Source organism: Lepidochelys olivacea, assembly GCF_965140295.1.
Source record: "Lepidochelys olivacea isolate rLepOli2 genome assembly, chromosome: 9".
NCBI classification, from domain to species: domain Eukaryota; kingdom Metazoa; phylum Chordata; order Testudines; family Cheloniidae; genus Lepidochelys; species Lepidochelys olivacea.
In genome coordinates this window covers 43,338,980-44,158,091 of record NC_140419.1, presented here as the reverse complement: position 1 = coordinate 44,158,091, position 819,112 = coordinate 43,338,980, and the positions used below count along the sequence as shown (strand labels likewise).

The following is an 819,112-nucleotide window of genomic DNA, read 5'->3' as shown; positions in this document are numbered from 1 at the left end:
CAGACCTTCCCTGATTCCTCCAGGAGCATTGAAAAGAGCCAACCTACCAGGCAGAAAGCTTCTATCTCCCCACCTCTGGCCTGCCATGCTGGCTGGTGTCTGAACATGAAGATACTACCTGGCTTTATGCTCATTCTGCTCTGTCTGTGGCTGTTGCTGCTGCTCTAAGCCACATGCTCCAATCTGCTTCCCAGTGTAGTTTCACTAGGGTGAAAGCATCAGAAGGAGATTCAGGAGAAGGCTGTACAAAAGAGAGGGGTCATTCTTGGCAGGGAAGAGGCAGGACTGATTCCTCAGGACAGGATTATCCAGTATCTTATTTTTGTCAAACTTTCCTTGGACAGGAAAGGAAGAAAATTCTATGGCAGGAGAGAATGCTCTGAGCACACAAGTTTAATCATGATTTCTGATCACCTGTGGCCTTGCTGATCTGTGCCCTTACTACTTTCCCAGGCAGTCTGTTGCCTGGTCACTTTCAAAGGCTGGTGAAATGAAGCAGTAACCTTCAGTCTCAAGAAATCCAAAAGGCGGTGAAGGGATGGTGTCAGATGGAGGAGTTCAATGGCTAATTATAACTAAGCACAGGCAGACTGGCTACAAAGTCAGTGTGTGTTCTGGATCACTCATATCCCTCTTTCAACTTATCTTTCTACCATGGATAGCATTTACAACTACAGTGTCAGTTCACGTCACATTAAATTATATCTCACATTGTTCAGCAGTAAAATGATATGCCATGACATAAGTTATATTAATAATATCTGTGGCATGTCAAATCCAAAAAGTTATGATATTTAGTATATTTTATATAAATATACAGGGGCCTGACCATCCCATCAGTCTCTCTTACACCCCTCTCTCTGGCTGAAGTTGATGAGAGTTGCATGTGTCAGGATAATCAAGACCCAGAAGTGGAAGGAAAGAATGAATGACAGGCGATCTGCAGTGGTTTATTTACTACCAACATTTATTTCAGTTAACCTAGCATCTCTAATTCTCATCGGAGTCTGTGGAGCATTCCCTGTTGTCAGAATGTCAGTTAATGCCATTAAGCTTGGCTAGTCACTTGCAAAGTCTTGAATGAGCCTAAGGAATAATAATGAATTGCTTTAAAGCTATTCACTTTCTTCATTCTCTAACTCCAGCAGCTTTCTGAAAGGTATCCAGAGCAAGCTGCTTACATTTCCTCCCATGAATTCTTCTGTCTCTAGGTCTGTATGACAGTGCAAGACTTGGTTTAAAGGCGGCAGAAATTCAGCAGGCACAGCCCTTTTTCTGACATGAGACTCACCATAATTATAGCCTTACGGTGCTTTCCACAAGGAGGCTTCCTTACAACACAAGGATAAGCCGTGCCAGAAGTTCTGCCTGGGGTCCAACCTGGACCATGTTCATACCAGCAGCTGTTAATTTTCTCTGTCCTGAGCACTATTTTTAATATATAAAATCTTGAGCTGATGACAGGGTAAAATTAAGAGATGCATAAATGTGGCATCCATACATAATAACTAGCATGTATACAGTCCCTTCTATTTTGAAGGATTTTTTAAAACCCAACTACATATTGCGCTGTTTCGTCTAGGACTGCAGCACAGTCAGCTCTACATTGAAATACAACGAGTGTTTAACACACGGCAATGCTGCATGACAGTTTATGGCAGGATCTATAGAATACCACATGCAAAAAAACCTTCAGGAATTTAGCTGGGAACGGTGTAATACTGAGTTGGACTATGGCTGGGCTACTCGAGTTCATAATCCTGCCCTTGCACAAAGTGTCTTGGAATCTGTAGTTCTCACAAGTGATGAGGATTTCAGCTTTTCCTGTTCTGGAGATACACCTCAGCAGTTACTCAGCATACAGCCAGGAAGATAGTGAGATCATCTGTTTCCTTCCCCTCAGCTTGTCTGGACAGAACTCCTTTGAGGATCAGGAAAAAGGTGGGTCACTGTGGGGAAGTAAAGCACACGAGGTACGTGGTAGTAGTGGTGGCGATGTTGCTGCAGTTTCCTTGTCATGTTCAGAGTTCACTGCCACACTTTCTCCAGAAAGGAAATGTCCAATAGAGTTGGCAACCTTGTCCCATCAAACTTTCCAGTCAAGACCAATGTCCAGTGGCCCACAAACACGCCCCCCCCCTTCATCTTAAAAGCCTGACAAAACAATTTTGTAACTTCTCCAGAAGCCTTCAACTCCTCCTTATTTATCCAATCAAGAGTTTATTTTATTCAGACAAACTGTTTAGATCACCTTTGGTCCCATTCTGTGCTTTCTCTCAACCACTTTACAGGTCATGTTTAGAGGTTATGACCTTCCTACCACCTTTCATCCCTTTCGGGCAATTTAAGATTTCATCATTCAGAAGAATAGTCAGTCAGCAACAACGAGAAGATTTGCATGTTAATCACTTTGTAAGTAGAATGAACATTTGTCTCAATTATAAGAATTTCTGATTCGTTCAGCATATTTCCTACGTCCATTTCAAAGACTGTCTCAGCAAACTTAACTGAGCTATGCAAAGAAAACACAGGACACAGCAGGAGGATTAAGCAAAATAAAGACATTAGTGGGTCCTATCCCACTTGTGCAGTACCCCAAAGGACTGGAGGATAAGCTCACCTAGGCACCTAAAGGATAATAGTGTGCTAAGTAAATAGCCAACATGGATTTGTCCAGAACAAATCATGCCAAACCAACCTTATAACAGGTTGGACAAACACCTGTCAGGGATACTTGATCCTGCCTCAGTGCAGGGTGCTGGACTTAATGACCTCTCAAAGTTCATTCCAGCCTTACATTTCTATGATTCTACAACAGATGGATACAAACAGGGGGAGTACAAAGAAATGAGACAATATTGGTCAGCATGATAGGCAGTGGTCTCAGCAGTTAAGGATGCCAAAGTTTCTTCATTCCACAAGTCTTGATGCTGTCCTTCCAGGAACTCAGTTCAGTATGTTATAATCGGGGCATTCTGCACAGGAGTTTGGTGCATCTCTTCCCTTCACCTGACTATAAATCAAATCTTCCCTTAGGGGACACATTATCTGCATCTGCCTACCAGGAAGGTTTCATGCACTTTCATCTGAAGCATAAGGGATGGTACTTGGTCCTGCAGTGAACGCAGGGGACTGGACTCGACCTTTCAAGGTCCCTTCCAGTTCTATGAGATAGGTATATCTCCATATTAAAAATTTTAAAAAAATTAAATCTGGTACTAGCCACTGTTAGAGGCAGGATACAGGACTAGACAGATCATGGTTCTAATACAGTATGGTGGTTTCTATGGTGCCCGGAAACAAAGCATCATTCTGCTGAGTTCTACCTTCTGGCCTGCAGTGAATTCCACAACCGTATAGTCAGCCAAAGTTGTTTTGTTACAATAAAAATGGTCAGACTAAAAATGATCTCCTTGAACCATGAACACAGATAGTCCACATCCCTGAGCGATGTAAGTTACACCGACCTAAGCATCAGTGTAGACAGAGAGCTTCTCCAGCCAACATAGCTACCACCTCTCGTGGAGGTAGGAGTAATTAAGTTGACGGGAGAGCTCTCTCCTGTCAGCTAGGAGCGTCTTCACCAGACGTGCTATAGTGGCACATCTACATCAGTGCACCGTACGGCTGCACCACTGTAGTGCTGTTAATGTAGACTATCCCTTAGTCTTAGACTCTAATGTGGAAATGGAGCAGAAATTATCCACAAGAACTTTGAAAAATTGATCCCCCTTCCCAACGGCTCAGAAAACCTGATAAATGGCTTATTTGCCATTGAACCACAGCGTTTGAAACCCTGACCATCTCAGGGAAAACCTGATAGATGACAGCTCTCGCAACAGTATTTGGAAGCCAAGGCCCTAAGCATGATATTACCTTCTGCATAAAATAGTTACAGATTAAGCCAATGGATACATTTAGGCATGCAGTGGTTAGAGTGCATTGTAATGCATTGGTAACTGGCATTTAACTTCTGGAATAACAGCTTACGCCCAGCCATAAAATTCCATTTAATTAAATGTTTGCAAATGATTTTTAAATGTTATGTATCGCTCAGCCAGCCATTGCTAATGTTCTACTGTATCTAGCCACTGCATAGCTGTAATTCATATAATAAATCCCCAATGCTATGTCTATTTTGGGGGGAGTGTGGGGGAAAGGTGGTATCAAATGCAGCAGCCTTTGTTCACAGAAGTCTGAGCTGCCTTAGAAAGTCTCTCTCATTCCTCACATTGTCACCATTCTTCATCACCTTCCATGGTGAAGATCAATTGCCCTTATTCCAGTGAAGTAATAATTTACAATCGCATCAGCTTTGCTTCACTCACTCTACTGTGGGAATCAACTAGTCATTACCATTCTCGTGCCTCTCCTCCCTTTGATTTCTACACTGGAGACAATTACTGTCTCCTGGTAGGCCCTGATCCAGCAAAGCATTTAAGCACATGCATAACTTTAAAGACTCCCACGGACTTCAGTGAGCTTTGGGTCCATCCCATTGCTTTTAATAGGGCTACTCGGGCTTAAAGTTAAGCACATGCTTAACTGCTTTGCTGGATCAGGGTATCTTCTTATTGGCAGCAGGAGGCGTCTCCCAAAGCAAACTATTTTAAGGGACCATCTGAACAGAAAAGCCTTAAAACATATGATTGCTGCCTCACCCTAATTAGTTCAGCTGCTTGTGTCACCGTACTGATGCAGCACAGGTCAAAGTTATTCCAGTTGTAACTCTGATTTTGTTCCACACAAACAAACGGAAGCATCCAGATAGAAACATTATCTACTAATTTGGCTGAAAGTTAAAGATGGAAAAATATTTAGTGTTTCCTTAGACTGCAAGCTATTCCATAGGCTGCTTCAGGAGTGATTTTTCCGCATTCTGATTTGGCAGCAAATGCTCTAGAAACCTGAGCATGACACTTGGGCTTGTGTTGATCAATTGAATCTTAGAAATTTGAGGGGAATCAACAGTTTAGAGACCTAATGCCATATTTAGGCACTTGAATAAGTGGCCTGATTTTCAAAATTGTGAAGTGCCCAGAAGCAGGAATCCTTGGGTGGCTCAGCACTGTGGAAAACCAGACCACTATGTAGGTACCTAAAACCTGGGCATAGATGTCTCAGTTTAGCCTCCCAGTTCTGGAAAAAAAAATACAATCCACACCTTATGCAGAGCAGAATCCAGAGACGCTAAGGGCCATGGTATGACTCTACAATACTCTATTTTGCTTTGAACTGAGTTATGAAGAAAACATCCTGAATTGCCATAAATGCTGCTGAGCTAGATATTCAGAGTTAATAAGAGGGCTGCTATTTGTGGAAGCCTTGTTGGAAGCGCTTCTGTTTCTGAACAAACCTTGTCTTTGTTTTTTTACAAGACACATGCAATGTAAACATACAGAAATAGTAACAATGGCTGAGTTTCTCTCTGATTAAAATCTTATGAACAATTATAAGCACATTGGGTGCATATCTTGGGCTCCTTAGACATTGCCAATATAGCCATTGGTGCTATAAGACGGATTCCACTGGCCCAAATAATTCATAGTGCTCAAGCAGTATGTTTTATCCACAGAATTTTAAAGTCCCTTACAAAAAGTGATTACATATTAATTATCCCCATGGGAATATGGAGTTAGAGAGGTTAACTGATTTGTCCAAACTCACAGCAAGACAGTGGCATAGCTAGAGACAGAACAGAGTGCCCTATACATAGAACCTCCATACACAGTATAATAGCCACCATTGAACACATGCTACATAATTTGCATTGAAATGTTGAACAGATAGAGACCAGCTTGTGTATGGAGCTCTTCAGCACAGTATTACAGAGCTGGCAAGCGAACATATATATTTTTTGTATTCTAAATAATTTAACCAGTAGTGTTGAATAATAAATGATTTTAAACATTTCATAAAATGTAGCCATTAAACTTTTTAAAACTTTCAGTACCTTTTATCTTTTAAGTATTTATATTCATTGGCTTGCTCTAAAAACATGGTCTTAATTACCTCCTAACTGAATGTTTGCAGCAAAAAATGTAAAAGAAAAATCACAAGTTATCCCACCTAAGGTGTTTAATGCATGTGAAAGCAAAATATATTGGTTTGTAATTTTAGATTGTGCATTCTTTACATTCTTTCTTCAAGTTTGAAAATAGTATGATCCTTGGGGTGAGTGTGTATGTGTAAAATTATTCCCTACCCCAGAGGAATTTGCTGCACTTCAAATGGAATTTCTTCTATTTAAAAAAATAAGTCCCATGCGTAGTAATAAGGAGTTCCAATTATTAGAATTATCTGAACGATAATTTTTGGTCATGGATGCTTCCAATGTTTGTGAAATATACAGCATCTAATGAAATGAGATATTAGTTTAACTGTTTCCTTGTTTTAATAAAATGTATTGATTATTTGGGGAAGATCGATGCAGATGGACAAGGTCACGTGTTTAGATTTTTTTACTTTGCAACAAAAGTTCATTAAAAATTCACAGCTAAGAAATAGCTGAATAATTTACATTGCCTTAACTCACTGGGCAGCATAGTTGAGATAAAAAGACTATGGTCATTCAAGCAGCAGAAAGAGTATGTCCTAAGAAAAGTATATTAAAGGCATGTACTTTTAAATGGTGGGTTAGATGGTTTTTATGTTTAGCCAGTGATTGTAGGTTCTAAAAACAGTAGGTTTCCAATTTTAAGAGTCTACTTTAGAAGTGATTTGGGTCCCAACCCAGCTGTTCACACTGAAGTCAAGGGAAAAGGAACTTGGGCATTTCAAATCTTTGCCTAATATTGACTTGGAGGCTCACAGAGGTGTACTCTTAATCTGGAAGGCGAGATGCCATTACATTTTCACTGCTGACCTTGTAATGTTTCATGGCTACACAGCACATACAGACATGATGATGGCCAGGCACATTACAACGCAGCTTGGAGTATAGAACTCATGAACTTCAGCTTTATAAACACAGATCTCTAATTAGCGGGCAGCCCCATGAGTTAAGCCTGTGAACATATTGATAAACACTTCAGGAGTTCTAATGTAGTCCATGGAATTATATTGGTATTAGGTCTGTAAGAACATTGAGGGTGGGATTTTCAAAGCTGCCTAGAGGATTTGGATGCCCAGCTCCCAGTCCTTGTATTGTGAATGCAGCATCTAAATCACTTAGGCTTTGAAAATCCCACCCTTAATGGTGTTCTTACAGAACTAATACCAAGCTCTGCTTGGTCTCCAATCAATGTGAGAATGGAGGGCTGCAAAGGAGTGTAGGTTTGAGGCATGAGGTTCCATGCAAATCTGCCAGTGAAAGAAACACCTGGCAATATGTAGAAAAATCAGAAAAATATTAAGCCTTTATTATAGAAGCTTGAAATTGTAATGGAGTTTAGTTTTTCTTTTTAAACTACTGTTGAATCCATGAAGCAGAGATGAAAAACTGGAATCTTGATTTTTCAAAAAATAGAATGAAGTGAGCTATAGCTCACGAAAGCTTATGCTCAAATAAATTTGTTAGTCTCTAAGGCGCCACAAGTACTCCTTTTCTTTTTGAAAGAAGACCGGAATCTTTAGTTCATGCCAGGACAGTTATAAACTTCAAGAGTAGCCCCACAAAATACACACACTGTTACCATATTAAGCCTGGACCACATGTTGTCAAGTGCCATTACTTCTACAGAGACGGGTTAATTGATTAAGGTATCTTAATCAACCTCAAGCTGTTGGACAGACAATATCTGAAAGCTGTAAACTGGGCAATTTACAGGAGCAGTAGGGATATGCCTCACTGAAATACAGTAGGGATAGGAGGAGGGACAGGAGCAGTAGGGATATGCCTTATTGAAATACATGGGAATCAGTGAATTTGTAGATGAAGTGAAACAATGTTACTACTTTGGCTAAACAATGGCCCTCTCCTTTCTAAATGAAAATACTGTAGTAGACATGTATGTTGTAAATATACTCTCCACTCTGTTTTATACGTGCCAAAGGCACGTAAATTATCCAGATTCAAAACTGATATAGGTACAGATTTCCTACACAAAATGCTAGTCATATTCTAAATATTTCTAGAGGACATATTTTGGCAGAGGCTCAAATAAAGTGACATTTACAATGCTCTAAATCTGGGGTGACTCCACTGAAGTTATAGGAGTTACACTAGTGTAACTGAGTGCAAAGTATGTCTCTAAAGAATTATTTTAGGAAGCTTGTAATATCCCAGATGGCTTATCTGAAAACTGAGTGGCAATGTAGCAATACATCATAAATTAAGATCCTGGATGAATAATTATCTCCAAGATAAGCAAAGCCCAATAAAGATATCCTTTATTAACGCCATCGTACAAATTTAGGAAGAAAATAGTTAGTGTGATTTTTGAGTAAAAAGTAATAGTCCAGAATTGCACCTGACATCTTAATTAGATTAGTACAAGAAACAGCACATCCATTAAAATCAACCTTCTGGGGTTGTTTTTCTGAAAAGGTTACAACAAATTGTGCATCTTTTTAATAAAAGTGTCAAGCACTTGTAAACCTAAGAATTTCTGCCCAGCTTCCACGAGCCTGAGGACCATTTATGTTTTTAGAAGACAATTTCTGCAGGGCTGATGCGGCCTGGAATATTGGACATGAGGCAGATTTAGCCAAGTGTTTTATTCCTTTTTTTTCATGGAGTATTTAGCTAGTCATAAATGTTCATGTGCTAACATTTTGGGAAGTAGTAATATATAGACATCAATGGCAGTGCTGCCACTATTAGCCTGAAAATGCTATTAAGTAGGTGAGTTTAGCATCCTTATCAGCTCCAAAGAAAAATTCCCATTAAGGGCAGGTTTTGTAGCAAAAAGATTAAGGCCAACATTTTCAAAAGAGAGTTCCTTAATATAGGCTCATGCATTTAGGCATCTAATTAAAAGAGTCAATTTTTGATGGTGCTTTGCACCCAGTAGCGTCCACCAAGGATGTCATCATTTCATTAGCTACATACTTCACCTTTTAAATGTAGAAGTTGCCCTGCCTGCTGAGAGGCAGCTGTCACTTTATGTAACATACTGTGTCTGAACGGAAACAGAATGTGTGCTCACTCTCTCTCTTATGGAAACTCTTATTTTCTTTAGTCTGGAATAAATTCCATTTAGACTGAAAATACATGCTTCCCAATTTGTCTAGGATACATTTTCAATTCCTGTCACTTCACTACAAATGGAGCTTGCAATTCTCAATACAGGTAAACTCTGATTATGCTCCTCCTCTGGGTTGGGGGGGGAGAGGGAGGAGATAGCTGAAACCTTTAGCCAATCAGAGTTTAGGATAAAAGGAATTTCCTATATTAATTTTGGACACTGAGCAGAAATGAAATTTGGATAGCTGGGGTTTGCTTGTATTAACATGAAGGAGTCAATTACAAGAGTGACTACGACATGTCAGGTCAAACACAGGTCTAAATGCCCATTGAAATCTAGAGTTGCATCTAAAGCTAATACCTCAAAGTTAAGTTTTGGGGTTGAATTCATATTTATTGGCCACCAAAGTATGAAGGCTTTAACAGAGCTTTGTGCTTCTGACCAGCAATGTGTATAAATGGAGTAAAAAGTTTCAAATAATGCAGCAGACCAGGACCTGGGTCATGGTTTTAAACCATACCATGTACTTAGGCTTTACACAGAGTTGGAACTTGTATCCTCTTGTCATAAATATAAAGGGAAGGGTAACCACCTTTCTGTATACAGAACTATAAAATCCCTCCTGGCCAGAGGCACAACCCTTTCACCTGTAAAGCATTAAGAAGCTAGGATAACCTCACTGGCACCTGACCAAAATGACCAATGAGGAGAAAAGTTACTTTCAAAGCTGGAGGAGAGGGGGAAACAAAGGGTCTGTCTGTGTGATGCTTTTGCTGGGACCAGGTCAGGAATGCTCTTCAGAACTTCTGTTAAGTTAGTAAGTAATCTAGCTAGAAATGCGTTAGATTTCATTTTGTTTAAATGGCTGGTAAATAAGCTGTGCTGAATGGAATGTATATTCCTGTTTTTGTGTCTTTTTGTAACTTAAGGTTTTGCCTAGAGGGATTCTTTATGTTTTGAATCTGATTACCCTGTAAGGTATTTACCATCCTGAAATTACAGAGGTGATTCTTTTACTTTTTCTTTAATAAAATTCTTCTTTTAAAGATCCCGATTTCTTTTTCATTGTTCTTAAGATCCAAGGGCTTGGGTCTGTGTTCACCTATGCAAATTGGTGAGGATTTTTATCAAGCCCTCCCAGAAAAAGGGGTGTAGGGCTTGGGGGGATATTTTGGGGGAAGACGTCTCCAAGTGGGCTCTTTCCCTGTTCTTTGTTTAACACGCTTGGTGGTGGCAGCATAGGGTTCAAGGACAAAGCAAAGTGTGTACCGTGAGTAAGTTTTTAACCTAAACTGGTAAGAATAAGCTTAGGGTGTCTTTCATGCAGGTCCCTGCATCTGTACCCTAGAGTTCAGAGTGGGGAAGGAACCTTGACACTGCTGATGAAGGATGAATTTGAAATACCTACAAAAAGTAGGTTAGCCCTAAATTAGATTTATTCAATACCTCAGTCAGGGCACTGGTTGAATGTGTCATTCCTGAATATATTTTCAGTGCATTTGTTATGATGCAGAAAGCTAGTGTGACAGGGTCGGGCCAGATGGTATAGGAGAGTCTTTTTTTTTGAAGCAGAATAACACACTTACAAAAAAAATCACCAAAAAGAATAAAACAAAAACAAAACAAAGCAAACGCTAGGTATAACACAGCAACCTTCGGGAGGGAGAAAGTGTTCAGGCTAGCCTGGGCCCAGAGCGGGGGGGCTTCCTCGACACTCATGGTCTTCCACCCCCTCAAGTTACCTAGTGCCACGCCCAGTGTCACCGACTGTTCCTCTCCTGAGAGTGCCCAACAAGATGGGCAAGGCTGCGGGGTGGGTAGTTTGGGGGGGAAGGGAGGACGTACACCCACGGGTGATAGGACCCCTCCTAGGTGACTGTGATGATGGTATCCACAGCGGCAATGGCTGAGGCTTGGGTCTCTCGCTCTTCCCCTCAATCAAAGGGTCAGACAGAGAGAACCGGACGGGGTCACTGAGCAGAGAACCTCAGACAGTGCCCACCGCTCCTCGAAGGCGTCAAGGGAGTAGGTGGACGCCACCCAGAGGAACTCCGCCCGGATACGTGAATGTACTGAGAATTGGAAAACGGCCCTACAGTCGCAGGAAGCTTCATTGGACAACCTCCTCTCTCTGGTTTTATAGATGGCTGTTTTAGCTAGGCCTAGGAGGAGGTTAACCAGGAGATCCCGCGACTTTGTGGGGCCACGGATGGGGAGTGTGTAAATAAAAAGGTGAGGGGAAAAGTGCAGCCAAAAGCGTAATAAAATATTCGTGAGGAGACGAAAAAGGGGCTGTAGCCTGGCACACTCTAAATATACGTGTGCCAGGGTTTCCCTCACTTTGCAAAAAGGACAAGTATCTGGGATGGGGGTGAACCGCGTTAAAAACACGCCCGTGCTCACAGCTCCATGAAGGAGCCGCCAACTGATCTCCCTGATGGGCCTCGGGACCAAGGTGGAATAGAGACTGGCCCACCGGCGCTGCTCACCCTCCAAAGGTGGCAGGAGGTCCTGCCACTTTGTATCGGGGCGGGACACCAGGGCGAGGGTGTGAAGCATGAGTGTGTACAGATGTTTCCTTGGCACGGTTTGGAAGCTGACTGGCTGCAGTTCATGCAGCCAGCTCGCAGTGAAAGGGTGAGGGGTTTGTTGGGATCTATGGGGTAGGGGCCCAATTGAAAGGTCAGGCGGGCCTGGGGTAGAGGGTGGGCGGGGTGTGCCCTCGCGCAGGGCTCGGCTGAGATAAGCCCAAGCAGCTGGCGTCAAAGCGGCCTTCACCTCCTGAAGTACGCGCCGGGGTGGGGTACGAGGTCTAGAGAGCCCCATGCGCCGAGCGAGCATCAGGGGATCCAACCAGTCTCCCCGGTCGTAGTCCAGGAGGTCTCCGACTCTCGTGACTTCCACCAGGACCAAACTCTGGTGCACGGAGCGGGACTCCGCCACCTGCACACGGAGCTGGGGTTGTGTAGCAGGGGCTCCGCGAGGAGATCTGCTCCCACGGTGGCCGCCGCGGGCCTGGTCTTTGAAAACAGTTTCCAGGTCAGGAGGAAGTCCTGGTAGAAGACCGGCAGCCCGGAGAGGTCTCGCAGAAAACCTCTCAGGAAGAGATAAAGGAGCTGCTGGTCATATTGGAGCCCTTGGAAGCGGCGCAGGAAGGCGTGCGCCAGTATGCTCCACGTCAAACTACCTGCACTATAGATGAGCCTCTGTAGGGCCTGGAGGCGGAAGACACAGACCTGAGTGTGCAGACAATTCAGGCCCTGCCCTCCTTCCTTCAGAGGTAGATGAAGAACCCCAACAGGGGCCCACTGCATTCCTGACCAAAAGAACTCTAGAATCGATGTCCGGAGGTTGGTCAGGAAACCCGGGGCCGGGACCAGAGTGTTGAGCCGGTACCAGAGCGTGGACAGGACTAGTTGGTTAAGAACCAGTGCTCTCCCTCGGAGGGAGAGACATCGGAGTAGCCTCATCCATTTCCGGAGCCGCTCTATCACCCCGCCTTCTAAATTTTGCCAGTTCTCCAGTGGAGAAGGGTGTGTGGCAGAAAGGTAAACGCCTAGGTAGAGCAGCAGACCCACGCTCCACCAGATGGTTTGAAGCACGGGTGGGAGGGAGCTCACCTGCCGCCAGTCCCCTACCGCCAAGCCAGAGCTCTTGAACCAGTTGACTCGGGCGGAGGAGGCTGCCAAATAGATGGCCTGGCAAGCCTCCACCAGTGCCAAGTCACCCGGGTCCTGGACCACGAGGAGCACGTCATCGGTGTATGCCGACAGGACCAGCCGCAGCTCCGGCTCCCGCAGCACCAACCCTGTCAACCTCCTGCGGAGGAGACAGAGGAAAGGCTTGATCACCAGAGCGTACAGCTGGCCCGAGAGGGGGCACCCTGCCGTACTCCTCACCCAAAGCTGACCGATTCGGTCAGGGTCCAGTTGAGCCTAACCAGACACTCCGTGGAAGCATACAGCACCTGGAGAAAACTCACAAACTGAGGTCCAAATCCAAACGCCTGCAGAGTGCCCAGGAGTTACCCATGGTCCACTCTATTGAACGCCTTCTCCGGATCAAGAGACAGGAGGGCGAACGACAGACCATCTCTACGCCCGAGTTCCAAAAGGTCTTGGACTAGAAATAGGTTGTCAAAAATGCTGCGGCCCGGGACAGTGTAGGTCTGGTCTGGGTGGATCACGTCCGCCATCACGGACCCTAGCCGCAGTGAGATTGCTTTCACTACGATTTTGTAGTCCGTGCTAAGGAGTGAGACGGGACGCCAGTTTCGTAAATTGCGGAGGTCCCCCTTCTTCGGCAACAAGGCGAGCACTGCTCACCTGCACAAAAGAGGGAGGACCCCGCCCTGCAAAAACTCGGCCCAGACAGTGGCTAGGTCTGGGCCAAGGATGTCCCAGAACGCGCGGTAGAACTCCACAGTCAGCCCGTCCATGCCCGGAGATTTATTGGTGGGCATGCGATGGAGGGCTTAGAATCATAGAATATCAGGGTTTGAAGGGACCTCAGGAGGTCATCTAGTCCAACCCCCTACTCAAAGCAGGACCAATCCCCAATTAAATCATCCCAGTCAGGGCTTTGTCAAGCCTGACCTTAAAAACTTCTAAGGAAGGAGATTCTACCACCTCCCTAGGTAACGCATTCCAGTGTTTCACCACCCTCCTAGTGAAAAAGTTTTTCCTAATATCCAACCTAAACCTCCCCCACTGCAACTTGAGACCATTACTCCTTGTCCTGTCCTCTTCTACCACTGAGAATAGTCTAGAACCATCCTCTCTGGAACCACCTCTCAGGTAGTTGAAAGCAGCTATCAAATCCCCCCTCATTCTTCTCTTCCGCAGACTAAACAATCCCAGTTCCCTCAGCCTCTCCTCATAACTCGTGTTCCAGACCCCTAATCATTTTTGTTGCCCTTCGCTGGACTCTCTCCAATTTATCCACATCCTTCTTGTAGTGTGGGGCCCAAAACTGGACACAGTACTCCAGATGAGGCCTCACCAATGTCCAATAGAGGGGGACGATCACATCCCTCGATCTGCTGGCAATGCCCCTACTTATACATCCCAAAATGCCATTGGCCTTCTTGGCAACAAGGGCACACTGCTGACTCATATCCAGCTGCTCGTCCACTGTCACCCTTAGGTCCTTTTCCGCAGAACTGCTGCCGAGCCACTCGGTCCCTAGTCTGTAGCTGTGCATTGGGTTCTTCCGTCCTAAGTGCAGGACCCTGCACTTATCCTTATTGAACCTCATCAGATTTCTTTTGGCCCAATCCTCTAATTTGTCTAGGTCCCTCTGTATCCTATCCCTGCCCTCCAGCGTATCTACCACTCCTCCCAGTTTAGTATCATCCGCAAATTTGCTGAGAGTGCAATCCACACCATCCTCCAGATCATTTATGAAGACATTGAACAAAACTGGCCCCAGGACCGACCCCTGGGGCACTCCACTCGACACCGACTGCCAACTAGACATGGACCCATTGATCACTACCTGTTGAGCCCGACAATCTAGCCAACTTTCTACCCACCTTATAGTGCATTCATCCAGCCCGTACTTCTTTAACTTGCTGACAAGAATACTGTGGGAGACCGTGTCCAAAGCTCTGCTAAAGTCAAGAAACAATACATCCACTGCTTTCCCTTCATCCACAGAACCAGGAATCTCATCATAGAAGGCGATTAGATTAGTCAGGCATGACCTTCCCTTGGTGAATCCATGCTGACTATTCCTGATCATTTTCCTCTCATGTAAGTGCTTCAGGATTGATTCTTTGAGGACCTGCTCCATGATTTTTCCGGGGACTGAGGTGAGGCTGACTGGCCTGTAGTTCCCAGGATCCTCCTTCTTCCCTTTTTTAAAGATGGGCACTACATTAGCCTTTTTCCAGTCATCTGGGACTTCCCCTGTTCGCCACGAGTTTTCAAAGATAATGGCCAATGGCTCTGCAATCACAGCCGCCAATTCCTTTAGCACTCTCAGATGCAACTCGTCCGGCCCCATGGACTTGTGCACGTCCAGCTTTTCTAAATAGTCCCTAACCACCTCTTTCTCCACAGAGGGCTGGCCATCTACTCCCCATGTTGTGATGCCCAGCGCAGCAGTCTGGGAGCTGTCCTTGTTAGTGAAGACAGAGGCAAAAAAAGCATTGAGCACATTAGCTTTTTCCACATCCTCTGTCACTAGGTTGCCTCCCTCATACAGTAAGGGGCCCACACTTTCCTTGGCTTTCTTCTTGCTGCCAACATACCTGAAGAAACCCTTCTTGTTACTCTTGACATCTCTTGCTAGCTGCAGCTCCAGGTGCAATTTGGCCCTCCTGATTTCATTCCTACATGCCCGAGCAATATTTTTATACTCTTCCCTGGTCATATGTCCAACCTTCCACTTCTTGTAAGCTTCTTTTTTATGTTTAAGATCCGCTAGGATTTCACCGTTAAGCCAAGCTGGTTGCCTGCCATATTTACTATTCTTTTGACTCATCGCGATGGTTTGTCCCTGTAACCTCAACAGGGATTCCTTGAAATACAGCCAGCTCTCCTGGACTCCTTTCCCCTTCATGTTAGTCCCCAGGGGACCCTACCCATCCGTTCCCTGAGGGAGTCCAAGTCTGCTTTCCTGAAGTCCAGGGTCCATATCCTGCTGCTTACCTTTCTTCCCTGTGTCAGGATCCTGAATTCAACCAACTCATGGTCACTGCCTCCCAGATTCCCGTCCACTTTTGCTTCCCCCACTAATTCTTCCCTGTTTGTGAGCAGCAGGTCAAGAAAAGCTCCCCCCCTCATTGGCTTGTCTAGCACTTGCACCAGGAAATTGTCCCCTACGCTTCCAAAAACTTCCTGGATTGTCTAGGCACCGCTGTATTGCTCTCCCAGCAGATATCAGGAAAATTAAAGTCCCCCATGAGAACCAGGGCGTGCGATCTAGTAGCTTCTGCGAGTTGCCAGAAGAAAGCCTCATCCACCTGGTCCGGTGGTCTATAGCAGACTCCCACCACTACATCACTCTTGTTGCTCACGCTTCTAACCTTAATCCAGAGACACTCAGGTTTTTCCGCAGTTTCGTACCGGAGCTCTGAGCAGTCATACTGCTCCCTTACATACAGTGCTACTCCCCCACCTTTTCTGCCCTGCCTGTCCTTCCTGAACAGTTTATAACCATCCATGACAGTACTCCAGTCATGTGAGTTATCCCACCAAGTCTCTGATATTCTAATCACGTCATAATTCCTTGCCTTCACCAGGACCTCCAGTTCTCCCTGCTTGTTTCCAAGGCTTTGTGCATTTGTAGATAGGCACTTGAGATAACCTGCTGATCGCCCTTCATTCTCAGTATGAGGCAGGAGCCCTCCCCTCACAGACGTTCCTGCCTGTGTTTCCTCCCGGTATCCCGCTTTCCCACTTACCTCAGGGCTTTGGTCTCCTTCCACTGGTGAACCTAGTTTAAAGCCCTCCTCACTAGGTCAGCCAGCCTGCTCGCAAAGATGCTCTTCCCTCTCTTCGTAAGATAGAGCCTGTCTCTGCCCAGCACTCCTCCTTCATGGTACACCATCCCATGGTCCAAGAATCCAAAGCCTTCTCTCCGACACCACCTGCGTAGCCATTCGTTGATTTCCACGATTCGATGGTCCCTGCCCCGGCCTTTTCCTTCCACGGGGAGGATGGAGGAGAACACCACTTGCGCCTCAAACTCCTTTATCCTTTATGGCTTCTGAGAACTCGGCCAGGGTGAGAGGCAGCTCTAGTCGGTCTCGGTCGCCCACGCTGACCGTGGGGAGTTCCTCCCAGAGCACCCTGCAAGCGCCAGGATCAGTCTGATCCAGGGAGAAAAGGCTTGTGTAGAAGTCACGGGCCCTCCCACACATCTCCACCAGATCCGTGAGGGGGGCGCCATCTTCTGCTAGAAGGCAGGTGACTTGTTTCTTGGCCCCCCTCGTTTTCTCCAGGGCGTAGAAGAAACGGGAGCCGCAATCCATCTCCCGAAAGAGGCGGATGCGGGATCGAACAAAGGCACCTCGGGCACGATGGTCCTCGAGGGCCCGGAGCTCCACCCGCTTCTCCTGGCACGCTCCGCAGAGGAACGGGTCCTCGGGGTTGGCGGCCAGACGCCTCTCCATCTCTAAGACCTCCCGTTCCAACTGCTCTATCGCTGCATTTCTCCGTCGGCTGGTGCCCCGGGTGTAGTCACGGCAGAAGAGCTTGGCGCGCACCTTCCCTAGATCCCACCATCGCCGCACCGAGGGAAAGGCACGCCACTGCTCTCGCCAGGCCAGCCAAAACTCCCAGAAGAACGTCACGAAGCTCTCGTCCTCCAACAGGATGTTGTTAAAGTGCCAATAGGCCGGCCCCAGCCTCTCTGCATGGAGGGAGGCTGTTATGGTGGCTAGATGATGGTCGGAAAATGGGGCTGGCCGAATGTTAGAGGAGTGGGCCTGTGAAAGATGGAAACGGGATAAATAAATACGGTCCAAACAAGAGTGCTGTGACAAATGGGCCTCCACCCAGACAAAGGTGAACGTGGAGGTGTCATCTGGGTGGTGGTCACACCAGACGTCTACTAGGGAGTGATGTTCAACTATTTCTCGGAGAATGTTCGCAGCGGCCGGGGTCAGCTCGGCCCCTGAGCGGTCCTGTTCCTCGAGGGTGGTGTTAAAGTCCCCTCCCAGGACTAAGCACTCTTGAGAATCTAGGGTGCCGAGGAAGTTGGACACCCGCTGATAGAATTGCGGCCGCTTCGGGCTAGTTGTCGGGGCATAGATGTTAACGAGGTTGACCATGAGCCCCTCCATACGGACTCGGAGATGCAGCAGGTGGCCTGGCATGGCCTCAGTGACCCCTAGCACCTCAGGCCGTAGGTTGGGGGAGAACAGGGTCACCACTCCAGCTTGTCGAATCGTGAAGTGGCTAAAGTAGACCTCGTCCCCCCACTCCAGCCGTCAGCTATCCTTGGCAGTCGGATCGGTATGAGTCTCCTGCAGGAAAACTACAGAGTACCCCCCTTCCCGGAGGTAAGGGAGCACCTGGGACCTACGGAGAGCCATCCTACAGCCCCTGGTGTTCAAAGTTGTGATAATGAGAGGCATCATGCACAGGGCTGGGGAGGTGGGGGCTCCTTATTGGCGGGGGTGTTTGCAGCCCCCGACGGGTAGCGCAACAATCTGTGACCCATCCCGTAAGTGAGTAAAAGCATCACGGAAGCCACGGGCCCGCCCGTAGGCCGCGGCACCGTGCCTTCCTTTCCCTCTACCCTCCTTTATAAGGGCCCTTGTGGCCTGGAGTTGATCAAAGTCCCCCCCATAGCTGGAGAGCCAGCTGTACCCTGTTGCGGGAGCCACGGATGTTTTCTAAAAACTCCCGCAATGCTTTTCGCAGCTCATGGGAGGGTGGGGTTACGATTTCTGGGTTATTCCCTGGTGGGGCTCTTAATGCAGCCTCGTGGTCCGCTGAGGCGGGCAGGCAGGGTGCGGACCACTGACGGGGTGTCTGACAGGCTAAACTTATTAGGTCCATCTCATGCCTTGGGGTAGAAGGGGATGGCGGAAGGAAAATTGCAGCTCCTAATGGGTTGCGGCAGGAAAATGCAAAGGCTGCTCCCTGGGGGGAATCTGCAAAAAACGGGAAAGAAATAACCCCAGGGGCGGCAATAGCATTGCAGGAGAAGGTGGATTGGCAGGGACGGGTGGAGGCGGGGTCAGAGGCAAGGCTCTGGGCTTCGGGAGGCAAGCAGCTAAGAGGTGGCGCCTCCCGAACAGATTTGAGGGTTGAGGAGAATGGGATGGGGCTCCCAGTGATGCTAGGCGCCGGCTCTGTGGTGGATTTGATGGCCTTGGCATCAGGTGGTGGACCACCTTCTGTAGGGTGCCCGCCCGGGAAGGCGGTTAGGGGGAGGGAGCATAGGGAAAGGGGGACTGGAGTGAGGTTGCCCAGATCAAGGCCAGCCTGCAGTAGGTCATCCTCTCCCTGGGAGACCGGGGTCAAACCTAGGGCCTCAATCTCCTCATACATGGAGTAGAGGTCATCTTCTGCCACCCCGGGGGGCCCTCCTCTGGCGCCCACCTCGACGGTTGCTTCGGGGTTTGCGGGCGGTTCGGGTGGTATCCGGGCAGAAGGGGCTTTCTCAGGGGTCTCGGAGGGGAGGGTCTCCCGTGGAGGGGAAATCCTACCTCTCAATGCTATTCTGTCTTCTTCTCCCGACACCGGCGGATGGATCTCACTCGTGGGCATAGCGGAAGGCTCAGTGTCAGTGTCTCCCTTCCTGGTCTTCCGGGGGGCCTCAGCATCGGATGTGCGCCGCGGAGCTCAAGCCTTCTGCTTTCCTCGCTTCCCCTGGACTAGGGTCTAGCCCTCCATAGCATCATCTGGGGGCTGGTTAGCAGGGGTCATATCGGGGGACAGAGGCGATGGTTCAGGGGTTCGGGGGGGTAACGGTGAGGCAGCATGAGGGGCAGGGGGTTCTCCTTGGGGCGGGCCCTCTCCTATACCCAGTAATAGCTTTGCTGCACCCTCCTCCATAGGCTCTGCCAGATTGTTAATAGCAAGGGTGGGACTCCCTTGCTCGTCTGGGCGTTGTAGGGAATGCGTCTCCTGGGCCCGGACGGGAGCAGCGGTGGATCGAGCAGGAGGAGAGGTGTTTTCAGGTGTCGGGCGGCCAGGGGCGTCGGCAACGACGGAGCCGATGTCCTGCCGGGTCTCGGGTGCCCCTCCCCGCTGGGCCAAAGGGCAGTCTCTTCAGACATGCCCCGCTGATCGGCAGAGGTAGCACCGGGCCTCTCCCGTGGAGTAAAAGACCCGATAGCGGGCTTCCTGGTAGGGGACTAGGAAGGACCCCTCAAGCGCCTCTCCGTCACGCGCCGCCGCCGGCGGTAGAAGCTGCACTTGCCGGCGGAATGAGAGGACGTGGCGGAGGGTGGGGTCCTTGCAGCCCAACGGGAGAGGGCTGATGACAGAAACGAGTTTCGCCAGGGTGGAGAGAGCGGGTAACAGGGCGGCATTGGGTAAAAAGGGAGGAACGGAGGTGAGGACGAGGCGAAAGCCCAGGTCTTCTAGCGGCTCTAGGGGGACAAACACCCCCCCCCCACCACCAGGCCCTTCTCCACTGCCTCCTGGGCGGCAGCCTCTGAAGCTAAGAAAAAAACGACTTTCCGATACATTTTGGAGGCCGCCACAATAGCCGTGGGTCCTACCACCTTTGCCAACGCCTGCACGTATGTCTCCACGTGGGGTGAGGCGGGCACCAGGAGGCAACGGACACCGTGCCTCCTGGTCACGGTGGGGAAGGGACCCCGGCCGCTGGTGATGGTAGCGGAGGCAGTGGGTGGGCGAGATGACGAGGCGGCAGGCAGGGGGAGCCTGCCACTGCCCGGGCATACGTCCTGGGGGCCGGGGGAGGGACGTTCGTAGAGCTGGTGGAGGGAACAGCGGGGGGGGCGCCACGGTCGATGACAAGGCCACAGTGGTGAGGGCAGCCCCTGCCATGGAGGGCCTAGTGGTTTTAGCGGGGCCCTTTCCTTTCTTCCCACCCTGGCCTTTTCAGCCAGCTGGGGGGGGGGGTTCCTAGAATCTGGGAGGGCGGTGGGTGCAGCAGCAGCAGCAATCACCCTGGTGCCTCCTGCTACCGGTGCCCCAGCAGGGGGGTGGCAAGTATCTTAACAATAGTGGGGAGGGGGACCTTGGGGGTCGGGCAGGGGTGGTGGTGGGGAAGGGACAACTAATTTTGTTGAAGCAGTCTCGCCCCTCTCGTTCCCCGCCATTGTGAGCGGGGAGAGACGGGGAGACACCGGAAGGAGGAGGGGGAAGCAGATTAACCGCTCCTCCCTGCTGGGCTGCAGGTGGGGGGGGTGGTACCAAATGGGTTGGACAGGAAGGGGGGGAAAAACAGGAATCGGGGTCCGGTGATAGGGCAAGCTGTGGGATAAACAGTCCGGGGGGGGTGTGTGTGTGGACCCACGCACGTTTGTCCAAAGAGTCTCGTTTGGTCGGCTCTTATGTCCGGTCCGAAAGGCAAAGTTCAAAGCAAACAGCTGGATCCGAGGCAGATGGCAGGTTGCCAGCAGGGACGGACGGTGGGGGGCCGTGACAGTTGTAATAATGTTGGGGGGGGCACCGATGGATCGGGGGGCAGCTCCGTGCCACACTCCCTGTGCCGCCACAAACGCAATTAAACCACAGTCAGACTCCCCCCCACGAGAGTATAATTCAAAAAGTTACTCAGTCTTACGGCCCCCTCCACGATGATTTGTAGCTTCCCTGGGTGAGTTCTTCTGTCTGCTATCTTCTTCTTCTCCAGCTGTGTTGGCTGTGTTCCAATGCTTCCGGCAGGCCGGGAAATATTGCAGAAATAAGCTGACAGCAAAACGGCTGGGTCTGGGGGCTTCCACTCCCCCCCTCCGGATAGCGGGTGGGCAATCTTGAGGGGAGATATGATTGCTCTCTATAAATATATCAGAGGGATAAATACCAGAGAGGGAGAGGAATTATTTAAACTCAATACCAATGTGGACACAAGAACAAATGGATATAAACTGGCCACTAGGAAATTTAGATTAGAAATTAGACGAAGGTTTCTAACCATCAGAGGAGTGAAGTTTTGGAATAGCCTTCCGAGGGAAGTAGTGGGGGCAAAAGATCTATCTTGCTTTAAGATTAAACTCGATAAGTTTATGGAGGAGATGGTATGATGGGATAACATGGTTTTGGTAATTAAATATTCATGGTAAATAGGCCCAATGGCCTGTGATGGGTTTTTAGATGGGGTAAGATCCAAGTTACCCGGGAAAGAATTTTCTGTAGTATCTGGCTGATGAATCTTGCCCATATGCTCAGGGTTTAGCTGATCGCCATATTTGGGGTCGGGAAGGAATTTTCCTCCAGGGCAGATTGGAAGGCCCTGGAGGTTTTTCGCCTTCCTCTGTAGCATGGGGCACGGGTCACTTGCTGGAGGATTCTCTGCTCCTTGAGGTCTTCAAACTACAATTTGAGGACTTCAATAGCACAGATATAGGTGTGAGGTCTTTTTTAGGAGTGGTGGGTGAAATTCTGTGGCCTGCATTGTGCAGGAGGTCAGACTAGATGATCATAATGGTCCCTTCTGACCTAAATATCTATGAATCTATGAATCTTCCCCCCCTCCTCTGGGGGTTTCAGCTGAGGCAAATAGCTGCGCCCAGGAGCAGGCGTGGGGGGAGTGTGCTGATGGCAAGTTGGCAGCTGACCAGCACTCAACAGCAGCAGAAAACGGCAGAAAGACAAAACGAAACGAAAAAGTGTCTGGCCCAGTTGGGGGGGAGAACTAGGGCAGGCTCAAAAAGTAAGAAAAATCCAGGCCCGGGGGCTTTAGGAAAGAATAGAAAGCAAATAGCTAAGGAGCAAGCAAGGGACGTCCCGTTTCCCAGCAGGGAAGGTTGCAGAACAATCAGGAACCTTCTGGAGACAATTAAGACAGGCTAATTAGAACACCTGCAGCCAATCAAGAAGCTACTAGAATCAAATAAGACAGGCTAATCAGGGCACCTGGGTTTTAAAAAGGCGCTCACTTCAGTTTGTGGTGTGCATGTGAGGAGCTGGGAGCAAGAGGCACTAGGAGCTGAGAGTGAGAACACGGCCTGTTGGAGGATTGAGGTGTACCAGCATTCTCAGACACCAGGAGCAAGGTCCTATGGTGAGGATAAAGAAGGTGTTGGGAGGAGGCCATGGGGAAGTAGCCCAGGGAGTTGTAGCTGTCGCACAGCTGTTCCAGGAGGCACTCTAGACAGCTGCATTCCACAGGGCCCTGGGCTGGAACCCAGAGTAGAGGGCGGGCCTGGGTTCCCCCCAGATCCTCTCAACTCTTGGTCAGACACAGGAGGAGTTGACCTGGATTGTGAATTCAGAAAAATGGCCAAGCTGAGGGCTGCCGTGAAGCTCCAAGGCGAGCAAATCTGCCAATAAGCGCAAGACCCACCAAGGCAGAGCAGGAACTTTGTCACACTAGATTAATGTGTGAATACATCCTGCCTGCTAAATTCTCATTTTAACTGGATAAGGTATTTCACCTTGCTTCCTGCCCTAGAAAGTGTTGTGAAGTATTGATGATACCTTCATAACAGAACCGAGGCTGCTGCATCTCATTTCAGCCGTGGTTTTTGTTTCATGGGGGATGGCACAATCGCTGGGTTTATAGAGTTTGTAATTACGTAAAGAACCTTGATGCTCCCAAGAAGTGCTCTAAACATCAATAATTATAATGCTAAGCTATAAACAATGAGCTTGGGCTTATGGCCATTGTTATTTAGGACTAAGAAATAGCCATTTGATATGATGTGAAACCCACATTCGCCTGCTATTGGTTTAAGGCTTAGAATAGTAGATTGCAGAGAGTTCTTCACAATAACTTGTTGCACATTTTTCAGAACTGAGCACTGGGGTGAAGTAGATAGAATAGCATGATGTTCAACCAGTCTTGGCATTCTCCCAAGCATTTTTGCTATTCTTCTACACATCAGTAGGGACTAATCTGATCACTTTCTGATCTTTCTTGAGGATGCCTGAGCATGTTGTGTAAAAAATTACAGAATGCATTTTGCAGCAGCAATTATACAGCATGTTGTTCTATCCTCCCAATCCCAACTATCAATCATATGGTACAGATTTTAAAATGCTTGGTAGAGTGGCCATGTGAAGACAATGCTATTAGATCGATATGGATTTTCAAATTGCTCATATTGCAGCTTTATAGGCTGAATCAGTTGATGCAGCTTGTCTTCTCCAGTTTTGGGCATTTCTTGCCTTTGTCCACTCATGGAGCTGTCTGAACAGTTTATTGCCTGCACATCACAGACCACAGAATTTCACCCACACCTTCTTGTAACAGGCCCTGTATTTCCACAGTTTATTTCATTCCAGTCAATTTTTCAATTGCTCAGCAGCCACAATTGGGTCTATATTTTAAACTGAGCTCTGTTCCCATAGGCACCAAATGTGGCCATATTTTCAGAACAGCTCTTCAAACAAGCAGCTGCCACTTAGGGAAGCTGAGTGGCACAGACAGTCTGGTCTTCAAATTCAAATGGCGTCAAGTATTTTCTTTGACTTTAGTCACTAGTTCTGCTCACAGAATGGGCCTGATCCTGAAGCTTCCAGTGAAGTCAAGAACAACCGCCCCCATTACCCTGGAATTGAGGGGTGAGTTACCCTAGAATTGCAGCCATATTGTGTGCATTCAGCCACCATGAATTAATAAAGGAGACCACCACATAGTTAAGGGTTAATTTGGACAAGCAGGGCTTTTGGAGGCAAGGTCAAATACTAGCAGAAACTGCAAGCCTGCAGCTAATCAGCATAGGAGGAGGGGAGAAAAATTATGAGACAAAGAAAATAAGTGGATGGAGACCTTGAGTTTGGGCACCTTTGATATAGAAGCTTATTATGGCTAAGATTGTTCTGAATGTTTTGTTGATAAGTAGGTGGAGTTAGGAGAAGTGATGACCCAGTAGGGGTCATTATGAGCTATGTGTTTTGTAAAAATTAGTTACAAGATGACTAGATATAGAGCACTTTCAGGATAGCTTCAGAGAACTGCTCCAAAGACATTTTCCTGACACCAGACTCCCCAGTGGGAGGTGACTGGCCATTCCTAACGTGCTGCTAATTACTCAAAACTATCTCAGATTTTAGATAATTATTTTCTAAACCTATTGCTTAATCTGTGTGTGCTTAAATCTAATAAACAGTAGCTTTAGATAAGAGCACGCTTACTTGTATCAACCTTTCATCAACTGGAAGTGCTGTGCTCCCATTGATTTATTACTGACACTGCCTGGAGTGAAACAGTTAAGTTACCACTGCTTTGGGTTCTGAAAACTCTGGGTAACAGCCTTTGAAATTTTCAATTTAGTCATCAATATTTTGGCCACCTCTGGACAAATCCTAAGAAATGCAGAGCTGCATTATAATTAAAGGACCCTGTTTGACATTTCTAAATGGTTTCCAGTGGCAGTGTGTTCAAAAGTTATATAAGCCAGACTGATTTATATAGGTTTCCTGGTAATTAGAAAGTTTATAGAATTCTGTAGCATTTTGAGATAATAGTTTTGTAACGGACTGAACCATTTGAGAAAATTATGTCACTCTTCACAGCAGTCAACATTTCATTTCTTTTTATAGAAACATTAACTGCACTAAAATACAATACAACTTGAATACACAATACTTTGGTTTTTCCTTTGTGTTGACAGAAAACAGTACAAATGCAATGAAAAACTGGAGTCAAGGACAGAGCAGCTGAACCAAAATTTGATCAGACTCTGAACTTGAATCACTCAGTAATCTCTACCACACTGGTCCTGCCAATACCTCCCACTTCACCCTCCCCCAGTGGAGGGCTGTTTCCTTCCCCTATTTAGCCATTCACTCCTTCCCCAATGCCCCCATCCCTTCCCCCCACCCCCGCCTTTAGGGAGATCCTGGGAAATTTTGACACGCACAACGAAGGGCAGTTGTGGTAGAGGACAGTCTGTTAGCTTTTCATTGGCACAAGAAACTTCAGCCATTAATCTCTGACTTTCTGTGAGCATGGGATGAGGTTTGTGAATGCCTCAAACATCACACGTAAGGCTCAGTTCAAGTGGGGCTTTGTGGTTTGTCAGAAGTATTTTGCACAGCTTTAGTAAATATTCACAAAGGGAACTTATTACAGTGCTAGCAAAATGTCACTTGAGAATAACTATCAGGTACATGATATCTAAATGCTTGGTAAATTTTTAAAGAATCTGATTGCAGCAAATAGGTTCTAAGAGATTAAAAAGAAATAAATTATCTTATATTAGCATCTAATATTTATCTAGGATAATTCGATCCGCTAATGTAATCACTTAACATTTTCATTATCACCACATTCTTGAGGATGGCAGGTTGGAGGATGTTCATTGGAAATATTAAGTAATAGTTGCTTATTTGAGCTAAAGTAAAACGGTATTAAAACACAGATGATTTTTCCAGTAATATTATAAAATAGTCACGTTTCCATAGTCTGACGAGAGAACACTCATTGTGGACAGGGAAACATATGTTAGTAATATTTACCACTGAGAGCTCTACAAATTTTAACTGAATTTTCCACTATCCTACATTGTTTAGATGTGACTAGTGCTTCTAAGTGCCTCAGTTTTTTGGTGCTCAACTTGACACCTTGTAGGGGCCTGAGATTGAGGGTGGGTGCCTAGCACTTTCTGAAAATCAGGCCCCTTTAAGGTGCTTCAAGAAGGGTCCCCAAAACAGAGGCAGCCTGTGAACAATGTGAAAGGAATTTTGTTTGGTGAGGATGAGCTAAATGAGAAGGTAAAGGAAGGGAGAGGACATTGAAGGGAGGGAGGTGAGACCCCGGGGCAGAGAGAATTGGAAGGGAAGGCAGGAGAGGAACTTGAAAGACAGGTGGAGTGAGGCTGACATGAAGAAACTTGGAGGCAGTGGAGGGGAGGAAGAGGCTGGTACTGGGGAAGAGAATGCCCAGAGTAAATTCTCCGAGAAGACAGGCTGATTACAATCAGTGACCAAAGGTGCCTCTCTCTTATGGCTTCTGCTGATTCAAAGCTTTGATTCTGCTCTGGAATTTCTTTTGCTCCTTGAACCCATAAAAGGGTGTTGTGTGCATGGGAGGGGGGATCATCTCATCTCCACATCCCTTGATACTTCTGTACCTGCTGCAACTGCTTGAGTCTCTGAAATCTTGGCCCCACTGTTGTCAATGACATTTAAAAAAACCACAGTTGACTTTAATGGGGTCAGGATTTCACAGTCATTAGTGACTTCTAAAAATTCAGGTTGGAGAGTTGGACTTTCCAAGACTGCACAGCTAATAGTAGCAAATCTGACACTGGGACTCAAGATTTCCTTTCTCTAAGTTGCCTGCTTATACTACTAGACAATACTGCCTTTCATTTAATCATATACCCTCTCCCCAAGTGAACTTTTGCCATTGCACCATTCCTTGCAAGATGTAACATCTGATTAAGTTTTCCTTCAACAAAAGACACTCACTGGTATTACTGCAATTTTTCTTCAGCAAGAACACATTTAGGAACTGATTTCAACAAAAGATCTTTATCTTCCATTAGCAGATATTATAAACTCTACTCTTAAAATCTCATTACTCCTAGCCAGAAAGTGATCCAATATTTATAGCTAACCACAACCCACCCCAACATTAAAATTAAGCTTATTAAAAATTTTATAGGTACTAATAAAATTATTTAATTGCATTTTATTTTTCTTTCCATATTCTTTATGCCAATTATTTCCCTCACTTGTAGTTACCAGGCAAGGTGCAGCTGATACATTTACTACAGATAGCCAATAAGTAAGCCTTAAGGTTTTGGAGAAGGGAAGAAAGGTAGTGCTATCAACTAATGGAAAACTGAGAAGACTTGGGGGGGAAAAACTGAGTTCAGTTTTCTAGGCTACATTAAGCTTGTCTAACCCACTGGTTAGTGTGTTGTGTCTCTCTTCTTCCCCCACCTGATCCACAGCTCTAGCTCAAGCTGCAGAGACACTTTTAGCTCTGGAGGGCCCCTCTTCAATCTGTGGGGGTCAGCCAAGATGGCAGCTGTCACTTCCACTGAGGGCGAGCCACCCAAGTGTGAGAGACTATGCCAGAATGAATTGCAAGAGACCAGTTATGAATGGAAAAGCATAGCTGAATCATCAGCATAGAGTTGCTGTTTGAACCCATGTGGGTTGATGAGGTCACATAACATAGGTGTAAAAGGGAGATGGTAGGCAAGACCTGGGGGACCCAAAAAGAGGAGGAAGTTTAGAGTATGAAGAGCTCCAAGAGATGTACAAAAAGAGCAACCTGACACTTGCACCCCTACCCTCCAAAAACAGCAAAGCTTCTTGTCACAATCCTGGGTCTCCTTGAACCCAGTCTCAGATATCTGCTGCCACCACCAAGCTTCTCACTTAGAACTTTTAACTGAGGGCACTCCTCCCTCTACTCCCCTGTTTCACAGGCTGTGTTCTAGGAGTGGGGGTCCCCTGATAGGTAATTATGGATGTTCACAGGCTACTACAGAAATCCCCAGACTCCAGAAAGGGGTACAGAAGTCTGGTCTAAACACACTGACAAATTGTAGGTTAGTTTTTAAAATAAATTAATGCAGATATACAAGTATAAATAGGAAGAAAAGATGGTCCAGTGGTTAAGGATGTGTTCACAGTATATCTATTGCCCAAGGGGGTTGGGGGCGGGAGGAGAGGAGGAGAGAGAGAACTCGAAATGACAAAATGGAAGAATAATGTATTCCAAGCTGGGGAAACCAAGGAGGGCAATACACATTTGAATCATCCTAATAGGTCTGAAGAAGAGACATGGAAATATAGAGCACATATTGAGTAAGGTAAAATACATTATAGAATGGAAATCCAGAAGTTCTAAGCACTAGCTTTTAAACATCAAAATAAAACATATTTTGAGTATAACTTGCTCCAAAATAAGAATCTTTGCCAAGCGCTACTCTCTGGGATCCCTCTGTTGCCAAGTTCCCCCTTTGTGACCATCACCTGGCAACATCTTTTGGCAACACCCATCAGCCCCTCCTTCACACCCCATTCAGAATCCACAAATTCTAGTCCATCAGTGTTGGCTACTTCTCATCTTCTCTCAGCCCTCTTTCCTTTCTACCATTGTTGACAATCTCCATGCTTCACTCTTCTCCGCTCTGACTTCTCCTCCTGTCCCCGCCCCCAGCCTTCAAGAACTGCCCTGGCTCAGCCCCAACATCAGCTCCTGTGCTCAGGCTACAGAGCATCTTTGGTGAAAATCCCATGACCAGGCTGACCTCCTCCACTACAAACTTGTTCTCCCCTTCTTCAGTTGTACCATCTTTCTAGCTAGGAAACTCTGCTTCTCCAATTTAAGTGAACCCCACGTCCTCAATCATAGCCACATTTGACCCATCTCTCAAACCCTCCTGCTTCCACTTCTCTCTTCATAGGATCTTGCTGATTTCCTTTGAGAGAAAACTGACCAAATATATGACAAGACCTTCCCCTCCCCCTTCCTCTTCTTACAACTCCTTCCTTCACAGTCAAACCAAGAAGTTGCTCATCTTCTCTTCCTCTAAAAATCACTCCATTTGCTACACTGAGCCCATCTGGCACCCACTCACCCCTCAGCTCATTGTAGACAGTGCATTCAATCTCTCTGGAGTTTCTCTTCCAATTCCATGCTAGACCCTCTCCAACGCGGCTTCCGTCCCTTGCAGTCAACTGAAACTGCTCGTCAAAGTCTCTAGCAACCTTTTTCTAGCCAAAACGCTATCTTCATCCACCTTGACCTCTCAACCACCTTCAATTCACCATGCTCTTCTCGTTGAAATTTTGTCATCCCTTGGTTTCTGTGCCTGCCTTCTCCTATCTCTTTAATAGCTTCTGCTGAGGATCCAGCCCTCCTGCTTTCTGTGAGGGCTCCACAGATCTGCCCTTCTCTGTTCCTTCTACACCTTGTTTCTGTCTCTCACACAGAAACACATTCAACTACTGTCTCTGTGCTAACAACTCTCAGATCGATCTCTACTCTAGGCCTTTCTACTCTAGGCCTTTCGTCCAAACTAACATCTCAAGCCTGTTTCTCTGACCTCTCCTCATGAATGTCTACCAATTAGTCAAGCTCTACATAGCCAAAACAGCTCAATCTATACTCTCCTCCCCACCTCCTTTTTCAGTCACTATGGACCAGTGGTCCTCAACCTGTGGGCCGCTTGTGGAGCAATCAGAACACAGCTGTGGCCCATTGACATCATCAAGCCCATACAGGTAGCATAAATATTATGGGGATGCGGCCCACATCACATGGCCCACCTACAGATGTGGCCCATAATCGTAAATGGATTGAGAACTACTGCCACCATCCTGTCTGTCACCCCGACTCAACCTGGGCATCATCTTTTACTTGGACCTCTCTCTAGGTCCTCATATCCAGGCAGTGACTAAAACTCATCTGTCCTTTCTGCATCACATCTCTGAGATGACCTTTTCTATCCATACACAGCTAAAATGCTTGACCAAGCTTTCATCATCTCACATCCCTATTACTCAACAATCTTGTATGTGTCAAGGCCAGAGAAAATCTTGCCTTGGTCATATCCATTCAGACTACTGCTGCAAAGACCACTTTCCTAGCCTGTTTCAAGAATATCTATATACATGTGTCAGGGATGGGGAAAGTGAAAACCAGAGGAAATAATTCCATTATTAAAGAGTGCAACACCTGTCTTCAATTGCTGTTTACTAGTCTGCAGATAAGAAAATAGCTTTCTTCAAAAAGACGCTAGCTATTAAGGAAAACATGCATTGCTCTTGTTTAAGTCATTAAAACCACAAATTTCTCCATGGGTGGCATGTGGCTCCTTCCTCTTTTTTCACAGAGAGGCCATCAATCATTTTTCTATAGTGTGGTGTCCACAGTTTTCCTGCCTCAAAGCACCAGACTTTTATGTGTACAGTTTCAAGCCATCCTGACCACCAGTAAGAGACTTCTTATAATTTATCATGTTTTAAACCCGGGGTGTGTGTGTGTGTGTGTGTGTGTGTTTGACTTAAGTCATTCGCAGGATGGAGCAGAGAAAAATGAAATTAAACAAAAGCTTTGACATTTTTCTATACTCTGAGAACCCTCTGAATAACTGAGCACAACAATGAAACTTTTCCAGGTACAGATTACTGAAGTACAGGAAAGGCATTATTTCTTGAACAAAAGCTCTTAATACACAGTATATTTTATGTTTTCCATCTTAAAATCAATGGGTGGGTGTTTTTGTCTTACCTTTTGTGTGTTTAATGCTGGAGCTTGACAAGAGATTCTCTGTGGTGCGTTCAGTTTGTTTAACAAGCAGATTTCCTCAGGTCATGTCTATTGTTTGTACTTAAAGATTTGGCTTGACAACATTTCTGAGATGCAACTTGTACCACCAGGGGCCGGGTTAATGAATTTAGTTGCAATGCAACAAACTACTCTCCAGTCTACACTGTTTCTGGGAAAAAGCCTCTCACTCTGGATCCATAGACTTGTGTTTAGCAGGGTTTCAGCTGCACTCTAAAATAGCCACGTAGGCAGTGCTTTGATGTTGTGGGTCAGACACTCAAGCTCACCTACCACCCCCACAAGGCCTCAGAGCCCAAGCTCCAGCCTGCGCTGCAAAGTCTACACAGCTACTTTTAGAGCACTAGCCTGAGCCCCGCTAATGCAAATCTTCGGACTAGAGCTAGGAGGCTTGTTCCCAGATGCAGTGCAGACATGCCCCCTATTGGTCTTGAGAATGTCCATTCAGCACCCACCCATAGGATGCAGCTGAAGCTCTAACACACACACAGACCGCTTCATTCTGGGGATTATCCTATTCTATGGGTCTGTTTTGGCACATCTATACTGCAAAACACCATGACAGCAAGTCTCAGAGCCCAGGTCAACTGACTTGGGCTCAGAGGGCTCATGCTACAGGGCTAAGAATAGCAGAGTAGATGCTCAGGCTGGAACCCAGGCTCCAAGATCCTCCCCGCTTGCTGCATTTCATAGACTGGGCTCTGCTTGAGCCCAAACCTTTACTCAGCCATTTTTAGCTCTGCAGCATGAGCCCTGCAAGCCAGAGTCAACTGACCTGGTCACTGAGACTTCTTGTTCTGGCGGGAGGGTTTTTTGGTGGTTGCTGCATAGACATACCCCTAAATACATTCTCCTCTCCACCCAACTAATAAGATCAGAGAAACAATTTATAATGAACTAGTAACCTCTTGGTTAACATGCCTCTGAGGAGAACTACCCCTAACGTAAGACAGAAAAAGTTAATTATAAACACACATTGGAAAAAGCTAAAGGGATACTAATTGTGAAACATGAAACAATATGAAGTCCGCATACAGTGTGTTTAACAACTATCCAGTGGGCAGTTTTCTAGTAGCATTAATTACAGGCAAAATTAGGTCTTTGAAGATCAGAGAAATGTAGTAATCTGTAGAGGAGAAACTCACCAGCCAATGCACCCCTTGTTGGTGGGGCATGCCATAGCAGCCTATTAACCTGGTCCCCCTGCCAACAGTCAGTCTGGTCATACAGTGGTCTGCTGCTTCTTCTACCTCTTAGCCCTCCAGCCAGCTCACTTTAAAGTGTCACCCCTTCCAGGGTGCTGTACAAACAGTGTCCCACACAACTCTAATGATCAACAGCATCTTTCACCCATCCTGGGCTCCTCTGCAGCATTCCCACTCTTCTCTTGGTAGTAGGTTTTCAGGCTCTCCCCCACAGAATGCAAAACCCCCCTAGACAAAACAAACCCAACTAAAGCAACCTCCTGCATGTCAGAGTTTGAGCTTCTAGTCCTTCTGGGTTCTCCCCAGCTCCCTGTTCCAGAACATGGACTCCCTCTGCCCAGGGCTACTTCCCCAAAACTTTGCCTCTTTCCCAGGGGCTACCACTGGGCACGTCCTCTCTTACAGCTGCCCATGGTTCCTTTCCCAGAGTGAGAACTCTAACAATCTCCCTGCTGTGTCTTTGTCCTGGGTCCTTTCTCCTAGATCTTTTCCCAGGTGTGTCCAATTAACATCAATTAAGCCACCCAATCAGGATCACTGGGAGATAGCAGCTGTCTCACAGGCAAAGCTGAGCCCAACTGCCCTTAAAGGACTAGCCAGCCCCTGACACCATCCTTAAAAAGCATATTGTAACTTTTTTCTGAATTCTTTTGAATGTGCTGTTTATCATGAATTGTATTAAGGAACCCATTTAGGTGCATTAGCCTATTGGGTTACCTATAACAATCTTGCTGCTTTGTGGCTGGCTATTACTGACACTACTCCACTCCCTGTTCATTGTGGAAAAATATGGGAAACGGGGTAAGGAAAGTAAAATAGCCCTTACTCTCCAAACCCCCAAGTTTTCCTTCAGAATTAACACAAGCAGATGTAGCAGCAGCTACACTTCCTTCTGCATTGCACCGCTCTAGCCCCAAGGGGCTCTGTCTCACCTGAGGTAGCGAAGTGCACAGAATGATTAGTCCCACATAAGCCAGCAAAGAAGAAAACAGGAGTGATGATGCAGTGACTTTACAGCAAAGATATGAAGCTTTTCCTTGCAGAAAAGCCTCTTAAACTCAGCACTGTAGTAGTGATCCTTTTATAATGAAATCTAGTTCTTTCACCCATAAACCTCAGAGCACTTTGCAAAGGTGATCGTATTATTACCATTGTGCAGCTACGGCAGCTGGGGCACAGAGGGGTGAAGTCCCCTGCCCAAGGTCGCTCACTAATCCTGTGGCTGAGGTGGACTAGCACCAGGATCCCAAGTCCTAGTCTAATGCTCTGTGATTTTGGGTTCTGTCTTTGTCTCTAAGTGGTCGAAGAAAGATACAAAGCAAAGGGCAGTTCAGCTTACAAGTGCTTCTTACATGGATTACTATATTCAATCAGCCTGTGGTTTACACAAACTTCTTTTTACTCTGCATTTCCAAGAATTAAAAGTCAGTGATTTACATCCTCCAGTATTCATTCATTAAAACATGCTCAGCTTAGTGATCTTGACTAGTAACAGGCAGAAAAGCATTGAAGCGAAGCTGTTGATTCTGTCCAACATTTCTATTGCATTGATCTTGCTTTCCTAGGCTTCACAAATGTATTTTGTGCTTCCGTAAGTCTGTGAGCTAGGCCCACCTCTACTGCAAGAGCTGTAAGAACGCATCAACTAAAGGATGGCCCAGGAAGCTGTGTTTGTTTTAAAATTATTTTGAAGCCATCAAGGTGTATTCCCCAATTCAGGAAAGCACATGTGTAGTCCCGCCCGAATCAAGTTCTGCACTTTGGAGCTTGATTTGACTGGTTTTTAATCAGACCATTTTTGGCTGCAACTGAAAAACTGCACAGATAGAATGTTAGGTTCTTGGAACTAGGGGGCAGAGCATTAGCTCGTGTAAAGAGGCGGCGCTCCCCAACTTCAGTGGAGCTATGGTCATTTAGCAATGTGGATGTTTTGAGTTCATGCGTTGTATTATAATCTTTGTAAAGAGTAGAGTTAAGGTTCTCTCTGTGTACTGTCTGAAGGATTCAGATATCTTGGAGTGACCTTCAGATGATTCAAGGTGATCTTCAAATGGGAAAAACTGAGTTTGTAACATTTTGCATCTTTGCTATAAAGAGACCACCTGAAAAGTGTTTAAAGCCTTTGTGAGTTTACACACTGAAAATTCAGTCCTCTTATCCTAGGAGACTGATGCCTGGAAACCTAGTGATTGACTTCATCATAACAGTTGACAGTGAAGGAGGAACAAGTAAAATAGGGAAGGGATTTTTAATAAAGACTATAATCAAACTTTTTCATGGACTTATGGCTATTTTACATCAATGGCAGCTTAACATTTTGGAGAAAGGACATTGTGTTAAAGTTTCACCAAATTCATATCCTCCAAAACATTTGGAAAGTCTTTCAGCAAAACCAAGACTGACCTTACTAAGGTTAACAAAAAAAAGTATTTAAGAAAAAACTTTAGAAACCAGAAACTAAGGAACTGTAATCCAAGCAGAGAATTGATTATATCATGGTCTTTTCCCACAGTAGTTACACACACTATTACATGTGTGTATACAGAACTAGACAGGGAAGGGCAGAGCTGGATTACATGAAGATTTCCCAATGAACTGTAATAATGTGAACATAACCCTTTCTACTGTGTTTATGTTCATACATTTAAGACTGCTCTTTTTAGACACTATTTCACTCCCAATAATTACCTTTTCTGAGACTGAGTTAAGCAACACACTAACTGAATGCACATATGTGATGCATAAGCTGATGATTCCTTTTAATAGAGTTTCAGAAAAGCTATCATCTCTTCTGTGTTCTTATTCCCAGGTGATTTGGTGCATGCTTGCATTTAATGGAGCATACTTTTCCTTGAACTAGCCATATGCATTTCACTGCCATAGGAGATTCCTATGTTACTAGTTTACATTTTCTAACAACTTTCATACATTCAAGAGCATTTTCTGCATGGAACAGGGTTGGATTTGAGATCCAGCATTTGTAAAGGGTACCTGTTCTAGTGAGTGTCTGACATTGTTAGCCACAGCCTCCTGGCTGTCCATCTCTTTTCTTTACATGGCCTGTTTCTATTGGCATTTGTTTTTTTTCTAAATAGCTTTTCAACACTGAGGTCTCCAGGAGTCCACTCCCCCCGCCTTTGCCTAACTCAGCATATACTTTTTTTGGATCAGTGTTTAAAACAACCCTGTCAGGTTGTTGATTTACTTGGCATTGTACCTTGTGGCAGCAGTGGATGGTCAGCAAAACTGTCTGAAAGCAAAAATGAACTTATGGGTTTCTAGGAGTGACTTTGCAGTGTGACTCTTGAGTTGTTTTACTCATGCACCCTTATGCACGGTGCAGTGTAGCATGGAAAAGAAATGATTGAAGTAGCAAGAAATCCAGCAGCAGCACCTAGAGCAACATCCTCATAGTGATTCACAGCATCTGGATTTCACCCCCCTCCAGTGAGACTACCAGACACATGAGAATAAAAAAAAAAAAAGGAAATTAAACATATGCTAATAGTTTGCATAGCTGAGACTTTGCACCCAGACAGGCTGGAATCTACTACTCATTTCTTGCTAGACTCCTAGGGACAGGATTTGGGGTATGGCCAGGCTGTGCTCAACTCCAGGACCTGAGGATGGTTAAGTCACATTTATGCCTCCTCTATCCTGGGCATAAACCTGGAACTGATCCCAAAACAATTTGGAGCATTGTCAGGGCTGCTCTTTACACCAACTGGTAAGCGCTTCTTAGGGCAATTGCACCAGCCAGGATCACTACAGCACAAGGCATTCTGTGCACACACCCTTCCTGCCTCTGATTACACTGCCTACATCAGGGAGTCTAGGCGTAGATAGTGTATACAGTTGCTTCCATCAGCTTTGTGCCATCTGCCATTCCCCTACATAAGGGGGATCCCTAGCTGGCTGTTTAAGTGGCACAAAGAAGATGGAGTGGGGCCAAGGATCTGACTTATGGTTCATGTTTTTAGGTATCTTCAGTGTATCTGGATGACTTTTTATAGTTCCCCTTCCCAGATATTTAAGTTGTGAAATGTAAACCACTCTACCTACCTTTTAATATCTGGCACCCTCCTTAGCACGCATATCTCCCACTAACTTACTCTGGAGTTGTGGGTGCTCAGCAACTCTGGGAACCAGGCCCTGACTGTACACCATTTCATTCCATTCTTTCATATGTTAATTTACTTGTGTGTTCATAGCTTTGAGCATAAGATGCTTTTTCTGTGGATAGGAACCTTTCCCTCCTTCCAGTTCCAACTCATTCCATCTTATTTGCTCATTTCCAAACCAGTATATCCTCCTCTGTAGAAAGCTCTACTTGTGCTTATGTTTGATGGCTTTCCCCTTCCTTTGCTTAGAGCCCATATAGGAGGCAGCAACTATGACCATAAATCAAGTGCATTCAGATCCAAAGGATCTATCTGAAATAATGAATGTTTAACACAACCAGTCTCCATCCTCCATTGAGCTAAGCAAGCACCCACATTGACATGGTGAATACATGTAACTTGGAGTTGCTAGTCCAATATAGAATCCTGAATCTAAGAGCATGGAATTTCATTACCCCTCTTAATCTGTTCCCTCAAAAACACGATTTTAGCTAACTGAATTACAAATAGCAATGTTTCTTTAGAAGCTGCATTTTTGGAATTACACAGGATGTGGATATTTGCAAAATATTGCAAAGCTTGTTTTATCATTCGGTTCCACATTCAGAAAGGGTTGTAGGAGACTAGCTGATATTTAGTAGACCCAAGCAAGATGACTTCCCATTAGGCTTTGAGGTTGTTTGGACAACTAAAATTGAGGCAGAGATGTTTCATTTTGTGTATTAGGACTGGTTACCACATATCACAATTTTTACCAAAAAAGTTCCTGACAAAGGGATCGATCCTGCTGCCATTGAAGATAATGACAAAACTCCCAGTGACTTAATTGGAAACAGAAGTAGTTTGGGCATGAATTTTCAGAGTCAAACGAAACACAGCTCATATTTACTCCCCACTTTCCATCCTAAACTGTTTAGCAGTACACAGAAATACCTCAAGCACTGTACAGGGCTGCATTTTACTGCTGGGTGAAGCGACTCTTAAAATGTAGGACAAACCCTGACATCCTTACTCAAATTCACACTGACTTTTTAATGATAGTTTACTTGAGTAACAACTGAGCATAAACTGAGGGGTGGTCTACTGCTTGATCCTTTGGCAGAAAACACACTGTAAAAATTTGTCTACGGTATTTAAAACATAAGCTCTTTGGAGAAGGGGCTGTCGCTTGCTGAATATACAGTGCCTAGCACAATGAGAACCCACAACGGTTGAGGCCTCTAGGTGCTAGCACAATATGAATGGTTAAGATTTGTATATTTCTCTCACTATCATTAGATTAAACAGATAAAAATGAAGCATCATGAACATTTCACACAAGCCTATGTAGGCTCAGCCTTCACCACATATAAGGGGCTCATTACGCTGCTTCTTCCATTATGGAACATTTTAATACAATCTGTTGACAAATCCATTATCTATGGAGTAATATTGCTTACAAATGAAGCAATCATTACTTTGGAAGACATGTTTCCAATAGTTTACTAACGAGTTTGTCAGCTATAGTCACAGTGATGTGAAGATGGAAGCAGTTAACATGAAATAGCTTGGTGGTTTGACTATAGCAAGGCTCAACTTTGAAGTGACTATTTCTGTTATAGGCTGCCATTTCATTAAGGATTTATGAAACTGCAATATTCCTGTTAATAAAACACAACTGTAGCCTCAGAGAGACTGATGTATAATACTTTGCTTCTTTTATGATGTAATACAGTGGGTAACTGGTAATGTCTTTTGATAGAAAATGAGAGAAAAGATGAATGATCAAGACAGCAGCTTTGGCCTCAATTATGCATCTTACAAGACAGAGTGAGCAATGAAGATATGCAGCCCAAGCAAGGGTGCCTCAAGGCATTATTTCCACACAAGGAATGATGCCTCCTGGGCACTGTACGAGCACACTGGCTACACTGGTATAACAGGCTGGAGCAGAGCTTTCCAAGTGTTGCTCTGTTAGCATGTTGGGAGCAGTGAGCATGCACCCTTTACTGGAATATGTTGCCCCAGGGACCTGATGGTAGCAACAGCATAAACCATCTTGTCCTGAAACTTTTTCCTCCCTGCAGTCTAATTATGATCATCCTCTACCTATGTAGCACTTCCACATTGGAGTGGCCAGGGTCAGGCCTTTGGGGTGAGAGTTTCAGAACACTTAGCACGGGCCCAACTCAGCTGTAAAAACTGCAATGGGACCAGAGTTTGGCCAAGACTGAGAGCTTTTGAGAATACACAAACATAGGCAAGCACAGAAAAGGCCTACAGCTGTATCTGAGAGCAAAGTTGAGAGTATCTATGGCTGCACTGAGTCAGGATGTGACTCTCTTGACATTTTGGTCAGTTACTGTATAGTCTGGTCTACTACTGGCATTCACTGAATGCAAACAAAAGATGAGGATGTGATCTTCGTGGACTTGCTCTGTCACTGGGATTTTCCACACTGAGTGCTGCTAAGCCTTTTGATTTAGGGCTGTAGCATAAATCTACATGCTCAATGCGGGTGTTTTCCATCACCACCTCCCCCCAAACACTATGCAGATATATATGCGTGGGGGGGGAGAAGAGTCTCTCCTACCCTATGATGGTGAACAGGTCCCTTCTACTGACCTGGGGTGTGTGTTTGTGGAGGGAGCTAAAGGAACAGTGGTTGGCAGCTTCCTGATAATCAGCAGGTGGGAGGTATCTGCCATATGGCCCAGACAGGGCTGTGATAAAGGGGGTGGGGGGAGAAATGATCCAGACTCCCCACATCTGAGGGGTGGCTTAGGTTATCACCACAGCAATCTCTGACACAAAACAGCTCACAGTCCTCACCATGAGGCTCTGCAGCATCAGCTGTAAACACTACACTAGTGTTTCAAGCTGTCCCTAGTGGAGTGGGCTCCTATGTGAGCCAATGGCAGTGGCAGCTTGGGAGCCTGGTGTGAACTGACTCTTCTGGCAGGGCTGCAGTGTGGGGATTTCCATTTTCATGCTGGCACAGTCTCTCAAGAAATCAAGCTGGCACCAGTCATCCTGTACCCCCCAAGCCCATACAGCCCCTCAACACAGCCTGATCCTGAAAAGGTACAGATTTCCATTGACTGGACTGGGAGTTGGATTGGGCTCTGCAGACATAAATGCCATGTATTTTTATCTAATGTGAATAGATCAAAATGATTTGAATTACCCAATGCATCCTTCTCTGCTTCCTCCAACAAGTAAAAGCTAACCTTTGTGAATCAAACATTGCTTTGATAACCTAGCTGGCTTACTGATCACTTTTGCCTAGTCCTAGGTGATTGGGTTTTTCAAATGGTGTTCACTCAAGAGCAGCAAACTGTCCTTACCAATACACCCCTCTCACCTCAGACTCTTGTGGGTAGTTTATAGAAAGGAAATGGACATTTTCCTCCTTTTTCAGCCCACCTCTTTGGTCTCTTCTGTTTCTGATCTCTGCTCCAAATCTCTTAAGTCCCCTCCACTACAGCTAGCCAGCCAGCATATAGTTTCTAAACATTATGTATTGCTCATGAAGCACAAAGTGCCCACATAAAATCAGCCTTCCTAAAATTGTTCAGTACATTTAGTTATTGCCAGTGGAGAGAGAACCCATGAAATGAGCAAATCAGAATGTCATTGGTTTAGTACATCATATACCATAGTCATTCCAGCCTGCCATATTTAACAGATTTTTTGAATCAAGGTTACAATTATATGGAGTAAATTAAACAAAACAATAGATTGACAAAGCACCATTATATTGCAGCAGTGCCCTCTCCAATAATTCTTGATCCTGAAAAGCTGTATGTGCTGAACTTTATGCAAGACTTCAGTGGAACTACTCAGTGTGCAAAGTTAAACAGATGCATAAGTATTTGCATGACTGTGGCCCTAGTTGTCTCTAACCTTGGTTCCACTGAAGTCAGTAAGATTTTTGTCATTGACTTTAAAAAGGAGCAGGATTGCACATTTTAATCTACTTATCAAAGGGGCAGCACAGCCATAGAGCCAAAAAAGAAATGGGGGTAAAAAACAACTGGTTAGAACAATAAACCTACCAGATGGGTAGGTTAACGCTTATGACATTTATAGAACCAACTACCAAACAGCAAGAAGTATTTCCCAGGGCAGAACGAGACAGTTTGGTCAGGATCATTTAGGTTATACGGTTTAGTTATGAAAACTCCTTTGAGCAACAGAACGGAAGCCCAAGCAACATCAAAGATTGGTTTAATATTATCCACATATTTTCTTAGCCAAAATAGTATGATTTGAAAAACCTATTCAACATTTCTGTAAAACTTTCAGCAATTAAAATATACTGTATGCAAAACAGGACTTGAGACACAAAAATCATTCTTTCCAAAAATAAGCAAGCAAATGAAAATTAGTTTAATCTGAAAGCGTTAGTTGCATCTTCTCTTTTGAGCTTTAGGTAAATAAACTGAGAATTGAACTTCTGGCTTTATTTGCCAACAATGTATACGCTGCCTATTAAGTATACTTAAACATATAGCAATTAATATTGCAATGCTAATCATGCTGGAAAAGAGACGAGACTGAAAGAAATATGAAGGAAAGATGAGAAATTAGGCAAAGTGGAGAAATAAAAAGCAAGAAGTACACTAGAGAGTTATACATAAAAAAGATAATTTAGAGTGCAGAAATATAAAGTATCTACCTATAAGGCCAACATTTTATAATGTGCTCATCACCAGGGAATCTGTTGGATAAAGAGTAAAGGGAAAGCTGTAGCAAGCAGTTAGCTAGCAGATCCTAAAACAAAGGCTATATAGAACACAAGAATCCAACATAACATGCAAATGTTAAAAGTTTAAGAACTAGCTGTTTACCCAGACTCCTTTCAGGATTTGTCTTGCCTATCCCCAAGTTTCCCCTCACATATAAGCTACTTGTTACAAAATCAGACCTAAAAATACAGAAGTGTCACAGCACATTATTACCGAAAAATTGCTTACCTTCTCATTTTTACAATATTATAAAATAAATTGATGGGAATATAAATATCATACTTACATTTCAATGTATAGTATATAGAGCAGTATAAACAAGTCATTGTATGTGTGAAATTTTAGTTTGTAGTGTCTTCGCTAGTGCTTTTTATGTAGCCTGTTGTAAAACTAGGCAAATATTGAGATGAGTTGATGTACCCCTGGAAGACCTCCAAGTACACATACCCCTAGTTGAGAACTACTGGTTTAGACTACATGATTTAAGTATCTTCTCCTTGAACTGCTTCTGTTTATTTTTCTACCTATCTACACTTCTGATTCTTTCCCCCTGTAGGTAGAACCAATTAGGCTAAGATTTTCAAAGTGAGTTGGCAGCTTTAGTTCTTGGTGCCCAACTTGAGATGCCTTAAAAGGGCCTGACTTTCAGTGAGCAGGTGCTCAGCACTTTCTGAAAAGTGGGCCCCCAAAACAGAGGCAATCAAAATCACTGGTCACTTTTGAATATCTTGGGCATAATGGGCTATCTTTTACAACTGCAGACACCTGATAGACTTTATAAGGAGTTGTCATAAATATAAAGGGAAGGGTAAACCCCTTTGAAATCCCTCCTGGCCAGGGGAAAGCTCCTCTCACCTGTAAAGGGTTAAGAAGCTAAATGTAACCTCCCTGGCACCTGACCAAAATGACCAATGAGGAGACAAGATACTTTCAAAAGCTGGGAGGAGGGAGAGAAACAAAGGGTCTCTGTCTATAAGCTGTTTCTGCCGGGGAAAAACCAGGAATGGAGTCTTAGAACTTTTAGTAAGTAATCTAGCTAGGTATGTGTTAGATTATGATTTCTTTAAATGGCTGAGAAAAGAATTGTGCTGAATAGAATAACTATTTCTGTCTGTGTATCTTTTTTGTAACTTAAGGTTTTGCCTAGAGGGGTTCTCTATGTTTTGAATCTAATTACCCTGTAAGGTATCTACCATCCTGATTTTACAGGGGGGATTTCTTTATTTCTATTTACTTCTATTTTTATTAAAAGTCTTCTTGTAAGAAAACAATGCTTTTTCATTGTTCTCAGATCCAAGGGTTTGGGTCTGTGGTCACCTAGGCAAATTGGTGAGGCTTTTTATCCAACATTTCCCTGGAAAGGGGGGTGTAAGTGTTGGGAGGATTGTTCATTGTTCTTAAGATCCAAGGGTCTGGGTCTGTAGTCACCTAGGCAAATTGGTGAGGCTTTTTACCAAACCTTGTCCAGAAAGTGGGGTGCAAAGTTTTGGGAAGTATTTTTTTGGGGGAAGACGTGTCCAAACAGCTCTTCCCCAGTAACCAGTATTTGTTTGGTAGTGGTAGCGGCCAATCCAAGGACAAAGGGTGGAATATTTTGTACCTTGGGGAAGTTTTGACCTAAGCTGGTAAAGATAAGCTTAGGAGGTTTTTCATGCAGGTCCCCACATCTGTACCCTAGCGTTCAGAATGGGGAAGGAACCTTGACAGGAGGAATCCACATATTTCAGGTACCTGGTCCTCAATTTCTAGAGACCAAAGGAATTTTTAATCAGTGACTGATGGTTTCAGAGAGACTCATCTTTTTCTTGTGCTGGATTATGTGGATTTGAAAAGGAGGCTATCAATTCATAATTTGAAGTGTAGCAGTGTCAATCAATGGTAATACAGGCAACATTACATTTTTAAACCTCACTTACCAGAAACAATTAATGTTGCATACATTGAGTATTTATTCTCCCATATAGGACATATTTGCCAAGTGGCCACTCAAAGCTAGGGGACAACATTTCAAAATCTAAATGTGCTCTGGGCACCTAGCATACATAGCTAGGACCTTGAGAATGCTGCTCTTTATGCCACATGCTGGGGACACTTTTGTGGTTTTAAATTTTGGTGAAATACAAAGTTTTTGAGATGGACACTATACAATCCCTCTTCCCCCATCAAGAGTGTGCTTTATTTTTCAGGGCCTCTATATTACTCAAAGGAATTTGTGTGGCATAAATAAAGACTGAATTCAATATCAATAATGCAGTTGAAATGCATGGCATCCAACAGTCCAGGCAAAATTGAGACCAAGGATCTTCCAGGATGTAGAAGACCAACTTTTTAGATACATAATAGGCAAGACTTTGCGCAGTGTCCTATACATAACCTTAGGTATAGGTATCACTTCCAGATCAGCCTATAGCAACTGGAAGCCAAAGAAAGATTGGCTAGACTAGATGTGCTGTGATGAAGAAATTTAGACTGTTACAATTTTGTCTCCATGAATTCTACACATGCTGAAGGTGATTTAAAGAGTGAGGAGAAGTATCAGTTAATGTGCTCTAATAGTCAAGTCTAGGTGAGACCAAGGTATGAATCAGATGTAGAGGTGCTTGTCAAATGGTAATGTGAAGTAGATTGAGTGTTTCATGGTGTTTTTTTGAGATAATTTTGAGGGGGAAAAACCCAGAAACAAGCCAACCAAAACATATATTTCTAACTGGCTCCCATCAGTGGAGCCAAATTTGGCTCAGATGATGTAGGGGCAAATCTTTGTTCTGCTGACGATTTCAGCAAAACCACCATTGACTTGAATGACAAAAAAAATTAGCCAATATGAAGAAGCTCCAGCAACTAGGAAGAACCAATAAAAAGAAAATATTTTTTTTCCAATATTAAGCTTCAGACTAAATGCTCAGGCTTAAATCTTGGGCAAATAAATAGTAAGCCATAAAAACACTTGAGCTTATAGTCCAGAGGAACAGATACTGTCTATTAATGCAGATAAGTAGATCTTAATAGATGTTACTCACAGCCATGACTGTGATGGCCAAACCCATATCTTTGAAAAACAGAGTCACAAACAAAGGGCTTGTGAGATTAAACTACAAAAATAGGACCACACTATGCCATTTTGATCAGCTACCTTTTCAAGTTTAACTGGTGTGATCCCTACAAAAATAATGAGTCTAATTGTATGTGTTGATATATCTAATTGTATGCAATATCCTCCTGTGATTCAGTCTCTCTTAAAAGTATAGTATATCTTGTTTGTGCACATCAGTCTCTGCATCTGACCATCTTTTTCCTCAGTGAAATCTCACCTTACCACCTCATGTGTGTCTGTGAATTAGAGCATGCTACCTTCCTTTGTGAGAACACATTCTCATTCACAACTTGACATTACAGTACCTCCAGACTGCTCTGTGAAACACAAACTTTGTGTGTTGCACACAATCGTAGCTTGCTTATATTAGTTTCCCTCAAAATATTTAAGATTAAATTAGTGAAGCTTGTGTCTGGGACAGCTAACTTTTTAAAACTAAAATTGCTTACACATTCGCCCTCACTTTCATACTCTCCCCACTAGATCACACCTCCTTTCTAAATTTCTGAGTGCTATGGGGTGCAGTTGCATTCATTTCGAGTTAGAAATGCATTAACACATTTTCTTCCAGGCAGTAATCTACTTGAATTGCATACCAAGAAGATATTGTTAAGGTTAATGACCTAATGATTAAACTGCACATGACACCTTTGCAATCAAATGAAGAGCAGTAGCTGAATTACTAAGTCAACAGTGAACTCTGGTCTCTTTCAGTTTTGTTCATCAGTACGTAATGGGCAGGAATGACATCTTCCTGAATCATGACCTGCCATTCAACAACTGCCTCTTTAACCTAACGAATGTTGTGACCAGGTTTTATAATTTTTATGAAGAAGAACTGCTATTTTAGTAACAGGGAAATGATTTCTCAAAATGTAAGACAGAATTGGCAATTATACCAGTAAGCTTTGAAAAAGGTTAGGGAGCAGCAATAGCTACAGGTCAGGAGAACAGTGGACTACCAGCATTTCAGAGGAAAACTGTACTCTTATCCACAGATAATATCACTGACGGCAGATTCTATATCATCTATGATCTGCGAGTAATGGAAGCAGCATGGTTTTGGCCCTGGAACTACAATAAGGTGAGGTGATGAGTGATTTAGCTCCATACAGGCCTTGCCTGCATTACATTTTGACACCTGACAGCGTAGGTGGCTGCTTTAATCGTTGTCTGGACCTGATCTGAACAGGGGTAGATGGCGGAGAAGTAAAACCAGCATCCTGTCTATGCAGTGCTCCTACTGATGGAGCTGTCCCACTGATAGTGGAACAGTGTGGGAGCTCTGGGTGAAAAATTCTGTCCCATGAATGTTTTCAAGATTTTGAAACTTGTCCTGATTTGCATCAGGACAAAACCAGACCTTTCAAAGTTTTCTGCGGAAAACTAGAGTACCCCCTCCCAAAATAGTCAATAGCCTGGTGGTTAGGGCACTCACCTGTAATGTAGGAGATCTAAGTTCAAATCCCTGCTGTGAATCACTCATGGTAGAGCTATTCCACCTCTTATAAAGATTTATTGGAGCAGAAATTTGAACTTGAGTTTCCATATCTCTGCTGAGTGCCCCAATGAATGGACTCGTGGGGGAAAAGGGAGGGGGAAAAACACACACCAGTTTAGACCAGAAATTTCATCCTGGACCTCAAAAACCTTTCCTGACAATTAGTTTAGTCAAAACTGGAAGGTTCCTGAAAAGTTCCAGTTTTAACGAATCTTCATTTTCCAACGAAAAACTTGTCAAAAATTTCCTGACCAGTTTACTCTCCATACAGTCTGGTGAGGACATAGCTACAGAGTCCTGCAGACCTTCCCATCCTTCATCTTGCCCACTTGCAAAACTCCATGTCACAATCACCACTATGGATTCAAATCTAATCTAGTATAACCTATAGCTTATCCAAAACACAAGACTATGATTTGTTACTGAACCTGGTGTAATCCTTCTGCCAGATGGAGACAACATCAACCAGGGCCGGGCTCAATATCTAGGAGGTCCTTTCCATTGACACAACACAGAACCAGCCTGAGTCCCCACCCAGTAATCTGGGAAATTTATACACCACTCCTGGGCACCTCTGCGGGGAAATACTTCTCCACTCACAAGCACAGAGTCTGAGCGTAGAAAAGAAATTTTTACTAAAAGGAGGGAAGTAACTGGGTGTTAATTTGGGAAAACACTGCAAACAGGGTTCATAAACAAACCATGAGTAAAAGACCCACCACCAAGTAGGTTGGGCAGTGTTCTTTTCCCCTCAGTTTCTTAAGTCCAGCGACCCAAAAGTCCCTTTCACATGCTCGACACTTCTCTGCACCCCACTCACAGTTGCTGTCCTTGGTCAGTGCAGACCCAGCGTTCAGAGGTGCATCTGCAGAGTTCACCTCCCCCCGGGTGGAGTAAAGAGGTACCTTACTCGCTCTGCTGCTCAGGCACTAGCTTGCTGCCCCTCTCTGCCTACCAGCCACCCTACTGGCTGCTCACCAGCTGCTCCTGCCAGCCACCTGCTCGTTGCTTCCGCCAGCAGCCTGCTCTCACTGCGTCTCTCCACCAGCCAACCTGTTGGCCACTCATCATGCCTCTCTACTGCACCAGCCACTCATTCACCATCTGACTGTCAGTCGCCTTCTACTGCCACCTCTGCACATCAGTCTTAGTAATTTTCAGCTCTTTGCAGGCTGGGAACAAACACTGCCCCATCTCAAGTGATTTTAGCTCTTTGCAGGCTGGGCAGAAACACAGCCTTACTACAACTGATTTCAACTCTGATTGGGCATTTAACATAACGAAGAGGCTCCTAATGAAGCCTGTTTAGCGCTATTCTTTTAGTAGTGGGGAGGAATAGGTTAAATCAGTTTAGGAGGACCCCTGGGGATGTGCAGCCTCCTGGCTGGGGATACCTGTCCACAGCCCTCTTACTTTCATAGGACTCTGACATTTGAGCCCCTGGCTTAATGAGGTTCTTTCAACTGAGGGTGGCCCCCTCATTTGGGACAGGTTAAGCACAGTCCTGCTTTCCTGTATTCCTACAATAATTACAACATTGGTAACCATATTTCATATATCTCTGCATTCAGTTCTAAGGTGATTTGAACCTAACGCCAGCCAAACTTGATCATTTTGACGCTACTGTAGCTGATGAATATGAAAACAGCAGGAGCAAAGCATTCATTCAGACCCTGCTTACACTGGCATTTGCTCTTAGCAGTGCAGTGTACTCCCACTAAACCCTGAGGCTAGCCAAAGAATCAAATCTGTAGCAGCATAAACTGAACATGAACAAATGTGAGTACTTGTCAAAAAGTAATACAATAGCTAGCTAATGCCATGGTAGGCATGCTAAAATAACTGGACCACTGCATAGTATATTCAGGATTTGGGCTGGGTCAATCCTGGGGGGTGGGGGAGTGTCTAGGTGTTCACTCTGATTTCAAAATGCATTCACAATGGTTGTGTGTTGTGTTCACTTTCCATAGGTATTGAAACAACCTAGTTCTATTCAGGTTGAATGGTCCATGGAAAGGGAGTTTTAAAGCTTCTGTACATGAGTTTTCCTGTCAGAAGTGGTATATATTAATTGGGTTGGAACAGTACAGCAGAGGTTCCAGAGACCGGGCAGAGAAGCAATCAAGAAACAATCCCCCTCTCACACAGAGAAGGATAGAACCACACCCTTCACAGCAAACATGCTCCCAGTTATTGTGTTGGGTTGTATTGATGACAGTAAATTAGACCAGTACATGCATGAAATACCCTGGATGAGAGATTATTCAACATGGTAGAAAACTACCGTAGTGAATACCTTAAGTATGCGAAGAGACACTATTTCATAGAGGCAGGGGTGGGGAGGGCAGAGAGTTCCCAAATCCCCACACCAAAGCCCCAGTATCAAGGCTGTCAAATAGGAAGGGAAGGATTCTCTCTCTTTCTGACACCCTTCCACTCCCCACTTGTATGTGACCGTGATGAGAGAAAAGTCAATTTAAACTCTCCACACAGCCAATGAACCTAGTAGCCTGTCACAGGGCACAGCACTCACTGCTGTTCTCACTCCTCCTCCTGGTCTCTCTGGGAATTAACTCTGAGGTAGATGTCCACTTCTGCAGATTACACATCATCATGCCAACTCTGGTCTGCAGCTCCTCTTGCTCCAGGACCCACAGTATCTTCTTCGTGACTTAGCCCTGCAGCTAGGTAATTCAGCATGCCCCATTCCAGGGTTCAGTCCATCAGCAGTGCTAGGCAGTCTTCCCATTCATTGCCTTAGTTCTATGCTATTCCTTCAGTGGCTGGTAGGGGAACTGAGGCCTGCCCTCTGCTCCAGGTTCCAGTCCAGGAGCCCTCAGCTCAGAAGTTCTAGGCTTCCCCCCTCTGCCCACACTGCTCCTTTCCAGGACTGCTTCCTACCACTCTGGTTCCCCCATCTCTCTCTGGGTGCACCAGCTCCTAGAACCCTCCTCCCTGGGAGTGGTGATGGCTGGGCCTTGCAGCCTTTCCTAGCAGCTCCCCAATTTCCTAGTAGGCTTCCCCCAGCAGTCACTCTGTGGCCTGTTACCTAGCTTTATAGGCTCTGCCTGTTCCTGCACAGGTGAGCCTCTCTCTAATTAGTTGCCTTCTGCCAAAAGCTCCTCTGTTGGCAGCCTCATTAGCTGATTGGGCTCACCTGGCCTAATTCAGCTCTTGCAGGGCCAGTGTGGGGGTGTATACCGCACCACATAGCCTAAGTTTCCTAGAAATGATGCCTCTGGCAAGGCCTACACGTGGCACAAAATTATTTATTTATTTATTTTACAATTCCCCAATTCTGCTACTAGAACTGCAGCAGGATCAGGGCATTGTGAAGGTGAGCTTTAATTAATCTATGTGTATACATACCCTCACCATGTACAGATCACCTACATCTGAGGATCAGTCTCCCAGTCCATATTTCTCTCTCTCTCTCAGGATGAGAATTACTGGGTGAAACATAGCAACTGCTTAACAGTGCATGATGACTCTTCACAACAATGTAGGACAGAGTGAAAATTGCTGTGCCCAACTGAAATTGCAGGGAGGATTTTGCCAATGAGATGATAACAATCCCTATAGGAATTTGGTCCAGGTGCCAGGGCTAACACCCACTTTTGCAAAACATGCCACTGGAGTTTATTTGCCACACTGGTAGTCAGCATTCAGCAACCTGGCTTTACACCTTCCCCCAAAGATGCCCGACAGGATAAAGTCTGCAATCAGCAAGAGATGTGAAATACATTATGCACAGTAAAATAGGCAGAGAAGGGGGCTTAGCTATTATTGCAGGGGTCTTTAAAATGCATTGCCGGTAATTTTAATCATATAATTAAATAAGCCTGTTAAAGGACAATCCCCTGTGCCCACAGGAACCTGCCAAAAGAGGACTTGGTGGTGGGGGAGAAGGGAGTGGATTGTGCTTTAAAAGACTGCTATTTAACGCAGTTGCAAAATATCTCAACAGCACTTACAAACATGTTAAACAGTCAAATACTCTGTGGTTGCCAGTGACTAGCATAGGTGTAAAGAAGTGCTGCTCTTTAGAAGGCTGCCCTTTGTGAAACTGCTGTATGTAGTTGTGTGTGAAGGTACCTTCTTTGTACATTGTAGCAGATTAGGTACTTACATTGTACAGGAAACTCTTTATATCAAGGAACGTAAGGTGTGTCCGATAGCTGTGTGAGCGCACCCGGGAGGCACTTAAGGGCAAATCCACTAGAGGGAAGGATTATATATGGGAGAACTGGTAGGTATGGGGCTTCCACAGATGGGCTCCATTAGAGCTGTTTGAAATGAGAGGGGTTTTTTGTGTTGAAAAGTGAATTTTGTCTAACTAGTTTTTCTTTTCCATGCAAAAACTTCTTTTTTGAAGAAAATATATGGGGTTTGCGTGAACAAAAAAAATTTTGGCAACAAAAAAATAAAAATGGATTTTGGTTTCTCAGTGAAAACTCAACTTCTCACAGAAGAATTTAAATGTACATGAAAGATTCTTCGTCAAATTTCACTGTGGGGGGAAGGAAGGGGAACACATTTTCCTGGGCAGCTCTAGGCTCTATTGCTTGGAAATGTTCCCCTGGGATTCCTGACACCTCAGCCTGCAGGAAGCTTGGAGTTGGTTTGGGTTAGTAGATCCACAACTAAACAGACCCATCAGAAGCTCCCCACTTATAGAAGGGCCATAATGCTGTGCAATGTTAAGGATGCAGTAGCTCAGCTAGAGCTCCACAGCCTGCGGAAGCAGGGGTGGGTCCTGTCCTCTGCCGACTCTACAAGACAAACTCCCTCCCTGTGCTAAGTGACTTGGCAGGGAGTTGGGCAGGGAAGACTGCCCACCTCTGCTTTAAGGGCAAAACTACAGCCCCTGGGCCACAGCTGGCCCCCGGGACCATCCTACCTGGCCCCTGAGCTCCTGGTCCAGGAGGGTAGCCCCCTGCCCCTCCCCTGCTGTTCCTCCTTCCCCGCAGCCAGGCCGCCGTGCTGGCAGCGCTCTGGGTGGCGGGGCTGCATGCTCATGCAGGGCAGCGCGGCAGCATGTCTGGCTCTGGCCGGGCGGCATGGCAGCCAGACATGTTCCTCTGAGCAGCATGGCAAGGGGGCTGGGGCATTGGATAAGGGCCAGGGCATCCCAGGGAGCAGTCAGGGTACAGGGAGTGGTTGGATGGGGCGGAGGTTCGGGGGAAGGGGAGAGTCAGGGGATGGGGAGCGATGGGGGGGTTGGATAGGGGGTAGGATCCCGGGGGGTGGTTGGGGCGGGAGTCCCGGGATGGGGTGGTCAGGGGACAAGGAGCAGGGGAGATTGGATGGGTGAGGGGTTTTGAGGGGGGCAGTTGGGGGCGGGAAGTGGGAGGAGGTGAATGGGAGCAGGGACCAGGCTGTTTGGGGAGGCACAGCCTTCCCTACCTAGCCCGCCATACAGTTTTGCACCCCGATGTGCAAAAGGAATGGAAAATAATGGGTGTTGTATCAAGTTGAAACAAGATTAGAGTCACTCTGTATGAAGTGTTGGGAAATATAACTAACAGCTCTAGGTACGTGAGTGTCAATAAAAGCACTCATAGGGGTCATGTGAATCACAATTCTTACTGCATACTGCTAAGCCAGAAAGGGAAGTTTACTGCTACCGCACACTGGAAACCAGATAAACTCGGGCTGATTGCTCATTAAAGTGCATTGTCTTAGAAAAATAGACTTTGTGGAATCTGCAAATCAGCACAAGGACAAAAATATATGCAGCCTCCAAATTCATACACTCTGAGAAGGTGAGGTGGCTTGTTTTATATCCAACATTTAACAAAATATCAAAGACCTTGTTTGCCATCTCGCGTTCTGTTTGCACAGTTGGGCCTGGCATGCTCACACTGTTTTGGAAAGGAGCTGGGTCTTTTGGGAGTTGCAGATGGCACTACTCCAGTATAATATGTTTTTCAAGCAATAACATGAAAACCCCAAGACAAAACATGCATACAGTATAAGTCTAATATCAATATTTCATCTTGGGTTGGTTCCAGCATACGTCCTTCCAGGAATGGACACCAGTCCCACTGGGCACCCTGACTAAAGTAGGTCACTACACCTTTGAGATGAAAGTGAAAGCACAGACGTGAAGAACCAAGGTGGGGCAGGGAGACATGGAGAGGTGGGGCGGGGAGACTATTTTCCATTTAGTAATAAAACACTCTGCAGATGAAGACATCACCACCCTTGGGGCTGAATCTGCAGTTGCACCATCCCATTCACCACAGAGAGTATGAAGGCAGTAGTTAAAAGCTTTACAAACCTCAAAAGCAGCACATTCTTTGCTGGTATCTCCAAGGCTGCTTAAATTAGTTATCTGTGCTGCGGGGCAGTCAACAAAGCCTTGCATTGTAACAGAGCTCTGAAATCTCTGCTGTAGCAGGGCAGCTCATTTAAGCATCTATAAGTTTCATACGCCAACCACTGCCGGCACAAAGCAGGATCGTTCTGATTTGACTGTTGCTGTCTCTGCCATAGTTCAGTCTTTGTGGCTGAAGATTGTGGCACGTATACTATATAAACTCAGCTGGCTCTCAGGCCCCTGCAATACTCTAGGCACAATAGGATGAATTAAGGATAGAGTGACAGTGCCAAACGAATCTTCTTGCTTTTGGCTTTTCAAGTGAGAGGTTAAACGCCATGTTTTCAAGGACGTATCTGGGATTAAAGTCGCTGGCTGTTAAGAGGATAAATCCCATGACTGAAAGTGGAGGCATTACTTTTATCTGAAACATTAAAAACAAAATCTGCTTTCTCCAGTTTCTCCGGTCACTTCAGTGCATTCTCAAGCTATCTAACCCAGTAATTCAAGTGCCCACAATAGGATTTTTACTGGTGTTTCAAACAACTCAATAAAAGTTATAAAGCTCACCAAAGCGGCTTTAGTGCTGTTGCTTTGACACAAAGGGACACAGATGCTTCTCTTAGGCCAGCTCATCTGCCCCCATCAAGCTTGCAGGATTTTCCCCCAAAATGGGAACACGCGTAGGGGGGTCAGGTTTTTACCTCCATACCACTGTTTCCTCACCCCTCCCCTAGTCAAGTCCCCTCCTTGGAGGTCAAGGATCTGCAGCACAAATGGAGTCAATAGGGGGAGTGCTGGAGTGACACGCTCTGTCCTTCTACCACACCCTACAGAAAACCAGACAAGGGAACTTTTTTTGGGGGGGTGTGTGGAGCTACAGCCCATTCCATAAGGGGGGCAAACATTCTCTGCTCAGGAATTGATCTTGACCCAACCTCATCCCCGTTTCTGTGGGCCCCTGTGCCTATTCAGAGTTGCAAAAAGACCCGTTTCTTTATAAAACTTGGAAGAGGGGTGGTTTAGATTTTGAGAGAACAATGCAGGCTGGTTTACCTTGAGCAACATGCTGTGGATGCTGTCTTTCCACACGTAGACAGGTAGAGTTAGGCTGGAAAGAACATGAGGAAATTCTGAGCGCCAATGAACTGTAATTAAAGGCATTAATTTTTTTTCTATGTACACAGAGCTGTACCAAGCAAATACAATATTGCCAAATACACCTGCATTTTGAGAGCATGCTGAAAGGCTGCTGCCAACTCACGAATTTTCCCTTATTCAAAATGGGCACCTGTTTTGAATCTCCTACTATGGTCAGTGAAGCTGGAACCAGCAAGATAGCCACCATTTCCCCACAGTCTTTCTGCATGTGAATGTCACGTCGTCCTTAATAAAATTGGCTGCTGTGTCCCATTGTTTTCAAGGAGATTGAAGCCACGACCACAGTCAAAGTGGCTGCCACTCTATGGCTCAGGAGCTAGATAGGACACAGGGACTGTGAGGAGCAGAAGAGACACTTGGGGAGAGTGAAGGGGAGCAGGAGGCAGATTTCAGGATTATAGGGCAATTGGGGGCAGGAGGGAGGCTGAAGGGGGTGCAGAGGATGGTGATGGGGTGGGAGATAAAGGGGATAGAATGGCAGCTCCCCCAGCCTGGGGGTAGTGGTGGGGAAATCTCCAAGCAGCCAGGGGAAGGCAGTTTGACCATATTGCAATACCTGAATTGACCATGAATCCTGGGATTTTGGAGCCTGCAGCAGGAGCTGTCATGATGATGTGAGAAGCTCCTCCAATTCTGCGATTTTTTGGGCCTGCACAGAGCTATGTGCAAAAGTTTGGGACTAATATCACAGCTCTGCCTTGTCACTGAGTCCTGCTTTTTATGTATTGCCCTATAGCAGTGAGAGGGTCCCAGGGCAAGAGGAGAAATGGAGTGGGGAGAAAGTTGCTGCTGGGTTCAGAGCCCCAGACCCAGGGCAACACTTCCGTGCCTTGGAACTTCTCCTCTACATGGGATCTGGGCGGAGGAGAAGCTATGGGTTGCAGCAAGGGAGGAGGGGAGTCAGGGAAGTGGCAGACCCAGGTGCAAGGAAGGGGAGAACCCCAGATGGGCAGCAAGGCAAGGGGAGGAGAGGAGGGGAGATGATGCTGCCAGGTCCAGGGAGGGGGTGAATTCCAGGGACAGCAAGGCACGCGTGTGTGCATGGGATGTCAGGGAGAAAACCAGAGATAGTAAGGTGGTGGTGGGGGAGTCAAGACAGTAATAAGGGAACTGCCAGCCATTTCCTAACCTGGGGGTGAGGAGAGGATAAATGGGAGATGCATGCTTGTAAGGTTAACTTTTGAACCTGAAATTATCACACACATTCACAAAGGAGGGAGTTAAAAAGGTAAGAGACTAAAAAACATGGTTTGATGTTTTTAAACACTCATGATTTGTGGTGTCAATCTCGGGATTTTTGATATCTTGCAGGGGTCCATCTCATGTGTTTGGTCTCTTGAGATCAGCAATACTGCAAATAGGAAGATGAAGTTGCTGCCTACAGAGCATAGCGCCAGATTTTTAGCACTATTGAAACCAGTGGGAGTTAGGAGCTTGAGTATCTTTAAATATCTAGCACTTGGCTTGACTCACGCAAATAAGATGAATGAGACCTGTCACTGTATGGGGATGCTGCTAGTACAAAAAATTGCAAGAGACGGTTCTGTGTGGAAAAGATTTTCAGGAGGGGAGTTGAAGGGGAATGTAGAGAGGGCTTGGCACACAGGAAGCCAAAGGCTGGTCCAAGGCTAGAGGGATAAGTTGAAGGAAGGAGAAATCAGATATAAAATATATGAGAGACAATATGTGACTTCTAGGAGTACACTTTGTTAAAAGAGCAAAAGTGTCTTGAGCTACCAATGTGGATCATTCTGTGTACAGATGTATGATGATGTGAATAAAATAAATCAGGCAATAGCTTGGCAATCTAAGTGAAAAACCTTGCATCAAGAAATATAGTTCAATGGTGCAATAATTATATAGAAGAATATCTTGTCCTCTTGGCAAAAGAAATGCCAGAATGTTTCCCCATATTTCTGCTTTAGTTAATTCTGGTGAAAGAAATGGCCACAAACTAGGTAAGGATGACACATCACTGTAGATAAAGCCTGCTGTGATGGCTGATCAAAACTGACTCTTTGGCACATTTTGGAATATGCAGGATTCCAAAATCATGTATGAATCTTGCTGGGCAATGTGTGATAAGCTTTAGGAACATGCCATTAGGAACAGTTCATCATGCTGAAATTCTGGAAACTATATTTGTGCCCGCAGGGGTAAAGTCAATTTAGTAGTTAGCCTTATGGGGAGATAGAAAGTATGTCCATAGACCAAAATGAAGTGTAGTTAACATCAAATCAAAGCACTGTAGTCATCTTGATTATAAAACCAGAGATTTCACAGCAGCTGGAGGTGAACGACAACATATTCCCATAATACAGCTTTTCAAAAAAAAAGAAAAAAACCAACCCACGTTAGTATTTTACAAGCGATTGAATGATGAGCTGTAAACAAGCAGGACAGAGTCACACAAGCAATCTAGTGGGAAATGTTGGTGATTTAATATTACATTAAGCTGATTTGGATAGTTAAGAATCAGTGGGTGCACTTGCACCACAATAAACATGCAATAAAATTAACAAACAAGCAAATAAAACCATATAATCCCTTCAGTGGCTTGACAAGTGGAAGTAAACAGGGAGAAGATTTCATGTATGCACTGATGAGATTATATAAATGCAACCAGATGTCTTATGCTTCATAATATCCTGTAAACCTGTGAGACATCCATAGAAAGTGCTTTGAGGATATCATTTTGAAATTCTGTCTTCTGCTTCCTTTTTACTAATATTCTGTTTCCCTTTACAATGGGCAGATTTGCTTGAAGCAGATGTTCAACTGGTACAATTCAATTCTCTTTATTTTAACAGGATAAGGAGATGGAAATAAGTTATGAACTTAGGGGTCCTACAGCAGTAGTTTCTTGCTTGAGTAGTGCTTGCACCAAACAGAATTATTGTAAGATTAAAAATGTGAAACCTGCTCTCTCAACACTATGTATGTATTTTCAGTTTATTTTTAAAGGCTTTAGAATCGAGGATTTCATGATACAGTGTTGATGGCAGAATTTAGCTACCATGGTGACTTTTTTTTATTCTTCCTAAGATTAATATGAACCTGGCCATAGAGGGCTGGATCGTTTAAGGCTCGTTCATGAGGAATATTGATAAAATTTTGCCATCCATTCCAAAACCAGATAAGATAATCCTTTTAGGGGGCTTTAGCACAAGAGTTGGCTGAGATTCTAACATATGGAATAGCACCATTGGGAAGGAAGGAGTGGACAAGACCAATTCCAGTGGCATTCTCCTACTCAGCAAATATGCAGAGCACAATCTTGTGATCACAAATACAATCTTCAGACAAAGCAACAGGTGTAAAAAAAACTTGGTAACACTCCCACTCAAAACAGTGTGGCACCTCCTAGATTATGTCATTGTAAGAACACAGGATCTAAGAGATGTCCAAATCACCTGTATCATGAGAGGAGCCAACGATTGCTGGACTGACCAGCACCTGGTGAGGTCAGTCATGTCCATCAGGATTGCACCGAAACATAAGAACACAATCTAAATCACACAGATGGCAATACTGCATCCAAACACTTCAATCCTCAGTGCACCAAGAGAACTTCCAAACACTACACAGTGAAAAACTGTCCATATACACACCTGGAAATGACAACACAAGTGTTGAAGAAGACTGGGAAGCCCTAAAATTGACCATCTGTGAGGCTTGCGAGGAATCCATTGGCCTTGCTACCCGCCACCATCAGGACTGGTTTAACAACAACAACATTGAGACTACAGCCCTTTTGGACCAGAAGAGAAAAGCTTTCTGCGACTGGCAAAAACAACCACTATCCAGTGAGAAGCAGAGCTCTTCCCATCAGCTCAAAGCTGAAGTTCAAAGGAGGATCTGAGAAATCAAAAACAAATGGTGGGAGGACAAAGCAAAAGAAATCCAAATATTTTCTGACAGACATGATACGTGGAGCTTTTCTTTTGAGAGACAAAGACCCTGTACGGACCAAGCTTATGTGGCCGCTCACCTCTGAGATCTGAACATGGTAATGCCCTTCTTAAAGATAATGAATCCATCAAAGAGTGCTGGAACACTACCAAAAGCATCTATATCGAGAATCGACTGGTGACACCATCGACTCCTTCCCTCAGCACACATTCTGGGAAACTCTTGCCAACCAACTGACACCTGAGGGGGTCTGCAAAGCAATTAAACAAATGAAGAATAATGAAGCACCAGGTTCTGACATCATACCAGTTGAAGTACTGAAAGTGGGGGGAGAAACACTGACTAACAAGCTTCATTTGCTGCTCCTCAAAATCTGGTGCACCAAAGAAATCCCTGCTGACTTACTAATGTTACCATCATCACCATTTTCAAAAAGGGAGACCGGGCTGACTGTGGTAACTATTGAGGCATTGCCCTCCTCTCCATTGCTGGGAATATTCTTGCTAGAATCTTACCAAATTGCCTGCTCCCTCTTGCAGAGGAAGTACTTCCAGAGTCCCAGTGTGGCTTCAGACCATCACGAGGCACAACCAACGTGATTTTCACAGCCAGGCAGATTCAGGAAAAATGTCAAGAACACCACCAGGAGCTGTATATGGCCTTTATCGATCTGACCAAAGCCTTTGACTCTGTCAGCCGTGAGGGTCTGTGGAAAATCATGTCAAAATTTGGCTGCCAAAGCAAATTTATCACCATTGTAAGACTCCTTCACGACCAGATGACTGCCTCTATCCTGTGCACTGGTTTTACCTCTGAGCCTTTTGTCATCCGAACTGGCATAAAACAAGGCTGTGTACTGGTATCCACTCTTTTCTCCATTTTCCTAGCAGCTTTTAAAACATTAACACAAGACCATCTACCACAGGGCATTGGCATCCAATATAGGGCTGACGGCAACTTCTTCAACCTTTCCTGTCTCCGTGCCAGAACTAAAGTAATATCAGCAACAATAACCAAACTCCAGTACACGGATGATTGTGCTGTAGTTGCACACTCAAAGGAGGATCTACAAACAGCCCTTAATTGCTTCTCTGAAGCTTACAAAAGCCTAGGGCTAACTCTGAACTTCGGAAAAAAAAAGTTCTCCACCAGCTAGTCCCTGGTCAATCATCAGACCCAGCAAGGATGATCTACATTAACAAAGAAGAACTGGAAAATGCAGTTCTTGCTATCTTGGCAGCCATCTCTCACAGAGGGCAGACACAGACATCGAGATTCAGCACAGAATCCACTGCATCAGCCTTGCCTTTGACAGAATGTCTCACCAGGTGTTCAACAATCACAACATCAGAACACATGCTAGCCTTTTAGTTTATAAACAGTGGTAATCCCAACTCTCCTCTACAGCTGTGACCTATAGAAAACACCTGAAAAACCTGGAACACCAGCACCAGCATTTTCTTCAGAAGATCCTCAACAGAAAGTGGGAGGATCGTCGCACTAATGTCAGTGTCCTCACAGAGGCCAACATCTTCAGTGTTGAGGCCCTAATTATTCAGCACCAGCTGAGGTAGAGCGGACACTGTGTGCGCATGCCTGATGTATGCTTACCAAAACAACTGCTGAATGCCCAATTCACCAAAGGAGAAAGGAAATGTGGAGGCCAAAAGAAACACTTTAAAGACATCCTCAAGATAAACATCAAGAGACGTGGCATTGACACCCGACACTGGGAGACAGCCGCCCAGGATAGAGATAACTGGCAAAAACTTGTCAGAGAGGTTTCAGAATAGCAGCCGTGTTAGTCTGTATTCGCAAAAAGAAGAGGAGTACTAGTGGCACCTTAGAGACTAACCAATTTATTTGAGCATAAGCTTTCGTGAGCTACAGCTCATCCGAGGAAGTGATCTGTAGCTCACGAAAGCTTATGCTCAAATAAACTGGTTAGTCTCTAAGGTGCCACTAGTACTCCTTTTCTTTTTGTCAGAGAGGGAATGTCTACTTTTGAGGAAAATTGCCTTGCCCTGGTCACAGAAAAATGCCAGAAAAGAAAGGAAAGACTACCGTCATGCAGCAATCGTGGCCCAACCCTGTCTTCCAACACCACCTGCAATGTCTGCCAATGAGCCTCTGGCTCAAGGATCAGAGTCCTCAGTCACCAAAGGACCCATGAAAAATAAAACCTGTGCAAGAGATCATCCTCAACTTCAAGGAATTGCCGATGATGAGTTCAATGTATAGCATATAAGCCACTTGGATCAATTGTAGATGAGCTAGTTGCAGCTAAAATGGGCATGAATCTGATTGTTCATTACTCAGACCTGAACACATGGGATGTGAAACTCCTATTAATCTGTTCCCAGCACCCCCAGACTTCAAATGGTGTCTTTTATTTAAGTTCACAGTTAAAAATACAGCTAACTAATATCTGTCAGTAAACAAGGGATGGCCTCTGTCCTGAATTGCTCATGTGGCAGCTCAGACTCAAGGAACTGCTAACTGGATTCTGCTTATGTTTATATCTGTAGGTTCATCTCCACCTCCTTTCTGAATGACTGGCAGAGCCTACTAGTGGCTAACAAGAGGTGTCCTACTCAACCCCAAATATCTATTTTACTCCAAGGCATCTCTCTGACAGTAGGCCAGTACCAGATGCTTTGGAGGAAAGTGGAATAAATTCATGAGTGGAGAATTGTGGAATAACCCACCCATAGGGTATTCTTCTTTCTACCCCTGTGAGCTGGTTCTTGTCTTAAGTCTTGAAGAATGGGTGGCTTTTTTCAAATATGCAATGTAAATGATGTGATGATTAGCCATATAAAAGTGTCCACTTATTTTGAATCCTGCCAAACTCCTAGACTCCAAGATACCTTGTGGCAGTAAGTTCCACAAGTTAATTGTGCATTGTGTGTTTGGGGAGGAGGGCAGAAATACTCTTATCACTTTTAAATTTGTTGCCTTTCACTGGACATCCCATTCTTCTTGTGTTAAGAGAAAGGGTAAACAGGTGTACCTGACTAACCTTTTGCACACCATACATTAATTTTTATACTTCTATCATATAAAGGAAACTGTCCTGATTTTTTTTCAGTCTCCCCTAACACAAAAGTCTCTATCCTATGCCTCTGATTCAATTTTTGTCTCCAGTTTCTGGACACCATGTTCAGAAGAGGTGACCAGGAATTATTACTGCAATCCAGTTGAATTGATTTCTGTCTTGGCATTATATCTTTAGTAGTAGTTTTCATCCCACTTGTTGAGCTAGCTAACAATTGAATGGTTCTTACTAGCTCTGTACACCGATGATGCCCAGGTCTGTTTCCTGAGTGGTTAGTTACTGTAGGACCCAGCTACACATGGGAGTAGTCCAAACTATTCCTTCTAATAGGCAGCAGGAGCTAGGGGAAGGGTCTTTTCTCAGTTTCCCGCACCTAAGTTTTGGATGGCGTGGTGTTGTATCTCTGTGGAATCAGTTGCAGAGTCTCTACTCTCCAGTGCCATCAGCATCCTGCTCCTAACAGCAACCATCTTGGCCACAGCTATCCCAAGACCCAAATTAAATGGAGATTCCCTCTGTGGAGGGTGCGCTGTGGGAAAGAATTATCATGGATCAAGTGGAGGAAACGTGTCCATCCACTGGCCCCACCCCCGCTCAACACAGCACTATTTGCTCCTCAACCCACTCAATCCTTGTCCTATGTAGACATCTCTGTGGGGTCTGGAGAAAGGAGAAACAAGACCGTGGAAGTGGCTGAACTCCCTCATTCCGTGTTGGAGGGGTGAGAAATGCACAAAGCTCAGGGACATGATCTGGCTATACCCTGAATTTCATATGTCTCATTGTCCAGGGGCCTAGCTATGTTAAATCCCTCAGGAAAGCAGGAGAGATTGGGGAACAAGGAGGGAGAGAACAATTTTGAGAATATCCCAACAGGATAACTTTCTCTTAAACCAAGCAAAGACTCTCTTGTTTGGCCTGGATGGTTAGTTTAGCCCAATACAAAATGTCTTCCCCAGTCCGCAAGAGGAGACTGCCACCTGCAAGAAGGGAAACCTGAGGTTTCACCTGATGCCAGAAAGGGAGGTCCCTCTTCTATGCAGAGAGGCGCTGAAAGATTCTGCTTTTGTTATTGACATTTCATATTACCTACACAGGGAAATTCACAACCCTTAAAGAAAATGTAATGAGACCCCAAAGAACAGAAGCTCGATTTTTTGTCCATATTGATTAATATGGACAAATTGATGTTAGCTGAGGGAAAATATTGTCTAATAAGAGTACTGACTATGGTATTTAAGGCTGGTTTGTGGGTTCTACCCTTTTCTGGTAGGCTTTACCCTTTTCTTTCCTAAATTCAGCCCAACACAAACTGTACCAAGGAACAAATTTGTTACCCAGTGCACTGGAGAAGAAAAATTGCCACCATAGTAGAGAGGAGCTGAGGCTTTTGAGGAAGCTGTGAAACTACCCCATGTTTCTTTAAAGTAAAAGAAATCCAGACTCAGTAGAAAGTGACAATTCTTTATCCGAAGAGCATGTGTCCATGGGAAATGGAAAAGCTGTGTCTGCTGGAGCTTATGGCCTTTGTGGATGATGACTAATTGACCAATGAAAGAACAGGATTCACAGCCCTCTAGTTAATGAATGAGTGATTTATTCCTGTCTGGAACCTAAGGAGACCTATCCATGGGGAAAGAGCTAAGCAGTACACATACACTATGGTAATGTGAACCCAATACACACTCAATTTGTTTTTTAAAAACATCCATACATGCCCTTTGAAATTGTCCTCCTGAAGAACTTCCTTTTGGTAACAACCCATGCTCTGTTGGGAATGACAGACAAGGGGGAGAGAGACTTATTTGATCAGTTCTTTTTGAGGAAGGTTTAAGGTCTTTCATCTCCCCTCCAAGTCTTTATGGTCTCCCTGTAGCACCCCCTTTTTAAAACACTCCTGTTGGAGTGAGGGTCCTTCTTTTACAGGGACATCAATACCTAGCAATATGTACTAGAGATAGTGCTGGGGCCAACCGTATGTGCTAGTAAAAACTGGCTACGTGGATTTTTTTTGAGGGGGGGCAATCACCATAGGGCGGAATTTAACCCAAGAGAACTAAGACCTAAAGGAAAAGAGGCAGCAGAGGGTTAAGTAAATATTGTGATAGACGAGAATGTTTGCCTTCATTTTGGACACTTTGGCAGCAGCATGGGTGCAGCTCAGATTTAAGCACGAAATTGAGTTAACCTCCCCTCCTGAGCAGAAGGCAATGAAGCAGGAGAAAAGATGGGCAGAGAGCAGAAATCCAACAGGATGAACAATAGAGTAGAGATTGGACAGAATGGAGAACAATATAGAGAGCCCATGAGGAAAAGAATGAGGTGAGCGAGAGAAAATAATGTAAAACTATATATATATATTAGTATGGATACAGGTGGGAGAAGCATATTTGAAAATCCCTCTCCAAAAATTATAAAGGCCTTTTAAAAAGGGAAAAGAAATTAAATGCTCTATAAATTTGCAATAAGAGTTAGGCACTAGAGCTGGATATAATATTTCAGCCAAAACCTTTTTCACCAAAAATGAGGATTGGGATTGACTGAAACATTTGTGAATTCAGGTTCACTGAACTGGTTGTTAGAAAACAAAAACACTAAACTTCTGACAATTGAAACTCTTCACTTTGACATTTTCTAAAGAAAACAGTTTGATTTGAAAGTACTTTGTTTCAAACTGTACTAAATTTTATTTCAGTTTTTTAAAAAGCTCAAAAATGAGAAAACACTGTTTGACCCAAAATGATTTTTGTAAACTTTTCAGTTCGCTGAATTTTTTTTAACAAAATTGTTTCATGTTGACCTGAAACAAGGGTGGGGTTTTGTTATATATATTTGTTATATATAATATGCCTAAAAAATCTGTTTTTCCCACACAGCTCCTTTGACCACCGAACTCCTCTAGGCCTCTTTGAAGTCCCAGTCAAGGGGCTTGAGCTACTTCATGGTGGGCTCTTCGATCCTTAAAATTGTACACTTAACACTAGGCTTTAGCTAGAAAAAAACTGTTTTGTTCTTCTTTCACTCACTTAAAAGACAACTAACTACAACTCCAGTTTCACTTACAGGAAGAAAGGCTTGCAAACTCAGACTTGCTTTGTGAACTAACTAGTGAGGTTCTCAAAGCCCCAGGCATCCATCACAAAGTTTGCCCATCCCTAGTCATAATGCCCTTTCTGAAAACACAGACCATGGACCACAGAGTGCAGCTTGCTTGCAAAGCACAGAGGTGCATTTTCATTTAGCAGCTTTAAGTGAGGAGCAGTTTGGCTTAAAATTTTTTAAAAAGCCATCGTGTACGCTCTTCCCCTTCTCCAATAGAAAACCAAATACAAATGGGATGGGGAGTAAGCACAAAAGAAATTAGAGCTCACACTCCAGCAAGAAAATAAAACACTCAATGTAGAAAATAAAATCCTTCAGGACACAGTTTTCCCTTCAGCACAGCTGAAGAAATTTTCTGGCAAGTCATTTTCTTCTTCCCTAGAGTATTTCCTGAGAAATTATACTTGATTTCCTTGGACGCTTGACGTTTGAATGGTTGTTTCTATAAATTAAAGGTATCTCAAAGGAAAAGTGGCTTCCTCTTCTGATATTTCAAGCATTCTATGTGTAAGCAGGGGAATAGTCCCACTATTGTGGGGAACTTTCCTGGCTTCTGCCCTACCCCGGTGAAGTGGGCTAGAGAAAGGATCTGAATCCTCGCTCCCACTTCTTTTACCCAGTGGCCTCCCTGCCCTTGAGGACTCCCCTTCCACTCTCCTGTCTGGCAAAGTCCTCGTAACCCCACCGAGGCTGGGCCCAGGATTCCTGGGGGGCTCGACCCCCAACCCTGCAGTGGTCACCTAGGACAGGGGCTAGGGTGTCCCCACTCCGGGGTACTTTCTTTGCAGTGGGCACTTCTCTGACCCACTGACCATTACATACAATTTAAAGCAAATGCAAGTTATTTAATCAACAATTAAATTTAAAAAGAATAAGGGAAAATGAGAAAGGTTAAAGGAAACACATCACCCCGCTCTGTGGCAGGGAACATCACAAACAGTGTCTCTGGAATGTCTGGGCAGTTCACAGTCTGTTCCTTGTAAGTCCCAGGCCTCCTCCTCAGGCCCTGGTTGTGCTACAGGGATGCTGGGGGTTGGACACTTGCTCTGGTGGTGGCCACACACTCTCAGGCCCTAGGTGGCAGGGCCCTTCTTCCCAGTGTCGCCCCCGCCCTGTCGGGGTTACGAGCCAAGCCTGGCCTGCAGAGCCTCTTGGCTGAGGCGTCTCCCTGTGCTGGGCCTGCTGCCGAGGGTCCCCCTCGCTCTCCCCAGCTGTTCACCGCACCCAGCTCCGGACTACTCCAGCCCCAGCTCCACCACTCTGTCTCTGCACTGCTGGTGCTGCTCTGCCTCCAGCTCCCTGGGCTGCTTCTTTGGCCCCTCTGGCTCTGGTTGCTACAGCTCTGCTCCCAGGACAGGTCTGCTCTGCAGGCTGCTTCTGTGACTCTGCTCCCAGCACTGACCTGCTTCCTGGGCTGCTTTTCTGGCCCCTCTGCCTCTGGTTGCTGCAGCTGTGCTCCCAGAGCAGGTCTGCTCTCTCTGGGCTGTGCCTCTGGCTTTGGGGCTGCAGCTCTGCTCCCAGGACAGGGTCTGCTCTCTCTGGATCTGGCACAGCTCAGCATAGGCCCCTGCTTTCTCCTTAGCTCGGCCCCCCCCTCTGTCTGACCCAGGCAATTCCAGCTCACACGGAGGATGGGACCTCCCTGGCCTCCTGACTCTCTGATTAGCCTGCCCACCCTGTCATTCAGGCTGATCTGGAGCATTGGCCTCTCCCCATTGTTCCTGGGGACTGTCAGTCTCAGGGTCCTGATTTCCCATGGACCCTTCCCCTTCTAGTACTGGGAGCTAGCAACTAAAACACCCCCACTGAATGTTAGTAAGGGGGCAACAGTCTCCTTACATATGTATTGATGAGTGTCTGATGCTCTTCCGTTGTGTTCGCAGAATGGGTTCTCCCTTGATACTTTTGCTTGTGAATATAAGTAGTCAGATTCTAACTTCACATGGGGTAAATCCAGAGTAGCTGTGCCTTAGCCACCAGACAATTCTTTCTCTCATCCTCCAGAATTCTCATTAGATCACGCACCCACAGCACCACTAGACATGGCAGTGGTGTTCTTGGGAACTTCAAGGGCTAAGATTGTCCTAATAAACAGGGCTCCCCTCTGATTTTTAGTTTGATACTTTCCTGAGATGATAAAACTTTGATTACAGAGATAATTGGAGAGATTGGCCACAGTAATCATGGCTCCTACCCAAAGCTCTGCTCAGACTTGGACGGGAGGATTCACTGTGTCTTGGCAAGAAGCAGATAACTGGGAAGCTTTAATTTTGGGCCAAGAAACCTCTTCTCTCCCATCCTGGCTGGATGCTTTTCTATAATGTGTTAATCTTTGGCTGCTTCCAAACACAGAACCATTTCCTCTGCAGTCCATTACTTAGTGTATAAGGTCAGGGATAAACTCTGGGCATCTTCTGTTGTATCCGATGCTAAACAGAAAAATAATCCTAATGTTCAAAATTCTACTCTAACTCTTATTTGAGTCTACCTTAGTACTGTTTCTGTCTTTCACTTTCTGTGTTGGCCTGCCTGCCTGCTTTCCTTCTTGAAAGTTTGTCTCTCACCAACAGAAGTTGGTCCAATAAAAGATATTACCTCACCCACCTTGTCTCTAATATCCTGGGACCAACACCGCTACAGCAACACGTCCTTCCCAATGACAATAGTCTGTTACTAGCCCTCGCGATCATGCCCTCACTTGCAACCAAAATAAGTTCTTGCCTGGAAGTTAAGTAGAAGAGGTGCTTAAATGGCCTCTTAGCTAACTTAATCACCCTACTTTATTTCTCCCAGTGGGGAAGAATCTGCAAGTGTATATAGGAAATGTTCTGCTTGAACAGGAGTCAAGAGTTTTTGCTCTGTGTGCCTCCCCTTAGCATCCTTGAAACAGAGCTATGAACCAAACAGACACGTTTTCAGTGGGCTCCACCAGCGCCATTTGGTATTGCATCCAGAGGCTGACAAGTTAAACGTTACCGTACAATGCTCTGGGTGCACATGTGGTGCAGTGTTATCCCTAATTTCTGAAAAATCAGTGTGATCAAAATATTTTGTAAATTACATGCTAGTTGTCAGCTATTTTAGTATTATCAAAAATTTGAAGATGTGTTTATCAATAGAAATAACACTCATTATTGCTTTATGCTCATATTTAACATTAACATACTGCATGTAGATAATTTGTTGTGATTCCAACATGCTGTAGATTCTGCTTTGTTGACGCTTTATACCTATTTGGAGGAATTGCCACCAACCAACAGTAGCTGTACTATATTTGCCCCCATATACATCCATAGGTCAGCTAGTCCAGTTCCCTGCACTGAGGCAGGACTAAGTACTATGGGGTTTGAGGATACCTTAACAGTTGTCTCCCGCTCCTCACCCCCTCATAGGGTGATCAGACACCAAGTGTGAAAAATTGTGACGGGGGTAATAAGAGCCTATATAAGAAAAAGACCCAAAAATCGGGACTGTCCCTATAAAAATCGGGACATCTGGTCACCCTACCCCCTCAGAATAGAATCCCAGATCCTGTCCTATGTTTGCTGATACTAGTGATGGTTTCCCAGTCAGGACCATCTCCTAAGAGTATTCTTGCTTTCTGCTGTAGTTATAACTCATTTATTTAACCCTGCAAATTTGATCACCATGAGATGAGTTATTGCCATGAGAAAGTGTTTGGCACATTTCAGTTGATTGTCTGGACCAATTACATGTCCCCCTGCTATGCCAATTAGATTCACAGAGAAACCCTAAACCTCATGAGAAATAGTTCCTGTCCTATTAAGAAAAGACTCTTGAACCCTGTCCCTTCTACATCAATTCTGTAGTCTTGGCATTCAGCAGAGATCACAGTAGCCATACCTGCATATTTAAGTTAGAGAGGGAAGTTTGCCCCACATACTCTTATATTTGAAGTTTGATATTCCGTATTCAACAGCAAAAGGGTTCCCTAATTTGCTCCTGCAGAAGTGGCAATGATTTGCCTAAGCTAAGATGAAAATGGAGTATGTGAAAAGGGCATTGCTTGGAAGCATTGTTTGCCTTGTTCCCGTGGCTGCGTGGCTGGCTGGTATTTAGGTAGGACTGAAACATATTTCACATTCTTATTTTGCCATAGGGTGGGGGGTATATGGCAGCATCCAGGAGAACTGGAATAAATACTTTCCTGTTATATATCTATGACTGCTGCCAGTGCCAGGGTTGTTTTGCATTTAAATTTTCTATTCTGTAAAAAAGGGGCTATTGCAACTTACTTGCATATCTGTGGCTGTGGACATAATATGTAGACGCTATTAGAACGTCAACATTTGCCAACACAGTTACCACTGAGATTTCCTGTTTGGAGTACAAGTAGTCAGCTACCACTGGATAGTAACTTGGCACATGCTGTCTCTTTAATTCCTAGTCTGTTTTCAGATAGTAACTATGGTAAATATTATTTCCACTTTACAAGCAGGAAACCAAAGTTTCAGAGAAGTTAATGAACTTGTCTGTGAACATTGTGTTCTGTGAATTATGCACAGGACTAGAAGCTGGACATCAGTTCAGATTGTGGTTCTGACACTAATTTATGTGACCTTGGTGAGAGTACAACTCTCTGAGATCCATTTTCCCAGTCAAACAATGACCTGTGGTCACTTCTCTGAAGCTGGTTACTTTTTCCCCAGGTGGTGTCACCACTGTAGCTTTATTTGTATTTAAAGAAAGGCCATAATGTAACTGAGGCACTAAAAGTGGCTCAAAAGCTTTACATTCACTTTAAGATGGAACCAAGAGTTGAAAGAATTGAGATGACTGACTGCTAGCTGAATCCATTGGAGGGAAAAGCTGTGATCAACCAGTCATGAAGGTGGGAAGGCCCTTGTGCTTTGGCAGAACCGCTATCACTATTACTAGTACCTTGTATCAACTTTTGGTGATATACAGTGAAAGCAAGCAATGTACAGTGTTGGTGTAGCAGGGGGCTAGTTATTGATAGGTGAGTAGAAATCCACATTTAAATCCAACAAGACTAAGACACTTTCTGGTTGTGCAGCTCTGAATTGCTCTATAACAAAATGTTAATTTTCAACACGGAAAATCTGACCACTTCAGATTGGGGAAATGGAGGCAGACTCCTTAGCATTTTGTGTAACAAAATAAAGGGAGCAGACTCTGGAGTTATCTTGCTGCTTCAGAACTGGGGATATGGTTCAAATCTCCATCAAGTGCTGGGATGTCTGAAAAAGCTCCCCCCCCCCCCTTTCTAAAGGATTATTGTAATGCTGTGGAGTCTCCAAGGAGTTAGATCCCATCCACTTCTGGGTGTAGGGGACTCAACAGTAGTGTGGGAAGTGCAGGTCCCATGGCAACAGCATTCCTGTTCTTCTTAATCCCATAGAACACTAGTTCCAGTGTAGGGATTGGGGATGGTGGTTTACAGGGCAGCAACAGCGTTGTGCCATGTGGCATTCCCCAATCCTCAGTGCAGGTCACACTCAGGGGGAAACACTAGCAGCAAGGCTAGCTAGAGAGTCTGGAAACCAGTTACATAGTCCCTTGGATCTCCCAAGATCTGTGAAACCAAACTCCAGCCACTTGCATGAACCCTAGCTATTTCCACAGTGGAACAAGCCTGGACAACCCCAGTGGAACAACTGAGTGGTAACCTTGTGTAGGGGAAGTTGCTTTCTCTCTCCTGTGTGAATATTTTCTCCTTCAGGATATGATCTGGGCCCAACTGAGGCATGTGGGAGAAGCCTTTAAATAGTTACTGAGTAGCCACTGGCAATGGACAGACTACAGTTGTCCAGGTTAATCTCCTCCTCCTTTCTTTGGAAAAATAAATCCTTTCATAGAGATGGCATTTCTTCAAAATGGGGCTGCAAGAAGTGACATGGTAATTTGTGGCTTTAGATGCAAATTTAGTGTGTGGGTTATTGTTGCCATTGGAGTTCAAAACCTTCTTATTTGTGTCCTCTAAAGTTAACTTTGACTCCCCCTGGAGAGTCAATAAATGTAAATAAAATCAGTCTCTGCTCATGGAAGCAGAAAGTCTTTTGGTTTAGTCCCTGGGGGAGGGCAGGAGATAATTTTTGGTTTGCAGATCGTTAGGATGTGATGAGCATTCTTTCCAAAGTGTCTATTTGTTTCAAAATGTGAAGCTGGCAAGCACAGTTTGAAGGAAAATCTTTGTACAGAAAAGAAGCCAGACTACTCCTCTATTACTTGCCTTATTCGGGTAAGGCCCTTCACCGCGTCTAGAGTTGTATCACAGTGGAATTTCCAGGGTGAGGGAGGCTAAAACAGCACCTTTTTTTGGGGGGGTGGGGGGGGGCCTGCACAAAAGTTGGTGTATGAAACATGCAGACAAATGTCACTATTCTGTTAAAAAGGACTTATTCGGGCCCCTGCAGGGACTGTGACAAAGGCCTCACGCTGTTCATACACTGTTACAATAATTTCTGTCACGAGAATAGCAGGAGGGTATGTTTCTCTGTAGTGTTGGACAGTTTGGGCCCACCATTAAGAACTAGCCTTCTGATCACACTTGCAAGGGGGTTGTATATTTTTTGGGGAAATGAATATTGAATCAGAAGAGAATCAGGCTTTTAAAATAACGTTCCTATCTTGAAATGTAAAAGGAAACATATTTTTAATGTAATCAGGAAAAAAAGTCCTTTGAAGTGAAACGAGTCTGGACTTCAGAATTAGACACCTGCTTAACTGGAGGATGAATGTGAGAGCTTTCAAATTAAAAGGCCTTTTACAAACCAGTGCTTCAAAGAACAAGCAAGCTTCTTTCCTCAGCAGAGGAGAAGACACTCTTGCCTGGGAATGTTGTCAAAAACCTTCAGCTTAACAGAGACCATGCTGTGTGGACTTTGAGCTGAGCCTTTTACGTATAACGCAGGACCTGGAATGGGAAGCATTTTTAACCAAGTATGCATGGAGGCAAGGGATGCTTTAAAAGGTACCACTCAAAGCACCTTAGACTGGGAAAACAATCTGAATAAGAACAAAAAGACTTGGACGGATAGGAGGAGGAGGAGGAGTCATTTATATACAGTAACAGGAGCACTAGGCTCAAAAGTGTGTTGTGGCTCATTTGTCTGTTCTTCCATACAACCCATTTAAGAATTACAACAAGAGGAAGCATGGAGATACTAAAATAAAGGTAAATAAATTAAATAGATTTGATGTCTAGTCAGCTACTTTAACAGAAGACTGACTGTTCTGACATAGGGGTAAAAAAGACGCTCTTTAAAGGAATTTAAAACTGTGTTCCAAAATAGGGGTGTCTGCCTTTGTCATCACTTGTGTGGCAAAGCAATGACTGAGATAGATCAATAATAGTTAGCCACATGGTGGGAAAAATCTAGGATTGGTTTCATTTTCCAATGTGGAGAGATATCACCATAGTGCCTACTAGTGACAACACTAAGCCAAAAGTGGGATGTTTCTAATCTCTGGACATACACAGGCTGATAGTAGGATAGGATAGGACAAGGGCTTGGTCCTAGCAAATATTTGGGGACTACATTTCATAAACCTAAATTCAGTATTTGGCAAAGGGCACAGATTTTCCAAGGCCTGTGTCATAAATATCAAGGGAAGGGTAACCACCTTTCTGTCCACAGTGCTTTAAAATCCCTCCTGGCCAGAGGCAAAACCCTTTCACCTGTAAAGGGTTAAGAAGCTAAGATAACCTCGCTGGCACCTGGCCAAAATGCCCAATGAGGAGACAAGACACTGTCAAAGCTGGTGGGGGGACGTGGGGGGAACAAAGGGTCTGTCTGTCTGTGATGATTTTGCTGGGAACAGATCAGGAATGCAGCTCAGATCTCCTGCAAAAAGTTAGTAAGTAATCTAGCTAGAAATGCGTTACATTTCCTTTTGTTTAATGGCTGGTAAAATAGCTGTGCTGCATGGAATGTATATTCCTGTTTTTGTGTCTTTTTGTAACTTAATGTTTTGCCTAGAGGGATTCTCTATGTTTTGAATCTGATTACCCTGTAAGTTATTTACCATCCTGATTTTTACAGAGGTGATTCTTTAATTAAAATTCTTCTTGTAAGAACCTGATTGTTTTTTCATTGTTCTTAAGATCCAAGGGGTTGGGTCTGTGTTCACCTGTACAAATTGGTGAGGATTTTTATCAAGTCTTCCCCAGGAAAGGGGGTGTAGGGCTTGGGGGGGGGATATTTTGGGAAAGACGTCTCCACGTGGGCTCTTTCCCTGTTCTTTGTTTAACACGCTTGGTGGTGGCAGCATAGGGTTCAAGGACAAGGCAAAGTTTGTACCTTGAGGAAGTTTTTAACCGAAGCTGGTGAGAATAAGCTTAGGGGGTCTTTCATGCAGGTCCCCACATCTGTACCCTAGAGTTCAGAGTGGGGAAGGAACCTTGACAGCCTGTCTTTTTGCTGAGGTGAATGAAGTGGTTGGGATATGGTGGGGGTGACTGTTTATGGAGGTTTGGTGAAGAGTCCTGTTTATTGGTTGCATCCGGGGTAGAGATTCCTGAGCGGTTGTTGCCAGCTTTTTGTTATGTTAAACAATCCCAAAATAGGAGATGGGAACCTGTACATCTCTTTAGTGGTATAAATGGCAAGAAAGTGAGAAAACTACTATATACTAAAGAAAATGGTCATGACTTAACCTATGGGTATGTGTACGCTGCAGTCAGAACAGCACTTGTAGGCATTCCCAAACAAACTTGATCAAAGTTTACTCGGGAATGCCTACATGAACTGCAGTCATGCCTCCAGACATACTCTAAGTGTGACCCAACAGGCTTCCTCAGCAATCCTAAAGTTCTGTATCCATCATTCAAAGCACAATATAAAAAGGTTAAAATCTTTTATTTTAGATTTTATCAGTTTTGTAACTTACAGTAAAGATGATGAAAAGTATCCAGAAAAAAGTTACAAACAATTCAAATAGAGGACGCAAGATCCTGTTGTGGATTTTTTATTTTTATTACCATTCACAGTTCACTGTCCTTTACAAATCACACCATTTATTACAATTTCTCAAAGTATCTTTGCTGAGTATTATTAAGCCAATGATTTTGGACTGCTTTTTAAAAACTCTTTATCAGGTTCAGTACTGAAAACAAACTGAAGAAAGTTGATGAGTTTATTCAATCAAATACAAGCAAAAATTTTGAAAATAAAACAAGTGCTCAGCTGATATGAATACTTATTGAATGCAGCTTAGGGCCAAACCAATCTACTTTGGAGCTTAAAAATACACACAATACAATTAATGTAAAATAAAAACGTAAATGGCCTATTAGTTTCCATAAAAGAAGGTGAACTAAAGAAGACCAAGAAACCATAAACTAATTTTAAAGGCCTAAATAACAAAGCAGGAGTTTTTATTGTAACTTCTACTCCTGATGTATTGTAAACATTAATACTATTTTAGTTTTGATATATTTAAGTACAGTAAATACAATAAAAGGTTGTATATTGCAGGTTTAGTATACTGGTTTCTATTTTTAATTCTAGTACTGTCCCATATAATAAATGAGGTACAATAAATGTATTATATAGTATTGGTGCTACAACAGCCTTTTCCAGTAAACATCTGGAAAGTAGGGGAACATGTTCCATCCATTCTTCATTGCTAACATGAAATTACCAAAGCTCCAGTCAAACGAATGTTTTTATTTTCCAATTAGAGAACAACAAGAAAAGTCTTATTACTGCTTCTCTTGGGTACTGTTTATGAAACTTGTCTAAGTGTTTTGCCCGTAGGTGTTTCATCATCCATAGGGCATGAGCTGTCTCATCGCTCTTTTCAAAAACAGAAAATAGCCCATGTAGCCAGTGGAGGGGATCTGGCCCCTTCCTGACAGTCATTCCCTTTCCTGTTAAGTGGGCAGAATTTGACTCAGTTTCATATTAAAATGAAACATTCCCCTAATACACAGTCTTCTTTCAGGCCAGATTCTGATCGCAGGTTGTACCAGTGTAAATCATTGTAGCCAGTGGAATCCATGTTGAAGTAGTGCACGCCCCAGGGTCCTGTTTGACTCCTCATTAAGCTTGGAAGACCAGGTATTATCAGTTTCCAAAAATGCCTTTTTTTCACCTCCAGCTTGCTAGGAAAATTTGTTTCTCCCTCCCAGATGAGGAGCTGGCCACAGCGATCTGTGCATTTGTTACCTCGAGGCTGGATTACTGTAACCTGGCTGGATAACTGTAACTCCTTGTATCTGAAGTTCAATGTGAAGATAAGCAAGCTCCAACTGGTACAGAATGCGGGTGCCCACCATCTCCATGGTTTAGGCTGCTGTGAGCACATCAGGCCTTGGTCCTACTTTTCAAAGCAATAATAGAGCAAACCCCAGCTACACCAGATTTGGATCTGTGACCATCGTGCTCCTATGGGACAACGTAGGTCACAAAGTCCAGGATGAAGTATATGAATGCTGGGGACAAAATATTCTTTGTTGAGTAGATCTGGCTATGGAACAATCTTCCAGAGGCGATCAAGCAAATTCAGTCTGACTGTCTTTAGGCAATGCTGCAAAATCTTCTTTGAGAGAACCTTTCCGCTATGAGTGACGCTCACAATTTGAATACTCTGCTTCTCCTATCCCAAGCTGAGTTTTAACCCCAAAAAGGGAGAAGTATCAGAGATTCTATGGATTTGTCTACAAGAGGACACTCAGGAAAGGTAATCTGAATTGACTAAAGGTGTGAATTTAAAGTGGATTAGTTAAACTGCATTAAAACCCTGTGTGGGTACTCTCATTCAGAAATAAATTTATTTTAATTTGGTTTAGGTTCTAAACAGGGATTTAATGCAAGAAAATTGAATCCATTTTAAATTCACACTGTTAGATAATTCAGATTAATTTTTCTAAGTATCCCCATGTGGCTATTGCTATTGATTTTATGGGGAAGGTGCTGATATACTCTAGTGAGGGATGGCAATATAAAACCCCAAAACAGCCAGACTTGTAGTCAATGGAGTTACTCTGAATTTCCATAATATAAGATCAGAATTGTAAGTGAAATAAGATTCTGCTCTTTGGGAAGGATTTTATGTTCTTGGGTCAGATCCTTTGCCAGTGTAAACTGGCATAGCTCCACTGAAGCCAGTGGAGGGGATCTGGCTCCTTCCTAACAGTCGGCCTCACAAACTTCTGCTCTGAGGAAAAGCCTCAGAACTTCTGCTACCACGACATTTATGAAATAAGTAAATCAAATGTCTGATGTTGGCATTCTTGCTGGAAAGTTTGTCTCAAATCTCCTTTCTTGAAAGACCAAGTGATCTCACTCAATTTACTGCACATTTAAATAGAAAATATAGCTAGCTAAAAACTTACTTATGTCACTTAATCAGCCTGATCCAATTTCCACAAATTTAACATCATATCCTTGACATTCCAGTATTGCAACACTTTTGATATAGTCTCTAATCAGCAGAACTTCCTAACATATGCATATGCAGATAGAGAATTTCATTAGGAGATATCTTCTTGATGTCTCATTGCTTTCTTTTTCATTACAGAATAAAGCAGGCTATAAATCTGATATACTATAATGAATTATGGAAAAGAGGTATCTGACTAATTCCATTTTTAAAGTGAATGAAAAATGTCAGTACCTATTCTTGGTATTGCAGCCTAAAAGCCTACCATGTAAACCCAGAAGATATAAGAAAACATTGTTTTCTACTTAGCTGCAAAGTAATTTTAAAAGTGTATATTTGCAAAGAATTTGCAAAGCTAGCAGTATATTACTGGTTAAATTAAATATCCATAGCTTGTAGAATAATTCAATCATGTACTAATTAGGTGCACAGAAAGGCCATTATGGATAAATTATATATCCCCCTGTTACAGACAAAGTGAATAAATGTTAATTGCTTATATTATGCAACAAATGATTTTTTAAAGATGGTGTTAAATTAGATGCTAATATTATAATTACAAAGTATTGGGCAATTTACTAAAGATTAACTATTATGATAAAGTGCAAACTGTAGAACTTGTGCAAGGCAGTACTAATGCATTTTGCACAGATATGAGAACATTAGCAGTTGATACCTGCTATCTATTGAAGTACTTTCTGTATTGCATAAAAAGCACCAATAGATTTCAGTTAGTGTATGTCCATATATAAATGAAAATCATACTGCTGTAGTGTAGCAGCCATTCTGATATGTTAATAAAGCCCAGAATGTTGAATACTGTGCCATTGTAAGGACTTGATAATAATCTCAGGCACAAAAATGTGGCTTATCAACTATGTCCTGGAGTCTCCTCTCAGAACTGGAGCAGCATTGGGGCAAGGCTGTCTTTCAAAAGACATTTGAGCAAGTTGGATGTGAATACAGGCCATAAAATCCAAAAAAGGGGGCACACTTTGATCAGAAGTAAGAAATATTAGCTTTCATAAGTAAGAAATCTAATGCACCCATTATTTCTATACTTCTTTCTGAGTCCAGTGAATTAGACTCTCACATACACATTATGTCGTGGTATACTCTTGGTGCATTTAAAAAATTTGGTACAGTTCTCGACATATTAGTGAGTCTAGCGGTGTTCCCCATTTGAAGTCCAGGAAACCATTCTGAAATCTATAATCTCTAAAACCAGAATGAATTTTAAGTGTGCCCACTTTCTATCTTGGGCATTTTTTAAAAACTTTTTTAGTATCTTAATATTTAATCCAAATTAAAATTTAATCATTAGAAATTGACAGGAGAAAATGCTGGAGAATGCATGATTGGGAAGAATTCTGGACTTTTGTGGAGATGGAATAGCTAATCTAACATTATCACTGTGGCAGGTGTGGGGTTTTTTGTTTGTTTCTCTTTTTGAGGGGAGCACATCACATCTAAAAAAGCCAACTTTTGATCCCCCTTTCACGGCTCATTGATAGACATCCCATGTGCCACTAAAAGCAGCAACCCTAAGAGCACAATATTGCAGTAGACACTATGTGGCTCAAGCATCTACTATTCCTAGATTATTTGAAATTTCAACAATGATATTGTGAAAGAGGATGGCAAATATACTATACTGCAGATTGTATTTCCTATTCAGAGTGAAATCTGCCTCTGTGCAGAGAGGATGAGCAAAGGCTTATGCACAGCTTGAGTGCTATTTGAACAATGCATAGGCCTTACGGGGGGTCTCTGTACAGGAGTGAAATTTTACCCATGTATTAGTTATGTGCAATTCAGCCAATTTCAGCCCAACTCTGAGCTTTGCTTATTGATGTCCATTCCTATTCAGTTACCAGACTTAAACAAGTGCTTAAGTTCCATTGATATGAATGGGACTTACTTAAAGGTAAGCATGTGCTGTGCTAAATAAGGATGGCTTGCTGAACCAGGGTTATACTGCTTGTAACAGTTAAAATAAGGCTCTATAAACTTTCAGAAGATAAATGACAAGGAAACACATTCTAGATTGGAGAATCAAATCAAAATACATTGTTAAAATAGGTTTCATGTAGTGACACACATAGGGAAAATGAACTTTTGTTAACAACAGACCAGATGTAGCATATGGAGAGAAATGGAAATCTTACCGAATCCCCATACACAAATCTTTTGAAACAAATGTGGCAGTAGATAATTATTGCTGTGCAGCCCTTATAGAGCTCAGACAGATACTATTTGTACCTATAAAGATTCATTACTGAGTCCTAAATTTCTCTATGCAATGACACAATAGCTTGTGTACTTGAAAATAGGGCTCACTGTTGCAATATGTAGGCTAGAAACTATGAGCCAGATCCTGGGGTGCAATAAATTGCACAGAGTGCAAGTAATGGCATATAAGCATAAAGTTCCCTTAATATGTACCTTTGCAATCTGCAAATCCTGCTGCAACTGTTCACAGGGCCACTCTCCCTGAACCTTCAGGCTGCTCTCACTTCAGCAGGGCTTGAGTAGCCCCAGCAAGGTTGAGAACACAGCTGGGGATCAGCAAGGCATCTCAGCCACGTATCATTTCCTCCAACAACCCCAACCACTTTTCTCTCTGCCCGGAGGGAGAATGACATACAAACCTCTCTGCTGGCTCAATGCTATCAGGAGCATCTCCCTTATACAGGAATGATCCTCCCTAACAGGAGAATAACCTTTACATTCGGGTGACGCTCCCTGGCCCAAGATAGGTTATTGGTGCAGTGCAAAGTGGTGACACCACATAGGACAATTTTGCTCTGTATGTTCAGAAGTACACATCACTATGGAAAAAAAACCTCCAACAAAAGAAACAAAACCCTCAGCAGACTCACTTTAACCCACAAATGAGCAAGTTCTGGATGTGGCAGTTTTTGCATTCACAAACACCGGATATTGCAAAATACTAAAAATAGATATCAAAACAACACACATAAAAGAGCACTGGCTAAATAAAATTCCTAATTGCTTGGCAAAACTATGTTTACATCTCATTTTTTATCTGAAAAGATATACTTCCTTTGTAGGATATGGTCAGTTGTTTTTGCCTTATTTGGATGTGAATTTGATACCTAATGAAGAATATTCCTCTACTCAGCTCCAACTCACCTGTGAAGAAAAATGCTTCATAATGTGTTAGATACAATATCCTATTATGTCTTTAGAGCTGCCGCATATTTCTGATGTACACTACGAACATGTTACATGCTAGTTTGACCTTTACTCTCTTTAAAGTGTTAAATGCAGTAGGAGATTTTCTAGTTATGTTAATGTGAAAAGTATTGATGTTGAGCTCTCCATAGTATCTTTTTCTCCCTTTCCTCCCTTGTACCCATCTGTATTTATTAAAATATGGGTTGAATCCAATGAAGTGAATTGATGAATCTCTCTCCCTACAGTTTGTGCAGTATTATTTTATCTTCATGATTCAGGTTCTACACCAACCTCTAGCTAATGGGGATTAGGAAGAAAATTTCTCTTTGGGCAGGTTATTTCATAACTGCCTACTGCAGGGTGTCTTGCACCTTCCTCTGATGCACTGGTACTGGCCACTCTTGGTTATATGATACTAGGTTAGATGAATCGCTGTGGTCTGATCCAGTAGTACAATGACTCTTACAGCAATTCTCAAAAAGCAGATTCCGGTATGCTGTGGATGTTCAAACTCTCACAAACTAGAAGTTGCACATCTGGAATTTGGGAGAGCCAATTTCAAAACACAGACACTCAGATCCATATTTTGGCACCTAAATACATATTTGAGATATTCGAGTGCTGATATACTCACCTAAATGTTGATTTTAGGGTCCCAACTATGAAAATACTGACTTAACAGCCGGATCCTCTCCTGGTGTACATCTGTGAATGACTTCAGTGGAGCTTTGCTGATTTACACCAGCAGAGGATCTCACCCTAGGTGTCTGAATCAGTATTTGGGTACCCATTGCTCATATTTAGGTGCCTAATCACGGATACAGCTGTGTAAAGGCAGGTATCCCATCTAGTCCTGTGAAACTGTAAAGAATTAGAAAATCACTTCAAGGTACAAAAGGAACAGCTTGCATAACTGCCCCTGTGAATGTACGCTTTTCTAAAAGCACTCAAGGGCTGTAAAAATGTGCATAAATGGCAATTTTACTGTATGCCTGGATAGGCTGGTGCTGTTCACTTACTGTATCAGTGAACTCTGAAAAATTGTATTACAGCAACTTTCATACTATGTTTGCAAGATTCATTCTCATTAATACAGTGTGAACTCACTACTTAATGGTATTAACTCATTAACATGTTGAAAAGTCAGAATTCTAACACTAAATGTTTCATGATAATACTCTAAGCATCTTGTTCCTTTTTGTCTTGGTGGTGCCAGATTGTTTTTCCAGCATTAAAAAAACTGGAATGCTATTCTGCTTGTCTTGACCACTTTCAGTTTCTATATGTGTATGCTTTTGCTCAGGGGTCGGCAACCTTTCAGAAGTGGGGGGCCAAGTCTTCATTTATTCACTCTAATTTAAGATTTCGCGTGCCAGTAATACATTTTGACGTTTTTAGAAGCTCTCTTTCTATATGTCTATAATATAGAACTAAACTCTTGTTGTATGTAAAGTAAATAAGGTTTTAAAAATGTTTAAGAAGCTTCATGTAAAATTAAATTAAAATGCAGAGCCCCCCGGGACCCCGGCAGTGTGAGTGCCACTGAAAATCAGCTCTCGTGCCACCTTTGTTAAAATTTTGTGACACATTTTTAAAGACCAAATGCAAAAATATCAAATCCCTACTATGCAAATATGTAGCTAATTAGTAATTTTTGCTAATACCACATAAACACACACAAGTACAATGACATCTTGCCCTCCTATTCTATACTATCACACCCAGAACTTGGTTGATATGATATATGGTTCGTCTCTTGAATCAATGTCAGTGCTTGTATAAATCTAAGTGCTGAAAGAGATGTTTTACTCCCTTCCCCCTCCCCCCCAAAAAAAATTAAAGGCAAATGTCTTTACATTAAATCTTATAAAACAGTACGTCATAATTATCATCATAGCCTGCAGCATGAAAATGGCCATTAAATGGTGGAAATGGTTATGAAATTAAGTAAATGCGATAACAATCCCAATACTTCATATATTTATCAGTAATCACTGTACTCATACTGTATCGTATGTATATATTTTCAATGGCACTATAAATACAGTTGTCAGAAAATACACATATTAGTTCTCAACGCATCTAATTACATCCTAGTACCTTTCCATCATAGTTTTAAAACACATCAGTGTTTCCTTGATTTAAATCAAAAACTCTCATCAGAATAAAATGAAGATTTTGACACTGTCTAGTATAGAAAATCAAAGTGAGAAATGACTGAGAATGTTGTTCTAGATTTCAGATTGTTTTACATTTACTTCTACTGTGATAGCACAATTTAAAATAGTAAACATAATTAAATAATACACGGTTTATGAAGCATATTGTACTATAGAGGTCTATAATTCATGGAGACCACTTTTTGGGTGGGAGGAATCCAAACACTTTATATCTCTGACACCTAGATGGAAACAAGGTCCTCTCCAACAGGGAACAGGTAAAATATGTTTGAACTAAAGTAGCTTTTTTCATATATAACTGCATTCAGCTGATTAAAACGTTATAGTGTTTGCTTATGGTTCCTTTTGTCAGACATTCATCCAGTAAGCTTTGAGCATATGGTAATGAAGTTTTGTGCAGCAGGGAAACGTTAAGTGTTTCTAAAAAATTTTTTAAATGGTAAAGGCAACTATATTGATACATTACAGACATACCATATGCTTTTCTATATTGTGTCCTAAAATCTAAACAGTAAGAGCGAAAACAAAAGGGTCAAACATGCTCTTATCTTCTTGGCCACTTAGGAACATTATGAAACTAGTAGAGAGTACTTCACTTGACATGGTTCACCACTATAGATTTAGGTTATTAGCTGTTCACTAGAGAAATACCGTACGTATTAACTTGCACCAGAAGAATGATCATTCATTTGAATTTATCGCAAGAATTTAACAAACAGAAACAACCAGTGAGATTACCCAGTGAGAAAAATGGTAAAAATGCCAACACAGTAATTTACAATTTTAGTGTTGATTATTTCTACTCCAATAACTTAAACTACTCAGATCCCCTGTCATCATTCCCTTTATATCTTGAGTTGATAAGATATGATGAAGGACCTTCTTCAGTGTCAGGGCTGACAATCACAATCAGCCAATCTCAGCCTTTTCTTTAGCATTCATTCTAACATACCCCATCTAATCGTAGAGAGCCATTTAATTTTGTTTTCCATTGGGTAAGGCTGTAGGTATAAATGATAATGGACAGAAATTCTTGGACAGTTGTTGCAATACAACGCAGCTATGACAGACAGTGCCACAAAATCGCTAGTGCCGTTACAATGGAGAGTGACGAACTTGAGGCTAGATTGCCCACATTTCCGGCTAGATCATGCTTAGAAGATGACTTGGTTGTGGTTATGGTGGCCGTGGTGTCAATCTTTTTCACAGTTGGTTTTGGTTCATTCCTATCTCCTGAATAGGCCTTCTTTTCTTTGAGTACATCTGACAGAAAAAAAGAAAAGAAAAGAGAACATGATGTCAATTGCCCATTTTAAGGGGAAGCTCAGTACAATGTCTATTACTAGAATACCTTCTGAAGTAATCGCTCTAACTTGTATCACAGGTGCTCTCATCTGAGCGTGTGGGGAATAAGACTAAAAGTCCATATAGCAGAGCTGGTTGAAATGCAGGAGCAGCCTGGGAAGTCCCCCTGGAGATGGGGTCCCCTGCCGCAGAGCTGAGAGCCTAGAGGTCCTGAGAGCCCTTGCTCCAGCCCTGACTTCCAGGGCTACCAGCCTCCTCTTTGCACAGCACGGAGCCTGGACTCCCCAAGAGCCTGAGCTCGCTGGCAGGAAACGAGGCACACTTCCAACACAATTGTGTTTCAGTGGAAGTTCATTGAAACCGAGACTGTTGCCACAAAACACTTCACAACTAGTTTTAATGTATAGTACCTTCTAGTGGAAGGTTCCCAAACTTTGTTTCCTTCTAGTGCCCTCATCCAACTTCACAATGTCAAGTGCAATGGGATCTGGCCATAGGCCAATGATGTTTTTCTCCTGTGGTATTGGATTAGCAATTGATGGCACTATGTAAGGTTAATCATGCTTTAAATCATAATTTTAGGGGTCAGGTCTGGTTTTGTATGGGGCACTGTGTTGGTGGGCTGCCCTGGGAGCAGACTGACACACTCACAGTCTGCTTCCTGGTTTCCCCTTGCTCTCTGGGGCCTGGGAATGTACCCAGCACCATCCCTTTACCTAATGCAATGTGTGTCCTTTGACATACTGATATAGCTGTGCTGACCAGTGTGGTATTAGGTGGAGCCAAGGCTCTACTATTCCCCAACCTTTCTGCCCAGATGAAGTGGGTGGGGATGTAGCAGCCTGACATAAGCTGCTTTCTCCCTGATGCATCTCCCCATTGAATGGGTAGATGACACAGGCAATAAAGAGATGTCCCTTTCCTCCCCATTATGAGTGCATAATCAGGCTCAATGAGAAAAAATAATCAGAAGGTAAACTTGAAATATCTTTTCCCCTCAAACCAACCAGATAAATCTACAAATATTCCCCTATTGAAGAAAATAGCTTGTTTAGCAGCGTCAGTTCTCATTTAACTACATTTCCTGGCCATTAATCAGTTTGTTTTTTTAAAGGATGAAATATTAACAATTTAGCAATGTTATTTTCCCCCATACAAATTTCCTATTAGGACCCAAACCCATTAATTCCTTTTCATTCCTGAAGTTACTTTGTGAGAGTCTGTGGCTCTGTTTCTTCCTGCAGATCTTGCCTTAGGGCATGTTTTTTGATATTTCATTCTTATTAGCTCTACTGTGCTGCTTGCACACTGTCCTATTTGTTTCCATTAGGATTATTCAAACATGCTTTGGAGTACGTTTGATGCCTGGTCTCTCCGTGTGGAGATGGGTGTACTTGGATTAATAAGTATTAGATGATGTGCTAGTCTTAATTTGTAACGGGTGCACATTAACACGTATGCATGTGTGCGTGTTCAGTTTTGAAGCATGCACAAGTGGAGCCTGAGGCATAATACATCCAATTAATCAATGGAGGCTGGTGGAAACCAAGAATCTGACCCAACATCTCTAAGGATAAGTGCAAATGAAGTCAATTTGAAACCATTTTCTTCTTGCATGGAACTTGTTAAAAATTATTTCCTTAGTGGATTCCTATACAAAATGTGGACTTTTAAAACAATGAGATGACTAATGATGGTAGTTTTGGAAAGTCCAAGTAAATAAAGACAGCTACTTGTGTGTAGTACCAAAATCCTGCTGTCCTTGAGTTTTTTTATTAGCACTGTTAGAAAAATTACCATTTCATCCAATATCGAGTGCAATTCATTTGAAAACACCCAAGTGTCTAGCAAAACCCAAAAGAGCGTACTAATTAGCAGCCATTGTTCATGTCCATACTTTGTGAAAGCAATGAATGCAATGTATATTGGCACAGAGAGCAAATGCCTAGATTTGTAATATGGATTAAGCAACAGCCTGATTTTAAGGTAACTCTGAATTATAGGAGCAAATTCGTGGAATGGATTCCAGAAATGTAAATGCAAACTGAGATCATTGTCTGCAAGTCAGTAGTTTTCAACAACCATCAATAAACTCACTTCATAATAAAAATGAGCTATTGCATTATAAAATATGCATTGTTCTTTCACCAACCTAAACTGTAAAATAAATGCAAGGCATTCCTTCATATGTCTCAAAATATCAACATTAATCTGGGAGGAACTAATACTTTCTAGAACTGAAACAAGGTTGAATGCAGGGAAGGGATTTGGCAGATACACAGTGGAAACAGATTAGCCCCTCCAGCTGCTCTCACAGTTCCACTATGGAGCATATAGCTATAGTTTCTCTTCAGTAATAATTTTGTGGTAGAGTTCATAGAAGGAGGGGGAAAAACATGTGGTAAACATTTAGAAAATATCAGTATTCTGAGAACACAAGGAAAAACAGACAACCTTCAAAGGGTCATTAAAGTAAATTAAGAATAAATCACTGAAATAGGTGTGTTCTGACAGTGCTTAGCTTCCCCTTCCATCACTGTCATTCTCCTTTTCAACTGTGGTAAAGGCAGCTCTACTTCTGTTTCTCTACTGCGGTTTATATCATCCCAGCCTGCTGACTTCAGCTCTCTTGGGCCAGCTGATTAAATTAAGACCTCACTCAGGTAAATCTATCCCCCTCTTTCACTTGGCCATGCCCAGCATTGTAACTTGATTGGCCTCTATAAATCAGGCAGGGCTGAAACTGTATTAATTCATTTATTTTTTTTTATATTGACTTAACCAAAAACCTAAGGTAAGATTTAATGCTATCAGGGAGGCTGTTGGTTTTTAAAAGCCTTTGTCTCAGCAGTGACTGCTTAATGCACTACATAACAAGCGCTAAATAATACATTAGAAAATTCTCCCTTTAACATTTCCAGGGGAAGGACTAACATTTTAATCCTCTCTCTCTGCCTTTATAGCAAAGGGTATTCGCTGATGCATTTCTAATTTGGGGTTTAACTGTGCACAACTGATATTTTAAGATGCACCGTTTTAAAAAGGACCTATCGTGGTTTAAATTCTTTTTCAAACATGTATTTACTTTTTATTCTACAAACTTAACTCTTATAAGTATTAAACATTTTATTGCACTTTGATGAGTGTTTCCATTACTTACTCATGTGTTTTGGTTTTGGTTTTTGCTTACTTATGTCTCTCATCTCATCATAATTGGGTCTGCTTATGTTCAGTTTCGCACTGACATTCCCATAGGAAAGAACAGTGGTTGTACTTAAACATGTGTCAGTGTTACCACTGGCTAAACAAAATCCCAAACCTAGTACTGCCAACCTCAAACCTTCAAAAACCAAGAGTCAAGCCCCAAAAAGTCATAATATTTCTTTTAAAAATAAACTTTGCATTCTTTTTACATTATTCTTCTGTTTTTTAGAGACTTTAGGGTTCATGCTTTAAAGTTTTTCTCCACAACCATGACTTTTAAAAAATTGAAAGCTGAGAGTCTTGTGTAATCACATGGCTCCAGGAGCTCGGGCTTTAAGAAGATTCCAAATAACATGAGACTTGTGATAAAATTGAGAGAATTGGCAACACTGGATCTTGATGTTATGTTTTATTTATTATATTTCAGTTAATTAATTAATTACTTATATATTTTTAGTAACTTCACTGTATTTAATATAGGGAATACCTGTGAAGTGCAGCATTAGGAAATGTAGTTTGTAAGTTCTTTGGAGCAGGACCATCTTTGTGTTCTGTGTTTGTATAGCACCTAGGACAATGTGGTCCTAGTCCATGACTGGGGCTCCAGGTGCAACCACAATACAAATAATGCTGAATTAATGTTGTCTTAGCCAAAATTTTATAGTTTTAAAAAGTGACGACTGCACATGAACAGGAGGATTTGAGTAGTTCCAGCTGTCATGAGATGATCTTCAGAGGACTAAATGCTTTGACAGAGGCACTAGGATAACCAAGGTGAATTTCAGTGTTTTACTTTCATTTAGAATTATTTGTTGTGAATAATCTGATTTGTTAGTCAGATATGCCCCTTTTTCTGTTGGTAAGTTATCTGAACACATCATGATTTTTTTACTAATTTGTCACTCAAATAGTATTATTTTATGAACAAAGTTGAGCCCATGGATTATTTGTGTGCTGTCCATGGTGAGTAGTCATTCAGGGGAAGACCCACCAAGAGAGACAATGAAGGAACAAAAAAGAACAGTGGGGAACAAGATTTCCAGAATGAGGGTGTGAAGTATGAAGCACAGCAGACAAATCAAGGAGGATGAGAATGGAGTAGTGGATGCGAAATATGGCTAGGAAGACGTCATTGGAGATGTTGGCAAGAATAGTTTCAGTGTCATAGCCAAAAGAGAATGAATAAATTTAAGGAACAAGGAAAAGGGAGGAGCTGGAAATGAGACAAGTGAGAAAACTTGGTGGTGGTGGTTATATGGCAGAGGAGGTGACAAGTGATAGAAGGGGAAGATCATGGTTGAACTTTGGCAATCACTTTGATGTCAGTAAGATGTTACATGGTGAGAAATAGGTGGTGTGAGATCTGAGGGTGGGAAAGTAGTGCTGTGTGGCTAGGAAGATGGAAGAACTGGAGGAAGAATTAATTTATAGCAGAGGAAGACTGTACAGTCATAGGACCAGGAACTGAGCAAGCCAGGGTTGGATGTTTGTGAAATGGATTTTGTGGTGAAAGAGGGCCAAAAGCCAAGAATGGCGAGACTCTGAGTGTCTGTCTTCCCTCTAATTTAAAGTTGTATTTATTAATTTTGTTGGAAAAAGCCATGAGTTGTAAAACACTGTTACTTTCTTCCTCCCAAACATACCATGTCAATACACAGAGTATTGCTGGGTGATCACCTTACACTTTGATTGAGTGTTTGAATGTGAATATACGATTCTAGGGAATATACGTTTATTTGTGCACACTTTTTAGGGGAATGGAGGCGTGGGTGGGCATGCATTCCTGTGTTTACACAAAGAAGAGCTCCTCCCCAAACATTTGTACAAACAATAAATGATTCCACAAGAGTTGGTGGAAAGGTGGAAGAAAGTTTATGACCATGATCAGATCAAATTCCAATTCTGATCTTGTGAAAATATTTGTGAACGATTTCCCAGCATTCAGCCAGCTCAGTTGCCTTGCACATCATAAACATTTAAGGTATGCAAGTATATTTATTTCTACTTTTTCAAACGTTTATTGATAATACAAGGCCAAATGTATCAGAATAATATATAAAAGCTCAATCCATGTTACCTCTTTACAGATTCTTTGCCTTTTTGCCAAAGTTCACTGAATTAATTTTATTGAAGGGAAGCATTATGTAATTTTTTCAATTTATGACTTCTACATATACTTGCATCTGAAGAATTCCAAATAAAATCTAATCATTCCTTTATAAACTGTAGCAGTTTCCAGAGATATTTGGTGTCACCTTGTCCCCCTTCCCCTCCAAACATTGTATCCAAGCACACTATACTTCAATCAGAGAATTCTCTCATGGTTTAAGGTTGACAACTGACATAGTACCAAGGATGTTAAATGCCTACTTTGAAACATAACCAGTTGTTAGATACAATCCAAATAAAGACTTCATTAAAAAGTTTAAAATAAAATAATAAACAATAGATGAATGTACATTCATGTTGCTAAATGTGCCTGTAAGAAAGATATCCTTTCCAAAATCTGTCATCCCTATATCTGATCGAACTATTGGGTATAACAGATTTGAAGGAGCATTCTCAAGGAAGACACATGCCAAGAATGTATGGCAATGTCTTCATTGCAGGACTTACTCAAGTTATCTACACTCAAGTTACTCCTCTCAATTTAGCCTCACTGGAGTGAGACCAGGCACACTGTGAAATGACACTTGAGCTGCTGTGTTCACACTGACACTGCACTCACTTGTGAGAAGCACGAAGACTTCTGGGGGCCCACCCCATGATTATTTGCACTGCGGGAAGTTGAGCTACTCTAGGATTTCTTTCCCAGTGACTTGTGGGAGAACATGTCTGTCCTTTCCGGACATATGAGTGGAATTGTGGGAAGACATTGGAGGACTAGTGGCACTCAAAGGACACAGCCTGCATCTCCACTGCAGAGTGCTCATGTTAGCAGCCAACCAGTTGTGCTCAAGTGAGCTTTAGCTCATACCCCCACACTCTAATTAAGGTTACAGAGTGGTAGTCATGTTAGTCTGTATCAGCTAGAACCCACTAGCCCACGAAAGCTTATGCCCAAATAAATTTGCTAGTCTCTAAGGTGCCATAAGGACTCCAATTAAGGGTTTTTGTGTGATCAAATGATCTCTGCAGTGAAGACAAGCCCTATGATTTCCTTGGGCAGGTACAAAAAGAAAAGTTCATGATTTGTCACAAGAATTTCAACAATTAGCACACAGCTATGTTTTCCTTCACATAACACTTACCCAGCACTATGTGCAACCCAATGACCAACAGAAAAAGTGAACAGATTGTGAAACACTTGTTTGTAAAAAGCTAAGCACAGTGGAGTAGACCTCTACTGTTTCATGCTGGAGAACATAAATACACTAACAGGTGACAGTGCTCAACTACTACTGAGTTATTGGTTACATTTGATTTTGTCTTTCATAAATCAGCAGTTAAAGCTAACTCATCAGGTGAACTATCACTCAAGAAAAGCTTGCAGCTAAAACACATCCAGATATTACAACAGGAATGTTAAAGCCTCACCTCTTTGCCAGGAAACAGAGTGGTGTGCATACAGATTCTGGATGATCAGTGATAACCTGTCAAAGCCTAATGACACTAACCAAGATAGAGATGAATAGTGGAGGAATGTTCAGCTGTACCCATAGACCTTTGCTCAAGTTGCAGTTGGGTGATTCTGATTAATTGCAAAGCTCTATTTCCAGATCAGATGCCAATTGCCAGATCCTCAGAGAAACCCTAAGACAGGGACAATCATTACATTTATGATGCTGGCTGTGTTGTAAAACTGCCTGAGAGACTGAAATGTTGATTTGTTATGAATATTCAAACATTAAGTTATGAAATATTTGGCAGAGAATAAATTCAGGTCTTTGTTAGTACGAATCATCAGTGAACTTGATAAGATTTTTTTTCTTATGTAAGCAGAGGACGTAACATTTTGGGAAGTCACCAGATGACACTATTGCAGATGCTCTTGCTAGTTGTTTCTCTGAATTTACTTGAGGTAGATCTTGAAGACAGTCTCTGGCCTGCTTTTCTTTTAGAAACTGACCATTCTAACAACAGAACCTAAACCTCATTCTTAGGTCTTAGCTGCTACCTACAGCAAGCAAAGGTGGTACATTCAAATTCATTGGGGTGGTTAAGAAAGTTTAAAGTGTGGAAAATATAATTCAAAACTGAGTCAATACATTCAGGGTTTATTACGGTAAAACAGTAACACACAGCTGAGATGGGCCAGATCCTGGACCCTGCTCTGCTCTCATGAGACACAAAGCAGCCATAAAGCCAGTTTAAATGGGCAGTGGAGGATTCCCTCTGCTTGTGATGTTAATATGTGGTGGCATATAGCCACCGTAGTGGCTTGTATGCCATTCCCTCATCTTGATCCCCTGTGTAAAGGGTATGGCTGGAACATCCATACATCCCAATGACCCCCAGCTGCTGGAACAGCTGTTTGGGGTCGGGGCAATTGAATGTCAATTAGAGCAGCCTTGAGGCTGCTCTGACTCCTGCTGAGGACTAGACCTGTCCCTAATCAGTAAAGATGGCTCAAAATCCGCTAAGATCCCTCCATTTTGCACTGAGTACAGCTCATCTAGACCAGAGGATCTGGGCCACTGTTTAAATGATCTTGCATCCTTGTTAGCTGCTGTTAAAGTTGCCTCTTGACAACACAAACAAAACACTTAATGAAAATTACTTGACATTGATGTTTAGAGCATCTAGTGTTATCTTCAGCTCAAAGATCTAACCACAGATTGCTATACAGTAATGTAACTGCCTCTCAGATGGGACTGAGAGTCTCATAAATACTCACACCAATCAATACATTCCTTTGGAGAGGCTAGCCAGCATGCTAGGGGAAGTTGAACATGTGAGGCCTTGTATTGTGTCCCGTAGCTTTCATGTAATTGTTCTGCAGTGTGTTGCCCTGGTCCTGGCCCTGACATGACCAATTAAAGATCATCAAATTCTTTACTAGTGTGTACAAATACTACTGCCCTCTACTGAACACAACCAGGAAGTCCTGCTTAAGTGTGTGTTAGGATTTTTTATCGACGCTCTGAGGGATGGGCAAGCAAATTTAATTCAAATGAGAACTATTAATTTTTGCTCTTCTGTCGGAGTGAGCTGAGCTCGAACCTTTCTCTGATGTTACCAAAAAATTAGTGTGCTGTGGTGCCTCCCCTCACAGAAACTGCTGTACTTGCCTCCCTCAATCCCTGACAAAATAATGCTTCCACTGAGGCAAAGGAGAGACTGCCAAGTCCCCTTTGACTGCCAGTGGTGCTGTTGTCAATGAAGAGGGGCAGCAAAGAGAAGAGGTAAGAAGGATGATCTTCTCAAAGTATGGGGCACTTGGATAACCTTCAGATGACCATTTGAACTGGATATTGACAAGTCCATCTCTTCTTAGTCTCACCATCTGGTGGCTGCACTGTGAGGAGAATATTACTGACAGGCAACCGTTTCTACTTTAGTGCAAGAGGTAAAACAGTGATGTCTGTGGAATGGGAAGTGAGCTATGGGCTCATGAGTACTATTCCTCATGCAGCCTGCATGTGATCAGCTGACAGCTGTGGAGTGTGTGCACATAGGAGGCTCGGGATCATTATGCGAGATGAACATACAGCCCCTGTGGGGTTTGCTTTGAAGAGAGTCACAGAATTTGTTTTGAATAAAACCAAATGCAGAGATATTTACCAGTCTACTCATAATTATATGGGGTTAGTGCATTGCGGAGAGAGCTGGAGGGACCAGCTACTACCACTACACCTCTAGGCTAGGACAAAACGAAATACGGAACTTGAGCCAGTTCCCAAACACCTTAAGGAATGTCAGCTTTTGGGGAGAACTTTCACTGTACTGAAATCTGTGACCTTTCCTGGGTTTGGTTCTCCCCCCGCCATGAATTGCACAAAGTCAAAGCTGACAGGGTCTCCCCAGGCTTTCCTGCAAGCACTGTACTTTGAAAAGACACAAGGTGTCAGTGTATATACTGGGCAATTTGTGCCTTGGTCATGAGTGAATTATCATGGTTGGAATGAGAGTTATAACATATGTTTCAAGTGAGGTATCAGTACATGCAGTGATTCTTGATGTTGGTGCTCAGTCACTTGTGAGTTTTACTCTAGCTTAGTGAGAAAATTAAAGCAAGGTGCAACCTGCTGGAACAGGATCTTAAATTACAGTAGGTGCTGCAGTATTATTATTAGCTTTTTATCACCTTTGGGAGCACAAGCTGAAATTACTTTTACATATCCCAAGGAAGGGGCCCTGAAATCTCAAAACAATGTAATATCCCTAAAATGCATAATTATTCAACAGCACCAACAATCTCCAAATGATGTATTATCCTGACATCGTGACCAATACTAATTATTTTCAAATGTAGCTGCAGCAGACAAATAGGAGAAATGAAAGATTATCCCTCTTAGAGGGGAATTTGAGAACTCTCCAACTGTCAAAAAGACCCTCCCATCAAGATTGGAGAATTCATAATTTGCAATTCCAAAAACGTTGAATTTTTGAGCGTAGATTTTTCTGCAGAAAAAAAGGATGTGGTAGATAATGTGATGTTTATTGAAGCAGTAAGAAGTAAGTTTAGTACACAAGCTTTGGAGCCAAAATGACCTCTGAATTAGATAAATAGTAATACCTTTTTGGTCTCTGAATTTATGTAATGTTCTTAGTCTATCAAATACTTCATATCAATCTGAGAAATGTGTACCTGATAGGCTGTTTCCACACAAAGCTCCTTGTAGGATTGTGGCTTGAGGTAGTAGTGAATGAGGAGCTATAGAAATGCTAAGGAAGCCCCCTGCAGTTAATACAATACATAGTAGATGCACAAATGAAAACTTCAAAACAAGTTTCTAAGGATACCTTCCTTTCCATTCTGGAAACTTTGATGTGTGAAATCCTTGACTACCCAGAACTGAATTGATGACAGCTGACTTCCCTCAGTTTACTCATTTAAATAGTTATCTCAATGGGTTTAGGTCAGGGAGAGGAAGATACCTTGGGAGACAACATTGTAAGGGCTAGCTGACCTCTATAGTTGGCACTGGTGTGACCACCGCTGGAATACCATGACCAGTTCTGATGCCCACAATTCAAGAAGGATGCTGATAAACTGGAGAGGGTTCAGAGAAGAGCCAGGAGAATCATTAAAGATTAGAAAACATGCCTTAGAGCAATAGACTCAAGGAACTCAATCTATTTAGCTTAACAAAGAGAAAGTTAAGGGATGACTTGATCAGTCTATAAGTGTCCACATGGGGAAAAGATACTAGATAAGGGACTCTTTAATCCAGCAGAGAGAGGCATAACGTGATCTAATAGCTGGAAGCTGAAGCTAAGCGAATCCAGACAGGAAATAAGGTGTAAATTTTTAACAGAGGGTTATTAACCATTGGAACAATTTAACAAAAGTCATTCAACAAAAGGCAAATTCTCCATCACTGACAATTTTTAAATTAAGATTGGATGTTTTTCTAAAAGATCTGCTCTAGGAATTATTTGTGGGAAATTCTATGCCATGTGTTGTAAGGAAGTCAGAATGGATGATCACAGTGGTTCCTTTTGGCCTTGGAATTTATGAATCTATTCCATCTGGGACCTCAGGTGAGGGACAAATTCTAGAAAAACTAGATGGGAGGAAGGATGAACTTGTAAGTACAGGATTGGATGGGGGCTCAGAATACCTGGGTTTAAAACCTTATTCTTCAACAGACTTCCTGTGTGCCTGTGGGCAAATCACTTATTCTGGGTACAATGGAGACAATATTTCTTCCTATACCCACCCTTTGTGAACTTTGAATGTAAGCTCTTCAGGACAGGGACTGTGCCTAGCATCTCGGGGCTCCAAAGTTTGCAGGAGCTTCTAGGCACTACTGTAATAAAAATAAAATGTGTGAGAGAAAGGCGAGAGTGTGGGATAACTGCAGGACAAGTTGAGATCTCTGGCACACAGAAATCATACTTAAACTGTAATGGCAGCCTCCTTCCACCACTCCCAGCAATCAGTACTCTATATAAACTTATGTGCAAGCAACGTATTCAGTATCCCATTGACTGAGCCATACAGTAGTAAGGAAGTCTGTTCCTATATTTGTTTTGCTTTTGATATACAGCTGCTACAGTAAGCCAGGCATGATTTTCATGAGGCACAATAAAATTCTATTAGTTCCAAGAGCTAAAAAGTAAACCCACAGAGATAACTGCTTCAGCCTCCACAATGATAAAAATGTCAAGAGAGGCCAATCTTCATTCCTTTCCTTGGGAAGAAATTGTCTAAAACGTCCAACCTGGGTGTATCAGCGGTAGCTCAGTAATCAGTCAGTCATCCACAACAAAAGGTTTCACAATGTTGTGTGTATTAATATAGGACTTATTCAAATGCAGACAAGCTGAAAGCATGTGTTCAAAACATGCCAAGCATGTTTTACATTTCTCTGAAACATCTGTTTTTATTACAGTAGCAGAGATGCGTTTATCATGGTTTCATGTTTAGGCTTAATTAGCTTGCCCGGTACCCCAAGTGTATGAAGCACAGCTGACATTTTATTCTGGTACATAATATGGAAGTAACTGTAAAACATGATGTTTCTGGTATATCTGCTTATCTTTTGTTGTAACTTTTCTTCTAATGAAAGAAGCCATTAAAAAGCTCTGTGACAGCCTCACTGTATGGTACCATTAATTAATTATGCCTAGAAATTCTGTACATACTTCACTAGTAACCTACAAAAGCCAAAGAGTGACTGATCCTGCATGCTTTGCACGCTCAAGACTCCCATTAAAGTTAATTGGAGTTGCGGGATGCAAGGAATGCCGGATTTGCCTTTATGGCTAAAGACAAATGCGTGCTCCCAACTTCAAAGGTTAGGTATTCCTGCCAGTCTAGGGGGTGCACACGATCACAGCACCAAGCACTGAAGGCATCTGCTAAATGTCATGCCACAGCTAAAAGCTGTAATTAAAAAAAAAACATAAACAGACTCAAGGAAGAAAAATATTAGTAATAATTGAAAATGCTTTGGCTGTTGCATTCATCCTGATGATCTCATTCATTCTGGTTAAAGAAACTACTCTCAATTGGCTGACATGCGTGTGCTTTGTTTGTGTTCTCATTCTACCCCCATCTTTCCCAGTTAACTTTTATTGCTCAATGCAAAGGTCAAACCAAAGACTTAATTAAATTGAATACAGGGAAACGATAAACTTATTTTGGATGGGGGAATGAGAAACCATTTCAAGTCATCTTATTCCTCTCCCCCACACACTCCTCATTTTCTTCAGACTAAAAAGAGCTTGTATTGAGGGTAATCATTTGCTTAAAGGGAAACTGCACTTACTTCACTCAAAAGTTTACATAGTAAGAATGGTTTCAGCCCATTTATAAACAGTTAACAGCATTTACAAAGCTGCAATTATAAATGCCATTTTTAATTAAGCTTGGCAAATTCTGAGGCAGATGAAGCCCCATCTTGCTAAAAACAGATCGTATTTATGATACTGCACCAGCAGTAAGGAAGTCCAACCGACAGCAAGGATCTAGTCCCCTGTGCTTATCTTAAAGCACTTCAGTGGTGTCACTGAAGTAAATGCAACTACTCACATGCTTAAAGCACATGTAAGTCTTTGCAGGACTGGGGCCTAACTGTAAATCAAATTCTCTCACAACTAAAGAGTCAAACCTCAATCAATTGCTCCCATCAGCTCACCCCCAAAATTTAAGAAGCCTGATTCTTGCAACATGCTCTACAGTTCACCAAATCCAGGTTTCCTCCACACTAGTCATTACAGCAATGAGGAAGTGAAATGTTTCCTGCATTTCTGTTTTTGGGGGGTTATTGCAAATAAATCATCATATTAAAAAAAGACTAAGTCCTGGTACGATGGAGTCACGATTTATGTTCAGTTACAGAATAAACACACCAGAACCACATTTAAGCAAACATTAACTGAGTTTTTTATTGCATCTGTTAAATTAGATGACAGTGGAGGTTAGTCATAATGTAAAGGGAAAGTTCAGGTCCATAGATAAATTCATAGGAAACATTTGTTCATTGAATTTTGATACCGTTCACCTTCAGTGGGAAGTGAAATAAAAAGAAACTATAGCAAGGTATTATTCTGAATTAAACATTTTAGACATATTAACAGAAGCAGTAAAGAGAAAACATCATAGTATTAGACTGGTTTCTCCTCTGCTCTGGAAAGTTTACATTACGCTTTTCTCATGCTCTAGTCTGGCAATATTCAGCATGCATACCCTCTATTTCACACTGATAGGCTTATCTGGCAACCAGAATCTCAGTTCTATCACAGCTGACAGTTATTGATGGAGAGGTTGGTTAGAGCCATCACACTACTGAATATTAGTAGCTAGAAGAACATGTTTCATGTAGAAATACCAAAAAGTTTAGAAACATTATTGTATGAATAGCATACTGTGAAACTGATGAACCCTTTTCTCATTCAACAGGATGAATATTCAAATCAATGTAAGTATAAAGGAGACAAACAACTAAGGATGAAAAGTAAACTTTTCTAATAAAATGTCTCACAAAATGAAGTGCATTTGCAATATATTAGCATGTAAGAAAATTACCTGCAGGCAATACATGGCTGTGCAGCAAACAAGAGGGAGGGAATTCACATTCAAAGCAGATACTGCCTTCTAATGGCCCAACTCCACTTCTGAGTTGAATTTGGCACGCCGAGGGGTTGAATTTGGCCATTCCTCTTGTGCTGAGGTATTGTGGCACATGTGATATTAGATCAATGGGCTCTAAACTTGTCTGAGACCTCCTTTTTCATAGCAGGAGCCCCCTAAACTCACTCTGGGTTAGACAGCAGCTGTCTGAGACTCCCCATCCCTCCATTCAGCAATATTGGAAGGGCAGGGTGGTCCCACCCTCTGACCTGTTAGTGAAGAGCTGAGGGTTGTAACTCCCATGTTGACAACTCCTGTGATCGATGAACATCACATTAAGAATCAAAACTGAGGACCCCAATGGGTCAAACTTTCAGCAGGCCTCTAACTGTGTTCATGTATTTGCGCAGGCGGTCTTAGTGATATAAAACCTGTGCGCTTCCCCACAACCTCATCTTACCTGCAGCACCCCACCAATAGCTGATGCCCGGGGGCTGAGAGTGTAAAGTGTTTTTGTTTTTAAATAGGAAGAAGCTGGAGGGACGGAGAAAAGCAAGAGCCTCAATGGAGGCAAGGAGAAAGAAGCTGGAGTCTCCTGGTCAGGGAATTGAAGAAGCTGCTGATCTACTAGATGCTTCTTGCAGGCTCTCTAAAAAGATGGGAGACCAGCAATGCTTGTTTGTGTATGCAAAACTGACATGTACATATGCAAAGTGGTTAGTTCAGTGACTAAGTATGGTACTTGATTTGTGAATGTTTTGGTCAGTGCAAAGAGGCTTTGACATATGCTCAGTCTCATCTCTGAAACTTATCTGTTATTGCCAATTTTCTTTTTCATAAGAGCTTAAATCAGGGGGAAAAAAATCTGCTAGAACTTCATGAGTGCTGACAAAATGTGCTTCAATAGATCTTTTGGCACTTTTGAGGTCTATTATGTAAATATACATCAACAGATTTCGTAAAACAAATTATGTAAATACCTATTTAGGGACTTTTAAAAATGCATATTGCTCACCTGATATTTAGAGACAATTAATGTATATCATGTATATCTGCACTTAGGGATTGCTACGTTACAGTCTCTGGATGACAAGGCCTAACAAACCCTTCTCAATGTGCAGATTCAATCTTGCCATGATGGAATTATACTGTTAAATTCGATGATGTCATGACTGACTGACGGCACATATCATTGACACTTTAGGTTGTAACTGGCTCCTCTAATTCAGCTGCTGTACCAGTGCTTTAAGGGCCTGGTATTGACTTCAGATATGCAGCTCGGATAGTCGTTCATTTAGGGCTGAGGAGATTTCAATTTTTTAAATACTAAACCCCCATATTTTTAGGAACATCGAAACGTCTGTAGGGGTAGGGGATTCAGAGCCAAAGTTACTGTGCAGTAATTATGGTATTTTTAAAAAACTAGGCCCAACCCTATAGCCACTGAAGTCAAAGGCAAAATTCCTTGGAGATGGGAAAGACTGGGCCCATGTACAGGTTTTCAGACTATAGTGGCTACACCATATAGCGCAGCAGATTGGGAATGGTGTACAGAGCATTTAACCTGCACTAACTATGTCAAATCTGGCCTACCACTGGCCCAGGACTAGACTTCGTATTTTTTGTAAATCAAAATTTTATACTCCACAAATCAAATGTAAGTGACTTTTGTTCACCATGTGAAATTGGTGTGAAAGGAGAATCAGGCTCAAGGGAAAAAAAGGTGTGCTTAAGACATGGCAGGAAAGAGTGAAGGAAGCTATTAACACTAGTATAAATGGCCAGCACTATCTAAGAGTGACAAAGACACAGAAGAACTACCTATAATAGGTAGACCAAGATGTGAAGGATTAGTCCTGAAGACCAAAAAAATCAGCATGGAAAGTCAAGATACAGCAAGATTCTGAGACGTGAACTGTTGCTTTTGCAACTGAAAAATAATAGGTCTTAATGAAACAGCTGAGTCTTTATGACTTTACTATTATTACACATCTACGGAAGCCGGGAAAGTGTTTTGTTCATAGTTCAGTTAAAGATAATTGCTAATTGTATAAGAGAAAGCTGCTCTTGAGCTTAAAAATGGATTGTACAGTGATCCACCAGAGGTGATTCCTAAAAAGCCAGATATCAACTTTCCTGATGTACGGAATCTAATAAACACAAAAATGTTGGTACCCTATTTCTAACTGGCACTTGCTTCTTATTTAATCATGTAAGAGCCAGATTTTCAAAAGAGCTCAGCTCCCATTTAGGCATTTAGCTGAACTGACTAGGTTTTCACAAGTTCTGAAGCACCAACCATCTTCCATTGTTCTCAATGCGAACAGCTGGGCACTGAGCTCTTTTGAAAATCTTGTCCAAATACTATTGTAGTTTGCTAGAAAAGATTCCAGAGAATCTAGCTTGATAAAGAGTACAGGAGAATTGGTCTTTCAGGAGTAGTAAAAGCAGCATTTGTTGAACTTTATTAAATCCTTGTTTAACTTAAACGGAGATAGGTGAAATTAACCTTTATATCCCAATAGTGCTCTTCTTTTTGAAGCAATTGAATCAAAGTAGTGTTAGCAAGGGCATCATTCCATTTTATAACCTCAAAGAAAATTTATTCAGAGATAGCATGTGAGCACCACTTAATTGGAGCCAGCCTACAGTGAAGGAGCTGCATACCAATTTATGAAAAAAAAAAAAAAGAAGAAAATATTTAATTTGAGAAGAGATTGGAAATCTAAGACAAAAGTTAGTAAAGATGGATGTGTTACAAAGAGGAGGTAATCATTTTTTAGAATGACAGAGGTAGTGCAGGGCACAATGGAAGAGTTCTAACCACTGCTGGTCTTGGTACATTTGCTGGAATGTGTGAACTGGCAAATGAACCACTCTCCCAAAAAATCATGGAACCAGCAAGACATTTGCAGACTACCACTCTGATTTCGCTACTGTTACATTGTATTGCTTTCACTGAACCCTACAGCCTTTCCTTTTCAGTACAGATTCTAAACTTTTTAGGGCAGGGACTGTAATTTACATGCATTTACAGCACCTATTACAATGTGGCCCTCATCCTGATTGAGACAGCCAGGAATCACTATAATATACATACGTACAATGAATCAAAGATAGACACCGTGAGGATTTAGGAAAGAGCAAAAAGGTAAAATTCACAATTTTTGCTTTCATTTCAAACTAACCATTTACTGATGTGCACATCACAATTATCAACCATCCATTAGCATCAAAACTCAAACCAGAAGCCTCCATAAATCTGCTGCCATTTAATTATGAATTTAAATTAAAGAATTACAAAATAATTATAAAATGCAATCGGGCTGTTCATTTCGCTGAACCAATCTGCATCTAAACTGAATTATAATTAATATGCACTAAAGTAATACAATAAACTCTCTACAATCCCAAATTTTATAGACTCAGTAATATATGATTACTAAATCTTCAGAGTTTACAAGGATGTTAACACTCTTTATTATGGGACAGCTTGCTATGATAGGAAGTATAAATGTCTTCTACTCTGACACATCACATATCAAATATCACGAGATTTGCAATAAAACTGAGATATGGCAACGCTCAAAGTTCCTACAAGAACACATAGGGACACCATCTCACCCTTATCTCTCCATGCCAGAATCCTGTTCCTTAGTGAGATCAAGAGGGGAGGGTATAGCTGCACCATCAGAGACAAATATCACGAGGTGGATGTGCCTGGGTGAGGCCAGTGTCTTTAAAAGCAACTCTGCAGCCCTGAATTTGCTTTTCCAACAGGAAGACACCTCTAGTAGAGACAGAAGTCTAGGAAATGCTGCAATACCTTCCTCTTTGAGAAAACTTTTCCACTCACAACACTGCCACGGCTCCTTCTATACCTAAACCCTCTACCAAAAAAGAGAGAGAGAGGAAATTAATAAACCCTTAAAAAAATCAAATGCCCTACCTTAGGCAGAGTTTTGAACCTGAAAAGGGAGAAGTGCCAGAGACTCCATGAAGCCCACTTGGGCCTTAGCTATTAATTTTATGTGGAAGGTGGTCAGGTATGATGGTGATGGGAGTCAGTATAAATTCAACACAGAGACAGAATGAACTAGCTCATAACATTGGGATTGGTCTAAATATGAGCCTTCTCAGAAGTTTAAATCAGTTAGGCTAAGGAAGGACCCTTCCAACAAGAAACCATCCAGTCACCCAGGTCACCAGGCAACTCTCCCTACCTCCTGACCACCTTTTTCTCTCTCTGTCTTCTATATTTCCTCCTTTGTAAACTCTCCTGTAGTTTTCATTTGGGCTTCGTAACCCATTTCTGTAGGGACCACCCCTTATGTTGGGGAATGGGACGGAGGGTGGTGAGAGCTCCCTAGCTCTATTCCACCCAGAAACTCCCTGCTTTGTGACAGCAGCATACAGGGGAAAGTCTGGCTACTTACCTCCACAGGAAAAATTAATTGTCACATACATGTGTGAGCAGCCATCTTGACTGACACACCGGGGCTTGAACTGGGAACCTCCAGAGCTGAAAGGGGTGCTATGACAGCTTGACATAAAAAGCAAACACTCCCCCTCTGTGGGCTGTAACAACTCATATTCTCTGACAAGCAGCACAGAGGGGGATATATTACGCACAACCACCCACTCACGCCCCAGGTTACACAGGCAAAGCAACAGGCATCTGACAGGAGACCCACTTAGCCATAACTCAGCATACGCATATACTGAGTAATCACAATGGAACAGTCAAGTATTACAGCTGAGTAGTGAAGAGGGTTTCAGTTTCATCCACAAATTTTTTAGGGTTTCTAATTAGAAAACTGGATATTTGAAACCCTGAATACTCTTCTGATTCTAAATCTGAGAAATGGCAAAAACTGGCTATCTGGTATGTGCATGCGTGTGCATGCCTCATGTACTTGCAGTCTGAAAAGGCAAATGAAAAATGAAATATCTGATTAGTTTGTGTGACTAAATTTATAATAATCTCTAAAAACTGAGTGTGAACCTCTTGTAGGTGGAATATACATTGGGAGCTACTGCTGCAGCAGAGCTAGCCGCATGGAAGAAAGCCACATATGGCACGGTGTTAGCAAGTGAGAGGAATTGCTGCATAGTGTAAAAATCCAATATGTACGATGCATGGAGGGTATGTGAAGCAAAGCAAATGACAAAAACATAGACATTGTGTACAGAGGCATGGGTGCTGATTAAGGAGTCCCTGTGCAGGAAGCTCAAAGGCTGGCCAAGTTCCTGTTAATTTTCAGGCACCCATTCCAGCAGCTCAGCTAGTAAAGAGAACATTTTCTGTGATGCAAGAGTCCATAATGGTGAAAAGTTGTATAGTGATGGCTGATTTGGAATGTCATCGTGAGCTGCCATAACTGTTTCAGGGCAATAATTCCTTTAAAAACCTCAGTAATCTTGAATGAAATTTTAAAGAGTGAGATTTGAGCAGCCCAGCTCCAGCATTCCTTAGCATGGGACAACTGGGATTGTGGGTGGATGTGCTATGTGTCACTATCACATTAAATGTCTGACATTTGGAGTCTCTTCTGTTGTAGTTTTACTTTCTGAACATTGAGTACATAGCAATACATTTGTAATGTGCATCAGGAGTATTAGTCATCAGCATTCCCAAGGCCATGGACAATTGTTTCTGTTCCTCCGCAGAAGTCTGTTATTTAGCTAGTTTTCTCTTTACTGTTTTTCTCAAGATATCCTATTTCCTTCTACTTAATTATACGGAAGCCTTCCCCTTTAATCCTCTAACTGAAAAACAACCAAATTAGAAAAGCCAGAGCACTCTAATTGGGCCTAGATTTGTTCAAAAGGAGAACATCTGTTATAACTAAGCACCCTCCTTTTTTACTTTGAATCAGAAACGATGTATCATTTAAGTACCAGGTCAAATTCTGCTCTGGTGTGCAGATGGAATAACTTCTTTGGAACTATTTACGCCAGTATGTCTGAGAGCTGAATTTGACCCACTGCATATGATTTCGTAGAGGGGCAGGGAGATTACGTTGTGCTTCAGTTGGGGTAAATTGCTAGGTTTGGCAAAAAGCTGCCAACCTGACCAAAAGTTTGCCCATCTAAAGATCAGCAAGAGTTTTGATTCTTACTCTTTTAAGAGACTCCGCTGTAAATAAAAGCAAGGGCCAGGCAGAGGTAGCTGCTCAGAAATTCACTTAAACTTCGTTCGTGGACATATTAAAATAAGAAAGCAAACCCCTTAAAGTTATATACACAGCTGATCTGACTGGGGCCTGTGGATATTACTGTAACAGACATAATAAAATATGCATGGGTGTTTCAGATTTTAGTTTTATTCAGCTTTGTTTCTTCACTGGGTCTAAGGTAGAAATCATTGACAACATCCCATTTGAAATGGAAGGCCAGTGTTTTCAAATGTGAGGGCCAAAATGATTATAATATTCAGAGCACCTCTAGAAGATACACACAAAATTAAGCATGCAGCTGCACTCTGCATTAATTGGTTTCCAAATGGTATTTTAGGTGTAGCCTCAAGTATAGTACTTTCTAGCAATCCAACATGGAGATGATAAAAAAAAAATCACTAACTGTGTCAAAGCCAATGCCTGAAAAAATGTTGCTTAAGTGCAAATTAGAAAAACACACTAATCACTGAACATGAAGAATCATCTTAGAATCCAACAGGACCACTGAACTGAGAAACCCTTCAGTACAGGGGGCAGACATTGCCTTCACCATTCTCTTTGCTTTCCACTGGTTTCCAGCACTACCTGGATCTTATCTTGGAATAGGGTTGCCAAGTTTCTACTCGCACAAAGCCGAACAGCCTTGCCCCGCCCCTTCCCACCCCTCCTCTGAGGCCCCACCCATTCTCCAAGGCCCCTGCTCACTCCATCCCCCCTCCCTCTGTTGCTCACTCTCCCCAACCTCACTCACTTGCTCATTTTCATCAGGCTGGTTCAGGGGCTTGGGCTGTGGGGGTGTGTGAGGGCTCTGGCTCGGGGTGCAGACTCTGGGGTGGGGTTGGGGATGAGGGGTTTTGGGTGCAGGAGGGTGCTCCAGGCTGGGACCGAGGGGTTCAGAACGCAGGAGGGGGATCAGGGCTGGGGGAGGGTATTGGGGCATGAGAGAGGATCAGGGGTGCAGGATCCGAGCTGCACTTACCTCAAGCAGCTCCCGGAAGCAGCGGCATGTCTCCCTTCTGGCTCCTACACAGAGGCACGGCCAGGCGGTTCTGTGCACTGCCCTGTCTGCAGGCACTGCCCCTGCAGCTCCCACTGGCTGCGACTATGGCCAATGGGAGCTGTGGAACTGGTGCTTAGGGTGGGGGTAGCACCTGCAGCCCCATGACTGATCCTAGGCCTAGGAGCTGGAGGAGGGACATGCTGCTGCTTCTGGGAGCCGCGCGGAGCCAAGGCAGGCAAGCAGCCTGCCTTAGCCCCACTGCGCCACCGACTGGACTTTTAATGGCCTGGTCAGCAGTGCTGACTGGAGCCGCCAGGGTCCCTTTTCGACCGGGCGTTCCGTGCATCTGAAGAAGTGGGTTTTTTACCCATGAAAGTTTATGCCCAAATGAATCTGTTAGTCTTTAAGGTGCCACCAGACTCCTCATTGTTCTAATAATCAAAATGTCCAGTGGAAGAACTGATCATGCTCTGCATTCCTATAGCATTTTCCATGTAAAGCTCTCAAAGCCTTTACAAATACTGAATCTGAAAATGCCATTGTGAGATATTTTCCTCATTTTTCACAAGAGGAAACTGAGGCAGAGAGAGGTTAGAGTGATTTCGCAAAGTTCACACTGAAGCCTGTGATGGAATTAAGAACACAGCCCATGTCTTTGACTTCTAGCCTTGTACTTTAACTTCAGACCATTTCTAATTCGGAATGGACTTCTGCTTAGTCATTTGCTGTAGGCATTCTGGTTTGGCTAAGAGCACAAAGGATTAATTATACACATGTATAATATCAGAGCCTTGTGTAGCTAGCAGCTCATCACTCTTCTCTTTAGACCCCTCAATTAAGGTATAACCCACTGACTTCAAGTGACTCAAACCCCTAAGACTTTCTCCTCAGATCCTTAGTACATTCTTAGTGGTGATTGGCTACCTCTGGAACTCCAGCCCATAATCTGTCTAGACCTGACACTGGCCACCTTAAGAGAACACTGCAAAAATGTATGTCTTTGTTCAGGAATAAACAGTAGTATTGGAATCTCCTTGATGAGTAGTTCTGGCACCTATAGGGTACATCTACCGTTACGGCAGCATGTGGAGTACAGACATGGCACATGCAACTAGCACAGGTATAAACAATAATATAGATGGTGAGGCATAGCTCAGGTCAGGAGAGTGCCCTACATGACTGAACCCTCAGGGTATATATTCTACATGGCTCTCTATAGGATCAAACACTGCTATTTTTAGCAGTGGAGTGTCCTGCTGTCAAAGGCTTTCCCCTACTACAGTGAAAGGTTCTGGCAGTGCCATATCCGTAATCTACATGGGGAAAGGTTCCAGCAGTTCCCCACTACTGGAGCCTTTCTTTGCTGCCTCTCCTCTGCCAGAGCCCTTCCTTGTTGCAGTGAAAGGCCCCAGCATGTATGTGTATATATACACCCCCACTTCCGAAGAGGGCACTCTAAAAAGACCAGTGATAATGTATCTAATGGCTCACCTGAAATTTCTTTCCCTGTTCTCATATTTAACACTATTTAATTCACATTCATTTCCAGGGGAACTCCGTCCAATAGCAAATTAATTCGTGATTTATAACTGAAGTTACAATGGGGCTCAGGATAAAATGCTACTTTCTTATCTTTACAAGCAAGGGTAGAAATCTAGTAAGAAGCATATGTTACAAGCCACACTGAAATGGTCTATGGAAAATCTCTTAATTATTAGTGCAGCTTTTGTTAAATTTGTTAGCAACCCCCCTTCTCACTGTCTGACTATACTGAAAGAAAGACAGGAGACATTTGAGATGGGTTTAATCAGACCACAACTTGACTAGTAGATGTCTGGGACTACCCAGCAGATAAAAGTGTACAGTGCAGGTAACCCATATTTATTCCATAATTACCGGGGGGGCTTTTACCAGCTCCCCCTCTTTTTCCATCCAGGTCCCTCCAGCAAATCCATTGCCGGGAACTTACATCCACCCTCCCCCTCGCAGGAGGCTTCAGGTGGGCTATAATAATGTGGGGTGGCTCCCTGATGTACCAATAATAGGAGTCCCCAACCACCCCATGTTCACTCCTTTACCAAACACCTCTTTTTAAGTCCTTTCCCAAGCCATTTATCTGGTCACTGTATACCTTTTCTATGGAGTACCTACACTGGACATCCGCCACAAGGAGGTGCCAGCCATTAGCTTGGCTACCTCCTCCCAAAACCCAGTCCGGTTCCCAGACATCTCCTAATGTCCTCTTTTATATCAGTCAAAAATCTTCTACTGAAACAACTCTGGTGCCCCATATAGTATGCCAGGATGTGAAATTACTGCCTCTCCTAGAGTCCCAAGGAATTTGGTCCCAAGGAATTTGCCTTGTCCACCCTGGAGGGGCAGGAATTCATGGGTCCCCGCCAGACCCTGTGCTGAAGCATGTCTGACCATACAATGTTAACTCTTGGAAAAATTTCAAGGATCGGCAGCCTCAAGTCCTTCCTTGCTCTGAACATTAGTTCCACCCCGTTAAGCATTCCCAAATCATTTTCTCCAAAGTAGGTTTCAGAGTAACAGCCATGTTAGTCTGTATTCGCAAAAAGAAAAGGAGTACTTGTGGCACCTTAGAGACTAACCAATTTATTTGAGCATAAGCTTTCGTGAGTTACAGCTCACTTCATCGGATGCATACTGTGGAAAATACAGAAGATGTTTGTTTTGATACACATAAATGATGAAAAAACGGGTGTTTATCACTACAAAAGGTTTTCTCTCCCCCCCACCCCACTCTCCTGCTGGTAATAGCTTATCTAAAGTGACCACTCTCCTTACAATGTGTATGATAATCAAGGTGGGCCATTTCCAGCACAAATCCAGGTCCCCCCCCAAAAAAAAAACCCAAAACCCCACTCTCCTGTTGGTAATAGCTTATCTAAAGGAGAGTGATCACTTTAGATAAGCTATTACCAACAGGAGAGTGGGGGTTCTTTTGGGGAGGGGGGGAGAGGAAACCTGGATTTGTGCTGGAAATGCCAACTGAGTACTGCTTCAGCACAAGCCCAGATGCAAACCCTCAGGCTACTTGGACATGTGCCTATGTGCCCAAAAGACAATACTGTGCTCCCAGATCCACACCCACTGTCTGCATGGCCGGTTGTCTAACATCTGTAATGAGATTACAACAAATTAATGCTGATTTACCGTCTGAGGTCTTACATACATTTGGTACGTGTCTGAATGCCAACTCCTGATTGCCTGAATAGCCTCTGCTCCCCTACCTAGCTGTGTTGCTGCCTTGATTCTGAAGGAGTGGAACCAAATTCATGGGCTGGCAGCCCCAACCTCATCAGCCCCTGTCTCAACATGGTAACAAACTGGTATCTTGTAAGGGGACTCCTATCACCGTGCATAAAAAAGGGGCCTTCCCCCTTTTCCCGTATCGCCATGTAGGCCTTCAAAGCCTGAACGGGGCAGACCTCAGGCTCACCACCCACCTGGAGGATAACAAATTCACCCTGGCTGACTTGATCCGTCTTTGACCTTTGCAAGTGTAATATCACTGAATGCTCATGCCATTGTATATCACGCCGTTCCAAAGCCCTTCCTGTAGAGTCCCTAATGGATCCAGGTATTAGCTCGCTGGTCCTGAAAGCACCAAAAAATGCTATCAAGAATGCTGCCCTGAACAAGGCCACCTCCTGTCCACTATGATATATGGCGCCAAGGATCTGCATGAGATCCCTGAACATGTAAACTGTGATGGGATGATGGGAATCCTCTCTGGGGTCACTGGTACGCAACCACTCTGTCAAAAACCTTCAAACTAAAAAAAATACTGCAAGGATCTGGATAACCATTTAGCCTACTGATGAATGTAATGGCAGAAAGGTGATTCGAGATTGTGGAAGATGCCAGTTTATGGGTTGCCAACAACAGCATGTACCACAGCACCTGTTCCTCTGTAATGGGCCATATTGTTGGCTGGCCTTCCTGATCCTCTGCCCTCAGCGTCTCCCTCCTCTCCTGCAATCACCTGAGTGGAATGTCCTGGATCTGGGTGACCCATTACACTTTGTATGGCGTGTAATGCTGTGGAAACCACCTCAGACTCAGTAGCCCCGGTTACTTGTATCAAATCCCTGCTGACTGTCCCACCAGCAAATGCAGCCAGCTCACTTGCGTGGGCGAGTGAAGAGGAGGCTGCCCGAGCATGCTTACCAGAAGCCCTCAGGCAAGTGCTTGGAGAATCTGGGCATTGACCCCACTACCCCTTGCATGCAAAGTACACACTATATGTAACACTGTTTAATTCACATTCATTTCCAGGAGAACTCCGTCCACTAGCAAATTAATTCATGATTTATAAATGAAGTTACAATGAGGCTCAGGATAAAATGCTACTTTCTTATCTTTACAGGCAAGGGTAGAAATCTAGGAAGAAGTGTCTGTTACAAGCCACTGAAATGGTCTATGGAAAATCTTTTATTTATTAGTGCAGCATTTGTTAAATTTGTTAGCAATCCCCTTTCTCATTTTAGCAGTACCTGCCTTCCACAGATTAGGATGTAAAATAGGAGATGAACAAACACCCGTTATCACTGGGATACATACAGGTTTAATCTAAGTTGAAAAGAATTTGATTTTGTATACCTTGTTGCCCCTCTTACCAAGATGTCCCAAAAACAAGGTGTAAGATACTCATAGGTAATGCAGTGATGTAAATAAATGTAGCAATCACTATACTATAGGATCAGCTCCAGCTTTTTGCCCCAATCCTGCAAATTCTATTTTGACTTGATTAAGTTTATAGCAAAATAGGACTTGAGTGCATTAAGTGGTATAGACATCTTCTGCCCGGGGGTGGATTCTACTCTTAGAGAATTGTCATCCTGGCACTTGCTTCCACCCGCACAGTAAACAGAGACAGAGACAGTTTAATTTCTTCCCTCAAGAGAAGCACCTCAAATGAAGTAACCCCTACTATTGCACTGCAGCTTCAGGAGAGAGTGTCAGCTAGAGACAGGAAAACCCCAGGCGGTTTGGAGATCTATGTCTTGATCTTGCAAACATGAGGCCAAGGGGATTATTTATGCCAATAAGGTTGGCAGGTTTGACTCTTGATGCAATTCAAATCAGTATTATCTCAAGCTTTTCTGAACCTCTCTGGGCTAGAAGCTGGTTGAGAAATCTGGTGATAAATAACTCTCATGGGATTTCCTGGTTTTGACCTGGCCAAAAAAATAGAGCTCCCTTATCATGAGATTTCATCTTACAGTCCTGACCCACATCAGCAAACACAAATGCCTAGAAATAAGTATATTGAACAACAAAACAATATGCAACCTCACAAAAGTTTCATGTTTGGGTGACATGAGTGTGGGGAGAAAGTCTGACCTTATCATTTTATTTGACCCCTCCCTCCTATGATCCCAAGTCCTACTGAGTCCATGGAAACAAATGCTACCAGCTGATCGCATAGACATTGCCGGGGATCAGTTGTCAGGGAATGCCAGCAGCTGCGGCAGCGTCCCTGAGCACTTGCTGCTACGTGTGGCAACGATATCTGTGGAATCCCATGTTCTATTATATCATTATTGGTAGTGATTGCAGGCACTCATTGTTTTATGTTAGGCTCTTCTGCAGCAAAACTTGACACCATTGTAAGACATGGGATGCTCTTTTGTGTGTTTTTTTTTTAACTGGATACTTGTTAAACTAAATTGGATGGGAAGAAAATTATAGTTTTCTTTTGTAATAAAATGACATTGCTGCCTGGAGCATGGTTTGACAGTCCTGTTCCAGACAGCTATCAGTTCATTAGGAAATTCCCAACCTTTATTAAATGTTGCCAGGCAACAGCACCTCCCTGCTAAGAAATGAAGTTACCCAATGACAACTTACTTCTTAGATGAATGTGGGACATATGCAGTAAAGCTGATTTTCAAAGGCTGGTAGAGGGGACAACTTGCTTTTTGCTCATCAATTTAGTCCTGCTTTATTATTATATCATTACTGATACATAATGAGTTACCATGGAAAGATAACTGCATTCTTGGTCAAGTGTGAAATGTAATTCACATTTTTAAACCATTTGGTGCATATCCATTATTATTGTTGTCTTTGCACTTTTTTTTCCCTTGTATTTTTCAGTATTCATTTTTGTTGTGGATCTGCACTGAAATACAGAGTGAACCTTTTCTCAGATCAGCATAAATCCAGAGTAATTCCATTGAAGTAAATTGAGTCAGCCTGATGTAAGTGAAAGACCATTCGGAACCAGTAAATATATTCTTATGAAAAGCATGTTAGCAATGAATATAGAAATTAGGTCCATAATTATTGTCCTAATGCTCTGAGCTGCTGAGGAAGGTTGGTCTTCTGCTTAGTGGTCTCAGAAGGATTAAATTCCCAGCTCTGCTACAGTTTTCCTGTGTGACCTTGGGTGGGTTGCTAAAGGTATGTCACAGAGCCTGGGTCAATTGACTTGGCCTCGCGGGGCTCAGGCTAAGGGGCTAAAAATAGAAGTGTAGATGTTCAGACTTGTGCTGAAGCTGGGTTCTAAGACCCCCTCCTGTTGCAGGATCTCAGAGTCTGGGTTCTAGCCCAAGCTGGAACATCTACCCTGCAATTTTTAGCTCCGCAGCCCAAGCCCCACGAGCCCGAGTCAGCTGACCTGGGCCAGCCATGCCACAGGTCTTTTATGCAGTGGATTGTGAGGGGCTGAGATACTGAGATGAAGGGCCATATAAGTACCTAAGGCTACATCTACACTGCATACTCCTTACATGCTGTATAGCATACATATGCTGCACACACCCCTAGTTTGGGTCTAACCAGCAGCGTAGACGGGGAGACATGGCTTAGGTGAGTCTAGTAAATACACTCCTGAACCCTAAGGTGTATGCCATACCAGCTCTCTACATGGCTTGGCTACACTGCTTCTTTTAGCAGCGTAGGGTCCCACTGCCAGAGCCTTTCACTGACATGTATAGGCTCACACCGCAGCGTGGGCCCAGCCTGCTTTTCATTGTGGCATGTAGCTACACCTACCTAGAGCCCTGTGCGGATACAGAAATGTGGATCTGTATCCAATAGGCTCAACCTGTGATCTGACCCACTACCTGTCTTTTGCCTGTATCCACATCCGCAGCAGCAAGCCGTCTCACAAGGGCTAGTGATGGGGGTGGGAGGAGCAGGGCGGAGGGTAGGGTCTTGCAGGGAAGAGGCAGCGCGAGGGTGGGGACTGGGGCTAAGGTGCAGCGTTGAGGTGGGGTCTCGAGAAGGAGTGGCACGGAATGGGGGGCTGGGAGGAAGGGGCATCGCATTACGTGCTACTCCCAGGGGCTCGCGAGTGACGGCACACAGCAGCAGCAGTGCGTCTTGCCTCACAGTGGGGCAGAGGGGTGGGGCGCTGGGGCCCCGCCTGCTCCAATCCCTGTGTCCGGGAGCGGACCCTGCTGCCCAGGAGCTGGTGGGCCAGGCCCGGGTCTGGGAGCGCAGCCAGTGCTGCTGGGCCAGGCCATGGTGGGGATGCTGGTGCTGCTTGAGGGGTCCAAGCTGCTGGACAGGAAGCGGTGTGGCGAGTGGCTGCTGGACAGCACTGACTCCGACCTGCCGCCCAGCTCCAGCCACTTGCTGCTGGCCGCCGGCCCCAAGTTCACTGGTCCCCCCAAGGTGCCGGACTCCGTGGGCCAGGCGCCGCCGGTGAGTAGAACCCTGCGGTTGTATCTGCATCCGATCCACTGTCTGCAAAATGATTCACAGATCTGAAGTGGATATCTGTGGATTTACAAGGCTCTACACATACCCTACACAGCGCTGCGGGTGGTGTGCAGTGTAGATGTAGCCTAAGATGATAGAATGTCACCTTCTCGCTAGCCCCTGTAGAGAGGCTTGGACTCTAGGCACAAATAGGGACTGCAAGTTGTGCTAGTCCCATACAGTGAGCGGGGTGGGGAGAGAAGGCTCTGTGTGCCCCCACTCAAGCCTCAGACTCAGTCTAGCCATCAACTGTTAGCCTTGCTTCTTTTTGTTCCTGTTCAGATGGAGCTGTTTCATCTTTCCTGCGGATGAAATCATGGAAGAAGGTTGAAGGTAGGAATCCTCCTCCAGCCTCAAATGAAATGCAAATGGAAAGAAAACCTACTGACTTTCCAGAATATTTCTGTAGGTAGTCTGCTTTCTCTTCCCACATCTCTGATTCTCCTCCAACTCCCTACTTGCTTACTAGAATCCTGGCACTAGCTTATCCTGCTTCCTCAGAGCATTGCTGGATATGCCACATCCTGAGTGGAAAAGCACCAGTTCACCAATAGGGTGGATGTGGTGTGATGCTGATCTGCTCTATATGGTGACATGATTCAAGTGATAAACTGGTATGGAATCATAACAAAATTCAGTGTGTGTTTCTACAGGACACAGGGACATTAGAGCGTGACACAAACTGAGCAGGCAGGTATAATTGTGAGGTGGCTCTCAATGAAATGCTTCCATTTGATACTTTTGTGGTTGTCTTGCATCCAGAACAAGAGAGAATTTGTGGGCTGATTTTGGTTTGTGCAGAAAAAATAAGCACCAGCTGTTTTAACAGGGGAAAGGTGGTTAAGATTTAGGGAGGGGGAACCTAGCATCAATAACTACTTTCCGTATAAGTGAAAGGAATGGGCTCCTCCATACACAAATACTATAGGAGGGATTGTCATTTCCCCTCAGTGCCACAGGCACTTTATGGTTCTAATTGGCTAGTGGAAGTGAAGGGAATTCATTTGTACGTACATCAGTACAGCATTAAGAATTTGCCTAGGCATGCAGAGCAGTAATTTCAGGTTTACTTGTTAATATACCTCTTGTAACAATAATAATTGGCAGTCATTATGAACCCATTCTAATGTAGATCACATAGGGAAAGTGCTGCGTTATTGTGGTCTCTTTTGGTCTGGCTTCTTTGGTAACTGGGCTTCTTACTATTATCTTACTAATTACACATTATCAGGTGTAAAATTATTAATATCCTTCCCTGTAAATCTGTGACTGCAATATTAATGGGGAAGATTTAGGGCCTGATGGTGACTGACTCCTATGTGGGCTGGGAGATGAAGAGGGTGTGTGAGGAGCATATCTGTGCAGAGCTCAGTCTCAGTGCTAGTTTGTGTTCTCCAGAGTAAATGAGTGCTCAAGACTAGCACCTCTGCCAGAGCTTGACTCCCAAGGAGGTGCGGGGAGGGAAAGGCTGGAGCTCTGGGCCCACTGTCCTGAACACCCGGCTAGCCAAGCTAAGGGGTGGTGAACATGCAACACTCAGCTCCAGGCTGCTACACTGGCTTGAGGTCCTGGAGAATGCGTGAAAATCCTCATTCCATTGAGGTCAAGGAGAGTTTTGCCATTGATTTCCGTAGAGCCAGGTCTGCACCCAGTGTCTCCAAACCATTGTTTGCAGAACAGTGGGGAAGTGCCGCTCTCCATTCCTCCAGGCTACGCTCCAGGGTTAGCCATGGTTAATGACCTTACTATCACAGCAACACCACCCCTGTGCTTTCACAAAGTGAGCTATGCTGTCTCTGACTGGACACAGGCATTGCAACGGCTACTTGTGCTGCTACAAACAGGCCAACATTCTTTCCCATTCAACAACCACAGAGAGACCAGAAGCTGAAGTGAACTTCTCCGGCAACCTCATGGTCTCCCAGCAGACAAGAGGGGGAAATAATCCTCTTCCTTTTTGGGGACTGTAGTGACACGACAACTCACCGGCACGGTGCCTCCTGCTGGTTGTCTTGGGAATTAGCTCTTCCAGCCCTGAGCACCCTCTGCAGGCTGGTGTCCCTCCTGGATGCTGGTGCCCCTCCACATCAGGGTTCTGCCCCCAGCAGTAACCCACAATCTGGGTCTCCCCACTCAGGGTAACCCCCAACCCTCTAAACCCACCTTGCCTCAGTGGCTACTGCCACTCATCATCTAGCCCCTGCTCACTGGGACAGACTTGCACTCATCATCGACAAGGAGGTTGGACCAGCTACCTCTGCCTAACCCCAGGCTGCACCTCTACAGCCCCAGTACCTGTGTAGGCCTTCACCAAAGCCTGCAGCCTGGGGGTTTACCAGGCTGGAGCTCCCCAGCTCCCTTTCCCTATTCCCCAGCATTGCTCCACCTTAGTACTTTGCTCCCAGGCAGCTAGCCCTTTCCATTCCAGGGATAGAGTAAGACACCTCCAGCTTCTGGCCCACAGCCCTCTTATAGGGCCAGCTGTGTCCTGGTTAAGCCAGCCACACCTGTGGTCAGCTACATAGTCAGCTTCCCCCAGCTGTTCTTAATCCCTTTTCCCAGCTACAGCCCTCTCCAGGGCTGGTTTTACTATTGGTTCCCCCAGGCAGCCCTCTCCCAGGGTGTGGTGTTTAGATATTGCTTGTTATTATTAGAATTGGGAGCACTGGCTGTTGGGAGTCTGAAAAGACAGGAAACAGGAAGGAGGGGGAGGAGTTGAAGAAGCTGAGGCAGAGCTACTAAGGCTGCAGTAGCACCTTGGAAAAGAGGTTTCCACTTTAAAAAATAAAGTCCTGGTGAAGTTTGTTAGTACCTTGCATGGCTACTACAACATTTTGGCGACGAGGATGGATCTTCTGCCTCTGAACCCACCTGCACCCTTTCTACAAAGCCCAGGTGAGCCTCCAATTGCTTTTACTGCCTGTATCCATATGTTTGAGACTTATCTGCTTGCAATCAGTGCTACAGAGATTTCTGAAATAAGAAAGCGTGCTCTGCTAATCCACTGCCTTGGAGTAGAAAGGCAGTGTATATTTTACACTTTTCCCCTTGCAGACGATAAATATGAGACTGCACTCACTAAAGAACTTTTTTGTACCAAAAGTGAATGTAGTAGCTAAACACTACAGATTTCACGAGCGTGAGCAGAAACCAGCGGAGACTATAATGCAGTATATTGCTTCCCTGAAGAGTCTGATTATAACTTGTGACTTTGGGAATATGGCGATCGGATGATTAGAGACCAGCTCATTGAGAAAACAACCATGCTTCGTGTAAGAGAACGTTTACTTCTAGAACCACAACTTACACTAGAAAAAGCAATAACCATTGCTACCCAGATTGAGTCAGCTACAGCTGAAGCGAAAATAATGAACATGGATACAGGAGGCACAGTCCAGGCTGTGACTCCTTTGCAGAAAAGTTCACTATCGCTGCCGACAAACAATTACAAGAGGGTTCTAATGGAAAAAACACCAAATCAGCAAATTCAAAATACAGTAAAACCATGCACAACACCTTGCAAGCTACACAGGATGTCCAGCAAAAGTAGCTCAGTGCAATCATTCCAAAATTTTGGGCATTTTGCTAAAGTATGTCGCAGCAGCCTGTTCAATCAACAGGTGCATGCAGTTACAATACCAGATGTTACTGTGTTGAGCATGGGCAAAATCACGACTGCACATATTCCAGAACAAATAAAGTGCACAGTAAATGTTTCCGCCATACCCTCAGGCAAATCACACTGTATTCAGCTAATGTTGGACACTGGCTCATCAGTATCTATACTACCTGATTCCATCTATTTGCATTACTTTAAAGATGTGCCTCTTACTGAATCCAAGCTTCACTTGGTGTGCTATTTGAAAAACCATATTCCACTACATAGTTGCCTGCCAGTAATAGTTACTTTTGGTGATTGCTGTGTAACTGCAGAGTTCTACATTGTCCACAAAGGCACTCCTATCTTTGGCAGAAATTAATTGGCTGCTTTAAATCTCAGGGTAGTTAATGGATGAATTGCTCTTCCTCAGCAAAGCACTCTTGCAGTACACACACCAGTTTCAGCTGGGACCCAACACCAGGTTGAGGAGACACTTGGCTGTGCTTATGGGTTTCTGCATAAAGTTAAAATGCAGAATAGTGTGATGCCTGAACAACAGAAATTACGGTGCTTACCATTTTCAGTCAGGGAAGCTGTTTCAGAAGAACTTAGAAAACTTGTTCAAGAGGACATTATTGAAGAGATTAACTCCTCTGAATGGGTTTCACCCATAGTAGTGATGCAGAAGAAGGGTGGAGGCATTCGCCTTTGTGTGGACTTAAGGGAGCCAAATAAAGCTATTGTGATTGACAGCCATCCTCTTCCTCACATAGAAGAAGTATTTGCAGAACTCCATGGAGCAAAGATGTTTTCTACTCTTGATTTGCAGAGCGCATACCACCAGGTTATGTTGCATGAAGATAGCAGAGACCTCACAGCATTTATTACACATGAGGGACTATTCCATTTTAAACGTGTTCCATACAGTCTTGCATCAGCCCCAAGTGCCTTCCAAAAAATGATGTCATTGATTTTGAAGAATCAACATGCAGTTCAGTTCTATTTGGATGATATTATCACGTTTGGAAATACTTCGGAGGAGTATGACAATAACCTGCAGTCTGTACTAAACTGAATCAGCAAAGCAGGCCTCCAGCTCAATAGGTCCAAATGCAAATTTAGACAAACTGAACTCTCCTTTCTGGGGCATACAATTTCACAGGCTGGACTAAAACCTGATCCAGATCATATCCTGGCAATTTCAAATGCTCCTCCTCCAACAGATTTGCAAACCTTACGTTCCTTTGTGGGTCTTACCTCCTAGTATGCAAAATTCATTCCCAATTATGCTTCTGTCATTGAACCGTTACGAGAATTACTATGGGGAATTTCAACCTTAGTGTGGACCATGGATGCACAAGCTAGTTTTGAAACGGTGAAAGACTTGATTGTACATGGTCCAGTACTTGCACTATTCAGTCCTGCATTGTCCACAATTGTAACTATTGATGCTTCTGATTATGAACTTGGGGCTGTCCTCACACAACTTCATGAGGACAACACAGAGAGGACTGTTGCATTTGCTTCAAAGACACTAAGTAATGCTGAGAGAAAATATTCTACAGTTGAAAAAGAAGCACTTGCTTGTGTCTGGGTTACTGAAAAATGGAGAACTTACCTGTGGGGCCGCACGTTCAAGTTGTGCACAGACCACAGCCCTTTGACGACATTGCTCACCACGAAAGGACTGGGAAGAGCAGGATATTGTATTGCTAGATGGTCTGCAAGACTACTCTTTCAATTATGAACTGGAATATAAGCCTGGAAACCAAAATGTGGTCACTGATTGCCTTTCTTGCCTGCCTTTGCCTTCACCAGTTGGTCCACCGGAGGATGAGGATGTAATAGTTGCGCTTATTACAAGCACTCTTACTGCAGTTACAAGAGAACAATTTCAAGCTGCTTGTTCAGCGTGTCCAATTCAACAAAAACTATGGGAATTTCTGACCAAGAGATGGCCCAGTAATCCTAAAAACCTTGACCCAGTTTTGCTGCCCTTTTTTAGAGTTTGGGATGAACTTTCTTTGCTCAATGGCTGTGTGCTACGAGGTACACACCAGCTACTTGTGCCAGAAGAATTACAGTCAAAACTCAAACACCTGGCACATGATACTCATCAAGGAATTGTCCGAACCAAACAACGACTACAGGATCTGTATTGGTGGCCAGGGATGGACTCTCAAACTGAAGCACTCATAAAATTCTCGGTCACTTGCCAAATGCATGATAAGACAGCAGTGACATGTACCACTCCATTACAGCCTGTTCCTCTTCCTGAATCTGCATGGGAAAAAGTGTCAATTGACATTGTAGGACCCCTTGATACTGCTTCAACTGACTGTCGTTATGCCATCACCTTAATAGACTATTTCAGTAAATGGCCTGAAGTGGTGTTTACATCACAAATCTCTTCTACAGTAATTAAGTTCCTCTCTTCAGTTTTTAGCAGGGAAGGTAACCCCAAAGAACTGGTTTCAGATAATGACAGTCAATTTACTTCCCTGGAGTTTGAAACTTTTCTAGCAGAGAGGAACATTTTACACAGAAGGTCATCTCTATACTACCCTCAAGCGAGTGGGGAAATCGAACGGTTTAACAGATGTTTGAAAGAGAGTTTGCAAATGGCTAAACTGGAAGGACGATTGTGGATAACCTTCACTACTGATTTCTTGCAAGCATACTGGGCTACATGACATGCCACAATGCAAAGATCACCCGCAGAGTTAATGCATGGGAAACAGATGAATACTAAACTGAACACTGTTGGATTGTTAAAGGCATGACCTGAGGCCCCAACTGAGCATGATGTGAGAAAATGTTGATGTTGAACAGAACCAAGCAAAGTATAAGGCTTTCACAGACAAGCAGCGGGGTGCTAAGGAACCAAAGTTTCAGTGTGGTTCCTTCATTAGAATATGAAAACCTGGAATTTTACACAAAGGGGACCATACATTCACAGCTCCTCTTAAAATCATAGAGAAGAAGGGACCTTACACCTATCGACTTTCTGATAGGCAGGTATGGAATGCTGCTTATCTTACACCTGTCTATGCACCAAGAGGAGATTATGCCAACACCAGTCTGCATTGGATGACTTCACTGTAGTATCAACACAACAAGACATTGCACTGGAACCGGGGCCTGAGAGATGGCCTGTCAGACCCAGACGACAACCTGTCTGGACTAGAAACTATGTTATGTAGTATCTATAGTGTTTTTAGTGTAATAATTCTGTCAACAGTATAGTGCCTTGTTTCCTATTTGTTCAAGTAGTTAGAACAACAATGTTTATTGTAATTGGGAGAGTTTCTTAAGAGAGGAGGGAATGTGGTGTTTAGATGTTGCTTGTAATTATTAGAATTGGGAGCACTGGCTGTTGGGAGTCTGAGAGGACAGGAAGGAGCAGGGAGGAGTTGAAGAGGCTGAGCAAGAGCTACTGAGGCTGCAGCAGCAGCTTGGAAAAGAGGTTTCCACTTTAAAAAATAAAGTCCTGTTGAAGTTTGTTAGTACCTTGCCTGGCTACTACACAGGGCTGTTTTAACCCCTCCAGGGCCGGAGCAGGGTGATGACCCCGCTATAGGGACAAAGAGGCAAACTCAAGAGAAGGGAAGAACGGAGGGCGCCATGTTTGAACCCAGCAAGGAGCTCAGTGGGGAAGAAGATTTCCCTGCCTCTGATGGAGCTCCTCACTCTCTCTGGATATTTCTGACTTATCAAGATCCTATTTACTTACTATTAGTTGTTTTATGGTCACAGCAATCTACCATCTCAATGCACAAGACAGAGAAATGTTCTGGAGGAAAACTGAGGCAAAGTGGTTTGCCCAAGGTGTCACAGCAGGTCAGCAGCGCAGCTGGGAACCACACCCAGGTCTCGCTGCTCTTAGTCTAGTGCCCTATCCACCGGACCATGTTACTTCTCTAATCAAGCTATTGTAATTCAATTGTAAGTTCTTAGGGCAGGGACTGGCTTTTCATTACCCATGTACAGAGTGCCTAGACCAATGGGGCCTGGATACCTGACTGGGCTCTGCAATATAACTACATAAAAATAATGTTGAGGGGAATATTTTTTGCCCTTGAAATGCAATAGTTATTGTGGGGTGGAATAATCCTCCAAAACCACCCGACAAGGGCTTTCCTCCCTCTACCTCTCCCTGCAAATGTTTTGAAACACCACAGTGGAGAAACACTGGGGAGAGAACAGGGGAAAACAGCACACAAAGGGGCCATTGACTACAGCTGCTAGTGATACTCCAACATTGGTCTTCAAGCAAAAATGAGTGAGTTCGACTTTTCTGTAGGAATACCCAGGCCTATGTTTGTCTTTGATCTATTAAAAACACCAAATAATTGAACCGCTCCCCTCCCCCAGGGAAAGCAAATATTTAGAAGTGCCATGGCTAACTTCTTATCTGCCTTGACCAGGTATGTTGATTAATTGTGATGTGCTCATTAGCTGGCCTAGTTTAAATGTAACAATTTTTGTAACAGAAAATAGAATATCACCTCTCATTTTTATCCCCACCCCAAGTAAAGAGGCAAATATATCCTAGAGCACATTCTGCACTGTGATATTTTCTATTCTGCACCCTACGGTTACTCAAAATGAGCATGGACAGGTATTTGCTATAATAATTACCATTTGATAGCAGGGATTATATTCTGTCCTGGATCTGCCATTTTTCTCTAGCGCAAATTTGGTTGGATGAGTAGCATTCATTAGAAACGAACTCATCAGCATTTTGACGTGACACCAATTGTTCCCTCCCTGGCAGTTCAAATGGACCTTTTCATTTGATATGGTATGATTCACATTGGCATTCTACACAGTACTGTCACCATTCCCCAGAGATTAAAGGGACATGAGTTATGTTGCAGTAGCAGAATATGGGATACACATTGCAAATTGCTGCTTAGCAAAAAAGTGTATGCTTGATCCATAAACAGGAAATGGTATTAACATCAATACCACATAAACATCAATAGAGAAAATGAAACAGATAACAGGACTACAGCTGCAGCTGAGCCCCCCCTGCACCATTCATTATTTATTACTATTATTAGTATGATTTAATTTTGTTCAAAGAGGTGCATTCTGGGTCCCCTGTCTGTGGGTGGAGAGGAGGACAGGCTAGAGCTCTCAGAGAAATTTGGGTAGCAGCACCTCTCAACACTTACTTTCACTAATCTTATCTGGGAATGGCAGAAGTGTTGACTGCTAAAGATCCCTGAATTTATGGCATCCAAGATCCATGCTTGAAAAATAATGTTTCATGTAAGACATGAATAGGTATTAAAGAAGGCCTGCTTTTCAAAAGAAACATGGCTCTATATCCTGCCCAAGCGTGTTTGAGGACACACTTATTCAGGGGTGTTCAACAAGCTGTTCCTGCTGCATAAAGAAGACTGTCTCCAAGTGCAGTCTCCCACCCACCCCCTGTCTCTCTTTGGGATGGGATAGAGCAGCAAGAAGAAGAAGCAATAAGCACTGCAGAGGACCAGTGGAGGGAGGAAAGATTTATACGTAACACCCTCACTTTAGGAAGCTTTACCACACCTTTATGCAGCAGCCATGAGAACAGCACGCTTGGGAAGGTAGCCACCATCCCAACCTGGTCTCTGCTCCTAGAGCAATGCAACTATACACTTCTTGTCACTGGGCTCAAGGCAAAGCCCTATCAGAGCAGTGAAACTACCAGCAGCGCTCTACAAAGGTCAGCCTCCAAAACCAGAACACAGCATCCCACTAATGGAACTGCTCTCCCCAACAACACCTCCCACCCCTGGATCCTGAGTTAATAGGCCTTGCTGTGTAGTTTGAGCTAGTTTAGACCAAAGCTGGGGAAAAGAGCTTCAAAAAGCTAAAGGCCCCTCATAGCAAATGGTCCACATGGATCTTTCCTTGAAACCAAGAGGGATGCAGCTCAAGGGTTTATGTTGATCCTAATTGTGGCCGCCTGGCTCAGGGAGAGACACAGATCCTCTCTGTTGGTTTACTTTACCTTATACTCTCTACGTAAAAGAATAAATGGACACAAATCGGACATCAGGAATGGTAACATACAAAAGCCAGTAGGTGAACACTTCAATTTTCCTGGACATTCTATAACAGATTTAAAAGTAGCAATACTTGAACAAAAAAAGTCAGAAACACACTTCAACGAGAAACTGCAGAACTAAAATTCATTTGCTAATTTAACACCATTAATTTGGGCTTGAATAGGGACCAGGAGTGGCTGGCTCACTACAAAAGCAGCTTTGCCTCTCCTGGAATTGACACCTCCTCATCAATTATTGGGAGTGGACTACATCCGCCCTGATCATATTGGCCCTGTCAACACTGGTTCTCCCCTTGTGAGGTAACTCCCTTCTCTTCACGTGTCAGTTTTATAATGCCTGCATCTGTAATTTTCACTCCGTGCATGTGAAGAAGTGGGTTTGTTACCCATGAAAGCTTATGCCCAAATAAATCTGTTAGTCTTTAAGGTGCCACTGGACTCCTTGTTGTTTTTGTGGATACAGACTAACACGGCTACCCCTGATACTTGACACCATGCAAGGCACTGAATTTAGCCGTATGGAGTGGAAATCTATCAACCTTAGTCTTAGTCTTTAAGGTGCCACTGAACTCCTTGTTACTTTACCTTAGAGAGTCTCTTTAAGATGTACATGATCAGTAAAATAAATGCAAAACTATTTCAAATTATTGGATGAAATTTTAGAACAAGCAAAAAGGTCTGACTCAACTCCTGCTTTTACACAGATGTCTATGCACTACCTCCATATTAAATCATAGTGCCTCCATTTTTTTTCTAAATAGTTTGTTGGTATCTCTCATTGATTTCACAGCAAATATGTTAACAAAGAAATAATGCAAAATACATATTTTAAAAAGGACTTTAAAAATCTCTGAGGGCTAGAATTTCAAACGCTCACTCACATTAAACAGTATCTTACTCCAGAAATAATACCATTGAAGTTAGTGTTATTATTCACATATAGGAATGTGGATTTGTCATGGGATTTTTTTTTATCAAAAATCACAGAGCAGGCACTGTAAATTTAGCAAAAGTCAGAGTCAGAGGGAGATGGCGTGTAAAGCTGTGGGTAAGACCACACACCATATCTCCCTAAACCTGTGCCTTTTCCTGCTTTGTGATTTTTGATTAAAAAAAAAGCCTTGACAAACAAAATCAATGATACCTCTTTAGAATCATAGGCCAGGGCCCTCCTCTGCCTCCATTCAGCTCCAGTCAGGTTTGGCCTGGCTATCCCTCTGCCATGGAGGGCATGGCCGGGCCAAAATTGAGTGGCACCACACCTCCATGCGCCAGGTTGCAACATGTGGGGCAGGGAGACAGGCCCAGCCCTGCAGAACAGGAGTCACCGCTGCGGGGTGAGAGCTGGATGGACTCTCTTTCCACCCCTCCCTCAACCTTCCCTCCTCACTGGGTTGGGATTAGGCTTGTCGTGCCAGGGTGGAGGGTGCTCCTGCGAGAGCTCATTTTCAGCACCAACACAAACGTGCAGCCTGATTCATGGAAGAAGGCTACGTTCATCACGTTAAAGATGCCAGAATTTGACCATAAATAAATTCAATTGTGTGCACATCAAAGGGGCATTTGTGTTCCAAGGATGCAGAACAGCCCCACCACAACAGATACCATGTATTTCTAAAATGCTCTGCATAGAAACAGTGATGCAAAAGAACAAATTTCAATTTATAAGTCACTGTAATATGAAATTGTTCCACATAGTGACAGGCTACCATCTAAGTCATGGGTTACAGAGATCATCTGTATCTGGTTTATCTGAATCTGCATGAAATTAGCACTATCTTCATCATAAAAGTTACACATCTAAAAATCCTACTGAAAAGACAGATTCTTGCACCTTAAATTCCCATTAGCACCTCATCACAGAGTGACAGGTTATTTTGATAATTCTTTTATGGCTGCACTCACAGGGTTCTTGCTGAGATGTAATTTGAGGCATTACAGATAGTACTGTTTAGCTGCAGTTGAAGGAATATCACTGGAAATTCAAGGCCAAATCCTGAGCCATGCTTATATAGCTAGACTACATGGGCTGTGTGTGGGGAAACCATGCAGATGACTGAGTGTTTGAAAACCTCCTCTGAACACATGGGGAAGGTACAGTGCATCTGAGCATTCTTTCTGTCGATGCTACTAGAGCTTTAGGACTGCAATAGTAACCCAGGCTCATTACACACCCATTCTATGTGGAGTTAGGCCAGAAAATCCATGTAGCTGTCGATCCAGTGGTTGCAATGCCCTCCGCTCAGTCCCATCACCCTTCCATCAGAGGCCAACTGTGGAGGCCTCTGCAACACAGGGGGGGCACAGAGATCTCCTCTGTGATATCTCCACACCTTATCTCTTCCCATTTAATGGAAGTACACTGGTTTCACTGTGCTCAGGAATTTCCAGGCAGGGTAGGAAGAATGCTCTAGTGTGCAGGGATTCAAGAGACCTGGATTCAATGCCCAGCTCAGCCACAGACTTCCTGTGTGACCTTGGGCATGTTTAATCTTCCCCAAGCCTCAGTTCTCCATCAATAAAATGGGGATAGTACTTCCCTCCTTCACAGGGGTTTTATAATCATCTATTTATGACTGTGAGGCCATAAAAGTACCTAAATAGATAGCTAGATCCCACATCCATGGAAAAGAGAAATTACAAATGCATCTGAGAAATGTTACCTTCTCTCCTTTAAAAAAAATAGGAAAAGATAGTGAGATGCTTTTGGAATACCACTGATGAGACAAGTCTCTTATTGAAACACCTGCACGGCTCACAAGTTTGTATGTTATCAGTTAATCAAAGGGTTCAGTATCTCAGTTCCTGGGCAGGAGAAAATGGGAGTATGACTGACTCCCTTATCTTTCTTCTTCAAGGCTAATGCCATGGATATAGTACTTTAAGGAATGAGGAAATTTATGCTGTGGTCTTTCAGCACTGTATCTAACTTGCGAGGTAAAAAAATCAGTTTCTAGCAATTTAAGGAACTTCAAGGGAACATGGAAATTCTGTGGTACCTTAGAGCTTTTTTTGATCTACCTAACGTCACATTATGCAGGAAATTATTGCGGCAGCCTATTTAGTACAAATAAGTAGACCCGCTAGCTTAAAAGAATCTTATCTATGGAATAATTACTTTTTACAGACCTCAAAGCAGTGATAAACATGCATAAATAAACTAAGGCAATAGAAGACAGTTCTAAGATAAATTTGTCACACTTTCATTGGTGTAATGAAAATAAGTAAATAAATAAATAAGCAAGCAGTCAAACCTACAATAAATTAAAGCAAAGTCTGACAAATATATATAAATATTGTGGGTAACATTTCTCCGCTGAGGTTGTCTGACAGTTCAGTTTTATCTGGCCTGTATCTCTAAAGAAAGAGTGATTAATTAAAACCCCAAACTGCACCAAACAACCTCGTGTGAAGCCCATACTTAAATCCTATTACAGTAGAAGCTCAAAGATATGAACACCAGAGTTACGGACTGACCAGTCAACTGGACACCATGTGGAACTGGAAATAACCAGTCAGGCAGCAGCGGAGACAAAAAACAACAACCAGCAAATACTGTCCTGTGCCTGTATTGCATCTTAAAGGTAGGCACATCTGGGCTGCCTGTCACCACCCCCACTCCTTACTCCCCACACAGGGGGGCAGCCACTTACAGGTAGGAGATGAAGATGCTGAGTTAGTTTCACAGGCACAGCTGTGAGCCCCCAAGCAGGGAGAGCACAAAGAGAGCTGGGGTCTGCGCTGATTTCCTGTAAGCCATAGGCACAGTCCTCGCACCCTTGCCTTTGGCCGGGATTGGGACAAGCTTGCATGTGCATTCCCATTCTTGAGCTCCTGCTGGAATCTGGCCTGGAGTATTTGATGCTGGAGTTAGAACCCAAGCTCCTGCCTGCATGCTGAGCACTGGAGGAGCAGCTCAGTGTTAAAGGGCCACAGCCCTAGGGTGCCTCACTCATCACCCTTGCAGCTGCCTATCACCACCCCCACTCACCGGGCAGCCACGTATAGGTAGGAGATAAAGAAATTGAAGTTTGCAGGCACAGCTGTGAGCCCTCACTCCAAACAGTCCGCCCTGAGGAGCATCCCATAATGTCTTGTTCAGAGTTACGAACATTCCTGACGTGTCCGTAACTCTGAGGTTCTACTGTAATGCCAATGGGATATGTGTAAGTGCTTTGCTAAATAGGGATGGTTCAGTGAATCAGGGCCATATTTGAAAGGGAACAACTGCTACCAAGCCAGTTGAAAACTCCTCATGGTTTATCCCAGTTATTCATCTTCAGGTAGCCATTGGCAACATGAGGTTTGATTAAATCTGAGTAAACAGTAAATTCAGAGAAAAGTTCACTTTGGTTTTGTTAATGATGAGAAAACACTGGCAGACATCGTCTCTTGTGTCACTGCTAGATTTCTAATAGGAAACCCTGCAGCATAGCCAGGCAAGACCTTTAAACAGAGGTGCTTCAATTGGAAAAAGAAGTGGAAAGGATTGACAATCGTGTCTATACACACACACAAAAAGTTCAGTCTCCCAGAAGGGCAGGAGACTGGCAGTATTAACATGCTTCAATCTCAACTGTTTGCACACATCAGAATAAACTTTTTTACTATGCAAAGTGACTGTTACTCAAAAATAAAAGGCATTTAGATTTATTTGTTCCAAATGTTAGTCTATTTTTTTTTTTTATTTGGAGAGGAAAAGAAGCCATGAGCAGCTTTACGTTGATCAACTTTTATTCACTTTGGGCCTGATCAAAGACCACTGAAGTCAGTGAAAGGATTCCTGTTTAAAGCTGTCTGATACTTGGAATTTCTGGTTTGTGGAAAATTTCAAGATTTATGGAATTTCCAGTTGGTGGAAAATTTCAATATTTTGCCGGGGGCATCCATACCCGTGCCATCTGCCCAGAGGTGGTATGGTCTATGCTCCTTCCCTGACCTGTAGTAGCAATGCTTTGCTGCCTGTGCCAATAGGGTCCGTAGGCTTACCAGCGGTGTCTGCTGCAGAGGGCCCATGCAATCCGTGGGCACCGTGTTTAGACACCTTTGTACCATTGGTACTGAGGAGACCAAACGTGGCAGGTATCTCCTCTGGCTGGTTCGGGGCTCAAATCTCTCTTCTTAGAGGTCTTACATGGGAAATCCCAAGATTTCTTCCTCAGTTCACAGTCCTTGGAGGTGGAAAGCGACGGAAATGACTAACGTCGCCCTGGAGACTGTGTCCTAAGAGGTTTGTGTACATGTTGTTTAATTAGCTGGTGGCAACAGCTGATTTCCTTTGTTTTTCTTTCTCAGCTCTTCTCCGGAGTGGTGTGTGTGTGTGTGTGAGAAAGGGCTTGAGGGCACCCCACAGGAAGGAATTCCCAAGTATGCCTTCCTGGGTTCTCAAAGGGGTTTTGCACTTGGGTGCTGGCAGCATTTACCAAGCCAAGGTCAGAGAAACGCTGTAACCTTGGGAGTTTAATACAAGCCTGGAGTGGCCATTTTTTATTTTTTAGAATCTTTGCGGGCCCCCATCTTCTGCACTCGAAGTGCCAGAATGGGGATTCAGCCTTGACAGCTGACATGGGCAAGTCCTAGGTTTTATGTTGCTGTGTTAAATATACCCTTAGGTAGCTTTAAAAATCTGGCCCTAAATAATCAGCCTGATTTCTAGAGGTGCTAAGCACCCGGAGCTCCCTGCACAGGAGACCTCTGGCAGGGTTAGGGTGCAGAGACAAACACTAGGGCTATGTGCCACTCAGGCCCTCAGAACAGGGCTTAAGTGAGACTTAAGTGGTGCCTGTGGCTTTTCCTCACCCTCTGCAGTGGGCTGAGTTTCATTCTCAATGCAGATGCTCAGCATATCTGAAAAACAGACCACCGTGTTTCTGTATCAGCCCTTGGCCTATTTCTGTCTGTTCCACTGTGATTTCTTTTAGGCTAACTCTGCGCTATGAGCTAGGGGTGTGATTCCCTGCTTGTGTACACATACTCATGCTAGCTCTCATCGAATGTACCTACCAGCGACTACACTGCCATTTGCACTTGCGCTAGCTCAGTGAGAGCTAGCATGAGTATGTGTACACAAGCAGGGAATCACACCCCTAGCGAGTAAGCCTCTCTTAAAACTCCTTTGATTGCCTTGCTGCTTATTAGATCAAAAGGCTGAAATGTTGCTGTCACCCTTTGATGATAGCTGCCTTATTGTTAGCTGCCCCTTTCTCTCCTCACTTGGCTAATTGTCTTTTTTTTGCTCCTCCCTGCTTTTGTCTTCTGGGTCTCCACTCTCTCCAGTGCAGCCTCCCTGTGCTTTCCCATGGTTCTCTCTCTCTCTGCTCCTCGTCCTTTTCCACAGCATCCAGCTCTCTCCCCAGGCTCATGCTACTGTGTAGTAGCATGTGAACGTGCGCACTTGCACACACACAACCCTGCTTTCAGACTGTCTCCCCCATCTGGCCTTTCCCCCGCCCCAAGCTTTCGAGCTGCACCTTTCCCAGGCTACTCCATCTCCCCTCCCCACCTCCTGACTGCCAGTATAGACTGTATCCCCATCCCTATGCCTTCTTCTCCAGCTGACTTTACCCCACCTCGACTTCTCCCAGCCATGTAAAACAAAATTAGTCACTGTCACATCCTTTGATAAACTAGCAGATTATGTAAACTGTGAGCTGTGGTCCTACAGTAATATGACCTCAGACTAGAAAACTCAGATACGCTGTGTCTGTTTAAAAGTTTGTATATAAATGTGCAGAGGGACTTCATTAGCGCTTAGTGTAGCAAAACTTGGTCTTGTGTTTTCATATGCCAGAAGTTATTATTTTGGAACATGCCACTGGGGTTAAGAAGAGGGAATTAGAAGTTTGAGACAATGTTTATTTAAATTTCTGATGAATTATACAAAGTCTGTATGTTTATCAGAATACTGTCATTTCAGCAAGACAAAATGATGGGAAAAACACATTTGGTGAAGAATCCGCCGTCAAGAAGAATGCAATTAATCTTTAGTAAGCCATTCTGTCTAGTATTTTACCACAGTGAGACGTACACAAGATAGTCCTTTCCAAAATACCAAGACAAGGACAGCACTATGAATCTGAGATAACTTTTCCTTATCTGAAGGCTTTTACAGTAACGGAAAATTAGTTCACACTGGGCAATGCAGCTGAATGCAGAAGAATGCATTTAGACTGAAGATAAATGATAAAGAAATTGTGGTGGGTGTTTTCAGTAGATTCTTTTCAACTGAGGCTACATTTCTATTTTAATATAGGTTACATAAATAAGCAACAATAGCTTTTTTGTCTTCTAGGCAAAATGTATTCTTCACCATTGCTATCATGGGCTTAACAACCTATCTATTTCCTAAAACAGTCTGGTCAGTCAGCATCTGCTTATTCTGTCAGGTTTCTGAGTGAACTCTGAACTCCTGCTTCCTAGGTCAGTAGAGACTGACAAAAAAGGGTGACATGTTGCTGATGTTTCAGGGGCATTCCCCTCTGCAGAGAAGGGGCCTGATCCTGACAGTTGCTAAGTTCTGCAACTCCAACTGACTACACTGAAAGAAAAGGAGTACTTGTGGCACCTTAGAGACTAACCAATTTATTTGAGCATAAGCTTTTGTGAGCTACAGCTCACTTCATCGGATGCATTTCTTGCTTGAATTACAAAATTATATTCAAAGTAGTTATCAGTGATTTGCTGCCCAACAGGGAGGATGTATCTAGTGGGGTCCTGCAGAGGTCTGTCCTGGGTTCAGTACTAGTCAATATTTTCATTAATGACTTGGATAATGGAATGGACGGTATGCTTATAAGATTTGCAGATGACACCAAGCTGGGAGGGGTTTCAAGCACTTTGGCAGACACAATTAGAAACCTCGACGCATTGTAGAATTGAGCTGAAATCAACAAGATGGAATTCAGTAAAGACAAGTGCACAGTACTGCACTTTGGAAGCAAAAATAAAATGCATAACTACAAAATGGGGAATAACTGGCTAGGTGACAGTTCTGCTGGAAAGGATCTCGTGGTTACAGTGGATCACAAATTGAACATGAGCCAACAATGTGATCCTGTTACCAAAAGGGCTAATATCATTCTGAGGTGTATTAACAGGAGTGTTGTATTTAAGACACAGGAGGTAATTGTGTTCAGTTTTAGGATCCACACTTTAAGAAAGACGTGGACAAACTAGAGGAGAGCAACAAAAATGATCAGAGGTTTACAAAACCTGACCTATGAGGAAAGGTTTAAAAAACTGGGTATGTTTAGCCTTGAGAAAAGATGACTGGGGCGGGGACCTGGTAACAGTTTTCAAATATGTGAAGGGCTGTTACAAAGACAGTGTTCTCCATGTCTACTGAAGATAGGACAAGAAATAATGGGCTTAATCTGTAGCAAGGGAGATTTAGGTTTGATATTAGGAGAATCTTTCTAACTATAAGGATAGGTATATGTGGTCCTTCCTTGTAGAGGGCTCGGCTAGGTGACCTCTCAAGGTCCCTCCCAACCTGGCATTTCTATGATTTGATGGGGCAAAGAGCGGGTGCCCTTCTGAAAAGGAAGCTTGCTCAAGTACCTGGTACCAGATAATTCCATCTTGCAGCAACATAAAGGGCTGGGTCCAAAGCCAAGTGATGTCCACACGAATGGCACAGTCAGGGATTTTTGTGACAATCTTTCATGAAAATATACCTGTTCAACAAACTTTCAACAAACCACAGGCAAGTTTCGGTGATCTTCCAGGGTCTGTGGCTTTGGGTCAGCTTCACATGTGAACTGTGTAGGAGACCCTAGGACTTCCAGGATCCATGGCTCCAGGTTAGCACCACCATGCAAACTGCCCTATGGCTGAGCACACTGAGATTCTTCTTCGAGTCATGTCCCTGTGGGTACTCCATTGTAGGTGTACATGCATCCCTGTGCTTCTGATCAGAGATCTTTGGTAGCAGTGTCTGTTTGGCCCACACATGTGCTCTCCCCTCTTTATGCTCTGCCTTGAGGCTAATTAGTGCTGGGCCTGCAAATCACTCTGTTTCTTCTTAACTGCCCCTGGCTACAGATAGTGATTAGCAGTCCCTTCATGGATACTTTACTTCTTTAGAAATGCATTCTTAGCTGTTTTTAGTGCTTTTGTTCTTTTCTTAGTCTCAGAGATTCCTTTGTTTTTCTTGCCCTGTTTTTTTTAAAAAAAGGTCTTTAACCCTTTCCCCCCTATTCTGGGGATTGCCCCCAGTAAGGGGCATGCCTGGTTCTCCTGGGTTTAAGAGGTGCCTCTCCTGCAGGGAGGCCATTCCACTAACGGACAGGCATTCCGACTGTGTCTGTTGCCTCAGCGAGGGCCATAGAAGTGTACCTTCTGTCAGCAGCTGAAGTGTAGACCCTGGAAAAAACAGGAACTGAAACTGAATCTGCTCCTTGTGGAGGGAGCTCTTCAGCCTGAGATTGAGCCACGGCCCGAGAAAGAAAGAATATACATCTGGAAACTCAGGCTATTGCTAGATTTAAAAAAACAACAACAAACACTTACAAGGATTAAGCATCAACAATAACTTTCTTGAGGTCCAGCTTTAAGGTTACAAGCAAAACAAAAGCACCTGGGGTTAGCACAGAGGAATACACAAGCCATAAAGAAATAAAAGAAATAAACCTAATCATGTCTTCCTAAACATTTTCTGATCCACTTACATATCTGGGGTTTTAAATGAGGAGTTTCTAGGTATGATCTGATGGTTTGTCATACCTGGCCCAAAGCTTCTTACTGCATTGCTGCTCTGTCCCTTCTCTCCGGGAGAACAACACAGACAGACAAAAGGGGAGTCTTGTTTCAGTTTTAAAAAGTTCTAGCCTTCCCATTGGCTCCGTTGGCCAGGTGCCCACTCACTTCCTTTTACCTATGGCTGCAGTGAAACTTTTGAACACTTTACAGGTAAAGCAAGTAGAGACAGCTACTAAGAGGGATTTTATAGCTAACTGGCTGGCTGGGTGTCCATAAAAGAGAGCTACCCTCCCCTTCATGTATCACACCAGCCAACTTGGGCTGTGGGGCTGTTTCATTGCTGTGTAGAATTCCAAGCTTGGGCTGGAGCTTGAGTTCTAGGACCCTGCAAAGTGGGAGGGTCCCAGGGCTCCAGCCCGAGCCCGCAAGTCTACACAACAATGAAACAGCCCCTCAGCCCAAGCCCCACAAGCCTGAGTTGGCTGGCACAGGCAAGCTGCGGGGTTTTCTTTCCTGTGTAGTCATACCCTAGGTGCCTACGATGCAGATAGGCACATAGTAGTGGGATTGCACAAATGCTTTAGATGCCTGGGTGCATTTGAAAATTCCACTGATCATCTAAACACCTTTAAAAATCTGGCTATAAATATGGATTCAGGTGTCCTACTTTAGGCATCCAAGTTTGAAAACATCAGCCTAAAAGTCCCTGAAATATTATTTATAAAAAGGTTGGTTTAGCTTAAAAATTTCACACAATCACTGACTTCCCCCCGCCACATTGTTTGAAAAAATGTATGTTAATCTGCAAAGGATAACCCAGGCAATAGTTGTACGATCTACACTACTATTAGTCCATCCACCAATAAAGAATATCATTCTTTCACCTTAAAACAGAAGGAAATTAGAATAAACTAGAGATAAAATGAATCTTTATGCATTTGTCCAAAAAGCCCTAGATATCCAAGTTCTATAATAGGATTCTGCCTGGGTGCAATAATAGAAGCTTAATATAGATTCATTTAAGCCATTCTTTAAAATAACACAGAAGACATTAAAAATAATTAAATAGCCTGAGCTTTAAAATGTTCTCCCTGTTCTATACATAGATATATGCACATACGTCCACACACATATGTATACATATAAAGAAACATTTAATGATTTTCTTTGACATCATATAAAATTAACTCTTAAGCAGATTCCTAAAAAAGTGTACTAATGTACTTGGATGCTTTTAGTTTACCACCTAACTCCAGTAACTGTTGATTATATGGTCTTCTCTTTTTTTTCAAAAGGTCCTTACGCAAAACTTATTTAAATCACACATTTAAAAAATGATCTACTTGATATGCACATTTCCGCATGTATCAAATATGACTTTATGGTGAAAACAAAATGAAAATCTATTAGCTGCAATTCAGAACTCTAACGGCAGAATAATGGTTCCATTATGAGTGGGCTGATGCACATTCTAACCATGCATTCTATTGCAGGAGCATCTACATAAAACAAAAATAAAGTTCAGCAGCAACACAGCCTCTTTTCTACTGTGTTTCTTTCACAACAGCACACACAAGATTACCTTCTAGGAGGAAGGATGGTCCAGGGTGCTTATTGTGCTAGCCTGGGATTTAGGCGTCCTGGGTTCAATTCCCTGCTCCACTGCATAGCAAACCACTTAGTCTCCTTGTGCAAGGGTGTCCAGACAGCAAGTGCGAAAAATTGGGACAGGGAGTGGTGGGGGGTAATAGGCTTCTATATAAGAAAAAGCCTCAAATATTGGGACTGTCCCTATAAAATAGAGACATCTGGTCACCCTACTTTGTGCCTTGGTTCCCCATATGTGCAATGGAGCCATCAGTACTGCCCTACCTCAGAGGGGTGCTGTGAGGATAAAAATACTGAAAGATTATGAGGCAAAGAGATACTACATGAATGGTTGGTGTGTAAGTACCCTCGGTTGCCATTATAATTAAGGTTGCATCACGGAATCTGTTTACAAGTCAACTTTTCTAAGACCTCTAAAATCAACATGCTTAGTGGGATTTCTTAGAAATTTGCCTCAGGAGGGTGCAGCACAGGGTTAGTGACCCAAATATGGAGCCATCTGAGCCAGGCCTTCTGGAGATATAAGCCCTGAAAAAATAGCTATTTTAAAAAAAGTTTCTATTTAATTTTTTCCCCCGCAGAGCTAGAGATCGAACTATTGATGTGTTGTGGGTCCAAATGGTCTCAATCTGTTGAGTTTTATCCAAGATTGTGCACAGCACCCATAAATATTTGGGGACCCAAACTGAGAACAGTATTAAAGAAAATGTACATGTTTACACTACACATTTGCCAATACAGAAAAATGGCTAGAGGGTTTCCCTTCCTGCCATTTTACATGCTTTAAAGAATGATTGGTATAAGTGCTCTGAAATGTCCCTAGCCTCTGTCTGCTAGATGCTGGGAATGGGCAACAGGGGATGAATCACTTGATTACCTGTTCTGTTCATTCCCTCTGGGGCACCTGGCATTGGCCACTGTTGGAAGACAGGATACTGGGCTAGATGGACCTTTGGTCTGAGCCAGTATGGCCGTTCTTATACTCTGAAATCCAAACCATTAATTGGATTGTTGTGGAATTTGATATGCCTCATGGGGAGTGTAGGGTTGCACTCATGATCCAACTTGAGGTCATTTGACCAAGAAGTTCCCAAGTTACAGCCCCTCCAAAAACAGTTTCCTTCTGCTGCTTTGTACTGTTACACTGAGAGGTATGAATGACTGGATGAATCACAGACCTTCTTGAGACTGATGGCTGTGAACTCACCCTTCAATTATCATAACAAGGGATAAGAGCATCACAATCCTCCACCTAAAACAGAAGGATTTTGAACTGAGAAGCTGAAGGTTGCTACAATTTGTGAGTCATGGGCGGAAATTTTATTTTGGGGGAAATGTAATCCAAGTATTTTTTGGGAAAAATTAGACATGAATGTTTCATAGAAGAGGATAAGTATAATGGGCGGAGGAAGGGGCAAAGAGGGAAAAAGGGGGTTGGGGCTGCAGTGAGGGAGGAGGGTTTTGGGGAGGGGGATAAATAGAGCCGCTAGGGTCCCTTTTCAACTGGGCATTCTGATAAAAAAACAGACACCTGGCAACACTAGTGCTAAGGTTGCCAACTTTCTAATCACACAAAACCAAACACTCTTGCCCCTCCCCTGCCTCTTTTCTGAGGCCCCATCCCTGCTCACTCCATCTCCCCTTCCTCTGTCGCTCGCTCTCCCCCACCCTCACTCACTTGCTCACCAGTCTAGGGTAGAGGGTTGAGGTGCAGGAGGGGGCTCTGGGCTATGGCTGGAGCTAAAGGGTTCAGTGTGTGGGAGGGGGCTCTGGGCTGAGGCAGGGGGTTGGGGCACGAGAGAGGGTGCAGGCTCAGGGCTGGGGGTGTGGGTTCTGGGGTGGGGCCAGAAAAGAGAGATTCAGGGTATGGGAGGGGGCTCCAAGCTGGGTAGGGTGTTGGGGTGCGGGTGGGAGTGCAGGATGCGGGTTTCGGGAGGGGGTTAGGGGCACGAGAGAGGATGCAGGCTCTGGGTGGCACTTACCTTGGGGGGGGGCTCCCCAGAAGCAGTAACATGTCCCTCGTCTCCTAGGTGTAGGGGCAGCCAGGCAGCTCTGCGCAGTGCGTACTCACTGCCTCTGCTCCCATTGGCCGCAGTTCTCGGTCAATGGGCACTGCGGAGCTGGTGCTCGGAACGGGGGCAGCACATGGAGCCCCCCAGCCATCCATCCGCATAGAAGCTGAGAGACATGTTGCCACTTCTGGGGAGCCATATGTAGCTGAGTAGGAAGCCTGCCAGCCCTGCGCCAACTGGACTTTTAACAGCCTGGTCAGCAGCGCTGACTGGAGCCACCAGGATCCTTTTTCGACCAGGTGTTCTGGTTGAAAAATGGACACCTGGAAACCCTACCTAGTGCTGCACCCCAGCACCCCTATTTCTAGCACCTATGCATGGGAGAATGCATGACGGTGCTTACTTGAAAATGGAGGCTGGCACCACGGGTCAACTGAAGGTGGGAGTCGGCACTTCAGTAGTGATTGGGAGATGATAGGCGGGGAGGGGATAGACTGTGAATGTGAAGAGAAGTAACTTATGTTTGATAAGAGAAGGGGCAGCCAGTGGAGGGATGGAAAGAGATAGGTGATGATCAAAGTGACGGGCTAGGAGAAAGATCTTTGCAGCAGCATTCTGAGTAGTCATGAGCTGGGCAAGTTTGCATTTGTCAAGGCCAGAGAGAAGGATATTATAGGATATCAAGAAGCAAGATGAGGACAGCCTGAATGAGAGTTTTAGCTAGATGGATGGATAGAAAAGGCCATATCTTAGGTTAATATGCAGAAAGAATCTGCCAAGATTTAGACATAGCCTGGATTTGAGGACCTCGAGAGAAATCCGAGTTGAAGGTGACACCCAGGTTATGGGCCTGAGTGACTGGCAGGATGGTGGTGTTTTCCACAGTGATCAGGAAGGGTGGCGTAGGGGAGGCTTTGGGAGGAAAGATTAAGAGCTCTGTTTTAGCTATGCTATGTTGAGCTGGTGAGGTGACATCCATGAGATGTCAGAGAGACAGGCTAGAATTTTAGTTTGGACAGAAGGAGACAGATCTAGAGTACAGAGATAGATCTGTGAGTCAGTACAGGGATGGTAGCTGAATTTGTGCTAGTGGATGAGATGATGCAGAGAGTAAAACTCCCATTGACTTCAGTAGGGACAGAGTTACACCAGTGCTGAGTACTTCTGAAAATCCCACCCGTACTGTTTTGACCATGAGTGCAGAATACTGTAGGTATTTATTTATTTTCTTTTAAAACAAGGAGTGTCCTCTGAGGAAGCCTGGGATGCCTGCAACATAATTAGTGAAACTTTATCTCCCATAGGTAACTTCAGAGCTTCATGTTCAAGAGCCCCTACTTTTTCCCCAAATCATTCTACATGTCTAATAATTGACATATATTACTTTAAAAACACACAGCTCACAAGATCTATGTTGTTCTGAACCTTCCTTTCCCCTGTAAGCTTATAATAATTTCAGAGATCCAGAGAGTGCAGGAATACAGGATTTCAAATCAGTGTTAGTCAATAAAATGAAAAATTCCATTCTGTTTTAGCAGGTGGCAGCAGAAAATACAATACAAGGAGCAAGAACACTAATATAGAAATCAATATCTATTACAATTACCTCTTAACCTAAATTTTCAAACATCAAACTCCCTCTCCTCCCCACGCCTAGCACCCCCTAACTGAAGAAAACCCTAAACAAACCTAACCCCCCTTCTTTTTTTCCAACATAGTAAAGAACCTGGGGAATGGATTTTTAAGCAAATGAGTAGGAACTCCTGTGACATCTGTGGCAATGTAATTTAGAGTAATTATTGTGGGCATATTTTACACTTGCGTGGCCTCTTTTGGACATCTTGAGACTAATATAAAGAGGAAATAAAGTGAGTCTTTAGAAATTGGAGGTCGAGAGAAGCCTTCATTATTTCAGAAAAAAAATGCATTCTTTTTGCAATCACTCTTTTTGACATACTCAGATATGGGAAAACAATTCACAACAACTACTGTGTTTGGTAAATTTTGTCCTTTTTTCTGTTTGCAAATTATCTGTGCTCAGGCCATGATCTGTCCAAAGCTGACGTTGATTGGTGAACCATTTCTATGAACAAATATATCCTATGAATATGCACAGTAACGTATCATTATTTGCTATTCAAGATATGGGACCAGTCACATAAGTAACTTGGTATTGTTTCTCATTCCAGGCTGGAAGAACAAGATCTCAAACAGGAAATGAGCATGAACAAATAATTGGGACTTTGATTCTCTCAGACAGAGCAGGGACTGGGAAATGGAGAAATTTGGCCAGAGAGAGACAGGTGATAATAACCAGGCTTAAGGAAATATTTAGCATCTTTTTCTATTCTCATTTGGACAAAGAGGAATATTAGGTTGGCCACATAAGTGAATCCCAGATTTGAAAATAGCTGGATTCTTAGAGAAAGAGAGAGAGAGAGAGAAATGTCATACTGTCTGTCTGTCTAGGAAAATTTACATTCGGTGTTCTCTTGTCACATTCATACCAAGTGCTTGTGTGTATGCACGTGCATGTCTAGATGTCCATTATTAGGTGGAAATGGTAGAATTGTCAATAGTAATACAGAAAAGGCAGATGTGTTACATGAATATTTCTGCTCTGTATTTGGAAAAAAGCCAGATGATGTACTCATAACATACGATGATGTTCCAAAAGTAACTCTCAGATGTTAAACGCAAGCTACTAAAGGTAGACACTGCTAAATCAAGTGAGTCCAGATAACTTGCATCCCAGAGTTCTAAAAGAGCTGGCCAAGAAGCCCTCTGGATCATTAATGTTGATCTTTAAAAAGTTACAAAAAACTGGAGATGTTCCTGAGGATTGGAAAACAGCTAACATTGTGCTAATATTTTAAAAGGATAAATGAGATGACCAGAGTAATTACCGGCCTGTCAACCTGATGGATATCCTGGGCACAATGAAGGAATGGCTGATATAGGGCTTCATTAACAAAGAATTAAGATATGGTAATATAATTAATGCCAGATAACATGGGTTTATGGAAAGTAGATCTTGTCAAACTAACTTGATATTTTTATGAGACTACAAGTTTGATTCATTAAGGTAATAGTGTTGATGTGACAGACTTCTGTATGGCATTAACTTGGTACTGCATGACATTTTGATACAGAAACTGGAACAATTATAAAATCAGTATGGCACAAATTAAATGGATCACAAACTGGCTAACTGACAGATCACAAACTGGGGAATCATTACTATGGGGTCCCACAAGGAGTGGTCCTTGGTCCTACACTTATTGAGTTGTACATGAATTGGAATATCCATTCTGTGGAAAATTTCACAATTCGGAAGGTTGGTATTTTCTGAGTTGGAACAAAGGGTCAGAAATGTGAATTTTTCCATGGAACAGATTTAAAAAAAAAAATTCTGGGCAGGAAGCAAGGAAGCAGCAATTTATCCGGGCAGCAACAAAACCCAACCACCTGCCTGCCAGGTGAGCAACCTGGGAAGCCTGGCAGCTGGGGAGCTGGCTAGCCAGGGAGAGCAGGAGTCCACCAGATGGAGAATTGGGAAGCCAGGGAGCCTGGGGAGCCTGAGGAACCAGGCAGGCCACTTACTGACCGGCAGGAAATCAGGCAGCCTAGTTAGCCAACCTCCCTGCCTAGTTTCTATCAAAACTTTTGATGGAATCAACACAGCCTTGCACTCCAGACTGCTGCCTAATTATTTAGTTGGGGATGTGATCGTGGAGCGAAATGCCCAGAACTGTTCATTCCATCACCCTTTGTGTGACAGACAGTTATGTTCTTCAATCTTTGTCAGCGACCATGTTTTGCTGCCATATAACATTGCTGGAAGCACGGTTGAGTTAAAAAGATTCGCATGAGTTGTTTTGCTGATCTTTCCTTGGAGGATGTCCTTGATGTCATTGAATGTCATTAAATAATTATAATAATAAGGATTACATAATAATTATTATTTGATTTAAATAAAATTCCATTAAAAACCATTATTTTTTATCCACTCTGGTCTGTTATACAACTCATAGGTTCTTATCCATTGATTTAGGATCAAGCCCATAAATAATGACTTTAAGAAATGGTGGCAAATACTTTACAAATAAAACAAACTGAAGCAGCTAATGGTTACATACATCAGTCAGTATAATAAACCTCTGCTGATTTATTATAGGTTTTTAATTCTTGCAATCTATAAAAAGGTTAAATTAATCATTGCTATAGACGCATATTAATATTTGGCTCAAATGACAAATCTCTGCAGTGCAGTTTGCCTGGAGGAATAATAACTGATTATTAAAACAACTGGATTTGCCTCTGATTATAACACCACATGACAAAGGGAAGCAGCTGAATTATAAGGAGAAAAACTGAGCAAGTAAATGAAAAAGGATAGATAATGCTGAATACTATACATTAATATTCACTAAGGAATTAAAGAGTATTAAAAACATGTTAATATGGTCAACAATGAAGTGTGAAATACAGCACAGTAACATGTTACCCACTGCTCGGTCAGAATACAAAACAGCAGGAATAAGACATAATGAGAGGTCTAGTCCAATACTTTGACACTTAACTGCACTCTACTACCTTTGGAAACACAGAGGAAGTTTTGAAACAGAACTGTGCAAACCAACTATTTTTTGTTTTGCCTGTATGCATGTGTGAAAAATTAAATACTTTGCTAATGATCTGGGCCAGCGGTTTTCAATCTTTTTTCATGTGTGGACCCCTAAAAAATTTGAATGGACATGCAGACCTCTTTGGAAATCTTAGATAGTCTGCAAACCCCCAGGGAGCCGCAAACCACAGGTTGAAAACCACTGATCTATGATAACAACCACCTTCTGCGGACCTCTAGGAGTCCATGGACAACAGGTTGAAAACCACTGATATAAGATCACATTTCATCACCGGACACAGCTATAGCTGTGAGTACAGTATGTTCTGGAAGTTGCTAATCAGAAATTTGCCTCAGAGATTAAAGGAACAATTTCACAGTGAAACAAACTTCCTTTGTGTGCACCAAATGGCACATCTCCACCTGCAGAAGTTACCAGCTGTTTTCTCCAACACAAGCAAAGAAAAAAAAAATTGAGATGAGATGAAAAATTGTTTGGAGCTTTTTTGGAAATCACACACAAAAAATCTACTAGTTTTGCAAGTATGAAGAGTTGTTATTTATACTGCTTTTTATTTATTTATTTTTTTATATCGGATTTGTTTGTGATTTACACACCTATCTTAGACTAATATTAGAAATGCGTAGGTAGTGAACCACCTGCTTTTCTCAGATAGCTTACTAATAACATGTGAAGTTTTGACTCAGGTGTTTCATAATCATATAAGGGGCCTGATCTTGAAAATCCTCATCTCATAGGAGTATGCCTTATTGAGGTGAATAATAGTGACTTCAGTGGAACTCAATTTGTGAGTAGGGATTATTTGTGTAAGAGTATGGGTTTATATGTCTGGAATGTGGGATTTCCTTATTCTCAGAAGGGCTCCCAAATTGTTTTATATATCTTGTGGCAATCTGTGGATGGCTCTCTTGATTGCACTTAATTAGGGGACATTCCACATGATAATCCCATTGATTCTGAAGAGAATTCTGCTCATGGAAAGACAATAGAATGAGACTCCATGGGTGGAGGTTCACTTGCTTAAATATTGTGGGCCTTGATTCTCCAGTGCCTTGCTCCTTGTATAGGGTCTCACACCACAGTGCCAAGAGGGAGTTCAAAGTCTCCAGATCAAAATGTTAAAGTTGGTTTCCCCCCAACCAGGTGAAGGGTGAAGTAATTTGCAACAGCCCTCTACCTGGGGCAGATTGCATCCCCTGGGGCACTGGACAAAACAGCAGGCCGACACTATGGCAGGGATGGGAGGGAATGAGCCAAGGTGCAAGAAGGAGAGTAGCAGCTTTGAGAAGCACCCCTGCAACCCTGCTACCTGTGATGCAGCCTGGACAAGAGAGAAAAGGGGTGGTCTTACTCCACCTTACTCTCTTGTGCAGATATATAAGGGGAGCGTGCCTTGATGCCTTCTTGTATCAGCATCTCCAAAGCCGTGTACACCGCCACAATGCATAGCCTAATCCATGTAGCAATGGAGTACCTGGACGCTCTGAGTCCTTGTCATTCTGGGTGAAAAGATATGAATAGGGTGCCAATCTTCTCATGGATTCTGTATGTTTGAGGTAGATTTTCACAGCTCTTATGATATCTAAGTTCTGTCAGCACTTCTCAGTGGGGTGTTGTAGTCTTGGAGAGAATGAAGGAAGAAGCAAGGAAGAGTTCACCTTAGGAATAAATAGTTCTGAGCACTACCTTGTCCTTGAGGAACATACAGTAATGCTCCTGCATAGTAAGGCTGCCAGCGCCTGGCAGACACGATGGCTACCCAAAAGTAAGTTTAGGTGGGCAAACAGAATGCTGACACTAACATCAGTGGTTCAAAGGGATGACTCAACAAGAGCAGTGGGTCCCATTTTGGAAAAAACTGGCCCAACTGCCAGTTTGGCTAATCAGATTGCTCTAATAAATCTGGCTATCTGGGGTTTCTCTGCCAGGGAACCCAAGGATTCTGTGAACATCATACCACTAAAGGCAGACACCTGATGTGCTATGGTGCTGGGCTAGAGACCTTTGTCAAAGCCTTCTTGGAGAAAGGCCAAAATAGCCAGAAACCCTGGTTTCCTGGGATTTGTCTTGTGTTCCAGGCATCAGCCACCGAATCTGGTCCAAAATAGAGGAGTACTGTTTTAGTGTTGATATTCTTACAGGTGAAAGAAGTCTTGATACTTTGGAGGACAGACCCAGAGATACTAATGCTTCCCTTTCAATAGCCAGGCTGTTAGATTCAGCTGGTTTGGGTCCAGATGATGAAGAGTACCGTACAAGAGACTATCCTGTTGCTTTCAAAGAGAATAGGGTTGTGAAAAAATGGGGTCTCCTTGACCAATATGGAATTATCAGCTTCACTGTTGCCTGCTTTCGCTTTATGTTCTGGACCATCGTCTTTCATAATAGGAAGAGTGGAAACATGCAGAGGAGACCCTGCAGCCATCTGTGCAATAGGACATCTGTCTCCACAGATCTGGGGGCCCACCTCCCTGGCAAAGTATTTTGGTCTCTTTGCATTCTTATGGTTCATTAATAGGTCAGTTGAAGGAAGGCTGAATGTTTGGTTGATTCAGGCACCACTCAAAGGTTGTTGCTGGCCTTACACCTGCTGAGCCAGTTCACTTTTCGGTTCAGGTCTTCTTTTATTTTATTTGACTCACTCTGAAGAATAGGAGAATGATCCGTCCACTGCATGATTTCTATTGCTTCATGCGCAGTGCTGGGCTCCTTGTTCACCCTTGGTTGTTCATGTTGTCTGACTGAATCAGCATATGCTTCCTCTCTAGAGTGGACTAGAACATCATAGCACCCGCTTGACCACTCTTAGCTCCAGGAGGTTTATGCTGTGAATCCTTTCCTCTGGGCTCCAGATGCCTTGAGCTGTTTGGGACCCGAAGTCTGAGCTAGCAATGGATAGATCTTTGCTATTGAAGTGTCTATGTCTACTCCTAAGTGACTTATTTTGGTGGACAGAATCAAGGAACTTTTCTTGACATTTACAATAAATCCATGTGCCGGCAGAAGATTCAGCATCAAGGATGTGGCTGTTGCCGGGATTGAACCTCTGATCAACATGTCATCTGGGAAGGGATACAGGTGGATACCCTCTACCTCAGTCTGGCTGTGATTACCACCAACGTCTCTGTAAAGACCCTGGGGGCCAAGAGCAAACCAAATGGGAATATTCAGTACTATGTTGCTTCCTGATGTAAGCAAACCTTAGAAATTTGTGATGGCATGGTATGAAGAGAATATGGAGGTATGCATCTGCCTGGATGGCACTGATGTCATAAAATCCCCTGTGACAAGGACAACACCATAGAGGCCAGGGTCTCCATCTAAAACTTTGCTTTCTTCATCCACTTGTTGAATCTTCTGAGGCAGAGAATGGTTCAGATTCACTCCTTGCATTTCTGAACAATGAAGAAGATGAAGTGGAATCCTGAGAATCTTCTCTCTACTACTCCCATATCTAAAAGATGAGTTCCTTTCATTTTAGATCAGATTGCACTTCACAGGGTTGTTGGAGACAGGGGACAAGATGAAGAATAGATAGGGCTGAGCCTGTCATTTGAGGGTGTATCCCTGACTCACCATCTCCCTGACCCACTTATCCATGGACAATGCAACCCTCTCTTCCAGGAAATGGGAAATTCTGCCTCCTATCTTCAACTCTAGATGGAGGCCCATGCGGTCTTTGTCAGGAAGAGGCTTTGAGAGGGGCAGGGTTCCCTCTGGACTTCCCCACCAAACCTCTCTTCTATGGCTTACCTTTGGAGAGTCTGCTGTCCTGTAGCTGGTATCACTGCAAAAAGGAAAGCTGAAAAGAGCGCCAATCTCTGAAGGCTGGTCTGTACTCTCTCTCCTGACGGCACTAAGTGTGCCCACTTGAAGGAGTGTAGGGGAACTGCAACCTCAGGGGATGATCTGAAGGGAGAGAATTTACTCTAGGGCTTACTCTCAGGGGTCTATTAGTGTTGAATCTGAATTGTGGAGACAACCTTGCTGCACATGGTTTCAAATTTCTCAGGGGAAAAAAAAGCTTTACAGAGTTTTTCCCAGTCCTGTATGGATTCAGAGTCCACAATGCACCGTCCTTAGTGGAGGAGGGAGAGGAGGAGGAGGATTCATACCTCTTAGATTTGTTGTGCTTTTTCTTCTGGTTTTTTTCTTTCTCTGATTTTTTTTGCACTCTTTCTGATTGTGTGAGCTCTGTTGCCACTTTGGTAAGGGCTTGTGCGGCTAGTCTTCCTTAGGGCCGGAAGCCCTCTGGGGAGATTTCTCAATGAATCCTCTCCTCTGATGGGTCCCATTCCTGTGGGAGGGAGGAAGGCAACAGGATTCCAGAGAACTCATAGTTGAATTGGGAAGAAAGTGGGCTGTTTATGAGCCCTGTTTCTTTCCCCAGGGCACTCAGGACCCACTCATGGTGTGTGTGTGGATTTGTGGCCCCACAAGTCTCTGTTCTCCAGGGACTCCTTAGGATTTACCCCCTGACTTGGCTGACTGGGGTCCTCCTTGTCTTTAGAGCCTCTGTGCTGCTCTCTTTAGAGACCCTGTGCTGCTCAGAGACTCCTGGTCCATGTTTTCCATGTTGGAGTCATGGCTGCTGCAGTGGGTAGGGAACTTTGCTTGCCTATTTGACTCATAGCCCCGGTACCTAACAGAGCTAGGGACAGAAGGCTGGGTGCAGGCTGGGTACAACTCACTGTCTGCCAAACGCGCGAGGGTTCTCTCACAGATGGAGCACCTCATAGATTTTCTTTGCTGCTTTTTAGGCTGCTCTCCCTTGCCTGGGAGGTGCAAAGAAGTCAGCAGGGATATTCTGTAGCAGAGGCTCATATGGGTTAAATCCAATCCAGGAAGGATAAAAGGGCTAGAGAGGGCGAACACTGCTCACAATTGCTCCCACCCAAATAGCCCATAACTTGCTGAAATGAAGAAAACAGTTGGAAGCAACGAAATCCCTGTCCACATGCTGCTGTGGAGGCAGAGAGTCTGGTGGCAAGTGGGAGCAGAGGCAAGTACAGAACTTGCAGCACCAAGACTTGGATCCACCTCCATGAGCTACCGAGACAAGGGGAAGAGCTCAGACCTCCAGAATTGTGGGGGATGCTAGGCTGCAGAAAAATAGTTTGTGCTCTGACTTTGAACATGTTTTAATATCTCTTGATCCCAACATGATGTGTTCCTGACTTATTTAGAAATCTCTGAACATCAGGGATTATGCCAGCTCCTAACACCAAAAGCACAATTCAGCTTATTTTTAGGATTACAAGTCACGGAAAGCTGCACTGTGCTAAATTACACATTGTGACTGCGAGGTTCTGAACCATGTGGAAGAACCTTCTTGTCGGCCTCAGTGATTCTCCATCCTCATTAAAATTTTACCTGAAAATGTGTTTTTCCCCCACGCACAGTTCTTTATTCCTTCTTCATCATCATCATCATCATCATCATGGCAAATCCCATAGTCTCCTTGCATAGTGAGTACCTCCCAGATAGATCTCTAGTGAGGTCCGTAAGATGGTCTGACTGGCTATCTGGATTATGTCCCCCTTTGGTGAACTTATCACACCACTGAAGTTTTGATGCAGCTGCGTAGTGGCATTACTTGGTAAACATGCTTCAGAATTCATTGGTCTTCCAGGCTAATAGGTCCATACAGAGAAAGTCACCAAACTTGAACCAGTGCTGATGGAGGCTATTGGTGGGTTCGGCAACAAATATCTTAATTTCTGATCATGTCCTGCCACATGATGACATCTTGATCAGAGGTTCAACCCCGGCAACAGCCATGTCCTTGATGCTGAATCTCCTGCCAGCACAAGGCTTTATTGTAAATGTCAAGAAAAGTTCCTTGATTCTGTCCACCAAAATACTGGTAACTCACTTAGGAGTGGACATAGACACTTTGATAGCAAAGATCTACCCACTTCTAGCTCTAGCAACTAATGAAGACTCATACCTTCTGTTATTATTTTAGCTCTCCAACTGGATGGTTTATCACTGTAGAAGGTTACAAGCTTCTCCCAGTTGACTTCAGTGGAGTTTACTGGATTGAAACTGGTGTAACTGAGAGCAGTACAGGGCTCAAAATGTTTTGAGATACAGAGGATGGGCTTGATTCTACCATCTCCTTCTCCTCTAAATAACTTCTGAAATCCCACTAATCCACACATGCCACCCCTAGTCCATTAGCTTGTACTGCCCTAGCTGTACCTTTGAAGAAGAGCTTCATTTCATTCTCTGTTGTATATTTTACCAGATGGAAAGGGATGTTTACACATATGCACTATGTGAATAATAAATCATAAACATAACTTATGATATGAGTTGGGTTTAGTTGATACCTATTGTCTCCTGGGTAAATTTACTGGTGAGTACACAGGTCCATCTGACTGATACTGCAACCATATTTTCCCTCCGAGAAAATGCTAAGTAGGAGGAATTAATCAGAGCACAATATGCTGTGTCAATGGATGTCTGATTAGGAAAGGGTTGTATATCTCCTTAATGAGCACCTGCTGTAAGAAAAGCTGCCAATATCCTGTGCAGTATCCTCTACCAAGAGTAGAGAAGTAGGTATTGATTGGCGCCTGCAGGGTGTGGGAAGCACTGTTAAAGGTCTCATGAGAGCACAGGCCACTCTATTTCCTTTGAGATGTGTGAGCTGCCAGTAATAACATTATTCCTGCAGTACCCGTAACACAAATCTGCAGTGCCATGGAGCAGAACCGACAAAGACTTTTTTACACAACCTGCAAGTCAAACAAGAATCTCATTTACTAACAATGTCATTTTAAAGCAGATATATTAAATAAAGCCCAATTCGATGTTTCTAAGTAGCATGTTGTTGTGGGAAAGACACTTTGTACAATGGGGACTTCTTATCTCTAGTGATGCTCAATAAGTTAAGACGGATTATACGTGATGTGGTAAATGTCACTTAGTCACAATGTGAGATGTCCCTCCCAACCTTCAGGGATGAGAAGAAAACAGACAGAGCTACAGTCATTTCATACCACTTACAGGAAGTTTAGTCACCAGAGAACAAAGGAAAGGCTGCCAACGGGGTGGACAAACAGAATGGAGGAGGGGGAGAAAGAGAGAGAACTACAGATATTTGAATTGTTATGAGAGTTTTAAGGGTCTATATTCAATTAATGGAGCAGATATTTTTGGAAGCAAAACACTTATTAACATGATGCTTATATTAAAATTATAACTAGATTGTTTACCGGTATAAAATATGTCACTTGAATGAGCATTTCCACATAATAAGCTGTGATTTTGCCTCAGGGGCACATGCTTACACTTTTTCTTGAAGAATTAAATAAAAGAAAGGAATGGTTTTTTTCTCAATTGAATTTTACATAATTATACAGATGAGTCTACACTTCAAAAGATATGTTAGAAACAGGGTATTTGGAAATTAATCAATGATGATAAGACCCTTTAGCACTTCTTTGGCTGTTCAATGCAATGATCTTTTCAAGCACTTTGGGGAAATACGTTCACTAAAGTACTTTTAGGTTCCAATTTAGTACGAATAATTTTGGTGATGCTGCTGCAACATAAAGGACTATAAACAACTACTTTGCAAGAAAAGAATGGCGTGTCACTCAATTTCTTTGAAACACGTTTTTTGGGGTAGGGCTAAAGGTAAGTAGATGAAGGTTACATATAAGTAGCCGGAGTTCTTTGGGATGAGCCTCTGTACATAATATTAATGGGATATGTACCAACCACTGACATCTATCTCGTTAATGGGAATATGGAGAGGTCCATTTGAAGATGAACAGAAGGCCATTTAAGCCTTGGGTTCTCAACCTGGGGGCGGGTGTGTGTGTGTGTCACAACCAATTTTCAGGAAGACATGACCACCTTCCTTTCATTATGGTTAGATGTGAGGAGGGTGAAGGGTCCTGAAATATTCTTCCATTGTAACTGGGGGTCAAGGTGTGGAAAAGATTGAGACATACTTTAATTCTTGACTGGGGGACACCTTTTCCTGCAACCAAGCCTCTTGCACAAATACGTTTGTGCAAACTGAATGACATCCTACAGCCAGTGTATATATTTTCTCTTACGTTAAAAGAAATAATAGAAACAGTAGCAGGAAGGCCCAAAGAGTGGACATATCACACTGCTATTTTCAAAAAACAGAAAAAGCTAGATACATTGAATTATTCTTAGCACTGTGTATTTGTTTGGAAGAGACAGAACCTATGCTATGCCAGTCTTTTTATGGGAGAGACTGATAAAAGATTAGGATGGCAGAAACTACAGTAGAGTGCATCATACCTAAATGACTCAGGGACATACAGAATACTGTATATATTGCAATTGAACTGTTGTTATGAGCTGTCAATGTCATGTGGCTGTGAAAAAAGACTAATGCAAACCCAGGTGAGGTATTTCCATAGAGAGTGAGAACTGTACAAGGCACTGGTGAGCCCTCATCTTGAATACTGTGTGAAATTCTGGCCTCACATGTTTAAGAGAGATGAACTGAAACTGGGTCAGATGCAGAGAAGGCCTGCTAGGGTGATCAGAGGAATGGAAAACCTACTTTATGTGAGGAGACTCAAATACATTGGCTTGTTTAGCCTAACCAAAAGAAGGCTGAGGGGAGATATGATTGCTTTTTTACAAAAACATCATAGGGACAAATACCAGGGAGGGAGAGGAGTTATTTAAATTAAGTGCCAACGTGGACACAAGAACAAATGGATATAAACTGTCCATCAACAAGTTTAGGCTTGAAATTAGACAAAGGTTTCTAACCATCAGAGGAGTAAAGTTTTTGGACAGCCTTCCAAGTGGAGCAGTGGGACAAAAAACTTAACTGGCTTCAAGACTGAGCTTGATAAGTTTATGGAGGGGGTAGTATGGGGAGACTGCCTATAATGGCAGGTAGCCAATTTGCGACTGCTAGAAGCAAATATCCCCAACTTCTTGTGATGGGACACTAGATGGGGAGGGCTCTGAGTTACTACTGAGAATTCTTTCCAGTGTCTGGCTGTTGGGCCTTGCCCACATGCTCAGGGTCCAACTGACTGCCATATCTGGGCTCTGGAAGGAATTTTTTCCCAAGATCAGACTGGCACCCTGGGAGTTTTTCACCTTCCTCTGCAGTGTGGGGCCTGGGTCACTTGCAAGTTTTAAGTTGAGTAAATGGTGGATTCTCTGTAACTTGAAGTCCTTAAATCATAATTTGAGGACTTCTGTAACTCAGCCAGAGTTTATGGTTTATTACAGGAGTGGATGGGTGAGGTTCTCTGACCTGAAATGTGCAGGAGGCCAGATGAAATGATCATGATGGCCCCTTTTGCCCTTAAAGTCTATAGGTCTATGATGCAGTGGCTCAATAAGATGGCTTGGTTTAAATGTCAGTGCTTCTTAAAAAAAGAAAGAAACATTGCCTATAATAACAGGGTAGATGTTTTGAGTCTTTCATGAGAGTACAAGAATAAGTTTTGCAAGCCCCTTGACCTCTGCCTGAAAACTGAACGACGGTTACTTCGTGAGTGACTAAAGGTCTGGTAAATAGCTTGGCTTCCCATGTGATATAGAAAACATGTTTGGCAAAACTTAGTCAAAATGATGCTTGTCTCTGTCTTGATGAAAGAGTGGGAGTCCCTGTACTGTGACTTTAACAGATGGGAAAAATCTACACACATTCACTACACGTGCCAGGCAAGCAAAACAAGTATTAACAATGAGAAAAGGTGGGTTAGTACTCAGGGAAACATTATTTCAGCTTCTTACAAACCACAGATTTTCTACATTTCAGCTTTCATCCAAACAAAGGTTTTGCTTTTGGAAATTCTTGACACTCGGAAGTGGCAAAATGTTAGTAATTATGACCTCTACACCAGACAGAGAAACTTTCATTGTTTTGAGGGTTTTGTTTTGTTTTTTCACTCAGATGAGTATCTTCAAAATCTTTGACCTTTCGGTTAACAAACGACTTTAGAGGAAACACTCAAAGTGTCTAACCACAGAGCTAATAGTTACAACTGTTTTTATTGACTGAAGCTCAAAGCCTTGAGGATGGAGTTTTCAAAGGAGTTTATGTGGATCTGCATTTTCTCACCTGTAGCATTCAGTAGATATCTTGGTACTGTTTAATTTCACAACAAGATAAACTCCATCTACCCATTGCTTACACTGGATTAGATCCACCAATCTTTTAGCAATGTTGCGAGCAGTGGCGGATTAATGATTTTGCCGCCCCTAGGCCCTGAAATAATTGCCGCCTCCCCAGCAGCTCCAGGCCCCCCCGCCGCAGCTCACCTCTGCTCCGAATCCACCTCCTCCCCTGAGTGCGCCGCTCGGTCCTGCTTCTCCCTGTTCCCTGCCAGTGCTTGTGTGTGAAACAGCACTCGTGAAGGAGGGGGGGGGGAAGAGGGGGGAACGCGGCGCGCTCAGGAGAGGAGGTGGGGTCGGGGCGGAGATTTGGAAAAGGGGACCAATAGGGGCAGGGAGGGGGTGGGGAACGGGGGCAGAGAAGGGGTGGAGTTGGGGCAAGGCCGGCGGCGGAGGGTGCAAACTGGCACCGGGGGAAGCAGCCTCTGGCTACTATTATAAATTTGCTGCCCCTGCAAATTTGTCGGCCTAGGCGTTAATACGCTGCTGGGTGTGAGCCCTAGCGTTGACAGGCTGCAGTAGCCATTTTTAACACAGTACTGACCTGCTCCAAACATTGGTGTTCCATCTACACTAGGGTTCCCAATGCAGCTAACATCACCTCCACCAGTCAGAAATGGCAGGGAATAGTTTAGAAAATGTCCCTAGAGTAGACAGGGCCATAGAATCTACACCAGGATTTTCACCTGAGCTCCCAGACTTCTATAATAAGAGAGTTCTATTTCAGGAGGCCAGTTTAAATGAAGATTGGGAAGAAGGGAAGCTGAATACTACAGAGGCCAAAAGAAGCATAATCAGTCGTTTTATTAACAACATTTTGGGCATGTTTTTTCTTTTCTGATCATCTTCAACAATCCCTTCTGCTGTGTGTTAAGGGAAGAAGAATACTTATCTTAGAATTGTTCAAAATAGGTGCAACATTGTTCATTCATCTTTTGCCAATTCCTTTTGCTCATATTTTCCCCAAATTATTAGTGTGGCAATTCCACTTCCAAGCTGAAATCTTCTACTTGCCAGATGTCATGTGGAAACATTGTGGCAGACATTTTTGGTAGTTTTGGCTTGTAACACAGAAGAAAGAGGTATAGGGGAGTGCAAAAAATTATAATTGGCCTCTTGCCTGGTGACACTTCCCTGGAGAGGCCATGGTAGTTGGACTGTGTCTGAGAACTTGGTATCCTAGCCATGCAGGGAAAGGAAGACACTGCCTCATCCCAACTTTTGGACCGGCAACGCTCCCACAGCCACTAGATCCCGCATCCTGCGGTCTTGGAAAGGCAGTGGGCCAAGCTGAGCCACTGATGTGAGTATCAGCAACAGAACTGGGGAGAAGAGCAGCAGGAAATTGTTGCTGCTGAATAGGAGCAGATGTTGGCCCTCATCACTGCTATCTCATGGCAGTAACTGGAACAACTAGAGCAAACCCTGAAAGAGGAGCTAATGATCTCTGAACACCAGCATGGTGAGCACAAAGAGGCATTGCTTATGTCACTATTAAAATAGGACTTATGTAAGGGGACTGTTGCCCCCTTACTAACATTCAGTGGGGGTGTTTTGGTTGGCTAGCTCTCAGTACTAAAAAGGGGGAAGGGGTCGATGGGGAATCAGGACCCTGAGACTGACAGCCCCCAGGAATAATGGGGAGAGGCCAATGCTCCAGATCGACCTGAATGACAGGGCGGGCAGTCTAATCAGAGAGTCAGGAGGCCAGGGAGGTCCCGTCCTCCATGTGAGCTGGATTTGCCTGGGTCAGACAGAGTGGGGGCCGAGCTAAGGAGAAAGCAGAGGCCCAAGCTGAGCTGGGGAGCAGAGCTGTGCCAGATCTAGAGGGACCAGAAGAGCAGCCCAGAGAGAGCAGACCCTGTCCTGGGAGCAGAGCTGCAGCCCCAATGCCAGAGGCACACCACAGAGAGAGCAGACCCATCCTGGGAGGAGAGCTGCAGCCCCAAAGCCAGAGGCACACCACAGAGAGAGCAGACCTGTCCTGGGAGCAGAGCTGCAGCAACCAGAGCCAGAGGGGCCACAAAAGCAGCCCAGGAAGCAGGTCAGTGCTGGGAGCAGAGTCACAGAAGCAGCCTGCAGAGCAGACCTGTCCTGGGAGCAGAGCTGTAGCAACCAGAGCCAGAGGGGCCAGAGAAGCAGCCCAGGGAGCTGGAGGCAGAGCAGCAGCAGAAGCAGTGCTGAGACAGAGTGGTGGAGCTGGGTCTGGAGCAGTCTAGAGCTGGGTGCGGTGAGCAGCTGGGAAGAGCGAGGGGGACCCTGGGCAGCAGGCCCAGCACAGGGAGACACCTCAGCCAAGAGGCTCTGCAGGCCAGGCTTGGATCGTAACCCCCACGGGTAGGGGTGACACTCGGAAGAAGGGTCCTACCACTTAGAGTCTGAGAGCGTGTGACCACCACCAGAGCCAGTGTCCAACCCACAGCATCCCTGCAGCACAGCCAGGGCCTGAGAAGAATGCCTGGGACTTACAAGGAACAGGGACTTACAAGGAATGCCCTGACATTCCAGAGACACTGTTTGTGATGTTCCCTGCCACAGAGCGGGATGATGTGTTTCCTTTAACCTTTCCCATTATTCCTTATTCTTTTTAAAATTAATTGTTGATTAAATAACTTGCATTTGCTTTAACTTGTATGTAATGGTCAGTGGGTCAGAGAAGTGCCCATTGCAGAGAGAGTACTCCGGAGTGGGGATATCCTAGCCCCTGTCCTAGGTGACCACAGCAGTGTTGGGGGTCAAGCCCCCCATGAATCCTGGGCCCAGCCTTGTTGGGGTTACGAGGACTCTGCCAGACAGGAGAGTGGAAGGGGAGTCCTCAAGGGCAGGGAGGCCACTGGGTAAAGGAAGTGGGAGCGAGGACTCAGATCCTTTCGCTAGCCCACTTCACCAGGGTAGTGCAGAAGCCAGGAAAGTTCCTCACAAGAGCGGGACTATTCCCCTGGTTACACTCAGGTGCTTTTGAAATTCCCACCTTTAGGTGCTTAAACATTTCAATTTTTGGCCAAAGTAAAAAATAGCCATAGGTGTTACCACCGCATGCTCATGATTTAGAATTTTCTGCTTAATTAGTCTATGTATATTTCCAAAGTATTCATTACTGTAGCATCTGGGTGGACAACAGCATTAGGAGAAACACAGGTTTGTCCATAGTCTCCCCTGCTGTCATCCACTCCTATCCCTTTTACTTTTTTCCCCCAAAATTATTTTTCATGATGAATTTCCCTATTTTACATCCCATCATCTCAAAATTCAGGGCCCAATTTTATATTTATAGAAAACCCATAGTAATCAACCGCTAGCATATGGGATGTTTTGAATTGCAGGCTTCAAGGTATTTACATCATATTTACTGAACTTGTACCTTGCTGTCTCACTTCCCTTTTACTTATGATGGATGCACTCATTTACCTATTAAACATTAACACTGATGGCGGCCTGTAAGGGAACTCAGCTGGGGCTCATCCCTTGGCAGGGTGGTGGGGCACCACCCCGCCTCATTACACTCTCGGCTGGGTTGGGGAATACCCAGGCTACGGCCCAGACCTTCAGGCTGGGTCCCGCAAGAAGTTCGATATAAGCCCAGGCCCTGGGTCATGGCGAGGCAGCAAACAAACAGTCAGGAGCTCAGGCCCTCAGGCAGGGGCTGAGCAAATAGTCAATATAAGCCCAGGCTCTTAGCTTTAGCAACCAAGGGGAGGGGGAGACTGCCACCCGTGAGGTGGATGGCAGGGAGGATGCAGGCCCACCCACTCCACTGCGTCCCAGCCCGGGGCCCTAGCAGCGGCCGAAGACCCGCTGCTGTGTCAGTGGGGATCCTGGCCGCAACACACTGACATTGGCTCTGGCACTGCTGCAGCCAGACTGGGGTCGGCTGCCCCCGGGCTACTTCCGGACTCCCCCTCATAGGGTACCTGGGTGAGGGTGTTGTCCTTGGAGGGTTCCAGCGCCATGGGCTCCTCTGGGTAGCTGGCGAAGGGTAGGCTTGGCTGCTCCTCTGGGTAGCTGGCGAGGGGTAGGCTCAGCCGCTCCTCTGGGCATCGGTCAGCATCAGGCATTGGCTGGTCCGGCCAGTCCTTGGGTCGGCCACAGCTTGCCGGGGTCTCCCAAGCCGGAGCCAGGCCATGGGCGTCTGGCCTCTCCGGCTGCTGTCGCTCACCTGAGCTCCGGGGTTGGGCTTTTCTACTTCCTGTCCTGCGCCTTGACCTCTGTGGGGCGGGCGCAGGATCCACTGGCTCCACCCACTTTGGTGTCTGGGAAGGTGTCAGGGACCACAAATCATAAGTCACTTTTGAAAATATTGGTCTTTTTCCAATAGAAAATCACATGACCAACGTCTCCTGTGTTGAAAATAAGCCTCTTTATTTCCCCGGCCACGTGGTCTCATACACCAACTGGAGAGAACTCAGTTCAGGGACCTGTGGTGGGTCACGGAATCTTTCTCTTCCAGATTGTCAGTCTGATTTTGGCCCAGATTGTTAGTGTCTGAAGGCTGTTACTTACTGATGAGTATTCAGAACCCTATGTAAAATGGATTGGTACTCTAGTCTAAACCCAATTTCTAGGGAACAAGTATCCGTGCCACAAAACTTCCGTCACCATAATTGGCCCCTGTTGGCAGGGTACCCTTCCCAGCCCCAAGGCCAATAACTGGATCACTCTCTTACTTTTACACCAGATCCTCCAGTTTAGAGTTAAAGGGTCAGCATGGGATGCTGACTATGCCAGTAATTTAACAGGAGTGTTTCTGGGGATAAATAAAGGAATGTAGTCTTTCCACGCAGTCCTTCAGTGGACTTTGGATCAGTCTCTAAAGTTGTTAATCTGCCAACTTCCACAGACACCCAAAATGAGAGTCTGAATCAGGTTTTGATTTCCCAGCATGGGCCTTTCTCCATATTAAAATCTGAATGCTGATGAAGGATAAAATAAGTTATTATTAAACCTCGGACAATGTTATCTCCCCCCTATCTCCCTCACAAGCAACGATGACAGTTTGCAAAAACGAAGATTGCAGATTATAAAGAAATCATAAAATAAATAAAGACAGATAAACCAGATGACTTCATACAGTATATCACAGAAAGCAAATGACACTATTTGACATGGACTACTGACAGCAGCCCAGTGAAAGTCACATTTTACCTCCTACATATCAATCATCTCCCTCAAAATGTTGCCAGCAAATACTCTAAATTGCAAGCTACAGAGGAGCCTCATAAGTATCACCTTATTAAACTCTCCTCTATCACTGTAATTTAATTTATTTGGTGCCAAGCCCATTTTTGCTCAGGATTGTTTTTCAATACCTGTGGTAATGGATCATTTACCTAGAGGTCATTTTATTTCATTTTTGCAATTATAATCTGATCTGCAATGTAATGGAATTGTTTTAGCAGCCATAAATTCAGAGGCACATTTAATAGCTTGATTAGAAAACAAGCTTTTTCTTTGCCGATGGTTTTAAAAATGAATGTTTCCCTAATATTCATGTGTAAGATTATAAACTGTATGATACTCCTGAGGTTAGATAGAATAAAAAGGGCCGTGTTCCGTTATCACAATTTTGTGTAAAAAATATAATGAACACAGAAGGGTGCATGTTCTTATTTTATTAACAAAATTGAAAAAAATCAAGATCAGTCTCTATGTTTCTCAATTTGCACAGTGTGTTTAAGCTTTTTTAAATATCCCTTGTCAACTATTTAACTACTCAATCAAAACATATCTATCCCTTTCAGACCATTATACTATATACTTAGGGTTGGGTGGGAAATAGTTTTCCCTTCCTGCAAATATTTTCAAGAGTTTGTATTTTTCCCCATCTCAAATTGGAATAAGAACAAAAACAAACTGAAACCCCTCCCTTTTTTTTCATTCAGGTCAATTGAAACATTTCATTTTGGTAATTCTGAAATGTTTTGTTTCAATTTCAGCCTTTTTCTTTTTTTTAACCTTTTGTCAGTCTCATTAGCTTAAATTTCAAAACAGTCATTTCAAACCAGAAAAGAGTTTTTTCTTTTCAAAAGCGACAAACTGAAATGTTTCTACAATTTCAAAACATTTTTTCTCTGCATTTTTTCAAGTTGGGTAATTAGTTTCATGAGCAGTTTTGTTTATGACAAATCACCATTTCTGGATGAAAAATGATTTGTTTGAATATTCCCTACCACCTCTCTATCAATCATGCCTTTAAATTTCTAGGTTTCAGAGTAGCAGCCGTGTTAGTCTGTATCCACAAAAAGAAAAGGAGTACTTGTGGCACCTTAGAGACTAACAATTCTATTTGAGCATAAGCTTTCCTGAGCTATAGCTCACTTCATCGGATGCATGTGGTGGAAAATACAGTGCGGAGATTTTATATACACAGAGAACATGAAACAATGGGTGCTCTCGAAAGAGGCAAGCAACCATTTTGCTTTCTGCTGGATGCAGCCTGCCACAGGGGACACACAGACTGTGCTACCTCACAGAGATTTGATTTTGTTCTTTTTTTCTTGTTTTTCATTCATCTAAAAAATACGAGTCATTCAAACCGTAACTTCGTGGTTACACCTGGAGCATGGAAAGATGCAGCAACCATGGGAAAAGCTCTGCATCAGTACTAAAGATCTAACTCCATGGGAAATTTCCAGCTGGATCCCAGGTAACAGTGTTCCTGGTCTGACAATTTAATCCTACTCCTCTCCACACTACCAGAGCTCTTTAGCAAACTTGTTCAAACTTTTTTTTTCATATTATCAAATAAGGGCCTGATCTTGCAAAGTACCAAAGGCCAGATTTTTAGGTGCCCAGTGGGATTTTGAAAATCATGTAGGCACCTAACTCCTGTTGGGAATTAGGCACCTGGTACTTTTGAGAATACCACCAGATGCCTATCTGCATCTTTAGGTGTCTAAATATCTTCAAAAATCTGTCCCCCAGTGCCTTTAACTTCCAGTTCAATTGGTAGTTGAGAGTGTACAGCACCCTGGAACCCCAGACCCTAAAAGTGGGGTGGAAACATACTCAATCTTCAAACCGTTTTGATGGTAATCTGGGTAACAATCACATCTTTGCAAAAACTCCCATTTCAATTAGATCAAGTGGCGAAGAGGATATATGGGTATATACCGGGGGGAGGGATAGCTCAGTGGTTTGAGCATTGGCCTGCTAAACCCAGGGTTGAGAGTTCAATCCTTGAGGGGGCCATTTAGGGATCGGGGCAAAAATTGGGGATTGGTCCTGCTTTGAACAGGGGGTTGGACTAGATGACCTCTGAGGTCCCTTCCAACCCTGAGATTCTATGATTCTATTCCCCTTTGAGATTTCTCAACAAGGCTCCAATTCAGCATGTGCTTAACTCCCACTGAAGTCAATGAGAATCAAGCATGTATTTCAGTACTTTGCTGTCCAGGGATGGACAGCTGAACAAGGAGCAACATGCGGGAAGTGCACTTTTTTGAAATTATGATCTATATTAGCCCCCAAATATTGCAGGAGTGTTTCAAAACTTTAAATTGCAGCTCTCAAGACAACACCTTTCCGCACTTCACTGAACTCTTCAGATAGCTCAGTGTTTGTTTTAAACCCAATCATTTCTTTAACAAACACTGGATGGGTCAGTACAGGTTATATACCATGAGCGATTGGTTTATCCCTACACAGGGTCCCTGGAGTTCCTCTACACTCTTGAATTTTCCAATGTAGCAATATCTAAGGAAAACATAAGAGGATAAAGAGGCAGTGCCGGCAGGCAGCTCTGCCACATCTCCTTCCACAGCTGAAAAGTTGCCTAGGAGGAACCATTTACAATTCTTGTGGCTCAAGTCTACAGCTTCTGTGGGACATTACTATCTGATCAACCGATGAATGAATTTTGATTCACCTCAGATCTGGAGTACGCAGACTGCCTTCAATCATAGCCAATACATTTCCTGCATCGAGAACAAAAGCAGCCCTTGGAGACGTGAAGAGTTACTTGTTGAATTACGGCGTATTTCAAATTTTTCTTGTGTTGTCCATTAATAGGTGCCCCTTGACAAAGCCCACGTGGCCAGGGTTAACTAATTTCTGAAGCTTCCCCTGCCAGCCTGCAGTGTGGCCACACACCTGCAGTCAGCATTAAGCAAGGACACCAGCCTAACCCCAACAGGTCTCTGAGTCTTCTAGCAGCTTTCTGAATTAATTGTTGCAGCAGAGATCTTGTTTCCAGGGAACAATTAAAGAGTTTTAGGAACATAGGGTCTGGCTGCTAATCCTGGCAATAGAATTCATACCTTACCCATGATCTCCAAATCTGCCTTTACCAGCCTTTTAGAGCAAGCTCACGTTCTTCTGGGACTGGGTTTTTCATGTCTCTCTGTATCATCCAAGTGCAGCAATCTGATATCTTACAAGAACTTCCTAATCACCTATGGGTTATAAGGAGAGGATGAGGCATGCAGCTTTTTACCAAAGTCCATGAAAGCCTGTTTGATCTCTTTTGGATCCTTAGTTATCTTTCCCACAGGGGAGACTTTATATTTGAAATTACTGGGGTTTTGTGATGTTGCCAAGTTTTCTGTCCTAGCCGTGTTCCAGCCTTCTTTCCTTTTTAATAATGCTGCTGCGTAGCCCAAGGGAAACAAATGTGCTTTTGATTTCGATACATTTTAAATGACAAATTAAAGTAATAGATTTTAGCCTTTTTTAAAAGTCTATTGTTTGGGAGCCTCATCCTACCAGTTTAAGATTTCTCTCAGCTTATTCAGGGTTAATCTCACTATATATATTTCCCCCCTAAAATAAACAGGCTTTCATTTTGAAGGTAGGACTCACACTTCCGTCCAGGGCTTTGCATAATAAAACTGGCTAACTGCTGCATCGACACTAGCAGGTGAAACAAGGACATAGCACTGCCAATATGTCTAGTTTAAAAACCTCCACTGAAGTTAAACTGAAAGGCATGGTGTTTTGTTAGCAGCTTATAGTAGCCAACCCCTTCTGATTTACCATTAGCTGATGCTGTTAGGGCCTGACTCACCCATTGGCTTGGACAGTTGCTTTGTTTGTTTCACTTGGGTGACTCGCCAGGCTTTTTTGCAGCTCAACTTGTCAGACTTTGCAGGATTCTTGATCCCTTTTGCGTCCCAGGACACATGTCATCCCTTTCCCTCCTTGCACTGATTGAGGGGACAGTTGTGCCTTTAAGGCCCAGTCCAGAATTTGCGGGTGATGTGGAGCCAGCTCAGGGAGGAATTCTGCCTGAGCTCCCCAGCTGCTCAGCCCCTTCAAGCTGTTCCAACCTTTCTCTCCTCACTCTCTTGGAGAAGGGTGCAGAGATGGAGCAATCCCTGCACTCTAAGGATCATATGGGCTGCAACTGTGTGTCACTGCTGTGCAGGGATACACAGGGGAAGAGCATCCTGGTTCCCTCCCGGCAGAAGCTGGCCTCAATTTGGCTCTTTTTACCAAACATTATTTTTGCATTTCGAAACCCAGCAAGCCTCTCCTGCTCTCTGTAAATACCAATCCCACTGGCATGGCACTTTCTGATGAGAAATCAGACCCTCCTGTGTAGCCCCCCATGATCAGGAGTACTTAAAAATCCATCCGGTAATCGTCAGTTTCTCTTTTTCCAGCATGTCACCCAGGACAATGCCAAAAAAACATTTTCCTTCTACCCCTGCCTTCCCCTTCATAACCAAAGAGATCGAGAGCCACAAATTCTAGCCAAAGCATTGAGCCCCCAAGCTGAGTTCTCCGTGAGCCTGCCCAATACCCTCTGTAAAACAGCAACTGAGAACTATTGACAATTTAACCTGTACAGCATCTGACAAGACTGATCCTAACTAAATCAACATTGTTCTTTTAATCAAGTCAAAGAATCACAGAACAGAGCATGGCAATCCTTTATATAACCTCTGTCTCTGACAGCTTCCAGACAGCACAAGGACAGCAGCCCTTCTGATTTATGAGGCCGAAAAAATATTCCACCCCTTAGGTTGATCACAGTAGTAGCCTAAGACGCAAGACAATTAGTAGATGAATGGACATATGCGCATCCACACAGAATGATCTGTTAATGTAAAAGCCACAATGCTAACATTAGCCATACAAATATATCAGATTGCTTGTGGATGCTATCTGCATGCAGACATGTGATCTGCTACCCTAAAAACCAGAGTGATGCTTATGAAGAGGTGACGTACTCCCACCTGAGGGATCTTGTACATGGGGAAATTGACCAGCATAGCTATAGCAGAATAATCTATTCAGCTATAGCTATGCCAGACAACTCCCACTGTAGACACACTATTCTGGAATAAAAGTGATTTCCAAAGAGGAGTAATCAAACACAGCTGTAGCAATTTCCCCATGCAGACAAGCCCTAGGTCATGTAGAACCATAGGAAATAATATCCTTGTTCCCCAAAGCAGAACTCAGGAAAGATCTATGTCTCCTCTGTCAGCATGAAGAGACTTAGAAACATAGAGTGAAATGACTTCTCATCCTTTACAAATGTAGGCTTCAATGATGAGCCAAATCTCCATTGTGAATAACCATGGTCAAAAGTTATCTGTGAAGGAAACCACCTAATTTCAAAGTTCATCCAAGCTGGGACCACTGCCTGACACACTGCTGGGAAATGCGGCAGGTATATCGGGAAGTGAAAGAAAAAATAACTGATCTGTGACTTCCACATGAAACTAGTTTTTACACTCACCAAGTTATAGTCACCCTGTGGCACTGTGATGGAGTGTACCATTCACTGGAAAGGAAGGGGTTAAAGACATACTTTGGGCCCAGTCAGTCCCACCCTGCCACACCTGCAAAGCTTGGATGGGCTAGAGGAGGATTATAAAAGGGAGAGGAGAGCAACTAAGGAGGAGACAGTGAAGGTGAAGGTACCTACAACACTTAGCTCCTTGGAGGGAGTGCTCTGGGAGGTCTAGGTGCTTGGGGCCCCTGACTATTGAGAACCTACCTGATCTGCTGAGAGAAAAAGGATTCTGGACTTTCAAGGTCTGGGCTTTATTCTTTAATTATTTTATTTATATGTCTTTGCTTTGCCCTTTTGTGTAATGAAGCTGATAGGAAACAATCCACGGGAACAGCTCCGCAGTACCTTTGGGGGTGCAGAAACTTGCTGCCTACCACAGGTCCCTGTACTGGAACCTGTGTTCCCCTACCACCTCCTAGATGGGGCAGAAGGTGGAAAACCTATGCCAGATATGGGCAACATGGACCAGGAAGACCAGGGGCCTGGACTCTGGGACCGTGGCCTGGTGAAGCCTGGAACCCCTTGCAGGGGGTTACTCTCTCTATAGCCCAAAAGGGGTTGACACAATTTGTGGCCTGGCTGGAGGGCCGAGTCACTGAAGGGGCAGACCACTTCAGGGCTGGAGCAACTGTCAACAGCGGAAGCTTGAAAAGGAAAGCCTACTACAACCTCGCCTGACCACAGGTGCCTGTGGCAAGTGAGTCCTCCTTCCCAGGCACACTACAACTGGTTGCCAAATCACAAATACACATCCCCTGTATTACATTCTTCACACTTCACTCACATGAATATGCAACACAACCCAAAATGTTGCACTTCATACTGTTTTCTTTGGGAACCAAGTGAGAGTAAACATGATTTGACAGAGGGGCCAATGAATGAGTTACATGATTTGTTTGCATGGATGTTATTTAAAACATTCTTGGGAAAACATTGTCATGGATAATTCACTGCAGAACAATATTTCAGGTTAATTCTTGTGGCTCAAGTCTACCTAACCAAACATAAACGTGACTAGTCAGTGAACAGGTCATTAGGGTGAGTGACATGAGATCTGCATTTGCCAGTCACCACAGGACACTTCGAATCAAGAAGAAACTCCAGTCTAACAGCAGCTGTGATGCTGGCTACAGGCATCAATCATGTGCGGGGTGTTTGTGAAACTGGAAAATCCCTCTCAGAGAGATCCAGGCCACTCAGATGTTCTTGGCAAGCAAAGGAGGACTGGAAATGCCATCTGCTGCCATAGAGAGAACCACACCAATAGGGACAAATCACCATGACAAGATTATTTTTGCCTTAATTCAACAATAATTCAATCAGCGTTCCTGTGTTGTTTTTTGTGTAAGAAATAGCCATGGGTAGCAGCTGTATGTTTTGTCTCCAGTGTTCCACTGCACAGTTATTACTGATATACAAACTACATTCTAGCTTCTTTCCCCCATGTCTTATTATTTTGTTGATCTAGTCTCAGAGCCCCAGTCTCTCTCTTAACTGCACAGGTAGTTATGCATATGAGAAAAGGCCTATTTAATTATGTATACATAGAGGGTAGATTACATTCACATGGAAATCTGCATTGGAAAAGCGCCCATTATCTATAAAAATGACAGAAGAGGTAGCCTTGTCAGAATTAGCAGAGCAGTGCTGACAATGTACTCTGCCTTGGGGATTAATGTTGTGTAACATGCATAACAAGATGAAATATGTTCATTATTTTGAAAATTAGCATTGGAACATAAGGTTCAGAGTTTTTATCTAGATTTATTTCTAATTTAAATTTCATCCAACTTTTTCTAAATCATGCCTGCAATATTTTGATTTAAATTATAGTCCTCAGTTCAATTGTTCATTTTGGGTGTGACAGTAAAAGTAGTATACTGTAAAATTCATTCTTGAACTCACATTACTGAACCTTTTTAAAAATGGGACTGTCTGAAGTAGCTATGGCTTTCTGTGCATTTGCTGTTAAAAATGTCTCTAGAAATATTATCAATAGAGAAATGCTGTGGTAAATGAAAGTGCTTTCTCTGGACTCTTTACCAGCAGCACTGACTTATAAAGAGAAAGATGCTGGGCTTTAGGAACTGCCTGCGTTTGTAAGAAAGCTAAATATAGAAATGTAAAAGCACTCTGTTCCTGGATGGAGAATGCATGCATATTCTCATGTGCAATTTGCATAGGATCTTACCAACTAACCTAGAAAAATAAATAGTGTGTTCTAATGCACTCAGAACCAACTACCGTTACCAAAAGGAAGAAGCCCAACCAACCATCTTGAGAAACATTCCTGCAACCATTGTCTTGCTCTCCTACTTGCTGAAATCCTTTCTTAATTTATTATAACAGCGTAACGTTTCTACTCAGGCCCTGATTCAACAAGGCTGTCCTTGGCCTCCATAAGCTGGGGGGAGAACATCAAGGAATTCTATATACTCTGGGGCACTTTATATCTGGAGTGCTTTCAGGGTGCATGGTGAGAGCTCTACTGCTGTGGAAAGGAGTGAGTGGGCTGCCTGACCGTCCTGGAAGAATGCTACATCCAGGATCAGATAGTAGCAAATCTACCAGCTAATCCATGGCTGCTGAGAAAAGGCCTGCGGTAATAATGGTACAACCATTCCCTACCCTTACTGTTGTAAAAGCCCTAGGGAGTTGGTTAAAAGCTACAGAGGAGTTGTGTGAGGATAAAACCACTGCAGGTGAATAATTAATGACTAAGTATAAATAGGAATTGCAATGGGTGTGGGTGCTGGTGATCAGTGCAAATGATGAATAGTGTAGTTTATAATTAAAACAAATGAATGATTTAAACAAATCAAGTAGAGTGCTTTTTCTGTGCTGCAATAGTTGTAGGGGGTTGAACATGGGGAAAGAGACCTGGATTTGCTCCCAGACTCTGCCACTGACTTGCAGGCCTATCTCAGGCAAGTTGCTTAACTTACCTGTGCTTCAGTTATCCTTGTCTCTAAAATGCAGCTACAAATACCTCCCCAGCTCTGTAAAAATGCTTTGAAACTATGGATGAAAAAGTGTCACACATCTGCAAAGTATTATCGGTACCTCTGAAGAATGAAGGCTGTATGCTTTCTAGCCTCAGAAATAGTATTGGTATCCTAATAGTTTTTGCTTGCATTGCTGTTAGCCTCATCAGTGTCCTTAGAGTTTCACCAGTCTTTTGTGCATACCTAACATTCCCAGAAGACATCTATTTTCATAACCTGTGCTTGATCTGGAACCTACTATGAGAAAGTGGAAGACATTAGCTGTCTAGTCCTTTAGGGTAGGTCTACACAGCCACTTGGAGGTATGATTCCCAGGGCAGGTAGACAGACTTGAGCTACAACACTACAAATTGCAGTGTGGATATTGTGGCATGGGTGGCAGTTTGGGCTAGACCCCCAAGTCCAAGCTTCCCTGGGTTGCAGCTGGGGCAGCTAATCTGAGCTGCTGCCAGTGCTCTAACAACCACACTGCTATTTTTAGTGTGCTAGCTTGAGCTGAGTCTATCTACTTGCACTGGGAATCAAATCTCCCAGCTGCAGTGTAGACATACCCTTACTAACAGGAATATCCACTCAGGGGTCTAGACCTCTGTGGGATGGGGCTATTTCTGCTTTGATAGATGGCTCAAGCACAGTTGGCAACAGACATATTCAAACATTTCTGTGGTTGTGAAGTATGAAGAAACTCTTCAGAAACTTTTTTTTAAATCAATGGGACTGCAGTAGCATACTGTACAATGCTTCAAATTACTGTTTTAAATATTTTTAAAAGTGTTTTCCCTCTTACAGAAATAATACAAGAGCAGCACAAGTTTCAAGCATACGTTACTGCTGAAGACTTCCCAAGTGGCTCATTCAAATGCGTAGAGGGCCTGATTCCAAGCCTACTGAAACCAGTGGAAAGATAGTCTTCAATGGGCTTTGAATCAGACCTTACACTAGCAATAAGAATGCACTGCACAAACATCAGTGAGAACATACATTTCCCGTTTTGCTTAACGAAAGTCTGATTTGCCCATTTTTTGTTCTTGAGGCCTCCCAAGCAGATTGCTTGAGCTGATGGTTTGGCATTGTATTTTCTTAACGGGCCTTTATTTATTCATATGCATTTCTGTGGTGCTCATCACTGGAATCGCTGAGCATCTCAAAAACATATCTGGGAGACAGGGATGTATTATTCTCTTTTACTGAATGGCGGTGGTGATGGAAATTGAGGCAGAGAGATGTTAAGTGACTTGCCCAAGGTCATGACAGAAGTGGCACAGCAGAAAGAGAAGCCAGGTTCCCTAGCTCCTACTAGTGTATTTTGACCACTTCATGTTTCAGCTTCCATGAAATGGTCAAAGTATGCACAAGTTTACCCATCTTGCGCTCCCCATCCAATGGCCAGACTTAACATACCTGTGTCCTAGTGGTTTACAAATAAGACTGGGGATTAGTAGATCTAGGTCCCATTCCTGGGTCATCTGCTGATTTGCTGTGTACATTTAGTAAAATCAGCTAACATTGTCTTTCAGCTTGACATCTGTAAAATAGGTCTAAGAGCTCAGACCTGTTTTATACATGTGCTAATAGACTTGTTTATAAAGAGACTATGGTTAGAGACTTTGTTAGGAGACTACATAAATAAAGTGCTGTGCTAGATGTTATTGAAAGACAAAGTATTAATACTCATAGAATCATAGGACTGGAAGGGACCTTGAGAGGTCATCTAGTCCAGTCTCCTGCACTTATGCCAGGACTAAGTATTATCCTGACCATCCCTGACAGGTCTTTGACTAACCTGTTCTCAAAAACTTCCAATGGTGGAGATTCTACAACCTCCCTAGGCAATTTGTTCCAGTGCTTAACCACTGAGAGTTAGGAAGTTTTTTCCTAATGTCCAATCTAAACCTCCTTTGCTGCAATTTAAGGCCATTGCTTCTTGTCCTATCCTCAGAGGTTAAGAAGAACAATTCTTCTCCCTCCTCCTTTTAATAACCTTTATGTACTTGAAAACTATTATCATGTCCCCCCTCAATCTTCTCTTTTCCAGACTAAACAAACCCACTTTTTTTCAATCTTCCCTTGAAGGTCATGTTTTCTAGACCTTTAATCATTTTTGTTGCTCTTCTCTGGACTTTCTCCAATTTGTCCACATCTTTCCTGAAATGTGGCGCCCAGAACTGGACACAGTACTCCAGTTGAGGCCTAATCAGCGCGGAGTAGAGCGGAAGAATTACTTTTCGTGTCTTGCTTACGACACTCCTGCTAATATATCCCGCATCATCCCAGCTAATCCTTGAACCAGAAACTTTCTCTCTAGTGAGAGCAATAGAAGTTGTACTAAGCTTGTATCTCATAGCTTCCATCTAGGAAACTGAATGCATATTAAAGAAAATACAAGTGAGAAGTTGTAGTGGATACATAAAGTGGTAATTAAACTGTTGGTGGCCTATCGCCTAAACAGAATTGAAAAAGTACCTAAACAGTTATATTGCGTTATAGAGGTTAGGTTAAACTGCTGCATATGTTGCACTGCCAAGTTTATACTTCACATGGAATGGAGATAAAGATGAAAATAATGATGGCACAAAATAAATTAATTTATTAAAGACCTATAGTCAACCTGTTGCTTAGTAAAAAGCACATCATGCATCTGGTACTGGTGTGTAATATTTCTAACCAGATTCTATGCTACAGTGTTTGGTATAGATAAACAAGTAGGTTTAAATATATCTGCTAGCCTATTTGCACCTTGAGCTATATGTTGGTTTGAACCATGTCACCAGGTGCTAGAATCCACCCTTTTCTGTGCAAATTCTGTAAATTGTGCACATGCAGAATAGGGCCATAATGAGTGAATAATTGGTGTGGTTTTGTTCAGGAGCTGGGTGAACAACAACAAAAATGTGCTTAGGATCAGTTTAGGATCAAACCAAAATTAAAATGTTTCAGGTTTTCTTGTTGAAATGAGAAATCTGAAAACACAAACTTCGTTTTGGCATGATGTTTCCAAAATGAAACTTACTGCTGGAGATGAGCAGCTGCTAGGCGAAGACCAGAAGAAAGCCAATTTTACCCAGCAGCAGCCCTGGGGAGATCTGCATGGCGTGGCAGCCTCAGAGGTGCAGACCCTGTGTGCCTGAATTCTCCTGTCAGGGTTCGCAAGGTTTCCAGACTCCCTGCCTCAGAGCCAGGAGCTGAGCCCCAGGTAGGGTTAGGGCTCACAGCTTTTCCAGGCTCCCAGTTCCATAGCAGGGAGCCTGGAAACCCTGGTGTGTTTTCTGCCCCTGAGCTGCAGACCCTGGAAGCACCAATATCCACAGAAGCCCACCAGGAACCCTGCTTTGGATTCACCCAAAGTTCATTACACTCTGATGTTTCAGGTGACACATTTTGGGCTTGATGAATCAGCATTTTCCAACAAACATTGTCTGACATGTTTCCCTGGAAAATTTCTGAGCTGTCATTGGCTGCAGGCAGGTGAGAAAGAAGGTGCAGAGGAGCAAAGAGCCATCCTATATCAGTAATGCTGCCAGGGGCACTAACCAAGATAGTTTGCCACAGGGTAGCTGGCCTCTGTGGGGGAGGTCAGGCACCCAGCCTATGTTTGACATACTCCACTAAAGAGAATGAGCCAATTCAGAGCCAACTGTGGATGATTAATTGCCTGGCAGTGAATGAGTTAAGGAACTCATTAGAGAGGGTGATGAGGGCTCAGACAGGGAGCACAGCATAAAGAGAGCTTCTAAAGGTGAGGGCTTCTCAGGGGAGCTCACAAGGAAAGGAAATGGAGGAAGAATGTGAATGCCAAGCTCTAGTGAAACCTGGTCCCTGTGGGAGGCCCTCACTGGGTAGCAGCAAGAGCTCCAGATCACAGAGAAATTGTATGATGTTTCTGAGAAAGGTTGCCACAGTTTAAACTCTGCGGGCCCCTTGAACCCAGATGAGGAATCCTTCCTCACCTAATGACAAAAGGCCCTGTCTCCTCTGGTCCTGGTAAGGAGCCTGGATGGAGGAGGTAGATGGACTTCAGTGCGATTGATGGACTAAGGTTAACTTGGCCCCCATCTCCCCTCTGACTGCACTCCAGCTAGGATTTGGGGGTGGAGGCTTATTTGTGTGAAGGAAGCCTGAAGTGGTACAGTTCTCATTCTCTCTCTCTCTCTGTCTCACTGAACTTATTGAAAGCACACTAAGAGAAACTGAAGCAGCGATATAACCATGGGATGCACTATGTGCCGTTCATCATGCTGGCCTAGCCATGGTCTGGCATTTGCTCCTCTCCTGTGGGGGAAGCTAGATATGGTCATGGGCCTTGGACTGATCACGGTGACGAACTCATACATGTGCAGGCACACATTCATGGAAAAAACATTGTAAATGGACTTCCTGATAGGGGATATCTACACAGGAGCTGAGGGATGCAATTCTTAGCTCCGGTAGACATACATGTGGTAGGCTCTGACCAAGCTAGTGCCTAAAAATAGCAGTGTGCCCACAGCAGCACAGGTGGTGGCTTGGGTTAGCTGAGGACAGTCCCAGCCAACACACTGTGTATCCTCTCTGGCAGCTAGCCTGAGCCACTTCCCATGCTGCCATGGCCACTCTGCTATAGTTAGCCACTAGCTTGGGAAGAACTAGCTCATGTATGTCTACCTGAGCTGAGAAAGACACCACCGACCTACTGTGGAGACGTGCCCTCGTGCAGAAGAGCCCATCAGATCCAACTGCAATATGTTTGTAACTAACTGCTGCAGAAAGGGAGAGGAAAGACATCTTGCTCACTCTCCTCTGCTTTGTGCACCTATGCAAGGCTAGTCACAATAAATACATGTGTGCAGATGCGTTTAGTAAACTTAAAGGAGTTACAAACACAGGGCAGTTGTCAATTATATCCTAGGGATATTAAATAAAATATGCAATGTAGAAAACATGGTGTTCACCTTCGCATTGCAGGTGAAGTTCCTGTACTGGTTCAAATACCCCCACATTGTGTTACAAATAAGCCCGCGTGTACCTTGTGGAATGGCAGCTCGGTCCAGGCCCAAAATATAAAATGCTGGAAAAGAAAATAAGGCATCTCCCATTTGTGACCTATATTGTAGTGCTTTTCAAGTTCCTTCAGTATAGTTTCCTTCATGATTTAATTGGTATGATGGGCTCTTTTTCTTCAGGGTATTTTGCAGTTCAGCAAATACAATTTTATAGACCTATGGTAGTTTCTAAATGGAAAAGGAAATACACTTTAGATAAATGAAATGGTTCCAAGTCCATTTTCAAATGCATCCACTCTTTTATATGGAATAATTTAAGGGCATTTTGCATAGGTTTATACTCAACAAATATCCTCCTGTCCTGAACAAATGCTTACTGTAGTATTTCTCTTCAGATTCTGCTACAAGTCATACACAGCTATCATAATCATTTAAATGTATATTGGTAAAATACTTTGAAATTAACACTTAATTTTATCCAACTTTTAATTTCCTATTAGTCTGACTGGATTGACTGTAATGGAGCCAGCTGTTCTGAATTATTCCAACCTTCCAACATGTGTGTAGATCCAATTTTTGAGCTAATTGGGCTAAACACAGCACTGGCATATTCAGGCACAACTCTATCCTTCAACAGCATTATACCTGCTTATGCCAAGGCATTATACCTGACCCACTGAACATAAACTAATGTAAAAGGGTTAAATTTGCCTTTGTTACTCCATAAAAGATAAAATGCTATAAAACTTTAATTGCTAGTTAGTCAACTTATTGCAAAATAAATGAATCATTATCTTGCTTAGCCCTCATGTGGTTTAAAATAGCATGAAAATTATATGTTCAATTTCCCCAGAAGGCTCAGCAGTAGTGAGCCACTTCAAAGATGAAAAAATTTACCCAGAACCCTTTATTTCACAGTATTCACAAGCCCACAGTTGAATGTGTATATGAAAGAACTACAGGATTTCTGAGAGTGATAGTTGCTGAAATATACACAGAGCTTTCCATGTGAAATAGGGTTTCCAGAAATGAAAGCTTTTTGGAGATAGTTTTCAAGTGCAATATCACTTAAGTTCTGCAAATGCTCCAGTTTCCAAAATACAAAAAAACTAGCTGTAAGGATGTGCATAGCACTGCCTTTATGTCAGCCACCAAAAACTGCCCCCTCACCCAAATTCTGAAGACATTAAAAATGAGACCCTGTGAAGGAATGGATTGTTTTGCTTGTTGAATCTGCTGCATTCAAATACTGTGGGTCTCTGTGTGTGCATGGTTTTTTTAAACAGTGGTTTTACACCTGTATAATTCCATTGGTTTAAATGGAGTTAGTCTAATTTACACAGTGCATGTGAGAGAAGAATCAGGGTCTGTGGACTAGATCTTCAGGTGGGCTGCAGCCGCATAGAGCCACAGGCAGCATGTTGCTGCCTTTCTACCCTGCTGCTCAGTGGTGAGCTGGAGCCGGTTCGCACCAGTTTGCTAGAACCGGTTGTTAAATTTAGAAGCCCTTTTATAACTGGTTGTTCCGCAAGGGACAACCAGTTCTAAAAGGGCTTCTAAATTTAACCGGCCAAAAGTGGCGCCGACTCCACGGGTGCTCCAGCCCTGGAGCACCCAAGGGGAAAATCTGGTGGGTGCAGAGCACCCACTGGCAGCTCCCTGCCCTACCCCTGGCCCCAGCACACCTCCGCTCCGCCTCCTCCCCTGAACGCGCCGCTCCGCTCTGCTTCTCTGCCCCGCCCAGCTTCCCGCAAATCAGCTGTTCACGCAGGAACCCGGGGCAGGCTGAGAAGCAAGCAGTGGCTTCCCGCTCAGGCCCAGGGAGGCAGAGCGGAGGTGAGCTGGGGCGGGGAGGCGTGAGGAGGGCCACCCGCGCCGCAGCAGGTAACCCGGGGCGGGGGGGGGCACAGGGGAACCGCTCCCCACCCCAGCTCACCTCGGTCTGAGTGGGAAGCCGTGGCCTGCTTTTCAGCCCTCCCCGGCTTCCCACCGAACAGCTGATTCACTGGAAGCTGGCATGGGGGGGTGGGGCGCGGAGAAGCAGAGCGGGGCTGTGTGTTCAGGGGAGGAGGCGGAGGCGGAGCGGAGGTGAGCTGGGGTCGGGCGCGGGGTGGGGAGCTGCCGGTGTGTGCTCTGCACCCACCAAATTTTCCCCGTGGGTGCTCCAGCCCCGGAGCACCCAGGGAGTCGGCGCCTAAGGCGCCACTTTTGATGTGATCAGTGGGGGGAGCGACTGCTCTCCCTGCTCTCCCTCTAGCTGCGCTACCCTGCCCCTAGGAGCCAGAGGGACCTGCCGGATGCTTCCTGGGAGCTGCCCCAGGTAAGCACCGCCGGGACTCCCCACCTTGCCCCCCGGCAGGTGCGTCTGGCTCTTTGGGGTGGGGTGGGCACCCACTACGGAGGCCCACGAGACCCACCTGCCCGGTTCTGGGGGCAGTCAGGGGACAGGGGAGGGGGGTGGATGGGGCACGGGTCCTGGGGGGCATCAAGGAACGCGGGGGGTTCGATGGGGCAGGAGTCCCAGGGGTGGGCAACGACCCCCTCGTGGGGTGACCAGGGAACCCGTTGTTAAGATTTTGGCAGCTCATCACTGCTGCTGCTCAATCCTGCGGCCAAGTACCCTGAGTATCCTTTCCTGTTGTCTCAAGGCAACAGGTACAAGGGAAAGAAGCCGTGCGAAACTTGACTGAACAATGAATATCTGAATCTTCCATGGAGTTCTTTTACAACTGCTACTGACCACAGTGAAACAAATGTTAATTTCTTGAGAGTCTAAATTAAGTTCTTGGAAAGAACTTTTCTGGGCAGACTCCTATATCATTATAAACCCATATAGTTATAGAACAGAAAATTTTCAGTTCAATTTGCATCATCTGTTTTGGCCACAGGATGTGAAGTGGTGAGAATATTTGCTTTCCTGTACAATACCTCAAATAAAATGAGTGCTAAGATCACAGAGTATTTGTGAATGATTTTTATTCTGCTCTGTGAACCAACAGTCCTGAATGGATTAGAGCCTATGGAAGTGGGAGAAGGTGCTATAGGCTGAGGACACAATGTCTGTGGCTCTGCTGAAGCACAGGACATAATCCTAGCATTTTCCATTCAAAAGCGGACTGAAAAGAACATCTTTGTACATTACAAATACTACTTTGTAATCAGTCCGGTGATTACATTTTTATAGCACGTGGTACAGTAAGGATTGCCTCTCCATCACTGTGCTCTTTATGGAATTTTTAAAACACCTTGCAAAACTTAGTGCACATTTTTAAGATATTCCACACTGTACATTTATTACAACAGAACACAGAATTAACTGAAGTTGCAGGTAATCCCGAGGTAAAGGAAATTCAGCATTTGTTTTTTTAACATTTAACTGAGACTGGAAAACAAAAAGCCTGCTGTCTTAAATCACAGACAGCAAATACGATCTGTGCTACAGAGAGAAAGGTTTGTTCCGCTTTCCACATTATAGTCTGTTTTCCCGGGTGTTATAACAACCTGAGAGTTTACATTTGTATAGATGAAAACTTTGGGATTATTGGAATGAGAGTTCATTTTGTGTTTAATATATGCATATAAACTAGGTGTGTGCTCCTCCTGCTGTTTAATGCTGATGCTCATAAACCAACATTAAATTCCTGCACGTTCTTCCCTTTAACTTAGACAGCTCACCTACTGAAGTCAGTGTTTTGCCAGAGTAAGAGCTCCATACACAAGCAACAGCCCACAACCTGAGGGATGAAAAGAGGACTGTTTTATAGGAGGTTTCCTTCTACCATCTGTGAAGATGTGAACTGGGGCAAGGTGTGTCATGCAAAGAAAGTAGTTACCTGATTAAGACAAAGGTGAGGTTCAGAAATGACTGTTGGAGGTGAGGGGTGAGAGCCTGAGTTGTTATCTACGTGAGTAGCAGGGGAGACAAAGAGGAGCAGAGAATAAAATGCTGTGGAATTGGCATTCCATGACAGAGGAATCTTCAGAAATCACCTGTCAGGAGTGGGATGGGGGAATGCTGAAGAGAACCTAAAAAACTGGCTGCTTAAGGGGGAACCAAGAAAATCAGTTCTTGAAGGTCCCATCAACACTATAAAAACTGAGTTTAACATGGCTGTGAAATATGATTGTGGCTCAACCATGTTATCATTCATTCTGCTCACTCTACGCAGGTCAAAATTATCTCTCTCTGCTTTTAATGGTTGTTGAACTTAATTGCTGTCATAATACAGACAGAGCCAAGGAGGGAAGAAAGGATTTTAAAAATACTGACTAGTGAGTGGAAGGCAGGAGGGCCAGAAAAAAATAGGCTTTGGGAAATGGTCAAGGCCTGAAAAATTGGGTCTCAGAAAAAAACAGGGGTTAATGAAGAAACCCAATGGAAAATAAACTAAGTTCAAACCTGGCATGAACAGGTGAAATTTAACTGAAGCTAACTAAATTGCACCTGCTTACACTCGACATAAATTTGGCCTAGCTTGCGATCGCTACACTGTTTCATTGCACAGTAATGGCTGCAATAAGATTTAAAAGTACAAGGTAGAGAATAGAATTCCAATCTGTTCTGCTCAGCCAGCATAGGTCGTGCATAAATAAAATATACACTGTGTGGGCTTTGCCCCTTGTGAATTCTTATCTGTGTTCACTTAAGGCATGAATATGATGTCTTAATTTAGCCCCTCACATATCCTCTCTGTACAAGTCTGTGAAATGCAAATGTGTATTCTCGCACAGTGGCTTACAATTTTAGAAATTAACAATTGGATTCAGATCACTTTCTTGTCTGAAAACAATAAAGAATTTGCTAATAAATGCCTGATATCCATACTGAAATTGGAGGTATGTTGGTGGCACATCCTAGAGTTGTGGGGAATTATATTTGTGAGAGTTCCTAGGGTTAAGGGTGTGTGTGTGTGTGATACGTTGGGGGTGGATCACAGAGTGAAGAGAGTAGAGATGAAATAAGACTCTTTCCAACCACTTCTGTTTGTACTGATATAGTTTCTTACAGGTAACCTTGATACCTGATTTGCCACTGCTTCTTCCCCTCAGAAAGTAAAATACCATTTGTTTTGGGGAGCTGAGACTTTCACTAAATGTATCTATTTTTTTGTTCTTCAGTGTTGTGAATAGTATGAAGCTGGTCTGGAAAAAATCAAAGATTTTGGAAGCCTCTTCCTCTCTTTGGTCAAAAGTGATTGCACACATAATGCTAGTTTTAGCTTGAGCACATGGTGCTCTCTCTCTCTCTCTCTCTGAGTATACTAGGAAAAGCTCATAGGTATTAAATATTAAACACCAGGAGTCAAATTATTTTCTGACTTACACCTAGTGCAATCTCATTGGCTCCCACCAAAATCAACAGGAACAGATTAAACTCACTGACTCCGTTAGGGTTGCAAAGGATGTAAGTGAGTAGAATATTTGGCCTTGAATTTTCTCAAATTTGATCTATTATAAACTGAGAAAGAACCTACAGTTGAGAGCAAATATGTTTCGGTCTTGGCATACTTGCTAAGCAGCAACATTTGACAAAGCTGTATCCAATAAAGAATTAAAAGTAAAAGGGAGGACATGGACTCAAGTGCATGTGCGTGCAAAGCACAATCTGAAGCTTTCATAGATTTCCTGCAGTTTCGGGAGGAGGGGGGAAGGAGTTGCTTTGCAGGGGGTGAGGGCATAGTGAAACTGAGCTCTAATACACCCAGTTGCTCTCAGCGTAAGTTAAAATAGGTCCCATGGGGCTGGGTGACTGCAGAGGAGGGAGCTGTTAGTTGCCTGAGGTCACCACTCTAAGTGCAATTCAGATGTAATGGAGAATTGGAATCTGTATCTTCGTACGTATTAATGAGCACCTAATGCAATGGCACCTATGTCTGATTGAGGCCCCTCGGTGCCACAATAATATCAAACTACAAGGATTCCAGCACCTACTAGGGGGGCTAGAGTTTGTGCGTGCCCTTATGACATGTAACTGCATTTTCCTAAATGGTTTGGAAATCAAAAGTCACTATTGGACAGAAATGATTCCACTCTCTGCCACTGACACACTACCAGATAATCTCAACAAGGACTGAATGGGTAGAGATGCCAGATGACCCTCTAACTCATTTAAATCTTCTCAAGTCAATAGAAGGGCAATGTTGGAATGCTGTGGGCCATCAAGCTACAACAGCCACGAGGCATTACAGAAACACTTCCACATCAAAATGTTCAGGTATAAACAAAGTTTGGGGCTGAAATATCTTGGGGTTTGGCAGAAATATTCCAATTTTTGATTCTTCATCAGAACTTTCAATGGAAACCCCTTTTCCCCACTGATTTTTCTGATCAACGCTAGGTATGAAGCAATGCTTGCAATTGAAAAATACAGATGGAAAGTTCTAAGGAAAGATGGGTGAGCCTCTTTATAAAGCACTTTGAGAACTCTGAGTAAAAAGGGCTGTGGAAAAGCTTATTCACAGAGGACATTGTTTCTTCACGAGGATGGATTTCACCGGTATGACTTTGCTCTCTATTTGCTCAATGATCTGAAAAGCTGTTCCTGTCACTCTGCCACCTATGCTCTTTTAGAACATCCCCTAAAGAGCACTTTCTGTTCACCTCGTTAGGTGTACATTTTACTGCAAGGCTTCAATACATACTTAAATCCTAAAACAGCTGGGTATTTTTCTGGGAGGAAGAAAAGGGAGAAGAGTAATACTGTGTAAAAATTATGACACTGGACATTATAGTCCACCATACCCACCTGCCAATCCACTGTAAATATAACCACTTGGAATGAGCTTGATTTTCTTCATTATAAAATTTCAATGACAGCCTTTTTACACATTGACAGCCTTTTAATGCTGACTAGTCCAACAGGCTGTTTCTTAAAAAAACAACGAAACTACTTCAAAATAAAACATCAGGTACAAAACAGAACAGGGCTTTTAGTGCTTTATTTGTGTCCAAATAACAGGGCATATATCATTTTTCTAACAGTGTGTGGTGCGTATACGCCTTCTCTTATTATGTAAAACCATTAGGGCTGTTAACCTGTAAATGGCAGCTGCAGAGTCAGGCAATAAAAATGCACTTAGAGCGATTTTAGCTCCACATGTAAGTAATCTGAGCTTTTAAATTATTGTAAAATGCAGTAATTGTGACAGAATGGAGATTCTCCCCCCTTCTCCCAGTGCACATATTGCATCGGAAAGGGAAGATTCTGTCTATTGGCTTTGGGAGTTTCTCAGGTCTGGTCTTGATAGGGTTTTTGTACTGGTATAACTATGTTAGTTGTGGGTGATTTTGTTTATACCAAAATATCTACACTTTTGCAGCTCCAGTGTGGATGCAGTTATATGGTATAAAAGTGCCTTAGACTGGTCTATCTTATTCCCCATCCTGTGCTGGAATAGTGATCCTAACAGAAGCACCTTTATCCTGGTATAACTGCATCCATACTAGGGAGATCATACTGCTTTAAGTACGGAGCGCTACACATGGGCACCCCAAGGCGTCTCTCCCCCTCCACACCGCATCCTTGAAGTGGAAGTGGCAGAGGCCATCCACAGAAGAGTTGCCTGCTCGGCTGCTTCTGTGAGCCAGTATCATTCCCTTTCGGGCACACACAGGTCTACCCCCCTCCCTAGACCTTCCCTGTTTTCAGAGTCTACCCACAGGAGAGAATACTTAGCCCCCACCCAACTGAGCATAGGCCTCTGTATGTGGGGGAAGGGGCATTACAGCACCACCTCAGCAGAGCCACAATGGAGCCGCGGAAGCAGAGGTCCCTTGCACAAACCCACCCCAGGATGAAATCACAGCCCATTTAAATCAAGGGGAGTTTTGCTATTGACTGCAACGTGCCAGAAATTCACCTACAGAGTGTTCTGCTGGGATGGTCTTGGTGCAGACCGTACCAGAATAGGGGGTCTCAGAGTTAACAACACACTGAGATGAATGGGACCTTTCAAACCTCTCAGTTACTGTTTCAAGCTGTCTGCAGACTCAGGTGGATATGACTGCATCACTTGATTCATGTTTCCAAGGTCAATTTCACAAACAGGAGAGCTAGAAACAACCACGAAAGCTGAGATTTTGAGGTCATCACTTCACTCCAGGAGCAGGTAGGGTGACCAGATGGCAAGTGTGAAAAATCAGGACTTTTTTTGGGGGTGGGGAGGGGTGGATTTAGTTTAATATGTATGACAAAGCCCCTAATATTGAGATGTCTGGTCACCCTAAGACAGAGGTGGGCAAATCATGGCCTGCGGGCCACATCCCACCCGTGGGACCATCCTGCCTGGCCCCTGAGCTCCCAGCTGTGGAGGCTAGTCCCCGGCCACTCCCCTGCTGTTCTCCCTCTCGCACAGCCTCAGTGCGACGCGACGTCAGTGCTTTGGGTGGCATGGCTGACTCCCACCGGGCCGTGCGGCTGCAAGCTCATGCCGCTCTGAGTGGCAGGGCAAGGGGGTGGGGAGTGGGGGGTTGGATAAGGGGCATGGGGTCCTGGGGGGCAGTCAGGGGACAGGGAGCGGTTGGATGAGGTAGAGGTTCTGGGTGGGGGACAGTCAGAGGACGGGGAACGGGGGGGGGGTTGGATAGGTGTGGGAGTCCTGGGGGCCCGTCGGGGAGCAGGGGGAGGGTGGATAGGGGTCAGGGCAGTCAGGGGGCAAGGAGTGGGGGGGTTTGGATAGGGGGTGGAAACCTCGGGGCGGTTGGGGCGGGGGGTCCCAGGAGGGGGTGGTCCAGGGACAAGGAGCGGGGGGGTTGGATGGGTCAGGAGTTCTGAGGGGGGCAATCAGCGGGCAGGAAGTGCGAGGGGGCGGGGCCCAGGCTGTTTGGGGAGGCACAGCCTCCATACAGTTTCACAACCCCGATGTGGCCCTTGGGCCAAAAAGTTTGCCCACCCCTGCCCTAGGAGCTGGGGCCTGAGGCATGTGCCCTTAATCTGGCCCTGTTCATACCCTTACAAAAATCCCACCCTTTGGCAAGCTGACCAGGCTGCACAGCAACAATATTCTCCACTGATGTAAGATTCACAATAAGGCATCTGTGTGTATTGCATGTTCCAGTCTCTCCTTCGCTGTATATTTTAAGCCCACCTGGTTATGAGTGCCTTTTTCCTGTCATGTTTCAGAGTAACAGCCGTGTTAGTCTGTATTCGCAAAAAGAAAAGGAGTACTTGTGGCACCTTAGAGACTAACCAATTTATTTGAGCATGAGCTTTCGTGAGCTACAGCTCACTTCATCGGATGCATGCCGTGGAAACTGCAGCAGACTTTATTTATACACAGAGAATATGAAACAATACCTCCTCCCACCCCACTGTCCTGCTGGTAATAGCTTATCTAAAGTGATCATCAGGTGGGCCATTTATCCAGGTTTTCTCACCCTCCACCCCCCCACACAAATTCACTCTCCTGCTGGTGATAGCCCATCCAAAGTGACAACTCTTTACACAATGTGCATGATATGCACATTATGTAAAGAGTTGTCACTTTGGATGGGCTATCACCAGCAGGAGAGTGAATTTGTGTGGGGGGGTGGAGGGTGAGAAAACCTGGATTTGTGCTGGAAATGGCCCACCTGATGATCACTTTAGATAAGCTATTACCAGCAGGACAGTGGGGTGGGAGGAGGTATTGTTTCATATTCTCTGTGTATAAATAAAGTCTGCTGCAGTTTCCACGGCATGCATCCGATGAAGTGAGCTGTAGCTCACGAAAGCTCATGCTCAAATAAATTGGTTAGTCTCTAAGGTGCCACAAGTACTCCTTTTCTTTTTTCCTGTCATGTCTATTGTGCATCTAAAAAGCACTTCATGGGTTAAAAGATGAGATGTAATTTAATGCCTTAGACCAGGACTGGGACTGAGCTGCATCATAATGTATAATTTCAACTAACAGACCTAAGCTAACAAGACCAAATGTTTCCTCAGGTAATAATCAAACTTGTTCAGTACAAAGGGCCATATAAGGAACTTCATACGGAAGACTATGCAAGAATAGCCCATTTCCAGAGCGACCTTTGCCACCATTCAAAATATCTTAGCAATGTGAAATTAACCATTTTTCTATGTATGTTTGTTTGGTTACAAATCTCCCCAAAGATTGCATCACATGATGCATTTATACTGTCTCCTTTCACTCACCAATTTAAGGCAATGGGACTTGCATTCACTCCTACCTCACTCAGGTGCTTTTGAAAATCACATCCTCTGTCCCTAATTGTTCTTCCTTTCCCATCTGAATCCCAAGAGGATTCTGAGGCTGCATCTATCTAACTGTTGTGTCTTTTAAGACTGTGGCTTCTGGTACCATGGACCTTGATTTCAACTCCCACTTAAAAGTCCCTTGTTTTATTGGTACTCTAATTTCAAAGGGCACAATTCTGCCTCCCATTAAAATCAATAAAAGTTACAACTTTAAAAATCACCAAGGACCTATTCTTTAAACAGTGATATATTGGCAGTGCTGAATATAGGTTTAACACTAAATTAGAGCACCACTGGGTACACCAGAGCTCTCTCCAATCCACACTGTAGGCAGGGTACTGGATTGCTGCAGTTGAAGAGTAATTTACTAATGTAAGTATAACACACACATTGGTTCTCATAATAAGATGGACCACAGCTTCAATAGAGAAGTTATCTTGGAGACCTTCACCCCACTGATTCACAATTGCATGAATCCCTTCCCTTCCCACTAACAGTCATATGACATCCCTCTGATAACTTCAACATGCCAAAGAATATTGAATTATCTAATGCATTTTTAGCTTCTCAAAATGTAATTCAGCAGCTGGAAACTTGGAGCCAGCACCACATGGCTAGCCAGTTCTCCATGGCCACTAAGTGTTCTGTGGACCACAGATCACACTTTGGAAACCTCAGACATGGACAATAAAATAGGGTAGAATATACTGTACTACATATAGAATAAATACTGAGCTTCTGTATATAGTTATTCATTACATTCCAATTACCAGTACTCAAATTACATGGGGCAAGATTCTTCCCTCAGACCTGCCCAACAACTCTCAACTATAGATACACTCCACAGGGAAAAGGGAATATTCCATGTGAATGATTTTGTTTGATGTCAATGGGTGACCTGCACATCTAGGAAGAACAGAATATCAAAGACGAGTGCTGCTTTGGAGATCTGATAAAAGTTTGCCCTCAAACCCTAAATGCATATTCATCTTGCTGTGGTATTTAGCTTTAGTGAGGTATTTGCAATTTCCTCCATATGTAGAATGGGAAATATTATAGCAACTTAAACTATTTCTGGTGGTAAACATCCAGTTTTAAATGGCATCCTCTGTAACTCTATATATAGGTTTATACATTAGTCAGAAATTAACTGAGCAGTTGCGATAACTTGGAGTTACTTCTCCAGCTTACTCTGAGTCTGTTTCTTTCCTCCAAGCTCTCTCTGAAGCTGTCTGTGTGTATTTTCTTTCCTGAGTCAGTAAAGTTCTGTCTCTCTGACTAGAAATTTAGACTGAAGACTGAGCATGCAACCCATCAATGATTGATAGCCAAATTGAGCATGTGGATGCATGGAAAAAGTACTCTCATTCATTGTCTGAGTCAGAGATAAGGACTCCAGTCCTGACTGGTTGCATGTTCAATCCCCATCTATAGCATCCAAAACACAGTAGCTTAAATTCCTGTATTGACAAATCCCCAGAAAAAGTGCAACACAAGCCAAGAAAGTGGGTGCATGTACCACAAAATGAATCAAAAATAAATGATAACATTCACAGCTGCTAAAAACAACTCAATGCCCAGCAATTAGTAACAAATGCAAGTAGCATCAAAAGCCATTTGAAAACAGAAATTAGAATCTTCTCCCCTATATTGCTTAAAATTAACTGATACTTCTGCTTTAGCAAGATCCTTTGCACAATGCTAACCTTAAACGGCAGTTCAGCTGAGATTTTATTCAAATCCAATAAAAGGAATTATTTAAGAGTTGTTAGGAAAAGAGCCTTGAATGGTTAGGTCAGTTAATATTTTGGAACTGGTTTCCAAGGAATGGTTTCAGTGGATCATCATCAACAAAAAAGACTCTGATATGCACTTTATCACATTATCTCCAGGATGTCAGTTTAAAAAAGAAAAACACCTTCTCTCAGACATCAGGGGTTATTTGATATCTGGAAAATATTTACACATATAACAGTTTTAGTGCTGCTGTTACTTCACAGCAGCTGAGTCCAGACAGAACTGTTCTGAACAAAACAGCACATTAAAAAGATACCCACTGGGTTCTACAACCCTTTTATAATAAATCAAAAGTTCACATGGTACCCTCATTAACCCTCCACAACCCAACTGTCAGCAAAGAGCTGCAGGTATGCAAATGAATGCAGCTTTTAACCTAGTGCAACATTTTCCACTTATATCTACAAAGCATTGGTGGTCCTTGTCTATTCAGATCTCATAATTGCTAAGGAATCTCTCCACACTTTCTCTGACACAGGCTAGAGAAATAAAGCAATAAGGGGCAAGGTACACACTTCTGCCATTCATGGTGATGATAAATTGCCACAACCTGATGCCCTATTTTCATTTTTGAACACATTATTTTGACACTCCCTGTGATGTTGGTAGACCAGATGCCAGCTCATGCCAAACCCCCGAGGTCTTATTGGACACTGACAAATGCTTAGCTAGAAACCAGTCCGGCTCACCTGTGTGTTAGCATTGTCAAAATAGATGTTAAGTTTATAAAAATGTGTTTAGACTTCATGAAATGCTTGTAGGATGCTGCATGTATTGATCTCACTTACAATCTCTGTCTCCCATGGTATAAAGTTATATTGAGTGTGTGCATTGTAAACCACTGTAACTGTGTTACTCAAGTAGGAAAGAAGTATTAATTAATGTAAAGTGCTGTACCTGCCTGGAGGGGAGAATAGACTCTGTGGGACCTCTACATTCCTCCCCACAAAGTGGGTGGAAAATGGACAGAGTTGGCTCCGCCTCCACAATGCACTAGCTGGCCCAGCTGTGCCTGCATGCTGGGGGACCTACACAGTGCCACATGGCAGGCTGGTGCAGAGTTCACCTTGGGAGCAGTTATAATTGACTTCACAGCTACCTCGGGGGCTGTGCAGCTACGTGGTTCCCCATATACAGGGCTCATGCTAATACCACAAGTTAGTGCACAGCCTATTAAAACAGTGTGAATAGGAGGAAATATAAAAAACAGTGGTTGCTGGGGGGGGGAAATGATGGGACATGGAGTGTCTTTGGGGAAAAGTGATTTGTTTAGTCTGTTCTTTAAAAGATCCTTAATAGCTACATGTGTCCAACCCTTCAGACTGCTCTCCTGTCCCCTGCTCCAAACAGATGAAGCAGTTATGTTAGGGTTCTTTGTTTTGGGGGTCAGAACCTAAGGTTTACAGAAAGAATCTATAGAGGAAACCAACCTGTTCGTCAGCATCTTTACCTAGTAGTTAAACCCTCACTCACCAAATGTACACCAAAATCAACCCCCTCACACAAAAACAGGTACATCAAGTTTAAAGTAAGAGTCACGAAGCCACAGAGTGCTCCATATGTTGGCTATTATCCAGAAACAGTAGTGCAATGTCACCTGACATCTACTGTATGTATGTACACCTAAATCAGTGTTTACACAGTACAGTATAACCTTTCAGCTACAGTATACGGACAAGATTCACAATTGGTCATTGACTCCAGTGGAGCCATTCCAGTTTACATCAGATGAAATCCTAGCGCAAAATGTGTATTAGTATTCACATTTATTTCTGTTAATTCAAACTGATATATATTTATTTAAAGTACAGTGTAAATGTACTTTAAAAATAGATCTATTACCGCTGTAGATTGCCAAACACAGTCCAACTGGCTGAGACACAATTCCATGAATCAGTTATTTATCAGGGAGGCTGAATAACAAGATGGGCAAAATTGCTTACTTGGCTTGGTTAAAACAAGGGAGGATTGTGTGACGAACTCCCAAAGAATTTAACAAATCTAAAACTGGGCAACTATTGCCAGAGCAAGGTAGTTTAGGTAGTTGTACCCTACACAAGCATACATGGAGGTTACTCACTTGTAATCAGAGTTCTGTGAGACTGAATTAGCACATTCACACCTTCTGACCACCTTCTCCTCTTCCATGGAATCCTAACAGCCTGAGGAGTTGGTACACTCTGGCTCCCTGTTATGCCCTTGTCCTCTGCAAACTTTAACCTCTCTGCCACTCCCTCCTGCCCCCCAAAATCTAGATACCTAGGGGAGGCATCATGGTCTAATAGACAGGGCACAGTGTACAGGAAGTCAGGTGACGTGGGTTCTATTGCTGACTCAGGTGCTGATCTGCTGGGTGACCCCTCTCTGTGCCTCTGGTTCCCACCTTCTCCTGTGTCTGTTTAGACTGGAAGTTCTTCAGGGCAGGGATTCTCTCTCAACTGTACGAAGCCCAGGATAAAGAGGCCCCAATCTTGGTTGGGGCCTCTAGAAGCAACTGTAATATAAATAGTAAATAACTGAAAAGCTCAATGAAGACACATGCTCAGTGTCCAGCAGTAGTTACAAAATAAATACAATAGAAAGTCAGAAAGGGGTTGCCAGGGGTTCTCAAACTGTGGGTCAGGACTCCAAAGTGGGTCACAACCCCATTTTAATGGGGTCACCAGGGCTGGACTTGCTGCGGCCTGGGGCCGAAGCCCAAGCCACATTGCCCAGGGCCAAAGCTGAAGCCTGAGAGCTAAAGCCCTGGGTGCGGCTCAGGTTTTGGCTTTGGCCTCCCCTGCCCAGGGTGGCAGGGCTTGGGTGGGCTCAGGCTTCGGTTCCCCCCACTCTTAGGGTTGTGTAGCCATTTTACTTGTCAAAAGGGGGTTGCAGTGCAATGAAGTTTGAGAACCGCTGGGGTAGGCAATAATACAGGTAAAAACCATTATATAAATAAATGGAAAAATTAATCTAGGAATAATATAGCACCTATTTATATTAAAAAGCTATGAATTTAAAACAGATACAAGAACACTGTTATGTAGTATGATACCTATGGAACTCACTGAGTCAAGCAATTTAGTAAATTTAAAAAAGGATTACACATTTATATGAATGAGTGTAGCTACTGAAGTTAGGTTAAAAATACACTGGTTACACATACAAACAGTGCTGTTAACTTTAAAAGGGCTGTGGTGTGAGCTCAAATTGGCACCGAAGTCTCCTTACAGCACAGTGTAACATCAAGGTATACTATGTCCACCGGATGGTGCAGTGGTTAGTGTGCAACTCTGGACACCTGGGTTCAATTCCCTTTTCTGCCACAGACTTTCTGTGTGACCTTCGTCAAGTCAGTTAGTGTCTCCCTGCCTCAGTTCCCCATCTGTAAGATGGGGATAATAGCGCTGCCATACCTCACAGGGGTTTTGTAAGGATAAATTAAAGACTGTGAGGCACTCAGATACCATATAATGGGGGCTATATAAGTACCTTAGACAGATAGACAGTCGAGATAACAGGATGTTGTTCTGGTTTGAAAAGAAATGCCACAATGGCTGGGAGCGAAGTTTGAAACCTAATAAGGGAGTACATTGTATATTTTATATCTATAAATGTATAGCTATACCAACAAATATAGGTTATTCATGATTGCTATATTCGCTATAAACTGCAAGCATTGTGTTTGCTAAACAATTTTTAATAGCAAGGCAGTGACATATTTCTGAGTCGTACTGTTTTGCAAGGTAATTTGAGAGGCCATTTTCATCAGTGTTCAGATCCTGAAGCCTATCAAATTGTTGGAAGGATCACCCTTGCAAACATTTTGTACACATTTTATCAAGCAAGCTGGCTAGGTTCTTTACTGCAGTATGGCTCTGAAACGCATATGAATCAAAGACTCTTTCAGATATAATGGGGTAAAACTTGGCAGGTGACTGCTGGTTCTCAGTGCCAACAAGAGAGGCTGTCATTGTTTACTGTCAGCTACGCTACATAAATACAGTCCATTACAGCACTTGGCTCATCTTTAGTTTACAACAGGAAAAACTATTAGATTGATGGGACATCCTGCAGGAATCAAGGTACATTTCTCTCCTGAAATTCATTCTTATGAAAGAATGTGCCACTGACAGATACTGCTTGCAAGGACTGAAAGCACTTTAGCTTGAGGTGAACTCTACTATTTCTTAGGTCTCTATCACCAATGGCAACAAAAAAGAAACAAAGATGGTTAAATACAAGAGCTATCTGGGAAGTCTTGAACAAAATATTTTTCTGTCAGAAAGCTGATTTGTCAAAACTGAAAGGGTTACTTGATTTCTTTTAAGTTGACCTTTCATTTTGCCATTTTTACAACAAAAAATCCAGTTTTCCAGTTCAGAATCACTTTTCTTTTTGAAATTTAAACTTATAATAGTAAAAACAAAAGGGAAAAGGAAAAAATGGTTGAAATCAATACAAAATATTTTTGATTGACCTAAACCAAACTTTCAGATTTTTGATTGGTGAAAATTTTTGAAATTTTGACTTTCCATATCAATTCAGGAAATTTTTTTTGATATCTCAAAATGTTTCACAAGTTAGGAAAACAGTTTTCCAGTCTGCTCTACTAAATAGACCAACATGTTCTCCTCTGCCAAAGAGCTATTAAATTATTCTGGGTTTTTTTGATTCAGTGCATCTCAGATGCAGGATTCCTTTGCAGGGCTAGATCACATTCTGCAACTTTACAAAGGAAAGTCTCCCATTGTCTACAAAATCAGAAAATTATTTTTGTTTTTTTCTCTTTGATACAGTACTGCACTTCCTTGTTTCTCAAATGCGCTAAAACTCCACTGCTGTCATCGTTATGTTGAAACAGCCTTTTTAAGAGAACCAAAAAGTTTTGCTTTTAAGGCTATTATGCTTTTAGCATCATAAATATACTTCAGTAATAATAACTATCTAATTGACAGCAGCAGGAGGTGGGAAGTGGGGGGGAATCTCACCACTGGCACACTTAGCAAATTCCCATCTCTCACCCCGCCCCCCCGCTTTTCTTCCAGCAACTTTGTGAAATGCGAAGTGTTTTCAAATAAGACTCAAATTATGTTCATGAAAACAAATGCAGTTTTTTTCAGGGGGGAAAATCTTTCTGTCCAATGGGAGAGGGGGAAGATTTTATAAGACCTAAACTGGACTGAAATGAAATCTTCCAGACCTATGATTCAATAACCCTTTTTCTAGGTGTGGTAAGGGAGTCAGAGTCTGGAGAAGAAATATGCTGGAATTTCACCCAAATTCTTAATCCCTTGGTTCCCTAGAGGATTGTTTTTACTGGCTTCTGGACAGCAAGGAGCAGAGTTCCAGGACAATGTCTAGCACTGTATATGAATTTTGTTTAAGCTGGGGCTGGAATTCTCACAGTGTTAGAAGGGCTAAAGAAGCAATGTATACTCCTCTACGTATATGCACCGATAAACGTAGTATCTGAGTTCCACAAACATTAGTGAATTTATCCTCACAAGACTCCTGTGAGGTGGGTAAGTGTTATCATCCTCATTTTAAAAACAGGGAAATGAGGCTCAGAGAGATTAAGTGACTTGCCCAAGGTCACACAGGAAAGCCTGTGGCAGAGCAAGCAACTGACCCCCTTAGTTCCTGTGTCCCCGACCAGTGCCTTAATCATCCTTCCCACAATGACCCTCAAACAATCATGGATGAAATCCTGGCCCTACTGAAATCAGCGGGATCATTTACCATTGACTTCAATGGCATCAGGATATCAACCTATGTTAGCACTCATGGAGCCTGATACTTCACTCTTGTTACACCAAGTTTATGCTGCTGTAACTCCAGTACGTATGCATGATTGAGTAATTGGGGATGGAAATGTGTTAGTAAGCAGCATGCAATGGAAAGGCTCGAAGTAACATGCCCTGTCCACTGGGAACATTAGGAGATAGTGATTCCCATCAATGGCAATCTATACTAATGTATTTGCTAACTGAATGACAAACCAAAAGAATTCAAACTATCAGCCTGATCCCACTTGAATTTAAGCTAATGGCAAAACTCTGGTAAATACCAGAGGGATTTCTGCTGTAGATCAAGATGAGTATACAGCTCTAAGAATCGGATTTGTTTAAATGGGTTTCTCGAGAGGTCAGGTCACTAGAGACAGATCATATTGCTACGTATTTCTCTGATTTGAGTCACTTTTTGTATGCCAGGAATGCTGCTGCATGCAACTCTAAGGCCACCCCCTGCCAGATTGATAGAGGGATAAGATGAGGTAATTTCCAGTACAGGAGGGTGCTTTTTTCAGGTGGATCTAAGCAGTGTAGAAATTTCTTTTTTCAGGTCCTCACTATAATTACAAATAAAAAGGAGTACTTGTGGCACCTTAGAGTCCTCCTTTTCTTTTTGCGAACACAGACTAACACGGCGGCTACTCTGAAACCTATAATTACAGCAACCCAAGCCCAATTAACACAAAAGGTTAAATGTCAATTTATATTTGACCAACAAGAGCTTATTCAAGACACAACTAACAGTGTGTATGAATTACAGGCTAGTGACAGAGCTAATGCCCAGAACTACCATGTCCCTTTTATACTGTATCTCACACAATGGGGTCCTGCCCCCCCCACAGCAATATGACTGTTGCTTTTTCTTAGCGTCTGTCTCTTCCCTTGCTCAACTTCGATGAGGAGAGACATACAACAAAACCATGGTGAGTTCATGTGCTGGGTCCTGGAATCGCCCCCAAACTTGCCTCATGCTGTACCAATACTAGACATCTGTTGTGCTGAATTCGATGCAAAGAAGTTGAAATATTAGTTGACCAGGTAAAATGCATAGCCTTCACATGGCCTTCATCAATCTCACAAAGGCTTTTGACCTTGTCAGTAGAAGTGGACTATATGTGCTTCTAGAAAAGATTGGATGTTCCCTCCAAGCTCTTAAGCATGATGCTATCCTTTCATGAAAACATGTACAGCAGGGGTTCTCAAACTGGGGGTTGGGACCCCTCAGGGGGTCGTGAGGTTATTACATGGGCGGTCGCGAGCGGTCAGCCTCCACTCCAAACCCCGCTTTGCCTCCAGCATTTATAATGGTGTTAAATATACAAACAAGCTTTTTTAATTTATAAGGGGGTGACACTCAGAGGCTTGCTGTGTGAAAGGGGTCACCAGTACAATAGATTGAGAACCACTGATGTACAGCCTAGTTCAATACAACAGCTTGGTCTCTGAGGCTTTCCAGATTCATAGTGGAGTTAAGCAAGGCTGTATACTTGCCCCTACTCTGTTTGGAATCTTCTTCTCCCTGCTACTGAAACAAACTTTTGGTTCCTCAACTGAAGGAATCTACTTGCACAAAAGACCAATGTTGCAAAACTCAGATCTAAAACCAAGACTTGGGAGGCCCTTATCCAACACCTCCTCTTTGCTGATGATGTAGCAGTGACAACACACACAGAAACCCATTTCCAAAGTCTAATGGACAGTTTTTCCAAAGCCTCTCAAGACTACAGACTTACCATAAGCCTAAAAAAGACGAACATAATATGCCAAGGAGTTTAGGAAGCACCCTCCGTCAAGATCAACAGCTATGAACTCGAAGTGGTGAATGAGTTCACATACCTAGGGTCCACTATCACAGTCAACCTCTCACTTGAAATGGAACTCAACATCTGCATCCGAAGAGCCTCCACAACAATCTCTAGACTGAGCAAGAGGGCATGGCCGAACAACAAACTGACAGAACACACAAAGATTGGTGTGTATTGTGCATGTGTTATCAGCACACTTTTGTACAGGAGCGAGACCTTATACTCTCATCAGGAAAAGAGTCAACAACACAGAGGTGCTCAAGTGGGCCAGCATATCCAGAATGCAAACGCTCCTCAAACAGAGACGTCTCCACTGGCTTGGGCACATGTGCTGAATGCGTAATGGTGCTTCCCAAAGGACATCTTCTACGGTGAATTGGCATCTGGAAAAAGACCCAAAGGATGCCCAAAATTGCATTTCAAGGATGAGTACAAGCGCAACCCCAAATAAATGGACCTGGACGTGGATAACTGGAAAGATCACACTCAGGACCACAGGCTTTGGAAACAAGAGCTTAACAAAGATCTCTGGAGTTCCGAGAGGAAGCAGTTCAACTTAGCAGAGGAGAAAAGAGCTCACAGAAGGCAGAGCCCAAAGGGGCGAAACATCACCTTTAAATGTGACAGATGCGGCAGAGATTGTCTCTTTCGAGTGGATCTCTTCAGCCACAGCTGCGGGTGCCGTAAAACCAACTGAGTAAATTCTTTACCTCTCGGGGAGCATAGCCATGGTATCTTGAGACCAAAGGATGCCTGCTACTACTTTTGTGTTGGGATAAGCAGATAAATTGAATTTAGTGAAGTGAGTCTATTTTATCCTACTATACGGAAGGCTACACAAGGGATATTTCTTATATATGGCAGTCTGATACCTGCTTGCCTAAAGGCTTCTGTCCACTGCTTGAAGAAAATGCATTCTAAATATGATATTAGCACATTACCAGGTAATACGCTTTTAGTATGTTGAAATGTATTCCATTTTCACAAGAGCCATAATTCCTCTGAGAATCAACTTTTATGGAAAATCAATTTTTGACTTTCATAGTCATGTTTAAGTATTTTGCCTTGGTTGCTGTGTACTGAAATGGCTTTTATGATAGCTTTCTCAATATTAATAATAGTCTCAAATATGACAGAGCAATAAATATGACAGCACTTATATCCACCTGGTTTACAGTTATACTTATGACTTTTTATGCCATCTCCTATGGAGGCTGACATATTTGTCAACGCTGCTTTTCTCTGACTTTTTTCCCCCCACAGGCTTATTGTTTCTAATATTTTTCTTGGTCACTGTTGGATGCTTTTACAGAAGAAGAAAGAAAAGAGATGTGACTTTCTTATATAGATTACTGCATCTATAGAGATTGGTTGTCAAGGAGTTTTTAAGAATTTCTGGCTCTTAAAGTTTAGAGTTTGGAAGCTTTCTGTAACTGAAACAAGTGTAACTTTTTATTTTAAAGTTACAGAAGCCAGAGGGCATGGTGTGAGTTTAGGAAAGCAAGGATGAGGTGATTCAGCTGGAGGACACAGCTGGGAGTAGTTGGTAGAAATGGCCAAATGGGGCACCAAGCTGAATATAAGTGGGGGATGGATTTTATTTTCTTAGGACGGAAGTTTTTGAATAAAAGGGGAGGAGAGTCAGAGTTGTGGGGCTGCAACCTAAGAAGCTTGTCGCTGCAGCTGAAGTTACCAAAGAGGAGCAGCTTCACTCAAAGTCAGAAAAACAGAGTGTTTGCACGGATCATTTGATTTCTGGTCTTATACGTGAACCATAACAGATGCACACCAGATTGGCATGGACTAAGAGACTCTACTTATAGTTGTATGATCCTGAGTGCTTCCGAAATCTTGAATAAAATAACTTCTCTCTCTCTCCCCCATCCTTAATCCTGATTTAAGCCAGTGTGAGTGAGAGAAGAATCAGGTCTGTGGTGGACAATATGTTCTAGAAGACCTGGCATAGTGCCAGGGACTGGAGGAAGGTGGGAGCTGGAGAAAACAACCTGGGTTGTGTTCATTGAACGAAAGAGAGATGTTTTGAAAATCTGAAGGCCGGGAAAGACCAGAATAGAAGAGGATAATCCCTAATGATGGTCCTCCTCCAGCAAAGCACTTTAGCACATGCTTAACTTTAAACATGAGTTGCTCTAATGTAATTAAGCACATGCTTAAGTGTTTTCCTGGAGTCGGCCTTTGAAGGCCACCCCGCATTTATGTCCAGATGTAGACTCTGATTCTATAAACACTTATGCTTCATCCCACTGAGCTATTCTGATCCATCTCATCCATTGCAAGACTGGCTCCTTATCTTCTCCCCACAAAAATTTGCTGCCATTACTCTTATTTTATATTGCCATCATGATGAGAAAATGATACAATGCTATTTATGTTAGAGGGATTAAACCTGTATCAATCTAAGTCTGCTATGTTAGTCAGATCCCTTGACAGTGCTCTCTACAACTGGGCTTTGGCAGGCATAGCTGCAGAACAAGCCAGCCTGGTAGAAAATGGTGGAGTTGGAATGCAACATTGCTGATGGGAGGGTTTGATTTGCTGCTGACATGTTAGGCATTTTTAAATTGCTAACATCTCTCAAACTGAGGACATTTGGAAGGTATTTCTGATCAGGACTAGAAGCATATAAATAGCTACTTGAAATGTAGGATTAAATAGAATTGTGCTACAGTTGTAAATGGTCCTATTTGTGATCATGTAGAAATTGCCAAGAAAGTGTCTAAACCACGAAAGGGTTCTTAGCAAACCCAAGGGACAGAATCCCACTACTGGTTTACTTGGAAGAATGGGCAGATTCTCAGGAAACTGGGAAAGTTCAGCTGATGTATCAGGTGCAGAAAGGAGGGGGAAGGCATGTGACCTGCAGAGCTACTTTGAATGGAAGGGGAGCAGAAAAAAGGAAGCTGAAAGGAACTTTGGGAAAATCAGGAAGGGAAAGGGCAGAACTGCCAAGCTGATGATGGCCTGAATAAGGGTGTGTGTGTGTGTGTGGGGGACGACAATAGTATTTCTTCATACTTGTGAGGATGGACAGAAGCATGCTAGTCATTTCCCCACCCCCTCCTCATTTTGTGCCCTGATTGACAATAGTTTGCCGGCTTGCTTCATGCACCAGCATTAAAAACCATGTGAGACTCATGGCTTCTAACATATGGCCAGGACACTAAGATTAACAGATCTATTGTTGTAAAAAAGTGCCATGGGATCTTCAATGAGCAAGAGGGATTGAGATTTTGGTTTTATATTTCCCAATCAAAAGAGAGCTCTTCTGACTAAGTGCAATGCTAGAGCCAATATCATGATAGAACATTAGCCAAGCGCTGACCGGAAAGAAAATATTGCACCTACTGATTCACCAACAGCGCTCCCTGCACCACCCCCGTTTTCCTCAGAAGTCTCTAACACAAGAGAAACAGGGCTTGATGCTACTGAGTGCTGCATCCGAGAGTGCTAAAGGAGTTGGCAGATGTGATTGCAGAGCCATTGGCCATTATCTTTGAAAACTCATGGTGATCGGGGGAAGTCCCAGACGACTGGAAAAAGGCTAATGTAGTGCCCATCTTTAAAAAAGGGAAGAAGGAGGATCCTGGGAACTACAGGCCAGTCAGCCTCACCTCAGTCCCTGGAAAAATCATGGAGCAAGTCCTCAAGGAATCAATTCTGAAGCACTTAGAGGAGAGGAAAGTGATCAGGAACAGTCAGCATGGATTCACCAAGGGCAAGTCATGCCTGACTAATCTAATTGCATTCCATGATGAGATTACTGGCTCTGTGGATGAAGGGAAAACGGTGGACGTGTTCTTCCTTGACTTTAGCAAAGCTTTTGACACTGTCTCCCACAGTATTCTTGCGAACAAGTTAAAGAAGTATGGGCTGGATGAATGGACTATAAGGTGGATAGAAAGCTGGCTAGATTGTCGGGCTCAACGGGTATTGATCAATGGCTCCATGTCTAGTTGGCAGCTGGAATCAAGTGGAGTGCCCCAAGGGTCGATCCTCGGGCCAGTTTTGTTCAATAGCTTCATTAATGATCTGGAGGATGGTGTGGATTGCACCCTCAGCAAGTTTGCAGATGACACTAAACTGGGAGGAGAGGTAGGTACACTGGAGGGCAGGGATAGGATACAAAGGGACCTAGACAAATTGGAGGATTGGGCCAAAATAAATCTGATGAGGTTCAACAAGGACAAGTGCAGAGTCCTGCACTTAGGACAGAAGAATCCTATGCACCGCTACAGATTAGGGACCGAATGCCTCGGCAGCCGTTCTGCAGAAAGGGACCTAGGGGTTACAGTGGACGAGAAGCTGGATATGAGTCAACAGTGTGCCCTTGTTGCCAAGAAGGCCAGTGGCATTTTGGGATGTATAAGTAGGGGCATTGCCAGCAGATCGAGGGACATGATCGTTCCCCTCTATTCGACATTGGTGAGGCCTCATCTGGAGTACTGTGTCCAATTTTGGGCCCCACACTACAAGAAGGATGTGGAAAAATTGGAAAGAGTCCAGGGGAGGGCAACAAAAATGATTAGGGGACTGGAACACATGACTTATGAGGAGAGGCTGAGGGAACTGGGATTGTTTCGTCTGCGGAGGAGAAGAATGAGGGGGGATTTGATAGCTGCTTTCAACTACCTGAAAGGGGGTTCCAAAGAGGATGGCTCTAGACTGTTCTCAGTGGTAGCAGATGACAGAACAAGGAGTAATGATCTCAAGTTGCAGTGGGGGAGGTTTAGGTTGGATATTAGGAAAAAGTTTTTCACTAGGAGCGTGGTGAAGCACTGGAATGCGTTACCTAGGGAGGTGGTGGAATCTCCTTCCTTAGAAGTTTTTAAGGTCAGTCTTGACAAAGCCCTGGCTGGGATGATTTAGTTGGAGTTGGTCCTGCTTTGAGCAGGGGGTTGGACTAGATGACCTCCTGAGGTCCCTTCCAACCCTGATATTCTATGATTCTTAAGATCTGATAAGATCATACCCTTAGGTGGCCTGAAGTAGCAAGAAACAATAAAATAGGTCTGAATGTGCAGGTGATGGGTTTACCACAAAATGTAAAAAAGGATCATTTAAATACATTTATTACAAACAGAATGTGAAATTTATCTAAAGCTAATCACCTTAATTCTGAGAGATGAACAGACTAGAGCAGTGGGGAGAACAGCAAATCTATAACTGCATTTATTCATGTACTCTGAGAAATGACATTGAAAGTTGAACTTTTATGGTAATAAAATTATTTTAAAGTTAGATTTTAATGTAGAAAATATTACCATATACTTCCTCAGCAATGAAGGAAATTAGGCCTGTTAAAATTGTCTCTATTTTTTTAAATAGAATTATATTTTAATTTCAGCAAGTCTGAAGGTTTCACATTTTAATCAGAGGATGCAATGCAATTTGTTAATCTCAAAACAGCTGAGATACCAGGGAGAACCCCCTCTAGCAGTGTTAATTAATTATTAATAAATTTGTTATAGTTTGAAACATATTCTATAACATAAAACCCAATTGTTCTTTTGGCAGGAGACTATTTTCTGTTCATGGCCAAACCTGCCTGCTTTTCCTTTACAAATATTTATTTTAAAATTGGAGTTAACAATTTTTTTTTCAATTTAATACAGCATTTAAAGAAAAGGGCGATTCTCAGTTGCACACTGTAAATAGTTTTATTGCTAAGTTACAGTACTAAGTCCACAATCTAACATGGTGATCCTTTGTAATATATGTGCAGAAGAAACAGATGAAGTGAATACTAAGGAGCAGGTACTCTGCGGGTGTAAATTTGCATGGGTGAACTTTGTGGATATACACTAGTTGAGGATATGGACTCTGTTTTTATTGACAATATACAGTACAGGAGTGTGTTCTGGCAGGAAGAAGAGAAGCACTTGGAGAAGTTTTCCATCCTAATTCTAGCACCCTCCAAAATCCACAGAGAGGCTGCGCCACAGGCCCTCTGTGGCAAATGCTGTGAGGGAATGGGGGGGGGGGTAATTTTGGGAAGGGATCATACATTAAGGGACTATGCATATGGCTGGTGTTAGCCCTCTGAACCTTTGATTGTGGATCAGACACTGGATCAGACTAGCACTGGATCATTTTGACACTGGATCAGAATTGGGCCCTGGGGCTAATTCCTGAGGCATGCTTAGCACCTGCAACTCCCATGGAGAACTAACTAACTAACTCACTCACTCACTCACTCATTCACTCCCGGGAGCAGACTTGTTTTAATTTAAGATATGCAAAGAGCTTTCTGTGCCTTGAGGAAAATATTCAATGTTCAGTTGGTCTCAATACAATAAAGGAAAAGAAAAATAGCAACAGATCCCAAATTCTGCTCCTCCTACGGAAAAAATAAAACTCCGTAATCCAAGGTTCCCCAAGAGCCCCATTAAACAACACACCTCTGCAGTTTTTAGGATTTTGCCCAGAGTAACTTCACAGGCCATATTTAGATTGGAAAGTAATAAAGAAATCCATTAGCTATATAGCAGATTGTTTTAGCATCTAAAGCATATGAAAGATATCTGATTGTGATTCTATTCATGTTGGAGCTTTGTTTGTTTATAGACACCATTAAGATTATGGCAAAAGAAATCTTATTGTCTGTTTTGATATGATACATTTGTTTAGATCAGCTAGTTATTTATATCATAAAATGATAAATATAAGGAAAAAAACCCAACAAAATATTTTTGGTGCTGCATATTAGCTTGTAGTCATTTAATTTGAATGTTTGTTTCTGAATCAAAAGATACTAAATTAACATAATACTTAAAATCATACTTTAAGGTATGGAAATGAGTTTTGCTTAGCAGCGTATAATATGCATGTATTATCACAGGCTATTGAAGCAATTTTATATATATAAATAAAATTAAAAGATAACTTTAGAAAAAAGGTGTGGGCTTCCTACTGGTTCATCAATTATTACTTATATTACTTGAGAATTTAGCAGTCATGCAGATGACAGGCATTTAAAGGCATTAACACTGACAATTTTCTCTAATTTTTTTTCAGTACCAATCTCCTTAAGCACATAATATCTTAAAATTTTGCAAGAATAAAGACCTTACATCATGAAACTTTAACGTTAGCATACTCTACATGTAACACATCTATTGTTACTGCATATTGTACATGACCCCAAGAGAAAACACTTTTATACATTTGAGAAGTGATGTGGGAATTACCATTAATGTGTATTTTGCCGTGAGTCTTTGAGCTACTCCTTATAGCATGTGCTCATTGACTTCACTGAGGCTGTGTGTGGACACAAAGGCTTGCCTGCAGCATCTGCGCTGAGAACTGCAGATTGTTATAAATATAGAGAAACAAAGTAAACCTTCCCAACCAAACTAATGGCCTGATCCATTCAAAGCAATGGGACCACTCACATGGTGATGGTTTGCAGAACAGGGCCCTATGCCTTAGAAGTTCTTTTAGGGCCAGATCCTGTACCACTGAAGGGAGACATGGCAAACACACAAGGGCAAAAAGACTGAAAGCTCATTGGGAGAGGAAAGGATTCTGGTTTTTGTTAACACCTACCTAACTTCAATAACTAATGAACATTTTGGATAAGGGACTTCTTTGTTAAAATCCAACACCCTGGCTCTTTTGCGGTGCTCAATAAACATCTAGAAAGATATCCAGAGAAGCAGAGACTTTACATTACTGAGACTTCTAAGCTTTAAGCAAACAAACATACACTACAAGTTTCAGGCCTCCTTTAAGTCATAAAGAAACAAAAATAAGCAAAATTCTAATAAAAAAATATTTGCAAATCATCTTTAAGGAAACTGCAAAATCTAGGTAGTGTACATTTGATACAAATCTATGCAAGAAGAACAAACATAAATAAGAAATGCAGTAACGGATTAAGGTAGCCTTCATGACTAGCACTATGTGAAGAATTTAAAATTGATGATTTGATTTTTAACATGATGCAGAGAGTTCGCACATGGCTAGTCAATAGTGTAGTACTTTACATAAATGCTTTACAAATGGTGACACAGTAATTACAATTCCAGCAAATGGTTATTATCTATCTTTCTGCATTTTACAGACTAAGTAGAAATTTCATGCATATTGAGTACATTTGTGCTAGTTCAATTCATTTTTTTTTCCTTTTATCAAAAGTTGCATTTTATTAAAAATGCAACTGCACTCAAGCCATATGCATTATGTTTGTATACTCTTTTGGAGAAAATTGTTCTAGCAATTTATAATTTGCATCTCTCTTAAAAATGTTCATTTGACATTCTGTAGATTGATAGCTTTTGTGTGTGTGTGTGTGTGTGTGTAAATAAATATTTATTGTTGGTTGCATATTTGCTCTTTTGCAGCACAGACTTCTTCCTAGTTTGCTGTATATTTTCATATATTTTGCAAAATAAGTTTGCTCTATCTATAATTTATAAAATTAATTTCAAATCTTCTTGAGTACCAAGTACTTCCAATTTTTGTTGTGACACAGATTATGCAAATTGTCTTGACAAAAGAGTATATGCAAGCTGATTATAAAATAGGAACTTAGCTACAAAGTGTAGCTGACTGTATCTAGTTCTGTGTATTAAATCAAAATAATTTTGATTTTTTTAAAATTCCTATTTACGAGCATTGATATCTCTTTGTTAGGGGCTACTAAGGAGATTCCCACTGGGCATTTCTTGGTGATGTATTTGGGTATGATGCTGCTGAACCATAGTATGTCCCCATTACTGTCATGCATCTTTATAATTTACTGACAGCCTGTCAAGGGCCTGTTGAGATGTCACAAGATCATGGAATATGATTAAAGAGGTTTTTTTTATTAAACCCTGCCCTATCTTAATATACCACCAGAGTTGATATCAGGTGAGAGAGAGTCAAAGATCTTAGAACAGTCTGCACTTTCCTACTCAATTATATAGAGCTGCATATACACCAGGATACCTGTAAACTGGATCGATTCACACTAACTTATTGCCAAATGACTTGGATGTACCTGGTACCAATACCAACTACAATTCAGATCAGAAATCCAGCCATGCTGTCATGTATTTGTCAATGTATTTGCCAGCATGAGCCACCACAGGATCCTTCTAGATGAATGTTCTTCTCGCAAACATCCTTTCTCTTCATACTAGAGTCTCCCAACCTTTTCTGGTAGGAGACATGCCCTTTCCAACTGCATTTGTACCAGTCCCTTTCATAGAATCATAGAATATCAGGGTTGGAAGGGACCTCAGGAGGTCATCTAGTCCAACCCCCTGCTCAAAGCAGGACCAATCCCAACTAAATCATCCCAGCCAGGGCTTTGTCAAGCTGGGCCTTAAAAACCTCAAAGGAAGGAGATTCCACCACCTCCCTAGATAACCCATTTCAGTGCTTCACCACCCTCCTAGTGAAATAGTGTTTCCTAATATCCAACCTAGACCTCCCCCACTGCAACTTGAGACCATGCTCCTTGTTTTGTCATCTGCACCACTGAGAACAGCCTAGCTCCATTCTCATTGGAACCGCACTTCAGGTAGTTGAAGGCTGCTATCAAATACCCCCCACTCTTCTCTTCTGCAGACTAAAGAAGCCCAGTTCCTTCAGCCTCTCCTCATAAGTCATGTGCCCCATTCCCCTAATCATTTTCGTTGTCCTCCGCTGGACTCTCTCCAATTTGTCCACATCCCTTCTGTAGTGGGGGCCCCAAAACTCAACACAATACTTTGACCTGTGCCCATACCCTGGTGAGCTTGCCAAGTCTCATTTGTTTACAGGCTATTGCCTCTTTGATTTCTTGTTTGTTTTTCTTGTCCGGGTACTTTCCCTTGTTTCTGCTTTCTAGTATTGTTCTTGTTTTGGTTTATGTTTATAGGTGTATTTATTTTTTCCTCCTCTTCTGCTTTACCTTCTAGTTCTCCCTCCTTTCACTTTCCTCAGATCTCCCGTCCCTGTGTCTCACAACATACTGTTTTTTCCCTCACATCCCCCCAATTTCTGTCCTTCCTCCTTTGCGGCCATTACTGTTACTGTATGTTCTTGTGCAACCTCCTCTAGCTGTCAGCTTTACACAGTGCAAGCTGCCTTTTACCAAAGAGAATGCTGAGAAAATACATGCCAGTGATAACCCTGCTGCTTCTCCCCTTCCCCCAAAGCCCTGTTAACACAGGACATGACACCTTATTCCCAGAGGAGTCTGGCATGCACCCCACAGACTGGGAATCCCATCCTTATAGTAACAGGAAATGTTCTTATATTACTCAGCTGCCACATTCCAAAGCCTCAAACTCAAGATAATATAAGGCCACATTTAGGACAATTTTAACTGCATCCACCCAACCCGTATGGGTGTGGGTACAAGGGTTCTTCAGCTACACTATCACTCACTCTAGGTATGCAATGGATATGTTTAGAGGACAATATGTTTCCTGAAAACTTGTTGAGCACAAAGTTTTCCCAGGGAAGTGACATCAATTTCTGAGGAACCGACTTTATTTAAAAAGAAAAAAACTAAAAACTAAAACAGAGTGTTCCTTTTCCAAGATCTGGAGTGGGGGCTTCAGATTTATCAGCCAACTACTGGCAAGAGGCTAGAAGGTAGACAACATTTTTCAAGCCTTAAATTCCCTAAAATTTAGCTCTGGTATCTTAATATAACTGAAGAGGTAAAACAAAGATAGACTACTGCCAATGAACCTGGATACTTGGGCACTTTCCAGAAAAATAATAAAAACGGTGTGTGAACATAAGAAGAATTTTTCAGTCTCCAAAGATGTACTATGCGAGTCCTTTTTATGATGAGGGATAAAACTGTTCCAACTCGGCTGACATAGTACTATATTGTTGTAATGGGATTTTATAGTTTTCCATGGGATGGGACAATATCTCAGTCTTGACTGTACACTTATTCTATCACCAACAGCTAATCTTGAAACTCTGCCGCCAGCTCAATAAATTTATAAATAATAAAGTGATACATACAGTATCATGTCTTTACTATTCTTTAACACGGAACAAACAATATCATTGGTATTTCGGGGCCAGATTCCATCATTATTACTTACGCTGAGTCATACCTTACTTTGCAAGTAGCTTTCTTGACATCAGCACAACTACTTACTGAGTGAGGTCCTTCTCAGAATGAGTAAGGGGAGACAGAATCTGACCTTTAATTTGTTGAGCCAAATTGTCATTCTACTGAAGTCAAAGGCAAAACCTCTCAATGTTAATGGGACCAGAATTTGGCTCTTAAACTCCCTTTCAAAACTGTCTCAATCCTCAGGGGCATGAATGATATTTCACATACGCATTTCGTATACTATTACACAATTTTTATTAAATAGAGAATGGCTTGTGCATGGATATATCCTGGAACTAGCTGGACATTTTACCTGACAAAAAGTGTCTTTTGGATAGAACTTGAGAATTTCTAGTTTCATCTAATGGTTTTAGGTTTTTCATAAAAAACCTGAAAACTTAAACTGATTTTATTTTTTACAGCTTTTTTTAAGGAAAATGATACATTTTCATTGACACTGAAACTTTTCACAGGGCACAGGCTATTTCTCGACCAGCTCTAATGATTTTATTGCATGACAGACTCATGTTGCTATTGTTTTAACCCTGCGAGAATCAGATCCCATAACACTGTCAGGTTAGTAAAGCTAATTCTCTGCCATGGTTATAGCATTGTACCTACCGCAGCAGTATACATATTTAAAGTCTGTTCCTTTACAAGCACCTTTCAAAAGATTTTTATCTAATCAAATTTTAAATAGGAAATTACTTGTCTGACTTCACTTCAGCAAGCTTTTCCCTTCCACGTTGGCATGGATCAGATGATTAGAACTTCACTATTGAATGGTCAGTAGTATGTCTGAGTCACTAAACTTATTTTTGGTCTATAAATACCAGATGATGATTTATTACCTGGCAATTTCTACACTGCAATGGCTAACTCATGTCTCTTTAATTTGGGATAAGCAGAAAATGGTTTTGAAAGGTGAGAAATGTTGAAGTTCTCTATGCAAACAATGGATAACTTATCGGCAAGCACAATGCAGAATTTCTCCCCTTAATCAATTCACTTCAATCTATCTACTTTTTAGTGATTCAAAGGATTTTTTCAATCCCCATGCAGATCTAATCCTGCTTATCTTTTTGAATGAACTGCCAGCTGTGGACAACAAATCACTGGAAAATGGGCTAAAACTTCCTTTTTGAGAATGTTTAATGATTTTTACGAGTACATTGAATAAAGTGAAAGACTAGTTATGCTTTCTAGATCATTGCTGTTTAACATTCATGCTTCAAGGCTTGTTTTATCACAGCTGACATCTTGACTTTGTTTCTCATAAGAGCTTATGAGCTGAGTGCTGCCAGAAATCCTACTATACGCTTGTTCAGAACCTGAAGTTCTTTCACCATAACTTTTATTTATATTTATTGCTCTCACCTCTTGCTAAGTGCTAATATATATTTATTCTTTTTAAAATAGAACTAGATCTCACTACTGTGCAGGAATGCTAACCAGGTAATATTTGCTACTGTGTGGATAAAGAAAATGTGTTGTGTTCTCAGAACACATATAAAAATGGGAAGCAGCCATTTATTTACCCGAAATGAAGACCAGCAAGTAAACTTTTAGAGAGATGTTCATTTGGGAGATGAACAAACTTTAAGTTCACATAGTACACTTGGACATAATAAAACAGGATTTATCTTGACTTTGTGGAGTAATTTAATCAAGTTCAACATTTTCCAGTTCCCACATGGGTCTACTCACTGTTCAGAGTTCAGAAAAGCACAACAAACTAATCAGGGACTGTAGGAATTTACTTGAGAGGAAAGACTAAGAGTTAAAATGACTAAGGGGCGGGGGACCATACTGAGAGTCTAAACGATGGAAAAAAATTTTTCATGTGAGATACAGAGTTCATCAAACATCAGAATTTCCATTCCGTGGGACATTCTGAAATTCTGAAAATTCATTCAGTTTTGGAACAAAGAGAAATTTCAAAATTTCTCATGGAAGGGAAAATCCAGAAAAGTTAATTTTGGAAATAATCAAAACATTTTGTTTCAGAAGCTTCAAAATGAAACTGAGCCAGGAGCCCAAGAACTTCTATTCCCCCAGATCAGCAGCAAAGAACCTAGATACCCTGAGAAACCCCAGGGTTTCTAGGCTCCTGGCTCTACAGCAGGGAAGGCCCGGGTTCCCCAGCCCAGGGCAGTCTGGCTGGCGAGGCTGCTCCACAGCCATGGATCCTAGAAGCCATGGACCCTACCCAGCAGCCTGCCAGGTGATCCATAGAACAATCTCCCACTGGGAGTGGTAGAAACCCAATCTTTTGAGCACTGTAAAACTAGACTAGACGACAGTAGGAGAGGTACCATAAGAAGCAATCCTGCATCCAGATCAAATGATCCAACAGCTCTTGTCCATCCTTAATGACTATGATTAAGACACTATGTGTTCCATAATTCTGTGGCCATGGAATTCACCACCGTCCATGGAATTATATTCCAGAATCCCAGTTTTTATATAAATACTATGCTTTTATCTCTCATGGTTTAAAGAGAACCTTTAAAACATGAATGGTATGTAAACAGATGCACTTTTGCCTTCCTGAGTCTGCACACAACCTGAAATAACAGCTCTGATAGATGTGAACTGCCCTGTTTATCTCAATAACATGCTCAGTCTGAAATCTAATGATGGAAATTTAAATGCCCACATTGTTAATTATTTCACTGATGATAATTTTAGCAGAAATATCCAGACAACGTGCTTATCCTGCAATTTCCCCATGCCCCACTATGCCTTCTCAGGGGCCAAAAATAAATAATGCAGGGGCTACTGTACCAATTGCATTATTCATTTCTTTATTTTATTAATTAAATCCTCCATTTTTCATTATAATTGAAGCTGCTGCAGAATTTCTGATCAAGGAACCTTGCAGTTCAGTTTCTTTACCTGTTTTCCACTTCCCTAATACTTAAGCAGCACTGTCATAAATTATGGTGGACAGGTGTAAATATGCCCTGAATCTTTTTATGAGCCATCTAAACTAGAGTTTTACTCCTAAAAAACTCCTTCGTAGTCCTTGGGGATCTGGGCAAAGACTGGAAGATGGAAGCAAAAATACAGCTTTGCATTGGAGGATCTGCTGTCAGAGAATCTTTCCAAAATACATATTTGCAGGAAAATATTATTTAACTCCTGCTTTCAAGACGGAGGAAGGCGAGTAAGCAGTTTTAAAATAAGGGACATTGGGGCATTGTGGATCAAATCAGAACTATGATGTAAAAATCCTCTTTTTTGGGGAAAAAAATGCCCTATCTCTGACTTCCTTGCAGGAAAGGTACCCAACACTGGGCTAGACTCTCAGCTGGTTTAAGCTGTCATAAGTACATTGATCCCAACTGACCTATGATTATTGACACAAGTGGATCTGACTCTGTAAGATTATGCTCACCATTATTAAGTTGCATGCCTCAGTCACTGTTCTTCCCAGGTGACCAGAGAATATGGTATATAAGTAATACATTAGTTCCACAGGAAAACTGTCAAACGAAAATGTGATTTCTTTTGGGATATCATTGTGTTCCTAAATGATCTCCCCTTAGCTGGAGAGGACAGTTAAAGTGTCTGTTGGCTTTATGATGGTCAGCCAGGATAACACAAATTTGTGGCCAGTTAAGGGCTACAAAAGCTTATAACACACATCTGAGCCCTTCAGTGAGTTCTCCAATAAAAACAGGAAAGGCCAGAACTGACATTGCTGATATTTCTTGTGGGGCGGGGAGAATAAGCAAAGATAACCCCTCTCATGCTTTAAAAACAACAGAAACCCTTCTGGCCACCTTTATAAATCATAAAACAAGAAAAAAAGCCACTGTTTTTTTTCATTGGAAGCTCAACTCTACCTCTACCACCAACCTTCCACAATGCATGGCTGTCACTTCTTGCATGTCAGAGGAAGTGTAGATGAAGGAGGCTTTAATAGGGCCATTAAGAAGTTTACAGCCTTTGTCAACTTCACGTCACAAATCTGATTTGTTTTCAGTGTTTGTCTATGGAGCCAAGGAAGCCTCAGTACATACAGAAGTTCTTTCTGCAGCTAGGGCTAATTTAGGTCTAATATATTGGATAGTAATGAGGGGATAAGGTAAGTTCTATTTATGGGGCACTCGAAGGAGTGGTCCTAATTGTTTTTCAAGTTCTTAGATGCCCAGTGCCAAGCCAAGCTGGTGACAGACTCCCTGTGATACCATCTGACTAGTGATCCTGTCTAGCTGTGAACATAATTTGACCCAGAACTTGGGTCAATCCAAGGTCATCTGCCACCTATCATTTAGGAACCTGTCTCAGTTTGCCCAGAGAAACTCAACTTGATAGTTTCTGTAAAACCTCTGGATCCACTTTTGCCATCTTTCTGTTCGGGGTGACGGACTTCTGTAGATATGTACATGTACATATACATTGCCTCTCCCGGCTGCAGGGGCCTCCACCAGAATTAAGTGAATCAAGGGAGTTACAAATGGCCGATGGGACAGGGGTTTAAACAGCAGCAATTGCTAGACTTCTGGGTTCTACTAAGACAAGCTGTCATGCCTCTTAACTCTGGTTTGGCCCTAAGTCTATCTCCCTATACCTGTAACATGCCCTCTTTACCTGCTCTGCAAGCAGGGCTCCACAAGGCTAAGAAGGAGTGCACAGGCTCTGAGCAATGTAGCAGAGCACCTGGAGCAAGCACGAAGATGCTGCTACTTGTTCACCAGATCAGCATACCCATGTGTGGAATCACGCCTAATTCATAATGGAAAACACTGTTCTTAAGCCGGCAGGGTTTTTTTCATATGTAAAATATAGCACAATGCCATTAACATTTTAGATTCAGCTTCCATTAAGTTATATGGTTATCGATCTGGGATTAATTCTAAGGCCCTTGTATTGTTAGCTCCTCCTAATTAATTTTGGCTTTATGGTGTTTTTAGAGGCAAATTGCCTTAGCCTTCACATTTACCCCATTGCTACTCAGCATGACTGAGCTATTACAGCTATTGTCAGACAGAGCTAAATCATATACAACTTACTGGAGTTATTCAAGGAGAGAGTTTTCACTCCTGCGTACTCTGCCTTTCAAACTCTGGGGCTGGTGCTTCCTCCACTCAAGTCACTTGCAAATGACTTCCATAGGAGTAGACACTCTCAATAACTAGGGTCAAACTCTTTACTGACCTAACTCTATTGACTTGAAGCAGAGAATACTGGCCATTATCTTCAAAAACTCATGGTGATTGGGGGAGGTCCCGGATGAGTGGAAAAAGGCTAATGTAGTGCCCATCTTTAAAAAAGGGAAGAAGGTGGATCTGTGGAACTACAGACCAGTCAGCCTCACCTCAGTCCCTGGAAAAATCATGGAGCAGGTCCTCAAGGAATCAATTCTGAAGCACTTAGGGGAGAGGAAAGTGATCAGAAACAGTGAGCATGGATTCACCAAGGGCAAGTCATGCCTGACTAATCTAATTGCTTTCTATGATGAGATAACTGGCTCTGTGGATGAACGGAAAGCAGTGGACATGTTATTCCTTGACTTTAGCAAAGCTTTTGATACGGTCTCCCACAGTATTCTTGTCAGCAAGTTAAAGAAGTATGGGCTGGATAAATGGACTATAAGGTGGATAGAAAGCTGGCTAGATCGTTGGGCTCAGCGGGTAGTGATCAATGGCTCCATGTCTAGTTGGCAGCTGGTATCAAGCGAGTGCCCCAAGGGTCAGTCCTGGGGCCGGTTTTGTTCAATATTTTCATTAATGATCTGGAGGAGGAGTGGATTGCACCCTCAGCAAGTTTGCAGATGACGCTAAACTGGGAGGAGTGGTAGATATGCTGGAGGGCAGGGATAGGATACAGAGGGACCTAGACAAGTTAGAGGATTGGGCCAAAATAAATCTGATGAGGTTCAACAAGGACAAGTGCAGAGTCCTGCACTTAGGACAGAAGAATCCTATGCACCGCTACAGACTAGGGACCAAGTGGCTAGGCAGCAGTTCTGCAGAAAAGGATCTAGGGGTTACAGTGGACGACAAGCTGGATATGAGTCAACAGTGTGCCCTTGTTGCCAAGAAGGCTAACGGCATTTTGGGCTGTATAAGTAGGAGCATTGCCAGCAGATCGAGGGATGTGATCATTCCCCTCTATTCGACATTGGTGAGGCCTCATCTGGAGTACTGTGTCCAATTTTGGGCCCCACACTACAAGAAGGATGTGGAAAAATTGGAAAGAGTCCAGCGAAGGGCAACAAAAATGATTAGGGGACTGGAACACATGACTTATGAGGAGAGGCTGAGGGACCTGGGATTATTTAGTCTGCAGAAGAGAAGAATGGGGGGCAGCGGAATTTGATAGCTGCTTTCAACTACCTGAAAGGGGGTTCCAAAGAGGATGGCTCTAGACTGTTCTCAGTGGTAGCAGATGACAGAACAAGGAGTAATGGACTCAAGTTGCAGTGGGGGAGGTTTAGGTTGGATATTAGGAAAAACTTTTTCACTAGGATGGTGGTGAAGCACTGGAATGCATTACCCATGGAGGTGGTAGAATCTCCTTCTTTTGAGGTTTTTAAGGTCAGGCTTCACAAAGCCCTGGCTGGAATAATTTAGTTGGGGATTGGTCCTGCTTTGAGCAGGGGGTTGGACTAGATGACCTCCTGAGGTCCCTTCCAACCCTGATATTCTACGATTCTATGAACACAGCTTCTGATGTTTAGTAAGATTAGTTTTCTATAGAGTTTGGATTCCACGCATCTCTAGCTACCACATACCATCAGGCTACGCCTTCTCAGTGCATGCACCTTCTCATTCTGGCTCCCTCATTTCTATCAGTAGCTTCATAGCTCCATGCCAAGATGATTTTTCTTTTAAAAATGAGTATTTGTGACATAGCACTGTAAAAAATGTCTGACAGGGAGTTGAGTAGAAAATTAGTTTGGGGAGCTTCCAACACAGGGCTATTTACAAAACAAATCCCTGACATGTATGTATTTAAATAATCATTTCTTTGTAAAGTAATCAAATCAAATACCAGTGACAAGCTAAAGTTAGTAAAATGTATTGCAATATAAAGTCTTCAGTGGACTCAGGATTAATGGTACTATTTCAGACAGAAAGTCTTCAAAATGATCTACCGTAGTGTCTCTGATCACTGTTTGTTTATATAGGTTTATTCCAAATAGACAAACCCCAAATGTTCTGACCTCAATCTCCCCTTTGCTTACTTCACCCTTGTTCTACAGTGCATTTGAAGGTTTACACTATAAGTACCTGAAATGTTCTTACCTTTTAATTATTCCTAAGCCCAGCTAAAGTGAACACAAATTTGCTGCAATTTACATACATCTTATGAGAGGTTTTTAGATGGGGTAAGATCCAAGTTACCCGGGAAAGAATTTTCTGTAGTATCTGGCTGATGAATCTTGCCCATATGCTCAGGGTTTAGCTGATCGCCATATTTGGGGTCGGGAAGGAATTTTCCTCCAGGGCAGATTGGAAGGCCCTGGAGGTTTTTCGCCTTCCTCTGTAGCATGGGGCACGGGTCACTTGCTGGAGGATTCTCTGCTCCTTGAGGTCTTCAAACTACAATTTGAGGACTTCAATAGCACAGATATAGGTGTGAGGTCTTTTTTAGGAGTGGTGGGTGAAATTCTGTGGCCTGCATTGTGCAGGAGGTCAGACTAGATGATCATAATGGTCCCTTCTGACCTAAATATCTATGAATCTATGAATCTATGAGAGGGAAAATTAAACTTCATGAATTATCTTTGCTCCTTTTTGAACAGAGATGATGCCAAAGTTATTTAACAGTAGTAGCTTTAGTCTTCTTTGGCTCAGCTCATTCTTCCCACTGTTATAACTAAAGTTAGGAGAAAACTCCTATGAGAGGACATGGGCACTCAATCAGCTGTATATTATTAGAGACGAAGATCTACATCACTCAGTAACTCAATTATTTGGCCTGGCAACTATTCATGTCTCTCTTATTTGTCCAGATATGAAAGTGACTATTATGGGGCAAACTCTGATCTCAGTTACACCATTGTAAATCCAAAGTAAGTGAATCAGACACTATTACTTTCATTTCCCAATGTCTCCAAATCCCTAGTTATGTGAATGTTAAGAAAGGAAAAGGAGTTAAGAATGATCACCCCCGTTCTCATGCTTTTCAGTGTAAATCAGGCTCCTATGAATGTTTCCCTAATGACAACACATTATCTTTACTGTAACTTAGCAGACTTTAACATAGATTTCACAAATAGGCCTGGGAAAATCTTGTGTGCAAAAATGATTTTTCATTAGAATTTTTCATTTCTCTTTTCTGTTCCTTTTCTCTGAATTGCTCTCTGAACATCTCCTGATTAACACCACTGAGATAATGAAGTTATAGCAGCGTCAATCTAAAGTACTTGGAATCAGAATCTGATCTTCTGTATTTGTTTATTTCCCTCCATCTTGGCTCCATTTTTTCACACTGATTTTTAATGCATTTTTTTCTCTGCCCCTTCTTATTCCTCCCCCTTCTCTCAAGTCTCTCCTAAGTAGAATACAGACTCAGTTGCGTCTGACTTTGAGACAAATGTTTCAGTCCATAGTGTTAAAGGGCAACTGGTAGGCCATGTTTATGCTGTAGTTGGAAACAGGTAACCCCTCTTCACCAACAAACGGAGATGACAAAAATTAAAGTTTGAAACCAGTGAGCCTTCCTCAAAATAAATATTAAATAGAGAATTAAATTGTTTTGCAGTTTTTTGAACAGGATGAGCCACTTACAATGGTATAACAATAAAGGAAATAGTGAATGTAGTAAAAACTCAGTAGGAAACACAATATCTCATGGAATAAAGGATACCTAAAATTAATAAAGAAAGCCAGTAACACAGGGATGGTGTGTGATGTAGAGGATTCAAAGGGCAGGAGAACAGAAGAGCTGAGAAAATGCAATATTGACACCATCTGGGATAATCAGCAATGGAACTGAAGACATGTGGAGATGAGAATTTGATGTGTGGGCTGGCTGCCAGCAGATATTCCATCAATATTCTGAGATGATAATAATAATTACACAAATCAGCAGCTGTAGAATTACATATTTAGATAAATACAAGTATAACATGGTGAATGGGAATGAAGTATGGTTAAGATGACAATTTGTACAGTACACTGATATTTAGAAAAGACAGAGAAATGAGGAGGATAAGGACATCATAAAGGACAAAAGGATCCTGATATGCAAAAGAAAATCTGATGATGAGAGAATTCATGAACAATGAGAAAAATACATTAACCTTCAATAGCTGTTGAGATCTGATACAAATCAGGCAGAAGTTATCAAAAGAAAAAACAAGTTATTTTCTTTGCATTTAAAAAGAAAGGATGTTCTCAGGGGGAAAAACCTGCTCATGTGCCCTCAAGAGAAAATGTATAACCAGATAAACTACTATAAGTTATAATACTTGGAGAAGACAGGGGCAGGGGAGTGGGGGGAGCAAGGGTCCTCCATCTAAACAGTCATGTAGGAAGCAAGGATTGGAACTACGTCCCAAGATAATAACTCAGCCTGAATGCTATAATGAAGTAAAATGCCAGGTATCTTTAAGATGATGAGAAGAAATGTGACAACAGGAAGGATATACCATCAGGAGAAGGCTTATCAAAGAAGAGAAGCTTAGCAGTATTACAAGTAGTTAGAAAAAAGAGTTGTGAAAGAAAATGGTTAGTATTGTATTGATAAATGTTTGTCAAAATCATGTATCTGAATAGATAGCTGGGTGAAGAAACTCATTGAACACTCTCTATTCACTGTTGAAAGCCTGCTGACCATCCAGATATTGCAGCATTTGCTCATTTGTTCAATGCTTGCTGTATCAGATACAATTTTGGCTTATTGATGAACGTTTGTCATTCCTAAGAGGCAGCATTATTCAGGCTCTTCCTCCCCTTGCACTTCATGACTCCCTCCTTTTTGGGGTGGAGCTGCAGGAGTAGCAATTGATGGGGAAGCACAGTTCTGGAAGAGGGTCCGTGCGGTGCAAACAGCTAGTGCAAAGGTACAATATGTCTTCATTTCTGAGATCCAGTGTTTCAAGGCTTTTTGGGAGGTGGAAGGTGAACACCTAGCTTGTTCTGTTTGGGAGCAGCATTCCTAGTCCCTGATGTGGGTTATTTTCATGCAGGGACCAATCTGACCCAAAGGCTCCAATGTGCAGGTACTGAACAGGTTAGTTTTAGTTCATGGGTAACAAGATGATGAATACCCTGACTAGAGTTTCTATGCTCCTGTAAGGCTCAATTGTGAGCCTGCTAATGTTCCTGTTTGGGGGAGTAACAGGGTCTCTACCTGCATTGCTAGACCCTGCACACAGGGGAGAGCAACCACCACCAGCTGTTACTCCCCATCCATGCAGGTGTGCAGAGACTAGTTGGGCCTTGCCTGATTGAGCCCCAGAGTGTGCTGGCCAGCACAGCTCCACTAGCACAAGGACAGACACATCTTTCTTTCTCCCCAAAGTAAGGGAAAAGAAGGACCCGACTGCGACTTACAGTCACTCTTGTCCCTTACTTGTCACTCTTGTGTCCCTTACTTGGGCTGGATTGCCAGGGGCCAATCCAGCCTCTGATATGCACTTTTGTGGCTCAGTTCTGCAGGGTGCCAAGCACTCTCCCCAATGCAGCAAAGCACTTAAAGATGTGCTAACTACAAGCTTATGAGTAGTTGCATTGAAATCAATAGGACTACTCACATGCTTGAAGCTAAGCAGGTCCCTGACTGTGCTGCTGGACTGGGGACAGAGTGCCGAACACCTGTTGGACGGATGTTGGTTTACACCTACACCTAGAAACCTACATGTTCTGAATGGTCTCAGACCTGACAGTAAGTTTTCCCCTCCCTATTAGACATTTACTTGGATTACTTTCTTCTTTCTAATTCTTTCTTTGCAAAGCCTTGGTCACAAACAATCAATAGGCATTGTCGTTAAAGTGTCAGTACATGTCAACAGTTACTATATGGTGCTATCTGAGTCACAGTGCTATTTCCACAGCGTTCCCCTATACTTGGAACGTGAGATACCTGTGGTAAGTGGTAATGGTTGGAAAATGTTAACTTTTTAATGGATTTCATCATTGTGACCCCGCACCAGTAAGGAAGGAGTTAAGCAGCTAGTCTGGACCCAGGCAGCCCTACCCCACCCACTTGCAAAGCATGCATGGCTTGGAGGAAGAGCTAGAAAGAAGAACAGGCCAATGTGGCAGGGCATCAGACAATGGAGATGAACTGACTTGCACCCTGAGCTCTGGAGTCCTGGCTGTCATGATGTTGCCAAACCCCAGAGAAGAGACTGGTGATTCTCAGAAGGTCTGAGACTTTCTTTGATTTAATGTCTTTACTTTTCCTGTTGGGAAAGAGGGTCTGGCAGGAAGTGCTCCAGGAAGGCAGAAGTACGGCACTTTAGTGGATACCCAATGGAGAGGGTGGGACCGGGTTCCCATAATAACCCTTAGGAGGTGCCGAAGGCAGAAGCCTACCCCTAATACTGGGAGTCTAGAGGAGAGAAGGCCCTGAAGACAGAAGGTTCAAGATCCTCAGACCTCAACCTAGGCAGAGATCCAGAGACCCCTTGCCTAACCCAAAGGGCTACCCTGTTGCTGGACTTTTTATATACCCTGAAAGGGATGGACATAATCATGGGACCTGCTCAGAGGGATGAGTTACAGAAGAGGCAGGACACTGCAGGACCAAAGCAGATGTTAATATGTTAATAGAGAGAACCTGCCACACCCTGCCTGACCACTAGGCGGCACCTGTGGTCAGTGATCCACTTCATAACCATATATAATTCTTCAGAACTTGTTTATCTCAGTGGTATGAAGTCATCTGAGTAAACACATGTGGTACGGGCTATATAATTAAATATAGTATGTTTAAATGTATAAGTAGTGGTCTTTAGAGCTAATAATGGATTTGACTATAAAAGGCTTATATGCAACTGCCAAAAACAAAATACGAGCACTACATAATACTGTATTCAGGTACAAATCTTAATGGAAGAGATGAAGGGAACTGGGGAATTTAACTGACATTCAGAAAAGATTCTAGATAGCTGAAAAATGGCAAACAAAACTTCAGGATTTGAAAAGTGCAGACAGACAACTGTGAAATATATTGATATTGGTTGGTTATGCATAAAAGCTTGAGGAGCTGTCTATGAATATCTGAGTGCAGAATTGGAATATATAAGCATGGGATCAGATCCTCAGATAGAGTAAATCAAAATCAATATAAATACAAACATTTAAACCAGATCAGGATCTGGTCTCTAACTCGCTTTCTAGAGAAAGTGGGAACTGGGGAAGATAATGACATTTGGTCAGGGAGACTTTTAGTCGGCCTACAGTTGAATATGTTGAAGCAGGTAATCTAGATGCTGGTGAAATCCATGTGCTTTGGGGATTTATTGTTTTTGTTGGTAGGAAGGTAGGGAAGGATGGTTCAATAGTATTGCAAAAAAATATTTGTAAGTAATCCATACACTATGCTTCACAGCAGCAATGCTTCTCAATCTATAGAGCATGACTGTAAGCACAATGTTTGTAAATTATTTTCATATCGATTTTAAATAAATGATGACTATTTTAGTGTACTGTGCTGGATACTGGTTTCATCATTTCAGAGTCAGATACTTAGATATGTCCTCTTTAGGGAGACTTCTGCATAGACCTGGTGTTAAAATCATCATCATTATTATTATTGCTCTGCCAAAGACGTTTACCCTTTGAAAGCCCTTTTTATTACATTTAATCACATGCAACACCATTCATTGAGACTGATACTTTAGAGTTGTCATTTAAGGCCTGATCCAAAGCCCACTGAAGTCAATGGGAAGGTCCCCCATTGAGTTCAGTGGGCTTTGGATCAGGCTCCTATTCAGGCTTTGCCACTAGAAGTTCTCAAGTGAGCTAAATTTCTTGCACTGCATATCTACAAAGCAATAATCAGAGCACTCTTGGTAGATCTCAAGTTGTGTAATGTAACTTTGCAATTAAAAAGCACCATAGTTTAAAGACACATACCAAGAGGAAATTAAATGAAATTGAAGTGTTTTTATATTTTAACATTCTACTAAAGCAAAGGCGTTTTGTAATGAGACTAATCTCATTTTATCACTTAATTGCATCTAGATATGCCAAACAAATTTACTGCTAGTAACCTGCATACAATATAATATATTAATTATAAAACACTATTACAGTTTTCACAAGAAGGAATAGCTACTCTTACTGTTCTGAATCCAAAGCATTTGGTCAAATTAATTGTAATTATATTTTTAGTTGATATAATCCCAGCCAAATCAATGGGAGAGCTAATTATGCAAATTTAATTCTTTTTAATCCACAACCATCTCATCATAAATAATTTTATTTCAACCGATTGCTAAAAGGAAGGAGGAGACATTATGTTGCTTCCTTATTTCACATTACTAAAGTTAACAATAAACCAAATTTCAAAAGCTTCTATTTTTTTATTTTTGAACTCTAACTACAAAAGAGCCATTGTATATTTTGGCAATACTACAATATATAAATAGTTTAATTATCAACTGAAAATGATTTAGCACCTGGCTATTGTTTATAATGTACCACATGAAGACAAAAAACATATTACTTAAAACTTTAATCGCTATAATCTCCTGCATCTGGGGCATCTAGAAGAAGTCTTTTCACAAGTCAGATACAATACAAAAACAATAAATTATTAATCGATGAGCAAATAATTTTTAATTGATAATGTATTCATCTATGTTTCCCAACCTTTGTTTATAAAATATTTGTGAGAAGAATATGGAAAATCTCTACATTTATTTGTTATTCAAATTATTTCTGATTTTAATAAACACACTTTTCTCCACATCTGAATACCTCACCAAACATTTGTTGGAAATAGGGCTGGCTAAAAGCAGCAATTTTTGTATCAGGAAAAATTTAAAGGTTTTGACATTTTTTTTCATTCTGACGAACAAAAATGAGACCTTTTGAAATTTCTTTGTGAAAAGACATGAGAAACACACAGACACACACAACCAACCCACCAGAGCAAGGACTTGAACCTGGGTCTTCTACATCTCAGGTGAGTTTTCTAAATGCTAGGTTATTGACCATTCGGTGGGGGTCATGAAAACCCTTTTTTTCCCCTCAAAATCAATACATTTCTGCTAAAGGTTTCAGTTTCCACAGAAAAAAAGTTGACATTTTTTCAACCTGCTGCAGTTGCAAATGTTCGGTATTTCAACTTTGCAAGTTATGTTGTTTTGGTTAGTTGTCTAGTGCCTCTTCTTTTGTTAAAAACTTGATTATGTAAGTCACCAACACAACGCAAATTTCAGATTTACAATCCAACATGGAATTTTGAAATTCACTTTCAGCAAATATTTGAGATATAAGTTTAAATTCACTTTCCACAAGCATCCTGTTTTTCTTTACCCATGTTCATGGAAAGGCTCCAAAACACTAAGTTGAAACCTGCTTTAAAATGTGAATGAATATTCAGAGAACATTTTCCCTGCATTTACCTGCTGTGTGAATTCTGTCACCAGATCCTTGACATCCATCCTCATCATCACAGTCCCCGCTTGATTCCATTGCTTCACTTTTCCAGCCCCCACTGCCACTTTCCCTGGAAGCCCAACGTTCCAACTTCAATTTTGTCTTCCCTGTATCCAGCTAAAAGACAAGAAAACAAGTCACAATGAAATTTAGTGTCTTCACACAATTCAAGGTGCAAATGACAAAGAGCCTGATTTTATAAGGGGCCGAGGACCCTTGGTTCTGAAATACTGTGGGTCTGATTCTGTTGTTAAAAATGTTATATTTCACCCTTTTATATTAAAAATGTTATATTAACAATGTTATATTTCACCATACGGTTAGTGCAATGTTTTGGGTTATTTTCATATGAAGTCAACAGTAAAGCTTCCTGGATGAGGGGCAGGGTCATCACAGAGGTGTTGCAGGCATTTAATACCTCATACATGAGGGCCCTAGTATCTTAAAGGATTGGGCCTTAAGGTAGGATTTTTAGGGCATTGAGCAGTTAACAAGATCAGGTCCAAAGCCTGTGCAGACTGCAAATTGTGCACTTCACTTTAACTTGAATCAGCAAAACATTTGACTGAAACAAATTTCTTGGAATTACTATAGAATAAAAACAAGCTGTTTCTGGAGTCACTCTGAATTCACGGCATTAGCTCATGCTAGCTGAAGTACTGTATTTGCTATAAAACAAACCTTTTTTGAGCTTTATATGCCATCCCCATTTGTCATACTTTACAATGTAAGAAACACAAATGTGTCATCACAAAGGTCTAGACCACCATTAAAACTTGTTTTCAATGGCAGCCTAAGTGGCCAGCTCTTCTCCCTGTTTGGGGTAAAGCTTTTTCTTTGGTAATTAGAAGGGAAGAAGGTTGTAGCTGATGCTGTGAATGTCATTCTGGTTATGCTGGAAAAGCTCTCACAATAAGGAAGTTTGGCAGTGTTTCCTAAACTTGGCCACTCTGGATTTCTCTAATCTCCTCTTGGAAGTTAGTTAATTCCATGGTCGGGTCCCCTCAACTGAGAATGCCTTGTCCTTAGCCCTCACATACATCATTCCGGGCTGTGGTTTTGGCAGTCTGAAGATGGAAATGAGGTCTCTAATATAGCTGGGACCTGATCTGATATATTTACAGCTTTGAAGATCAGGACAGATCAATCTGGCAGTGGAAATGGCGTGGGAGCCAGCCGAGAAACTGGAGCTAAGGCTTGACACACTAACGGAGACCTAAATGGCAGAAGAGGAAGGCCGCAGCATTTTCCACCACCAGGAACTCTTGAATTGTTTTCACATTCCTCTTCAAATACAGCGAGCTTCCATAATAATGCAGTCTGACAAACGCATGTCTCACTGTGCCTAGGGGTCCTGTTCTAGCGAACAATAGTTGCTACCTCGTACTGGGGAGAACCTGGCTAATTTACCCTTTACCTGAAATTGTCCATTTTGGTTATTCTGAAATGCACACATCACTGCACTGCAGTGGGAAGATGAGTTTGTGAGGGAGAGGAATATGGATTTTAGTTGGGAAAGGCATTGAACACTGTCCAATTGTTGTTGGATATTTTTTTTAACAAGCTGCCTGATGTCGAGCATCATTATTCACAGGCTGAAAGCCTGATGTCATGGGGAAGTAAGAGAGCAAATATTTTTAGCAAATGTAAAAAATAAATCTGTGTATGTGGAGGAAAGGATTATTTAGTTACTTCATAGATTTATTGTGTCCTGACCATCTTGGAGGAGACTCATTCATTCTTGGTTATAATCCTTCAGAATGAAAAGAAATGGCTAAGTGGTGAACAGAACAGATGCAAAATTTAATAAAGGCTTTTAATGATTGTTTGCAGTCAAGGCAGAAAGGTTTACTGCCTGTTAAGGTAATAACTCTTTTTCAAATTGATTTCATTCAGCACTCATGACTCAAAAGTGAATAACCGAATGATGTGTGCTCAGCTGTCCTGGAGAAGGGTAGAGAAATGAGCTCTGTGTTCAACCATGGGTGCACTGCCGCATTTCCCAGACTACTGAATGCGATGTCCTGCCTTCCCTTCAGGAAAACAGCCCAATGGCAACTTATATACACATCTATTAGCCCTCCTCCCCACATTCTACAGTTCCTCCCCCAAACCTCCTCTTTCCTAAAGTCTTTCCCAGCAGAGACATCTACACCTACAGTATCTCCCAGCTGGTGTAGCAAGGACCCCAGCCAAGTCTCCTTCTCCTTTGGTTGAAAAGGCTCCCTCTTATAGTAAGCCCCACCTCTGGGCTGTTGCCATGTGACCTTTGGTCCCCTGACTCAGTGCCTTGAAACAGGGCACAGGAAAGATGCATATACCCAAGGACATTTTCATGTCCTTTGCCCCTACCTATCAATTGCATGTCCCGTGCTTTGGGAAATCATAGAAATAATAGAAAAATAAGGTTGGAAGGGACTTTGAGAGGTCATCTAGTCCAGCCCCAAATGCTAAAAGAGGACCAAAGAAACCTAGACCATCCCTGGCAGGTGTTTGTCCAGCCGGTTCTTAAACGCCTCCAATGATGAGGATTCCACAGACTCCCTTAGAAGCCTATTCCAAAGCTTAACTCTGGTTCTCATGGGTGACTTTAATTTTCCTGATATCTGCTGGGAGAGCAATACAGCGGTGCATAGACAATCCACGAAGTTTTTGGAAAGCGTAGGGGACAATTTCCTGGTGCAAGTGCTAGAGGAGCCAACTAGGGGGGAGCTTTTCTTGACCTGCTGCTCACAAACCGAGAAGAATTAGTGGGGGAAGCAAAAGTGGACGGGAATCTGGGAGGCAGTGACCATGAGTTGGTTGAGTTCAGGATCCTGACACAGGGAAGAAAGGTAAGCAGCAGGATACGGACCCTGGACTTCAGGAAAGCAGACTTCGACTCCCTCAGGGAACGGATGGGTAGGATCCCCTGGGGGACTAACATGAAGGGGAAAGGAGTCCAGGAGAGCTGGCTGTATTTCAAGGAATCCCTGTTGAGGTTACAGGGACAAACCATCACGATGAGTCGAAAGAATAGTAAATATGGCAGGCGACCAGCTTGGCTTAACGGTGAAATCCTAGCGGATCTTAAACATAAAAAAGAAGCTTACAAGAAGTGGAAGGTTGGACATATGACCAGGGAAGAGTATAAAAATATTGCTCGGGCATGTAGGAATGAAATCAGGAGGGCCAAATCGCACCTGGAGCTGCAGCTAGCAAGAGATGTCAAGAGTAATAAGAAGGGTTTCTTCAGGTATGTTGGCAGCAAGAAGAAAGCCAAGGAAAGTGTGGGCCCCTTACTGAATGAGGGAAGCAACCTAGTGACAGAGGATGTGGAAAAAGCTAATGTACTCAATGCTTTTTTTGCCTCTGTCTTCACTAACAAGGTCAGCTCCCAGACTGCTGCGCTGGGCATCACAGCATGGGGAGTAGATGGCCAGCCCTCTGTGGAGAAAGAGGTGGTTAGGGACTATTTAGAAAAGCTGGACGTGCACAAGTCCATGGGGCCGGACGAGTTGCATCCGAGAGTGCTAAAGGAATTGGCGGCTGTGATTGCAGAGCCATTGGCCATTATCTTTGAAAACTCGTGGCGAACGGGGGAAGTCCCAGATGACTGGAAAAAGGCTAATGTAGTGCCAATCTTTAAAAAAGGGAAGAAGGAGGATCCTCGGAACTACAGGCCAGTCAGCCTCACCTCCGTCCCCGGAAAAATCATGGAGCAGGTCCTCAAAGAATCAATCCTGAAGCACTTACATGAGAGGAAAGTGATCAGGAACAGTCAGCATGGATTCACCCAGGGAAGATCATGCCTGACTAATCTAATTGCCTTCTGTGATGAGATTACTGGTTCTGTGGATGAAGGGAAAGCAGTGGATGTATTGTTTCTTGACTTTAGCAAAGCTTTTGACACAGTCTCCCACAGTATTCTTGTCAGCAAGTTAAAGAAGTATGGGCTGGATGAATGCACTATAAGGTGGGTAGAAAGTTGGCTAGATTGTCAGGCTCAACGGGTAGTGATCAATGGCTCCATGTCTAGTTGGCAGCCGGTGTCAAGTGGAGTGCCTCAGGGGTCGGTCCTGGGGCCGGTTTTGTTCAATATCTTCATAAATGATCTGGAGGATGGTGTGGATTGCACTCTCAGCAAATTTGCGGATGATACTAAACTAGGAGGAGTGGTAGATACCCTGGAGGGCAGGGATAGGATACAGAGGGACCTAGACAAATTGGAGGATTGGGCCAAAATAAATCTGATGAGGTTCAATAAGGATAAGTGCAGGGTCCTGCACTTAGGACGGAAGCACCCAATGCACAGCTACAGACTAGGGACCGAATGGCTAGGCAGCAGTTCTGCGGAAAAGGACCTAGGGGTGACAGTGGATGAGAAGCTGGATATGAGTCAGCAGTGTGCCCTTGTTGCCAAGAAGGCCAATGACATTTTGGGATGTATAAGTAGGGGCATTGCCAGCAGATCGAGGGACGTGATTGTTCCCCTCTATTCGACATTGGTGAGGCCTCATCTGGAGTACTGTGTCCAGTTTTGGGCCCCACACTACAAGAAGGATGTGGATAAATTGGAGAGAGTCCAGCGAAGGGCAACAAAAATGATTAGGGGTCTGGGACACATGACTTATGAGGAGAGGCTGAGGGAACTGGGATTGTTTAGTCTGCAGAAGAGAAGAATGAGGGGGGATTTGATAGCTGCTTTCAACTACCTGAGAGGTGGTTCCAGAGAGGATGGTTCTAGACTATTCTCAGTGGTAGAAGAGGACAGGACAAGGAGTAATGGTCTCAAGTTGCAGTGGGGGAGGTTTAGGTTGGATATTAGGAAAAACTTTTTCACTGAGAGGGTGGTGAAACACTGGAATGCGTTACCTAGGGAGGTGGTAGAATCTCCTTCCTTAGAAGTTTTTAAGGTCAGGCTTGACAAAGCCCTGACTGGGATGATTTAATTGGGGATTGGTCCTGCTTTGAGCAGGGGGTTGAACTAGATGACCTCCTGAGGTCCCTTCCAACCCTGATATTCTATGATTCTATGATTAACTAGCTTATACATAATTTTTTTTCATACTATCTAACCTAAATCTTTTTGCTGCAAATTAAATCCATTACTTCTTGTCCTACCTTCAGTAGGCACAGAGATCAGTTGATTATCAACCTCTGTATAACAGCCCTTAACAAACTTGAAGCCTGTCATCAGATCCCCCCTCAGTCTTCTTCTCTCAAGACTACAAGACAGTTGTTGTTTTTTTAATTTTTTCTCATACGTCAGGTTTTCCAAACCTTTTACCATTTGTGTTGCTCTCCTCTGGATTCTCTCCAATTTGTCCACCTCTTTCTTAAACAGTGGCACACAAAGCTGGACACTATACTCCATCTGAGGCCTCACCAGTGTCAAGTACAACAGAACAATTATGTCACCAGTGTCAAGTGGAGTGGAACAATTACACTTCTCTTAATACACCCTACAATGACATTAGCCTTTTGTGCAACTGCATCATATTGTTGGCTCACGTTCAATTTGTGATCTACCATAACCCCAGATCCTCTTCAGCAGGACTACTCCCAAGCCAGTTATTCCCCATGTTGAGGTTGAGCAATTGTTTTTTCTTTCCTACAATTCAGTAAAGACAAATGCAAAGTACCATATTTATCTTATTGATTTCAGACCAATTCTCCAATGTATCAAGGTCTTCTTGAATTCTAACATGGGTATAATAGGCCGGGGAGGCTAAGCCTCCGCAAACAGCCTCCGACCCACCGCCTTTGAGAGCATGGAGGGGACGCCTAGGCCGTGGCCGCACCCACACTTTTCCCCCATGGTCCCATTTGCGGCCGAGGAGAGGAGCGAGCGACAGTGGCGGGGCTGAGTGGGGAGGGGCTGAATGGGACCGGGACCTGGGGTAGAGCAGAGGTGGGGCCTGGGGCGAAGCATGGGTGGGAGGAGGCCGAGAGGGGGTGGGGCCAGAGTCTGGATGCTGGGGGAGCTTCCGTTGCTTGCACCGGCCTCCCCAAATGCCAGAGCCACGCGCCACCTATGAATTCTAAGTCTGTCTTCCAAAGTGCTTACAATCTCTCTCATCCTGATATCATCCACAAATATTATACACATACTCTCCCCACTCCATTATCCAAGTCATTAATGAAAATATTGACTATTGCTGGATTATGGTTGGTGTACTGGTGCAGTTAACCAAAATTAAAAATAGATTTAACATGTACAGGAGTAGCAACTTTATTACTCCTGAAATACTTATTGCATAATAAAGACTCAGATTATCTCCCCCAGATGTATGCATGTAGGGCCTCTTCTGCATGCAGATCTCCCCTACTGCACAGAAGTGGACTTAGCTGCTTCTGCAGGGCCAGCCCATCTCCTCCAGAGGTTTGAGAATATGCAAAGAGAAATGGAAGGAGGCAGTCTGGAAAGGGAACTGGCAGGGAGGGATGGGTGTGGCAATGGACATTATCTTCCTTGTGGATCTTATGCAAAAAGGATTATGCAGTCTTATTATCTTTTTGTGTGTTTTTTGTAGGTTCTGGAGGCAGCCAGGTCAGGGGTGGTCACTTGTGCTTTGTTCCAATGGAGCCGTGCTGCCAGGCTATGAGAGGAGCTTCCACTAGGGGCTAGAGCTAATATGTAGTACCAAGGCTTTTGCCCTGATGGTCCTGACATGCAATGGAGCTGAGGAATTCTGAAAATTTGGAGGCATCAACCCCCATGGTCTTTTCTGTGAGGTGGAGGAAGGACAAATTCCACTCCCTAATGGACCAACATGGAGAGAACCTCTCCAAATGGATTCTCCGCCATAGTCTCCTCCCCATCTGTTACCATGGAAGAGACTGATCTGGATCAATAACTGGCATTTATTTCACACTTTCAACAAAATAGTTCAATGTGGTATAACTTTACTGACCGTACTAGCTATCTATCAATACACATGCAGATCAATTAAACCATCACTGAACCCCAACCACCGCCACCTCTGGCTGCTTAAACAGTGAGCAGGAGCCCTGCACAGTAGTTCAGGACCAGAAGTGAAGAATGCAGTACCTTATCCAACTGAAACAGCAGAACTGGATTTTTGGTAGAAGAAATGCAATAATCCCTTTGGATTTGTGCCAGGGCACAGGATCTAAATCTTTACCCTTGTAGAAAACATCATGGGAGTTTTAACAGGAGCATAGACTTTATGACTTCAATTTTTTCATCCAAAAGATAGCACTTCCAAAAGCATAGTGCTTTCTAATGCTATTCTGGGCCACTGGTTCCGTACTGACTTAATTAAAAGACCAACCCTGTAATGAACAGCTCCAGTCCTGCTTGCTTTATAAGACTTGACAGACTGACCACCAGCAGGTGGGTATGAAGTATCCATATTATATCTTTTGCTCATTAAAAGGCAACATGAATAAGGCCTAATGTAAAACCCCTTGATGTTAATGGGAGTCTTTCCACTGACTATGAGCTTTGGATCAAGCCCATGGTCCTCTAAAGAGTGTTGAGAACCTACACAATATTCCTGAATAGATTGCTTTGCATTTGATTTAGCTGAAATGTGTGTAAAATCATATGTAACCAGGAAGCTCTGAATTAAATACACCGCTGACAAGGTATATTGTTCATTCCAGCAAATGCCTGGAGTGTATTATACGCAGGAAATGTGGTTCACCATGCTTGTTCCAAATGTTATGTGACACAAAGGGCCCAAATCTCCCACTATGGGCCAAACCTTAATTCAGTCTCTTGATCTTTGGCCACAGGGCATGGTCGAATACAGATTTAGTCTCAAACACTTTTTGTACAACGGCAGCATTCCCACTCGAGCATCAATTTTGTGAATGCCCCTTCTGATTAATTAATAGCTGTATAGCTCCTTGAGATACGATTCTGTAAAAGTGTAACTATTGTATTTGTATCTGAGGTAAGAATTCAGCAAAATAGAATAACAAGGGCTCATTTAATTAGAAAATAGGTTTTTTTAAAATTATATTTTGCACCATACTTTCAAGTTTATCAGATCAGTGAACATGGCAATGGAAAAGCTATGAGGATACCATATGGATACCATAGGATAACATCTCCTAAAGGTGAGTGCTTGGAATATTCAAAGAGGACTCCTACATGTTAATTGTTTCCCAAGTGGTCTGTTTCCTCTATGATGTACTTCAGTATGAATATTTTTATATTCCAAAAAGATGGCCATTGCTATGAACTGAATAAACTTGACAGTAGTCCACCTGTTAATCAATTAAAAAGAGTATGAGTCAAGACATCTCTCACTTGCGATGTTTTCATAGACATCAAGACAGACATAAGATATACATCATTTAGTAACTGAAGGCAAAACATGATCCTGTCTAAAGAGGCTGACAAACAATTTTTTTCCAAAACTGTTCTGATGAAATACATATCATTATCTTCAGAGACAATGAATTTTGCACGAACAATGTAAAAAAGCCTACTCTGGAAAATAAAGTCACAAATGACTCAATCCTTCCTGTTAGAATATAAGTATTTTTTCTCAGTCTGCTCAGTGTTTCATTAAAAAAAGTCCTTTCTAAATGCTTATTAGGTCAGAAATGACTACAGCAGAATGAAACAATACACTGCTTTCTTAGCCAATTGTCTGTATTTTTTCATAAGAACTGACAAAATTAGTGCTGTACATAAAGAGCTGGATTTTACTGATGCCTGGTGACTGAGCAGATGCTCTGTCAATTCACAAAACAATAGGAACATAAGAAATTTTAGGACATAACAGCCACATATACTTATTCTAAGTGCACCCTCTCCTTTGAGATGACATGTATAGTCAATTTCCCTCCATATGTGCACTTAATCCCCTCATAAAACTGTTTGCTCTTGTTTCTGCCATTCACATTTACTCTGTGCAGTCCTTTTCTTTCTTTCAGCATAAAGAAGCAAAACTCTTCTTTTTCTTCAGTCTCTAGTCAGGCATTTTCTTCAGTCTGCTCTCCGTCATGCTTGTATCTCACACTAACTCCAAAAGGCTAGTTGCACTTCCCTTCTCTAGTCCCTTCAGAGATGAGAATACCTCAATAAGGGGCCCTCTTATGTTAATTTTTACCTAAAGAATAAAAATGTATAACCTTTTTGAACAACAGAGACTCCTAGGTATCATTCTGGTTTCCTTCTGCTCTATTTACCCAATTCCTCACAGTAACCCTGGCATAACAAATCGGGTTTCACCTATACAATACTAAAATAATCTAATCAAATTGTTATGCATACTTCATTAAATTTGGTTGAGCGCTTTCAATGGTTTTAGAATTTCATTCATGTCTTCTCCCCACTCCCCACAAAGCCTTTCTGCTTAGTGTTCTGACCACTATAGGTAGATATACTTTTCTTAGGTTTTAGAATCATTGAATCATATAATATTACAATTGAAAGAGACCTCAGGAGGTCATATAGTCCTACCCCAACTGCCAAAGCAGGGCCAACCCCAACTAAATCATCCCAGCCAAGGCTTTGTCAAACCGGACCTTAAAAACCTCTAAGGATAGAGATTCCACCACCTCCCTAGGTAACCCATTCCAGTGCTTCACCATTCTTCTAGTGAAATAGTGTTTCCTAATATCCAATATAGACCTCCCCCACTGCAACTTGAGACCATTGCTTCCTGTTCTCTCATCTGCCACCATTGAGAACAGCCTAGCTCCATCCTCTTTGGAACCCCCCTTCAGGTAATTGAAGGCTGCTATTAAATCCCCCCTCACTCACTCTTCTCTTCGGAAGACTAAATAACCCCAGTTCCCTCAGCCTCTCCTCGTAAGTCATGTGCCCCAGCCCCCTGATCATTTTCGTTGTCCTCCGCTGGACTCTGTCCAATTTGTCCACATCCCTTCTGTAGTGTGGGGACTAAAACTGGATGCAATACTTCAGGTGTGGCCTCACCAGTGCCTAATAGAGGGGAATAATCATTTCCCTCATCTACTGGCAATACAGCCCAATATGCCATTGGCCTTCTTGGCAACAAGTGCATACTGCTGCCTCATATCCAGCTTTTCGTCCACTGTAGTCCCCAGGTCCTTTTCTGCAGAACTTCTGCTTAGCCAGTTGGTCCCCAGCCTGTAGCAGTGCATGGGATTCTTCCTTCCTAAGTACAAAACTCTGCACTTGTCCGTGTTGAACCTCATCAGATTTCTTTTAGCCCAATCCTCCAATTTGTCTAGGTCACTCTGGGCCCTATCTCTACTCTCCATCGTATCTACCTCTACCTTCAGTTTAAAAGTCAGTTTACCTAACTTGCTGAGGGTGCAATTAACCCATCATCCAGATCATTAATAAAGATGTTAAATGAAACTGGCCCCAGGACTGACCCCTGGGGCACTCCTCTTGATACCAGCTGCCAACTAGACATTGAGCCGTTGATCACTACCCATTGAGCCTGACAATCTAGCCAGCTTTCTATCCACCTTATAGTCCATTCAGCCAATCCATACTTTTTTAACTTGCTGGCAAGAATACTATGGGAGACCGTATCAAAAGCTTTGCTAAGGTCAAGTTTTATCCCAGTCTAATCACCTTCATTTGTTTATGGTGAATTTTGTAAGTCACTTCTCTGTCAGTGTCCCTAGGTCATGCAAGTAATTTTGCATTTTGATGCCTTTTCCTTTCTACTTAACTTTTTTCCCACTAGTTTTGTTTCATCAGCAAATTTCATCAAATGTTCTCTCTTCTAGACAATTTAGGATGATAAATGTGAACAAAATTGGTTCTAGTGCTGATCTTTGTGGACTCCATTATCCACCTCAATTCACCCTGAATTGCTCCACTTACAAGTTGACCTAAGTCTACAATAACCAACCCAATTCTTTATCTATTCAAGCATTTTTAGATTTAGATTTTCAGAAAGCTTTTGACAAAGTCTGTCACCAATGGCTCTTAGGCAAAGTAAGCAGTCATGGGATAAGAGGGAAGGTTCTCTCATGGATTGTTAAAAGATAAGAAACAAAGGGTAGGAATAAATGGTCAGTTTTCAGAATGGAGAGAGGTAAATAGTGCTGTCCCTCAAGGGTCTGTATTGGGCCCAGTCCTATTTAACATATTCATAAATGATCTGGAAAGAGGGGTAAACAGTGAGGCGGCAAAATTTGCAGATGATACAAAACTACTCAAGATAGTGAAGGCCCAGGCAGACTGCGAAGAGCTACAAAAGGATCTCTCAAAACGGGGTGACTGGGCAACAAAATGGCAGATGAAATTCCATGTTGATAAATGCAAAGTAATGCACATGGGAAATCATAACCCAACTACACATATAAAATGATAGGGTCTAAATTAGCTGTTACCACTCAAGAAAGAGATCTTGGAGTCATTGTGGATAGTTCTCTGAAAACATTGACTCAATGTGCAGCGGCAGCCAAAAAAGCGAACAGAATGTTGGGAATCTTTAAGACAGGGATAGACAATACGGCAGAAAATATCATATTGCCTCTATATAGATCCATAGTATGCCCACATCTTGAATACTTTGTGCAGATGTGGTCGCTCCATCTCAAAAAAGATATATGGGAACTGGAAAAGGTTCAGAAAAGGGCAATAAAAATGATTAGGTGTATGAATGGCTGTCGTGTGAGGAGAGATTAATAAGACTGGTACTTTTCATCTTGGAAAAGACACAACTAAGGGGGATATGATAGAGGTTTATAAAATCATGACTGGTGGGGAGAAAGTAAATAAGGAAGCGCTATTTACTCCTTCTCATAACACAAGAACTAGGGGCCACCAAATAAAATTAATAGGCAGCAGGTTTAAAACAAACAAAAGCAAGTATTTCTTTACACAATGCCACAGTAAACCTGTGGAACTCCTTGCCAGAGGGATGTTGTGACGGCCAACACTATAACGTGGTTCAAAAAAGAACTAGATAAATTCATGGAGCATAGGTCTATCAATGGCTATTAGCCAGGATGGGCAGGGATGGTGTCCCTAGCCTCTGTTTGCCAGAAGCTGGGAATGGGCGACGGGGATGGATCACGTGATTATTACCTGTTCTATTCATTCCTTCTGGGGCATCTGGCATTGGCCACTGTCAGAAGACAGGCTACTGGGCTAGATGGACCTTTGGTCTGACACCTTTGGTCTGGCCGTTCTTATATTCTTATCTTTTCTCCTACACCCATTTACTAACATTGCATGTGACCACATTTTACTAAGATATAGATAATTCATAATTTTGGCTCCCACCAATTCAAGTTTTCGTTATTGCTTTAAACAATTCTAAAGAATTTTATGTCAGTGGTTGTCCTTCTGTAAATCGATGGTAATAAATTTTAGGAATTAAGGATAAACTTTCAAAAGGGAATCCAACCTGCACCCTCAGTTGAATTACGGTGGCAATTCTATATCTTTACCTAATTGTAGGTACAATCTGCAAGTTAGATGACCAAACGACTCCTACATTTACACCTACATTTGATATTGCAGGAACATAAATGCAGAGGTAAATGATATCTGTGAAAAAGGAAGGTTCAGTCTCGGCCCTTTTGTAATACATTCATTATTTTACAGTATATTGCAATTTTTGTCTTGATTTGTGAAACCAGTATTTTTCTCAGTGCTTAAGTGAAGGTTACAGGCCTGAAATTATTTCTCTCTTGCCTGTCTCTTAATTACCAGTGAAACACCACAAGACCTGTTTCTACAGTATATTGTGTGTTTCTTCTTCCCATCTTTTTGCTTACTCCCTTATAAGAATTCTAGAAAGGGTTCAATCTGTTCTACGAATTTTTGTCAATGTTAAGTGTTTTCGTTACTTGATCAACTCTTCTGCTGTGATTCTGAGCCCCTTCAACACTATTTATTCATCTCCTGGGAAATTTGTTATCTTTCTTGCATTTCTCTCCCCATTCTCAGGACAAATAATGGATTTAGTTAGTTGGTGGTGTTTTTTTGAAGTTGTTCTTGTTTTTGTTTAACTGTGTCTATCGTAAGTCATTAAATTACTCTTCTCATGTTTTAAAGAACATTCTGATTCCTTCAACTAATTTTAGCTCCTAATCATTTTTCAAATCTCTCTTGTAATCTTTCTTTCATTCTCCACAAATAACTGCTTCCCTGCTGTTTTACATCTTTAACTTCACTTTGTAATCTATTCAGTCCTTTGTACTTGAGGTTTTGGACTTTCATGTCTTTCTTACCTGTGATTAGTTTTTTGCACTTCCTGGTTTATGCAAATGGACTTTCTAGTATGTTGATTGCTAGAGAAAACACTTACAGCTATGGCAACATTAATTTATCTTTGAATACTTTCCATTTACCCTGTGTTTCCTTCCTCTAATTTTGCTTTTTGCCCACTCATTCTACTTCACTTCCCAAAGTCTTCTAGAATGTGCATAGTCAATGGGAGACCTATATCCCAGAGTAAACAGGTTAAATAAAAATTACTTTTTCTATCTGATGTAATAGGCTTATTTCATCAGGAATCTAAATTGGCTTTAGGAGATTTGCCTTGTTCTACAGTTCAGGATAGCTCTATTTTTGAGGTTAGCTTTATAATTTTTTCCTCTCAGATCATTATTAAAAGTGGCTATGTTTATGCTATGTTTTTGCAGAGTGCTTATAGTATGATTAGTTTAATGAGCTAAAAATCTTGGGATGCCCTTGAAATATTTTTACTCAAATATTTTTACTCAGATTTACACTGTACAGATGTACACTGTACTCAAATGTACAGACAAATAGGAATGTGAATTCTGTGAATCTCTTGAGTTATTAACAGAAGCTCTATAATAGCTGCGCTCCCCATTCCTACAAACCATCAGCTGTAATTCACTAATTCTGAATGATCTGAAGTGAACATTTTATCTCCTATTGCTTTACTATTAACTCTAAACAATCACTAGTTCTATCTGAGCAGGAAAAATGGTTTGAAAAGACCTGACATATTTTGGTTGATTTGGTTAGTAGTTTAATAGTCATGTCTCAAAAGAAGAAATAAGTACCTGACATACTTTTTTACATCTTAGCTACTCATACATTACACCTCTAGAGGATGAAATTCATCCTGTTTTAAAAGACAAAGAAAACTATGATTTTGTGTTTCCACTTTTCTATAAGTGTGACAGAGCTTGGGAAAAAAACCAGAGTGTTGGGGAAATGAGAATGGGGAGTCTTAGAAAAGAAACAACATACACTGTCACGTCACCAATGAGACATATCCTTCTTCCTTTCAAGAGGAGATTGTTCAGTATTTGCTTTTAGCTATGGCTGTCCCACTCAGTGGCCTTGATTCACCTCACAGACACATTTTGATGACAGCTAGCCTGCTCTCCTGATCCTGGCAAGGGATGCTGGTGAGAAGATGCTAGTTGGGTGGGCTAAGAGCTCTACCCCGAGTGATAATTCCGCTAGGTCCCTTGATGCTGATACTTATGTGTCAGGTTCTGCATATGTGCCCCATTTTGGGGGCCATATTCACAATAGCATTTTTATTGGGCATTCTGGGTCATCAAGGTGTTTGAGCTGTGTTGGCAGAAGAGTGTGCCCTGTACCAAGGAGACCTCTGAAAGGAGCAAAGGGGATGGACTGAGCATGTTTCTTTAGGATCGATGCTGCCACCTCAGCAGTGATGATAGGGGTGCATGTATGTGATGGGGCATCCTCCCAAACACACCATGAAAGGGTTAACATAGGCCAGATGGGCCAATTAACCTATTAGGCTGCAAACCCGAGGACATTTAGGCAGAGAGGAAAACCCTAATCAAGGAAAGCTCACCTGTGCAGGAACAATGTGAGCTGGTAGCAGAAAGGAGGCTGCATGGAGTACAGCTGCAGTCACTCTCCCTGGGACAAGGGAGAGAAAGAGATTTGGACCCAAGAGAATGGGTTTGTCTAGCAGACCCAGAGGAAAGGGGTTTGGTTAGAAGGGTGGAGAATGTGAGCCTGGGATAGGCAAGGTAGGAAGTAGTCCAGGGGAGTGGCAGGGAGGTTTGTGGTTGCCCAGACCTTTGCTGCTGGAGATAGGGCCTTGGACTGGAACCGAGAGTAGAAGGTGGGCCTGGGTTCCCCTACCAGCCACTGGGTGAGTGGCACAATCTGGGCAGTGAACTTGAAGGCTGTCTGGGAAAATGCATTCTAGCCACTGAGGGAATGTCCCAGCCAGGGCAGTGGACTTAAGGACTGCCTGGGATGGCAAGGAAGTTGTTGATATTATCCTGGAAGGGGAGGACTCTTGTGACTTGGCCGGAGGACTAAGCCATGAAGATGAGGCACTGTAGCTCCTGAGGAGCAAGAAAGGGGGCCACAGACCAGGAGAGTGAGACGATGGGATGAGGAACCACAAGAAGGGCATCAGACTGAAAGAGCCAATCCCCAGAGTGGCCAAGGGGAGGCACCGCCAAGTGGTGAGCAGAGGTCCCCATGTCAGTGTACCAATATCCAGGCTACTGGTGGATGGTGCTCAGACTCCTATAGGTCATACATAAGTGCATCACAGGATTAAAGACTTCAAAACTAGGGTGTTAGCATCTCCAATTTGTGTGTGTGTGTGCGCGTGTAAGAGAGAGAGAGAATGCCTGTGTATGCTAGACAGATGTTGTTAATATCTCTGGCTGAGGTGACTCTTATTCCTGGGTACAAGTGTGAGGCATAAGGTTGCCAAATTTCCAATTTCTTAAAACTGGACACTATATTTCCACCCCTCCCACCCCCCCATGCCCCTGCCGGTTGCCCACTCCCTCAGGACTCACCTGCCGCCTTCAGAGCCGGGCTTGGAGCTGATGCAGAAGCTGCTTGCCCACAAGATTCAGGTGGGAAGTAGCTTTGGCTGAGAAGGAGCTGATGGGGGTTCCGGTGCTCTGCCTCCTGCCCTGGTGCTTCCCGGTCCCCATGTCCCGGGCCATGCTGGCAGGGGCATTTGCAGGCAGCAACCCCCATTCTAGTGCCCCTCCAGGTGTCAACTGGACTTTTGATGTCCAGTCAGTACTTCTGACCAGACACCTTACAGGTCCCCTTTCGACTGGAAAGTCCGGTTGAAAACTGGACATCTGGCAACCCTAGTCAGGCACCCCACAGAATGACAGATCAGCGTATCGTGTTGGATGATTGGGGCACAGAGACACTCTACCCTACATTGATTGAGAGAAAACTGCAGGAACTTACTGCAGCTGGGTATCAGCTGTTATGTTCAGGTAACATTTATGATAAAATTGTAAACTGAGAACTTCAGTACAGGGACAGGTGTCGTGTATTTATTTTATGTCATCCTCGACGGTGACACTTGCCAATTTCTTGTTCCTGACTGAACTGGATTTTTATGTTTATTTTACAATTTTCATTCTCTTTAACATCTGTTTCATATTTTGCTAGATTTTATTATTCTGCAACTGTTTTTAACCTCTAAAATCACAAACGAGAACCACTCAGATTAGCTTAATCTACTGGAACATTATTTTCAAGATTGCCTAATTTCTGCATGGGCAGGACCAAAGTATGTCCACAGTTACATCTGTGTAATCCTATTGCAATGAGTGGGGCTTCACACGAGGTCAAAATTTGACTCAGCATTTATTAATTATTGTTCACAGTTAACCTGGGATATGGTTGCCCTGTTTAACTAAAAGCTCAGACTTGTTAGGTTTTAGAGTTCTAATAATAGGACAAGAACATTCTATTTGATCAGATTTAGGAAGTGTGAAATGAGAAGTGCCTGCAATCAGCAGGCTGGTTGCACTCCATCAATCCTTGAATGGCACCCTTTTGATAAGCTGCATGTTTTTATGGGTTAAGTAAGTAAACAGTGGCCTCTCTAAATTGGCTGAAGGAACTGAGCCAAACCTTTCTTGTTGCTTTGTACACAGACAGCAATTACCTTTTCTATTTGCTGAAGGAAATGTTCATGCCATGCTCCACTGCATGTTAATTCTGTTTCATGTTCTTGGATAATTATCTGTTTTCAAGCTCTCTGTTAGTGAAGATCATTTTCATCACAGTATGAAAACCTGGACGCTTCATTGGGAAGACTAGAGAACAATCCAAACATCTCACGACAAGCTGCCATTCACTGTGCTCAGGTTTTGAATGTGATGTCTCAAATGTTAAAACACAGATAGGGCTCTGTTTAGCTTCCTCAAAATAAATGCCATCAACTGAGCTCTTCAGTTGCAATATTCATCTCATTCTCTGGATATGAATGTGGAAAAAATAGCAGTAAGAAAGATAAGTGTTTGCGGTTTTTTAACATAAACAACCTTATGTATTAATTAGCCAAGCTAACTAGCTGTAATACAGGTAGCACTCACTTCAAGTGAAGTACAAAGGGTTAGCATTGTGTAACCCACACACCTTCCGGGGGTGGTGTTCTGTCCCATCTAGTGGCGCTAAGACCACTTAGAGAGAGAGAGAAAATGAGTCTGCTCTACAGTCTTAGCTAAGAGTCAGCTGACTTTTAGCTCCTGCTGTAGAGCAGTGTTTCCCAAAGTGTGGCATGCATACCCCTGGTGGTACATGAAAGGGTTTCAAGGGGTATGCGGAAGAATTTTTTATTTTACTTTATCATAGGTTTATTTTTAGCAGCAAAAAACAATTTATTAAAATTTAATATATAAGAATAGTGTACGCTTGTACAGTAGAAATACAGACAGGTTTACATTGTAACTAATACGATAACGTGTTCAGTAACATCTAATAGCATAGCAGAGCCAAAGCAAACCACGCGTGCGTGTTACCGCGGCTCGGGCAATACACTTGTCTTTGTGGCATGTGCAGAAGTCATACTGATGGATAAAAGATAAAAGTCAATAATGACTCATAGTAATCTAAAGATCGTAGCAAGTACATACTTGGTGTGTGTTAATATACAAAATTTCTCTTTTTGTTTTTGTTAAACCTATTTACAATGGGTCGGTGGCTAAAAACGGGAAGTTTGAAATGTAGAAAAGAAAATTATGAAGGAAATACAAATGTTAGTGATAATTATGCTGAAAAATGCAGTGATATGGCTACATCAGACAATTGTGATGACAAAATTAGTGAACTGTGTGAACCATCTATAAATTTATTGAACGTATCAACTGCAAAGAAAATGAAAAAAGCCCGCAAATATGTTGAAGAATATCTTGAACTGGGATTTTCGTGGACTGGCAATGAGGTGGAGCCTGTTCCACAATGTGTGATTTGTTACGAGACTCTCATAAATGAAAGTATGAAACCATCCAACTACAAGGCCATTTCGATAGCAAACATAAAGAATATGAGGGAAAACCTGTAGAATTCTTCGAAAATAGGTGCAAAGATCTCCAAAAGTCCCAGAAAACAATTTGTAATGTGACGGGAGGTGAAAATATGAAAGCTTTGGAAGCTTCATATAGTGTGGCGTACTTAATTGCAAAGTCCGGAGCTGCTGAAGTGATTGGCAAGACATTAGTAAAACCTGCAGCCAAAGTAATGGTGCAAGTGATGATTGGAGACAAGGCTAGCAAAGCTACAGATATCAATATTTCAAATAACACTGTTCATCATAGAATCACAGATATGTCTGAAAATATAAAGCAGCAATTATTGTCAAGAGTACAAAAGAGTCGCTACTTTGCACTGCAAGCAGATGAATCCAGTGATATTGTGAATTTAGCTAATCTTTTGTTGTTTGTCAGATACGAGCTGAATAATGAAGTCCACAACGATATTTTGTTCTGCTAACGTATGCCAACACATACAACTGGAGAAGCTATTTTTAAAGTTATTGATGACTTTATCAAAAAAAATTACTTGGATTGGAGTCGTTGTGTTGGAATAAGCACGGATGGTGCCAGAGTCATGATTGCTTCGAAGAAAGGAGTTGTTGCACATATTCAAGCTGTTGCTCCAGAAGCAAAATCAACTCATTGTTGCATTCACAGGGAAGCACTCGCCACTCAGAACATGCAGGCAGATCCAAAGCAAGTACTGGATGAAGCTGTGAAAATAATCAATTTTGTGAAAGGCCGCCCTCTGAATGCCCGGCTGTTTTCTCAGCTTTGTGATGAGATGGGCAGTGATTACACACAACTCTTATTTCACACTAAAGTGTGTTGACTTTCGCATGGAAAAATTCTGAATCGCCTGTTTGAGCTGCGAGAAGAACTGCAAGTTTTTTTAGATGAAACCTTTAACCTGTGAGACCATATACACGACTGGAAATGGCTATACAAATTAGCATATATTGCTGATATCTTTGCTCATTTAAACAACCTCAATCTATCCTTGCAAGGGAAACTCATATCCATATTCAAGACAAAGCGAGTGCCATGGTCACAAAATTGAAACTGTGGCATAAACGTCTTAGTCGTTGTGAACTGGATTCCTTTCCATCTCTTCATAACTTAGTAATAAGCTCAACTAAAGAACTTGATAGTGATGTGTTGCAAAATGTGAAGCAGCATTTGGAAAGCTTGCAGAAAGATCTTCGTAAGAATTTCCCTGTACTGGACGGCACCTTTGAATGGATAAGGAACCCTTTTATCATCAATGTTCAAACATTGCCAAATAACCTCTCTGCTTCAGAAGAAGAACAGCTCTTGGAGCTGGCTTCAGATAGCTTCCTGAAAACAAAATTTGAGCAAAATACATATATATGTATATATATACACATATATACGCTGTTCTGCCAGACTGTTGATTCACTTCTATTATTTTAATTATTTCTAGTACTATTTCTATATATAACTATTATTTCTATTAACATTTTTGTTTCAACTGTATGTAATATAATTTTGTATTTATTTCTAATAAACATTTAATCCAGAATGAAACAAATTAGGAGTGTGTTATAAAAATGTGGCTATGCACCCCCCCAAATTATCTTCACTGGAGAAGGGCTACGCCGGTAAGACAAATGTCTCAAAAGGGGTACGCAACTGTTGTAAGTTTGGGAAACACTGCTGTAGAGGCTCATGGACTAAGCTACAGAGATCCTTGGTTCGATCCAACCTGGCAACGACTGGGGTCTGTCGCCGTTCCAAGTGTGGGCTCGTTTGGGATTTCAACTGGGAAGTCTCTGAAGCTCGGGATGCACTTCCTCAGCTAAGGGAAGTATGTAACCGACATACCTTCTGGGTGTAGTGTTGTGTCCCATCTAGTGGTACCAAGACCTCTTAGAGAGAGCAATTAATGAGTCTGCTCTACAGCCTTAGCTACGAGCCACCTGGCTTTTAGCTCATGCTGTAGAGGCTCATATGCTAAGCTCCAGGGGCCCCAGGTTCGATCCCGCCCACTGATGACCGGGGTCTGTCGGCATTATAATTGCACTTAAGGAAAAATCTAAAATCAATCATGACATCCCTGTGTCACTTGGCTGCTAAGGCATCTCAAGAAACAGGTTTACAAATAAGTTCTATGGTGCATAAATCACTATGGGATTTCACACAGTCCCCCCAGAACATTCTTATAAGCAAACTAGGGAAATGTGCTTTACATGAAATTATTAGTGGTTGCAAAACTGGTTGAAAATCTGTATTCAAAGAATAGTTATCATTGGTTCATTGTCAAATGGGAGAGCATATCTAGTAGGCTCCTTCAGGGGTCAATCCTGGGTCCAGCACTATTCAATATTTTCATTAATGATTTGGATAATGGAGTGCAGAGTATACTTATAAAATTAGCATATAACACCAAGCTGAGAGGGGCTGCAAGAACTTTGGGAGGATAGGGTTAGAATTCAAAACAACATTGACAAATTAGAGAATTGGTCTGAAATCAACATGATTAAATGCAATAAAGGCAAGTGCAAAGTACTACACACAGGAAGGCAAAAAATCAGTTACACAACTGCAAAATGGGGAATGACTGGCTAGGCAGTAGTACTGCTGTAAAGGATCAGGGGTGTGTATAGTGGATAACAAATTTGAATGAATCAACAATGTGATACAATTGTGAAAAAGCTTATCATTCTGGGGTGCATCAACAGGCGTGTTGTACGTAAGATGTGGAGAGATAATTGTTCTGCTCTTCTCAACACTGGCGAGGCCTCAGCTGGAGTATCATGTCCAAGTCTGTGTACCACACTTTAGGAAAGATGTGGATAAACTGGAGAGAGTCCAGAGGAGAGCAACAAAAATAGCAAGTGTTTTAGAAAACCTGACCTATGAGGAAAGATTAAAAAGGCTATTCATGTTTAGTCTTGAGAAAAGACTGAGAGTGGAAGCGATACATCTTCAAATATGGTAAGCGTGGCTACAAAGAGAATGGTGATCTATTATTCTCCATGTCTACCAAAGGTAGGACAAAAAGTAATGGGCTTAATCTGCAGCAAGGGAGATTTAGGTTAGATATTAGGAAACACTATCTAACTATACGGGTAGTTGAGCTCTGGAATACGCTTCTAATGGAGTCTGTGGAATCCTCGTCATTAGAGGTTTTTAAGATCAGGTTGAATAAACACCTGTCAGGGATGATCTAGGTTTACTTGGTCCTGCCTCAGTGTAGGGGGCTGGACTTAATGAATTCTCAAGGTCCCTTTCAACCCAGCCTTCTATGATTCTATCATACTAGTGTGTCAGATCAGAAGGCCCAATCCTCCACTGACGTAAATCAGCATATTGACTTCAATGGAGCTACTCCAATTGTCACCAGCTGAAGACTGTGCCCAGAATATTTAGTCGGCTAAATCACAGAGGATTTGGTACAACAGAGAAGTCTCTCTAATTTGGTATGGGTTTGATATATAAAAACCCACATATTTTCTCTGTGTTGTACCATCATGACTGCATTCTAACTTTCCAGGACGCATGACAAAGAACTTCTTTGCCTGATCAGTTTCATTAAAATAATACATGTGTGTGTGGGTCTGGAGAAAGAACAGGCAGGTTGAGGGCACAACCACACACTCCCGTAATAGATCATTATAGAGAGCAAGATTAAGTGTTGAACTTGTTACCACTTTTGCCTTTCACATCAAAGATTTGGGTTCTCTTCTTGCCTAAAACAAGCACAGTATGTGAAATGAGCTCTGATGCTTCAATCTTTCTTTTAGCACACAGACTATCATCCTATCCTATTACCTTTGCAGAAAACCACTAACAAGATTATCTGGTCACAAAGATTGAAAGCTGTCAGATGACGTACTCGAGAAAAATGACAGCCATATACTGTACAAGGCAGAATGTGGCTATACAGCAGTAGATGGAAATTGGCCCAAATTGGAATATATATAAAATGTTTTGAAAGCCAACAATTACCATCTTTGTATCTCATTCAGGCTGCTTAATTGAGCTATTGTACTAAAGAAGAGGATTGAAACCTCCAGTATAGTGCACTGGCTGCACTTTAGCACAGGGAACTCATTCAAGCAGCCTTCGTGTAAGCAAGAATCATTTGTTCTGCTGTTTTGTCTACTGCTGTATATTTTATTTCAGATCATTTGCTCTACAGTTAAAGTTCCCATTAAATAAATCAATACCTTCACCAAAACATGCTTATTGAGACTTCTGAAGTTTTCTCCATTTCTGTATTTTTACCTGTCATCACATTTAAAACAAATCCCCACTCCTCTCTGATGATGTGTCTAAGTCAGATTCCATGCTTGGATAGTGTTGCAGATTTTAACTAAGTTACGAGCAATGCTGGAGAAGAACAAAGAATAGTGGCCAATTCTATTAATGACAGGAGAGAGATTCCCATATGAGACACTTTCTGTTAGGGTAATGAGATTTAGTTCGGAATGGGTGAATGACAACAATTGCAAGCGTTCCCTGCAAAAGGCTCTGATACTAACACTCAATTTAGTGTTACTCAATTTAGATATAAAATATTAGATTGATAGTCAATTTTTCCTCTTCTCAGCAAGATACTTCTGCTCTTCATTTCACCTCCCCTCTGTCTGTTTTTCCCATCCTGCTCCTCTGTGACCTGTCTCATGCTTCTGTTGCTCCACCCTGTTCCCCTCCTGAACATAGTTCCCTGGTCCTCTAAGCCCCTGGAGATGTTGCACAGCCACCTGATCTTCTCCTTCCCCTGCTCTCCTGGACAATTAGCTATTACTTGTGTACGTTCCTCTTCTGTTGGTGGCTGGCAGTTCCAGTACCACTTGTGGGCCAGGCCATTCATTCTTTCATAGATTAATAGTTTTTAAAGTGTGAAGACACGATTATGATCATGCACAATACAGGTCACGGAATTTCACTCAGTTCTCTTATATAGGTGAGGCCTCTAATGAAGGAAGCTCAGCTGTTTCCCCTTCCTTGTTTGTAGCTGCTTTCACACACTTCCTTCCTCTGCTTTATACTGAGTAGCTTCGGCAGGCACCTGGAAACAAGGAGGAGCAGCAAGCACCATGAGACCAGCCAGCTCTCCATGCTCCATTAGCAAGTGCTTCATGGATCACGGTTTGTCATTTCCTAGGCTACTCAATATCATACTGTTGTAGGCAAGAAATATGACTTGAGGGGCACTGATATTTCCTTGGATGAGTACATTATACAGGGAGAACTCACTCTCTGGCTGTAAATAGGTCCGTGTTGGATTATAGACTTGCTAGAATCTGGCATGGTGATGACCACAGGTTTTTTGGGGTAGTAGGAGGGGGAGGATTAGGAGGAAGTGCTAAGGTTTTGTACAAATGTCTTTGTTCTTTGTTATTGCTTAATCACTGCCTAAAACTGCAGCAGGCACCAGAAATTTCTCTCTCTTGCTCTGCTGGCATTAAGTTTAACATGACATGAAGATACAAATGCAGATGATATTTTTTAGGAAAAAAACAAACCAACAAACAAAATCAGCAGCTCTGACTCAGGCAAAGCTACCACTGAAATTAAGCACTACATGATTTGGCCCATCTCTTTTACATACTCATATACAGAGTTATTTCTAAATGAGTATCTAACTCTTCAAATGTGCATGTCATGCTCCACATGGATTACTGGAAGTTATAACAAAGAATAATTTAAGGGGGAAAAAAGCCATGGGCCCCAATGTAGTTGACTTGTCAGTATTATTAATGACCTATCACTACATGAGGCAGCTTTGATTTTGGCTTGGGCACTTTCCTCACATTAGTCACTAAATAACAAGGAAGAAATGGCACATGAAGATTATAAAAGTTGGGTTTAAATTTCTAATGTACTACTGTCCTCTCCCATAGCTTAAGTTCTTATCCTGCAGAGTCCTGAGTGAGACCATAGGCTGCAAGTTATATGGGCCTGTGGTACCCATGCTCCACCAATATTTAGGAACGTGGGCCAGGCTCCACCAATGTTTGGGTTTACTGTGCTTTGGGGGTCCTCGCGCCTCAGGGGGGCATGGAGTCCAGGGCAGGAGGGTCGGTTGGGGAAGGGGGCGGAAGCCAGAAAGAGGCAGGGTGGGGGTGGGGACTTGGGGAAAGGGATGGAATGTGGGTGGGGATGAGGCAGAGCAGGGGCAGGCTGGGACCAGGTTGCTCGCTGCTGCCGGCGCCAGGCCCTCCACTAACCCCCCAGGCTGCCCTGGACCCTATGGTCCCCCTGAAGCTCAGGGCCCTGCAAAGTGCGGGGCCCAATGCAAATGCCCTGGTCTATCCCACGGACGGGATGGCTCTGCTTGGACCCATTCTGAGCACCACCAAAAGTTATACAAACCTGGTGCCCATGAGTGAGACTCCATTCTCACTGTAGCCATGCCTAGAAGCTCTGACTATCCTAGAAATGAAAGGTGCTGAAGTCTCTTAAAGAACCACTGGCACGATTGCTACTTCTGTTTTTAGGAATTCTTGAGGTGTTACAGCTGTAACATAACATGATCAACAGCAATAACACTGCCCTCAGATATTGTCATCTGACACTAATTGTATATTAACCAATGAAAAGAAGTAATCAGTCTTCAGGATAACAGCTAGGGTAGCATAGCCTCTCTTTGCAATTAAGATTTCATCACAATTTTGGAAATGGAAGAGACATTTCTGTGATTACAGCTATTACAGCAGCGTTACATTTACCATGGGAAATCTAAGACAGCAGCAAGGATCAAGAATGCCAACGTTTAGCTTCCTTATTTCCCCTCTAATGGCCTCTAGGTGACAGGCCGTTGCTAACTCATTCAGATTATTTTGCTGTTGTGGTCAATGGCTTCAATGTTAAACATCTGGGGTGAAATTCTGACACTACCACAGTTAATGGGAGTTTTGCCATTCACTTCAGTATGGTCAGGACTTCAGCGGTAGGTCTTCTGCCTGGGACTACCAATCTCTTCAACCCATGGGCTACTGTGGGATTTCCTTACCAAGTCCCCACAAAATGAATTATGCATCTCACTGGAAAGTTTCAGAAATGTGTTATTGGAATAGATTAGCCCTGGCCCAGTAAAGACACATGATAAAGTCATCTTAAAGAAAAGAGAAGTCTGGATTTCATGGAGAGGGGGGTAGGGTATTGATACTTGTTGAAGTCATAGGAATGGAATAAGTTATATCTAACCTTGGCCTGGTCTACACTGGGGGGCTGATCAATCTAAGTTAAGCAACTTCAGCTATGTGAATAACGTAGCTGAAGTCAGCGTACTTAGATCTACTTCCCGTGGGGTCTTCACTGTGGTAAGTCAACGGCTGACACTCTCCCATCAAATGCACCTGTGCCTCTCGCCCTGGTGGAGTACCAGAGTCGGTGGTCGATTTATCACATCTGGACTATACGCAATAAATCGACCCCCACTGGATTAATCGCTGCCCGTCGATCCAGAGGGTAATGTAGACAAGCCTCACTCCTCACTCCTCAATCCCATCCCAATCTGAAACATGGACTGTCCACCGAATGCACAGTCCAGAGTACTCTTTAAAAAAATTGTGGCACTAATATGAATTTTACTGCCATTACATTGACCTCACTGCTTGTGTGTTATATCCCTTTCCCCTACTCTTTGTATGGCTATGTCTATTTAGATTGTAAACTCTGAGGCAGGGACTATCTACTACTCTGTGGGGATGTCTGCACTGCAATTGGAGGTGTGATTTGCACTCGGCTAGGCACACGCACACTAGCTTTAATCTAGCCTGCGCGCCGAAAAATAGCAGTGAAGACAAGGCTGCACAGACCCCAGCATGGGCTAGGAATGAGAGTACCTAGGAAAGGTTCAGGTGCACTTGTACAGTCCACACTGCCACATTTGATTGCAGTGTAGACATAACCTGTGTTTGTGCAATGCCTACTACAATGGGGTCCTGTTCTGGGTCAGTCCCTAAGTCCTACTGTAATAAACATGATTATTTTTATTATTATTAATCTCCCTTCCTTCTTGTTCTTTCCATATAGTACAGATGGTAGAGTTTTATTTTAAAAGTCTGATCTAACCACTCCTACTTTAGAGTGTATATACAGCAGTTAATGAATCACTCTATTTTCACAAGGGAACAATGCTTAAAATTCTGCCCATTTTATAGTGAAGCCTCCTCTTACTCCTTCTAATTTGAAAGGTTTTACTCCAGAAGAGTTATATCATGACTATACACAAGGAGAATCTTATCATGAATATTTAAATATAGTTACCCACTAATTCTCATTTGCTTCAGGTGTTTTTCGCTAGGAGAGATGGTAATATGGAACCGTAATAAAGGATCTCTGTGTCAAATTTATCTTCTCGGAGACTTGAATTAACATGAAACACAGCTGAGGTATCTGTGTTTTGAAGTGCTTGAGAGACTCTTTTAATTGTCACAATCTGTTGTGCCTCTTAGATCTATTTGTGAAGGTGTTTGGCATAGTAGACGTTTTCCTGATGAGCTTTTCTATGTCTTCTAATGCAGAAATGTTTTGTCTTGTGTCAGACAGTAAAGTTGCTGATATTTAAATGTTTAAGAATGGGACATGAAAGGAAGAAGTCTGAATACTAACAAAAGAAGAAAAGCAGATGAGACAATGGCTGTTAGATGTGTTAATATGCGATGTTACGTTCTGTTATTTAACTCTTTTCCTTACAATAACTGGGACTCAGGAATTTGTCTTTTAGGAATTACCAGTATAACAGTTTTCAAGGATAAAGTCAGTTTATGACAGCAGCCAAGTAAACTGTGCTGTGTGTATGCATGTGTGCATTCATGCAGGTGTTATTTTTAACTCTCTCTAGATATAGACAGGTATATTCTTTAGCTCTGCAATAGATGTTTTATATTAGTGGCCTTTTTCTAACATTTCTCTAAAGGTTGTAAATACAGTAGGATGTTCAGTAATAATGGTCTACTGTCTTTGATTTTCTTTCCAAATGTAGCTATTCTATTCTTTTAAAATCCACTACCGAAAATCACCAATCATCTCTCCATATGGATGTGAATATCTTTGGAGCACAGAACTCCGCCGTGAAAACTATACTTTGATATTAATGAAATTATCTATTTTTATTTTCATAGCAGTAGCAATAATCACATAAAGTTGCAAGTCCAGATCAGCAAGTACTTATTATATACTGCTCATTGTTTGTAAGTAGTAGTGGGTGAAATTCAGCAGCTTCATAATTAGAATGCTTATGTAACCCTTATGAAATGTCCCTTCTCCTCTCGCTCATCCTTCTCCCTACCTCTTCCCAACCAGATTCTTCTTCATTCTGCTGACCATTGACTCCCATATCCCAGTAAGGTCCAATGACTCCTTCCCTCGATCTCTTCCCCTAACATCTCTACCTGCCCCGTATCTCCTGGGCTGATGTTGGTATCCTTACTCGGACCGATCTCATACAAATCCCTTTGCCTATCCAAACTCAAACATGGGTGGTTACTTAGGTCAGGCACTCTGAAAACCCTCCACTACTGCAGTTTAATTGCTATATTAACTGGAAGTCCCCTGTCCTTTTATTCTGCCATATAAATAATAAAAAAGAAAGCATTTTGTGCCCCTTCTAATCTCCTCAAAATGGAGGTATGCCTGATATTTGCATAGATATTTATTGATATTTGGAGCATGATTCTGATCTCACACAATGGCATTAACTACTGTTTGCAAGATGAGAATTGGGTGCTCCGAAGATAAATTGTATACCACTCCCATGACCATTTGCAATTATTTTAGTCAAGAATTCCTCATCTTTATGTTTCTGATAGAATTGCCAGGATGCCCAATACAGGATGAGGGATAATGGTCTCCCTCCAGATCCGTGGTTAATATTTAAAAACCTCTGATCAGTATTTAATTTAGAGCGATCCCATATTGCATGCAATAGAGGTCTCTCTCTACTGTTCCACATCTGTTAAATATTTTAAATATTTTAGCTTTATATTTACAGAGCTGGGATGGAATATAGAGTCTGTTAATATGAAAAATGCATGAGGTTATGTTGGGTATTTTGAGAGAGACAGATTTAGTAAGCTTAATAGGAACCATTCAATCCTCTATTGAGATGTCAGATTTGTCTCTCACAGTTTTGCACATTATATTTAACTCTGTTCTTCCCATCAAAAGCAATTAATATATTCCAGCAACACATTCAGGCATGGCTTCCTTCTGACGTCCAACTGCAGTTCTTAAGAATAAATTACATTATGGACTGTAACAAACATATGCAAAATGACGAATCTGTAAAAAGGTCATGGAGCCCAACTTGCTGTCTACAAAGAGATGGGCCCTCTTGATTGGATTATGGGGACCTTGTTAACACTTGACATTTGGATAACACATTTCCAATGCGAACGAAAACTCTTCACATGAAATTTCTAAACCTTTGATCAGTCAAGAATGTAAGACTGGTTAAAACCACATACAATATGTCATTTAAATGTTTCAGATAATTTTCAGCTAGTATATATACAAGGCTTGAACATCATTAGGTCGCTGGTATGTTGCCAGCATGTCATTTTCAATCACTCCATTTGGGGCTCAATCCTGCATTTTCTGAAATCAATAGGCCATTGACTCCAATGAGTCCAGGCCTTTATCTTCAAACATATCAAAGACACTTGTGAGTTATATGAATATTAAGTCTTTGTTATAGATACTGCTGTGGCTGGTGCGGCAAGAGCCCAGTCAGACTTTATCTTCTGCAACTCTCCTGCCAGGATTCCATAAAGCAGGATTGGGGTAAATAGTGTGCTAGTTACATATAAGGATCAGAGATGATGCATGGAGGGGAGATGTGGGATGCCCCCCAGATTTGCTGCTTGGCTTGTACTGAGCAAGCTCACATGGACTGTGTAGCATGTCACAATTAGAGAGTGGGTTAGTAGGATCTCTATTAAAAAGAAACAAAGAGACTCCTTTACTCTATAATTTACAGCCATAATCTTCCAATGAAACATATATGTAACAGTATTTATTTTTATTTGTGGTATCAGAGCACTGGTATCTTGCTGACAATATACACTGATGCAAGACGTTAGTCAAGCTTATGAGACAATTCTGAAAAAAATTAACATTTCATTTTAAAATATGTTCTACATCTATAGATCATAAATTGGTAACAAAAATTTAATAAGGCAACCAAGGAGGATATTAGGAAAGAACCACTCTTAGGGGACTCTAATACAAAAGATGCATTGCTGTTCAGTGAATTACCTTTACAAGCACTTGGATCCTCATTACAGCATTAATCTTTGCACTTTTGATACAGGACTTAATAAGATTAATATATCATATTACTCTGAGAGGGACTAATGTACTGCAGAACACCATTGGCCTCTACTCCTGCCATCAGCGTCTGACAGTTTCAAAGTCTAACCATGATGTAACATAAGTAAATGGTTTATTTTACACTGCCACACAGAATGGCTCTGGCAGGGCCCAAAGGTTTAGTTGTTCTTTCTTAGACAATCTGATAAACCACCCAGATGAATGTACCACACCTCTCCTCTGTGTCCTCTTCTCCCTTCTCCTTCCCCATAGCCAGGGTGCTGCTCTAACTTACTCTGTCTAGACCAGCTCTCTATGGACTGGTCCACCAGTCGGGTTTCAGCAGATAACCTTTTGCTCCACCACCACCCACTCCAGCCCCTGTAATGTACCCTCCCTGCCCTAGAATGCCCCTTCCCTGGCCCCAGCAGCCTGGACAAGCTCCTGTGTTGCAGGGGAGCAGGCAGTGCTTGAATTATGGGGAAAAGGGTGGGGGTGGCGGGGCTTAATGACACTATGTAAATATAAGGGAAAAAAACACTCCCTTCCCCACGTTGAATAAAAACAGAAGTGAGGTAGCCCCTATAAATAGTAAAGAGGCTGAACCCTTCAAGCCTCTCCCCACATAATTTAAGCATTGGGAGGAGGGATCGATGAGGAAGGCAAAGTGCCTGGGGGAATCCCTCGGAAGCCCCTGTATGGCACCTTTAAGATCACTTTCCAGTAGTGCAAAGTGACCTTCATAGAGCCTAGGATCTGGCCCGAAGTGTACAACACAAAACCCAGTTCGGATCACAGTAAGTGACTGGAACTATAAAACACACAGGAGACATATTATCTGCACCTAGGGAGAAGGAAAAAGTCACACAATACATAACTTTTCAGGTAGAAGCTTATTCAACACGACATCAGCTTCCAAGGAAAACCAGAAGCATCTTTTGATTTACACTTGCAATACTACGTCCTCCCTGGGTGGATTTCAGAGGACAGGGTAATACGCTACGAGTCCTAGGAGCTGCACTGTGAGGTCTTGGATAACTTGCTCAACCCTGAAAGGATAAACACGTCCAGATAAGACATCCGATGAAGTGAGCTGTAGCTCACGAAAGCTTATGCTCAAATAAATTGGTTAGTCTCTAAGGTGCCACAAGTACTCCTTTTCTTTTTGCGAATACAAACTAACATGGCTGCTACTCTGAAACCAGATAAGACAATCATTTAAGAGTAAAATGCTACTGAATGCATCCGATGAAGTGAGCTGTAGCTCACAAAAGCTTATGCTCAAATAAATTGCTTAGTCTCTAAGGTGCCACAAGTCCTCCTGTTCTTTTTGCGGATACAGACTAACACGGCTGCTACTCTGAAACCTGTGATTTTAAATATCACACTCTGGTGTGAATAATAGTGCCATGAGCAATCATCATGGGGGAAAACAAACCCCCCACCCCCGCACCACAGTTCTGTAAATTCATTACACATACATAACCCCATGTATGACCTTACAAAGAACCCTCCACAGTACACTGTGAGCACCCACTGAGAGCACCAGTGAAAGGGATTCTTTAGATATGCTAATGACTTCTTAGGGAGCATGCAGCTATGAGCTGAGTGCAACTGACACTGTCCATTAGTAACCCTTGATGGTTCCCATTTAAATAAAAAATAGTAGCGCAGGAAATGCCTGGATGATAGGGTAAGCAGTCATGTAAATTTGTGCAGGCTGGCATCATTCACTTCACGCTGGTTACATCATTTGAAGATATGGCACTTTCCTGGGTGTTTGCAGCTGTGTTTGAAGTGCACATTTGTTGGTCAAAATGATTTGCTCATAAACTCCGTGTCTAGCTCTTTCAGGGGGAAAAAATGGCAGCACTTTCAAGCTTTTGTGGGGTTGAAAGGATCATTTAGTTTTACAGGATCAGCTTTAGTTTTTTCTTATCATCGTCATTTGAAGATTGAAGAGGCAGTTTGGTAAATGAGAGAGTGAGGGAGCATATAAAATTTCACTACTGGCAAACAATATGCTGCGAATAGTTTTGCCACTTTGAAAATTGCTGTGGAACAGGTTTTAATCTGGTCTACGATCAACTGAGGAGATCGTGAGGTTATTACCTGGGGGTCATGAGCGGTCAGCCCCGTGAATGGCAGGGCTCCGCACCTGGTGAGGCTGGAAGCCTGAGCCTGTCCAGCCCACTTTGCCTCCAAAGAAAGGGTGCCAAAATAGAAGTTTGCCCGAAGTGCCATTTTCCCTAAGGCTGGCCGTGGGATAGAGACAACATTAGAGGGCTTGATTGCTCAGCAGCTGAAGAGCTGCATTAAACTGCAGACCAATCAGAACACTGAGGTCGGCCCCCCCCCAAAAGTAATTTATAGTTTAACAGTCAGTCACACAGGCAGGGGTGGCACTAAGGGAGAGATCGCGGGGGCTACAGCCACCCCAAAATTTGCCTTAGCACCCCCTGTTGTCAACCCTTCCAACGCAAAGATCAAACCTTATGCAGATGTAAGGGTGGCTCTCTGGCCACCCAGCTATGAAGGCAGAGGCACAGCCAGCAGCAGTGCAGAAGTAAGGGTGGCAATGAGGTGCTAGGTCGCCTGTGAAAAGTGATATTGACAAAGTTTCTTCATGTGCTCCTCCTCCCCCAGTAACTTTTTAATAAAATAACTTTTCTGCTTATAACAACAATTTGATAAAAATTTGTTTTAGTCTTAATTTAAGAGCGGTGTGAAAAGATAAATTCATTTAAAACAATAGGATTATAAATTTAGCATTTAAAATAGTGTTAAATATAAAAAGTCTTTTTAATTTATAAGGGGGGGGGATGCACTCAGAGGCTTGTTATGTGAAAGGGGTTGCCAATACAAAAAAATTGAGAACCACTGTGAGTCTAACTTAATATCCATTGCATGCAGGTACATATGAAGGTACAGAATTGGCCTCCCTACTTTCTGATTTTTCCCCTGAGCATTTGGAAATTGCTGAGGAGCCTCCCTGTATTTGAATGGCTGTTTTATTTAATAGTCTCAGCTGATCTGGAGTAATTTCTGATGGCAAAACTACCTTTTTTGTACCAGTATCACTCGCTGTTGGGCCAGTTATAGGAATGGTGATTGTTAACAACGGTCAATGGTGCAAAGATAGCACAAAACAACATGTTGGCTGCTGACAGAGATCAAAACAGTGTTGGTTTGGGTGAGCCTCCTTTTCCCCCCCTTCTGATAAAAAAAATATAGCTTTAATCTTTCAAAGATGAAATAGTAGTTTAGAATAAAGAGAAAACTAGGGCCCAGAACCTTAGCTGGTATCAATATAGCACCATTTATTTCACCAGCACGTGATCCAGCCCTACATATTTATGATCAAGCCCTACATATTTACAATCCAGATGCCTTTCCCCATAAGTTTATAACATCTTTTACAGTACTCTTCATGGAAAAATCAAACAATTTAATACAGAATGATAACCTTTCTACAGGATCCTTAAACCAGCCTATGCAATTCTATAGCAAGGTTATAATTCTCTCCTGAGTTATACAGTTTGCTCAGAACAATTCCTATAGAATCCTATACCATAGCACCCTGTAAATTTCATCCCTATTATATTCTACAGGATTTTTCCATAAGGAAGTACAACATTTGGGTCTGAAAACCTTGAGTGTTCTTTTAAACTGTCCTAGGCTTATGAGCCTGCAGGATTCTTTTTCTAAGTAGGAAGCGCATGCTCACCAAAGAAGGTATTTCAAGGTTCTCAGGGCTCTAATGTGAAGTTACTTAACAAGTTGCTGAGTGACTCTAAATATTAAATATATTTTACAACTAGATGCTTTGCCAGCTGCAGAACAGCTGTAAGCATTAAATATTTAAAGAGTTGCCTTTCTCAGTTGCTGAGTGGCTAAATCTTAACCATACACATTTTTTTTCCCACTGGACCTCACTGGAACACAGCTGATTGTTAAAAGCAAGTGTGAGATTTTGTTGCTTTTCAGTTTCTCCCCCAAATCTCATTTTTAATCTGTATTTGTGGGACCACCCATCTGATTTCCACAGTAAGCTGTAACAAAGTAGGAGGAAATTCTAAACCAGAGTGCATGAAAAGAATCCTGAGTGCGGAATACATCATCAAGGCAAAATGAAAATTTCCTGTAAGCACCCTTCTGGGTGAACATCACTGAGTGGGCCTTCACTTATATTCTAGTATGGTAGAAAATAATGTACTAGCTGGATATCTATGTTCACATGCTCAGCAGCGTGAGTGTTATGAAGGGGAAAGGTGGTTTATAGCAGGGAAAGTTTGGCATGCAGGATACATCCAGATTTAAGATTTCATTGTGCTGAGAAATAATGGTGTAATTTTCGATTGATGTGAGCATCTATAAGCCTCAAAGATGACTGTATCTATTTAGAATTATCATGAGAATTTCCACATACTATAGCTCCTGTAAGATGAAACCTATTCATGGGGCATTAAGCGAGTTTTTCCTTTCTGATGTATAGGGTTTCTTTTCAACTCGCTCTTTTGGGCCTTCTGCAGGGTTTATGCTGCTATCGCATGGTACTGTTATGTATACATATAATTGAGTTACTTTTTAAAATTTAAATCAATTTTAATTATATTAACAGTGATTTCTCTCAGTGTAAAATATTCCAATCAGATCTATGGAGCATATACAAGATAAACAGCAGAAAGGACGAATTACCTCTGTTTGAGCAATATAGCTTCTCTGGTTACTTCCATGCTCTAAACAGGAATTTTGCAGCCTATGGTTACAATGGTCATAGTAACAACATTTTCTAATGGAGCAAAGATGGTTCCTGTTATTATTATTTTTATGGTGCCATAAATATGCATAATAAATGAAGCTGGATTTCCTGTCCCAGAGGGGGTATGTAATAAGGGCGAGATTGTGTATTTTTGCTCTGTTCCAGCAAAGTCCGCATGTGCTTTGTTTTAAGCACGTGAGTAGTCCTACTGAAGTCAAAACATATGTTTGAGTGGTTGCACAGGTCTGAGTCGGGGCATTGCGTAGCGGCACCACCCCAGGAGGCACTGGGCCTTAGAGAAACATAAAGAGGCTGAGGCACTCAGAGTACACTAGGGAAGACAATAACTTGCTACTGTCCTTTTCTGGGGGTAGTTTATTCCCTTGTGCACAGGGGAGGGGGGTAAAAAGCAGGGCACCATTTCAGATTTTGGTGGGGGGGGGTGCAACTTTAACTGTAATTCCAGTGGCTACTGAGACACCTGAAAACTCTTGGGGGATTTTTGCATTGGCACCCTTGGCAAAGAGGGGCATGCAGCCAAGATTCCACCTACTCCTTGCCCAATTTCTCCCTGTAGGGAGCATCTGGGAGGAGCTTATTAGTTCTGGGTGCTGCGGGAAGTGATGATCCAGGCAGCCCTAATGCAGCCATATAAGGGTTAGTCTGAATGTAACCCTAAATGAAGACAAAGAACAAATATCAAGAGTTAGAATAGGGCAAGTACAGTATGATTTTGTATTAATGTAGGAGACTAGTGGATGAGCCTTTAAGGTAACAAAGGTTGGGGTTTTTAAGCAGTGTCTCAGAATCTGTGGAAATGAAAGCCATATTCCAAGGGAAAATTACTCCACTTAAGAAGTAGGATTGCTGATGAGAAATAACCACCTCAGGTTTTGTTAACACCTGGTATCTTTAGTTTCTGCTTTGAGTGACATTTTACAGTTGAATTGTCAACCGCTTGGAGCAGGAAGTTCTACATGGAAAAGGCACTGCTACTTCTCGTTTTCAGGGCAAGCCGAATGGAAAGTAATTTGTCGTCACAAATACAAGCCACATTTATCAGTGCTACAGATGCCACAGAGAAATAACTGTTGGATGTGCTCTGAGCATGTTCAAAATTCACAGAATGCTGGCTTGAGCCGTTAATTCATACCATACATCACAGATGATAAAGCATGAGATCATGTGTAATGTATTGAGTATTCGTTAACAAATAGCAAAACGGATATCTACTTTAGTACATTGTAAATATGGCTCATTCCTTAGCAAAACAAAATATGTATTATTACCTAGAGACAAAGATTCTACCAATCGTTCTGGCCTGAACTAAAGCATAAAGAAGGCTATACCAGAGAGAAAATAACCAAGTGTAAGTCACAAGGCCATTTAAATGACTGTGATGGAACCCCTTTGAATTGAGTATCTGGAAAACTGAGTTACAAAGAGCCACTGAGAACAAAGAATCCACAAACTTTATAGTACTTACAAAAATAGTGTCTTCCTTTACAATGTTTCATTAATACTCATGATGTAGCTGTACAATGACTTGCCTTATGTGAAGCTTTGCTGTACTTGGTGTTATTGTGGTATTGAGTCCATGGAAAGCAAATGCAAATTTAAAAAATATACATTGCCATTTCAAAAACTGTATTTTTAAAAATTTCTATGGCTGGGGGTGGTGGCAAAGCTAAAAGCTCCCACACATTATCATTTCCTTAATAAATAGTTACCACTTTCTATTAACTGAGATCAAACTTCGGGTCCACGTTATGCGGGAGACAGTGGCACATTAGCTTCTTGCTGTTCTATTTCTGCTTTCACGAAGGTCACCCCAGCTGGTGCAGAAAGAACCAGAGGAGCTTCACAACTTTGTATGAGATCCTTGTTCCCTCTCCCCCTGCCGTGCCCCATAGATCCTGGTCCCCCTTCCTCCCTGCACAGTGCATTGGGACAGCTGGGATATCTCAAGGGCTGTAGTGGATTGTCCATCTCTCGAAGTCTGTAATCAAGACTAAATGCCTTTCTAAGCAAGATGCTCTAGCTCACCCAGAAGTTATGGACTTGATGCAGGATTTACTGAGTGAAGTTCTCTGGTTTGTGTTATACAGGAGGTCAGACTAGATGACTATAATGACCCCTTTCTGGCCTCAAAAGCAACCAATACATCAGGTGTACCTTCTCAATGAAAACAGCTATTTTTTAAAAAATCAGCAGTTTAGAATGTATCATTTCAGAACACAGCAAAAATTCCAGAGACATCTTCATATGATGGAATCCACTATTTTTCTTCTTGTGCCCTTATGTTTATGGAACAATAGATTTTTTTCAAAACCATCAATGCCATTTTACCCTCACTGCAGGGGTTCTGGAACAATTTGTATAGTGGGGGTGCTGAGAGCCATTGAACCAAACTGTAAATCACTTCAAGGCAGGGGGTGCAGCAGTGCTACGCTCTGTGTGTGTGTGTGTGTGGCAGTGCTTTTTAAATACCTTTAAATTGCTGGCTGTAGTGGAGAGCTCTTAAGATATTTAATTCTGAAGATATTCAGAACGTAGGCCACAATACATGCACTAAATTAATGTTTCTGTGGTCAAAACACTGCCCCATGTCATAAGTATTGAACTTGCTTTTGTCTCAGTCAGTATTTAATTCTTGGATCAATAAGTTTTGATGTTCTCCTCAATGCAAGTCAATATCTGGTTAATATTTCGTGATGGAGCTAACCAGTGAGCAACAAATAAATCTGCTTCCTTATGCTGTGGGAGATGAACATGGGTAATCCAAATGATCTGTACAGATCTCTGAGAGAACATTTTGATTTCCCCATAGTTTGTTCTGTGTAATGGTACAGGTTACCCTTTTATTTCTGTTTATCTTGTTGTGTCTACATGCTGCAATTTGGAATCACTTTAGGTCAGAACAGCCTGTGTTTTCACTGATAAGCAGGTGATTGATACCCAGGCCTGCCAGACTCTTCCTACGAAAGATCAGCGTGCAATCTTTCTTCTGTTTGAGTGCCTCAGACATTCAGCCTGTGACTGTAACCTAATGCTATGGATGTGCTATTGGTTCAATCCACATGTCTCTTGATACTAGTCATATCTGTCCAGGTTATTAGAAATCTTGGTGTTTTTTGAAGTCAGATCACTTTTCTGAAGATCGTCCCTGTCTAATATAATCACAGATTTTCGTCACATAGGGCTAGGTTGTCACAGCCTTTACTTGCCTGTGTAGGGAAGTAAGAGGGAGTACTGCCCTCCTGTTACACTAGAGAAAGCAGGAACTACTTGTCTGGTATTTCCTACTGTGAGGGGGTGGGAGGATGAACAACCTTTGCTCCACAACTCCCCTGCTCCCTCCCCACCCACTAGCGAGAGCAGCTGGCTGGGTCCAGACGGAGAAGTACGCTGCTCCATAAAATGAGGCGAAGTAACTCTTCCTGGTATTCCTCCTCCAAGCAAAGGGAACTGTGTCTAGAGTTACCTCCCAGGCCACTCTTGTTGTGCAGTTTAAGGATGTGCTTGAAGCCACAATTCTACCTATCTTAGGTGCTTATATGGCTTCAGCTACTGTAGCAGCTGAGCACCTCCAAGTCTTTCATGTATTTATCTTCACAACACGCCTGTGACGTAGGGAAGTGCAATTATCCCCCTTTTACAGGGAAATTGAGGCCCAGAAAGACTCAGGCCCAGATACTCAGAGGCATTTAGGGTGCTAACTTCCACTGAAATCAATGGGAGTTAGGTGCCAAAATGTGAGGCTCTGAGTTTAAGTCATTTGCCTGGTTTCACACAGGAGGTCTGCAGCAAAGCAGGGAATTGAAGCCAGGTCTGATAAGTCATAGGCTTGTGTCCTGACCCCTGGACCACCCTTCCTTTGAGTAATTGGCTAGACTGAGAACACTGTTTGACAGGACATTTTGGTGGATCCCTTTGTCATGTTATTTCATTATTGCAATTAATTTATGCAGAACTCCCTACAGTGTCATCCATCAGCTCCAACTAATAGAGAATGGTAGCTGCCTTTTTTAAAAAAAAATGGCAATTAGCCTTTTCAGTAGTTAACACTTTCCTAAGTCAGTTCCTGGGTTTCCAATTCTAATTTTTTTTTAATTTACTTTGGCTTTATTGCAAAATATACAGTAAAACAAACAGTGAAATTATGAGAGCTCTAGTAACTTTCCATGAATAAACTGTTTCTCTTGCAGTGGATACGTTGAGCAACACTGACTGCCACATTTTTGGAGGGTTCTTTAATTTTGCCCCCTCCCCCAATTTTGCAACAGACACCCACTTTGGGCACAAATTAAATAATGTTCATGTTGCTACCATAAAGCCACCTTTCCGCAAACATTCAGGCCTTGTCTACACATAGAAGTTACACTGGTTTAACTTAAATCTATTTCAAAGCCCATTTAGTTAAATATGTGCCTAACCCTGCACAGACACTCTTTATTTTGTCTTAGGAGTGTCTCATTTCTATTTAGCTTAAATTAGTTCCTAACTGACTTGAGCTAAATTGATATGAGGTCTATTTGCACGGATTTAACTAAAATCAATTTTAGATCACATGTTTACTAAGGGGGCATGTTAGATCACATGTTTACTAATCGGGCATTGGCACTCTCATTGAAGGACTGTCCGGTTATGTGGACTCTCTACTCAGACCCTATGCCACCAGCACTTCCAGCTATCTCCGTGACACCACTGATTTCCTGAGAAAACTACAATGCATCGGTGATCTTCCAGAAATCATCATCCTAGCCACCATGGATGTAGAGGCTCTCTACACAAACATCCCACACACAGATGGAATACAAGCTGTCAGGAACAGTATCCCTGATGATGCTACAGCACAACTGGTTGCTGAGCTCTGTGACTTTGTCCTCACACACAATTATTTCAAATTTGGTGACAATATATATCTCCAGACCAGTGGCACTGCTATGGGCACCCACATGGCCCCACAATATGCCAACATTTTTACGGCTGACCAGGAACAATGCTTCCTCAGCTCTCGTCCACTCACACCCCTTCTCTACCTACACTACATTGATAACATCTTCATCATCTGGACTCATGGGAAGGAAACCCTGGAAGAATTCCACCAAGATTTCAACAACTTCCACCCCACCATCAACCTCAGCCTGGACCAATCTACATGGGAGGTCTACTTCCTAGACACCACAGTGCAAATAAGTGATGGTCACGTTAACACCATTCTATACCGAAAACCCACCGACTGCTATGCCTACCTTCATGCCTCCAGCTTCCATCCCCGACACACCACACAATCCATTGTCTACAGCCAAGCGCTGTGGTACAACCACATTTGCTCCAATCCCTCAGACAGAGACCAACACCTACAAGATCTTCACCAAGCATTCTCAAAACTACGATACCTGCACGAGGAAACAAGGAAACAGATCAACAGAGCCAGACGTGTACCCAGAAACCTCCTGCTGCCAGACAAGCCCAAGAAAGAAAGCAACAGAACTCCACTGGCCATCACATACAGTCCTCAGCTAAATATTCTCCAACACATCATCAGTGATCTGGTTGTCCATCCTGGACAACGATCCCTCACTTTCACCGGCCTTGGGAGGCAGGCCAGTCATCGCCCACAGACAACCCGCCAACCTGAAGCATATTCTCACCAGCAACTACACACCGCACCATAGTAACTCTAACTCAGGAACCAATCCAGGCAACAAACCTTAATGCCAACTCTGCCCACATATCTACACCAGCGACACCATCACAGGACCTAGCCAGATCAGCCACACCATCACCGGTTCATTCACCTGCACATCCACCAATGTAATATACGCCATCATGTGCCAGCAATGCCCCTCTGCTATGTACATTGGCCAAACTGGACAGTCCCTATGTAAAAGGATAAATGGACACAAATCAGATATTAGGAATGGCAATATACAAAAACCTGTAGGAGAACACTTCAACCTCCCTGGACACACAATAGCAGATTTAAAGGTAGCCATCCTGTAGCAAAAAAACTTCAGGACCAGACTTCAAAGAGAAATTGCTGAGCTTCAGTTCAATTTGACACGATCAGCTCAGGATTAAACAAAGACAGTGAATGGCTAGCCAACTACAAAAGCAGTTTCTCCTCCCTTGGTGTTTACACCTCAACTGCTAGAAGAGGGCCTCATCCTCCCTGAACTAACATCATTATCCCTAGCCTGATTTTTGCTTGCATATTTATACCTGCCTCTGGAATTTCCACTACATGAATCTGAAGAAGTGGGTATTCACCCACGAAAGCTTATGCTCCAGTTACGTCTGTTAGTCTATAGTGCCACAGGACTCTTTGCCATGTTTACTAAGAGTATGTCTACACTACAAAATTAGGTCGAATTTATAGAAGTCGATTTTTTAGGAAGTGATTTTATAGTGTCGATTGTGTGTGTCCCCACTAAGTGCATTAAGTCGGCGTAGTGCATCCACAGTACCGTGGCTAGCGTCGACTTTCGGAGCATTACACTGTGGGTACCTATCCCAGAGCTCCTGCAGTCTCCGCTGCCCATTGGAATTCTGCGTTAAGCTCCCAATACCTGATGGGGCAAAAACATTGTCGCGGCTGGTTTTGGGTACATGTCATCAGTCACCCCTCCCTCCTTGAAAGCAATGGCAGACAACCGTTTTACGCCTTTTTTCCATGCGGACTCCATACTGCTTTCAGCAGACAGTGTAGTAGGACTGCTAACCGTCATCATCAAAACACCGCTTCTGCTGCAACTCTGCTCTCCTGCTCTTGTCTCAATAGCAAATTTCTCCATGTTGGCTGTCAGGGGCTCCTACTTCTGCTGCAACTCTGCTCTCCTGCTCTCTTGAATCCACCTTGCAGGTCCTCTTGTCATTATCTATAAATATCTATTCTTGTGGCATCCGTTGTCAGCCACCGCTTCCGCTGCAACTCTGCTGTCCTGCAGACGCCATACCAAAGCAAGCATGGAGCCCTCTCAGATCACCACGGCAGTTATGAGCATTGTAAAAACACCTTGTGCATTATCCTGCAGTATGTTCAGAACCAGAACCTGCAAAAGCAGGCGAGGAGGTGACGGCAGCGCGGTGACGAGAGTGCTGAGGACATGGACACAGACTTCTCTCAAAGTACAGGCCCCGGCAATTTGGACATCCTGGTGGCAATGGGGCAGGCTCATGTCGTGGAATGCTGATTCTGGGCCCGGGAAACAAGCACAGACTGGTGGGACCACATAGTGTTACAGGTCTGGGATGATTCCCAGGGCTGCGAAACTTTTGCATGTGTATGGGCACTTTCATGGAACTTTGTGATTTGCTTTCCCCTGTCCTGAAGCGCAGGAATACCAAGATGAGAGCAGCCCTCATAGTTCACAAGCAAGTGGCGATAGCCCTCTGGAAGCTTGCAATGCCAGATAGCTACCGGTCAGTCGGGAATCAATTTGGAGTAGGCAAATCTATTGTGGGGGCTACTGTGATCCAAGTAGCCAAAGCAATCACTGAGCTGCTGCTTTCAAGGGTAGTGACTCTGGGAAATGTGCAGGTCATAGTGGATGGCTTTGCTGCAATGAGATTCCCTAACTGTGCTGGGGCGATAGACGGAAAGCATATCCCTATCTTGGGACCGGACCACCTTGGCAGCCAGTACATAATCTGAAAGGGGTACTTTTCAATGGTGCTGCAAGCACTGGTGGATCACAAGGGACATTTCACCAACATCAACATGGGATGGCCAGGAAAAGTGCATGACGCTCACATCTTCAAGAATTCTGGTCTGTTTGAACAGCTGCAGGAAGGGACTTACTTTCCAGACCGGAAAATAACTGTCACGTATGTTGAAATGCCTATAGTTATCTTTGGGGACCCAGCGTACCCCTTAATGCCGTGGCTCATGAAGACATACACAGGCACCCTGAACAGTAGTCAGGAGCTGTTCAACTGTAGGCTGAGCAAGTGCAGAATGGTGGTAGAATGTGCATTTGGATGTTTAAAAGCGCGCTGGCGCACTTTATTGACTCGGTTAGACCTCAGCAAAACCAATATTCCCACTGTTATTACTGCTTGCTGTGTGCTCCACAATACTGTGAGAGTAATGGGGAGATGTTTATGGAGGGGTGGAAAGTTGAGGCTGCTGATTACGTGCAGCCAGACACCAGGGCGGTTAGAAGAGCACAGCAGGGTGTGCTGCACATCAGAGAAGCTTTGAAAACCAGTTTCATGACTGGCCAGGCTGCGGTGTGACAGTTCTGTTTGTTTCTCCTTGATGAAAAGCCTCCCGCTTGGTTCACTCTACTTTCGTGTAAGCCAACCAACCTCCTGCCTTCAATCACCACTTGCAGAGGCAATAAAGTCATTATTGTTTCAAATTCATGCATTCTTTATTAATTTGTCACAGAAATAGGGGGATAACTGCCAAGGTAGCCCAGGAGGGGTGGAGGAGGGGAGGAGAGCAGGACAAGGCCACACTGCACTTCAAAACTTACTGAATGCCAGCCTTCTGTTGCTTGGGCAGTCCTCTGGGGTGGAGTGATTGGGTGCCTGGAGTTCCATCCCCTCCCCAACACGTTCTTGGGTATCTGGGTGAGGAGGCTATGGAACTTGGGGAGGAGGGCGGCTGGTTACACAGGGGCTGCAGCGGCAGTCTGTGCTCCTTCTGCCTTTCCTGCAGCTCAACCATATGCCGGAGCGTATCAGTTTGATCCTCCACTAGTCTCAGATTTGCATCCTGCCTTCTCTCGTCACGCTGCCGCCACCTATCATCTTGATCCCTCCACCTCTCCTCTTGCACCCGCCACCTCTCCTCTCGTGTGTCCCTCTGTCCTTGCATTCATTTTGTGCTTTCCTGGGCTCTGACATTGCTTGCCTCCATGCATTCTGCTGAGCTCTTTCAGTGCGGGAGGACTGCATGAGCTCAGAGAAAATTTCATCGTGAATGCATTTTTTTCCACCTTCTTATTTGCGCTAGCCTCTGGGACTGAGATGATAGCGGGAGCATTGAAACATTTGCAGCTGCGGGAGGAAAAAAAGGGAGAGTAGTATTTAAAAAAACATTTTAGAGAACAATGGGTAGACTCTTTCATGGTGAACCAAGCTGTTAACATTACATAGCACATGTGCTTTTGGTACAAGGCCCCTCCCCCCCAATTCTCTGGGATGATCGCTTCACCCCTCTCCCCCACCACGTGGCTAACAGCGGGGATGATATCTTTTCAGCCACAGGCAAACAGCCTAATGGCCACATCTGAATGTCGCATTAATAAAATTCCCCTATTTCACCCAGATGACCATGAATGACATCGCTTTCCTGAGGATAACACAGAGAGATAAAGAATGGATGTTGCTTGAATGTCAGCAAACACTGGGACCATACGCTGCCATGCTTTGTTATGCAATGATTCCAGACTACGTGCTACTGGCCTGGTGCTACTGGCCTAGTGTCCTACCATGGAGGATGGAATAAGGCTGCCCTCCCCAGAAACCTTTTGCAAAGGCTTTGGGAGTACCTCCAGGAGAGCTTCATTGAGATGCCCTTGGAGGATTTCATCCCCAGACATGTTAACAGACTTTTCCAGTAGCTGTACTGGCCGTGAATGCATTCCAAGTCTTCAGGGCAAATTAATCATTAAACATGCTTGCTTTGAAACCCTGTATTTACAAAGATACACTCACCAGAGGTGCCTTCTCCACCTTCAAGGTCCGTGAGTCCACCTTGGGAGGGTATTGGCTCCAGGGTGATAAACAGTTCCTGGCTGTTGGGGAGAACGGTTTCATCCTCCTCCTCCTCCTCATCTTCCTTGTCCTCAAAATCTTCATCCCTGTTGTGTGAGACTCCCCCCTTGCAGGAGTCCATGTACAGGGGTGGGTTAATGGTAGGGGCACCACCTAGAATTGCATCATAAAAGTGGCATGTCTGGGGGTCTGACCCTGAGTGGCCATTTGCCTCTTTGGTTTTTTGGTAGGCTTGCCTGAGCTCCTTAAGTTTCACATGGCACTGCTGTGGGTCCCTGTTATAGCCTCTGTCCTTCATGCCCTTGGAGATTTTTTTCAAATATTTTAGCATTTCGTCTTTTGGAACTGAGTTCTGATAGCACAGATTCATCTCCCCATATAGCGATCAGATCCAGTATCTCCCGTTCAGTCCATGCTGGAGCTCTTTTGCAATTCTGGGACTGCATGGTCACCTGTGTTGATGAGGTCTGCATGGTCACCTCTGCTGATGACCTCGCCACGCTGGCCAAACAGGAAATGAAATTCAGAAGCTCCTGGTGCTTTTCCTGTGTACCTGGTTAGTGCATCTGAGTTGAAAGTGCTGTCCAGAGCTGTCACAATGGAGCACTCTGGGATAGCTCCTGGAGGCCAATACCGTCAAATTGCGTCCACACTACCCCAAATTCGACCCAGCGATGTCGATTTCAGCGCTAATCCCCTCGTCAGGGAGGAGTACAGAAATCAATTTTAAGGGCCCTTTAAGTCAACAAAAATGGCTTCATGTGGATGGGTGCAGCATTAAATCAATCTAATGCTGCTAAATTCGACCTAAACTCTTAGTGTAGACCAGGGCTAAGAGTTGCAACTTTGCCTGTAAGCAATTTTCAGTGCATGGGAGTAGTCTCAGAGACCAAGATGGATTATTTGTGTATGCCTGGGTATCCATGTGTGGAAATGGCTACAGGATCAGGGTCCAAACCAGCTCAAATCAAACTTTAAAGACTTAAGTGCTTGTAATTTTGTACTTGCAGATGACTGCGTAAATGTATGTACATTTGATCTTTGGCACTTCAGTGATCCATATAGGAAATTCTACTTCCTCACCAATGGAGTGAGCACAAGTTAAAGAAGAAACCCTATGTCCAGGACTGTACTAGCACTGTTAATGACATCCCTGCCTTCTACAGGAAGAAGGAAGTGAACACACAGTCTTGCTGGTTTGTGCTCCATAAGAAACAGGTGGGGGGAAATAAATGTTGGCTATGCAGACAGGAAAAACACACAGGGAAGTCAGCATTACTTTCCAGGTTCTAAGGGGGAACAAGGAACACTGGGACAAAAGAACTACATAAGAGTGGTTGACATTGGGCTTTGTCCTTAGGAGCTCCAGGTATCTGCTGGGTTGCAGCCAAGATGGGGGGAGTCACAAAGCAGATATTCATAGCTTCTCAACCTTGGGGCCAACTGGGAACCAGGTCAATCCCAATGTAATTTAGAGCAGCCTCAAGACTCCTCTAAACTAAACCTGATTGGCTAATGCTCCCAAGGTTCTGTCTGCCAGCTGGGGACAACCCGAGTGAAGCAGTGCTCTGAGCATGCCCCCTCCCAATGGGAATGATCCCAGCAAGCACCCTATATTGCTTGCTGAGAAAGGGGTGGCCTAGAAGCTGGCTATGCCAGTTCTGCACCATCCAGACTCCCTCACACCTGGCAAACTCCAGCTGGGAAATTTTCTAGTTCCTTTCCAGAGCTCTAAGTGGGACTCAGGATTAAACCTATGTTTTCTAATTAGTGTGTTTGTGATGTCTTGTTTTCCATTAGAAATGTCCCTGAACCAAAACCCTGGCTCCAAACACTTTCATTTCTAGAGCAGAACTTTGTAGCTCAGGCACATCTCTATTTACATATTGACCCTTCTGAACACAGGTGTCTCGAGGGAAATTTTTTTAATTATAGCTTTTAAGTGTTTGTGTTAATGACACAGAACGGTGCATTCACTGCCACATGTGATCATGCCTGCAGATGTTGTAGGGTGGATGTGCAGTAATATGTGGCTTTATGATTCCTTCTAAGGTCAAAGTATGAACTTCTATAATCCAAGTTTTATGTTTTGAAGATAATCAGAATTGTTTCATATTGGACTCTCTTTTATATTAACACTTTGATATCAGAATGTAGAAACTCTGGTTCTGGAAACAAAACAAATAACTAATATAGATCAATTATATTTGTGGTTCCCAAACTGGTGTCCATAGTACTGGCTCTCCTCTTGGTTTCCAAATGAAAAAACAGAACAGATGTGAAGGGAACAGCTGAAATAGACTAACTTTTGCGAACACAACAAGACTGTTATTACACCAAAACCAGCCAAAAGGACAAATACTTTGCCATTTAGAATAATAGAATCATAGAAACACAGGGCTTTTTTTACACCCTCCCCCATTCTCTCTCACTCCCACCCACACCCAAAAAATGATTTTTTTTCGCAAAAATTAAATTAAAAAAATCTGATTTGTTGGTTACAATTTTCTGAATTTTGCAAATTCATCAACAAGTGGTTGAATTTTTGATTGATACCCCCTCCCCCCGGTAGCATGGGAGGTTCACTGAGACAATCTGTCTATCTAAGATGTGGCCCACACAAGGAAAAAGTTTGGGAACTCCTGTATGAGACATCAGATACTATCTTGACTTGTGTGAAATGGATTTATGTTAATGCAAACATGTTGCTGACCCTATGATTAAAACAAATGACATGTGTCTTTAATATTGTTCAAATTTTAGCATATGCATCTTCCTTTAAATGAGTGATACCTATTTTCCCTGGAATTTGTATATTTTAGGAATCAAAACAGGTCACATGAATTATCTGTTGGCTTCTCTACCTTTTCTGGGAACACACAAACTTTAGAGGTGGAACCAATAGGTGTTTCATTTTGCAGAGGTTGTAGATTCTTAATTAAATAAAGATCACTTTCCCCAGAAAAAAGGAAATACTTATCTGACAGTTTTGTGAGAAAAAAATAGGATCTATGCCTATTTAAATTTTGCTTGTAGTATATTGTAAATGAGCTACAAAAGCCTATGTTAAAGCCACTGCTAATCTGACAGAACGTTTTTCCGGAAAATGGTTGGTCTTCATCTGCACATGGCATTCTACCAACGTGCTCTGTAGGGTTCACCTGTCTGATGGCACATGTAAGAGTGCAGCATCTAAGTAGTACAGAACTGTAGCTTCAGCAGTGGGGAGCAGTCCAAGCCTTGATATGGAACTTCAGCCTTTTCTCAGTGCTCTTGGTCTGTTAAGGACCTGGTTCCTGCTCAGTTAAAATAGCAAAAGTCCATATAAACCATTTGCTGAGGTAACTGTTGTGAATTACTCTGAAATAACCTGAAAACCAACATGAATTGGCACTGCTTCATTTTCCCTCATGAATATGCATAACTAATGTATAAAATGCTAATCTTGCCCTCCTCCATTTCCTTTCTGCCTTCTCTGTCTGCCCCTTTGGAATTAAGCACTTATCTCCCATGTAGTGAATAGGGCTCTATTATGTGAAGGGCTGCAGAATTGTAATGAATTGCAAAATATAGTTAATTATGGAAAAAGACATCTTCTGCACTTTTTCATGTAAATTAGACAAATTAATTGGTGTTCAGTATTTTTTTTAAATGCATGCAGCCCTTGGAGGGAAGAAAAAAAACGTGACAATTCAGCATCAGGATCTTGATAGAGGAAGAAAGAAAAACAGAGAGGGGGCATTTTTGATATGTTGAGCTAATCCAATCTCCAAAGTAAATGCTTCCTAATTCCAATCTAGAACTATGAGAAAGTTACGGAAGTCTATTCTCAGAAGCTAAATTATTAATTTTTCAATTTTTCTGTAGTTTCAGCTCCTGAACCTCAAGAATTAATAGCACTGGGTAGATCTAAACATATCATGGGGTAGGCATTGTGCAAACTTTCCCACACTGTTCTGCCAATGCATCTCCATCCTGATCCTCTCTTTAGATGACACCAGCAATTGTATCAAATTGTATGGAAGTTCTGTGATGGAAACAAATGTCCATTACAGACTACAATGAGCCCATTTGGCTAGTTTTCAATTATGGCCTATCAGTATTTGAGTCCAAGAGTCACAAGATGAAAAATAAGCAATTATGGGTGAAATCCTGGACACACTGAAATAAGAGGCAAATTGCATAGGACTGAGTGTACAATACAAAGATTTAAATAAACTTCGATATTCTGCTTAATTCAATAATCAATGTTAAGGCCCAATTTGAAATCACTGGTGCCTAGATAGGACTTCAGGTTGCTCATATCAAAATTCAGGCACATAAATGGGTATTTCTGTATCTAACTGTCAAATGTGAGATACAGATTTTTGTTAGTTTGAAAATTAGGCTCCCAATTTATTTGCTCTACAAGAAGTGTATTTCATTTCATTAAACGGAAGACTAACACCACGTAATTTCAGGGAATGTTGTGTCACTAGACAACGTATTGTAAACATAATTTATAATACAATAATAATACCCAGCTTTCATATAGCCAAATTAACTGTTTCTAAATAACTTCCTTAAGATATCTTTTCATGCTTCTGCAGTTGGAAAGCATCATGGTAGTTTTATAACACTAAAATTACATTTTAAAATCTGCTCTGTTGTAGGATAAATGCCCCAAATCAGTTAGGGCCAGATTCTGCACATGCTAAGTGGTAGCTTATTCCTGGAGGAGTCCCAAGGAAATCAATTAATTATCACACACTTGTAGGAATCAGAACACTACTCAGCATTCTGCAGAAATACTGTTTCCCTTTGAATACTATGTGACACAGATGTGGCTTTGCCCTTACTTTTTTTTTTTTTAAAAATCTGGATTCTGAATGCCTTTATTCACTCACATAATCCATCTGTCCCTCACGTGTCTCCAGTCTGGTTTTAGCACATTCTAATTAATGTAGCTTCCCCAATGGGTTAAGAAAAGTAAGTTGTTGTTTTTTTCAGGAAAAGAACCTAACCTAGGGTTTTGTTCTCCTCCCCCCACCCCAATTTCTGAACATTATAAATATTTTGCATTATAGAAATGCCCAGAGGCCTCAGTCAGGATCAGGACCCATTGTGGTGTTAACACATCTGAATAATAATATTAATACCACCTAGCTATTATGCAACACTCTTCATCTGCATATCTCAAAGTGCTTTACAAAGGAGGTCATTTTACAGACAGAGAGACTGAGGCGTGGAGTGGGGAAGTGACTTGCCCAAGGTTATCCAACAATCCGGTGGCAGAGTTGGGAACAGAACCCAGGTCTCCCAAGTTCCAGGCTAGCACTCTTTCTAATAGGCCACACTGGGATAAGAGGGGGGCTCTTTTAAGGATCAGTAACTGGTTGAAAGACAGGAATAAATGGTCAGTTTTCAGAATGGACAGAGGTAAATAGGGGTGTAACTCAGGGATCTGTACTGGCACCAGTGCTATTCAACATATTCATAAATGATCTGGAAAAAAGGAGTGAATAGTGAGGTGGCAAAATTTGCAGAGGATACAAAATTACTCAAGATAGTTAAGTCCATCGCAGACTACGAAGAATTACAAAGGGATCTCATAAAACTGGGTGACTGGGCAACAAAATGGCAGATGAAATTCAATGTTAATAAATGCAAAGTAATGCACATTGGAAAACATATTCCCAACTATACATACAAAATGATAGGATCTAAATTAGCTGTTACCACTCAAGAAAGAGATCTTGAAGTCATTGTGGGTAGTTCTCTGAAAACAATCACTCAATTTGCAGCAGCAATCAAAAAAGCTAACAGAATTTAGGAACCATTAGGAAAAAGATAAATAAAACAGAAGATATCATAATACCACTATCTAAATCCATGGTATACCCACACCTTGAATACTGCATGATGTGTTGTGGTGGCCCCATCTCAAAAAAGATGTTAGAATTGGAATAGGTACGAAAAGGAAAACAAAAATGATTAAGGGTATGGAACAGCTTCCATATTAGGAGAGATTAAAAAGACTGCGACTTTTCATCTTGAAAAAGAGACGACTAAGGGGGGATATGACAGAGGTCTATAAAATCATTAATGGTGTGGAGGAAGTGAATAAGGAAGTGTTATTTACTCCTTCACATAACACAAGATCTAGGGGTCACCCAATGAAATTAATAGGCAGCATGTTTAGAACAAACAGAAGGAAGTACTTCTTCATCCAACACATTCAACCTGTGGAACTCATTGCCAGAGGATGCTGTGAAGGCCAAAAGTATAAATGAGTTCCAAAAAGAACTACATAAGTTCATGGAGGATAGGTCCATCAATGGCTATTCGCCAAGATGGTCAGGAATGCAACCCCATGCTCTTGCTGTCCCTAGCCTCTGACTGCCTGAAGCTGGGAATGGATGACAGGGAATGTATCAGTAGCTAATTGCCTATTCCCTTCATTCCCTCTGAAGCATGTGCTATTTGCCGCTGTCGGAAGACAGGATACTGGGCTACATGGACTATTGTTTTGACCCAGTATGGCCATTCTTATGTTACATTCTTATGGTCTGTCTCTTCCCCAGTTTATACCAATACAATAAAAGCTGAAAATTGAATCAGGCCCTATCTGTTTAAGTGTTTTACGAATATTAATTAATCAATCAACCAACCCAAAAACTATCCCTGTGAGGTAGGCACTCTAAGTAAATATTATTCCCATTGTATGGATGGGAAGAATGAAACTGGATGTAACAAACATTAGCATTTAAGGTAACTAAAACTGCTATATGAAAAATGAACTTGAACCTCACAGAAGAATGATAAATGCTTCAATTTTACCAAGGTAACAGTTCAAAGTGATGCAAACCATGGCTGATGGTAATTGACATAAAGAGAATATCCCTGAAAGATATTAGAGCTTTTTTCCCAAATTAATTTATTTGAAACATGAAATCTTTGCAGACTTTGACTTCTTTTTTTGTTTTTTAAGACACAGAGAAGTCATTCAGGAAGATGAACAGAGAAGTAACTTCCTTTCGGGTCAAGTGCAGGCAACTTGTAAGACTGATAGCATGGAATGTAATAGAAAGTATTAGCTAACAAACTAGGTTTATAACAGAGGGAAATTGTTTACTCCTAGGCTACATTTATGTTTTGTTAGGAACTTTAAAAGATTAGTCAATTTTTTGAGTTAGGAAACATTTTTAATTACATTAGCTCCTTAATATCAATTAAAATTTAAATTCTAAAATATTATGCAGAGCTTCAAACTTAAATAATTTTTCTTCCATTCACTATATTCACCGATCTGGTTTATGCATTTGAGGTTAGGCTCACTTTCATCTTTGCAGGTAAAGGATGTGATTCAATGCCCTTTGAAGTCAATATTTTTCCATTGACTTCAATGTATTTTGTATGAGGTTGCTAGTAAACAGCTGTAATTTAGCAAAGCACTTAGTTGTCTGTTTAACTTTTAAGCACATGCTTAAGTCTGCCTCTATTCAGCAAAGCACTTATGCGTGTGGTTAAATTTAAGCATGTGTTTAAACTTTTAAACTTAAGCATGTGTTCACTAAACCAGGGCCCCAGAAAATACTCAACCAATGGTTTTATTATCTTATAGGTTGAATTTCTCAGAGTGCTGTATTTCCAGGGTTACCATACGTCCAGGTTTTCCCAGACATTGCTTATTTTTTGATCCTCTGTCAGGGCAGATTTTTCAAATAAGAGACAATGTCTGAGTTTTTGCTTAGCAGATGGTGCAGCTCAGTCCCTCCCCTGCATCCACATCTGATTGGTCCCTCGCAGCTGTGCGATCCCACCCATCCAGGTCCTGGCTATCAGTCCTGGGGAGCAGGAGAACCCTACATGGAGGTGCTGACTGATGCTGGTGCTGCATCCCCGGGTCTGTGCCAGCCACTTGCTACCGGGGCAGAGAGAAAAACTGACCCCTCACCTCGAGAGTGAGGCCCTAGGTACCCCCCTCCTTCACCCCTCAGGCACCCCTCCCAGTAAACACACACCTCTCCAGTACCCCCTAAATACCTTCTTATACACACCCCTCCACCAGTACACACACCCCTCCAGCACTCCCAGGTACCCCCTCCAGCACTCCCCAAATACCCACCAGTTTACACATATCCCTCCAGCACCCCCAAACTGTACGCACACTTCAGCTCCCCACCCTCTGGCAGAGTCCTCTTTTTGGGAACCTGAAACATACCTCTAATCATGTTTGTATGTGATGATCTTACATTTAATATTTTTAAGAGCACAATTATGTATGGATAAAAAGTAAAAACACACAGTCAAAATTGTTTTAGATTTCATCATTTTAAGGACTACATCTTCATGCCTGTTTAAAAGGCAACTTCCAAAATGGAGTCCCGATCCTGACTAGGGACTGTAGTTAGAGTTGTGTGAACAACTTATTTTTAAGTTTGCTGGCCAAACCAAAAAATGGGGGGATTGGGGGTCAACCTGAAACAATGTTTTTTTCAAATTTTTTTGCAACCAAAAATATCAATAAATTTAATTTCAGGTGAAATGAAACGTTTTCTTTGTTTGACCTGGTTTAGTTTCCCAGGATTTTTAAACTTTTAAAAATAAAATTGAAGTAAAATTCAAAACAAAAAGTCATTCTGAATAAAAAATGGAAACAGTTCATTTTGAAAATGCCAAAACAAAATGTTCTGACTTTTTTTCTCCCTATTATTGTCCCTTCCCCCCTCCCACAATAACAATTCATCAAATTTGATACAAATTTGCAAAACATTTTGGTCTACCTAAATCTGCATTCACATTTTTTTTTGCCCATCTCTACCTGTGGGTGCTACAATAATATTAATTGTATTCTTATATATATATATATAAAATCATGTTCCTTTTAATTCTACTAACCATACGTAATTAAGTTCCTTTGATCTAGAAAAATGTTGACTATGTCCAGATAACAATGTAATGGCTGATGGCCCTGGCTTTTTCAATGTGAATGCCATTAAATTTAGCATTTTGACTCCAAGGTGACTGACTGGGCGCTGCTGTAATAGATTAGACTGAAGGGCAAGCACCACATATTCTGCAGCACATCTCAATCAAGTCTGTCAATCAAAATTTCCTTAGCTGGTATTATCAGTCACAGCATGGTTGATTTAAAAAGATATGTGGTTTCAGGCCCTGATCCTCCACCACCAAAGTCAGTGAGAGCTTTGCCACTGCTTTCAGTAGAAGCAGGATCAGTCCATCAGGAAAAAAAATCTCTTAGAATTAAGCTGCCTACTACAGGAACAATTATGATGAAACTGGTCTTGATTAAAGGAAGCAATGTGAGATAGCTCCAGTTTCTCAGCTACAATTATACTGTCTGGAGGAGCACATGAATGTCAAATGGGATTAACCTATGATGCTGGAATTGCTGACAAACTTAATTCATTCCCAACCAAACGGTGAATTCTCTGCAAGGGCCTGATCCAAAGCTCCCTGAAGTAAATGGAAAGAGTCTTATTGACTGACTTCAGTGGGCTTTGGATGAGGCCCTAAATCATCTAGTACAACACTTTAGAGAGAACTAATCAGAACCTTTTATGCCCTGCCCATTTAAATCAAATGTTTTCTGAAGAGGATGATTGCTGTAGCACTGAAGAAGAATAGATACCTTACCAGGCTGTTGTGAAGATTATAATATTTGCCTATATGAAGTGCTTTGAACATAAAAAGCACTATATAAATGCTAAGTACTGTATTATGACCACCATGGATAAGGCTGATTGAGAAAAAGTAAATCAGGAGAAAATTTTAAGATAGACAAAAATATTGCATGTAGTGTCCTCAGTTAACATTATCAAGGCTCAGGTTTTTTGGCTAAATAAGATTTTTTTCACTAACAAAATGTGTTTGCTAACTTATATTCTCAAAGTCCAGATATCTAACTGGTTTTTCGCGTATACACAGCACATTTTACAAAGACAAGCAGCTTTGAATGGTGGTTTCAAAGACATCACTATTTAGCAACAGGTTTCAGAGTAACAGCTGTGTTAGTCTGTATTCGCAAAAAGAAAAGGAGTACTTGTGGCACCTTAGAGACTAACCAATTTATTTGAGCATGAGCTTTCGTGAGCTACAGCATGCTCAAATAAATTGGTTGGTCTCTAAGGTGCCACAAGTACTCCTTTTCTTTTTATTTAGCAACAGTTTCTTTCTGCCTATAACAGAAAAATATCAAAAGGTTTTACTTCAAAATTCTTTATCTTACAATTTCTTGTAAAAAACCAATCATTTTCATCAACTCTGACTGTTTTCTATATTAGACCATGCTGAGAGATGCCCTTTAGTTTAATTTTTTTGCTTGTACTAAAATTACATGTAAAAGTTGAGAACTCATTGAGGAGGATGGGTGAGGTCCCAGAGGACCGGAGAAGAGCAAACTTAGCACCTATCTTTAAAAATGGGGAACAAAGAGGATACAGGGAATTATACACCAGTCAGCCTAATTTTAACAACTGCAAAGATATTGGGACAAGTGATCAATCAATTTGTAAGCCCCTAGAGAATAAGAGGGTAATAAGTAATAACCAACATGGAATTGTCAAGAACAAATCATGCCTAACCAACCTAGTTTCCTTCTTTGACAAGGTTACTGGCCTCGTGGTTAGGAGAAGCAGCAGATGTGCTGTATCTTGATTATAGTAAAGCGTTTGACTCACTACCACATGACATTCCTATAGGTAAACTAGTGAAATGCAGTCTTGATGAAATTTCTATAAGGTGGATGCACAATTGGTTGAAAGATTGTACTCAGATAGTAGTTACCAGTGGTTTGCTGTCAAGTTGGGAGGACGTATCTAGTGGGGTCCCGCAGGGGTCAGTCCTAGGTCTGGGACTATTCAATATTTTCATTAATGACTTGGATAAGGGGGTGGAGTATGCTTATAAACTTTGCGGATGATATCAAGCTGGGGGGCTGAAAGCACTTTGGAGGACAGGCTTAGCATTCAAAATGGCCTTGACAAACTCAAGAATTGCTCTGAAATCAACAAATGAAATTTAATAAAGACAAGTGCAAAGTGCTACAGATAGGAAGGAAAACTCAAATGCACAACTACAAAATGGTGAATAACTGTCTAGGCAGCAGTACTGCTGAAAAGGATCTGGGGGTTATAATGGATTACAAATTGAATGAGCCAACAGCACAATGGAGTTGCAAAAATGGCTAATATCATTTTGGGGTGTATTAATAAGATTGTTGTACATAATACATGTGAGGTAATTTTCCCTCTTTACTCAACACTGGTGAGGCCTCAGCTGGAATACTGTGTCCAGTTCGGGGTGCCACACTTTAAGACGTGGACAAACTGGAGAGAGTCCAGAGGAGAACAACAAAAATATGACCTATGAGGAAAGGTTAAAAACACTATACTTGTTTAGACTTGAGAAAAGAAGACTGATAACAGTCTTCAAATATAAAGGTTGCGATCAGTTGTTCTCCATATCCACTGAAGAAGGACAAGAAATAATGGTCAATCTTCAGCAAGGGAGATTTAGGTTAGATATTAGGAAATAACTATAAGGATAGTTAAGCACGGGAATAGGCCTCCAAGAGCAGCTGTGGAATCCATGTCATTGAAGGTTTTTAAGAACAGCTTAGACAAACACTTGTCAGGGGGATCTAGGCGTAACTTGGTGCTGCCTCAGTGCAGGGGATGGGCTAGATGCCCCCTCCAGATCCCTTCTCCAGCCTTATAGTGCTATGATTCTATATTCACTGCCTGCTTTTAAATATGTGGTGATCCACTACATTTTAGAGCTAAAATGCTGTGCTTTTTACACTTATTCCATATGTCCTTAGTAAGAATGTAACCCTTAATTCTCCATTTACTCCCAGTTTCACCATCTATAGATTTTACCCACCTTAGTAGTACAAACATTGTATTTATTTCATTGGTCCCCTGTAAAGTTCTGTTTTGCTACCTCAAACTTTTCCAGTGAAAAAAACAGCCTTGGCCTCACAATTGAGGTTGCTGAGAAACTAATTCCCATGAGGTCAGTGCTCAGTGCACCTCAGGATTTAGCCCTTAAACCTTGTATTGTTTTGTTGCAAAAGCACCTTTCCTATCAAATGGTAAATAGACTTGCACTCAATATTCCAGATGGAGTAACACTGGTGCCAGCTATCCCTTGCTCCTAGATGACAACAGAGCTTCATTAATTTACACTAATGACTGGGAGACACATTGGAAATAGGTGAATTTTTTGAATTAGTGCTCCCTTTCTCTGTGGTGCAGAGGGCCTTTCTGCAGCAACACTGGCATGGTTCTGTTGTGCATGTGACAAGTGATTTGGGGAGGCAACATGGAGGCATGCACTCAGCACAGGTTAGAGCTCAGCACAACAGGGACTCTCTGAATTTTATTGTACTGGAGGCACGAGATCAGCAAATGGATCATGGGATCTTTTCCTAAAGTGGTTACTCCAGCCATTAGACTGGAGTAACATCCATAGTGACTTTCCTGCCCTTCCATGGCCTGTGGAAAATAGCCATGAATCTACTTACATGGTGTAGTGTCTGAGGACCTCACACTCAGTAACAAATTTATCCTCACAACACCCTGTGAGATAGGGAAGTATTATCCTCATTTCACAGATGGGGAACTGAGGTACAGGGTATATTAAGTCACTTGCCCAAGGTTAGACAGGAACTGAACCTGGGTTTCCTGACTCTTAGGCCAGTGCCTTACCCAATGGGCCATCCTCCCCCCACCCCTGAAAACTCTGCCTCTGTTGGACTTCCCCAGCACCTGACTGATTTCCCCAGGCTGAATGATTTCCCCTGGGTGAGTGAACACACTTTTCTCATTCATTTTGAAATGTCTAGTGTACAAACTATTACAAGCACTCCCATAACCAATATTGTAGTATCTTATGAAAAAATAAAGGAGTACTCTTGCCGCTGAGGGAGCTCTGCTGTTCTGGGTTTGCTCAGAAGGTAGGAGAACCCAACAATTACAGATTAGCAAAATGGTGATTAGGGATTTCACTGTAATTATTTCACATTCAGATCACTTTACCATCTAATGGCACAGTCTCCAGGGTTTGAATCTGGCTGTATACTTGCTCAGTCTTTGCTCTGCCTTCAGTTTTAGTATTATGCACAAGCTTAGAGCCTTTGTTTATAACATCTTTATGTCCATATATTTAGGGCTAGAATGTACTGTTACAGTCTGCCTTGAGGAAGGATAGCCCATAGCTGCACTGCCTTGGCAGCAGAACTGACAACAAATATTGAGTCACAGTTCCCTCACCTGCTTCCCAATTTGTGGGTAAATTACTTCATCCTTTTTTGTGAGTAGCTGTCATCAGCTGATCCTCAACCTGGGCTCAGCCATAGTCCCTTTCAAAGATGCTGGAACAAAGGGTACTGCCACATCCCCTGTCTTGAAGTAGTTTCCATGATATACAGGGTTTACACTCTGGTTCAGTGGCTCTCTCAGCACCCCCGCTACACAAATTGTTCCAGCACTATTGGTCTCTTTCAGTCTCCTGCACCTGGTGAATCTCAGTGGTCCTGGCAGGGATTCAGATCCCTCCAGGGGGTCCCTTTTGAGTCCAATTGCTTCTACTCCCTGGTTGTTGGTTGGGAGTAGTCCTCCTTGGCTTCTCACCCATATCAGGCTGCAGTGTCAGTCTGCTCCGTAAACAAGGGCGGGGAGGAAATGCAAACCACTACCCAGGGGCTGGGCTCTCCTGGCTGCTGGAGCTCACTGGCAGTCCCTAGCAACCTCCTCACCATTTTGGGCAGCCAACATCGCCTTTTCAAGCTCCCCTTCTCCAGGTGGAGCCTGTTCTGCAGGTGCAGCTAATTGGCAATGCCTGAGTGCTGGAACACTCATTAGCCTTCCTATCAGTGGGATGGGGCATATCCCACCATAGCGGCTCACTCCCCCTTGTGCTGACTAGTCAGTAAGGGAAAGCAGAATTGGGTCCTTCCTGCCCCTAATCTTTTCCCCCCGGGGGGGGGGGGTGGATTTATCTGGCAAGTATTTCCCTGTGCTCCACACCATGGCTAGATTAACACTTTAAGTAGCAATGACCTGGGAAAGAAATGTGGGACCTCCTTATCCCCTCCTTTAAAAATATTATTCAATGTTAGTCAATAGTATGCATCATGGAAGAAGAATGTCTCCTGTGGGACAGATTCAGTTCTAAGGTTTCAGAACTGTTGGTCCTAAAATTGATCCCTATTCCATTCAGAACAAAAGATGGGCAAACATAGCCAGACTGTTTTTTTTTTTAAAGGCAGACCAAAGTCATCTAAATCTCAGGCCAAACCACAGTGAAAACTTTTCTTAAAGGTTAAAAATGTATGAATGTATATATCATCATTACATGCCTCACAATTCCTAGTGCTGGCAGAAGCACAAAGACATCTATTCTTGCAAGATTTTGAATTAAATCTTTTAGATTCAAAAGGGTTAGAAACCTTAGATACACTTGCAAAATGGGAATGTTTATGTTAACTGAACTCCTGAAATTTTCATTCTTCAGAACTCAGAACTCCACCCCGCAACATGAAAAGGCTTGCTTTTTTTTTTTATGGGTAACCTTTTGCCTCCTACTTCTAAGCCAGTTTTCTATCTCTATTTCATCTATGTTCTAGTTCTGTGACTCTTTATCTTTGTCATTAGGCTCTGGTAGGCAGCCTTGTCAAATGCCAGGCACCCTAAAATGTAATTATAGCTGAGTTCAGTTTTCCTTTTTAAATTTTATTTTATTTCATGGAATACAGGGCTCTGACTTCCAGCTTGATTGAAAACATTTCTTTTCTAAATAAATACAATTTAAACCTAAAAATAGTTGAACTGTCAGCATTCTGCTTTTTGCAGTGTCTTCTAGCGCCTACAGTCAGTCTCGCATGCCAGGTTTAATAAATGGAGCTTACACTCCTGTAACTGGCAGTTCTTTGAGATGAGTGGTCCCTAGCTGTATTTCACAGGTGGCTGCACATGCGTAGCATACGATCAAGCCTGGAAATTCTAGCAAGTAGTGTCCGCTGGTCTGCACATGTGCAGTAGTTGTCCTCGTGTTGCAGACCGAAGGCATAGGAGGCAGTGTGGCCCAATGACTTGCCAGTTCTTCTTCTTACCACATATCCGGTAGGCTTGAAGAAGAGGGGATGCAGGATGTGTAATGGAATACAGATAGGGACCACACATTTCAAAGAACTGTCTTCTTCAAGTGCTGGTCCTTATGTGTATTCCACAGGGAGGTGACTGACAACCAATATTCAGACTGTAGTGGGGTGCGAGGATGCCGGCAACAAAGATGCTTGCAGTACTGCAGTTCCCACTGCTGCATCCTGACCTAGTGTGCAATGGTTTGTGATTGTCTGAATGGAACTCAAGATATCCGTCCTGTATGTGATCAGTATTGGTACTTCCTGCAGAGATGCTGTAGAGGTAGTTTATGCTCTGGAGGAATGTGCCCTTACCCTGTCAGGTGGAGGGATAGGCATTACATGGTAGCACATAATGATCCACCCAGAAATGGGAAACGAAGAGATCCCTGTGATGTGTCATTCTATATTCTTTATAAAAATATGCTTATGATATGAATATGACATAACTGAGATATACTGTATGCCAGATGGCTCATGTAAGATATCATTGGAAAGGTTATGATTTACCAAATGCGATTATCCTATTTGTATGCCTGTATCATTTCTGTATCTGAAGTTAGGAATATTGACTAGGTATCTGTATTTCAACAATGCTACTTTGGGTGACGCCCACTGCTAACACTTCAGGTACAACAATGGAAAAGCCAGACAGGGTGATGGCCCATCAGTGAGGACAATGGACTGTGAAAAGCTTGGCCTTCCTGTGGAAGCTCCATACTGCCTCTGACTCATGGATGCTGTAATCCTATAGAGTCAGGTGGTCTTGTCACCTGATACTAAAACATTACTTGGGACTTCTTGTAACTTTCCACTGTAAGGGAAGGGGGGGAGGGCAAACTTGGGAAACAAATGCTCCTGCCTTATGCAAATCCTATTTGAGGGTGGGGAGTGAGGTAATCCAGGTCATCAGTTCTCCCCTGCTACCCCACCCAAGATGACTGTTGGAGACAACTAAGACTGAACTGGGTGGGAAAGAACAGCTGGACCCAGGTTAAGAGTTACATGGAGTGAAGGACTCTACCTGAAACAAGAACTAGGGTGAGAAATTATTATTTGTAACCAGTTCTTTAGTGAATCTGTCTTAGATTGCCTGCTTTGTATTATTTTCCTAGTAATCTGCTTTGCTCTGTTTCCTACCTCGTTAACCACCTAAAATACACTTTTTATAGTTAATAAACGTATTTCTGGTTTACAATATAACCCAGTTTATGTGATTTCTAGGTGGTGGTGGGAGGGACAAGAAGTTGTGTACACCCTCCTCCACATTGAGGGAAGAGGCGAATTTCATATAGTTTTGGGTTTGTACTCCGAGGAGGAGGGGGTGGACACCTGGGTGCTGTGGCAAGCCCCTTAAGCTGAGCCTTCCCAGAGAGGATCTCTGTCTCTCTGTGCAGCTGGGTGTGGCCCTGCCTGTGTGCTTGGCTGGAAAAGGATGGGGAGCCTAACCCAGAAAGGCCAGGTAAAGGGGACCCAGGCTGGCAGAATAGTCTGGCTGAGTGGCATCCCAGCACACCAGGTGACATCCCAGGGGGTCCAGCCTGTCACAATCCCATTGAAATATTCTTCACTGAATGAACATCTCACTTGGAACAGAGCTGTGTATCTCCCACTTGTGGTCTGCAGAGAAGTGTTTGCTCAGGTTGTCTGCTGAAGAGTTTTGAGCACCTGGAAAGTTGCATTTTGGACAGTGATGCGATTTCTGATGCACCAGGTCCAAAGCCTGATTGATTCTAGGCATAGGGGAAGAGATCTTGTTTCACCCTGTTTGTTTATGTAAAAGATCATTGGTGATATTTTCTGACATCAGTTGGACATGGAAAGAATGAATGAGTGGGAGAAAAGCCCTGCATGCCTGGCGGACAGCCCTTAGTTCTAGTATATTGATGTGCAGTCTGGCCTTCCGTGAGGTCCAGGTAGCTTCTTTGGTATAGAAGTTTAGGTGAGCACCCCAGCCCATAAGGGATGAATCTGTTACAATGGTGGCACTAAGGGTGGGAGTAATGAAGGGGACACCAATTCTTACTCGATCTGGGTTCAACCACCAGATAAGAGAGGTGATGGCCCTGGTGGGAACGGTCACTCTGGTGTTGATGTGATCCTTGCCTGGTGAGTAGTCAGACCAGAGCCAGGCCTGTATGAATGGTGTCACATCAGTGCATGAAGCCATGTGACCTAGAAGAAAAAGGCACACCTTGACCATAGTTCTTGGTTTATGAGTAACTTGTGCTATCAGATTGCTCGTTATCTGAAATCTTTCCTCTTGCTGAAAGGGAGTCCAGTGCTGTTCTGATAAAGTTCATCATCTGTGTGGGTGTTAAAATGGACTTTTCTTTGTTCATGCAAACACCCAGCACTGCTAGAAGATGGTGCAAGAACAAAGTTGCCGCTCTAATCTCCTTCTGGGAGCCAATCATCAAGATATGGGAAAACTGTGTAGCCCTGATGTCTCATTTGGGGTGCCACCAATGGAACCAACATCCTTTTTCTTGCACACTTTACCCTCCAGCATGGGTTTTTTTTAGTGGTCCTGCACCAATAGGATCCATACATGAAGGCTCCTGGATGGGCTCAGGAGGGATCTCTTCTTCTATGGGCAGATCTGGATGGGGATCTGTCCTTGCAACAATTAGAGTGCCCCCTTCTCTCATGAGAAGCCCGGGAAAAGGAGTCCTTAGGCTTAGCAGCTGTGGACTCTACTCTTAAGCTCATGCTTGCAGGGGTTCTGCTTATCTGATGGGACTGATATACAGGGGAATCTCCCTGGCCAGGATCAGAGTGAGGCCTCATAACCTTCTCCATAAGGTGTTTCCTTAATCTAAGCTCATGAGGTTTGTGTATTCTTGGTAGAAACAAGCGGCCGATGCTGCACTCTGCAGCAATTTGCATCTCACTCAAAACAGTAGAGAGAGCATTGGTGATTGTTGCTCACAAAAAGGAGTGAGGGCAGGAGACACAGTCCTTGAACCCCGGGATTCTGGGCATCGTCCCAGACTGTGCAGAGGAAGTCCCTGCTATGGGGAAAAACAAAGCTATAACTACATTAATATAATAGCTATACAATTATTTACAATATCTCTTCATAGGCTATCAAAGAGAAATCAGTGGACACGCGGATTCCGACTCAGCCATGTGGCAGTAAGAAGGAACTGGAGAGAGGTTGGCCTGAGCTGCCTCTTATGCCCTGGGTCTGGAGCATGAGGAGAACTACTGTGCATGCAGGCTGAGGGACACTGCTCAGAATTTCCGGACTCGAGAGCATGGTGTGCAGGCGCACCCATGCATGGAATACACATAGGGACCAGCACTCGAAGACGAATTATAAGCACATTCAATAAAACTATAAGGCACATCCATGAGATCATACTTGTGAATTGCAAGCTTTTCAGTATGCCATAACTCTGAAGTAACATCCCATGATAAGGTAAACTAGATACAAGTGTGATGAATATGGTATAAATATACCATATTCCATATACATAAATTGAAAACCAAACAGGATATTTAAGCCACGTTAGTATAGTGATTGTGGCCCCAAGTCCTGCAAGTGATTTGGCCTGGGTGTCTGCACCTGTGCTGAGCTCTGCTGACTTCAACAGGCATCCATCCATCTGCGGGCACAGTCACATGCAGGACTGAGGCCTGTGAAAGCAAGTGTTAGTTACCACACTCAACATAATATCTAACTGATGAAATTCCACTATGCTTCATTTATACATACCCTGATTTCACAGGCCAAAAGTACAACAGGCTTCCCAAATCAAGTATACAGGGACTGAACCATCCACCCTTACTCAGGCAATACTCACACTAGTCTGAAATTGGACTCTCAGTGAGCAATGGAAGAGCTAGCATGTCAATGAGAGTGATCGCTCTACCCAAATAGCTAGATACGTATATGGCACTCATTACCTCTCTCAGCACGTCTGTGGGGAGGAAAGTTCCATGATGATCTTACTAACAGAAGCAATGAGTTTTTACTGTGCAGGAAAATCTATAATTAAATCAATAACTTAGAGGACTATCTTCAGCTACCTGGTAAACTTATAAAAACAAATCTTTGTGTTTCCAGTTGCAAAAATGATTGGAAAGCCCAACTATAAAAGTGTCTGCTTGGTTTTTGAGATTTGCTTAAAATATAGTCACCCTGCATCTGTGCCTGTAACTCAGTCTCACTGTACTTGCCACTTCCTCTGGCAAAAGTTGGGAGCAGAGATCTGTGCCCTCTCTTTCAAATCTATAGGCCAGATTTCCATTTAAATTCCGGCCCCTTTGTGCTGCCTGAATGGCATAAAGGGGCTGAAAAGCAGCCAGATCTGCCTGGCTGAAAATTTGTTCAGCATGGGGGAGCTCTCAGTCGGCACAGAGTCAATATAGCTAGCCTGTGTACCATCTCCCTGCTTGGGGTTGTTGCAAAAGGCATATCTGGGCAAGGATGTAGCTGGAACACTTTGCACTCCAGCTATGCTCAGCTGGTATATGGCCTCTTGGTGACCGTAGCCAGATGGCAGAAGATAGAGCAGCCCCCAGGCTGATCTGAAATGTGTTGTGGCTCATTGTAGTACGAATCTATCCTGAGAATCAGGGAACCATAATAATTGACTCCTGGAGCAGAAGCTCAGCTCAGTGTCTGGGCCTATTTAGCTACACAATGTTTTCAATAGCATGCTTTAACTAGAGACGTTTTTTTCCTTCTTAACATTTTGGCTCTGGTTTATTACAATCCCACAATTACTCAGCGGCTGCTTTGTAGGTCTTACTTAAGTAGCTATAGTACCAATTAGGCATAGTTAGTCATGGTCACACTGTTGACCTGTTCTAGATATAGCAGCTATAGTTGGAGATTTTAAGTTTTTTTTAAAAACAAAGCTACTTCATATGTGTGACATTTATTTGGAGTTATTCATTTCAAACACACATCATGTGATTGACAGCTGTCAACTCTGATTTACCCCTCAATTATACAATTTAATTGTTTATGATTTAATGAAGTGTTCAGTAATAAAGTAAACAACCAAGATGAAATTAACCCTGAAACTTAATGGTGACATCCAGTATAAATGTCACTCCTGAGTGCTTAATTTATACTCTCTGGAAGCATGGGGTATTTGCAGTTCTTAGTACAGTGAGGCCTGTCTGAAATGGCACTAAATTGCAGCAACTAGTTATTAAACACAGTACTGAGCTGAGATCACATACTGGCTGCTGTGTACTGTGCATGAACCTAGCTTAAATTCTGCTCTTTCTTCTCAGGGGTAGGGAGTGGGTGGAAGAGAACTGCAGTGTGTTAATGCTCATCCTCTTTTTTCTTTAAAATAAAACAATGGTCTTAAATCTATCCTGCTTCTCGCTCATAATTATGTTAGCTGATTATGCAAATGTCTTAAAAAGATAAGTTTGATTTTATCTTCCATCCTTTGGGCTTCAGTATGACCTACACTCCCAAGGACCAACCCAGTAGGAATAGGGAGAGGCTAGGGGGTGGGAAAACAAAACAGAATACACAGTAAAAATAAATACAAAGTGAACAGAGGTGAAAAAAGGCAGGAAGGATAAAATAGGACAAAGGTGGCACCTGGGAGTGCTAGGAGATGAATGTCCTCCTGCGCTGCGGCCAATCTACAGGGCAGAAGTCTACTGAGAAGGCACTGGAGACTACTCTGTTCCCCTGGTGGTATTTTTGTTGGGTCCTGTGGTGAGCCTGGAGCATAAAATGGCTGTTCTCCCTCCCTGGGCCTCTTCTTAGCCATGTCATGCCTCACCCAACTCTGCAGGCCCCAGAAAGGGGGAACATACTATGTTGGCTCTGCTCCCCAGGTCCCCCCTTCCATGGATTCAGGGGCCTCTCAACCATATATTGCTCACTTTTGCTCCACTCCACACACAGCAGCCTTAATTTTAGTATTACTGTGGATTACAGCACTATCATTACAGCACATATTAAACCCAGATACATCGTAAGCCATTTAAGAGGAGTATGTTAAAATTTACTGAATCTTTGATTAACTTGTTTCATTACTGACAACTGAGCTGGCTATCATTGTATTACCTTGTATTCACATCTATGTGTTTCAATGCTGGTATTAACTATGTAGTGCACAAACTGTGATCAAATGCCATTATTCAAGGCACTGGGCCTTGAGAGGCAGAACTTCCAGAAGTGAGGCTAAAATCCTGGTAAGCCCCCAAAACAGTTAGACAAGTGTGGAGTGCAGGTATCAACAATCAGAGGTGCCTAAATCATTACAGTGGCAATCTGATATCCACTTTAGACAGGAAAAGCAGACAGAGCGCTGTTAGTAGAAATGAGGGAGCACAGGGCCTGTAATTATCCTTCGCTTGACAATATATGGAAACACCACATTTATTCAAATTAATTACAAAACCTTATGAAGGAAAGGTTGGAAAATCATCTGTAAATCTGCTTCATTGAAGGTATCATTATATAGGATTTCCATTCCTGAATTTCATCTACCTAGCATAAAACATATAAGAACGACCCAAAACTCTTAGAATTTTTTGGTCCCTTGGGGGATTAGCAGTTGAAAAAAAATGTCCTTCCCCCATCTTTCAATCCAAATGCTTCTACCTCAGCTCCTTTTAGAACCTTCTCAGTCAGTTCCTGAATGAGCAGCAAGCAAAAGCTCCCCTAACACCCGAAACTGTCCATTTTCTAAAATCCACAGAATCTCCAGGTATACTCCAATGGCGCGAGGAACTCTCCCCACCCTCAATTCTGAAAGCAACACGCAGCAAAAGATAGTGCCTTAACTTCTGAAGAGAGGTGGGTGGGAATCCTGTGCATGGAGATCTTCAAAAAAGATAAATGACAAGACGGACATTGTTTAGATACCTCCCTGCTCCCAAGATGTCTGCTTTTGGAGGGGGGAAAACTTGAAGGACACAATATGAAACAAAATTTAAAGAGTGTAATCCTATTGTGGACTAAACCGTGAAAAGAGCAAGCCAACAAAGAATAATGGTCCCTCTATGCCTAAACCCCCAAAAAACATAGGTGTCTAAAAACTTCTCAGAGACATGAAGCAACGAAACCTCAAGGACACAAAACTCTTTCACATCAGCCTCCCTGAAACGGTCATCCTGAACCAAGGACAAATTGAAGGAATAGGTGAATTTAGAAACCCTCATCCTGGAAACATAGAGCAACACAAATACAGAGTACTCAGACTCACTGCCTGCAGACAGACAGTAAGTATCATCAGTATTAAATAAAATACCACTAGGCCAATTATGATTTAATCCAAACCTCAGACTGACAATCTTGCCGCTGTCTCAGAGTAAGAGCCTGGACATAGCCCTCATCTGCAGTCTGACAGGTAATGGACACAGGGAAAGACATTAGTCACAGCTCCTTATCCCTGAATGACAACCCTGCTGCTCCAAAAGCTGGTGTCCAGTGAAAACATCTGGATGAGCTCTTCCATGCCAGAGAGAATGTTCCATTTAAAGTTTGAAGAGAAGGGCATTGCTAGTCTGGACATGGGGAATGATAATCGATTAGACAGACCTCATCCATAGGAGGAATCCTTTACTTGAATTTCAGTTCAGAGAGTCCATCTGTCCCTTAAAATTCATGATGAAAATGCTGCTATCAGGAATAAATCCTCCATGTAGGAAGCTGATGCCATTGGTAATGAGGAGGATTAGAATATTTTCATTTTATGGATGGCCACCAAAATGTCAGTCCATCATGACAGATGGGGGAGGGGGAACAAGTCCTAATATGACAAGCACAGCAGAATATCAGTTGAAATAGCTGAGAGGCAGATGGTTATCTCTGACAGATTCACAGCCTTTGAATCTGATGTCTACAGAAGCATTAGGTGGAAATGGTAATGATAGTAATTAGCCACCCAACCCTTTCCCCAGCCCCCCCACCACCACACAGAGCTTCAGTTGATACATTTTCTGAAGGACACTAAAATTTAGATAAAGTGGGAATCACAATTATTAAAAGCACACTCTCAAGTCATTTTGTAATATTACTTTGCTCTTTAAGCCATACTCAGAACAGCATATGCAGACCAAATATCTTGAGAAACATCACATTGAGAAGCCAAACTGCAACCAGAGAGCCCTGTGTGCACCGATGCTGCAGAGCTATCTGGATATGGGGGTGGCAGAGAGTTCATGAAAATGAGTTCACCGAACCCCTTATTCCTCAGCTCACTGTCCTTTGCGCCCTATGCTATTGCTCATTGGTTATTCCTGTGTTGGGAAGTGGAAATGCAGAGAGTTTAAACCCACCACATTTCCTCTTTATTGGAGAATCGCTGCTGTCTGCCTCCCTCTCGGCCTTGACAGCATTTTCTCCCACAGGAGCTGCCCTGACAAGAGACCTCCCATATCAGCTGCCATCTCTCCTGCAGCTCATCTTTGGGGTGCTCATGGTACGGTAGAGGAAACACGTGTGAATCGCTGCAGTAACATACACTAATTTGCACAGGGAGATGAATTGAGTGTCTGTCAAAGCATAGCCAGCTCCACTCATGGATCAGAATCCCTGAAGAGACTGAGTTTGGGTTTGAATAAGGGGCTAAGTGTGCACTACCCAGCTCACCCTGCTTCTCCCGCTCTCCCCCTGCCAGACCCATAGGTTTCAGCTTCCCTCAATGTGCAAAAGCAGAGTGCATGTGGCCCTTAATCTGTGCCCATCCATGTGATGGCTGTGCAGCCTATGTAAATCACTCAAGATGAGATCCTTAGACCTGAATCCAGCTATTTTCACCATGTAAAAAGGCCCTAAAAGCCCCATATCCAGCCGGGGGAAGATCTCTCCAGCACAGACGTGATGGAATGCTATGATAGCTCCCAAGGACCTCTTTGCAAACCTTGTGCAGGGGACAGGCAGGAAACAGGGCTGGGATCAGGAGGGGCAGAGATGGAGTGGGCCATGGTACACATGCTGCAGAGGTTCCATATAGTGCTCTGGCCCATAGGCAGCTCGGGGAAGTAGCCATAACATGCATGGGACCAGTGCTGCCAACTCAGCTCTGCTGGAGATGGCACATGGTTATTAGCCTTGCCCAGGAGAAACCCCTCTCTGATTGGATGTCTTTCCCATGTGTCACCTGGAGAAAAGCAGCCCATCAAGGTGGCTGCAGGAATCAGGCCCAGCTCTTCCCCGTCTCCTCAAAAGCCAGAGAAATTGTAGGGGAGGACGGGAGAGAGGAAGCGATCAATATTATTTTCACAAGAGGGGAGGAAGGCACAGAAAGAGCCCAGCAACTCCAGAGCTAAAAGCATGAGCTGCTACAGCTTGAAGAGGCAAAATTCTCTAGCTGGGGATGTAACAGACTCATATCCCCTGTGGATCAGTAACACACACACACACACACACAGTGGGTTACAGGAGATGTCTAGCTAACACCCCCCACCACCTCAGTGGGTTGCACCAGGAACCTGAACCTGCCATCTGAGAGACAGGTTTTTTGATTCTCTCTTTTCCTCTTATGAGACTGACAGTACTTTACCCTTGTGCAAAGTGTGACATTTTGTACGATATTGAAGTTAGCTTTCTATTGATCATTAAATTATTTCAATTATAGTTGCACCAAATTGCACACACACACACACACAAATGAATGCACTGACATTGTTTTTAGCACAGTATTGGAAGTGCCACTAGATGATGCAAAGTAAAAAGAGCACAAAATAAAAAATTATAGGTTGTACAAAAATAAGAAGCAGCTTTTTTAAGGCATCCGTTAGATATTCAAAATCCAAAGGGACTTTTCCCTATCAAATTATTGCTATTTTGATGTATTATAGTTCCAATTCTGGGCCTTCAAACTTAGTTTGTATCTTTAATTATTAGCACATTGCAGTGCTAAATTAAGACCTCCTATTGCAAACTGTAATTATTCAGTTTTCCAATATAAACTAAGTATATTAGCTGTGCTTGAGCACCTCAGAACTGAATAGCCATTTGTCATCTGTCGCTTGGATTATTCAGTAATATATCAAATTACTAGGCCAAAGGTAAATTCCATGTGTGATAGACATTTTGTAATTTTTCAGTATACTAACTAATTGGAAGTGATTAGTAAAATTGAATGGAAAAAAATCCTTTAAAAAAAAGTGTTCAACCAATAACTGACATACTTCTTATGATAAGAAAGTATAATATCATTTTGTATGGTTCATAAACATTCTAAATGAAGTCCAAAATTGGATTTTTATACTTAAAGAGCTTCATTTTTAAGCACCTCAGTTAAAATTCCTTTATCATGCTGCATGACTCAACATTACCTTTGAGACTAAAACTTCATGGAACAAAGCGCCTTAATATTAAAGTTTTATTCAAGTCCCTGGCACAATGGTCATTTTTATAGAGAATTTCAAAGAGGCTTCAACTCCACAAGGCACTGAGCCCTCACTTTATGACTTTATCCAGGCCCAATTATATCGTCTAAGAAAGCCAACTCTAAAACTTTCCAATTACCATTCTGAAATCCATTTTATATGATTAGATTCTCCTATTTCAAATGCCACATCAAATATGGTCCTGCATCATTTTACTGCAATGAAGCACAAATCATATTTCGTTATATTATCCAATCAGTACATTGTTTGTCTGCCAGTTCACTCCCATAAACATGTCATTTTGAAAAACTCTATCGAGAGAGGTTCGTCTAAGAGATACCAGGAGGAACAAACAAAGTAAGGCACAGACGACTGAAATGACATTGAACACCCTTTGGTCATGTCTGCAAGTCTGAGATGGAATGGAACATATGGCTGCACCTGAAACACTGCATGCTATCTATCAAAAGTCTATACTGGAATCTATTTACTTCTGGCCATTAAAAAGCTGCATTTAAACTGAATACATTTGAATTAGTTATTAGAAGAATGCTGATTGTATAGAGAAGTGTCCACAGCCTCAGATGAGATCTGGGAAACAGTTTTTAAAAGGTGGAAATAATTGAATGTGTTCATTAGCATTTGATTTGCTATTTTAAATTTAACATACTAAAAGATTTGAAGATACCCCCAAAATTCACCCTCTCAGATGCCACTGTGGCATGTGAAAGTGTTTTGTGTGTGTGTGTGTGTGTGGTTGCTTTGACATTGAATTCTATTGTGCGTGTGCACTCAGAATCAGCAATGCACATAAGTATGTGCATAATTTTAAATACACAGTCTCATTGGCTACTCACACGCTTATGGTTAGGCACATGTTTAAGTACCTAGCTGAATCAAGGCCTCAGTCAGAACCAAATAGGGGAAGAGATGACGTTTCTGTGAATATATGAATAGTTTTGTGTGAACTGTTTGGATTTTTGGAGGAGACAAAAAACAGTTTTGATCACTTTCCTAACCAAAAAAATCTCTTTTCTGAAGAAATGTTAAAATTATGCAGTAGTGAAATTCCATCTGGAACAACTTGTGAAAAGCTCAGATATCACACTTAACTATTGACATTGAGTGAAATTCATTCTGTACAGAGGGTCAGCACTTAAGGGATGTTCGTGGGACTTAAATGGTGCATAGATCCATAGCACTGAGATGACTTTCATCCTGTGTGAACACTGGCATTTTTGCACAGTTCTAAGGTGAAGTAGGGAAAGCTGCAACGAAAACCTAAAATCTCTGTACATGAAGCAGCCCTGTTGTTACTGACTACCTCTCATTTTGTTACTTTAGCTATTAGTTTTGATGTAATGCAAAATCTATTAGTTTCTGGGCAAAATTATGTTTTGCATAATTTAAAGGGCACCCTTTATTTCTGGATCCCTGTGCGCTCAAACCCAAATAGTCTCCCTTCCCCAAACGACCACATTGAGGGAGCCTTTGACTTCAGATGCACATGAAAGGGCAAGACGAATAAATTCGGCATCATCTTATTTACATGCATGCAACCCCAGGATGCAGAGTGGCTTGTAGGTGTCACTAAACAGTCCTTTGTAAACACCTGATATTTGCAGTGCTGGCAACAGGAAGGGACCATCAACTATAATAACCACAGAGGTGTTTTGGGAACATGAGGCTAGGGCCTAGGTGTTTTCATGGAGACAGATCCCAAGCCCTCATGTGGAGTGCATTCTTGGGTCTCTACAGACACCAGAGATAACCGGGATGTAATAAATATAGGGACTACCTGGATAGGGACGGGGAGGTCTCTAATTACTCCTTAAGGCATGCCTGGTTCTTTGTGTTTGTGTCCTCACACTACATTGGGTCAGAAGTGAGTGGATCCCTCTTTCTAAATAAGGAGTCAAGGAAAGAAGAGAGACCCCCAGACTGCCAGAGTGATGAGTGAGTGAGGGAAAGTGGAAAATCAGGAAGGAGACCAGTGGAATATGCAGCGGCAGAGCCGTGTCTCAGTGCAGCAACGGAGCTCATAGCACCACTGTCTCTGTTAAAGAAGTTTGATTTTGTTAACTCAGACAGCTGGCCTTGCTGGATCCATAGATTTGAGGATTCTGAATGCCTTCTGATTTAACAGAGAAAGCACAAGAATACCAGATACGTGCCATGATACGTGCCATTGGTGACGCTGCTGCTAACATTCTATAGACCGTAACCCCAAACTACTAAGGAAATGGCAGAATACTCCAAAGTGAAAGAGGCTTTTGATCCCATGTAATAGGCAGACAGGTATAAAAGGACCAAACGTAATAAGAGGTACAGGAACAAGGGGAAACAACAAACTTTTATCACTGGAATTCACAGTTTTGCTGAACATTACAAATATGGAACACTAAAAGAAGAACTAATAAGAGAGAGGACAGTTGTTGGCATAAGAGACACCAATTTATCAGCACAGCATCAGTTAGACCCAGATCTCACAGTAACAAAAGCTATAGGAAAAGTAAGAATGCAAGCAACCATAAGGTAACAGCAGTGTGACTTACATGTTGCAGAATAAGGGAGACTGCATCAGACGATACCGACACAATGAAAAGAAAAGACACAAATGTGACAGAAGCAGTCAGACAAAGTTTCTAACATAAGAGCAGTGCACAACTAGAGAGTGGGAGACCAAACAACCTTAAAAGGAGGGAAGCTTGGAAAAGCTGTGGAAGATGTAGCAAGACACCTAGCCACAGCTGGCACCAATGAAGAAGCAGAGTGTAGGAAACACCACAAAATGGGATATTTTGCAATCACGTGCAGGTGGAAACAATCTAAGAGGGAGTGTTATCATCAGATAACAATGAGTCCATACTTCTAGGGATGTTAACCTCAACAGAACAGACAACATCTTGGTACACAAGCATGAATCTAAATGGTCAAAACATCTTAAATTTAAAACTGATATTGGGGCAGCAATCAGTACAACTCCAAAAAAAAAAAAAAAAGACCTAATAAACTCCTACATGGAGCTAGTAACAATACACTGGATGTTTGTGGCCAGTTCCTTGGGAAACATGAGATTTAGCCCTGCGAAGAAATGGCAATATAAGAGCTCTCAGGGAGTACAAAATAGGTTAGTGCCATCAGCGATCCTCTTTGCTCTCACAGCCCCTTGCTCTGGATTTGTGTGGACCTGACACAACTTAATAAAAGTGTGTGCAGAGAAAGACACATGCTTCCTGCAGCTGACTGAACATTAGCTCAATTATCAGAAGCCAAAGACTACTTAAAGTTACAGCAGGCTTCTAGCAAACCCTCCTTGCTAAAGAAACTATACCATTAACTACATTCATCACACCATTTGGAAGGTACTGTTTCAGTCAGCTTCTACTCAGTATATCTTCAGCACCAGAACATTTTCAAAAGAGAATCTCTCAGATCATGTCAGATTTGCCTGGCATCCTTTGCTGTGCGGATGTTGTGTTGCTATATGGTAGAAATACAAATGAACACGATGAGTGACCACATGCAGTTTAGATATGCTTCCTACAGACTGACCTCACTCTGAAAGAGAAATGTGAATTTGGAAAGGAACAGATAAAATCTGTAGGATACATAATTAGCAAACAAGGAATTCAGCTGGATGCAAACTCAAGGCATTAGTCACTTTACAGAAACCCAGAGATTTTTGTGCTGTAAAAAGATTCTTGGTCATAACAAAACATTTTGGGAAATTTTTACGAAAGTTAGCTCATCTAACAAAGCCCTTATGAGATTTCCTTAGTGGTCACAATACATGGATCCGGGGTAGCTCACAACAACACACATTTAATAAAAGAACTACTGACATCTCCACCTTTGAAACACTGTTCAGTAAACTATCCAACAACAGGTTTCAGAGTGGTAGTCAAGTTAGTCTGCATCAGCAAAACAACAAGGAGTCCTTGTGGCACCTGAGAGATTAACAAATTTATTTGGGCATAAGCTTTCGTGGGCTAAAACCCACTTCATCAGATGCATGGAGTGGAAATACAGCATTTATACCTGCCTACTGTATTTATGCCCAAATAAATTTGTTAGTCTCTAAGGTGCCACAAGGACTCCTCATTATTTTATCCAACAACAGTATTAGCAGATACATCTTTATATGGTTCAGGAGCACTGTTCACATAAAGGCAGCCAGAAGGAGACCAGAGATCTATTGCATTCATATCAAGAGGTCGCTCAGAAACTAAACAGTGATATGCTCATGTGGAAAATGAAGCTCCAGCAGTCACCTGAGTCTGTGAATGCCTCAGTGCATATTTGGCTTGAATTTTAACACAGAAACAGAACACAAGGCCTTAGTGGCATTATTGGCTTCTAAACCACAGGATGACCTTCCACCTAGGATTCATAGATTTGGACAACAGCTTATGTGATTTTCTTCCAACACTGAATGCATACTAGGGAAAGAACCTATAGTGACAGACGCTCTGTATAGAGCACCAGTTGAGTAGCCACCAATGGAAGAAGAAAAGATTTTAGATAAAGATGTTAAAATCTACAACGACCTTGTTCTGGCAACAATTCCAGCATCTGCCAGCTGATTTCAGCAAATTTAGAGATGAACAACTAAAGGATGAGACTTGTCAGAAACTGACTCAGCTTTGCCAAAGAGGGTGGAGTCAAAGGAGTCAACTTCCAACAGACCTGCTACCATATTGGCAGGACCAAAATGACCTTCATATGGCCGATGGCCTAATTCTGAAAGGATGATGCATTCTTATTCCTGCAGTTCTTCAGAAAGGGATGGTCTCCAAAATCCACGAGGGATGCCAAGGTATATACAAATGCAGGGCATGAGCCCAACAAACTGTATGGTGGTCTGGTCTGAATAGGCAAATCCAGATCTTAATAGGCTACAAGATATGTAACAAGGGAAAAAAAACAAACAAACAATCACCAGGACCATTACTCTCTACAAAGCTACCTGTCAGATCCTGGTAGTGGGTAGCCACAGATTTCTTTTTTCTGGAAAGGACACACATACATTACTGTAGTCCATTATTTCTCCAGATATATTGACTCGGCTATATGTATATACACACACACACACACACTTTGCTGGCAAAGGTCATCCAGAAACTAATGTCAGCATTTGCAAGACATGGAGTCCTGAAGTCCTTATATCTGACAATGAGTCTCAATTTACCTCTGAAACATTTCTAGTTGTTGCAAAGGACTTTGATTTTGATCATCATTGTAGTAGTCTACATTACCCCCAGAGGGGTGGAGAGAGCAATGCAGAGTTTAAAAAGACTTCTGCTAAACATCAGTGGACCTACATAAAGCACTCCTGGCATATAGTCCAACACTGCTTGCATCTGAACTATCTCCAGCAGAACTTCTGATGGGAAGATGACTAAGGACATCTTTACCTGTGGCACCTACACAGCTTAACCGTAAGTGGCCAGATCTGAAGGTATTTAGAAAATTCATCGGGAATAAAATCTCCGTGTTCAGCACCGAACAGACGTACTACCTGAACTGAGACCAGGAAACAAAATTTAGCTCAAAAGCTTCCAGACGTTTGGAACTGTTTGGAACTTGGCAGCAACTCCCAGATCCTACCTAGTGGATACTACAAATGGACTTCTCTGGAGGAACTCTGTTTATTTTCAATATTTCCCAATACAACAAAGAGAGGATCTGGAACCTGCAGGTACGCTGTCAGGAAGTGAGGCCGCCCTCCAAAGGAAACACACGCAAACTCAACAGAAGTGAGAACATGGTCTGGAAAACTGATCAGCTTGATCGTTAGCATACTTCTTGGGACTATTTAAATGCACTTGATAAGGGGACAGAGTAGTGTAAATATTTTTAAGGAATCTGAAGTTTGTTTTGAACTGTTGTGTGTATGTACTTTGATTTATAATTTAAGTTTTAATCTTCTACTATAAAGAAAGGCAGATGAGGAGTGGCTATAGAGTTTCACAGTTACCAGAGGGGCCATGATGTGTTGCAGTGGGGAGCTTCCTGGTTAGAGAGCTTTGTAATTGCACCTGAAAGCATGGCTCTTTGTGTTAATCACCTCACACTACACCTCACTGGGCACTTTCATGCATACAGTCACAGATAAATGTGGCAGGTGTTTCGTGTATGCTCAGAAGCGGGCCATATTTGTAAATGCACCAGAACCATGGGGTACAGTCTGATAAGCACATACTCCTGCTGTTCAAAACACCAACACCAAATGCTGGTCCATTTAATCTGTTAGTCATTTTAGTGCTGTCTTCCAATAAGACAAACTGGATGATGCTTATGGGAATCTGTGTGCTGGTCCCATAACACCAAGTTAAAGTTTTCCTTTCTATTCCCTACTATGTTTTTTCTTACAAGGCTGCATGCTGACCTCATATCTTCACAAAGGTGAACTGAATTGGGAGCAAACTGCATAGACTGTGTGGTACTTGGTGAAATCAGCTGCCATTGATCAACGAGCTTTTATGGTGCCTTTAAATACTGTGTTTGATTATTTCAAAATGGGCTTCAGATAGGCTCATAGCTGGAAACAAAATATTTTAATTTGGGTAAGAAAGATCAGTAAATAAAGTATTTTTTTAAAAAAATGTAAACAGCCAAATGCTAGTAAAAAGTAACAGTTAAGATTAAAGCAAGGGGGTTAAAATTTCTACTCAATCTTCTGGCATTAGTGAGAGAGTTGAAGCCACACTGTCAACATATCGCTATGCCTTGATGCAAGAGGAGAAAATAATTAATATAACTAAAACCAGATGTTCTATTTTTCAGAGTGGTAGTCGTGTTAGTCTCTATCAGCAAAAAGAACGAGGAGTACTTGTGGCACCTTAGAGACTAACAAATTTATTTGAGCATAAGCTTTTATGGGCTAAAACCCACTTAATCGGATGCATGCAGTGAAAAATACAGTAGGAAGATATATATACACAGAACACATGAAAAAATGGGTGTTGCCATACCAACTGTAATGAGAGTAATCAGTTAAGGGAAGCTATTATCAGCAGGAGGAAAAAAAAACCTTTTGTAGTGATAATCAGGATGGCCCATTTCCAACAGTTGACAAGAAGGTGTGAGTAACAGTAGGGGGAAAAATTAGCAAGGGGAAATAGTTTTACTTTGTGTAATGACCCATCCACTCCCAGTCTTTATTCAAGCCTAATTTAACTTGCAAATTAAGTCCAGTTCAGCAGTTTCTTGTTGGAGTCTGTTTTTGAAGGGTTTTTTTTTTTGTAGTATTGTGACTTTTAGGTCTGTAATCGAGTGACCAGGGAAATTGAAGTGCTCTCCGACTGGTTTTTGAATGTTATAATTCTTGACATCTGATTTGTGTCCATTTATTCTTTTACGTAGAGACTGTCCAGTTTGGCCAATGTACATAGCAGAGGGGCATTGCTGGCACATGATGGCATACATCACATTGGTAGATGTGCAGGTAGGTGAACGAGCCTCTGATAGTGTGGCTGATGTGATTAGGTCCTATGATCGTGTCCCCTGAATAGATATGTGGACAGAATTGGCAAAGTCAGTCACCCACTGCTTACTGCAAGTTTATTGTGGGAAATTCTTACAAGACATTAAGGAGAAAACAGCACTTTAGCATATTAACCCTATTAACACAGACCAGTTCCCAGCTTAATGGATGTATTTAGAAGTTTGGAGTCAGGTGAAGAGGGCTCTGTTCCAGGATCTGGGAGGCTTTTGAGGAGAGCGAGAGAGAGCGAGAAAGCAGAGAAGAGGAAGGGGGATTAAATAGGTGGCAGGTACACTGACTCAGCGCTAATCAAATGCCCCAGCATCCACCAGGGGCACTGTGCTGCGGGAAGTACTATCTTTTGGATAAGATGTAAAACTGATGTCATGACCATTTGTGGTCATAAAAGATCCCATGATGCTTTCATAAAATTAGGAGTTTTAACCACAATTTTTAGAACACCAATTTGGGTAATTCTTGCTCATGAGATTAATACAGTTAAATATATTGTTCTTACCTGAATCCAGTTTAGCGGAAGAACTAATAGAGCACAGAATGCAAGTAAGGAGTCTTGGGATCCATTCCTGGTTCTACTAGTGACTCACTGCATGATTTTAGGCTAGTCTTTGTGTTTAAGTTTACCCAGTCAGGATGGTTGTGAGACATAAGTAATATGTTAAGTTGCTTTGCATTTAGCATATGAACAATATTGTAGAGGAGCATAATATGGTGAGAAACTAAATGTCTCTCTGTTATAGGACGGTATTTGCTGAACTGACAAATGATGCAAGTGCACTGGAGTGATTCTGTCTCTAATAAACAAGAGGAATTGCTCCTACCTTATAAGAACAATATGTGACTATTTCCTGAAGTGGAAATGAAAGACTGCAAGGTTTGTTCCAGGTACTACTTGTCTTCAAAATCAGGCTTTTCTCTTTGAAATCCAAAGATAAGTAACTGATAAAAAGCATGCAGATCAAGCACTCCTCTGATGCCTGCTCTTGGACCTTAGTTTCTCCTTTAGAGATTTTAGGCTATGATATCAGGATGTCTGTCTGACCTTTTCTTGCACCTACATCATATGCTTTTTAAAAAAGGAATGCATGATTTATTACTGAAATACAAATTGCATGAAACTGATTAATAGCTTTTAGCTTCTCTACATCCTCTAGCTACAGTTAGGAGACATTTAAAAAGGATATTTGGGTAGGTAGGGAACTCTGACATTTTATATTATACTGTCATAGAGGAGTCTCTGCTAAATGGCACTATGGCTTCCTCAATCTGCTGGTATCAATGCCAGTTTGGGGCTGGATCCTGCATTCCTGGCACATATAAACCTCTTGAAATTCACTCATTCACAGCCACATTCAGACACCCTTGCTCATGTTCAGTAGCATCTTACTTAAAGAGTAGTCACACTGATATCAATGGGACTATTGTGGGGTGAGCCTGTGAAAATATAGAGTATCAGATCTGGTGCTCAGTTTCTAGTTCCACTCCTGGATCAGAAATAGTAAAAAGTGAAAAGTACTCATTATGATGTAGCTAGGTTTATCCACATAATAATTATTTGTATTCCAGTCTTGTAGAGTACAATGACCCCCATGGTCCTCTCTATCATTCCCTCTCCTCACCCACTCTGCCCTGTAATACATTTAATGTATAATAAATAAATACAAATACATTAAAATAAAACCCACCCAAAGATTATCATGGAACTGCGCTGAGTCTTGCAAACCACTGCTCTGTTTGTATGATACATCTCTTTCCAGCACACCATGTCAGTTTTATCTATTTAGGTGGTGATCCTGCAAGTTGTAATGCCTGTAACTGGCTTCAATGGGATGCTGCAGAGGCAGACCATTACAGTTTGCAGGATTAGGGCTTTAGTTTGTAAGCCTTTCTGGGCAGGGACCATCTCTCACTCTATATGCGTGCAGCATTTTTCATAAGGAGGTCTTGATCTCAATTGGAGGCTCCGGGTGTTACTGGAATACAAATGATAAATCATAATCCATTCACTATACATAGCTAATACCTAATGGTTTGAGCTTTGGATGCTAAAATGTTGGGCTCTGAATAACTTGTAGATTTGTTTTCATTAAAATGTGTTTTAAATTGTTTGCTTAGAACATCTTTTCTGAAAGCGTATGAAATAACCAAATACTTGGATAGTGCTTGTGGAGAGGGGTTATCTATCCTCTTCATTCAGCGCTTGAACTGGGAACAAGAAAATTGCTAGCTTTGCCCCAACTCCACATTTGGACCAAGATCAGTCTGATGGCCCTTTCTCTGCCTCAAATGAACCATGATCTTCTACAAAATTCTCCCGTCCTCTTTTCCATGCTAATACTCTGATTTAAGTCAACTCCCAAAATAAACATATGGCCATACCTTGGATGCATTGCTCAGAATGAGATCAAATACTGGCTGCCACAACCACCCAAGAAGTGGCAATATTCCAATATGTCACATACCACTGTCATGTGTTAAAGTGATGAGAACATTACCCTGGGTTAATGCAATAATTTCAACCATGAAATAAAAATAATGAAATACTTTGTAACTTTAAATAAACCTCCACATGTCCCTATGTAAATTATAATTGTTCCATACTCTACATATTAAAAAATTAAAATAAAAAATTAATGACTATTAAAAATAAATTAATGCCTCTGTCAAAGATATGCACTCCTTTTTCACCTCATTTGACATTTTTGGTCAAGGACAATGATGTCCTCCGACAAGTCCAGTTTGACACTCCTTAACAGAGGTTGGATAGTACCTTACCTCACAAAGGACTGCTTATGGAGTAATAGTCAGTGTGGGCAAGGTGTCACAATCTGGCCCTTAGTGAATGAAGGTTCTCCCTAGCTCTTTCCTCCTCACACAGACAAAGAGCCAGCTATCCTCGGATACCCACAGCCAGGTTTCCCACAACAAGTTCCCTTCCCCCTTATCCACAAGGCAACCTCTGGTCTCCATCACTCACTCATCCTACAGCAGTTTTCTCCCTCCTGGCTCCTGCCTCTGCCCATTCTTCCATAGTAGCAAATAGCTTCCTTTGGTAGACAGGACCAGAGCTCCCTGCCAGAAATGCAGCCACAAATCATTTTTGGAAACAAAACAGGAGTGCAAATGCATACATCTGCTTTGAAGGAGTCAACAGCAAGATGGTAATAAGTTGGGACAGAGAGAGCAGGGCCACATCCCTTTCATTGCCTCATAAAGGTTGTGTCTTCACTTCTGGGTCCACTCCTGGAGACAGGGGGAGTATTGTGCTGCTGCAGGAGCAGAACAGCAGCAGTATGAAAGGAAAGGAAAAAGCCAGTACTGGCCATACAGATTTTACTGAAAATAGCTCACAAGTTAAAGCACCCTTGAGAAAGTGAATGCCGATTCTTTACACAAATGTGATACCCATAAGAGCAGACATACTAGAAGAAGGTTAGAAGTTACATGGTCAGTCTCAATTAGAGCTAACTCAATTACCTGTTCCACTCTCTGGGTTAGTCTGACTTAATTCAGAGCTCCCAAGTGGGGGCTTATGAGCCCCTTAAAGAATTGTCCCTAATTGCAGGCCTTGCTTAACTCAATGAGTGCATTTCTAACCCTTTCCTAACATTTGTTTTAATACAAATGACATCAACATGACAAATTCTGCCCTAGAATGCTTCTGCACAGCTTTCTTCAGGCCAGATCTGTTTCATTGTCTATAAGCGAAGTGGAAGGCAGATTTATAGGAAAGCAATCATTAGTAACCATCCTGAGTGGCCCCACTGTTACATATGAGGTCCTAGAGCTCCAGAGATACCAGCCCAGGCCTGTTTTGCATACCTGGGCTGCTGGTGACACAACAAATTAGATCCCTTCTGAAACCTGCCCCTCCCTCTCCTCTTCCACTCATCACACAAGATACACAATTCATTTCAATAGAGCTATGCCAACTAACAGCAGCTCAGGATCCAGCTAATTAGTGTTGACTAGTGCCACACATTCACATCCTAGGGCAGACTGTCTCTTTAAAGGATGAGATATTCCTTTTCTGTGTTTCTCACACATGAAATGTTTCGGCTCAGCTATAAATGGAAACAGTAGTATTTTTTCCTCATTTGGCTCAAGTCACTGCAATAAGCCAGTATGTGATTTTGATTTACAATTAATTTTCCATAATGAACAAAAACAAAACAAAACATACACAATGACCCATCTGGGCAAATAATTTCTTGATAATACTTGAGACAAATGGTATACTATACTCTAAGACACCACATATGAATAATAAATGGGCATTTTAGCATTATATATTTGACAACACATAAGATATGTAGGATTTAGTAGAGATTCAGAGTTGTCTTATTTAACCGTTTTATTTGTGTTTAATTGAGTCAGCATTTTACATGATCTCTGTCTCTGGTAAACCTTTATGCTATTTTAATTCTGAAGAATGTTCCTAATTCATAATTACCTGTGTAATTATATCTCAAGTCAATACATTTTACAAAAAACAGTGGCCTTGAAGCTGCAGTCCTAAAGTAAACAAAACTTCATTGATTTCAGTGGGAGTTGTGAATACCTGTTGGCTCAGGTCCTAAATTAATAGTAAATTATAATGTTATCAGATACTCTCCCTAAAATTTTGCTCCAGGGGTGTTTTTGCAACTGAGCACATCTCTGGGGGGAAAAACTGGACAACCTTTGAAAATGTTTAGAAAAAGCTTAAAAAGTAACCAATTATAACTGCACGAGTGGGACATGAAAAAGAGATTAAATAAATCTCCACACAATTCAACTATGTTTTTACTAATCATGTCTTCTGAGGTCTGTTTACTTTAAGGAAATTTGCACCAGTTTCACTCAATTGATGGGATGGGCTGCACTGGTGTAGCTTATTTTTGTACATTCTAAATTTAGCTACACCTGTAGAAGTCACATTCTGTGCCTGCATAGGGGTTTACACTGGTCTAATTAATTAATTAATGTCACTATTTCAGCTCCTTGGTGAATTTGGATACTATTGGATACTATCTGTGCACAACCATGTGAACGGCTCTTGTCCCTAGAAGACTAATCAAGATTCAAAGGGAATGTGACAAATCTGGATTAGGAAGGCAAACTGCTGACATTTCTAGAGAGTGTCTCCTTGATGGATACCCCTGGAGACACAACATTAGGAGGTTTCAGTGGTAGTCATGTACACTGACCACTTTTTTTGGGGTTTTACTTTTGAATTACTTCAGGGTTACTTCTCATGGAGTTTTCCTCCCTTCATGACCCCCTGCACAGGTTTTGGAGTGGGAGTGGTGATCCCCGTAGAGACTGTTGGTTATACCAAAATACTGTACACACAGCAATCTTAATACATTTAAAACCAGCAACATTTCCAACTTATTCTAGCTAATTTGGACTTCTTTAAAAGCTACGGTGGCTTGTACTTTTAAAGTTGTTTGCTGCTGTGCCCAAACAGAAAAGACACAAGCCTTGACAATGCCTTTGATGAATAAATAGGCTGCCACATTCCCAGTTTTCTGCCTCTCATCTGGAGAGATTAACGTCTTTTAAAGGGCATCAATAATTAAATTACTCAAACAAATAACCATCAAAACTCAGTTCAATATGGACTCCTTTTTTATGGACTCGTGGGAAAAAGGAAAATAAAATTCTCTCTTAAATGCATGAGAATGAACACAATGGGAATTTCGCTTCAGCAGCCCTAAACTTTGGTTACATAGAAAGGAAGTTAAAAGCAAAATACATACTTAGAATTTCCTCTCTGTGGCACTACAAACTAAGTGCAAACCTAGTCACTATTAAAGTGTCACTATTAAACCTAGTCACCAGAAGCACCTCGATTGCACAAGTCTTCACAATTGATTAACTCCTGGTTTCCTACCTGACTGGCAAAGCAGCAGGCAGGATAGTCTCTATTAGTGAGATGCTGATTGTCTCAACTTAAAACTTGCAAGGCATCCAGATACCATGATGATGGGCTTCTAATAAATGGTTTTAGTAATATAATAACATCAGCAAAAGGGATCAGCACACATGACTATCACTAAAACCTTCTACTGTTACATCTCCAGAGAGCTATATGGAAACCTATGGTTTTGATGTAGAGCTATCAGATTTACAAACCATAATTATGAATCAATCCAAGTCCTAATGAACCAGTGGAAAGACATCCATTAACATCAACAGGGGAAGACTGGGTCCCATATAAAGTGTTGAAATAGCAGTTATGGGGCAAACCATCCCTTCTTTTATATAAAAATTCCTTCTTATAGTTTCCTTCTTCCTGGTACACAGTGCACTGAAGTTGCATAAGAATCTGTAATAGTATATTTCTAAATCTACATAATCATTTTTGTTCATTTCAAAGAAGACCAGATATTGTTTGCTGAACAAAGCTGCTGGCTTTCTGTATTTCTAATGATTACATTCAATGCCTCCAGAAAAGGAGGGTCACAGATAATACTTTTTGTTGAAATTCATTAATGATAAAATGAAGATAGGTCATTTTCATACAGCATAGCTCAATTGTTTAAAGCAGCTGTAACGGTCAGGGGAGACATACAGCAGCAGAAATCATGAATATAGATATCATAGTGATTAAAAATTTGACAAGTTGGGTTCAGGCTGTCAGAGAATAAAGACACCCCCTTCTGACATTAAAAACCACAAAAAGGAGGACTCACTAAAGGAGGAATTCAACCCATGGTCAGCTGCTTTTCTACCTCTGAGGTGGGCTGGACGTGTAGCAGAGAACAATGGTCAGGACCACCAGTTCTTATGGAAGGCAGAGATCTGCAGGGGGCCTGGGGCCAGTTCCTCATTCCTGATGATCTAAATCTCTCCATGTTCTGTCCATTGCAGGACCGCAGTAACACTGTCTCCTACCATTGTTGGGTCTCCCACCTGTAGCCCATTTGTATCCTACCTGAGGTATGGAAAAATCCCAGTTGGGGAGTGTTAACATTTGGTCTCTAAATGAACTGTGTCATTTCAAAATGAAATGTTGATTCAAAATGTGCTTTTGAATCAATATTTTTATTAGAAAATGTTTTTGAATCTGTTTTGTTTGACCCAAATTTTTTTTTTTTTTTAGTGTCGTGTTTCTGTGAGGGAAAACTGGATAAAAAATCAGTTCTGGTTTGAAACTAATCAAATTTTTGGAGTGTTTTTTTGGTTTGGCCACTGAATCCAAAAATGATAATTTTCTCAGCTCTAGTTTTAAGCCTGTGGAGTCTGAGCATAATTCATAAGTTGTAAAAACAGATGCTCCAAATTGGCCTAGGGAATTACTCTTCTCAGGGCAGCAGTAGCTCACAATGCCCTCAGAGAGGAACATAACTATGTTGTATGGATAGGTCCCTGTGTGGCCCCAACCCAATGTATGCAGCAGGTTTCCTGTGATTTTATTTTCTCTTCCAACTGGAGCAATTGAGTTAAATATAAGGTCCTAAGTAAAACTGAAAGCTAAACAGTGAGTACTCTCATCTGAAATCTACAGGCATTACTGCTCATATATGGGCAGTATTTTACAGTGAAGTGCCATCACTTAGCCTAAAGTCTTCCACTTCAAGGCAGCACTGCTATACAATGCACTGCTTAACAGAGAAAGAGTGTTTAAAGACAATTCCTTTGGGGTAATCAAAGGTATCCAACAACAGAATGCAGGGCACTTTGTCTCATCTTTGATTGACAAGGCAATGTAACAATACATTAGAAAAGCCAAAAGCAATGAAAACAAAGATGCCTCACCAAGAACTGTATATGACAGAAACGTGCTTGCTTTCACAAAGAAACCAAAGAGTGCTAAATTACAGCTAGACTTTTTTTATACTGGGGTCAAACCGATGGTGGCATCTTTTCTGTGACAGATATGACAAGATCGGATTCCTCAAGTATGTGTTATGAAATATTAATTATACTTGTGCCTGTATATTTCTTGAGAAACTGAAAATTACATGTGATCCTGGGGTCTTTGTCTCTCAGCGGGCTGGATTGTGCTAAATGCGGAGATGAATCTCTTCATTTCAAGTGGGTTATGGAAAAGGGCCATACATTATCTCAGGGCTGGGAGCATTAAGTTTCCATCCCATAAAGAGAGAGATGTCTGACTCCCAGCATGGGAGGGTGGCTATGGGGGGGAAAGAAACTGTCTATAGATATAATTAAGATGCACACTATAAAAACAAAACAGAAGGAGGGGAGGAGAAGGTGTGTGTGTGGGGAAACGACTATGCAAAATTGATTAGGTAATTTGGTAATCCACCTATTGGTTTTTCTGGAGTGAGAGATCAGCCATCATTACCCCCTGTGGTAGTAGTGAAAATGAGCATAAAAAGAATAAACAGAAAAAGTCACATAATCTCTTTCAAGCTTCCTGATGTTATGAGAACTTTAAAGAATAGATGTTAGACTTCATTAAGTCTGTCTTTAGCTCTCACTGGCGATGTACATTTCCTGCTAGTATTTATGAAACTACCAGTGAGATTTGCATGCATATAGTTTCTGTATATCATTTCCTCTGTAGTTTATATTTGGATCTGAAAGTGATGAGGTTTGTTATGTCACCCTCAGTTTCTGTGGGAGTAAATTCCACAATCTTCAGCCTGCCATGCAATTCTACACTTATTTATAATAGAAAAAGTCTCAGAACACATATGCTTAGGTGGTCAATTTTATATCAGCCTGAAAATGTTGCATATACAGTACCTACATTTCAGTTAAGCACCTAGGTAAGCTAATTTACTGAATTGTCCTATACTTAACCTGATTTAATCCATTTTGAAGATTCAACTATTGCTGGCTCACAGTACTTGTAACAAATCTTTCAGTGCCATTACTTCAATCTTTGCTAAAATTGTCTCATTTGCAGTCTATGCATTTCTTAGTTAACCTGTGCATATAAGTCCCATTGCCTTGCTGAATTAGGACCAGACTTTTGAATATTCACGTCTTTTCCTGGCAACACTTACAATCTTTGTAGTCTCAGAAATGTCAGAGGACATAGGTTATGTTTTATTACACACAAGTGTGACAAAGAGTGGAGAGTTAAATTGGAGAACATATAATCTTAGAGAATGCCTGCAGTAAATGCTTTGTCAGTTTCCTAACATTCTCATCAAATTTCCAATGTAATTGATCCTTTAGGATTTCTAACCTCAGTCTCAAAGTCTGTCATGTTTGAACTTCGCAAATGAAAAAATACATTAAAAATACCTAAGCATGGCTATTTGCTGAAAAGTGCCTCTAAAAAGAGGCAGTGTGGGATTTCATATTTATCATTTCTCAGTGAATCCCAGATCACACCAACTTTGTTTACAAAAGAGTAGAAAACATGTTATTTCTCACTGCTATTTCTTCAAAATCAACCTGGGAGTCCATCTGATCTGATGCTTGTGCATTATCAAGAGTAATAAGGATTTTGCGATTGTAACTCAATTAATAATTCTGTTGATATGTGAGGCGGCTTCTATAACTGGAGTAAAGAGTATTAAAATATATATGTCAGTGATGCAAACAATAGAATGGGCCGAATGCAAAATTTAGTGAATCTTGGTTCTGAGAAGCATTTGTGAGCCAGTTTTATTTGCAAATCTATTTGATATTGAAAAATATTAGGGGTGAAATACTCGCTCCACCTGAAGACAATGGACAAGCTTCCCTTGACTTCAGTGTGGGCAGGATTTCACCCTACATGCATGTTACAAGTGAACAAGTTGTACAGTACAGATTGTTTGTGAAGTACCAGCTGAGAAATACCAACCACTGTAGTTTTACAATGAGCCCAGCTTCCATTCCTGAAACTGATACCAAACATGAAGGGTTTAGGAACCAAGAGGATATTAATACTGGCCGCCTCTTTAGCTTTGGAGGTAAAATCACCCCTCACGAAGTTACACAAAGGAATAACTACTTTACACAAAAGATCCTCAGCTGTTCAGAGTGTGAGAATTTAAGGCCAGAAGAGACCACCTTGATCATCTAGTGTGACCTCCCCCGCCACCCCAGACCCCGCTACATAACACAGCCCACAGAACTTCCCTGAATTAATTCTTATTTCAACTACAGCATATCTTTTACAATCCTCTCTTGATTTAAATATTTCCACTTATGAAAAATCCACCACAATTCTTGGGTAGTTGTTCCAATGGTTGATTACCCTCACTGTTAAAAAATTGCACCTTAACAGAGCAGAATCAGAGAGTTATAGATAGACGTCCAGACATTCTGCATGAACACGGACTTTTGACACAGCACCGAGGCAAATCTCTACGTGATGCTGTTTAGGTCAGGGACTTTAGCGCCTCAACTCCACTGGTGACCGTGGGCATCACTTGGTCAGCAGATTCAATCTACTTTTTCTTCCTTTATAGAGGGTAAAAATCTCCTTCATTGCCCAATTTAGGTCTTACATGTCAGAGCTTATTCTCTCTCCCCTACATCCCTAACTGATCCTTCAGACTCACAGTCAGCTTCTTTGGCACTCTTAAAATCCATGTTTCTCTCCCTTCCAGGGAGGGACTTATGTTTCTACAGTTAAGCAACATCAGTCAAAGAGATGCTCGCTTACTAGTGTCATTGTTTCAAATCACTCATGAGAAAACACATTCCTCCTTACCCCCCTTTACCCTCTGAACCCCATCCTTCTCCAGAATCCATTCTGTAAAGAAAGCCTGAAGTTACTACACACAGCAAGTAGCAAATTTCAAATAGTTAAGAATAAACAAAAATAAGACATTATTTGTCACATATTTTAAATTCCACCCTTTATATTATCTAGGGGGGAAATAAAAGAGAATTATTATTCTTTAAATTCAATTCACCTGTGTGACTGAATGCACCCTTATATTCACACCCTATACACCACTGTAATAATCTTTGTACAAAATATGCCTTGTGAGGTATCATTTGAAATTGAGTAACTTGCTGGTTAGTAATACCATGGGAAAACGTTATATGTGAAGTTATGAATTTTCCCTGCATGATGTTGGTGACACATGTTCAAACCCACGTAGCCCTGATTAGGCAGGACTGGTCAAGCAGCTCCTAAACAAAGGAATGTATGTTTACCTCAATTCACATATAAGTTGTAAACAGGGTCCTGAAACAAGAGGGAAGACAGGAGACAAGAAAACATCCACATTCAAGAAAACAGCATGAAATCTCTTTCACAGTCTCATGTCTCAAGCCTCACAGCTGAAAGGCACTTTATTTATGGGTAACTCTCAGGAAAATATATTTCAAAGGGTGACTGAACTATTAAAGTAGGACAAAAGCACCTCAAGTATCTCTCTCTATCCATCTCTCTCTTTTTCCACCTAAGGAGAGAAAAAAAAACAGCCTATAGACTCTGGGAGCAGATCCTGACCTGAAAGTTGGTTAGCAATGATATTGGGAACCTGTGGTAAAACTTTACCTTGAAGCAAGTCTAACTTGTTAAATTTAGAAAATGTTTTATCTTTATTTCTTTTGTAACCATTTCTGACTTTAATGACTCATTACTTGTATTCTCTTAACATCTCTCTTTGGAGTTAAATACATTTATTTTGTTCTTTAATTAAAACTAATCCAGAGCTGTGAATTGTTTGGGTAACTCCATTTAAGGCACCTTATTTCAGAAGGTGAAGAGGCTGATCTAGATTTGATTTTGCCAAATAGGGAGGAACCGGTTGAGAATTTGAAAGTGGAAGGCAGCTTAGGTGAAAGTGATCATGAAATGGTAGAGTTCATGATTCTAATGAATGGTAGGAGGGAAAAGAGCACAATAAAGATAGTGGATTTCAAGCAGGCAGACTTCAGCAAACTCAGGGAGTTGGTGGGTCGGATGCCATGGGAAGCAAGACCAAGGGGAAAAACAGTTCAAGAGAGTTGGCAGTTTTTCAAAGAGACATTATTAAGGGCACAAGAGCAAACTATCCCAACGTATAAGAAAGATCAGAAGAATGGCAAGAGACCACCCAGGAAATCTTCAATGATCTGAAACTCAAAAAGGAGTCCTACAAAAAATGGAAACTAGGTAAAATTACAAAGGATGAATATAAATAAATAACACAAGTATGTAGGGACAAAATTAGAAAGGCCAGGGCACAAAATGAGATTAAACTAGCTAGAGACAAAGGGTAACAAGAAAACATTCTACAAATACATTAGAAGCAAGAGGAAGACCAAGGACAGGGTAGGCCCATTACACAATAACAGGAAATGGCAGAAATGCTAAATGATTTTTTGTTTCAGTTTTCACAAAAAAGGTTAGTGAAATTGGACATCTAACATAATGAATTCCAGTGAAAATGAGAAAGGATCAGAGGCTAAAATAGGGAAAGAACAAGTTAAAAATTACTTAGACAAGTTACATGTCTTCAAGTCACCAGGGTCTAAATACATCCTAGAATACTCAAGGAGCTGACTGAGGAGATATCTGAGCCACTAGCGATCATCTCTGAAAAGTCATGGAAGATGGGAGAGATTCCAGAGGACTGGAAAAGGACAAATATAGTGCCAATCTATAAAAAGGGGAAATAAGGACATCCTGGGGAATTATAGATCAGTCAGCTTAACTTCGGTACCCGGAAAGATAATGGAGCAAATAATTAAGCAATCAATTTGCACACACCTGGAAGACAATAAGATAAGTGACAATCAGCATGGATTTGCCAAGAAATCTTGTCATAACAATCTTACAGCTTTCTTTGACAGGGTAACAAGCCTTGTGGTGGGAGGGGCAGGAGGTGGGGGGGTAAATATGGTATGTCTTGAATTTTGTAAGGGTTTTGATACTGTCTTCCATGACTTTCTCATAAACCAACTAGGGAAATACAACCTTGATGGAGCTATTATAAGGTGGGTGCATAAATGGTTGGAAAATCATTTACAGAGAGTAGTTATCACTGGTTCACAGTGAAACTGGAAGGGCACGATGAGTGGGGTCCTGCAGGGATCAGTTCTGAGTCTGGTTCTGGTCAATATCTTCATCAATGATTTAGATAATGGCATAGAGAGTACAGTTATAAAGTTTGCCGACAATACCACACTGGGAGGGGTTGCAGGTACTTTGGTGGATTACAATTCAAAATGATCTGGACAAACTGGAGAAATGGTCTGAAGTAAATAGGATGAAATTCAGTTGGGACAAATGCAAAGTACCCCACTTAGGAAGGAAAAATCAGTTGCACTCATATAAAATGGGAAATGGCTGCCTAGGAAGGAGCACTGCGGAAAGGGATCTGGGGGGTCATAGTGAATCTCAAGCTAAATAGGAGTGAACAATTTAACACTGTTGCAAAAAAAAGCAAACATCCTTCTGATGTATTAGCAGGAGTGTTGTAAGCAAGACACAAGAAGTAATTCTTTCGCTCTACTCTGCACTGATTAGGTCTCAACTGGAGTACTGTGTCCAGTTCTGGGTGTCACATTTCAGAAAGGATGTGGACAACTGGAGAGAGTCCAGAGAAGAGAGACAAAAATGATTAAAGGTCTAGAAAACATGACCTATTAGGAAAGATTGAAAAAAAACTGGGTTTGTTTAGTCTGGAGAAGAAAAGACTGAGGGGGGACATGATAACCATTTTCAAGTACATAAATAGCTGTTACAAGGAGGAGGGACAAAAATTGTTCTCTTTAACCCCTGAGGATAGGGCAAGAAGCAACGGGCTTAAATTACAGCAGGGGCAGTTTAAGTTGGCCATTAGGAAAAACTTCCTAATGGTCAGGGTGGTTAAGCACTGAAATAAATTGCTTAGGGAGGTTGTAGAATCTTCATCATTAGAGATTTTTAAGAGCAGGTTAGACAAACACCTGTCAGGGATGGTGCAGATAATACTTACTCCTGTCATGAATGTAGGGGACTGAACCAGATGACCTCCCGAGGTCTCTTCCAATCCTACGATTTTATGTTTCTATGTTGATCTCCTTAAAGGGGCAATGGACCTGAAAGAGCTGCACAGCGCGGGGGAAATCTAGGACTGGCGGTGTATTGGGATTACTTTGCAAGTAGTAACCAAGGCTGCTGGAAGCCAGAGCATGGCTGGTGTTTGCTGACAGGCTGCTGGGGTCAGAGCTGCGTGACCAGCATAGTGGTTATACAGACATTCAGACAGACAATCTATTTCTAATTACATTTGATTGTCAGAGTTTATAGAACACTATTACACAGATCAATTATAATTACTATTTATAAAGTAAATTAACACTATTTGATAACATGCAAAAGCCAATAAATAATGAATACTCACTTTACCCAATCTAGCTTAATAAAACTTATTTCACTGCAATATTAAATACCACATCCTTCTGGAAGTTATAATTCCCAATGGCAAGTTAAATCAAACAGCATAATACAAAGAATCCCTAAATCTTCAGCCTAGATAAATATTAGAACCAGCTTAAATTTAATAGCAGTACTAATTGATGGCTAGATTGTGGATTTGCCACAAATCCTGGGGAAGGAGCAATACAAAGTTGTGCTTCTCCAGGACCAACTTATGACACAGAGTCATAGCTATTCAGTTCCTTGCTTCCTCCCAGACCCAGGAAGAAAATAATTCACTCTAGTACATTATCTGGTGCAGATTACTTTCTCTTCCATACCTTCCAGAGCAGATGAGGTCAGGTCCAATAACCATTGCCCATAAACTGCCTATTTTCAGTCTCGTGCTATACCACTCTCTTATGGTGAAAAATTAGGGAAGAGTTCATGTGTAAACACTGCAGACTTTGAAGACCCAAGCTGTAAATATTCTTTCAACTGGACAAGAAAACACGTCTACTTTAAATGAAAATCAATTGTTGTTAAATCTGTTAGCTCTAGCTCATTTAGACTGACGCTATTTCTGCAACTTGCAAAGAGTTGTGCTGAAGAAATAGTACAATAGAATCATGATGGATTCAGCACCGAAACACAGCAGTTCAGGTTGGACAGCAAGCACAACCAAGGAAGCATGAGCTGAAAGTTTATGCAGACTAGGTTAATCATGTTTCTGGTAAAGCTATTGGCAGATCATCTTTCCTTTTATGGCTGGAAAGGTTAGAAATCACACTCAGGCAAGGAAACAGTTTGAAAGTTGCACACGAGGTTAATTGACCTAGTCAAACTCTGTATCCTGACTACGGTATTCTATGGAATTCAGTCACCACGGATTTGGGGATCCACTCTGGCAGCAAACAAGTCTGCTCCAGGCTGGAGGAAAATTCCACCAGCCTAGGAACACCACAGGATGGCATAGGCAACTTCACACTTGTCACAGGCCCCTGTGTAATGAATGGGGCTGCAGATAAGGAGGCATCTCCCCAGTCCTCAGCACTACAGGAATTCTGGATTGCAGAGCAGGCCATTGACAGCTGTGGGAAGGGTGCCATAAATTAGACCAGCTCCCAAGGCACAAAAGTAGTTTATACACCAGTTTACCACCATTCCACTGTGCTGTTCTTTTGGTTCTGTGCTTCAGTATAGCATACAATATATCCCAGTGTTTTTACTTTCAGATCCCTTCTAAGACCCAATGTGGAAAAACTTTTAAATGAGAGACTTACTTACCTGGTTAAAATGATGAAGTCTGTCAATTAAATGACTGATGAGAGGGTCTAATCCTTTGACTTTCAATTCTGGGTTATTAATTTGTGCCTTAAGTCCATTGGAAACAACTCTGCTGGTGTAACTAAAAAAAAAAAGAAACAAAAGATCAATCAGAGAGAAAATATTTACACTGAAAATGAGAGGGTAACATTTTACAGATTATTTTCATTAGAATAATGAACATGCACAGATTTTCCGTAATGAGTCAGGGTCAATAAACATATTACAAAGCAAACATGGTTGTAAATAGTGTAATTAGTGCAAACAATTCTTTCATCACCCCAAATCTGCATAAAATGACATGATTTCTTGCAGTATTATCAACTCCAACCCTTCCAATATCACAAGTCAGCCCCCAAAAAGATCATGAGAGATTTAAAAAAAAAAAAACAAAACAAAACAACATTTCAGGTTTCTTATTTGTATTTTGGTGTTTGAACCTTTCAGGTTTATGCTTCAAGCTTTTCTGCACAACTCTAAGGACTGGAAACTTGCTTTAAAAATCAAATTTGAGATTTTCACATAATCACTGGGATCCTGGGGCTTTCAGGAAGACACCAAATATCGCAAGACTTGCAGTAAAATCGCAAGAGTCGGCAACACTGTACATTTTCTCGATCAGCAGGGGAATGTTCTACTCAGTGAAATGAGGCTTCTCAGGAGAGGTCAGCAACTCAGAAGATCCGATTGCCTGCTAGGCTTCAGCCTTAGATGTACTGTGAGAACTCCTTCTAGCAGCATAATCTGATACATCAGCGGTCTTCATCTCAGTCATGCATTATTTTTGTCATTATGACTTTGTTAGGAGCAGTTCAGATATATACATACGTAGGGCCCGGCTCTGGGCAATCTCACCTTAGACCTTTGGATCTGAAAAACATCAGCTGTTCTCACACAGTAAATGCCTGCCTCCATCAGCATCCTCATCCTATCACCATGGACAAAGTTATAGACACAGACAGACTAATCATTCAGTCATTGCTGTAGTTCTTGTTTTTGCATCCTTAATTACAAGGAACAAACTGGGGCCCCATGCTTCTGGGGATTCTGTGCAAACTACTTTGATTTCCCTGCACCTCCTGCAGCAAAACTGGACAAGGAAATATTCATGGCCCAGTTAGGCATTGGGACTGATGGGGAAGGTCACTCAACAACTGGCTTCCCCTATGTATCCATATCTGCTTGGGAACTGTGAATCATCATGCCAAATGTACACCTTTGTAAACTCAAGCAGAAGGAGGTTGCATTCTTCCAAATTGGAACTCAAAGAGAAAGGTCCTGTTACAATTGTCTCCTTAGCACTGATGTAGAGAATATAGCTGTGGCTACTCAAAGTGGTGGTCCGCGGACCGCTGCCAGTCCGCGAGCCATTGGCTGCCAGTCTGCGTGCACATTGGGAAAAAAACTGCCGGTCCCCCACATCAGATAGCTTGAGAAGCATTGCTCTACATGATAACTCAGATGTTCTTTCAGTCTGTCAGCAATCTTCCCTTGATAGCTTTTTAAGACTGGAAAACTTAGGATCGGGCTTTCACAGGGGGCTAAGAGAATTAGGCATTCAACTTGTATTGGCTTTCAATTAGAGCCGGGCACCTAATATCCTTTGAAAATGCCAGCATAAATTATCTTTTCTCTCAGTGACTAACAGAATTGCAAATTATAATTGGACTTTTACTAGGATGTTTGTCCTGTCTTAATTAAAACCAAACAAGATGAATAAAGTTAGACTTCAAGTAAACCTGACAGTAAAAACATTACATACTGCCGTTTAACATTTGAGTTCAAGGGTCTGCTTAAAATTCTGGTGAAGACTAGAGGAGGTGGCATGGTCAGTTAAGGAAAATTATCAATGACTTTAACCTCGCAGAGAAAGGAAAGATGACAATCATGAATGAGAGCAGGGAAGAATAAAGTGTGCAAAATAATGGAAATTTAGAAAAACAAAACATTTGTCATGTTAAAATACTCAACCAATAGCAGCCTGTATCCTAGTATTAGACACAGAAAAGGTATTTGATGCAGCTCTTTAGGATCATTCTGTTGCAGTACAGGAGGAATTTAGTTATGGACATCAATTTATAGCCTCCATCAAACTGTTCTACAATTCTACAATTCTCCACGTGCATTCCTTTGTCTGAGCATCTTCCCATCACAAACTATCTCCATAAACAGCAGCACAAGGCAAGGGAATGCTTTGCTACCTATTCTCATTGCTCTATGCTTTTTATCACTTGCTATAGCTATCAAAGTTTCTCCAGATATTCAGGGCATCACAATGATAAAGAATGTAAAAAAGCTTTTTTTCTGCCTGCAAATGAAATTGTTTTAACTCTGCAAATCACAAGCCTCCATTCAATGCTTTTCAGCAGCATTATACAGATTTTGTGTAAATATGATCCAACCAAAAGCAATGCCTTTATCCACCCCATCCATTGAGCCTCATTCATTTTCCATGCCAATGATCCCCTGAGGGATTCCAATGCCTGGAGGTACAAATCTCACGCAGTGTTATTATACTGCTTGTTGCTAAATGGGCACACTCTTTTACTTAATTTAGATCAAGAAAAATGGCATAACTTTCATTATCTATATTTGGTTGAATCCAAAGTCCATTCAGATCAGTGGGGCTATTTGTGCGCTTAAATATAAGCATGTAAGTGTTTGCAGGACTGAGGCCCTATACTCCAAGACAATGTTCAAATCAGTCTGCTGCCCAAGTCATTGTTAGTGTTTGATATTTAGATATCATAGAATCATAGAACTGGAAGGGACCTCGAGAGGTCATCTAGTCCAGTCCCCTGCACTTACGGCAGGACTATGTATTATCTAGACCATACCTGACAGTTGTTTGTCCAACCTGCTCTTAAAAATACCCAGTGATGGAGATTCCACAACCTCCCTAGGCAATTTATTCCAGTGCTTAACTACCCTTACAGTTAGGAAGTTTTTCCTTATGTCCAACCTAAACCGCCCTTGCTGCAATTTAAGCCCATTGCCTCTTCTCCTATCCTCAGAGGTTAACGGGAACAATTCTTCTCCTTCCTCCTTGTAACAACCTTTTATGTACTTGAAAACTGTTATCATGTCCTCTCTCAGTCTTCTCTTCTCCAGACTAAACAAACCCACTTTTTTTCAATCTTCCCTCATAGATCATGTTTTCTAGACTTTTAATAATTTTTGTCACTCTTCTCTGAACTTTCTCCAGTTTGTCCACATATCTCCTGAAATGTGGTGCCCAGAACTGAACACAATACTCCAGTTCAGGCCTAATCAGCGCGGAGTATAGCGGAAGAATTACTTCTTGTGTCTTGCTTACAATACTCCTGCTAATACATCCCAGAAGGATGTTTGCTTTTTTTGCAACAGTGTTACACTGCTGACTCGTATTTAGCTTGTGATCCACTATGACCGCCAGATCCCTTTCCACAGTACTCCTTCCTAGGCAGTCATTTCCCATTTTGTCATTTCCCATCATCTAATCTTGGGATGTCAGGGAAAGCATATATCAAATCTGGTGGCTCTATCTTCTAGAGCTATTTATTTGTATGTTAATTATGTTCATATTTGTGCCATTACACCTATAGCCAACTGCCCTCTGGAAGCTACAGAGAGGGTTAGGACACGCAGGACCTCAAGGGTCTGCTTACTCATGTGCTTGAGACATGAATAGTCTACAGGGGCCGTACAAACAGCATGACTCACATGCCTGGGCAGCCAACTGCAGACCCCGGATGTGGCTGGGACTGCCCAGACATATGAACTGTGACAGGAGCTGCTAAGTGCAGCCAGAGGAAGCCATTTCCAGAGCACAATAATTATTGGTCCTAGAAAACCCAAGAACTTTAGTCCATCTTCTTGGGTGCCACTTACTGGGATCTCATCCATTAACTATTTACATATAGAACACTTCTCTAACAAACTGAGTCCAGAGAGACAAGGTGGGTGAGGTAATATCTTTTATTGGGCCAACTTCTGCTGGTGAGAGAGACAAGTTTTCAAGCTTACACACATCTGACCTGAAGAAGAGCTGTGAATTCTTGTCTCTCACCCAGAGAAGTTGGTCCAGTAAAAGATTTTATTTCACCCACCTTCTGTCTCTCTTATCCTGGGACTGACAAGGCTACAACAACACTGAGTCCAGAGAGTCTCAGTCCAGAGAGTATGGACCGAGTCCAGTCCATTTGCTGTAGGGTGGTGGGTTCCAGCAATAAGAGAAGATATGGCCCCTCAGTTGCTCTTGAGGGGAAGGAGAATGAAGGGTATTGAAAACCATGTTAACATGATAAACGATCACTTGAACTTGTAAGGGGTTTTCTGGACCTGCTTGCAGGTGAAGAGCCTAAGTAGAAATGCGTGTGATCAGAGCCAGAGTGCAGAGCACCAGCCTAGAATGCTGTGGGTTGAATTGTGCCTCTGTTTTAAGGAGCAACTTGCTGTCTCTCTCTCGGTTCTTGTGCAATATTGTTCTCAACAGTGTTACATTGCAACCTGTTAAGGAAAAGTTAGCATATGTGACTCCATTTTGGTTTGGGGCCCACCATTGTCTAAAAGCAAACACATCATGCACCAGGAGGAGTGTTCCTTACATACTGCATTCCTGTGAAACCCCCCCGCTTGTTTCCAGCCTGTCTCGACTCCCGGTTTCTGTTCTTTGTCTGTTCCTAACTCCCTGCCTCCTGGCCTTGATGTAAGCCTCCCATCCTAATAAAAAAGGACCATGTTGTGTAGTTAAAATAATGGTTTAGCACAAAAAATGCACTTAGCAAAAATAAATAATAAATTAAAAAAGGGTTTGTCTATTGGCTAAAGTTTCCGATGCACGAGGGCAACATGCTTTGCTAAAAGATATATAATCTCTGTATAACCTGCATTCGGGGTCCCCTCCTAGTTAGCAGGGGGGCACCACGCTCGAGCGTAATGAACTTAGTATCTTTGGAAACTCTGCAGTTGTGGACTTTGTTCGTGTGCCTCAGCCTAGACTCAAACTGTGCATGACCTATCGGGTATAATTCGCAGCAGTTCCTGTGCGTGACCTATCGGGTATAATTCGCAGCAGTTCCTGTGCGTGACCTATCGGGTATAATTCGTAACAAACTTTCCAGCAAGAGTATTGTGTATTTTTATCTAACTTCTCTATGTATGCTGTCAAACATAACGGAGAGAAGGCAAGCTAACAACCCAAGGTGAGTCACAGAGCCACTGAGGAGGGAGGACTACAATTGGAGATCAGGATTGTTCCAGGAGGCAGCTACACATCTATCTGACTTGAACTCCTATCCTGTAAGCATAGAATTAACCTGCTGGCTCTGCACCAGGTCTGATATACCTTGGAACAAACAACATACATTTCCTGAAAGGTAATTTGATTTGTTTACTTCTTTGCACTATGTAACACATTTTTTTGTGCTGACAACACAATTACTGAATTACTGAGAATGTACATTAAGAACCGTCAGAAATTGGTTGACTTTATCTAATAATCTGTAATCTAACTGAAAAATAGTAGTGCAGAATTGCTAATGCCAGTGATTCATAGATTCCAAGGCCAGAAGGGACCATTGTGATAATCTAGTCTGACCTCCTGTGTAATACAGGCCAAAGAACTTACCCAAAAATAATTCCTAGAGCAGATCTTTTAGAAAAACTTCCAATCTTGATTTAAAAATTGTCAGTGATGGAGAATCCACCATGACTCTTGTTGTTCCAATGGTTAATTACTCTAATTATTAAAAAAACACGCCCTATTTCCTTTAGTACTTTATTCATACTAGACCCTGAAATGTCTTTATCAACAACCTACAGGTCAAAAAGACCAGGAGATGTGTATAAAAACATCACCTATATGCAGCAATTTTGAACTAACCATTCTGCTAGCATGCAATGAATAGCAAATACAGGAAGAATTACTAATCGGTTTCAAAACTGTGAGTTTAATAGTAACATTATTTGACTGATCTACTGGGAAAAGCTAAAAACGTTATTTAATAAAATCTTAACAGCTTTCCAGAAATACAGTTTAGGTGATTTTTAGCTCACAAAATTATCCTAAGCTTGAAATGGGTCAGAAGCAAACTGTTGCCTAGACACTGGCATGGATAATATTTTGAACATAAATGTACATTTCTTTCCTTATTTTTGAAAAAAGATTTTGGCTTTAGAAGTTCTTTTCAAAGTCAGAACTATACCAGTGATTTTGAAACACTGTATTATTTTTCATTTGTCATCGGAAAGGAGACAAAATATAAGATGCTCCCAAACTACTGAAGAAAAAAGGAGATGAAAAGTGCTGCCTATACAATGTCCAAAACGAACCCAGTGTTTCCACTGGCTCTTTAGATAGCTACAGAGTTCAGAGAACAAACCTTAAAACTGAAAGATGCCAGACAGATAGCTGCAGGAGCTGCATTAGATACAGTAGTAATGCTATTTAGCCACATGAGACTAGGAAATGGGGGTGGCATTATCACACCATTCCCTTCCCTGTTCCCTACAGGAGACAGTACCAGTTTGGTTACAAGCATCTGATCAAAGCTTTTACAGGCAGCAGTTCCATGTATTATTGATCAGTGTCCAGCTGGGAGACCATTTCCATGGCTCCATTTCCCTCAGGATGCTATTACTCTGAGCAGGGCCACTATATGCCATTAAGCTCCCCAGTGCTCTGATCTGCGGTGGCTAATGGTCTATGCTCTTCCCAGGATCAGAAAGAAACTCTGAACTCAGATGACCAGCCTGAATGAACTCAGTCTGAATAAGGAAGTCAGCTTCCGCATATACTCAAAGTGGGGATTAGAGAGCAACATGAAAACCCCACCAAAATTCATATGCATGGTCTCGTACACTGAATTTCTCAATTTCTTTTAAAAATAATATTAGTGTACTGCATACTTGATATTATAGCAAGGTCTTTTCAAGGAATACACTGAACTCATCTGATGTAAATCAGTGTAGTTCTGTTGACTTTAATCCTATTTTACTCTGTGTGAGGATCTGGCTAAATATATCTAAACCTCAGAAGTTGATGTAAACTATCTATGTTAGGACTTTCAAAGCTGCTTATAGTATTCAGGGGCCCAATTCTTATTAATTTATGGTGGAAATTGGATGTCTATATTCTTTAGGCCAGTGGCTTTCAACATTTCCAGACTACTGTACCCCTTTTAGGAGTCTGATTTGTCTTGCATATGCCCAAGTTTCACCTCACTTAAAAACTACTTGCTTACGAAATCAGACATAAAAGTACAAAAGTGTCACGTCACACTATTACTGAAAAATTCCTTACTCTCATTTTTAATCACAATTATACAATAAATCAATTGGAATATAAATATTGTATTTACATTTCAGTGTATCGTATATAGAGCAATATAAAACAAGTGATCGTCTATATGAAATTTTAGTTTGTACTGACTTCGGTAGTGCATTTTATGTAGTCTGTTATAAAACTAGGCAAATATCTACATAAGTTGATGTACCCCTGGAAGACCTCTACATAAACCCATGGGTACACGTACCCCAGGTTGAGAACCACTGCTTTAACCACGTTGAAATTCTGAGCCCTCATTTTCTTCTCAAAAGTAGTTCTGCAGTTGGGCATTTGATTTTTCCTTCCTAAGTGAAGTAGTTTGCACTTGTCTTTATTGACTTCTCCAATTTGTCAAGGTCAATTGAATTCTAAGCTTGTCCTCCAAAGTGCTTGCAACCTCTCCCAGCCTGGTGTCATCTGCAAATTTATAAGCATACTCCCCACTCCTCTATCCAACTCATTAAAGAAAATATTGAACAGTACTGGGCCCAGGACTGACCCTGTGGGACTGCACTAGATACGCCTCCCCCCCCATACCCCGGTTTGATAGCAAACCATTGGTAACTACTCTTTGAGTTTGGTCTTTCAACCAATCATGCACTGCACCCACCTTATAGTAATTTCATCTTGACCACATTGCCCTAGTTTGCTTATGAGAATGTCATGTGGGAGTGTGTCAAAAGCCTTACTAAAATCAAGGTACATCACATCTACTGCTTCCCCCTAACCACCAGGCCTGTAACCCTGTCAAAGAAGGAATGCAGGTTGATTTGGCATGATTTGTTCTTGACAAATACAAGCTGGCTACTCCCTATAACCTTTTTGTCCTCAGCTACTTACAAATTGATTGTTTAACAATTTGTTCCAGTATCTTTCCCACTATTTAAGTTAGACTGAGTGGTCTATAATTCCATGGGTCTCTTTGCTCCCCTTTTAAAGATAGGTACTATGTTTGCCATTCTCTAGTCTTCTGGGACTTCACCCATCCCCCAAGAGTTCTCAAAGCTAATAGCAAAATTTTCAAGATTGCTCCAGCTAGTTCCTTAAATGCCCTACAATGAATTTCATAAGACTTTGCTGACTTGAATACGTATCTAACTTATCTAAATATTGTTTAACCTGATATTTCCCTACTTTGGCTTGCATTCCTTCCCCCTTGTTGTTACTATTGAGTATCTAGTCACCATTAACCTTTCTTAGTGAAGACTGAACCAAACTAGGCATTAAACAGTTCAGCTTTCTTGATGCCATCAGTTATTGGCTTACCCGCTAAGTAGAAGACCTACATTTTCCTTCACCTTTCTCTTGCTCCTAATTTATTTAAGGGACCTCTTGTTCTTGCCTTTTATGTCCCTTGCTAGGAGTAACTCATTTTGTGCATTAGCCCTTCCGATTTTTTTCCTGGATGTTTGTGCTATTCTTTTGTACTCTTCTTACCAATTTGTCCATGTCGCCACCTTTTTTTTTTTTTTTTTACAGGATACCTTTTTGATTTTGAGGTCCTGATGGAGCCATCTTGACCTCTTACTATTCTTTCTTTCTTTTGCATTGGAATAGTTTGCAGGTGTGCCTTTAATCACATATCCTTGAGAAACTGCCAGCTCTCCTTGAATCCTTTTCCCCTTAGATTTTCTTCCCATGGCACCTTACCTAGCAGGTATCTGAGTGTGTTAAAGTCTGTGTTTTTGAAGTCTATTGTCCTTCTTCTACTGCTCTAACTCCTTCCTTTCCTTAGGATCATGAAATCTATCGTTTCATGATCACCTTCACCTCAATTGCCTTCCACCTTCAGATTTGTTACCAATTCCTTCCTCATGGTAAGAATCAAGTCTAAAATGGCTGGTTATTTCTTCCACTTTCTGGAACAAAATGTTGTCTCCTATATGTTCCAAGAATGTACTGGAAATTTTGTGTTTTACCATATTAGTTTTCCAGCAGATGTCTGAGTAAAGTTCCTCATTACTATCAGGTCTTGTGTTTTGGATATGTCTGTCATTTGTTCTAGAAATGCCACCTCCGCCTCCTCTTCCTGATGTCATGGTCTATAATAGACCCTCTCCTACATCACTCCTAACTTTTACCTTTACCCAGAGTTTCCCAGCTGGTCTGCCTCCTACCTTTTTCTGGCCCTCAGAACAAGTGTATATATTCTTGATGTATAATGCACCCCTCCTCCCATTTTACCCTGTCCTTCCTGAACAAGCTATACCCATCTATAACAATATTCCATTCATGAGACTTATCCCACCAAGTCTCTGTGATGCAAATTAAGTTATAATGTAGCTTGTGTACTAATACTTCGTTTTTCCTGTTTATTCCCTATACTCCTTCAATTTGAATATAGACAGCTAATATTCTGAACAAATTCCCTCACTCATTTCCCTGTCATTTCTCCTGTGACTAGCCTAAAATACAATTACCCTTAACCATTAACCCACACCATTATGTTATGCCCCAAATTCATCATTTTAACCATCTCTTCTGTGTTTTATCAATGCAAATCTCAGCACATCTGGCCTTATGACCCATAGGGCAGTATAATGAATGATTTTTTCCCAGGCAGATGTCATGAAGTTGGTAAACAGTACCATATGCTCAATAGCAAGAAAACTGTATTGCTAAAGAGTGGATTGAAATAAGCCTTCAGCCTTATCAACTTATGTCTTAACAACCCTGAATGCTTGCCTTTGAAAAATGGGCATGAATACCAAATGGAGAGGAGTTTTATAGCACCTGGATGGTGATCATAGTATTCTACTGGCTGCTCACCAACCAACTTCATGGAGTCGCAATGAAGACCTTTTGCTTAATGTTGTATCAATTTCTAAAACACCAATTCCTTGGCTACCATCTACTCATCCACAGGATGACTCTACCAACTGGTGGCCCCCCAGTGATGCCTTTGGAATGACAGATTCATGACTGTGACTGACAGAACTGTGCTTCATCCAATAGCAATTCCATCAATAACATTACCCAGTGAAACCTAGTATGTACTTTTTTTGCCTTGTGTTATATTTTTTTATTTGTGAAAAGATCTGTCCCAGTTCATTATTATCTGGATTAGTGAGTCATTGTGCAAGGCAACTGAGAAGTCTCCAAGAGAGGAATGATTAATCTACTGACACTTAGCAAGTAGCTGTATCGCCTTTCATTAAGATGCAACGTTCAATAAACATTTATTCAAAATAATAAAAACATCTTGATAAATTTGTTGTCTGTGATCCAGCAAACAGATATAAAATAATGCACCAGTTTGTATATATTTAACCAACCTATTCTCTTTTGCCAAACTCTAACACTTCCCATAATACAAATCCTTGCTAAAGTAAATTTTTTTTAGATCTTCAGACTGTACATTTTATTAGTTGGGCCTGGTTCTCCTCTCACTTACACCAGTGTAACTCCACTGACTTAAAATTAAGATCTACCTGATTTATGCCAGTGTAAAAATGAAAGGACATCCACCTTTGTAATACGAAACTTGCAATGAGAAGAGTCCAATAATTCCAATAATTAGCTGGCAAAGTAGTTCTCTAGAGAGACCTTCCTGCGAAGATTCATGGTCTTAGTTTGTACACATACTGGTACATGGCACTTGTGAGGCTGAAAAGTGCCAGACATTTTTAGAATGTCACAGTAGCCATTGTGTGTGCATGGAAAGGAATAAACCACATTCCACAGCCTCCTTGTGGCTTATGGTACTAAGTGAGCTAGCCTAACATGCCTCAGTTCTCAAGTGAGTGGGTGTGGATCTGTGCACGGCACCTCCACCTTCAAGCCATTTCATTGTCTCTCCACTGCACTGCAAGCTCAAAAAGCCCTGTTCTTTTTTTCCCCAAGGCCCTACATTATGCAGCCTGATTACATTTCAGAGCAGGGTGCAACCCAGCCCTCTCTGCTGTGGTAATGATGCCAGCCCCATACCCTTTTTACGCCTTCATGTCAGAAAACTCTCATGCTTTCATACATATTATTTTACTCCTTAGTATTAGGATGGCCTTCCCTAAACCTTTCTGTAGAGCTGCCACTCTCAGTGTGTTCAAATCCCTTTTTTAAAGCTCACATTTGCCATCCCGCCTAAGAGAATTAATAGGCATGGAAAGGTGGTAACACAGTAAAACTTAATGGTACCTTCAGGATTTGTACTCACCCTCCAGATCTTGCCAGAGTTGCAGTTTCCCCTACTCTGTCCTTCCCTACCTCCCCTTTGGCAGACTTGACCAAGAAAAAGGTGTTAACTCGTTACATATTAAAACTACAACTGCCTTGTCCATGCTAGGATTTTACTATGTATTCATTACCATCTGTTAGCCTAGTGTGGACACACTTGCTGTCTGTTTATGACTTTCACTGTGTCATGTTGAGTCTAGGCGGCACTGTTCAGGGCAGGGAATGTATTTTTTTCATTTGTTTGGCAAGGTACCTAGCATGCTGCTGAGGACCTGCAAAATTATGAAATATAAAATAAAAAGAATGGTGGATACTCTAATTAGGTATTTACACTTTCTCTGGAGGAAAAGGACTAGAATATCATCCCTGACACCAGTGCTAGAGGAGTATATAGAAGACCAAGCCCTCTGGCCCCAATTCTCTCTGTTATACCCTTGTGAATCAGTCATAATTACACTGAAATCAGTTTCAGAGTAACAGCCGTGTTAGTCTGTATTCGCAAAAAGAAAAGGAGTACTTGTGGCACCTTCGAGACTAACCAATTTATTTGAGCATGAGCTTTCATGAGCTACAGCTCACTTCATCAGATTGAGCTGTAGCTCACAAAAGCTCATGCTCAAATAAATTGGTTAGTCTCGAAGGTGCCACAAGTACTCCTTTTCTTTTTACTGAAATCAGTGGAGTTATTCCGGGAGTAAAAGTAGAGTGTGTGATAAGATATTCAGACCAGTGGGCACCAAAGGAAATCTTAACATGGGCTAAATATTTAACACAACTAGGCACAAACCCTTGAAAATATTCTTTAAGAGCAACATTTATTAAATAACTATATTTAAAAAAAAGAGAACTTTGAATTTAAGTGATATGCCTGAGAGACTGCAGCACAAACAGCCCAATTCTAGATTCAGCTCATAATGCAATGTCTAGGGAACCACATCTAGTAAATGAAAATAAAAGTGAGTGAGGCACATGCGGTTGCTCTACAGATCTCATGAGGCAGAAATGACTTGGTGGATACTGTCTCTGGCAGAACTGCTATAATAGGCTTTGACTTTCACAAAATTGCCTTACCCAATAATAACAATGGGAAATGCAAGGAGAAATACAGCTTGCTAATGTTCTTTGACAGGACTAGGTTGATGGTGTCAAAAGGAACACAAAACTAAATATCCTTTTTAATTATCTTTGTCCACTTCATGTAGAACTCAAGGGACCTTTTACAATCTAGTTTATAATGGAAGGCCTCCCAAATATTGGCATAAGGGCAGGTTGGCAGATAGACTTGAGTGGTTTGATGACACCACCTTCTAAAGACATTCTGTATGCAGACTGATTAAAGCAAACCAAGTATTCTACTATCCGCCAAGTATTCTACCATCCGCCAAATCAATTCATTGGTTTTACTAGGAGCATATTGATAGTGCATTGATCTGAGCTATGAAATGCATCTGAAAAATGCTTGAGATGTGCCCTTAATAACGCTAATTGAGACTGAAAATACTGGCTTATCTTCTTCTAGGTATGTGAAAAACTGCTGCCAGGTAGATTGCCAAAGAGAACTGTAGATGTTAACCAAGCAGGTTGTATTGTGTTGAGTGAAGGAATGTATTTGCTTAGAACAACTTCAGTTGGAATGCATCTTCCATTTAAAGTTATATGGCCCTTTCAAGGGGACTGAAAATGATTTCTGATACTTCCATATACACATTTAATGCGCCAAAACCAAAATAATGGGGTCAGGATACAAGTGTGATACAAAATGGAAGGATGATGCACTGACTTGGAGCTCTGGCTCAGACATGCTTCCCTTTTAAAAGTTTATTGAAAAATAAGCCAGGAAACAGGACAAACAAAAAAACACAGCACACATCTGTCAAGGAAACATTTGCAGCAATGGCTAAGGGACAGTGCAAAACAGATAAGGAATCCCTTTTTCCTCAAAGATCCCACTGGTTTCCTAGACCACAAGATGGTATTCTTCAAGTACAGACACAAGTGAGATCACAAAAGATCTAAAACTAGACACAGAATTCTATTCAAAATCTCCAGGAGACTCTTGAAGCCTGACATAATGTAAACCTCCTCAACGGTTGCAAACAAAAATGTGGAATGTTGGACACAGACAGGAACACCTGACAGCCTAACTTTTTAACCTGGGCAGCTGGATGACAATGGTAGAAAACAGGATTGACTCAATATAAAAGAAGATTGAATCTCAGGAGACTAGAGTTCTGGAACTCTCTGAAAACAAAAACAAATTAGCAATAAACTTCACAGCAGTGGAGACATACTGAAAAATCAAGCGAGACTGCATAATACTTGGCTGATAGGACTTTTGGCATGGAACGAGGGCAGGCATCCAACTCCCTTTATAGAAAGCCCTAGTTGCAGAAATTTTAAAAATAAGCTTTAAAGGTGACCCATGATGTACAGAAAGATATTTTATGATCCCAATGCAGAATCTGTTAGGAAGCATAATGGGGACCATCATAATTTTTATATCAGACATATGTTGTAGGGGTAGGATATTGGCTACACTTCATACAGAAACAAAACAGAACAGACATTTATTTTGAGAGGTCAAAACACCTGCTTTTTCCAGAAGTCAGTTGCTCAAAACACACACAGTTAAACTTTTGGAATTAAGGAATAGCTATCAACAGGGACTATATGAACTGCAATATTATATGCACTCAGGGATTGATCCCATGATTTCAGTGAGCTTTGAATTGGGCCCTTCATGCATGCTCTAGCCTCCACAACTCTCACATCATCCCCATCTCCCTCTAACACAAACACAGCTGATTATCTTTCTTGCCCATTGCTCATGTTGTATCACCCTCAGTTGGGCTGGATCCTCTGCTCATTGCAGTCAAAGCTCCTACTATTCTAAATGGGGTAGGATAAAGGCCTAAAATCTCTCTGCTGCATCAAGTTCAAGCCTCTTGTTCTCCTCGTCTATGCTCTTCACAACTGTGACCAACCCTACTTTTCCGCTTCGCTCTCTTACTGTGTCACCCCCTCCACTCTGCCATTTATGCCCTCAGCTGTGCTTCTGTCTATTTCTCTCACAGACACCTCCTTGCTTTCTTTCACTCCATCTCACACTCACAAAATACCCTCCCTGGCCTAGTCTCTAAAATCAGTCATGACCACCTCCTCCAGATTACTCAGAAGACCTTCTTCTCTTATGATGTCCAGACAAAAATTGCCAATTAATAATGATTTGTGATGAGCTGATGGGAATAGTTGATACTTAGAGGGAAACAATTTTATGTTTTATCCTTTTTCTTCATCCACCTGCATTGCTTGACTTAAACTGTGAACTCATTGTGCTAGGTACCTTCACAGGATAACCCTTTAGAATAGCTAAAAGTAAGAGACTTCTGTGGAGTTACAAAGCAAGTTTTCACCATAATTAAATGATGAGAGAATTTTAACAAGATATTAGTACACTTATAAGTAAGTGAGACTTATAAAATAATCTCTCTGAATTCATCTATTTTCCCATCACTCAGGTTCAGTTCTACCAATGAAACTTAGACCATATGACCCGAGTTACCTAATGAAAAACAGCCATGGGCAGTGGAGGTTTTATATTTACCACTCAATGAACGAGTTCATTAACTGTGAAAGGAACCTTAATTATTACTACTACTTTTACCAAGATGGACCTTTTAGACTTAAGGTATTAGTTAAGGTTCTGACTATAATCTTTTTTATATTTTCCCACATTTTGTAACAAATTTGAAGAAATACATTAAAAAAATCCAAATACTGGAAGTCTGACAGGACCAGCTATAACACTAGAGGGAAGCCTTTTGGTTATACAACACATAGCTATTATAATAATGATAAAGGCCTGAATCAAAAATGTATAGCCTTTTCATTCATATCAACAAAATCTTAAAGTAAGTTAATTAAGAAGAGCATTTGTATTAAAAACTGGTGTGTATTTTCCATATGCCATATTTAACCTGAAAATTCATTAGATTTTGGTCAAAATGTATTCTTATCAAGACGGTTGCACACTTTTATAATAAGCAAAAAAAAAAGCAAATGCTTAAAACAAGACAATTAAAGGTTGGCCAAAAAACAAAACAAAAGATCAGACATTCTAACTTCAAAATCTCTTGAGTTACAGTTCTTCAACCTCTGACTCTTCCTAAATCTTTTTCAACAGACATTGAGCAACATCACCCAAAAGCAATGAAGTAATGAAGTTCTATCAATGTAGAGAAAGTGACACTTTGCTGGGAAAGCAGGAGAATACATCTGATTCCTTCTTTTACTGGGCATAGATCAGGAAAAAATTCAGCATTTGTTGATCCCTCAAATAGTAGATCAAAAACAGAAAAAATTCAGTTATGGTACTCAACAATCTTTGGTTGGTTTCAACAGGCTTTGGATCAGGCCCATGGCAATTAGAATAGTCCCATAGGCATCATGTGGTGCTAGAATTCCTTACAGACATCCCAGCCTTTTCCATAACAAGCTCAGAGGGACTGAATATGGATACTTTCTGGATTAGTTTAAAGGTTTAGGTCCAGCTCAGGTTAGCCATAACTGAAATTCGTAGCCAGGTGATGTCTGATATCCTACGTGAAATAAACTATCCTCTGTCCAGCGTCTAGGAAAAGGTTGTTCTTACCTCCTTTTGGCAAGGATTCTCTCTTAAGTGGGTGACCATCCAGAACAAGGCTGAAATACTTCAGAGCAGTGATACTTACCTCAGTGGTTCAGGAGCCAAATTAGCGATCAACATTACCCAAAAGAGCCACAGTAGTGTGAATTCATTGTTTCAGTTATGAGATTATATATATATTAATATAATATTCATATTCTCACAGCAAAAGGACTGACCCAGTGTTATCATTTTTATCAACTACAATTGGTTAATAACTTAGTAAAAGCATCATGATTGGTTAATAATTAAAGCACACAGTGTTTTAATATCATCTGCTGCAAAGAAGAGGGGACATATTAAAGACCCACTTGCAAGCCTCAGTCTGAGTATCACTACTTTAGAGGAAGCTTGCCCTGTCCAGCCTCCAGCTGTTTTGTGTAACTAAAGGACTTCATTCACAAGCACTAAATTTACAAAAAAAAAAAAAAAAAAAAAAAAAAGGTCTGACAAAGTGACTTTTGTGCTATGACAAATTTGAAAGCGAGAACATTTATACAAACATCAATTTACTTGGCCTAAAGCAGTTTTTCAGTTCTCCTGCTGATATTGTTAAAGATTTATGTCTGATTAAGTTTGTTTTCCCTCAGAATTCAGCTTCTGCTTCTACCTGAAGTGAAGTCATGTCATAATCCTAGGTTTATGATTTCACAGTCTGCTGGCACAACATGATTGGTGTCACAAATTCAACACTATAATTTCATTGCATGATTAAGTAGGGTAAGGTTTGGATTGCTAGGGAGAAAACTCTTATTTAAAACACAATGCCATCAATCGTTAACATATTTACAGGAAAAATTAAGAAAAACACATAGAAGAAAATAGATTGAAGTATAATGAAGGCTAGTTTTTTCACTCTGAAAATCCTCTTTAAGGTTCATGTGGTTTAGGGCTAAGTTCCACCAGCCTTACTCAGTGAAGAAGATCCTATTCAACCTGAGCAGGACTGGCAGAATGTGGTTCTTAACTGGTATTTCTGACCAGAATATTGTTGGGTTGGACTGCTATTACCCATTGGTGTCTCCTGGTATTCACAGGCTTTACTTGCTGGTTCCTTGATAGCCTCAGTTTATAATCACATATAGTGTTAACCCTTATGGTACACTTCCTCATAGCCCTGACTTCCAATGCATAGTGTTTCTCCAGTTTTTTAATCGACTTCTTTGTGCCCACCATAAGGGCATTAAGATCTTTGTCAGTTTCACTTTAGATATAGTCAAAATGCTCTGACAACAATCCCCAAGTACTGACAAGTAAATAAGCTACCAAGCAGCTCAACTGTCTCAACAAAAAATAAACTAAAATGAACTTCTTACAGCGCATACATACAGCCTCTGCCCCCCAGAAAACACATCTGGAAGCAGATGGGGAAACAACCTGAACAATGCAATAGGAAAAAAGAAAAAAACCCAGCAAGAAATACTACTAAACGGACTGAAGACAGCAAATAGAAAGGAAAAAAGTGTTCTCAAATATATGGGGCTACCTGGTGGACAGCCCTGCATGGGTGACCATTAAGAGTGAAATCCTGGCCCTGCTTAAAGCCAATGACAAAATTCCCATTCATGGCAATGGCACCACAATTTCACCCCAGGGGAGCAGGCACAAAAGGCCTACTACCTTCCTGCCTCCACTGAAGTCAATGGAATTTTTCTTATTTACTTCCACGGCAGTAGGCTCAGATTCAAGCTTTCTTTCCTCGACATTTACACCCTTGTGCAGGTGCCAGGAAAATTCTCTGTCTGCACACTCCCAGCTCACAAGGCCACGGATAGTAGCGATAGGTTGCCCAAACAGAGCATGCCCTTCTGGTAGGGAGCGGAGCTGAATGGGGCAAAAAAAAAAATGCACCCAATAACCTGCTAAAGTGCAGCATAGGGCTTTCCTGCACTGGCACTCCACACAGAAATGGGGGTGCACGTAGGAGTTTAGCCCTGGCTGCCTTTCTCCAACGCAAGTGGTAGCTTTAGACCATAATCTTGCCTGAAACTATCACGTAACATCTCATTGTGGGATATTTAATTTTAAGGTGCAATGCAGAGTATTTCACAAATTGAAGATAGCCAGGTATATCAAGAAGGATCTGGCAGTTTTAAGGTGCTCTGATGCTCTAGGGGGCAACAGGAACCTTTCACAGATCACAGCTGCTGTCTGGAGGAAGAGGATTGTTCCAAGCCTTTCTAGAGATTCGGAGAATTGTTGACACCAAAACACACACTGGAGGCCATGGGACTCAGGACAGTGAACATGTATGTGGCTGCACTCAGCTGTAAGGAAAGGTCTGTAAGCATCAGAAAGAAAAGAAACCAACTGGAGGAGTGAATCTGTTTTTCTGCTAAAACCAGCAATAAAGAGGCCACTTTGACACTGACAGGAAGTCAGATTTCTAATGCGTGTGATAATAAATGCACACAGCAAACTGAAATCTTTCCAAACACAAGACAAAAGGAATGAAAGAATAGCAGGCAGTTTGTTGTGCCACAGTAGTCAGCTACAAAGCAGTATTTGTTATCCACTCAGAAAAAAACAATTTATGATTAATGTCAAGGAAGAAGGAAAAACGAAATAATAGATGAGAGAATGAATGATGTAGAGACACTAAAACAAAAATAGAAAACTTTTGACATTTCAACATTTACAATAGGATTTAAACTGACTTTGGTTTTCTATAGCATCATTCATCTTGGAGAGATCTTGAAGCGCTTTACAAAGCAATGTGTTGAAGTCTGGTAGTGCAGTGACTACACAGGCTGCTGGAGCAACTACTGTTCCCGAAGCAGCTGCCCACAAACAGCCGAAGACAACAGAATCGGTTTTCAATATAAAGAAAAAAACTTGCATGTTCTGCAGCTGTCACATAATTCCTCCCAGAGGTGCCACAGGATCTTTAATTGCCACCTTGAACAAGTGTGACTGGATGGTACAAGGAAGTTGGGAATAGGCTACTATTCTCTTTGAAGTCATTGGTTCAAATTTTCCTATATCAAAGTTAGAGTACCGACACTGCTCAATGGTTATTCAGCAGTCCATGTTAAAGGTTTCATTTCCTTGTGAACGTCTTGGGTTAAACTTTTCAAAACAGACTAGTGATTTTAGGAGTCCCATTTTTTGGGTGCCCAACTGGAGACATCTGAAAGAGACATTTCCTAAATATCAAGACTCTTTAAGGTGTCTCAGGTTGGGCACCTGTCATGGTGTTTGCTACTCACCGCTGAGGAACCGCCTTGTGGCCATGTCTGGGGATTAGCTCTTGACCAATCTGGTGCCTTTGCCTTTGGTTTCTCACCCTGCCTCTTCCCTTCTCTGGATTTGATTGCTCCCTCCTTGTAACTCAAGGTGCTCCCTCATCATGGCTTGGCCCTCCAACCAGGTCACTGTAGTTTTCCCCTTCTGGGGTATCAAAGTCCCACTGGACAAACTGTCTCCGGCAATCTGCCATACCACTGCCCAGACTATGCCACTTCCCCAATGACTGGAAGGGAAACCTGGGCCTGCCCTCTACTTTGAATTCCAGTCCAGGGACTCTATGTCCAGACAATATAATCTAAGAAATCCCAGACACTGTCACTGTTTCACTGGGCTCTTTCCTGCCTTCCTTTCTCTATCTTCTGGCCCAGTTCTGGGTTACCACTGGAACATCCTCCATTCCCTATGCCTATTTCACCCTCTCTTGGGTTCCTGCCAGAGAGTTTACTCCCTAGGATGACTCCTCTTCACCTCTTACTCAGGCCCTTCCTCTCCAGAGAATGACTACAGCCTTTCTTTCTACTGCCCCTTCTTCCTCACCACTTCCTGGTTTTCTACCTGCTCAGCCATCCCCTGCCCAGCTGCACATCATCATCAATTAGAACTTAGCAGCCCTGACTCTCCTCCAGGTGGAACGTGTCACCAGGTTAATTTCAACCTATTCAGGCCTTGTGTGGGATAGACACCCCATCGCAGCAGCCAAACATTGAGGCAGCCAAAATCACGAGTCACTTTTGAAGATTTAGGCCCTGTCCATAAGTGATATTCTCATTGGCAGTCACAGCTAAAAGCCTAGCGACTGAATGGGCATGGTCAGTGAGCTGCCTCACCATTCCTCAAGCGGCCTGGTAGGGCAGTGATGTAGTTCTGTGGGGAAGTTTGTAACTTTTGACAGACAAACAGAGCACTATTGTTTCTTTCAGGAAACTAAATTAATTTAAAAATAAACTTAAATGGCAACTACTGAGAGACAAAAAACTTTTGTTCAAAGGATGGTATCCCTGACAGAGCAGCAGCTATGAGTGCTGTACTCTGTCAGCAGTGGATGTAAGTTCTTTGGATGTGATGTGGTCTTTGAACCCATCCCTTTCTGGCTCTGAGGGAAAAGTGCTACCAGCTCTGCACCTTGATCTGAGAGAGAGACGTGGCCAGCAGCAACAATTCAAGTAATAGCAGTGACAGGCATCTATGACGCTTCCTTTGCTGACCCACTGATAATGATATGGATTCACATTATGATTCTTATATGATAAAGGTCATAAGCCTAAATGTAGTAAACTGCCTTGTGTTAAATGGTGAAATTATCTTATTGAAGCCTACACTGGTCATCCGCGAAATGTGCTGGTTTTGCCTTATTTATTTATTTAGATGTAAACAGTAAAAACACCTATCCAAGAGCAGTAGGCACCTGACGTTCACTCAGTGTCGCAATCATAAAACACTTGCAGCAACATTAAAAACAAACTTCCTAGCAGGAACAAATAACTCAACTTGGCCAGCCAGCCAAAACGACTCCTCTGCAAAAAACCCTTTCAGACAAATGGGCTATTTTGGACAATATTGGGCAAAGCAAGCTCCAGAGTCCCAGAGTCTTAGGGTATGTCCACTCAACAATTAAAAACCCATGACTGGCCCATGCCAGCTGACTCAGGCATATGGGGCTCAGCCTAAGGGGGCTGTTTATTTGTGGCGTAGCCGTTGGGGCTTGGGCTGGAGCATGGGCTCCAGGATTCTGCAACGTGGGAGGGTCCCAGAGCTCAGGCTGCAGCCCAAGCCCCAACAGCTACACCACAATTAAGCGGCTCCTTAGCCCAGGCCTGAGTCAGCTAGCATGGGCCAGCCACAGGTTTATAGACATACGCTCAGTTAGTGTAGACATATGCTCAGAGAGAATGCCCTTCCAGCAGCCCACTCTGACTGCTGCTATGGCAGTATGGCACAGGGAGAGAGACCATTCCTCAGGTAAGCCAATCCCAGGACATTTGTGGCTCTATAGGTCACAATCAATACCTTAAACCCACCAAGAGACCAACAGGAAGCTCATGCAGATTCTAGAGCACTGGTGTCATGTGCTACCAGTGAGATGCCCCACTCAGTAAGCAAGCTATTGCATTCAGCACCTGTTTCAGTCTCTAAATGGCCTTAAAGTGCAGCGCCATGTAGATCACACTGCAGTTTTAGGGTATGTGATGTCTATACAGCAAAACCTGTGCATGGCCTAGTGTACCCAGGCTAGTTTGAATCCAGCTAACATGGGTAACAATAGCAGTGAAGGCATGCAGCACAAGATAGCATAAACCAGGCACAGACCCTGGGTACATACTTAGTTTTCAGGTCCACTTAGAAGCCTGACTTTTCTATCTTCACTGTTACTGTTACCCACGCTAGCTGGCTTCAGGCTAGGATGGGTAGGTTATCCTGTGAGAGTTTGTACGATGTAGACATACCCTGGGTGACACAGGCATGGATAACAATGACTAAGAGAAAAGGTTGCAATCTTGTGGTCAAGTTCAGATGGTAACTAACTGACTGGTCATTGTTGTAATATGATTGACCCCACATAGCTGGGGGGTCTAGAATCACCCCTTGGTAACCAAAAGACATGCTGCCTGCATCAAGGAGACTGACATTACCCCCTCCCTCTCCTCGGGCTGCTTCCCCAATCTATCATCACCACCTTAGATAAATAAAGCTAACTCAATAAGAGTCTGACCCAAAGCTCACTGAAGTCAAAGGGAATCTCTCCGCTGACTTCAGTAGGCTTTGAATCAAGCCCCATTTAATATCTATGGGCAGGTCTACACTAACGTTGTAAGTTGATCTAAGTTACAATTGTTCAGTTATGTAAGTTATGTAACGGAAGTAGAAGTAACTTCGGTCAACTTACAGCGATGTCTACACTGTGCTATGTTGACAGGAGAGCGCTCTCCCATCGACTTAGCGTGTCTTCACCAGACCTGCTAAATCAACCACGATTGTAGTGGTGCTGATTTAGCTGGTAGTGTAGACATGGCCTATGCTTCCATATATTTACTATGAGGAATACTCTAAGTACTGTGGCAACATTATTTAGTTATCTAAGCCAAATTGGCAATTTTTTAAGAGTCGCCCCTGTATCATAAAAAGAAAAGGAGTACTTGTGGCACCTTAGAGACTAACAAATCATCAATCACTATTCTTATTTGAATAACATTTGGCTGGTGAAAAAACAACGACACATTAACCACTATGGTTTTCCTGCCAAAGCTGACAGCAAAGGACCTCCAAATGGTGTATGGCAGTAGCACAGCCAATGATATTTTCTTCAGCACGTAGCTGAAATTGAGGAGTCTAACAGGGTTGCTACCATTAATAAAGCATTTTCCCTGGTTGAGGACTCTTCTTTGGAGATGTGGCCAGGAACTGATGTCTGAAGCTGTTTTGCTCTGATTCACGGGAAGAAAAAAAAATCTCTGCACACCAGTCCCACTACCTGCACAGCTATGCAGAAAGAAGAAGAGGGGGAAGGGAAGGACCAGCATGCTGTTTATCAACTTTGGTGACAGTCCTCAATAGTCCGTTCACTTAAATGGCAAGGAAAAAGAAGGTAGGAAATCTATACATTATACTGGGCTAATTTCTGCTCTCACTTACACTGACTTAAATTCACTCCACTAAAGTCAAAGAAGCTACTTCAGATTTCATGAAATGTTTCTGGGAGCAGAATATGGTCCCACTTCATGTTGTGCTGCCTTTTATCTTAGGTCTTGTTAAAATGAAGATACAGGTGGTATTACTATTGGAATATCTCTTCTTTAAACTCCTAGCTAGACAGCTCTGCTTAAGAAAGAGAAGAAAAAATACTTTTTGTCCTTGATTGTTCCTATTCCATTTGGGACTTATGGTAAAATATTAAAAAGCACGTTAGTGATTTAGGAACCTAAGTCCCACTGAAAGTCAATGAGGCTCCCATGTTAATTAAGTATTTTTGAATTTTTTACCTGCAGCCTTTAGATTGGGCTGCCAGGCTTCCAAAAGTTCCTGAAGTTAATCAGGACAGAAAAATAACTTCTACACTGATGCCTATGCATTAGGAACTCAGCTTTTAAATCCAACCATTGGGATCCAGATATTTTTAAAAATGCACAGAATGCAGAGTTTGCATCATTAATTTTGAGGTCAGCACATTTGCATCCATATAGCTTTAGATACATTAGAAACTCCTGAGTTGGATCTTGCCCTGCATGAGAGTAATTATTATCAAAAATTAATAGCCTCCATGTAGACACCTGTGGTCAGCAATAATGATCTCTAAAAACATTCCTCCAAAGCATTGCTGAAAACCTTCATGACAGCTCTACTTCAGGCATATAGTGCAAGCAGAGGGAACTGCTTGTGGAAAAAAACATTTAATCAATTTTTTATTAGTTTTCATTTTGAAAGGAGCAATACAGTACCCCTATCAAAAAGAAAGGTACAGAAATAGAAGAAATTACTGGATGATTACTTATACCCACTACAAAACTTCAGCAGGCAAGACAATCAAAACTACGTTGCTGAATGTCTGTGCTCCTTCTGCAGAGAAGTGAGAACAAGTCCATACGAGTCTTGCACAAAAACTATAACTGCATCCAAACTTTCAATTTTTCACCAAGAATTAAAGCCAATCATATTTCCTTAACTGCATGCACTTATGTATTCAAGTCAGCCCATTTATTAGAATGTATGCAGGCTCTAATCCTGCAATCAGAATCACTAGCCCACTTGGGCGACTCATGGGAGGGACACGAAGGGGGCACCAGCTAAAGGGGGGCATGTGACCTCCCTACATGACCCCCCCATGTGACTCCTCCTCGCCCTGCCCCCAGCCCAGGGACACTGCGCTCTCCCCTTCCCACATTACTGGGGGGCGCGGGGGGCTCTGTCCTCCTGCTACATGGGAAATGCAGCGGAGAAAGGAGAAGAGCATGGGGCCACCAAGCAGCCCCATGCTGGCAGCTCCTCCGGCGCAGCGGTACCGCCCCCAGCCCTTCCACGCAGCTGCGTCTCCTGTCCGGGGTGGGATCTATACAGAAGCCCCGCCAGAGGACAGGGCTCGGGGTGGTACCGGTACAGTCATGCCAGAGTTGCTGCTGGCGTGGGGCGCTGCCTCCCGGGACAGTGGCCCCACAATCTGCTCCTTTCGCCGCTGCGGTTTCCGTCAGAGGTCTGCAGTTCAGTTTTGGGGCTTCACACAGATGCAGGTGTCCATGCTAGAGGATGCCTTAGGCCCCAGTCCTGCAAACAATTATGCTTGGGACTACATAAATCAATGGGGCTACTCATGTGTTTAAAGTTGCACATACATAAGTGTTTGCAAGACTGGAATCTTAGTTAGCAAGCAGTCAGAGTTACATAAAATCCATTAGCACAGTAATCCAGTAAACACTATTGATGAATACATAGTGACCAGAAATGATCAGAGTTTATTGTAAAGCACAGACTTTCAGCTCATGGTCCACATTAATAAGCAGCCAAGCTGCTGAGGATCTGTGCTGTGCCTGTGAGAAGCACCACCTGCCACTTCTCGGATGCTCCAGGCATAATGTAGACAGCTCTGGATTATTTCCAAAGTTACGGCAGCCTGTCTCCAGCTGCCTTGGGGCAGCAGCATTTCCCAGAATCTCCATAGCTCAGTGTGCTGCAGTTCCAACCCCTTCCATCACCAGCCCAGCCCCTGGCATGCCCCTACAAAAAGGGGCCTTTGTCGGATGGCCTGCAGCTACCTCTCTCATTTCCTGTGGGTGGGGACTCCTTCCCCAGAAAGAATTGGTGCGTTTATCGCCCCTTTATGCTGCTCCTGTCCCTTTACCCAACATACAGAGGCCGGAGTAGAGGTGAGAATCTTACCCTGGAAATCTGATTTTTTTCCTAAACCTCAGCTGGAAGTGCATCCCCAGTAATGCAATGATCACTGCCTTCCCATATTATTTCCTTTTGTGGGGCAGTGTTAACAATGGCTCCAAGGTGTATGTGTGGGGCATTATTGCAAGGAGATATTAGCAGCTGTGCAGTTCAGTCCTCCTTTGTGGCAAAAATTATGCTTTGTATTAAAACAGTCCACCCCCAGCTGTACCAATATAACCCCCTTCTGTGTCTGCTACTCCAGCATCCTAGCTGGAATAGTGGCCACAGCCTCTCTGCTCTACTTGTGTAGGTTGTGGAGGCCAATAGAGCCATGTAAAGACATGGCCAATATCCCCTACCCTTTTCTTGTGCCACTTGTTTGGGGTAGTGAAGAACCCACCCACGCTGGCAGATAAGTGGTACAAAAACACCCAATGCTGGCTGCTTGGCCAAGACCATCTTCCGCAGGACAAACACAAGGGTTACGTGTCTGCATGTAGGCTCTCCATGGCAGTGTGAATTTCCCCCACAGTGAATATCAGTGCTTGCTTTCATTCCATTGTTCCCATGGAGGACCTCAGGACTAAGAGTGCTGTATGTTCAATAAGAGGAGTAATTAATCTCACAGCTGTACACTAGAGGGAGCGGAAATGAAAAGCCTTTTACTGACATCCTCATTGTTTAATGATAATTAGGCCTGAGTGTGACATAACTGCCCCCAATTTTTATTTTACGAATAGGAGGCAAATTCATTGCTTTTCCTACAGCTGTCTTAAAATCTGTTAAATCAGACCCCAAATGAATAGGAAGCTGGAAATGCAATGGCATAGCAGTGTCCCTATAACACAGGGAAAAAGCAATTTCTTACATACAAAATGTGTGAGGTTTTAACTGCCTAACATGTTCTTGCAATTTTTCAGTGCTGGTCTCCTGCAGCTCTAGCTGCCTCATTTCCAGTTTCTGCAATCACAGGAGGCACGTAAGAATTGCCATATCTCACCAGAGCAGTTATCCTGGATTCCCACCTCTGCAGCAAGCCAATACTAGATGCTTCACATGAAAGCAAAATAAATAAAGAAAAGCAAAAAGTGCTGTCCTCAATCATAGTTACCAACCTGTAGCCTCAAACATGAGATTATTTTAGTTTGCATCTTTATGCCTTTACTTCAAGTGGCCTATCATCATCTAAGATTTATTTGTAAAGGAGGGTTTCTTATCCCATCTCACTCCTACAAACATACTTTCACTCCAAGAGGGGAAGGCAACCTCTTACTCTATAAAAGGGAGAGAGAATTACCCAAATCAGAACCAGGGGTGAAATCCACTGGTCATTCCATTGACTTCGCTGGGGCCAGGATTTCACCCCAGGAGCCATGCACAGACTCAAAGCAGAGGCATAGAACTGTCATTATCTACTGAAGACTTGACTTCAACCTTTTTTATTCCTTAAGTGTGTATTATATTTTTATTTTTAGTACAGGAAGCAAAAAGCTTGCTCATTCCTGTTTCTGAGCATCACAAATCAACGAGGAAATTTGGCAAACATTTGAAATAAAAGGCACAGCCACCTCTACCAAGTTTTGGCGGGGCATCAGCATAATTTTGAAAATTGCACGGACAGAACTTTGAACATGTGGGTCCATGATTCTGTTCTATTAGGTTCTTATACCACGCCCATCACCATGGTATCTGAGATACTGCAAGTGTGGGGGAGTTATTTTAACACGCTGAGACCAGTGTAGGTCTTGATTATATTTTTATTAAATTCTGACTTTCTGTAGAAAATGAGCTTAAAAATTTTCATTTCTAATTTAAAAGAATGTGCAGTCATTTTCTATCATTTCAATGTGCTTATAGGACACTGCAGTCACAAAGGTGATCCTGTAAGAACTGTGCTTCAATTTTAATATAATTGAGGATAATGGCACATCCATTGCGAAAGCACAATTACTGCCAAGTTACCATGAAAAGTTCGTGGTACAATTCAGAACTGTCGCCACAGAAGAAGCATTGTATCAGCTCACTTGTATTACAAAGCTCCAAAGGGTGCTCTACTGATTCTCAAAGGACACTGTAATGTAGATATTGTAGTGTGGTTAGTAACTCTGTTTTGATGTCACAATTGGCAAAACGTGCATACAAAAAATGTATATAATAACGACAGAACGCATGATTGAAAAACCTATTTTAGGGCCATTTATGTTGAAAGAACAAAGTAGCCTTATAGTTACACTCAATAACACTAACTTATAATATTTCAAGTACCAGATTCTAGGAAAATCTTCATTTTACAGTGGAGTCTAATGCACTAAACAGTTTACAAAACTGAGTTTGACAAATAAACTATTGCAATGAGTATTTTGCTACTTTTTGAACCTCGAGCTCCCCCTTGTGTCCAATAACCTAATAACCAATAAGTTTACTGGATTTTCTGAGTCAGTTGATGCAAGCATTCATTTCTGTAGCTGGTTCTATCCAGTGCAACTGTGGAGCACTGTGTGTGTCAGTACAAAGTAAATGTAAAAATTGATGAGCCAAATAGGAAACACAGTGGGACCAAACTGCATTAATTAGACCCCTGCTGTGTGGCCCAACTTACTCCCATACAAAAGCAGAAATCAGACCAAAGAGGGGAGCATGTAACTAATCGATGCATAGTATTGCTAAACCCAAGCGTTCAAAACCAATGAATTAGCAGCTCCCCTCCCCCAAACAAAATACCACATGGGATTGCCTTAAAATCATGAGATTTGTTATAAATAATACATTGTATTCTTTTTCTTTGCCTTCTGGTTTCTGAGACTTTAGGACTCATGTTTTCAGGCTTTTCTCTGCTCCTATGAGTGCTAGAAACTTACTTTTTTAAAAACCAAAGATGAGATCCTGATATAATCCAGAAGCTGGGGCTATAAGAAAACACCAAATACCGTGAGACTTTCAATAAAATTGCAAGAGTTGGCAACACTGTCTTCATTCACATGTTGAAGAATGAATCAAATCTCTGTCTCTTTAGACATGCCTGCACTTGTCCCATTTCCCTTTGTTCTTGAGTTTAAGGCAACTGGAGCACATGGGGTTTTCCTTATGCTCAGTATGGATTTTAACTAGAGATCAACTTTACTGGCTCTCTTGTGAATCTACCATTCACACTTCCATTAGAACATATTGTCCTTGGGGTTCAGACTGCACATTCCACACAGAGTTGTAGGATCAAGACCTCAACATCTTCCTGGTTTGATTTATATTGATAGGCACCATTTAAAAAAAATTTTTCCCTCACAAAAATGGAAATGCAACATAATCTGCTGCTGCAGTCCCAAAGTGATAATTGGCTCTGAAAATCAGAATATATATAGTGTGCTTTACCTGCAGCAAAAACTGTAGACCAAATTCTGGTCACTAAGCTAAGCCAGTTCTAAGAAGGGTGTTTCATTTCAACTATTGTATTCCATCTTTCAGGCCTTCCCCTTCCATACCAAAATAGCAGGCATTTCGGTATGCTTGATCCTATCGAACTACCCCACGGATAAAGTCTCAACGAAGGAAATTGGTCAGTACTGTGACTAGAATACAGGGGTCTATTAAAATGGATAGCTGAGCATTGCAGAAATGGCAGCTTTCTATCTGGTTAACAGAGAAACAAACATTTCTGAAAAATAAATAAAATTTCCCCTGGAGAAAGGAAGACAAAATTCCCACGAAAAAAATCTACACTGGTAACTGAATTTTGCTCATATGCAAATAAAAGCTTACTAAAAATGACCTCTTTGAAATCTAATGACTGAGTGCACAAAATTTCATGACAAAATCCCACAAAACGTATTAGTAATCACTCCTGCACATGGACATAGGCTATCTTGTGGCCAGTACTGTTCCTACTGAAGCCAATGAGAGATTTGACTTCAATGAGAGCAAGATAGGACCAAAAGTTTGTACCCCTCCACAGAATCGCAGTGATATGCATAAGTGTTTTAAGATGCAGCATCTAAAATATAGCATGACAAACGGGCATGTATCACATATATTAAAGGTGCAGGCATTTTGGAAGATCCATCAATGGGATAAGCCCCTTTAATTTTTTTCTAAATTGTATTTATAATAAAACATGTCATTAAAAACTGTCATGACATTCCTTAGTACCTTACAGTTCAGTTCTACTCTGAAAAGTGACTCTCTAAAACTGTCATTTGGGGGTTTCATGTTTATTGTCTTGCTCATGATTTCTCTAGTAAATGCATTCCACTTGCAAGTAAAAAGGTGATGCTTGAACTGGCAAGCCCTGAAAATATGATTGGGATCTATAAGCAGTGCTGAATTCATTCCTTCTCACACATCTTTACCAATAATAAAGGTTTTGGGAGCTAAATTAGGCCCTCAGTGACCCCGGGCCCCCACTGTGTTCAGTGGGTTCACACAGATGTAATTGATTGGGAAATTCTGAAACCAATTCTGTCGATACACATGACCAATAGACCCAGCCATCAATACTGGCTTGCAACAGCTACCTAGGTATTTCAAGGGAAAGGGGAAACTGAGACCCAGCCAGAGTTCTGTCTCCGCTGGGCCCAGAACCTTGCAGGGGAGAGCTCCCCTCTAGGGGCACCAGAGCTCATGTGGCCTCAGCCCTGTTCCCAGCCACGTAAGATAGAGGAAGAAAAACTCCTGGGAGCAGCCAGCCAGAAACTCAGCCAGTTCAAGCGGTGAGAAGCAGCTGCAGCCTCTGATTATATCATCAGTTCCCCGCGACTTTCTACAATTTTTTATCCTGGACATTGTCTCCCCTGCTGTTCCTTCCTGCCCCCTCCCTAGCAGTCTCATCACTTCGCCCTCACTTCACCTGTCCCCGTCTCCCCTCATGTCTCTCCTTTACCCTTAGCCCGTTCCTTCACTGTCTCCTCTCCCTCCCTCTGTTTAGCTCCTCCCCTCCCAACACAATTCCACCCAAAACATAAAAATAACCCAAACAATTGTTTTGGAGCAGGATTGTCTCCTATTCCACATTTGTACAGTGCCTAGCACAATGCGGCCTCTCTCTCACTTGGGGTCCCTAGGAACCATAAAGATGATATGGTCCTCAGGTGTCTGGGCACCTCCAGTGTACATGAATGTACCAACATTTCAAAGTGGACAAACACACCTTTATGGGGTTATGCTTTGGGGAAAAGCTCTTGTCAAACACGTTGACAGAATTTTTAAAACAAAACTTGATTAATTTGGGGTCCATCTGAATCATGGTGCAGATTTAAGGACCCTTTGACCCTGCTGTACGTATCTATAAATGATAAAAGTAAGCCTGACTGATGGGTCACAGTCACACAGCCCTGCACTCCTTCACCTCCAAAGGAACAGAAATGGAGATGAAAAGAAGCAACAGCAAGCCAGAAGGTACAGATGAAAAGAATAAAAGAGGAATAACAGGGTTTTGGGGAATTGTACAAAACATTTTAAATAAATTGAAACATTCCTACCATGTTTCAGTTCTTTTTATCTAGTTGTTCTCTCATTTCTCTTTTTTCCCCTCCTGCTTTTTCTTGTTATCCTCTCTCTCTTGCTGGTTTGTACATTCCTGCTCTTGTGTTCAATTCTTGTCTGTTCCCCTTTTCCCTCTTGCAGTCAATTCCTCCTCTTCCACCCTCCCCTTGATCCTTAAGTTCCTCTTTCCCCTTCTTAAGTACCAATTCCTTCCTGGGTGTCCCTTTCCTCTCTACATCTCCTGAGTTCCCAACCCCACTCATCTTAGCATGGCCTTCCATCTCTGGCTTCGGCCTACTTACCTCTTCCTCCCCCTCTCCAGAGACAAGCACTCTTCTCTTCTTCCTCGTCCCAGTTTCCTCTGCCAAAGAGTCTCCGTCTGCTCCCTCCAGCACTAGTTCTCTTGGTCCAAGAATACCCTTTCCCTTCTCCCTTAGCCAACCAGAACCCAGATCTCATGTTCTGTTTCTGGAAAGCTAGATGTATTGGAGAACCAGTAGCAGCAAAGGGGGAGGAAAGAGAAGTTCTGACAGCAAGGGAAGTAGTCAGTTGGGATGGACAGTGCAAGATGGGAGAAGACTGGAGCCAAAATTCTTGTAGTTTATGTGTACACTGGCAATTTTCAGTACTTCTCCCACTGGAGCAGACACAGCTGGTTCAGGGCAGCGCTACCCTGCTTCAGTCACCTAAGAGAATCAGACATCAGAGCGGGGAGAGAGGCAAAAACAACAAGAAGTCAGGAGCCCTGTGCTCTGAGCCCACTAGCATTTCTGTTGTTGCTACCAGTGGTGGAGCTGAGCCTCTCCAAGAGGAGCAGTGGGAGGGTACTAGTCTACCAAGGCCAAAGTGAACCTGAATTACATTCACAGCACTGTGCTTTTATCTTTATATTCGAGTAAATACAGAGATGAGAATATCATATTGTTATAGTGTCATCTTTATGTTTGTTAATATTGTTTTTTAAAGCTTGCTTTTTCTTTTTGTACCTGGGAATATATTGATTGAGAATCAGTGTTTTGAGACTGTATCGAGCTAGCCAAAGAACTGGGAGACAAAACCTTGAAAACAAACAAAAAAAATGGTAAAATGGAAAAGGAAAAAAGGGAAAAAATGAACAAAAATGGGAAAGGGAAAAAACAAAAAACTAAAAAATTCAATTTATTTTTCAAAAAAATGCCAAATAAACAAAAAAAACATTCCTTTTTGAAACTGGCAGAATGCAAATTTTGATTTATGTGTGGAATTATGAGACAATTCCTACCATTTTTGGCAGCTCTAATTTCAGCTCTAATTGTTCTGTTAAACAACATGAACCTTAGTGCTGCTATGTTTAATTTACGGCAATATTTTTGAAAGTCTATTTTGATTGATAAAAATACATTAAAAGGTGACTGGTCTGGCATTCTGAACAGAAAATTGCAAAACTTGATCAGTATATCACCTGTGAATGAACTGCAGGAAAATTAAATTGGGGAAACTTTCTTTTGAGTGTGTGCAAGAGAAAAGTACGTGTTGTAATAAAGCAGAGTGGATCTATTGTCATCTCTCTTAATTTTGCTAACCCACTTCGACTGAACGCCACAATTTACCACACAAATAGAGCAGCTGGAAAATCAATTTCTTCATTCTTGTTAAGTAAAAGAATATATCTCCCAACACTTGATTGTGGGAGATCACTACCAAAAATATGACTTATGAAATATATTCTCAGCTCAGTGCACACAGCTCTAGTTGTAGATTTCAAAGGAAGAATAATGAAAGTCACATTGTTAAATCCCACAATGCTGGGCAGAGAATATTCCTTTCAAATGTAAGTTTAGTAGCTCACTCTTATGTTTACATACAGTATTTTACATTTTGTAGCTGAGACTGTGACATGGTTTTTGGGTTGTTTTTTTTTAACATGCAGTCATACAGTGGGTGCTACTAAAATATGTTGGTTTTTTTTACTGCTCCATGATACTTTCACCTTTTATCAGAGTGTTCCTTATACTTCAAAAGGGAAAATACCACCCATTCTACATGAAATCTACTGCAGCTGGTGAATGTCTGAATTTATTAGGTGCTCACTGTCTCAGAAAACAATTATTGATCAGTTTAAACTGCAAGTGCACAGAATGCTTACTCTTGGGTAGCTAATCCCACAGTTTGTCTAAGCAAAGCCAGCATCTACAGTAAAAATAAATGGAAAATGGAGAGAGAAGTTTGAACAGAATCTCTACGGTGCACACTTTAATAATGAATGAATGGAGAGTATGGAGTCTAAGGTTTGTATGCCTCTTTACATGATGTCCTGTTGTTCTGTGCTAGGCAGTACTATAGACGGTTTTAGAATGAAGTGACAAAGTTGTTATGGGAACAGCAGGTAAAAAGGACAAAAGTCCAGTAGGAAATTGATATCTGAAAAACTCAAACTTAAAATAAAATATTCTTGCCATGATTTATTCATCTTCTTTAAGCCTTCTCCTGTATTGTTCTGGTCTCTCTCTCTCACCCATTTCTGAGCTCCTCTCTACTGTTGCTCTCAGTGATATCTGTTGATAATTGCAGGCAGTGATAAAGTAGAGTTCTGCTAGCAACTGGTATGTTGGCTCAATAATGCAATCTCACTTACGGACAATCCCTAAAAGTCAATCTATCAAAAGAAGAATAAGCCTTCCCCTTTGTCCCAAGGGCAGAGTTTTATTAAAAAAGGAGGAGGGGGGTTCAGACAGATTTCATTCGCAAGAGTCTTTTTTATCATTAGATTTTTGTTTTCATTTCAGTACTGAAAAACCATGTGCTCTCCACCCCTCTTTTCTGGTCACTCTATATAAACAAAACCGATGTAACAGGGCAGCAGTGAACAGTGGATTAACAAATGAAGGGGATGCTCAACTGAGGGCCATGCATACAGTATCTCATATTTCCATTACATGTGAATGATAGGATGCTTTTCTTTCTGGAAATCTGTTGTTCTTGAGATATTGAACTCATTCACAAAACCCAATTTATAACCTATTCTACCCACACAGAGAGGGTCCAGGTCTGTTTTACTCTCTTCCCTGCCTCTCCTCAGTCACCTTCAGAAGGAATCTTTCACTCTGATGGGGCCTGGGTTCAGAGCAATGATGGCAGACACTGCTCACAGATTTGTTTTTGTTTGATGGTGTTTCAAAGGGCCTGCACAGCTGGAATGAGAAAAATTAGGGAGGACCCTACCTGCAAGTGAGATGTGCCTGGGTCAAACCCTGAGGTCAAACCCTCACTCAGAGACAAATTCTATGGAAACCATTGAGTACCTGATTGTGGTCTTGGTGTCCACTTTGACTATAGCTACATTTGCTCTGCTCAGCACCACAAGAGCATTACCATTCTTATTCCTCTGGATCTTTCTGCAACTCTTACCTCAGCTTTAGCCATCTCTTCCAACCTCGCACCCCTCAACAATAACCTGTCCCTTGCCTTACCCACCTTCTTTCACCTCTTGTGTTGGCTTGTCTGATCCTTCTTAAACTAGAAGCTCTTCACCCAAAGAATGTGCTTTTGCAAACAGAACAAGACACATTGTAAATGATTAGTGCTATGTAAACAACCTCAACTAAATACTAATAGCTATTTACAAGACCTGTTTTGGGGAAGTTATAACTAATTCAGAACTCACCCGTGTGTACAGTACAGCGAGTCTCATTTAAACTGTTCATTTGAACTGTTCCGACAGACCCCATTTCAGCAAGACACTTCATCACATGCCTGTGAATAGTCATGCTGACTTCAGTGAGACTATTAATGTGCTAAAAGTTAGGCACATGCTTAAGTATCTTGTTGAATTGTGGCCAGAGTCTGAATAAGAAAAAAATCTATTCAAAACCAAATCAAAACCTATGACCGCTGATGGTTGTATGTGTCTGGGTTCAACTGGGGCTAACTGCTCGATTAAGAAGGGAAGGAAAACCAGGAATTACAAAGAGGGAATGTGTTTGTAATTCACTCAATCTCTTCTTTTGGGGGTTTGGGAGAATCTAGGGACCAGACTGATTCTGGGATAAGGAGAGATGGTGGGAATGATTCTGCTCTTGGTCCCACTGGTGTAAATTCAGCATCTGCACATAGAGTCATTCAGAAGTTACACCAGTATTAGTAAGGGCAGAATTTGGCCTTTTGGCTAAAATAAGCCCTTCTGCTTTTTGTGTATTTGAGCCAGCTACTGGAGCCACATGTTGGCGTTTCTGTCTAGTGCTGAATCTCAGCTTGCTTGGCCCCTGTGACTCACAAATTCACAGCCACTGGATTTTAAAAGAGACCAAACTCGTTTTTTACTTGGACTCACTTTGTGTCTGTCTCCGTCACTTGCTGCCCTCAGCTCAAGGTAGAATTTATTCCAGTTTAATGTTGTGTAGCATGTGTACAACTATGAATTAATCATTGTCAGAGAAGAATAAAGATAATTAGTTTCCAACTGTACGTCTTTTTCTTTAGCTGTTAATTATCCATGTAGGGACCTCTGCCTTTTACAGAGTCAGCACATTTACAGCATCCAAATGTCATTACTCAATCTCTCTCTGAGAAAATATTAAACATCTTTGATAAGATGCCTAAACAGCATTGAAAGTTAACTTAATCATCCAAATTTTATTAATTCAGTGGATATATTATTATGTGGTGATGATGACAGCAAGATTATTAAAATGCAGCAGACTGCTACACAGTAAACATTCATGTTCAAGTGTGTAGGCAAATTCCCCTGTCCAATTAATGTTAAAATGTTGCACAATCTTTCAGAACTAGAAAAATCTCTGTATTTAAATAGTTAGGAAAGTAACTGTGCATTCCATGTATGGATGCGTCCATATTTTATTAAAATACAAGAATATAAGGTACCACTATGTTTTGAGCAGACATATTATTACTGTACTGAACTAATACTAAACTACACAGAGACCATATGGCACTGTGTATAGCGTGTCAGGCTGGGAATCAGAACACCTGTTTTATTGTCACCTCTGCCAGGGACTTTCTATATGACCTAGGGCATGTTACTTAACTTCTGTGTATCTCAGGTTCCTTGTTGTGAATTGGGATAATGATGCACTTTGAGCTCTGTGGAGAAAAGGTAGCTATTTAAGGGCTAAATATTAACATTACTATGATACACTGCGATACAGAGAGTTTTTGTGTTAGCTTTCCTCCAACATAATCCTTCATTCGAGTATGAACTTTGATCAAAAGAGCATGGAAGTGTTTTATTTATAGAGCTGTTCTGGTCAAAAAAAAAAAGAGGAACTTTTGCTAAAATGTTTGTTTAGTTATTGCATCAAATTTAAACATTTTCGGCCAGCTCTGATTATTTACTATATATCTAGTGAAAGGTCACCAACCTAACCACATGAATGAACCTCAGAATGTTGCTGTAGACCTGAGAAGAGAAATCTTATCCTTTTCCTTAACTATAGGTTTGTAAGCCAAGAAAAACGTTAAGTATAAAATAAAAATTAAGGGTTCAATTGTGCCAGTAGGTGTTATCCTGTAATAGGGGCAATGCAGAGTGCAATCTACCCCAGAGCTTGCCAGTGCATGGGAAGTGCAAACACTGCCACTCCTATTCAGGTGGTGCAGCATGTTCTAACTGGCCACTGGGGCGGGGGGAAGAGCGCTATGGCTCCACCTCCTTTCCACCCACTTTGGGGCAGCTAGCACCCATAGGCAACAGACCCCCTTTAGGGAGTAACAAGTTGGATGAAGTACTTGCATGTGGTAGCAGAAGAACAAGGAGGAGACATTAACACTGAATCCTCACCCCTTACTTCTTTGCACACCTGTGCAACGGCCAGTCAGTCTGCACCTTGAAGACATCTAACAACTGGAAACCTGTCTCAGGGATGATTTTAGGATTTAAACTAATGGATGACTATATTGTTACTTAATTCAAGTTGATAGACTGGTATAATTGGAAAGGAGTTATAACGGCTAATACTTGAGCTCAGGCTACATTTAAAAGATTATATACGTGAATGATATCTGTCTTTATAGCATTGGACAGGAAGATATATCTTCCAAATTAAACTGGTGAGAACTCAGGGCAGCTGTTAAACCAAATGACTTGGGTGGAAAGCTGGAAAATGAAATGCAGCCAGCACAAAACAAATATTCTGTGATGTGAACACATGGCTAGGAAACTGTAGCTATGATTCTTTGAAATCAAAAAGAAAAGGAGGACTTGTGGCACCTTAGAGACTAACCAATTTATTAGAGCATAAGCTTTCGTGAGCTACAGCTCACTTCCTCAGATGCATATCGTGGAAACTGCAGCAGGCTTTATATATACACAGAGAATATGAAACAATACCTATTCCCACCCCACTGTCCTGCTGGTAATAGCTTATCTAAAGTGATTTCCAGCACAAATCCAGGTTTTCTCACCCTCCACCCCCCCACACAAATTCACTCTCCTGCTGGTGATAGCCCATCCAAAGTGACAACTCTTTACACAATGTGCATGACAATCAAGCTGGGCTATTTCCTGCACAAATCCAGGTTCTCACATCCCCGCCACCCCCATACACACACAAACTCACTCTCCTGCTGGTAATAGCTCATCCAAACTGACCACTCTTCAAGTTAAAATCCAAGTTAAACCAGAACATCTGGGGGGGGGGGGGTAGGAAAAAACAAGAGGAAACAGGCTACCTTGCATAATGACTTAGCCATTCCAAGTCTCTATTTAAGCCTAAATTAATAGTATCCAATTTGCAAATGAATTCCAATTCAGCAGTTTCTCGCTGGAGTCTGGATTTGAAGTTTTTTTGTTTTAAGATAGCGACCTTCATGTCTGTGATCGCGTGACCAGAGAGATTGAAGTGTTCTCCGACTGGTTTATGAATGTTATAATTCTTGACATCTGATTTGTGTCCATTTATTCTTTTACGTAGAGACTGTCCAGTTTGACCAATGTACATGGCAGAGGGGCATTGCTCGCACATGATGGCATATATCACATTGGTGGATGTGCAGGTGAACGAGCCTCTGATAGTGTGGCTGATGTTATTAGGCCCTGTGATGGTGTCCCCTGAATAGATATGTGGGCACAGTTGGCAACGGGCTTTGTTGCAAGGATAAGTTCCTGGGTTAGTGGTTCTGTTGTGTGGTATGTGGTTGTTGGTGAGTATTTGCTTCAGGTTGCGGGGCTGTCTGTAGGCAAGGACTGTCCTGTCTCCCAAGATTTGTGAGAGTGTTGGGTCATCCTTTAGGATAGGTTGTAGATCCTTAATAATGCGTTGGAGGGGTTTTAGTTGGGGGCTGAAGGTGACGGCTAGTGGCGTTCTGTTATTTTCTTTGTTAGGCCTGTCCTGTAGTAGGTAACTTCTGGGAACTCTTCTGGCTCTATCAATCTGTTTCTTTACTTCTGCAGGTGGGTATTGTAGTTGTAAGAAAGCTTGACAGAGATCTTGTAGGTGTTTGTGAAGTGAGCTGTAGCTCACGAAAGCTTATGCTCTAATAAATTGGTTAGTCTCTAAGGTGCCACAAGTCCTCCTTTTCTTTTTGCGAATACAGACTAACACGGCTGTTACTCTGAAATTTGAAATCAAAGTCGCTGTAGACAAGGACTTGAAAGTGAATTTCAAAGATAACTTGCAAGAGCGGTCTTTTTCATACCATAGATCTCCAATAATGGCTCTCAGCAAGAATAGGTCTGAATATTCTCTCCCCTAACAGACAGAAGATGGCAGAATTTCAAAATATTAATATTATTTATAAAGAGATACTAGCTGGTTTATGCTGTTTGGATGCCTGCTAGTGCTATATTATTGTATTCATTAGAATTACAAATCAGCAGCAATAGTACACTATAATCTAGTGACTAGGGTATCTAAGGGATGGGAAAACACGCTGCAGTGCTGTTAGTCAAGATAATGCATTCTAGGGAAGGTGTATTAATACCTGCCTGCCATGTGAGGTTGCCTTACATTATACAGAACACCAATGATTTTTCTGGAATCTGCAAAATGAGTGAAAACATTGGAGGTCATGAGAACTGAGGTCTCTAGAGGAACACCACAGGCCTAGTCTCTTAATATAAATGACCACCCCTTTAAGGTCTAAGATTCTTTAAATGTTGGTTTCAGCAAAGTTTCAAGAAATAATTCTCTAATGAGAATAAATTTGATTTCAGTTGGGATCTGTAGCTAAAGGAGGGTGCCAAAGAATGAGTCTGGCCCACTTTAAAACACAAGCCTGGGTTTACAATCTCATAATATCTCTCAAGGTATCCTAAACAAAAGCCATTCCCACATAAAAGTCAACAAAAGTATTTTGAGCATTTTTGCTCAAAAATGAACAAACTGCTGAAAATCTTAGGAACAGGGCAAAATTGCCCTAGTCACATAAATATAGTGAACTTCGCTTAGACCAGACATGGTTAGTACAAAGATTTGGTTATAGAAGAATAAAAAGAGATGTTCCAACCAAATAACTTTAATTTAATATGTTTATCATTGGATACAAGGCACAGAAGTGGCAGCTTTAATGTACACTTTTTGACTGTTTACATAGACTTTATTGGAGCACTTCGGACAGGCAGAAGAGAGCTGGTGGGGAAGATTGGCCATTTCAATTATGTTAACTTACTTTATATGTTACCAAAGAAACTCTAAAGAACAAGCATTGTAGTAACATGGCCTATCATATTCAACCTCCTTAGAAGTAATGACCAAATCCTAGCACTGTACTCTGGCTCTAATCTTGCCAATTATTCTGTTGTGGGAGGATCAGCGTGCCAGGAGATAAATGGAGACAAGTGCTGTGCCTCACATCTGTGCCTCCAGCAGGAACCTTCCCACCCCATTCACTGGCTTCTGTATTGGGCATCTGACCCCAGGACTCTTCCTAAAGAGGAAACCCACCATATGTGGGGAGGAGAAGGTAGAAATTTAACAAAAAACCTGGTTGTGTTACGTTTCAGGAGAAATTTCCACAGGGCCGATGGGGGCTCCTCCCATTATCACATAAAGAACCTAAGAGCCCTAAGACCCACACGATCCTTCCATGGAGTCTTGGGGAACATTGTCACAAAGGATCCCCTCCATGTGTAGATCAGGTCCTCGTGGAATTTGTCTGAGAAAAAGCTAAATAAAAACTGAGTGAGGCTCTCAGGATCTGATCTATTATATTTACCCAACTACCAAGGGAATGCCAGCAAACCTGGTATTATAAGAAAACTTCTGGGCATGGAGGCATTATCTGGAGTCTCTCATTTTACTAGTAGATTCTCACACACTGGGAACCCTGATTATACTTTAGCACAATTAAACTCACTGTGATGGTTAGTTATGCTCTTCCTTCTTTCTTTATAATACATCTGTCTACCTACCAGTAAAAGAAGAAAAAAACCCTGTCACTCAAAATAGATGCACATAATAGCATTCAATAATAGAATTTAGAATGTAGAAGAATTTTCTCATGGCTACTTGTGTTTTCATTTCTTTCCTGTGTCTTTAAGACATACAAGTTTTACAGAAGGAGCCTTCTAGTACTTCGAAAAAAGGTTTCCACTAAGGCACCCTGGGAACCAAAAACAATACTCCTGTCTTATTCTGATGTGATCTGTGAAGCCTTAAAACTAATCTAAAAAACCTTTGTACTATTAAAAGGGAAAGATCCCTTCTGGGGAAAAATATTTCTGTAGGGCATGATACACAGGAGAAAAAAAATCACAAAATATACGAATCTTGATTACACATAGAAAATTGTTTCATGTGCTTCAAAAGGCGCTTGCTTAGCTATGGTCACAAGCCAGTCAGAGGGAACGAGGTTGAAAAATAAAAAAACATGTGGGAGATCCCTGATGAATCAAAGGAAGTCTCTTGTTCCAGAAAGGAGGAGACAGCCACCCAGGAACTTGGCTTGCAACCTAGTGATGTGATTGGGAGTATTTTAGGGTCAGAGGGCCAAACTCAGCCTGTGCAGTGTGTATGGATTTGACCCTTCAGGCACTCACCCCTGATAAAGGAAATAAAAAAAATTATGTAATTTATAGGAATTTTAAAAGAGGAGATTCCACATTTTCTTTCAGATGTTTTTCCAGTTGTATTGTCCTAGGGTCAGGTTCTGCAGTTCTTGTTCAGGCAAAACTCCCACTGAAGTCAAGGAGTTCTGCCTGAGGAAGGACTGCAATCTGACCCCTCAAATGTCAAACATCAAGCAGCTGACCTACACTGAATTATGATGGCTCTTTGCATCGCTATCTGACTGCAGCCTCAGAGAATAACACAATAAAAACAACAATGGTGATCCCATTTATTTGGGTGTGTAAATATAATCCTGTGTTGAGCTTGTTTGTGGCAAATGGAAAAAATAGCAGCATTTCCATTTGCTATTCTGGGCTAAATTCTGCTCTTGTTTATACCTGCCCCCAATGAAATCAATGGCATTCCAAGGGTGTTAAAGAGAGCAAATTTGGAAGCGACAGGAACTTATAACAGCACCAAGAATCCTGCACTACTCGGCTGCTGACTGGATTCAGTCAGAACACCTGCTGACCTGCTTCTTCGTGGAGAACATAATGTAGCAACATGCACTGCACCATACCCTGCTGTGGTCAAGAAATAATGCTTTGTGAATGTAGGTTTTCCTTGGCTCTCTGCAGAACTATACAGGATCTATGAATTTTTGATTGACAGGAATTCTATACTTAACTGTCTCCACAGGAACATCCTATTAAAAGTTATTGATTAGATATTCAGTTGACAACTCCATGCAATTTAAAGCCATCTCTCCATACAAGAAGCTGGCTAAGTAATAAAATTCTAGTTCATTCTTTTAATCAAATCCAATTAAACTGAGGGCCTTGTGTGTATTTTTTTCTGTGATGGCTTCTTGAGTGTGGACCTTGCTCCCCCGTGTCCATCTCCCTTCTTCAAACACTTTCTGGGTAGGATTTTCAAAGCCACCTATGAATATTGGACACACAATTTCTGCTAATTTTACAGGAACTGAGCATCCAAATACTTTAGTCAGCACTGAAAATCTTAGCCTAGGACTTTATTTTTTCAAAGTTTTATTTTTTTGTAACTCAAGAACATTGTTGGCTGACCCGTAATTATCATCTTTTCCAAGTCCCTTTCCCTTGAATTTTACGTGGTTGTTTTCTTAATGATGTTTTGATTATGCTGTATGGTCCCTGGGCAGAGGGAAATACTTTATAAGTAAACAGTAAAATAAAATAAAGCTCCTTTCCCAAGTTGAGCATGTCTGCTGTCTGCTACACAGGTCCACAGAGAAGGATCATGAAGACTGAAGGGCTCTTCCCAGAACTAGAGAAGCACTAATAAAGAATGTCTTTCTATCCAGATGTAAGCTAACCTAAATTTCTTGGATCACAAAAGCTGCAGTTACAAATAAGAGGGCAATATACATTTGGGGTTAAGATTTATCAGTATAAATATACGGTTATCATCACTGCTAATAGTGCTGTTTGGAAATTTTTCATTTAAGCCCTTTCACAGTGAAAAATGCCATTTTTGTCTAAATTGAAATGTTTTGAAAAACGTCTGTTTTGACAAAAACTCCCATGGCAAAAAAATATTTTATAGAGGAAAAAAATGTACGCTTTGGAAAAAAATTGGTTTTGAAAATTTTTAAATTTTGTTTTTAAATTCCCTTTAAATTTTATTTAATTTTTGTTTTCCTCTTATTCATGACATGTTGTGCATAATGTGACATTATATAATAGCTGAAATAGTCTATTATTTTTAAAATTGTTCAGGCAGCTGCTACATAGTACTGACTCAACCATCTTCTCTTTTCTAGATTTTATGACGTATCAGACTATTTTGTTCCAATGCAAACAGGAGGTACTTTGATTGAGAAAATAGGAAAAGGTTACTCTGCAAGGACTTGAGCAATAGGGTGGGACTCAATATGAGGAAAGGTGGCAGATCCTGTTCCAAACTGAGAACCAGATGAGGCCATTGGGCACAGGCTTCAGTAGGTGGTGATGAATAGACCCTCCTGCCAAGAAGGTGCACCAGAAAGCATCATAATGAGTGAGAGATCCAATTCCTTCCAGGAATCTCCTGTTATGAGGAGGAAAAGGGGGTAATTTGCAGGGTGCAGCTCCTTGTATGTCTTTCAAGCACTTCTGGTCACTGCAAAGGGAGTATGGAGCCCTGGCTCTGCCCATTCCCCATTCACTAGCTCCTGTGGGGAAAGGGGAGGCATTTCCAGTGCAGCCCCTGCACTTCCTGAGCCCAGGAGATGTAATCCAGGCTGTGTGAATGTACCAATCAGATCCTTACTCTTTCCTACTTCCCTGTGCAGCTGCATCATAGCTAGGCACAGAAACTCATAATAGCTAACAGACAACTTTTAATACAGAAACATGTTTTCTTCCTGTGGGACCATTTAATGGAGGCAAAGTCTAGACCACTCTGTGGGCACTTCACACATGTGGCTGCTTCCACTTCTACTTTTACGTATGGTTGTTCCATACATTTAGTAACAGCAGGAATGAATTCGAATTTTTGAAAAAGTTTCTCCCTCACGTCATCAATTGGGACATTAACTAATATTCAGCTTATGAAGACAAAATAGGAAGAGAACTTTTCCCAGGAGAAGGGCATCTTAATAAGATGGAAATGCCCCTATAATGTAATCCATTTAAGTACTACTAATGTGCCACACCATCAATTGTTACTAAATTGTATGTGCAACATAAAGAGAGGAGGCGCTGACAGCAGAGAGGGAAAAAGAAAAACAGCTATAGAATAAGAGGGGAAAAGCCCCAACTCCCAAAGTAAAGCCCAGCCCTCCCTTGTCACAACTTCCCTCCTATCTTTCACCGCCTTCCCCCCCCGCCCCAGCCCTCCTACACTCTCCAGACCCCTCACTCCTTAGTGGTCAAGTGCAGGCACTGAGCCTTTCACTTCCCTTCACACACCATACATCCCTCATTTAGTTGATGTGAGCAGAGGCAGCAGCAAGGAGCAGACAGAATGGAGGGAAGTGACTCTAAAGCCAATTGATTTTGCTCCCGCTCACTTGGAAAGATGATGGGGGAGGTTGATGGGCAGTGTGGGGGCTCTAGGAAGACAAAAGGGGTCTGAAAGAGAAGCATGGACCAGAGTTGATGAGGAGAGGGGGCTTCTGGGTTTGGTAGGGAAATTATCGGGTCAGGTCCTGAGGTGGAGTAAATTAGCTTCAATGGAACTTTACTGAGGAGCTGGCCCTGTCTCTGTGGGGGTGCAAGGGGGCTGACCTGGGAGAAAATGTCTGCTTGAGGGGCCTGAATATTCAGGATGCAAACATTTGGTTGATCCACACCTAGGGTAGCCTCAATCTGCCTGGTATTACAGTAGTACCCTTGGTATTACAAAACGAAGAACCCCTGTCTTTCTTTATTGTTCTGCAATTGCGAATTTCTGAACTGGTGACATTGACTTTTAGGAGGCATTAGTTAAAAGATGAAGTTTGAAGACTCAGTTACACCAGGGTAAATCCTGGGCCCAATTCTCCATTGGCCTATACCACATTTAGTAATTTATTCTGGTCCTAAGTGAGGAAAAAGTGTAAAGCAGAATAGCAGCACCGTACACCCACATTACACTGGCAGAAATGACTGTATTACAACAGATAATTGAGCCCTCCAGATGTCAATGTCTTTGTTTTGAAATGGCACTGAGAGAAAAGGAATTTGGCCCCTAGACTCTAAGAACATAAGAAGGCCATACTGGGTCAGACCAAAGGTCCATCCAGCCCAGTATCCTGTCTACTGACAGTGGGCAATACCAGATGCCCCAGAGGGAGTGAACCTAACAGGTAATGATCTAGTGATTTCTCTCCTGCCATCCATCTCCACCCTCGGACAAACAGAGGCCAGGGACTCCATTCCTTACCCATCCTGGCTAATAGCTATTAATGGACTTAACCTCCATGAATTTATCCAGTTTTCTTTTAAACCCTCTTATAGTCCTAGCCTTCACAACCTCCTCAGGCAAGGAGTTCCACAGGTTGACTGCGCTGAGTGAAGAAGAACTTCCTTTTATTTGCTTTAAACCTGCTGCCCATTAATTTCATTTGGTGGCCCCTACTTCTTATATTATGGGAATAAGTAAATAACTTTTCCTTATTCATTTTCTCCACACCACTCATGATTTTATATTCCTCTATCTTATCCCACCTTAGTCTCCTCTTTTCCAAGCTAAAAAGTCCTAGCCTCTTTAATCTCTCCTCATATGGGCCCCGTTCCAAACCCCTAATCATTTTAGTTGCCCTTTTCTGAACCTTTTCTAATGCCTGTATATCTTTTTTGAGATGAGGGGACCACATCCGTATGCAGTATTCAAGATGTGGGCTTACCAGGGATTTATATAAGGGCAATAAGATATTCTCCATCTTATTCTCTATCCCTTTTTTAATGATTCCTAACATCCCATTTGCTTTTTTGACTGCCGCTGCACACTGCGTGGACGTCTTCAGAGAACTATCCACGATGACTCCAAGATCTTTCTCCTGATTAGTTGTAGCAAAATTAGCCCCCATTATATTGTACTGTAGAACTAGCTCTTATTCTCAGAACTTTAACATCCTATTTCTCCTTGAAAAAAACTGTCTCCCCAGTCAGAGACAGGCAAGATCAGTGATCCAAATGCAAATACTTCACCGTCTCTTGCTCAAGCACAGATGAATGGCTGGCATGAAGAGAGTGTTCACAGGAGACCCGAGATGCCCTGGGGTACTCCACTCTCTTAAGTGGATCATGCTGTGGCTCTTTTCCAAAGTGAAGGTGTAGGAGTGACTGTTTGAAAACATTTGTTGATTATATTGGCAGAGTTCACACCAGAAAGAGTGAGCAGTTCAACTCACTCAAATGCACAGGAGAAAAATTAACTGATGGCAAGACTCAAAGAAAGAAAGAAAGAAAGAAAGAAAATTACAACAAAGCTCAGAGCTGCTAATTCAGCCCTCTACTAAATTAGGAAGAGGCCATCTGTTAGTTCGGAGAAAAAAATCCCTTAAATGATGAACAGAGTCATTTAAAGCAATTCAAAAGAAGTGTGAATTGCTGGAGCAAGTCTACTGGCTAATGTGTGCTGTCTAATGGCTCAGACAGCAGAGATAGTTTTACTCCAGAAATGTATTCCTGTGTCGGGAAAAAAAATACACAGCTCTCAGGACTGGCAGCACCAAACTGAGGGTCTTTTAGGACTCAGGAACCAGAAGTGTCTGGGGAGGCTTTGCAAACAAAGAAAACAGCTAGAGAGAAGTTTCTGGGTTGGCTGCCTTTCATTCCCTCTCTAAAGTTTCCATCCGTAGGCACTGACTCCATGGGAGCTCCGGGGCTCAAGCACCCCATGGAAAAAAATAGGGGGTGCTCAGCACTTGCAGGGTCAGATTAATCTTGTGTGGGCCCCGGTGCTCAGATTGTGGCTCCACCCATGCTCTGCCACGAGGCCCCGCCTCTGCTCAGTCTCTTCCCTCTGAGGCCCCACCTGCCACTCACACAGGGCGGGGAAGGGGGCAGAGAAGAGCACCCACTGTCAAAAACAGAAGTCAGTGCCTCTTCTTTCCATCTGTCCATCCATCTAGCTCAGTGGTTCTCAAAGCTGGTCCGCTGCTTGTTCACGGAAAGCCCCTGGCGGGCCGGGCCTGTTTGTTTACCAGCCGCGTCCGCAGGTTCGGCCAATTGCGGTTCCCACTGGTCGCGTTTCGCCGCTCCAGGCCAATGGGAGCTGCGGGAAGTGGCGTGGGCCGAGGGATGTGCTGGCCACCCTTCCTGCAGCCCCCATTGGCCTGGAGTGGTGAACCGCGGCCATAGGGAGCCACGATCGGCTGAACCTGCGGACGCGGCAGGTAAACAAACTGGCCCGGCCCGCCAGAGCCTTTCCCTGAACAAGCGGCAGACCGGCTTTGAGAACCACTGATCTAGCTAGTCTTGTTTTTCCTACAGCTTCTGTCTCAGTTGTCTCTAAACCCATCACCTCCTGTTATTTTATTCATCCCCCTTGTCATAAATATAAAGGGAAGGGTAAACCCCTTTGAAATCCCTCCTGGCCAGGGGAAAGCTCCTCTCACCTGTAAAGGGTTAAGAAGCTAAAGGTAACCTCGCTGGCACCTGACCAAAATGACCAATAAGGAGACAAGATACTTTCAAAAGCTGGGAGGAGGGAGAGAAACAAAGGGTCTGTGTGTCTGTCTATATGCTGTTTTCTGCCGGGGATAGACCAGGAATGGAGTCTTAGAACTTTTAGTAAGTAATCTAGCTAGGTGTGTGTTAGATTATGATTTCTTTAAATGGCTGAGAAAAGAATTGTGCTGAATAGAATAACTATTTCTGTCTGTGTATCTTTTTTGTAACTTAAGGTTTTGCCTAGAGGGGTTCTCTATGTTTTTGAATCTAATTACCCTGTAAGATATCTATCATCCTGATTTTACAGGGGGGATTTCTTTATTTCTATTTACTTCTATTTTTATTAAAAGTCTTCTTGTAAGAAAACTGAATGCTTTTTCATTGTTCTCAGATCCAAGGGTTTGGGTCTGTGGTCACCTACGCAAATTGGTGAGGCTTTTTATCCAACATTTCCCAGGAAAGGGGGGGTGCAAGTGTTGGGAGGATTGTTCATTGTTCTTAAGATCCAAGGGTCTGGGTCTGTAGTCACCTAGGCAAATTGGTGAGGCTTTTTACCAAACCTTGTCCAGGAAGTGGGGTGCAAGGTTTTGGGAAGTATTTTGGGGGGAAAGACGCGTCCAAACAGCTCTTCCCCAGTAACCAGTATTAGTTTGGTGGTGGTAGCGGCCAATCCAAGGACAACGGGTGGAATATTTTGTACCTTGCGGAAGTTTTGACCTAAGCTGGTAAAGATAAGCTTAGGAGGTTTTTCATGCACATCTGTACCCTAGAGTTCAGAGTGGGGGAGGAACCTTGACACCCCTTGATCTCTCCAATGTTATGCTCTCCAATGTCTCCTCTTTGGCTTCTTTTATTCTGTTCTCTTTGTTATACCCATATTTCCATTTCTCTCCCCTAGCCTCTCCATAATGAAAAAGGCCAGATTCTGACCTCCCACAGGTTTTACATTGATGTGACACAACTAATTTCAGTGGGATTATTATAGTTATTGTGGGTGGGATTTTCAAAGGGAGAATTAGGTGCCCAAATCCCAATTAAATTCTACTGGAATTGGGTGCCTAACTCCTCTAAATACATATGAAAATCTCTGTATGTGTATCCGTGGCACTTAGGGGACCCAAATGAGATAAGGACCTTGTTGTGCTAGGCACTGTAAAATAGTAAGAGAGAGTCCCTGTTTCAGAGACCTTAAAATCTAAAAAGATAAGACAAAGGAAGGATTATTATACCCATTTCATAGATATGGAAGTGGGACAGAGAGAGGCTAAGTGAACTGTTTGCACTGAGTTTGTAGCAGAGCTGGGAACTGAATCCAGATCTCCTAAAACCTGGCCTGGTATCTTAACCACAAGGCCCTCCTTTCTCTTGCCTGTAGTGTAGTCCCATGCTTTCTGAGTACTGATTTAAAATGACTGCTGCAAGTGAGGTCAGACACCTCAGAGATTACCCATGACATTTAAAGGGGGTGCTGGCAGGGGTTGGCCCACCTTTACAGTCAGCCTGGACTGCTGGCCAGAGTAGGTTTTCTTTCATTCGAATAAGAAAAATAGGAGGGAGGGAAAAAAAAGCCTCCACCCCTTTTTGTTTTGTTCTGTGCCTCAAGGGAAGGACTTTGCCACAGGAATGCAGATTTTTACCACTGCTTCCCCATCTTTACCCATGACAAGCCACAAATGCAAAACAGTTTTCCCTCACCTCCTCTCCTTGCTTCCCGCTTGTACATGCTCCTTGGTGCTGCCACCATCCTCAAAATGACAGCTTGTCATAACCATTTCAAACAGATTGCTGGGTAGAGGGCGTGAGAAAGAAGGTGTCAATGGATACAAATGAATCGTCAGTGATTAGAAGTTTAGCAATTCATAGGCAGTTGCACATTATGAACTAAAGCCAAAAGCAGGTGAGCAACTGCGAACATCATAAACACAATGGTATTAAAGAGTCTTTTTAGTCTAAACCCTTTTATACTTCATCATAAATTGAACTCTTTCCAGCTTAACAATGGGACTTTTTCCCCCCTAGACTGAACAGAGACACAAGAGCTGCAAGCTTCCTCAGCCCTATTGTTTCACTGAAAAATCATTTGTTTTCAGCATTTTAGTTTGAAGATTGTATTAAATAAACAGTTCAAATCAGACAATCTTCAAGAGATGCTGGGCAGGGGGAGGGTGGCAAAGAAGGTATCTTGAATTTCAAGTAGACCTGTGAGAACTAGAAGTTCACTTATGTTTTGAGAAGAAAGAAAACATATTTTCATCTGGCATAAACATCTCACCAACAGAGCAACCTTCATGATCCATAAAAGTAACACCATGTATTTATACAGCATCTTTTTGAAGAAGCACCAGACCCTGAAGTGTCTGATAAAACATTTCATGTATAAAAATATACAGCCAAGTTAGAAACAGAACAGTTCTGATACATCAAGGTGATGGGTCTGCTTCTCCACTGCCTTATGGTCATTTACACTGGTATGAAGTGGGTAATCTTCCACACCCATTTTACACAGGTTTAAATGACTACACAAGAAGCAGAGCAGGGGAAAATCATATACTCCAAAAGAGTGGCATTAAGAAAGAGCTGCTCAGGTGAATGGCCAAGTTAAGACAGAGACAAGGGTTCAATTCCATCGTGACTTACAGTCATGCAACTCATGAGACACAGGTGTATATCAAGGCACAATTTGTTGCAAATTTCCTCCTAAAGCTGCAAGTAGGAGCTTGGAATCAAAGTGAAGGATCAACTCTTATTTAGCTCAGTTAAATGTCTTGGCTCAAGGTCAAAGTAGTAACCGCACAACAGATCCACTACTGCTCAGTGACCAAGGTAACACATTCTCCCTCTTCCGACCCTACAGACCCCTCTGCACTAAAGCCCAGATAGTTGCATTTGCATAGCATTAGGGGCAGGAGAAGGGTTTAGCCCTGAGTAAACAGCGGGCGAAAAGTTCTCTCTGAAGAACCTGTTTCCTACATACATTGCAAACATCAAAGCTCTAGAGAGAAGGGAGTTGGTTACATTGTTCAGTCTGTGGTTAGGTTGCTGGGATTTGGTAAATAAAAAACATTTTTATAACTCATTAAGAGGAGTTTTGGGAAATGTTCTCATATCCGTTTTCAAGGGGTTGTGGAGAGCCCATCTTTTCCTATGGGAGGATTTGTTTTAAACGAAATGTTCAGCATGAAGATGCAGATCAGGCTGAGGAACAGTGACATGTGTTAGTACTTTATACAACTGATAAATGGCAGATTATTAACGGGCTATTGCTTTTACCTGTTAAGTTTGACAAAAGAGCAGTGTTTAGACATCATTATAAAACAAGTGCAAAGCAGCCCATGAAGATAAGTATGTGTAACCAGAGCACTTGATCTGGTTTTGCAAGAATAATCAGTTATTTTCGTGTTCTGTTATTCTCTACACCACTTGAATAATATTTTCCATGTGTGCAGCTGAAATTTCCACCTAACTTCAGAAAGCAGCACTGGTCTCTCAGGTCCTTGGAGGGAACAATAAATCATACAAGAGTAGGGCTGGAAGGGACTTTGAGAGGTCATGTAGTCCAGCTCCCTGCACTGAGGCAGGACCAAGTATACTTAGACCCTACCTGACAGGTGTTGATCTAAGCTATTCTTTAAAACCTCCAGTGATGGGGATTCCATTATCTCTCTTAGCCTATTCCAGTGCTTAACTATCCTTACAATTAGATTTTTTTTTCTAATATCGAATCTAAATCTCCCTTGCGGCAGCTTAAGCCCATTGTCCTCCCTTCAGTTTATACTCTGATATTATCTTTCCATTACTCTTCTATACCAGCTCTCTTTGTTAAAGTAAACCACACATGGAAGCTCCTCTGATCCATGTTTGGAGGGGACCAATGCACATAGTTTAGGCAATCACTCAAGGAAGTAGAGGTGGATCAGCCACCAACTCAACATTACCCTGCCAGCACCTCAAGGAAAGCCTTCAATGAAGTACCCAAGGGCTGCACGTGCAGAGCACAGCTGGAGAGGACCACTGGCTGAGAGAGGCTGGTGAAGTGCATCATATCCTCTTCCCTGCAGCCCTGTGGGGAATGCACACCACAGAAAGTACAGCTTTCTGGTATATTCCTTTAGTAACGTACCCCCTCTGCTTTTGGACACCCATGTATGGGGTGGTTTTGGGGCCAGTGGCAGCATGATGCCACTTGACTTGAGAGCCTCTGACACCTGGCTTTGATGGAATCATGCTGCCTGGGGTGGGGCTAGAGTTGGTGCAGAAGCACAGGGCCCACATGGTTTTGATTTGTTTGTGGATTCCCAAGGATACACAGAGTTGGGGACAGAACTATTGCCAGTAAGGCAATGTAGTAAGAATTTTGGTTCTCTTGCTCCTCTGCCCTGTAGATATTTTAATAGGATCAAAGATACAGGCCATTATCAGGCACCATTTATTTCTCTACTGCTTGTTCCAGAAGGCAACGTCACTATAATGTTTTAACAGACCTTAGAAAAGGCAAACATCATAATTTCAAAATCTGTCTATCCAAAAATATACTGTCTCTCTACTTCTATGTTAGGGGACAATAAATGGTGACAAATTAACCTTCACAGAATATAAATAATGCTATGTTACTAACTGCAAAAACTGTCCACGTTTGCAACTAAGCAAAACAAACTTACTGGTTTCAAAGACAAATTCCCTTTTAGAAAAATCTTTGCTTTTGGGATTAAACTATAAGATATGTAGCAAGCATGTGCTGATTCAGATAATTATCTAAGTGTAGATAACCTGTTATCAGGTAACACTCTGCTTTTTGAATATTTATGCTGAAATCTTTTTGGGTAGGGATGAACTAAAAGTAGCTAATGCACAGAGTTTGCCATTAAAAAGCCAATGTTTACAAACAGATACAGTGATACAGTGATAACAAAAGAACGGCCATACTGGGTCATACCAATGGTCCATTTAGCCCGGGGCCTGTCTTCTGAAAGTGGCTGGTGCCAGATGCTTCAGAGGGAATGAACAGAACAGGGAAATTATTGAGTGATCCATCTCCTGTTGTCCAGTCCCAGCTTCTGGCAATTGGAGGTTTAGGGACACCCAGAGCGTGGGGTTGCATCCCTGACCACCTTGGCCAGTAGCCACTGATGGACTTATCCTCCATGAACTTATCTCCTTCTTTTTGGAACCCAGTTATACTTTTTGGTCTTCACAACATTCCCTGGCAATGAGTTCTACAGGTTGACTGTGAGATCTGTGAAGAAGTACTTCCTATTATTTGAAACCTGCTGCCTATTAATTTAATTGGGTGACCCCTGGTTCTTGTGTTATGTGAAAGGGTAAATAACACTTCTTTATTCACTTTCTCCCCAGCATGCATGATTCTATAGACCTCTATCATAGTCCCCCTTCATCATCTCTTTTCTAAAATGAACAGTCACAGTCTTCTTTAATCTCTTCTGATATGGAAGCTGTTCCATATACCTAATCATTTTTGTTGCCCTTCTCTGTGCTTTTTCCAATTCTAATATACCTTTTTTGAGATGGGGTGACCAGAACTGCATGAGGTATTCAAGATGTGGGCTTACCATAGCTTTATATAGTGGCATTATGATATTTTATGTCTTATTATTTATCCCTTTTTAATGGTTCCTAATATTCCATTAACTTTTTTGACCACTGCTGCTTCAGAGAACTATCCTCAATGACTCCAAGACCTTTTTCTTGAGTGTCTATAATACCCCAGTTATTTCCTGTGCTAAGTCTTTCTCTTATTATTCGCCCAAGTAGTTCAAGTAGTTCCACTGAGGCCAATGGGACTGCTTGTGGATGAAGGTGTTATTCACTTTGAGACAGTGTAATTCAATTAACCCATTATGTCTAATTAACCTTCTTCTTGTGGTCTGATCTCAGACACAGTGTTCTGAAACAATTAAATTAAAATAAGTTCTGCTACATCTGGGCACATTTACAGCTATAGAGGAGGAATAGCATTTTCCCTTCAATAAGACATTGGACAGTCCAATAAAATCATGAAGAGCTCAGAAATGTCCCTTATATATACAAAAGAAAATCCAGGTTTTAATTTTTAATTGAGAGCTTCACTTCAATATAAGTCATCATTTCTTACTATAATAGTAAGAAAGAAAGAAAATGTTAGGTTCTTTAAAATTATCATTATTTAATCTATAGTTTTGCTTAAAATCTTGAGCTTATGAACCAGATCCTCAGTTGCTGAATAGTGGTGTAGCTCAAATGACTTTCATGGAGCTATGCTGATTTACACCTGTAGGAGATCTGGCTTTATGGGCCTTATTCTCCGTTAGCTTACTTCATTGACTTCAGTGATGCCATTCCTGGTGTAGGGTTTGCTTCTGCATCACTGCTGTCAGTGGGAGCAGAATCAGACCCTTATACCGGATAATCAGGTCATCCACCATTATGGAATCAATTACATAAATCAGGCAGACCATATCATCCCTTTTCTGGCCTGTTGGTCCTAATTACAGTTAACATCTTTTACTAAGAATTTATTCATGGGATTTTAACACCTATACTTCGATCTAGAAATATTGTTAGGGTCTGTAACATTCAAAGGAATTGATAGTTACTATCATCCAGAAAGAAAAACATAATTCAGCTTAATTTAAATGTCAAAAGCCTGGAAGGCAATTAGTATAAAATACTTTGTGTAAAGGTAGGGTTGCCTAACTGAGCAGAAAGCAGAGGGAAGAGCAACCTGGCATCTGAGCTCTTCGGAACGGTTAATGGATTTGATCGTCACAAAAACCCTGTGAGGTAGGGAACTATTATCACCATGTTACAGATGGGAAGCTGAGGCACAGGGCAGATCAAGTCACTTGTCCAAAGTCACACATGAAGCTTGTGATGGAGCCAGGAGCTGAACACAGCTCTCCAGATTGCAAGCCTAGTGCCCCGTCCACTCTACACCAGTGTTTCTCAACCTTTTCAGCTTGGTGACCCCTTATTTAAAGACAAACTCTTTGGTGGCCCCCTGACATGCACATTTTCTTACTCTTACTTTTACAGTATCAGTGGTAAGTCTATAATAATTTTTGGTGTGTGTATTGTAAAAGGTTGAGAGAATACCTGACCTTGAAGGCCATGTGTATGCGCGGGAGCAAGATTTTCTTTGCTTAGACTGTAATAATATTTTCAATTCCTCACAACCCCCGATTGCCTTTTGTAATCCACCAGTTGAGAAGCAGTGCACTAGATCATCCTTCTTGCCCTGCTAATCCATAAAACCATGGACACCAAAGTCTTCTCAGAGTAACTGTGTGAGACACGGTCTGATATAAGCTCATTCACATGAATGACAGCTGTGATATGATCGCCCAAAATATGAACTCTCTATTTTAGGTTCCCCATAGGTAATCTCTGGACTCACACACAGAGCTAGTCATATACCTCCAATCCTGGTCAGACCACTTTCTCCCTGTAACTGGACATAAAACCTCATGCCCTGCCAAAATCCAAAAATTACTTACAACAAATTTTATCCAACCAGTAGGTAAAGGAGAAGAATTAATGAACCAACATGTCCTCTCCCTGGTAACTGCTGTAGAGACACGTGACTCAACTATCTAATCATCCAGTGCCACTGTCCCCACAAATTATTAGGGTTCTTTGACAGCCTGTGACAGAAAATGGATGCAGCATGAGAAGTTGAGCATTGGCGGTGAAAAGAACACCTATGCCTATGGCACATCATAATGGTAAACCTTTTGAGGTGCTCTCTTCACTAGTCTGAACAAAGCATATAAACCAGGCCAATTTTCCCATAAGTATGTAAAACTGATTTCTTTGGCTAAATGTGGAATTCTGTTTAAATCCATGTTCTGGACCACATAAAACTGAAGATACCATTATGTGAGGAAGTAACTAAATGTTTAACAGAAGATGATAAAAACACACCCCATCTCTGCTTTGCTTGAGTGTTCGAAGGACATTTTAGTTTGCTGGGAGTTGTTCATTCTCTATCCGTTAACACATAGAAAAGAAACTACATTACACAGTATCGTGGAATAATATTTGGTTATGGAAGAGCATCTAAGTAAGCATCCTTCTTAAGTTTTAAAATGTTCAGCAGTTTACAAATATGATAAAGAAAGGTCCTCTTAAAAAGGAACGTGCATGAACTCAAACACAACTAAATAAACTTAAAATCCAGCACATCTGTCCATACTGAACAGAGATTTGCACATTTGAAAGCTTCTTAAAATTCAAATCCTGAGCTTAGCTTCATGCTTCAAAGAGAGCAGCCTAGCCAATGAGTAGTGTTTGGAATTAATGTATTGGAATGAAATCTGCTGATTGGCAGGAAGTGTGATGAAGCCGACAGCCAAACATTTTCTGGGATTGTTTCAAAGAAGTTATACAGGACTTGGATTATGAATATCCCTGAGGAAGGAGTCTGTCACACCTGATTAGTTTATCAAAATGGTCCTGTTTCATCAGGTAAAATGAATCAGCTTCATCCTTGCATTTGGTAAATTTTCCTCCTCACATTTTTACTCATGGCACATCCAGAAGGCACTGAATTTTGCTACATTCTGACACTTTCCATAGAGGACAATTATTAATAATTCTTCAATGCATGAAGCTGAACAAAATTCCTTAAGATGATGTCAAATAGCGAGACATGCTGAAAACGGGCACAAACAGTAATTTAGCTCTGTCAATAACACTTTCCATTATCTGTCTGGACATGCCCTTCTGCACGGCCTTCCAGGCTTTCTTCAAAATGAAGCCTTCTTAAGATTAACAACCATGGTTCCTACTATTGACACTGCAAAAGTATCTCATATGCAACGGCAATAAGTTAAAAGAAATAGCAGAGCCTCAGGTACAGCATCCATTGAAATAACTGAAAGTTCCCAAGAAGGGTGCAAAACATTTATATTCATTTTTCTGAATGTCAAAAGAAGTCTGGGTCAGTTCTTGTTTGTGGGCTGATTCTGAGTAGGACCTTATTCTATTCACTACTTGCTGAGTAAAATGCTACTCAGTGTGAGAAAGAGAATCTTGTAGCAATTTCCCCATCTATCCAATGTAGCATTTCACTGTGCATTTCCCCCATTTGGTTGCATAAGTAAAACAAGAAATCACTGTCAATTAGAGGATGCTAATCTTTAAAATGGAAGTCACTTAAAACTGTTATCACAGTAGTTCGTGTGTAAAACTGCAACAGCGGCATCAGCTTTTACAGCTCCTCAATGCAGACTTCCAGAGTATTCTTTGAAATAACGCTTGAAGCCCCAAAGAAAACAGAAGTGAGGTTTTCTTTTCCTTTAATACTTTTGTCATTTTTTACATCGTTGAGAAAATAATAATTCTTCTGAAGAAAAAAAAACCCTGCTGGTATCATTAAAAGGCGTAAAACACTGCAAGATATAACTCTCTGAAGTCAAAGCAGCAATTTCTGTCAAAGAAAACAATACAGCAATTTATAACTCTCCCCCAGGTTTTATGTTATTGCAGAAAATTTGGTCCTTTAACAATTAATCATAAATCAAATCACTGACAAGATATTGGGCTCCCATTCCTCTGAGAGGGGAGTGGAATGTATCTCAAGAAGTAAAAACAGCAGGCTGTTTGCCAATTTGTCAGACCAAAGCCCTGTTCAGGGATGTCTGAATTTCCTACCATAACAGTAATATGGAATTTCTGATTCAGCAGTAACCTAATGACCTGGACAGCGAAGCATCAGATGGAGTCTAGGGGTTTTGAAATGAGTTGCTGTTTTGGAATACTTAATGAATTTAGTGCAACAAAAGTTACAAACCCTAGCGGAATGGTTTCTACACTGCATTTTTGCTGTACATCAGGCAAAGACGGGGAGAGGCTAAGGGAGAAGACTTTATATAAATGGCAAGAGTGTAGTCATCATTTCAAGGCACAGTTGAAGAGTGTGGGACATGAATTTTTCACATGAGAGATGGGCAATTGGTTTCATTTATTTAATGACCATTCAAAGACACTCACAGTGATGAAATACTGGAGCCTTCACATTTACAGTGGTGTTAGATGTCTGAAGCAATTCATATAGAAAGAGAGATCTGCAAACTACCAATATAAATTGCTTAAGAAAAGTGTTAAAACTGTCCAAAATTCCTGTATGTGTCATTTATATATACTGTATAATTAGCTACCAATAGCTTAGTCTGCATATTTATATAGTTTGCTTGTGAAGTAGGATGCTGTGTATGACACGTACCCATTATATTTTACATGAAAAAGGATATAGTTAAAGAAAAAGATGGAGTTCCTTGGATTCATGCAAGAGACTTCAAGTGTGCAAAATTAATGACTGTTTTTTCTCTGTCCTCTCAATGTAGCTGGAGCCCTCCAGAGAGAAGGATTTGGTGGCAGAATCATCCACATTGGGAGCAGCTCACCCTTCAGACCAGTGGTTCTCAACCCATTAAACACTGTGGGCTGCATATGCAGCTCTCTGTGTGTTATGTGGGCCACATCCACATGATACAGATACTACCTGTATGGCCCTGAGGATGTCATATGGGCTGCAGATGTGTGCTGATTGGGCTGCAAGTGGCCTGCAGTTGAGAACCACTACTTCAGAGCAACAAATGACTCTTTCTATTTCAAACTTAAAATAAAATGACCCTCTAAAAAAAACTAGTAACTGGATACATCTTAACTGTTCAGACAGATTTTCTTGCTGAAAAACCAAATAGTATGTTCCAACCTCCCGCAGATAAGGGTAAGAACCAAGTGCTCTTACATTTTTCGTGAAGGAGTGTAGCATATTTTGAGGTATTGTTAAAACAATAGCAAGGAACAACATTTCCATTTCTGGGAAAGATGCCCTAATCTAGAACTAATGAGCTCTGTCTAGCAACACAGGACAGGCCCATGACAACTAGCTAAACACCCTTAATTTCATTTGCAACAGACCACGGCACGCTAAATCCTTTGACAGAAAGCAGTGTTGGAGGAGGCACTTTTAGTGTCTTGAGAAAATAGAAACTGAATGTCGCATGTGCTTCTGGTAAGGTTTTAGAACTGAAGCAAATTCCTATTCAGCCCAGGAAGAGTGTAAGGATGTGTACTCGGCTAGGTGAATGGGACTATGATGGCAGATGGGGTTCAATGATGATAAATGCAAAGTCATGCACACTGAAGGGGACCAACTGAACTGCTCATATACCTTGCAGAGTTCTGTACTAACTGTATTGACTGGGAAGAGACACTGCTGGGCATTGCTGTGGATAGACTCAGTGTAAATCTCTGTTCAGTGTGCAGTTGTGGTCAGAAAAGCAAATAAGATATTAGGATGCATGAGAAAGACCAGTTGCATTGTTTTCCCATGCCAGGCTCTTGCTTTGTGTCTGTCCCCGTTTGTTGATGTAGGTCACGACTGCAGAATGGTCTGTTCAGATTACAAGGCTGGAAATTTTATCTGTGAAAACTAACAGGGCTCTGGGGACTGCCTTGAGTTCTAATGTCTTGATGATGTAGTTCCTGTCATACCAAGGGTCCCTGGGCTTAAACCCAAGTGGTTAAGGTCTGTCTGGTCGGACTGCTTGTTTTCTTCCCTGGATTACTTCCTATGTTGGTTGATCTCCTCCTCAGGGGGCTTGTATTCTCAGCATGGTTCTGCCCTAGGGTCAAGCCCCTTGTTCCAGTTCTCAACATAACAAAGAAAAGGGAATTAGGAGAAATAAAGAGTGTCATGAGAACTTCTCGTTCCTAGCAGGATCCTCCAGCTGTCTGTCCTACTGCTCTGTGCTCACAGACATCTGAAGGTAGCCTGGCTCTCTGCTATTCTCCTCTCTGGGAGCTGAGAATGAGAGGTCTGTCCACCTCCCCAGGCTGGAGCCTTCTGAACTGAGCTTCTCCCTTTTTTAAGGCTCCCCCTCCAAGACTGGCACGCCTCACAAGTGTGGTGGGTGGGGCTTCCTGAGCCCAAAGCTGCTCCTTAACCCCTTCTTGCTTGGTGTGGGATCTGTACACCCCACCACAACTGAATATTGGCTCTTAAATCCTGGCCTAAGCTTTTCACAGATAGGCAGAAACCTAGAAATGAAACAGAAAGGAGAGCTCTGCAATGCAGCCAACTAAAGGTGGATACTTAGCTCTTATGAAAACCTGACCTTAACTGTGCATCATGGATGAAAGATCCATTGGTGCTAACTAACATCCGTTTACCAAAAAAAAAAATGCATATTAAGTCAATCTGCCAAAGATATTAATCTTAAATTACCGAAAAGAAAAATAACATGGAGGCTATTCATAAATTATTTCCATTGCCATTCCATTCTTGGCCATTGTTATATGCCTGATATGTATTTTTATTCTTTGGAGCACTTGATAGAAGGAAATACTGCCTTCAGATTTACATTGCAATATTCAAAGAGGCCATAGGGAGATGCACTTCAGCACTATGCTTTCTGTTTAAATACACTGTCATTTTTCCAACAAAGCACAAGAAAATTTAATAGAATTTTCTTCAGCCTTCAAGCCTGTGGCTTGCAGGGTCTGCAGAGAGAGCCAGACAGCTTCCAGGTAGTCAGGGTGTTCTCCCAGCCTTTTCGCAAGGCAATTCCACACAGCCTTATCAGGATGAGGGACTAATAAGAAGTGCTGCTGCCCAATCCATAAACCAGGCTACATGAGAAAGTGATATGCTGGTGTAATATCTGGCACCAGGACTGTGGTTCCATATTCAAACCTTGGCAGCAACTGGACTATGGATGATGGGCATTTCTGTCAGGTGTATTGCGCCATCGTCTCCAATGAACTTCAACTAGCTGAGCCCCATGTGGCTGAGGGGACCGATCACTGGTATGGAAAAAGCATCAAGGATGTGACAAGTAAAGGGGCAGGCCACAACCTGCCTGCCTGCAACATCTCCCATGACTCTTTAAAGACCACTCTTTTGGTCAACAGAGTTGAGAATTTTTTCCAACTGATATCTGAAACTTCAGATGGTCTGTCCTCATTTGTTCATTCCCTTGGCAAGAAGCAACACTGCTAATGCCAAATGGCAAGCTTACTGGAGGGAGTAAAATTGGGGGGGGGGAACTGCTGCAGAACATTTAATTAACCCCTCCAAATGTTTTCCACACTAACACTTCAGAAACAGGTTTCAGAGTAACAGCCATGTTAGTCTGTATTCGCAAAAAGAAAAGGAGTACTTGTGGCACCTTAGAGACTAACCAATTTATTAGAGCATAAGCTTTCGTGAGCTACAGCTCACTTCATCAGATGCATATCGTGGAAACTGCAGCAGACTTTATATATACAGAGAGAATATGAACCAATACCTCCTCCCACCCCACTGTCCTGCTGGTAATAGCTTATCTAAAGTGATCATCAGGTGGGCCATTTCCAGCACAAATCCAGGTTGGATGGGCTATCACCAGCAGGAGAGTGAATTTGTGTGGGGGGGTGGAGGGTGAGAAAACCTGGATTTGTGCTGGAAATGGCCCACCTGATGATCACTTTAGATAAGCTATTACCAGCAGGACAGTGGGGTGGGAGGAGGTATTGGTTCATATTCTCTCTGTATATATAAAGTCTGCTGCAGTTTCCACGATATGCATCTGATGAAGTGAGCTGTAGCTCACGAAAGCTTATGCTCTAATAAATTGGTTAGTCTCTAAGGTGCCACAAGTACTCCTTTTCTTTTTACTTCAGAAACAGTTTCCTTGATTTGAGATGGCACATTCACACACTTCAGGTCTGAATACTTACTATTAAACTAGCGCCTAATATCTCTGTGAAATATTGCTGGCTGCCTAATTTCCATATCATTTTCATACCTAGCAGTCCTTGTGGGATTGTCGAGTTGCTACAGAGGCAATAAGCACAGGACTAATACGTAATCTTTTTCTTTCCTGTAGGAGTTTGCAGGCAGTTCTTCTTCTGGGTTTCTCACAAAGAAAAGCTATAATTTCTCTGTTTCTGTGTTAGAACTAGGAATACAAAATCCTGATTAACATTTCTGAAAGGAACGTAGCTCAAATCCTAACTTGCCCTTAATTTAAATAACTGCTTCGTATATAACTCTTAAGCTGTTATGCTGAAACAAAAAACTTTTTTAACCAGGACTCAAGTGTGTCAGTGGAATACACTAGCACAGTGGTCTCCAACCTTTTCACACACAAGATCATTTTTGAATTTAAGTGCAACCCAGAATCTACCCCGCCCCTTCACCAAGGCCCCGCCCTGCTCACTCCATCTTCCCCCTCCCTCCGTCGCTCACTCTCTCCCACCCTCACTTACTTTCACCAGGTTGGGGTTGGGGGGGGGCTCCAGGCTGAGCCTGGGGCAGAGAGTTGGGGTGCAGGAGGTGGTACTGAATGCAGGCTCTGGAAGGGAGTTTGGGTGCAGGAGGGGGCTCCAGGCTGTGGCAGAGTGTTGGGTACAGGAGGTGGTACAGGGTGCTGGCTCTAGGAGGGGGCTCAGGGCTGGGGCAGGGGAATTCATTATTTTCTGGGAAGCGGAGGGATTGAGTGGGAGTAGAAGTTATAAAGCAATTGAAAATCCGCAAACTGGATCTTAGCAATATTCCCTTTCCTCCTGGTTTCAACACAATTACTTTACTGCACTTACACAAATACTTGCATACTACAACCTTTCAAACCTCAGTGTGTGACTTAGGCTCCTAAATAAGAGTTCAAGACTGTCACATCGATCCACTTTTACAATATTTTTTTTAGTTGGAAACAACCATGGAAGCAACAACAAAACACCAACACCCTGGAATTGCAGCCCTCTTTTTCTACCCAGTACATTAGATGCACATCAGGGTGTGGTGGTTATACATATTGTGTATGCAAAGACCATTCTAATAGAAAGCATGGTTTACGCTTAGACTATGCTCTGCAATTGTATAACCATTTTACAAGTCTATTTTGGCTATTTTAAAATCAAATGCCTGTCGTTTAATTAGCACACAACAGAAGTCTCCTCTAGCATTGAGAACAATTATTAGAAAGTTAATTACCAAGCTTTACATGGTTAAAGTGAAGGTCTCTTCATGAGCACTGCAAAAATTGTCTACATCTCAAAATGTTTGCTACAGCACTTAGGAGTTTGAGGGTCTCCCTCATGATTGCTTCCTGCATCTTCCCCTATCACTCTGAGTGATAGAACACTGGATTGGGTGGACCACTGGTCTGATCCAGATATGACCAATTTCCAAATAGCCATATTTAAATCTAAATCCAAGGATGGGCCTGTGACTAATTTCTAAAAGAGATTTCACTGGGCTTTGGTCTTGTATTGTTAAGTTTAACCATGTCTTGTTGCTGCTCAACACAGAGCAGAATTTTTATTATTTTCTTATCTAAATTTATACATAATATTTTCATAGTCGGACTAATGTTGCTTGAAGTACATTTGTGTTTCTGTTGGAAGACCTAAACTCATAGGAGATTATCTGAAAGCTTGTTCCAAAATGGATTAAGCCCTCCCCCCAAATAAATGTAAATTAATTACCTTCGAAAAATTGACAAGAAAAAATCAGAGCATGCAACCCCCGCAAATGGATTCGCTATCACATTCCGTTGACTCAGGAAGAGTTTAAATACAACAGAAAGCGGTAAAGATTTTAGAATTTTGCCTCATTTGGCATACATGTCAGTGAAGGAAAAGCGTGTCACACATTTGCTTTTTGTCGTGCTACACGCCAAAAAACATGACAATTGTTTTGCTTTTCTTTGGCATGGAAACCATAACATTCTGCCCCTTTCCCTCACATGATGGTTAAATCATTTGCATTCTGCTCTTGGACATGTAGTGGGAGATAAAACTCCACAGTCACTTACAAACCATAGGATAGCAGCGTGACTGCAGTTTTACTTCTGAAGAGCTTGCTGGTGGCAGTACCACAACAGTGCAGCGAGATTGCCAGCTAGGTGGGGCTTCACCGAGGTTGGCCACCTCTAGAAAACAGAGGACTGCAGAGCTTCAATGTAAAGCTTTTCTGCAGCTCTGATACCATGAAGCTTAAGGGTTCCAAAGCAGGAGTAAAGCTTCAGTCCTGTGATCAGGATCAACTGAGCATAGGAGGAGAGAGAGCTCTCTTTGCTTTCCCCTGCTGAGCTGCCTTGTTTGGGATAGTCACGAAGGGAGGTATTTTCAAAGAGGCCTAAGGGAGTTAGGTGCTCAAACCCCAATGAATGTCAATTGGAGATGGGTGTCTAACTTTCCTGAGACTTGTAGGTGCCTTCCGTGACATTAAGAACAGAGGGTTCCCCTCTAATATCCCTCAGTCCCACTTTGCAAGTATATGTGAAAATATTTGTAAGTTTTATATCTCACTAGTAGCTCCATCTCTGCAGGCTGCCATGCACCAATTATTCTACCTGAAAGCTAAAATGACTTTTTCCACTTAAATTGTTCTTTCCTTTAAACCAGGCAGAATCGGATTCAATGGTGCAGTGAGCTACCAGTACTCTCTTTGGCCAACTCACCTTCTGTGTGGGGAATTCATTACCCTCAGTTAGAAGGAGGTACCATTCTGATGTAAAACACCATTTGGTATGAGAGCAAAATCCAGTGGATTTCTAGCCAAGTATTCAAGTCCATAAAGCACCTCAGTTTTGAAAAAAGCAATTCCCGGGTCTGATTAAAAAATTCAACCACTCTATTGAAATTTTCTGAAAGGGTCAGCATTCACTCAACAAGTGAATGGTCCCTATAGACCAAAACAGTCTAACTAAAAAATAAATCTGTTACAAGTATGAGATAACTTTGGATAGAAACCTGAGAGCTAGGAGTATTACTGTTTTCTTACACCGTGAAATCTGTCTAAAGCAACCATTCAATGGCCCAGCAAAAATCATTTACCTAGCAGATGTGCTCTTTAACTAAAGATCTATCAAAACTTTTCTGGAAACCCGGGGAATACATTAAAAAGTTGCATGAGGCAGTGGTCTGTCAACTGGAAGTGTTATTAGTAGTTTCCTTCTATTGTATCCTTCTTTTACAAAAAATATACCAGTTTACAATTTTTAATTTTTTTCTTACTTTTGAAATATACTTTACCAGTAGAAAAACTGATAAATGAAGTTGAAAAGACAGCACATTTTCAGTCCTAATCATCTATATTTTATAAACTAATTGCCAAGAACCTGCCTTTTGGAGAGTTCCAAATAAGCAATTGGAATAGGTCTATCTTTTATCTATCATGAAATAGGCTGCAGTGCTAAGCATTGAAATATGTCAGATTCAGGTTTCTAAAGCAAGATCCAGGAGATATATACATGTACAATATATACATACATGTATATTACATGCATGTATCACAGACACACATTATATATCGCCCTGCAAAACAGCATGTAAGGGTGGAGCTCTTTAAGAGCAATCTCTCTCAACGTAGCCCCTATCTCCACCCATACCATGCCTGCCACCTCCCCACATATTGCTGGTCCCCTCTCCCACACAGACCTCTCCCTCCCCCTTCTGTCCTCTAAAGAGTTATTGAGTCAAACTCTGATACTAAATTAAATGAATAAAGTGGAAGTTAACAGAGACATGTCAGTCCTGCTTAAAGTGCAAATCTCAATGCAATCATACATACAGACTGACTAGCAAGCTTCAGTAATATATTCGGTACATACACTCCATATCTGGAGGTGATAATCATGTGATAAATTGCACAGGTAATTTATCACATGCCTATGACTGCATCACATACTCATTAATCCATCTCCCACTGATTCATTCCAACATTCCAAGCCCTGGAGTAGCTTTAAATAGCCAACGTTTTTTCCTAATAGTAACTAAGCTGCCAAATAAACGTCTGCCTTTCCCCTGCAAAAATGTGGGATTTCTCCCCAAATTTCCATCCTGGACTTCAGTCAAGGAAAAAGATTTAGTCCAAGCCCACTGCCAGCTTATTTAGAAAAATATCACGGCCTTGAAGTCCAAAACCCCATGGCCCTGCATGGTTAAAAATCTGAGTTTGATTCTGTCAGGAAAGGTGATTCCTTGACTTCCTACTGGAACCAGAATGGACTCTCAGTCCTGGAAGGGCCCATGACATTAGACTTTGAAAAATATCATATAATTTTCGTAGATGGAAAAGTTGTTTAATGTCCTTATTTAAAAGTGATAGAGACTTAATTTTCATTTCTAGATCCACCTGCTCTCTGCCTAATTGGGCTAACTGGGCCAGGTTCTCAGCTTGCAGTCAGCAGAGCTATGCTAATTTACACCAGCTCGGGATCTGGTCTAGGAAAACTAAAGCATCAGGCTTTAAAGGCAGTACAAGATACAGCCTCATTAGAATTCTCTGAAACACTGTTTTCTATTGTTTTTTGCAGGAGGCAAATAGTGGTGTGGAATAAAGGTTTATTCAACACTCATTTGGCTTCCCCACTAGTGAATAATGCAATCATCTCAAACGCTGTTGATAAAAATCTTTAAACCAGATGATAACCTCATATTATACACACGTAGAAAATGACAATTTTGCATCTTTTGCAGAATTAGCATATACTGTGTAAACTAAAACAAGAACCTACTTTCATATTCTCTTATTTAAAAAGTCTTTGCCTCTATTCATATTTTCTATGGAAAACTCAGCAAAACACGATGAAATACTGTATTAAATTTATAACTTTATTTTTAATCTGTTAAATAATATTTTGGACAGGCTGATGCCTTGGCACCTTTTTCCTCTGAACACATTGATTTGGTGCTGTAAAGAACTATCTATTTCTCTCTTTACCATACTTATGGGAATTGAACTGAACAGAAAGACAATAAGGTTAAAAGACAAAAGAGAACTGAATGTTTCTATTCAAGCTTCTTCCATGTGTTTCTGAAAATCTGTCCCATTTCTGGAACTGAGAAATGTGCTATGCTGACAGTATACCTACAGCGTTACATGATTATTTCTCCCATTGTTGACTGCAGTCATTGATGTCTCACCTGCCCAAGTTCCTCTTCCTCAAAGTCCCCCAAAACATTTCTGTAGGGAGAATTTAACATATAAGAGCATAGGAGGGGAAGGGACCTCCTGGGTCACGGAGTCCAAGTCCTCTCCATCATGCACATGACCATGATATTTTGCAGAAGCAGGAAGAATAAAGCCAACACACCCTGACAGCAGCAAAAGGTGTTCAAACTGAGGAGTTTACAGCTGTGCATTGGGAGTTTTTAAGAGCTTAGGTACAGTTAAATATTTCCTTTCAGGTAGTAAACTGTAGATGCTGACTTGACAATAATGTCAAGGCGTGCTGCATCTTAACATTTTGCTTTCCATGCGCTCTGCCTTTGCATTTCAATGGAGTCTCCAATCGACAGCTGCAGTTGCCATTTTGTAAGCTAGATCTGATTCAACATGTTACCAAAGAACATTTATGCTCTCCCATAAGGGCTATATTGTTGTTCCTGTTTTGCCATCTTTTCCCTAATCTAAAAGTAATTGACTCTGAAGGATATGTTTTAAATTTGTGGATGGAAAACGTAACAGTAATAAAACCTAATAAATAAAAATGCCTAGCTATTACATAGCATTTTTCATGAGTACATCTCAAAGTGCTTCTCAAGCTTTAATGTATTTAACCTTCCAAAATCAATCTGGGGTATTGCAGTGCTATTCTCTTTGTTTTACAGATAGTGGACTGAGACACAGAAAGGCTAAGTGACTTGCCCAAGGTCATATGGGAAATGCGTGGTAGAGCAGAGAATTGAACCCAGGTCTCCCAAATCCTAGGGTAGAGCCATAACCACTGAACCATCCTTCCTCTATTATGTAATAATCATAGAAATTTTGTTGTAAACATTATTTTTTAAATGAATGAAAACAGTTTTTGATTCAGAATTAAACAGTCTTCTGTGGTTTACAATTCAACATTGCAACACTGTCCTCGTGCCTGAAAACCATCAAATACAACTGACTGTGATGAAAGTAAATTGGAATAATCTCTTTTCATAGAGCTGACCAAATAATTAACAACTAATAATTTGATGAATTGAGCCTCTTCTATTTTGTGGAATATCCACCAGCAGATCACAGCTTTCTCAAATGTATTCACTACAATAGAGAACTATTTTACATTTTTAAAAAAACTCTGTGGATTAACTCAGAATAATAATTCTCTAAGAGTGTTTGTCTTCTAAGTGCATAACAGACATGCCAAACCCATTAAAAAAACGCAGAAATTGGGCTTGTTTTTGGCTCAGTTGGCTTGTGAGTTGCTTGTAGCTTGTTTCTTCTTTTTTTCTTGATCGGCTCCTAGCAAGCAGGTGAAGGGGCAAGCAGGGGCCCACCACAGACCCAGTCTGCATGCCGAGGGGGATCTAGTCACATAGAGTGTTGGGATTCTTAGGGATTGGCTTGTTTTGGACTTATTTTGAAATGGGATTAGCTTGATTTTTTGCTTATTGTGAAAGTTGGGGTGCTTATTTACTGTGTGAAAGTTGGCAACTGTGCTGTATAAGTTACTTATGATTGGTCAGATGTGTCACATGGCAGGTTTCTATTCCTGAACTGGATAAGAATGAGTGAAGCATCTAAAGTTTGGTTTACATAAGCGTATGGCACTTTGAAATTTGCTTTCTGCAGCATTGTGTCAGTAAATCTCTTCTAAGAGAATGCTCACAAAAGAGGCAAAGTACATGGTCAAAGTAAATTTTAAAACTTCAGTGGATATTCAGCATAATACTTTTGTGGTATTTGCCTAGCTCCAGTCCTCATTGTGCAACCGGAGTGAATTGGAAAATGTTAATATATACAATAAAGTATAGTTCAGATTTAGTTGTCACTCTTAAAAATCTGGATGTTGCTAAAAACAGGAAAAAATATGGTTTAATAAATATATAATATGCCTTTTAACTGGATAGTGTCTTTTTAATATGTGCTGAAATCAAAGAGCATAATAGATTCTGATGAAGGAAAGGGAATTAAGATGAGGTGAGGAAAAAAAGGAGGTGAAGAAAATCCAAAGATGACGTGTTTAAAGGTTATAAGAAAGCGAAAACCATGAACAAGACATTGATTTATTTTCCAAATACACAAGAAAACTGTAAATGGTAATATGACACAGTCCAATTGCATTACACAACTAAGACACTTGAAAACATGTGTCAGCAATAAAAAAAAAAAAATCACATTCGGGCCAGTTATGTGTTTTGAAGATCCCTTTGGAGCTGATTAAATAAGTTGATTTCTGTCATCAGTATGTTTTTGTTTGTTTATATAGATATTACAGTAAAATGTTCCTGTAGGTACCAATGAGAGCCAGGGAGCTAATATATGGAATGTTAACAATAATCCAGCCTTTGGGGGGGAATACCAGGTGTAGAAGGGTGGAAAAGATTCAAAGGTCTTTCTTTTAACCACCTCACCCCTTTCAAAGAGAGTCAAGAGTGGATGCTGGCAGACAAAGGTGGAGAACAAGCTCTACAGAAATCAAACCATGTTGCATTTTCTCTGTTCTTGTGTTCCTCAACAGTGTTTCCGTGTAAACTTTCCCTTTCATGAATGGTAATAGAGACAAAAATCAACACATACCAGAAATACGAAAGGAAAACAAAACAAAACAAAGACCTCTCCAGTCTTGTATTCATATAGGAGAAGTCAACTGACATTTTCTAATTTTGCTCACATCACACTGTCGTGCCATTTGTGTTGTAATAAACCAAAGTGGCCCTCTGGCTTCTGGCAAGTCAATTCTGTAGTCTATCATGTTGAACAAGTTGGGCACCATTGGAACTAAAGACACAGAAAAATTCATGGCTCTTATAAACCCTCCTTTAGTAGAAATCCTGTACTGCAGATATATGAGTGTCAAATACATTCCTTGGCTCATAAGAAATTACTCTGTTTCAGTACATTGATCAATAGGTTGCAAGTTAATAAATGCAGAGAGAGTTGAAGTTTCAAAAGTATTTCCATGTTAAAGGGCCTTTTTCAGTGGTTTAGGATTTTCTCAAATATTACCTTGAGGACTAAAATTTTGCCCAGGGGTTGTCAGACTAAAAGCTTATATTTCTGGAAAGCATAAGAAAAATTGTTCCAACTCTCTAACACATATATACTATTAACTATTTTTTGCAACTTTTTAATTAAGATCTTTAGTGGTTCAGTGGAAGGCTGTAGAAACTGGAAATTTGGCAGAGATAGTGTTACATTCGGCAACCAATTACATCAATGTAAATTCAGAGTAACACTATTGACTTGAACTGATTACTCTGAGTTTACAGCTCAGAGTAACTGAGCAGAGTCCCTAGACCACAGATGTGCCCTTTGGTGGTCTGGTGAATATACAAGATTGAATTTCTATTGGATCTATGCACGTGTGGCATTGTGAGGGCCAGATAGTCACACTGCATTATAGTGGGCTACATATATAATGCTTTTCCATATCCATAGCACTTATAAGTAATATCTAACTAGTAATTAGAAGAGAAAGTCCACTCACTCCTGGATAAGGACCTTATTGCTCATGTGTGATGTGTAGAAGCTGACCTGGAGAATGTTATTTCACAGTGTCTGTAAAATTCATCTCAATTGTTGGAGGGTGGTTAATTACAGCGTTAGCCAAATGGTGTCCCTAGCCTCTGTTTGTCAGAAGCTGGGAATGGGTGACAGGGGATGGATCACTTGATGATTACCTGTTCTGTTCATTCCCTTTTGGGCACCTGTCATTGGCCACTGATGGAAGACAGGATACTGGGCTAGATGGATCTTTGGTATCGTTGTTCTTATGGCCAACTTCCAAAGTTTTCAGATGAGGATTAAAGGACTAAGAAGTTCAAGGAACTATCTTTGGCACTAGCCAGTTGCTGTCCCTCGAAGTTGCAAGAGGCAGCTGCTAACAGAGAATAGTGAATGGTGAAATACGTCTGTATGTCTATTAGTACCTGTGTATGTCCCTAGATCAAGAAGAACATTTGCCTTTCACATAGCAAATCCTACCTCACATGAGACATAATTGTGTCATTTAACCTTTTCACTGCCACTGAAAAATACACGTTTTAAGTCTTAAATTGAGCATCTATTCAAATGAAGAGGGCAGCAGGATGTACTTCTTATCACCAGCAGCCCTGGACAAGCACATTTGATAGCTGTACCCACTACACCATTCGGCACGGAAATGATCAAAGGATACCATGAAGCAAAATCTTCAATGAGAAAAGGAGAATCAGTAAGATGGTCAACAAATCAAGTGTTAATGTCCCCAACAGTCCAAAATGCTGCTCCAGCTTACAGTGGTGTAAAGCCACAACGTCACTGATATCAATCAAAGTAGCTGAAGCCAGTGAAGTTACTTGGCATTTAAAAAATGAGAGCAGAATTTTTGGAACTACTGTCCGTAGGGAAGGAGCTGAGCTTTCACAGTGACGGGATTTCTTATTCAGAGCTTTAGCACAGGAACATGTAGTGCACATTGCTCAAAATAAAAAGTGTATTTAATTGAGAATGAACATGGGAAGATGGTGGTGCTGACGCATAGATATTAAGGTCAGAAGGGACCATTATGATCATCTAGTCTGACCTCCTGCATAATGCAGGCCACAGAATCTCACCCATCCACTCCTGCAATAAACCTCTCACCTATGTCTGAGCTACTGAAGTCCTCAAATAATGGTTTAAACACTTCTAGGTGCAGAGAATCCTCCAGCAAGTGACCCATGCCCCATGCTACAGAGGAAGGCGAAAAACCTCCAGGGCCTCTTCCAATCTGCCCTGGAGGAAAATTCCTTCCCAACCCCAAATATGGCGATCAGCTGAACCCTGAGCATGTGGGCGAGATTCACCAGCCAGATACCCAGGAAAGAATTCTCTGTAGTAACTCAGATCCCACCCCATCTAACATCCCATCACAGGCCATTGGGCCTGTTTACCATGAATAGTTAAAGATCTATTAATTGCCAAAATCACGTTATCCCATCATACCATCTCCTCCATAAACTTATCGAGTTTAATCTTGAAGCCAGATAGGTCTTTTGCCCCCCCCCACCCCGCTCCCCTTGGGAGGCTATTCCAGAAAGTCACTCCTCTGATGGTTAGAAACCTTCGTCTAATTTCAAAAAGGATTCACTGATGCGCCCCAATGCCATAGTAGCACTATTTTTTTTTGCAGTGCCAGTCCCAACCCCATGAGGGTGCAGTTGAGAAGGAAAGGTTCCACTGAGTAGAGCCCACAGGAGACAGGAAGCAAATAAAGTGGTGTTTGCTGGAAGAGAGCTTTTTCTTTCCTACTGCGGGAATTTGACAAGCTGCAGCAGGATTGTGTTGCTGGGCTTTCCAACATGTTAAATAACCATTGCAACTTCAGGTTGATAATTAGACGCAAAGTTTGCATAGCTACAATTTCAAAACTTCGCTCCACTATTTTGGCGAGGATATCCCAAGGGACTTCCCATTAGCAACAAATAAACTGTCAGTCTTTTCCCTGGCAGATCTCACCTTCCTCCTGAAGTCCAAGTTCAGTTTTTTTTCTTGTTGAACTTAGCACATTATTAGCACCCATATCATGCCTAAAAGATTTCTGGTAAAATATATTGCCTGAAGCAGACTTTTATTAAAAAGGCTTAACCCTACAGTAGTCACATGTATTGATAAAACACCAAGTTATAATGAAAAAATAAAATATTCAAGTCTTTCCAATGTCTTTAAAACTAATGTAGAGTTCAACTAACTAATTTTATCTTGTCCTTTCAGAAGCCAAAGATTTTCTGGTTGGTTTGAGACGTACTCCTGGGTAAGGACAGCACTAGTGGCTGGTGGGAGTTATAGTTCATGTGAACCCATCCCAGACCAACCATGAAATTGAAGAACAGTAGTTGTTCATTAGCTGTATGAAACTGATGAAAAAAATTGCACACATTTTCGCCAGTTCATCTTACCAGATTTTTGCATCCAGGAAGTTTCTATTTTTCAAGAAATTTTAAGAGAATAGGATTTTTTTTTTCACACTGGTTTTGCTGGTTGTGTTTAAACACCTAAAATGAAAGCAATCTTTTTTGGTGGTGGATTCATTCCTGGAGCGGCAATGAATTCTAGTGGATTAAATTGTGGGCCAGGCATTTCTGAATTCTAGTCCCATGACTGCCATTGACTGTTCTTAACACTGTGCCCTTAATTAGCTTTGCATGGAGACTATTTAATTATGCTTCACAACACATCCATGAGGTAGGTAAACATAATTAACTGAGTTTATAGGGAAACAGACTCAACAGGGCCATATAAAAGTCATTGCTGGAAATAGGATTAGACCAAGGCATACTACTAGACAACAGTCCTTAATACACACATCTCTAAGCCTCAGTTTTCCCATCTATAAAATGGGGGCAAATTATAGTTATTTACTTCATAGGACTCTTGAGGTGAATTCCTAAAGTTTCTAGTAAAAGTGCTAAGTATTAACAAGACTAGTCAGGTGTACAGGTGCAAGAGAGGGGGCAGATTTCCTGCTGAGGATACACCAGGTACACACGCACACAAACTTACTTATAGGGTATGTCTACACAGCTACAGGGAGCAAGTCTCACAGCCTTATGCTAATGGGGCCCACACTAGCGACCTAAAAATAGCTCTGTAGACATTGCTTTGATGTTTGGGCTTAGGCTGGAGCTCAGCTTCTGAAGCCCACCCCTTTGCCTAGGCTTCAGACCTCCAGGCTGGAACGTCCACACTGCTATTTTTACTGCGCTAGCACAAGTCTCTTGACCTGGCTGTGAAACTCACTCCTAGTAGCTCTGTAGGCACACCCTAAGTGTGGTTTTTTGAGCCAAAGGAACTTTTGGCATTTCAGAAACATCCAGACACTTGAAAACTATTTTACTGAAAACAAAAACTGGAAATACAAAACATTTTACAAAGATGCTGCATTTTGCAGACATTTCATAGGCTTGGAAATGAGCAAATTTAATTAAAAATTATTTTTCCCAATGAATAATGCCTCAGTGATAACATTTAATCAGTACTCTATCTATACTAGACAATACTGTCAGATATACCTTAATTCCACATTTCTTGGCTTTTGTGGCATTTTGCCCCAGTCTTTCATTATACTAGCACTACTTTTTACATACATAGGGGGATTTGACTGACATAAGAAGAACACATAGTACATCTTCTCTTTTGCTGAAATGCTCTCATCTGTTTGACCCGTTTTTGTTGGGTTGGTAGTGTGACAGCAGAGGTTCATGCCCTATAACTCCTAGGTAGACATAGGGGTGACCTGCTTGGTCTTTGAGGAACATGATGCCAGACACTGCACTAAAGTACCTTAGCCTTAGCTACAGGACAAGAGCATACTGCCTTTAAGAGATGAACCAGGTTTGCTCTATCATTTCAACATCCTCTTTCCTCAACTGGGATTAGACTGATACAGGAGAAACTACACTTGTGGTAAGGAACAAAGTGGAAGAGAGAGAGGGGAGGGAGAGAGTGGGAGAGAGAGAGAGTAAACTCTTAGCATAATGTATATGAAAAGATATTAGTTCAAACATTTCCTGCCAAACGTTCCCAGGCATTCATTCTTACATTTCATTATGGATTGCATTATAAATTATGCCTCCCTTGCAGGTGCTCCAATAAAATGAAAAAATAATAGAAACATTCATGAGGCCTCACTGTGTGAAATAAAGTTAATCTCTTACAAATTGACACAGCTGAAGTGCAACAGAATGGCAAACATCTTTCTGCACTGTTCTTGTGTTACAGTAAGTCTAGTATTCTCAGCTTTTGCTAAAGGACTGAGAAGTCTTTTAATTATGCCATGCTGACTCCCTTCTCACTGTCAACATTTGTTGAGTAGCAAAGGACCAGCAGGGTTCCTAAAATCACTCAGCAGGATCCCTGCTGGAACTCAGAACACCCCATCCTTTGAGAAGCCTATTCTGTTACACAACAATTCCACCAATATAATTATGTTTTTCTCATCCGTTGACACAAAGGGTGGTTTTAGATATGGGCTGAAGTGTCACAAAGCAGCACACATTTCTTTTCTTCAAGGCAATCACAAATTTGAATGAAAGACTGATACTTACAATATTTTATTAAATTTTACCCTCAAGCTCTCTCATATTCCTTATGTTACAGTAAAACGAGATATTAAACACCATTACCAATTCTTAAAGCTCCTATTTCATTCCTTTGAAATTCAACAATTTTAATAGAAAATTAAGTACTTCTCTTTTGTATATTTTTTTTTCTTTGAAATATCACTGCTGCAAATACAGGGATGTCATACAGTCATAGGAATAGCATTTACCTTGTGGCATCTTGAGAGATTTATGTTGAAACCTTCTGACACAGGTTTGTGATAATTTCTTTGATAATTTTGAAATTACTATTCATCATAGGAGCAGGAAACATTCATTTATCATTTAAGCAGCTGACTGACATTTTGGCAGTTTCTGAGTTAGAAGCGAGGATGGAAAAAATAGCTAAACTTCTGCGATCCTGGAACACTATTATTAGAAGAACTAACAGCAATAGGATTTGAATTATGGCAGCGCCAAGAGGCTCCAACCCCTAGTTGTGCCACACACACACACACACAGTCCTTGGAAAAGCTTACAATTTAAATAGACAAAAGTTGGGAGGGAAAGAGGCCCAAAGGTGACCGATTTGTCCAAGGTCACACAGCAGGTCTGTGGCAGAGCCTGAAATAGAAACCCAGGTCTCCCAAGTCTAGTAGTTTTGACAAGGCAGAAGCATTAGGAGCACTTTTGCAGGAAGGCACCCAGTAAAGAGCATTGGATTGGGGACTCATTTAGCCTGACTCTACCTCTGCTCATATTGCAATTAGATTTAGGAACTGCAGAAACCAACAGAACCAATTGCTCATTCATTTTTTTGTTTTGTTTTCTCCTCTCTAGAGGAAACTACATTTGTTTTAAACCACTGCTTCAAACTACACTGCTAGACTGTGGCATTCTGTGTGCCCCTGCCCATGCGGGAGTTGGGTAAGAAGCAACTATCTGCTAACTCCAGCTTCAGGAGGTGGTGTGCCTGAGGGCTCTAGGAGCAATGGGGGAGCACATGCAAAGGCAGCAACTGTTCTGCATGAGGTTTCTATCACTGCTGTCAGAGTCTGAGTGTCCCAAGAGCCCATGGACCAAGATGCAGCTGGCTTTTGCACAAAGGCACAAAGATGAAAGCCCCTGGTGAGCTGTGCCACCACCCACTAAAGTCTAACTTAGTCTAACCTAAGTTATAGGGATGTGACTTCAATTTTATGATATTTTTATACACGTGGTACAGAATTTCAGCTAGTGTAAACTGGCATCACTTCATTGAAACTAATTTGGACTAGCTGAGGGTCTGGCTTAATTATTTTAAATTATCTATATGGAATTAGCTAGATGAAAAAATTGCCCTCCTTTTTTAACAGTATAACAGGAATTGCAGATGCTGGGATTGTGCTGAGTAATTCTCATGCTGGGCTTATTCATACTGGTCTTCTTATTCAGCTTCACTACATTAAAATAAACAATAGGCAACACAAGCAGATGATGCTCACTTAATGGAAATCATGTTATAAATGCCTCCACTGCAACACGCACCTGTTGGGTGGGACATGTGAAAAGATTTACACGCAAATAGCCATAACTTCTGAAGGAATGTGAGGCAGAAAGGGAATACCCTTTTGCTGGGAAATCTGATATATTCCAGAACAGATTCCAGCAATGAATGCAGTTAGGGTAGATTTAATGGCCTATTACTTTTGCATTTGTCATATTCGTACAAATTCTTTTCCTTATATTTGATACAAGTAGTAAAATAAAAATATGATTGACAGAATGTGTCACCCCTTGTTTTCTTTTCCAACAAGATGATGTGTTAATTTTGTGGAACACAAAAACTGAATAGTACTCTCCAGATGTATAAAATTTAGTTGTAATGACCGACTAAGGCGGGAAATTCTTTTACAGGGTCACTGTTTCCTCAATTAAATTTTAAGAGAAGTCAGCCTTGAAAACACTGAGTACTATATTTTACAGTTCTCCCAAAGGAAAATAAAGAAAGGAAAATGCATGCCTACTTTCAAAGTGCATAGGGTCAATAAAGCATATTACTTCAAATTCATCAATTTTATACTCAGCTGTGTTTGTTTGCATAAATTTTCTCTGTGTAAATATGCTACAGTTGATAACAAAACTTTAGATTTTTAATACTGTTACCATACTCTCCAGAGTATTATAGACACACAGTTTGAAATATTAATTCAATATTTAGTCTTAAGAAGAAAAGAAAGGAACACAGCTAACTTTATGTCTGAGATTGACATTTATACTATTATAGCACCTAAAGACCCCAAGTTGGGATCAAGGCCTCATTGTTCTAGGCCCTGTACACACACATAATAATACAGTCCCTGCCTCAAAGAATTTACAATCTATACAAGGCAGACATTGCAGTCTAGCCTGGATGTAGTGACTCTAACATTGGGATGGAGCAAGCAAGTTGAATGCATAGTGGGAGAGGCTGCGTTTAAGGCATTGCATTACCTGAAGGAGGACCAGAACTTTAATGAGAGAACCTGTTGGTTGTCCTATACACATGTACTATTAGGACCTCTTCAGGCAGAAGTATGCATCCATGTGTGTGTTTACATAAATAAAATGCTGGAGTGGAAATCTGGATCTACATGGCATCAGTTAAAGCCAACAAAGTAAACCAACAAAGCTGTCAATAACTGGCTCCTAGCGAGACCGAAAAAGACAAGAATCTTAACAAGGATTAAAAGAATTACAGAACCTGAAAGAATTTGCAAATAGACTTGCAGAACAAATGCTTCTGTAGGTGTCTTGTGGATATCATCTGTCTGCAGGAGAAAACTGTCAAAACTCTCTTCTAGCTTTTAGTTTAGCCAGTCTTGTAAAATGAATACCAAAGTTTACCGTCCCAGATACAACATTTAATAAATGAAAAAAAAAAGAAAAAAACCCTAATAATATTGTACTCACTTTTCAAAACAACAAACAATAAAACTCCTGCCAGGTGAGAAGAATTTTTCTAGACTAATTTAAGAGCACAAGGATGGATGCCGGATGGCCTTCAAAATATGTGATCGGTCACTTGTATCTCGGCAGCATTTAGCCATCCAGATTGTCAATATTTTAAGTCTGTGTTCAGGATACAAACAGACCTCTTTTGTGACCATCTGGGGGAACAGCACAGCCTTCATAATTGGACAAGAGCTGATTAGTTTCATGGAAGAGTGTTCCTGGGAAAGAGAGAACTTCTTTCTCAGGATCTGTTCATACTGACAGAGGCCCCGACTCAGTATATCATTTCTGTTCAGAACAGCATTCAAGGATGTGCTTAACCAAGAAATGAATTTATTCCTTTTTGGAGAGAAATGAGAGGACACAGACCCAGTACAGTATTTTAGTTATTTTACATTTACAATATATTTGTGCAATCCCTGTTCTACTGTTGCACTGAGATGACGTGGGTAGTAATGAGTAAAGACAGCACGTTTTCAGCCTATGTTTTCACAGAGATTATCAAGACAAACTAGTTGTCCTCTAAATTAACATTAGCCTTAGGACTGGACTATGAGAACTTGAACAGCCCCTATTCAAGGATATGTAAATACCACAATATGTGTCTATATTTGTGTTTTTATTTCTTATGGTCTTTTGGGCCTTCAGGAAGAGTTTATGGGTCTGAAATAATGTAACAGCTGGTTTTCAGAAGGTATTTCTACTCTCTAGGAGCTGAAATACTGTATTACTTCAGTCTAAAATACTGCTTCCTGAGGCATTAAACATGGGCCTTAAGACACTGATAGTGTGTGAAAAACAAACCAAACAATTTCAGGTCTGAACTAGAACACTCCTACAAAACAATTGCAGCAACTAGGGACTTAACAGTAAATGGAAATCACACTGTATACACACATGTGTTGCTGTCTGTTACTGTATCCTGCTTTGCCAATACCTATACAAAGAAACATGAATCCATACATAAGCCATCCAACTCATGCATGACCACACTACAGCAAACGTATATCAACCCTAAGACACCTAGAGCCATGTATAATGGTACATCAGTAACTGCACATATGCTTGCAAATGATATTACTGTTTCAGTTACAAATTCTACTACCTACTACTGTTGTTGCGAACCAACTGATATTTAACAAATCAGTACCCAGAATGTATGTTTACATTGACCTACCTAGCCACATGTAAACTAACTTGTGTATCTATCTACCTATGCTCCTTTAAAATAAATAAATGGATTTTAAAATCCCTTGGAAAAACTAGCACAGATAAAAAATAGAACCCATACACACGGTAATTTAGTCCAATAATTAAACTGAATTTGCTACCTATGTTTAGGAAATGTACAGTAAAAACCATCTGAATGAATGACTCAAAAAATAGACTAGAGGCCTGATTTTGAAAGGTGCTTCCCCTGCCCTCCCATAATTACAAGCACATTTGATAGATGAGGTGGGTGAGATAATATATTTTATTGAAGTAGTGAAGGTGAATAAGGAGGCCATACGAATAAGACAAGCTTGTCTCACCAACTGAAGTTGGTCCAACAAAAGATATTACTTCACCCATCTTGTCTCATTAATATCCTGGGACCGACATCGCTAAAACTACACTGTATACAAGGACATCTGATGTCATTTAGACTTTTAACTACCCAATTTGCAGTCACAGTTATGTGTAAATGGCATCAAAACAGTGCCCACATATACTTGTCCACACAAAAATCAGGCCTTTAACGTTAATGTGCATCTAAATCTAATATAGAAATGAAAATAAACTGTAGTTAATATAATATTTTAATAAGGTTGCGAAGGGGAATCAGGCTATTCATAGTGGTGGATGGATCATGAGACATTCTTGTCAGTTCAACTTTATCATTTGACAGCAAAAGCCTGCTGTAAGGTTCTGTGAAGTATAGCCTGTAAAGAAAGCAATGTCTAAAGGGGGTAGGGGGGACAGGTGATTCTTTAAGGTGGGGTGCATTTCAATCCCTCTGGCTGAGCCATCAGTGACCTCATTAGAACATTGCACATATCACCCATCTCCCTGAGTGAGCCCAATTGTATTAGTAGAGCTACCTCTTGCCCCAAGTGATAAACTGTATCTATCAAGGACATCAGTACAAGGAAAACTTGACCATTGCCAGTAGCAGATTACTAACTCCCCTCCACCCCAACATATGTGTGCACTGGGAACAGAGCCAAGGCCTCATCCGCTCCCTGCCAGCTATCAACATGTTCAGTGCTGGATAAAACAGAGGAAGACATGTTTCCTTCTCAGCAGATCTGAACTTTATGAACTTATGAAGGGCCTTATCCAATACAATGGTGAGCATCCACATCTCTCTATGAAATTACAGGACAGGCTCTGAGACTTCTAGATCAGATGATACAAGATAAACAGCAACAAACCACCTGCATAAAGCACTGGCTAGCCAGATAATGGACCCCACACATAGTAAAGCATTTTCTCTCTGAGTAGGGTTTTTTTTTTAAGTATATAAATAATAACATATCTGTATGTGGTGGAACATCTATTCTCTTATGGAAGAAAGTTCCAATGAAGACATCAAACACACTATAGTCTTTTCAACGAAGTAATTCCTCCTGGCACTAATTTCCCCTCGAATGTCATACCTTAGTCAGAAGCTCTCTCAAACCTGACAGCTAGTGGGAGAGAAAGCCCCATCATTGTAAACACATCTGTGCTACTCTGAGGAATTTATTGATGTTCAGATTTCTCAGTTCCCTCAGTTTGTTTCTACAAATTGACATGTTTTCTTCCTTCTTGGGGTTTTTAATGCTTTGACTGAAATTCCTTTTAAATTCAAATTCCTTTGTCTGTGCAGATTTCAATTTACACAACAATACTTCTTTTAGAGTGAAAAAAACAAGACAAGTATTTTTTTTTCCAGGGGAACTAATGTTGAGCAATGTGAAGCCATGGTAACCGTCAACTTACACAAGGTTGTGCTTTAAAGGAAAATGAATTGGCGCAACAATCTCTTAAACATTTCTGTGGGTTATCACCATAGTAAATCTAACAATAATACACTTCATCCTATAACTAGATTTTCTTTTCAATGAAGGAAACCATTGATCATTTTAACCAGCTATTCATGATCTACAGTCAGTAGTTCCCATAGGAAGTAAATCTGTGCAGGGGTGGGGAGTGGGGTAAGGAAATGTATCTTTTTCAAGAGTTTCTTTTTGAGGAGTACAGGGCAAGGGTCGCCAGCAAAGGATGAGATTTAGGGGCCCTTGCTGGGGTAGGAAATGCTAGATAGAAGCAGCTATAGATTTCGTGCAGTGCAAGAACCTACAACAGTGTTCAGCTTCACTGTTATTTGAGCAAGTGAAAATCAATAACTGTGGGAGCCAATTAACTACATGGAGTTGCTGAAGTTGTAACAAACACAGAATAAACTTTAGCATAGCATAGTCACAGCTAGGAGTTCTTGTGAAGACTGCTATGCATCTGTCATCTTATACATGAAAATCAAACACTCCAAAATCTCGTTAAAATAACATTGTCACTGTTGACACTTAACTAGGTATATGTGGATGCTTTACAGATGACAGGAAAAAATGAATAGGAGGTAAGATAAGTGCATTTAGGAAGGTCTGAAAATCCTTTTTTTCTGGCAATGACCACTGATGTCCCAAACTACTCTACCTTGGCTCCCTTTTCCTACCATTCTACACACTTTATTTGGATGATCTAATATACTTTCCTGGTTCCAACTATCATGTTTACAGTGACTTACAAATCTCTGTACTCCTGTCTTGTTTCCATATATCCAGTCCCATATCCTGGCCTGTCTCTTGGAGACTCTGACATTTCCTCCTGGATGTCTTACTGCCAGCTTGAACTCAACACGGCCAAAACTAAGTTCCTGATCTTCTTTCTCAAGCCCTCACCCTCAAGACCATCAACATCCTCCCTATTCCCCAGGCCTGTAATGTGGGGGTCATCTTAGATTCCTCTCTCTCCCCCTTACCCCAGGACACACAGCACATCCAAATCCTTCATTTTCTTCCATCTCAACAGCTCTAGGATTTGATTTTCTCTCTCCATCCTGTGGAAGCTTTCTCCCAAGCCCTGCTTGACAGCTGCAACTTCTTCCTCTCTGACTTCCCTGACACCTATATGCCCCCCTCCAGTTCATACAAAAAACTACCATTAAGATAATCTTCCTTGCCCATGCCCTTATTTTGGCCATGTTGCCCCTCCCACACTGGAATTCCTCCACGGGCTCTCCTTCTTCTAAGAACATTGTGCACAGCCTCACAGCTCTGCATAACTCTACCCCTCACCCCCCTGTGTCGACCTCCACTGGCTCTGGTACTTCATTGATTCCAGCCCCGTCCATCAGCTTCTCACACAAGCCTCTCTGTTGCTTTCTTCCATGCTGTTCCCCTAGCCATGAGATGTTCTTTCTGAATTCATCCACAAGCTCCCAACCCTCTTCACATTCAGATCCCTTCCAAGGAGCCATCTCTGTCACACAGTCTCACTGGCTGACAATGTTTGTGTTTCTGTAGTTGTCTATCTTTAGATTGTAAGTCCCCACAGGCTGGGGTTGCCATTTTTCTGTTTGGAAAGATCACAGCACTGCAAACATTAAAAATGCTGATCACTGTAATTGGGTAATACTGGTTTCTGAACACCATTGTAAAGAGGGCCCAGGGAAGACTGTATGGTCTATATTGAGGCACAGGGTTTTAAATCTAGGAAATCCCAATTAGCCAATGTTAACTTCAAATCTTAGTGTCTGTACCCCAGACACTCAATGTGACTAGCTCCCTCTTAGATCGATGTCTGGCTGAGCATTATTGCTGCAATCACAGAACTGACGATAAGGAAATAGGCACCGATTAACAATTTGTAAATTAAGCATTAAAACATTTGTTATGTGCACTACAGAATGAGCTTTTGGGTTTCTCTGACAACAAAGCAATTTGTAGAGAAAGAGTACACATAGATTTCACCATGTTTTACACAGTGAATCTGGTAGCAAGGAAAGAAGGGATAATGAAAAAGACAGGTTTACATAATTTTGACAGAGTCCAACGCAGGTAAAATATAGCGAAGCAAAAACAAGTCAAACCAACTTTTGTTTAGAAGACAGTGTCTGTAGTTAGACCCAGAAATGTTAGCCTGGTAAATAATTCTGAGAACCTGATAGGAGATTAAAGAAGCTGACACTTAGCTAGAAAAAGTAATATTAAAGACTGACTATGCCACTGGATTCTTGCTGCAAACACTTATAGAAAAGGTTTTATCCAGCAAGTGTCACATTCATAATCATTTTGGTATTTGTGAAAGTCTTTGAGAAGCAAGGTTTCCCATCCTCTCTGAGACGACTGCATAGCCATTAGGATAACATCCTGACATTCTCCCCCACAAGGCAGCCCCAATCTCACCCTAACATATGAGATCCCTGCAGGAGGGAATCCTGTCATTGGCTCCCGCCGCTATTTTAAAACCCTAATACCTCAATCACAGCAAAGCTGTCAGCATGGAGCGGCAGGACCGATTGCTGGAACCCAGGTCCCCGTTTGGGCTACAGCACCCAGCAACTTTGCGTTAGCCACTCAAGCTGCAGGAGGCAGGGAGAGGGAGCTGCTCCCCTTTAGACCGCAGCCCTCCTTCATTGAAGTCCAAGAATGGGTGTGGGTGAGGGTAGGGTTGGGTGCAAATAATAGGCCTCATATATCCCCTTTCTAGCAAATTTTATTTCAAAGTATCACTGTCTTGTGAGCCAGTGGTTATCTATGAGGGCTTCACTGAATCATTCAGCTATGCATTATTCTGTGGTGATAATTCTAGCCAATTTTCTTCCATTGCTTCCCTGTGTGCTTGGTGTGAAGGGCATGCTGTGACAGTACGGTATTTCTTTCAGTGTGGCAGCGCAAAGATATAACGGGAGGTTATGAAAAATAAGCCCCCCTCCTCTGTCACACAATGTTTCCATCATACGCTGGGCCATTTTACATTTTAGATAAATTGATGCAGACTTTGAGTTTGTTTCACTTCTTTAAAAAACATTTTGAGAAGTTTAACTGGTACCACTGAAGTTAGGGTAATAGCACCATTTCAGCTATGTTTATGCTCCCCAACAAACTGCTCCACAAATCTAACCATGAGTTTACTTTGTGTGTGACTTGACCAAAAACTCCTCAAAGTTTACTATGTATTGTTTGGTGGTGTCTAGAGACAAGAAATTAAAAGCCATTTACCAGACTGCTACTTTTTGTAGCTTCACTGTAAGGTTCAAGAACAGAGGCAGGTAACCTGGAAACATTCAGAGGGTGACTCCAAATAGCATACAGCAGAGATTTATGTGGGAGTTGGAAATGAGCGCATCTGAAGAAAGCTTTTGGTTTTGGACATTTTTAATTTATGAGGAGTGCCAAAACACTAAAAAGACATGTTTGGGGTTTCAGGTGCATTTCAGAACTCTTTTAACATGAAGTGTTTAGGTTATCGAAATGAAAAATCTTAGGCCATGAGCATTTGTAGTGAACTATAGACATTGGAATACTTGGGAGGTGGGGAATGAAACAAGCTCCATTTTGTCAAATAAACAGTTACTAGGTAACTATAATCACTTATTAAAAAGGGCATATATTGAGATCAAGGTAGCAATACTCCAGGTGAGATATAACCACAGTGTGAAGCAGAGTGTTAGGAATGGGGATGGAGACAAGAAGATGGATTTTAGAAATGGTATACAGGGAGAAGTAACTAAATTCTATGAATGAGTACCTGGAGGGGGAGGAATCAACTATAACCTTAAATCTGCAAGTTTCAGAGACAGGAAGGATTATGGAGTTATAAGTGGTGATGACCAAAAGTGAGTGGTGTATGGAGAGGAGATAAAAAATGAGAAGATACTCTGGGTTTATACCAATGTAACTCAGATGAGAACCTGGCCCGCTAATTACCTCTTTGCATTGTGAAAATTTACCATTTATTCCTACCCTTTGTTTGCTATCTTTTAACCAGGTACTGATCCTTGAGAGATCCTTTCTTCCTATCCCATGACTTCTTACTTTGTTTAAGAGTCTTTGGTGAGGGACCTTGTCAAAGGCTTTCTGAAAGCCCAAGCACACTATATCCATGGATTGACCCTTGTCCACATGGTTGTTGACCCACCTCAAAGTATTCTAATAGATTGGTGAGACATGATTTCCCTTTACAAAAGCTGTGTTGACTCTTCCTCAACAAATAGTGCTCATCTAGGTGTCTGATAATTCTGTTTTTTTACTTTAGTTTCAACCAATTTGCCTGGTCCTGAAGTTAGGTTTACGAGCCAGTAACTGCCAAGATAACCTTGGGAGCCTTTTAAAAAAATTGGTATTACATTAGCTATCCCCCAGTCATCTGATACAGAGGCTGATTTAAGTGATAGGTTACATACCACAGTCAGTAGTACTGCAATTTCATATCTCATTTCCTTCAGAGCTCCTGTGTGAATACCTTCTGATCCTGGTGACTTATTGTTGTTTTATTTATTGATTTGTTCCAAAATCTCCTCTATCGACACCTTAATCTGGGACAGTTCCTGAGATTTGTCACCTAAAAAGAATGGTTCAGGCGTAGGAATCTCCCTCACATTCTCTGTAGTGAAGACCAACCCAAAGAATGTATTTAGCTTCTTCACAACAACCTTGTCTTCCTTGAGTGCCCATTTAGCACATTGATTGTCCAGTGGCCCCACTGATGTTTTGGCAGGCTTCTTGCTTCTCACGCACTTAATTTTTTTTTGCTGTTAGTTTGTGTGTCTTTTGTTAGTTGCTCTTCAAATTCTTTTTTGGCCTACCTAATTATACTGTTACTCTTGACTTGCCAGAGTTTATGTTCCTTTCTATTTTTATCACTAGGATTTGACTTCAAATTTTCAAAAGATGCTTTTTTGCCTCTAACTGCCTCTTTTACTCTGTTATTTAGCTATGGTGGCATTTTTTGGGTCCTCTTACTGTTTTTTTTATTTGTGGTATACATTTAATTTGAGCCTCTATTAAGATATTTAAAAATATTTTTTATGCAGCTTGCAGGCATTTCCCTCTTGTAACTGTTCCTTTTCATTTCTGTTTAACTAGCTTCTTCATTTTTGTGTAGTTCCCCTTTTTGAAATTAGATGCTACTGTGGTGGGCTTCTTTGGTATTTCCCCCTTACGAGGATGTTAAATTTAGTTATATTATGGTTGCTATTACCAAGCAGTTCAGTTATATTCACCTCTTGGACCAGATACTGTGTGCCACTTTGTACTAAATCAAGAATTGCCTCTCCCTTTGTGGGTTCCAGGACTAACTGCACCAAGAAGCAGTCATAAATTGTACCTAGAAATTTTATATCTGCACCTGTCCTGAAGTGACCTGTACCTAAGTCAATATGGGAATAGTTGAAATCCCTCATTATTACTGAGTTTTCTGTTTTTCAGATTAAGATTCAGATGAACGTATGGTGGGTATTAAAAGCACACTAGCCATTCCACATGTAGACACTCTTATTATTCTGGAATGACAGTGCTTTGTCCCTGTGTAGCTTAATCGACACAAACAGCTATTCCTGAATAACTCCATGTGAAGACAAACCCTTAGCCTGCTTTCGACAAATTCTAATTGGCTGGTTATATAAATGGTCATTTTCCCCAGATATTCACAAATATTACAAGTCACTAAGGCACCGATTCAGTAAAGACACTTAAGCATGTGTCTAACTTTAAGCACATGATTTATTCCTTTAAGTAGTAGCTTGAAGTTCAGCACATGCTTAAGTACCTTACTAAATTGTGGCCTAAATCATCATGAACCAGTTGGTGTCCTGGATCACACAATGTTCTAAATGGTAGGGTGCAACCTCATGCCTGTCAAAAACTTAGGAGTTAATTAGTACATCAAAACTCACACCCAGGTCATGGCATTTAAATAGCATGGTATTCATTTTTGGTATAGCATAATAGAAGTTCAATTTTCCATTGCCACAACCGAACAATGAAATTTCACACTCCCACTTTGCGTTACAGCCAGTCAGTACGAAGCACCTGAAGTACTTAACCCTTTTTATCCCCGTGAGTGTTCTGCTTGAATGTGGCATTGCTTATTCCCAGAACTGAGCCCCCACAAAATCCCAAATTCTCTTCTCTTTTATTACTGACACAAATACGACTATCTAGACGGAAAATTCATAGAAAATTAATATCTTATGCGTATTTTATTGCTAACTTTCTTGTAAATTAACAAAAAATACCATACAGTATTTACAGTAGCATTGTAAAAACAGTCTGCAAATACAAAGGGAGACATTCAATTAATTTAAAAAATTGATTTAGATATTGTAGACCCCTTTGTAAATCTGTAGAAACCACACACACAAAATGCCAAGGTTTCTGTAGTATAGGAATTTGGGGATGTTTTTATTTTTTAGCTGGATAAGTGCCTGTTATTGATGCAAGTCCTTGTACTTATAGGATATATAAGCTTTGTTAACAGTTCAAGTCAGTGTGTGAGGATTTGACTGGAAAAATTCTTCCTATTAGATAGGAATCCTTTTTATGTTCTAAGTCTGTTTGCAATCAGCAGTCCTCTATAGGCACAAGGTTTAGCATCCTTTGCCAAATCTCAATGTGTGGGCAGTGGATGAAACTGACTAATTCAGTGCACTTGGAATTCACAAGATGCCTCGTTTTCCAAGGAACTTGTTGGATAAGGAAACAAAGTTTTTAAAGAAACCTGTCACATTCATTTACACTTCTCTTGGATTATAGATTTAATTTAATTTAATTCAATTCACATTTAACTCCTGAGAGACAATTTTGCTCAGTGTTAATTCCATCACCAGTTATGAAAGGAAACTACCTGCATAAAGACTGGTTTCAGAGTAGCAGCCGTGTTAGTCTGTATCCGCAGAAAGAAAAGGAGGACTTGTGGCACCTTAGAGACTAACACATTTTTTTGAGCATAAGCTTGAGCTACAGCTCACTTCAGTCTCTAAGGTGCCACAAGTACTCCTTTTCTTTTTACCTGCATAAAATAATCAAATCTCTGCTTCAAATCTAGTACAACTTGTAATGGCTAAAAGTTATTATCTGGAGGCTGCTAAGTGGTTTATGAGAAAAACACCAGTAGTCAAGTTACTTTCTGTAACTGTCTGACAAATGTAGTGTTCTTTTCTTCTAAGAATTGTTTGCTAACTGACCCGGATTTCTGTGAATGTGCATGTGACTGGCAGCTGTAAGTAACTGTCAAACATTTAGATCAAAGAATTTGCATCCCAGAGACTGCTTGCAGACAATTTTCTACTTGGGATGTGTGAGTAGCCATGTAAGTTACATTGTTTTGCTTCTGCTCCCTGAAACTTTTCAAATACAAGTACAACAAATAGTGAATAAGAAACATGCATGTTCACAAACAAATATACTTTTTCCGGGGTGCTGAGAGCCATTGAACCGAACGGTAAACCCTGCATACGATGGAAACCACTTCAAGCCAGGGGGTGCTACTGCACCCCCAGCACCTGTAGTTCCAGCACCTATGTATGTTTTTGTATGTGAACTCATCTTAGTTAAAACAGCCATTCACCAAACATTCATACAGACACAAGCCTCTTTGAATGCAGGTTCACAAAGAGTGAATCAACACGGGTTCAATTCAAAAAGGTGTTTTTCAGCATTTGAGCAGCTGACATCGTCTCCATCAAGCTCCTAGTGGACTGGTGACCACATCACAATGGGCACTGTAGTCAACCTCAGACAAGCGAAGGACTGGATGTCTATGGAGAATGAAGTAGGGGAGTCGAGGTTGAGGCACACTGGTGGGTACTCTGTGGAACCTGGCACTCCAAGAAGCTCGCCGTACCTGTGCAGTGGAACAGCAGAGTACTTTGGGTTCTGAACTACCAGTTTTGCACCTTGCCCACACATGGTACGCTGGTGCCCTAGGTGAAAACAGGATTTTGTGCCCCCTACCCAAATACACTACACGATGGCCGGTGTGTGCCATTGCAGCCAGCAAAAAGGATTCTGGAGTGAATCTGAGTTTGTCTTTCCTGCTCCTCCATCATTGTTTCAATGTTTCTTTCCTTCTTTGCACTGTTCTTCTTTTGATCTCCTTTCCTGACTGTTTCTCCTTTTGCTAGTTTTCCTCTCTTTTCTTTTTCTCTTTTTTTGCAGTTGTTGCATTTTTAGCTATGTTTACCCTGTTTGTGCCATTTGGGGTGGGGTTTTTTTTTGCACATCCTACTTTTCTTTCATAGACTGCATGAGGTCAGCACCAGATGCATTCTAAAATATGCAAAGAATAAAGCTTCCAGAAATCACACACTCCGGGGGTTGTCTAGACTCGGAAATTTTGTACCAGCATAGTAGGACCCTTCTTTTCCAGTTCTTTTGTTTAAAATTTCCCACGAATGTATCAGTGTTTATTACAAAAAAATAAAATTGGATTAAAATCAGTGCAAAAAATTAACACAGTTTCCTGGATAAATACTGGGGTTAATATTAGAAGGTGAGAGGACAGAAAAAAGCAGCAAATAGAGAAAAATAAGAGTAGTGAACGAAAAAGCAGTTTAATGCTGTGGTTGATTGCAGGAACTGTATGTGACATTTTATACCTTTGGGGAGCATACTGTAACCCCCATATTCCTCATTTTCATATAATTGTGATCTTAAATATAAAGCATGCCTTGTAAGGTATCAGGGGAAAGGTTATGATCTGCTGAAAGTTATTCCTCTATCCATATATGTATATCATCAATGCATATGAAATTATGAGAATTGTGTTGTATGGTTGTCACTAAAACATGCTGTAAGTTGGGGAATCAGCCAGATATTAGCTCCCCAGAGGCAACAGCAAGGAATGTAACAAATACCAGGGAGGGGTTTCAAACAACCCATCAACAACCATTGTCCAGCAAGGGAGCTACAATTCAATGATTCACTTGCATGAGGTCACATCAGGGGATTTGCTCATCTTTGCCTGGGGACTCAGCAATGCCCCCCAGACATACCTGGATTTGTTTTCCCCAAGTATGTAGGACTGAAGGTATAAAACAGACACGGTGGCCACATGCGGGGCCTTTCTCCTTCACTCACCCATGCTGCAAGCAACAAGGACGCTCTGAAGACTCCAACTGAGGTGACTGGCCCAGATTTCAAGGGTGAAATCTGTGTACTATGAACTACAATTTCCAGCGGGGTGAGAAAAATTACTTAGTCTAGTTGTTGCCCAGTTTAATAGGGTTGAGAGTTTAGATTGCATGCTTACATTTTATTTTATTTTGGTAACTAGCTCTGACTTTTTGCCTATCACTTAACATCACTTAAAATCTATCTTTTGTAGTCAGTAAATATGTTTAACTGTTTATCTCTACCAGTGAGATTGCCTGAAGCGTGTGGTAAAACTGCTCAGGTTTTGCAAAAGCTGGTGTATGTCCACTTTCCATTGATGAAGTGGTGAACCAATTAATAAATTTGCACTGCCCATTTTGAGCAGTGCAAGATGGTATATTCCTGAGGTACAAGGCTGGGAGCTGGGGGGATTTGGCTGGTGCCTTTCTCTGTGTGATTCATGAGTGGCTCTGGGAGCATTCATGCAATCTAGCTGGTTGTGGGGCTCCACATGCGGTTGTGCTGAGTGATCACAGCTCCTGGAGGGGCTTGCTGCTTGTCACTAGCAAGGCATTGTGAGAGACAGCCCAGGAGAGAGTTCTGAGGAGCACAGCGGTCCCACAGTCCCAAGCTGCACCCCGGGGATCCCGTCACACTGTACATTAACAGTAGGTATACATATGTTCACATACACATGTGTGTCTATCTTCCAGTATATTGCCTTTATTTAACAGACAACCTTGTATTTATATTAGGCTAATTTGTTATTAACACAAACAAACCTACCTAATAAAACGTATTGGATTTTCCTAACATAATGAGTATTTTCATGTACTTGACTGGTTCGAAATTCAGATGAAAAAAATCAGCAAAAAACAAATAGCAGCTTTTGTAAAACCTGGGAATTTTTCAATTAAAAAAATTAATTAAACTGTAAATGAAGGGCCTGATAGCATAGCTAGAACCATCCCAACCCCTCTTTGCAGATGTACTTCAATGGTGTAAAGTGGAGCTTGAACTGGCTGGGGAAAATGGTACTTGTGCAACCACCCTTTACACTGGTGCAGCACTTATGCTCAGGGACTTTGGACTACACTGATGCAGCTAGACCAGTACAAAAATCCCTAATGTAGGTAGGCCCTAAGAATCTAACTTCTAATTCCTTCCATTCTGGCCATGCTGCAGGGCTAAACTGATTAGGATCAGTCAGTAGCTTTTGGCACTCTGCTCAGTTCATATGGAATCTATTGCAAATACTAGTCAGTTTATTTTGCTGCCTGTTAAGGCTTTTGAAAGCCCTTTTCCTTACCTCTTTGGTGCACCTGCACATTGGGTCAGTTTTAGGAGCAGGTGATCCAGGCAACCGCCTGCAGTGCCGGGACTGGGGGGCACTGGGCTCGGGGTGTTGTAAGGTGTTCAGAAGTTTAACAAATGGAGGGGGGTGCTGAAGATGCTCCTTGCCTGGGGTGCATTTGGTCTAGGGCTGGCCCTGCCTGCACAGAGGGGTGGGCAAACCCCTGATACTTACAGTCCTGGACCTTGTACAAGAGGGGAGCGCTGGTACTCTCAGCAGTACTAGACATGCTAAGGCTCTGTCTACACTACTAGCCAGGGGGTGATTCCCCTGGTCGTGTTCACACACTTGCCCTAGCTCTCATCGAGCCAGCACACGTATAAAATAGCTGAGTAACTGGGGTAGCACTGGCTGCAGCAGCAGAGGCATCACTGAGCTGTACTGAGGACAAACTCATCTGAAACCAGTGGGTATCTACCCACGACAGCTCATCCATGCCTCCGCCACCGCTATCTTGAGTACTGCAGCTACACTGCTATTTACGCTCACCCCAGCTCGATGAGAGCTGGCACGACTATGTGTACACGAGCACGGGAATTGGACCCCCTAGCCCACAGGGTGGACCTGGAAGGGTGCTGCCAGGGGAAAGAAGAGACCCACATAATTTTAACCCACAAAACTCTCCCACTCCTCTGCCTGGTTGCATTCTCCACATTCTATGCATCTCTGACTCCTCATACACCCAGTCCAGGCCCCTATGGCAGTGGTTCCCAAACTTGTTCCGCCACTTGTGCAGGGAAAGCCCCTGCCGAGGCGGGCCAGTTTGTTTACCTGCCGCATCTGCAGGTTCGACCGATCGCGGCTCCCAGTGGCCGCGGTTCGCTGCTCCAGGCCAGTGGGAGCGGCTGGAAGCGGCGGCCAGCATGTCCCTCAGCCAGCGTTGCTCCCAACCACTCCCATTGGCCTGGAGCAGCGAACCGCAGCCAGTGGGAGCCGCGATCGGCCGAACCTGTGGACATGGCAGGTAAACAAACCGGCACGGCAGGTAAACAAACCGGCCCGGCCCAGCAGGGGCTTTCCCTGCACAAGTGACGGAACAAGTTTGGGAACCACTGCCTATGCAAAACACCTGTTTGGAGGGAAACACTGCTAGCCCTCCTGCCTCTGGCTCAGTAGCATTAAATGCACTTAACAAAATTGAAGATAAATTATACGAATTTCAGATAACATTCAGCTTCTCATGATGTTAATGGATGAAGAAGGTTGATATTGTGGTTAGAGCAAAGAGCTGGGACCGAGGTGATCTAGATTCAGCTCCCAACTCTGCTAATCTCTCCGTGCCTCAGTTTCTGTGGTATAATACTTTGTCTGTCTTGCCTATCTTAAATGTAAGCTTTTTAGGGCAGGGGCTACGCCTTGCTCAGTGTTTGTATAGCCACTAGCACAATGGAGCAACAAACGCAGTTAGGGGCTCTATGTGCTACTGTGATACAAATAATACATAATCATATGAACAACATTTAATTTAGGTTGGCATTTTGGCACCCAACTCCCATTGAATTGAAATGAGATCAGAGCACCTAACTCTCTTAGGCTCCTTTAGAAATCCCAATCTTAACAAATGCAAAAGATAAAGGGATGAGGGGAAACCATCACTTTACTAAAATGTATCCATTGATTCTGTGCTATTTTGCATTTATTTTAAAAGGTTACTGATGTTCAAGTTCCTTAAAGTTACATTATATTACATCAAAGAGCAGCTTCCTTTTAAATTTTGCTATGTGGCGAACACCATCACTCCAGCTTCCAAAATCTTGGGGATTTTGAGGAGTTCATTCATTATACAGCCCCCTCACTTTGTATTTTGGAAGCACACTGCATATTATTTTGAATCCTATTTGAAAGGCTTTATGCACATTACTTATTGCTGAGGAAAAAAAGTAACAAAGGAATTCAAGAGACTACACTGTTTAATGAAGGCCCCAGAATTAAAAATGAAGGGATTAAAGCACGGATATAGCCCAGTGTAGTTTGTAATTAAACTTGAATTCTTACTTGCAAAACCCTGCTTATCAAAACTGAAAAATCGCTTGAACATTCCTTTATCTTCATGTTGAAAAATATGAGACAGTCTTCTTATAAGTATAGCTGTACCAAGTCAGGAACAAAGATTTTTTCAATGCTTTTGATAAAAGTTATATGAGTTCCACGTCTAGTTTGAATTAGTAGAGCAGACACATTTTAAAAAAGATATTACCATGAAGACAGCCCTGTGTTCTCATTAATGCTAGATACAGTGCTAATAATTAAAAGGCAGCATTTGCCAACTGTTATTGTGCAGTGGGTACTGGAGATCCCACAGGCCAAGATGATACAATAGGGCACTGGTTCTCAAACTTTTTCCCCCGAGGTCTCCTTTGGCATCTGACTAGACGTCCGGACTCCTTTCACTTCCAGTATTACAGGAACACTGTCTCCAGCATGGGAATACCCTGGCCAGCATGACCTCTCGCATACAGTGCACTAAGCACATTAAGTATTGAGAAATAATGGTATCCTCCTTGTGGCGAAAGTGCCAGAAGGGCTGTTCTGGCCCTGGTTTGAGGCACAGACTCATGCATAACCTACAGTGGATCCTCAGGGGCCTGGGGACCCTACCTTTTGGGGTTCCCCAGAGACCTCTTACACTCGGTTCCCTATGGACTCAGTCTGAGTCCAGCCTCGTCGCTCAGGTTCCTTTATTTGGCATACAGCAATGCTATGCTGAATAGATCAGACTCAAGCATAGGGTATGTGTCTAGGGCGCACCGCACATACAAAGTTACATAAAAAACCTCTTCCTTTATATACTTTTACACATTACGTTGCATTTATTATATGTGGAATTACATGTTTTGAAATTGGCTTAGTCATTTGTAGGGACCAATCCCTGTACTGCGTGCACTGTCCATACACAGTTTACTCTTTAATTTTATCTTCTCCACTGTTATCTTCATCGGATGCATACTGTATGCATCCGATGAAGTGAGCTGTAGCTCACGAAAGCTTATGCTCAAATAAATTGGTTAGTCTCTAAGGTGCCACAAGTACTCCTTTTCTTCTTGCGAATACAGACTAACACAGCTGTTACTCTGAAAACTGTTATCTTGTCCATCGTAAATGGTTCCCTGGGTGTCTCCCCTTATTTTACCCAGCACGGACATTCTGTTTCCAGTGCTGATCCATTTACCTCCATATTCCAGTCTCCCAAGAAGTAAGGACACACCCATGTCCACTAAATCATGTCAAGCCAGGTCTACATACCGCTGCTTTTATTTTTCTTTTTTATATTAGTGTTCAATTCATTGGCATTATATTCCTATCTTGCTGTGCTTTTTTTTTTAAAAAAAAAGTGCTACTGAACAACACGGTCCCAAGACCACGGTAGCTGTAATCATTTGAATCACCATTAATATTAGGCTCAAAGTACAAACCACAGAGTGCAAACTCACCTCCTCTGATATAGCTCACCAGGGTATAATCCCACATTATAAATTTCCTCTGCCTTAAAGCATTTGTCTGCAATTTTAACTTTGCTTTTATTTTAGTTACATTATAAAAAACTGGCAGAAAACAAAAATCTTCCCATTTATCACCACAGGAAATTTAGGTGAAAACAGAATATAGGCCAGTTAAAATAACATTTCCTGGGTCCATACCAGAAGTAGTCCTTTTCAGCCACCACACTATACTTATCACCAGCATAGGCAGTTTTTACTTTACCAATGTCCCACTGTCTCAACGTACCGTGGAATTTGGATACTGTTACCCAACAGTGAATCCACATGCCAGCAACTCTATCTATAACACGTTACACCTGCACATGTAAGTGTCCCTGGCCAGCTGCAAACAACAAAGTCTGGGACTTTCCAAATCTTGCATTCTCTTGCAACAGTTTTCGAGGAGGGAAAACAAACTTCTTCCACACCACAGACGTTGCAGTAGGGTAGCTTTTGTGCCGATCCTATTAAGCTTCTTTTCGTATAGTTGGCTCCTACCTTGGTAGTCTTACACATTTTAAAATATTGCTTAGAAAGGTCTTTAAACCGTTTTAACCACATTTTGCTAAATTTAATTGGCACAATTTTTTAGGTAACTGCAGATTGGTAAAATTTAGTAACTGATACAAATAAACTGATTTTTGTATAATTTTTAATAGGTTTTAACTCTAAATTATTTGGACTTGTTTTTAGTCTATGATATTGGGTTTTTTTTGATTTACGAAACGTAAATTTGAACATTTGAACATGATTTTGGTGGTTGGGCTTCACTCCTTATATTTACTGATTTTCCTTGGTGCTGGGTTGATATTTGCTTTAAATGCTGTGGTTCCTTGCTATGCTGTAAACAGTTTATCACGAGAGACCAAAAAATAATTTTTAGCTTGCTTGGCTTAGCCTTGCCAGCTGAACTTTTGAACTTTTTTTAAAAAAAAAAAAAAGAATTTAAACTTTTGAAGTGTTTTTTTTGTTTGTTTTTGTTCTGGTAAATTGCAAGTTATGAGCAGATGACATATTTCAGTTGTTTACATTTTTAAACTGCAATTTTTAATTTTTATATTTAAGCTTTGAATAAGTTTTTTTTATAAGAGAGAGAACTTTTTTGCCATGGACGTTGATAATTGTTGTATTTTAGTAACATTTTGTTTTACTGTTTTTTTTCTCCAGTTTTTTTTGTTTTGTATTTTAGCTATTTCAGATTTTAGTCAATTTACTGTTGCCCTTTTGTTTTGATAGGCAGTTTTCACTGTTTATTTTTTGTAACTTACCATTATAATTTATTATTTGTGTGTGTTTAGATTATATTTTTGCTAGTATATTTAGAAGTAGTTAATCTATATAGAAAATCTTATTTTTAAAGTGATTAAAATTAAATTATTTATAGTTAACTTAAATTAGATGCAGCAGCCAGCACAATTTGTTATTTACAAACACATTTATTGCGACAAGCCCATTTTTTTCCAGAATGGCTGTTAAGACATTTTTAGGGAAAAAAGTATAGTCCAGGTAGTTGTTACCACCTGACTTCCTTTTGCATAATTTGTTTAATTACTAAGGATTTCATTAGGTACAACAGCAGAACTATACTGCTATAACTGGGTTTCATTATGAAACTAAGCATTCTTTTTTCTTTTAGATACTTTAATGTTCTTTTTTAATATTTTAACTTTTTAACATTTTACTTACTACTTTTGAATTTTTAGGGTTTTTTTTTTTTGAGCTTTGCAGTGCAAAAGCTCTTTTTAACTGCACAAGCCTTTTTCTTAAATCATCTACTTTAGTTTTTCACTGTTTAATAAGACACTTTTTAAAGACCTCACTAGCTACTATATTCTGGGACCGTAACTCTTCCTTTAGTTTTTTAAAAGTAACACATTTTTAGCCACCTTTTTTGGCGGCTCTAACTTGTTTTTGGGACTTATTTTTTAACTTGGTACACTTTGCCTGGAAAACTGCACTTGAAGGATGGTTGGTTTTTTACTTTTGATTTATGCAAATAGGTAACAGATATTTTGTTCTCCCTGATCTATCAGGAATCTTTTCAATTTAGTCTGTTTTCTCCTCTACAACTCTGATTTGCTTTTTATGTTTTTTTTTTAATTCATTTCTTAAGGTGGCACATTTTGTTTGTAAAGTTTTAGCCACCAGAAACAATCCTTGTAAAACTGCTGCTTTGATCTGGGCTTTCTTTGCCTTAGGATAAAAACAAATAGATACTATTTTTTCCATGGCTGAAATGGGTCCTATTTTTTGAATATTTCAGTGGCATTCAACAGACTTTTACTTAGTTTTGCCAACACTATTTATTTATAACATTCAATGGACCTTGCTGTGCTCCGGCAAGAATTCTTTGGTTTTGATTTAGGAGGTGAGGGTGTAGTAAGGGGGATTTTTAAAAATATCTAATACTACTTTGTGGAGTTCCTTTTTCAACTGATCTCAAACTCCACCTAATACTTCTCTGGGGAGTCCACATGGTCCGCCCTTAGATTTAACCCACTTCTCCAACATGGTACTAAATTCCTCCTAATTAAACCCTTGCAATGCCATTTATCTTAATGCTAGGTTGTGACCCTCGCACTAAGGAGTGTATATTCTGATAAGTAAGATGGAGAAATGTTGGTTCAGCAGAACTACCATTAGGTGGATACATAAACCATTAAAACAACAGCAAACTAAGAGTAACTATTAATGGAACAATTTCAGATTGGAGGGAGGTCTCAAGTGGGGTTCCACAGGGATCTGTTCTGGGCCCAGTGCAGACCACACCACACAATCCATTGTCTACAGCCAAGCTCTACGATACAACCGCATTTCCTCCAACCCCTCAGACAGAGACAAACACCTACAAGATCTCTATCAAGCGTTCTAAGAACTATAATACTCACCTGCTGAAGTGAAGAAACAGATTGACAGAGCCAGAAGAGTACCCAGAAGTTACCTACTACAGGACAGGCCCAACAAAGAAAATAACAGAACGCCACTAGCCATCACCTTCAGCCCCCAACTAAAACCTCTCCAGTGCATCATCAAGGACCTACAACCTATCCTAAAGGACGACCCATCACTCTCACAGATTTTGGGAGACTGGCCAGTCCTTGCTTACAGACAGCCCCCCAGCCTGAAGCAAATACTCACCAGCAACCACACACCACACAACAGAACCACTAACCCAGGAACCTATCCTTGCAACAAAGCCCGTTGCCAACTGTGTCCACATATCTGTTCAGGGGACACCATCATAGGGCCTAATCATATCAGCCACACTATCAGAGGCTCGTTCACCTGCACATCTACCAATGTGATATATGCCAACATGTGCCAGCAATGCCCCTCTGCCATGTACACTGGCCAAACTGGACAGTCTCTACATAAAAGAATAAATGGACACAAATCAGACGTCAAGAATTATAACATTCAAAAACCAGTCGGAGAACACTTCAATTTCTTTGGTCACTCGATTACAGACCTAAAAGTGGCAATTCTTCAGCAAAAAAAACTTCAAAAACAGACTCCAATGAGAGACTGCTGAATTGGAATTAATTTGCAAACTGGATACAATTAACTTAGGCTTGAATAGAGACTGGGAGTGGATGGGTCATTACAAAAAGTAAAACTAGTTCCCCATGTTTATTCCCCCCTCCACACACACACACTGTTCCTCAGATGTTCTTGTCAACTGCTGGAAATGGACCACCTTGATTATCACTACAAAAGGTCTCCCCTACCCCCGCTCTCCTGCTGGTAATAGCTCACCTTAAGTGATCACTCTAGTTACAGTGTGTATGGTAATACCCATTGTTTCATGTTCTCTGTGTATATAAATCTCCCCACTGTATTTTCCACTGAATGCATCCGATGAAGTGAGCAGTAGCTCACGAAAGCTTATGCTCAAATAAATTTGTTAGTCTCTGGGGTGCCACAAGTACTCCTTTTCTTTTTGCGGATACAGACTAACACGGCTGCTACTCTGAAACCTGGCACTGGGGATGTTTAGCTTGGAAAAGAGGAGACTGAGGAGGGGACATGATAGCGGTCTTCAAATACTTGAAAGACTGCCATAAAAAAAGATGGAGAAATGATCTCTCTTGCCATAGAGGGCAGGACAAGAGGCAACGGGTTCAAACTACGGCGCAATAGATTTAGGTTAAATCTCAGGAAAAACTTCCTAACTGTAACAACAGTAGGACAATGGACCAGACTGCCTAGGGAGGTTGTGGAAGCTCCTTCACTGGAGGTTTTCAAAAGGAGGCCAGATAGCCATTTGTCTTGGATGGCTTAGACACAACAAATCCTGCACCTTGACAGGGGATTAGACTAGATTACTCTTGTGGTCCCTTCTAACCCTACGATTCTATATATTACCTGCTCCAGATGAGCAAATCTATGTCACGGCACAATTACGCTGGGGTTTCTCTGAACCTCTTCCATTTGATTTCCCAAGAACTCACTCCAACTCCAGTGTCGTCACTCAGGCTCCTTTATTTGGCATACAGCAACGCTATGCTAAATTGATCAGACTCAAGCATAGGAGGTATGTATAGGGCGTACCACGCACCCAGAGTCACACAGCAAACGTCTTCTTTATATACATTAACTATATATTACATCACACATTTGGGGATTGGCTTGGTCACTTGCACGAGGGATCCTCCAGGCATAAATATCCCACCTACTACCCAACTCTATGGAATGCAGCTTCAAATAGAAGGGGTTAGAGTGGGTTGGAGTTGGAACAAGTCGAAACATGGTGGTTTCCCAAAGGAAAGTGACAGCCTTCTCTTGAAATATGAATGCTTCCAAGATGGGAAGGGATGCAGCTTTCTTCCCAAAGGCAGTCAGAGGCTACTGGTATCAACATAACACTGAACAGACTTACTCTTAAGCTTAAAAAGACTACTGACTTCAAAGTTTTGCATTATTAGAGCACGTTCTTCAAGTAAGAAGATGCTCTGCTGTATTTAGGGCAGTAATTTTGCTAACCCTCATTGTTTCAGGAGGCCAGTGGTTCTGGCATGATGGTGCTGGACCTCAAAAGTCCCTGAAGTTAAGTCTTATTTTTATGTTAGAAAACACTAACAGAAATGGTCTCTCTTGCTAGAATTTACCTCTGGGACCAATATAAGACTGCTTCAAAGATTCTCTGGAGCAGGAAAGGATGTTAGATTCCTAATTCCAAGAGAATGCCAGAAACTGGATAGGTCCTGCAGGCACAAACCACACCCTCGCAACTCTTCTCCCCTTCTTTTAAGACTGGCTCCATGTTCTGCAACAGCCCTCTGAAATTCCCTACTACTTACAGCAGACTTTCTGGCAGTAAGAGCTGAACCCTGGGCTCCAGCAGCAGCAGTATGGTACCAGTACTTTCACTAGCTTGTCCTGGGTGAGGGCCACCTTCTGCCCTCAGCTACATGTATACAAGAGATGTTGACCTCAATCTGAGCTGTACTTGCGTATCTGAAGGCAGAAGATGCCCCTAATGATTATACAAAGGACCTTTGTATATTACTGCAGGGATCCATTTGACTCTGAGTCTTCAGCCGATCAAGCTATGGAGAGGTGTGTAATGCTCATATGCTGCTAGGTGGCATTGCACTACAGCATATACAGGATTTGCAGGAATTGATTATCTCTTCATTTACTACACAGAGAAACTGCAAAAAGCAATCTTCCCTTTTATTCTCTCTCCCTTTGTGAAATTAATTTGTGGTTAACACCTTATGCCCATTAAACATTTTTGTTTCTAGGTTTGTGACACCTACAAGTCGCCTACCTTTTATATACACAGGGTGAAAGAGCACTAAAACACCCCCAGATCTTGTTCCTACTATTCCGGTCACATACAAAAACACCAACACTAACATTTGCGTCATTTAAAATTACACTGGCCAGAGCACTTGAGAATGTTCTGTAAGGATTGGTTCTGCCCTGGCAGAAGCATTCTTCACTGTCTCATGCTCTACAAAATACCTTTCCCAAAATTAACTCTACCATAAATAATACCGTCAGTGGATCTGTATTTTCCTACTTGTTATTAACATGTCCTCTGACCCTCCTGTAGTCTTGCCATACCGCGAGCCTTTCCTCCTAACACTCCCTCTTTGAGAACAAGGCTATAGCAAATAATAAACATTAATGACAAGATCTTCAGTTGGTGTCATCATTGGAACTAGGCCAATTGACAGCAGCTCAGGATCTAGCCCACACTTGCAGTTTAGTATTTCACGTTTCATGACACCTGAAATGATAACACATCCCTTTGCCAACTTCTCCTATGTTTGACTCTATATAGAGACCTCGCCCCCCCTTGTATTTTTTGTTCTGGCCTCAGGTGTTGTTGCAGCAGCAAATCATTTATGATCTTGCTTTACCTTGGACACTTTCAAATTAGCTAATGAGGACTTTACCATCACGAATCAATTTCAGGTATTTAAGACACTACACAGAGTGTTGGCTTTTCTTAGTGAAGCTGAGTTTACTTGTGCACACTCAATATGAGAACAAGTCTTTAAAATGACAGTACACAGAAAATGTTTTAAGTGTGTTTTCTTACCCTCGGACTGCTGATCTACTGTATGGATTCTGAGAAATCAAGACCACATGTATATTTCTTCCTATGTCTGAAATTCACTGGGTCAAATTCTACATGCAGTCGATGGAGTTTCAGACAATACAAGACAAAGCTGAATTCAGCCCAGTGTTATGTTAACTTATTAAATGTCCTGCTATTTCCTCGCAGCTGAATGCATGTCGTTTGAGAATCCCACTGGATTGGGTGCATAGTACACACTACTTATAGGGATAGTCACACATTTTAAAAAAAATGAATATGCTTCTTGCCCCCTTTGTCTTAACATCCCACAAACATTCATGCAATCAACTTTTACTGGCCCAAATGTTCCCGCAAAAGTGAATTTCAACATTGTATGTACAAGTATTCTCAGAAATGGAACTTTAAAATCACATGTAGGATTTTTATTATTAAACTCCAAGAGGAAAGTAGTCAGCTACTGGGCTATACTACTGTCAGGTTACATCCCCCCCCATGCAGGCTCTGTCTATATCCAACAGCATCACTTCCTTCTCTATACAGGGACTCTATCAGTTACTCACTTTTTAGATCAATCCTGAAACACAAATTATTCAACTAAACTGTCTTACAAAGCACCGATGGAATGTGAGAGAAAATACAGCAGAGATAATAATAGATCTGATCTAATGGCTATATATGTGTGTACAAATATTCAATTACTGCAGTTTGTTGAATCTTCATAAGTCTTCTATAACATATGACTAATGTTCATAGCATTGGAAAATACTTGCCTTGAATGGCTTTTGCAGTTATCAAAGTTTCACTTCAGCGTTTAATCATTCGCAAAAGGCAGTTTACTACTTTGTACATTCTCATGACATAAACATTATCCCTTAATTAAAAAACACAAACATTACTTGACATCATCATTCTGACCAAAGAGTGAAATGATTTTATGAACAGCACTAAAATTTCTCTGGGTCGTATTCAAAAAGGTGGATGTCCAGCTACTGTGGCTTGGAAAGGAAGCTACCTTTTTTTGTTTGTCTGTTTTGTTTGTTTTAAAATCCAGCTCTAGTATCAGCACAACCACATGAATGGAACTGCTGTTCAGTAAATTTTGTTCCTGCAGTCGACTTTTTTCCAGCACTGGAACAGCTTTCAACAGTGTTTCAACTGCTACTGCACCCACAACTGCCAAGAGAATAAGTTCTGGAACATTTGTAAGCTCAAGGTCCCCTTTTCCTGATCTAATCATAATTCTCACACATAGAAATTGGAAGGGCTGCCAAGAATACCTCACAAAATTGAATCTATTCTAAATTGAGCTTTGCAATTATGCTTAAAAATAAACATAAATCTATGTCAAAAGGCAACAAATTTAATCAAAAAATGCAAAAGAAAAGAAGATTTAATATACTCTTTAGTAGCATCCAAATCAGATAAAAGACTGAATATGGCCAATAAAAAGGATCAGAGCACTTATATATTTTGAAGTTTTTAGCATCCATTCAAAACACTTGAAACCCATATATATTTAAATGGTCAACATTAGTATGTGAACTGGATAATTGCTAGAGCAGGTGAACTATTTGCAGTAAACAAGTTGACAAATGAGACTCTTTTTCTTTTCATGAATTGCTCTCTAAGGCCCAGATTTTTGAAGGTATTTAGGCGTTCCTGTGGTCAGCATTGCATCACCTAAGTGATTTAGGAGCCTAAGAATCATTTTCAAAAGTGATTTAGATATGTAGTGACTGCCAGTGGTATTTTGGCTCCTAAGCACCTAGATCCCTTTTGAAAATAAGGATTTAGGTATTGCAATGCTATGTGCAGCAACACCTAAATACCTTCAAAAATTTGGCCCTTAGAAGTGCTGTTTGTTATATGTTAAATGTTTCTTGTAGCCTCTAAAGCCTTGTCTTCACCAGGAAATGTAATAATTTTTCAGTTCCACTTTTAACAATTGAGTTAGCTGACATGATGCTGACTGGTCATGTTCAACACCAGGCCACAGACAGGTCATGTTCTACATCAGGCCAGGCAGTCATGGAGCAAACCCACTGAGAACAAGGTTTAATCACAGTTAGCTGACATGACCTGTCCTTGACAGCAGTGAGCAATCATCACTGTGTCAGCTAACTCGACTGTTAAAAATCACGTCTGAACATGATTAAGTTTCTTTCTAAAGAAAGCCCTTTGTCAGCATGCTGGGCAGGGGATTGGGGAACATCTTGGAAAGCATTGCTCTGTTATGCTAATGAAGCACTGGTGTATTTGTAACAGATTTTGATGGATATCAGCATAGACAATGAACAAGAGAGGTGGCAGTGGCTGGAGAAATGGCTGTGCAATAAGCCTTGTGTAGATGTTGGGGGGCAGTCTTAACTGGGGCACCACTAACAGCTTCATTGTTACTCCAGGCATTTTGGCTAATAGCCAACCTGGGAGATGTGCAGCAAAGAAAGATAAATAGTCTTTGCACAAACTGAATACCAAAGGTAGGAAGCCTACATCTCCCACCCTCCCATAACCTGACTACTTTATTCAGTTACAAACAGCCTGTCAGCCACTGGCCAGAAATAAGTTTGATTACTCCAATTTATTTCTGTTAGGACCTGGTAGGGTTACCGGATAGCAACTGTGGAAAAACAGGACAGGGGGTGGGGGGTAATAGGCGCCTATATAAGAAAAAGTCCCAAAAAATAGAACTGTCCCTTTAAAAACGGGACATCTAGTTACCCTAGGACCTGGTCAAAATGGGCAGTGTGCTTGTCATGTGACAGGAGCCCCCAGGTAATTCCAGGAAACTAGGCACTTCTTGGAAAGAGTTGGTCAAAAAGTCACCCACTTCTTGGGCTTCATTTTACTGATGAAAAAGGGTAATTCCATGTGAATAAACATGAATCCTGGCCTGGGTCTTGTCCCCAGGTATGGATACCCTGAAGGTTCTTTTCTCCATGCCTGGCTGCTCCTATAAAGCTTGCAGTATAAATCTTTTCCCTTGTGCTTTGTTGTTCCCAGGGTTCCTTTCTCTATGGACTTATCTGTCTCAGAGCCATCTCTCCAGAAGGCTACTCCCACTTTCCTTATATTCAGGGTGGAGTCTGAGGAGCCACATCTGCTCCCGTGAGTTAGCAATAATCAATGTGAAGCTCTCTACAGGGTTCTAACACCTGCTAGCTGGGAAATCCTGTCCTCTCTCTCCCAATCCCAGACCCGTCCCAGGACTGTACAGACACACAGAAAAATGTAGCCCCTGAGCAGAATAAAGTACAATCTAGAAGACACATTTCTATAAAGAGTGGGGAACAGGATTCAACACACAAGCAGAATGATCAGGGTGACGACTGCCACTTATTAGTGCCATGTTTTAGTTTTGGGTAATCCTCTTCATCATTTTGCTTTGCTTTGTATGTATGCTCTATCCCCAATATATCCTCTAATTACCCCAAATGGTGGTGGTGGTGGTGTTATTTTTATATTATTATTTATATTGTGATAGCACAGAGAGGGGCTCAGGGCCCCATTGGGCTAGCCATTGCATTCACATATACTACAGAAGATAGTCCCCTGCACCAAAGTGCTTACAATCTAAAGATATGATTAGATGCAACATGTGGAGTATAACAAATAAGGAAACGGAGATGACAAAGTAGAACTGAAGTGATCATGTTTGGTACAATAGCCAGCAGTCATGGCTACTCAGGAATAATGTTCCCTGCTGGTTTTGCATCTCTAAGAAGTACTACAGAGATAAGATAACAAAAACACAGGCGGGTAAACAAATCTCATTATGAGGCAGGGAGGTCATTATTATATGGGATACTTAAATGGAATGAAAAAACAACCTATAAAAAGCCCTATATCTTCCTCTTTTCCCCTTGAGTTATTCGTCAGCCAGTGTCCTTTATAATTAAGAGAAAAGCATTTATGAAGTTCTATATATAAACGCAGCAATAGCCCTCTAGAGAAGCTCACAAAAAGACATTTCTCCCTCCACAGTGTAGACACACTTGAACAGCCTTCCCTCCAGTAGCAACTAAGCGTTCACTTTGAAGCTCAGTCCAGCTCTAGCTACACACAAACATGCATGTCTATCTGGATATACCCGCAGCTGTTATCCCTCCCTAAATAAAGAGTTACTAAGAAGATAAACTGTTTGACAGAGCCAGAAGAGTACCCAGAAGTCACCTACTCCAGGACAGGCCCAACAAAGAAAGTAACTAGCTGTCACCTTCAGCCCCCAACTAAAACCTCTTCAGTGCATAATCAAGGATCTACAACCTATCCTGAAGGACAATCCCTCACCCTCACAGATCTTGGGAGACAGGCCAGTCCTTGCTTACAGACAGCCCCCCAACCTGAAGCAAATACTCACCAGCAACCACACACCACACAACAAAACCACTAACCCAGGAACCTATCCTTGCAACAAAGCCTGTTGCCAACTGTGTCCACATATCTATTCAGGGGACACCATCATAGGACCTAATCACATCAGCCACACTATCAGAGGCTCATTTACCTGCACATCTACCAATGTGATATATGCCATCATGTGCCAGCAATGCCCCTCTGCCATATACATTGGTCAAACCAGACAGTCTCTACATAAAAGAATAAATGGACACAAATCAGACGTCAAGAATTATAACATTCATAAACCAGTCGGAGAACACTTCAATCTCCTGGTCACTAGATTGCAGACCTAAAAGTGGTAATATTACAACAAAAAAACATCAGAAACAGACTCCAAGGAGAGACGGCTGAATTGGAATTAATTTGCAAACTGGACACCATTAAATTAGGCTTGAATAAAGACTGGGAGTGGATGGGTCATTACACAAAGTAAAATTATTTCCCCATGCTTATTTCCACACCCCCCATACTGTTACTCACACCTTTTTGTCAACTGTTGGAATTGGGCCATCCTGATTATCACTACAAAAGGTTTTCGTTTTTGTTTTTTCTCCTGCTGATAATAGCTCACCTTAATTGATCACTCTCGTTATAGTGTGGAGGGCAACACCCATTTTTTCAGGTTCTCTGTGTATATCTATCTTCCTACTGTATTTTCCACTGCATGCATCCGATGAAGTGGGTTTTAGCCCACAAAAGCTTATGCTCAAATAAATTTGTTAGTCTCTAAGGTGCCACAAGTACTCCTCGTTCCTTTTAAGAAGATAAAAGCCCATTATTACACCTTTTTAATAGAGACAGAGGGACAAACCCATCAGGAGCTCACACAGTTGCAACTCTACGCAAGTCACCAAAACTTGGTCTCCTCCAGTGAAGTTGGATCACAGACCTCTGACAAAGTTAAATCAGTCTGCCAGTCAAACCCAAGGGATCATACACAAGGGCAACTGTATCCCGCCCTCTCCTCGATTCACCTCCTCCCACCTTTGACACCTTCCCCAGAGTTTGCCAGCTACATGAGAGCTGAGAACTCCCACCATGACAGGGTTGTTCTCAGATGGGCAGTCAAGACCAAATTCAAGCCCCTTTTCATCACCTGTGAAATGCAAAGTGGGGGGAGGGGAGAATCTGTTGTGCAGTCTTGAAGTACTATGGAATATAGCATATCCACATAATATTTCACATCAGTTCATTGGAGGCATTGGCTTAATTCCATAGAACTGAAAATAAAAACATATCTTGCATTTTCTCACCCCTTTAACATCAGAGTTCAGGTCTTCATTGGGAATCCATATGGTAGTTTAAGTAGCTATATTGAAATGTTTGCATTTCAAACTGAGTGGTTCCAGAACAAAACAGATCTGGTTTAAAAAAAAATCAAACAAAAAAGAGGTCAGTAAAAGTACACAGCAGATATGCAAAGTTAAAACAAGATGTTTGTACAGCAGTAGTTTACTGAGGTTGTAGAATAAACAACATATAGCTTAAGTTTATTTTACTGATGTTTAATGTACTTGCTTGTCCAGCATTGTGTCATCCCTGCCATCATATCTGTATGTGGGTTCGTCATCTTCTAATGGCTGAGCTATAGAGGATATGAACCTGAATACTATGACAGCTAACAGAAATTCTCTTAAGTTCAAGTGAAAGAGGACTGAGTATTTGGAATGGAATAGCCTGGGTTCTACCCCTGATGCTGCAAATGTTCAATTTAGCTCATGACTGTGATGGGCAACCACAGATTCATTATAGTAAGCAAAAATACATGTATCTGCCCACAATTGTGCTGTGAAATAATTGCCCAGTGCCATCAATGTAACCACTTTGCTAAATTACCACTAGGATTCAAATAGCACCTACGCCTCTTGAAACTTTCACCTGATAGGATTCAAGGTTGACAAGAGAAAATGAATGAAAAAAAATGCTTTAATCTTCCATGGTTCAGTCTCAAATATAGTGATGCTGAGTTTTGTCAATGACGTCAATCAAAGCAAGCTTTTAATCTAAAGCCACTGCCATGGCATGAAAATGAAAATAAACGTACAGAGGGAATGAAGCAGCAAACTGAGAAAAAAACCACTATATTTTGTCCTCTAGATTGGAAAGACAGATTTCCAGCCTACCCTGGAAACTACAATACCTGATGAACAAATCAAAGCAGTGTGAATGCCTGATGAAGCTGTATAATGGGCATACTATACAGAAAAATAATATTCCCTCGATCAGATTTCTGAGGCAGTAGGACTTGGGTCAAATTGACTGAGGATATTTGAATATCAAGAGGCCTCTTTCTCATCATTTTGACCCTAATTCAGCAATCTACTTATGCTCCAGGGACCTCTTAGTGCCAACTGACAGAGGGCACAGGGCACATACAGAGTTTTACAGGGGATCCCCTGGGTCAGATATGTACATAACAGTTCACCAAAGGATGGCATGTGAGGTCTCAATCAAAAGCCAGTAGCCCACTGGCCGTCATAATCATTTCAAAATGTATGTATGGCTAATATTTAAGGAGCTATATCTATCCTAGAAATTATGTTCTCAAAGCCTTGGAGTTAAGGCAGATCACCAGGAGGTGACATGTCCTAGACAGGTTCCTTTCAAGAAGAAGGTAACAGATGCTTATTTCTGTCCGTTCACTTGTGTATTGGGAATGATATGTCTCACAATGGACTCCTGTTTGCATACTGAGCCTGATACCAGTCGAAAGACTGTGAAATCTCCAAGAGAGGAAATGTACAGGAAGAAATGAACAGCAAGAGGGGATCCTGTTTATAAGTAAAGATATGGGATTGTAAAGGTATATCTGAGGGTGCAGCACTTCACCTAGAAGAGGTGCTGACAATACATCTTGTCTCCTGAAGAAGGGATCCCAGCATCCTTGGCTGGAAAACAGTGGACATGAGAGTATCTTGTTTGCAGTGTTGTTGTAGCCATATTGGTCCCAGGATATTAGAGAGACAAGGAGGGTGAGGTAATATCTTTTATTGCACCAACTTCTATTGGTGGAAGAGAAGCTTTCAAGCTTCACAGAACTCTTTTTCAGGTCTGATAAAGGTAACCAGAGCATCACAGCTAAATACCAGATGGGATAGATTGTTGCTAATTAAGACTGGGCTCTAGAATTTTATATGTTGCTCCCATTTGTTTCCAATACTTCTACTTGCTATCATTGGAATCTCTATTCTTTGTTAAATAAACTTTTACTTGCTTTCACCATAACCTTATCTATGTGTGGCGTGTTGAGCAGAGTGGTGATCTGAGGGAGAACTGGTAAACTGGTATTTACCACTTCTTTGGAAGCAGTGAATCTATAAATACTGTGAGTGTCCAGTGGAATAGGGGCTGGATGTTCCAGGATATGCTTGGGGGGCTCAGCGGTTGCAGGGTGCTACTAGCTGACCTATAGAGAGAAAGTGGGGTCCACATAGGCCTAGCAGTGGAGATGGGGAGCTGACCCAGGTCTAGGGTGACCAGATGTCCCAATTTTATAGGGACAGTCCCGATATTTGGGGCTTTTTCTTATATAGGCACCTATAACCCCCTATTCCCTGTCTCGATTTTTCACACTTGCTATCTGGTCACCCTACCCAAGGCAGGCACAGACAAGGCTTCCTCATTCTAAAGGCAGGTGGCAGCCATGTGGCTCACCACCTTGGGTATCCCTAGGTAGAGTTCACCAAAGGATGGTATGTGAGGTGTCAATCAAAAGCCTAACTTCAGGGAATGTGAGCAGTTCTACTTACTTCAGTGGGACGACTCATGTTCTTAAAGTCAGGCACATGCTCAAGCAGGTTGTTGAATCAGGCCTTAAATAGCAAGTGGCACATGCTGCTTTATAGTGTGTGTTTTGGAGGAGATTGAATGGAAACCAGCTCAGTATGCTGTGACAAATGTGAAACTGACTACCTGAGCCAAGCACCAAAATGAGACTGTCAAGAACACAATTACAATTTATAAAACCAGTGAAAATGTTTTAGGTAGCATTTGCTGGCTTAGTGATTAGTGAGAGTACTGGCATTTCTATTAACATGACTTTTTTTATGCACTTATAAATAACCATATTTAATTTGCATTGAAATGAAACTTGACCCAATAGGTCTTCTTTTGGATGATATCTTTCCTTATTTTGAAAAATGTCAAACTGATTATCTTTGATTTTACTTGGCAGGTCATACTAAAATGTTGCCTGGATGCTCTCTAAGGTCATGACTCAAAGCCCAATGAACTCCTTTTCATTGACCTGAATGGGCTGAGGCCCAGACCCTCAAAGGTATTGGGAGTTAGGGGGCTACATACTTCAAGGACCTGGGCTCAGATGCTTTTTCCATCATAGTTTTGAAAAAAAGAGAGCGTGAGCACACTCTTCCAAGAACTTAATTCTTTCTGTGAAGTGGCACTTGTATACTTGCTGCTTTTGTTTTAAAAACATGGCTTAAGACACAGCTTCTTTCACTTACTTGGTGATTTTTTTTCTCATTGTCTTAATACCTTGCATTGCTACAGCAAAACTTTAATAAACACCCCCTGCTTTTCCTTCCTTCCAAGTAACTTTTCCCAACTGTGGCAAACCCAAGTATAATATTATAGGCAAGTACATACTCAGTTCTGGTTTTACACACATAGAGATTCAGCTAAATTGCTTTAGTTTAGGTCATATTTTGATGCAAAGCTGAAAACATAGAAGGTCACCCTAATCAGACTAGAACAAAGATGTGGCTTCCCAAGAAAGGGAACCCACCTGAAAGTTACTTAACATGCATTCCTGGTCCTACATCCTACACTCACTCTTCTAATATTTGTTCCTACCGGATGTGTGCATAAAACTGGAAATTCTATTCCCCTGTGTAGGCAGATACCACAGTTACTTCTGCCATCAGAGCCTCTTCAAAGGTACAGGCACACCTAACATCTTTCTGGGTGATTAGTTGGGGATGTCACACATTCTTGAGAATCTGATGGAATTTCACTCCAAGGTAGTATGGCTGGTAACACAGGTTGCATCTCTGGGCACAGTATCCAGCTATCACCTGAAGAGGTAAGGACTCATTCTACTTTGTCAAATTTGCATTGTTTAACCAGAATTCTAATTCATGGATTCTTCGCTTAGAACAAAATCATCATAAGAATGATTCTAAAGTTTCTGGAGATATTCTTGCCATTTCAATTGCATGATAAAATAATATGACTAATTAATCTGCATGTTCCAGCTGCGTTGGACCTTTCAGGTGATGCAGAGCAGCAGTAAGCCCATTTTAATTGGCAAACTGGAGCAGACTGGTGAATTAGGTATGAGAATTAGGTAGAATATTAAACCTGATTTTAATATGCTTGCTTAACTTGACTGATATGCTGCAGATTTTATGAGTTTTCAACTCCACAGCCCTGGATTAAAGTAAGATTTGCCTTTTCTTGTTGATACCACCATACACACATAGCTATTGCAAATAAATGAAAATAAAATTAAATTTCCTGGCTGGAAAAGTCATTGATTAAGAAAGCAAATACACTAGGCAGCCTCAGAAATCAAGTAATGCTCTCTCTTTCTATTCACCTTTCTAATGGAAATTTGACTGTGACCTTTCTAACGAGAATGAGTGGAAAGTCATTATGCTGGATTAAGAGCAAGAAAATAAACTTTAGCTTGAATGTTTTCCACTGAAAACTAAAATGTCGACTTTAGCCATGCCTACGTTGTTTTTCTTAGAGGAGTCTCAATGACTGGAACATTGCTATATTATTACTGCATTGTTTTAATTGGGAAGTTTCATTTTTCTGACAAAACAAGGGCTCTTCTTTATTTCTTCTGAACAAAAGACTGTGTAGGAAAAATGTTATATAAAATAAAACAAAGCTGCTAGTCATTCCACTTCACCAACCTTCAGTAGAGATGGCCCTTCAGTGGTCAGAACGAAGTGTATCACACAGCGATATCAAAATAGCACCTATTACAGTTGCATCTATATTACATTCCTGCACTGCAGCTATGTACAGAATTGTACAGCAAGACTTATTTTGTCATACATTCTGTTCAGAATGGACCTGACCCACACAACACTGAAATCAATAGGAGCCATTCTATGGACTTAGTGGATTTGGGATTTGCCCACATAGGTTTACTTTTCTCCACACAGTTTTCAAACCCCACCCCAAGGCTTAGGGAATCCTCACAACTTCATAAAAATGGCAAGCACTGATGTACTCAAAAATTGTCTTAAGGAGACCTTTGCTACTTGATGCATGATTCAGAGTTAGGAGAAAGAGCACACATAATTATTGATTTGTGCCATCAGCATATACTATGTAGACATCTCATGATAGTAATATTCATAAAGCAGGATAAAAGCTTTCTACAGCACTACATGAATGATAGATGTGTTTCTACAAAAGAATGGCCCTGCTGTCAACAGCTAGATCATTTTTAGTCAAAGTACGGAACGCTCCTTAATAGTGGATACTAGCTCAACTGTCCGTACATAGCACCCCCAACTAATGTGCAAGGATGGATTTCATCATTTTACATTGCATTGTGCAGTGTAAGCTACATCACACTTTTAAATCATAAAGCGGCAGATGAGAAAGACCCATTGGTGGGATTATTAAACCTTGGGAGGAGGCTGCCCAACTGCCTGCAGAAGATGAGATCCAAGTGGCTTAGTGAGGCTGCCAAGCCATTCCCTCAAGTGACCCAATACCAGACTGAGGAGTGCAGCAGTTGGTCACTCATGCAGGGATCATCCACATAATGAATGGAGTAGCAGATGTCATCTCTCTCCCTCAGTGCCCAAGGCAACAACCTACTCCCTTGCACCTTCTTGTGGACTGATCCGGCAAATATTTGTGCCCACAAGTAATTCTGCTCACCTCACCTCAGAGGCACTATTCAGTTGGGTAAAGTTACTGATGTGCTTCAGTGTTTGCAGAATCAGACCTTTGGTATTCTGTTTGCAAACCTTCTGAATGACACATCATGCAAACTGCATCCTCTCCTGTTAATGCCACTTTACACCTGGCAAAGGGTAATTAAGCATTTCACGTCTTCTCTCGACTAGTCTTCTCTCTCAAGTACTGGCAAGAAATTCTGGTAAAAAAAATTAAAATCCCTTTCACAGAAGACAATTCTATTCTATCTACATTTTCCAGCCTTGCAACCCCTCAGATTTCTCTCCCCAGTTCATTACCAAACAAAGAAAAGAAATAGCTAGTCCAAAACTATAACACGTAGTCCTGTTTTAACTTTGCTGATCATTCTTCTTGAATGTACAATAGTGCCCTCCACTAGGTTTGACTTTGGGGCACAGCTTGTTCCCAGACAAGAACTAGCCAATGAAAGCCATGTAGGTAGACTAGCACACTGGCTCAATGCACCCTTGTGCTAGAACGTCAAGCCTTTTCTTTCACTTCAGTTAGCTCAAGTCCCGGCAGGCAGTAAATGACAATGTTATCACAGTAAGTTTCTGGATCTCAATTGCATGAGACATTCTGCTCATGAAAACTGTTGCCTCTGTAAGAAGAGGAAACTAGATCTCAAGTAATCTTATGCATGCCCGTGGCCAGGAGCACATACTGTGAACCTGTACACTCTTTTGATCAGGAGCAGATGTTGGCTAGGAAGTAGTTATAGGGAGACTGTAGCTATAGATGTCTGGATGAAGTACTTTTCTTGGAAGAATAACATTCTTCAAAGAGAACCTGCTTTCTTCAACTCAGAAGTTTGAACAATATGATAAATGCTCCTTATATGTCTAATGCTGTCTCTACTTGCACTGAAAGTTGGTTATAGCTTGAAGCTTCCGATTACTTTCATGCAGTTCATAGAAACTTCTTTTTCTGAAGCCTTGAGGGTTAAAAGGTAAAGTTCCTTGGGTCAGTTTCAAACTGCACCCAACACAGATCAGGGGACAGGGCACAGAGCCAAGATAAAGCCCCCCCACCTCCTTTGTACTCACCTGATCCTAAGGCTGTTGCATGTACAGCTGACTGCATCCTCACTGTAAGGCTAAGGGCTACTCTGGATGATGGTGTCCGCTTACAGCCCAACAAGCCAAAACTGTTGTTATCCTCCCCTCCTGTTGCCAGGAGAACTGATGCACTGAGAAGCACACGCTCTGCAATGCCCCATCTGGCCATTCACATATGCCCGCAGCAAGTTGGGCGATAGTGACATAGGAACCTCTATGCTGGCTTTGTGTCCCCTTGTACTGGAATGATCTTACCAGTGCTGAGGTGCTGGTGTTAGGGCCAGAAGCAGAGGGTGGCTGTGTTTGGTGCAAAGCAGTTCCTTTTCAGCAGAGGACCTGGCCACAAATGTCTTTCCCACTCCCACAGTGAACCTCTGGGACACTCTCAGTATTATATGTTAAACAGCAAATAAACAAATGAAATAAAATAAGGATAAATATGAAGGAAAAAAGATTTTAAATGAAAAACCAGGAACAAATGCAGAGCATGATTTAGACACACATTCTTACCAATAAGGGACAGATTTTTAACAGAGCTCAGGACTAGATTTGCAAAAGCGCTCAGTACCGAGCAGCTCCCACTGCAACCCAATGGGCTGAGATCTTCTGAAAATCTGGCCCCAATTGTGGGTGCACTTTGGAACATCTGGTCTTAAATGTAAATCAGAACTTCAAAAGCAGAACTCAAAAGAAACCGGTACAGATCTTAGGGCATATTTTTCTGCAGTATTCTTGCCAATGTCTGCAACATCTTTTTGTATTAATTCATACTGACATAACTCCCCACCCTAATCCCTTTCCTTCATATATTTATCTAGTCTTAAGATACCAGCCCGAAATAATATTTTCAAGCCTGATCCAGCCAAAAGGAGTTGCTGTGGCTGTTAATTAGATTTGCACAAAACTCAATGGCTTAACATTATCAAGGGTTTCATTTAAGCCTTTTTTCTGCTTGGGTGCTTACGGAGTTATGTCCCCCAAGTTTTCTTATGATTTGGAGTTCAAATGAACCTAAACTCTTGTAGCAAAACTCAGATGTCAAAACCACACAAAATTTCTTATCATAGTTACACATGGTTTTATTCATTATAAAGGCTTTTAACTACAGGCAACAGAGCTTTCAAAACACAGTTAAAGTGGGGATCTCTAGTAATCAAAGCAGGCAGCTCATCCACCAATAGGTGGTGCTGTATCTTTATCTTAGCGTTAAGTAATTGCTTTGTTTTGATACCATGTTGTTGTCTTGGTTGGGAGAGGGGAGCTAGGAAAAAATTGAGTCCTTCCTGTGTACTGGAGTTGTTACTTGCAGTGTCCTAATAAATCTATTTATTCCTATAAGCAAATATAACACATCCCTACCTTGACATAAAGCTCAAAAGACCAGAGAAGACCTTTCACCTTACATAGTTGTCCAAAGTTCAATACAATCCTCTGGGAGATTTCAGACCCCATTTCTCAGTATACTCTCTTTTAAGCATAAATTCCTAAATCCTTCAGTTTACATCCATTTATTGTATTTGTGTTTCTGAACTTGTGGAGGGGACAACAGCTTTGGAGTCAGTACATGGATTTTTAATAACTTGTATGTTGAATGTGGTTTGTTAGTTGAAGTCATTATGCTTTCTTTTTATAAGAAAGACCTTATTTACTGTAAAAGCAGCAAAGAGTCCTGTGGCACCTTATAGACTAACAGACGTATTGGATCATAAGCTTTCGTGGGTGAATGCCCACTTTGTCGGATGCATGTAGTGGAAATTTCCAGAGGCAGGTATAAATATGCAAGCAAGAATCAGGCTAGGGATAATGAGGTTAGTTCAGTCAGGGAAGATGAGGCCCTCTTCTAGCAGTTGAGATGTGAACATCAAGGGAGGAGAAACTGCTTTTGTAGTTGGCTAGCCATTCACAGTCTTTGTTTAATCCTGAGCTGATGGTGTCAAATTTGCAAATGAACTGAAGCTCAGCAGTTTCTTTTTGAAGTCTGGTCCTGAAGTTTTTTTGCTGCAGGATGGCTACCTTTAAATCTGCTATTGTGTGTCCAGGGAGATTGAAGTGTTCTCCTACAGGTTTTTGTATATTGCTATTCCTAATATCTGATTTGTGTCCATTTATCCTTTTACGTAGGGACTGTCCAGTTTGGCCGATGTACATAGCAAGGGGCATTGCTGGCACATGATGGCGTATATTATATTGGTGGACATGCAGGTGAATGAACTGGTGATGGTGTGGCTGATCTGGTTAGGTCCTGTGATGGTGTCGCTGGTGTAGATTTGTGGGCAGAGTTGGCATCGAGGTTTGTTGCATGGATTGGTTCCTGAGTTAGAGTTACTACGGTGCGGTGTATAGTTGCTGGTGAGAATATGCTTCAGGTTGGCGGGTTGTCTGTGGGTGAGGACTGGCCTGCCTCCCAAGGCCTGTGAAAGTGAGGGATCGTTGTCCAGGATGGGTTAGAGATCACTGATGATGCACTGGAGAGGTTTTAGCTGAGAACTGTATGTGATGGCCAGTGGAGTTCTGTTGGTTTCTTTCTTGGGCTTGTCTGGCAGCAGGAGGCTTCTGGGTACACGTTTGGCTCTGTTGATCTGTTTCCTTATTTCCTCATGTGCGTATCATAGTTTTGAGAAAGCTTGGTGAAGATCCAATAAGTCTGTTAGTCTATAAGTTGCCACAGGACTCTTTGCCGCTTTTACAGATCCAGACTAACATGGCTAACCCTCTGATACTTATTTACTGTAGGTGCTATATATAAATATCCTCCTTTAATTGACTGTTTTCTTTATATGTTTGTATAAGTGAAATGGATAGGAACAGTTTCTTTTTTGTGATTTTAAAATAACATTTTGGACCATACTTTCTGTTCCTAACCTGAAGCTGCAACATGCCTTTTTATTAAATCCTGTTTCGGTTTGGACTTGGCACATTCTATTGTATTGGAAAAAAGTACAGACAAATATATCACACTGTCCACATATCTATTTCCTAGTGTTGATACAATTATTTGGAAATGCTATATTTCAGATGAGTGATGACTTTTGTAAGTACCTTCTTTTAAAAGTAGATGCAAATTAAAACAGCATTCTGTGAAGGCACTATGTATACCACATGTATTTTAATGAAAGTACTGTAGTTTATTAATCCAAAGTAAGGAATAGGACTAATCCCATACTGTGCATAAAGCTCTGGGTTTAAAATGTAATTGTCCCTTTCTGGCATCAAAGAAGTCTCTTGCCTTGTAAAAATGGCATATAATGCAGGCTTCTCCTTTTTCCAGTGCATCTGACAGCTATTAAGTAATTCAGCTATGTACTGAAACTTGTTAGCTTGCTGGTAGCATGATCCTCAAAAGCTTAAAGGTCACCAGAAAATATATATCATTTAAAAGCATGCCATTTTGGAATAATTTGCCAAATGCCCGACATAACGAGGGTCAGAGGGACATTCAACATAGCCTTAATTTAACCCTTGCCATCTTGTCAAAATGGTCCTAGACTCCCAAAGCTGGATTTCTGATCTCATTTACACCAGTGTAAATCCAGAGTAACTTAACTGGAGTAATTGTGGATTTACCCCCAGTGTAACTGACATCAGAATTTGGCCTCTTGTGTCAAGGTGAGCTGGCTCCCAGTATATGGTATCTCAGCACGAACTGCTCAAGACTACCCCAAAACCCACCTTAATCGTTGGCTTTCCACCAATAGCTTCCATCTCTGTACTGATTCCCAGTTCCTCTTGTATTACCTCAGTCTCCATGTGCACATAGCACAACTCAGGAGGTTTCTTCCCTGTGTAATATGACACATTCTTTATATTTGTTTTAAAAAACTGTCTTCTCAACCCTGTTCCTTTCTCTGTTTTCTTCATATTGTAGGGTCTTGTCTTCATAGGAAAGTTCACTGGTACAGTCTTAGGTGTCTGTAATTTAATCTTAGGTGTCTGTAATTTAAACCCATTTAGATAAAGCGGTGCAAACCCCTGTGTGGATGCTCTTCTTTTGGTTTATGAGTGGGGTTTTTCAACATAGCTTAAGTCAGTTGGGAACAGGTTTAAACTAAACTGAAAAACAAAGCCTCTCAAACTGGAATAATACTGTCCACACAGTGGTTTGCCCTGGTTTCATTATATTGATTTAAAAACCAATTCAAGTTAAACTGGTGCAACTTTCCTATATAGACATGATATATCTGGCTAATTTGGGGTCAGATTCTCCTTTTCTCTTATGCAGATACACAGGGGAAAAGGCCACAAGGAGCTTTCCACTACTACCTTTAGTGCACCCCAAGCAAGGACCAGGGGCAATTGCGGTCCTTGTGCTCTCTCTATGTGCCCTTAAGGACATACATCACTGCAGGGAGTAGAGGGCCAAACAGATTGAACTATAGTGCAGACAGTACATTCCCACACATACACTTGCCTGAAAATCTCGGTGGGACAATCTTTAGGACACGGCTCTTAATTTTTCAAGTTATATTTTGACAACAAATAGGCCATCTGCAAGCTCCAATACTTTTTGTAAAGCAATTCTCATTTGAATTGATAAGATAATTATTTATTTTTATGATTATGATTATTAATTATTCTCACTGTGGTAGCATCTAGCAGCCCCCGCCATGGAGGAGGACCACATTGTGCTAGGCACTGTACAATGACGGAACAAATATTAACACTTAAAAACAGAAAATACAATCAAATTATAAGTGAAATACTGTATTCATTCATTACTTATGCAGAGAAAGAAAGAACAGGGCCCTTCGTTGTCTTTTGCTACTTAAATGATCCACTGCAGTAATCAGTGAAAAAATCAGTTCAGGAAGAAGAGAAAGCAGTATTCTCTAGATACTTAAGTGGCCCTGACAATTCTAATATGCCTCCACTGACAAGCTGCCCGCCAGAGCCAAGACACACAGCATCTGATCCCTTATTCCAAAAGATCTATTTTGCCAAGAGGAAATTATCACATTCTCTCTTCAAATAATATAAGTGCCCATGACTAAAAACTTCTTTATAAACATATAAATTACATATTTAAAACCCATCAAGGAAGATTCATTTTTAACAGAGTTTGGGGGAAAAGAGGGTCCGATTCAGATTTGGCATGAGCGGGTTTGACTTCACTGGAATTTCTCTCACTAGCATCAGGTCTGAATTTGGCCTGCCCGAAGAGAATGCAAAGCTATATTCAAAAAGCTGTAATAAGTCAGAGGTTGTCATTTTCACGTAAACTGTGTTAATTATTCAGCATAACCCAACTGGGACTGACTGTACATTTTAAAGGGTACAATAATACACAAAAAGGGCTAGATTGTAAATGTATCATCTTCCCTGATTCAGGAGCAGCGCACAGTTCCACTACCCAGGGAGCAGGCCAGAGAACAAACTGCAATTCAGTAACAGTTCCTGCCCTGGTCCCAGCCATGCTCTGCACCATACTGCACAGTAGTACAAAATACTATTAGCCATTCTCTTCAGTTTCTTTGGAATTTCAGGGCCAGATCCTCAGTTAGTGTAAACTGGTTCAGGTCCATTGAAGCCAATGGAAGTCCACTGATTTACACCAGTTGAGGATTTGCCTCTTGAAGCCAATAAAGGCTGACTAAATGGGAGTGGCGAAACTGTGATGTCCCCTAACTACATTGAAAATGTGGTTAAACCATGGTATACTATATCTCCCATCCAATTTTGGCGATTTAAAATAAAGTGCACACATTTTCTCCAGCTCCTTGTTTATCTCTACGGAAGGATTACTATAAAATTTGCATAGCATTCTGTCCAAGGAATATTGGAATTACACAGCTCTGCATCATTCTATCAGTCAGTTTAGGCAAATGTATTTCTCAGTGTCCATTTCCAACACAGGGCGTGCAGTACGTTTTTTCTGCTATACTAGGAAGCAACAATATAAAGTTTGGGTTGTTTCTTATGAATAAAGTATTTTGCAGCTTCCAGCAATGGGTAATCTCCAAAAATTGCTAGCATTGAAGAGCAGAACAGGCTTAACACATTTTAAATATCGTGATGCTACGGAGGCTTAAAAAGATTTTGTCTCCCTTTTCTCTATGCTTGCTAGTGCCTTAGAAAAATTACAGAAGGGACAAGGCAAGTTCTCAGATCACAAAAAAACCACAGCATTTTTAAAAGCAGAATCTTTGAAAAGCAAGTCACCCTGATTTATCAGTTCCTTCTCTGGCATGCATCATGCCCTCTTCCCCCACAGAGGTTCTAATGATGCATGCAATGATCCATAGACAGCTGGAATCAGGAGCACCTCAAGGGCTCCATGACATACAAAATTCCAAAGAGAGGTAATAAAGTGGGGGGAGGGAATATGTGAAAAGGAAGGAGTGATACAGAAGCCATCATGATGGTATATTGCTTCCCCCCACTTATCACCAGTGACTGGGCAGCATGGCTGTTTTTCTGTGAATTTTAATTCCAATGGTTACATCTGGAGCACACTGAAGGTGGGTCTACTCTGAAAAGTGGTGATGTAGAAATAGCCTCTTTTCTGCCTAGAAATCAGAGGTATTAAGAGACAAAACTGCTGACTGAAGTGACAAACAGATTTTTACTACTTTTCATTCCTGATCGCACTACAGAGCTGATATAGAGATGGAAGAGTGAGAAGCAGGATACTAGCCTGGCTTGTACGTTGTTAACTAATTTCCAGTGACAGGGGTACTACATCTGCATAATCTCACTGAAGGTAATAGGGTTGCACAGGTGTAACTAAGAGCATTTCTACACTACAAGGGCTGCAGCTACACCGCTGTAATGGAGATACTTGTTACAGTGACGGAGGGAGTTTCTCAGTCGCTGTAGTAAATCCACCCCCTCAAGAGGTAGCAGCTAGGTTGACAGAAGAATTCTTCCATCTACCTAGCAGTGTTTACACTGGGTCTTAGGTTGGCATAAGTATGTCTCTCAGGGGTGTGATTTTTTCACACCCCGGAGAGACATAGTTGGGTTGACATATGTTTTAAGTAAACACAGAATTTGGCTTGCAGAAGCTCTATGACTGGTGATGAAACATAATTTAGTAAGAACTCAACTTAACTTTTAGATTCCAGGCTGCGTGTGCATGGGCTTGGCTGTTAGAAAAGACTTAAATTGTGAACTCAGGAAATTTCACCTTGAAATCACTGAGAGGCAACAAATGTAGATTTCCCCTACCCCCAAGCCAGTATTCAATAATCACTTTTCTAAGTAGAGCCAAACTTTAAACTCCTGATTTAGCTATTTAAACAGATGCTTCAACGTGAAACTTCTGTTGAGCCTGGCAGACGAAAGGAGCCTGGAGAAATAGACAGAAAAACAACCAAAAAAATTACAATCTTTAAGCATTTTTACAAAGGTTATTTATACCTTAGGCACATTACTCAGCTCTGTAGCATATACATGAACTGATCTCAGGATAAAAATAGTCATGAAGCTAGTGGTTCCTGGTGGATTTAACTGGTAGTGGGCAACTCAAAAATCACATGTCTGAAAGGATTTTACCTGCTATTGTTATGAGTAACACCTAAGATCCCTAGAACAGAAAGAGATTACCGGGGATGGGACGGGGGTGGGAGAAATACCCACATTATCTTCACTTTTTCATTTGATTCTCTTTGTGTATTTGACCACCCTTTGAATATAGTCGGTTTCACTGTTTGTGTTGCTGGTATCTGTCTTTCACACAGCAACAGGGGAGAGAATTTAAAAAATATTAGGAAAATATGATTGGCAAGGAGACTGCAGGCGGGTGCACTACCTAGAAAATAGTATGCTTTATATGCTCTTTTTAATTGACTACATGTTAAGTTGACAGTGTCTCTTTAAATTAGAGATGGACTGTAGAAGGTTCACTCACTAGGTAGTGTGCTCTCTCGCGGCTAGGCACAGTGTAGCAGCCCTTCTGTGTCTGTTGCCCCTGCTGGCAGCTACTCTGTTCCTTCTTACTACAGACAGCGAGACTCATCCCCTCCAGGGTAGCAAAAACTCCAAACGGAGCACGAGGTCTTTGTTCTTCTGCACCGGGCTTCAGCCCTGATCTGGGCTCCATAGTCCTTGTTCCCTCACTCCAGAGGCTTATACCACCCATTGTTAGGAGGGTCATAACGGGAACCCAGGCCCGCCTTCTCCTCGGGTTCCAGCCTGAGGCCCTTGTGATAAGCAACTAGGGCCTGTTTCTTATGATCCTTCCCAGGGCTGTTTCTTACTTTTGCCTGTATGCAGCATCTGTCATGGAACTGTGCTCTCCTGCCTCCCTCCCTGTAGTTTTGTCTTTCTGTGCCCCTTTTCTCAGTTTGTTGCTGAGGAGCTTTCGCAGGATGGCGCTGGCCCTCTGGGCCACCACCTGGAGCCAGTATGAGCTTATATTGCAAGCTCTCTCTACTCCCAGTCCTCCCTTATTGGACCTGCAACACTTCCTTTGTACGAACCACCCAGTCTGTTTGTCCCCAGCTGGGTCTAATCCTTAATTACTTGTCTCCCTCTCCCTCCACGTGCCTTCACAGAATGGCTCTCTGGCTCCCCTTTACCATGTCCCTGCCAGTGTGGGGTTCATACACCCCATGATGTGGGCAAACTGGTTCAAATTGAGAGAGAACTGGCCTAAGTTTTGTCCAAAATCAAACCATATGTAAAGTTGATATAAAGAGACTCAGTAATTTATCATTAAAAAACAAAAACACAAAACAAAACCCCTCTGCACTTCCTTGTCTTCTCTGGACCTAGAGCCAGACACATGAAAATATCGAAAGGCGATTCTTTGGGTATTTCTGACCTTGTTGAAACCTGGAAGCCCTGAAAAATCTTGAGTGAACCTGTTTTTTTCCAACCCAATTTCCAGACCAAAGGAAAAAAAAAGAAGAAGCAAATTGAATCAAGTTGCTGGGATCTTTTGAGTTTCATTCATCGCTACTTTAAACAAGATCTGACATCAGCAGAAGGGTTCAACAAGCTAAACAGCAAATTTTCCTAAATGAAGGCCATGCCTACTCCTATTGAAATTAATGGGAGTTTTGCATGATTCAGAGGTAGTGGGACTTTATATCCCAAGTTGAATTATGGCCCTGATCCTGCAGTTGGAGCCACTAGCACAGAGTGCAGGCAGATACCTGGTCTGCCTTAGTGGAAACAATAGCAGGATCCAGGATCATAATTGCTCTTAATCTTTAATTAAGAACATAAACTTTAGTAAAGCCATAAAATTCCCTTTTCATTTAAAATAAGAAGCACATGCTCAGTGTTTGATTACATTATATAATTTGTAATTCCATTTACTTTTCCAATGGCTTTTTACTCTAGATCTCTTGAAAATCAACTACAAACTTATAACATTCTACTTATTGAAAACTGTAGTGTCCGTGACATCCATCAAATGCACAGAGACTGTGATAACACAATGTTATGACTGCAAGTGCTGACTTGCAATGTTCAAAATGTAGCAGTTTCATACAAGCAGGTGTCAAAACCATATGACAGAGTAAGGTTTGTAAGTTTCAGTCCTGACATTTTACAATTGATAAAAATATGACCAGGAAAGTGTTTTACTGCAACTGTTGCTCTTTCCGGGAAGATAAAAGCAACAAAAATTACCTCAAAGTCAAATATTAATGTTTTAGAGTGAGGATTTTTCCTAGTAATTTCTGATTTAAGTGTAATTCAATTAATATTATGAATGCTTTCATTTTTGGTCCTAAATTGAGCACTGCTTTTTATTTTATTTAATGATTAGTGTCCTGCTCTTGTTCCCATGGGAAAATTCTCATTTATTTAAATGGAAGCAAGACTGCGGGCCCAAGATATTAGGTTTTGAACCACAAATAAAAGTTTGAAAATATTTTTGGATGGACTAGCCAGAAGGGAGCACTGTGAAATCCTGAATAATTATCCAGATTTTAGGGCAGCATTTCATTTACTTTGGAAATATTTAGATGACTGTGGAAAACCAGAAAAATCTCAGGACATGGCTACACTGGAAACTTCAAAGCGCTCCTGGTAATCCACCTCCATGAGGGGATTAGCTCCAAACGCTCGGATCCTGTTTACACTAGCGCCTTAAAGCGCTCTGACTTGCTGCACTCAGGGGGGTGATTTTTCACACCCCTGAGCCAGCAAGTTAGAGCGCTATAAAATGTAAGTGTAGCAAGCCCTAAGTAAATTCAGGTTTCAGAGTAGCAGCCGTGTTAGTCTGTATTCGCAAAAAGAAAAGGTCATGAAAGCTTATGCTCAAATAAATTGGTTAGTCTCTAAGGTGCCACAAGTACTCCTTTTCTTTTTAAGTAAATTCAGTTCTTCTTGATACAGTCTAGTATTTTTTCACTCCCTTAGATTAGTCATTGCTAATACATACTGTAGCTCAATGCACCACAATAACCACTTCAGTTGCTCTCCTTTCTAGAGATTCACTCCACCAAAGCCCATTATGTCTCCAGTAAACTACAGCACGCATCTTAGCACTACTGAAATGTTATGATGGAATGAATGGTCTTAGATTGCTTGAGACTTTTGCAAAATGTCCAAGTGTCTTGCTTACAACACTCCTGCTAATACTTCTCAGAATGATGTTTGCTTTTTTTGCAACAGTGTTGTTTTACTGTTCACTCATATTTAGCTTGTGATCCACTCTGAGCCCCAGATACCTTTCCACAGCACTCATTCCTAGACAGTCTTTTCCCATTCTGTACGTGTGCAACTAATTGTTCCTTCCGAAGTGTAATACTTTGCATTTCTCCTTATTGAATTTCATCCAATTTACTTCAGACAATTTCTCCAGTTTGCCCAGATCATTTTGAATTTTAATCTTATACACCTTAATAATCGTGACTTTTCTACTGGGACATTAGTTTAAAAGTGGGGTTGACACAGAAATACCACATCACTTTGATCAGTAAAAACCATACAAAATGACTCTACATCCAGCCCATGATTATGGATTTTCTCCATCTGAGGAACAATTCCCTGTAGAACTTGAAAGCTTTCATTTCCAGTACCCAGACCTATCTGAAGGTTCACTATGCTCTAATACGCCTGTGTAATTGAAAAAGTAGCTTCAAAAGCAGCCACAGAGGTAGTCTAGATTTGGGTTACCACCTGCAGCCATGCCAATACATGCTGCGATCCCACTAGAGCTCACAAACTGAGCAGTGTCAACATGCATCCGTACTGGGATGGGAGATTTCCAAGGAGTAGACAGGGGCTGCCAGGAGGGCTGTTCATGATGCCTTGCTGTCTCAGAAGCAGAGTGCCATGGAGCCATTGCACAAGCAGGGTGCTAGAGGGCACTGTGCTGCTGGAATTCTACCGGGGTATAATATGAACGAATTTACACAGCATCTGATACAGGATTTCTGTATGCCTTGCAAACACTAATTATAGCTTCACAACACCCTTGTGAGATCTGTATTATCTGAAGCATGAAGCAAGTAAAGCCAAAATTTTCAAATTTGGGTGTCTAAGTTAGGGATTTAAAGGCATATTTAGGCACCTAAATACAAGTGGCCTAATTTTCAGAAGTGCTGATTATCTGCAGCTCCCATTGAAGCCAATTACACTAGGATTTTCCCCTACTCGTGTTTTCTCTCTGCGTAGGAACAGCAACACTGTTCTTTAGCTTATTGCAATGTCACTATAAGAAAATGGTAATTATGTGGTGGGTTTTTTAATTGTAAAAGCAGTCACGAGGACTTGATCAGTAAAGGCATCAGATCCAATATGTCAGCAGTAATTTCACAGTTCTCATTGGTTTGTGCCAAACCCTGCATTGGAATCCACAAGACTGCAACATTTAAGTAATAATGATGCCTTTCCACAGCGTATTCATCAGTTTAGCTCACATGTGAAAAAGAGGGAGGTTGTGTCCTCCTAGGAACTATTTAGCCATACTGCAAAGACATGGCATGAGTAGTTACAATGTGGCATGATTCATTATTCTAGATAGGTCTGGCTCTAGAATCAGAGGGATTTTGAGGCCCGCTGGCACAGCGACAGGGGGAAATGTGCATAATGCCTGTCTGTATCATGCCTGGCTCAGTCAGCTGCACTAGTACTTCACTTTAATGAACACCAAGTTTATTCACAATTGTTCAACTGTTTTAGATTTAGATTAATTGTGTTTGATTAATATATATTACTGCATCATCTGCCTTGAAATGGAAACGGCACAAACTTTGCTAAAATAACTTGTAGCCCAGTGGGCGAGTTTGCTTTATTATATTCACTGCTACTGTAGCCCAGTGGGCTAGTTTGCCTTCATTATATTTACTGCTTTGCATTATATTCTGCTTTGCATTATATTCAGCAGTAATTCATATGTCTGGGGCCTTTCACCTAGATAAATGGACCTAAAGCATAAGGTCCATGTATGACTGTGACGTTTAACATAGAGTATGCATTAAAGCAGATTGGCATAGGGGCTTTCCTAAGTTCATACCCTTTTAAACTTAACAGGTACGCCACAACTTAGAACTTGGAAAGAACTGAAATAACCAGTTAGGACAGAAATAACTAATGTGATATCCAACCACAAAAGGGCTATGATAACGAATTGATGTATATAATAAATTGAGATAATTGAAATACTAACCTACAGGAAAAAGACACTCCAACATTAGTGAGGTGAGGAAATACAAATAAGGAGGAGGGAAAAATCCCCTACTGAACACTGTATACATTGAACATCATGGCGTCACTGTAACATATTATAAAAGTGGCGTCCCAGCCTAGGGGCAGTAGGAAAAAGAGATGTAGTCCTTGGGAGGTGCCAGAATGATGGCTACTGGTGATGATGGGGAAGGTGATGAGGAAGATGATGGCTAATGTTTCAGGTTGTTCTACAAGGGATGGTGTGAGTATATGATAAACTATACCCGTAAATATAAAAGAGTTCCTATATTGTGAGTGTTGCAACTGTGCAATCAGGGTTCCCAACTATATAATAATTTAAATAATACTGGGCCTGATCTTGGGGCAAGAACCTGTCTACCCTCCAAGTGATAACTGGAGATTCTTAAGTAATCAATATAATTAATACATAATCTAAGATCAGGTTACAGACTGTCTAATTTCAGTATAGTGTACCTATTCTAAGTACCTGTACCTCTCCTACTAAAATGCTGAATTCCTCAGAGAGTATCACCAGAGACTCTCTACACTGCACCTGGACCAAGAGTGTACTAGCTGGGCTACTTTTCCTTTCTCCAGCCACATAAAAAGGACTGCATCAGAAAAGATAGTTCAACTATATACCTAGACCATAGGCAGTTAGGTTCCTATGTTTTTCTTTTGGGATCTGATCCAAATGAGGCCGATGGAAAACCTCCTACTGAGGCTTTGGATAAGGCCCTTAGGGACCTACATAAGTACAATTTTCATAACAGATTAGCACATGGTAGTTCCCTCTGAATGCCCATGGACTCAAGAGCTGAACTTTAGGCACCCAGTGCTGAAAATCATCACCCAAGTCTCTGATCTCTCTCTTCACTAACAACAACAAGGCCTATACACACAGCCTGATAATCTACGTTCTCAAGGAGCTCCCAGTGAAGCCAGCACCTTGTAGGACTGGGCCTTTACAGTCCACTTCAAAATGTATTGAGACTTTTTACCCTGCTGGTTGGTAAGTGGGGCAAAGAGAGGCAGAATCCTCTAGTGATTGATGAGAGGCCCTACTTAAAAAGAATAAAGGGATTGAGTTTCAAACAGCAGCAAGGAAGAAGTATTTGCAAATCACAGAAAGTTCCTCATAGGGGTGTTGTGAGGTACTACACTAAGGGTTGGGGACATACAAGTACCCTGTGATTATTATAGACAGACTTTTTTCCCACAAGGTTTCATGAAATAATCGTGAAACCTTCCTTCCCACAAGAAAAACCTCTATTCGCAGGCAGGATAGTGTTAATGGCAAGTGGGGGAGAGAAAGCTTACTCCTACTGGTGTCATTCCATAACCTATGAAGGCCCTAGTGCATCGGCTTGCAGGTCATTGGTGGGGCTGTCTTTTGTTGCTCATCTGAACAGCATGCCCTTGCCTAGTCACAAATCTGCACAAAACACTCAGTCTCAAACATTTTTTCTTCATAATATATTTTTTTATGAATTTCTGACACAACGCCAACTTTTTTACATTGCCATCATATTACATCATGGTATGGTCATTTCAAGTCTCAGACATGATCTAGAAAGCTACAATAGAATGAGACATTACAGTGTGAATGTTGCACACCAGATCATTTGGTAGAACTTAACAGTCAGCTATATCTGCTGACTGATGTACCTGCCCATTTTTGAAGACCGTCTCGTGGTGTTTTATGTTGCATTTGTGTGTTATAAATAATGTAAGCATTGTATTTATTTTTCCCAAAGAGCCTGAATGTCAATTAGTGTATGCCATAAATAAATATTGCTCAGTTTCCAGATATCCATATGAAATACAAGAAGGGACAAGGAAATAAAAACTTGGATGGCTGCCAGTTTCATAGGCTGAGTAACGTCAAGCTAAGGTTCAAAAGAGATCCCACCATATTAATACTGGAGCTCTATTATCTGATACAGCAGTAAGTCTATATTTTGGGATCAGTGCTATTTATTATTGAAGAAATCTTACCCTTGCAGTTCTGGTGTACTGGGAAGGGAGAAAGAGCATTAATGAAATGAATCTTCAGGCAAGTAGTAAGGCAATATTTCTACTCATGGCTGAAGAGGGCATGAGGAGGAAGAACTGGCTACTATGCCAGCCTGTTAGGTTCTGAAAGAAGCTATATTTGCCAGCAAGGGGGCACATCAACCCCCCCAACCAGCTATTACATGTAGCATTGTCAGCAACACACATGACCTGAGGTACATTCTCCTCCTTTACCGCCATGTGCACAGGGCTGGTTGAAAAACACATTTTTTTTCCCTGCCAAAAATTTTGAATGAACAATTTTCATTTGAAATTTTTTCCATTTTGGGGTGGACATTTTAGATATGAATCAAAATTTCCATTGTACTTGGGCTTTGGAAAGGGAAATGTTTTCAACATTTCAGATTTTTCTTTTCCTCTTTCAACCCCCACTTATTCCTCTTTTCTCTCCCTCCCTCTCTCTATCAACTTTTCAAAACTTACAGATTGTCAAGAGGAAAAATGAATCACTGCAACTTTACCACCATATAACTTTTCCAAATGTTCTTAGCTTCCAGTATTTGGAATATTTTGGGGGTTATCAAAAACCCAAAGGAAAAATTCAGATTTGGAATCAAACAAAACAATTAATTTATTTTAGAAGCCTTCCACTAAAAAATGGAAAAAAATTCATTGAACACAAAGTTTTCCTGTAATAATTTTCTATGAGGCCTGACTTTGGGGGCAGAAAATTATTTTGTTTGAAAAATTTTTACAAGCACTTAATGTGCATCCTGCAGTATGCCTCTTGCACTGCAGGATCCTGGAACAGAAACACTGACCAGACTCACAGAGGGATAGACTGTCTTGTTTGACTTCTTGAGTTCTCTTCCAGCCCTACATTTCTGATTCTATAACCCTACCAGTGCTAAACAGTGAAGGGCCTGACTCTTTTTAGATCACTATAAACTACTATTTACAATATTACACTGTTGCTGACATCTCCAAAATTAGCCTGCATGCAAATCATTTGTCATACACTTAGCTCTTTAAATTTTAAATTTCCAAGTTATCTCCAGATACCATAGTCTTTTATTCAATTACGTTGAAGCTATTTACACATAGTGTTATAAATAGAGCTGTTGGGGTGTCTGTTTCATGGGAAACGTGGTGATTTCAAAATTTGTTTTTGTTCCAGATTGGATCAAAAATATCTCATTTTGAAATTTCCAGTGAAATGAAATGTCCACACAAAAAAATTGTTTCAGATCAACTGAATTGTATTGTTTTGATAAAACATTTTGAAACAATATATCACTGGAATTTATGATCTAATATAAAATAAAACGCAGCTCAAAACATAATTTCGTCATAATCTACACATTCCCACTGAATTTGTGATTTTAAGGAACTGGCATTTTCTGATGGAAGAAACATTCATCTGGAAAATTTTCGATCCGCTTGAGTTACAATGCACTGAAACACATTTTGTCAATAACAGTATTGGACATGGCTAGACTCAAAGACCCTCTTCTGTCCCTAGAGTAGATGTTATCTTATTCTGTAAAATCTTCATACGCAGAGCACCAGAAATGACATTGGAAAGAGTCCCACAGAGAGAGCGAAGCACATTCTACAGCATTGATTTCACTGGGCTGGGACGAGAGGGGAGAGACTAAAATAACTGTTTTTTCCATCGCTTTTACAGTTAACAAAAGTAAATATACTGTCACATGACATAGCTCTCTGCCTGTTTCCATGCTGGATGATCTCTTTATATGGGCTCTTCTGAGTCTTTCTTTCTGGGATTAAAAAGCGCTTTCATGAGCTCCTTTAAAAAACTGTATCCCAATCACTTTACTTTTATGACACTTTTGTGTGCAGACTTGCAAATTTCTAGTAATGGCTGAGCAGTGCAAAAACCAAACTAGAACATAAGAATGGCCACACTGGGTCAGACCAAAGGTCCACCTATCCCAGTATCCTGTCTTCCAGCAGTGGCCAGTGCCAGGTGCCCCAGAGGGAATGAACAGAATGGGTAATCATCAAGTGATCCTTTCCCTGGTTGCCCATTCCCAGCTTCTGGCAAACAGAGGGCCAGGGACAGAGGCTAGGGACAGCCCTTGATGGACCTATTCTCTGTGAATGTTTCTAGTTCTTTTTGTAACCCTGTTATAGTCTTGGTCTTCACAACATCCTCTGGCAAAAATTCCACAGGTTGACTGTGTGTTTGTGAAGAATTTCTTCCTTTGGTTTGTTTTAAACCTGCTGCCTATTCATTTCATTTGGTGACCCCCTAGTTCTTGTGTTATGAGAAGGAATAAATAACACCTCCTTATTCGATAGCATTCTCAGAAAAGAGCAAGCTGATTTTTGGAAACTGTGTGGATGCACAGACCACAGCTTCACTCTACAAAACGTAATAAAACAGTGCTTAGAATGGCAATGGCAACGCTTTTGATAGCATTTACAGGACCAGCCTATGGTGCATTCTGCAGGCATATGGAATTCCTTTCCATATAATCAACGTCATCAAAAGCTCCTATTTCAACTTTACATGCAGTGTTGATCACAGTGAACTCAGTTTTGAAGTCAAAACAGGAGTACATCGGGGTGTGTCATGCCTGCAATCCTCTTCAACATTGCCATCAACTGGGTAATGCAGCATACAACAGAAGACATGCCAAGAGGCATTAAATGGACACACTTCTCATCCCTTGAAGACCTGGACTTTGCAGATGATGTCGCTCTCCTATCACATATCCAACACCATATACAAGAAAAAACAACTCGACTCAATGCATTCAGCCAGCAAATTGGACTGAAAATCAACCACAATAAGACAGACATCATGGCCCTTAATATTGCCTCACCATCACCAGTATGCATAGAGGATTATGTTCTCACCAATGTAGAAACATTCACATAGTTGGGTAGCACCCTGATGGCGGAACAAGCCAGGACATCCCGAACAAAATCAATAAAGCCAGGAACACCTTCAGGAGCTTAAATACAGTCTGGAAATCATCAAAATACAACACCAAAAACAAACTCAAGATTTGTCAGCGCTGTATACTTTCAACACTACTTTACAGTGAAGAATGCTGGGGAATGAGAAAGTATGACATGTCCAAACTGTTTTCATTCCATACAACCTGCCTCAGAAAAACCCTCCACATATCTTGGCCCAGAACACCAAGATCTATTGACAGAGTGCAGCCAAGAGGGTCTGAGCATCATCATTGCCAGGAGGCGTTGAAGATGGATCGGTCATGTGCTTTGGATGGAAACTGATTCCATCACCAGAGTAGCAATAAGATGGAAACCTGAAGGCAAGCAAAAATGAGGTCGTGCGAAAACATCATGGCAAAGAGCTGTGGAAGCCGAGCTGAAAAACCTGGGGCACAGTTGGGGAACCACTGCCAGAAACAGACAGGAGTGGAGGAGCTTCGTCGCTGCCCTAAATGCCAGAAGCGTAATAGGAACATGATGATGATGATTTACTTTCTCCACACTAGTTATGATTTTATAGATGTCGGTCATATCCCCCCTTAGTCATTTCTTTTCCAAGCTGAAAAGTTCCAGTCTTATTAATCTCTCTTCATATGGAAGCCGTTCCACACCCCTAATCATTTTTATTGTCCTTTTCTGAACCTTTTCCAATTCCAATATATCTTTTTTGAGATGGGGCAACCACAATTGCATGCAGTATTCAACTAAATATCCAACTCTGAATTTCAGTACAAAGACTTCAGCTGGTTCATATTATCTGAGGAACAAATGAAGAATATTAAAGAACTACAAATTCCTAAAGTATTTTTCTCACCTAATGTATTTCACTTGGGATTGAGGCCAAGGTTTTCAAAAATAGGAGCCTAAAGTTGGTGCTGCACCCTGAGCAGCTCCCATTGCAGGGAGAGCCCAGCAGTTCTGGTTCGCATGGATCATCCAGTGGCATAGGAGCCAGTCTTCCCAGCACTCACCCTCTCCCTGCTGCTGGAATAGAGGGGATGTCTGGGGTGAACAGGCACTACCAGAGCTTCCCTGTGCTTTCCTGCCTGCTGAATCCCATTATGACCTGTCAGGGCTTTTGGTAGCTGGCATAATTCAGAATAGGTTTTAGGCTGCTCTCTTGTTGATGCCACACTGCTTGCCGGCCCAAGAGTGCCCTCTGCATCTCTTTACCTACACCACATGCCCCTCCAGCAAGAGTTGAGGGCAGGATTGGGCTACTAAAAAAGAGAGAAACATAGTTTTGTTGCTAGTGCTCCCTGAGCACTGGAAAGCAGGAGACCATCTTGTACAGATCATGGCACTTCAGGGTCCAAGAGGACAAGCCAGGCCAGGATGTTTCTGAGGCCATAGCCCTGCCCCCTCTCCATCTTTGAACAGTAGCTTAGCATCAGAGCAAACGTGGTGGAGTACAAGCTACTCTTGCAGTACAGGGCATTCCCTTCAGCAATCCAAGACATTATTTCTGCTCCTTGACTATCCATCCGTAATTATTTCAGAGGCCTTGCTCTAGCGGTGCCCCTTTAGCAGCACTCCGACTAACAATATCTGCAAAGAATTCCAAAAGGCTCTAAACATTGGAACAAGCTTCAAGAAAACACGTCTTGAAGATGCTGCACATCAACATGCTGAATGTGTGTGTGTACTGTAATGCCATCAGAGCGCAGCACAGAAAAGCGCTTTACAACCATAGCAAGTCATTTTTCAGTGGGAGGTGCTTGTTAGATTTCTGTAACTGAATTTGTCACATTTGTCATGTTGCAGGTTGAACCACTCATATTTCGGATTAAAATCAAACCATTTCATGCAATGTCAAATTCTCCAAAGAAACAAATAATCCATCTACATTAGTCTGCCTGTCCCCTGACGGTAGCTGCTGATACCAGTATCTCAGCTTCATCTGAAACATAGCATGGCCTCATCTTACCATAGTTCCACAGTTGCTCAGAGAGTACACAAAATGAAACCGGTGTTATGCTTTCAATCAACCAGTCTCTGTAATGCTCCGGTTATTTGCTTTCATCGGTTTGGAAGTTTTCTCACTAAATGTGAGGGCAAGTTTACACCCAGCCCTGCATGGACTGGAAGGGGCAGAGGGAAGATGGCGCACAGGACCTGGAGCTGCACTACCTCCACAGTACAGGGGCACGATAGAGCCTGTGAACCCCAATCCTGTAATGTGAAGCACATGGATGAGTTGACTTTTATGGCTGGCTTCAACATGGTGTGCAGGGGTGCAGCAATCTGACTAGGCACAACATATTGCAGGGTTGGGGCCTCCATCTGGACCCTCATTAGCTTTAAAAGTGTTCATGTCCTCTCTGTAGTGTGAACAAAAGTCTTGGATCCACCATTACCTAGAAGCCAGTGCAGACTTCAGCAATTATAGCAATAATTGTGCCTAGGAAATGAAATATTGTTGTCTGCTGACAAGGCTTTTGTTTTGTTTTGTTTTACACAAACACATGGGGCCATAGTGTTTAAGAGGTCAAAGAAGCACATGCCACCAGAAGGGGGCAGACTGGGTATGAAAGGATCCAAGGTGAGAAATAGAGCATCCAACTGAAAGTTCCATTCCTACCCTACCAACTTCATTAAACTCTAGGGGTATGTCTACACTGCAGTGAAACACCCACAGCTGGCCCATGTCAGTGGACTAAGGCTTGTGGGGTTTGGGCTGTGGGGCTATAAAATGGCGGTGTAGACATTCTGGAACCCTGGGACCCTATGAAGGCAGAGGGTCCCAGAACTCAGGCTCCACTTCAAGCCTGAACATTTACACTGCAATTTCACACCCCTGCAGCCTGAGCCCTGTGAGTCCTAGACATCTGACCTGAGCCAGTTGTGAGGGGTTTATTGCAGTATAGGCATACTTTAGGAGTCTAATTAACAATTGTGGTACATACTCTTTGCCCTCCCATTTTGCTTATAAAACAAAGTCGTCTGCACACTCAGAATGACCTACGTACCACAGCTGCACCATTTCCTTCTTTCTTCTTACTTTCAAGACTCAAAGCAACCAACTTAACCCCATTGAAAAGCTTTACTGGTATGTAGGTTAAAAAAAGATCAAGACAGCATGATCTGGTATTTCTGGACCTAGCGTGCCCCCCGCCCTTACTGTTAAAAGCATGACCCTTATTCTCCCAGCAAGGAAGATCTGCAACTGGATCAGCAAGTTATTGTAGGGCTTCAGTGTGTGAAAAGTGGGCCCAAAATCAGTGTTATTCAGTCTTCTTTGGAAAGTGTTTCAGTTCACTGTATAATTCATTATAATTCAAAATGCTTTTTTTCCTCATAGAGATTATACAACACTATTTGAAGACCCCATTAGCGCAATCTCATGGGTTAATAAAATGATCAGATATTTAAGGATCATGAAGGTCATTAAACTGCTTATAGTATATAAAGTAACATGTCATTTCAAGACAATGCATCATATCTAATACAGAGCTTTTTGAAGCACCAGGAGGATCTGGAAAGCCAGTTTTGTTTACATAAATATGTCCATCTTCAGTACAAAATTTGACTCTCTCAATTACCTTTCCACAACATCCTCTCCATTCCAGCAAGTCGAGCTGTCCCGCATCACCAGGTCCCCATCACACAGCCTTTCTGCTATAGAGGCATAAAAGGTTCGGGATCGTTTCATGTAGTTGATGAACTCTCTACAAATTAGGAAGAGAAGAAATTAACAGCAGAGCAGTGAATTCCTGGGGTAAGTTAAATCTTTGGTTCATGGTTCTGTAAAATTAAAAGTTTGCAACCCTTTCAAAAAGAAAAAAATCTAGCAAAGTTAATTTGCTCTTGTTTAAAGTGCATTCCTGTTGTTGATGTATCCTCCATCCCTATTTACCACAGCATTAATAGATTACATTGTGTTTAAAAGGTAGCGTTAACAAACAGCATTAGTGCATCCCACATGGATTGAAAAATTCATTTAAAGCTTTTGTATCAACAGAGAAAACATTATTTGTTTTCTGTTAAATGGATGTGTTCTGTCTATAACTAAAAGTCAATATTTTTACCCTTCCCCCCAGCCAGGGAGTGATTAATTAAGATGCTGTCAGTGCTATTCCTGGATGGAAAAGGCTACCTATAACCAACCATGCAGTCCTCCATTAAGTGACTTGAACATACAATTCAAGTGTAGAAAAGCCAACCTTGTTGAGAGGGGGTTAGCACCACCCCACCATTGCCTTCCATGTCAGCTTTGTCTTAAAAAGGATGCTCCCTCTCATCAAGTCTGGTGCCCTGCCAGTAGTCGTGGCCTGTGCTTCATGTTTTGGAGGAAAAACAAAAAGTCTGGATAGTGCAAAGAGCCTGTTGTCTGATGTGGAATGGAGGGAAAAATTCCTTCCCAGGGGCAACCAGCTGATGTCCTAATACATGATTATACCTGTCTTACTAAGGTAACCATATAAAATAAATGTTTACCCACATGACCACAGCTTTACCTCAGATACCAGAGTATTTCTCTGTGTTTAGAATTCCAAGGAGTGAGATTATGGGAAGTATTTCTGTAACCTTAGGTACTCCTAACTGGTACCCTTCATGTCTAAGCCTTGGTGCTATGAAAATACTGTTCTGGACATGATGCAAAGCCATGCACAAAAACTGAAACTAGCGCTCTAAAGGTCAGTTGTTGCTATTCCTGCTCTCCCATGCCATCAACACTGCAGTGTGGAAAGACAACAAAACCATTCTGCTTCAATTGCTTCCAGGGGGCAGGCTGTATAGGGTGACATTCCATGGACAAGGGGTTTGGTGATATGGTGGGTCGCATTGCACGGGAGTTGTCAAGGTATTTGTTACTATGTTGGGGACAAAGGGGGCCTTTAGCAAGACTCAACTCCCCAGGATGTAGCAAACACAGCAGAGTCGCTAGACACCCACTCCTGCCAAACCATGGGTTTGGGGGATGGATTCCTTTTCCTCTAGCCCTTCTTAGGCCTAGTTTTCACTAGGAAATAAGAGGTTTTACAACCAAGTTTTAGCTACTATGGGGTAACTAACACATGGTTAAAGCCTAGCAGGGACACAGCTGTTGTAGTTTTAACATGAGGGCAATTATTTGGTTCTAAGGAAGATATGATCTGAGCCTATTCATGTCATTTTAGCAGAACTGTGCAGTCACTTTGGGTTCACAAGCATGGAATGAGCACCTCTGCCTCTCCCTTTCCTCCTCCTCACACATTTTCTCTCTGCTTGGTGCAGTAATTAAATAAGTAGTAAACCTATGACTTAGATACATCACTACCTGACCCCATAGGATCGCCTTAAGGGCTATCCATTGTATGAAGGTTGCAGAGATGCCTAGCTTGAAGGTTGGTCAGTCTACCAAACACACTGCTCTCTCAAAATGCACTCTTCTAAGAGTGTGCTGTTCATCTTAACCCTGTTTTCCCAAAGCTGTAAAGTCCTTTGGTATTCTTGAAAGATTTCAGTTTATGTTGTACATACATAAACACAAAGTCTCAAAATAATATCTTAGCAAATATAAAATTACGTGTTGATTTCTACTGTTTTCATTTCTTACAAAGGAAAACTATTTAAATTTTAATAGGAACATTGTATTTTCCAACGGTTCACATGGTAATAAACCATTATTGATTTCTAAAGTAGCTGTATTCAAACATCTGTCTTTCCTAGATCAGAGTTGGTAATGGAACCAAGAGCCTTATAATTTGGATGAGTTACACAAAGAGACAACAAAATATGTCACCTTGTTTTCATTCTTACCGAGAGATTTTTTTCAAACTTCTGGATTTGTCATTCTTTGAAGCTTTCAGAGGCAGAGAACTGGAATAGGCCGGGGAGAATAAGCATCAATCAGAAGAGGTTGGGGGTGGGGGAGAAGCAGGAATTCAGGCAAATGAGGAAAAGAAATGAGAAAAAAGTAAAAATTATTTGAAAGAAAGGGTCATCAAGCACATGCACAGGATTATCTCAGAAAACAAATGAGGAAAACTATCATGAGATTTTCCAAAGTATAGATACAATTAAAAATATGTCAATGCATTACTGAAAAACATCAAGGCTGGTGGTTGAAGAGCTTTTTCCTAAGATAGCTTCAAACAAAAATTACAATTACAAATGCAGCAAATACAACAACATGCTAAAAATAAATTCTATGGACTTGAAATCTACCATATCCATATATGGAATGAATGAGTTGTAAATACAGGTCAGCTCTTATGTATATGAGAAAACAATAGGAAAAAAATGGCTTTGCGCACCACACAAAAGGAAGTACAAGTGGAAACTCTTCGTTTTTCAGGGTAATGAGCAATTTGTTTAATCTTTTCATGGTTATGCAAGTACAGATTTTTGTGCTGTTCAGTTCTGGGACTCAACAACTGATAGCATTGAATGAGACAGGACTTCATGTGCATAAGAACCACCCTCCAAAGTAGAAAAGCCAGTTCACAGGATCATGCCAGAGGAAACAGCTAAAATGGATTTCTCTAGGAAAGCCCACATTTCCACAAGATAATGGCTCTTTTAGCAGTCCAGATTCAAGCATACATATGTGTTTTGTGGTTCTGCCATCCTGAGCTGTATAGAAATATTTGGATTAACTATTTCACATATGGTGGGGAGCCTGATGACGCTCTCATTTACATCAGAATAAATCAGGAGTAGTCAGTGTAAGATCAGGCTTTGGATGTCTAATCACCCCTCAATACTTCTGCATAATGCAATGGCTTTGTTGGGAGCTATACATGCACATAAAAGGCAACACAGACCCTTGTGCACCTTAGATACCCAGTGAAGCTTTACTGAAGAAAATGGACTATATTTTCAACAGCACTGAGCAGCACAAAGCGGAAGTCAGAGAGTTGGGGGATAAGGTAGCAAAGGAAGGCTGCTCTAAATTACTGAGACTGCTAATGGCCCTGAGAAGCCATTATAACATCCATGGATGGCCAGTGTGCTGAGATGCCCTGACCACTTCCTCATTAACCCACCATGTTCCCATACTGACCACTTGGAGGGATGGTGGCATGGGAGTACTGCTACACCAGTTCCATGCTGTGCCACTAGAGGGTCCCCTTTGCACTGGGGTGATGCTCCTAGTGGGCCAGCTAAACACAAAGCAGCCCTTATGCTGGGGAAAAACAATGGCCAATGGGCACTATGTGCATGGGTCAGACTACCAACACTTGTTCTGAGTTGTTTTAATCTTCTCCATAGCCATTTGATTTGCAGTTGGCATTAACAATGTGTTTTGTACTTCCTCTTTGATAAAATTCGAGCATTAAACACACCTACAGTTAGAGCCAACAGATACATTTAATTCAAATCAAATAGGTAGAATTGATTTCATACATTTCTTAAGAAACTCAAAATTAGTTATTTTAATAAAAATAAAAGACTCCCGGGTCACAAAAGAACAATGAAACCCTGACATAGTAAGATTTCAAATGCTGCCTTCTCTAATTAGAGACCAAATGCCATGTTTTATTTCTTTGCTAAGCAGAATATATTTCTATATTTGTAGGTAGATCTGTATCCAATCTGTGTTTAGTGGCGTGAAAAATATATTAAATACAGAACAGATACTAAAGGAGGGTATTTTCGCTTTCCCAAGTGTTCTGATCCAAGCCCAAAGAGTGTTTTGTGCTGAAATAAACAATAAAATCCCAATTTACTGATTGAGATATATGCTCTGTGTATTCCTACATCATCACGTAGCTTCACTTTTCCTGACATCCCTGCTATACATTACAGTAACCTCCAGGTTAAGAAATGACTACAACAGCAATGTTGCCAGTTTCAGTTAATCTCTAAAGAGTGTTGTGCAATTAAAAAAAAGGTAATTAAATCTATATATCTTCTTCATGCTGTAGTGTTGTAAATACATTCAGAGTTAGAAATTTACTAAGACCATGCAGTATTTGTACAAATTTCAGTCATCGTGCATTGTCCCAAAGGAAACAGATTTAGTAGAATTAAGAAAAAAAGGTGCAGGAACTGAATTTACACGGAGATGAATTAGGGAATCCATTTTAGTGAGAGAAAAAGTTCAGCAAAATACAAACATGTTATATCAGGAGAGCACTTAACACATGAGCTTAATTTTAAGTGCATGAGATGTCCCAGAGCTAAGCATGTGATTAAAAGATTTAATTCAGAATCCATCCCTATTCAGCACAGGACTTAGACATGTGCTTAACTTGAAACACATCTTTAAATCCCATTGCACTCAAAGGGATTAAAGCATGTGCTTATAGCTAGGCACCTGCTGAAGTCCTGGGCTGAATTTAAGTATGTATTTGAGTAGGTTGCCAGGTCAGGGATGGAGTATCAGCATTTTGAATTAGTTTACTGAGTTAACATCTACTCTATCTTATAGTACTCTGGAATCCCTCAGTAAATCAATGGTACTGTTGCCCTTTACAGAGCATGGTGTATGTGCTGATGAGTTCTTTGATGACTGCTGAGTCTGATGTGTGAGTGACACTCCCATCCACAGGTAGGGTACATCCATGCACTAGCAATGATCTGAATCTGAGCAGCAGATTCTTTCCTCCTCTGTCCCTGGTCATCACAAAAGCTTGATCCAGTCCGCCTCAGAATGCCTTGCTCCATCTACAAGCTGACTCTAGCAAACAGAGCAGCATTCTGCATTCCTTTTCCAATCATCCGCAGATACGAAGTGATCTTTGCACACATCTCAAAATCTGTGCAGCACTCTGCCTCTCTTTCTAGTCCCTTTGTGAGCTTCAGAGTACAGCACACTCTTTGGGATCCAGTAATCCACCATTAACTTGACACGTCCAAGCTTCCTGAGTCTTTTCTTACAAATCAATGTTCCCATGAATGACATACCACCATGATTTAACACTTTCACATTTGTCACCCTGTCTTGCAATCTTAGTCAAAGAATTTTATGCAAGCATCTATATCAAAGCTGTTTAGTCTTATGGCATATTTGTCATCAGTCATAAATACAGATTTTCACTTTAGTTGACAATTTGTTATTTGTTATCTAGGCTCTGTCTTGCAAAAGATCAAAGTTCTTGGATGCTTTGCTGATTCTACTAGTGAGCTCAGCATCAAGATCTACATTGCTGGTAACAGTAGCGTCAAAGTAGCAAAACTGGTAAATAACATTCAGATGAATAACATCTAAGGTGATATCTGGAACTGGTTCTGAAGAGCTTTGGTGCATGATAGCCTTCTACAAGCTTAGTGCTAGCCCAAAGATTTTGCATGAATCAGAGAACTTGGTAATAAGATGTTGTAGGGCATAAACATTATGATCCACAAACCTCCATCATGTCTAGTGTTAAGATAGACACCCTCTTGAACGTCACAGAATGCATGTGGAAGCAGGAAAGAAAAGTAAATATTAAACACTGTAGAAGCTCATATTCTACCCTGCTTCACTCCATTATTGATGTTAAACGAGTGAGACTTTTGGTTTTCATACATTACAGTTGCCTTCATGCCACGGTGTAAGGATTTCATTATATAAGCTTCGTCAGAACACTCTGAAGCCCTAACCAACTAACCATGTCAAAGGCTTTTGTTAAATCTATAAAAGCCATGTACAGTGGAATACGCTTCTCTCTGCACTTTTCTTGCAGTTGTCTTACAGAGAAGACCATGTCTATGGTGAACCTTCCCAAACTGAAGCCACACTGGCTCTCAGGAGAGATTCTCTCAGCTAAAGTTTGAAGTCTAGGTAAAAGAATACAGCTTAAGATTTTCCTCACAATGTTAAGAAGAGATATACCTCTGTGGTTATTACAATAACTTCTGGCTCCTTTAATTTTATAGAGTTGGATGAAGCAAGCATCCTGAAAATCTTGCAGAACAGTTTCTTCCTTCCAATAGAGTAGCAGTACCTTGTGTAATCTTTGCAGCAAGTCTTTGTTTGCACATTTATAGATTTCAGCAGGTAAACAGTCAGATCCTGAAGCTTTGTGGTTGGGAATCTTTTTGATGTTTTGTTCAAGTTCCTCTAGAGTAGATTTGGCATCCAGCAAAGTCATAACTTCAAACCCAGGCACTTCCACTAACACACGTTGGTCTACTACAGACTCCCTTGAGTATATCATTCCATGGTGCTCAATCCACCTCTCCAGTTGCTTCCTTTTATCAGCTAAGCTATTGCCATCCAGATCTTTCAGCGGAGCTGTCTTGTTCTTTATCGGACAAATGGACTTTCTAATGCCCTCATATAACCATCTACTGTCACCTGCATCAGCCGCCTATTGGACGCTGTCATAGAGACCCAGCCAAAATTCTTGAGCACACCTCCTAGAAAATATTTGAACAACCTTACGAGCTTCTTTTAGGTTGTTGAGTGAATCAGTAGTAGGAGTAGACTTTTGTAGGTGATCTTTTCCTCTCATCGAGTGGCAGCAGTATCTCCAAGTGGTCTACAAACCACCAGACTTTTTTTAGTATTCTTTCCAAAGCTCTTGATTGCCACATTGTACATATTTGTCTTCAGGACTTTCCATGCATCTGAGGCAGTTTCAGTAGATACTCTATTGGAAAACCTCTCTTTGGAACACTAAGTCAAACCCATATCAATAAAACTTGCTATTTTCACTTTGACATAGTGTAAGTGGTGCGGCCCCTATTATTTAGCCAGAGGTATCATACTGATGTAATGTAGATTGCTTTACTGGTCATACGGAAATCCCAAGGAAGAGGAAGTGGCTGTGTGTGTGTGTCTGCATGCCGAGGCTTAGGTCGTGGTGGGATTGAAAGCAAAAGAATGAGTACAGAGGATATGTGCAGGTTACAGGCTACACAGAATTGGTCCCTGTGGGAGGGAGAGAGTAGGAACAGGCCCTGGGCTGCAGTGGAGAGAGGGAAGAATCATGGAACAGCATGTGTTTGAATTAAGAGAGCCACGGCAGCACAGAATCCCCACTGACCCTCTTCTCTCAACATGAGCAAGTTATGGGGACAACCAATAAGCAACCTGTCACGGCTGATGAGCTGGGTAACTCACTGTTCTGCTTCTAGCTCTGTAGAGCATGAGAAAGGAGGAGCTAGAGACAGAACAAAGCAGAGAGAGTCACTCCCCTGAACAAACGAAAGGAGATGGGGCACACAAAAACAAAAGAGGAGTTTATGGGGAAAGAGGGAGAAAATATCTGGAGCTGGGGAAAGGGAACTTAAATTTAAATGGTCACAGATTCACTGAACAGTGTAGCAAGGGATTTCACCGGACAAGAGGGCCCGTTCGGGGATCATAAAGCAGCAAGGAGAGGACAGCACCCGAGGCCTGGGAGTTCCATGAAAAGGAACGCTGAACTGAGAAGGTCCTGCTCCCAACCAGATCCTACCAGAACGAGAATGGAAAAGCAGAGCAGCTAGGCTGATAAGTAATTGTCTCAGAGGAACGCAGAGGGGGAAAAAGGTTCATTCAATCTGTTAGTCATTCATCACTGTATGGCCTGATTTTCAAAGGTGCAGCTGCACAGCATCTTTTGAAAATCAAGATGTTCATGATTCCGGCCATGATTCTTTATATGGCTCTGCGTAGATGGAGCCCTGTGCCCATGTGGAGCTTACTACAGAATAGTGGGCTTGGCAAACAACTGCTCGATGCTCTCTCTCTATTTTTTTTTTAAATACAGGCTGTCTGATTAGGAGCTGTAGCACAGACCACTGTGATTCCCCCAGTGTGTTGGGAAAAGAAACATGGTAAACCACACTAATTCTTCTCTTTGAACTTGGAATCATTCTGCAAAGGTTACAGGCCTGATCTACAGCTGATGTACACTGGTGTATCTCCATTGAATTCAGGATGAGTAGGAAGGATAGTCTCGTTTGCTGAGCAATAGACTGGGACTTGGGAGACCTGGGTCCTATTCCTGGCTCAGCAAATCACTATATCTAGCCAGTTCTTCAGTTTCCTTTCTGTAAAGTGGGGCTAATACTTCCCTACCTCCCAGGGTCTTGATAAAATCCACTAGTTACTGTGGCCTGCTGTGGGGCCATGTTAGTACCTAGATACACAACTGAAAATCTTGCTCCTTGTATTTTAAATTTCCAGAAGTCATGGCACCACATAGCATTATGATTAATGAATCTCATAAACTAGATTCTCCATAACAGTTAAGATATCTGCCTGTCTAAATATATTTTAACATAACTCACTGCACTTAGGATTTCATACATCAGTTATAAAATTTTATATGAGCTAAAATTGCTTTTTATTGATAACATATGCGATTAAATGACATATGAAGAATAGTAAGTCCATCACTGTATATTTCTCAATATTTATAGCTCTCCAGTTATTTCCAAAAGCAAAGCACAAACTTTACGCAACCTGTTTTCCCACAGGTCTTGGAAAGATGAAGTCCATCCCACACATATTTACCAACACCAGCTCATACGTTAACTCCTAGTATGCTGGTTCTTCATCACACCTTTCTCACTACATTTCCATAACACATCACACTAATCAGTGAAATGTAAGGATGTGCTCAGCTCAGCTGATGTCATGATGCATTCACCAGCTTCTGGCAACATTTTATAATTAGTAGCATATTAGTTTTATTATATTTTCTTTGGTATCTATAGTAATAAATATCAAAGGGCTGTTCTCTGATTAATTAAAAGTCTCAGGGCCAGATCCTCAGCTATATAAATTGGTGTGACCCACTGCTCATTTACACCAGCTCAGGATCTGGCTCATAGGCCAATTCTGCTAAAAATGCAATGCTGAGTGAAGATAGTGAGATAGATCTTGTCAGGGACAGAACCAGACCAGTACATTTAAAAAACAAATTCTGTTAACTGTATTTCAGTTTATACTTCAGATTATTACCACGGAATTTTTAAAATCTAATTTACTTTTTACCAGCCAGGCTGCTTGCTTTTTTACATTTCATGCAGCTTGCACAATGAAAATCAGTTAGCCCCAAACACCAGCACAAGTTGCTGTGCTTTGGTTGCAAACTGCCGAAGAATGTGATCGAGAAGTACACTGTAGTCACAACTTTTTTTTCTTTTTTCTTTTTTAAGACAGTGTATTTGGGTTTCGGAATGCACATAGGTTTGGAAAAAATCAAAATAGATGTGGGTGCAAATCTTACAGCCTGAACTCATCGAGGCAGGCACTCAAGTGGAATAAAGCCAAACTCTGCTCTCAGTTACACCAGTGTAAATCCAGACCCATCTCCACTAACTTCAGCGAAATTATTCCCGATTTATACTGACATAGCAGGATTTAATTTAGCCAGTAATAAGTAATTGGAATTCTCTTGTAAACTGGCACTGAAATTCACTTAAACGTACCCTGGGTAGGATCAGCTTCCCTAAGCCACACATGGAAGAGACGCTCCACAGAGAGACACGCCCCCTTCTGTGGCACATCCTCGGGCCCCACCCAAACCCTAATCTAAGGTTCACGTGGGCGAGGGGGTGAAGACCAGGAAACTTGGGGGCAATAGTGTGTAGGCCGGGGAGGGGTCAGAGAGGATGCACATCACAAAATTCCCTCTTCCCCACCACATAATTTAGGCACACGAGAACCATGGCAGAGGGACACCTTGGTAGCACAGCTACTTTGTAGCTGCACTGACAGGTGGCTGGAAGGCTGGAGCCAACGTGGAGGCACAGGGCCTACACGCAGATGGACCTGGCCTTGCTCAATCCCTGAAAATTCACCAGAAGCCCACTGCCTAATCAACTGGGGGAGGAATGTGTATGCCAAATTCTTTCCTCCACTACAGAAAAGGGGAGTAACGCTGCATCATGGAAATCTCCCCCTTCCCCCCACATGCAGCCCATCCCATGGATGATCCATCCCAATATCAATTGTCCTTAAAGGCCAGGAGCAAATGGACTCCTACAGGGCAATGTCCTGAAGTCACCCAGTTTTTACTCTGGCAAAGCTCCCATTGTTTACGATAAGAGTTTGCCAAATTAAAGACTGAGTCAATACTGATTAACGACATCAGGACTGGCCTGCAAGAAATACTGTCAGGCTTCAACTGGAAAGCACTACAGGGACCAATTATTCCCTCAAATACATCTACGTAACTACCAGGAAAGCTAGAGCCAGCGCTAGGCCTAAACAGACTAAGCAATTCCTTAGGCCCCCAAGCAGCTCAAGGGGCCCCCTTATTTGCTTTTTATTATGTGTTGTGTGTGGGGAGTCCCAACAAGATTCCAGTTTAGGGCCCCCAATGGACTAGCACCACCTCCGAGGAAAGCCTAAGACTGTTGTGGGTGGATATCAGAGGACAGAATTGGGTTTAAACACTCCTGCATGCGAAATAGTTAATGCAAATTATGAGGAATAAGGTTTATTTCAATGCACTTAGAGATATGTTTCACGTAGGGTTACCTCCTTTTATTGTTTAGATTAGCAGAGTGAGCCATCGTGAGAGCCTGGGTTTCAGCCATGTCTTTTGCTTGCACTATATTATCTGGTGAAGGTTTTGCTTCTCTTTCTTGGGGCTGTCCACACACTTTGTCAACCTGTAACAAAGAAGGAGGGGAAAAAACAAATGTAATTGTGTTGTTTGAAGTAAAAAGCAGATTAAATAGCACAGAAGCAAGTTTGTCCATTTTGGCTCATGTTGCGTATGAGGGAATCTCTGCACCACACCACAAGAGGCTGTCTGGGGCAGGCTGTCCGGGGCAGATGGATCCTTGTTTTCTTGGGATCAAACCCCTGCACTAGAGTGTTAATGTCAACAGGCATGACATATATGATTGCTACCGACAATTTACCAGCTACTAGGACATCATGCAGTGTCCCAACTGTGCCACACCTGGAGATGGACTCCAAGAGTGAGCCTCAATCCCCTTTTCCTACATCACAATTTCACTTGACTTGGTGACCAACCTGAAGTGCAATGTGTGTGGACATCGGGCATAAGAAAGCTGCCTAGCAAGAACTACACATTGGTGTGGGGCCTTTCTATAGGACAGGAGTTGAAGAAAGTGTTTCCACACCCACTTGTCTTTACCTGGCAATCTGGCCAGAAGTTATAAGGTGTATGGAGTAAGGTGGATCTCTGGCCTGTATCTGGATGCTCAGACGCTTATTTGGAGGATGAACAGGCTAGTTACGGAAGCTTTTCTAGCCTGAATCAGGAGGGCGGGGTAAAATTGGGGTCTTCAGATCTTATTGGGCTTTAAAATGTAAGGTGCAAAATTATGTAGGCTCTAGTCTGTAGCAGAAGGATGCGTGGAGGGTCGATTGTGCCTCTGGCCTGTATGAGATCATAAGAAGTAGGATGTTGGTGTCTGTGTTCAGAACTGCTGGTTGAACTGGGGGAGGACTGAACATCTAGTCCATACACAGGTGTTGTTTACCAGTCAAGACACGGGATGTAGGTGGGTCTAGCAATGCCTGTGGCCCATAAAGAAAATGCAACTGGCATAAGGTGAGATACAGGGGTCAGAGTTAAGGGTGGTAATGAACCTTCACTGAATTTCCTGACTTTTAAACATTTTGTTTCTTTTAACTGCTGCACAGCGTTCTGTTAACATAATTTTTAAGGGCGCTATTTCTAATAGTAACTCAGTCTTAACTAAGGTTTGTCTGGGATTTATGGACAAATTTCCAAATCTGGGTACCTAAAGTTAGACACCTAAATCCACATTTAGAGACTTAAGTAAAGGCAGCCTTACTTTTAGTGAGCCCTCACAGCTGCCACAGGTTCTCAGTTCAGTGCCTAGGCTCTATTGGGCACTCGAGTTTCAAAGTTTTAGTCGGCATATATTTTTTGGTCCCTAAATTATTCCCTCCTAATTAAAATAGCCAACATCTGAATTTCACCCAAATTAAATTGCTTATTGTAAACTAGCTTCTTCCAGGAAGGAGGACTGTGTTGGAATTGGAAGCTATCACTTTAAGAGTGTGGAAGGAGAAGCAGGGGCAGATACCAGTCCTGCTTGCAAAGTGTGGTGCATGCAAGCAGAGTCAATTTGAAGAGAGCCAATTAAAGCAAGATGGGGTGAGTTGTGCCTCTCTGCCTTAGGGAGCAGCCTGTTTTCGTCCTCTGTTTGGGGTTCTTGTGCAATATTGTTCTGATTTCTAAGAAAAAAAGCAGTATTACATTGTAGCCTTCCAGCAAGAATATTTCTGTTTTTAACTAACTTATCTGTGTATATGCTGTGAACACACCACCAGTGTATGCTGGGGGTGTCACAGGAGGACTAAACAAGTAGGAATCAGCAGAAGAAAATCTCTGTTGATAAAAATCAGTGCATGTTTCCATAAGCAAAATGGAATCACTCAGCTCCCAGGCCGACCCATAAACATTCACCTCTGCTCTTTTTTCAGCAGCCCTTCCCAGGAGGATTTTCCAAGGGGAGGGGAAAGTGAAGTTGGTGTTAACTCCTTGTGTACTGGGGTCCAGGTACTGCCCCTGCATGTTAGCACACTAATACCCTTCAATACTGTAGTACAGATAACTATTAATAATAGGGCAACAGTCCCCATTTTATAAGGTGAAAATTATCATCTTTCAATATCTATTTCTACATTAAAAACTTTAAAAATACATCAAAAGCAATACAAAAAAATCCATCATCCAGCATAGCATTTAATTTGGTATTGGGAGCCACTGCCTCTGTCTCCTTGCTTATGCCATTTGAGTATTTGGATTCTTGCTGTACTGTGCATTCTACTGCACTTATAAAAACCCTACTGAGCCATGTCTTTCTTTCTGCCACTTGCTGAGCATTCCTGAACATGGATGACTTCAAATATTCTCTCTTTCATCTCTTCACACCAGTGAGCTATGTTGTCTCTCTCTCTCCTCAGCACAGGTGCAGTACAGCTAAATCCACCTCTGTTTACTCACTCCAGGAAAGTTACTCCTACGTAAGCCGAAGGGACACTTTCAATTGAGAAGCAGGCACGCTGTAGATATTGAAAATGAACACTTGGGAAGCCGCATGCAAGATGCTGACCAACAGTGCTAGGAATACGAGTTACTGCCTATTCCAGTGTAACGTATCGCAGTGAATTTATATTACAGCAATCTGATTTAAATGCATTGGATTAATCCTAACATTTCACACGGTAGCGGGAGGTGGAGCCATGCACCCGGCTCAGCAGTGGCATATGCTTTGGTCTCACCGCACGAGGGGCATATCTTTAAATACACTCAAGGCAGAGCTTTGTGAATGAAATATTTTATTTCAGTCTCTTCCAAACCTTTGAGAGCACATAAGAACATAAGAATGGCCATACTGGGTCAGACCAAAGGTCCATCCAGCCCAGTATCCTGTCTACTGACAGTGGCCAAAGCCAGGTGCCCCAGAGGGCGTGAACCTAACAGGTAACGATCAAGTGATCTCTCTCCTGCCATCCATCTTCACCCTCTGACAAACAGAGGCTAGGGACACCATTCCCTACCCATCCTAGCCATTAATGGACTTAACCTCCATGAATTTATCCAGTTCTCTTTTAAATCCTGTTATAGTCCTAGCCTTCACAACCTCCCCAGGCAAGGAGTTCCAGAGGTTGACTGTGCGCTGTGTGAAGAAGAACTTCCTTTTATTTGTTTTAAACCTGCTGCCCATTAATTTCATTTGGTGGCCCCTACTTCTTATATTATGGGAACAAGTAAATAACTTTTCCTTATTCACTTTGTCCACACCACCCATGATTAAAACCACATAATTGGAAACATAAACCAAAAATCCCTGAAACCTATAGGAGACTGGGCAGATGGGTGTAAAAGCAGCTGAGTCACATTCTGGCAAAGGGTTTCTTGCATCCTTTGCTCTGCACCTCATATGTCTCACACATTGCAATATTCCAACATCCCAGTACAAGCTACTGCAAACACCTCTCTAATTACACTACATCAGAAGAGCTAGGAGCCACTGGCTTTAAAAATTAGAGCTGCCAAATCAAGTCTCTGACTGTGGATTAGTTTTAAGGCAGTTCTTAACTAATGAGCAGAATTCATGGGAAAACTGAAATTTTTCCCCTGTGAAATTTCAGTTGAAAAAAAAAATCTTTCTTTGAGGTTTTCTGTAAAAAGTATTATTGGCACACAAAACCTTAAATTAAAGTGAATAAATGAAGACTCAGCACACCACTTCTAAAAGGTTGCCGACCCCTGCTCTAACTCTAAGATAACAAGTGTAAATAAAAAACTATTAAAAATTAAAAAACAGACATATTCAGGTTTTAGGATACCTGAAATTTACTGCTAGAGATGATTTTTTCTGTTAAAGAGGTTAAAAAAGTTGAGAGCTTAGTTGTCTGTTGTCACTTTCACAACACACAACATTATTGCCAAACTCAATTTATAAAATATCATGAGATTGGCTTAAAAATTAGATTCTAAAACAAATAAAAAATCTTTATATTTGCTTTCTGGTTTTTAAGACTTTAGGTTTCATAATTTCAGGCTCTTCTCTTCCACTATGAGGGCTAGAAACATGGAGGGGGTTGGGAGAGCTTGTATGCTTAAAAAAAACCCCAAACCCACTAATTACCTGACTCTAGGAGCAGGATCTTTAAAGAAAACATCAAATTTTGTGGTATGGGATAAAATCGCAAGAGTTGGCAACACTTACAATAAAAATCAATCATCAGTAAGGCTGGAGAATAAAGCAAGTTTGGGATTTTGCACAACTAATTTTTCAGTTACCTCAGATATTTCTAAAATAATCCCATAATCAACACAGACTATTAACAACCTAATCTTTCAAATTTCCTTCTTTAAATTTCCAGGCCTCAACATTAAGCCAGCCAAACTTTGGTTACTAATAGATGAAAGGTTACGTCTCTTTATCACCTATGATAGTGCTAAGCCGTTCCTATTGTCTCATTTTAATAATAATAAAAATAAAAACCGAACTCTATTTTCTAAAGGTGAAGAACTACATTGAGAAGCTGGTATTCCTGATAAGCTGTTGCCACCTGAATATCAATAAAGTTTTATGATGCCATATATTTTTCTTGGGCTTTTTGCTTTAAATGCCAAGGACTGTTAAATCCTAGTTTCTCTGATAAATGCTAGCTAAATTTTGATCTAAGTATCTCTATTCCGTTTTCTTTTATGGATTTTCCTTAGCACAGAAACATACACTCATGTATATGAAGGATTATTACTTGACCCCTGCCATTTGTCCTTTATAAGAGTGATTATTTACAATTATTGCAAAAGCTTAACAAAAATAAATTGAAAAAAATGTCATTCAAAATCCTTTGAACTCTCTCAGCTTGAGCAACCTTAAAAATTTAGGTCATATTTAATATACTTAATATAATCAAACAAGGAGAAAATGTCATGCCCTTCTAGACTTGGAGGGAATATTATTTCCCTAAATCGGGAGACCTTTTCCCCATTTCAGAACATAATGTTCTCTGATTCTACAGAGAGAAGGTTTGAAATTTTAAAATACGAGATTGTCATGTGGTTAGTACTGGAGTTACTATTAAAGCCCTTGTGTCCTTTCAAACAGCTTTCTGCCTTTATCTGTAGCCACGCAGCCCCAGCGAAATCAAGTCCAGCATCTACCCTGACAAACTTCAAAATTCCAGTGACTTCCAGGGGGTTACCCAGGTGTAAACAAGAGCACAGTTTTGTCTAGTATGGCCTTATGGGCAAACTAAGGGTAGAGTTACTCTTTTCACGTTGGACTCCTCGGAGGTCACAGAATCATAGAAGATTAAGGTTGGAAGTGACCTCAGGAGGTCATCTAATCCAGTGGTTATCAAAATAGGGCCGCTACTTGTTCAGGGAAAGCCCCTGGTGGGCCGGGCCGGTTTCTTTACCTGCCACGTCCGCAGGTTTGGCCGATCGTGGCTCCCACTGACCGCGGTTCGCCGCTCCAGGCCAATAGGGACTGTGGGAAGCGGTACGGGCCGAGGGATGTGCTGGCCACCATTCCTGCAGCTCCCATTGGCTTGGAGCGGCGAACCACGGCCAGTGGGAGCCGCGATTGGCCGAACCTGCGGACGCGGCCAGTAAACAAACCGGCCGGCCCGCCAGGGGCTTTCCCTGAACAAGCGGCAGCCCTAGTTTGAGAACCACTGATCTAGTCCAAACACCTGCTCAGAGCAGGACCAGCACAGACTAAATCATCCCAGCCAAGGCTTTGTCAAGCCTTAAAAACCTCTAAGGATGGAGATTCCACCACCTCTTCCCAAGCTGACTCAGAGGTTATTGATTGGCTCAAGACCATCAGTTGTTTTTTCCACCTAAACATTGCCTTGCTTGTCTTGCCCACACCCAATCACTATATCTATTTCTCTCTCTGCTACTCCGATGGTGCCTGACACAGAATCCTAAACTTGTCTCAGAAACAACAGGGAGTGCCCCACCCCACATGTGCTAACAATTCATAAAGACATTCAGCTTTATCTGAATTGCAGGTTAAAATATTATTCTCCCTTCAAAAGTGATGTGTGAGATCAATTTTGACCTTAGGTAAGCTAGAGCCAAGTCCTGCAAGCCTTTACTCGTTATGACTTCTCAGGAACAGGACATTGTGGACAGCTCAGCTAATGAAAACCACCGCTCAATATGAAGCGGAGATAAAAAAAATGTAAAAAGCAAACAAAATGTAGGGTGGATAAGGAATGGGATAGAAAATAATATTGAAAATTACAATGGTTTATATAAATTATTGGTATGCCCTCACCCGGAATACTGTAATCGGTTCTGATCCCACTAGCCAAGATTTGCAAATATGAGTCATGATTTTGAGTACTTCAATTTTTTTCAAGCTGAATTTGAGGCACTCTAAAACAGCTTGAGTTTCACAGGGTGGTTGCTCAGAACTCTCTGAAAATCAGGGCCTTTTAGAGCATCTAGTTCAGGGAACCAAAAAATTAAGGCCTAGTTTTAATTAAGGATATAGGCAAAAACAGAGGGGAGTTCTGAAATGAGTGATAAAAGATATTAGAGGTACAAAAAAAGACTTCCAGATAAAGAGAGATTGAAAATATTGCGGCTGTTTAGTCTACAGAGAAGATGAATAGGAGGAGACAGATGAGCCAGTGCTTTTCTCCTAATACAAGAACAGGAAGACATGCAATGAAACTAAAAGTCACATTTAAAACTTATAAAACAAAATGTATTTTTATGCAGTAATAATGATAACACCTACCTCTTCAATCATGTTTTTCATAAGTAAATCTCAAAGCACTTTACAAAGGAGGTTGGTATCATTATCCCTATTTTACAGATGGCAAAACTGAACCCAGGGGAGAGGTGACATGTTGTAACTAAATGCATAACTTAATTGTGGAACTCATTGCCACTAGATATCATTGAGGTCAAGAGCTTAGAACTAAAAAGCATTATACATTTATATGGATAATGAGAACATCGACTGTTATATTAGATAGAATTTCTTTTTTTAAAATAAGGGATACAAACCCATATACTCCAAGGCATAAGCCAGCAGAAGCAACTTCCCCTCTGGCAAATTATTCCATAATAGTCCATTATAGAGTTTCCTTCACTTTTTTTTGGTAACATCTGGTTCTGGCCACTAGGATATTGGACTAGATAGATCACGGGTCTGATCAATTCCTATGTTCCTATGCAATATGGTCATTCACCTCTATGGAAATTTTGCCCGAGTAAGGACAATATTTAGTCCACAGTTTGTATGAGGAAATTATTTTAATTAAATTAAATGACTGCACTTCTATAACAAAAGCTCATTCAGTAAATGAACTGCCAGCTCCCCTGAAGGGTAACTGTTGATCTGGAGGTAATAACGTAGTTTTATTATTATATCTCTCAGGAGGCAGCAGGGTCCCATAGGTATGGCAATGGGCTGGGAGTCAGAAGCCATTCCCACCTGTGCTACTGACCAATTATGTGACCTTGGTCAAGTCAATCTCTCTGCCTTGTTTATTTAGCATGTAAACTCTTTGGGGCAGAGACAGCCTCTTACTATGTGTCTGTGCAGTGCCTCTCAAAACCTCTGTTGGAGCCTATGGGTGCTATTGTAATAGAAATACATAATAGTAACAACTGTAACAAAGTTCTTAACATTTTTCATCCTGAGTTTCACTGTGGAAAAAAATTGAAGTAAAAACAAAAACAACTTTTTCCCTATCATCTAGTTTTTTTCTACGTAGTAAAGATTTAAACAGCACAGAAGCAGACATTTAAAATTCTACAGAACAAATGTGCCCTTTAAGTTTGATCCATTATCAACAAGTCATTAAAAACAATCAGTCCGTTTTTGAAAAAAAGAAAAGCATATCTATAAATTTTACAGGGAAGAATTTGGCTGTTAATGTATATGTTTACTGTGGGATTATTTTAATTGTTAATTATTTGCATTGTGGTAGTGTCTAGAGGCTGCAGTCAGGGATCAGGGCCCCATTGCGCTAGCAAACAACAAAGTCCCTCCACCGAAAAGCTTACAATCTAATTTTAAGAGAAGAGATAATTGGTGGATACAATAAACAGATGGGGAAATCAAGACAAAAGAGATGATTATGCTCTTGAAACAGTCCTTTGTACGTGATACTCTTCTATTAATTTCCCTTCCTTCCTAGCAAACAACAACAAAATGCCATATTACTGAGAGGGCTAACACCAACCAGAGGCTGTTTTAAATCTCACAATAATTGGGTTATTTGATGCTAAATCCTCCCCTGACTCATACTCACTGAACCCCATTCACTGAAAAGGGCCTGTATGGGTGACAGCAATATTTTGGTGCTCTGTACTCAGAGCAACAGAACCACTGACCCTGAGAAAATCCAGAGGCATAAGATACTTTTCCCACCAACCAAAGTCTCCTCCTGGCTGCTAACAGACTGGCAGATTGCTCTTCAGTCAGTACCTTGCTGCTCAGGGAAACCTTTGCCTTAGGCTCTAGCTCCCTGTTTGGTCCTCAGTCCTCTTACTAATGTTTGGCAAGTGAGATCTACTGTAAGCTTTTGGGTGTCAGGTGTCTAAGGTGTGAAGGCAAAATGTCTTGGGAGGCTGTCACATTCTGGAATGCAATCCAGACCAGTGAGGGCCCATGTCATCATTGCGTGCTCTGTAACCCTGAGTGCCTTCAGTGATGTGCTGCTGTGGCTCACAGCATGGAGCCAGCAGCTGGCTTGTTACACCCCAGCCACACTCTGGTACCCACCAGCCTTGGTTACTACTGACCAAGTGACCCCAACACACTCCCTGTCCAAATTGTCCCAAAACCATGATCTCTGCCATATCCAGCCCTTTCCTGGGCCATTCAGAGGAATACTAAGGTTCCTTTGCTCCTTTAAAGGGTCAGCATCCAGCAGCTTGCCACATTAACTGGAGTTAACAATCATTTCGATTCAAACACAGCACTGGGTTGGTTTAGAATAAAATAAAACAAGTTTATTAACAACAGGAACTAGGCTAAGTGATGCCAAGTAAAAGAAAATAAAGGTGGAGATGGCTACAAGCAAATAAAAGTGAAAACATGCATCTAAAAGTCCAAATATTAATCTAGCAAGGTACAAGCCTTTAAAATGGTTTCTCTCATCAATCAAACTTTGCCCAGCATGGCCAATTGTCTCTCAGTCTACCACCAAAGTACAGGGTCTTGGTTCCCCTTTTCTTCCTAGGTCAAAGAAAATGAGGGATTCTTTGCACCTCTCTTCTATAGTCCAGTGAACCTTTAAAATGGATTCTGCTGAAAGTTACCCCCCAAATAAAGTTAATTCAAGCTGGAAGAAGGAAACATGCAGTCTGGCAGTGAAGGAAGTTCCATGTTGGTTTCTTCTTCCCTGGGGTTTGCTGAATGCAAATTGATCTGTTCCTGCCATCTCCGATGTAAATAAATTGCCACTTGACATGTGATTGCTAATCAACTCTGATGACATGTGACGGGAGGCATTGGCTTGTCCTTTGTCTGGGAGAAACCTGTTTACCCACTACCCAGGCTTGTCTGGTAAAAACATTTTAATTCTGCATTTCCTTCATATTTGTATGGTCCCTTGGGCATTTAGCATACACACACCATGCAAGAATATTAATGATCAGTGTGTTGTTAGTTTTCCAATGATACCTTACATGATATATATCTGATACAGTTTATGACATTAATGAACTGGTCAGGCCAGCTGAAACTCACTAGCAGATGCCAGTGAGCCCCTTGCCCTCTTGCACTGGGATGCTGTTAGGGTCACAAAGATGCCCCAGGCTTACAATCCAAGCTCCTTGTCTTCTTCTCAAGGGACTATGTCCCATATATAAAATGAAATCATAATAAATGTGTGTTATTTACAATCTCAAAATACTGGAACATTATCAGTAAATCAAGAAAGCACAACTAACTTCTCTAGCTAAAAACAGGGCAGTAACTTCAGGCAGTCATTTCCTTGAAGGTTATGGGAAGATTAAATGAAAGCAGTGGCTAGTTAGACCTCAACCCTATGACAGATGTACTAGGAAACTATTAATTACACAGATTCAAGAGAAGAGACATTAGGAAGGAAGTTGCCTTGTAGGATCCAGTAATAGACTGGGCAAATCTAGCCTATCAAACAATAATTGAGCATTTCCTAAACTGTTTGAATTGGAAAAATTAAAAGACAAAGTCTTATTATTATTTCAAGTTCACAAACTGTAAACTAACTATTGCCTCTCTGTTAGCAAAACGGAGCCAAAATAACCTCCGGTGATGCTCCTAACTGCATCAGCCAGTCAGAGAATCAGAACCAATATCATTGTGGCCAGTGCTAACTAATCCATCTTGAAACTCAAAAATGTTTTGCAAAAAGTGGCACTGAAATTTTTACAGATATAGAGATAATGGGGAGAAAAGTCAGTGCCCAGTTTAGTTGCAATATTCACGAATATGAAACCTTGCACAAGAAATGCAAGCTCCATGAACTCCAAAGGGACTGGTTTCAAATATTTAGAACTTCTCTGTGAATAATTATTTAATGAACTCTAATGAAAAGTGAAAACTTTAATGAACTCTGTTACAGTATAAACAGTTTAACCTGATGCATTTTGAGGTCAAGTTATGTTTCTGGATATCTCTGTGGAAAGTATCATGTAATGACTCTGTCCATCTATGCAAAAAGGTTTAATCTATCTTCCTTTTTGAACAAAAGGGTCAAGCTTTGAAGCTAGTCTATTTATTGGAAAAGATGAGAACTTTACAAAGTATGACAGCAAAGCATAGTTTGCAAATCAGCCATGAAATTGCTTATTAAAAGTAAATGCCCTGCTGGGCTTTTTAGGCTTATGTGAATATATATTGTTTTCCTTTGCATGTCTTTTCTATGGCAGAACAGACACATGCTCCATGACATGCTGGCCTTTCATACACAAACAGTGGGTCAGATTCTGTAGTTGCTACTTTAGCAAAATTCCCAACATCTTCCACAGGTATTTTGCTCAAATAAGGAATGCAAAATTTACCCCAGAGTGATTTGGGAGAGAATTTAAGCAAAGCAGTTATGGACATGCTTGAATGCAACTGAAGTCCCATTGATTTCGGATTTAAAAACATATACTGAAAGTGAAGCTCATACTCGTATTCTTCACTGAATAGGGATAATTTGCTGAATTGAGCCTTAGACGGGAGCATATATTTTGGAAATTTCATGTAAAGTCACTGAGACACCTATTCATATGAACATTTAAGAAACCAGCTGTATATTATTCTACCTTTTCAACAGCAAAACTGGTGGCTAGTAAAGGCACATTCATCTAAACAAAAATATTTTTATGGCACTTCATGTAATCTGACAGTCAATTCTTTTTTTCTTCATTTGCTTTTCAAACAACTGTTTTCAGTGTATCAAACAACTTACAAGAAATCTGAATGCACACATTTCACTGGTTAGCTTTTCAGCATATCTTTAGTGATTTAAAAAAAACCCCACATTGCTATTCAGTAACCCTCACTGATAAATAGTTATCTATTATAAAAATAAAACAATATGCCAGTACCAGAAGAGGACAATGATTGATTTCCCCCTACTAATACACCTAAGATCACGTACTGATCATTTCTGACAGTCAGTCCTTGTTAGTGGTGACATTTGTGCTTAGATATTGACAACCTGGAAAGAATAAGCCTAATTTTATAATTAATTACAATAATCTAGTAATGAAAGGGAATTCTATTGGGAATCAATCCAAGTGAATCACTTTAAAAGCTCTCCAAAAAATTAGATAATTTTCTAAAGTTAACATAAGAATAAATCTATTAAAAGATTTCAGGTTAATTTGATTTCCTTTTATCACTTTTGAAATTAATTTCATTAAACCAGAAATGTAATGGTACATGGTGTTTTTATTATTCATTTTCATTCTGAAATGAAAAGCTTTTAAAAAATATTACTGAAGTTTCTCCTAGCATGCCAAACTTAAATATTAATATGATAAAAAATTCATAAAAGTTTGTTCTTCCAACAGGCCAGTCTAGTAACTGTATTAGAGTAAAGTGCTCTCAAGAAAAATAAAATGCATACTGCAGAACTTTTAAAAACTAAAATCAGAAACATACGCACATACCCATAGGGCTTGTCTGCTTGGAAAGTTATACAGGTATAAAAAGGTATGAATTGAAACTGCTATGGTTAAATCAGTATAACTCCCCACATGGACAATCCTAATTCAGTATCTCTTCCCAGTTTAGATTCTGTGACTTTGGAAGGGGTTTAAGTGAAAATGAAAAAAGCCACTCTTATTCCAGAATAAAAGTGCCCACACAAAGAAGTTATATCAGTGTACCTACCTAGTTTAACTACACTGCTATAATTCCCCATATAGATAAGCCTCTGGTTCTACCACACTTACTCATGTTGCATAGTATCTTAGTTCTCAAGTAGGTCCATTGATTTCAGTGAGTCAGACTGTGAACTCCTCCATCAAATGTCTGATCCCACACCCACGTGATCAGTCCCATTAACTTCAATGGATTAGTCATGGTACTAACTGCCCATCGATGTGAGCAAAGAGCTTCCAATCTAGTCCATGGAAAACAATGGACCCACTTGAAGAGTAAGATACCCCTCAAAAGTGACTAATTCAGAGAGAATCTGGTTCTAAATTTAGGCTCCTTGTTACTGATAGAGTATAAGTACATTAAGGATGGTTTCCTGCAATTATGCTGGGGTTAGATCCCTGTGATACTAATACCTTATTGATTTGACCCAGAGATCACCACTGGGAAGCTGGGCAGTTTATTTACATGCAAGATGTTTTCTGATATTAAAATACACTTATATTTCCCTTTCCCTGAGGCTTGTTTTTGGTAGCTCTTTCAATGAGACCTGGAGACTTAAATTTCTGTATTTATCTACAGAACAGCTGCAGCTTGGACAGTACCAGTAAAAGCTTACCCACATGGTCTCAGAAACACTAATTTGAATGTGAAACCTTTATGGTTGAGTCTTCACTGTTGTTCATTTCTTGGCCTTTCTGGGACCACCAACAAGGGAGCCAATTAGTGACAATTGCAGTTGTGATTTCTGTGAATCAGATAAGTGGACTGCAGCCACCAACTTCACACATAAACAGTTAACCATTTATAACGGCTCATTGTGAACCTTATCTGGATTTGACCCAAAGGTGATTTAGAAGCGAAAGTTTCAATATTTGCTTAATTCTCTGCCCGAAACACACCCACACATTGTGGATGCCATCAAAGCCTATGCTGATTTGCATTTGGTTATGAGGGTAGACAAGCCGTTATTTCACTGGCAAGACTGATGCCAATGGTGTTACACCAGTTAGTCCAAAGATGCCTCTCAATTAATGCACCTTGTCGCCACTTTTTAGGTCTGGCATCCAGAACAGCCTCGTGAGAATTATTCATTAAGCATCAGCAACATGCTCAGTGCTATACAATACACCTAACTGAAGGCGATAAGCAATGGCACTTGGAGTGGGGTTTGCTAGCTCACTCCTTGACTTGCATTACTTTCACTGTCTGCATGTTACTGTGTTAATTGTTATCTGCTTTTGTACAACTTGCTATCACCTTCAAGCTTTGAAATTGGTTTAGCTGAATGTATGTCTCTCTCTACACACACTGCCCCCAGTGGAGCTTATAATGAGAACTACTGCTCATTCGTTACATTATTGTCACTGTAACAACACTATCACCCTGCACTTTTTCTTGTTTTGTAAAACTATAGATAGCTGGAAATGCCCCTTGTGTCGTTACACCTCATATTCTGTATGGAAATATGGTTATGATATGAATATGACATAACTAAGATATACTTTATGCAAGATGGGACTTGTAAGATATCATTGGAAAGGTTATAACTTACTGAATGTGTTTATCTAATTTGTATGCATGTATCATTTTTGTATCCGAAGCTGGGAATAGCAACCATGTCTCTGTATTTCAAATGTGCTACATTGGATGAGGCCAAACAATGTTAGTGGCTTATTGAAGAAATGCACACAAGCACAAGGATTACCCCAGGAACTGTGTGCAATAGAAACCTCTCAGAGATAGCACTACCCAATGGAAACTGTTGGACCCAGGTCACAGCAAAAAAGCTTTCCAGCAAGTGAGGGGAAGATATAAAAGAGGGACAATAACAACATGAGGGGACCTCACTCTCCCTACAACAACACGCCTGAAATCACCTGAGGAACAAAGACTGAACTGTGGGAAGTGATGGACCCGGGCTGTAAGGATTTTTAGCCTGTGTAAGAAAACCTGGGAAAGCCAAGGCAACTTGTGCCTTAAGAATCTTGCAGCCTGTCTATCACTCAGGTTGAGAATTTGTTAATTTGTAACCTACCTATCTAGTGTGTTAAGATCAATTTGTGGCTTTTGTTTATTTACTAAGGTAATCTGCTGTGTTCTGTTTGCTATCCCTTTAATCACTTAAAATCTACCTTTTGTAGTTAATAAACTTATTTTGTTTATTATTAAACCCAGTTTATGTAATTTCTAACTGGGGGAGGAGGGCAAGAGGTCATGCACATATCTCTTCATATTGAGGAAGAGGACAGATTTTTAGGAGATTGCGCTGTGCAGATTTTTCTATACAGTGCAAGACATATTATTTTGGGTTTATCTCCGAAAAGGGGTGTGCACATGAGTGCTGGGAGAGTCCTCTCACACAGAGCGGACTTCAGTCTGTGTCTGCAGCGGGGTGTGGCCCTACCTGTATGTGTGCTACAAGAGGCCAGAGAGCCTAATTCAGCAAAGCAGGGAGAGGGAACCCAGGCTGGTCGAGCAGGAGAGGATCAGTGAAAACCCAGCTGTCATCCCAGAAGAGGGGTCTGACCTGTCAGACCTCTCAGAATGGTTTGTATAACCTGCAAGGGACTCCCTTCTGGTTTGATTTGAAATAACTATTTGTGTTTCTCAACATTAAATCACAGGTGCCTCTAGAGAATGAAATCCAGTTGTGTATCCCCAGTGAAGATATAAAATGCAAAGGTTTACAAGGCAATTCTACATTCCTAACTTTGCTCAGAATCAGATCATCATAAATCTGTGCTGAATTATACAACATCATTTCAAAATGTCCACTTTGGCCAAGTCTTCACCTGGTGTAAATCAGCAGAACTCCATGTAAACCACGTCAATTTATCTCCAGCTGAGGATCTGGCCCTACATTTAAGGCCAACATATCAGATAATGCAGTAAAAAAATCTTTGATAATACTTTATCTCTATATTGATGCACTGACGCAAATGCATAAACATAGTACATCCTATGATGTAAATTATGTTGTTATAATACAATTCACTCTATAAATCAACTTACTTGAGCTAAGTGCGGCCAGATCATCTCTCTTAAATAGCCGGACCACAGATTAATGAGATTCCTGGCAGAAGGAAATCTCCCTCAGGATCAACAGAAGAGATGCTAGTCATGTCTACTGGTCAGAGGAAATGGGGGCTAAACTCTGATGAGAGGGAATCTCACAAGGAAAGAACTGCCTTCGTCATCCCCAGTGGGGTCAAATGACACCCTGGAAGCCAATACAGTAACCTGTTAAAAGGGTGCTGCAACCTTCTCCACAGAAATCAGATCAAAGCGTCCTACTATAAATGTCCCAAGAAAGGCCTCACCACGTGGTACTCATTAAAAGGCAGACTCTGACCTTTCTTTTATTTGACATAACCCTTTTTCCTTAAGCCAACTGAAGACAGAACAGCACTATTGTGAGCACCTACAATCCTCCCGTGATTGCCATATTTGCAAGAGGAATTATACATTGGTCAGCTGATGAGCTCAAATAAGGCACCTTTCAGCTCTCACACTGGAACCCTTTCAGGAGTCTGATTTTTCTTGCCTACCCTCCAAATTTCACTTCACTTAAAAACTACTTGCTTACAAAATCAGACATAAAAATACAAGTGTCACAGTACACTATTACTGAAAAATTGCTGACTTTCTCATTTTTACCATACCACTATAAAATAAATTGATTGGAATATAAATATATTTACATTTCAGCGTATAGTATATAGTGCAGTATAAACAAGTGATTGTCAGTGTGAAATTTTAGTTTGTACTGACTGCACTAGTGCTTTTTATGTAGCTTGTTGCAAAACCAGGTAAATATCTGGATGAGTTGATGTCCCCGTTGGAAGACCTCTACGTTCCCCCAGGGGTATGTGTATCGCTGGTTGAGAGCCACTGAAAGACACAAAGTACCAATCCCTAAACCCTCTGTTCCAACAGGTGTCATGAACACTGCCTAGTAAAAACAAGTTGTGCAGGAGGTAAAGAAGCTGCGATATTAAGCTTAGACATCAAATTAGCTGAAATAAACCTAGAACATTTTGCTATTGCTAAATAAACATGTCAATAACAATAAGTTCTCAGCTCCCTCAAAAGAATGTCAGTGTGATTCCTCTTTCATAGAAAACTTGAAAACACAATAAGAAAGAACTATTGAGACATTTGTTAGGTTTTTTTTCTATGAAATCATATTTTTTTTCAATTACTACTCCTTGCTGACAGCAGGTGACATATTTAGCAAGTTTCCTCCTGCTTTTATTTTGTCTGAACACAAATTAAGCAATTTTAGGGTAACACTATTGACAGCAGAACTTACTCAAGAACGGTCAGAGGTATTATAACAACATACAACATTAATATGAAGAAGCAGAGCACACCTGAAATACAGCTGGTGGTGAATATACTTACAAGCTATTTCTAAAGTGGTGACAAGATACAATGTATTCTAAAGGTTTCAGAGTGGTAGCTGTGTTAGTCTGTATCAGCAAATACAACGAGGAGTCCTTGTGGCACCTTAGAGACTAACAAATGTATTTGGGCATAAGCTTTCGTGGGCTAGAACCCACTTCATCAGATGCATGGAGAGGAAAATACAGGAGCAGGTATAAATACATGAAAAGATGGGAATTGCCTTACTAAGTGTGAGGTCAGTCTAACGAGACAATTCAATTAACAGTAGGATACCAAGGGAGGAAATATCAGTTTTGTAGTGGTAACGAGAGTGGCCCATTTCAAACAGTTGACAAAAAGGTGTGAGTAACAGTAAGGGGAAATTAGTATGGGGGGAATTAGGTTTAGGTTTTGTAATGACCAACCACTCCCTGTCTTTATTCAGGCCTAATTTGATGGTGTCCAGTTTGCAAATTAATTCCAGTTCTGCAGTTTCATGTTGGAGTCTGTTTTTGAAGGTTTTTTTGTTGAAGAATTGCCACTTTTAGGTGTTATTGAGTGATCAGGGAGATTGAAGTGTTCTCCTACTGGTTTTGAATGTTATGATTCCTGATGTCAGATTTGTGTCCATTTATTCTTTTGCATAGAAACTGTCTGGTTTGGCCAATGTACATGGCAGAGTTTCCTCCCTTGGTATCTTACTGTTAATTGAATTGTCTCGGTAGACTGACCTCACACTTGGTAAGGCAACTTATTTGTTAGTCTCTAAGGTGGCACAAGGACTCCTCGTTGTTTTTAACGTATTCTAAAGCTAATTCTAAGATTCCTCTAGTTTCTCCTAAACAAAATGTACTGTTTCTCTTCCAATGTACTGTCCTTGTATTGGCGACAAAGGAGCAAAGAAAGCACTCTTTTACTTTCTTTACTGCCAGCCTGATCCTACTCCCATTGTTGTCAATGGGAGTTGTGTCATTGACTTCATTAGAAGAGGTTTGGGCCATGGCACAGAAAATAAAGCCTTACCTCTTTTGGAACCCCAATAAAGTCAATGAAAACATTGGCTTTGGATCAGTCTTCTGGTTTCCAAATGTACGTGTCCTGGCAGCTCCCATTCCTAACCGGAAGTCATAACTCTATATGTGGTGAGAGAATTCTTGTAGTTTGGGATTGTTATTGTTTGTTAAATAATCTGGTAAGAACAAATGAACAGCCATCCCAAGTCAAACAAATGGTCCATCTAGCCCTGTATCCCATCATGGACGGGGCAGTGTACAGAACAGGGCAATTGTGGAAAGATCCATCCCTGTCTTCTCCTCCCAGCTTCTGCTGTTGTTTAGGGATCTCTGATCATTTACCTTATCTTGCTTGAACTTTAATAGTTGATACACTTGCTAGACAAATGAACAAAAAGGGATATAATATTGCTGTTAAAACCTGAACTATAGATCAGACCTTTAATTTCTAATAGTGTACCTTTAGACTTTATCATGCAAAAACTTGCCCTGGTAATATATTAAGCAAAAGGCATTTTTGTGTATTTTTCCTACTTTAATCTTAGAAACCCAGGGTTAAAAAAAAACAGGCTAACAGAGGTGTCTTGTTAAATTCTCTGCTTCCTGCAGAACTCTGATTGATTGTGCTGGAAGTGCTATAAGGCACGGTTATTAGTATGGCAAAATTTGGTGGTAGAAGAAAGAAACAGTATGAAAACCAACAGAGCAGGAAACAAGGAAGGAAAATGTTTATTATGGAGCCATGACTGTGGCTCCATAGTTGTGACTGTCAGGTCTATTCCATTCCAAGCTCTATCTCTGACCCATTCTTTGTTAAAACAAAAACAACAAAAGGGTCCACTTCACACCATTGTATCTAGCCAAGAAGTCCTGTCATTATTTCTCTGTCTATAAACCATTTCTTCACTGGTAGCACACTGTGACATTTCTTAAGTCCATTCATGTACTTGTCTGGCCAATTTCTGGTAAAGTTGTGCACAGGGGTTGGGGGAAGGGAGACTCTTCCTTTTGACCTGAAAATTCTCATGCTTAGTCAAAAAGCCGAGAAAAACTGTTGTGGAAAATGTGATGCAAATCAGACAGGCTGTTTCGGAGTTAGAGGTTATAAAAAAAATTAATGTTGGACTTAAAAACTAGATGTATATCTTTGGGAGTAAATCATACCTCAGAAAAATGCTTTTAGACCCCAATCCAGCAAAGCACTTTCATAATTTTAAACATGTGAATAGTCCTATTGAAATCAGGCACCAAGTCAATAGTGAAAGTATGTTAAAGTTACATGCGTGTCTCAGTCCTTCCCAAGAACTAGTGATAGTTCCCCCGCCCCCCGCCCCCCTCCCCAAGAAAGGTATAAAAATTCAATAATTATTAGAACATTTCAGTGAAAATTGACAGGGTATGAGCCACCAGCTCTGGTAACATGTTAAATGTGTGTCAATAGCTTTGAGAGGCATTGATTATGCATCAGCAACCAGGCATGCAGTAAACACATTACACAAAGCACAATCATTTACAAAGAGGCAAAGTAAATGTGTTGAGCCTACAGAAGAGCTAGATAGGCCCCCAGCAAACTGTGGAGAACAAGATATATGTCAGATATGTACTGCGTAGAGGGGAATGTAGATTTGCAAGGAAGAATGCTCTTGTGGGTATAGATTGGGACTTAGAAGAAGATCTTATTTCCACTTCCTGGCTTAACCACAGCCATTCTGTGTGACCTTAAAGCACATCACTTAACCTCTAAGAGCCTGATTCAGCTCCCATTGAAGTCAATGGTGCAGGATCAAGCCCTCTCTGCCTCAATTCCCTATCTGTAAAATGGGGATGTGTTTCCTACCTAAAATCTGTTCATGTTAGTGAGGTGCTCAGGTACCAGATATGGCTCCAAGGTCATCAAAGTACCTAGATCAATGAAAATTTTGCATCACTCTGTTATAATCACTGCAGCTAGTAAATATTTTATATTCCCTAGTAAACAAATGCCAGTCCCCATGTGCTATTGTTTAATATATTTATACAGTGTTAATATGCATAACTAAAACAAAGAAGAAAATTCCCAGAGCAAAAAAACTTGGTTAATGGAAAGTTAAGGTGGCTCATTTAAAAACAGATAGTCCAGGAAATGCTCAGTTCAGGTTCCCAGTCTGAACTTTATTATCCCCTCACAGGTGTGCATTATCTAATTTCATTAGAGGATAATTAGGCTCCTGGTGTATCTTTTTGGGGCGGGGGAAGGGGAAGGAGCCCACTTCTCACCTCTTTTTGTAACACTCTTCAGTGGCAACTAGTAATAGCTCTACTTTGCAGTCCTGTGGTCTTTCATGGAAAGATCTCTCAGTGGTTTACAAGAACATTAATTAGAACTACCTCTCACACCCCATATCAGATAGGTAAGCATTTATATCATCCCCATTTTACAGATAGGGAAACAGAGTCAGAACAAATCTCACAACAAAAAGTGCTCAGAAATTTCTTGTGAGTCAAAAGCTCTCCTTCCAAACACCAACCTCCCTCTCAAGGCATAATGTACCCAATTAATGCAAAGGGCCACCCATCAGCATAGTGTAACAGCAAACATTGTCACTGTTTAAGGCTGTAATTAAAGTTTTCTGAATACACAAACTTGTTTTTCCTCAGTAATTGTTTTCCTTGCGGTGAAACAGGAATTGCAAACACTTCATGGATTTAAAAGTGATCCATTTTAGAATAGCCTCCCCAAGCACCTTTATATGCTTTGCAGCCATTCTACTTTGTTAAACATATAAGTAGAATTCTTCATGTATAACAGATATCCCTACACTTCCTCCAGCAACAACACACAAGAGAAGGGTTTAATTTCTCTCTTTCTCGCCAGCAGCAGAAACACCCCACTGGCTCAAACTTATGCTAACTAAACCACTGGCCCTTTTGCCACCAATGCCAAGAGTTCCTGCTCTCAAAGTGCAGGTCCCCAGTAATGTAAAACACAGGCAAACAAAGAACAATTTATTGTTCCCTTGCTTATCGTGAAACCCTGATCTCCAGTCTGTGATCCCCTCCCTGAGTTGACAAACTGGCTCTCACACTAACCAAGAATTAGGGGTGGGTGGGTGGGGGGAAGGTTTTATTTTATTTTGTGGCTGTGGTAAGAGACATTCAAGCTCAATAAATACATGCTATGATTTCACTCTGGGTTTTGTATTTCTTGCTTTTTTATAATCCTGTCTGTGGTTTGTTTTGCTTCATGAGAGATTCAAAACATATCCAACCTGAAGGCCATTTGTAGTTTGTTGCTAAGTACAAAAATGACATTTTATTAAAAATAGAAAGAATACCATTCTTCTCCACCCCAATGTTAATGTTGTTTTTGTCACTTTGTCCCATGATAATCAGATCAGGCCAGGCCATGAAGTTTGAGAATGAATTTGGTGACTCTTATAAGGTCCTTTGTAAGGCCTCAATCCAAGCTGTCAAACCCAAAGAGTAACACTTTCTTTACAATATGACAGTCAAAAGCATGGGCAGGTGTTTAAGCGTGCTCGGAACACCACTTACAGAGCAGATATCTTGGTCTCATGTCTGTTGATATTCATTGCTGTGTTATGCCCTGTTTGTAATCTCACAACACTGCATGTTATGAGGATCTTTTGACCATTTATTTCAACTAACTCTTTCCTTGATGGGGCATTAATATCCTTGACTGGTGTCATTCCTACGTGAGGTTCCGATCTTGCAACTCAGGCCAGATCATCAGCTACACCTCACTCCTATATATACCACCCTAAGATAGAATCCATTGACAAGTCAATTTATTGCTGGCACATGGTGCTAATAGAAAAGCATTCTGACCACCTGCTGTCACAGATTATGATGTAGCTGGTTGTGTCTAGTGGTTAGAGCAGGAGTCTGTCACAGATCTGGTCAGGTGCCCTCTCGATGGCTACCCACCTGAATGCTCTGAGGGGAATCCAAGCCTCTGGGTTCCTGGATCCCCAAAGTCCCTGCATCCTTGGAAAACCAGTTTTATCTTACCCTCCTGGAGAGAGTGGGGAGCAAGGAAGGGGAGAGCAGTGGAAAGTTACCAAAAGGCAGAACAAAAAAGCAGCCAGGTGACCAGAAGGGATTTAAATAAAGACCCAGGTAGGAGAAGCAGCATTGGGTTGGAGAAAGCAAGGTCACACGAACTGCAGAGGACACTCCATGAGGGAGAAGCCACTCAGCATGTAACGCCTGCATGAGGAAGGGTCCCTACTTGACTTCCTAGAGAGATGGCCACAAGGACTCCCAAGGGACTCTGACCCCACCACATCAAATGGAGTGGAGTGGTAAGGAAACTGAGGCAGGAAATGTATGTAGGGTTTATTGTTTTGTACTTTCTCTCTCTCTTTCTCTCTCTCGTGCTTTATATGATTAAGTATAAACCACTAATAACTACGGCTGTCGATTAATCACAGTTAACTCATGCGATTAACTCAAAAAATTAATTGTGATTAATCGTAGTTTTAATCGCACTATTAAACAATGGAATACCAATTGAAATTTATTAAATATTTTGGATGTTTTTCTACATTTTCATATATATTGTATTCTGTGTAATTGAAATCAAAGTATGTATTATTTTTATCATCAATATTTGCACTGTAAAAATGATAAACAAAAGAAATAGTATTTTTCAATGCACCTCATACAAGTACTGTAGTGCAATCTTTTTGTCATGAAAGTGCAACTTACAAATGTAGGTTTTGTTTTGTTACATAACTGCACTCAAAAACAAAACAATGTAAAACTTCAGAGCCTACACATCCACTCAGTCCTACTTCTAGTTCAGCCAATAACTAAGACAAACAAGTTTGTTTACATTTGCAGGAGATAATGCTGCCCTCTTCTTATTTACAGTGTCACCAGAAATTGAGAACAGGCATATGCATGGCACTTTTGTAGCTGACATTGTAAGGTATTTATGTGCCAGATATGCTAAACATGCGTTTGCCCCTTCATGCTTCGGCTACCATTCTAGAGGATATGCTTCCATGCTGATGACACTCGTTAAAAAAATGTGTTAATTACATTTGTGACTGAACTCCTTGGGGGAGAATTGTATGTCTCCTGCTCTGTTTTACCCGCATTCTGCCATATATTTCATGTTATAGCAGTCTTGGATGATGACCCAGAACATGTTGTTCATTTTAAGAACACATTCACTGCAGATTTCACAAAGTGCAAAGAAGGCACCGATGTGAGATTTCTAAAGATCTAAACAGCACTCAGCCCAAGGTTTAAGAATCTGAAGTGCCTTCCAATATGTGAGGGATGAGGTGTGGAGCATGCTTTCAGAAGTCTTAAAAGAGCAACATTCTGATGCAGACACTACAGAATCCAAACCACCAAAAAAGAAAATCAACCTTCTGCTGGTGGCATCATTTCATCATTTCAGATGATGAAAATGAACATGCATCAGTCTGCACTGCTTTGGATTGTTATCGAGCAAAAGCCACCATTAGCATAGACGCATGTCCCCTGGAATGGTGGCGGAAGCACGAAGGGACACATGAAGCTTTTGCGCATCTGGCATGTAAATATCTTGCTACGCCGGCTACAAGAGTGCCATGCGAACGCCTGTTCTCATTGTCAGGTGACATTGTAAACAAGAAGCGGGCAGCATTATCTCCTGCAAATGTAAACAAATTTGTTTTTGTCTGAGTGATTGGCAGAACAAGAAGTAGGACTGAGTGAACTTGCAGGCTCTAAATTTTTACATTGTTTTATTTTTGAATGCAGGTTTTTTTGTACATAATTCTACATTTGTAAGTTCAACTTTCATGATAAAAAGATTGCACCACAGTACTTGTATTATGTGAATTGAAAATACTATTTCTTTTGGGGGGGGGGGTTTCAGTGCAAATACTTGTAATCAAAAATAAATATAAAGTAGCACTGTACACTTTGTATTCTGTGTTGTAATTGAAATAAATATATTTGAAAATGTAGAAAACATCCCAAAAAATTAAATAATGGTATTCTCTTATTGTTTAACAGTGCTATTAATTGCGCAATTAATTTTTGTAATCTCTTGACAGCCCTACCAATAACGTGTTAGGCTTATTCAAGTCTCTATGTGTTGAAAGCTTCACAACAACTGCGTGCCTTCAGAGAGAGTTCAGTTGTAACTAGAAGATTCAGACCTTTGGGGGTGGTGCTCCAGGACAGCATATGCTGAAGTATAGGGGAGTCTGTTGCATCAGCGCTGTGCTGGGGCGAGGCAGCTGGACAGCGGGTTCCAGCTCTCAGAAGGGGGTGTCTGCACCCTGAGAGCATGCCTAGGGGCAGTGGCTGATCAGGCACCAGGAGACTTAAAAACACTTTGGGGATCCAAGAACCCAGAGGCTTGGATTCCCCTCAGAGCATTCTGGTGGGTGGCCATTGAGAGGGCACCTGACCAGATCTGTGACAGACAGATCAAACTCTTGATCCTGCAAGGTGCTGGACACACGGGCCCCTATTCAGCAAAGTGCTTAAACACATGGTCCTGATGTGCTGAAAGTTGAGCATGCGCTTTGCTGGGTTGGGGCCAGAGTGCCCAGGAATCTTGCAGGATCAGACCTTAAGGCTGGATTCGGGACTGTGTATCCATCACTTCCCTGAGCCACGTGAACCCAGAAAGCCACATATTCTAAAATGGATGCAACAGTTTAAAAACAAACAGACAGACAGACAGAAAAGTTCTGAAGCATCAACTTGCAGCGCTGCCCAAAGGAACAAAGCTCAGGCAAGATAGCTTCTCACACCCAGCAATCCCAAGTCCCCACCCCCCAATTCTCAGCAGCATTCATTTCTTCACCCAGGACAGTGCAAAGCCAGCACAACCCTGCCATCATAAAGTGCAGGTGTTCTGCTTCTCCTGAGAGACCATATCTAACCCCGAGAAAGAGGTGCCCATGGAGTGCCTAATTTTTATCCACATTACGGAGTGGGATATCCATAACCTATGCAACAACTTATGTCACTGTAGATCCTGCAGAGGCTCATTTTGAATCAGGCTCATTTGTAATAATCTTAGGAAATCTAAGGTATGGCAGGTGGGCAAATTACTGAAAGAAGCTCTGAGCAGATCTGTCACATTAACATATGGTCACCTGAATGTAAACAAAACATAACCACAAGATACATACATCTTAAACCTCTCACCACTGTATAAAGACGACACTGTCATTTTAATTCCATTTTCAATGTCAGTATCCTCCAAGGCAGTACTAGACATAAGCAAGTAGCTTCGTTGTAAAATCACGTAATGTTCTAGCAAGAAATAATAATAATAAAATACTATTTATTTCCCATTTTCAATTCCCTGCATTCAAATTTAATTTATTTTTATTGCTATCTGTACGAGTTTGTTAATTTTTTCTAGATACTGTGGCAAATCCTGCATTTCCACTGCTGCCACCCCATTGATGCCAATGCACCAATGTAACAGAACTCAGTTTATCTTCATGAATTTGGGGCTGAATGTTAAAATATACAGAATAGGCCTAAGTGTTGCAAATATTGAAATGGATGTTCAGCGAGTAACCAGAGGTTAAATATTTCAGTGCAGGGACTGGCTGGCCCAGGGGACTGGTAATGAGATACAGAGACTTTCACCTAGGTCATCCATTCAAATCCAGCAATAGTGACTGGAAATGGATACTATTAGATGGCTATTCAGTTATCTATATGAAAGGAGGTGATGTTAGCCTAGTTCCCAAGAGGTATGCATTGGCATTACAAAATCCATCACCATCAAACTCAGCCTTTTCAGAGAGACCACGTACTGAATGGTTATGAAGACTGAACACTTTTCTGTATCCTAGATGTGATCCCTCCTGTTCAGAGTTAAGGAATATTTGAGAATAGAGTGAGGTTAGACTGTCATGTAAAACGTGTACTGCCACTACACATGTGCTGTCCATATGGTCTTCAGTATCCTATGCTGTCAATTCAGAGCAATAAAATCCTTATCGTACAAGATATTGAACGATCAATGAGATGCACTGTGTGCCATGAAGGTGTGCTGAAATCAACGTGAGTTGAAGGTGTATAGATAGCAGTTTACAGAAAGTGCCCAGCACCCTCAAAAGAAAATTACAAGTTTAAGGTATATATTCAGACACAAAGGGCCAGATTCTGATTTACGGTGCTCTAGCCATGTAAAGGGACCTGTTTATACCGACTTTAAAGTCTCCCTTTATGCTGACAGAACACTGGAAAAGGGCCTTCGTAAAAGTGAGAACCTGGCTCAAAATTATATTATATACACACACAAACATGCACGCACACACACACACACGTATCTATATGCACACACACATGCACGCATATATATAGACACACACACCCCTTAACCCAAAAGCCTGGTTTTTCTTTCAGCGGACAAACATAAAACACAGTTGGTTAAATAATAAAATAGGCTCATTTCTAAAACAGGTCTTAGGACAGTATGTCTGTAATAACAAAAAAAGGTAAATGAAAAGCATGCCAACCCATGTTACTTCTTGAGTAAAGACATGCCCTTGGGTAGTATATGAAACCCCAGAAATGTAAAATATGAAAGTAATAAGCATACAATTGCTCAGAACCTGATAATGATCTTTGTGAAACAAAATCTGAGGATTTTTGGCGGGCTTTGATGAAACTGAACATGGAATTAAGTTGACTATATTTTAAATTAAACCCAAAATAAAAACAGCTGTTGGAAAACATGCATGAAAAAAATCCATCTGAATATGTGCTGCTTTTGGCTATTTTGTTTTAGCTTATTCTAAAACTTCCTTAGCATTCAGTAAATTTAATTTCAATATAAAGCAATTTACAGTAGCTCTTATTGGTGTTCAGCTAAGCCAATGTGATTTTATAGACGTTTGTCAAACAACTCAAAACTATGCCGTCAGACTGCCAATTCCACCAACGTCAAGGTTTATACTGCCCAATAAATGCTTTGTTTGTTGTAGCTGTATTTGTGCGATAAAATGGAGCCTAGAGACATGCAGTAGTCACTTAGGTTAACTAGGTTAATCCACTCCCTGTACCTAACCATCAAGGGAAGAAGGATCCATTAACCAAGATGCACAGTATTCTTCCCATAGTGCAGGATCAATCTGAAAGTACAAAAACGTGTTGGACCCTAAAACTGAATTCTCCCACTTTGAAGGATTCATGCACATCGCTTCAACAAGTAGCATGGAAACAGTCATGATGCATTTAATGGACAGGAGAAATATGCAGGAGTGCAAGTGGAGATTACGGGGCAAAGGCTGTCAATGGCAGGGTGGAAATCAGGGTGGATTTAATTTAAACAAATTGATTTAAATCACTAGTCAGGAAGACTCGATTTAATCATGATTTTCAGCATAAAAGTGCATTCTTGTTGGTTGTTATAACCTTAATACATATTCTTCTCAAGTCAGAGATAGATGTAGGTTTCATTTTTAGAAGGTACACACTATACATTTTTAAAACAGTGAACAACAAAGTTAACTTAACAACAAAGTTAAGTATTCTGGATTTTTTTCTTCAACAGCAAACATACAATATTTTAACAAAACAAGCATATGTCCCTCACTTCTCACATTTATCTCCAGACTTCTTCTCCTTGTCCAGATCTATTCCACCCCCAATAATCTTCTATTCATTGAACTTTTTGAAACTTTGCACTTTTAGAGAGAGGTAAGAGATTGACTCTGTGTACACAAATTTGAAGAGGGACAATAGAATTGAGGTCTGTTATTTCTCATCTCTATATATTATTTATTTTAAAACATTTTTGCTGTCAACAAGCATGTTGTAACCTCTGGAGACACAAATCAACAGTTTCAGAACTGCAAAACTAAGCATCTCTGATGGTATCTTCTACACCAGTGGTTCCCAAACTAGGGGCACTGCTTGTTCAGGGAAAGCCCCTGGTGGGCTGGGCCGGTTTGTTTACCTGCCGCGTCTGCAGGTTCAGCTGATCGTGGCTCCCACTGGCTGCAGTTTACCGCTCCAGGCCAATGAGCGCTGCGGGAAGGGTGGCCAGCACGTTCCTCGGCCCACGCCGCTTCCCGCAGCCCCCATTGGCCTGGAACTGCGAACCGTGGTCAGTGGGAGCTGTGATCAGCCGAACCTGCGGATGCAACAGGTAAAGAAACCAGCCCGGCCCGCCAGGGGCTTTCCCTGAAAAAGCAGCACCCCTACTTTGGGAACCACTGTTCTAGACTTAGCACTGAGTCCCACTGGGTAGATAGAAAGATTAACCTAAATAATCTGTACAGAAGCCTCTGGAGCACCATAAAATTGGGCCCCTAATCCATGAACTATTGGAACTCACTTACAAAACTTTTCTTAAACATTACATGAATAAACTGTCTGATACTATAGAATTAGAATTTATAGACCCTATTCCATGATGAGATATCTTTGAGCTATAACATATATTTAGATAGTTTTTTTCCTCAAAAAGCATTTTATCAAAAAAATCCAATTTAAATAAAAAAAATCTGATTTTTTTTTAAAAATCATTGATTTTTATCCACTCTGGTGGAAATGCTTATAACTGAATAAACTTTTAAATGCTGTTTCTTTGGAAGTCTGACCTGATATTCTCTGGTCCAACACTACTGCAGGATTTAGGAGAAATTCAACAAGAGATGTGAAACAGAATGTGCTCTACAGAGTTTTGGTCTTGCAATAATTTTCATTCCAGTAATGTTTTTTGTAGCTATCAAAAATATTAAATCATCATTCTGAGTGATTCTTTTGTAGTTGCTTGAGTGACAGCCCAAAATTTAAAACATTCCTTTCTGGAATACATAGCTAAAAGTCATCCTTCATCTCATGTTAAGGGAGCTTCTTTTAGGCATGTATGCAGAGTGACACCAGCTGTAGAAGCAGCAAAATGTAACTTGAAACGATTTCTTGTAAAAACAAGGAAGGAAGATTTATGGGGTCAGATCCTCAGGTGGTGTAAATCGGTTGAGTTCTATCGAAGTCTCTGGAATTACAGAGATTTGCATCAGCAGAGGACATGGCCTGTTATGTTTATAATGTACAAATACTGCTGCAATACAATTGTTTTCAAATAGGGCATGCTATTCTGCAAATGAATGAAAGCTACCTTATCATCATTACATTTGCCTGAACAGGTTTGGTATTTGTTCCCTTCAACATTTGTAAAGATTATTACGATCAAATCACACACTGCCTGCTTTCTGTTTTAATGTCATCTTAACATCTGCACGTCTGGGACATCACTGCAACACTTTGCAATGGAAAGACAGAGATTTGTCATTAAGGAGACAATGAGGGGGGATGCAGTTATTGACAAAACATGGGCCATACACCTTAACTCTCCTAGCTATCTGACCCAAAACATAGACAGCTAAGATGATGGCTAATACTGGAAAAATGGTAGATCAGTTTTCAGCTGGAGAAAGCAAATTAGTTATTTATGGTAGAGCTGAAAAATTGCCCATTTAAAACTAGGTCCTTAGTTACTATTCTGTATGAAAACAAAATGAGAAGATCAACGTGAGAAATATGCTCAAAGCCGGATTAAAAACAAAACGAGGCAAAAATATAATGTAAGATACCCTTTTTTAATATGGTCTAAACAAATTACAAAGATGAAAGAGGATAAATGCTAGAGGATCAGTGTTCTTCACTGATATTTGGTTTTGGAAAGAAAGCCAGGAGAGGAGAGAATTCACTGGCTATAAGAATGAACATCCAGTTAAGGATCCAGACAGGCGACTCTCAAAGATTTCCTGTTCTTCCTCATCGATGCCATTTAACAGTAGAGTTATTCCTTCATTATACTGAAGAAAATTCACCCCCTCCATCTCTGCCACCCATGACTTGCATCCATTTCACTTGCAAATTGAGTATCATTAAAAAGAAACGTAGGCAATTAGACCCAAGATAATCATAATGTAATCAGTGTTCCCTGATCCCCACAGAGGTAACAGTGGTTCTTGACTGATTATTGCTTTACTCTTTGCAGACATGTGGGAAGCATTCTTGACTCTGAAGCAGTTTGGTTAATGGAATATTCAGCAGGGCTTTCCCAGGTTTTTCAACAGTTTTCATTAAAAAAGGTTTATGGAAACTTTATTTAACTTGCTTTGTCAGGGCTTATTTACTAAATTATTTCAAAACAATGTCAAAGCTTCCAGGAATCTGGCTTGGGAACTTTTTGAGAGGCTGTAGGTCTTGTAAGAAAAGCCTGCACAACACAGGTTTCAGTAAATAAAACAATTTGAAAACCATATTGATAATGTTTTCAATACCATTTTTTTAAAGGCACACAAATCTTTCGCAAAAGATCAAACGTCGACAGTTTCTCGTAATAAAAATTCATTGTTGAAAAGAGGTAACTTTTCAACAACAAAAAAAAACTGTTTTATGGAAACCTCTCAACCATCTACTCATCTATAGCGAATTAGTGTCATATCTCCTAAAGACACTGTTTTATAAACATGGACATGAAAAAGTCACAAATGATTGGTTATTTACAAATATAGCTGCTCTTTGACCCCCTATACCCTCCTTAACACCCATAACATACCTACAGGGAAAAATGCAAGTTCCTTTCAGTATTGAATGTATTAGGAAGTATGTTCCCCTCCAACTGCTTGTCTTCACTACCGCACTACATCGGCACAACTGTGCCGATGTAGCGCGTCTGGTGAAGATGCACCATGCCAATGGGAGAGCACTCTCCTATCAACATAATTACTCCACCTCAATAAGAGGTGGAAGCTAGATGCTCTCCCACCACTTTAAGTCGATGTAACTTACATCGCTCAGGGGGGTTGCGTTTTCACACCCCTGAGCTATGGAAGTTGCATCAATTTAAGCGGTAGTGTAGACAAGCCCTAAGGATCCAAATTCTGAGCCACCGAAGTTAATGGGACTTTTGCTACTGACATCATTTGGAGCAGAACTGGGCCCTATTTTAAGAAGAACCATCTAGAATGTTTTCTGAAAAAATCTACTAATTACTTTCAATATTGTGTTCACATTAAGCCAAAGATGGAGGATTACAAAACATCACCACGTTTTGTGATTTTTTTGGATCTTGTTATTGTAGTAACTGATATGCTATCAATCCTGAAAAACTACATGTGTTTTTAATTTGTTCAGAAAGAGAAGCCAAATAAAAAGTGTATACATTTACATTGGATTAGTAGATCTTCATGAGCTAATGCAATTTATTTTGGAAATTCCAAATGAGAAAGTTGTTGACAATTTGAACTACATAACACCACATGTTTTTTTTGACACAGGAATGCAGCCTGCAAGTTTATTTACAAAAGATGTAGGGAGAATGCAAAAGAGATTCTAGATTGTGGGTTAGAAGCTGTAGAAAATTCAAGATTGGAGGGGAAAGGGAAACATCAACACTAACGGTAACAATAGAAAAAAAGAAAAGCTGATATTTTGCAATGCGACTCACAGTAATGTCGTTTGCCTTTTCCAAAGGCTATTATTTCTCTAATTTACATTAGAAGGCATTATCTTGACATAAAATGTATATCTTATTTAAAAGGTTATTACTTTTATTTGAGAGAAGTTAGAATTTTTCAAAATGTCTAAGTGGAAAAAGCACTTCTCCTCAGAGGTATAATCTGACAATTTTCAGCAGTGACCTATAAGAAAAGTTTATCTGTGAAAGGATAATCTTCAGCGGTTTGAACTTTCTCACCAAGTTCTCTTCTCATTGCTATGCAGCGTGGGAGGTAAGTGTACTTGCAATGCTAAACATGTCTATCGAATCAGAACTAACCTTTTGTTCCAAATATTTTCTTTGCAACTTTTGGCCATTGGAACACACTCTAGGAAAATATACTTTTTTACAACTGAATCCTTGGTGTCTTTTAGATAATTCACTTCCGTGCTGGTTCAATGACAACAAAGATTTATCATTTTATGGAAGATGGTTCAGGACTTATCATGTAAGGCACAACAATGTAGCTTTCTTTTGTCACATATACTTTATGAATGCTAGATGTACAGTATAGGTAAACAAAACGAAGCATCTAAGATAATGTAATTGAAAAATTATACTGCAGACTAGTATAAAATCACAGACTAGAAGACAGATTCCCATTGCTTATAAATATAGCAGCATGGCACAACTACAGTAGATGCCAAGACTAAATCAATTTCTAAAAAATTAACATATTAAACATCAACCTATTCATGATAGCACAAAACATATGAAGAGAAACAAAGAAAGATTGAAGATCAGGCTACTAGTTTTATTCTATGAAAAAGAAAGATTTCCTGGGGGATGAGCATCCATAATGTATAGGACAGAGAATTAGGTTTTGTTCTCTCTTTATTGCATATACATATGAAACCATAAAATACAAGTGCAACTACTATGTAAAGCAAAAAACCACTGCTACATCTTGGTCTCTGAATAGAAATCACACACAACACTAGGCATATAAGTGACAAAAAAATAAAACTTTGTTTCTATAACAAGAGTATAATTTTTATAATTTTGAACTAAACATTTTAAAACTTTGCATAAATTAAGCTTCAAACTTTGTTTTTTCCAAAAAGGTTTCATATGATTTTTTTTTATTTAATTAAAAAACAACAACTCGTAAAGTGGTATACTGGAACAGCGACACTGGGAATTTGGTAAAGAAAAAAAAAATCTGCTTTTTCATCAGCCAAGCCACAAAGCATCCACAGAGCCGAATTCATCATGAAAATGCCTGGGTGTCTGACAGCTGATTGACAGGCTAGCCCTTCTACTTGCTCCCTCTCCCCTTGTGGGAGAAACTCTTTGATACAACATGGTTATTCCCCATGGGCAAATATCTACACAAAGTGGTTATTGACTGGACTTTAACTAGGGAAACGTAGGGCCGCATCTGCCATAAAGGGAATAGAAAACTGCCCCAACAGGGCATGTGGGGATTCTCCAGGTGAAGAGAAATGCCTGTGTCATGTAAAAACGCCATTGCCACTCATTTTCCCCTTTGCCTCCACATAGATAGGGTGTTCCCTAGGCCAGTTGAGGGCACTGAGGTGCATAGCTGGACTGCACTGTACTTCAGCAATCTCCTGCCAGTTGGACAGTCATGAGGGGACCAGTCTAGCCTCTGTTACTTAGAGCAGCCCTGAGGGCTGCTATCCTTGCCTTCGCCAGCCAGAAGTAATAGCTAGCTGAGGCCCAGCAGGGTAAGTGACCTATATCTGACTCCCATTGTAGTGCAGAGGATTATCAGCTCAAGCCTGCTGGGTGCCAATGGAACGACCCTCATGCTGTAAAGCTAAGCAGGTGTGTAAGTGCTCTGCTGGATCAGGGCCAGAGTGATCAGCACTATACAGACTGGGCCCTGCCTCCCCATGCCCACAGTGTTAACTGAGACTTTCATGCAAGCAAAGCCCTTTAACCTGAGCTGTACTTACTTTTTCAGGATTGAGCCCATTTCTTTTAAAGCTATACATGCTGGGTTGGATTCTCCTATATGCGGAGGCCATTTTACAATGCTCTGCCAGCAAAGGGTCTATCAAGTGGGTATAAATGTAACTTACATCCACTTTAAGGTCCCTTTTCACTGTCCGAGTAATGCAAAGCTGCATTGATGTACATGAGAATCAGATCCTCTGTTTCTGACTGAATGGGCCATAATCATAACTGGAATGACAGACACTCACCTCTGTAATAGAAGTAACAGGAATTGAAAGATTGTGTTGTGCTGTTTAATTTTTTTATATTCTTTACTAAAATTAAAATGCAATGGATACAAATCCTCAGTGAACAAATATTTCAGAAATGTTGGGAAAAAAGCATTAGCTTATTTATGTATCCAAATAAAAATAAAATATGAGAAATATGCCAAAAGCGAATGTGACTTTTCTGTCACCTTTATACCACAAACACTATCACTTTAGAAGTAACCAAGTGGACAAATTGTTCTATTTTATGAAATTTAATCAATAAGCCATCTTATCTTTAATTCTCCCTCTCCAACTCCACCCCTCCCAGGGCTATGAGGGGTATATAAAAGATTGCCATGGCATAAATAAACTTAAAAATGATTGGTCCCCTCCTTGTATTAAAACGTACACATATCCTTGAAGGATTGCTCTCTGAAATTGAATTCAGGAAAATGATGAGAAACTATTAAGCAATAATAGAAGAAATGTACTGTCTTTGGGCATGTCTATAAACGGTTCAAATACTATGAAGTGAAACAACTAAGAGTCAGCTTCAGATAAACTTGCAGTGGGAAATTACCTGCCATAAAAGTCCTCACAAACCTGGCATCGCATTCAGTTTGAGAGACCAAGTCATGGTTGAACACATAGCTTTAACTCTGCCCCTTTCTGCATATGCCTTAAAATTATGCTCTCCTTTTCTACATAATTCTATATTAATTGTAATCCAAGAAGTCCGGAGACAGGCCAAAAGGCAGGGCCACAGGAACTGCTACCACATGGATTCTCTGTTCCTTCCTTCTCATAGAGGGCAGGAAGGCTACGTGTTTAGAAAGGATGTTCAAGGCTCTGCTGCTGCTCCACAGCATGGATGATGTCTCCCTTCTGCTTTCTCCTGCAGCTTTGTACAGTAATTGTTAGGCCAGTGTCCATGCAGCCTATGCACCAGCCTTGTTCAACATTTCCCCACTCAAAGAGTACTGACTTGGGAATGTAACAAAAGTAAATTATTCTCACCTGCATATCACAACAAAGAAGCCCAGTGGCTGGGTTACAGCAGGATTAGTACTCAGTGAGGGGTGATGCTGCATGGCCACAAGTCACTCTCTAGCTCTGCACGTATGCCCTCCTGCTCCTTTTGTATAGGGATGTGGTGTTGTGCTTTACACATTGCTATATGTCCTTCCTAGCAGTATTTCTCTGCTGCTGTTGGTAGTGACATATAGTGAGTTAACCACACCCACTGATGGATAAGACGTTTCTTGTACTAGTATGTTCTTCAGCTACTTCTGTTTTGCTCTCAAGCCTGTGATTTCTGTGTATATCACTTTCCTCTGTACTTTCCTATGAAAAGGGAACTCTGATCCAAAGAGGAGTCTCATTAAATTATTTGCTACTACATCAGCGAACAGACCACAGTACATTTCAGCAGGGAACAAAGAATAGGATTTAGGGATCTGAATTGAGAAGTAATGATTGCTTTGCTTTGTTTTGCAGAACATCTAACAGTGTGCCACTGAAATCAATGGAGTAACACTGACGTACAAATCTTTTGAGACCAGAAGCTACAGACTCAAAACTTTATGTTCACCTGTTAAGACAAGCACACCTGAACTGAGCTCAATGAAGCTCTGCTGAAAATTCAGACGTTATGGGTATATCGAAAAGGATATGATATTGCTCATTGTGGTCAACAAATCTGTCCTCCCTCCAACATCCCTCATGCTGAAGACGAGCTTTAAAAGCTCAGCAAGGTTTCAGTCAGGCATCTGTTGTTTTTCCTTATGTAAAGGGCACTACAGAAGGCTTTCCTACTTCAGGGACTATTCAAGGTGAAGTGACCTGTTAGCACCCCTGTAGTCAAAGGGGGAAAAATGGAGGGCTAGCGGGTTACAGATTGTTGTAATAAGCCATAAATCCAGTGTCTTGATTAAGACCATGATTTTTAGTGTCTAGAAAAGTTATGAATTTAAGCTCCAAGGCTCATGTTTTTAAAGTGTCGTGGATGTTTCCTTTGAAGATGAGGACGGAGAGGTCAGATACCGAGCGATCGCTTTGTGAAAAGTCTGCATCCCCAGGTGATGTGGGTTTTATCTTTATGTGAGTTAATTTGCAAGCATAGAGATTGTCTGGTTTCACCCACATGGTTGCCATTGGCGCATTGAGTGCACTGGATGAGGTACATGACCTGTTGTGTTAGCCACGTGTAGGACTCATGGATCTTGAAAAGTGTGTTAGGAGTGTTGACCATTGTAGCAGTGGAGATATATTTGCAGGTTTTGCATCTGTTGTTCTGGCAGAGTCTGGCGTGACTTTCTGTTGGTGTCAGCCTGATCTGTGGGGATCTTGCTTCTGATGATGAGCTTGGAGAAGCTGGAGGGTTGTTTGAAGGCCAGAAAGGGGGGTTCAGGAAATATTTCTTTCCTGATGGGGTCCCCATTGAGTATGGACTGTAGTTGTTTGATGATACCCCATAGAGGTCCCAGCGTGAGGTGATAGGTGACAACTAGGGGGTGTATAGTCTGAAAGGGCTTTATTTCTGTATTGAAGCAGGTTTTCAGGAGGCCTGTTCCATGATGCAATCTACCTCTCTGGTTGAGTGTCTTTGTTTAGTGAAAGTGGTTTTGAATGTGTTAAAAGTGTATATCCTTGACTTCCTTCTCAGTGCATATTCTGTGATGTATGAATGCCTGGCTGTAGATAACAATTTATTGGTGTGTTTGCGTGTGGTTACTGGATCTAGACATTTTTTCCATGAACAAATTTAAAAATTTCAGCCAGCACTAGTTTCTATGTTTATCATCTCGAAATGATTTCCAGACCAAGTGAGCTCAGTTTACATGTTAAAAGAAAGCTCTCTTTTCCTAACTTTCAGTTCAGGAGATTCAATCTAGGCTCTAAAAATCAAGTTGGTTTGTTTCCTGCTCATTCATTATATTCATCTATCTAGGTACTTATCACTGGAGTACCTATGCAGTCCCTCATTAATGGATTTTTATCCTCAATACCCCTGTGAGGAAGGAAGGCATTATCCCCATTTTACAGACAGTAAACTAAGGGATAGAGTAGATTAGGCAATTTCCCAAGGTCACAAAGTCTGGCAAAGCTGGGAATTGAACTAAACCACAATCTATTGCCTAATCCACTAGACCTCCTTCCTACCCATAGCCAGTAACAAAGATCTTTCAAGTCCAGTCAGTGACATCTGTACAACACCATAGTCTACAAGCCATTGTCTCTGTGGCATCTGTACTATGCTTGACTTAATTGGTTTTGCACATGTGTAACTGACTGGAAGTTAGAAAAAATTTCACTGCTGATTTACAAGAAGAATAGATTCATTCTGCCACATCTGTGTTGGCTCCAGCAGGGCCAAAAGAGTTTTTAAAATTAAAAGGAGCAAAAACTTATTTTGTAATTAATGTCAGTAAACCGGACACTGTAGAGTAAAATGTCACCATTTTTACACAGCCACTATTCAGAGCAGAACCATGCACTGAGTGTTGCTATAAATGTTTAAAATTGATCTCATTAGAAACTGCTTATTTTTATATTTTAAACAGCTGCATTTCTTCCACCAGCATAAAACAATGCACCTTTAGAATTCCAGCCGCAGAAAACTTTTTCAACACTCAGAAACCAAACTGAGATACTAATTATTTGACACTGAGCTTCTCATAAAATTACATCCCTTTCATCTTGAAAATGGATCGCTAGGAAATAGACACAAGGTTTTAGTAAGAAGAAATTCTACTGAAACAATTAGTCTGAACACCTAGGTAGACACTGAAAGGAATAGGAGAAGCTTCAGTGAAAGTTGAAGGTGCTCAGCCTCTCCAGAAGCTGCTCAGCACTTTCCATGACTGAACCTATTTTTAGCTCTGCTAAGTTTTGGCCCACTAGCTCAAGCAGAGTTAGCATCTGTCTGTCTACTTGAGATAGAAAGCATGCTTGTAGCTGTAATGTAGATATACCCTTAATCCAAGTCGAACAGTCGAGTGGCTAGGGCACTGGACTGGATATCAGGAGACTTGGATTCTATTCTCTGCTACATGACCAGGGGCAAGTAATTGCATCTCTTTGCTCTCTCCCCATTTGCCCGTCATGCAGAAATTATCCAGTGAAGTTATCTGACCTGTGTTATGTAGGTCAAACTAGATAATCATAATGGTCCTTTCCAGCGATGAGCTGACAAAATCTTAACAACCGGTTCCCTATAAAAAGTTCTGATTTAAGGGATGTGTCCCAGTATGTATTTTTTGTACCAAGAGGGTTACCATACATCCATATTTTCCCCAGGAGGGATTTTTAAAATTTAAAAATTCCTCCTGGATGGCGATTTAAGAACCAAAAAGCCTGACCTGTCCGGGAAAATACAGATGTATGTTAACCCTGCCTAAAGTTCTTTTTTAAAAAGATGGGCCTGAACTAGAAATGAGCTCCGTTTCACATGTGTGGGTCCCCGCCACTCCCTGGGGGTGTGCTAGGGTGACCAGATGTCCCGATTTTATAGGGACAATCCCGATTTTGGGTTTTTTTTCTTATATAGGCTCCTATTATCCCCCACCCCCGTCCTGATTTTTCACACTTGCTGTCTGGTCACCCTAGGGTGTGCACATGTGTGGGTCCCAGCTGCTCCATGCCCCCCTCATTGAAGCAGGTGTGCAGGGTTACTGCCCTGGGAACTGCAGGGCACCAGTGGACATGGGGCCAGCTGCAGACAGGGGTGTGGGGCAGGGCTAGCTGGAGGCAGGGGGTGCAGGGCTGGCTGCGGGCAGGGCAGGGGGTGCAGAGCTGGCTGGAGACAGGAGGGTGTGGGGTTGGCTGGAGGCAAGAAGGTGTGGGGCTGGCTGGAGACAGGGCAGGGGCTGACTGGAGGTAGGGGCTGGCTGCAGGCATGGCAGGGGGGTGCAGGGCTGGCTGGAGACAGGGGCTGGCTGCAAACAGGGCAGGGGGTGCGGCAGAGGCTTGTGCAGGCAGGGCAGAGGGTGCGGGGGTGGCTGGAGACAGGGGCTGCCTGCGGGCAGGGCAGGGGACGCGTGTGGCAGGGGCTGGCTGCAGGCAGGGGGTGCAGGGCTGGCTGGAGACAGGGCAGGGGGTGTGTGCTGCAGGGGCTGGCTGTGGACAGGGCAGGGGGTGCGGCAGGGGCTGGAGACAGGGGCTGGCTGCAGGCAGGGGGTGCGGCAGGGGCTGGCACGGGCAGGGCAGGGGGTGCGCCGGGGCTGGCTGCAGGCAAGGGATGCAGAAGGGGCTGGCTGCTGGCAGGGCACGGGGTGCGGGGGTAGCTGGAGACAGGGGCTGGCTGCGGGCAGGGCAGGGGGTGTGTATGGCATGGGGCTGGCTGCAGGCAGGGGGTGCGGGGTGGCTGGAGGCAGGAGCTGGCTGCAGACACGGGGTGCGGGGGTGGCTGGAGGCAGGGAGTGGCTGCGGGCAGGGTGATGGGTATTCACGGGGAGAGCAGCAGAACGCAGCCCAGGCCCAGCAGAGCAGCCGGGGACCCACCAGGCAGCATCGAGAGCCCCAGGGCCAGGGGAGCAGCAGCAACAGGGCTCGTGTCCAGGGCCAGGCAGCAGCCCACATGGCTCCTGCAGCGCAGCTCCCCCGGTGGCTGCGGGAGGAATTACATCACTTCCCGGCCAGAGCCCATCAAAGCCTCAGCGCCCCCTGCAAGGAAGTGGCTTAACAACCAGTTCTAAAACTGCTTCAAAATTTAGCAACCGGTTCACGCGAACCGGTGCGAACCGGCTCCAGCTCACCACTGGTCCTTTCTTGTCTTCACATCTGTTAATCTATTCAGCAGGCAGGTCTTCATCTAAAACAAGAATGCAAAATCAAACCCTCCTTTTGTTCATAGGACGAAGATACAGTTCAAGTATGTCCAGAGGTGAGTGTCATGTAGACACTCTGGGTAAAACCTGTTCAATTATATTCCAATAATCAGTTTTATTCTAACCCACCTGTTTGCAAGGCAGATCCCTGATCCACCTCTAAAAGAGGCAATGTCAATTCAACATAGTTTAGATACTTGGAGGATGATCAATCCTACAGCATGAGTTTTAGAATAGGTTAAGGAGGATAAAGCTGCCAGTGGAAATCCTCCACAGGCAATAAGTCCAAAAAAGTTGTATTTAAATCAGGACTCCCAGAAGGTATTCCACTGAGAAGTTGTTCATGTCCTGAACACAGGTGCCCTGCAATCTGTTCATATTTTAGAAATCTCAGGGGAGGGATTAATCTGTTCCTTTGTAGTCCCAAAATCTTCAGGTATTTTTGGACTTTAATAAACTTAAAACTTTAAAATATGTTTGGATAAGTCCAAGGACTAGGCACTTCATGAAGATAATCAGGAAAAAGCCATAAGAATTCTACTCAAATCATTTGTGATTTATGTGGTTTATGGCAAATTAAGGAAGGCTGCTGGCTTTAATCCACTCATAGAATTCACTCATCAGGAAAAAAGCAAGAAAGTGTCAAAGTGGGATCTAACCAATCAATGACCTAATATTAGGATCATGATAAAGAGATACAATATGGTCTTTGACAAAATTTCCAACTTGAATCCTACTTTAAGGTGTGCTTTATAATCATTCAAAATGTTTCTTTGTTGATCAAGATAGCTGAATAGTTGTGAGTGAAGAGAACTTAAAGCAGAGATGGTCATAGAGATGAAGGATGCATAGGAACTTTCCAATAAATCTAAACCAACAAGAGTGAATGTAACTGGGCTATCTAAACAATAGTCACGTTTTCACGCATTATTTATTCCATGCTCCATATGGAATAAAATAGCAACAATACCAAAAGGCAATTGTACCTGAAGTCTACCCCAAGACAAGAAATAGAATTCATTACTGACTAGGAGGCTGTACCCAGCTTGACTAATATATACCCAAAGCACCAACTGCTTTTGGGAACTCACTCAGAACACATCTGAAAATAAACAGTGTTAAAATATGTGAACACGTAAAGTACAGTTACGATTTATTATTATACAAGTGTATCAAAATTCTATTGGTATTCTACAACTACATTTACAATGACTCAGGTTCTCACATAAACTCCTTTTGCCTTGTATGCTATAAAACATTCATAATTCTCACATGAACAAGTACACCTTCTTCTCTATTCATAGACGGTTTTTATGCAATCACCATTTATATCTTTTCATCCCTATGATATGAAAGAAGATGAAAACTGAGACTTGGGTTAATGTTGTCCACACTACTTAAAATTAGATATTCTTAAAATACACTTTTCCTTCAGTTATTGTTTACTGCATTGAAACTCTTTATTCTTAGCACCAAATTACTGTCCCTGTAGATTTCACCTGCTATAATATCTTTCTTTGTTCAGTAAAGCCTTGGTCATATTACTGTAAATACGTCATAATGTGGGGCAGGTCACCCCCTCCACTCGCCTCCTGAGGGAACTCATGGGAGGAGGAGTTTTAGGGGAAGAAATCTCCATAACAATGCTTGCACTCAGTTCTGTTGGTGCTGGGGAGAGAGATGGGCAATCCCATGGAATAGGCTGTTGGGGCTGTCCACTAAACCCTTGGCAATGGCTCTGTTCCTTCTAGTTCTCAGCAGCGCAACACCAGTGGGCTGCATTTTCTTTTTCTGCTGGTCTCTGTGGGGCCACACGTGGGGAGTGGATGGTGTTTGTAGCTCTGTTCCCTCAGTAGCCCTGCTTCTTCCCAGTCTCTCATCTGTGCCCTAGCATGGACCAGAGACCCGCAGAGACACTCCCTGTGCATAGATCTAAAGGGTTGAGTACTGTGCACCACATTAATGCAACTCACCCTTTTTAAATTAACCTCATCATAAATCTGGGATAAGGAGAATGTATTCTCTAGAGAAGAGTCAGATGGAAAGTGGGGAAGTATTTTCAGCAAAACATGAAAAAAAACTGGGGATGGTGGTAATTCTACATTTTTCACATAATTTTTCTTCATGTCTGATTGAAAAATTGGAAGTACTCCCTTCTCCTCCACTGCCATCTCTTGCCATCCTTAAAGCCATCCCTACCTAAAAAAGCAAAATCCCCAGCTAGGGTTCACTTTCCTTCCACCCTTTTTAACCTGCTTTCTTGCCACAATCACTAGCTCTGACACCACACGCCTTGTTCTGAACTTGCATTAAAAATGTACCATTAATATCATGTGGTCAATAAACACAGTCTCCTATAAATGTGGAGAGAAGTGTTGTATTTACAGTAAGAAGTTGAAGACAGTTTATTTAAATCTCTTAACATCTTCCTGACCTACCAGATTGGAAATGTCAAGAGAGAAGCATTAGAAACACCTAGCACTCTTTAGAACACTGTATACATAAAATGACCAAGAACAAAAAACTTAGGGGTCTCAGGCATTGCTTGTTTTCAGTTTTGTGATCCAAGTGACTTTAGAAGAACTGGAAGACAAGGTAGATATATTAAAAATGGGCAGATAGATTGCTGAGTCAGGATACCTATACTGAAAAAAAAAAAGATTGTTTCACAGGCCCACCGCACAATGCTAAAGCGGAATCTGCTAATGATATTCCTCACTTAATCCAGGTATTATCTATTTTGTAAGATTCACAAGGCAGGGGATGTACATCAGAGGTTACGAATAAAATTATTGGGCCTGATCTTCAGGTGGTTTAAGTCAGCATAGCTGTATTGAAGTCAGTGAAGCAAAGAGGATTTATACCAGCTGAGAATTTACCTCATAGCATATATTTGACTAGTTCCCACTGCTGCCATGAATTTCCATATTAAAAAAATCTAAAGCTTTCAGCATGGACACAATGGAAGACTTAGGTTAACCTACTACGAAAAGCTTAGCTGCTGACTTTTATGTTATTTGTAACACAAATCCACTTGAGTTGGCAGGGCCAAATATAGCTTAGTTATGCTGTAGAACAGCAATGAGCAATACACATGTAAATGGGTATGCCATGGTGGAGGAGGCTCACACCTATAAGACTTCTAAAATGCATTGCATTTCTTACAAGAAAAGAATTCTGGGCCACTAAACGTAGTTTCAGTGCTCCTTCACTGACTATGTATTTTCAAATTTCAGTAACATTAACAAGTCATTCAGTATTATTTTCAAACCCTGGAGGAACATTAGGTCTAAATCTTTATGAAGAATTGAGTTAATACTGAAATATCTAGTGCAGCAACACACAGTAGTCATGGCCAGACCCTGCTAGGTGATAAGTACGTACTCTAAATTCCACTGAGGATGGAGCCCCACGTAGGTCAAAATATGATACAGTTTTAGATAACAAAAGAGATACAGTGACTTTGCTTCACAAATGGAGAGATGCAAAGATGAGTGGAAAATCTGAGTAACAGAAAAGTAAAATTATCTTTGCAGCAGGACTTTAGACCAATTAAAGGGGAGTGAGGTGGGACTATCATATTCCAGGGCACAATCCAGACCAGTGACGGTGTGTGTCACCCCCTACCCCGCAACCTTGGGTGCCTAACAATGCTTTGCTCTTGTAGCTCCTCCCCTGGGGTGCTCACAAACAGCAGGCAGGTCACATCCTGACTGTCTTTGTACAGCTGCAGCCCTGGTCCAGCAACTCTGACCCCAGCAGCCTGTCAGCAACACCCCCGCCACACTCTGGCATCCAGCAGCCTGGGTTACTACTTGCAGAATGATCCCAACACACTCCCAGTTCCGAATTTTCCCCAAAACATGTGTTCTGGACAGTTCAGATATTATAGGCCCATTGCCCCTGGAAGGGGTCAATATCCAACAGTTTGGGTAACTCCAGTTAAAGTAGCAAACAGTTTGGTTTAAACAGACCACTGCATCAGTTTTGATTAAAGAATAAAACAAGTTTATTTAACTACAAGGAGATGGGTTTTAAGTGAGTACATGTGCAAGGTATTAAAGTCAGAAATAGTTACAAGAGAAATAAAGATAAGACACTTCCTCATAGCTAAGATTTAAACTAGATTTGGTTCAAGGTAAAAATCTTACTACATGTTTCCAGCAACATAGCTGACTAAATTTTCAAGTCAGGATCTGCCCTCAAACTGAAAAAGGCTGGTTTCTTTGTCTTCTTCGGTGAGAGAGAGAGAGAAATAGAGATAGGTAGACTGGGATGGTTTTGTCCCTCACTTTTATAGTCCAGTCCCTCTTTGAAGTGGGTTCTTCTTCTGAGGATTACCCCTCAATGCAAACTTTATTTAAACAATGAAGAAGGCAACATGGAGTCCGAGGGTGAAGGTCCCCCCATGCTCTTTCTTCTCCCCTGTATATGCTGAAATGCAGAGCTGCCTTGTCTCCCTCTTGCTGTCTCAAGGACCCTATTTACTACTTATATGAAAATTGAGGTAAATACACATTTCTTTGTTTAAGACAGACCTGTTTAACCTCTCCTGCCTAGTCAGGGCTGTGTGGGTTTGAACATGCGCTACTAACATCACACAGGGGGAAATCATAACTAATTAATGTTGCCACATACATTTCACCATGATACTATCAACCAGTGAGTTATTAGTTTTCAGATGAGACCCGATAAAGCACATCTTGTATAAAGATTATTACACTAGTTTGTAAATTGTGAATACAGGGGTGCATTCGGTCACCGAGGCTAGAGAGTAACAGGATTTGGCAACACCCTGGAGGTACAGAAAGGAAGAGTCAGGAGTCAAAAAATGACATGGAAATTGTGAAGATCAAGTGACTGGAAAGATGGTGCAATCGTCAACAGGTTGGAGCGGGGTGGGGTGAGGGGTAAGTCAGAGAAGCAAATGAACAGTGTGAGGTAATAAGGATACAATTGCTGGATCAAAAATACAGTTAGTGCAGAAAAGTCTATCAGTCCTGAGAGAGAGATCTGTTAGCTGTGTAATAGTCTCCCCATGGGAAGTGGCCTCACTTGAAACCAGTTAAAACTATAAAAGTACAACTGCAGTAAATAAGGTAAACATACAGTAAGGTAGAAATCAGCCCTAGCAGTGAGAGGAACTATCAGGTCTTCTGCGTCTCTAGATTCTGTGACTGTACACTGCGAGCACTGACGGCACTTCAACAATAGTAATACAAACATCCCTCCTCTGTGATGTATTTGTACAACCCCAGGTAAGACAGGGGAAGAGAACAAAGACACACAAACATGATGCCACTGTACCATGTAGTGTGTTGTGATCTATTAACTAAATAAATAACATAATGCAAACCAAAGAGAACTATATAGAAATAGGAGGGAAAGGGATGGGTGAAGTAGATATGCAATTCCTGATGCTGGGAAGCTATTGAATATATAGAGATAAGCAATTAATACCATACTGGGAGAAATTTCCCCAGCTTCCCCAGAAAAAAAAATTAAGTGCTAATACAAATGTGTAATGCATTCTTTTCAACATCTTCCCAAAAGGGCAGGTGTTTGGATACATGACTACCCCCTTTACTCCCAATGAAACAGAACAGAAATTGAGAGGAGCAGGATCCTGCAGTGGCCTTATTATAGACAAGAAATGCACAGAAAATGGAATGGCACTGGTGGCAGAACCAATTTCCATACCTCAATGAATCTGTCTGACATTAGAGTAAACTGGCTTCAAACAGCAGATGTGGCTGCAATTAAGATGCACAAAACCGTGACAGTGAGTAGTGCAGCAAACCCTATACTGCAGTCATCTGAACATAAACACACCAAATCGACACTTTCTCATTAGTAAGCCCCAACCAACTTGCTTGGTCTTGGTCTTGGGAGAGCTGGGAGAAGGATTAAGATTAATACTGTAGTAACGAGATGTTTATTTTGGTTCCCTTTCTTCCAACATTAGTGTCCACTTCTAGCACCGGTGTCACCACACTGCTGAGCAGTAGCAAAATCTTGGTGCATTGCAGGTCAGTGAAACAGTCAGAGAGACACACTAGTCCTGGGCAAAAGTCATCACAGACAGCACATGGGCAGTCCCCTCTTTCATAAATCTCAGCCCACACACCAATGACTGGTTCCCAAGAACCACTCTGCCCCATAAATTGACTCTAGTTAGTGAGATTAAGGCAGACAGCAAATTCTACCATTGTTTGCCACAAAGGACTGTTGCATAACTATCTAACAACCATAGAGCTTTTCTTCAAAGACTAAATTCTTGCAAGCTAAGAAAAGTAACTTGGAAGATTGTGTGTAATAGTACCACCTGATGACATCAGCCATAACAATATGGTGTAATTTAGTTAGTTGAGGTAAAGAACCTCTCTCTCTCTCTCAAAGCTCCATTCCTTCATATATGTTATGGTTTTACTTAAAAGAACAACTCTCCCTCTGCCCCCACTGTCTCTCTAACACTCTCCCTATGGCCCTCATCTCCTTTGTCCCTCAGCTTATTAAAATGTGCAATCCATCTTTATTGCCTTGACTTTCTTTCTATCTTGCTCTCTCCTGCATATCTGCCATCCAGTTTTCCTTCTTTTTCATTCCATGCAAACTGCTCTCACCAAGGCTACCAGTTACCTCATCCTAGGTATGTCCAAGGATCATGTCTGCGTTCTTATCCTCCTCAGTTTACCCACAACTTCACTTCATTTTTCTTTCTCTCCTTGGGCTTTTCTAACTCTGCTCTGCTGGTTCTTCCTCTCTCTCCATTTACTCTTCAGTATCTTCTTCAGTGGCTTCTCTTCCTCAGGCTGTTGATGTCCCATCAGAATTTTGCCCATGGTCCTCTGCCCTTTCCCATCTACATTTTAGATGAGCTCATCAGCAATATTATGGCTTCAGCCACCACCTCTATGCTGATGACTCCAAATCTTCTATACCCCAAACTTTTTCCTCCTCCATCTATTCTCATGCCAAAGCTACTAGCAACAATTCTTCTCTGGACTTCCTATTGCTCACTTTACTCCCTTGGTCCTTAAAAAAGAAAGGTGGGTCTAAAGTCAAATCCCTTTTCTCGTCTTCCAACCACATAGTGGAGTCGTCCCCCCGGCTGTCAGTAGCAAAAGTGAAGCTCATGTAGACAAAATGTAAAATCAGAGCTCAAATTCTCATCATAAAATCAAAAGATAAATATAGCCCTAAGGAGTCATTCTCGTATTAGGGTCAACATTACAGACCTTGGTGCTGGGGTTAGCTCTCAAGGTGCTGCACTTCAATAGCAAGGGCATGTCAGCACCCAAGAGAGATATCCTCCACCATACAGGAGTAAAACATGAAGCACATCATCGTGCTTCAGGAAACACACTTGACTACTAACACTCCACAATCAATTTCTGGCTTTGCTGTTGTGTGTAACCTCCATCACAGGCAATATAGGATGGCATCCTACTTCAGAGAAGGTATTTCAGCAACTCCTGTTTCATCATCTGGTCTAAATGATGTTAATGAATGGCAGGCTATAAAAGTGAAGGACCTGACTGATCAATGTCCACAATCCTCCATCTACCAACTGGACAATTCTTGTCTTACCCATCTTCTCAGAACCTTTAGTCTTCTGTGGTCACACCACTCTCACTAGTGATACCTTGATGATGTTGTAAACGAAGTAAGACTAGAGGAGTGGGTGTTGACAGTCAACCTGCAGCTTCCGTATGATCTTAAGCAGCCACCCACTTTCCATAGCAAAGATGTACCTTAGGTTCTTTTTCTGACCTTGCCTTTTTTCAAACTGGACTACACTGTGGGGTAATCACAGAGCATAAAGTGTTTGATATAGTTCCTTGAACTCAGCATCAGCCATGCCTGTTCACAACAGACATGCAAATTACAACTACAACAGGCTTCCAGAAATGTCAATGGAATTTCCAGAAGTTCCTGGTTAGATTTCCAATCCAGGTTAGAGTCTCTTGTGGGTAAAGACTCAGAATCAGATATTCATTACTGAATGGCCATCTGAAGCAACCACACAAAATCAGGAATTTAAATCCTCCAAGAATGAGCAGGAGGTTTTTGACAGAAACAGAGACCTTTTTCACCTTCTAGATCATCCCAGGCAAGAACGATGGAAAGAAATTATCTCCAAATTGAATTTCACACATTCCAGTTGCAAAGTCTGACAAACAATTAAGAGGTTGAGCAGAGATTCTAATCTGGGCAAGAGGGAATAACCAGTCACAGCAAACTCCATCACATCCCAGCTGGTAACCAATGCAGAGCTCCTAACTGAGATAAAATTTTCAGCAATGAAGTTAAAATGATTGTTGCTGAGAGATGGCAGTTAAAAAGGGTGTACATGAATCTAATGGCTCCTTTTACTGATCAAGAACTTCACCTATTTATACATCAATTGAAACTGAATAAGGCCCCTGATCTAGGTAATATCCACAACAATGTTTGTATCTCATTTTGGGCCAATCATCAAACGCTGGCAGCTTTGATTTCTGAATCATTGTACCCAGGATCGTTGCATTCCAAAAGCCATCTGGTGAGAGCAAAGGTCTTAGCTGTTCCCAAGCCAGAGAAACCACTGTCAAACCCAAAGAGCTACTGACCAGATTTCCCTACTGTGTATTACCTATAAACTGGTGGACAGACTAATCCTGATGCAGATTAATGAGGCAGCCAATACTATAATACTATACAATACTTGGCTGCCTCACATTTCAGCTGGATTCAGGATGGGATGATGAACCCAAGATTAGGTATCTCGATTCAAGACACAGAAAATGTATGGAAAGAAAATTGATGCAGTCCTTATTGACCTGATGGCAGCCTATAACATTGCGTGGCACACTGGGCTGAATGCCAGTGATGTGGTTCATCTGAGAAGTGATTAGTAACTGAGGCTTCATCCTGCAAGCTGGGAGAAAATCAGTCACCTTAAATCTCTCCACAGTGGCTCTCCTTTTGTTCAATATATACACACATGACCTTCCTGAAATACAGTCCAAGAAGTATGTGCTGATGACATCTGTATTTCTGACACTGAAAATTATTCCTATAGGAATGAAGGGGATCTCAGCCAAGACATGCATACTTTTGACCACTTAGTCTCCATTGCACGAATTAATTCTTAATGAAACCAAGACAGTGTCAAATCTTTCTAGTTAAACAATTGTCTTGACAATTGTCCCATCTTTATCCATGTATGACTGTTACTGCCATTCCAACCAGTCATCACATACAGTACTTGGGAGTATTTAACCGTAGCCTGACATACCTGCCTCACCTGGAACACTTGAAAATGAAGATCTTTTCCCCATACCACCTTGATACAAATAGTATCGGGATCCTGCTGGGGAGTATACCCTTCAGTCCTTTGTACATCTGTATTAGCACTGGTATTTGTGCCAGCTGAATACTGCTCTGTGGGTTCCGGTGCCACACTCGGATTTTTGACAAAGGTGAATTCGGCAACCCGTGTTATTAATGGCTGCTTGAATGTTTGTATGTGCTTGCGTGCATAGTTCCACGAGACCGTCAATGAGATACTGTTAAGTCTTCCCGGAGAGCTCACAGATGAAACCAACCTATTACTCCTCTGTTTGACTGATACCCCATTCTCAGACAGGAAAGACACAGCAGTACCAACTTGAAGATCTGCTCATAATCAGGGGAGGAATCCCTGACCAGACATGGAATCTAAAGATCAGAATAGTCAGCATTTGGCACAGATTCTGAAAGAAATGTCTTTGTTTAGTCAGATTCTAGTAATCTTAGAATCTGTAGCTGACAATGAAGACCTGAACAGCAAAAAAGCTGTAGCCACACCCTAAGGGTCAAATCCAACTTAATTTACTCACACTGCAAGTCCTGCTGATGAAATCCCATTGAGTTTTAACAGAGAGAATAGCTGTGCTTTGAAGTGAGATCTCAGGGAAGTTGCTAGGGGATAATATTTGAATAACCCTTATGCCATTTCTATGCAACAAGAATGGGATGCTTTAGTGGGCATGTGTGATGGAATACACTGCCCGTATTCACACCCTACACACTATTGTAATAATCTTTGAACAAGGTAGGCCTTGTAAGGTATCATTTGCAAACTCAATTTGCTGGTCAGTATTGTCCTGATAAAATATGTGTGGGAACTTTGTATGTAAAGTTATAAGACTCCCCTGTATGATGTCATTAACACATGTTCCAAATCCCACAGCCCTACCCAAGCAGAAGCCTGCAAACAGGTGTGTTCTAAGCAAAGGAATATGTGCCTTAATTTGCATGTAAGCAGTAAACAGAGTCATGAAGCAGGAATGAAAAACAAAGGAAGCTCAAATAGGTGGAATAAAACGACAGCTGGGAACATCCTTCCACATAGACTCTGCCTCCTGGTTTTCAGCTGGAAATGTTTTTCAAGAGGGGGACTGAAACTATAAAAAAGGCAGGAAAACACCCCAAGACTCCCTCCCGCATAGCACATTGCATTCGCTGCACCTGAGAAAAAAAAAGGAAACAGCTCTTGGACTCTGGGGGTGTAGTTCATGACCTGAAGAGTTTGGTCAGTCATCTTGCTGAAAGCATGTGGTGAGAAATTTTGCCTGAATGTAATATAGTTTGTTAAGTTAAAATGCTTCCTAGTGCCCATCTTTATTTTTCTTGTAACCATTTCTGACTTTTATGCCTCATTACTTGTACTCACTTAAAATCTCTCTCTTTGTAGTTAATAAACTTGTTTTAGCTAATCAGTGTGTAATTTAAAGTAGGAAGGTAAAATAAGGCTAGCATATATTATTCCCTTAAAGGAATTATGGACTTAATATATTTGGACTGTCTAGGAGAGGGCTGGGCAATACAAAACATACATTTGTGGGGAAAGTCTGAGACTGGGAGTGTGTTGGGGTCACCCTGCACTATAACCAAGGCTGAGACAGCCAGGATGTCACTGGCAGGCTGCATTTACACAACCACATCTGGGAACGACCTGCTAGCTGGTTGTGTGCAATCCAGGTTAGACACTACAGCAGCAAGGCATTGCAAGGCACCCCAAGTTACAGAGCAGGAGTGACAGCCCTCCGTGGGTCTGGATTGTATCCCAGTATGTCACAGGGTGCTTGGTCAATGTGTTGCCTACATTTTGCCTAGTGCTTTAATACAATTAATTCCACCTTTGAGAGATGTACCCTGTTTACAGAGCATGTTTAATTGGCCCCAAAAGGGGGGATGACATTTTGTGACAGAGTGAAGGGGGTGAACAGGTGAGCCTGCATTCTCACCACTCAGATGTTAATTAGTTCCCCTTGAAAAAGGTGGCGGGGGTAACTAGACAATCAGGCTGGCCAGCTGGATGGGATAAGGAGCCAATAACCCCATTGGTGCCAGGGTTCCTATTCCTGCAAGGATCCTACAGCTCCCTCTTTTTGTTCTGTGTCAATAGAGGGGTGTTGGTGTCCTTCTGCTGTGGCACCACATGAGCAAGAGGAGGGGACAGCAGGGGGGCACTTCCCTAGTGAAAACCTCCAATTTCCTCCCAGATCCAGGGCCTCATCCACCCCATGGCTTCCTGCTCCTCCAACTCTTGCTCCCTGCCAGTCATAATTTTCAACTATTTCCTGAAATACCCTCTCCTGCCATCACTATGTCATTGCATGCGCCATCTGATTCCTCACACGCCATCCGTCTCTCTGCCTCCCATCACAACCTGATTTTACTGTCAATTGGCCTCTGCAAACTCCTCAGGGTGGGGTTTCCCAGGATGTCTACAGACAACCACAGTACCCATCCTACACTGACTATGTAACCTCCCTCCTAGAAACTTAACACTGTTCCCGTGCCACAAAATTCTAATATACCAAAAAGTACTCCTTTGTTATTACTAGCCTCTGAGTTCCCAAACTCTGCCCCTTGTGCTGTCTCTCATACAGCCTGGCTGTTCTCCTTGTCCCGATTCAGTTTAGTTCCAGCACCACACAGACGATGGGGTGATGCTGCTTGCTGGCTGAGGTCTTACTGGCGCAGCTGGTATTTTTACCTTCAGGCCAGTTGCTGGTAAAGACCATTTTTATTTCAGATAATCAACTTGATGTTGACATAATTACTTGACAGTGAAATAAAAAACAGGAGGGAAACCAATTTCTGGCCAATTATACAGAATAATTAAAATATTTTTCATTACATGGAAGAAATATTTGGTACAGGTAACAATGTTAGCTGGGGCAGGTGGGGGAAGAATAACCTCATGCTGCTTATGGTCCCAAGCTCACTTGGCCACCTAACGCCAGCAGATACAAATCCTGCACCCATAGATTCATTATTGTCCTTTGGCTCCTTTTACTTCCTTAACCCAGATCCTCAGCTGGTGTTTCAGTGAATTATACCATTTTACACCAGTTGAGAATCTGGGTGGCTGACTGGACCATTTTCATTCTCCAGCCCTGCAATAACATCCCGAAGGCCTGGATTCTCTTGCTTCTAGCACATGCTTGTCCTCTCCAAGGTCCCTACTACCAGCCTTAGTTTGGTTTTCTCCTGCAGCCACAAGGCTGTTTCACCCTGGTTATCCCTAGCGCTCCTTCTTATAGTCTGGGCTATTATAGATTTTGCTGTCCCCAGCTTTTATCACAGTCTATGATAGGCTGCTCCTTCCAGGACTTCCTTTTACCTTACATCTAGAGTATATACCATTCTAGACTCTCAAGTAAGTCAGGACTCATCTATACCTCTTGCCAGTGGTTGAAGAGGATAAAATTTCTCCCCAAGGCTGATTTTAAAAGGTCTTGGGGCATCTGGCTTAGTTGGACTTTCAATGGCCAAGAAACAAGCAGAGGCAGGAAGTTAGATTCCTTCAAATGAGAAAAATAGCATATCCACATTGCTTGAATCTTTCCTTGATGACAATGAGATTGAAAACTATTCATACCAGGTCAATTAAAAAAAAAAGAAGCTTTAGTTTGTAATGCTACATAATTAGAGCATCAGGAATGGGGGAGGGAGGAAAGAGGGGAAACTGTTCTTAAATATAGGTTCTGCTCCTGCAAAAAATCTAAGATAAATTAGATGTGAATTCAATGAGAAGCCCATACAAACAACTTGAGAATGTTTACTATTTGAATTGGCAAATCTTCTATGGGCAACCAAACAGTTAAAAAAAAGCCCTAAAAGACCCACGAGAATTAGCTGTTGCTAAAACAATTTTATGATCCTTTCCACTTCAGTGGAGGTAGTTTGTATGGCTGACTGGAATCTATTCAATGCCGTCAAACATCTAACACTCCCATAGCTAGACGCCTTACAATGAATAACAAGCAGTCTAGCTGCCAATATGCTGGAACTGCATTTTTCACCAGGGACTGGACCCCAACCCAGCAACACTCTACCTTCATTGTCTGAGGCCTTGTTAATTTATAAGACCAACAATTAACCACAACAAACAGAAGTGCCAAAAATTCCAAACTACTGCAGCTACAGAAATCCATTATTTTTAATAAACTACAGCAGCCTTAAAAAGAAAAAAAAGTCAGCTCCATAAAAGATGCATATTTCTTTTTGTGTGTGTGTGTGTCAATTGATCCTCTGTAATATAGAGTAACACGCATATATTTTCAGTGGACCACATATACAATGACTCTGAATTTTATGACAATAACACCAAACAAAATACAGAAGAAAAGAAAGGACACAAAGAACAGAGCAGATGCAGTTTTGTGGAAATAGTAGGCATATTTGAGTCATGCTGCTTAATTGTGATTGTTCAGGTAAATTAAATAAAATTGCATCTGTTTCCTGATTGGATGAGCATTCAAGCAATTCTGATGAGAACTCTCCCACTTACAAATTCAAAATTATTTTTTTGTGAAAACTCGTACATTCCTATCTGAAATTCACTTTCTGCAAACATTTGTGGCAGTAACTCCTGATTCAATTAATATTTCTGAAAACGGAGTGGGAAATGAATGAAGCAAATATACCAAACCATTCAGATGACTAATTTCCAGAAAAGTTTCTGTAGTATTCAGGGTACAAAATGCTTGTAAACCAAGAAAATAATGGCAGTTAGAGGATAGCTACCAACAAATCCCAATGAGTGTTGGACACCTAATTCCCTTGGGGGCTTTTGAAAATCTCTCTTCATTATTCGACTATCACTGCAGAATAGTGTCTTAACAAGTATGTAACACAAAAACAAACAAAAAGCTTAATGTTGATTTAGAAGACTGGTTTACATCCAGGGTGAATACCATCCCTGACCTTTAGTAAAAAGCTCAGTCATTCCATTCTGAGGGGTTCGTGCAATACCCGTGCAAAAGAGACTTCACTGTGTAACCCACTGGTGAGCGTCTCACACTTCCCTCCTCTGTGCCTGATCTGCAGAGAATTTCAGGCTGTAAAAGGCTCATTTAGTCTTGGCCCTTTAGCTCAAGATGTAGCAGCTAATGCTTTCAGTTCTGGACATCCCTGGTGTGTCAGCCAAGCTGGTAGCTGTTACAAATTCATTTAAATAAGTTATTTCGTTTTAATAAGCAGAACTTACAGGGAAAAAATTCTTGTTCCTCATAACTCATATGTGGGTTCCTCACTTGGAGCTGGCCATTGCACCTATTTCCTGGGCTCTCAGGTTGTTCCTCAGAAAGAGAGGCCTCAAAGAATTGCAACATTAGTTCTTTTACGGTATCCCTAGCGGGTGCCCTCCCTGTGGTATTGCATTAACATATCATTCACTGTACATTTCTATTGTTCTTTTCAGCTATCTAACTACAAGAAATTAAATGTGATATTTTAGCTACATAAACTGTGGTTTCACACTTGTTGACAGCTGATGTTGATCCTATGACACTGGTAAACTTTCAGAAAGGAAGCACCCAGGTTCAGTTCCTGGTGTTCTCCACAGTCTCCACAAGTTGTTTTATGATACTGCTCAATCTACTTACCCAAGTAGTTAGTTACTGACCATGAGTTACCCTTCATTGCTATGAATTCACTTGGCAAAAAGTTATTTCACAGTACTGCCATTTCCTCTTCAAATTTATAAAGGTACTGTGCAGTCATCTCCTGCTGCTGTATGTTTGCTAGCTTTTTCTCTACACTCAGTTATTTTCCTAAAAGTGACTATTTTGACAACACTGTCTTCTCCTAAAATTGTTTCTTCTTTTCTGCCCCAATTGCTTTCAGACCATCCAAATGACTGTCTCCAAAAACATTGGATCCTTTTCTGAATTTGCTTTAAGAAACTTATTTCATTTTGCGCTCCAACTTTCTGCCATCCAGCAGGTTCTGACTCTGTAGCCAAACTAATACCAGTTCTCTAATTCAGGCATTTCAGTCTCTTTAAAAAGACCATGTCCCTTGAGGATAGTGCTGGAAACCAGAAAACGTTCCTGAGTTCTAATTCCACCTCTGCTGCTGTTTCACTGTGTGGCCTTGGACAAGTCACTTTACCTCTGGGTTTGTCTCTCCATCTGTAAACTAGTGATAATACCTACCTACAATAAGTACTTATAAAGGGTGTGAAGCCACCAGAAGGTTGGGTGGGATTGTACACAGGTGGCTTGCCTAAGCCACTGCCCGTGCCTCCGCAGTCACACTGCTGTTTTTAGGCACCAGCTTGACCAGTTAGCCCATGTACATGTATCTTCCCTGGGAACTACACCTCCCAGCTGTTGTGTAGACGTACCCTGACTGTGTGTTTGTACACTGCCTTACACAATGGGGCCCTGATCTTGGTGGAGTCTTCAAGGTGCTATTATACTGCTAATAATGAGTGTGGAAATGCTAAATATTATCAAGATGATAATCCTCAGGCCATAAGCAGTAAGGAGACTTAATGGAATTCATACGCTTAGCAATGAAGCCAGCTCTCTCTGTAGTTTCTTTCAGTTTACATATCTCTTTAAACATTAAAAAAGCTGCAAGGGCCACCATTTTTCCTCATCTTTCTTTTTCCTGTGACACCTTACAATAGCACGATGGATAGTGCCCAGTCTGTAGGAACTTTATCTGCTGCAGCTGGATTTGATATATGGTTTATTACACTTACACACGCGTAATTGGAGACTTTTCCCCCACGTAACGCTTACCTCATTCAGTACACAGGATGAATGGTGCTCAGTGAATGAGCAGCTATTCAATATATTTTCTTCTCATTGTTCAATGTGTGGCCCCAGGCCTTATTTACTACACAGTATTCAAATCCTGTTCTGAAAACAGAAATATTAATTTCTTCATGGGCTTTTCTGTGATGCTAATTAATATAGTATCTGAGTGCTTCACAAATAGTAATTAATTTATTTTCACAATGCCTCTGTGACATGAGGGTGTTGCATTATTCCCAATTCAAAGATGGGGAACTGAAGCACAGGGATTAAAGTCAAAAGTACCTACTAATTTGGGTGCCCAATTTGACATACCTAGAATTTGATTTTTCAGACTACTTAGCAGTATACATAATTCAAAAAGCACAGTCCTCAAGATGTTGAATGCTCTGCACTTCTGGAAATCAGACCTCAGGTCAGGCACCAAGAAATTGAGGACATATACTTAGTGAAAAGTTTGGTTTAAAAGACTTTCCCAATATCACATAAGAACTCTGTACCAGGTGTAGAATCCAGGTAAGTTGAAGTTAGACAAATTCAGCCTTGAAATAAGACACACTTTCCTAGCTCTAAGGGTGACTAAACACTGGACCAGCTTACCAAGGGAGGCCATGGACTCACCTTCTCTTGGAGTCGATAAATAAGATTAGATCTCTTTTTAATGGATATGCTTTAATCTATCTTTAGGGAGAAATTCTGCAGCCTATGTGTGCAAGCAGTCAGGCTGGGTGATCATGGCGATCCCTTCTGGCCTTGGAGTCTGCGAGTCTCCCTCTTCATCCCCTTTCTTCATGAGTCATGGGGAGAACAAGAGTGCCTGTATTGCCTTCAACATGCTCTTAATACGTGTAGCTCTGCATTAAGCTAATAACTATAAGCAAGTCTCACACTTCAAGGCTTCAGCCCATTACCTGCAGGGGTCAGGAAGGAATTTTTGCCCTGATGCACTATTGGCTTGATATATCTTGAGGTGTTTTGCATCTTCCTCTGAATCATCAGAGATTGGCCACTGCTGGAGGTGGGACAACAGACAGGATGGACCAGTGCTCTGAGAATCCGTTCTAGATGCCTGGCTGGTGTCCCCTGCTCACATACTCAAGGTCTAATTGATTGCCAGATTTGGAGTCGGGAAAGAATTTTCACCCTGGTCACATTGTCAGGGACACTGGGAGTTTTTCATCTTCCTCTGCAGCCTGGGTGTGGATCTGTGACTATCAAGGACCAGACACCCCAACGGGAGAACAGGCGGGTCTGAACCCCCAAAATAAGCAGTTGAATCAACTGGCTGCAGACAATGTTATTGTGTACAAAAATATGTCAAGGAAGGTCTTCTATGACAGCTTGTAATGGCCTGAACTTGATGGTCACTAGGAGATTTGTATACAGGTTATGAATACAGGCATGTGTATACGTATAGAAAATTGTAATTGAATCTATACTTTAACTACACCATCACCTCACAGCAGTGTTGTGAATAAATCAGGCAGTAAGGGCACCTACCAGGCCAGGTGTTCACACAAAACCGGCCCCAAGCAACTAGCATTGTCCAACCAGGAAGAGACAACGGTAGACCATTCAAGTTAATGGGAAAACACCGAAACAACTTGAAACTGAAAAAACAAACAAACACAGTTTGGGAAAGCCCCCTGCTCCATGTAACCATGAATTACCATAGGCCATGTCTACATTAAAAAATTAGGTTGATCTAACTTACTTCGGCATGCAGCCAGTGTAGTTATTAAATTACTTGTGTGTGCACATGCTTGGCTCCTTGCACCAGCAGTTTGCATCCTTACCAAAAGCACTTGTATTGATTGTACAGTCAGGGTGGGACAGCTCCTGAAAGCCAGTAACAGTCAATGTAAACTATGCTGTGTCTATACTGACACTGTGTCAACCTAACTACATTGACATTGACTCTATGCCTCTCGGGGAGGTGGTCTTATTTAATCAGCGTGGAGAGGCACTTATGTTGGCAGGAATCAAATTTAAGTGACGACTCTTCCACAGAGAGGCTGACACAAGCCAGCTTACGTTGACCTAACCCTGGAGCGCAGACCAGGTTATAGCCTGAGAAAAAGGAAAAAACTTGCAAACCCTGTTAAAAGGGAAAGGGTTCAAAGTGAAAGCCATCCAGAAACTGAGAGCCAGCATCTAAGGAGGGGGTTGTCTATGAAGCACTGGATCCCCTCTAGGACAGAGGGCATGGTGGGAAACTATTCACAGGCAATAGGCAACTTGCATTGGAGAAGGGAATTTAGCTAATGGAGAAGTGTTAAGCCTGAGAGGTCATCTTTATGTTTGTTTTCTGTGTCACTTGTCTGCGTTTGCTTTTTGTTACTAGTTCATCTTTGAATCCATGATTTTTTTATTAAATAAACTTTTTGTTTATTTTTATCCCAAGCATGTGTCTGTTGTGCAAACTATGTGGAATGTGTGTACCAAAGTGAACTCATAATTGGGTGCAGGTTTCACACCTTCAGGGGTGATGAACCATAGGGAAGAGTCCATGTGGCTGGTAGTTAAGAACTTAGCGAGATGGATTTGGGGAGACACGGGACCAGAAGGGACTGCTGAGGTCACCCTGCAAGAAGAAACTCTTTCAAAATATTCATTTGGCCAAGAAGAGGAGAATTAACTGACTGAAATCAATAATAATGCCTCCACATATAAACTTGTGTATGCCATTATTAAAACATACTTATTTTTTCCTTGATTAACTTTAGTATGATTGGTATTGGGGGAAAATTGACATAGCTTACAGAGCTGTAAGGGTACAAATAGCAATATAGTTTCTTTCAGTGAGAATATATCTTCTTCTACATTCTCTTTTCTATGGGTAACGATGATGCAAAGTTAAGTCACAATGGTGGTAAACATTACTCCCACTAATAAGTGTTTGCAGGATGGGAATCTTATACCACTGCAGTAAATGAAATGTGCATCTACACAGTGCTAGCTTTCTTTCACAAACTCCAGAAGGGGAATGGCACAATGATGTACTTCATGCATGTTCTAGAACTTCTAAATTCTTCCTTGAAGGGTGCCTGCCATGTGAAGTTTATACAACCCAGATCCTGTGTAATTCTTTTAGACAGCAGATGGACAAATTATCTTTTTTGTGTGTGACTTCTGGATTAAAATCCAAAAATGATTATCACCTTTCACATACAGCCCTGTATATCAGGCACTCTCCCTAGCGGTTTCCAATCTAACAAGACCTTTTTATTTTCCCTTTGATATTTTGGGAAGTAATTAATCTGATCTTAAATGCCTCGCTCACTTATACAAGTTCTATCTGGCTTCTATTCTCTGGGGTAATCTCTGGCTGGAGCCACAGGCCCTTTAAATTGCCTCCAGAGCCCCGCTGCTGGAGCCCTGGGGCAGCGGCGGCAGGGCTCCGGCAGCTATTCAAAGGGCCTGGGGCTCCCCTGCTTCTACCGCCTAGGCCCTTTAAATAGCCGCTAGAGCCCCGCCGCCGCTACTCCAGAGCTCCAGCAGCTATTTAAAGGACCGGGGTGGTAGAAGCAGGGGAGCCACGGGCCCTTTAAATAGCCCCCAGAGCCCTGGGGTAGCGGGGGCTCCAGAGGCTATTTAAAGGGCCAGGGCTCCAGCTCCCTCTACCGCCCCGGTCCTTTAAATAGCCGCTGGAGTCCCGCCGCTTCCCCAGGGCTCCAGCGGCTATTTAAAGGCCAGGGTGGTAGAAGAGGGGAGCCCCGGGCCCTTTAAATAGCCCCCGGAGCCCCGGGCTGCTGCTGCTACCCCTACCCCGGTGGGGGGGGCACTTACCTTACAGGGTGGGCTGGGGCTGGCTCTGACCCCCTCAGCCCCGTCCCTTCCGCCCTAGGCCCTGCCCCTTCCGGGGGCCAGAGCTGGCCCCAGAGTACCGGTAAGTCACCGGACTTACTTTCCCCCCTGCTTGTTTCACTACAACCTCTTCACTGCTCCCCTTCCGTCACTGCTGAAGTCAACCCAATCTCATCTAAAATACACCCAGTCTTCACTAGATCCCTTGTCAACCTCAGCTATCCACCCCTCCTGCTTTCTTATTCTTGTTCACTAGGCACCCGGCGTAACTCCCACTGAAGTCAGTGAAAAAATTCCCTTTGACATTGGAACGGCTCCTATACCACCCCTACCAACTACTCCATTTTCCACTGGATCTTTCCCTAACACCTTAAAATTGCCACTTACATGTCAGAAAAATCCCTCATTTACTAACTACCATCCTGTCTCCATCCTCATTTCCCTCCCCCCCCCCTTAGCTCTTTTCTCACAACTCTCCTGGCATAACCTCCCTAGCCACTCTCAGCCCCTCTAACTGTGCCTGTCCTTCTCAATTAACTCAGGTCACAGATCCCTCTGCCTTCTCATAATACTTGACCTATGATCAGCTCTTGATATAATGATCACACTCCATCAGGCTTTCTGTCAGCTGTTGTTTTCTTTAGTACAACACAGAAAATACAATCTGGCAGATCCTCAGAGGGAGTAAATCAGTAGAGCTACAGTGAAGCCAATGAAGTTATGGCTCTTTGTGTCACCTTCGAATCTCCTCCAACCTCTCTCCTATACACCAACTTCAGGTATTAAATGAGAAGAAGAAAACACCCAAGTATCCATATAAAATCTTCATGAAGCACAAAGAACAATCCAGACATAGGAATATGTGTCTTTCCCACATTCTATCAACTTCCTCTTTCTAAAAATAAACCTAATATTGCTGTACAAATCAACACTTTTGAACCTTGGATTTTAAGACCCTGATCCTACAAAGAAAAATTTATGGGTGGACCAGTGAGCCTATGCACAGTCCTACTGAAATTAATAACTAGAGCCAATAAATCCACATTATTTCAATTTTACAATGACATTCTATGAGCAAAAACCTGCACTCCTTATGAAGGGTTTGGTCTTCCATGCTGCTGAATGCTACTGCAAGAAGTGAAGAGCCAAAGCACTAACGCCGAGGTGTGACCACCCTGCACAAGATCTGAAGGGGTTAAGGTAGCCAGGTAGGCCAATTAACTGCCCAGGCTGCACCTGGAGGAGGAGCCAGGGAGCAGGGATTAAATAAAGAGAGGGGGCTCAGCTGGACAGGAACAGGAGGGGCCCATATAAAGCCCAGCATCTGAAAGTGGCTGAGGGCTGAAGGGAAGTAGCTTGCAGTCACTCCCTAGGTGAAGGGAGCTGTGTTTGGGACTGTAGCAGGGTGGTCACCCTGCTCCTCCCCTGAAGGAGTTAAAAGCAGTCCTGGAGAGGGCTGTGGCTGGGTAAAAGGGATTAAGAACAGCTGGGGAAGCTGAGTGAGTAGGAGCCCACAGCTGTGGCCAGCTCAATCAGGGCCCAGCTGGCCCTTATAAGAGGGCTGTGGGCAAGAAGCTGGAGGAGTCTCACTCTAGCCCTGGCGTGTGAAGGACTAGCTAATTCTCGGAGCAGCAAGGAGAAGGTGCCCAAAGTGGTGAAAGGATCCTGTGATACCAGCACTCAGCATTTGCCCGACACTTATGCAGAGAGGTTTGTAGATAGTATAGAGAAATATTCCTGGTGCTCAGCAATGTGAACAAACCTGTTGACCTCACTGGGAAGCTTCTCAAAAGGCATAAAAAGCAGTTAGGTGTCCAATTCCCATTAAAAACCAATTGGAGTTGGGCTCCTAACTCATTTGTGTCTTTGTGCCAATGAACTGAGCAGTGATGAGTAGCAGCATTAGAAGTTATAGGGTTTTTTTATTTTAAATGAGAGCTGATATTTTCATGTAATCACATGACTCCAGCAGTTGCAGCTTTAAGAAAAACACCAAACACAACAGCTGGCAACTTTGCAAGCTTAAGTGCTTAAATGCAATCCAGTGATTGCAAATGATGCACTGACCCGCCTGTTTTAACTTGCTTGGCTGGTTCACTCATGTGCTTAATGGCTGCACTCAGAAAAATTTGAGAAGTGGGCAGTCAGCCATGAGAGCCAGCCACTGGCACAGAAATGTGTCCAAGGGCTCTAAGAAAACATTATATTCACATCAAGCAGCTCGATACTTCCCAAGATTGATGAGACACAGAGTCCTTGCCAGTCCACCAGCCTGCAATGCCTACCTTATTGGATTGTGAGCAGAAAAGCCACCACGGCTCAGCAGCCTGACCCATGAATGCTACAATGCATTACTTATCAGCATTCACACAGGATCAAGCTGTCAGGCAAAGCTTCTATTGAAGTCAATAGGTGTTTTGCTGGAGATCAGTGGGAGTTTTGCCTGTGTAGAGACTGCAGAACTTTGCCCTAGACAAATTTTACATTTCTAAAGGCTGTCAAATATTTTCTACTTCTATTTTCAACTCCTGAATATTAACAGAACTCTCCATTAAACTGTCCGGCCATACTCAAAGGGCCAGATTGCATTTAGCCTTGTACAAGGGCATATGTGTGGGACGAAGAATACAAGGAGCCTTAACTCCACAGAATCCTGACCTCCCCTGGCCCAATGGTACCCACATCACACACCACTCTGCACCTGCAGGACGGAGCCTGACTCCTGGTCAGAGTTAATACCTTCTTGGCCAGTACATGAATGGATATATCTGTTTTTGTTTGTAATCTACACAGATGCTATTAACTTTGAGCAATGACAGAGAAAGAGAGTACCATCCTTCAGAACTCCAGGTCAAACCTCCATCTAGGCAAGTTCTCCCTCTACGTCCAAATGCTGCATTTAACCTGTTTAGCCTAAGTCCATCCCAGCCCTAAAATCTCTTTGTATGAGACCGTGTGTAGTAGGTCCCATCTGAGTCCCATGAGGTTCATGAGTGATTGGTCTTGGGACCCACCTGGGCAGCCCCACCCAAACCTCCTCCTTTCCCAGTGGTTCTACAGAAAGCAAATACACAAGGGTCTGTTGTCAAGCACAGCATGTTCATCTGGGAAAAAAAATCTATCTATATTATACTTATATGGTCTCCATTACTGTAGTACCTGAGCATCTCACAATCCTCATGGTATTTAGCCTCGCAGCATTCCTGTGAGATATTAAGTGCTATTATCCACTTTTTACAAATGGGAAACTGAGGCACAGTGAAACTAAGTGGCTTGCATGAGGTCACACAGGAAGTCTACAGAGGAGCAAGGAATTGAACCTGGCTCTCACAAGTGCCCCAGGCTAGTACTCTAACCACTGGACCATCCTTCCTTTCAGAACCAGCTACAAATGAGACAGGGTTAAGTAGTGGTAATCTGGAAGGAAAGTGAAAGGCAGACTCAAGAGAAAAGCAAATGCTAATGTTCCCAAAAGGGGAGAACCTTTAAATTACCACTACCTTACTACTTTACACACTCAGTTCATAGGCCTTTAGCAAATATTCTCTTCCCTGCCAAAAATATTATATCAGACTGAACACTCCAAAGGTGATGTGCAGAAAGATCAAAAAAGGCATAAGGTCAAATTCACTCTAAATCAATGGAGATGCACTAGGGATGAATTTGTTCCATCAGATTTTAATCTCGTTAGCCCCAGCCGCAGAACTCTCACTCACCTTGGCGAGCACTTACTCATGAATCATTCTGGTGGCATCATTTGCAGTTATGAAATGTACGTATCCATTTGTATGAGTAACTGTTCACCAACGTGAAGAAGGATTCCACAACCAAGCCCCTATCAGCCCCCCACAAACAGCTGCAATACCACCTTACTTTGATTTCTTTCCAAGAATTACTAACCCCCAAATGGATAAACAGCAGCGAGTGTGGCATCCATTCATCAATGCACAAACATTTGCTTAAGTTTCACTGGAGTAAACAGAACTATGCATGTGCTTAAAGTTAAGCTTGCGCTTATGCACTTTGCTGAATAGGAATTGATTAAAAGCACATTTTAAATGCTTTGTTGAAAGCCGTTATTTCCTTAATCATCATCTTTGAGGGAGAGTGACCTTTTATTGACAGTGAATGTGGGAATTTGGCTAATCCCTGGATAAGAAATTTGTGTATAGTTCCCACAGTTGCCAGTGGGCAGCATGCATTTCAGTCCTGCTTCACCTCAATTAGCATTTTGTTCAGGGGTACCTTTCTTCCACCTTGCAGGAAATAATAAAATGTATTGATGCATGAAATACACGGACTGAACCAGACAACGAAGGTTGATTTTAACTGCCTAGCTTTAGAATGACCCCCCCCCCCAAAAGGGAGGGGGAGGGAGAAGAGGAAAGCCTCACTCAAAGTGATATCAAGAGTAAACAAGCTAGGTCTACATATCTGGCACCAGGAGGCAGTCAGCATTCCTTTCAATATGACACACAATTAGATTCCAGCAGACGAAACAGAAAATAATGATTATGATTGCTGATGCTGCAGCCCATAGCAGACTCGCATTAGTTTAAGTGGCTGGGTGTATGCCAGCCTCATTGCACAAATGGCAGTGCCTGTTCTATAGGAATCTGAAGAGAAAGAGAGTACTAATAGCTTAACGGTGACCTTTCACACATGCCATCCAGGTGAATCCGACAAGTCTTTTGGCTGTAATGGAACAGATCACTATAGGCCAGTCTCAAGGAAGTTACGCACCATTCATGCAAATAGATTTTTTTGCTTACACATATGAAATAAGTTTCTCTTGAGTAAAAAGTATAGTAAGCACTTTATTGGTTTACTTAACCCTTTCCCCACATGGTAAAAAATAGCCAGCTTTCCATTATTCATTTCAGTTAGCCAATCGGTTAATATGACACTTTAATTTTTAGCATGTAAGCTCCATGTGGCTATTTCAAAAATTGTAAATGTTTCCTAAAAGAGAATTAATTAAAGTTGGCTTAGGATAACAAAGTGACAAGTAGTGCTCTGTTTCTGGATTGAGCTTTCCATCGTTAGAGTATTTACTACTGAATGAAGTACAGTGTTTGTAACAGACATTGCTGTTGTAAAAGATATACATCTCCTTGTTTCCTGAAGCTGAAAAATAAATTTCATAAACATGAAATGATCACTACATAGTGATATAAAAAGGAATGGGAAGTTCATGTATGTGAAAGCATGTTTCAAATAAATAAAATAGATACAAATACTGTCAGAGCAGCATAAAGGAGAATGAGTGTATTTGAGGAACAGGCCCTAGGATTCTAATCAGCGATCACACAGCTGGAAGTTCTAAAATGGTAGCCAGAACTCTTGTCCATTTCTTCTGAGAAACTAGCCTGACTAAAGGAAATAGAGCATAATTGGGCTTAATCTTCTGTGACAAAGTTCCTGCTCTACCTTGGTGGGTCTTACACTTACTGGCAGATTTGCTCGCCTTGGAGCTTCACGGCAGCACTCAGCTTGGCCATTTTTCTGAACCCACAGTCCAGGTCGACGACTCCTGTGTCTGATCAGAAGTTGGGAGGATTTGGGGGGAACCAGGGCCTGCCCTCTACTCCGGGTTCCAGCCCAGGGCCCTGTGGAATGCAGCTGTCTAGAGTGCCTCCTGGAACAGCTGTCCGACAGCTACAACTCCCTGGGCTACTTCCCCATGGCCTCCTCCCAACACCTTCTTTATCCTCACCATAGGACCTTGCTCCTGGTGTCTGAGAATGCTGGTACACCTCAATCCTCCAACAGTCCGCGTTCTCACTCTCAGCTCCTAGTGCCTCTTACTCCCAGCTCCTCACACGCACACCACAAACTGAAGTGAGCTCCTTTTTAAAACCCAGGTGCCCTGATTAGCCTGCCTTAATTGATTCTAGCAGCTTCTTGATTGGCTGCAGGTGTTCTAATCAGCCTGTCTTAATTGTCTCCAGAAGGTTCCTGATTGTTCTGCAGCCTTCCCTGTTACCTTACCCAGGGAAAAGGGACCTACTTATCCTGGGGCTAATATATCTGCCTTCTATTACTCTCCTATAGCCATCTGGCCCGACCCTGTCACATATCGCCCTCCCCCCCCTCCCGCTCAACACTACGGGATTGGGCAACTTGGGACATCAGGCAGTGTACTCGTGACAAGCCATCTGCATTGCCATGGTGGCTTCCAGCCCAGTGTTGTATGGTGAATTGGAAAGGTTTTAGGGACAGGAACCATCTGGTCACCCTTGCGTTCGTCTCTTTATTTTGCTGCATCCACTGGAGGGGTGCATGGTCGGTCACAAGGGTAAACCGTTGTCCCAGAAGGTAATAACTTTGTGTTCCCATGGCCCATTTCACAGCTAGGCACTCTCTTTCAACCATGGCATACTTCTGCTCTCTCGGGTGGAGTTTCCTGCTGAGGTAGAGGATTGGGTGTTCTTCATCTCCGACCATCTGCGATAGGACAGATCCCAATCCTACTTCAGATGCATCTATTTGTAAAATGAATTCTTTGTTGAAGTCTGGGGCTATAAGCACAGGGTTACTGCAGAGGGCTGTCTGTAGATCCATGAATGCTTTCTCTGCGGCATCTGTCCACTTCACCATGTCTGGACCCCAGGCTTTTATCAGGTTTGTCAGGAGACTCGCTCTGGTAGCAAAATGGGGAATAAATCGTCGGTAGTACCCCACCACACCCAGGAATGCCCGGACTTGCTTTTTCCAATTCGGCCAGGGCCAATTTTGGATAGCCTCTAGTTTGTTTAGTTGGGGCTTGACCATGCCCCTTCCTACAATGTAGCCAAGGTATTTAGCCTTGGCTAGCCCTATAGCACACTTGGCTGGGTTGGCTGTGAGGCCCGTCTTAGCATGTCCAGAACCGCTTTCAGCTTTTCTAAGTGGGTTTCCCAGTCGGGGGTGTGAATAATCACATCAAACCAGGTATACCGCTGCATAACTGGTGTGGGGCCATAGGAGCTTGTCCATAAGACGCTGGAAGGTGGCAGGTGCCCCATGCAGTCCAAAAGGAAGAACAGTATATTGAAACAGACCCTCTGGTGTAGAGAATGCCATCTTTTCTTTCACATCTTTGGCAAGGGGAATCTGCCAGTATCCCTTTGTTAAATCAAGGGTGGTCAAAAATCGGACATTGCCCAGGCAGTCAACTAACTCATCGACACGGGGTATGGGGTATGCATCGAATTTGGATATCTCATTCAGCCGGCGAAAGTCATTACAAAACCTAGTGGTGCCATTGGGTTTGGGCACCAACACAATCGGGCTTGATCAGGGTTTGGAGACTTACTCCCAGTAGGGGAATTGGAGAAAGGGAGAACCACTGAAAGTAGTGATCCACAGTAGAGTGTCAACCCCCAACCTTCTCTGAAATATCCCCAGATTTGTTCTCCACTCCCAGACAGCATAGAAAGACGAAAAGGGAAAGAAGGGCAGCTAAGGCCTTGGGAATCCGAATACTGGCCCAAAGCCAGAGGCTTGCGCTCATAGGTAGGTGGACCCGAGCAGCTGAAAAGGAGGTCACCCAGGAGGGAGAAGCACCTGAGTCTGATCCACACCCTAACACCTCTGAACCAGTAGAGGCAACAGAGACTGTAGGACTCTTCGATGACTCCTAGCTCCAATATCCTTTTTACCTCTGCTTTGATCTCCTCCCTTTTTGCTGCTGGGACCCAATAGGGCCTTAAAGTTACCTTTGCCCCATGGTCTGTGATAATGTGGTGATATGCTTCGGTGGTCTGGGGTGGTTTGGTTGAAAACACCTCCTGGAATCAGTTGATCATCTCAGAGTTTGGGGTCAGATCAGTGGATATCCTGATCTGCTCCTGCATGTTATTTCCCTGGATCGGGGTCTCTTGGACCACTACACACACCTCTCGTTGGTGCCAAGGCTTTAAGAGGTTAATGTGATAAATTTCATAGAATCATAGAATATCAGGATTGGAAGGGACCCCAGAAGGTCATCTAGTCCAACCCCCTGCTCGAAGCAGGACCAATTCCCAGTTAAATCATCCCAGCCAGGGCTTTGTCAAGCCTGACCTTAAAAACCTCTCAGGAAGGAGATTCTACCACCTCCCTAGGTAACGCATTCCAGTGTTTCACCACCCTCTTAGTGAAAAAGTTTTTCCTAATATCCAATCTAAACCTCCCCCACTGCAACTTGAGACCATTACTCCTCGTTCTGTCATCTGCTACCATTGAGAACAGTCTAGAGCCATCCTCTTTGGAACCCCCTTTCAGGTAGTTGAAAGCAGCTATCAAATCCCCCCTCATTCTTCTCTTCTGCAGGCTAAACAATCCCAGCTCCCTCAGCCTCTCCTCATAAGTCATGTGTTCCAGACCCCTAATCATTTTTGTTGCCCTTCGCTGGACTCTCTCCAATTTATCCACATCCTTCTTGTAGTGTGGGGCCCAAAACTGGACACAGTACTCCAGATGAGGCCTCACCAATGTCGAATAGAGGGGAACGATCACGTCCCTCGATCTGCTCGCTATGCCCCTACTTATACATCCCAAAATGCCATTGGCCTTCTTGGCAACAAGGGCACACTGCTGACTCATATCCAGCTTCTCGTCCACTGTCACCCCTAGGTCCTTTTCCGCAGAACTGCTGCCTAGTCATTCGGTCCCTAGTCTGTAGCTGTGCATTGGGTTCTTCCGTCCTAAGTGCAGGACCCTGCACTTATCCTTATTGAACCTCATCAGATTTCTTTTGGCCCAATCCTCCAATTTGTCTAGGTCCTTCTGTATCCTATCCCTCCCCTCCAGCGTATCTACCACTCCTCCCAGTTTAGTATCATCCGCAAATTTGCTGAGAGTGCAATCCACACCATCCTCCAGATCATTTATGAAGATATTGAACAAAACCGGCCCCATGACCGACCCTTGGGGCACTCCACTTGATACCGGCTGCCAACTAGACATGGAGCCATTGATCACTACCCGTTGAGCCCGACAATCTAGCCAGCTTTCTACCCACCTTATAGTGCATTCATCCAGCCCATACTTCCTTAACTTGCTGACAAGAATACTGTGGGAGACTGTGTCAAAAGCTTTGCTAAAGTCAAGAAACAATACATCCACTGCTTTCCCTTCATCCACAGAACCAGTAATCTCATCATAAAAGGCGATTAGATTAGTCAGGCATGACCTTCCCTTGGTGAATCCATGCTGGATGTTCCTGATCACTTTCCTCTCATGCAAGTGCTTCAGGATTGATTCCCTGAGGACCTGCTCCATGATTTTTCCAGGGACTGAGGTGAGGCTGACTGGCCTGTAGTTCCCAGGATCCTCCTCCTTCCCTTTTTTAAAGATTGGCACTACATTAGCCTTTTTCCAGTCATCCGGGACTTCCCCGGTTCGCCACGAGTTTTCAAAGATAATGGCCAATGGCTCTGCAATCACAGCCGCCAATTCCTTCAGCACTCTCGGATGCAACTCGTCCGGCCCCATGGACTTGTGCACGTCCAGCTTTTCTAAATAGTCCCTAACCACCTCTATCTCCACAGAGGGCTGGCCATCTCTTCCCCATTTTGTGATGCCCAGCGCAGCAGTCTGGGAGCTGACCTTGTCAGTGAAAACAGAGGCAAAAAAAGCATTGAGCACATTAGCTTTTTCCACATCCTCTGTCACTAGGTTGCCTCCCTCATTCAGTAAGGGGCCCACACTTTCCTTGGCTTTCTTCTTGTTGCCAACATACCTGAAGAAACCCTTCTTGTTACTCTTAACATCTCTGGCTAGCTGCGGCTCCAGGTGCGATTCGGCCCTCCTGATTTCATTCCTACATGCCCGAGCAATATTTTTATACTCTTCCCTGGTCATATGTCCAACCTTCCACTTCTTGTAAGCTTCTTTTTTATGTTTAAGATCCGCTAGGATTTCACCATTAAGCCAAGCTGGTCGCCTGCCATATTTACTATTCTTTCGACTCATTGGGATGGTTTGTCCCTGTAACCTCAACAGGGATTCCTTGAAATACAGCCAGCTCTCCTGGACTCCTTTCCCCTTCAAGTTAGTCCCCTAGGGGATCCTGGCCATCCGTTCCCTGAGGGAGTCGAAGTCTGCTTTCCTGAAGTCCAGGGTCCGTATCCTGCTGCTTACCTTTCTTCCCTGCGTCAGGATCCTGAACTCAACCAACTCATGGTCACTGCCTCCCAGATTCCCATCCACTTTTGCTTCCCCCACTAATTCTACCCGGTTTGTGAGCAGCAGGTCAAGAAAAGCGCCCCCCCTAGTTGGCTCCTCTAGCACTTGCGCCAGGAATTTGTTCTTGTTTCCGGCGTCCTGGCTGCCGCACCTTGTAGAGTACTTTCCCTACAGGGTCAACCACCTCACAGGGCCCCTGCCATTGGGCCAAAAGCTTGCTTGATGCCGTGAATACCAACACCATCACCCAATCCCCTGGTTGGAACTGTCAGACTTTTGCCTGGCGATTGTAATAGGTTCGCTTGGCCTCCTGCGCCTTTTCCAAATGTTTCCGTACAATAGGGGTGACCCGGGCTATTGGTTCTCGCATCTACAACACATGGTCAATTATATTTCTCCCCTCATTGGGTTCCTCTTCCCAGATTTCTTTTGCAATATCTAGTATGCCACAGGGGTGGCGTCCATATAATTCAAAGGGGGAAAACCCAGTTGAGGCCTGAGGTACCTCCCAGATTGCAAACATAAGGTAGGGTAGTAGGATGTCCCAATCTTTCCTGTCTCAACTTACCACTTTCCTTATCATTGCCTTGAGGGTTCGGTTAAACCTTTCTACCAGCCCATCGATCTGCGGATGACAGACTGAAGTTCTCAGGGTATGTGTATGGAGCAGCGTACAGAGGTCCTTCATTAGCTTCGACATAAATGGGGTACCTTGGTCTGTTAATATCTCTTTTGGTAGCCCCACTGGGGCAAAGATCACCACCAACTCTTTAGCTATTGTTTTAGAGGCCGTGTTCCTCAGGGGGATGGCTTCTGGGTAGCGAGTAGCATAATCCAGAATGACAAGTGGTAGCTCACGAAAGCTTATGCTCAAATAAAGATGAAGTGAGCTGTAGCTCATGAAAGCTTATGCTCAAATAAATTTGTTAGTCTCTAAGGTGCCACAAGCACTCCTTTTCTTTTTGCGAATACAGACTAACACGGCTGCTACTCTGAAACCTGTCAAGTATATATTGGTGGCCCCGGACTGTCTTCTCCAGGGGTCCCACTAGATCCATGGCTATTCACTCGAAGGGGACCTCTATGATGGGAAGGGGTACTAAAGGGGCCCTCAAGTGGGGACGGGGACTGTGCAGCTGACACTCCGGGCAGGACACACAATACCTCCGCACCTCTTCATGTACTCTGGGCCAGAAGAATCGTCGTAGGACCCGTGCCAGGGTATTCTCTACCCACAAATGCCTCCCAAAAAGATGACTATGGGCCAGACTTAATACAGCATTCTGGTGTTTTTGAGGTACTAGGATCTGCTGTACCTTCTACCCCTGTACTGGTGAAACCCGGTGTAAGAGATTCTTCTTCATTATGAAAGTAGGGTCCTGGTCCCTGAGTTTTCCCTTCCACGGGGAACCCATCTATTTCAGTCACCTCCTTCCTAATGTTGTCGTACCTTGGGTCTTCAGCCTGGTCCCGTCCAAAATGTCCTCTCCTGGGGCTAATGTGCCTGAGATCTAGAGGGCCAGTCTCTGTTGCCTCTACTGGTTCAGAGGCGTCAGGTGCTTCTCCCTCCTGGGTGACCTCCTTTTCAGCTGCTCGGGTCCGCCTACCTACGAGCGTGAGCCTCTGGCTTTGGGCCAGTATTCGGGTTCCCAAGGCCTTAGCTGCCCTTCTTTCCCTTTTCATCTTTCTATGCTGTCTGGGAGCGGAGAACAAATCTGGGGATATTTCAGAGAAGGTTGAGGGTTGACACTCTACTGTGGATCACTACTTTCAGTGGTTCCCCCTTTCTCCAATTCCCCTACTGGGAGTAAGTCTCCAAACCCTGGGAAGTCTCTCCCTATGAACACTGGGTATGGGAGTTTAGGGACTACACCTGCTGCTACCTCAGCAGTGTTCCCCTATATCTCGATTTTTACTGGGATGGTGGGGTAATAACCAACTGTCCCATGGATGCATGTTATCCCTGTACGCTTAGCCCAAAGCAGCTGACTACGCTTCACGAGCTTCCCCGAGACAAGCGTGATAGCACTCCCTGAATCAACCAGTGCTGTGGTCTCTACCCCATTTAGCTTCACTGGTCTAGTGTACATATGTGGGGTTAGTGAGACCCCCACAAGGTAGGTTAGGGAGCATGGGTCTGCCCAGTTCCCCAGGTTACACTGCATAGGCTCCTCGGCCTTGGGACACTGTGCAGCTATGTGTTCCCACTCCCCGCTGACCAGAACCTCTAGTATCTCCTCCGGGACTCAGTTCGTAACCACTTTCGTGTGAGATGGATGAAGTCATATAATTGGGACCGCGAGGTTTTGTTTAGTCGAGGGGGTAGTCTGCCGCAGCCTCCTCAGGAAAATCATAGTAGGCCTTCTGGGCCTCCCCACACAGGAATGGAGCGAGGATGCCAGACCACTGTTCTCAGGGCCAAGTCTCCTGCAGGGCTGTCCTCTCAAAGGCCAGGAGGTATGCCTCTACATTATCCTCCTGCGTCATTTTCTGCAGCCAATTGCTGGCCTGCATGATCTGCATCCCACCATGGCTGCGGTTCAGCTCTGTAAGGGCCTTTACGTGGTTTACCAGTTCCCACAACATAGCCCGGTCTTGAGCAGCCTGGTCCATCAGCAGGCGATTAGTCTCTTGCTGTAGCCGCACTGCCTCCTGTTGGGTGGCTGCCTGGACATGAGTAGCCTCCTGCTGGGCAGCCATGGCTTGTATCAGTGCCCACACTACCTCCTCTATTGTGGTGAAAAAAATAAAAATAGACCCTCTTCCCTTTTTTTTTCTTCAAAACACCCTCTTTCTTCTGCCACGCTGTGAACACCAGATCCTACTTCTGACACCAGTTGTGACAAAGTTCCTGCTCTACCATGGTGGGTCTTGCGCTTATTGATGGATTTGCTCACCTTGGAGCTTCACGGCAGCACTCAGCTTGGCCATTTTTCTGAACCCACAGTCCAGGTCGACGACTCCTGTGTCTGATCAGAAGTTGGGAGGATTTGGGGGGAACCAGGGCCTGCCCTCTACTCCGGGTTCCAGCCCAGGGCCCTGTGGAATGCAGCTGTCTAGAGTGCCTCCTGGAACAGCTGTCCGACAGCTACAACTCCCTGGGCTACTTCCCCATGGCCTCCTCCCAACACCTTCTTTATCCTCACCATAGGACCTTGCTCCTGGTGTCTGAGAATGCTGGTACACCTCAGTCCTCCAACAGTCCGCGTTCTCACTCTCAGCTCCTAGTGCCTCTTACTCCCAGCTCCTCACACGCACACCACAAACTGAAGTGAGCTCCTTTTTAAAACCCAGGTGCCCTGATTAGCCTGCCTTAATTGATTCTAGCAGCTTCTTGATTGGCTGCAGATGTTCTAATCAGCCTGTCTTAATGGTCTCCAGAAGGTTCCTGATTGTTATGGAACCTTCCCTGTTACCTTACCCAGGGAAAAGGGACCTACTTAGCCTGGGGCTAATATATCTGCCTTCTATTACTCTCCTATAGCCATCTGGCCCGACCCTGTCACACTTCTAAGTAACAGTTATCTCCTGTAACTAATCATGAAAGTTTTAAACCAATATCAGACTGCATGCTTACTCAAAATACCAGAATGTGCTCTGTCACACAAATATAATCTTACCCTACAGAAACCTGAAAACTAAAATGAGTGGAAGACAGGATAACATGAACCGCAGTATACTTTTCATCTTCAAAACACACAATTTCAGCCTAAAGAGCAGTCCACAAAATAATAAAGAAAAAGAATATACAGCCTTCTTCATACACTGAGATTCCCCTAGTGAAAGCAAATGAGAAGATCTTTGAAAAGAAGAATAAAGAATTCCATGTAGTTATCTAGTTGAAATCATCTGGAAAGTTGAAGGAAAATGTTTAAGTTTAATGAAAGGAAATCATGTATGACTCAGATGAGACACTCACATTAGGATTAGCAGAAACTTTCTCAGCCTGAAAGACACTTCAAGGCCCAACTGTGCTTCCACTGAAATCAAAGGCAAAATTTTCATTGACTTCAAGGTGCAGGATAAGACCCTAGATTATCTGATACTCACCTGCATTGTGTATTTTCCCCTCCCCAACATTAAACGTCAGAATCACAGCGTGCTGATTATTGTGCTGACAAATGCAATGCATTATGACATAAAAATGCATGCTAAAATATAATAGTTCCTACAACAAATGCAATGTATGTGTCAGGTCATTTTTTCTGCAATAGTTAGAAAGCCTAAGTTTGCTCTCATTTACCCCCTTGGAAGTCAATGGTGATGCATGGATCTGATTTAGGGGAGATTTTGGTCTATGTACTGTAATTCTCCTAGCGACCAGATGCACCTCTTATACAATACATAGAAATATACAAAGTATCGTGATCACCGTATCTACCTCTAATGTATCACAACAATGGCATCACGATGGAGGAGTGGAATGGGTCTCTAACACTGATAATTTGTTCTTCAAGTATCTGGGGTATGGGTGGAGTTTTTTTTAAGCATACAGTGCTACCATGGACTCATCATCAAATGGAAGGAAGTTCCATGGCTCACGCACACTGCACAAGATGCCTATGAAAACACCATCATGGATCATTCCATGAACACAGACAACCTTGTCCTAATGTTCTGAGTTTATCCTTGGATGCCAAACAGAGCAGCAAATGTCTCCACAAATTCCAGCATGATTGACAAAAGAACATTCTTGAGCTTGAGACAACATGGACCATAACAATGCCTCTAAGCATGCATTAAACAAATGTTTTAATCATATAGTATATTCTTATTTTTTTTTACATTTTCATTTGTGCTCTCCTGTCTTGCCTTATTTGTTCAAAATTGAAAGTGTTGATGAATTTGATATCTTTACCATTGCTCTAAACTATAAACACTTAGGTTTGCCATGCTGGCATGTCCATCTGGCACAAATTTTCCTGGTTTGGAATTGCATTCTTTATGCCTCCCCTTTCTTTAGTCTCTCAAGTATTTTCCCCCTAAATCATATGGTAAGCCAAGTTCAGCACAGGAATTAACCTTCTAAAGTTCTGCAACTCATTTCCTTCTCACTTGTTCTCAGTATGGTTTCCTTCTCTTCTAAGTCAAGGGGATCAATTTGAATTTTCCTAGATTAGTCTCAACCCTGTTTTGAGCACAGTTGCCATGATTCTTTATTGATGGTGGTGTTGGACTTCATACAAGTTTAGCCAGCTGCATCATTAGTCATTTCAGTAATTTCTCGCCCAGCTTTCAACAATTTATCAGAAGGCTTGTCAGTTATATGTTGCCATTATTTATTGTGTAATTCTAACACCCCTAGCTCTGCCTCCCTAATCCCACCAGCCATACAAAATAGATCCGCTATCAGCATATTTTTAGCCTTCACTCATGTAAATGTTGTACATTAAATAGCCCTTTTAATAATCTCACTACTCTTCCATTCTCCATCCATTTTCTAGTCATTGTCATCATATCATGTTACTGTTTTCCTCTCCCCCGCATCTTTCTTGATTTTTTTTCTCCTGATAGCTTGATATTTAGCACTAAAGAAAGTGCTTTTAGGAATTCTTAGCAAATAGAGATATTTACACTCACAATCCCACTTTCCTAAATACCCCACATTGGAATCTCCCTGTCCCTTTTGTTAAAAAATCCCCAGTTGGTAGATAATTTCTGGAAATGTTGCTAGGAGTTCTAGCATGCAAATGTGCAACTTTTTGAAGTCCATACATTGACCAGATTTGTAAAATACTCTAAATTCTCTATTTAGCAAATTCCACAGAAAGTCTACAATTTTCTTCATTTCATTTTAAGTCAGTCGCTACCGAATCCCATAGTAATTATCTGTGATATATGCATGCACTATTGACAAAGGTCTTGTTGGCTGCTAATTGATGCAAAAACATCAAATGATCATCAAATAACGAAAGCAAAAAAGTGAACTTCAAAACAATTAAGGAGTACTTACTGTGGCAGAGAGTTGTGGCCCATTCAATTGTGCATGCAGGATGGCTTCATTGATTGAATTCCTGATTCCCAGAAGTGCAAGTTCCAGATCATGCGACCCAGCCATTTCATTAGTCAGATATTCCAGTGCGGAGATATACTCCCTCCATTGAGTATCCAGCTCTGACACACTGGCCAAACAGCCCCTCATTACATTTAGACAATATCCCACGCAAGGTCTGATTAGTGTCAGTCCTTGACAATGTGGACAGTACTGCATCTTCACGAGCGCTTTGCTACATTCCTTTGTAATAGCTGCATGTTCCGTTGTGTTTATCACTTCAATGCCCATATTGAGGGCCTTGTTTAGCATCCTACTTGCCCAAAGAGATTTTGACAGCTCTGTAACCACTTCGTTAGAATAACGTCCAAAGGGATTTATGTCTTGTCTTGTTAGTCGTAGACACTCGGTATATTCCTCTGATAAATCTATAATTCCAGGGTTTATTAGCCGACTGTAAACCAAAGGAAAGAGACTGTCGAAGAACCGTAAAACTGCATTTTCCACTGTAGTCTCAGCACCCAAAATATATAGAGAGAGGTCTGTAAAAAGTTCTTTGACAGGCTCTGCAGCTTCTTTTGCCATGGCTCTGTAAGCTGTCTCAAACAGGGAGGTTGTGTGATTCTCTGCAAAGCGAAGCAATGACTCAAAGGCCTCTGCAAAACAAAGACACGTTAAAGGTTGACAGAAAAGTGGTTTATAACTTATTGATGCACAGGGACACTGATAATAAAATTATATGACTCTGGCAGATTGCCCCAACAAGATTACCAGATTCTGACTATTTAGTGCCTGATCCGTAGCCAACTGAAGTCAATGGAAATATTCCCATTGGTTTCAATGGGCTTTGGTTCAGGCCCATGAGCAATACTTGGCAGGGCAAATCCACACAGCTTTAGAAGCTGCCATTGTATGTTGGCAGGTCCATTTGGTACATTTCCAAAGCAACACTCTTTTTGACCAAGAAATGACATATTTCCAGTTTACAATGAACAGTCTGACATTCTAGTAGCAAGTACAAGTGAACCAAGAAATCAAGCATCAAATTCCTGAATCGGCAAAAACCCTTTCAATGCAACCTATGTCTTTCTGTTATGTGACAGTAAGGCAAGCTGGTAGGATTGCTTTAGGATGAAATGCACTGCAATTGTAAGAACCCAGTTCTACAATAATTGCTTTACCATGCAGTATAAGCAATTTTATAATATTTGCATTGAATAAGAGGGAATATTCTTGTTCACTAATGTATAGTATCTTTGTTTTCACACTTTGCTCTCAGTCTTGTCATTGTCATCTGTATCATTATCAGAATCAGCGATGAAGCTTTATAATATTAAGTCTAAAAAAGCCCAGTTGACAGTAAGAATCACTTAAATGACCAAATATTCAGTTAATAAAGACTCCCATCTTAGACCACATCTGCACTTCTCAAATATTATCATATTGAAATGACTTGATGAATAACTTAAAAACTCCATGCCATGTAACTAAAACACTCCTTGATACCATAACCATTGGCTAGTGTTTAATTTGCTTCCCACCTCACATAATCTAGCTGCTACCCCGTAGAACTATTGAAATCATGCATTGAAAAGACAGAAAAACAAGCCATTTACATCCCTCTAAAGACTATTCAGGTTTATAAAACATACACTTGTAATGATTTGGACTTTTGATGTGGAAAGTGAGTATGTACTAGAATGAAGATTAAATAAGAACATAAGAACAGTCATACTGGGTTAGACCAAAGGTCCATCTTGCCCAGTATCCTGTCTTCCGACTGGCAAATGCCAAGTGCTCCAGAGGGAATAAATAGAACAGGTAATCATTAAGTAATGCATCCCCTGTCACCCATTCCCAGCTTCTGGCAAACCCCTGCCCATCCTGGCTAATAGCCATTGATGGACCTATCCTCCATGAATATATCTTGTTCTTTTTGGAATCCTCTTATACTCTTGGCCTTCACAAGATCCTCTGGCAAAGAGTTCCACAGGTTGACTGTGCGTTGTGTGAAGAAATACTTCCTTTTGTTTGTTTCAAACCTGCTACCTATTAATTTCATTCGGTGACCCCTAGTTCTTGTGTTACGAGGAGGAGTAAACAACACTTCCTTATTTACTTTCTCCACACCAGTCATGATTTTAATAGACCTCTATCATACCCCTCCTTAGTCATCTCTTTTCCAAGCTGAAAAATCCCAATTTTATTAATCTCTCCTCATACGGAAGCTGTTCCATACCTTAATAATTTTTCTTGCCCTTTTCTGAACCTTTTCCTATTCCAATATATCTTTTTTGAGACGGGGCGCCCACATCTGCATGAGTATTCAAGATGTGGGCATACTATGGATTTATATAGAGGCAATATGATATTTTCTGTCTTATTATCATCTATCCCTTTCTTAATGATTCCCAACATTCTGTTCCCTTTCTTGACTGCTGCTGCACATTGAGTGGAGGTTTTCAGAGAACTACCCACTTACAGTCTGCTTTGGACTTAACAATCTTGAGTAGTTTTGTAACAACTGCAAGTTTTGCCACCTCCCTGTTGACTCCTTTTTCCAGATCATTCATGAATATGTTGAATAGTACTCGTCCCAGTACAGATTCCTGGGGGACACCACTATTTACCTCTCTCCAGTCTGAAAACTGAATAAAGCTTGACATATAAAAAACAATCTTGGATAAGTCTGGGAGGTAGCTCAAAGAACGCTTGAGAGGTAAACGTTAAAGTTTCCATTTCACAATGCTGTCACTCGGGCGCTGCTTCTTGCAGAAAGCGCTTCGGGGGAGGGTTAAAGAATAAAATCAAAGCACAAACTGCTCTTATAGAGGGCCCCAGCAGACGAGTAATGGAGTAATGTAGGTGCAGCTACCACTCTGACAATTACTTTCTCAATATTAATCTCTGCTTGACTTGCTTTTCAGCTGATGTTTGGGCGGAGGATGGGGAAGGGTTTGGGGAGAAGTTTGCTTCACATCACAAACAAGAAAACAAAATTACATCAAATTAAAACAATCTATAGTTGATCTTTTCTCGACATCACTTTACACCAGCTGAGGCTCTTGCCTGAACAGGTTTATTGGCCTCATCACCACAGCACAATGTAGTCTGGTAACATTTGGGACAAACTACACTTTCTCTTATAGGGGGCCCAGCAGAGGCATAGCTGGGGTGGTATAGGCCAGGATTAACATGCATTGGCAGGACTATGTTAAAAAGCTTGCACAATGCCTTTCCGTATTATGGCTGCCTGTGCTACTACTCCCTTGGTGATTGGATTTGAATGCTCATGACAGCAAAGGGTACTAGTTAACTAAGCTGATAACTCAAGGTGCCCCATGGTACATTGTGTAAATCAGTATTTTAGCCACTATTTTTTAAACCCAGGCTTGCCTTTCATCTGACAGATTGAAACAAGTGCATCAGAATAACTCCAGCCATCTTCATGGTACTACAGCAACTAATACCATGGAAGGTGGTGGTTGTTTTTAAATCCTAGAACTTAAGAATCCAGCTAGAATTTGGTTTAAAAAGAAAAAGTTCGCTCTCAGGCAGAGCCCTGGTTTGCCAAGTTTCAGCCTGAAGCAGATTTTTACAGCTATGTTACAAAATTCTGCAAATGGGGTTTATAGTGGAAATACTGACACAATCTTAACTCTAACATAGTTAACTACATAGCACTGTGCTAATAAAATATATTTTCTTTGCCAAGACACCCCTATTTAATCTTTTTAGTTTGCTTTATTTTATTCTAGTGGAAATCTGAACACTGTTTTTATTTCACTGAAACCATTCAAAACAAATATGTTAATAAAAGAAAAAGAGGAAAGCATTAAGACCCCTTTTTGTGTTCTTTTCTGTTCATGATATTGAACCTTATAGCTGCAGTACAGGAAAAAAGGATTGTTCTCCCATGTCATATCAGCGCCTGTAGATTCCCACATGGTCACTTTACATATCTCACCCTTAATTGTGTATTGCAACCATTGTCCAAACAGGACTGAATGAGACATGCTTAAGAGCCAGTCTAAGGCATCCTTAAGAAGTTACTGTTGAATGAAAGAGCACCTTTCCTGCCCCCTCACCTCTATACCATACCCTTGGCCTTTCCAGCATTAGGAACAAGGGACTGAGACCAAAAATCAAGCATCCAGAATGGACACTTCACAACACAAGTACTGACCCAGCAACCCTAACTACGTATGTAAGCAGGCTCATTCAAATCAAAGGAACTGCTCATGAGCTTAAAATTAAGCATGTGTCTAAGACAGTGAAGGATCCAGGCCATACCCACTATGCTATCAGATCACAACAATGTTGCTTTAAAAATATCTAGGAATAAGTTGTAGTTTTTGTAGCTCAAGCGGTTAAAGCTCTGTTAAAACAACAATGTATGAAAAATGACAGCAGTAAGTAGAGGGAGATTTTCAAAGGCAGAAAGGGCAAAATGGCATCTAAATCCCATTAAAAGTAAATGGGATTTGAGCACGTAACTGCTCAAATCTCCCCTTGAATCTGCACTTTAAGGGTAAGTTTATGATCAAGGTTAGTAGTGGAATATGTTGGCATTGTGCTTTGACTATCAATCTGCTTCCAATGTTCACATCATTACTGCCATACAGTCTCATTCTTCTGAAACTGAGCTTATTCAACATTGAAATTACCATGTTGACCATGTAGAGGCCACATTGTACAAGGCGCTGTATAGACAGTAAATGACAATGCCCGCCCCAAAGGTCTCAACTAGTAAAATAGCTTTCACCAGCTTTATTGGGACATTAGGTTGTTAGCAGATGACAATACACTTTATTTCTAATCTTTTTGTTCTGAAAATTCTGTACTCCATAAAAACAAAAATTAAAAAATGTAATAAAATAGAAATGTTTCTGACAATGCCACTTATTTCCTAGCGTGATGGGAAGAAAGTCAACTGTAGATTATACCTTCTGGAAACTAAACTGAAGCGTGCCAAATTCACAGTATGAAAAGAATATTTTTGTTAATTTTAGATTTGCAGTGAAGGGATGTAAGTATATTAAATTACATTTGATTCAACCACAAAAAAAAACAAATGAAAACTGTCACTTTTAGGCTCTCAACAATCTTGAGGGAAGGAAATCTGCATGCTTTTTTCCATTGTAAAATACCATGAAAGCACTCGATTGGCTGAATAGCCTTAGCCCTCTAATTAAGAATAATGGGGCCTCATACAGTTGAATGGATTCTGTAACAATGGACAGTTTCCACTCAGATTGTACAAAGGAAGCGAGCTGACCATCTTGTTTGAAAAGTTTTTAATTATATACTTTTAATTCACTTTGTGGAGTATGTTGTATGACGTTTATAAATTACTACAAAGTTTCCCCTTATCTGAAACAGCAGGTGCTCATTTGTGGAGTCTAATAGAAAGTGTTGGAGACATTTATAGATTTGCAAAAGATCATTCTAAGCCTGATGCAGAGCTCATTCAAGTCAACAGAAAGATGGACACTGACAAGCTTTGGATCCAGCCCTTTAACAGCAATGTCTATTTCAACACAATTTTACAAGTAGTTTCTATTAGGAAAAGAGATGAGCCTGAAACAAACTCCTGGAATGGAATGCCCCTGAATTTGGGGGACATTCAAATTGACTCAAATTTCATACGTTGGGCCTATCTCTTGTTCTAAAATATGCAGGGGAAATTAGCTTTATTTTCAGGTTCATTACCTGCCCATTTCAATTTGAGCCCATGTGAAATGTGAAACTCGGGATGTTTTCAGCCATCTTTTGAATTTTAAAACGATATGAGCTCACTGGTGACTATTTAATGAAAGCCAAGCAATGACTTCTTCCATGGGGAGAGTTTTGCTCAAGTTGTTTATCATGCTCAGAGCATACTTGACAGTAGGGTTGATGTTGTCTGATGGCTCAACACAGCTGATCAAACACAGCTCACCTCTGGAAACTTCCCATCTGAACTGCTGGTCCTTTAAAATTAGCTTCTGGAGATCAGCCAAGTCATTACAGATTCCAGACTGTCTCTGTTTGTACACTGGAGGTGCAGAAATTCGAATGCTGAGCAGCTGATTATTTTGTTCACTAAGGTTCTCCACTGGTTCCCAGTGCTAATGCACAATAAGAAATAATGCTTGATGCATGGCACAAAAAAAGAATAAACTTTCAATGAGACACACAAGGTGGGTGAGGTAATATCTTTTATGGGGACAACTTCAGTTGGTGAGATATAGAAGCTTTCAAGCCACACGTCACCCTCACCCACCTTGTCTCTCTAATATCCTGGGACTGACATGGCTGCAACTACACTGCATACTAGGGTGACCAGATGTCCCATTTTTAAAGGGACAGTCACATATTTAAGCCCTCCTGCAGGTGTCCTGACTTAAAAAAAAAAACAAACAGGCAAATTTCCCCATATTTGCTGTCTCCCCACCCTCCAATCGGTACGGGCAGTACTGCTAGATCCCTGCTCGCCAGCTGCCCATCCACCAGCGGTGAGTGGGGGGTCCAGTGGCTGATGATAGGGGTGGGTGTGGAAGACTGGTGGCGGGGCAAAGACACAGAGCACAAGGCCAGCTGCTCCCCCTGCTGGTCCATTAGCTTGGCCCCCACTGCATGCCAGCTCTCGGCCAACAGGGCCCCACCCCCCATCCTGTTTCTGTCCGGTGTGGCTGTGTGCTGCGAGCTGCAGTGGCTGGTGAGTGTGGGCAGGCGCCAGGCGGCAGCCAGTTATATATCACCTCTGCTGCCCACCCAGCCCTTTATGTGCTCCCCCTCTCGCTGTCCTCTCCCTGCTTTGTCCCTTCACCACCTCCAGCCCTGCTGCTCCTACATATCCCCCCAGGCGGGGCACGTCCCGTTCCCAGCAATGTGCAGAGAATGAGCCCCTGGTCGGAGTGCTCAGCTCACCAACAGCCTGGCCAGCAGGCTCCTTCCTTCCCCCACTGCCTCTGGCTGGGCCGATGCCCCAGGGCGCTGGCCAGGAGGATTGAGCCCTGCATGTGCCAAAGCCCCACACAGCGCTGGCATAGGGAAGCCTCTCCGCCAAGCTCTGGAGTGGTGGTGGGGAAGCTATTTCCAGCCTGTTCATGCCCCAAACCTGCAGGCTCCACAGCAGCCCCCTGGGCAGGGACTTAGCACCTCTTCCCCCACCTGCCCTGGGCTGCTCCATCTCCTAGGCACCCTCCCCTGCTGAGCCACCTCTCTGGCCAAGTTCACTGAAGCCCCTGCAGTCAAGTTCCCTGGGCCCTAGTGCACAATGCCCCCTTAGGGCTTAACTCCTTCCTGCCCGCACTGTAGTCGGGGGAGAGGAGGTGGCTGGGTTATGTCGGTGGCCAGCAACAGCTTGGAGGTATTAGCTGCCTTTTGACACTGTGCAAGCAGGAAGGGACAAGCTGCTTCCAGTCACAGAGTCGGGGGAAAGATGAGCTCTGCAAAGACATGGGCCAAGTCATCCCTTTCCCCCCTGCGGCTGGAAGCAGCTCCCATCCCTTCCCTCCTACACAGTGTCGAAAGGCTGCTGTTGGCCACATACTGGTGTGAACCCTAGCAGAAATCTGGGGACGGGGGCATGTGACCCTGCATGCCCCCTCCCCACGTGTTGCCTCGGCAGCACGCGGCGCTAGGTACCAGGAGAGGCGGGTCCGTCCCTGGGGCCCATTTATAGCTACTGTGAATATTCTTTAGCCATAAACACTGCATTCTACAGTGCTACATTCTCTTTCTGATAGAATGAAATTCTCTATTTAAGACATGCAAAGGACCTCACATGGGTCTTCTGCACTGGGGTAGATTCCACACATCAAATGCAGTAAGAGTAGGTCTGACTCCGATCTCAAGCCAGCTGGTGTAACTCCATTCACTTTAGTGGAGCTACTACTGATTTATTCCACAGCAAGATCAGAATCAGGTCCACAAATCTCAGGATCTCTATTTAGTCTTCAAGTACAAAGGGAGCTGTAGGGGTTCAGCTGTTTGTGCAGAGAGTGCTTGCCAGTCCTGGAATCTGCACAGGGTGGCTGAGGCAGATTCAGGATATGTGTACCAACTCACCTGTCACTGCAGAGCCACCATCTTCCAAAGGTTTCAGAGTAACAGCCGTGTTAGTCTGTATTCGCAAAAAGAAAAGGAGTACTTGTGGCACCTTAGAGACTAACCAATTTATTTGAGCATGAGCTTTTGTGAGCTACAGCTCACTTCATCGGATGCATGCCGTGGAAACTGCAGCAGACTTTATATACACACAGAGAATATGAAAAAATACCCCCTCCCACCCCATTGTCCAGCTGGTAATAGCTTATCTAAAGTGATCATCAGGTGGGCCATTTCCAGCACAAATCCAGGTTTTCTCACCCTCCACCCCCCCACACAAATTCACTCTCCTGCTGGTGATAGCCCATCCAAAGTGACAACTCTTTACACAATGTGCATGATAATAAAGTTGGGCCATTTCCTGCACAAATCCAGGTTCTCTCACCCCCTCAACCCCCTCCCAAAAACCACACACACAAACTCACTATCCTGCTGGTAATAGCCCATCCAAAGTGACAACTCTTTACACAATGTGCATGATAATAAAGTTGGGCCATTTCCTGCACAAATCCAGGTTCTCTCACCCCCTCAACCCCCTCCCAAAAACCACACACACAAACTCACTATCCTGCTGGTAATAGCTCATCCAAAGTGACCATTCTCCCTACAATGTGCATAATTAAGGTGGGCCATTTCCAGCACAAATCCAGGTTTTCTCACATGCCCCCCACCCCCATACACACACAAACTCACTCTCCTGCTGGTAATAGCTCATCCAACCTGACCACTCTCCAAGTTTAAATCCAAGTTAAATCAGAACATCTGGGGGGGGGGGTAGGAAAAAACAAGAGGAAATAGGCTACCCTGCATAATGACTTAGCCACTCCCAGTCTCTATTTAAGCCTAAATTAATAGTATCCAATTTGCAAATGAATTCCAATTCAGCAGTTTCTCGCTGGAGTCTGGATTTGAAGTTTTTTTGTTTTAAGATAGCGACCTTCATGTCTGTGATTGCGTGACCAGAGAGATTGAAGTGTTCTCTGACTGGTTTATGAATGTTATAATTCTTGACATCTGATTTGTGTCCATTTATTCTTTTACGTAGAGACTGTCAGTTTGACCAATGTACATGGCAGAGGGGCATTGCTGGCACATGATGGCATATATCACATTGGTGGATGTGCAGGTATACGAGCCGCTGATAGTGTGGCTGATGTTATTAGGCCCTGTGATGGTGTCCCCTGAATAGATATGTGGGCACAATTGGCAACGGGCTTTGTTGCAAGGATAAGTTCCTGGGTTAGTGGTTCTGTTGTGTGGTATGTGGTTGTTGGTGAGTATTTGCTTCGGTGAGGGGGTGAGAGAACCTGGATTTGTGCAGGAAATGGCCCAACTTTATTATCATGCACATTGTGTAAAGAGTTGTCACTTTGGATGGGCTATCACCAGCAGGAGAGTGAATTTGTGTGGGGGGGTGGAGGGTGAGAAAACCTGGATTTGTGCTGGAAATGGCCCACCTGATGATCACTTTAGATAAGCTATTACCAGCTGGACAGTGGGGTGGGAGGAGGTATTTTTTCATCTTCCAAAGAACACCCTAACCCTCTTCTGGGAGTTTCCTGTGGAAGGGGCAATTGGGCCTTCAGTAACTATGTAAATAAAATATATCACTTACACAAATTGAGCCAGATCCTTATTTGGTATAAATCAGTGTTGCACCACTGAATGCAATGGACCTATGGTGATTTACTCAGGCTGGGGATCTGACCCATTGTTGTGATTTCTCGTGTTATTTTTAAATTGATGTACCAGTGTTTCAGTGTATACTGCTCTCCACAACACTAATAATTCATTATACCATGTAATAACTGAACAGATGTTGCATTTAAGCAAAGTTATTTAAAAAAATCCTTTTAACAACCAAGCCATGATATTAACTCTAGTGAGCACATGTAGTAGCCATCAGAAGCAAAAATACAAGCAACAGAATACAGAAATACTTATAAATGTAAAATGTATGTACAGTGTAGTCTAAAGAAGCAAACGTGACAAATTCAAGTAGCACTGTTATTTGTCTAGCTCTAATACAGTCTCTTAAAGCCACACTAATATTTGACTTTTAGCCTTTGACTCCTTGCACTGATTACAAAGCTGCAAGCTGACAGAAACTACAGTATGTGGAATAGGTGCTTTTGAATGCTTTTAGGTCCTTCAGGCTTTCTCTGTGATTCTTACAATGTTTGCTAAGTTACAGTACAACATCTAGACATCCTTCAGCAACAGGATTACAAGTCAAAATTTTGTTCTCAATTTTACACAGAGCTTTATGTATGCAAGACAAATTCACAGTTAGTGGATTAGTGGAGTTACACCTTCAACCCTCTGTTGCCTGGCAATGAGAATTACTGATAAGAATAAAGGATAAGCCAATCTCTTAAAGTTTGGATGTTCGATTTGGTTCACAGCAGGGTAGACATTTTAAAAAAAATCTTGGGTTTTTTAAATCACATTTTTGTATTTTGTTATTTATAACATAAAAAGAAAAGGAGGACTTGTGGCACCTTAGAGACTAACCAATTTATTTGAGCATAAGCTTTCGTGAGCTACAGCTCACTTCATCAGATGCATACTGTGGAAAGTGTAGAAGATCTTTTTATACACACAAAGCATGAAAAAATACCTCCCCCCACCCCACTCTCCTGCTGGTAATAGCTTATCTAAAGTGATCAATCTCCTTACAATGTGTATGATAATCAAGGTGGGCTATTTCCAGCACAAATCCAGGGTTTAACAAGAACGTCGGGGGGGGGGGGGGGGGGGAATAGGAAAAAACAAGGGGAAATAGGTTACCTTGCATAATGACTTAGCCACTCCCAGTCTCTATTCAAGCCTAAGTTAATTGTATCCAATTTGCAAATGAATTCCAATTCAGCAGTCTCTCGCTGGAGTCTGGATTTGAAGTTTTTTTGTTGTAATATCGCAACTTTCATGTCTGTAATCACGTGACCAGAGAGATTGAAGTGTTCTCCGACTGGTTTATGAATGTTATAATTCTTGACATCTGATTTGTGTCCATTTATTCTTTTACGTAGAGACTGTCCAGTTTGACCAATGTACATGGCAGAGGGGCATTGCTGGCACATGATGGCATATATCACATTGGTGGATGTGCAGGTGAACGAGCCTCTGATAGTGTGGCTGATGTTATTAGGCCCTGTGATGGTGTCCCCTGAATAGATATGTGGGCACAGTTGGCAACGGGCTTTGTTGCAAGGATAGGTCAAATCCGCACAGACACACCCCTGGAACCCCGACCTGGGATATTCTATCTACTACCCAAGATCCATTATCCTGGAAATCCTGGGCGCCCCATCATCTCAGGCATCGGCACCCTGACAGCAGGATTGTCTGGCTATGTAGACTACCTCCTCAGGCCCTATGCTACCAGCACTCCCAGCTACCTTCAAGACACCACTGACTTCCTGAGGAAACTACAATCCATCGGTGATCTTCCTGATAACACCATCCTGGCCACTATGGATCTAGAAGCGCTCTACACCAACATTCCACACCAAGATGGACTACAAGCCATCAAGAACACTATCCCCAATAATGTCAGGGCTAACCTGGTGGCTGAACTTTGTGACTTTGTCCTTACCCATAACTATTTTACATTTGGGGACAATGTATACCTTCAAATCAGCGGCACTGCTATGGGTACCCACATGGCCCCACAGTATGCCAACATTTTTATGGCTGACTTAGAACAACGCTTCCTCAGCTCTCGTCCCCTAACGGCCCTACTCTACTTGCGCTATATTGATGACATCTTCATCATCTGGACCCATAGAAAAAAAGCCCTTGAGGAATTCCACCACGATTTCAACAATTTCCATCCCACCATCAACCTCAGCCTGGTCCAGTCCACACAAGAGATCCACTTCCTGGACACTACAGTGCTAATAAACGATGGTCACATAAACACCACCCTATACCGGAAACCTACTGACCGCTATTCCTACCTACATGCCTCCAGCTTTCACCCTGACCACACCACACCATCAGTCATCTGCAGCCAAGCTCTGCGATACAACTGCATTTGCTCCAACCCCTCAGACAAAGACAAACACCTACAAGATCTCTATCAAGCATTCTTACAAGTACAATACCCACCTGCGGAAGTGAAGAAACAGATTGATAGAGCCAGAAGAGTTCCCAGAAGTCACCTACTACAGGACAGGCCTAACAAAGAAAATAACAGAATGCCACTAGCCGTCACCTTCAGCCCCCAACTAAAATCCCTCCAACACATTATTAAGGATCTACAACCTTTCCTGAAGGATGACCCAACACTCTCACATATCTTGGGAGACAGGCCAGTCCTTGCCTACAGACAGCCCGCCAACCTGAAGCAAATACTTACCAGCAACCACATACCACACAACAGAACCACTAACCCAGGAACCTGTCCTTGCAACAAAGCCCGTTGCCAACTGTGCCCACATATCTATTCAGGGGACACCATCACAGGGCCTAATAACATCAGCCACACTATCAGAGGCTCGTTCACCTGCACATCAACCAATGTGATATATGCCATCATGTGCCAGCAATGCCCCTCTACCATGTACATTGGTCAAACTGGACAGTCTCTACGTAAAAGAATAAATGGACACAAATCAGATGTCAAGAATTATAACATTCATAAACCAGTTGGAGAACACTTCAATCTCTCTGGTCACGCGATTACAGACATGAAAGTTGCGATATTACAACAAAAAAACTTCAAATCCAGACTCCAGCGAGAGACTGTTGAATTGGAATTCATTTGCAAATTGGATACAATTAACTTAGGCTTGAATAGAGACTGGGAGTGGCTAAGTCATTATGCAAGGTAACCTATTTCCCCTTGTTTTTTCCTATTCCCCCCCCCCCCCGACGTTCTTGTTAAACCCTGGATTTGTGCTGGAAATGGCCCACCTTGATTATCATACACATTGTAAGGAGAGTGATCACTTTAGATAAGCTATTACCAGCAGGAGAGTGGGGTGGGGGGAGGTATTTTTTCATGCTTTGTGTGTATAAAAAGATCTTCTTCACTTTCCACAGTATGCATCCGATGAAGTGAGCTGTAGCTCACGAAAGCTTCTGCTCAAATAAATTGGTTAGTTTCTAAGGTGCCACAAGTACTCCTTTTCTTTTTGCAAATACAGACTAACATGGCTGTTACTCTGAAACCTGTTATTTATAACATGTTTTTCTTTTTAAAAATAAACATCTTTAAAATTAAATCTGAATTTAATACAAAATATGCTAAGGCCTAAACTTATTATAAACTCTTAAAGCATTCAAACAAACAGTAAATATGCTGAATTCATGAGTCTTTATCACAACCTTTGAGTTAAAGGTGGCTTTTCTACAGAAAGGAAGAATCAGGGGACAAATGTGTAACTTTTGTGGTTAAGCTTTATGAATATGGCACAACAGGTCATGTACTGTACTAAGGGCTTGTTTTGTTTTATTAAAATAAATTTTATATGCTGTTATGTGTTTAAGTAAATTCCAGTTACCATTCTAATGAAGCTTGACACAGATCATGAGCAAAAAGTTAAATATGTAGTAAATAAGCAATAGATCATTCATCTTTTCCTAACATAATAAAAATGTACAATTAATAAGAATCTGAAAATATTAAACTCCATAATTGCTTACATAAAGGTACATAGTTACAGTGTATCCACCTGGATAGCAAAAAGTTGTACCAAATCTAGTGTAAAGGCTCTATTTAGTTATAAATCAATGATTTAATGGCTATATCAACCAATGAGAATGCGTCTTCCTGTAGAAAATAACTGAAGTGCAAATGGAAAAGTTGATTAAAATCAATTATTTAAATTGAGGCTTTTTACTTGGCAATTTAAATCATGATTTAAATCTCCTTGCTATAAATCAGTCTACCCAGGTTCACGGGGGTATCATCTAAATGTATATGGATAGCTATCATTTGAAATCTCAAGAGATCAGGCTCTCACTTGAGACTTCCAGAACTTCTGCTAACAGCAATAAATCTAAAAGAAATGGAATTCTAATTTCAGGTTTAGCCTGATTTTCTATCTTGAGTGAAGGATGAAAGCTCTTTATTCATGTTAAATCATCGTGTATGTTATTGGTTTTACACTGGCAGGCCATATGGACCATATGGATGTAGTTGCTCTTGATGAAGCTGACAGCAGAAACAATTAACATATGTAAAGAACAGGGTTATATCAGCAATCTTGTGAGAGCAAAATGCCCATAAGGCAGGAAATTCAAGTTGCAAGTGTGCTCCCAAAGCCCTCAGGCCAATAGGAGCCGCAAACACTCAGGTCCTCCACTCCTACCCCCGAAAAGAGGAAGGCACTCATGTTGCTCTCTAGTGACTTCCTCTGGCATATATTGAATGGAACTAAGAGACTCTAAGGGTATGTGTACACTGCAATTAAACACCTGTGGCCAACCTAGGTCAGTTGACTTGGGCTTTCAGAGCTTAGGCTGCGGGACTGTAAAATTGTGATCTTGGGTTAGAGCCTGAGCTTTGGGATCCTGTGAGGAGTGAGAGTCCCAAAGGCTGGGCTCCAGCACATGCCCTAACATCTACACTGTGATTTTATAGGCCTGCAGCCCTAGCCCTGCAAATCCAAGTCAGCCAGCACAGGCCAGCTGAGGCTGTTTAATTGCTGCATAGACATACCCTAATGGGTGCTACATCCAGACCTCTTCTGCTGCTGGGAAAGTGACCACAACTCAGGTCACTTAAGTGGGGAAAATAGGGACTTCAACGAGATAGGAGAGAAAAAATGCAGAGAAATCATATCCTCATTTTTGTTTATTTAAAACAAGTTTAGTTGTCAGCCTGAATTTTCTAATAGCATAAACTAGGGGGCGTAAGCCCAATGGCTAGATCCTCAGCTAGTGTAAATTAGTGTAACTACTGAAACCACTGGAACTGTGTAGTTTACAGCGCTGAGGATCTGGCCTAGTACTTCTAATAATAGATTGAAAAAACACAAATTATTTTATTTTTTAAAAGAGGTCAGCATTTCCCTTGGATAATGCATAGTTACAAGTCTCTTTTCAAAGGTCACAAGTTTGGAAATGGATATTTTGGTATATGACAATCTTCTCATGTATCTCGATTCGCCATTCTTTTACACCAGTTTTACATCAGTGCAACTATACTGTAATGATTACAATGGAATTACACCGCCATAAATCAAAGTGAAGGAGTACTTGTGGCACCTTAGAGACTAACCAATTTACATTGTGAAGAGAGTTGTCACTTTGGATGGGCTATTACCAGCAGGAGAGTGAGTTTGTGTGGGGTCGGGTGGAGGGTGAGAAAACCTGGATTTGTGCTGGAAATGGCCCAACTTGATGATCACTTTAGATAAGCTATTACCAGCAGGACAGTGGGGTGGGAGGAGGTATTGTTTCATGATCTCTGTGTGTATATAATGTCTGCTGCAGTTTCCACGGTATGCATCCGATGAAGTGAGCTGTAGCTCACGAAAGCTCATGCTCAAATAAATTGGTTAGTCTCTAAGGTGCCACAAGTACTCCTTTTCTTTTTGCGAATACAGACTAACACGGCTGTTACTCTGAAACCTGTCATAAATCAAAGTGTTACAGAGTGCAGAATCCAGCCCTCAGGTATGTCCACACTGTAGCGTAAGCCCAGGGTTAGTATAACTCAAGTTAGCAGACCTTGGGTGCGCTAACCCTGAGTGTCCACACTCATTTGTAACCCCAGGTTAGGAATTGTTGAACCGTCAGTCCCAACCTGGGACTCCAGGCTCTACACTGCATTATGCAGGCCTGAGTCCCACCACTCACATCCCAGGCTTCCTAATGCCCACCAAAATGTGGCTACTCTAGCCTTTTGTTAGTGGTGCAGTGTGGAAAACTTGACTGTCCATGAAACTTGACTATCCGGAGGACAAAGACAATTGGCCAGTGGGATTGTACAATACTTTTGGAGGAATCCCAGATCACGAGTCCACTGGGACTGCATCTATGCTACAAGGCTAGAACCCTGGGTCCTAGTTTGACTCCGGCTTGGATCCTCCACCCGCATGGGGTCCAGGGACCTTGGGTCTGAGCCCTGGGTTAGTACAATTTGTGTGTAGGTGGAAGGGGGGTTAGGCTTGAGCTTGAGTCTGAACCGTGGGCTTACAATGCGATGCAGACATACCTTGAGAGTACAAGGAAAACAGGAGTTCATGGGCAGTTTATCCTATTATTCATCTATTAATTTACAATCAGTTCAGCTATTTATCCAGGATATTGATGGTCTGATTCTTTTCACACACTGGGCTAAATCAGGAGTAATTTTAATGAAGTCAGTAGTTACGCTGGTATAAAATCATTAGAAGGGAGATCAGAATCATTCTCTGCAGCTAGGTTTTTTTTTGTTTTTTTTTATGTTTGCAGATGTTCAGTCTGGGCATTTAAAAGGTCACTTGCTTCTCTCAGGGATGGGCAACTGGTGACTGTATCTGGCCCCCAGATCATTTTATTTGGCTCCATACAGCCCAGCTTGTGTTAGGTTGGGGTGGGAGGAGGGTCTGACCCCTCCCCTGCATCACCCCCCCCCCCCCGGGGCAGGACCTGACCCCCTGCGGCATCACATACCCCAGATGGTGAAAGGATTTTAGTAGATTTTGTGTCCCTCTAGTACCTTAATGTTGCCCATCCCTGACTTATCTGATTTTAATATGATACTAAATTACCATGAACCTGGTGTTCTGGTACCAACTTGCTCCTACCGAACAGGCCGTTACCATATTGGGAGTCTCTAGTTGGTTCAAAAGGAGCAAAGCTAAAGCCAAAATATATTGGCATCAGAAGGCAAAAGGGATTAAATGGGGGCAAAACACTGAAGTTATTCCAAGAGAGTGTCTTCTGAACTTTAATGGCAGCCACACCCTGCATAGACAGACAAAGCCAGGGTGTGACAGCTGCCCATAAACATATATATTGCACAAAACAGCAGTCCAGTGCTCAATCAGCAGGAGCTAATAAACCTATACAGCAGACTATCTCGTATGACTCAATTACAGACAACCCAGGGGGAAAAAAAACAAACAAACCAGGATCCTGCTATTGCATTTATAGATAATGTCATCAACTGCCTCTAGGATTCCATCTTTATCTCTAACATCAGCCACAGTCCCTGTGATGAAATGGCTGATACTGCTCTTCATAAGAGCATGTAAGAATGTGGTAACTCCTTTCAATAGACATTGGCCCTTGGATTCTCTAGTCTGGCCAACCTGTGCTCAGTACAACACCAAGGGGTGGACATTTGTACAGTGCTTAATACTAAATAAAATAAATAAATAAATAAATAAAGCTACTCCTATGCTCCCTTTACCTTGCAGTTGGTCCCCAGCCTAAATTAGACAAGCCCCAAGGCTGCTGTGATTTATAACAAGCTACCTTAGGTCTTTAAAGGTTCTGGCAACCAGGGATAGCCAGAGCATAGACACACCCTGTCTTGTCCCCTTTCCCTAGGAATGTCCCTTGCACCAGCAGCTGGATGTGGGGGGCACTGCTACAGTGGCTCCATGATACCTGATGATTCCCCAGTGAAGGCCCAGGCTCTTCAGCTGAAATGTGTTTCCAGCAGGATTGCAAGGGAACTGATTTTTGATAGGAGGAGGTGGATACCAAACTCCATTAGGCAACTGAAAAGCCCAGTTTAGGCATATAAATCTCCATATATGTTTGGATATGGGGACACAAAAAATCTCTTCTTCGGAGTCAGTCAATCTGCAGGTTTTCTTTAACTTTAATCATGGAGCCGATTAAATGGTGCTGGGGGAAAACACATGGTTCAATTTTTGGTGAAACTGACAAACATTTGAAATAATTAGTGCTAGATTATTTTGTTTTTTCTGTATTTAATGCTGGCACGTAACAACAGTGGCAGAAGTGATATCACCCAGCCAAAGACAGATCCATCGCCTTCCAGACTGGCAGCACACTGAGAAATAACTGGCTGAGTGACATATAGATACAGGAGGCACTCGTGTTACAAAAACAATTTAGATCCAGATATGTAGCTTCCTTGGTGCTGGCTTTGCCGTGTCCACGTGAAAGCGAATGGTAATGTCTGCAGTCCATATTGTGGAAATATTTCTGCACTGCTGCATATAGCCATCATAATACATCACTGCCAATCTTAGGAGTCCTCTTGCTTGACGATTAACAAAACAGCAATACGCAATGAAGTCACTATTGGCTGCAGAAATATGAATCAAAGACACAGTGTGTGGAGACCCGCATACACTTCAGTGCCAAGCTGCATCTGCCAGTGTTCTCTGGGATGTCTTGATCATCATTTCTAAAGAAAACACTGGATGGAAGAGTTTATCCAAAAGCTCCTCTCCAAGATTATGCGCTTAGGACAATTGGCTACAGAGTTTTGTTTGTTTGGGGTTTTTGTTTATTTGTTTGTTTTTTTACTGTTCACCATTGAGCCCATCTTCATTCTTCTGAAAAATACAAGCACTGACCAAGATTACTTATCTAAGCAATTAAAATGGAACTGTTTATTATTTTGCTCTAAGGCATTTCTAGATAATTATATATTATTCTTATATGCTGCAATTGGAGATGGCAATTGTTTATTCCTTTTCAAGTGAGCAGATTAGAGTACAGCTAGTTCATGTGAGTGGTGAAAAGGCTGGAGTCCAGATGTGGTGTAACCTTTAGTGACACTAGTGGGCTTCCGCTGACAGAAAAATAAAACAAATAGTTCTACTGTTGCAGGAGGAGACAGAGGGACTTCTAACGTTGCAATGGGACGACGAGCTAGATGAACTGAAAGCCTTGAGGACGGTGCAGCTATCCATATTATTTCATCAATCAAAATACTTCTACTCTCATTCACATGATCTAAACCAGCTGAATTTGAGCCTGGTAGCTACTATTTTATGCTCTCAGCTCATTAGTATTAACAAGAGCTGGGCAAGTGTATTCAAATAAAAACGACGAATGTGCTTCAACAGTATTTGTGAGCACTATTATTTACTTCTTGAGAACATCTGTGTTCGGAAAATATGTTCTCAAGAACGTACAAGGAAAGGAAAATGCTGCAAATACATATTTGCACATAAATAATCCTGTATATATGTATCCAGAGGTATCTGTTCTGTTCATATGGCTAGCTAGAAAGTTCTTTGTGGGTTTGGTAGCCATGCAAGTCAGAAAGTGGACACAATACCATTTGATTTAGCTGACCAACCACATAACATGGATAGTGAATACTTGAAGCAACATCACCAATGAGTAATCTGTGAGCTATCCCCTGGCTGAAATACATTTGCACAAATCATTTGTCAAATAACTTTGACGAGCAAATCTGTAACGATCAAAGTCTGTTTGCAGATAAATTAACTAACAGGCAAAATGCATTGAATAGACAGTTTGCTGAAAGAGTTTACCTAGCTCCATACTTGGTGGAGATCAGTCTGTTTCAGGATTTGAACCCTGAGGGTTTGGACTCCACCATGAGGCCTGGAGGATGGCACAAAACACTGTTTTACAGAGAGTTGTCCAGGGATTGGGGGGTGTCAAACTATCAATGTGTTTTTATTTTAAGGAATGTCCATTATGAGAAAAAAGTATGAAAATAAAATTTCATCTAATAGATTGAAAGAGAACCAGTTTAGGGTCTCTAAACAGACTAATGAGTTGAACCTTCACTGGGTTTTGTCTCTCTGCCACCAGCAATAAAAGGGAACTGAGGGAGGGACTCTGCTATCCTTCCCTTTTTGCCATCACATGGGAGAACGAGGTGGCAGTTTTTCAGAGATAGGAAAGTTTTTGCAAAGGGCAGCATTTGAGCTAACTGGACCCCAAGACTAAAACTATATGCACAGATACATGTTTGTATGGGGAAGTGAAGAAACTGTCCATTGACTCCTTTTGAAATATGCATTCTGGTAAAAAAACAAAAAAAACCCCGCAACAACAATACAGAATATTTTAAAAAATAAAGATAAAAATTAGCCCAAGACAATTTTACTCCATGGGATTAGACCAGCACATCATTCTCAGTCACTCTTTAAATCAGGTCCTGGCTAAGATTCTAGGTACGGTGGAGTATAATGTTTAAAAATTAGTTAGAAAGATTAAGTCCTTGATCCAACCATGGAATGAATTTAATTGCGTTAGAACAGGCCTTAGAAGAACTAAGTCTGTCCTGACTGCTCTTCTTAAAGGTCACGGTGTTTTGAAGTTAGAATGCATTGTTGTGCCATGACATCGGAGATGGCTTGATGGTGAATTTCAATATCTGCAGCTATAATTCATTTGAGTGAACACAGTTTCCAGTGGCTTTGAACAGGTTTCCCATTGTTTTTCTATACTCTAACAGTCTGATTATTCAACTCTAACACACTTTTAAGAACTTTACTCAGTTGCTGCCAAAACACTTTCCAAAGGTGCAGCTCTAGGGGATTTCCATTTGGTGAGAAACCCAAAGGGAGAGCTAGATTTGAGGATACAGGGGACCAACAGAAGTTGGTCCAATAAAAGATATTACCTCACCTATCTTGTATCTCTATACAGTATACACACACAGAGTTTTTAAAATGTTTTGAAGATAGAGCATGGATCCTTCACCCCTAACCTTTGTAGATATTTGCCAGTACAATAAGGACACCCACTGAAGACCAGATGTAGTTTAGTCATTTATCCTAGTTCTTTGAAATGTGCATAATAAAATAAATCTCAACCATTTTTTATTTTGCCTCTTTTGTGCATCCCTAATTGTTTGTATTATAGTCTCACTTCACAGCCCAACCACTGTCCGGGCCCCACTGTGCTAGGCCCTTCACAGAGTACAAGGCAGTCCCTGCTCTGATGTGCTTACAATCTCTATAGACAAGACAGTGCATTATCAAAGTCCACAATGGTTAATCATGAGCTCTGTAGTGCAACAGAGGGAACTGACAGAGATTCTGGGTCTAATTCTATTCCAACTTCACCAGGAGTTATACCAATGTAAATATGATCGAAACAGACCCATTATCCTCAAAGGGCTGTATATAGGTAGTCCCACCTATATTCACTCAAGTGTGTCCAGGATCAGGCAATTTGTAATAACTGTGAGCTACAATTTAATGATACAAGTATGCTTAAGGGGTAGTATACTAGACAAATGTGATAAGCTGGGAATGCACCAAGAAGTAGGTAAAATGTAAACATATTATGGCACTATTGCACCATACTATTCTGACGGTGGGCAATATTCCAAAAATGGGGGGGGGGGAGGAGGAGAATGCCAGAAATTGCTTATGCAGCTTTCATGCAAATGAAAACCATGGAGAAAGTAAAAATTATGCTAACTACACACAGTGCCAGGTACTAATATTGGACAGGAAAAGATGCTACCACTTGAGAGAGAGAGGGCATTTAATGTTGGTGGTCTGCTGAAGCTCAAAGGCATTGCAAATTTGACACATTTGGGCTTGGAGAGAGAGCAAGCTGGGATTTCCAGATGCACTGTAGAGTGCTCTCAGTTGTCCGATTCACAGAAGACATTGATGATGAACCCCGAGGAGCTGAGCATTGTATTGATTGCAAATGGATAAAAGGAGAAGTAGTGGGGCTAAATTATACCTCTAGATTCCTTTAGTATCTGAACGCATCCTCCACAGTATTGGAGTAATCATTATATAATTGCTGTCTGACACATTGCAGCATGACATATCTGTGTATTTTCTGGCAGGGAAATACTTTACAGCTGCCACTAACTTTGGGGCAAAGCAAAAAATGAGGTATTTTATTTGTATACCTCTGGTGTATTGTAAGCTATTAAGAAAGGAATGGCAAGTATTTTAAAAGGTTATAGCTGGTTAAAATGATTTTTTTTCTTGTAAAGCCCATCAAGGCAAAGCAGAAATCTGATCTGTTCAGATATAAGACTTTCTAAATACTTCTGGGAACTTTTTCATTAAGAGAGTAGCAACCAGACATGAGTCTCTAGAGAGAGACTTTTCTTGACCCTCTGATTAGACAGTTCAACTGGCAGTAGGAAAACTAATATGTTTGCTTCAGAAGGTCGTGAACTGTTTCATGATTTCCAGCTGAATTGGTTAGGTCATTGACCTGGTCCTAAAATCTATGAGAAAAATAATAACCACCCGAGACAGTACTAAGTTTAACCAAGCTAAAGGTTGTTTTGTTTTTTTTTTAAAGTAGGGTTTGCGCTATTGTTTATTTCCCAAAGTAGAAACATGCCAAATATTTTTGCATCCTGTTTGACTACTGGGGCCATGATGGGGATGGATGATTAAAAAAACCCCACAACTAAAAAAAAAAAAAAAAAAAAAATTAAGTGCACATTTATCAACAACTTTAAGCTGAAGAAAACAGCCTTTTATGCAGGGAACAGCAATAATGCAACCCTGTGTGCTCCACAATGGATAGTTTCTAACCCAGAACTGCCAGCTGGCTTGGAAACTGAACTCCCTGTGCCCACATGCCAAGATTCCATCTCTCAGTTGCAAAAGGAAAAGGGATCATCATTCACCATGGCAGCTAGACACTGAATGGCAGTTTTCACAATAACTGTATTCCTAATTTCTTCCAAAGCATGGACCACAAATGCTTTTAAACCATTTCTCCTGGTTCTGAATTGGTTAATACGAAGTGGACGCTCCCTACTGAGAGTTCACTACGTTCACCCACCCACATTTCTCAGAACTTGTCTTCTATCAGACTACCACAAGAAAGTTAAAAGGAATTTCCAGCACCAGCAGGTTTCTCTGCTTTAAGAAACAGCAGGTATCCATTAATTTTCTTTTCAGTCAGCCCTAAGGACTTGATCCAGTGGCCACTGAAGTCAATGGAAAGACTCAGATTGACTTAAATGGGTGTTGGTTCAGATCCATCATTAATATGGGAAAGCATGGCCGGTTTTGCTTTTTAAAAGCTTGACAGGTTCACAAGCCTAGGGAGAACTTAATTAAACTCAGTGGAGAGATTAAAAGTTGAACGACATTGCAGATAAATTTAACATGTTTTCCTACGTGGTTCTTTCTTATGGTAAAGATTTCCTTCTTAATTCATCTTCCCAACTCCCTTTGAGTAAAACAACTGGCATGTGTTCAGCATATGGATCTGCACTGGCAGAGGTACAGGTGTTGGTGATTTTATAGTTAGCCAGATGTTTTGGGGGAAATCAGCTACAGTTATTCCACAGAGAGAATGCACAGCCCATTAGTGCCAATAAATCAATAACCCTATATTTCTCTATTGTAATTTTGCCTATATATGTATGTACATAGAGAGATGAGTTTAGAGTAGTTTTTCCAATCTCACTGACTACTGGAGGATAGCACAGGACAAGAGCAACAATAACGCAGTCAAAAACAATTATAGGGTTTGTCTCAGACACACAAAATAACCTCCAACATTTTAAAATAATCAAATCACCACAACAGCACGCTACATACTTCTACAACAAGCCAGCACCCCAGTGAAGCCAGCAGGGTTCCACAAAGTCACAGAAGTTTGCCTGAAGGTAAGAAGTTGCAGGATCGAGGCCTACGCTCATTCGTCATAAACTTAAGCAACAGTCTGTTGTTGCTGCCACAGTTCAGTAGCTGACCACCACAGCGGATGAATTTTGAAAGAGCAGTGGGAGAGGAGCGTAAGGAAAAGCTTTGTCAATGTTTTGATATATAAAACTGGCTTTTGATTAATTCTTGTTTAACTTTTCCCTGCCAAAAACAAACTCCCAGGGTTTAGGTCTAAGCGAGTCGATTCACGCTCCATCTTGACCAATGAGATCAGTTGAGATGTTCTCATTGGTAGTCCTTAGATTTGTACATCTGGAGTCTAGCAGCAAAACAATATCAGAGGAGGGCCCTTAATGCAGGAATTTTCCCATTAGTCCAACAGAGCTCAAGCTTGTTGACCTCCTGGGTATGCTGAAGGGCCTATATATTTATCTAGGCTTCTGTCTGAAGGGCCAACATAAAGGGGAGCTGGAGATTCTTTTGTTTGGGGAGGCTTTTGAGTTCTCCTGAGATACCACCGAGTCAATGATGTGTTTTCATTTAAGTAGCTTTACTATGTACATTCATCTAGAGAACGTGATAGACAGTTCTGAGACAGTAGTAGTAGTGCAGGATTGTTCTCCCAGGAATGGGCACAGAGGGGACCCTCCCTGTGTGTTACCTCTTCATTCCTAGGTGAAAAGCTGTATTGTGTGTGTAGGCAGGGACAGGGTGGGAGTCAGCTGTTTCTGTGGTACTCCCCCCCGCCCCTTTCCGCCCCCAGACCTCTCCAGGAACAGGAGATCTGAATGAAGTCGGAGGAGGAAGCACAGTAGAGAATCCAGAGGGAAGGTAATCCAACCTGAGACTACTTGTTCTTAGCCCCCATTCTGCACCGTGGAAAGCCCCTGTATAAGAAGCCCCAGGGGCAGCCACCATACTGGCATGTACAGCATTCTGGGCAATAGCATGAGATCCCTCCGTTTGCATTAAATAGAACACACTCTTTATTAGACAGAGCTTGAAGCTCTGAGCTTCTCCAGTTGCAGCATAGCATTTGCACACAGGCTGATTTTCTGGTGCCTCCTCCAAACTCTTCTTCCCTGAAACCCACACTCCGATCTCCAGATTCCATGCAGGCTGGGTAGGGGGCATCACTGAACCTATTTCTCTGTCTTCCTCTGGACTCTGGGAAGGTGGGACAACCTCTATAAGGGAAAACCTCATGAATTTTTCCTTCTTCCCAGCCTCTTCCCACAGAAAGGAGTGATCCCCCACTTCTCAATAACAATTTTCTTTTTTTTGTTTTATTTTATTTTTAAGGTCCTGATTCAGCAAGGTACTTCAGCATGCACCTAACTTCACTGGGACTCTTCATGCACTTCAAGTTAGACGTGTACTTACGTACCTCACTGAATCTGGGTCTAAAGAAAGATAAGCAGCAGATAGCTTTGGTATTAGGGGCGACAGCTTAACTGAGGCACAATTTTCCTCTCCCTCTTTCTCAAGCTGTGTTGTAGAAGTCGCCCATGCATTTCTTCTCTTTTACTCAGAAGCGTTTTGCAGATCACATCCTATATTTGGTTTGTTTAGGTTAGTTATGGGTTACCAGAGACACAGAGACTCAATTACAGAATTATTATTATACTCCTATGAATTGAGGCTATATCAAATATACCTGTCACAACAGAGGTTTTAATATGCAAGTTTTAAAGTCTCTCATTTGTATGCAGTTTTTATGTTCACGTTTAATGTTTTCTGTTCACCTAATCAACAATCTAATGAAAAATAAGAGTTGCTCATAAATCAATTAGACAAAAGAAGCAAATTAGCCATTTTGTTTCAGTAGACTTCCAACATGAATTATTGAACTGGAGGGTGATTGACTGCAGAAAAATAATACTGTATTCTAATTACGGTTCAAAACTTCTTTTGCAGGTAGCTTTAATGAGACTTAAGCTAATGAGTCTTTATAATTAAAGCTCCAATTTCATAATCTGATCTTGGCAAGTGGGCCCTTAGGGTACGTCTAGACAGAGAGAAGAAACCCTCAGCAGACCCAGGTCAGCTGACTTAGGCTCACGGGCTCTGGCTCCAGGGGTGAAAAATTGCCGTGTAGATGTTTGGGCTCACATGGGAGCCTGAGCTCTGGGACCCTGTGAGAGTGGAGGATCTCACAGCTCAGGCTCCAGCTTGGGCCCGAATGTCTAAACAGCAATTTTTAGCCCCATAGGCTCACAGGGCTCAGGCTGAGTCAGTTGACCCAGGCCAGCCGCAGTCATACCATGGGCCTTTTATCCCAGTGTAGATGTACCCTAATTGTCCTAACAAGTCAATAGCACTCCATATAGGAAGAGGGATTGGTCGATGAGGGTTAGATTAAAGGATGCAGGCTTGAACAAGCCCCAAAAGTAAATAAATGAATAAAGGGCAGCAAAAGAGCAAAGATTTTTAAAATTGGCAGAGAGGCTGAACTCAAAACAGATTAACATGCTGAACTGTTGATAGCTAGATTCAGATACCATGACACTCACTTTAAGTAGAACCTTCTTCCACCAGTAGTCCCATTGATCTCAATGGGATGCCCCAATGTAAGGTAGTATTCACAGTGAGTGAGAATGAGAGCTGGGTGAAATGGTTTGGCTGAAACTTTGAGAGGAAAATGCAGATTCAGCTACACCAAAACATTTTGCAAATTTGTGTCTGTTTCGCCAAATTGCTTATGTAGAAAAAGTCCAAACATGTTGCTTGAATATTTTTAAAACAAAAAACATTTTGATTCAAACAACTTTTCATTTTGAAATGTCCTTCCATTTTATTAAAGAATAAAGAAAACTATTTTTAAAATGCTGGCAATCAAAACAAAACAATGTATGTCTTATTTGCCAATATTTCTCTTTTTTTGTGTCCACCCAACATGAATTTTTCTTCAAAGTTTTGCAATGGCCAGCAAACTAAAACAGCCATTACTTGCACTGCTTTAGTGAAGATATTGCAATCTGGTCTGCCAGAGATATCACGTATAGTGTAGATGCAGGGGGTACAATCTACAATGGAGTATAAACTGCAAAACCTCTCTGGTGCTATTCTTAGCAGGTTAGAAACTGCTTTTCTTATATTTATTGGCTTTTGGAGATTCTCTAGAGTTTAGTTTGCGGGGAGATTCCCAAAACAGATTTCTACAAAGATGCTCTGTTTCTAGGGAATGCCCTTTGTGAATGACCTATTTTACTCACCTGTCTGATGTTATTAGGTATCCTCATCTGCAAATAGTTTGGGGATCTTTCAAAACTAGAAGAGTTGGAACAGATTTGTGAGAAATATGAGGAGCAGCAGCCTGGCTGAAATGTGACTGATCCATTTACAGGAGTTGTAATGGTGGTGTGCCTAATTTTTCACTGATAAACTGTATTTTGATTTTGCCATCTACTATCCCTGTTTAATAATATACATACTTGCAGATAAACCACTAGGATACAGTATGTTGCATCTGTGCCAACGCATTTCTTTCTCAGTCAGGAAATAACCTACCACTGAAGTCCAAACTTTCCTGACAGCTCTGAGCTGTGGAGGAATCTTAGTCCATCATCTCAAAGACGTAAATAACCAAGATATTGTTTCAAACATGCCAACTTTCCAATTTCACATGACAATACAAATGTGAACTTCAATATATGCAGTGATTCAACATGGTAAAGTCTGTCATGGGGAATCACAGTTGTTCTCACTGTTAAAAGAAATAATGATTAATTCTCACTGTGGGGTTGCCTGGCAATCACAGATGTCTTTTCAACACTACAGCAACTTCATGGAGAAGAACTTGACTATTTCTTTTAGACCTAACATTATATTATGTTAAATTGTGTGTAATGTGCAACAGTGCACATACACTGCTAAAATATTTAACATCTTTTATAGGTAGCAATTAAGCCTCCTAAAATGCTTTAGCTTGATTTTCAATCTATATTACATCAATAAAAATATACTGACTTTTATACACATAATTTAGATACCACATTTTTAGCCCCTAATAAAATCCCAAAGAGCAAGCACAAGTAGGGGTAGGGATTGGGGTTTTGTTTGGTGGTTTATTCTTTTGGGGTGAGGACGGAAGAGAGGAATCATACAACACCTGGCAGCAATCATATTGCTTTGCTTTCAAAAGAAGTTACAATGTATAGACTCTTTTGTGGTCAACTTCATATTTTCCCCCTTTTGGATTTTTCAGTTCATTTCAATAAAAATCTCACATGGCTTAAATTTCACTCGCTGCAGCCCCAGAGACAGCTGTTCACCTTAGAGATCAGTCAATGTGAAATCTCATCCACATAACCTGTAATAAGAACAACCCCTTCATCAAACCAAATAAAGAAATTACTACTACAAAACCAAGAGAAACAATCTATAGATAAGAAATTCTGGGTTCTTAGGTCTCAAAAGATGCAGAAGGAAAAGAAAGGGGGAAAGATAATGGGGATACTTCAATACACCAAATGATTATCCAGAAAAAAATATACATGATCAGATGAAGCAAGAGATCTAATGGCAGACAGATAAAAGGAGACAAGTTTTTAAAGTGCTTATATACCAATGCTAGAAGATTAAATAATACGATGGGTGAACTAGACAGCCTTGTATTAAATGAGGATATTGATATAATAGGCATCACAGAAACTTGGTGGAATGAGGATAATCAATGGGATACAGTAATACCAGGCTACAAAATATATTGGAAGGACAGAACAGGTCGTACTGGTAGGGGAGTGGCCTTATATGTGAAAGAAAGTATAGAATCAAATGAAGTAAAAGTCTGAAATTCCATGCTCTAGTAAGAATAAAGCGGTAGGGATATTACCAACCACCTGACCAGGATGGTGATAGTGACTGTGAAATGCTCAGGGAGACTAGAGAGGCTACTAAAATAAAAAAAAAACTCAATAATAATAATGGGGGATTTCAATTATCCCCATATTGACTGGGTACTTGACTTGTCACCTCAGGACGGGATGCAGAGATAAAGTTTCTTGACACCTTAAATGACTGCTTCTTGGAGCAGCTGGTCCTGGAACCCACAAGAGGAGAGGGAATTCTTGATTTAGCCCTAAGTGGAGCACAGGATCTGGTCCAAGAGGTGAATATAGCTGGACCTCTTGGAAAGAGTGACCATAATATAATTAAATTTAATATCCCTGTGGCAGGAAAAACACCACAGTGGCCCAACACTGGAGCATTTAATTTCAGAAAGGGGAACTACACAAAAATGAGGAGGTTAGTGAAACAGAAATTAAAGGGTACAATGCCAAAAGTGAAATCTCTGAAAGCTGCATGGAAACTTTTTAAAGACACCATAATAAAGGCTCAACTTAAATGTATACCCCCAAATTAAAAAACATAGTAAGAGAACCAAAAAAGAGCCACTATGGCTAAACAACAAAATAAAAGAAGCAAAAAGGCACCCTTTAAAAAGTGGAAGTTAAATCCTAGTGAGGAAAAGAGAAAGGAGCATAAAAACTGGCAAATGAAGTGTAAAAGTACAATTAGGAAGGCCAAAAAAGAATTTGAGGAACAGTTAGCCAAAGACTTAAAGTAATAGCAATTTTTTTTTAAAGTACATAGAATCATAGAATCTCAGGGTTGGGAAGGGACCTCAGGAAGTCAGTCATCTAATCCAACCCCCTGCTCAAAGCAGGACCGATCCCCAATTAAATCATCCCAGCCAGGGCTTTCTCAAGCCTGACCTTAAAAACTTCTAAGGAAGGAGATTCCACCACCTCCCTAGGTAACGCATTCCAGTGTTTCACCACCCTCCTAGTGAAAAAGTGTTTCTTAATATCCATAAATCTCCCCCACTGCAACTTGAGACCATTATTCCTTGTCCTGTCATCCGCTACCACTGAGAATAGTCTAGATACATCCTCTTTGGAACCACCTTTCAGGTAGTTGAAAGCAGCTATCAAATCTCCCCTCATTCTTCTCTTCTGTAGACTAAACAATCCCAATTCCCTCAGCCTCTCCTCATAAGTCATGTGTTCCAGTCCCCTAATCATTTCTGTTGCCCTCCGCTGGACTCTCTCCAATTTATCCACATCCTTCTTGTAGTGTGGGGCCCAAAACTGGACACAGTACTCCAGATGAGGCCTCACCAATGTCCAATAGAGGGGAAGGATCACGTCCCTCGATCTGCTGGCAATGCCCCTACTTATACATCCCAAAATGCCATTGGCCTTCTTGGCAACAAGGGCACACTGTTGACTCATATCCAGCTTCTCGTCCACTGTAACCCCTAGGTCCTTTTCTGCAGAACTGCTGCCTAGCCATTCGGTCCCTAGTCTGTACCGGTGCATTGGATTCTTCCATCCTAAGTGCAGGACTCTGCACTTCTCCTTGTTGAACCTCAGATTTATTTTGGCCCAATCCTCCAATTTGTCTAGGTCCCTCTGTATCCTATCCCTACCCTCCAGTGTATCTACCTTTCCTCCCAGTTTAGTGTCATCTGCAAACTTGCTGAGGGTGCAATCCACACCATCCACCAGATCATTTATGAAGATATTGAACAAAACCGGCCCCAGGACCAACCCTTGGGGCACTCTGCTTGATACTGGCTGCCAACTAGACATGGAGCCATTGATCATTACCCGTTGAGCCCGACAATCCAGCCAATTTTCTACCCACCCTATAGTGCATTCATCCAGCCCATACTTCCTTAACTTGCTGACAAGAATACTGTAGGAGACAGTGTCAAAAGCTTTGCTAAAGTCAAGGAACAACATGTCCACTGCTTTCCTTTCATCCACAGAACCAGTTATCTCATCATAGAAGGCAATTAGATTAGTCAGGCATGACGTGCCCTTGGTGAATCCATGCTGACTGTTCCTGATCACTTTCCTCTGATCTAAGTGCTTCAGAATTGATTCCTTGAGGACCTGTTCCATGATTTTTCTGGAGACTGAGGTGAGGCTGACTGGCCTGTAGTTCCCAGGATCCTCCTTCTTCCCTTTTTTAAAAGATGGGCACTACATTAGCCTTTTTCCAGTCGTCCGGGACTTCCCCGGATCGCCATGAGTTTTTAAAGATAATGGACAATGGCTCTGCAATCACATCCGCCAACTCCTTTAGCACTCTCAGATGCAACGCATCCGGCCCCATGGACTTGTGCAGTCCAGCTTTTCTAAATAGTCCCGAACCACTTCTTTCTCCACAGAGGGCTGGTCACCTCCTCCCCATGCTGTGCTGCCCAGTGCAGTAGTCTGGGAGTGACCTTGTTCGTGAAGACAGAGGCAAAAAAAGCATTGAGTACATTAGCTTTTTCCACATCCTCTGTCACTAGGTTGCCTCCCTCATTCAGTAAGGGGCCCACACTTTCCTTGACTTTCTTCTTGTTGCCAACATACCTGAAGAAACCCTACATCAGCAACAGGAAGCCTGCTAAACAACCAGTAGCGCCACTGGACGATCGAGGTGCTAAAGGAGCACTCAAGGATGATAAGGCCATTACAGAGAAACTAAATTAATTCTTTGCATCGGTCTTCACAGCTGAGGATGCAAGGGAGATTCCCACACCTGAGCTATTCTTTTTAGGTGACAGATCTGAGGAACTGTCCCAGATTGAGGTATCATTAGAGGAGGTTTTGGAACAAATTGATAAATTAAACAGCAATAAGTCACCAGGACCAGATGGTATTCACCCAAGTGTTCTGAAGGAACTCAAATGTGAAATTGCAGAACAACTAACTGTAATCTATCATGTAAATTAGCTTCTGTACCAGATGACTGGAGGCTAGCTAATGTGACACCAATTTTTTAAAAGGGCTCCAGAGGTGATCCCGGCAATCACAGGCCTGTAAGCCTAACTTCAGTACCAGGCAAACTGGTTGAAACTATAATAAAGAACAATATTGTCAGAAATATAGATTAACAATTTATTGAGGAAGAGTCAACACGGTTTTAGTAAAAGGAAATCATGCTTCACCAATCTACTAGAATTCTTTGAGGGGGTCAACAAGCCAAGGGACCAAGGGGATCCAGTGGATATAGCGTACTTAGATTTTCAGAAAGCCTTTGACAAGGTTCCTCGCCAAAAGCTCTTATGCAAAGTAGAATGCCACAGAAGAAGAGGGAAGGTGCTCTCATGGATTGGTAACTGGTTAAAAGATAGGAAACAAATGGTATGATAGGAAACAAATGGTCAGTGTTCAGAATGGAAAGAGGCAAATAGTGGTGTCCCCAAGGTGTCTGTTCTGGGACCAGTCCTATTCAACATATTTATAAATGATCTGGGAAAAGGGGTAAACAGTGAGGTGGCAAAATTTGCAGATGATACAAAATTACTATAGTTAAGACCCAGTCAGGGTGCAAAGAGCTACAAAAGGAAACTCTGGAAGAGGCTACTTCACCTATTGAATAGTGTAGCTCTGTACCCCTTTGACATCTGTGAGACCGGAGGACCCCCTCAGACACACATCCTCTTGCCCAGTGATTATAGTAGACTGAAACAGGGAGGGAGAGCTCCCTTTGAACCAGCTACGGAGGAGGAAAAGCTGTAGGGCAGAAGGTTGCTTCCCCAAGCCCAGGAGAGGAGAGGGAATTTAATTTAACCCTTGCTCTGACTCTGTCCCTGTTCCACCTCCCATTGCTCTGTCATAACAGGAGCTCTGCACTATGGATGCCCCATGCATATCCCTTCAAATCCTGCCTTCCCTCCAGCAACAGAACCACACAGGTTCTGATGCCAGGGCAATGGCTGTGCTGTTGAAGGCCGGATGTCCCCCTCAGCACAAGCTTTTACCTGATGTGCTTAGAGAGATACGAGTTGGAAATCTTCCCTGCCTTTCTACACCTTCATGCAAAGAGGCTCTCTTAGAAACAAGAGCTTCCCATTTCAAGATAGTATCAAAACAGCCTTGAAATGGGAATTCATCAATGCTGAAAAGCAAATTTCGAGAATCAGGGCTGGAGAGAATTCTCCAAACAGTAATTGAGCAGAAACTAACAGAGCAAGGCCAGAGACATAAGCCATTAAAAAAAGAAAGTGGCACCAGGTGAGGATGTTTCCATGTTTATGGAGAGGGGCACCTTGGGGACTAGTTCTGAATCTTTTCCTCTTCAGAGGGTAGGGGAGAGATTTGGTACTTGGGGAATTTCATCCCGATGAAGGAAGCGAAGTGGGGAGAATTGCAGAGAAACATTTGATCTCAACCATTAATCGGACTCTGAACAGTGCAGAAAGAGTTAATATTTAAAAGCTTTATGAAGTTCCAGGATTTGTTTAACCTCTCTATGTAATGCTGGTAACTTCCAGCAGGTCCAGGAACATCGTACAATACTGGCAATGACAGATCCTTCCATTTGCCATTCCAGGTTACACTCTATTTGGATACTGTATATGTGCAGCCTTTCAGGCTTGAAAAAGCAAGCACCATGCTGCTGTTATTAGTCTGTTGACAACAGCGGTGGAGACCGAAGGCCTGAGACAGCAACGAGAGTTTGGGGTGCGCAAAGCATGCAGCACTGGGCCTGAAATTTGGGATTTGATTCAGCTTGAAACTGCAGAAGTGTCATGAAATTTGCAGGGAATTTGACCACTTTGCATTAGGATTTGGGGATAGGGATTTTGCAGCCCATTGTAATTGTCACATGCAAAACACAGGAATTACCATATTGGATCAGAGCAGTGATCCATCTAGTCCAACATCCTAGAGCAGAGAGTGGCCAGCACCAGCTGCCTCAGAAGAAGGTGCAAAAAACCCTACAGTAGGCAATTCTGGGGTATAGAGTAACATGCTCATAGAGACCTATCCAATTTCTCACAGGCTTCCTGTTTCTGATATACTGCAAGAATTCCTTGTTATTTATGTTTGTGTCTTTGGCTATCTGCTCTTCAAATTCCATGTTAGCCCTCCTAATATTCTTTTCACACATCAATCAGCATACATTACATCCCTATCTACTGGATTCAATAGGGTTGGATGTCCATTTTCTGAAGGATGCCTCTTTGGCTCAAATAACCTCTTGAACTTTGCCATTTAGCCATATGGATTCATTTCTTGCCTTTCTGCTTCTATTATCTGCTCTGACTCTGCTGTGTATGCTGAAGCAGCATCCATGCCAAATCTAAAGGACTTTAATTTCTTGATTTAGTCACAGTTATATATTTAAACCAAATCTCTGTGAAGATACCACCTCCTGGAAGTTTCTTAAGCAGGCCACTCAGACCAAAATTAGCTCCTCAAAGCAGCAGCTAAGCATCTGCATATGGGCAGACAGAAAGCAAGAGACCAAAGCTTAGATCCAAGATCAGTCTTCCACTCCTTAATTTTTATAAAAGACTGGGTCTTTGTGAAGGTATAACAATAATGTGACAGCAAGGGTCTCTCCCGTTTTGAAGAACAAAAGAAAAATAAAATTTGGACAGAAGAAGGCAATAGGCTGTTAATGTCATCTGGGCAGGGCTCCAGCTAGGCCAAAGACAATTCATTTAAAACTGAAGCAAATGTTGTGAATTTTTGGCAGGGTTTATATTGCTCTGCTAAATAGGCGGGTGCCCTAAAAATAGGCTCACAGTTGTTTTCTCTGGTGCCTAAGTAGAATGAGAAGTGTTTGAAAAGTTTATACTTCAAGTGTAAAAGAGCTGTCTGTCCTGCGGGTGTGAGAGGATTTGCACATTTAAATAGGACCCTTCATAATCCAGGTTCAGCCTCAAATTAACCAAGCCAGCCAAAGAAAAAGAAAGGTATTGGAGCTATGAGTTGAAAGCAAGTGAGAGCTCCTGCAAAGGCTATCAGCACTGTGAAGATAAGCAACTTATTGTCTTAGCCACAAACCCGCACACGGGAAACCCAAAACGGAATTTTATAAAGGGGTCAGTGTGGAAAGCTTTGTGACACTTTCAGAAACACTTTTTGATAAAAGGAGGAAGCCCAGGAACTCGAATACAGGAACCACTGGGATATTAGGAATTTGTATAAAAGAAGTTGAACCCCACTAAAAATGGTTTGATTAAACCATTGAATATGTCTGTCTAAATACAAGGTACTTGGAAATCTCAGACTTGTTTCCCTTTTGTCTAACCCAATAAAAAAATAAGGAAAAGCCAGATTCTGATTCCCTTACTCATAATGAGCAGGACCTTACTAGACAAGCAGTCCCATTCATTTCAGTAGGGCTACTCCAAAAGTAAGGTATCCCCTCAGCATGAGTCAGGTTATCAGAGTCTGGCCCGAGATTCATTGCATTCAGTATCAGAGGTCTCCCTCACCAATAGATGGATTACCCTTTGACTTATGACAAAAGTATATCTCAGTATATCATCCCCCTTCAAGAGCCTCTGTGGATTTGCCTCATCCAACCTCTCAGAATTATTCTCCTCCTGCGTTCCAGCCCTTTCATCATGCTCCTCAAAAGCTCGACTTCTTCCTCTTCTACCTCCCACTCTCTTCATAGCCCATGGTATCTTTCATCTCTGCTGCAGTCACAATTTGGAACAGCCTCCCTGACTCTGTTCAGTCCCATCTCAAGAACTCTCTTTCTTCTGGCATTCAATTTCAAGTCCCCTTTGGAATAAAATTAAATCCTACTCCCTGTACCTCGGTTTTTCTTGCCTCATTGTTCCTAAATGTAGTCGTTGTCTGACTCCCTTCGCATCTAGCCCATGATATTTACCGATGTTACCTTTATGAATATAATATAAACTCGAAACTCAGATTTTCATTTCTAGGGACAGGTACTCCACACGTGAAAATCAGCACAGTGAATGGAATGACACTTATTTACATCAGCTGAGGATTTGGCCCATAGCAGACTGTGACTGGTTAGTTAGGGCATAGGCATTTTTGTATGACAAATGCAAATATAAGTTTAATTTACTGTGTTGCTATCTTCGAATGCCAGTAGCATTTTGAAAGGAATTCTCAACATGTCAGACATTTCACATGTCATTTAGTGACAGCAACTGCCTGCAAAAATGTTTGCAAAAATAGCTACAAATTGTAAATTTTGTAGAATCCCATTTTCTTTCAGGGTGTTTCTAAAAATAGCTTCTCTGCTTCACATTACTGTCAGATATTTTACATAAAAATAAGCAGCACTTAACACTCAACAGTCAGTTTCAATACCACAGTGATAGAAGAAGAACAAATGATTTCAGTGGCCCATTTCGGAAATGTAATTAAAAAAGAATGGGTCCTGTTCTGCTCTCCTCACACCCATCTGAACCCCTTTAAGTGAGCAAGGCTCCACTGACATAACTGAAAGCAGAATTTTCCCCCTTACATTTTCTTTTTTCCATATTCATTTATCAACATCAACATCCATTTACACCACCTCTGACAATTTAATTCTCCAGTGACTCAGGACTATTAACTTAATAAAATATCATCATAAATCTCTGCTAAGTAAAACCGCACAGTAAAGACTGACTGGTCACAGCACTGGTGTCTGCCTTATTCAGGCTGCGTGCAGAGGCATTATACCTAAAGGACAAGGTCACAACTGATACTGTAGGGCAGATTCTCTGCCCCGTTCTCCTCCTTTTGGAACACTCAGGTACACAAAAGGACCAGAAATCACCCACATGTCCCCTGCTGGCAATTGCTGTGGCAGGGGGAAGACACGAGCAGGCATTGAGCCAGCATAGCTAGCTCCCATAGCTCCCTCTCTGGAGTGCCTCGTACAGGGGAGGAGGAGTGGCTGGAGCATGATGTATTCTGGCTATTTCTAGCTTATGTATGGCTTGTTGGGACCTATGCCAGCTACTGCCACTACAGTGTATTTGTGCTATTAAAACCAGGCAAAGACTTACTGCTTTAAAACAAAATAATCTCAATCTAAAAATCACAGTAGTCAGATTTGTTCCTTGGTGGTCAGAAATAAACTGTGCTTCTCTGTAAAATATTCCTAATATACACACAAGCATTAAGGGAAACTCCCCTGGCCTGGCCGAGCCCCTGCCATGGAAACACCCAAAGTAGAGTTGTTAGAGACAGTAAGTCTTCTGCGCAAGGAATCCCTCCCATGTTGTCCTGTTGGAGGGAGCGGGGTTCCCTCTATGGGAAACCTGGCAGTGCAGTGGGAGGACTAGAGCTATCCGCCAGAGGCCCTCTGTCACTCCACCAGCTGTACCCCAGGGGCCCCGAGCTTCAACTCCCGGGAAACGTAGCTCAGTCTGAGCTGCCCTGTTAAGATCATTCCCAAGGCCACCCCAGGCAGGTGGAGAATGCCACGGACAAGAGGCCCAGCTGCAGGATTTCGGGGATGTGACTTGTTTCTGCTATATTTAAAGTGGTTTCATTGTGGGCCTGATCTTTGAAGGCACAAAGCAATACCTTGAGCAGGGGGTTGGACTAGAGGACCTCCTGAGGTCCCTTCCAACCCTGATATTCTATGATGAGGACTCTATGATGAATACCCAATTAGTCAAAATATGGGAAGTAATAATCAGAGCCACCTGTTTTGTAAAATACACCTTGACTTGTGAATACAAGGGGTAGATTTGCAAAGTGCCTAAGGGATTTAGGAATACAGTTCTCACTGAAAGTTACTGGGACTTACCTTCCAGAATCGTTCAGGTGCTTTGGAAAATCTCCCCCATAATTAAGAGTTACAATGTATTGTCAGCCTATTAATACTGCATGGTATTGATGTAAAACAAGTAAATGAACACACACACACACACAAAAATTACATCATATCTGGCTATGAATGTATGCCTCTTATAATTTCAATATATAGCATATTGCATACTTTAAAAGGCACTTTTTTAGAATACATCATTTCCAGTGCTATTTGGTCCAAAAGACATCCCCAGAACATTCAAAGGCTCAAGTGGGTCAGTGTACAAAAGCTGATGGGAATGCTGGTGTGACTATAAGCATGGAGAAGCTGCTTTATCTTACTCCCTCCTGGTATCATCTTTTGACTACCTACACAGCTGCAGATGTGTCTTAATGCAACCTCTCCACTGACATCCCTGGGACCCCATCTTTTTGACTAATGAGGAGGACTCCTCTTCTGAACTGCTGGGTATTTTAAGTGGAATTACATTACTTTTCCATAAGCCCCAAACTGGCAGACTTTAGAGCACTTTGGCACTTGTGCACACTCGCTGATCGTGCACCCAACACATGTAACGTATGCCACCAGATAATGCCGAATTTAGACCCGTGATGAAAACAATTCAGTATAAGTGGAACCAGAGCAAATATTCAGACTGATCACTCAAGATGGAATACTGTAAATACAGATTACATGATTCCTTTCCATGATCCACTCAATCTTCCATAACAGACCTCAAATCAACTCTCTCTCCATGCAAGCCTAAGAATTATTTTATACATTCTAGCTATTTATTTGTTTTGCTTAGGCCTTTCTTTTGTCTGCAGCCTATTACTTCATGTCTGGGTCTACATAAGCCGGTTTTATGTTCCAAGGGTAACATGCACATCTACTTCATAACAGACTCCTATAAGTTCTCTACTCGTGACTGGAGTATCTGAAACACGTATGCTCCATTTTGATCCAGCGTGTTGCTCAGTGTTAATGAGAAGTATTATAAAGGTCCCTTTAAAACTGAAAATCGCTCCACATGGTTAAGTGCCCACTATGCTTGTCTGGTCTCTTCTTTCCGTGACTGTTAAGTGCACGGGGGAAAGAGGGAGGGCACAACCCTTCATCTTCCATTTCCTATGGGAGGAGCAGCCACTGAACACATTTACAAAAATGAGTTAACCAACAGAGCACTGTGTTTCAGCTTTCTATAGGAGTCTGATCCAAAGTCCATGAAGCCAATGAAGAGATTCTTGTTGACTTCAATGGGCTTTGGGTCTGGCCCCCTATTTCACACAAGTAAATGTTATTCTCAGGAATAGCCATGGTTAAAATCAGCTTTGAGAAAAGATATATTGGACTTCCTAATGTCTCAAAGGGGTTTGTAAATCGGCACTAGGTTGTTCCTGCAAACGCTTGAGATCTAAATTTAAAAAAAAAATGGACAAAATTCACCCTCCAATGAAACACTTAAGTCAGTGGCTCTCAAACTTCCCAGACTACTGTACCTCTTATAGGAGTCTGATTTGTCTTGTGTACCCCCAAGTTTCACCTCACTTTAGAATTACTTGCTTACAAATCAGACATAAAAACACAAAAAAGTGTCATAACACAGTGTTATGGAAAAATTGCTGACTTTCTCATTTTTACTGTATGAGTCTAAAATAAATCAATTGGAATATAAGTATTGTACTTACATTTCAGTGTATATTATATAGAGCAGTATAAACAAGTCAATGTCCGTATGAAATTTTAATTTGTACTGACTTTGCTAGCGTTTTTTATGTAGCCTGCTGTAAAACTAGGCAAATACGTAGATGAGTTGATGTATCCCCTGGAAGACCTCTGTGTATTCAGAGGGGTATGTGTACTCCTGGTTGAGAACCACTGATTTAAGTTAAAGCAGTTGCACTGGGGATTAACTGGGCCATTATCCTGTAGGGCTTCCTAAGCAGCAAGCCCGGGGCTGCCGCACAACATAAATGAAAGCTGCTCGCCAAGGTTGGTCTCAAAACGCAAACATTAGCAGCCTTGAGACTTTTAACAATTTCTTGCCTTTTAGGGCACAGGCAGTACTGGGAACACAAACCAACAGAAAAGATGAGTTATTCAGTATCTGCTGACTGCAAGAGACTACGATGATGAAAACAGGGAAGGACAAAATACCTACAAATGGCACTGAAAGAAAAGCAAGTATCCTCAGATGAGGAACTGTAATATAGATAAGTCAAAAGTTAAGTGCCCACTCAGGAGTATAGTCTCATCTCAATGCAAGTTCACAGCGCCTTTTACATTAATGGGAGTTAAGTAAATGCACCAAGAGAAGGTGATGCCCCTGAGTGTGCATCCATATAGATTATGATTAGCAGAGCCGCACATGCAGAAAGGAGCTTGATTTACTTGAAATATGATTCCAAAAGCCAGCTGTAGTGGAATACATGATTTTTAAAGCAAACATGAAATTTAGATCTAGCCATACAGGCATATAAAACATATGTCAATCACTCAATAACCGTGCTACACCGAGCAATAGCTATATCTTTTCTGGGCCTGTATAATCTAGAATTTGAAAGCATTACACACTGTTGATATCTATAATACTTCTGAATAATCTAACTGAAAATGCAGTTATAATATTGGTTTGCTTGTGTATACTGTTCTATTATTATTTGTGTATACTTCCTTGGATATATAGAAAATTGACTAGGTCAACAGTTGAGATTTTTCATCCTAGGACTAATCCTGTTCCCTGACCATCCCCCTCACATGACTACCACTTTGCAATCTGGGAGAGATGTATTTCTTTCCCATCCTGCAACATGAACCCTCCTAGCACACACATAATTTACGAAGGTTGTGTGCTTGAGTGAGGGTCTGGCCATAAATATGGGCTTCTCACCTGCCAATTTAATTAAAAATTTAAAATAGCATGATGTTTACTTTCCAGAAAAACACCTGTGACCCAGTCTTGCAAACATACGAGCACATGCTTAATTTCACATGATTAGTCCCATAGACACAAAGTTAAGCATTTGTTTTTAAGTCTTCGCAGGTCTGAGGCTATATTTGTAACGCTGCACTGTGATGTGGAATTGTGAGGCCAATTTCTGCCCTCTGACACCAATGCAAATCCAGAGTCACTCCACTGAACTCAAGGGAGCATACCTCATTTACACTACTGGAACTTAGAGCAGAATGAAAAGGAGGACTTGTGGCACCTTAGAGACTAACAAATTTATTTGAGCATAAGCTTTCGTGAGCTACAGCTCACTTTATTGGATGCATGTAGTGGAAAATAAAGTGGGGAGATTTTATATACACAGAGAACGTGAAACAGTGGGTGTTACTATACACACTGTAACAAGAGTGATCAGGTAAGGTGAGCTATTACCAGCAGGAGACCAGTGGGGAGAGGGGGGGAAGGGGAACCTTTTGTAGTGATAATCAAGGTGGGCCATTTCCAGCAGTTGACAAGAACGGTGAGGAACAGTGTGTGTGTGGGGGGGGGAATAAACATGGGGAAATAGTTTTACTTTGTGTAATGACACATCCAATCCCAGTCTTTATTCAAGCCTAAGTTAATTGTATCCAGTTTGCAAATTAATTCCAATTCAGCAGTCTCTTGTTGGAGTCTGTTTTTGAAGTTTTTTTTGTTGAAGAATTGCCACTTTTAGGTCTGTAATCAAGTAACCAAAGAGATTGAAGTGTTCTCCGACTAGTTTTTGAATGTTATAATTCTTGACGTCTGATTTGTGTCCATTTATTCTTTTACGTAGAGACTGTCCAGTTTGGCCAATGTACATGGCAGAGGGGCATTGCTGGCACATGATGGCATATATCACATTGAAGATGTGCAGGTGAACGAGCCTTTGATAGCGTGGCTGATGTGATTAGGCCCTGTGATGGTGTCTCCTGAATAGATATGTGGACACAGTTGGTAGTGGGCTTTGTGCAAGGATAGTTTCCGGGTTAGTGTTTTTGGTGTGTGGTTGCTGGTGAGTATTTGCTTCAGGTTGGGGGGGCTGCCTGTAAGCAAGGACTGGCCTGTAGCTCACGAAAGCTTATGCTCAAATAAATTGGTTAGTCTCTAAGGTGCCACAAGTACTCCTTTTCTTTTTGCGGATACAGACTAACACGGCTGCTACTCTGAAACCTTAGAGCAGAATGTAACCCTTCATTCAAATCTCCATATAGCTATGAGAAAGGACTCTAAGCTTTTTCTTTTCTGCAGTCCTTTCCTCCTAAGACTGTTCCTCTGATATACAGTGACAGCTACGATTGTTTTTGTTTTAAACTGACAGGCAAGCAATTAACCTGTTGCCATAAAAAAGTAACAAAGGATAAAACAATAAAATGTGAGATATGAAAGATTCATCCCTGGTGTCAGAGACAAGGCTAGAAACAGCAGAATTTCTGTTTAAGATTCTTCTCCCCTCCCTCATGTAGTCGCTCATTTCAAAATATGCAACTTTTCAGTTATTATTTCAGCTTCAGTATTTTATTTTCCCCTGGGCATTTGAGATGTGGGAAAACAGAAAAGGAAAGCAAAAAAGAATGAAAAATTAAAAAAGAAAGATAACCATGAAAATCTCTACTTAGCTTTAAAGGATCTAATGAAGCAAATAACCCTAATCTAGAGCTGCAAGAGTTTAAACCACTTAATACTCAAATAGAAAAATTACACTGACAACTAGAACTGGTTGCAATAGTCACATTTTTTACAGAAAATTTCAATTTTTTTTATTTTTATTATTTTTAAACAGCCAACTAAAATGTTTTTGTTCTTCAATGGAAACCAAAACCAGAAACATTTTCTACAACTATTTATATTAGAAATTTCGGGGCGTTGGTAAGAATGTTTGATTAAAAGAAAACCAGAAAAAAGTTTCTCAAAAAAAAAAAACAACCTAGAAATTTTTAACCAAAATGAAAAAATTCCATTCAAATTCTCTTTTTTTAAAAAATAAAATAAAAATAAAAATGCCCTTTTTTATTGAAAAAATATTTCAGTGAAAAAATTCTACTAGCTGTACTCAAAACCATCAATCCTGACATTTATCACACTCTCCAAGACAAGCTAATTCTGGGAATGACAAGGTTATTTTATAGGGCTTGCTATCGAAAAGTCATAAAGCACATTCCTGACATTAGGATAATATTTGCCATGGTACAGAGGTACGAATGCAAGGCTGTCTATGTCAACTTAAGACTTTCATGGGATGGTCGAGGTGACCAGTGGTAGAGTTCCTCCCCACGCACAGGAGCCTAAACAGCCCTCCACTCCCTGTACTGAGGAAGAGGTCTCTGTGCTGGTCCCATAGATACCATCATGGTAGACCACCATGAGGGTGGGCAATGGCAGGGGCTACACATCAAGTGAGCCACGGAAATAGTGTGGCCACTATTAGAGGCCTACGGGTGGGCTCCATGCAGCAGCCTGTACTCGGCCCCTGGGTGGTTCGGGTGCATTTCACTTTCCCAGTCACTTCACACTCCACCCATCTACATCCCAAATATTGACCTGTGAATGAACTCAACACACTTTGAAGTACAGTAGAACCTCAGAGTTATGAACCCCTCAGGAATGGAGGTGGTTTGTTATTCGGAAATGTTCGTAACGCTGAACAAAACATTATGGTTGTTCTTTCAAAAGTTTACAACTGAACATTGACTTAATACAGCTTTGAGACTTTACTACGTAGAAGAAAAATGATGCTTTTAACCATCTGAATTTAAATGAAATAAGCACAGAAACAGTTTCCTTACCTTGTCAAAAAATTTTAAACTTTCCCTTTATTTTTTAGTCGTTTAGGTTTAACACAATACTGTACTTTATTTGGGTTTTTATTTTTTTTGGTCACTGATGCTGCCTAACTGCGTACTTCTCATTCCAAATGAGGTGTGTGGTTGACCAGTCAGTTTGTAACTCTGAGGTTCTACTGTAACTATTGTTATTCTTGCTTCACAGGTGAGGAAACTGATGCATCAAGAGAAGATAAATGACGTGGCAAAGGCCATTCAGCAAGTCTGTGGCAAACCCAGGACGCGATCCCAAAATCTCTCAAATTCTCATCCTGCGTTTTAGTCCCTAGATGTATTTCCATAATAGTCACTGTGAGCATTCCCCATGCTGAACTGGTATCTCCTTCAATGTTACTGATACATGGCCATTTTCTTTGTTTTCTCACCTTATTTTTCCTTTAGCAATTTATCTTTTTCATGTGTACAGCGCCTTCACGATGGGGCTCTAATTCTGACTGAGGCCTCTAGGTTCTACTGCAATTGAAATAATATGCAACACCTCTCTTCTATTTTGGGTTTTTCTGCAGCAGCCATTCCCCAAAATGTCTTTAGGACTTAAATTTATGACTTAGATGAGGGACCCTCTCTCCCCCGGGGCCATATTGCCACAGATGAAATCAGCACACTTCTGTTGGTATAAAAGAGAAGGGGCTATTGGCAGACAAAGGAAGATGGATGGCTTTGGAATTTCCTCCTCTTGGTCCAAAATAGCCCAAATATGTCGACTTTCAAAGCATGTTGTTAAAATGAGGCTGAGGTGAGAAAAACTGTCTGGCTGGGGAATAGTTGTAGGGTGGTGGTGGTTTGATCTTTTAAGTTGTCTGGTTGGTTGATGGTGAGTTACCTGGAACTGTTGTACCATTGAGCTCCAATTAATGTTGGGGCACTATTTTTGTTGAATTTGAAAGTTATTTCAAGACTACCAGAGCATGCGGACAGACTCTCTTTCTAGCATCTGTATAAATACAAAATAAATACCAAATTGTGGGATAGTTTTGCAGCACAGACAAGAGAAGATCACTGAAATCATTCCCAGTTGTGACTTAAGTCAACATTTTCATCTCAGGTCCCCGAAGATGAATAGCTAGTGTGCATGAACACACCTAGTCCTCAGAAATCGAAATCTTTCACCATTTTTAAAGGTTTCGAGGAAATTAAGAAAAAAATCTTAAGCAAATTGTACAAAAGAAATTACACTTGTCGTTATCTAGAAAAAAACTACTAAAGTGACAAACTTGGAAAAGCACAGAAAAAGCTTTTAAATTAATTTATCTGCATTCTAAAAACTAAGCCCCGTCCAAAAAAAAAAATACACTGAAGGTTTATAGTATGGTAATGATGCATTAATGGTTCTTCAGAAGTGCGCGAGTTGCAGAGCAAATAAGTGAACTCTATTAACATGTGAGTTATAATTACAATAGATTTTAAACCATTGCAAAATAAAGCATATATTGAGTTATTGCAATACATACTCTATACATCTCTCTCACATGCAACCCTCTCTCTCTCTCTCTGCCTGTACCCCGATCATATATTAAGTATTTGGAACATATCCACATTCCCCAACCCACAAATCACATTCATCCCATTACTGCTCCTTATTCTGCCCTGTTCACCAGGCTGCATGAGGCCTCTGAGGGCATTGAGACCAATCATCAAAATGACCACGTCTAAGATTTTATCTTCCTTTGATTTAATGGCATTCAGTTAGACCTTTATAATAGAATGTGATTTTTTTTTTTAATGTTTGTGCTTATTGTCATCAGTTGGGCTATTTAGCAAGCAGAGAGCTTTTGGTAGGAAGTATATACAGTAAATACTAAGTGTCTTTGAAGTGTCTGTCCCTATTGAAAATAAATATCTTTTGCTTTAAAGTAACATTCTTGGATTAATTTCACTACAGAAATTATTCCACCCCACAACAGCAGCAGATTAAAGTGGTCCGTGGTCTCTCTCGACTCAGACAACACCTTCTACTGACTTCTGTGGGAAGTTCTGCCCGAGGAAGAACAGAGTAAGAAATTCAGACCAGTACGTACATTCATAAACTAACTGTGAAGCACATGGACATACCTCTGTGAAGGGTGCCAAGTCACCATTATTTGGCGTCTTGAGGTCACTTTGAAATTGGCACTGGGTATATAAGATTTTTAGTTCCTAGCAAAAACTACCGGTTTAATTTGTGCAATGTGGGAGTTATAAAAGGGATTCTGCAAACCTTTATAAGCATCTACCACTAAGACAGGTAATTAAATAATCTTACACTTTTGTAAATCCACACTAACTTCTCTGAACCCAATGGATTTACACCTGTATAAGTGACAGCAGAAACTGGCCCCATAGGTATTAAACGCAATAGGTTAGATTCAGCCAGAACAGACACGAGCAGAGGGACCCCAAGAACAGAAAGTCTATCTGGAAATGAGTTCTGAAGTGGAACAAGGAATCCTCAAACACTCTCCTCTCCTGGGAGATCCACAGCTGTCAGCAGCATTGCACAAAAACAGGGCAGTCTTGGCTGGGGCAGGACTTATGCCCTTACTCAGTTCAACCAGCAGGCAGATTCCATCAGCAGGGATCACGTGCAGATTAAAGCTGTCCTCCCCCAGGGTAGAAAACCAGGCAGGCAGGTTACTCCTCCCCAGGACAAAGCAGGCCATACTGGCACAAGGAGATTCAATTTTCACCTCTTCACAGCTCTTTCCACCAGTGAAATTGACAAAAGCTTTCCCAGAGGGCTGCCAAGGCACAGCACCCCAGCTCTCTGCTTCTCCAACTCCTGCAGCTGGGTTAGATTGTGGGAGGGAGGAGGTGCAGAGACTGAATGCTCAATGTCCCTGACTTGGGGTCGGGGGAGCAGCTGGACTCTTTGCCTCTCCAACACTGGAACTGCAAGGCTCTTGTCAGTTTTACATGTGACACTAACAAGTCCCTTCCAGCCTGGCAGAGGTGAAGCTGAAAAATCCCCAACACAGAATTTTTCTTGAGAACCCTTCCTGCAGATGAAATTTTTTTCCAACCCTCCGCCACCAAAAAACATAAATGTTTGGTTTTTTTTTTTACAGGAGGAATTTCCATTTTCTGGTCAACAGTAGTCATTAACATTCACTTTGAACACAACAGCTTTGATTGTGTCTATATTTATTTGACTGCTCACTCCAAACACCATTCATTACACTTACCATTCATTCCACTGGACTGTTTGTAGCAAATTCTATTTGGAACAACAATATGCATTCAACAAACATTTTTTAGTTATAAAAGACCCAACATTTTGACTGCTAAATGAAAAATTGGGAACTCTCAGGTATCGCAAAGGTAAGTTTTGGGACATCACATGAAACAGACATATGGTCACTTTTAGTTAAAATGTCAACCAAAAAATCTTCATGTATCAACACTGTATGTTTTTCTGAGGATAAGGAAGTTGTAAGAGAATTAGGGTCCTGCCCACCCCCTTCACAAAAAAGAAAAATAGGACATTAAATGTAGTCTATCACTCATGAAAACTTGAAAGTCTGCAGTTATGAAAACTTCACATAGCTTGTAATGTCATGTTTTCTGTCCGAGAACAAGCAGACGAGAGTACGGCTGCCACTGAAACGCTAAAATAATAAATAAATGGCCGTGTTCCTAATTAAGGTGAATATAAGCCATCTGTTATGAAGCTGGACAACCAATTAGAAGGAAGGTGTCTAATTTGATCATCCTTCATTGGCCAGATTAATCCATTAGAGGAACCAAACAATGTCTAATCTTTTCTAATCACTATTGGGTTAGACTGGAATAATTGAACAGGAGGTATCTCATGTTCTACTAAAATCCAAACACCAATACTATACGTGTTTTCATTACTTCATTTTTATTCCCTACGGAGAAAAAGTTTTCCAAAACTTGTCACACTCTTATCGAAGTAGAACAACAACTATCGAGTAAAGAAGGAATATTTATCACTAAATATGTAATTCTTTGGTAAGATAACACATCTTTTCCCCCCTTTCTAGTGAAATATTTGGCTCAAGAGCAGTAAGGTTAAAACTAACTGCCACCTTATATCCACTTTGCAACAGAAACAATGCATAAACTTATTAAAAATGGCATCCAAGGTTTCCTCCCCTGTGAAACATCAGCACCTAATTCTAAATATATTTATATGGGGGAGTTGACTATAACAGACTTATATAATGAGTAAACAATATATAACAATGGATCTATCATCAGCTGTGCAGCACCATGTAGTCTTTTAACATTGTACAGTAGGTGTCCTTAATTCCCCTATTGGTACTTGTTGTCTGACTATATGGGACCATATGGATTCCCCAAATCTGGGAGGTCTTTAACCCCGAAGAACCTGCAAAGTGGACTGATGGAAAGCCCCTCCATCTGTAGCTGCTCTGCTCAATAGTTGTCATGGACAAAGTACTGGGGAAACAGTGAGGAAAGATACTGGTACACATTTAGATGATTTTTCAGCAGACTTTGCCCATGTTCACATTTTTTTTAATTTACTTTTACGTGAGCATCTGATTGAGTGAAAGTCAGTTTATATGAATGTTCAGAAAACATGAATTCTGGGTCCAGAGACAAGAGGCATTTAATCATGAAACAAAATTCAATTTATGAATATAGCAGGAAATGACAACAGTTTATAAAAGAAAAGCCAACCAAGCAGGAAGCAGGCATCTTAAGTTATATGCTATTGTAGCTAAGCACACTATTCTTATACTGAACTGTGAAAAATAATTGATCAAAGGAATACAGTGAACAATGCACAGTCCAAAAGCTGAATCTATTCATATGGTACACAGCATTAATTGTATATACAGAAATTGAAACTGCTTCAGTAAACGCTACATAACATTTAAAGTCCGTTGTCCATGCTGGATTGTGGGAATGCATGAATTTGTTAAATGTCCATGGTTCATTCACATGAATTCATTCAAATTCTACACAGTAAACCTGCACCTAACTCTTTTGCATTTAACATATCACACCAGAGTCACTGCTTGTGTAACTTCATTGACTTCAGTAAAGTTTAAGTCATCCATGATTTCACACCAATGTGTATGATTATTTCACACTACAAAGAGTATCTGTGGCAGTGAAAATATGTATTTTCATTTCAACCTGGCTTTATCATTCTTACTTTCCAATTTGGAAGTATTATCCTTTTAGAACCCTTTTAACAAGATCCATTTGCACAACGAAAATTCATAGAAAAGCATATAGGTCTTTATAATTATCAAATTATGTTTTATTCAGCAAACCAACTGCTCCTTGAGAATAACATTCCACTGTAAGTGCAATGGAAGACATGAATAAAGGGAAGCTGTCACCCTTTGAAAGTGCACATTACTTTACAATTGCATTAAAAAACTTTAAAGGGAATTTAAACCAAATGGCAGGGAATCATTTAAGCTTTTAAGCTGGGATCTTCAAAAAAGCCTGAGGGAGTTAAGCACCCAACTCCCTTAGGACTTATTGTAAAACCCAGCATTAAATTGTTTCTCCTTTACAGCCTTTTTCTTTGGCAGCATCTCATGTTCATCATCTCTTAGCAGTAGTGGTCAGAATCATTGTTTGGCTGTTATCATTGTGAATGTCACTATCAGGTGATAGTGAATGTCACCCGATCACTATCACAGGGACAGTACAGTACTAAGTGTATTATACTTTGCCTTCCATAGGGCATAGTGCTATACAATTTAAAAAGTTCTATCATAGGGTATCAATGATTTTTTCTGAGGTCACTGTTCTGTTTCCTCCATTCCAAAAGTGAAAGACAGATTGAAAGAAGGAAAAATAGAATAAAAACTAAGGCAAAGGCAGTTAGTTTCCAGGACCATTATTTTTCAAAATATTTCTTCAAATGAAAAGGATATCAAGTCATAGGTTTGTGGGGTAAACACATTTTGCAGATGTCAATCAGCCTCCCACTTCTCTATAACGGGAAAGGTTATAACTTCATCTGATTGACTTGTCTGTGTGCTTAGTTCCACAGCCTTGGGCACTTTCAGCAGCTCAACTCATTAAGATCCCATCCCTAGATGGATAAAAGTCTCATTTTCGGCCTATAAGTTTTCTATTCATTTTACAGGCAGAGGCGATGCTGCAGAGGGGAGTACATGGAGTCACATGCCCCCTCTTCTCCCCTCTCCCCCCCCCCCCCATAGATTTCTGCCTTCCATTTAGCAACAGCTAAATGTTCCGAGGACACCCATCCAGACTCTGCACCACAGGGCATTGAGGGCAGGCAAGGCCTCAGGTCTCTCGATGGGACACCCAGCAGCGAGGAGGCAACAGCTCCTCCTGACGGCGGCACTCACCGTGTGCCCGTGCAGCGCAGGGAAGGAGGAAGCAGCAAGAGGCTGGCTGCGGACTGACTATAACCGGGTTCAAAAAAGAATTAGATCAAATTCATGGAGGACAGGTCCATCAATGGCTATTAGCCAGGATGGGCAGGGATGGTGTCCCTAGTCTTTGTTTGCCAGAAGCTGGGAATGGGTGACAGGGGATGGATCATTTGATAATTACCTGTTCCGTTCATTCCCTCTAGGTCAGCTGGCATTGGCCACTGCCGGAAGCCAGGATACTGGGCTAGACGGACCTTTGGTCTGACCCAGTCTGGCCATTCTTATGTCCCCCCCACCCCGCTACACAGGGCTGCTTCTCTTTCCCTGCTGCTGGAATCCCAGCGCTTCCCACTGCCGGCTTTGCAGACCACCCTGGGACAAACGCCCCATGCCTGTTCCCAGGGCAGAGATCACTCTTCCACTCCTACAGCAGGGTCACTGCTGAGGAGAAACTGCTCCCCTCACACTGCAGCGGCGCTTACCCTGTCTTTCATTTACCAACAGTTTCTAGATGAGTCAGAAGGTAGAGGTGGCGTGACCTCCCCAAGCCCCGCCATGCAGGGCGGGCCCGGCCTGAGCTGCTGGCGTTGCTGCTTGCTCCCATTAACGTTCCTCCACAACCCTCTAGATCCAGAGGCAATGCATGGGGGTTGGTCACATGCCCCCCATCCCCAATCAACAGTTATGCATCTCCTCTGTCTATAGGGCCAGATCTTGCTTTGGTCAAACACAAATACATGCACTTCAGGCAATCAGCAATGATCAGCATGAGGAGCAAGTAAGCAGGTCTAACAACTTGTCCCCCAAATAGTTATTGCACAACTGAAATAAGCCATAATACCACCTGTCCATGGTCACCCCTACTCTCTGCCCACACTATGCCTTCTCTGTCCCTCTGTTATGGAACAAGCTTTGGATGCACACACAGTGGGACAATCATCCACACATCACATTGGTGTGCCCTCAAAGGCTTGCAATCCTGTTATTTCTGCCTCTTACAGATGTACACAAAACCCTTGCATTCCTTCTTTCACAATACACAGAATCAGCCATGCAGTTTTCAGGATTTTTCAGTGAGACTTTTGGAATAACAGATTTCCAAGTTTTGTAATAACTATTATTTACATAAGATATACAGTATTCCTTCCCATAGGAAACAACACTGGAAGGTAGCTACTAATGTGTGTTCATTTTCTGGGACCCAGCTTCTCATTTGAAGAAGTGGTAAGTGCTCACTGCTGCAACTGAAATCAATGAAAATTCTGCTCTGAACATATGAAGTGCTCTAAAATGTTAAGTTTTCTAAAATATTGTGACAGACATCTCATACTGGGAACCTAAAATTAGCATATACTTTTACCACTAATGTCTCTGTGCATCATCATGTATAAAATGAGGATAATTATACCATCTCACCTCAAAGAGGTGTTATGAAAACAGATACATGAATGGTGGTGAAACACTGTATTATAGTGATGAATGGCATGGTAAAATCCAGGAGGAAATTAAGAATTCTGTATTCATTGTAGGGTTTGGATGGGGTGCAGTACATAAAGGATGGGGCCACGCTTTGAACAATGACAACACCACAAAATACAACAGCATTTGCTCCAACCCCTCAGACAGAGACAAACACCTACAAGATCTCTATCAAGTGTTCTTACAACTAACTACAGTACCCACCTGCTGAAGTGAAGAAACAGATTGATAGAGCCAGAAGAGTACCCAGAAGTTACCTACTACAGGACAGGCCCAACAAAGAAAATAACAGAACGCCACTAGCCATCACTGTCAGCCCCCAACTAAAACATCTCCAGCACATCGTCAAGGATCTACAACCTATCCTGAAGGATGACCCATCACTCTCACAGATCTTGGGAGACAGGCCAGTCCTTGCTTACAGACAGCCCCCCAACCTGAAGCAAATACTCACCAGCAACCACACACCACACAACAGAACCACTAACCCAGGAACCTATCCTTGCAACAAAGCCCGTTGCCAACTGGGTCCACATATCTATTCAGGGGACACTATCATAGGGCCTAATCACATCAGCCACACTATCAAAGGCTCGTTCACCTGCACATCTACCAATGTGATATATGCCATCATGTGCCAGCAATGCCCCTCTGCCACGTACATTGGCCAAACCGGACAGTCTCTACGTAAAAGAATAAATGGACACAAATCAGACGTCAAGAATTATAACATTCAAAAACCAGTCGGAGAACACTTCAATCTCTTTGGTCACTCAATTACAGACCTAAAAGTGGCAATATTACAACAAAAAAACTTTAAAAACAGACTCCAACGAGAGACTGCTGAATTGGAATTAATTTGCAAACTGGACACCATTAAATTAGGCTTGAATAAAGACTGGGATTGGATGTGTCATTACACAAAGTAAAACTATTTCTCCATGTTTATCATCCCCCGCCCCTGCCACTGTTCCTCACACTTCTTGTCTACTGCTGAAAATGGCCCACCTTGATTATCATTACAAAAGGCTTTTTGGGTTTTTCCCCCCTTTTCTGCTGGTAATAGCTCACCTTACCTGATCACTCTCATTACAGTGTGTATAGTAACACCCATTGTTTCATGTTCTTTGTGTATATAAAATCCCCCTACTGTATTTTCCACTGCATGCATCCGATGAAGTGAGCTGTAGCTCATGAAAGCTTATGCTCAAATAAATGTGTTAGTCTCTAAGGTGCCAGAAGTACTCCTTTTCTTTTTACAAAATAGTAAATAGCTACTTTGTCAGTCAGCACTATCCATCTTGTGCACTGAATGAGGCAAGGTTTGTGAGGAAAAAATAGCTTTTGATCATGTAATTAAGGACTTTATCATAATGCATAAGCACAAGGGGGCTAATTAAGGTTGCACAGGCCACTTAATTCTGGTATTGCCTAACCTTTCAGTGCTTGATTTTGCAACTTTATCATCCTTTTAATGTAGTTATTTGCATGTAATTGTAAATGTATCACTGAAATACACATGAAGAAATCCTCTAAAATCCCCAGCTATTGCACCAAAGATAGGGGAATATCATAGATGTTTTTAAAAATATAAGCATATCTGGGCATTTAAGGTTTTTTGTAACTGCACCCCTTTTCTGCAAATTCCAAAATTACAAATAAAAACCCAACCCATATTTTTGGGCACAGTCCCCTGGTCCTTACTCCAGACACCCCTTTGCTCCGAGAACTGTCATTTTCCATTGTAAATATAATCACAACGTACATCAGAATTGCCTCAGAGCCCTGTTTGACAATACAGAGTCTCTATCCTATTAGCAACAGGCTGAGAATTAGTTATCTGATTACTGTAGATTTCCCACGGGTGTACAGGGTGGAACAACACAGCAGAGCTGAGCCCTGAAGGCTCCAGTCAACATTCAGAGCAAAATCAAGGACCTCTATGAGAACTTTATTGTGCCACTTAGGCAGAGCCCCAAGTTGGGAGGCAATGCAATCAAGCTGGTTAAAACTCAGAATTTCCATTTTGCATAAAATTTCAAATTTTTTTGTTGTTCCAAACCAGAATGGAAACAAACATGTTCAAAATTTCATATGAAATGGAAATTCTGGGGGAAAAAAAATCCATTTGGAATGTTTCATTTAGGAACATTTTTGAAAATTAATCTCAAAATGAATTTGTTGTTTAAACTTTATTTTTAATTTTTATAATGTTTTGATTTTTATATTTCATGACATGTCAGTATTACATGTAATATTATTTTATTTTTTTTAAACTCAAGGGCCACTGCTGCCACTTATAAGGCATTTCAACCTATACTCTTATTTTCTAGTTCTACGGGTCTTTTGTTTCTGTTGCAATGAAACAATCTGACCCTTTGAACAAGAATATGAAATAAGAATTCACTGTACTAATTTAGAGGAGCGACAGTATTCAATAAACTTGAGTGGATGTGTCATTCCACGAAGTAAAACTATTTCCCCATGTTTATTTCCCCCCCTACTGTTCCTCGCACATTCTTGTCTACTGCTGGAAATGGCCCACCTTGATTATCACTACAAAAGGTTTGGGTTTTTTTCCCCTCTTCTGCTAGTAATAGCTCACTTTATCTGCAAAAAGAAAAGGAGGACTTGTGGCACCTTAGAGACTAACCAATTTATTAGAGCATAAGCTTTCGTGAGCTACAGCTCACTTCCTCAGATGCATATCGTGGAAAGCCTGCTGCAGTTTCCACGATATGCATCTGAGGAAGTGAGCTGTAGCTCACGAAAGCTTATGCTCTAATAAATTGGTTAGTCTCTAAGGTGCCACAAGTCCTCCTTTTCTTTTTGCGAATACAGACTAACACGGCTGCTACTCTGAAACCTGTCACTTTATCTGGTCTCTCTCATTACAGTGTGTATGGTAACGCCCATTGTTTCATGTTCTCTGTGTATATAAAATCTCCCCACTGTATTTTCCACTGCATGCATCCGATGAAGTGAGCTGTAGCTCACGAAAGCTTATGCTCTAATAAATTTGTTAGTCTCTAAGGTGCCACAAGTACTTCTTTTTTCAGTACTAGGCATCTATTTCAGGGTCATATTATAATGTAAATAATGATAAAGATGACAAACACAAAATAGAATAAAATTTCAAAATGAAAATTTCATTTGAAACTTTTCTGTAAACCAACTAAATTTTTTTTCATCTTGCTGGAGTTTCATTAAAATCACACTTCACAAAATTTGTGGTTCCATCAAAACAGTATTTGCTGACAGAAAACTCGATGAACATTTCCCTACCAGCTGTACAATGCAGAACCACACAGTCTCTCAGGTGTTGCTCGAGTGTGTACACTGCACGATCCTTTAAATATGTAGCTTGATATGTTTCTGGGTGTGTTGCAAAGTTAATACAGCAACACATGCAGGATGTCAGATTGTAAATAAACTGGTTGCCCCTCCTGCACCCTCTTGTGGCCGGGGTGCCTCTGTACTGCCCTGCTCTTTATTCTCCCTGTTCCGAGCCCTTTCAGACAGAGTCCACACACTTGCTCATCCAATCACCACCCTTATTTGGGCAGGGATTATTCAGAGAAAATGACCTCAAAAGTAAACTCAATGTCCCAAAGGTCTGTCCCAGGTCATGGCTCCTATCTCAGAGCCTAGATGAATGAAGGGGTTCCCTCACAGGGTCCTTTTATTCATTCTTAGGATGTGACCCATTCTGGAGTTTGGCTTGCTGCTGGTGCCCTGCTCAGAACTGACTCCCTTGCAGATTTCCCAGAGTCAGCTCTTATAGGGAACCAGCTCCTTGAGGTTCCTTCCCTGTGCCAGTTGTCTCTAGTTAGTTTATTTAGTAAGCCTGCACCAGGCTTCCAGTCTCTTGCAAGGAACTCCCTCCCTCACCTTTCTCACACAGATATTGCTGCGTTAACCTTCTTGTGGGAGCATTGGCTTTTGCATTTCCTTGCCTTCTGAAATATCATCTGTGCAAACTTAACATTGGGTTAATCCAGAGCATCCAGATTTAGCATAGATATGCATTTGTTACTGGAGAAAAAACAAAGAAATATTCCTTTCTGAAATACCGTGCAACTATTTCCCAAAGTGATTTCAAAAGTTTCAAAACTAGCATGACCCAATTCAGGCTTCCAAAAGATTCACATAAAACAATAAACTTTTAATTTCCTCCTCCAACATTTCTCAGCATCATATCATTTTCCCCATCACTAACACTGGTACAGGAAATCCATAACAAGTGACCTAGAGGGTTCTACAACATTTGTTTTTTATTACTTAATAAAAATGTTTAATTTACAAGTGTCTGGAGAACAGTATATTAAATTTATTTTTAAAAAGGATTAAAAATGTCTAACTTGGATTTCTTAGGGGATTTTCCACACCCCACTGCTTAGACTGGAAGATGCACAGAAATAGTAATAAAGGGAACAATTCAGCAAACACTTAATACAGACTGCAAATAAAAGTATTAAAGACAGTAAAAAGTAGTTTTTAAACAAAATACGGATGGAAATTTGGAAGATGAAACTATGAAATAAAAATGTATTGGAAACAGGTCCAGTTTTTAAAAAATTTCTTTAAAAACAAATCAGTTGTCTTAAATGAAATTGATTAGTTTAATAATACAAAGTTATTTCAGCCATATTTTGTTCAAATATGAGACCTAATTATGAATCATAATTTTATCTTTTCACTCTATAATTAAGCCAGAAGCAAAATGTACACAATGTATTTAGAATCTTTGGTCCAGATCCTCAGCGGGTCTAAAGCAGTGTAGCTCCATTGACTTTTTTGGAGCTATACTGATCTACACCAGCTGAGATCTGGCTCTTTGCCAGCAGCCCCATTAGCTTGGCATAAAATAGCTCAGCACAGTATGATATTTCCTTTTAGAGTTCATTTTAGAGGGCTTTTTTGGGGGTGGGAGGGGTAGAAGTAATTTGTCTGGACAAGACTCATAGATGTAATATTCAAGTTAAATAAAGAGACATTAATTGCTCAATTCAACATTTTAATACATAAAAATTAGTTTAGCTCCCTGTATAACACAAGGCATTAGCCATTATCTAGGGAGTGCTATAATATATAGCTCAGGATACACAGCAGATGGACTGTGGAGGATCTCCTCATATGCTATATTGCTCATAGCATTCAAACATCATAGCACAGTGATCTAAGGGAAAGGGCCTTCGAAGAAGCCCAGAGTCCTAGGTGCAGTGTAGCAGAGACTGTGTTGCAAGTAACTGAGCCTTTTGAAGAAGACAATTGGTGAAATGCATAGACCAAGCTGGCATCTCTGTGACGATTCCTGCGGTCTATTGACATTTCACTCAAGAGGGCTGTCAAGTATATGGCCCTTATATTCAGATTCTCCAGAATCTAAGCATTTTTAAAGTAAGTTTCTAATACTAATGACTGCAGAAATAACCTTCCAAACCTCAACTATGTAACTGATGCACTGATGTCTGAAACAAAGACTCAGAAGTGTGATTCCCCCACCACCCAAATGATTGATGTCAAATCTATAAACCCAGTGATGACACTTCAATATCAACATTAGCAATGTAATCGCTGATCATGTTGGAGGGGTAAGAGGCAGGACTGAAGCACTCTGGGTTGGGAATTGCAGCAGGAAAGAAATGCAGGGAAAAAGACAATGGAGGAGACTCACACAGAGAGAATGGGGAGAAAACAAGAGAAGATTAGGGAAGGAAGAGAAATAAAGGACAGAAACAATGATGGTCTAAAGTGGAGCATATTTTCTCGCTGAGTGATGAATGAGAAAATACCACACTTAATAAATAACAACGGTGTTTAGTTACTACATAAAGGCCATACTCTCCCTGTGATCTCTGTGCAAACATTATACTGACTGTGGGTGCATTAATAAATATATAAATTTATACTCTAACCCATGGACTACAATTCAACATGGAAGTCCACTCTCTTCCCCAAAAGAGTGACACCCCTGACTTAAGCAATGAAGTTTCAGTTCAAAACACCCATAACACTTCTGCACATAGTGTATTGGTTGCAGACTGCAGCTGCATACCTGCTCCATAATCTGTCTACACTATGGGGTCCCCACAACCATTGTAACTGTACTTACACGTTAAGCAGGTCACCTCAGGATAAGCAATGCACGTCCTGGTCAGGGTGGCGTGAGTTAAATCAAGGTGATGTAAAACATCAATTTCAAATCATTGACTTTTTAAAATAATTGATTTAAGACAGAGGTTGAGTCTTTGAAAAACTGATTTGAAAATATGTACGATTGTGATTCTTTTATTTAAATTTATAATGAACTAAATAGCTTGTTTTTAATGTCACTATTGATAAGATATCTTCTCTGAAGTTCATAAAACTTCCGTAGATTAACAAAATACTAAAAAATAATGCCCAAACATGTAAGCAGGCACTGTGTTCACCCATGTGCTTAAAGTTAGGCATGTACATGAAGTCTGAAAAATCAGGGGTTAAAATTACTTTTTACTGAAAACATTCTCTTTGTGGCATAAAATCTTTGTTGATTCAAATCAAAATTACTTCATTGACTTCAGACGACAAATGCTGACGAAGAAATACAACCTGGCTACAGCATTCCAGTTTTCTAGATTTGTGGAAGATCACTATCTGAGAAGCAAATGTCAGATACAAATATAGTACCGGCTACTTGCTTATTAGTCTTGCATTTCATTTTGTCTTGTTCTCACAGTAAGGAAGTTAGCAAGGACTTATACTTGTCTTTTTCAGCAAAGATGTGAATTTCAAGTGTGAAACTTCTTTTAAAAAACCTAACAGATACGAAATTCTACTAACAATGAGGAAACTAATTAGAGGAAAAAAAGAACAAAATTGTGACAATCAGGGTATAGACACCTCAAGGGGAGAACAGGAGATCTGACCCCCAAAGAGTAAGTAATTGAATCAACTGGTTGTAAACAATGTTATTGTATATACAAATATGTAGAGTAAGGTCTTTTATGAAAGGTTGTAATGTTCTAAACTTGATGGCCATTAGGATATCTGTATACAGACTGCGCTTATGAATCTCTGTGTTTAGAACACTACACTCATGACCTGTACTACAATTTCAAATACACCTCACAGCAGGGAGGGTCTCCTCCCAAGCCAGATGTTTTACAAAAAACAGATGCAAGGAAACACCATGGTACAACCCAGGAAAAGACCAATGATGAGCCATTACAGTGAATGAGAAGACACTGAGATGCCCCAGCTATCAAGCCCAGAAGGAGTCCCGCTCCGGCCAACACACGCTGAATAACCAGGAATCACCGTAACCCGAGAAAGAAAAAAACACCCTGCAAACCTTGTTAAAAGAGAAGGGGATCAAAGTGGAAGGGAACCAGAAAATGAGGGGCAGCCTCTAAGCAGGAAGCTGTCTGGGAAATGCTGGATCCTCTCTATGACTAGGGACATGCTGGAACCTGAAGTTGTGTCTTTATGTTTGTTTTCTGTGTAACTTGTTTGTGTTTGCTTTTCCTTACTAGTTCATCTTTGAATCTGTGATTTTACTATTAAATGAACTTCATTTATTTTTACACTAAGCAGATCTCTGGTGTGCAACTGTATTGAGTACATGTGCCACAGTGAACGATAACCAGGAGCTGTTTTCACACCTTCGGGGATGACGAATCGGGGAGGAGGGGTCTGAGTGTCTGGTAGTGAGGAACTTTGGGTAGACAGATTTCGGGAGACTCTGGACTGGAAGGGCTCTTGGTATCACCCTGAGAGGAATAACTAGGCTGGTGGAAGCCAGGGTGAGACTTGCGTGCTTGAGGACTGGCTACTGGTGCCAGGGCTCTGAGCCATAACAGGTCTGCATTAAGACACCCGAAGTTATAGGTCTGGTGGTGACAGAACACTCTACTGGTCTGGGTGAACCTCAAAACATCCACTTTAGCACTTTACAACTATTAAAGAGGAAGAAAGGAAAGAACCAGCAACATATAAATAAACAGCCTGATTTAGAGGTAAATGTGATTTACATTTAAACAACCTAAAAAAAATCATGATATTTATCCACCCTGCTCATGGTTGATTTAAACAGTCTCAGCTTGTGTCTAAAAGAGGCAAAAGGCAGGCAACACTGACGGACATTTCAACCACCCAAGAACCTTAGTTCATCTCCTTGGAATGCACCGTTTATGGTCCCTTCTTGCTAATTATACATCGAAAGGGAAACAAAAGTTGGTCGCTCTGTAGATTGACAAACATATGCATATACGGTGTATCTTTGGCAACCAATCAGAAAGCTCTAATTGTGTCCAGAACTCTATAGTAATTTCACAATACATATACATGTACTATAGTACAGTAAAGCATATTTTGTTTTTCTTTAGAGTAGATGCCAAGTTAGAATTAGTTTGCCAGGTGATTTTCCATTCACAAATACCTAGGTGAATGCAATGCCAAAGAAACTCTCACCTTATTCATTGCCCTGCCAACACCAGTGATCCATATGTTCAAATCTATCCATGAACATGGACACTCTACAGCAGGCACTTGAAGCAACCAGAGAATTTTCACATGTGCCATCTCATTTTTTAAGAAATAATATTTGCATTTGTCATCATCTATTGTGTTTCTTTCTCTCTGAGGGAGGAATTATCAGCCTCCCGGAAATAGTGTATTAGAAGGGACGGACTTGTCAAATTACATTTCTGGTACATCAAGCGGTCGAATGGGATACCAAACATCGGAGTCCCGAAGCAGTGCTGCATGACTAGCGTTGAATCCCTAATCACAAAGGAGTAACTTCACTGGGCTGGCCACCCGGTTCATATGGATGTTGTTCATCTCCCCAAAGCCATATTTTATAAGAACAGCGGAAAATGTGAGCATGTACACTGAGAGTCCCACAGAAACGACACAAGGACACTCTCAAAGATCAACTAAAAGCCAGCCAAGTCAACCACATGCTGCCGACAGATCACAATGGCAGCGGTCCTGTTGGCCGGCAGCTGAAGCCATTGAAAACAGCCAAACAGAAACAGCCAAAGAGAAGCGTGAACAGGCTCTGGCAAAAACGTGACTGCCCAATATGTGCACGCATCTGCGGATTCCTTATTGGTTTAGATTCACACAAGACAGCACACTGAAATAAACTCATCCTCATATGCCACGTCTGCAAAGACTCTTCCCCCCACGCTAGGCCGAGCATAGGGGTCAGCCATAATATGGTTGGTAGTTCTATGCCTGTCTATGAATAATGCGGGCAGTACCACTCTCTCCCCAAAAGAGAGACCGAGGAACAGCAGGAGGGTCAAGGCATCACATTAAAGAAGGATTTGCTAGGTGGGCCCTCCTTTTGAGATTACCTCCAATTTGGATTTTTTTAAATGGACCACTAAAAGTATTTTAATAGATTTATGCTTCAGCCTTGATCAAATAACAAAAGTCTCAATTAAGAGTCATGTTCCCTTGTATTTCAGTTATACTTGCATAAGTTGTTGTTTAAGTTGTTTTAACCAAAACTTCTTTGCAAAGTATTGCGAGTGAGGAGCTACTTTTTAGATAGGCATGGAAGGGTTAGATTTTTTTTAATCGGTAAATGTCGATTTCACCTGTGACAGGGTCAGGCCAGATGGCTACAAGAGAGGGCTCGAAGGTGGAGACATTAGTTCCAGGTTAAGCAGGTCCCTTTTCCCTGGGTAAGATAATAGGGACTGTCATAAATATAAAGGGAAGGGTAAACCCCTTTGAAATCCCTCCTGGCCAGGGGAAAGCTCCTCTCACCTGTAAAGGGTTAAGAAGCTAAAGGTAACCTCGCTGGCACCTGACCAAAATGACCAATGAGGAGACAAGATACTTTCAAAAGCTGGGAGGAGGGAGAGAAACAAAGGGTCTGTGTCTGTCTGTAGTCGTCTTGGCCAGGGACAGAACAGGAATGGAGTCTTAGAACTTTTAGTAAGTAATCTAGCTAGGTATGTGTTAGATTATGATTTCTTTAAATGGCTGAGAAAAGAATTGTGCTGAATAGAATAACTATTTCTGTCTGTGTATCTTTTTTTGTAACTTAAGGTTTTGCCTAGAGGGGTTCTCTATGGTTTTGAATCTAATTACCCTGTAAGATATCTACCATCCTGATTTTACAGGGGGGATTTCTTTATTTCTATTTACTTCTATTTTTTATTAAAAGTCTTCTTGTAAAACACTGAATGCTTTTTCATTGTTCTCAGATCCAAGGGTTGGGTCTGTGGTCACCTATGCAAATTGGTGAGGCTTTTTATCCAACATTTCCCAGGAAAGGGGGGGTGCAAGTGTTGGGAGGCTTGTTCATTGTTCTTAAGATCCAAGGGTCTGGATCTGTAGTCACCTAGGCAAATTGGTGAGGCTTTTTACCAAACCTTGTCCAGGAAGTGGGGTGCAAGGTTTTGGGAAGTATTTTGGGGGGAAGGACGCGTCCAAACAGCTCTTCCCCAGTAACCAGTATTAGTTTGGTGGTGGTAGCGGCCAGTCCAAGGACAACGGGAGTAATATTTTGTACCTTGGGGAAGTTTTGACCTAAGCTGGTAAAGATAAGCTTAGGAGGTTTTTCATGCAGGTCCCCACATCTGTACCCTAGAGTTCAGAGTGGGGGAGGAACCGTGACAGGGACTATTCCAGAACACTCAGGAACTTTCTAGAACTAATTAAGGTAGGCAGGCTAATTAGGACTCCTGTAGCCAATTGGGAAACTGCTAGAATTAATTAAGGGTAATGAGGACACCTGGTTTAAAAAGGCTCTCACTCCAGTTAGTGAGGTGTGTGCGTAAGGAGCTGGGAGCAAGAGGATGTGCTGCTGGAGGACTGAGGAGTACAAGTGTTAACAGACATCAGGAGGAAGGTCCTGTGGTGAGGACAAAGAAGGTGCTGGGAGGAGGCCAAGGGGAAGTAGCCCAGGGAATTGTAGCTGTCGCGCAGCTGTTCCAGAAGGCACTCTAGACAGCTGCAGTCCATAGGGCCTTGGGCTGGAACCCGGGGTAGAGGGCGGGCTCAGGTTCCCCCCAAACCTCCCAACTCCTGACCCAACACAGGAGCTTCCACCAGAGGTGAAGGTCTCTGAGATGGTCCCCGACCCACATGGTGGGTCAGCAGAAACTGTGGGGATTGTTCTCACTCTTTTTTCCCCCATGCTGGCCAGTGATGAGATTATCTGAGTGAACGGCAGATTTGAGCCACAAAAGTGTGGCTCAAAAGATACTGTGAATCTCTGAGGCGAGCAAAATCCACCAATAAGTGCAGGTCCCACCGAGGTAGAGGAGGAACTTTGTCACACACCATACACAAACAAACCAACAAAAAAATATTTCTACTAATGATAATCAAACTTTACAGCTCAGCAAAGAAAGAAAAATGCTGCCTGAGAACTTATCAGCATTTGATTAGAGGCCATTTACTTTGTACATTTTGAGAAGTGAGGTTGACAATGTGTGTTTTAAACAGGTATAAAGCCTTAATTTTTTGAATCTCAGCATCTACTGTCATGAAATAATTGTCTAACCTCCCCGATAAAGTTCCTGCAACTGTGAAAATTTATATAGATCAAAGTAAAAAAAACCCAAAATGCTTAAAAACCAAACATCACTGGTACCCATTAAAATGATAAAAAAAATAAAAATAAAATTCCGCCAAGCCTACTTTTAGGTCATTTTGTTAAACATTTGCTGTGCCAGTCTCAGTGATGGAAAACAACACTAAGACCACCATTTGGAAGAGGAAATGTTTATTTGTTATGGCAAAACTTTGGATGTTTGAACTAAATCACATCATGGTCTGAAACTTACTGGGGAAATATTATAGAGAACAGATACTTTGGAATGAATGCTTCGTTTATTCAAGTGCTTTATCAAACCCATATGTACACAAACTTCTTCATTTCAGCTACTGTAACTGGCAAGTCTCTCACACAAAGCTGAGTGAACACTGCAGACTGAATCTTTCATGCTGAGAATTTAGCCCTTTTTTCTTTTAATGAATTATCCAACAACAGCCTGTGAAATTTCCTAATTTGAGCCTTCATTTAGCAGAGTGCTTAAGCATATCCTCAATTTTAAGCATGTGAGTATCTAATGCCAGTGGATCACTTCACATGTTTAACTATATTGCTGTATCAGAACCTTGGTAGTTTTTCTTATTTGTTATTTTAGAGGCAGATAGTTTTCAACTTATGAATTACTTGAATGCTATTCAGTGTGAATATGCATGAGAGTGCTCCCAACTCATGCTATGCGATTGGCCATTCATGTCACGATGGATTGCTTTTGCACCTAACCTGAACAAACAGAAGTGCCTAAAGAATCACTGGGTGTTGATATTCTCAGCGAAAGGCTGAGGATAGTTTTGGGGGTGTGGGGGAGAGAGAGCAGAGGATGAATAGGTTTAGGGACTTATAGCACTTTAAAAACATTTTCCTGTACTTTTCTGCATTGTATTTGGCTCCATACATGGACTCCAGATTTTTCAGAATACCTGGGATTCTTCATGACTAAAGAACAGTGGATTGAATCCAGTGGTCTCTATTTTGTATCAAGCAATTCACTACAGTCATTAACTGCATGTACATGCTTGTTCTTAGTGCAAAGAAAGTGGTCATACCCATTGTACGGACAATATTGGTGCAACTCCTTTCTTTTCCTGGGGTCTTGGGAACATTGTCTTACTGCTGTGTTAAATTTACCCATCCCATACAAACCATATTTCACATCCCACACTATTGAATTTGGAGTCTCCAATTTTCTCTCACCACAATCATTACCAGTCACCAACAACGTAGTAGTCACATTTCCATTGTCAGTCCCCTTTTTCAAAAGATGCAGTCACTTACCTTTGTGCATCTCCTTTAGTTAACTGCCTGAGGGACAGGGCTCTGACCAGGGGATTTAAGGAACTGCTGTGTTAATTGCCGTTATCCTTGTATATAAAATCTGGCACAAGGATTTAATTAGGATATTGGTCCCCATATATGCAAGCACTCACCAATTTTTGTCACCTGAGATTTAGCAGCAGTGCATACATCCTCAGTACCAGTTAAGAAGGGTATATCTCTTGCCAATAGCCTGTTCACCAGCATTAGGATTAATTATGCCCTCATACTGTGTCAATATTAAGCAGTATTATTTGAGTTTATTTTAGTTACCCTTTGTGTGTCCCTGACAATTATTTAAAATCACAAGCAATAAAAAAGATGAGATAGCCAGTAGCATCCCCACAAAACAGTAATTAAACAAACTGCAGAGTGCAGATAACATAAAAGAAATACTGCACCCTTCCTAATCACCACCCTCAAGCAGCAATTCCATCTCCAAAAAGCTCCCTTAAAAAGATTTGTGCCCTGAAGGGGGTAATCCAAAGGACAGAGACCTTGCATTAAATGCATAGCCCCCTTGATATAAAAGATGGAGCTGTGGGCAGGGTATCTGACCTACAGCAGCATGGCTCAGAGAGAGAGAGATGATCTCATAACTAGAGACGTCTCAGGCCATTTAGGACTTTATAGATCAATATCAGCATCATATGCTTCACTCAGAAGCCCACACGTAGCCAACACAGATTACCAAACAATGGTGTAATACACTCATGGTGGAAAATTTTGCTTAACTAGAAGGCTTCCACATTCTGCTCTAGCTTAAGTTGCCAAATGGATGAAAGGTCTAACCTCGGGAAGAGTGTCTTTGGGTAGTTCAGTCTAGAGGTGACTTAGTAATAGTCATGGTGGATAGGAAGACCACATCAGCAAGAAAGTCGCATGCTCCTGGTCAGACGTATTTGGGGGAAAAAAACCCACACTGGCTAGTGCTTGAAAAGGAAGCATGCAGCCATAATGAAATCTAATCGGTTATGAACATGAGCAATACACCCTCAATCAAAGGGCTGGAAATAATTTCTGCCATATCTTCCGATCGCTTTCCCCAACATCACCTTTTTTTAATCTGGATTGAACCTCAGACACTTAACAGCATAAGATATCCCAAGGGGTTCCCTTCCAAGCAATGGCGACCTGCGCGGGGGAGAGAGGGCATGAAGGGTCACATGACCCTCCCCAAAACACCAAGGGGTGGGGAAAGGCCGGCAGCTGGGGAGATGAAGGGGCATGGCCAGAGCCATAAGGGAAGAAATGGGCCAGAGCCTCTCCTCTTCCGGCCATGCTGCCTGGTGCAGCACACAACGTGGCCGGAGGCTGCCTGGGAGAGTGCAGCCGCTGCCAGGTGTCAGGTAATGTGGCATGAGGAGGGGCCCCCAGGCTGGGGACGAGTCACATGGGAAGGTCACATGAGGGAGTCACGTGGGGTCGGGGACAAGTCACATGGGGAGGTCACGTGCCACCCTTTGGCTGATGCCCTTTTTGTGTCCCTCCCGCTAGTCGCCTCTGCTTCCAGTAATATTACTGCAACCTGTGCTAATCTATCCAGCCACGGAGACCAGGAAGGATCCTGTCAACACACCTGGAGTTCCTCAGTTAGCCTCCTATTTATACTGAAGTGCAATGCAATATGCAAATCCTCATCCAGAGAGCTAACATCACACCTGAACTCTGATCTCCCCTATGACAAGTGCACAGCACTACCATTGGCTTGGCAAGGTTTGAAATTGTACAAAGGAAAGCATTGAAATAGACATAAAAGGATATATAGGTGACTGACTAGCTCCATTGTTAGCTTGACTGAGATCAAACATTCATCAGATCAATCCTTCTTGAATCGGTCCCTTTTATACAATCAAAGAAGAGGACACTGTAAGGTAGACTATTTTTATTCACTTTATGAAACCAAGAACCAGCCAAAATGTAGAACACTCACTGACAGGGCATTTTCAAAGACATTTTGAATTGTCAGACTTTCTAGCATGTGATAGTTGGCTTCCTTCCTTGCAAATGGAAAAAAAAGTGTGAAAAGAGGTATACTATATGGGTTTCATTTTTTTTAAGTTTACATAAAACAAATATATCCACTGGAACTCAAAGATGAGTTGACTATTCATCATTATCATGGAACTGTAAAGAACATGATGCCCTTCAGTTCAGTAAACTCTGAATGATTCTCACCTTTATCTTTTGTGAGTTTATTATGAGAGACTGCAAGGAAAAGTTTGAGGATCTGACAGATTCTGAGGGTAATTTGACCAAATTTGGTTTGCAATATTCATCTGATACAGTTGACCCATTTGATAATACAAAAAATACTTCCTCCTATTTAATGAGCCCAAGAAAGTGATGCTGGGATACAGTACTTTCATAAGGCCAATTTTGCAGAAGAGATTTTAGAAAGAGAACATGAATGTTCAAACCCATGAAAAGATAAGGAATTTCACCTCAGCATCTCAATTTACCACTAATGTTCTGTTCTGTTGTTGATTAAATTAGTTACCTCACATTGCTAATGTCTGTAATTCATCTTTTTTAGACTATATTGTTTGCTCAGTAGGGCCAGATCCTCAGCAGGTGTAAATTGATGTAGCTTCATTGAAGACTTTAATGGAGCCATGATGATGACTTGTATCAATTGAGCATCTTCACACATTTAAGGCCATAATTAAGGGGCAATTACGATAACATATTCGGACTTGTTCTAGAATACAGGCTATACAGGAATTACTGGATGAAATTGTATCAAATCCAATGACTTGCAGTTGAATTAGACCATGTATCTTTTAGACATATAATCTTGATTTAAAGATTTCAAGTGATGGAGAATCCACACCTAGATAAATTATTCCAATGGCTAACTACCCTTGCTGTGTACCTTATTCCCAGTCTGAATTTATCTTGCTTTGTCTGGCTTCAGTTTCCAGACTCTGGATCTTATTCTGTCATTGTCTGCACTGAGGCAAAGAGTTTAACTTCAAGGCTTTCTTTTTCAGATGCTTCCTCCAAAATTATCTGTCCATTAAACAGGTCAAAATGACTTGCAATGGTATCTATTTCTAATTTATTTGTAATCCAATTGCCCGGATGTGATCTCCACCACATCATCTGGCAATAGTCAGGGATAATTTTGGCTTAGACAACTAAGGGGTTGTTTATACAAATGTTGAGTTCACGGCAAGCCGGGGTGTGCACTAGCCTGCCACAACCCTGCTATCCACACGCTCACTAGTGCACTTTGATCTACCCTGCTTTGAAACAGGAGTAGATTACAGCTCATTCATATTCTGCCGCTGGGTCAGACCATAAACATTTCACTGGTTAACCTCCCCTTCCTCAGTATCCTAGTCTGAAGCAATGTTACTTCTTGCACTCTAAGAGGCACGCTACCAGTGGGGTGTTATTACTACAATGCAGAGAGCTTGAATTCCTTCAGATCACTATTTAACGTTCATTTTTAAATTTAAAATTGTATTAGTTTCCTCCAGGCAATGTTGTTTCATTTATTACACTTGCAGTGCATTAAAGCTTGTAATGCCTGGTGCACGTTTCTCTCTGAGCTGCACATGGGGCACGATTACAAAAGGGGCACAGGCCAGGGACTTGTGGCTCAAACCATGTGGCCAGATTCTCACAATATTTGCCATTCTGCATCGGCCAACAAAAAGCCATCTTATGGTAATGTATTTAGGTCACTATCTAGCTCAGCTGTATTTGAATCAGCAACCTAGAGATTAACTGTCTCTATTTTCAAAAGTGCCAGTGATTCTGGATGCCCAACTTTGAGAAAACTTTAAAAAGACCTGATTTCCAGATAGGGCTGTGCGCCTTCCTGCTGCACATCAGGCCCTTTCAAAGTGTCACAGAGGCTGCACATCTAGAAATTGAAATATTCAAAATCACTAGTCATTTTTAAAGACTTGACATAAATCTCTCATTACTAACATCATGAGCCATCCTATCTCCCCACATAGGCTAGTGTAAACAGCTGTTTGTTTATAAAGTTTTAAGTCTGTACAGAACCCTAAGAATAGCAGCAACATGCTGCCATGTCCCTTTAATGAAACTGCTTTCCGTTTCCTGGGCCAATTCTCCATGGCCTCAGCCTTCACAAGTCCTTCACTCTTACGTCAGGGCTCTTCTATGTTCAGGCCCAGCAGCCAGCCAGGAGTTTTTCCTTGCTCCCCTGGTCCCGGCCAACGCTGAGCTGTCCATGGTGCTGCAGTTCCCTTTGGCCAGCCAGGAGCACCAACTGCACTTCTCTGGCTCCAACAAGGAACTGACTCTCTTCTGCACTGCAGCTCCTTTGGCTAGCCCCTTGCAGCCTCCCCCTGATTAGCTGCTTTCCTGCACAATCTCTCTAGATCACTTGGAGGACTTAGCTTCACTGCTCCTTTCCTGGGATGGATGGCAGGACCCTGAGGCCTCCAACAGGGGGCCTCTGGGCCTAGCCTACCTTGTGAGTAGTACAAATAAATAATTATATTTGCATAGTTTACAGTGCCAAGCAAGATGAGGAATCTATATATATCTATCTATATATATAAAATCACATTCCAGAACCAGATTGTTACAACCATTAGAAGCTTCTCTATGCAACAGGTTATTTCCATGTCTACTGTAACACATGTACTATAGAACTATAGATAAGAATGTTTCTGAATTACTGTTTTCTCTGCTTACAGAGCAGTATGAAGAGGCACTGATATTGTTTAGAAAAGGTAATGGAACTTGATGAAAGAAGCCAGGTTGAGCCATCAGCCACACACTGATTATTTCAAAGAATTAATTTGGTGTTGTTCAGATGACTAAAAGGTTGACCAGTGGCTATTCTATCAATATTTCATTGTCATTCCTTTCGATTCCATGTTATTTCACATTTCCCAATAACTTTTCAAATAAGGACTTGATCCTGATGAGATTTAGATACGCTTATGTTTACATACTGAATAGTCCCACTGAGATCAATGGAACCACTCACAGTGTATAGTTAAGCATGTGCTGAAGACTGTGCAAGATCAAGGCAATAGTCACTACCCCATTAGAGACTTTTTCGAGGGAAAAAAATAAAATATTTGGAAACTTACTTTCTGAATAGTTCAAATAGAATCCTATAAATCCTGTGATGGTCTTGCTGAATTGGTGACACCTGGCAATCAAATAATTCAGCCCTACATTGCTTTAAGAGGCCATGTTGATATATTCAGTACATGACTCTGTCTGTATGTGTACGTCTCTGTATCTACAATCCTTGCTACCTGATTCCACTTTCTGCTACAGGATGATACTATTCCTGCTTCCTTTCAACAATTAGGCTAATCAAATAACCCCCGTCACAATGATAATCCACATACTAAAATGGTAAAATCATTGCAAATTCTTGTAGATATTATATCCACTCAATTAATGGCTTCATGCAGTTTATCTGCTGGTCAAATCTGAACAGAAACCAAAAGATAGGTTACTTTGACATATGTGCTAAAAAGTGATCATATTTCAAAGATCTTTCTGAGCTGGAACCCAATCGGAATTAAGCAAAACACTTTCCATCCAAATATGTTAAATTCAAATGAAGAGGAAATTAATTTCTCTGTTCACACACACTTCTTTGTTTTCACTTTTTTTTTTATTGTTAACATATTAAGTCTGGGATTTTCAACTTTCCTGAGATCTGAAAAATACCAGTTTAAACTGGTAGTATTACAGAATAGGCTTGCTACATATCTAACGCACTAATCCTGCAAACATTTACTCATTCTTTACTTTAAGATTTCAACTTGTCCATGGGACTACGTGTGTGTTTAATGTTGAGCATCTGTTAAAATGTTTGCATGCTTGAGGTCTATGTTTGTGAAGATGTACAGTACCCAGCATTATACTTAATTATTCACAGTACTCATTTATTAAATGTAAGTCTCAACTTTTTTGTAAGCACCTGGGGTTGGAATTACTGGTTAATGACAAAACTTCTACTAACTTAAGAGAGGAGGACCAGGCCCTAAATAGATGCAGAGTACAGCATGAACTCCTGCAGGGGCAGGGTCATTCTCTGTGACAGCCCGGGGCAGCCTTTTAAAAAAAGGTTGTTCAAAAATGGTTCGTCCCTTAAAGGCTACTGGAATTACTGTGCAAGGCAAGCACTTTCCTGTGCACTCTCTCTGCACTTGATCAATACTGTATGTGACTTGGTTAGAAGCCATAGTTTTTAGGGACAGCAGCTTTCCAAATGTATGTGTACAACTGATAATCTCTGCTAAATCTCCGACATCTCTTCATGTAATGCAATCCCGATTAACCCAGTAGTACTTGCTTTCACATGAGAAGGTGTGCACTTGGAGAACACTGGCAGTGACGGTCTATCAATGTCTTTAAGAATTCATCCATAATTACTCATCTACTGATCAGTTCGGTCTGCAGAAGGATGGTATATTACTTTCAGCTCCTTCCCCCAGTACATTTATGCATTTTCATTGTCCTTTTCCTGCCTGACTGTTTCATCACTGTTGTTCTAATCAGAAAGCACTGAAGTAACTATCACAGGATGCTAAGTAGTATGATGCTGAAGTCATTTATTTTAATAAAATCACCTCAATGGCTCATTACTCTTTGGATTCTTTGCGTTCAGACTTTTCACCATATAATTTAAATAATACATGTAGAGTGAAGAACAGTTCAACTTCCACAGGTTTTTAAAACAAACTTGGGAACAGAAAGAATTACCATACTGTGACATTACACAGAAATGTCATATTCTTCATAGAAATATTGTTATGATATGAATATAGCATAACTCAGATGTTTTATGCAAGATGGGTAATGTAAGGTATCATTGGAAAGGTTATGTTTTACTGAATATGATTATCCTATTTGTATATACACATGAAGTCACAGTGTGGCTTTAAACCATCCCAACGCTCAACTGATGTGATCTTTATGGCACGACAGATTCAGGAGAATTGCAGAGAGCAACACCAGGAACTGTCCATGGCATTCGTCGACATAACCAAGGCCTTTGACTATCAACCATGATGCCCTATGGAAGGTGCTGTGTAGGTTTGGCTGTCCACAGAAATTCATTTACATCATCAGACTACTCCATGATGGGACGACTGCCACTATTTTGTGCCATGGCTCAGAGGCCAAACCATTCACCTTTCACACTGGTGTCAAGCAGGGCTGTGTCACTGCTCCAACACTCTTCTCCATTTACCTTGCCGTGAGCCTGACTCTCATTCGCAACCGCCTTCCTGACGGAATCAGGATTGAGGATCATACGGATGGCCAACTCCTTAATCTTCGACATCTCCAAACAAAAACAAAGATCATGAGAATTGGCATCACTGACCTTCAGAATGCAGGTGACGGTCATTCTTGCACGTACACACACACACACACCTGAAAAGCACCCTAAATTTTTTTGCAGATGCCTATCACAGCCTGGGCCTCTCTCTCAACATCGGGAAAACCAAGGTACTCTACCAGCCCTCACCTGCACACACTACTCTTCATACGCCACAAATCACCATCAGCAGAGAAACCCTGGAAAATGTGGACCGTTTTCCATACCTTGGCAGTCACCTCTCCCAAACAACCAGCATTGACACAGAAATTGAATACAGGATCTGCTGTGCCAGCACATCTTTTGGAAGCTACTCAAATGAGTCTTCAATGATAGGGATCTACAAACAGGTACCAAGATCTTGGTTTACAAGGCAGTTGTCATCCCCACTCTTCTCTATGGGTGTGAGACCTGGGTAACCTAAAACCAACATCTCAAGGAGCTGGAGTGGTTCCAGCAGCACTGCCTCAGGAGGATTCTCAGGTTCAGCTGGGAAGACCGACGTCCTAACATCAGCGTTCTCTCTGCAGCCAATATCACCAGTACAGAAGTGCAGGTCATGAAATACCAACTCCGCTGGGCTGGCTACTATGTATGTATGCCTGACACTCGCCTCCCGAAGCAAGTCCTGTTCTCTAAGACAGGGAAGAAGGGCGAGTGGAGGGCAGCAGAAGCATTTCAAAGATGCACTGAAAGTACCTCTTAAAAATGGAGGCATTACCCAACAAACTGGGAGGACTTGGAGTGGAAGAGAACACAGTGGCGCCACACCATACACCAAGCCACAGCTCACTTTGAGGAGAACAGATGTGCTCATGAGACAGAGAAGAAACAAAGGAGGAATGAAAGAGCACAACATTCCAGCCAACAACTATGTCTCCTCCAAGATTACACCTGTCACTTCTGTAGGAAAATCTGCAGGGCAAGAATTGGACTCCTCAGCCACTTAAACTCACCAATAAACCTCCTTGTAGACATCATCCTCACATTGAGGGATAGCCGAAGATACATGTATCATTTCTGTACCTGAAGTTAGGAATATTGATTATGTAACAATTACACCTGTGGTTACACCTGGAAAATGCCCACCAGACAGTATGGATAAGCCATTAGGAAAGACACTGGGTCTTTGAATATGCTGATCTCTCGTCTTCCCAGAGTTCCTTCCTGTGGACGTTACAAATAAACCTTGTGTCATGGTTCTTTAACACTGCAAGGCGTTATGTGATAATGTCACGTGGTACAAAGTACCACCTTGGACACTGCTGGTATTTTTCCACTGGAAACAAAGGATTCCCACCGTATGTAAATCCCATTTAAGGCTGGGAATTCAGTCAATCAGGGCTCTTCTCCACCGCCTCCCCACCCAAGAAGGAAGATTGCTGAAAACACCTGAAGAAGCAAAGAAACTAACTGGGGAAAGGCAACGGCGGAGTCCAGAGTGAGATGGGTTCTAGACTGTGAAGAGAAATAACTGGAATTCTGAGCTGTGGAAACTTTGCAACCTGCCTAAAACAATATTTAGGTTGAGAAATTGATATTTGTAACCTGTTTCTTTAGAGTATTAAGTTTAGTTTGCGTGTTTTGTTTTATTTGCTCAGTAATCTGCTTTGTTCTGTTTGCTATCCCTTATAATCACTTAACATTTATCTTTTGTAGTTAGTAAACTTATTTTTTGTTTATTTCAAAACCCAGTTTGTGCAATTCATATCTGGGGGGCAAAAAGCTATGCATATCTCCCTCCACTTTGCGGGAGGGGGCAATTTTTATGAGCTTGCGCTGTACAGATCTCTCTATACAATGCAAGACGATATTATTTTGGGTTTACACCCCAAAGGAGGCGTGCATGTGAGTGCTGGGTAAATCCCTGAGCTGAATCCTCCCACACAGAGCTGATTTCAGTCTGTGTCTGCAGCTGGGCGTGGCCTTACGTGTGTGTGTGTGTTGTGTGTGTGTGTGAGAGTTAGTGTTAGTTAGAGAAGGCTTGAGGGCCTAGCACAGCAAGGACAGGGTGAGAAAGCCCAGGCTGGTGGAATGGGCGGGCTCAGTGGGACCCCAGCATATTAGGTGCCATCCTGGATGGGGTCCAACCAATCATGCATACCACCTCAGAACAATGATCCATTTATACCAGTCTCCTGTCTCCTGACCAGACACAGTCTGAGAGTGGCCAGTACCAACTGCTTTAGAAAAATGTGCAGGAAACCCTGCAGCAAACAGTTACACAATAAGCTACCCACAGGAGAACCCCTATTAATTAGAAATTTGTTAACTCCAACTTTTAAGAGTCCTAACTAATATAACTGAGGCTGTTCTCATTCACTATAGAAAATGTCAAATCCTTTCTTGAATGTACTAAGCTCCTGGCCTTCATCATTTCTTGTAGCAGTGAATTCCACAGATTAACTATTTTGTGTAAAAACTATTTCCTTTTGTTCTATTTTAAATTAGTTGTTTTTCAATATCATCGAACAACCTCTTATCTTAGTGACAAGTATCAGGGGGTAGCCATGTTAGTCTGTATCCACAAAAACAACAGGAGTCTGGTGGCACCTTAAAGACACATCTGAAGTAGTGGGTTTTTTACCCATGAAAGCTTATGTTCAAATAAATCTGTTAGTCTTTAATGTGCCACCGGACTCCTTCCTCTTATTTTAGTATTGTGAGGAAAGGGAAATAATTTTCATAAACAAACTATATAAAATACTGAACTCCTTAAAAATGAAAATGCCAGACTAGGTAGTTCATTTTGTGTTAAATTCTAAGTCCCAGCTACTTGTCCGTAATAGCACAAAGAATAATCATGCTTATACTCTGAATCCAACACTGAGGAAGTAGAAGAAAAAGAACTTAACTTGTAATTTTGTGTGCATGCTAATATAAACTCCATTCGTGTCAGTGTTAGTCCTAGAACTGGTTGAAAACTTTGCGCTGATTTGTGGGTTGTTTTTTTTTTTTTTGGTCAGAAAATCGGGTTCTCAACTAAACAAAAATTTTCTTCAAGAATATCTGCTATCCTTTAAAATTTTTGATTTTTCATTGGAAAGCCAAAACCAGAAAGCCAAAAATATTCATGTTCTCAGCTGAAATGTGTTGTTTTGGGGCCAATTTGGAGGCCCCGTTTTTTCCCTCTCCAGTTTTCAGTTGCCAAAAGCTCCAGAACTGTTTGGCTTTTGACTTTTTAGTCTTTCAACAAAAGTTGAAATCTTCCACGGAAAGAGCCCCCAATTATCTTACCAGATCTAGTTAAACTAATCCCCCTCCTCCTCTCCTCTCCCCTCCAAAAGAAAAGAAAGCCCCTCACACGTCACACAAAGGTAACATTGGGGGTTTCTAATATGCAGACACTTACGATTTTCTAAGCACATTCATAATGTAAGAGAGTAAATAAGAAGGGAATAATACAAACCTATAGTTTTTCTGTTCAATGAGAATTTACTGCAATGGAGAAATGTGGAAATGATTTTCATCGTTAATGCTAACATTGAAGGCTCAGTCCTGCATTCTTTGCTTTCCCCATTGACTTCAGAGAGAGTTCTTGGTGCATGGCCAGGCATCCTACAAGAGCCACCACCCAGTCATCAAGAATGAGTTTGATAGACAACCCTTTCAAGAAACAGAATCCATCTTCACCATAGACAGAGTCCTGGGTATGAGCAAGGACCGTTAGTAGTGCCCAGTCATGTTGGGAAGTTATGTCGCAATGACCGCTCTACTAGCTGTTCAATATTAGGGTGAGATAAGCTGCCTTTTTTTTTTTTAAAAAACTCATGACCTTTTACAGGATTTAAACTACCGGGTGAGAGGTAAGTGGGATAGTGCAGCATCTTGAAACAAGTTCTGTGCTTTAATGCGATCTCATGGCTGTTCAATTTGCTAATTAGTTTGCTCCCAGGATCAGACTTAGTGCTGCACAGGCAAGTCTTAATTGCCTGACCTCTGCTTTCCTACTTCACAATATTACCAAGAATGGCCATAGGTACACAGGCAGGTAATTGTTAGCGAAAAGACAAAGAGAAAAATTAATTCCCTGTAATTCTTCTTCACTGAATATATTATTCCAGACAAGATCATGATTTGAGCTCCTCAGTGCAAGTTTGGCAGAACTCCCTCAGCTCAAATATTTTTGGCCTTTGAGGGCTGCAGTAACAAAGTAAAGTGTGATACTACTAGATATTGCATACTGGCTGTATTGAAGGGTATAAATATTGTCCTCCAAATATTCCAGTAAGTGTCTTTGGTTGTAAGGTAGGCAATGTTCATAGGAGGGTATGGACAATAGTCTGAAATGATTCATTGAGACTTATAAGCATAAGGGTCTGCCAGAGCAGAATTGGAGCCCTAGCAAATAGTCTTAGAGTCAATAATAAAACTGGTGTTGGCTTCTCTACATGATACACACAGCTTGTGGTGACAAAGGGTACTGGTGATTGTAGTCAGCTTAAGAAAGTTGGTCCAGAAAGAGCTTCCCTTTATACATTTTCTATTTTCAACTCTTTTGAAATGCTCATCAAAATATAAAAATAAAAAGAGACACCAGTAAAGAGATTCTGCCACCTTTACTCCTTGAGCAACCTGCCTGAAAATGAGTAAGAATTTATGGATTAAAGTACTAATCAATATGAGTAAGGGGATTCAGACTTTGACCCCAAGTGTAAGGCGGAAAGTAGAGAGTACAGCACTGACAGTGTCCATTACTACTCTGATATGTTAAAGGGCCATAAGGCCCGGTCTACACTGGGGGTGGGGAATCGATCTAATATACGCAACTTCAGCTACAAGAATAGCGTAGCTGAAGTCGACTTATCTTAGATCGACTTAGAATCACTTACTTCGCATCCTCGCAGGGCAGGATCAACAGCCACTGCTCCCCCGTCGACTCCGCTTTTGCCTCTTGCAGTGGTGGAGTTCCGGAATCGACAGCAGAGCAATCGGGGATCGATTTATCGCGTCTAACACTAGACGCGATAAATCGATCCCCAATAGATCAATCACTACCCGCCGATCCAGCGGGTAGTGTAGACATGGCCTTAGAGTTGTAACAAAGACATTATCAGTCCTTGTGAGGTCAAATATTTAACAATTTATCATGACACTACAGGTTAAAATTGCCAAAATTAACTTACCACTCTTTAAATAGGGTTTATTCCTAGCAACATTAAATAAAAAGTCATTTTTGTGACAAATTGTCTTTTTCTACTGTAACAAAGCATCTGAAGGCTGAATCTGTCCACCAAACCCACAGTTTATGTAGTCAAGTAAATACATTTATCATGTTTTAGGAATAGTGTGTTAAAAAGCTCTTGGTTTAATCAATCAGCTTCAAAAGATAAACTCAGACAATATTGCAAACCTCATCCAAATCCCAAACACCTTGTACTTCTGAATGTGTTTAAACATGGCAATAAACTAAGAGCTAAGACTAGACAAAACTCTTCCAAGTTGGTACAATTGAGCAATCTCTCAGGGTTGCTGCAGTGCTTGGATTTACTGTGATCGAACAAATGGAGCAGTGCTCCAGCCACGCTGCCAGGATTTCCTGGCACTGCTACAGATGATACCACAAAGTCAAGTAAGTTAACAGCAAATTCATGATGTCAAGCAGCAAGCTTTGGGGTGGTCTTTATTATCAAAGACAACATTAGCTTTCACAGTTTGGTGCATTAGTGTTTACCACAGTAATATCAATGTTTCCCATCTGCTGCTGTATAACCAAAGATCATCTGTCATTTTCAGAAACTCTTTCACAAAGAAATATGCTTATTTATAGTGATTTTCACTTTCCTTGGTAGGGAGTCCTATTGCAAACTCTTAAAGTACCTTTAACACACACAGTTGCACTGATCATGCTGATAAGACCAGCTTTCTTAGCTTTATCACTTGATATTTCTAATGCTGATACATGAAAAAGAAAAAAAATCACTGTTTCAACAGACTAGTGGCTATTCCTTATTCTTTTTAGAAGCTTGTCCATAAGTAATTCCAGACAAATCAATAAGAGAGGGATAAATCTAAGAGAAGAAGCAGAGTCAGATAATTTATGATACAAGGGGGTCTGCAAAGCAGTCAAATTAAGAATACAAGAAATTCCAAATGATAAAATGAGCAACAAACTAAAGGAGGATTAATCAAACTGAAGACAGTTTGCCTGAGTGGCCATTACTTGAGAGTAGAGCTTGCCAACAATAAGGAAATAGCTTCTGCTAACATTTTGCCCTTGTCATCCAGAACTACAGAAAGAATATGTTCTAGTCAACTTTATTTGACTTGAAATCAGGGTGGGATTTTCAAAAGGGGCCTAGGGGAGTTAAATGTCCCACTTCCATGGAAAGTGAATGAGAGTTGAGTGCCTAACTCCTTTAGGCACCTTTGAAAACCCCAGTCTCAGAGTTCTTTAGGTGCTGATTCCAGTGCTCTGTCTCCTTGCCAGGTAGCTCTAACAACTTCTTAGTAATAAGTTTCTGAATGAAGAGAATGGGTTTGCCACCTGCTTGCTGTTCAGGGACACCAATAGCATACATATTGGATCTTCTGCTTCCCTTTTCAAGATCCCTGCATCTGAAAAAGGAGATTTGTGCCTGCTTTCTAAGATCTGTAGCTTCCTTAGCTCTCATACTCTGGGTCCTCCACAGTCTCTATTCTGATTTTAAAGGCATCCATCATTGCCTACTGTAGATTTCATTTCACCTATTTCATGCAAGACTGCACTTTGGGATCTGTAGATTTTTACATCTTTCACTAAGCAGATCCAAAGCCTCTAATTGTTCACTTCCTTTGTGGCCATTACCTGTAGGGCTGTAAATGCTAAGACCCACTACCAATGCTGGGTGTTTTCTAGGATAAAAATTACTTCAAATATCCTTCCTGGACTGTGATGCTCTCCTCATCCATTTGCCAGAGAATGTATCCACCCAGCCTCAGCAAAGGCAATGAAGAACAGAAGACCTCACTTCCTGCTGGTGTAACTCCTTTGAAGTTAATGCATTTTCACCATCAGAAAATTTGGTCCAGAGTCCTGATGTGGAGCTGTGGCAAAAGCTGCTTACTGCAGTGTTCAGCAATCACTCAGTGCTTAAGGTGCTTGTAAGAGCTCTGCTCTATTCTGTGACCTGTTCCAACTGCTTATGCAGCTCAGCCCTTAAAGGCACCATCCTCAGGACCACACTTAAGAGCCACACATCATATGACAACTCTTCCACAAGAGTGGAAAATGCTGACAAAGTTCTACCAGCTATTTCTGAGCTGAGTAAGAGTGAAGGCTACGCTTTTTTTAAAAAAAATGCCAAATCACCCACACTAGGGAGAGGACTAAAAGGAAAAAAAAAAAAAAAGCAGAGGTATGACATCTGGCCAAGAATTGACAGAATCCTCACTGATGTCTGGTCACTTTGTTTGATTAGGAGGAAAAATGGTTTGAGTTACAAACATTTAAACATTGCATACTGAATACATGCAATAGATTTGCACGTGTAGCTAACAAAGGGCTTGATCCTGCATCCACTTATGCATGTGCTTTGCTTTGAATTCAAATGGAATTATTCATGTGCATAAAGGCATACACCCCTAAAGTCTTTGCAGGATTGAGGTCTAGATCCATAGTCTACTGGAGTCAATAGTAGTTTCTCCATTGACTTCAGTGGGATTTGGAGCAGGTCCTAAATGCACACTTTTCACTGCCAGTTTACTAACTTCAAAGACCTATAATTTAATACAATTATGCCAAGTTTCTTCCTGCTTGACTTGTATGCTAGATTTCATTGAGACCTAAAAGTTTGCAGAAAGGAAGATCAGTAATGTACGAATGTTTAAAATCAGCAAGCACCAACTTCTGTCCTTGTTTTCGTTAGAATTCACATTGAACCAATAAACAGAGCATTTTGTCAAACTGTATTAGACTACACAAAGCAACTGTCAGTAGGCAATATGATTTTTCCTATTGCCAAATATTATACTGATGCTAACCTAGTTCAGCAGCATCACTGAGATTTATTGGTCTGGAAAGAGCAAGGAGTCCCTCAAGCCAAAAGAGTGATCTACTAGGAGAGTCATATTGGATCAAAACACTGGATACAGTTACACCAATAGGACTAAATGAAAGCATTGAATTTACACTTATTTTTATAATTATGATTAAGTCAGCATCTGGCTTCCTTTGCTAGTACTAACAAACACATTTACCACAGTTCACTGTTATGCTATATAACTGGAGTCAATTTATACTCTTCTAGACAGACACATCAGGGTGGGTGGGAGAGAGATTTAATAAATAATGTGACAGGGAAAGAATGTGTCTCACCTGCAAGGCTGCATCTTAAAGCGAGGAGTTTTGTTAAAGTTTGTGACATTTTACATTTGTCTTTTGGCCTTGTTGAAAGGGTGCCAAGACGTGTAGTTGCTACTGCATTTATTCTGATAATGAGCCACCAAGCAATGCTTGCCACTTTTTACTGTAAAGAATAAAGAAATTTCTATTTGAAACTGGAATGAACCACTGAATCTCTCCTGAGTTTTGCCAGCACTGACTCATGTGGGTTCTTTAATTATATTAATCTGTAATTCTGGCATAACAAAGGGTTACTGTCGAACTGAGATATAACTGTATTAAATGCTGTTCTCACTGCAGGGAACAACAGGCCCACTGAATGCAATTCTAATCAGAGACAGTGGTGTTCAAGAGCTGAAACAGAGTTGGAGATTCATGGCAAAGTGCACTGATTTTTCCCAGATTTGACTCTAGGCCATGAACTGTAAACATCCTAAACTAAACACAGTAGTAACAAGAAGCTCCCAATACCCTTGTGACATGTCAGGTAGAATCTGTCATAAGGATTAAACGCTCAAGAAAGCTGGTCAGAGAATATACTGAACCTTCCACCAAAAAGTTTTGATGAAATTTTGTCATAAAATGTTTTGGGTTTTCATCAAAAACCAACAAAAGAACATTTTTGGTGTTTCATTTTATGATGAAAGCATAAACATTTGATGAAAACCCAGTTCTGCTCTTCAACCTACAGGCCATAGAGTGATGTATTTTTCCAGCTGTAGGACAAATCATCAAAAGTTGGACACTTTTCCATTGGGTGTCTGTAGTTAATGGGTTGCATCCTGCAGTTTGTACCCACAGTTCAAATATTGGTGCCAAAACACATTAATTTTGGGCATACGTTTTGCAGGTTCACATTGTGTAGATGCAAATTGCACCAGAACCTGGGAGACTGAGCCTTTTGAAAATCTAGCCTTAGGTATTTTAAATTTGAAAAACTTTCAAAAATCAACTAACAACTTTGGAATAAAAACAAAAAAAAGTCAGACACTGGTTTGTAGGCCTCAAAACTAAACTGCAGCAATAGGGGTTCCCTATTTGAAAGATTTTTCAATCAAAGATTTCATCATAGCTCCCTACTCTCTTCCCCAATATTTCACTTCAATTTTATTTTCTATATCTAGTCTGTATAATTTTTTTTAAAAAATCTCAGATTCTGTGTTATGCTTGGATTGAGAGTTTAGTGCCATCTTTTTGTTCTGTGTTTGTACAGCACCTAGCACAGTGGGTCATGATTCATGCCTAGGGCTCCCAGGTACTACAGTTATACAAATAATACATAATAATGTTTGTTTTGATTAAAAACATATACTATCAACGTTTTCTATGTATGTAAGGAAAAGAGGCATTCAACAGGAAAGTTACATAAGGCTTAATTTAGAGAGTGGGACTGTATCCAGGACTTAATCTCATTCTCCTGTCCCATTGAGGCAACAACGTTTTCTCAGCTGCAGTAGTTTGGACTGAGTTAATCTCTGTTCTGTTTCTGGTGCAACATCCATTACATACAATATACAGTACCCGCTCTAACTCTTTCTATTACCCACTAAAGCTACATTAAAAGAGCATTAAGGTTGCAAGTCAAGCAATCAAAAGTAATGAAATGTAGGAATTAAGGTTGCCTCTGCAACCTTAATTTGGCCCTCTTGTGCATGTGCATCATGATGCAGTCTTCAATTACACAATCACATACTATTTTTCCATAGGACTCCTGCCTAACTTAATGCATAGGATGGACAAGGCTCATTTAAACAGCAACTATCAATATTTTGTTTTCCCTTCACCATTCAGTGTGTGGTCTCAGACCTTATTTCTGATCACTGTTCAAACCCTGTTCTAAAGACAGAATTATTAATTTTCTCATGGGCTTTTGCATGGCACTCGTAACTTCAGTATCTGAGTGCTTCACAAACATTAATGAATTTATCTTCACAACATCCTGGGAGGTGAGGGGGTCTTATTCCCATTTTACAAATGGAGAATTGAGACACAGAGATTAAGGTCAAAAGTATCCACTAATTTTGTGGGCTCAATACGGGACACTTAAGGCCTGATTTTTCAAAGTACCTAGTATTATATGCCACTTCACATGTTCAAAGCACAGACCTCTCATTGATTTCTATTGCAGATGTCAGTGGTCAGCACTTCTGTACATGAACCAGCCCTCATGGTATCAAGTTGGCCCCCAGAAAATGAAGAACATAGTTAGTGGCCACCTGGAAAAAGCTTGGTTCAGAGACTTGCCCAGCATCGCACAGGAACTCTGTGGCAGAGGCAGGGATAGAATCCAGTTCTCCATGGCAGCATTCAATGAGCTAAACCATGAGACAATCCTTTCCCTTCCTGCAATCCTTTGCCCGGAGTCACTATGTACCTTCCAAATGCTGCAACAAATGAGGAAATGGTCCTACAGACAACAGCATCATTCACTGCACAATCCAGATTCATCCCCGGAGCAGGTTCATCCTGTGCAGTGAATGAGATGGGGTCCCAGGGGAAAAATAGTATGTGACCATGTAACCAAAGACTGTGTCATAATGCATACATACAAGGAGGCTGAATTAAAGCTGCATAGTCAATGTACCTCTTAGCATTTCCAAAGCTCTACTTAGGCGTCAACATTTCTTTGCATTTACCTTGGTCAGAATAAAGCTATGTTCCATTTCCCTTGGGATATGTTGGCGTATTCATTCTGCATATTAGACAGCCGTCCGCTCCCTATTCATTTACAGTCAAGTTGCCATGTGTGTCAGTAACTACATATTTCTGGAAAATACTAATCTGTTTCAGCTATGTTTACCCAATGGATGCTATCTAGTCCATCGTGATTGGCGGCCGTGGGAGCGTAGAACTCAGGAAAACAGGGCTGGGAAGACCTTGGATGAGGACAGCGGAAACCATTATTACACAATACAGAATAAGAGAAACAAAGGGAATAGGATGCCGAAAAAGATAAAGGAAAAGATACAGCAAGGAAAGAAAAAATAGTGTGAAGGTAAAATAGAAGGAAGGCAAAATGCAAGGAAGACAAAGTTCCAGAATGATTTATTTATGTAAGTGTAATACAAAAATGTAAAAAGGCCAGCACAAGCATGGGCAGGACTTGGGGCCGAGAGGACTCCCAAAGGCCATGGTTCAGCAAAGCACATAGGCATGTGCTGAAGAAGGCGCTTGAACCAGAGACAAAAATTACTCACACACTAAAAGTTGAGCACACGCTTTGCTGAATCAGAGCCATATTGAAATTTATGAAGATCTTAACTAAGGAAAGCACTTAAGCACGTGCTTAAAGTTAAGCATCCTTCAGAACAGGAATACTTTCCTGAATCATGGCCTCAAGCAGCTTAGGGTGAAATTCAGACCTGTGCAAAGGACCAGCGCAAAAGCCTATGAACCTCTTAAATCCCACTTAAGTCTTCAAAACAAACAAACAGGACATAAATGGTTCATAAGCCTTGTGCTGTTCCCTTCTAGGAGGAGTGACTCATTATCTCTGCTAGTAGCACTTCTCCTTAGAGTTGCTTGTGTTTCACTGTGATTAGCCTTACTTCGTTACAAAGTCTTTGTCCCATCAGATTTGGCCATTACCCTTTAAATTTCCCATTTTACACCCCCCCCCCTTTTTTTTCTTTTAGTATTGGTGGCAGATAATCCCAGATTAACATATTTCTGAAATAAACCCTGTGGTTCGTTCTATATTACAAGGATAATACGCAAGTATCAAAAACAGACCTGTTAGGCTCAGGCATAAAACAATACTATTAAGATATTTTAAAAGGCATAAAGAATCTTGTAAACGAACTGGCTGACCAGATTTTAAAAGAACTGGAGATAAAACACTGAGGGACCACAGGAAAGGAGGAAAAACCCATCCACTGCAGTAGAATGGCTCAAATATCAATAAAAGATTTTTTCCAATGTTAAATGGTGAAAGATAAGACTGGCTCTCAAGAACTCTAACAGAAGAACTAGCCAATAAAGTACTAACAAATGTTGCCTGGTAGAATTTATCTGAAGCACAGATCAGATTTGGAGGAACAGGATTTAAGAAAATGGATTAGGGACTATAAAGCAAGCTCTGAAAATAGTTAATAAAATTGCCCTAGACTTTTACAACCAACAAAGTAATATGTGGTCATGGGCTGTCCATGTCAAAGGAGACTTAAAGTATAGTCTATCTATCTCTAACCAGTTACACTTCCATAGATAGTTTTGCAAGTTCACTCAATTCACATATAACTATCAGGACTATAATTAGCCAGTCTGAATTTGTGCACCAAGGCCTTTGATCCTGCAAACTCAAGTCAAGCATAATTGTATTCATGTAAGCAGCTCCACTGATATCACAGGAGGTTTTTACAAAATTAAATATAAAAAGGAATAATACCAGCAGTATAGTATTCCTTGGGTTATTTATTCTGGTGACTGCTAATGTTCCAATATGTACCAATATTCAAAAATGGCATGCTAGATGACCTGACTAATTATAGGCCAGTTACCTTTACATCAATTCCAGGCAAAATAAAAGAAGCGCTGACACAGGATTCAATTAATAAAAAATTAAAGGATGGAATATAATTAATGTCAGTCAACATGGCTTTCACGGAAAATAGGTCTTGTCAGGAGATTACAAATTTGGTTGTCAAAGGAAACTGCATAGATGTAATAGACTTTTACAAGGCATTTTACTTAGTACCTCATAACATTATGATTAAAAAATTAATACTATACAATATCAATAAAGCATCTATTAAATGGGTTAAAAACTGTCTACTGCTTCTTTCAGATGACAACTTGAAAGCAACATTAAAGGTCGATGTCCAAGTTTGTCATCTACTTGATGGCTTCTGGTGACCTGGAGTAAATCTAGGCTGTCCCTCTGGGGACAGGTAGCAATTCTCAAGATGTTCCAAGGTTTGGCTGTGTGATGGGGTGCTCCGCTCACCGCTAGGAGGATGCCTCCTCCTGGTCACTCTGGGGATTAGCTCGAGACCCCCTCCTATGGTCATATGCAGGCACTCTGTCTCTCTCTCTCTGGTCTGCAGTCCCTTTCTCATTCTGGGAACTGCGGCATTGTCTACGTGACTTGACCCTCTGGGCCAGTCACTATCTGTGTTTCCACATTACAGGGTTCCAAAGTCTTCCTCCAGTAGTCCTAGGCAGTCTTCTCCAGTACTGCCCTGATGGTGCCACTTCCCCAGTAGCCAGTAGGGGAGCACAGGCCCACTCACTACTCCAGGTTTCAGTCCAGGGACCCTCAACCCAGCAGTTCTGGGCTTTACTCTCCGAGCCCTGGACAGCTTCCTACAACTTCTGGTTCCGACCCCTTTCTCTGGGTGTACCAACTTCAAACCCCCTCCTCCTCCCATGCAGTGACTGCAACCCTTGCCTGTTATAACTTTCTGGCTTTATAGGCCCCACCTCTTACTTCCCACCTGAACTTGCTTGTGATCAATCCCTGTCCCCTGGCTCTTCCCTCAGGTGCAGACAATGGAGTTAATAGGCCTACCTGACCACCTTAATCCCTTCTGGTCCTGCATAGGGTGGACATGGTGTCTTCTATACATTCACATATCGAGCTGTCCTCCATTCGCATAGTAGGTAATTGCAATGCCTGTGCGAGGTTCTAATGGGGTTCACTGCGATCCATCTCTTAAGTGGCAAGGTGAAACCAGGTGGTAAGTCTGTAAGATCTGTGATCAGGTCTTGATTCTTGGCCCTGCTGTTTTACCATAGCCTCTGCCACTTTTATTTTGGTTACAGTCATGATCTTTTAAAAGTTTTGTCCGCTAATCAGTTAGTGTAGCATTCATGCAAGGTTCATGCACTTGGCAACATTCAGGGCACACCCGGAGTGTTGTGTAGGAGCAGTGCACACACGGCTCCTCTCAAGGGCATGAACCTTGGAATCTCGCCCAGATGACATGAACTGTGGGAAGCCTCCCAGGACTGGGCTCAAGGCCCGAGAGCAAGGAATGCGGTAGATAGATATTGGTAAATAAGAATATTAAACAAAGCCAGTGTATTCCTTTTATCTGTTGGAGTATGTAATGCGCGGGGGGAGAGGGTGGAAAGCTGACAGGAGACCAGCCCGTTGGCAGACCAGCCTGCTTGCTTGCTTAAAGCCTTGTTCTGTCTTGTATTTGAACCGCAACAAGTTAGGGCTCCTGAACTTAAGGTGGCATCATCAGTTTTGGGATAACTTCACAGATGACCAAGTCTGGGTTCATAAGAGCATAACAGCCATACTGGGTCAAACCAACGGTCCATCTAGCCTAGTAGCCTACCTTCTGACAGTGGCGAATGCCAGGTGCCCCAGAGGGAATGAACGGAACAGGTAATCATCAAGTGATCCATCCTGTCACCCATTACCAGCTTCTGGCAAACAGAGGCTAGGAACACCATCCCGGCCCATCCTGGCTAATAGCCATTGATTGACCTATCTTCCATGAATTTATTTAGATCTTTTTTTGAACCCTGGTTATAGTCTTGGCCTTCACAACATCCTCTGGCAAAGAGTTCCACAGGTTGACTGTGCATTGTGTGAAGACATTCTTGTTTTTCTTTGTTTTAAACCTGCTGCCCATTAATTTCATTTGGTGACCCCTAGTTCTTGTGTTATGAGGAGGAGTAAACAACACTTCCTTATTTACTTTCTCCACACCAGTCATGATTTTATAGACCTTTATCATATCCCCCCTTAGTCATCTCTTTTCCAAGATGAAAAGTCCCAGTCTTCTTAATCTCTCCTCATACGGAAGCTGTTCCATAATCTTAATAATTTTTGTTGCCCTTTTCTGAACCTTTTTCAATTCCAATATATCTTTTTTGAGACGGGCCCCAAAATCTGCACGAGTATTCAAGATGTAGGCATACCATGGATTTATATAGAGGCAATATGATATTTTCTGTCTTATTATCTATCCCTTTCTTAATGATTCCCAACATTCTGTTTGCTTTTTTGACTGCTGCTGCACATTGAGTGGATGTTTTCAGAGAACTATCCACAAAGACTCCACGATCTCCTTCTTGAGTGGTAACAGCTAATTTAGACCTCATCATTTCATATGTATAGTTGGGATTATGTTTTCCAATGTGCATTACTTTGCATTTATCAACATTGAATTTCATCTGCCATTTTGTTGCCCAGTCACCCAGTTTTGTGTGATCCCTTTGTAGCTCTTCACAGTCTGTTTGGGACTTATCTATCTTGAGTAGTTTTGTATCATCTGTAAATTTTGCCACCTCACTGTTTACACCTTTTTCCAGATAATTTATGAATATGTTGAATAGGACTGGTCTAAGTACAGACCCTTGGGGGACACCACTATTTACCTCTCTCCATTCTGAAAACTGACCATTTATTCCTACCCTTTGTTTCCTCTTTTAACCAATTACCAGTCCATGAGAGGACCTTCCCTCTTATCCCATGACAGCTTACTTTGCTTAAGAGCCTATGGCAAGGGACTTTGTCAAAGGCTTTCTGAAAATATAAATACACCATATCCACTGGATCCCCCTTTGTCCACATGCTTGACGACTCCCTCAAAGAATTCTAGGAGATTGGTGAGGCATGATTTCCTTTTACAAAAAACACATTGACTCTTCCCCACAAATTATATTCATCTATGTTGTATTCATTATCACATAATCGTACCGATGTATTATTTCTGCTTCTCTTCTGAGGGATGTTGGTAAGATATGCATGAGGATGGAGAGCCACTCTGTCTGTGTTAACTTCAGCACTCCTGTGACATAGCAGTATTCAATTGCAGGTCAACAAATTTCATACCATACCAACTAACTGACAGATCTCAAAAAGTGGGGAATCATCTTTCAATGCGGGTGTTTCTAGTCAGGTTCCAGGGACTGGTACTAGACCTAACACTATTCAACATTTTCATCAATGATCTGGAAGTAAATAACTGCTGATAAAATCTGCAGATGACACAAAGATTGTGGGAACAGTAAATAATGATGGGGACAGGTCAGTCATTCAGAGTCATCTGGATCACTTGGTAAGCTGGGCCCATTCAAACAAAATGCATTTTAATAGTGTCAAATGCGATGTCATATATTTAGGAATGAAGAATACAGGTCAGAGCTACAAATAGGGGACTGTATCCTGGCAAGCAACAACTCTAAGGATCCAGGGATCATAGTGGACAAAGAACTCACCATGAGCTCTCAGTGCGATCCTGTGGTAAAACAGGCTAATGCGATCTGTAGCTAGATAAACAGGGGAGTAAGGAGTATGAGCAGGGAAGTCATTTTAGCTCCATGTGGCCTTGGTGAGACCGATGCTAGAATACCGCATACAGTTCTGATGGCCACATTTTTAAAAGGATGTTGAAAAATTGGAAAGTGTGCAGAAATGATTGATGGATGGAGAAAATCCTTTACAGTGAGAAATTTAAAGAGCTCAACCTGTTTAGCTGAATGAAAAAGAAGATAGAGAGGTGTGACAGAACAGGGAGTGGGGAGGATTGACCTGGGGATGTTGCAGGGGAGTTTTACTGGGACTGTCTGCATTGGGGATGGGATAGCAGGGGGTGACTTCACTTGAGGGATGATACCTGAACCTGTAACCTGAGCCAGGAGAGGGGTTGGGGCCAGGTGACACTTTTGCCCGGGAAACTGGACAAAGGCTGGAGGAGGAGGTTGGGTGAGATGGCTGGAGGGAGTTTCAGTTTGGAGTGGTCTGGGGAATCGGAGGGAGCCCCCAAGGCTGGGGTCTAAGCTCCCTGCCCCCAGAGAGACCTGACTGAGGGACCTGTACCTACAAGCTCTGTTTGGAACTGTGTTCCTGTCGTCTAATAAACCTTCCATTTTACTGGCTGGCTGAGAGTCACGGGGAACCACAGGAAGAGGGAGGTGCAGGGCCCTGACTCCCCCACACTCTGTGATAATAGGTGACTTGATTTCAATGTATAAGTATCTTCAGAGAGAAAATACTGACAGTTAAAGGACTCTTTAATCTAGCAGAGAAAGGTTAATACAAGAACCAATGGCTGGAAGCTGAAGCCAGAGAAATTCAAATGGGAAATAAGGCACAGATATTTTAACAGTGAGAGTGATTAATGACTGGAACCAACTATTGAAAAAAGTGGTGGATTCTTCACCTCTTGATGTCCTCAAATCAAGACTAGATGTCTTTCTGAAAGTTATGCTTTAGCCAGTCACATGTTATGCTTTAGTCAAACACAAGCTATTAAGTTATTGGGCTCAATACAAGGGTAACTGGTGAAATTTATGGCCTGTGAAATACAGGAAGTCAGACTAGATGATCTAATGGTCTCTGCTGGCCTTAAACTCTATGAAAACCCTCTTCACATCTGCACAGATGATTGATGCCAGCAACCTAATTTGCAAGGGATGAAAAGAGTCAGAGCTGCACTGATGTTATAAAACTTGTACTTATTAACATACTCTGCTCTGTATTTATCATGGGTTCACTTGCCTGGAAAGGGGATATGCCAACTCTTTGGTAAACTTAAAAAGTATCTCTGCTTGCATTGTATCTCTTTAAGCAGTCCTAGAAACTTTGCTGAAATGCTATTGTATAATTTCCCACAACTGTGATACAAAAAGCATTTAAGGTCTGGGTTTTTCGTTTCATTCTGGTTGTAGCGTGCATATCAACATTTGGTTTGCATTGAAAAACTATATGCATTTTTTCAACCTAATGTATTCAGTGAGACCCAGATTCAACAAATCGCTTAAGCATGTGCTTAACTTTAACAACATTGAGTCCACATCTATTAAACGAAACATTTAATCACAACCTTAAATCTCATTGACTTTTATAAAATTTAAGCATATGCTTAAGCACAAGCTGAATCTGGACCTACCACTGTACAGTGTGTAGTTGTAATCCTGCTTTATATGCTGATGTCTTTACAATGTAAAGAAAGATACAAAATCCAGATCAATAAATAAATATAAAACTATTTCCCATTTATCAACTTTCAGATTTTAACAAACAAAATGTCACTTCTCAGTTACAGTATTTTAAAAACCAATTTATCCCTGATCCTGCAAACACTTATAGAACTGCTTAACTTAAGGCACCTGAAGAGAAATTCAAGATTTTCAGGATCAGGGACCTTACTCGTTAACCCTTTAGATGTGACCCACTCACATTTTCTAAAACGTGTTAATGGCAAGAGCTAGTTATGTTCATATAAGTGTTGAAACTTCGAAACAACTAGTGTAAACAAACACTTGTCTTCATCAGTCATGGAAACATAATTCCAAGGGGCACCTTGGATTTTAATTTGAGGATCCACACATAACACAATAGAATATTGAGGCAAATTCAAAGTCTTGACCATTATCTTCAAGGTACTCAGTGGCCTGGGCCCAGGATATCTAAAAGAACCTAAACCACAGGATGAAGACTGGGATCAACAACTCCACCCCTCTGGCCCATTGGAACTCTACAATAAGAATAAAGCATTGCAGGAGCCAGAGCTGGTTTAGGAGCTTGTCTGAGACCATGGATTAAAGGAATTGAGGACCATCACAAACCTCATCACCTTCAACTCCAAAAGTAAGGCGTGCATCTTCTACCTGCCTTCTCTAACACACACACACACACACACACAATAAAACCCTACCAAAACAAAACACTCCACTGCACACACACAATTCTCCTTCTAGGGAGTAATTGGAGAGAACAAACCACATGACAGACATTAATCACATTGCTAAATGGACTCCTGGATGGTGCTCAAGTACTACCATGATGAACGTGGTATGAGAACCTATACAGAACAGAACACTGGAAACATATTGTTGCTAATTAATCGATAAAATATGCTAAGCTGAAATGGCTTAGAAAAAAAGTCTATGAAAAGTGAATGAGAGAAAATTTTAAATACACTTGTCTCTAAAAATCCTTGAGGATTCACAAGGAGAAGATGGTACACTGTCACCTAGTAGAATTCAGCACCCTGACCTAGGTCCCCGGTACAATGCATGGGGAGAATTAGGCACCTAAGAATGGGACTCTCAAAAGTCAGCATGCTGAATGGGGAGCTGTCTTAGCTAGCTAATAAGAAATGCCAAGGAGAAGAGCATGGCCCAAGGGAGTTAGGTGCCCATCTCCCCACTTCCCAGTGGAGTGCTCTGGCCACTGGGTTAGAGAGTCATTCTCACTCTGTCTGCCCCAATGAATAGTTAATTATTTATGTGCACTAGAACACCTTCAACAGGAGGGAGGGAGAGAGAGAGAGACTCACCCCAGAACATACAATAGCCCAGTGGTAAGGGGACTGGAAGGTGAGACCCCCAACTTAAAATCCTTTCTCCACATAGAGCAGAGGGGGGAATTGAACCTGGGTCTCCCATCTCCCAGGTGAGTGCCCTAACCACTGGGATAAAGATTATAAGGGGACTACCCCCACTTTTGTATGATTTAGGCATGCTCAGAACACTCCTACCAAATCAGGCCCCAAAGACAAGATAGGTAGTGGGATGCCTAATTTGTGAATCGTGCTGGGACTTAGGTGCTGAGCTTCTAGATGGTGGCAGGAATGAGATAGCTGTGGCATGTCCAGCTACTGAACGTAGGCACTTCGAGCATGTTAATGGTGGAAACTTGGACACCCAAGGGAACTTTAAGTGCCTGTAGGGTTAGGCGGCAGCTGAACAGTGGTTTTGTGAATGCCAGTAGTGCATAAAGGAGGGACACGGGGGCCTAAGTCTCCCTTGTGAATTTCACCCCTTGTGTGATTTGTTCCAAGCTTTCCAGGAAAAACAAAATCTATCCCAGAATGAAATTCAGCATGTGAAAATTTGAGGTGGATGGTCTTGATTTTGCTGAAGTGGGAGGCGAGGTTAAAAAAAAGAAAAGGAAAGAAAGAAAGAATCAGGTTTATAGTACTAAGCTAGCTTCAGCCACGGAGAAACTACACACCTCTCCATAATAAAGGGAATATTTTTTTTAAGCAGCTGCTTCTGAAGTGCCACCTCTACAGAGGAGTGCTTCAATTAAATGTATCTTAACCAATCAGCAAAGGTGCTCAGATACCATGGTGACAAACGTGGTGTCAATTAGTATATAAATGGATGGTATTTCAAGTGGTACAATTATTTTTCCTCTGTGGAAAATGGAAAAAAGAAATCTTCACAATTGTTCTTTGCCTGACATATAAAACAGATATTTAATGAATTAATTTTATTTTAATTTGAGGAAATGTATAAGAATGCAAAAAGTCCCCTTATTTCCAGACAAAGGCTGGTGACACATCTGCAGATGGAATGTGTATGAGATCAGGTTTAAACCACACACACACACACACACACACACACACACACACACACACACACACACCAGTGCTTAATGCTTGCAAGCAGGGTTAAAAGCAAGCCAAAAAATAGGACTAATGAGTGGAGGGCCTTTACACAATTAAGATCCAAACATTAAAGCAGACCCAGATACCACTATATCATAATGGCATTATCTGAAGCATGGGTTGGCAGCCACTCATAGGTTTGAAACAACAAGCCAAGATGAAAACTTGTCCAAATAACTCTAAACATCACCATAAAGGTTTCATTCCATTTTTTGAACCAAACCACTCATCAAACAAATCATCATATACGAGACTCTGGGAAAGCCAATGGTTAATCTGTAAATCTTGAGATCCCTAAGACAGTTAAAATTCATTTCCTGGGGGATAAACTAAAATGTGTAAGAAAGGGGAAAGGGACCAATCTTACTCCAACTCAGCCACGCCTTTAAGCACACGAGGAGCCCCAGTGAAGCCAAGATTGCACCCCAACTGTGTAAAATCACCATCTGGAGGCTCTGTTGCAGAAGGAAACCAGCCTAGAACTGTTGACCTGAGGGTTCAAAGAACTCAAACAGTAGAATGCTAAAATATACACAGAGTTTAGTGCATTACTGTACTGCAGAAGATAGGCAGCAGATAAGCTGCTCTGTCGATTTCATAAATACATTCCTTTCCTGTTTAACCTGCAAAAATCTGTGGAAAGCATGTAGGGTCTAGTTCTGCCATACTGAGTAGTAGCTTACTCCAGGAGTAGTTACACAGAAAACAGTGGGATTACTTGCAGAGGAAGGTACTACTTACTATGAATCATGAAGGCAAAAATTTGGCTGTTACCAAGTTGTGGTGGTCCGGACCACCACAGACCATGGCCGAAGTACACCTGTTACACTCGTCATATTAGCGTTTGACTAGACAGCAGTAAATGCAGCAGGAATGTACAACTGATTGGTGATATATTCGAAAGGACACACATTAGTTATAAAATGGCTGTTCCCTTCATAAATTAAAAAGTATAGGAACATGCCCTAGGGAAGGAAAGATGGTTCTGCAGTTAAGAATCTTATTCACTTTGGCCCCAATCATGCTGTCAGAGCTCTGAGAGTAGACCTTTGCCTCCCATCCCAAGATCAAGGAGTTGTAACTGCTTCCCCTTTTAGTCCCCACCATCAACACAGCTGAGGATCTGCCTTGAAATTAGATGGTTCTGTTTCATTTTGGGATTCTCAGACACATCAGGAATAACTGTTCCTCATACCGTATTTTGGAGTGTTACTTCAAATTTGAGATACCCAACACATTGTCCTCTCTGCAAAATCAGCAGGAAGACAGCAATGGGAGGTGACTCAAGGAAAGAGACAAGACTCTTCCCCATTTCTTTGAGCTGAGGAAAAACTAAAAGGATGGCTCTCAACTGCAGGGGCATAGAACGGAGGGGACTGTTGGCGTCTAGGCATAGTTCCTTATTCCCTGATGGATTTCCCAGGGATCAGGCTCCTCTGGTGCTTGGGGGTAGTCTGGAGAAGTCACAGTCTTCAGCATGCACACATGCCCCACCCACTCCTGGGGAGCAGACATCCAGGTGAACAGCTGTGGCTAAGTTACCTCTCCCAGAAGCAGCATTAAGCGAGTCGGCATCTGTACCACTATCAGAAGTGCTGAGCAACATCAGCATGGGAGAAGAGGGGAAGGGAAGCGGCATAAACAGGGAAGGCCTTGCTTGGGGCTGGAGGATCCCAGTGAACCCTAACCCTCCACCCTATCCTCTCTCCCACCAAGGAAGATTGAAAGAACAGTGTGCATGGGTCACTTTACACAAAGTTTGTGGTCTCCCTATCCTTCTCCCATGATTTTGGTCTTTTCAGGCTTTGGCTTAAGCACCTATTTGTCAAAGCAATAAAGATGGATACATGAATATTTGTTAGTAAATATTCCCACCTCCCCCAGGAATGTCAGATTGTTACATTTCCTCTAACTACATGCCAAGCCCTGAAAGGTGTTGTGCCCCTTTGCCTGTAATTCAAAACTACTCCTACTCCTGCCCCATTGAGGCCCATTGGGTGCTTTGCCACTTACAGTGGGAGCAAGCACAGCAGTATTGCAGAGAGATTTTCCAGCTGCTCTGTGCCTCTCCGCAACTGGCTTTTTATATGTTTTACTGATTTCGAAATAAGCTACAAAACGTGGGGACAAAACCCACAACCATCATAAACCAAGATCAAACACAAACAAAGACAAGATACCGGCAGTATGTCCCTTGGCCCGCGCCGCTTCCATCGGCTCCCATTGGCCTGGAGCAGCGAACCACAGCCACTGGAAGCTGCGATCGGCTAAACCTGCGGATGTGGCAGGTAAACAAACCGGCCCAGCCCGCCAGGGGCTTTCCCTGAACAAGCGGCGGAACAAGTTTGGGAACCACTGTTCTAGAGAATGACAGATAACTAAGAAGTTTCATGCATAATGACAGGTTTCAGAGTAGCAGCCATGTTAGTCTCTAAGGTGCCACAAGTACTCCTTTTCTTTTTGCGAATACAGACTAACAAATTTATTTGAGCATAAGCTTTCGTGAGCTACAGCATCCGATGAAGTGAGATGTAGCTCACGAAAGCTTATGCCCGAATATATTTGTTAGTCTCTAAGATGCCACAAGTACTCCTTTTCTTTTTAAGAAGTTTCAGGAACCTTCATTAATTTCTTTTGTGATTTCCTTCAACCTATGCCATTCTGAGCTTATTTTATCTTTGTCCTGCATCAGCTGACTATTTCAAAACATGCTGTTCTCAGATATGTAGATAAAAAAGCCAAACACCCAAATACTTAACATTTTCCTATATTTCTCTGGTTCTTGTCCTTGAATTTCTAAGTATTCCTACTTGAAGTACCAAATTCATTAAACTATTGCTGAAGATAACTTTGCATTAAGGAGATTCAGTACAGAAATAAAAAATCAGAGCCAGTAAAAAAATAATAATAAAAAACCTGGAAAGTTTGTAACATTTTCACAAAAAATACGCTCTTCTTTTCCAATTGAAAAATTTCTAAACAATGTTTTTCAACAGATTCTGGCAGAAACATCTCAGTCAGATTTCAATTTCTCTGTGTCAAAAAGCAGGTGTTGTTAAAGTGTCCAGTTCTGCAAACTTTCAACTTGTAACTGCACTGAAGTTAGCAATATTCACATAAGGGTTACAAGATTTGGAACGTAAATTGTAATGGCCAGATTGTTAGGCATGGCCCCTGCCTGGGTGTGCAATGGAGGGAAAAGGCAAAAGTGGCTCCTTCCAATTGCATTCCTTTGCAGGAATCAGGCCACTTTGGGACTGATTTTGTGCCCATTTGTGCTGATTTGTCCCCATGAATAAGTGGGGCCTTTGTGCGGACCAGTTTTATGTCACATGTGTTGCAACCTTAATTGTGTCATGACAACACTTGTTAGTATCATTCAATACACAAAAGTCTTTGTAAATTTCTGTCCTTACATTTTGGTACCAAAGTAGTATTGGTTTCCTCCCAGTATTTCATATCATTGCTTCCTGGTCAATGACAATGTGGGCCAGATCCTCAGCTACTATAAATCAGTATAGCTCCATTCCATGGAACAATACCAATTTACACCAGGTGAGGATCCAACTCTATGGGCTTAGAATTGTGAAACAAGTATTTTAAATTAATATTTCATGCTTGTATGTAATAAAATAGATAGCATCATAATCCAATTTGATTTTGGACTAAACCTTCACAAGGCTAGATTTTAGTTCCTCCTACAATTACAGTTCCTGTAAATGATTATTAATCTCAAATGAAACAGAAGTTTCAAAAAGGATAAAAAAAGTCTCATCAACATGCTGCATTTTATTCTAATACTTCTTGCTTTCTTGCAGGTCCCCTGCATGAGTGGGTGAGTAATTCTACTCTCAAGAATCTGTTTTTTTTGGCTAAATAGCAGGTTGCCAAGAGGAGGTTTCCTAGTAATACTGGCCTATTAAGACCCATCCCAACTATGATTCACACATTTGCCATTTAGCAATATATTCCACTCAGCTTCCCAATAACATATCTACATTTGGGGAAATTAAAGCCTCTCCTTTCATTTTCTTAGGCACAGACAGTCATTTTTAAAGGAGGTACAGGTTTGTTTCATGCTGATGAAGAGCTAGAAGGCCAATGCAAAGTCATGGAAAGACTCCCACTGGCTTTAATGGGCTTTGATTCAGGCCTTGGGTGAATGCTTCATTCAATTGTGTAAAGACTATTTTTAATAGTTTTAAAGCACAGGAGAACATGTTCATTTGTTATACTCTGTGAGGAAGAATATTCATCTTGGTAAGAGCTACTCTGACCCATGCTGACAAGCCATCTATCCATATCTGCCTTCATTCTATGAATCAGTGGCTTGATATTTAAAGGAAGACCCTCAGCTGCTGTCATTGCCATAGCTCCATTGACTTCAATGGTGGTCTAACAATTTACAACTGCTGAGGATCTGATATTTAATGCTTATATTTTCTTAAGGTTGGAAAGAACTTTAATTCCTGTATGTGAATCCCCAAGCGAAATCCAAAACAGGAAAACTGGGGCTAAAAAGGCACTTCTCCTGCAATCGATTTCTGATTTATTAAACTTATTTTACCTCCGGATTATGTGCCAACACCTTTATTAATGCAATCAGAATCTGGAGTAATTGTCTCCATCAAAGATAAAGATCAGCTGCATATAAAGCTGTTTTGTGTTCTTTGGTAGCTGTCTTTTCCCCTTTCATCTCATTATTTGCTCCAAGAGGAGCAGTGAAGGGTTTTAGAACCATCATAAAAACAGGGTCAACAAGGGACATCCCTGTCTGGTTATTCTGGTTATGTTAAATAAAAAAGGAATATTTCCATTAATAGCAATAGCAGACATCATCAAATGGAGTATTTTGAGCCACAATGAAATTCCGTACCTAGGCTAAATTTGGCAAACAACTTGAAACAGCAACGGCATACTGTCAAGCACCTTCTCTGTATCTAACAAAATCATCATTGTTTCAGTGTTTGGTTTTCCTGGATAAACAGGATTTCCTGAGGCTCATCTCTCTTCCACAAAGCCTGCTTGGTCATTCCGCATACTATCTAACCCGACAGTCAATATTTTAGATAAATGTTACATGTGAATTTATCTCTGAGATTAGCTTTCACACACAACAGAAAAAGAGAAGAAAGGAAGTTATTTTCCAAGTTTATGAATTACTCAAGGGAAGTATTTTGCTTTCATAAGAGACCTTATACATATTTAGAGGGATAATCAATTGATCTGCAGAAGTCTGGGAGACATCAACAGCAAAGCAATTTGGGCTAAAGGATTTCTTTTCCTGCAGTTGTTTTATTGTCTTTTTAATTTCAAACTCATCTAGTAGCACCCCTAAAACTTCCCTTTGTTGGTCATTAAATTTAGGCAAGATTATCTTTTCTAAGTACTGTTTTATAGATGACTGTAGTTGAATGAGATCTTTTTGTAGCATTTAAAGGATTAGGTAAAAAGCAATATTCCTCAGATGTGCTTAATATATGTAAATGTACATCCACTTCTGTTTTTGAGGACTGGTGTTTTGGCTGCAGGGTTAAAATTTTACTATATAGAAATATATTCAATTTGTTCTTTTTTCCATTAAAAAAGTCTGAAGAAGGTACATTGTGTTGCAATAGCTAAAAAGAAATTCAAAACATGCCTTGCTTCCTGGAGTTTTAGAAGTACAATTCAGAGATGGGAGTTCTACACATTTCTTTTTCTAGAGATACCATTAAAGGGCCCAATCCTACAAATCCTAACTCAAGCATGCAACGGATGGGATAATACCTGTACATATGGATTACTCACATGTGTAAAGGCTTGCAGTCCTGGGCCCTTTGGCCACCGTGCAGCAAAGCACATAAGCACGAGCTTACTCCCAATGAAGACAATGGCTGTTAAATACATGTTTAAAGTTAAATAAGTGCTTATGGTCCAGATTTAGAGAGGTTGTTAGGTGCTGATCCACTCAGCATTGCAACACGTAACTGAAGTAGGAGCCTAAATCTTATTTTCAAAAGCAATTTAGGAACCTAAGTCTCAATGAAAGTGAATGGCATTTAGCTCCTCTTGCAGATGAGACAGACTCTTAAAATCAGTTCGGCGTTGCAACACTGAGGACAGCAATGCCCAAATACCTTCAAAAATCTGGGCCTTTTAAGTGACTTGCTGAATCAGAATCTTCGAGTCTAATGGGTTTCCCCGCTAGTATAAATTGGCATATCACCCTGGAAGCTGGTGGAGGTAAACCAGCCGAGGGTCCAACTCTTAGGTCCTCTTTCAAAGAAAATAATCTGTACACTCAGGATGACTGTTGATGGTCCTGTGAGTTATTGGACAGAAAATCATCAATCTTTTTTTGTTACATGAATGAAGAGAGTATCTTATCAGAATGGCCTGGATCATCCTCTTGCAGAGCCATACATGGAAGGAGACTCCATGTGTATCTCTCCCCCTTAAGTAGGGGAAGTAAGGAGCAACATCTTTAGAGTACCTTCTCCCCTTGCCCATGCTGATGCCCCTTCCCCAGGGGGGTCCAGATGGGTGGGAGCAAATAGAGGAAGGGGGATGCTTCTCCCAAAAGACAGTATCCCCTACTCTCTGCCATGTTTTCCACACACAAATCTGGGCCAGGAGACTGGAGTAACAATTCATTATTACCTCTCTCCAGGTCCCTATGCTGCTACTACTACAGAGCAGCCACAGTCGATGGGCAGTATGGATCCTGCTGGGTTTTTGCTGCCAGGAGGTAGTATGACGAATGAAACAGCAGCAGATATCCATACAGATTTACATGCTCAAGAGGGAGCATATCCTCCAAAATCTGTAGCCCCCTAAATCTTGAATAAGCCATCAATATCGGTGCAACACCTGTCTCACGTATGGCACAGAGTGCCAGGGACAGAAAAAAGGAGAATCTGATAAGCAGCCTGCTTTGTTTGGCCTCTCTCTCCTCTGAGATCCACAAAGCAGTTAGAGGCTGTTGATTTTATAGTAAACCTCCACTATTTGTAAACTGAAAGCTATGTATAGTAACAGAGACTTCAGAGTCACCAATACAAGAATGGGCAGAGAAATTAAAAGATTCCATGACTCCCCTTCCCTGCCATTACTTACAGTAAGCATGTTTCTGGTAGACATACACAATTAGCCCAAGGGTTTTTAAGTGCAAAATAGAAACAACAGCCATTGAATGCAAAGGAGCAATACCAAGGATACTAAATTAATGGCTCTTTGATGCCTATTGCTTCCAGTAAAAAATCCTTGTTGATGTATGTTATCTGATCACTGTAATCGATTTGCATTATTTTCCCCATTTCAGCCAGAGAATGACTTAAATTAAACTATAAAATGAGCTTCTGCAGACATCTTTGGATTCTGAATTTAGCATGGCATGTCAAGTGACTGCTAGAGACATAAGCTTTCATTCATTAGTCAGTCAGTCGCTCTAGCCCTTTTCCTTTCAAATGCGAACCTCAGTTACTAGCCTCACAAGTGTGGGGGCTGATGAGTCCCTTACGACTTGCTAGGGGCCTTCCTCTCCTGCAGATAGGAGGTGGGTCACAGGAAGTGGGGTGGGGAATACCCCCAAATTCTTCACCTCCAAACCCTGGTCTCAACAGCCTTGCCACTCCCTGTGGACTTCCTCTGCAGCAAACCACAGAGTGCTCTCCTCCTGTTGAGTCATAGAAGGGAACACTGGGTGAAGAAGTGAGGAAGAAGCAGCACTGTTTTGCTAGTGCCCCTCTCTCTTGCTTCTCCGACAGCACCCCCGAACTGCATCTGAGCTCGCTGTCTGCTCCTGTCATCCTTCCTCTGGCCTCAGCAAGAACTCCTACTCCCCCATTAACCTTCTGCCCCAAAAGTCCCTCTTTCTTACCATGTCCTTTCTCTACAGAATTGCTCTTCTCCGGCATCCACTGCTCCACCCCTCTAACACCTCCACCAGAGACCTGATGACTGGGAACTCAGCATCATCTCAGGGTGCAAGAGGAGAAGGTTGTGGGTGAGAGAAAAGGATGCATTAGTGCACCTCTGCCTTCTCCACTCAGCAAAGCTTCTGTGGGGGCATTGCCTCAAGAGAGCTCTGTTAAGGAATGCAGTTTGCAGTGAAGTAGCAATGCGTGTTACTAACTCATCCAGACCCCAAACCCTCTTAAACTGCACCACCATGTAACTTCCTTGCAACACAATTTAAGAGATATTTAAGAGAGAGGATGATAAAGAGATTAAAGCTGTCCCATATTTATTTATATATTAATTTGCAATATGCCTATCAGAATATCTATAGGTTTATAAAATAGACACAAAATTTCAAAGCCCAATCAATAGGGCTACAGAATCAACCCACTCCTTCAAACATATCAGGTATGCTCCATCCTGGAGACAGACAGCAAAAGTATTCCAGCCAATCATATCTGGCATGATGGAGTATAGGGGAGGAGACAATCTCAGAGACAGCCAATAGAACTTTATAGATAATCACCGGCACCCTGATGTACACTGACAATGAGCATGAACCCAGTGTAGAGTTTGAAGCAGTTGTATGCTCCTTTTAATACATGGATAGCCACATTCTGCATCTGCTGGTGTAGAGTATGATATTCCCTTATCCAAAAATAGTTAAATATAAATTACAAAGTATTTCAGATTACTTAGCAACTTGTTTTGTAGTTATAGTCTGAAACATCTGATCTTTCAGTGCACGTCTTAAGCTTTATGTAAGGATGGCGGTAATTGTGGATGTAATATTACACTGAATAAATCCAAATTCCTAAAGGAAACAAACAGAAATAAAGAAAAGGCTTGCATTCAAATAGTTACATTTCCAAGAATTTGCACTCCATATGCAAGGCTAAAAACATGGAAGAGATAGGCACAGAAATAGAAGCCCATGTTAGTTTCACACTAGTGCAAACTTGCACATGAATACATTTATGGACATTTTTGTACCTGGGGAAAAATGAGCAAAATGGTTTGGAGTGTGATCTAGAGTAACTTTTTGCTGACAACTGTGTTTATATACATTAACATGCTCATTTGGCAACAGGCCTGGGCAAACCTGTGTTTGACCAGCTAGCCCCAGGTGTCCACGATGTGCCACAATACACCTTCAAAATATTTTATATTTATATCTTCATTAAATGATGCCAACGTTAGCAAAGGCAGGAAATTTTAAAGGGACTGAGTCTCTCTCATTCACTCCTGTTTGACTCAGCTGGTATCAGTAGTGCTCCTCCCAATTTACACTGCAGCAAGAGTAGTGTAAGACCCAGAGGAGTTAGGTTATTTTGGTGTCACAATGACCACTAAAATGGGCTGACCCTCCACAGGACTGGGGGGTGGGGGTCGCCTCTAGGCAGATATGCTCTCTCCATCACCTCCAAGAGGAGCATCTCGAGGACAAGCACAGAAGAAAAGAAAAGTAGAAGGAATAAGGAGACATAATAAACAATAAGTAATAATAATAATAAAGCACATATATCCCAACATGTTGTACAAGCTTTGGATGTAAGGTATACAATTACAAATCAAGTAAATGAAGAATCAGCTTTGCCTTCCTTCCTTTCAGAACAACCTTTGCCATTTCCTTTATTTCATACAACTTTTTAAATGCATCAATCTAGGGATCAATGTCCACAAGTGTGAATGTTCCAAGATCCGCCTTGGTCCCTTTCTTAAGCAAAACATTCCCAAGCATGTTCATCTCTTCAATCCTACCCCCAACCTGGGAACAAACAGGTCAAACAGTGAGACCGGAAGGGCACAAGCCTTTTGTGGAAATGATGTTAAGTGTTGCAACCCAAGCCCAGAACCCTGAACTTGGATCTGGGGAGGTAAATATTACCTTGTTTTAAATTTAGGGAAAAAAATTAATTTTAAGTGCCGAGACCACTACCTAGCATGCTGACCAGTATTGCCTCATTATTTCCTTGTAGTCTCCCATCTGTCTGTACCCGATGTCTCCTGTAAGCTATTACCAGCAGGACAGTGGGGTGGGAATAGGTATTGTTTCATATTCTCTGTGTATATATAAAGCCTGCTGCAGTTTCCACGATATGCATCTGAGGAAGTGAGCTGTAGCTCACGAAAGCTTATGCTCTAATAAATTGGTTAGTCTCTAAGGTGCCACAAGTCCTCCTTTTCTTTTTGCGAATACAGACTAACACGGCTGCTACTCTGAAAGATGTCTCCTGTGTGACACTTAGACGGTAAAGTATCTAGGGGCAGGGACTGTCTTTTTATTCCATTTGTATACAGTGCCTACCGTGATGTGGGTCCCATAACAAGGGGTAACATAATAAATAAATAACCATTTTCTGTTAACAATTTGTAATTTAAAAACAGTTTTTTCAAACAAATAAAAAAAAATCTATCCTCCAAGAACATGCTCTCAATATTTCCAATCAGTAAAACCTATACAAAATATTTTAAAAGTACAAAAACATCCTAGAAAGGATTCATTTGTTGCTTATCTGTTTTTAAGAGCAGGAATGACAAAATAATAAACTCTTCCTCTAAAAGGATTTAGAAGTATCAAAATCACCACTGGGCATTTCCCTCCTGGAACACATTCAGTATGATGAAAAAATACTTCCTAATGCCATTTTATCCTGAAAAGTTGTTTTTATTCTTTTACAAGTCAGTCATTCATCTACACTCTGCAGTGGGTAGGTGATATAATGCTGCAAGCTGAAATGGAACATTGTTATTACCGGGCCATAGGGCTAAGATTTGCCACTATTGTTTTCTGCAGAACACATTCCCTTTCAGATATCTGCTCTCTTAACCTTGTCAGTCTCACTTACGCACTTTCTTTTAAAAGCATAAAAATGTGACAATGAGAGTAAAGTGACAATTGTCTACAAACCAACCCTTTCATCTTTAGTTGATTACCTCCAACGGCTACTTTTATTGAATTGCCCAACAGTAATAATACATAACGATAACATATATTCTTCCTCAAAGGACATGTTAAATTTTGCATCTAAAAGGAGCATAAGGGCTTGCTTAATCAATCAGTTTTCAATTTCATAAACAGACTAATAAAACAACAAAACCAAGTTACCAATTAATCATTCTTTAGGAGGTAGGGAAGGGGATTTAATCCTGAATCATCATTAAAATATTAGTCATATATTGCAGGTTGTCTTTGGCAGCTGCCTAAAGCCCTGTTTTTAAATTTTTTCCCACAGTTTCCATTATTGGGATGAATTATCTACCTTTGGCATGGAAGAGATTTTTTCAATTATCAAAATTGGAGTCTACTAAAATCCTGCCAGGTCTAAGGTCTTCAACCAGAACACAAACTTCGATTAGGCCGATTGCAAACTAGGCCTATTATTATTAATGTACTCATAAAAGCATTCAGGAACAAGTTCTTTGTTTGCCAAGGCCCCAATTCAGCAAGCACTTGCTAGTATCCCAGTGAAGTCCACAGGTTTTAGGTCTGGTCTACAAGAGGAAAGTGACCAGACTATCTTCCCATGTAGAAACACTATTCTAGAAGAAATTTTATTCCAGAATAATTGACCTGCTTTGAAAGTGCATTAATTATTCCAGAATAGAATGTCCATTCAGGGAACTGTTCCAGATTATCCTACTTCGCAATAGCTATTCCAGTCAATTTCCCCACGTAGACAAGCCCTCAATCTTATTTGCTTGCTCTGCTCTTTGTAGGTTTTTCTACATTTTCTTTTTATGAATAGACAGTTTGCTCATTTATCTTTGTTCTTCCCTTCTTTTGGGACTTATCCATCAATTATCTATCGACTTAATCCTCCATTCTACATTCATACACTGGGGAGGAGGCAATGGCCAGCCAAGGCACTTTCATGGTGTTGAAGAAATGCACTGCAGTCATTTAAAGCCAGTTACATTAAAAATATTGGCACACACACTGATCAATAGATCCCCATTAAACTGTTCTGCAAATTTAGCACTCAGCAGATTTCAAGTCTTAACTCTTTCCTGTTTTCCCACAGAAATATGAATCAAGATGGTAATTGTGATGATAGGTGGCTGAAATATGGAAACCCGAACATTTAAAATGAATAAATGACACATTACATCACATATTAGTTGTACTGCAGTAGCATGCAAACGTCCCACTGCCATCCCCATTTTGTTAGGCACTGGATAAATAGATAATGAAGAGAGTCCCTGTACCAAATTGCTTACAATCTAGGTATCAGATGAGAACCAACATATGGAGTCAGGCAAACAGACTAAGGAAGCCCAACAACAATCAGATGACTACATGGGTTAAATTGATCTTTTCTTATTTGTTTTGGCTTTAAACCAAAATTAGTTTGTAATGTAATGTAATTAGGTTTTACCTTTTGACATGTAATTTTAAAAATCAAGGTCACCAAATCCTCTATTAAGTTTCCTGATCCTAAATGAGTACTTTCTAAATACTTATATTTAGAATATTTAAAAGAAGCCTACCAATACGCATAGATGTTCTAAAAATCAAAAGCTCTCAGTATAGGAGTCCAATCAGTACATTTCTAGTAATCAGAGGAGAAATATTTTCATAGAAATAGCAGTGCAATTATTATGCAAGTCCCTGGATTCTGCTTGGCTTACAATGGTTGTCAGTCACCCAGAGTACAGGGATCTGCAAACCATACAGTTGAAAAATAACCACATAGTGATGACACAAAGCAGACTTGCACACAGGATTCATGAAACTGTGTAACAGAGGACTCACTGTACTATTATCCACTAGTACTGCTACAGCATCCCTGTACTCTGATTGGCTGAGATAAGCCTATTTCAATGTAATTAATTATAAGACCTGATACAAGGGTCTTCTCTGCATTTAAAAGGAAACAAATTATGTTTGCAATGCAGTCAGTTACCAGTTTTAGTGATCATGTAATGACTTCTTTGGACATGATTTATGTCAGTGGACCTGGTTTGCAAGACAGTGATTTATAATCGAGAGCTAGGATTAAGTGTTCCCATTAGGTTTTTGTTCAATTTTTCATCTAAGGCCTCTATTTTGAATGCTTATCTGAAAATCAGCTGAAATTTTTAGGATACCTTTTCCTCCCTTTACCCCTCTTGATTTTTCAATTATATATATATAAAATCTTAATCACACAGTCAATATAACAAAATGCCAAAGGGGAAAAAAAAAGCTCTTTCCTAGTACATCCAGAAAACCCCACAAAACTCAGAAGACAAATACCAAGGCTAACAACAATTATTATTACTAGCATTAGTATTACCATAACAACTAGGATAGTCATGGGCCAGGACCCCATTCTGCTAGGTGCTGTACAAACACTGAACAAAAAGACGGTCCCTGCACTAAAGAGCTTACAATCCAAGTGTAATACAAGACAATGGGCAGATACAAAAGGGGAGTACAAGGAAACAATGAGATTGGTCAGCATGACCAGCACTGGTGTCAGCACACCCATATAGCGTGATCAGATAGCAAGTGTAAAAAATCGGAACGGGGGTGGGGTGTAATAAGCGCCTTTATAAGGCAAAGCCCCTAATATCTTGACCATCCCTTTAAAATCGGGACATCTGGTCACCCTACACTTGCACCAAAACCAGTATCAAGTGTTTTGTAGGCATCAAGGCAGATGAGAGTTATAAGAGGGATCTGAAGGACGACAGTGAGGTAGCTTTCCAGATGTTTATGGGGCGCACCTCCCAAATGTGAGAGGCAGCATAGGAGAAAACATAAAAGTGCTTGTTTGAAAATTTAACCAGTGGGCAATGGAGGGTGGCATCATCATGGCCAAACTGAATCAGGAGTCAACATTTCAATAGCAAATGAGAAAGGATAGGTAGGCTGGGGATAGACCATGAAGGGCTTGAAAATTAAGACAAGCAGCTTATGTTTGATAAAGAAGTGGGAGCCAGTGCAAAGATTCTGAGAGATGGGTGACATGGTGAAAACAACTGGCTAGTGAAATGATCTTTGCAGCACCGTTCTGAAGGGATATGAGATGGGCAAGACTGCATCTGTTATGGCAGAGAAAAGGATGTTGCAGAAATCAAGACGCAAGGTGAGAGCTTGGATGAGAGTTTTAGCTGTGTGAATGGATAGGAAAGGTCGCATCTTAGGCATGCGATGATTAAAGAACAGAAATATTTGGACATAATCTGGACGTGAGGACCTAGAGAGGGCTCAGAGTCAAAGAAGTCTCTCAGGTTACTGGGCTGAGCATCAGGCCAAGATGGTGGTATTGTCCATAGTGATCAAAAAGGAGCTGGGGGAGGGTGTAGAGGGAAAACTTAAGAACTCTTTCTTAGCCACGGTGAGCTTGAGCTGATGGTTACACATCCACAAGATATCATCATGATTTCCTTATTGCACATCCTTACTCACCTGCTCTATCTAGATCTTTAAGCTCCAAGAGACATCTTGATAATATTTAACTGTCGTGTCGTGTTTTTCCTCCACAGAGCTCAAAGCATTGGGGTGTCTTTATCCCCATTGTCCAGATGGGGAAATGGAAGAAGAAAGGTAAAGGCTCTTGCCTAAGGTCACACAGCAACTCAGGGGTATAGAGTCAGACACAGAACACAGGTCTCCTGACAGTTATTCAATTGATCAAGATACTTTCTTTCCAAGCACATATTACTGTGAAAGACTATTTTGAGGCATCACATGAAAAAATTGACTTTATGAATGTTCTTTGGTTTAACTCAAAATATCACTTTTCATGCAGTTTTATAATGTTCTATTTCTACAAATTAATCATCCTATACATTTTGGGATGTAAGCCGCTAGATGCCTGCAGTGCCATTTTATGTTTACAGTTGACTCAAGAGGAACTTTTTCATAGTAAGAGACAGTATGGTGATGATAATGTGATACATTCGATCCCACTAGGACATGAACTATTAGGAAAGCTGTCATTGTTCATATTAGAAAAGAGAAGACTTGGTGATGTTTTCTGGGTTTTTTAAATTAAGTAGAATTTGTTAGATAGATTCTAGAAAACTTCTTCAAACTGGCAACAACTTCAGGGGAAAAAAAGGTTTAAAAAAAGTCATAAAATTAGAAAGTAGTAAATGAAAAATTAAAAAGAGAACCTGATTTCCAGCTGCTAGAAGCCTGGGGAAAATAAATTAGAAAAGCAAAAAGAAGCAGGTATGACTAATACAGGCATTTGTCCTGCTTGTTGGGCCTAATTCAGAACTGGTATAAGTAAAGTCAGTGGAGCTATGATAATTTACATCAGCTGAGGATCTCTGCCCTCCCTCCACTTTACATATGTACTCATGGATTTCCCAAAATTAGTTTCAATTTCGTATTCACAAAAGAAGATCAGGACCTCAGCAATACAAGTGATCTTCTAGCCACAGTTAGGATTAGGGTGACCAGATGTCCCGGTTTTATAAAGGCCAACCCTGATATTTGAGACTTTTTCCTATATTGGTTCCTATTACCCCGCACCCTTGTCCCAATTTTTCACACTTGCTATCTGGTCACCCTAGTTAGGATAGCCTTACTGCATGCTAAAATACGTAGGGAGTCTTGTGCTGAATCATGTAGAAAATGAGTGACCAAACTGCAGGAGAAGCATGCCTTGTTGGAAAGCCAGGCTCATTTGTTTTATCCAAACATAAAAGTTCTACCAGCCACTGTAGAAGAGCTCTGGAAATACCACTGCTCTCTGGATCTGGACTATCAACACATAAACTGACTGGCTGAGTGTTAACTTGTAGTATTAATTTATTCTTTTTTAAATAAAAAATACCGTCCAAGCCATACAAAATATTAAATTCTCCCAGTTTGGACTACATATAAGCCTTCTAAATACATGTTATTGCTCTGTACTGGACTATAGTTTTGTCGATATCCCCCTTCCCCCCCCGCCCCATTACTTGAAGATTTATAGCACTACGTTCAGTAGTGCAGGATGCAATGTTTAAAACACTTTCCTTGTATTCATTTGTGTGTAGTAAATTACCACACTGACACAACATCCTTTGTAAAATAGGCAACACAGAGTAGACAAGCCACACTTTCTTCTATGGCATCAGAAGTTACAATTGTTTTTCATATGAAAATCTGTCAGTTTGAATTTAAAAACTCAGAAAGAGAGTCACATACAACTTCTGACAATGTACTGTATTGCATTGGCTCCAAGAAAATAACCCTATTGCATTCCACAGCCAAACAAACACCTCATTCCATTTGAAGAGTTTGGAGGTCTAGTATACACAAGATGCACACTGCAGGGCAAGCTCAATAATCGTTCGTTCACAATGTGATGCTAATATTTATTCATGCTCCCTGGCACAGCTCAAAGGTTTTTTAATTTTACATGTTCAGAATATAAAAAGGTTAGAACTTCAGGGAATATTAGACACTGCAAAGTATAATTCAATATGTTGCTGAGAAAAAGACACTGATCAGAAAGAAGTCTGAACTTTTACTCTCCATATGTAGACTAACTTGAAAGTGTTAGTGAAGCAGTAATGGGAAGTTCATAATGCTTATGTATTCTCTGTCTGTTTCCTGATGCACAGAGTGAGAGGGAGCCAATGGAGGAAATGAAGAAAGGAGGGGTACCCCGTCATAACGCTGACGATGAATAACTTCAAAAAGATGATCCTTCATTCAGAATCCCAAGCCAGTGTCTAATCCATTGTTCTACACTGCCTCTCATGATGGACAAGACTGGGACTCAGAAGACCTAGAATCTATTCTTGGCTCTGCTACTGACCTTCCACGTGACCTTGGGAAAGTTACTTCATCTCTCAGTTTCCATATCTCCCCATCTGTAAAATGGGGGAATGATACTAATATTTGTCAAGGGAGAGCTATGAATTAAAAGTGCTATAAAGAGCTAGGTGTTATTATTATTAATAATAAAATGGACAGCAGTGGCAATATGATGGAGCTTGATGTAAGTAAATATATCTTATACCTGTGAAGATATAGTGCCATCCCAACTGGTAAACATGAACACAACACAAAACCAACAGGAGACAAAAGACTATGTATGCTCATCATGCATAAGATGCCACGGCTAAAAGGGATATTCCAATCTTCCTTTTAGACAAATATATTTTTTTGAAATCAGAACTTTCACAGCTACAAACAGAGATCATTTGGCCCATTCAAATGGGATTGAACCATGTACAGGAGGGGAAGAGAAATACTCCAATGGAGCCTCTCCTGGATCTCTCTCTGTAGGGAGTCCTTTGTTCAACAAGCCAAAACAAAATTATACACCTTGGCTAACTTTCAGCTCAGTAGGTCAGTAGAGTACAGGACTCTACTTAGCAGGGTCATGCATGTGGAAAGGGGTGTGTAACAGTTTGTCCGGATAAAAGACCAAGTATTATGAGATTACAAAAAACCTATTTAAAAACAAGACTCCTACTTCTCTGTTATCCAGCAGTAAATAATCCACAGGCAGGATTTTTTTTTTTAAATAGCTCATTGATTTTGGATGCCATCTATTCACCACACTGTGCCTACATTTCATATAGTAATTAACTACAAACCAGAATGTATTTCTGCAGCCAAGTTTTTTTTGTTTTGTAAATTTCATTGCATGTCAGCTTTGCTAACCAGTCGTCCACATTTCAAGTGAATATTTCCAAGTTCAGTAAGATATGTGTCAGCAGCCCTGTGACTCAGCAAACTCATATGCAAAATGCTCATTTCATAGGCCAGCCAGGAGGCTGGCGGTGCTGGCTAGTTACATTACTTCTTTCTTAGGACACCAGCTGTCATGCAGGCAGGGACGCCAGTGACATGAAGATCCAGCGCCCATTGATTACTGCACTGTCAGTCATTTTACTGTCTGCACTGAGAAAAAGCCAGACTGGACCTGGCTTTTGTAGTGGGGTCATAAAGTGGGAGGCAGAGTGGTCTAGTGGGCAGATTGTTAGAATCATAGAATCATAGAATATCAGGGTTGGAAGGAACCACTGAAGGTCATCTAGTCCAACCCCCTGCTCGAAGCAGGACCAATTCCCAGTTAAATCATCCCAGCCAGGGCTTTGTCAAGCCTGACCTTAAAAACCTCTAAGGAAGGAGATTCTACCACCTCCCTAGGTAACGCATTCCAGTGTTTCACCACCCTCCTAGTGAAAATTTTTTTCCGAATATCCAATCTAAACCTCCCCCACTGCAACTTGAGACCATTACTCCTCGTTCTGTCATCTGCTACCATTGAGAACAGTCTAGAGCCATCCTCTTTGGAACCCCCTTTCAGGTAGTTGAAAGCAGCTATCAAATCCCCCCTCATTCCTCTCTTCTGCAGGCTAAACAATCCCAGCTCCCTCAGCCTCTCCTCATAAGTCATGTGTTCTAGACCCCTAATCATTTTTGTTGCCCTTCGCTGGACTCTCTCCAATTTATCCACATCCTTCTTCTAGTGTGGGGCCCAAAACTGGACACAGTACTCCAGATGAGGCCTCATCAATGTCGAATAGAGGGGAACGATCACGTCCCTCGATCTGCTCGCTATGCCCCTACTTATACATCCCAAAATGCCATTGGCCTTCTTGGCAACAAGGGCACACTGCTGACTCATATCCAGCTTCTCGTCCACTGTCACCCCAGGTCCTTTTCCGCAGAACTGCTGCCTAGCCATTCGGTCCCTAGTCTGTAGCGGTGCATTGGATTCTTCCATCCTAAGTGCAGGAAGCCTGGGAGTGAGGAGTCCTTAGGTCTGAACCTGGCTCCGCCTGTCACTCCACCTGTCTGTGCCTCCATTTTCCCTCCCACTCATTGCCTGTTTAGATCACACAATTGGGGGGGGGGGGGAGTGTCCCTTAATATGCATATAGTCTCAGTGGGGAATCTAGGCACTCTTATTATTAACAATACAACAGTAACAGGGAATCGCTCCATCTTGCATTTCTCTACCTTGTTCAGGGCAAGCCATCCTCACAGCCCCTCCAGTCACCTCAAGGGTGAAGGGGAGGAAGGGCCAGGGAATGGCACCAGCTGTGAAATCCCCATATGTCAGGGCACCATGGGAAGAACTACACCCGTTGACTCAAACGGCTCCTTCCTTACAGCTGTGTCTGATAGGACAACTGAGCCCTAAAGGGAACACGCAAAATCTGGAGGGGGGAACCCAAATGTTATGTAGTAGGGCTGCTTTGATTCTATGACCCACAGAATTAAAACGTTGCTTTATGGCCAATATCCTGTTGTTCACAGGAACAGTGTTTTATTCAGCACCCATGAGCATCTATTTCCTGTAGTCTGTTGTGAAAAGTAAATAAAATATGAGAGAAATACACCAGTGAGAAACCAAATTGTCAGAAACAGTCAAACTTCTACTAATCATTTTCTGGCAGCTCTAACACCTGCTAATTTGGGGGCTGAAAATTGGCATAGGTTTCAAAGTACATTGTCCCGCCTCTCCCCAGAGATCATCAGCCAAATGAATAAATTACTAGCAGTTGGATTCTCATTACCACAAATTAGCCTCACCATAAGATGACAGGAGCAGAGCCAACCTTCTGTGGCCTCATACAGAGCACCTGTTAGTGCTCCATTGAAAAGGCAGTGAGGATGGAGGGCAGGTTTCTCTCTGCTGTCTGCACACAACAAAGCTTTATTGTCAGACTATGATACCTCTTCTGACAGCAACTTTCAGTCTCCACACTCGCATGGCTTTTAATCCATTAACAATGAATCCAAGTCCTCTTGTTTGAAACTCTCCCCACAAGGAGTGCAGGAGTGGCTGGCCGGGAAGGTGTCAAATAATGTGTAGTATCACCACAAGCAAAATTAACCTGTTGCACTCTAACCTTCAGCAATTCAGCTGTTTATTTGCAAACAGAAAGTTTTAAGAAAGGAATGCTTAGCTCAAGGAAGAATATTCTGTTCTCAAAATGAATTAAAGAATGAAAGGCTTTGTTAGTGATAAGGTTGCATTTTAGATTCCGTTCAATTTAAAAGTAAAAAAAGGATTAGTTGGTCATCCCAGGCTGGGGACAGAGGATCTGCTGGACAGTGGGGTTGAGGGATGGGACGGTTTGAACTTTCCCATACAGCATATGGTAAAGTACAACCTGATAGTGGCTAGGAAGTTGACATACTGTGATCACTATACCCGGCTGACTAAGACCTGTAAACATTCTATATTCTAGTTATTTGTTACACTGTTTTCTGCACCCTGGCCCACCTGCTTGTCCCATCCACCTTCTACATCTTCTCTTTTAGACTACAAGCCAGGGATTGTGGCTGGGACCATCATTAACAATATGTCTGCACAGTGGTTATGGCTTTTAGACTTTTCCATGATATAACATGTTAAATAATAGTAAATCCAAGAATTTTCCCATTAAACCTTTACAATATGCCATATACAGAACGACTTTTTGATTTGGCATCATCTCAGATACTCAGGGCCTGATTCAGATGACAGAGTGTCTGTCTCTTTCATCACCGTAGAATCCAATTGCTGGTGGTGTCTCTCATGATCCAATTGGCTAGTTGACATCAGCCTACCAGCATCCATCCATCCCCAACATTACCAGGAAAGGTGCCTGCCAGACCTATAGCCAAGGCCAAGTGGTCCCTCTTCCTATTCCACTCAGGTATTACAGCAACAACACGAGAGGCAGAAACACAAGCTCAGACGTTTGCAGAATGTGAAAGTTTGATTTATTAAGTGTTTGCACTAGCACAGCTTTGCTCAGAATGCAAAATTTAAAGGAAAAAAAAAGGGATTCAGCAGTAGTAGTGCTAAAGCTGACCATGTGTCTGAACTGGGCACTAATCCAAAAATAACAAGTCTGTCCACAGATGTAATACATTTAATTGAGTTTTACACACTAATCATGTTACGTGACTTTGGCAGCTGTTAAAAATAGTTTAGTTCAGCTTTGACTGCAGAATAATTCAAATACCTGTGTGTGTGTGTGTGTGTGTGTGTGTGTGTGTTTTTAATAAAAATAAAATGAAGTCTCCTCAGTCCAAAATAGATACAACCTTTTGAGGTTCACATGCATGTCAGGGAGAGTATTCAGTTGAACCCTCTTCATACTGCCCTGCTTGCATCAAAATCTCCTCTCTAATCAAATATCCAAGCTTTCCCACGAATACTCTCAGAACCCAATTATGGCCCCATCTAAGTAAATGGGATTTGGCCTCCACACAGGAAAATGAGAAACAACATTGCCCAAATGGGAGGGTTTTTAAAAATTCATGTATCATTTTAACCCAGTGCATCGCTTTTGGGTCCAACTCTCATGCGTGCTCAGCACGGGCCGAACTAGTCTCGCATTAAAGTCCAACTGCCACGGACTCCAACAGGAGCAGAATTCGGCCAACACTGAGCCCTTTTGAAAATCCCATCCTAAAAGCTGTATTATAGTTTTAGGGATCACACACTCACAAAGTGTGTGTAATACAATGGCTTTGAATTGTAGGAGTCTATAAAAGCATCTGAGCATATGTTTCCCAAGAGTAGGCAACAAGGTCTACTAGCGAGCTGCCCTCTAAAAGGGGAAGATCTTGTAAAACATTCAAGGAGGCAAAGAAAATTTGAAAGACAGCAGACACCCTCAAAAATAAGCAACTGGAGAAGTGGCAACTCACTTTTGAATGATGCTGTATTGCTTCTACAGCACCAAGGCTAAGGAAGACCTGAGGCCCTTTTAAAACAAGGTTTGTTGAGACTAAGTTGATTCACGTATTTGCAGCCATGACTTTTTATAATAATGTAAAACAGCAGCAAAACAAAATGGACAAAAAGGACTGAACTAAGATCTCACCTCTTGGTAAGTGTCCTGTATCATACCACTCTTAGCAACAGAATGTCACATGAAGAAAGGAACTTTGGTTTTGTGCAAAGGAAAGCCTAAAGAACACATGAAGCTCTCAGTGCAACAAAGCAAAGTTACATTATCAAAAGTTCTCACCTAACCTAGACAAAAGACAGTCCATAACTTACAATAAACAACCTATTTGCCCATTTCTAAGAAACAACTGGAAATTTAAGCTACTTGAAATGTCCAAAGACTTTCCTCCAAAGGCTTCATCAGCATCAAGGAATAAAACTGCTGGCTTGACCTAAGGGGTTGAGAGGTTAATCTATTCTGACCGTATCTTTATTCTATAACGATACTGAAAGATCACTTGAATCACTCACCAGCATTCAACAATTACAATGTATTTCCCAGCTTTACCACAGTGCTGCTCGAAAGGGCCTTGCTACCGGATTTTAAAGCCATGTGGAATATTGAAGTATTTTCCAAGACTAACTGTGAAATAAAGCAAATGCCATGTCTCTCATGCTGTCCCCCTCCTGCTCTCACCTCCCTCCAGCTTGTAACATCCAAAAGTAAACGCAAAACTTTTAGTTTGTAATTTGATTGCCTTCTTAAGCTTTCAGCATTTGTTATGGTCATACTTTAAGCCAGTAGTTTTCAACCTTTTTTCATTTAAGGACTCCTAAAAAATTTTGCATGGAGTGTGGATCCCTTAGGAAATCTTAGATAGTCTGTTGACCCCAGAGTTCATGGACCACAGATTGAAACACACTGCTTTAAACCATTTACTAATTTCTATTTATTTTAAGTCATCTTTTTTCCCCCCAAAGGCAGCATCTAGACAAGAGATCTACAAATCTGCTGATAACACTGAGTATACAGGATGATGCCAATTCTATTAATCAAATGAATCCTGGTCCAGGTTAGCATATTTTAAGGCTTAATGCTGCAAGGTGCTGAGCACTCGGGCCCAGATACAAAAAAGAAGTCTGTACTGAAGTGCTTTGTAAGCACAAGTAGTCCCACAGAAATCAATAGGACCACTCACACGTTTAAAGTTAAGCCTGTGCATAAGTTCTTTGCTGGACTGCCGACAGAGCGTTCAGCACTTTGCAATATAAAGTCCTATACAAGCATTTGATTTTCCTGAGTAATACTGTGACCAGAAGACACCAGCCCGAATATAGCAATCTCCAGATGAAAGACAATTCTACTTGTTATTAAGAGAACAGTCACTCCTCTCAGAGCATAATCTTTCAAATGTCAATTCCTTCATGCACTCACATTTAACTGGGTGCCACAACTCTTCAAAAAGGAGTCAGGCTTCAAGTGACTCAATAGTTTGTGAAACGTTTTAAGGCACTAGTCAGATGATAGTTCTCTCTGTGAACTATATCAGGGATCAGGAAGAAAAACATTTTATTCTACTTTCTGTTCCTTGACATTGAATGGGAGAATGTAGATACAAATGTTTGCAGGGTTGTTGTAGCTGTGTAGGTCCCAGGATATTAGAGCGACAAAGTGGGTGAGGCAATATCTTTTACTGGACCTAGGTCTTGACAGACACAAGCCTTTGAGCTAGAGAGCTCTTTTTCAGGTCTTAGTGTCCATCTACCAATTGTGCCTTTGAAAATCCAAGTCTGAGTCTTTTTCAAACCTAGAAGGTAGGCCCAAGTTCAGTTAAACATTTAGGCATTTGCTTAAATCCATGTCTAGTTAGTAGAGAATTTAAACATGCGCATAAAGTAACACATGCCCAAGTGCTCTCCTGAAGAGGGATGTCTTCCTGAATCAAGGCCACAGAAAGCTGAGGCACAAACCATGACTCAACGTCTAGCAGAAATGATAAAAACACAAGTGAGAGAACCTTGCCTGCAATTATATAGTACAAATTATATAACTTCTACAACATTAGCATGCTTATTTTGTGGGGGTCATGAAGTTCCATGTGTTTCCTACCTTGAAAAGCTGTGATATGACCAACTATCATATATTTCAGTTCAAAGTTCAAGGCCTGGATGTTTTGAGTCCTCTCTCTCCGAACAGCTGTCTGGTAGTTTTCTTCCATCTTTTTAGTGCAACAGGTTGGTGCTCTGTGCTGGCAGATCTGCAAATCCGATTCTTTTGGAAAACAAAAACAAAACCAGAAATAGAAGAATTAAAACTACTTTCTAGATATATACCATACAAGTAAAAGAAAGTGCTTTTTCTTATAGTCAAATTAACAACCTAGGTGGATGTCCTACATCAGACAAAACTCATAAGAAATGAAACATTGAAACTGAGTTAGCACCTTAAGGGCTCTAATTTTCTATATGTCAGTGTCAGCCAGATCTGAATAACTTCACAGTGTCATGTGCTCCCATTCTATGTCATATCACTGTTAAAAGCTTGTCAGGTTTCAGAGTAACAGCCGTGTTAGTCTGTATTCGCAAAAAGAAAAGGAGTACTTGTGGCACCTTAGAGACTAACCAATTTATTTGAGCATCAGCTTTCGTGAGCTACAGCTCACTTCATCGGATGCATACTGTGGAAAGTGTAGAAGATCTTTTTATACACATAAAGCATGAAAAAATACCTCCCCCCACCCCACTCTCCTGCTGGTAATAGCTTATCTAAAGTGATCACTCTCCTTACAATGTGTATGATAATCAAGTTGGGCCATTTCCAGCACAAATCCAGGTTTTCTCAACCCCCCCCCCCCCCCCACACACACACACACAAACCCACTCTCCTGCTGGTAATAGCTTATCTGAAGTGACCACTCTCCTTACAATGTGTATAAGCTTGTCAGTTATTCCATCGCTGGTCGATGCTGAGTGTCATGACGAAGCACTAAAAATCACAAGAAGCCAGAACACCACACACAATAGGCACAAAAATCACCTGAACTAAAATATTAAGAGCTAAATCATAGCACAGTGATACCTTAAACCCACTACATTTAAAGGAGCAGCATATCTGCTGGAAACCACAGAACACAAAGTGTCAGCCCAGAAGTGTGAAATGTGTGTGTCAAATTCTGCTAGGCTGAAGTGGAAGTTATGTGGCCCATAGGTGCTACTGTAATACAAATAAAACAACCCATTTTTACTCCCAGCCTTATATTGAGAAGCCTCCTTACTAATAAAATAATAATTTGGGGGAGTTTTATTTAAATCAAATGTAACTTTAAATATTGAGGGCCAAATTCGGCCCTGCCTTACAATGCAACAGAACTGAAGTCATATTTTGCTTTGCAACCACAGAGAAAGTGACTCATTAAATTTTGCATAAAAATACAGGTTCTTCTGGATGAGATCTGTCTGAATTTGTTTTAATCCTTTTGTGTGTACTTTATGCAAGTTCAGTATTCCCGATTATGGAATTTGCACTATATACAGTCATGATGGATATTCACGGGTTATGTATTGTATTCATAGCGATAGCAGACGCCATTAAGGTCAATAAAAGGAATGGTGATAGAATATAGATAAAAATATCTTGGTGATTCATAAAATATATATTTTCCAGAGGAAAAGCAAGAAGGGACAGAGAAAAGAGGAGTAACTGAACACAAAGAGAAAATACTGGTGCAGACACAAAACATTTTAAAAAGAGAGACGCACATTCCCTCTCTCAAGTGTGCAATTTTTAAGTAAATTCAAAAGGTTAAGAAAGTCCCTAGAAGAAAAACTGCCTAAAATGAGTGGTTTTACGAATTAACAAAAAAAAAATGTAAAAATAAAACTTCTGGAGATCAGGCAAATCCTGAGTGTGACCAACGTTAGGAAATGTTGCAAAATCTTCCCTTTTCAAAAAAACCTTTCCCCCATTAAAAAAAAAAAAGACACTCACAACAGTGACTCCTCTTTCCTAGTCTTACCCCCTAACCAAAAAAAAATGAAATTAATACAAATACTTAAAAAAAAACCCAACACCACTGTATCCCAAGCAGAGTTTTGACCTCAAAAGGGAGAAGTGCCAGAGACTCCATCAGGGACTTGGCTATTGCGATTGATTGTACTTGGAAGGTGTGATAGATATGGCAATTTCCTGCATATCCTTGGGAGACTTTGTTGAATTAAGATTAAGTACCTTTGGGCTCTGTTGTATAAACTGTAAAGTTTATGTAATATTGTGGGCCAGGATCGCATGTAACCTCTCTAGGGGAGAGATGTGAAGTGAGCGCTGGGAGTTCAAAGGACTATATTGAAAATGTTCCAGACAAGAATGGACTTTGGGGAAAATATATGTGAAGTGGATTTCCTAGGGTATACCTAGGGACAGATGAATGCAAAGTCCTCACATCTAGTTATGCAAAAACCCAGCATTTTCCAGCTACATGAGGAGGACTGGGTCATGGTCTGTGGATTTATGCTGGAGATAAAAGGCTCAGGCAGTATAAGGAGACAGCCAAATTGCCCAGCCTGGGTTCTGGTTCTGACTTTGAGACAGTCACGAACTTGTAGCCAGGAACAAAACCCAGTTGTAAGTTTTCAAAACCAGATACCTCTCAGAGCCTGAGACTGGAGTTAGGATGACCTCTCGTAAGTTTATTAGCATGTATGTAGGTTTTAAATATGCTTTCACCTAAGAAAAACTGTGCTTGTGTTAACTTATAACTGTGGGCAATACAGTGGTCACAGCCTCTGGGGAGAAAGCAAAATGCAGATGAGCATTTAGGTTGCCAGGTTTGCTGGGGCCATCACGGTGTAAATTCAGGGAGCTGTGTGGCCTTAAAATCCTGCTCTGAAGGGAGCAAGACGCAGGCTTCTGCCCAAGACAGGTGACAGCTGGAAGCCAGAAACTACTGTGGGTGCCCTTGAGGGACCATGAGAGGGAATACAGGTGCAGTTGGCCTGAAATTGTGACAGAAGGCACTTAGCTACTATGGTGGTGGGCAGCAGGATACACCCTTAAGACAGATATCTTTAACATCTCCATTCTTTTCAATACATAAAAAGAAAAGGAGTACTTGTGGCACCTTAGAGACTAACCAATTTATTTGAGCATAAGCTTTCGTGAGCTCACAAAAGCTTATGCTCAAATAGATTGGTTAGTCTCTAAGGTGCCACAAGTACTCCTTTTCTTTTTGTGAATACAGACTAACACGGCTGCTACTCTGAAACCTTTCAATACATACTTTGTTTGAGAAATATAAATATGGTTTAACTTTAAAAGTACAGCAAGTGAATAAAAAGAAAGATTAAAAAAGAAGATTTGTGTTACTAACTACAGTTAATAGGGATTTTCAAAAGCGCCCAAGGGTATGTCAATCCTGCCAGGAAAAACTTGGGCACCAAGTCTCAGAGCTGAGGTCAATTCACTCTGGCTTGGGCTGCAGGGCTAAAAGTAGCAGTGTAAAAATTCCCACTCAGGCTGGAGCCCAGGCTCTGAGACCTTACCCCTTGCTGGGCTTCAGAGCCGAGGCTCCAGCCTGAGTGAGAACATCTACACTTAGCCCTGTAGTCCGAGCCTCACCAACGCAAGTCAGTTTGAGACTGAGACTTGGCACCACAGTTTTCTCTTTGCGATGTGGACATACCCATTGTCGGCCAAAAGGCAATAAGACTTTTGCTTCTAATTCATTTACACACTTTTCGAAATCCCACCCTGTGTAACTAACATTTGATCTCTGACAAATAACGAAAGAATAGGACTCCAATTCTCCAAGGGGAACCATATGCACAGATTTCAAGTGGGATGCTGTGCATTTGGATCCATTTGGAGAATCAGGCCCAACGAGAGCAATACTTGTTAGTATTTCTGCTTGTTTGGCTTTTACAGACTAATTAGTGCATGAATATGAATATGGAAAACATAAAAAGTGCACACTATTGTTACTCAGGATGCTGGACTCTTCCCCTTAGCTCCCATAGCCCCTCTGCACAGAGGTGTTCTGAACCCCTGCTCTGAGAGCCCTGGAAGGGCTCAGATTCACAGTGTATGGAGTTTGGGAACTAAAACCCTTCATGCCAGCTCCGTGCCCATCCTGTAAAACTGAAACATGACATTTCTGTATGTTATGCACATTACAGACCCATGCAAAAGGCCAGAGGATTTGAACCAAAGCAGCTATCTGGAAGAATCTAATGTCTCCTTAAGAAAGCTTTAAGAAAGCCGTAGGAAGCCCCAAGGGAAGCGGCTCTCCTGGAATTCCTCACTCAGTAAACTCCCTGGATGAATGCTGCGGGAAGCTGATGATTAGGTCTGCTGATTCAGAGCTGAAAGGATATAAAAGGCATTCTTAAAAAGCAACAGCACAAAGACCCTGAAAGTTAAGAACTTGATGTAAAACACAAAGCATTAAAAGATCAACAAAATGATCCTTAGTCTCCTAATGATACTTTTAAGTCAGTATTGTTATCATATACCAAGCTTGGCAGCTCTCTCTTATTTAGTATTAGCCTTGGGGGAGAACCTTTAGCCCAATTATAGAACTCTAATATAAGCTTTCTGTACTCTACATTCCTTGGTGCTGAGATTAATTAGAGCTGATTAGCACTGTCCTGAAGACTTTAATAATGCTGGAAATATGATAATAAATTCATCCCATTACATCTTAATGTAAAACACAGTCTCCATCAGTAAGGCATACGGATGGGGAAAGAAAGCACTGAGTGGCAAACTGCATTAACACTGCTGAGACAGGCTCAGGAATATATATCAGATTTCAGATCCATAGCTGCCAAGAGTGCTGGGCAGGTGACTTACTAACACAGCAATCTGTTCTGTTTGATAAGGACATCACAACCACATGATTGCTCCTAGAGCTGAGATGGCTATGCTTCCCTTAAAAAAAAAAATCTCCTCCATCGTGAACAGTCACTAAAATAAAGATACTCTTTTCAAATTATGGAGGTAAACGAAAGGAAGAAAATTGATCAGTTATGTCATTTCAGTGACTAGCACCCATTAAATTCTCTCTAGATGGTGTATATGCTTTTTCTAAACTTGCTGCATATTTACTGTACCATCTTGTATACCACTGCGGAACAGGAAAAGACCATGCCTTGTGCTACACTTGTGGCATGGATTCTTCAGTGCTGCTCAATGGTTTGTAATGTCCTACTGAAATGGTCTGTCAGTCAGTCAACCATGGTGCAAGCATACTGCACAGTCACTGACACAGGAAAGCCATGTGAAACATCGATCAGAAAATATTTGTTGAAAGCTATTTTTGAAATTCACTGTGACCATGTTCATTGAGTATATAGGTTCCCCTTCAACAAGCCTTTGAGCTACCCTCGCATCATGGCAGTACACTGTCAGGCTGTTCAACAGAGACTGGGGACGCTGAGGAGCTGAGCAGTAGCCAGCAGACCTTTCATCAGTACAATCCACAAAAACCATTCTGAAAATGCACTTGAGAGAGGGACAATAGGAGTGCTACAGAGCTGGCAATATAGTGATTCATCTCCGTACCCTATGTGACAGGGTCGGGCCAGATGGCTATGGGAGATTGATTTTTTCTTTTTTGGTTTATCACGTTTATAAAAGTGACAGCACAGCAATGGATTCAGATAGCTCCTCTTGGTGTTTTGAAGTTCATTCCCACAGTGGGCTGCGTGACCTGCAGGTTGGACAGACTGCCAAAGTCCAGCAGCTTCAGCATTTCCCTAGTATCTGGGTCAACTTCAATGATCTCCTGGTCAAGGGCAAAGACCTCAGGGACATAGTTATCCCTCCTCTCTCTCTCCTCTTCCTGCAGTTTGATGGAGATACCTCTGACAAGCTCCCTCTGAATACGCTTCATCAGATGGGTGACATACCCAGCTATCTTGTTGCGAAGTTTCTTGCTAGGGATGATGGCACTCTCTTCACACACCCGTTTGTTCATGTGGAAGTCATTCCTAGCCGGGTGTAGTACTTTTCAATGATGACCCAGGCCGCCTTTTTCACGGTCTTTGTTCGCACACATCCCATATATTAGCCCCAGGTTAATAGGTCCCTTTTCCCTGGGTAAGGTAACAGGGAAGGTTGTTTTTTGTTTTTTTGGTTTTTTTTTTTTTTTAGGAGTTGAAGAACTTTATTGGCATTAGCTGTTCTTATTGTTGGACGCACTCTGTATCATTGGCTTATCTCCTTGATTATACATATTGTGACAGGGTCAGGCCAGATGGCTACAGGAAAGTAATAGAAGGCAGATATATTAGCAGCAGGTTAAGTAGGTTCCTTTTCCCTGGGTAAGGTAACAGGGAAGGTTCCAGAACAATCAGGAACTTTCTAGAAACAATTAAGGCAGACAGGCTGATTAGAACACCTGCAGCCAATCAAGAAGCTGTTAGAATCAATTAAAGCAGGCTAATCAGGGCACCTGGGTTTAAAAAGGAGCTCACTTCAGTTTGTGGTATGTGTGCGAGGAGCTGGGAGCAAGAAGTTGAGAGTGAGATGTACTATTGGAAGACTGAAAAGTACAAGCATTATCAGACATCAGGAGGAAGTCCTGTGGTGAGAATAAAGAAGGTGTTGGGAGGAGGCCATGGGGAAGTAGCCGTGGGAGTTGTAGCTGTCACACAGCTGTTACAGGAGCCACTGTAGACAGCTCTCCAATCCACAGGGCCCTGGGCTGGAACCTGAAGTAGAGGGCGGGCCCGGGTTCCCTCCATTCCCCCCCCCCACAACTCCCTACTTGATACCAGAGGAGTTGAACTGGACTCTGGGTTTCACCAACGGGGAATGTCTCTGGCCCGTTCCCTGATCCACTAGGTGGATCAGCCGAGACTGCGGGGATTGTTCTTCTTCCTTTCCCTATGCTGGCCTGTGATTAGGCTAACTGAGTGAATGGCAGATTTGAGCCACAAAAGTGGCCAAACTGAGTGCTGCCGTGAACCTCTGAGGCGAGAAAATCCACCAATAAGCGCAGGACCCACCAAGGCAGAGGAGGAACTTTGTCACACCATCTAGTTTTCCATAAGGTCACTGATCACCATGGTATCAGAGCACCTCGGTATCTTGTGATCAGCTTTTGGAATTGAGCATCTTACTAGCTATACATGTACTTCCACTTTATATGCACCATTCCCAGCTCGGTAGAACTGTTTTCTAATCACTGCCTTACATTTTAACATTGAGACACTTCATTCACTTAAAACATATCACATGGCCCTCATTGAGGGCCACGTCCATTCCAAACACCAGGACAATCCTGCTGAACAGGAAACAGCCAGACCGTCACATGCCTGTTCCTGTCTCTTCATCTCTACCGTGAACAGACTGTGGGGTGGGAGGAGAGTGGATGAAAGTGCCCGGCCAGCCTTTGACTCTACCACAGTAAACGGAAAGCATGCACAGTGCTCAGTTCCTAAGGTGTGCACTTATTGATGGAACAGGACAGTTCTATTGCACATGCGCAGGCTGCAGATTTCAAAGGCTCAATTTTGCATTTCAAGTCAAGCAGAGTGACTAATCCTCAGGGTGCCATGTACATGCTATACTTCAAATGTCAAACTACAGCTGGTTTGCAGCAATACAGGGTAAAAAAAAAGGGGTGGTGAGATTGTGTTTCGGGTTGTTTTGTTTTGTTTTTTGGAAGGGAAAAGCATTTTTCTCACATTTAACTAAAAATAAAATAGCTCAAAGGATTTTGCTCAAACTAAGAAAAACAAATCACTTTCAGGCAGAGACCAATTATGGTAAATTTCAACCCCAAATATGAATGTTTTGGAAAGTTATGAAACCAAGGGCTCCTATTGGACATTTTCTGCAATCTTAAAAATACTTAGCATGCACAAATGTGAAACTGCTATTATAAAATACACCCCAGCAGCAGCAGCAGCCTAAAGCTATATGACCAGATCTTCAGTTGGTATAAATCACCATAGTTTTATTGAAACCGGAGGAGCTGTGACTATTTATGTCAACTGAGGACTTGGACCAAAGGTCAACTGAACTCAAAGAGATTTTTGCCACTGGCATCAGGAGAACCAGTTTTTAGAGGTATATGCATAGGTCCCTGAATGCAAAAATAAGGCAGAGTGTTAGGAATGAAATCTCCATGAATCTAAATCAAAATGCACCCCCACTGAAAGGTAAAATATTCACTTTGGTGCACAAGCATTTAACCACACAATTTTCATTAACATCAACAGGACAGAAACAGCCAGTGCTCTGCGATGTTTTCAAACCCCTAAGGGTACTGCAACAGCCATGTTCTGAAGTCAAAGGCCGGATCTTCAGTTGGTGTAAACTGCCCTAGCTCTAGTGATTTCAATGGAGATAGGCCGATTTACACAAGTTGAGGCTATAGTTTTTATGGTTTAAAGTAGTCCTGTGTTGGCACTATCAAAAAGCCAGCTCTGTGTAATCTCTCTGTTCTGCTATATTTTGACAGGCTTTTTAAGCAGTATTTCCAAACAAAACCCTAATCCAAAGCCCAACTTTTAATATTGTGCAAACTTTCCCAAAGACTCCTAGACTTAGTAATACAGGAAGGTGTGAACTAAGTACCTTGCATTCAAATCTGGCTGGGCTGAACAGCAGCCAGTGTTGTGTCCTTCTTGGGACTCATCCATGTTGGGCAGCTGTTGCCTCAGCTCCAGGAAAGGTCAGCAATCAGGAAAAACCAGTTTAGATTAGGAGGCTAAACCCAAACGAAAAAAGAAATGGAACTATGGAACACTGCTCCCCAAATGATTACCTCCCGCAGACACAAAGCCTAAATTAATACAGCAGCACTACAGAAAGTGCATCCCCCGCCATCCCATACTGGACCCTGCAGAGATGTTAAACTGGACAAAGGAATTGCACAAAGGTATAGGCAGAGCCATCACAAATGTCCACGCTGGTGTTGTACCCGGCTACGACAAGCAATACAGGCAATTGGGCACATATCCCAAGATTTCTAGCACCATACTGCACTGTGCCACTGCTCACATTCACAGGGTATTGTGGGAGAGCTTAGCTGCTCACTCTAGGAACTGTGGGAGGAAATGGTTTCCTGACAGGACCCAAGCTGGTATGCTGTTATGTTCCCTAGGGATAGATCCCATTCACCCCAATAACTGGGATTGACAGCTGCGGCCTTTTGTGGAGACAATGATTCTTTTTCATGCTAGATGCAATGCCCCTCACCAAAGCACTGAAATCAGTTTTCAGATCTGACTCTCTTCCTTTCACAGAAACCCTATTGCAGAGATTCAAGGATTGCCCCACACAACAACAACGACTCTATCTCAGACTTTGCCATTAACAATAAATTGGGTCTGGCCAGGACTGAGGCAGCAGCTGACTGCAAATTGCAAAATACTCCTCTTGAGGGCACTACCCAGGGTATGAAATTAAAGAATACATGGGCAGTACTCCTTATCTTCCTCAGCTTTCCCACTTTCAGCTGGGATCTGAGCCACAGTGACACTAAGTCATGCCTCAGTTTCTCCAATTTCAGCTGGGATCCTGGCCACAACACTGATCTGTGCCTCTGCTTTCCCGTTTTCAGTGGCCCTTGGCTCCTGTCCCTATGTTCCCTCTCTGAGTTGGATCAAAGGTGTTTGATTTGTAACATTCTGCCTACTGGGGAAACCCACACACTGACTGCTGTTCTCACCCCAATCCCACATCCATGCATGACTGCCAAGGGACCAATGGTACCCCTTATTTTCCAGACACTAGTACCTGGGAAATTCCAGGTTATTGATGCAAAACTCTGGGAATATCCCTTCCTCTCCCATATTCTTCTTCTTTTCCCTACAGGCCTGTGGTGGTGAGGGTAGAGCCCAGTCAGCCCCCCAACTCTCTAAGAACCACTTAAAGTCCACTTCCAGTCAGAGAGCTATGGAAAGTGATTGGAGGACCATCAGGTCTCGACTGGTGTGACCGCACATCTTCACAAGTACCTTGGTATAGCAATATACCTTAACAGCGATCTCCGGGTCTGCCCTATCAGCTATAGCTCAGAGAGCGGTAGCTACCTTTCCACGTAGCATGGACAGAGGTGTGCAGATGTGTGAACATGGATCATGTTAAGGTCAAACCCGTGGTTGAGCCCAAGTTAAATCTGCCATGAAGACAAGCTCCAAGACATAGGCTGAACTTCCCTGCCTCCAAACATTATAACATGCCTTTAAAAGACAGGGAAAAGGACTCCCTATTTGCAACCCCACTTCCCAATACCCTAGAGTGGAGCTTTACCAGTTTTGTCCCTTCCCAGAGCATAGCAACAGGACAGGTATGGTGGAAACGCAAAAAGACAAGGAGTACTTGTGGCACCTTAGAGACTAACAAATTTATTTGAGCATAAGCTTTCGTGAGCTACAGGTCATGGGGCCATCCACCAGTTAGAGCGCCCCCTAGCCCCCAGGTGTGAGTAAGCCGAGTTTCTGCCTCTCTAGTGCCACTTCTAAATGTTCAGGGGTACCCTTCTTCTGAAGACTTGGCCCTACAGCCAGGTTGCACACCATTGCAGCTCCTTCAGGGGACCTCAGTCCCACATCCAAAATATATACATCAACCACTTTACTCAAACTGTCTACAGGACTTCTTTCTTGGGCTTTCCACAACATAAACCCCTCACTCAATACTTGCTCAATTATTTCCCATTCTGAGTAACTCCCCACCAAAGTCCTGTTCCCATCTCTTAGTCCCTTCCAGGGACCTATTTTAGGCTGCCCACAGAGAGAGTGTCTGAGTTCCTTCCTGGCTCTTTTGGGGGCTTCAAGTTCTCCTCCTGCCCCCTTCAGGCTTTGCAGGCTTTCTACTGAACCAGGAGCCTCAGCGTGCTGCTACTCGGGTCTCCCATTTCCCAGCCTGCCTGTCTGTTCCTCTCTGAGGGCTTCCTCCTTTATAAGTCTGCTCTCTTTCCCAGGTGTACCAAGGCCAATCCCAAAGAAGACCAGAAACACCCCTTACCCAGGTTTTGCAAGGCTGTCCTAACAAAGAACCTCTCCATTTCATCAGTTCTTTCATGGGTCCTGTTCCTTTTTACATAAACTTCCCTGAGGGAGGGAGAGGGTTTACCCTTTCAGGCACAGGACCCTGAACCAGCCCTGTGACAGGCATCTGGTGCACCTCACATACAACTAACCACCACAAAGTCCCTTGGGGAGTTGAGCAGTCTTGAGGCTTTTGTGGAGGTATTTTTTAGGGCTGTGAAAAAAATCATATAAAAGTACATTAAAAAAAAAGTCAGCTGTGTACTAGTGTCACTACTCCCAGTTTATTATGAAATACTGAACAAGTACCATTAGTAGTCACTATGAGCAACCAAACAGCTTTGATAGCGTCTATACTCATTTGACTTATTGCTTCAGTCCAAACACATTTTTACACTGGACACTCGTTCCACTGGACTATTTGTTCCTGGTAAACACAGAACAAATTCCACTCATATAGCAAAATGCCTAGAACAAATGTTCTGTAGTTATAAACCTGGGATATTTAAGATGTCCTAGAAAAAATTCCTGGGACACCATATGAAAGAGTGGGTCTGTCCCAGGAAAAACCAGGATGCATGGTCAATTTAGTCACAATAAGAAACAAATAGGATACACTTACTAGCCAACAGGAAATGCCAGCCCATCACCAGCTACCTCTGATGGTCCCAAAACACCCACCACCCCAGGATCTCAATCTCATGCTGATCAACATAAGATCTAAAGTCAGTAAGCCTCTTTGCCATTCACGACTTGCTTGACCTGGTCTGCATCACATAAACCTGGTTGGTTGACACTGAGGACTGATGTTAGTGTGCTCTCACTCTCTCTTCCCCTTTGCCCCCCAGAATATTCGTCAGACACACAGACTTAGGGAGAACAAATCTGGAGGTGGAGAGGTCAGCCCATTCTTTTTCAGGCTGAACTGTAGGGAAAACTTGCTTAAATCAAAGCCTTTAACATTTGTATTGTGATAGGACCTCCAAGCCAGCCAAGTCCAGGATCCATTGTGAGAAGTACTGTACAAATATACAGAAAATGGCAGTCCCTGCCTCAAAACTTAAAAGTCTGAAGAGTTTCAGAGTAGCAGCCGTATTAGTCTGTATCCGCAAAAAGAGAAGGAGTACTTGTGGCACCTTAGAGACTAACAAATTTACCTGAGCATGAGCTTTCGTGAGCTACAGCTCACTTCATCGGATGCATGCAGTGGAAAATACAGTGGGGAGATTTATATACACAGAGAACATGAAACAATGGGTGTTACCACACTATAACGAGAGTGATCAGGTAAGGTGAGCTATTACCAGCAGGAGAGAAAAAACAACCTTTTGCAGTAATAATCAAGGTGGGCCATTTCCAGCAGTTGACAAGAATGTGTGGGGAACAGTAGGGGGGGGGAAATAAACATGGGGAAATAGTTTTACTTTGTGTAATGACACATCCAATCCCAGTCTTTATTCAAGCCTAATTTAATGGTGTCCAGTTTGCAAATTAATTCCAATTCAGCAGTCTCTCCTTGGAGTCTGTTTCTGATGGTTTTTTTGTTGTAATATTACCACTTTTAGGTCTGCAATCTAGTGACCAGGAGATTGAAGTGTTCTCCGACTGGTTTTTGAATGTTATAATTCTTGACGTCTGATTTGTGTCCATTTATTCTTTTACGTAGAGACTGTCCAGTTTGGCCAGTGTACATGGCAGAGGGGCATTGCTGGCACATGATGGCACATATCACATTGATAGATGTGCAGGTGAACGAGCCTCTGATAGTGTGACTGATGTGATTATGCCCTCTGATGGTGTCCCCTGAATAGATATGTGGACATAGTTGGCAACGGACTTTGTTGCAAGGATAGGTTCCTGGGTTAGTGATTTTGTTGTGTGGTGTATGGTTGCTGGTGAGTATTTGCTTCAGGTTGGGGGGCTGTCTGTAAGCAAGGACTGGCCTGTCTCCTAAGATCTGTGAGAGTCGTCCTTCAGGATTGGTTGTAGATCGTTGATGATGCGCTGGAGAGGTTTTAGTTGGGGGCTGAAGGTGATGGGTAGTGGCGTTCTGTTGTTTTCTTTGTTGGGCCTGTTGGTAACTTCTGGGTACTCTTCTGGCTCCGTCAATCTGTTTCTTCACTTCAGCAGGTGGGTATTGTAGTTGTAAAAATGCTTGATAGAGATCTTGTAGGTGTTTGTCTCTGTCTGAGGGGTTGGAGCAAATGCGGTTGTATCGTAGAGCTTGCTTGTAGACAATGGATCATGTGGGGTGGTCTGGATGAAAGTTGGAGGCATGTAGGTAAGTACAGTGGTCAGTATGTTGCCGGTATAGGGTAGTGTTTGTGTGACCATCGCTTATTAGCACGGTAGTGTCCAGGAAGTGGATCTCTTGTGTGGACTGGTCCAGGCTGAGGTTGATGGTGGGATGGAAATTGTTGAAATCATGGTGGAATTCCTCAAGGGCTTCTTTTCCATGGGTCCAGATGATGAAGTCGTCATCAATGTAGAGCAAGTAGAGTAGGAGCAGTAGGAGACGAGAGCTGAGGAAGTGTTGTTCTAAGTCAGCCATAAAAATGTTGGCATACTGTGGGGCCATGCGGGTACCCATAGGAGTGCTAGCAGGTGGATGAGAGAAGCAAATGGAAACACTTTTGCAATCTTGGTAGACTCTTCTATCAGCCTTAAAGATTCTTAGAACTTTCAGCATTGCCAACCCCCAGTAATCAAAAATCATGAGTCGGGCCCACTCCCCAAAATAGCATATTGACTTAAAAATCATGAGATTATTTTTTTAAATAATAAATTTGGGTTAGTTTTATTTGCCTTTTGATTTCTGAGGCCTCATTCACGTATTCAGGCTTTCCTCCACAAAAGCTAGAAACATACATATTTAAAAGATGAATGCTGTGATTTTCATGTAATTACACAACTCCAGTAGCTGAGGCTCTAAGAAAAACCAGCAAATATCATCAGACTCTTAATCAAATTGCAAAAGTTGGAAGCACTGAATTTTTAAAAGGATTTTAACTATATATTCAAGTAGACAAGGCTCTCAAAGTAAATTAAGCCTGCCAAATGGCATGTTTGCATTATCCAACAGTCAATAGTTGACTTACCAATGTTTAAAATGCATACAGTGATTTCTGTGAGGATCATTTGTGCCACAAGTAATCAGGGAACTCAACAGTCATTACAACAGATTAATTACCAGACAACCTTGCTCATTTGCAAAAATGAGTGGAAAATCCATTGTGGATTACTGTGATTAGCAAAATGGATCTAAACCTGTAAAATTTCACACATATGAGCAAAGCAGAGACTAAAGTAAGGGCAATTGCAATGGGGTGCAATTTCCCCTCTTCTGCTAAAGCAGCGGGAGAGGTCTACTCTGCCTGCTCTTCCATGGATCCTCCTTCTCTTGGACCAATACAGAGAGCTCCCAGATCTGTTTCAACCTACTTCCACCATTGTGCCAAAGCAATCCCTATATTAACCCTATCAATATAAAGATTACATAAATTATGTTAAAAAAACAAGTTGCAAAAGCCAGCCTTCGAGAGTTGTGAAATGCCAGAATTAAGGTTTCCTGTGCCATTCAGGTACCCTTGTGCATAGGCTTTAATCACACAGTCTGAAAGGACATGATCACATACTATTTTTTGCACAGGACCTATCACATTCTATGTGACATTAATTCTGGAATTTCTAACTTTTGAGCACTTGACTTCACACACTAACTTTCTTCTAATGGAGATTTTTGGATGTGATTTCTTCTGTTTTCTCTAAAGCTTTAAAATTGAAAAAAAAATCCATATCATGTGGAATCTGGACCCCCACATGGGTCAGCAGCAGAGCTGGGATTTTTGTATCCCCTGCCAAATTTCAATTCCCTGCTCCAAGGCATGGAGCAGCTAGAGCTGTTCATGGAAGTGGTTTATAAGAAATTTTTTTAATATGGGAAAAAATGTATTTTCCCTTAGCTTTGGTCTCAGAAATGGCTGAACCATTTCTGCGGAAATTCCATGCTGCCCCCACACAAAAACAAAACAAAACAAAAACAAAAAAAACAACAACCAAGCAGCCTGAGGCAGACACCTGGCATAGAAAATCTCACATTGAACGGTTAACATTTGATGAAGTTATAAGCCTCTGAAAAGAATATTTCATAATGGGAAGTGTGGGACGGCCTTGAAATATACGTAGTGCTGCCTATAAATAGAGTCAAAGGATTTTCATTCCAGTGAGTTTTCCCTACATGTGAGCCTGGGGGGGAATGGAAGGGATAGTCCACCTCCAGATTTGTCCTCCCAGCGAGTGGTGCTGAATAGCTTAAGCCTGGCTAGATGAAACGAGCTAATACCAGGGCCAGCCAGCCAAATGTTTGTAGTGCAGAGCAATTCAAGCGACTCATGAGTGATGACTGTGGATGGTGAAGGGCTTACCAACCCTAGATTTCATGAGACTTCGATGGAGTTACAGTGACTTACTCCAGCTGAGGAGCAGACTCCTGTGTATTGCAACAGCAGTCATGTGCAAAGTGAGCAGAAAAAGCAGCATGTTATTTCTTGTAATACTAAGATGTTTCTTTAAGTTTCCCATAACATTTGTCATGAGACAAATTCCCAGAACTGTGACAAATCAGCTGAAAAAGTCTAAATTCATTCTTGCTATTCTAGGTCCCTCTGTATCCACAGCAGAAATACTATCCTTTGACATATTTAAAAAGCGCACACACTCTTTCTTACAGCGGCACAATAAATCTCTCTCTCTCTCTCTGTGCTTTTCAGGACTAGTGTCAACTAATGGCATTATATTTCATCTCTCCAGTGTGGGAGGCATACCACTGTCACAGTGCACCAAGAAAAGTGCCACAGGAAATACATTCAGTGGAAATTCTAAACTGAAGCACACATGTCTCTTTCCACGGATTAGTGTTTATAGCAGAGTTGAAGCTTTGATTTTTAAATGAAAGAAGTAAATTTCTAGCTAGGGTGACCAGATAGCAACTGTGAAAAAATGGAACATGGGGTGGGGGGTAAGAAAAAGTCCCCAAAAATGGGACTGTCCCTATAAAAATGGGACATCTGCTCACCCTATTTCTAGCCCCTCTACTTGCAAAGAAAACTCTCAAGTGCAAATCAATGTAGGTCTTTCTAGTGCAACAGGGAGACAAAATGAAATCGCTTTGAGAGGTGTGAACTGCTTCATTCATTTCAACTCTGAAGCCAAATAATAATTCAGATGTTAACACTCTTTTACCACTGACAGACAATCATTTCAGTAGGTTCTCCCTGCTAATCACATCACTTGCTGTGATAGGATTCATTTGAGGGGGCAAGCGATGGAAAACAATTTTCAAGCTACATATGAGTAAAAGTTCTTTTTTTGTCATTTTTTTCTCCTTTTGGTCCTCAGCATAGGAAATATATGAGAAGAGTCAGGGCTAAAAGGGAGGTGAACACAGAAGATATTCTAAAGCAACTGGAATATCTCTGGGGTTGGATTGGAAGCTTTTGTGGGGGGTGGGAGGAAATGATCTCTAGGGGGAAAGGACAGATCTCAGGGAAGTGATGGAAGACTATTTTCCCCAGAAAAGGTAAAGCTCACTGATGTTAAGTCTAAGGGTAGGATTTTCAAAATTAGCTAGTGATTTTGGGGGCCTCCGTTTTTGGTGAAAACCTTAGAGGCATAATATTCAAAAAATGCTGTGCACCTAGAGGGATCAAGTTTGACACCCAAAATTTGAGACACCCCAAATCACTAGCCACTTCTGAAGACCTTGGCCATTCGTTATTTGAAGCTAATCACCAAAGATAAATATAAATGTACTGAACAGTTTATCAATGTATTAGTGTTTTATTTGGAAGGAATATACTGTAAAAAAAAAATCCAGATTTTCCAAAGTTGTTAATTAAATTCCAGGGGTCATCTGTTTGTTTGTTGGGGTTTTTTGGAAGAGGGGAAGGAGGAGGAGGAAATTCTGCAAAATCTGGAGGAATTTCCACAGATTTCCAATGACCCTAATCAGGACCTTTCTACACCAATAACATCAGCAATCACACCATACTGAACTAAAAATCCACAGCTGATTACAAACAAGTTTCAAGGACTCTCTCTGTATGTGGCTGATTCTTAGTTGATCATGCCACTGTAACTACTTGGAATAGCAGGTAACAATGGCCCAGTGTAGCAAACTCTCTGGGCTTGGTTTACCACTGCATTACTCCAGTTTTTTTGCCAGTGTAATTCCATTGAGATCAGATGGAATGATTGATGTAAAACTAGAGTAACACAGTGGCGAATTCGGCCTATTGTGTCTAAGATAACATAAGCCCACAGCAGACAAAATGGGTGAACACACAGCCAAAGATGCATAAATGTGTTCATCATTCATGATACATAAATTTATTCATATCGCAACTCTTAAGAGCCCCAGTTGTGGACCACGCCTCCCTTCTGCTAGATGCTTTACAAACACAGAACAAAAAGATGTTCTCTGCTCCCAAGAGTTTACAGTCTTAGTGGAGTTGATTAGAGATTAATGACATTCAAAATGGCTACACGATACATAAATAAATGCTTGCAAATGTTGGCTCAGCAATTTGGCATGACACCTTAATCTACACCTTAGAGTAGAGCATTGGTAAATGAGGAATACAGATGACAGAGCAGAGCACCTTGCTCTTGGTTGTGCTATGTTGAAAGGTGCTGTACAAATGCAAAAGACTATTGTGTAAGCAAAGCCATAAAGTTTGCTACAATATCATGAACCACTGCCTGGAAATACCATTTAACAGCCCTGATAGTCATTTCTAAGTAATTATACAACCACCACAGTGATCAGTTGCCTCTATGCTGTTTCAATTGTATGAGACACATTTCACACGAAGGACAGGAGGGAGGCATGTCCTTATCTTCTAAGGTTTTGGAAACACAGGTCCCAACCCAAGAACAATTCAAGTCAATGGAAAGACTCATTGACTTTGATATTCATTAGTCATTATATCAGATCCATAATTCTGCCTCTAGCTATATACAATTCTGAGTTATAACCATAAGAAAGAGGTAACTTCAGGTTACTATGTCCCTGAATTCAGTGGGTCTGGATCAGGCTGTTAATGAGGATTAGATCATCAGGGCCCTGAAAACCATGGGGCAGACCCTAGGCATGCAGAATCCAAGTTACTGTTAAAAAAATCTGCTAAGAATTATGCTTCTGTATCTCTTTAGTCACTTAGAAGATACAATACAGGACATCCACCCACATACTTTCACAGAGTTAATTGGGATTTTAGCTGCATGGAACCCATTAAAATCACTGAGAGGTCACATAAGACATAGGCTTGGCAGAGACCTTGTGGGTCAAGTCCAGTCCCCTGATATCACAGGGAACCCTGTGATACAATCCTGTTCATAAACATATTAAGCTAGGTCTTAAAACTAGCTAGATTATTTGCCTCTTCCCCTCCCCAGATCCTCTGTTCCAAATCCTCTGATGCTTAGAAACCTTCTTCTAATTTCCAGCCTAAATTTATTCATGGCCAGTTTATACCTGTATGTTCTTGCGCCAGCATTTTCCTTTAGTTTAAATAGCTATTCTCCCTCCCTTACATTTATCCCCCAGATGTATTCACAGAGAGCAATCACATCCCCTCTCAGTCTTCACTTTGTTAGGCTGAACAAGCCAAGCTCTTTTTAAAGATGGGGAACCTTAGCTTATCATGGAAGATAGGCTAAGGCCCCATGCAAAATTGTAGGTTTTGGGGCTAGTGATTAGTGTTGATGGGCAAAGGAGAGTTTTCATTTAACCTCATTTCAAGCTGTCCAAGAAGCAGCATGGTCCCATTGGAAGACCGTATTACCCATAAGACGAAGACTAAGTCCTGGTCTACACTAAGGGGTTAGGTCGCATTTAGCTGCATTAGGTCAATTTTAAAATGAATGCGTCCACACAAGCAACCCCGTTCCGTCAAATTAAACGACTCTTAAAATTGACTTCTGTACTCCTCCCTGGCAAGGGGAGTAGCACTAAAATTGACCTTGGTGGATCGAATTTGGGGAAGTGCGGATGCAAATCAACAGTATTGGCCTCCATTCTGGTATATGCTCCATAACGGTACATGCTCCATTCTGACCTCTCTGGACAGCACTTAGAACTCCAGTGCAGGAGCCAGGTACACAGGAAAAGCCCCGGGAACTTTTGAATTTCATTTCCTGTTTGGTCAGCATGGCGAACTCAGGAGAACAGGTGACCATGCAGTCCCAGAATCGCAAACGAGCTCCAGCATGGACCGAAAGGGAGACACTGGATCTGATTGTTGTATGGAGAGAAGCATCTGTGCAGGCAGAACTCCAGTCAAAAAGAAGAAATGCAAATATATTTGCCAAAATCTCACAGGGCATGTTGGAGAGAGGCTACAACAGGGACACACAGCAGTGCCACATGAAAGTTAAGGAGTTGAGGCAAGCCTACCAAAAGACAAAGGAGGCAAACGGTCCCTTTGGGTCAAGCCCCATACATGCCGATTCTGTGATCAGCTTCAAGGCCACTCTAGGAGGGGACCCTACCACTACCCCACCACTGTCCGTGGACACCTGCAAGGGGAGAGTCTCTCGCAACAGGGAGGAGGATTTTGTGGATGAGGAAGAGGAGGAGAATGTGCAGCAGGCAAGCAGTGAATCCGTTCTCTCCGGCAGCCAGGACCTTTTCATCACCCTGGAGCCAATACCCTCCAAAGGCGGGATCCCCAACCCTGAAGCTGGAGAAGGCACCTCTGATGAGTGCACATTTGTAACTACAGTACAGGGTTTAAAAACAATAGTGTTTAATGTTTGATTTGGCCTGAAGAATTGGGATGCATTCGCGGCCAACACAGCTACTGGAAAAGTCTGTTCACATGTCTGGGGATGGAGCAGGAATCCTCCAAGGACATCTCCATGAAGCTCTCCTGGAGGTACTCTGAAAGTATTCTGGAATCATTGCAGCACAAAGCATGGCAGCAAATGGTCCTGGGTTTTGGTCACATTCAAGCAACTTTCAGTCTATATCTCTCTGTGTTAGCCTCAGGAGAGTGATATCATTCATGGTCACCTGGTTGAATAGGGGAATTTTTTAAGGGAACAGTAAAAGGACCCCGTTCATGCTGGGCTGTTTGCGCTTGGCTAAAAGGGATCATCCCAGAGAACAGCCACGTGGTGGGGTAGGGGAAGGTGTGTGCTGCACATCCACCTGAAAACCACAGCCCCTCCTTTTAAATGTGAAACCCAACCCATTGCTTGCTATGGGAAAGGAGGGTGCTGCAGTTTGAAACCATTCCCACATATTATGTGTAAGAAGCCAACCCCACGTACCCTTTGCCTTACCATGGCTGCATGGAAACCAAATTCTGTTGCCCAGCCGTGTGTGATGTGTCACCATACCAGCAGGCGCTCAATATAAAAGGCAAAATGCAACCTTGCACCTAAAGCACATGTGCTGTCTGCTGTGAATTGCTTGATTCTCTGTGAAAAAGAGTCTCCCTTTTGTTCTCAGAAATGTATCACCTTAAATTTTACTCTCTTTTTTTATCTCCCCTGAGGTGCAAATGTTTCTATGCTCCCCCATCATCTCCGTCTCTGAAGTTATCGCAGATTAGAAGGTGAAAAAACCCGCACTTGCGATGACATGTTTTCCGAGCTTATGCAGTCCTCCCGCACTGATAGGGCACAGCTTAATGCATGGAGGCATTCAGTGGCAGAGGCCAGGAAAGCATCAAGTGAGCACAAAGAGCGGAGGCAGGAGCGCAAAAAGTGGAAGCAGGAGGTGATGCTAAGGCTAATGGGGGAGCAAACGGACATGATGAAGTGTCTAGTGCAGCTGCAGAAAAGCCAACAAGAGCACAGATCCCCTCCCCCCCCCCGCTGTATCCACTGTACGACCACCTGACCTCCTCCCCAAGTTCTATATCCTCCTCACCCAGATGCCCAAGAATGCGGCGGGGATAGGCTCCGGGCACCCAGCCACTCCAGAGGATGGCCCAAGCAACAGAAGGCTGTCATTTAAACAGTTTGCTTATTGTAGCCACACTACAAATCAGTGTGGCCTTGCCCTTCCCTCCTCCCCCACCCCACCCCGGCTACCTTGTCAGTTTTCTCCCTTTTTTTAGAAATAAAGAAAGAATGCATGGTTTCAAAACAATAGTTACTTTATTTCAAAGGGGGGACAGTGTTTGGCTTACAGAGAATTAAAATCAACAAAGGGGGCGGGTTTGCATCAAGTTGAAATACACATAACTGTCACACCGAAGCCTGGCCAGTCATGAAACTGGTTTTCAAAGCCCCTCTGATGTGCAGCACGCCTTGCTGTGCTCTTCTAATCGCTCTGGTGTCTGGCTGCTCAAAATCAGACCCCAGGCCATTTGCCTCAAATTCTCACCCCGCCATAAACGTCTCCCCCTTACTCTCACAGATATTATGGAGCACACAACAAGCAGCAATAATAATGGGAATGTTGGTTGTGCTAAGGTCTGATCTAGCCAGCAAACAGTGCCAGCGAGCTTTTAAACATCCAAAGGCACATTCTACCACCATTCTGTACTTGCTCAGCCTATAGTTCAACTGCTTCTTACTACTGTCCAGGCTGTCTGTGCACAGCTTCATGAGCCATGGGAGCAAGGGGTAGGCTGGGTCCCCAAGGATAACTATTGGCATTTCAACATCCCCAATGTAATTTTCTGTTCCGGGAAGTAAATCCCTTGTTGCAGCTGCTCGAACAGCCTGGAGTTCCTAAAGATGTGAGCGTCACGCACCTTTCCCAGCCATCCCACACTGATGTCCGTGAAATGTCCCACCAGCAATTGCAGCACCATTGAGAAGTACCCCTTGCAGTTTACGTACTGGTTGGCAAGGTGGTCCGGTGCCAAGATAGGGATATGCATTCCGTCTATCGCCCCACCACAGTTATGGAATCTCATTGCAGCAAAGCCATCCACTATGACGTGCACATTTCCCAGAGTCACTATCCTTGATAACAGAACATCAGTGATTGCATTGGCTACTTGGATCACAGCAGCCCCCACAGTAGATTTGCCCACTCCAAATTGATTCCCGACTGACTGGTAGCTCTCAGGCGTAGCAAGCTTCCACAGGGCTATCGCCACTCGCTTTCTCAACTGTCAGGGCAGCTCTCATCTTGGTATTCCTGTGCTTCAGGGCAGGGGAAAGCAACTCAGAGATCCAGGAAAGTGGCCTTACGCATGCGAAAGTTTCGCAGTCACTGTGAATCATTCCATACCTACAACACTATGCCGTCCCACCAGTCTGTGCTTGTTTGCTGGGCCCAGAATGGCGTTCCACTGTATCAACCAGCTCCACTGCCACCATGATGCCCCAATTGCCACAGCCCCTGCTTTCAGGAACATGTCCATGTCCTCATCAAAATCGTCCTCGTGCTGGTGTCTCTTAGCCCGGTTCTGCATATACTCCAGGATAATGCGTGAGGTGTTTACAATGCTCACAACAGCAGTGGTGATCTGAGCGGGCTCTATGCTTGCCATGGTATGGCATCTGCATTAGAGCAGAGTTGCAGCGGAAGCGGTGGATGCCGACGGATGCCACAAGAATAGATACTTACACAGAACGACAAGAGGACCTGCGAGGTGGATTCATGGCAGCAGGAGAGCAGAGTTGCAGCAGAAGCGGTGGATGACGACAACATGGAGAAATTTGCTATTAAGACTGAGCTCATTTACAAGAGCAGGAGAGCAGAGTTGCAGCGGAAGTGGTGGATGATGACGGTTAGCAGTTGTACTGCACCGTCTGCTGACACCCAGGACACATCAGAAGTGGTGAGCTGAGCTGAGCGGGCTCCATGCTTGCCGTGGTATGGCATCTGCATGGAAAAAAGGTGCAAAACGATTGTCTGCCATTGCTTTCACGGAGGGAAGGGCGACTGACAACATGTACCCAAAACCACCCGTGACAATGTTTTTGCCCCATCAGGCATTGGGAGCTTAACCCAGAATTCCAATGGGTGGCGGAGACTGCGGGAACTGTGAGATAGCTACCCACAGTGCACTGCTCCGTAAATCAATGCTAGCGCTTAGTGTGGACATACAAAATCGACTGTATAAAATCGATTTCTAAAAATGGACTTCTATAAAATCGACCTAATTTCATAGTGTAGACTAGTGACAGCACTTCCACTTTCTGTGGCAGTGCTCTTTGAATGTGTGATGCTGGAGGAGGTCTTTGCACTTCCCCTTCCCCACTCCTTTCTTCTATACACCTTGACCGTGGATAATGCTTTGGTTGTTCTGGATACAAACTGGCATTTTCTTCACAACAGTTGCAATGAGAACATAGTAATTATGCACTGGGTAAGAGAAAGCCCACAGTGAAATCACGTCAGAAGAGGCCTCTTGCCCACTTCCAAAGGTCAGGGCTAGGTGTAGCCAGCATAGTTAACTGTATCTGATGTAGGTTCCTGCCCCTACTGGGTGAGTTTAGCAGTAGGGTCTATTTCTGAAGATAGGGAGTCTGCTGAGATTACTTGAATTAACAGATGTTATCATCCCAAGAATAGGAGAGATGAAGGGTTTTTTGGGACAGTTTCAAAAGCCTTCACACCCTGACTACAGATCAGGAAAATGTGGAGTCCAGCATGGAAATCTGTGAAGCACTTTCAGGTGTGCTGATGGAAAAGACTCCAATACCCTCAGGCAAGTCACAATGCCTCTGGGCCTCGGTTCCTCATCTTTAAAATGAGGATATTTCCTCTCTCCTATCTGTTTTGACTATGTAGATTGCCATCAATTCAGAGCTGGGTCTGTCCATTATTGTGTGCGTCTCTGTACAGTGCTTAGCACAATGGGGCCCTGAAGCATCATATACATAAATAATTTATAATAATAAGCCTTGCTTCTCCCACCTGAGACACCAAAACAAAACACCACTGACAATACATTGTGCTGATCTTCAGATCATCATGTCTCCTTTCTTGCCTGCTTTGCTCATCTGTCAACTAGTCAACAACATTGACGTTTAGATTATTGTTATTATGCTTCAGAGTTAAAACACCATGGAGGTAGATGGGACAGTTCAAACCTCTCAGTGCTGTTGTTTCAAGCTGGCTGTAGACTCAGGCAGAGGATGATGTATTGGTTACACTCAGTTCCCATTTGGGAGGTATCTTCACAGCCATAAAGGCTAGAGACTTGTACTCTGCTTCCATTTCAAACACAATATGGCAGTCTCCAGAAAAGCGTACCAATGTGACAAATTGACATAAATTGACCTAATTCCACCTCCGCTATTGATCTAAAATATCAGCATCTTTGATAGTAACCCTAGAAGGAACTTTTGGATTCTTGTCTAAATCAATAGCCCTTTAAGAGGAAAGGACATTAGCATTTTAACTAATTCCTCCCCAGAGGAATTATTTCTGTGAAGGAGGGATACAGAGAATGGTAGGTCAGAGTCCAGGGACAGAAAAATATACCAGAAGCTTTAAACTCACAAATAGATAGAGTCAAGTCACAGTTACTTTTTTGGGAAGGCATATTTTTATGTTTCCTGACTTATCTAGGGCAACCCAGATTAGGAAGGGAAAATTTGATTTATTGAAGCTTGAATCCATAAAGCTTGAAACTAAGGAGGTGATATTTTAGCCCACTAAACTTGGAATGGCAATAAATACATTTCCCTAGATTTCGATAAAACTAAGAGCTTTTAGACTCCAATGTCTAACACACCTGAAAACACTAATTTGAAGACACTCCTTTGATTGGTTCATTTGAAGGCAATGATCTTTAACAGTTCTTACCTTCCAGAGTTCGGTTCAATTTCTTCATTTGGTGCTCTCGCCTTCAGACTTAGAGAGTTATTCTAAACTGCCCATATAAATGTCATGTATCTCTAGGACCATGTGTCACTCTGGAGGGGGACAGCCTTAATGTGAAGTTGCTCCATTTGGGATACAATCTGGCTCATCCTGCAAAAGTATACCATGTGAGGGGATACCTCTACTGCTAACCCTTAGCTCAGCTACTCAAAACCCAAGTTATCATTTGCTGAGCACTGGAGGGAGAGTCAGCTGCCAGCACACCATGTACCTGAGGTACTATGGCCTCCCCAGCTATAGAACCCCCATCTTTCATTTTTGCTAGTGTGGAGAGAACAGCTGCTCCACTGATAGTGGAACTAGCCTAGGAGCTAGGCCTAGAACTAGCCTTGGGCCCGTCACTTAAGCCCAGACCCTCACTAGGGGTTAGGCACCTAAATAGCTTTGAGGATCTAGGCATTAGTCTCTCTGTGCCTCAGTTCCCTCTCTGTGAAACAGGGATACATATTGTGATGTTACACACCATATTCTTCATATAAATAGTTATGATATAATATGTATGGCATGACTAAGATATGTTTTATGCCAGAGGGGTCATGTGAGGTATCATTGAAAAGGTTATGATCTACTGAATGTGTTTATCCAATTTGTATGCATGTATCTTTTTTGTATCTGAAGCTAGGAATATTGACCATGTATCCATATTTCAAATGTGCTACTTTGGGTGATACCCACAACTATCCCTTCAAGTTCAACAATGAAAACGTCAGACAGGGCTGATGGACCATTAAGAAGAAACAAAGACTGTGAAGATACTGCCTGATACTCTCCTGCCTGAGAGGTGACACAGGACGTAGCTCTGACACTACCAGGTCAGGTGGTCCTGTCACCTGATACAAAATACCACCTTGGACACTGCTGGCACTTTTCCACTGTAGGGGGATGGGGAATCAAGCAAAGGATTCCCGCCTTAGGAAAACCCTTTTTAAGGGCTGTGGAGGGAGTTGATCTGGATTCTCCTCCATTGCCTACCCAAAAAGAAGGGCTGCTGAAAGAACATGAAGGGACCAAGGAACTAACCCGAAGGGAAAGGCAGGGGTGAGTCCAAACTGAGACAGGGGTCCAGTCTGTAAGAAAAATAATAGAAACTCTGAGCTACAGAAACTCTGCATCCTGCCTAAATTCAACATTTAGGGTGAGAAATTATATTTTGTAACCTGTTTCTTTAGTGAATCAAGCTTAATTTGCATGTTTTTTTTTTAAATTTGCTTAGTAATCTGCTTTGTTCTGTTTGCTATCCCTTATAATTACTTAAAATCTGCCTTTTGTAGTTAATAAATGTATTTCTTGTTGATAACATAACCCACTTTGTGCAATTCATATCTGCAAGGGGGACAAGAAGCTGTGCATCTCTCTCTCCACATTGAGGGAGAGGGCGAATTTTTAGGAGATTGCACTGTGCAGATCTTTCTATACACCGCAAGACAGTATTATTTTGGGTTTGCACGTGAGTGCTGGATGAATCCTCTTACACAGAGCTGACTTCAGTCTGTGTCTGCAGCTGGGTGTGGCTCTACCTGTGTGCATATGCTGCAAGAGGCTGGAAAGCCTAATTCAGGAAAACTGGTAGAGGCAATCCAGTCTGGTGGAGCAGGAGGGGCTCAGTGAAACTCCAGTACATCAGGTGGCATCCCAGATGTGGGGGAGGGGGGGTCATTAACCTGTCACACACATATTTCCATGCTTCAAAGCGATGCTGGGAGGATAAAGTGGTGTTCAGATACTACAGTGAGGGGGGGCATAAGAACCTGAGATGAACAGGATCACATCAGGTGGCCAAAATCCAGGAGGGAGCATATCCAGCATCTTTCAAGCCAGCAGTAAATAGCGTTGTAGTTAAGGTTGCTTCACTACTGTTCAAACAATGTCTTAGGCCACATCCATGCACCTCTAGCACTCCTGCTCCATGTCATCGCTCTGCACTTCTCACTAGCATCACTGCAAATGGGACATGACTGAATTCGGCCCTTTGTGAATAGTTTTTTTTAGTGGATTCTTCCTGTTCTCTTTCATTGTACCACAAATGGTGGATTAAAGTGGTTTGGAAGAGCTTGGTTTTGCTTTAAAAAAATCTGGTATTTCTTTATACCATTTTTGTATATGGTTCTATACCCCATCTACAATGTTAAAAAGTATGAAGAGGAGAAAATTTTAGTCTAATATTAACATTTATCAAAAAAAGACTTTGGGCCAGATCCTCAGCTAGTGTAAATTAACATAGCTCCATTGATTTCAATGACTCTGAAGTTGTAATTTTCTAATCACACTTCCTTTTTGCCAGATTACCCTTCTTTTCCAGGCATCTACCAGCACAAACATATATGGCAAACAGTCCTGGAGATAGATTTCACTGAAGCTACACTGAGGTATATCTACTGAGGACCTGGCCCTTACACTTTCTCAAGTGTAGCATTTTCATTTCACAGCACTCATTTAACTCCATGTTTGCGGAGAACAAAGGGAAGACTGTGCCAATGTCCTGCTACTTAGACTTGAACTAAGTGGAAATGAACAAGTAGATGTAAAAGGAGCCCTTTTCAAAAGTAAAAGGACTTTGTCAGGGTCCCTATGTGCATGGATGGCTTGCAACAACAACAACAACAAAAAAGCTGGCTTTGAAAACCCACATCTCTGACATGGGTGATGTGCAAGTGCTCTAAGGAGTTCAAGCTATTTGGGGGACCTGAAAGGCTCTCTCAGGTAACGTCCAGCTTCTGTATGCTGCTTTGATGTGCCCCTAAGAATGAGGAATCTTAATATGGAGATGTGTGTGAGGTTTTTAATTTGGAAATATCCCTTCTATAAACTAGAAAATCTTGCTAGACTTTACCTTTATTAATATTATCTAAGATTTTTCAAACCTAGGAGCCTAAACTTAGGCTCCTGGGTCCTTATTTTGGTATTTGGAAATTCAGGCCACTTATTTAAAGTGTTGGACATCCAACAACTCCCACATGGGTTTCATATTAACAGCAGCATAGTAATATTTATATTTATTGACTCTCCAGATACCCTCTAGAATTCTATATCTTTCAAAGTTTTCCATAAGCCAATACTTAGTTAAATAGAAAAGGTCTGTAGATGTTAGGGAATTTGTGAGAATTTGATCCATTTCTTGTGCATAGTACACAAAACATATTTTCTAATTGCAAACATGGATGTGTAAATATAAGTTTTATTCTCCTCCTCACTATGCACACTTAACCCCCAGTAGCACTAATGGGAATTATGCATGCATAATGAGTGGAAAATAGACCCTTCATGAATAGGGCCCTTGTTGATATAATGAATACATTTAACCATTAATGTTTCGGGATGTGCTGAACTATCCTGCAAAGCTACTATGACCTATCTGATACTGTGAGATCGTGAATGTGGATTTCTGAAATTCGTTTTTTGTTTTTAAAAGGACTCAACACAAGTACACCAAAACGAGGGACCTGTGCTACACTGCTCTACCCTGAAAAGGATGGCTTTCCAGAATGGTTTGTCATATGTATTTTGTGCAGGAAGAACCCTAGAAAAGTTGTGGTCGGGGAATAATTAGAGAAATACAACATCAAGAAGGGCCCAATTCAGTCCTCAGAAGCATATATACAGTTTCCATTGATTTCAATAGAAACCCCATGGAAATATAAAAAACACTGAATAGAAGTTATACTGTACACTCAGAAAAACGGTTGGTGAAGCAGTAAAGTGAGAATGTTCATTAATGAAGACTTTTGCTGGAACAACTTGCTCTCTGCTGCAGCCGTGGAGTCACTATGGAATTGCCTGACTACAGGTGTCAGCTAAATTAGAGATCAAAATGCAAAACATAGCATCTGGGGACCTTACAGGTATTAATGACATTTCCTGAAGGGTTCAGAGTCCATAAAATAATGAATATATTTACTAGCATCATCTATGAGAAATCTAGAATTCTTCCAATATTTTGAGTGCTTTGTGTAGTCTTCAAACAAGAACTCTAGAATTTTTCCAATATTTTGAGTGCTTTGTGTAGTCTTCAAACAAGAACTCTAAAATCTCAAATGAGAAGCTTCTCTATACATGAATTATGCATGCATGAATAAACTGAAAATATAATCAATTTGGTACCCTCTTTTAAAACTGATCTTCCAAAATAAGCAAATTAGATGCAATCTTATTTTAATTAACATATCCGGTGGACAGTGCTTACCCAAAACCTGACATGGGGTTGCAGCATTTTGTATTACTACTTTGTCAAACATGGACAATGAGCCTGGTGCTGTACAGTACAAGAAATAGAGGCACTTCCTGCCCCAAGTAGCTTCAATTTTGCATGCCATACCGTGTATAAGATCCCTGGATCAGGGACCATGTCATCTTGTGTGTTTGTATAGCACCTAACACGATGGGGTCTCCAATTGATTGGGCCTTTGGGTGACATTACAATGTTGAATCATAAAATAATAGTGCCACGGAACACCCTATATGACTTTCCATGGCCAAAAAGCATGAGAATGATAAGCTTCCCATTTTAATGATACGTTTACCACAAAAAGCTGAAACCTCTATTACTGCATTGCAGTAAGAGTCTAGTATATTGTACCTCTGAGCTATAAAATTTATAGCCCTGTGATGTAATGGTTAGGCAAATGGACTGTATGACTCACTGTGTAGCCTTGAACAAGTATTAACCTCCTTGGCTCGACTTCCTTCTCTGTAAAATGGGAATAACAATACTTTCCTTACCTCCCTTGCAGGGGTGTTTTAAAGATTAATGGTTGCTAAATACTGAGGACATGTAAAGTGCTAATCTGGGTACCATTATTATTACAAAAAATGTTTAAATCTAGCCCAAGGTTAACCTAACTATTGGATGAAAAATGACCATGTTTTCCTAAATGATCTGCAAACCACCATACACCCTTTCCATTGCTGGAGTTGCAGTGAGAGACCAATGTTTGTAAATGGCACTTGATCAGAGAAGTTTCATCACACTTATGCCTGAATTAGCTAGCCTTCTGGATTGAGCTCTTGGTCTGGCACTATAGCTGCTTCAGAAAAAATCCAAACATAAAATATTATGCAGAAACATTTTGCAATTTTAATTTAAGCATTTCCCCCACTCCCAAAACAGCATGTGTCCACAAGTGCTTAGCAGGAAGTGGTGACAATCTGTTGCTTCAGTTGTCTTTATCCACAGAAAAGATAACTTGTTATATATTCGCAAAAAGAAAAGGAGTACTTGTGGCATCTTAGAGACTAACCAATTTATTTGAGCATAAGCTTTTGTGAGCTACAGCTCACTTCATCGGATGCATAGCTTTCGTGAGCTACAGCTCACTTCATCGGATGCATACAGTATGCATCCGATGAAGTGAGCTGTAGCTCATGAAAGCTTATGCCCAAATAAATTGGTTAGTCACTAAGGTGCCACAAGTACTCCTTTTCTTTTTGCGAATACAGACTAACATGGCTGTTACTCTGAAACTTGTTATATATTAGGTGAGGCATGCATATAATTTCATCTAGTGGTGCTTCCTACAGAAAGTACTCTATATAATATGAATGAAACGTATTACATCTAAAGAGGTATTTAGAGAACATATAATATGTAAACCAGGATGATTCAATCACATTAAACGAGGATGTCTAATCAAACCGACTGACAAGACTGAAAGACTGGGCATAAATTCTCAGTGTGTCACAGACTTGGCTGCTGTTAAGAAATTAATTCTGATCTATCAAAATACATTTTCCCATAGAAGCAGATGCTGTGCTATACACTGATAAATGATGAGTATCTAATGAAGTATTATTAAGCATATGCCTTTTTTCATGTCATTTTATGCTTTCATGTAATGGGGATCTAATTAAAGTCTTTGCAATACACTGAATTTTGTCTAAGGGTTTTATACACATTTTTACAGATAAGAGAAAAATCTGCTGTATTGTATAGAGTACATTTCACATATATCTTCATTTCTATGATCCTCATCTTCATGCTAGCTTACATGATTAATTCTTATAAAAGCTCTTACTAATTTTGATTTTATTGATTTACATACCGCCTATTACTATGGAAGCTTTGTTTCCATTTATCATGTTAATCCCTTTTTATTAGCTCTGCCCTTTTGGAGAAAACCTATTACTATAAATAGAAAGAGGGCTAAAGTCTTACTGTACTGTCTGTAGATAAAAAAAAAACAAAAAAACCACTCCTAACATTTCCTACCATTGTTACCACCGGTTCAACTTCCGCCATGGGAATGCTAGTGTAGAAAGAACTCTAGATAGTCATCAGCTTTTTAAAGGACCATGTTGTGCAACCTTGGTTTTCAGTAAACTTGTTCTGAGTCTGCGATATAGTACACTATTGGAATCACTAGATCTTAGGAGAATCAAAATAAATAAGCTCCACAGAATCTTCCCAGCTGAGATAGTGGCTCTGTGGCTTCTATCTCCGATAGGTAGTAGATAGATTTCTTCATAGGTTGAGCTGATCCTATCAAGTTGTTATTAAAGACTCTGTGGGAATTCTTCCAACATCTGGACAATATACAGTACCTACCTGTTTTAAGTAGTTGTTAAGCATCTAGAACAAAGGACTGGAGTCCAGTGTCTATAGATATGTCATTCTTGGACAGGATGGACTTGAAGTTATCTGCTGTAACTGTTCCTGGAAAAGGAGCTGGATCTGACAGAGAAGTTCCATCTAATCAAAGACATGAAGCCTAGATATGTCCAATCTTCATCTGAAGAAGCAGAGAAATTTGGCTCAAGAAATATGCAAACCTCACAGGACTAGCTGCTCCTACAGAACTGTCTACATTCCCTTTGTAACTTTTTGGAGGCGAGCAGGGAATCTGTTCTTTTCCCACCATTTCAACAGCTGCCTTAACCAGAGGCTTGCTTCCACAGTAGATAGGTGCAGCCATTAACTGCTTGGCTTGAGAGTCAACCTTCCATGACTTGAGCCTAAGCAGAAAATCAAGCTGCAAACTGGAAAAGACAGGCTTCAGAAACAAAGGGCACAAAGACTGATATCTTCTGCAAAATGGGTGTGGACCTTCTGTGCAAGTTTATCTATACATGAGAAATTAGCTCTTGTGAGGCATACTGCTGGTGTGAAAGCAGTAAGTTACAGCGCTCTCATGCATTTTTACATTAAGAAATGTATTCTCACATCCCCTAGGTTCTTTGGCTAGAAATGTCCCACAGAAGGGACTATCACATCTTTCATTAGAAAGGTAAGAACAGCACCTCTCAACCTCACCCCCTGGTTAGTAAAAGAGAAAGACCACTTGATTAGCTTTCATGCACTGACTAGAACCTCTGAGTTTCCCTACTAACTGAGCAATCCCACACAGCTTCTAGGTCTGCTTGAAGTGTTGAATATAAACGGATACAAAGTCCCTTTTCTGAACCTGAAGAGAAATACTATCTAGTCATTCAGCTGCCTTCCTTGGTTTTCTTACCCCTTTTTCTTTCAGTTGCTCTTGCTCAGGTTGAATGTCCAGGCTGGTGGTCTATTTTTAATCATGATCTCCAGATATTAATGAGGATATGGGTAGATGCTATGGATATCATCCCCTGAACAGTCATGCTTAAATTCAGAAAGTGCTCCTTTCTTAAAACCCAAAGTATACCTGCAGAAGAATGAGGAACTTGCTTTCCTATTGGTTTTGAGATGGAATTTCAAAGGAATCTAAGGAAGTTTATAGATTCCAAGGCCAGAACAGATCATTGTGATCATCTAGCATCCTGTATAAAACAGGCCATAGAACTTACCCAGAATAATTCCTAGAGCTGATCTTCTAGAAAAACATCCAATCTTAATTTAAAAACTGTTAGTGATGGAGAATCACCATGACCATTGGTAACATGTTCCAGAGATTAATTATGCTCACTGTACAAAATGTACACTCCATTTCTAGACTGCATTTGTCTAGCTTCAACTTACATACATTGAATCATGTTAAATGTTTCTCTGCTAGAATGAGTGAAGAGCCCGTTTTAAAATATTTGTTCCCATGTAGGTACTTATAGACTGTAATGAAGTCACCCCTTAACCATCTCTTTGTTAAACTAAATAGATTGAGCTCCCTGAGTCTCTCAGGCATGTTTTCCAATCTTTTAATAATTTCTGTGGCTCTTCTCTGAGCCCTCTCCAATTGATCAACGTCCTTGATGGGACCCCAACTCCATTGAAAGGCAATAAATTAATAAATAAAGCCTAATTACTTCATTTTATAGAATTTTTTGAAGAATTTTTATAACTCAGAGTATGGACTTGAACTATGGGACCATTTGCTCTTTTCTTTTTGTAACACTGGGAACTTGCCAAATTCCTCAGCTTCTGCTAAAGTTGAGGAAGATGAACCTGAGGATAAAAGGGACAGCATAAATCCAATATAACAAGAGGAGGATTAATTTCCTTTATTATGTTTAGAGGAGAGTCTGATCTGAATCACTAAAACAGAGTCACTTTTTGTTAACCTGAACCAAATGTTCATACAAGTCACAGAGGATATTGCTGTTTTCCTGAGGCTCAGGGATAGGAGGCTGGAGACTTCCATCTGTCTGTGGCACACCAATTCCATCTTGATGAGAAACTAAGCAAATATAAACAGATTCTCTACTTATGGATTGCACCTGGGGAGTGGGGAGGGCATTACAGAGTGGGCAGCTGGTCCCATATGGGCTAGAAATTTATTAAGAGGTGGGGGAAGCAGAGGGAGAGAAGGGAAAATATTGCCACTGGCAGGAGTCCTGCCTGTTTCTACAACAAACCTGGTGAGGTTCATACTTCTAGTGGAAGGTTGGAACCTGAAGACCTGTGAAATGCTAGCTGAGAAGAGTAATGGAGAGAGCGTCACTGATCCCAGGAGCTGCAGGCTGCTGAAGGGCAGTCATTCTGAAGCAGCAGGGAAGCAGGTGCAGTAGCAGCAATCTGAAGCAGACTGCTGAGGCCTCTGGAATAACTGCTGCCTTACCTGAGCTGTCTTCCCTCTGAGTGGGGAAGTTGGGGGATGGGAGGACCTCAGATTCATCCTCCCATTGATCAGAGATCTAGTCTAATCTTTGACTGCTGTGGAGGTGGGGGCACAAAGAAGGAATTTGCTGGAGGAATGAAGAGACCTCAGCAGACACCCTGCCAGCCAGCTAGCTCTATCTTGATCTTTTATAGCTGCTTTACCTCTGCAGAGCTCAGAGCACTTCACCAAAGATGTATCATTATCCCCATTTTACAGTGGGAAAAACTGAAGCACAGAGCAACTTGCTCACAGTCACCCAGGAGGACAGCAGCAGAGCTGGGAATAGAAGACAGGTCTAGTGAGACCCAGTTCAGAGCTTTATCAACTATTGCACGAGTCTGGTCCAGAATCCGTGCCTTAAACCACTAGGAAGAAACCAAGTGTGTATCTAGTGTACACGTGAATTTCATATACTCTAGGAAAAGGGGACATACTGTACAACAAAGCACCATCCGGGAGCTTTGGCTAGCCAACTGCAATTGCAGAGATTTTCTGCAGAAAACCATGAGATCATGTAAGCAAACAGAAAGATTTATAAAATTCACCTAAAACTTCTGCATCATTTCTAAGCATTAAGGGAATCAGGCTTCAGCACCAGCCACAACTCCTCATATACAACCCTGGTACAACGCTATTGATTTCAGTGGCACTATATCACTGATGAATTGAACGCATGGGATCACAGAGTCATAGATTAGGGTTGGAAGAGACCTCAGGACCATCTCGACCAACCCCCTGCGCAAAGCAGGAGCCCAACTAGTATCAAATATCCGAGTTAGGAGCAAACTTGAATATAAATTACGATTCAGAACAGATCATTTCAGTCACTCACTCTGATGTGGCAAAGCTTTCCAGGGCCAATGAAATGAGTACATTTTGCATCTGGCATACGCCAGTTATGAGTGACTGGCAGAATGCTGCTGTGAGCAAAATGTGTTTCAGTACCACGCCTTTAGCGGTGGGTATTACACAGTTCTAATTAAGATGAGAGAAATAAAGAGCTGAGCAGTAATAAAAGGAGCAAACAGGAAAATAAAGCAGTGCATGACCCATTTTATAATAAAAAAAAAGGTATATTAAATGGATATTCTCAGACAGCTCCTGCTTAACTCAATGGAAGCTTTGTCACAGATTTCACTTGGAACTGATGCAGTGCAATGTGCATACTGTAGCAGCAAGCAGTTATTGATAGGAATCTATGTATTTCTTATAGCTATTCAGAAAGAGAATCAGTTTTCATGTGAATGCATAAAGTAAATTGTTAACTCATGCCTGATCTTGCTATTGGATACTCAGTGTATATCCATGGTAATAGACTAATTTACCAATGTAAAGGTCTGAGATCAGGCTCAGAAGGGTAAAGAAGTTGTAATTAGGACAAATACCAGTCCATGAGCATGGGCAGGGCAACCTGTGTATGTTAGAAGTAATAGAGAAATAAGAGTAAGCATGACAAGGAAGATATTTAGATACTCCTTCACAACAGGCAGGAAGGCAGCCATTTGGGAGGTAACAAATTACTGGAGTAACTATCCCTCCAAAGGTATTTTTCATGAATAGGATATAGATTTAGAGCCCATTTCTTCCAACCTTACTCACACTGTGCAGTACTTTTTCTGGGAATCACCCCAGTGAAATCAATGGGACTATTTCTGTAACAACATGCTAGTCAACAAGATTAAAGGAGACAAAAGTGAGCCTTTGGAGAGGAAGGATGTTCTTGCGGTTAGGGGACTGAACTAGGCATCAGGAGATCTGGCTTCTGTTTCTGACTGTGCCACCACCTCATTGTGTGAAAGTAGGCATGTTGCTTACCTTTTGCCTCAGTTTCCCAACCTGTAAAATTGGAAGAATACCACCTCACAAGGGTGTCGTGAGGCTAAAGATATTAGTGTTCAGGTGACATGCAGATACTGTGATGCTTAGCTTCACAGAAAAGCTTATAAATATGGGAATGTTAAACACTACATATGTGCAAATGGAATTTAAAAATAAATTCCTAGTCTCACAATATATCATTTACTAGCAGCCCCAGATGTGGAGGGTTTGAGTACCTTGTGGTGTCTAAGTATCAGATTTGAAATATCTTGATCCCCTGGAATCATAGGCTCTTCATTCAAATTTTTAGAAGCACAAATTGAATAAATTCCACTGGTAGCAGGGAAAACATCCCAACCTTCCCTCAGTTTGGAGTAATTGGAATAAGAGGCTCCTGAAAATCCCCAACAGCTCCCTTTAGAATAGGACTAGTGCAGGTCATTGCAAGCGAGTCTTTCAGATGACATCTTAAAAACAGAAGCCTTCTCTGCAGTGAATGGCCCTTAAGGAGATCAAGACATTTTTCATAAGGTAGTGGTTTGCTCAGATGTCCCTGGCCAAAAATTTCCCTTCTCCACACTATTGTGCAGCATGCAAGCGCTCTTCTTCTAATCTACATGTAACTGAATTTCAGTCAGGAAGCGACTTGTGTGTGTACTGCATTTACTGTATAAGGCCATCTCTGCAGACTTACACCCAGCTGAGGAGTTCCACTGAAGTCATTGAACAGGAACTACAATTACTTCAGTGCAGCTACACCCATTTATACTGCCTGAGGATCTGGCCCATAGTCTGAAAAGTGCTTTAGGATATAAAAAATTAGTTTTATTATTAGTTTAACAGGCACCACCTATAGAAGGAAAATAGCTCCCCCTAGGCATCCTACACCCTCCCTCAGCCTGATATGCAAAGGTGCATCTCAGATTTCTAAGTGCTATTCTAGTCTATTAGGTTCTTGTACTGCCCTCAGCACTATAGTATCTGAGCACCTTCCTGTAGTATGTTAAGCAATGTGACTAACCTCTGTCACATGGGTCATATTCCTTCTCCTATCTTCCCCGCAGGGAGTAAATTGTGTGTACAGTGAAATATTTTGTTTTGGTGGTGGGATCTGGAGGGAAAAGGAGGAATGTTGACATCACACTTCTATGGGCAGGTAGGGTTCTCCCTTCTGCTGGTAGGGAATGTTTGATAACCCCAATATGGCAGGACTGAGCCCATATATTACATCTGTTTACAAGCTTCATAAAAAACATGTAACAGTAAAAGTGACACAGTTGCCTCTTACTGAGATGATCCTTCCCTCAACTGAACTGTAAAGTCCATCACATCATACCTCTGCTGTAATGCCTACAAGAAATCAGCCAACTACAGCTGGCCAGGTCAGAGGAAGACAAAATTTATTTTAAAAAGCAAAAAACAAAAAAAAGCCATTCAGATGATTCAGAACTATCCAATTGTGCACACAGGGCATGATCCAAAGCCACTGAAGTCAGAGGGAACTCTTTCCATTGGCTTCAATACATGTTGGATCAGGCCCTCAGCAAGCCTTTATAACTGCATGACCTTCTTACTGTTCCTCTCACCTCACCCCTTTCCCTCCTAGTGTGCATTACCCTCTGCTGTGTACAGTCTAATTAGATTGTAAACTCTTTGCAAAAGGGACTTTTTCATCCTGTGTGTTCATACAGCGCCTAATACAATGAGGCCTGCAATTCTGACTGAGGCCTGAAAGTGCTACCACAATATGAACGACAAACAATAAAAGAAAGAGCTGGTCACTGTAAAAATAATTTGTGGTTTCCTGCCAGGGGGAAGAAAACCCCACAACCATAAAGGTAACCAAATGAAGAACTGATGTACTGGAAAACACTAATACTTAATTAAGAGGACACAAGATAGAAGGCATTATAGCCTGACCACAGATATTGTTAAGCGGTGGAGTTGGGAACACTTAATGCACAGAGAAGATCAATATTGCCCTTTGTGCACTTCTTCCCTCCCCCTACTTAATTAAAGGGAAACCTCCATGTCAGCCAAAGTTTAAAAGCACATTAACTTTTAAACATCTGTAGCTATTCTCTTCTTTACGTCATTTATTTTTGAGAGTTTGCTAGTCAATACGAACATTCTACGTGAAAGTAGCACACTATGAAGACTACCTTTCCTCTAAAAAATCACGACAGATTACTACTTGACACTACACTGAGAAATCTAACTTCACCATGCACAGGCACACCATCAGGCCATCTCTTCCTTCTGAACACACGCCCTTTCTCCCTTGTTTTGTCTACGATAGTAGGAGTTTCGCAAGAGAATGGAAAACAAACACACACACAGGCAAGCTTTCCATTAATTTTGGAGAGTTTCTTTCAGAAACAGCTTTTTAATTTCTACCCACAGAGACAGTCATCCACCAGCTTGTCAACTCTCTGAAATACTTAGGGGTTAGATCAGAGGGAGGCAAACTACAGCCCACGGGCCACATCCGGCCCACGGGACCGTCCTGTCCAGTCCTTGAGCTAGCCCCAGGCCTCTCCCCTGTTGTCCCCCTGCCCCCGCAGCCTCAGCTCACCATGCCACCAGCTCCTGCCGGGCAGCGCTCAGGCGTGGCTGGCTCTAGCTGGGTGGCGTGGCTGCCAGTCCTGCTGCTCTAAACGGCATGGTAAGTGGGGGGGGGGGTTGGATAAGGGACAAGGGGTCCCAGGGGGCAGTCAGGGGGAGGTTGGATGGGGCGGAGGTTCCATGGGGGGGGCAGTAAGGGGACGGGGGGTTGGATAAGCGTGGGAGTCCTAGGGGGCGAGGGTGTGGATAGGGGTTGGGGCAGTCAGGTGACAGGGGGGTTGGATAGAGAGTGGCATCCTGGGGGATGATTAGGGGCAGGGGGTCCTAGAAGTGGATGATCAGGGGACAAGGAGCAGGGTGGGGTTGGATGGGTAGGGGATTCTGAAAGGGGCAGTCAGGGGCAGGAAGTGGGAGGGGGCGGGGCCAGGCTGTTCGGGGAGGCACAGCCTTCCCCACCTGGCCCTCCATACAGTTTCAGAACCGCGATGTGGCCCTCAGGCCAAAAAGTTTGCCCACCCCGGGTTAGATAGTTTCATGCATAGCTGAGATGTAAGACACCCCACCCCTTACCATTCTGGGCCTTCCCAGGTTGTAACTCCGGTCACAGCATGAAGAACAGATGCCACTTGACCGACACTTCCCATTGTGGACAATTGGGTGGGGAAGGGAGCAGAGGAGTGAGGAGCCTTGACTCTGTGCCCACCAGCCAAAGAGTAGATTCCTATCACACAGGGGGAAGAAGCTGCTCCACAAAATGGGGTGAAGCAACTTATTCTCCTCCCTAGAGCATACAGGGAGTAAGGAAAGAATTAGGGTGTTCCAGGTCACAATTAATTCATTGGTCTGCTTCTGGGGTGGTGCAGATATGAGCCACCTTTTATATGGGACAGACGGGAAAGTCACAATCTAGCACTAGGGAAACAGAGGTATAAGAAATGCTTCTTTTGCAAAAATAACCTGGCATATTTTAGGAAGCAAGAAAACAGGTTGTGTCCAGACAAGTCTCATCGCACATTTCATTAGCTTTTATACGTATCCCTCAGACCCTTTTGTAGTGCCTACCTACTCCTGGTGTCCACTATTTTTAGCACAAGAGACTACTAAAATAGCTCAGGTTTTCAAAACACTGCTCCTATGAAACTCTTTGTGTCACAAGAACTTTTATCCACAGATCTCAAAGTGCTTTACAAGGAGAAGGAAATTACCCCCTGCACTGATTCCACACAGTGGGTTACAAACACATGACTTGCAATAACGGAACAGTCCATCTGGTCTAGTATTCTCTCTATGAGAGTGGCCAGCACCAGCGGCCTGATCCAAACCCCAGTTAAGATTATGGGAGTCTTTCCACTTCAATGGGCTTTGGATCGGACCCCAAAAGATTTAGAGAAAGGGATAAAAAACAAAACAAAAAAACCCAACCTAAGTGGACATTTATGCAATTGCATGTCTATAGCCTTAATCACTTCCTAACCATAGGCAGTTAATAGTTGACTTATGACCTGAAACACCAGGGTTGACAGTCCTTATGCCTTTTGATCCTAGCTCTTTGTATTATATTCTTAAAACATAGGCATGCTATAGTCCTGCTATAGTCCTAGATATAAGCGTCCAGATAGATAGATGATAATTCATATAAGTATTTAACCATTGACGCTACAAAACTCTTTGCCTCTGCAATATCCGGTGATGATGAGTTCCACAGGTTAATTATGGACTGTGCATAAGAGGTATCTTTTAATAGGTTTGTTCTTTAATTGTGTGCAAAGCTAAATAGAAACACCTGACCAATCTTTTCCATACCATTCATTAATGTACATGGGATAAATATTACAGATACAATATTAGCGATGTAAAAGCTAGGTTCTGTTTATTATTCTATACCTCCATGTTGCCTCTTATTCACCTCTCTAAACAAAACAGTCCTAACCTTTTCCCCAATTCATCTTGCCTCTGAATTAGAAAATTACCATGCATCTGTTTAGAGAAAGCAAAGAAAAAAAATCAAACTTTACTTTATACTTGATAAGAGCTCCCTGTTGACTCCATTATGCATCCATTTTCTATGTAAGGGATTCTGGAAAATGTTGCAGTCTTAAGTCTTTCCCAGACATCACAACATTTTTTTTGAAAGTTAAAAAACGCGGTGATGAATAGGAAATTCTCAGATCTTGTTTTCATACCATTTTAGTGAAATCTGATGTATGGAGACAATCAATGAACTATATTAGCACACTTTTTTTAAAAAAGGTACTAGCAAAAGCACAGCTGCTACTTTTAATTATAAAAAAAAAGAGTTGCCTTTTATTTTAATATGTGCCAAATGTATCCAGTTTTGTCCTACCTGTGATCTAGTTAAAAACTGGTGCTATAAAATTTTCCACTTTGCATGAATGTAGCCGCAAAACTGTATGGGTCAAATTCTCCAGTGAAGTTAGGTCAGGAGATAATTTGGCCCTATAAACCTAAACCACTCCTAGCCATGCGGCATGGTGCAATGTATGTCCTCTTCTGTGGCAGGGACCCAAGAGACTTTGGAAGTCTTCTCAGATCCAGAGAGCCACAGTGATTTACTGAGTTCTGAGATTTGTTGCAATAACAACTTCTTGGAAAGTAAACACAGGAGTGTAAAATGGAACTGGAAAGAGCTGAGCACTAAGACTTGTCAAGGATAAAGAGTATCTAGTATCCTTAGCTCTGTTTTGTTCCCTGTCTTCAATCTTTCTCAGACATCCAAAAAAGTTGATGTTTTTGTTTTGTATTTAAAAGCCACATGGACCACAACAGTCAGACACTCTCAGATGCTTTTCTGAAGGGAACTTTCTAAGGGAGGTGGGAAAAGAGATCTCCACAGTGAAAATGAGTCATGAAACTTTGTCGCAAAAATGTACGTACATTTAAGTTTTAGTTGGCACTGTTTCCCCCATTTGGCCTATGATCGCTGCCCTTTCCTCCACTGAGAAAAATGCATGGGGCTGGCATTATCTGCCCAACTTTGCCCCTAACCTGTGCAAGGGTGACTAAGAGAAAAGTTCAACCAGTTCTTAAAGGGGACACTATCCCCAAATGCCTTCATGTCTCTGAACTATTTGCAGGAAAGTTCATCTGCTGTTGTCCGCATCTATTTAAACTCCATTGCATCCTCCCACCCTCCTTCTCTCTGGCTTGGGGACTTTAGGTCTCCCCCTTGTCTTGATGTTGATCTGGGTGCTGGTTAGCCTCTGTCCAGATTTCCAAAGAAGTTTCCTTTAGGTTTTAAAGCGTGTCCAGGCGGGAAAACTTCAGAGCCCCTGCTCCCAAAGGAGCCTGGTGCAAACGCGGGGTGGCTGGGGAGGGGGAAAGGATTAAGAGGACAGTACTGACCAGCAGTGGGCACATCGGGAACCAGCTTGAGGGGGCCGATCTGCCGGATCTGAAACGCCGTCCTCACTTCGTGGCAGCTGGGAGACTTGACTGCAGAGACCCCGCCGCACAGCCCAGCAGCCGCCGCCGCCGCAGCGAGCAGCAAGAGCCCGAAACGCTGCCGGCTCAAGACCCCAGGGCTCCTGTCACCGGCCATTTCCACATTCCCCCCGGGGGCAGAGCCAAGCCAGGGACCGCAGCGCGCCCCCCGCTAATCAGTGCCCAGGAGCGAGACCGGCCCCTGGCGAAGTTGCGAGCCGCAGGAGACTGGGAGCGTCTTAGTCCGCTCGGGCACCGAGCGCTGCCGCCTCCGAACGCCGGCACCAGCTGAGCAGCCTCGCACGTCCGAACCCCGCGACCAGCTGCGCTCGCGTTCCCGCCGCCTGCCTTCAGGGAGGGCGCCGGGCGCTCTTGCTGTTGCAGCCCAGCCCCGCTCGCTAGGCAGGGTCTGGGAGGGGAGCAGCGGATCTGCTCATTGGCTTGTGCTATAATTAGACTTAAAAAAAAAATCTGGAGGGAGTCTCCTTTAAAGCCGCACTGTCTGCAGCTAGTGGGCAAGCTCGCCGCCAGCCCAGCCCGCTCGCTCGCTGTGTTAGCCGCCCCGGGGAGCCCCCACCCCACCCCACCCCACCCCGCGCTGAGCGTGCACAATGGGCCGCTGGGCGACTCGAGGCTGAGCGACACGCCCTGCAGTGCAACGCCCAGTTGGCCCCGGTCTGTCAGAAAGCTAGGGTACCCAAACGTGGGCCACGGGGAGAGAAAGCACTAGAGAGGCACTCCTGCCCCACCGAAACCCACGGCAGATCTGCTGGGCTTCAGTGCGGCAAAGATCCCACCGTCGGGGTTATCCTTCCTGGGGGCTGGGAGCTGGGCAGAATCTGTGCGAAAGGGACGCCACCAAACCCAATAGCAGGAGAAAGGGAAACGCACTCAGGCCAGACTTGTAAAGCTCTCTGTACACTGGGTAGAGAGATACCCCAGGAGTAAGGAGCGCTTTGACAAGGCAGCCTGGTCCTCTGTAAGGCATGGGACTTTGAGGAAGGAGTGGGAGCCCGAGTGTCTTGGCGCTGCCACTGACTTCCTGGGTGGCCCTCAGTCAGTCACTTCACCGCTTTCTGCCTCAGCTTCCAGAATTACCATAATCGACTTGAAACTTAAAATCTGTGCCAAGCACTCTGAGATCCTCAGCTGGAAGGAACTCTGAAAAAAACAAACAAAATATTTAGTATTGTTTATGTATAAGTTTTGCTGGATCCCATGCAAAATGCATGGCACTCAGATATAAGGATGGGGCTATATAACCACCTAGATAGCTCCACTTCAAACCAGGCCAAAGTCTGACTCCTGAGTTCCACTTTAATTTAACTTCAGAGTTCCAGGGGTGGGGGCACAAATCCACCTGAACAGACAAAAGGGATGGGGTGGACAGGAGGAAGGCTTTCTGGTCTTCAGAGTCACTGGAACTTTTAAAAAAAATTTGCAAAGTGATACATGGAATAACATCTGACAGCCTCTGTGGCTTATAAAACCCCAGCTATACCATACAGGTATCAGGGACCTTTGAGTAGGATCAATTTACAGCAGGGTTTCCAGAGATGGGGAATCCATACTAAAAGGAACACGTTCCCCAGGGGAATGTAATGCCTGGTTCCCAAGGAAAATAGATGTAAAGAAGAGGGAGGAAATAGTGTTTAATGACATCACTAGATTTAAAAACAACAACAACAAAAACCTAAGCTCAGTAGGCTGGAAAATCCTGGGTGAGTTTGCTTGTTTTATATTCCAAAAATCCATATAGAGGACATTGAATGCCAAAGGAGAGTCCTCAGGAAACAGTTTATAATAATGACCAATAGACACTATTGTAGACAGGAGTACCTTTAATTTCACACTCAGGAAATCCATACATTTCTCTCTAGTGCTAATAGTCAGTTCTTGCAATAACTCAGTAGCCATTTAAATTCTATTGCAATTATATAGTTTCTCAAGCAAAACAACATTGAGAGTACATTGCAAACCCATTTGGTGCTTTAGATGATTCCTGGAGGCATTAAAAACACATAAACCAATAAATCTGCCTGCAAATGTATCAAGTGTCAGGAAGGGCTTTTCCTGCTAAAGGTACATATCCATTTATAAATTTGTTAAAACAGAGTTTACATGCTGACTGTGTTACCAAAATAAACTATTTTTTTGTTTGGGGTCCTGATCCCATATTACCTATACAGGCAGAAAACTTCCAATCCCCCTGCTATTTGCCAGACACGCTGAGAAAGATTCTGTGTGTTTCTGAAGAGCTGCACTGTTGAAGGTGCAGCCCAAGTGCAGTGAGAAGGTGGCTACTGTGTGAAAGAAACCCTAACATAAGTCAGAGAAGCCCTAGCCAAGCATTATAGCTACTCCCCTTCTCAACCCCTAGTCTGGGTCTTGTAAGGTGATGCAGCATAGACCCTGTGTTATCCCTATGCTGCTCCTGGTCTGGAGGACTTTCCCCCAGCCCCTTGTGGCCTCTATGCACCACTGGAGAGTATTGGGGCTTTACATTCCCATACATGACTTCTCTTTGCCTGAGACCCTAGTGTGCAGTAGCAAGTTCCACTGCCATTGTGGTTTTCTGTAGGCTTTGCTCAGGTTGCAGGAGTTGCCCCACAGTGTTCTGCACCCATGAAAATGTTTAGGTATTCCCAAAGCACCAAAAGAAAAAAAAAAGCCAGTAATTTGAGCTAATTTGCATGACCATGCATGCAGAGCATGTTATAAACTAGAAGAACTAGCTTTGTTTGAGGCCATTATGTTTGATTTTTTTTAAAATAACTTGTAACTCTCAATAAGCTTTTAATTCTCTGAAGGAACAATAGGGGAGCCCACCTGTAGCTAATTTAACCTTTATAAATTCCCATAGGTGGTAATGAAAGACTGAGCAGCTTAATACCGTAGATCAGTTGTCTTTGTTATATTTCAAAGGTGAGGAGTGCAGATCCTCTGAGTTTTTTGCCTTTATTAACTTTTTCCATCAAGTCAGTTATAGATTTATTCTTACCAATTTGATTTAAAACACTTATCATGCAAACTAAAATCAAGTAAGAAAAAGAATGGCTCAACCACTTAAATGACCCTAGCCACATGAGAAAAGCTTGGGTAACCCCTCAGTTCTGAGCTCCAATTATTATTTATTTGAATTGTAGTAGCTCTAAGAGGCCCCAGTTGGGGATCAGGACCTCATATTATGAAAAGAATTTGCAATCTAAGGCCCCAGGGCTGTAAACACATATGCACATGCTTAATTTTAACATGGGAGTAGTTCCATTGCCTTCAGTGGAATTGTTCTCATGCTTAAGTGCTTGCAGGATCGAGACCTAGATATAAGATGAGAGACAACAGGTGGATACAAAAAACAGACAGCAGAGCAGGAAGTAACAGTGAAATAATTATTAGCATAATAACCTGGGGTCACATCCACCAGGTTATTATCAAGTGTGTGGGTTTATGAACCCAAGGAAAAAGCAACGAGTTAACCAGTGTTACATTTTGTTTAACTTTGGGACTGATCCCTAGAAACCTTATTCAGGCAATGTTCACATTGATTTCAATGGGAGTTCTGCCAGAAAAAAAAGATGACAGGATGATGGATCTGTCCAATAATTTACTTGACAAATAACAGCATTATTTGCCATATACAAACTATATGAATAGTGTCTGATCATTTCTATTTAAGAGCCTGAGGCATCTAATTCCATGGAATTTTTGCCATTGTCTTCCAAGTTGGTCAGTGACAGAAATGACTAACTGTTTTCTAATGTGGCTGTTAATCAAGATGCCACATATTCATATGCTGAGACTGTTTTTGGTCTTTTTCTGGGTGTGTCAAATAGCTTGGTCTCGATATATATTTTCTAAATGCATTCTCATTTTGTTATAATAAAGCCATCCCATCATAACATATTACTATTAAACCACAAAATATACTGTTAAGAGCCTGAATTACGCACATAAAGACAAAGAAAATTCAGAGCTGGAGTTACAACTATATGTCGTCTGGGTTATTACAGTACATAAATTGTGAATACACATTCAAGTTTCTGAAAGCTTTGTAATAACCAAGCAGGATAAGGTGAATTAAAGGTGGTCCATTTTGGATATCTATATTTAGTTTTACATCTGAATTTCTTTTCTCTGCAGATAAAAAACAGTCCACACACATTATATGAATGTAGCTTTTTGCCACTGATTTAAATTGTATTTTTAAATAATAAAATAGTATGCCAATTTTTATAGTAGATGAACATTTCCTGGGCAATATTTAGACCTCGTAGACCATCATTAGGTTCACTGTCTGAAGACATATAACTATGTAATTGACAAATTGAAAACAAATATACAATGCCATTAGTCTATGTGCATACTAGTTGGATGGTGATAATCATCAGCATTAATAAATACTATCGTGTAATATGTGCTGATATATTTTAATTTTTGCTCTCATTTACACTGATGCAGAGCCATTAAAGCCACTGAATTTATGTCAGTGGAACAGCCAACATTATATGCTCCACGTCATATTATTTTGTTGCTAGTCTAACAATAAGTCTCAACTAGTGTTTACAACAATAGTCTATCATATTGGTGCTTAAATACTGAAGTGATTGATGCCTTACAAATCATAGATTTGCCTTTGCAATATGCTAATCATTCCTGTGAGATGCTGAGGAACCTCAGTTCTCACTGACTCTGAGGGTGGACTGAGGGTGCTCAACACTTCACAGGTGTTTCAAGATAGAGCCCAAATAACTTCGGCTCTGATCCGGCAAAGCACTTCCATGCGTGATCACCTTTGAGCACAGGAGTAGGGACACTGCCTCACAGGGAGTACTCCAGCGCTTAAAGCTAGGTGCTTTTCTGGATTAGAGCCATAGATAATATAAACAGATATTTAACCAAGCAATTTACATGACATTCTGGCTACTCTGCAGCCGTTTGCTTGGAACTATCACAATTCACCTCGTCAATGGATATTCTTGTTTTTTGTGTAATGCATATTTACTAAGTTAACCACAAAGCATTATAGCACAGAGTATCAGATCAACCCTTAGTACAAAGAACAGCAATATGAATATATGAAAACAGTCCATTCTGGCCCTGATCCTGAATTGCCTGAGCATCTAAGATGACTAGTGATCTCATTGGGAACTTTGAATATGCAAGACAGGATCAGGATCAGGTTCTGCATGTCCATGGACTCAGTCATACTCCTATTGAAGATACTGGGAGTTTTGTCAAGGATTTCAGTGAAAGCAGGATCAGTTCCCATACATTAAAAACATTAAAGGTAGGCATCAATTCTGAGACAGGCTCCAACTGTGGTGGACCCCTGAATCTTCAGTGGGATGGATTCTGAGTGGGCATGGGAGTCTGTCCATGCTGGTTTAGTTGTGGGATCAGGCCCTTAATGTGCATTAGCCAGTCCATAAAACTGAATAACCTAACCACTTATTTTATTTTTGGAGGCCCACAGTTCAACAAGATGAGCATCGGAGTGGTCCCACTGACTTCGGTGAGACGCTAAAAGTAAAGCACCTGCAGAAGTACCTTGCTGAATCAGGGCCTGAACACCAAAAGAGCGAACACCACAGGCAAATGTTCACATAAAAACAGCCGAAGATGTCTTTGGGCTTGTCTACGTGGAGAGTTAATGCATGGTAAGCCTCAGTGGGCCCTGCAACCACACTAAAATATGTATACATCAAAGCTCACTATGGAACTTTTAGTGAGTCAGAGCAAGGTCCATACGGCCAGTTAGTGTGAAGCAAGCTGGTGCAACGTAGGCACACACCTCGGCTTGCTGCACACTAAGTCTCCATTTAGACAAGCCCTTTGACCTCAAAGAAGTACTAAAACTTCGTTTGTAACCAGCAGTAAGCTTGATACATTTTTCTTTTTCCATTTCTATAATTTACAGTAAGCAAGGATTTTTAGGGGAAAACCCCCCAAAGTTATATATATTTTCTGGAGGTGAATCAGAGGGCCATGTTTCAATTAAGGATAAATTTTAAGACTGAGTTCTAAACTTCTCAAAATGGACTTTTCAATATTAAAAGCACTCAATCGTAAGATCATCCTTAACTATATCAAGGCTAGCAAGCACTGCTCAAATGTTGTGTCTGGTAATTTACTAGAAGTTTTCTATCCTGTCAAAAATGATGAACGTCATGAAATTCTAACAGAACAGAAAAACTGTCGTGCTCTTTTGGCTAGGGATTCCATTACCTTCTCTTCTCATTTACCTTCAATACTTCTGTGAGCATAATGGAAATAAGTGTTTCCATAACATGAATTGTTTCCTGTGCTGTATGAATTCCACATGGAAAAATGTGCACAGTCCTTTTTGATGGTCAAAACATAGTGTTACTGTGTTCTCATATTATTCAGGGGATATTTTCCCTTTACTGGGCATTACCAGACCAACCTGTCCAAATGCTTGCATGAAGAGCAGCTTTTGCACTTACACCTTTTTGAGGTTAAGAAAAATCAGTGCCTGAAAGGCACAGTAAGGCTCATATGTTCTATTTAGACCACCACCAACAAAAATCTATGAAAGAAATTCTAACAGTATAAAAACCCAGCAAAAGCCAGGACATCCTCTTATTAAGCTTAAGACTAAAAGCCTGGCCTTGTGCTCCAAACTAAGGGCCAAATTTCTTCTCAGTGGAGTTGGCCCAAGGCACATGCTATGTGTGGTGCTGCACAGAGCTCCACTTTGTCACCATTCACCTATTATCTCCTTCTGTGTGACCCTCCACACACATATCCTCCAAGGTGAACATGAAGATTCAGCTTTCCTGTGCCAAATTCCCCTACCAGCTGCCAGAACATTTCCTCCCTGGTCCCACAGTGCCAAGCAATTGGGGCAGTTGGATGGTGGATGCTGAAAAAGAAGGAAGGGCTACAAAGCAAGAAGGGAACAAGACTTTTCCTGGAACAGTCTGAATTGCATTAGGTTGGCATGTACTGAGACAAGCAAAGGGACTTGGTACTCCATATGGTGGAGGGAAGTGTTTGTGACAGCCAATGAAGATTTATTGTCTTGATTGCAAACAGGCAAAGGTGAGATAGACGAGGAGAATGTATGTTTATGAAGTCCTTCATCTCTGGGTCACCACTTATCTCCCCCCTGTTGCTAGTGACCAAAGGACATTATCACCTGACGGTCCATGGGTGGTCTGTGTGAAACAAGTTGGGGATCTGAGTCTAGTCACCAGCAGAAGAGTGCTTATGTCACAGAAACACCATCCCAAGGGGTACTCTGGTTGCAAGTCTCATGAGAGATGCCAGGGACTTAATGGCCATGGTCACTGAGCCACCTTCTCAGCCAAAACATGGGTGTCAGTCAGAGCTGAGCTGCAATGCATGTGTAGACTTGGGAAGGGAACATAGTAAATAAATAGGAGTTCAGTCGCAAGTGTTACTGGTCTGTTCTATTCAGGTTCTTAAGCTGCCCCTGGTACTGTGGTATCCAAGCACCGATAAGCATTAATAAAACCATGGGCCTTGTCCTACACCTTTTATTCACATGGGCTAGATGCTGATTCCTTTCCTCTTGTTGAATAGCACCTTATTGTTGGAATAGTCCCACTGAAGTCACTGAGAGTACTTGTGGAATATGGGGCTATACAACATGAGTAAAAGTATCTGAATCTGACCCATGTTCATTTTCATTTACTTCGATGGGACTAATCATATGAATAAGGGAGACAGGAATGGTCCTCATAGGGAGATAAATCACTGACCAACTGTGATTCTTCCAGAAATTCCCCCTCCTACAGACAGCATTACTGAGAATGGTATTATAGATGGGGCAAATTGGTATATTAGTAGTGAATACTGTATTATCATTTTAAGTACATCCTCCCCTAAGACACAGTTCTTGATGGAATCACTTCCCGTGAGCTCCAAATTCAATATTTAACTGAACTAAAAAATGTAAAGGGAAACATACATCTGTGTTGTTCATTGATCTCAGGAAGCACACATACTGACATATGGTACCATATTGAATATGTCATTTTTAACCACAGGACAATTTAACCCTAAATGTACATGATAAAAATCTGTCTCACATTTCTGATAGCCTATAAAACAAATGAATGGCTTTTTATTCCCTTCCCCCCCCCCCGCCCCCAAGTAGTAAAATAATTGGTTCCTATTACAGGGAAATTGCAGCACATTGGGATTAGTTTGTTTGAAGTTGTTTATGAAGTAGCTAAGCATGTAAAACCGACTGATTTTTCTAAAGAAAATATTGCTCCTAAACCAGGTGCCTGTTGCATTAAGGAAATTCACCATCTAAATTATTAATCCCTAAAAAAAATTAAAAGATGGCATAACACAACAGAAGTGCAAATAGCTTCATAATATTTGTAATAGCTTTTTCTGGCAGAACAAAATGCTCTAACTTTCATTTGTCAAGCTGGACACTCAGAAAAGGGGGTTTTTCACAATGTGTCAGAATTTGAATTTAATTAAAACTAATTGCTTGGTGTACTGTAAGTGATGCACTGAATTTTCAAATAGCTGAATCAAATAGCTGTTACCATGGGATGGATTTACTCAGTGCTTGGTCGCTCCCATGCTGAATTCTTTTTTTGCCTTAGTTGTATTGTTTGAGTTGTTTGTCTTTCCTCTAGCTTTTTACATTATGCAGAAGGTCATCGGTACTGCAAGGTTCATAGTTAGGATCAACACTTTATTATCAACATATGATGGAAACTCTTCCTAGGAGATAATTAGGTTATTGAGATAAATGAGCACACTTGAAATTTCATATTCCTGCTCACACTAGAAACCAACTTTCGGCTCTCATTTTGATTCTTAGCAAAACGGTACTTGTCTACTATTCCAAATGAATGTACTTAGTGAATGGTAGTGTGTTGTGCATCAAATTAGCATATGACCTGTGCTAAAGTAGATCTCTGTCTGCAGACAGTAGTAGTAGATCTATAAGCATGGATGTGATCCAACCACTAGAGGGAAACAGAGAGAGAGAGAAAGAGAGAGAGAGAATGAACATCATGACCCTACCAGGTTAGTTGCCAATGCACTCTTGTATGCAGTGGCAGAATCCCATCACAAGCCGACATCAGTGCATGAGCATTAGTGGGTATGAGTTTGCTCTCCTTTCTAGTTTTCTTCTTAAACATCTGGAAAGGATTTAAAGCCAGGTTTCTAGGATTGCTGCGGGCTCACGTCAATATATTTAAATACCTTATATCTGCTTAAGTGATTACATTTTTTGGCATGAGGACATGCCATTATAAATTATCCCTTACACTCTACACTAGTCCAGTTTCCAGGGGTCAAACCTTGCCTATACCCACTGAGTACTAGCTTTGCTTGTGCTCCATGCGTAGAGGATGATTCTGTTTCAACTTGACTCCACAGAGATCACCTGGACAAAACACCCAAGCTTATTGTAGGGAGACCTGTGAATTGTTTTATTCTTTTAGGGTGGTGGGTTGCATTACAATAAAGAATGCTAGTTTGAGTTTCAGACCAGTGTTTACTGGTTACAGTCTGCTGAAAAAATTAAATCATACTGATTCACATGTAGAAACATGCAGAGCTTCACAAAGTTGATCAAACTTCAAGCTGTTTGTTTCATGATACCCCTAGTTAATTACATAATGAAGGACAGTGACAGACTGATGGCCTGGAGGTTGGAGTCTCAGAGCAGGACTGGTACAAATAAATGCTGAAAAATGCCCAGGAAATGTGCTAGTCAAATATTAACACATAGTTGTCGAAAATAAAATCCTTATAAAATATACATGTAGGGAAGAGTTTGTTCTAATTAGTATTCAATTTTGTTGATTTAAAACAAAGTACTGCTGCATCTAAAACACGCAATATTTGCAAAAGAACTTATTGGGGGAGAAATCTGCACCTTCGGGGAAACCAGTGAATACTTTTGTTTTCACTGAACGAAGAAAAATTCAAAATCAAATTCTGTGATACTGGTGTAACTTCACTGTCTTCACATTTTTCCTCTAGTCACAACAGTGCTTACCCCATTAGCCTTAAATGAGCTTGCACAACTATCACTGACAGCATAACCTGAAGACAATAGGTGTAATACAGATAAATCTGCGTATTTTAGGCCATGATTTGGCCTGCAGAACCTTTACTATTGTTCATGATGCACAAGATGGAAACGTTCCAGCACGACTGTCACAGCCCTGGGGTGAGTTTCCACCACTGCCAGTTCAAAATTGTATCTTTTTACTTGCAATCTGAGAAAATGTGATCCAGAAATCAGTGAGAAACAGTGTATGTGGAACCCCATAATGCCATTTGTACTGAGAAGAATTGCACTTTACAACTTACTTCTTCTGGCTAGCCTTCTGCTAACCATCATCTCCTGCTTTCTTGCCTTCCACACAAATATAAAACAAACAGCACAAAATGGTGTTATAAACCCACCATTAAAAACCTGGAACTGAAAAATGTTAGCCAACCTGAAATGCAAGTCTCATGATTTTTTTAAACCTAAGTACTCAACCTAAATATTCCTGCTGGGCTTGCTCACAACAGGAAAGCCAGAGATGTCAATGGGATTTTTCACAGAAGTAAAGTAAATGGGATTTGACCCTTGAGCCCCAATCCTTCATTGGGATCCACTATCTCATCACAAAAAGAAAAAGAGTACTTGTGGCACCTTAGAGACTAACAAATTTATTTGAGCGTAAGCTTTCGTGAACTACAGCTCCGATGAAGTGAGCTGTAGCTCACGAAAGCTTATGCTCAAATAAATTTGTTAGTCTCTAAGGTGCCACAAGTACTCCTTTTCTTTTTGCGGATACAGACTAACACAGCTGCTACTCTGAAACCTATCTCATCACAGACTCCCATGGAGTCCTCCTGACTTTAATGAGACTTTGCACCATTGCAGGGGTCTATGCAAGCAGATCTTGGCTTAGGAATGGGGCCTTAAATTGTAAGCTTATTGGAGCAAGTACCTTAATTTCCTCTATCTGTCTCCAGAGTTCCATGGTACGTCTATGACCCTGGAGAAATTACAAATATGATAACTCCTCCTGCCTAAGTCCTCCTCTCACAATCCTCTCTAACTCCTTCCAGAGCTTACTCTTCAGTCCAGGATTTTGAACAGACACAAGACTTATTACCAGCTATAGAATTTTTCCAGTGTATGGAAGTCACCCCCTCTCCTCCGACACTGCAAGAAAACGTGAAGGCCCTTAGTGAGTGTAAATTAACGCTGACATGAGCCGTCACATCTATGATGGCAATAGGGAGCTGCCTGGTGAAGTGAGTTTTTATATATATCTAAATCAGAGCATCTACTGCACAAATCAAGCACTCAGGAGACATTCTTAAGATTTACAATGCACCCTGCAGGACCACGGGGCCATAAAGCTATGAGCAGATTACACACCATCTATTCTCCCTGTTGACTTGCAAGACTTCTTAGAGAGAATGGAGAGTGACAAACTGAGAGGAACCTTTACCAGTACTTCCTGATGTAACAGAGGTTTGTTTTACTTTGAAGTACAGATCGCTGTGGTGGCAACAGTACAATTCTTACACAAAGTTTGGGCTTTTCTTTGAAAATGGATGCTATGGGACAGACTGCATGCTGGCATCCACCCTATGCAACACCACTGAAATTACCTGAGGGTGGGGAGTTAGACATGGGGCCAAAATTTACACCAACAAATCTTTCCCCCATTCTTCCCTACACAGGAGAACTGAAATTCTGTGAGTGCTTTTTTTTAATGTCAACTATGGGCCTGATCCAAGTCCTATTAAAGTCAATGGAAAGACTTAGCCCTGGCGTACACTAGGAATTGAGGTCGAATTTAGCAGCGTTAAATCGATTTAACCCTGCACCCGTCCACATGACAAAGCCCTTTTTTTCGACTTAAAGGGCTCTTAAAATCGATTTCCTTACTCCACCCCCGACAAGGGGATTAGCGCTGAATCGCCCTTGCCGGGTCAAATTTGGGGTACTGTGGACGCAATTAGATGGTATTGGCCTCTGGGAGCTATCCCAGAGTGCTCCATTGTGACCGCTCTGGACAGCACTCTCAACTCAGATGCACTGGCCAGGTAGACAGGAAAAGGCCAGCGAACTTTTGAATTTCATTTCCTGTTTGGCCAGAGAGGCAAGCTGCAGGTGAGTGCAGAGCTCATCAGCAGAGGTGACCATGCAGAGTTCATCAGAAGAGGTGACCTTGATGGAGTCCCAGAATTGCAAAAGAGCTCCAGCATGGACCGAATGGGAGGTATGGGATCTGATCGCTGTATGGGGAGAGGAATCTGGTCTATCAGAACTCCATTCCAGTTTTCGAAATGCCAAAACCTTTGTCAAAATCTCCCAGGGCATGAAGGACAGAGGCCATAACAGGGACCCAAAGCAGTGCCGCGTGAAACTTAAGGAGCTGAGGCAAGCCTACCAGAAAACCAGGGGGGCAAACGGCCGCTCCGGGTCAGAGCCCAAAACATGCCACTTCTATGATGAGCTGCATGCCATTTTGGGGGGTTCAGCCACCGCTACCCCAACCGTGTTGTTTGACTCCTTCAGTGGAGATGGAGGCAACATGGAAGCAGGTTTTGGGGACGAGGAAGATGGTGATGATGAGGTTGTAGATAGCTCACAGCAAGCAAGTGGAGAAACCGTTTTTCCTGACAGCCAGGAACTGTTTCTCACCCTGGACCTGGAGCCAGTACCCCCCGGACCCACCCAAGGCTGCTTCCTGGACCCGGCAGGCGGAAAAGGGACCTCTGGTGAGTGTACCTTTTAAAATAGAATACATGGTTTAAAAGCAAGCATGTTTAATGATTAATTTGCCCTGGCATTCACGGCCAGTACAGCTACTGGAAAAGTCTGTTAACGTGTCTGGGGATGGAGCGGAAATCCTCCAGGGACGTCTCCATAAAGCTCTCCTGGATGTACTCCCAAAGCCTTTGCAAAATAACAGCCTTATTCCGTCCACCATGATAGGACACTTTACCACGTCAGGCCAGTAGCACGTAGTCGGGAATCATTGCAGAACAAAGCATTGCAGTGTATGTTTGCTGGCATTCAAACAACATCTGTTCTTTATCTCTCTGTGTTATCCTCAGGAGAGGGATATCATTCATGGTCACCAGGTTGAAATAGGGTGCTTTTCTTAAGGGGACATTCAGAGGTGGCCATTTCTGCTGGACTGTTTGTCTGTGGCTGAACAGAAATGTTCTCTGCTGTTAGCCACGGGGAGGGGGCAGGGACTAGTCATGTGGTTGGGGGAGGCAAAATGCAACCTTGTAACGAAAGCACATGTGCTATGTATGTAATGTTAAGAGCAAGCTTTACAGTGAAAGAGTGTACCCATTGTTCTATAAAATGTGTCTTTTTAAATACCACTGTCCCTTTTTTTTTCCTCCACCAGCTGCATGTGTTTCAAGGATCACAGGATCTTCTCCTTCCCAGAGGCTAGCGAAGATTAGAAGGCGAAAAAAACGCAATGAAATGTTCTCTGAGCGCATGCTGTCCTCCCACACTGATAGAGTACAGACAAATGCATGGAGGCAGACAATGTCAGAATGCAGGAAAGCACAAAATGACCGGGAGGAGAGGTGGCGGGCTGAAGAGAGTAAGTGGCGGGCTGAAGAGAGAACTGAAGCTGAAAGGTGGTGGCAGCGTGATGAGAGGAGGCAGGATTCAATGCTGAGGCTGCTGGAGGATCAAACTAATATGCTCCAGCATATGGTTGAGCTGCAGGAAAGGCAGCAGGAGCACAGACCGCCACTACAGCCCCTGTGTAACCAACTGCCCTCCTCCCCAAGTTCCATAGCCTCCTCACCCAGACGCCCAAGAATGTGGTGGGGGGGCCTCTGGCCACCCAGCCACTCCACCCCAGAGGATTGCCCAAGCAACAGAAGGCTGGCATTCAATACGTTTTAAAGTTTTAAACTTTTAAAGTGCTGTGTGGCCTTGTCCTTCCCTCCTCCACCACCCCTCCCGGGCTACGTTGGCAGTTATTCCCCTATTTGTGTGATGAATTAATAAAGAATGCGTGAATGTGAAGCAACAATGACTTTATTGCCTCTGCAAGCGGTGATCGAAGGGAAGTGGGGAGGATGGTGAGCTGACAGGGAAGTTGAGTGAACCAAGGGGCGGGGGAAGGTTTCATCAAGGAGAAACAAACAGAACTTTCACACCGTAGCCTGGCCAGTCATGAAACTGGTTTTCAAAGCTTGTCTGATGCGCACTGTGCTCTCCTGTGCTCTTCTAACAGCCCTGGTGTCTGGCTGCGCATAACCAGCAGCCAGGCGATTTGCCTCAACCTCCCACCCCACCATAAACATCTCCCCCTTACTCTCACAGATATTGTGGAGCACACAGCAAGTAGTAATAACAGTGGGAATATTGGTTTCGCTGAGGTCTAACTGAGTCAATAAACTACGCCAGCACGCTTTTAAATGTCCAAATGCACATTCTACCACCATTCTGCACTTGCTCAGCCTATAGTTGAACAGCTCCTGACTACTGTCCAAGCTGCCTGTGTATGGCTTCTTGAGTCATGGCATTAACGGGTAGGTTGGGTCCCCAAGGATAACTATAGGCATTTCAACATCCCCAACAGTTATTTTCTGGTCTGGGAATAAAGTCCCTTCCTGCAGCTTTTGAAACAGACCAGAGTTCCTGAAGGTGCGAGCGTCATGTACCTTTCCCGGCCATCCCACGCTGATGTTGGTGAAACATCCCTTGTGATCCACCAGTGCGTGCAGCACTATTGAAAAGTACCCCTTGCGGTTTATGTACTCGCCAGCTTGGTGCTCCAGTGCCAAGATAGGGATATGGGTTCCGTCTATGGCTGCACAGTTAGGGAATCCCATTGCAGCAAAGCCATCCACTATGACCTGCACAGTTCCCAGGGTCACTACCCTTGATATCAGCAGATCTTTGATTGCGTTGGTTACTTGCATCACAGCAGCCCCCACAGTAGATTTGTCCACTCCAAATTGATTCCCAACTGACCGGTAGCTGTCTGGCGTTGCAAGCTTCCACGGGGCTATTGCCACTCGCTTCTCAACTGTTAGGCTGCTCTCATCTTGGTATTCTTGCACCTCAGGGCAGGGGAAAGCAAGTCACAAAGTTCCATGGAAGTGCCCTTACACATGCAAAAGTTTCACAGCCACTGGGAATCGTCCCAGACCTGCAACACTATGCGGTCCCACCAATCTGTGCTTATTTCCCAGGCCCAGAATCAGTGTTCCACTGCATGAACCTGCCCCATTAGCACCATGATGCCCACATTGCCAGGGCCCGTGCTTTGAGAGAAGTCTGTGTCCATGTCCTCATCACTCTCATCACCGTGCTGACGTCGCCTACTCGCCCGGTTTCGCTTTGCCAGGTTCTGGTGATGCATATACTGCTGGATAATGTGCGTGGTGTTTAATGTGCTCCTAATTGCCACAGTGATCTGAGCGGGCTCCATGCTTGCCGTGGTATGGCGTCTGCACAGAAAAAAGGCGCGGAACGATTGTCTGCCATTGCTCTGACGGAGGGAGGGGCGACTGATGACATGCCTTACAGGGTTGTCTTACAGGGAATTAAAATCAACAAAAGGGGTGGCTTTACATCAAGGAGAAACAAAAACAACAACAAAAACAGAATGGCCCCCTCAAGGTTTGAACTCAAAACCCTGGGTTTGGCAGGCCAATGCTCAACCCAATGCTCAACCCACTGAGCTATCCCTCCCCCTGGTATTTCAGGCAGGACTGAATCTCCATTAAACTTTTCAAGGTGCCCTTGACAGACTTCACCGAAACGATTGTCGGCCGTTGATTTCATGGAGGGAGGGAGGGGGGAGCAAATGAATACAAAACAAATCTGGTGTATTTCTTGTTTTGATCCACTCCATCTATCTTTTACACCTTTGGCTGGCAGCAGACGGTGCAGTAGTACTGATAGCCATCCTCATCTCCTGCCTGCTTGGCAGAAGATGGTGCAATAGGACTGCTAGCCATCCTCATCTCCTGCCTGCTCACCATAAGACGGTACAATAGGACTGCTGGCAGGACTAAAGAGAATGACCTGGTCGAGTCACTCCTATTTCAGTCCCTGCGCCCATGTCTGTCCAGGCGCTCCTGACCGACCTTACCGAGGCAGCCAGGAGCACCTCGGACATGACAACGATGGTTATCTGGCCTATTGCACCGTCTGCTGCCACAAGGCAATGGGTTGCTGCTGTGTAGTAATGCAGTACTGCATCTGCCAGCACCCAGGAGACGTACGGTGACAGTGAGCTGAGCGGGCTCCATGCTTGCCGTGGTATGGCGTCTGCACAGGTAACTCAGGAAAAAAGGCGAGAAACAATTGTCTGCCATTGCTTTCATGGAGGGAGGGAGGGTCTGATGACATGTACCCAGAACCACCTGTGACAATGTTTTTGCCCTATTAGGCATTGGGATCTCAACCCAGAACTCCAATGGGCAGCGGAGACTGCGGGAACTGTAGGATAGCTACCCACAGTGCAATGCTCCAGAAGTCGACACTAGCCTCGGTACTGTGAAAGCACTCCGCCAAGTTAATGCACTTAGAGCATTTTGTGTGGGGACACACACAGTCGACTATATAAAAATGATGTCTAAAAAACCAACTTCTATAAATTTGACCTAATTTCGTGGTGTAGACATACCCTTAGATTTTGGATCAAGCCCCATATGCTTTAATGTGGCTAAAAGATGGAACTTTCCTATGTCAAACTGGGACCCATGAGAATGACAGCCCTGCTTTCACAGCTGGGCCCCAATGAAGTGTCTACATGGTCTGCAAGTACCTAGGACCTGCCTTTGTTCTAGCTGTCCAAATCCAGCCCTTTTTTTATTACATATACATCAATGTACAACAACCATAACAGTGATTTAAGGTCAGATTTTGAGTCACATGCTGACACTGAATAATATCTTGAACCACAAATAATCCCACTGACTTCAGTGGGACTGTTCATTAAGTAAGGATATCAGAATACAACCCTTAGGAAAGACTGCTTGAGGAATAAATAATCTTTGTCAAAAACTACTGGCCCTAAGCATTAGTCAATATCCACATCAACAATAAATTTTATGTTAAATATTCCCTCATCACAATCCCACATAATACATAAATTAATATTACCATATGCCTGACCAGTATTGCAACATTTTACAATACTTACAATACAATACAATAGAGTTGCAGAATTTGACATGTTAGTTATTAAATGCAAACTATTACTCTATAGCCATAAGAAATGGAAATGCTGCCTATGGCTGTGTGTAATCCATTAACTGGTTTATGGAGTCAAAGGCCTTCGGAGAGCATCACAAATCCATCTCATGTCCCCATGTGCCAGATTTTATACTTGGATATGTCCACTGGCTGAAAGATGCCTAAGATCATATGTAAATCTCCTATAACCAGGCATCACATACTTTGTTTATGCCAGCAACGAAATGGAATATGCTGAGTTCATTAACTGTTTTCCTGATACATTACTTTCAAGACAGGGATACCTGTTGCATGCTGATTTTAGGTTTTAACTGATACAAACACTTCCATAAAAAAGGGGATGGGTGTTTATCCAATAAACATCAGAAAAGGTTACTCAGTTCACATTGACTTCACCCCTTTCCTGCTGCAGTTTGTTCATACAGGCAACGTCCCTGCTGCCTGGCTTGTATCTAAGGGCTTGTCTGCATGCAGCAGTAATGAGGACAATGGGGGTGTGGTTTCTAAGGTGCACTAATGTGTTGTACATAATTGGTCTGTGTTGGGGGGAACTAACAGTTCCCAAGTGTGCTTTCATGTAATGCTGTTTAAAACAGTACTCTGTGTGTGGATACAATGAGGAAGCCCTGAAAACCCCAGATTTTTGGACATCCACATAAACTCAAAAATTGCTATAAATACACCCTGAAAAATGAAATTAATAAACTCCAAAATCCAGAAGCCTTATTGGTACAGCAAGAAAAGCCTTATTGGTACATCAGCTACTCTAATCAAACCTTGTCATGTTGGGGGATATTCAAGGACAGGTTGTTTATTCAGGCGTCTGTCGTAACTTGCCTGTTGCAGGACAGCAATTAGTCTGGTGCAGCTTCAGCTTGGAGTGGGGACTGAAACTTTTGGGGGAGATTTTCAAAGGGCAGGTAGGTGCCGAACTTCCACTGACAGTCAACAGGAGAAAGATGCCTTAACTAGCCTTTGGGTAATAGTCCTCAGAATGGAGCCCTGGGTCTGCCTGAGGCTCCCAGAGGAGAAGTCTCCTGTGAAATTAAACAAAGCACAGTGCCTCCATCTCTGGAGACAGTTTTTACACCATGAACACAGGCTTTAATTCCCACCCAACCCCAATAAAGTTACAGGGGAACCCAGAGGATCCCATTTACACTAATGGGAGCACTGCACTGTTCTCAATGGGAACTGGGCACTTTGCGAAACCTGGTCCCAGTTGCAAGTGCTTTTTTGAAGATCTGGCCTTAATCTCTCTCAGGCTCGGTTTCTTCATCTGTAAAATGGAGATAATAGCACTTCCCTACCTCACAGGGATGCTGTGAGGATAAATTCCTTAATATTTGTGAGGTGCTCAGATACTGCGATGGCAGGGGCCATGTAAGTACTCAGCCAGATTTGACTTTGCAGTAGCTGTTGCAAGTAGGACTTTTTTACCTGGGGCCTCTCGCCTCTGGAGGAAAAGAATGGTAAGGCCCAGGAATAAATGGTAGGACCCAGGGGGGATGCAGATGCAATGAGGGAATGAAGGACCTAACTAAAAATATGCAGGTAGCCTGAAGAACTCCTATGGAGCGGCATTCAAAACAGGATAAGCAGTGAGGGAACATTTTTGAGGAGATCGGCATGTGTGGGGAAAATCAGATTTGTAATTTTCTAAAATAATAGCTGCCTTATTTTGACTGTATTCCAGATGACCTTGTGCTCTAATCTTTATCTCCCAAAGTTCAGATGATTCCTTTGCATTAGGATCCAGAAGAAGGGAGAGGCGATCTCCAAGATATGCAGAGAACAGACATGATCCCAGGTAGTACTGCTCAGTGTTTGGAGAGAACAACCCCATCTATAGCCTATTCAGTCTGGTATGTTATGCCTCTCTCCTTGTCCAAGTTTGTGAATATATCTTTACTTCGGGAAGAGAGAAGAAATGCGGTCAGTACATTTTCTGGAAAAAGAAAGAAAGTTGACCTACTAAAAAGAGCACGATTCATTCACGCTGCTACATTTAATTTCCTCCTGAGTACAGGAGAATGCTGTTTCTTCTTCTTCTTCTTAAGCCCAAAATTTTGGGTAATCTACCTGTGACACATGCAATCCTTACCTAAGTAAGTCCAGAGCTCTCTCTCTTTCTGGGCCAGATCCTGCCCCCTGCTTTGTGCAAAGCAAAAGAAGAACTTTTACAGTTCCACTATGCAGGGAACGGGCTGCACAAAGGGACTTGCCCGCCCTTTCAAGTAGGGGCAGTTAAACCTCAAATATGCTGTGGAGGGACGCTCTGCCATAGCAACCAGGGAGCTATGGAAATGGGCTGCAGGAGTGAGGGGGATGTGCCTGGTGAGCCAGCATTAACCAAGAGCTACCGAATAAGGGTGGATTAGAGAACCGCCTCCACAAAATGCCCTCTAGTTTAGGAGAATCACAGAATATTAGGGTTGGAAGAGACCTCAGGAGGTCAGCTAGTCCAATCCCCTGCTCAAAGCAGGACCAACACCAACTAAATCTGTTGTGCACAGAGCTGCAAGCCATAGGTGCAGGAGTCTTATTCCCATATCTTCCACTGACCTGACTACTACTAATGTATAGGTGGGTGTTAACCATTAACAGGGGATGGTGCACAGTGCTCCTCTACCAGGAGTTTTTCCGGCAACTCACTCTGTCACTGAGTAGACAGGTTTTGAGCAGATATCTGCACAGTGGTTTGGAGCTGGGGATGGAATGCTGCACCCAGTGTGGTGATAGGTGAGACAGCACTAAGCAATAGCATCACAAAAATGCATGGGGTCCAGAATATGGCCCTAAGGAAACCATTTCTTAATGGAATTGTGGCTGCACTGCAGAATACCTATCCTCTAGGTTAGAAAAAAAATGGCCTCTTGACAAATCCTTTGTTTTCCCCCAGACACTTCGATTCTGCGTCAATCCCATGGTCAGAAGGGTACTTCACCAGGCTTACTCTGTTCCGTTTAGGTGGACATCAGCAATAGGGCACTTGTCGTTTAATATGATTGTTCTGGAGGAAAGAAACAATGGAGTAGCGAGCCATGGAGCATGGGGGAAGGGAGTGATGGAGAATATAAGAGTAATGCTGTAAACTTCAACCCAGAAAATTCTCTTTGGAGAAACCTCTCCCTGAAAACATGGATGGAAGCAACCTGTGCTACTGAGTCTTCCTCCCACATTTCTTCTTCTTGAACGGCTTCTCATGGCAGAGGCGGCATTTTTCTCTCCGTCATAGTCACTCGCCACCTTGCTATCTAGGCACTGATAGTATAAGAGAGCCCCCGCGTACCTGTCTGGGAAACACCGCAAATGTAAATGTGGCTTTTTGTTGGTGTAATGGAGAACAAAATCTGCGCCCCAAATTGTTTATACAACAGTTCCTAAATATTTTAGAATGGTGAATGACTTTGTCCTAGTGCAGTGGTTTTTAACCTGTGATCCGTGAACCCCTGGGGGTCCTCAGACTATGTCTAAGGGGTCCATGAAAGGTTGTCATTACCATAAAACAGTGGTTTTCAGCTAGGGGTCTGTCGAAACCAGGGGATCCACAAGCTATGTCTAAGATTTCAAAAGGGGTCCGCACCTCCATTTGAAATTTTTTAAGGGTCCGCAAATGAAAAAAGTTTGAAAACCACTGTCCTAGTGGAATGTCACCTGCACTTTTTTGAGCATCTCTTATTCAGAAAATCTCTTTATTTTCCACTCCAAACATTACTATGGCCGCAGGGTGATTGGGTTTATTTATTTATTTTGGTAGATATGATGTAAATCAGAGCTTTATTTTCAAAGAAAAGTTTTCCTCCAGATGGAGGCACAACTGTAGCAAATGAACTGATGATGATGTATTAGAAAGACCAGCTCTATCTGAAAGTGTAATTTCATATTTTTGATCAAAGGAATTTTGGTATAGTTTAGCTAAGGTTCTAGAAACTGGATAGTACTTCTTCTGTTAAAAATGCAGTTTTCCCAAGTAAACAATCGTTATAAAAAAATTCTCTTAAGGTTCTCTTTTTTTAATAAAATCACAAATAGTTGATGTTGACAGTACAGTAATATAATTTCTCCATTAGATCTAACCATAATCCTTTCATGGATACCAACAAGATTACCTAAATAGATATCCGATACACAAATAAATCAGTCAGGAGAATAAATTTACTAAACACCGGTTTCATATATTCTCCATTGGCACATCAACTTTTGATAAATGAACAACTGGTAAAGAAAAAAAAGTCCTTTAAAAAGAAAAATAACCCCAAACAAATAATTGTACTGATGATTAAGCATGTTGAATATATACAGCTGGAATATAATATGTTTTATGCATCAACATATATATCAATGGTATATGCAATGAAATCTCTCCTTCCCCAAAACGTGTAACAAAGGAATGAACATGTTGCAGCAGCAGATTTACTGCACATCAAAACAGCACAGTTAAGAGGTCTCCAGAGCGGTATTAGCTGCTAGGTACTCACTGATTGATAGCAACTTCCAGTTCAGACTCCTTTATTCCCTGACATATTTCACATTAAAGGGATTTGTTTGTTTGCTTTTTTTTCTTTGCATGCAAGGAGTTAAGAACATGGATACTTGCTTTTAAAAATGCTGTCTAAATTATAAGAGCCAGATTCTGATACCCATGTTCACATTAAGTAATATCGTATTCATGTATTTCCCCACGTAGCAGAATCTGGCCCAGTGGGAAAAGCCTAAATGTAAAGTCCTCTGAAACCACTGCACTTTATACAAAGAACTGCTAAATATAGCCTCTGACCCAAAGTCCACTGAAAATCATGGGCTTTGGATCAGGTCCATACAGCTAAAGAAAATCATTTAGAGGAGGCCACTTTATCAGAAAATGGCTTAATTTTACTTCTCTGTGGAATGATTATCTTCTTCAATGCTGACTGAGGTTTCTGAGCCCTCTGTGCTATGTCTCTTTACCCTAGAGACTATATTATTATGCAACTCACAGAGCATTATGAGTAATGTAATAAAAACAATGATCCATACCGTGCCATTGATTTTACAGCTGAACTCCCCATTGAAACTGAGGCCACAATATGACCCAAAATTATTGTTTGACTTAATTACTGAAGGATAATTTCCCCCCTCCTCCCCACCTCCACCCCAAGTCTGGTGGATTTTCATGTTTATGTCACTATAAACAAGCTCACGATGATTTGATTAATTAAAATTTATTAGTGGCATGTACGAAACAGCACTCAAATCAATATTGTAAGGCCCCAATGCTGCAAGCACTTACATACTTAAGCACTTAATTTTAGAATCATTCCAACTCACTACTTGCAAAAGTTAAGAACATGCATAAGTGTTTGCAGAATCAGAATCTAAGTCAAAGGACAACTGGGTCCAGTGTATTTTACATCTATCGTGCAATACATTTATCTGCATTATTCAAAATCCTAAAATTGGTTGCTCTCCTCTTAAGAGCAGATTTTGCTTTATTTCATTGATTCTTTCCTATTTCCTTTAAAAACAGAAATTTTATGCATATATATCTCTATATGTAACAGAATATGATTCATTTGTTGGCATTCTGTTTGTTTTTAAAGAACTAACTTGTACATCTCATATTAAATAAAGAGTGGTATAGAGTAATTTTGAAAAGTCTTTTGCAAGAGAGAGTCTGTTTCCTTTATGTCCATATTTGCTGTCTGCATGCTAATCCACACTTTCCTAAATCCGCTTCACTGCCAGGACGTACCCAAATAAATCTAGGATTTTTTTATCTTTTTTACAGTTTGAAACAGGTGTAGCATATGATTTACACAGCTGGATCACACGGTTCCTGCAATTTTTATGTAATATTCAGGGTCACAAATCAGACTACATCTCAAATATGCATTTGGGTTTAGATATGATGTATAATAGTATATTTCCTGGAGTCCTATGTTAATATTTACACATTCTCTCACCTTTTCCTGGTTAAATTTCTCCTGGGTACTATGCTGCTATTTATTAAAATCAGTAAAGGAAACCCACTGCCCTCCACTAAAGTCCTGCTAATTAATTAAAGATATTCTTACAGTGCCATGTTCTGACTCAGTTGGGGGGAAAAATCTGTGTCCCATACTTTTCCTTTGTTTTTAGACTTCCACACTAGGGCAAATGGCTCTTGCATTGAAACCCTATGCTGGATATAATGAGATGCAAGACTCTTCTGCTTCTATGGTTACTATTTACTAACAAAACTGATGATGTCAGGAATTTAATTGGGTTGTTTCTAGCACAGAGATTTTAAACCATGAAATCATTATACTGCCTAATCTTTCTTTTCTTTTTTCATAAACCCACCCCCGACAAAAAACTAAGCACCATTTTTCTGTTGCAGAAAGCTGAATTCTAAATATTTTGCCAGGCGTAACATACTAACAGGTTTAAGAGTAATTAACACAAACTATTCTGTACACAAAAACAACGAGGAGTCCGATGGCACTTTAAAGACTAACAGATTTATTTGGGCATAAGCTTTCGTGGGTAGAAAACCCACTTCTTCAGATGCATGGACTCCTCATTGTTTTTGTGGATACAGACTAACACGTCTACCCCTCTTATAGTCTATACACATTATTTTTTCAAGACATGCCACAGCAGGAACCACCACTAGCATTGCTGGAGTTAAGGGGCTATAGCAGTATTTTTGTTATAAAACCTTACTTTCAAGATTAGTAACTTGGTTATAAATATTCGCTTTGGACTAAAAGTTGACACGTGCTCAAGCAATATTTTTTTAAAACTGAAGTTGTTATAAATTGAATTATTTTTTTCTTTTTTAAGGGGTGCAGACATGTAGATGTTTTGTAATTTCAAATGTTTTCTGTGTTCCTTTAACACAACTGTACCTTTATGTGAGTGAAATTACACAACCAATATGCTCTCGAATGAACTCACTCAGAAAAATGATAAAAGACAAAAACACCATATCACCTGTGGACAAACACTTTTCACGAAGTGTTGATTACATATCTGATTTTTCAGACCTCATCCTCAAAGGAAAACTGCACAACACCCTCAAATGATGAGTCTGGGAGCTTACATTCACAACTTTGTTAGACACTAAAAACCATGGATTTAACAGAGACACTTGTTACAAATTACAACAATTTGTAACACATCCTACTGCCTGCTAACCCTTAATTGCCCACTTCATTTTAAGCATGTGTGAACCCTTTATGCCACTGTCTCAACTTGTACTTAGCTTGGACATGATGGTTACCTTCCCCAGATCTGAAGAAGAACTCTCTGAAGCTTGAGAACTTGTCTCTTTTACCAACAGCCATTGGTCCAATAAAAGATATTATGTCACCCATGTTGCCCCTCTCATCTCTTGGGACCAGCAAGGCTACAACATCACTGCAAACAACAATACCGTTGTCAGTCTAATCACCAATCACATTCCACACTGAAATAACTTGGGGTCAGATTGTCCCCTGAGAATCCTCACACACAGGGGAATCCTCGAACCATGGCTCTCCTAGTGCCTGTGTCTCAGTCAGTTCCTTCTGTGACTGTACCTTCTTCCCTTGGCCCTGCAGATGACCCTCACTGAGGCTGGAGATCAGTGAGTGGGGAGGGACAGTGATCTTGCCCTCTCCCTTGCCTTCTGGTGAACCCACTCAGGCGTTAATGCAGCTAATGGAGCCCTGCTACTCAGTGGAAAGCCCTCACAGGCAAGGGGCTAGGATGAAGCACCAAAACACAAATAAACTGATCTAGGGGACACAGTGGATCCAGGATCCAAGCTCCCTGTCTGGGGAGAAGCAAACTTCATGCTCCAAACTCCACAAAAGGAGTCTCACGCTTTCCAAGCCCATATGCAGGTCTATTTCCTTCACTGTCACTTAAAATCAGCTGCACATCTTTATTGTCATCATTCAAGTTATTACCCCAGCTCTCCATGCTCCTCCTAATTCTTCCAGGCAGCATGTACACAAACTCTGTGAATCCCTGAGATTCACATAGATCTTGAGCACTTCCCCAGAGATGACTAGGTTTCACCCAGAAATGCTTTATCTCCACACAGCCACACTGCTCCATTTCCTGCTGCCCCTTGATAGGGGGCAGCGTCACTTTAAAACAATCCAGTGAGTAGTTTCTCCCAGAATCCATGTGGGGGTAGAGTGGGGAGGGTACACAGAAGGGAAAAGGAGCCCTCACAAGTTGCTGCAGATGCTACCTGCAGCAACTTGCACTGTGGTGTCAACAAGAGTGGGGGAGGCAGAACCCAGCAGAGTGTGTCCATCCTCCAACCAATCCCGGTTTGCTTCTGCTCCCTACCTCCCACAAAGCTATAATCACCCACGAAGGGGCTTTTGCAGGAATGAGCTGAAGGACAGTATTATGCAGCAGAAGTGGCTCCTTCTGCCAAGCTCCCATCAACCAAGGATCCACAGGATCCTCTGTTCAGAGATGCTGGATCAAAAAATAAGCAAAAGGATACAGAAAATCAACCAAGCCTGACCAATGTCAGCAACACACCATTCTCATGTAGCCAAAAAATAAAGGAGGGTTGGGCTTGAGGGGCCTGGGCACAGAAGGGCTTGTTCTCTGGGAGCTTTGCTATGAGTCTTGTTTTTACAAACTAAAGGCATGAGCCATAGCCCAATGAAGTCAATGGGAGTCTTCCCATTGACAGTAAAAATTGGATCAAGCGCTGACTATGCACCACACCACCAATATGTCATTTAACACAGCAAAGCAGCACTGATGTCAAATACTTGACAATGGCTGGGCCCACCATGACTGGTGTTTTTTACACTAATCATCGTCTAACAGTTACCTTGTGCCTTGTTGTATCCACCCGTTGTTGCTCATCTTCTATTTAAACTGTAAACTATTTGGGGTAGTTTGGGGGGTAACTTTTTGTTATATCTCTGAGTACAGTACTGAGCACAAATGGCCCTGAATCCCAGTTGAGGCTCAGGGTAGGTTAAAAGGTATGAGCCCTGTTATGGTACCCTCAGCAAAGCTGAGGCCTATGGAAAATTCATTCCTCTTTGCTACAGCTGTGATGGCAAAGCAGTTCTTTCAATATCCATCATGGTAACAATAGTAATGATGTACAGAGCATGGATATCCTGAAATAAGCCATAGAATGCTCAAGGCAAATAACAAACCAGAGAAGGAAGACTTTATTAAGCCCCATATCTCCCAGAGGAAAAAAAAAGGGGCTTTCCTGCAGCTTCCTCTTTGTCATCAAGAGAAGAGATTCCATGAAAGGTGGTGTCTGAAATTTCCAGTAATACAAATGTGATCACACATAAGAATCATTTCCCTGGAGAACAAAAATGAAAGGTATCACTTCCAAGTGAAATAAGCTAGAAGGCAAACTCGAGAAAACAAATTAACACATGAAATTGCTGGAGGCCGCAAAGAATAATTGTTGTGAGCAAACTCTTTAGATCAGAAAACTGATGAAAGGTGGATTGGCAGAGAATCATTATACTGGATATTTGGAAAACCCATGGATGGTGCATGAAATTTGTGATCCCAGAAAATCAAGGAAATTCTGATTCACTCACATTCATGGATAATACGCTTCCCACAGAACTTAAGTTAAACATTAAAGATGATTTCCCCCCCTCTATGTAGAGTCCACCTTAGGTTTACAATGAGGGAAGGAAACCCATATCTGAAGGAACACCTGGGAGCACTAGATTAATATCTTCATTTGACTTGTGACAGTTCTCCAGGTGGCCTGTGCAATTCAGGACGGAACTTTTGAAGGGAATAATCCATTGTTCTAAATGAGAAGCAATATTTAAAGGGGTCAGATCTAGACACAGAGAGAGAGGCTTTTATACTATACCCAAGGAAATTCAGCTCACTGCTGTATTCCAGTGGGGAATGAAGTGATTCTGAGTGTGTTTGTCTCTACATGCATATTCACTCACTTGCACATTTGCACGTACACATACACAAATAGCCTGTCTAGTGGTTCCTATTTCTAGCCCTCACACATCATGAGATGTTGGATTTTAAAAACAGTCACTGGATTGGTGCTGTACACTGTCTATCATAGGCCACAGGCCAGGATAATTTTGGGAGAGAAATTGACATCTGACGTGAAAGGAGACATTTCTCGAGCAGGTTGATTTTTCAAAATGGCAGCTGTCTGAAAGTTTCTCAGGTACATATCGAATGTTAGATGTAGTCCTGGTGGAGATGGATTAGTGGGGCAAAGTACAGAAAAGTAGATCAAAGAGTATAACCACAACCATATTCTAGTAACAGCTCTGAAGGGCACATAGAATTGGGACCAAGGTATTTTCTTCTCATTTTCCTGAGTGGAGCCGTGCCCATCTGGCAGAAATGGCACCATTGGGCCTTATCCAGTCCATATCTGAACCTTTTGAGATACTCCCATCAATAATTTTTTGGCCAATCTTACTTTTTTTCTTCTGTAGAATCCCTTCCCTTATAAAACTGCCTTATAGTGTCACCTTGGAGCTGATCACAAGAATGGGAGGATCTCTTCACCAAATTATTCCGTCACAGGTATGGGTCCAGGACAAACAGCCACTCTGAGGTTGATGATCCACTGCAGCCCTGGACCTCCCACCAACCCACCAGAGATCCCTGGTCCATGGCTACTGAAGACAGTGTCTGGCCTCCTTCTTTACACATAGGACGCCAAGCAAGGAAAGTCTCCGCAATGTATAGAACTTAGGGATATGATCAAGCACATTTTTATTATAATGATTGCCACTAAAATGTCATTGAAAGTGACCATGCAATAGCCTCGGAGACACCACAATGTCCCCCCAATATTTAGAATAGGAAACAACCATTGCATCTCAGACATCTCTGGGGGGAGACTGTAAGTAAATGCTGACATACTGGCACCCAATGTATATTCTAGTCAATAGGTTTTTTAGATACAGTGTGTCTAGCCCTTTGCAGCGAATTAATCCCTGGTGAAAGCATACAGTAAATTTAGGAGCCTAAGGTACTTCTACATGGCAATCAGAGGTGTGACTGCAGCATGTGGAGACATACCCGAGCTAGCTGGAATAACAATGTCAGTGAATCTGCGGCAGCATGGGTGACAGCACAAGCTAGCTGCACGACTATGTACCCAGGGTCCCGAGCAAGCTTGTACAGCCTATGCTGCCGCCTACGCTGACGCAGCTTCACTGCTGCTGTTATCCAGCCAGCTAGCTATAAGCGAGCTCGTGTCTGCTTGTGACCTGCTACAGTCACACCTCTGATTGGGCCTTTGGTGCTTTTGAAAATTTTATCCATAAGGCCAAATTGCGTCCCTAGGAACACACTGACATCACTGAGGGTGTCTAAGGTATGTGTCCGGGCAGAATTTGGCCCATACATTTATATTGAGAGTTCTGCAGGTAGGGAAGGTGGAGACTGAAGAGACCTTGTTAGGTAAAACTTGACACATTTAGGTAACAAAACAAGCTTTTGTAAAAGCTGAGAATGTAAATATTTTTTGTGTGTTTTTAAAAATAGGTCTGACCATGACCAACTAACATGTTTTTAACCACTACTGTCTGTGTCTACACAGAATAATGTAGTATTCAGAAATGTTAAATAATGTATTAACTAATATGTTCACCAGCCACAAAGACAGTCTATATATTGTTTATTAGACTGCGCTAGACAGTCTAACTGTACTATTTATGACATTTTTGCCGTTTTTATAATTCAGTTTTATAATAATCATACCTAGTTTACACAGTGCTTTTCATTAATAGATCTCAAAGCATTCCAGTCTTTCAATGTATTTATCCTCTTGCAACTGTGTAATTCTCATGTGCCTATATTTTACTTATTTGTTTTTATGATAACTTTTGCATAAATAATTTCCTCCTCTTCTTTGATCACTTAGCAAGATGTACCTCTTCCTGAATACAGTTGTGCTATTGGTCCCATTGGTTTCCTCGGACCCCAGAACACAACTATATGCCGTGTTATTGCAGGAAAAGCAGAAACAACCAGTTTTGGCTCTCCGCCATTGCAATTTCATTCGTTTTCATCTTAAGTGCAAACTGCTCTTTGCTTGGCAAAAACAAGATGTGTGTGTCACAGCAGGGAGGGCGACAGTATGAGCTGAAAGTCAAAAGGACACATTCTGCTCACCAGGACATGCTTTCATGAGCTGATTGTCACCCATGTGATCAGCTGACTAAGACTCACCAGGGAAAAGCAGTTCATGCAGGGATCCACCCCTGAAGCGTCAGGTGGTGGAAAATTAGCAAGATTTCTTTGTCTTTATTTACATTGTGCTGGAGAAAAATATAGTGAGCATGTTTTATCTTGTCAGGGAAGAGTGAGAAGGATGGGGTGGAGCCAAGGTTTGTTATCAGAAGCAGGGATTGTTTAGTGGTTCATACTGTGGAGAAAGAATGTGATTTATTATTGTGTCCTTCCCCTTTGAGCTGTCTATCTAAACAAGAGGAGGCAAATAAACACATGACAACACATAGGAGCACCATCCAGGAGAAGGAGGTTGCGGGACTACTTGAGGAGGCAGAGTTTAAAGGAGTGATTTGAAGGAGGACAGAAAGGCTGCTTGGTGGATGTGGCCACGGAAAGTGATGCAGGCATAGGAGGCAGGATGTTAGAAAGCATGAAGCCAAGAATGGGAACAGAGCAGGGTGGGAAATGTTTTTCCCAGCCCATGAGAATTTTTGAGATTTCAAAACAATTTCCCATGTGAAATCATGACAGAAAGTCAAAATCTCAAAAAAAATAAAATAAAATAAAATAAAATAAAATAAAATAAAATAAAGAAAAGAAAAGAAAAGAAAATTACAAACTGATAATCCAATCAAAATATTTTGGTTCAATTTTTACTTTTTACTTATTTTTTAGTATAAATCTACTAAATTTCAAAATGTAAAGTCAATTCAAATCAAAACCCTTCATTTCAAAAATATTGAAGTGGGATGTTTTGATAATTTAAAAAAAAATTCGGAAGTTTGTCAAAAATGACCCTTTCCCACAAAGAGTTCAGACAAAAGCAGTCGTTGGAAAATTCTTGGCCAGCTCTAAGTGGGAATGAGGCTTGATTCTGATCTCACTTATATTGCTGTAATTATGTTGACTCCAATGGAGCTACTTCACACTCACCCTAGTGCCAGTGAGATCAGAAAGAACTAGGTCCAAAGGTTGCAAAAGGCAAAAGGACTGGGTGAAGTTATAGGCAGGTCCAGGGACGCAGAGGAAATGAGAGCAGAGATGTGGTGATGGCAAGATTACACAGGGCCCCTTAGTGAGCGTTTGAAGCTTGAATCTGATGGGATAGATCCTTTAAAAGTGCCAGTTGTGAAAAGAAAAGGAGGCATGAGCCTTTGTGAGGAAAACAAGCTAAAAGCAAAGGCAAAAGAGGTGCCATACTGAAATACCAGCTACCTCTACTACAAAGCAACCAACTAAATGTACTTTCAATAAGAACATATATAGATAATTCAGTTTAGCCTTGCACTGGGACAAATCCAGCCCTTGTATAAGCATGAGCAACTAACTTCAGTGGAGTTGCATCCACTAATGGAATTCCAGGTCTGAATTTGACCCTTCATGCAGTTATAGTGGTACCTTCAATTGTCTATTGTAATTTGTTTGAAAAGAGCCATCAATTTAAGGCCTGGGCTGAAAATAATGGAGTGACAGAAGTTTAGGAATAATAGGAATAGATCAAAGGGGGCATTGTGTTATTAATCCAAAGGAATAATGACAAAAGAGGAAGTAGGTAATGGCTTTGAAATAGGGATAAATTAGCTTTCTTTTTCTGATAGGCAAAGTATAGTAGAATTGTAATTACAGCAAGATCAGAACTAAGGAACCTGTATGTCTGAGCAGAGAATCCCTGGGAAGGCAACGCCTGCATTGGGTCTAACAGTGGCACTTCAAAGATAAAATTGCTCAGGAAATCTTCAAGTCACCAGGGCCTGAGGAAATGCATTCTAGAATACTCATGGAACTGACGGAGGAGATATCGGAGCCATTAGTGATTACCTTTGAAAAGTCATGTGAAGAGTTCATGTTTAGTTATTCCACCTGGAAGCAGGCAGGGCACACCCTGACTGTTTTGTAGAAGCAATGCACACATTGCTCTATCCAAGGACAAGGGCTAGATATGAACCATGAGAACTTGATTATTGGGACAGTGACTGTGGGAAGCTTTCTTAGCCTGGGCTCAAGGCCTGAGAACCAGGATTGTAGTAGATAAAAGATGGTAAATAAGTATATTAATCAACGTCCTACATTCCTTTGTGTATCTTTTTGCGGTAGCAGTGTGTAATGCTTAGGGGGGAGAAATATAATAAAAGGAGAAGGTGGAAGGCGGGGGGCAGAACAGCCCATCTCAGCTGACCAGCTTGCTTGCTTGCATAAAGCTGTGTTCTGTCTCATCATTGAACTGCCACAACTGGCGTCCAAACGTGGGGCCCTCAGCACTCACCTCGCCCGGCAAGGGTTTCAGACGCGTCACTCATCCGCTTCGTGGATCCCGGTGAGTATTTTTCATTGTGGTAAGTATGGGAAGCTCCCTCTCTGCTTTGCAAGTGCAACACCGCAATGAGCTGCAGTATTTGCTGCGTAAGGCTCAGCATGACTGCCCCGCTCGAGCACTTACTCTCCTGCTACAGAAGGTGCGTGCCCAGTGCCCGTGGTACCCTGAAGCCGGAAGCCTTAAGCTAGCGGACTGGGAGCGATTGGGCCAGACATTGCATGAAGAGCCTCGGGTGCCTGTGCAGGCTTTACATGCCTGGCACCTCTGTCGCGACGCGATACTGCGTGTCACCTTGGATAGGCCCTCTCTCACGAGGCTGGTGATCTCGCCACGCCCGTCGGCTCCTGTAGCCATCCCCGTTGCAGCTCTCCCCCCTTCTACCGATGCAACCCAGCGTGTCGCTTCGGAAAGACCCTCTCCCGTACCCACAGCCCCCCCTCTCCCTGTTTTGCCCCCAGTGTCTTCATTACCACTGCCTCCCTTGCCTTCCCCACCGGAGCCGGTGTGTGATCACCCTCCGTCCATGGGGCCCCATGCTCCGGGGCCCCCCGGAGGGTCATCTGCATCTGCTCAGAAGCTTTCGCTGGTGCAACAAATGGTTCACGCAGCGAAAGCTCGATCAGATCTTACAGCGGAGGAGCTGGCTGATCTGGTCTCAGTTTGCCCGGTGACCTGGCAGAATGATGACCAGGGCAACCCCGTGGGCACCTGGACCACTTTGCATACTCGGTGGTTAGAGAGGTAAAGAAAGCAATTCGTGAGTTTGGCCTGACTAGCACCTTTGTGCGTGGTCTCATTGAAGGGATAGGTACTGGGTACTCCCTAATCCCTGAGGATTGGAAAACGCTGCTGCGCATGATGTTATCACCCAGTCAGTATGTTATTTGGATTAGTGAGTATCGGCAGATGGCAGAACGCCAAGCTCAGGTACATAGAGAGCACGGTATCATTTATGAGCATTTGGCAGGGGAGGGCCCGTTTGCTACTATTGAGATGCAGTCTCAACTCCCTCAGGCCGTCTTCCCCATTATTTCCACCTGTGCCCAGCATGCTTTCAAGAAGGTCCCGGATTCAGGCAAGCCTACCAAAAGCTTTGTCAGTATCCGTCAGGGTGCCTCAGAGTCCTTTTTGGATTTTACCAACAGATTGCATGAGGCTATCCTCCGACAGGTGGATAACACTGAGGCAGCTCACGAGCTCCTGTTAAAATTGGCAGTTGAAAATGCAAACGAGGATTGCCGCCGTGCTCTCCAGGCAGCGCAAGCCTCTGGTATTTTAGAGCTCTCAGACATGCTGTGGGCGTGCCAGAACATCAGCACACAAGCCCACAAGGCTGGAGTTCTGGCTGCCGCCCTGAGAAAAACCGGGAAGGAGGGGAAGCGTTGTTACCGCTGTGGTAAGGAGGGTCATTTTCAGCGGGAGTGCCGCTCATCTAAGGCACCAGCCCAACCCTCCAAGAAGTGCCCCAAGTGTGGGAAAGGTTATCACTGGGCTAATCAGTGTCGTAGCGGGTCGGGAAACCGCGCAACGGGTCCCCCCCGAACCCAGGGCCAAACGGGGGTGTTTCCCACTCAGACAACCGCTCCTCTGCCTTAAAATCCGTAGACTCTATGAGAGCGGCGACTGCTGGAAGTGCGGGGCTTGATTTGATCATGCAGGAGGACACTGACTTTCGGCTGCCAGGGGAGGTCTGTGCCATACGTACACAGGTGACGGGACCTCTCCCTGCTAGCTTTGTCGGTCTTGTTCTCCCTCGCTCACATGCTGGGAAACAGGGTTTTTTTGTCATTCCAGGGGTCATTGATGCTGACTACACAGGCATTATTAAGGTTCAGGTGTGGACTCATCTTCCACAGTCGCTCCCGCGTGGACGGTCAATTGCACAATTGATTTTAGTCCCCTATCAGGTGCCAGCTGCCGAGGATCGAACTCGGGGCAGAGGCGGCTTTGGATCGACGTTGTCTCACTCGCCGTCTCACAGCGCGTCTTTTCCACTTGTTGCTCTGACAATGTCAGTCCGCCCCTCGAAACCTCAGTTAACACTTCTCTTAAATGATGTTCCTTTTACAGGGCTGGTGGACACTGGAGCTGACGTTACGGTGATTCATGATCTGGAGTGGCCGGTCAGTTGGCCTACGATTCCTTCTAAAGAATTGTGGGGGGATCGGGGGTAGTAAACCCGGGTGCCAAAGTTTGTCTTGGGTCACAGTCTCTAAACCGGGAGGCCGTACCCTTGCTACTATCCGCCCTTTTGTACTCCCTGTCCACCTCAATATTTGGGGCCGTGATTTACTTACAAAGTTAGACATCACCCTCGATATTAACATCTGATGGCCCAAAAACCTCCCTCACCCACCGTGCCCTCCGCATTACCCTTGGTATGGCAATCCTTAGAGCCCGTATGGATTGACCAGTGGCCCCTCCCTCTAGAAAAACTAAAAGCGCTTCATTCGCTTATGCAGCAGCATTTGAAAGCACAGCGATTGGAGAGCTCAACTAGTCACTGGAACACCCCGGTGTTCGTTATTAAGAAAAAATCGGGTGCTTGGCGGCTGTTACATGATTTAAGGGAAATAAATAAACGCATCCAACCTATGGGCCCCTTGCAGTTTGGCTTACCAAATCCAAATTTAATTCCTCAAACCAATCAACTTTGTGTGTTAGATTTAAAAGATTGTTTTTTCACCATCCCCCTTTGCCCACAAGATCGCGAAAAATTTGCATTTACGGTGCCACAATATAATAATCAGCAACCCTCTCAAAGGTATCAGTGGAAGGTCTTGCCCCAGGGAATGCAAAATAGTCCAACCTTATGTCAGCTTTTTGTGGATCGGGCCCTTGCCCCTTTCCGTGCCCGGTACCCTATGCTAAAGGTCTACCATTACATGGATGACATTTTGCTTAGTGGTCCCCGGGTCACGGCACAACAGCTTGAATCTTTGTCTCAGATTCTCGGCCAAAATGGCCTGTTAGTGGCACCAGAAAAAATCCAACGCTCTTATCCCTACCACTACCTCGGACATAAGGTTTTACAAACCTATGCTGCTCCGGTTCGTCCGGAATTAATTCTACCTCAACCCCTAACCCTTGTTAAATTACAACAGATTTTGGGGCATTTAAATTGGATTCAGCCCTACTTTCGTCTCCCCACTTCAATGCTGCAGCCGTTGTTTGAGCTCCTGCGTGGAGCCCGGGCACCGGGTGCAGTTATTGCCATCACTGAAGAGCATATTGCCTGCATTCGACAAATCAATGCAGCATTGAGTCAGCAGTTTGTGGACAGACTCCCAGAGGTCCGTCCCTTACGGTTGGTTCTTCTTGCCACCCCTCATACGCCAACTGCGGCTCTGTTTGTACCCCGTACAGACACAGCCGTTTCTATTATAAAGTGGCTATACCCTTCAGTCATGAACGATGGGAGAGATTCCATAGGACTGGAAAATGGCACTATATTTGCCTATCTATAAAAAGGAGAATAAGGACAACCCTGGGAATTACAGACCAGTCATCCTAACTTCAGTACCCAGAAAGATAATGGAGCAAATAATTAAGCAATCAATTTGCAAACACGTAGAACAGGGGTGAGCAAACTTTTTGGCATGAGGGCCACATCTGTGTGGGAAAATTGCATGCAGGACCATGAATGTAGGGATGGGGCAGAGGATTGGAGTGCATGAGGGAGTGCAGTGAGTGGGAGGGGGTGCGGTGTGCAGGAGAGGGCTCAGGGCAGAGGGCTGGGGTGCAGGAGGGGTGCGGGATGTGGCAGGGGGCTCTGGGCAGGGGGTTGGTGTGTGGGGTGCAGGAGGGGTTCGGGGTGCAGGCTCCACCCCAGCGCTGCTTACCTGGAGCAGCTCCAGGGTGGCAGCGGTGCACACTGGGGCCAGGGCAGGCTCCCAGCCTGCCTGCCCTGACCCCGGGCCATTCCTGGAAGTGGCCTGCACCACGTCTCTGTGGCCCCTGGGGGAGGGGGGACAGAAGGCTCCGCGCGCTACCCTCGCCTGCACGTACTTCCCCCAAAGCTCCCATTGGCCGTGGTTCCCCATTCCCAGCCAATGGGAGCTGCGGGGCGCGGTGCCTGCAGGTGAGGGCAGTGCACGGAGCCCTCTGCCTCCCCACCTCCCCCAGGGGCTGCAGGATGTGGTGCCGGCTGCTTCTGGGAGAGGTGTTGGGCCTGCTCCGCCCTGGAGGAGTGGCAATCTCATGGGCTGAATCCAAAGCCCAGACGGGCTGGATCTGGCCTTCAGGCTGTAGTTTTCCCACCCCTGACCTCGAAGATAATAAGGTGATAAGTAACATTCAGCGTGGATTTGTAAACATTAAATCATGTCAAACCAACTTAATAGCTTTCTTTGACCGGGTAACAAGCCTTGTGGATGGGGGGAAGTGATAGACATAGTATATCTTGACTTTAGTAAGGCTTTTGATACTGTCTTGCATGACCTTCTCATAAACAAACTAGGGAAATACAACCTAGATGGAGCTACGATAAGGTGGGTGCAAAACTGGTTGGAAAACCATTCCCACAGAGTAGTTATCAGTGGTTCACAGTCATGCTGGAAGGACATAACAAGTGGGGTCCCGCAGGGATCTGTTCTGGGTCTGGTTCTGTTCAATATCTTCATCAGTGCTTTAATTAATGGCATAGAGAGTACACTTATAAAGTTTGCTGATGATACCAAGCTAGGAGGGGTTACAAGTGCTTTGGAGGATAATATTATAATTCAAAATGATTTGGAGAAACTGAAGAAATGGTCTGAAGTAAATAGAATGAAATTCAATAAGGACAAATGCAAAGTACTCCACTTAGGAAGGAACCATCAGTTGCATATAGAATGGGAAATGACTACCTAGTAAGGAGTACTGCAGAAAGAGATCTGGGGGTCATAGCGGACCACAAGCTAAATATGAGTCAACAGTGTAACACTGTTGCAAAAAAAGCAAACATCATTCTGGGATGAAACAATACACAAGAAGTAATTCTTTCGCTCTACTCTGCGCTGATTAGGCCTGAACTGGAGTATTGTGTTCATTTCTGGGCACCACATTTCAGGAAAGATGTGGACAAATTGGAGAAAGTCCGGAGAAGAGCAACAAAAATCATTAAAGGTCTAGAAAACATGTCCTATGAGGGAAGATTAAAAATATTGGGTTTGTTTAGTCTGGAGACGAGAAGATTGAGGGGGACATGATAACAGTTTTCAAGTACATAAAAGGTTTTTACAAGGAGGAGGGAGAAAAAATGTTCTCGTTAACCTCTGAGGATAGGACAAGTGGCAATGGGCTTACATTTCAGCAGGAACAGTTTAGGATGGATATGAGGAAAAACTTCTTAACTGTCAGGGTAGTTGAGCTCTGGAATAAATTGCCTAGGGAAATGGTGGAACTTCTATCACTGGAGATTTTTAAGAGTAGGTTGGACAGACACCTGTCAGGAATGGTCAAGATAATACTTGGTCCTGTCTTGAGTGTAGGGGACTGGACTAGAAGACATCTTGAGGTCCCTTCCAGTCCTATGATTCTATGTCAACACCCAAATGAAGGCCTCAGAATCTCTGCAATCTGGCCTGGCAAATAATGGAGCTGCATAATAATGTGAGAAAAGTGGGTTGTTTTACTATTGATATGGGCCACACTGTGACCTTCTTACTCATCCTGGGGAACAGTTACTCACATGAGTAGCAACTGGTCACCAGCAAAAAAGGGAGCATGTGTGTCAAAATCTCACCTTTGGCTACAGCTCAGTGATAGTATCTGAGGCTAAAGTACTAGGGTGGCAGTTAGGAGATGTGGGTTCAATTCCTGCCTCTGCCCCAAGCACCCATGACCTGCATACAAGGGTAAAAAGAGTGCTTCTCCCCTTATGTGGGAGTCTTAGGCTACCAGACAATGAGCTAAAACAATTTCAGAGATGTTAAACTGCACTGACACAAGTGGGGGAAGGGGGGCAGAGATTTCAACTGAATTAACTTAATTGCAAAAAGCACGTTTTTTTGTTCATGTTGACATATCCCCCATGTGACCTTTGGCAAAGCATTTAATCTCTCTGAACCCAAATTCCCCATCTGTAGAATGGGGATAATATTAACACTTCCTTTGACTGTCTTGTTGTTTTAGATTCTTACTATTATATGTACGTATATGTATACGTACCATGCCTAGCACAATGGGACCGGGATCTCATTTGAGGCCTTTATTTGCTTCTTAACATCAATAATAATAAATTTGACTCAGGCAGCCTCTGAAAATTCTGTAGAGGTATAAGAAGATCAGTCAATATAAAGAAAATTGTTGATTCACTAGTAGTGGAAACAACTGCATTAGTGATTCATTTCATTTGGTAAAAAGTTGTTTTGGTTATTAAGGGAAATTAGCTTTTATGCAATGTGCTGGATTGTCAGCCCTAGAGAATGCGGTTATCAATCTGTAGAGATCAAGTACCACATAGGCAGCAATGATTCAAACTCCTCTGTGCTTCTTTCTCAGCACTCCACAGATGGTGACTGGCTCTGGACAAGAAATCACTAGGTATTGGACAGCAACCACTCAACTAATTTCATGGGTCCACCATACTGCTATCAGTACAAATGTTCACTCACTGCTCCCACATGATACATATTTGAATTACTGTTCTTGAAGGGAAAGGTGGTTCTGAGGTTAAGGCCCTAGGCTGAATCTCAGCCTGGGTTCAACTCCTAACTGCCACAGACTTCCTCTCTATGCCTCAGTTCTCCATCGGCAACATGGGGCTAATACTCCCATTTCCTCCAATCATTGCCCGCCTTGTCTGTTTAGATGTTAAGCTCTTTGGGTCAGGGGATTGTCTCTTACTACTGATATATGGTGTCATGGATATATGGTCCCTCCCACCTCAGTTGGGTGCCACTGTACTACGAACAAATAAAAATAGAAGTGAAAGGTTCTGTATTGGAATTATGAGTCCACCTCACAGGTATATGGAAAGGTTTCTAAAACAACTAGATCTTATTTTCTCACAGTGTGTGAAAAGGAGAGAGAAAACATCCCTCTGCCCATATCTAAAGAGGTGGCAGTGGAACTGACATCACTGAATTTGCCTGAGTAAGGACTGAGTAAATTCCTCAGGATTTGATTCAACTGGTTTCTGTAACATAGCTCTCATATGTTCCTTGCCCATCTGATCAACAAAGTAGTCTTAGATGTAGGCCCCAATTCTGAAAGAGAACCATGTGAGCAGACAATTGTGACTACAAGGAACTCCATTGTCTTCAGCAGAGCACCAGGAGGGCTCATGTGGTTCTCCTTGCAGACACAGCCAGGTTTTGCATGCAATGATAGCCATGGATGGAAGCATAGAGAGCACAAGGAGTTTGCCAGCCTTGTATTCCTGTGAAAGCAGGGGGCCTTATAAAAGTGTTCACCTTCTTTGGAGAGGGATATAAAGTTGGGCTTGGCAGAGGTTGGGTACTGAATCCTAAAAATATTGTATCAAGCCATTGCCCAATCAAGTTTATGTCCTTCGGGCCAACTGATGTTTTCTTGAGAGCAAGATCACAAAGGTTTTTTGTCATTGTCAGGAATAAGCTAGCAGAGCTTGGAGTTTTGCTCATTGCCTGAAAACCTTGAGTGCATTATTCATAGCAAACATCTTATCCAACTTCTTGTCATTTAAAGCTAGCTGACTGTTTAAGAAGAAGGTATTCCAGCCAATGCACTGACAGAGAACTATGTGCCACGACTATTGATCGGGGGAGTTGCTATTTGTTATTTGCTCTTCCTATTGTGTAATTGGTCCCGTGACATACACTTTTATTTCTGCTTCCTAACTGGTTGATTCCTAACCCCACATAGGCCAGTGAATGCTTCTGGCATGAATAACTCATGAGAACAAACATACACGCAAGCATGTGTGTTCAAATACTTGTGACACATTCCTCTGGACAAAATTTCACTATTAAACATTTGAAAAGAGAGTCAGTCATTCTTAGGATTTTATACTAGCACTTGTCACCCTGGCATCTGAAGGTTCCCAGTTTATACCAGCAGAGCAAGTTCTGCAGTGGGTTTTATGGAATTTTCAGCTCTTCTCCAGTTAGGGGAATCTCCACTTGCGGATAACAGAGGTGCAGTGAATGATGTTACAAATATCACTGCAGTGAATTAATGCTGATTATTTGAATGAACAATGTTTTGGAGTTTTTTTTGAAGTATTTGCCCAACTCTAATTGCCTGGCTTTAGGCTTTATTGTTAGCCCTGCAGATCTGAGAGCACAACCGTATCAATATTCCAACCCTAACCAGTGTCACTTAGTGTCTCCCATATGACATATGCTGCAGCTGTCTGAAATCTGATCACTCTTCCTTTGGTTGAAGCTGAGCGGGTATACTGAAAGTAGCCTAAAAAAAATCAGGGGACTAATTAAATCAAAATTAAAAGACTGATGTCCACTGACTTTCTCCACTTTTATGTCAATATAGTCAATTTTACTCGAGAAGGAATTAGCTAACTTAGATTTAAATGTAGAAGTGGCAGGCTAGATCAAATTGGCTCATCTTTTTTAGTGAGGATCTTTTCTCTCTCAACAGCAGTTCCGGATTAGATTGATTGCATGTTGTATACCCTGCTTTCAAATTAAGGTTTTATTGTGCACTAAATGGAGCACAAAAAATGAATATTAAATCTTTTTTATTTTAATTGAAACAGGGTTTGTTTTTAGGCGTGGTACTTGGCAGGAGACTTTGTCCAGAAATAATAAATCTTTCTTCTGTATATATATATATATATATATATATATATAGTCACATTAAGCTGTCAGGGCAGCAGGTGGTGAATTGCCAAAGGGATTTTGGCTTTTGTTTAACCGAGGATGACTGCAGAAAAATAGGGAGGGTGACAACACAACTTCACAGTTTGCCAGAGCTAGGAGTCCAAACACAAGCTCTTTTACAAGACACATTGGGGCCCCAATGAAACTTAATTTCATGGATAATAAGCTCTGATAGAAATGTAGGGCTGAATTTGAACCCTTTCAGCTTACAGTGTGCAGCAGAACTCTCAGCATAAAGGCATTCTGAGTTGTGCTTTTGCATTTTAGAGTCAAAGTGCCATGTATAAAGTTGCCTCTATTTCTCAAGCTCCAGGGGGAGGTGATGATCTGACTGTCCTGCATCCTGAGTAACTCCGTTGACTTACCAGAGTTACCCAAGGGTACATAAGAGCAGAATATAGCCCTGTTCATGTTTGCGATTTTCAGTACTGCCATAATCCAGCCTGAATTAAATTAAATGGTAAAACTCCCATGCACTTTAATGGGAGCAGAATTAAGCCAATAGGGGTGAGTACTTTTAAAAATGCAACTCCAAGACTCTGCAAGAGGTCAGTTTCATCTGCACAATGGCCCTGAGCTTGGTTTGCCATCACGCCAGTGAAGAGAGTTGCAGTTGCAAGGACTTTACATAGAGCCAGGTGGCTGCGCAACATGCACAAAACTATGGCCCTATGAGAGGGTGTCTAACACACACAGGCATAGAAGGGATTAACCATGCCCTGCCCTGGAAGGAACAATGGAGGTGAGCCCTCTGAGCAGCCCAGAGAGGCTATGTGGAGCAGAAACAATCAGGGAGGAGTTGCAGGGAGCAAACAATCTGGGCCCAGCAGGCTCAGACAAAAGAGAGCTGCAAGGCACCATAGGATCCGTTGCTGCTAGGAGCTCAGGGAGTAAGGACTGTGCACCAGGAGGGCAGGGAGAACTGTAAGCATCTTGGACAGAGCAGCTGCTGGCAAGGACCGGGGGAGCTCCTGGCTGGCTGCAGGACTGAGTTGCTGAGCGCCCTGAAGTGAGGGCGAAAAAGATGCTGGGGCCGCAGGGAAGTGGCCCATGGAAATAGAGCAGAATTGACAGAAGTTAAAGAGACCCAGCAGGAGGTGCTATTTAGCGGTTCCTGGGTTGGGATCTGGACTAGTGGGTGGGTCCAGTCCCCCCCACTCAACACTGGGGAAGTGGCTGGACAATAGGATTGTGATACGCACCCTTGGAAGGGGGAAACACAGATGGTGACCTAACCACAGAGCTGAGTCGCAAAGAGGATGCAGCGGTTCCAGAAGCTGAGAGAAGAGCTGTAGATGGAAGCAGTCAGAGTGGCAGTGTGCAGACCACAGGCGTGGGCATCGGCCTCGAGATAATCCCCAGAGCTACCACAAGAAGGTGCCAGTCTGATGGTGAGGGCTGCACCCTGTGACAGTCCCCAAGGTGCCGTTGAAGCAGATGGGTATAATTGGAGCATAGCAGTGCACCAGCCACACCACTTTTCCTCCCGGATTGACCCCAACACACCAAGTCCTGAAGTGAGAAAGATGCTAAATATTTAATATTAAGTTTCTTTGTTCAGAGTTCCTGGATTTAACGCATGACTCAGATCATATCAGCAAATGTAAGGCTAACTGCTATCTGGACAGATGCTATGTACTACATATGCTGAAAAATTATTTGAATTGAAAGCTGTAGTTACCTCAATTAATATGACTCAGCATTTAATGTCACTTTGGATTTGTGTTGTGGTTCCTTTTCCCCTTATTACAACAGAGAAAGGATGAAAGGGAAAATATGATTCTACCATATGGCTTGTGTTACCTACAGGTGCACAAAACCAGGTTGCTATTTGTGTGAGTGCTATGGGGGTCATGCTATCCTTATTCTCCAGTGCACTTTCATATGTAATTGGAGATTCTCTGCCTAGTTATGCTTATGTATGTTGCTGTGATGTCTAACATTTGTGTAAGAGCTTCCCCAGGCATGGCAAATCACTGAAAAGATACAGGGGAGCAAGCTAGCTTGCAGAGTTAGGGCTATACTGAGAAAGGCTTATTCCCACGCAAACAGGCCCATTGGAGGCAGCAGGGTTTCTCATGTAAGTAACTCCTCACCAGGGTGAATAGGTAGTCCGCAACTGTCCTGTTATTTATCCATGTGCTGCTGTGGGGGGGACGAGATACTCAAAAGAGCCCATCAGTACAAGCATTCCTCCAAAATGCTCAGCATTGGGCTAATTCTGCTCCCACTGAAATCACTAGCAAAGCTCCCATTTGACCTCAATGGGAGCAGAGTTAGAGTTCCGAGAATCCCTCCCACAATACATACAAGACCATATCCACAATATCCAATGAGTAAGCACTAAATTAAGGATTAGGAACTTTATTTTGTTTTATTATAACCCCCATTTCCCTTCGCTTTGCTTTAGCATCCACTATAGTTTAAAAGCTTTGTAAAGGTACATTTCCCTGATACTCAGAATCAATACTCTCGGCTTTTGAAACAGCTGATGTATGGCATTGTTTTCCAAAGTACTTTAGCTGCAGTTTTTGAGGAAGGGACTTGGACTGGCTTTCCACCCAATAACAGAGACATGTTGTGGCCTGTCTCACTGTGAGAGATAAAGTTAATTAGCCGCTGACAGCACAAACCGGCCTTAGAGAGATTACACACAACTAGGTTTTTATGATGGAAAAAAAAAGCAATGAATTGAAGTTGTGGTCTACAGTGGACAAAAGACACCAAGGTAACAGATGCTGGATATGCCAATGTCCTCCCTTTACTCACTCCTGCTGGAGAACTAATGTAAATAAAAATTAACAGCTAAAAGAAAGAAGGAACAACAAAGGGATTCGTCTGAAAGAGCCATCGGGCATGCTCTATCCGTTCTATAGACTTAAACTGCAAAGGATTTTAAACTCCAAGGGATAGATCCTCAGCTTACAGTCAGTGGAGCTACACTGCTAGAGTAATAATCTGCCCTCATGTGCCAAATTCTCCTCTCATTAACACTGGTGCAGCCCCAATGAAGTCATTGAAGTTGTGCCAGTGTAATTGAGGAGGTGGGATTTGTCCCCAGCACCTTCCATGAGCATTACATGTCACTTAAATAAAAATGAATGAGAAAATAAAATGGTTTTCAAGAATGTTAAGTGGGGACTGGACTATTCCAACAGCAGTTAACATCGAGAATAGGAGGTGTTTTGCTTATGAAAATGTAGAGCTCTGAGCTTTCACCGAGACACAAACCTTTAGCAGTGGCGAAATTCCTGTCTCATTATTTAAACTTCAAAACAGTCTGGCAAGAAGGGCCAAAAACAGAACATCCTGTGTTTTGCCAGTTAAGGTAGGTCCAGAGAGAGTCAAATGCAAGCTCTGCCCTGCCCTTAACTCTTCTGTCAGCTCATAAATTCTGGTCTGGAGCAAGGTGGTAGGTGAGGAGCTCTCTAAGCAGGGAGAGAAATGATGCTTCCCCAAATAGATTGGAAATAGATGAATGGCCAATTGGGAATGCAAACGCTGCTGAATACTGTATTTGCTTAAAATCTATTTGCTTAAGGAATCCAGAGTTAAAGCAATGAAATGGCCAATAGGGAAAGCCAACTGGAGGCTATAAATACTGGTCCCCGGTTGAATTGCCTAGAAGAGCAGCTAAAAAGCATTGACAGAAGGACCCTGAGGAACACTAGCAAGATGTGTAGAAAGCAGAAGGGCGGGTGTAAGGCATAACCTGGATTTGTGATATGTATTGCTAGCTGCAATTCTGCAACAAGCTTAGGTAACTTGAGAGTTACAGAAAATCTGCAAATATCTTTGGACATGACTGAAGCCAGGTCTAGGTCATGCTTAAACCTTCAAACATCTCTCTAAAGATTAGCTAGGGTCTGTTGTGGGAATCAACTTACAGCACTAGGAAATGAAAAAAAGTAATACTGTATAAACCAGCTGGATACGGTAACACTAGGTTGGCTACAAGTCATGTGGTAGCCACCTAGGATGGAACTCGAAGAGAGAGAACATTACCTTAGGAAGAAGCTATTAATCTTGCTGCAGAAAGCTGACCATGGCCTTTCACTCTGCTAAACCCAGTCAATGAATGAACATGCTAATGTGAGTTAAGTATAAAAATTTTGTGACTGTTTAGAATCAGTGTGGCAAGTTGTGACTGATGTAGAAAATGAAAAAGTCCCTGTCCCATATAGAGACCAAACACAACAAAAAAACCAAGCACTCGAACATGCTGCATTTGTCCTGTGCTCATAAATTCTCTACTTTGCCTTCTCGAAGGGCTAGGCTTGGTGATTGCACAGTCTTAGGTAGATTATCACCAGCAATAACTGAGAAATTCTGAACAGGCTTATTTTATCCAGAATCTGTTTTTTGTTGTGCATGTCACTGATGGGAAAAGGAAGGAGCTGCAGGGTTTCTCCACAGTACAAACCATTGTCAGTAATTGGGAAAATATGCTGAATCTTCACCTCTCTCCCTCCTCTTACTTTTCTGTTTTCTTGCTGACATACAAACATCAAAAAATTATATTCAGGGTGAGATCATGTCACAATGACTCAGTCTGAATATTACCATATGGTTTTAGAAGTTTTGTTGGCTCCCACATTGAAAGGAGTTTAAGTTTTCCAGAAGCTCAGTGGCCCAATTTAAGAAAAGAAAACAAAAAAACAAAAGTTTTGGACCAAATTAATCCTTGGTGCAGTTCCAGGGCAGTGAACAGAGCTAAACTAAGGCGAATTTGGCACTATATTTCATACAGATATATACCTAATATACTGCATAAGAAACAGCATTAACATCTGAAAACAAGAAATGAAGCAATGTATTTTACAAACAAAAAGAAAGAAAACAGATGCCCCAATTTAAACAAGAGTCAGCATCACAATTTATGATCCATTTAAGTTTGTCTATATCTGTATTTCACCTACTGCATCAAGAAGAAAATAATGTGGACATTCCACCAATAAAAACATTCAGAAACCTCAGAAACATAATACTCATGTTTAACTTTGCCACAAATTTTAATGAGATATTACCTTACATATATATGTAGATTCCAGGCCTCCGCTATTATTACCAAACATTGAGCCCACTGCTATAATATTCTGTATAATTACTGCATGCATACTTTGGTGTCTGCTATACTGAGTCCTTTCCAGAATTATATGACCTTGATTTACTCAAGAAATCACTAGCAAAATCCTTCCTCCAGAAAGTCTATCCTATTCTATATGTGAGACAAAAACTTGGCAAGGTAATATAACGTTATACTGTCCCATAACAGGTACAGTCATGAGTTGTATATGCTTACACCTTAGCATTCCATATATCACAGATGGCTGCTATGATACAGCCATACAGAAATGCTTTCTTAGTTCAAACCAGACCTTTTCTCTTAGTTAAGGTGACCAGAGGTCCTGATTTTATAAGGACAGCCCTGATATTTGGAGCTTTTTCTTATATAGGCACCTATTACCCCCCAGCCCCCATCCCGATTTTTCACACTTGCTCGCCCTACTCTTAGTTATAGTTCTTGAGCTTTTTGTTCCTCTGCTCCTACTTTTCCCTCACAAGATCCTGGATCCTATAACTCAATAATAAAATTATAAGTGGAATATCATTACTATTCTTCTGTTGGCTTCCAGTCCCAGGATTCTGAGTATTATCAGTTTTATGATGGGATCTACCACATCCAGATCCAGAATTTCTGCATTCAGTTCCTCTACCAATTCAATACGGCTCAGACCTCTAAAATCTCCAGGTCAGTGACTAAGTTTTTCAGTAAGGTTCCACATTTTTCCACACACTCCTTTAAATGCTTTACGCCAACTTTTTCAAAAGTGCTTTAGATAATTGTCCTCGGTGGCATGTGGTAGATGCAGAGCATGTTTGAAAATCTGACTCCATCCATTAAGTGACTAAATGGAAAAGAAACTCTTTAGAAAATCTGGACATTAATTTAAGCACCTACATGGGAGCTGTTGGATGCTGAGCTCTTTTTGAAAATCTGGCCCTCTTGTAGCAACGTCTCCAGATGGGTCATCAGCAAGGATTGAATCCACTACCTCTAGACAGAAAAGGATGAACATGTACTGCCTGAACTCCAGGGCCAGGGGCCAGATTTACAAAGATCTTTAGGTATCTGGTAGGATTTACAAAAACACCTAACTAAGTTAGGAGCCTAACTTCTACTGAAAGTCAATGGGAGTTAGGTGCCTAACTTTCAAAAATCTCAGTAGGTATCTATCTGCATCTTTAGGCACCTAAATACCTTTAAAAGCTGGCCACAGGTCCATTAGCTCAAAGGCAGTAGCAGACTCAAACCTCTATGTGTGATCTAGCTACTCATCATGATCATTGTCATGGGAAATTTCAAAAGGACATGGCCTCCTTTCAGTTCAAGTGCCAGGGAAGTTGATCTCTCCCTCTCTCTGGCTAGGTTTTTAAGATGGTCTGACAGTATATTCAGTCTATGTTCATCACTAGCAATCTTATTGTGCCACTGAAGCTTTTGGTGCCCCCACAATTGCTGGCCATGTAGTGGCATTACTTGGTACACACTTTAATAACGATTGCAGTTGAAAAGTTACTGGTAAAAATTATCTACAGCTGCACTGTTGGCCTTGGTTTTGGTGGGACCTTACACTGTGATGATGGTAAAATGTCCACAGTCAGTAAAGAATCAGACACTAATAAGTTCTTCATTAATCACCCACCAACCTTGCAACGCTTGTCAAGCATTGGGTGAAAGTACAATGGCCACCTCTTTCTAGAGTAACCTGTCAGGACAGTCTGAGAATGAAAGCATATGGTCCCCAACTTTCTTTTCACTGCTTCCTGGCCAGCGCTTTTCAGGCTGGTTCAGGCTGGTTCACAAAGGCGATAGCTTTAGCTGTTTTGGACAATTTTCAAACATTCCAGTCACCAATTATTTTATGTTTACCACCAATGCACAGGATACCGGAATGGACCTTTCACAAAGTTTCATTGGTCATTTTTGCCCTAGGGGCAGAAAAACTCTTAGCTGTTTCAGCTACAAAGACAATAAAGCAGATTGTCTCAGGTGATCAGCTTCTGTTATAAATACCCTCACACTGTGACTGTACTGACTCTGAAGGTCTAGCGACTAGAGGGAGACAAAGCGACACTGTGTTAGTATGATTTATGTTAAGTTCAGAAAAGTTATGTTTCAAAGTTTCAAATTTCTTTGTTGCGATCAACAAATACTAAAAAAAAAATCTAGGAAAAATAAAAGTTTATTGATAGACTAAAAAAATGCTGGAAAAATGGATAAGCACCCTTCTGTGTGAATACTCAGACCACTAGTGCTGGCAGAATAAATATGGTATAAGAGCGGCCAGAAAGATCCAAAGCATAGAAAATGATAAGCAGGGAGGAATTCAATTCATCGCGAAAACAGAAAAACGAGAAAAAACTTGCCAAAAATTAACATTTTGACAGAAAACAGGCTTCTCTGTGATAGTAAATTAGACAGTGCCCTGCCAAAGTGTAAACCATTTGCATGTCTTTTCTCTCATTTCTCTCTCTTTCAGGGGTGATGAATGGAATTAATTATTTATTTCCTATCCACTTCCTGTGTTAAGGTTTTTTCCCATTAGTAGGTTCTTATGGAGTTTATTTTCCATCATGTCATCCTGTTGTTCTTTAGATGACTCAAGCAGCCCTCCATATTGCCCATTTGCTGCAAAAGCAGCTCCAACAAGTCTTCATTAATCTCACTGATAATATCTAGTTAAGGTCTGTAGAAGATAATGGGCTTGATTTTGATCTGGCACAGGATTTATATCTGTAAATCCACTGTCTTCAGTGGAGTTAATTCTGGTTTACAGCGATGTCTGAAAGATCAGAATCAGGCCCCAAATAGCACTTTCAGAGCTCAAGATTGATGGTGTTGTCTACAAAGCCATCTGATTAAAGTGGCAGATGACAGAAAAGCTAGATGATTATATCTGGAGCTTCTAAAAGTTTGATTTATCTATCTTGTTAATCTTCTAGATGACCTAGTGCTGTAAAATCCAGACTGAAAACAAACCCCTCTATGGAGAACTAAATGAAGACTAAAAACCGTGCAGAAAACAATCAAAATATCAAGCGAAGAGGGATTTCCACCCATAGGAAGATAAGGGAGGCCAACCAACCTGCTGCCAGTCTCTCCCCTTGTTGGCATTATTTTTAGTAGATTGTTTAGTCTGATCAGTCAAGTCAAGATAATGAAGATTCCAATTCACGTCTCACACTGGAGTAAATCAGGAGCGAGCCCATTAAAATTAATGGAGTTAAACTTGGGCAGTATGAAAATCAGAATTAGGCCTGAAGTTTTTGTTGTTTGTTTTGTTATATGCATTTCCTCAAATGCCTTGATCGGGACCAAATAAGGACTCTTGCTGAGGATCATCACAAGATTGGAGAGATTTGCTCAGATGTTCAACCCTTGGACAACCTTGCTGAAGCTTTGTATCTCTGTATGGCCTTAATACCCAACACTGTGGTATATCAGTTAAAGCACTGCCCCCTATTTCTTTGCCAACAATAACCATCAAAGAATTCTGAGTTTAGTACTAAATTAAAAAATAATATTAAAATGATTCCATCTTCTGAATAGTATCTCATCATAACTCAAATATTAATTAAATGGAAAGCACTAGCCAGCTCAAGGAATTGGTAATAGGGCACTGAGTTTTACTTCTGAGTCACTGATTTGAATTTGACCCAGGTTGATAATGTTCATTGCCATTTGATGGCTGTTTGGGTGGTCTTCCTTAAGAAACAAGTTGGTTGTCTCAATCCAATTCTTAACGAGCAGGTATCACTACACTTGACACTAACTGGCATGCTTGTTTTCAAGCTCAATAAGAAGGTCAAGAACATAATGGAAATAGACACCAGAACTGGTCCCTCCAGCTCAGAGTTGAGGGACAATATAAAGGAACATATGCCAGTTTTGTTTTATTAGGTGGATAAGGATGGTGTGGATTGCACCCTCAGCAAGTTTGCAGATGACACTAAACTGGGAGGAGAGGTAGATACGCTGGAGGGTAGGAATAGGATACAAAGGGCCCTAGACAAATTGGAGGATTGGGCCAAAAGAAATCTGATGAGATTCAACAAGGACAAGTGCAGAGTCCCGCACATAGGACGGAAGAATCCCATGCACCACTACAGACTAGGGACCGAATGGCTAGGTATCAGTTCTGCAGAAAAGGAACTAGGGGTTACAGTGGACAAGAAGCTGGATATCAGTCAACTGTGTGCCCTTGTTGCCAAGAAGGCCAATGGCATTTTGGGATGTATAAGTAGGGGCATTGCCAGCAGATCGAGGGACGTGATCCTTCCCCTCTATTGGACATTGGTGAGGCCTCATCTGGAGTACTGTGTCCAGTTTCGTGCCCCACACTACTAGAAGGATGTGGAAAAATTGGAAAACATCCAGCGGAGGGCAACAAAAATGATTAGGGGACTGGAACACATGTTTTATGAGGAGAGGCTGAGGGAACTGCGATTGTTTAGTCTGAGGAGGAGAAGAATGAGGGGGGATTTGATAGCTGCTTCCAACTACCTGAAAGGAGGTTCGAAAGAGGATAGATCTAGACTGTTCTCAGTGGTAGCAGATGACAGAACAAGGAGTAATGGTCTCAAGTTGCAGTGGGGGAGGTTTAGGTTGGATATTAGGAAAAACTTTTTCACTAGGAGGGTGGTGAAACACTGGAATGTGTTACCTAGGGAGGTGGTGGAATCTCCTTCCTTAGAAGTTTTTAAGGTCAGGCTTGACAAAGCCCAGGCTGGGATGGTTTAGTTGGGGATTGGTCCTGCTTTGAGCAGGGGGTTGGACTAGATGACCTCCTGAGGTCCCTTCCCAACCCTGATATTCTATGATTCTAAGGACTTTAGTCTGTAAAGCTTACACTCTGACATTTCTTTTCTATTAAATATACAAATTAACAATAATTTACTTGAAATAAGTCTTTATTTTAATATTTCAAATGGCCTTTTAATAATGCCCCATTAACACACAGTAAGATTGAAGAACACAAATATAGGAAGGAGCTCAGATTCCACTCCGGTGTTAGAAGGTGCATTGCCATGGTCTCTAGGGATGAATTTATCCCAGAAAGGGCCAATGAAAGCCTAACAAATGTAGAAGCTGTAGATTTCACAAGGTAATTTTTAGGGTTTAACCTAACATGTAGACAAAATTATCTGTACAGGCAATGTCATTTAATGATCAAATGCATTCTCTCTGCTCACTGAGTTGAATATAAAGATAGGAAAAAAGGTCAAAAAAGAACGATAGTTGGAGAAGATTAATGTTGGGTGAATTTGCAATGTACCTGTGTTCTGTTATTATGCCATTACTCATTATTAAAAGAGAAAAGGTTGTAAGAAGCCATTACCATATGACTTCAAATGGAATGACTAGGAGTAAGTCCCATTAGAAGAGAATAAGGATAATGATGAACAGCTTGCAGGGGATTCGCAATTAACATTTCTTCTGTTGCTCTTCCAATGAGCTGGAGCAACCATGAATATTAGACAAAAGTTTAAACTCTGATTGGGGGCAATAAAGCTTTTATAGTCTGCTGAACTTTCACATTTAAGGAAAATCAGTCTGCTAAGTTAAAAATTAAATAGAAAAATATTGGGGTTTGCTTAATTTGCTTGCATTAGACTTTTGGTTGGGTTACAGTAACTATAGCCAGAGACGGATTAACACAAAGACAATATAGCCCTATGTCCACACACCCAGCTCTTGGAGTCATCTGATTACATCAGAATCTCAGCTCTCAGTAGATGCATTTCTAGCTCTCATGACTACAAAAAAAAAAAAGCTTGAACACATGATCCGAGAGTAACCGGCGCAGTGGTGTCTGCCTGAGTTTGTAGAGAGCTTCAAACAAAACTCTGAAAGGAGAACTGCCCCATGAGTCTCAATGGGGTGTTAACATTGATGCCCGCTGCTCTGAGGAACCCTGTAAACACTACTACAGCTGACTGCGGCAGGAGAAATATGCCAGCAAGGGCTGGCCCAGCCACAAAAGCAGACACTGGGGCAAGAACGGGGGGGGCCCCAATTGCCACCCTTTCCTCTCCAGGGGTGAGGAAGACCCCTGTTGCCACCTCTGCTATTCCCATAAGCTTCTTTGTTGCCATTCCTGGTGGAAAGAAAGGGGCCCCATGCTGCTGCCCCTAACACTCTGTTGGGGATGGACCACCTTCCTGCCATTGCTACTCCAAGATGGGTCAGGGCCATGGGGACTGGTGTCATGGTGTACACCTTGACTATCTTAATCCAGCCCTGACAATAGCATAGTATCTGTACTATCATGGGAAATAATACCATCTACTTTCAATAGATTTGTGTTCTCCTTGGGGTACTTGAGCTCAATGGCACTAGACTCATGCTTAAAGTCAACCAGGCTTCAACTTAAAATGCTTCACTGGATCAGACCCTCCACTTTAAAAACAGTTCTTGGATTCAGTGATGAGAAAAATCCTTTACACATTGTCAGGGTTCCTTCCCCACTCTGAACTCTAGGGTATAGATGTGGGGACCCGCACGAAAGACCCCCTAAGCTTATTCTTACCAGCTTAGGTTAAAAACTTCCCAAGGTACAAACTTTGCCTTGTCCTTGAACAGTATGCTGCCACCACCAAGCATTTTAAACAAACAACAGGGAAAGAGACCACTTGGAGACGTCTTCCCGCAAAATATCCCCCCAAACCCTACACACCCCCTTTCCTGGGGAGGCTTGAGAATAATATCCTAACCAATTTGTTACAAAATCATCAAAGACCCAAACCCCTTGATCTTGTAACAATGGAAAAATCAGCCAGGTTCTTAAAAGAAGGATTTTATTAAAAAAAAAAAAAAGGTAAAAATCATCTCTGTAAAATCAGGATGGAAAATACTTTACAGGGTATTCAGATTCAAAACACAGAGGATCCCCCTCTGGACAAAAGCTTAAGGTTACAGAAAACAGGAATAAACCTCCCTCTTAACACAGGGAAAATTCACATAAAACAAAAAATAAACTAATCTGCCTTGCCTGGCTTACCTATACTGTTTGCAATATTGGAGACTTGGATTAGGATGGGTTGGAGAAGATGGATTTCTGTCTGGCCCCTCTTAGTCCCAAAAGAGAACAAACACGTAAACAAAAGGCACAAAAAAAAGCCTTCCTTCTCCCAAGATTTGAAAGTATCTTGTCCCCTTATTGGTCCTTTGGGTCAGGTGCCAGCCAGGTTAGCTGAGCTTCTTAATCCTTCACAGGTAATAGGAAGTTGCCTCTGGTCAGGAGGGATTTTATAGCACTGTATACAGAAAGGTGGTTACCCTTCCCTTTATATTTATGACACACATCAGTCAAGGTTTTCTTTTCCACTTTGGGTTTCCTTAAAAAAATTACCAAACGACTAATATAGACACCTACTTAATGTTCCTTTATAAAGGAATCAAGCATGTCATTCCAACCATGTAAAAGTCAGATTCAAAATGTTGTATTCATTTTAATGGCAATAAATTGTCTCAAACTAATGGCAAATGCTAATCATCTGGCATGTCTAGATATTCAGCAACTTCTGGCCTCTTCAGATAAACTCCTGCAACATTTTTATCAGTCCATGTAATCAACTTCATTTTGGCAAGAATATAAAATAGAGCAATTTTGGAAATGTACTTGTCTTACACAGAACTAAAGAAAAATACCCCCAAAGTTTTCAACTTGAAAAATTAAGCAATTAAAGGCATGTTTCAAAACATTCTTTGGAAAAGTATGTGCTTGACTCTGCATTTTGAAAATTTCCTCCTATAAATATCAGTAACTGCTGCCATATTAGTGAAATCAGATTAGCTAAAGCACTGAGATTTAGGATGCAGACACTGCTCAACCTTTTGGGACACTGATTTAGGATGTGATCATCCTTTGCTGAAAGAGCTATCTGACTGAATTTGTGATTCATAGATCGTATTTAAGATGAAGAACCACAAACTAACCCATTTATCATCTTAGAACAAAACAGAAACATTTTCCTTGTTCTTTTTGAATGAAAGAAAATGCTCCTTCAAGTCAGCCTGGTTAGATACTCAGAACACACATTTTCCCTTTTTTAAAGTTATGAGTGTCAACAGTATGCTGTAAAAAGAGAGAAGAGGATAAGGGGCCAACTCCAGGGCTGGATCATTGCTGACAGGCCCAGGGTAGGTGGATGGAAGTCTGGGGAATGCCCCTGCAAGGGAACAGGAAGATGAGAGCAGGAGAAAAAGACAAAGGGATATTTGGGTGTGAGGTGTAAAGAGATGGGGAGGAAATGAGAGCAGAAACACATACAGTTCCCCAATGGCACCTTTTTTTTTTTTTTTTTTTTTGCAGCTCAGAGTCTCTGTTCCTTACAGCAAGTGGTAAATCTTGCCATCCTTAGCTTACAATTCAGACAAAACTGCCACTGGTGTCTATGGGAATTTTGCCCATATAAACTTTGGCTCTAAGCATACACATGACAGGCCCAGGAAACACTCTTTTGTGGCACCATTTGAGGTAATCATCTGAGAACTTAATGACCCATGCCAAGATTTAATTTATCAGTGTACCAAAAAAAAATCATAATAGAATTTCTGTTACTGTTATCATATCTCCAGCTTCACAAAGGTATTGACTATGCAAACTCAAATCTTGAGTATGGAATGCCATATATTTTGATTTTATATGAGATATTCTCCTGCAACCAAAAGGAACCATTCTGGGTTTCTCCCTGCTCTACCTAAAGTTTCTCTGGGCCTTCAGCATGTCAACATCTGCAAACACTAAACCAGAAATAAGGAACAACAACAAAATACACCTTTCATACTTCTCTGTGGATCACTTGCCCCAGCTTTTCCTGTGGCTCAATCCTGCACCACTGAAGCTACTGGGAGTTTTGCCATTGACTTCAATAGGAGCAGGAGAAAGTCTTATGGCCAAGATTTTCAAAAGGGGGCTGATTTTCAGAAAGTGTCGAGCACCCACTCTAAGGAATCAGGCCCCTTAAAGTGACTCAGCTAGGGGACCCAAAAGCTCACTCAAAACCACTAGTCATTTTTGAAAATGTTGGCATGCCTATCTGTACCAAAATAAAATGACACATTCTATGTCACCAGAAATACTGATAAAGCGTCACTAGATACCATTCCATTTATTTTATCATTGTTGAAATAATGAGTATTCTCTCTATATGTAAGAATACCTGTATATAAATAGCTAGATTTACAGGAATAACATAAGAACCATTTGCTCTTGAAAGAAAGAAAAATTGTTAAGCAATAATCAAAGGAACAAACAGCACTCAAGTGAACAAGTAACACGCATTTCTATTTTAGTGCAAGCTATGATATTACAAGGTATTGTAATTTGCCTTAAAGAGATTCAGTGTACAATTTTAAAAAAAATCTGTTGTTAGAAACCTTTAAAGTCTGTTCTCAGGTTATTTCAACTAGAGAATTCTAAAACCACCTTTTATTAAAAATCACCTAAAGAAAGCATCCATTTAACTGCTAGCCAGACTCCCTAACTAAACCACAAAAGATAGAATTTTAAGATGGCACTTCTGCCAGGAGGGTGAAGTCCTTATATGCTTTTTGGGGGGCGGGGGAAGAAAGTGAGGGAGAGTTTTAGGTGTTCTGACATCGCAATGAGGAGAAGAATCCCAGTCAGACAGCTTTTGTCTGGACTCCTGTGGACTCCTTGAGGCCGGATAATAGGTTACCCTTTCCTAATGATGGAAACAAAAGCCAAAGTTTCCCAAGGGTGAATTCCTAATCTTGTATTTAGGCATCTACACAGAAGGATTAATAATCCATAGGTTTAGGATTAGGGTTAGAGTTTACAGATTTAAGTGCCTAATTTTAGAACACTAAAATTAAAAGTTTTGGCCAAAGGTCTTTAGGATCAGCTAGCCTGGATGTCAGAATTTCTCTGGGAAGCGGATATGTAAGCGGGAGAACTTTCCTGGTTTCTGCACTACCCCAGTGAAGTAGGCTAGCGAAAGGATCTGAGTCCTCGCTCCCACTTCCTTTACCCAGTGGTCTCCCTGCCCTTGAGGACTCACTCCCCTTCCACTCTCCTGTCTGGTAGAGTCCTCATAACCCCAACAGGCTGCGCCCAGGATTCATGGGGAGGCTCAACCCCCAACCCTGCTGTGGTCACCTAGGACAGGGGCTAGGGTGTCCCCACTCTGGGGTACTCTCTCTGCCCTGGGCACTTCTCTGACCCACTGACCATTACATACAATTTAAAGCAAATGCAAGTTATTTAATCAACAATTAATTTTAAAAAGAATAAGGAAAAATTGGAAAGATTAAAGGAAACACATCATCCCGCTCTGTGGCAGGGAACATCACAAACAGTGTCTCTGGAATGTCAGGGCAGTTCACAGTTTGTTCCTTGCAAGTTCCAGGCCTTCTTCTCAGGCCCTGGCTGTGCTGCAGGGATGCTGTGGGTTGGACACTTGCTCTGGTGGTGGCCACACTCTCAGGCTCTAAGTGGTAGGATCCTTCTTCCCAGTGTCGCCCCCACCCTGTCGGGTTTACGATCCAAGCCTGGCCTGCAGAGCCTCTTGGCTGAGGCCTCTCCCTGTGCTGGGCCCGCTGCCCAGGGTCCCCCTCGCTCTCCGCAGCTGCTCACTGCACCCAGCTCCAGACTGCTCCAGCCCCAGCTCCACCACTCTGTCTCAGCGCTGCTGCTGCTCTGCCTCCAGCTCCCTGGGCTGCTTCTTTGGCTCCTCTAACTCGGGTTGCTACAGCTCTGCTCCCAGGACAGGTCTGCTCTGCAGGCTGCTTCTGTGACTCTGCTCCCAGCACTGACCTGCTTCCTGGGCTGCTTTTCTGGCCCCTCTGGCTCTGGTTGCTGCAGCTCTGCTCCCAGGGCAAGTCTGCTCTCTCTGGGCTGTGCCTCTGGCTTTGGGGCTGCAGCTCTGCTCCCAGGACAGGGTCTGCTCTCTCTGGGCTGCTCTTCTGGTCCCTCTGGATCTGGCACAGCTCTGCTCCCCAGCTCAGCTTGAGCTCCTGCTTTCTCCTTAGCTCGGCCCCACTCTGTCTGACCCAGGCAATTCCAGCTCACAGGGAGGATGGGACCTCCCTGGCCTCCTGACTCGCCTGTCTGCCCTGTCATTCAGGCTGATCTGGAGCACTGGCCTCTCCCCATTGTTCCTGGGGACTGTCGGTCTCAGGGTCCTGATTCCCAATCCACGCTTCCCCCTTTTTAGTACTGGGAGCTAGCAACTAAAACACCCCCACTGAATGTTCGTAAGGGGGCAACAGTCCCCTTACAGATAGTTGATTGGCAATGAAAGGTAACTTCTTGAACAGTTTATTTGTCAAATATCCTTGTTGTGCTTCTAAGCAGTTGGTTATCTTATCTGGCATCCAAACAGTTTAGTGGCTTCTAACCACAACACCTCACACAGAGGCCAGAGTACAGCTATTCTTTGAGACTATGGCATAGTTCAGTGACTGACCGGAATTCATCAGCATACACTAAGGGATGAATTCTATTCAGATACACCAATGTAAATCTATTGATTTAATTGTATTTACACTGGAGTAACTAAAAGCAGAATTGGGCCTTAGAGCAAATCCACTAATGTCCACTCTTACAGCTGCTGAGTGATCTTTCAGATTCAGAAGGAACACCTCCCTCTCCTTCAGCTCCTACCTTTCTAGGCCTTGAAGCCCTCTGGGGTCCAATTCTGCAGTGCAGCCTACCCTCTGTACTCTGGGATCATGTTTCTCTGCCCCATGACCCATAGGTAAGATATATATGATCATAGGGTCCTTACTCATGAAAGTGGAGGTAAAAATGAAAATTTATTTTTAATGTTTCACATTCTGCCACTCGTAATCCAATTCAGTTCAAGGTTTGCAAACATTCTGGAACGAGATTAGAGGTCCATTAACAACAGCATTGCTAGTAGAATCTAGACCAGTTCACAGTCCTTAGAAATTCTGCTCATAGCAAAGCCATTCTATCCCAGACATCTCTGGTCAAACGGCCCCCATTTTGGAAGCACAAGAGTTCAATTCAGAGTACTGTGGTGCACTTTTTTTTTTTAAACACACACAGGTGAGGCTTTCAACCAAATCTCTGACCAAACAGATGAATTTATTCAGACAAAGCCCAGACACAAAAAACCCACCAAGGTGATATATTATTGTAAACCCTGAAGTGAACAGGTGTTGCAAGAAATATTATGTACATTGCAAAGCAAGCTCTCCAGAGGCCAAGTGACCAAACCAGTGCAGGCCAGGGTTCTTAAATGGAAGCAGACTTTTCTCCACAATCTGCTTTGAGTGCATCTATGCTTTTGTCACCTCTGATTTAGACAACTACAATGTGCTCTATATGGGGCTATGCCATAAAACCATTTGGAGACTGAGGCTGAGTCAATTTTTGGCTATCAAAGGCCAAATTTTCAGAGAGTCTCCTTGACGGTACGCACAGTATTTGTGAATGCAACTGTTAATACATGAAAGTTTGCATGTGTACATGCTACTACATGCAATTGTTAATACAGGCATGTGCAATGAGAATGTGCTCGAATACCCTGAAGATGGATGCAGTGTAAGAGCCTGAATAGAATAGAAAAAGTCCATTTACACATTGTCATAAATATAAAGGGAAGGATAACCACCTTTCTGCATACAGTGCTATAAAATCCCTCCGGGCCAGAGGCAAAGTCCTTTTACCTGTAAAGGGTTAAGAAGCTAAGATAACCTCGCTGGCAGCTGACCAAAATGACCAATGAGGAGACAAGATACTTTAAAATCTGGGGTGGGGGCGGGGAAACAAAGGGTCTGTCTGTGTGTGTGATGCTTTTGCCAGGAACAGAACAGGAATGGAGTCTTAGAACTTAATAAGTAATCTAGCTAGATATGCGTTAGATTTCTGTTTTGTTTAAATGGCTGGTAAATAAGTTGTGCTGAATGGGATGTATATTCCTGTTTTTATGTCTTTTTGTAACTTAAGGTTTTGCCTAGAGGGAATCTCTATATTTTGAATCTAATTACCCTGTAAGGTATTCACCATCCTGATTACAGAGGTGATTCTTTTACCTTTTCTTTAATTAAAATTCTTCTGTTAAGAACCTGATTGCTTTTTCATTGTTCTTAAGATCCAAAGGTTTGGGTCTGTGTTCACCTATACAAATTGGTGAGGATTTTTATCAAGCCTTCCCCAGGAAAGGGGGTGTAGGGCTTGGGGGGATATTTTTGGGGGGAAGACGTCTCCAGGTGGGCTCTTTCCCTGTTCTTTGTTTAACACTCTTGGTGGTGGCAGCATAAGGTCCAAGGACAAAAGGTAAAAGTTTGTATCTTGGGGAAGTTTTAACCTAAGCTGGTAAGAATAAGTGTAGGGGGTCTTTCATGCAGGTCCCCACATCTGTACCTTATAGTTCAGAGTGGGGAAGGAACCTTGACACACACCATTAAATGTTTTTATCACATCTACGTGGACATATATGAAAATATGCAAATGCAGTTGAGCAGCAACCTGGAAGATGTGGCCCTGATAACTCAATCTGATGAACCAAGATATTTCGGATTAACTGTAGGACACACATAGAGGATAGATCTTTGGGATTCTCCTTGGCTCAATCTTCTCCTTTCCTTCCAGCACTGATAAGCACTCACAACAACAGACACCTTGCTGCGTCTGAGAGTTTCAACCAGGCACTAGATGCTGAGCTGCAGCTGAGAAGTGTACAATGTATCTCAGGAGTGAGGGGTGCAAAGTTGGCTTTAAACCCCTTTTGCATTTCTTCAGTTCTGGGATAGATGTATGCTGCTCTGGTCCCAAGCCTACATCGGGCAACTACCCTATGTTGCACCAGCTGCCAATGAGCCTGAGGAACAAATATAGTACCTGGGGATGACTAGGGCATAGAGAAGCCCCCAACCATGCTCCCTTTCCTCCATGTACCCAGCAGAGTTTACAAGGAAAGATAACACAGACTGGGATTGCAATATCTTTTAGGTGGAGCCGCCTCCACAGCAGGGATCCCTTTTAATGGAGCTGGGGCATGTGTTCCATGGTCAGCCAGGATCATGAACAGTGCCTGGTAACATGGCAACACCACTAGGGTTGCAGGCTGCTGGAGCCAGAGCTGCTGCAGACACACACAAGGGTCTCTTTTTGAATTGGCTGAGCCTCCCACTGTTTCTCGGGATTCACAAGGATCCCAGGGGACCTGCGATGTTTGGGGCTGAATCTTGTGACCAATTATTGGGAGGCTCTCTGTATGGGGACTCTACTGACACTTCCTATTACTTAGATTGTGAGTCCTTTGGAGCTGGGGCTGTCTCTTATTATGTGTCTAGCACAATGGAGCGACAGCCCACAGGTGCTACCACAATACAAAATAATAATATATACTCCGAGGCTACATAATTTTTAGCATTAAAGAAAAATGAGATGATTTCATCCTTTCTGGGAGGAACCCAGAATGTAAGTAGAAAAGAAGAAAGAATTTAAAGATAAGGAAAATGGAATAAACCATTTCTATTCTAGAACAAATACTGTAAAACAAAATTTAAATGTCTTAGAGCTCAATGTTATTTTGGACAACTACTGTATATGCTCTCTAAATTTATATAAAGGGCCAGCTCTTCAGCTGGTATAAAATCAACCTGCTTCCTATATTTATTATACACATTAAATTTGTTTCCAAGAAACTCCACAGTTGGACCCTTATGAAATAGTCAGCCCACTGAAGTCAATGGAAATATCCACCAGTTGAGCATATAAATTATGTAGACAAGGGTGCTGCAGCAGAGCTTTACCCCTGAACCTAGAAGGATACCAGCCATAAGAACTGTCTTAGGTGCTCATGCTAATTATACCTCATTCTGCAGGAATATGCAAATTATTATTCTGCATTGTATATATCTCCTTTTCCTAAAACTAAATCACAGAGGTTTACTTCTAAAGATCATTTTCTATTACTTCTATTGCTTGTGAGGCCATTTTTCATGGTAACAGAGCAGTATCTCAGGAAGTAGGCTGTTTGGTGCTCAAAGATGTACTTCATAATATCCTAGCCCAGGCAGATTCCCCACTGAGCAGGGGCAGAACAGCTAGCTCTCAACTTCCATGATCTCTGGGGGCTCTGATTCTGAGGAGCCTGGCAGGCATGACTGATGGGGAAAAGATGCTAATGAGGCTGGAAAAGGTTGCTATAGGCAAGTTGAGAGGGGGCGAGTGTTGGGCTGCTGGCCTATCCCTCAGCCTAGGAAGGACTAACACCACCCCCAACGTCTCTTTAGGGCCCTTCCTCAGGGCATGGTTTGCTAATTCAAATAAACTCACAAATAACACAACACAAGAGCTTTTCCCTGACCAGTTCAGGCTGCAGGAGCCCAGAGGCCTTTCACTCTGCTCCAGGGCCAGTCAATCTCCTGGTTGCAGCTCCCCTTTGCATGGAGCTCTTTCAGTTCTTTATAGGAATCATTTGCTGCCTTCCCAGCTGAGTCTGATACATGAACAGGACCGGCTGGACCCAGGCTCCCTGGCTCTTAAAGGGATGGATCTGTAACAACAAGACAGTTGCAGGACAAGATTAGGGAGAAAGACAGAGGACGGAGCACTGTTGAATCCCCCTCCCAAGCAGTTGCTCTCCAGGAGTTTTTTAAATTTCCATTTATCACCTGATTAAAGCCCAGCTACAGGAAAACACCTCAGCATGTGAATAATCCCACTGAAGTCACTGGTGTCACTCACATGAAAGTCAACAGAACCACATGCTTAATTTCATATTCATGCTTCAGCAGTTTGCTGGGTTGGGGCCTAAATCTGGAATTTTGCAATGATCTACATTTTGCAAAGAACTTTCCATGTCCAGCTTGAGGAGGCCCAGAGCCAACTAAAGAATAATCACTACGCAAGTCACCTGAGTGAAGGGAACAAAGTGCTTTGACAAGCCCCAGAATTCAGAGGTCATTCCCCCTCTACCTCTTTTCAATATTACCATATCATCTTTTCCTTTCTTAAATTTGGCAGATTCTCGCCAACCTGCATCTGCCGCATATTTATCCATTTGTTTGGTTATTGTAACCACTGCATATCTTTTAAAAAAGGATTTAAAATATTCTTGGCAATGTTGTACTGCCTGCCCAAAAATGCAGCCTCTTGACAGAGCTCTAAAGCAAGTGCAGCTGGACTATTTCTGGGTGGGAATTTTCCTTAGGGGAATCTGGCTTAATTTCTTATTGGATACATCCAACTTCTTGGAGGTAAAAGACAAATAAAGGCAAAAATTCAAACCAAAAGGCACTACGGGGAGACTATTATGTTCCACAGCTATCTTGTACTGCTTAGAACACGAGTACTCTGATATAATAACTTCATAGACAATTTAACATGCGCACCATATTAATTAGAAAAAAACGTTGATAAGGACTTGAGAACAAAGACATTTACTTTAGCTGACTTACATTTCTGAAAATATAAGATAGCAAATGTCTGTGCTACCCTTTCCCCTCTTAACTCATTATCATATCCAGTGTCACCCAGTAAAAAAAACAAAAAAGCAGAATGATACATTTATCTGTAATTGATGCCAGATTATTCTGTCCCTTGTTTGTTTTGATGATTTTTTCATGCAAGGGGGGGGGGTCTGTGACCCTAAGCATCCCTACAGTTCACAGGACACACTACTGCAATGATAGTTGTACAAAATTTGCCTTGTAAGGTATCATTTGAAAACAAATAGCACGCTGGTCATTTAATATCATTGTAAAATGCATGTGTTAAACTTATATGCGAAGTTATGAATTCCTTCTGTATAATGGTATTAGAACAAGTGCTAAGAAGACAGCCTAGTCTAGGTAAACACTATAAAAAGTCTGTCCTAGACAAAGTAATGTGGGTTTACCTCAGTTTACGTATAAACTGTAAACAAAGCTATCAACTTCTGTTATAATCTCAATGTCACTCATACCTTTTTCAAATATCTTTACAGCTTGGTTTTGGGTGCTGAGCTCTTGAAATTGACTATAAAGATCACAGTGAGAGCTGAGAACATTTTAAAATTTGGCTCATATTTTGGTGCCTAAATAGGAGTTGAACTCTTTGGAAAATCGGACCCCAAATGGTGGTGCTGAGCAATTGAAAACCTGGCCCCTAATTGTTGTGCCTCATTTCCCCATCTGTGAAATGGGGATATTACTTCCTTTCTCCCACTCTGTCTAATCTATTTAGATTAGAAACTCTACAGAGGAGAGCCTGTCTTTTAAAATCCTGCCGGTATACCTAGCACAACTGAGCCCCAGTCTCAGCTGAGGCCTCTAAGTGCTACTGTAATACAAACAGTTATTAAAAACAACACAATAAGAACCTTCACCTTTTCATTCCTGGGCTTGAGTGTTTAAATTTGCAACCTTAATATGTCATTCATCTAGGTTTTTGTATTTAATTCACAGGATATTTAAAACTAGGAAATATATACCAATCTCTATATTTGCAGTCCCAAGGAACTGATATAATTTCTTGTCATGCATTCCATATAATATCTTGATGTAATAGGATTTTAAATCTTTATTATTGTACAAAAAGCGGCTGGCTGAATTTTTCCCATTGACGAGTTACGGTGCTTTATGACAATGACAATTTAAAGTTAGATATCCATGAATAATCTGCTGGTTATTGTGCTAGAAAAATGGCAACTACTTCTAAAATAATTCATACATTAGTGAGTGTCATTTGCCAATCATTTTATGAGAAATATAAACATGAATATCTGCTCCCCCATTTTACAGAGACGGTGCATAACTCAGATTGTAGCCCTCTGTACTTTCCACAATTGAGGCAGGCTAAAAGAAGGTTTGGCCTTAGGTATTTTGGTGATACTTTCACACACACACACACACACACACACCACTGACTTCACATCAAAGGTGACTGATAGCTCAGCACTGTAGGGCTAAATTCTGCTTCCTGTTTCACCAATGTCAATCCAGGCTAACTCCACTGAAACTGATGCTGGTATATCTGGAGGAGAATTGCCCTTTTTTCCCTAACAAAAAAAGGGAAATCTATAAAGCACATCAGTGTAACATGTCTTTAATATACAATGTTACAATAAATATTTCCTTATTTGCTTTTTCCATTTCCCTTATTCATTATTTACTTGTATTTCCACTCCATTTTCTTTCCCTCTAACGTTTTTCTCTCCATCCCCTAGGTCCTTCTCCAAAGTCCCATTCTATTTAGCTGTCTGGGATCTTTTGGCTCAATCCCTATGCACGCCCTGCCCCCACCCTCTGGATCTCTCCTACATGGAAACTGCCTTTCTCTTCACATTCTAATTTTTCTCTTGGACTTCCCCCCGACACATACACACCAACCCCCGTGCCTCTACAGTTCAATTACTACAGTAGAGAGGGTAGTTTTTGCAGTGACTGGACGGAATAGGTAATCCCATCTTGATCGCCAAGTAGAATAAAAATTTCCATAGTGGCCACACAGATCTGACTACTTCCGTAAATAACAAGATGCTGCTGTCCCTCTGGCCCTGGTCCCAGCAGTGCAGGGGCAATGAGTTGCTAGGGCATGCAAAAGCACAGAGGAGCCAGCACAGTTCAGACAAACGGCTGTCCAGCAGTATGCAAGCTAACCAACTGACTCCCTCTGTGTGCCAGAACCATAACTGGTTTGCTGGTTATGCACATTCTCCCCTGTCTCCCAGCATTGTGACGTGTATTTTAGAATATCCTGACATGGATTTACTTCACTGCAGGCCTGTGGTACATGCAGCATGATGAGACGAGCATGCTGGCAAGGGCCCAGCTCCTGTGGGCATGCCCTCTTTCCACATGCTTACTTTCTCTATGACCATGCTCCCCAGTTTGTTAGAATATCATAGGAATGTGCTCTCTATGCATAGCAGGTGCCCAGTATCACCAGTGCCCCTTCTGAGCAGCTTAAAACCTTTTTGGCTACATGACCCATTAGTCACTTTAATTGGCAGGGCACGCTGCAGAAAGGATACAACTATCAGACCCCAGGTCTTAAAATAAAGCATTATGAAGACACCTTAATCAGGACCTGTCCATTATTTGTGAGTGATTCCATGGTTAGTGATGCTGTCCACCAGGACTGGCTTGCGTGGGAGCTGCAGGTTCTGGGCACCACTCAGGATTTTTCAATTCAAACTGAATGTTTTATTTGGAAGCCATACCTGATAAGTGGTGCACTATTTATAAAGGGGAAGGGGTCAGATTCAGAAGTGGTTCATCTGCCGCTAACTTAAACCTATCTACAGCTTCCAGGAATCATTTGCAACCTATTCAACGTCATTATTGGATGTTGCTATGTTGTGACAGTATTTTCATTCCTAGGATTTCACTCTGTGCTGGGCGGATTGCGCATTAAGTCAGTGGTAAATGCATCCCAGGCATCCTACAGCTGCATCGTTAGTTATCAGCACCATTTGGAGGGCATATATCCAGAGTGTCAAGTGTTTGGTTTGATGATATGGCTAGTAAACTTAGTTCCCTTAACCAAGGTTGCAAAAGCACCAGGAGTTTTAAGGAAGAATGCCATCTAAACTACCATGAAAATGTCCGCATGCTGTGTACCAATCCAGGCAGCCACTCAGGGAAAATAATTACTAACCTATCCTTCATTCCTAGTAGATAGTTACCAGCATTCTCTGTTTTCTCACACCCCACCCTTCCTTTAGTTCAAAGGGGTGGAATTTTGTCCAGCAACGAAGGATCCTAACACTAGCATTTTATAGACCAAAAAAAAAGGAAGTGTGCACAATTCCCTTTGAAAAATTACTATTGTTTTTATAAGTTTTTATTATTGTACAGTCTTTGACTGTCATTGTGTGTGCCTAAGACCGCAACTAAAGGCAGCAGGAGTCTGTATTCCCAGCGCAAACATCTCTGTCAGTTTCTTTCTCTTCGTTTAACAGTTACCATAGGAGCTGAAAGTCAGCTGTGTGTAAATAGCAAGGATTGTGCACTCAGTGAAAAGAAGAAAAAGGAGTAAAATGGGCTTCTGCTGAAAGCATATGTAATGGATAAACACTTTATTCCTAATAGGACTATGAAGAGAGTGAAACTTCAGAAAATATTTGAAGCTCTGCAATTTTAAGGATGCAACATTTTGCATACTGCTCAATGCTTTAGGGGGAAGCTGAAGTGACACAGTAAAAATATAGTATTTTTAAGCAGTTTTTCAGGAGGAATTTAAATACCTACCCAAATAGGTCCATTAGTTTGTTTCAAGAATACAGATCCAGAAGAGTCATCATAACACACCTGAGTAAGCTAGAGAAGCATTCTGGGTACTGGTATGCAAATGAACATAGCAACATTTTGCTTCTTAGATTCCCGTATTCTAAGCTACTACCTGGGATGTGTTGTACAAAGGCATACGAGATGAATTTTGCTCTCAGTCACACTGGTGTAACCCCATTAGCTTCAGTGGGACTAGATGGGCCTAACAAAGAGAAGAATGTCATTTACAATACATTGAATCTGTCCTCAGAACTACGGGAATGATCAAACTTCCTGCCTTAGCATAGTGAACTGAAGAAAATCCACAGATCTTGAGTCTATCTGGAGCCACCAGTACATAGTTGTGGAGAAACTGTAAGGAATGTTCAGGTTTCTGAACCCTATGTGCTTGAAGCAATTTAACTATTGGAAAGGAAATATTTGAAAAGGAATATTATATAAACATCATTTTCTGCAACCATCCACATCTTTTTCCTGCCCTAACCACACATATGCAAGTACGACTCACTTCCATGACAGGAGCCTTGAATACCAGTGGTCCTGAATTATGCTAAGACTTCACATTGTCCAGTTTCCACCACTTATTCCAGCTAACAGTATAAGCTAGAGAAGCTTACTCTGAAGTTTTAAGCAGACATAGTCCTGTCCTCTTCCTTAAACTTCTGACACATGAATGATATTTTCTGTATTACTGTTATTCAGGCCCAATAGCTGTGGGTTAGCATAGACTTCAACAGATGGAAGAGCAGAAGTTCCAACATTGTCCTTTAACTGAAATCCCTACTTGAGAAGTGCTACAGTTTGGATGGATTTACATTTCTATACAGGTTTCAGAGTAGTAGCCGTGTTAGTCTGTATTCGCAAAAAGAAAAGGAGGACTTGTGGCACCTTAGAGACTAACAAATTTATCTGAGCATAAGCTTTCGTGAGCTACAGCTCACTTAATCGGATGCATTCGGTGGAAAATACAGTGGGGAGATTTATATACACAGAGAACATGAAACAATGGGTGTTATCATACACACTGTAAAGAGAGTGATCACTTAAGGTGAGCTATTATCAGCAGGAGAGCGGGGGGGGAGCTTTTTGCAGTGATCATCAAGGTGGGCCATTTCCAGCAGTTGACAAGAACGTCTGAGGAACAGTGGGGGTGGGGGATAAACATGGGGAAATAGTTTTACTTTGTGTAATGACCCATCCACTCCCAGTCTCTATTCAGGCCTAAGTTAATTGTATCCAGTTTGCAAATTAATTCCAATTCAGCAGTCTCTCAGTGGAGTCTGTTTTTGAAGTTTTTTTGTTGAAGTATTGCCACTTTTTAGGTCTGTAATCGAGTGACCAGAGAGATTGAAGTGTTCTCCGACTGGTTTTTGACTGTTATAATTCTTGACGTCTGATTTGTGTCCATTTATTCTTTTACGTAGAGACTGTCCAGTTTGGCCAATGTACATGGCAGAGGGGCACTGCTGGCACATGATGGCATATATCACATTGGTAGATGTGCAGGTGAATAAGCCTCTGATAGTGTGGCTGATGTGATTAGGCCCTATGATGATGTCCCCTGAATCGGTATGTGGACTCAGTTGGCAACAGGCTTTGTTGCAAGGATAGGTTCCTGGGTTAGTGGTTCTGTTGTGTGGTGTGTGGTTGCTGGTGAGTATTTGCTTCAGGTTTGGGGGCTGTCTGTAAGCAAGGACTGGCCTGTCTCCCAAGATCTGTGAGAGTGATGGGTCGACCTTCAGGATAGGTTGTAGATCCTTGATGAGGCATTGGAGAGGTGTTAGTTGGGGGCTGAAGGTGATGGCTAGTGGCGTTCTGTTATTTTCTTTGTTGGGCCTGTCCTGTAGTAGGTGACTTCTGGGTACTCTTCTGGGTCTGTCAATCTGTTTCTTCACTTCCGCAGGTGGGTATTGTAGTTGTAAGAATGCTTGATAGAGATCTTGTAGGCGTTTGTCTCTGTCTGAGGGGTTGGAGCAAATGCAGTTGTATCGTAGAGCTTGGCTGTAGACAATGGATCGTGTGGTGTGGTCTGGATGAAAGCTGGAGGCATGTAGGTAGGAATAGTGGTAGTATGTTTCCGGTATAGGGTGGTGTTTATGTGACCATCGCTTATTAGCACCGTAGTGTCCAGGAAGTGGATCTCTTGTGTGGACTGGTCCAGGCTGAGGTTGATGGTGGGATGGAAATTGTTGAAATCATGGTGGAATTCCTCAAGGGTTTCTTTTCCATGGGTCCAGATGATGAAGACATCATCAATGTAGTGCAAGTAGAGTAGGGGCATTAGGGGACGAGAGCTGAGGAAGCGTTGTTCTAAGTCAGCCATAAAAATGTTGGCATACTATGGGGCCATGCGGGTACCCATAGCAGTGCCGCTGATTTGAAGGTATACATTGTCCCCAAATGTGAAATAGTTATGGGTAAGGACAAAGTCACAAAGTTCAGCCACCAGGTTTGTCGTGACATTATTGGGGATACTGTTCCTGACGGCTTGTAGTCCATCTTTGTGTGGAATGTTGGTGCTTCTACATCCATAGTGGCCAGGATGGTGTTTTCACTACAAAAAGCTTCCCTCCCTCCCCCGCTCTCCTGCTGATAATAGCTCAACTTAAGTGATCACTCTCTTTACAGTGTGTATGGTAACACCCATTGTTTCATGTTCTCATTTCTATACGGTTAGTGTCATTATAATCTTGACATCTACCATTGGCAGTCATTAAACTTACAGTGGGGTTTGCGGTATTTCCCCACTCCAAGTAAACTGAACACCACAAATAGCATAGGAAAGGTAAATAGTGTGGTGCAGGAAATGTCAAAAATTCAAGACTGCCCATTATACTACTTCATGCCTCTCAGATACTATTGAGAATTGTCATTTCTTTTCCTCAAGGTAGTTTTGACATATCAAAAAACACGTTAGCTGATTCTACAGTTAACTTGGGAAGAAACTTCAATGTAATTTACTAATAAGCAATGAGTTTTTCTAGATATCAGCAGTCTGGGCCGTATCCTCAGCTAGTGTATATCAGCCTAGCTCCATTGACTGAACTGGAGCTGGAAGTGCTGGAGTTATGCCAATTTACAGCGGCTGAGGATCGGACCTATTATACTTAGTGGGCTGCTCCTGTAGCATTTGTTGTTCCTTCTTTCTTTATACTGAAGAAGGAAACTGTAGATGAATTACAGATGCAGGCAAAATCTTCCAAGCCACATTCAGTTTGGTTGCTTTATCATTTAGTCCAGATACCATGAAATGTACAACTACACAACAGTATGGATTCAAATGTCACATATTAATGTTATCTATTATTATATGCTTGCAAAAAGTGCTTGTTTCTTCCGAGCTGTATATTTTTTTCACGGATGTTCTTTCAGTGCAATTTTGAAAAGAGAGTGGATTATTTCTGAGCTCTGGTATCCATTGTGCAGCAGGGATATTGGATGACAGAATCCCACAGAGCCTAAATTAAGCATTTCAGTTCCCCCAAAATACCTCACTTCAACCATTTTTCAGAGACATGTGAGATCTGAAGGTGAAAGATCCTTGGTGCCATTACATAGTAGCATTTAACATGGAAGGAATGAGGGCAAAGTTTCAGTTAAAGTTACCATTTTTGTATGTGTTTTTAAAAGAGAAAATAAATCAGTTTTTAATATATTGATTAAATGACTTCAGACCCAGACTGGGCCTAACCCCGGACAGATGTGCAAGGATCCTCTTGAACCCCGATGCAGAGGCTGGTTACAACTGTAGTCAGTTTCTGTTCCTGGCTAGCATCACTAGCAGCATTATGCCTTAAAGCACACGACCAGAAGGAAGAGAGCACTTCCAGCTCATGCTTACATTTTTTGAACTGAAATAATGTGGCATCATGTAATGTTTTAGTTCACATGGGCATATCCATGCACCTAAACAAAGATTGCTTAGAGGAATTTCAGGCGGTGAACAATTTTCTAACATCTTACATGAGAACTGCATCACAACAAATACAAGCATTTCTCTTGATCTAATTGCCTATACATTTGGTTAATCAGAACTCCAGCTGTAATAGCGCCATCTAGTGACGCCCAGACTATTACATCATGGATCTTTTAAAAACTTTCAGATCCAGTGAAGAAAACTTGCAATGTTTTTAATCTCTTAAACAGAGGAATAATCCCTTCCTCTCCCCTCATCCCCAGTATAACAAATACATTTGTGGATACATTCAGCAGATTATTGAGAAGAGATGCTGTGAGTCTCATCCAGCAATCCCTCTGCTCCCAAAACTCCTAGGCATTTCAGTCAGAATTTTGGGTATACAAGGAGGGGCAAAGCTTTCCCTCAATTCACTATCTGAGTAGCCAGGAGGTCCACAGGGGTTTGGGAAAGAAATCAGTAGCTCACAGTGAAAGTCACAACTCCCACATTCTACCCCAAAGCTGGGCTCCAACAAACAGAAGTTGTGTGCACCACAGACCCTCTGGGTTTACCTAAGGCTGCCCTACCTATGCAGGGACCAGTGCATCATCATTGCAGACAGGTCTTTCTGCAGTCAGGAGAGGAGCTATAGAATTTGCCATAGAATACATAATCAAGCCCCGTCAAGGCTGAATCCCCATTCTGTCACTTTGACTACAGAAGGTGGGGACCCGCAAGGATTTTAAAAATTAATAGTTGCTTCTCCAGGCTTATATTAAACTCCCAAGGTTACAGCTTTTCTCTGACCTTGGCTTGGTAAATGCTGCCACCACCCAAATGCCAAAAAAACCCCTTGGACCCAGGAAGGAGCACTTGGGAATTCCTCCCTGTGGGGTACCCTCAAGCCCTTTCACACCGCCACCCCCACCAAGGAGGAGCTGAGAAAGAAAACAAAGGAAATTAGCTGTTGCTACCAGCTAATCAAACAACATGCACAAACCTTTCAGGACACCAAAAATCCAATCCTGTTCTTAAAAAAGGTAAATATTATTAAAAACAAAAAGAAAATACATCTGGAACTTAGTCTTTTGCTAGATTTTAAACAAGCAATTCCAAAAATTAAGCACCCAAAATAGCTTTCTTGGGGGTTAGCTTAAAGGTTACAAGCAAACAGAAGCATCTGGGTTAGCACAGAGGAGTCCACAAGCGTTAAAAAATAAACAGAAATCAACCTAATTGCATCTTTTTAGACACTCCCTAATTTTACTTACATATCTGAGGCTTCAGATAAGTAGGTTTGAGGTATGATTTGATAATCTATAATCATACCTGGCTTAAAGCTGCTTACAGCATTGCTGCTCTGCGTCCCTGCAACCCAGAGAGAACAGACAAAGGGAAAGTTTCTTTCCCAATTTTAAAAAGTTCTACCTTCCCGTTGGCTCTTTTGGTCAGGTGCCTTTTCTTTACCTGCGGGACTTTTAACCCTTTACAGGTAAAGCAAGCAGAGAACAGCTACCAAAAAGGATTTTACAGCTAACTGACTGGCCAGCTCCTGCCGCACCCCTGCCCTGCCCGCAGCCAGCCCCTGCTGCACCCCCTGCCCGCACCAGCCTGTCTCCAGCCACCCCCACACTCCCTGCCCGCAGCCAGCCCTGTCTCCAGCCGCCCCCGCACCCCCTGCCCTCAGCCAGCCCTGCCGCATCCCCTGCCCTGCCCGCAGCCAGCCCCACACCCCCTGCCCTGCCCGCACCAGCTCCCGTCTCCAGCCACCCCCGCACGCCCTGCCCGCACCAGCCCCTGTCTCCAGCCACCCCTGCATCCCCTGCCCTGCCCGCACCAGCCCCTGGAGCATCCCCTGCCCTGCCCACACCAGCCCCTGCTGCACCCCCGGCTCTGCCTGCAGCCAGCCGCTGTCTCCAGCCAGCTCCTGCCCTGTCTCCAGCCAGCCCCACACTCCCTTGCCTCCAGCCAACCCCGCACCCTCCTGTCTCCAGCCAACTCCGCACCCTCTGCCCTGCCCGCAGCCAGCTCCGCACCCCCTGCCTCCAGCTAGCCCTGCTCCACGCCCCTGTCTGCAGCTGGCCCCACGTCCACTGGTGCCCTGCATTTCCCAGTGCAGTAACCCTGCACACCTGCTTCAATGAGGGGGGCATGGAGCAGCTGGGACCCACACATGTGCACACCCTAGGGTGACCAGACAGCAAATGTGAAAAATCAGGACGGGGGTTGGGGGTTATAGGAGCCTATATAAGAAAAAGACCCCAAAATCGGTACTGTCCCTATAAAATTGGGACATCTGGTCACCCTAGCATACCCCCAGAGAGTGGCGGGGACCCACACATGTGAAACGGAGCTCATTTCTAGTTCAGGCCCATCTTTTTAAAAAAGAACTTCAGGCAGGGTTAACATACATCCGTATTTTCCCGGACAGGTCAGGCTTTTTAGTTCTTAAATCGTCATCCAGGAGGAATTTTTAATTGTTAAAAATTCCTCCCGGGAAAATACGGATGTATGGTAACCCTGTTGGTACAAAAATACATACTGAGGCACATCCCTTAAATCAGAACTTTTTATAGGGAACCGGTTGTTAAGATTTTGGCAGCTCATCACTGGCCCTAAGTGATGAATTTCTGAAACATGAAACCCCTACAAAATACAAACATGTTGCAGTTTAAATAATAATGAAATGCTGAGCACAAGGAGCTTGTCCATCATTTATTTTCAGGCATGCCCCTGACTCAGTGCCCAGTGGGCTATGGCTCCTTTCAGGTCTGTATAGGACACCCTGTGCCATAGTTCAGAAATAATTATGCAGAGGATTGTAGGCTGTGATACAAACACAGTATCTCGTTAGACTGACTTCACACTTGGTAAAACAACCCCCATCCTTTCATGTATTTATACCTGCTCCTTTATTTTCAGTCCATGCATCTGATGAAGTGGGTTCTAACCCATGAAAGCTTATGCCCAAATAAATTGGTTAGTCTCTAAGGTGCCACAAGGACTCCTCATTATTTTTGCTGATACAGACTAACACGGCTACCACTCTGAAACACAATTTTGTATCACAAATAAAATACTGTGGGCCGAAGTCTCTTAAAAACAAGCTTTGTCCAATATTCTTCATTGGGTTCTCCTTTGTTTCCTCAAAATGTAGATTCTAAGGGTGAAACCCTAGTCTCATTAAAGTCAATGGCAACTTTGATCTTCCCTTCTGTTTGTACAGCATCTAACACAAATGGCACCTCATCTGGTTAGCCTCTAACAACAACAATAATAATGATTATATGGTAAAATGTTGAGCTGGATTTTTCCCTCACTGCATCAGAATTTTTTTTAAAAAAATGAGTAATATATGTGCGTACAGAATGTTCCGACTGAGGTTATGAGAGTGCCTGGCTCTGAAATTTCACTGAGGGTCTGAGGATCTAAGGATAAACATGACTCTTACAGAAACTCATCCCTGATCTCAACTTGATGCTGGGGGGCATAGATCAGTGTTCATGTCGTGCTCCCTGTCAGTATCCGACCTGGACCGAGGAAGCTAATGATGCAACCAGCAGACCAAATTTGGTGTGGAATCCTGGTCACATGCCACCTGAGGTACATTGTGCATACGCTAAGAAGAACTAGTTGCTTTTTGGGCTCTTAATATTAAATTCCTTGGGTCTCCAGCATAATATCATTAATCTTGATAAACTTAATCGGTAATAATGCCAATGCCAGCTCTCGTAAGTGCTTTCCACTGTAAGGCAGCACTAATTGGACCATTACTTTTCGAAGTGGCAGTTTTTCTGAATGATCACATCCTTCTTCAAATCCTGACAGTGACGTCCTCTCACGTTCTGTGTCAACTCCAAATGTATTTTCCTCACCACTGCTCCATCCCTGCCTACCCTGACTCCAGCCTCTGTCCCTATTGCCTCCTCCTCCTGTCTATGCTCCTTCCCACTCTCCCTCCATAAGGCCCCACTCCCAGCCTCGTGCCTTCCCCTTTGCTCTGGGACTTGGGTGCCAGATCAGCCCCTCCCCTTCATTAGAATCCCCCCCTTAAAAACACACCTGGGAGGCCTTGCAGCAATGACCCAATCCCAGAAATAAAAGGCCAGATTCCTATAACATTAACACTGATGTAAAAACACTGTGAATCTATTAGGCTGAATTCTGAGTGTAAACCTGGAAGAAATTTTAATTCACATGTTGTGAGATCAGAATCAGGGGGTATTTTTCTTATTTTTATTTTTAGAATACCTAACAAGCTTGCATCATTTGCAGACTCATCTTTCAAAATATATATTGCAATTCTTCCCCTGATGGGCTAAGAATTGCACACAACCTATTATTTTTATTACTAATTATTTTCCCCTGTTATGTCTTGTCTTTTAGATTGTAGGCTCAATGGGACAGGATTTGACATTTTATATATGTTTGTACAGTACCTAGCACAATAGGGCACCAGCCTGGTTGGCCTATAGGCACCATTGTAATATAAATGATAAATAATTTTATTCTCTCGTGTCTAAACTGAACTGTACATGTTTGATTTAGATTGTGAGCTCCTTGGGACAGGAATTCTCTCTGTGCTGTACACCAATGAAGCTCAATAAATCACTGATGTTCTTTTAGCTCTTGGATTTTGGAAATTTGTCTTTAAAAATAATATATTCCCTTCTAAATATTTTAGATGCATGAGCCAGGCCAGCTCAAAGTTAATATCTAATGAAATACTTGTGGCCACAGAATATTGAGCATTAACTACAGCAGGCCCTGTGGTCCAAAACCAGATACAGAGAGTAAAATCAGGTTATTTGCACTGTTCTTTGCTCCCTGATATCTATTTCTGCTGGCTATATTTCACTGGTAATCACCTTGAGACATGGACAGAAGAGAAACTCCAGAGAACTCTTCCATATTAAAACAGCGAGGCTCATCTTTGCTCAGGCAGCAACCTTCATAGGCAGAGGTTACGCAGATACAGTTGCAGCTGTGATAAAATAAGGCTAAGGAAAAGGATATTAGATGAGTGTATTCCTTCCGCAAAAATGGACTGCTGTTGTGCCCCACCCAGTTCATATTTATAAGGGTTGTGGTGTTTAAAGGCCTCTCATTTTAACTTGCTGTTTTGCACTGTGTTTCAGAATGAGGGAGTTTGATATTATTCATCATATCACAATAGCACCTAAATGCCTCCGCCAAGATCGCAGACCCTCAGTCCTAGGCACTGTACTCACAGACATAGAGTGGGAGGAAGGAAGCATCATCATCCCCATTTTACTACTGGTGACCTGAGACACAAAAAGAGTAGACTTGAACAAGGTTGCCCAGGAAGTCTGTGGCAGAGCTGTCAGCATGATTTGTTCTCATTCTGGATTTCCCAGGTGAGATTCAGGGCTATCACTCAGAAGTGCAACATAGAACTGACAGCCCAGGGGAAAGAAAGCTATGATGGCTTTAACCACATTTGTGCCCTCCTGATACTGGCTGCAGAGGCGCTATCTGTGGTTCCATGGACTACCATTGCACCCCCTGGCCTCAGGTCGTGGTGTTACACAGGTCTTCATCTCTACTGCCCTCTGTTGACCAGTTCTTTGGCCCCACGGTAGCCTGTCTCTGTTTACATCTTCTGTGGCCCAGACCTCAGGCCTGGGCACATTTCAGTTCAGCCCAGCCTGCTTCCTGTGTGACAAAAATCCAACTAAAAAATCCAAATAAATGCTCATTCTGCCCCTTTCGGGCTGCACTAAAGTTCCCTACTCTTCACTGGACCACCCAGGGACCGCAGAGTTCCTTCTTCGCTCCTTTAGCTGAGCCTTGCTTCCCTGGAGGCCCTTCTTCCTTGATGTCTCCCCTCTCCAGCGGCCAGTACGTCTCTCGGCCCACGCTGCTTCCAGCAGCTCCCATTGGCCTGGAGCAGCGAACCGCAGCCACTGGGAGCTGCAATCGGCCGAACCTGTAGATGCAGCAGGTAAACAAAGGGGCCTGGCCTGCCAGGGGCTTTCCCTGCACAAGCTGCGGAATAAGTTTGGGAACCACTGATCTAGAAGATAATAAGGTAATAAGTAACACTCAGCATGGATTTGTCAAAAATAAATAATGTCAGACCAACTCGATAGCTTTCTTTCACAGGGTAACAAGCCTTGTGGATGGGGGGAAGTGGTAGACATGGTATATTTTGACTTTAGTAAAGCTTTTCATATGTTCTCACATGACCTTCTCATAAACAAACTAGGGAAATGCAACCTATATGGAGCTACTATAAGGTGGATGCAAAACTGGTTGGAAAACCATTCCCAGAGAGTAGTTATCAGTGGTTCACAGTCATGCTGGAAGGGCATAAAGAGTGGGGTCCGGCAGGGATCAGTTCTGGGTCCGGTTCTGTTCAGTATCTTCACCAATGATTTAGATATGGCATACAGAGTACACTTATAATGTTTGCGGACTATACCAAGCTGGGAGGAGTTGCAAGTGCTTTGGAGGATAGGATTATAATTCAAAATGATCTGGACACACTGGAAAAATGGTATGAAATAAATAGGATGAAATTCAATAAGGACAAATGCAAAGTACTCCATTTAGAACGGAACAATCAGTTGCACTCATACAAAATGGGAAAAGACTGCATAGTAAGGAGTACTGCAGAAAGGGATCTGGGGGTCATAGAGGACCACAAGCTAAATATGAGTCAACAGTGTAACACTGTTGCCAAAAAAGCGAACATCATTCTGGGATGTATTAGCAGGAGCGTTGTAAGTAAGACACAAAAGTAATTCTTCTACTCTACTCTGTGCTGATTAGGCCTGAACTGGAGTATTGTGTTCAGTTCTGGGTGCCACATTTCAGGAAGGATATGGACAAATTGGAGGGAGTCCAGAGAAGAGCAACTAAAATTATTAAAGGTCTAGAAAACATGACCTATGAGGGAAGAGTGAAAAAAATGAGTTTGTTTAGTCTGGAGAAGACTGAGAGGGGACATGATAACAGTTTTCAAGTATGTAAAAGGTTATTACAAAGAAGAGGAAGAAAAATTGTTCTCTTTAACCTCTGAGAATAGGACAAGAAGCAGTGGACTTAAATTGCAGCAAGGGAGGTTTAGGTTGTACATTAGGAAAAACTTCCTAACTGTCAGGGTGGTTAAGCACGGGAATAAATTGCCTAGGGAGGTTGTGGAATCTCTATCATTGGAGATTTTTAAGACCAGGTTATGCAAACGCCTATAAGGAATGGTCTAGACCAGTGGTTCTCAAAGCTGGTCCGCCGCTTGTTCAGGGAAAGCCCCTGGCACGCCGGACCGGTTTGTTTACCTGCCGCGTCCGCAGGTTCGGCCGATCGCGGCTCCCACTGGCTGCGGTTCACCACTCATTGGCCTGGAGCGGTGAACCGCGGCCAGTGGGAGCCACGATCGGCCGAACCTGCGGACGTGGCAGGTAAACAAACCGGTCCGGCGCGCCAGGGGCTTTCCCTGAACAAGCGGCGGACCAGCTTTGAGAACCACTGGTCTAGATAATTAGTCCTGCCACACGTGCAAGGGACAGGACTAGATGACTTCTCAAGGTCCCTTCCAGTTGTATGATTCTATGATAATCAGGCCCAATGAGAGTAGGTTATCTGCCCAAAGCTGAACTAGATCTCAAGAGTTGCTGATTCCCAGTCCCGTGGTCAGTGTAGCAGACCACTGACAAATTGCATCATTTAGCCAAAACAGTAGGCAATATGACTTATCCCATCACCAAACATTACAGTAAGGCTAATTATGGCTCAGCGTCATCATTGAGATCTATTGCTCTGGAAGAAGCACGGAGTCTCTCAAGAGAGGCAGATAGGCAAAGGAAACTATTACAATGAAAATGGTATTAGAATGCAACATTAGATACAATTTCACCAAAGGGACTGGATGGTGAAATTGGTTTTCTGTAATTATAATGGAGGCAGCAGCTGGTGTCATTTCTTTAAAATGCTCATTTTTACTGTAATTTTTTTATTTCATGAGGAGATTTAATCGTGTATATGCACACATGTATGCACCACTCAATAGCATGTTGTTGTTGGTTTAAATAAAAGGAAAATAATTATGCACATTCCATGCAACTTTAGAAATTTCCTTGATTTGGCAGAGTGGCTGGTATTGCAAACCCTCCTTTACTTGGGCTTTCGTTTTTACGAAACCCAAAGTCGGAGTAGCATCCCCATTAAGTTTGGGGATATTGAGAGAAGTGATCCTGTTTTCTTCCCCTTTCTGTATAAATATTCTCAGACACCTACAACACTATTAAAGGAACAGAGACAGATTAGCCAGAGACCAGATGAGGAAGTGGACCAGGGAGGGTCATTTTGGGGTTTGGCATTTCTCAACATGGGCTGCACAAGTTATTGGTAAGTGAGAAAGAGGTGGGGGAAAGGCAGATTTGCTCTGGTTCAGAGACAGTGGAGACGTGCACAGGGTCTGTTAGCCAAGAAGCCCTTAATTGCCCTCCCTGGAGGGCGGGCAGGCTGGCAGTAAAGGTGTCCTTGTAACCACAGCAGGTTGCTTGAAGGAGAGGGCAAGCAGCTTTCATCCTGACACTCTGTTATTTCAGGTTTCAGAGTAGCAGCCGTGTTAGTCTGTATTCGCAAAAAGAAAAGGAGCAATAGTGGCACCTTAGAGACTAACCAATTTATTTGAACATAAGCTTTCGTGAGCTACAGCTCACTTCATCAGATGCATGCTTATGCCCAAATAAATTGTTATTTCAGGGTAGGTCTTTGTGCTTAATCATTCTATAGCATAGAGTTGAACTAGGATACTGTCATGGCTGGAGCACAGGCAGCTTTGGCCTATCATAGAATCATAGAATATTAGGGTTGGAAGAGACCTCAGGAACTCATCTCGTCCAACCCCCTGCTCAAAGCAGGACCAACGCCAACTAAATCATCCCAGCCAAGGCTTTGTGAAGCTGGGCCTTAAAAACCTCTAAGGATGGAGATTCCACCACCTCCCTGGGAAACCCATTCCACTGCTTCACCACCCTTCTAGTGAATGGGCCTATGGGTTAGTATTGGGCACAGGCTGAGTCCAGGAGCAAATTACCAGGAATCAGGCCAGGTTGGAATGCCAGGAAATCAGAATAAACAGACAAACTGGAGGGCAGGAATCAGGAGCCAGTTACCAAAGGTCAGGCCATATCAACAGGTCAGGATCAAAAGACAGGAGCAGGTAAACACCAGTCCAGCAGGGTGCAGCTCAGTTTAACAGACAGGTTGGTGTTGCCTCCCCTGGCTGAAATAGGGGCTGCAGCCTAATACGAGCCTTGGATCTCTCCCAATCAGAGCATGGGGCAGAGTTTGTGCCCCAGTTGGGCTTCATGGACTCAGGTCACATATGATGACTCTCAGGACTCCCACAAACCCACGCTCAAGACCCACAGGGCCTGATAGATACCCCAAACAGAAAACAGAGGGAGTTTAGGGTGGGATATTCAGGGATTTTGGAGCACAAGTCCCACTGAATTTCAGTGGGATTTATGTTCCTAATGCCCGTTAGCCTTTCTGAAAATATCCTTGTGACACTGACGGAACAGCCAACTTGGGTGTGATCCATAACAACTGGCATTGAAATGTAATCAAGACAATCTACTTGTATGTGAATTTCAAAGAGATGTACTGGACCAGCAATCATTAACCCATTTATATGTAGTAATAGAAATCAAGGGTAGATGCTAAGTCTATTTGTCTGTATTTATCTATATCTTGTTAGAAGTTTAACAATGTAACCAGATTAGCTTGTAGATGCTAATTCCCTTTTATGTCTTAATATTATGCATGTGGATGGTTCAGTTAACCTTAACATCAAAGATGTAAGATATTGCAGGAAACTAATCATGTTAGCAATATTGTCTTCAGCTTAATTATCTATGCTACAATGAAGTACCAGCTAATTGCCTTGTGGGAATGAATGCAACTAGTTTACCAGTGTATGCATAGGAAATAGAAGATTAGTGTCAAAGCAACAATCTGCACTGCCAACTCTTCCTTGGGGGAGGTCCTGCTGTGACAAGAGGCTTGTCAGCTTGCTAGGGAGCCATAAAGGAAAGCCCCAAGCCTGATCCTGCCATCTCAGGTCTCCTTAAACTTTAACAGGGAAGGTCTAAGCCATAAGACTGAGGTCTCTAGATTTACCCTAGAATTCTCATGGATGAACTTGAACAGACTCTACACCTCAACCGCCTATTGCCCATCCAGGCATCCGGTCACATTCCCTCTGTAACAGAGTGATTGTTGCTTAAAGGTAGTAAGGACTAGTGGTCAGTCAATATCTGTTCTGTGTTAAAGATGCATCCCTTGGACTTTAACAGTGACTGAAGACTTAAGGAAGGCAGAGCTAGGGAGAGAGGAAGATGGTACCAGTGGAATAGTTAAGGCTTGGAGAAAGACCTAGCTCCTGTCATTAAGGGCCTGGGACCAGGAACCTTGTCGAGTGGACAAGGTAGGATTGCCCTCTCTCCCAGAGAAACAGGACAAGCTTTGGGAAGAAGACTATACATATTCTATTTCTTCCCTGAGAACAAGAGAGACACCAGCGGAAGGTCTTGAGAATGACAGGACTGATTCAGGGAAAGGACCATCTGGAGAGGAAGCTGGCCGAGGCTCTACAGCTGGCCTAAAGTACAACTCCAGCTCCAAGGAGGAGAGTTGGGGCTGGAGCAGAGAGCAGATGCCAAGGGTGCAGAAAACGACTCCAGTTAGGTAGGACTGGGAAGAATGAAATTTTGACTTTGATTATTTTATTTTGATTGGAAAGGTTTATGATAAACCAGGATATTATTGGAAGAGAGTTTTTAAGGAGTAGAAGGGGAACTGAGACAGGGTACATCTAAGCTGGTTGGCCAGAAGAGAGTGCAGGGGGCAGGCACACCCTTTGACAACCTGTTAATCTATTTTAATCTTTCTGTAGAAAAAACAGATATTTGACTAATGCAGGGGATTTTAAGAAATGAAAAGGATTGAATCTCAAAGCTAGAGCTAAAAAGTATTAAACATAAAACTAGATTTAAAGGTTAAGGATGCAACAATCAAGCATTCTATAAAAGTAGGAACTGCCAAAACTAGGACTGAGTCCTTCATTCAGCCTTCTTGTACCATGCGCTAGAATATAGTCTTTCATTCCGTGATCATATATGATTTCTTCCCTACAGAGCTGGAACCTTTGGAGCCTCAGCACAGACCTCTGCCACTTGAGCAATGATGGCAATAGTATGCTGTCATCTTCCAGGCAGGCCAGCAGTTGAGGGGAATGAGATGCACTTTGCAGAGGGTTTCACAGATAATTGCTGACAGCAGAGGAATGGCGAGACTTGTAATCTTGGGTTCAATTCTAAATTTCTGGAGGAGTGTCTCTAGTGATCACGGACCTGTCTGCCCCAAGTTCTGCCAGCCCTACCTGTGTCCCCTCCAGCCTGTCCTCTGTGCCAATCCAGTTTCCTCCCTCCTAGGTCCAAGATCCATGATCAGCTAGTCCCAATGTCTCTCCTCCCTGGCTCCTAGTCCCAATCTATTCCCTCCCCATCTTCTGGTCCAACTCTTGACCTCTCTGCATTTCAGTCATGCAGCCTCCTCCTTTATGCTGCCTGGGCATCAGCAGAAGGACCACTGGAGAGAGTCTCTCCCTGCTCTCAGTTCCTGTGCCTGGCATCACTGCTGCTCGCTGCAGACAGGAGCAGCAATTGCAGGGAAAGTCCTGCTTAGCCCTAGCCTGCAGTGTGCCCAGTGCAGATGGATTAACTGGAAAATTTAGCTACCAAACTAACAACTCTCCACTGAGCATGTGCAAACTTAGATTTTTCGAGGGATTATAACTTGGCAAAATTTGAGTGGCTTTTCACAGAGACAGAAAGAGGCTACTGTCACTAAGGCAACCCCTTGCCAAATCTGAAGTCCCTGCTCCAAAGCATGGAGGTGCTAGGGCTCCTCAAAGAAAAGATTGTAAGAATTTTTTGAACATGGACAAAACAATGTCTTTTCCCCAGTCTCGTTCCTCACTGAATTGGCTGAATTGATTTTTTCTGAAACTTCCCAAACACATTCAGCCCAAGGCAGACACCTGCCATGGAAAATGTAGCCTCAAAAGTTCAAGTCTGACAAAGACATAAGCAACTGAAAACAAGTCTTATAAGGGGAAGTTTGGGCAACCTTAGCCATAGGCGGCAATAGCAGGTCCACCTATAATTCTGAAGAAAAGTGGTTTAAAGAGAGCCCCTAATATCCATCACATTTGGAAAGAGTAACTAAAAGCAAAAGGCTTTCACTGCATTCTTGCTGTTCCCCATATTATCAGAGATGACTATTAGCAAAGAGTTTTCTCCATCAGTTCGTTTTTACAAGGGAGCCATAAGCCTTTGTTTACAACACCATGGTCTGTTACTATGGAAGTGATTATGACGTCAACCTTACGACTTTAATGTTCGATGAAAGGCAGCAAAGAGATGGGATTGCAAGGAAGAAACCCCCAGTTCAAACAAACAGCTTGATTAATTATTGAAAATTAGAGACAGGCTCAAACTGTGACAGCTGGATGTGGTTTTGGAACAGCCTGGAGGTTCAATAGCATTGAGCTCTCAAGTGTTGGTTTTGCCCATTATAAATCTGAGGACCATTTGCAAAATTTGGATCCAAATCTGGGTTCAAATTTGGAAAACCCCAAAAGTCCACAGCTATTAGGTTCTGAGGTTTGGGCCTGGCTCTTGTCGAGTGGAAATGGCAAGGAAAGTGATGAACATAGCAAGAAATACTTCCTCTTTAACTGACATGTTAGTTACTAAGCACATATCAGAATCAGTGGTGTAATACAAAGTACTGTAACTTTCCTGTCGCAAAATGTAGTAACATTGGAACAAAAGTATTGAGTGTCAGTAATGATGATGAGAAGGTTTTGCTGGGAAAGAGTCAGATATTGTCTGACGCATGGAACAGCAGCAGGAGTGTGGAAATTAAAGATCCAGACATATGCTTTCTAAAATTATCCATGAAACTAATACCAAGGGCAACATACTTAAAATATTCTTACAACGAGCCTGCAGACTGTCTGAGTGCAAGCTGCAGGACTGCTGTCAGGAGAAGGGAACTGCAAAGCAGTCTTTCATGTCACTCTTCAAATCTGCATTTGATACTAAAGCCTTGGCCGTTGACACACCGTTATCCTGCCCTGCCCACCCTGATATCTGGTGCCTATAGTGCCATGCATTGTTAGTGCAATGCTGCTGGACATATCATCAGAGGGCTCAACTAGAGGGCCCAGACAATGTATTCCACATTTACTTTTTTATGGCTTAACTGACTTTCCTCCCCACAGGATAACATTAAAAACAGTGAGAGCATCCCTCTTTTTCATTGAAAGGAGATTTTTAAACTGACCGTGCAAAACAGTTTAACATTTGAGGACAAAAATGAAACTGCAGACACATATGCGGAGGCATGGTAGGATCCATGACTGTCCTCATGTAGAAGGATGGTGTATTTTAATCTACCTTCTGTCACAGCTCCCCATCTGTATAACAGAGATAGCACTTGTCTACCTTATAGAGATGTTGTGAGGATAAATCTATTAATGATGGTGAGTCACTTGTGTAACAGTGAGGAGGGCCACATCAGCACTTAGACGGATAATGCACTGACCCATAGCTTAGCATGACTTTCTCTTTTCATCATCCATTTTTCTCCTACACTTCAGTGATCTACCATTTCAAATAGGCTTACTGTATTAAAACAGTGGGTAGTTGATATTCTGACATAAAACCCATCAGTGACAACCTAGCTGTCTAGCAACACACCCTAATTCACAGTCACTTTGAATACCTTCCACAGTTCTCCTCTAATGCTCCCTGGATCTAATGAAAAGACTCCTCCAATTGACTTCAGTGGGTTTGGATCATATACAATCTCTTTTGCTAGAGATAGACAGCCTGCCTTCTCCCACTTTATGTATCCAGCAATACCAGAAAGGTTCTGCCAGGTCTTACTGCAGCTTCTCGACTGGTCCTTTAGCCTTACACTGGGGCTGAAAAACCCCTTCCCCAAAGAGTACACAGCAATGAGGGGATCTCCCCCACCACCTCAGTACATTCTGGAGTGCTTCAGCCCTCGAATGGCTAAAGATGCAGTCCAGAGGCAACACTGGGACTTGGTGGATTCTTTATGATCTCTCAAAGAGATAATGGAGAGCAAGCAGGGGGAAGGTCAGGAAGAGCATGGAAGGGTCTGAAGCAATGGAAGAAAACACTAGCAGCTGTTCCTAAAGATCCTGGGACAGGGGAGGGAGCTACCCACCCCAGCAGGGATACAGGGTGGGGAAGTAAAAGGCACTAATATGTTAGTGTTCTCCTGAAGACCTCAAGCAAAAGCTGGGGGAGGAGGAGGGAGTGTGGGGTCTGCTGGAGAAAGCGGGTTCCCATGGGGAAACAAGAGTGGAGCAAAACCTGGCTCAGGTTTGTCAAGGGGACCATAAATCTCACTGATACAAGTTCTGGCCCTGCATCAGAGACTAGGTGACTTCCAGAATCTGGCTCTGCTCCTCGTTAGGAAAATTCTATACAGTTGAAATTCTAATTTTCCTCCCATTTCCAACAATTTCTGTCACCATGTATAAATTATATGTTCTATAAATATGCGCCTGATGTAAGGACTCACAGAGGGACTTCAAATCAGGGGGCTCATTTAATTCCTTTGGCTGATGCGCTACAGTATTTCATGCAACTTGTAGCCAAGAATATTTTATTAGTTGCAGACTAGAGGATCCATGGCTAATGCTATTATTTAGTGTAGTGCTTTGAGATTCAAGCTACATGACAAATCCCAGCTCATAGGGAGAAGCTGGAGGGCAGGAACAAGTCCACCCCTTTATTTTAGTGTCAGAAGGTGAGTGGAGACAGAGCTCTCATTTAAAATCAGGGTAGTTATCTCTTGTTTTAAAGCTGGGGCAGTATGTAGCCAGAGCCCTCTGAGGGTAAGGAAGATGGCATCACAACTTTGTAATCACGGGGCCAGAGAGATGGAGAACCATACCTGTGCATGTGGGGTAGGGAGCCTCCTTACCATTGCCTGGTTGTTTTGAGGAATAGGGAAAGGGTTAGATATTTACCACTGGTCTTTGGGGAATGGGACAGTTCCAGTGGCCAAGAAATACTGCCTCCTGCACTAGATTTGAGTTTAATTTGTATAGAACAGAGGGAAAATGTAGGTTCTTAATTTCAGCAGGCACAAAATACATTTAGTACGTTGACTAAAAGTCAAGTCCCCACTTAAAGATACAGCAGCCACAAAGACACAGACACATGGCTCCTCTAAAATGTAGAAGGGGGAAGACAGAAGTTAGGATTCTACAGCAACATAAAAAATGGTATCCTGCTGCCTACCCAGCTGGAAAAGTAAAAGATGGCCTGAAGTACACAGCTCAGATCTGGATCCCAGCTTCTCTCAGAGCTGTGGGGTGCTTGGAATCAGGGTTTGCTGCAACCACTTACACACATGCTTAATTTTACACTCAGGAGTGTTAGTGATGGCAATATAATATTTAGGCCTGTTTGTTTGCCTGAGATACAATTTTGGGTTTTGTTTGCCCATTTGAATTTTGAGGATTTTTAAAAATACAGTAGATAGTGTCTTATATCCTTATTGACATATGTGAACAAGGAATAAAGACACTGTGTGTTGCTTCTGCCTACAGCCAGATGGGTTTTTTAGTACAATGAGAAAAGACAAGAAATAGAGTTAAAGTGTTGCTGGATATAGTGGGAGTTTAATATATCAGTGGTTCCCAAATTTGTTCCGCCGCTTGTGCAGGGAAAGCCCCTGGCGGGCAGCCTGGTTTGTTTACCTGCCATGTCCATAGGTTTGGCCGATTGCAGCTTCCAGTGGCCGCGGTTCGCTGCTCCAGGCCAATGGAAGCTGCTGGAAGTGGCGCGGGCCAAGGGACATACTGGCCGCCGCTTCCAGCAGCTCCCATTGGTCTGGAGCAGCGAACCGTGGCCACTGGGAGCCACAATCGGCTGAACCTGTGGACAAGGCTTTCCCTGCACAAGCGGCGGAACAAGTTTGGGAACCACTGTAATATATGAATGTACAATTGAAGGACAGTTCTTCCCCAACTCCTCTCCCCAAGACAAGGTCAAGCAACCAGTTGGGAGAGGCAAGAGGGATAGTGGGGGAGACATAAGAAACACTAAAAGCCAAAGGAAAGGTGACCCTGGCAAAAATCAACACCTTCCAAAATAGAATATGACCATAAATTGTAATGGGTGGTACCAGGGGTGAGTACTACAGGTATAATTAAGCCTACTAAGAAGGAGGAGAGAGGGAAGAAGCTCTACTGGTGTAAAAACCTGTGGTTATGCTTGCTTGTTAACCCCAATAAATATCCCATTGCCAGCACTTTGCACTATGACCTTCTACTTTCTGTCTGCGGGACAAGAACCAAGGAAGGGTGGGGGGACCCCTAACAAGATATAATCCCATGGCAAGGATTCAATGGGGCTATTTCCTTATGTAAACTTCAGTATGTTAAGTTTGTGCAGGATGAGGGCTTTGATTTAGGCCCAGTTCTAGCAGACATGGGTAAACAACATCAACAACCTGCCACAAAGTGAAATTGTGTAGTGTGTAGAGTGCTTTGAGATTGTTGGCTGCAAAAGACCCAGCCCAGAAGAACATTTGTAAATATGAGGCAACTAACTGAAATGTGTGTTACATCTGAGCCTATCAACAAGCGCAACATGGAGATTTCAAAATATTTAATAAAGACAAATACAAATACAATAAAAAATTTATTGCTATTCAAACAAAATAGCCAGCAATATACCAATACCTTTAGAAGAGCAACATGGCAGCTGGCAATGAGGTATGAGCTGAGATTTTTGGAGCCAAACTTCTGTGTAAGTACAAAATATTTTTGGGAGCAATTTTTGAACTTGGATGTTCAAGTCCAGATCCCACCCTGCACCTGATTCAGTGTGAGCAGATCTCTGTTCCTGAGCAGAAGCCATTTGCAGGGGTTCTCAAACAGGTGATCGTGACCCATCATGGAGTCGTGAGATTGTTACATGTGGGTCGCAAGTACATGCCTCCCTTGCAGAACTGCCCAGCTCTGAAGGCGGCGCTGCAGCCAGCAGCAGCACAGAAATAAAGGTGGCAATGGGACTCTGTGAAAAGTCTGCTGTGAAAAGTGATATTAACAAACATACAAATACCACTTTAAAAGAGTGTTCATATCAATGTGTTTTTAATATATGGGGGGGGGTCACACTCAGAGGCTTGCTGTATGAAAGAGATCACCAGTACAAAAAGTTTGAGAACCACTCCATTACAGGGTCGGGGCCTTGGACACCTAACTCCATATTTAGGCATCTAGGTACCTATTTAAGGATCTAAATGATTATTTTCAGTGCATAAACTATTAATTCTGGGGCCAATTCTTTGGAGTGCTGAGCATTATAAATTCCCAGTGACACTGATGAGAGTTGGAGCATTTGTAAATTCACAGAATCAGGATCTATACAAATGGAAAGAAACATTACTGCAACGCAATACTCCCACTGCAGTTAGCTGGTAAATACGTCTTTCTATACCACAGAGGAAGTTGAGAGGGCAGTGAATGCTGCTGTTTAGTAGCTTGGTGGTGGGGATTAAAAATAAAAGTAGAGGGTGTTGTAAACTCTATGACAGTTGCTGTAGCCTAATGAATATTGTTAATAGTAGGCTTCAGTTTATAATGTCTAGGAAGAAAAAATATCAGAAGGATATGAGATAAACATTCAGATGCAACAATTAAAGGTTAATTATGGCATATGTCTCTGAGGAGAGCCACTCTCCTTCTTCATTAATGAAAGAGCATCCTGAATGACAAAGTTTAATATTAAGTTTCTAAGATCCATTCCGTCTCATCCAAAAAGACACTGATTGGAGTATGCAAAACATTTACCAAGCTGGAGTAAATCTTCTGAGTCCTCCATGCCTTGTTCCTGGGATCATTCTTCCTCTCCAACTATGATGCAAACAAAAGTACCCTTTGATCACCATGTATAGAAACATTTATACTTTCTGTACCTCACTGAGGCTAAATGAGAAAACTGCAGAGCAGGGTCACATCTGAACAGTAAAAAGTTTTAAAAAAACAAACAAACAAGAGGTGCAAGAGATCTTGTTCTCCTCCATTCTGCCACAGTAGAGCATTCCCTATAGTAGATATTCTAGCATTGTCCAGTCTAGTATTAAGGGCCTCAAGATACAGGGCTTCCCCCAATTCCCCTTTGGAAAACTATTCCACAATTTCATACATGGCATGTTGTTTCCCATCGTTTAAAATCATCAATGAGTGAAACTGAACCCTGCACAGAAGTTGCCAGCACCACTTATGCAGTATATAGGCATCTGTCCAGGAGTCATTTTAATGCCACATGAATATTGATGCTATAACATAGTATTGTGCCTGTGCATCCCTGGGATTTTCAAATGAGCCTAAGGTAATTAGACACTCAACTCTCATTGAACTTCACAAGGATCTTGGCTCTTAACTATCTGTGATGCCTCTGAAAATTCCAGCCTTAAATTCTGAGGTGCACACATTGTCCCTTAGTATGTGAATACTGAGTTCCTATGTTCCATTGCTTAAACATAACATATCATGACAGGAGAGGTCTTCTGAATGAACCATAGTTTGTTCTCTCTGCCAAGTTATGTTGTAATAAGTATGTTTATTGTTTTCCTTTTTAGAAGTTATTATGGGCGAGGAGGAAATATAATTTCTGCAATGAAAGAACAATGCCCTCAGCGTTGGTGTTGTTACTGATATTTGGTGCCCTCTACTGGTATTAATATAGCAACACTATTGGGTTCATCTTTAGAATGTGCATATATAATCACTCAGTCAGGACATCTAAACTTAGCCCCAAAGATTCGCTCAGTGCTAAAATGTGTTGAACAAGATCCTAGAGGGGAAAGCTGTTAAACCAAATTGGCAGAGACAAGAGACCTTGACCAACTGGGATATTACAAAATTAGAGAAGTGCAAAAGAGAAGATATTTTGTGGAATTTTAAAAATATATGTTTTTTTAAGTCACATAGACTCCTCCTTCCCCTCCCCACCTCACAGCTTCATTTTCCATTATGAAGTTCTGCAGTCTGACAGTGTAAAATTAAGATATAATTGGTAGAATATGTCCTGAAAATTGGCCATGCTTTGGACAGCGAGGTAGGGAATCAGACATGAGCTGTATTCAACTCTGCTTCGTGCATCCAGCTACTGATTATAAAGCATAGATTGTTTAAAAATAGATACGTCTAGGTTTATTTTAAAATAACTCATTTTAAAACTTGGCAACACTTTAAAACAATTGGCTTAATCATCATTAGTCCTTTTTGTACGAGCTGTTTCAAACATTCATTACCAATTAACTCTGACTGGCACAGTTACAGTGAATGCTACAACCATAATTAACATGGAAATCATAGGTAGGTTTTCACTGCAATTCAACATTAAATATTACTCAATTGTTAAAGTGTTACAAAAACTATTCTAATTTTCTAAATAGCCACTATATGGTGACTGTCTTTAAAATATATAATACAAGAATGAGAGGCCATTCTATGAAACTGAAAGGAAGCGAATTCAAAACTAATACAAGGAAATATTTTTTTCACACAAATTCCATAGTTAGCCAGCGGAACTCCATGCCACAAGATATTGTTGAGGCCAAGAGCCTGCCAGGACTCAGAAGGGATCAGATGTTTATGAAGATAACATAAAAATCCAGAGTTATAATAGTAACTATTAAGGACATCAGCAAGAGTTTTGGAAGGGATATAAACCTTCCTGTTTCAGGGCCTGAGCCAACTTCTAACTACAGGGGCTTAAGAAGAAACTTTTCCTTTTCTGGATGGGTTATTCTAAAAGGGCCACCTGCATGATTTCATCCTCTGAAGCATCTGGTGGGGGCTACTGTCCAAGACAGGATACTGCCCTCGGTGGACCTCGGGTCTGATCCAGTATGCCAATTCCTGGGGAAATCATGTTCATGTTTTTTCTTAAGCTTACAGGCTATTATTTATTATTTGCATTGCATTAGCACCTAGGAGCCCTAATCCTGGACCAGGACCCCATTATGCCAGATGCTATAAAAACGCAAAACCAGGGCAGGCATTATCTTTCTCCTCTTTGATCCTCTGTTTCATAAAAAATGGAGATGGAAAAGACCTATTACCATCCAGTCCTCTAGTCTACCCCTTGCAGAATTGTTTGCAACAGTATTTTTCTTTTCCATCCACCTCTACTCTGCTTCTGTATTCAGTCTTATTGCTATTGACACTGCATTAGAGTCCAGCTTACGCAAAATGCTGTAGAGCTACACAGGAAGACAATCCATTCCCCCCGCCCCCACACACACACCATGAGTTTCATCGGGACAAAGACAGATGAGGTGGGAAGGAAAGGGATATAACACACAAGCTCAGGCTTTGGGACAGTGGTTTTCAACCTCTTTTCAGTTGCAGATCCCTAAAAAATTGTGAATGGAGGTGCGAACCCCTTGGGAAATCTTAGACATAGTCTGCAGATCACCAGGGGTCTGCAGACCACAGGTTGAAAACCACTGTTTTGGGGCATTGGTAGACATTTTGTTAGTTGCATTTTTATATGTCAGTGGGAGCAGAACTGGGCCCTAATGAAATATATTTAACAGTACCTCTCTCTTCTTTTGGGTTTGGGTCACATTTTCTTTCCTAGAATTGGAAGTGTCTCTCCATTAATTCTGCCCCTTTATAGTTCACACAGCTCTGGGCTCAGGTGCGGAGGAACTAAAGGAATGCTGGTCAAATGGAACTCAGGGTTCAAATCCTGGCCAAGCCACAGACTTTCTGTGTGACACTGGGCAAGTCACTTAGTCTCTCTGTGCCTCAGTTCTCCATTTGTACAATGGGGATAAGAACACTGCCCTACCCTAGAAGAGTGTTATAAGCATAAATTCTATAAATGATTATGAGCTCAGATGCTATGGTGATGAGGCCCACAAAGGCACCAAGATAGACTGGAAGCAAATCCTTCATTTGTAGCCAGACCAGAAAGCCTAGACAAAGTGTATAAGGTAATCATGGTGAACACTTACTTGCCTTCAGTTAATACTGTTAAAGACAAGCCACAAATCTCATACATGGAGTGTATTTGTTTGGAACTGGAGTGCTCTTTCTCCTCCCACATATTGCTCCTGTTTTCACTGGTTCCCGGCCCCCCTCTTCTCTCAGACACGACTGCCACTCAAATACCTTTCCTGTGGCCAAGAGTATATGTGAGCAGCTCCCTCCTTTGAAGTAGACGCCAGTTTTGGCTGTGTGGATTATACTGTTGGAGTAGCGTGACTGAGTGCCTCATCCCTTCGCTATGTCCAGCCTTGCTGAGGGTTTAGAAATCTGAGCTTGCTCCTCAACCCACATCTCCCCATTGGCAGAAAACTGAAGGAAATATTTTAAGGAAAAATCCTCCTATAATTCCCATTCCTCTGCCCACTAACCACCCCCACCCCCATACACACACACCTCTGACGACGCAGAAATATTAAGAGTCACCCTATGTTCACATATAGAATCAAATCCGAGATTCTCACTCCAAGTCTAGCTGATGCAATGTCATGAAAGGCCTGACCCAAAGCCTGGTGAAGTGAATGAAAAAGTTTTCCATTGATTTCAGTGGACGTTGGCCAGCCCTATAGACATCACAATTGGCCTTTGTTTAGGAAGGTGTTGTTTCACAAGTCACAAATGTAAGACACCTTATGAAACATCCAGACCTTCTCTGAGCTCCAACATTAAACTGACTATACTCAAGGTCAGTGAGGTCTGCCTTCTGTGCAGAACTAATGATAGCAAAGTACAGCAAAGGAGAAGAGAATCTTCAGTTTCGATGCACAATAAATACACGGATGAGCTGAGAAGGCAATGTTCAGATCCATATTAGGCTTAGGCTAAGGTTGGGGGTTCAGGTTTGAGACTGGAATAGAGCTAGGGTTTGAGTTCAGGAGGGATAGTGCAGAAATTTCAAAGGAGTAGATGGGGAGGGGTAAATTCATATCTAGGTATTTGGATGAAAACCCTCCCACACCCAAAATTTAGAAGGTGGAGGTCAGACTTTCTCTGGACTTTATCTTAACAATAGCAGCAAAGTCACAGCCGAACATGTTGTACAACCCCACCTGAGATCCTGGGTATACACCTGAGTGGCTAGCCTGTGCTGCTGCAGCTTCACTGCTACTGATATTCGAGCTAGCGAGATCAAAGCTAGATTGGGTATGTCTACAGCTGCTGCAGTCACACATCTGATTTCGGTAGAGACATAACCAGAGAATGAGGTCCCAGTCCCGCGCTGAGTACCCACTAGCAGACGGCAAATCCAAGAACACGGTTTCATAGGACGTTAATCTAGATCTGGCTACAGAGGCACAGCATCAGACAGCATCAATCAAGAGTATTTGGTCATCAGCAATGGACATGAAGGGCATGTCTACACTTGGAGGTGGAGGTGTAAATTCCAGCTTTGAGGAGATATCGCACACTAGCTCTGATCTAACACTAAAGATAGCGTAGCCACGATGCAAGCATCAGGAGGCGCTAGCTGTCCTAAATACGTGCCTAGTATCTTGGATAGGTACTCAGTCGGGGTGGTTGGCCCCTAGCATCTCAGGTAGGTATGTACTCTGGACAGTTGTCCCCTCCCATCACTCAGATCACAGCAGCTACACTACTTTAAGCATCCCAAAGGTAGTGTGGCTGTGTCTCCTTGTGCAGGGAATTACACCTCTAGCTCAAAGTGTGGGCACACCCTAATGCTCCAGGCCCTGCTCCTGCATTGTACAGTGCCTGGGTGCACTGCTGCTCCCACATGGAGCCCAGCTGAAGTGAATGGGCACAGCAGTCTGGCCACACGCTACATAACACAGGGTGGGAGTCAAGAGGAGCACCCGGCAGCATGCCAACTGAGATGACTTTGGTGCCAACCCATGAGCAAGGAACATTTCTGGCTGGAGAGATTTAAGCTAGCAGTCATACAGTAGCAATTCCTGAGTGAGGGAGAGGAACTGCTATTCAGAGAGCCAGTTGGAAGACAACGTCTGTTCTCCATTTTCCAAGGAGCCAACCTGCAAAACAAACCTTGAAATTCCTGCAGATCCTATCAAGACCACCCTCCCTGAGCAACAGACCTGGGGATATGTATTAGAGAATAGTAAGAAATATGGTAAGTCCACCAAGAGCTGCAGTTTGGTGAAAAGATTAAAATATCAGAATGAGGGTTATAGCCACAGATCTGAGAATATGAAATGCCAGACCTCCCATGTTTCTATAACATGAGTTACTCTGTCAGTCTCCACTGAAAAACAGTTCTGTCTGTATACTTACTTCCCTAAACTTAACAACATCTGAGAGAATTGTCAACACATCCTCACTGGAAACCAATCATGCTGGAATTTAAGTAGGTGGTACACAGGGTTTGTATTAACTTCACATATGACTAAACAAAAAGGTATCAAGCATAGAAAGTCATCAATGAAAACATTTCTTATCATAGTAGAACCTCAGAGTTATGAACACCTTAGAAATGGAGGTTATTCGTAACTCTGAACAAAATGTTATGGTTGTTCTTTCGAAAGTTTACAATGGAACATTGACTTAATACAGCTTTGAAACTTTACTAAGGAGAAGAAAAATGCTGCTTTTAACAATCTGAATTTAAATGAAACAAACACAGTTTCTTTACCTTGTCATAGGTGGTTTTTAAACTTTCCTTTTTTTTTTTTTTTAGTAATTCACATTTAACACAGTACTGTACAATATTTGTTTTGCTTTTGGCTCTGCTGGCTGATTGTGTACTTCCGGTTCCAAATGAGGTGTGTGGTTGACCAGTCAGTTTGTAACTCTGGTGTTCGTAACTCTGAGGTTCTTCTGTAATACAGTTTAATTGCAAACATATTTCTTCTTCTCCATTAGCAATACTTAAAGGGACACAGTCATTTTTAACAGGCCCCAAATGTAACCTTTTCAGCTGGCTCTGTAATCTTAAAACATCGAACAGCTCCCCCAAAACCATGACTGTAAGCACTTATGCACATGCTTAAATTTACTACTGCGACAAGTCCCTTTGGAATTAATGGAATTGCTACAGCTAGTAAAGTTAGGCACATGTATAAGTATTTGCAGACTCTAAATTTAACTACTAGAGTGGAGTTAACAACAAAACAAGCATGTAATTTTTCAAAAATGTTGATTTTTTTAAATTTTGGAGTTTTCTAAAAAAAATTATTTTTTAAAAAATATTGTAATTTTTTTGACTGTAAGTTTGGGGGTTCTAGTTTTCCCTACCGCCTCCCTGTTTTGCCACTGAAAAAGAGGGGACAAGGTAAAAAAAGTAAAAAAAAAACCAAACAAGACAATAGGAAAAGGAAAAATAAAGCAAAATAGTGATTTTCTTGGGAAAAGGGATGACATTTTTGAAAAAGTGAACATTGCTGGAAAAAAATTGGTTTTGGAAAAAAAGACTATTTTTTACAGGAAAAAAATTTTATCTGAAAATTTTCAACCAGCTCTATTAACTGCTCTGAGGAGTGGTCTTCCAACATCTTACCCAACATTCTGTGCTTCTTCAAATTGTGAGGTTATGTGTATGTGTACTTTCATTACATATGTTATGCTTTCCCTCTGTTCAGCCTGTCTGCTCAGTTCTTGTGAGTCAGCAAGTCAAAGAAAGTTGGCTGCTGTAATATTAGATTCGACTTCCATGAAAGTAATTCCTTCTCCCTTTTAAAACAGATACATTCTGGCTGATATGACTATTAAGAATAATCTTCCCACTACCTTTTTTTAAAAGTCAAGTTATGGAGTAAACACATAGGATCACAGCAAAAATTAGCAGTAGTTTGACCCAGCTGATTACACAATATGCCTCATAGCGGGCCTGATTTTTACCCTGGCATAAATCAAGAGCAACTCCAGTGAAGTCAACCGCCTCTCGTTCATGTAAAACCAATGTAAACGCTGTTTATCCACAGTTAAGAATTATGAAAATTAAATCACACCCACAAGTTTTCACTAACGGAGACCCACCCAGAAAATGGGCAAATTCCTTGTTATATGTTGCTTTCATTCAAGACATTGAGAATGGGGAAAAAATTGCAGTCAGACTAGGTAGATTTAAAGTGACACTGTAGCCTTACATTTCAATTGACTTAAAGAGCAGGCTCTCTTAGGGAATGACAGCAGAAATATTGGAGAGTTGCTGCTAGCTGGGAGTGGGCATTGCAGACTTTGTAATAAATATGGGGGCTTTTTCCACAGTAGAAAACAAAGGAATGAACATTAAAGGCTTTCGATCCTTTTGCTGTTCAATTATTTCTCTCCCCACACCCCTCTTTTAAGATGAATCTTACATTGACTCTACTGAAGTTACATGGATGTAAATGGAGTCTTTAGGAGATGAAAATCTAAATCACTTTCCTAATATTTCTTTCAGAGATTGTTCATCACACAGCACCCTTTACATAATTACATGTGCTTAATCAGTCCTAGTAAGCACACAGTTGCTCGGTTTGAAGAAAACTGGCTTGGTTCTCTTTTGGTCTCTCTTCTCTTGGTTCTCAAATGATGTGTAAAAATATAATTAGAAAGGCCAAAAAAGAATTTAAAGAACAGCTAGCCAAAAACTCAAAAAGTAATAGCAAAAAAATTTTTAAGTGCATCAGAAGCAGGAAGCCTGCTAAACAACCACTGAGGCCACTGGACGATCGAGATGCTAAAGGAGCACTCAAAGACAATAATGCCATTGTGGAGAAACTAAATGAATTCTTTTCATCCATCTTCACGGCTGAGGATGCGAGGGAGATTCCCAAACCTGAGCGTGCTTTTTAGGTGACAAATCTGAGGAACTGTCCTAGATAGAGGTGTCATTAGAGGCGTTTTTGGAACAAATTGATAAATTAAACAGTAATAAGTCACCAGGACCAGATGGTATTCACCCAAGAGTTCTGAAGGAACTCAAATGTGAAATTGCAGAATTACTAACTGTGATTTATAACCTATCATTTAAATCACCTTCTGTACCAAATGACTGGAGGATAGCTAATGTGATGCCAGTTTTTTAAAAGGGCTCCAGAGATGATCCTGGCAATTACAGGTCAGTAAGCTTAACTTCAGTCCTCGGCAAACTGGTTGAAACAGAATTGTCAAACACATAGATGAACATAAATTTTTGGGGAAGAGTCAACATGTTTTTTGTAAAGGGAAATCATTCCTCATCAATCTACTAGAATTCTTTGAGCGTGTGGACAAGCAGGAATCCTGTGGATATAGTGTACTTAGTTTTCAGAAAGACTGTGACAAGGTCCCTCACCAGAGGTTCTGAAGTAAAGTAAACCGTCATTGGAAAACAGGGAAGGTCCTCCCATGGACTGGTAACTGGTTAAAAGATAGTAAACAAAGGGTAGGAATACATGGGCAGTTTTCAGAATGGAGAGAGTAAAAAGTGGTGTCCCCCAGGGGTCTGTACTTGGACCAGTACTATTCAACATATTCATAAATTATCTGGAAAAGGGATAAACAGTGAGGTGGCAAAATTTGCAGATGATACAAAATTACTACAGATAGTCAAGATGCAGGCAGACTGCGAAGAGCTATAAAGGGATCTCACAAAAGTGGGTGACTGAGCAACAAAATGGCAGATGAAATTCAATGTTCATAAATGCAAAGTAATGCACATTGGAAAACATAATCCCAACCATACATATAAAATGATAGGGTCTAAATTAGCTGTTACCATTCAAGAAAGAGATGTTGGAGTCATTGTGGATAGTTCTCTGAAAACATCCACTCAATGTGCAGTGGCAGTTAAAACAGCGAACAGAATGTTGGGAATCATTAAGAAAGCGATAGATAATAAGACAGAAAATATTGTATTGTCTCTATATAAATCCATGGTACACCCACATTTTGAATACTGTATGCAGATGTGGTTGCCCCATCTCAAAAAAGATATATTCGAACTAGAAAAGGTTCAGAATAGGGCAACAAAAATTACTAGGGTATGGAACATCTTCCGTATGAGGAGAGATTAATAAGAATGGGATTTTTCAGCTTGGAAAAGAGATGACTAAGGGGGGATATGATAAAGGTCTATAAAATCATGACTGGTGTGGGGAAAGTAAATAAGAAAGTGTTATTTATTCCTTCTCAATACACAAGAACTGGGGGTCACCAAATGAAATTAATAGGCAGCAGGTTTAAAACAAACAAAAACAAGTATGTCTTCACACAATGCACAGTCAACCTGTGGAACTCTTTGCCAGAGGATGTTGTGAAGGCCAAGACTATAACAGGGTTCAAAAAAAGATCTAGATAAATTCATGGAAGATAGGTCAATCAATGGCTATTAGCCAGGATGGGCCGGGATGGTGTCCCTAGCCTCTGTTTGCCAGAAGCTGGTAATGGGTGACGGGATGGATCACTTAATGATTACCTGTTCCATTCATTCCCTCTGGGGCACCTGGCATTCACCACTGTTGGAAGACAGGATACTGGGCTAGATGGACCTTTGGTCTGACCTGGTACGGCTGTTCTTTTGGTGTAATTAAAGTTACATCCACTTTGGAGGAGAAAAATGTATGGAAAAGTAAATATCTCATACGTATATGATAAAGACAGAGTGAGGATGTTGAAACATCATATAAAAATTCTAGTGCCCTAATGATTTCCCTGGCCTATGAAATACAGACTGTAAAAGCAATGAGCCACCGAAGCAACTCTTCTGGGGTACGTACAAATACAGATGTGGAGCAGGGTTGGGAGATAAGCAGTTCTTTCACGCTGACATGCCTGTGAGATAAGACTTCTACAAAACTAATGGAATCAAGGAAAAGAGCTACAGCAGGGCACAGATAAGCACCAATGATTAGGTCCATCACTTCTTGTTTGCCTGCAGTTTTGACAGAGACTACCAAAATAATAAACAATCAAAAAAGCAAGCCATGGCTGTTGTTCCTTCAATCCACCAAAGATGATGAGAAGGCAAGCAGAAGAGAGATATTAAAATGATTAACCCTAAAAGGTAAACAAAGTATATTAACATCCTGCCCTGCAAGGTACTTAGAAACCCCAGTGGAAGAAAGGGAGAAGGAAGCAGTGCCTAGCCACACATTGCAGAGTTCTGCTGCCCTTATGACTGGCCCCTCTCACCTATGGGGTTCTGCTTCTAGTGGCTCAAGAGAGATCACCAGCACTCACTAAAAGATGCCAGGTTGGGATCAGTTGCATGGCGGGAGTGCTAAATTTATAGCATCACAGAACAGCATACAATAGAGAGATGCAGCATTGTAGCTTCTCATTGAATTGAGTGGGGGAGGAGGAACAGCAAAAATCTGGTTTATTTTTATTTGCCTTTTGTTTGTTGTTGTTGCCTTGACACAGGTGGCTGGGGTTGGTGGCCTCTTTCCTTTCTACTGGCCAGAGAGGGCTGAGGTGGCAGATTGCTTTAATGGTTAAAACCAAAAACACATGCTACAAAGGAAAATGAAAAGAAAAAGGTGGTGTTAAAAGGCAGCATGTACAAGACTGGTTGGCTGAAATCAAAGGCAGACATAATCAAGATGCTATAAATTGGAGCCCTGAGCTTGCAAACTGCTCCATGTGGGTGGACCCCTATTGACCTCAGTGGGGCTCTGCATAGACACAAGGGTCTGTCTGCATGCATGGAACCATTTTCAAGATTGTGGACCCGGTCTTCAGCACCCTTAGCAGGCCTCAGGCCTCCTCTAAGGGTTGGATCTCCTTGGAAGGGATAATTTTGACCTGAACTGATATTTCCTGAAGTTATGTAAAGATATTTAATCAGGAGTTAATTTAGTTCGAAACTTTAAAAATATACTATTTATATATATAATAGACTTCGGCATGATCTGTGTCCTTCATCCCCTTCTTGCTGAATGATGACCCTGATCCTGCAAACACTTAGGCACGTGCTTAGTTTTAAGCTTGTGAGTTGTCCCTTTGACACTGAGCCCTAAATGACTTGAGAGCCAGAGTCAGGCACATAAAGTGCATGGGTATTTATGTGCAGACCTGGTTGGAAAAGTGGGCCTTATCGGGCAAAAAGTGAACAGAGGTCATAAATAAAGGAAATAAACGTAAGTAAGAATGGTTTTGTCTCTCTATGGTGGCCCCCATCTCAGCGTCCCACTGTCTGTAATGTATTTATCCTCACAACACACCAGAGGAACAGGGAAGTGCTACCATTTTACGATGGGGAACTGAGGCACAAAAACGCTAAGTCCAAGGTCACACAGGAAGTCTCTGGTAGAGCAAGGAAGTGAATCTAGGTCTCAGGTGCTAGGCTAGTTCCAAGTTTACTAGCTTATCCTGCCGCTTGTGGTCAACAAGGCAGTGGGGCTGAGGTTGGGAGGATCTGGGCCCGATTCCCAGCTCTACCAGAGGCTTCCTGGTTGACCTTGGATGAGTCACTTCCTCTTGATCCCAGTTCCTCATGGAAGAAATGGGGACAACACTACTTTGTTTTCTATCTTTTATCTATATAGGCCCGGATCCTACAAAAATTTCTGCGGAGTCCTTACTGTACACACTCAAGTAATCCCACTGAAGTCAAATCCCTCCTCCAAAAACCTGACGGGTCTAAGGTCCCAATCTTGCAAAGACTTACACACAGTCTCACCTTTCTCTATGCTTGTAAATAGTTCCATTGGAAAATTTGTTGTTGGTTTTGTTTTGTTAATACAGGATTTTAAACAAGGAAGTGTCCGTTGAAATGGCTTCATCCTACAGTTTTCACTTGGGCAAAATTCTCATTGAAATCACTTGGGCCTGGGAATGGGTGCAACCTTTGTAAGTACCTTTATGTTAAAACAATGTATCTGATTTGCACATTTTTAAATAGGAACTCTTTATAGTTTTATGTTTGTTAAATTAATCTGATTTAGCAGTGCAATAAAATGATACATACTTTTTACTGCAGTAGTAAAGCAGATTAGTATATTTTAAATAAGTTCTTATTAAAAGTTATTTCTTACAGCTTTCATAGTTCAGCGCTGATCTAATTGCTCTTGTCTCATGATCAAAGCAACATTAATGCTGAAATAGGGATTGGAGGGGGGTCACCAGTCCTGCAGTGAGCTCCACATGGGATCGGAGCCATCGGAAGCTGAAGGCCAGCTGACTTCAGTCTTGTTGCAATGGGGAAGTATTTGGACATGGACATAACATTTTTTTCTATCTAAGGACAGTTAGGAGGGTATTTTCAAATGGCCCCAGGAGAGTTACGTGCCAAAAGCTAAGAGGCTTTCGAAAGATCTCAGCCTGGAGCAGTTGGGAATCAGGTGCCTAAATATCTTTGAGGATCTTGACCTTTGCACGTACACGATAGGGAAAATTCTCTGATTGCAGAAGGCCCAGAAGGCAGTGGAACCTGCACAAATAAGAGCGCTGGTAGTATGCTGGGAGACCACAAAACAGCTGTGCCTTGTGGTGCGCCCTGTTCTGCATTAGAGGAGTGTTCTGCAGTGTGGGGGATGGGGAAACTAGCAGATCTATAGATCATTCCCTCCACAAAGAAGGACTGTGACAGATATGGTGGCACTTGTGGCTCTAAAGCAGCAGACGTGGAGTGGCCTGCAGCGGACGGTCCCTTCTTGCTCCTGAGGAGGAGAATACTGGTTACCTGAACTGCACAGAAGAACAAGGATTTGCAGCAGCTTGCTTCATCACTCCATGGGAGTAACACTGATGTAAAAAGCCAGAGTATGTGAGAGGAGAATCAGGCCTCAAGCCTCCAACTCATGTGTACAATATGTTGCATACATGGACTGTCATGTACAAACATAATTAAAGTAACAGAGCTGTAAAGTTTTGGAACAGCATGAATCAGAGAAAAGCACTTTCAGCAACTGCCCTTTGGTACCTTATTGGAAGCCCATTGCAACCTGGAGCACAAACAAACTGAAACCAAAGATTACACACTGCTATTATCCGGTATCAGCTGAATTTGTTCTGGAATATTGTCATCCATAAAATAATCTTCACTAAGGAATAAAACTGCTTAGGTGAGTGACTGTAACTGATCATTTTCTTAACATGGACCAGTAATTACAGACTCTGATCACAGCTGTTCAGCATTATACTGCAGCAGAGCTCCCATTCCTCTCTCGTGTTCATCCCGTATGAGTTCAATAGATGACAGATTTGGAAACTAGAGAGGCCTATGGATATATATTAACATGCTATCTGGCTTCTTCAATGAATAGCCTTTCACCATCTGGAAGACTCTTTACATTACTGGCCTGTTTCATGACAAAAACCGGGGCAGATCAGATATCCAAACAGAAAAGATGAAATATCCAAAGAGAAATACTCAGAAATCCATCTTGCAGGATGGAATAATAATTCAGGGCCTGATCCTACGAAGATTTATGCACTGCAAATACTTCCATTAACGTCAATTTTATTCATAGTTCATAATATTAAGCATGTGCTTAAGTCATTGCAGGATCAGGGCCTCAATTTTTAAACAAAGATGATGACTTGAGACACATAGGGACCCTAAATATACTGCTAAAACCAGAAACCAAGTTCAACCCCAGCATGAGGTCCTGATTCAAGAAAACACTTAAGCACGTGGTTAAGTCCATTCCTATTCAGGACCGCACTTAAGTCCTGCATAACGTGGGTGTTTAGGACATATCTGGATTTGGCCTGCAGGCTCCAAATCACTATGTATGTTACAATATGTTTACCTGTTGCATGGCACTAAAGCTTTTTCCTGTAACTGTTGCAAACAAGTGATTTTAAACTGTTCTTCTGAAATCCTGTTATTATGAAACTAGGGAGCTCTAATTCTTGCCTTTGATATGACTTAGCAACTGCATTCCTGTGTTTCAGCAGCTAGCTGGAATAGCTCTATCTCTACCAAGCACTTCAACTGGGCAGCAGAGGGTCAAATAGGAAAAAGAAGCATGACGACATATGGAGAGAGAGAGTGGTGGGATGCAGAAAAATACAGGGACACAATGAAACCAGTTTAAGTTCCTGTGTAAAGTTATTTATGTGTAGAAGTGTTTTAAGTATTGGACCCCAACTAAGATCTGAAAACATACTTACTAAGTTTTATTATTAGTTCTAAACCAAGATCTTGGTCCATATCCCTCCACCCGCCAGACTTTGAGAGTTTTTTTATTCTAATATATATTTTGCAGCTTAGGTTCACTTCTCTTCTGATCTAGTTCATAACAGGAAAGAGATGTATATTTTTAAAATATTTGTCAAGCCATGTTGTCAAGGTTTCTCATTTCTCCCTGTCTAACCAGACCTAGCCAGATCCCAGGTCCTGGGAGTAGAGGTCAGAACCTTTGGAGGTTTTCCCACCCTTTGATATTTACGTTTTAAAATGTTTCACAGCGTAGGAGTCTAAGAGGCAGTCAGATTGATTTTCATGTATTTGTTTATCTAAACTGATTGACACTGTAGCAGAGTAAGTTATGAAATAATAATGAGGCTGCTCCACTGCGACACAGCGGGAACTGCAGTTTCATTATCATTCCAAGTCATGTCCTACCATGGTGGGGCCATTTGACATATCTATAGCTGAGCCAAATCACAGTTACTGAAAACTTTAAACCAATGAGCTGCCCAATCCCCCCCACCCCTCCATTAATGTGTGTAGTTAGTTTACATTACTTATGTAATGAATTTATGTAAATATAGACTATGAGGATATGGTAGCACATAGGCCTTAACCAGGTGAGGGGCACACTGCGTTAGGCACTGCATAAACATACTTTGTAAAATCCTGACAAAATTCCCACTCACCTAAATATGGCCAGGATTTCACCCCTAGTAAATGACAATTCCTGTCCCAGATAGCTTACAGTTTAGCTAGACAAAACATAGCAGTGAGTGAAAATACAAGCAGGCAAGAGAGAGGGAGGATGAGGCAACAACCTAACTGGGTCTTTTAGTAGAGACTAGCTGTGTGCACTATTTGCAAATGTAGTCAGCCAAGAGGTAGCAGCAATCCCAGTGGTGGACTGTACATTGCATTTTGGAGATTCTTGTAGTTCTAACAATCTAAGGCCCCGATTGTGATTCACTGAAGGTAAAGGGGCTTCTCACAGGCACAGGGATATGCTCATGTGGATACATTTGCATGGTGAAGCCCTAAGATATTAATAACAACACAGATAAAAACATTATTTTTAAAATATGGAGCCTAGTTTTTTCCAGAGTGTTGGGTGCCCAATTCTCTAGCTGAAATCAGCAGGGGCTGTGAGGGCTCAGTACTTTTGAAAAACAAGCCCCTGGCTTTTATCTGGAGAGAAAAGATCTATTTTTTCTCTTTGCTTAGTGGAATATCTTTGGCATCTACAGGAATCCAGTAAGCAACACACAAGTAAGGGTCATTAATTGATTCCTAGACCATCAGCTGTTACCTAAATCCTCCTTCCTCCCAGCCCCCAAGTCTTCTAGTTCTTCTGCCATTCCATATAAACTTCAGTGATGGACTCAGTTCTTGTCTTATCTCTAAAACTTGTAGAGGAAAATTATGGGTTGCCAACATCTCTTATCCTTGTAGTCCTACATGCCTGAATATATGTCTCATCTGGAGCTGCATGAACCAATGGAGAATTTTCCAAGTCTGATGCACTTTCCATCTGGTTCCCTTTAGTCTGATCTGCTGACCTATTGAGCCCAGCCCCTTTGCAGAACCAGATGCTGTCTGCTAAGTTAGCCAAACCAATTTTTTGTCAGCCTTGTGTCACTGGCCTTAATCAATGGAGGACTTAAAAACTGATTCCGTACTGTCTGCTAACTTTAAACTGACATTTTATTATTTAAGAGCCATTGATTGGGACATTCAACACTTTTGTTTCCTCAAACCCCACTCAGGTCAACTTGAGTGCAAGAAAATACCTGACTGGAGATGGCTATAAGGTTGAATTATAGCTACGCTCTGCTATGCAGTGAATGATAATGAGATACAGTAGAGACTGAAGCAGTGGAGGGAGTAGAGCAACATCTTCCCTGTATTCTGTTTCCAACCCCATAGACTAGGGCTCCACACTTTACAGAATAGAGAGGGAGCAGGTCCACCCCCCACAATATTCTCTCCTCAGGGAGAAATCTATCCCAAAGTTACGGCTGTTTCTGAACCCACAGTAACAACCTCCGCACAGTTGCAGCCACTGTGAGAGGGTGTTTCATTGGAGCTGATGGTGGTGTCACAGGGTGGCACAAGCTTCCTTCCCCTTGTCCCTGTGCTTGGGCTGGCAAAAGAAAGGGTTTCAGATGCCTTTTGCAGGTGCTTCACCCATGCTCTTTTATTTACGGTGGCTGTACTGTCCCAATTTCCTCCAACACCAGTCCCCGCTCCGACCCCTCACTGGGTCCCCTGGCCTTTGAGCCTTGTGTCAGCCAGCAGAGACAGAGACAGTGCCACAACCCTCCTATCCTCCTGCCTGGCTAGCCTCTCCCGAGCTCTTCCCTGGGTTTATATTTCTTCCCAGTCAGCAACTCAACTGGTTCCACTTGGCTCAGCAGATTACACTGAGCCTGCCCTTGTTAGGGCCTGCAGCTGGGCTCCCGGCTAAGGGTCTTGGCTCATGTACCCGGCCACTGTACAGGGAAGCAGGGGGAAGCCAGGTCTTTAGCAGGGCATCCAAAGGTTTTACACCTCTGCCCTGCGACAGTGGAGACTAGGAACCAGGCAGCTATTGGGGGTGTGGGGGGCAAGGGAGCAGCATGGTGGCCATGGGACTACATGAAGGGTATCTTGTATCTATGCAGATCTCCAGACATCCATAGGCTTAGATGGTAGTGACTTGGGCCAGTTCTGCAGGCCCGCAACTCTCCTTCTGGTCCCTGGGAAGTTGGAGAGAATTCACTAAAGGGAAACCTAGGAAATTTCCTACTAACTGTGCCTCCACCCTCTCCCTCCACAGAAGAGCCCACGGTGCAGGTACTTTTGCCTCTGTATTTCAAAGAACCCATTGGATCCTTACTGGGCTCGATATTTAACCCTCAGTGCAACATGCAGCCAGCAGAGGCCTCCATAATCCCTCCAGCACAGGAAAGGATAGTACTGCCAGAGCTCAGAGGGCACCTAACTGAGGAAGACACCGGAGCAGCAGGTGGGAGACAGCAGCCTGGGAGCTGACTGCAGAAGGGAGGCCTGATGGCAGGCCAACTGAGAGCTGGGTTTGCATGGCCTGGGAGCTGGGTTGATGCACCTGTTGCTGGCAGGGAGCAGCAGTGTCTGCAACTGGAAGATAGAGGTCTGTAACCTGCAGGCAGGAGGATGATGCAGAAGGATTACACTGGAATATTGTCACCTATTCTCTCTGGACTGGACTGCACTGCCCTGAGGGGCTGGCATGGGAATGGTTGGGTTCATGTTTGTTAGAAACGTTCATCATGCTTGCAGATTTTGTGTTCTAGCAGCCTTAACAAAGGAATCCTCTGTTGCGTATGAAGTGTGTGAGTGTTCCTGGGAATCCCTGAGGGCCACATCCTGAAGAGCCTGGTGCTTGGAGAGTCCACAGCACTTGCCTGTGAGAACGAAGCACAGCCAGCGTGCTCCGGTGACTGATCAGCCACAGCAACGCCCTGCTGTGGGGTCAGTGACAGTATTCGCCAACATAGCTGGGTGGTCTAAATGCCTGTCTGTAATCGGCAGAAGCACCACATGCAGATGGGATGCTCTATGCTGAGGTGCCCTGAGGCTGAGTGAAGAATGAAACTAGAAACTGACTGGATGGGATGAAACTTCTCTTTTCCAAACAGCCTGGCTGCGTAGCTGTTGAAGGGAAAGACAGCTTATCAGGCTGAATTAGGAGATCTGCTGAAATACAAAGTAGAACTTTTGGATGAGGTATTGCACTGGGACTTGAGAATCCTGGGTTCAATTTCTGGCTCTGCTACACCCTCCAGCTGTGAGGCAAGGCAAGTCAATCACTTCATCTCATCTGTAAAATGGGGATAATGCTACTTCCCTCCCTCCGTGGGATGTAGTGAGGATACATGCTTGAATGACTGTGAGTTGCTCAGATAATACAGTGATTGGATCATATAAGTACCTAGAGAGAGATGTGATTCCATTACAGATCAAGCTTTCAGACTTGCATTTCTTGTGCATCCCAACCTCCCATTTGACTTCAGTGACAGTCTTTGGTGCACAAAGATATTAGGATACAAACTTATAATCAAATCCTAAACTTGTCAAGAAAACTTCATCCTTCTGTCCCCCGGTCATAATGAGAAGCACACTGCCTGGGGTCTTTCATTTTGAATGCTTGTTACACATTTAGGTTATTTCACATCCCTTCCAAAAGAGGCTCACATCAGCATTGACAGAAGCAATCATGGTGGCATTCCAGTTGTCCAGTGGCTGATCCACATAATGAAAAGCATATGGCTTCCTACTGTGAAAATTTTCCAAATCTTTCCTAAGTAATTGATGTCAGAATCAATACACTGCTTTTCCTGCTATATCTTAGCAGAGTTTATGATTGGTTTCTCTTTACTGTACTTTCATTTTTTCAATTTCCTACTTTTCGAATCCCATCCAGTAAATTCCTTGCATGATTTTTATGGAGTTTTTGATCATGTTTCTTAGAGGGTAATTCTTTTGGGATGTTTCAAGCACTGAGGAGTTCAAAAGAATTATTATCACTGACAAGATGTTTGACCAGGGACAAGTGTTCTTCATTAAGACAAGGTTCTATTTTCTACTTATAAAAATAAACTTCCTGCATATTGTGCTTACAAGGAAACAGCCTTATTTTTATATAGATGAGTTGATATTTAAAGCCAACAAGGTGCTTGGACATAGACTGGGCCTACGTTGGCCTTTTCTCATGTTAGTGTTTGCTTTTTGTGCCCTTGCATAACTTCAGAGGAGCTTCCCTCAATAGTTCATCAGTTTTGTGTCCTAAGCAAAACAATCCCGCAAGGTTTCCTTGAACTAGCATAGTCTGGATACCTCCTTCCCCTGCTCCCATTTAGTGTATGTTTGTCTTAGTAAGTCTTAGCGCTTAGGTAGTGCTTTGCATTTTACAAAAGGAGGTCAGTATCATTATCTCCGTTTTTCTAGATGGGGAAACTGAGGCGCGGGAGGTGACATGACTTGCCCACGGTCACCCAGCAGGTCAGTGGCGTTTTCTTCTTTTCTTGTGTCTTGAGTAAGCGAGTTAAAAAAATGTATGGTGACTGTTCAAATGGAAGTAAGCCAGCGATAACTGATGGCACCGGCACTACCTACAGCAGTGCGGAGAGCACAAGAAACCCTCTGCATCAGATAATTGTGGTACCAACAGCTATTTCCATCAGCAAATGGGAAGTGATCTTGTCTAGTGTACAAAAACAAGTTAAGCATGGCTTTAAGTGCTTTGCTTATTAGGGAGGGAGATTGCTCATATGCTTATAATTAAGCACACGATTAAGAGCTTTGATGAACCAGGGCCTCAGTGAAGGTCCAGAGTCCATTAAAGATAATGGGAGACACTCTCTGACCCACTCTGTGACCCCAATCCAGCAAAAGCACTTCAGCACATGTTTATTTGTAAGCTTATGAATGGAACTCATTGCCAGGTTATGTTGTGAAGGCTAAAGTATAACCGGGTTTGCAAGAGAACTAGATAAGTTCATGGAGGATAGGTCCATCAGTGGCTATTAGCCAAGAGAGTCAGAGACACAATCCCATGCTCTTGTTATCCCTAAACCTCTGACTAGCAGAAGCTAATTACCCTATTTTGTCCATTTTCTCTGAAGCATCTGGCACCACCCACTGTCAGTGGACAGGATACTGGGCTAGATGGACCATTGGTCTTACCGGTATGGCTATTCTTAGGAGTATTCTCATTGACTTCAATGGGACTCCCTATGCATGAGTTTAAAATTAGGCACGTGCCTAAGTGTTTTACTGAATCGGTGTCAGAGTACTCAGCCCCTTAAGGATTGAGCCCCGGCTGCCTATAAAGTGCTTTGAGCTCTCCCCATGAAAGGCACTGCATTACATGAATATAAATGTAAAACAGAAATAAATACTTTTATTAAACAGATTCCTGAGCACATGCCCTTGCAGATGTATTACAGAAGAACTCATTTTCAGAGGCCCTAACTTCAAAGTGTAACTGTGAAAGACTAGATGGATATTCTATTATGCTTCAGTCCCGGGGAAAAAATATTTGTCATTTTCCTAACAAATATTTAAAATATTAAATGCTTTGGGACCCAGATATAAAAACATTGGCTATGGTCATTCCAGGTTGGGTGGAAAAAGTGAAAAATGGGTTACCTAGAAGGATTTATAGCCTTTATATCAGGACTCTCCTGTGTAACCTACATAAAAATGGGCATTCACTATTAGCCATACGAATTTCTCATTGCCATAGGGACACTTGGAAGTATGCGAGAGATGAGGGGAGGGCAAGAGAGAAAGGGACTAGAGGAGAAATATTAATGTGAGGGTGATCTCACATTCATGAGATAGTGGCTCAGATAGTTACAGAAATGGGAGTTGTTTGTTAAGAAATATTGCTACCTATAAGGGAGCATGGAAGGGAGGTACTTGATAGGAATAGTAAATCATGTTTACTGTGTTTTGATTCGGCCTCTAGTTGATTATGCATGTTGGGCTTATGTTTCTATGTCAGTTTCAAAGGGATGAGAAATTGTGCTGTCTTAAACTTTCAGAATGTGTTGTGGGACTTGTGTTATCTCCTGAACATGCAATTCACATATCGAGGAAAGAAATGACACTGTGTTGGAAGGGAAAGCATGGATCTTTGCCTCTAAGCCAGAGCCAAGTTAATAAACAGACTGGGATAAGTGAGTACATTTTTGATAAGGGTGAGGAATTTTCTGATGCATTGTTAAGGGGGAGTAGTAAACTACTATTTGCAATTAGAAACTGGAATTAAGCCAAAAAAGATGGTTTAATAGTCTAAATAGAAGGTTTGAAAAACCTAGGGTCAAAATTTTCTGCAGGTGGAAGTTGGTGAAGTTCAAGGAGATGTGACAGTTAACACCAGCAGAGATTTTGGTCCCCATTCTCTGTGGAGCTAAAGGTTCAAATCCCAGTATCATCAGTTCAACCTTTCACCTTTCCTGAGGAACATCCATTGAGAACCATGTAGTTTCCAGGGGGGAGGAATTGTCATTCAGAAAACAATCTAAGAGTAAAGGACTTGATGGACATTTAAGATTATTAGACAAATCTCATGGAGGGACTGCCACACAGTCCTTAGCCAGAAGTGTTTCTTCTTCCCATTGGGTTACAGATAACAGTGCAGACTTCTCATATTCTTTTCCTTCCCACTATGTGGTTAAAACAGTATTATCCACTCTTAATTATGATTTGGTGCTGAAGCATATATCAACTACTTAGCAATATGTTTGGAGACTGACATTTTGGCAGGACAGTCCCCATCTACTGATTGATCTTAAACAGGGCTGACAGGTAATTAAAAAAAATTAATTGCGACTAATCACATATTAAACAATAGAATACTGTTTATTTAAATATTTTTGGATATTTTCTACATTTTCAAATATGTTGATTTCAATTAAAACATAGAACATGAAGTTTACAGTGCTCACTTTATATTTATTTTTATTACAAATATTTGTGCTATAAAAATAGTATTTTTCAATTCACCTCATACAAGTACTGTAATACAATCTCTGTCATGAACGTTGCACTTACAAATGTAGAATTATGTACAAAACCCCCCTGCATTCGAAAACAAAACAATGTAAAACTTTAGAGCCTAAAGTCCACTCAGTCCTGCTTCTTGTTCAGTCAGTTTGTTTACATTTGCAGGCGATAATGCTGCCTGCTTCAGGTTTGCAATGTCACTTGAAAGTGAGAACAGGTGTTCACATGGCACTGTTGTAGCCGGCGTCACAAGACATTTACGTGGCATACGTAATTCCCAGGTGGTGCACCAGCAGTGCAAAGTCTGATCAGAGTGAAGGTACAGCTGAACAACTGCTCATGTAATGCTGTGCTCCTAGATGGGTCATTGACAGCTGGGATTGAACCTGAAAGCTCAGGATCTTAAACCACTGCCTGAACTGAAGGACCCAATGAGGCTAGCGAAGGCTGTCATGGCCTTAGTCTCTGTAGGTGGTGCAGCCACCACTAGAAGGGGACACAGTGCCACACTGAGTAATTGTGGGGAGAAGGCTTCCAAGACAGAAAATGATGAGGTTAGATGAGGAGAAATTGGGCCAGTGCATCCTCCATCTGTGTCTAGAACATTAAACTGCTCCCCCTGGTAGAACCCACAGGGGAGGCCAGTTGTAGTACCTGGCTTTTGTGTATGCCTCCTTCAGCACAGCTGCCCATGCAGAGGCAGGAATGAATCCAGCCTGTTGTCGTCAAATCTTGGCTTTTTGTGTCAGAGAATTTGAAGTCCCTTATTTCTTTAACATTTGATGCCAAAGGAAATCGGAGACAAAGTTTCCCCAGTTAGAGCTGCCCAGCACCAGGTGTGGAGAGAGAAAGCCTCATACAATGGCAGTGGGTAATCCTAGGGCAAAGAGGCTTCTCATGCCTTGGCCACAGACTCTTCCCCCTCATAACACAGAGCAGTTAAGCCAAAGAACAAACAAGAAGGCAACAAGAGAGGGAAATTCTGACCATCTCCTCCCAGCAATGAGGAAAGAGGCTCACCATGAGCCCTCCTTAAAATTCTGAACAGCAGATGGAAAATAAAAATGGCACCACAAGTAGTTTTAGTGTAAAGGTCTGATTCCAAGCCCATTGAAGTTAATGGAAAGATTCTCACCAACTTCAGGGGGCTTTGTGTGAGAGATTGCAGTGGTAATTGTACTTTACATAGACAGCTGTGCTTACTTTATAGCCTGTGTCTTTTACTAGACTAAATGGGCAGTTACCTACAAAAGCTTACAACAGGAAACATGGATGCTATTGAACAGCATAGAAATACTCTTTTCTCTTACTCTGAACCTGCCTTTGGTGGCTGTATTTTGCCCTCATTCTCATGAGGAAGTCCCAGTGATATAGGCCTTGATTCAGCCAAGCATTTATGGATGTGTTGAAGTCTCATCAAAATCAACCGGATTTAAGTTCAACATGTGTAGCTGTATCAAAGCCATAGTAACTTTCCCCAGGTCACACAAGAAGTCTGTGGCAGAGGCAGGAATTCAAGTCAAGTTTTCTGGTGCCAATATAGTGCTGTAGCCACAAGACAATCCATCTTCTTCTAACATGCTCATGGCCACTCCTCAGACCTTCTCCAGCTCCTTAGGTGAAGAAAGACCAAGGTAAGTTGCTTGCCATCTTTTCCCTGTGATAGAAACACATCTTTTGAACAATCTTGTTGCCTAAAGCATGTCTTGGTAGGTAACCTGGGAATTCCAGATTTTTTTTAAAACCTGCCATTCCAATTAATAAGGATTTCTGATTCCAGCTGTTTCAAAGACACCTAGCCCACCATGCATATGAAAGCAGTTGGTGATTAACATTCTGAATGTAGCTTTGATTTTCAGTTTGAATGTAGAAAGTAGCTTCTGTATGCCAGTACCGGATTCACCATGGTGCCAATGGCTGTGCCCAAGCTCAGAAGGGGGCCATAACACTCGCTTCCTCCCCACTTGTAGTGCTGCAGAAGCAGAGGATCTGAGAGAGAGCCTCGGAGCAGCAGGGATCCAGCCTGGGAGCTGAGAATCCAAGGGGCCCTGGGAGCTGTAGTTCCTTGGCCAGCTCCCTGCTGTGAGAGTCAGCCCTGAAGCAGGGAAGGAACTACATTTCCCAGCATTCCCTTGGCTGCTATCAACAGGAAATGGGGGGAAAGAGTGGGGTAGCTGAGACCCCATGTGCTGCAGCTTGCTGTGAACTGGAAGCTGGCTGCTAGAAGGGGGTGGCACTGTGAATGGGGAACAAGTATGCCCAAAGAGTAGAAGGCTTTGGCCCAGATATCACCCTCAGAAGACTTCCCCAGATTGGGTTAGGGATGCTGGTGTGACCTTGCCTGGCAGCCCCCAAAGAAGGAACTGGGTGGAATGAATGGACAGTGCACCTCTCTATCTAAAGCCTAGCAGGGGAGGTATATGGACCCCTCCAGGAGAAGTTAAAATGAAAAGTAAGGGAGGGGAGGCTCTACTAGACGACTTGGGCAGCTTTAGATACAGTACCAGGCACACAGGAGGATTTCCACTTCTGAGCCATGGAAGCAGAAATTGACTTTTCCTTTCCAGATTTATCCAATATTCAGAAAGGGAATCTAGCACATGCCTTCCAGATTTGAACACTCTCAAAATTCAGGAGTGCTCAAGCTCAATTTCCATTACTTCATTTCTCCCAAATCAAATATACTGATCCACTGTAATTTGCTGTAGAAAAAGTAGGATAAAATTGAGGAACAAATGCTGGGATCTTCCCAGTGCTAACAAGGACTGGAATTGCTATTTTCAATAGCCATTGCCATTTTTTTTAGTTTTGTTTGTTTAAAAAGAAGACTGTGATATTACATTGGCAAATTCCCTATAGAAATGAAGAATGGAAGAAAAGAATAACAAAAGCACCTCAACTTTTCCTCGTTTATGTACGACAGTCTTACAATATGGATCAGATATCCTCCAATCACGCAAGCTGAAAATTGTTCCACTTGACTGCAGTTCTGTAACCACGCAGGAACCAGTCCTGTCTGTGTTCTGTGCACATCCAAAATTCCTGGTGAATTCAGAAGTGCCTTGCTTTTGTGACCGTACTACCTGATATTTTCAGCCCTGATAAGTGAAGCAGCTTTACATTTAGTAATTGGGCAGGAGGCCTCTCAGAAAAAGTTAGGTGCTGTAGGAGGTGTTGCTTATTCACTAGGTAATGTGAGACCTTCCTGTTACAATAGTAAACCAGTGCAGTATACAATGCACTTTGCTCCTGGAGTCTAGAATGGGGTCCTTTGTTTCTATACACAGCCCATTAAAGACAATGAAAAGACTCCCACTTACGTCAACAGGTTTTGGACAGAACTGATTATACACAGGGTAACTTCACTGTCTTCACAGGGTCCTGGTCCTACAGGGGAGTGAGGCATGTGAGCTTGTTGCAGAGCTGCTGCTCAGGGATGGGAACCTCCCGGCACTCCAGCCTCCAAAATCATTCAGGCTGCACTTTCTGCATGAATATGTGCTAGCTGAGAGGTGTGTAGGAATTGGTGGCCTCTGCTGCAGGTGATGGGCATCTCGGGTACTTAAAGCCATGGCCTAGGGAGGGAAGCACCTAACTCCAGAGTCTGCAGCTGCCTAAGGCCAGCACTGAGAATTTAGAACCCCTAGTGCTGCCATTGCAAGTTTAAATCATGCTCAGCCTTGGAATTGCCTCCCGTCCCTTGCTAGCACCTGCAGCTATCTAAGGCTGGCCTCTGGCAATTGGCCCCATGGCTGTAGCCAGAGAAGCTGCAGGTGGCTCTGTGACTACTGGGGGCCATTAAGCTAGGAGCGGATAAAGAAACTGAAGTTAACCTCAAGGAACAGAGGTCACCAGTAGGAAAGGAATGTCAAGGGGAGCAGGGAAAGAGGAAGCAGACCAGGCTTGCAGGGGGAGAAATAGCCCCAGCTGGCTAGGGAGCATGTCCAAGGTAGAAGGGAAACAAGCATAGGGAGAGGTGGTGGTGACCAAGTAGTAGACTAGCATGTAGATGGGAGCAGAGGGAGAAAGGCTGGTGACTTCAGGTTCCCAGGGGCTAAGTCCTCACTTTGGGGAAATGGTGTTTGCAAAGTGGCTTGCTCAAATGGCAGGATGAGCGCTGAGGAGGGATTTGTCAGAGTTGATCAGGTATCTGCTGGCTGTGAAACTCTACTGAGCTGAGACCAGAACCACATACAGTGACAGGTGACATAGGGTGGTACTGGAGACATGGCTACAGAAGGTCTGAATGAGGAAGGAGATAAATCTGGGGGGAGTTTCCCCTGATCACTGTGAAATTACTGCTCACTGTGGACACTGGTAAACCCACATGTAAATACAGCTTAATGAGAAAAACGGGGGGCTGAGGGAGCTGGGTATGGCAATGCAGATAGTCATGCAGAGGTGTGTGATCAAAATGAAAAATGTCTCTGAGATTCAGCACCGGGTATACTGTGCCACACCAGGCCCACACTCGGAGCCCACAACGAGTACATGGGGCCCACAAATATGTTTGGAACCAGGGCCCGCAAAAGGTTAATCTGGCCCTGCTGTATGCAAATTACACGCTTAATAGGGACGACTCCTGCTCCTATTGAAAGCCAGTCATACACTAGAAAAAGTTTTCTGGAACTGTATAACTGCATTTGCAGGCCCTCCTAGTGTAGATGCAGCTTATCCCAGTTTCTCAACTGAAAAAAGTTTTACAAGTTTTTACAAGCACTGGGCTTGTTCTGGTATAGAAATACAAAGACAATCTTACTTCTAATTGACCAGCAAAACCACCCAGTGCAGACTTAAGGGAAGCCATTTGAAGTTTGGCTGTTGATTTCAGGATCAGTTCATTTATATAGTATGCAACTTATTCTTTTGCTCACATCAAAGCCTGATTTTATTTTTCTTGATAATATCAAGGTAAGCATGTATGTGTATCTGTGCGAGGTATTTATAGGACCCTCTTTAGTGTAGCAGCTGCACACCTCACACCTTTAGTGTATTCAGCCTCACAACATCCTTGTGAGGTAGGGAAATATTATCCCCATTTTACAGATGGAGAACTAAAGCCCAGAAAAACTAAGTGATTCACTCAACAGGACTGTGGTGGAGCAGAGATTTGAACCTCTATGTCCCAGACTAAACACCCTAATGACTTGACAATCCTTCCTCTACAGATATTTCAGATTCTTAACACTCCATCTGCTCTGAGCTAGTCCTTCACAGACATGTTCCCACTCACATTTAAGACCTGCTATCCATTAGACTTCCCCTGCAGTGTCTATATCCGAGAAATATGGGCAGCCCACTGAAAATGTTTTAAAGACTTTATATTAAATGTGCTCACTGTAGAAAAGTGAACTCACTGCTGGCATGCCTGGGGATGGTGTAGCAGCTCTTTCCTCTCTAATACCTCCTGTGGATGGTCACTGTGGTCCTGTGGTGGGGTCTTACCACAACGTAGCCTGCCAGCCAGTCAGATTTTAGTTCCGTCCCTTTTGGGTAACTAAGTCCAACAAGTCCAGTGTCCTAACACCTGCTCCTCTGCTCCAACTCAAGGTCCTTATACCCTTTTCCCTCGGGGCTTTAAATCTTCCTCATCCCTTTATGTCAGGAGGCTTCCCTTTATGTCAGTGGCTGGTAGGGGAATCCAGGACCACCTGCCACATAAGGTTCCAGTCCAGGGACCTATAAGCAGCAGCCAAGGCCTGCTCTTTCCATCTTCTTGCTGCTGCTGCCTCCTTAGATTTCTTCCTACTGTAGCCTTTTTTTCAGGCTCCCTTCCCACAACCTCTAATTCCCCCCGTCCTTCAGGTCTTGTCTGGAATCCCTCAACAAATTCCCACAAAAAAGTACAAACTTAAACCAATTTCTGCCCTTCCTCTTAAGTTTCCTGTGCTTCATTCCTCAGTTGAACACGTCCCAGGACTCTCTCCGTAGAAGTCCAGATCCTGCCCTTTAATCAGGGTTCATCAAACAGAGCCTGCTCCACCCCAGTGGGCTGTTCCATGTTGCTCCTGGCTTTTTGCCAGACATTACTCAGGAGAAGATCTCAAGGCCAACTATCCCCCTGGGCTTTCTCTGTGACCCTGCCAGTCTTACCACTCTGTGGCTAAAAGAGGGACTGCAGAGCTCTTTTCCTTTCTCCTGCAGCCTCTTCAATACATTAAAATGTGCACACCTTCCCCTTCCTACCCAATGGGTTTGAGTCTTCATCCACTGAAATCAAAAGCAAAAGCTCCCAGTAACTTCAGTGGTGCAGGGTCAGTTTCAGAGAATGCAGATGTGAATTACATGTTATGGGCACAGGATGACTGGGCTTGTCTTCACTGCAGAGTTAACTCAAGTTATAACTTGAGTGTTGCTCCTAACTTGAGTTCTGTTCACACACAGAAACCCTTAACTTCAGCATGGTGATGCTTTTATCTCAAGCTGGCTGGCCAGACAAGGGATACAGGTCAATTCTTGAGTTAGCACAGCTTGTCTGCTGCTAACATAGAATCATAGAATATCAGAATTGGAAGGGACCTCAGGAGGTCATCTAGTCCAACCCCCTGCTCAAAGCAGGACCAATCCCCAATTTTTGCCCCAAATCCCTAAATGGCCCGCTCAAGGATTGAACTCACAACCCTGCTCAGAGCTCGTCTTCACTGCTTAAAAAAGCCCCAGAACCACAACATGAAGACCAGGCACTATAGTCTTGCCATGAGGTAGATGTGTCATGGTCAGCGCTATACCTTTGCTCGAAGTTGACCTCAAACGTCACTCATTGCAAAACTGCAGTGCCTGTCTTCACTGTGTTTTTCTCTTGCGATAGCTCACAGGCATTAGTCACCCAAGGTTTGAAAAAAACCTCACCTTTTTTTAGCAGTGAAGACAAGCCTTTTGCTGCTGATACAATCATGCTTCGCAGATTGAGTGTTATTTTTCAGAATGATTGCTCTCACTTGAGCTTGGCCAACTTAAGATGAGTTAACTCAGTTTAGATAACTTTGAGTTAATGCTGCACTGAAGACAAACATAAAGATGTGGCATATCTCAGGAAGAAAAACTGTTCTGCATTCTAGTCCGCAGCATCCTGTATGACCATGAGGATATGTTAATGTAGCTTTGAGATAAAGAAAACCATGAGCGCCAGTCTTTTTCCTTCTGCTGGCCAAACAGAAGCGTCAGTTTTAAAGGGGGAACAAAACCCAAATATTTTGAGATAATGGCCACTTGCCCACTTCCAATAGCTTCCTCCCTTCAGATACAGGTTTTAGGCAAACAGAATTGTAGGTTTGTCTGATGTTTTTCTCGGTTCTTTCTTAAACTACTAATAAGGGTTGAGAGAACGTTACCTTGAAGGCAGGTAAAGCAGAGTAAGAATGTGTGCCAGACACAGGCAGCAGAGGGAGCAAGTTCTCTTTCCATGAAGACAAACTGACTGAACAGGGTGATCAACAACCTTGGTTTCAAACTGCAAAAATGCTGATCACTATAGTCTTTTGGAGGCAACATATTCAATTAGGAAAGTTCCATCTCCTGCACAGACCTCATCCATCTAACCAAACAGAATAACAACAAAAGTGAAAGCATTATTGAGCAAACATGAAGGGGAAAAGCTAGTTATTCAGATGGGTATAAGACAAATTCTTCAGTGGCCCTGTGCTGTATGTACAGTTGCTTTGCTGAGTTAAACCTGATTACTATTTAATATACATGCTGGTGTGGCTTAGGTTTTCAGCTTGATATAACAAAGAAATTTGCTACTGCAAACAGTACCAATACCTATCATAATATATTGTTTGGGGTTTGAGTGTAAATAATTTAGCCAAAAGAGTTAAATAATTTACAAAACATAGTTTAATGCTCACACTTTATTTTAAAATGTGATAAGTGGTTTCGAGAATTGATATTATCAATATAGTAGCTACTTTAGTACTGTATGTGTTGTAGATTGTTTAAGCACATAAATAGGTGCTGTTACAGATGGTTAGAAGCCACTTGTTGACCTGGTGCACTCTACAACAATCTAACCATTGAGTAACTATTTATTAATCCTTTGCAAACTACTTACACATGAAACTTCCAAGTAGTTAGTCAAACTGGCCATATTTATGCTAATTTGTAATCAACCCAATCCAGGAATTAAAGGATACATGTTTCCAATGGATTAAAAGAAATTTATTACTGAACATATAGCCAGCATGTGGAACTCAATGCGGCAAATAGATTCAATAAGGATTAAATACTAATTAAATGAAATTAGTGCCTACAAGTATATTAGCTAGAAAGTGTCAAGCCCTAGCCATGTCCACAGTTTATTGGCCATTCATATATTAGGCAAAGGGACTATAGAAAGTGGGGGGGAGGGAGGGCACAGCTTGAGTCTCTACCTTACCCCTCTGCATAGCCCCATTACAGCTTTTTCCATCGTTTTTGTTCCCTTCATACCACATGTCAACAGGGAGCATAGAAACTTATTGGCCAGATTCTGATGCCCTTGCTCACACTGAATAGGCGTCCCAGTCACTTCAGTGGAGCTACTTAACATGAGCAAGGGTATCTGAATCTGAACGCTTTCTTGCACATTATATCAGCGCACCAGCTCTGCCTTAGCTAGGGTTATGACCAGCTTTCTATTTATAGCTCAACTCTTCTAAGTACTCTCAAATCTACATGGTTACTCAGATTGCCTTGAAATTTGATGTGCCTCATGGGGTAGGTCAGTGTTCCAAATTGAGCCCATTTGGACAAGTGGTTCCGTCAACACAGCCATCTGAAAAAACAACTTTTCTGAAGGTTGACATATTTTGGCAATGTCTTTTTTTGCCAGGACCTGGGGATCAAACCATGGCTCTAGTCCCAGAGAGTGCACAGCATCCCTTAGCCCTTTGGGAGAGCAAAATTCAGAGTGCTATTAGCAAAGAGTTTGGTTCTCCAGCTAAGGGTCTAAGAAGGGACTACGGGTCAAACACCAAAAACAGAACTTTTGCAGAGAGAGAGAGAGACATGAGGAGCTGTAGGTGGAAAGCTTTTATAGCAGCTGCATAGCACAAGGGGATAAGCAGTAAGCCTGATCCTGAACGCAGCCAACTAGTGTCACTTCAAGACCCTCCGCACTCAGAAATCAAGAAAAGTTTTGAAGATCTGTGCTAAAAGCTCTGTTGGGTGTGTTATTTTGGGGGAATTTAACCAAAGTATTTGCAGAGGGCGGGGGGAGATATGCAAATGCTTGCTGAGAGGAAGGGGGTTAGGAGGAAGTAGGAGATAAGGTTTGGGGCTACAACAAGGGGAGACTTGTACCAAATGACTGGAGGATAGCTAATGTAATACCAATATTACAGGAAAACAGGTCTGCTACAGTTAAGATTGAGAAAAAAATGTTTAAAGGATGATCTGCAAAGTGTTCCAAAATCCTTACCATTGCCTAAGCGTCTTGAAATTTGCTGTGCCTTATGGGATTGTGGGCAGGCTCAGTGATCCAAATTTGGGGTCATTTGTGCAAGAAGTTTGGGATACAACCCTTCCCCCCTTAAAAACAGCTTTTCTTAGAGGTCACAGATTCACAACTTTTCTTCGTGCACACCTGGTTTCTAAAATGTGAATGGCTTCATGGGATGGGAAAAGGAGAGTGGGCTGCAAATGGAGTGTGGGGGGGGAGAGCTTTATGTTGTGGGGGGGAATATGGGGAAAGGAGAGAGACACACCAGTCTTCTCTCATGCTTAGAATTACTGTAACCACCATACATCAAAACTGTCATGTGCTCAGGACATAAGCCATGGCTAAGATTTCTCTCACCAGCTCCATTAGGAACAATACCCTCTACACATTTCAAAGCACAGCCATTATTCTCATTTCACTACAACAAAATACACAGGGAGTGATGGAGGGCACTTAGAAGTCACTTACCAACAGTGTTACTACACTACAGCTGCTGCAATGGCACAACAACTGCACTGCGGCTCCCCTCAGGCCCCTATCAATGTTGTTAATCCACCTCTCTGAGAGGAGGGGGCTAGCTTGACGGAAGAATTCTTCTGTTGACCTAGGCGTGTCAACACCAGGAGTTAGGTCAACCTAACTATGGCACTCAGGCTGTGAAATTTTAAGCGTTGATCAGGCCTGTAGCCTGTGCCACACAGAGCATACCGCATCTGCTGAATTTTTCAACCTTGTCCTCCCCTTTTATAAACCCTTCATCCTTATGTGTATGATGCCAACTCACATACTTTCACTTACCCTTCATTAAACTCACAGACCACACTCATCTCCCACCCAACTGCTGACAATCCCTGTGGCAAAAAGGCCTGTACTCAGTTAGTGACACAGCCTATGCAATGCAGCACTGACATGAGGCATACTGGATCTCCCAACATTCACATGCACCTTGTTCCTTTGATCATACACAGAAAAGTCAGGAGGACACACACACACACCCCAACCAAGAGGGCCACCTGGTATCTCATTGCAGGCCTTCCAAGTGCTCCAACTTATTCCTCCACCATCCAGTACAGCTATACTTGTCTGCGTGAACTCCAGCTGCATTCACTTTATTAATTCCCAGTGGTTATTGCCAGCTCCAGGAGAGAAGAGTTAAGATTGTGTGGGGCATGTGTCTTAGCTCTGTATTTCCTTGTTTTCACAAGTTTGAGTTTTGCTGAACTCAGCATTCTGGAAGGGCACAAGGATACCCCCGGCCAAACTTAACTCTGCATTAGCAGGGGCTTTTTACCATTTCATTAATTCATTAAAAACTTCTCAACATCTACATGTATTTTAAAAAGAGAAAATGTTTACAGGTTAAGGGGTGGGATTTACAAAAGTGCTTAAGTGATTTAGGAGCATCAGTCCTATTGAAAGGAAAGTCTGTTGACAGATCCCCGCTTATGTTCCCTATGGTCCTTACTGCACTAAACTCCATGGGGCTTGTACTCCTAAATCATCTAGGCACTTTTACAAATACCACCCTAGAACAATACAGTTGATTTGATAAGAGCCAAAACCATTTTAGGAGTCTGCTTTAGATTGCCATACTAGCATTTCCCACGTGCTGATAACGCAGGCCACAATTCTTTCACCTTGAATGCCTGAGTACTCCCATTGAGTCCAGTGGAGTAAGGTGCTATTCAACATGAGTAAACATTGGGCAAATCAAGATTTTACCTCCAGGGCTCACAATATTGAAACTGATCCATGGCACATTCACAGATACATTTTCCTCTGAAGCGTGCTATTGCTGATATTATGTACACCTACTGCCGCCTCAGACCTCTAAGATATAAGCCATTTTATGTGTTCTATTTTTACCAGTCGTTTTATGATCAATTTTATTGTAGCTGGCTGCTGTATAAAGATGGAGCTATCAATGGAGATGAACAACTCCCACTGACATTGAAGGAACCTAGGTTCACGAATCAAGGGGAGAAGAGACGCTGGAGTATTTGCAAACTTTTGTTCATGCTGCTAAACTGTGTCCACTCTTTGATAGCATCAAAGATGTAATTAAGTCTTATATTTAAAGGATGATCTCTATTGTCTTGAGGCATGAAAACAATGAACAGTTGCTGATTGCTTAATAGCTAGAGTGCAGCTGGGGCATTCAATCAATCTGAAAAACAACATATTGGAGTGGAGCATAAAGCAGTGAAGATTATTGCTATGGCATATTTACCTGTAATATGAACATGGAAATACATCTTCCCTCGAAAGTGTCTGAAAGTGCTGTGAGGCCAGTTTTTCAGATTATCGATTTAGTTCACCTTGGGACATTGCTGCGATGAATAACTAAGTAGGGATGAGGTGCAGGATTGCCCAACTAAAAAAAACCTTTGATTAAGGCTTTAATGTAGATGCAGAAGGGAGGAAACATCTCATGAGAGCTTTCCCACCAGAATTCCAAATACCACTGCCTCTTGTTTTATCTGCTGCAGAGTCTTTAGGTGTGCAAATGCTACCAGTGATGACAGCTATCAAAGCAATGTGGGGCCTGTCTACACATCCAAAACAACCAAAATTAGCAAGAGCTGAAGAGATGATGCTGGTGTACATTGGCACAGCTTGGGATCTGGCCCACAATGTCTTCTAGTGTCGAATGGGGTTGTGATGTTATTTGGCCTACATAGAAAGGGCAAACTATGGCTATGTCCACATTACACACCTTGCTGTGCCGCTGTAAGGTCTCCTGTGTAGCCGTTCTATGCCGACGGGAGAGAGCTCTCCCGTTAGCATAATTAAACCATCTACAACGAGTGGTGGTAGCTACGTTGGCAGGAGAGCGTCTCCAGCCAACATAGTGCTGTCCACACTGGCACTTATGTTGCTGAAATTTCTGTTGGTCAGGGGGTGTTTTTTCCACACCCCTGATCAACAAGAGTTTTACCAACAAAAGTGCTAGTTTAGACATAGGCTATGTTATATCCAATTTAAAAACCATGCTTTAGCCCTGATCTCTAAGGGCTCGACTACTCAGCTAACTGCATCTGGGCTAGGCTCAACTATGATTTGTTGCCAGGTACTAATGTGAGTTTAGTAAATATCGACCAATCTGTCCGCGCACGATGCTTCAAAGCCATGTCCAAATGTGAACAATGAGAATCTGACAGCTATCCAACACCAGTTCAACACTTGATGCATGGTCCATTCTAAGTAGAGATGAACCTGAACTGCAAAACTGTCTGGATTTCAATCTCTTGAAAATATGGGATATTCAGATCTTGAGTTTTGGTTTGGCCCATGATAAACAGAGGTCAGATCCAAAAAGTGAGGTTTCAATTTTGGACACCTGTGTCTATTTCTGGGAGGCTGGCTGGCAGTCCCAGAACCTGCACGTGGGAAGTGCAATGCTGGCAATTCTGAGTATTTCCAAAATGGCCACCCGCATGGCAGATGACTCTGCTTTGTCCTCTGGCTTTAGAAAGACTTTGCCAGAGGGGATTGCACAGAGCACAGAACCATTAGTATCTCCCACCTTTATGGCCCATTGACATTCAAGACAGAGTGCCAATATGTGGTCTCCCAAATTGTGACATGAGGAGACAAGTCTGGACCCAGCTGTACTCTGTGCACTGGCAGAATGGAGCTATAAGACTAGGTATGGTTGACACTAAATGGCTGAACATCAAATGAATACGGTTTCGTTCGGCTTTTGCTGCAAGGAACTTACTGTGCTGTTACAGAAACTATCTTTTCCTGTGGGAGCTGCAGTCCCTGTGGACAATGGAAGCAGCCTTTGTGAAGGCTGGATGCCAGGGTTAATACTGTCCTTGGCACTTCTGTTCCATGTGGGCAAATCAAGGGTTGATGATACTGGGCCAGATCCTGGACTGCATTACATGAGGGAAAGTTCGCACTGATCTGTGGTGCAAAGCTTCCCTAACACCAGCTTACCTAGCCCATAGAGGATCTTGGGGTGGCATAGCGCCGCTATAGCATTTCCCATAGTCATTGAAAGGGGCATGGCTGGGGAAAAAAGTAGTGTGGTCATGTAAATCTGTGCCATACAATCCTTGGTGGCCTTTTAGGCTTCACTGCTTGCTAGCACAAAGCTACCCTAGCTTCAGCCTGGAGACCAAACTGGTGCTGCATAGCCCTGGGATCAGGGAGAGGCCAAAGGTGGCTTAAACCCTTAAACATTTAAGTAGGATTTACATGCTTCATATGTAGGGGAAAAACTTTGGTGATTAACATCACGGGTGCGACATCTTGGAATGTCCAAACAACAACTAGGAATCCATCTTGGCTGCCCTTCTTCCCCCTCTCAGGTGTAGTTTCCAGCCCTTTCTACCGAAAGGTGGGAAACCAAGCAAATCATGTGACCTGTGATCTGCCCAGTAACAGCAGGACCTATTAGGGCCTGCACAGCAAAGGGAAGGGGCTGCCCTTCTGAGTGACAGAGTCTGGAGGTGCTGCTGATGCAACTGATGGAAAGCACAGCAGACACCTCAGCTCTCTAGATTGCCTCAGAGGAGTACGCTGAACACCATGCTCATTCATCTGGTTGCGGGAGGGTAGTTCTCACTTGCATACAGAGAGTGCGTCACCAGCTGCCACTCTTTCAGTGAGGACAAACACACACCCATGACATTGCAGGGGGGAGTTCAAGCCAAGTCATCGCTGGGACAGAGCTGTCATCACCTGATCCTGAGGTCCACTCCTTACCTGGGGTTCCACCTATCTGGATGGAGTCCAGAGCTGTCCAGTTGTCGCAAGGGTTCTCAGAGCTGCAAGACATGGTAGTGGTCCATTGATCCTCCATCCTCTTACCTAGGTCCCGTCCTAGGGGAGGGAGGGAATTTATCCTCAGTCACAGTCATGATACTACCGGTCCTTTACTTACCTTTATATCACCTGTTGTGGGGGTCCTTGCTTTACCTGTGTTCCTATTCATTTGGTTTACCTCTGGTTTACCTTGTTTAGAACTGTTGATGGTTTAATAAATACCTTAGCTGTTTATACCCACACATCCTTTTTGGTTTACCTTTTTTTTTAAGGGGCTAACAACAAACCCCCAATGACAGATGCGGGTAGCGGGACTTTCTTCTAGATTGGTTCAACACATAGATAAAGTGGTCAGAAAACTAACTTTTTTCCTACAGAAAATTACAACTTCTGACCCCCCAAAAATAAATAAATAAACCAAGAACTTTCAGCTGAAGCCAAAAGAATTTTGACTGAAATCTTTCAATTGGTAAATGTCACCATGGTGCTTCATGCGTGTTGTAGTTCAGGGGCCTCATTCTCTTCTATGGGCTGGGTTCTCGGACCAGAATGCATTTCCCATGATGCACCATGATCCACCACTGATCTGGCATGGGGGCTCATAGGAGATGTAGTTTAGCTGGGAAGCCTGGCCCAAAAAGGGTGAATAAAGGCATGGGGTACCCAAACTACACCTCCCATAAGGCATCACAATGACATTTACCAATGAAAATTTTTATTTTTTCGGTTGAAAGTTTTCAGTTTTGAGATATTATTTTTTATATAAAGTCTAAATTTTCCACAGAAATCAGGCATTTTTTCTTAAAAACAAAACAACAGGGGAGGGATAGCTCAGTGGTTTGAGCATTGGCCTGCTAAACCCAGGGTTGTGAGTTCAATCCTTTAGGGGGCCATTTGGGGCAAAAATTGGGGATTGGTCCTGCTTTGAGCAGGGGGTTGGACTAGATGACCTCCTGAGGTCCCTTCCAACCTTGATATTCTATGATTCTATGATCTAACAGCAACAACAAAAAACAACCCCCACAAACTTGCACCTCAAAATCCCAATTTTCTGTCAAAAAACAGCTTCAAAGAAAATTTTTCAACCAGCCCTATTCATAGGCCCTGTGTGGGCCCTCTGTACAGGAACGAATTTTGTCCTGAGAGTAATACTCTAGAGATTCCAGGCTTGACTCTAATCACTTAAATTGGTATAAATTCAAGTAACTCCCCTGAATTCCATGTAATGTAGTGTAAAACCATTGTAATTAAAAGTAGAACCAGATCCTCTATTTTTCTCCCCACAGTGGCACAGGGATACTGCATAGTTACTAGCACACAGTTCTATCTTTCCCTGCCCTTTGATTGAGTCCTGCTCGTGATCATTACACAGCTGTCACAAATTACGGGGTCACCCTGACCATTATTAGCCAATCAACGTACAGGAATTTGAATAATTGCAATACAGTCATTTCTAATAGCTATGCAGTTATTTCTCTAAGTATGCAAATCTATTCACTCTAGCTGTAAAAATTCCTCTGCCCTGATTGCTTGAAAATTTCGAGTACAGTAACCAATTTGCCAGCAACAAAGAGGTCACCTCAATTTCCAATGAGCTGGAAAGGTACAACATTTTCACAAAAGGGAAGAAAAGCCCCAAAGCAAAGAAAATGTAGCTGTGCAACTACTGAAAAGGAAATAGCTAATTTTTAAAAAGTGTATATATAATTCCTTGTGGCCAAATTCAGATCTTGTAAGTGTAGTTACAACTCTATTCATCTGTGTATCCTTTACATCTGTAGCATTTGGGCTGTATTCCTGGTGGAGGTACTCAGATATCCATGCTTTCAGTGATAGTTCTGTATATAGCAGCTTTGTTATGTGTTTTTACTGTGCAAAAAACCTCGTGGAGAATGATTTGGCTATTTAAGCCCAGGGTGTCACAGTTCTAGTCAGGCTTCCCTTGTTGGATGCTCACCAGGTTGCTGTGTCCAGATTCCAGCACTGGGCCAGTGTGCTTTCAAACTTTACTGAGTTTGAGCCAAGTGCAGGCACTGCCTCTGGCTTTCTAGGCACATTTTCAGCGTGTATATTCTCCATCTAACACTCCGTTCTGAGATCTGGGACCCTTCCATCCAAGTGCCTAGGCCCTGAGACTCCCTCCTTCCACCCAGACTCTCCAGCACAATCATTTCTAGAGCTCCAACCTTGTGGGCTCTCTGGTTTACTGTTTACCTCTTCAGAGACATGGGATAGTTGACGTGAACAGACATATGCTTTGCAGTGGGTTTCTTAAAACAATTATTAAGCACAAGAGAAATACAGATCCAAGTAAAGTCAGAAGCAACTAAACACCATTCCCTGCTCCAGTTTCTTTATCAGTCTTGAGCATTGTTTGGGATTTGGGTCAGTGTCTAAGAAGTCCCAGCTCCTTCCTTTCCTGTACATGGTTTCTCCTCCAAATCACGGAGTCACTCTTGGACCTCTGCAGTCAACTTCCTCCCTCTCTAGTTTGTCCACCTGGCAAAACTGTTTTCCCCAAAAAGCCTGTGCATTTTTATTTCTCTCTCGCTCAGCCTTTGTGGTTTTAAAGGCTGGCACTAATATCTCATGTCCTTTGTTCTCTCTCCCGAGGAAATTCTATTCCTTCAAACCCTAGCCCTCTGCAGAGAAGTTGAAGAAAACTGGGTTTATCTAGGATGCAGTCATCCCTCTGTTCTGTCTTATCAAGATCTGTTCAGGTGCTAATATTCTTTAACAACCAACCTATTCATAGACAGACATTTAGGTGCCATTCCCCAGTCCCTTAGCACAAGGACCGTGAGGTAAGAACACAGTAGAAGACAGCCACAAGATACAAAGAAAAGGAGTACTTGTGGCACCTTAGAGACTAACCAATTTATTTGAGCTTAAGCTTTCGTGAGCTACAGCTCAGATGAAGTGAGCTGTAGCTCACGAAAGCTTATGCTCAAATAAATTGGTTAGTCTCTAAGGTGCCACAAGTACTCCTTTTCTTTTTGCGAATACAGACTAACACGGCTGTTACTCTGAAACAAGATATAAAGATGCAGACAGTTCATAAAATCAAAGTGGAATTCATAAGTTGTAAATAAGCAGTTTCCCCAGATTGTCAAAAAGGACAAGAAACTTTAAATTAGATGTGATGATAAAAGTACAAATGCAATTTATTTTTCAATAAACAGATATTACATGACTATGAGGGGGAATGTTTCTCTATTGATTAAATGAGAAGCATTCTCTCTCTCAGAAACAGACTGCCCAGGTTATTGCTTTGCCCTAGGGGATCATCCCATTTTTGTGTGTGTTTTGGATTCTAATTCCATCCAAACAGTGCTATTGTTAAGACAAAAGCATCCACATGTTCATTTTTATTCATGTACCTTTATTTCTTGTCAGTAATAGAAAGAGACCTGGTTTGCTCCAAAGAACATCACACAGTGCTTAGTCTGTGCAAAATTGATTGCTTGGCCATTAGAAATGGGACCACCTTGGGACAGGCACCAGGTACTGCCAGTTCCAGAACTATTCCCCATCAGGGAGCAAGTCACATAAACAAGTATGCAGTCCAAACTATTTCCCCTATTCCCAAGGGGAGCTTGTGAATGCTACCTTTGATTCTGGCCTCTGACAGAGATGGCTGATATGCCTGCTTTTGCTTCCCAGAGAGATATTTACAAAAAGTACTTATTGATTCAACCTTCTTAGGATAGGTTAGTGGAATATACTCTTTAGCACACGCCCCTTCCATAATGCAGTAAAAAGGCCATTAGTTCACAGAAGCTTTGTTACTGCAAAAATTCTTTAGCAAACTTTGGAATGTAGACTTTGAAGAACTGAGCCTTGCTCTTTGCACCATACAAGCCCTTTGAATTAATGATCTTCCCTGACAAAGGAGCACAAATATTTGCAAGTAACTTAAAAATAAAAGACTTGTTTATTCCAAAGTAGCAGAAGAAAAAACACTGGGCTCTTTCAGCAGATGCTGTGCTGTTAAATGCTATGGTATCTGCAGGAAAGGGTAGTTGCTGCTTTAACAAATTTGCATTTGTGGGCAACTTGGAATTTTCAATTACTGCTCAGTAGTGTGAAAAAATGCAAGTCAGTGACCATTAATAAAAAGTTCTGCTAATTGATCTGATTCTGTACAAGCATTTGTATTGAGCATAGTGCATCATTGCTTCCACAGTATTGTCATGAATGAACTCTGACAAAGGGAGGACAACTACATGAGAATGCATGCAGCATATTAAAAATGCTGCAAGATAGTCCACAGTGTGTGTGTTGGGCAGATTCCAGAAAATGTGGAATTTGGTTTGGCACACAGTGCTAAAAATGCAATTTATTCTACCCCAGCAAGCAAGCAACCTCTCCCATCCAAAGCTTCTGAATTAAAAGGTCAGATCAAACTCCTCAGTATTTCTGTATTCCGATGTCATTTTTAGTGTGAGACAGACATAATGAGGAAGCAGTAATTATAGCAACTCAGAGCACTTGTTCAGTTTGATCTACAGCAGATACAGTTATTTTAAATTTCCTTTTAGTTATCTGTTTATAATTGCCCAGGTTCCATTTAGTGTTACAAAATGGAAATCCTTAACATTTATTGGCATTTTCAATTTGTTGTTAGTAAAGAGAAAATCTTTATAAGATAGTTAAGATTGAAAGCATGTATCAACTAGAACACAATTATCAGGTCTATCTAGTTCACTATCCTGTCTCCAACATTGGTGGGCACAAGATGCTTCAGAGGAAGATACGAGAAACCCCACAGTAGGCAGATGTGGGATAGTCTGCCCCCAATGAAGGTCTCATCCTAATCCCTAATAGTTAGGGATTAGTTTAAAACCTGAAATGTTTTTTTGTCACTCTTCCAATCTTATTCTTGTTAGTATTAACTCTTTTAACTCTGGATATTCTTGTTACCAATATAAGTGCCCAATCCCTCTTTGAATCTTGCCAATATCTTAACCCAAACCACATCCTGCGGCAACGAGTTCCACAGTAACTGTGGTGTCTACCTACAACCCAGACAATGTATTACCATTTTCATATAATCATTCTTCTATCTCAAAAATAAAACGAACTCAAAAGTGAGAATCTGGAAAGGAACAGGTAAGGTATATGGCTACTTCAGCTATGCCTTTATGCTGCCTTCTCATCATCCCATACAAATTATATCTCCTCACCTAACCTAAACCCTTTTATTGTGTTCTGGAATAAAAAGTTATATTTTGGGCTTGTCACAAGGCACAACACTCACCGCTGGACTGGCTCCTCCTCCTGGTTGCTGTGGGTATTAGCTCAAGGACAATGCCCCACATCCACAGTTTGTACCCCATCGCTCTGTCTCGACTGGCAGTCTCTCCAGGAACCGCGACACGCTCTTCATGACTCAGTCCTTCAACCATGTCTCTGTCTGTTTCTCCCACTTCTGGGGGTCAGTACACTGCAGTCCATTTGCCCAGTCACTTCCCTCAGTGGCTAAGCGGGGAGGACCTGAGCCTGTACACTGCTCCAGGTCCCAACTCAGGCACCCTCTAGGGGCAGCCTCATGCTCCATCCCTTCTAACTGTTCAGAACATTTCCCTGGGCCATTTCCCAACAAGCCCAGCACCTACTTCACCCTTACTTCAAGGCCTCTGTTCCCTTAATCCCTGCCAGCAACTGCTCTGTCCATGGTGCTAGCATCTCTTTTACTAGCTAGGAAGCCAGCCCTTACCCCTGGAGCCCCAGGCCACAACTGCCTGGCTCTGCCCCTTCAGCTCCTTTTTTTCACATGAGCTCTGCTGAGCCCGAAATGGTTGGTCCCTGCAACCCCTCTCTGATAGGTTGCAGACCGTTCAGCCACTCTAGGCTGCTCAGAGGACTCACCTCCACTGCTCCCTCCTGGGTTTAACCCCTTCCATGCTGGTGTGGGGGTACATATCCCATCACAGGGCTATATTTATGCTATTTATTTAATTAGAACTACAAATTTCAAATCTTATTGACTCCAAGGGTGCATTAGTATATGTCAGAGCTGCTAGTGGCTTCTGCTAGTGCAATACACTGACTGGGTGGCAAAAGGAAAAGCATTATCATCTGTGGGTTTACCGAATGTGTTGAATTTATGGACCCACATCTGCAGAGCTGACCAAGTGAGAAAGGGCACTGTTGCACTGAAGGTGCCATTGTGGGAATCAGGGATCACAACGAACCACAATGCTCTGGCCATACTCCCTTTTCAGTCATGTCCTCTATGCTGGCCACAGGGAGAAAGCGAGTGACACAGGAGCCACTCCAGCAGCTCCCAGCCACCTGAGGATGCTGCTATGTAGGAGAGATCACCTGAGGGCTGGATCTGTTGGGTTTAGGGCCACTAAAAAGAGGATGAATGTCTTTATAGGGTGTATTGGGGGCCTGCTACCTCAGGATTGTTTTTCAAGATCCACAATATTTGGAACTGCGTGGTGTATTCTAAAGCCACAGAGATTTTTCCTTTCAGAGGTGCCTTTGTGAGTCAAGGCTGTAACAGGGTCAGCCAGCACCCATGCGCATTCTCATGGCCGGAGGTCATTCTGGAGCACCCTTCTTCTTCTTGGGCTTTGTGGCATAGCAGACTCACTTCTAGATACAGTCTATGACCGCCGTGCACTGTGCTTTGTGTCTTGGTGATGACTTAGAGTCTTGCACCTTTTCCTTGGATTCTTGATAGATGTTGCAAAGAAAATTCCCCCTCACTGTCGCTTCCAGCTGCTCTTCAGAAGGGAAATTACCTGATTCTCTCAGATGCGCCTCTTTCAGTAATCCATGTCGGCTAGGCCCAGGCCCTCCAGCCCTTACTTACAGGGCAAGCCACCCTGTTGCAAAGACCACAGAATCATTCCCGGCAGGAATAACTTAATGCTGTACATAGACGGGGATGAGTTCCAGTAGCAAGATCCATCTGAGCAAAGCGGGGGCCCCCGCAAAGCCATTTGATTGTGCCCACACACACTAGGCCCAAGATCGAGTGTGTAGCCTTCCCCACCCTCCTTTTGCTAGCGTTTATCCCACAGAGGCACCTGTTGTCAGCATGAGTTTTATATATACAAAAAAGGGAAAGTGACGTACAAATCAAATGACCAATGCTAATGACCTGTCTCCTTCTCCTAGGGATTTTAAAGTCCTGGGCATATTGCTCAGCAGCCTGCATAGAAGTGAATCCACAGTACCCATTTGCCCATGGAAACCAGCCCCTCTCCTTTGGGAAATAAATGTAAATAGCTGAATGCACTTTAATGGGTCCCACTGAGCCTTGTCTGAAGATCATAATACCCAGTCCCTTAGGACAGTTACTTGGGGACCACAACCAACAGTACAACATCCAAATTGTTGGACACCTGGTTTTCTTTGGGTCCCACTCAGAAGACTGAAGTCAACCTGTCTCTTTAAGTGATAACATGAGCTAAGCAAGTAACCTACTCTTATGAAAGTGACAGACAATTTCCGTAGTGTTACATTTATTTTTAAATCACTACTACAGATTTTATTTGCTTGCACTATTGAATAATTGTAAGCAGATTTTCCCACACACACATACTGTTACCTCAAAATTTACAACAAATGCCAACCAAAATAACCTATTTTGGAGAAGACCTTTTCCTATAGAGAAAAATTAGAGAGATATTGTAAGCAGCAATTATTGAATTAGCTGCTGGATTTTTTCTCTCTAGTTTTATACTATAGGAATTTTATTCCCAGTTTATCTAGACATTTCTGACCATGGATGGCGCTGCAATATATTATAGATGTGTGCAGCTACACACTTTTAGATTAGGCTAAAAAAATCAGATTGGTGTATTAAGTAAGTGACGTTCCTTTCCCTATTCCCCACCCTTCTCTAAACGGTTGTTTATTTTACAGCAAGAGAAGCCCATTCAGATGTTTGCAGCTGACTCAGAGCTACAGACCTCTGCTCACTTAAGAGAAAGGCGGGGAAAAGGGTAATTTCTAAAATGAAACTAAAGTAGCTACAAAACAAAATATTTCCAAGACATTTAATTTCACGTCAATGCGGGTGAACTTTTATTAATTTTTTTAATCCAGAAGAACATCAAACCTTAGTACTTCAGTTCTTTTAATATACTGAAAGTTTTTTGCAATTAACAATTTTTATAAGAACAGTCATGCTCGGTCAAAACAATGGTCCCTCAGACCCAATATCCTGTCTCTGGCAGTGGCTAGTGCCAAGTGCTTCTAGCAGTTGGAGGGTTAGAGACACCTGGAAATGTTATAAAAATCTTATTGTTACTTTAGTGAAAAATAGATGATTCCAACCTTTTTTGTTTAGAAGAAAAAAAAAGATATTTAGATATATTCTGCTCTATTTCATTTTATAGATTATATTTCAGAAACAGGAATAATAATTTGCAGAGACCATGAGGTTTATCTTTATTGGCTTAATTTCCCTCTGCATGCTGATGAATCCATTAACAGGTAAGTTAACTTTTATATTTATCCTTTATTTTTTTCATCTGCCTTAAATATTTTAATCTAGATCTGTTGACTTTCATTTGATATCAAATGTTATTCATACACCAGTCACAATTGCCTTCATTATTAGCAAACAGTATTCAAATTGTACCACGGAGTGACTGGAAACAGGGAATTCTTTATTCAGCTGTTTCAAACACAGAAGTTCAGCTGACAGTAGGCTCCTATCAATGCATTGCAGAGCTGGTCAGCTTCTGGGCTACACAGCACCTCTTTGTACACTGCAAACCCTTCTGAGACCTGCTACTGATTATTTCTTATTTATTTACAGATGCCCGGCCAGTACAGGATGAAGACGGTAATGCTTTTCAGACTTTTTCTCCCTCTCCGCCCCCTAAAAATTGGAAGAGCCACTTGTAACTGGCGGGCCCAATCCAAAATACATTATAGTCAGTGGGGAGACTCCCATTAACTCAATGGGCTTTGGATCAGGCCCTGATATAAATGGTTTCATCTGCTGCTGATAAAGTATGAAATAAGAAGTAAATAAATAAATACATGAAGTGCTGCTAGGCAATTGATTAAAAATATAAACTTTTTTTTTGCATATTACAAAGAGAGAGGATGTGTTAGCAAAGTTAAAATAAAAACAGTAAAACTGATAGCTAAGGCATGTCTTTAGATGATCACCAAACTATGTGTTTAACAGTGCTATCATAAGTTAAGAAATACCAGACTTTTAAATATATTGGGCTTGCTGGAACCTCAGGATGCATGTCTACTTATTGGCAAAAAATCCCAACTTCCAGGACAAAAAGCTTTCAATCTACAAATGACCAGAAAGCCAATTTAAAAAAAATAGGAACACATCCTCAGCTGGTAAATATCAGTATAGTCCATGGAGCTATGCAGATTTACGTCAGCTGAGGATCTGGCCCATAGTATGCAATGTTTGCCTTTGCTTTCAAAAAGTCATCCTAACAACATTTCAATTGCCTTATTGATAGGTTTTGGTGCTTTGGATGTTAGCTAGTTATTTCTGAAAACAGCACGGGGAAATTGTGTTGACCATATATTTGCTTAAATTCTTATTGAGAGTAAAGAGCAGCAATGCAAGACAATTTTTCAAGCACTGCTAGAAAAATGATGGACACAAACACTACACCGCGTTCACTGAGATGTGTGTTGGCATGAGAGTGAAGACTGTCGTGGATCTGCTGATATCCAGTAACGTAACATTCCACTGGAAACAGCAGTGCCCATCACAACATGAACCTAGGGGGACAATGTGGGGGTGGCATGGAAAGAATTTGACTGTATGTTAATTGAAAACAAACTTTTTTTTTAACTCCATGCAACAAGCCTCATTGGCTTGCTTTAATTACACCTCACAACTCAATTTTTTTTGATAATTTTTCCTGTGCTTTAACAAATTTAAGGTGTGTGCAATATTTTATTTGAACACAGGAAATAATTTTTGATGCAACATCCCAATTAAATAACCACACATCTCTTCTTGGTGTGTATTTTACCATATAAAAACCTAGTTGGGTTAATATTTTACAGCTCTCATCAGCAGATGTGGTTTTGTTTCACATTGTGCCAAGGAGCAGACTTCAGCATGAACCTGGAGATCAGCTAATACAAGCAGTGAACTCTGTTCCACAGACAACAGTGGCTAATTCGTTTGATTTTGTTTTGTTACCATCTGTGACTATGCACTGCAAATTCTATTCTATCTTATGAAATTAGGGCCTGATCCCGGACTGCAGTGAACCGCTAGTTCCCACTAAAGGGTCTGATCTGAAGTTCATCAAAGTCAATAGAAACACTTACCACTGACTTCAGTGGGGTTTGGACATAGCCCAAACACTAGGGGAGCAGAGGTCTTCATCCAGCAAAGCACTGAAGCACACATGTGACTTTACATTTGTAAGTACTTCTTCAGCTAAGTTCCACATATGCAGAAGTGATTTGCTGGATCAAGCCCCAAGGGTGCTCAGAACATGGCAGCATCAGGCCCTGAGCTCAATGAATTGGCAACTCAAATCCAGATTATTTTTTACATCCTCTTTAAAAACAAAGCCAAAACCTGGCTGTCTGCCAAGTGCAGAGTGTCTGCGACTGTTGGACATTTCCTGTTTGGATCTCTTTTTCCATCTCTGTGGAAGAGAAGAGACATAATTCTGAGGCTTCAGACTTCCGCAAGGCACCTTAGACCCCAATCCTGATATTTGAAGCCTTCCCCCCCATGCTTCCCCAGCAGAGCCCTATTGATGCAAGAGTCAACCAGCATGGATCCACTTGCACGATCAGCTCTCAGAGTGGGTCTGCTGCTACTCCCACTGTGTCTGAGAAGTCTCAGGATGTGGCCTGTACCATGCAGGAAGCTGCAGCCAAATAAATGTTAATAATGTTATCATGGAAAAGTATAGAAGAGTTATCTGCTATTCACATCGTTTAGGGGGAAAAGGTTCCAGTTTGGGATCCTCTTAGCTGACAGCAAGAATCAAACTTGGCTGGCATCCAAGCAGGAAGGACAGGGCACTACTGAAAAATATTCCACTGAAATCGTTTGCAGTGTGTATAGGAGAAGCCATATTTATTTGCAGAATAATTATTCAAGGTGGGAGGGTCTTGGAAGGCCTTGCTGTATAAAGCCATAAAATGCCATCAATTTTCATGCAAAGCTCCCACTGATTTCATTTCTCTATGAAATGTCCTAATATTGAGCACAGCATTTTCAGTTACACCCTACTCAATTTGGAGTACTTCTAGCTAGCTTAATAATAGCAGTACTTTACTTTATAATCACGAAGTGGGTAAGCACCTCAACACCCCTGTAAAATAGTTCACAAGGATTATACCTTAACAATGGTATTCCTTTCCTGTCCCAGGCAGACGAAAAGTGGTGGCGGATGATGGCAAAGGTGACTTAAAGCCACCTTTGGCTGACCTAATTTTGGACTAGGCCTAGTCCCCAATCAGCCCATAGCACAAAGTAGAACAGCCCCAGTTCTAAGTTGTGCCAGCTTCTAACAGCTCTCTGTGGGCCATTATACCAGATCATAGCGTACTTTGACCATGCCTTCTTTTGCCCCCTCCCTGCTCTGCCTATCATCCCCCCTGCACCAGGGGCAAAGGAGTTGGTAGTGTAGAGCTTTTACATTGGCTGTCTGCCAGCCAGAGAACCACTTGGGGGCATAAAGGGCCATAGCCCTAGAGAGAATCAGGGCCTGAGTGAGGGTGAGCGACCTGCTCCATAGTGAGGCCTAGCACTAGAACCCAGGAGTCTAGGCTCCCGGTCATGCTCTAACCAACACATTTCATGTTATGTTAACCTAATTCTGCAATTTTTATTGTAGACCCGTATCAGGAACCTGCAGCCCTGCCATACTGGCCTTTCTGGTCCAGTGATTTTTGGTCGTACGTGGAGTATTTCCGGACTCTGGGAGCATACAACAGAATCAACGAAATGGCCAGAACCCTGTTTGCTCAATACCCTTTTGGAAATAACCTTGGTTATGATGTTCCCTATCATGAGCACTAATGATTTTGCTCATTTTGCTAAAGTTAGTGCTGAGACCTTTAAAGAAATTTACTGCTTCCAGTAAACTTGCCAGAATTGCCCATTCAGTCTGTTATGTTGTTTCAATGTTTTCAAACATTTGAGGATCCTTATATTGTATAGCATTTCCATGTTTGTAAAATGGCAGACAATTAGTCCGGCTTTTCCTTTCAATACAGTGTATTCTTTTGTGCAAAAATAAATAATTCATTGATTTCAATCCTGGTTTTGGCTGTTTGTATTTTAAAATGTATAAAAGTTCCCATTGGGTAGTCTCTGGACTTTGACCAAAACATGTCAAAAACTTGTTGACCCAAATCACCATAAGAATCCTCCAATTCCATAATCACTCACTTTCTGCAAAAGCCAAGAGAAGAGATTAGCCTTAGTATTGTTTACCAGTAGATTTGGGTTCTGATAACCCAGTTTGGACACAGAATTCCACACCAAGGGCCCTCCACTGACAATGCTTTGCCACCTGCTCCCTGACTTTTAAATTGAGAATTTGTGGTCCCAATTCTCCATCATGTCTGAGTGCAACACTGCAGTTGATTTTGGCTCCCTCATTCAGTGCAAGTTAGTACAAAAGAGATCCCACTCTAATTTATGCTGTTGCTACTGATGGCATAAAGTCCTTTACACCAGCAGAGGACCAAATGTTGGGCAGGGAACACTTGGCACAGGTGGGAGGGATTATCACAGGCTGCGTTTCCTCACCCTAGATTTCTCTTTGTAAGCACTTGGCACATAGTCTTACATAAATTCACAGTATACACTTTTGACGACATTTTAGGTAGCTTCATATCCCATCACCATAAGGCTTTTCTCAAGTCAGTGTATTCTCTAGGCACAACATGAGAGGGTGGGGATAGAGATCTCATTTCTCTGGACTTCTTTGTCTTTCATCCAGTTTCAGCCCTGCTGTCACCCTTCCTGTCTCCTATTTAACAGTCCCCAGCTGATGAGTTGATTGCTGTTAACTGGTTAATCACCCAGTCCTAATAAATTATCTCCCAATTTGGCCCTTGCAAGAGCGCTTATAAAGTGTGCAGAGTGGGAGCTAGCCCAAGGCTATTCCCACTTTGTTACACAGATACACTTCCTTCATTTGCTGTACACAAGCAGAGAGCCCCCCTACACAGGGGAAATGCCCTGCAAGGAATCTCGAGCCAAGTCAAAGCCACTTTGTACTGCATAGCAATGGCCTTAGCAGAATGGACAGTCTAGGACTGTTAGTTCAAGAGCCTCCATTAATCTCAAATGTCATATTGGCAGCTAGAGAGGGAGGCAGCCTTGCAGGTGACTGGAACCCAAAGGGATTTTGAGTGCTTTCTGTCTATATTTCTTATTCATCTTTATCCCCTTCCTTTTTCTATTAATGTTTTTTTTTCATAAATGCTGTTTTGAAGACAGTCTCACCACTAGTTGAACCAGTCTTCTGCTTATCTTTGCATTAGTGCTCCACTCTAGCAGCTACAAACTGAGAATAACCTTTCTAGAGGCAAAAGACAGTTTAGGGCTTGGTTCTCTAATGCTTTGCACCTTGTGTAGTCATTTACACCTGGGCAGAATGGACACAAAGTGCTACCATTCTGATTTGGTTACCTTTTACAACCATCCTGAACAGGTGTAAATGACTTGACAAAGTTACAGGGCAACGGAAAAACAGAACCTCTGTCACCAGAATATCACAGTATAAGTCTCCCCTAAACAGAAGCTGCCTAGCACAGCAAATTACTTATGGTAGTTCAACAATAAGGTTTACCCTACCTACTTTAGGTCTTTATATAGCATCCATTACTGTAGCATCTTGGTGTCTCACAATCATTAGTGTATGTATCCCTACTAAACCCCATGAGGTAGTGAAGTGCTATTATTCCCATTTTATAGATGAGGAACAGAAAGACTAAGTACTTCATTCAACGTCACACAGGAAGTCTGTGACAGCCCATCGACCTAGCTGCCGACTTTTGAGGACGTGAATTTAGTATAGTGATGGAAAAACCCCTTCTGTCACTGTAGCAAGTGTAGATGTACTCTTAGTGTAGATGTACTCTTAGAAGACAAAGGCCCATTTTCAAAAGTGACCTAGGCACTTAAGGAATCTATGTGTCACTGAACATCTTTGGGACCTAAATGTCTCAGTCACTTTTGAAAATGGGACTCCAGCTCCTCAAGTCTGGTCTATATGCAGATTTTGTACCCATATAACTATGTCAGTTAGGGATGTGATCTTTTCCCCTGCATAGGTATATCAGCACAGCCCCTAATGAGGGTGCAAGCTACAGCTTTGGTGTGCCAAGAAGGCCTAAATCACTTTGGTGCTTTTGAAAATGTTGCTGTTGCTCTTCTGCTGAATGTGAAGGGAGGATTTGTTCTAACCCTGATGCTGGTGGGCAGACGATTAACCAAGACTGCGTAGACTGTCGGTCCTTCATCAG

The 819,112-nt window shown here is 42.1% G+C and overlaps 2 protein-coding genes, 1 long non-coding RNA gene and 1 pseudogene across 6 annotated transcripts; 2 read left to right on the top strand and 2 right to left on the bottom strand.

Moving 5' to 3' along the window:
• The first annotated feature begins 22,719 nt into the window (after positions 1 to 22,719).
• LOC311526008 lies at positions 22,720 to 96,367 on the top strand. Its single transcript, XR_014712925.1, has 3 exons — positions 22,720 to 22,787; positions 45,132 to 45,217; positions 95,661 to 96,367. It is a non-coding gene; the product is annotated as an uncharacterized lncRNA (long non-coding RNA).
• On the bottom strand, positions 79,707 to 681,495 carry LOC311526006 (glypican-5-like). Of its 3 annotated transcripts, XM_084638600.1 has the most exons (9): positions 680,966 to 681,447; positions 639,462 to 639,623; positions 524,103 to 524,797; positions 448,884 to 449,017; positions 440,294 to 440,353; positions 438,094 to 438,219; positions 304,245 to 304,365; positions 211,732 to 211,882; positions 79,707 to 81,203 (listed from the first exon to the last, which is right to left on the bottom strand). In XM_084638600.1, exons 1-9 carry the CDS (start codon positions 681,159 to 681,161, stop codon positions 81,001 to 81,003), a joined length of 1,848 nt encoding a protein of 615 aa, XP_084494726.1. In that variant the 5' UTR covers positions 681,162 to 681,447; the 3' UTR covers positions 79,707 to 81,000. The 3 variants fall into 3 exon arrangements, with proteins under 3 accessions (XP_084494726.1, XP_084494727.1, XP_084494728.1); XM_084638601.1 differs by lacking the exon at positions 440,294 to 440,353 and having other exon boundaries at positions 680,966 to 681,446; XM_084638602.1 differs by lacking the exons at positions 79,707 to 81,203; positions 211,732 to 211,882 and adding an exon at positions 230,306 to 230,667 and having other exon boundaries at positions 680,966 to 681,495.
• On the bottom strand, positions 644,986 to 645,410 carry LOC311526622 (small ribosomal subunit protein eS17 pseudogene; annotated as a pseudogene). The gene has a single exon. The product of its transcript is annotated as a small ribosomal subunit protein eS17 pseudogene (transcript).
• A 131,047-nt stretch (positions 681,496 to 812,542) lies between the features above and the next one.
• OTOS (otospiralin) lies at positions 812,543 to 816,844 on the top strand. Its single transcript, XM_084639844.1, has 4 exons — positions 812,543 to 812,613; positions 813,010 to 813,106; positions 813,435 to 813,461; positions 816,469 to 816,844. The coding sequence occupies exons 2-4, from the start codon at positions 813,049 to 813,051 to the stop codon at positions 816,651 to 816,653; spliced, it is 270 nt and encodes an 89-aa protein (XP_084495970.1). The 5' UTR covers positions 812,543 to 812,613; positions 813,010 to 813,048; the 3' UTR covers positions 816,654 to 816,844.
• The last annotated feature ends 2,268 nt before the right edge of the window (positions 816,845 to 819,112 follow it).

Excerpts from the sequence above, each read along its gene's own strand:
- LOC311526006 (XM_084638600.1), bottom strand. The coding sequence starts at position 681,161 with ATGGCCGGTGACAGGAGCCCTGGGGTCTTGAGCCGGCAGCGTTTCGGG. Across the intron at positions 524,798-639,461 it reads TCATATCACAGCTTTTCAAG|AGGCCTTTGAGTCATTGCTT; the intron begins GTAGGAAACACA and ends TTTGTTTTGCAG. Across the intron at positions 81,204-211,731 it reads TGACAGAATTCACACAGCAG|ATGTACTCAAAGAAAAGAAG; the intron begins GTAAATGCAGGG and ends TTTTTCTGTCAG.
- OTOS (XM_084639844.1), top strand. The coding sequence starts at position 813,049 with ATGAGGTTTATCTTTATTGGCTTAATTTCCCTCTGCATGCTGATGAAT. Across the intron at positions 813,107-813,434 it reads GCTGATGAATCCATTAACAG|ATGCCCGGCCAGTACAGGAT; the intron begins GTAAGTTAACTT and ends ATTTATTTACAG. Across the intron at positions 813,462-816,468 it reads GCCAGTACAGGATGAAGACG|ACCCGTATCAGGAACCTGCA; the intron begins GTAATGCTTTTC and ends TTTTTATTGTAG.